Here is a 1,153,433-nt window from a genome sequence, read left to right as displayed (position 1 = left end):
CCTCTGAAAGAAAATTCCCCCTGGAAAAAAATACTTTATAAAAAAAGCAGATTGTGAGACAGATGATTGTATTGTTTAATCAAATTTCCATCTGAAAACTCCTCTCCTAGAGTTAGAGTTGGCTCGACCAGTTAGGCACGGGCACAGTGAGGCACGTGGAAGTATAAAATAGCAGCTCCTCCATTTTATTATCTCCCCTGAGTTTTGCAATTGGCAAATGAAAAAGAAACTGAGGAACAAAGGTACCGGACATAAATTAAGCCCCAGCTTTTAAAGTTCAAACTGAATTTTCTTTATTTTTCTACAGCTGTCAGATAAGCAGGGTAAAATCATTAATGCATGTTTAATGTATAAAAACTCATAATGTTCAGTAATACGACCTCCATTGGAGACATTAGTTCAGGCCAGTGCACTTGGAGGAAGTCGAGTGTGGAAATGTGGAATTGGGCCAGTGACCCCTACCAGTGCCTGTCATATCTGCTGAAAGCAAACTTGTCAAATATATAAGGGGCAGAAGGAGGACAAGTGTATCCTTAAACCAGGGAGCAAGCAGCAAAGCAAAGATGTCCATAATTTATTCACTTTTGTCTGTTGTTCAGTAATGGCCTGAGCAATCCCAAGAACAAAACGTCTGGTTATGGTCAACCTTTCAACCCTGTCCAGCCTGTGGTCCTTTCCTTTCATAAAATCCCCAAAGCTGGCAAGTGCACTCTTACTGTATGTAAACATTTTTTGAAACTTTGATCATAAAACTATGATATGTGCTTTGCTGTTATCATCTCTTGAAATGTACTCTGTCAAGCAGAAGGGGGGGGGGAGGTATTTCCAGGACTGCAAGCCTGATATAGGAAAGAGAGAAAAACTATTTAATAATAATTATGGAGCTGTTGTTCATAATGTTACTTTAAGATATTACACCCAAAGAATTGAAAACATCTGTTTTATTTCTTAACCACTAGATTTCATTCACTTTATGTATGTCACTCTACTTTGGCCATGAAATGGAATTAGTCTGTAGCCAGGAATTAGTCTCTACTCAGGTTCATTTTCTAGTTTCCATGCACTAGCACAATGAGGCAGGGGCAGGGAATGTGAAAATCCAGTAGGGTTATGTCACTTCAATATTACCAAGAAAATAATTATGTTATTGATCATCATCATTTATAGACAAAAATTCATGAAAACATGTCCATTAATATGTTTTGTGAAATTTTTTAAAAAGCTACCTAAAGGTGGCCCTTTAATTTTTACCACAAGTTTTCCCAGCATGATGATAAAAGATTTTCTTTTAATTTATCATTCTATTAATTTTATTTTATTGGGACCTAAAATCTATATTCAAATTACTCTTCTGGAATTAGCTTGCCTCAAGTAAGAGCAACCAGATTGCAGTGTAACACTTGCTGCTGAGTTCACATTGTCGCTGCATTCACAGGTGTGCGATGCGCAGACTTCTGAGAGCTCAGCCCATGGTTCTAAATGATGCAATAAGCTCAATTCTATTATTTCTTTCCCAGGGAATTGTGGGAGAACTTTTTTCTTCTTTTCTGGGCTCACAGGGGACAAGTGAGAATCTATTGGAGGATTAGCAGTACTCAAATGACACTAACTTACATCCACATTTCAGAGTGGTCATATCCGCAGCTGATGAGTTATGCTCACCTGAGTTTTAACCTATACGTCCTCTCAAGCCAACTAATTCAAGTTAAAAGCACTACCATACTTGAGTTAAGGGGTTTTGTGTGTGGACAGAACTCAAGTTAGGAGCAACACTTTATTTATGATGTGAGTTAACTTTTCAGTGAAGACAAGCTCTCTGAATATGACTGATAAACTATCATTACCACAGAGTGATTTTATCTAGCATAAGAATTACAAAGAATTTCATATACACATAAATGAAATTTAACAGGAGGTCTGAAGAACAAGAGGCATGGCCACAAGCTAATAATCTTACTATGTCTGGAGACATTTAAATCTCTCATATTTCAGAAAAGAATACTCAACTGGAGCTCACTGAACAAGAAGGGATACTCCATATGAATGGATACTCCATATGAATTCAAAAAGCCAAATTCAGAGGTTGCACCTGCTTACGCGATGTCTCAATTTAGCTGATGTTTTCAAACACAGAGTTTCTGCGTGAACAGAAGCTTTGTCACTAACTTCAACTGGACTCATATACTTGTATAAGTAGGGGCATAGCGAGCAGATCGAGGGACGTGATCGTTCCCCTCTATTCGACATTGGTGAGGCCTCATCTGGAGTACTGTGTCCAGTTTTGGGCCCCACACTTCAAGAAGGATGTGGATAAATTGGAGAGAGTCCAGCGAAGGGCAACAAAAATGATTAGGGGTCTGGAACACATGACTTATGAGGAGAGGCTGAGGGAGCTGGGATTGTTTAGCCTGCAGAAGAGAAGAATGAGGGGGGATTTGATAGCTGCTTTCAACTACCTGAAAGGGGGTTCCAAAGAGGATGGCTCTAGACTGTTCTCAATGGTATCAGATGACAGAACGAGGAGTAATGGTCTCAAGCTGCAGTGGGGGAGGTTTAGATTGGATATTAGGAAAAACTTTTTCACTAAGAGGGTGGTGAAACACTGGAATGCGTTACCTAGGGAGGTGGTAGAATCTCCTTCCTTAGAGGTTTTTAAGGTCAGGCTTGACAAAGCCCTGGCTGGGATGATTTAACTGGGAATTGGTCCTGCTTCGAGCAGGGGGTTGGACTAGATGACCTTCTGGGGTCCCTTCCAACCCTTATATTCTATGATTCTATGATTCATTGGGAATAGATGTAGGCATATCACATGCATTCATTTCACAAGGAAAAGTATCTCACCTATGCTGCTCAGCTTCATCAAATTCAGCAATGCACCCTTTCTACAATATTCATATGGTGACATTGCCACTTGTATCTGGCATCCAATTCTCCACAAGCCAATTCCTATACTTTTTTTTTGGCAGCATGTGTCATCTTGCTATACATGGTGTCCAATGAAGGATAAGAAAAGAAGAGGTTAGTTCTCCAATCAGACAATATGAATTTTTAGGAAAATTTTGGCAAAATAATTAACAATCAATTACTGAAAATACATATTTTCAAATGTAAATTCCTATGCCAGGCAATGTGGAATGTGGTTTTTTTGGCTTTCACACCAGTTGCCTCCTTGAGGCCCATTGCAATGAAATCTGACAGCTCAGCTTCACATGTGTGGGATGATTTCCAGTATACAGGCAATGAGCAGTGAAGTGGCCCTTCACTTTTTGCCTTCATCTCTGAGAAGCCTGGTAGTAACCCTATAAGGAGACAAGGAGTGTATTAGAAGATGTTAATGGACCAGTTACCAAACGCTTGTTTCTAAAACATTATTATAGGCAGGACTTGTAGTACCACCTATTAAGGTTGCCTGAAACTTCCCATTATAAGACCCTTTTACAGTGACTTATAATTTTGCCAAGCTTTAACCATTTGGCCTGAAATTTTCTATGCCAGGTGTTTGCCTCAGGCTGTTTATTTGGAAGGTTTGCACCAAAGCTGTTTAGCCCAGTCTAAGAATGAGGCTAAGGGAAAATACATAGTTTTACCCATGTTAAAAAATGTTAAAAAAATTCTGGTGATTTTTCTTTGAATAACTCTAGCATCTCCATGTTTTTGAGTAGGGCATGATATTTGGCAGGGAGTTAGCCTTACTATCAAGGATGTGCTCTTTCTGTTCCTGTGGAAATCTGCCCAAATTTGGCCAAGTTTCAAGACTGAGAGCCTTTGAAAAAAATATCAGTTTGCTCATGCTCAGTAGAGACTTCTTAAATTTTGATAGCTAAAATCTCTGAAGATTTCATCCTCACTGAGCTTCTCACAGTTCCTAGTGCTGACCAGATTGTCCATGCTCCATCACTAAAGGATGACTGAGCATGCTCCAGCCCAGGACTAGAGGAGCCAAGCTAAACTTCTCCTGTAATGTCGACTCCTTACTGCTCCATAGTGGGATGTTCCCAGGTGCTAGGACTGAGAGCGAGGTGCCGGTCTCTCCTCTGTTCTCAGTGATCCTACTTCACCCCAACCTGCTGGGCCCAGGCAACTTGAAAGAGGAAGCCTCCCAACTCAAATGTAGAGGAGACAAGAGCTCAACCAGAGGGTGGTGTGGGGAGGATTTTGGAACAAGACTCCTGGTAAGAATGAGACTGGGAGGAAGAAGCAGGAAAGGAGATATTGTGACTGGGAGCCAAGGGAGGAAACTGACACTGTTTGGGCAAGGAGACTGGGACTGAGAGCATAAGTGGGTGACCTGAAAGGAAGGCTGGAAATGGTAAAGCAAGGGCACTGAGACTGGGAGCCAGGATGGACCAAGGGGAGGCTGTGACTGGAGGGACAAGGGGGCTGGGACTGGGATCTGAGGTGGGTGGTGGGGAGGCTGGAACCAGTTGAACAGGAAGACTAGGACTAGGAGCCAGTGGGAGTGGGGAGAGAGAGATCAGATGAGGACCTGCAAGGTTAAAACTGGGACTGGATGGGCAAGGAGACAGGATGAAAAGTTGGGGCGCGGGGCGGGGGGGGGGGGACTGGGACTAGCTAAACAAGAAGACGGGAAGGATGGCGGGGAAGACTTGGAACTGAGTCTGGGACTTGGATAGGGAGCACCGAGGGGCAGAGTAGGACAGGTTGGGCAAGGAGAATGAGAATGGGATGAGAAACCAGGGTGAGGAAGAGACAGGACTGACAAAGACAGATTGGAGGGTATGGGAAAGAAGGTATCAAGCCTGGTGAGGAGCAGGCAGAAAGGGAGCACTCTCCGCTCCAGAGCCAGGAATATTACCCGAGACTTATGACTCTCACCACTAACTCTGCTTTCAGCAAATATCTGTGAAACCCAGTGGCAAAGTGTGTGTCCCATCCCCTTCTAGTGCTAGGTCACATAGAGGATGACAACCTACTATTGCTATCAGTTACTCCCATAGCACAAGTAGCAGAGGTCATGGTGGAATTTCTGTTCAGTCAGTTTGTTTTTTAAACAAAGTAGGAAATTACACACAAACCCCTACATTAATAGTACATTCGGGTTGAAAAGTCAAGCACTCAAAAGTTAGGAAATGCCAGGATTTTTTTCAGAAAAAAAAATCGAAAGTTTTGGTTTGACATATTAAAAACAAAGTATTTCAACTCAAAATTACTTTTCATTTCAAATTTTACCTCAAATTTATTTGAAAAAAAGTTTTTTAAAAATGAAATGAAAGGTTTTGTTTGAACCAAAACAGGTTTTGTTTTTTTTCCAATTCACCAAAAAAAATTCAAAAGAAATGTATTTTGGGTTAAACTGAAACAATGTTTTCTTCAATTTTTCGTTCAGCAACCAAACAAACAAAATCAGTTATTTGCACAGCTCTAGTCATGACGACAGTCTTGGTCGTTCCTTCCCCCAACACTCCCACAGATTTCTCCATTACAATGCTCAGCTATTCAGGCTGTGGGCAAGAAGGAATATCTGGCCCAATAACTTTCATGAGAGTTGTGTGGCTCATCTCTCCAGAGGTCTTTAGTTGTGTCATCCAAGGACGTCAAGGTGCTTTACAAAAATTAATTAAGCTTTGCTACACGCGTCAGCTTACCCCCACTATACCAGTAGGGAAACTGAGGTACAGAATAGTAAAGTTATTTGCCCAAGGTTACTGGATATGTCTACACTGCAGCAGGGAGGTATGATTCCAAGCACAGACAGACAGACCCATGATAGCATATCACTGTGGACATTGAGGCGGGGCAGCAGCTCTGGCTAGCCACCTGAGCTCACAGCCAAGGAGAAAGGTAGACGTGGACTTCGGTGGCTAGCCCAAAGTAAAGTAAGCCTGTACTGCAACATCCACACTGCTATTTTTAGTACATTAGCTCAAGCTAAGCTAGCATGAGTCTGTCTACCCATGTTGGGAATCACACCTCCCAGCTGCAGTGCAGACATACCCAAAGTAGTGCAGACATACCCAATGGGAGTAGAAATCAGGACTTTGTGGTGTTTAGATGCTGCTTGTAATTATTAGAACTGAGAGCACTGGCTGTTGGGAGTCTGAAATGACAGGAAACAGGAAGGCGGCGGGGGGAGGAAGGGGGAGGTTGAGGAGGCAGAGTGAGAGCTACCGAGGATGCAGCAGCAGCTTGGTAAAGAGGTTTCCACTTTAAAAATGAAGTCCTGTTGAAGTTTGTTAGTACCTTGCATGGTTGCTACAGAGTTGTGATTCTCAGGCCCTGTTCTAACCAATAAAGATAACGTGTCCTTGAAATTATAGGAATTCATGTTCTTTTAGATGCTGATTTTAAATATTTAAGCACTTTGTTAAAATTGATCTTTAAACATCGTAAAGCATAGAGGTGACTCCCATTATATTCCCAGCCTGCAGAATAGTGATTGAATTATGTCTCCTCTACCCCACCTACCAATTCTAACCAGAAAACTTTTTGTTTGGGTTTTCTGGTGGCTTATTTCCACAAGAAACATTGGCACCATTTGGAATTAACATGCAAGAATTCACCTGGCCTGCAGGTTTTCCGTACTTGTCTGCAGAACACAAGGCTCAGTCTGCCCTAGCACAGCATATGGTGTCAGAGAGGTAGCAGATGAGGAGTATGGTGCTGATGGATGAACAACAACATAGAACCACAGCAGCCTTAAGGCTACAGTAACTGCAGTGGCTTCTACAGAGTAGCCAGACATATGTATGAACTACGACTCCCACCACAAAATTCCCCTCCATAAAGAGCTTATTGGACACTAATCGAGAAATACTGCATTTAATGCAAATACATATTTCACCCAAGTCTTTGGGTTTAAACAACAGCAAGATCTGTAATTTTGCCTTTTTTGTTGATTTTATGGCTTGAGTTCTATTATTTGGTGTAACTAACCTAATTTTTAAATGTATATCAATTTGAAATTTCCAAGATCTGTTCATGGACAGTCTTATTTTTCAGTTGTATCTACAATGAAAATATAGACAGGAATTTCTATCTCAAAAATCATTTCAGCAATGCAATTGACTTTATTAACATTTATAATCTCTTTACCCATCTCGCTCAGGAGTCCTCTCTTTTTCTTCACACAATATCACCATTTTTGGCCAAAGAGCCTTCTTCTATGCAGCTCATGCTGTTTGGAAAAATCCATGAGTGGGATTATCAAAGCTGCTTACAAGGTCCAATTCCCATTTTAATGACAACTGGGCACCCAAGTCCTTTAGGTCACTTTGAAAATCAGCCTCCTGTTTTTAATCAATTAATATCTAATCTGAATAGGTATCTTTTTCTCCCTGGGCAACACCTCTCAATTTTTCTGTTTGCTTCCGTTCTTCCTTTCTGTAATCACACTATTTAACACACTAGAGCATTTTGGAATAGTTTGTATGAAAGCAGCTATAGCAAATAAACTTGTTTCTCATCCACTTCCAATTATCACATGAAATTTGTTAATTTCCATATGGCTGATCTGGTCAATCTGCCAATTTTGCCATTTTTGTGAATAAATAATTTGAAATTTACAAGAATAAATTCTGTGAGCCAAAAAGTAGAACTAAAGAATATGTATAACAGAAGCAGATGTACCTATTATAGTATTACCCAAGATCTAGACAGGAGACAGCATGGATAAAATTAATACATTAATAAATTAATTTGAATAGTTTAACTTTAGTTTTTTAGCATCACTCATGTTATTTTTTGAGAGTAAAAACAAAATTCAAACTTTATCATGTCAAACTTGCTAAGCTGTGGTCATACCATCAGAAACTCTGCATTCCCACAGCTATAAAAATAATTAAGATGATGTTACATATTTACAAACATAGCTGGCAGCAGTTTTTAACTCAGAGGCAGTAACCTCTTACGATGTAAAATTCATCACTAAAACTAACTGATATATTCTGTAGCAAACTTTAATTGGTTTTCTGAGTGACATTTTAACACAATAATGCCAGGATCAATAGCTGCTGTCCAGCCTGTATTAGCAGAGTAAACATTAAGTTCTTATGTTACTTTCAGAAAGTACAAAAGTTACTTTAACTTGAAGCCATATGGCCTGGAGACATGTTGATATATCTCAGCAATAAAGGGTTATATTACAGAAGGACTGTGTAGAGGAGATCAGAAAGGCTAGGTTGGCTCCTTGACCAGTGTCACATCACTGAACTCCATATAAAGAGTCTGAACAAAGTGACATGAACTCATCTGTGACCACTGTCTAGAAGCTGAGACCTTTAACAATGGCAGCACCTGCCAGATCCCCATTCTCCTCCCCAATAAAGTTACCAACAGCCCCCTCACTGTTCTGTCATGTGCCTGGCACAAGGCCCCTATTGTTACGATCCACTCTCACTCCAATAATTTCTCCTCTAAATGACACTGCAACACCACAGGTCATTTCAAGGAGACTGAAAAGAAAGATTTTGCATCTGTTTTGAGTTTTAGGCACCAGGGGGGTGGAAAAAAGGGGGGTGAGGGGATTCAAAACCCCTTGATAGCTGGCAAATGGTAATAGCAAAATGTCTCTATTGTTTGTGTCTGAACAAACAACCATACTACATGAGAGTTTTTATTGTCCTCAAGGCAATCTGCCACAAATGTTCCCCTTTGCCCATACTCTACAAAGAAGAATAAAAAAAACCCACCACAATAGTCACAGTTAGAAAATCTTAGTGAGAGTTTAATGACCAGCTACCAACTAATGGCTGGTGGCTAACATATGGCAGCACTTGGGCCCTTCACATATTGATTAAAAATAATTTGAAACGTAACGTCAAGTTTGTTTGACAAGGTTCCAGTTTCTCAGCAGCCACTTAACGGTTATAAAACGAAAGGGGGAAGGCTTAAATACTAACCCAAGGCACAGCAGTTACAAATTCATTGTCACATTACATAATTTAGTGTATTACATTCACCCAAGGTTAAAGCCAACATTTCTTCCCCCACCCCCTCACATTGTAAGATTTGCTGATTTGGAAACAGCAAAGCAGCTCCATGCAAACTGTTAAAAGATTATTTTCATTATACACAAAAGTTGGTTGTAATAAAACAAACAGAGTATTTTATTTTATTCACACAAAATCAATGAATGCTACAGCACAATTCTATTCTTATCTCCCCCACCCCCGACCACTGCTGCCATATTTATACACATCTTTGTGTCTTTTTCTGGCTTGATAAATGTTAGACGCTTGGGCATTTCAGATAATAGTTTTTACTGAATGGATTTAAACAAAGTCTAACTGGATTACTTTTTATTTGCTTTCAAAAACAGCCACATGCACTCTAGAAAATAGATCAGATAACAGCATATAGATTACAGTATCTGTGTCCACCAAGAATCAGATGTGCAGCCAAATATAGTCAAATTAAACAATTTGCAAATTAGCAAAAAAGTTTTGGCATTGTGTTCTGAATGCCAGTAATTTGAAAGTGAAACAAGTCAAAGCCACAAAATGAGGATCTGGACCAAGGTTCAGATTCTGAACCTGGCCAAAATTTGGGAAGCGACATCACCTAATGGATAGCACACTGGACTGGGAATCAGGAGCTCTGCATTCTATTACTGGTTTGATCATTGACTTGCTGAGTGAACTTGAGCAAGTCACTTCAGTGCTCTTTACCTCTATTTCCCTTCCCACCCTTTATCTGTCATGTATGTTTCGACGGTAAGTTCCAGGACTGTTTCTTACCATGTGTTTGTACTCTGCTCAGCAATGGGACTCCAACCTTTTGTCAGCTCTAGGCACTACTGTAATACAAATAATAAAGTGTTCAAAGCAGAGGTGTTGGTTGAGATCCATCTTTCTTTTGTATTACAAAGGCAGAATTTCAAATGGTTGGTGGTATAAAGATGACTACTTGTCAGACTGGGAAATGTTGAGCCCAACTACTCCACTGGATACAGGGTGCAATGAGCACTTAGATGTGAACCCTGAGCTCAGTACGCAACCCTAATAGTGTGCCCGGAGCTGGACCGATGCCCAGCATTTGCCCTTTAAAAGACCTTTATTTGGATTGTAAACTATTTAGGCTGTAGGTTGGAAGAATCATTTTGTGATTACAGTGGTTTTCTCAGTTGCTTCAAACAATAAAGAAAACAACAACAAAAGTGACCTGCAAAGGATTTTAATGGGTTTAATATGATTGCTTAAATGCATTTTTTGTTATGAAATATTTTTTATTCACAGGGCTTTTCTATGCTGCCCATCACTATAGTATCTGAGGGCCAGATTTTCAAAGGTATTTTGGCACCTAAAGATACATGAGCACATGTGGCCACAAGTGCCTGAGGAGATTAGGTCCCTATCTCCCATTGAAATCAATGGGTGTTAGATACCTAAACCAACATCATTGTCTTTAAAATTCCCACTTAGCGACTAACTACATTTTTAGATGCCCAAAGACCTTTGAAAATGTGGCCCAGAGTGCCTAACATTAAGGAGTTTATCCTCACAATGCTCCTGTGTGGCAACGGCGCATTATTGTTGCATTTTAACCATGGGAAACGGAGACACAATGAGAGTCTTGTCCAAGGTCACATAGAAAAGTCTGTCAGCAGCAGGATTAGAACTGAGATCTTCTTGCTTCCAGTTCAAAGCCGTAACCATAAGCTCATCCTTCCTTTCAAACAGTTGTTTTTATTTATTTTAAATGAAAAGAGTGGTAGGAAGGGGTTCTGCTTGTTTTACTTTAGAAATATTAGGAATGTCAGCTCTGGTCTTCCCTGGTTTTTGACATCCTTCTCTGAGGACATCTTTCTCTCTTACTGTGCATTCTCACCCTTGAGTTGATGGGGAGGAGTGCTGAGAACCTTTAAATACAAATAAACCATTGAGTTTATAACAACCTGACTGAAAATCTTTTGCCCCCTCTCTGGACTTTTGCAGTTCACCTTTGGAGTGCAGCTAGAATAAACTACCACACACACAATAAGCTAAGAAAAATGGATCTCTCAGTCTCCATTCAAGACATAGATTATTTTAGGATCTGATTCTGTCCTGTAAAGAAGCCAAAAGCCTCCAGTCACTGGCAGTTTCCTTTAAAGCAACATTTCTCTTTCCTTGGAGAAATGTAAATACGAGTTTCTTTGATAATTAAGCAATCTATCAAGTTCTGTATTGATGTGAGGAAAAGCAGGAGAGGTTTTCATGTCAGGCAGGAGGTCCAAACATTTTGGGCATTCTGAAAAATTGAAAAATAAATTGCTTTGGGTCAAACCAAAAACAAATTAAAAAAAAAATAAATTCAGCAAATTGAAAAAAATTCATTTAAAACTTGAAACAAAACAATTCTTTTTTATTTTGATCATTTTTCATGTTTTTTTTAAATTTTTGACTAAAATAATCAAACCATTTCTTTCTGAAAATATCAAAACCAAACATTTCAGTTTTTTTAGAATATTTGAACAGTTGTTGAGGTTATTTTGTTTGTTTTTTTGTGGGGCAGCTTGGGGGGGTTACTGAAACAAATTCAGCAAAATCAGCACAAATCGGCAAAATGCCGCAGAATCTGCTTTTTTCACCAAAAAAAGTTTTGTTTGAAAAGTTTTGCTCAGCTCTACTCAAAATACCCTTTGCATTACAGTAACTAAAGTAAGGGGCAGATATACAATGTTCTCCTCTCAATACACTTGGGTAATGCCTCTGAACATCAGTGGGTGTTGCATGCACACATTCTGAAGGATGAGTAGTCTCCAGAGAATTCCTGCAGTTAAAATTAAGATGTTCTGCCTGGAAAGAAGAACATACAGCTCTAAACTGCATTTGGGGCTATTCTCTTCTATTCAGGTTCTTATACTAGGCTCAGCATCATGGTACCTGAATGCTTTATCATAGCAAGTATTTCTCAGGGAAAAAAGACTGATTAAAGGAGCCATCACTTGAAATAGCCGCAGCTGAACAGGACATGTCAGGCGGAATCACGCATGGTGCTGAGTGTCCCCAGGACAATGTTCTTATTGATTCAGTGGGATCTAGGGGTGCTGAGCACTTTCCAGGCTGGTGGCCATTAGGAGCTGAGGACCCTCAGCCCTTGCATTGTTGCTGCCATTTGTAAAACTGCTTCTACCATAGATACTTTATGGCCACCTAGGGGTTGGGGTTTTTTTAACAACATGTCAAGTGGAGGGCTGTTGACCTGAACTCTGCTATCTTTCTTAGCAATCTGATTAACATATGGACACACTCTGCCTCACTAAAAACAGGAAATCAATTTGAAAGGCAAGACAAATATTATTTGCTTTCTTCCCATCTGCTGTGATATGTGAACACGCCTGCCTTCAGCAGTGATACAGGGTTATTGATTTAGGATATTTATAGTGCATGTGCTGTTATCAGCACAGTTATCAAAGGGCTGTAGGAAGCAGAGTTTGACCCTACAGGCTATTTAAATATGCAGTCACTTTAAAAAATGTCAGATTTTCTGATTCAAGGTGACAGCAATACTATTTCATGTCATGCCTAAAGATACCATTTCCTGTTTTGCCTTCTACTTCTGTTTGATTGCAAGTCAAATTAAATGTAATTTTAAAAGGTCTCTCCTGCCCATACAGTGACCCCAATGCACTTCCAAGCTACTGCTTTGACCTTTTGTCTCTGCAATAAGGTGGCTTTCACAGCATGTACACAGTGGGGTGTCTTGCATTTCTAGAAGCAGTGCAGAAAACCAGAAGGATGCCTTGCTCTACGACTCTACTCTAAGGTGCCACAAGTACTCCTTTTCCTTTTACTCTACGACAAACTGCATGGCTGTCTCTTAAACAGACAAGGTAAAAAAGACACTTTGAGGCGGCCACATACATCCAGCTAACTACAGAGAGATAGCCCTGTATTTCCCAGCAGCATCCTGGGCTGTAATGTACATCAAATGCAAAGCACTGCAATACAATTCAAACAATAATTTTCTTAACACAGCCGCAATCCAACAAACCCTTGCTCATGTGAGCAGTTCTTACTCACCTGAGCAGTCTTTTTAAAAAATCAACGGGACTACTCAAGTGAGCAAGCACTACTCATTGGAGTAAGGATTACAGAATTACCCTGTAGCTCACGAAAGCTCATGCTCAAATAAATTGGTTAGTCTCTAAGGTGCCACAAGTACTCCTTTTCTTTTTGCGAATACAGACTAACACGGCTGTTCCTCTGAAACCCTCTCATCTGTCACTCTGAGCCATGTTAATTGACTGCTTTGCGCGTGCAGAATCCCACTGACCTCACAGGGGGGCTTTGCATAGGCTGAAGATCTGCCCACATGGATCAGACTGTAGTTTTACCAAGTTTCATGATTTTAACGTGCATCTCATTAATGTTAGTTATTTTTCCTTAAAGCTCCAGCTCCTGAAGTCAAGTGCTTAATTAAGAATCTAAACTTCCCTTTTTTATTTGAAATACCCAGAAGGCATAGTTCTAGTCCTCATATTTGCAGAGAAAAACTTGAAAAGATGAAGCCTAAAGGGTAAAAAACCAGAAGGGAAATGAAAAGAACCCAAAATGTATTATTTTTCATTTTTAAGGTAAGCTCCTGATTTTGGAGGGTCTGACTTATGGATTCCATGATTAAAAAAAAGCATAACAGCTCTTCAAGCAAAATCATAGGCCACATGAGCAGGTAAATGAAAACCAGTGCCAAAAGGAAACACTAAGTACACATGGAACACATAATGGATATGTAACTAACCATACCAGGACCTACAATACACACACATACACAAAAATTCCTTTCAACCACATAAAACTAAAAGGAAAACAAAAATCTCCAATTCTTATTAAAAATAATGCCAGATATTATTATATAATAGTAGTAACAGTATTGCTAGGTCTTAGAGGCCTCCATCACGATTGTTATTGGGTTTGCACAGCACCAGGCATAGAGGCAGACACTGTCCCTGCCTCAAAGAGTTTGCAGTCTAAGATGACTCCCTGGAGAGAGTCTGCATCCTCCCCCTTCAGCAGCCTGCCCAGACTGACTTGGGCTGCTTCCTTTTATACTCTGCCTCCAGGCTGAGCATGCCCAGCAGAGTCAGAGGGGTGGGGCTTCCTCAGCCTGCAAAGCACAGCTAACCCTTTCGGGGCTGGTGCGAGGTAGGTACACCCCATCACACTTTCCAGGAGTGGCTAAAGGCCTACCCCCTAATTTATACATCCTTCATTCACGCCCCACTGCTTGTCCCTCACACCCCATAATTCAGGAAATGTAGGTGTAGATCTTCATAATATGATACTTCTCCTTTCATACGTTCTTTGATGAGCAGTTAAATAGATAATATTGGCATTTGACCATCATTACTGCCATATGAATTAATACCACTTGAAATAATTCAGGTAATTTTAACTCAAAGTTATTGTTTCAGGATCTTTGCAAACTCAGGCAGACATTTCTACATTGATTCCCCTCATTTTATGTTTTGAAAATTTTCTCTTCAACCAGAACATCTAGAGACAGTTTTTTAAAATGAAAGCTGGGAGGCTGGAAAACAGTTAAGACGTATGCCTGTGACTCCCCCATATAATCCTTCTTACCCTCCCTCCCCCGGGAGGCATGTCCCCTACTTTGGGATATATAACTATAAATCAATAACTCTTCAGACATTCAACAAATACTTCTGAATATTGAACACATTTGAGAAAATCCTAAGTTGTTGGAAGACAAGTCAAAACCCCAAAAGAAGATAAATTAATTGAATAAACAATTTTTAGAGCATTATTTGCCCACCTACAGTCATAAGCTCTTGATGAAGTGTGTAAATAATATACATACTGTATTCTTGCCAGCAAGTTAAAGAAGTATGGGCTGGATGAATGGACTATAAGGTGGATAGAAAGTTGGCTAGATTGTCGGGCTTAACGGGTAGTGATCAATGGCTCCATATCTAGTTGGCAGCCAGTATCAAGTGGAGTGCTCCAAGGGTCTGTCCTCGGGCCGGTTTTGTTCAATATCTTCATAAATGATCTGGAGGATGGTGTGGATTGCACCCTCAACAAGTTTGCAGATGACACTAAACTGGGAGGAGTGGTAGATATGCTGGAGGATAGGGATAGGCTACAGAGGGCCCTAGACAAATTAGAGGATTGGGCCAAAAGAAATCTGATGAGGTTCAACAAGGACAAGTGCAGAGTCCTGCACTTAGGACGGAAGAATCCCATGCACCTCTACAGACTAGGGACTGAATGACTAGGCAGCAGTTCTGCAGAAAAGGACCTAGGGGTTACAGTGGACGAGAAGCTGGATATTAGTCAACAGTGTGCCCTTGTAGCCAAGAAGGCCAATGGCATTTTGGGATGTATAAGTAGGGGCATTGCCAGCAGATCAAGGGACGTGATCGTTCCCCTCTATTCGACATTGGTGAGGCCTCATCTGGAGTACCGAGTCCAGTTTTGGGCCCCACACTACAAGAAGAATGTGGAAAAATTGGAAAACGTCCAGCGGAGGGCAACAAAAATGATTAGGAGACTGGAACACATGACTTATGAGGAGAGGCTGAGGGAACTGGGATTGTTTAGTCTGCGGAAGAGAAGAATGAGGGGGAATTTGATAGCTACTTTCAACTACCTGAAAGAGGGTTCCAAAGAGGATGGATCTAGACTGTTTTCAGTGGTAGCAGATGACAGAACAAGGAATAATGGTCTCAAGTTGCAGTGGGGGAGGTTTAGGTTGGATATTAGGAAAAACTTTTTCACTAGGAGGGTGGTGAAACACTGGAATGCGTTACCTAGGGAGGTGGTGGAATCTCCTTCCTTATAAGTTTTTAAGGTCAGGCTTGACAAAGCCCTGGCTGGGATGATTTAGTTGGGGACTGGTCCTGCTTTGAGCAGGGGGTTGGACTAGATGACCTCCTGAGGTCCCTTCCAACCCTGATATTCTATGAGTCTATGAAATATTGCACATGGTTTGGACACTAGACTGTGACTCAGGAGATCTGTCTACAATAGCCTTCCTGTGTCAAATCAAGTCATTTGGTTTGTCTGTGACAGAATTTCCCATTTTTACAAATGTGGATAACAAGTTTCTTACCTTACAGAGGTGTTGTGCAGAAGAACCCATAGGGGCAGGTTCATCCCAGCATCGTCACAGTGAGAGACAGGCAACTTGTGCTTCTCCAATTAAAAGTCACCCAAGGGCCTGTAGCAATGACCTCTTTTGGGAGCTGATGAATAGCCAGCAAAAAACGGGAGGAATCAGCTCTGCCAGGGGCACTCCCATGGGGAAACAACGAGGCTTATGCCTGACCGATAGCTCCTTTGCATGAGCTTAGTTGGCCAAAAGGGCTGAAGGGAAATGTTGAACAAGGCCTTTAAAGTTTGTGAGTGCCACAAGGTGAGCTAGCCCTTTAAGGGATTTGGTGCAGCCCCAGCTGTGCTTTGTCAAGTGGTCCCAGATGATGGGTTTAGGCTTAGGATGGTGGTTGAATCAGGCATTACATGATGGTAGTCTCGGGGTAGGGCTTCTTATTACAGGGACCTTGGTCCCTCAGAGAAGGAAGGCTTCTGTAGAAGACCAGGGTGTCATAAATGTAAAGGGAAGGGTAAACCACTTTAAAATCCCTCCTGGCCAGAGGAAAAAATCCTCTCACCTGTAAAGGGTTAAGAAGCTAAAGGTAACCTCGCTGGCACCTGACCAAAATGACCAATGAGGAGACAAGATACTTTCAAAAGCTGGGAGGAGGGAGAGAAACAAAGGGTCTGTGTCTGTTGGTATGCTGCTTTGCCGCGGATAGAACAGGAATGGAGTCTTAGAACTTTTAGTAAGTAATCTAGCTAGGTATGCGTTAGATTATGATTTCTTTAAATGGCTGAGAAAAGAATTGTGCTGAATAGAATGACTATTTCTGTCTGTGTGTCTTTTCTGTAACTTAAGGTTTTGCCTAGAGGGATTCTCTATGTTTTGAATCTAATTACCCTGTAAGGTACCTACCATCCTGATTTTACAGGGGTGATTCCTTTACTCCTATTTACTTCTATTTCTATTAAAAGTCTTCTTGTAAGAAAACTGAATGCTTTTTCATTGTTCTCAGATCCAAGGGTTTGGGTCTGTGGTCACCTATGCAAATTGGTGAGGATTTTTACCAAACCTTTCCCAGGAAGTGGGGTGCAAGGATTGGGAGGATTTTGGGGGGAAAGACGTGCCCAAACTACGTTTCCCAGTAAACCCAGTTAGAGTTTGGTGGTGGCAGTGGTTATTCCAAGGACAAAGGATAAAATTAATTTGTACCTTGGGGAAGTTTTAACCTAAGCTGGTAAAAGTAAGCTTAGGAGGTTTTCATGCAGGTCCCCACATCTGTACCCTAGAGTTCAGAGTGGGGGAGGAACCTTGACACAGGGGCTAGGAAGAACCTAGGGGAGGTCTCTCCAGAGAAGCCCAGAATCTGCAATAGGGTCTGCAGAGCTCCTCTGGTAAGAAGGATCTGGAGAGCTGAGACCTGGAGCGTGATACATTTATGCATGGGTAACTGGGAAAGAGACAGACCTGCAGGGAGGCTCCTGTGGGCGATCCTGAAGGGCCCAGAATCAGAGAGAGGACTGGGCGAGGAGCTCTCTCTATACCACCCAGATGTAAAGGTCGAGCTGGAGCAAACTCAGTGATGGGCAAAGGCAGGAGCAGAAGCTCTCCATAGCTGCCAGAGAGAGAGTCTGGCTGTAGCTACCTGCGGTAAGGGACAGGAGCAACAGTCTTAAGAGGGAAGAGGCTTGAGGAAACTCCAGGCAGCAGGACCTGGGTTTTAGAAAGAACTACAGACCCCAGCAAGGAGTGAAAAAACTAGGAAGTAGGGGAAGAGATTTATTTTGGTTTAAGATGACATTTGAATTGTGATGTTTTAATATACTAACCCCAGGAATTTATTATTTGTTATTTGACTTGCGAGCGGCTGGGTGCAGTTTTTAAGAATTCCAAGAAGGGGAATCTAATGCAACAGCAGAGTACAAAGCCAAACCAGGTAAATATTATCATGGAAACCTCCTCTCCAATCCCCTCGCCCCAACTGGAAGCAGCATGTAATAGGAAATCCTGACATCTGGAAAAGCACATCTGGTATCCATAATGTTTGCAAGTTAGACAAGGGTTCGTATCAGCCTTTTACACCAAATTCTTCTCAACTTCCTCATTTTATGTGTCATCTTTTCAAGGTGTGTACATCTCTCCCCTGTTTATACCCTTCAGCCACATGAATTATAACAGTCACCCTGACAGCTTTTGCACAGTGACGCTTTCTGGAGGATATGCCTATTGCTTGTGAAAACTGTGTTCAAAAAAGCAGGATACATTATCCTTCCCAGTAGTTCAGATGTATATTGTGAATGAGAATATCCAGTTATAATAGCTCATACTAATAAAAAAAAAGAGTATTGGAAGGTAGATAAATGATTCAGGGCATAAGCCAATCTCTAACAATTAGTGGTAGGGGCTAGATTACCTCACATTCACTTGCATGAGGTTTCTTGCATGTTCCTTTGCAGCATCTTATGCTGGCCACTGTCGGAGACAGGACGCTGAACCAGATGGACCTCATCTACTGATCCACTACGGCAATTCCAGTGTTATTCTGGAGCAAGAGAAGGAGCATTATTCATCCCTGGAGTAAGTGCTCAAAAGAAAGGAAAGTGTGTCTATACTGTAATGGTGTTTCATAAAACAATCTGACACACAATAAAAAATGTTATCGTGGCCCTACCACTGAAATACATTCCTCTGGTCCTCCACATCCTCTGGACCTTTCCTACCTCCAAGTCCATCCCTCCTTACAAAACACATCTCCCACCAATCATAGGCTCTCAGATACTATAGCAATGAGGACCACTTGAGTACCTAGATAATATTAAATCTTTTACTCATCCTGATTTTTTTGCCTTCTATCCCCATCCCCTTTTTTATGTTGTCTGTTTAGCTTGCAAGACCTCACCACAGGGAACATATTTTATGCAACTGACAGACAATTACAAACACATTGTTTAGGCTGTACAAATAACTAACAAATAAAATGATAACCATAGAAACCGTATCTTCCTCTGTGTTCCGTACAGCCACCAAGCATGCTGCGGGAACTCACTCCATAATAAATTATGGTGGGCCAACTCCTAGAGACATTACTCAGATTTTCCTCAGTTCTTGCTCAGGCAAACGCCCATTAATACCAAGGACTGAGTAGAATCCCTGAAAGAATCTCCATATTCAGCCCAACCAGAATTAACAGTACCTATGTGCTGAATATTTGGGATATTTTGGGGTTGATCTGCAGCATTTCTATTTATTTGTGCTGAAGACACTGAAGTTATGTAATGCTGTTGAATGATGCATAGAGCCCCAAACTGACCAAACATGTGCTGCCTACTCTTTAAACCCACGTAATTCTCCTCACAAATTACCTTGAAGTATCAGTGTCCTGAAGTTTCAAGAAATACCAGAGATACTTTCCCTGACTCAATGTGTGTTCCTTGTTCAGACAGAGGGCATTTCACAGGAGTCAGTGGAACAGAAACATAAACAAACCTCTGTGCCCTAGTTAGGCCTCTGAACAGGAATGCCAAACACCTCCTCCTGCTCGCTGACACTGATACCTGCATCCCCATGGGTTACTGCCGGTGGCTGCAGCTTTTAATCACATGCTGGGCCACCAATGATTTATCACCCTTTAATAGTTTTTCTGTTGAAGATTCCCAGTTGGCGGTTCAGCCCTCCTAGCGCAGCATTGCTCTGGGAGCTTCAAAACCAAAGCAGGAAAATATACTATAAGTGTGGAAGGGGGATTTAATGCTATTTATGAAAAATATCTGTCACTCACAGACATTTTCAGGAAATAATTAGTGGCACCATAACTGTCCTTCGGGGTTATTCAGGGGCTATAAAGCTAAATATTTTAATTCTTGTCTAATACTCACAATAGTGAGCCTCGATAACTATTGCTTACTGCACCGCACATTTAAAAAAATCCAGTGGATCCTGCTAATGGAGAACCCCTATTTACAGTGAAGTCCCAAATTGTTTCGGTGGATTTTCATTCCAACTATAGTGAACAGAAACTCTGCTTATGGGGCAAATCTTGATTCTGTCCAAGAGGACCAAGTCTGGCTCATAGTGAAGCACTGATACAGCTCTTTTCATCCACTGAACTCATAGGTGAGTATTGTTACTCCTATTTTACCAATGAAGAGCCATCACAATAGAGGCTGAGATTCCACAGTTTCTCCATGTTTTTAGAATCAGAAATAATTACGCTAACTGTATCACATTATTTGTGGGAAATACAGATGATGCAAGGGTGACTATTGTGCCATCCGCATTCAGTTCTTTCACAGGATTCTGCCTGTTACTTTTGTGATAACATAATGAAATGTCATATTCTCCGAGGCATGCTTGACTAATAACCACCCTCTTTTAGTAGCTGCCCCTTACCTCTGCTCCTTTGCTATGGAAACCACTGAAGAAAGTAACGGCATACAGTATATGCTGCTCTCAGTTTAAACCTGAAGAGGGAAGAAATCAGACACATCAGGAGGCAGAACACTAAATGAAAATATACATACATCATTTTTTTATGAAGATGGGAGAAATAAGGGGTACCATGAGTCTCTAACCTAAGCTCACAGGATTACATTGCAAGGCCAGCTAGGAAAACTACAGCTGATACCCCGCAAACAGGGGCTGCAGCCATTGACTCAGCAGACTAGCAGCAGACTACTGACTGGACATCTCTTAGCACAAAGCTTCCTGTTCCTGCCACGCCACCTTATCTGAATAGCTGGTTTGTAGGTCTGCTGCTGATCAGACCCCTGAGAGCAAGTTCCTGTCTTCTTTTCTGGCTCCCGTTCCTTGTTCCTATTACCATGCCTTGTTGCTGCTTCCTTGCCCGAATTCCATTTACTGACTCCAGCTTGACCCTTGGCTTTACTCCTGGTTATGACTTTGGTGTGACTTCTGACTCTGGCTGTGACCCTTGGTGTGACGCCTGACCCTGCCTCTACTCTGGGCCCCAGCCACTAGGTTGGACCTCCCGCATTATGGGCACTGCCCCTCACTGAGTCAATACACTTTGACCCCTCTTTGACTCAACTTCCCATTCTGTAAAACTGGGATAAAAATTATACCTATCAACCTCCCAGGGCTGAGGGGAGTCTAAACTTGATAATTTGTGCTAACACCACATTTGGGATCCTCATATGGAAGATTCTAAAGAGTGCAAAGTATTCTTGTTATGTGAAACTGTATTCTTGTCCTTATAGTAGGCTCTATGGCCTTGATTTCAGAGGTGTTGAGTATCCACAGTGTTAATTAAAGTGATGTGGGGTTCAGGGTGATCACCACCTCTGAACATCAGGGTCTACACATTATAGAAGACCCCAACTGCGTTCCTGCTTAGCAAAATACATATCTGTCTTACAGAGGTGTTGTGAGACGTAATAAGTTACAGTCTGTAGAGCAGTTTGAAAATGGCCAAGTACTATATGAGTGCTGTACAAACGTTGTTAAATCCTCACAACACTGCTGTGGAGAACCACCCCCATTTTACAGAGAGGTGAACAGACATACAATAAGTAATTTACCTAAGGCCACCCAGTAAGTCCACGTCCAACCCTGGATTAGAATTTGGGAGTGCCTGGCTCCCAGTCTCCTACTCAGTTATCTCGATCACGGTGCTTCACCGATGTGATCAATCAATTCACAGGCCATTAAAGGGGGAGAAGTTGAATAATTATGTTGGATAGATGCACTTATCTGCTTATACACAGAGAATCAATGACATTTTGGTACACTGGCATAGTAGCATGAGGGCCCTGAGTGAGAACAGGTGTCAAGCAAATATGTACATATAAGAATAGATCATAACCCTAACAAAGCAAATGCCTTTTCCTTACAGTTTTACTGCTCATCATAGACTGAGATGGAAGTGCTAAAAACTTAAGTTAATACACAAGAGGCTTGTTTATTGTATTGTACAGACCAAGGAAGAATTTCCTGCACATGACGCCAAAAGTGCACAAAAATTCCTCCTAAGTCTGTGGAGAGCATTGAACAGACTATCCTCTGTATTAGCTTATTCCTCGCATATCTGTGTTTCAAATTTTAACACAGCTGTGGAAAAAACAAGATGCCAACAATCTTGCCAATTGAGCACTTGAATATCAAGGAAGAGGGGAAGATTGGTTAGGGGATGAGTTTGCTGGGGGAAATTCTAGTGTCAGACTTAAATGATATCACTCTGTGCTGTCTCCATCACGATTTTCCAGAACAGGATTATAGTGATGACAGATTCCATTCCAAAACTCCCAGGCAGCTCTTTACATAGATGTTAGCAGAACAAAAGCATTACATGAGATTTCCTCTCTCCCTCAAACAGCATTTGATGTTCTTTAATCCTCACCTTGGGAAAAGCATTCAAGAGCCATATGGGCTTGCTGAAATCACACAGGATGTCTTGTCTCAGAGCTAAACCTTATGAATTAAGAATCGGGGGAAGTAGAGGGAGTAGATTGTGTCTTCAAATCAATTGCTTTCCTTCCAGGAGGAGGGCATGTACACACTCCATGCAGGTGCAATCAGAAGATTCTCTAAACCAGACCACACATGTAACTTAGGATCTGCCCATTAGGAGAAAAAAAATTGATAAACTCTGGCTGATTTTCTTAGGTGATCTTTTGAGATCATTCTACCTGGGAATCAGAAAGAAATGTAGCACTGACTCTTATGATATGCTGCTCTTTGCCTATGAGTCCTGCATGGATTTCCTATTGCACTACCTGAACTCCAAAAACCATGCCAAACAAATGTATTTTAAAATTTTTCTACCTCAGTTTTGAGATTTTTTAAAACTTCTTTCCTTTAGAAGAAGAGAGAAATTCTGAGTAGGAGAGACTTTATTCATTTTGAAATAAGAATGGGCTGTTGATGAATTGGAAATTATTACCATATTGAATGTAAGCTAAGATTAAAAAAGAGAAATATTAAAAACTTATTTTATTTCATCTTTGAAAAAGTGCTCAGCTTATACAGAATTGTGACTACAGCTGGTCAAAAAATCAGCAAATATTATTTGAAATTTTGATGAAAATGTTCATTCAAAAAAATCAAAATTTGAACCAGATCTAATTGTAACTAGAATTGACTGAGTTATTCATAGTAATTTCAAATAATTTAGTCTCCTTTTCTTGTTGTGACACCAGACATCAATTTTTATTAATTTGTTATAAGTAATTCACTGAATGTTTTATGTAAACATACTCCAGTTTATGAATTGCTTGCCAACTATGTCACCTCAAAGATTGTCTCCTGTAGTCACTATTCGAAATCTGACGTATCATCTAAGACACGGTATTGTTCACTCTCCTTTGGATGACTGCCAAATGGACTAACAGCTTTCAAGACAGCCACATGAAAATTTCCACCTTGAATTCTGGTGTAATAAAGGTTAGGTAAAGTAGGCAAATTCGTGCACACTAATTTTGAAAACATGACAAAAACCACCAAAAAATGCCACCACCAGTTCAGTTTCTAGTTACCATTTTAAATTTTGCCTTTAAAATATGATGCCTGAAGATAAAGATACAAACCTCTCTCTCTCCTCCTCCTCACTAATGTCCCTCTCTATTGGCATTCATGTAACAGAAAATGAATAAAGCTCAGCAGGTGTTGTTGCAAAGAACCCTCCACATTTGCCATTTCTTAAAGCCAGAGGCCCACAAGGGCAGCCTTGTGGGGCATTATCCAAGTAGTTTTCATTGCTCCTGGTATTGCAGTTGAAAGTTTAGATTTCTCACAAAGCTTGCGCTTAGCTCTTTACACCAATGAATGCTTATTATTCGAGATAGAACCAAATTGCACCACTCAGTTAGGGACTCAGATTCAAATATCTCCAAAGTTTAGATCCTGGGTTTGGTTCAAGCCCACCTCTGCTTCTTACTGTTCATCACTCCCCTCGTTTATGTCAGTTTTTATACTCTTGTTTTGCTTCAAAAAGTTGTAAATGAGTCTTGATTTATGGTATTGCTATTATTATGCAGTCTACCCTGCATTGGCTCAGATTTTTTTGGACACCTTTTTTGTTGTTCCTATGACATCTCAGCTCTCTAAAATCCATCAGAGTGGACAGCATACCCATAATTCCTTACAAAGGTCAAGGTAGCAAGGAACATATACCGCCAGAGAAAAGTTTGGTACTTTTAAATGCAAGCAAAGCATTGTCGTGAAAAAGCACTGGCATTAATAGGCATGTCATTGGAAGCAAAAACAGTTTCACATCTTTGGAAGCAGACAAATGACATGGCTATCTTTTTTCTTCTTGATGTCCTCATATAACTGGTCTTGAGCTGGGAACTTTGCATTCCAGCAGGAGCCTGGATTAAAGAGCTAGAACAATAACAGGAAGCCATCAATCTTTAGGCTATCTATCCTATCTACAACCATTTGTATCAGCTATTAGCTGTGTCCTAACTCTAAATCTCAGCTAAAGAGATCATCTTTCAAAGAGAAAAACATTCATTAGATCTTTTCATTCATTCCCTCTTTTCCTTTGCTAATTCCCATCTATTATTCCCTCAGTGCCTGCAATAAAATCCCATGCTCATTTGTTCAATCATATTTATTTACTATGTTACTCAATGTCAGAAGGAAGAGAGCTCACTACTTTTTTTCTCCTAATGTGGTTGCCTACAGAATGGCTTCAAATGTGAATTTACGAAGCATTGCAGCTCATAATTAAATGCTTAGTGATGCATGCAGTGCAAGCACATAATCACTCTGGGCTTGATTCTCATTGACACGAAGGCCCTTTTACACTGTTCTGGCAGTGCAATTGGAGTGGCTCTACATTTACACCCACTTTCAGGACCCTTTTACACTGCCAAAGCGGTTTGTAATTTATCCAAAGCTCTCATTTAGTGTGCTCTGGTGAAGAATTCTCCTGCTGAGCTGGTAAGGCTAACAACAGAATTTATATTACGCCTTTCTTCTTAGCATCTTAATGTGCATTAAAGGCAGACTTCTCAGACGCACCCGTGTGATTTAGGAGCAGTCAGTCAATCAATAAGACCTGTGCTGCTCAGTCTCTTAGGCACTTCTGAAAAATCCCACTCTAAGTACTTCCATGGTTCTTATTACCGTAGCATCTGAATGCTTCACACTCTTTAATCAACACAAATCCCCTGTAAGGTAGGGAAGTGCTATTATTAGGGCCCTACCATATTCATGGCCATGAAAAATGCATCATGGACCGTGAAATCTTCTTTTGTGTACTTTTACTCTATAGTATACAAATTTCATGGGGGGACCAGGTTTTTTAAAAGGAGGGGTCACAATGTTATTGTGGGGGGGGGGGATCGCAGTATTGCCACTCTTACTTCTGCACTGCCCTCAGAGCTGCGTGTCTAGAGCGGTGGCTGCTGGCCGAGGACCCAGCTCCGAAGGCAGCAGCACAGAAGTAAGGGTGGCAATATTATACCATGCCACCCTTACTTCTGCACTGCTGCTGGCGACAATGCTGCCTTCAGAGCTGGGCTCCCGGCCAGCAGCCATCGCTCTCCAGCCTCCCAGCTCTCAAGGCAGTGCCACCGCCAGCAGCAGTGCAAAAAAAAAAAAGGGTGGCAATACCGCAACCCCCTGCCCCTCACAACAAGTTTGTGACCCGCCCCCCCACCATCACCACACAACCCACCTTTGGATCAGGACCCCTACAGGTACAACACTGTGAAATTTCAGATTTAAATACCTGAAATCATCTAAATGGGAGATTTAATTTTCAAAAGCACTGACCGCTTCGCAGCCCCCACAGAAAAAACTGATTGTGATTTCTGGGAGAGTTTTCTAATGACTTATAAAATGAACCCAACTTTTTCAAGTCAATTGGAGCTGCTGCTTGCTCGGCACTTTTGAAAATCAAGGCACACATTTAGGTGCCTAAATTTGGATTTAAGAGCCAAACATTAAGTACCCAGTTTTTAACATCTTGGTCTACATGACTTGATCAAAGTCACAGAAAAACAACAACACAGGAGTTGGAAGCGATAACTGACTAGAAAACATTCCCCGAAATCATAAGAAGCATGAATAATTTTGTATAAAGAACTCCAGTTAGCATTTTTTTAAAGGAGGTCTTATGTGTGATTGAAATATTAAACACGGATCTATTCACATCCCTTGATATTCAAATATGCTAATACGGACCAATTACTGCTATTTAATGGTTCTTCCTCTAAAATAATCATAATTTGACATTAGAGCACTGAGAAAGCTAAAAAGGATTTTAAGAGTTGGAAAATGATTTTTATTTCCAGCCTGGTCTGAGTACTGTACATTCGTTGTAATTCTGAATGCAATGTGACCTGTGAAACTGGCAGCTCTTCCACCCATAACATCTTAGAGCTGTTTGTAGTAGATATTTTAATTGCCTGATGACATAATTATTCAGAAATCTATGATTTTAACAATGTGCTTGCTTCATATATTAAGCAAAAAGTATGTTTAAATAACACAAAGAGCCAGACTTAAGTCCAACAAAGCCAAGAAAATTAAAGCAAAGGAAGCTATTCCCCATCACCCGTTAATACACTCCAATAATCCACACACTTCTGCCTAGGCATTACAGGGACATGCCCATCATATACAAGACATAGGCATCATGATTGAATTCCTGGTTCCATTAACGTCAATGGGAGTTTTGTCATTGGCTTCAGTGGGACCAGAATTTACACCATGTCACAAGACAATGGGGGAGTAGTAGCCTTGGGGCTGAATATCCTTCCATCATATTATTTTTAAACTGTTTTATATTTGTATTTTATAATTTATTATTGTTTGAAATAAATAGTTTGAACAAAGGAACACAGAGGATTTGAGATCTATACATAGATATTTAAGGCCAGAAGGGACCATTATAATCATATAGTTTGATCTGCATAATAAAAGTAATAGAATTTTATCCAACACACCCTGCAGTGGAGGAAACTATTTTTCTATATTCCTATATATCTACAGCGGTGGACTGCTTGTAAGAGTGCTTCAGCCTCTGGATTAGAGCTGGTCAGGAATCCTTCAACAAATTGTTTTTCATCAAACCATGCTGATTAGTTGAAACCAAAACTGCTCGTGAAACAGGGTCAGGTTTGACAGATTTCCCAACTCGACAAAATGTCAAGAAAAAACATTTTTAAATTGTCAAAACATTATGTTTTGACTTTTTGAAAATAATAAATTCTGATTTTCCAGGTTCAAAATTTCTTTTCTTTTTGAAGTTTAAACTAATTGGACTGGGAAAAAAGGCTAAAGAAGAAATGTTGGAATCTAAGTAAAACATTTTGAAATTATTGAAATAAAATGTTTTAGTTGACCCAAACCAAAAAAGAATTGTTTGGTCAATTTGCAAATATTTTTTAGATTGATTTTTTTTTGTCCCAATTCAAGATAGGAATAAAATGTCAAACTCTCAAAAATATTCAAAGCACAGAAAAAGTTTCTCACTCAGATCTAATCTGGATTAGCTGTCAGTTGGCTTCCAGATGCAGTTTAAGATGCGGATTTTGATGTATAAAGACCCGGTTGGTTTGGAATTTCCCTACTTGAGAGACTGCCTTTTCTCCCTGTGCCATACTGCCCAAAGCTGCAATTAAGGGAGGCAATGGAATTCCCTGAGTTTATGAGAGAGGGAATTACTGACAGGGCTTTCTCCAGAAAGCCCCTCAATTTCGGAATTAACTCATTTTCACCTCCGACATGCTCATGGATTGAAATAACCCAAATGTGTTGATCTTCAGTGCACATCACAAAGCATTTTTTTTTTTTTGGGTGGATGGATGGATGGTTCAGGAGGACTGATGTGTTTGGTGGACAGAGGGGGGGTATTTTTGGGGTGTTATTTGTTATGTTTTGTTGTAGCTCCTTTTGTTGGGATCATCCACCCTTTTCCTAAGCTTTTTACTATATTGAATTGACCTGTATTTGCAATTTCTTATCAGGGCATCTAGATTAGGTATCTCTATATGGAAAATTAAAATGAAATCTATAGAAAAATCTTTGGCTGCACAATCCATTACAAACTGAATATCTCCCACAGGATTTGGGGCCATTTTTAATGGCTTCTGAATAAGTACATAAAATCATTTGCATGTGCAAATGGAATTTCTCATTGTTTTTATTTACATAACACCCTAAATATGCATTGCAGATACAAGAATACCAAACCATGTGTGCTCTGAATCCATTTGTGCACTCAAATGACTATACACACAAAATTGTGCAGGCAAATTTGGTGTCCAGGTTGAGGTGCTATTGGAAATATGGCCATTAATATTAAATAAATGCATAATCAGGATAGTTATCTCTATAAACAAGTTGAGCAATATCCTCTGATGGTGCAAATCTCTAGTCAATGAAACTACACTGATTTACCTCAGCTGAGGATCTAACCTGTAATATCTGTATACTGACTATTATTAAAAAGGACCCCATTCCTACAAAGGGACTTCAGTAGGACTCCATTGTGGAGAAGGAGCTACATTCCTGATCTTTGCAGGATCAGAGATCATGGTTTGTAAGTGGCAACTGACAATTATAACAACACTAGTAGGTGTCACTATAATTTATCCCATTGTTGGGATATCCTCCCTGTGCCTGTGACTCCCTATGGGTATGGTCTTGTTTACTGGCTCAGTAGCCTTTCTCTCTCTCACACACACACACACACAATGTATACCACACTCTTATAAAACCAGGGGATAGCCAAACTCCTTGAAATATGGAATGTGCATTAGCAAATGTGGTCCATAAAATTTCAAAGCCTAAGACCTTTTCACAGCCTGACATATTTTACCATTTAGCTTTCCACATTCCTGCCGTAACCCAATACAGGCATTGCAGGCTGAATGATAAACAGAGACTCCTTCAGGAAACATTGAGAAAGCAGAGGGTCAGAATGTTACACTAGCCCAAACTATTCCACAGGTGATTGTTAAAGCTGCATAGCCCATTTTCTCTACTCTGCAGAGGAAAGGTAGAAAATATAAGCATCAGACAGAACAAGTAGTAACAATATATCCCCTTTAATGGGCCGTCTCTACTCTTGAATACCATCTTTTAAAGAAAGTAAAAGTGCTACTTTCTAGCCCAAGAGAAAAATAGAAGAGGAGCTAAGCTTTTAGATTAGTCATGCACAAGCTTTTTTTTCCATTGTTTTTGCTTTAGACACACCAGTAAATTTCACAGTAAAACTTGCCGCTAGTACTGTATGCAATCCAGGAAAAGTGTGAAAAGATATTTATGCTTGTTGATTCATTTGGATTTCTTTGATGCGTGCACTTACGGAACATGGCTCATAGTACTTTGCAGAGTTCCAAACTGCAAACAGTGTGAATAGGAGTGCTCCAAAATCCAAAGCCTTCTAGTAGCAGGGGAATATCAAGCAGGGGTAGAGAGGTTATTTTACATCTGTATTTGACTCTGGTGCAACCACTGCTGGAATATTATGTCCAGTTCTGCTGTCCCCAATTCAAGAAGGATGTTGATAAATTGAAGAGGGTTCAGGAAAAATCATGAGAATGAATTAGGGATTGAAAAACCTGCTTTATAGTGATATTCTCAAGGAGCTCAATCTATTTAGTTTATCAAAGAGAAGACAAGGAGTGATTTGATAATAGCCTATCAGTCTCTACAGGGGGAACTGAAACTTGATAATGGATGGTTCTTTAAGCTAGCAGACAAAGATATTCAAGATCCAACAGCTGGAACTTGAAGCTAGACAAATTCAAACTAGAAATAAGGCACAAATAAGGTGATGGTAATTAACCATTAGAACAATGTAACAAGGCTTGTAGTGGATCACAGAATCACAGAATATCAGGATTGGAAGGGACCTCAGGAGGTCATCTAGTCCAACCCCCTGCTCAAAGCAGGACCAAGTCCCAATTTTTGCCCCAAATCCCTAAAGGGCCCCCTCAAGGATTGAACTCACAACCCTGGGTTTAGCAGGCCAATGCTCAAACCACTGAGCTATCCCTCCTCCCTAATGATTCTCCACCACTGGAATTTTAAAATAAAGATATGCTTTAGTTCAAACAGGAATTAATTCATGGAAATCTGACAGTGGTCCCTTCTGGCTTTATAATATGCGAATCAATGAAAAGCCAGCATGTACTCACAGAGCCAGATCCTGGACTGTCTCCAAGCAGCACACAGAACAGCTCAGCCAATTTAGATGTACACCACATTTACTCCCCTGGATCTCAGGACTGGCCAGACCCCCACATAAAGTGGAGTAGCTTCGGAGTTGTTCGACTTGATATCAGCTACCAATAGCATCCAGGAATTGCTGGGGGTGCCCCTACCACATGCCCTCATCTCCAGCCAGGTTGCCTGTGTGGCATCAGAACTGTAATGGCAGCCATGTGACACCAAAGGGTTTCCCTGAGCGTCAAGAACTTGTCACTGGCTGGATCCAACAGACCAGTGCACAGTATCTTCAGCACAGCCAAGAGCCAGGGCCATGATGACGAATGCTGGGCCTTCGCAGCAGCACGCGAACATAAAATACAAATATGCATCAAAAAAAAATTTGAGACAAAAAGGTGCACCGTATCCTGCACATGGCAAGGTTGTGTTAGGCATAACCTTGTAATTCTGTTAGATAGAATAGATAGAAATAGAATAGAATAGATAGAAAGCCCTGGCTGGGATGATTTAATTGGGTATCGGCCCTGCTTTGAGCAGGGGGCTGGACTAGATGACCTCCTGAGATCCCTTCCAACTCTGATATTCTATGATTCTATGATACATATTAGAGCCAGGGAAACGATTTGTAATCATTTACTTGATTAACATTGCCTTTTTTTCCTTGTTCTCAACTAATTCATTAATAAACTTTGATCTAGTGTGCATTATTCAAAATTAAATGTGTCCATTATGCAAAATTATTTGACAAACACTTTGTAAATCATATTTCAGCCCATGGGATTTTTGCAATTGAACCGTGCCTTCACCTACACACTATTCGTTATAACTGCTGTATGACTGGTTAGCTAAGTCATACTCCCTTGTTTCTGCTCCCCAAACACGCAACTACATTTTATAAACAAGAAGAAAAACACCAGAGATTTTAAAATGGCTGTGCAGACATTTCCAGCATGAACCTTTGTACAAACACGTATTTGCATGAGTATTCAGGAGACCAGCAATGTATATTTTTGCAACCAAACAACATTGTTGCAAATGTTTGCAGGAAATGACTAAAAAGTCAATGTCAGCTAGAGAAATAGTCACCTTTTCTCCAGTATTCATTCCGCTCGCTCTCTCTCACACCCACCCACATACACCCCAGAGGCATACAGTAGAAGTGACACATTACATGATGTGAGGTTTCACCTCAGATGTACTGTCAGATAGGTTCAGACAACTCCCATTGAAACCAATTGGCACAGCGCATGCTTATTTGAGGGCAGAATTTGACTCAACGAGAACAGCAGCAACTGTTAATAATCAAGATAGATTGTGGCATCTTTTTAACTTGGTGTGCTTAAAAATAAGTTGTCCGTGTATGGCAAATAAGTATAAGCCAAAATTCTTCACATAACTACACCATGTGCCATCCCACTGAAGCCAATGAGGTGGGATCAGAGTAGGCTAGTACAGAATTTTGGCATAGAGCACACACCACAGACACAAATACATGCCAATTTCATTTTTTAAATTTTGCAAACCACACTCCATATATAACAAAATGAAGGGAATGGAAGGAATGAGTATGATCCCTCTTCCAGAAATACTTTTAGAGGCTTTCTTCTGGACCAGGAGTAATTCTGTTGAAGTCAGTGTAAACAAGAGAAGAATCAGATCTTGTGTGTGTGATGGCATAAAATGCAGTCTGCTGTACATTATATTGCTCCTGATGGAATTAAATATCAAGAAGTAAGAGACAAATTCTTCCATGTCAGTGGTGCCACTCAGGTGAGAAGCATTAACCTGCTACAGATTCTGCAAGAATTTACTTGGATTTCCTACTATGCTATAAATAATGCCACCCGTAGAACTGTGGAGTTTGAATGCAAACACTCGCCTTTGAGTTAATCAAGCAAAAGAAAATTAGAGATCATTCTACCTTCCCACACATTAGGCTAGATTGTGTCTATAGATGATGAGGCTCATGGATGCCTAATGCTATACAGCCTATGGAATGATGCCCTGTTCTCTTCATTCCCTATGAATAGGGCCCTACCAAATTCACAGTCCTTTTGGTCAATTTCACAGTCACAGGATTTTTAAAATAATAAATTTAATCATTTAATCATTTCAGCTATTTAAATCTGAAATTTCATGGTGTTGTAATTGTAGGGGCCCTGACCCAAAAAAGAGTTGTTGGGGGGGGGTGTTACAAGGTCATTTTAAGGGGGGTTGCAGTACTGCTACCCTTATTTCAGAGCTGGGCATCTGGAGAGCGGCGGCTGCTGGCCAGGAGTCCAGCTCTGAAGGCAGAGTCACCACCAGCACCAGCACAGAAGTAAGGATGGCATGGTATGGTATTGCCACCCTTCTGCACTGCTGCCTGCAAGCTGGGCCCTCAATCAGCAACTGCCACTTTCCAGCCGCCCAGCTCTGAAGGCAGCAGCACAGAAGTAAAGGTGGCATGGTATGGTATTTCCACCCTTCTGCACTGCTGCTGGCGGGGCGTTGCCTTCAGAGCTGGGTGCCAGGCCAACAGACCCGGCTCTTGAGCTGCCCAGCTCTGAAGGCAGAACAGAAGTAAGGGTGGCAACACCATGTTCCCCCTAAAATAATGCAATCCCCCTGCAACTCTCTCTTGGGTCAGGATTCCCAATTTGAGAAACGCTGGTCTCCCCTGTGAAATCTGTATAATATAAGAGAAAAGCATACAAAAGACCAGATTTCATTAGGGGAGACCAGAATTCACAGTCAGTGATGCGTCTTTCATAGCCGTGAATTTGGTAGGGCCCTATCTATGAAGCATCTGGCACTGGTCACTGTTGGAAGACAGGATATTGGCTAGATGGTCCATTTATCTGACCCAATATGGCCGCTCTTATGTTCTTATGCTGGAGATGTTCTTTAGAGCTGAGCAAAAAAAAATTTTTTTTTTTTTTGCTTCACTTGTCAATTCAAAAAAAATTATTTCAGATTGACTCACAAGGAAAATGCTTTTGAATTTTTGGGCAAACCAAAAAAATAAAAAATAAATCATTTCAGGTTGAACAATAATATTTTGTTCAACCCAAAATGAATTTTATTTCATTTCTAAGATTTTTTTATACTCATTTAATTAAAAAAAAATAAAATTGAAATAAATTTCTAACCAAAAAGTTATTTCAAATAAAAAAAATTTTTGTTTCAAAAAATGTCAAAATGAAACATTTTAACTTTTTGCAATTTTTTTCAGGGTTTTATTGTTGTTTTTGGTTTTGGTTTTGCTTGTTTTGGTTTTGAGGTTTGGAGGGAGGTTTAGTGAAAGAATTCAGCAAATTTGACCCAAATTCACAGAATTTTGATGCAAATCTGCAACTTTTGGTAAAAAATGTTTCATCTGAAAAATTTTGCCCAGCTCTAGCAGTCTTCCTCAGTGGCAGCTTGTAGGGGCACCATGACTTTAGGAATATAGGTAGTACATGCACAGTCAGCATATTCTTGCCCCATTAGAGCCTGCAACTTACTTATCTTTTACCACTTATCAATTTGGCTTCTAGAACTGCTGACACTGAACTTTTGCCTTGTCTCTCCACAGAGGCACAAGAAAAGGTGAGGTATCTCCTTGTGCTTTCCTTACTTCCTGTGTACACCCACCCAGAGCTAGTCATAATCTAGCTCAGGGAGAGTATGTCACTGCTAGAATTTTAGACTAGCTCTCTTACATTCTAATAGTAGACTAACAGAGGCTATAAGCTCTAATACTACTACAGGTAATAAAGATTCTCCATTACCTCATATATGAGATTCCGCTGTTTTTGGAGCTGTAGTCTTTGTCGGAGAGAGACTCCACATATACATCTCACTTTATTTATATATAGTATCCAGTACAGTAGGCCCCGATCTTGATTGAGGCCTCTAGGGGCTGCTGTAATACAAAAAATTATCAAGAATATAGGCTCCTACATGGAAGAGATCTTGGGAGGATGGACAATTGCCCAGCAGTATTCTGGGAATTCTCCAAGATGAAAAATGTGATAGGACCATAGTCCTGCCCATACCCGCCAGAGTCTGCAAATCAATGGTATCAAAGACAGCTGATACAGACCTTAAAAGGATCTGTATGGAATGATAATCATATTTTATCATCCTGCAGATAAGACCACAATAGATAACACCTACATGTGACTTCACCACTGGCAAATGATAGTACATGCTCCACAGACTTCAATAGAATTGGACTGGCTTACACCAGTAGGAATTTTTTCTCTGTTTTGTCCCTGGAGGCCTGTCCCTTGAACAATTATTCACTTTTTGAACTCAGCCTCAAACCTAAAGCCTTCCCTCTACAAAATGACATCAACAGTAAGTCTCAGAAGGCATCAGCAAAGAACTTTTAAATTCTCATAATTGAAGAAACACATAGTGGGGAAAATTCACCTCTGGCTATGATTCCTATCAGGTAACACCATTAGATTGGCTCTGTTTCTATATCTTGATGGTGGGTTTTTGTGTGTGCACACGTTTTTCTTTTTGGAGAATAGCATTAATATTTGTGGTACTGAAGCACACTCACAATAGGTGGCTTTTGCAGTTATCAAATGCCTCAAATTTGCCTTGGAATTTAATCCTCAGCAAGAGACATTTAAATGCCTCAAATAGTCTTGTGACATGATTAATATGCCTTAAATATAGCAAATGGCAGCAGGCAAAACTAACACAAAGTTGTATTCACAGCCAATCTACATCAGTGAGTGAAGTGTATGTGACTTTAAATACTGTAGGCAGTGCTACCATGGGGAGCTTCAACTGCTTAATGAGGTCAACTGACAAGCATTATTCTGAAGCAGGAAACTGAGATAGAAAGAAGAGCCAAAGTTGGAAAGAGAGGTTGAACAGCATCATCAAGGGCATGCTCCCTTTGTGCTTGAAAACAACGAATTTGGACATCTGTGCACTGCCAGCCATGGTGTACAGAGCAGGAACGTGAGTAGTCAGTGAAGCATGGGAAAATGCAGTGTGTGTCTGGTTGGTGTCATACTCAAGACAGAGGAACAAATAAACTAACAGAGAGTAGCCCTGCAAAGTCAGGTGAAAGGTATTCCACGGAGTTGCAAGAACCAAAAGACAATACAGAAAGAGAACTGGTTTCAGAGTAGCAGCCATGTTAGTCTGTATCCACAAAAAGAAAAGGAGGACTTGTGGCACCTTAGAGACTAACAAATTTATTTGAGCATAAGCTTTTGTGAGCTACAGCTCACTTCATCAGATGCATTCAGTGGAAAATACCGTGGGGAGATTTATATACACAGAGAACATGAAACAATGGGTGTTACCATACACACTGTAGGACGAGAGTGATCAGGTAAGGTGAGCTACTACCAGCAGGAGAGCGGGGGGAGGAGGGAAACCTTTTGTAGTGATAATCAAGGTGGGCCATTTCCAGCAGTTGACAAGAATGTCTGAGGAACAGTGGTGGTGGGGGGGGAATAAACAAGGGGAAATAGTTTTTATGGCTGATTTAGAACAACGCTTCCTCACCTCTCGTCCCCTAATGCCCCTACTCGCGCTACATTGATGACATCTTCATCATCTGGACCCATGGAAAAGAAGCCCTTGAGGAATTCCACCATGATTTCAACAATTACCATCCCACCATCAACCTCAACCTGGACCAGTCCGCACAAGAGATCCACTTCCTGGACACTATGGTGCTAATAAGCGATGGTCACATAAGCACCACCCTATACCAGAAAGCTACTGACCGCTATGCCTACCTACATGCCTCCAGCTTTCATCCAGACCACACCACATGATCCATTGTCTACAGCCAAGTTCTACGATACAACCGCATTTGCTCCAACCCCTCAGACAGAGACAAACACCTACAAGATCTCTATCAAGCATTCTTACAACTGCAATACCCACCTGCTGAAGTGAAGAAACACATTGACAGAGCCAGAAGAGTACCCAGAAGTTACCTACTACAGGACAGGCCCGACAAAATAACAGAACACCACTAGCCATCATCTTCAGCCCCCAACTAAAACCTCTCCAACGCATCTTCAAAGATCTACAACCTATCCTGAAAGATGACCCATCACTCTCACAGATCTTGGGAGACAGACTAGTCCTTGCTTACGGACAGCTCCCCAACCTGAAGCAAATACTCACCAGCAACTACACACCACACAACAGAACCACTAACCCAGGAACCTATCCTTGCAACAAAGCCCGTTGCCAACTGTGTCCACATATCTATTCAGGAGACACCATCATAGGGCCTAATCACATCAGCCACACTGCCAGAGGCTCGTTCACCTGCACATCTACCAATGTGATATATGCCATCATGTGCTAGCAATGCCCCTCTGCCATGTACATTGGCCAAACTGGACAGTCTCTATGTAAAAGAATAAATGGACACAAATCAGACGTCAAGAATTATAACATTCAAAAACCAGTTGGAGAACACTTCAATCTCTCTGGTCACTCGATTACAGACCTAAAAGTGGCAATTCTTCAACAAAAAAAAACTTCAGAAACAGACTCCAAGGAGCGACTGCTGAATTGGAATTAATTTGCAAACTGGATACAATTAACTTAGGCTTGAATAAAGACTGGGAGTGGATGGGTCATTACACAAAGTAAAACTATTTCCCCATGTTTTTCTCCGCCCCTCCGCCCCCACTGTTCCTCAGATGTTCTTGTCAACTGCTTGAAATGGCCCACCTTGATTATCACTACAAAAAGGTTTCCCTCCTCCCCGCAGCTCTCCTGCTGGTGATAGCTCACCTTACTTGATCACTCTCATTACAGTGTGTATGGTAACACCCATTGTTTCATGTTCTCTGTGTATATAAATCTCCCCACTGTATTTTCCACTGAATGCATCCGATGAAGTGAGCTGTAGCTCACGAAAGCTTATGCTCGAATAAATTTGTTAGTCCTTTTCTTTTTTTAGAAAGAGAACTGTCACTTTATTTTAACATTGTATGAGGCAATATCAGTACATCTTTCCAGGAGATCTTAGCGGAACCTCATTCCCATAGGTCTTCCTCACAGCTCCCTCTTACTAGCTTTTGCAGTTTCTTCGCCCTCTCTCCTAACTACAGTCATTCCTCCTTCAAGAGGAAGCCAGATATTATTTAACAATGTTATTTTTCCTCTTTCTTTGTTTGTCCAGGTGGCTCTGGATTTTCTATAGTGCTGACCTGTGGCCATGCAGGCATTTAAATTCTGCTATTTATTATTTTTTAAATAAAAGCTAATTGACCCTCTTCCCAAAGAGATGCTGGCCAAGCCATTGTTTCGGTTGGTAAAGAACCATGTTCAGGCGCAAGCTAAGAGTTCCTCACACTTTGGCTCAGCAGAGGATGGAAGTACTCATTACAGGTCTAACAACTTCAAGGCCAAATTCAGACCTTCATAACACCAGGGTTAATCCAAAGTAACTCTATTGACTTCAGCAAAATTACTCCAAGTATAAAAGAGAAAAATGTGGCCCACACTGTTCAAGTAGACAGCCAGCTCTCTCTTAAAGCAGCACTTCTCAGTTGGTTCAAGAGTGTAGTAGACACAAACATCTCTCGACTGTCCTTCATTAAGGCCTGATCCAAAGCCGACTGAAGTCAATAGAAAGATTGCCATTTACTTCAGTGGACTTTGGATCAGGCCCTATATGCTTTAATTTACCCAAATTTACCCTATATGCTTTAATTTACCCGGTCAGCTTCATGCTGACCATATGTTTTCCTACATTTGATGGAGGCTGGGGGAGGGAGCCTTGTGAATTATTTAGAATGGAAATGCTGAATTGTGTAGTGGAGATTATTAAAAATGTTGTGTATGTTGAAGTAATTCAACTTGTATTCCTTCAAGCTTCCCTGTAAAGGATTCATTGCTTGCTTTGGCCTTCTTTTCATGAGTGAGCTAAGGTACTCAGCACCCCTGAAAACCAGGCATTAGCCTGGACACACAAAATCTGAGGAAAACACCTTTGGAAATTCGGACCCACATGACTTGGTCCAGTTCACACAGCATGTCAGCAGCATAGCATGGAACAGACTCAAGGAATCCTGACTTTAGCTAAGGACCTGACTGTAATCAGTAACACAATATCTTGAACCCAAGAAGCCTAGCTCACACCAAAGACAACATTACCTCACCAAGTGTTCTTTAAAGGGACAATCATAGTTCAAAAATTGCAAAACAGTGGTCTGATCTCCTGCACAAGGAGACTCAATGGTGGTTCCCAACTATGATTGGGGAAGTGAATGGAAAGATGGGAAAGAGGAAGTAAATAGGATGAAATTCAATAAGGACAAATGCAAAGTACTCCATTTAGGAAGGAAGAAACAATCAGTTGCACTTGCACACATACAAAATGGGAAATGACTGCCTAGGAAGGAGTACTGCGGAAAGGGATCTGGGGGTCATAGTGGACCACAAGCTAAATATGAGTCAACAATGTAACGCTGTTGCAAAAAAAGCGAACATCCTTCTGGGATGTATTAGCAAGAGTGTTGTAAGCAAGATATGAGAAGTAATTCTTCTGCTCTACTCCGCACTGACTAAGCAAGCCTCAACTAGAGTATTGTGTCCAGTTCTGGAAGGATGTGAACAAATTGGAGAGAGTCCAGAGAAGAGCACCAAAATGATTAAAGGTCTAGAAAACATGACCTATGAGGGAAGATTGAAAAAATTAGGTTTGTTTAGTCTGGAAAAGAGAAGACAGAGGGGACATGATAACAGTTTTCAAATACATGAAAGGTTGTTACAAGGAGGAGGAAGAAAAATTGTTTTTCTTAACCTCCGAGGATAGGACAAGAAGCAATGGGCTTAAATTAAATTGCAGCAAGGGAGGTTTAGGTTGGACATTAGGAAAAACTTCCTAACTCTCAGGGTGGTTAAGCACTGGAATAAATTGCCTAGGGAGATTGTGGAATCTCCATCATCGGAGATTTTTAAGAGCAGATTAGACAAACACCTGTCAGGAATGGTCTAGAATACTTTGTCCTGCCACAAGTGCCGGGGACTGGACTAGATGACCTCTCGGGGTCCCTTCCAGTTCTATGATTCTGGTGCCAGAGGCCTCCAGCCACTAAAAAACTATATCTGTAGCATAGATTTTATTTTAAAAGTCACTGTTCACAGCATTGTCAAAGCTTGTCTGAACGAAGGTGGGTTAGGTAATATCTTTTATTGGACCAACTTCTGTTGGTGAGAGAGACAAGCTTTTGAGCTACACAGAGCTCTTCTTCAAGTCTGGGCACATACAGACTGATGAGAGGTAACTCCAGGGTTTTTTTTTCCCCTCTTTTCAAGCACAGTTGGCAGTTGATCCTGCTCATGGTCAGTTGCTTGGCAACAAAACAAGTTTCTCTGGCTACAGAATAAATATTCCACATCTGAAATATTTGAGAAAAAACAGTTTTCCCTGACTACATTCCATAGTACTTGGGCCACAGGGTTTCCCAAAATAACCTAAAATGTTAGTTAAAGGGGGATAATCACTCTGAGGCAGAGACAAATATGTCCCCCTATGCAGTTTTCATGTCCTTAAAATAATGTGTTAAATCTACTTTGTGATTTGGAGAATGTATAAAGTAGTTTAACTGGCTAGGAATGAATTAGCTAACTGGATCCCTTGCCTTTTTAAACATAGGTGTGGTGGGAGGCATTTTGCAGGGCCAGAAAATCTGGAACTTGCTATATTCAATCCTATATGGGTGCCAAAAAAAGCACTTCTAGAGAGAGAACAAGCGAGCATAGGCATAAGATCAAATATCTCATGAACCACCAGAGCCAGAAAGGGATGCCACTGGAAAATGGGGATTCCTGGATCTGGCTTTGGTATATAAAACATTCATTTAAAGCCATATCAGGGGAAAAGGTATCAACTCATAAATTCTCATCATTCTAATTACCATCGTGCTTTCTTTTTTCACGACTGCAGTGAAGACTTCATTTAGTGAAAAACACAGCAGATAGAATCCAGTTCTTCCCACCCTTTGAAAGCACCATTCTCATAGGCCAGTTACACACTAAATAATTGCTGCTAAAATAACATGGGAACATTTTGCTGGAGAGATGTTTAGTTGCCAGAGCCATACAAAGGGTCCTAGCTGGAGATATCAATCCCTGCATTTTGCTAATTGTTGATCTGGGGAGATTATTCACAAGAAAAAAAGCAAAGAAGGAGCAACACCCATCAGTAAGAAGTGGGGGGAAATCTGACTAAGTTGTGGAATGACTACAGGAAAGAGGGATTTATATTACCCACCAATTAATGATCTATCTACTTATTTATTTTTTATTATGATGACCTTGAAAAAATGTCAGTTATTCAGGGGTTCTTGGAGTTAACAGAAGAAAGAGATAGGGTTTCATGTATTATGACTAATTTGAGATGCTGGGTAGGATTTGCAAAAGTGCCTAAGTCTCATTTTTAAAAGGCACTTAGGACTCCTTGAGAATCAATAGGATTTAAGAGCCTAAGTCACATTTGAAAGTGGAATTTAGACTCCTAAGGCACTAAAGCACTTTTGAAAATTTTACCCTTACCCTTTTTTGTATCATTCCCTTTCAGCAGACCACACTACTCTTTCATCATCATCATCATGTTCCTATTATGCCTCTGGCGTTTAGGGCAGTGACGAAGCTCCTCCACTCCTAGGGTAACCAGATATCCTGATTTTATAGGGACAGTCCCAATATTCAAGGCTTTGCCTTATATAGGTGCCTATTACCCCCCACCCCCACCCCGTCCCGATTTTTCACACTTGCTGTCTGGTCACCCTATCCACTCCTGTCTGTTTCTGGCAAGTCTTTCAATGGTTCCCCAGCTGTGCCCCAGGTTTTTCAGCTTGGCTTCCACAGCTCTTTGCCATGTTTTCGGGTGGCCTCATTTTCGCGTGCCTTCAGGTGTCCATCTTTGTCAAGGTTCCTCCCCCACTCTGAACTCTAGGGTACAGATGTGGGGACCTGCATGAAAAACCTCCTAAGCTTATCTTTACCAGCTTAGGTCAAAACTTCCCCAAGGTACAAAATATTACACCCGTTATCCTTGGAATGGCCGCTACCACCACCAAACTAATACTGGTTACTGGGGAAGAGCTGTTTGGACGCGTCTTTCCCCCCAAAATACTTCCCAAAACCTTGCACCCCACTTCCTGGACAAGGTTTGGTAAAAAGCCTCACCAATTTGCCTAGGTGACTACAGACCCAGACCCTTGGATCTTAAGAACAATGAACAATCCTTCCAACACTTGCACCCCCCCTTTCCTGGGAAATGTTGGATAAAAAGCCTCACCAATTTGCATAGGTGACCACAGACCCAAACCCTTGGATCTGAGAACAATGAAAAAGCATTCAGTTTTTTACAAGAAGACTTTTAATAAAAAATAGAAGTAAATAGAAATAAAGAAATCCCCCCTGTAAAATCAGGATGGTAGATATCTTACAGGGTAATTAGATTCAAAACCATAGAGAACCCCTCTAGGCAAAACCTTAAGTTACAAAAAAGATACACAGACAGAAATAGTTATTCTATTCAGCACAATTCTTTTCTCAGCCATTTAAAGAAATCATAATCTAACACATACCTAGCTAGATTACTTACTAAAAGTTCTAAGACTCCATTCCTGGTCTATCCCTGGCAGAAACCAGCATACAGACAGACACAGACCCTTTGTTTCTCTCCCTCCTCCCAGCTTTTGAAAGTATCTTGTCTCCTCATTGGTCATTTTGGTCAGGTGCCAGCGAGGTTACCTTTAGCTTCTTAACCCTTTACAGGTGAGAGGAGCTTTCCCCTGGCCAGGAGGGATTTCAAAGGGGTTTACCCTTCCCTTTATATTTATGACAATCTTATTGCTACTCTGGTGATGGAATCAGTTTCCATCCGAAGCACACAACGAACCCATCTCCAACATCTCCTGACAATGATAGTGCTCAGATCTTCTTGGCTGCACTGTGTCAATAGATCTTGGTTTGAGATTGTTCTGGCCAAAAGATACAGAGGATTTTTCTGAGGCAGGTTGTATGGAATGAAGACAGTTTGGACATGTCATACTTTCTCATTCCCCAGCATTCTGCACTATAAAGTAGTGTTGAAAGTACGCAGCTCTGATAAATCTTGAATTTGGTTTTGGTGTTGTGTTCTGATGATTTCCAGACTGTATTTAAGCTCCTGAAGGTGTTCCTGGCTTTACTGATTTTGTCCCGGATGTCCTGGCTTGTTCCACCATCCTGGCTGATGATGCTGCCCAAGTATGTGAATGTTACTACATTGGTGAGAACATAATCCTCTATCTGTACTAGTGAAGGTGAGTCATGATATCTGTCTTATTGCAGTTGATTTTCAGCCCAATTTGCTGGCTGAATGCATTGAGTCTTTACTCACTATTCTTTAGCTACTTTTATTTTCATATTGTCACAAATATACAAGGACCTGTACAATGGGGGAACCCCAGTGACAGTTTCCTGCCTCAGAGAATTTACAATTCATTTGGCAATGTAGTGTGCGGGACTCACACAATGTAGTGTGCTGGTGTCCTGAGAATTAGCTCTACTTCCAGCCTTGGAGTGCCCTCTGCAGGCCGGTGTCCTGCTTACGCCGGGCCCCCATGTACCTCCCGGACCTGGTGCCCCTTGTACGCTGGGGTGCTGCCCCCAGCAGTAATCCCTCACTTGCAGGGTCTCCTTTCACCGGGGACCCCCCACCTCCTATCCCTACCTCCCCTCAGTCGTAGGCTACTGCCAGTCACCAGCTAGCTCCCGTGCCCTGGGGCAGACTGCAGTATAAGCCACTCATCACAGGCAAGGTTGGGTTTGGACCTGCTGCCTCTGTTTAACCTTGGGCTGTCCCCTGCAACCTCAGTACCTGTTGGGCCTAATATTAGGCTGCAGCCTGGGGCTTTCCTGGCTGGAGCTCCCCAGGCCCTTCCCCAGCCCTGCTCCAATCTAGGTACTTTGCTTAGGTCCCTGCAGCCAGGTCCCTCCCTCTCAGAAGCTAGAGAGAGTCCCTTGAGCTTCAGCCCAGCAGCCCCTTTATAAGGTCAGCTGAGTCTGTTTGGGGCGTGGCCACATCTGAGGCTGCCTCCGAATCAGCCCAGCCAAAGGCTTCCAGCCCCAGCCCTCTCCAAGGGCTGGCTTTTAACCCCTTTGGTCCAGGAGCGGGTGACCACCCCACTACAAGCATCTTCCCAGATACACCATACTAGCTCCCTTCAATCACCATTTCCAGGACACATTCACAGTGCTCAAAATGGGGAGAGAAAGGATGATGATTGTTTATGTCAACTGTGCACAACTTTTTTCAACGGGCAGCAGTAAGATGTGGAAAGTAGGGGGAAAAAGAATGACAGCCCTAAATCAAGCACTTCTCAACTACCTCTGAAGCAGCTTTTTCCAACTGGGCAAGAGCCATTGCATCTCCATCAGTCAGACAGGAGAAGGGTTTGAAGGGGCTGATAAAACAAAGACAGATTTTTGTGTTCTTCACTGGCTATGGACCTCATTTGCCCATGGATCAAAAAGACTAATCAGGGGATGCCACTATTTCCCGCAAGATAATTCCCCCTTTTCATAGCTGATAACAATGATCCTTATCTAGAACAATATAGAGAGACATATGCGCATGCGTGCACACACACAATGCTCAGAAAATACTATTGAGTGCAAAAAGTCAAGCACTCCAAATTTAGGAAATGTGAAAATTAAGGTAAGATATATAACCATAATTCACCCCTCTTGTGCTTATCTGTTATTGTACAGTCTTTAATTACATGATCACATATTATTTTTTCCACAGGACCCCTACCTATGCAGCTGTTGTGGCCTGCACAGGATGTGCCATGTTTATCTTTCTCCCAGAGGATACAAGCGACTTCGTACAAACAAAGTGCAAGCTGATCTTCATATTGAAAGGAAAGGTTAAAGGACTAGAGACCCAAGTATCACTCCTGCGTTGCAACAGAGAAAATGAAGGCTTTCTGGATAGAAGTCAGCGTCTGGTACTGCAGGCACAGCATGCTGAAGAATCAGAGATGGCAGTGCAGAACGGGGAAGAAAATTGGCAGCATGTGACCTCCAGAAGACGAAAGAGGAGAACCCATGTACCCGCAATGCAGATAGAGGAAAGAAACCATTTTCAGACTCTCTGCACAGGTACTACGGAGGAGAATCGTTTGGAAGAGTCATCTGAGGGAAGGGATTGGAAGGAGACCCCATCGACCAGAAGGCATGGGATGCATTGTCCTAGGGATGGGGGTTCCATGACCACCACTCCCAAGTGGAGGAGATGGGTGGTGTGGTTGGGGACTCCCTCCTAAGGGGGAAGGAGTCATCCATCTGTCGTCCAGCCTGGGAAACTTGAGAAGTCTGCTGCTTACCTGGAGCTAGAATTCAGGATGTGACAGAGTGTCTGCTGAGACTGATCAAGCCCTCGGACTGCTATCCCTTCCTACTTCTCCATGTGGGCACCAATGATACTGCCAAGAATTACCTTGAGTGGTTCACTGCAGACTATGTGGCTCTGGGAAGAAGGATAAAGGAGTTTAAGGCGCAAGTCGTGTTCTTGTCCATCCTCCCTTGAAGGAAAAGGCCTTGGTAGGGACCATCGAATTGTGGAAGTAAATGCATGATTACACAGGTGGTGTCGGAGAGAGGGCTTTGGATTCTTCGACCATGGGATGGCTGTTCCAGGAAGAAGAATTGCTAGGAAGAGATGGGGTACACCTAATGAACAGAGGGAAGAGCATCTTAACCTCGTGAGGAGGGCTTTAAACTAGGTTCTCTGGGGGATGGAGACCTAAGCCCTGAGGTAAGTGGGGAAGTGGGATACTGGGAGGAAACATAAGGAGGAGGGTGCAACAGGAGGCCTCTGATTCATACTGAGAAAGTAGCGCAATCGGCTAGTTATCTTAGGTGCCAGAACACAAACACAAGCAGCCTGGGAAACAAGCAGGAAGAATTGGAAGTCCTGGCACAGTCAAGGAACAATGATATGATTGGAATAAAAGAGACATGGTGGAGTAACTCACATGAGTGCAGCACTGTCATGGCTGGATATAAACTGTTCAGGAAGGACAGGCAGCAGAGAAAAGGTGGAGGAGTTGTACGGTATGTAAGAGAGCAGTATGATTGCTCAGAGCTCCAGTATGAAACTGGAGAAAAGCCTGTTGAGAGTCTTTGGGTTAAGTTTAGAGGTGAGAGCAACAAAGGTGGTGTCGTGGTGGGTGTCTGATATAGACCACTAGATCAGGAAGATGAGGTAGACGAGGCCTTCTTCAGACAACTGACAGAAGTTTCCAGATCACAGGCCCTGGTTCTCATGGAGGACTTCAATCACCCTTACATCTGATGGGAGAGCAATACAGCAGTGCACAGACAATCCAGGAAGTTTTCGGAGAGTTTTGGGGACAACTTCCTGGTGCAAGTGCTGGAGGAACCAACTAGTGCCGTACTCAGGGAAGAATTGGTAGGGGAAGTAGAATTGGGTGGCAACCTGGGCAGCAGTGACCATGAGATGGTCAAGTTCAGGCAGGATCCTGACAAAAGGAAGAAAGGAGAGCAGCAGAATACGGACCCTGGACTTCAGAAAAGCAGACTTTGACTCCCTCAGGGAACTGATGGTCAGAATCCCCTCAGAGGCTAATATGAGGGGTAAAGGAGTCCAGGAGAGCTGGCTGTATTTTAAATAAGCCTTATTGAGGGCGTAGGAACAAACCATTCTGATGTGCAGAAAGAATAGCAAATATGGCAGGTGACTAGCGTGGTTTAACAGTGAAATCTTCCATGAGCTTAAACACAAAAAGGAAGCTTACAAGAAGAGGAAACTTGGACAGATGACTAAGGAGCAGTATAAAAAATATTGCTCGAGCACGCAGGGATGTAATCAGGAAGGCCAAAGCACAATTGGAGTTGCAGCTAGCAAGGGATGTGAAGGGTAATAAGAAGGGTTTCTACAAGTATGTTAGCAACAAAAAGCTCAGGGAAAGTGTGGGACCCTTACCAAATGGTAAAGCAACCTAGTGACAGATGATGTGGAAAAAGATGAAGTACTCAATGCTTTTTTTCGCTTGGTCTTCACAAACAAGGTCAGCGCCCAGACTGCTGCACTGGGAAGCACAGTATGGGGATGAGGTGAGCAGCCCTCTGTGGTGAAAGAACAGGTTAAAGACTATTTAGAAAAGCTGGACATGCACAAGTCTATGGGGCCGGATGCAATGCAGGGATTTGGCTGATGTGATTGCAGAGCCATTGGCCATTATCTTTGAAAATTCGTGGCGATCAGGGGAGGTCCCAGATGATTGGAAAAAGGGAAATATAGCGCCCATCTTTAAAAAAGGGAAGAAAGAGAATCCAGAGAACTACAGACCAGTCAGCCTCACCTCTGTCCCCAGAAAAATCATGGAGAAGGTCCTCAAGGAGCCCATTTTGAAGCACTTGGAGGAGAGGAAGGTAATCAGAAACAGTCAATATGGATTCACCAAGGGCAAGTCATGCCTGACCAACCTAATTGCCTTCTATGATGAGATAACTGGCTCTGTGGATATGGGGAAACCGGTGGACCTGATATACCTTGACTTTAGCAAAGCTTTTGATATGGTCTCCCACAGTATTCTTGCCAGCAAGTTAAAGAAGTATGGATTGGATGAATGGCTAGATTGTCAAGCTCAACGGGTAGTGATCAACAGCTCAATGTCTAGTTGGTAGCCGGTATCAAGTGGAGTGCCCCAGGGGTTGGTCTTGGAGCTGGTTTTGTTCAACATCTTCATTAATGATCTGGATGATGGGATGGATTGCATCCTCATCAAGTTTGCAGATGACACTAAGCTGTGGGGAGAGGTAGATACGCTGGAGGGTAAGGATGGGTCCAGAGTGACCTAGACAAATTGGAGGATTGGGCCAAAAGAAATCTGATGAGGTTCAACAAGGACAAGTGCAGAGTCCGAGAAGCTGGATATGAGTCAACAGTGTGCCCTTGTTGCCAAGAAGACTAATGGCATTTTGGGCTTTATAAGTAGGAGCATTGCCAGCAGATCGAGGGACGAGATCATTCCCCTCTATTCAGCATTGGTGAGGCTTCATCTGGAGTACTGTGTCCAGTTTGGACCTCACACTACAAGAAGGATGCGGAAAAATTGGAGAGAGTCCAGCGGAGGGCAATAAAAATTATTAGGGGACTGGGGCATATGACTTATGAGGAGAGGCGGAAGGAACTGGGCTTATTTAGTCGGTAGAAGAGAAGAGTAAGGGGGGATTTGATAGCAGCTTTCAACTACCTGAAGGGGGGTTCCAAAGGGGCTGGAGCTAGGCTGTTCTCAGGGGTGGCAGATGACAGAACAAGAAGCAATGGTCTCAAGTTGCAGTTGGGGAGGTCTAGGTTGGATATCAGGAAACACTATTTCACTAGGAGGGTGGTGAAGCACTGGAATGGGTTCCTAGGGAGGTGGCAGAATCTCCATCCTTAGAGGTTTTTAAGGCCCAGTTTGACAAAGCCCTGGCTGGGATGATTTAGTTGGGGTTGGTCCTGCTTTGAGCAGAGGGTTGGACTAGATGATCTCTTGAGGTCTCTTCCAACCCTAATTTTCTTCTATGATTCTTCTTCTTCTACCTCATTCAGTACACAGGATGGATGGTGCTTGCTTAGTGAGCAGCTATTCAAAAGTTTCTTTTCTCCTCTCATTCAATGTGTAGCCCAATGTCTTATTTGCCGTACTCTATTATACTCTAAGCCCTGCTCTGGCCAAATTTGGGCACATTTTCACAGAAACAGCAAAAGGCACATCACTGACACACAGGCCACTCCTCTACCAAATTTTAATTCCCTGCTCCAAAGCACTGGGACACTAAAACTTTTAACAAAGTTTGCCAGATTTTATTTTCACATGGACATAATATATTTTTCCACAGGATTTTTCTATGACCCATTTTGGCTGAAATTTTCATAAAAGTCAGATACCCATAATAGAAAATTGCAGCCCAGTTAAAGTTTGTCAAACCTATAAGCAACGGAAAGCATAGTCTCATAATGGGTACTGTCGGGCAACCTTAATAAGAGGTGGTGCTGCTAGTACCATCTATAATTAGAGACAAAAGGCCATATTCTGATCTCAGTTTACTTTGGTGTAAATCCAGAAAAACAACTGAAGTCTATGGAGTTACTCCAGGTTTTCACCAGCATAACCGAGATCAGAATTTGGCCCTTTAATTGTCCAACAGCTTGATGACTAAGGGAACATAGATAGATTCTAGTGATGTTTTCCAGTTCCCTAGTAATGTGCCTTCATATATGAACTAGGGTAACAACCCTAGTCAGTTGCCCAGTTTCTCCTGAGCCATAGTTCATGATGTGGCAGTTCATTGTAAGCAATTGGCGGACCAGCCACTGGACCCCCAGCTGTTCAGATTCCTTCTGTGAGAGTCAACATAATTGTATCCCTGCTTGTGTCTTCAGCTTTTCCTCTCTGTTGTTTGTTAAAATGGACCTACCTAAAGTAATTAGACCACCTGCTGCCTCGCCAGATTCATTTAAGGGAGCCCTGCTGTAGTTTGGTTTAAATGGTTTGACAGCAATTGTGTAAATGGATCCCATTGTAATGACATTGCAACATTAAACTGTAGATTTATTTTAATCAATAAATATAATTACATGCTCATCAGAGCACAAGTATGAGCTTATCTGTAATTAGTTTTCCATACCATAATTTAGCCCATAATGCCAACTTTGTGCACATTGCAGAATGTTGGACAGAAATTACATTTGCAGCAGACTGAATATTTACAATTAATTCAATTTTACAGTTCATAAACTTTTAGAGCCCTGGAAAAATATTCCACAATATTAGTAACGGAAGTTTAAAGCAGATGCCCAAGTTAGACCAAATTTGTTTGAAATTACATAACCGCAAATCCAGAGAAAAAAAGTTCTTTGATGTAAATGAATCTACTCCTGATTTACACCAACATAACTGAAAGCAGAACTTGGCCCTTCATCTGTAACATCCACCACCTGAACAAAACCTAGTAATCTTTTTTTGCAGAACTATGTGTGGCATTACAGTGCAAATGAGGGGCGGGGTTTGTTGCCTTAAGGTGTAAAAATATTAACAACATACTTTGTATTTAAATGTGAACTCTTAACCAAGGATCTCAAAACACTTTATAAAAACTCTCACAAATTGCCCTAACGCCCCTCTCCCTGCCATGAGACAGGATTATACCCCTTTTACAGATGGGAAAACTCAGGCATGGAAAGGTCCAGTGATTTACTCTGTTACTGATTTATGCGACCTGGCATAAGAAAAAGAACCCAGGCACATTGACTCCCATTCCTTGCTCCAATCACTGATTAAAACAACAAAGCATAACTTTATAATTGCAACAAAATATAAAGTTATGTAATGGAAAGTGTAGAAGTAATTCTACAACTATGCATAATATGGGCCTATTATAGTCTGAATATGCAGCATTATGGAGGTTGAAGAAACTACATCACTCAGTGAAATATCTTTACTGATTTCTTACACTGGTTTTACTGTAATTTAAGGCATGGCTTAGTATATGGTTATCATATTTGTCACTCTGCAATACAAAATGTTAGAAAACACACTCATGATACTTTATTGGTATTTTTGTTTCTTTCCATCCATCTCTGTTTTCTTATCTTGAAGACTAAGTACTGTGGACCCAGTGATTAACTTTAAGCACATGCTTAAATCCCATTGAAATCAATGGGATTTAAGCACCTTCTTAAATGCTGTGCTGAATAGGGATTAATTTGAATATGTGCTGAAGTGCTTTCCAATCAAGGCTATTAAATTCTCATTGAAATAAGGACTATAGGGATGGGTTTTAAACAGAGTACCACTAACTGCCAGGTTTCAAGTATTCTCTGCATCTTTCAATCCAATATCATTAAATATGCTGGTAATCGGAAAATAACTTGCCATTTACTAGCTATATTTTTTTTAAAATAGGTTTATTGAATATTTTCCAGCAGAAAACAAATATACAATAAAATAAAAGGAATAAGAGGGCAATAAGATGAATCACTTAAGCTTTTTATAATTCTTCACTGAGTAAATCAGAATTACAGATACTTTTTGGCATGATTTTGCAAGGTGTTGAGCACCCTCAGTTCCCACCAACTTTGACAGCACCTGAGGCCACTCAGCAGTTCAAAGGACTAGGTCCTTTCTCCATATCTCAAAGAGAGCAAAAATTAATATGGGACCAGATGCTGCTACACAATGGTGTTAGCTGCTGCCTTAAATAGTCTTGTTGACGTCAGTAGGACGACTTGAGAGGAAGATGCTACCAAACATGAGTATGGGTGTCAGAATCTGGCCCTTAACAGAGTAACACTTAATACATAAAAAAGCCCCTCCAAAATTATTTGAACAATTGATTCTGGCTTCTACAGCAGAGCCCACTTTTGAGAATAGGCAGGTGCAGAGGGGCTGTGTGCAAGATCTCTGAGGCACCCTGTATGAGCCAACCTGGGGAGCATATACCAGAATGGGAGCTGAAACAGCCTTTTAAAAAGAGTGCTCCCAAATGCACCAACTCTGCTCCCTTGACCAGTATGGTACAGCAGTTAAGACCATTGCCCTGACCTATCTCACCTCCTTTGGATTGCTCAGCATGACTGTCAGCACTGGACAACTTCAACCCGACCAAAATGGAAATACAAAGGCCTAGACTGTGGTAATCGCTTATCTTGGTGCACGGAGAGTGAGTGAGTGTGTTGCTGGGAAGCAGAATGTGGGAGAGCTCATGGTTCCCTGATCACTTTGAACACCCATAGTGTGGTAGTCACAGTTTCACAGTGACTGTATAAATGAGATGTCTGTCCCTATAGAAAGGTCCTATAGAATTCTCCAGGGATGAAACCAATAAGGTTCCACAGAAACTGAATAGGATTCTATTTAAATTACTCTAAGACATGCACGGGCTGAAATTGTGGAAAAGCAGCATCATTTGCCCCATAACCTCAGCCATGCAGAACACAGTGCCATCCACAGCCTCAGAAACAACTCTGACATCATAATCAAAAAAGCTGACAAAGGAGGTGCTGTCGTCATCATGAATAGATCGGAATATGAACAGGAGGCTGCTCGGCAGCTCTCCAACACCACATTCTACAAGCCATTACCCTCTGATCCCACTGAGGGTTACCAAAAGAAACTACACCATCTGCTCAAGAAACTCCCTGAAAAAGCACAAGAGCAAATCCGCACAGATGCACCCCTAGAACCCCGAACAGGGGTATTCTATCTGCTACTCAAGATCCATAAACCTGGAAATCCTGGACGCCCCATCATCTCAGGCATTGGCACCCTGACAGCAGGATTGTCTGGCTATGTAGACTCCCTCCTCAGGCCCTATGCTACCAGCACTCCCAGCTATCTTCGAGACACCACTGACTTCCTGAGGAAACTACAATCCATTGGTGATCTTCCTGAAAACACCATCCTAGCCACTATGAATGTGGAAGCCCTCTACACCAACATTCCACATAAAGATAGACTACAAGCCATCAGGAACAGTATCCCTGATAATGCCACGGCAAACCTGGTGGCTGAACTTTGTGACTTTGTCCTCACCCATAACTATTTCACATTTGGGGACAATGTATACCTTCAAATCAGTGGCACTGCCATGGGTACCCGCACGGCCGCACAGTATGCCAACATTTTTATGGCTGACTTAGAACAACACTTCCTCACCTCTCGTCCCCTAATGCCCCTACTCTACTTGCGCTATATTGATGACATCTTCATCATCTGGACCCATGGAAAAGAAGCCCTTGAGGAATTCCACCATGATTTCAACAATTTCCATCCCACCATCAAACTCAGCTTGGACCAGCCCGCACAAGAGATGCGCTTCCTGGACACAACGGTGCTAATAAGCGATGGTCACATAAACTCCACCATATATCGGAAACCTACTGACCGCTATGCCTACCTAAATGCTTCCAGCTTTCATCCAGACCACACCACACGATTCATTGTATACAGCCAAGCTCTACAATACAACTGCATTTGCTCCAACCCCTCAGACAGAGACAAACACCTACAAGCAACCATACACCACACAACAAAAACACTAACACAGGAACCTATCCTTGCAACAAAGCCCATTGCCAACTGTGTCCACATATCTATTCAAGGGACACCATGATAGGGCCTAATCACATCAGCCACACTATTAGAGGCTCGTTCACCCGCACATCTACCAATGTGATATATGCCATCATGTGCCAGCAATGCCCCTCTGCCATGTACATTGGCCAAACTGGACAGTCTCTACATAAAAGAATAAATGGACACAAATCAGACGTCAAGAATTATAACATTCAAAAACCAGTTGGAGACACTTCAATCTCTCTGGTCACTCGATTACAGACCTAAAAGTCGCAATATTACAACAAAAGTCGCAATATTGCGACAAAAAAACTTCTAAAACAGATTCCAACGGGAGACTGCTGAATTGGAATTAATTTGCAAACTGGATACCATTAAATCAGGCTTGAATAAAGACTGGGAGTGGATGGATCATTACACAAAGTAAAACTATTTCCCCATGTTTATTTTTCCCCCTACTGTTCCTCAGACGTTCTTGTCAACTGCTGGAAATGGCCCATCTTGATTATCACTACAAAAGGTTTTTTTTCTCTCCTTCTGGTAATATCTCACCTTAACTGATCACTCTCGTTACAGTGTGTATGGTAATACCTATTGTTTCATGTTCTCAGTATATATAAAATTGTCCTACTGTATTTTCCACTGAATGCATCCGATGAAGTGGGCTGTAGCCCACGAAAGCTTATGCTCAAATAAATTTGTTAGTCTCTAAGATGCCACAAGTCCTCCTGCTCTTTTTGCGGATACAGACTAACACAGCTGCTACTCTGAAATCTAAGCACCTAGAGCAGGGGTCCCCAATGTGGTGCCCGCTGGGGCATTTTTGTGTGCCCGCAGGACACCCCACTGCCGAAATGCCGCCAAGAAGTGTAGCTGTTTCCCGGCGGCATTTCGGCAGTGACGCTACTTCCTGCTGCTGCTTTTCGGCGGCGGCATTCTGGCAGCGGGCTGTCCTGCACCCGCCAGTCTTCTGAGAATAGCAACATGCTATTCCCACAAAAAAGGTTGGGGACCATTGACCTAGAGAATCTAATAGAGAATGATACCCTTTCTATAGAGTTTTTGAAACATTGTGTAGAATTCTGTAGTCGCGTTTAATTCTTTATCCAATTCTGTAGGAGGCCCAAAAACTATAACAAGGTGATCAATCTCTACTAAGCTCTGTAGGAATGTTGCCTATGGTCAATGGACAGTTTCAGCACAGAAGGAAGCAGAGCAGGATAGTGCCAAACACTGGCTGCAGTGTGTTTTTAATGGGAGTGAAATTCATGTCACCCATGCAAAGCCCAAATAAAAGGATTTAGCAGAGGAGCACCTCTACAGCCAGGCCACCATCACTCCTACAGGCTATTGGCTACATTCAACTGGGCTGAATAGTTTGGGGTCAGTAGTCCTGTAGAATGAGGAAACCCACCATCCACACCTTCTGCCAATCAATAAATTCACCCACAACTCTTTCGTCAAAATCATTGAAGAGAATGATTAGGTACTATAACATTGTAATCTAACAACATCCTGCTGACCCTCTGTATTTACATCAGTCCACAGAAGTCAGTGAGAGAGTTTTGCCTGTGTTGGCATAAAGTCCAAAACCAGACTGATAGTCCTATTCATGTGATATAGTCCCATACACCAAAACTAGACCTACTGAAGTCAATTGATTATTTGTGGAGTAAAGTGCTATTCAATGGCAGTAAAGGTATCAGAATCCGGCCCCATAATGTCAATCCCACATGCTGACCTTTTCCCCATATTAACATTAATCTAAAACCTCTATCACAAAACCTCTCATTAAATTGATAGTTTAAGTGATTAATTTAAAATAGATGTAACCACAATCCTAAAAGATAAATTAAATACTTAAAATAACTGAAAAAGTGTAGGAAATGAAATTAGAGGAAGCCTCATTTTTAAAACAGACACACTCACTTAAAAAAAAAAGTCACACTTCTATCAAAACATTTTTTAACCTCCTTTTGTTACGGATAACACCTGAGATCACTGTAGCTGAAATAAAAATAATAATATGGACTGATGTATTTTCTTCAGTTTGCTTTCTTTGTGTGTACGTCAGCACATTGTGTATAGTCAGTTTCACTGTTTCTCTCTAGGGTCAGTCAGTAGGTTTCCCTAGTTGCTAGTGTAGATTTTTCACACAACAACAAAGGAGAGAAATATTTCAAAAAATAGGAACCACAGAAATGGGCAGGGGGACTTGGGTAGGTGTAGAAACTACTTTTAATTTGTTTTTTACTGACTAGATTTCAAGTTGACCATGTGTCTTTAAATAGCAGGGACTCTCTTTCTCAGGCTGGTCACCCAGCAGCGATAGAACAGAACGTGAGCATGAACTATGAAGCCAGTTGACCTGGCGTTTCCTTTTCATCACATTGTAGGGGGAGGACAGTCCCCTGGGTCTGCATTATAGGAGGTCTGAAAAGACCACGAATTAAAGTTGCTGATTCGTGGTTACCGATGACACAGCCTGTGATGGTAATGTGAGTTATACAAGGGTGAAAGACATTCTGTATGGGTGTACTATGGTTTTCCCGAGGCTGAACTCGGATATCATCATAAACGCCGTCAAGAGATATGGAAGTCAGTCTATGAAGTGGCAGCATCCACTTTTATTTACCACAATGAACCAACCCAGGATTTTTTTTTTTTTTTAATCAAGGTGGCCTTGCCAAGGACAACCTGCATTTTAGGTTCTCACATGGGAAAATATTGTTTTCCTAATTTTACTGTAGATAAAATATAGATATGTTGATTTGGATTAATTTGTGATACACACAGGGCCGGCTCTAGGTTTTTTGCCGCCCCAAGCAAAAAATTTGCCCCTCCAAGCGCCGAGAGAGCGCAACTGACCAAGTTAAAAAAAAAAAAGAAAAAGGAAAAAAAGGGGTGGCCGGAATGATGCCACCGTGGAATTGTGCCGCCGCAAGCATGTGCTTGCTTTGCTGGTGCCTAGAGCCAGTTCTGGATCCACATATGTTATATGCTCTCTCCCAAAGAAAGGCTAAACTGCCTTTAACAATCGTAACCAGGAAAATCTGGGAGTTTAGTCCTGGCTGGGCCACTGATTTACCAATATCCTGGGACCAACACAGCTACAAAAACACTCCACAAAATGAACGAAAAGGAAGCAAAACTTAACAGCGACATCTACTTCCAGAGCAAATGCAAGAAATAAAACATCATCCCTAGAGATCGCACCATATATAAGCCTCTGACCACGCCATATAATTCCAAATATGCTAAACAGCTCTACAGATACACTTCGGAGAAACTGAGAAGCCCAGATCTGAAGAGCTCTGTGTGGCTCAAAAGCTTCTCTTTCTCACCAACCGAAGTTGGTTCAATAAAAGTTGGTCCAGATATTTGTCCACCCACCTTGTTTCTTTCAAAATCCTGGATGTCCTGACCAAGTGAAAAATCCAATTGGAGGTTGAAAATAAAATCCAGTCTCCTGTCTCACTTTCCATATTGAGCCAAGCATACATAACCAGGAAAATCTGGGGTTTCAATCCTGACTGGACCACTGATTTACCACGTGATCTTAGCCAAGTAATTTAATTCCTCTTTGTATATTATCTGCATTTTAAATATCGGAAAACTAACCTACCTCATGGAGGTGTCATGGAGATTAATAAACCCTGTGCACTGTGCTTTGAAGATATGAAGTGTCACATATTAAATGCCCAGTTGCCTGCCTGGCTGCGCTTGCTGGAGTTGGCCTACAACTGTTGGATGTGTAGTGATGATTTCCACTGAATAGGTTATTCAAGTTACTAACTTGGTGGGGTGGTATTCAGCTCACTTTATTACTCAGATAAGTCATTTGATGACTAATGGCAACATTCATCAAATAACGTTTTCATTCTACCAGCTCTGGGCACAGTTGAATCAGAGGAGCTAGAAAAGGAACTCAGCAATGAGTGAGCTAGGCAGGTAGACATGTTACTTCTGCTGTTCAGTCACATACACATGGATGCTGAGGCGGGAGGCTAGTCTTCATATTCATCCGGACACTGGTCAGTTGCTGCATGCAGGCAGTCATTGCAGCTGGCATTTTTAAGAGCAGATCAGCAGATCAGCCAGAAGGCAGCAAGCCATTACATTTCACTTATTAATATACGCCATTGGCTGCCCTGGGCTGCTCAACAATAGGATTTCTTTCAGCTCATCCAGATCATTTAATTGGCAAACATCCACAAGCCTGTTCCAGATGCAACTTAGTGACCTACTTTTATAAGAAGTCAGTTGAGTTAGTTTTTCCCTCTGTAAGTGTGAGACCTCCTGAAAAATCCTCACTGAACTCTTGTCTAGAGAAGGTCATTCAGCCAGGGAAAGAGCCACCTCTGATACTAAAGGTAAAATCTAGTTCCATTCTGTTAAACTGTCCAGTCCTCTCTGTTGTCAATTCAAATGTATTCAAGCGCTTTCGAGAACCCTATTCCTTTTCTGTCTTGTCAGGAAATCTTCGGGACAGTTTATAATCTAAATAAGCACTGAGACAGGACCATAAAATGAATCGTATTAATATAATTATAACCACTAAAATCATCAAAAGGCTGGATTCCATATTTAAACTAAAATAATGAGGTAATGTGAAAAAAATACTCTGGGTGATCTAATTATATAATGCAGCATTCAGTGCTGTGTGGCCAGCCCAGCAATTCCTGTTACATTCCAATCAAAGTGATCTCACTAGCATGTGAGAGAAGAGTCCAGCTGACAGATTTGGGACATGTAACGTACTATTTAGTCAAGAGGCCCCATGTGCTATTCATAAAGAATTAACAACTCTTATATTGACAATGACAGTATTGTCAGAAGACCTTTGGAAGGAAAAAAAATCTCCATAAACTCCATCTCTGTGAAGTTGGACTTTTTTTTTTGCCCCTTTTTTCCAATGCTGATGTAATCTCCAAACATCTCCAGCAGCAGCTGCTCAGCGAAACCGGGCACCTTCTCCCTAGGCTCTTTCAGCAGCACACGCAGCACTTTCCAGTTCCCTCAAGACAATCAGGGCCTTTCTTTCACCAATTAGCTATCACTTCAAGAGCCCCGCGCTGTCCAACAGGCTCTTAAGAATGGTCTTTGCAGGAAACAACACTGGAGAGGATTTTTTGCCTAGACAAATTAAAAGGGGAAGAAGGGAGAATGAGGAAAAAAACCCACAACAAATCAGAGCATAGAAGCTGTCCAAAATGCATTGCTCAATTAGTACATCAACAAATGCAAAAGCGTCCTCAAGACCAAGCCCAGAGCAAGGCACACACACACACAAAAATGCTCACACTCTCTTTAGGAGATAGTTTGCTTAGTCCAGTGTGTTAAGCAGGTTTCACAGAAAGGATTCTTGTTATAGTAAGTCTCTGAGTTCTAAGAATTAAAAGGGAAAGAAACCCCTGGAAGATTATGTTATGTCTCCCTATTCAGCTTGCAGCATTATTTGCAGCTGACATGATAGGAAGGAACTTGGTTTTGCTCACTTTAAACATAGATGGATTGACAAAATGTGTAATTACTGGAACTGCTAGAATCTTATTTGAACCAGGCACAATTAGCAGGATTCTTTCACCAGAAGTTGTGCTTTCCATGTAAAAGGGAGATTAAGGTCTGATTCAGAGCCTTAAAGTTGCGGGAAACGTAGAACTTCAGTTCTTTTTCTTTTAAATTAGAGAACAGGCCTGAACCAGAACCTTATTATTATGTATTATTTATATTACAGTAGTGCGTAGAGGTCCTGACTGAGACCAGGACCGCATTTGACTAGGCAGTGTGCAAACACATAGTGAGAGCCAGTCTCTGTCCTCAAAAGTTTACCATCTAAGGCCCAATTCAGGACAAAAAGAAAAGGAGTACTTGTGGCACCTTAGAGACTAACCAATTTATTTGAGCATAAGCTTTTGTGAGCTACAGCTCACTTTTTTCTTTTTGCAAATACAGACTAACACGGCTGTTACTCTGAAACAATTCAGGACAGTATCCCTGTTCAGAAAGAGTACTTGAGCATGTGCTTAAGTGCTGTCCTGAATAGGGATGAACTTAAGCAACTGCACTTAAGTGCTTTCCTGAATTGAGACCAATAGGCAAGAGACACAAATGGTGGCAAAGGGGGGGGGGGGGGAAGGCAAAGACAAGCAAAGTGACTTGGCCAAGGTCACAAAACCGTGCAATGGCAGGTCAAGAACAGCATGCACATCTGCCGACTCCCAGCCCAGCATGCCATGCATTAAACAACTTTGCACCCCAAAATTACCAGTCCAAATGTTGTGGTTCAAAATTGCTCTGACCGAGAGAACCTTGTGAGATCCAGCACATGATGTTTCCACAAGGACAGTGAACAGCAGCAGGTAACCACAGACATGGCATAACTGTACACACACTTAGACATGCAATCATTTTGCAGAGAGAAACCTCAGTCTAGTCACTGTTATACCTACAGTACATCAAGAGCAAAGCTTCAGGCTCTGTAAACTTGTTTTGTAATGGCTCAGTGACATTAGTGCTCTAAGAGGGTCCAGGAGTTCATTCTCAGTAGCGGGGGGGGGGGGGGGGGGGGGGGGGGGGGGGGGGGGGGGAGATAAGAAAAATGTTCCCTTACCTACCCTGGGGGCTTTTTAAAGGGAGTGAGAAGGTATAGGAACTGATCAGATTGCTTAAAACAAAGAAACCCTGATGAATTACCCTGGTATGCATTTATATAGGAATGTGAGCCAATTGAAATTCCTATGCAAGGAAATTCTCAGCCAAAGGATGAAAAAGAATAATCAGGATTAAGAAGGAATCTTTGTAGAGATGCATAGAATAAGGCATATTTTATATATACAAACTTCAAAGGGAGCTGACTTTAACGGGACTTGTTCTTGCAGGTAGTTCATATAACACAAGGTAGATTTTTCTTTAAAAAATGCAAGGAACTGCAGAGAACAAAAATATTTTGGCTAGTGCTGCATAATTCACTTCCATACAGGTGATATTTTAATTATGAGAAATAATATCTTCATTGTAGATTGATGGGTAAAAAATAGCTGAAAAATCGTTGTGTCAGAAGATCTCAGGTCTAATCCCAGCTGTGCCACTGCCTCATTCTTTGACCTTAGGCAAGTAATGCTTGCCTGGGCCTCATTCACCCTACCTGCAAAATTAGGCTAATGATACTTACCCTCCTTCAGAAAGGTGTAAATCTGCGCCACTGCTTCCTTTGGGTGAAATTCCCAACAACCCACATAAATGAATCCTTTGTGTCAACTACTTTTCATTAACGGGGAGCTTATCCTGAAGTCCTTACTCAGGCAGAATTCTCGAGAATGGACTGCTGGATTTTATTCACTGAGATCGAGCCTGGATAGCTCATGGGACTGCATTTTCCATTTCTAGGTCATCAGACCCATCTCAAGTTGCTAATGACCAAGAATCACTCTCTTCTGATGACCATTTAAGAGTTATGCAAAATGAATTGTTAAGTCTCATTCCAGCCCCTAGTGAACAGGTGTCCCCCCACACACGCACACAAACACAACTGGTTCTAATCTAGGCCTTGTTGGCTCCTCAGCAGAGATGTCAAAAACAGAACAGACAGAGAGACTGCACAACAACTTCTGCCTGGAGCAGGGGTCCCTTTGGGACAGGCTGAGGCATAGTGCTGGGTAAGTGTGCACTATTGCTGCCTGGTCAATACCTGTGCTGTGGATAAACAGAAGATTCTGTATGCCAGAGCGTTGGCACCTTTCATTCATTCTATATTTATTCACACAAAGGAATTCTACATTTTAATTGCTGAAGAGGAAAAGAAAAAGGATTTCTTGATAGTAGTATAGGCCCTCAGAGTAAGGTTACACAACAAGAAGATTAATGGTATGGCATAAGCAAGATAATTCCATATTCCAAATGAAAACTTTATATGGGTAAACTGCATAAAATACGGTTTAACATGGATGATGATTCCTCTTCCTCTGTAAAGTGCTTTGAGATGCACTGATGAAAAGCACTAGATAAGTGCTAGGTATTATTATTTGAAATTTTCCATGCATCTCTGATAGGACAATTTTTCCCTAGTGCTGGCATCATTTTCAATAACTTACCTTTTCAAAGAGTCTGCTCTGTATCATACATGAAAACGGTATTCAGTCATTCTCTCTGGCCATTGCTGATCAGTTAAATCATTCTTCAGCTGATCATCTCTGCAGAGATTAAATATCACAAAAGAATAATGCCCCTAAATAGATGGGTAATATTTATTTGTCCATTTTCACTTGACTGACATCTCCACCATTTTCTTGCCACAGATATTTAGTGCAAATCTTTAACTCCAAACTATTTCCCAAGACAAATTCAGCTTTGACTATTTCAGACAGCATTTAGCTTAAAACTATCATTCAGTAACTGAGCGTCTTGATAATTGATGGTACCTGTGGAAGCAATAAAGTTCCAAACCTATGAATTATGCATCATTAGTGACCTTCCAAATGCAACGGTAAAAATGCATATTTCCTGTATTACTTTTCTGAATCCAACTACACTACTACTTCCTAAGCAGAGTACCACCACATTGCTAAAATACTCAGTGAGGTTACATAAGCAATAAGCAGGTACAGCAGGTAATAACTGGTATAACAGCTGGTGGCTGCTGTAGTCATTTCTATGAAATATACAGAGACATAAAATGAATTATGATTAGAAAATAGGATATTTGACTTACTTGATATATCACACATTCAAGAATGGTGATATTGCAAAGGGAAACCTGCACAATTCAGCATGGCTAACACATTTCATCATAAGAAAAAGCCCCAGGACCAACACTTATTACTTAGCATGGCACGTCCGCTGTAGTTATCACAGTGGAAAGGTAAAGGAATCTCATTTCAGTTTACTTATGTAAAGTCTCTTGCACAAAGTACTCTACGTCAGATTGAAAACAGTGTGACCTTTTAAAAGAGCAACATTAAAAACTAGCTCAAGGTATTTATCTTTAGAGGACAAAATCTGACATGCAAAGTCAACTCGTTCAAAATCTTGTGATTATATGTACATACCAAGTTCTTTCAGTGTTGTACAGGGTCACAACACCTTTCCTATTGCTTTTCCACTGTAATGGATCTCGTAGAAAATACATGGTAAGGAACAATATATTAACATCATCAGGAGCCAAATTAGGTGCATTAATTTTTCCCGTCTCTAAATCAGATAATTAGAGAGAAGAGTGGGGAGAGGATTACGGTCCTTACCTTAGTATATTATTTATTATTTTGACCGTGCAACCAGTATTCTTGGAACTATACTGATGAATTTTAAAATGAGGTCCCTGTCTTAAGGTAGATCAAAGATACAAGGAAAGAACAACAGACATGAACAGTGTAGGAAGAACAATAGCAAACAAAACAGAGAGAAGGGACTCGGAGGAATTGAAAGGACTAAATCTGAGAAATCTACCTTTAAAAGAGATTTTCTGAAGCAATTGGCAGTTTAACAGATTTGGGGATACCTTAAAAACTTGGACTGTATTTTCACATCTGCCTGTTGCTACATGGTATTATGCTAAAAGAAAAGGAGTACTTGTGACACCTTAGAGACTAACCAATTTATTTGAGCATAAGCTTTCATGAGCTACAAAAATTTTCTTTTTGCGAATACAGACTAACACGGCTGTTACTCTGAAACATGGTATTATGCTGCATATTATTCCTTGGAGTTCGTAGAATTTGCTTTTTTCTAAGTGTGGCTGAAATGCAATCCATAAGCAACAAATTGGACTTCTAAGCCAGAATCAGAACATGTCAGGCATGTGCAATGATATTTAATTAATAATATATTAATAAATGAAAAGGACAGCAGAGTCTATACAAAGAAGCTCTAGTGCTGAATGAGGATGAAAATACAAAAATATTTAGGCAACATGAGGAAAACAAGCCTCAGGTAAATACTAATACAGTTGGACCTATACATCAGCTCTACTGTAATGATCATTCAGTACTGTACAAGCAATTTATTAAGCATTATAATGTCCCATGAGGTAGGTATTATTATGTCCATTTTTCTTAAGGGTCTGAGAGGTTAAGTAACTTGCCCAAGTTTACACAGTAATTTAATTATAAACCAAGTATGCATTTTTTTTCTCACTTACACCAGTTTTACACTTGTGTAATTCTATTGGCTTTAATAGTTACTCGGGATTTCCACCAATGTAAGTGAAATCAGACTCAGGGTACATCTTCACTACCTGCTGGATTGGCAGGCAGCAATCAATCCAGTGGGAATCGATTTATTGTGTCTAGTCTAGATGCGATAAATCAACCCCCCGAGCACTCTCCCGTCAACTCTTGTACTCCACCACCACGAGAGGCGCAGGCAGAGTTGACGGGGGAGCGGCAGCAGTCAACTCACTGCAGCGAAGACACCACAGAAAGTCGATCTAAGTACATCGACTTCAGCTATGTTATTCACGTAGCTGAAGTTGCATAACTTAGATCGATTCCCCTCCTCCCCACCCCCCAGTGTAGACAAGGGCTCAGGCTTTAAGGGTCTGATACAAAGCCCATTAAAGTGGATAGGAGACTGTCCAGTAACCTCAAGTGGCTTTGGATGATGTCCTAAGTCTGTCATTTCCCAGTCCTGTGCTTTCATCACTAGACCACACTTTTTCCCTAGTGAATTCATTGTGTTGCATGTCCTTGGGAGATTAGAACATGTAAGGAATGGGCTACTACATACTACATTTCATCTAGTCTAATCCTAAAGAATGCCTTTTTTTTTTTTCAAAACGATATCTGGTCAAAATCTAACTCTGGTTCACCGTTAAATTTCAATTTCCAGTTTATCACTTTGTCTTTATCCCACCCTAGAAAGCTTTGACAGCATAAGTCTGAAGTTACGTCTACCAGGAGGAGATAAGCATGGAACAACTGCAGATTCCACAGTGTTTCTAGCGTGCTGCAAAAATTGCTGTTATAAAGTTTGCATGTGGTAAGGAAAGGTCATAAAACACATTGTGAGCAAAAATTCTGAATTTTGTTTTGCCAGAATGTTCACAGTAAACCAGAATGTTTGGGGAAAATGGGAACCAATTTCACACACACAGACACACAGTAAAATGTCATCAATGAGTAAGTTGTCTATATTCTGTTAGAGTGGGGGAAGGACCGTGAAATTTTCCACATTGCAATGGAACGGCTCCCAATTTTGTTTCCTCATTGCAAAATAAAATGCCATTGGTTTCAAGGTATAATTAAAAGATTTCTTCCATAAACTTTAAACTTGGAAATTTTGTAAGGGTCTCTGAAACTTTAAAGGTGGAGGATCAAAAGTGTGGCCCAGTTCAGCAAAGTGTTTAATAAACACTTTATGCAATGTTAAGTATATGCGTAACCCCACTGATGTCAACAGGACATAATACCACAAGAATGATAAATAAATTATCAAATTTACCATAACTGCAATGAATCACAAGCAAATATAGACTGGAGGTGGGATCCTCAAAAGCAGCTAAGTGAGTTAGGGGCACAAGTCTCATTCTCATTTCAAGGGAACTTTTGTGCCTAAGTCCCTTATGTGTTTCTGAAAATCTCACCCTCAATACTTATTGGAATATTTCTGAAAGCTATTTTTTTAACAGATTGGCAAACAAAAATATTTATACACAGATCTGAACAGCCATGAACTTTGGGGTGCTCTGTGTTTTGGACCCAAATTCTGAACCATGCCCATTTCTCTATGAGAGGCTGAAGAAGATTTACAGATTCAGACAATCATAGATTATGGAACAGTTCCAAAATTTTGAAGCTTGACTATATTTCTAATTTTTGTTCTATATATCCATCTCCCTTTCCTCTGATTGTACATAATAGCTTTCATAGCACATTGACTTACACTGGGATTTGCCAAAAATTTTATCATCCATTTCAGACAACACACTAGTGGAGAAAGAATTGTATGTTTATTATGATTCATTATATCTTTACTAATACAAAAAGAACAGGAGTACTTGTGGCACCTTAGAGACTTAGTCTCTAAGGTGCCATAAGTACTCCTTTTCTTTTTGCGAATACAGACTAACACGGCTGCTACTCTGAAACCTTTACTAATACAGTTCACTTCACTGTGCCCCAGCCACCCAAATCATGATGAATTTAATTCATTTCCTTATTACAAAGGAAGACAACACCCAATGGAACAAAAAGTTTTTGGTAAGGAAAATTCAACATATGATATGGTTTTCTTTGAATAGATTTTTCATTCTATTAACAGACAATCCTGATTATTTTTAACGTCTCTCTGAAGAAAGAAAGAAAGAAAGAAAGAAAGAAAGAAAGAAAGAAAGAAAGAAAGAAAGAAAGAAAGAAAGAAAGAAAGAAAGAAAGAAAGAAAGAAAGAAAGAAAGAAAGAAAGAAAGAATCCATTTGAAAAAAATACACTGCTGGATTACAAGAGTTGAAAGCTGGTATGTAACTTTGCTCCGGGTGATCAAACTGCTAATCAGGAATGCTGTCAGGAACAGAATGGAATTCCAAATAAATTAGCCATGTCCAAGAAGCCAATACAACACAGGATTAAGGCTTACAAAGAAAACAAATTTATTCAGCCTACTTTATCAGAATTCTTAATAATGTCTATTACGTTTTCTCATCTCAGTCAGAGATCTTCCATTGGAATAGTTTGGAGAAAGAAAAAAATGGGTCACACTTCATAAATCATATTTGTACGAGGTCTTTTAAAACTACTATAGAGAGCTACACACACACAATGATTATATTTGTATGTACATAAACAAACATGTACACATACACATTAGACAGTTATTAGTGAATCCAGCTACTGTGGAGCTTTGTATATTTATTTTATTTCTTCCAAATTATTTCAAAAGCACCTGCCAAAGCACAAGGCACTTTGACAAAAATTTACACACCAGAAGGAAAAAGACAAACTGCAATGACTTGTCCATCCAAACCAAGCCCAAATAGCAGAATATACATCACCCAGTTAAACAATCAACCCTAAAATAATTCTCTCACCACCCCATATTTCCCACATCTAGAAAAGAAGAGGAGAAAATCTGATGTTCATATGCAACTCCACACACAAACTGAATGAGAACAAACTTGTGGTTGAGGACTCAAATTATCTCTGTTCTATTCTCAACTCTGACACAGTCTTCCAACGTGACCTTGGACAAGTCTCTTGTGCCATACTCATGGAAACACTTGCATGTGTGCTTAAATTTTAGCACATGACCAGTCCCTTAATCTCTCTGTGACTCAGTTCCCCATCTGTAAAATGGAGATCGTAATACCATCCTACCTAATAAGGAGTTAAAGAGCAAATTATCAGTATTTACAAGGTGCTCTGATACTACACTAATGGAGGCTATAAAAGTATTCAGAAGGTCACGTTAACCAGAATCTATCTGTGCACAGTGAAAGACAAAAGCTGACTTGACTACAGAAAATTCCTCTGTATTCACAAAGATACTATAACTCCAGATCATTTTACTTATTTATTTTGATGCGTTTCAAAAAGTGTCCCTCCACAGCCTGAGAGCACATACAAAGTTTACGATCTAAAATCCACTGGAACAAACTGAAAGCAATACAGCAGGCATTTAATATGTCTGTTCAATAGGACCTGAAAACCATGTGCTGGAGAAAGCTTCCCTTGATAAGATTCAATCACCAAACTGAAAGGAGCACTGGAGTGATTTCCCTGCCTCTTCTGGACTCATTCATTCTGTGGACACTGCCCAAGATGGCTTAACCCTGGTGCCAGAATTTCTTATGCTCAACTTTTTCATACCTTTGTCATGTTCAGAGCATCAGGTTTTTGTTCTAGAACTCACTCCCAGTGCTTCCCTTCCTCTCTGTTCCAAAACCAAACACATTAAATGCTGCCCCATCCCATCAATATACCAGTATATTCCTCAGGAACAAAGTTTAAACATTTCCAGCAAACTGCACCTTGATCTAAGATTCTTTGCCAAGTACGTTTGCCTCCCTATGAGAAAATGTTTGCATAAATGGGAGAACAAATGAAGAGAGTCTTTGGTCCCTAACCTCTCTTCTCTGTAAGTATGTGCCTCCCCTACACAGAGGCTAAGGGGGAAGAGTTTTGTGAGATCTCTCATTAAAATATAAGAAACACATCACTGGAATGGAACTTCTTATACCCTAAGGTCTCAAACCCGCAAATATTTATATACTTGTTGTACTGTAATGTGCATGTGTGTAAGTGTTAGCAGGATTGGGACCTTGGATTTCTGTATTTTCATATTCATTCTGAATGAATGACGGCTGATGATACTAGCAGTTAGGAGCACCCCTCCGCTGTACTTCTTATAGTTGTGGAAAAAACTGCATACAGCATGATAAGACTCAAGTCATATGCTGGGTTAAAACAAGAAACAGCCAGCCTTATGAAATGGTGTCATAAATCATACTTTGACCAGCAAGGCTCTTCTGTTGGGTCTCTGAAAAAAGAATATACTTGAATTACTTTTCAACTGTTTTTGCTTTAAAAAAAAAGAAACCACAAAATACAAGTAGGTGAAAGGTAACTGTATCACTTTACAGACACAAGCTACCCTCTGATTACAACTAATTAAGATACTCAGTGGCCTAAAAACAATACCTTTTTTTAAATCAATGAACCCAGACTGCATTCACAGCTTTCTGCTGTGACAAATGCCCTTTGAAAGAGTTAATAGGCAAAGATTTGTACTGGCAATGAATAGGGCTACCTTTAATTGATCCAAGAGCCTTAGAGAGGTGTCTTATAGCACGATGATGTATTTGGGTTGCAGATAGGCCAAAATAAGCATAAAGAAAATCTGTAAGACCATGGGACCTTTTATATTTCAATGAGGGGGGAGGACTGCTGTGGTGGTGGTGAGGAATAGGATGGAGTTATCTTTGTGTTGAGGCATTTGAAATAGATAAAACAACAAGAATTTTGAGAGGAAAGGAAAGGAAGTGATCAGGCCATAATTCTGAGAATAAATGTCAGGATGCTCAAGAAATATACAAAACAAGGATTCTTCAGGAAAAAAAAAAAAGAGGAGATGACCTAATGGTATAAAGAAACATTGATTAAAGAAATACCCTGAGGGGAAAAGATATTCCATCCGTTTTAACAAGCACTGAATGGCCTGCATTCCCTCTCAACTTCAGTGAGTAAAAAAGATTCACGTCTGGAGAAGATGCAGTCACATGGATCCATTTATAATTTTTTCCCTTCCTTCTTTATTAATCTTTTACATGTTTTTGTTAAAGATGAACAGGAAATTTGCAAATAAAGTGCCTCCCTAAACTAAATGAGGAGAGCTAATATCAAGTGATCCCCCTTGGATAGTCAGAAAAGAAGCAAGATGAATGCAGTTTCATGAGCAAAACAAAATCAATCTACTTGTAAAAGTTCTTTCTGGGTCTGATTGTAAGTTAATATTATGTAATAATTATGGAGAAACTAGAGTCTCCTCATATTCAAACTAACTTTCCATTTTAAGCCTGATTCTGGCAGCATCCCACTTCATTTACCATAGGTGTGAACTTCTGCCAGGCTGGAATTTTTCTGGAAAGTTTGAGGTAAATCTGACATGGAAATTCCTGGGCTAACAACTCCATTAAGATGGAATTACAATTGTAAATACATCATCAATAACAAGGGAGGAAAAGAGCTTAATAGAATATTGCTTTTAAAAAAACAGATATTTGAAAACTAGGAAAGAATTATTCTAAGGTTAGCCTTTGAATAAAATAGAAATGCAAAAGTAAGATACATAAAACAACATTGTCTTCCCCACCTGTCTACCCACACCGACTATGTTCACCAGCCTATTCAACTCAAGTTCTTAACCATCCTCCTCACTATAGCACCTGAGTGCTTTCCAGCAGCACTCTGACAATTGGAGCACCATAAAGATAAGGACTGAGACCTTGGACTTGACTCAATATTCTCTGGGAATCCAATGTAGCAAGTGGAAGACAAGTCTGATATGCTCCTTGTATTGCTAAGGAGGTGCACTGAAACATTATGCAACATTGACAAAATGAGCCATATAACTCCCTAACACTGTTCCCTACTCATCATATATATGTATGCAGCACTGACCTCTTACATCTATGCCACTTACTCGATCAGATTCTAACCTCCAGTATTCACTCCATTCAGAAGGCAGCAACACCTATGGCTAGACACAGAGAAGGAGGAGAAGAATCTTGTTGCTACTTGTAACCTGTAAAGGGAAGAATAAATTGGATTTGATCCTATTTTATTTCTTTCTGATGCATTAGGGAGGCCATTATTGTGCTGTAATTAGGTTTGTTTTAAAGCAAAGATTTTTTTTTAGGGGAAGGGGTCTGCTTTTTTTATCCATTACTAATGCAGATCTGATACATCATGGAAGATACTGTAGAAGTCTGCAGAACCAGTAGGACTGAGTTCCCAGTACCAAGATACTACAAACTGAGCAACTCAGAGGGGAAGTGATTTTTTTTTATTAACTGGTATAAAATTCTTTGGATTTTTGTTTGTTTTTGTCAACACCTGAACTCCTGAGAAGCATCCTGCCCTCCTGTGAGCACTATGGGTACTAGCTGTCCTTATGCAAACTTTAGCAAAAAAGTAGTCAGAAATTACCATCTCTCATCTAGTCACGCACAAATGTAGAAGCTGGGACAGTCACTTACACTACCTTGAGCTACAGGTAAACTCCTTTTCCCTGCAAGTTTCCTATAAACAACCATTGTATAATACAAATATAGAGAGTCTTCATAAGACATCCAGGTTTTTGCTGAGGTCTTTAAGATCAGCTGATTTTTGTAGCGAGAAAATCGGATGACCTTTTTTTTAAGCATACTGTTTTTAGCATACATATTTTCCAAAATATCTTGATACAACAACATACACCTTAATTGAAAACAATGGGCCAGACTCTGCTATCACAGCCACTACTGCCAGGGACAAGGGAAAACAGCCAACAGTGCCTGCCATGTCTACCGATCCCACGATTCCCAGGGTGGCTGGTGGGACTTCATAGACAGCTCTGGGAGAGTCTCTCCAGCAAAACACAGCCTCTTCAAAGCTGCCCAACCTGCGCTCCTCTGTAGCTGAAGCAGATCTGGAGGGAAGGAGGGCATCTACCAGAGGAAATCGAATGATGGTAGATCAGCTGAAGGAAAAGAGTTACTTCTAAGATGTATGCTTGGGAGCTTATTGATATATTATCCTGTCCCTTTTTCCTATGTTGCTGGAATTCCATACTGAAACAACTCTCATGATCACCATGGCAGCCTCTGCCATAAACTTTTCTCCAAAAAATGACATAATCAGCCAGTTTGTGGGAAACGTGTATTGTCCTGGCTCATACGTACCACTGCCTCCCTTGTGGTTGGCATACAGAAAATAAAGGCCCAAATTCAAATCTTGTAAGCAGGTACAACTCCACAGAAGTCCACATTTAGATGCCTCTATGGCCAAAATCAGGAGGGTGTGATGGAGCTTCTTAAATCACGCCCAAAATGTATATATAGATCACATTACACACAACAGTGGAATGCATCCCACCTGGGTTAGCATCCAATTGCTGTTTAACAAGGCACACCAAGACTACACATGACAGTTAAGGATAGGAAGTGAAGGAGATTACTGCATCCAACTGAAATTACACAGGGAATATATGCAGCTATATTCCTAAAGCTGCCAGCATTGCATTATGAGCTAAATTAATGAGCCCTGGCAGCACTGCAGAGCAACTCTGTTTGCTACATTCAACTATATTTTTACTCTGTGTGTCAAATGGACTGATACTGTCATTATGTTTATCATGAATGTCTCTCTCAGCTCTTATATGATCCCCATCACCACAGCATCTTCACTTCTCTCATATATTAATGAATTTATCCTCACAACACTCCTGGGAGATAGATACACGTAGTCCCCACTTTACAAATGGAGAACTGAAGCACAGCGGTTTAAATGACTTACCAAAGATGAGACAGGAAGCCTGTAGCAGATCTGCGAATTAAACCCAGATTGGCTGATTCCCAGTCCAGTGTTTTAACCACAAGACCATCCTTCCCCACATAACCTGTGTCAATATTTCACAACTGCCTCTAACAATGACCAGTTACAAACAAACACTCCTTAATAATAATTAGCATTTACTCACCAAAGCACTATACAAATATTAACAGGCTAATCTTCACAACCCTGCCCTTCTGAGGTATTATCATCCCTAATTTGGGGGGTGGGGAATGCAGGCCTGAGCAAAAGAGGTTAAGTGAACTTTCCAAGGCCAAAGAGGGAGTCCACATCAGAGCCAGGATTATAACTCAGTAGTTCCTGGCTCCCAATGCAGTGCTCAGTCCAGTCCTCTTGCAATTTATTTATGAACTGAAGGCATTCATCTGCATTTCACAATCGCTTGTTTTTAAAATTAATCCCACATGAGCGCTAGCCCAAAGCTAGTTCAGCCTATGGTAAGAAACTTGCTGTTTAATTGTATTAATCATTCTCCTTCACTTGAAAGGGACCCATTTCCAGAATCCTTAGACAGCCTAAATATGTGAGGGGACAAAGACCCACAATGAGCGGTAAAGGTAGAGGAGGCAGAAGAGGTTTTCATTCTGTTGTATAAACAGCAACAGGCCAAACTGTGCTCTGAGTTACACTGTTGCGAATGCTGCCTGACTCCAATGTCTTCAATGGAGCCACTCCAATTTTACACATATCCCAACCAATAAGTAACTGGGCATCACCAATTCCCACAGCCTTCAGTGGGGGCCCTGAGAGAGCAGAATTCGATCCTTTATCTAAGAATCTGTTTCATGATTCAACATTTTTTATGTACATTGTTTAAAGGAGCGGGATGGCAGCAAGTCCTGGGGAGGTGGAGGGAAATTTCCTTCCCTCCATGAGTAACCGTTGAGAGGTAGGTTAAATCGCTTTGGGCATGCACTCAAATTCAGTTTTGTGCCAGTTCCCGCCAGGGGTTGCTTTGCTGTCACCCTGAATTGGATGGCTCATCCTCATCTTTCTCCCAAAGACAGCTATGCAATAGAAGCATGACAGACTGCCTGGGAGAAATGGAAAGAGAATCAAGTAATTAACTTATATGGGTAAAATATGAAATAAGCAGAGGGAGCCCTTAAGTTGGGAGAGAGATAAATTTGCTATACATGCAGCTCTAAGGCTGGGGAGGAAAGGAGCAGGAATTTGGACCTTCCCAGTATGTGGATTGCAGCACTGAGACAGCAGTGAGTCTAAACAAGGCTGGAGTTAGCATTCAGAGCACACAGTGCAGCAGAGTATGGGAAAGGGATAGAGCAGCCCAAAGAGCTGGCGCCACTAACTGACGAGCAGAGCGCAAGTGATAAAGATTTACTGCGAGAGAGGAGGAAACAGTCCGCTGGCCCGATTAGAGCTGTGAATACAGAGTTGTTCAGGGAGGATTTTGCAGCTGACTGATCACAGGCTGTCGGAGCAGGCCCCGGACAACAGCTGCAAGGCTTGCTGGGCTGCAAAAACAAAGGGCGCCTAGCACGGTGCAAAGAAAGAGTTGACAGGTTGTTGTTAGCAGTGGCAAATGTGTGAGGTATGTCAGTGTGTGCGAGACGGGGTGGGTTGGGTTGGTGGCAAGGAAGTAGGGCAAGAAGCACAGGCCATGCTCAGAAAAGTAGGGAGCGGGAGGCGAAACAGACTTGGTCAAAGTGTTTTCCTAAAATCAGGCCAGTATTTGTAAGGAGGGCAATCACAAGGTCTGTTTACCACTGCCAAGATAAATTAGCCCATCGTCTCATTTATAGGACGAATCCGGTGGCACAGACTGTAAGGTGCATGGCACTAAAGGGACTAATTAGACGATTCCGGCAAATCTGAATTAAGACCCCCTTTTCTTTCTTTGAAAGTTGGAAAGTATTTTCCAGGACTCTAGTCAGATGGTTTAGTGCTCCCCCCCCCCTCCTTTTCTTTCTTCCATCCTAAGAAAAAAGCTTGTGCGACTGCTCCCAAGACATAATGGTTTGGTCTCTTTCCTACCCTAAACCCTGCTGGTGTTTACATCGTATAAAAGATGGGCCCAAACCAAAACCCTAGATTCTGGGGGCATTTGGCTCCTAGTCCTGATAAAAGCTTTGCAGCTGGTCCCTCCTGTTATAATGTGAACATCCTGGGCTTTGAGAAAGTTCAGAGCTGAATTCTGTATTATTCATCCATCAAAGCACAACAGACGAAGGCCAGATTTTCAAAAGCACCCATTTTGCCTGTACAACTCTCTGCTTCCTGGAGCTCTTGTCCACCTAATTTGTGAACGCAGTATAGGCACCTCTGTCTGACACCGGGCTTCTATTATCACGAGAGGTGAAAATGCTAGAGGTCGTGAACCACAGAAACTGTAAGATGGCGAAACCTTCTTTCTGCCTCATATGTGGGACATTTAAAGCTGGATTCTTGAAAACTGACATTTTATTCTGATCACTGTGATGACAAAAAGCAACAAACACTGCTGAGCCAATGGTGGAGCTGTCAGCACCCACCCACTATATTACAGTGGTCGCTATTAAAATGTTTTGCAAATAGATAATGTTGCCACAATATTCACAGTGCACTGAGAATACCATAAATATCGCAGCAACATTCAATATATGTAAGTAGTAAAAGTCAGCTTTTTCATCACCAATACATTCACTAAGTTATAGGCTTCTGTATTTTTTGCATGCAGTATTTAACAATATTACATACCAAATAATAAGAGTCACTAAGACTGCAATGCCCTTTAGTTCAAATTTATTATACATACAAGCCCTATTCTGGATTTCCTCTTCTCAAAGATTTGAGGGAGCCAGTTATTCCAGCCCCAGTAGATAGTGCTTAGTAAACAGTAAGGGGAATTCAGAACAAGAGACATTTCAAGGCTTCTAACACACAGCTCCATTCTCCCAAAATGTCAAAAATACCAGTGTGCAGAATACTCCATCTAGGGGCAGAAATTTCATCCAAAGTTTCCTTAGCCTTTGCTTTGACATGTGTTAACCTCATTCTAGCAGGACTGAGTGCATGAGAAATAATCAGACATTTCACAGAGGCTCCAAAAAATTCTTCTTCAGTACAAGCCTATAGTAGCGTTTTGTTTGGGTTTTTTAAATACACAGTTCTCAGTTTAGACACACACAAAAAGCCACAGAGGGTTTCCTCTAATTTAGGAAGATGACAGACAAACACTTTTATGTCTACCAACAAATGGATTCTATTTTAAACTACAACAATTTATCCTTGTGGATTAATAATCCACCTTGTGTATATGGTGAGAAATTTTAGCTGAACTAGAGGCTGGTTCAACTGCAAAGAATAATGACAAGCATGATGGACAATTTAGGTAACTACATTACTGGGCACAACCCTGCTGCTGCTCTGCAGTCAAAACGTGGTTTGAATCAGACTTCAAAGGGAGCAGTATTGAATTCATGGCCTCGGCATGTTTTTGGACAGGAATGGCTTTGTGGACTTGGATAGTCCAACATAATGCAATATTCCAATTTAGTATTAGCATATATACTTTATTCAATAAATACCAGCAGTGTCCAATGCATTTGAGTGCAATATGCACTGTAGTGATACAGAAGAACAATGTTTGACAGTGCAGAATATTGATATTTATGCAATTGTGTTAATTTGTATTCTTTTTTGGGGAGAAAATACGACAACAACTATATCTAGCTTTTTAGGTAGTATTTATTTTCAATTCAAAAGTTCACTTTCAGATGGCAACTTTGCATGAATTTCCTTGAGAGAGCAGTGGGTTACATTTTGCCTGTGACATTTCAGCTTTCCATCATACTGTATCTTGTTCTTTGTCTCTTCCTTCTCCAGCGCAGGGGAGCTGGTTCTGAAACCAGTGTAATCTTCTTGAAAGGAATCAAATTACTTCCTAAAGTCACTCTTCCAAACTCCTGTGCAAACAGCCTGTTTGGTCACCTACATTCTGCATGCTCAGCCTACTCAACTGCAAACTTCATACATTAATGCAAAGGTTCGAATTTTCTAGACACCACTTCAATTTTTCAAATAGCAATCCAATTACCGAGCAAATTGGCACAAAGTGCCTAGTTACATAGTGACTTGGCACTGCCTCCACTTGCTGCTGGCAATGATGAATGTGTTCCCCTTAGCCCTCCTCCTCTATCTGCTCCAGCCTCAGAGCCAATACCAGTGACCACATAAGGAGAGTGCCTGGCAGCTGCAAGACTAGGTGCCAAGAGACAGATTGTATTTTGTAGCAGCAGGATCTGGGTCTGCAACTGGCTTCCTGGCTAGTCTTTTGTAAGACCTTTTCCATGGCCTCTAGGCTGGCTTTAACTGAGCCTGTAGAAATGCCTGTGTGGAGCTGGTATAGAAGTGGGTAGTCAAAGGTTTAATTTGGTTTCAAAGTGATATGAGTGCACATTGCCTTTCTCTCTACTCCCCTGCAATTATCATCCTGTGGTAGCTATGAGGAATTGCAGTATTCAAAGAGCCAGGAAGTTAGCCCCAAATGTTCAAGGTGTAGGGGAGCAATTTGCTGACCCTTCTACAAACTCATTACATAGTATGAAAGTAGCAAGGTTACAGAGAAGGTTGCAGTAGATCTATTCTGTTCAGGATCTTGTCTACACTGGAACTTATTCTGGAATAAATAGTCTTGATTAATATCCTGTGTGGACACTCTTATTCCAATTTACTTTAATCACCTCTGGATGATGATATTCCAGATAATGCACTCAGGAATAAAAATATCCACACATGGAGCTAATAAGGAATAGTTAATCTTTAAAATTCACACACTACCTTATTCTGGATTATTTTTCATGTTTAAACAACCCTTATACTCTCCCCTATCACCATGGTATCTGAGCATCTTTCAGTAATGCATTAAACATCATGATTACTATTTGTCATGTGTGGTACTTTCCATCTCTCTCTCTTCCTGTAGATATATTTAAACTATCTTTCTTTATTTTTAAACTTACATTTTCTGACATTTACCTTTTTTTTTTTTTTAAATGGTCCTTGGGGCCAAATTATCTCAGCACACAAGTATATTTCTTTGGCCTGTTTCAGAAGCCATTTTTAAAGTATTTAAATGTGGAAGATGAGGTTTTTTTCAGAGAAGGATTTTTTCCCACCTATACCTTTTGTGCTCTGGCTAGTTAAGAAATGACTTTTCTAAAAAAAAATAAATAAATACCCAACCCCAGGGATGCATTCTGAACCTAATCAGACAAACAGGCTATTGCGAAGAAAACAACAGCCAGTCACTCCTTTTTTGGAACCCCACCCCAAGCATACCATGAAACTACTGGAGAGAATCAGAGTCATTTGACCAGCAGCTTTCCGATGCGGATGGTAGTCTCGAAAATATCTGTGTGGACTCTGAACAGCACATGCTAGAATATCTTGCAGGGCTCACTCACTTGGACTTTACCTATGAATACAGTTGTTTGTTACTGATGGAATTTCTCATATCCTTCTGTATTCTCCTTTTGCACGGTATGCTGTTGTCAGAGATTGAAGTTACTTAGTGTCAGATTTAATCTGTTACACTATGACCATGGCATTATATTCAAAAGTTGGTAGATGCTCTATGTCCAACATCAAAGAGCTCTAATAATTGCACTGTAAAGGCTCAACTGGGCAGCCATTGCTCATGTTGGTATGCACTTACATAATTATTCTGAAAGAGTCAATAAGACTACTCATATGACATGAACACAGGCTGCATAAGAGAGCCCTAACATCAGTGGAATGTGGAATCTCAAGCAGCATGTTAGGGTTTCAGGAATCACCATCAAGGCTGCTGTACCCCCTCCCCCAACCCAAAATCTAAGCCTTTCATCCCCTTGTTAATAATGTCCATCATTCTATTTTGACACATCGTGATGCAAAGATGTGACATTGTTTTGCTGCAGTGCAGCATCTGCAATTAATTCAGGACTATAATTGTCTTGCTGGGCGTGGCTTGGATCCACGAGAACTGGAACTGTCCTTAAAAATTCAAGAGGAATGGAGAAGGGTTTTGGGGGTGCTTCCAGTCAGCCCTAATTCCATAGGCAGATCAGGAACAAAATGATTTTGGTGGACTGGCTGTGCTCTGTGATCCCCTCAGCTGGAACAGTGAGCACAAGTGGAAATGAAACTAGCCATTTAAACCCTAACCAGCAAAGCATGTAAGCATGTGCTTAACTTTATACATGTGAATATCACCACGGCGCAATTAGTCACATGCTTACAATGCTTAAGTGCTTTGCCAGACTGGGGCCATAACCCAGGGATACAACCAGTAAAGGAACATATAGGCAGAGCTTTTCAGTGATGGTCACACTGAGTTCCTTGCTTGAAAATGAATTTTTAAAAGGTCATTCCAAAATGAAACACAAATATCCTCCTCTGATTGCCACTCATCCGCCTGCAGGTGTATCATTTTGCCAGCAGCCCTTAGTTTACTGCAATTCTTAGAATTCAGAGTGAGATGAAGCACTTGTGCTCAGTTACAAAAATTAGTTAAAATCTGGCAATCTGTTCCCTTTTCTCTTTTTGCCTTGCCTCTTCATTTGCTTTCATTGAAGATGTTGGTCAACGTTGTTCACATATAACAACCACCATTAATGACCGTTTGACAAATAAGAGGAAGGAAGGAGAGAAAGTGGGAAGAAAGTCAACGGGACAGGAATATGGGATGCTTTGTTGTCTATGGGGATGGCCACTAGCCCCATGTTGTCTGCTTCGGTCATAATGCAATCAGTGCATCACTGTGCCACTGCCAAAAAATGCACCCGGGGTCAAAAGGTTAAGGCACCAGCTAAATCCACTGCCAGGAGTGCAATTCTATAACCACAGCTAAGGGTCTGATCCGAACCCCACCACTGCAGTCAATGGAAGTCTCCACTCAGTGGACTTGAATCAGACCCCTTATCCACTACCAGGAGTGTAATGGGATGGTGCCAACTAATTCCACTACCAGGAACGTAATGCCATGGCACTGCCTCTGTAAATCCAGCACAGGTGCCAAGCACATATACTTGTAAAATGCTTACTATTTTATATTTGCAATATCAAGACATCCTGTTCAAGATGAACTATTAAGGAGCTTATGGTTCCATTCTCCCCAGCATATTATAAAGACAGCTCTTTGCCAGACAGCAGTCACATGTCCTAGAGGTGCCAAGCTGGCAAAGATCTTCTCCCAGCATTTGACATCTAAACTCCTGGCAAGCTCCTCAGCAGTTGTGCTGGCAGCTTTTGCATCTGTCATGTGGTGAGGCTACTGATAGCATATCAGGAGCCTTCATCCTCTGGGCACCATTTCACTTTAACACCTGTCTGACTCAGAGGAATGTGTGCACTCAGAGAGTAAGATCTCAACACAAATCCTTCCAGAGGCCCAGAGCACATGCTCCATTTGTTACTGAAAGAGGTTATTTCCACAGACCCACAAATGCTTTTCTTTACAGATCTGTATACAGCCCTTAAAGGGACCCACATCCTGCTATACATTCCACATGTGTTGGACGTTTGCTTTGTGGACTAAAATTCATAGCCTTTTTTTTACCTAATGAATTCTCATATTTTACTATGCTCACATAAAGCCATTTCTTTGTGACTCAGGCCTTTCTGGTTTGTGACATTTTAACTACTTACAAATGTTTGGTACAGATGAAAGGAAAAGATTATTTCCAGGTCACCATGCAGTAATACTTTTTGATGGGCACCATAATTCCAATTAAACTGAGGAATAAGGGACAAAAAACCCAAACATTTAAGATGCCATTCAAGCAAGAAATGTTTCAAAAGAAAAAATATGTCACTTACCATATGGCACAAAACATCACCAAAGTAGGTAGATAAAGAAATTGAAAGGCCTTTCTCCTTTGGGAGCAGGTTTAAACTCCAGTTATTATGAGGAGATGCACACTATGAATATATTACCACACTTCACCCTCCTCACACTATGCACCCCCTCTGTAAATTCATTAGCTTTTCATGTCATAGATTCAAATTAGACTTGGGCCATGAATGCAATGAGCAAAAATCTCAATCCACTCCCTAAAAGGTACTTGTCCAAATCACAGCTACCACTGCAAATCTGGCAGAGACAGCACTGTGTTCTAAACAAAGGCCAAGAACTGCAATAGTAGAAATGTGGCAGGTCTGGGTTGAGGTGTTCTGGGAAACTTGCATAGTATCTATCTGAAACTGTGCCTGTCCAAAAGCAATACAATCAGTCTTTCACTTGCATAAACAACAACATCCACTGATTCATCCGGTGACTAGTCTCAAAGTGTCAGAAATTATCTTTGGATCAGATAATCTTTAAAGCCTGTGAAATGAATGCAGTTCCTGCAGTTCAGTTACCAGCACAGGTTCATAATCACAAAAGAACGGCTATTGTTTGTTCAAATAGGAAGGACTAGCATACCCACCTGGTCCATTTAAGATTTTACGAGAGAGAGAGAGTCAGGATTTCTGAGTCCCAGCAGTACTGCCCTCTTGTCATGCTCCAATCATGGATCCAGGCCCCATTGTGCCAGAAGCTATACAAAGATATCACAAATAGGGTTCCTTCACATTGACCTTGAACAAGTGCCTATTCCTCGGTTCCCCATCTGGGTTGGGAGTCTTTAATGAAGGTTTGTAAAAGTGCTTTGAGATCTTCAGATGTCAGGTGATATAAGTGCAAACATGACAACTATCAGAATTTGCCTGGGGACACTGACTGTCCAGGTTAAAAGGAATTTTAAAGTCAATTGTACAGGGGCTAGTGAGGAGGGCTGAAATTATTCTAATGTTGCAAAGAGACTTGTTTTCAAGCAAACTACTAAAGAAGGACTTCCTTTCCTCTTCAATCCCCAAACTTACACTGTCTGAAGCACAGGACAGGGAAATGGACCATGACATGTTTAAGGTCCATCTTGCAACCCATCATGGCTAGAAATTGGAGCTTGATAGCACTGGAAGGAGATATTCCCAATCTTTCAGTAGGTCACACAGCAACTAAGCCTTGAAAGGTATCAAACCTTACAATCATGACACTGTTAGCTGTACAAAAGTTATTTCAGGCTGTTTTTAAGAGGTTTCTGTAAATATATTATTTACAATTTCTCTTTCTCTCTGAGGCCTGGAGAAGTAGGACTTATTGCTACTGAAGCACCTGCCTTTTGGAGGGAGATGGAAAACAGTCCCATGCAAATTCATAACACTGTCTAGCAGCATTCCTAATACAGTATTTCTGTAGCATATGTGGCATGTACAGAACATATGAGGGCTTTGCATAAGGATTTTATTGGCACATATAACTTACTGTGGCTTCACCACAATAATGGGGTCATCTCAGACTCATGCCAAGAAAACCTTTCTATCACACCATACCATCATTTATTTTCTTTCTCTGTATATACACAGACACACACACACACAGAGGCAAATTCCTAATTATTTAACAAATGAATGAGCTGAATCTGTTAAATTAGTTTTCCTTTAACAAGATATCCTGAGAACAGGGCATTGGATGCTACTCCGGGCAAATAAATTTGGAACAATCAAGTACTGAATTTCAGGCTGACAAAAATTAATAGCTGGGACTAAGGACCTGCTTCTGAAAGGTGTCTGGCACCTTCTTTCCTCAAGGATTTGATACTCAGCACCTCCTACGATCAGGCCCAACTCCCACAAAAGTCTCATTCAGATTGGATCCCTGAAGGAACGTAATGGACAGAGAAAGTGATATGGTCTGAATTGTGTACAAGATCACAGAATAGAGAAAGAGAAATTGTAGGTGTGAAACAGAAAAACCTCCACTTATAATTTTGCATACACAAATCTTTGAATCCTAATACAGCCCTGCCAGCTGTTAGTTTATCATAATGCATTTCTCATCACTAAACACGTAAAATTTACCCAAACTCCTTATTAAGATCCCAACTCTTAAAGTTAATGAACTTCACTGATTTTATGTTCTCATTTCAATAATCATTTAAAGGTTAAGTGACTATGAAAGTTGATTACCCCCTCGTTATATTTTTATTGTTTGGGGGTTTGTTTGTTGTTTTTTTAAACAGCAATAGTTATCGTGCCATGACGCAAGGGTAAAATACTGTTTAAAAGGGCTGCTGACTCTGGCCAATTTATATGCTAATTTCAGAAATGAGTCTTCCTACATTAAATAAGGAGCTAAGGAATGTTCCAAAGGTCTAGATGGACCACACCATTAACAGATTGGGTAAATCAACGTTAATACTGCCCACAGGACATTACACCGTGTGAACTTTCTTCACTGCATTCACTTTACTAATTTTAGTTCCACGTGGTTCTTCAGCTGACTTGCCAAAATATAAGCTACTCCAACTTCTAAAGCCTGCCTGTGCCCATCTTGACCTTGGACTTGTCTTTAATATTAACCTTGAAGGAAAAATTAAATGGTCACTTTTTTTTCTTTTATTAAGGGTACATTTATAAATGGTTTATAAAGGGTTAATAAATGATTAATAGATGCTGAAATACATTAATAGTATTTGTTATGGATGGATATAAGCCACGATTATTAGCAATCTATTGACTTGTTAGACTAACAATTGACTAATCTATTAAAACATCTATTAGGTTGGATGTAGGACCTAAAATTCTAGACCCATAACCCCATGGGTGGGAAGATCATGAAGGACAAATCAAGTATTTTCAAGCCACTTGTCTGAGTGCTGAAAACTCCTCCAGGCCATTCATTAACAGTTAGCAAACTCCCCAGAAGTCATTATTGCTTTAAAGGACAACTCGTATTTGGCCTCAAATGTAGATTTTGGAAAAAACAAGTTTTTTGTAAAATCTGAGAACAACAAATATTTCTCTGTGTTTTTTTTTCTTTAATTCCAACCAAAACTGTTTCAAAAGTTTCCCTACATTGTTTACAGAACTGAGAACCCCACAGTGAAACAGACATCACTAAGTTTCACCATCCAGGCAGAGAAAAATAAAAATAAATAAATAAAGATAGCATAAAGTAGCAAGAAGTAAATTGTATTTTTAAATTTCTGTTTTAATACTCTATAATATTATTAGTAACTAGGTAAAACAAACTGTTTTTACAACACATGATTTAAGATGACAGTGACCTTGTAATTTGGAATGCTAAATTGTTATGGAATAAATTATTGCTAATTGTAGTTTTTTGGATTTTATTGATCCAGATTAATCTTCAGAACCTTTGCTGCACCTTCTTCATTAACACTAAATGATAAGTTATGATCTCCCTTCACCAGTCTATCAACTGTGTGGATTCCTCAGTGCTCTGAGACGCTATTATATTATAACGATTGTTTTTTCCTCAAATAGCGCTAATCATAGGAGATTCTGGTTGGCAAGGAGGTTGGCTTTGCTTTTGACCGTATCTTCCAGTCAAGTGATCTAGAAGTTAATGTAACAAAATGGGTGTCCAAAATAGCCACAGAGTTAAAAAAAAATCAGTGAATTATAAGAAAGCACAAGAGTACTTAGGCATTCTCTTGTGCCCATTGAAAGCTCATTCAATTCCAAGAAACAGGATAAGACTTTTCTTTATAAAATTGGTGCAGAAATTTACCTCTCTACTGATCACAATGCTATGCCCTAATTGCATTATAGGAGTTATCCTCTCTCAGAAAAATATATCATGAAGAAAAGCCTTAAGGGAAACAAAACACACAAAAGCAGAATTTGGTCCCAACTGTGCAACAGCTAAAATATTACATACAGCCAAGAACATGCCTTGCTATACATCAGATAATTCAGTCAAATGAATACTGATAATGATCAATGATGGTAAGTTGGCAGCAAGTCTTCTGGAAAAATTCCAAACTTTACCTTCAAGCTACAGGAATGTGATCTTTGGCAGGGAAAGGTACATTGTTTCAGTGCTGTGGGAAAATGCTTAATGCTCAAACATTTCCTTAAAATGAGATTACAATGAAACATTAGAGGTTGCATTATTAAAGATAATCAACTTTGCTGGCTGGATGAAAAAAATGCCAAACCCATCTCCCCATCCCCAATCTGCAGAACAAATCTAGTATTTCATGCCTTCATGTTTTATCTGAGTGCTGGATAGGAGATATTTACTGAGAGGAGAATAGGCCCTTGTGAGTTTTGGTTTTTGAAACTCAAGAAAATTCCCAAATTACCTGTTTTTTCCCCAAACGAAGGAAAAAGCAATTAAAAACACTTGTGACACAGTCAGACGATAACACTGATGAGATATTGAAAGCATTAACCTTGTACAGCCTTAAACTGTTACTGAATGAAGAAAAACATCCAGTAAATAAACAGTTATAGGTGGACATCATATGATGACACACACAAAAATTAACAAGTTTTTTGAGCTCAAGTTGCTGCTAAACTCAGGAAATCTGGGTTAGTTTAATATTCTTAGGGTGAAATCCTTGCCCCACTGAAGTCACTAGCAAAACTCCCATTGACTTCAATAAAACCAGGATTTTACCCCAACACTTTGGGGTGTTTTGCCATTGACATGTTGATTGTAAGGACTTTTGCCATTGATTTCACTGGGCCAAAATTTCACTTTGACCAGCAGCGAATGAGAGTGTTGAGGAAGGGATGCACTTTTGACAACTATGATTAGATGTGTTGGACCTCTCAGATATTATTTATTCTGTCTTTGCGAGTTTTACAGGGTGAAGATATTAAAGATTTAATACGCATGCTACAATGATGCATGGCACAGTCAACAGCTAGAAAGATGATGTTGTGACATTCCCCTCTGGTGGTATCTGGACCAGTGATCTGATAGGTCACCCCAATCCTTGACTCTGGGAGCCAGCCTTACCCTGCTCTGCTGTGAGAACCCCCACTCCTGGGCCGGGCCGTTTACACACAGCCTCTGGCATGCAAGTAGCTGGGAGCAGCTTACAACCGAATGACACTAGCCAATATCTCCAGTCCCAGAAACAACCTTAGGAACCTGCGTCTTGCAGTGTTCAGTTATGCCTGCTGGATGCTGCAGGCTTACATAAGTTCAACAATGTAACAAAGAAATTGATAGGTACCAGGCTTGTTATCCCAAGGGCAGCATCTGACACACTTCAAACCAAATGCACTGCTTCAGGTAGAATAAACAGATTTATTAACTATAAAGCTAGATTTTAAGTGATTATAAGTCAAAGCATAACAAGTCAGATTTGGTCAAATGAAATAAAAGCAAAACGCTTTCTAAGCTGATCTTAACACTTTCAATGCCCTTACAAACTTAGATGCTTCTCACCACAGGCTGACTGGTTGCCCCTCAGCCAGGTTCTCCCTTTGATCAGCCCTTCAGTCACTTGGTGGTGATGTCTGTAGATGGAGGTGGGAGAGAGAGAGCATGGCAAATGTGTCTCCCTTTTATCATGTCCTTTCTTCCCTCTGGGCTTTGCTCCCACCCCTTCAGAGTCAGGTGAGCATTACTTCATCGCAGTTCCAAACTGACCAAAGGAAGGGGGGTGACTCTCTCAAGGGTCTAACAGATTCTTTTGTTGCTGCCTAAGCCAGCGTCCATTGTTCCTATGAGGCTGGGCTGGGCTTGTCCCATCTACGCCCTGATGAGGTGTGAACTGCCTCTCTGTTCTTGGAGAGTTTTTGCAGGGGCTTGCTTTAAGCCATGAATCTATAAACTATTTTCAGACTCATAACTATATACATGAAATTATAACCTATAACCTTACTATAACATTACTGTAACAATTACTATAACATCAGTATAACAACCATGCTCAGTGCATCATGAGCCTTCCGAAGACACCCAACATGACAAACTTTGCATTGGATACCACACAATCATTTTATAAAGATGAACATGGGGGTGAAGGGTGTTCCCCTGAGGTACAGGGCATCACAGATGTGTTCACCTAGAAATCAGAAAAATAGTAACACGCAATTCACAAGAAGCGAAGAATGAATTACGCTACCTTTGCTGCAGTTAAACTCTCTCTAAAATGGAAATAATCCTACTTGAAAACAACTTAACCACTTTGCTAATGAAATCCTTAAAAGAAATGCATTATATACATGCAAAATATAATATGAAATATACTACCACTACCTTTGAAAATATTATAAAAAAGGATAGATGCTTTTCTAAGGAACATTAGTCAATGTATTTATATTTTCATTAATTATACAGTTGCAATAGCAAGTCTTGGTGGCATATGTGTTTTTATTAAAGACTTGCTCATTTTTATCAGCTCAGGGAATCATAGGTATTGGGTCAGATCCTCAACGACTATACATCAATGTAGCACCATTGAACACTGATTTACACCTTCCCACGTTCACCCATTCGCCACACAGAGATGTCTGGATAAACTTCAAAATGAAGAAGGGTTTTAAAGTGGGAAAGCATTCCACTCCTCCAAAATTGCTAGATTCTAATGAGAAATGTCATATTTGGACATAATAGAATTCCAAGAATCCAAAAGATTCAGCCAAACTAGCTGTTTTTAGGATGACTGGAAGACAAATTTGAAAATCCAATTTAAAAAGTTTTCTATAATTTTTTTAAAAAGTGTTAAATCTTTAAATAATTTTTTACCATTAACATTAATTTTGTTTGCACGGTAATTTGGGATTGTAAAGAGCTATCTGATGGGTACATTGCCAACTTGTTTTATTCTTCCATGAAGTTTGAACCCGTGAAGTCCACTACTATTTTCACATTTCATCAATGGTCTGATCTAAAGCCCACTGAAGTCAGAGGGAGTATTTCTATTGGCCTCAATGGACTGAAGATCAGGGACCAAATCTGTCCATGATCTGTAGAATTAACTAAAAGCCCCTAGCAGCAAGTCTCAGAGCCCAGGTCAAATGACTCAGGCTCACAGGGCTCGGGCTGCTGGGCTCAAAATCGCAGTGTAGACATTCCTGCTTGAGCTGGAGGCTGGGTTTCAAGACCCTTCCCCCTTGCTTGGTTTCAGAGCCCAGGCTTCAGCCTGAGCAGGAATGCCTACACTGCTATTTTTAGCCCTGCAATCTAACCCTGCAAGCCCAAGTCAACTGACCCAGCACCATGGGTTTTTCTTTGCAGTGTAGACATACCCTAAGAAATCCAAAGGTGTCAGATGCCACCAGCTCTGTACATTGTGCATAAGCTCACTGAGTAATACAAGTGACATGATAAATTTATGGCTGCTTTTATTCTGCCTTTGTCTCCTTCTCCCTCTCTCTGCTTTTTGCCTTCTATCCTGCAGCTCCCTTGACTAAAACATCGAACTAGCATCCCCTCCACCTCCTAACTTCATGCTCAGTGTGACAGCCTATGTTTCATGTAGGAAGCATATTACACCATTGCTCCAAGAGCTGCACTGGCTTTGAACATTAACAGCTTGGGTCCTTGATGCCTCAGCGATTGCCTTTCCCCATGTATTACCATGACAGTTGCAATCCTCTGAGACACTTGAGCTAATACCTCTTCCACACAATTTAAATCACAAAGGAGCAGGACAAGGTGTAGTTGGTGGGGGGCAATTTGCTTCCTGCCTAGGTTTTCCAGAGTCTGAATCTGTTGACCTTTGGTTCACACTGCAAGGCCCCATTTGTTCTCCGGGGCTTTTTCTGGATGAGAAGGAAATATTAGGTTGTTGGGTGAGAATTTGTGGAATATGAAGAGCCTACTATTGTTCATAGAGTTTTATTGAATAGTTGTTTTAATTGAGGTGTTTATACAGGATGAACTCCTACTTGTTGGGATGAGTGCATACATCTAAGAAAACAAAATAATATCATACCATGCCTTATCTGAAGTATTCTGCTGTGCCCTGTCTTGTCTGACTTAGTTTGTAAGCTCTTCAGGGCAGGGAACGTCTTACTGCTTGTTTATAAATTGTGGTGTTAATTTACAGCATTATTATAATAATCTTCTACAATAATACATGGAGATAACACAATGGAATCATTTTACAGACACCTTTTTTAAATAGTTTCCAGAGAGAACTGTTTTTCTTAATGTATGAATTTTAAGTTAGGCCTCCCAACCAGACCAAAATCCAAAACCCTCTAGCAAACTGCATCTCCTCTGTCGCATTGCTTATAGCTTTTGGGCCAGTAAGACAGCAGAGAGAGAAGCTAAATGAAATCCATTCAGACACTGAGTTTCCAGCCATTAAGAAGGCAGCTTCAACACCTACAGTGGTGGTGCATATAAAGTACTCAGCTGAACACTTCCTCACAGTAAAAACGGTGGGCAGCCATAAATTGAGATCTTTATTGTATCTTATACACTGTAGAGCTATATTTGTGTGTGTTCTCCTTAATCCTGTAATACATTACCTTTCTATGATGGGTACAGCATCTGCATTCTTCCGTATGTACAAACAGAAAGGTTTTAAAGGTGAACACAAAGAAAAAAGGGGCGGGGGGAGGGAGATTCTTTCCTGCCTTTTTTTCCGTATCATATATAAGTGTGACCTAAAAGTTTTGTTTGCTTTTAAAAATAAATCCAGTAGACATACAAGTTAGAAGTATAAGCTCCTAACTTCCAGCTACAAGATGGAGGATCTCATTATCCAAGATTTCCAAACATTGGCAAAGTCCTCCAGCAAAGAGAGAGACTTGATATTTATAATGCATAACAAGTGCTGGTGTTGTCTTTCTACTTCCTAAAGATGCAAAGGGCACAAATGTTCTTGCCTCTCAAAAGACTCAGCTCTATAAAGTAGAAAACTTCTCACTAGACTCAGTTCAAAATATGAGTAGAAGTTGGGAACTGAAACTAGCAAATGCTGGTCATAATCACAAATCCACCTCAAAACTTGATTCTCTCTAATGGAGACGCAATCCAGGACTGTAACACCTGGGGCAACAAACAGGATTAGGTACACTGGCAAGCTAGCTCAGTAGCTAGGGAAATTTCAACAAGTTCAGCTGACATTTGTTACATATGCTTTGCCCAGACCTCCCTCTAAAGCCTAATCTACTTGAGGAAAATTATCTGGGATATCTTATTCTGTAATAATCAATGTAGTTGTCACCATGTCAGTCCCAGGACATTAGAGACAAGGTGGGTGAGATCATGTCTTTTATTGGACCAAATTTATCAGTGAGAAAGACAAACTTTTGAGCGTACACAGAGCTCTTATTGTGTGAGGAAGAATCTATAAACTATTCCACAGTAGCTATTCCAGATTAGCTTCACATACAGACCCTATTCCGGAATAAAAATCACTTTATTCCAGAATTATTACTCCACTCTCAAAGCTGATTCCACAACAGCTATGCCAGACAATTTTCCTGTGTAGACAAGGCCTTAGTAGTCCTTTCCCTGTTAATAACTTGTCCATTTGAAATTATGCAATAAAAGTTTATACAAATCAAATCCCTGATTGGCTGACTTCCTTCCCCTCTCCCTGCCCGCTTGCTCAGGAGTGGGAGCCACAGCAGGGACACAGTACCTGCTTATCCCACTGCCCCGGGAACCTAAAGCGCTGAGGCCATGTAGGAACAAGGAGGTGCGTGCACATATGGGAGTGGGGGTGGGAAAGAGAGGTTCTTACTCTTCCTCAGGCTTCTCTCAGCACATAGGCCATGCTGAAATCTTGTCCTAGAATATGAGATTGTTCCCAGCTACCTGCATTAAAATGATGCCGAGCTACAATCCTTTTAGCTTAACCCTGTAGGAGCTTTAATACTCGCAACGCAAACTGATAAATGCTTTGCTGCCATCCAATGACTTTTCTTGGTATTGCCCATTTCTTAAGCCTCCCCCACTTCCGTAACTGGCCAGGTAAGACCTTCTCTCAAGTTAATTAAAAGACAGTGCTCACAGCTGGAGGCATTTTGCATACTTGCAGTGACTTGGACTGCATGGCACATTGCAACCTCTCTTCACCTGTATGCAAATACGTCTGTTCTTTCTATCAATCTGCCAACAGAAGGAAGACTTCATCTGAATCCCCTGTCACAAAAACAGCATTGTACTCTGGCAGTTAATTTTTACTGGTTTACAATGTACTTACTTTACACAAGAGATAATGCCAGCTAACCACAGCAAACCTTGCACACAGCTGTTATGCTTTATAGTTTGATCAAAGCATTGATTTCGCAGTATTATGTCAATGCCAGACACACTGATTCCCTCACTGTTTTCACTTAGGCCCTGTTCAGTTTCCTTCTTTGGTTTCTTTACAAAGCACAACTTGTTTGAGTCCTTATTACTGCACCTAAATTAAGTTGGCAATGTTATATGAATACAAGTAATACCCCATCAGATATAAGGGACAAAAGGAAACCACCACTGGTTGAATCTTGGGATTAACCCCACCTCCAATCATTTTTAAGGGCAGTCTTCAAAAGTTGTTGTGAAACAGTTTAACAGTCCAGCTTTGCTAATAATAAAAATCACATAGAAAATTAGAGTACTCATGAAAAATATATTTTAAAGGAATCTAAGTAAATGGCAAAGAAATGCTATTGTAATACATATGTATCTTAATACATAGGTATACACATAGAGAAAGTGAACCAACAAGTTATTCCAATGTGAAGTAATTTTCTTTTTACAAGGTTTGTGGCATGTTTGTAAAATGCAGACATGTATATCTGCTCAAATTAGTGGACTTTAAAATGTACAAGGTTATATATTGAATTCTTAGAAAACAGTTTTCAATTGTCAAAAGTGAATTATGATTTTCGGGGTCTCTGTTTTTGGCTGCTCAGCTTGAGACACATTTAAGGGGCTTGATTCTCAGAGGGTGGGTGCTCAAGAGCTGAGTAGCCTCACGTTGAGTATCCAAAACCTGATGCAACAAAAATCTGGAAAGTTTTGGAAAGTTTAGGCCAGTACATTTAAATAGAGCCTAAAAGGGCTTAAAGAAAAGGAGTACTTGTGGCACCTTAGAGACTAACCAATTTATTTGAGCATGAGCTTTCGTGAGCCACAGCTCACTTCATCAGATGTGTACCGTGTACATCTGATGAAGTGAGCTGTGGCTCACGAAAGCTCATGCTCAAATAAATTGGTTAGTCTCTAAGGTGCCACAAGTACTCCTTTTCTTTTTGCGAATACAGACTAACACGGCTGTTCCTCTGAAACCTAAAAGGGCTTAGTTCATCTTTAAGCAGATTTTTCATGACTGCTGTTTTCAGTAGCACCTAAAATATGCTGGCAATTTCCCAATGTAAAAGAGATCCCGGGTCCCTAGAGTGCTCGCTGTGTTTTTCCCAAAAGTGTGAATTAAAATCTATACCCATAAAAAACAAAATAAAATTGCTCGTTTCTCTAAAACTATCCACAAAAGGTGTGAAGAACGTTTACTCTTTTATCTGTGATGCTAATACCTTAGATTCTTGAAAGTGAAGATTGTTTTGAAGTCTCATTTACTTTTCAGAGTTTATACTGTTTGTTTACATTTTACTCAGCTAGGGCTATGTCTGGACTACAGTTTATGCCAGCATAATTTATGTCACTCAGGGGAGGTGAACTGATCACCCCCAAAGTAAGTTACACCAACACAAGTGCCGGTGTGGACAGCACTATGTTGGTGGGAAAGCTGTCTCTCGTCAGCTTAGAGTGGCTACATTAGAGAGTTTACCGCAGCGCAACTCCATCAGTGCAGCTACGTTGCTGAACACTCTCTAGTGTAGCCGTGCTCCTAGGATAGTGAAACTATACTGGGCTGTTGATTGTGGGGTTCATTTTTTGGTTTTTATGCTGCAAGCACAAATGCAGTATTTGGGCTAGAAATCCTTCAGCAGAAACAGACACTTCATACTGATATTTTTTGAACTGTGTGAAAACATTTCTATTAAGATTTGGCTTTGTAAAACTTTAAATCTTGTGTTACACTGAACTTCAGTTTGGACCTCAGCACTTAACAGTGTTGACAGCATTCCGTTAAGCGTATTCAGATGGACTGATCAAACAGCCTAATAGCAGCGGAATACACTGCTTGTGGAGGGTCTAAGCTGGGGTCTGAAACACTCTCTGCGGACAACATGCACAGGGAAGTGAAGTCTTGACTACCCCAAGAGTATAAAATCATGAGCCAGAATCCAAAAAATCCTAAAATTGGAAAATCCTAAGATTTGGTGTGTACTGTGTCTTCCAATTTCTCATTTCTCCTTGCCTATCTCCAGCATGTGTGGGACAACTAGGGTTGAAATTCAGCCTTGAAATACACACAAAAATGTTCACACACAAATGCTGGTCCTGGCTCACACAACCCCCTGATCCCCCTAGCAGGCTGCTGCACCTACCTACTCCTCTGGCAGGCTCTCACAGCAGTTTCATCTGTCTGCAGCACAGCATCCTCTAGTGGCCAAAAAAGAAAACATTCCTGAGCCTCCTGATTTCTTGCAAAAACCTCCCATGCTCTCAAAAAAGGCCTGAAATTGCTCAACACTGGAAATGGGTCAGTCCCTCATGAGCAGCCTCTTCCACCCAGTCATTGATGGGCCCCAAAGGTCAGCATGCCCAGCTCTCCTTGCCCAGACAGTCAGTCATGCACTGAGCACACCTTTAAGGGAGGAAGCATGAGCGATGTTGGAAATAAATACACCAGCGTAGAACTGACAGAAAATTCAGACACGTTTGGTGGGGACCTCACATCACAAGCTTGGACTGATCTCTTCTCAAGGAGTTTTATGAGACTCAGGCCATCTGGGTTCAATGCCCAGTTCAGCCACAGACTTCCTGTGTGACCTTGGGTAAATCAACTCATTTCCTGTGCTTCAATTCCCTATCTATAAAATGGGAATAATCATCCTTCCCTTTCTTTTGTCTATTTAGACCAGCATCATTTTACACATACCTGGCACAGGCGCAAGTGACAAGACATGGTGCAAGGCAGATGAGAATCAGGCCCAGGAACAAAATAATCCTAACAAGGGCAGGCATTTATCCCTATTTTACAGGTGGGGACACTGAGGAATTGATTTGCCAAAGGCCATAGAAAATCAGTGACAGAGCAGGGTTGAAATGCTTGAGCGCATGGCTCCCAGTTCTGAGCTCTTAAAAGAAGCAGTTGACTCTAGATAAGGAAATTAGAACAGTGAGATTAAGACACACTGAGAACAGCTGCTCTTATTGGAGTAAATGGCCTCTTTGTGTTGCCACTGCATACTTTTCATCCTCACGGGACACGATCACACCCTTTCCGACTCTTACATGATGGCACCAGTTCTGGGGACAACTTCACAACGATGACGGAGATTCCAACTCTATGGCTGCAATGGGTGGTAATTGGCATGAACTAGGTGATACAGTGTACAACTCTGCAAGTACTATATCAGGAGTTTCTTCTATAAAATGGGCTCTTTCCTGACAGCTGTATTTGCACTAACATTATAGTAACCATTCAAAACAGAGCTAAGATAGTAATGTTATATAGCTAGGGGGAAAGTATGCAAAAGTCCCCCTTATACATACATCAGTGGTTCTTAACCTTCTCCATGTAGCAGTTACATGGAACCTTTTTCCATCTAGCCAGGACTTAACCAGGACCTCCCTCCCATTTAGCAGGGTGGTGATGGCCCTCCGAACTCTGCCCCAACATCTGTTCACGACTCCTGGGTGAGAACCTATGTAACACACCAGAGTGCATAAAGCAGAAATCCCATGTATGAAATAGAGGGATGGAACTGAACAAATAGACAGAACTGAATGTCACACACCAGGGTAGGCGGTATTACATAGTGGTTAGAAAAGAACCAGAAAGCAGAAACAGAGTTGTGGTTGAGAGACAAACCCAGGATCAGTCAAAGCCAGGATTCAGAGGACAATAGAGACTAAGCTGGAGCAGGAACAGACGCAGGACTGAGCAAGGACTGGTACAGGAAATGGGAAGCAGGACTGGTGCAGCTGCAGGCATAGAATGCATCACGCAGCTACTGTGCTGCTGTTGCAGTTAGGCTTAAATGATGATCCGCTGGCTCTTCTGTCCAGTCAGGGAGCAGAGTCACTTAATGAGAGCTCATTGGACCTAGCCAAGCTCATCGGGATTCCAGGCGACAGCACCTGGACTCCGGAGCCAGCTGAATTCCTGACAGTACCGCTCCTTAGCGCCCAACCCAAGGACTGCTCCTAGGGGCCCTGGCTTCTTGGGGTATCTGTGGTGAAATTCCCATAGGAGGTCAAAACCATTATTGCTCTTCTGACCTGTGCCCCTTCAGTCTATGAGATATTTTCCCCTGACCTGTCAGGAATCAAAGAACTGATGGACTTCATATTCCTCATACTCCTGGACTATTACTGGGGGGGGTGGAGATGTGTCTACCCAGTCAGGAAAAGGGTCATCACTGAGGCTTGAGGAAGGAAATATGAAAGACAGGGTGAATCTTGAGGGATTCTGGAAGTTCAAGTTTGAATTCCACTGGGTTTACTTTCTCAGTGATCCAAAAGGACCCACATACTGATCATAGAATATCAGGGTTGGAAGGGACCTCAGGAGGTCATCTAGTCCAACCCACTGCTCAAAGCAGGACCAATCCCCAATTTTTGCCCCAGATCCCTAAATGACCCCCTCAAGGATTGAACTCACAACCCTGGGTTTAGCAGGCCAGTGCTCAAACCACTGAGCTATCCCTCCCCCCGATGATCAAGCTTGGCAGAAGGGTGGTCCATTCTCAAGTTCTGGGTCAAGAGCCAAACTTTATCCCCTACGGCAAGGCTAGGGGCAGCTTGTGTCTTGTGGTCCATGTAATACTTACTGCTAAAGAGTCTTATAAGCAAGTGCTCTTTGAGCACCTGATGTATTTATTGAAGGTGGAAGACCAAGTCCATAGCTGCCAAGATAGTAGAAGTCTTCTGGTAGGTCCAGATAAAACCAGGAGTGAAAACCAAAATTTGCAAAGAATGGAATCTGTTGAGCTGAAGCATGGGGCGAATTGTTGTATGCAAACTCAGCCAAACACAGCAATGGAAGCCAATCATCCTGATGACAATTCAGAAAACAGCAGAGGTACTGCTCCAAGGTCTGACTGACTCTTTCAGGTTGGCCATCTGTCTGCAGATGGTATGCTGTTGAAATGAGGCGCTTGGTACAAAGAATATAGAGAAATTCCTGAGAAATGAATTGGGGCCCTCAATCTGAAATTATGCATGTCTGCATGCCGTGATACCAGAAGATGGGCACCAGGAAGACACGTGCAATTTTATGGGCAGACAGAATGACACAGTAGAGAATAATATGGGCCATCTTTGTCAGGAGGTCCACCACAGTCAGGATAACGGAGTATCTTTGGGAGCACAAAAACTCCCCAATGAAGTCCACAGAGAAGGTGAACCATGGGTATGGAAGTGCTGAAGGAGGCCCATTGTCCTTGCTCACTGTTTCTTCATGCAGGCGCAGAGGTTGCACAACCTAACATTGTTTTTAAGAACAATTCCTAAGATTGGCCACCAGAAGTACCTAGTAATCAGATTTTAGTTTTTAAATTGGCCAAAATGTCCCACCATGAGTGAGTCATGGCACTACCTTAGCACCTGGAGCCCAGAGCTGCCCTCTAAAATGTAGAGGTGATCCCCACAATAGAGGAAATCTTGTTGCAGGCAGAACTTTGCATCTGAGGAAACATTGGTGGTTCTTACAGCCCATGAGATTTGGGCTGCAAATGGACCACCTGGGAGAAGAGAATGGATAGTACTTGTCAGATGACCACTGATGATTCCACAGACAAAGTGGGAGGGTTTAAACATGGCAGTTTTCCTGCTCCACTTCAAAGTACTCGTCCTTGCAGGACGAGGCATCTGCTTTCTTAGTCCCTGGACATAACTGTGAAGTCAAATCAAAAAAGGAAAAAGGCCCATCGAATCGGACATTGGTTTTGCCATATTGTCTATAGATGTTTCAAATTCTTGTGATATATCCAAACTTAGACAGGGGCTTCAGCCCCTTCAAGAAGATAATGCCATTCCTCAAAAGGCAGCCCTGATGGCCAGGAGCTCCCTGTCCCATAAGTCATAATTTTCCTCTGCAGGAGTCAGTTTCCAAGAGAAGGCAGCACAGGGATGGAGCAACTGGTAAGGACCTGTGAATTGTGAAAGAACAATGCCTACCGTAAAGTCCAAAGGGTCGATCTCAACTATGAAGACCTTTGTGGGGTCCAGCTGAGTCAAAATGGGGCTGAAGTGAATGCCTTTTTCCAAGCAGCCAAAAGCCACTTGTATGTCAATGACCTTAGCCTCCTTTTTGAGTAGGAACATGAGAGGAGTGACAAGGTTGAAGAAGCCTTTGATGAAACACCAGGAAAAATTTGCAAACCCGAGGAACCATTGCACCCCACGTACATTCAAGGGCACCTATCACTCAGTGATAGGCCACCAACAAGGCTATTGCCATGGCAAATCCTGCCAGAGAGATAACATGGCCCAGAAATTCCACTGTATCCTTGCTAAAATTTGTGTTTTGCATAAAGTTGATTTTGGTGAAGCCAATCAAAAACTATACAAACATATGGTCATGGAGCTCTTGATTCTTGGAAAAAATGAGAATTATCATGTAAGTAGAAGATCACAAATTGGTTGCGGATATCTCTGAAGACATCATTCATAAAATGCTGGAGGGTAGCTGGGGAGTTACGTAGGTCAAACACCATGAACAGGTATTCAAAATGGCCATATCTCGTTTAAAATGCTGTTTTCCATTCATCCTCCTGCTGGATTCTGACCAGATTGTATACTCCATGCAGGTCTACCTTTGTGAAGACCTAACCGAACAGAGTCTTTCCATGAGTTTTTGAGTGGAAGGGGTATTGATTGTGGACAGTGATCTTGTTGGGGGCTCAATAATACTATTATTGAGCCCCCAACACAAGGTCAGAGCGAGCCTCTTTCTTAGCCAGGAAGAAGATAGGTGCCCCCACTAGGGAAGTTGAAGGGGTGGATGAACCCCTTCTGCAGATTTTCCACCAGATATTCCGAGGACTTGCACTTTGATTCAGATAGGCTGTAAGTGCGTCCAAAAGAAACCTCCGTTCCTGGTTGGAGATCAATGGGGTAATCATAACAACGGTGAGGTAGTAGAACGTCCACTTTCTGTTTGTCAGATACCTTGAGATATTCCCTGTATTGGCAGGAATTTTGGGCACTGCTGATGAACCCACACTTTGCAGCTCTGTATCCTTCAGAGGCTGGAGCAAGCACCTCACAAAGCTTGATCAGTCTTGGCTGGCAAGCCATGCTCGTTGGCACCACAGGGAACAGAAGAACATAGACCATGATTGTCAGTGGATTCAGGGGTCATGGGTGACAAGCCAGGGCACACGAAGGACAACCTGCAAATGCGGAGCATGGATAACCCGATGATGTCTTGACAACCACCAAGGGTTATGACCTCCAAGAGTCCTGTTTGATGTGTGATGGGACCTGGAGAAAGGACTGTCAATAGCCTCAATGAGCTCAGGAAAATCCTTGTAGAAGATTAGGATCTGATGCCTCCTAAAGTTCTGGTCAATGAAATTGTTAGAGGCACTCAAATTTACCAAGGCTTCTAAGTGAATATCGGGTAGGGTAGAATGCCAGAGATGAAGAGTGGTAGTGTTCAGAAAAGATGTTGCTAAGTTTCTGGTGGATGGGCAGTGGCACGCTTCACTATGGGGAGGAGTGGGGAATTGGCCTGACCCAACCCTCCTGGCATTTCCCAACCCAGGGATTGGCCAGCTCTGGGCCGCGCATCCTGCTGCAACATGCCTGGGCATTCCACATTACAGGCACAACCTTAACACCTCGCAATGGTTCTTTTCATCAGAGAGATGGGGCCAGACTCCGTCGATTGGCATCAGTTCAGGATCTGGTAAGACAGCTGAGGCTCTGGGAGATGGAGTTCTGACTGTCAGAAGTTGGGGAACACACCTTTTTTGGGGTCCACTTAGTTAGCCAGTCATCAATCCTAATGCAAAGATCAATTAAAGCTCTCAAGTTAGGCAGATGTCCCACCTGTTCTAGTTCATTTTTGAGTCATTGAGACCCTGCCCAAAGTGGTGTCACTGTGTAGCTCAATCCAGTGGCTGTCTGCGACCAGACATGGAAATTCAGCTGCATACTTAGCAATGGACTAGGGACCCTGTCAGAAGGCATGGAGAGCAGCTTCTGCAGTACATTCCCAATTAGGGTCAAGACAGATACCCGCCATTGCCTGTACAAAGTTCTCAAAATGTTCAAGGAAAGGATTGGACATCTCCAGCAGCAGGGACACCCATTTCAGGGTCACTCCACAGAGCAGACTCATTATTAATCCCACTCAGGACTGATCCATGTGGTACACCTGTGGCTGCAACATAAACAGGAGACAGCACTGATTAAAGAACCCATGACACTAGACACAGTCCCCACCGAACATATTGAGTAAGAGCATGTTGGACTCGTGGGATGTGGATGCAAGAGTTGGGGGAACAGGAGCTACTGTCTGGGCTTTTACCTGCACCTGAAGGACTACATTCTGACCACACAGCATGGTAACCTGAGCCTGCAATTCCTGCATGAGCCCAACAACTTCCGAGAGGGTGAGTTGGGTTCCTACCAGGACCCTTCCAGAGGGGATTTCCATGCCACAGGATGATGTCCCTTCTTATCTTTCAGTGGGCTGCTCAAACTGTCACACACCAGGATTTAGGTGGTGCAATCTAGGTTTTGGAAAAGGAGTCAGGCCTAGAGGTCTGAGCAGAGCCAGAAGGAGGAACTGGAGTTGTGGTCAGGAGACAAGCCAGTGGTTGGAGCCAGGAGTTGGCCATTCAGAAGAACGTAGAGACTAGGGATGGAGCGGGAATAGGTGGGGGTTGGAGCAAGGACCAATGCAGGAAACAGGCCTTGAGCAGCTGCTATGCTGCTGTTGCTATGAGGCTTAAATGATGATCTGCTGTCTCTGCTGTCCAATCAGGAAGCACAGCCACTTAGTGAGCGCTCATTGGGCCCAGCACTGGGTTGCCAGGCACCTGTGCCTGGAGCCAGCTGAGTTCCTGTCACTGAAGACCTCTAAATGTTGGAGAAGTTCAAATCTTAATTTCACAGCAGTGTCATACTACGATACGAGCCCCACCAAATCATGCTGAAAGCTTTAGAAAATTTGATTCTGGATCTAAACTCTCAGCTACACTTCACTTTCCAACATCACCACACAATTAGGTAGTACAGGAGCCTATTTTACAGATCCCAGGAGGACTATATTAAAGTCACTCAAGAGACTAAACAAGAAGCAGGGATTTTGGAAAATGTCTCAGACAAAGGTTTAACAGGCACTGTGGAGGGTCTCAAACATGCAGCTGTTTCAAATGTGAGCCTAAATTAACAGTGCAGTGCTTGATGGCAGTAGATATTACAACAAGAATGGAGGCAGGAGGAAGGGCCAGTGTACAAAGGAAGGATAAACACAAGGGGAAAAGCCTTTGAAAATTTTTAAAAGTGTTCTCTATTAGCCTACGTAATCTACCTAAGAGAAGCCCCAGAGAGCAAGTTAACTTCAAACCTCATTTACAGCATGTGAGCAATTTTATTGCTCAAGAAAAAGCACATTAGACATTTATGATCTCATTTTATTAAATACTCCTATTCATGATGATCATCATTGGGCCTGCGTGTGTGTTTAATATAAAAAAAAGCCAAGAAGGTGTATTATATTTGGTATTAATAAGGTTAAACGCTCACCTGGATGACAGGTGGTGTTGGGGCCACATGCCTGGGTTATGGATTAACCAACTGCTATCAGACAACCAGGGTCTGTCATCCAAACCTAAAGCAAGCAAGGCAGGTGCTTTTCCTGCTGATCCAGCCAGGGGCGCCGATTGAATTACATTAGGAAAGAATAGCTTTGCGTTTTCATGAAATTTGATTAAAGAAAGAGAGAGAGGTGGCACCTTGCACAACATGGTGAAGTTTAAAGGACAATCTGCTCTTCTTATGACCCCTTCTGTTGGCTACTTTGATCTGAGTTTTATTGTCTGGGTTTAACACCTTCCCTGTAAAATTAAAGTTGAAGTTCTTTAGAGTTGTTTTTCTATAGCAGCCGATTGTTCAAGTCTTTTAATAGGAACCATCAATTATCCAGGATGCTGGAAACTAAATACATGTAGTTTTGGTGAAATATAAGATTATTCTCAACAGTTTTAAAACAGGTACGAGAGGCCACATTAAAGACTCAGGTTTTGTTTTCTAAGACCATTACTTAATAAAATGAGCACTGGCAACAGCTCAGCACATTAGATTTGGAACCAATTCAACCCAAAACGCAGAAAAGAAACTTAAGCAAAATAATACAGGTTAGACTGGCTCTCCTGCTCACCTCAATAAGATCTTTATTATAGAGAACCCTGCCATACTGACATGGCCCAACGCTGCAGCAGTTCGATGCCATAGCATTACAGATTTGCACCACAATTCTCGATAGAACAAAATCAGACTCCTCTTCAGGAGTGTAACAGAACCCACTCTGTCGACCATAAGCCTGCGGTAACACCAGAAGCAATTATGATCATGTAGTGTGACATTCTGCATTACACAGTCCTTAGTATTTCACTCAGTAGTTCCTGCATCCAGCCCAACATAAATGTGGTTGAATTAGAGCATATATTTTAGAAAGATATCCAATCTGGTGTATTGCCCTCACTGTTAACATGCATCTTATTTCTAGTTTGAACTTTGCTGATTTCAACTTCCAGCCATGGGATCTTGTTATGTTTATGTCTGCTAGATTCTGCAGAAGAATTCAACAATTTGGATGCAAGCCCTGAGCACACACAGAGGCACAGAGCCACAGTTTCCATTGATTGACTTCAATTTGCAATTGTAGGTGCTCAGCACTTCTGAAAAAAAATCAGATCCTTTGCTTTTATGTCCCATGTGTTAGACTATGAAAGCTATATTTTAAAAATGTAACAGAATATCAACCGAATGAAGTGCAGATGAGCCTGGCCCACATCCTGTAGAAGTGGATCTAAAGGTTCCTAAAGCGAGTGTGTGGGCTGGGGATGAGAGTAGACTGACAAGTATTTGTGTTGGGTGGTATTCAACCTTCAGTTTTTGTGTATTCTTAATACAGTATTTGCACAAGCGACTGAATCTTGGATATGCGCTAAGTTATAGGAGATGGGGATCTGGTGTGCCAATCCCAGCCCATCTGCAGTCAAAAGCCTAAATGCTTGTAAATCAGATGGTAAATCTTTAAAATGCTCCCTTTGGTAGAACAGACACAACTAGTTTGGAGGTTCCAAGACATTTATTCCAGATTTCCTTCTACTCCTCTACCCTGATATGACGCAACCCGATATAACACAAATTCGGGTATATCAGAGTAAAGGGAGGCACCCTGGGGTGTGGGGCTGTGCACTCCGGCAGATCATCAGCAAGTTCGATATAACACAGTTTCACCTATAACGCGGTAAGATTTTTTGGCTCCCGAGGACCGCGTTATAATCGGGCTAGAGGTGTATTGTCTAAAAATCAAGCTTCGTCGTGGGAAGGACTTAAAATAGAACAAAATGCTACACAAAAACAAATGAGAGTAACATGGAAGACTTAAGGATGCATAGTGGCAAAATTATGAACCACTTAAGATGGAAATGTCAACATCTTTTTACAACATACACCTGAAATTCACAGGTATAGTCAAGAAAGAAAGAGGCCTCTCTCCTGGATTAAGGCTGTGAACTGGGACTCTGGGTTCGATTCCTAGCTCTCCCATGGATTTTCAACGTCATCCTGGGCAGGCCACCAAATATCTTGGGTGATCCTCTGCAAAAGAGGGACAGTAATATATTCCTACCTCACAGGGATGTTTTGAGGAAAATCCAGAAGTAGCTGGGAAGTGCTGCAATATTACTGTGAAGGGGGCCATCCAAGTATCCACACAGAACAAAGCCAAGACTTCTGCTAGCTCACTGCAATATAGAGGACCCAGTATTTTTTAAGAAAATGTTTAATATTGAGTTTTTAAAAAAAAATAAAAGTAACAGGACAGCCTGGGACCTGTCTTTGTGAATTCGCTGTTTTAAGTTACAAAAATTCATGTCTCAAATTCAGAGCAAACTTTTTAATACTCTTGGTATGAAAATTTCAAAGTTTAAAATTGGATATAAGAGTCCACGCTAATAAACTTCATGAAAACCTGAGATTCTGACAAGTCCAATTTAATAAAACGACCGAGAACCCTGATTTCTTGCCAGCTTGTTTCTTCTAGCATTTGCATTAATGTAACTTTAGGATTGCTGTATTGTCTGTCTCACTGAAACCACAGAACTGAAATCTAAATGGCTCTGGAATGTTTTCGAGCCTGTGTGTTTCATTTGTACTTTCAAGTAAATATTTTTGTTGGTTGGAATCATAATTGTGAGCAATAGCAGACATTTTGGTATTCCCCCGTAGTAAGTAACATGGGTAATTCATGACATAGCATAAGTTCCATCTTTGGCAGCCACATGCATGCCCAGTGGTGGCAACTGCACACCATCATTTTCCCCCAGGAATGCAATAGGTTATTAGCCCACTAAGGCACTTTTTAAAAAACCCACACACTTATTATACCTAGCAACTACATTTTATACTCAGTCTTGAAATTCTTCACATACTCTGCAGAGGTGGTAATTATAGGTGGCCATTTAAACAGTTTGCTACATACATCACTATATATTTAGTCTTAAAAACAAATAAAGTCTCTTAGGCTTGTGTTTTCTGAACATTTTCCCTAGCTTCATGTTGGGAAAACAACAGCTCTGCAGACACAGAGAATAATTCTGGCACATTCTCCCTGTAGATTGGAGTGTAAGGCTAGGCTTGTGGTTAAGGATGTCAGGAGATCTGGGATCTATTCCCACCTCAGCCACAGACTTCCCATGTAACCTTGGGCTAATTACTTAGGGCTTGTCTACACTGGCAATGTTAAAGTGCTGCCGCAGCACCGCTTTAACGTGGCTTGTGTAGTCCCGGCAGAGTGCTGGGCGAGAGCTCTCCCAGCGCTCTAAAAAAAACAAAAAACAAAAAACCAACCACCTCCGCAAGGGGCGCAGCTACCAGCGCTGGTACACTGTCTACACTGGTGATTTACAGCGCTGAAACTTGCTGCGCTCAGGCGGGTGTTTTTTCACACCCGAGTGAGAAAGTTGCAGCGCTGTAAAGTGCCAGTGTAGACAAGGCCTTAATCTCTCATGCCTCACGTTATCTGTAACATGGGGGAAATAGCTTACAGGGATGTTGTGACGCTCAACTAATGATTGTGAAACATGTTAGTCTAGATTTTCACAAATGACTAATGATTTTGAGTGCCTCAACTTTTGGGCGCTCAACTTGAGAGACTATAAATGGGGAGTGATTTTCAGAGGCTATATGCACAGCACTTACTGAAAATCAGGTCCCCAGTCTAAGGTATCTCAAGCCAGGCCTCCAAAATTGTTAGTCACTCTTAAAAATCTTGGCTGTTAAGATCAGCAGGTGGAAAAAATGTTTTATTTAAACCCTTACTAAAAAAAAACTATAATATTCTACAGTTATGATCCAAAACATCATATATTACATTACTGTTAGTGATTTATGTATCTTTTTTCATACGTATTAACCGAAAAACATAGAAAATTTGCACATAATTAAAAAAAGCTTTAAGGGTAAAATTTTCAAAAATGCCTATGTGACTAATTTTCAGGAGTGTCTCAGGTTCCTAAGTGCTTAGTTCTCATTTCCGGTTTAGGAAACACAGTTTTATCCTAAATCTTAATTTGGTTATTGTCATCAAATGCCTGTTGATTTTTGTAGGGTTTCCGTTGTGTACAAATATGGACATTTCACGTTAGAAAAAACAAACATCAATAAATTGGTGAGCCAATGAACAATTGGGAGAGTGGGTTGGGGGAGGAGAAGACAAAACAGAAAAACTATTCAAAACAAATTTGCAGAATAACCCAACTATACACAACAGGATTAAGGAAGGATGTGAGAAAATGACCATTTAGGGCACACCCATTGCTCTTGACAGTTGGTGTATAAGGTTTATGTGTAACTTTGTGAAATATGAGATAGAAACAAAAGTAAATGACTTACCAGTTAATGCTTGCTTTGTTTATAGCAGTTAGGATTTCATTCAGCAATAACCAGGAAAATTAAATGTTGACTTAAGATGCTCAGAGTGGAAATATGCACAAAGCCCCATCTACTTCCCCCCACGCCACCCCCCCCCCACACTATCCTATTCACATACATCCCAAATCCTCCTCCTCAGAGTTACAGGTTTACACTGAAAGCTTGAAAGTGTTTGCCTAGGAATGCAGATATAGGACCTGAGCCAATGCCCTTTAAATCAATTGGAATGCCCCCCACCAATTTCAACAGGCTTTGAATTGGGCCCACATACATTCAAGTTAAGATGGTAAAACCCTATGAAAAGTAGAAGAGCAGGTTGACACATTCTACTTTTATTTTGGGTGGTTGGTTGGTTTTCATAAAAAGCAAAGATGCAGGTGAGGCAGGTGGAATACTTGAAACAGTTTCTATTTCAGCAGTTTTCAAATTTTTGAGCTGAGCCCCTCTTTGAGTTTCAATTTTTGGTTGCCTCCCCCAACCCAGACAAAAACAGACATATGCAAAGGCAACCCAGACAAAAACAGACACATGCAAAGGTAAGACTGATGGCCTACTCATACACCTAACAGAGACCTTAACATAGCTTTAATTAAATTATGTACACCTGCAAGTTTCAAATACACAGATACTTACCAATGGCACAGCCAAGGCTTCCTCAGCAGCCGGACTACTTTTACCTTGCAGCCAGACTGCACTGCTAGGGCAGGGCCAATACCTGCCCCTCTGCCCCTGCCCACTCGTGTTTTCAGGGTGGGGCAACTGTCTCTGGGGGTGGAGCCAGTGTTGGATGCAAAGGCTGCCGGGAGCGGAAATCGGCAGCCATGGCAGATGTTGCCATGGACCCACAGGCTGAGCGGCCTGCTGAGGTGAGTCGGGGTGGAGGTGGCACTCCCTCCCCCGCGGAGCCTGGCCCAGGTCCCACCCCGCTTGTCCCCCGCCCAAACGTTCTTCCACACCCCCTAAGGGGGTATGTCCCACAGTTTGAAAACCTCTGCTCTATTTGGATTAAGGAATTTTAAGCCGTAGTATCAGCTTCTAAAACCATAACAGTATGCACAGCTGCCAGCACATGTGGTCTATCAGCAAGTGAAAAGATAAACCCTGTAATTTACACAGGATAAAAGATAGCACATAAGTGTTTAAGCCAACCTGACCTTGCAGTTTGGGGATAACTAATGGATACTGGGAATCATTTTTAATATTGCTCTAAAAACCTAGAAAATAAATGCTCGCCAAAAGCAGCAAGCTGTGCAGCTGAAAAAAATTTACACACAGCAACACAGTACAGATATTAATAAAAATGTGGAGAAACTATAAAGTCCGTTTCCCCCATCTCAATCAATCCCTTATGATTTTACCTGCTAATGGTAGGCTTTTCTCTATGCATTGTAACATGTGCATAGTAACGGGAATTATACCGCCTGTCTCATTTGCAGCTCTGAACAGAATCTCTTTTATACATGTCTCCATAGAGCAGTGTGCTTGTGCTGTCTCCTACTGAATGGAGTCAGAACTTCTCAGCTTTATTCCCTAAACTCTGATACTGCAATAGCTGCATAGATGTTTTTCCTTAAACTGAAGTGGGAGGGGCTACTGATTTTGGAACAGGAAGATCTGGGGTACAATCCTGCTGTCACTAAAGCTTTTTAGTGTGGCAAAAGCAAGCGAAGTAATCACACGTCAAAGTTCTCCCTTGGTCATGGATTTGTTACAATGGAGCTGATGAATTTTTTTTTTTTTTTTTGCCATTTCCACAGAACAGCTTTGTACTTACTAGAAAGCAAACCAGAAGAAAAAAAATCATCTGAAGATAGAAAACCAAATTTGTTGCTGTATTTACATATGAGAATCCAAACTATGGTTTTAATACATTTTTCCAAAGCTTTCAAATGGTCATTTCTTCCAGGTGTGTGTCTGTGTCTCATCTACCCACCCTTAACAAGAATAACCACCTATGTCCAGGTTATGCAACACAGCATAAATAGCAATTCTATATAGGTTCGAGCCAAAGAAGTGCTGAGCACTCAACTCTAACTGAAATCAATGGGAGTGGAAGGTGCTCAACATGTCATGGGAAGAGCTCAGCCCTTCAGATGATCAAACCACACATGAGGTCCTTCAACATTTAGAACACGTAAATGGAAGAAAGGAATAAAAAGGACATTTTTACCAATTAAGCCTTCTGTTTTACTTCTATTCAAGTCTCTGTGCATTTAAAGCATAAGAGTTGTATCACACAGTAATTTACCTCTTACAGTACAATTTATATTAGACACGCTATTTCCTGTATGTAGTTCTGCATTACATTCCCAGTCCAATATATAAACAAACAAACAAGCACTAAAATAGACTGTTCTCTGCACATCTGTCCATGTGCAAGGATTGCATACAAGAGACATGATTTATGTAGATTATACAAATATCACACCAAGTTATGCTACTTTGGTAAACAATGGAACATAATGGCCAAATAAAAACATCCCAAGCATACAGGAACGGACAGGCTCACTTGGCAGGATGAACATACATAATTCACCAAGTATACAGAGTATAGAAACAAGACGGAGTTAAAGGAATTATGAGTTATGAGGAGAGGCTGAGGGAGCTGGGATTGTTTAGCCTGCAGAAGAGAAGAATGAGGGGGGATTTGATAGCTGCTTTCAACTACCTGAAAGGGGGTTCCAAAGAGGATGGCTCTAGACTGTTCTCAATGGTAGCAGATGACAGAACGAGGAGTAATGGTCTCAAGTTGCAGTGGGGGAGGTTTAGATTGGATATTAGGAAAAACTTTTTCACTAAGAGGGTGGTGAAACACTGGAATGCGTTACCTAGGGAGGTGGTAGAATCTCCTTCCTTAGAGGTTTTTAAGGTCAGGCTTGACAAAGCCCTGGCTGGGATGATTTAACTGGGAATTGGTCCTGCTTCGAGCAGGGGGTTGGACTAGATGACCTTCAGGGGTCCCTTCCAACCCTGATATTCTATGATTCTATGAATGCTTAATGCGGTTAAAGAGTGATAACCAAGAGTAACTGGCTTACACTAAAATAAGAAAAAATTAGGCTAACTTCCTACTGATGAGATGCATCAGATAGTGGAAGCTGTTCAACTGTGCGAGTGTCTTGCTGTGGAACTGTATTGGAAAAAAAGCTAGAAAATAGGGAACAATCCTGTGTTGATTCCAAGGTGATGGACTAGATGACCTAATAGGCCCTTCCCCCCCATCTCTGACGTCTATGATACAATAAATGTTTAACCAGAACTGGGGAAAACAGCTAGCACAAAGGATATGATCTTGCATGATTCTAAGCACCCTCAAGCTTCCATGGACTACAGTGAGAAATGAGGCAGCCCAGTACCTTGCAGGATTTGTCCCATCCAGCTCAAAAAAAAATGATTTTGGTACCACATACTATCCTAAATCCACTCCCCTGAATTAAAAATCAATTTATTATATACAGGTATAGATTATAAGGGGGAAGCCTGAACATTACTGCCTGCTCCCCATCCACCCAAGGTGGATACATGGCTATATTTTGCACAGGATTTCCACTAAAATTCTTGCAAAAGTAAACAAATTGTGGCTCAATATGAATCCAGGGAAAACAAGACTTGTCAGAATGCAAAAAGGAAGAGCTCATTTTCAAAACAACATGAGCATATTTTCTCTGAAGTAGAGCTTAATTATTCCAGATTGTAAAACAAGGGCACGTTTGTTCCATCCAAAATTATACTGACCTTGATAATGTTATCAATATAATGCAATCACCACATGGGCACAGCCCTTAACACCGGCCAAAAAAAGGAAACTGTGATACAGACTATCTCCACCTTCGACCTGAACTTTTGAACAGGATTGTACAATTATGAACATTTAGTAAATAAAAGAATGCTGGCATCATATTTCAATAAAAATAGTGTTTCGATCTCCCTTATTACAAAAAGGCTGAGAATCTAGAGCATGACTCTGCCTAATTCATTCAAGAATTTCAAAGCACGGTCCTTGGCACACGCTGAATGCCAGAATAGGCAGTTCCATTATTTATGGTACAAAAAAGCAGCAAGCATAGTGGTTAGAAGTGTTTGCATTAAAGTGCACTGTCATTTTAATACTCTCTTCCTTCTTAAAAAAAAAAATCAAATAAAATGGTCTACAACTACTTGTCCTGACACTTAAAAAAAATAACAGCTGCATATTCCCATAAAATGACTAAAATCAAGTCACATTAGAAGAATTTAATGTTTTTTTTTAAAAAAGGAGCAGATTATTTTAAAAAAAAAGTTCTCCCTGCAGTTCTCTGCATTGTAGGTGGTGTTCAAGAGTAAAATCAAAATGCCAACTAAAATGTTACATGCTTTCCTGTAAGCTTTCAGGTTAACAGCACTTTACAGAAAATACATTCAATTTCACTGCAATAATCAGTCCTCCAGCTGACAACCTTATTGCAAAAAAAGGCATAAATAAACTGGTCCTCCCACCAATCTGTCATCTACACAGTTGCAGGTGTGGATGCTGGTGCAGTTTTTCCATCAGCTCTTCCTCTGTAGGTTCTTCCAAAACATCCCTACAAAGAAAAAAGCATAAGTTGCTTAGGGCAGCAAAGGGGATTTTTCAACATTTTTTTACTGAGATATAACATTCTTATTTCAAGACTGAAGAAGAGAATTACAATTACAACAGGCTGATGCTTCCTAATGATGCATCCACTTCCAAGTGATCCATCCTTCTACACTACAGACGTGTCATAGAAACCAGCAGCTGTTTTCCCATAAGGAGAAGGAAAGCAATTTCCTGCACGCAGTACAACATAACTGAGGTCAATGGATGTGCTTTCCTGAAAAAAAACTTGTCAAATGAGAACATGCTCCCAGTGAAGCCATTGCACATTAAATCTGTACCACAAGTTCTACTTATGCAACACGATCAACTCTCCACCCACAGTCGAACACAAAGCCAAGAATGTGGATTGTTTTACCCTTCCGACCCAGAGTAGTCCATTATTAGCACCTCTTCTCCCAGCATCATATTATGGAATGTTCCAAAAGGTTAGGCTATTAAGCCAGGGCAGGGCAGGCATAGGTAAAGCACTTTCAGGACTGCTCCCGGCTAATAGCTAAAAGATTTGTACTCTTACTCACCAGGCTTGAAGCAAACCCTGTTCCCACCTGGAACGCTGTCTTTGAAAAGGAGATTAGCATCCTTAAAAATAGGCTATTATCCACCTAGTCCTAATGTGACTCACCTGAACATTAATTCCACCGTTGTCTGGTATTCAATTTCTGAGAGAGACTGCCGATGGGAGTGACGGTCCCACTTGTGAATAAAGTTCTGGAATTGGAAGGAGAAAGAAAATAAAAGGCTAGTTTTAGCATCTTTAGACATAACGTTTTATATTTTCCCCGTGGTTTAGTTTTTATAAATCCCCCTAAAGCCCAGAACAGAAATGTTCTCCGAGCCAGTTATACATATATATATATATATATGAGGCACATAATAATAAACCAAAATACCAAATAATAAAAATATTACTTCTGCACTTCACTGAATTAACTTAACACTTCAACACAACGCTTCGAGGTAAATCACTGTTTACGTTTCTGTGCCTGAAACAGGGATGAGTACCTTGCTCATGGTCACACAGTGAGATGGTGGAGGTAAAAATAGAGCAGAGGGACTAAAGGACTCCTGGGTTCTATACACTGTACAAACTGCATTCCCTGATTTAAACATCCACATTTTTAAAATGTCCCTGCTAGCGTTCACCTGCTTAGGTTCCCCCCGGCTGAAAAGCAATTTCTTTGACTTACTTCAAGTTAAAATGTCACAGCTTTATCAAAGAAGGAATGATTTTCTGGCTTGTCTCTTTGCTTGCTTTGATTTACACAATGACAAGAGGTAGATGGACAACTCATGCAGAAACAAAGTTTCCTGCCACACAGTGCCACATCCAAGCCATTACACCAGATCTATGCCCCAAATCCGCAGAAAAAAAGTCAATGGATCTCTCTGCTGGGCTGGTCCCCAAGGGTAGAATACCTTCCCGTACGCTCGCAGATAAGGCTCGGACTTGATGGTGGCACTCCAGAGTCTATTTTGTAGCTATTTAGCCTTCCAGAAAGGATGCAGAGGCAAGTACTGGTAAAGCTGCAAGCTTGTCATGACAATATTTTTATATACTGATTTCAGCACCATCTTTAAAACCTGCTTCATCATCACCATGCTTTAGAGGGCAACCTCTTTAAATCAGGCCAGCCTCTCTGGACTTGGCCTCAGTGCCTCTGCAGGAGTGGAAAATCATGGCACAGCCTCTTCAAACGTGGAATAGCTTTTTCTGGAATCCTATAGAGCCAGCTCTCTCTGCAATGGGCATGGCCACCACAAACCTGCAGCCTAGGTGATTAGTACTAGAGACACACAGTACAGTACAGCACACAGGCAAGTCTGTGGCACTTATATAGTAAATAAGAACACCGTACATTTATACCCTTCAAAGCTGTTTACAAACTGAAATCATTCAGCACCAATAAAATGCAAACCAGCTCTGGGGCAGATAGTGATGACCAACCAGCAAACAGTATATCATACAACAAGGGAGCATGAAAAATGCAGTCCAAAAGACTGTAGGAAAAATACTTACTCTTGCAGTGAGTGCTCTGGAGTCTTTAACATCTACACCAAGTAAGCAGGACCTTGGTTTGTATGACCCCATCCAGAAAATACACCCTCCAGCTTAATACAGTTCTCGTGTGCCAAGGGTGACCAGACATACACAAGAATAGTTGGGACAATTCATGCTAATAATAACTGTTCTCTTTTCATTCCCATTAGAGGATATTGGATGGACAATATTCTCTAAAGTTAATTAAATTATGTCCATAATTACTCTTATCACTAGATGTCCTCTTACACCTGGACAGGCTTTGGATTTATTCCATCACTGAGTGCTCAACTTCACATAATGGCAAAAACTCTACTTCCAATAGATCTGCATAAAAATTCTCACACCTTTCAAGAATCTACAGATAAAACTCATTCCCTTACCTCCAGAAGTAAGGCTACGAACAAATTGACCCAAATGACAGAGGAAATTAGCCACCAGGCTACAAAATAGACCTTTGACCACCTGGAGAAGGAGGATATTAAAAAGACAAAAAATAAAGATGTGTACAATATTATGAGACTAACAATTCCACCTTATAATGAAAATGATTATCCAATGCCTCCATCCCTTAAAAAGCCATGAAAGTTCATAGCTGTGGACTTAAATTTTTCCCTGTGAAAAGCTGCACCATTTTCATAAATAAAACAGTTGTCTGGGAGAAACCATTTGTTAAGTTTGGATCTCAATCAGTTGAGAGATAAATGTACTGTCCTTCATCAGAATCCATCCCCAACCACCCCTCACACAAACACACACTGATATCACATCAATTGCTGAGTCTGAATTCTGAAAATGAAATATGAAGTGAAATCTTGGCTCTACCAAAGTCAATGGCAAATCTACCACGGTATAGTGCATTGTGCTTTAACCAATTGGGACACCAAAGGAAGGGAAAATTAACTTAAAGAAAAATCAAGATTCTTAAACTTTACCTATGTTTATTTAATGCAAATGAAAGATGCTAGACTGACAACACACGAGACTGAACACCTCCGTTTATCCACAGAACTGATACAGCAGTAACACAAGCTTCCCCACAGCGATCTACCAACACATCTCAAGGTTGGCCATGAAGGAGCAAAGGTGGGTGAAGCAAACTCATATGGAGTCCAATCTCCATGGTCAATTCAATTCTGGGTCAAGTCAACTGCCAACAAAGATTCCAAATTATTGCTAAATGTGATGCCCACTGGACATTGGACTGAGACTATGAATTTACATAGACAAATAAACAGCTGTCCATTAAGTGACAAGCTTTGGTTACTAGATACTTGGGTGGATTTGAAGAGACGCAACTCGGGATAGCAGCAGGCAGGCAGTAATTTCATAAGTAATTCCTGTTCCCAGATCATAAGAAGTGAACTCTGTCTATAGTTTCTGCCCATTTACTTTGAAGAACTATGTTGAATAGAACACAGGATAATACCCCCAATGGAGGGTCTCCTTAGGTACCAGTTTTATTACTTACGGACTTGAGTATCTTGAAAATGCATCCAGGAAAACTTGCCAATTGTTCACCACCATGATATCCCAGAGAGTTACTACCGCAGCCTAAGCAACAAGATGAAACAGAGGTTGAGTGGTTATTGCACTAACTGTCACTATTTAGACATCTTCAGAAAACACAGAACATATTCCACTAGCAACCAGACTCACAGCAAAGTCATCAAAGTTGTTTGGCCAATACTCCAACTGCTCATAGGTCCCACACTGCAAGGTGCTGTTACCAGATGTTGCATTGACAACACTACAATGAAATTAGAGTGCAATGTTATTATAACATGCTAGACACTGTTCTATAGGTAGAATGCTTCCATTGAGTTGAGTACCTTCTCACAGGCAGAAAGGGAGCACTAGTTAGAGAGAAAGCAGAAAAGGGGTCTGAAATTTCCAAGATGGGGATGAGCATTCCTGGAGACTCAAAACAGTGATGGGAAGTTGGAAGGATAGAATAGTGAGCAGGGGAAGAAAACCTGCAAGGTTTAAGAGGTTAGTGACAGACTGGAGAGAAAGGAAGAGAAAGATAAGGAGGGAAAATCAAGGGGCTCACAGTAAGAAAGTCAAAGATTCTTGGCCCACCACAAATTAAAAATTATACTATAATAGTGAGGAGCGTACAGAGAGGAGACTGAGGATGGAGGTACTTATCAAAGAGTTCAGGGAGATAAGAACAGAGGTATACAGTGGGGTTTCAAAAACCAAGAGGATCTTTCCAAATACTGAAAATTTAGAGTAAAGACTTACCTGATATTTCCCATAGGAACAACAGCACCTTTAAATAGCCCTATGCCAGTTATAGCAAACGCATAGAAAACCACCTGGAAAGGAATACACATTAACATTAGTCACTAAAATACTCAAAAACTAACTTAGGGTGTTGTAAGGTAAGCTACTCAGAGACCATTCAATGTTAAAAAGGAATACAATCAACTTAAAACTCATGGAGTAACGGAGGTAACGGAATTTGTTTAAAACAATGCCATGGGTTATTAAAAGTGAAAACTTTTAAAGCACACTTATTTTTCACTCTATGCTGTATGCTTTCTTTCTATAGTCCATTCAGTGGGGAATTGTTAAAAAAAACTGATGAAGTCACTTTTCTTTATGAAAAGTTTCACCTTCTGGTTCTCAGTGTGGTGATGGCTGAACTGCAAACACTACAGAGGAGTGGCGGTTAAAAACAATTTCTATTGCGATTTTTAAAAAGTTATGGGAAGATTGCTGTTGGACTTAGGTTTCCTAAAAGCAAGCTTCTACCAAACCTAAGCTATGGCCAAATTTAAATCAGCTATTTATATTTAATCAGAAACCTCTGTAAAAGCACCGCTGTAATTGTGCTAAAGTTAAATTTTCAAAAGTGCTTCAGTGACTTAGGAGCATAATTCCCATTTTGAAAAAGGACCAGCTCCCACTGATTATCAATGAGCACTATGTGCCTTTCGAAAATGGGACTTATGTTTTGAAATCACTCATGTACTTTTGAAAATTTTACCTTATGTCAGGAGTTGCCCTAGAAATAACCTTCAGAGAGTTGTCAACGCTTTACAATTCTTAATGAAGAAAGCATCACTTGCTACTAGGCTGGCTTGAGACAACATGAGCTTTCTAGTAAAAATGCCAGGATAATTTCAGTTCTCATGTTTCTATATTGTTATTTAAAAAGTCCCAGGAAGGAAAAGGATATTATACTTTGAGCTACATACAAGAAGATTTTAAACATGTTGGATCCAGTTGATGCTACACATCCACAGTCTGCCACTAGGTGGGGCATCTGGCTTAGCAATAATAAATCAGTTTTATTCCCTGTAACACCAGCTATGAAATTAACTCTAATATATACAGTAAACACTCAAAAGAGAAACAGGCCAAAAAATAATTAACATGATACTAACAGTATATGTTGCAGACTAACGTTGGAAAAAATAAGTCTCAACTCAACAACAAATGTAATAAGACCTCATCATCCAAGGAGATCAACTGAGCATCCTCAACTCCAACTTAAACAAAAATATTTGAAATTAATGATGGTTGAGGGTGCTCAGCCTATTGCAAGATCGGTCTCAGACTGTAAGCTCCTTAGGGCAGAGACTGCGTGTATCTTTGGCCGAGAGCATGCGAGCTGCTTGCACAATCTAGCGCAACCAGGGACAGCTGCTGGTGAACCTGGTGCCAGCCCCAGTGGGCAGGGCTGGGGACACTACGGCCATGCTGGAGGAGCTGCCCGGGCTGGATGTTGGCTCCTGTGAACCGAGGCCTGACGTGCTGCTGCTTTCGCCGCTGCGGTTCCTGGTAGAGCCCTACAACTCCACAGATATCTGCTTTATATCCACAGATATAAACTTTGTATCTGCGCAGGGCTCTAGTTGGTTAGGGTGGTTTTTAATGTGGATAACGTATATTTTCTTAACCTTCTTCTTGGACATGGCTGAACTGTTTCAGCTGAAACTTAAAAAAAAATTAAAAAGCCTGAGGCAGAAACCCAGGACAGGAAATTTCAGCCTGAATGCTTAAAGTTTTGTAAAGTTATAAGTAACTGAACAGAGGGTCTTATAATGGAAAGTTGCTACCAGCTCCACATATAATAATCAGCTAGTTTGTTGATCCCATAAGGAAGGGTTGCACTGCTAGGGGGCAGGATAAACACTTGGAAGCAAATATCTGATGTGCTGTTTCATGAAAATTAGTCATGTAGTTTCTGCTATTGTTAGTGGGGACAATGCATGTACCTTCGCTGGTTTACTCTGTTGAAAGCGTACCCTAGACTGCAGCATATTATAGAAAGACTGACAATCTCGAATTGTAACTCACCACCAGCAGCCCTGCAAAGGCTCTTAAGTTTTTCACCAGATCCAGCAATGTACTGGCAACCAAAGCCATGAACTAAAACAAAACACAGAATTCTTATCAATATTTTATTATACATTTTTTAAGCCCCACTAATCTCTTGTAACGAAAATGATATAGAATGATGGCAGGCTGGGAAAATGAAGTGCAGTTAAATACTCTGCACTTCTACTACAGCATCTAGTACAGTGAGGTCCTGACTCATGCCTGGGACTCCTAGCTGCTACGATAATATAAATAATAGTGATTTTCATCCACGGATCTCACAGATTAATAGATTCATAGATATTAAGGTCAGAAGGGACCATTATGATCATCTAGTCTGACCTCCTGCACAATGCAGGCCACAGAATCTCTCCCACCCACTCCTGCGGTACCTTACTGTGTAAACTTCACAAGTCAATCCAGCAATGTGGTGTGTTTGGGTAGATCCCAGTTTCTATGTAAACTTCCATTGACTTTAATGGGGCTCCATCCACCTGCAGAATTGTGGTCTAAGTGAACAATACAATAAAAGGCAAGCTAATGTATCACCAAATGTACTTTGCTTGCTGACTGTGACAATTGTAGTTGAGTTTTTAATTATTTATTGATTAGGATTTTTAATGCACTAGTAAATGATCTATACAGTACACTTAGGAAAAGTAATAAAGTTTTAGTAATATGAGACTTCACTGTGGCATTCGGGTATCATATCTTAGCTTGTTCTTTCCCTCCCACCTCCCAGCAGATATTTTTGTGTATATGTGGATTATAAATTGTGCATATTGGTGAAGTTCCACTAGAATCAGATACAATATCGTAGTAAACATATATAGTTAATGCTGTAGCAGCAAGGACAGATTCTTAAAAGCTAAATTGGAGGAAACCCTAGCATATTTTAGAGTCACTTTAGCTTTGTTTATCATCTTCCATAAAATGCGGTTAGGATATTAATGCTGTGACAGTTGAAGGAATAATTGTTGCAAACTCAAAGAATTTAGATGCACAGTTTTTAATGAGTTTGTCTCCATTGACTCTAAATTAGCTTCTCCTTTTTCAGTTGGCAGATCCCTAAACTTGCTGCTATTCTTGTTGTTTTTTAATCTAGTTGCTGTGAAGTTTTGTAGATTTTGTGCAAAGCTCACTTTATATTGGAACATTCGTGATTCTTTCTTTTGTCTAGCTCAAAAGCCACGAGACTCAAGGAAACAATATTAAGCTAAAGCGATTGATATGATCTGTCAGTATAACAACCCTCAGTATGGCATTGATTAGAAACATGCATCCTGAACCTACAAGCACTTGTAACTGTGTGCTGTGCTTGCTCCCTTGACTGTTTCCTTTGCCTTCAGTGAGACTACTGCCAGTAGGAAGCACCGTATTCAGTAGGGTAACTCACTGGCAAAGATGTCACATCCCTCTCTAAGGGCTGGCCACTAGCGGACAACAGCCTAATGCTGTTACCAGCAAGTGGAGTTGTATTCATTTAACTCAAATGACAATGGCTGTACTGTGAGGCTAAAAGTCCCATTTTCAGAACCTGCTGCAGACCCATGCAAGGAGTCACTACATTTCCAGGATCAACCTGTAATCTCCATATGCTCAGTGCTAGATTCAGTGTAGTGTGGTGCTGGGATGTGTTAACGGTACCTCCTCGCATCAGCCTCGCCCTGTGCCCCCAAGTAGCGCTGCTGCTCTCTTCTCTCGTGCTTTTAAATCTACTGTGGATTCCACAGGAGCCCTGCCGGCGAGGGGGCGGAGAGACCACGCTGAATCCAGGCATCCCTCTCAGCGCTGATTAAGCCAGCTCCCAGCCAACACCACCCAGCCTTTGGGCACTGCCGTTCCCCTGTGCACCCCTTTCCCAGTGGGCAGGAAGCTACCTCTGCTTTCCACTGTCACAACATCCCCTTGCCTCGCAGACTTTCCACCTCAACCTCTTCTTGCCCCACTTAGACTTTTTTCCCTCACGGACTCTGTGCTGGGACTGAGTGTAAACCCTCCGATTATAACACATTCTGGCTGCACTTAAAATGCCTGTTTATCAGTCTGATATGTTGTTAAATAGATCGAAACTATGGTTACACAAACAGTCGTGGCTAATGTGTTTTTTAGTCTTGAAAACTGCATGCCTCCCTGTGAAATTTATACTTTTGGGGATGGAGTTAAATGAGTTAAATAAGGGGGGAGGGATAGCTCAGTGGTTTGAGCATTGGCCTGCTAAACCCAGGGTTGTGAGTTCAATCCTTGAGGGGGCCCTTTAGGGATCTGGGGCAAAAATTGGGGACTGGCCCTGCTTTGAGCAGGGGGTTGGACTAGATGATCTCCTGAGGTCCCTTCCAACCCTGATATTCTATTCTATGAATGTCTGAGCTACTGAAGTCCTCTCATCATGGTTTAAAGACTTCAAAGTGCAGAGAATCCTCCAGCAAGTGACCCATGCCCCATGCTACAGAGGAAGGCGAAAAACCCCCAGGGCCTCTTCCAATCTGCCCTGGAGGAAAATTCCTTCCCAACTCCAAATATGGCGATCAGCTGAACCCTGAGCATATGGGCAAGATTCACCAGCCAGATACACAGGAAAGAATTCTCTGTAGTAACTCAGATCCCACCCCATCTAACATCCCATTACAGGCCATTGGGCCTATTTACCATGAATATTTAAAGATCAATTAATTGCCAAAATCATGTTATCCCATCATACCATCTCCTCCATAAATTTATCCAGTTTAATCTTGAAGCCAGAAAGGTCTTTTGTCCCCACTGCTTCCCTTGGAAGGCTATTCCAGAACTTTACTCCTCTGATGGTTAGAAACCTTCCATCTAATTTCAAGTCTAAACTTCCCGATGGCCAGTTTATATCCATTTGTTCTTGTGTCCACATTGGTACTGAGCTTAAATAATTCCTCTCCCTCTCCGGTATTTATCCCTCTGATATAGAGAGCAATCATATCTCCCCTCAACCTTCTTTTGGTTAGGCTAAACAAGCCAAGCTCCTTGAATCTCCTTTCATAAGACAGGTTTTCCATTCCTCAGATCATCCTAGTAACCCTTCTCTGTACCTATTCCAGTTTGAATTCATCCTTCTTAAACCCGGGAGACCAGAACTGCACACAGTATTCCAGATGAGGTCTCACCAGTGCCTTGTATAACGGTACTAACACCTCCTTATCTTTATTGGAAATACCTCGCCTGATGCATCCCAAGACCGTATTAGCTTTTTTCACGGCCATATCACGTTGGCGGCTCATAGTCATCCTGAGGTCAACCAATACTCCAAGGTCCTTCTCCTCCTCCATTACTTCTAATTGATGCGTCCCCAGCTTATAACTAAAATTCTTGTTATTAATCCCTAAATGCATGACCTTACACTTCTCACTATTAAATTTCATCCTATTACTATTACACCAGTTTACAAGGTCATCCAGATCCTCCTGTATGATATCCCAGTCCTTCTCTAAACTGGTAATACCTCCCAGCTTTGTATCATCTGCAAACTTTATTCGTGCACTCCCACTTTTTGTGCCAAGGTCAGTAATAAAAAGATTAAATAAGATTGGTTCCAAAACTGATCACTGAGGAACTCCACTGGTAACCTCCCTCCAACCTGACAGTTCACCTTTCAGTAGGACCCATTTTAGTCTCCCCTTTAACCAATTCCTTATCCACCTTTCAATTTTCATATTGATCCCCATCTTTTCCAATTTAACTAATAATTCCCCATGTGGCACCGTATCAAATGCCTTACTGAAATCTAGGTAAATTAGATCCACTGCGTTTCCTTTGTCTAAAAAAATCTGTTACTTTCTCAAAGAAGGAGATCAGGTTGGTTTGGCACGATCTACATTTTGTAAAACCATGTTGTATTTTGTCCCATTTACCATTGACCTCAATGTCCTTAACTACTTTCTCCTTCAAAATGTTTTCCAAGACCTTGCAGACTACAGATGTCAAACTAACAGGCCTGTAGTTACCCGGATCATGTTTTTTTCCTTTCTTAAAAATGGGAACTATGTTAGCAATTCTCCAGTCATACGGTACAATCTCCACATACTAAGTACAGTTAATGAATGAAGTCATATACTCTTGTGAGGTGGATGCTATTACAATAGTCCTGTCACAGTTTCACAGTGACTGCACCTGTATTCCCCCTCTGTGGTCCTTCCAGGGTATCTACTTAAAGCTTTCAAGCTCCCAGCCATCACCTGTCTTCAGCAGAGACCCTTGTCTTTCTCCCTCCTGACTGGGGGTTCCACAGCTCCTTGGGTTACACTGTGATATCCCCAGCAAACCAGATTGCCTTAACAGGCCAGTATCTGCACTTTGCTTTTTCTCTGAAGTGTACTGCCAGTTATGTTACCACACAGCTCCATCTAAGTAAACACACCTATTCTTAAGGTAAACAGACTACAGAGAAAACATACTGAATCAATAAAAGAACCTATACACATGCGAAAAACCCTACCATAGGTCGCCCCAGCTCCAGCCAAGGGCAGCCACAACTGGGTCCCCCCCATTCCCTTGGACTGGACAGAACAGCCGTTTCTTTAAATGGCTTGGACATGTGATCTCGGCCTTCATTAACAGGTAAATAAGCAGACAAACACCAATTCAGGGCAAAACTTCAAAAGGCTGGGGTTTTGCATAACCAGAGTTGTGGAATTTGCATTAACCTCTCCCTAGCGAATCTGAAGAAAATCCACTTAACATTTATTGTCCCAAAAGTCCACACTTGTCTGGCACATTTTCAATAGTCTTTTGTACTCCCAGGAGTTATACAGGTTACCTCTCCCCCCCACTCCAAAGAGTTTTAGACAATCCCAGCCCAGAATAATACATAAATTTCATAACCAAGGATACTGCAGGAAATTGTCATTTCTGTCAAAATTACAGACTGGGAAACTGAGGCAAACACCTTAAGTGACTTACCCAAAGTCAGACGGTGACCGTAGGTGAGCCAGGAATGGAGCCCACAACTCCCAACTCTTGGTCCCATGTCTAAACCATTAGACCACACTTCCTCACTTTCCAGTTTGCACTTCACCCTGACATTAGCTAAACATTTGTTTTACTGAACTGGGATGCAAGTACAAAATAGTCTCCACAGCAGCTGTCATGCAAAGGCTCCAGGGATCTCCCAGCCTAGGCAGCCAGACAGACCTCACCCAATTCTGAATAGGGTAATGTCTCTCTTGGAACTACCCAAGCCTGCTTTCTTCCCAGGTGCAGTCTACAGTCTGGTACTAGCTCAGCATACCATATGGGTATGACAAGCAACAAGGCTGAGCCAGATTGTTCCCTGGCTGATCTGTCCCTCATATGAACTCACCACTGCTATAAGCAGCTTCACTATTTCCAGGTGTACAGCTCCAAATATTGGCTGTTTTTGCCTTTCTACAGCAGGCTAATTTGCTATGCTCGTTTGTTATTGGCCCAACTTCTGTTGGAGAGAGAAAAGCTTTTGAGCCACACAGAGCTCTTCTTCAGCTCGGAGTACCTTTCCCAGACCTGAAGAGCTCAGTGTGGCTCAAAAGCTAGCCTCTGTCACTGACAGAAGTTGGTCCAACAAAAGAAATTACCTCACCCACCTTGTCTCTCTAATATCCTGGGACCCATACAGCTACAGAGTCACTGCAAGCCAGAAATAAGTAAGATTTGCACTTTTAATGGAAAAATTTCCATATACTGAATCAGCTCTTTGAACCTGAGGTGAAATTGGGCCTGGGTTGTAAGTTAGTAGGGTTCGGTATGAGGATATGGGAAGTAATTTCAGTTACAAGGATCAGTGCACAGGCATTTCACCTTTGCAAATCTGCGTTCAAATCCTGACCTAGACTGCAAGTGAAAACAAAGTGATTGTCTCATCTAGGTTGCTGTTTATATGAACGACAAAATCCCCATACAAGGCCCTCAAACACCAGGTCTGTTAAAGAAATTAGGTGGGGGAGCCAACATAGCACCTAGAAACTATTATAAATTCCTCATTGGAGTTGTATCCACTCAGGTGCTCAAGAGTGGGAACATAAGGCAAAAGGTCACTTATAGGGTACATATACAATGCAGCTGGAATTTCCACCTCGGGTAAACATGTGTGCACTAGCATTCATCCAACTAGTGTGCTAAAAATAGCACTGTGGCCACCGCAACTTGGGTGGCAGCTCGGGCAGCTGCCCTAGTACAGACCGAGGCTCTCTCACAGGACTGTACTTGAGTTACTAGCCCATGCTGCCGCAGCTACACTCAGGTCCAGATTAATCAATGGGCAACTCGGTGAACTTGCAAAGGCCCCCATCTTAGGCAGGGCCCCCGATCGCTGGCATAAAAAGAGTTGGGCGACTGGTGGCTGCGGGTCCACATCCAAACCACCAGATCATTGTATATAGCCCGCCCCCACATCACTCCACATGCTGGAAGGGGACTGAGAGTGAGGAGTTTCCAAGTTGTAAACCCAACTCAGATGCCTCTTCAGTGCAATCAAATCCATCCGCGATGAAAAGGGTTATTATTCTGAGAAGGTTCTAGGAAGTTTTATAATTGGACTAGTCGAGAATTCAGGAAGTGGGAAAAAGCAAGGTACACGCACCTTCATGTTCGGGATAATCCGCAGAAATCTGAATACGATTAGCATATTCACCAGGCGCACCATATCCCACAGAGACAGCAACCCCATTATTTCAGGTCTCCTCCAAAAGACACATGAATAATGCAACAAATTAGAACAACTAGTGACATAAAAAAAAAACCAACAGAGAAGCAACTGATGATAATTTTTTATTTGTTCTTCACAAATTTTGCTCAGCATTTGTGGGTAAATAATTTTTAGCAAAAGGAAGTTCTATTTCATCATGTACAACCTCTTTATAAACCTAATGCTGACAGTTACAGGGCTGAGAATTTACCTGGCAGGAGTCTCAGCCACAGGAAATATTAATGACTGAGGAGGAAGGAGATCCACCGATAGCTGCCATCACTTAAGCTACAATTTTAAATGTGGACATGACATAAAAGCATCTCCAGCTGTTTCAATGTGTATTGAAATGCCTGGTCAACTGATCTTGTTTCTACCAGACAGCCCTTCTCCTGTCTCCTCAAAGGAGATTTGACTTTGTGTAGTTTGAATCCTCTGGATGGAAGTGAAAGAAACAGGTTGGATGCAAGTCCCTTAGGAAACCCGAACCTGCCGAGGAGTATGCTGCATCCATGCTGAGCCCAGCTACTACTAACTCGTGAGGGAGGAGAGAAGCTAGAGTCACGGCACTGCACTTCATTACTGACAGACTGGCAGAATGCTCTACCCAGTTAGATTCCTTTTCTAAAGTCCATGTTAAAAATGTGTGTAGATAGCAAGCAGACCTCATAGGATCTTATAGGATATTTCAATTAAAATACTCCAAGAAACACATTCAAACTCTTCTTCTATTTTCAGTGATAATTCCTTACTCATAAGGATTTCTTTTTATCCTTCCAAGTAGTAACTGACTTTCACAGTTGATGAATGGCAATGAAAAATATGAAGAGTGCTCTGCATATAATAGATCCCAGAGTATGATAGTGCAGTTGCAGAGGGATGTGCATTATTGGCTACTAATACATTAATATAATTGGTTTTGCTGCACTCAGGCTTCAAGCTACACACTAAATTCATACATCCTACCATGCCTTATTGCTTAACTAAAACAGCATTCTGCGCATTACAGGGTCACATTTGAAAACTCAGTGCTAATAATAGTTGGCTTTTACATTGGAACAGTATGTGCTTCTGTTGCTGGGAGGGGAAAAAGGCTACTAGAAAATGGAAAACTCTCCAACAAATAAGTGAAAATTCCAAAGCCATGATTCAAGTAGCAAAGATACTCAATCCAAATCCTACAGCAAGAACTAAGAAATACCAGCACAGAAGGCATATTCTGGAAATATTTTAATACACTTCCAGTTATGTCTACACTGTGATAAAAAACCAGCAGCACCAAGTCTCAGAGCCTTGGTCAGCTGACTCAGGCTCACAGGACTCAGGCTGTGGGGCTATAAAATTGCAGTGTACATGTTCAGGCTCAGGCTGGAGCCAGGGGTCTGAGACCCCCAAGAGCGGCGAGGGTCCCAGAGCCTGGGCTCCACCCTGAGATCGAACATCTACACTGCAATTTTATATTCTCTTACCCCTAGTCAGCTGACCACCTGGGCCAGCCATGGCCACGCCATAGGTTTTTTATTGCAATGTAGATATACCCATGCAGACCCAACAATCAGCTAACACACTGTAACGGACATCTCAAGATTCATTCTGATCCACCTGGGTTGCATTTTCTTTGGGGCAGGGACATTCCTTTCACCTGGTGGCGGGTGGGTGTGTTAGTGCCAAGCACAATAGAGCCTCAGATCCCTGACTTGTGCCTGTGGATGCTATTGCAATACAAATAGGATATCAAATAATTAGCACTGTTAAACGATTAAAAAAATTAATCGCTATTAATTGCACTGTTAAACAATAACGGAATACCATTTATTTAAATATTTTTGGATGTTTTCTACATTTTCAAATATATGGATTTCAATTACAACACAATACAAAGTATACAATGCTCACTTTATATTTATTTTTTTATAACAAGTATCTGTTCTGTAAAAAAACAAAAGGAATAGTATTAGGTGAATTGAAAAATACAAGTACTGTAGTGCAATCACTTTCTCATGAAAGTTGAACTTACAAATGTAGAATTATGTACAAAAAAAACCTACATTCAAATATAAAACAATGTAAATTTTTAGAGCCTGCAAGTCAACTCAGTCCTACTTCTTGTTCAGAAAAATTCTCAGACAAACAAGTTTGTTGACAGCAGGAGATAATGCTGCCCGCTTCTTGTTTACAATGTCATCTGAAAGTGACAACAGGGCATTCTCATGGCACTGCTGTAGCCGACGTCGCAAGATATTTAGGTGCCAGATGTGCTAAAGATTCATATGTCCTTCATGCTTCAACCACCATTCCAGAGGACATGCGTGCATGCTGATAACGGGTTCTGCTCAATAACAATACAAAGCAGAGCGGACCGACGCATGTTCATTTTCACTATTCGAGTCAGATGCCACCAGCAGAAGGTTGATTTTCTTTTTTGGTGGTTCATGTTCTGAAGTTTCCGCATTGGAGTGTTGCTCTTTTAAGACTTCTGAAAGCATGCTCCACACCTCATCCCTCTCAAATTTTGGAAGGCACTTCAGATTCTTAAACCTTGGGTCAAGTGCTGAGTTATCGTTAGAAATCTCACATTGGTACCTTTGTTGCATTTTGTCAAATCTGCAGTGAAAGTGTTCTTAAAATGAATATCATGTGCTGGGTCATCATCTGAGACTGCTATAACATGAAATACATAGCAGAATGCGGCTAAAACAGAGCAGGGGACATACAATTCTCCCCCAAGGAGTTCAGTCACAAATTGAATTAACGCATTTCTTTTTAACAAGTGTCATCAGCATGGAAGCATGTCCTCTGGAATGGTGGCCGAAGCATGAAGGGGCATACGAATGTTTAGCATATCTGGCCCGTAAATACCTTGCAATGCTGACCACAAAAGTGCCATGCAAATGCCTGTTTTCACTTTCTGGTGAAGTAAATAAGAAGAGGGCAGCAGCATCTCCTGTAAATGTAAACAAACATGCTTATCTTAGTGACTGGCTGAACAAGAAGTAGGACTGAGTGGACTTGTAGGCTCTAGAGTTTTATATTGTTTTGGTTTTGAGTGCAGTTATGTAACAAAAAATACCTATCTACATTTGTAAGTTGCCCTTTCACGACAGAGATTACACTACAGTACTTGTATGAGGTGAATTAAAAAATACTATTTCTTTTGTTTATCATTTTTACAGTGCAAATATTTATAATAAAAATATACACTTTGATTTCAATTACAACACAGAATATAATACACATGAAAATGTAGAAAAATATCCAAAATATTTAATAAATTTCAACTGGTAATCTATGGTTTACCAGTGCGATTAAACCTGTGATTAATCGCGATACATTTTTTTTATCACGATTAATTTTTTTGAGTTAATCACGTGAGTTAACTGCAATTAATTGACAGCCCTACAAATAACAATGATGTGCATTCACAAATCAAGGGGCAAAATTAAGCCCAAATTTATCACATGCATTTGTGTGGGAAATTCATTAAATTCAGATTTCAGAGTAACAGCCGTGTTAGTCTGTCTTTGCAAAAAGAAAAGGAGTACTTGTGGCACCTTAGAGACTAACCAATTTATTTGAGCATGAGCTTTAGTGAGCTACAGCTCACTTCATCGGATGCATACCGTGGAAACTGCAGAAGACATTATATACACACAGAGACCATGAAACAATACCCCCTCCCACCCCACTGTCCTGCTGGTAATAGCTTATCTAAAGTGATAATCAAGTTGGGCCATTTCTAGCACAAATCCAGGTTCTCTCACCCTCCGCCCCCCACACACACACACACACACACAAACTCACTCTCCTGCTGGTAATAGCCCATCCAAAGTGACCACTCTCTTCACAATGTGTATGATAATCAAGGTGGGTCATTTCCAGCACAAATCCAGGTTCTCTCACTCCCTCACCATGCTCAAATAAATTGGTTAGTCTCTAAGGTGCCACAAGTACTCCATTAAATTCAGAGAAGCCACTGTACATAGCCTGTTCACAGCTATTAATATTCTTCTGACAGAGTTTATTCAATCATCACGTTTAACTCCGATATGTCATTTGAAAGGCATTCCAAACCAAACAGTTTTTCTAGCTCTGACAGCTAATTACCAGTTACCTAATGCCACTCAAAGACTGCTATACGAAATAAGACTCTGAAAATACCTACACTAAAGTGGGATAAAATTCATATGAAAATTTCTTTTAAAAGTTGGCCCTTCAACTCAGAGGGAAGTAAGTAAGTGCCGGAGTCCATTAAAAATGACTGTCACAATAAGATGGGGACAGACTATTTTTCCAAAAGTAAGTGGAAGCAGATCACAAGTATGACTGTTTAAAGCAAGAGTCAGCTGCAGTAGCATGCAATTTTTAAAGGAGCATCTATGATTTTTTTCTTCTACTTAAGCGAAAAGAGTCACTGAACAGTCTTAGCTCATGAGCCATGAGAAGCAAAGAGCAGTAATTACACCACTGCTTGGTTACTGTGTGCATATATTTTAAAAATCTTTTACTCCAACAGATGAGAGATAAGAGAAATTCTGTATCTACATCAACTTATTTCTACAACAAAAGTCCAACTTAAAGCTACAGTGAAAGTTGTGATAAGAGTCTACACAGTTAGGTTTAACTGTAGCCTGTTACAGAAACAGAACAAGGTTAGCACCAGTTAATGTTTGCACTACATTAAATTTCATTTCATACACTTTTTAGAAAAGCACTAAAAAGGGACACAAGCTATTTCTCCAAATCTACTCTGCTTTCATTCTAAGCCAGCCCTCAAGGTACATATATTCATCCTTCTATCAGAACAGCAGAATAGCTTTTTTAAATTCTGTCAGAGATCTAACAGAACAGTATTCTCCCAATTCTCTGTATTGCCTGACCTCTAGTGACTGCAGAAGTGAATTATTGAAGTTGCTTTTAACAGGTTTGGCACCTTATGCTAGGTAGCGTTGTTTTGGGGTTTTTTTTAGTAGGTCTGGCAAGTTAAGCAGCCATATGTACACAAATACCTAATGTGTATCATGTTTATAAATAGTTGTCCCTGGATACTGTACCAATGAGAGTACATGTGAGCCATGCAATTTTTGACCAGGATCTTTTAAGTCCCAACACCTTATGCTACAATTTTCAGAAGAGCTATAAATGCTTATGAAGAATACATACCAGCCTGGATGAGGAAATCCATACACAGCAAAAGTTGAGACCTCCAAAACCTTTTATTACAAAAGAAAAGAAGCAAAACTGCAGCAACTCTGATGTTTGTTTTGTGAATTAAAGTCTCAAGAACTTTGACCTCAAAAAAAAACTCAAAAAAAACCCTCAAACTTCTTCCAAATGGACAGTGACAGCAGTTTTAGTCAGTAATTTGACTTGCTATAAAGCTAGGTAATTGTCAGTTTCAGCTAGCAGATCACAAAATTACTCCTGCCTCCCCACCCAAGTCCAGTGGTGGGAAGTAAACCTTACTTCTTGTACAGAAATAAGTTAAAGTGCATGCAGGGATTTTGTTTAGGCATAGGACCTAGCAGCAGACAGACCAGCAGTTTCAGAGCTGCAATAATAGATTCAGAGAAACTAATTCTATGGAATCCAAGTTGAAATAGCAAGTTTTAGAATTTAGAATAAATTAGAATTTTTCACCTAATCTTTGAGAATACCATTTGTGAAACAACTTTGAAAATATAAACAAAACAAGGCTTTTACTACTGTTCTACTAAGAGATCTTATAGAGTATTGAGAATTGGAGGTTTTCAGAGGTGCCTAAGAAAGGTGCCCACATTCTATTGTATTTAAATGGAATTTATGCCCCTCAGCTCCCCAGTCTGGGTGATTACAAAGGGCAACTGAAAAATGTTCTCCATTTAAATCCAGTGTGCATGAACAATTCTCCTCCCCCCACATTAAACTGGAAAAGGCTTCTTGTTTTAAAGCCAGAAGTTTAAACACCAACCTGTTGGCCTCTTGGGCAAAAACTATCTAAACAAACATACTTTGCTAGCTGGGCAAAAAGCAAAAGGTGGCTCTTAAGTGGGTACAGAATACCAAATTTAGATCTGGTCTAAGAAAGTGTAAATCCTCGTATTACACAAGGCTTGAATCTGGTCTCAAATGTCCAGCGAATTCCCTTCTTTCATCAAATAACTATAAGAATGATTAGTCTGCTACTCCCCACCCAAATGGTAAGGTTATTACAGATTATGTAAAATGCAATACCTCCTCTCATTGTTATTTTTGTTTGAGAGACTTGAGCTTTTCAGATTTAACACGGAGGAGACTGCATATGGAGAAGCTCACAACTCCAAATATCTATCCAAAATGAGCGGTAAAATATATCTATTGATATCCTGGAATATCAATATGGTTTGAGTGTATATAAATATGTAGATCTCATCACTGAAGGGTAAATTTTTGACCTAGTGAAAGCTACATGCCAACCAGTAGTAGTGAAAAATGCTTCCACAATGTTGTATCTCAGAACAATGCAGAACCTTTAGCGGACAAGGATCAAGACAAAAATTTAATTTCAATATGAAAATGTATTGATCAGTTTCTCACATATGCCAAAACTGTATAAATCATTATCTCTCTGACTCAACCAAATAATGTTGACATTAGAGCTGGGTCATCCTAGAAACTCACTTTCAAGAACTTAGTGGAAGTTACCCAGGAACTTACCAGCAGAATAACAGTCAGAAATCCATCAAATCTATTGCTTGGGTACGATATGTATCTTTTAAATCCCATTGCCAGTATTTTCAGCAGCATTTCCAGCAGATAGTACAGGATAAAAAAACAATTTATAGCCTAAAAGGTGTAAAATGAAGACCATCCTTAGAATTAAGCTTTGAGAAGCAACAGCAACCACATAAGACATTGATACTTCTTACCCCCAAGAAGTAGTCATCCCGTTCAGAAAGCTGCTTATCTGCATCCATTACCAAGATGACCTGGAAAAACAAAAAACCTCTGGTGAATCAACAGTTGGCTGCTGTACCCTAGAGAGCAAAAATGCACCACATCAAATCAAGACTAGCTCCCCGCCCTGGCCCTGAGATAGTAGGGCACTTTAAACACTAGGGAAAAAAAATACAATTGCTTATTCACGTCTCTGTGCCTCAGCTTCTCCATCTGTAAAATGGGGGCAATGATATTGATCTCCTTTGTAAAGCACTTTGAGATCTACTAATTAGAAGTACTATGCAAGAGCTAGTTATTATTATACTCTGCAGACTCCTTTCCAAACAGAGAAATTATTCCTTAGTTTTAAATATTCTGGGCAAGATTAAACAATGCATAATAGAGACCTCTACACAACGTGGTGGTAGGAATGCAGAGTAATGTACAAAACTAAATCCTGTTCTGTTTCTGATGCAAAAATCAATACTTACACAGATAGAAACAATGTTTGCTAGTGCTACAACATTCCCTAAGTAGCCAAAGAAGTGATGGCCAAAAGCAAACTGCACTTTCTGCAGAAAAGGAGACTGGTACTCTGGTGTGGGAGGATGCTGAAAAGAGAAGAACAGTCATTTTTGAGATTCAGAGTCTAAATCCTTTGTTAGAAGGAGTAGGGAGAAAGGCCCAATTTAAGAGAAAAATAAAGTATAAACTCAGCCCCAGTGTAAGCAGGGAGCAAAACTCCACTGAGCTCAAATTTCAGAGACATTGCATACATTTATGGCAGGACTGAATTTGTTCCTAAAACCCAGTCTATACATAAAGTTGTATCAGTTTAACTAAAGATGTGATTTTTTAAACCAGTTCAGTCATATTGGTGCCAAAAACCATGTGTATGCTGTTATTTTGGTTTAGGAAAAGTTTGTTTTGATTTACTTTATGTTGATTAGGAATCTGTTTAATCTAAACCAAAATAAGCTCACCTTAAACCGAAATACGAGTGTCCAGACAAGGGTTTGCACCAGAGTTTATAATGAGTTTTTGAAACCAGTTTAAGTTAAAATCAATGCAGCTGGGTGCAGACAAGCTTTAAGACTGTATGTTTCACTGGCAGCCCAGTAAAACTTTGACTTCATTCAAGAATTGGGAGGCAAGACTTCTATTGAAGAAGGCTTTGACATCGTCCTCCAAAAGATAAACATATGGGGACAATGAATTGCCTTAAAATGGGACTCTGTCATGGTGGTAAAACCTTTTAAATGCCTCACACATTTCATCACAAACCTATTTACCATGTGTGTTTTTTGTTAGTTCCCCTACGTATTTCTAATGATCAAAAATGGTGCACCATTTGCTCATCTTCTTGTTAATCCTCCCTGGAAACAATAATTATAAATTTGCAGTATTGTTCCTTTCTAGTGTATTTATTGGTCTAGAGACCAACTGCTGAGGAGACTGAATAAATGCTCTTTGATGTAATGCTACTGACAGATTATTTTTTTAAAATGTGAAATGGTTTAATTCTTCTAGCACTGTCCAGTCACTTAAACATAAAGTTTATACGTGGTAGTTTACATTTCCCCAAAAGTTTGTTTGTAAGTTAGCTGTTCTCTCTTATAAGTGCTGGAAATGCAAAGTCTCTCTCCAACTCATCTTCCATTTGCTTATTACTAATCATATCTTCTAATATAGGAAAATTTACACCCATTTTGCTTAGTCGAATCACTTAAGAATTCCAAAGATAAGAAGTATTACAAACATTTTTGTTTGGCTTTTATTTGGATATGTTTTTTGGGGGGGGATGCATTTAATGTTTTAAAAGTGGCCATCTGACTGAAAATCAATGGAATCTGCCACTATAAAAACCATTTACGAATAACACAGTGAACACACCATGTAATCGATGACTCTTCACCGCTCCATATATATGTACTGTCTGCTCAATTTCATGTCTTCATAGCCAAAGCTTGCTATTTACTGTTCTGCAGAACTGCACAGATTAACAGTGCTATATAAATAATGGTCATGCACATACCTGTTTAACAGGATCTTTGTCGAGTTCATCAAAGAGTTTCTGAAACAGGGCAGCTGACAGTATGCCATGAGGGCATGACCGAACTGTCTTTACATACAAGAGAAACACAAATCAACATCTGTGTTTAATAGATCTGCAGGGAGGGCAGATGCCTGAAGACTATATCAGTACTCAGGGAGGCAGCAGGCTACAGTAGGCAAGGCACTGGATTAGGAGCAGTGGTGGATTAGCCACTGCGCCCATGCCCAGGGGCTCTGGCCACCAAGTAGGTGGGGAAGAGGAAGCTCCCAAGCGCAACCCCGCTCCACAGCAGCAGCTACGAGATGGAGAAATCTCCACTCCAGCGGCCCCCAACCCCGTCCCTGGAAGCAGCCACAGGATGGGGGAAGCCTCCTCCTGCCCCCATTGGCCTCCAACCTGGTCCCTGACAGAAGCCCCAAGATGTTGGAATCTCCCCACCCCAGCAGCCCCTGACCCAGTCCCCGGCAGACGCTGCAGGGCAGTGGGAGAAGTCCCCGCCCCCCAGCGTCTCCCCCCCCCATCCCTGTCAGAAGCTGCAGGGCAGTAGGGCAAGCCCCCATGCCCAACCTGCTCTCCAGCAGTAGTGCCGGGCGGGCAGGAAGGAGAAGCCCTAGCACCCCGACCCTGGTCCCCTGCAGAAGCGCGGGGAGGTGTGGGGGTGGCAGAAGAAGCCCCAGCACCCAGACCCCCGCTGCGGCCCTGAGACTGGAGGAGCTCTCATTCCCTGCTGCAGTCCCCATGCCATGGCATGAGGACAGAGCTTCTCTGGTCTTGGGGCCACAGGGCGGGGGGGCGGGAGGGTGGGGGGGAGAAAGGAGCAAAAGGGGTTGCGGGACTGCAGTGAGGAGGGCAGAAGGGGTGGGGCTATTGGCGGGGCCACAGGCAGAAGAGGAGTGGAGCCGCAGACAGAAGGGGTAGGGAGGGGCCCCCCACTGAGGGGTGAATTAATTATGACAACAGGAGAGCTCTCTCCCTTTGGCGTAGAGCGGCTACACTAGAGATCTTACAGTGGTGCAGCTACACTGGTACAGCTGTGCCGCTGTAAGCTCTCTAGTATAGACATAGCCTTAGACCAGTAGTTCTCAACCTGCAACCTGCTTGCGACCCAACCAGCACACAGCTGTGCAGCCCATGTGACATCCTCAGGGCCATACAGGTAGAGTATATATTGTTTGGATGCATCCCACATAACACACAGAGAGCTGCATATGCAGCCCGCAATGGTAAACAGGTTGAGAACCACTGCCTTCAACTCTGAACTTTCAAAACACAGGTGTCTAAAACACTTAACCAATAGTGTGATTGACTTTGATGCTGACCTCCCATTTGAATGAGTTGGTTGACTATGGATACCTTCTGTTCTATATTCCCCCACGTACTCCTGCTCTGAGTAACTGAGACTAGAATGGACAACCAAGGGAAACAAAATATATATACTTTTTTTTTTAAAACAACCTCCATTTCATTTCATTGTGCCATCTGGCTCCTGCTGCTCTTTAACTAAACCTACTTCAAGAGTCTTTAATTTGGTTTTATGTAGAGTTTAATACACATATGTTCATATACAACGTACTTTCCTAAGATGTCACATGCAATACCTGTTGCAAGAGTGTGTCCCTAGAAAAGGCTGTGACACTGACAGAAAAGCCAACTTGGTATGACCCATTACATTTCAATGCCTCTTGTTAAACTGTTATCAAGACAATCTACTTGTATGTGAATTTCAAAGAGATGTACTAAACCGGCAATCATTAGCCCATTCATTTGTAGTAATGGGAATCAAGGGTAGATGCTAAGTGTACTTGTTTATCTATATATTGTAAGAAATTTAACAAAGTCACCAGATTAGCTTGTAGAGGCTACTTCCCTTTCATGTCTTACTTGCTTTATATTATGCATGTGGATGGTTTAGTTTAACCTTAAGATCAAAGATGTAAGATACAGCAGATTAACTATGCTATATATCTTTTAACTATGCAAAAGAAAAATGCTGCTTTTAACCATCCTAATTTAAATGAAACAAGCACAGAAAGAGTTTCCTTACCTTGTCAAATCTTTTTTTTTTTTTTAAACTTTCCCTTTATTTGTTTAGTAGTTTACGTGTAACACAATACTGTACTGTATTTACTTTTTTTTTTTGGTCTCTACTGCTGCCTGATTGCGTAACTCTAGTTCCAAATGAGGCCTGTGGCTGACCTGTCAGTTCATAACTCTGGAGTTCATAACACTAAGGTTTTACTATACTGCAGGAAACTAATAATATTATCTATATTGTCTTCAACTGAATTATCTATGCTATGATGAAGTACCAGCTAATTGCCTTAATTGAATGAAATATGTAACTAGTTTACCTGTGTATGCCTATGGAATAGAAGATTAGCTACAAAGCAACAATCTGCACTGCCTAGTCTATCTTGGGAGGTCTTGCTGTGACGAGAGGCTCGCCTGCCATCTCAGATCTGCTTAAAACTTCAACATGGAAGGTCTAAGCCAAGGGTCTCAAACTCAAATGACCACAAGGGCCACATGAGGACTAGTGCATTGGCCTGAGGGCCACATCACTGACACCCCACCCCTGCTGACCCCAGCCCCGCCCCCACTCCACCCCTTCTATGAGGCCCCGCCCCTGCCCTGCCTCTTCCCACCCCTTCCTGTCCCCCTTTTTCAACCTCTTCCCTAAAGTCCCCACCCCAACTCTGCCCCCTACCTGCCCCCAGGGGGTGCAGGTGGTGTGCAGGGTATGGCAGGGGCTAAGGGCAGGGAGTTGGGATGTGAGATGCAGGAGGAGTGAGGGGTGCGGCAGGGGGCTCAGGGCAGGGAGTACAAGAGGTGTGCAGGGTGCAGCAGGGCGCTCAGGGCAGGGAGTACAGGAGGTGTGCAGGGTGCAGCAGGGGGCTCAGGGCAGGGAGTTGGAGTAGAGGGTGCAGGAGGGGTTCAGGGTGCAGGCTCCGGCCCGGCGCCACTTACCGAGAGCGGCTCCAGGGTGGCAGCGGTGCACACCGGAGCCAGGGAAGGTTCCCTTCCTGCCCTGGCCCAGCTCCACTCTGCTCCGCTCCAGGAAGCGGCCAGAACCACATCCCTGGGGGTGGGGGGAGAAGCTCCATGTGCTGCTCTTGCCGCTCCTCCAGGTACCTCCCCCGAAGCTCCCATTGGCCGCAGTTCCCTGTTCCTGACCAATGGGAGATGGGGGGGGTGCCTGGAAGCAACAGCAACACACAGAGAGCCCTCTGCCCCTCCCGCCCCCCGACAGGGTCCGCAGGGACATGGTTCTGGCCACTTCAGGGAGCGGCGCGGGGCTCGTGGCGCCACGGGGGGCAATCCCACCAGCCAGATCCGGCCCATGGGCTGTAGTTTGCCCACCCCTGGCCTGGAGGTAGGCAGAGGGGTGGATGCGGCCCACAGGCCGCGTGTTTGAGATCCTTGGTCTCAGCCATAAGACTGAGGGTCTCCAGGTTTACCCTGGAATTCTCATGGAAGAACTTGAACAGACTATTCCTGGACTGCCTATTGGACTATAACCCTCTAAATTGATTCCAGAAAGACTTTTACAACTCAGCAGCCTCACCATCTCTGGTATGAAACTGACCTAAGGACTTTACATATATCTGTATGTATATTGATCTTTTAACCACTGCAACTCTCTTCTTTCTTTTTCCTTTTATTTTTAAACCTTTAGTCTTTTAGTTACTAAAGGACTGGCATTTGCGTGAATACTGGATAAGATCTGAGACTCATACTGACCTGGGGATAAGTGTCCCGTCCTTTGGGATTGGTGAACATCACATAGGGCGAATCAGGCTTTCAGTAAACCCTCACTATATTAGACTTGCCTGTCTAAATGGGGACCAAGGGCTGGACTTCTTAAAGGGGACTGTATACAGCTTCTTGTTAACCAATGTGGTGTTACAGAAACTGTTTTGTTACTGGCTTGGTGAATCTAATTATAGAATAAACCACCAGTTCTGGGGATTGTCTGCCCTATTCCTTGCAGTCTGCCCATTCTCAGCATGGCCCATCCAGGCACCCAGTCACAAAAGCATTACCAGGTAACATTGTTAAGGATGTTGTGACAATGCCTGTGACAGAATACATGCACTGCTGGTTTGTTAAGACCATCACTGGATCAGAGTTTACGTCTTCCACTCTTAAAAAATGGCGTTTGAACTGTGACAGAAGTCAGGCCTTTACAGAGTAGATTTTCAACTTCATTGCTTAAACTTAAGCCTCCAACAAGCCTTACTAATGCCAAAAAGGAGCTAACTATGGGCATGCTATCACCTATAGTTTAGCCCTGGTTCTCCTTAGGGCATTTCAAATGCTAGAAGAAAATACTGTAGAAAGCCATGTTCTAGCACATCTAGGTTTGCTCTTCTCCTAGAGCTAAAATGTGCTTTGAGGCATTCAAATGAGCAAGTCTGACACTAGGACAGTGTCATTACTTTCACTGACCCATCATTATCTTTCACTGACCTTTGCTTTCTCTGTCCCTTCACATGGGAGACACAACACTAACTCCTCCCTCCCTGCCCACTATGCTGAAGAGTGCGTAACTGTAAAGGAGCGGACTCACCCCTGCGGCACCTCCTGCTGGTCGTCCTTGGGAATTAGCTCTTTTCCAGACTGGAGCGCCCTCTGCAGGCCGGTGATCTGCACAGCTCTGGCCCCCGTGTCCCTCACAGACCCTGGTGCCCCTTTCTCTGGGGTTCTGCCACCTGGCAGTACCCCCACACTCTGCCTCTGGGTCTCCCCTTCCTGGGGAACCCCCAACCCACTATCCCTACCTTGCCTCAGTCTGGGCTACTGCCAGTCATCACCAAGCCCCCGCTTCCTGGGGCAGACTGCAGTGTAAAGACCACTCATCATAGGAAAGGGAGTTCAGACCTGTTGCCTTCCTCTAACTCCCAGTACCTCTATGGGCCTTGGACCAGGCCCTACAGCCTGGGGAGTTGCCAGCCTGGAGCATCCCTGCTCAGCCTTCTCCTTCCCCAGCACTGCACCACCCTCAGTATCCTGTCAGGCAGCAGCCAGGCCCTGCTCTCTCCCAGACTGGAGAGAGACTCCTTGGGCCTCTGGCTCACAGCCTTTTTATACTGGCCAGCTCGGGCCTGACTGGGGCGTGGCCCAGCTGCTTCCCCAATCAGCCATCCCCAGCCACAGCCCTCTCCAGGGCTGCTTTTAACCCCTTCTGTTTTAGGAGCAGTGTAGCCACCCCGCTGCAGTAACCCTAACATCTGGTCATGGCTTCAGAGAAGATTTGAGAGCCACATTACACTGAGAATCATCTGCTCAACTGGTCTAGTTACCATTTTTACACAGCTGCCCTTTTCCATTATAAAATCCTAAAAAACTGATATTATAAGACAGGGTTTTAAAAAAAGAATTTGCAACAAAAATGTTTAATGAAAACAAAATAGACCAATACTAAGAAGTGACTGAATGGCTCTGGGGGGATATAATGAGAAATGACACCTTCTACCCTCAGTCACTGGTTCAAATAGAGTTTGCCAGTAGTGACCAAAAGTTGTTTTTATCAGACAGCTGCTCACTAACCTATTAGAGAAATGAGTCTGGTGGTCCAAGACCAGCTGAGAGCAGGCTGGACCGTTTCCACAACACCATTCAGAGTTTCAGCAAGAAGGCCAAGAAATAAATGGTCTTGCAGCCTGACCTGACCTCTGCTCTCACACTCAGAGGGGATTCCGATATTGGCAGGGCAGTGGGAAGAAGCTTCTGTTGATGTGACCATTCTCAGACCTGCTCTGTGGTTAAACAGAAGACTTCAGTCTCCAGGGCTATCAGGCCAGAATCTTTAACAAGCACAGACATGAATGTAATCAAACAAAATCAGATTCCTACCCTCAAGATGGCTTGCTTGCAGCAAAAATCCATTTCAACTTTTTGAAGCACTTGTAGTAAGGTATTAGCATTGACACACAATCTGTTTAAAAATAAAATTAAAAAAAAAAAAAGACAATTAACTCTGACAGACATCCTGAAACATAATCTGTCTCTCCTGCCTCTCATGAAGGCACCATCAAACTGCTGCTCTTAACTCCAGCCCAGTGCTTATTTGTTAAAGCAATTACAACAGATATGGAAGATTAGGTGTGAAAGCAAGAACCAGCTTCCATCCTCCCCCACCTGTAATACAGACACAAATGAGAGCCTCAGAACTGTGTTTAAATGATATGGCTATAATATAATAGGGGGCAGGAGAGGAGGCAGCAGGAAAAACAACCCATTAAATAAACAGATGGAGCAGTAACAGACACAACTGGAGGAAAAATATTGCTCTCTTCCCTGACAGCAACATCCACTGTGGCATTCTTCACTTACTCATTTGTACTGACAGGACACTCTTTCAGGGAGCACAGGACTTCGAATGCAGCCCGGATTCCTAAACGTCTCCTCAAGAGCGAGGACTGAACCGATTTCTATACAGTGAAAACAACACAGAGGAGAGAAGTTACCTTTCAGTAGCTATTACAGAGGCAACTATGTAGCTGAAGTGAAGAGTGGCCCGAGTCATAGCCCATATCAAACCAAAGCAAACTGCAAGCCTCAACAAGAGCCATTTCAGTTCAGTTAAGGGTTTCAGGAAGGGCAGGTCACCCACTCTCTGCCAATTCCCCCACCACTAGCCACCAGCAGTCTATCTACAGGGTCCAACTGTATATTTGCTCTGCAGTTGAAAGAGTAACTTTAAAAAGTTTCAGAGGCTGAGATCAGTGGAGTCCAAGAGAAGACATATTGTTAGGAGAGAGTAAGACGACATACGAGTCCTGCTATTGCTAGGAGAGAGCAAGAAGACAGGGTACAGAGGAGAAGAATGCCACCCAATCTCCCTACAGGACCAAGACCTCTGGCCAGAAAACACACTGGCCTTCTGCCATCCCCAGAAATCATGGATGGTTTTGGAAATTTCCTACCCCCTCTTCCTTGGGATAGGGCAGTAAAAGTAAAAGGGAGAGAAAATGGGGGACCGTCTGAGTTCACATAAAAATCCAGGGCCTGATTTTCAAGCCCTGGCCTCCATTAGTGTGAGCACACTTTTGGAGGAACTAACCCCAGAATGTGCAGGTGATGAGTGGTATTAGAGTATCCAAAAGCATAAATGTGCACCACCATCCATGTAGAAGAGCAGGGTCAGTTAAGATCCCACAAAAAGCAGGCCCCCAGCCATTTTTGTCTTATCTGTACTTTTTTACATAAGACTTTTTCATACGAGTGACCATCACGGTCAGTGCGTGCATCTCTCCACTATCTTTCTGCAGGCCAAACTGCGACAGGTGGGGAGTGGTGAGCAGGAAAGGAATATGCATGGTATTTCCCCACTTTTTGTATCTGTCACATTCACAGACCCCCTTCCCACACGGAAAGTCCAAGATTGCACCCCAAAGAGCGCACATTGCCTCCAAAGGGGTGTGGGAGCCTGGGAGCAATATCCCCTCTGTACAAGTTCCTGGAGTGAGCGGGGTATCGCAGGGAGTATACTGCACTCCACAAGGGGCAAAGAAGCAGAAACATTCCCACTGTGCACTTCTGAGCTCCAGGAAGAATTCAGCAGGGCTATGTCTAAATTATAGGATTGTGCCTATGGGAGGAGCGATCATGATCTGAGGAAGAAATATCGAGGAAGCATGGGCAATACAATGGCCCACTCAACCCCTCATATAAAGAGGCACTCACCTTACATGGGAGCTCCTCCTGCAGTTATAAAGAAAAATAACTGAGAGGGTGGGTAGGGGAAAGAGGAAGCAGAATGAATGCTGTGGGAGATTCCAAGAACTGATCTTAGTCACTTCCAGCCTGTGATTTCTTATTCATTCTTCCTTCTCCTCAACCCCACAGTGCCCACTTAGAGTATTCTTAATTAATGGCCTAGAATTGGCAGCCTCTTTCCCCCTAAAAGAGTAATATACATCAAAATACAATAAATCAGTCCCAGGAAAAGCTCTTCTATGGTAACGAAAGCAAGAACCCAGGTTAATTCAGAGACACTGGAAAACCCATCTTCCAAGATCTATGCTCAAGAAGGTGGTGGTAGCAGTTTTAAATAGGGCTGTAGATTAATCGCAGCTAACTCACGCGATTAACTCAAAAAAATTAATTGCGATTCATCGCAGTTTTAAATCGCACTGTTAAATAATAGAATGCCAATTGAAATTTATTAAAGATTTTGGATGCTTTTCTACATTTTAATATATATTGTATTCTGTGTTGCACCTGAAATCAAAGTGTGTATTATTTTTTATTACAAATATTTTCACTGTAAAAATGATAAAAGGAATAATATTTTTCAATTCACCTCATATGAGTACTGTAGTGCAATCTCTGTCACGAAAGAACTTACAAATGTAAATTTTTTTTTGTTACATAACTGCACTCAAAAACAAAACAATGTAAAACTTCAGAGCCTACAAGTCCACTAAGTCCTACCTCTTATTCAGCCAATCACTAAAACAAACAAGTTTGTTTACATTTACAGGAGATAATGCTGCCCTCTTCTTACTTACGAAGTCATCAGAAAGTGAGAACAGGCATATTTGCATGGCACTTCTGTAGCTGGCACTGCAAGGTACTTATGTGCCAGATATGATAAAGATTCGTATACCCCTTCATATTTTGGGTACCATTCCAGAGGACATGCTTCCATGCTGATTACGACCGTTAAAAAAAAAAATAACGCGTTAATTAAATTTGTGACTGAACTCCTTGGGGGAGAATTGTATGTCCCCTGCTCGGTTTTATCCACATCCTGCCATATATTTCATGTTACAGCAGTCTCAGATGATGACCCAGCATGTGCTGTTCATTTTAAGAACACTTTCACTTCAGATTTCACAAAATGCAAAGAAGGTACCAATGTGAGATTTCTAAAAATAGCTACAGCACTTGACCCAAGGTTTAAGAATCTGAAGTGCCTTCCAAAATCTCAGCAGGATGAGGTGTGGAGCATGCTTTCAGAAGTCGTAAAAGAGCAACATTTTGATGCAGAAACTACAGAACCCGAACCACCAAAAAAGAAAATCAACTTTCTGCTGGTGGCATCTGACTCAGATAATGAAAATCAACATGCGTCGGTCCACACTGTTTTGGACTGTCATCGCGCACAACCCATCATCAGCATGGATGCATGTCCCCTGGAATGGTGGTTGAAGCATGAAGGGACATATGAATCTTTAGTGCATCTGACACGTAAAAATCTTGCAACATCAGATGACATTGTAAAGAAGAAGTAGGCACCATTGTCTCCTGCAAATGTAAACAAAACTTGTTTGTCTGAGTGATTGGCTAAACAAGAAGTAGGACTGAGTGGACTTGCAGGCTCTGAAGTGTTACATTGTTTTATTCTTGAATGCAGGTTTTTTGTACATAATTCTACATTTGTAAGTTCAACTTTCATGACTGCACCACAGTACTTGTATTAGGTGAATTTTTTTTACAGTACAAGTACTTGTAATAAAAATAAATATAAAATGAGCACTGTATACTTTGTATTGTGTTGTAATTGAAATCAATATATTTGAAAATGTAGAAAACATCCAAAAATATTTAAATTAATGGTATTCTATTATTAACGGTGCGATTAATCGCGATTAATTTTTTTAATCGCTTGACAGCCCTAGTTTTAAGATAAGGTAAGAACTTCTCTCTCCAATGTCACCAGTGTTGAACAGTCCCAAGACTACCTACATTGCAAATCAGGCATCCTCACTTACTGTTGAAAGTTATTCAGCTGGAAAGGCAATGAGTGTAAAAACCCATGTACAATCCTGTTTGAGGGAGAGCCTTTCCCAATTCCTCTCACAGACTCACTCTTACCCTTAGCTCTCTCTCAGCCTACCAAGAACCAGATGTGGTACAATGTGCAAGAGACTCAAAAATCAGGGACACTAACATGTCAAATGCTGTGGGATTCATTCCTTTATAGTGTTAACCTCTTCCTGTATCCACCGTTTCAGGATTTTTCATTTCTGAAGTAGCACTCATAGCACTTCCTGCTGAAGCGATCCAAGCTCACCTCCACTGGAGGGCAACAGTGACACACATAAGGTAAAGCTCATCTGGGCAGGAGACAAAGCATGCTCAGCGGTCAGTCCAAGACTGTGCAACGAACTCCCCCAGGAGCTAAGGACCATTACAAGTCTCACTATCTCCTGCTCCATGGGCAAGGCATGTTTCTTTGACCTGCCTTCTCCAATATAAACACTGAGCAGCATGTACATTTTAAAGCAAACCAAAACAAAGCACTACACTGAACACACAACTCTCTCCTAGAGGAGAGGATAAGAGAGAACAATCCCCACGTTGCTTAATGCACTACTGAAAGGTACTCAGGTACTATGGGGCAGAGGAGTTAAAGTGTACAACTGATTCTTTATATGTCATAGACTCCTTTTATTTGAATTTAAGTATCCATGGATATATCTGCAGCTCAGGCAGTAACTTGCTTTAACACCTCCCCCACCCAAATGAATAAATGGTAGCAAAGGGGGAATGAAGATTCAGCAACAAGCCAAAGTAATGTCTCCTTCTAATTTACTGGCTAGTCACTTCCACAGAACTCAAGTTCTGCAGCAAGTTCAGTGGTTTGCACTTTAAAAAATTACAGCACATGCCACAATACGGTCTAAGCATAAAATAAAAATGAAACAGAGAGAAAAGGTTCTTTTTACAGGCAGAAGTTATAGCAACACGATTTGTAGCGAGGACCAGTCACCACTTCTGACTTGAGGATTTCACATGCTGTACCATGCAGGAGGAATATATAACAGTGATTTTTTTATTATTGTTATTTTTATCTATTAAAATAGCACCTAAATGCCCCAACCGAGAGATGGGACCTATTGTGCTAGGTACCATAAACAGTAATACACCTAGGCCTGAGCCACATAGTTTTGTTCTGATATAGCTATTTTGGTTGGGGTGTAGATTTTTTACAATAGTTAAATCAGTACAAATTCTAGTGCAAGAACACAATTAAACTGGGTTATAGCTTACTCCACTTCCCATACAGGAAGAAGGTATACTAGTATAAACGCCTTTATACTATTGTAACTGTGTCCCCAATCAAAGAGGTTGTGCCGCTTTGACAATACAAGGTAATTTCAAACTCCACTCCCATGCATTTCAGACTTAGAGTTATCTTGAGAAGCTGTATGTTTATGGCTCACCAATAGCGTGATTAGCACATATCAGCACACAAAAAAGGCATGTTTTACTCACCAGAAGGTATCCTCGAAACTGATTGTATATTATCGCTGTCAGCAAGTTCATCAGAAACAAGTTTCCTTAAAGAAAAGAAATACATATAGTGAGATCCGCTGGACATTTAGTTCACTTTCTTTGAATCATGTCATGTTTGCCTGACTAAGCCACACAATGAATAATTTGGACCTAGACAGAGTCATTTTTGGTGAAATAACAGTCCTATAGAATTCGAATATTGCTAACTCATAAAACAGAACCTACAACAACACTTTTACAATAGCCACTAAGAGAGAAATCAAACTTAACATTTCTATAGTTCACTCAAGTATATTCCTTAAGTAATAAGCAGAGCTATAACAGGAAGTCAGGTTTTAAAACAGAAGTATTTGTAAATGCAGAAACTAATGAAGACTTTTCAACTGAATAGAACTTTACATCTTAAAACTTTGATAGAAAAAAATAAGAATTAAATTACAACGTTTGTGTATGTTGCACAGTAAACTGGTAAAGTGAATCTAAAATTCAACACAATTAGCTTCCTCACAACAAATATCTGATTCTTGCCCTCCCCACCAGCCCAACTAATACAATTTGCCAATAGTTTGTATGTATGGTTCTACATAAGTTTGAACTAACAACTGGTCATGGACTAACCTACCTAAAAATGAGTAAAATTGCTGTAAACATCTTTCATGAAAACTATACTTCAAGATACTTCAGAGAGGTAAATAAAACTGCAGCGTTTAAGTAAAAAGAAACACAAAGAAAGACTATTGTGGTTATAAATCCCAGAAAAAAATTAAAACAACAGCTTTTCCAAACTCCAATTCTAAGGTTCCTCTGTCAAGGTGTGGTAAAATGATTAACGAGTAACTTAGCACTCTACAGGCTAGTCTACACTAGAAGTGCTGCAGCTGTGCCACTGTAGCATGTCTGGTGAAGATGCTCTTTGCCGATGGGAGAGCTCTAATAAAAATCACCTCCACGAGAGACGTTAGCTATGTCAGCGGGAGAAGTTCTCATGCCGATATAGCGCTGTCCATATCAGCACTTAGCTCAATGTAACTTATGTCACTTATTCACACCGCTGAGCGACATAAGTTATACCAACATAAGTGGTAGTGTGTACAAACCCGAAGTTACTGAAGAGAACAGGTGACTTACCCAACACAGTGAAGAGTATGAAGAAGATAGAATAGGCTCGATTCTTAGAATATGCAGGAATCATCACTGTATAAAAGTTTTAAAACAACTGGGAGTTAGTAACGTTGTGTCTGAAAGAAACAAACACTTAAAATCCTGATCTAGTATCGGTGGAGACCAAGGGACAGATTATCTGGGGTAAATGTCATAGCTTAAATCAATGAAATTATGACAGTTTAAATTGTTTCAATGGGGGCAGAAGTTGGAGAAATCTTTAAAGGCTTTAAAGAGTTAAAAAGGACACAAATTTGGAGCAGTCCATGCAGTTTCCTCACTAACTGCAGAAGGAGCCATTATACGGAAGAATAGTAAGAATATTTAGGATCATTTGATAGTGGTCAGGCAGTAAATTAAGGAGAGCAATGGAATCCATTCCATCAACTATTTTATATTGTTAATAGGAGAGAGGAGAGGAGAATGACTTTGGAATGGATTGCTCACCGTCAGGGTTATTTGCAGTAGTCAGCAGCACCAGCAGTGAAGTCAGTGAATCTGGCAAATTGTGAAAATATCCCACCCATTCCTTGTCCTGCTGCTTATCCTAGACACAGAGATCCATATTTTTACCAAAGCAACACTAAGGTGTCAACAAGCCTCTGTCTTGCCAGGGAAAATCAGTTAAGAATCACTCAAGAACACTTTTCTTGATACAATACAGACAGCCAAGTCTACCAAGAGAGCTGTGAGAGTAGTGTAGAAAACGTAGGCAACTTATATGCAAGGTTCTAATACAATCAAATCAGTTATGCTGCTGTAGCGCCTTCAGGCAGACATCTGACTGATTAACAATCATTAAAACATAACAAAGAACAGTTAAAAACAAGCAAGATGTAGAAGTGTTAATACAGGATTTAGGTCTTCCTAAAGGCTATGGACATGGGAGGGAAGACAGGTAGGTAGGTAGGTAGGTCTGTCTGTCTGTCTGTGTCTCTGTCTGTCTGTGTCTCTGTCTGTCTGTGTCTCTGTCTGTCTGTGTCTCTGTCTGTCTGTGTCTCTGTCTGTCTGTGTCTCTGTCTCTCTCTATATATATATATACACACACACACACACACGGCCCTGTTTCCATGTTGTGATTTTAGGGCCTTTACTACACTAGCCTTTCTGTTCCTACTTTAAAATTCTCACCTGTGCTAATACCAGCACAACTTTATCAACTGTAACACTGGAAGCTCCTGCATGGATAAGGCTGCTGGCATTTTTACCACCATGTCAGCCAGGATAGCTATAAACAGAACTAGGCAAAGGGATAAAAAAAAATGCAGTAGGGAGGTTAGTGTAGTCACAGCTCAGAAATAAAGACAAAGTTCAGTTTTGGAGACATAGCATTTAGAGATGGAGAAAGAAGAGACTGTAAAACTGGTTTGGAAATGACCTTCCAATGCATTCTTAAATATATAGTACAGTAATCATTAGACTGAGTACATTTTGTAATTCAGTTTCTAAAACCAACCCTCCTGTAAGAGATTATAAATCCATCCCAAGAGTTCTGGCAAAGAAGGCTGGGGAACGGGTTTCTCTGGCTTAGTCATACAACCAACATATGCAACAGCCACTCAGGCCAGAAAAAACAATATTGGGATTTGTCACAGCATAACTGTTAATTATTAGTTACCTTTGATCGAGCAAACAGCAGCATACCAAACATGGTAAAGAGACACAAGTGAACAGCTAGCAGCAGAACAACGCTATCGGAGAGAAAATATATATGTCGACATCAGTTTTTTGCTAAAACACAAGAGGATGCAGTCCTAAACGAAAACAATGTTTTTAAAAAAAGCTAGAGCAAAGCAGTTAAACAAATCATACAGGCCTTATTCGGAACAGCATCCCAATTCAGGACCCGTAAGCATGTGTCATTGACTTTAATCAAAACTGACTGCAGGACTGAAGTCAATGGGACTTAAGTATGCATCTAAATGCTTTCCAAAATCAGGGTCATAGTCTTCTGTCACCGAATTATGAGGATTGTTTCTATAGCATTAGGCCTTATGACCTCCTTTGGCAAAAATATATAGTCTTAGTGGGTTTGTATAGATCTTTGATTCTAAGATTAATATGCCCTGTCTGAATCAAAGAGATGTGACGGGATATAGCAAAGTCTATATACCATACACACGCATGTGCAGGAACAAGTCTCTTTAAAAAAGCATCATGCCGTTTGATTGCACCCCTTACTTTGTTTTCTAGTTAAAGGCTTCTAATAAGAACATACAAATCAATATCTGTACTGATAATGCTCCCCCAAGAATGAAAATACTGAAGTAAAGCACCCTGCAATAAATGCATCGAAGGAGAAGATAGCCTAATGGTTTGAGTTCATAATAGAATTCCCTATGTTCTACTCACAGCTCTGAAACAGATTCTCTCAGGGGTCCTGGACAAGACACTTAACCAGTTGATGTCTGATTCCCCTAATGCAAGGGGGTTATGAGGATTAATGTACATAGTTGTGACGCATGGCTAGAAAAGGTTAAACATCCTGCAAAATAAATAACCCTCAAAAGACATGTGGGGAGATAATGTTTGTGTTTTTGTGTATTTACATATGTATGAGTAGGGTCAACAATGTAATCAACAGTCCCTGTCTATGCTGTATTCTGATATCATTTAAATGAATTGTAAACATGGGATGTCTCGGTATTCATCTCTCTTTGAAAAGCACTGTGAATGATGGAGGAACAAGCAAATGGCCTTATGTTAATTCATATAGCTAAGTACTGGTGATGGACCTCCTTCAAAGTCATCCTAATTACCTTTTGTTCCCCGAAGAACTCCCAACTTGTCAAAGAGGACATGAAATTGTATAAAAGATCCTTGGGTCCTGATTCTGTCATCTCAGATCTCCATAAGCTTCTTCAGGGGAAGTTTAAGTTGCAAGATTGAGGTCCCAGTTATGCTGGTACGCCCTGAATATGAGATTTGGACATTGGACGATGACCCATGAACTGAATTCTAAAGGAACTCTTTGCAACTACAAAGCTCACCATCTCTGCTGTGAATCTGAACCTCAATGAGTTGAACTCATGTCTGTATGTATACTGATCTTTTAACCATACTCTCTCTCTTTTGTTTTTTAGTAAATTTTAGTTTAGTTAATAGGAATTGGCTGTAGCATGTATTTGGGTAAGATCTGAAACATTCATTAACCTAGGAGGTAATGTGTCCAGTACTTTGGGATTGGTAGAACCTTTTCTTTTATATGATGAAATAAGATTTACAGAAATTTTCATTATATTTGACGTGGGTACCTGGATGGAGACCAGAGGCTGGATCACTTTAAGGGAACTGTGTTGTTTGGACTTCTGAGTAACCCGTAAGGTAATAAAGAAGCTGTTTTATGCTGGCTTGGTAAATCTAAGTATTGGAATAGCCACCAGCTTTATGGGGATTGTCTGTCCCATTCTTTCCATTTCCCTCTAATTGAGTGACCACAGCTGGCTCCCCACTAGGACCCCAGTCACAATAGTACTTTCAGTATAAAAAGATCTGTATGAGTACCAAGTATTATATAAAAGTGTGAGAGACAAACACATTCACATGCACAAATCATCACTACTGCTACTTGTTTTATAGGCACCACATGCTTGCTGGCAAGACTTAAAATAGACAAGTGATCTGATACTGAGAAGTGATCATACCCACAACTCTCAGGATAAGGTACACAATCACCAGGCCTCAAGCTCCCAGAAAGGAAGTGAAACTTTGAGAACCTTTGGCCATTGTGATGGGAAGCATAGTAACATGCATATTTAAAACAAGCAACCAACCTAACGAACCCTAAAAGCCTACCAAAACAAAACACTCCACTGCTCATGCCTCTCCCCCAGGAAGAGGAAGAGAAAACAAACAACACATGACAGTTGCAGATTTAGGCCTTGTCTACACTACAAAATTAAGGCGACCTAAGATGGGTCGACGTACAACCACTGCAGTAATTACTGCAATGGTTCATGTCCACTCTACACCCCCTCTGTTGGTGGTGCATGTCTTCACTAGGAGCGCTTCCATCGACTTAACTGTGTGGGGCATTGTGGGGCACTGAAAGCTGGAGCACACACACACACCCTTGCCAGGGTAGAAGGTTCCAACTATGACCCCCATGCAGGGCTGACAGCTGGGACTGTTAACCCTGGGGTAAGGGGGCTCCAGCTGTAAGCCATGTGTGGGGCTGATAGCCAACAGGCAAAGTAAGTAACACAGTGTCTACACAGACACTGTGTCACCCTAACTACATCAACCTAAGCACTACGCCCCTCGCGGAGGTAGAGCTATTAGGTCGGTGTAGTGGGTGACTTAAATCAGCGGGAGCAACGTTGTAGTCTAGACACCTACAGAGTTAGGTCGACCTAACTCTGTAGTGTAGACCAACCCCTAGTCACATAACTTAATGCACTACTGGAAGGCACTCAAATACTACGTTGATAAGCGCAGTATGAGAAACTATACAGAACAGAATTAGCTCACCTCACCACTTGGGTAACATTTAAGTTACTGCATAGATAATTTTCCCAGCTATAGGTAGGCCACAGCCTGCTCCTGTAAGGGATTTTCTTTCATCCGCTCAGTGGCTAATCATTTACCTAGCTGGTCTCTCTCAACATAGAACCTGTCCAGACTCCACACTCCCAGAATAATGAGACTACCTAAAAAGCATGTTCAGGTACAAGGCTGCAACAGATCTGAGGGAAATTACTGTGCTGTTACCTACCTTGCCATTTCTGGCAGAGTGCTGTTGATGCATTTTAATGTCTTTTTCATCATAGAGGAGTTCTGAAGGAGAAAGAAGGGCCGGAGAATTCGTCTTATTCTTATAGTCTGTGAAAATAAAATAGTGGATTTGGTATTGAGCCCTACGAAGTTTCACACAGCAGACACCACTAATTTTTTAGGCATTTTTGTCAGAAAAGATGAAGAAAAAGATGGGTTTCCAGAAATAATGACACTTCATAAAAGGAATTTTTATTATGCAACAGCTAAACCCAGTCCAAAGTTCAGACAATAACTGAAGGCGATTAGAATACTTTGTACTTCTAAAGCCCCTTGTACACAAGGATCTCAGTTTGTTTTACAAACACTCATGAATTAGTCTTCCATCATCTTGCAAGGCACCTATTGATCATTCGTTTCATTTTACAGCCAGGTAAACTGAGGCTCACAAAGGTTAAGGGTGGAATTTTCAAAGCAGCTAATACATAACCTGCTCCAGGACACAGAGTGAATCAGTGGCTGCTATTACCCTGGATTTTTGACTCAGTCCCTTGTTCTAACCATTAGTTGTCAAACCCTTACCAAGTATATGATTTTACAAAGCTTTATTCTGCAAGCAAAAGGCAACTTGTATTGCACACAGGGGAAAGCAACTTACAAAAATCTAGTGTTTTTTTTAAATCAGCCTTTATGTAAATATTTTTTTAAACAAATTCTTTAATTTTTTTAAAGTGATCCTCAAAAGGGAAAATAGTTTTGTCATTTGATTTTTTTTATTATATATGAACACAGTAACTTTTCATGCTGTATTTATCTTTTACTTCTGCTTCCCCTCTCCCCTACAGACCTTTTTTAGGTTAGAAATATAAAGTCTTTACTTCTCTGATTTTGCTGAAGGACTCCTTAGGCCACTGAAAAATCATCAGGATCACTACAAGGATGAGGGATGGAGGTAAACGTACCATTTTAGACACACATGGTTTTCTTTAGTTTACAGACAGTTGGGTCCAGGATTTGTACATTAGGGTGCATCGGGTTTTCCCAAAAAGCTTTTCTATACACAAAAACTATACCATTTTAACTATACCTATATAGTGAAAGTAGTACAAGCCCACCACCACCGAAGATTGGATGCAGCTATATTGGTATAAAGGAGCTTATCCCAGTATAGCTCATTCCCATAAAAGGAGGAGAATAGGTTATAATACGATAGAGCACTACTGTGCAGATTTAACTCTTTCAGTAGAAAAATCACAAAATGTACAAAAACTATGTACAGACCAGGCCTAAATATTAACAATGGTTTGGATTTAGAAGCAGTTGCTAGCCAATATAGAGACTAACTTGCATTAACTTGATGCAGCAACAAAACAAGACATTTACCTCATTCCCTCAACCAGGGTTTTGGTCTGATGCCTTTTTTGTTGTTATTATTATTGTATTTAAACCTGCTTCAAAAGTATGCAGCATTGGTACCAGCATATTAGCAAGACAAGGTGGATGAGGTAATATCTTTTATTGGATCAACTTCTGTTGGTGAGACACACAGAGCTCTTCTTCAGGTCTGGGAAACGTACTCCGAGGCTATGTCTACACTACGCAGATTTTAGCAACATAGCTGTGCCATTAAAAGACGCACAGTGTAGCTGCTGTTTGTCAGTAGGAGAGCGCTCTCCTGCCGACAAAGCGTTGTTCACACCAGCGCTTGTCATCAACTTTTGTCTTTCGGGGTGGTGGTATTTTTTTAACACCTCTGAACAACAAAAGTTTTGTCTCTCACTTTCCAGTGTATACAAAGCCTGAGTGCCACAGCTAAATACAAAGTGGAACAGATTGTTTAGCATAAGTAGTTAACACGTATTTCAAGGGTCCATTCAAGATGAAGTGACCCGTTAACACCCCTGTCACAGGAGGGGACGGGGGGGGGGGGGGGGGGGGGGGGGGGCTGTTAGTGGGTTACAGATTGTTGTAATAAGTCATAATTCCAGTGTCTTTATTAAGTCCATTAAAAGAACGAGGAGCACTTGTGGCACCTTAGAGACTAACAAATTTATTTGAGCCTAAGCTTTTGAGGGCTAAAGCCCACTTCATCAGATGCATGCAGTGGAAAATACAGTAGGAAGATATATATACAGAGAACATGAAAAAATGGAGGTTGCCATACCAACTCTAACGAGAGTAATCAATTAAGGTGAGCTATTATCAGCAGGAAGAAAAAAACTTTTTGTAGTGATAATCAGGATGGCCCATTTCAAACAGTTGACAAGAAGGCTGAGTAACAGTAGAGAGAAAATTAATTTCTAGTGTCTAGCAAAGTTATGAATTTAAGCTCCCAAGCTTGTCTTTTGAAAGTGTTGTGCAAGTTTCCTCTGAAGATGGGGTTTGATGAGTCAGATATAGAACTCACACACAAAAAATGATAAAGGACAAAAAACACTATCACCCACGGGTGAACACTCTTCACAGAACGATTACTCCATATCTGAACTCTCAATCCTCATCCTCAAAGTAAACTTGCACAACATCTTCAAAAGAAGAGCTTTCATTCATAACTTTGCTAGACACTAGAAATCACAAACTTAATAAACACATTGGATTTATAGTTTACTATAACAATCTGTAACCCACTAATCCCCTCTTTTTTAGTCCTATGATTGCAGCTAACTGGCACTTCACCTTGGTCTCTTACAATATGGGTAAACTATTTATGCTAAACAATCTGTTCCATCATGTATTTAGCTGTGACATTCTGATTACCTTTCCCAGACCTGAAGAAGAGCTCTGTGTAGCTCAAAAGCTTATCTCTTTCATGAAGAGAAATTGGTCCAATAGAAGATATTACTTCACCCACCTTGTCTCTCAGGTAAAACATAAAAAAAGAAGCTAGCTGGGACAGCAGAACACTCCTGCTTCATATGCAAGTTCAGCTGTCATGTCCATTCAACATTAAAAATTCTTTCTTTGCCACTGCACCAGTATCCTAGTCACTAAAATATGCATTACAAAATTGTGAGGCTAACAGTTTGACACTAACAGTGCCAACTGCATTCAACCCCTGGCTACTCCTGCAAATGACCTGAAGCAAGGTTTACATGCTTTGCTGGGGGTGGGTGAGTCGTGTTTGACAATGGCTTTGGCACAGGAATCTGCATTAACACAAAATGCAAAACTCCAACCTCATTCTCTTCCTGTACATTTGAATATTTTGTAATCACTGATTGATGATGATTCAGTGCGAGTGACTTACAGCCAGGGGAGCTGTTGCACAGTGGAGGAAGATGAGTGAAAAGCTAGGTTACTATCATTAGGATATGTGTGTTTAGAAGCATATCACAAGATTTTTGATCATATTGCTCTTGTAAAGTCACATGGTTAAAATGACTGCAACTCCCTCTGAAAACGCAAGATTTGGCACTATATTTATCTCGACATTTTGAAATGGAGGGCTGGCCATGGGCAGCTACCCTCCGTAAATCCTACACAGTTAAATCCAATGGAAAATTCTGTCCTCTCCCTCCTGCAAAATGAAATTTCTGCTAATGGCCAGATTCTTTTCTATTCCATTCAAATTATCACAAAGACTACTTATATTGGCAAAGCTTTATTTAATTTTACAGAAAGCATTACATCCTTTATTGAGAAACTCAAATTAAGAGTCCCTAAAGACTAGCTTTGCTACAGCAGGTGTTTCCTAATGTCTCATTATGCTCACTCCAGCAGCAAACACAAGACAATAAAAGCAAGACTCCCCACCCTGCACTGAAATTTTTAGGCACCACACAGTCCAGGCCCTCCTAACTGCCTTCCCTGCAGTAATTCCCTCCCTGCCACAAGCCTGCTGATAGTTTGGGGAGGGATGGAGGTAACAACAATTCTTACCTCTGTACAAGAAAAGCTCAGTGACACAGTCCAGTCGATAAGGGAAACCACCAGTGTCAGGATATAAGCCAGCAGCCATTTCGTTTTCCGAAATTCTTCCCAACCAATTAAATAACTCTGGAAGGCAAACAAAATTTAAACATCTGTTAAACCATAACAAGTTGAGTAGGGGCTAAACTGAAAAGGAAACTGATCCAAATACACTGTCAAAGATGTGTTATTTTTAAGGGTATGTCTACACTGGCAGAGTTACAGTGCCGCTCAGAGAGCACTGAAGGGAAACTGCTGTTGCGTGTTAATGCTGTCAGCTGCCTGCACAACAGCAAGTTCACACTTGCGGTGCTTGCAGCAGTATTCGGAGCGGTGCACTCTGGGCAGCTATCCCACAGAGCATCTCTTCCTCTTCTGCCACTAAGAGTTCTGGGAAGGCGGAGGGGATCGCAGGGCAACCTGGGACCTGTACCAAAGCATTGCTTCACATCCCAGCAATCCCTGCGCTTCCGTCCGCATTTGGCACATTCTTTCAACAGTTTGTGTACTGCACGCTCTGCCTCTTTGGTCTGCAGGAATGGATCCCGCACTGTTTATCAATATGCTGCTCACTCTCACTAACAGCAGTGAGATATCTTCCATAATGAACACAGCCTGTGGAAAATGTGGGGACAGGAATGATTATAAGGCGCCCCCCCCCACAGTGCTGGCTCTCCCCAAGAGCCACGTGCCCCACGTACAGTACGGTCCTGGAACACTGATTTCCCCTGCCCCAACTCTCCATTTTGGAAGTCTTGTGGCTCATGTGTGCTTGCCTGGGGTCAGCCAGTTAGTGACAGGTTTGAGAATAGTGGCCGTGTTTTAAATCAGTGGTCTGTGTGTTGCAAATAATACTACTTCTGTAAAATGTTGCATTTTGGCTTCACAGATGTGACCTGGGGAGCCCAGCCTCCCTCTGTTATCGCCAGCTGAATGGCTGCGCAGAATTAGAAAGTGGCCATGAAGAACTAAGGAGAACTTGCTGCATGATGTCATGATGCACTCCGCAGCCGAAAAACAAGAATTGAAGGAGTGGCAGGACACCGAGAAGAGGGACCGAAAGGAGAATGTGGCGCGCCAGAACGAAGCCACGGAGCAGCTCTTACACATTATGGAGCGCCAAGCGGACATGCTCCAGGAGCCACTAGCACTGCAAACTGAGCAGCTCCGCACCCGCCCTCCCCGGCAGCTGCTGTCGCAAAACTCTTTCCCATGCGCCCCCCAGACACTGCCAACACACCTCTTATCAACCTCCTGGCTCCAGTCTGTACTCGCTGCATTCAACTCCTGCCCCGTCACAGTCCAGCCTTGCAGACTCCCAGTACCCACTGCACTCAACACCCGTCCCTCTGCAGTTTAGCCCTGCTGAAGTACAGTACCTGCTGCACTGTACTCCAAAGGAGAGGCTGGATATGATACCTGGACATACACAAATCTTTAACCATCCTGGGACCCCACCTACTGCTGGGACCCTCCCTTCCCCCTTCCCCCTCAGTGGTAATGTGTTTTTTGTTTCTCTCTCCTCTGGCTGTTGTTTTTTTAATAAAATAATTCTTTTGGTTTGAAAGTAATCTTTATTACATTAATTGAAAGCAAACAGAGCCCTGCAAAGCAACAGGCAATTTTCTTACACCTTCAAAGTGCATCATCTACACCAATCACAATCGTCTCCTAGCATTACAAGCACTGCATTCCCGAGCATAGCAACAAATATTAGTGGCTTTCAGCTTCAGATTGCTGCCTCAAGGCATCCCTGATCCTTATGGCCCACACGCACCCCTCTAATAGCTCTGGTCTCTGGATGTTCAAATTCAGCCTCCAGGCACTGAACTTCAGCGGTCCAGCCCTGAGTGAAACTTTCACCCTTCCCTTCACAAATATTATGGAGCATACAGCATGCAGCTATAAGCATAGGAATATTGTCATCGGCCAGGTCCAGCTTCCCATAGAGGCAGCACCAGCAGGCCTTTAAACAGCCAAAAGCACACTCAACACCCATTCTGCACTTGCTCAGCCTGTTGAACCACTCCTTGCTGCTGTCAAGGTGCCCCATGCATGGCTTCATAAGCCACAGCATTAAGGGGTAGACAGGGTCTCCCAGGATCACAATGGGCATTTTGACTTCCCCTAGGGTGATCTTCTGGTCCAGAAAGAAAGTTCCTGCTTGCAGCTTCCTGAACAGCTCAGTAATCCAAAAGATCCGTGCATTGTGCACCTTTCAGGACCAGCCTGAGCTAATGTCCATGAAACACCCACGGTGATCTACAAGCACCTGGAGAACTATTGAGAAATACCCTTTATGATTAATGTACTCAGTGGCTAGGTGGTCTGGCTAGGTGCCAGAACTGGAATATGCATGCCATCTATCACCCTCTGCAGTTAGGGAAGCCCATTTGTAAGCCATCCACAATGAAACGCATGTTCCCCAGAGTCATGGTTTTTCGGGGCAGGATGCGATTAATGGCCCTGCATACTTCCATCAACATGAGTCCAAAGGTTGACTTTCCCACTCCGAACTGGTTAGCGACCGATTGGTAGCAGTCTGGAGTAGCCAGTTTCCACAGTGCAATCGCCATGCGCTTCTCCAACGACGGGGGAGCTCTCATTTTCATGTCCTTGCGCCACAGGGCTGGGGTGAGCTCATCACACAGGCCCATGAATGTGGCTTTCCTCATCCGAAAGTTCTGCAGCCACTGCTCATCATCCCAAACGTGCATGACGATGTGATCCCACCACTCAGTGCTTATTTTCCAAGCCCAAAAGAAGCATTCCACTGTGGTCAGCACCTCCATGAATGCCACCAGCAATCTCGTGTCGTAACTGTTATGCGTTGCGAGATCAATGTCGCACTCTTCTTGCCTTTATAGTTTAGGGAATAACTTGGTGAGCAGAAAATCACGGGAGGGTCTTCTCCAAGACTGCGGCTTCCGCCCTGACCCTTATGCAGCTCGCCTGTGTGCAGCAATGGTGTCCCCCCAGGCCCCCAGTGACAGCAGAGTGGTGCAGGAAAGTTACCCTTAATGGGGCAAAAAACAAAGCAGCTCTGCCAAAGAACCTGCAGCAGCGGATTGCCCAGTATCTCCATGAGAGTTTCATGGAAATCTCTGAGGCAGATTCCCAGGAAGTGAGGAAGTCAATCAACACCCTGTTCCACCACTCAGATTAGGCATGTGGTGGTACGCGCATCATACCGACACAAGCCTGCTTTCTGCAACCCTCCTGCCCCCAACAACTCGCTTCAGCGATTCCCAAATCAAAGCCACTTACCAGGGGCCTCCTCTCCTGTTTGTGCTTCGCCAAGATCCGACAGCTGTGACTGCCTAGCCTCCTGAGGGGTAGAGAAAAGCTCTGGGCTGCATGCATCTCTGACCTCCAAGTCGTCCTCTGCCTCTGGGTCCCCCTCCCTCTCCACATCCTCGTCCAAGATTTCCTCCTCCTGGTTCGGTCCACTCTCGACTGGCAGGCGAGCCACTGAAGTATGCACAGTGGCCTTCGCAGTGGAGATGGAGTCGCCACTAAGTACTGCGTCCAGCTTTTTGTAGAACCGGCAGCTCATGGGCGCAGCACCGGAGTGGCGACTTGCCTCCCGCGCCTTGTGGTAGGCGTTCTGCAGCTCCTTCACTTTGACCCTGCACTGCAGTGTGTCCCAGTCATGACCCCTTTCTGCCATGCACTGTGAAATCTGTCAGTAGGTGTCACAATTCCTACGGCTGGGGTGCAGCTGGGACTGAACAGCCTCCTCTCCCCAAATGCTGATGGGGAGCTTGGCATTGCTCCAAGCGGTGGATCGCCTGGTGCATGGAGCAGGCTTGCTCACCTGGAAAGATGCACTGAGACCACTGCACGCATCACTGAGCAAACAGGAAGGGGACTTTCAAAATTCCCAAGGAATTTACGAAGTGGGGATGACGGTTGGTCACCTGATGGCAGGGCAGTAGAGTTCAAACCGATGGCCAGAGAGGCGAGAACAGGCATTGTGGGACGCTTCCCAAAGGCCAATCACAGCACTGTAATTGACCAGGGTGTCTACACTGGCACCGTGGTGCTGTATCCCCGGCGCAGAAAACTGTATACCTCTCATCGGGGCGGTTTGTTTAGAGCACTGCAACTGCGCAGTTTCTGCTCACTCAGTGGCTTGGCAGTGTGTACACCATGGGAGTTACAACGCAGAAATCTGCTTTACTGCACAGAAACTTGCCAGTGTAGACAAAGCCTCAGTCTTTGTTGCAAATATTTCCCACAGAATGTGGCAAAAACACCTTACACTGAATCCTAGAATTCTTCTACTAGCGGAGCTAAGTAAGAGTCAACAGACGTTGCAGGTGCTCCTCACCTCTTTGAGTAAACCATATATATATACACACACACATATATATATATATACACATATATATATATATATATATATACACACACACACACACACACACGGTAAATATCTGTGTAGTGATCAAAATGCTGATCCTTCAAAAATAGGAAGCACTTAAGGGTTCAAACTTCAGAAATTAGTCTGAATCTGAGCAAACTGGATCATTTAGGGCCCAATTCTACAACCCGAACAAAAATAGCAAGAATACCTGGCCAAATAAGGTCAGCCAGATCTGGCCCTTAGCAACACAATTATCAATTTATTTACTGTCAGTGAACAGCTGTCTGAATTTAAGGAAATATGGTTGTATTTCTTGGAAATGTATGACTAGTATCTCCCTAATTTTGAAGTGTTTTTGCACTGTTTTTATACATCAATGTGAAGTTGCATTTTTTCCAAAATTTAAGATATAAACACCACAAATTCAAAAACTGCAAACCTCAATATCCTTTCAAATCACACCATCTCCCAAAATATAAAGGAGGGACAGACACATCACTTTGACCGAGTCTACCATAACTATGCTGAGCAAGCACACATGCTTCTTACATACTGTACAGACCATGACTCTGCTCACCTTCCCAGAGACGTCAGCTATAAAGACGAGGAAACAAAGCAGCTCTATACTTTCAGTCAGGCCACAAGGAGGCTCCCAGGCTGTGCCGCGATATCGTACATCCGACGTGATCGTGAGCGAAGAAGGGGTTTCAATGAAAGCCAGAGCCAGGATTAGAGTAATGGTGAGACTCAAAACCCTGGAAGGGTGGGGAACATAAAGACAGGAATTAAAGGGCGCAGACACCGATGACAAAATTAAATGAGATCAGAAGGATATCAAATTTCATAATGGTATTAAGCTTAATGCATATAGTGGACACCATCTGAAAGCACTATATCACACCTCTAAGCAGTACAGGACTTTTGTCTGCATTTAGAATAAAAAGGCTGGCCTCAAACCAAATACCACAGCTTGGAAAATGTTGGACTTTTAATAGCACCCACTGGAAAACAGATGAGCTAGAAGACACACAGTTGCTGCTGCTTAATTAAATGCTAATAACAAATACAAGTTTGAATAACTGTAGTGTATGATCCTGCAAACCCTTAATTCCTGCAAACAGTCTTTACTCATGTGACTAGCCCCACGGAATTCTATAGAGCTATCTGCAGGAGTAAGAGTTTACAATACTTCTTACTGTCCATTCTCATCACTTGCACATTTATTCTTCATTTTGATTTGCTGAAAAAATTTGTTTGGGAATAAAACAACAAGTATTATATTAGCTACTCAAACTAACAAAAAAGAAAGACAAGAAGTCATTTCAAAACCCACTGCTAAATGAGAGAGACAAAAAGAGCAGAATACCAAGTTCTCACCACTGGCAAATTTTTGAATAGTACCATCGATAAAGCCACAGCGATTTGGAGTCCACTCGGTGGTTTATGGAACGATACTGGAGGCAGGAGACAAAGCACAGAAAAGTAATTCAGACACTGCATTTGGTCTATACCTCAAAGAGGGAGAAAAAAGCTATTTAAAACCTAATTTGAGACACTTTCAGCTTTATACTAAAACATAGAGGCAACGAAAAAAGAAAAATTACTGTTCATGTAAAGTGAAGTCCACCAATGACTACCCCTTAGCTTGCATACATGTGAAGAAAAAATGATATGGGAAAGAAATTGCTTTTATAAAGACCTCTTCATCCAAGGACCTCAAAACATGTTACTCTCATAAATTATACCTCAGCACCTATAGGAGGTAGACATCATTACTGCCATATATAGCTCAGTTAATTGAGGCACAGAGAGGCTAATTACCTTGCCTAAACCCGTGCAATTAGCCAATAACTGAGCAGGAAATAAAACTCAAGAGTTCTGACAGTAGTCTCCTGCTCTATTCATTAAACTCTCACCAAGTATAATTATTACCCTCACTTATTTAGCGTTCCTTCAATCAAAGTTTGTTCAAAATACCCTAAGTAAAGTAAATGTGGAATAAACAGATTCTGAAAATAAGAGCTAGCCTAAGAGCTGTGACTTCCATGACCTCCATGACTAAATTGTAGCCTTAATTTTAACATGTAACAAATACGCAGCACTGTAGGCACAGTAAGAAAGAAACAAATTCTATTTACCTGTATTGCATCTTCAATAAATACTACAGCTTGGCTTATGTAAAGATCATGGGCAGCTCCAGCAGCTGTGAGGTTAAAAGAAACAGTGGTCATTTATGTTACCTGGGCAATGCCTGCCGCACCAATTATTAATTATTATTTATGGTAGCAACTAGGCATCCCCATCACGGTCCAAGACCCCAGTGTGTTAGATGCTGTACAAAACACAAAACAAAAAGACAATCTGTGCCACAAAGAGTTTACAATATAGGTATAAGACAAGAGACAACAACGGAAAGGGGAGCACACAAAAATCAGATAATGTAAGTCAGCACAATATGCAGAGGTCTAAGCACACCAACTTGCTTACCATGGTCAAATTTTATCGTGTTTTTGAATGTGGATTATGAAGAGATGAAGCTTCCTTTCCTATCTTATAGACACTACCTTAACTGAGTGAATATGAAATAAAGAAATCTACTTTTCTTTTCACACTTCACTGCAGAATCTGTGAGTAAACCCAGCGTAAACACAGACTAATCTATATATACTCAATTTCACTTTCAGGTCCTCCTGTAGCTTGTTTCTAAAATGAAGTGGTTGGGTTACAAGATTCACAGGTCATTTGTTTCAGGAAGAGAGGGCAGGAAAAGAGCAACCTTTCCCCATCAAAATGTCAAAAGATGTCATATAAAAATAAACTTTTACAAAACCAAAGGCCAATAGAAAGGTTTCCAAAACTTAAATTTGGAAAAAAATTTGTCCGAACGGTGTCCCTACAATCCCCCATCTCCTGCAAAGAACAATGCCTCTCAACTTAACAAGGCCTAAATGTGGAATGCAATGTGTGGCAGTGTGGCAATGTGAGGTATACAAAAAAATTATTAATTCAGGAAATTTAAAATGCTTTGTCAGTCTTTAGACAGTTCTTTCGAGTAAATAGCTCTTTCTATAACCTTTTCATTATTTCTGATGTAAACATTTTCAACAAGGGGGCATAAAATTTGTGTGGACCATTGGTAACCCTGGGGCCAAAATGAACAATACTGCTCAAAATAAAGTATAAAAATCAGAGATATGTAGGGCTGGAAGGGACATCATTTAAGTCCAGCCCCTTAAGCTGAGGCAGGACCAAGTAAACCTACACCATCCCTGACAAGTGTTTATCTAATCTGTTCTGATGGGGATTCCACAACCTCTGTTGGCACTTAACTACCCTTATAGTTGGAAAGTTTTTCCTAATACCTAACATAAATCACCCTTGCTGCAGATTAAGCCCATTACAGTTCTTCTTGTCCAACCTTTAGTGGACATGGGGAACAACTGATTCCCATCCTCCTTGTGACACTCAATGTATCTGAAGACTTATCAGGTCCCCCCAGTCAGTCTTCTTTTCTTAAGACAAACATACCCTTTTTTTTTTTTTAACCTTTCCACCTAGGTCTGGTTTTCTAAACCTTTTATCATTTTTGTTGCTCTCCTCTGGACTCTCCAATTTGTCCTCATCTTTCCTAAAGTGAAGCACCTAGAACTGGGCACAGTACTCTAGCAGAGGCCTCACCAGTTGCTGAGTAGAGCAGGACAATTACCTCCCATATCTTACATAGTTAAGAGTCTGCAGGAAACCATAAAAAATAGGTAGTCATGGCTTTAAAAAAAAAATCTGGGAGATAAATTGTTTATAATACACTTGCTATTTGAACCCTCACTTACTCTGTAGGAATAATCTCAGTCCCTATTAATGTTACATACTCCCCCACACATGTGGTATAAGAATAAGATTCTTACATTTACACTGCACCTTTCACAACAAAGGACGGACACCAACATCTATCACAAACTATACACAGAGATTCACTGAAAATCAGCCATGTGTTGGCAATGATGGTCACCATCAGCTGAACACTCCCATTCCCCCCACAACAGTATGGGGAATGGGAGAGGACATTATGGCCAAGAACACAAGGATAACCCCTCTTTCAAAAAGAACTTTAATGTCTATGCAAGCAGACAGGATTTCTATTTGCAAAGTCTATTTAAAAGACACACACATCCACACATCGAAGGCTTCTCTATAAAGAGAAATTTACTGGCATTACTATTGTTAATTATTTTTATTACCAGTCTCTGGAAGCCCAAGTCCTGGGCCAGTACCCTATTGTGCTAGGCACTGTAAAAACACAGAACATACTGGCATAGCTTTACTGCTATAGTTATAATTCCCCATTTGGACACTCTTATTCAGAGTAATAGTGGCCTTTTTTCAGTTTACTTGATGTTGCTAAATTATGTTGATAATTGTATCATGCCAGTAAGTTGCCCCATGTAGACATTAAGCTCTGAGTAACTTACATAGCACTCAGTGTCAGGATTTCTTTGTCAGGATTTGAGTATTTGATTCCCAGAAGCCTACTGTTTTGCTGACAAAAACATCCCCTCCAGTGCAAGGGCTCATAGAGAGGTTAATCAGAGAAAAGGAAAAGTGAAATAAATCCTGTTGGAATGATTTCTAAGTGACTGACTCTTACCTAGTTGTTATTACAGGCACAAAGGGCTGCATTTCCAGTCAGCAAAAATCAGAGATAAAGAAAATCAGAACAATTCCTATTTAATAGAGTCTCAGCCAAATTCCTTTTTGGTAGCATCTATAGTCCAACACAACTTCAGTCTGTTATGCAGATTTACATTTTTTAAAAAGATAAATAGCTTCAAAATTCTAGGCCTGACCTTGATCCCACTGAACTCAATGGAATGGTGCCACAGATTGAAATGGGAGAAGGACTGGGTCCTCTCTTTTTATATCTACCCGCAGCTTTTATTACTACATCCACCAGGGCAGGATCCAAAACAAGGGAAAAACTGACAGCAAGTAATGAAGTAAAATAAAGCATCACTACATAACCGTTATATTATCATAGCAATGTAGGACTGCAAGAGACCTTGATAGGTCATCTAGACCAGAACCCTTCACCAAGGCAGGACTAAGTATTATCTAGACAGGTTAGACAAATGCTTGTCAGGGTTTGTTCTTAAAAACCTCCAATAACAGAGATTCCACAACCATTCTAGGTGATTTGTTCTTGTGTTTAAATACCTTGACAGTTAGGAGGTTTTTCCTAATGTCTAACCTAAATCTCCCTTGCTGCAATTTAAACCCATTATGAAATTATCAATCCAAAATTAATTAACAAAGTCTGCAGTAAGTTATATATACAGCAAGAGTGAAGAATGAGCACTTCCACCTTTATTTTGACTATATGCCTTTGGCATCAAGGAATCTTTGATTGCCCCAGTAATTAATCCAGTAAAGGGAATCAGAAACAGTCCATGCCTGTGGGGGAGGAGGAGAAGTCTCTCCCTCAGAGAGCAAATGATGACGGGGCTCAGAGACACACATAATACACGCTAGTAACAGGTTCTAGAGCCTGAATTTAAAAAGAGAAGATGCCATCTCCCTTGACGTTCCTATAGCCGACAGAAGTTCAGTACCAGCACCTCCAAACTATCCCTGCAGGACATAGCAGTCAAGGAGGCTGACTGGGACGTTATGAGAAAAAAATTGATCCCATAGGTAGTATAGCTTTGCCCACATCCCTGGTTCAAAAGCATAACGCATCACTAAGCAATATGCACCACTGAATGGAATTCCCAGATGACTGATCTGAATAGCATTCAATTTCCTAAGAGGTTAGCAAACAATTTAAAACTGTCACCGCATATTTGTGTGTAACAACCACATCTTTTTTAAACAGACCCTGACATCACCCATGAAGACAAATGCAACAGAGATTAAATTGCTTTACAAAAAAACAGAGGCTGCTTTCAAACTGCAGAAAAGGCCTTCAATAGTCTTATCTTTTTAAATCTTAGATTCCCCATTTAAGTGACCACAGAATAATAATGCCAAAGTTGATTACAGGAATACTGTCAGGAACTGGGGAAAGAGGGAGGAACAGTTAGGATGGGATTTTTAAAAGCACCCAGCACTGACTTAATTCTGCTCCCACAGATTTCAGTGGGAGTAGTGTTAAGTCAATGCTGAGCACTTTGGAAAAATCCCACCCTTAGGTTTTATATTAAAATAAATGTGTTTGCAGTTCTAGTAAAGATAATTTGTGTGTGATTTATGCACTACCGAGAATGTGCTACTCAAAGGCCTAGTCTACACTCAAAATGAGGTAGACATAGCTACAGCGCTCCGGGGTGTGAAAAAAATCACACCCCATAGCACCATAGCTATGCCAACATAACATCCAGTGTAGGCACAGCTAGGTCAATGGAAGAATTCTTCCATCAGCCTAGTTACAGCCATTCAGAGAGATGGATTACCTACAGTGCCCAAAAAAAACCCTTCCGTTGATGTAGGAAGCATCTACACAACGGCGCTATAGAGCCATAGCTGTAGCAACACAGCTATAGCGCCCAGAGCATAGACATGATTGGGCCCAATTATTCTACCCTTATAGTGAGCAGTATTTAACACGAGTAGTCACACAATGGAAGAAGTCAGAAAAATGACTAGACAAGACACCCTCTCACAAATAATCTAAAAAAGAAGACATCAGTGGCTGGGACATGTGCTGAGAATCGAAAGAGAACACTTACCAAATACCATCCTTGAATGGATGTCAGCAAACACAAGAAGAAAGAGAGGAAGATCATGAATAACATGGAAATGAACAGTTCTGAATGACATCAAGCACCTCAACATGAAATGGGAAGATTTGGAGAGAAGGGCAGTTGACAGGCAAGAATGGCAAATGTGGGTAACCCAATGTACAGCAAAGCACGGGATGGACTGAGATCTAAGATCTACGTCACACAATGGTGAGTAAGTGGCATTCAGTTCAAGAGTGCTACTAAGTTCAACACAAAATTGGGCTCTTAGAAACAAGTATGTAAAGTGCCTTGCAATTTAAGGCTGGGATTTTCAAAAGAAGCCTAAGGAAGTTAGGTGCTCGATTCCTACTGAAATTTGATAAGAATTGTAGAGTTAGCCACCCAACTCTTGTTGAATTTCAAATAGGAAATAAGCACCTCCCTCCCTTTGGCTCCTTTGAAAATCCCAGCCTAAAGACAGTGTGAAGTTTAGTTTATACAAATTTCCATGACACCTTCCCTTCAACATAAAGACGTCTTAAGTGCCCACTTAAGACGTCTACATCTCTTGTGTGTGTGGGGGGGGGGGGGGGGCGGAGCATTTAGCCCTTAACATAAAATAAATCTGAAAGAAAACAGCATGATGCAGGAGTGGACGATTGAAAACTCGTTAAACCTCAAGTCTTCTTGTTTTTGTTCACTCATTATCCCCAGTCAGCTAGACTCATCCAAAACAAGTAAGTAAATAAATCAGTGGCACAGTGAAGGAAAGTAATGCAATGTGACAAATCAAATTGAAATCCACATGCCAGCTATGTATATACACTATCAGTCTATGGGCATTAAACCTGATACACCAAGGCTTGTCTACACTGGGAAATTGACAGAACTATCTTATTCCAGGACAACTAATTTGGAATAGCTCCCTGTGTGGACATCCTATTTAGGAATAAACAATCACTTTATTCTGGAATAAACAGTGCACTTCCAAAGCACAGCAAACTGTTCCAGAATCAAATCACCTTTATTCCAGAACAGACTGTCCAGATGGGGAGCTACTCCAGTGCACTTTATTCCACCATCAACTACTTCATCAGTTTCCCCCTGCAGACAAGCCCTCAGTCTGGAATGATTACCGGCATCACTCTATTGGCCCTGAATCTTTGCTCTGCAGCTGCCACCCACCGTAGTGTCACCAAGGCCGAGGTCCTGCAGGCACTAGTCCATATGCTATAAGCACCGCCCAGCAGGCGCTGAAGTCCATGTTCTATGGGTTTTTCATAGGCAATACCCCCAGGCACTGAGATCGCTGATCTAAGGGGTCTTTTAAGCACCATGCTCTAGATGTTCTAGCTCCCCTACACACCCACGGGCGGCAGTGCCTATGCTCTATGGGGCAAAACCCACCTACTGTGCAAGAAGGAAAGGAGGACTTGTGGCACCTTAGAGACTAACCAATTTATTTGAGCATGAGCTTTCGTGAGCTACAGCTCACTTCATCGGATGAAGTGAGCTGTAGCTCACGAAAGCTCATGCTCAAATAAATTGGTTAGTCTCTAAGGTACCACAAGTCCTCCTTTTCTTTTACCGAATACAGACTAACACGGCTGCTACTCTGAAACCTGCTACCTACTATGGACTCCCCTACAGGGGCAGGCGCTACTTTACAGAGCCCAGTCCCTGGGTACGCCGGGAACGCCCCATAATCTCCCTGTCCCAGCGGGACCCCTCTGCGAGGCCCCAGCCCGTGGCACCATGCCCGAGGCTCCCCGGGCGCCACTCACCGTCCTCGACGGTGCAGGAGGCCGCGGGATCGGGGCAGTCGCCGGCCCCGAAGGTTCCCCTGTGCGGGTGGCCGCGGCCCGCTGTCCGGGCAGGCAGCAGGGGCTCCTTCTCGGTGCCAGCTCCCTCCAACATGGACAGCGGCGGCTGCGCCAGGCGCTCCCCGGCAACACTTCCCGGCCGCGGCCGCCCGGCTCATAGGGAGAAGGAAGGCGGCAGCAGGGCTCACCCCGCCGGGGCTGGTCTGGGGCTCTGCCCCGGGAGAGCCGGCTCCGCCCGCTACACGTGACCCGGCCGCCGGCGGGAGGAGGAGCCGCCTGACCCCAGCCCCGCCGCCTCTTGCGGGACTGCAGTGCAGCGGGCCGGCCTGCGCGAGCGGCTGGCGGGCGCTCGAGGGGGACTCGCGGGGACTAGGAGCAGAGGGAGCAGGGGCTCCGGTGTGCGAGGGGCTGGGGCTCCGAGGGGTCCTGGGTGCAGTGGGGTGCGGGATCTGCCAGGGAAAGCGGGACATAGTAGGGAGGCTGGGTCTCGTGGCTGCTGTGACGCCCTGGAGCCCCTCTTACTGACTGACTCCTAGCTATCACCAGCGTGATCACTGCTGTACCAGGCTTTCTCCCTCAGCTGGTGCAGGGGAGTCAGGACATAGGTGATAAACATTTCATCTGTCCACAGAAGAGTGTCCCACAGTCACTCCTGCTGCCTTGGTTCACACTGAGCAGAACTATAAATCTCCGAAGGCGCTGGAGCCTACACTGCTAACACATCATCGTTACTGTGATTATTGTCTGTAAATCGCAACACTATAGCCACAGCTGCACAAGACAGAAAATCAGGATCCAATTTTTAAAAAATCTGCTTAACTGCTTAACAAATCAATTTCCTGGCGTAGTTCTGGTGCCATTGGTCTCTCCAAACCACTGTATAGCTAGACAGCACAGTAATTCATTTGCCCTAAATATGGCCCAGATCCTCAAAGGTATTTAGGCACTATTGGGGACTTAAGTGCCTAAATATTTGAGGATCTAGACCTCTGTGAAAGCCTTTGGCTAATATTTGATACTTGGCATTAGGCCAACTTCTTTAGAGTAGAATCCAATAATATGAGGTAAGAGTGGCCTTACTGTACACTGAGTGACCACAGGTAGAATTAAGAACCTCATTTATTAACTGTCATATCATCCATAACATTTTTTCCAGAGGACTGAGCACTGGATTGGGAGTTGGAAGGTCCTGTCTCTGCCATCTACTCACTGTATAGGTTTGGCCAAGTCATTTCACCTTCTGTCTCAATTGGTACTGTCTAAAATGAAGATATGACTACTTATGCACACCCTTCACAGGGGTGTTCTGAGAATTAGTGACAGTTGGTTGTGTGAAGTGCTTTGAACATGTAAAGCACAATATACATTATTATTTGTATTACAGTATCACCCAAAATTCCCAATCAGGATCAGGACCACAGAGTACTGTACAAACACATAGGATGACACAGTCCCTGCCCTGAAGAGTGTATGCTCATTATTATTATAAAATGTTTTGAAGCATGTACTGTACTTACCTGCAACATTGTTTTTAGAAACGAACAATCTATGGAAGCCAAGGAGTTCACTGGAAATTGCACTTTCCATCAAAACCTCTCTTTATTTTCATGGAAGCAAGTATTTTCCACCAGGCTGTGTGATTCAGAATAATTAAACATTCCATTCTCACTCCTCATCCACAGGTTGCATCAGATTTCCCTTCTATTGTATGCCTTTAAAGTTCTAGGTGACTTTGTAGGATTACACAGTTTTTTGTTGTAATTCTTTCCTGTGCAGTTTGGAAAGGGTAAAATATAGTGTGAACTATAGTAAAATTATCCATGGGCAATATGTCCAGTGTAATGAAATTAACAGTATGTCTCATCTGAACAAGGTTCTATGCCTCTCTAGATGCTGACTCAGTATAGTTCTGATGGACTCTATAATGTATCTCCAAGATTTAAAACAGAGATTGAGAGACTTTAATTTGTAGAAATATAGGTAAATTTGTGATATAAAAGAATTGAAAGATCAGCAAAGAACTGATTTTACATAAACAAAATATGGTATTTAAGAGAAATCTTCCAGCTGTATGAGAATGTTGGGGGAAATGACTACATATAGCCATGATATTTTTAGGATGGAATGTTAGTATGAATCCGTGTAGTCACAGCTGATACTCAATTCATTTTACAACCTGCCCATTTTTCTAAATCTATATGCCCTCCATATTCATGTTCAGATGTCTACTATGGTAAGCAAAAATGACAGAAGCATCACCTAGAGGAATGCTCATCTGACAGATTTAGGGGAAATTTTTGTATACGTTTCATGGTTCAGTATCTTCAAACTGTGATTTGAATTTTTCTGATAATGTATTAATGTTTGCAGTGTTGTAGCCATGTTGGTCCCAGGATAATAGAGCGACAAGGTGAGTGAGGTAATATCTTTTATTGAACCAACGTCTCATCGTGAAAGAGACAAGCTTGTGAGCTTACGCAGAGCTCTTCAGGTCTGGGAAGGGTACTCAGAGTGTCACAGCTAAATAAATGAAGTGGACATTTAACACCCTTGCAGTAGTAGTCCTACTTCACCTTGAATGGTCCATTCTCTTATGCTTAACAATCTGTTCAACCTTGTATTTAGCTCTGACGCTCTGGGTAGCTCTACACTGCAGTTACACACCTGTGTCTGGCCCATGTCAGCTGACAGGCTGCAGGCCTATAAAATTTCAGTGTAGGCCTTCGGGCTTGGCCTCGAGCCCAGGCTTTGAAACCATCATGGCTCCAGCCTGAGCCCAGACAGCCATACTGCAATTTTAGAGATCTGCAATCTGAATCAGCTGATGTGAGTGTTCAATTGAAGACATATACAGAGTGCTTAGTTCTTCCTAACTGGTTTTTGAAAAATGCAATGTTAAAAATATTCTTCCACTGAAATTAACTGATGGTCTGAGATCATCCTTAGTGGACAGGTACTACTATTGTAATTGGTACTGGGGCTGGCAGTTTCAACTCAGTCTCAATGCCCATGTAGTCCTTGTTATCTCCCTAACCTTGGAAGCAATTCCATCAGGACAGAATTGAGGTATATCTGCAGAGAAGTAAGGGAAAGCTTGCAATGTCACTATGTGCTGTACTTAGTGGAACAACTTCAGTCTCTAGCATTATCTTGCCACTATTTTTCACCATCTCAACTGTTCATTTAAAATTGTTTGGGATGGTTTATTTGCTTTAACAAAGAAAAACTTTTCCACTATTTAAATGTTTTCAATTTTTAAAGCCTACTTTGATATGTCGGACAGCATCAAAAAATTTTAAGCCAAAATCCTACTGTGAGAAGTAGCTTTTTCATCCTCAATGGTACTAATATAGCTATTTGTGTGGGAGCATCATTGAACTGTCAATACATTTTTGAGATGTAATTGTTTTGCTCATTTTGTTTTTAAAATGTAAGTTACTGCCTTATGAAAAAAAAAACCCTTTCTAAAGCTAACTGAAATTTGTGTAATCATTTAGGCAATTTTCTTTTTAAGATTGAGCAACAAATTATGTGATTGTATTACTGAATAATAGTTCAGCTATAGTGCATGTTGGGCAACAAAGATCTTTTCTGTTGTAGAAGTCAGTGTTCCAACTGCAAAGTACTTATAGTTAGAAACAGTAACTTTTCAGAAATATATTCTCTAGCTTAATGAAAGCTGTTCCTGACCCAAACCTTGATGTATGCTCAGATCTGAACTCATATGTCATTTTTTCACATCACCTGTTTTTATAATGGGACAGCCAAAATCCTTGACCTGGACACAGTCCCAAACTCAAAAATTAAAGTAGACCTATATACCTCAAAAAGAAAAGGAGGACTTGTGGCACCTTAGAGACTAACCAATTTATTTAAGCTTTTGTGAGCTACAGCTCACTTCATCCGATGAAGCTCACGAAAGCTTATGCTCAAATACATTTGTTAGTCTCTAGGGTGCCACAAGTCCTCCTTTTCTTTTTGCAAATACAGACTAACACGGCTGCTACTCTGCAACCTGTATACCTCAATTTCCCACCCAGTGTACTGGTTTCTAACAGCCATTGGTTTGATGCTGCAGTCATTATTATAATGTTCAGAGTCTCATTAACTTCAATAGTAACCACACCTCTGCTCCAGGCATTCTACCAGGTTTGTTCTGTGTTTGTTCAGCCTCAGCAATGATCCCTAATGAGTCCAAGAGGAGATGTGGTTGATTTCATAGGACGAGAGAGAGAGACAGACACTTATCAAAGGAGCAGGTCTGCAAGAGTAAATAGGCAGGAAAGATAAAACTGCAGACAATCAATTAGTCTGAACACTCAATTACTAAACACCCAATGGTGATAATGGGATTGTGACATCTGAGGTGAGTTGCCAACTCTCCCCCTTTTCTTTCTCTTTTCTCTCCACCACAATCAGCTCAGAACAAGTCCAGGCCAGCCAGAACTTGAACTCAACTATTAGAAATGATGACATGGTGCTAACATGCCATTTATTTAAAAAAAAAAAATTAGAAAAAAATTCTTAGTGGAATTTTGAAAGATGTTATCTTTTTCTGTTTAATTTGACATTTCACCAGGGGGAAAATGAGTTGGCATATTTTGGCACTAGAAACACAGCATTATCCCACACTGATTATGGGCCAGAACTGGCTCTCATTAGGTTTTCCATTGACTTCCAAAGGAGCAGCCGCAGGCCTAACACTTTTCTCCACCTGTTTCTTAAACATTGGAAATAACTACGTGACATTCCCTTTGGTGAGTTACTGATAGAGTGATCATGATTAACTTGACATTTGCCAACAGCTGACCACAATTATTTCCCTTTACAACAGAGGGGGAAATGGTGCTATGGCTAACAGCACTGAGGGCTAACTGTTGGTAAATACTGAATTAAGGGTGTCTGCTGAAAAGGCAACACGGAGAGAATTTCAAAAACAAATGTTAAAATGATAAATCTGATTGGTTCAACCAGCAGCTGACTGTGGTGTGGTGGGGGATGGTCATGTGCAGTGTGTTCATGCCACAATGGAAACACAAGAACAGTCTGACAGAGTCATCTTAATTGTTAAGTGTTTAAAACGCTCAGTAGTATAGGAGTAGCAGCAGAAAGTCTGCCTGCCAATATTCAGTTATGTGATTCTGGCTGTTCTTGCTCTCTCTTTTGTAAGTTGGAAACACACTGAGGACCCCTGCAGCCAACAGCCCTTCCTTGTTCCTTTTTTCCTATGATTGTCAAAAGAGGCAGGAAACAATAGCTTTGGCAAAAGAGTGAAAGGAGAAGAGCTCTCATTTCTGACTGAGGTTCCTGGCCATATGAAAACGAAAATGCAAAGTTAGATCAGAACATTTGTTTTTAAATTCTGCTGCTTCTGGCTCACTGAGAGTCAAGTGTTATGCCTGCAGAGGCAACTATATCCAAACCAGGTTTCTCCCCTAGAGGGAGGGTAGGTGGCAGTAGTGCTCACCCTTATGTCCCACCCTGATACCAAATGGAACCGTCTACCACCTGTGGAGGGCGAGGAACCCCGGTGGGCCAGCCTCAATTCCACCCTGGGCCCACGGCCCGCCAGGGATATCGGTTAGCAGCTCCCCCATGGAGCCATGAACACAGGCACATACCTGTTACGGTTCACCCTCATCCGTGACGCCTGCCCCTTTTGCAACGTGAGGGAGAATCTGGCATATGCTTATCTTGAATGCACCAGGTTGCAGCCCCTATTCCGGCTCCTCCAGAACCTCCTGTTGAGGTTCTGGCTTGACTTTTCCCCACACCTGTTTATATTCGCACACCCTGTCTGTGGCTCCACAAACTCACAAGACCTCCTCGTCAACCTCCTCCTGGAACTGGCCAAAGTGGCTGTCCTCAACACCAGGAGGAGGATGCTAGATGAGGGGGTGCTCTGCAACTGCGGGGCCTATTTCTGCTCCTCCCTGGTCACATGCATCCAGGCAGAATCATAGAATCATAGAATATCAGGGTTGGAAGGGACCCCAGAAGGTCATCTAGTCCAACCCCCTGCTTGAAGCAGGACCAATTCCCAGTTAAATCATCCCAGCCAGGGCTTTGTCAAGCCTGACCTTAAAAACCTCTAAGGAAGGAGATTCTACCACCTCCCTAGGTAACGCATTCCAGTGTTTCACCACCCTCTTAGTGAAAAAGTTTTTCCTAATATCCAATCTAAACCTCCCCCACTGCAACTTGAGACCATTACTCCTCGTTCTGTCATCTGATACCATTGAGAACAGTCTAGAGCCATCCTCTTTGGAACCCCCTTTCAGGCAGTTGAAAGCAGCTATCAAATCCCCCCTCATTCTTCTCTTCTGCAGGCTAAACAATCCCAGCTCCCTCAGCCTCTCCTCATAACTCATGTGTTCCAGACCCCTAATCATTTTTGTTGCCCTTCGCTGGACTCTCTCCAATTTATCCACATCCTTCTTGAAGCGTGGGGCCCAAAACTGGACACAGTACTCCAGATGAGGCCTCACCAATGTCGAATAGAGGGGAACGATCACGTCCCTCGATCTGCTCGCTATGCCCCTACTTATACATCCCAAAATGCCATTGGCCTTCTTGGCAACAAGGGCACACTGCTGACTCATATCCAGCTTCTCGTCCACTGTCACCCCTAGGTCCTTTTCTGCAGAACTGCTGCCTAGCCATTCGGTCCCTAGTCTGTAGCTGTGCATTGGGTTCTTCTGTCCTAAGTGCAGGACCCTGCACTTATCCTTATTGAACCTCATCAGATTTCTTTTGGCCCAATCCTCCAATTTGTCTAGGTCCTTCTCTATCCTATCCCTCCCCTCCAGCGTATCTACCACTCCTCCCAGTTTAGTATCATCCCCAAATTTGCTGAGAGTGCAATCCACACCATCCTCCAGATCATTTATGAAGATATTGAACAAAACCGGCCCCAGGACCGACCCTTGGGGCACTCCACTTGATACCGGCTGCCAACTAGACATGGAGCCATTGATCACTACCCGTTGAGCCCGACAATCTAGCCAGCTTTCTACCCACCTTATAGTGCATTCATCCAGCCCATACTTCCTTAACTTGCTTACAAGAATACTGTGGGAGACCGTGTCAAAAGCTTTGCTAAAGTCAAGAAACAATACATCCACTGCTTTCCCTTCATCCACAGAACCAGTAATCTCATCATAAAAGGCGATTAGATTAGTCAGGCATGACCTTCCCTTGGTGAATCCATGCTGGCTGTTCCTGATCACTTTCCTCTCATGCAAGTGTTTCAGGATTGATTCTTTGAGGACCTGCTCCATGATTTTTCCAGGGACTGAGGTGAGGCTGACTGGCCTGTAGTTCCCAGGATCCTCCTTCTTCCCTTTTTTAAAGATTGGCACTACATTAGCCTTTTTCCAGTCATCCGGGACTTCCCCGGTTCGCCACGAGTTTTCAAAGATAATGGCCAATGGCTCTGCAATCACAGCCGCCAATTCCTTCAGCACTCTCGGATGCAACTCGTCCGGCCCCATGGACTTGTGCACGTCCAGCTTTTCTAAATAGTCCCTAACCACCTCTATCTCCACAGAGGGCTGGCCATCTCTTCCCCATTTTGTGATGCCCAGCGCAGCAGTCTGGGAGCTGACCTTGTTAGTGAAAACAGAGGCAAAAAAAGCATTGAGTACATTAGCTTTTTCCACATCCTCTGGGTCTGCTGGTGCTCTAGACAGCTTCGAGGAGCAGGGGTTCTCTGCTTTGTGTGCCCCTCTGGATCCCTGCTTTTGAACCTGTGACCTTCACTCCTGACCCTGTTATTCATTCGTTGTCCCCCATATTCAGTAGGTTCCCGGGTCCAGTGGTCGCTCCTGCAAGACTGGGGGAGGGGCCTTTAGATGTGGATGGGCTTGTGCCCACCCACCTCCCAGGATTACAATAAGGACACCTGACTCTGAATGGGGAAGTCAGCTTTAGACTCCAACCAGGATTTTATGGGACCCTTGCCAAAAGGCTGACCAGCCTCCCCTACTCCTGCTGTCTCCATGAATAGCTTCACTCTCTTTTGGGGCTGCAAGAAGCAGGGAATGGTAGGAAACTTGCCCTGTGTCCATCCACCACCTTGCCTGCAGTCTATTTCAACAGCAGAAATCCAGACATGATTTAGAATTCCCTACTGTAACATCACAACATTGTTATGCTCAGAGCTGGACAAAGGCCCTAATAAAAGGGCATCATACGTAACTTCAGTGAATGCAAGTAAGAAGTGGCTAAACATTAAGGCAACAGGTTAAAAGGGTAACATATGATAGTAAGACTCTTGCCTTCATTCCCTTTGTGTTTGTCTACAAGTTAGGACACATTTCTGAGGTGGTGAAGAGCAAGAGGAAAGTGGGTAAGGCAACCTTACTGAATGCTAAGGGGAAGCTGGTTCTATAGCCATCTCTCCTATGCTCATTCTGTCCCCAACTGTTTTACAGAGTAGCAAGCTCAGTTTCAATAACATAATGACTACACAGGCAAGTAAAAGCAGCCATTATTCACTCACTGATGACAGTGCATGCTCAGTCTTGGACAGTAGCACTAGGTTAAGTGGGAACAGAAATGTTAGCCAGAACACCAGGCTTATCCCCATCTCTTTTCAAAAAGTGCCAGGCACTGAGCGAACACTTTACATGTCACATATACCAAAGTTTTCTTTATAAATCATAAAGAAGGAAAAAAGGGTACAAGCCCATTTTATATGCAGCTCACCTTTAAATAATGTTTTACAGATAATAGTAGAGTACCTTTTATCTGAGGATCTCAGAGCACATTCAGCATTATATCAACTAGGCAGTATCCCTATTTTAGGAATGAGGAAACTGAAACACAGAGATTAAAGTGAATTTCAAAGTTTACACAGCAAGAAGATGGCAAAGCCAGAAACAGACCTTAGGGGTGCTGATCTGGGCCTCATTAGAAACTACTCATGTATGTACAATTTGGCCAGTACTCAAATACGTTGTTGAATTAGGATCTTACTCTGCTGTTCCAATCACTAAAGCAGACAAGTTATTTTTTATTTACATAGAATTAACTATGTTAAGAACAGAGCCAATTAGCATTATAAAAATGAGAATTTATTACACAATAAAATGAAAATTTAGTTTTTTCACAGCAGCATGTGCCAGCGACTAAAGAGATTTTTGCTTTCAGTTCAACATGTTAGATAAAAATCACATGCAGACCATTCATTAGGCCCAATCAAATTTTATATGTGCACACATATTTCCACACAAAAGCACTGAGCTGGGTTTCTATGATTGGAGGGGTCATATCACTTGTTATTTCCAAATATTCAGACAATCTTCAGGTATATGTGAAAATACTAATGAATCTCGAATGATTAATCATCCAAAAATTAAAACACAAAAGTCCAACCTTCATTTTTACATTTTAAAAGTTTCAGCCAAGACCATCTGAATTTTGTGACCAATCACACACCATGAACAACAAATAGTGAATAGCTGAAGCAAACCAAACCATTCAGAATCATGAATAATACAGCTTGAAACTTATTTGTCCAAACTAATTTGGGTTTGATTAATTACAAATATAACTGGTAACAAAAAGATAGACCAGCTCTATAGTCTGTTCAAACACTGGAACCGTGCTGATCTTCAGAATATACTCTATCCTTGAATGTTGTGTTTGTAGACCCATATTAAGTCAGTAGTATAAGAGTGGAGAGTAGTCAGTCCACATCTTCAAGTACAGGCTTCCCTTCCTTCCTTTCTAGATTGGAAACCTGTAATTAAACAAGGTACAGAAGTAAAAACAAATTTGCATTTAATTTCTGCTGTTAAATTTAGATTCTCACAAGGAATTGGGGTAGTCAACAATGAACAGAGGAACAATAAGCCATAGGTCAGATTTTCAGCTGTGCCCAATAAAAAAAGCAGAGAAAGGCGGATGCAAAGGATTTGCATCCACCTTCAGTCCCTGGTCCTTCCGACGGTTCTGTATCAGCCCATGCCATGCCCCAATCACCTCACAGCTGCTCTAAATTATGCCAGCTGCTCAAGACCCCAGGGGCCATTTTGGAAGCCAGGTAGTAGTAGTGTGCAGAAGAGCTCTGGACACACAGCCTTCTTCCCAAGCCAGAAGGGAGGCATCATAGCTGCACCACCTGGGAATTCCCTCACACTGGTAGATCTACCAGGGCGACAGCCCCTTTGTGCTGGACGATGAAACAAGCCATAACTGCAGGTCTGGCAAATCTGAATAAAACCATTGTCCCAAGCTCTTTCCAATTAACATCATCTTATCTCTGGACTTTGTGCTACAAATACAGGAACACAACAGTCAACACATGACATTGTCCTGAAGGATGATTCTCTTAGGAATTACAGCTGCGTGGCCTGCGAGTGCAGAGTTTCCAGGCCAAGGGAAACCCTTAGTGCACTCGCTTCCCAAAATAGACCAGCCTTGCCTTGCAGTATTACATCTGCCCCACACTTGGTTCTAAGAGGTTAACAGAGCCCTTGGGAGGCTGCATCAGAGAAGGGCTGAAGGGAGCAGCCAATCAGGGCCAAGCAGGCCCATATGAAAAGGGAACTGCAGGGCCCAGAAAGGCAGTTCTCTACGGGGAACCCAGGGAGGAAGGACTGTGTACCTGGAGGGCTGAGAGAACTGCCAGCACCCTAGACTGGGCTAGGGGAGCGAGAGAGAGCTCCTGGCTAGCTGCTGAGGTTTGCAGGTGGAGGGCCTGAGGTAAGGATAAAGAGGATGCTGTGGCCACGAGGAAGTGGCCAGATAATATACTGCAGTAGCCACTAAAGGAAGTGGCTGAACAGTGGACTGCAGGTCCCCCAGAAGGGGGAAGCAGAGTACAGCATGGCCAGAGGGTTGTGCCACGAAAGAGGACGCCGCGGTCCTTGTAGAGACGTGGGTCCTAGAACAGGCGTCACAGTGGCAAGGCACTACCAGAGGAGGGTGCACTGGTGAAGAGAGCTAATCCCCAGGACAGCCAGCAGGATGTACCACAGTGCGGAGTGATCCCTGTTACATGCTCTTATTTTTGAGTCTTCTGAAAAACTTTCTGAAACAGTCACCAGCACAGGCTGCTGCTGTAACCTACTGGATAAATAAAAATTTAAGGAATGGATTTTTTTTTTTAAACTGGCCCCCCTCTTTGCACACAGTTTGCAATGGCAAATACCTGCAGGCCCAAGTAATATCACAGGAAGCATATGCCTATACACTGGGTCATTACAAGTCTAAGTGATATTCACTGTGCCCATAAATATTTACAGGCACAAAGAGAGAGGCCAGATTTTTAAAGTCTGTTCCTACAGAAATATCCAATCCAGCTCCCACTGAAGCCAAAAGGAGTTTTGCCCTACACTTTAATGGGAAAAGGCCCAAAATTATGAGTTGTGGGGTGGGGCTAAAAAGGGAATGCAGCATATGGTACCTTTTATCCTAGGTTTCCAGAGAGTCAGATACTATTATAGCATGCCTAACATTTCATAGAGATGGGAATTAATATTTTATTGCATATGTAAACATATTCTTAAAAGCAACTGAAATTTAAAATCTTTGGCAGTGAAAACTCCCATGTGTTAAAATTCCTCGGCCAAGCACTTTTATGGTAAAAGAAAATGTAAGGTGCCACAAGTACTCCTTTTCTTAATGTTAAGGTTGTGACTGAAGCCCCCAAAAAGCCAACCAAACCATAGTTACAGCTACCACTTGATCCTTTACACACCTCACAGTGGCCAGTCTAAAAACAGTTGCTATATCCAAGCATGCAAGGTCAAATTAATCCCCGGTGTAACTCCACTGACTTCAAGGTTCAAAGAGGGGACTGCTGTAAAGGAAGATGGGCAGACACCTTCACTCTGAATTTCCCAGCTCTTACTGAATTTGTCACACCATTTTAGGTCCCAATCCTGCAATGAGGTCCGTGTAGATGGACTCCTGTTACTGTGTGCTGGCCCGTTGCTCTGAATGGGCATAGAGTTCATAAGCATAGATCAGTGGTCCCCAAACTTTTCACAGTTGTGTCTCCCCTTCATCCTGTCTCTTCTTCCCCATCTTACCCCCTGGGAGCTGTGGCAAGGCTATGGAGTGGGGATACCCGGACAGAGGTAAGATCTCCTAAGAATTAGATCATAGGAATCTATGTCTATGTAGACATACTGGAACTGGGCTTATCATATCACAAATGATTTAAAATAAACCTAGAGCAGAAGTGAACCATGCATACCTGTTTATCTATAGACCTGAACTGCCAGGACCATGTAGAGTTGTAAAGAAAAGGTCTCAAGTCAAATCGGTTGTCCTCAGGACTGTAGTTTTCAGCATGATAGGCAGGTGTGAGGGTGGTCATTTTATGTCTGTTAATTGAGTATATCCTGAAAAAATGCTTAACCTTGGATGCCACCTGGTGTACAAAACACATAGTTTCAGGTCAACTGAAATTTCTCAGAACTGAAACACAATTCTAGATGAGCAAGTTACTCTGGAGTGAGCTAATTCACAAATCCAAATGTATATATATCAGTTAGCACTACTAATGTATGTTACCACAGAGGAAGTGAGGCATGTAATATGCATTTAAAGTATCAGAATGCACAAAAGTGTCACAATGAAACACATCTATACTATTTTGCTGTAAATGTTTCTTATAAGGGAGAAGATGGATATCCCAGGGGTTGGGACACTGGCCTGCATAGGAGACCCAAATTTTATTCCCTGCTCTGCCACAGACTTCCTGTGTGACCTTGGGCAAGTCACTTAGCTTTTCTTTGCCTCAGCTTCCCATCTGTAAAATGGGAATAATAGGACTTTCCTACCTCACAGAGGTCCCAGAAAGGGCACTGCTAGGATAAAAGCAAGTGCCCATTGAAATGTCATGGAAATAACACCCCTCCAACCAACTCTGTCACAGGATATATGGATGTAGATTTCTTTTAGGTGTTTTGAAAATCAAGAGCCACCTTCTCTCTTACAATATATTCATGGCACATCCATTAGCTTCAATGGGGGTTGGGCACATATCAGGGAAGGCAGAATTTGGCCATGCATGTATAGATCTAAAACTAAACAAACAGTTCCCTTCAGAATACCTAAGTGTTGATCTAACAGTCTGCAGTATAGACAAAAGGCTGGAATCACTCTAGGATCTGTGCCAGCTTGTACAAGCAGAAGAACGTCTTCTAGGAAGCAGAAAACAGCAAAATGTAACACAGAGAGTGGGCAGTGAGCATGTGATCAGTGTCGGTGGACAGGTTTCCACAGAGAGATTTCTCTTGAAATTTGGTCTTTTCTCCTTTAACATGTTATGACCTCTCTAGGGTATTTCTAAATACAAGAGACTGAGTAAGCTGTTCCTCTTAAGTTATGAAAACTACATGTGATCTTTTTCCAAGCGTAAATTCTGTTAATGGAGGATTTTAAACGCAAGATTTTTTTAATTTTTACCTCTCTTGGGGTACAGATCTCCTTCCACATATTGATCAGCTTACAAAACATGCTGTAAGGTCCAGCCTTGGCCATCTTCCTTAGTTTTCCATAGACTGAGAGCTCAGTGTATGTCATCCCCATATCTTCCTGAAATCACACACACAAAAAGGGCACTGAAAATGTATAACATGAGTCAGAATGAATTATTTTAGAGGAGACTATAATACATTCAGTTAATCAGAGAAATACTAAATTGAAAAACCAATCTCCATTTAAAATAAGGACTGCAATGGAATTTCCAAATTGTTGTATGGGAATATATTGCATCTAGCTAGCAAGAGCACTTCTTGAAAAAAAGGATTTTTCCTTCTGTGGTATTTGAACACAGGCTTCATATCAGCAAGCTAAACCTAGATGTTGGCCTTCTGCTTGAAAACAAGAAACTAAATTGTGCCGTGACTTACCTTCCACCGTCCTAGAAACACAGTACAGTTCCCTAGAATTTAGACCAGCCTTGATTTCAATGGTGTTCATAAGTTTGAACAGTGATCTCATATGCAACTAAATAAATAAAATGAGGAAACAAAGTTCTGGGGCCAATATTTCCAAAAGTGACTAGTGACTTTGAGAGACTCCCATTTTTGGGGGGCCTTGAGAGGCCTTAAAGGGGACTGATTTGCAGAAAGGGCTATGCCCTCACCCTCTCAAATACAGGCCCCTTACAGATATCTTGAGTGGAGCACCAAAACTCAAGGCATCCAAAAACACCAGTTACTTTTGAAACTCTTGGCCTGTATAAACAAGTCTGCTGCCAGATATTAATGTTTACAGAGCTGTTTTGTGGAATGGCTTATGAGACAATTCAAAGGGAGAGAAACTTATCTTGGTCATAGTCCGGCGATGCTGCCCCTCTCCACTACTGAACAAAATACAAGTTGTGAATAAGGCTTACCAGAGCTTTTTAAAGTCACTGCCCATTACCTCATCAGTTTGAGACACTTGTCCATCCGCAAGGGGCTCTAACTCTGCAGTTGGTGGAGCGGACATAATACTGTGTAGGAAAAAGCATTCATTCAAACCAATCACGTTAGCTGCTAAACATCAAGTGCTTTATTTAAGTCCATTTCGGGAGCACAACCTGCAAAATGACCGTGACAAGAAAATGGGACATCTACTAGACTACTGCTATTTGTGCCAAAAGCTCTCCCAGGTGCACAGGGTGATGCCTATAGTAAAATCATAGTCATCATATATTTGCCTGAATCAAATCTGAGTATAAATGGAATAAGGACCTCAGGATTCAAGCACAGCAACAATCAGTTATGCAACTGAAGTTTTCAATAGTTTGTGCTACATTCACAGAAACAGCAAACAGTCTTGCATCCATCTAAATCCCTGTCCAGGCTAAGGCTGAAAAAGAGCTTAGCCTTGCCTAGAATGAGTTTTTGCCAAGAGTCTCTCACGGTTGAAGCTCCCCTGATGGTAACAACATTGGGAAAGCTATTATAGAACAGCTCCTGAAGCTGACCACATTAACACCGTCCCATTTAAATAACATCGTGTAAAAACTTAGGCCGTCACGGCAGCATTGTCTCCACTAGCACCCCCAATGGTGTTACGACCAGTTGGCGTTAGCAATGATAGAAGAAAAGTTGCCAAAAAATAAACCCTAGTGTAGACACAGCCCTAGTAGCAATCATGTTTAAATATAGTTGCTAGAACATTTATGACACAACTTCCTTGACAAATATTCACTTGGATGTATTTTGCAAGAACCATCATGTATCCTTGTTTTAAAGCTATGCTAAAGACAAAAGAGATTTGGTAGGTATAGATGGCCAATATTAATAGTGCTACTAGGCTGCCTGGGTTTCAGAGAAAAATCTCTGTCCACACTGATAAGGAAAAATGTACTAGCTGCAACCACATTTAAACACGGAAGTTATTATTATTTATCACATGTATTACAGTGGCATCAGAGATTCAGAACTGGGGTTCCTTTATGTTACAGATGAGCACACACTGTAGGAGAGGAAGAGGAGTATGGATGCTAGCACAGTTTCACCAGTCATGAATCATTACTTTACCACTCACCTTCTGAGTGCTGTAAGCTGGAAGTTTTCCATACAATACTGTATGAAATTTCTCAAGTCAGTCTTGCTGATTCCACCAATAGGATTTATATCAGCACTGGAGCAATCGTACTTAGTCAAGTATCCGTGAAGACTGAAAGAGAATAAGGAACTTTATATAACAACCAAAATCCTAGAAATAGGGCCTTTTATGTTTTCATGTGTATTTATAAGGCTATCCGTTTTTTAAAGTCATTGGGACATTAAGGGGTAAACTGATTAATGTTCGGACGTGGTAGTGCTACTCTAATGATCATTAGGTCTCTGGCAGGGAGGTGATAATATTTTAATACCTACTGCAACCACAGTTAGCATTGTATGTATTAATAAAATAATAAAATAAAAACAAAATGAAGACTGTATTTTCTGAAGCAATGTAGGCTGACTGCCTCCCAGGACTAGCACTTCTTAGGGCCCTTCCCTCTTGACGTCTCAACTTTCCTGGATAATCCAACCACTCAGAGACTCACCTGATCTCACCTTCTTGGGAAATCAGTGGGGTAAGTAATTTACAGGCTACTCTGTGGAGAGGCAAGATGGTCCAGTGAATAGGACACTGAACTAGGACTTGGGAGCTGTGGGCTCCGCCTCTGAGCTTCACCATGACTTTGGGAAAGTCTCTATGCCTCTGTTTGGACTGTAAACTCTCTGGGCAGGGATAGTTTCAATGCACAGTGTGTCTGTACAGAGCCTGGACTAAAGGGGCCCTGATCTTGGTTGGGGTCTCTAATGTCTACACTGCAACATAGGCCTATGCTTGAGCCCAGGCTTAAGCCAATGCCTCCTTGTGTCTGCACTCCAATTACACTGACCCAGGGTCCCAGGACTCTGCAGAGCTCTAGGGTCAAAGCTCTAGTCAAACCAGGACCAGGGTCCAAGCCCTATTGCTTCGCAGTGTAGATGCAGGGCTGCTTGACTTGGGTCCTGGAACTCATCCAAAAGTATCCCACAATTCCATGGGACAACTTCCTTAGTCCTCTCTATCCCAACAATCTGTAGTCCACGCTACTGAAAAGGGAAGCCACTCCCCGCTACCCTTAGCGAACAGTAGCAGCTCAGGTCAGCATTAACCCATTCTCTTCTGATCACCCATCTACAAGCACACCATCAGAGAGCCTCCTGGGTTTGCAATGGGTTTGGTGGGCTATTCCTGTAACAACAACCCCTCAATTCTCCAGCATGTAAAACATGCAGGGCAGGCAGTAAAGTTTTCCCACAGTGCAGCACAGTCCTAGTGCTAGAGTGGCCACATTTTAGGAGACTTTGGGATATGGTAACTTTGACTCAGGTCTGCGCACTGCAGTGTGGATGCCCGAGCCCTAGGTTAGAGCATAGGGTAGACAAGTCTTAATATAGGGTTTAAATACAATGTAGACACTTAAGCCCAGGGTTCTGTAACACAAGTCAGCTAACGTGAGTCCCACTAACCCTGGGCTTACTTAAATATGTCTGACTGTTGGTTTGTATTACACTGCAGTGTATTCACGCCCAACTCCCACATTTACAACTTGAGGATCTGCAAACTGTAAATCTAACTGTGATGCCTCCACCAACCAATGAAGCAGGGCATTTCACACAAAAACAACTAAAATACTGCCTTACTTACCTCAATAGCAACTAAAATCCCACCTTTTCAGGCTCCCATGGTCACAGGTCACCTTTGTCCTTTGTGATGCCCCACCATACTATGACCAAGCTACTAAACTTGGTCCTGATTTTTTAAAATATATGGCATGGCTTCCAAAGTTGTTGGGGGTTTTTTGTTTGTTTGTTTTTTAAGTCTCTAATAACAAAGTCATCAAAAGACACAAAATATTAGTGTCACTTTTGTTTTCTATTTACTATATGGGTCACCTTCGCTACTGAAGGTTGCTGAGAAAGGAACAGCTGTTCTTTTTATCAAATGACTGCACCAATTCTCAAATGGGCATCTAAAAAATGTCAACTGATTTGGTTCAGTTCATAGTTTCATTGATTCCAGTACACTCATTTTATTCTTAAATTAAGTATATTTCCTGGGGCATTGGTATATACTGGCATCCAGTGGAGTTACAAAAGACTGCAGTGAATTTGACTCCTGATGACTTAATAGATTTCCAATATTCGCCCACCTTTCGTCCGCATTGGCTGATCCGAGCACTAGAAGCCCGCCAGACATCCCGCGAGCCCAGTGACTCAGCTGAGCAAACAAGTAGGCAAGGACCATTCTTATTCTAGCCTACAAATCAAATTGAGAAATAAAGCAGATTTACAAAGCAAACTACTTTCTCCTTCATAACACAGAATTCAAAGTCAAATTAAAACATCCACTAATAACTACGATGAGCCCAGTATACTTCAGAACTAAGCCACATGTAGAACTGCAGTCTCTACAGGTGACTAGTGAACACCACAACCCAGTGTCACTTAATCCCCAAATGTTAGTATAAGAAGGATTATGTGGGCTGGATCCTTTGGGGAAAACAGAAGCATACCTGCACATTCTGTAGTGCCAGATTTTCCCTGCTGCTCCCTCCACAGACACGAAACTGGGGAGATCTGCCCATCACCATACTGAAAATCCCCACAATGGCTTTCACTGCCACATCTATGTTTAGATTTATATGATAGCTGAGAAGATTACAAGCACAAGTAAATCACTTTGCATGCTTCGGACTAGGTAAAACAGTATAAAACAAATGATTTTAACTTTGTCTTCCTTATGTGAAGAAAATAAGCAATCCCTCAATTCTCTAGCATGTAAATCAAGGACACAGGGGTAAGGCACTAAAGCCTGCCACCACCTAATATCTGGCTTCTAGACTTGGGGAGCCTGGAGCGCAGACTTTTCAAGTTCAGTTGATTGGTTTCCATGTTCTTCCCCAAATGTTTCTAATGCCCACCCCCACACATACACTCAGGTATTAAGGCTGTAATATTCTACTTACCACCCTTATTACTCAGATACTGGTCTTTTAGAAAACCTGAAGCTGTATATGAAATCTTAACTGCAACATTATTTAATCCAAGCATTTCTTATTCTATACCTGCCTATTTGTTCAGCCAACAATTTGGCCCTATTGTATGTATCCTGGGAGGAGTTCTCGCTAGCCATGTAACAAGTGGTGAAGATATGTCCACAGAATTCCTGGGAATCCTCAGGAGTGTAGGTCTCATCATTCACTATCCTACGTACGTCGGCCAGCACATCTTGATCTGCAGGAAATCCAGTAAAAGGAGAAAGGAGATGAACCATCACAGATACCTTGTACTACTGCTAATTATATTTTGCTCTTCCACAGCATGAATCATTAGAGAATTTCAAAGCACTTTACAATCATAAAGGAACTAAGCCTCACAACAGCCCTTCACAAAATAAGGTAACACTTCATTTGCTGGCATTTCAAACGTTCTCAATTCCATCAAAGAGAATTATTGAGTTTGCTGCTGGTTTTGCGTCTATAAATATAAAAAAGTTTTGTCCCATGTATTACAAAGAGGCTTCATAAAGGATGAAATGCTAATCCAATAGAAAGGACTAGCTCAAAGTTTATGAACTATTTCAACACAATTTCAGGGCTTAACTTTCCTTAAGCACATGTGTGAGACTTAAGCGCTGCTTAAGAACTGTGCTGGCCGATGTACACAGTTGAATTTCACCCAAAATGAATAAACTCTCCCACAATAAACTGGAACACCAGACCCAAACATCCCAAAGTTTGGATAGTAAATCCAAAGAATAATCCAGATCCATGGCTGTGTATTCTATGCACTGCCCATAAGTGAAGACATGCACTACACATGTAGCTACACACGGCAGTGACAGGCCCTGGCAGTGGAAGGCAGTGGGGCAAGGCTCTGGTAGCTCCCCTCTGCCAGAGCCCTTCCCTGCTGTCATCTCCTGCTGAAGCCCATCTTCCCTGCTGCTCTTCCCCCTTCTCCCCCCCACTGCAGCTTTACACTATGGCAGGGAAAGGCTCTGGCAGCAGGGAGGCAGTGGGACACTACACTGTTAAAAATAGCAGTGTTGACGTGGGAGGCACTACTTGGGCACATAGAGAGTCAAGGTTCAGGCATGCTGGACACTCTATTCTATTCACCTAAGCCATGCCTCACTATTTACACTGCTATTTATGCCCCCGCTAGCAGGCATGCTGCATGTGTACTCCACACGCCATAAGTGTAGACATAGCCTGAGTTTCATAGCTGACCAAACCCCATAAATACAATTTGGGGGATCTTTGAAATCTGGATCCACATTTTGGCTGGGTTTCTCAAAAGGCGTCTAAGGCAATTAGCTACCACACTCCACTGAAAAGGTAGGGCCTGATCTCTGATTAAGCACATAACCAGTATGTTGCACCTTATGTACTGTACTAATGGCTAATATTCATTTACCTCTAACCATTAGCAAGCTTGATTACTTTGACAAGGACACACACACACACCCCAACTTACTTCCATTCTTGACTGCAAGGCAAACCTGGCGACACATGGAGTACACAATGCAAGCTGTAGCAGAGCTGTCAATTCCACCACTAAGTGGTAGGAGAAATCCTGCCTTAAACAGCAAACAATGGAAAAGCTGTGAGAACTGCCATTGTAAAAACATATTTTACCCTTCAGAAACAATATTTTGAGCCTATTCCTGCGTCCTCCCTCAGGTGAGTTATGCATGCTCCAGCCAGCAGGGCCAGCCAATTCTGGTAGTACTTCATTGGAAAACAGATCTAGCAAAGCATTTCACACCCTTATCACTTTGCATTGGCTAACCAAGCCAAGTCTCAGGTTAAACCCTTTACTCTGATGGCTAGAAAAAGCTGCTGAACAGGTCCTCACTCTCTCGTGTGGTTAAGGAAAGCTAATTAAGAAGGATGGAGTTCTTAGCATCCAATCCACTCTGTTTAATTTGGATCATTGCTTAATGTGATCCTCTGCTTATTTCAAAACATGATCTTTGGAATCAAACTGCTAGTATGTGTGTTTGGCACTTTTCTTTGTCCATCTACTTAAAATGGCTTTTGAGAAGTTGGAAGGTGCTTTTACCATTCCTGAGAAGGAATGGTAAAAGCAGTTACCTTGTAATGGATGCTGTATGTTTTCTTTATAGTTATGGACCTCCTATTTTTAGAGAGCTGTAACTGGCTAGTACTTTTTCCTGTGTCTCTGTAGGCTCTCAACTACGACTGAGATTTCATCTGTGTGCGCGTTAGCAATGGTTGAATAGGTTGCAGATGCAATAAACTGGTGGTGTGGGTTAAATCTTAAATTCACTGTCCTATTCATCAATAGTTTACATGATAGTCACCCTCCATTTTCATGTTACAGGGAAAGCATGAGTAATACACTTATCCCCATAACAGCCATAATGGGCCCAGTCTTACTCCCATAGAAGTCAATATGAGTATTCTACTGGATTTCAATGGATGCAGGAGCAAGCCCAGAACTGGCATGAATACAAGCAACACAATTCAGTACTTGTGTGATAGGATTGCATTCATGTTGCTGTTGATTTTTTTTTTTTTGCTTAGGGTTAGGGATGAAAAGAGGGCCCAAAACCAAGCAGAAGCAAAAGAAAAAAATCAACAGCAACATGAATGCACAAATAAAACAGATTCATGAATGAAGCTCTTTGAAGGAATTTCTCTTGAGGGATCCTATACAATCTGGCCAGATTCAGTGCTGATTTACACCCTACACAATTCCATTGAGTTTAATCAGATTACCAGGGTGTAAGTCAGCAATGAAACTGGTGTATTGTTTCTGGGGACAGTGTAGAAAGGATGCCATTTTTTATCATGCCATTAAAAGTATGTTGCTTGCAGGAAACTGGAGTACCAACTTAGGTTACCAAAAAAAAAAAAAAAAAAAAACCAAAAAAACCCCCTTTGTCAATTTTTTTTGTTTTGTTATTGAATTTAAAGAAAGCAGGACTGAGCACTAATAGATTTGAAGAGAACAGTTAGACATACCTTGAATAAGTGCTTGAACTGAAGCTCGAATAAGCTTGAACTGAAGATACTAGTGAAAAGTCTCCCAGAATAATCTTGCTCTAAAGAGATCTAGGTAGAGGCAAGCTACCTATACTGTTCTTATGGTTAAAACATAGAAAGACAATGTTGAAAAGAGTTCCTACCTGCTCACTGCGTCTTAAGTAGTCCCAAAGCCAACATGCAGGGCCAAGGCTGAAAGTTACAAAATACAAATATTAGGGCTGTCAAGAGATTAAAAAAATTAACCTGATTAACCGTGCTATTAAACAATAATAGAATACCATTTATTTAAATATTTTGGATGTCTTCTACATTTTCAAAAATATCTATTTCAATTACAACACAGAATACGAAGTGTATATTGCTCACTTATATCTATTTTTAATTACAAATATTGCACTGTAAAAAAACAAAAGAAATAGTATTTTTCAATTCCCCCATTAAAGTATTGTAGTTGAACTTAGAAATGTAGAATTATGTACAAAAAAACTGCATTCAAAAAGAAAACAATGTAAAACTTTAGACCCTACAAATCCACTCTGTCCTACTTCACATTCAGCCAATCGCTCAGACAAACAAGCGTGTTTACATTTGCAGGAGATAATGCTTTTCGCTTCTTACAATGTCACCTGAAAGTAAGAACAGGCATTCGCATGGCATTGTCATAGCCGGCGTCACAAGATATTTACTTGCCAGATGCTCTAAAGATTCATATATCCCTTCATGCTTCAACCACCATTCCAATCCAAAGCAGTGTGGACCGACATATGTTCATTTTCATCGTCTGAGTCAGATGCCACCAGCAGAAGTCTGATTTTCTTTTTTGGTGGTTCGGATTCTGTAGTTTCTGCATCGGCATGTTGCTCTTTTAAGACTTCTGAAAGCATGCTCCTCACCTCATCCCTCTCAGATTTTGAAAGGCACTTTAGATTCTGAAACCCTGGGTCCAGTGTTGTAGCTATCTTTACATTGGTACCTTCTTTGCATAAATCTCACATTGGTACCTTCTTTGCATTTTGTCAAAACTGCAGTGAAAGTGTTCTTAAGAACATAAGAACGGCCATACTGGGTCAGACCAAAGGTCCTTCTAGCCCAGTATCCTGTCTACTGACAGTGGCCAATGCCAGGTGCCCCAGAGGGAGTGAACCTAACAGATAATGATCTAGTGATCTCTCTCTCCTGCCATCCATCTCAACCCTCTGACAAACAGAGCTAGGGACACCATTCCTTACCCAATGAACAACATGCTGGGTCATCATCCAAGACTGCTACAACATGAAATACATGGCAAAATGTGGGTAAAACAGAGCAGGAGACATACAATTCTCCCCCAAGGAGTTCAGTCACAAATTTAATTAACGCATTATTTTTTTAACGCGCGTCATCAGCATGGAAGCATGTCCTCCGGAATGGTGGCCGAAGCATGAAGGGGCATATGAATGTTTAGCACAGGAGTGGCCAATCTGAGCCTGAGAAGGAGCCAGAATTTACCAATGTACATTGCCAAAGAGCCACAGTAATATGTCAGCAGCCACCCCCATGCGCTAACCCCCTCCAGCCCCCAGCGCCTCCCGCCCACCAGCAGCCCTGCCAATCGACGCCTCCCACTCCCTCCCACCCGCTGCAATCAGCTGTTTTGCAGTGCGCAGGAGGCTCTGGTGCGGAGCAGGGAGGAGCGAGAGCATGACAGGCTCGGGGGAAGAGGCAGGGACTTTGGGAGAAGGGGTGGAGCGGTGGCAGGACCTGGGGCAGAGCAGGGGGTTGAGCAATGAGCACCCCACACCACACTGGAAAATTAGCATCTGTAGCTCCAGGCTTTGAGTCAGCGATTATGCAAGGAGGTGCATATTAACCTCTGAAGAACCGCATGTGGCTCCGGAGCCACAGATTGACCACCCCTTGTTTAGCATATCTGACATGTAAATACTTGCAATGCGGGCTACAAAAGTGCCATGCAAACACCTGTTCTCACTTTCAAGTGACACTGTAAGTAAAACACAGGCAGCATTATCTCCTGTAAATGTACACAAACTTGTTTGTCTTAGCCACTGGCTGAACGTGAAGTAGGACTGAGTGGACTTATAGGCTCTAAAGTTTTACATTGTTTTGTTTTTGAATGCAGTTATGTAACAAAAAAAAAATCTACATTTGTAAGTTGCACTTTCACGATAAAGAGATCGCACTACAGTACTTGTATGAGGGGAGTTGAAAAATACTATTATCATTTTAAGAGTGCAAATATTTGTAATAAAAATAAAATATAGTGAGCACTATACACTTTGTATTCTGTTGTAATTGAAATAAATATATTTGAAAATGTAGAAAAACATCCAAAAATATGTAATACATTTCAATTGGTATTCTATTGCAATTAATCGCGATTAACTTTTTTAATCGCGATTAATTTTTTGAATTAATCACGTGAGTTAACTGCGATTAATCAACAGCCCTAATAAATATTCCAGAACAGTTATAAGATAAGAACTATTTCATATTTAAAAATCCATCTTTATTGATCTCCTTTGTTTAGACACTTCTCCACTAGGACTTCACACACCATCAAGAAATAATTTTAGTCTCCAAATTTTTTTAACCTTACCAATAAACTATGCAACAGACTATATTTTTATTTTGAGTAAATTCATTTCCCCACCTCATTTATGCCTACCAGATTTCTTCCTCAGGACTATGATATCTCCACTGGATTGGCTCACAGGTAGGTACACATATATCATCAGAACACGACAGAGCAAAATTCACTTTTATTCTGGGATAGGAATTCACTTTGCTTGCCTAATTAATAGAATAGAACATTTGGGAAGTCATCAGTTTTAATGTAGCATTTATCTATAAAAGCATGTTCCCAGATAATACTGGAATTCTGGAATACTGCAGAAACCAAAAGTATTTCAACAGTCTCTTTCAATAATTGAAAATGTGTTGACTCAATGACTTATTGAAATTCACCAAAGAGCACAAGTTCACACATTTGAAGAATGCTTACCTCTAGGTTACGACATGAAATTTCTGCCCTATAACTTCGAACACCTTCCAAATCCAGTGTAGCAACCAAGACTTCCTGGGGAAAGGCATTTAAAATTAGACCTCTGACACCGGTACAGAATGGCTTTTCAAACCCAAATATATGGTACAAAGAACTGTTTAAAAAGGGATACAGCCATTTCCACTGTAGATATTTCCTAATCAATCTACTCATGAGTGAAAGACCAGTGACTTCAATAGGATTCCTCACATGAATTAAATAAGAACAATTTATACTGAATGCACTGGACAATAGACTATCCCACAATCTCTACATGAGAAAGTTCATACTGACTTAACAAATTTCTTGTTTGCATAAGGGTTTGCAAAATTAAGCCTATAATTATTACATTCTAATTGACACCTTTGTGTCCAACTGCTTAAATAAGCACATATAAACCAACAAGGCCTGCTCCTCAGCACAATATCCAAACCTCCAGGCCTCGTCTACATGAGGCTTTTCAGAAATTCTTCCCCTCCTGCAGCTCCATCACTGCAGACAAAAAAAGAAGTGCTGGTGTGGATTGGGGGCAGGCAATTATTTTACCAATGTGACATCTAGACCCCCTTGGAGCAGGGTTGGATAACTTGGTAAAAAGGTACTTGCTTGGTCTACATTAGGGCATCCAGCCAACCTAGCACCAATGGAATTGAACCTGTGCTAGACCAATGGCGGGAGAATTTCTGAAAAGCCTCAGCATAGAAGCAGTCCCACTGACTTCACCTTGCAACAAGGTCTGAGAAAAGGATAGCAATGCCAGGCTGAGGGAGACCAAGGAGTGAAACGAATCTCACAGTGTCAGTCAGCCTGAATTTATTACCACATCATTCAGTGAAAACTGGGATCCTTGAGCAATAGTGTCTCCATTCATAGAAATCATGGCACAACCATCATAGTACAGACGATCACCATCACAGCCTTTCTGATTGGCTAAGACATAAATCCCACCATTCTAAGAAGAAAAAAATGTATTATATTTTTTCCCAAAATATAACAGTTCGAAAACTATGGAATGTTAAAAGGCAAAACTACTGGTTTCTTTTGACACCCCCCCCAAGTCCACTCTCCATCTTTACACTGTGGCTAATTTAGGGACCATTCCTTCCTTTTCATTTGAAAAAAGTGCTCAGCACTTTGTAGGGCCCTGTGAAAACAAATAATACAACACACCGGCTACATATGTTACATCTCCCTCAGATGGCTGTTACCGCCAGATGGAGTAGCCCCTTTAGTTCAAGTAGTAGAGGCCTATACTTTAGAACTGAAATTCAAAATTCAGGGTGTGGGGGTGTTACAAAAACAACAATTCTTTATAACAGAGGGCTTGGCAAAATGAGGAAGAAATTATGTTTGGATGTCTTGGGGCACAGCTGACATTGTTAAGCAAGCAAAGCATGTTAAATTACTGTGAAGAGACAGTCATACACATACACATAGCAATCACTTTTCATGGCTCAGCTTGCCATTCATGGGTTTGTTTCCCCCTCACCCCAATCTCTATTAAAAACAAATCTAGTTTTTGCCTAATGACTGAATATGTATTTTTTCTTTTAAAATAAGGTGAGTTTTAGATATAAAAAAAATGCAAAACATCTTAACATCTTTATTTTTAAAAAATAATTTCCTTGAGGAAAAAATCATCATCTTGCTCATCTCCACTGCAGTTATAAACCTCTGAAGGCAAAAGGATAAGGTGCGGTGGGCATAAAGTGGATAAAACATTTCATGCTTTCAACAGTAAAATAATTAGTCACTTTGAATGGTGGTTTTGTCTCTTTATTGTTATAGTTTTTTGTTTGTTTGTTTGTTTTAAAAAAGGAACCAAGATAGAGAAGAATCAAAGGTGCCCAATCTTTGGATCTCACATCCCTGGGGCTTGGTTTAATGAAATACATCCTGGTTTAAGATTTTGCTGTCTCTCCTTTGTAGATATATATGAAAAGAAGAGGACGACAGATTCAGCTTTCCAATGCCATCAAGCTTAATTACTAGCACAGGTGCAACACTATGCCCTGTCAGAGTAGAGGAGACTACCCTGAAAAACTGGGCTAAGTAATGAAAAGATGAGTTGGTCTTTAAAAAGACCTACCTTTGCTGTTGCAGAATTTACCACATTCACACGGGTGTGAGCTTTCCGCAGCACATGGTGACTTCCTGACGAATTAGTGAAGATCTCCACCCCATCAAGCCCCATTTCAATATGAGGGCTGTAAAAATAAACGACAGTACAATACTCATCTGGCATTTCCTCTGTGTCACTTAAAATTAGTGGCAACTAATGACAACTCTTTGCCATGCCTAGAGTAGTCCACTGCCAGTTTAATATGTGTCTTGGTTAGTTCAAATAATGGACATATTTGCTAAAGCATCATATTTATTTCCCTGCATAGCACTATTCCTTTGTCATGGATGGACTGGTTCCCAGAGAAAAGGAGGGGCTTTGATCATCAAATGCCATCCTTCTAATTCAAAGGAAGTCACCTGTTCCTATATCTGAATATCTTGATCCCAGCGAAGCAAAAAGATAAGATGATCCTTCTTTGAGACGAAAGAAGATTTCTAACATTGAGGGAATTAAAGCATTCCTCCAAGGTCCATAGGTCTCCTCTCTCCTTCTCAGCAAACCGCACAACACAAATAGATCGACTACAGTCACATGACATGGAAATGAGAAAACGAGCATGTTGCATTTTTTAAAAAATTATTTTTATAGGAAATTGGTTGAAAATATACTGATATTAAAAGGACAATCAAACACGTTTGAAAATTTTGCACCTTCTATAGCTACAAGGAACAAAGGATGACTAGAACTGAAAGAGTTTAGAGAAACATTTACATTTTTTTTCCTATTTGTTTAATTTATGCATCTGACAGCATTTTGTATTATAGTCAGTTTCACTGTTTCCCCTGCATGTCAATTAGTTCCCCAGTCCTGCCTGCTAATCTGAAAAGACCTGGACCCTAGGTAGTTTCTCCCTTGTAAAGAATTTTAAACCTCTACAGGAGAACAGAAAAAACTCTTATAAAAAAGTCTAAGGAATTTAAAAATTAAAACAACAGAATTCAGGACACACTATTTAAAGGGCACTTAACTGTGCACTGGAATTTACTTTCCCCATAAGCAGGAAAGAAATTTCCAGAGCTTCAACTGAATACCCTTTAAATAGTATGTCTTGAATTTTGCATGTCCTGAGTTAGCTTCAGCTATTTCGCTATGCACTGCCTGCACTATTAAATTTAAAAAAAATAAAACTGATCATTAAAAATGAATAAAACCTAAATTAAAGAGTGAATAATACACCTGTAGGTGAGTGTGCAAGTGATATCATGAGGGAGGTAAAATTCTGCAGTGTGGAAATTAGTTAGGTTCTCTGAATATGGTACAATGATTGGGAGTCTCCTTTGCAGATAAGTGGCCTGATAGTGATCTCACTTACACCACTGTGATGTTAAAGAATTTCTCTTGATTTACACCAATGTAAGTAACACCACTATCAGGCTCATCATTCTATACCTTGGGGGAATGTGCTGTAACCCTCATATTCCTCATTTTCATATAATCGTGATCTTACGTATAAAGCATGCCTTGTAAGGTATCAGGGGAAAGGTTATCTGCTGCTCAATCCATTTCTCTATCCATATATGTATATCATTAATTCATATGAAGTTATGAGAATTGTGTTGTATGGTGGTCACTAAAGCATGCTGTTAAGTTGGGGAATCAGCCAGACATTAGCTCCCCAGAGGCAACAGCAAGGAAAGTAACCAACGCCCAGGTGCGGTGTCAAGCAAGGGAGCTACGATGCAATGACTCAACTGCATGAGGCCACACCAGGGGAATTGATCAACCTTGCTTGAAGAGACTAAGGGCATGGCTACACTGGAAACTTTCAAAGCGCTACTGTGGGAGCGCTCCCGCAGCAGCGCTTTGAAGTGTGAGTGTGGTCGCACACGAGCGCTGGGAGAATACTCTCCCAGCGCTCCTGGTAATCCACCTCCACAAGGCGATTAGCTCAGAGCCTGTCCACACTAGCGCTTTAAAGCACTCAGATGTGCTGCACTTAGGGGGGTCATTTTTCACACCCGTGAGCCAGCAACTTAGAGCGCTATAAAATGTAAGCGTAGACAAGCCCTTATGCTCACCTGACTCGGGGGGGAGTGAAAGGGAGCAGCAAAGCCAAGAGGGAGGAAAGGACATGATAAAAGGGAGAGGCATTTGCCATGCTGCTCTCTCTCTTCCACCTCCATCTACAGGCACCACCAAGCGACTGAAGCGCCGATCAAAGGGGAGAGCCTGGCTGAAGAGCAGCCAGCCTATGGTGAGAACCATCTAAGTTTGTAAGGACACTGAAAGGGTTAAGAACAGCATTAAGAATGCGTTTTGCTTTTATTTTATTTATTATTTATTCTGACTTCTTATGCTTTGATTTATAATCATTTTAAATCTATCTTCATAGTTAATAAATCTGTTTATTCTATCTGAAGCAGTGCGTTTGTTTTGAAGCGTGTCAGAGACTCCCCTTGGGAGAACAAGCCTGGTACATATCAATTTCTTTGTTAAATTGACGAACTTATATAAGCTTGCAGCGTCCAGCAGGCATAACTGGACGCTGCAAGACGGAGGTTCCTATGGTTGTTTCTGGGACTGGAGATATTAGCTAGTGATATTCACTTGCAAGTAGCTTGGAGCAGCTTACATGCCAGAGGCTGTGCATGAACAGCCCAGGACTGGGGGTTCTCACAGCAAAGCAGGGTAAGGCTGGCTCCCAGAGTCAAGGATTGGAGTGACCTAGCAGATCACCGATCTAGATAACACCAGGTGGGAATGTTGCAATGAGTATCTTTCCTAATTCTTCAAAAGACACACAAAACCATAGTGGAAAAGTTTGGTTCCATATGTATTATCCTGGAAGACACTGTAGTACAATAAAACTCCTGATACATAAACTGGTTAATTAAAACTCTCAGGTTTATCTGTCATCCCAAGGAGTGACTTGGGCACACAGAGTTCTCAACACTGAAACTGTAATACATAAAGACAACAAAATTCTTGTCCCATTTACTTAGACCCCTCCCCCACATGCATTTCTTGCTCCTTGTTATGTTTTGATAATCCAAGTTATGCCGGTACTGTCTGAAAGATTTTTTCCATAGAAGAACATTAACTGAGCTTTGCAGAGGCACCTCTCCTTCTGGCAGCTTCAGGACATGTTTCATCCTGTTTTTCATTCATCTCTTTGTCTTCATAGAATCATAGAATATCAGGGTTGGAAAGGACCTCAGGAAGTCATCTAGTCCAACCCCATGCTCAAAGCAGGACCAATCCCCAACTAAATCATCCTAGCCAGGGCTTTGTCAAGCCTGACCTTAAAAACCTCTAAGGAAGGAGATTCTACCACCTCCCAAGGTAACCCATTCTAGTGCTTCACCACCCTCCTAGTGAAAAAGTTTTTCCTAATATCTAACCTAAACCTCCTTCACTGCAACTTGAGACCATTGCTTCTTGTTCTGTCATCTGCCACCACTGAGAACAGTCTAGATCCATCCTCCTTGGAACCCCCTTTCAGGTAGTTGAAAGCTGCTATCAAATCCCCCCTCATTCTTCTCTTCTGCAGACTAAATAATCCCAGTTCCCTCAGCCTCTCCTCATAAGTCATGTGCTCCAGCCCCCTAATCATTTTTGTTGCCCTCCACTGGACTCTTTCCAATTTTTTCCACATCCTTCTTGTAGTGTGGGGACCAAAACTGGACTCCAGATGAAGCCTCACCAGTGCCGAATAGAGGGGAATGATTACATCCCTCGATCTGCTGGCAATGCTCCTACTTATGTAGCTCAAAATGCCATTATCCTTCTTGGCGACAAGGGCACACTGTTGACTCATATCTAGCTTCTCGTCCACTGTAACCCCTAGGTCCTTTTCTACAGAACTGCTGCATAGCCACTCGGTCTGTAGTGGTGCATGGGATTCTTCCATCCTAAGTGCAGGACTCTGCACTCGTCCTAAGTGCAGGACTCTGCACTCGTCCTAAGTGCAGGACTCTGCACTCGTCCTAAGTGCAGGACTCTGCACTCGTCCTAAGTGCAGGACTCTGCACTCGTCCTAAGTGCAGGACTCTGCACTCGTCCTAAGTGCAGGACTCTGCACTCGTCCTAAGTGCAGGACTCTGCACTCGTCCTAAGTGCAGGACTCTGCACTCGTCCTAAGTGCAGGACTCTGCACTCGTCCTAAGTGCAGGACTCTGCACTCGTCCTAAGTGCAGGACTCTGCACTCGTCCTAAGTGCAGGACTCTGCACTCGTCCTAAGTGCAGGACTCTGCACTCGTCCTAAGTGCAGGACTCTGCACTCGTCAGATTTCTTTTGGCCCAATCCTCTAGTTTGTCTAGGTCCCTCTGTATCCTATCCCCACCCTCCAGCATATATATACCACTCCTCCCAGTTTAGTGTCATCTGAAAACTTGCTGAGGGTGCAATCCACGCCATCCTCCAGATCATTAATGAAGATATTGAAGAAAACCAGACCCAGGCACTCTGCTTGATACCGGCTGTCAATTAGTCATGGAGCCATTGATCACTACCCATTAAGCCCAATGATCTAGCCAGCTTTCTACCCACCTTATAGTCCATTCATCCAGCCCATACTACTTTAACTTGCTGGCAAGAATACCATGGGAGACCGTATCAAAAGCTTTGCTAAAGTCAAGGAATAACATGTCCACTGCTTTCCCCTCATCCACAGAGCCAGTTATCTCATCATAGAAGGCAATTAGATTAGTCAGGCATGACTTGCCCTTGGTGAATCCATGCTTACTGTTCCTGATACTTTCCTCTCCTCTAAGTGCTTCAGAACTGATTCCGTGAGGACCTGCTCCGTGATTTTTCCAGGGACTGAGGTGAGGCTAACTGGCCTGTAGTTCCCTGGATCCTCCTCCTTCCCTTTTTTAAAGATGGGCACTACAATAGCTTTTTTCCAGTCATCCGGGCCTCCCCCGATCACCATGAGTTTTCTTACCTTTTTGGTGCCCACAGCTCTTCACAGATTTCACTCCCGAGGCATGTATCTTTGGTTGCTAGCACTGCATCACCAAAGGGAACAGTTTCCTGAGGTAAACAGAGAACACAGACATGCATGTTTAACAGGGGGCATTGCCTTATAGGAGTTAAAAAATTAATCCCCAAAAAATAAAAATATTGAACTACATAAAATTAGTATCAAAGCAAAAGCACAATGCACATTCTCTAATCTCAAACTGATTTTACTTCGAGATAGGTCCAAAATCCAGATCAGGTTCTTACCTCTCCCAGAGTTCCAGTGGTGTTAGAAGCTAGGGTTTTGGTTCAGGCCCATCTCTTTTTAATTAAAGATCCTGGAAAACAGGGGTAGCCCATGCAGTTCTAGAAGCCACCCTCAGATTTAACAAAAAGGTGCGGCAATAAGTCAGAGCTGTCTACTTAGATCAAGATGGAGCACTTTGTGCTGTAACATGCAACTGTTGCAGGTTGCACCTGTGCATGAAGCAAGGAGAAAAATCTGTTCTATTTTGGGAAATTCAGGTATGATCCTCCAGCTCCTGGTAAGCAGCCAATGTGATCCTCTGTTGGGCAAACTTTGGACCCTCTTGCCTTGCCGCAGAACATTAACATTTAAGTAAATAAGGCTAAATTATACATTCATTCTCACAAATAACTCAAACTTCACTGAAACCACTGAATTTGCACTATTGTGACTGACAGCTGAATTTGGCCTAACAGTTTTTACTGTCATTAAGTTCTTTTTGATTAAGTTATGCCTAGTTGACACTAAAACAAAATCAGAAAACACATTCCTTAAACTCACCTGTCCTGTCACCTCCTGTATCATCCTGGGGAGAAAATATTCTTCCACAAACCTAAAACAATTATACAAATCAGCAATGCTCAGAAATAAATTTTCTGCTTGAACTCAATGCTACAGTCAATGCTAACCTGATGTTTCATAGAATTCGTCAGAAGGGACCATTATATCAATGCATGTGGATTGTGCCGCAAGGCGGCCAGAAATCCATGCTCCATTCTTGAGGTAGAATCTTCTGTAAACATCTAGAGAAGATACCCAGCTGGAGGTGGGTTTAGATCCCTAAACAGGCTGGGGACCCTTCCAACCCTAGACTCCACGGAAAGGATTCTGCTTGGTTTGAAGGCAGTCAGGGGAAGTAGTATGGAGGGGAAGGACACTCCCACATTGGCAGCAGATTCTCTATTCTTTAAAGAGCCTCCCCTCCATGCATGGCTGTATGGGATACAAGTTTAGTCCTATTTAAAGAGCTTTCTAAATGAAATACCATTAGGTGGCTTAAATGAATTTCCCTTGCTGCTGAACCTGCAGTAGAAATAATGAATTGGCATGGGGATTTCAATCCCTTTGCTGTAACTGCAATGGCAAATCCATGCTTTTTAGCAGCCTCAGTAGTACATTGTACACAGCCCACCGTGCTCTGCTCCATGGGGTAAACCATCGAAGTTCCCTGTAATTTCCTGTATTTGCCAGTATCATCTTTGGCCTGATCAGAAGAATTTTCCTTTAAAAAAAAAAAAGGTGGGAGAGAGGGTTTAAGCACTTACACTGCAACAAAGGCAAATGAGTATTAAGAAATGCCAAGTTTCTATTTATTTTTTCAGTATGTTTACTTTGCATATTTGACAGCAATTTATATACAGTCATTTTCACTGTTTCCCCTTGCATAGTCTGCCTGTTTCAGCTTCCTCTCTTGGCTTCGTAGGTCCATCATACAGCAGTGGGAATCTTTGATGTTTACATTAAGAAGACAGACGTGATTGTAAATAGAAAGTTCACAAAAATTGCCCATCTCTTTGAAATTAACAGGTATGAAGCTGGCGTTGCCCCTTTAAATATAAATGTGTTCACATATGATTTGTTTTCGATTGATAACTATATGCAAAGAAGTTAACCTAACCTGTGACTATAAAAGGTATTATCTAGATAAGAAATACATACTTGTTTAAAAAGATCACTCTACAGTTGTAGCGAACATTTCTGCACATAACAGGCCTGTACAAAAAAAAGCATCAGTGTTACCTGAAGCTAAGTTTATTAAATAAAACAAGCTGATTATTGAAAAACACTCCAATTAAAAATATCTACCACATTCCAGGAGATCTGCTGCAAATGTGATATATATTTTAGCATCCTTTGCCACATTTGACTGGTATGGTATCTCCAGCGGTGTCAACAGAGTAGAAAAGCTGACCTTATATATTTAATTTTAAAATGATGCAATTCAGAACCACTTAACCTAATACAGCACATAATTGAAAACATTTTCCCTAATGTCAATGTAAGGTTGCTTCTACTCATGAAAGTAGTTTCTCTGTGATAGCTAGTTAGGATCATAAAGCCCTTGACATATATTTATAAATAGAGCCTCAACATTCCTGGGATAGATGCAAGTATTAATCCCATTGGACAGATGGGTAAACTGAGATACAGAAAGGTTGAAAGAATTGTATATGATCACACAATGAGTCCATGATCACCTGGAAATAGAACCCAGACTTTTCGTTTCCCAAGAGTATGCTCTAAATCCTAGTGATCCTTCCACTCAAATCTCTTTAAAAAAAGAATCATCAGAAATCTCTTTTTTCCTTCTGGATACAAACAGGGTCGTTTCACTATTTTTAAGTTTGAAAAATAAAAACCCCAGGTTTTTATTTTTTACTTTCATACTACAGCTCTTCCCATGTAAAAACTTCACGTGCAGGAGCAAAGCTCCTGGTACTGTGTAGGATTCATACAGGGTTCATGCACTTGGCAACATTCAGGGCACACCCCAAGTGTTGTATAGGAGCTGTGCACACACACCTCCTCTCAAGGGCATGAACCTTGGAATCTCGCCCAGATGACATGAACCGTGGGAAGCCTCCCAGGACTGGGCTCAAGGCCCGAGAGCAAGGAATGCGGTAGATAGAAATTGGTAAATAAGAATGTTAAACAAAGCCAGTGTATTCCTTTTATCTGTTGGAGAATGTAATGCGCGGGGGGAGAGAAAAGAATAAAGGAGAGAGTGGAAAGCTGACAGGCAGAAGTCCGTTGGCAGACCAGCCTGTTTGCTTGCTTAAAGCTTTGTGCTGTCTTGTCATTGAACCGCAACAGTACTGGACAACAACATTAAATACAGAGGATAAGTTTTCAAAAGTGCCTTTGTGACTCAGGAGCCCAAGTCCCATTTTTAAAATAACTTAGGCACTTTGAAGCCTAAATCACTTTTAAAAGTGGGGCTTAGGAGTCTAAGTCATTAAGGCACTATTGAAAAATTTTCCTATCTACACCTACAACTAAGGTCAACTAGCTACATCATTTAGGGCTACGAAAAATTTCACATCCCATTCAATGTAGTTAGGTCAACCTAACCGTCACTGTATACCCTTCCTTCGACCAAGCTACCACCTCTTGATGGGGTGGATTTACTAAAGCAACTGAAAACCCCTTCCTGTTGATGTATTAAGTGTCTATGCTACAGTGCTAAGCAATGCTATGACTGGGCCACTGTAGCTCTAGAGTCCTTACTATCCAGTAGTGCAGGGGTGGCCAACCTGTGGCTCCAGAGCCACATGCGGCTCTTCAGAAGTTAATATGCGGCTCCTTGTATAGGCACCGACTCCGGGGCTGGAGCTACAGGCGCCAACTGTCCAATGTGCCGGGGGAGGGTACTTACTGCTCAACCCCTGGCTCTGCCACAGGCCCGGCCCCCACTCCATCCCTTTCCATCCTCTTCCCTGAGCCTGCCGTGCCCTCACTCCTTCCCCTTCCCTCCCAGGGCCTCCTGCATGCCACGAAACAGCTGATCAGGAGGTACGGGGAGGGAGGGGGAGGCGCTGATTGGTGGGGCTGTGGGTGGGTGGGAGGCGCTAGGAGCAGGGGCGGGAGCTAGTGACATATAAATTCTGGCTCCTTCTCAGGATCAAGCTGGCCACCCCTGCAGTAGTGTCTGCTCAGGCACCCAGGTCACCTTTTTCCCGTGCAGCTGCCTCTTCATAATAAGTACACAACACTTACATTCCCACATCACAGATGATGTCTTGAGTGGCAGGAGATTCCAAAAGCTTTGCCAGAACTTCAAATGAATGTAAGAGTGTATCGGACTCATAATAGTGATCTGAACAGCCATAGCCACTGTGTACAAAAAGTTACAAAGCAAAAAATTCAGATGAGATCAGTAAGCCACTGCCACTTAAAATAAATAAAAACAACTCTCAAACAGATGGAAATTACACAGAGTACAAACAAACTATATAGTTTACCATTTACATTGACAGCATTTAAAATTCTACAGTATTGTTGTTGAAGTATTCTTTTTCACAAAAAAATAACATGGTTTAAACTAAGAACAGAACTGAACATTACATTTACCATCTGGAATTTTCATTATAATACACTTAATAATTGATGCCACTGTGAGTTGTAAAACAAAGGACCCAATCCTGCACCCTTCACTACCATTAATACATTTTTGCTCATAAAGCCAACCCTGGGGTTTAAACTGCAATTTGCATACTATTACACAGAGTATTCTGCATTACGATTTGTTCTTGACCATTCATTGTTGTTTAGTTATTCTGTTGATGAGCAATATACACTTCTCCCCCTTGAAAAGATACCAAATATACAGGAATTAAGATGGTCTCACCAAATTTCAAGCTCTGGTCCAAGTCTGTATCTTGCTCCTTTGTATTTTGCTATTTCAATGCCTATAAAATGGTGGGGGGGGGGGGGAGAAGATGAGTCCATTCTAAACAGAAAACATTAAATGGTAATCTAACCTGTCAGCGTGCAGAGGGGATCCCAGTATTGGACATAAAGTCTCAGGTTGGTTTTAATAGTCTCCATCCATATAACAGTGTCATCCTGTAATCTTTTAGTCCTTTTGAAGTGTCACTATCCTTTTTGGCTCAAGTTTATTTAGAGGCAGATTTTTCAGAAGAGCTCAGTTTCCATTTAGCACCTTAACAAAATGGCCAGATTTTCAAAAGTGCTTAGCAATAATCATTCATTTACATACCTAACTGGGAGCAGAGCTCTTTTGAAAATCTAGCCATTAGAGCCTTATAATGACAAAGGGAAGCTAAAAAAAAAGGAAATGGGTCAGAAGGGGCTGTACAAACTGAAGCAGTGGTTCGGTGCAGTGACTTCTACACACGTGAGGCTGCAGCAGCTCCTCCTCACAACTATACCATACTGGGAGAGCTCCACAGGTGCAAGAACAAGGAAACAGGCCTTGCACAACAGATCAACTCCTGGAAAAGCAGGGCTGAAAATCTACTGTGCGAACACTGATGCTGGCTTGACCACTGAGAGCTTCAGCTGCCTCTGTGCACTGCCACAAAGGAGGGCATCATAGAGGCAATCTCTGAGCTGCTCAGAAAGGGTCCTTTCTGCCTGGTCAGGAAGGGACTGGGCTTTTATCTTCACTCTTCTCCTTCCAAGCAGCACCCTCCTCTTTTCCCCCCACTCTTCCTTTCCCACTTTGAGCCAGAGTGGGTCAGCTGGCAGGACAATCTTAGGCTTTCCAGGTCCTCAGAGCAGTTCCTGGTGTCACTTTCCCATGGCTCTCTTCCCTGTCATGGGAAAGGGACACAGGGAGCCACACTGGGGACCAAAAAGCCTAAAACTGTCGGCTGACCCACTCTGGCTCAAAAAAAAAAAATCCCATTTTAATTCAATCAGGGCAACAACATCACCCCCTGCGCTGAGTTTAGCTAGACACCAGTGGGGCTCAAGAGTTCATGGACCGCCTGCATGGGGCTCAGTTCTCTAGTCACCACCCACTTTGCACCAGCTGCAGCCCCAACAGGTTGAGAGAAAGCTCCCGCCCCCAAGGCCAGGGAGTCACCGCTTCCCCGCTAGGTGATGGCTGAAGCCTTGCCCCTAACGTGCCCCCACTTGCTTTTTAAAATCCGTGCCAAATTGCCATCAAAATCTAGAGCCCACTGGTTGAGGGCACAGGTAGCCACTGTCACGGTCCTGCCCATGGCTGCAGCTCCGCCCGGGGCGCCGCTCCTCCCCCGCAGCTGGCCGCACGCGAAGCGGCTCCAGCCCGGCCAGCAGCAACACACTGCACCAGCCCTAAGCGCTTCCGGCGGGGCTGACGTTTTCCTTCCTGCCTTCCCTCCTCCCCCCAGATCAGAGCACAGCCTCCAAGGGGCCCTTGTCAGGCTTCTCTTCCTCAGCTGCTCGCGTCAGTTTCCAGCTCTCATGCCCTAGCAGCAGGCTGCAATGTTTGGGAAGGGATCTAAACGCCGCAAGGGATTCCAAGCACATTGTATCGGGAGGGGCGGGAGTGTTCATGAAAACGTTTGTATTCATAGTAGGTTTTAGTAATTTTTTTTTTAAATGACCCATTCCCACTGCTTTGGGTCTAAACTATCTTAGGGGGCCCCTTTAAAACAAGCATGCTTTTGCTTGATTTACCAATCCATGTAATATTTGGGGTTGTGCCATTCATTCAGTGTATACAAGGTTCTGTTATAGAGCTTTTCAACTGAAAAAGCTTATGTTTTGTTATTTAAAATATAAGGTGTAAGGCACCTAAATGCTTTAGTGGTGGCCACTGACATTTACATTTCTAACAAATAAAATGAAGGTGAAAGATTGAAAATACTAAATCTAATCCTGCTCCCATTGTAATCAAAGACAGAAGTCCCCTTTGACTTCAGTGGGAACGGGATTGGGTCCATTTTTTCTTTTGTGTGCCCTCTGATTGGTGCTGAACATACCCAATTCTCACTAAGTTAAGTGGCAGTTGATATGGGTGTTCAGAAGATCACAGAATTATTAAACTTAATTGTACTCCCATCTCACACCTTGCTCTATGAAGTTTCTCACCCAGACAGTTTACATGACCAATTATTAGGTATTAAAGTGGTTTGTGCAATAGCACCTTATTGAAGAATGCAGCCAAAATCCTGAGTGCGACTTCTTCTCCTGCTAGAATCTTTATTCATGTGTTAACTATTTCTCAGCTATTGTAATTCCCTCACATAGGGGCTCCCTGAGTCCATTGTGCCCAGAACACTGACAATACTACTCCATTGTCTTGTCCTTTAGCTTCTTTAATAGAGATGAACCCAAAGCAAAACCTAAGATCCAAAGGCTCCAGATTTTGGGAGCAATTCAAGATTCCAGAAGTTTGGGGCTTAGGCCCAGACTAATTTTGTTGCTTCTAATCAGTCTCTCAGTCCAGTTGCCCTCTAGGTTTTCAAAGCCCCCACAGATCTCATTATCATCCTCTCTTCTACAGTTGGGGGTCACTCTGAGGGCTTGTCTACATGGTAGGGTAATGCACTGTATGGGGGAGTGGTTTCTAAAATGCACTAATGTGTTGTGCATTAATTGATCTGTGTAGACCCTGCTGGTGTGTACTGAAGGTTCCATAGTATGTTGAAGTGCACTAGGGAACTTTTTGTGTGCATCAGCAGGGTCTGCACAGATCAATTAATGTGCAACTCATTAGTGCGCTTTAGGAATCACACCCTTGTAGAGTGCATTGCCCCCACCCCATAGATAAGCCCTACATTGTGCTGTCCCATCTATCACTTCTGTCCTCTTAAAACCTTTGCGCCTTTCAGTGCTTTTTCCTCTGACCGCTATTTACATTGAATCAAGCCCTTAAGGTAGCCATTGTATTGTAATGTGCCAACTCTGTGGATGGTAGGATTGTAGCGGCCATCAGCTCAGCCATCAAATCTGGAAGCAGCATCATTATTTATTTCAAAAGTATAAACTATGATTTTTTTAGGTATGGACTGATTATAAAGTTATGTTAGTTTCATAGTACAGTCCAGTGAAAAAATGGTATAGTTTGGTGTGGTTTATGTTTTCATCTCACCCTTCATTTGATATGGAAGTAATCTCTCCTGGTTCCCTAGCTGAGTGACCTTCTGAACACAACTTAGTTTGTAGTGGAAAAGACAGTGTAGTGAGTCAGTGTGCTGTAGTCAATTACATAGGTCAGGAGAGAGGGAGTCAGGGAACTGAGGTCTAATTGACTCTGCCTCTCCTTGTTATGTGACTTTGAAAAGTCACTTCACTTCTGTTTCCTCTCTCTCTTTTGTCAATTTAGATTCTGATCTAAACTCTTTGAGGCAGGGACATTCTCTATGTGTTTGTACAGCCCCTAGCACACATACGTTCAGTTGGAACCTATACATGTTACTGCAATAATAGCAACAATAATAATAGCAATGTAAACATTATTTTAAAAATATTTTACATTTATATGATGGTATCCATTCCCAAAGAATCCTAAAGCACTTTATAAATTACATACAAACAGTGTTGCCAAACCCAAGCACTCAAAAATCATGAATTGTGCCCCCAAAATCATTAGATTGCTGTAAAAATCATAAGATTTTTTAAAATTAATAATTTGGAGATCTTCATATTTGCCTTCTGAGGCTGAAAACTCTTCAGGTCACATTTTCAGACTTTTCTCTGCAACTATAAAGGCTAGAAACTTCCTAGGGTTTTTAATGAAAGCTGAGAATCTCATGCAATCACTTTAATTCAGAAGTTGTGACTTTAAGAAAAACACCAGATGTCGCAGGGCTCATGATACAATTGCAAAAGTAGCAACACTGAAACTGCACCACTGAAATGCAGCCAGTTCTAGGGTGGAGGGCAACAACCAACTAGCACAAAGTATGCTGCACAACTGAGTGATTATAGGCAGTGGAAATTTTGGCCAGCTAGACTGGGATTTATGCTATGGGATCTTTAATCCACACAGAGCAGACACATCCTTGGATTTTGAGGGTTTGTTTAAATTATTCTGAATCAAATCTGCTATCCAGTAGAATACAGTAAAATACTTTGCAGGCTGAAAGAACATAGCAGCTTGCAAGGGACTCAGTGAAGCACAAAATGTCACGGATGAACACAGAAAACAGCAGCTTCCCTAGTCACCAATCTCTTATATGTGAAGATCAGCATTTTCAAAATGTCCATTAATGTTGGGCACCAGTTGGGTGCCCAAATTTAATGAACACTTCATAAAATGTAGGACTTAGTCTCTCTGTGATTCAACTGGTTAATAACACCAATGTAGTTTTATGTTACTTTTTTATTCATCGTTAAGTGTCTTGTGAGACTTTTTTAATTGTTTGTAAATCACAGTGAGATTCTCAGATGGAAGGTGCTATAGATGTGCAAAGTATGATGACTTCAAAAATTAAATGGATTATTCCTGTAATCATTAACTTAAAATTTGCACCACAATGCGCAGGCAAAGATCTCTTCTGCAGTCATAAATGGCACAGACACAAATGCACTACTTCGAACTAACCTTAAGACTGCAAGTGATAGAGTGCTCAGATTAAAAGATAAATAGTTCATTTTTTATCTATCTACGTACGTGCTGGAACCCGGAGTGCTGAGGGTGCTGCTGGGATAGGGTTTACAATGTGGTTCAATGGCTCCCAGCAGTCCCCCCCATCCCCCCGCTATACAAATTGTTCCAGCATCCCTGTCTGTCTAGATTTTTTTCTGTAAAATATTCATAGGGTGGTGGTTGTCATGGTTATTTCATGAGCTCGCTGGTGGTTTGAAACAGTTGCACCAATCCAGCTATGTAGCACCATGTGATGTTTGAGAGAACATGCAGGTGATTGGACAGTAGCTTTAATATGTAACTCCTGAGGGAGTGGCAAAGACTAAAAAGAACTTTAACCAGCCTGAAGTAGCCTGTTTTGTTGGTACTTTTAAGAGTTCAGCTGGGTGGAACCACAAGCAAAGAAGAGGGTAAGGAGTATTTATATTATAATCGGGTTTCTAATTGGAATAGAAACATAGATTTGAAACAGATCAGAGTCAATAAGTAAATCAGATAATCAGTAATATAAATCCTGTCTTAAGCAACAGTATGCATATACGTGTTGCAAAATGTATTACAAGAGGTTCATAACGATAATGGATAGAATATGGTTAGAAAACATGGACAAAAATGAAAATTTGACCACCAAAAAACGATTTTTGTTGTGATTTCCTCAATTTCTGTCTTAGATCCAGTTTTCTGACCTGCGCTAGAAATGGGGTAGCTGTGGTCCTTTATAATGTGACCATTTTGCATTGCTGTTTATTTCTGAATTGGTGGCAGTCTGCTCCATATTGTGAGGCTGTTTTTGCAGCTTCCTTTCTCTGCCTTGCCTTTTAACAACATCTTCCAATTCTGATAGAGAATTACAGCTTTTTTTTTTTTTTTTTTTTTTTGTAAAGCAGATATTCTGTTTGCAGAGTTAAATAAAGCAATTTGAGCAATACAGCAAGGGAATAAGAGACCTTTCTTACCCAACTGGTGTTGGAAAAGATGTGCTACCTGATCTTAGATTTCTACAGGAAAATTGGAAGAACATATGTTTATGCAACTTCTGTTTTAAATGTATATACAAACTGATCACTGTGTAAAACAAGCTTCATGCTTGCAGGAACTATTTGATTCTTGATCTGTTAAAGACTTATCTGCACATACACTGTATGGTTTTTGTTGTTAAATATTATGTTCGAACCCATATTGGTCCTTAGGAGGGAAGGGAAAATAGCATTTAGCAAGACAGAGTGAAAGAAACTGGAAGATTAAACTGTTGTGTAATAAACAGACAAGCTTTATGTAGGGGTGTTCTTTTTGGGGGGAAGGGTTGTTGTATGACATGCTAAACAATTCCTCTGCTTAATACATACAAGACTGGTGGCAAGTAACAATGGTTTCGCTAATCATGGTTTTTAGTTAAACATCCATGATCCATTAATCTTTATTGAATGAGTCTCTTGCATACAGCTGCTATTTTCTTTCAACACGCAAAATAGTTTATAGTATTCTATAGGAGAGCTGATGTGAGTCAGGATTCATTTAAAAACAAAATCAATAAATAACTAAGGTTCTGTCTTATTTTTGTGAATTAAAGATCCCATCACACTTCATGCAAATGTCCTTTGTCAAAATTTCTCCCCCCTCTCAGTTTTGCAGCATTTTTTTTTTTTTTTTTGGTGCCCTTTGTTGAAGGCTTCCGGCCATTCCAGAGGTGGTTGCATTTCAGTGGTGCTGTACGTCTTTTATAAAGCACTCTGATGAGATGGGCCTGAAGCAAACTTACAATCCTGAACCACAATGAAAACCACATTAACTATCAATATTTAAAATGACTTACATATTTTTTTACTCTACGATCTTTGTGCAATTCTCCTAATACAAAATCACAGGTTGTGCTTATATAATAGATAGAGTAATTCTTTATAAAGATGAAAAATATTTTCAGATTCTGGACATAGGAATATGATCACTGTAGCCCAGCTCTGACTGACAAAACTTAGGCCTTGGCTACATTTGCGAGTTACAGCGCAATGAAGGAGCCCTGGGCACACTAGCTCACTCCCCGTCCACACTGGCAAGGCAGGTAGAGCACTCTGACTCTGCGGCTACAGCGCTGCTGGTACTCCACCTCGGCAAATAACGTTTGCTGCACCTCCGCTGGAGCGCTGCGGCGCCAGTGTGGACGCCCTGGTCCTATTGTGCGCTCTGATCGGCCTCCAGAAGTGTCCCACAATGCCTGTGCTAGCCACTCTGGTCATCACTTTGAACTCTACTGCCCTGCCCTCAGGTGACCAACCGTCAGATCCGCCCTTTACATTCTCTGGGAATTTTGAAAAATCCCTTCCTGTCATATGTGTTACTTGAGTCGATATCATCGGAGCCCTCACTGTCACTTTGGATCGTAAGGAATAACTCGACTGCCAAATGTGATGCGTTGGCGAGACTCGTCAGCATACTCCTCAGCAGTTCAGGCTCCATTCCCACAGACCGGAAGGGAAGACAGAGCGCGCAATACAAAAAACGTTGAAAGATGGCGCCAAACGTGAACAGAAGCAAAGGGAATGCTGGGATGCAAAACAATGCATCACGGGGCGTTGGGACAGGACCCAGAATGCCCCACACTCCCCGCCCCCTTCCCACAAGCCACAGTGCCAGAATGGGAAGAGGTGCTCTGTGGGATAGCTACCCATAATGCACCACTCCCAATGCTGCTGCAAGTGCCGCAAATGTGGCCACGTCAGTGCGCTTGCAGCTGTCAGTGTGGACAGACTGCAGCGTCTTCCCTACTGCGTTCTACAAAGGCGGGTTTAACTCACAGCGCTCTACATCTGCAAGTGTAGCCATGCCCTTAATATCATCGCATCTTTAAAAGCTGATGCTGTCTTTCCAAAGGGGAACAATGAGCCAGTAGCCACTCTAGTCACACCTCCTTTTAAGAATTTGATTGGATGTAAGAAGTGGTCACAGAGGAAACAGCACTAAAAGGAACTAAAATTTAGAAGGTTTTCTGAGGAGGGGAAGTATCCACTAGAGCAGAGTTTGCAATTGATAAGGTTGCATAATTTTAAAAGTCTGCCCCCCAACACACACACAGGTACTACACAGATACCTGGATGGGAAAGATTTCAGAGTAGCAGCCATGTTAGTCTGTATTCGCAAAAAGAAAAGGAGTACTTGTGGCACCTTAGAGACTAACCAATTTATTTGAGCATAAGCTTTGGTGAGCTACAGCTCACTTCATCGGATGCATTTATCCGATGAAGTGAGCTGTAGCTCACAAAAGCTTATGTTCAGATAAATTTGTTAGTCTCTAAGGTGCCACAAGTACTCCTTTTCTGGATGGGAAAGTGGATAGAAAGAGGCCTATGCAGAAACTTTAAACACCAAAACCAAGTGGATCGGGATACCTGATAGGAAACCTCAGAGATTACAGGTGGGCTTGATCTCATAAGTTTAGATCCAAATGAAAGTGAAATGAAATTTTCCATGAATTCCTCCCCCACTGTGGTTTCTGGATTGTGAGTTTTACTTCAGACCCATCTCTGGTTAAGATGCTGAAGGATGGGTCAGAGAAGTAGCATGTTCACAATGTTCAGGACGCACTGAAGTTCAGAGAGAGAGTTTCAGGAAGTCCCTAGATGAAGGAATTTAAATAGCTAAGAAGCATGTAAGATGAGAATGAAGATTCCAGCACAAAGGAGAGTCATAATCAAGAACAATTAGCAGTTTTTTGTGCAATATTAACTTGATTAATTACCTTTGCAGCCTTGGAACTAGTTAGGTAAACTGTGTGTTGGACAGTTTCTGGAGCAGTAGAGATTTCCTAACTCATTATTAGCGTGGCTGGCTGCCTGTCGAGTGAGTGTTTTTGTTTTTCTTTTGTTGTGTTTGTTTTTATTACCAGAGTTTGGTTGAAAATGTGGGACTTGTCTACATGGGAAAGTGAATTTAAATCCATATTGTTATATCTTAAACCCCAGCCAAGTAGACACTTATTCCAGTGTAAGTAGGCTTGGCAGAATTAGATTTTAATTGTTTTATGATTTAAATGGTTAATGTAGGTGTTTTATAATTTAATTTAAATGGTTAATATAGGTGTATGTTTTAAAGCATTTTTATATTTTTATCTATTTAAATTTTCAAAGTTGTGGGAAATTGCAGTTTTGCTGATGAAGGTGTAAGTAAGGAGTATGGGGCCCATTGGGAGCGTTAAATCAACAATTACCCCTTTACATATATAGAAGAAAGTTTAGGTGAGCAACACCCAGACAGCTAACTCCTCCGGACAAAGGTATTTATGAACTGACATCTTGTGACAATGCTAGCTGTAGTAGCAACCTAGTCACTGACATTTCTGCAGCACAGAGAAGCCTGCAGGCTTATTTAGAAGCAATTAACCAGCTTCGGGGAGGAGGACATTACTGGGTGGTAATTGCTAGACTAATAACAAGACAGTTCACTCAGTAACAGGGCAGATACATATTTGGGGGAGAGAAAGTCATGGAGAGTTAGGGTGACCAGATAGGCACCTGTCCTGATGCTATATGAGAAAAAGCCCCGAATATCAAGACTGTCCCTATAACATCGGGACATCTGGTCATATAAGAATGGCCACACTGGGTCAGACCAAAGGTCCATCCAGGCCAGTACCGTGTCTGCTGACAGTGGCCAATGCCAGGTGCCCCAGAGGGAGTGAACCTAACAGGAAATGATCAAGTGATCTCTCTCCTGCCATCTCTCTCCACCCTCTGACAAACAGAGGCTAGGGACACCATTCCTTACTCATCCTGGCTAATAGCCATTGGAGAGTTCAGAAGGTGAGCTGAGGAGAAGAGGGAAGCTGTGTGGAAATCTCCTCTAACTGTATACTTTTCATATGATTTGTTATGTGTTGAAACTGAAGGTTAAATACATGGGTGCTGGAAAGGAAACAGCCTGAGAGACCACGAAAACAGGCTAAGCAGCGCTGCTCACTTGGGTAGCTGAAGAAGCACCTTGTGGCACTTCTACAACTAGAAATGTCAACCTGACATTTCGCTAGTGCTAACAGGAGTCCTAATGAGATTCAGAGTAACAGCCGTGTTAGTCTGTATTCACAAAAAGAAAAGGAGGACTTGTGGCACCTTAGAGACTAACCAATTTATTTGAGCATAAGCTTTCGTGGGCTACAGCCCACTTCATCGGATGCTGTAGCTCACGAAAGCTTATGCTCAAATAAATTGGTTAGTCTCTAAGGTGCCACAAGTACTCCTTTTCTTTTTGCTAATGAGATTGTTTTTTTCCCCCTGGTGTTGCAAGCTGGGCATGTGTGGAGAGGGAGATGGTGTTATCCAGGCTGTTACTCTGGAGAAGTAAATGTGATTTTTGTTTGTTTGTCTTGTTTTTAATTCTGCTTGGTAATAGATTACAGCTTGATTAGTTCGGACCTTTTCTGTGTTTCTGAATTAATAGAGATTGTTGCCGGCACCCAGTGCCGAGAGGCTAAACAACAGCTGGAGTTGGTTCGCTACCCGGTGTGATACACCCAATAATCACAACGGGGTGGAGAAGCAGAAAAGTTTATTTGCAGCTGCAAAAAGGTACAGGGAGAATAGAAACTCAGATCCTGCACACAGAGCAGGAAGTTACACAGGCTTTTGTACATCCTTTTTCCCAGCATACTTATCCAATAGCAAGCTGCCCCAAGTATTCATATAGCCAGCCAATCCAGTTCCCAGCTAGTTCCCTTGTTCTCTGTATCATTTGTTAAACCATACATAAAGCTGCTTTATTCAGCATTGTTCTTCCATATCTGCCCTGTTTCGCCTTGCTTAGTTTCAGGCAGTCTGACGCTGCAACATGTTGCAGATCCTCAGCATAACTGCTGCGAGTGCCTCCAGGCGGGGGGGCCAAGGACACTTGGGCCTAGTACGCAGAGCTGCTGCGAGTGCCTCCAGGCGGGGGGGGGGGGGGGCGCTAAGGACACTTGGGCCTAGTGCGAGGGGGCTTCATCGACACTCATGGTCTTCCATCCCCTCGAGTTACCTAGTGGCCATGCCCCAGTGTCCCCAACAACTCCCTCCTTTGAGAACACTCAACAACCTTGGCTTTGAGTTTTCTCACTTGAGCTACTTATTTCTTTACAATAGGACTTTGCATAAGTACTTTGTGATAGCTCTGAAGAGAATGACATATTAACTTTTGCAAAAGATCCCTAACACATGATACTCCACAGCATAATACCAGTAATACAAGCAATACAGGAAAGAGAAGTTTCAATAACAGGCTAAATAAACCACCAAGTGAAAACAACAAACCCCAGCCTGAAAACAAGGTTTGCAATTAGAAGCAATTAACCAGTTTCGGGGAGGAGGACATTACTGGGTGGTAAACCACCAAGCCAAAACGACAAATCCCAGCCTGAAAACAAGGTTTGCAATTTAGAAGCAATTAACCAGTTTCGGGGAGGAGGACATTACTTACAATTGCTCTCTGGGGCAGTATAGGCAACCTGTGCTCCGGCATGGGCCTTAGCCTGTACCACCTTTTCATAGATCTCATAACTGCTATCATTTACATATACACAACATCGGGGCCCGACGAGGGCACAAACCCCTCCTTGGGATGCCAAGAGATAGTCCAAAGCCAGCCTGTTTTGGAGGGAAAACGTCCTGAGCTGCTGTACCTCTTTATTTAATGTTTTTACTGCTGATCCTAAATTGCTAACCGAGTCCTCTAACTCTAAGGCCACTTTCTCAAGTACCATTTGCAGCCTTACAGTATAGCGGCCTATGCATGCCATGGCTGACCCGGTAAACAGTGGCGCTATTCCCAGTACAGAGCACCCTACAAGCTTCTCGGTTGTGAGGGAATTCTTCATATTGCCCTCCAATACCGTAGTCAGTCGCCGCAGGGTCTTTTCTCGTGACTCAACAGAGGTGTCTCGGGCATTTCTAATCTTTCCTTTGGGCAGTGTGGCAGTTATTGACAGATGAGGAACTCCATGAGCTATATAACAGCTACCTGTCCAGTTGGCTGGCAGCACCTTGTAAGCCTTTCGGCCACATACAAAATAGTGACCCTGTAGGGCCCAGTAAGGACTGTTTCTTAAGGGGATTCCTGGGATATTTAAAGCTGCTTTGGCTGCTTTTTCAAACAGTTCATATGCCCCTAAGGGGGCATCCTATCCTCCTGATTGGGTACAAGTGGGGGCGTTTCTAATTGTGCCGTTCAAATTACACTCACCATAGGGACCACTACAAACCCACCATTGGCTTGCTACATTGGAGATATTAACTGGATGGCAAGTTATATTTCCAAATCTTTCTTTTGCGGTAAGATTATTTGTAAGGGTTTCCCTAAAAGGGGAGGAACCATTACACCCACACTGCTGTCTTCCCCTTTTGGTCTTTATCCAATACCCATCAGCCCACTGTGTAATAACACAGGAGCTTTTTCCCACAGGACGCCCATTGTGATCAGATTGGTTTCGGGTAAAACATAACACTCCCTCAGTGAGTACTGCAACTGAATACTCCTGGTCCTGATAGGTGGCTTGCTGTAAAGAGGTCTTATTTCAGAACGGCGAGTCCGTTCTTTCCTACTCTTTGGTGGCGGCTAATTCTGCTAGGGTCAAGGGCAGCATGTCAAGGGGCATTCCCGTTTTGGGGGAGAGTGGAGTTGGAGCACATACCCAGCAATCAGTCTGGTTTGTTAAAGTAGCAACATGATGTGCAAGCGAAACAAAGGAGTTATGCTCCCGATATGCACAGTTTGGAAATACCAATACAGAGAATAACAATGTTACCCAATTAATTATCGCCAGAGTCTTTTTAACCCAGGGTCTCCAGTACCTGGGTGGGCCCATTTTAGCGTAAAGGTGCCCACTATTTGTGTCTTTTAAATAGTAGCTTTAGCCCAAGATCGTCACTAGATGAGAAGTCAGCAGATTGGACGGTCCAATCTGTATAAGTAGGGGCATAGCGAGCAGATCGAGGGACGTGATCGTTCCCCTCTATTCGACATTGGTGAGGCCTCATCTGGAGTACTGTGTCCAGTTTTGGGCCCCGCACTTCAAGAAGGATGTGGATAAATTGGAGAGAGTCCAGCGAAGGGCAACAAAAATGATTAGGGGTCTGGAACACATGAGTTATGAGGAGAGGCTGAGGGAGCTGGGATTGTTTAGCCTGCAGAAGAGAAGAATGAGGGGGGATTTGATAGCTGCTTTCAACTACCTGAAAGGGGGTTCCAAAGAGGATGGCTCTAGACTGTTCTCAATGGTATCAGATGACAGAACGAGGAGTAATGGTCTCAAGTTGCAGTGGGGGAGGTTTAGATTGGATATTAGGAAAAACTTTTTCACTAAGAGGGTGGTGAAACACTGGAATGCGTTACCTAGGGAGGTGGTAGAATCTCCTTCCTTAGAGGTTTTTAAGGTCAGGCTTGACAAAACCCTGGCTGGGATGATTTAACTGGGAATTGGTCCTGCTTCGAGCAGGGGGTTGGACTAGATGACCTTCTGGGGTCCCTTCCAACCCTTATATTCTGTGATTCTATGATTCCACTGTTCTGCTGACGAGGGGGCGGGTACTGCCTTCAGACGAGAGTGATGGATCCAGTTCTTGTGTCCCTCGATCTTTGCTGCTGTATGGGAGATCAGCAGGACGGTATAGGGTCCTTTCCATTTTTCCTGGAGAGGCTCGTCTTTCCAGGTACGAACAAGCACGGAGTCACCGGGCTGTAAGGAGTGGACGGGAGAGTCCAAGGGGAGAGGCTGGGAATCCTTAGTATACCTGTGAAGAGACAAGAGAACAGCAGACAGGGAACACATATACTGTGACAAAAAACCATTACCCAGCTTCCATTCCCCTGACAGAACCGGGGTGCCATTCATAGGCCATGCCCTTCCAAACATAATTTCAAAGGGACTAAGCCCTAATCGACCCTTAGGGAGAACGCGGATATGAAGTAGGACGAGGGGCGAAGCATCAGGCTATCGCGGTGAGGCTTCTTGGCACACTTTTGAGAGATGCCGTTTAAGGGTCTGATTGGTACGCTCCACTACCCCACTGGCTTGCAGTCTCCAGGGCGTATGGAGTTTCCAGGGGATCTGTAAGGCATGTGAGATGCTTAGAATGATTTTTGATGTGAAGTGTGTCCCGTTGTCAAATTCCATCCACAGGGGGAGTCCAAAGGGAGGAATGATCTCCTTAACAAACTTGAGGGCCACTGTTCTGGCAGTGCAGTTACGATATGGGAAGGCTTCTGGCCATCCGCTGAACCAATCCACTATGACAAGGAGATATTTGAACACTTGGGTCCGGGGAAACTCAGTAAAGTCTATTTGCCACACTTGTCCGGGGTCCGGAGTGGGTTCTAGGGCAGCTGGTGGCACAGAATGTCCCGGTCGGGGGTTATTCTTTTGGCAGACTAAGCAGTCTGCTTGTACCTGGGCAGCCAGGGGTCGGAGTCCGGAAGTGATAAAGTATTTTCCCTTTAGCTGGATAAGTGCTTCCCTGCCAGCATGCGTGGTTTGATGTAGTTTCTGCAGCACTGGCCGGATCAGGCCCTTTGGTAAGAGCACCTTCCCTTCCGGGGAATGGAGCCATCCCTCCTTTTCCCGGAGACCAAGTTTGTCAGTTAGCTGTCTCTCCTCCCCAGAGTACTGAGGGGTGGAAGCTCCCCTACTGATGGGATAAGGGCATGCATATGGACGTTTTCAGTCTGAGGGGATGGCAGGGTGGCAGCATGCTTAGCCTCTCTATCTGCCCGGGCGTTACCTCTGGCCACATCTTGATCTTCCCTTTGATGGGCTTTACAGTGTACCACCGCCACTTCCGAGGGAAGTTGTACGGCTTCTAGGAGCCGGAGGATTTGGGGCCCATACTTGACTGGGGAGCCTTGGGCTGTCAGCATTCCCCTTTGCTTCCATAGGCCAGCATGAGCATGGAGCACACCAAAAGCATACTTTGAATCAGTAAAAATGTTGACCCGCTTTCCTTTTGACAGTTCAAGTGCACGGGTCAGGGCTGTTAGTTCGGCAAGCTGGGCAGAGGTCCCAGCAGGCAAACCTTCAGCTTCCACAGTGTCATGGAGGGTCACAACAGCATAACCCTCCCTCCCTTGCCCATCTATTACAGTACTGCTACCATCAGTGTACCACTCATAATCTGCATTTGGGAGGGGTACATCCTTTAAATCCAGACGGCTGGAGTACTGGACATCTATGATCTCTAAACAGTCATGTTTCTGTTCCTCTGTTTCTGGCAAGAGGGTGGCTGGGTTAAGGGAGGGGCAAGACTGTAAGGTGACTTCAGAGTTCTCTAACAACTTAGCCTGATACCGAGCAATCCGAGCCTGGGTGAGCCAAAGCCCTCCCTTTGCATCCAATAAGGCTCGGACCATATGGGGAGTATAGATTTGCATAATCCCTCCCAATGTTAGCTGCTTGGCTTCCTCAAGCACTAGGGCAGTAGCTGCGACCACTCGTAAACATGCCGGCCAACCCTTTGCAATCTGGTCCAGTTGCTTAGAAAAATAAGCCACGGGACGTCTCCATGTTCCTAACAGCTGTGTGAGCACTCCTAGGGCCACCCCCTTTCGTTCATGTACATACAACTGAAACGGCTTACAGAGATCCAGCAGGCCCAGAGCTGGTGCTTCCATCAATTTTCTTTTCAGGATTTTAAATGCCCTGTCAGCCTCTGGGGTCCAATAGAAGGGGTCATGATCTGCTCCTTTTACACAGTCGTACAGGAGTTTAGCCCACAGTCCAAAACTCTGGGATCCATATCCTGTAAAAGCCTGCCATACCCGGAAATGCCCTGAGCCGCTTACGATTACTTGGGGTAGGAACTTGACAGATACCTTCCTTTCTTTCGCTTGAAAGCTGACGCTCTCCTTGCCTTATGTGAAACCCGAGGTACTGTACCTCTGGGAGGGCGATTTGAGCCTTACTCCATGCTACCCGATATCCCCAGAGTCCAATAAAATTCAGGAGGCTCACGGTGACTTTAAGGCAGGGGGTTTGGCCCACAGTGGCAATTAACAAATCATCTACATACTGCTGAAGGAGGGCCTCCTCATTATCCCACTCCTCTAGGTCCCTGGCCAAAGCCTGGCCAAAGAGGGTGGGGGAGTTTTTAAATCCCTGGGCCAACACTGTCCAGCAAAGTTGCTTTTTAACCCTTTTGCGGTCCTCCCACTCAAAGGAGAAAATCTCCTGTGACGGGGTGGCAACTGGGATGGTAAAGAAAGCATCTTTCAGAGTGAGGACTGAAAAATGGGTATACTGTCCCCCTATAGAAGCCAATAAGGTATACGGGTTAGGGACAAGAGGGTGCAAAGTCTTAACCCGTTCATTGACTGCCCTTAGGTCCTGTACCAGCCGATACGTGCCATTAGGCTTCTGTACGGGTAGAATGGGAGTGTTCCAGGCTGACTGACATTCCCGGAGAATACCATACATTAGGAATCGATCTGTAGTTTCCTGTAAACCTTCTCTGGCTTCCCTCTTGATTGGATACTGTTTTACTTGCACTGGGCCTTTCCCTGTTATGAGCTGAATAGTAACGGGGGTCTGGTGGGTGGCCTTTCCTGGAATCCCTGATGCCCACACGAGGGGATATACCTGGTCTTCCCACAGGCTCCATTCTGGGGCTTGCGTGGCTGAGGGCTCAACTGCAAGGGTCATGATCCATGCATTCTCAGGGGTAAGGTAAGCGTTATTTCATCCTCAGTAAAATGCAGGGTCGCACCAAGGCAACAAAGCAGATCCCGTCCCAGCAGAGGTGTAGGACGCTCAGGGAGGTATACCAGCTTGTGGGATATAGTTCTGTTTCCCAAAGTGCATTCCGCTGGGGCATACACTGGGCACTTGGTGTCTTTGCCTGTGGCTCCTACCACAGTAAGGGAATCTGCTACTGGCAACTGAAGGGGTCGATTTACAGCAGTTCATGCCGCGCCAGAGTCCACTAAAAAAATCTATTTATGAGCTTCCCACCCGCATCTTTACTCGGGGTTCCGGGGGTAGGGTGGTCCGTCTCCCCTGACACCCCTATTCCTGCTCCACCATCGCCATCATAGAGGCACTCCCCTTTTCTTTCCTCTTTGGGCACTCATTTTTCCAGTGTCCCTCTTGTCGACACAAGGCACACTGGTTGCGACCCAGTCGTCTCTCCTGCGTGCCCGGACGTTCGTGTCCACGGCCCCTTCCTCCCCGGCCACTTCTCTTAGTGCCGGCCTGTACCGCTGTTACCATCAGTCTCACTTGCTTTCTCTCCTTCTCTGTCTCTCTCAGACTATAAGCTCGGTTTGCAGTCTCTATGATTTGTGCCATGGTCATGTCCATTAAATCCTCCTTTTTTTGTAACTTTCTCTTAATATCAGGGGCTGCTCTGCTTGTAAAAATTCCCTTAATAATTGACTCAGTTGCCTGATCATCAGGGTCTGCATTAGTGTTCTGTCAAATTGTGTCCCGAATACGCTGTAGAAAGGCCCCTGGGCTTTCTTTTAAATCCTGCATTACTTCATATGGCTTTGCCCAATTATTATGTCGGACAGCCGAGTGACGAAGTCCATGCAAAAGCAACTCCTTATAGGAGGTAAGGCCGGTCATATCCCCATGATCATTTGGATCCCACCTGGGGTCTGCTCGGGGGACTTGTGCATCCGGGTCAGGGACATTAATACGATCCCGGCCGTACCATCTCTGCGCCTCCTCCCTTGCCTTGGACACAACCTGTTGTCTTTCAACCTCAGACAATAGGGTTCGCAGGAAGATGTTACAGTCATCCCAGTCCGGCTTGTGACTACTGAGGCACCCCTTAAAGACTGATATAAACCTGCTTGGGTTGGTGGAAAACTCTCCTGCCTGTGCTTTGAAAGCAGCCAAATCCACAGGATTAAAGGGCACATGAGTATAAACCTGCATAGTCGTGGCCGGACACCTGTCCGATCCAGACCGGGCGACTTTAGTTTTGGTGATTAAGGGGTATAGGCCAACCATTGGGGACTTACAAGGTGTGGGTGTAGGGGCCGAAGGGGACACCGGCTCTGCCATTACAGTGGAGGTGGGGGTCTGGGGACTAACATTAGCTGCTACCGAGCCAGTTGGAGTCAGATTACAGTGCTGTAAAATATCTGGTCGAGTACATAAAGTCAGAAACAAATGTGCATACATATGTTCATTCCATTTCCTTGTTCTCTGACAGAACAGGAGTAACTGAAGGATCGTGTTGTAATTAATTGACCCTCCTGGTGGCCACTACTCCTGGTCCTCTAGTTGATATTGAGGCCAGTCAACTGTACAGAATCGTTTTAATTGGCTCTTAGTCATCGGATCTGCACCAAATACCTTCCAGTTTGCTAGAATACATTCTAGGGGCATACACCGTGCCCTAACCCCCGAGCTCTGTCCCTGTCCCATACCTACAGGGTAACTCTGGGCGTCCCCAGGTTCCAACAGAGCATACAATCCGGATTTCAAAAGGTTCCTACCTTATCCAAGGGACCGGTTCCTCACCGTCGTCCGCAGCTGCTCCTCCCCTATGTCCAAGGGACCGGTTCCTCATCGTCGTCCACAGATGCTTCTCCACTATATGGCGTTGCACTGTTGTACCCTCCGGGGTTGATCAAAGCGCATCTCCTCTGAGGCCCCCGATGAACTCACCGGTGCGCGCTGGGCGTCGGTTCTCACCGCAATCCTCGACCTCCAGGAGGGGTCCGGGCAAGACTAAATTGCAGCCTCGTCGCCCACCCAGGGACGCCAAAAGCTGTTGCCGGCACCCAGTGCCGAGAGGCTAAACAACAGCTGAGGTTGGTTCGCTACCCGGTGTGCTACACCCAATAATCACAACGGGGTGGAGAAGCAGAAAAGTTTATTTGCAGCTGCAAAAAGGTACAGGGAGAATAGAATCTCAGATCCTGCACACAGAGCAGGAAGTTACACAGGCTTTTATACATCCTTTCTTCAGCATACTTATCCAATAGCAAGCTGCCCTAAGTATCCATATAGCCAGCCAATCCAGTTCCCAGCTAGTTCCCTTGTTCTCTGTATCATTTGTTAAACCATACACAAAGCTGCTTTATTCAACATTGTTCTTCCATATCTGCCCTGTTTCGCCTTGCTTAGTTTCAGGCAGTCTGACTCTGCAACATATTGTTGCAGATCCTCAGCATAACTGCTGTGAGTGCCCCCAGGCAGGGGGGGCCAAAGACACTTGGGCCTAGTACGCAGAGCTGCTGCGAGTGCCTCCAGGCAGGAGGGGAGGGGGCCAAGGACACTTGGGCCTAGTGCGAGGGGGCTTCATCGACACTCGTGGTCTTCCACCCCTCGAGTCACCTAGTGGCCATGCCCCAGTGTCCCCAACAGAGATGACACTGAAGGTGAGGAGACTCTATTAAAGAGGAGGTTGGCTGGAAAGCTGGTGTAGCCCACTGGCTCCTAGCAAGGTCCCAGTGGTGGACCCTCAGTTGGGCAAGGGGTATGTGCCACTTGTTGTATCCTTGGGGGCAGCAGTTTTAGGAAGAAATCACTTGACACACAGAGAGCTGTGAGCCATGAAAGCAGCCATTTATTTTCCACACACTGAACTAACCAAACCAGCCAAAACTGGCTGGGCTATCCCTTAATAAGCTAACTCGATTGCCATAGCAACAACAATGTGCAATTACCACAACACCACTACTTTGAAAAATGGTGTTTGAATACATGAGCGGTGACTTGCACAGGAAAACACACTGGGTTTGTCCACTTTGGATGCTTCTCTTTTTGATGACCAAAGGTCTGAAAACTTGTTTTTTGAGGCTGGGGTAAACGGGGGGAAGGGTAACTACTACATGCAATTGTCTTCCAAGGATGACTCTGTGGTTGACTGGAGGGCTATTATAACGTTCTGCTAGTACAAAGGAAATGAAACCCGAGCACCTGAGAAAGTAAAGGATCATTAGGGTCTGGCTACACTAGAAATGTTACAATGGAGCCACTGTAGTGCTGTGGTGTAGACACTACAGTGATGGAAGGGGTAATCACTGTAATAAATCTACTTCTCCAGGAGGCGGTAGCTAGGTCAACAGAAAATTCTTCCATCAACCTAGCACTGTCTATGCTGGGGCATAGATTGGTTTAATTACATCTTTCATGGGTGTGAATTTTTCAAACTCCTGAGTGATGTAGCTAGGACAACATAAATTTTAGTGTAGATCAGCCATAGTGCTTGAAACTCTGGCATTGTATTAGGTGTGACTATAAAACCTCCAACAACTATTTAACTTTTGTCAAATGCCTGACATACTTGTGAGATGGTGTGATTTGTTTGTTTTAAATAAAGACTCAATCTCACCCCTTCAGGCTATGCCTATACTGCAAAGAAAGTGTGTTCTTTAACTCAGGTTAAAATAGCAGTGAAGACATTGCTTTGCTTTTAACAAAGGCTAGCAACTCGATTTAAAGCCTAGAGGGGAAATGATGGTTGAACTCACAAAGAGACTAGATATCAGGGTAAAGAAAAGCAAGCAGGATAAACCTCTTTGGTTGGGACGGGTGGAGGGAAGCAGAACCCTTTCAGGCAATCTCTGCAAGGCACTAAAAAAACCCAAGTGTGTGTGTGTGTCGGAGGTGGTGGGCAGTTAAGGTACAATCCCAATCTAATTTTCCCTTTGCAGGTCATCTTTAACAATGTTCCCAGGTATTATACAGTGTTAATAAAAATTTTACAGGGCCCTTCGGCATCAACAATATCTTAGGTTACAATCTTATATGCAGGAAAATGTAAGGTTTTTTGGTTTGTTTTTAATCAGAGTCCAGATGCCTGATACAATTCAAGATTATCAAAAATGTAATTTATAAAGGATAATGCAAAACTCATTGTTGGGGGGACCAGATGGTATAACGCAATGTAAACCTCTTTCATGTAGGATCCAATGGCAGCCTTTCCTGAAGGAAAATCTGAAGAAAGGAAACATCAGAACATCCCAAATGGTTCTGGAGCATCTCAAGGCCAATGGGGAAGAGCCTGGTGAGAGAGGCTTGTCACTCTGACTGAACAGACTCAAAATGTGATACTAACCCAATATTCAAAAGACTAGGGCCCCTCAGTAAACAAAGGCTGCACCAGCCTTCAATTTAGACTTGCAATATGAATGATCTAAACACAACATATCTGAAGTACAGCTCGACTTCAGACTTGGTATTGGGAGTTATTAGATGGTTTATATCCTTCGGCCCGCCCACCCTAAGGGAGTCTTTGTGGGTTACCCTACCAGTTCATCACAGCTTCAGCTCAGAACAAGCAAACTCATAACAAGTATTGTCCAGATCAGGGGTCTTTGATCTGGAGTTTCCAGAAGCAGTTAATTTAATATACAGTGGGTGTATCTTCAAAAAGTTGGCTTTGGAAGGGAGAATTTGTATTTCCCTCACTTTGAGGTACTTCCTTGGAAATCCGCTTCACACACATTGTTCCAGAAAAGACTGTTGAACTTCCTCATCCCTCCTGAAGACTGCATTAATCTTGTGCTCTGGCTAAAGAAGTTACATACAATCTCACAATAGGACATAAACATTTGTGTTTCTCCTACAAGGTACCCTGGAGGTATTAACCCTAATTCAGTAAGGTTTAACTTAATTCAATAAATTCAGGATATTGTCAGTCTGTCATAGTGCCCACCTTATAACTTTTAGCCTAGTGGTTTCCACCCTCACCCTGGGATGTGGGAGCCCCGTGTTCAATTTCCATCCCACCCCCTCTGCCAGAGTGGGAGAAGTGAGTGACCCCTGTTCAAATCCTCGGTGAGTGCTCTGACCACTGAGCTACGGAATGTGCTAATGTAGGTTTCTCCAATTAAAGCTGTTCCATTGTGGATTAAATAATTAGACCTCAAACCACCTTTTTGGGATGGAAAGTTGTGAACTGGGCACAGAGACACAAAAATGACTTGCCCAAGGTCACACAGCGAGTCTGTTGTAGAATCAGGAATTTGAAGCTGAGTCTCCTATGTTTCAGGCCAGTGCCTTAAACACAAGCCCAGCCTTCATCTCCTGGGCTTGGCAACAAATAGCTACTTCCTAGAGAGCACTTCACAAACTATACAACCTCTCCCTGCTTGCTCTCTTCAGACTTCTGTTTTTACCATAGTAGTTTCTGTGCTGTATACTTTTGCTAATGTGCAAATGAACTTATGCTTTACAAAGCAGTACATTTTAGTGTAACTGACAAACTCTAAAATTGAAACTCAATGGGAACAGACCCACTGTGTCAATGCAAAATTCCCTTCAGAAGATAACCCATGTCTCTGTTACAGGGAAGTAGACTGGTTTTCCTTGGCCAGCGTCCTCTTCCTCCTTACGTTTTCTCCATTCATCGTATATTACTTTATAATGTCGTGTGATCAGTACCATTGCTCTCTGACGGACCCCATCGTTGATGTGCTCATGGGGAATTCCCATCTCTCCGACATCTGGAACAAGACACCCTCCCTGAGCTGGAAAGCTGCTAACATCTATATATTTTGGGTCACTTTCCAGGTAAATCTTTCAGTTTCTGTATTACAGACTGAAGTCAGATAATTACTCCACATATTTGATCTAGGTATGTGTTGCTTATCTCCTTTCATGACTAATTTTCTAGTGAACCCTATTATGTGAAAAGGATATAAGAAGTAAATTAACAATCTTAAATGAATATAGTTTCTGACATCCAAATAGATCTTAAGCACTTGGCAAAGTGTAATGCACATTAGTTTGCTTCACCGTCACTGTAGTTTCACTGTAGTTTGGATATCACTTATGCCACACATGTGATGGAAGCCTTCTATAATAGGGCACCATTCCTCCCCAATCTCATTCCACACCCTGTGGAACACTGGGGTCAGTACTGACTGACTCGGGGGAAGGATGACATCAAGTGAATCACTAACATCACTTCCTGCAGAATGTGAATTTTTAAAAAAACAGAATATCTCATCCAAGTTCAGACTCAGCCCCTCTGTCAAGAACTGCCAAGATCACAGCTTGAAGCATTATGACTGCAAGGCAATGTAATGTGCTCTGATGGGGGTTACACAAGATAACTAGGTGATGGCAGGTGGATTTAAATCAAGGCGATTTAAATCACCAAGTGGAATCAGTCTAAAGCATTGATTTTAATCAACTTCTCCATTTGTACTTCAGTTATCTTGTAAAGAAAGGTGCGTTCTCTTTGATGAAACCATTATAACATGTTGATTTACAACTAAATAGAGCTTTTCATTAGATTTGGTACACTTTTTTGCTACTTAGGACGGTACATTGTAACATACATTTACTGAAACAATTATATAGCTTAATAGTTTGATTGTTAATTGTACATTTTTACTATGTTAGCTAATGGTGAATGATATATTGGTTATTTACTAGCCAATTCATTCTTTGCTTATGATTTGTGTCAAGCTGCATTAGGATGGTAACTGGAATTTAATGAAGCACACAAAACAGCATATACATTTTACTTTTTTTTTTTAAAACAACCTGAAATATTTTGGATACATAAACTTCTCTTATCAAAACATGTTTTACATTTACAACTACAGTATAGTAAGGTTAGGCCCTAACATATGTTGTATTAAGTTCAGATTTTATTTTAACAGGTCTATTTTAAAAAAAGAAAAACTTACTGTCATTTAAATAACAAAACCAAAAATCTGATTTTAAATAAAAAATCAATTTTTTTTTTCCAAAAAAATCAATTTTTATCCAGCAGGCCAGGTGAAGTGAGCTTAAAGGGTCACAGGTTAAAAATCAAGCTGCACAAAATTGTGCATTACCCAGAGTTCTCACTTGGGCATAATCCCAGTAGTTTCTATAGCTGTATAAGTAAAGGCTAAGTAAATATTTCAGGATTTGGCTGTTGTGGTAGTAGACTATTGCTATGTTTAGATTACTAAAATTGAGCTGCTTTTACATCTAATATACTTGTAATGTTGTATGCAGTTCTTTCTTTCTCTCTTTATTGTACTTTATTTTCTCATCTTCTTCAGTGAAAGTAGGTTAGTTTCAGCTTTGCTTATAGTCAGCTCCTAATCACTTCAGGTTCTTATCCATTAACACATGATTGCAAATACTGAAGGAAAATATTTATTTAAAAATATTCTTCCAATTTTTTCCTCTAATTTCCTGGAAACATTTCTATTGTATTAGCTTTTATAAAATATTATTTAGGATAAATTTGATATAGTTTTAATTGTATACGAAAATTCAATTCTGTAAGGAATTCTGGTTTATGACATTTAAAGTGAATTGGCCTTTTGGTGGGTCTGCATATCTGCATTTTCAATGTTGGGGTCTTTTACAAGTTAATATTTATGCACAGTTTGTGTGTGTGTGTATAGGTATTCGATATTTTATGCCCTGCCAATTATTTATTACTCTTACATTCTTTGCAATGTAGGTGATGTTATATATATTAGTTCCTGATTTCTGCCACAAGTTTCTACCTGGATATGTAGGAGGAGTACAAGAAGGCGCTCTGACCCCTGCTGGTAAGGGTTTTGTTTTTTCCCTTAGCACATACAATGTGTATTTCCTTTTAAATGACAGTTCCTCCATTAGATCTCTTACCTGCTATAGTTAATTGAATCTTCCAAATATATATCTGGATTATTGTAGAAGTGGGAAATATAGACGAACACTCCCATAATGTACTTTAGAGAATTAGATTGTGTGAAAACTACATACTTCCTTCTGTTCACTGGGATTTTACCTTGAGCTATTTAACTTCAGTTAAGAAACATGTTTCCCTGCCCACCCCCCTTCCCCTTTCTGAAGTAAAGAGCAGGCCTAGGCAGCTATGTTGATGACTACACTAGAGTGTCATCAGGTCTTCATTCATTTGAAGGATGGAAGCCACAATAAGACTTGAGTGTTTGGGAGAAGGAGATCTTTCAGTGCTTCAGGATGAGCAAAGAGGCCAATGGAAAGACTCGTTTTCATAATGGGCAATGGATTTGCACTCCTGGATAGGGCTACGCCCAGAGCTAATAAAAGGCATGTTCCCTTTATACCTAATTCATGCAGTATCACAGAATGTTGAACAATTTACCTCTTCCTCTTTAGGCACAGTAAATAAATATGAAATCAATGGACTTCAAGCCTGGATCATTACCCATGCTCTCTGGTTTGCAAATGCTCACTACTTCCATTGGTTCTCACCCACCATCATTTTTGACAACTGGATTCCTCTCCTATGGTGTGCTAATATTCTGGGATACGCAGCTTCCACATTTGCAATGATTAAAAGCTACTTTTTCCCCAGTAACCCCAATGACTGGTATGTTGCTGTTAATACTCATATAGTACAGTGTTATGGAGAACTTTGACATGTGAACATTGAATCTTCTTCAGTACAGTGATAAGAATGCATTTTTGACTAATATCTTAATCTGGCTAGAAAATGGTATGACTGGTCAAAAGAAATATCAAAACTAAACTAGGAAGATCTTAGAGGCAGAACTTACCTTTATATTACCTTCATCGGATCAACTTGTATCATCTTAATAATTACTTGGTTTTATATATTAACACACCTTCAGTTCACAAAATGACAGTAGTTCATGTATTGGAAAATTAACTGAAACCTATATTCAAACTTAATTTGCTACTGTTGCATGTGAATGTATTACCTTTACAATTTTTTTTATACCTTTTTAGCAAATTCACCGGCAATTTATTTTATGACTATATGATGGGGATTGAATTTAACCCTCGAATAGGGAAGTGGTTTGATTTCAAGCTATTCTTCAATGGCCGGCCTGGTATTGTAGCCTGGACTCTAATTAACCTCTCCTACGCTGCCAAACAACAGGAACTGTATGGTCAGGTGACCAACTCAATGATCCTAGTCAATGTCCTACAGGTAAGTCTAGAATGGTGGAATTAAACCTGGTTGAAAACTATGGATATTAAAATAGACTAAATTCTCATGATAAAATTGAATGCACAGTTATTTCTTGTTGACATAGAATAACCTTGGCCATGATCATGCTTCGGGACCTGCTAGCATGGGCTTTTACAGTCATGCAGAGTCCCACAGAAGTCAGTGGCACAACTGTGTCCACATCTGCAGAGCTTGATGCAGGATCAGGGACCTATTTAATCTAAGAAATACATTTGTCTTTCAGTCTGTATTCTAGAAACAGGCCTGATACTGTTTCCTTTGGACACTGACGGAATTCCACTTGACTTCAATGGGATCAAGATTGGGGCCACATGTCCCTTCCCCCGCCCCTTTTCCCCCCTAAAACCACTGTTTTAGGCTCCATGCTGAGACAGTGGAGACACTGCACCTTCCCAGCATGGAGCCTAAAACAGTGGCAGTGGCTGCTAAAAAGATTTGTTAGTTAAATGTTTCTGTGTAGATGTTTACGCCTGTGGAACTGCAAAATCCCTTTAAAAAGAACAGGAGTACTTGTGGCACCTTAGAGACTAACAAATATATTTGAGCATAAGCTTTCGTGGGCTACAGCCCACTTCATTGGATGCATAGAATGGAACATATAGTAAGAAGATAGATAGATAGATAGACATACATACAGAGAACATGAAAAAGTGGAGTAAGAGGCTAATTAAGATGAGCTATTATAAGCAGGAGAAAAAAAACTTTTGTAGTGATAATCAAGATGGCCCATTTAGACAGTTGACAAGAAGGTGTGAGGATACTTAACATGGGGAAATAGATTCTTGGCGTGACTCCTTGTATCCAAATGATTAACTCATATTTTTTAAAAATATTCTCTGCTTTGTTTATAATCTAGGAGCCAAAAAAAAAAAATCTCAAGACTTCCAGATTTATAATGTATTTTTTGTTTAATCAAGAAAAGCACACTTTTTTTGTAAATAAGGTTAATAATTTGGATTTATTGAATGAAGACTGATATTGGCTGATAACAGCTAGAATCCCAGCCTTGTGCAGGCACAGAACTTTTTCAATTTAAAAAAACTTGTTATTTTCAGCCATGTGGCACCAAAGATGTTAGAATGGCTTGGGAGCCTAAAATCATCACATGACTTTTTGAGTAAGCTAGCTAGTGATAAAATAGATGTTTCTAGGGGTTTGAATCATAGAATATCAGAGTTGGAAGGGACCTCAGGAGGTCATCTAGTCCAACCCCCTGCTCAAAGCAGAACCAATCCCCAACTAAATCATCCCAGCCAGAGCTCTGTCAAGCCTGACCTTAAAAACCTCTAAGGAAGGAGATTCTACCACCTCCCTAGGTAACGCATTCCAGTGTTTCACCACCCTCCTAGTGAAAAAGTTTTTCCTAATATCCAACCTAAACCTCCCCCACTGCAACTTCAGACCTTTACTCCTTGTCCTGTCCTCTTCTACCACTGAGAATAGTCTAGAACCTTCCTCTTTGGAACCACCTCTCAGGTAGTTGAAAGCAGCTATCAAATCCCCCCTCATTCTTCTCTTCTGCAGACGAAACAATCCCAGTTCCCTCAGCCTCTCCTCATAAGTCATGTGTTCCAGACCCCTAATCATTTTTGTTGCCCTTCGCTGGACTCTCTCCAATTTATCCACATTCTTCTTGTAGTGTGGGGCCCAAAACTGGACAGAGTACTCCAGATGAGGCCTCACCAATGTCGAATAGAGGGGAACGATCATGTCCCTCTATCTGCTGGCTGTGCCCCTACTTATACATCCCAAAATGCCATTGGCCTTCTTGGCAAGAAGGGCACACTGTTGACTCATATCCAGCTTCTCGTCCACTGTCACCCCTAGGTCCTTTTCTGTAGAACTGCTGCCTAGCCATTCGGTCCCTAGTCTGTAGCTGTGCATTGGGTTCTTCCGTCCTAAGTGCAGGACTCTGCACTTATCCTTGTTGAACCTCATTGAACCTCATCAGATTTCTTTTGGCCCAATCCTCCAATTTGTCTAGGTCCCTCTGTATCCTATCCCTGCCCTCCAGTGAATCTACCACTCCTCCTAGTTTAGTATCATCCCCAAATTTGCTGAGAGTGCAATCCACACAATCCTCCAGATCATTTATGAAGATATTGAACAAAACCGGCCCCAGGACCGACCCTTGGGGCACTCCAATTAATACCGGCTGCCAACTAGACATGGAGCCATTGATCACTACCCGTTGAGCCCGACAATCTAGCCAACTTTCTACCCACCTTATAGTGCATTCACCCAGCCCATACTTCTTTAACTTGCTGACAAGAATACTGTGGGAGACCGTGTCAAAAGCTTTGCTAAAGTCAAGAAACAATACATCCACTGCTTTCCCTTCATCCACAGAACCAGTAATCACATCATAGAAGGCAATTAGATTAGTCAGGCATGACCTTCCCTTGGTGAATCCATGCTGACTGTTCCTGATCACTTTCCTCTCATGTAAGTACTTCAGGATTGATTCCTTGAGAACCTGCTCCATGATTTTTCTGGGGACTGAGGTGAGACTGACTGGCCTGTAGCTCCCAGGATCCTCCTTCTTCCCTTTTTTAAAGATTGGCACTACATTAACCTTTTTCCAGTCATCCGGGACTTCCCCCGTTTGCCATGAGTTTTCAAAGATAATGGCCAATGGCTCTGCAATCACAGCCGCCAATTCCTTTAGCACTCTCGGATGCAACGCATCCGGCCCCATGGACTTGTGCACGTCCAGCTTTTCTAAGTAGTCCCTAACCACTTCTTTCTCCACAGAGGGCTGACCACCTACTCCCCATGCTGTGATGCCCAGTGCAGCAGTCTGGGAGCTGACCTTGTTCGTGAAGACAGAGGCAAAAAAAGCATTGAGTACATTAGCTTTTTCCACATCCTCTGTCACTAGGTTGCCTCCCTCATTCAGTAAGGGGCCCACACTTTCCTTGGCTTTCTTCTTGTTGCCAACATACCTGAAGAAACCCTTCTTGTTACTCTTAACATCTCTTGCTAGCTGCAGCTCCAGGTGTGATTTGGCCCTCCTGATTTCATTCCTACATGCCCGAGCAATATTTTTATACTCTTCCCTGGTTATTTGACCAATCTTCCACTTCTTGTAAGCTTCTTTTTTATGTTTAAGATCCGCAAGGATTTCACCGTTAAGCCAAGCTGGTCGCCTGCCATATTTACTATTCTTTCGACACATTGGGATGGTTTGTCTCTGTAACCTCAATAGGGATTCCTTGAAATACAGCCAGCTCTCCTGGACTCCTTTCCCCTTCATGTTATTCCCCCAGGGGATCCTACCCATCAGTTCCCTGAAGGAGTCAGTCTGCTTTCCTGAAGTCCAGGGTCCATATTCTGCTGCTTACCTTTCTTCCCTGTGTCAGGATCCTGAACTATTCGACATTGGTGAGGCCTCATCTGGAGTACTGTGTCCAGTTTTGGGCCCCACACTACAAGAAGGATGTGGATAAATTGGAGAGAGTCCAGCAAAGGGCAACAAAAATGATTAGGGGTCTGGAACACATGAGTTATGTGGAGAGGCTGAGGGAACTGGGATTGTTTCGTCTGCAGAAGAGAAGAATGAGGGGGGATTTGATAACTGCTTTCAACTACCTGAGAGGTAGTTCCAGAGCGGATGGTTCTAGGCTATTCTCAGTGGTGGAAGAGGACAGGACAAGGAGTAATGGTCTCAAGTTGCAGTGGGGGAGGTTTAGGTTGGATATTAGGAAAAACTTTTTCACTAGGAGGGTGGTGAAACACTGGAATGCGTTGCCTAGGGAGGTGGTAGAATCTCCTTCCTTAGAAGTTTTTAAGGTCAGGCTTGACAAAGCCCTGGCTGGGATGATTTAATTGGGTATGGGTCCTGCTTTTGAGCAGGGGGTTGGACTAGATGACCTCCTGAGGTCCCTTCCAACCCTGATATTCTATGATTCTATGAACTCAACGAACTCATGGAAGAGGAGTAGGCAGAAACTGGAACAGAGGAGCGACAAAGGCATGAGGTTGACCAAAATAAAGGAGGGGGCAGATGAGCATGTAGCAAAAGAGAACGGCCAGGAGACTAAGGGCTGGTCTACACTACCGCACTACATCGGCGCAGCTTCACCAATGCAGCTGTGCCGCTGTAGCGCGTCTGGTGAAGACGCACTATGCTGACGGGAGAGCGCTCTCCCATTGACATAATTACTCCACCTCAATGAGAGGCAGAAGCTGTGTCGGTGGGAGAGCGTCTCCCTCCAACATAGTGCTAGCGTGGACATCGCTTTAAGCCAATATACATCGCTCAGAGGGGGTGGCTTATTCATACCCCGGAGTGACGTAACTTACATCGACTTAAGCAGTAGTGTAGACAAGCCCTGAGGCTTTGAAAGCTGTTGGTCCTGTGAATCAAGACCACTGGACCAGAGCAGTTTATTCTGGTCCATTTCGGGGAATAAGGAGATGGGCTAAAGACCAGGAAGTCACTCCATCTCCTGTTGTGGCTGCTGGCAGTCCTGCTGTGACCAGGATATGTTGAAATCTCTGTTAGGCAAAAGCTGACAAACTAGATTGTTTGTGTTGTTTTAAGTTAGATCCTTAATCTAAGTCAAAGACTAACATTCATATGTGTCTTGAAGTGCACCACTGTGCCTTTGTGTACATTACATTAGCACTGGATCTCACGATCAGATGATCAACATTACCTAGGTACAGTGAAAAGAAAAGGAGGACTTGTGGCACCTTAGAGACTAACCAATTTATGTGAGCATAAGCTTTCGTGAACTACAGCTCACTTCATCGGATGCATGGTGAGATGCCTAAAGGGTGTCTGTGGGTTTAAGCTGGTTTTGTTTGCCTGCCACATTCCATTCCACAGCAAGGCCGTGCTGTTACTATTGTCTGTCTAGAATGGGTTGGCCCTAATAAGTAATAAGCTAGGAATTTTAGCATTGGTTTAGCAGTCACCTTGAAAGTACTGAATTCAAATTATACGTGTACGCATTACTACAATTGTGGTAATACTTAAAAAAAATACTCTGTTTTGCCAATGTAAAAATGCAGAAAGGTTCTCAGGCTGTTGCCACAAGATAAAACCAGCAGCCTGATCCTAGTACAGTGAGACTGGGTGACTACGACAGATGTTTTAATAGCAACAGAGCATTGTTCTAAGCATAAGACATTTATTTCCAGGGTATTTATGTATTGGACTTCTTCTGGAATGAAGCTTGGTATTTGAAAACTATTGATATCTGCCATGATCATTTTGGATGGTACCTGGGCTGGGGAGATTGCGTTTGGCTGCCTTACCTCTACACTCTGCAGGTAAAAATACAATTGTATTGAGAATAGCATTTTCATGGAAGCAGAACAAGTTAAAAGTAAATATAGAAATCCTAAAAATGTGTTTCCCTAGCAGCATGACTAGCATCCTAAATAACTGGCTTCTAAGTAAACTTAGTTGAGTAATGTAATAGATAGTTAACAATAGTGGTTCCAACCATTCCTTTGTTAGACGTATTGTGACACAACAGGATACAATCCAGATTAATGAGTAGCTGTGTCACCCCTGCCCGGTAACCTGGGGTGCCCTTTACAATGCCTTGCTGCTCACAAACAGTTCCAGCATGTAATTTACTCCCAGCTATGACTTGGGTCTTACCAGACTTAAAAATTACCACAAGGTAACCCCAACATGTTCCTAGTCCCAGATCTTCCCCCAGAAATGTATGTCCTGTACTGGACAGTACAGATATATTGAGCCTGTTATTCCTTTAAGGGAATAATATGCATGCACACAAATTGTTACCCCAAATGGCATTTCCCAGACACTTCAACTTTGAACACACTGGATTAGATAAAACAAGTGTATTAAGTTAATTAACTACAGAGAGAAAGAGAGATTTTGAGTACAAATAATGAGGCATAAGAGTCAGAAATAGTTACAGGAAAAATTAAGATAAAATGCCTCCTGATGCCTTACTTAACTTTGCTTTAAATCTAATGTAGTTTGTTTTCTGACCACATGCTTTCAGCAGTCTTACTGATCAAACTCTTTAGGTCAGGACCCCTCCCACAGAACCCATGATGAGCAGAGGGAGAGAGAGGGTGCCTTGGGATGTTTGTCCCTTCTTTTTATAATTTGTCACCCTCTTGGAAAAACATTTCCAGCTGAGACCCAGGAGCCAGAGTCTCTGTGGAAGGATATTCCCTGCTTTTTTTCCCACCTGTTTGAACTTCCTTGTCTTCCCTTCCCGCTTGAGGACTCTATTTACTGCTTAAAAGAAATTAAGCCGCACACATTTCTTTGTTTAGGACAGACCTGTTTGCCAGCTTTTGCTTGGGCAGGGCTGTGGGGTTTGAAACATGTTAATAACAACAACACACAGGGGAATCTTATAACTTTACATGCAATGTTCCCACACATATTTTAACAGGACAGTGCTGACCAGTAAATTATGAGTTTTCACATGGTACCTTACAAGGCACACTTTGAACAAAGGTGATTACAATAGTGTGTAGGGTGTGGATACAGGGGTGTATTCTGTCACACCCCTACATTGGGATGATTTAGTGCAGGGGTGGGCAAACTTTTTGGCCCAAAGGCCACATCTGGGAATAGAAATTGTATGGTGGGCCATGAATGCTCACAAAATTGGGGTTGGGGTGTGGGAGGGGGTGAGGCTTTGATTGAGGGGTGTGGGCTCCAGGGCGGGGCCATAAATGAGGAGTTCAGGGTGCAGGAGGGGACTCCGGGCTGGGGTAGGAGAGTGGGGTGGGGGGTGAGGGCTCCGGCTGGGGTGTATGGGCTTTGGGCTGGGGATGAGGAGTTTGGGGTGTAGGATGGTGCTCTGGGCTGGGACGAAGGGTTTGGAGGGCGGGAGAGGGAATCAGGGCTGGGGCAGGGGATTGGGGCATGGGGAGAGGCACTTACCTCAAGCGGCTTCCAGAAGCAGCAGCATGTCCCTTTTCTGGTTCCTATGTGTAGGCGCAGCCAGGCGGCTCTGGGTGCTGCCCCATCCGCAGGCACCGCCCCTGCAGCTCCCATTGGAGCACCGGAGCAGGCCATTGGAGGGCGTAGGAGCTGGAGGGGGGCCATGCTGCGGCTTCTGGGAGCTGCATGGAGCAGGCCCTGACCCTGCGCCCCAGCTGGAGCGCCGGAGCAGGGCAAGCCCTAGACCCCACCAGCAGGAGTTCGCAGGCCGGCTTAAAATGGCTCATGGGCCGTAGTTTGCCCACCCCTGATTTAGTGGATAAGGGCCCTGCTGTGTCTTATTATTTCTGGGGTGTGAAGATCACTGGTACCATCCAAGATTGAGCTGAATGCCATGATAGCAGAGTACAGCAGGCAGGCTGCTTGCTGCTTGAGCCTTTAATGCTGTTCATATGAGTTGTTCCTACAGCCACCTACAATGCCATCACAGTGAGAGAAATGGGTGGTTTTCTAAGAACCACCTGTGGCTTTACCTGGAGAGATGGCCATACATTTGTAGCGTGGGTCTGGGGTCTTGCAAGTTTCCCTGCTCTCACTGATCCTCTCCTCTACCTGGGTCCCCATTTGCTTAGAGAAGTAGTCTAGCATCCTCCAGGCAAAGGGGGTGCCACTCAGCTTGGAGGAAACATTTGTTTACAGAAATTCACTGAACCCTCTAATTCTTCCTCACTCCACAGGGTTTATATTTGGTTTACCATCCTGTACAGCTCTCAAAAGCTAATGCAGTTGGGATCCTGCTTTTGGGGCTGGTTGGCTATTATATCTTCAGGATGACCAACCACCAAAAAGATCTCTTCCGTCGCACAGATGGGCACTGTAAGATCTGGGGTAAGAAGCCAGAATATATTGAATGCTCCTACACGTCATTGGATGGGACCAAATACTACAGCAAGCTGATGATTTCAGGATTCTGGGGAGTGGCGCGACATTTTAACTACACAGGTGACCTGATGGGCTCCCTGGCATACTGCTTGACTTGTGGCTTTGGGCACATCCTGCCGTATTTCTACATCATTTACATGACCATTCTGCTGACCCACCGCTGCATCAGGGATGAACACCGTTGCTCCAGCAAATACGGCAAGGAGTGGAAGCGCTACACTACTGCAGTTCCTTACCGACTAATACCAGGGGTATTTTAAGACTGAGAGTTCCAGACAAAACATATCCCTTTTGGAAGACAGCAGTGTTCACACACTCTGCTTGACACCAGCAAAAACTGTTTCCAGTTTTCTGTAAAACATCTTGTGGGGGAGAAAGCGTGGTTTGAAGAATAACTCTTCACCTTCTAATGTAACATGTTCCCAGTAGCTATTTAGAACATTGTAGCACTAAAATGGCCGGGTCTCCAAATAAGACAGAAATTAAAGATTGAAGAACTTTTGTTATAATCTAGCTCCTGAAATGTTCTTTCCCACACTGTGTATCTTTACATGAAAAGGATGAAGGCGTGGGGGGGGGGGTGAGGAATATTGGGCAAGATCCTCAGCAGTTATAGACAGACATCGTTGGAATTAGGCCTACAGAGACACCAATATGCAGCAGTGGAAGGTGTAGCCCAGATGTTCCCATTTTAGTCTGGCACAGTTTGCTTGCAATGTGAATTAGTGTCTAAACATATATTTGATAATGGGAAACAGTTTTTTTTCCACTGCAGGTGAAAGACTTGAATATTTATCACTTGTGACCAAAATCATATCTGTAAGTGGACACGACAGTGGAGGATTCAGGATGAAAGGGGGGGCGGGGGGGATGCTATTAAATACATTTTTAAAACAATGGATATGTTCCCCCTCCTTCCCCCAGCCCTGACTTTCTGAGCATCCCCTCCTCCATTGGACTACCTCTTACTGCATGAACAATGTCATCCACTATGGACTAGAGCTGTTCAAAGAGAGTGGATACAGTCCTTGCCCTAACCAGTATATGCCCTAGAAAAGGCAAAGACAGATACATTATGCAAGCAAAAGTGATCAAGCCAATAAGCATATGTTTTGTCAGATAAACCTGTGGTGGTTGCATGTACATTAAATACTAAGTTCTCCACTTACATGAACAGTTAACTCATACAGTAAACAAACAAATATATGACTTAGTCAACTAGGTTCTTGAAAGCATCATAAAATAATCTTGGTGAGGGATTTAAATGAGGAGACGGTGGCTTTGCAATCTGGTGTAGAGGAGAGACTGCAATAGTAATGCAAAAGTGATAATAAAAATTATTGTTGTGAAATATTAAGTCATTAAACTTGCCTGTGCTTTTACTGATGTTTACAGTGGGAGGTGGGGTTGCTCCATAGCCACCACTGTAGGGCCAAGCTTGGTATTATGGGCACTCCCTGCCTTAGCCCATAAATTTTAGGCCATCCGCTGGGCATAAGGTAAGCTTGGCATCAGTCTAAACACTTGAGTAACAAAACTCAGAACTGGATGTCAATGCCTTTAAATGAAGAAAACAATCAAAGGAAAGTGCTTAGTTTCAGCATTTAAAGGCAAGGCCCTGGCCTGGGTCAAGGCTAGCACTGAGCCACTCCTCCTCTCTCACCCAACTCTGCTACTGAGAAGAGGCAGTCAAGTGTTCTTAACTGGCCCGCTAGCTCTTGATCTGTCAGTATTTCCTCTAAGCCTATTTTCTCTAGGACTACCTTGTTGGTAGCCTGATTCAGTTTTCCTTGATGAGGGAGTATTAGGGCAATGATACCTCTAGCAAGGGGCAAAGACAACTTGAAAGACCCCCATCACACCCTCCCACCCACAGAATGACCCCTAGGGCCCAATCTCAGCCCCTTATCCTGGGAAAAGAAGTCTGCATTCTGCTTCTGAGAACCCTGTTAGTGTCTCACAGGAAAGGCACATAGTTGCAGTGCCAAATACCACCGAATAATGTGAGAATTCATGTCCTTCATCACTTGCAACCATTTAATGGGAGTATTGTTTGTTATTAGGGAGCCTCTAAGGGTATGTCTACACTATGAAATTAGGTCGAATTTATAGAAGTCGGTTTTTTAGAAATCATTTTTATATAGTTGATTGTGTGTGTCTCCACACAAAATGCTCTAAGTGCATTAAGTGTATTAACTCGTCAGAGTGCTTCTACAGTATCAAGGCTAGCGTCGACTTCTGGAGCATTGTACTGTGAGTAGCTATCCCACAGTTCCCGCAGTCTCAACTGCCCATTGGAATTCTGGGTTGAGATCCCAATGCCGAATGGGGCAAAAACATTGTCGCGGGTGGTTCTGGGTACATGTTGTCAGGCCCTCCCTCTGTGAAAGCAACGGCAGACAATCGTTTCGCGCCTTTTTTTCTGGCCATACCACGGCAAGCATGGAGCCCACTCAGCTCACTGTCACTGTATGTCTCCTGGGTGCTGGCAGACGCGGTACTGCATTGCTACAAAGCAGCAGTTCATTGTCTTGTGGCAGCAGATGGTGCAATAGGCCTGATAACCGTTGTCATCATGTCCTAGGTGCTCTTGGCCGCCTCGGTAAGGTCAGTCAGGAGCACCTGGGCAGACATGGACACAGGGACTGAAACAGAAGAGACTAACCAGGTCATTCTCTTTAGTCTTGCCGGCAGTCGTATTGTACCATCTTCTGGCGAGCAGCCAGGAGATGAGGACGGCTAGCAGTCCTACTGCACCATCTGCTGCCAGCCAAAGATGTAAAAGATAGATGGAGTGGATCAAAACAAGAAATAGATCAGATTTGTTTTCTATTCATTTGCTCTCCCCTCCCTCCCTCCGTGAAATCAACGGCCAACAATCATTTTGGTGAGGTCTGTCGGGTACCTTGAAAAGTTTAATGGAGATTCAGTCCTGCCTGGAATAGTGGGGGGAGGGATAGCTCAGTGGATTGAGCATTGGCCTGCTAAATCCAGGGTTTTGTGCTCAATCCTTGAGGGGGCCCATTCTGTATGACAGTTGTTTTTGTTTCTCCTTGATGTAAAGCCACCCCCTTTGTTGATTTTAATTCCCTGTAAGCCAACCCTGTAAGCCATGTCGTTAGTCACCCCTCCCTCCGTTAGAGCAATGGCAGACAATCATTCCGTGCCTTTTTTTCTTGCAGAAGCCATACCACGGCAAGCATGGAGCCTGCTGAGATCACTTTGGCAATTAGGAGCACATTAAACACTACGTGCATTATCCAGCAGTATATGCAGCACCAGAACCTGACAAAGCGAAACTAGGCGACGTCAGCGTGGTGACAAGAATGATGAGGACATGGACACAGACTTCTCTCAAAGCACGGGCTCTGGCAATGTGGGCATCATGGTGCCAATTCTGGGCCCGGGAAACAAGCACAGACTGGTGGGACCGCATAGTGTTACAGGTCTGGGACGATTCCCAGTGGCTGCAAAACTTTCACATGCGTAAGGGCACTTTCATGGAACTTTGTGACTTGCTTTGCCCTACCCTGAAGTACCAGAATACCAAGATGAGAGCAGCCCTCACAGTTGAGAAGCGAGTGGCAATAGCCCTGTGGAAGCTTGCAATGCCAGACAGCTACCTGTCAGTCAGGAATCAATTTGGAGTGGGCAAATCTGCTGTGGGGGCTGTGTGATGCAAGTAGCCAATGCAATCAAAGATCTGCTGATATCAAGGGTAGTGAGTCTGGGAAATGTGCAGGTCATAGTGGATGGCTTTGCTGCAATGGGATTCCCTAACTGTGGTGGGGCCATAGACGGAACCCATATCCCTATCTTGGCACCGGAGCACCAAGCCGACGAGTACATAAACCGCAAGGGGTACTTTTCAATAGTGCTGCAAGCACTGATGGATCACAAGGGACGTTTCACCAACATCAATGTGGGATGGCCGGGAAAGGTACATGACGCTCGCATCTTCAGGAACTCTGGTCTGTTTCAAAAGCTGCAGGAAGGGACTTTATTCCCAGAGCAGAAAATAACGGTTGGGGATGCTGAAATGCCTATAGTTATCCTTGGGGATCCAGCCTACCCCTTAATGCCATGGCTCATGAAGCCATACACAGGCAGCCTGGACAGTAGTCAGGAGCTGTTCAACTACAGACTGAGCAAGTGCAGAATGGTGGTAAAATGTGCATTTGGACATTTAAAAGCACACTGGCGCAGTTTACTGACTAGCTTAGACCTCAGCGAAACCAATATTCCCATTGTTATTACTGCTTGCTGTGCGCTCCACGATCTCTGTGAGAGTAAGGGGGAGACATTTATGGCGGGGTGGAAGGTTGAGGCAAATCGTCTGGCCGCTGGTTACGCGCAGCCAGACACCAGGGCGTTTAGAAGAGCACCAGAGGGCGCGGTGCACATCAGAGAAGCTTTGAAAACCAGTTTCATGACTGGCCAGGCTACGGTGTGAAAGTTCTGTTTGTTTCTCCTTGATGAACCCCCTGCCCCTTGGTTCACTCTACTTCCCTGTAAGTTAACCACCCTCCCCTCCCCCTCTTCAATCACCGCTTGCAGAGGCAATAAAGTCATTGTTGCCTCACATTCATGCATTCTTTCTTAATGCATCACACAAATAGGGGGATAACTGCCAAGGTAGCCAGGGAGGGGTGGTAGTGGAGGAGGGAAGGACAAGGCCACACTGCATTTCAAAACTTATTGAATGCCAGCCTTCTGTTGCTTGGGCAATCCTCTGGGTGGAGTGGCTGGGTGGCCAGAGGCCCCCCCCACCGCGTTCTTGGGCGTCTGGGTGAGGAGGCTATGGAACTTGGGGAAGAGGGCAGTTGGTTACACAGGGGCTGTAGTAGCAGTCTGTGCTCCAGCTGCCTTTCCTGCAGCTCAACCATATGCTGGAGCATATTAGTTTGATCCTCCAGCAGCCTCAGCATTGAATCCTGCCTCCTCTCATCACGCTACCGCCACCTATCATCTTCAGTCCACCACTTACTCTCTTCAGCCCGCCACTTCTCCTTGCATTCATTTTGTCCTTTCCTGCACTCTGACATTGTCTGCCTCCACGCATTCGTCTGTGCTCTGTCAGTGTGGGAGGACAGCATGAGGTCAGAGAACATTTCATTGCGAGTGCGTTTTGTTTGCCTTCTAATCTTCGCTCGCCTCTGGGAAGGAGAAGATCCTGTGATCCTTGAAACACATGCAGCTGGTGGAGAAAAAAAAAGGGACAGTGGTGTTTAAAAAGACACATTTTATAGAACAATGGGTACACTCTTTCACAGTAAACCTTGCTGTTAACATTACACACATAGCACATGTGCTTTCGTTACAAGTCGCATTTTGCCAGCGTGTGGATAACCCCTCCCCCCACCACGTGGCTAACAGCGGGAAACATTTCTGTTCAGCCACAGGCAAACAGCGTAGCAGGAACAGGCACCTCTGAATGTCCCCTTAAGAAAAGCACCCTAGTTCAACCAGGTGACCATGAATGATATCACTCTCTTGAGGATAACACAGAGAGATAAAGAACGGATGTTGTTTGAACGCCAGCAAACATACGCTGCAATGCTTTGTTCTGCAATGATTCCCGACTACATGCTACTGGCCCGGCGTGGTAAAGTGTCCTACCATGGTGGACGGAATAAGGCTGCCCTCCCCAGAAACCTTTTGCAAAGGCTTTGGGAGTACATCCAAGAGAGCTTTATGAAGATGTCCCTGGAGGATTTCCGCTCCATCCCCAGACACATTAACAGACTTTTCCAGTAGTTGTACTGGCCGTAAATGCCAGGGCAAATTAATCATTAAACACACTTGCTTTTAAACCATGTATACTATTTAAAAAGGTACACTCACCAGAGGTCCCTTCTCCACCTGGCGGGTCTGGGAGGCAGCCTTGGGTGGGTTTGGGGGGTACTGGCTGTAGGTCCAGGGTGAGAAACAGTTTCTGGCTGTCGGGAAAACCGGTTTCTCCGCTTGCTTGCTGTGAGCTATCTACAACCTCATCATCATCATCTTCCTTGACCCCAAAACCTGCTTCCGTGTTGCCTCCCTCTCCATTGACGGAGTCAGAGCACACGGTTGGGGTAGTGGTGGGTTGACCCCCTAAAATGGCATGCAGCTCATCATAGAAGCACCCCCTTGGCAGTGCCTGGGCCCTTGATCGCTCTTGCAGCTTCCCCCTCTAACCAGAGACCAGCCCCTCACAGCTAACCAGCTCCACCCCCATCATGCCCCCACAAGCCATGGGTGGCAGCACCTGCTGCTGTTCTCCCTGCAGCTCCTGGCTTTGCAGCTAGCCGTGCAGGGAGAAGTTAGGGGGCTAAAACACAGCCCTCCTAGCACCTTTGTATAAGTGAGAAGTGGGGAAGCCCCTAGAAGTCATGAAGGGGCAAAAGCTCCTCCATAATTTGAGCACCAGGGACAATCAGAGGAAGGGAAGGTATTGTCAGCAAAACCAAATACCATTTTACAAACCCAATTTGCTGAGTCCTTTCTGAATACTTGTTAATCAAGCTCTGTTGGATCAAGTTTTGCCTGTCTAAGGGTTTTCTATAGCATCTCTCACCACAGTGTCTAAACACTTGTCATCTGCCTCTCTCGTCTTTTGATCCACGTTCTGTCACCATTAGTCTCGCTGAGTAATACTTAACTCTGCAGACAGTCCCATTGCCCCAGCAGCAATACTTACACTGGCAGTTACTCACATGAGTAATTCCACTGCAGTGAATAGGATCATTTATGTAAGGGTTTCACAACCTGTCCCACATTAAGGTGGTACTTATTATAGAACTGTTAGATTCTGGTTCTTCCTTCCCTCCCCATCAGTTTTCCTGATGGATTTTATTTACCTTCCACTTTATGGTCAGTGCTTAATTTGTAATGAAAGAGCTGCTGGAGCTCAAGCAATTTTTTTTTACTTTCATATCTGACACAGCAAGCCAAGAGGTGCTGGGGCTATGAACTGCCAAGTTTAGAGGTGCCGGGCTTAGCCCTGGCAAGCTCTGGCACAAATTAAGCACTGCTTATGGTACATAGATAAGAGCTTGCACACTTACTTAGTTACCTGTACACATGGATCTGTATAGCTACATTTGGCTAACCTAACTAATTCCAATCAGGTTGATATTTCTCAAGAGCATATGACTCTTAGAGAAATATGAAAGAGATGTCTTAAAATACATAGTCAAAAGGGATGCTGTAAGCAAACGTTATTTGACTAACATATCGGTGTTTAAAGCTGAAACTTTTAAAAAGTTAATGATTTTTTGGCATTTCTCTCAGACTGAGCAATGTCACTGTTGGTGGGTAGCAGTCACTGCAGGGGAATGTGTGTGACGTTGTATTCCAGTGGACACAAACAAATATAGGTTTTGGTGGAAACCTCTGTAAAAAAAAAGTTGGCCCCAAGATTGTTTTTTGTTAATGGCGAGCAGGCGGTGTTCCCTTTTCACCTGGAGAAATATACCCCTGTAGTATTCCAAAGAGAAATCAGGAACTGGATCAGTATATGCATAAAATGGTTTTCATTTATGTTGAGATGAAAATCAAACTATAGTGACAATGCTTCTGATAATTACCTGGAGTGAAAAGAATCTTATGTTTACCAAATATTAAGTGACTAGCACAACAATTTAATATACTGACTTCTATAGGACTATTCACTATGCGTAAAGACAAGCGTCTGTGCAGAACCGGGGCATAGCTGGCTAACATTGTTTCAGACTGTCTTATCCCAGGAGGTCAACTATTTTTTCCTAATAATATTAATAGAACGATTGCATGTACTTTTTGCAGTTCATCAATATCCATTTTATAAGTAGGGGAGGGGAAGGAGGTCTTCTCATGGACCCTAGATTAAGAGATTAGAGGAAGAAAAGTACCCATCTGCCAACAGCAGGTTTCTAAAGCAGGAGAAACAGCTTTAATTCAAAATTCTCACACTGAGTATTACCTTACTCTGTAAGTAGGTCACTTGATTTCAAAGGGGCTATTTGTAGTATCAGATACTATTCAGCATGAGAAAGGGTATCACATTGTAGCCCTTAGAGAATAATTATAATTCAATACGGTTTCTTTAGATCAGACTTTGCTGACTTGAACTCAAGATTGGGGCATTCTGTACATAGTTTACGTTTTAAATGTTATGAAAATGTACAATTATATCATAAAATCTGTATCTCAAAGCAGCATAGAGACTAGTGTGAAGCATTGTGTTTGGAATATAATGTGACTGATTATTTTAAGGCATTCTATTTATCCAATACAGTCCATGGATTTGATTCAATTCTATTGGTAAAGTGTAGTCCAAATTACAGCATGGCATTTCACACTCTTGTCACTTGGTGGCAGCCAAAAACATTTTCTGCTGTAAGTTAGCATGCACAGTTGTGATCATGTGCTGCTACCATCTAACCCATAGACAGGGTTGCCAGAAAAATTACATTATCAGAGTGAGTTATAGGTGGCCTGTACAAGAAAATAAAATTGGGTTGGTGCTTTTTATTTTTCTACAGGGAAGGCCTGAACGGTGTTTGTCAAAAAAACAATACAAAACAAAAAAACGCTGCTTGTTTTTCACATGACAAATGCAGGTCTTCCCTATCCTATGGCAACTGGAGAATCAATTAAATTATGAAGGGATATTTAGCTTGAGTGTTTTTTCTCTCTCATTTTTTTGTTTTTAAAAAGCATGAGAGAGTTTACAATACTTATCATCTGAGATTTAAGGTTTAAAAAAATCTAAGGTCTTACTTTTACACTATAAAGCCCAAATAAAAAAGCCCAAGCTTAGTCTAAAATAAATGTACAGTATTGGTCACCCCATCTCTAAAAAGGTGTTGCAGAACTAGAGGGGGGTTCAAAGATGGATGAAAAGAATGATCAAAGTCATATGAAGAGAGACTGAAAAGACTGGGAGTGCTTAGCTCAGAAAGGAGACACATAAGAAGGGACATGATAATGTGGTTGAGAGAAAGTAGATGAGGAACTTCCACTCTCCCTGTTTCATAACACAAGAACCGGAAAGCATGCAATGAAATTAAAAGGTGAGAACTGAAAACTGATCAAAGGAAATACATTTCCACATAGCATGTGATTAAACTGTGGAACTCACTGCACAAGAAGTTGTTGAGGCCAATTTAACAAGATTCAAAAAGGGAGTAGACATTTATATGGATATCTAGAACACCCAAAGTAATAATTAATTATAACAAAAATGTTGGAAAAGATACTATAACTTGTGCTTTACAGTTTAAAAAACAATCTCTAACTATCAGGATGAGACCTATGGTTCGGGGTAGGTTGTCCCACATCTGCTAATGCAGGATTCTTATGCCTTCTTCTGAAGCACCTGTACTGGCCACTGTTGGAAACAAGACACTGGACTAGATGGACTTCTGTCAGACCTAGTGTGTCAATTCCTATTTTTAAAAAATAATTCTTTGCAAGACACCTTTTGGGCATGAGTCAAGCAGCAGTAATAGCTAATATTACCTGCTTTTGTTAGAAAATTGAATTATTCTTTTAGTCTCTTTCCCAGAAGCCAGGCCCCTTCTTTCTGAATATTGCACATGTATGTATGACTGGAAATATGAAAGATTTTTATGTTAATGTCTGAACAGCATTTTAAAGTTGAGTCTTTATATAAGGGCTCAGTGCACTTGTGGATTGATACCAGATACTTCAGTCCTACTCCCAATATTAAATGCCATATGGTTGCTCAGGCCACTGGAGAGAGAATTTTTTGTTTGTTTTGTTGTGTTTTCTTCTTAGGTACAGTGGAACAAGTTGTGTGCTTCTGGGACAAATGTAAGGCCATTGCCCTCTGTGTTTCTCCCTGCACCTCAACCCTCCTCTTTTGCAGCATCACTCACTGAGTGTAAATGCAATGAGGTGCCTGTCTACATTAGAGAAATTGGCACTGGTGTAATTACACAGATGTAGTTCAAAATCTTGATATACATAAGCTTCATTGATGTAAAGTAGAGCTTACAACAGTGCAACTTTATCCAGTATCCAGTATTTCTCTAATGTGGACAGGGCCTTTGATTTTGTTTCCCTCTGTTTAAAAAGAAGATGTTTGACCTCATCGATTTCTTTACCTTTTTATTCAATGCTTCTTATGTGTATTGAAACTTTGTGAATGATAATAAGGAATTTGAAAATACTGAGGAAAATCTACATTATTTGTTCTCTCATTTATTAACCCAGTGACCTTTCAAAGCTTTTTTTCCCCCAAAGCAACTAATGCTGTCTGTTAAGAAACAGTACCAGTTCTCTGTTTTGGAGTATTTATTGTGTCATTCACCAATATGGAATGCTCAAAAACTCCCATTTTTACAGAGATTTTACTGAGCACAGAATTTGGCCCATAGTTTTTAGTATAATCTCACAAGATCCTGAAACATGAAGTTCTGAAGACTGCAAAGATAGGAAAATTTCTGCTGAATGTAAGTCCTGAAGGGCTGGCAACCATTTTTTAGGTGGTGTTCATATGTCTGAGCTTTATTCTAGTTTTGGTTCATAAATGTGACTTTTTTTTCTTTTGTAGGTTCTGTCAGACTTGCATACTAGGAGGTATGACCTAACCAGACCAGGATAAGCAAGTCTTCTTCACAGGACACAGATTGTTGGGGGAAAATACAGTACTGATCTCACAAAATGGAAACTAACTCAAATGTAAAAATGAAATAATGGTGGATAGCAGGTTTTTGTGGTGGGGGTTGCATGTGATTGTTAGTGGTATTGGACCCCCAGTTCAGCAGAGCAGGTAAACACATGCTTAAGTTGACTCTTATTCATCAAAACACTTGTGAGGTCAAAGCCCATTCAAGCCAATTGAAAGACTACCATTTACTTCAATGTGCTTTGGATGAGGCCCTTAACCAGATGCTTTAAACATGTGCTGAAGTCCCCACTGATTCCAGTGGAACATCAACCCATGCTTAAAACTAAAGCACCTACTGACATGGTTTGCTGACCAAGGATGGACTTGTGAATCTGGACCTGAGAGAGAAGATAATGCACTGGGTTAGGGAAACATATTTATCTGTTCAAAATCTGCAACAGGTTAATTATATGTTATGCAATGAGTTGAATCATTTATAAGAAAAATGCAGGTGCAATAAGGAAAATGCAACGTGTGGTGAAATGCTGGCCCCATTGAAGTCAATGGGAGCTTTGCCATTGACTTAGCAGGGTCAGCATTTCACCCATAGCAAATAACATGACCTTATTAGGTGGAATGTTGTCAGAATGACACAAAGCATCTTGAAATGTGACTGTCCTTTTTCAACAAAGCAATGAGAAGTAACTGTCTTGGTTTCTGGAAAATACGTTCTTACGCTAATTCCAAGTAATATTTGGCTGTGTAGTGGTTTATTTCCTTTTCAAAAGCTGCAGGTCATGTACAAATGAGCCTTTTCCACTTCGAGTCATGTATAAACAAGGCTTTTCCTCTTCAAGGTAATAGATGATTTTAGTTCTGAGGAAGATGTTCTGATATTGCAATGTAACTTATATCTGTTATGTTTAGAATCCTACTGTCTAGTTACCTACTACATTAATTACTAGATTTTTTTTTATTGGAATGGCACATCCTTTCTTTAGTGATTTGCTGAAGTGTACCTGGACCATCGCTTGATTATTCTCATGAAATATTTTTCCATTCATGTTTTTGACTGAGTGTGCATTAGATTTTTTTAAATGTTTCAATGTGAAAGTAGCCAATTCACATAAAAATAAAACAGGAATAGGAAATCACCCCAAATAAAAATGGCAAAAATGTGTTTACAATGTAATAACTCTTGCACAGCTCTAGTTGTAAGGTTTGTATTATCTCAGTCATCAGGCAAGTATCCTGACTCCTGAGGGTAAAGGGTTAATTCCCTCCAGGCAAGTGATGTCATAAATAATTGTCAAAACAGTAGGCTGCAGCACAAATTTGTCAGTCATTGCTATCAAATGAAGAAGAGCAATAACATCAAAACCAATAAGGAGAATCCAGCCAAAGAGGAAAAAAAACAACTTATGGTAGCTGAGGAAAATCAGACTTAAAAGTATGTCACAGTTGCTTTGTTGTTTGCTTGTCAAAAAAATTTACAAGTCCCACTACCTTGTGTGTCACTAATGATCAAAGCACTAATGGCAGCTGAAATGGCCATGGGGATCAAATGATCAAAGCAGCTGAAATGGCCATGGCGAATAGGTCTAGTATCAACTTTGCCAGCATGTTACAGTAAATGTGTTTAACCCAGTATATAAAATAGCAGTATACAGTAAATCAAAGCCAAAAATAAATGTATTAATTAAAACAAGTGTAAGCAGTGTCAGGATGAGCTCCACCCTGACATCTGGTGGTGAGGTGTGGCAAGTTGTGGAAAAGAACTTTAGGGGCCGATCTCATTTGCATAGGCACACCCACCAGGCCTAGAATGAGACCATAGCTGCCCAAATGGTCACTTTGGCTGCTGTGGGATCCCCAATGTCTCTGTTATTGGGGCAGGAAGAATAAATTGTTATTACCCTGATTATGGGAACTGTGCTTGGAACTGTACGTGGCCTTTTGTTATGATGGAGGGATTCACCATCAACTAAGTAGCAGCCCATACGCCTCACCCATTGTGGTAGTCCGCAAAAAGAATGGGAAAATCCGGATGTGTACTGACTACCGCACCCTAAACAGCCGTACTGTGGTCGACCAGTACACTATGCCTCGAGTGCAAGATGCCTTAGACTGTTTGCTGGGAAGCCAGTGGTTCTCTGTGTTGGATCTTCGAAGTGGATACTACCAGATCCCTCTGGGAGAAGAAGATAAGGAGAAGACAGCCTTCATCTGCCCATTAGGGTTTTATCAGTTCGAACGCATGCCCCAAGGGATTTCTGGAGCACCTGCCACCTTTCAACGTCTCATGGAGAAAGTTGTGGGAGACATGAATTTACTGCAAGTGTTAGTTTATTTGGATGACCTGATTGTGTTTGGAAGAACCTTAGAGGAGCATGAAGAAAGACTTCTTAAAGTGCTTGATAGGTTGGAGGATTATGGTCTGAAGCTTTCAATTGACAAATGCCAGTTCTGCAGAACCTCAGTGAAGTATGTGGGTCACATTGTGTCCCAAGAAGGTGTGAGTACTGATCCTGATAAAATAAAAGCACTCACTACATGGCCACGTCCAAGTAACTACAGAGAACTCAAGACCTTTCTTGGATTTAGTGGCTACTACCGCAGATTTGTGAAAAACTATGCTACGATTGTAAAGCCTCTGAATGATCTTACCAGGGGACATCAGTCCAGCAAGAACAAATCTAAGTCCAAGAATAAGGGGAGGTCCCCAAAGCCTCCTGTACAGAGACACAATGGCCCCTTTGCACCATTCGGGCCACGGTGGGATGAGAGATGTGAAAGGGCTTTTCGAGAAATCATTACTTGCCTAACTCATGCTCCAGTCCTAGTTTTTGCTGACCCAAGCAAACCATTTATCCTGCATACTGATGCCAGTTTGGAGGGTCTGGGAGCAGTCCTGTACCAGGAAGTGGAAGGCAAATGTAAACCTGTAGCCTTTGCCAGCCGAGGATTGTCTGATAGTGAAACTCGCTATCCCACCCACAAGCTGGAATTCTTGGCCTTGAAATGGGCCATCACTGAGAAATTTCGAGACTACTTGTATGGTGCTCAGTTCCAGGTGTGGACGGACAACAATCCACTGACTTATGTGTTAACAAGTGCTAAGCTGGATACTACAGGGCAGAGATGGGTGGCTGCCTTGGCTAGCTATGAGTTCAGCATTCAGTACCGATCAGGGAGAAGCAATGTAGATGCAGATGCATTGTCCAGGCGTCCGCAGGCTCCAGAAGTTGCTGTGATACCCACAGATGGAGTGAGAGCTATTTGCAGTGTGAGTCGCCGAGAGCCAGAGGCCCGTGAGGGCCTTCAGGGATGTGTTGCAGAAGCTTTGGGCCTGCCCCCTGAATGCATGCCTTCTGCTTCAGTGAACTATATTGCATTAGACCAATCTCCTTTGCCCATGCTCAATGCGGCTGATTGGCAAGAAGCCCAGCGGCAAGATATTGACATTCGTGATACACTACTTGCCAAAAGGGAGGGGCGAAGCCCAGCTGCGGTTGTCCCACCTAACCCGGAGGGTAAACTACTATTGAGAGAATGGACCAAACTAAAACTGATTCAGGGAGTGCTACACCGAATGACCACTGACCCTTTACAAAAACAACGAGCACAACTAGTACTGCCAAAAAAGTACAGAGCCCTGGCCATGAGGGCCCTGCATGATGACTTTGGGCATTTAGGGATGGAGAGGACCCTGGAACTTATTCGTAGTAGGTTCTATTGGCCCCGAATCGCTGAAGATGTTCGCAGGAAATGTGAGACTTGCGCTCAATGTGTTCAAAGGAAAACTCTGCCCACGAGGGCTGCATATCTCAAGAACATCACCAGCAACAAACCTTTGGAGTTGGTATGCATTGATTTCTTGTCTGTAGAGGTAGACAAGAGGAATGTTGGGAACATTCTAGTAGTGACTGACCATTTTACACGGTATGCACAAGCATATCCCACACGTGATCAGAGGGCCACCACCGTTGCTCGAGTATTGTGGGACAAATATTTCTCAGTCTATGGATTCCCGGCTCGGATACACTCTGATCAGGGGCGGGATTTTGAGAGTCACCTTCTGAAGGAGGTGCTGAAGATAGCAGGAATTAAAAAGTCTAGGACAACGCCTTATCACCCCCAAGGTGATCCTCAGCCAGAGAGGTTCAATCGAACCCTATTAGATATGTTGGGAACTTTGCGACCAGAGCAGAAGGCAACCTGGAGCCAGCATGTCGCATTTCTGGTGCATGCCTACAATGCCACAAAGAACGATGCTACGGGAGTCACCCCATATCTCTTGATGTTCGGGCGAGAACCAAGATTACCCATAGACTTGTGCTTTGGTGTATCAGAGGATGGAGATAGCTATGAAACTCATCAGCAGTATGTATCCCGACTAAGAGAAAAGCTGCGGGATGCTTATCGCTTAGCTACCGCTGCGGCTCGGAAGAACGCAGACCGCAACAAACATCGATATGATGCTAGAGTGCGTTCGCAGGAGCTCCAGCCGGGGGACAGAGTCCTGCTGCGAAATTTGGGTATTGCTGGCAAACACAAGATAGCTGACAGATGGAAGGCAATACCTTACCTGGTGATGGAAAAGCTGGGAGATCTGCCGGTCTACAAGATCAAACCTGAAGACGGTCCAGGGCAAATAAAGACGGTGCATAGAAACCTTTTGCTCCCTGTGGGAGAATTGGTAAGCACCCCTTATGAGATGGGCCATGGCAGGGCCGCCTGGCAGAACAGAGGTGCTAGACCAAAGCCGCCATCCAACACAGACAGTGGGCCCCCTGCAGCTAACTTACCCCTATTCTGCACATCTGAGAGTGAGTCTGAGGAGGAAGACACAACCCTGGTGTATCCTGGGATGGAGACAAGATTTCAGTCTCGATCAGCTGAACCAAACGAGAGTTTTCCCTCTTCCGCCCTAAACCCAATGGCGGAACTATTTAGGCCCCTTTCTGATACCCTGGTGCTGCTGATGAGACCCCCCTGTGATGACACACACAGGTTATTGGACAATGGGGACAGACAGGTAGAGGATGTCCTGGGCACCTTGGACCCTCCAGCGTTAGAACTAGGAGTGCAGGGGCCTACGCCAGTAGCCGAGGGACCCTCCAGGGAAGCCTCTCCATCCGTCACTCAAGAGGATGTTCCCCCTACCTCGGCAACAGAGATTCTCAATAGACGAGACAGGGTGATAAGACCAGTGAAACGGTTAACTTATGATGCACCTGGGGTGACTAGTGAGGAGCCAATACATTTAGCACACAGGCTTGTGGAAGCTAAAGTGGGCTTCCTGAGGCCCTTTGGAGGAAACCAATGAGTTGGTATAAAGGGAGTGTGATTTGTCGGGACGACAAAGTCTCGGCTGGGGGGAGGATGTAAGCAGTGTCAGGATGAGCTCCAACCTGACATCTGGTGGTGAGGTGTGGCAAGTTGTGGAAAAGAACTTCAGGGGCCGATCTCATTTGCATAGGCAAACCCACCACGCCTAGAATGAGACCATAGCTGCCCAAATGGTCACTTTGGCTGCTGTGGGATCCCCAGTGTCTCTGTTTTTGGGGCAGGAAGAATAAATTGTTATTACCCTGATTATGGGAACTGTGCTTGGAACTGTACGTGGCCTTTTGTTATGATGGAGGGATTCACCATCAACTAAGTAGCACTCGCTAGGCAAGGGTCATGGGTTCCAAAACTGTGTGAATGGAGAGAGGCTGGGGACAAGTACTAATACTTGGTGGCATGGGCCCCTTGATGAGGGCCTTACATGCTAATTGCACTTCCTCCTCTCTCCACTGTGGAATATCAGAGCTAATTTTGATTTCATTAGAAGTCTAGTTATAGGCTGCTGAGCTCATTTTGGGCTGACAGTGCACCAGCACTGGGGCTCCCCTACTACAAGCTGAATTCACCTAAGAGCTGAAATCACTGAGTGTTGTGTTAAGTAGTGGGAGAGCCTGAAGATATATTGTGGAGCAGTTGGCGGGCCGGCTGGAGTGCCTTGTGGACTGGCTGGTGGAGCAGTTTGTGGATGGCAGGAGCTGCTTGTGGGCCGTGGAGCTGAGCGAAGGAGTTCGTGGGGCGGCTGGCAGAGCGGAGCGCAGCTGAGCGAAGGAGTTCGTGGGGCGGCTGGCGGAGCGGAGCGCAGCCGAGCGAAGGAGTTCGTGGGGCGGCTGGCGGAGCGGAGCGCAGCCGAGCGAAGGAGTTCGTGGGGCGGCTGGCGGAGCGGAGCGCAGCTGAGCGAAGGAGTTCGTGGGGCGGCTGGCGGAGCGGAGCGCTGCTATGGAGCTATGGAGCGGTCAGCTTCAGATCATGTAAGGTGCCTCTTACCCCCGTCCCATTTCCACCCAGGTTGGGAGGTAAAGCTCCGCAGATAAACTTTCGAACTCTGGGGCTGCCCTGACCAGGGACAGAGACTTTTGGGGCATTGGACTTTTGGGACTTTGGGTGATTTGGGGTTGCTGGACTCAAGAACCAAAGGGAAAAGGGCATGCCCCAATTTGCTTGGGGTGGGTTTTTTGCTCATGGGTTGTGTTATGAATCCTGTTGGTGGTGTTTCCCAAACATAATGCCACATTGTTTCTCTCTGTTATTAAAAGGCTTTTGCTAAACTCAGACTATGTGCTTGCGAGAGGGGAAGTATTGCCTCTTGGAGGTGCCCAGCGGGGGTGGTATATATTTGTCCCAGGTCACTGGGTGGGGGCTCGAGCCGGTTTGCATTGTGTTATTGGAATGGATCCCCTAGATATTGAACCCGGCCCTTGTTGCTGCCAACTCTGACGGGCAGAAGGGTTACACAAGTGTCTGGAGCTTAACAATAGAACAGCTAGAAACTGGCATTCTTTTTATAAAAGGTGCAAAAATTCAAGCTTGGGTTAATTAATGCCAGTAAAGGTACAAAGAGACAAGATGGGTGAGGTAATATCTTTTATTGGACTAACTTCTGTTGGTGACAGAGACAAAAAGATAGTACCTCACCCACTTTGTCTCTCTAATATCCTGGGACTGATACAGCTACAGCAACACTGCATATAGTAAAGGTACAAACAAATGAATGGCTATGGCCAATATACACTTCAGAGATGGAATACCTGTTGAAATCACTGAGAGTTTAATATGCTGAGGGATTGCAGGATCATGCTCCAATTTGTAGAATACAAAGGTAGCAGATCATCAGCATTCTGTACTTCCAGGTCCAAATTCTGCCTTCCACACCACAGTAGGGTTACATGTATGGATACGAGGACAGGATGTGGCTTTTGCTGTTTACTGCAGTGATTTAGTTTATAGCTGACATGTTCTACTGGAGTTTGAGTTGCTTGATCTCAGCACTAATGTTGCCATTAATGCTAACTGCCTTGGAAACATGGCTCTTTCCCCTCAATGAGTTCACTTGCATTGCAGCAAAAAAATGTCCACAGGCTTAGGAACACTTTCCTCGCCACAAATATGTCAGTTCTTCTGAGATATGTGGTGTTATTATTTAAAACTTCATTTTTTAATTCTATATTCACTCAGTGTTTCTTTACCCCGGTGCCTCATTCCTATATCTTATCCTTTTGTTAAAAAACACATTTCCAAGTTTTACAGCCTGGGTCACTCAGCTACAGTGAAGTAGCTCCCTAGTTTCTTTGCCATTCTTTAATAGTTCTTTGGTAGACAACATCATCATTCTGCACTGAGAGAACAGGAGTACTTGTGGCACCTTAGAGACTAACCAATTTATTTGAGCATGAGCTTTCGTGAGCTACAGCTCACTTCATCGGATGCATACCGTGGAAACTGCAGAAGACATTATATACACACAGAGAACATGAAACAATACCTCCTCCCACCCCACTGTTTCATTCAGGAGGTTCTGGCCAACTCCCCTGGACAAGCCAGTTGGCAATATGCCTACCTTTCCACAGCACATTAGCTGAGCTATTTAATAACTGTGCCCTGCCCTGCTTGTCTAGAGTCCATGAATACACACCTGTTTTTGTACTATGAGTTGTTTCAGCAGCAAGCTCCATCTACTAACCACCTGACAAGATCATGAGTAATAATTTGTTTTTCATGCTGTCCTAATATAAGGAAAAGGAAACTGGGGAGAGCAAACATTCTGAGACCACATTTGCATAGTATTTCAGGAATCAGTAGACTTACCTTGGATGAATGAACGTCTTTAAATTACACATTTTTCTCAGTGCTTGTTTCTTTGTTGCAGTCTTCTTTAAGACAGTTGGAAAATCTGGCTGTAGATCATATCTACAGGCAATCTGTACTGGGTAGTTCTCTTAAGTAGCTGGTAGTACAGTGGTTATAATGGGAGACAGAGTTAGGATTCTTGGTTTATATTATTTGAATTTTTCCCACTGACTCACTTATGATCTGGAGATAGTCATCTAATGTATCTGTACCTCAGTTTCCTCCAGCTGCACATTACCTATCACAAAGATGTTGTAAGCAGAGATGGGCAAAGAATGTAAAGAAAGTATTTAAACATTCTTTAGTCTAGAACCCATGAGTCACTCTGAGAATGGATGTACAACCCCTTTCATTTGCTTTCATGAACATTCATGCAATCCAAATTTTATTTTCACGGGAAAAAAGATCATCAATCCTTAAACTAATATGTTTTGACATTGGTAATGTTCCATCAGCTAACTCGAAAGCTCCTTGAGAAACGCAGAGTTGCAAAGATGTTTTGGGCAAAGGAGCTGGAAGGACAAAAGTTTATCCAAATAAAATGAGCTCTAGCAGTACATTTTGAGCTCCTCAGGGAAAGACACATTATAAGTGTAAAGTATTATACATATCATGCCCCATAAAGCAGACATTAAAGCCATTAAAGGAAAATGGAAAGCACATTATACAGTGTGTCACTATAGTTAAATACTTTTTATTACTTTTTAAATTATAATTTTCAAGTGATTTAATGTTTTTTTCTACACTTTCTACTTCTCATTTACTCAGTGAAGTGTATGCAAAATGCTACCTCAAAGCTGCCTAAGACCTGAATATGTGCCTTACCTTTTTCTAATCAAAATGAATAGTCACAGGCATTGGCACTTATACAAAAATTAGGGAGAGGTTGATTTTAGTTTTTAAATGCTATTCTCTTCGGGCTATTTCTCTTGAGGATTTCACTGTGGTTGTGGGCTTCTCATTCTAGGGAGAGTTGAATTCACTCTTGCAAACACTTAAACACTTTGAGTAAATGTACTTACACATGTCATCTGTGGTGAGCTGGAGCCGGTTCGCACCGGTTCACTAGAATCGGTTGTTAAATTTAGAAGCCCTTTTAGAACTGGTTGTCCAGCAAGGGAGAACTGGTTTTAAAAGGGCTTCTAAATTTAACAACTGGCCAAAAGTGGCGCCTTAGGTGCCGACTCCTTGGGTGCTCCAGCCCTGGAGCACCCACAGGGAAAATTTGATGGGTGCAGATCACCCACTGGCAGCTCCCCGCCCCGCCCCACGCCCAGCCCCAGCTCACCTCTGCTCCGCCTCCGTCCCTGAACGTGCCGCTTCGCATGGGGCGGGGGGAGGCATGAGGAGGCCCGCCCGTGCCGCTGCAAGTAACCCGCGGGGGGGCGCACCAGGGGAACCGCTCCCCACCCCAGCTCACCTCCGCCTCCTGGGCCTGAGCGCGAAGCCGCCGCCTGCTTCTCAGCCCCCTGGCTTCCTGCATGAACAGCTGATTCGCAGGAAGCCAGGGGCAGAGAAGCAGAGAAGGGTGGCGCATTCAGGGGAGGAGGCAGCGCAGAGGTGAGGTGAGGTGAGCTGGGGTTGGGCACGGGGCGGGGAGCTGCCGGTGCATGCTCTGCACCCACCAAATTTTCCCCATGGGTGCTCCAGCCTTGGAGCACCCACGAAGTCGGTGCCTAAGGCGCCACTTTTGATGTGATTGGTGAGGGGAGCAGCCGCTCCCCCTGCTCCCCCTGTAGCTACGCTCCCCCACCCCTAGGAGCCAGAGGGACCTGCCAGATGCTTCCTGGGAGCTGCCCCAGGTAAGTACTGCCGAGACTCCCCAACTCTCCCCCCAGCAGGTCCCTCTGGCTCTTAGGGGTGGGGTGGGCACCCACTACGGTGGCCCACGAGACTCTCCTGCCCAGTTCTGGGGACAGTCAGGTGACAGGGGAGGGGGGTGGATGGGGCAGGGGTTGGGAGGGCATCAAGGAACACGGGAGGTTGGATGGGCAGGAGTCCCTGGGTGGTGGGGGTGGGCCACGACTCTCTTGTGGGGTGAGGAGGGAACCGGTAGTTAAGATTTTGGCAGCTCATCAATGCATGTCATCCTATTGAAATCATAGCTTAAGTAGTTGCAGGACCAGATCAGTAGCAAACAGTTTCTGAACTGCATTTCCTCACCCAGGTCAATGAGTTCCTTTTGTGAAACTGTCTCTTGGACATGAGTTGACTTAGCAAGAGCTTGTTTCACAACAGATGGTTGCAGGGTGTGCATACTGCAAAATACTTCAAAAGTGTTTTGAATTCACACTAAAACATGATCCTTTCAACCAGCTGCATATTGGGATTTAGGCAGGATTAAGAAAAGCATAAGAATAAATGCAAAAATATATATGGCTATGGGAGACAGGGAGATTATGCTTTTTTTAGGGGTGGGTATCCTTTAAAAATGTATGGTGACATGCAGCAGGAATTACTATACTACTTTACAACCTGCAGTAGAAATAGGTTGATAGTGATCCAAATGAGCTGTGGACAAACTGTATTAAATAACATAATGTGATTACAAGATAGCAGGGGTTTGTATTTGTAGTATCTAGTATAAAATGTAAGGTTTCAGAGTAACAGCCGTGTTAGTCTGTATTCGCAAAAAGAAAAGGAGTACTTGTGGCACTTTAGAGACTAACCAATTTATTTGAGCATAAGCTTTCCATGCATCTGATGAAGTGAGCTGTAGCTCATGAAAGCTTATGCTCAAATAAATTTGTTAGTCTCTAAGGTGCCACAAGTACTCCTTTTCTTTTTATAAAATGTAAGATACTCCTGAAACTGTATAATGGTATAACTGGGCATTTATGATTAAATCTAAGGTACTTTGCTATCAGAGGATGAAAGAAAGGGGATGGCAAGAGATGGAGTATCTCTGTGCACATTAAGAGGTTAAGATTGTGTTTCCATGCTAAAATATTATTATTCAGTGATTTAATTCAGTGAATTTAAACTTCAGTGATAACAATTTTCTCTGAGATTAACACTGACAATAACTTCATGACAAGAGAAAATTATATTTTAAATTATGCACATGCAAACTTTATAAATCAGCAGATCCAGACAACTTGCATCCAAGAGTTTTAAAAGAGTTGTTTGAGGAGCTTGCTGTACCGTTAATGCTGATTTTCAATGTCCTCGAACTTTGCGAAAGTTCCAGAAGACAGGAAGAAAGCTAAAATTGTGACAATTTTTAAAAAAGAGTCAATTGGATGACCTGCGTAATTACAGGCCTGTCAGCCTGACATTGATCACAGGTAAGATAATGGAGCGACTGATATTGGACTCAATTAATAAAGAATTAAAGGAGGACACTGTAATTAAAATAGATCTGTAATAACTTGATATCTTTTTTTAATGACATTGCAAGTTTGGTTGATAATGGTAATAGTGTTGATGTAACCTACTTAGACTTCTGTAAGGAATTTGAGTTGGTATTGCACAACATTTTGGTTAAAAAACTAGAATGATACAAAATTTACATGGGACACATTAAATGGATTAATAAGTGACTAACTGATAGGTCTCAAAATGTAATTGTAAATAGAGAATCAGCACTAAGTGGATGTGTTTCCAGTGGGGTCGTGAAGGGATCAGTTCTTTGTCCTACCCTAGTTAACATTTTTATCAATGACCTGGAAGAAAATATAACGTCATCACTGATAAAATTTGCAGATGACACAAAAATTGGGGGCATGGTAAATAATGAAGAGGACAGGTCATTGATTCAGAGTGAGCTGGATTGCTTGGTAAACTGGGTGCAAGCAAACAGGACTGGGGCTCTATCCTGGGTGACTTTGAAAAAGCAGTGACTTTGAAAAAGGTTTGGGGGTCGGTGGATAATCAGCTGAACAGGACCTCCCAATATGACACTATAGCCAAAAGAATTAATGCAATCCTGAGATGAATAAACAGGGGAATCTCAAGTAGGAGAAGAGAGGTTATTTTACTTCTATATTTAGCACTGGTGCAACTACTCCTGCAATACTGTGTCCAGTTCTGGAACCCATAATTCAAAAAGGATGTTCACAAATTGGAAAGGGTTCAAAGAATGATTAACAAATAATAAAACATGTCGTATAGTGCTAGCCTCAAGCTTAACAAAGAGAAGGTTAAGGGGTGACTTGGTTACAGTCTATCAGTATCTGCATGTGGAACATACATTTGATAATGGGCTCTTCAATCTAGCAGAGAAAGGTATAACATGAACCAAAAGACCGGAAATAAGGTGTAAATTTTTGACAGTGAGGATACTTAATCGTTGGAACAATTTACAAAGATCATGGTGGACGCCTCATCACTGACAAAAATGGATATTTTTCTCTAAAAGATATACTCTAGGATTTATTTTGGAGAAGTTCTATGGCAGTGGTACCCAAACTTTTCCTGTCATGCTCCCCCTTACCAGTAATGGAATCTGTCCACACTCCCCATTCATTACAGCACAGATGGCTCAGCAGAGGAGCTTGGGCTGAAGGTGAGTTGGTGGCAGAAGCGGGGATGTGGGAGGAGCTGGGGCTAGAGGTGGAGCTGACCTGGGGGCAGAAAGGGAATGACAGCAAAGCTGGTCTGGGGGTGGAGCGGAGCTGCGCCTGGGGCTGGAGCTGGGCTAGAGGCAGAGCAGGGCTGGGTGGTGCTCCCTCCCTTCCCCCCAGTGTGGGCTAGCCCACTGCACACACCCCAAACCAGGCACACCCTACAGTTTGGGGACCATTGCTCTAGGGTCTGTGTTATATAGGAGGTCAGACTAGATCAGTGGTTCTCAAACTTCTTTTTCGTGGACCACTTGAAAATTGCTGAGGGTCTTGGCGGACCACTTAATGATCTTTCCAAATGCTGTTTGTACCATTAGCTAACTATTGTAAAGCGCTTTGGATAAAAGTGCTATATAAAAAAACCCTTAATAATAATTAACATTTTTTTGTTCTACAAATAAAAGCACACAACTCATATTTTAATATCCGTAATCTTACCTTTCTAATGCGATGGATGTGCCCTCTCTCCTCCACAGCAGGAGCCCCTGAGCTGGGGTTTGGAAGGAGGGGGGTCTTTCCCCCACCACAGTAGTCACAGAGCTGAGGCTGGGAAGGAGGGCTGTCTCTCCCCGGCAGCCGCAGCCCTGGAGCTGGGGAAAGTCACCTCTTTCTCTGGCTGCTGCAGTTCTGCACATCCCAAATTCCCCCCAATCCCCTCTTCTCACCCCACTGCCCCCTCCCATCTACCACCTATTCCCCCCAAGGCCACGCCTGCACAGCTCCACTAATTAGGTGGGTGGCCCTTCGTTCTCTTGTGTGCGGCTGCCCAGGTGCGCACCTTAGAGGGAACTATCCATGGACTACCTGAATGGAGCTCGCAAGCCACTGGTGGTCCACGGACCACAGTCTGAGAACCTCAGGACTAGATGATCACAAGGTTCCCCTCTGGACTTGGAATCTATGAATTTATGAAAATGAAAGTTTATTGCCTTCATGAACCAAGACATTGTTACCCAAATTAAAGACAAGGCCACAAAAAGTCTTGCCAAATCAGTCATCTTCAATGTGAAGGAAAACAAAAATAACATAGATAAATTCAGGGACAAGAAATGTTTTACTTTCTTGTATTCAGTTCTAAATGTGCAATAAAAAGATTACAATGTTGTACAATTCAGCCTTAGCTATTGTCCTAAGGGTTTTATTAAAGTCCATTCTGAGGTTACTTGGCTCACTGACACTGTTAGGTAATGCTTGTTGATCAAACAATCCTAGGGAAATCAGTATGCGCTGTGCTGGCTAAAAATCACCAATGTAAAACTTAGGTTTAAGAGGTAATGTCCAAATGCAGCAGCTGCCTGAAGACAAAATTTGCTAATTTCTTCCTCAGAGAACTCTGCATTAAACTAAACAGGATCAGAATTTGGCCTTAAATGAAAAGCTAGCCTGTAGAAATTGGGAAAAGCCATTTTTGTCCTGATAATATCTTTGAGGTTTCTCATAGATGCTAAAAACTATGAGATACAGATTGGTAAGTAGGATGTAAACATTTTGTTGATTTTAAATGTAAAAATAGCCAACATTGCGATAATAATCCATTGCTGATTCTATCTGTTTTGCAAGGTCATCATGAGATCGAGGATTTGTGCATAGATTTAGATAAAATAACACAGAGAACCCCCCCACTTCCATTTAACTTTCACCCCAACATCCACTGGAACCCAAATCAAACCTTATTTTGAGATTATAAAAATCTAATTTATTTTCTCTTTCACCTTAATTTCTGTACACCTGCATTTGTGGGTGTCCTCTGACACTGAAATACCAGAATACTGTGAAAAAAAAGGTTGTTTTTGTGGTATTTCTGACATGACCAGAAGCAGGAATTATCACACAAAAGCCTGTTCTCAAGAGCTTCCAATATGATTTTTGTACCCAAGAGTCAGATACTCCAGAGGTGTTCATCCAAACCAAACTTCTGAACCTTTTATTGAGCAGAGTTGCTCCTCATATCTCACAAATGTATTATATAGAAGTTATGCAAAAGAAAAGATACGCTATGTGTATTAACTTGTCAACTAGAGTTTGTATTTGCTTTCATTCTGTAGCATCTTGATCACTGGCCAAACAGTTATTTACCTCTTGTAGGCTTACGCTAGCTACACTGACTTCTCTCCATAGAACAGTGGCAAAACAAGTAGCAGCATCCTAGGAATATAATAAGTACCTTACCTTGAGTCATGTACAGTGATCTGCCATCAATGTTGTTTGAACCAGGTTCAAAAACACTTTGTTCTAGACTAATTCCAAATGACTTGTGAAGGAAATAATTTCTATTAGTGTCCAGCAGTAAACAAACTACTGCTTGGTAGTAACCATGGAGTGCAGCAGGAGAACATTAAAGGCCTTGTCAGCTTTTGAAAACATCATTGCTTCCACACACTTTGGCCCTATCATCTGCAAAGAGAAAGGTGGAAGGACCAGATTTTTTAATGCTGATTTAATGTTTTAACCAAGGTGTGGTACTACTTTGGTGCCTAGGATTATTATTAACTGAACTTGTTCACAGTCAGCCACCCCCTGCCATTTAATGTTCTCTGAGACCAATAAATGTAGCAGAGAAGTCAGTCTGAATTTGCTCCCTGACACTGCCTTCAATGAGAGCAGGATAGGGCCCTGTGTAATATCAATATATACAACAGATATTACATTAGGTAGATAAGACTACTGCCTAAGAAAAGAAAAATGAACTTCCAATCACAACTGGGGGCAGATTAAAATTGATGACCTAGAGCGCACTCAAACTAAGTGGGATCTGAGGCAGGGGTTTATTTAAAGTGGGAAATTTCCTACCCTGCTTCTAAACACATTCCATGGTTCTAAACATTACAATAATATCCCAACTCAGGAATGGATTTATTCTCACTTTTACTAATTTTTCTGTGGTTTGCAATGTTGTTTGCTAGATGCATTACAATATGCCATTTAGCTTCATCTGAAAGTCAGATTCAAAAATTTTATCTGGCTTTTCACCTCTAAGAATTTCTCAAATAAATCAGATTAATTCCCCTTACTAACATAATTAGCATATAGAAGAACATTCTCGCAGCAGTGACTGGTGAGTGTGGATCCACAGTAGTGACTTTTACATTTGTGTCTTATGAATAACTTATGACCAACAGGCTGATTGTCATGACACTGACCAGTAAAATATTAGCTATCCATAATACAAATGTAGTTTTTCAAAATCACAAAGACATACTTTAAGAAAAAGAGACTCTGTTAGCCATTCACAGACAGAAATGTCACACTGCATAGCATAAACTGCTATACAGCCAGACACACATACATCTAAGACATTTCATAGTGGTGATATTCTGATAAGTGTTCAACTTAGACTTTGACATCTTTTTTCATTTCTCTGTTAAAATATTATCAATAGCTTGGGTTGTCATTTTGACCCTACATTTGCCAATATACTATGTGTTTTGTTGAACCCTGCCACTTATATTTCTGATGCTAGTTGGTCTGGTGTTTTCTTCAGTAGAAGGAAAGCCAGGACTCCTGCGTTCTGATCCTAGCGCTGTCACTAACTCACTATGTGATTTTGGGAAAGTGATTGAATTCCCTGTGCCTGTTTCCTCATTTGAAAAATGAGAATAATAAATAGGAAAACTGTGAAGCACAATTAATTATTTATAATGCAATTTCAGATCTTTGGATAAAAGATTATATCAAAGTACAATATGTTAATAATAATGATAAAATTCAGTAAATGCAATTAATTTAAAACATAATGCACATTCACTGAGCCTCCCTTTTCAGGGATTGTCCTGATTTTACACAGGCAATCCTATGAGCTGCAAACATAATCCCAGAATAATTCTGGAGTCATCAAATGACACCACCTTTGAACTTTGAGCTGCTGTGTTGTGATGTACAGATGTGACATGATCATATTTTGATGCATCTTCATCATGCAACAGCCCTCGTATGCGTGATAACATGTGTAATTCCATTGTATTGTCATAGTGTAAAGGAATACTGACCTCACACAATGAATTGATGTGGCTTCATCATGGTGTCTTCCTCTGCAGCATGATGCCATTGCCATGCAACTTGAGAACACTGTAGCGTGTTGTGGCATGATGATGTTTCAAAGTAACATAACTTTGTGACAGTTTGTTAAATTTTTTTATATGGATTAGGGCCATAACAACCTTTCGATGGAACTGTTCAACATTCCAATACAATGTGAAGCCTGGATGAAACTTTTCACTGTGCTCTGCGTCGTCGTGATGGTGTACCAATACTATGCGTGGGAAATATTTATGTGATGGGGTGATGTTGTAGACGAGACATGATACTTTAATGGGGTGTGCTGACATTGTGAGGCAAGTCATATGTGGCACAACAGACATTCTGCTACGTGGGTGACATCGGAGAACCACATGACAGGGATGACGTGGGGGAGCCACACCTCGGAGAATATACATGGTTGTCCTGGGAACGTGACAGGTGGGCACCCCAAGGGTGAGGGGCGACATGAGGATGCCAGGTGTGGGGCTGGGGTTATGTCTGGGTGGGCCCTGAGCTTGCTGTGGGTTTTGACTTGTGGGTGCCACGCATGTGGGGGGTCTGACATCCCGCTTCCACGAACATAGCGGGGCAACCCGGGCCCCATGACCGACCGCACCGCCCGTGCGTGGGGACAGTGACCCCGCTTCAGGCCCCGCCCACACAGGGGCAGCTCCCAGCCCCGCCCACCCCAGGGAAACTCCTCCCGTGATTGGCTGCGCCGCGGGACCGGCCGGTAACCAGGAAGCGGCAGCAGGAAGCTGGAGGCGGCCGGGGGCACGGAGAGTCCTGGCCCGTGTCCTGAGCAGCCGGCATGGAGGGCGGCGGCGGCGGCCCTGCGGTGAGGGGCGGGGTCTCCACACTGGCTCGGCTACGGAGAGGAGCCGCTGTGGCGCGAAGGGGTGGCCGGGGATGGAGGAGAGGCCTTGGAGCGGCCTGGGGTCCGCGGGATGGGCGCGCGCTGCCGCTGGGGAGTGGAGGCCCTTCCCCTCCCCATTCCCACCCCACCGGGGGCGGGGGAGGTGCTGGCTTGGTTCCCCCCCCCCGCCCCCGCCCCGAGGCTTTGGTTCCCCTCGGTACGGACCGCGCTGGGGGGCTCATGTCAGCCGTGGGTGAGGGGGCAGGCCGATCTGCTGTCCCTTTCCCAGCCGGAATGGGGGTTCACGAGAGACAGGCACCTGTCTGCCTGTCCCACGTGGGACAGCGCCTGCACCGGTACTGCTTTGTACCCACCTCCTGAATACAGTCACGGCACATCGGCCCTAGCACTATTCTGGATGTGCTGGTGGTCAGTTGGAGAGGAGGTAGCGATGGTGTGTTCCGTGTTGCTCCCCGCCCTTGCCTTTCTGGAAGCTTTTTTTTGTTTTCCGTCCCAGCCTCTTCCCCTCCCTCCCCCCCCCCCCCCATTTCACTCAGTAGTTCAGGTAAAAGGCTGAGAGAACCAACAAGTGGCCTCAGTCCTTGCAGGGAAGTTCACAGGAGTTTGGAATGTGTGTGTTATCTTGGAGCAGCGTGAAGATGGATGAGAGTAGGGATGCACCTGGAAACAAAATATTGTACAGCTAATGAAAAATATCATCCTAGCCAATCCCAAAGATGGACAGTTGTAATGAAAAGTATTGTGGGTTAGCAACCTCTTACTCACTGAGGACTGACAAACAGATCATGCTGTGAATAATAACTTTTTCCTTCTTGAAGCAGATTTAACCATATTTTCAAACAACTAAATGTTTACACACCAAAATTAAAGTGATCCAATTTTCAGGGTCCTACAGGTGCTCAGCAGCTGTGGAAATCAGGTCACTGTTATTTAGGTGCCTAAATATGTATTTAACTGCCTAAGTGGAGGCACCTAAGTTTCAAAATCTTAGTCTGTTTGTGCAGGAATATTCTCCAATTATGGAAATACAATCTTCTTTGGAAGAAAAAACAGCAACTGATTTTCACAAAAGGTTTTAGGAAGGGAAGTGAATAAATAAATACACTTGTCACTTTCATTAGGAAATGAGTACAATATATTATAATATTTTTATAACTGTGTTTTTGCATGTTTGTTGATTGGTTCTTGTGCATGACAACACAAAGTTATACCCTGTTTGTATAAACTTTGAAACCATTGTTATAGAGTAGCTTTATTGTAAACAAATCTCTTTTTTTGCTTAGACATAATCTTGCAAGGTGCTGAGTGCCCTGTAGATTTGAACCCAGAGTACCTGAAACTGTATTCTTTGTATGGTGCTACTCACTCCAAAATGTTATTGGCTCCACTGAGAGCTTTGGATACCCAAGAAATGCAGAATTAATGTCTTAATTGATGAACATTCGTGATGTCTTTAAATTTATTTATGTGTTTATATTGACATAGTGTTCCCCTCACCCCCTGGTGTGTTGGGTGCTTTCTACTTAGATAAGAGACAGACCCTTCCTCAAAGAGTGTCGAATTGAAATAATATTTATTGATAAATATTTTCATTGTTAACCCACAGTGTAAACATCACAGCCATGGCCCCCATCAACCTCAAGCACAGAATTGGCATAGCATCCATAAAGATCAATCAAAAATACAAGCAGCATTTCCACTTGTGGAGGACTACAGTAGCTGTGATATTGTCAAAGCTACACAGTAAGTCAGTTGTGTATTCTATGCTATATTAAATAAGGGAATTTGTGAACATTGTTTAAATTTAAAGCCATTTGTAATATTTATTTCTTAACAGATCAGAATATATGATTCCCCCCAACCCTGTTAACTAATATCAGAAAACGAACTGTAAAACCATGCTCTACAATGTTTTTTAATCATAAGCAATATAAAAATAGCTGTAGCTAAACCAGATCAGTTTCAGTTGGTGTAAGGTTGTGTGTGTCAACTAATTTAAGGTTCAGTCCAGCACCTACCCTTGCTCAGGAAAGATTTCTACTGAACACAACTGGAAATTTTGCCTGAGTAGGAACTGCTGGATCAGGCCCTTAATGGGAGATTTTTATTATTATTATTATTTATTATTATTTTTTGAATATGTGAAAACCTTTAAATTAGAAAATACTAAAGAATCACAACTAAAACTGAATATTTTTCTTACCTGAGATATGGCATATTGGAGCGGTGCAAGGAATTGGTGGAAGCAGGATATGATGTCAGACAACCAGACAAAGAAAATGTGACACTTCTTCATTGGGCAGCAATAAACAACAGACTGGATCTTGTAAAGTAAGCTGTAGTGTCTGTGTCCAAATGATCATATAGTTGTAAATAAATAACTTAGGCAGTATATTTTTCTTGTCTTTCATGTTCTCTTCTGTTATATTTCATAACAAGTGAAACCAATAGCATATAGAAAAGGAGTACTTGTGGCACCTTAGAGACTAACCAATTTATTTGAGCATGAGCTTTCGTGAGCTACAGCTCACTTCATCGGATGCATGCCGTGGAAACTGCAGCAGACTTTATTTATACACAGTTTGGATGAGCTATTACCAGCAGGAGAGTGAGTTTGTGTGTGTATGGGGGTGGGGGGTGTGAGAAAACCTGGATTTGTGCTGGAAATGGCCCACCTTGATTATCATGCACATTGTAGGGAGAGTGGTCACTTTGGATGAGCTATTACCAGCAGGATAGTGAGTTTGTGTGTGTGTTTTTTGGGAGGGGGGTGAGGGGGTGAGAGAACCTGGATTTGTGCAGGAAATGGCCCAACTTGATTATCATGCACATTGTGTAAAGAGTTGTCACTTTGGATCGGCTATCACCAGCAGGAGAGTGAATTTGTGGGGGGGGGGGGGGTGGAGGGTGAGAAAACCTGGATTTGTGCTGGAAATGGCCCACCTGATGATCACTTTAGATAAGCTATTACCAGCAGGACAGTGGGGTGGGAGGAGGTATTTTTTCATATTCTCTGTGTATAAATAAAGTCTGCTGCAGTTTCCATGGCATGCATCCGATGAAGAGAGCTGTAGCTCACGAAAGCTCATGCTCAAATAAATTGGTTAGTCTCTAAGGTGCCACAAGTACTCCTTTTCTTTTTGCGAATACAGACTAACACGGCTGTTACTCTGAAACCTGTCAATAGCATGTACTGTTTTAATAATATAAAATACACCTACCTATATCCAGTCTGCATAGGTTATGCCGCTGAAATGGTATAGTATTACTATTCACTTTCTTTTAATGTGAATTTGTGAAATACATGAAATCCAGTATGTTTCTGAACACCCAGGTTTCAGGTGCAAAATAAAATTTTAAAATCTTTATTTGAAATGAACATCTCCAAATTTTTATCTGTCAATAGCTATTTCAGATAGGAGTTCTTACTTTCTGGAACTTCTAGGTGCTTCCCTGGAATAGCAGAGAAAGAGGCCAATTGAAACCAATTCTTTCTAAATAGTAAAATAGAGAATTACCGCTCAACTTTCAACACAGATTTCACATCTTGGGGTCCAATGCTGCTGAAGTCCATAGAAATGGAGGGTGCTCAGTGCCTTGCAGGATTTAACCCATGATATGCAATTTTAAATACATATATTTCTGTCCTTTTGCTATCTCTAAGGGCTTGGCTACGTGGTGCATTAGGACACACCAGCGAGGGTGTAAATTCTAGTGCACACCAGCATATTGCGCACTAACTGACCAATGTGAACCCTGTTGATGTGCACTAAAAATTCCCTTCTGCAGTTAACATAGTACTGTTTGTTTGAATCAGGACTACATCAGTGCACTCTAGGGAACTTTTAGTGCATACCAGCAGTGTCAACCTGAGCCAGTTAATGCATGACATGCTGGTGTACGTTAGAATGTACACATCTCGGGTCTGCACTAACACGCCATGTAGACAAGCCCTAAAAGATGAAATCCATGCAGACGAACAGCTGTTGACTTCAGTGGGGCTTAGCACAAATGTGGGAGTCCACTCACATGAAGCAGCGTGAAGGACTGAAACCTAAGGATCCAATCCAGCAAATACTTAAGCATTTGCTTGATTTCACTATCAAGAACGCGCAGGGCAGATTTTAATCGGGGGAAGGAGGTCTAGTTAGTGTGGAGCTAATAAATTGCATAGCATACAAATTTCAGTAGTGTAATGCTTGATGTTATAAGTGCATTGCTAATTACTGTATTTCTTTAAATGCAGCATCTTTTTCCAAACAGCAGTTGTTACAGTAAAAGTATCTGTGTGTTTGCCTGTCCAGTGAAAGTATCATTATTACAACAATAATCATTAATAGGGCAGTCTGTTCTCTAGGTATTAGTTTTTCATGTATCTCTTATTTACTCAACCATTTTATTTTATTGCTGTTACACAGGTTTTATATTTCCAAAGGTGCAGTAGTGGATCAACTAGGTGGAGATTTAAATTCAACTCCACTTCACTGGGCCATTAGGTATGGTACTTATAGATGCCAGTTATACTTCTGTCGATATTAAATAATACAATACGTCTGCTGTTTGTTTATTAGTTAGTATCTTCATCCTGGTTAGTTCTGCATTTCTTTTATTTAGGAACAAAGAGTTTGTAGCTTGTATGTGTATATTAGCACTCAAACCTGTTGTCAGATACCCAGGTTCATACCGTTGTGGAGCTTGAAAAATAAGTTACTATTTAGTTACGTATTTTAATCATGTACATCCATGTTTTGGGCCTATGCTATGGATGGAGCAATACTTAATATTCAGAACTTGTGTCTGAGGTAACAGGCTAACAGGCAAAAAGGATTTTTTAATTCCTATTATCTTAATAATATGACTGAAAATTCCTCTTAAGGAATGCCTGTTAAGACACAGGCCAATGCTTCTGAAAGCAAGTTAGCTGGCCAAGTTATAGCCAAGACCACCCAGAATGCAACATGGCTAACTAACACTGTTTCAAATGTGTTAGCTGGATTTAAGGGAGTAGCCCAGGCTTGAACTTGACCAATTTAGCACGTATTAAAGGCACTGTGCTGTGTCTATACCAGACTTCTAAAAATGTGTGAGTTATTGTTAGCTAAATCAGTTGGGTTTAACATAATATAAGAACGTACCCTTTTTGCCCATCAAGACAGGACTTCAGTAAGCTGGTCAGGAAAGGAAATGGAGTGCTTGTCTACACAGGAAAATTAACTGAAATAGCTCTCTGTGTGGATACTCATTCTGGAATAAGAGTATCTTTTGCTGGTTTAGCTTAATCCATTTTGAAATAAATGTGTCGAAACCGGGAGCTATTCCTGAATAGCTGTTTCACTTTAAATTCATATCCTACCTTAATCTGAAATAACTTTCAAATTATATTAGACTAGCCCTTAGTACAATTTATAGTAGCTCAAACTAGTGGTCAAAAGTTAGATTTCCCATATCCAGAGATATGATTCTGGTTTAAATAACCAAATTGAAATGTTCCATAGATGCGTTAAGTACAAATGAATGAGAATAAAGTATCAATGATTGTGTAAGCAAAAGATATAGACTTCTTGGAGTGACTTATACATTGTATTCATATAAAAGGGTTGTTTTAATTCACTTTTATTAACAATATTAATTGAAATGCCAGCATTTTCCACACAGACAGCAAAGTAAATATTCAGCACTGTTCCAAAGGTTAATTTTAATCATTGGTTAAAAATACTTTTAGAACATTGTCTCAATTAAACTTAACAAGTTTCTTTAAAGCTTTCCCTGGGGTTTTCCACGTTATTGGATAGTCAGTCTGTCAGTCTCAAAGATTCTTTTAGTATGAATTTGAATAGAGGTCTTTCATAACTTCTTGTTGTGTCTACATGTTAAAGAGTTCTGAAAAAGATTTTGTATTTCTTTTCAGGCAAGGGCATTTATCTATGGTAATACTGTTGTTAAATTGTGGAGCAGATCCCACTCTTATTGATGGTGAAGGATACAGCAGCATTCACTTAGCAGTGGTCTTTCAGCATATGCCCATAATAGCTTATCTCATATCAAAAGGCCAGGTATGTTTTAGTTATGCAGCAGATATCCAAATGTTGTTTCCTATCTAGTTGTCTTTTGCTAATACATTTTATCGATATTGGTTTTTGTTTTTTAAATGAAAAAAAAACTTTATTGACAAGCAGTTTTTAAGCAAATATTCACTATGCCACAAGTTCAAAGAGATACACAGTAATGCCTTTCCTGCTTTTTTACCTCTTCCTGCCTTTTTAGAAGTAAAAATAAATAAGCAATCCTGTCCAGTATTACGCAAACCTATAGTGCAATATGAATAACTGGCTTTTAAGTGCAATAACTGACCATATATTCTTGAAACACATCCTAGAAGATAGTATTTCATTATTCAGTTAATAACTGGAACTCTGTGTAACAGTCTGTTATTTGAAGCTCACAAAACACATGATCAACCTGACTCTGTATTTTTCAATATTTTTCGTCATCTCTCAACTCTTTTTAAAACTTCGCCATTAGACACCTGTGGCAAGCTAAATTTAAAGGTAGAAATGAGACAGTGTAATGTGTGTCAGAGAATTTTTTTGCTGGATAACATTGTGATCAGACCAGCTGTGTCATGCAGGACTGCCTAGAAAACTTTGGTCCCAATCCTGCAAGCCCTTAAATGTGTGTAACTTAGCTCGTGTGAGTAGTCACACTAAAGTTAATATGTTTAATCTTGTGAGTAAAATTAGGCATGTGTATAAGTGCTTGCAGTATTGGACCCTTTGCTTAGATAATATTTTGCAATAAGATTATACAGTTTTTGATAAACATTTTCTCTCTATTCTAGAGCCCATTGTAGTAAAATAATTGTAACCTGTGGAGTCTAGGTATAGATGGTATATGCCACAAACATGCTTAAGAAGACTCTTCTGCTACCTCAATTGCTATGGGAATCTTCTAGCAATTAAAAAAAAAATCCCTTTGATTCATTATACTTCATTTTTGTACATGAACCTTAATTCTTGCTTTCAAATTGTGAATGTGTAATTCTGGTAGGCCTACCTGTGTGTGAGAAGGGAGAAAATAGCACAGGGAAAGAGATCAGTGAACAAGAGGTAGAAAATTGGTTATTTCCTTATTTGCTATAGCTGACTTCCTTTTGTATACTGTATACTGATTACTAGTTCACCTCCTTCCCCCCTCCCCCAACCTCTCCTGATAAAAGGGAAAAAATAATCTCTTTTTCCCTTCCAAAATATACTGATGTGGTAAAGCTATTTTAACTTATAGAATTAGATAGGCATAGGCAGAAAACTAGTAAAGAATTTTCTCTTTAATTATTCTTGTTGGAATCTACCTACCTGTACTAAAAGAAACTACATACAAGAATTGAGAGAAAGGAAGAGGAAAGGAATTCCTTCTGAAGTGAGTTCCAGGTTCTCAGCTGGTGTAAATTGGCCTAGCTTTCACTAACTTTAGTAGAATTATGTCAGTTTGCACCAGCTGAGCATCTGGCAGAGTATCTTTTATTTTCTGAAATCTACGAATAATTCTATATCTAATAATCTCAATATCTTTTCATACTCAGAGTGTAGACACAACAGATTTCAGCGGACAAACACCTCTTATGCTGTCAGCACAGAAAGTAATTGGGTAAGTAATGGATAACTAAAAAGTTACCAATCCTCTTGCACCCAGATAACTCATAGGCTTTTTAGAATAATGAAATACATCTCTTTTAATCAGAGGCTACAAATGCCAAAAATTTCATCCCAGAACAAATTATTTCAGCTGATTGGTAGAGCCTTTAAAAAAAAAAAAAAAAAAGTGGGGGGCGGGCTTTGAGGTATCATGGAAGTAGTGTGTCCATAAATACAACATGTGAGCACCTCTATGAATCTGTATTCATTTCTTATTTATGAAGACTCCTACAGTCAATGGAGCCTTGTCTATGCTAGAAAAAATTTTTTAAATCTTTTCTACACTAATGCGACTGCATTAGTACTGGTGGTCTTCAAATGTCAGCACCTATAAACCATCTCCCAGAATCCAGGCAAAATAGGTGAAAGTGGGATCACAGTAGGAAAAAGGCAGAGCCCAAGGCTAGTACAAAATCAATTTGATACTCTGGAAAGCTATACGTATAGCTCATACTTACTAGCATTCAAACAGTGAGGCATTCCATCCATTTGTCACATACTTGGGAGTAAAACTTGACAGTGGTTTGATATATCAGCCTCCTCTTCAACACCTAAAAATGAAGATCTCTTCCCCTACGTCCTTGATCCGAAAACTCTAGGAAACCTCCTGGGGAGCAGATCCTTCAGTCCTTTCTACATCGTTATTGTCCCTGGTGTTTGCTCCAGCTGAATACCTGTCTAACATGCAGCCACCGCAGTCAGCTTGTTGATACTCCTGCTATTAGCTGTTTGAACTATACTCTGACCTCCAGACTGTAGGTGCTAGTGCACATAGCTCCACCAGACCTTCCACAAGGTGCGATTACTGTTTGCTCTGCCTGGAGAGCTGTGACACATGAAACCAACTTAATACGTCTCCAGCTGATTGATTGCCCTGTCCTCAGATAGGAAACAATGCACAGTGCCAACTCAAAGGCCTGCTCATATTCAGGGCAGAAATCCCACTCCTGGGGACTGGAAAGATCATCCATGGTGTCACACTCAACACCCCTTTGCTACAGCATCTCACCTGCTTCTGGACAAGAGAATGACTGGCCTTTTTCCATACACAGATGATGCCACCAGGGAGCGGAAAACTATGTCCTCGCAGAGTGGAAGCATTGGTGGGAAATTTACTTAGACACTAAATAAATTTGAGAGTCCATTGCTGCATCTGCTTCCTTGTCCACTTGACCGCAGATTCAGGACCAGGCTCAACAAGGCTACTCTCTGGCTTGTCCAGAGTTGCCATACCTGTACACTGGCTTAACTTGGTTTCATCCCCATGCTGTGCTTGTGGGACAGCATTGCAGACAACAACACACGGTGGAGGAATACTCAGCCTGACATCTCAAGGGTGGTTTACAATTTCTAGCCTCCCCTGATACAGAGGTCTTCCTCTGGTTGTGAAATCTGGACATGAAGCTTTGACATTTGCATACGAGAGAAGTACGTGGCGGCGTATTTTGGAGAAATAACTACTGGGAAGTCATGAATTCTAATCTGATTCTGTTACTGACTAGCTGCATAATCTGGGCAAGTCACTAACAACTGTATCCATCTTTGTTCCCACCCTAAAATGAGGATAGACACATGATGATGTGAAGATTAATTTAGTTTATAAAGTGTTTTAAAAATGTGTTGTCTTCTGTTTGCTAACTGGTCTGTATATCCTGTTTATTTTCATCTAGACCAGAACCCACCGGATTTCTTTTAAAGTTTAATCCCTCTCTCAGTGCTGTAGACAAAATTCAGAAGAATACTGCGTTGCATTGGGCAGTTACAGCAGGAAATGTTAATGCTGTAGAGCTACTTCTGGATGCTAGATCTAATTTGGACATCAAAAATGTCAAGGTACAATTTTTTAAATTCCATTTCATTCTGTGTAGTACAACAATGTGAAACTACTTCAGAAAGCAATCTGAGGGCTCTGTCTAATCCTGTTTCAGGTAATTGGGACCTTGATGTCCGTTATAATGGGAATCTGAATACAACCATAACAGTTGGCATTCGTATTCCGTTTTTCTAAAATGTAGATGGGGATTTGTTTCTGTGTGGTGCAGAGGTTGAATACACACATTCATGGCTACGTTACTTCAAGAAACACCCATGTCCTTTTATCCTAGGCAAGCCACTTTATATTTCTGCCTCATTTTCCTGATCTATAGAATGTGGATAATAATACCTACCTCAGAGGGAAATTGTGAGGAATAGGTACTAAGGCAGAGATTTTCAAAAGTGACTAGTGATTTTTTGAGTGTCCACTCTGAGACCCTTAAAGGGACTGATTTTCAAAAGTGCTGGACATCTTCCCTCTGAAAACACAAACCCCTTTTAAGATGGCCACACTGCTCTTTTTCACATGCTATCTTGAGCAGAACGAGTGCATGTCTGCCTACCCACACTGGGAAGCATATGATATCTTCTTTCATTTTCATGTGAGAATCCTATAATACCATCCTTATTTATACTTTTTTTTTTGTCTTGCCCTTGTGGTTGGGAATGCAAAATTTCTTTACTTTGACTTTGCTAGAACTTCAGATTATTGCATCTCCTCAGAGACAGTACAATTGATAATTCAGATTTGTTAGCATTGAAAACATTTGCAGCCAGAACTACTGTCTACTTGGTTAACTTAATTTTATTGTGGCTCTGCAGTTAACCTGCCACTGGTAACCTAAATTAGTTTGAAAAATAAACATCCACCAAATAATTCCATTTTTCTGTTACTTCTCGGTTGTTATTTAAATGTACAACACATTTAGAAAAATAAACTTTAATTTCTATTTTTAAAGGGAGACACACCGCTTGACCTTGCTCACCAAATTCAGAATCGCTTGATTATTCATATGCTAACTCAAGAAGAAAAAATGAGAATCAGAAAAAACTCCAGGTTACTCAGGATGTTAGCGAAATATGAGGTATTTTCTTTCATATTGGAACAAATCATGGACTGCAGCAGTGGACATTTTTACATATATATTAATGTATATGATTTATGTGATCTAATCTTGCCTCCATTTAAGCCATTGAGAAGAGTACTGGGTTTATGTTCGTCATTTAGGCCTAAATTTTCAAGTGACTTTTGAGGGGGAGGCCCTCAATTTCTAGGAGCCCAATTTAAGTCCTCTAGAAGGAGTCAGGATTTTAAGTCGTCTAAAGTTGGGCATCTAGAAATTGAAACTCCTCAAATCCCTATCAGCTTTTGAAAATTTAGGCCTATGTTCTTATTCTTGTATGAATATTGTATAATGGTTCAGCACTCTTCTGTATCTATTTTGGGGTTTTGTTTAGTCATAGTATGTAAATGGTTTTAAAGTAAATCAGACATGCATAGCAAGATACATGGTAGACTTGGTAGAATCTTAGGCTCATATTCTAGTAAGCTAATTGAGGTAAAACTAATGGAATTGCTTCAGTACCCTTTTAAGATGATGCAAAACCATCTCTCAGTATTTTTTAAGGTTCAGCAATGGTTTAATTTCTATAGGAAAAAAACACCAGGTTTTAAATGTAGCATTAGAATTTTTTGAGATGTGCAATAGGAAATTAATATTTGTTGAAATTCTAATACCTTTCATTGGGTGTGATGTTAGACCTTTTCTCAACTAATGTGGTTAATAAAGAGCTGGAGGTTTTTATAATTGAAGAATGGTTGCAATTTAATTTGTAGTTTGCTATTTATTAGAGAAATAGTACACTTACAGTTCCTATCGCATAATTTTTTAAGAGAAACTTCTGAAACTTAGTAATATTCTATAGAAGTTGAAGCATTTGGTTTAAGAAGTTAAAAATAGTCTGTGTTCTAACTCTGTTCCAAAAGATTGAGGAAGAGATGGATTAAAGTTGTAGAGAAAAACTTGAATGCAAAATGTAGTGAGATTGCTTTCCCGCTTGTTTTGTTTGTCCTCAAGGAATTCTTTCTTTGCCTTTGAACTCCCATTAATTTTTGGATATCGCATTTGCTGTGTCAAGTGCTGTTTTGTACTTTGTGTAATATTTTAGATATAGTGTTGTAACAGTAATCATTTTGATAGTTTTTCCTGCTGTTGCTGTCTTCCTTGACACTGATGTGGGCTATAGGATACATAATGGACTTAAATTCCGATTCTTGGCTTTTGAAAGGAAGTCTGCTTCTCTTCATATTTTTCGGGATAAGTCTGCTTACAAGGTTTGTGCACTTAGCTTTTCTGTGCATGTATTTATATAAGAATTATTTTTGTATGTCTCTTATACAGTATTCCCTTCAGAGGGTCTTATAAGTTCATTTTAGCTGTAAGTAAATTAACTGGTTAAAAATAATTATTTCCTACTAAGGGGTTTTTTTGGGTTTTTTTTGGTATTGGTTTTAAAGAATCCTATGGTTAAATGTTTATCAAAACAATTACAGAAGGTAACAAAGTTACAAATGCAAAAACTGTTTAATCTCCCAGTAACAGTAAGCCTAAGTGGTAGATAAGAATTGTTCAGACGTCCTGTTCCATTTTAAATGAATTACACACAAAAAAATAAATTTAAACATAAATATTGAGGTTCTGATCTTGCTACACGCTGATCTTACACTCTAACAGTAATTACAAAAATGTACGTTAGCTTCAACCTTTTTTTCCCCTTGGGGATAAGATCCTGGATTGTGTTTGAGAAATCTTCCTCCCCCCAGCATCACCCCCAACCTCTGATCCACTGCAACACCTTGAAACCAGTGTCTGTTGAAATGATATTGGTACTACCCTTGTGTAGGAATTAGCATAGATGGTACACTTCGAATGTTAGGGTATTCATCAATAAAGAAGCCAATTCTCTTGCCATTGTATTAGATTGGAACACAGTGTTCTTCAGGACATTTCCTTTACAGAGCTGCACTGTAGGTGGCATGCCATAGAAGGCCACAAGCATTTTGAGCAGTAGTTTATAATTCAGTTTAAATGAAGACTTAAAATGAACATGGGTAAAGCCTTTATAATAATTTTTTAAATATTTGACTGAATTGATATGGCTTAGAAATAGATGTTTTTAATAATGTCTTTCAGGCAATTTGTGGGGCTCAAGAACCTAAAATATTTACCAGCAATTTTCATGCTAAGTTCCATTTTTTGGGTGTCTATGACCTGGTTTGTCTGGTTCCTGCCCGATATCCTTTATACTCAAGGAGTGAAATGCCACATACATTTTGTCCCCAATCCTGCAAATACGTATGCTTTTGCTACTAACATGTAAGTGTACATAGGGTTGGTGTTTTGCTTCCCTTAGGAAGGGATAATGTAATTTTGAACTACTTCTGAAGGCTATCAGAGGACAGAAATTGAGGTTTACATGATTAGAGAATAATTTCTGAGTATAATATTTAATTTTGGGGTGATAGTTGATAGTATTGAGAGTGGGATTTTCAAGCTTCATCCATTATATTCAAATATTCCTTTAAATAGAGTTATTAGTTGAGTAAAAATGTATGAAAAGCTTTTGTTCATTACTTCAAAATTACATTTTGCCGGCATGTTAAAATGTCTTTTGAATAATATTTACCTTTAGTAAGCTTCAGTTTCACTTATTCACTTATTTTTGAGGTTGTTAGAGAGCTACAATAATTTGTTCTGTGTGATTGCTAATAACAAAGAACATATATTTGTTTGTTTATAAGATTTGCCTTCTTATCTTTTGGACATTACAGGGGTACCAGGAGATGGAATTCTGCTTTCCTGTGATTAAACTTAAGCAGTGCCATCAGATAACAAGCAGGTTTAAATGTGAAGGCACAAAAGTAGATTTTTAAAAATGTTTTGTCAAATACAAATTAGTGTATGCCATTTTTAAACCCAATTTTCCCTCCAGGTTAGTTCCTCATGTGGCCACTTACCTTGCTCGCCAGGGCTCTGATCAAGCACAGTGTTCAGACACATGCTTAAGTGCCTTCTGGATTAGGGTCCCATAAATAAAAAGTAAATTACATCTCCACATTCTGAAAGGACAGTGATTCAGAACTCTTTTTGCTGCTGCTTTAGGGGTTTTTTTAAATAGAACTTCCAAAGTTTCCTGCCTTCATATACATTCAGAGGTTGAGCTGCATTCTCTGTGTGTGGTACATGGCTTTTCTTTAACATACTTCAGTTCTTATAACAGGCTATGGATTGATAGTATGTGTAAAGCGATGTACAAGTGTTGCACTCACTATCCTCTATTCTGCTTTGTTGTTACACAGAGGGCTTTATCTTTTTAGTTTTGTAAAACATTTCCATTAAAACAGAAGGCCTGTAAGGAGATATTTGTAACTGAAAATAACTTCTGTATTGAACCAGCAGTAATATATTCCTACATTAAATAGCATTACATTTTAAATTACTTCATCCCTTAAGTGGCATTTTCTTTTGTATTATTTCTAATGAGATCTCCTTAATATGATTATCAGGATTAATTTCTGTGGTGGGTATATTCCAGCTGAGAATGCATGTATATATTTGTGTCACTTGTAAGTAAGTTATTTGTTGTTACTGCAGTGTGTAAATATGGAATTTGAGTTTCTGATTGTACTTAAAAAACTTAAGTTTAAATGATTTATGTCAGTTCAATCCTGTGTTTCTGGACTTTAAAATTAAAACTTTTAACTGGTCGTACATTAGAAATAGTGAACAAAATTAACACAGAAAGCCCTGACCAGTACTGGAGAAGTGGTGGGCAAGTACGTCCCATTCCTTTTGTTTCCCCCATCCTCCTATGTGTGCACATAATTCCTTTCTGGGAGTGCCCACAGATCCATGAGTGTGGTATAAATGTTTTGATTGATAGAGCCAAACTCTTTGGACGTACTTATACATGTTTGCTGAACCTTTCCCATACACTTTACTGAACTCCCAGCCATTATGTTCTGGATTTGCTCCCCCAAATCTACAAAACAGAAATGGTTGCAATGCAAGTTAATTTTAAAGTATAATAATTGTTTGTAAGAACAAAATGTTGTTGATAAATTTATGTAAAACAATATTCCTTAACCTGAATGCTACATTTAGCAGACACAATTTTCCAGATCCCCTTCATCCTCAGTGTGGTGGGTCTTCTCTACTATTTCTACAAAACATGGAGAACTGATCCTGGATACATTAAGATTTCCGAAGAAGAAAGAAGAAAGGTATTTTATCTCCATAAAACAACTTAAAATATACCACAGTATAATCTGTGTTCATTTGTTTTTTTTCTGTGATTTTACACTTAAACAGTGAACAGTAATATTTCCTTTAGTCTTCAGAGATTTATTTTAACACTTAGTACCATAAGTGGCAGCTAATACTTATCTATTTTTATATATTATAAATTATTTCTCTTATCACTGCTTTCTTAAAAAAATAACTTCCTCTCTGCGTCATCTCACATACATGTAATTATCTGTTGAAGTTTGAGATGCAGCTGAATTCTACACTGGTTTCACCCCATAAAATGCCATTGGTGTTGTCTGTAGTATAAATTAATAGAGAACTTGGCCCACAAACTGTGACTATCTCATGTGGTTTCCATATGTTTATAGTGCATTATGCATGTTTGTGTTTCTAAGTGATATTGATGCTCAGCGCTAGGGGTGCTGTAAGTTTTGTTAAGAGCATTTTCATGATCTTCTTGTTGAACATTATGGAAACTTGGGAAAAGTAATGGGGCAACTGTTGCCCCTGTGTACTAAATGCAATTGGGTAAGAAGTTGCCATGCAATTAACAGGTAGCTTACTATGGTCCGCTTCATGGGCACTTGGGATTGTGGGGGGAACACCACATGTGGCAGCCTCTGCCCTCATTATCGTCAGAAGTACTACTAACTGCTTGAGAGGTACTTCTTAAAAATTGAGAATGTTTCTAATATATATTATATTAATTGTTTTAACTATTCTGGACACTACTTCACAAAAAAAGAAAATAAAAAACAACGTCCTGCATGGATGGGGTACTAGAGGACTAAATCAGATAGGTCTCTTTCATCTTGCATTTCCTTGAATCTGTGTACCTTTCTTTGTCTACTCCAGGAGATAGTTTAGCTTCATCTCAGTGTAAATATTTTGATTGCATACTTTTAATAATAATACTTGACACTTGAGGAGGACTCGTCATCGTGTTAGTATTTAAGAAGCCCCTGGTCTTCCTGATACCCCTGGAAAAATTAGATAAATAGAATTGTAAAATAACTTGTGTCTTTCAGAATATTGTTACTCTTGCAGAAGCTGGCCACTTGGATTTCAGAACATTTTGCACATCATGTCTTGTAAGTGAGGTTTTTATTTCATGTTTATTACTCCTTTTTTGATGCACAGGGTGTTATGTGCAAAGTTCTCTGAATAAGAGGACTATAATTTTGTTCTTATCCTTTGGGTCTGACTTCAGTATTACTTGTCACATGAGTGAGGACTGCAGGCTCTGTGCCTTTAACCTTAATTTCAAATAATCCTTTAAACTACTATAGATAGGTGTAGTTGACCTATAAAAGGAAAAATGCATAATTGTGTCATTTAAATTATGTTGAAACATTAAGTCTGTAATGGGAACTGCATTTTTTAATTATTTTTTAAATGTAGAGCAAACATAAGTGGTTTACATGATTTATACATGTAGTGAATTACTGCATTTTTCCCTTTCACTTTCAACTAGGTAAAAAAGCCTTTAAGATCCATGCATTGCATTGCTTGCAACTCATGTACTGCTAAATATGACCAACATTGTTTGTGGATTGGACAATGTATAGGTGAGTTTGTTTATTTTAGCATACTTAGAAACACCTTGTGCTAATCTCCTGAAAGACAGCACCTAATATCACAATCTAGTTAACTTCTGTGATTGATAGATGAATGGGTATTGACATTGACAGCCAGTGAGAGCTGTATCCAGCCCTTCTCCTTTGTTGTGTGGTCTCTGAAGTGAAGCCATTAAGGTGAGAGAGCTAAAATGGTTCCTTGGGGCTCTGAGCACTATCATTAGGGAGGAAATGGAGAAAAAAATAGACAAGCTTGGATTGTTATGGACCTTTAAAGCTTCAGGACTGTCTTTTCAAAGCATATGTTTAGGTAAATCAAACTTTACTTGTAAACTGGAAAGGTAAATATTTAGAATTTCCACTGCACTGTCTGAGGTATACAAAGTTATTTGTTAGACTGAAGTAATTCTGATGTAAAGCTTTGAACACATTTATAATCAAGATTGAAAGAGAGATTATAGTTTGTGTGATACAATACACAAAATAGTCCATTTTGTCTCTTACATGTGAGTTCATAATGCAGAAGAACACAGAGCTCAGATAGCTAAATTCAATAGCAGTAGTACAGATTTACTGTTTTATAATGAGGTGATTATCTTGAGCTAGAGCAGAGCTGGGGTTGCTAGTTAAGGCTAGCTGCAAATACAGACTAAATACTTGTCACCTTTCTCATCAGTTCCATTGATGTAACTGGGATTACGAGCGTGAGAAAGTTGGGAAGGAATTAGGTCAAGCTGTGGTAACATTTACTGAGCATGGTGGAAGGGATAGTCAGAACTTTCTTTGAATGATGTTGGATATCTTTCTACTTATGTTAATTTTGGGAAAATACTAATGGTATTAAGATACACAATAAAAAGTATTTTCTTCATCCTCCCAAAAACAGGTGTTGGCAACCATTATTATTTCATCTTGTTTCTGCTCTTCCTAACTATGGTGGGAGTCTGGATGGTATATGGAACTCTTCTCTGTACGTATTCATACATTTCATTTTAATTTCATTTTCAAGGAACTATTGCATACTTTCTTCATTTTCTAGCATTTCATATATTGTCATTTTGTGGCTCAATCCTGATCTTGATTGTGCAGGAACTATCATTGTAACTCTTTAACAAAAATACCAGCATATCTGAAATCACAAACAAGCTTTTGGTTTCATTTTTGTCTTGTATTAATAACAGTTAAAAATTATATCTTTTTTAAAGGTATTGCTATAGAGATCTGCATTTTTAGGAAATGTGACATCATAAGAGAAGTGGAGATTATACTAGAAACAAAATTCAAGAGGCGTAAGGAATAAAAGTGTGTGTACTCTAGTGGTCTTGTACTCTTCTGCCTGCAGTAGAAAATGTGGTCCTGAATATATTATCACAGACACTTACTGATCTTATGGTTATTGAGAAAAGTCTGTGTTAAAGACTGGTGCCAAGAGTATCTTTAAAAATGTAGTGATAGTTTCAAAGAAAGGGCAAATTATTTTCCTGCAGCTGTTGCTCCCAGGAAGCATCCTGCATCCATTTCATACATAGCCACTTTCCTGAGAGATGTGATTTGTGGATTCAATTTACAGTATTGACATCTTTGGTTTAAAAAATAAAGCTGGTAAATTATGAAACATGTTTCATCTCCTTGGAGCTCACAAGTTCTATGATTGGTGGATTCAGAAATTTTTTAATGCACTAAAAGCCCTTATGGTGTGACCTCCTGTGTGTGAACTGCGATATTAACATCCAAACAAAGGATAAAAATCCAAGCAAGGAGTTGGCCTTTGTGTTCTGCGTAATGTTATATGAAAATGAGAGGAGTACTAACATATAGGGAAGTAAAGTGGGTATATGACAATGTAAGAAATGAGGCCTGATCTTGAATTCTTATCCTGCACCTCAGTGAGAGCCTTGAGTGTGCAAGAATGTAGGGTTCTCCTAAAGTAAAAATTGCATTTGATCCAAAACCAGGGATGGCTCTTAGCTGTCTAAATCCTAAAACTAACTTCAATCTAAGATTTCAGTGGGATTTAAGCATGTGCTTAAAGTTAAGTACGTAATTGTTTTGCTGATTTGGAACCTAAAAAACAAACTTGCCTAGTTTTGTTAGATTTTTATATGTAAAAGCACGTAACCCAGGCTGTAGATGTCTCAAAGACTTAAAGAAATCCACTTCATATCTCTGTAACTTTGGGTGAAGCACTGCTTAGGCCCTTGGCATTGATTGAATATGTTCTCCATTAACTTCATTTTTTAATCCCTTGGATTTATAAATGCAAACAAAAAGGTGACTGTCATAAACTATAGATGCTTTTAATTATTATTTAAACCCACAATTTCAAGTAATACTAACCCAGTGAAGTAGTAGTCATTGCCTTGCAGTATCATTTAATTTTATAAAAACTCTTAGGTCCATCCAATGCACAGGGTACCCATTCCATGAAATAAAAATGCACATTAATAACAATACAATAAAGGTCTGTTTATCCCATCTTGGCAGACTGATCTTCACATGTCGTTATGATGATGTTTCTAGGACAGGAGCTTCAATTCTTCAGTTTAAATTGGCTCACTGGGAGGTATCCTGAATAAGTGGACCATACTACTGTAGGATATTGCATAGCGTGTAATAAATTAACTTGTTGTGATTTCTGATACTAATTGTAATTTGTTAAATATGTAACTGCATCTGTATTGTTTTTGTAAGTGATAACATACTAGAAGTCTTGTTTCTAGAGTTAGTAATGTCAGGTTCCATGCTAAGATGTCTTAATCTGTTCTTAGGTAGTTCATTAATTTTTTTTTAGTAAAGGCTCACTTTACTCATTCTCAGATTGGTCAGAACATTGTGCAACAACTTACCAGCAAGATGGAGCGTGGACTTACTTTACACAGATAGTGTCTTGTTCTCCATGGGTTTTGTACATTTTTACACTAGTGTGTTTTCATACTTCCTGGGCTTCGTTGATGCTAATTATTCAGCTTTATCAGGTACTTTTTTGCTTCATTTATATGCTTTTCTTGAGGACTTTTGAATTTTAAAAATTTCCTTGGCAGATTTGTCTTATCAAAGGCCCTATGTTGCACCAACCTTCCTAGGCCCATCAGTACCAAGCTTCAGTGATGTGCAAGGCTGACCCACACCTTAAACCCCCAGGGCTGAGCCTTTGGTTCCATGGCTATTTGTGCAGAAATCATTTCAGATTTTCAGTCTGAAAAGATTCTCAAAATCAAAACCTTGTAACAGAAGTCTGCTGTTTATAGTTTTTTCTCTTTTTTTTATGCGAATCAAAAATATTTAGGGAAATTGTTAAGAAATAAAGTAGTTTTTGGAGGAAAAGATTCTAAGTGACACATAGAACTGGTGTCAATTTCTAAAAATATTGTATGGTTGATCATTTTGCCTAGTAGTGTAATTAGTGCTGAAAGTGAGAAATGTGTGTTTTAGCTCAGCAGTGCTTCATTAATCCATTTAAAATCCAATTAGGATAAAAATATATGACCCTGGCTCTACCCTGATTAGGAGTATCAAGCAATTTTTTTTAAAAAACCTTGCTTTTCAAAGATTCATAACTTGGCTTCCTATACAGAATTGTTCCAGGCTGGTACTTATCCAAAAAAATGATTTTTTTTATCAGTGTTCAGAAAACTAGGGTCTGCTGTATACACATTTGCATATGTTAAAGAAATTTATAGAGCTAAGATTATTTTTTTAATGAGCTTTCTAGGTTTCTTCAGAAACCACTGATCTGTATGTGTTTAAAAATAGATTAGACTATATTAAAGGATATTAAAATTTTTTGACACTGTGGAAAAATATTTGGAAACATCCAGAATATTTACAATCAACTTCTCTGCTGTGCACACGGTAGCTTGTCAATCTATATGACTTAATAACTTCTAGAATTATATTTGTTGAGCTTGCCCAGCAGCCAGACAATAATTCTTAAATATCTCTGTGACCTAACATTTAATGTTACACAACAGAAAAGGCAATGGGAAATTATAGGCAAAAATACTTAAATGGAAAGATGTCAGACAACAAATGCAGTTGAGGAAATTTGAAAACTAAGGCTCAGACTCAGTCCTCTTCTTGCTCTCTTGTGCCAAAGTATTACTGCACATTGTTCTTGCAAGGAGATGGCTTCAATGGTGTAATAGGTCTTTTCCCATCTCTGTATTCTGAGTGGTAATTTCATGCATTTTCACCTCTGCAAATATCTAGGCACAATGACCCAATTAAGGATGAGTTCTCAGTTTTGGCACTGATACTCCCAACTTCTTGGTTTCTATCACAGCCTTAGTTGCATGTTTATAAATAACTTGGACTCTAGTTTCTTTATTGTGTTAAATATGCAGAAAAAAATAATTAAATTATTCGGTGTCTCCATTATTTTAACTGCTTTAACATATCCACATTTCAACTGTCTCCTTCCCTCCACCACACTCACCTTAAAGATTGCATTTCTGGGCTTGACCTCACATGAGAGACTACACCTCATAATACAAAGCAAGTGTTCTAAGCATGCTGTTTCTCTAAGGAAATCTCCATACAAGTAAGTATTTTTGGTAAGAGAATTATTTTTAAGGAAATGGGATTAATCATCTTTAATTATAAAATGTTTAACTATTTTGTATGTGCCAAAGAAAAGGTAGTTTACTAGGTGTATGCTGAATATGCCTCTTCTTCTGAGTTATGCAAAGGGGATGGAATCTGAGCCACACCAGGGGGCCCTCCAGTAAGGGAGATAAGGAGTGATTTCAATGGGTGAAGAGCCAGAATAGTCAGCTACTGTGGAACCCTTCTGTACAGCCTTGGGTGCAGGGAGGAGATATAGCCAAAGTATCTGATTCTCCGCAGCTGACGGACACTCTTTAGGGATTGTTGCCCACTGTTTATAGGTTAAAGAAATCCCATGGGGGCTCTAACCTGCCCCATGGCCAAGCGGAGAATCAGGGTGTCATAACCATCTACTGTAAAACTTGGCATAACAGAGAATCTGGCCCTCAAGGGTTTCTGTTGAAGTAGAAATCTTTACTTTCTCACTATCTTTGTGCTAGTGGCTGTGATTTCAGATCAACCCTAATATTTCTAATTAGCACTTACTGAATTCTCCTTTTTTTACATTTAAGTGTAATATGGGCTGGAAAGAGTCTATGAAAATATAATAGATAAGGCTATTTAGGGGGAAAATATGTTTGTTTTTCTATTTCTTCTGCAAGAGCTCTCCTTGTCAGCTTTGTGCTTAAAATGCTCTTTAGTGTACCATATTTTCTGTGTCGGCCCTCTTCTTTTGTTAAGTTTATTAATAGATATTTCTCTGACTTCCAGTCACGGATGCTTCCAGAACCTTGCAGACTTTTTTCAGTGCAGTTGCTTTGGTATGTTCAAGCCCAACATAGTCGACTGGACTAAACAATATACTCTAACATTTCATCCAGCAAAAGGTAAAAACGTTCACTCTGTATGAAGAAAAGCAACATCAAATTCTTAGAGCTGAGCTGAAAGCTAAATAAAACTGGATATTCTTTATATTGTTTGCAAGTTATTCTGAAACTCTCTTGCCTTAATTTTTTATATTCTTACTATTGTTTAAATAGTAAAGTTAAATGATCATAAATTACAGCAAAACAGAAGTGAAAGAATTGCTACAGTGGTATGTACTTTCAACTGAAATAATTTGAAATTTCATATAACTATGAGATGTCACTCAAAATATATTTTTATGAGAGATTTTTATACAGCACTCCAGAATTTTTATTTAATACCTCTTGATTAATTTTTCAGATTCATATGTCTACAAAGAACACATTTGTTAAGGGAAATAAAATATTTTTAACATTTTTGAATTGGCTATTTCAAAAGGTTTTTAATACTAGTTTGTATTTTGGTAACTTATTTGTCTTTATACTATGTAAATCTGTACAGAATCACTGTTTAGACTTACTGTTTGCCTTCACATTAAATAAATTAGCTTTCATGCTTATATTTATTTATTTTATTTTAAATATTCAGGGAAAGTATGAAACTTATATTTAAAAATCATTAAACATAACAGCAGCAAAGGCTGATCTTGCTACTTTAAACATCTAACAAGAATTGATCATAAGACTAAATCTTGCACTCATTTACACCAGTGACACTTGGAAAAGGATAGCTCAGTCTCTAGTAGGTACATGACCAAAACCTAATGGTACAGGCATAAGATTGTTTCACATTATTTCAGGCCACAAGCATAGGGCTGCCATAGTCCCAAGTGATATACTTGTGTCCTTGATAAATTTAAAGGAATTAATACTGTATTTGGAGAATATATATTGTGATGTGAGTCACTTTTCAGAGACGTCAAATGTACTTCACACAGCATGAGCCCACTGTATCCTACTGGGAGGTTTATGTTGCAGTAGAGAAGAACAAAAGTGACATTTTTGGAAATAGAGGAAAAAAGCCCAGATCGAGAGCAATAAGCTGAGGAGATTCAAAATATGATCTATTACAAGCAGTTTAGCAGTAAAATAGAATGAAATAAAACCAGAGAATTCTCACAGTTTCAATATAGGAATAGTTTGTTTAGCCTGGTGAACTAGATGAGCACATTGAGGGTTAAGAGTACAAAACAGGAGCAAAATAATGTAACCAGTCATAGCATAAAAGCAGTATCTACAGTTTATTGTATCGAGAGAAACCTACAGTGACAAAACTAGATTTAACATCCACTTTGATTTTACCATCTTGTATGAAAATATGACTTCCAATTCAAGAAGTCTGTCTTTTACTCCCTTTCTCTTTTACTCAGGAGGATGGAGCTGAAATTGTTAGCTATTGTGACAGATTAGAATGTGCCTTTAAAAAAAAATTTCCTCCCATACCATAGCACCACCATAACATCAGAATGTATTTCACTAAGGAATTAGGATAGACAATATGGACAAGATTCTGCTCTGTTGGAGTGGTAGAAATCCAAAACACCTTCCTATGGCCCCTTACCAAGGATAATAACCTCTTAGTAGCAAAGTCCACAGAGCTATTATAACCTCATTTTTTAACACGATAAGTAGTAGTGTAAGAAATACTATTGTTCACAACTAAGTTAGAATTTAGCAAAATATTAGGCTCTTTTTCAGTGTAGAATAAATCCATTTTATCAAAATGTATTTTCTAGCTACTGCAATAATTTCTTAAGAAATAAGCTTACAAATCACTCCAGTGAGGTCGGAGAAGCAGAAGTTATTTTAAAATGCCCTAGGTTCTTATCAATCTTATCAATGCATCACTGTTTTACTTAGCAAACAATCAATCTGTGGCATCAACAGAAGTATGAAATGTGTCTGATATAGAAAGTTTCACTCTTTCTTCTCCACTTGAGTGAGGCCACCAAACCCAATTCCTTTAGGACCAAAATTCTTTGCATAGCAAACTGCAAAAGAAATGGAGAAAGAAGTTAGTAATTAATATTTTGAATATTTTTATGTATTTTAAGTAATACTAAAAAAACTCATTGGAAATCATAGTAAATTAAGTACAATGACTTGGAAGGCTGTAAGAATAAAATAAACATGGATTCTCTTTCTCAGGCACATCTACAACTCTGGCAATGCAACTTTATTCACTCTTGTTGCTTTTGAGATAGACAAACTTGTTAGCTCTGTCTGAGGTCCAGTCAAGCTCCTCTCAGAACAACTTTCAGTACTGTAAAATACTCAGGAAAAAAATAGGTTATAGATATTAGAGGCAATTCTAACTCACATGAATGCTTTTTTTTGCAGAGCATGTGGAATAAATATTAGGGCTGTGATTTTTAAAGGGGGCCTAAGGGAATTCCTCTCGAATTCTCCCGTAGGTGTCTTTGACAATCCCAACCTAGAACATAGACATAAAATGCTTTATACCCTTTTCAGACTATTTAAAGGTGGATTGACTCTGTGGACTTGCATGATCTGAGAGAGAGAAATCCAAAGTAAATCCATTGTCTTCAATGCTGTTGGCATATTTGTGAAGGTCTTTGATTCCCAGTGTAACATTCCTTGGAAAGGTTTCAGAGGAACAGCCGTGTTAGTCTGTATTCGCAAAAAGAAAAGGAATACTTGTGGCACCTTAGAGACTAACCAATTTATTTGAGCGTGAGCTACAGCTCACTTCAGAAGTGAGCTGTAGCTCACGAAAGCTCATGCTCAAATAAATTGGTTAGTCTCTAAGGTGCCACAAGTACTCCTTTTCTTTTTGCGAATACAGACTAACACGGCTGTTCCTCTGAAACCTGTCATTATGCAAGGCACTGCATTTAGCCGTATGGAGTGGAAATCTATCAACTGCATGAAGATCTGATGAAGTGAGCTGTAGCTCACGAAAGCTCATGCTCAAATAAATTGGTTAGTCTCTAAGGTGCCACAAGTACTCCTTTTCTTATTCCTTGGAAAGAATCTCAACTAAGACCATGATCCTATAATGAGAAGCTTGTGGGCAGACACCTGTGTCCTTGTGGAAACCCACTGAAATCAGTGAGGACCAGTTCAGATGCAGGGGTTTGCCCACATAAATCATTTTGCAGGATCAATGTGATTCTTAGTGGAGAGAGATCCCAAACTTTAGAAGACTTAATATTTATGATGGAAGATATAGAATAATTTGTTTTTTAAATTCACTCCCAATAAGCGATGAGACTGTGGTGTTGCTGTGGGACTGTACAAATTATAGATCTTTCTTTAAAGCAAAGAAAGGGGGTAAACTAAATCTACTTTCCCCCAAGTTCAGGTATCTAACAGATAGGTGGTGATGCCTACGCTTTGTCCAAGTAGAGCAGTCTTAGAAGAATATCTTCAACCATATGGCAGAAATATCTTATAAGTAGATTGTACTTACCTTTACAGTAGATTTCTCCATCCTTGTCTGTAACGTTTGTAGATTCTAGGCTCTTTCCACAAACAGCACAACGGAAGCAAGTCTTATGCCAAGGCTAAGAAAGAAGGCAGAGCCATTACATTATACATTACAAAAAATTCATACCTAGATTATATCAAGTAGCTAGTATGAAACTTTGACAAGCAACATATAAAGGGTTATAGCTTTATATTTTCTTTGGATGAAAAGGCTGAAATTATGTTTCATTAATTTTCATTTCATCTCAGTAACATGTTCCATTTTAGTCATAATAGGTCACTATGCTGATTTTTGTCATTGCACCCTTTCCTAGTATGTGACTCCTAATGACCTTCTTACTAGCCGAAATGTCTCAGATGGTGGTCAGCGCTTGAATCAGACCCCGTGGGCTATACAGCAATTGCATGTTAGCCATTCCTTCAAACTTCAAGACTGCAGAGAATTTGCAGTGAATGATCCTAGAACAGCAGTTCCCAAACTAGGTCCACAAAGTGGTAGCAGGTGACATGACACTGGCTTCTCTTTTTTTTCCCACTACACAATCATTAAAAGCTTAAAAAATAAACAAGCATGTACTGTGGCTGGCACAGGGATGTTAGGGAGAGGAGGTGGCCCCTGCAATAGTGAACAGTGACGAGGGGCCACCAAACCCAATTAAGATGTGGTTCATACCGTGAAAAAGTTTGAGAACACTTATCCCAGAGAATGAGTTTGCAACCTGAGGATTGTGAACAGATTTCTTCAGAGTCCCTTTCTTCAAGGGGAGCAGCTGCAGGGTGTGGGGGGGAAAGGTGTCTTAGGGCACGTCTACATGTACAGAGCTGCAGTCGGCGCAGCCGCATTGCTGCAGCGTGTCTCGTGAAGATGCTCAATGCCAATGCCAGCATAATAAAACCGCCTCTGCGAATGGCAGAAGCTATGTCGGGGGAGGAAGCTCTCTCAATTTGGTATAGTTCAGCAAAACTTAAAACCAAACAATTTTAAAAGATCTTTTAAAATAATAGAATAAAAAACATGCAACAATCCCTTACTTTCCCTCCTCCCATTATTTTCTCTGCAGCATATACTGATTTGCCACAGCGGGGACACTTATCCACATCTCCAAACTTTTTGGCGAACTTTGAAGGGTTGGTAGGCGTAGAAGGGCGAGCAGGCTTTGGTGAGCTGACAGAAACATAGAGATTTTCAGTACATTTAAACATTGCTTGAAAAATCATGTTTCCATTCTCAAAATCTTCCTTCCAATTCAATATACTTTTTGGAAGGGTTACAGTATTAAGTCACGGGACATGAAGCTTGATGTGTAATACAAGAAAATAAAAAAATTCTACAGAAGTAAGTGCATTTTACAGTGCTAAGGAGCTATTGCTATGGCTAAGGTAGCAGATGACATTGCCTTGGTTTTAGTGAATAGCAGCTGGGCATAATATTACAGCTAGCCATAAGGATAGCAGTGGCCATGTGCACAAAAAAGACTGTATTTAACAGAAAGGGAGAGGCAAAGGGGGAGTCTAATAAAAATATCTGTATTAAAGATATACTGAAAAATACAAAGCAGCAATATTCAGTGTTCTTTCTCTAATCAGCTAGCTGCTGGGATTTGTTAGTGAGAGGTTAATAAAAAGAGACAGGAATCTGAAATGCTGTCCTCTTTGTTCATTGTAAAGCATCAGCAAGTAGTTTTTGTTTGTTGCCTTCAAAAGGCCTATACTATGTCAAGGTCAGATGCAGAAATATAGGTTGAAACCATTTTTCTGAACTATCAGTCCAACCCAGTGTCAGCTCTTAGTCATTCATGGAGTGACCTTTGAATTCCTGGATTGTCAAACTGCAAAACATGTCACTAAGTCTACAGAAAGTTAAAAATTCCTGGTGTGACACTCTCAGTAATGAATGCACCTGTGACAAAGGAATACTGATAAAGACGCTCTCTAAGTTTGTACCTTCAGTATGGATATATTAGCTTCATTACAGTAATGCCAGAGGAAAATGTTGGAGTCCTTTAGAAATTTGCAGCTTTGAAAATCACAAAAAAAATTATAAAAGCATAGTGACATAAGCAGTTATCTGCAGTCAGGATTCTATCCCTCTGTTGAGTCATATATCCTCAAAATGGTATGTGACCCATGAGAGAGGATTTATAATGGATATTTTCCTGTAGAGAGAGAAAAGTTAACAGCACAGCATACTGTGACTATTACTATATTAGTAAAATATAAGTACAATGTAGCCACTCAGAGGAAAATATATTTGATTCTATTGTTCTATGGTGAACACGATTGTGGCATTGTGCAACTACTAGCAAATTGTAGCTGCAGTGACTATCTAGGTCTGTGGTGATATGTAAAGCAAGGTTTTCTGTACCATAATTGCCTATTGGAATAGGAAAAAAATTAAAAAGAAAGCTTTCAAGAGACTGAACATTATTAAAAATTGGCAGAAATGACGAGACTCATGGAAGAAAAACCTATGATTGCGTTTATTGTGCCACTTATGTTAGATGTTGTTATGGATACCTCATGAAGTGTCCGATAGATGGAGTATATACATTTTAAAAAAAGGTATAATCAATGAGATTTAACTCACTGTTGCAGATCCAAGCCTAGATGTTCGCCAGTATCTGTGCTGAGACACCCTGCCCCTTGTCCAAACCCAATACCTTTGGGACCATATTTTCTCCCATAACACGTTTTGCAATAGATTTCAGATTCGTGAGCTGCTACTGTAGTACTGTCCAGAGCTTTTCGGCAAGCCACTAAAAATAGAGAACAAAAGTGCATATAAAAATTTGTATTTACAAATCTGGGTATTAACATACCTCAGAATTATTGTAATACCAGTTATCATTTTGTTCTTGAAAATGGTTGATATAAATCAATATTATGCTCTCATCTGGAACACTGAGTTTATTTCTGGTAATCCAATCTAAAAAAGAATATAGCAGAAATAGGAAGAAAGGAGTTCTGATGTATAGCTATTACAGGGTAAATAAATGTTTACAAATTTGGATATGGGATAAAGTTACTCTGTGGTCTCTCACTGAAGTAATCAGTATGTATCTGCAAAAACAAATAAGTAAAGTTATAACCCTTTTAATATGCTCTCCATTGCATCCTGGAAAAACATGAAGCAGAAGATTAAGGGCTATATTTAACCTTTGATCTTTGTGCATAAACCTCTTTAGCATTAATGGAAGTTCCCTGCATAAAGGCAAATAACCTATAACACATACATCTGTTTGGAAGCCCTTAATCATGATTGAACTGAAATATTATGGGAATTCCACTCAAGTGAAATTTCAGTTTTGGAGAAATCTGATTTCCTTTTGTTAGACGGGACAAAGATATGGGTTACTAATGTACACACTCCCTCCTTCTCCCCGCCCCAGTTTCTTATCCTTTAAAACTGTAAAAAAATTAATCAGCTGTCAGTTATAAGCACAAATATTAATATATTTGAAACTCAGCATTTACCAGTATTTTGAGATTGTGTTCTTGTTTGTGATGCAGAAATGCCACTCAAGTCATGTTTGAGTCCCTGATAAGTAAAAATCATTTCCCGAGGATATCTAATTTATTGTTGAAATATCCAAGATGAACAGAATGTGTCATGAAAGGGAGTAAAGAGCCAGCTTAGTCACCACTGTAAATCTAACCCAATTTGGTACTAACCAAAAGTGTCTCTTGACTGCTCTATAGAAAGGAGTTGACCTAAGCCTTGTTCCTGGTATAGTAGTGACCGTAGTAGTAGTAGTAGCCATCCTGCCAGGCCTGAGCATAGAAGCCAAAGATTGAATGAGTCCCCCTCTTAACATTAGAAGAGGTCCCTCCTGGAAGTCAAGGCCAGCGCAGAGAAGCTTAAATGAATTTTTGGCATCGGCCTTCACTGCAGAGGAGGGGAGGGAGATTCTCATAGAGCCATTCTTTTTAGATGACAAATCCTGAGGAACTGTCCCAGATTGAGGTGTCGATAGAGGAGGTTTTGAACAAGTTGATAAACAGTAATAGGTCACCATGACCAGGTGGTATTCATCCAAGAATTCTGGAGGAACTCAGATATGAAATTGCAGAACTACTAACTGTGGCATGTAACCTATTGTTTAAATACCCCTGTACCAGATGATTGGTGGATAGCTAATGTGATGCCAGTTTTTATAAAAGGCTCCAGAAGTGATCCTGCCAATTACAGGCCAGCAAGCCTCACCTGAGTACCAAGCAAATTGGTGGAAACTATAGTAAAGAACAGAATTATCAGACACATAGATGAACATGATATGTTGGGGAAGAGTCAACACAGCTTTTGTAAAGGGAAATCATGCATCATCAATCTATTGGAATTCTCTGAAGATGTCGACAAACATGTGGACAAGGGTGATCCAGTGGCTATAGTGTTCTTGGACTTTCAGAAAGCCTTTGGCAAGGTCCCTCCCCAAAGGCTCTTAAGCAGAGTAAGGGTCATGGGATAAGAGGGAAGGATCTCTCATGTATGAATAACTAGTTAAATGATATGGTCAGTTTTCATAGTGAAGAGAGGTGAATAGCAGGGTCCCCCAAGGATCTGTCTCGGACTAGTGCCATCTATCATATTCATAAATGAGCTGGAAAAAGGGGTAGTGTGGTGGCAAAGTTTGCAGATGATGCAAAATTACTCAAGATAGTTATGTGCAAAGCTGACTGCAGAGAGTTACAAAGAGATCTCACAAAACTGGATGACTGGTCAAGAAAATAGCAGATGAAATTCAAAGTTGATAAATGCTAAATGTTGGGGTCTAAATTAGCTATTACTACTCAAGAAAGTGATCTTGGCACCGTTGTGGATAGTTTTCCGAAAACATCTGCTCAAGGTGCAACAGCAGTCAAAAAAATCCAACAGAATTTTAGGACCCATTAGGAAAGGAGTAGATAATAAGACAGAAAATATTATAATGCCATTAAATAAATCCATGCTATGTCCACAGCTTGAATACTCTGTGAAGTTCTGGTTGCCCCATCTCAAAAAATATATCCTAGGCCTCGTCTACACTAAAGGTGAAAGTCTATCTAAGCTACGCAATTTGAGTTACGTGAATAGCATAAATCAAACAGACGTAGCTTAGATCTAGTTTACCGCAGGGTCCACACTATGCAAAGTTGACCGGAGATGCTCTCCCATCGACTCCCCTTACTCTTCTCGATCAGGTGGAGTACAGTAGTCAATGGGAGGGCGATTGGCAGTTGATTAGTGGGTCTTCACTAGACCCGCTAAATCGACTGCCGATCCATTGATCACCGTAGTGTCGATCCTCCAGTAAATGCAGACAAGCCCTTAGAATTGGAAAAAGTACAGAGATGGGTAACAAAAATTATTATGGATATAGAGCAGCTTCCATATGAGGAGAGATTAAAAAGAATGGGACTGTGCAGCTTGAAAAAGAGATGACTGATATGATAAAGGTCTATAAAATCATGAATAGTGAGGAGAAAGTGAAGAGGGAAGTGTTATTTACCTCTTGTATCATGCACAAACCTGGGGCCACCCAATTAAATTAATAGGCAGCAGGTTTATAACAAACATAAGGAAGTGCTTCTTCATACAATGCATAATTAACCTGTGGAACTCATTGCGAGAGGAATGTTGTGAATGCTAAAAGTGTAATTGGGTTTTTAAAAGAATTAGATAAGTTCATGGATGATAGGTCCATCAATGGCTATTAGCCAGCACGGTCAGGGATGTAACCCCATGCTCTGAATTTTCCTAAACCACTTGATTGCAAGAAGCTGGAACTGGATGATAAATTGTCCTGCTCTGTTCACATCCTCTGAAGCATCTGATACCAACCATTGTCAGAAGACAGGATACTGAGTTAGACGGACCATTGGTCTGACCCAGTATGGCCGTTCTTATGTCATTATCTCTGGAGCAGTATGCGCTGCATTTGGTGTACCTGTCCTATAGATAAATAGAGCAGTAAGCTAGAGAAGTTACCTCCTCTAAACTATCTGCTTCCTGGCTCTAAACATTTGGGGTCAAATGATCAGAGAGAAGGGGTGGGTGGTCCCTTTTGTGGGTGAAAAAAGGGACCTGATCACAGTGAGACTCAGCTTGCAAGCTACATATTTATAACTACTCATGGATAATATTCCAATCAGAGTGCTGTCCAGAGAAATAATCCCACTCTGATTTTGCCAAATGTTTCAAACCCATTTGTTGGTATTAACTTTCAAGAAGAGCTTCTGGGCCCAACCCAGAAGACTGCTTACCTGGTGGTTGAAATAGGTATGGCTTTGGCAAAAATTGTATCACCACAGAAAATATTTGCAAAGATCTAAAACTTGATTACATTTGTGGTTTCCTGGCAATATTTAGAATTGCTGGTGCTATGCATTGGTATCATGTGTTGGATGAGATTCCACACAAGTTTTATCTCCAGAAAATTCTTCTGAAGACCTGGAATCACTCACCAGATGCAATGCAAAGTTATCAGTCATGAATCATCTCTGAATGACCCTTAGATACTCACTATGAAAAAAAAGCCCATGGGGTGAAGACAAGATGGAAGACAAGATGGCCATGGGCCACGCTGAGAAAAAAGAAAGCATCAAACTTCTTGAGTGTACAGCTTGTGCTGCCTAGTTTTCTAAAATCTCCTCAGCTGTAACCTTCTGATTTACTTTGAATGCATCACTAGTGGCATTTCTGAATAGAAATAAAAGAATAGCCAGAAATTGAAAGCTCCTCTCAGAAGCAGTGTAAGTAATAGCTAAGGCAGAGAAGAATCTGGTGCCTTTCAAGGCAAGTCACATAAGGGGTACACTGAAACAGGAAACAAGACCTTTGGTCATCCTCCTGATTCCCACCAGCCCAGAAGCTTGATTTTGGGACTTAATAGAGCTAGTCATGGAAACTCTAATGAACCATTAGAGAACACCAGACCTCATGAATAAGAGGTCCCTTTCTCATGAAGTGTAGTTCAGCAGGGATATCAGGACTGGAGGGGAGTTCCTGAAGAGTACTTAATTTATGCCAGGGCTTGCCAGGTCTGAGCCCCGGCACCTTTAGGCTTGGCAGTTCATAGCCCTTGCACCTCTGGGCTTGCCACGTCAGTTATGAAAGGAAAAAAATTGCACCAGCAAATTGCTTGAGCCCTGGAACCTCTTTCATTACAAATTAAGCACTACTTCTGGGTCATCAACTCCAGCCCCTTGCATGGAGGCAACCCATCATATAATCCCATTCATAAATTTATCAAGTTCCATTTTAAAACTAGTTAGGTAGTTTGATCCCACTATGCCTATTTGGGAGGCTGTTCCAGAATCTCACTCCTCTGATGATTAGAAACCTTCTTCTAATTTCCAGCCTAAATTTGTTCATGGTCAATTTGTTCTTGTGACACCGTTGTCCTTTAGCTTAAATAGCTCTGATTGCTTCTGGAGTTTACTTTCCTGATGTATTTATAGAGAGCAATCATATCTCCTCTTAGCCTTCTTTTTGCTAGGCTGAGCAAGACAAGCTATTTTAGTCTCCTCTCGTAAAATAGGATCTCCGTTCCCCTGTTCATCCTAGAAGCCATTTTGTGCACCTGTTCCAGTTGGAATGTATCTTTCTTGAACATGGCCAACCAGAATTGTACACAGTATTCCAGATGAGGCTTTACCTCGGGTACTTGCCTTAATACTTGCCTATCTTTACTGGAAATACATTGCCTGATATAGCCTACGATCACATTTGCCTATTTCACAGCTGCGTCACAGAGACTCATACACTGTGATCAGCTAATACACTTTGGTCTTTCTTTTCCTCAGTAATTTCCAACTTATGAGCCCGCACTTGCAGCAGAGATTCTTACTGGTCCCTATGTATATGACCTTATACTTTCTTGTATTACATTTATTCCCATTTCTGTTACTCCCGTCTTCAAGGTTAACCAGTTTTTCCTGTGTCATCAACAAATTTCATTAGCACACTCCTACTTTTGTGCCTGATTCTTAATGAAAATATTAACTAAAGATTGGTCCCAAGACAAAGCCTCCTCCTAGCCCAACAGTTCTCCTTTCAACACAACCTGTTGTCATCTCCCCTCTAGCCAGTTCCTTATCTAGCTTACAGTTCTTGTACAAATCCCCATCTTCTTCAGGTTAACTAATAATTTTGCAGGTGATACCATGTCAAATGTATTACTGAAAACCAGATCTACTGCATGTGCCTTGTCTAAAACATCAGTTATCTTGTCAAAGAAAGACATGAGGTTAGTCTGGTATGATCTACATTTGATAAACCCAGCTTACATTTTATCCCATTTTCCATTTACCTCCACATCTTTAATTATTCTTTCCTTTGAAATTTGTTCTGCAGTCTTGTATTCTATTGAGGTCCAGATCACTTTTTCTCCCTTTCTTAAATATAGGTACTATATTTGCTATTCTCCAGTTGTATGGTACAACTACCGATTTTGATAGATTTATTAAAAATCCTTGTTACTGGACTTGCAATTTCATATGCCAATTCTTTCAGTATTCTGGGATGGAAATTATTCTGTCTTCCCATCACAACAGTAACTTGAGCAACACAAGAGTCATTTATATGCTTAAAGCACCCAGATAGAACTCAACCAGGAATTCTGTTCCTTTATCTTGCCATATTTCACATCTGGTGTGAGAGAAACAACAAGAATCTCAAATATCTGGTGATCTCAACTATACTAGAGTTTCTTTGGGGTGGTTTAGATAAGGTTCAACAACCAAGCACCAAAGAGAGATAGGTACCAGCTCTGTTCTTTATGCAAGGATATTATAAGGTTTAACTCCCTGCTAAATCTCTAGGAGATCTTTGAATGGAAGGTGCCATAGAAATGTCAGACATTGGTAATAGGATACAAAGTTTTATCCTCTAGGTCACTAGTATAAATCTAGCCCAGACTGAAAGAGGCTAAAAGTTAATAAGAGCTGACAGCTGTTAGTGGTCTCAGTTCAGTTCCCAGTGTATAGGCGTCCATGTTATAAAAAGCCCAAAGTACAACTACCACTAATTGGCATCACTCAGTGTCAACAGAGTAGCCAAAAAGTGAACGGGCATTGAGAGTAGACTACCCTCTCATCCTAGAAGTTACCTCCCCAGGTGAGTCACTTTGGTGAGGCAGTTTGAGAAATGCTACACTGCGATTGCTTCTGCTGTCCCTGTCCTGTGGATAAATAGCTCTGGAAACTGAATTCCAGTGTCAATCCAGAACCTTTCAATAGCATTAATACTATGAAAACCAAGAAGCAATAAAATTTAGCAAATAGTGGCCATGTTTTTTCAGACGGGACTAGTAATTTTAGGTGCCTCAAACTTTTTTCTCGAGGGGGGGGAGCGGAACCCAAGCTGATACTTGGAAAGGCATGATTTTCAGAAAGTTCTGAGTACCCGTCTCATGTCTCAAATATGGCATGTGAAAATTGAGGCACCCACTTTTGAAAAATCTCTACCATTATGTGCAAAGCCCTTTCTCGGATGCCCTTTGGACAAGGGTGATCATCACTTCACCCCCTCCCCCACCTTAGTATGCTTGCAGGTTTGTCAAGACTACCATCTAATTTACACACTGACTATGTGACTTGAAGAAAAAGGTAGATTAGCTCAAGTGACTAGCACATAAAGATAAAGTGCTTAGTGAGTAAAGAAGAGCTGGGAGTTCAAACTCCAGAAAGGTTAGTTGGTTATTTTCAAACACTCCCTTTAATGAAAAGAAAAAGTTATGGATCAAACTGTGTCACTAGGGACCTGATCTAAAACTCATTGAAGTCAGTGGGAGTCTTTCCAGTAACTTCAGTGGCTTTTGGATCAGGCGCTAGTTGCTAATAGGCAGTACAGTGACAAAAATAGACAAAGCTATCCAGGAAAAAGAAACATACTTGCAATTATTTTTTTTAATTAATGCCAATAAAACTAGAAGCTTCTGTTAATTTGTGAACCTGATCACTCTTTGCTGAATTCTCATCTGTTCTGCAATGATAATTATGTTTACTGTGGGAGTTGAGGGATGATGGAAACTCCAGCAGCAGATAAAATGGTTCTATTTTTGGCACCATACGGATAGAGTATCTATGTACCACAACAGATGGAGCAAAAGCCCTTGAAGTGCTATTGTTGAAATAGCTCTGAGACCTGTCATCTGCTCAGAGACCGTTCATAAACCATCACTAAGTAGTTTCAGGTTTATAAAGCGAGATCCTGCCAAATATCCACCACAGCTGTGCTTTAAGTAAAATCCAAGAGGGAAACAAAGTATGTAAACAGCAGTCCACACAAGGGAGTATTATTTCACATTCTTCACAGGACAAATTCTACTCTGTGCAGGTAAGTGCCACCTATAATTAAGGTTGCAGGACACTTCCCATTATAAGACCCTATTTTCATTTGCTGCCAAACTTTAACAGTTTGGGCTAAAATTTTCCATGCTGGGTTTGTGTGTCAGATTTATTACAGTTTAAGCTAAAACGGTTCATCTGTTTCTAATAATGAATTAGGGATAAATATTGTTTTTCCCCTATTCAAATTTTTTTTTTTACAATTGTTTTATTGAGACGGTCTTGTGCCTCCCTGTTTTGGAGCAGGGACGTGAAATTTGACATGGGTGTGGGGGAAGGGAGTGCCTTTTGCCATCCTGGTGAAAATGTGCCCAAACCTGGCCCAGTTATAAGCCTCTGAGAAAACGCCATTTGCACATGCTCAGTAGAGATTTGTTAGTTTGACAGCTAAATTCTCTGACGATTCCATGTGGACTGAACATGCACCATCCCTGTAGAACAACTGAGTGTGCTTCAGCCCAAGGCTGCAGGGATGGAGCAGGATTTTCCCTGCAGTTGCTCCTTCCAGCTACTGAAGGACTGCTATGGCACTGGGGGTCAGAACTGAGAGCAGAGAGGCAGTTTCTCCTGTGATCTCAGTGCTTCCACTGGGTCTAGTTCTGTGGAGAAAACAGGATGTGATCACGTAATTATGTAATTAAAGACTGTATCATAACACATAGGTAAAAGGAGGCTGAATGACGGTTCCACAGGACACCGTAATTCTGGCATTGCCTAACTCTTGAATGCTTGATTTTGCAACCCTAGTGTTCTTTTAACATAGCTGGTTTTGCTTGGATGTACTATGTAATGTATTGGTTGAAATATTTCCCTATACTTGTACATCTCCAGTCAAGAAAAAAACGCCGTGTTACCAGCGTTCCTGTCAATGTTTATGTACTAAAATATGGGTGCTACATCAAACCTAAGAAAGACAGCTATTGATACAATGAGGTAAACTATTATGACTAATGCAAAACCAAAAATTTACTGTTGGGCAGAGACCAAGCCTGAAGAATTTAAACTTCAAAGGAGATTGTCATAGCCTAAAAACAGGGCTATTATGGAAACTACTTTGCAGCCTTAATTATACTGGTTGCTACTACTCCATGCTATAATGACTTGCTTATAATAATGATATGTACACAATATCTGCTTCCATTTGTAGCGTTTGATTGGGTCTGTAATGAGATTTAAGTTTTAAAGGGGAAAAGATTTGCTATAAGGGATATGTTCTATTCCTTTCAACTAACAATGTATGAAGAATAAAATGTGCCAATGTTTACATGATTGGGTTACATTTTCTATACTTGGTGCTTACCATCTTCAAAGGACTTTATAAACAAAATAATCACACTCGCCGTGAAGTAAGCATTGTAATTACATGTGGAGAAATAGAAGCAGGGAAGTTAAGGTCAGTTTTTTCAAAAGTACCTTATAATTTTGATTATCTCAATTTTTGGTTGTCCAATTTGAGTCTGCTCAGCAGCCACAATTCCAGATGCAATCTATCAGAATTGCAGGTGCTCGGGACCTCTTAATATCAACCTTGAGATATCTCAAGCTGAACACCCAAAAACTGAGGCACACACAAACAGCCATTTTGGAAAATTTGGGCCTAAGGGATTTGGCCAAAGCTTCAGAAGGAATCATTGTTGGAGGCAGGATTCCAAATCCCAGCCTGACTCCTACACTGCTTTTCTTCATGTCTGTGCAATCTCTTATTTTACTTGGAAAGCCTGCCATGCCTGTCATGAGTGATGATGTGTGTCCTAGCACCCAGTACGGCCATAGAATATCACATGAAAGCGCACAAACATGATACTGACGCACCTACTCCAGGGCTGATCAGTATTACCCGGAACTAACTGTCATGGGAAAAGTATCACCAGTCAGCATACCTCTCAGTGGCCAATTGTTATAAGGACTATCTCTGACTTTTTTACCTAAACATGCTTCTGTCTCAGATGTTTACTGCAGTATCTAACTTATTAATATTTAAATTTGCTACCTCAGTGTGGGCCAAATTCCAAGTGGATGCATTAAAAAAATGTGACTCACAGATATACACATTGTGCCTGATCCTCCACTACCGTGCACTTTGTGTTGTCATTTACACTTGTGCAAACCACTACCCATCTAAAATTCTCTACTGCCACAGGTGGTGGGTGGAGATCAGGCCAGATATTTTCTGGCCAACCTATTCTCCACTCCCACGTTGGAGTTACCACTGTAAAGTTCCTGAATCTCAAGCCTGACTGCAAGGTAAATGCTATGACACTGCTGCCTCTTCCTCTTTTCACACCACCGCCTCCCTCCTGTAGGGGCAGCTGCTGCTGAGCTGATGTTTTCTCTCCCTGCATTCCCAGCTCCTCCACTTTCCCCTGCAGCTCTTAGATTGGTAGGTCCATGGAGAGGAAGAGCCCATTTCACAGAGCTGGCTATAGGGAGTGAAAGAGGGAGCTCTGATGAGCATTGCATAGGGAAAGGAGCGGGCGGAAGGAGGACATGGCAGGGGAAGAGGCACTTTGAAGGTGTCTATACAGAAGGGGGGTAACTTTCAACTTCTGTTTGTGGGCCCGTCCAATTCCTGTCGGCATCACTGGACTCTCACGGCAGCCATCCCCTGCAATCGCCTATTAAGCAATGCCTTCTTGTGTGACTGGGTGAGTTTAAAAGAATTGGTGTTTGCAGTTATAGACCTGATTTTTCAATTTGAAACCTACTCCTTTGCATATTGTATCCTGTGATGAGTGGTAAAGACCCTTGGGGAAGCCCAGGGTCATGGTTCTCCCACATCCCAGTTTCCCTATAAAAGCACGCCATGCCTGTGTGGAAAGGGGGAGGCTAGAGGGTATTGCCCTCCTGAGCTGAAGGCAGTATTTGATTTGTGCTGGGGCTTGCCAGGGCTGAGCCCTAGCACCTCTAGGCTTGGCAGTTCATAGCCCTGGCACCTCTGGGCTGCTATGTCAGTTATGAAAGTAGAACAATTGCTTGAGCCCTAGCAGCTCTTTCATTGCTAGTTAAGCACTGGCGGAAGAGGTAGGAAGTTGGAGCAGCTGGACCCAATTACTAGGAGCTGCTACTAAGAGGTAAACTGACACAGCCCTTCATTTCCAGATGCAAAGGCTTTCTACCTGTAAGCAGTTTGGTTGTGATTTGTTTTCTGTTAGGAACCTTGCCTTTAGAGTAAGCACCCACATGAGCACCATACTGAAGAGACCCTTACTGGCTGTTGGCTCGGAGAACAAACTGATTGCTTCTCCAGCGGAGGGTCCTTCCCACTCACCCCCAGACTGACCAAACTGCTCTGATTTACAGCAGCTTTACCTGAGCTACCTGTGGCTTGCTCTGCAGTCTGGAGAAAGCCAGAACCTCTAGTTTTCAGTGCAACGGGGATTCCCCCTTCAGCCCCATATGTGGGATGCTCCCTATACTGGAAGTAGTATGCGGGGCAGCCTAGAGCTGCTCATGGTGGCCTTATGCTGCTCCTGCAGTGAGGGTGGGGTTCTCTCCTGGCTTCTTGTGGCTCATGTAGGCCCTCTGTACAGCGCTGGAGCAGGGAATTAGGGTGACCAGGTAACTTATGACTGCTTTCCCCTTGGGGGTCTCCCCAAAATGAGGTGTATTGCTGATTAAGCTGGCTCAGGGTGAAATCAATCCTGCTGCCAGGGGATCACTACAGTCCTCTACTCCATACCACTTAAATCCTCAGTGGTGTTAAGAGCCTCTGTCCAGGGCTATGTTTCACACCCACTGAACAAAAATTCTAAATGAATAACAAATTAGAGCAAGTCTTCTATTCTCTGGTTCTGAGCAGATATGACACTCAAGGAGCTTGTTGCTGCAGCACTAAGTTATTGGAATGAATCATGTTAAAATGAAAGTTATACTGAGCCATGGAGATATTGCGAAGTTATAGCAATGTAGCTCAGCTTACTGCAGTGGAAGCATGTCTTGTGAAAACTCCTGCCATTGCACTGGATTTCCTCAGCATGATACACCGTCTTGTCACAAGCACCACATTTGGCGCCACCTCCCCAGTTCGGCATCCTTAGGTTTGAAGCGTTACCTAAAAAAAGCAAATAAATGAACTGTCAGCAGAAATTGCCCAGTCTTAATTAGAGCAACTTGGATTCTCCCTTTTTGTTCACTCAGCCCCAAAGCCAGCATAGCTGCCCACGTGAGTAACGCCCCAGTAATTGAAGATTCTCTGGTGGCAAAGAGCTAGCGTAGTAACTCCTATACCACTCTGTCTCCCCGAGGCTGGTATATCACTGAGGGAGGTGGGGGAAGAGGGATTGCCAGGACTTCCATATGCCCCTGAGAACTCTGGCTGCTATAATGGCCCTTGGGGACCTTTGGTAGCCAGCCTATATTGGGTCAGCCTTTAGTCAATGGCTGAAGTGTGATGGTCCAATAGACCATGATCAAGAGGAAGGATATTCCAGTGGTTAGGCTGCTAGCTGGGGCCTTGGACACCTGCATTCAATTCCCTGTTCTGCCACAGACTTCCTGTGTGATCCTGGGCAAGTCACTCCATCTGTAAAACAGGAAAATATTATAGTACTATGCCTATCTCACAGGGATACTCTGAAGATTGTGTATGCTCAGATTCTGTGGTAGTAGGGGGCCATATATAAATATCTAGGCTATCTAGGGGCTGCATTTTCCAAAGATTACCCTTTTCTTTCAATGCGGCTTTTCTGCAGTGTTGGCCTTTTCCTTGGTCATTAACTTTCATATAACTTTTGTGAGGCAGAGAGTTATGGAGGATCTGGATCCTATACAGAATGCAAAGCTTTAGTGGAGTTTTACAAGTGAATCGAGGACAGAATTTGGCCCTATAAATTTTCTAGAGATCAATATTCCAAGCTTATCTGTCAAGGGATACCATGTTTTACTGTTTTATTACCTCTCTCCAAAACAACTGTTGTTTTATTCCAGGCTACCATGTGTTCTTGTTCACTGACAGAAGGATAAAGGAAATCTCCTGTACCCATATTTCTTTAAACTTACGAAATGATTGATTGTGAAGTTAGATTAAGGAATTCATACCTACAGAATTTAGTCTTACATTTAATGTTATTTTTGGTGGCTTTTTCATGGATACAGGTTGTTCATCCTTCTGAATTATGCAAACACAACAGATGCAACAGCACTATTAACCAGTCAACAATGAATAATAATATTTCGTTTTTCTGAGGTATTTCACTCAGGGATCTCAGAAGTGGTTTGCAAAGGAACGTGAACTTCTTATTCCCTTTGTACAGATGGGGATACTGAGATACAGAGAGGTGAAGTGACTTGCCCAAGGTCACATGAGGTCAGTGTTGGAGCCAGAAATAGAACCCAGGTCACCTGACTCCAACCCCAGTGTCCTCTCTGCTGAACATGTTGTACATCAGATTCTAAAACAACTAGAGCAAATCTGGTTTGCCCTGGGGTTTTCTTGATGTTTCTGAGTCACAGTTTTTAGGAAGACTGGAATGTCCTCTTGTCATTTGCATGTCACATTATCAGACTGTTTTGAGCTCCTGGCTCAGGCCTTTCTTATCCTTCTTGGAACGCCAGTCACTTTCTTATTATAGTTAACTGTTCTTTCAAAGCCAACTTTGGGTCAGCTTGTTCCAGTTTGGCTCTGATAAATTCACAGCTGAGATACATACTTAGCTAAGGAAAAGATGTTGAACATTGAATGATTCATCAAGCCTACTATGCCAAAATTCCTCTTCAGCTGTCAAACAAGAGATAGAGGAGAATTTCTCGTACCAGTGTAGCACAAACAGCTGATAGTCGTTTGGTTCACATTTTGAAGTGTAGTTTCACCTTGAAAATCAACTATAAAAAGACATTGTGAAGTTTCATGTTTATAATCTCAGTGATGTTTAGATCAAGTGTCTGAGTGAAAATAAGCTGTCTATAGCTTCCACCTCTGCAAACTCAACCTGAAAGTCAAGCTGGCTCTTTCTGGTTTGAACATCACTAATATTTAAGATTCTGCAACTGAAACATAGTTAAGAGTGTATGTAAGAGATGGAATAGAATCCTGCTCAATTTCCCAAACCTATTTTAGCTTAGTGGTGTTAACAGGATTAAAAACATGATTTAGTTGGTGAAGTAAGTGGAAGTGATAATGAGTACATACAAGAACAGATCTGTTCAGGAAGAAGGTGCCGATTTTACAGAGTAGAACTGGACTTTAAAATCCATCATTTTCCTTGTCTGGCAACTCTTTCACTTTACAAAAATCATCATTTCCCTCCTTGAAATCTTTCTCCTGTCCTCAATACTTTCTTTGATTTTTTTTGAAAAGTACTTTGTATCAAACCCATTCATTTAGATTTGTTGTTTTGTCTTCGCATGAACAGAAATCAACTAATTTAATTTGGAATATTCTGTTCCCCTGTCACGTATATATCAGATGACTCAGCTCTGTACAATGAAAATATGATAGATTGTTCTTATAACAGAGATAAAAAATAAATAATATTTCAAACCTGGGTTTTAAGATAATGGAAAACAAAGAAATAAACAGTATGATGACACAACTGAGAAATTAATAAATGATCTACACTTCTATCATGCTCCCATTACAATTAGTGATAAATTTCTAATTGGCATCAATGGAAATAGAATGGGGCCTTTAACAAATAATGGGGTTGCAACTCCATTGAACTGAATGGAATCTCACACCCTCTTGCAACAGTCCAATTATCTGCACTGTTTTCAAGTGCGGAAATTAAAAAGCCAGAATTCAGAGCAATATCCAATGACAATGCTATCAGTGCTTGATCCTGCAAGGTGCTGAGTGACTCTTGATATTCTTTAATTCCCTTTGGAATTAAGGGGCTCAAGCAGGCACCAGTTGAAGTTAAAGAATTCAGTGGAAGCCGAATTGGGCCCAGTGGTAACTGAAAGTGCAAAGCACCTTGCAGGATCAGGTCCCAGGCCCTGACAAACTGTCAAGAGGGCAGTTGGTTGGAACAGATTGAAATTACGTCATTAGCTGAGTGAAGGAGCAAGCGTCCCAGAGAAGGTCTGATAAAGTTCAATAATGAACCTCTCGCTGTTACAGGCAGTGGTTACATCTCTGAAAGGAACCCTTGACACTGATGTTAATTATAGCAACATAAGTACAGTACTGCATGTGCTTACACGTTTTCCATGCTTTTCATTGTCACCTGATGAAGAGAAAAAGAGTCAAGCTAGAAAATATCCCCGAAATGACACTGAATCTTTTGATGGTACCACATGCTCTGATCTCTGGGCTGGCCAGCTCTGCAGGCAAGTGCAAAAGTGAGGTAAGGAGGCAGGTTGCTAGCTCTTCCATTTCCATTTTGAGGTGAATTGCAGCTAGGGTGACCAGAGGGCAAGTGTGAAAAATCAAGTGTGGGTTAATAGGTGCCTATATAAGAAAAAGCCCGCAAAATTGGGACTGTCCCTATCAAATCGGGACATCTAGTCACCCTAATTGCAGCCCCTTCATGTCTCCAAGTACATGAACTACACCTTGCAGCATCCCCTTCCTACATGTACCTCTGTGCAATGGAAGGGCCATGGACAATCTGACCCTTTAGTTTTGTAGGATGGCTATTACCTGAATCTTAAATATTTTATCTTAATCTTAGGACAAATATCTTATCTAAATCTTGAATCCTGTCAAGAGTGCCATAGATGTGGGAAGCAAATTCTGCTGTCAGTTACATGAATGCAATGCTCTTTCTCCCTGCTGAAGTCAATGGAAATGAGTAGAAGTTAGCTCAAGCTCTTTCATGTCCATGCAGAGCAGAGAAGGACTCAGTTTTCAGGCTTAATCCAAAATGATCACACACAGTAAATTTTACTGCAATATTCTTGTTCTACACCATTGTGTCACGTAGCTCCAAGGCAGTAAACAGCTGCTGCATTACACCCCAGAGGAAGACGTGTTTCATGAGTGGGGGAAGCACACCCTCTATGTCCGTGTCTGTAAAGCACACTGAAGTCATTGTATTAAAGATACTATTAAAGATGCAAAGTCGTATTATTCCCATGAAGACAGAGTTGACTTTTCTGGGGTTCAAACCAGGAGTTGCAGGGAATCCACACATTTCAAACCATATGTCAAGGTTCCTTCCCCACTCTGAACTCTAGGGTACAGATGTGGGGACCTGCATGAAAAACCCACTAAGCTTATTTTTACCAGCTTAGGTTAAAACTTCCCCCAAGGTACAAACTATTTTACCTTTTGCCCCTGGACTTTATTGCTGCCACCACCACGCATCTAACAAATATATAACAGGGAAAGAGCCCACTTGGAAACGTCTTCCCCTCACCCCCCCAAAATCCTCCCAAAGCCTACACCCCCTTTCCTGGGGAAGGCTTGATAAAAACCTCACCAATTTGCATAGATGAACACAGACCCAAATCCCTGGATCTTAAGAACAATGAAAAAGCAATCAGGTTCTTAAAAGAAGAATTTTAATTGAAGAAAAAGTAAAAGGATCACCTCTGTAAAATCAGGATGGTAAATACCTTACAGGGTAATCAGATTCAAAAACAGAGAGAATCCCTCTAGGCAAAACCTTAAGTTACAAAAAGACACAAAAACAGGAATATACATTCCATTCAGCACAACTTATTTTATCAGCCATTTAAACAAAACAGAATCTAACGCATATCTAACTAGATTGCTTATTAGCCCTTTACAGGAGTTCTGACAGGCATTCCTGCTCTGGTCCTGGCAAAAGCAACACACAGACAGAGAGAACCTTTGTTTCTCCCCCCTTCCAGCTTTGAAAGTATCTTGTCTCCTCATGGGTCATTTTGGTCAGGTGCCAGTGAGGTTATCTTTAGCTTCTTAACCCTTTACAGGTGAAAGGGTTTTTTCCTCTGGCCAGGAGGGATTTAAAGGTGGTTAGCCTTCCCTTTATATTTATGACACCATGATATCTTCAAAAGGCTGAATCTCCCTTGCTAAGGTTCCCAGAATGCTCTTTAAGAATGTTCACCACAATTATCTGGGTGAATTTTGTACTGGTAGTAAAGTATATTGATTTGTACACCCTCAGGTTTGAGTCCATTCCTAAACACGGAATCCAGTACAGATATGGAAGCTGAAACCACATAAGCCTTAGACAACTCCTGTTGGCAAACAGTGCACTCCTGCATGCCCCCAAACCTTCAGTTTCTGCTTATTCAGGGAGGTTAAACCCTGGCTATGTTTCCCCCTTATATGGTCTGTGTATTCAGAGAACGGGTCCATGACAGGGCAATTCTATTCCAGCTCAGTGCTACTGTACAACCAATGGGCCTCAAACCTGAGTTGAAGGAAAAACATGTACTGTGCATTAGTAATTTGGGATACAATTTTCAAAAATGACTCAGTGCCTTAGGAACCTACGTCCCATTTTCAAAAGCATTAGGAGTTCCCAAGTGCCTGAGGCACATTTGAAAATAGGACTTTGTCTCCTAAATCACTTTTGAAAATTGTACTCTTAGGCTGGGATTTTCAAAGGATCCCAAGGGATTTAGAGGCCTAGCACCCAAATTCCGCTGGTATTTGGATGACTGACTCCTTTAAACTCCATTGAAAAGCCCAGACTTAGTCTCTATGGCCCCCTAAATCTGTTGTCAGACAACTGTGACTGCCAATCTTGGTGGTGATTTCTGTGATTTGTAGAGATTTCTGTGACCATAGGGAATGGAATGTGACCACCATACTTGTTTCACATGAGCCACTGAACTGCCATTGGACAGCAACAGCATTAGACCTGAGCATTTCTGTACAGTAGCACTGAGCTGGAGTAGCATTCTTGTTCTTGGCATGCCAACTAGCACTCAGTGTCCCACCTTGTTCCATATCAAAGCTCTGCTATCATATGAAGTACAACTTTCACATGTCAGGCATGCAGCCACAAACACATGATTCACTTTATTTAGGGCTTATCAGAATGCCAAGGCAGCTGGACCTGAGGTTTTAGGGCAGGATCCAAAACCCAGTGAAATCAGGAGTCTTTCTGTTGAATTCCATGGGCATGGGATCAGACCCATAGTCAGGATTCCCTTCTTGCTCAATTCAATTTCATAAAGGAGCAGTATTAAAAATTGATGACATGAGATGGCCCTAAAATATAATCTCTGCAGTGGACAGGGCTACCAGAAACTTAAGGCTTTAGCATTTCACCTTTAAGACCAGGATTCACAATGGGTTAGGGTAACCACTGCATGAATTTGATGGTCTAGACCTCATCGTATCTGTCTGAAGTGCAAAAACCACTTTACTATCGGGTCTAACTCATAAGATGTTCAATAATGGAAGTCTACTATCAGAATACCAGGGTTGTTGCACATTATCTTTGAAGTGAATAAGCAGAGCAGGAAATGTAAGGTATTATCGTGGCTGGATAGTACAGTGATAGGCACAGTAGAAATGACTAGACCAGGGGTCAACAACCTTCAGTACGTGGCCCATCAGGGTAATCCGAAGGTGGCCTGCAAGACATTTTGTTTACCTTGGCCATCTGGAGACACAGCCCCACACAGCTCCCGGTGGCTGCAGTTCACTGTTCGCTGTTACCCAGATTTAGGCACTTAAGTCCCATTTGTGGGTGTCACTACAATCCACAAAACTCCTGTTCAGCTGCTGCCTAACTCTATAGATGCCTATTTTTGCAGTAAAAGTTCCCTAGGTTCTGCCTGTGGGCATGTGCACTGCTGCCTCCCTCAAGGAGTCCAGACGCCTGCCTCCTGTTTAGTCCCCAGTGCAAGCCACAAACCACTAGGCTGGAGGTTCCAAACTGTGAGGCATGCATGACAAGGTTATCAGGGACTTGCGAGATCCTGACAGGACCGCATTGAGAGGTGGGGGTCAGGAGTGGACTTTGCTGGGCAGGGGAAGTGGATGTGGCTCTGTTTGGGCCAGGACTAGGCTCTCTGCCTCTCCTGCTTCCCAACTGCTACAGCTGCAGTCACCATCAAGCAGCAGTTACTCTCCTCTGCTGGGGAGGCTGTGAGCAGGGAGTGGAAGGCAGCAACCCAAAAGTACTAACTGACCCCTGTGCCAGGCAGAGCCCCCTCCTGATTCCAGCCCTTCAGCGCAGCCCCAGGGCGCAGAGCCCCATCTGCTTCCCCTGCCAGACAGAACCTATGCAGGGCAAGCAGACAGGACCATGCTGAAGGGTCAGGAGCGGGCTCTGTCTGCCAGAAGGGCCACTACTCACAGGGTGCAGCCTTCTGCTCTCCTCCTGACCCCAGCCCTTCAGCATGGGCCCCATTTGCTTCCCCTGTGTGAGGGGAGGGCAGGAATAAGCCAGCTCTCGGCACCTGAGATTGCCCAACCGCTGCGGGCAGCAAAGTCTTCCTCTGCTGCTACGTGATGAGTATCCATCCCCTGCCCCCTTACAAAGGCACGGGGGGGGGGGGTGCACATGGACATGAATCTCCAAAGGGGAGATCAGCAAAAAAAAACTTTGGAAACCTCTGCACTAGGCTATGGGATATTCTGATGTGGGCTCCCTCAATCTCTCTGATTGAAGTTGTTCCACATTGATTAAATATTAATTGAGCCACAGAGAATCACTCTATAGCGTTGTGGTTAATACACTGACCAGAGAGGTGTCAGTTCCCTGTTCAAACGCCTTCTCCTCCTTAGGCAGAGGGGGAATTTGAATCCTGGGGTCTTCTACATCCAGGTAAGTACCCAAGCCAGTGGGCTAAAAGTTATAAGTAAACCAGGCCTCCTCCTGTACCCAACTGTTCTGTGTGGAGTTAGGCCACATATCTTACCTGAGGGATCCAATCTGGTAGGTTTGCTCAGAGGCTGCCTATCTTCCCTCTTCCAGGTCATGGAGACAGGTACCTCCCTGCAGGCTGCACTTAGGCGCGTATCTCTGAGAGTGGGGTGGGACTTAGGACACACCCCTCTCATCAGCACATCTAGTGAAATGGAGCTACTGAGAGTGCTGGCTTTTGTGGATCACAGCCTAACGGTATGTCTACACTTAAAATGCCTCAGCGGCACAGCTGCGCTGCTCTAGCGCTTCAGTGTAGAGGTAGACACTACCTACACTGACAGGAGGGGTTCTTCCATCGACCTAGCACTGTCTACTCCGTGGGTTAGGTCAGCTAGGATGACCAGATGTCCCAATTTTATAGGGACAGTCTCAATTTTTGGGTCTTTTTCTTATATAGGCTCCTATTACCCCCCACCCCCGTCCCGATTTTTCACACTTGCTGTCTGGTCACCCTAAGGTCAGCATAGCTACATCTCTCAAGGGTGTGGGGTTTTTTTCCACACACCTGAGAAGTGTAGCTATACCAATGTAAATTTTCAATGTAGATCAGGCCTCAGACTTCTATCTCTCACCATTCATTGTACAGGGAGTTTAGTTGCCTAACTCAGGATTTGTGGATCACAGTGTTGTTCCTGTGATCTCCCAGGTGCCTAAGTTAGGTATTGTGATGCTCAGCATCATAGTACGTAAATCCCTTTGTGGATCCAGACCTTAACCTTCCTGTGCCTCAGTTTCTCCTCAGTAAAATTGGGATAATGATATTTTTGTTCCTTTATGAATAACTTGGAGAGCTTCAGATGAAGTATGCTATAAAAGAGCCAGGTATTATTACTAGGAACTATACTGTTCTTCAAAATATTAGTTTTATAGCAATTTCTAATTTATTTAATATTTTAAACTACCAGCTATAATATGGTCTTGCTGGCAAAAACCTAGCACCTCTCAACATTTGTTTATTTAATAAAAATATTTTAAAATATATTAATACTGTACTAAAACCTGACCGTTAAAAAAAACACTTTATTTTATTTCTCTTCTGCCACAATTGACAGAGTAAATTGTGTTGAACATTTAAGGAGCTGCAGTGCGCCACACAGTCACTGATGGTTTTATGTGAAAAAGCGTGCAGGTATTTTGGTCAAAATCTAAAACAAGTCCTTCACAGAAACCATATGTACTCAGCAAAATGAGACTGCAACACAATGAACACTTATATTTGCAGAGTGAAATCACATAGCTGAGTGTGGCAACATTGTGTCACTTTCATAATGACTTATATTCACACACATTCAAATGGAATATGAATAATGTTTTCAACTTACATAGCATTGACTAATTAATGTAACTAATTTAGCCTCCCAACATCTTTGAAATAGGCAAATATTATAATCTCTATTTTTCAGAGTGGTAAACTGAAGCATATAGCCTAAGGGTGGGATTTTCAAAATGGCTTACGTGAAGCAGGCACACAAGTCACACTGGCTTTTCTTTCAAAATCACCAAAATGACTTGTTGAAGAATTAGCCAGAGTTAAAACTGGCAAAATTACTCAGGAGTCTTGATTAGACACCCTACCTACTGGTCTGACCTTCTCTAGCATGCTAATATTACAGTTTTGTCAAAACCCCCTTTATTGCATTACATGTATTTGAAAAACACCAACAAACTCCCCTACCACTGACACTGGAACCAAATACTTTGAACTGGCTTTAGAAAATGAGAACCATGTGATTCACTTGTGTCTTGGAAGTAGTGCCCCACATTACCAGTGATCTGTATGAATCAGGTTTACGCAGTATGTTCCTCCAGCGCTAATGCCACAATATCAGCTGTTGCTTTTACTTTCACAGTTGTCTACTTGTAAATCTTTGTCATAATAATGGAGCCGTTCCTGGTCCTTCATGCCTTATGCAAAATTCTCATTGTAGAGTTTTACCAACATATGGAGACAGAATTATTGTTTTCCAGGACGAGCCAGGCTTCATTAAAATTATTTTCATTTTACACTTGAATTTTTAAACACGCACACACATTTCTAGAATTATTTCCCCCCTAGTGTTCGGAGTTCCCCACAAGCTGGTTTAATCAAACAACCTTTAGGTGCATGTTTAAAGCAAGTCCAAAAGAAAAAGACATATCTGCATCCTGTGAATTGCTTCATCTTGTACCTATGCTGTGTTATTCAGTGTTTTATCAAGGGAGCATGTGTTGAATTTGATTCCAAATCAACGCATAAACAGCTGTTGCCAGAGATTAAAAATATTTGTTCTGACTGATTTTTTTTTAATTTAAAATCCTTTTATCTAAAAAATTGTGTAAAATCAATAAATATTACCAGCTGAACTGAGTTTGGAGTCTTTTGAAATTTCCAGTAAAGTCCATTCATTTTTGTCCTGCTATGTTATTAAGTTTGTATATTAAAATGTTGAGTGTGCCTGGTGGAAAATATGATTCCATTGCTTTTTAATGCAACACCCTGCATCTTCAGTTCTATTAAACTATTAAATGCCACTACGTCAATCAACTCCTATGGCCCCAGTACAGCTGTCAGCCCCACAAAGCTCACACTTCCGCACTATACCTATAAATTCCTTTCAGTAAAGCAGTAAGCCACAAATAATCCCCAGCAGAGAAAAATTTATTCCATAGGTCCCTATCAGCCAATAGACCCACCAGAACCCTTTGTGACTACACCTACCGGATTAGGTTGTCTTGTCTTGTTTGGCTTGATGAAGAATCTGAACTGGAGGGCTCCTTGCACTCTTTAAATATGCCTCAGTGGTCACCAGCATTGGCTCTATAAGAAGGGGGGGAGGGAAACGGACAGAGGGGGAAAGGGACGTGAGCAATGCTACTGCTATCAGCAGGCTGAAAATAACTTCTGACAAAGGCCTTGGATTTTTTTCCCCTAACGCCAGTTGTGAGTAAGGTGGAGAACAATGCATCTCTTCAGATTACACCCAGAATGTAATTTCTAAATGCAGTTTTATAGATCACAAATAAATTCATTGAGGGGACACTCGAGCTGAAACTGGAGTAACGTGAAGTATGATTCAGTCTTTAAAAATAAAATTACAGACTGAAATCAGCAAACTCCTTAAATATAGGTCATAAAGCAAAGGCCACTGAAATGGTGGAGGAATGGTCAGACACCTATTCACACTGGTGAAAAGAATCTATCCAAATAACTAGAACTAAACATGAAGACAATGAACACTGAGAGTTGAAACTCTACTGTTACAGCATTAAGCCAAATGGAATTTCATTAATCTAGTAGCTAGACAACCTTTAGTCCCTGACGAAAGTTTTTAAAAAATCAGGGATCCGTTCTTTTCACCCATTTTTATTTTCCAGGACACACCTTTTAGTCTAAGAATCCTCAAATGCTTTTACAAACATTTGCTAAGCCTCACAACACCACTGTGACATGTATTATTATAGCCTTTTTACAAATGAATAAACTGAAGCAGAAAGAACTTAAGGATAAAACTTTTGAACGTGGCAAAGTGATTTAGAAACTAAGTCCCATTTTCAAAACAGAGTTGGGCACTTAGAAGCCAATGTCTTATTGGAAGTCTCTGGGACTTAAGCTTCCTACCTGGAATTTTCAAAGCAGCCTAAGTGAGTTGTTGTCTAAATCTCAGTGGGATTTAGGTGCCTAATTCCTTTCATAATTGCAGTCTTGAGTACCTAAGTCACTTTTTAAAATGAGCTTTAGTCTTCTTCAGTACATCTGCAAATTTTGCCCTAAATCTTGCTCTGCCTTGACTGACCCACTTACCATTATATAAATGGGTACTGTATGTCCTCAGCACTCTGGAAAGTTATGAGTAGGGTTGCCAAGTGTCCGGTTTTCAGTCAGAACACCTGGTCAAAAAGGCACAGTGGGGCAGGCTTCTTACCCGACTCCGCATGGCTCCCAGGAAGCAGTTACATGTCCCTCCAGCTCTTAGGTACAGCCAAGGGGGCGTGTATGCTGTGCCAACCTCGAGGGCTGGCTCCGCAGCTCCCATTGACCAGGAACTGCAGCCAAAGCCCTCACCCCCCCACACTCCAAACCCCTCAGCCCCAGCCCGGAGCCCCCTCCTTCACCCCAAACCCCTCATCTCCAGCCCCAACCCAGAGCCCCCACCAGAGCCCTCACCCCCGCCCTAGCCCAGAGCGCCCTCCTGAACTCTGAATCCCACATTTCTAGCCCCACCCCGGAGCCTGCACTCCCAGCTGGAGCCCACACCCCACCCCCTGCCCCAGCCCGATGAGCCAGGGTGGGGGAAAGCAAGTGATGAAGGGAGAGGGAATGGAGTGAATGGGGGACGGGCCCTTGAAAACGGGGCAGGGCAGTAGCGGAGCCTTGGGGATGGGGCGGGGGAAGGGTGTTCGGTTTTCTGCTATTGGAAAGTTGGCAACCCTAGTTATGAGCCCTTTGTCATGTCTGGCTGTGTGCCCAAAAATGGAGGCACACATAGTTAATGGCCACTTTTGAATACTTTGCCTGAGGGCCAGATTTCCATCTTTAGGTATTTAGGTGCCTAAAGAGGTAGGTAGAACACTAGTGGGACTTGAGTGCATAATGGGAGTTAGGCACCTAACCTGCTTGACCCTCAGTGGGAGATAGGCACCTAACTGCTTTCTGTGCATTTGTAAATCCCACAATGCATAAGTTAGGTAACCAGGCTCCAGTACAGTGCCTGGGGAGGTGTCTCAGAATGGGGTTCACAAAAATCAACATGCTGAGCCAGGAGCTGCCTAAGCTAGCCAGTAGGCAATGCTGAGGAAAATTAGGCATTTTGGCTTGAGGCTAAAGAGGCTGCCTATCTCCACTTGAGATTCGCAACCATGAACCTTCCTCTCCTGGAGTTATGCAGTTAATTCTGGTGAGTCTTTTTTCAAGAAAAACCCTTCCTCTTACAACTGTTACAGGCTATACCACTTTGTATATATAGTCATGGGACCAGAAAAAGAGAGACTGACTGTCTAACCCAGTAGTTATCAACCCGGGGTACATGTGCCCCTGGGGTACTTCCAGGGGGTCCATCAGCTCATCTAGATATTTGCCTAGTTTAAAAAAAAAACTTACAGAAAAAGCACCAACAAAGTCAGTACAAACTAAAATTTCATATGACTTGCTTATGCTGCTCCATATACACTGAAATGTAAGTACAAGATTATATTCCAATTGATTTATTTTATAATTATATGGCATAAATAAGGAAGTAAACAATTTTTCAGCTATAGTGTGCTGTGCCACTTTTGTATTTTTATGTCTGATTGTGTAAGCAAGTAGTTTTTAAGTGAGGTGAAACTTGGGGGTAATCAGGAGATCTTCAATGATCTTCAATGATCTAAATATTTAAAAAGGAGTCCTACAAAAAGTGGAATCTAGGTCAAATTACAAAGGATGAATATAAACAAATAACATAGGTATGTATGGACAAAATTAGAAAAACCAAGGCACAAAATCAGACTCCTGAAAGGGGGACAGTAGTCTCAAAAAGTTGAGAGCCACTGGTCTAGCCCAGTGGTCAGGGCCCTCCCCTAAGAATCAGGAAACCCAAGTTCAAGTCAGTGTTCCAATGATTAATATTTATACGTAGTGGAACAGCTTCACCAGGAGACTGAGCCATCCACCCCAGAACACTCTGCTAGGAACACAGGTCTTTCACAGCGTGGGGAAATGTTCTTACCTTGAAGCTAAAGATTGTAAGTAAGTGTATCTTCCTCCTCTGGCTGTTTTGTGTGGGTGTAGACATGTTCAGAGCACATCTACAAGATAAGGCCCCACAGTCAAAAGATGTAGTGGATCACCTAGTGCCTGAATCCCACTGAGGCTTAAGTATGAATTACGTATTGAGCGGCTGGGCAGTGTAAGGAGTTAGGCAGCTGTGCACATGATAGTAAATAAACACAACTATGACATAGTTGGCATCACAGAGACCTGGTAGGATAATACGTATGACTGGAATATCGGTATAGAAGGATACAGCTTGCTCAGGAAAGACCGGCAGGGAAAAAAGGGAGGAGGTGTTGCCTTATATATTAAAAATGTATACACTTGGACTGAGATTGAGATGGAAATAGGAGACAGACTTGTTGAAAGGGGTAAGGATAAAAGGGGTAAAAAACAAGGGTATATAGTAGGGGTCTTCTACAGACCACCTAACCAGGAACAAGAGGTGGATGAGACTTTTTTTAAACAGCTAACAAAATCATCCAAAGCACAGGACTTCATGGTGATGGGGGACTTCAACTACCCAGACATCTGTTGGGAAAATAACACAGCAGGACACAGATTATCCAATAAATTCTTGGAATGTACTGGGGGAAAAAATTCTTTCAGAAGGTGGAGACCGCTGCAAGGGGAGAGGCTGTTCTAGATTTGATTTTGACAAATAGGGAGGAACTGGTTGAAAATTTGAAAGTGGAAGGCAACTTGGGTGAAAGTAATCATGAAATGATAGAGTTCATGATTCTAAGGAATGGTAGGAGGGAGAACAGCAAAATAAAGAAAATGGATTTCAAGAAGGCAGACTTTAGCAAACTCAGGGAGTTGGTAGGTGAGATCCCATTGGAAGCAAGTCTAAGGGTAAAAGCAATAGAAGATGGTTGGCAGTTTTTCAAAGAGACATTATTAAGGGCACTGTGTAGGAAAGATAGGAAGTATGGCAAAAGACCACCCTGGCTTAACCAGGAGATCTTCAATGATCTTCAATGATCTTCAAATTACAAAGGATGAATATAAACAAATAACACAGGTATGTAGGGACAAAATTAGAAAAACCAAGGCACAAAATGAGATCAAACTAGTCAGAGACATAAAGGGTAACAAGAAAACATTCTACAAATACATCAGAAGCAAGAGGAAGACCCAGGAAAGGGTAGACCCTTACTCAACGAGGGGGGAAGAATAATAACAAAAAATGTTGAAATGGCAGAGGTGCTTAATGACTTCGTTTCAGTTTTCACCAAGCAGGTTGGTGGTGATTGCATGTCTAATGCATAGGCGCCGACTCCGTGGGTGCTCCAGAGCTGGAGCACCAATGGGGAAAAATTAGTGGGTGATTTGCACCCACTGGCAGCCGAGCTCCCCTCACCCCCCACCCTCCTCCTCCCCTGGGCATGCCGTGTCCCTGCTCCTCTGCCTACCTCCCAGCGTTTCTCACCTGGCTGCTGCCAAACAGCTGTTTGGCAGTGTTAGCAGGCTCCGGGAGGGTGAGGAGGAGCGGGAATGTGGCGCACTCAGGGGAGGAGGTGCAGAAGAGGCGGGGCCGGGGTGGGGATTTGGGGAAGGAGTTGGAATATTGGCAGGGAGGGGGCAGAGTTGGGGCTGGGACTTTGGGGAAGGGGTGGAAAGAGGCAGGGCAGGGGTGGGGCCTCATGGAAGGGGTGGAGTAGGGGCGGGGCCAGGGCAGAGGGGGGTTGAGCACACATGGGAAAGAGGGGAAGTCGGTGCCTATGGTCTAATGTAGTGAATGACAATGAAAATGAGGTAGGAACAGAAGAGGCTAAAATAGGGAAAGAACAAGTTAAATATTACTTGGACAAATTAGATATCTTCAAGTCACTAGGACCTGATGAAATGCATCTTACAAAGGATGAATATAAACAAATAACACAGGTATGTAGGGACAAAATTAGAAAAACCAAGGCACAAAATGAGATCAAACTAGTCAGAGACATAAAGGGTAACAAGAAAACATTCTACAAATACATCAGAAGCAAGAGGAAGACCCAGGAAAGGGTAGACCCTTACTCAACGAGGGGGGAAGAATAATAACAAAAATCTTAGAATACTCAAGGAGCTGACTGAGGAGATATCTGAGCCTTTAGCAATTATCTTTGAGAAGTCATGGAAGACGGGAGAGATTCTAGAAGACTGGAAAAGGGCAAATATAGTGCCCATCTATAAAAAGGACAACCAAGGAAATTACAGACCAGTCAGCTTAAATTCTGTATCTGGAAAGCTAATGATGCAAATAATTAAGCAATCAATTTGCAGACACCTAGAAGATAATAATGTGATAAGTAACAGTCAACATGGATTTGTCAAAAACAAATCATGTCAAACCAACCTGATAGCTTTCTTTGACAGGGTAACAAGCCTTGTGGATATGGGGGAAGTGGTAGGTGTGGTATATCTTGACTTTAGTAAAGTTTTTGATACTGTCTCACATGACCGTCTCATAAACCAACTTGGGAAATGCAACCTAGACAGAGCTATTAAAAAGTGGGTGCAAAACTGGTTGGAAAACCATTCCCAGAAAGTAGTTATCCGTGGTTCACAGTCATGCTGGAAGGGCATAACGAGTGGGGTCCCACAGGGATTAGTTCTGGGTCTGGTTCTATTCAATATCTTCATCAATTATCTAGATAATGGCATACAGAGTACACTTATAAAGTTTGCAGACAATACCAAGACAGGGGAGGTTGCAAGTGGATTAAAATTCAAAATGATCTGGACAAACTGGATAAATGGTCTGAAGTAAATAGGATGAAATTTAATAAAGACAAATGCAAAGTACTCCATTTAGGAAGTACTGCAAAAAGGGATCTGGGGTCATAGTGGACTAAAAGCTAAATGTGAGTCAACAGTATAACGCTGTTGCAAAAATAGCAAACATCATTCTGGGATGTATTAGCAGGAGTGTTGTAAGCAAGACACAAGAAGTAATTTTTCTGCTCTAATTGCCGCTGATTAGGCCTCAGCAGGAGTATTGTGTCCAGTTCTGGGTGTCACATTTCAGGAAGGATGTGGACAAATCGGAGAAGAGCAACAAAAATGACTAAAGATCTAGAAAACATGACTTATGAGGGAAGATTGAAAAAATATTGGGTTTGTTTAGTCTGGAGAAGAGAAGACTGAGAGCGGACATGATAACAGTTTTCAAGTATGTAAGAGGTTGTTGCAAGGGGGAGGAAGAAAAATTGTTCTTCTTAACCTCTGAGGATAGGACAAGAAGCAATGGGCTTAAATTGCAGCAAGGGAGGTTTAAGTTGGACATTAGGAAAAAATTCCCAACTGTCAGGGTGGTTAAGCACTGGAATAAATTGCCTAGGGAGGTTGTGGAATCTCCATCACTGGAGATTTTTAAGAGCAGGTTAGACAAACACCTGTCAGGAATGGTCTAGTTAATTAATCCTGCCATGAGTGCAAGGGAGTGGGCTAGATGACCTCTCGAAGTCCCTTCCAGTTCTATGATTCTATGCCCTGCTGCCAAAATAAAGGCACCTTGGGTACATTAACAGCAGAAATGTAAGTGTCTTAAGGAATTTAGGCAGCAGCTGAGCTGGGGTTTTGTGAACGCCAGCAGCATCTAAATGTTGGACATAGGTACCTAAAGTGGGAGCTAGGCACCAAAGGTCCCCCTGTGAATACCTGTGTCTCTATTTTAGGGCAGAACTACTGTCATCTACCAGGCTGAAGGGATTTAAAGGAAGACGCTGGAATGACTTTGTGATGTATTGCATTAAAGTTTTGGAAAAGAGACGGTGAGGCCAAGTGCAGAGGCAACTCAGCAATTGTATCTGGTTTGAACATTTCTTCTAAGATTATGGAGCAGGGGAATTAAAGGCACTGCTGAGTTCTTGATTAGAATACATGGAGGAGTCTCCTAGGCTTATGACCACCAGGTACTTATATTCTTATTATTGGTCAATTAATGGTATGGCTCTACCTTGGAATCTAGAAACATGAACAAACCAGCTGCTCATCACTTTTGTCAGCAGCAAGGCTAGGCCAGGCCAGGCCAGGCATATGTAAATTTCAGCCTGGGATTGCAGGGGCTTCACAAGGGAGGAATGGCTTAAATGGGATGTCATTTTCCACAATATTCAGGAGGATTCGTCTCATAACCACTCATAGGAAAATCGACATAGGTACAGAAAGCCCAGTAAACTTCAGAGGTACTGACTAATGCTCCCTTTGAGAGGATGGGTCCAGCAATTTTCTCGATGAAGCAAAGGATACGGCTTCTAATTCTTTCAGAGTGCAAGTATAAGCGCTTGGGCGAAAAGAAGAATTGGGCTTTTTATGTTCACAGCAGATACAATCTCTGGCCAGAACACTGATTTGGAAATGGAGACTTGGAGTGTACAATCAGTGAGCAAGTGCTTTAATTTTTCTAATTCAGTGGTGATGTGAGATGCAATTCTTTGGGGAAGAATGCGACAGTTCAAACGTGTAGGGACTAAAAGCACTTCTCATGCTTGAAAGCAGCATATCAAAGACAGTGATGGCAGCCAGGAGATCAAAGGAAGTTTGCTAGTAGTTGCAGGAGAATGAATCAGGTAGTCAGGCCATGTCTATGAATAGGTTACACAGGTGGAAGGAGCAGTGAGCTCAGCTGAGCAGCAAATGAAATTCAGATCTTCAGAGGAATGCAGGAATGTCTCACTTTGAGTAGAACTCTAGTCTTCAGTCTGCAAAACGAACAAAGCAAAGTGCTGGAACCCACAAAACTGACTAACTGAATTTTGACAACAACCAAGAGTCACAAGAGTGACTTGACGTCAGAAAACATATACAAACTTTCATAGCTTGGATAGGCAGAACTTAAAGGCAACACCCTAATAGCTAGCATTGACCATTCATGTGGTTTATGATATACTCCTACCCACTCTGACCACATATACAAAAAAGTTTAAAATGATTTGTTTTCCCCTTTGTAATATAAACTTGATTTTTTTAACCTTACAGGTATGAGTCATTTCTGCTTTTTCCTAGCAGAAGGAAAGGCTAGGGAGTGGGGAGGAGTTTGAAGGTGTTGAATCTTTGACAAAGACATCCTTTCTCTAAAGTGTTAGGCATAGATGTTAAATTTGTTTCTAAAGTTTTAAATGCTTTGAGTAAAAATGCTTTTCCCACTCAGCTAGGGATGTAAAATGTTAACTGGTTAACCTATAAGCATGAATGTAATCAGTAAGGTGTTCTGGTTGTTTAAAGTCTGCTGCAGGACTCCACTGCCGGCCCAACACCGGGGGTCCCAGCTGCCGGCCCTATGCTATAGGATCCTGGCTGACAGACCCATGCCATGGGGTCCCAGTTGCCGGCAGCCGGGACCCCAGGTGCAGGCATGGCTGGCAAGGAGCAGAGTATCCAAGCGCGCAGCCAGCAGCTGGGATCCCGGGCACACGGGGCGGCAATGCAGCCTAATGGTTAAATGTTTAACCGATACAATTTTAATAAACATTTACTTTTTAAAAACACTATTTACATCCCTATGCTCAGCTTTCACTCTCTTGCATCTTGTGATGTTACCATTTCAGTATTCTCATTATCCTGTTCTTCCAAGTTAGACCAGACCTGAATTTCTCATATAAAAAACAGGCAGGAAAGAATCCTTTCCTTCTTTATAATTCTTAAAGCAGAAGTGGTGGGGGGAGGGATACCACACAAAAACTCCCCCCTCTCCCCCAAACCAGAGGATTCAGCTTAAGCTCTTTATTTCCTGCCTTAGTGGGTTCTTAAATATGGAGAAAGGTTACTTGCTCTGAAATAATACAAACAGGTGCAAGGGGGGCTGCACATATTGGGGGTAGATTTGCTTAAATTGAAAATTTTAAATATTAATTCAAAAGATGCTGAAAACAGAAAATGAGTTAGGAATGTTTTGACCTAAAGCCTTCTCCTAGGAATTCTATGTCAAAGTGAGGGAGGGGAAATAATTTTGGTATCAGTGAACAGAATCCTAAGGGAATTTAAGCAAGGTATATTTTTAAACTGGGGGCAGTTCCTTTACCGTACAAATATGTTTCAAGAGAAAACTTTCAAACAGGTCCACACCACCAGTAAACTTCCATCGTGTAAGATTTTTCATTTCACATCAATAAGGGTTAAAGTTATTTTTGAGAGAGATGGGCCCAAATGCCATCTACTTTCCGATCCAGCTGAGCTGTCTGATGGGCTAAAACAGAAAACTGATGCAGGCATCCTTATGTTTTGGAAGAGTTCAGATTTGGATCTGAATTTTGGTTCTTGTGGATCATTTATTTAGGGCCACATTCTTCCTTTACACAGACGTCAACGGGAACTCCGTGGGCTGTAAATCAAGGCAGAATTTGACTCTCAACGTTTCTATAACCCAGTGTTTAAGAAAACATTTGCGATGGTGAAAGAAGCTACAGTAGCTATAGACACAGCACTGTATTATAAAAAATAAATTTTGGATCGTTACACACACAAAATGCAGGCCAGATTATGTGAAAGTTGTGCCAGGTTCTCAAATCTGCGCAATAGCGAGAGAAGCTATGCTGATTTATAGTGGATTATGGAATTTGGAGATTGCCCGTTTGTAGTTTGGTTCCAGTCGCAAACTTCTCAGAGGTCAGTGGAGGAAGAAAGTAGGTTGTTGGCCACAGAGTTTCAGTTTGGTCCACAAAAAGTTCTTCAGGTTCACGCGGAAGAGGGTTCTGTCCTGAAGCAGGATGAGGTGTCAAAACCTCAAATTTGTATTTATTCTCTCCCCAGGGTATTACAGAAAAGGTGTTTTGTTTTTTTGGCTTCCCAGCTTCTTTTCCACTTGTGAAATTTCAATGACAAGAGCCACATCCTCCTAGAGAGGCAGAGAGCCCAGGAGTTCTGCCTCTCCACTAACCCACTCCAGCTCTAAGAGCCAGGGAACTGTCTTTTTTTCTCCACACACCATCTGGAAAATTCGAATAAAAAATTGTTAGCAAAACCAAAATTCTCTCATAAAATTTCAGTTTTGCAAAATGGCTGTGTTTTGTTGGAAAATTCATCCCAATGAAAAATTTTCAACCAGTTCTAGTGAGGGGTTTACCTAGCTTGAACCTGAAACCATACAAAACTCTACAGTTTTGACTGTTTTCCTTTGAGTTCAATAGTTAATGTGAATTCAAAACTTAAAAGGGCACCGTTATTTACACCTAGTTATTTGCAGATGCAAAACGATGAGGGCAATTTCAAAAAGTCTGTCTCATATCTATAAGATATCAGCCTTCTGATAAAGATACTATTTTCCTCTTCCGATAATGCAAATTATAGCGAGAAGCTCTTACCACAGAACAACATAAAAAAGATCTTACTTGACATACAATGTGTAAGTTACTGTGGTTATTTCATTCGATTAAACAATACCCTTATCACTTAAAATTGGAAAGTTTAGCCTTAAATTTAATGTGAACAAATTGATTAAAAATACATTATAAATAATTCTTAATTTACATACTTGATTACTTTTTTTTTTTTTTTACTAACTTTACAAGATCATTATTGAAAGAACGTAGGAGTAAAAAGAAGTAGAAAATATTTAACTATAGCCTTTTCTATTTAAAAATACAATATATTACATGCTCACAGTACTTTCATTGTGCAAAACATGTACTGATACTGTGAGGTTTTGTATTTACTCAGTTTCTGTACACAACAAATTATAACCAAGAGTTTACTTTGCTCTGTACTGTTATTCAGAGTAAAACAGACAATAGGTACATAGTTGGTTGTAATGCTTTAAACAAGTCATTTGCAGAAATTAATGGACATTAGTTTGCTTTTATAAAAAACAGCCAATTTTACTCCTAAGCACTAAATAAGGGTTTTCCAGTATTGAGGACTTCTTAATGCATTTACAATTCATTTCCAGGGTATACATCCTCCAAATCATAATGCTAAGATGCATGCAACATGTTGTACTGGCGAATATATCCACAAAACAAGTTTAACAGCCAGACATCCCAGTCAAAGTTGGTCCTCTGACACTTCAAGTTTTCTTTGTGGGGCAAACAAGTTTCCTCGTGAAATTCTATCAGCACCATCTGAAGCTGCAGGAGACGAAGCAAAACTAGAAATTGCATTTGGCCCTCCAGGCGTATGGAAAAAATTTTCAGTCACTGCCTGTTGCTCTTCAGGTTTCACTGGAATAGTAGTCTGATTGGAAAGGAAAAGAACATTTGTTTCATTAGAGACACTTAAAACTAGATAGAAACTTAAAGCTAGAATTTTCAAAAACCTTGTTAAGACTTTATAAAAAGAAAGAATCTGACTAGTCTATTCTGACACTCTCGGTATATTGGAAAGCATGTATTTATACCTGTTTTATGAGTGTCATTTGTCCCTTCTAATCCCATGTATTATTTATAGAGCAAAGTTTTATGAACATCCCTTAGGCAACACGACGTCCTGCAAAACATGCAGACTAATTCTGCCCTCAGATTAACTATGCATAATATCCTACTCCATGGATTAATCAGGAGTAGGCAACCTATGGCACGCATGCCGAAGGCAGCACACAAACTGATTTTCAGCGGCACACACACTGCCTGGGTCCTGGCCACCGGTCCAGGGGGCTCTGCATTTTAATTTAATGTTAAAAGAAGTTTCTTAAACAGTTCAAAAACCTTATTTACTTTATATACAATAATAGTTTAGTTATATATTATGGACTTATAGAAAGATACCTTCTAAAAACATTAAAATGTATTACTGGCATTCAAAACCTTAAATTAGAGTGAATAAATGAAGACTCGGCACACCACTTCTGAAAGGTTGCTGACCCCTGGATTAGTGCATATCTGAGGTAGAACCAGGAGCTGACACTTAACATAAGTACATAAACAATAACATGAGCGGAATAAGAGTTCAAGGAGAAAGAAATAGAAAGTAAAATAGAAAATTTCCTTCTTTTGGCCTTGATAAATGCCATCTTGTCCTCTCAAGTTCATTCAAAAATGCTATTGCTAAGATGTCTTGGATCCTTGCTAAACCTCACTCTTTACATTCCCCCAACTGGCTCCCTGTTCTCTACAACAAGTTCCTTGTCTGTCCCTTGAAGACTCCTCATGGCTTAGTCCTACCCTACCTACCAAGGTATCGAGTTAACCCCTCCATCTATTCTAGCAATCGGGGAGGATAAAAGTCTATTAAAAATTAAAAACAGTTTATTTAAATAGGATTCTTTTTATTAAAGTTATAATACAAATTTAATTATTTTTAAAAATAAACCATATATTAAAATCATTTAAATTAATTTAAAAAGTAATGTATGCTTCCAAGTTTCAAAGGAAGTCAAACCACTCAACTGCTGGAAGTCACCCCTAAGCACCTGGACCTAGAGTTTATTGAAACGCTATGCCAGCTTTTGTAGGTGCAGAGAGAACATTTTCTTTATTTCAGTTTACTGAACTAAATTAGTTCAATGATTGGCTCATTCAAAATTAAGAAACCAATTAGGAGTTGAAAAAGCAGAAAAGCCCGTTTCGTCAATCTATGAATAAATATTAGATATAAGAGGATGAGATCTACTAATTAGAAAATCAGTTCAATTCTCTAACTACAGATACTTTGTTTAATGGATCAGTTAGTTTTAAATGGCAAAACATGTTTTAATAAACTTTGATAAACTTTTTTTACTTATGTTTCCAACACACTGTTGTTGGTTAAATAAAACTACCTTAAAACAACTTAAAGTGCTCTTTTGTGCTTTTTAATTTACTTCTAAAATTTCCAATAGTTTGACACTAATCGCAATTACAAAAATGAATGACCTAGTAAATAAGAAATACCTCATTCCCCATTTCTTAACAAATAAAATGTAAAAATTAAGAGTCTGAATAAAGGTAAGTTAAGCTATAGAATATAGCTTTAATATGTATAGATATTGTGTATCCTGATGGGTAGCAAAAAAACAAACACCAAACTTCATGGAAAGGCTATATTTAGTTGCAAATCAACAAGTTTTAACTAATGAGAATCAATCTCGCAACAAATGCAAAATAAGATTAAAATCTATTATTTAAATAAAGCTTTCCTGATTGCTGATTTAAGCCATGATTAAAACAGGTGATTTAAATTGCTTTGATTTAAACCAATCCACCCTGCTAGCAATAATACCAATCTGTATTGTGCATTACTCAAATTTTCCGTGATTCTTTTGGGCACTACTATACTATAAATAATATCTAACACTTAAAATAAGATGGAAAACTTGTATTTGATAGTTATCTTACCTGCTGTAAAGGAATTACTGCAACTGATTTTCCATTTAAGTCACACCCAGTTATCTGTGATTCATTTTTAAACACTTTTTCTTGTTGCAAGCTCACATTCTGTGAAACAGGACTAACATGCTCTAGTTTTGGAGAGATTGGCACTGGCTGAAGCATAGGATTTGAAGAAACTTGCACACCAGCAGGTATGAGTCCTAAGTGTTGTAGTGTAAAGTTCAGAATTGAAGAGCTTGGGTTTTGGACAGGATTACTATGGCTTGAATTAAGATATGAGCTGTTTACTACAGGTGCAGCTGCTATAGAAGACGGTGATACCATTAACTTCAAGGGTGTGACATGAAAAGCAGGAATATTAACTGCTGTAAATTCAGAAGCAGTCACTGGAATGACACCTATAAAAGAAAAATGGAGGTGGAAATCAAAAATCAACCTTTAACAGATGAAGGTTTGTCTTCACTGCAGTAAAAGACCCATGGCAACGAGTCTCAGAGTCCAGGTCAATTGATTCAGGCTGGGGGGGCTAAAAATAGCAGTGTAGACATCCCAGCTTGAGCTGTAGCCCAGGCTCCAAAACCCTATGAGGAGGGAGGGTTTCAGAGGCCCAAGCCCAACTGTCTACACTGCTAGTTTTTTTGCCTGGCAGCCTGGGCCCTGCAAGACTGAATCAGTTGACCTGGGCACTGAGACTCACTGCTGTGGGTTTTTTATTGCACTGTAGATACACCCTGAAACTCCTACAGGGTGAAATCCATCCCTGGTATAGTTTCACTGACTTCTGTTGTGTGAAATTGGTCCACAATGCTCAAAACCAGAGAACTTAAATGTATATAAATAATTATATATTGTATATATACACACCTGCAATGGGTGAACTGTAGGTCACGTGTGGCAGCGAACATATCCCAGACTTTTCCTCATTAGAAAAAATGGCCTCGTTGCCATGTTGCGTGCACTGAGCAAGAGGAATAATATACCCTGAAGGAAACAAGGTCTGAGAAAGAAAGGATAATCTTTTCGTACAGGTGCAATAAGAAACATATTCATGATGTATTTCTGCAGGGATCATTTTTATTCCTGAGGAAGTCCTTATTTTTCATTCTCTCTAGGTCCTATGCTGCATCCTTTTCTGTTGATTGACTTCTGCCAGAGGCTTGGACAAGACCCCCTCGAACACTGATCTTTAGTTGGTGGCAGTCTCCATTATGTCATTCAAAGCCCCCCTTTCCTCAAGAAGTAGAGTGTGCTGCATTTTTGTTAACCTCCTATTAGGCCAGACATGTTTTTAAAGCAAACTTTGACCACTTTTTTTGAATGCACAATTTGACAAACCAAAGTCTGGACTCAGATGGCAACATCATTCCATTCTCAAGTCAGATGAGACTTTTGATGCAAGAGTCCAACATGAGTAAAATACCTTTTTGATATAAAAATCTGTTTGTGCCAAGAGAACTCACATCTCATCCCAGACACAGACAGACACATTAATGATGAGACCCACTGTGGAGTGCTGGAAAAAGCAAACAAACAAAAGTAGATTGCTCATTTATTTTGACAGGGGGTTTATAGATATTTCATATTCTATTAAGAAATATATATAACTGTTTTTAAAAAAGGAACCAGGTTTTAGAATTACAAGATCTCACTATATGGCAATGCCATTAAATTTGAACATTGTCCTATGCTGATCAAAAATTTTACAAGTTAAGAACTATAAGAAGTTTTTGGATTAGTCATGTGACAATTCACATATTTTTACTCTAAACCAAATAAACCTTTGAAATTAAGTATAAGAGGAAAATTAAAGACTCTCCAGCAGAATTTCTAATGAAGTCAACTTATCAGATTAGAACATAAGAATGGCCATTCTGGGTCAGACCAAAGGTCCATCCAGCCCAGTATCCTGTCTTCCAACAGTGGCCAATGCCAGGTGCCTCAGAGGGAGTGAACCTAACAGGTAATGATCAAGTGATCTCTCTCCTGCCATCCATCTCCACCCTCTGACAAACAGAGGCTAGGGACACCATTCCTTATCCATCCTGGCTAATAGCCATTAATGGCCTTAACCTCCATGAATTTATCCAGTTCTCTTTTAAAACCCTGTTATAGTCCTAGCCTTCACAACCTCCTCAGGCAAGGAGTTCCACAGGTTGATTGTGCGCTGAGTGAAGAACTTCCTTCTATTTGTTTTAAACCTGCTGCCCATTAATTTCATTTGGTGGCCCCATGTTCTTATATTATGGGAACAAGTAAATACCTTTTCCTCATTCACTTTCTCCATACAACTCATGATTTTATATACCTCTATCATAACCCCCCTTAGTCTCCTCTTTTCCAAGCTGAAAAGTCCTAGCCTCTTTAATCTCTCCTCATATGGGACCCATTCCAAACCCCGAATTATTTTAGTTGCCCTTTTCTGAACCTTTTCCAATGCCAGTATATCTTTTTTGAGATGAGGGGACCACAACTGTATGCAGTATTCAAGATGTGGGCATACCATGGATTTATATAAGGGCAATAAGATATTCTCCATCTTATTCTCTATCCCTTTTTTAATGATTCCTAACATCCCGTTTGCTTTTTTGACTGCCGCTGCACACTGCGTGGACATCTTCAGAGAACTATCCATGATGACTCCAAGATCTTTCTCCTGATTAGTTGTAGCTAAATTAGCCTCCATGTTATTGTATGTGTAGTTGGGGTTATTTTTTCCAATGTGCATTACTCCACATTAAATTTCATTTGCCATTTTGTTGTCCAATCACACAGTCTGCTTTGGTCTTAACTATCTCGAGCAGTTTAGTATTATCTGCAAACTTTGCCACCTCACTGTTTACCCCTTTCTCCAGATCATTTATGAATAAGTTGAATAGGACTGGTCCTAGGACTGACCCTTGGGGAACACCACTCATTACCCCTCTCCATTCTGAAAATTTACTATTTATTCCTACCCTTCGTTCCCTGTCTTTTAACCAGTTCTCAATCCATGAAAGGATCTTCCCTCTTATCCCATGACAACTTAATTTACATAAGAGCCTTGGGTGAGGAACCCTGTCAAAGCCTTTCTGGAAATCTAAGTACACTATGTCCACTGGATCCCCCTTGTCCACATGTTTGTTGACCGCTTCAAAGAATTCTAATAGATTAGTAAGACATGATTTCCCTTTACAGAAACCATGTTGACTTTTGTGCAACAATTTATGTTCTTCTACGTGTCTGACAATTTTATTCTTTACTATTGTTTCAACTAATTTGCCCGGTACTAACGTTAGACTTAATTGCCAGGACCACCTCTAGAGCCCTTCTTAAATATTGGCGTTACATTATCTATCTTTCAGTCATTGGGTACAGTAGCTGATTTAAAGGACAGGTTACAAACCATAGTTAATAGTTTCACAATTTCACATTTGAGTTCTTTCAGAACTCTTGGGTGAATGCCATCTGGTCCCGGTGACTTGTTACTGTCAAGTTTCTCAATTAATTCCAAAACCTCCTCTAGTGATACTTCAATCTTTGACAATTCCTCAGATTTGTCACCTACAAATATGGCTCAGGTTTGGGAATCTCCCTAACATCCTCAGCCGTGAAGACTGAAGCAAAGAATTCATTTAGTTTCTCTGCGATGACTTTATCATCTTTAAGTGCTCCTTTTATATCTCGATCGTCCAGGGGCCCCACTGATTGTTTAACAGGCTTCCTGCTTCCGATTTACTTAAAAAATATTTTGTTATTACCTTCTGAGCTTTTGCTTAGCTGTTCTTCAAACTCCTTTTTGGCTTTTCATATTACATTTTTACATTTAATTTGGCAGTATTTATGCTCCTTTCTATTTACCTTTCCTCATAAGCCACCTCCATTACAAATATTGCTGATGAGTCTTTTCTACTTCCCCTGTTTGTCTGCCTAATACAGTAGAGTCCTATGAGAAACAAGAGCTTAAGAGTAGACTGAAAACCAAATGCATCACAGAGGTTTCCTGTATGTATGCTTTGACTGATAGATTTCTGCTTCTGAAAGTAATAAATCTTTGGGAAGTTGTACTTCTCCAATCAGTGGAAAGTATACCTCATGAGCAGGAACAGCAAATGCAACAGGCATCTCTTGTGTAGTACTGGCTCTGCTTTTATCTTCTGAAAGACCTTCTCTCCTTTCATGATCAAAGCAACATTCCACATTTTGATCTAGTTTCTCAGATTTGTTCTGGCTTCCCTCTTGGAAATTATTTATTTCAGGCTCCAAGTGCACAGCTCTAGAAGATGGTCTTTCACCCTTAAGAGAATCTCCCTGAAAAATTATGTAGTACATACAGACAAAAAAACAAAGACATTTTAAAGATGGGTTTTAGATATCTACAGTAGGTGTAATTAAGAAGTATATATTTTTAATAACGTATTTACTTTCATTATATTAGATATTTTAATTTTATGTCTCAAAAACTGATTTCATTCATTAATCTTTTGTGGATACTACTGGAAAAAGCCCCCTATTAAGAAGCCATAGCATCAAACCCCACCCTATCACTCTGCACTGCAGGAACCTAAAGTACCAGCACGGCAGGCTCTACATTACCCACTTTTGCCCCCACCAGCATACTAGATGTTCCATGGTTGGGAAGGGGCATGATCAGAACACATTGCACTGATGATCTAGATCTGTTCTAGCAAGCACAACTTAGAGAACAGCCTAAGGACTGCTAATGTGCATTAGGAGGCCAAACTGGTCATCAACTGGTCTCCAGGATTGAGAAACAAGGGTCAGAAAGACATCCATGTCCCCAATACCCAAGAGCACCAGCGCAGCTCACATATACCTAGAGATCTGGCACAAGAAGTTTCAGCTTCTTATTCTCTTAATATTTTGGTTCATGGTATAGCCATAGCCATAGCCCATTATATAGGGTGTTGGGAATTAAGAACACTAGATAAGGGGTGAGTAAACTTTTTGGCCCGAGGGCCACATCTGGGTATGGAAATTGAACGATGGACCATGAATGATCATGAAATTGGGCGTAGGGGTGAGACAGGGGATGAGGGCTCCAACTGGGGTTGTGGGCTCTGGGGTAGGGCCAGAAATGAGGAGTTCAGAGTGTGGGGGGGGCTCCAGGCTAGGGCAGTGAGTTGGGGTGCCCCTCCGGCTGATAATATGGCCTCTGGTGTGGGGCCGTGGATGAGGGGTTTGGGGTACAGGAGCGGGCTCTGGTCTGGGATCAAGGGGTTTGGAGGACAGGAGGGGAATCAGGGCTGGGGCAGGGGGTTGGGGTGCGGGGGGGCTCAGGCATACAGGCTCTGGGTGGCGCTTACCTCTAGCAGCTCCTGGAAGCAGCGCCATGTCCCCCACTCTGGCTCCTATGCGGAGGTGCGGCCAGGCGGTTCTGCGTGCTGCCTCATCCACAAATGCCGCCCCCACAGCTCCCATTGGCCACAGTAGGCGGGGCTTGGGGCAGTGTGCCTGACTGCGCCAACGCATAGGAGCCGGAGGGAGGACATGTTGGCTGCTTCCAGGGAGCCGTGCGGTGCCCTGCTTCCCGGCAGAAGCTCAAGGGCCGGATTAAAAGGTCTGACGGGTCAGATGTGGCCCGCGGGCCGTAGTTTGTCTACCCCTGCACGAGATAAAATTTTATATCCCCACTTTCCCTCTCATCATCCATAAAGCCAGCACTGAATGCCTGCCACTATGTGAGCTGAGAAGTGCTTGAACTACTCCCGAAAGACTGAATCACATCCCCTGGCAGACAGCAAATCAAGTTACCAGATTTAGTTTTTGGTTATGCTTTTAAAATGCTCTGTAAACACTTCTAGGTAGGTTCTTATTTTTCTGAATCAAACTTTATTTTTTAAAGAGACAACCTGATTCAAGGTTCAGCCTTGCAAAGATATGCTTTGATTGATAGAACTATATATTATATCTGAATGTATTCCAGGCACCAGGCAAACTATGAGCAAAGGACTGATGGACATTCACTCTCAAAAAAGGCAAGTTCAAGATTCACCCTTAAGTGCAAGTCTATTCACAATTATTACAAACACTTAACATTTGCATAAATCGGAATTACATGAATTTGAGCAGCCCCTTAACTCAGTTCAATCTTTCCACCTATCTCTCTCTCCACCACCTTCAAACAAGAAGCAGCACTCACTCAGTAAGACTAGTATGATATCCCTTTGTGCAGCCAACCACTGATGGGCCTGTAGAACAATGTACTTCCATCAAGGTTTAAGAACATTTGTTCAAAACTCAATCAAAGGATTAAGAATTTCCATGATTGCTCCTGAAACCATGTTCTATACAATGAATTTATTTATGGCTTCTACTAGGATCCCAAGCACTTTGTACACACTACAATATTAGAGTAAAAAACTATACCTTTTCTTATATTACTTACTGTATAAACATCTTCAAGACTTTTCTCATCACTTCTACATTTTTTAATGGAACTGTTCTCCTGTAATGCTTGAGATCTTTTAAGGCACTTCTCTGGTATAAACTCAATTTTTGTAACTTGTCTCTCTTTAGCCATCAGGTTCCCAGCATCACCTTCACCTGTATTACTGTCCCCCTCTTCAGTGGTCATTTGATTAAGTAGCATTTTTGAATTAGCATTGAAAACACTTTTAGTTCCAGTCACATTGGGACAGGGCACAGACTGTAATGTAAAACTTGGGCTGTAGGTAGTCACAGTCTGGGCTTGGGAAGGATGTAAATATATTGCATATGAAATACCAGAATGGGTTTGAGGTAGCATTAGAGGAGAAACTGCATTGTGGATAAGAGGCAGGACCCCCAATGGCTGAACAAGAGATGGAGTTTGACAGGATGATGTAGTATTAGGTTCACATTTTAGAAGAGATTCATCACTAGAGGTCAATTTACATTCTAAGGTAGATCTTGTCAATTTCATCTTTAATTCTCTAAAAAGGAAAAAACAAGAAATACACACTTAAATACATTCAGAAGTGCCCTCATCATTATATGTCATGACACAGAATAATAGGAGTAACTTGATGCAATTTTCACTACTCCATCCATTAAATAAAGTGAAAATGATGCTACTGAAAATTATTGAGTTTAACAGTTACCGACTGGCTGACTCTAGTTCACAATAGCTGACTAAATACACTTCAAGCTTGTTGGCCCAATGATGAAATAAGCTTCCCGCTATAACACCAGTGTAAACATACCTTGATTGTCCTTCTAACTGCTGTTTACAAATTGCTGCAAGCTGAGCCATTTTACTTGGCAAGGATGATGAATTTTGATCATTATCTGCTTCGGGGGGAAAAAAAAGCCATAAATAGAAGTTGGATTCACTTTTAAGAACACCTATTTATACAGTTTGCATGGTTTAAGTGTTTAGTAACAGGGCCTTTCATCTCCATGTTGCCATTCAGTTACAGTTCAGGCTGGATATGTCAGTTGGATAGTGGCTTAAGTTGGCGACCTCAGTTCAGTTCTTTGTAGAGAACAATCCACAAAAGACAACATGAGGCACTAATTAATACTTTGGCTGGCAGACTCTGAGCCCAAGAACTGCATTTACATGAAGAATAAATGGTCATCTCAACTTTAAACGTGGCCCTTTCAGAAGGGCTGCACCATAGTTAGGCTTGACAGGATTGGATTTTTATCAGTAAATGTCAAGAAACGTTAGTTTCGCTGACAAAAAATATTTCCATCCATAATTGAAATGTACAGATAGGCAAAGAAAGAAAAATGCCACTTGAGAACTTAGAATTTGATTTAAGGACATTTACTTTGTATATTTTGGCACGTGATGTTGACAATATGTGTTTTAAGGCTGCTTAAAAATGATCAATATTATCAGTTGAAGTTATAAAAGTATAAAAATCTAATTATGCCAAACCTAGCCACAGTGCAGAGAAAGGTCTAGTATGTATATTCATAGAACATATTCCTAACAGAATACTTAAGGCTATTAAACACAACACTATAAAAAGTCAAAATGAAATATGAAAAAATTAATTCATTTTCTTCTTTAATAAAAAAAATACTTGTGAAAGCACACAAGCTATGTAACTCCTAGTAACAGGAGCAGGCAATTACAAATTGTGAGCCAAATTTGGACCTGGAATAAAATGCCTGCAACTCTATTGTTACACCTACTGACACCAGGTCAAGATTTGATCCATCAAAGAGTGAACAGCTTCCTATATTTTGTTATATGGATTAGCTTCAGAAGACAAAGCACTTGGAATCTGTCCTCATTATCCATCTTCTCAGACCTCAGATGTAAAGCACTGTACATATATTACTAAGTGCCAAACTTCTCTGTTAGCCCCCATTATGCCTGTTTTTGACTGTATCAGTCAACCAGAACTTGTGTTTGTATTTCAAGCATGCCTGAAGAGGTTAAATATCAATATCTATTTAACAAGAGATCCTATACAATATGTTAATAGCATATCCATTGTTGTATGCACTGTTGTTGTAGCTGTGTTAGTCTCAGGATATTAGAAAAACAAGGTAGGTGAGGTAATATTTTCTATTGGACCAACTTCTTTTGGTGAGAGAGACAAGCTTTCGAGCTACACAGAGCTCTTTCCCAGACCTGAGGAAGGTACTCAGAGAGGCACGTTAAATACAATGTCATAAGCCTGGAAGGGACCTCAAGAGGTCATCTAGTCTCTTCCCCTACACTCATGGCAGAACTAAGATTGAACTATCTGAACTCTCTCTCTCACCCACCTTGTCTGTCTAATAGCCTATCCAGAGTAAGAGACAATAGTTTGCTTTTCAACTACATACTTGTGCTTGTCTTGCTGGGGCTGCTTGGTGCAGAATGGATCTTCCTCCGGTCACTTTCTATAGTTTTTACTAGCTTTATTAGAGATGGATGCCGAGTGAAGCTCTGCTTGCCTCTTAAAGGGAAGAGATTTTTTGAACACTGCTCTTTGGGAGATTTAGATTTTGCAGAATTAGATGGAATCAAGGAAGTGGTAGTAGTTACAGGTTTTGTATCTAAAACAGAAAATGTAAAATAATATCATATATAACCTGAACAATAAAACAGTTCTTTTAATATTTGTTTGGTGATTACAGTGCAGGAATTATTTGAAAAACTGGAAAAAAGACCCCTTAGAGAAAAATTAAACTGTCTTTTGGTCTAAGCTTTTCAAGGGTAAAAACTGCAATTCATGCCAATCGGGACAGCAAAAAGAAAGCTAAGTAGTACACCTACCCTGAATGCCTGGTAAAACCTCTGGTCCTGTCCATTTGAATGCTGGCTTTCTGCCTCTCTCTTCTGTAACATGAACCTTCTTGATAAGTTCGAGACTACTGAGAACATTAGCTATGTCATACAGTCTCCTAATTTTGGCTGAAATAAAACAAATATGTTAATGAATTCTGTATAGCATTTCTGGGTTCAATAGAAGCACACTTTCAGTCATACTTATTTCACATTAGGCTAAAGATGTTTCCCAAACCCCGAACATGCTCTTGTATTTATGTTACACAATCCAAAGCAATGGCTGAGGTTATTGGAGCCAGACTGCAGTCACTCATATGAGAAACTCTGTTTTGGATTCTTTAAGAACAATTTAGTCTTCAACCAAGCTTTTTTTAATACCTGGGCCTCTATATTGTGGAAACGTGGAGAAACCTTACACTGAAAGCCAGCAACTAGAAATAGGTGGGAGGAGGAAAAGAAATATCCTAAAATACACAGGATTCATCATTCACCTGCAGAATCTTTCGATACACCACCATATCCTGATTAATAATTTCAGATACCACCACTAGCTGCAAGTTTTAAAAGCCAATTGAACTACCACAAAAGAGCCTGACTTCAACCAGAACTCGTTCAGGCCAAGTTTCTCCCACTGAAAAAAAAAAAATACAAAACCTGGGCAAATCATCCACAAAATTCAGGGCTATCCTTGTTAATCAAGAGTGTGGTAATACATTAGTTACGTTTACAAAAAGATACTATCTCCCTGAATATAACCAAGGCCCTTGGAATGCTTTTTGTCAGACACACCAGTTCCTGGGGGAGAAAGAAAAAACACACAGATCCTAATAATTTTAACATGATGCAGTGGAAAGGAAACTACTAATTGAAACTACTGAGACCTGATCCTGTCATTACTCCACATGCAGAATTCGCACAAAAGCCAATGCGAGTTTTGTCTGTGAATCAATAGCAGGATGGAGGGTTTACAAATAAAATCACAATTAAGGAGATATGAACTATTAGTGTATACACAGACTTAGAGTTGACAGAGAAAACATTTTAAGTTCCACTTCCTCCAATGAGATTAACGACTGCCTGAACTTCTAGAAATCTCTCTAGATTTCAACCAACAGAGCTACATGACCAAAATGAAGACTTGTCTAGAGCAGGTACACTCAAATCTTTGTGGCAGATGGTGGGGGAAACAAAAAATAAAAAAAGTTTCATCATGAAAAAGACAGTTACCAATAAGCAACATGATGATGTCACTTCATAATTAGGGCCCTACCAAATTCACAGCTGTGAAAAAATGCATCATGGACCTTCACAGTCCTCTGATCTCCCCATGAAATCTGGTGCGCACCTAGGGGCTCTTCCTCTGGGGAGGGCTCCAGCTGCTAGTCCCACATGGGGATGGGAGGGATGAGACTTTCTCTTCCCCTGCAGGGATGCTCCCAGGGTAGGTCAGACCCACCTCCAGGATCTCCCCCAGCTGCAGAAAGGTCCGCAGTTTCAACTGTTGCCTCCCTGCACAGAGAGGCTGTGGCTCCCGCTGTCTCACCCTGCCCCCCAACTCCAGCAGGAGTGTAATAAAAATAAAGGGAAGGGTAACCACCTTTCTGTATATAGTGCTATAAAATCCCTCCTGGCCAGAGGCAAAACCCTTTCACCTGTAAAGGGTTAAAAGAAGCTAAGATAACCTCACTGGCATGTGACCAAAATGACCAATGAGGAGACAAGACACTTTCAAAATCAGGAGGGGGGGAACAAAGGGCCTGTCTGTCTGTGTGATGCTTTTGCCGGGAACTGATCAGGAATGCAGCCTTACAGCTCCTGTTAGTTAGTAAGTAATCTAGCTAGAAATGCATTAGATTTCCTTTTCTTTAATGGCTGGTAAAATACGCTGTGCTGAATGGAATGTATATTCCTGTTTTTGTGTCTTTTTGTAACTTAAGGTTTTGCCTAGAGGGATTCTCTATGTTTTGAATCTGATTACCCTGTAAGGTATTTACCATCCTGATTTTACAGAGGTGATTCTTTTACCTTTTCTTCAATTAAAATTCTTCTTTTAAGAACCTGATTGATTTGTCATTGTTCTTAAGATCCAAGGGTTTGGGTCTGTGTTCACCTGTACAAATTGGTGAGGATTTTTATCAAGCCTTCCCCAGGAAAGGGGATGTAGGGCTTGGGAGGATATTTTGGGGGAAGACGTCTCCAAGGGGGCTCTTTCCCTGTTCTTTGTTTAACACGCTTTGTGGTGGCAGCATAGGGTTCAAGGACAAGGCAAAGTTTGTACATTGGGGAAGTTTTTAACCTAAACTGGTAAGAATAAGTTTAGGGGGGTCTTTCATGCAGGTCCCCACACCTGTACCCTAGAGTTCAGAGTGGGGAAGGAACCTTGACAGGGAGACTGCAAGAAAACCGGACATATGGTAACCCATACCCTATGACCTTCACTTCTGTGCTTCGGCTGGCGGCGGATTTACAGCTGGGGACCCAGCCAGCTGCCTTCCTCTCTGGCTGCCCAGCTCTGAAGGCAGCACCCCTGCCAGCAGCAGGGCAGAAGTAAGGGTGGCAATCCCATGTTCCCCTACAATAGCCTTGCAATCCCCCCCGCACCCTCCTTTTGGCTCAGGACCCCCATGATACACCATGAAATTTCAGATGTAAACAACTGAAAATGTGAAAGTGACCAATTTAAAACCCCCGGCTGTGAAATTGACCAATGTGGACCCTGAATTTGGTAGGGCTTTGTTCAAGTCTTTATGTATATATATATACACACACACACACACATATACACACACACACACACACACCCTTTTGGTTGCCCCTCTACAAATAGATCCTGGGGACACCTAGTGTTAAAGCGATAATTAGTTCCTGTATAACTTAATTAGAAATATATTATTGGAAGAGAGAGATTCTCATTACATTTCACAATATGCAACATTGTGTTTAAGGATTACAGTGTGCAAGAATCCCCAGAAACAACAGCTGTAATAGTAAATCAGATGAAATATTCCATTTAAGCAAAATCAAAAACAGATTATCAGAGACAAAACTTGCGTAAATACAGACTCAACTGAGACAGCTCCAGCAGCATTTTACTTACTTTTAAACTTGCTTTTATCTAAATCTTCTATATGGTCCTCTCCAATCAAAATTTTAGCAGCAACTTCAAGGCTCACTATTTGAGGAGTTGATACAAGAAACAGCATCACAAATTTCTGACTCATCACTCGTAAAGACTTGTCTTTCCTGCTGTTTACTGAAGCTATACGGAAAGGAGACAGGATTAAAATGTATCAAGTGACATGCCATCTGAAATGAAAGTTCTGAAAAATATTTCAGAAATTAAGTAACAAAAATGTTTGTCAACAAGGATCTTGGTCTTAATTAAAAGAGCTGAAAAAGAATGACACTTTTGCATAACTTTTGGTGCATTTCAGGCTTTAGGATTTAAGAGATTTGTTTCCCTGTGTTTGGATATTTTTAATTACAGATGTATTCTCTTCCTGGCATTAATAAAAAATCATTACCTGCCCGAAATTCCATCCCTGGGAGTTCAACAAAACACATTTCTGAATGCTCATTTGGGCCAACAGGTTTTGTCGCCATCTCCTCATTTTTGTCACCATCTAACTCAAACTCATACTCTCTCTTCTTGATCATCTCAATTTGTTGTGTGTATTTGTTCTCTTCGCCAACTTTTTTCAAAGTCTGCAGTGTTCTGTTGAGATTATGACGCCCGTACCAAGCATATCTGTTTTTGGCAAGGCGACTCACCATATGCAGGCTCTCTAGCACGTTCACAATATCATATATGCGTCTACGTTCAACATCTATAAGGAGGAGGAATATTAACACATTAATCTTAAAATTTGGATCATGTAGTATTGTTCTTAGCATATGTTTCTTTAAATTGGTTTACCCAGCATGGTGATTTAAGGAACTATCATATTCTGTTAATCTATATAGTCTACACCAAATCATATCTTATTTTGATGTCACACTTGGGCAAGCTTAACTTGTGGGTGCAGCTAGAGAACCACCCCATTTCACACCCATCCCAATCACTGATCATACTCATAATTTGGAGAACCAAAAATTGGACTCAAGTTATTTCCAGTAGTTGTGGTAATTATTTATATGTTCTATATAATATATAATTTAAAGTTCTTTTTCTTGAAATGTTCTGAAATAAGACAGTATGTACAGAGGAATAACAATTTTGTTAAAGAAACAGATTTCTATTTCAAACTTAGAAAAGGATTGTTATAAAAATGAAGGATTTCTTTCTTTTCTTAAAAAAAAACAAAAACAAACTAAAATTAGTTTGAGTTTGCATTCTGAAAAGTTTTCATCATTTAACTGTGAAAATACACACCAAAAATGAGATGCTGGCTTTACCAGCATATTCATAGGAACAGGTCAGTACATATTCCCAATCATAAACACTAGTACACGAACAGACTTACTAAGCTCTTCTGCTACTTCATCAAGACAAATATCACTATTCTCTGCAGTGCTGGGGTAATTAGGATATCGAGCTAAAAATTTGTGACACAATAATCCTAGACTTTTCTCTTTACGGCTTGGTTGAGATTTCTCATATTCATCTCCTGATAAATGCTCCTGCACAGAAACAAGGAAACCGGAATTTAATGTTTTACATAAAAATGTTAAGTTTGACAGATTTACTGCCAGCATCTGGGACTGATGAACAATACCAAGTGCCTTATCCTCAACAGCTGGTGAGCCTCAAAATAATAAAACTATCAGTGTTTGCTAGGTCTAACAATTAAAATGGTATCATAAATAGCTAATATTCCAGAATTAAAATCTAAACAAAGGTCGTGGTATATGTTAAAGTTTTCAATACTGAACAAATACAGATTCCTCGGCCAGAAGATACCATTGTGATCATCTAGTCTGACTTCCAGTATAACATAGAACTTCCCCAAAATAATTCCTTTTGAATTAAAAGTATATCTTTTAAAAAAGAAAAAAAAAATCTAGACTTTCATCAAGACAATAGGCAACCCCCAATTTAATTTACAAAAATCTTTACAACATACATGTAAACAGTGTTTTGCTTCTACGATTTCACTTCTGTCAAAAAGTCCCTTTTTTTGTTCTCTGTTTCTAATCTCAGGACTAGCCGCGCTGATCAGTATTTTAAGGTTAGCAGTGGGTGTCCATGGATCTCCATAAGGAACTTCCTTAGATTTAGGGGGTGTTGTCAGAGGTCCAGAATCAGGCTGAATTTCCGTTAATACTGAATATGAGGTAGCTGACTGTTTCAGAGGGGTTTTCAATATCCTTTTTTGTGGCTCAGAAGAGTGATTTTCCTGCACAGAAAGTAAAATAAATAAATAAAATTGTATCTCATAAAATCAGAATAATGTCATATATAAGACTACACTCCAATACTGTTCTTTATTCTAGTCTATTACCGATCTGTTTATTCTCTAGAGAGGCCTATGGACAAATTTTGAAGTCTTTACTGAAGTTAAGACTTCTATTAAGCCAATGAAGTCTTGGCTGAATAAAGTCTGCTAAGTTGACCCTGGGTTTATAGCACGCAATATAGCCTTTTCCTGCTTGCATCAAGTAAAAAACAAAAAAAAAATAAAAGAACTTAAAATAAAACTCAAACTGACTGAATCCAACGCAAAAATGCTAGTTTACCCATTTTGGGGGGAAATAATGCCAAGGATTGTCTGATAAATGTTAAATACTACCGTTGATGAACAATGTCTGAGACCCCCCATCAAGCTGCCGGTTATCCCTTTCACTGAAGAGGGGTAGGGTGGGTGTAACTACCAGTAAAAGGAAAAGACAAAAAATAAGGGCCATGAATTACTGACATAGTGACTTGTATTGCTTTTGCTTATAGCAGGCCATGCTAAGGAATGGGCATGCTTGTTTAGATGTTCAACATTTCATAGGAAAGAGCTGCCTCCTTTTTTGATAAATAAAGCTAGTGAGTTTCCAGCACAGGGCCGATCTTCTTGCTATGAGAAATGAGACATATGGCAAATTTAAAATCTGTTGCACCACTGTGAGCTGACTCTTGCTGCAGGATGGAATGCCTCGTATCAGGCAAAAAACAAAAAAATCAAATACTAACTCTGACGTCCAATGAAAGTTTCTCTTGGATTAATGCTTGAGACATTTACGTATCACTTTTGTATAACTGCAAATAATATGTAACATGCATATAGCTCCATCTGTACATTTCAAGCTGTGTATTGTTTCTTCTATGTGCATTTGATATACCTCGGAAAACGGGGCTCCATTTTAACTGGGCCTTTTTGTCACTACAATACTATAAACGTTAAAGACCTATCACACCTGCCATCAATTTTCCCTTTTCTTCCAGACACTTTAAAATAAAGTTATTCAGACAGCTGTTACTTTACTTTACAACACATGACTATATGGAATTGGTTAAAAAAAATCCCACAACACAATCCATTTTGGGCCTAACCCTGTAAACCCTCCATTCAGTGAAGTTTTACCCACTTTAAATGGTGTTTAACACACACAGCTTGGAATACATTCAATATAAATTCAATTACTTAGTTGCAGTAGCAAAATCTTAGCAAAAAAGGACAGTAACTAAAGTGGGTTCAATGCACCTATTGCAGTTTGCTGGGATCTGTGATTTAAAAAGGTTTTATTCATAATTGCAGGATTTTTCTTGTCACCTGTAGAATCATACCAGGGAAAACTTCAGCACAAGCAGAACAATCATGTTTGCTCTCCCCATTGAGGCTCGCTGTCAGCCTGACTCACTAAGGTGGGGCAGGTCCGTTCTAGGACAGTGGGTTTTACAACAGAGCCCCAGCAGTTAAACAGTCACATCTGGCAGGATTAATACATGACTAAGGCCTGGTCTATACTATAGAGTCAGTCGAGGAAAGGCAGCTTACATCAACCTAAGTATGTGAGTGTCTACACTAAAATTTCACTCCTGCCAAAGTAACTACCCTGACTTAATAATTCCACCTCCAGGAGAAGCATAGGGCTTGTCTACACTATCACATGGGGTCACTCTAAGAGACGCTACTACAGCTACGTGAATAGTGTAGCTGAAGTCGACCTACTTAGATCTACTTACCGTGGTGTCTTCACTGCATCAGGTTGACAGCGTACAGTCTCCCATCGACTCAGCTTATGCTTCTTGGTGAGTATCGGAGTCGACGGGAGAGTGCTCAGCGGTCAATATACTACATGCGATAAATCGACCTCCGCTGGATCAGTTGCTGTCCGCGGATCCAGCCGGTAGGGCAGACAAGCTCCTAGAGTCAATGTAGTTAGGTCGACAGGGCTAGCTTACTTACACCCCCTGTTACTGGCTTTCAGAAGCTGTCCCACCAGCCCCACGCTGACAGTACAACCACGCCTGGTGGGGACGCACACCACCCGCCCCAGGAGCCTTGAGAGGACACACACAAGTGATGTAATGGCTGTGGCAGCTGGATGCCCACCTAACTGAGGTCATCCTAATTTTGTACTGTAGCTATGCCAGCGCGGCGTCAGACTCGCGAAGTACCTTCTCTTCGGTCCCCATTTCATCCCCGGGCTCTCGGGGTCCGCTCACCGCTCCTGGGCCAGGCGGGCTGCGCAAAGTCATCGAAGGCGCGGGGCTCCGGGCAGCGGCGATGGCATTTCAGCACGGACAAGCCCTGGCGAGGAGGACGCACCAGCGGGTGAGGCGGGCAGGCGCGGGCACGACGCTGGGCGGAGACCTGCCGCCGGTAAGTACCGAGCGCAGCCCGGCCCGACAGGAGATTCGGGACGTGCCCGTCGGCGCGGGGCGCCCGGCACCTGCCAAGGCCCCCCCGGCAGAGTCCCGCGTCACCGGCACAGCGAGCCCCGCGCGGTGGAGGGGACGGGCGCCGGGATCGCCTCACGCAGCTTGGCCCGCCGCCGCCCCGCGCCCTGCGAGCCCCAACTGCTCCCCCGGCCCCACCTCGGGCCCCCGCCCGGCCGCGCACCAATCACACAGCAGCCGCCAGCAGGGCGCCGCGCTGATTGGCTGGTGGGGAATGGGCGAGACTGTTCCGGGATCCGGTTTAAACGTTTGGCGCCACTCGCCCCGCGCCCCCAGGAGCCAGCCCCGTTCAGTCCAGATGGGCTGCGCCCCACCTGCTCCGGAGCGAGGCCCAGCTAGGATCTCGCAGGGACCGCCTAACCGGAGGCGAGGCCCGCACCTACCTGTGCGGAGGCTGTAGGGCGAGCCCCGCTCTAGCTGCCGGTGCCGCTCGCTGCCGATTTGAATTTAACCCGCTGTAAGAGAGACGCTTCGTCGCTTGCTTACCCAGCGAACGCTCCCCACTTTCCTGAGGCGGGGGCGGGGGACAGAGCCCAGCCAATCACAGCTCGGCCGCTGCCCGCCCAGCCAATCACAGCTCGCGGCCCTCTCTGCCACGCCCACGCCTGACCGCCGAACTGGGGAAAGTTTCTTAACCTGAAGTTTGGCGGGTGCGGGGCGCGGGAAGTGGGCGGGTGTGCAACAAATGGGGTGTATGTGTGTGTGCTTGAAAATCATGGGGGAACACCTGTTTCTCTTCCGTCCACACCCCCAATATGTGTGCAAGTCGGTGGGACCCTCTTCTCTTAAGTGCTAGTGCAAATAAGGGAATGTCTTCCCCCAATGTGGGTATCCGTGTAAATGTAGGGGGAGTCCTGCCTTTCACCCCAGCTATGTGTGGACACGGAAGGGGTGTACTAATGAAGCAAATCTCCCCTCGCGTGTGTAAATGGAGAAGTTCAAATGAGTGTTTAAATGGGAATCCTCCTTTGTGTTTGTGCGAATTGTGCTTATTAGCTCGGTCCCCTTGGATGTGTGGGCGGATGTTACTGGTTCATTCATGTGATACTGTTTTGCAAGACAATATGTATTTTCAATTTACCTGGTCCTACTTCATATTGTCCTACCTTTCTTCCTTCCAGAAGAATAACATTTAAAAATGCAATAGGATACAAAGATTTGAATACTACAAAAGAGTATTAATGTGGTAAACCTGCAAAGGGCTCAGCACTTGCTTTAGTGGAGTTTTTCCTTTTCTGAGTGCCAGTGACATTCTGTAGCACCTGGATGTTGGGGTCTATGCAGGTTTATTATATCCATTTGTTTGCGTTCCTGTATTCTCTGGGTTTTTTATTTTAAATTACCTACCAATAATTTCATTGCTCTTTTCCCCTGGTCAATTCTAGTACATCACTGTTCCACACTGTTTTTGGTTGGATCTGAGTGACTATTTTTCCTCTTTCAGGCCTGCTTCTGACTCCTGTAATTCTTCCACATGCAGATTTTGCATTGATTTAAATTCCTTGTGAACAGGGTTTGCAGGATTAAGCTTTTAAACTACATTTTTAATGCCATTTATCATCTTTCCTATTCTCTTTGTGCTATAAATCTTAACATCTAAATCTATTTGCAGGGCCTTGTTCTCTTGCAGTCTCTAGGCGCCAACTTTACATTAGGAAAAAAGTCAGAGAAATTTAAATCTTCTCAAAACTTAGTTTATAGGGGTTAGACGTGCTTATCATGATCCATCATGCCCAAAAAAAAAAAAAAATGCAGAAAACCTTGCCCAAGAGAAACCTGATTAACTGGTATTAGCTGAACCTGTTTTTGAAAATGGATTCAGACAAGAGGGATTTTTTCCTTTATGTGCCCTATTTAGCTGGTTCTCTAGCTGCCACTGCCAGCAAAAGCATTTACAGAAAGAATTTAACAACTCACTGATTACGCTATTTATTGTGGAAATGAATAACTAATTATTTACTTTGTGGAAAAGGGACTTCTTTCAAGCTACTTGAGATAAGGATGCAAGAGTTGTCTGTCTGGTATCCAGATTGGCTATATTATGTACTATTAAGAATGCAGGCCTTATAGCATTATTTTCAGTTTGCAAGCTGTATTGATTGATATTTCTGTTTAAAAGTTATATCCCAGACAAAATGCTTCATTAAACTGGAGCTAGGGTTGTGAACATTAATTATTTAAAGATTATAAAAAATCTTTAATGTTTGCTCAAACTAAATTAAAAAAAAAGTCATTTGAAAGCCTAGAAATTCAAAGTGAAGATCACCCAAACAACTAACTCTGTGGAGTATTGCAATCCACATAACCCAAACCAAGAGATAATCCTATCCCCATTCAATGCATATCTTCACATCAGTGACTGAAAGTTGAAGTGATATAAATTGGGACCAGTGGGGTTCAGAGAATCGCCCCCTCCCCGATCCCTGTGGTAGGATTAACTTGATTTGTCTCTAGCCAACAAATATAGGACTATAATTCTGATATATTTGCTTTTGCGGTAAAAGGTGATCTGCAAGACACAGTTCCTACATGCTTTACTAGACAAGGTTATTGCTTGAATGATGTGATGCGTAACATACATAAATAGTATTCTAACATTTAAGAAATGTTGGGCTTTTTACCAAGGTAATTGTGATGAGAGTGATGCCAGGAATGATGAAATTATCCAAAGTAATCTAAATTCATAGCCAACACGCTCTTGTGTTCAAGAATCAAACAAAGCTGAAACAATTCAGGCTTTCAAATTAAAGCTCATCCAGAGCTGTTTTCATTTACACTGAGCTTTGGAATCTATTCTCTGTGTAACCCTATGATCCTTACACAAACATATATACAACCATACCTCTCATGTGTCCTTCATTCTGAGGGACATCGCTTATTTTAATCCCAAAGTCACCTGTGTTTCACATAGGCTTGGCATCCCCTCACTTTAACTGCAGAAAATTGTCAGAAATGAATCATGACACTGAGATTACAGGAAGAATTGTTAATTTTAAAGGAATGAATCTTACAGCATTCTAATTTTCCTGCTCAAATAACTTTTGTATATCCCTCTTTTTAGGTCCTTGTTACATATTGCATTCTACATTTGGGATTTAGCAGTCATAAATATACAATGTGCAAGTGAATGACCAAGCAGTGACAAGTACAGATTTCTCCAATATAACATTTTAATTAGTATGTTTAGCAGATTAAAATATTTTCAACCATGTTACTGTATTTTCTTTATATGTACCACCTTTCCTTTTTTCATCACTTGAACAGTCTTAGAACCACAGAAATGTAGGGCTGGAAGGGACCTTGAGCTGTCAAGTCCAGCCCCCTGCACTGAGGCAGGACCAGGTAAGCCTAGACCATCAGTGACAAGAGTTTGTCCAGCCTGTTCTTAAAAATCTCCAATGATGGAAATTCCACATCCTCCTTTGGAAGCCTATTCTAGAGCTTAACTTCCAGTCTAGTTAGAAAGTTTTTCCTAATGTCTAACCTAAAAATCTCCCTTGCTGCAGATTAAGCCCATTACTTCTTGTCCTACCTTCAGTGGACATGGAGAACAATTGATCCCAGTCCTCTTTAGAACAGCCCTTACCATATTTGAAGACTATTACCAGGGTCCTCTTCTCTCTCTCCCCCCCCCCCCCCCCCCCGCCCCGGCTTCTTTTCTCAAGACTAAACATACCTAGTTTTTAACCCTTCCTCATAGCTCAGGTTTATCATTTTTGTTGCTCTCCTTTAAACTCTCTCCAATTTGTCTATATCAGGAGCAATGGAAGCTCCCTAAATGTAGCGGGGGGGAGGGCACTGGTGCCTGAACCATGGTCCTGACACCCATACCCCGTGAGGTCCAGTTCCTGCACTACCCCTTCTCCCCAATCCCCTGCCCTTGCACTGCCCCTTCCCCCAAGGCCCATCCCCCATGCTGCCTCTTCCCCCAAAGCCTACTCCCACGCTTCCTCTTCCCACCAAGACTGTGCCCCCCCACTCATTGCTCTCTGTTGCTCGCCCTTACAGCCAGTAAAAAGTGAGATGGCATAGCCCGCCCTTTTAAAAGTGATGGGCCCTTGGCCCCTGCTGTTCCAGTGGCCCGGTCTACATCTTTTCTAAAGTGTGATGCCCAGAAATGGATGCAGTACTCCAGTTGAGGCCTCACTCATAATAAGTGGCGTGGGACAGTTACGCCCATGCCTCACATACAACATTCCTGTTAATACATCCCAGAATAATATTAGCCTTTGTTTATCTAATTTGGACAACTTTTGCATGCTCTCTTCGAAGAGCCATACTTTTCAGATCAACGTATGTTGTCAACTATATAATTTTTTTTAGTTTAATCAGATCAAATTTTTGTGTTTAAGGATTTTGCTTATGATTATGGTGCTGCACTTGTCAAACTAAGTTGTAATTAATGGTTCCCATAAAGATAAATGAACACAATATGTTTAAGGAATTTCTCCAAGATCATTCTAATCAGGAAATTCCATACATTAGATGCAGTTACTATAAATCCATCACTGCCAGGAAAAATACAACAAATCAAATGATGCCCATAATCTTTTCATTTAAAAACAAGACAAAATAGCAGTTAAATGTAACCTTCAAAGAAGAAACAAAAAGTGGAAGGGAATTGGGCTTGTGCCCTTTTTTACATAAATGAGGGGAAATCAAGGGCCTGAAAAGGTTTTTGTCTCTCTCCCCCGCACCTTCCCTGGGCCCCTGCTTGTTTTTTACAATGGAAACTCAGGTCTTGTCTACACTAAAGAAAAAATAACCTATGGTTTCTACAGTTTCTTATAGCAACTTTTCCCAACATGTCTTTCTGGGCCTGGCACTTTAAATCTGGCAGAGACATTCACCTGCAGGCACTTTGCAACTGACTGCTATTTGCTGAGTTTTCCTCTTTTTAACTTCTGTCACATTTTAATTCTAATGCCTAATGGACACATTGGAGCAAGAGAGTCTTTGTTAAAGATTCAATACCTGACTCAATTACAGTGTGAGAGCTCATGATAAATATGCTCAAAAACACCCAGAAGGTCCTTCAGCAAAACTAGGGAATATCAGACTTGACATTCCTGATAGTTCTACGATACATAACAAGCAGGATAGAGTATAGAGGAAAAACCTTTCATTTTCTATATACATCATAAGGGGGGAGGGAGAATGGGCAATAGCCCAATGTTTAAAAAAATATGTTTAGGCTACCTTTAAAGAATGGCATTAAGTCTGGAAAACGGGAACTGTCTCACTGAAATGTAGGCTGCCTCGCCTTTCTGTAGAGAGCATGGTTTTTGAAACTCACCCTACCTTCTTAAGATCACATCTGCTGGTGGTGGCAATAATGGCAGCTAAGTGCTTAATACACTGTCACTATGAAAAAAAAAGTGAAAGAAAAGACAATTGTCTCCAACATGGGTTAATATGAGATGATGTTGAAGTATCTGCTGTTCTCACAGCTTTGACATTTTTAAACCTGGGTTCCTCAGTGTGAGAGTGTAACTGGAGCCAATAGGGCAGCACTTTAAGACCATTCAGACACATAAGATCGTATAGTCTGTGGATGCTTGCTTTGGTGGAACTCTGGAAGCACATTATACCAGGGCACTAGGGCATATGCTTTACTCTTTGTATCAGTGCACTGAGTTTTTACAGGTGCTTTATAAATCAAGACACAAACAAGGTCATGGACTTTTATTCACAGTAAGCAGTGCTTATTCATGCTAGTCATCCCACTGATTTCAGTAGTGTTACACATAAGACTGTACTATTCAACATGAGTACAGGTTGCAAAATTAGATCCTAAATAAATAAAATTAAATAGTCAGAATTTACCTAAGTTTCTACCTCTTTCAAATCCTTCCTTAAGACTTACCTCTTCTGAATAACAAGAACTTACTGCTATAACCCTTGTCCTTTCTTTGCCCCATCCTTTCTCTGTTGTTTGCTTCCATTCATTATGTTGGACCTAAAATCAATTATAAACTCTTCATTGCAGGGGCCATGGTTAAAATTTTCAAAGCATCTACATGATTTAGGAGACTAAGTCCCATTTTCAAGAGTGGTTTAGGCACTTAAGAATCAAGAAACTCAATTTCCAGTGATACTTAGACTCCAAGGTGCCTAGCCTGCTTTTGAAAATGGGACATAGGCTCCTATGTCATTTAGATGCTTTTGAAGACTTTACCCCATGTCTTTTTTACATATCCAGCACTTGCACATTTTTAAGCAGTTTTATAATAGTAATAAATAATTATTAAAATCCCCAAAGTAGCAATCTAAAAGCAGATAGATAAAGCTAGGGGCGGCCATTAGCCAGCAGGTGGCTCTGTCAGAGCCACATGCTGGCATGTTTCACACAAGCATGGGATGCGGTGTGGGAGGAGGGACACCTCATTTTTTATTCATTAGACTGGGTAAAATTAAATCAGAAGTCATATTACTGAAAGGGTGGATTCAATTTTATTTTAATTTCATTTATTTGTCTTTAATTGTTACATGATCTTTTAAAAGTGATCAAATTAAACCAATTTGTGTCAGAGCCTCCTGATGCAGAGGGAAATACCTTATAGAAATTCAGATTCCTATGTAAATTAACACCTCCAGTGGTTAATAATAGGATCCTTGCTTCTCTCAGGAAATGTTAATGAAAACTTAATTCATACACCAGAAACTATGCTGGAAGAATGCTAAGGAGGTGGCACAAACAAGGAAATGCAGCATTAACAGCTTCACTGCTGCAGGTATAGTCTGGTGTTCTGTTGATTTGAGTGGACAGAGAATTAAAGTAATAGCACAGGAATGTGCATGTATGCCCAGCACCAGATGGGTTTAAGGAGAAAATGTACCATTTGCCTTCTAACATCAAGGCATGAAAGGGCACGTTCTTAACTGCTTTCCTAGTGTGCCTTATTGTTCCTCAACACCACAGGGCATATGGTGTGTTTCTCCTTCAGGTGTTTTCCATTTCTGTTGCTGGTGGTTTGTTTCATGGATTGTTTTTTAGAAGGATCTAAAATTATTTCAAGGCATTTTGTGTGAAGTGCTATAGTGAGAACCCGGGAGACTAAAGTCGTCATCTTCCCCAAAAGTCAAGCTTGTATGGTTTATGGCCATTTGAAGGAATGAAGTTTTGAAAAAGGATGGAGATTTTTACAGACCACAGTGAAGGATGCAGCAAAATCTTTCATCACACGAGACAAACTGTAATAGCAGCCTGAAAATCAATCCCAGTTAGGTGTAAATTTATTATTTCCAGTGAAAAGTGTGTTGTGGGACAAGGGCCTGTTTAACATGTGTACTGTGAGTACACACATTATGTTAAGGGAGAGCAGTATACTGTACAGCCTCCTCTAGACTAAATGAAAACAGAAAAGTTCAGGGATCAGGCAAGGATGGAATAAAAGAGTATGGATCTAGAGGGCAATAGATTTAAGGAAGTTGATCTTCAAGCTAGATAAGAGACCAAAGGCCCAAACCATTTCAAGCTATTCTGAGAAGAGACGATTGCAGCTGTGACACAAACCACAGCCTGTCACTTATACAGAGAGGGCCTACTGGTCCACCAGGGTTAAAGGGGCGCAGATGCAAGCTGCATAGTCCACTGGCCAAAGCTGCTTTAATTTTCTCTGTTCTCATAGTACTGCCCCCCTGCTGAGCAGCTTGTCGGTGACGGAGGGGAACAGAAGAAGAAAAAAGACAGAGAAAAAAACAGAACAAGATTAGAATGGAAAGAGAGAGAGAGAGAAACAGAAAAGAACAGGAAAGAGAAAAATAGCCAAACACGAGAGAGAGAGTTACAATTGTGCAAGGGTATGGAGGAAGGGGTTGTGGGAAAGGGGTGTGTGTGGTTGCAGTCTATTTTAATCTATTGCAAAAAGGGTTGTAATATTGGGAGCCATCAGAGAGCATTATTATAGGTAATGTTACAAGTTCTGTTTAAATTAATGCTTAGGCAGTAGATCTTGGAAGAAATGGTGATGCACTTCTTTTTTAGAAGTTGAGCTTATAACCAATAACATTCTGGTTTCTTGCCTGACTCTATCTGCCTTGGTCTCTCTCTAAGAATTATTCTTAGGTTTGGCTGTTGTCTACAGATCGTACCCATACACTGACATGACAAGGTGACAAAACATTGCTGCTCCAACAAAAAAAGATTGGGAATTGCTTCCAGTGTCATTAAATATAGTAAAAGCCATTCGTCCACCAAAATACAGTATGTGCTTTTGAGTAAGTGTCCGCTTGACTGTTCTTGTTAGGGGGCTATTCTGTTATTTGGATGACCTTTGGGTCCTGAGTGATAGGTCTAACAAAAGTGGTTATACATAAACCTTGTACTTCCTCTGCCACAAGTCTGAAGTGAAATGTAGTCTGGAGTCTTACAAGTAGGATATCAAACAGCTTGTCTATGACTTAATCAAGAATGAAGCCTTGCAGCAAGGAGTGTCTGGGCCCTCTTTCTGCAGGATGAGACACATGTTCTCTATCCAAATGTTAGTAATCACCCCAAATACAAGAAAGTTTTTCATAGACGCCTCCACCTTGGTCTAATATTTTGGTCTGAGCAGTGTCACATTAACATTATACAGCACACTAATGTCCAGAAAATCTTTAATGACATGAAAATCAAAAAGGAATCCTACAAAAAGTGAAAAAGTGGACAAATTTGCTAAGGAAGAATACAAAAGAACAGCACAAGTATGTAGGGACAAAATCAAAAAGTCTAAGGCACAAAATGAGGTACACCTAGCAAGTGACATAAAAAGCAATAAGAAAGGATTCTTGAAAAACATTAGGTCAGGTTGCTGGAACAAGTTTATAGTTGGGATGCTGAGAGCCATTAAAAAAACTGTAAATCCTGTACATAATGGAAGCCACTTCCAGCCAGGGGGTGCTGCAGCACCCCCCGCTCCCGCATTCCTAGTTCTAGCACGTATGCATCAGGAGCAAGAGAAAGACAAAGGAAAGTGTAGATCCCCTACTTAACAGGGAAGGAGAACTAATAACTGATGACATCAAGAAAGCTGAGGTATTTAATGCCTATTTTGCTTCAGTCTTCACTAAAAAAGCTAATGATGCCAAGACACCCAACACAAATTATATTAACAACACCAGGGAAGGAAAGAAAGCCAAAATAGGGGAAGAACAGGTTGAAGAATATTTAGATAAGTAAGATGAATTCAAGTCAGCGGGGCCTGATGAAATTCATTCTATACTTAAGGAACTAGCTGAAGTAATGTCAGAACCATTATCAATTATCTTTGAGAACAGATGGAGGACAGGTGATTTCCCAGAAGACTGGAGAATAGCATAGTACCATTCTTTTAAAAGGGAAACAAAGAGGACCTGGGGAATTATACACCAGTCAATCTAAGTTTGGTACCCTGAAAGATACTGGAACAATTAATTTGTATGCAGCTGGAGGATAATAGGGTTATGAGGAATAGCCAGCATGGATTTGTCAAGAACTGATCATGCCAGACCAATTTAATTTCCTTCCTTGACAGGGTTACTGGTCTAGTGGATAGTGGGGAAGCAGCAGATGTGATATATATCTTGATTTTAGTAAGGGGTTTGACACAGTCCCATATGACATTCTCTTAAGCAAACTTGGGAAATGTGGTCTAGATGAAATTACTATAAGGCGCATGCACAACTTGTTGTAAGACCATACTCAAAGAATAGTTATCAATGGCTCACTGTCAGACTGTGAGAGTGTTTCTAGTGGTTTCCTGCAGGAGTCAGTTCTGGCTCCGGTGCTATTCAATATTTTCATAAAGACGTGGATAATAGAATAGAGAGTATGCTTATAAAATTTGCGGATGATATCAAGCTTGGAGAGGCTGCAAGCACTTTGTAGAACAGGATTAGAATTCAAAACAACCTTTACAAATTGGAGAATTGGTCTAAAATCAACAAGATTAAATTCAATAAAGACAAATGCAAAGTACTTCACTTTGGAAGGAAAAATCAAATGCACAGCTACAAAATGGGAAGTAACTGGCTAAGCAGCAGTTCTGCTGAAAAGGATCTGGGGATCACAATGAATATGAGTCAACAATGTAATGCAGCTGTGAAAAAGGCTATATTAACAGAAGTGTCATATGAAAGACATGGGAGGTAATTGTCCTGTACTACTCAGCACCAGTGTGGCCTCAGCAGGAGTTCTGTGTCAAATTCTGGGGGCCACACTTTAGGAACGATGTGGAGAAATTGGAGAGAGTTGAGAGGAGAGCAACAAAAATGATAAAAGGTTTAGAAAACCTGACCTATGAGGAAAGTTTTAAAAAACTGGCCATGTTTACTCTTGAGAAAAGAAGCCTGAGAGGGGACCTGGTAACAGTCTTCAAATATGGTAAGGGCTGTTCTAAAGAGGACTGGGATCAATTGTTCTCCATGTCCACTGAAGGTAGGACAAGAAGTAATGGGCTTAATCTGCAGCAAGGGAGATTTTAGGTTAGACATTAGGAAAAACTTTCTAACTAGACTGGTAGTTAAGCTCTAGAATAGGCTTCCAAAGGAGGATGTGGAATTTCCATCATTGGAGGTTTTTAAAAACAGGCTGGACAAACACCTGTCACTGATGGTCTAGGTTTACTTGGTCCAGCCTCACTGCAGGGGGCTGGAATTGACTTCTCAAGGTCCCTTCCAGCCCTACATTTCTGTGGTGCTATGAATAAATGTAGCACATTTCATATGGTAGGATTAATAAAAACAAGTATCCGTAGTGACAAAGCACAGACACCCTTAATTCTTCTGGTTCAAATAAACTTTTTAACAACATATGTGACTAGATTCCAGTCTGGATTCATCCATCTTATTACAGTAATGTCACTTAGTTTTTTCCATATAGAGGACCAAAATCTCCTCTGGGATAACTTCAATGGAGTTACATCAGGAATGAATTTAGCCCATGAAATGTTCACATTTTTATTTTCAATACCAAAATATCTTCTGCTTGAAATGCTTTCTCCTTTCTTTGTGTACAGTATTAAAATTCTTCCTAGTTCTTCTTTTCCTTGGATTCTTGCTTTCTTACCACATTAATTTTGAAAGCTGTCTTCTTCAAGTTTTAGACTTTGTTCTTCACATCTCTTATTTTAATTTTTTGGATGTATTTTCCTTTATAGCTTCAACCATCCTTTCATCTTCAGAATCTGCTTCCCCTATAGGTTCTGTTCCTCTAACGTTTGACAATTCATTTGTTTCACACTGATTCTTCTTTTAAGCTTGTTCTTAGATAGATCAAGTCCACAGGAAATATGCTTTCCTTCTTACAGGCTCTCAGAGACCATAGTTATGTGCACAGAATAAAAACCTGGCTAGAATATGTATAATACTCAGCTCTAGGTTCATGATCTAGTGGTCAGTGTACTAGAGTGGGTACCAGGATTTCTGGGTTCTATTCCCCATTTTAATGATTACCTGCTGTATACATTTGTGCAAGTCATGGATAGCTTGACTTTCAAAGGTGCTGAATATCAATTCCTACTGAAATTAACCTTAGCCAATAGTCTCAATACCACAAGCCATTAATTTTTCTATGCTGCATATGGTAAAATAGGACTAATAATACTTAATCTGTCCCTTAGAGGTGATGTGAATTATCACATAACAATAATAAAAGATTTTGAGATCCTTACATGTAAGGTACTATGTAGAGGTAAATATAAAATACTGTTCTGATTATTTTAAACCAGACTTTTCTTTCTATTAGCTAGTTTCCCCACATCTTCTGTACATAACAGGGGTTATTCAGTATCACATAGATAAACTTTTTTTTTCCCCCTAAGAGAAGGTTGCTGGAGTGTAGCAAATCCCCCACAAAGCCAACAAGATCTGAAATAAACTTTACTTGTACCTGTCATATTCTATTCCAAATGCCATCTCTACTGAAACATTTTTCTATATACTGTATATATTTCCTTAACCAGGATGAATTATCTTTATCTGCCACAAAGGGATCAAACATGTCAACAGTAATTATCTTTCCCTCATTCTCTGACAGTTGTTCTGTCTGAAATATGCTCTAAGGTTCATTTTAACTTTCTCACTAAATCTCTTGCTGAATAAATCTATCAAGGTATTATTTGCAAGCACGACAGATGCAGATAAGTGTGTCCACTCTTGCCAACAGAAGATGGTCCATAGTTTTCAATCCCAAAGGTTATTCCACTGTCTCCTAACTAAGATGCTATCTAAGCATATTTCCCATTTGGAATCTCATAAACTTAATACTGTTATCTCGGAACCATCAAAAGGCAGTTCTTCCAACCCACTAAAAGTCTGAACGTGCAAGAGGATAAGTATATCCTAAGAGACACATAGCGCTCCCGACTCCCACAGAAGACAGGGTGGGACCCTAAACCAGCAAAGAAAGAGAGATGACCAAGATCACTCTTGTTATAAACATGGACAATCTGCTGTTCAAAGAGATATCCTAAAACCCCACACCCATCCACTGCAGTGGCCTACTGAACCCTTTATATTTCAGTTTCTAGACTATAACTGCAGAGTAAGTTGCAGGCAAAACATACCAGGCACATCTAGTCAAAAAAATATTTAAAAAAAATATAGTTGCAATTTATTTTTAAATTTATTTTTATTTATTATTTAAATTTGGTTTTGTTTCATGTTATCTATCAACTTTTATTTAAATCAGAACTAAAACAATGATAATGTTTCATTTACTGAATCATTTAATGATAGATTTCAACTAAAAATATAAAAGAAAATTTAGAAAGAAATGAAAATTGTTGATAATTGTAACAATTTTTTCAAAAGCAACTTTTTAAAAAAAAAATAAAGGCCATTCCTCAAAAGATTTCCTTGGAAAAAATTTGACCAGCTCTAATACTGAGCTATTTAATTGGGTCAAATGTGAAAAAAAATGGAACCCACTAGGAAAAAAAATCTTAAAATCATCAGCATAATATAGTAAGAAAATTTGAATTTCTTTAGTATTGTTTAAATAAAATGCTTCCCACCCCAAATGGTGACATTTCCCCAGTTTCCTGTTCATAGAGAATATTTAATGAAAGACTAGTAATTAGGCACATCCACTTAGGACCCCATCTCTGCATTACAAGTACCTTAAGCAAGATGATCTACAATTTACAGGATTCTTATATACCCAAAACACTGTGATAGTCCATACACCAAAAAAGGCACAAAGGATGATAATACCCACAAAAACATATGTGTGTCCATCAGAATAAAACCCAGTGTGTTTTGTTTGGCAATCTCATCAGTTTTTCATAGAAACAATAGATCTCTAAGAAAATTTTCATACTCAGATTGAAAGAAAAAAAAACTAAAATGTTTTTGAATAGTCATTTTTCTGCCATTTTTCTTGTTTTTTTTCCAGGGGAAAATGCAAGGAAAAGCACAGTCTTTTCACAAGAACCTTATTTTTTCCTGCATAATCCTGGCACAGTGAAATTTTGCATCCATTGAAGATTATGATTAACTCTAGGTTTTCACTGTGAATGCATGTCTGGCTTTCCTCCAGATCCCAGCCTGTCAGTCAGGTAAACACAATTCTGTAGAGTCTGCTCCATTTCACCCTGAAGGGACCAACGCAGTATTTAGTCACAACGGAGAGTTGTCCATTAAAATGACAGGGGGCTGGGAAGACACACAGCATGCTGCACTCACGATATGAAGTATAATAGACTGTTAACAGCCATGCCTGCACCTTTTTCAAGCTCCATTTGAATTGAGGGGAGCTCACTATGTCCTTTCAAGTAAGAAACACCTTTTCATTGTTGTTTCAAATAAAGGAAAATCCTCCCTTTTAATATGAACGATGTTCAGTTGTATGTCTAAATGACAAGGTCACATTCTGGACCACTGCACAAAGCCGAAATAGTCAAGCTATGTGCAGGGGTTCACCAATAGGATTGGAAAGACAGTATTCTCCCCCCTGCACAGCCACAAAACACCATTGGAACTGCTTGATGCTTACTGCTACAGTCTCAGGATATTAGAAGCATTAGTGTCTCCTATCTCATGATCAGTGGGTGTTGCATGTACCTCTGGATCCACAGGCCCACCTCTAAGTCCCTTCAATGTTGTACATAGAAAGCTGCTGCAGGATTCTGGTTCATGGAATGCAGGGGATGTGCAGCAACCCTGCAAGGCCGCTCTGCAGCCTGCCTCAGGGCTGCTGCAGATCTAGCAATTTTGCTGCATTTAAGGACTTCAGTGGCTGCAGAAAGGGGCAGAATTTCACCCATAAACCTTGCCTTTTTGCACCTATTTGTCTATTATTATTATTATTGTTAGTAGTACTACTACTACTACTAAGTAAAGAAGGATGGTCAAGTGGTTATGTTTCTTAGCTGGTACTTTTGGATTGTGGTTTAATCCTCTGCTTCGCCACACATTTTCTGTGTGACCATGGCCAAGTCACTTAGGCCCAGATCCTGAAAATATCAGGTGAAGTTTGGAGCCTAAATATTTTGAGGATCTGAGCCTTCGTCTCTCTGTGCTTCTGTTCCCCATCTGTGAAATGGGATAACCCTCCCTCCCAGGGTGTTGTGAGGCTAAATACATTAAAGATTATGAGATGCTCAATTACTACATTAAGGTGGACCATACCAGTACATAGGATAGTTAGCAAGTCCCTGACCTGATAAGCTTACAATCTAAATAGACAAAGGGAAACAGAGGCACAGTGAAGTAACTTGCCCAAGGCCAGACAGCACATCAGGAGAAGTACTAGGCATAGAATCTAGATCTCCCAAGTTATTGTGCACTGCTCCAATGGTGGAAATGGTATTATAGCTGTTTTCACCACTTTTCATCCAATCCTTCTCCGATGGTAACATGACAGAGGGGTGAAAACAGTTCCTTACAGTGTACACAAGCTCGTCCGCCTTTTGTAACTCTGATGTAACTGTTCCTATGGTAGACAAAGAGTACAAAAAGTCCTAGTGTAGAGAAGAGCTACTTTCAAACTGATTGCCAGTCGAATCTGTGCATTTGGTCTCACGTTGAGAGAAAATGTGACAGCTTTATATGTTCAAGCCATATAAAAGCCTAGAATCCTTATTTGGAGTCATGCAATTAAAAAGTCTCCTAACGCTATTTGTGCATCATCAATATTAATCTGAAAGCATACATACCTAAATTGTGTGGAAAATTGTACTTGCATATACAGAAGCAGCTTCCAGCCATTACATGGATTAATTATTCAATCAAATAAATTATCCACATACAGGGAAGTCTGCTTTCTGCTAGCTAAAACCAAATATAATGAATTTCTCAGGCATGGAGAAAATATAACACAGGCTTTCTGTCCATGGTAAAATAATCTGATTAAAAATGGGCTTATAAATTTTGGCTACATGCCGCTAGCTAATTTTTTTTACTACACAGAGACTGACTCATTTATCTGATTTCCACCACATTTAATGAGGATACCAACCACAATTAACAGCTGTAGCAGGAGAGAATAGTTACCAGGCTATACACACTCCTGCAAGTTGTTCATTTCAGCCCTTGTTCATGATTAATAGGGCTGTCAATCAATGTGACTAAGGATCATGGATATGATCTTCGTTGACAATATACATGTCACTTTGAAATGCATTTTAGTCCATTGATCTTGGAGGGAGCAGAAGAAGTGAGGGGAAAACAGTTATTCAGGTTTAAAATGTTAAAAGACACTCTTACAGCTATTACAGTAATATTCCATGACTAGGAATATTAAGTTATACCCTCCCTTTCTTTTCCAGCAATGTTTGTGTTTTTCTTTTTGTGGATCAGCTTTTCAGCATCCGCTAAAGTGAGCTGTAGCTCACGAAAGCTTATGCGCAAATAAATTTGTTAGTCTCTGAGGTGCCACAAGTCCTCCTTTTCTTTTAGCATCAAAGAGTGTTTTCATTTGCAAGAAAACTTTCCTCTCACACCGGGATTCACCAAGCGGACGCTGCACAGAGGACTTTCCTAAATAACTCCTGGGGTACTTATCACACGTCAGATCCTGAAAGGTGTTGAGCAAGTGCTGGAATATCCTCAACTGGGCCTCCTGACCTTCCACTAATGTCAGCAAAGTTGAGGCTGCACAACACCCACAGAGTCTGGTGCTAAGTCCAGGCATGAAGAGACTTAGGTGTTGGAATGCTGAGTGTCCTGGCACCTCATTTTTAGGTGCCTAGAAAAATCACAGTATTAACACTGTGATCCACTAAGCTGAGTGGAGTGCTTAGGCTGCCTGTACAATGAATGGGGAGAGATAGGCACCTAAGAATGTGATCCACAAAAGCCAGCACACTAGGCAGGGAGGTTTCTAAGTTAGCCAATGGGAGATGCTGACTAGACGCATGTATGCTAAGCCCTGCCCCCCTCTCTCAGAGATAGGCACCTAGCTCTGTTTGGCAATCCACAAATGGGAACCAACCACATAGTTGTCAGGCGGCTTAGGTGTCTAAGTAGTTTCTTGCAGGAATGAATTAGGTGTGTGCCTTGCTCCACAAAACTCAGTTGAAGGAGGAGGTGCTGCTGCCACCCACACTCACTTTATAACTTTTAGCTCAGTAGTTAGAGCACTTGCAGGGGATGAGGGAGACCCAGGTTCAATTCTTGTATGTCTGCCAGAGGGAGGGCACAGATTTGAACAGGTTCTCCCACCCTTTCAGGAGAGTTCTCTAGCCTGAGCTATGGGATATTCTGATGTGGGGCTCTCTCAGTCTCTTCTGTTGATATGGATAAATCATTAAATACTTAGGCTAGAGAGAGAATGGGAAAAGGAGTGGGAATGACTCTGTAGCCAAGTGGTTAGAGCACTCACGGGGGAGACTCCCAGTCCAGTCTCCCTGCTCCAATCAGTCTTTCATTATTTAGTCACAGTGGAAATAGCTCAACAAGAGAGACTGAGGGAGCCCTACATCAGAATATCTCATAGCTCAGTGGTTAGAGCACATTCCTGAAAGGTAGGTGGCCCTTGTTCAGTTCCTTTCTTCCCTGACTGTAAAGGGGGAATCAAGAGAACCTGAGTCTCCCACATCCCAGGTGAGTTTGGTAACCACTGGGCTAAAAGTTGTAATGTGGATGCTACTGGCTTCTTCTGCAGCCAGATCTGGTGGGCATGCTCAGAAGTCACCTGCCGGATCGGGTCCTACATGGGAGATAAGTGGCCAAACATGATTTGCTCTGAGGCTTAGGCAGGAGAGAAGCACCGCCAGCACTAGGCATAAGCAGACTAAGCAATTGCTTAGGACCCTGAGCATGTGTTATTGGGGGCGGAAGCGGAAATATGCCTGTGTAAGGCCTCCAGTGGGCAAGCACCGCCTCTGCAGAAACAGAAATATAGGTGCCAAGGGAACTTTCCCACAGAAAACTTAGGGGCCAAGTGAGATTAGATGCCTACAAGTTTGGTGGGAATTTTGTAGATCACAATGAAGCCAAAAGTGGGACTTACGTGCCTAAACGGAAGACTTAGGTACCTTTTTGGATTCCACCTGTGGAGCACAATTCCAGGTTAAGCCATTTTAGATTCTGGATCTGAATTTAGATCTAAGCTTCCTGAGATGTTAGGAGCTAGGTTTTGGCTCAGACCCATCTCTATGAATAACTCATTACATTTTACAAAAATTGCCCAACAAAGTGTATGAGCATGAAATGACTTGAAATAACATGTTAATTGCTGAGCTTCCTGCTGTCTCATAAACCCCCGGGGAAATCCAAGAACATGTCCCACTAATGCATTTAGTTAGCATGGCCATCACTTTCTGAGTCTTTTCAAATTATTATCTTTATCTTGAAATGAGGCAAAACCATGGGTGGCTTTTGTCTTGCAAAACCAAAAACCAGACTGAGTTTGGACTAGTCTCCTATTTCATCCAACCCTCCAAATTTGAGAGGGTGAGGGAGAGGGGAAAAGCCATGCACTACTTGTGTTTCTAATTTCAGACTCCTTAAGGACAGGTTTCACATGCAAACTTGATTAAAGAGATACTGCCAGCTAGGCTAGGTCCGATACTTAGGTTTTCTTTAAAAAAAAAAAAAAAGTATAAAATATCTAATACCGATAGGCATGTTTTAGCCAATTTTTAAAAGTAAATTAATTGAAAACAGAGTTTAGTTTGAATTTTAATGGGAGATCTGTATGCTTTAGGAATTCAGGATCAGGCCCATTTAAATAGGAAGGAGCATGTGCTTGTTTAAACATTATGCACCCAATCCTGGGAATTTTGCCATTGACTTCAGTAGGAGGGAGGTTTCGTCCCAGAGTCAATGAAGTCTCACAAAAGAACTAAATTTAGCTCAGACACCTGTGGTAATTATCAGACCTACACAATGAGAGCTTGCTCCTGCAGAAATCATTGAGAGTCTTGACATTGACTTTAGTGAGACTGGGATTGGATTGAATGGATTTATATGTAAATCTGATAAATTAAAAAGTTTTATTTCCTCTCACAATGGAAGTCTTCCTTTAATGAGTCTGAGGAGGAACAAAGCAAAGGCAAATATCCATTGCTAAAATAGGAATTGTTTAGTGGGATGATTGGCAGCCTATCAGTTTGGAGATAAACATGTTTCTACAGTGTTTACAGAAAGTCCTGCCTCTCTTCCTAAATCATTTATTCCAGTAATCTGTGAATCACAAAGCAAGATAAACATTCATTCAAAGTTAATAAATCTAATTCTAATTTTTATAATTACATTTTAAGAGCCACCTGATTTTATACTGAATCAATCCTATAATTTCAGGAATAAACATCTGATGTTTTACTGTGATGAGGAAGCTACGAATGAATAAGACCACTTTTTTGATTAATTAGAATTTTGTTGCTAAGGAATTAATCTGTTTTCCCTTCTCTATTGGAAAAAAAATCCTCCTCTAAAATGAGTTTCTCAGCAGGGATAATTATAGAAAATGTGGAGTGAACTCCGGCGGTAGACAACATTTTTCAACATTACATTGTTTTCTTGGACCAAGAGGTGGGAGGAAAAATAACCCGGAGATAGGTAATTTTTAGCCTGAGCATTAACTAAGCAGAAAGCAAGCACTGGGTCTGAGATCTTCTGGTCAAAGACTGTGTCCCTCTTGGGTGAAATGGAGAAGTGGTTCATCTCAGATTGTAACTGCCTGTATTCAAGTCAGAAATGGCTACAGGGCTGAAGTCCATACCAATTAACTGCTGCTGTAAGACTGATGGGTCACTGCAGCACAAGTACACAGAACTACACTTCCTTAGATGATCCTTTGGGTTGATTCCCACCTCCTTAATACCTAAGGGAACGGAGATGATGATCATTGAATTGATGGGCTGAAAAGTGAATTAATAACACCACAGTGATTCCATTGAAGCCAATGGAGTTACTCAGGATTTACACAGATGTGAAGGAGAAATGAATCCGTCTGTGTGTATATCTAACCTATGTGTATGAATAATACATATAGACTTGGATGGTGTTTTAAATTGTTGTGCAATGTTGTTGTGACTTGCTACACTAGTAGTGGCTGCATTTCATTGTTTGATTGTAAGCTTCCTAGGACAGGGACCTTTTGGTTTGTTTGTTGTGTTCTTTTATTCTCTGTGAAATGCTTATCATACCTGTGAGCTTCATAATAAATGATGTAGTGGCTCCTCTATATATAGATTTATGACACTTCTTGGAATGTATAAAGTGCTATATTCATAAAAGACATTATTGTATATTTTTTATCTTTTGGAATTTCTATAGAGTCAGGAGGTGTCCAAGGCAAACACAGCTTTGGAAAATTGTGAAGGATAGTGACTGTGTGGCACGGGCTGGGATCTCAATGCTGTGTCTTAGGCTCATTTGTGTTGGTAAGTATTTAGTTCAATGCACCTGCTAAAATCACATGCTTTTAACAAAGTGTGAAATTGAATAGCCTGAAGACAATACCATAATGCACAGATGCATGACTGCAGTTTGAGTACTTGTAGGCAAGCGAAGCATTTTATTGCTTAGTTAACACTGGGAATAACAACAACAATACACTTAGACACCAGAGGTCCATATGGCCGAGTGTCCATGACCACACTGTATGGCTTTATTGCAGGTGTCTAAGAGCTCCACAGGGTTATTACTGATCTGGTGTAGCCAGGTTAATCCTGCTATCATGTGACCGCTGCCAGTCCATGACCAGGCAGTGTCCTCTCCTGACCTCAAGTCTGATCCTCAGGGCTCGATGTGTGGGGACTTTGTCTCCGAGGTGGGCAACATGACCAAAAAGGGCCAGCCAGCAGTGTTCAATAATGACTTCAGTCCTCTCAAGGCCAATTCTCAATGGTACATCCCTATTACTGATAAAATCAAGCCATCTTATTCACTGTAGTCCCCGCTGGCAATGCATACAAAATGCCTTCAGTCTCCTGATGTCTTGTTTAAGCAGCGTCATGTTTCTGGTCCATATAAAAGGATTGGAAGTATGCAGGTTTGACAAATCTGTACTTTTGTATATAGTTTCACTTTCTTTTGGCTTCAGACCCTATGCAGCTCCTTCATGGTTGAGGCTGCTAAACCAGTTCTCTGTGCCTGTTTGATGACAGTTTATTGCCTAGAGAGATGAAGTCATCCACTACTTCCACAGTTTGTCTGGAAGAACAGCTGTCTTGTATCACTTTTGTGCTGATGCTCTGGAATTTTTGTGTTTGCCCAAGAAGCGCTGGAAATGGACAGTACAAAAATGTTTTGGTATGAAAACAGGTAAGGAATCAGGCTTCTTTTTTATTTTATTTGTCTGCAAAAAAATTCTGTGTAAGACTGTCAATCAGTGCAATGAATAAGTCTGGCCCTGTCCACACTGCAGCTGAAACTGTGCTAGCCACATCTGTTTAAATGGCTATTTCTAGCAGAAGTCTAGCATGATTTTCCAGACTCTCAAATATCATGGTGATGGGCAGAGTATAAGAATCAAAGCAGAACAGATAGGAATATCTTCCAAGAAGCATCCTATGAATAAATCTATGTATCTTAAGGTATGCCTACACTTCGAGCAGGAGATGCAAATTTCAGCTTGATCAGACATACCAGTCTGATGGAGCTAGTGCATCAAAAATAGAGTGTAGCCATGGCAGTGCAAGAAGCAACTGGCACAGCTTCCCAAGAACGTGCCTTCTGTCTCAAACGGGTCTGTACTCAGGGTGGCTAGCCCCTCCCACAGCTCGTGTTGCTGCAGCTACATGCCATTTTTAGCACAATAGCTTGATCAGAGCTAGCATGAGTGTGTCTGCGCAAGCTGGAATTTACACCTTCAGCTCATAGTGTAGACATACCCTAAGGTATTTATATGGCCCCCATCACCATAGTATGTGAGTGCTTCACATTCTGGCATTTACCAGGGGTGGATTCTCCAGGCTAATTTGCACTGTGATTAGAGAAGGTCATTGGAGAATTCCCCCTTTCCAGGGGAACTCTCTGTTGGTGTAAAGCTGACAGAGGGGTAGAGATGCTTTCTTTACCAGCCAGCTCCCCGCCCACAGCATTGGGGAAAAGAGGGGACATGGTAGATCTCAGCTAGTGTTAGGGCTGCTCCAGGGCAACCTTAACTTGTAGCAGGGCTGGATGGCTTTGAACCAGGGAACAGCCACCAGCTCCTTGCAGCTGCACCTCTCCACTATGTCCAAGCAGAGTGAACATAGTAGAGAATTGGGGCAATGGAGGTTTAGCCATTGACTTCATTGTGCACAGGACTGGGCCTCAGATATAATTTTTAACATGATTCTGGCAAATAAAAAACATTGTCCATGGTATCAAGGCAACCACGCTAGAATCCTATTAGCTATAGCTGTTTAGATGTAGATCTACAGGTGCACAGAATCACCCATAATATGGAAATGGGCTAATAATAATTAATTTGCCCTGCATCAGAAAAAGGATAACTTCTTGGAGACTTTTCCTGTTTGGGATTATTTGCTTGAGACAGACAGTGGAATGAGTACTTTTCAGCTTTCACCTTTGCTGGAACTACAGATGATCAATTACTTGTAATCAGCTATTAAATGTTTATAATCAAAAGAAATATATCAGAAATCTGCAGGCTACACTAATGTGCGTGAAATCTATTTACAGAACATCTTAATCCATGACTGCAGGATCTGGGATATAAATCAACATAGAAAGACACAAACAAATTTAATTTATGACTTACCAATTTGAGCAGAACATGCTGTAGTCTGCTTGATCTACAAATCGTCATATCAGCACCATTTTGTGTATTGCGTGGCTAATCTTGAGTATCTTATTTGTTCTGCTTGGTAAAACTGTTTACACTATTTGGCAATGGTGGCTAACCCAAGCTGGTATTTGTAGCTTCAATTCAATACATCTTCCTCCTTTTATTTATTTATTTAAATATGATGTAAGGGTGATTTTAGCGGGGTGCTCCCCCGCTCTGGCCCTGAAGGGGTTAAAACAGCCCTGGGAAAGGGCTGCCTCAGGGAGCCAATATGCTAGGCTGAGTGAGGAAGCAGCCACAGCTGGGGCCACGCCCCAATCAGGCCACAGCTGGCCCTATAAAAGGGCTGCTAGGCAGGAGCTAGGTCCGTTTCTCTCTAGTGGTAGAGAGAGAGTGACCTGGCTGTCTGAGAGCCGAGCAGGGTGCCTGAGTGGAGCAGGGTTGGGGACCTCCAGCCTGCACAAACCCCAGGCTGCAGGCTTTGCTAAAGGCCGAGAAAGATACTGGGGTTGCAGAGGTGCAGCCCAAGGTTAGGTAAAGGCCACAAGTCCAAACCCCTCTTGCCTATGATGAGTGGCTTTTACACTACAGTCTGCCCCAGGGAATGGGAGCTCGGTGCTAACTGGCAGTAGCCATAGACTGAGGCAAGGTGGGGATAGAGCATTGGGGGTTCCCCAGGGAGGGGAGACCCAGAGTGTGGGAGCACTGCCAGTGGGCGGCACCCCAGGTATAGGGGCACCAGGGTCCAGGGGAGGGACATGGGGGCCAGAGACAGGTGAGACCCCAGCCAGCAGAGGGTGCTCCAGAGCTGGAGAACAGCTAATTCCCTAGTCAACCAGCAGGAGGTGCTGCCGTGTGAGTCTTGCCTCACTACAGTGATATAAAGAAAACAAGAGGTACTCCTCAGTTCAAACCAATAGTTCCTGCACTTACAAGAAGAATTAAAAAAATTAGAATCCATACCAAACACACATAGATGACCTTTTTCTGATTAATGGAGCATACCAAAACTCTGGATCTAAATGCCCTGAACCTTATAATTTTCAAAATCATTACTCAGATCCATAGTCAAATGTTATGTGCCAAACCCTTATGCATATCCAGATGTGAATCAAGCTGCCAATGGCTAAGAATTCAGAGCTCATGCTCAGCTGCCAATTTACTATGGACCATATATTCTACCTATTCTTATTTACTTTGAACAGTATGTTATTCTTTGACCATTCCTGCTAATATCAGTGAGACTCTCAAAGAGTAAGGACCTGTACAATAACAGACTGGCAGAATCTGGCTTAAAGGGACCTCCGGGGTGAGTTACTTCATGGTGCTTGAGTTTCTTCATCTGTAAAATAGACACCACCATATGTAAAGCACTTTGAAATCCCCAGATAAAAAACACAATATATTTATGATGTTCTAAAATCAATATTGGTAAACAAGAAAGCTCCTCGGCTCCAGAAAGTTACATTTTATACCCCAGCACATTAACTAAAACCACAAAAAATAGCTGAAACATCAACTGGCTTCAGTTCCTGCTTTCTGACTAATCTGCTTTTTTCTCCTAACCTAAACCTGGGAAGGTTCTAACCTCCCCAGTGCTAGCACTGAAACTGACATTTCTAGTGGAAAGGACACTTTCAGTGCACAGTGTCAAAGCACCACTTCATTTCACAGTCCATCTCCTTAAAAGGCTGTCGCAGCAGCAATAAGCCTAGGATCAGTTAAAGTCGGTGACAAAAATAGAAGTTTGTTTTTAACATTTCTACATATGAGAAACCAGGATGATGAAACTGATTTGCAGCTCATTGAAAAGTCCTGCTCTCTTACATCTTCCCAGCTGACACTTGGTGCTCAGATAGTAGTCAGAACACAGGGGGAAAAAAGGATTATAGCTTTACGTTAGTGACACTTTAGTTATGGTTGAGGAGGCACTTTCTTTCTAAGCCCTTATTTTCAGGCACTTATAGCTTTCTGAATATATTACCCTTTGAGTTCCCATTTCTCATGCCTGTTTTCATCGCAAAGGTGTGTTGTGGTGGTTTCTGATTAACTTTTATAACATTTTCTTTGGCTATTTCTTCAGGTCTCTAAACATGGGGTGGAGAGAAGTGTATTTCTTCCTTATTTCACAAACTTTTCAGATGTGTAGGGGATTTGTTTGTTTGTTTGTTTGCTTTGTTTTGTTGCTTGCATTTGGATAGCTCACAAATGACAGGCTATGGCCTGATCTTCAATTAGCCCCACAAAAGCTGGGAGAAATTTCATTTGTAAATAATCATTATAAGCCCTGAAAACTAGCCTCTTGTATGTTGTTTATTTACTTTTTGAAATAAATAAACAAAGAAAACAAAATGCAAAAAATTCCAGTATTGCAACAATGTTGTTAAAAATTTAAGCATATAACAGTCAAGTAACTAAAAGTTAGAGTTCACACACAACTGCAGTTTGCTCTGCCCTGTTGCACCTATACAATATAATCCACTTTGCTCATATAAACGTGAGTAATTGGACTCCATGTGAGAGAGCTAATTGAGTTGGGGAGGAAAAACCCATGCATTGCACTGCATCCTTGCCACTTCCATGGCTACTGCTCTAGCCCAAGATCTGGATTAGCATTTGCAGGTCCTCTGGTGCTGTTTTCATGCAATGATGTTAGGACTATTGTGTAAAGAGCTGTGGAGTAGTATCTAGGTCTGTTGAATGGCTGATGTTCCCACAGAGCCACCAGGAGGACACAGAGAACTGTATCCAGGGAGCACTGTGGAAAGTAGGTACTGCAGGAAGTACCACCTAAAGGACCCAGAGTGGCAGTACCCTGCAGCCCTCTGATTAGCCAAACTCACTATTTAACCCTGGCTGGTGTCTCAGGAAGTTGTCTTGCTGTGACTCCAGCTGTCACCTTGGCTTCTGATGTCTGGTCTCTGACGCTTGCCTCCAGCTTGGTACTACCTCTAGCCCTGGCCTGACTCTTGCTTACTGAACCTGGCTCTAGCGATCCTGTGATCCCGGTTTACCAACTACTGTCCAGCTGTGACTGCTAGGCCAGACCACCTCTGTCCTGGTCCCTTATAAACATTGATCTTTTGGCCCCTCCACTGATCTGCCCGTAGTGTTGTTCTCTGCAGCATCCTATGCAGGGCTAATGCAAAGACCCTTCAGTGGTATGCAGCACTGCAAAAGAACCTTCAGGCCTTCTTGTAGCATTATGCAGTTCTAGCGAAGAGCTTAAGTGATGAGAAGGGCCTTGCTCCGGGCTCCATATCATAGGAAAATGTTCATGTGAGGTGGAGGAAATGGGGGTCTAGTAGCTAGAGCACAGAACCAGGTGCCAGGACTCCTAGGTTTATCACTGACAAATGGTGATGTTGAATGAGTGACATAACCTCTTTCTGCCTCAGTTTACTCATCTATAAAATGGGGATGATGATATTTACACAGGGTTGTTGTGAGGATAACCAATTAATGTTTGTGAAGCAGTTTAAATCTCCAAAGAAAAGAGCTACAGAATACCAAAGTATTATTGCTCTCTGCATCAAGGCACTAACAGCATATGAGGCCTGATCCAGCAAACCTTCCTCCCAAGAACTCTCAGTGAGGTCCGAGGAAGTTCCACCTGTGGAGGAATTGCAGGCTCAGGCCCACCATCAAACACAAAGTGCTCCACGACCTTATATGCCATGGGGCTGTGAGAATCACAACTTTCAGCATGCTGACTTTGTGTATAAAAATGGCAGCACCGAGCATTTCGTTAACAGAAGGATTTTTCTGCATTTAATTCAGAAAATTGTGTGTGTGTGCAGAAAGAGAATGGAAAATTAGCAAAAAGAACAGAAGAAAATAGCAACCCTGCAAGTGGCAAATTCCAGTAGGAACACCAGGCCCGATTCTTTTTGCTCGCTCTGAAGTTATCTGAAGGACTAAGCAGCAGTGACTAAAAAAAAAAATCACATATGCGATTAGTAAAACTATGACTGTGTTGGGTGCAGGCCCAACAATGTAGCAAAGTAGTTGCTGGTCATGTGATATTCAAGTTTTGAAGGGAGAAGACATCCACAGAATATGGGAAGATTCAGTGTTTGACTTGTGCACATCTCTGCTGCCTCCTCCACAGGAGTGGAACTGGTGTTGGGGATCTGAGGTAACTGCACAGGGGATGAGAAAACCCTCAGAGAGTTCATCACCAAGACTGCACACAACAGGCATGCAGAGGCAGTCAGGGGAGGGATGGGGCTAGAGGATTCACTGCTGCACAGGTCTTCAACTCCTTCGCTCTTGCAGATTAGGGTCACATGGGCTACTGAAGCCTCAGGACTCCAGTAGTTCCTGTGAAGCAGTTCCACAGTCAGTCTCTGGCCTTGGGGAAAGGACTTACATCTATGTGCCACTCTTCAGAGATACCTAGTACATGGCTGGATACTTGGGATTTGCATTAGTTGGGAGCCTATATATAGACTGTACTGTCTGGGTATAAGGGCCTGATCCTGGCTTCCTGGGGCTACTCACATGAGTAAGACAAGAGGGGGCTTGGATTGTAACATCCTTGGGGCAGGGACTGTGTTTTCTTCTATGCTTTACACAATAAATAATAAATTAAGATCTTAGAATTCCCAAACCTCAGACCAATAAGTGCACAGGTAAGGTGGTCACTCATCCAAAGTACAGCATTGCAACTGTGATCAGAGAAGTCACCATGTTCTAAGGACTACTGTAAGCCATTATGAAGTTGATGGAGGAGGGACAATCAAAGGCAGCCTAGCACAGTACATTGTGAACAAAAGCCCTTGCTGATATGCTGAAGAATGCCAGCCAGCTTCCACACACACAAAAAAAAACCCAACCCACATCTGTTTTGGAGATAAAGTCAGTTACAGTAGAGAAGACGTAAAAGCGATGGCCTTGAAAATATGTTTGAGGAAAAAATCAAAAGGAATATTAGCTCTGGTGCTAAGGGATAGTTTCATCCTTTTTTAAAAAAAACGTCTCCCAATAGCATGGTCAACAGCATTTTCTTGCTTCACTGATTTTAAAAAGGACTCATTGCTCCCTGTTGTTAGATTATTTCCAGGAGACTGTCTCAGGTCAATAGTCATAACATTCTTGCTCAGCAGTCTCTCTTTGTCACCGTTTACACACACACCCACACACACCCACATACACACCCACACTTCATTTAAATGACCAACATAGAGGCATTTCAGTAGGCATCATCCTCATTCCTTTACATTCACCTGCCCTCTGCACACAGCTCCTATGGGGAAGATGTTTTTATAGGAAGCGGGCAAGAGAAGACAGGTTTCAGGTGAGATCACACAGAGAGCAGGGGTACTGGTGTTGGTATTTATTTTATTTTTGCAGCTCTCCAGAGAAAACCACAGATCATGAAATGACCACTTCATTATTCAGTAAAAAAAAAAAAAGATAATCTAATCGCAGGATTATTGATCCTGTTTCTTCTGCTTTACAAGTCTGTGGGCCATCTTAAGTTCCCAGCTCTAGACGACTTTTTTATCAGTCTGTTTTTTAATCCTGGGATCTAGTTCCTACCTCCTTTACTTTTTTTAACAGTTTTAAAAGCAAACAGATCATTTGATCCCTAGTGGTCTTCTCCTTCCACTAAGGTGTCTATTTCTACTGAATTATGTCCGTTGTCTTATTATTGCAGATTAGCAATAGGAACTCAGGGCTAGATCCTCAGCTGATATAACTTGGCATATCTATACCAGTTTATACCAACTGAGAATCTGATTCTCAGAGTGTGTTGTGATAACTATTGCAGATTCTCTAACGGATTTAGTACGAGTGAACTTTAATTTTTATTGGGGTGGGTAGTGTGGAAGTATAACATTGTATAAGTATAACGTTGTATAAGGGGACATGCTGGATACATTGTATATGAGAGGGCATGCCAAAACATGTTACAAAGTATCTGAGGGAGCACACCTAGGGACAGTTAGCTTTTGAATGGAGAAGCAATTAAGATAGAGCCAGCACGTCTAAGAAGCAGGCATCAGAATGGAAGGTGTGAAGGGCAATTAGTTAAGTTAACTGGAAGCTGTTAAAGGAGATTGTTAAGGGTGGCAGGTAATTGAAGATACGTGACTGGTCTCAGGGATCTCGAAGGGTGGTGACTAAAATCTTTTTCTTCTTTTGTCTGTAACTTCTCTGTAACTTGTTCTCCAAAAACCTGTGTAAATTAAGAGACACAAGCCCCACTCGGGGGGCTCACTTCTAAATGTATTAGCAGAGCAGCTTTGCTAATAAAACAGAGTGGTCTGATAAATTGGAGTCTGAGTCAAACTTTGACAATTTGGAGGTTCCACCGAGATGGCAAGCAGCTTCACTGAGGCTGTGTGATCCCTGACTGCCTTGCAGGACGATCGTGGCAGCCGGCGCCTGGATGCTTAGTCCAAGCGATCCTCCACAAGACAGAAAGGTACACAGCAGCAGCGCAGTCTACGCCATTGAACTTGTTGGTTCCCACTCCGTTCGGGTAGGGGTCTTTGGATCCAGCTTCTGGAATCAGACGTCTCAGGTAATTATTATTTTTGTGCTTTAACCGGTTTGAGGACTGTCTTGTCTTTGTGTCTATCTGTCTTCCCTGTGGTGTGTGTGTGAATCTGGGAGCCATCTCTGTCCAGAGACTGGCTGACCAAGGGGTCCCCGTCCCCACGGTCTGATAAGTGGAATCTGCACAGCTGCAGCCGCACCACGCCTTGGGTATAACCCCTGGTGTGAAAGCAAGGGCAGTTGAGGCAGTAGCCTGTGGGCTCCTTTCTGTGTGTTGCACCGGGTACCGCTCTGCTGAGCCCGAATTTCCTTCTTGTGTGAGTGCTGTGTGAAGTCCTCCTGGATGGGTAATCAGAAGTCTAAGGTAGAACAGTTCCCTAAGGGAACTCCAGCTTATTTTATGTATTTTAGGAGGGGTCCGGACTCTTGTAGGTTTCTTGAAAAATGGTCCAAATTAGCTCTAGAGAACCCCAAATTACAGTGGCCACTGTTAGGTTCTTGGGACAAGGATTGAGTGGACGCTTTAAAAAGCAAACTCGTCCTCCCAAAAACCAAACTGGAGAGAGGAGAAGTAGACTGCTTCATGAAGTGGTGGGAAGAGGCAAATCGTAGATGGACTGAGTCAAAACTCACCTCTCTTAAAAATTCTATCAAAAAACCAACAGTTCAATTGGATGCAGTCTCTCCCACCACTAGTCCGAGCGCTCCCCTTTGCCCAGTCCTGTGCAATGATCCGGATCAAACCTGACCCCCACCATACTCCTGCGCAAATAAGAAATCAGAAAAGGAAAAATCTTCAGTGACTACAGATAATGAAAGTGAAGAAGATGCCCTCATTGGCCTCGCAGCTCTGCAAAATATTATGAAGAAGAAATCCAAAGCAGTCTGCAAAGATTCTCTTGACATCTCTTCTTGGAAAAGAGAACCTGATGGGAGGTTAATGAGAGACTCTGATCAAACTGTTGTGGCACCCTTACGAGTCCTTAAGATGGGAGAAAGTGAGTCCATATGGGATTATAAGCTCTGGACTCGTATGGAACTTTTATCTATAGTTAAAAGTTTTCCCAAACCACAGGGAAAACTCTGTCAAATTTGCTGAGGAGTTTCTGTTAATCTGTGAAACCTATGAACCATCTGAGACAGATCTCCTCCAACTGTGTAAATTGTTAGTTCCTGCCAGTTATTATGAAAAATGATTGGCTGCCGCAGACTGGCCAGCTGAGGCACGCCACTCAACCATAAAAAGTACTGGCCCAGATTCGGCATACAGAGACCAGTGTATGGCTCTTTGGAAGCGCCTGCACCAAGCCATTCCCAAAGTGTGGTCTCCTAAAACAAACTGGACAGCAATACGTTGCTGTAAGCAAGGGCAAGGGGAAAGCCCAGGCGACTATAGGTCCCGGCTAACTGATATTTTCCTACAACATTCAGGAATACAAGAGCCCAATGTAAATGGGCAGGGGGCCTTGGCACATGCATTTGTTGATGGTCTTCTCCCTGCCACAGGCAGCATGTTAAAACGAATAAGTGTGGGATGGGAAACTGAAACCATGGACAAATTGCTGGCAGTAGCAGAGCATTGCCACCGCACTTTAAAAGGAAAGGAGGAACAGTCCTCCCAAAAGTTAATGGCTCTGCAGATACAGCATTATTCAGGAGTAAGCAGACCACACCGGGGACAGGGACGGGGTTGTGGAAAGGGGCGGGGGGTTGGATTAACTGGGGTTTGTAACTACTGTAAACAGCCTGGACACTGGAAAAAAGAGTGTCCAAGACGACCTAATAATTGTATGGGAAATCAAGTGAACCCCCCGCTGGTTCCTCCAGCTGATTCCCAACCCTATTTTTCACCCCAACAATGACGGGATGCTGGGGAACCTCACAAAGTTTTAGCTCCCTTATTAGCTCTGTCCCCTACTGGAGAATGTGTCCTGACTGTAAATGATCTCTCTCTCCCTTTCCTTGTTGATACTGGAGCTTCTCTTTCTACAATCCGCACCACTGACTTGCCTGAGGTTCCCCGATCTGGAAAATCTGTGTCTGCTGTTGGCATTACAGGGATCCCTACCTCTTTTCCCCTCTCAAAACCTTTGTCTGATCAGGTCGGTCCCCTCTCTGAGGAGCATGCATTCCTCCTCTCTGATTCCACCCCTGCAAACCTTCTGGGACGGGACTTGCTATGCAAACTTGGCTGTTCTATTTACTGCTCCCCAGATGGTGTCTATCTGCAAATCCCTCAGTCTTCCTTATGTGATTCTGTAGCCTCCCTCATGTCTGAAACTTCCCTCTCCACTCCGGTCCCTTGCTGTCCCTTAACTCCGTCCCTAGAGCACTTAATCTCTCAGGTTCCTTCCTCCCTATGGCCATCTCACCCACCTGAAGTGGGCCGATTAAATACTGACCCAGTTTGGATTACTGTAGACAATTCCAAACCTCTGCCTCGCCTGCCTCAGTATCCTTTGAATCCTGAGGCAGAGGCTGGGATTGCTCCAGTTATATCTGCATTAAAAGAACAAGGAATTATTGTCCCTTGTTCCAGCCCCTGTAACACCCCTATCCTCCCAGTTCAAAAGGCTGATGGCAAATCGTGGCGATTTGTTCAAGACCTTCGAGCTATTAACCGTATTGTCATACCTTCTTTTCCAGTGGTTCCTAACCCTGCTATAATACTAGCGTCTATTCCTCCAAATGCAACCCACTTTACTGTTGTAGATTTGTGCTCCGCTTTCTTCTCTGTCCCAGTTCACTCTGAATCCCAGTATCTCTTTGCCTTCTCCTACAAGGGTCAGCAATATACATGGACTACCCTTCCCTAGGGGTATACAGAGAGTCCATCCTATTTTTCTCAAGCCCTAGCCAGGGATCTCGCTGATCTGGTTTTCCCATCAGGATCCACACTGATCCAATATGTGGATGACTTACTCCTGTGCTCCCCCTCTCTGTCTGCCTCAGAAACTGATTCACTAACACTTCTCACAGCTTTAGCAAACAAGGGTCATAAGGCTTCTCGCACAAAATTGCAGCTCTGCCAAACCTCTGTCACATACCTAGGCTTCCTTCTCTCCCAGGGCTCCCGTACACTCTATCCAGCCCGGGTACAAGCCATCCTTAGCTTTCCCCAGCCTTGCTCTCCCTGCCAGGTCAGAAAATTCTTAGGCATGACAGGGTTCTGTAGGCAATGGATTCCCCAATATGCTTCTCTGGCTAAGAACTCACTCGATCCTCTGTACCTAACCCCATGCCATGGCCACTTGAAGCAAATGCTGCTTTCATCTCCCTTAAGCAGAATTTAGCCTCTGCCCCTGCCTTAGGGTTACCTAACTATGACAAGCCTTTTACCCTTTTCTGTCACGAACAATCTGCTTGTGCCCTCGGGGTTCTTACTCAGGAGCACGGTGACAGAAATCGCCCGGTGGCTTATTTTTCTGCAACCTCGGACCCTGTAGCCCAGGGTTTACCCCCTTGCCTACGCGCTGTAGCTGCTGCAGCGCGCCTGGTCGAGATGTCTGAGCCCCTTGTCCTCCGCTCTCCTCTCACTCTCATGGTTCCCCATTCTGTGGAAACTCTCCTTCTGCAACACAACACTGCTCACCTCTCCTCTGCTCGCCTCACTAGGTATGAACTTTTGCTGCTTTCAGCCTCACATATCACTATTAAGCGCTGCTCCCGGTTAAACCCTGCTACCCTCCTTCCTTTACCTAGTGATGGTGAACCCCATGACTGCCTTGCAACTGTCTCCGCTATCACTGTCCCGCGCCCCGACCTTTCAGATGTACCTCTCCCTAACTCTGACCTGGTATTATTCACTGATGGGTCCTGTTATAGAAATGACCAAGGCCACCTTCTTGCAGGGTACGCTGTGGTCTCTCTCTCTGAGACCACAGAAGCTGCGCCCTTACCCTCTGTGACCTCTGCCCAGGTGGCTGAACTGGTTGCTCTAACCCGTGCCTGCTTTCTAGCCGAGGGGCTCTCTGCCACTATTTTTACTGATTCTCGGTATGCCTTTGGGGTTGTGCATGACTTTGGCACCCTCTGGCAGGCTCGAGGTTTTCTTACCTCTACTGGTACCCCTATCAAGAATGGCCCCTACATTGCTGCCCTCCTGTATGCAGTTTTACTACCATCTGCCTTGGCAATTGTTAAGTACTGGCCACTCAGCGGCAGACACCGAGGTGGCAAAAGGTAATGCACTTGCTGATGCTGCTGCAAAACATGCCGCCACTATAAAACTTTCACCAGAAGCATTTCTTGGTCCCCTCTCTGTCTCTGTAATGCCACCATCCCTGTCTCATCTCGCTCAGCTCCAGGATTCTACCCCAGAAACAGAGAAAGACTCCTGGAGTGCTTTGGGTTGCTCTTTGCATTCTGATTCCCTTTGGTGATCGCCTACCAGTACCTTTGTAGCCCCCCCTCTCACTCTACCAGTCTCTAGCTGCCCTGCTACATGGTGTTTTGCATGTCGGCAAGGAGGGGTGAGTAAGGCGGGGTGGTGGGCTCCCCATTTCAGCTCCTTTGCAACCTGCCACTGTGCCGCTTGTGTTACTTGTCAAAGCCACAATGTAGGCAAATCTGTAAAAGTAACACAAGGGTTCCGGGGTTTGCCTCAAGCACCTTTCCTACACTGGCAACTTGATTTTGTACAAATGCCAAAGTGTCAGAAATATGAATTCATTTTAGTTATAATATGTCTGTTTTCGGGTTGGATTGAAGCCTTTCCCTGTCGCAAAGCTGATTCATTGTCCGTTGCCAAAGGTCTGTTAAACCACATTATCCCTACCAAGGGAATTCCTGCCACTTTGTCTAGTGACTGGGGAACACATTTTACTGGAAAAATTGTTCAACATCTAAACCAGGTATTACATGTCACCCACCTGTTGCACTGCCCTTACCATCCACAGAGTGCAGGGGCAGTTGAAAGGCGAAATGGTGTGCTTAAAAATAAGCTGGCAAAAATCTGTAGTTCCACAGGGTTAAACTGGCCAGCTGCTTTACCACTGGCCCTTATGGAAATTCGGTCATCCCCATCCCAGAGACACAAATTGAGTCCATTTGAAATCATCATGGGACGCCCTATGCGAACAATGGCTACTATTACTCCAGCCCTAGACCTAAACCTAACTCACAGCACGCTCCTCCAGTACTGCAAAGGGTTAATGCAAGCTGTGAGCTCCTTCCATTCGCAGGTGCGAGCAGCTTGGCCGACGGAACCCACCTCTGCTGCCTGTCACACTCTTGAGCCTGGTGATTGGGTCTACCTGCGGCACCACCTTGGAACCCCGGTGGCAGGGTCCATACCAGGTACTGCTCACCACCCAGACAGCAGTGAAATTATCCGGCATCGCTGCATGGATCCACGCCTCACAGTGTAAGCCAGCGCCACCTCAAGGGGACCAAGCACCTCTGCAAGACCACGCAGAACCAGCTTCAACCCCAGAAGACAAAGAGGAACAGCCTGCAATACTTTACAATCTGCGCTCTCGTAAGGGTTGCCAGAAGCAGAGGGTAAGCAGACAGCAGGACCCAACAAACAAGAAGCAGTAGTGAGCCTAGCGCCTGCTGCCTGGTGGATGTAAAACCGTGACTGCGGTTCCCTCGAAAGGGGTTGTCGGAACCAGAAAGGGTCCCGCTTCCAACATGTGTCCTTTGAGAAGCTTAATCCTCAGCTACTGTGTCCTGAGGGTCTGGGGAATCCAGAGTGACAGTGACAATTCTTTCATCCAACAACAGGTGCAGACAGCCCAGATCCTGAATATTTCTAATTGCTGGGTCTGCAGCCACATCCCAGCTCACTCACAAGCTAGTATCCCCACCATGGCAATCCCTTTGAATTCCTCAGAGCTTGCTGGAGAACCCTATCCACTTAAAAGGACATGGAAGGAAAATGACACTTGGGGGCTGGGAAAAACATATGTTCCTAAACTTATAAGTGTGGTGAAAGGAAAAGGCCACTGGTGCTGGGTGTGTAATGGGACAGGGCTGAATCTAGGGAGGAGCAGATGTCTCCAATACATCGTGTCCCATGGTGTATGGGACTATTCAAACAAGGTTGGAGAATGGCGAACCGGGTATGGAAAGATAAACTTCCTCTCAACCTGGGATCAAACCAAAGATTCAATCTCTTGCTCCCCCTACAGCCTCCCTGAGAAAAACAGCACCATCTACAAATGTCATGTGAATGCTACCTCTTCTCCCAGTGAAAATCATCCTGTGCCCTTTGGGGGATACTATTCCTCCTTCGTAAATTCTTACATGTCAAAGGGTTGCAGTCAACCCTTCCCAGCTTTAATGGGACATCATTGGGTTTGTGGGGAAAATGCTTACACTGTGTTACCAGCAAATTGGTCAGGTATCTGTTATCCTGCTCAGCTTTTCCCACAATTCCGGGTGCTTCAATCCCTCCCACGAAATCGCCTCCATAATTTCAGGCGAAAAAGGAGGGACTTGCCAGATGCTAAATGGTATGTGGATAACATAAGCCCTCTAACTTGGGAAGAAGCTGTTGGCATTTCTTTACTCCCAGTAGTGGGGGTAATCCACCATGCAAAAAGGCTTTTAAGGTTACAAGTGGTGGTTGAGATCATGGCCAATGAAACAGGAGAGAGCTTAAAAGCTCTAGCCAAAGAAGCAGGAGCGGTCCGACAAGTGGCCCTCCAAAACCGTCGGGCATTAGATATAATACTGGCAGCCAAAGGAGGGACCTGTGCTCTAATTGGAACAGAATGCTGTGTATACATACCTGATAATACTAATGAGGTAATAAATCGTGCTAGCCATCTGGAGCAAATTGCATACCTTCCCCACAAAGAACCAAGTTCCTTGTGGAAATGGATAAGTAACTTATTCAATTTCTCTAGTCTGGGAAACTGGTTGTTCCAAGGAATCCTGACTATCCTATTTGGAATTCTAATAATCTTTGTGTGTTTTCAATTGATTTCTTGTTGTATCCAAAACTGCACAAGACACACCATCCATCAGGTTACCCCTAACCAGAGTGCTAATCTAATGTTGTTAAATGTCACCAGTGAAAGTAATGAAAAAGAACGATTGATGTATGGAATCCAGTAAGTCATTGGTCATGGGCGTAGCCTTGACCAAAAGGGGGGATTGTGGAAGTATAACATTGTATAAGTATAACGTTGTATAAGGGGACATGCTGGATACATTGTATATGAGAGGGCATGCCAAAACATGTTACAAAGTATCTGAGGGAGCACACCTAGGGACAGTTAGCTTTTGAATGGAGAAGCAATTAAGATAGAGCCAGCACGTCTAAGAAGCAGGCATCAGAATGGAAGGTGTGAAGGGCAATTAGTTAAGTTAACTGGAAGCTGTTAAAGGAGATTGTTAAGGGTGGCAGGTAATTGAAGATACGTGACTGGTCTCAGGGATCTCGAAGGGTGGTGACTAAAATCTTTTTCTTCTTTTGTCTGTAACTTCTCTGTAACTTGTTCTCCAAAAACCTGTGTAAATTAAGAGACACAAGCCCCACTCGGGGGGCTCACTTCTAAATGTATTAGCAGAGCAGCTTTGCTAATAAAACAGAGTGGTCTGATAAATTGTGAGTCTGAGTCAAACTTTGACAGTAGTTTAACTGCAAGGTGATTCCCCAATGTTTGAAAATATTTACTGTGTGAAAACCTATGGGGTTATGATAGAATTCAGTTGTCAATCTGAAATTAATGCATCAATTAGTTTTGCACTCCACTCGTCTTGGGCTGATATTAGCCCAAGCTAAAATTTGTCCTTGTCAGCTCAAGCACTTAGGTTAGCCCACAATGCAGAAATTCATGGATGGGGGTAAAATAGTTTCTGCTGACTGCAGTGAAAATATATGTACGTAATTTGTGTAATGCTTGAATAGGGCAAAAATATTATTATCATAATAATTTGTAGTTTTATAGTATAGACAACGGAGAGTGGGGTCATAGAGGTTAACTTGACAACAGCACAAGTGGATGGGATCTTTTGGGCAAATGAAGTCTGTGTCAGATCATGTATGCTGGGCTGTGAGAACAGGCATTTTCCCAAGCTTACCATCCTGTTGTTATAAAGCAGATCAAAACAGACTGATATGTGTCTTAGACTCAGAATGTAGGAAGTCTCATGCCAGAATAGACCAAAGGTTTGAACAAGTTTAGTTGCTACTACCTGTACATTGCTACTCTATTCTTGAACCCGGAGACAGAGAGATGGGTGGCCTGAGCACAAGACTAGGGCCCAAGAACTCCTGAGTTCTAATTTTAGTTCCGATCCAGAAGTTTGGTTTGGCCTCATCTCTAAAAAATTCAAACTGTCCATTTCTATCTAACCTTGACATTTACAATTCATCCCTCGGGCATTAGTGGCCTCTATGAAGGAAGATGCAAGTACTAGCAATTATTAGGCTTCTCTACATTTATTAATTAGACATTTCCTTTATATACTATGTAATTTAGGTGCATCATCTGGGCATCCTTGGTATCATGCATTAGGAGGAGATTTACAAAGGCACAAAGGGAAGTTCGGTATCCCACTTCCATTTGAAAGTCAATGTGGGTTGGATGCCTAACTCCCAACTGTCCTTTGTGCCTTCAGAAAATTAACCCCCTAAAACTGTTTCCAAATTCCTGAACCAAGCAAGCTATTGTGCATAAGATGATAACTAACACCCCCCCTGCAGCCTTCAGGTACAGCATATCATTTCAGAAAATTAGGTTAAAATAACATAGGAGAACTTCCAAAAACTGGATTAAAGAGCACAAATTAATCAGTTTTTGCCTTGCACAATTGCATGACCCATCCAAGTACTTCCTTTCCTCAGCAGTGGATAAGCAGTGACTTCACCAAAAAGAAAAGCAATACTATGCAGGGCCTTAAGGAAAAGTCTACAGCTTTAATTTACTGTAAATGTATGAGACAAAGAACCCTAATCTGAAGTGTCAGAGTTTCCATAAATCTGGGGCAAAGAAAGCCAAAAAGCCTGTTAGCAAAGGATTTGGTTGATACCGCAGGTGTTGACAAAAGTTTGCTAGAGCAGCATAGAACATGTGACAATCAGTAGATCAGTAAAATGACTGGAAGCAAGGCCATGAAGGATTTCAAATCTAATCAGAACTCAGAAATTAATATGTTTAAAACTAAAAGGGACACCACCAAACTTGTTAGCTTACTTTCCTCAAACTGTAAAAATGATTACATTTGATAGAGAAAGTCAGGCCAATTTAACTTCAGTGGGGATTTGTGAAGTCTGCTGCTTCTGCACTTCAGAGTCAATGGAAAAACTTCAATTATCATATTGGTGTGCACCAAAATACAGTTTTGGATTAGAAAGTATAATTTCCCCTGTTTATCCAGATACATATATAATACATAACATAGATGTCACGTATTAGTGGCTGGATCACACAGAAGATAAGAGCCTACTCTACCACAAGCTAATGGAGTTACCTCTTTAACTCAACTGACTAGAAGCCTGTGCTCTGCAATTTAAGGGTCTGGGTTCTATTCTTATTAACGATCTGTGGGGATTGTTACAAAGTGGTGGCTTACCTGGGGATTTGAATTTTTGGGAACTCAAATGCGTAAGATGTACTTCTTCCTACAGGGAGAGTATAACATATTGGCTGCATGTATGATGTTTACCCTTTAGTGGCTGGACTACATAGAATACAAGAGGAGAAATTTTGGGTTGGTTTTTGCTAACTGCTAATAATTAGTACTTTAGCTCAACTTGTCACCTGTCCTTTGAAGCTGAAGATCACAAGTTCTAACCCTGTTGATGAGTTGTGGTCATGGTCATTGCAGATTTCTGCAGTATAATAATGACTGAATTTTCATTCAGATTGATACTGTTAATGGTAGTTTTGCCACTGACAGGCAGCAGGGCAGAGACTAATTTTCTTTTGTTAGAAGAAACAGTGCTATACATTAAGCACCTGCTTTGTTTTCTTCTCTACTTTATAGAGTCTGATCCTAAGAGTGCTGAGCACTTACAAATCCCAGTTAGGCCAATGGGAGTGGTGGGAACTCAGCTTTTCTTTGGATTGATATTGATTTCCTCCATTTGGAAAAGCAAAGCAGGTGTCTGACTATAAGACATTCTTTCTTCCAACAAAGGTCTACATATGGATACATGTTCATTAGCATGTGCCTGATCCAGCTCTATAAACAGGAACTGTACTCTGGTGTGATTATGCCAGAATGATACCCAGAAGATTTTTCCACTGATGTTAATTTACAGAAGAAACAAAATGAAAACTAGATGATAGAAATTAAACCATCATGATTTTCTCTGTTATATTTAATTATTTTTAAGGTCTGAAGAAATTAGGCCTCCATTTTCAAATGTGAGCACCTCATGTTAGATTCTTAAATCCACACTTAGGCAATGAAATAAGTGGTCTGATTTCCAGAGGTGCCGAGCACCTTCAGCTCTCATCGGCATCATTCAATAGGGATTAAGGTGCCCAACTCTAGTTGCCTATATTTGAAGGTTTTGCACTGAGACCTTGGGACCTGCTATGGTTCCAGGGTGAGGATGCTGCTTGTTTTGCTACACTACTGCTTCCCATATGTCTGCTCACCCTTCAGACTGAAGAATAAGAGACATGCGTCAGGAAGAGAGGTAAGTAAAGGAAGTTAAATAGAGCTCATTTGAACCAGTCATTGGCCACAGCTCTCCAGGAGGTTCTATACTTGAATGTTTGGGGCAGTGCCTTCTTACAGAGAATTCTTTTTATCTGTATATCTTGAAACTTGATTAACATAATTGTAAATAAGGTGTGATATGCATTCATAGTAATTCAGCTCTTCATGTTTGCTATATAGAGAAAGTGTGAAATGAGGTTCTATTTATAAAGCACACATTTTTTATGATTGAAGTGAACCTAGTCTCCCTGTGTAAGCAGATAGCTCTCAGTTTCTAGCTCTGTTTAAACTATGAATAATAATTAAAAATCTAAAAAAAAAACTGAATTGCAGAAAGCTTGGTTTCCTGATGCCCCAGGACAACAGGAACTTCTGAGCCAAGAAATTACATGCACTTTACTTGACGATAGACTCTTCTATGGAATGAAAACTGCACATCAACAGGGATTTCTCATTACATGGTTACAGCACATATGCTACTTCGGAGATATGAAGCACCTTCTTTTTGGGTTCTGTTTGTGCATTTTATACAGCTTAGAGAAGTACAAATATGCATAGAGAGTACAGTGCATATGTGACCAATGGAAGTAAAAAGTAAAAAGCCAGGCTCTGAGGCTTCACAGAAGACCTGCTCAACTCACTGAATTCCTGAGCTCACGCATCAAAAACCATGCATGCTTTCTAGAAGATACTACCATTTTTATCATTGGGAAAACTTTGCCGCTATTACATCCCAAATACCTATCTCTGCACTTTTTGGGCTAAATCCCACTCATTTATGTAACTATTTAGTTATGTAAAGTGATCAGAATTTGGCCCTTACATGTACAAATAAGTGATTAAAGAAACACACACACACTTGAATTTGACATGTGAACTACACATTTTTCTAATTGTAATTTTCTGTAAAATTGCTGCTCTTCCATAAGCTGTACTTCACTGTGTGCCAAGACCCCTTCCTTTTGCCGTAATAATTGCTGGACAGAAACTTTGCGTTTGATTCTGTTCTAATGATACTGTAAGTCTATTGACTTCAGTAGAATTAGTTCAGATTTGCATTAATGTAAATCATAGCCAGATCAGGCCCTTTCTTTTAAACCTGTGATTTACTTCTCACTGGCTTGCTGGGCCAGTTAGCAATACCATCTAATTTGTTTTCATTTTGAGGCGGGATGGAGAGTAGGCATAGATTTCTCTATCCCCACCAGCTCAGTGTTCTGGCCAGGGGAGCTGACTGGCCCTGTGCATGTAAGGGCATCTTATTGTGCACATTGAGGAGGCAGAATGTCTCTGGTGCTCCCTTTGGGTATGTCTAAACTGCAATTAAACACCTGCAGCTGGCCCATGTCAGGCCACAGCCTGGGGTCTCAGACCCTCTCCCCTATCCATGATGACTCCACGATCTCTATCTTGGAGTGGTAACAGCTAATTTAGACCCCATCATTTAGTATGTATAGTTGGGTTTATGTTTTTCAAAGTGCATTATTTTGTATTTATCAACAATGAATTTCATCTGCCATTTTGTTGCCCAGTCACCAGTTTTGCAAGATCCCTTTGTAACTCAATGCAGTTTGCTTTGGACTTAACTATCTTGAGTAATTTTGTTTCATTTGCAAACTTTGCAACCTTACTATTTACCCCTTTTTCCAGAACATTTTTTAATATGTTGAACAGCATAGGTCCCAGTACAGATCTTTGAGCGCTCCCACTATTTACCTCTATCCATTGTGAAAACTGACCATTTATTCCTACCCTTTGTTTCCTATCTTTTAACCAGTCCATGAGAGAACCTTTCCTCTTATCCCATGACAGCTTACTTTGCTTAAAAGCCTTTGGTGAGGGACATTATCAAAGGCTTTCTGAGAATCCAAGTACACTATATCCACTATATCACCCTTGTCCTCATGTTTGTTGACACTCTCAAAGAATTCTAATAGATTGGTAAGGCATGATTTCCTCTTACAAAAGGCGTGTTGGCTTTTCAACAAATAGTGATCGTCTGTGTTTCTGATAATTCTAGTCTTTACTATAGTTTCAATGAATTTGCCTGGTACTGAAGTGAGCTTACCGGCCTCTGCTTGCCAGGATATCCTCTGAAGCCTTTTTTAAAAATAGATGTCACATTAGCTATCCATCAGTCATCTGGTACAGAGGCTGATTTAAGCGATAGGTTACATATAACAGTTAGTAGTTCTGCATTTTCATATTTGAGTCCCTTCAGAACTCTTAGGTGAATACCATCTCATCCTGTTAACTAATTACTGTTTATTTTATCAACTTGTTCCTAAACCTCCTCCACCAACACCTAAATCTGGAATAGTTGCTCAGATCGGTCACCTAAAAAGAATGCCTCAGGTATGGATTCTTGCTCACATCCTGTGCAGTGAATAAAACAACACAAAGAATTCATTTAGCTTTGCTGCAATGGTCTTGTCTTCCTTGAGTGCTGTTTTAGCACCTCAATTGTCCAATGGCTCCACTGATTATTAGGCAGGCTTTCTGCTTCTGATGTACTTCATTTTTATTTATTTATTTTTTTGCTGTTAGTTTTTGTGTCTTTTGCTAGTTGCTCCTTCAATTCTTTTTTGGCCTGCCTAATTATACTTTTACACTCAAGTTGTCAGAGTTTATGCTCCTTTCTATTTTCCTCAGTGGGATTTGACTTCCAGTTTTTAAAGGATGTCTTTTTTGTGTCTAACCACTTCTTTTACTCTGTTGTTTAGGCGTGGTGGCATTTTTTGGTGCTTTTACTGTTTCTTTTATTTAGGGTATACATGAATTTTGAGTCTCTATTGTGATATTTTTAAAAGTTTCCATGAAGCTTGTAGGCATTTCACTCTTGTGACTGTTCCTTTTAATTTCTGCTTAACTAGCCTCCTCATTTTTGTTCCCCTTTCTGAAGTTCAATGCTACAGTGGATTTTTTTTTTTTTTGCCCCCTATAAGGATGTTAAATTTAATTACATGTTGCTATTACTGAGTGGTTCAGCTATATTCACCTCCTGGACCAGATTCTGTGCTCTACTTAGGACTAAATCTTAGATAGAGATTCTATGGTACTGTTTGATTCATTTAAGATTTTCTCTATATTTCACTCTATGCTTTCTTTCACATATAATGCCTCTTCCCCACCAGCATGATCTACCCTGTCATTCCTATGTATTTTTGTACCCTAATATTACCATGTCCCATTAATTATCATCGTTCCATCAAGTTCTGTGATGCCTATTATATCAATAGCCTCATTTAATATTAGGCACTCAAGTTCATTCATCTTAGTATTTAGACTTCTTGCATTTGTATACAAGCACTTATAAAATTTGCCAATATTTAGTTGTCTACCTTCATGTGAGGTTAATTGAATGGAGCTCTTTTTCGTTTGACTTTCTCTCAAGCTCCTATCTGTACTTCATCAACTTCTATCCTCTCCTCTTTACAAGAATATAGAGTATCGCCTTTAATAAATCCTTCCCTAAGGAATGTGTTTGTCTGAACTATGTGCTCCTCCATGCCTGTCAGCTTTCCCCAAGCCTGTAGTTTAAGGGGCAAATAGTGCATTTTACATATGTTTTAAGTGCTATATGAAATTTTAGGATTGCTATTCCACACTTTTATTCATTCATGTATTTGAATTTCAATCTCCAAATCATTACTTCTTCTTCTCTTATGAGTGTGGTGAGGCTACATTCATTAATATCTTCAAATTGCTTTGAAATCCTCAGATAAAAAGGATTATAGAAGTGCAGTGTATTAATACTAAAGCAAAAACGTGAATCCACAACCACCCCCATCAACATGTCTTAGACTTGAAAGACAACCATTTTTTCCCTTTGATAATGTACAGATTGTAACATCTTGCTAGAATCTATTTTAAATAGTCTCTTTTTGTAAATAATTGTCCAGCATGTTCTTAGGCTTCTCTGTATTATTTCTCTGTTTCTTCAATCAAAATTATATTTTTGGCTAAATCTACTTGAGTTTTCATAATATGTGGTAGACTTGCTGTACTGCTTCAAATGTTGAAAGACTTGAACTGATCTTTCTATATGCCTATAAGGGGAAACAGCGGTTCCTAAATTAGGTTACATCCAAGTTATGAACTATATTATGCCGAATTGCCCAATGTGTATGAATAATCTTTTTAAAATGTATGTGGTGTTTGCCAGGGAGCCTTGTGTCTAGACACTGAGCAATATATGAACTACAGATGTTGAAATGAGGACAGCTAATGGTTTAAAAGGAAGAGGAGTAATCCCTCTCTCTCTCTTTATATATATATATATATCTTGCTGCTGGTATGTTAATATATATATACAGGTGCAGTAACGTCATAACTAAAATGATAGGTCAGATCCTGCAGTCCTTACTCAGGGGGAAAATCTTTTAATTTCATTTTAAGTCAAAGGGAGGTTTTCATGATTAATGACTACAGCATCTTTGAAAATCTTCCCATGTCAAGCTGAGCTGATTGAATAATGTTTGTAATATTCTTTGAATACAACTGCAGATTTATGAAGGGTTTAAAACTATTGGTCAATTTCTTTTGAATTTTAACCCAGAGCAACTCCTTTGTGTAAGAGAGATTTACTATGCCCTGGTGTCATCACGGTCTAGGCCTCACTCTGTACCAGCACAAGCGCCGACTGTTCCCTGTGGCACCTGTTAGGGCAAGAGTTCATCACCAGCATCTTCCCAGTAACCTTTTCCACATAAAGAAAATTAGAGAGAGGACAGTATTGAAAAGTAAGGCTGTTGATGTCATGTGACAGCCTTTGTTCAAGAAAATGGATTATTGCATTTAAGTGCAGGAGTTACACTAAGAGGGAGTGGGGGGTTGTGTAGCTCTCCCATATTTCCCTGTCTCAGATAAACAGTGCTCTTCCACAACTCCCCCTTCTCCTTGGCTGTTGGCGTAAGAAGTCTCACTTCTGTTTCAATCTATTTTAACCACCATTCAAGAGATATGGAACCTTGTTCACCTCAGTGAGGCATTAATGATTTCCCTTCAGCAGTAGGCCCAGATATTGCCACCTTGGCTTTCATTGTCTGCAAGAGGAAAGGGTCCATTTCATGTTGGCTTCTGAACCAGCAAGAAAAGTCTGACCTCATTCAGGGAGCATGCAGCTATTTTCCCTCTGATGCTGGTCTTATGTCTGCAAACTGGGCAAGTGCCCCGCATCAGATCATTTTTTTCTAGTAGACAGGATGAGAGTGCCTCCCAGTGGGAAATACTCCAGTAGGGAGCTAGGTAAAAGTAGTCCATGTTGACTGGATTACGTGCCATCCAGGACAATGCTGGTCATGTCTTTACAGAGGCCACAGTGACAGAGAAAGATTCCTTAGTCTTCCTCACCACCACTGTATAGGGTTATGTGAACTTCTCAGGCCACATTAGATTGGTTTCAAAACTGGTCTTTTGTGTCATTGATGGGCCAGTTATCCTACCCTTCTACTTCATCTGACACAAGTCAGTGGAGAATCCTGTCCATTTGATGCAGAGGGAACAAAAGTCTAGAGGCCAGTGCGTCAATAGATGTGGAAATTAGCCACCTGAATCCTGTATCTGAATACTCACTTAATCACCCAGATATCTGTTTTAGGCACCTGATTGCTACTATGAGATGCCCAAATATAAATGTTGACACCTAAGATAGGTGCCCAAATCTTGAAGATTGATTGCTGAAATTGATCGCTGAAATTTACTCTTAGGAGACAAAGCAAGGGTGCATGTGCTGATGTGCAGTTAGAGCACTGGAATTCTTGAATTGGTTGCCACTAGATAGTTAGACCAAGACTTCATTATAACACCATTTTTCTCTCAAAGGAGATTTAATTACTGATTAACTAGAAATATTGTGTTGTGTTGTAATGTATAAGTGCATATGTTGATTCTGAGTCTCATAGGACCCTCTTGAAAACAAACTTAGCCAAACAAACGAACTTAATACGGTTTTACTGGATTGTAGGCTAATGTTAAATAAACAAAATTATTTGTTACTGCTTATTCTTGCAGTTTTTGGCATCATTAAGCATCATTGTGTATATCCCAGACTCTGATATGATACAACAGGCTGAACGACTAAACTGTGAGACAGATTTGATTAAAAGAAGAGACTTAGAAAAATGTGACTTGGAGATACTTGTTAAAATATGGATCTTGTAATATTCTGCCTTTGTAATATTCTACCTCTGGCCTTAGCAGACTCCTTAGAATTCTTGAATGCCATTAGATATACAACAAATCAGAGTCTGGCTTTTATTAATTCAGGTCAATCAGTTTTCCATTGCTTAGAATAATAAAGAATATTTATTTTATAGTATTTAAGTCTACTGAAAGACAGCACTTTGCATTACCAAGCACAAGACTCTGGTTTAATAACCGGTCCCAGTCTAGTCCTGGAGTTAGCCCAGGCTGAGGTCTGGTATGTCCAATTCCCTTTGACAGACTTCGAAGGGATCTTGTTTTCAACTAAATAGCTGTAAGATAGGCATTCAGGGGCTATGTGTTGTAACACATAGGGGATAATGTAAGTATGTTGGGGGCACTAAAAAGAATATGGGGAGAGCTTGGGAGCATAGGTGAACAGTCAATGTTTTCTAGTGCCTCTCACATGATGAAATCAACGTGGCAAAGGTAGGGAAAGTGATTTTATTTTCAAGCATCTAGACTAAGTGCCAGACTCTGATACCATTATTCACACTGAGTACCCTCTTACTCTGAGAATAATCCCAATGAAGTCAACAAGCCTATTTGTGGAGGAAGGTGCTACTTACTGTGATAAAGGGCTAGATTCTGATACCGTAAGAGTATTGCCAGCAATTAAAATGGGATAGCAGGATGGCTCATGCAATGATCTATTAAATCTTTTGTATAGTCAATCGTTCAAATTCAGTGTGAGATAGCACCAGTGCTTAAAGCATTGTAGACCAAAAGGGGCTGCAGACCTGCCAAATAAATCTTCTACAGCTCAAGCCAGGTAGTTGAAGTGTGTACATGTGAAAACACCCTTGATTGACTACTTTCCCCATTGCCCCACCTCCTGGGTTGTAAGCAGGCAGAGCTCTCCTCCCTCCCCACAGGAGCCCACACCAGTCTCACAGAAGGAGAAGAAGGAGCAGAAAGAGTCCAGGCTCTGTCACCACCTGTGGGCAATGGGACCTCTTCTCTGCTCCTCCCTTCTTTATCCCGGCCCTAGGAAAGGGGAACAGAGGGAACCCTATTGCATCCCCCCTGGGCCTGGGAGAGAGGGCTGAAGAACAGCAGGAACAGGAGGAGGAGCAGAAGTGAAGCTAGGCGGGGGCAGAACTGATCAGGGCTGGGCTGGCAGATGTGATGTTGCTTTCATTTCTGTAGAAAAATGATAGACACATTAAGCTCTGGTTAGCATGGGGAGGTACGGCGGAAGCTCCCTGCGAATGGGGGGCAGAGAGATAGGAGGGGAGTAAGGGTAGGTTCTGTGACTTGCAGGTGAGCCTCTAGGCTGGAAAGGAGGGTCCTGTGGGTTCCTACCTGCTCCTGGGACCTGATGCCTGTTCCCCAGCCTGATCCTGGGCCTGGGGTGGCCTCTCCAGCCCTTCTGGGTCCTGTTCTCATCTACCCCCTCCCCAGGAATGCCTGAGTTTAAATGGGGGAAGAACCCCCCCACAATATTTCCAGTGTGGGGGTGCTCACCCCTTAACTCCTCTCTGTTTCTGCCACCCCTAGTTAGCATTGACAAAAGGTGACTCACTATAGTAATAGTGCTTCTCTGAGATGCTTGCCCAGATAGATACAAGCTATGGATAAAGCTGGCAGCACTGAGGGGGTATTATTCCAAGAGTGGGAATATGCAGAGATCACCCTGAAGAAGAAAGAGAGATTATTTATCAATAACTGCAGATCTTCAAGTGGGTTGCCTCTAAATATTTACACTCTTTGGATAAGGCACCAAGAGGCAGATCCTCAGCACATGTAAATTGTCATACCTGCATTGGTTTCTGTGACATTTTACAGTAGTTGAGGATCTGCCTCACCAATAGGCACTTCTTAGAGGAGATGCAAAGGTTACTACCTTCTCATGGGAGCTTGGTGAGCTCAGTTCTGGAGGACAACTCTCTTCCATCATAAAACCATCATTTAGATTTGCACTGGAGTTTGAATTTTCTTCTTATTCTTGGAGACGGTCCCTTCAGGTCATGGCAGATTGGTGGGGCATCTTGCACTTTAGCTCTCTGCATTGTTTTGGTTTGGTGAATAACAGTGGATTTCATTCTCCAAGCAAGTCAAATATTCTGACAGAATCTCCCAATACTAAACTCAGGCAAAAAATGAAGGAAAAAATACAAAAAAGGATTATAACCAGAAAAGTACAATAAATGGCAGTGTCTGATGAATGAAGAGACCTGCTAGTAGTGTAAAGAGTTAATCCTTCAAAGGAAATAGTGCTAAAATTATTATGATTTCAGAGTCAATAGATTGCTAAGAATACATTTTATTCAAAACACAGCAATTTCTTTTAATGTACATGTCTCATGGAAAATATAGCAGGAATGTGAAGAAAGAAGTTTTCAGGAATTCATTGCCTTATGTCATAGCTGATATGAAAATACAGCTTGATGGGTTACAGCCAGGAAAATTAATGAATGCTCTGCTACTGTAGTTTGACGTCCCTGTTTCCTGCTCTCTTAACCTCCCTACCTTGCAGCTATCACAGTCTTGTAACAGGACACTTTACCCAGGCCCTGAGGCAGACATGTAGACAAATGAACTCCGAGATAGCCCTAAAAGTCTATAAAATCTCTCATGAAATGTTGACTTGCAAAATATGGAGATCAAAGCTAAAGTGTCCAAAGTTAAATGACTAAATTTCTTTATATGGTGGATTACCTGTAGCTGCTAATGATTTTGTTTTCTAACTATGGCATTTATTTTGTTTGGTCTCAAATTAAAATACTGAATGCTAACCATGCACACACAGTTACTCAGCATTAATTAAGTTTTGATTTATATGTTTGTTTTATTTCCATTAACCCCCTGCCCCCTCCAGCATATCCGGTTTTATTTTGAAATGACAGGTCAGATTCTGCCTTTGATTAGGTGAGTATCAATCCAAAGTAATTACATTGCCTTATTATTTGCATTACAGTAGCACCCAGAGGCCCTGTTGTGCTAGGTGCTATACAGACCCGTAGTAAAATACAGTTGCTGCTCTGAAGAGCTTGTAATTAAAGTAGGCAAAAGGTGGAGAGAAAGGAAGTATTATCCTCGTTTTACAGTGAGGTTAATGACTCAAAGACTCTGTGGCAGAACTATGGATTTAACTTAGAGCTCCTCAGTCCAGTGTCTTAATAACAAGAGCAATCCTCCTCTCCAAAATCTGATTGTTAAATATAGGTACTTATAGTCCCCTAATCACAGTAGTGGTTATCCATTGGATTACTCTGGATTTATGCTGATCTAACTAGAGTAGAATTTGGCATGGTAATGTTTGGGTTAGTCTTTGTGCCCTTGCTAAATCATTGCTATGTGTGTATTTTGTAAAATGCAAAGGACATTTCTTGTGGGTTTCAGTCATTCAAAGACACCAGGAGACTGTCTAATCTTTATACCGCCTTCCCATGAGGGATGATTAGTCTTTGACCCTGGTGCTGCACACAGATAGCACCAGCAAATTAAAAATGTAACCCTGTTATATTTACCCCAAGGGTATTAAAATGTTTATTTTCTGGATTCTGTTTATGTGAATAACATTTTGAAATTGTGAAACCTCAGGGATGTTTTACACTTAATTAAAAACTGGATTTTACTGTGGACATTGAAGGATTTTACAAGGTCATAAAACAATGTACATGTGGAGGAAACAATATTTGAATAAATTTGCTACAGAGAATGTGGTTAATTATGAATTTATACCATGTTTCATTGCTGTGGTAACTAAAATGCAGTAGGCCAGATCCTGTAGTTGTTACTAAGGGCATGATATGGAGTAGTGCAGAGTGTTATTTGTATTCCATTAGTGGCTGGAGGACTCCACAAACACATAGTAAGAGACTGTCCTTGCTTCAAAGAGGAACTTACAATCAAAATTGACAAGACAGGCATAGGAAGTACTGTATTATTATCCACATTTGACAGATAGGGAATGGCTGTAGATCCACAGAGACATTAAGTGATTTACCCAAGATCACACAGAAAGACTGTGACAGACCCAGAAACTGAAACTTCATCTCCAGTGTCTCAACCATGTGCCATTCTTCTTCACTAATAGATGAGGGAACTGTACACATGCCTGGAGTCAGGCAAATGATTGGGATATCTTATAGTACTGAGTGTAAGGCTCATGGCAGAAAAGTGAAGAAAAAGATACAAAAATACTTGTTCTGGAAGTTTGGAGTTTAACACTGCTTTATTTCTTAGAATCTGGAATCCTAACCCAACAACCAAAACAGAGAAAGACAAAGCAGGCTGCTTCCTAAAATAGAAAAACAACTCAATCCACCTTGCTCCAAGACGGCTCTTTGCAGACTGCCCAACAGGACCCTGATCACAAACCAACCCTGGTCTACACTGGGGGCGGGGGGGATTGATCTAAGTTACGCAACTTCAGCTACGTGAATAACGTAGCTGAAGTTGACGTACTTAGATCAACTTATTGTGGTGTCTCCACCGCGGTGAGTCGACTGCTGCCGCTCCCCCGTTGACTCTGCCTGTGCCTCTTGTGACGCTGGAGTACGGGAGTCGACGGGAGAGCACTCGGGGGATGATAAATCGATCCCCACTGGATCAATCGCTGCCCGCGGATCTGGCGGGTAGTGAAGACATACCCTAGAGTCTCGTAGCCTGCAAGCAAAACCAGAAAACCCTTTACAATTTAGAGTGAGAGCTTAAAATAATAAAACAGTTTGAATACACCACACTGAGTACTGGCTGAGTATCTGCAATCCCAGTTGAAGTGGATGGGAATTGCAGTTGCTTAGTACCACTGCAGTCTTGCCTCATTGACTTTAATTGGAATTTTGCCTGCATAGGGACTGAAGGCACTGTGCAATTTCCAATACCCACTGAAATCATTGGGAGACTTGGGTGTTCAGCATCTCCTATGTTCAGGCTCTTAATAAGGGCTGCAGGATTTGGCTCATTATTACTACTGAAAATCATTTTGGGATCTTGAGTACTTGTGGCACCTTAGAGACTAACCAATTTATTTGAGCATAAGCTTTCGTGAGCTACAGCTCACTTCATGCATCCGATGAAGTGAGCTGTAGCTCACAAAAGCTTATGCTCAAATAAATTGGTTAGTCTCTAAGGTGCCACAAGTACTCCTTTTCTTTTTGCGAATACAGACTAACACGGGTGTTACTCTGAAACCTGTCATTTTGGGATCTTGTAACTTTCTAGTTATTATCGCTTATCATCCCTGTTACTAGTCTTTTTTAGGAGAAGGTTAAACTCCTATATCTTGAACTAAATATTTGAGTTTTATAGTTGATTTTGAGACATTTTAATAGGCCTTCACAGTGGCTTTTTAATGTGAATTGTCACTGCTGGCAATGAGAATGCTTTGATTAATGTGTGCAAAGTGGTTTTAACACATGAATCATAGAACTGGAAGGGACCTCGAGACATCATCTAGTCCAGTCCCCTGCACTTGTGGCAGGACTAATTATCTAGCCATTCCTGACAGGTGTTTATCTAACCTGCTCTTAAAGTGTTGATGATTTTTGTTACTGATTTATAGGGTGTCACATTGTTCTCAATGTTCCCTTCCCAAAAGAATCATTATAGAATATTAACCTTAAGCCTATCTACACTAGCAAAACTACTTACCATATTGTGTTGATGGCCAATGAAGTCAATAGAGTTACTCCAGATTTAAGCTAATAGCAATGAGATGAGAATCTGCTCTCTGATCATCATCTTTCTGCTTCTGAGAATCCCTACCCAATGACATATATGATTTTCCTCTCCTGCAGACTGGAGCATGCCAGCAGAATAGGAACCAACAAGAGGATAGCTGAGCCTGTGGTTAAGGCATGAGACTTAGGAGACTGGGGGTAAACTCCTGATTCTGCTACAGTCTCTTAGTCTCTCAGTGCCTCAGTTTCCCATTTGTAAAATGGAAACTCTAACGCTCCATTTTTGGGGTCATCTTCTATGTAGACTGTAAACTCTTCAGCACAGGGACTGTGTGGCGCCTGTATATTTGGGCTTTTAGAACTACTGAAACCTTTACTGAACCAAAAGGGAAAAAAGGCATGTTTTTATTTACTAACATACTGAATGTCCACTTAGCCAGGTTAGTGAGAAACAGTAAGTGCACACAGCTGCAAGCCATGTTTAATTGGAAATATGAGAAGATCACTTTGGTTCTTTAAAGTGAGGAACATGAATCCAGAAATGCAAACTTTCAGGCAGGCTCTTGCCATATAAATGAACAAAGAAGTTGGCAGTACACCTGTCTTTTCAAAACACAAAACATCACACATACAAAAATAAAATACATTACACTTTTGCCATTCTCTACAGTCAAGCGTTCTTTCAAAGTGAAAATCCATCACTTTGAAGAATTACAGGAAAAATTCCTCAGAAACCAGTGCTCCAGAGATGCAAGCAGTAGGCAAAATACTGCTGCTCAGAAAAATAAATAAGAAGGACCTTTGGAGCAGTCTTGTTGTATTGCAATTTTACTTTATCAGGGACTAGACTATATTAGAAACTGTTTTTATTTTTTCCTTCAAATATTTTGAGAGATTTATTTTCTACAAACAAAAACACATCAGAGGAAATGTTGTTATTGAATAATATATGACTATGTATCTCTTTCTTTATGAAGATGGCTTCTCATTCACAGTTCAGGCAGGACAAAAAACACTCAGCTTAGTGTCTCAGCCTCTTGGTCTTGCCTGAACTACACCTGAGACACCATTTGAACATGATGAATCAAATATGAAATATGAAGTTACAGAAATGTCAGCTTCCACCAGTGACTGTATGGGTATGACTACAATGCACCAAAACAGCCACAGCTACCCCACCTCAGTGGGCTTGGCTACTATGGGGCAATAATATTGCAGTCTGGAAACTCTGGATCTAGCTCCCCTCAAGTGGGGAGAATCCCACACCCCAGGCTCTAGTCCGGGGATCGGCAACCTTTGACACACAGCTCATCAGGGAAATCCGCTGGCAGGCTGGAACGGTTTATTTACTTGCAGCGTCCACAGGTTCGGCTGATCGCAGCTCCCACTGGCCGCAGTTCGCCGTTCCAGACCAATGGGGGCTGCAGGAAGCAGTGGCCAGCACATCCCTTAGCCCACGCTGCTTCCCACAGCCCCCATTGGCCTGGAACAGCGAACCACGGCCAGTGGGAGCTGCGATCGGCCGAACCTGCGGAGGCTGCAGGTAAACAAACCATCCTGGCCCGCCAGCGGATTTCCCTGACGGGCCACGTGCCAAAGGTTGCTGATCCCTGCTCTAGTCCAAAGTCAAACACCCTGAGGCCGAGCCTGAGCCATCTAACATGGAACAGCTGTGGGTATTTTTGTACAATGGTTCTCAACCTGTGGTCTGTGGACTACATCTAAGGGCTCTGCAAAAGACTTAGACTGAAAACAGACTGAATAGAATTCAACTATATACACAGATAATAGATTTCCAAAGCTATCTGAACAAGCAGAACCCAGCAAAGGGGAGTATGGGATTCCTGAACAAAAAAAAAGTTGACCCTGCCAGGCTAAAAAGTCAGTATGTGGAAAAGACTAATTAAGTCCTCACAAAGAGAATATCTTATTTTGAGTATTCTGGCCTGAATATAAATCAGTGTAAAGAACTAAAGGAGACTCAGGGAGTGCTCTGGACCACCACCTACCTACAGCATTTTAGGAACTCTTTGATGAACAAAGTCCTACAACTGTAGGGTGACCCTATGTCCCCATTTTATAGGGATAGCCCTGATTTTGGGGTCTTTTTCTCACACAGGCACCTATTACCCCCACCTCCTGTCCCGATTTTTGACACTTGCTGTCTGGTCAGCCTATACAACAGCCATGTGAGGTAGGTGATCAGATGGGAAAGTGAGGCATGAAGTTTAAAGTGACGGTTAGTCGGTGATAGAATTGGGTACTGAACCAACAGGTTCAGGCTCCTAGTCTCTCTCCCCCCCCCCCCCCCGTCCCCCCTCACCAAGTTCCATCGGGGGCTAGCAAAAGCTGTTGCACTGACAGCTCTGGGACCTGGCCGCTGCTGTTTATCGACATAACAGGCCGGGCGTGAGCAGGATCGTTGCAAGCTTCCCTCCGGCTGCTTGCCAACATGGACTTCCTAGGAGTTCGAGGGAAGTTGTCCCAATGCCTGTTTAACACGGGGACGCTCTGTGAGGTGTTAACAAAGGAGCTAATGGCGAAGGTGGATTTTCGTGGCTAGGAACTGAACTGAGCCCCCCAGTCCCCCATGTCACAGGTGGGGACCCCTGCTGGGGTGCTGAGGGCGAGTGCTGACTTTCTTTACGTGCCCTATAGAGAGGAACTCCTGCTGCCCTGCAATCGGGGGGCCCGCGGGGCGGCCCGCAGTAATCTGGGAGCGGAGCCCTGAGGCGGGGCAGGGGGAGGTTTTTCCACTTAGGTAAAGTCTGGCTGCAGCTTCTCCGCGCCGCGCGGGACCCTCCTCCCACCAGCCCCGTCCCGCCGCTTCAGCTGCCCCGAGCCCAGCCCAGGCAGCCCAGCCCGCCCCAACCCTTCCTCCCCCGCTGCCCGTCTGCGGTCCCGAATTGAAAGTGCCTCGCGAGCCAGTCGGGTGCAGAAAGCCCCCCTCCCATTGGGCGCTGCGCCCCACGTGAACACCCTGGGGTTGGCTGGCGAGGGCGGGCGGCGGGAGGGAGGCGGTTGCTCAGGCAACGCGAGTGAGTAGCAGCACCAGCGAGTGGCGAGCAGCCCCCGAGCCGGGCTCCCGCCGCAGCAGCCCCCATCTCTCCCTTGCCCGTCACCCCCGGGGGCTGCAGCCCCCCGCTGTCCGCGAGGAGCAGAAAGCGGTGCGGGCGGCTTCTCCGGAGGAGCAGGTACCCAGCGGGACAGGTATCACTCCCCCTGCCGCTGCATGGGGGGAGTCTCCCTGCCTTGGAGAAGGGTGCGAAAGTTTTTTTGGGGAGGGCTGGGGAGAGCCGACGGAGGGAGGCGCGGTGTGTCTCTTGCCAGAAGATGCACAGCCCAGGGGAAATCTGACCCGCCTGTCGCCCTCCTGCGAGACTGGGCAGAGGGGACCTACCCTCCCTGCCTCTCCCCAAATACGCTTCCTCCAAGAAAAGGATCAGGGAGGCAATCCCTGCCCCTCCCTTAGGTCCCCCCTGCGAAAGGGATCAAAGAGATCCCTAGCTGCCCCTCCTATAAGGATCACAGGGGAAATTACTTCTTCCCCCAGCTGCCCCCTGCTAGAAGGTGCAAAGGGGAAATCTGCCCCATCGATAACTCCCCCCCCCCACAGACAGATCAGAGGGGACCCCCCATGCCTGCTGTAAGGAGGTGCAATGGGAAATCTGCCCCTTGCAGAGGAAAAGGTTGTGGGGAGAGTCCCCCTTCTTCACTCCACGAATAGCGTGTGCTCCTCCCTGCCCCTTGCACAGGAGGCACTAGGGGGACCTACTACGCGAAGGGGTCCGGGTAGGTCCAAATGACTGACTCGGAAGAAGGGTGGGGGGGAAGGACACCGCCCCTCGCTGTCAGCAGCTGGGTCCGATCCCTGAATGAAAAGGGCAACAGCAGCCACGCAGCCTGAGTGCACTGACAGAGGCTCCGCGGAGAGCAGGCGGCTGCTGCCGATTCCCCAGCCAGCCGGTGCAGCGGGTGAGCGAGAGGGGCTTATGCGCCGTAGATCAGCAGCTGCTGAACTGAAGGCAGAACAGTAGCAGCCTGGCTGCATCTCCATCCCAGGCACTCTGCAGATTTGTCATTTCTTGGATTCCCCTTGCCTTTCCTTTCCTTCCTCTTGCTCCTTAAAGCCAAAGGTGAGGAGAGCAGCTCCTCTTTGCTTTCTCCTGTTGGCAAAAGAAGACTAATTACAAATGCTATATTGGTAATGAGTTAATTAGATCATTTGAAAGACTGGATTGTATTAATGCTTCTGAAGCTTTAACTTCTGCTGGAAGATTAAACAGGTCTGACTTTTTAATTTCTGATTTGTAGCCATTCTTGTGCCGTTGCTGCTGTTGTGTATTTTTTGTTTTTACTAGTTGCACATTTGCAAAGACAGCACCTTAAAAGAAAGCAGTTAAAAATCCAGATTTTTTTTTCTTTTTTGGCTTGGGGAGGGAGGTTGAGTTGCTGTTGCCTATTTATTTTGTAAAGAGAGTGTTCAAAGGAACATATGGCTTGGATAGTCTTGCTAGGATAGCAGTTCACTCATTGACAGACATGGGTTCCCTTTTCTTATTTAGAATGGTTTTGCACTCAAGAATTTATTATTTTTTTCAAGATTATGCAGTGTTGATGTCTGTGCCACCAGAAGACAATACCGCTGGAGAGAAGCATCCCAATACAAACAAAATATTTCCCCCCTTTATTTTATGGTATATTAATGACCAAGAGCAACTTCCTACATATTTTTTTCTGGAAAGCTACTTTAGGATGGCAGCCCATGGCTATATTTTTGTTTTTACAAAGGAATTGAGGTTTGTTTGGACATTGTAAATTATTGTGACTTTTAAGGTTATTTGTTTTAAAGTAAAGGGGGATGTTTGTTTTTTTTGCTTAGGGTGAAACAATTACTGACGTATTGTTTGGCTATAATTTGTTTGTAGGCCCTGATCCTGCAACTAGATCTTTGGGTATGACCTCCTGTGCCTGTGTGCAGCCCCATTGAAGTCAGTGGGCTGTGCAGGAGCACAGTGGCCCACCTGCACAGATCCAGTTGCAGGACTGGGGCCTCTAGATTCCAATCCTGCAAAGATTTAGTCTTACTGCAGTTCTTTGGGGGCTCATTGAAAGGCTTAAAATTAAGCCTATGGGTAAATCTTTGCAGGACTGGGGCTTTAGGTTGTAAACTCTTAAAAGTAGGGGTCATGTCTCTGTATCTGTTTACAGCACCTACCATTGGGGCCCCATTGTGCTAACTGAGGCTTCTGAGTGTTATTAAATAGTCATCTTCAGAAGTGTGGCACTATATTACCTTTAAAATTGTTGACTGTTCTTTGATGTCTCAAATTCATATTTTTTCAATAACCAAAAATTAACTCCACTTGATCATAATAGACTCTGGTTTCAAATGTATTTATTTGTTCTGTTTTTATGCTGCCAACTAAATTAACACTTTACAGCTTTGGGATTAGAGCTGGGTTGCGATAGGAGAGCAGAAACCTCCTTAGTTTTGTTGGGAGGGAAGGGGGAAGTGAAACTGAACCTCCAATTATTTGAAATGTTTTGGCTAGTGAATCCTTTTGTTCAAATCTTCAAGCACCAGGATTTCTATTCTCATGCATTAACATTTTTTTAAAGGAAAACAGTCTTAAAAAAAAAAAAAAAAAAAAAGCTTAAGTGCAGCTGGATGCAAATTAACATCAGCACAAAGGGTTGGAAACATGACCTTAAGGGGGCGTTCACTATATGTCCACAGGAAATATGAATGGCAATGAAATTGGCATGTGGTCCCATGGATTCCGCCTGAGCTGGTGCTGAGATGGTTAAAAACTAAAAATTGGAATATAAAGAATCTTTGAGAGACTGTGTGCTTTTTATGGTTCAGAGGCCCTTTCATGCAGGGAGACATTGTCCTTACTTGCACTGGTTATGTCATGCTCTCGCAGCATGGCATAACATGATGTGACTGATGCAGTCTCATGTGCCACATTACAGTGAAATCATTGGAGGAAGAAAAGTTTTCAGCACTGTTATTTAAGGATATTTGTAAAGTATTTCTTGCGTGTGCTGCTATTGTTGAGATTAAAGATGATGTACAGGCTTTGAATTACACGCACAGCTCCCATTGATAACAATAGGAGTGCTGCCACAGATCACGAAGAATCTGTAGCTCAGAGCTGAAGTTGGAAACCCCTCACTACTTCTATATGAAATGAGTTTGGTGGACTTAGATGATTTCCTAGTGATTAGTATAAAGGCATCAACACAAGTGCATTAATAGTCACTCCTCTGTGTGCAATCTCAACAGAGGGCAATGGCTGAATGGGCCATAGAAAGTGAGCTAATCATTCATGCCGAGAGGTGGTCCCTTCAAAATAGTGTGGAGGAACATTTGTGCGGTGAGTGTCTGAGGCTTCACTTCCATTGCTTGTGCTATTGTTTTTCTTTGGATCAATGGGGCAGGGGGCCCTTACTCTCTAGGAAGAGAATTTTGCACCTTTTGTGAGTACTAATTCAGTTAGAAAAACCAGCCAACCGACAAAACACCATTACCTGAATCCAGAGGCTTTACAACGCAGATGTTCAAATACATTTAGGGCTGAAACATTGCAGTAGGCTGGGGTTTCAACCCAGAAGTCAAATTCTTACCAAATTTAAGACAGAGACAAGATTTTGTAGTATGCAAAATTGAGAATTTTTTTTTCTGGGGGGGAGGGAATCCTTGCTCTTCAGTAGCTTAGGGTGTTATCTCTTGTTATGAATTTGTACACTACCTAGCACAATTCCTGGGGTTCCCAACCAACACAAATAAATAAAATCTCCTCCTTAGCTGAAGTGAATAGTAAAACTCCCATTGACTTAAATGGAAGCAGGGTTCAGCCTTTTGTCATATTATAAACCAGATTTAATAAATGCACTCCCTCTAGTTCCCACCTTATGGAAACCTCAGCAGATCCTGGCCCTACTAAAAAATTTAACCTGGGAAGTGATATGTCTGTTACTTTTTTGTACAGTAAAATCAAATGATAGTAATATTTTAAAATTAGCGGAGGTGCTAAACTATTAAAAGACTTCAGACTGTGAACAATTTTTCTCTCTCAAAGTAATTTTATAGGCTATTCTTTTATGTGCTTAAATAGAGGCCCCATCCTTAGAAGTATTCAGTACTAAAACTCCCACTGAAGTAAAAGGAAGTTATGGGTGCTCAGCACTGCTCTGGATCAGATACTACACCACAGAGTCCAGATAGCTATGGTCCAATAGAGCATAATATCCCAGCAGATTTCTGGTTTGAAATTTTAAAAATAAAAACATACCTTGTACCTTCACTAACAAACATTTTCCTAGGACTTAATATTATAGTTTCTCCAAGGCAAAGAGAGACTCTTCCTCTTTCTCCATCACAGCAGTTATAATGACTGGAGCTCATGCTAGTGCCATCTTGAGGTTGCACCTTAAGAATATTGTAGGCACATAGTGATTCTTAATACAACAAATAGGCATTAATGTTTGTAAACAACTTTGAGATGCTCAGATGAAGTGGTTATGTATGTACAAAATACTATGATTACACCTCAATTTTGACTTTGCAACTCCTGGTGTGACTGAAGAACATCAGTAGCTATATATTTATCACATGGGTAAAATATCATTTCTTCTTTTAGGCATTTATTTGACTATGTGGAAGAAGATGACAACCGTGCATGGATGATTTGATGTAATTTACACCTGCAAGATTTGCAAAAGGCAATTATCATTGTGAAGTGTTGACAGAGATTTATGGGAGGAAGGTGGCCCAAGAGAGGGATGCTTATGATATCAACACAGTGGATTAAATGCACTTTTATACCTTTATTGACATACGAATTAACCATGCTAAAAATGCAATGAAAAGGGAGTTGATGGAGCAATAATGTGGCACAAACTACTGGATATGGATTCAGCTCTGCCATCCCTCTATAAGGCGCACAAATGGTATTCTACATCTGATCTAAAATAGGATGTTTAGGTTCTCAGAATGCTTGCTTGTTAAGATAATGCACAGCGATGGCAAACAAATTTTTTGAAAGGATAAGAAACGAGGAAGAGATTTGAAGGAATTCTTTTGTTTTTTCATTGGTATTTGTTCATACTGTGGATTTTGAGGGAAAGCTTAAGGAAACTCAAGGAATATTTCTAACTGGGAAATGGAACCTGGATCTGAGCCTAGCCAACATCAGAAAAGAAAGCCTGTGACGCATGGACTGGAAGATCAAAAAAGGGTAGGTGACAAGACTTTACCAGTGGCATTTTGTGCTTAAATTGCTGGGCATTATTCAGGGATCTCAAGTGCAATTTATAATTTTTGTATCCATTGATACTGTTTTCCATTGTTTAGCCAAGCTCTGAGTATAAAATAGTTCTGGCTTTTCTGGACTTGTTGCTGCATGGGGAGTAAAGGGCTGAAAAAGGTCCTCAGGTCTTTATTTCATTCATTGTGTCCCATCTTCCCTTATTCATCCTTAAAGGGGGGGGGAAGCTTTTTATTAAAAGACTGCTATCCTGGGGTTATTGATAGTATAAATGAGATATGGTGACACCTGCTTTATCAGGTCAGACTGATTTATTGTATTTGTTTGTTTGTGTTGTTTTTTTGTTTTTACTTTTACAATTTACCTTTAAATGGCTATAACTCTTCAGGCTTTCTTGTCCACTGAACTGAAAGATTCTGAAGATTATTGTACTGTCATTCTGAGACCAACTTTATTTTTATAATGTACAATAGAATTCAGTCAACTGACATTATTTTGATAGAAAAACACCACAACAATATGTAACTAATGTTGACCAGCAGTTCTCTAGCTCATATTGGCAAGTTTCTGGAAATGTGTGTGTTAAGGAAGCATTGCATTATCGCCTAAACAAAACCACCGTCTCTGGCAAACTGATAGTCTGGGAGCAACTGGGGGTTTCAAGTTGTTGTTGTTGTGTCAAGACAACAACAAGTCAAACAAATTGTTAAACTTGACAAGTCTGCTGTATAAATTATTTTATATTTTCTAATGAGGATTTGGTTGGTGAAAGAAAATATTACATGTTCTGGTTTCTGTGAGGAGCTCTTTCTGCATTGCTTTAACATGACTTTTTTTTTTATTTATGCTGAAATATGAGAGCTGAAAACTGACCAACTATTTTACTATTTCGACAAGGCCAACTGATTTGGGGAGGAGCCTGTATATTATTTTACTGAGTCTGTCAAAGAATAAAAGTGATTCTTTGTTTTTAGAAATCAAGCCAGGCCAAGGAGCATTCAGAAACTAGATAGAAATGCATCTCTTTTGTTAGCCAGAAATGACATATTTAAGGAACCCAGAAGAAGCCCTGAATGGATTTTAATGCACTCAGTTCAATCTATTAGCTGTAAAGCTGTCAAGATCCTCCCTCTCCTATTTTCAAGGAAGCATTCTGGGACTGAGATAAATCAATAATAGTTGAAAGAAAATCCCTCTCTTGACTTCGTTTCTAAGAGGCTGTTAATATTTTTTTAAATGTACATCAGTACTGTATACAAGCCCTAATGGGGAAACATTTGGGACCTGTGACACAAAGGTATATTCTAATTGTTCTGTTACACCAAAATTAATAAGCAGTTATGATTGTCTGTCCTCGGTGATAGGTATAGAAGCCTACATCTCCCATCTGCTCTTGGTGCTGGGTGTTTGGTGCACATGTAATATGGGGCTTCTGAAAATATAATATAACCCCAAGTGAGGCTCAGTGGCAGCTGGGATAACATCAATTGGTCATGCTTAGCTGACATTCATTTTAACTTGAACTCTAGCTGTCATGGAGATTATTAAATTTATAATGATATATGTAAGATCCATTTTAATGACTCTTCATGCTTGGGTGATCTCTCTGTCACTTCTGTTTGCAAAACAAGTCTTAATAGAGTATTAAATTTCATTTCCTATTGAATTTTCTAGGGAAAGGTTACTTGCAAAAACTTTGCTCAGATTTATGTTTACTGAGAGACAGAATCTGGAAAATAGAGATGCAGTCTTTCTGTTCTGGATGTGAATAAAAATATTCTCCCATGCAATTTCTCACATACGGTAAATCCAGAATCCTTGAAAATGTGACTTAGAATATTGTGCATCTGATCAAGGAGCATTGAAAATTAGACTTGTACAGTACAGATTGGATATTAAAATCAGGCAGAAATAGGAAGAAATAAGGACAAACTCATTTTAAATCAGAAAAATCATATACTCTCCTGTCTTTGAAACTCTGAATTTTTATCAGCACTAAAAGATGACAACATCTTTTTTTGCATTCTTCAGACAACAATGGGAAATGTATCAATGTGTATGTGTTTATAAGTTCTTTTGGATGACCTATATTGCCCAAGCAAAATAAGGAACACTGAAGACTAGGCTTGACTTTGTTTTTATTTCCTTTCTACTTTTTTTGGTAGCCAAATTACTGGCCATCTAATTTTATTAGAGTGCTTAGTCCAGTTCCCAGTTTTCTGTCTTCTGTTTGGCTTTTGTTTAATCTTCCAAAAAGTTTAAAAATCTGGGTGCTGCTCCAGTCCCCATTCAATTTGATGGGAGCAGGTTCTTTCCAGTTGTCAATTTATTAGCTTCCCAGACAAAATTACAATGGGATTGACACTAATAATGCTCAGAGTCACACTGGATTTAGCCACAACACTTTCATTGGCTTTACTGATAATTAGCTAAATCCTATGCAACTCCTAATTTAAGGGTAAAAGTGGATCAGCTTTAAGAACCATATCTTTACTCATGTGCATAACTCGGCTGAAGCCAGTAGAACTATTTATGTGAGTAGTGAGCAGGATTTGGTCCTCTTTATGACCAAAACAAATGCTTTACACTGGGAATAGCAGTGGTACAGCCCTCTTTGAAGCTTGTTTGCAGGTTATTGGTTTGATACCAGTTACAGATGTCCATTTATCCATTATTAGTAAATTCAGAGTAATCTTTTCTGAAGAAGGTGCTGTGGAGAAATCACTATAGAGCAAGTAAAAATTGCTGAGGGGTAATCTAGTTAGGTAAATATTGTTTAGCTCAATAATAATCCATTTAACCAGTACAGATGGAAGACGTAAATTTTCTGGGACACAAAACTATTGATCAGTGAAAGGGAATGTCTCTTGGATTGATTTCTCCCTCCCCCCGAGTTCTCATTCAGATTTAGTAGCTCTTTTGTACTGACAAATATGGAATATTGTAAACAAGCATGGGTTTTCAGTATACCTGGCAATGATGACAAAGGAGTGGTTTCTCTGAAACTTTTACTTTTCTCCTATGTGTGAATAAATGGGCCTTGATTAGATGATTAAAACTGATTAACTTTATTGCCAATCATCAGTTTAATTCAGACTTGAAAAATAAATTGAATATTTTTCCCTACTTGTACGTATGCTCCAATTTGACTCAGAAATCAGCTGCTTACTTTGGTAAAGCACATTGTGTCTAATAAAAACTCAGACTCATTTAGTTATTTTACTTACAAGAAAATTTTCCTTCTTGCCCTTACTGATTCAATGAATATGTAAGAACTGCAGGGGTAAAAAAGCCCTTAGTCAGTTTAAGTCTACATTAAAAGCAGGCTTGAAATATTTTATTATAATGTGATACATTTGATGCATAGCTTTCCTCCCATTTCTTCTTATTAAACATTCTTCATGATATGCGTGGCTGGTTTCATATGCTGTGGGGGTTTTTATGCTTTTTATTTCCCCCCCCTCCCCCTGGGTTGTTAAGTCTGTATTACCAAGCAAACCTGTGGTACATTGCCACTACCTTACCATCAATTAATGGTAGTTTCATGAGCATAAATACTCACATAGGTGTTAATTTATAGCTTGAATGCTTTAAGGTGTGGTTAGATCTGTTGGATGGATGGATGGATGGATGGTTTTTTTTTATTTTTTTTTTTAATGCTGAGATCTCAAAGCACTGTGCAAATACTGCAAACCTGAGTCAGTGTGCAAGCACTGAAGTGTAGCCAGTTCTTGAGTGCAACAAGAGTTGCTTTTATGCAAAAGCCGAAAGCTGTTGTATGGTGTGGGGTGCTGGTGTAACCAGACTGTCTTATTGTGGTTCTATTGGAAAATGAACCAGAGAGAAATCCATCCAGCAAGACACAGGTTTGGAAAGTAAACTCATGTAGACTGTAAAACAGGGTTTCTATTTTATTAAGGATCCAATCCTGCAACCTTGCATTGAGTGGTAGAAGACAACTCAGATGAGTTAGGGTCAGGCTTTAACTTTGTATAATTTTTCCTGGATGAAAAAATCCATGTTTAAATCTCACCTCCAATGTTATATTTGCAAACATAACACTTACGTGTTACAGCAGTTGACCAGTTTCAACATTTGTGTTTCCATTTAGAAAAGAATGGGCTGGATCCTCACATGGTGTATAATCTCATATTTTTAATGGGATACAATGGACTATGCCAGTTTATACCAATAGAGGATCTGGCCTTGCATGTTAAAAGCAGTTAAATTAGGATTTGATGTGCTTGAGAAGTACATTGTTCAATCTTGTCTGTGCTGAAGTCAGAATGGAATGCTCTCAGTTTAATAGTTTTTTCTTCCAATAATTATCTGTAAAGTAAAAGGAACTTTTTGTGTTTTTGCTTTTTCTTTTTCTTAGATTCAGACTTGGTCAGGTTGATTGTTACTTGTACATTCTGTTGCTTTTAAGTGAATAAGGCGTGTGTAACAGTCTCTTATGATTACTTTGATGCTCATGCATCAAAGTGAAAGCTTAAGATTCAAAGTTTTATGAGCAGTTTACTTCTACCTCTCAGGATATCAGAAAAGGGGTTCATTATCCAGAAATTCTTTCCCTTACCAAGGAGATGATCTAGAGTTTTAGCTTAGGATTTTCAAAAGCACCCAAGTGACCTTCCCTGATTACAATGAGGTGTGTGCTCCTAAGTCACTTAGGTGCTTTTTGAAAAGTCAAAAGAATAAGGGAAGGATTAATAGCCAGGTCAATAGTAATCTGCATATGCTGGTGGGTCAAAGCCTACATCAGAAGACACTGAAGAGTTTTTTTGCAGAGAAAGAGAGGGATTAATAAACTAAGGCTAGTTACTGTAGTTTAAGTACTAAAGAAATAATTAAACAAGCATGAAACATGACATGCTGTAGTAATCTGAATAGCTTCATGTAAGCATCTGTAGTATCTTTTATTTAATATGGCTTAATGCACAATTTAGCAGACTGTCCAGTTGTGGATCTTTATCTTTACTGAAGTCCAGGGTACAGGGGAGAAATTGCGATATGCTCACAGACTAGACTGATTTTAATCAGAAGAAAGCAGGGGAATTCCCCCAGTGGTTTGATTCCAAAAACCTTATATTTCCAGTGGCATGCTATCTCTTGGGAGGAAACGGACACAGTGCAGAGATACAAATGCAGCTTTAAATGAAACTGTACAAAATGAAAAGGAAATCATTTAGGCATGAATGTACTGGTCCTGCGGATGCTCAGCACCATGAAGCCATGGAACTGAGGTTGCTAAGCATCTTGTGCGATCAGGCTCTAAATCAATTTCTACCATGAGCTTGTCCACAAGAGCTCTTCTGCTCATGAGTATATGTCTGTATAATGTGTAGGCAGCTGGACTTCCTTCTCTCCTTTTGGAAGATTAAGAATGTATTGTAGGATTTGCCATAGCAGATCTGACTGATGGTCCTCTGGTCTGGTATCTTGCTTGTGGCAGTGATCAATATCTGATACTTCAGAGGAAGGTGGGGTGGGGGGGAGGGGAAAAAAACCCAACCAACAACATAATGCACTCAGCCAGTCGTGTTGTATGTGGGGAAGAATATCCTTATTTTATATTGCACAGTTATGAATATTAATAGTCCCAGAATTATCTAGCCCATCACAAAATCCAGCCAGGCTATCTGATTCTGTGAGATTCAGCCTGTGACAAACGATATTCTGTGTAAAATACCATTTCCTTCACCACACTGAAAGTGAGTTTTTCAGGGCATGTCTATGCTATGGGCACGAGAGCAGCACAGATGTAGCTTCCTATATCAACAGAGAAGGGGATTTTACATTGCTGTAGATAACCCACCTCCACGAGTGGTTGATGGAGGAATTCTTCCATTGACCTAACTTCCCATTCAGTTAAGCAAATATCCACCCACACCCCCATGTAGCCCTGTACCCCCGTTCCCATTCAGCCCACACCCCAGTCTATCACCCCACTAGCCCTTCTGAATCCTCGTCTGTGACCCTCCACCCCCCCCCAGCAGCCCCCTGTGCCCTGCTCTGTCCATCTTCTCCCCCCGCACCCCTTTCCCACCCACATCCTGTGCCTCCTGACCTGGCCCCGCAGGCAGCATGCTGTGAGGAACACACCCTCTCCTTCTCCCCCTCCCTTTCCCCTCTCCTCAGCTGCCTGCTCCTATTCTACCTCACTTGCCCTCTGTTTTGGTGCCACAGCAGCCTGTGGTGGGTCTAAGTGCAATGCCTCCCCAGCAGAATATATTTTCTCTGGAGGAAAAAGAACCTCCCAGGGGGAGAAGGAGAATGAATTCTGCACATGCGGAGTTGCACAGAATTCCCCTGGGAGTAACTAGAGGCTAGGCTAGTTTAACAACATCACTCCATGGGTGTGAAAAATTCATACTCCTGAGTGACCTAAATTTTAAGTAGACTAGGGCTAAATAGTGAAGTGAAAGGTCTATGTTTGGAATCAGAGGTGCAGCTGTTTCTGATTTTTAATGTACCTTTAATTAGAACTGAGACATAACATTCATTGTTTCTCTAGAGATTTTTTTTTTAAGGTATGTATAGCTTGATTATTTTTTCCCCCCACCTTGCTATGAACAACAAAATGCTGTGTGTAATCCACTCTGGTACCCTTCAGGTTGTTCATCTTGCACTGTGCCCTTGCAGACAGTTTCCTCACCATGGAGGATTATACTCTCTCTTTAACTGAGAGTTTAAACTTACTACCTCACTCCTGCTTCAGACTCCTATAAGGTTAGAGTTCGGTTCACTTTTTTCTGAGGTACTGACCATGATTTTTTCTTCCATTAAGGGTCTAATCTGGCACATCCTGTAGTTAGTCACTTGTGTAAATAAGGGTTTCCTGGATCAGGCCCTAGCAACCTGCCACTTCCAGGTATTGGGAACAAAAGCATAGGCTAGAAAAAAGAGAGAAACTACAAAATAAGAATTATGTATATAAACACATCTAGTGATAGAGAAAGCATGGCTAGTTGAGTGCAAAAATTGTGTTCTAAAGTATGGAATATTACCCTCGTAACAAATTATTTGTTCTTGGCCTAAAAGCTGTAAAGGCTTCTCCCCACTTATCAGTTTGCAACATATTATTGGATGCGAGTGTGTCATTTTCCAGTAATGAAACGTCTCTTCCATCCTTCCTCTCGTTCAGTGAAGCTTGTGTTGATTATAGCCACCTTTTGAAGTGAAATACAAAATATTTTCCCAGTTCAGTGCACCCTTGTTTGGTATGCAGTAAAATGTTTGCTGTGCCATTTTAAAAAAACATGCTCTCTGATGCACAATTTAAGAGCCTGATCCTGTCCTGCAGCCCTTACTCATGCAAGCAGTCCAACTTAAGTCAATGGGACTCCTTGTGTAAGTAAGGATTACAGAACTGAGCCATAATTATTGTTTCCTATTGTCTGCTAGCTTCTTGTTTCCTTTTCTATTCTAATGTTGACCTAAATGGAGATTTTCATTTAACAAAAATATTTTTCTTTCTAACGTCTAAAGAGTGACTTTCAGATTTTACACATAAAACTCCATTACTGCGTTGATTTCCTTTGCATCTCTTTGGAAGAGTACTGCCATTATCATGCAAATAGATAGCCTCTGGCTGCAAGTGAATTGTCATATACTATAACATATAGACTATAATATTAAATTTCTCAAGATTTAGATAGCTAGTGCAATTCATATTGGGCAGCTAGACACCAACTGTCTCAGTGTCTCTACTTTGAAATCTGTTTGTTATTCCTGATGTCCCTCACCTAGTTTGATTTTCCTGCAAAGGAGGGGGGGGGGAAATGATTATTTTCAGGGCATGCTGCACAACCCATTTTCAAGGCATTTTTGGGATGGAAGGGGTACGAGGAGAACACAAATATCTGGGGGGGTGTTATTTCTAGGGCCTGGGTGGTTAGCTTTTTTGTCTTTGGTAGGCTATCTTCTAGCTTGCGGGAGGCTGGGTTTATTATGATTCCATTTTTATCATATGCTTAAGTCACCTAGAGTATTGGATCAGCGCTTCCTAATGTAGCCTATAAATCCAAACAAACTACAGTGGTACACTAAACCTTTATTAACAGTTTTATAGTAGTGAGGCTCAGTGTATCTTTGGTATTTATAAACAGCCTTGTTGTAACATGCATCTTGTTACACTGTAAAACATAGAGTAGGTTGCTGCATGCAGATGAAAATCTGCAGCAAGGGCTGTGAGAAGGGAAGCTATATATACAATAGGGAGGTATGAATATAATTTAAATTCTAGCTTCTTACAAAAGGATGTCATAATTGCTAGAAGGGGTATATGGGATGTTGCAGAAATCTGTGATTAAACCAAGGTTATTACAGATAATATGTGGTACTTCTCCTTTTATTCACCAAAGGTTCCTCAAGGTTACACTGGTTTAACTTTGAAGTAACTCACTGGAGAGGCTGCAGGCTTACACTGGAGTAAGGGAAAACAGAGGCCTGTTTTATCCCTCTTCCCTCCCCCCACCAAGATTTATATGCAGAGCAGCACCATCTCCACCATCCTCTCCCTGGCCTTTGCAGAATTTGGTCAGGAAGGATAATGTAACGTAGGGCTGTATTACCTTTTTCTTCAGCACATTTCCCTCAAGCCAGATCTCCCTAAGTAGGTCTCAGGTAGTCTGTCTCTGCTGAGAGCCAGGGAACCTGATGAGAGAACCACCAGCACCAAGCCCCCGTAGAGACCTGGGACCTTTTGTGATTTTCCCCCAGAACTCCTCAGATTTGTATGGGTGGGGCTTGCAATATATTTTCCATAGGGGAAACCCCTAATCTCCAAAAATGAGGGAACTCGGTGAGGGGGATCTTCACTTAAGTTTCCTTCAGAGCTCCTTTTTACCACTATTTCTGAGGGAAGAGATTAAATTGGTCCAGTGCTTGTGGCGTTAAGAAAATGGCATAGTACTGAGGTTGTGATTCCCATGGATTGCTGACAGGATGTGATGCTTAGATATCTCTTGATGCTATTTTATGCCCGTGCTGGTGTGGGCAGCTTTTTTTCCAGACCTTGTCACTAAAAGAGGAATTGCAGTAAGGAAAAAGTGCTTCCACAATATCACACTGTACTAAGTTGATGAATCTATGATGGGTTTTAGCAGAGTATGTATTTATTTTGTGTCTCATTCGCAGGTAGACATGGGTAGAAATCAATCAAAGTGCTATAAGCATTCAGCTAGCGCTAGGCTTAATTATTTAAATAAATCTGCTTTTAAAGGTTTCACAATTCTTTATTGTGATGACAGCAAGGACTCTCAGATCTTCACTAAGATGGGGGGTATGTTTGGGGTAAACAATGTACCTCTGAAGACGTAAACAGATTGCTAGAGTTGCCTCTGTTATCTTGATGTATCTACATCTAAATCTGCCATGTGAATGTCTCCTGTTTCTTCACTACATCTCATCTCAAACACAGTATATATTTGATGCTACCCCATTTGTGAACACTGCTTCAGATTCAATATTGTGATGAATCTTCTTAATCCATAAGGAAGAAGATTTACTTCTGAATGTTTTTTGGGGGGAAAGGCTCTAAATGCTAATTTAGCAAGTAACTCTAGCTGCTGATTCTGCATTCAGATGAATTTTTCACAGAGACTTTTTTCTCTCCTGTGTTAGTTTTGCTAGGAAAGCTTTCATCTAGTCAAACAACATCAGCTTCAGAATCAACCAATGCTAAAGGAACAATAAACCAAGCAAACATCTTAATGCAAAAATGGGCTGAGTTCTTTCTAGTCCAGGGGTTCTCAAACTTCAATGCACCGGGACCCTCTTCTGACAATAAAAATTACTATACGACACCAGGAGAGGGGACTGAAGCCTGAGCCTGCCCCAACCCTACCAGGTTGGGCGGTGGGGAAAACAAACCCCAAGGGCTTCAGCCCCAAGCAGGGGGCCTGTAACCTGAGCCCCACCACCCAGGGCTAAAGCCCAAGGGCTTCAGCCTCAGGCAGTGGGGCTCGGGCTTCAGCTTCAGCCCCGGGCCCTAGCAAGTAGAAGCCAGCCCTGATGACCCCTTTAAAAAGGCATTGTGACCCACTTTGGGGTCCTGACCCACAGTTTGAGAATTGCTGTTCTAATCTATATAGGAATTTGGGGCCTGATTCAGCAGAGTATTTAAGTAGTTCCACTGAAATCAATGGGAGTGTACATATGCTTGAAGTTAGACTCCCATTGACTTCAATAGTCTTTAGATCAGGCTCTATCTCAGTCTTTAGATCACACTATTTCTGGGGGCTGAAGTAAACTCTCTTTACTACTTTTTTTTAGCACTAAAAATGTGGCCAGCATTGGACAGGACTCAAATATTAAGACAGTCCCTGCCCTGTAGCTTGAAGCCTACAAAACTGGACACTGTGTCACTGCTGGAAAAATTTAACTGCATTTGTTAAACAAAGAGCTTGACAAGTTGGTCTGAGTAGCAGTGTCCTTAATTCCACGCCCCCAGCCCTCATGAATCCTGTGGACATATTGGATAACAGACGAAAAAGTAGCCTTCAAATAAGAAAAGTTAAGTCACAACTGGACTCCCTAGGAAGGGTGTGTGTGCATGACCATAAGCGCATGCACACCTGTGTCATCTAGCTGCACGAATGTTGGAAAAAACAAGGTTATTTTGTGTTGTACACTGTCATTATTTGGTCCTTCTCCATCAGCTGGTGTTAGACCTGGTACAAGAGCCATTAAAGAGAAACATTAGAAAGGAGTGACTTGTGTAAATCATCTGTTAGTTATGTGAAATGGTGCTTAATGTGAATTTGGCTGCTTACATGCCAGTAAATGCCAATGGTATCGTAAATACCTCTGCTGGTGTTCAATTAACCCCCCCACCACCACATTTTTCAGGTTCTGAATGTTCATTGTAGTGAGTTACCTTATTGCAGCACTGCATTAATATCACGTGTACTGTACTGTCACATGTGTCACATTAGACCTCTCCGTAACATGGCTGAGGCATTTGCAAGCCTGCGGTTTCTGGTTGTTTGGATTAAAACTCATATTTGCAGGAATTTGAAATGATGCTCATCAGGTTTTGGAAGGCTTAGACTCAAAGTGTGCTGATTTTTAGAGTGAAACTCAGTATCAGCAGTATTCTGATCTCAAAAAATTTTTAAAGATGCTTGAGGAAAGAAAAGGAAGATTAGTGGTAGTGTATATGTATTGGAGTAAAGCCTCTTCATAAATATTTATCAACTGGAAAAAATAAGTGCACAGATGCCTTCTCATTTAAGCTCAAATATGTCATGAGTATATCAGCTAGTCGGGGATGGGGATTTAGGTTAGTAGACAATATATTTTCACACTGCTCAACATCAGAGGAGGTGAACTTTGAATGCAGTACGGTATGTTAAATGCTAGACGCAATGGGGACTTGAGACCTGGGCTTTATTACTGACACTGGCTCTGGTCTGCTGGGTGTCCTTGGACAAGTCACTTCACCTCTGCGCGTCAGTGTCACCATCTGTAAAAAGGGGGAATAATACTGACCTCCTTTGTAAAGTAATTTGAGATCTGCTGATGGGAAAGTGCTATATAAGAACTAGGTATTGTTAGTGAAGTGGTCAGTACCTTTTGGTTTATGTGTTAGCCAAAGATGGCACCCATCAAAGCACAGAGCCCTCCAAAGCCTCACCAAGTCCTTGCATTAGTACAGACTTGTAGGATGGAATGTTGGTTCTTGCAGTACCCACTTGCTTGTTGGTAGTTTCATATCCAATTTTGGATTCACCTGACTTTACATAGCTTAGAAGATTAGAATGATCACAGTACGTAGTTATACAGCTACCAGACTTTTCTGTCCGTTTGAACATGTTTAATTAAAGTTGACAATATCAGGTCTCAGTACCCAGAAATAATAAAAGGAAACACATAGCCATTGAACTTTAGAACAGTACGTGAAGTGCAGAAGCTTAAACAAAACACAAATCCTTCCCCATCCTGTTGCAGTGCTGAGTTTCTAAAATGTGGCTGTCTGTTTCTGGCAACTAACCTGACGGATACATGTTCTGATAATAAATGTGAACTTCAGAGCTTTGCTAAAATGTAAAAACAAAAAACCTACTATTTAAGATTCCAGTTCTACACAATACTGGGGCATAACTTCATCCCCGCTATAGTCCTCTGGGCCATTTCAATAGCACAAAAGCCAGTTTATACAATCACTTGGGAATTTTTCCTGTATAGGCGGGGATCCCTGAGTGGCTTAAAGCCAGTGTACCAGCTTCACGCCAGTTTCTAATATAATATTCTAGTCCTGTGCCTCCATGATCCCAGGTTGTTGGCAAAGTTCCTTGTGCCTGGCTGCTAAGGCCACAATGTAAAACAAGGCAGAGGACACCAAATCAGGGTGAATATGAAGGTGACAAAGCCATCTTTGTTCCTTCCCTCCACGCCCCTCTTCTCCCCCCCCCCCCCACTATTGCACCACTATTGCTTGGCTGGACTGGAGGATCTTTTCAAATACTTGGAAGTCTGTTTCTTCTGCCAAGAGTACAAGGTGAACACCACAAATACACTGGTGGCATTAGAAACGTCTTAAAGAATGCCAGGAGCATTTCCTTACACTCCTTCCCCTGTTTAAGGTGTGTGCGTGTGTGTGTGTGTGTGTGTGTGTGTGTGTGATGCCAACAGCTGTTGCAGGTGGAACACAATGTTCTTAACACAGCCCTTGTGGCCTAAGCAGTAAATAGTTTCTCATGGGAGTACTCCTATTGCACCATCTCCAAGCTCTTGCTCCCACCATCCCAACAGGAGGGGAAAGTGATAGCAGTGTCTGGTTGCTCTAAGCACCTTAGACGTGTATTAGACCAGGAGCTGTCATCAAACCAGAAAATAACCAGCTGAACAGGAAATAAAAATCAGCTTCCTGCCATCCTGAGAATTTAGTAAATAATCCTTTTGGCTCTGCCAATACATCAGTGGGAAGGCACATATGGCTACAAGTTAGGTACAACTTTTCATATCTTTTATCCAAATAATTTCTTCTTGGCAAATATTTCAAATCATTGTTCCAAAAATTAAGTGTTAAAAATACCAAATGTGAAAAGCTGAGGGGCAGCACAGCGCAAGTCTAGAGTGTGTGCAGAAGTGGGGTAGTGCTCACCTTTGCATTCCTCTGGTGTCTGAGAGCTGGGGGGAGGGCCAGTCCTTGGGTGTAAATTAAGAAAGCTTGAGGATTGCTCTAATCTTGCACCAATTGTTAACAGCTCTGAGGGGATGGAATGGCAACAGTAAGGGCTATCTTGCCCAGGCCCCCTTTCCTGTGTACTGAGGAGATGTACAGTGGCTAGGTAGGTCTGCTTTACAGAAAAATCCTCTAGCTATGCAGTACAAAATGGGTGCTTAATACCTCAGTATCTGGTCCTAGATATTTTAATGGTTACTGATACCAACTAGAAGAGAGTGCACATTTTAACAGGTACCTTCAAAACATCAACTGTTCTTTCATTTATATATATTTTTTAAATTTTTAACATTTTCATAATGGTTTGGAACAATTTCTGTAGACCTTTTTGGTTACAATTCTGCTTCCATGGAATTCTGTGGAAGTCGTGCCATGGACTTTGGTGGGAGTAGGATTGAGACGCTGTGGGAAAAGGTCATTCAAAGAAGACTTATTTCAGATAACTAAGACATTAAAGGATTTGCCTCTGTATTTATAATGTTTCAGCTGATCCTGTTTAGGTGGGGGGATTCTGGGCTGTTAGGCTGGTTAAAAATAGACATAACCTTTTGTCTCAAAACCTTGCAAATACCATGAAGTATAATAATAGTGTTAACCTGACTTCATTTATCTCTGGGGTTAAGCTATGTAAGTCTGCTATAGTAATTAATCGGGGTCACCATGCATCTGTGGAATCCTGGGAAAATTTTCTGAGATGAAGTGTAAAGAAAATATGACCATTCTTCTCCACGGAGAGGAGTTGCCTGACTCAGGAAAATCACTTGTTTTCCTTTTTGTAACTTGTATAAATCCTAAGGACAACCCCATGCTGTAAAAAGTACATCTGAGTCTACTAAACTACTACTGTAGTTGGCCAGCATGGATATGCCTATTTAAAAGGGCTGTTAGTGTGGTCCTTGGAGGTTACAACAGGATGTAATTATGTTTCTTTAAAAAAGCTTGCATATGTTTTTTTAGCAAACTTAACATATGCCCGGATGTAGTGTGTATATTCTTTTGGGAGTCTGGAATGACTAATTTTTCTTCTGTAAAATTAGTGTACATTAAAATTACCCATAACAAATCAATTCCTGCAGTACAATTTAATGAAACCTTTTGTCGACAATTAAGAACAGTAATCTAGAAATGCTTTTTACATTATCAGAATTAATTTCTGGTCACCTTTCCCATTTAGTAAAATGGGATGTGTATGTTCCAATTTGGGATGCCTTACGTTAATTGTAGTTAATGTTATGTTGGATTATCCACTAGTGTTGTTTGTTTAACAAAGCATTGATATGTGGGTCAGATCCTCATCTTGTGTATGTTATTGACTTCAGTAGACTAAAATAACTATGCTGGTTTACATTAGGTGAAGATCTGTTACAATATTTTTGCATTGTTGCTTAAGTCTCTCCTTCTGCACTATCAACAATCCATCATAGACTGGGTTGCTTTCACTGAGCTCATTATGGATGAGGTATTCCTAATAATAAAAAAAGCCATGTTTAACAGCACTGGTTTTTTGGGTTTTTTTGAAACCTTTAAAAACACTATGACAGAGACTAAAATTATATATGTAGCTCAATTTAAAAAAAACTTAATAAAAGGACCATAAAAGTGCCATTGTGGCTAAACAAATGAAGTAAAGAAGTAGTTAGAGGCAAAAAGGCATCAGTTATAAATTGGAATTTTAAATCATACTGAGGAAAACAGATAAGAGCACAAACTCTGACAAGTCAAATGTAAACATATAATTAGCCCCACCCCAATGTGAAAAGCAACTAGCTAAAGACTCAAAAACTAAAATTTAAGGGCATCAGAAGCAGGAAACTTGCCAAGGAATCAGTAGGGCCAGTGGACTATCGAGGTGCTAAAGGAGCATTTAAGGAAGACAAGGCTATTGCAGAGAAGCAAAATGAATGCTTTGTGTCAGTCTCGATTGCAGAGGATGTCAAGGAGATTCCCATAATGGAGCCATTCTGTTGAGGTGACCTCAGTCTGGGAGAGTTCCTCAGATTTTTATCAGTAAGAGGAGGTTTTGGAATAAATTGATAAATCAAACAGTAATAAGTAGGGACCAGATGATATTCATCCAAGAGTTCTGAAGGATGTCGATATGAAATTGCACAACTACTAACTGAGGTACGTAACCATCATTTAAATCTGCTTCTGTACCAGATAGCTGGAGGACAGCTAATGCTCCCCCCCTTACTTGCTGAGGCCCCCCCACCCCAGTTCACCTCTGCTCCGCCACCCACGAGCGTGTCTCAGCTCCGCTTCTCCCCCCTCCCATGCAAGCCTGGAAGTGGGGAGAAGCAGAGCTGCAGCGCACTTGTGGGAGGCAGCGGAGCTGAGGTGAGCTGGGGTTGGGGGACCACAGCAAGTAAGGGGGGGCACAGAGGAACTGCTTGCGGTAACACAAATTCGGATATAACGAGGTAAAGCAGCCCCGCTCCCTGGAGCGCTGCTTTACCACGTTATATCCGAATTCGCGTTACATCGGACCGCATTATGTTGGGGGAGAGGTGTATAGGACAGAGCATGTTTGCCTGAGTGTCTGATAATTCTGATTTGTTGGGGAAGAGTCAACACAGCTTTTGTAAAGGAAAATCATTCCTCACCAATCTATTAGAATTCTTTGAGGTTGTCAACAAGCATGTGGACAGAAGTGATCCACTGGATATAGTGTATTTGGACTTTCAGAAAGCCTTTGACAAGGTCCCTCACCAAAGGTTCTTAAACAAAGTAAGCTGTGATAGAATAAGAGGGAAGGTCCTTTCATGGATCAGTAACTGGTTAAAAGACAAAAAGGGTAAGAAGAAATGGTCAGTTCTCTGAATGGACAAAGGTAAATAGCGGTGTGCCTCTGGGGTCTGTACTGAGACCAGTGCTGTTCAACTTATTCATAAATGATATGGGAAAAGGGTCAACAGTGAGATGGCAAAATTTGCTGATAATACAAAATTATTCCAAATAAGTCCAAAGCAGACTGTGAAGAGTTATCCAGTTTTGTGAGATCCCTTTGTGACTGGGCAACAAAATGGCAGTTGAAATTCATTGTTGATAAATGCAAAGTAATGCACATTGGAAAACATGATCCCAGCTGTACATACAAAATAATGGGGTCTAAATTAGTTGTTACCATTCAAGAAAGAGAGCTTGGAGTCATTGTGGGCAGTTCTCTGAAAATATCTATTCAAGGTGCCGAGGCAGTCAAAAAAGCTAATGACATTCGGAACCATTAGGAAAAGGATTTATAGTGGCGTTGTGATATTTACTATCTTAGCTATCCATGGTACACCCACATCTTGAGTACTGCATGCAGTGCTGGTTACCCCATCTCAAAAAAGATACGTTAGAATTGGAAAAGCTACAGAAAAGGGCAACAGAAACTATTAGGGCCATGGAACAGCTTCTGTATAAGGAGAGATTAAAAAGACTGGGACTTTTCAGCTTGGAAAAGAGACAACTAACAGGCGATATGATAGAGGTTTATAAAATTGTGAATGGTGTGGAGAAAGTGAATAAGAAAGTGTTTTAGTCCTTCACATAACATAAGAACCAGGGGTCACCCAATGAAATTTATAGGCAACATGTTTAAAACAAAAGGAAGTATTTCTTCTCACAGTGCACAGTCAACCTGTGGAACTCATTGGCAGGGGATGTTGTGAAGGCCAAAACTATAAGGGGCTCAAATTAGAAAAGATTAGATAAGTTCATGGAGGACAGGTCCATCAACGGGCTAATCAAGATGGTCAGGGATGCAACCCCATGATCTGGGTGTCCCTAGTCACTGATTGCCAGAAGCTGGGAGTGGATGACAGGTGATGGATCACATGATGATTACCTATTCTGTTCATTCTCTCTGAAGCGCCTGGTACTGGCCATTGTCAGAAGGCAGGATGCTGGGCTAGGTGGACCACTGGTCCAACCCATATGGCCATTTTTATGTTCTTAAGTGCTTTGCGAGCTTTTAACTTTTGAAGGCTCACAATGCCCCTGTAACGTAGAAAAGTTATCCCCATTTTACAGCTGGAAAACCAGGGGACTGATGTAAAGTAACATGGACAAGGCCACAGATAGCTCTGAAATTTTGTTAGGAGTAGAAATTAGGAGTTTCTGATTCCAAAACCGAAATGTAGATCACTGACCACACTTATCTCTACTCCTAGATGAATACAGAATTACTTGTGGCTATTTCATGACTGGATGAAGACCAGTTTAACTTTCTTGCACCAAGTGCAGGTATTTCTATTCTGCAGATTGCATGCAAATATCTTAGTGATTGGGCTTAGTGGGTTAGAGTCATCCCTTGCTGCCTCGGAAATAAATCTATCCCTATGTATTTAAGAATCACAATTGTATAACTTTCTAAGAGTCTAATGTCTTAACTATATTATGTGGCTACAGTATCAGCACAAGGTCAATGGCACCTCACAACAACTGTCACAGTAATTGAGAACCAATTAGTTATGAAAGCCCTTGACTTCAGAATGGTTTATGTGGCAGAATTATATAGTATGTCAGATGTTTGGTCACTGACCTTTGGTAGCACCAACTATTCATAACTTTTGGTGATGATTTAATACCTATTGATTTTTTTGTTTTGTTTTCTTCTTTTGCTGGCCAACTGCCCAGTTTCTGTAATGGTGAGTAGTTGTCTTTGCAACGTTTCACGTTGTTGACTATATGATGATTTATTGTGCACATTTTCACATTGCATCAAATACCAATTTCAAGGTTATGGAGAAAAATGTCTAATTTGGGACATAATTTAATTCTGTTCACAGATTAGTCTGCAGATTGGCCTATACAAAAGCAATATTGTGAATAACCTTGTACAATAGCATTCTAAATAGTTTAAAGGGGCAGATCCTCCGTTGGTGCAAATTGTCATCGTTCCATGGAAGTCAATGGGACACTAACTAGTAACACCAGCTGAGGATCTGTCCCATAATGTAGTAAATGGTTTAAATGGTTTTCAAAACAAAAATGTTTACTGTGGGGGAGAAAATGATAATGGTTCCTCTCTTTGTACAATGGATATTCAGTGCATTTTTTTTTTTTTTTTTTGTATTCAGGAACCACAAAACTAGCAGTATGCTGTCGAAACCAAAAATGGTATGGTGCAGAAAAATGTGACCACTGTGTGCAAAATTTTCCATAATTCCTAATGTAGCTCCCCCCTCGCAAACACACACATAGGTACACAGTGCCGAGTGCTGCGTTTTTTTTCTTTTCTTCCAGACTCTATCTAGACAGCTGATTGCAAGCCAGATGTTGATTTAACAGCCAGATTCTACTGTTACACTGGTGTAAATTAAATGTAATTCCATTTACTTCAGTTGATTGACCAATTTTATGTTGGTGTTACTGAGATCAGAGTCTGGCCCCAAATCTCTAGCCTTTCCAAACAAAGCAAACTTCTGTCTTTGAGTAATGAAGTCAATTTGAGCACATGTATTTATTGTCCTGAGATTTGGTATACAGGATGCAAGAGAATCTTCCAGCATCAATTTGTGGGTGAAGCCCCATATCTGAAGGATTTTCATATCCTGCATGCTACTGAAAACAAATTAACATTTGCTCATATGGTGCTTTGCACAATAACTTCCTTTAAATCTCTCTGCCCTCTAGGATCCAAAGGTTTTTAGTGCTGATACATCTGAGCCATTTACTAATGCCGAGTCTGCAGTTGTTTTGTGATTGAATTTTTTTTTTTAAAGATAAGAGGCTGTTTTTGTATATTAGCCATTTATTTATACACATAATTCCCATCATCTTTAACTGGTGGGATTTTTTTTATTCTGGTTTATGAGATGGTTACTTCATAAACCATATTGAGCTCTTACAAATATTTGCAAGGGTCCAATCCTGCCCATTGAAATGAATAAGTTTTGTATGCCGAAGCTGTGCTTGATTACATGTCTTTTGTCATTTGGGCATAAAATTGAATGACAAGTGTAAAATAACTACTAATATAGGCCTTGATACAAAATATTTGACTTCAGGAGGATTTGGATTGGCCCTGGTGCCTTTTTATTCAAATCATTTTTGGATAAAAACATAGGGTCAGAATTTCTAAGTTAGGCACGTACATAATAGTGCATATATATTTACTTGCACCTAAATTATGTGTGTGAATACCTAAGGTACAATAATTGAGTTTTGTGCATGTGCAGTTACGTTCTTTACTTAACAGAGCAAAAAAGAAAACAGAAGAATTTTGTTTTGCGAACTGTAAAGGTGGAATTGGAAAGGGGGTTTAAAAGGCTAGGTGGGAAATTTTTGTTTTTCTGTCTCTTGAAAATTTATCTCATCTCAAATTGGAATGAGAAGGCAATCTTGAAATTCTTTGCATCAAAAATCTCAATTTGTGGGGGGCTAGTTGAAACATTCTTACTTTGATTTTTTTTAACCTCTTCCTTTTTAACCTTTTAGTTTTAAATTTGCTAAAATTTCCAACCAGAAAGTTATTTCAACATCAAAATGTTAAATATTTTGACAATCTGAACTTTTTTTAGCTGAAATATTTTAATTGGGTATTTTGTCAACCAGTTTTGGCTTTGATTAATTGGCGTTTTTCAGTGAAAAAACACTATCATTGAAAGGACTGAACTGTAAAAGTGTAAATGAGGTGAACTGGACAACAGATAAGTAAAATTGGTGGGGGAGGTCACCTCATTGCTTTCTCTTTTCTTGAGCCTTTGAGCCCTTTTGAAGACTTACTCAAGTTGAAATATTCTAAAAGATTTTAACACATTCTAGGGTTAGGGGCAAATTCTCTTCACTCTAGCTGTAGGATGCAGGCTTAGGATTTTCAGTAAAAGGTGAGCTGGAAAAGATGATGGATGTAGTAAATCAGCTGTACTACACTGCATTGCATCTGTGCTGTCCTAGGCCTGAGGATTTGGGTACAGTCCCAGTGGAGGATATTGATCAAACTGGGACTGCAGTTCTCTGTTCATTCACGTAACCCCATCTTGGATTTTTACATGATGCCAATGATGGAAATAAACACCATACTAGCCAGAACTTTTCTCAAGCCTTTCTTCTTCCTGTCACCACTGTTTCTAAATCATACTCCTTCTTAGTGGGTGTAACTACATAATAAATCAAGGCATTTGAAGGCTAACAAAAGCAAACCCTTGTATGTTAATATATTGCAAAAAAAGATGGGTGTTCTCATTTGAGGCTTGGCATAAGAGAGAGCTCTTAATTTGTTCCTTGGTTTGTCAGTGGAGCTGGTTGAAAAATGGTATAATTATAAAGTTCATCTCCTTCTGTTGTTGAATATTGAATTTTTCCAAGCAACTCTGAGGTAGTGTTTGAAAATGATGAGCCCTTTTCTCATCAGAAATTGAGAAACTGCATTGAAATTAGCAAATTTCAAATATTTTTGATCAGCTCTTATTATTCAGTGTCATCCATAAGAATCTATAGAAGCCTGCAGGGATCCACAATTGGAAAGAGCAACGTGAGTTCTAAGTATTTATTGTTAGGAAATACCCTCCTGGGGTTTCATCAAGGTTTGCTAGCATGAAGCATTCTCTGATTAGGAATATGTCACTTTGGGTGAAATTCACCCTTATGCAGAGATCCAACACAAGGCCGGTGCACCACCAAGGCAAGGCTAGGGCTTAATTTTAAGAGGTGTTGGGCACCCATGATTCTAGTTTATTGTGCTGTAAATCTGGCTGTAGTGTACAAATGGGAATATGTGTCGCACAAGCGTGAAACTCACTCAGCCCAGTTTTTCAAAGGTATTTAAATGTTAAATCGAAATCGGTGGATGTTTCGGTGCCTAAATTCCTTTTGAGGCTCTAGGCCTCAGTGTTTAGAAATTTCTGCTTGGGACCTTTACTACTTATGATTGATCTGTCTTGTGTCCTCTTTCATTCTATTTTTCTCAGAGAAACTGTAAAATAGGATGAAGAATCAGTGTGCTTTAAACTTTATTGTGCTAGAAAATAGGAGTTAGTTTAATTACCATATTTACACTCCTCCCATTCCAGCAGAAGGCTCTCCTATAGCTTTCCAGTTCACTGAGGAGGGGACATCTCTCCTTTTAATAGTATTGTGTGTCTAGCCTTCCCCATACTCCACATCTGTCTGAATTTACAGTTCCCTTGCTGCTTTCCATTAAATTGGTTATTGCAAATATCCGTCAGCTTCTCTGGCATATTGGAATAATATTTACATTCATTATTGCAAGTGCATACTGTGTTAGTACTCTTAGCACTAGAGCTACTGTCCTTGTCTGGCACAAAGAGCTAATAAGGAGTAAAAGCACTTCTGTTGTTCCCTATTCAGCTTTGTTGCTTGCTCCAGAAATTGGTTCTGCTTTCTGCATGTCTGTGTAATCCGCTGGTTAGCATGTATTCCAAATCCCTCTCTGTATCTGCTCTGCAGAACCTATTTTTTACAGCCCCAGGTAGAGAGCTTTGGCTCTACCTGACAAACTCCTTCTTGGTCATGGAATTGCCAGGCGTCCAGTTTTCAACCAGAACACTCAGTCAAAAAGGGACCATGGTGGCTCCGGTTGGCACCGCCGCCAGGGCAGTTAAAAGTCTGGTTGGCGGCACAGCGGGATTCTTGGGTAAACAGCAGGCTCCCTACCTGCCCTGGCTCCGTGCGGCTCCCAGAAGCAGATGCCTAGGGGCTGTAGGGACCTAGCGCATGGGTGGCCAGGGAGGCTACGTGCGCTGTCCCAACCTGGAGTGCCGGCTCCACAGCTCCCATTGGCTTGAAACTGCAGCTAGTGGGGGCTGCTGGATAGTACCTGTGGGGGCGAGGGCAGTACGCGGAGCCTCCCTAGCTGCCCATGTGCCTGGAGGCCGCAGGGACCTGGTGTCCACTTCCTGGAAGCCGTGGCAAGCACCTCCAGGACCCTGAACCTGCTCCCACACCCCAACCCTCTGCCACAGCCTGGAGTCCCCTCCAGCACTCAAACTCCCTCCCAGAGCCTGTACCCCACCCAGCCCTGAGGACCCTCCTGCACCCCAAACCCTTCATCCCTGGCCCTACCCCAGGGCCCGCACCCCCAGCTGGAGCCCTCCCCCGCCCTGCACACCAACCCCCTGCCCCAGCCTGGAGTCCTTTCCCACACCCAAACTCCTTCCTGGAGCCCCCTCCTGCACATCCCAACCTGCTGCCTCAGTCCAGAGCCCCTTCCTGCACCTCAAACCACTCATCCCCAGCCCACCCCAGAGCCTGCACCCCCTGCCCCAGCCTAGTGAGAGGGTGGGGGAGAGCGAGCTATGGAGGGAGGGGGGATGGAGCGAGTAGGGGGCAGGGCCCTGGAGAAGGGGCAGGGGGTGGAGCAGGAGTGTTCGGTTTTGTGTGATTAGAAAGCTGGCAACCCTACTTGGGACCTCCAGAGCTAAAACCATGAACTGCTACAGCTTGATCTAAAGCTCTCTAGCTGGGGCAGTAACAGACTTCGGCCTTGTCTACGCTACGGGGTTAGGTCGAATTTAGCCACATTGGGTTGATTTAAAAATGACTGCGTCCACACAACCAACCCTGTTCTATCGACCTAAAGGGCTCTTAAAATTGACTTCTGTACTCCTCCCTGACGAGGGGAGTAGCGCTAAAAACGACCTTGCTGGGTCAAATTTGGGGTAGTGCGGATGCAAATCGACGGTATTGGCCTTCGGGAGCTATCCCAGAATGCTCCATTGTGACTGCTCTGGACAGCACTTTGAACTCTGATGCACTAGCCAGGTACACAGAAAAAGCCCCGGAAACTTTTGAATTTCAGTTCCTGTTTGGTCAGCGTGGCGAACTCAGCAGCACAGGTAACCATGCAGTCCCCCCAGAATCTCAAACGAGCTCCAGCATGGACTGAACGGGAGGCACTGGATCTGATTGCCGTATGGGGAGAAGCATCTGCACAGGCTGAACTCCGATCAAAAAGAAGAAATGCAAATATATTTGCCAAAATCTCACAGGGCCTGGTGGACTGAGGCTACAACAGGGACACACAGCAGTGCTGCGTGAAAGTTAAGGAGCTCAGGCAAGCCTACCAAAAGACAAAGGAGGCAAACGGTCACTCCAGGTCAGAGCCCCATACATGCCGCTTCTATGATCAGCTGCATGGCATTCTAGGGGGACACCCTACCACTATCCCACCACTGTCCATGGACACCTGCAAGGGGGGAGTCTCACACAACAGGGAGGAGGATTTTGGGGATGAGGAAGAGAAGGAGGTGAATGTGCAGCAGGCAAGCGGTGAATCCGTTCTCCCCAGTAGCCAGGACCTTTTTATCACCGTGGAGCCAATACCCTCCCAAGGCAGGATCCCCGACCCTGAAGCCAGAGAAGGCACCTTTGGTGAGTGCACATTTGTAACTACAGTACAGGGTTTAAAAGCAATTGTGTTTTAATGTTTGGTTTGCCCTGAAGAATTGGGATGCTCTCCTAGAGGTACTCTGAAAGCCTTTGCAGAAGGTTTCTGGGGAGGGCTGCCTTATTTCGTCCTCCACGGTAGGACACTTTACCACTCCAAGCCAGTAGCAAGTAGTCTGGAATCATTGCAGCATAAAGCATGGCAGCGAATGGTCCTGGGTTTTGGTTGCATCCAAGCAACATTCGGTCTTTATCTTTCTGTGTTAGCCTCAGGAGAGTGAAATCATTCATGGTCACCTAGTTGAAATAGGGGAATTTTTTAAAGGGAACAGTAAAAGGACCCCGTTCATGCTGCGCTGTTTGCACTTGGCTAAAAGGGATCACCCCAGAGAATAGCCACTTGGCGCGGGGGAGGGGTGAAGGGATAATCCCAGAGAATAGCCACGTGGCGGGGTGGGGATAGGTGTGTGCTGCACATCCACCCGAAAACCACAGCCCCTCCTTTTAAATGTGAAACCCAACCCATTGCTTGCTCTGGGAAAGGAGGGTGCTGCAGTTTGAAAACATTCCCACATGTAAGAAGCCAACCCTGTGTACCAAAAGGCTTACCATGGCTGACGGGCAACAGAATTCGGTTTCCAAGCCATGCGTGATGTGTCACCATGCCGATAGGTGTTCAGTATAAAAGGCAAAATGCGACCTTGTACCCAAAGCACATGTGCTGTCTGTTGTGAATTGCTTGATTCACTGTGAAAGTGTCTCCCTTTTGTTCTCAGAAATGTATCATCTTAAATTTTACTCTCCCTTTTCATCTCCCCCCACCCTCCCAGGTGCAAATGTTTCTATGCTCCCCCTATCATCCCCATTCCAGAAGTTATCGCAGATTAAAAGGCGAAAAAACCTCACTTGCAATGATATGTTTTCCGAGCTCATGCAGTCCTCCCGCACTGATAGGGCACAGCTTGATGCATGGAGGCATTCAGTGGCAGAGGCCAGGAAAGAATTAAGTGAGCACGAAGAGCGGAAGCAGGACGCGATGCTGAGGCTAATGTGGGAGCAAATGGAGATGATGAAGTGTCTGTTGGAGCTGGAGGAAAGCCAACAAGAGCGCAGACCCCCCCCGCTGCATCCACTTTATAACCACATGCCCTCCTCCCCAAGTTCCATATCTGCCTCACCCAGATGCCCAAGAATGTGGGTGGGGGAGGCTCCAGGCACCCAGCCATGCCACTCCAGAGGATGACCCAAGCAACAGAAGGCTGTCATTCAAACAGTTTGATTTTTAGTGTGGCTACAATAAACAATGTGGCCTTGTTCTTTCCTCTTCCCCCACCCCACCTGGGCTACCTTGTCTGTGATTTCATTTTTTTAAATTAATAATGAAAGAATGCATGGTTTCAAAACAATAGTTACTTTATTTTGAAGGGGGGAAGGTGGTTGGCTTACAGGGAATTAAAATCAACAAAGGGGATGGGTTTGCATCAAGGAGAAACACACACAGCTGTCACACTGAAGCCTGGCCAGTCATGAAACTGGTTTTCAAAGCCTCTCTGATGCGCAGCGCACCTTGCTGTGCTCTTCTAATCGCCCTGGTGTCTGGCTGCTCAAAATCGGCCACCAGGCGATTTGCCTCAACCTTCCACCCCACCATAAACATCTCCCCCTTACTCTCACAGATATTATGGAGCAAGCAGCAATAACAATGGGAATGGTGGTTGCGCTGACGTCTGACCTAGTCAGCAAACAGTGCCAGCAAGCTTTTAAACGTCCAAAGGCACATTGTAACCACCGTTCTGAACTTGCTCAGCCTATAATTGAACTGCTCCTTCCTGCTGTCCAGGCTGCCTGTGTAAGGCTTCATGAGCCATAGGAGCAAGGGGTAGGCTGGGTCACCAAGGATAACTATTTGCTTTTCTACATCCCCAACAGTAATTTTGTGGTCTAGGAAGCAAGTCCCTTCTTGCAGCTGCTTAAACTGCCTGGAGTTCCTAAATATGTGAGCGTCATGCACCTTTCCCGGCCATCCCACGTTGATGTCGGTGAAACGTCACTTGTGATCCACCAGTGTTTGCAGCACCATTGAGAAGTACCCCTTGCGGTTCATGTACTGATTGGCAAGGTAGTCTGGTGCCAAGATGGGGATATGCATTCCATCTATCGCCCCACCATACTTAGGGAACGCCATTGCAGCAAAGGCATCCAGTATGACCTTCACGTTTCCCAGAGTCACTACCCTTGATAACAGAATGTCAATGATTGCATTGGCTACTTGCATCACAGCAGCCCTCGCAGTAGACTTGCCCACTTCAAACTGATTTCTGACTGACCGGTAGCAGTCAGGCATTGCAAGCTTCCACAAGGCTATCACCACTCGCTTCTGAACTGTCAGGGCAGCTCTCATCTTGGTATTCCTGCGCCTCAGGGTGGGGGAAAGCAACTCAGAGAGTTCCAGGAGCCACTGTGAATCATCCCATACCCGCAACACTATGCGGTCCCACCAGTCTGTGCTTTTTGCCTGGCCCAGAATCGGCATTCCACTGTACCCACTGCCGTCATGATGTCCAAATTGCCACAGCCTGTGCTTTCAGGAACGTCCATGTCCTCATCAAAATCCTCCTCGTGCTGGCGTCTTTTATCCCGGTTCTGCATATACTCCAGGATAATGCGCGAGGTGTTTACAATGCTCACAACAGCAGCGGTGATGGCAAGCATGCAGCCCGCTCAGCTCACCGTGGTATGGCATCTGCATGGGTAACTCAGGAAAAAAGGCGTGAAACAATTGTCTGCCGTTGCTTTCACAGAGGGAGGGGCAACTGACGACATGTACCTGAAACCACCCGCGACCATGTTTTTGCCCCATCAGGCATTGGGAGCTTAACCCAGAATTCCAATGGGCAGCGGAGACTGTGGGAACTGTGGAATAGCTAGCCACAGTGCACCGCTCTGTAAGTCAATGCTAGCCATGGTAGTGAGGTCGCACACCGCCAACTTAATGCGCTTAGTGGGGACATATGCAATCGAATGTATAAAAATGATTTCTAAAAATCTACTTCTATTAAAATCTATTAAAAATTTGTAGTGTAGCCATACCCTTATACTGTATCCTCTGTAGATCAGCCATAGAAGAGGTCCTGTAACACACATTGATCACTAATGGCTAAGAAATGAATGCTGTTAGGCACAGAAGCAGAACTGAAAGTGAGCTGGAAACCAGAACTGCCCTGAATATTATATTATACGAGCACTTTGCTCCAATGTTTCGCATTGCTTTGAATATAACTCAGGTGGCTAACGCATCCTTAGTGCCATTCAAATGAATATTAATGCAATCTGAAATCCAAATACACGGTAAAGATAGCTAATCTGATAGAGTTACTAATGTGGGAGACTGGGTCTCCCATTAGAGAAATGGGTTACAATAAGTGTTCTTCCGTTATTTTCGATTGCTTGGAAAGAGAGAGAATTGGAGGAGAAGGGATGCTGGTATTGTGGTGGGGGAAAGAACTGTCCATAGCCTGCTGTTTAATACTACTTTGAGAATTCAGGTTACTGCTTCAGCAGAGACAGTTGATACTAGTAGGAAAACTTCTTTTGCATTGTCCTCTTAGGCCTTTGTCTACACTACAGGGGAAATTCGATCTAAGCTATGCAATTTGAGTTATGTGAATAGCTTAACTCAAATCAACATAACTTAGATCTACTTACCGCGGGGTCCACACTATGCGATGTCGAAGGGAGATGCTCTCCCATTGACTCCTGTTACTCTTCTCGATCCGGTGGAGTACAGGAGTTGACGGGAGAGCAATCTGTGGTCCATTTAGTGGCTGACCCGCTAAATAGACCACTGACACATTGAGCGCCACTTGTTGATCCCCTGGTAAGTGTAGACAAGCCCTTAGAGGATTCCTTTTGAGCAGTCTGCACAGTACTTTGTTTAATTTTAATAATACATTAGAGTACTGTGAAAAGGCATCATGCCAGTTTACAATAAATAGGGAACAATTTTCAGTTACAGATGATTTCATGCGTGCTGGTGGGTGCTCTTAATTAGCTAAAAGGCCACTCCTAAACAGATATAATATGGGTGACTGTCCCTGCCCCCATACCTTGGAGGAGTTCCACTATCACAGTGGACCCCCAGTCAAATTCCTTCATGTACCTCTGATGCCACTCTCCATTACACTGTGCATGGGCCTCTTCTACTGTTTTGGTGGAGCAGCAATGTTTACTTCTGACCCTCAGAGCCAGACAATAGCTGGGGTTGTGGGCAGTCAAGGGGAGGTGTCCTGTGAGGAGATTATGGGCACTTCATGTTACTTAACATAAGGCTCTGAAAAACTTTTGTTAAATGAGAATTCCTCTAACTCATGTTCATGGATGATTCCAGTCATCTTAGTGTCTGAGCATGGATTTAAGTATTCTGTATTGTCTTCCATTAGCTCTCTAAACTATATAAATCTTTTCCTATATTCAAACAGTAACCTTTTGGACTAGGCTTTTGTGAAAAACCAAATAAGGACCCAGGGTCAGATTAAAGCACAGGCACTATGTTTCCTCCTCCCCTGGAGTCATGTGATTACATTGGAGTTTCACTGAATTTCTTTAATGCAGTGAAGTCTCTAGCCCTTGTGGTGGAGAAAAGTTGGAAAATGTGACCTGAGTGTAACCATTGTAGTAATGTCTGCCTGAGGTTTCAGAGCAGTCAGAACTTGTTTCAGGCTGAGTGAACTGACCCAGGCATCTTAGAGTATCTGCCATCCCATGGCCCAGCCCCTATTTGGAATCTCCCACACCATGGTGTGCCTTGGGCTGTAGTTTTGCTTAATCCAGCCCTGGTTAGGACCTACACAACCTATAATTTTGAAGTGACTATAGCTATTGACACAATTACACATTCATAATGACAGGTTTCAGAGTAGCAGCCGTGTTAGTCTGTATCTGCAAAACAAAAAGGAGGACTTGTGGCACCTTAGAGACTAACAAATTTATTTTGAGCATAAGCTTGCATGAGGTACAGCTCACTTCATCGGATGCATTCAGTGGAAAATACAGTGGGGAGATTTATATACACAGAGAACATGAAACAATGGGTGTTACCATACACACTGTAACGAGAGTGATCAGGTAAGGTGAGCTATTACCAGCAGGAGAGCTGGGGGTGGGGGTGGGGAGAGAACCTTTTGTAGTGATAATCAAGGTGGGCCATTTCCAGCAGTTGACAAGAACGTCTGAGGAACAGCGGGGGGAGGGTGGGAAAATAGTTTTACTTTGTGTAATGACCCATCCACTCCCAGTCTTTATTCAAGCCTAAGTTAATTGTATCCAGTTTGCAAATTAATTCAAATTCATCAGTCTCTCCTTGGAGTCTGTTTCTGAAGTTTTTTTGTTGAAGAATTGCCACTTTTAGGTCTGTAATTGGTTCACTTCATAATGAACCAAAGATTACCTAAAAAAAGAGAAGGAGTACTTGTGGCACCTTAGAACTGTAGCTCACGAAAGCTTATGCCCAAATAAATTGGTTAGTCTCTAAGGTGCCACAAGTCCTCCTTTTCTTTTTGCGGATACAGACTAACACAGCTGCTACTCTGAAACCTGTCAGTAGAACCTCAGAGTTATGAACTGACCAGTAAGCCCCACACCTTCTTTGGAACTGGAAATATGCAACCAGGCAGCAGCAGACTAACACGGCTACCCCTCTGATATTAAGCAATGGTTATTCTTTTTCAAGGGGGATGCTGCAGGGTTCTGTGTTGTCCCATCTCTTGTTCAAAGAGCTCAAGGGCCGGGCAGGATGGTCCTGCGGGCCGGATGTGGCCTGCGGGCCATAGTTTGCCCACCTCTGGTGTAGATCAACCATTGAACAATGACCTCACTCCCTCATGGAAACACACAAAGCCAGTACATTATACAAGCTGTGAATGAGGAATGGGGTTTTGCTGAATTCGAAACATATTGGCTGAGAAATCAAGTTAATAAATAAGTCAGAATAGTGTATTGCATAGAGCTGTAGAACATCATTGTCGTTATGCATTTTAAGGTCATGCTAAGGGCCTACCTCTAGATCTCTCTCCACCTTTAGAATTCCCATTAAGCTTATCAGGAAGACTGTGTGCAGAGTGGAGGCAGAACGGGGCTGCAGGAGAAGTTATATACACACACAATGTATGACTGGCTATCTGTACATTGAAATAAACTCATTTAATTACAAACTGGAAAACACATACTTCATGCAAGTAGGTGAATCTGAGAAAAGATGAAAAAATGAAGTATAAATTGTTTCCATGAAAAGGTAGAAGAGTGTGTGTGTGTGAGTTTGTATTTATTGATATATACTTCCTCATTAATTTTATAAAACCTACTCGTCTATAAATATTTGTCTGTTTCACGTATCTACATGCTTTAAACCAAATTATCTACCAAATCAAATACATTTCTAGCCCTTGGCAGACCTTGCCAAACAATTATTTTCACCAGTGTTCCCAGTATGGGGGGAATCATGAGCTTTAAATTTAAGAACCATAGTTTGCTACTTCCCTGTGAAAGTGTCTCTGAAAGATCTGAATATTTTCTTTTTAGTTAGTTGCTGACTTATTTTAAAAGTTGTAATTGCAAAGAGAATTAAATACTTATCAATACAGTATCTGTTCAGTCCAAACGTCTCTGGTTTCTTGTGAAAGAAGTAAATATTCTTTCCAGTCATGTAAATCCCACATACAATCTAAGCAGAATGACTGAATTTTCTTTCATTTTACATGAGAAAACCCAACCTCAAACACCCCCAATTACCTTTCTCTCCCTAAAAATTCTTTAGTACATACTGTTGAGTTCCTTAAAAAGCGCATGCAATAGAGAAATGAGAATTTGCAGACTCTGAGATGTCTAGGCTGCTGTGTAAGTTTGGGGTTTTAACTCAGGGTCAAGCCTAACTTCCTCCCTTTCCATCTGCACAGAAATTGCACTGACAGGGTCCCAGGATCCCACAGGGAGGAGGGTCTGAGCCTGAGGCAAGCCGGGACCCAGGGTTCAAGCCCTATTGTCTAGCAATATACACATATCCCCACTGGATTTATGCTCTGGGAGTGTGCCAGAAGTATCCCACGGGCTGATTTATCCTCTAGACAGTCAAGCTTAATGGACACTGCATCACAAACAAAGAGCTAGAGCGGACACATTTTGGGAGGGTGCTAGGAAGTCTGGGATATGGGTGGTTGGACTCAGTCCTGCATAATGCAGTGTCTACACTGCAGCACCAATGGGACCAAGGGTTCAGCAGTTCCTAACTTAGGGATACAAATGAAAGTAGATGCTCAAGCCCTAGGTTAAGAAGTTCAGGGACTACCAACTTGAGTTCTTCTAACCCAGAGCTTACATTGCAGACATACCCTCAATTTTCTCTGACTTCAACAGGAGTTGAGTACTGAGCACCTTGTAGGATAACTGATTAGTGTTTTGCCACTGACTTCAAACAGAGTGGGATCAGCCCTAAAACAGTTATAACCATTATAAACCATTATAAAATTAAACATGGTAACAAAGGTGATACTATATTCCACTGAATCTAAGCTTGGTTACAGTGAGTGGTTGAGAGGTTTTAAGGGGTTAAGAGCCTGATCCTGCAACTTGTGAACACTCCTTACTCATGTGAGTAGTCCCTACCTTATACGTAAAGGTTTGTGTGGTGGATCCTATAGGCTTGTCAAAAGAATTACGTTTAAATTGGCCACGCTTTTAAAAATGTTGATTAACAATCTCACTTAGGGAATTGTGTGGAACTGGAAATTCTCAATATACACAGTTCAAGACAGAATGTTATTTCAGTTATTTGTTTTCTTTTCAAGTGGTGAGGGCCAAGTTTTCCCCTGGTCCTGCTGATGCCGCTCTGTCTCTGCGTGGTTTGGAGCTTGTTCTGAGGCATTCTGGTGTTTTCAGGGGTGCTCTTCATCAATATTTTCTTTGCTGTTTTGGAGCTTCTAGCTAGGAACACTAACAAAGGTATAATAATGCAAGATTATTCTGTGTTCTGAGAAGCTTGCTCTGTTTGTTGCCTGGCAGGATCGATTTCCCCTGCCCCGTTCTAAACTGAAAGCAGTGCCAGACTGACAGCTCTGCTAGGGCCTTCATCCTACAAACACATAAACATGCAGGTAATTTGAAACACATGCGTAAGTTAAGCATGTTCATAAATGTTGTGGTACTGGAGCCCTAAAGACTGAATTGTACAGAACCAGTACATTGGACAGTGGAAACTTCTCCATGCTGCTCTTGAATCTGACAAAGTGATACCATCTCTGGAGCAGAGAGCATAGTTCATCCATACTCATTCAGTTTTTAGTCTCTCTGACTGCTAACTCAGATGCTAATTATAAGGGTGGGTATTGTGATTCATGTTATTTCCAGTTTTTTACTTACATTTAAAGAGCTCATTATCCAATATCTACAGGAAAAGATAAGAATATTAGTAAGTGTTAAATACAGCCAGTGTTTTCATATTGTACTGTGAAGTGTTGCAAATGAAAACAATAGCAAACGATTAGTGTCAAAACCTGTTGTTCCCTTACTCCTGAGGGTATGTCTACACTACGGAATAAGGTCGAATTTATAGAAGTCGGTTTTTTAGAAATCGGTTTTATATATTTGAGTGTGTGTGTTCCCACAGAAAATGCTCTAAGTGCATTAAGTGCATTAACTCGGCGGAGTGCTTCCACAGTACCGAAGCAAGCGTCGACTTCCAGAGTGTTGCACTGTGGGTGGCTATCCCACAGTTCCCGCAGTCTCCGCTGCCCATTAGAATTCTGGGTTGAGATCCCAATGCCTGATGGGGCTAAAACATTGTCGCGGGTGGTTCTGGGTACATATCGTCAGGCCCCCCTTCCCTCCCTCCCTCCGTGAAAGCAAGGGCAGACAATCGTTTCGCGCCTTTTTTCCTGAGTTACCTGTGCAAACGCCATACCACGGCAAGCATGGAGCCCGCTCAGGTAACCGTCACCCTCTGTCTCCTGGGTGCTGGCAGACGCGGTACGGCATTGCTACACAGTAGCAGCAACCCATTGCCTTCTGGCAGCAGACGGTGCAGTATGACTGGTAGCCGTCCTCATCATGTCCGAGGTGCTCCTGGCCACGTCGGCTGGGAGTGCCTGGGCAGACATGGGCGCAGGGACTAAATTTGGAGTGACTTGACCAGGTCGTTCTCTTTAGTGCTGCAGTCAGTCCTATTGAACCGTCTTATGGTGAGCAGGCAGGCGATACGGATTGCTAGCAGTCGTACTGTACCATCTTCTGCCGGGCAGGCAAGAGATGAGGATTGCTAGCAGTCGTATTGTACCATCTTCTGCCGGGCAGGCAAGAGATGAGGATGGCTAGCAGTCGTACTGTACCATCTTCTGCCGAGCAGCCATGAGATGTGGATGGCATGCAGTCCTTCTGCACTGTCTGCTGCCAGCCAAAGATGTAAAAGATAGATGGAGTGGATCAAAACAAGAAATAGACCAGATTTGTTTTGTACTCATTTGCCTCCTCCCCTGTCTAGGGGACTCATTCCTCTAGGTCACACTGCAGTCACTCACAGAGAAGGTGCAGCGAGGTAAATCTAGCCATATATCAATCAGAGGCCAGGCTAACCTCCTTATTCCAATAAGAACAATAACTTAGGTGCACCATTTCTTATTGGAACCCTCCGTGAAGTCCTGCCTGAAATACTCCTTGATGTAAAGACACCCCCTTTGTTGATTTTAGCTCCCTGAAGCCAATCCTGTAAGCCGTGTCGTCAGTCGCCCCTCCCTCCATCAGAGCAACGGCAGACAATCGTTCCGCGCCTTTTTTCTGTGTGGACGCCATACCAAGGCAAGCATGGAGGCCGCTCAGCTCACTTTGGCAATTAGGAGCACATTAAACACCACACGCATTATCCAGCAGTATATGCAGCACCAGAACCTGGCAAAGCGATACCGGGCGAGGAGGCGACGTCAGCGTGGTCACGTGAGTGATCAGGACATGGACACAGATTTCTCTGAAAGCATGGGCCCTGCCAATGCATGCATCATGGTGCTAATGGGGCAGGTTCATGCTGTGGAACGCCGATTCTGGGCTCGGGAAACAAGCACAGATTGGTGGGACCGCATAGTGTTGCAGGTCTGGGACGATTCTCAGTGGCTGCGAAACTTTCGCATGCGTAAGGGCACTTTCATGGAACTTTGTGACTTGCTTTCCCCTGCCCTGAGGCGCATGAATACCAAGATGAGAGCAGCCCTCACAGTTGAGAAGCGAGTGGTGATAGCCCTGTGGAAGGTTGCAACGCCAGACAGCTACCGGTCAGTTGGGAATCAGTTTGGAGTGGGCAAATCTACTGTGGGGGCTGCTGTGATGCAAGTAGCCCACGCAATCAAAGATCTGCTGATATCAAGGGTAGTGACCCTGGGAAATGTGCAGGTCATCGTGGATGGCTTTGCTGCAATGGGATTCCCTAACTGTGGTGGGGCCATAGACGGAACCCATATCCCTATCTTGGCACCGGAGCACCAAGCCACCGAGTACATAAACCGCAAGGGGTACTTTTCGATAGTGCTGCAAGCTCTCGTGGATCACAAGGGACGTTTCACCAACATCAACGTGGGATGGCCGGGAAAGGTACATGACGTTCGCATCTTCAGGAACTCTGGTCTGTTTCAAAAGCTGCAGGAAGGGACTTTATTCCCAGACCAGAAAATAACTGTTGGGGATGTTGAAATGCCTATATGTATCCTTGGGGACCCAGCCTACCCCTTAATGCCATGGCTCATGAAGCCGTATACAGGCAGCCTGGACAGTAGTCAGGAGCTGTTCAACTACAGGCTGAGCAAGTGCAGAATGTGCATTTGGACGTTTAAAGGCGCGCTGGCGCAGTTTACTGACTCGCTTAGACCTCAGCGAAACCAATATTCCCACTGTTATTACTGCTTGCTGTGTGCTCCACAATATCTGTGAGAGTAAGGGGGAGACGTTTATGGCGGGGTGGGAGGTTGAGGCAAATCGCCTGGCTGCTGGTTACGCGCAGCCAGACACCAGGGCGGTTAGAAGAGCACAGGAGGGTGCGGTACGCATCAGAGAAGCTTTGAAAACCAGTTTCATGACTGGCCAGGCTACGGTGTGAAAGTTCTGTTTGTTTCTCCTTGATGAAACCCCCCGCCCCTTGGTTCACTCTACTTCCCTGTAAGCTAACCACCCGCCCCTCCTCCCTTCAATCACCGCTTGCAGAGGCAATAAAGTCATTGTTGCTTCACATTCATGCATTCTTTATTCATTCATCACACAAATAGGGTGATGACTACCAAGGTAGCCCAGGAGGGGTGGTGGAGGAGGGAAGGAAAATGCCACACAGCACTTTAACAGTTTACAACTTTAAAACTTATTGAATACCAGCCTTTGTTTTTTTGGGGAATCCTCTATGGTGGAGTGGCTGGTTGGCTGGAGGCCCCCCACCGCATTCTTGGGCGTCTGGGTGTGGAGGCTATGGAACTTGGGGAGGAGGGTGGTTGGTTACACAGGGGCTGTAGTGGCAGTCTGTGCTCCAGCTGCCTTTGCTGCAGCTCAGCCATACACTGGAGCATACTGGTTTGATCCTCCAGCAGCCTCAGCATTGAATCCTGCCTCCTCTCATCATGCTGCCGCCACATTTGAGCTTCATCCCTGTCTTCAGTCCGCCACTTACTCTCTTCAGCCCGCCACCTCTCCTCCCATTTTGTGCTTTCCTGCACTCTGACATTTTTTGCCTCCACGCATTCGTCTGTGCTCTGTCAGTGTGGGAGGACAGCATGAGCTCAGAGAACATTTCATCACGAGTGCGTTTTTTTTTCTTTCTGATCGTCACTATTCTCTGGGAAGGAGAAGATCCTGTGATCATTGAAACACATGTAGCTGGTGGAGAAAATAAAAAGGGACAGCGGTATTTAAAAAGACACATTTTATAAAACAGTGGCTACACTCTTTCAGGGTAAACCTTGCTGTTAACATTACATACATAGCACATGTGCTTTCGTTACAAGGTCGCATTTTGCCTCCCCCCACCACGTGGCTACCCCCTCAACCTTCCCCCCACCCTGTGGCTAACAGCGGGGAACATTTCTGTTTAGCCACAGGCAAACAGCCCAGCAGGAATGGGCTCCTCTGAGTGTCCCCTGAAGAAAAGCACTCTATTTCAACCAGGTGACCATGAATTATATCTCACTCTCCTGAGGATAACACAGAGAGATAAAGAACGGATGTTGTTTGAACGCCAGCAAACATACACTGCAATGCTTTGTTGTACAATGATTCCCGAGTACGTGTTACTGGCCTGGAGTGGTAAAGTGTCCTACCATGAAGGACGCAATAAGGCTGCCCTCCCCAGAAACCTTTTTCAAAGGCTTTGGGAGTACATCCAGGAGAACCGTGAATGCCAGGGCAAAGTAATCCTTTCACATGCTTGCTTTTAAACCATGTATAGTATTTTATTTGGTACACTCACCGGAGGTCCCTTCTCCGCCTGCTGGGTCCAGGAGGCAGCCTTGGGTGGGTTTGGGGGGTACTGGCTCCAGGTCCAGGGTGAGAAACAGTTCCTGGCTGTTGGGAAAACCGGTTTCTCCACTTGCTTGCTGTGAGCTATCTACAACCTCATCATCATCGTCTTCGTCTTCTTCTTCTTCTTCTTCCCTAAAACCTGCTTCCGTATTGCCTCCATCTCCATTGAAGGAGTCAAACAACACGGCTGGGGTAGTGGTGGCTGAATCCCCTAAAATGGCATGCAGCTCATCATAGAAGTGGCATGTTTGGGGCTCTGACCCGGAGCGGCCGTTCGCCTCTCTGGTTTTCTGGTAGGCTTGCCTCAGCTCCTTCAGTTTCACGCGGCGCTGCTTCGGGTCCCTGTTATGGCCTCTGTCCTTCATGCCCTGGGAGATTTTGACAAAGGTTTTGGCATTTCGAAAACTGGAACGGAGTTCTGATAGCATGGATTCCTCTCCGCAAACAGCGATCAGATCCCGTACCTCCTGTTCGGTCCATGCTGGAGCTCTTTTGCGATTCTGGGACTCCATCATGGTCACCTCTGCTGATGAGCTCTGCATGGTCACCTGCAGCTTGCCACGCTGGCCAAACAGGAAATGAGATTCAAAAGTTCACAGTTCTTTTCCTGTCTACCTGGCCAGTGCATCTGAGTTGAGAGTGCTGTCCAGAGCGGTCACAATGGAGCACTCTGGGATAGCTCCCGGAGGCCAGTACCGTCGAATTGTGTCCACAGTACCCCAAATTCGAGCCGGCAAGGCCGATTTAAGCGCTAATCCACTTGTCAGGGGTGGAGTAAGGAAATCGATTTTAAGAGCCCTTTAAGTCGAAATAAAGGGCTTCATCGTGTGGACGGGTGCAGGTTTACATCGATTTAATGCTGCTAAATTCGACCTAAAGTCCTAGTGTAGACCAGGGCTGAGTGTTCATTTAATGTCCCATTTGCACACAGTATCTTGGCAGGGAGCAGGAACAAACTCTGCATAATGTACATGTGCCAGTGTCTTGCCTGTGTAATTCTTGATAGTTTGACAAAGTTTCATTGATGTGTAGTAAATGCTCTTTACATGGTCAGAAAAAGATGTGGTTGTGCATTTGAAGACCTGGGGAAATTCACTGGGCAACTTGAACAACAAAGTCAGTTTAGAAAGAAAACCTTGTATGTTTCTTTTTTCCCTTGTGTTTTTTGCATGGATTTCCTGGTACTATAATGTTGAAATATTACGTTGTGTAATTTGGGACATTTAATTACTAAGGGACACAGATAGTGGCTGGATTTTTGTTACTTTTATTTATGTATTATGATAGTATTTACAGGACCCAACAGAGACTGAAGTCCCATTGTGCTGGGTACTTTATATACACATAGTAAGAGGTAGTCCATGCCCCAAGGAGCTTACAGTTTAATTGACAAGACAGGTAAAGGTGAGCAGGAAAACAAGTTGCATTACTCCTCATTTTACAGATGGGGAACCAAGACAGAGAGAGATTGTGATTTACCTGTGGAGACCTGTAGCAGAGCCGGGAACTGAACCCAGACTATCAGTGCAGGGCCTTCATGACAAAGCCATCCTTCTCTGTTAATGGTAAAGAGGTTTTCTTTTGAGAAAACAATGGAAATGTATCTCCAATTATAATATATTACTCCTTCCCTACAAAATTATTCTATATTGCCAGTGTTTTTCCTGAATTAAAGATCTGTATGTCACATCCTGTGTGTCCATATTAGAACATGTACTAATGCACATACACATGGTTACTGGCTAGGCTGCTTTACAACATCATAATTTTTTATTGCTAAAGAAAAAAACAGTTTTTTCTTTCAGATTGTGATCCCCCCGGTCCTGCTTCCATGGCTGGCTGGTGCGCATGCGCATGCATGTGGTTTTTTTTAAAAACCACCCAGAAACAAAAATCTCATCATACTTGTATCTTGTCAAGTGATTAAATATGTAGACTGTAATATAAGCACTCCCCTCCCTTGTCCCTTTCATAAAGCTTTTGTTGCTCCGAGGGAAAATATTCGATATCTGTACATTCCTTCCTGGATCTCTCTTTAGCTGAAACTGCCACTCTATTGATAAATAGAGGTTATCAGTCTAATTTTACTCAGGACATTGGGATGGCCTTGAGCAAAGGTGGAAGACGTGTGTGTTTTATCCACTCAGTCATCCTTCCCTCCCCAAGAATGAATCTTACATCAAAAGCTGGAATGACTGTTTTCTTGCTTCAGAGTAGCAGCCATGTTAGTCTGTATCTGCAAAAAGAAAAGGAGGACTTGTGGCACCTTAGAGACTAACCAATTTATTTGAGCATAAGCTTTCGTGAGCTACAGCTCACTTCATCGGATGCATTTAGTGTTTTCTTGCTTGTTTGTCATTACTGAAATGGGCTGAATCATGAATCTAAAACACCTTCAATCCTCACTTCAGCAATTTAAAGGAGCTGTACCTTTTGTATATTCATGGCTGTTTATAATACATTTTATTTCTGTTTGGCATAGCTATGTGCATCAAATTTATAAACTTCAGAAACAAGCTCACTTACATTTTTGCAATTTGTTAGATTTAAATAATTATTTCCCATTCCAGGAGCTAGTGACTTTTATTCACAGTATTTCACCTGCAAAAGTAATATAGTTATATTCTCAAGGCTTTTTATTTAACCTTTCCCAGATGTAACTGTGCAGCAATAGTTTTTCTGTATTTGGGATCTTAAGTGTGAGACAAATAATTTTTAGAGGCCCACGTAATTTCATTTGCAGTATATTTTACTGGAGCAATGACTTTTGTTTTTGCTTAAATACAAGGTCATATCTGAAATATAAAATTCCCAGGAAAAATATTTTTAAGCTGGAAATAATGTTGAAGGTGCATAACAGTAGCTTAAAGGTAAAAACTTTGCTGGAATGTTGTAATCATAAAGAAAGAGCCACCCAAAATACAGGACATTCAAAACTAAGTTACAGTGTTGGCCAGGCCCATGAGAAGTTTTGCAGGCTGGGGGTGTATGGAGAATTTAGCAGCTCGATGGGGCTACAGGATTCCCTGGAGCCACAGGACGTTGGAGTCCAGCTGTCTTTATTTGGCTCTTCTGTTCTGCTGCTGTGTGTTTGGCTACTTCCTTCATATTCTTCACTTGTACATATGGTAGCTTGTTGGCAATCTCACAATTTTCCAATCCACTATCTGTGATTTCCTTTCCATGGCATCACAGTTGTTGAGGATTTCTTTAGGGACAGGTTTTGTTTAGGCTAGTCATTCACCACTGTTCTGAGATTTTTTGTGTCCCTTTCCAGATAGCTTTTCTATCACACATCTATCAGACCTATCCATCTTTGAGAAGAGTATAACCTTTCCTTCAATGACAGGTTTCAGAGGAACAGCCGTGTTAGTCTGTATTCGCAAAAAGAAAAGGAGTACTTGTGGCACCTTAGAGACTAACCAATTTATTTGAGCATGAGCTTTCGTGAAGTGAGCTGTAGCTCACGAAAGCTCATGCTCAAATAAATTGGTTAGTCTCTAAGGTGCCACAAGTACTCCTTTTCTTTCCTTCAATGGAGGTCAGAGTGGACTGTATTTTGCTGAAGCAATTTTATTACCACTAGAAAATCCACTGTATTGGATGAGAGTGAGTGTGGATAATTCTGCTGTATGGTGGAGGAGGGAACCTATTTTAGAATTTGAGAGGTAGAGGCAGGTGGACAAAAGAAGTAGCTGTTTGTCCTACTTATTGCTGATTTTGGTTCTGTATTCCAGCAGCGTGCACTGGTGCTCCCCACTGAACATGATATTTACTGTCCCACAGAAATGTTTATAAAGCACTTAAATTGGCTGCTCTTTAAGAGCTTGGCAGGAGTTCTGGGGAAGCACTCCTGCTCTGAGCAGTAGGCTCCCTCTCTCCTCACACTTAGAGAATTAGAATGATCCACTTAATGTGTCAAATTTACATCCATTATGTTGCTAGAACTGGAAAAAAGAGCAAGTCTATCTGGCTTCTCGGGAATCTCATTTCCTCATTCTCTCATTGACTCCTTAAGTGTCCTTTCCGGTACCATCTCCTGTGGGTCAAATAAAACAGCTCCTAGCTATTTGTTACTTATCTGATGTAGTAAATGTGCTCCCCCAATCTTTTTTCATTTCTCCTCCGATGCCAACTGATTAGGTGACCCACATACTTTCCCTTCTCTTGTTTAGAACACATCTTTCCCAGTGTTTCATCTGTTGTTTTTTCAGAGTAGGAAGCTCTCTGAATTAGCAGATCTTACAAAACTGCAATCTTTAGAGTTTTACACAGATCTGATGGGCGTGCTAAGTACTTTGGATGCTCAGGGCTTCTGACTATTCCCTAGCTGTGTACATAGCAAAAACAAAACCAAGTTTCCCCCCCTTGAATGAAGATAAAATTAGAGAGCAGGTCAAAGCCATCATGAATGTAATGGTACTAACTCTCGTGGAGTTACATTGGGGTGAAAATTGTTCCAGTTGTTCGTTTTTTTGGTTTGCGAATCCTCTGTTTATATTAAGTATGAGAGTAATAAAATTTGGGAACAACTTTTTTTTTCTTAAGCTTTCAAAGCTCTTCTTGTTTTTCCTTTCTCAGGTGCTACTTTTTGAGGATTTCTGTTCTGCTCAAAAGAAAGACCGCCTGCAGCCTATGTGGCCTTCTGTCCGACGCAGAACATTCCATATCTGACCTTTCCCTGTATTGCATGCAATCTCTGCTCTGTCACACTATTCTTCCTCTCCTAGGGAACAAGTCCCATTAGAGCAACCCCGCAGTGATTTTGGTGCAGCAGACTTCCCTTTATTCTCTTCTTCTGCATTGTACTGCCAGATTGAATAACTCAATATGCTTCTCAGGAGGCCAAACAGAAACCTCTCATTTTGAATTGCAAAGGTTGCTAGACGTGGCAATCCCTTGCACTGTTAAAGCCACAGTCCAGTACTAGTCTGACTGTTATGGCTGGATCTCTGCCTTGCTTCACGGGAAATAATCTGTAGAGGAAAAATATTATACGCCATATCAAAGTCTCTGTAGAAATGGCGCCATTTTAGAAGAAGCAAGGTATCCACAGTTCTAAAGCTCAAGACAAATACACCCTGTGATGTCATAATTAATAGAAAAGCCTGAGACTGATGATGTAGAACAGCTGGTTTTGCAGTCAAGGTACAGGATGGGGAAGCAGGAGAACTGTGTTCAGTTTTTAGTTTCTTTTGTGGGACATTGAGTATGTTGCTTAGTCTGTGCCTTAGTTTTCTCATCTGTAAAATGGGAATAATGGTACTGACCTACCTAACAGATCACCCATGTGGTATCTTGAAAACTAGAGAGAGACTAATCGTACAAGGGGATTGCAAATAAAGACAGCAGAAAAGTCTGGGCAAATGGCCAGTGGTTCTTGGGACCAGGAATCATGATCAACTGAAATGTATCGAGCCTTCCCCTCTAACAGATGCCTAAACTGTAAATCTAACAGTAGTTAAGTCTATCCTAGTCAACCCTACACCTGATTTCTCCTAGACCACCAAAGGATTCAGGAGTACTTTATGGTGTCAATTCAGGAAGGGCACTTAATTTGACTTCAGTGGCACTTAAGCCTATGCTGAACTTTATGCAGATGTTTAAGTGTCCTTCGAAAATAGGAATGCTTTCCTGAATCAGGACCTATGAACAGTAAGGTTCAACAGGACATTTTCAGACAGAGGCTTGGAATTCGGTTACACACTGAGCCCTCATTTCTATGCTTTTGTAAATAAGGTGTAGTATCTTCCATTATTAGTATTTCTCTCCCTCTTTTCCCAGAAAATTCAACCATGAGGCAGCCATCTGGAAATCATGTGAAGCTTTGTAGAGCAGGGAATGTGAAAACATATTATAGCATCTCATCAGCAGTTTCTCTTTGTCTGTTTTGTGCACAACTCTGGTTCCCCTAGGATTCTGCATCTCAGCAGTGTTAAATGAATACAGTCAATGAAAATGAAAGAAAGCAATGTTACTGCTGATGATGGTTTCTATGTCATTTCTCAATACAGGCTACTTTAGTGCATTTTTACATAGACTTCAAAAAATAAACTAAGAAATTAGTGTGATGCTCATTAAAGTTCCAAATTGACAGCCCAGTAGACTGACGTTCTCTAACACACACCACACAATCTGTTTTATAAACGGACAAAGCACGGCCAGCGACAGTATAAGCTCATCTTTGTTGCCTTTTAAGAGCCTCCTCTAGAGGTGAGTGGCTAGTTTATTCTTCACTACCCTTCACTCCTTGGTCTATGCTGAGAAAATCCAACAAGGGTGCCAGTAGGTTGCAGTATAATGACATTTGGTCATTATGAAGTGAACTAATACCAAACTCCCCACCAAACGGGTGCGAGACGGGTGCTGGAATAACTTGTGTAGTGGGGGTGCTGAGAGCCATTGAACCAAACTGTAAACCCTGTGTGTGATGGAAATAACTAAAAGCCGGGGGTGCTGCCTCACCCCCTGCAACCTTAGTTCCAGCACCTATGGTGTGAAATGTTAACATATTTTGGTGACTACAGACCTGGGGTACATTCAAGCCAGTGTGTTAGAGGTAAAAGGCTTCATATCTCTGTTCCATGAGCTGTCCAGTCCTCCTACAGATACTTTATTTAGAGAATGGAGAGGTTGTGTCAGCACTTTATGGGAAGCTAGGGTTGCCAGTTACTGGTGGCAGAGAGCATTTTCTCCTGTTTATCTTAAGGCAGGAGTTTCAGAAGCCAAAACTTGGGAGTTGAGACGTACTGAATTACAAGAAAAAGTTCTAGACATGCCTCTCTCTCAGCAACTATTTCTGCTTGCAAAGGCACTATAAGTCTTGTGCTTTATATAAAGCATTCAAATTTAGTCTTAGCTTGTTAGAACTCCAAACTCCTGTACTTTGTCCCTCATTAAAATTACTGTGTAAATTGTGTTGTTATTATTTAGCATGTCAGCAATATATCTGTGAAGAGTATTATATCAATATATTCTTCATTAAATAACTGCAGTTAAGATGTGACGATCAATATCTTTAAAAAGAAAGGTGCTAGATTGTAAGTTTACAACCTGTATTAATACAATTTAACTCGTAGTTTTCTGTCATCTTAAACATGTTGGTAGAAGGTATTGTTGAGAACTAAAGTTTTGTTTTGTTCTCATTTTAACTTTTATCCGGCAAACTGATTTTTTTTCTCTCCAGTATTTCAGTATTTCTTGGCTTACATTTTGATAGCTGTAGTTTGTAATGGATCAGCACCAGAGGAAGTCCCTCCAGACAATTAAAATGTAATATTACTGCAAAAGAGACCTTGAAGCACATATTGAAGGCCACAAGTGAAACATGATCTTTTGATGTTAAGAGGCTGTGAGCATGTTCAACTGGCTGTTTTATGAGGGTAAATTAGGAGCAAAAATGGGATATATCAGCTGTGACAAATTTAGTGTGGGTGCTCCCAGATGTGATCTGACCACAAGCCAGTTTTGAGTGGGATAGTTTTATTTTAAAAAAATTGGGTACTCTTTGTTCTGGAGTTAGCTCTGTGATAATTTAAAGGCCATTGTTAATCCTATAGTCTTGTTGGGTCGTAAATATTCCATCCTCTTTCTGGATATAATGTTTTGAAGTTCATATAATCAATCACTATCTAAATGTGTTTGGAATATGTATTATGCTGTGGTAAATGATACTGTTCTAGAGGGACAGAAGATCAAGTTCTGTAACCTGGTTTCTGTCTTGTGGAATTGGTCAGGGAGTGGATAGAATAAGCATTCAGTTTGAAGAAGTGCAAATATTCGCATACATTTCTCTACATATGTTTATATGGCTACAAGAACTTGCAGCAGCCTACGTATCTCTATCTCTTGTGCAATGATTATGAGTTCAGAATCACGTTATTGATCTTTTGTTAGAGCTCTGTGCCTCCTGTTTTCATCAGGATACACTGTGTTCATTATCCTAATTCACTGTTGCATAAAATAAGTGTTTTTGTAAATAGTTTTGAGCAAGGGAATTCATATGTCTTCATTTCCCTTTCTTACTCCATTTTTTTTCAGTTGTCATTAAGTTCTGTCCGTACCTCCCAGCATGATTTGGAGAGAAGTTACTTTCTTTGGTAGTGTTCCATGATTTTAGACATGCGTTCTTTCGCTCCTTCCCTACTCCCCTCTTCAATTAATGATTTAACACACTCCTGATTGCATATTCTTTTTAATCTCATTGCCAAAAGATTCTATGAGATTGAAGTTCTTTGTTAATGAACAGTGATCAGCTCAGGTGTCCTGTAATAGATATGCAAAGCTCCTACCTCCAGAGTTTAGATGATGTGATGTTCTGAGTTGCTCTTATGTAATCATTGTCCTTAGAACAGTGCCTTGACTCTTGAAGAAAATTTAGTTTAAATCAAGAACTTTCTCCCACCTAATATGCTCTAGCATCTCAGAGAAGTTGATTCATTTTGATGTGCTGAGTAAGGGCTTAAAGAGACTTTAATAGGCACAAAAGACAGTGATGTGCCCAACTCTCGTTGAAAGTCAATGGGAATTACACATCTGGAGCTTGATCCAGCTCCCATTAAAGTCAGTGGGAACCTTTCTGCTTACTTCAGTGGGAGCTGGATCTGTAGTGTGTGTGCGTGTGTGTGCGTGCGTGCGCTTATGAAAATCTAAAAGCTTACAGTTTTCTGACTCAGTTAATATGGGAACACAATCATTATTTAAGGCAGTGAGCCCACTGTACTAAATTCATTCCTGGCATAAGTTTCAGTAACTCTGTTGCAGTGTGTTGCCCCCATTTAAACCAGGGCTTACGTTAGGGCAGAAAGAAAGAGGCTGCTTTATTTAGCGAAACTGCACTGAAGTCATCTGCCTTGCAAGTTTTAAGGACTATATGCTGATTTTCTAGAACACTAGCACTCACTGAGATTTCTGGCTGATCATGGAATGGAGAGATAGATCACAGATGTATCTTCACTTAAGTTACGGAGCTCTGTACCATTCCTACTTAAAGGAGAACCTGCTTATAGTACTTAATTCATCAGGGGGGTCACTAGTTTTGTTAAAGACGATGAATTTCTAGGAATGGTTATATGGAAGAGAATTGGAATAAGCAGGTGCTGCACTCCCTACTCGTTCGACTCTGTTACAGTAGATTTATACCTGCTGCTGGAAATTAGCTCATTTCCAATCTTTACATGTCACTTTTTCATAGTTGCTTTCAGCTATTGCCAGTCTCCAATGTGAGAACCCTTGGAAATGTTTTAATCTTCAGTTAACCCATTTTCCTGACAGGAATTGAAGGGAGTATGAATTCATTCATGTTAAATCAGAACAGGCACCCAATTCGAGGTGGGTTTTTTCAATCCTCAGTTAGAGACCAGTATAGTCACTGTGTCCAATCAATTATTTCAGAAGTGTTATTTTCCATTACAGAAATGTAATCTAATATTCTGCTACCAAAATAACTAATACTGCTTTGCCTGGATTTCCTTGCAGACTGTCTCCAGCTATTTTTGCTCAGAATAGCACCTAATGGGTTTAGGAAGTAATCAATAGTCCTAAAGACTCTTGTAGATCATAACACATAAAATATTAATACTCTATTTGTCTTTTAAGAATGTATTTCATATTGTTAGTGCATTATGGATATGCTCTTATCACACTAAATTACTCAAGATGCTTGCAACAAATATGGGATGGGTCTTTATTTTACTTTTGTATATTGATGTAAATAGATTCATTGGTACAAATTCTCCTATATTCCGTGGAAGTAAGTGAAGTTGCCTGAGAGAGAACTTTACCCATTAATCTTTATGCTACTGACATGCTGATATTTTTCTGTAAGACTGGAATGTACACGTAAAGAACAAAAAGTTCATTTTTTTCTTGTACTTATGACCATTGTATAACATTCCCCACCTAATAAAATGTTTCATTGCTGCATTTACTGGACATGTTTATGGAATAATCTCTGTACAGCTAAGTTTTATTTTAGTTAAAAGGCACAATAGTGCATAGGGATTTTTGGTAGCTGGGCAGCTGTTCAAGGCATTACAAACTGGGTAGAAGAAAGATTGTGACCTGTACTGGGGTCTGAAGAGTTGGATGCACTTCCAAAGTCATGTAGCAGCTTAGAAGTCACACCTTATTGCACCACAGAAATGGAAATTGAAAGGGAAGTTTTGAAAGTGCGTCAGGGCTCACCATTAGGGTTTCCAATTTTGGTTGGCCATATTCCTGGAGGCTTCATCACATAACATAATCTTTAAAGATTATTCTTTAATTCCTGGAGATTCCAGGACAATCCTGGAGGTTTGGCAACCTTACTCACCAGGGAGCTGGATGGGGGAGGGGGAGGGCAGGATATTGTATATAATCAGTGAGTCCATGGTGATTTTGGTGTTAGAGGCTGTGACGTTTAACTATTGCAATCCTGATGTATATTCAACAACTCTTGCTTGTGTCAGAGCAGAGGGAATCTAAAAATACTGCCCTTGTCTCTGTTGTGGTAGATTTTCTTTGTTACATTTAAGAATTCCCAATTCAGTTGTCAGATTTTTTTATCAATATTTTTTTATCCCTTCAGTTAAAATCTTTTAATTTTAAAGACTTTTTTTGTTTTCAAAAGAGTTTTCAGTGCTATCTGCTTTGGGCCAAATTCTGTTCTCAGTTGTACTGTTGTGACGGCACACAAGTAAGCACAGGGACTCTGCACCACAGAAAATCAAGCCATTGATTTAGGGTCCTAGCTTTAGGCCCTTGACAGAAAATGTTGACCTATCTTTGTTAAAGAACACCATGAAAGGGTTCCTCTCAAAGAGCAGTATTTGTATTTGTTTGGCATTCACCATGGATGATTAGAAGAAGAATTACATTAAAAAGATGCCATTACCAGTATTATCATTCCACAATACAATAAAAGTAGATTAAATTCAATATTTATTATACAGTACCCAGTGTATGCTCATCTAATGCATTTCCAGTAACCATTTTTTCACATTGCTGGGACAGACTGTTACTTTTCTCAATAAATTTATCCACAGTGAAGAGAGAATTTGAGGGCATCTACGGCAGAACTGACTTCTGAAATCAGTGGTCAGGGTCAGAGCAGCTGATGCTGTTTTACATGCAGTAGAATTGTACTTGTTGTGTGCACGTGAAGGCGGTGGGGCAATTAGGGATTCTTGTACTGTCACCTGCCTGAGTCCATTCTTCATCTTCGTCCTTATCCTTCTCAGTGGAATACACATTTAGGTCCCAGATCTGCAAATAGGACACCTTGGAAAATTCTGGCCTCAATATCAGTGAGAGAAAGTGGGACTCTGCAGGATGCAAGGGTCTCCTGGTCCAACTACCCAAGTCAGCAGACCTGGTTGCAACATTGCTATAATTGGCAGTGTGGATTCATAGGGTTTTTTTTTTTTAAGCCAGAAGGGACCATTGTGATTATGTAGGCATAATACAGGCCATTGGATGTCCTTGAATGAATTCTTGTTTCAAGTCCAATAGCTATGATTGAACTAGAGCATATGGGATCTTGATTTAAAAATTTCCACTGGTAGAGAATCCCACCACAATACTTCGGAAGTTATTCCGATAACTAATTATCCTCACTGCGCGCACCTTATGTCTAGTTTGAATATGTTTAATTTCAGCTTCCAGTCATTGGATCTTGTTATATCTTTGACTGCTAAATGGAAGAGCTATTATCAAATTTCTGTTCCTGCATAGGTACTGATGTATTGTGATCAAGTCACACCGTAACCTTTTCTTTGTTAGACTCCAGGAGCTCAGTATATTTAGTTTATCACTATAAAGGCCTGTCTTCTAATCCTTCCATCATTCTTGTGGCTCCATTTTTTTCAACATCCTTCTTGATTTATGGGCAGGAGAACTGGACATGGTATTCCAGTAGCAGTCATACCAGTGCCAAATATAGAGAGATTATTTTCCTATTTATACATCCAAGGATAGCATTAACTCTTTTGTCCACAATGTTGCACTGGGAACTCATGTTCAACTGATTATCCACCATGATCCACAAGTCTTTTCAGAGTCACTGCTTCTTGGGATAGAGTCCCCCATCCTATAACTTTGGCCTACATACTTTGTTCCTAATTTTATAACCTTATACTTGGCTATATTGAAATGCACATTGTTTGCTTGGTAAGTTTGGTGCAGGCAAGCCAGATTGCTCTGTATCAATGATTGGACCTCATCATTTCCCCCGACCTTTGTGTCCTCATTCATCATTTCACCCAATCTTTGTGTCCTGCAAATTTTATCAGTGGTAACTTTATATTTTCTTCCAGGTCATTGATAAAAATATTAAATAGCATAGGGACAACAACCAGTCCCCACAGGACTCCATTAGAAATGTACCTGCTCACTGATGATTGCACATTTGCATTTTGAAATGTATTCTGTTTGAATCCCTTTAATGTACGTTATGTTTTGTACTCAGTTTATTAATCAAAATTTCACGCAGTACCAAGTCAAATGCCTTACAGAAGTATAAGTATATTTTAAATCTACACTGTTACCTTTACCAACGAAACTTGTAATTTTATCAATAAATGATATCAAGTTGGATGATGAGATCTGTTTTCCATAAACCCATGTTGATGGGCATTAATTACATCACCCCTGTATTTAGTTCTTCATTAATCTAGTCCTGTATCAGCCATTCCATTATTTTGTCCTGTGATTGAGATCTGGCTGTGACAGGCCTATAATTACTTGAGTAATCCTGTTTTACCCTTTTTAAATATTGGCACAACATTAGCTTTCTCACAGTTCTTTGGAACTTATTCAAAATAACCATTAATGGTCCAGAGAGCACCTTAGCCAAGTCTTTTAAAACTCTGGGTTGCAAGTTATTTGGACCTGCTGATTTAAAAATGTCCAACTTTAGCTGCTTAATCCTGAGTTGGAATGGAAGGTATTTCATTATGAACAGGATTTAGCTCTATTTTAACCATTTTCTGACTAATACCTTGAATATGTCCATGTGGTAACCAGGTCATGGGATAACTGTTGTAACAAGGTCCCCTACCTCCATTATATTTGTAATGCAGATGGTCCAGTAAGGGAGTGTTGCAGTTTCTATTGTAAATTTTCTTTAAAAATTGATAGACTTTAATGATCGCTTTTAAATCTGTTAGCAGTTATTGAATTATTGCCCTTGCTCATTAGTGGAAAGTACTCACTTTCAATTTTAAACTGATTGAAAGATAAGAATCAAGGTCCCGATGTTCTGCTGATGCAATTTTTCACATAATTTCCCATCTTTTGCTGAATTTGCTGTTTCAGTATATTGTGCAGTATCCCTTTGTTTTTCTCTAATTCTGGCAGGAAGAGTCCTATGCTTTCAACCTAAGTTTCATTTGGTCTGCTTTTGAGTTAATACTAAAGGGGCTTAGGCATTGATTTTTATTTTATGTATGGATCTATGTGGTTTAAATCTTTGCCACATAAGTAAATTTGCAAATAAAAACAGAATAAGGAGATAGACAAGTTCACAATGCAGACTCAGTGCCCTCATTCCTGTAAATGCCTGTCTGAGAGAAATATTAAACCTAGGAAATAATTATAAACAAGAACTAAACTGGTGTGTGTGTGTATAGGGAGGCTATTAGACTTGTTAAAGAAAATGCACATTTGAGGAAGAGTTCATCTTTCAAAAGCAAAGATCAATTACATATAATTAGAGAATACAGTGAGAAACTAAGGGATGATAAGCTTTCGTCTAAAATAATAATTTAACAGTGTACTTTTGACTTAATTATCTAAGGTCAAATCCTGCCATTGGCCCTCCATTCCAAAGAAGGACATACTATTAAGAACCTAGGCTCTTTCTGAGCTTCTAACTCATTATTTTTGTTTTGTTCTAGATAGCTAAGGAAGAGGCTCTTGCCATTTTGTGGGATAGTATTTGTTTTGATGGGTGGTTCCAAATGCATATTTGGGAATGGCTTGTTTTTTGTATTTGGTTTGGCATGATGTCTTGCACTTATTTAGAAGACTTCCTAATTTTAGTTAAGATCTATACATTTTTGTACCCAAAAAGGTGTGAGATGACAAATTTGACCCAAATCTGAAATGTGTTCATTGTGGTTGGACCCCTTATTCTGGGTGGAGCTCTCTTGACTTCAGTGGGGCATGATGTGGGTACGAATGTCCCCCCTCCCCAATTGGCCATCTTGAAGGATCAGAACCTGATGTATTGCTGAAACTTCTTTTCAATGCATAAATCCACTGAGTAGGTAAACAAAGGTGTAACAACAATTATTTTGTGAATGGGCAGAAATCCACTGGAACAAAGAGTCTCGAAGATACAGACATTTATTGGGGCAGTTAATTTTATAACTTGGTAGGATTCTCTTAGCTTCAGCTCCATGAAGATATGCTCTTAATTTAGATCAGGTAGGGGGCTATGGTCCTGACCCACAGTGCATAACATGAAGCATATGTTAAAGCCTTTGCAGGCCTGGGGCCTAAGTAATTGGTCTTGTTAGAAGATCATGCTGTTATGAAAGCAAATGTTATCAAACTCCTCCTGTCACTGCAAAACTAAGACTCTCCATCCTACTATTATTGAGCAATTTTTAAAATAATTTTTATCTCTAATGTAGATAATAAAGCATCTGTAATTGTTTTTAAGAATGTTTAAGGGAAAAGGGCTATTGATCATGGCAGTAAAAATAGTTTCCGTCTAATTATTATAACAGCTATTTTTGTCAAATGAGCAGTTTTTGTTTAATGGCTTTTCAATCTCCATGCTATGTACACTAAATGAAAATTATTGTAATTCTTCTTTTTTATTGTTTAAATATGTATCTATTATCTGGGTGGAACTGATACAGAAAATTTGTGTAGCTTCCACAAGATATGTCTTGACCTTACGAATATACTGGATGCAAGCTCAGAGCAAAATGTATGTAAACGCATTTATTACGTTGCTTACCTAGGACTTGCTTCAGATTTAAGTAATTAAAACAACAGAGAACCATCAGTCAACATCTGCCAAAATGGCATTTTAATGAAGAGAGCTTTAACTAATTTGGATACCTACTGAGTTTCCTTATCATAAATGTCATTATGCATGTGGACACCTTCATACAAGATGAATGATTTTTTTTCCTAATGGTAGATTTGCACTAAAATCCAATAGATGCCTTAAGTTTTATTTTTTGTCTTTGCTAATTGGATAGTGATGATTATTTATAATCTGGGTTCCAATCATGTGGGGTGGGGTGATGACAGATTGTACCATCCATTCTATCAAGATATTGAATAGTTGCTTGAAAATATCAGTGCTTGATTAAGCAGCAGTAATTATGTGCAGTCACTTTTTAACAGTTATTCATAAAAATATTTAATGGGACTGTTCAATTTAGTTTAATCTGCTTCACCCCTCATTAAGGCAAAAAAGCAATTAGTCTCCAAGTTTAAATTTTCTGCAATATTGTTTCTTCCATCATTCTCTGTGTTATAAACACCAGGATTCTAGATATCTTCCTCCAGCTTGCGATACCGTTATCGAGGTGTTAATACTACTTCAGGCGAGATACTGGTGCTCGTGGAGATTTAGAATCCTATTATGGCTGTAAACTATGAACCGTGGAATATCGAGGAGGACAGAGGTTGAGGGAATCTCTCGCTTATCTGCTTTACGTTTAGCTTTCTTTTTTCGGCTTATTTTCAAATTAAAGTCTGCCCTGTTAATTAAATAAAAGGGAAAATCCCTCCCTATACGTGTTTCAGAGGCAGTGACTCCAATTAAACCTATAATAAGGGTATTAAATCATATAATCACAAGTTACTCTTCTTGGATATCAGCTCTTTTTCTGTAATTGTCACGCAAAGAAAATATCACTTTAGGGGCATAAACAGCGAGGAGTCCTTGTGGCACCTTAGAGACTAACAAATTTATTTGGGCATAAGCTTTTGTGGGCTAAAACCCACTTCATCAGAAAGAAAGCATTCTAAATATATTTGGTGTAAAGAGCAATACTTTAGCATAAATCAGTTTTTAAAATTTCTATTTAGTGTCTCGTCTTGTTTTGTTGAATAATTTCTCCATTATCAAAGCTCTTTTGTGTCCCTTTTTTTCTTATTTGTCTTGCTGCTGCTTAGCATAGCTGAGTTGACTCATCTCTAATTGTAGAGAGAGAGGTTTTACTAGCTGTTTAATGGGAGCTTATGACCTCCCAGCTCTTTCTACATAGGAAATTCTGGCCGGCTTTTTTTAGGATCTTCAGTATAAAAGGACTAGGTTCCTTCCCTTGCAAGTGAAAGTGTATTAACCAAGAGATTTCACAATGCCCCATATGTAGCTTGGGAAATTCTGCCTCGTTCTAATAAATTTCTATCCACATGCTCTCTCTGCAATTGTGTACGTATATTCCACATTTTTCAGCTTTTTTTTCCTTGTCAGATACAGATGCAGTTGGTTTAGTCTCTGCTGTCAGGTATTTCTTATCAGCCAGAGAGACTGTGGAGTCTTCTTTCAGGATCAAGATCACTTTTTGAAAATAAGATCTGATGTAAATCATGTTATAGTAAAATAATGAAAAACAAGGGGGAGAGGGGTTGGGGGCATTTTATTTTGCATAAAGTGATACAAAACTTCAATTTGTTTCAACCTGGCTGTCAGTAATACTTAGTGTTGTCACGCTACCAGAGTCAGTTCTTTCCTTACATCAGTCTAGTTTGAATTAAAATAGGAAAACATTAGTGCCATAGATATAATTTGATATGATGCCACCAGAAAGAAGTATGCTAAAGTTAAAATCATATTTGTCAAATTACCCCACGATATATAAAGGGTATAAATCATCTACATCAGTGGAAATCAAATTTTAAAAAAACTAGGTTTATGCACTTTATAAATAAAAAAGCTCTGTTGTGCTTTAGTTTATACATGCATGTTTTCATGACTCTTCAATATCTGAATTTATTGTGCTTTTGAATTATTTGATGGTCAAGAGAAATAATGTTCTTAAATATCAGTCAATTAGAGAGGTTAAAGTTAGGAATGGCCACAATTCAAGTAGGAAAACAGTATACTGTTTCTGCAGTGCTTTGCATCCAAAGCATTAATGAGCTAAGCCTCACCGCTTTTCTGTGCGGTAGATAATTTTTACTATGCCTATTCTGTAGATAGAATCATAGAGTATGTCTCCTGCAGCTGGAGGTGTAATTTTCAGTTTGAATAGACATATGCGCCCTAGGCTTGACCTGAGCTACAGTGTAGCCATGGTGGCCCGGGCAGTGGTCAGGCTAGCTGCCGGAGTACAATCCCATCCAAGACCCTAGATAAGTGCTTGAGCAGCTAGCCTGCACTGTCACAGCTATGCTGCTATTTCTATTGCTTGGGTTCAGTCAAAGCTAGCATGTGAACATATACCTGAACTGGAAGTTACACCTCCAGGTGCAGCATAGATGCATCCATAAAATGTAGGGCTGGAAGGGACCTCAAGAGGTCATGTAGTCTATCTGCCCCTGTGTTAAGGAAGGTATTTTTAACCTGTTCTTAAAACTGTCCAAGGGTGAGGATTCCTCAACTTCCCTAGGTAAGGATTCCCTAGGTGAGGATTCCTCAACTTCCCTAGGTAACCTGCTCCCATGCCTAAATGGAAAGATTTTTTTTGTTGCTAATATCCAAACTAAATCTCCCTTGCTGCAAACTAAGCCAATTACATCTTGCGTCTCCATGTCCACGGAGGAGAGCACAATTGATCACCATCCTCTTGTGACAAAGTTCCTGCTCTACCTTGGTGGGTCTTGCGCTTATTGGCGGATTTGCTTTCCTTGGAACTTCACGGCAGTCCTCAGCTTGGCCGTTTTTCTGAATTCACAGTCCAGATCGACTCCTCCTGTGTCTGACCAGGAGTTGGGAGGATTTGTGGGAACCCGGGCCTGCCCTCTACTCCAGGTTCCAGCCCAGGGCCCTGTGGAATGCAGCTGTCTAGAGTGCCTCCTGGAACAGCTGTGTGACAGCTACAACTCCCTGGGCTACTTCCCCATGGCCTCCTCCCAACACCTTCTTTATCCTCACCATAGGACCTTTCGCCTGGTGTCTGATAATGCTTGTACACCTCAGTCCTCCAACAGTCTGCGTTCTCACTCTCAGCTCCTAGTGCCTCTTGTTCCCAGCTCCTCACACGCACACCACAAACTGAAGTGAGCTCCTTTTTGAAACCCAGGTGCCCTGATTAGCCTGCCTTAATTGATTCTAGCAGCTTCTTGATTGGCTGCAGGTGTTCTAATCAGCCTGTCTTAATTGTCTCCAGAAGGTTCCAGAACAATCAGGAACCTTCCCTGTTACCTTACTCAGGGAAACAGCCTTACTCAGCCTTCTATTACTCTCCTGTAGCCATCTAGCCCGACCCTGTCACACTCTTTAAAACAACCTTTTTACATATTTGAAGACTGCTTTGGTGCCCCTCCTCAGCCTTCTCTTCTCTAGACTAAACATGCCCAATTTTTCCCACCTTTCTTTTTATAAAACTCTCATCATTTTTGTTGGTCACTTCTGGACTCTTTCCAACTTGTCTGTCTTTAAGTATGGTGCCTGAAATTGGATAGAGATGATAGAAATGGGGAGATAAATAGTAGAATGGTTTGCCCATGTTGCAGAGGAAGTCTCTCCTAGAAATGAAAATAGAGCCAATACTCTAGAATCCTATTATTGTAATTTAACCATCAAATCCTCTTTTTTTCCCCTCAAAGACCACATGGAAAATGGAGGTTTCAGTCAGTTCCTGGTTTCACTGCATTCAGCAAGTGCAAACTGGAGTCTGGGGCAGTTGCAAATCCACATGGAGCATGAGACACCCTCCACACCTGCTGTGATCGGTAGGCTGCAATTGGCCATCACAGTCCTCAAAATGGGTACCAATAGCAGCAGAGGAGGGATATGACTCCAGGAGGTGCTTTGATTCTCCATGTCTCTTGGGCAGCTTCTGGAGCTCCTGCGTAGCCCTGGATATACATCAAAGTGACATTCTCCTGGTAGACCTCCAGCAATCTTCCTTATGGGCGAATCTCCACTTGTGCCTGTCTCTGTGTGTGTGTGTGTGTGTGAGAGAGAGAGAGAGAGAGAGAGAGAAATTTATACTTCTCTGCACCAGTGGAGGTGGATAGAGCCCTATTGTGCTAAACCACATACGCCTCCTCTTACTACACCTTTCACTGGACTGTTTCTGTTTGCTTTGTATGGATTGTTAGATTTATAGCATCATACAGGATTTATGGTGGGACGGAAGAACTAGGATGATCTGAGAATGAGGATAATGGTAAAAACTGATTCCAATGTCTGCATGAGTTTAAAACCTAGAGCGTCTCTAACTTGTTTGGTTATATGTCATAACTGCTGAATTGTAGACCTTTCGTAACAAAAGTCTGAAGTGACCAGTCCCTCTGATGTGTGCATATAACTCTCTTGAATGTTAACAAGTTATCCTCATTCATTTACTTATCTACTTTATAGGTGCAGTAGATTTGCTGGCAACGGGAGATGTAATAGACTGATTCTGAGCACAGCAGACTGGACTGACCTTGCAAATTGAAAACAGCATCTTCAATTCTTTGTTCTCCTTTCAGGACTAGAGGTTGGAGATCCTTTATTCACCAGTTACTTAGCTGAGATTCAGCTTCACACATCCTTCCTTTCAGCCTGGATGTGCTCAGAGTCATACAGAATTTATAGTGCATCTGACTAATTGTTTGTGTTGTGGATAACGAGAACATAAAACTCCAGATGAATACCCTAATCTTTCAGTTTGCATCCTATGTGAATGTACTGGGGGGAGGCAGTTTCCATGCCAAGACTGGTTGAAAATTTTCCATAAAAACTGTTTTTAGTGAAAAATTTGGTTTTTAGCGAAACGAAAATTTCGTGAGAAGTTTTTTCTGCGAAAATTGATATTTTTTTGGTCAAACTTTTTGGCTGTAAACTGAAAAAAATTAAACCTATTTTCACCCAGTTCCACTCAGTATCCCTACCACAAACCGTCTATTTCACTTGCTTTCACACTCCCATGCTCTAGGCCTTACGTTGTGGTCCCTGTAAACTCTGTCAACACCAGTCCTTAACTGGCCAGGGAGGTAGCTATTGAGTAAGGTGAGGCATTTGCTTCCACAGCACTTCAAGCCTGTTTCTGAGGAAGTGACAAGATGATGGATAAAAGAGTGGAAAATATTAGTGATATTGTATGAGAAATTAGATCAAACGTACTGCTGATGAATTTAAGTTGGTGCATGCTGAAAGGAATGAATCTCCTGTAGAGAGAAGAGCCCTTTACTAAGATTTAATCTTATCTTGGGACAAGGAACTGGAATGACCTGAACTGCCAGTAATAGCCTTCTGAGAAAATTATCACTTTCCTTTCAATGATCCATTCAAATGGAAAGTAATCTAAGAATCCCGAACTACTTTTTTGGGTCTGAATCTGAAAGCTCCTGAAGCCCTCAGTTCCCATTGTTTGCAGTGGGAGCCAAAGGCTATCAGAGTCCCCCCCATAAAGACCTTGGCACCTCACTGTATCAGTCTCTCCTTTCTTTTTTGGATAGGCTCCCAATTTCTCTGTTATAGAACAGAGTTATGGAAGGATTATCAGAATGTTAGAGTTCTTCTTCTTAACACCTTGCACAAAGGCTGAAATTTTACATGCACACTCAGGCAGCTGAGCTGCTCTGGGAACAAACTGGTAATGAACAAGTCATTCCTATGTTTCTATTTCTATTTGGTTTATTTGAAAAGTCTGTGGATATTTCTCACTGTGGCTCATGTATGGAGAATGAATCCTAGATATTGCAGGTGGAAAGAACCCACTTAGGTGATTCTGTTCACCCTCCTCCTAGCACAGAAATATTACCTATAGTATATTCTATTTTTTTTTCTAGTATTGGTTGAAGGGAATCTAGTGACATAGCTTCTTCCTTGAGACCCTATTCCATACAGTCCCAGACCTTATCAGGATATTTTCCCAGATAACTGGCCTAAATTTTACTGTGCTTATCATTGACATGATGGTAGTCCTGCCATATTTCTACCACCTTAAGCTAACCAAGACAATTCTGTTCCCCCTCTAATATTTTTGCCAGTCAGAGGCAACAGACCACTACCATGATCCCCATTAGTCATTGTTCAGCCAAACTTGCTCACCTTCCGCACGCTCTCACAATAAAAATTGTTGTAATGATGTTGAGCACTTATTGCTGGACGTCTCTCTTAATTTTTTTTATTGGATACTTTGAAATGTTTTTGATACCAACCTTGCATTTACTGTTTTAAAATTCATTCCTAAAGAATGTCTGTATATTGTATGCTTAATTATACTAATTTGCTTGGCTTTAAAGTTAAGGAATTTTAAGGAAAGATGATACTTAGTGGTCTATTAGAGCTACTAAGATGTGAAATAATTGTAAATGTAATGCAAACCTAAACAGAATGTATGTCATGCACTCCAGAATGAGGTTTGAGGCTGTGAGCTGGCTGGTATTTTAAAAACCCAAAGGCAGCTTTACTAAGGAGTGAAATCTAAAGTTCTGCATCAACATGATACACAAATTGACTAGAAGCCAGTGTTGTGTGTGTGTGTTTTGGCACAATGGATCACGTTTTAGTGGAACGTGTTAAAAGCAAATGGCAAAACAAATAGTCTATACAGAAATGAAATAGCTCTTTGGAACTTGGATTTTTGTACTGTTGAGTTCACTAAGATAGAAATATAAAGGTTCAGAAACAAGATGCTGAGTGGGCTGCCTCTTTTGGTTGCTTTTGTGGCTGCTCATTCTGATTTGGGGATAGATTCAACTGGAGTTCTTCACTAGTCTTCATTGAGTGTTGACATTTAATTAGAGGTTGGGGGGGGGTGGTTATTGCTCACTGCGGCAGCCTCCAGTGGGGACTGAAGTCTGCCTTGACATAAAGTGGTGTTCAACAGGCTGCATGGAGGTCACATCTAGTTTAAAATCTAATTCCGATATAAAAAATTAAATGAACTGTTGCATTAGACTGTTACCTGCACACATTAGGGCACTTTCCCAGTCTGTAGGGCTCCAGGCATAACCTGGTTAATTTAGGCACCCCCAACCTTTTCCCAACTCGTAGGGCTCCAGGTGAAAAGCATCTACCCTTACCCAATCCATAAGACTCCGGGCCATCCATACCCAATTTGTAGGGCTTAGGGTGTAACTAACCTGGTCAATTTAAGTACCCACAACCTTTCCAAATACGTAGGGCTCCGGGTGTATACTACTTCTGCAGGTTTTTAGGACCTTTTACCAGCGAAAGAGCCTTACACAGTAGTATACTACATAACCTCTATTTATTAACAATCACCAAAACCAGACTGCACACGCTACACATACAGTGCTCACCACTCCCAATAAGACAGACAAACTTTCCTTGATGGCCAGTCAGGATTAGGTCCATCTGGGGGAACTCCAGTTTCTGCTCGGTGTCATTGGCAGAGTGTTGAGGTCTGGCAGCTCTGATCTTTGGGGATGTGTCCTGGAGTTGGTTCCCAAAGAACTTCCTTTTGGACTCCAGTTTATATAGTGAAATTTGAGTTCTTTTCAGCTATACCTTAACCAATTATTGTACTAAAATTTTACTAACCAATCCTAAAATAGTGTAACTAAATTCTTTAACCAATCCTACCCCACCACCTTAATTTACACCTAGTAAAATTAATTATATAACTCACAGAAACCATACAGATAAACAATAGGGAAGTGGGGACCATAATGACAAAACAAGAAAGAAATGAGGATTTCACAACCACAACTATTGATAAGTGATTTCTTGACAGACAGGATGCTATCAAACTAAGTTTTCTTTAACCATCTTAAGATCTGTTTCTTTATTTGGTGATAGTGGGTGCCATTAGGATGGGGTCTCCTTCTTAACAGCCTGATATTACATTGTTTTAATGTAATTCAGATGGAATGTGAGGATGTGACTTCCTGCTTCTCAGCTAATGGCTGCTGCTTGGCTGTTTTCTTAATCTGGCTGCAGACGAAGGCCTTAGGCTTTAGTCCTTACAATATGGCTGCAGACGAAGGCCTTATCCTTACAAGACCATACCCTGGCTTCAGGCTATCCATACCCATAGGTGCCAACTTCCCCTCTGCCCCTTGGGTGCTCCCTGGCCGCACCCCTACATCACCCTCGGCCCGCCCCAATTCCACCCCCTTCCCCTAAATCCCTGCCTGCCTCTTTACCAGCTCCTCCCCAGAGCATGCCACGTCCCGTAAGCACTGCCAAACAGCTGTTAGGCAGCGGGTGGGAAGCACTGGGAAGGGGGAGGAGTGGGGATGCCCTGCTCGGGGGAGGAGGAGGTGAGGAGGGAGTGAGCATAGGGGGAGCTTGCCTCTCAGTGGGTGCGGAGCACCTGCTAATTTTTCCCTGTGGATGCTCCAGCCCCGCAGCACCCACAGTTGGTGCCTGTGCCCATACCCCCCACCCCCAACTGTAACTACGTGTGCAACTTCAGGGTGTCACTACTGCTTTCTGATCCTGGCTTCCTCCAAAACACATAGCATGTGAGCGCTGTGGGTATTCTGGAATATAAACTGGGGAGGAACGTTGTGGAGCAGAATTTAGGGGGTCAGAGTATATTTTGCATATTTTAGTAATAGACCCCTGATTCACCCACAGGCACTCTGCACCTTCTTCCACTAGTACATGTTGGCTTCTTTTTATTTGCATTCTGGTCTTTGACTTTGAGCCTTTAGTATGTGCATTTTCAAGCTTTTCACTGCTACTGTGATTGCTAAAAACCTGCTTGTTAAAAAAGTGAAAGCTGACTTCTCATAATCGCAGAGTTCCAGGAGCTGAGACTAAAAACATCAAATATCACAAGACTTCCAGTAAAATCATAAAATTTGGTAGCACCATAGAAGGCTGTGCGGGGTTTTGTGAAGACCATCTTGGGCTGGCCATATGCATAAAAATAAAGATAATTTTGATGCTTATTTGGCCCTTTGTTTTTAAGTTACTCTTATAGTATTAGTAGTGGGCACAATTCCAGGCTCTACTGCAGCCCCATTGTGGCTGGGGGATGTGTCAGGACAAGGAGTGAGTAGCCATAACACACAGAGCAGCCTCTTGGTCGCTCTGTGTAACTGCCATAATTTAGAGCAATTCTACCTTATGCCAGTTCAAAATCCCAGGGGATCGATCTTCAGTTGATGTAAATTGCCATTGCTCCTCTGAAGCCAATGGCAAGATTACAGGCCACACCAGCTAAGGATCTGCCCCCATAGGTATAAGAGGTGTAGCACAGTATCTGGGTCATTTTTAAATGTGTGGGTATATAATATTGTGTTAAACATTTGGGCCAGATTGCACAACCATGCAGGGATAGAAACTAGGGTTGCAAACCCTCCAGGATTGTCCTGAAGTCTCCCGGAATTAAAGATTAATCTTCAATTCAATATTATGTCATGTGAGGAAACCTCCAGGAATACATCTAACCAGAATTGGCAACCCTAATAGAAATAGAGAAGAAGAAGGGTACAAAGAGCTTTGTGTAGCGAGATGTGGGGGCACAGACCATGTTCTGTATGCTGTTAAAGGGTATTGCATGGGCTGTGGGTGGCTTCAGGTCTTGAGCAGTCCCATGTGTGACATGCCATTTGTGATTTTGTTACATACCACGAGATACTGTTCAGCAAAGAACGGGCTGAAATCATCAAGGCATTTTTACTTCAGCCAGATTTGAACCATTTCCCTGGAGATGACAAGCTAATGGTTTGTCCACAAAGCCACAGCTTTTCTTATTTCTCTTTGAAATGAATAGAGCGGGAATGGAGTCATATGCTGCATTGTGATAACATAATGCTCTTATAAAGCTATTCATTATACAAGCTGCTTTGGTAGACAAATTAGACATGCAGAATTTTCAGATTTTGCCTTATTCAAATTTTAATTAACTTTGTGTAATAAGCTGTAAGCACATTAATATCAACAAAATACTTTGTACTGTGTCTGTAATATTCAGATGAAAAAGCCACAAGCATTGTTTTTATACAAAGACCAGTGGAGCTTTAAATAGTATTTTCTAGTAACTGGGAACATGCATGTAGGAGAGAAATTACATTTTCCCAGCAGATCGCAAACTGTAATATAGCAACGGAAGGTGTTTTTCTTTTAAAAATATTCATGCAATATCATTTATTTTAGACTATATTTTAAAAATTGATGGATTAATTTGCATTCTCCAGCTTGGACAGATGGTGTGATCCATAATAAAATACTCAGCAGCATACTAAAAAGGATTGTTTCAGGACCTACCATTTAAAAGCATGTTTCATCCAAATACCCAGGGAAAGTTTTCAAAATAGAAAGGTCTGCACTAATATGTTTTAACCTTGAGATATTATTTGAAACTCTCCAGTTATCAGCAGAACAATTTCTTTGCTGTGGAGGAAGTGGTGTCTCCTGACTTGAGCAGGGGTAGGGAGACATGAATCCTGGGTTCTGTTCCTGGATGCGTTGCTAATTCACTGCATGACTTTAGCTGCTTAATTTCTGTGTGCCTTTTCCCCCATCTGTATATTAGGTATAATGACATCTGGTTAGTTAATGTTTTGTGAAGTGCCTTCATATATTTGGATTAAAAGATAAATGCAAAGTATTATAATAAGTGTTGTTGCTGTTGTATCCACCACTTCAGGCATTTAATTTGCCATGCTCCATCCTTTCCTCCACCCCAACCCCCACCTGTTGTCCAGGGATCTTTCTTTTGCAGTAATTCTGGGTTTCAGGTAGTAGTCGTAGCAGTCTGATCTCTGTCCTGTACATATTGCACAGAGTCCAGGAAAGGACCGGTTACTACATGACTTCTGGAAAAACTTCTTCACAGAGTGGATAAATAACGTAAGATTTAATTTATCAAAAGTAATACTGGAAGCTTGCAGTTTCTAATAGAGTTCTATGTTCGTTGTATCTCATTGCCTTTTTCATATTGTTTACAATTAATGGATATTTTACTAACTGCCAACCCAGCAAACTTGCACTGGGCCCAAGAGTCCAGTTGGGGTCTTTCATCTTGCACATTATCACCAGTAACTGAGGTGTTTCGGACCAAATTAGGTTCTCAATTCTACCTTTGCAACCCCATCGTCTTCAGATTGTCTCACTGACGTTCACACAAACCTACTAAAGGAAGATGGGGTTCCGTTAGTAGGTTTGTGGCTCAGTGAGGGGATAATTGGAAGACCTTTCACCAGCTCAAAATTAACTTCAAAAAGCCCCAGATAAAACAGAAGCTCTTGCTCAATTTAATTGAGTTTCACTTAGTATCCAAAAGAACATGCACCTGCTAGATGTATTGCTAAGTGGAAAGTAAGTGCCTTTAACATTCTCTCTCTAGATAGAGGAATATTGCTAAGGCATAAATCAGCTCGGCAAAACATCACTCTTGCACAAGGTGTAATTTTGTGTCCTCTACCCTTCCTGAAGATCTGCAATCAGTTTAGTGTCTCAATTAATAAATAGCGAATTAGAACCCATTGTTAAGCTTTGCTGTTCAACTGGGCACTTATGCTGTTAAACAAGGCATGATATGAGTATAATTCTGTATCTCACATATATCTTGAACAGGATAATGTCTGTGTTCGGGGTGGATTGTAGATGAGCTGTCAAACCCAACTGGAATAGCCTCTAAAATACATATATAGAATTAAAAGAGAGAATGATTAGATTGCTATATATTTCTGTTTTTTAAGACTTTTTTGACCCTTATAAGAGGGATTTTTATATTCTGCAGCAGTCAAAGATAGAGTGCTTGGAGCTAGCCTGCCTGTGCATACATCCTGGACATCCTGCTCTGGAAGGTTGCCTAATTACCCTATTTCTGTTTTGTTAAAACCCAGGAAATGCTAGTTATAGATAGGTATCAGAAACATTTCACAGCACCCAGTAAGGAATTAGAAGCAGGCTATGTCCAGGAATAAGTGCAAGGCATATTATTACAACCTTTATTATCTTATATGTATAGCTTGTCTGAATGAAGACTAAGGGAGATGTAATTATCCACAACTATTTAAAGGAGACCTCTAGACAGTACTGTAATATAAGCAAGGTGTTCAGCATGTCCCATAGTTGTTCCTAATTATTTTTGCAGTGCGTTACTACTGGCATTTTCACAAAGCAGCCATGTGAACAGAAGAGTGGCAATAGTGTGTCAGACCAATGGTCCATCTAGCCCATTGTCCTGTCTTCCGACAGTGCCAGATGCTTCAGAGGGAATGAACAGAACAGGGAAAATTATCAAGTGATTTATCCCCTGTTGTCCAGTTCCAGCTTGTGGCAGTCAGAGATTTAGGGACATTCAGAGCATGGGGTTGAATCCCTGATCTTGGCTAATAGCCATTGATGGACCTGTCCTCCATGAACTTATCTAAATCTTTTTTGAACCCAGTTATACTTTTAGCCTTCACAACATCCCCTGGCAATGAGTTCCACAGGTTGACTTCCTTATGTTTGGTTTTTAAACTGCTGCCTGTTAATTTCATTGAGTGCCCCCTGGTTTGTGTTATGTGAAGAGGTAAATAACACTTCCTTTTTCAGGTTTCAGAGTAGCAGCCGTGTTAGTCTGTATTCGCAAAAGAAAAGGAGTACTTGTAGTTTCTAAGGTGCCACAAGTACTCCTTTTCTTTTTACTTCCTTATTCAGTTTCTCCACAACATTCCTGATTTTTATACACCTCTATCATATCCCCCTTGTCATCTCTCTCTCTCTCTCTCTCTTTTTTTTTTAAGATGAACAGTCCCAGTCTTTTTAATTTCTCCTCATATGGAATAGCTTCCATACCACTCATAATTTTTGTTGCCCTTCTCTGTAGCTTTTCCAGTTCTAATATCTTTTGAGATGGGGCGACTTTACAGAACTGCATGTATTGGAGCATACTGTGGATTTATATAGTGGCATTATAATATCTTCTGTCTTCTTATCTATCCCTTTCCTAATGCTTCCTAACATTCTGTTGGCTTTTTTGACTGCCACTGCACATTGAGTAGATGTTTTCAGGGAACTATCCATGATGACGCCAAGATTTCTTTAAGTGGTTATAGCTCATTTAGACCCCATCATTTTGGATGTATAGTTGGGATTATGTTTTTCAATGTGCATTACTTTGTATTTATCAAAAGGAAAATTGTTTTCCTTGTAATTTTTAAGGCTCTACCATTCAGAAACCATCACGTTGATCTTTTCAGTAATCATGATCTTTTTAGACTGCTAATGTGATATTTCTTGGGGCTTCAGCCACTAAAATTGTAACTCATAATGTATAGATTGTATAAAGTAGCATGTCAATCTGTTCATCAGGGTTCAATAACATACATCTGATAAGTGGATAATGCCTTTTCTGTGTGGTGAGTAACTCTTAATAGTAATCTGTAACAGAACCCAATTAGGTGGGGCATCATTTACTGAAATTGGGGCTGGCAATATTTTTTCAAACCTCTGTCTTTCTAATATTTGCATTAGCCGCAGAGAGGCTAAGTGCACTAAAGATTTTAGCCATCTCTTACTTCAGTTTGGCACAACAGGCAGTGGGAGAGAGTAGCCTCTTTGAAACAAAAAAGACCATTTTTCTGCAAAGACCTTACCTTCCATCTTGATTTTCTATGTTAACAGACTGCATCAGCCTTCAGCAGCTGAGCTGGCTTTGAGTTTCTAGCTGGTAGATGGTTGACGCCCCTGGTAGAAGCGCTGGGAGTGGATATGATTAACTGCTTGCATTTTGCCTTCCTGGACTTGTCTACACTGTATAACGATATTAAGCGCAATCCTGGCTCCAGAACTCCCATAGACTTTAGTGGAGCCAGGATTTCACCCATTGTGTCTGAACATGACCTAGAGACATTATGTTAACTAATACGACAATCAGTGGCAAAACTCCCAGTTTATTATTGTTAGTTTCCATAGTGTTTCTAGGTTATGTTCAAACACCATAGAGTTTTATTATTGTCTTCAGTGGAGCCAGGATTTCTCTGTGTAAACTGGGACCATTGTGTTTAACATGATGTTACCTAGGCATAGTTAAACCTGCATTTTTCTCCCACAAAGAAAAGGCTAGAAACTATCCTAATGTCTGGCAGCCCATGATAACCCAAACTCCAGTCCAAACAGGTGAAACTTAATTATTGTTTTGCCCCAGAAACTGATGATCCAAACTTTAAAATCCTATTTGCATTAACAGAACAACATGTCCAACCTGAGGCCAAAAATGAAACTGGCGTCTTGCCTCACCTTCCTTGTCAATGCTATGGATCACCATGATGAGAAAGAAATAGATTTAATCCTTCTACCTCTTTGTTAAATTTCTCCTCAGACTCTACTCAGCCAGATGTTCTTCATAAACGTTCGTGGATGTAATGTCAGTGTTCTCACTACAGTGCAGCATGGGGTGAACTAGCACTCGGTGCTCTTTACAAGAATCCTGAATTCAAAGATCTGTTTTAATTTTCAACCTCAGGTCCATTCCATTAGTCAGTCAATGCATTCAGAATTTTTAACTTCAGATCAATTTATGGGAGGAACATGCAACACAGCATTTAACGTTTAAAAAAAAAAGTTGTCTACCAGATAAATAAAAGCCACTGCATATTTTCTTCTTTGATTTCCAAATTCCAGGTCTTCCGTAGACAAATCTCTTTAATATAAATTTTCTTCTTTTTCCTTGCAAGTGTGCTCAGTAATACTGAATATGTAGTCTGGCTAAGTGATGACTAGGTGGAGTAGGGAGGGAATATGATAGTAGCCTGGGTGAAAATTTTTGGCCAAAACTTTTGCAAGCACAAAATGTAGACGTGACGACGCTAAAATGTTTCACAAATTTGTTTTAGTTGTACCAGTTTTAGGTTGAAAAAAATCAGGAAAAACTCCCTTTTGTTTCATTACTTTCAAAACAATGTTTTCATTTATAAGTTTGGAACAACTTGTTTCAGATTTTATTAAACAATTTAAGAAAATTAAACTAAATTTTTAGTTTGAGTAAGCAAAATGTGGTGCTCAACCATGAAACCAATTTTTCTTCTACTTTTGCTGAAAATTTAAAAAAAAATCATTTTGGTGAACCTGAAATTAATTTTTAAACTTTTTTTGGTATTGCCAGTGAACTGAAATCAATTATTCTCACAGCTCTACTTTCAAATAATGGAAAGGTGTAAAATCAAAGAGAAAAGGACCAGTTTCAGGTGGTTCAAGGGGTGGGCTATAAGTAATGAGATGAAATAAATAAATTTAAAGTTAAATATTTATAAGAAGATGGAGACAGAACAATTTGTTAGACACTCAAGTCCGATTGACTCTTAATCTGCTACCGGAGGAGTTGGAGAAAGCACCAGCAAAAGAAAGGAGACCTCATGTCTCTTCTGTCAGTCCTTTCTGTGATTCCATAATTGTGTATATCTTGGCATTGGGTAAAAGCATTTAGGAAATAGTCTTTAATATTAATGGATTTTATCAGCCTGATATAGCATTGTATATGGTGCAGATGTTAACCACTGTATTTTATTCCTTTGTAAAAGGATGGCAAAACATCATATCCCTCTTCACACCTTACAATAAAGGAGACGGAAAGAGAAGGTGGATGAGGTCTCTCACCAACAAAAGTTGGTCCATTATAAGATATGACCTCATCCACCTTGTGTCTCTCATATCCTGGGACCAACACAGCTACAACACTACATATAATAAAGGAGACCTACAGTTTGAATAGTTTTTGTATTTAAACATCGCACTTACTTTACTGGTATTTCCCTTTAGCGCACTGTTTGTCTGAATTAACTTAAAACCATACATTTGATTTTATTCTCTATTTTAAGAAAGATTATTGCAGGAAAAAGGGACTCCTTGAGTTGGGTTATAGATTATAGCGATGTTCCTAAATTGTACGTTAGGTAGTTGACAGCTGGGGACACTATTTTATTTTATAAATTCTGTTTTATGATTATGATTGAAGACCTGAAATGTGAGAGTGTTCTTCAGAGCAAACTGACAAACATGAGTTTGAATGTAGGGACATGAGTATGTTCTGAAAGTTACTTTCCCCAGGAGGTTAAATTCTTCTTGCCCTATTCATACAACTTGTCGAATTGGCTTCAATGTCTTGGGGTTCATGTGGCTAGAATGAGGTGGCAGACTCTCAATTTTTTTTAATGGGTAAAAAAAGTCACATCCCAAAAGAAACCAAGGTTATTCTCCAAACCAGAAAAGTGGTAGTCATCAGTAGAGCGTTGTAAAGCACTAGCTAGTGCATGTGTAATACTGCCCTCTACTGAATGGGATTGGGAACTTTCAACTGTATGACAACCTGGAATACTATTACAACAACATCTGATGAAGTGAGCTGTAGCTCACGAAAGCTCATGCTCAAATAAATTGGTTAGTCTCTAAGGTGCCACAAGTCCTCCTTTTCTTATTACACCAATAGTTTTCTTAAAAGCCTGTATGTTTGAATCGGAAGGATCTGAGCAGGTTTTAACCATGGTTTCCTAAATAGTGCTGAACATGGTTTGTCCTTGGCTAAATTAGGTTCTGCACTGATTCAGCTGCTCCTGTTGACACAATTTGTCAGCAAAGCGTAGTTTTTCTAGTGTAGACAAGGGTTCAGTGATTTTAACCCTTTATGATAAGTTTCAGGAATCAACTCTGTGGCAGTGAAAGTTAAAGTAAATAAAACTATGGCCTAAATTTAAAAAAAGTGACTAATAATTATGCTCAGCATTCACCCTCTGCACATCAGTTCCCTTTAAAATGTCTCAGGTTGGGCACCCAAAAAATCTTTGGTTCCCTTTGAAAAAAAAAAGTCTATAGTGTTATGTATTGTATTCTAAGTCAATGCCAGAGACCCATGTCTATTATCCTTACTCTGACTATACCAGTAGAACCCTTGTTATACATGTGTCAATATGAAGTCTGACCCTAGCATATCCTTACTGAAAATACCAATCCAGACAACACTTTCTAGAAACTATGGGGTGTAGATGTAAGTATTCTGGGACTCAGTTAAACATATAATCATTTGACTCCCATTTTAAACTCTGCCCAAACTACATTCAGTTGATTTGTTGCAAGATGTAGTAATATTTGATATTTAGATTTACTGGGAAGAGAAGGTGGGTATGACAGAGAGCTTATTGTTTAGGATGCTTAATATGTTAATTTGTTTAAAAAAAAAAAGAAAAGAAACAAAACCAATATACCTTGCAATGTAATTGTTTTCCTTATACTTTTGTTATCAGATTCAGTATTTAGGTACTCTGAGTTGCATGTAGCTGTTACTCCTTTTGTTTATCTCAAATGCAATAAAAATAAAATAAAACACCACTGAACTGTGTTCTTACCTCATGTATTATTAAATGACCTGGGTTAAATGAATTCCATTCTCCATTCTGAGTTATATCAGCACACTGTTTTGATGGTAATAGTCGTGATAACCTTTATATGCTCCAAATGACTTGGCAGATGGAAAAGAATCTTCTGTACAAACTATTGGCTTGGCTATTTTTAATTCTTTAAAACTATCCAAGCAGAAATGTTTCAAACCTTTCAATTACAGCATCAGGACAAATCATAGATGAAGACCTGCCAAAGTCCTTTTCGAAGAGGAGCCACAAACCTTTAAATGTGTGATTTTTCTCTCCCCACCCTTTTTCCCCCATTGATTCCACTCATGGTGTTTTTATATGCTAACAAAGCCCTACCTCCTCAGTTCAATGGTAAAGGAAAGCAGGAATCATAGGTCTGCAGTCCGGCCTGCCTTTCCCACCTGACCTCTTCCAATGCCTCAGCTGTAGCCTTGATCACAGTAGTAGCCCTGCTGAAGCTGAGTGGACAGGCAATTTCTTCCAAGTCCCTTAGGATTTTCTTAGCCTAGCTGACTGTGACAGCACAACACTCCACTCTCTCAAGGCCATGATTAGAGATGGTCGAAAAAGGAGGAACATTTCATGGGGGGAGAGGGTGAAAATTCCCCAGTTTTTGTTTTAAATTTGAAATATTTCTGGTAGCTCTGTAGTTAGTGGGGTGTTTTTTTTTTGTTTTTTTTAAGAATGGATCACTGAAATGACTTCTAATTCCTCAATTTTTTGAAATTTTAAAACATGTAGTTTTGTTGAAATTTTAAACTAGAGAAACATTGACCAGCTCTAGGTGTGGTGCTCCTAGCTCTCACTAGCTAGAAGCATGCCATGCTCAAAGTTGTACTTGAGCCTGTGTCTTTGGCATAGCAGTAATAGCCTAGTAGTTAGCACTGTTTATCAGGGGCCCCTCTGCCAAGCGATATCATCCCTAACTCTTATTACATGTTACTTTATGCATTCTGGGTGGGGTAAAAAGTCTCTAATGCAGACTGACCACTTATTCTGATTGTCACAGCCTAGTGCAAGGTGCTGACATTATGTCACAGAATATCAGGGTTGGAAGGGACCTCAGGAGGTCATCTAGTCCAACCCCCTGCTCAAAGCAGGATGAATCCCCAGTTTTTTTTGCCCCAAATGGCCCCCTCAAGGATTGAACTCACAACCCTGGGTTTAGCAGGCCAATGCTCAAACCACATTGTACTTCACAGCTCTGCACAAGCATAATCAATATAGGTTTCAGAGTAACAGCCGTGTTAGTCTGTATTCGCAAAAAGAAAAGGAGTACTTATGGCACCTTAGAGACTAAACAATAAATTGGTTAGTCTCTAAGGTGCCACAAGTACTCCTTTTCTTTATAATCAATATAGTGACTTTCAAGTCTTTGTCTATACAGATTTCACTCTTGCTGCATGTGTGTCCATTGTGACCCAAAAATGGAATCTGGGGACAATAGATCTCAGAACCAGTTATGGTAAATTAAGTAATGGTTCTTTAACATTATGTTGGGCTCCCCTCTGCATCCTCACCAGTCAGTTATCTGATTACCTTTGTTGCATTCGTGTTCCCACATTGTTAATCTGTTGATTAACAGGTAGTGCAGTGTGTGCAGTTTTCAATGGGAAGGACTTGCAGGCAGCCATAATTCCTTTGACCAAGGCAGCACTTTCAGGTCCTTCTGACCTGGAGCTGTGCATGAGCCAAGTGGCAGCTGGAGAAATTTTCTTTTGTCAGTTCCTTTCTGTGAATTACCAGTCTGAACCTGCTCTCATTGTACTCCTGATTGTAGTCTTGATGCATCTAGTTCTTCTGTGGATTTTAATGGGAAACAGGCAGTGTGTGGATTTTGTAACATTTTTTACATGGCACATTGGACTCTTACCAATTTCTATAGAAGTAGGGTGTAGCCAGTTTTTGTGTGCGCGCACATGCAGTTTTTGTTATGTTTCAATCATAAAAATCATGCTATGACATTTTTGTTCCTTTTCTTTCCCAGAAGGATTGTGGGTTGGAATTTTATGGCCCAATCTACAAGAAAATATCTGGTTCCGGGCAGGTGACTGATGGCTCTGTGCCAGTTCAGCCTATCCAGGGAAAGATGTCCCATTTCACTGACCAGGTTAGTTGAAGAAGCCTGGTTCCATGCAGGCCAATAGTCTCTTGATTTAAGAGAGTTTAGATGGCTATGCAATATCCTACTAGGCAATATGTGGCTGCTACCATAGTGAAAGTTAACCCCTCAGAATACAAAGTGTCCTCTCTTGTTGTGTACTCAGGGAAGCCTGTAAAATTTATGAGACAGCAGGAGGCAGCTTTGCATTGTGTTTATAATCATCGTTAGGACCAGATTGAGGCTGGCTCTTGTATGGTGTACAGGGGTTAAAGTGGGGAAAAGGAACTTTCTCCTTTCACGCCTACTCATGTATTCAACAAAGACATTTGCAGGCCTTGAGCTCTGGGAAGTGTAGGAGTGGCCCCCTTGTACACCCTAAGAGGTAGAGGAGGCTGGGCTGTACCCCGAGCTGTCATTTTTCACTTGGTTACATATGGATTTGGATGCATACGAGAGAATAAGCTGTATTGTAAAGAGGTGTAGCCTGTGCAGGTTTACACACAATGTGGTACTCTGAGAGCGATCATGCCTCTGTGTGGCTTCCCATTGCCTCCAATTACTGCCCCCCCAAGTGATTTTATTCACCTGTTAGCAACATAGATCATATTTTTTTTAGCTAAATCCATTTTGCAAGACATGATAGTTGGGCAAGATGCAATTTTGCTTTAATTATGATTAAATTACTCCATGAATTAACTGGAATATCTCCAGGGATTGGAAACTTTTGACACATGAGAAAATTGTCTATCTTTTAACAAGCTGCTTCAAGCATGCAAGGCAATATTAACAGTTATAGCTTCAGGGGATTAAATAATAAGGGGAGTATTCTGCCTAAAACTGTGTATGTGTGTGTGTGAGAGAGAGAGTCTTCAAATCCAGTAGACATTAGAGAAAGCAGTTGAATGGCTGAACCAATGACATTTTCCCAATGCAAATGTGGGCTGGGATATTTTAATATGAAATGGCTAAATTGCTTGAGTTTTTTAATCCCAGATTTTAAAAAGGATCTACATGTTTCTGAATAATAATCAATAATTGTAAATATTGCAATTGGAAGGCATATGGCAAAAAATGTTGCTTTAACTTTAAATAGGTGTATCAGGCTTAGGCTAGTGACTTGAAAGCAAGTGAATGCTCTGGGTTTTTTTTCGTACATGTACGTAATTGTTTTAGCAGCAAGTAGTTAACGTTAAAAGATGTACTACGTGATTCAAATGTCTTTCATAAAAAGGAAAGCGCTGAACTCTGGGTAACAGTGCCTATTATCCATGCGTAGCTACATATGTACAATCCATGTGCACTAATCCTGGAACTAAGGATGCATTATGTTCCATTTACTTTCATGACCTTACTCACGTGCTTAAAGTTCAGCACGTGCTTTAGTGCTTTGTTTGATCATGTCAGAGTGCTCAGCACTTTGCAAGATGGAGCCTTTAGCAACTTTTTTCGTGTTTACAACCGAACTTCTCTGAATCCTTCCCATGTTGACCATGACCTGTTTCATGCAAGTAAAGTCTACTTGTCTTTTATTCACTTGACTACTGAGAAGTGTTATACATCTGCTCTGTTAGTCCAGACATAGCACACCAGTTAGGCTATGTAACATTCCAGATACATCTTCGCATACCATTCACTTCACAGTTGACCTCTCATCCATTGTGAGGGAGCACTGACAATAAATTATTTTAAACAACTACCACTTCATTTGCCATTTTGTATTTCCTTTGTACTTTTCATCCAGTACTGAGTGGCTCAGTTAATTTAGTCTCAACACGATCCCATTAGGAAGCTAAGAAGCATTAATGGGTGTAATAATACTTTGTCTTTTAATGATACAATAGAATTTTACAAACCCCAGTTAGTTATGCATCACAATATTCCTGTGAGGTGGGTAAGTTTACTGCACTCATTTTAGAGACAGACACGAAGGCAACGAAGGAGTTATATGATTTACCAAAAAATCATGAAGTGAGTCAGTGACAACCTGGAATAGAACCTGGGTACCCTGGCTTTCCAGTCATGTGTCCTAAACACTAGACTTCCTTTTCTCACCCACATATCAGCAAGTGACACGAAACCTTTCTGTGCAAGTGAGACACATGGTTGCACATAAGTATGAAGAAATAATGTTCACATTTTTCTCTTATATTAATGTCTGAGATGTAATGCACAGCAGCATGCACAAATACAGTAAATTAATTTTAAAGAACTAACCCATCTACACTTAGTCACAGAAACTAGTTCAGTCCCCTTACAGGTAATACCTGCTACAAAGCTGGACCATGCTGACAGAATAGTTTATTAGCTATTGCCCACAAGATGAATGGCATAAATTACAACACAAATGTTATGCAGACTAGATCAATATGGTGCTGATATTCCTGTGGTCATGTACCACTGTGACATTTATAAGAAATCTTTAGAAAAATCACCCACAGGCATATTTTGTGTTACCTCAGTAATTACACAGACATTTTTTTCCTTGTATAAAAATCAGTCCCAATAGCTAATGTGTATGTTGTAAATCTGCAAGATTTTTTTGATTGAGATTCTCTCCTCCTCCTATTTTTAGAACTTCTTTTCATTTGTTGTTTGTCACCACAAGTCAAAGACTCTCTGGTTCTGTGGTGAGTGGAACTCAGTTGGTCTAGGGGACTGAACCTGTGGTCCTACCCCAAAAAGTTTACAGTCCACATAATTAATACAGATGTTAGATATGACAAGACCTAACCCCTGTTCTTTTGGCAACCACAAATTGCTGTTCATGAACTGCTGTGTTACCGTGATTACTTGTTGTTTGTAGCCCATCAACCAGCCAATCAAAGTGCAAGTGTTCACATCCAAGCCATTTGAATTAATTTTGCAGGCCTCCATAAGTCACTGCATTAGATGCTTTACTAAATTCAGATATATTACATCAGCTTCGCTCCCTTCATCAACTGATTTTTTTTTGTAATTGTATCAAAGGAACAGAAGTCAAGTTGGGCTTGATTTGTGCCTTGTGCTACAGTAATTAGGGGCTTTATTCTGCAAGAACGTTAAGTGAACTGAGGCTGTCAGTCTGGCTTCCACCCTCCATCGGTTATTCAACAGTTGGGGTTGGCTGGACAGAGCTGTTTTGGCTGAGATCCACCTTTCCCTCCTGTGTAGAGTCAGTTGAAGCTGCAGATTTATTTAAATGATTATCTGAAGTCCAACAAGGGTCTGCTCGATTTACCACTGCCAAATGTTTGTCCTCTGTAAAAACTGTTTGTTTCCCCCCCCCCCGCCCTCTTTTTTGACTGTTAATCTGGCTTCAGGATGGAATAACCACCTTTTTGCAAAACTGCTTCACACAATCTCGGTGCTAGAGTTCTGCTGCAATTCTCAGTTTGTCTCTGATTGATATTTTAAAATTTGTTTTTGTTTCAAGACTCTTTGGCTAATCAGTAGCTATTTTTTGTGTGTGTATGTCAATCTTCCTTGAAGCCCAAATCCTCTCAATAGTGGGGTATAATTAGCAGAGTGCTTATATTATCCATTGTAGCTAACATCCCCTGATTCCCTGATATTGGCAGAGGAGATTGTTTTACAGATTTAAGTATTTCCTCCTCTGTCCCCACCCTCCCTCTCTGAGGGTAGAGAGACACATGATACTGAAAATCAGAGGAAGAGATTCCTTGTATTCTGTTTGTAGAGTTTCTGCCTCCCCAATATTAAGTTCTGTATTGTGTGTCTGTTAGAAATGGATGGCCATAACCATTGATTTTGGATCTGGAACAGAACGTTTCCAACATGTGAAGTGGGGGTCGTATTCTTCTCTACACTTTGATATTTTATGAATGCAATAAGAGGAGAATTTCTAGAAGCCAGAAGCATTTGCATTTTTAAAAAAATTGAGATTGGAGTGGGAAAAAAATCTGTCTATAAAGAAGGATTTAATTGTGGCCTTGAGAGTTACTGCAACATTCAGGGAGTGTGGGGAAGGCATTGCACCAGAGAGTCATTCTGCCTGTACGGGATACAGTCAGATGTCAAGGCAGCTGGAGGAGCATGCTTAGGATGGCTTTTGCATCACCTTCTGGAGGAGCAGCATGTGTCCCTCTTCCCTGTCTCCTCCAAATCTGCCAGCTGGTGCAGACTGGGAGGTGAGACCTTGGCTTTGCCTTGCCATGTGCCCTTCAGGTTGTCTGGCACGGGTGGCAGCCGAAACACTCGGTAGGTGTTTGTCTCTGCCCCTCCCTGCATTCTTTTAACACCTGTGCATGGCCAGTCACAATCTGTCCCTAATAATGGCATTTTTTTAAAATAAACCTTGAATTACTTGTTTAGCAAGTCTCCAAAGAGTGGAATGTCAGCCTGGCTCAGGCTAGCTTGTTGGAGTGGGTGGTGATCTGTTTATGCTATGATCCAATCTATCACCTCCAGAGAAAGGAAAGAGCCTAGAAGATGTAAAAGGAAATTTAGTTTGATAGTTTTCTGTCTGGTAAGAACTCATTTATCAATAGACACAGCTGGGAACCCTTATGTATTTATAGATGTAGTTGTGAAATCCTCACTTCTGTATTGTTTTGTCATTATAGTTCCCACTTTGCGATTGTTTATTTGCATGGTCCCTGTCTGGTTCTGTAATTGTTTCTGTCTGCTGTATAATTAATTTTGCTGGGTGTAAACTAATTAAGGGGGTGGGATATAATTGGTTAGCTAATCATGTTACAGTATGTTAGGATTGGTTAGGTAAATTTCAGTAGAATGACTGGTTAAGGTATAGCTAAGAATATTACTATATAAATTAGGGGCAAACAGGAAGTAAGTTGGGATTCGAAAATAAGGAAAAAGGAACTTGGATTTAAGCTTGCTGGAAGTTCACCCCAATAAACATCGAATTGTTTGCACCTTCGGACTTTGGGTATTGTTGCTTTCTGTTCATGTGAGAAGGACCAGGGAAGTGGGAGAGTGAAGGAATAAGCTCTCTAACATCTATGGGTACCCGCATGGCCCCACAGTATGCTAACATTTTTATGTCTGACTTAGAACAACGCTTCCTTAGCTCTTGTCCCCTAACACCCCTACTCTACTTGCGCTACACTGATGACATCTTCATCATCTGGACCCATGGAAAAGAAGCCCTTGAGGAATTCCACCATGATTTCAACAATTTCCATCTCACCATCAACCTCAGCCTGGACCAGTCCACACAAGCGGTCCATTTCCTGGACACGACTGTACTAATAAGTGATGGTCACATAAACACCACCCTATACTGGAAACCTATTCACGCTATACTTACCTATATGCCTTCAGCTTCCATCCAGGACACACCACACGATCCATTGTCTACAGCCAAGCTCTAAGATACAGCCACATTTGCTCCAATCCCTCAGACAGAGATAAACACCTACAAGATCTCTATCAAGCATTCCTACAACTACAATACCCACCTGCTGAAGTGAAGAAACAAATTGACAGAGCCAGAAGAGTACTCAGAAGTCACCTACTACAGGACAGGCCGAACAAAGAAAATAACAGAACGCCACTAGCTGTCCCCTTCAGCTCCCAACTAAAACCTCTCCAGCACATCAAAGATTTACAATCTATCCTGAAAAATGATCCCTCACTCTCACAGATCTCACAGACCAGTCCTTGCTTACAGACAGCTCCCCAACCTGAAGCAAATACTCTTCAGCAGCCACACACCACACAACAAAAACACTAACCCAGGAACCTATCCTTGCAAAAAAGGCTGATGCCAACTCTGTCCACATATTTATTCAAGTGACACCATCATAGAACCTAATCACATTAGCTACGCCATCAGGGGCTCATTCACCTGCACATCTACCAATGTGATGTATGCCATCATGTGCCAGCAATGCCCTTCTGCCATGTACGTTGGCCAAACTGGACAGTCTCTACGCAAAAGAATAAATGGACACAAATCTGACATCAGGAATCATAACATTAAAAAAACGGTAGGAGAACACTTCAACCTCTCTGGCCACTCAATAAAAGATTTAAGGGTTGCAATTTTGCAACAGAAAAGCTTCAAAACCTGACTCCAACGAGAAACTGCAGAGCTTGAATTAATATGCAAACTAGATACCATTAACTTGGGTTTGAATAGAGACTGGGAGTGGCTGGGTCATTACACATATTGAATCTATTTCCCTAAGTTAAGTATCCTCACACCTTCTTGTCAACTGTATAAATGGGCCATCTTGATTATCACTACAAAAGTTTTTTTCTCCTGCTGATAATAGTTCATCTTAACTAATTAGCCTCTTACAGTTTGTATGGCAACTTCCAATTTATCTGTATCTTCTTACTATATGTTCCATTCTATGCATCCGATGAAGTGGCCTGTAGCCCACGAAAGCTTATGCTCTAATAAATTTGTTAGTCTCTAAGGTGCCACAAGTACTCCTGTTCTATTTATGCTATGGGCATTCTGAGAGAATCCCAATCCAGGCTTCTGGAAGTTGCATTTGTAGGTAATCAGCCACATTTCTTTAAAAGAGTCTATGCTGAAAATCATCTCTTTAGAACCCCTCTCTATTTTAAGAGGGTTTATAAAGATCCTTCTGTGAATAATGTGCTTAGTTTTTTATATACATTACTGTGCAGTGGAGCAGTCTTTATTTGGAAAGCCATTGTAATGGTTTTCTGTGTACTCTCCCTCAGTAAAGTATCTTCAGTTGATGTTTGCAATGGAGATGGTTTTCTCCCAGGATCTAGGGATAACTTGTTTTAGGAGACATGCTAATAATCTCATGATTTTTATCTGACAATAGTAGGTATATGAAAGAACTTCCCCAAATGTACATCTGTATCTTGTAGATATTTATAGTTCCAAAAAACTGTATGTAATCCAGAGAACAGTGCTGGATTGACAGAGTGTACTTATGTCTTCACTTTGAGATGAGAGTGTAATTCCCATTTTGAGGAGACATTCATGTGCTAGCTCAATCAGTGCTAGTGTGCTCAAAGTAGAGGGTAGCCCTGGCAGTGTGAGCAGCAGAAGAGGCTAGCTGCCAGAGTACATACCTGAGGGATTGTACTCTGGGCAGCTAGCCCCTCCTGCCACTCAAGCTGGCACGGCTACACTCTGTTTTTAGTGTGCTGCCTCAGTCACAGCTAATGCAGATATGTCTCTTCAAGCTGGGAAGAACACTCAAGAGACTAGGCCCTCTCTTTTTCCAAAGAGTAAGCTGTCATGGAGTCACTGGGCAATGCTCTGGAACTACTCCATATGAAGCCAGTCAGGACTCCAGGGGAGCATGCTCTCTCTCTCTGCATACTATCACCAGGGCAAGAAGCTTACACAGCTTCAACCTTCCTGGGTCTGACCTCAGAGCATTCAGCATACACTTCCACACCATGTGCTTCCTGCAGCAAGTCCACCCGGGTGGAGCTCCTGGGGAAACCAAAAGGTCCTGCACCCCAACTCTGCAGTCAGACATGACTCTCAGCTAGCCAGTAAAACAGAAGGTTTATTATTCGATAGTAACACAGCATAGAACAGAATTTGTTAGCACAGAAATCAGTGACTTTCAACCAAGTCCATCTTGGGGAGTCCTGGGCCAGAAGCCCTGGACTCCTGCTCTTTCGGTCCCCCCCCCCAAGCAAACTGCCAGCTTCCAGCGACCTGACCTCAGACCGTTGCTCCTCCTCTTGGTCTTTGTCTTGCTTCCCGGGCAAAGAGTCACCTGGTCGTCACCTGGTTGCATTCCCCTCCTGGGTCTCAGGTTACGAAGGGCACCGGTTATAACGTACGTGCAGGCAGCTAGAGCAGTCTCATCTGCCCCAGAGGTATCAGCCCAAGTCACACCCCCGTATTCCCACCACAGAGGTATTGGTGCAGCACACGGAAACTGAGGCACACACAGTATTCATGCAAAACAGTAAAACTCTCATAGGCTCAACAGTAAGACTCACACATAACAAGAGAAAATCCCCACTTTGTCACATCAGCACAGCAGGGAGAGTGGCAATACAAGCTTCTCTATACAACTGTACTGTTGTGCCTCAGTAACAACCCGGTGAGATCTCCACCTCAAAGGGGTAGAAAGCAATAAGTTCTCCATGGTTGTTTAGTCCTTGCCCACTACAATGAGGCTCCAGGCAAGAATGCCAAGAAGTGTCAAATATGAAGCTGACAAATTATACCTGTCCAGTAACAACTGGACTGAGCATTGATTCATTTCACATAGTTCACTGAAGGGCTTTTTAGTAGTATTGACTGTTGGTCACTGGCCAGAATTGAATGTTTAGCCTCAGCAAAAGGCTTTTTATCTCAATTCAGTTGTCCTTTGAGCTCTCATTCTACACTGTTAGCAACCACCAAATCCAACTTGCCTGTTGCAAATGATCTATTGACCTAATAGGGGCTCCTCCTGTCAGTACAACCAATCACAGGGGTACTGATGAGGGATGTCCCTGAAATAGCTATGATTTATGGTAATAGCCACTGTAAATCCAGAATAGCTTCACTGAAGTTACTAGCCACTCTGAATATACTGTAGCTATTCTGGATTCACACCAGTGCACCAAGAGCAGATTTTGTCCTGTCCCCATAGCTGTTTCATAGTTCTGTTCCTTCCTCACCTCAACTATGCTGTGAGTTGAGGGAATCTTTTCTTCTGCAAAGATAAGCCTTTAGATTTTTGGTAAACAGGATCCTAGATTAACATTTTACAAAAATGTAGGCAATGATTTATAGGAGTAACATGCATATTCTTAGCTTGTGTGTGAATCTTTTTAGTAATGCATTTTTATGGTGGTAAATTGATCTAAGAATTTCATAATTTGTATCTGCCCTTTTGGGACCGATGTAAAAAACCTACTGTATTTTAGCTTTCTAAATGTGCATAGCCCAAATCTGATATTGGCTATACTATACTAACATGTTGTAACCAATAAGAGACTGATCCAGAGTCCACTGAAATCTTTGATGCATGTATGTGATAACCGATTATTTCCAAGGACCACTAGGAACACTTTACTAGCTAATATAAGTCTACTGTGCCAAAATTATTAGCTTACATAGCAGAATCACTCACATTCAGCACTGAAGAACAGTCAGTTGTGCAATATCATCTAATTTCTCCACCTGTCAGCTTCTTGCTTTCCTGAAAGGAGCCTTGTCACTAAGGTAAGCTTTTGATCTAATGTCTAGAAAACTATTGACATATTTTATGACTTGAAAGGATCAGACAGCCCATGTAACCTTTGATATTAAGGGACTAGATCACAAGGGATTAGAAAATGTTACCACCTTAGGCTTTGTAAGGTAACTGCAGTGGGTCATTTTGGGAGGCAGTCTTTCACACAGATGTTCGTATAAAACAGAAGTAGAGGTTGGGATTGCAGTAAAAGCAAGGGGCTTGAAATACAGCGTAAACCACAAGAATTGTTGATTTTATAACAACACAGCCTTCACTGTCACTACTCACAGTATTTATCTATACAAGATTTAGAGGTATATTGGGTTGTAAAGCTCTACCCTAAGCACACCTGTGGCACCTATCTTAGCCTAGAGGCTTTGACTAATAGATCATTAGCGGTGATTGTCTTTATTAACGGGTGGGGTGTTTATAAGCAGTAAAGGGTTACCCCAATAGTCCTTCAGTCTGCATCTTGTCATCAAGCAACCCACACATTTCCTTCTCTTTAGACTCCTGCTTTGCACTGTAGCTCAATCCTTCCAGCAAACTAACATGCATTGCAAAATAATCACCACCCCACCTGTAATCAGTGATTCATTCATCGTATTTCACCTGTGTCTGAAGGAGTACTTCCCCCTCAGGATAACCACTGGATTAAATGAATTATGCTGATCAGACACCAAGCCTGACTCATTTGACTCATCACTCCCATCAGCGTAGTCTGGAACAAGGTAATAAATGTATCCCCTAATTCCTGTGCAGTGATCTCTAATTTCAAGCATTACATCACTAATCAAAGGTATAGCTAGTTGGACATTTTTGATGAAAATAAAAATCTGAACAAAAGTTTTTTGCATCAATATTTTCAAATCCCCTTCCTTTGCCCAATTGTCTGATCATATTTCACCATGAAGTTAATGATCTGACTAAGCTTTCTCCCAAATAGTTGCAGTCATCTTTGTTGGTGATCATCTGTCCTAAATAAAAGTACAATCACTGTTAAGGTCAGAGGGAAATCAGTGAATGGGGAGGTAAATAACACCAAAAAGCTTCTAATCTGCGTTGCCCCAAAACCCATTCAGTAGATCCATCTCTGACAGCAAGATGGCTTTGATGGTCCAGTTTTCAAACATGGCCTCCATTTGTGCATGTGTTCTTGAGCAGTTTCTCCTGCTCATGATGGTCCCACTTGGACAAATGGGATTTGAATGCCCCAGTTCATTTACAGAAGCATTTTCTCACACACAGCTTTAAGCTTGTACAGATGAAGATCAGGTTGAGGCCCCTTTTGAAAACTGGATTCTGATTTCTCACACATGGCCCTAGCACGTTCTGCTTGAAGGCACTCCCTTGTTCTCTTGCTCCTGTACTTTTCCTGTGTCCTTGAATCCTTTGTGGGTCTTCCCTAAAGCAACAGTATTGTCAACCCCAAGCATTCAAAAAGCATGAGTCAGGCCCCTGAAATCATTCACCTAGCTTCAAAATAATAGGATTTTATTTTTTAAAAGTTGGGGTTTTTTTATTTGCCTTCTGCATTTTGAACCGCTAAAGTGCAGTCTGGTCACTTTCATAGCCTCATTTTTGCAAAACAAAAACAACCCTCCCCTCCGCCCCCCCCGAAACTTACCCCTTCCCCTCCTTTTTAAAAGATTCCCATGTATTCACAGGACTCCCGAGGCTGGGATTTTATTAAACCACCAGATATCGCAAGACTCATGATAAAATCATGAGAGTTGGCAGTGCTGCTGTTTGCTTCAGTCCTTCTTCTGATAGGAACAAAACCCATTCACATTTTTTCTGGGCCTTCTTGCTCATCTCCAACTCACGTTTCTTCCACCCATAATTATAAACCCATTGTTGGAACAAATCCCCTATCTCAAAATGTGAGTACACATGTACATGCTTGTGCTTCCACACACATTTATATACATACACACAATCATGTAGTCCATTCTGATGGTTATTAAAAGGCTTTACATTTTAAACCACTCCATCACATGGGGCTGCCTTTTCATATAGGTCTGGATTTTCAAAGTACAGTTTAGTATCCTGTATCTTTGCTTGCCTGGAAACTGTGTCTAAATCCTATTCGATCCCCTAATTCAGCTGCTGCCTCTACTGGATAATTATTATTTTATTTACAATATACTGCTTCAGTGCTTCATCCACTCATTCTAGTTTTAAATGTCTAGAGCAATTCAGCCCTAATAAAAAGCTACCTTGAAATAACACAGCTTTGAGTGTTTGTCCTAATTATTCACAATAAAACACATGCCAGATTTCTCTTGATCAATGTGCCAGACAAGCACAGACTGTTTATTATTTGCATGCAGATAATATTAGAGGCCTAGCAGGCTGCATGACAGGTGATCTGTTACTTGTCCAAAAAGGTTACTGTTCCCTTTGTTTGTTTGTTTCTGTGCCTGGCTACTCTATGAAGTGTAATTAATCCAACTTGAATTCTTTGTTTTGCCTTAAGTTAATATTCCCAAAGTCAAGCAGCAAACGCTAACCCTTCATCTGGCAGTTGAAATAGACCCAGGGAAACAGCTTGAATTTGGAACAAAACGTAGTATACGTATAAATACAAGGGGGTGGCAGAAAGAAGAGGGGAATGTTTTTCTGTTCAGAAAATACCAACCTTCTTATATGGACCACGTTTGGATTCATTGGCTATGCAATTGGCCCAGGTTTATCTGAAGTCTTGAACAGGAACACTCCACATACTAGCACAGATGCTGAGCTGCAAAATAGTCAGCCTGGTTATTCCTCTCAGCAAATGTGGCACGTAAGTAACCATTACAGTCCCCGAGCAGGTACGATGGCACGTTTCTCTTCATAAATCCCAAGCGTTGGTATCAGGCTTTGAGTTTTACAAATTCATCAAGTTTGCTTAGTCTTCAATTTCCCTTTGATGGCTCTCACGCTTCTCTTTCCCTGAACCCCTCTGTTAGGGGGCTTATTCCTCCACCCACTTCCTTCCCTGGTCCTTCTCGCATGAACAGAGAGCAACAATACCCAAAGTCCAAAAGTGCAAACAATTCGATGTTTATTGGGGTGAACTTCCAGCAAGCATGATTCCAGTTTCCTTCCTTAGTATCCTCCTTCCCAGCTCTGACACCACAGAGCCTTGCACCTGTGTCCCTGTTCCCATTCCTGCCCTTAGCCAAACATGATTCCAATTTTCTTACCCCCATTCCCTGTTCCCATTTCCCCCCCACCCACACACCTACCCCCCCCCCACTTCCTGATTGACTGCAGACTATATAGTAAAACTTGAGTTCTGCTTTGCTATACCTTAACCAATCATTTTCCTGAAATTTAACTAACCAATCCTAACATATTGTAACATGATAATGTAACCAATTATATCCCACCACTTTAATTAGTTTACACCCAGCAAAATTAATTATACAGCAGACAGAAACAATCACAGAACCAGACAGAGATTATACAGACAAACAATAGCAAAGTGGGAACTATAATGACAAAACAATACAGAAGTGAGGATTTCTCATCCCAGCTATTGATAAGTGAATTCTTGCCAGACAGGATGCTATCAAACTAAGTTTCCTTTTACATTTTCTAGGCACTTCCCTTTCTCTGGAGGTGATAGGCACTATCAGGACAGGATTGTATTCCTAACAGCCCAATAGCACCTTATTTCAATGTGACTAGTTTGGAATGTGAGGATGTGACTGTTCTCTTCCTAGCTTATGGCTGCCTCTGCTGCTTAGCCAAAGGCCTTAGCCTAAGCACAGGGCCTCAAACTGTCACAGTAAGAGAAGGCCCTTACACCGGCAGACAGTGATTTTGATTCTCTCTTTTGTACCTCTATAACTAGCCAAGTGATAAGAATACATCTAAATTCTTAGAGTATAGGCCTTTACAGACAGACCTGAATATCTATATCCTAACACCCTCATCAATTGCTAATGCAAGCCTGGTGCACTTCTGGCTGATGCTTATTTCTTCAGTCAGGCACATCACTGATCTTTTACAGTACAGAGACTTTCACACGCTCTCTTTCTCATTAGTCAAGTACATACAGCAGGGGAGTAAGAAGTTATTCAGCTGGCTTGCTGCCCAGGGCTGGTGTCCAAAGATTGGCATCATTATTTGGGAACACATGGAACAGGAACATATTTTCCCTATGGTCTTGGGGATTAGTGCCAACAGAGCAGCAGTAGAAGCTAGTTTACCAGTTGAGGGCAGCTGCAGAGGCTGGAATAGTTGGGGGGAAATTGGAGGCAGGGCATCACTATCTAAATATACCATATGCTGATCTTCAAGTGTAATGGAAGGAATATTCTAAAGTAGAACAGGATATATTTAAATCCTTATTCATACAGGCATATTAGTATTAGTTGCAAAAGAAAAAAACAATCCACGTAGGTAAACCAAATTTTCCTTCCAGGTGATGCTGTTGCAACCCCATAGAATAGTATTGAACCAGTGTAACGGGGGAGAATTTCTTCCAATGCATTAAATATTAATTGAGGAAGTGTTCTGAGCTGGATAGAGCACAAGACTTGGTGGCAGGAAATCTGGGTTCTAGTCCTTCCTCTACCACTAATTCATTCTATACTCTTGGGTAAGTGAATCAGGACTTGATTCTGCTTCACCGTGTGCAGGAGAGTGGGTTCAGTACCGTTAGAGATTGCAAAGACTAATTCCTTGTTTTAGCTCCAGAGCTCATGTTGGTTACCTGATGGGGGATGGGCTGTGGATGCTGCATCCTTTTAAAAGGGTGGTAAAAGTTGCATTGCACTGCACCCTCTCAAGTGCAAGTCCTGGTTTAAAGGCCCTAATCTGGCTTTAACATCTCTCTGCCTCTGCAGCAGGGGGAAGGAGACAGGTGAGTTGAGAGACTGACCTTTGTAAGGCACATTGATTATTAAAAATACAGACAGCCTTTCTATTTGTGATTCTTGCATGAATCACATTCATATTAATTAGCTCCCTTCAAGATCTCAAAGGGAAATAAAACCCTTCACGTTCTGTGCCCCCCCCTTAACCCCTCCCCCTCAGACCCCCAAAGTGTCAGTCATTAAATCATGGAAATAGCATTCTAAATACTAAAATTTAAAATTCATATGGGGGAAAAATCCTTGTCTGACGACATAAGGGGTCATTGGATGTCATGCAGCTAAAATTGACCTTATTACTTTGTAATGCCCCATCTATAAAGAAAAAAGGGAAATGTTTGCTCCTTAAAAATCCTATAGTATTCCAAAGTAATGCTCTACAACACCTCTGCTTATAACAGGGGTGCTATATCATTATTAGCCATTATTGTTGCTCATTGTCATTTTTTATTTTATAAGGGCTGCCTTGGAGGGGAGAGGGTTGCTTGCTGCCAGTAGATAATAGTTGTATAAACGAAATAGGCCTGGGTCGTCCAGCAATCCAAAGGCTTTCTAGCCTGAGGTTAGTAATAAAATATTCCATAATAGAATTGGAACATTTTCTCTTGTGATAGAGATGTTTTCAGTTAAGGTGAAGCTGCTAAACAAATATTTATTGGAAATATCTATGAAGACAGACAATATAAAGGAACACAAAGGATCTATGTGAACTATTAACATACTGGGAAAATTATTTGTAATGAAAACAAGGACAAGTAAAGTTACAGCTCTTCTTAGCTGTTAACATATTTCTGCACATTCATTACATCTGTCCTTTTACCTTCCATTGTTGGTTTTAAAACTGTGCAGTTTGTGAAATGTTCCCTCTCTCTCTGTGTGTGTGTGTGGATTACTTGTGATATTTGATACTGAGAGAGGAAAATTAACCTGAAAGGGAATGCAAGTTTATTTACAATAGGTTGTTTTTTCCACAATGTATAATGGATATTTTGATTTAATAAAATGATTGGTCGGTGCTTTGAAATGACATACTCAACGTTCTAGAGAGCTTTAAAAAACAAAACAAAACTTGTTTTGAGAACAATCCTGTCAATATGCATCTTTAGGGAACAATCCTTTTAATATTTATCAAAACTTGATTATTAATATTTAGTGCCTTAAGAAAAACATAGAACCCAGTATGATGTGTGCATTGACAAGCAAGTTTTGCCCCTGTCAGTGTCGGGTGCAATCCACACCAGTGGGGTTTCTGTCACCGCCCGCCCTGCAATTTTGGGTGCCTCACAATACTTTGCTATTGTAGCTCCCACCCAGAGCTGCTCACAAACAGCATGCGGTCACACCCTGAGTGCCTGTGTGTAGCTGCAGTCCTGGTCCAGCAATTCTGACCCCAGCAGCCTGTCATCAACACTCCTGTTACACTCTGGTTTCCACCAGCCTGGGTTACTACTTTCAGGGTGACCCCCAAAACAGTCCTAGTCCCAAATTTTTCCCCAAAATGTGTGCTCTGCACTGTCCTGCCCTATCCTGGACAATTCAGATAGTAAAGGTCTGTTGCCCCTGTAAAGATTAAATATTCCATGGTTTGCAGTTTCAATTGGAGCTACCAAACAGTGCAGTTTAAACACGACACTGGATCAATTTATATTAATAATAAAACAAGTTTAACTATGGAGAGAGGTTTTAAGTGAGCGCAAGTATAAGGTATTAAAGTCAGAAATGGTTACAAGAAGAATAAAGATAAAAAGTTTCTAGTAGCTAAAACTTAACAAGCAAGGCTTGGTTCAAGGTAAAATCCTTATCACAGGTTCCCAGCAACATGGCTGACCAAATTCTCAGGTCAAGATTTCTCCCCAAAGTCAAAGGGCTGATTTCTTTGTCATAGCTGAAGGAGGGAAAGCTCTTTTATAGTCCAGTGTAACAGTGTTGGCACCTGCCTCTTGTGAGTGTCCCCTCTCTGGCCAATACATGCCTGCACTGACTCAGTTTTGAATGGATCGGCACTCACCTCTCGCAGGCGCCTCCTTTCTGGCCAGGTGTGAGCCTGCTTTTCTTTCAGTTCTTACAATGGGGTGGTGCCTGCTTCTCGCGAGTGCCCCCTCTCAGCCGATGGTTCTTTCGACAGGTCTTCAGTGATTCAGCCCTCTGGCCAAGTGACGCACAGTACCCTCTTCCAGGGTATACAGTCTCTAGTTCTTTCTCATGGCCCTGGTATGGGGCTGTAGCACCAAGGCTTCCTTCCTGGAGCCACTTCCTTCTCTAACAGCCCAACAGGGGCCCATCTTGGTACCCTTAGTTCGTGTCCTTTCTGCAACCTTTGTCTGGGCTCAGTCTTCAACCAGACCAGCAGGACCCATCACGATACCCTTGCCCGCTCTGGCTAGGGTCTGGGCTCAGCCTGCCCATGGTCCTGCTGCTGTTCTAGGCACTGAGTCTTTGGCAATCTTCCCTGGGTTCAATCCTGCCTGAAGTGAGCTGTTTGTGGTCCTGCTGTTCTTCCAGCCAGTCAAGCACCTGTTTCTTCTTCTTCAAGCTCTAGGCAGCAACTGACTGCTCTGCTTCTGCGGCTCCTTTTTATAGGGCCCTTCTGGCCCCTGATTGGCCGCTCCAGCAGTCCCTCTGGTTGCTTCTCTGCAGCCACTCTAGGCTGCTGGATGACTTCTCCTCTGCTCTTTTCTAGGGCAGGGTGAGGCAGGGCCATAGGCCTCCATCAGGAAGCCTTTGGACCTAGTCCACCCTGACGCATCCAATCACCCTTTGAAATATATTTTCTTCTCGGTTACCCCTAAATAAAGTTCATTCCAGTTGTGTGGACAGAGACATGGAGTGTCATAGTGAAAGAGGTTTCATGTTTGCTAAAATGCAGATTGATCTGTTCCTGCCCTCCTTCGTTGCCAAAGAATGGCCACTTGACAGGTGTTTGCCCATCAACTTTAACACTTGGCTAGAGGCATCAGCTTGTCCTTTGTTTCTGAGAAACTCTTTTACCCCCTCCCCAGACTTGTCTGGTAAACACATTCTAGTCATAATGTTGGCTTACATTCATAACTCTTAATTCACATTTTGTATGTACGCTGATCGTCAATATTCTTGTGTAATGTGTTAGTTTTTAAGAGATCCCTTCCAAGGTGTATTTTTCATTTAAAAAAAAATACAAAGTGTGTAGGGTGTGAATATGTGGTGCTTTTGGTAATACTCCCTTTCTCTGGTATATTGATCCTGTCTCATTGAAATTAGTGGAAAAACTTCCTTTTAATTCAGTGATATTGAATCAGACGTGTACCACAAAGTCTCTCTCAGCACACTACACATTGTGTTCACTATTGGTCTTACAGTAAGCTTGTGTATCTTTTCTCCTTTTCTAATTTTCAATCTTGATATTCCACTTTGCCATATGCTAATATTACACCACAGGGATGTTTTAATCATAACATATTGGGATAATTTTAGGAAGTTAATTAAGTGCATTTGGAAGATTTTTTTCTTGATTTTTATTATTTTTAATAATCTTTTATAAGTCAAAGTGAGTAATTTGTAGCATCACACTGAGGATGTAGCAGTGGCATTGTTAGCACCAGAACTTGCTATAATTGTTCAGTAGAAAGCTTTGCTGAACAAGTTGCACACTATTTCCTGTTTTGAAAGTATTTATGTCTAGAAAATTTCTCTTGATTACAAGTTGTTGGGCACCCTGCCATGCCCAAACAAAAATCCTCATCAGTGATATTTAATCTTTGAGACCTTGGAGCCACTGTGGAAGATTTAAGGGATAACACGAACCTTGTGCTGTTTTTATAAGGCAGTAATCCAGATCCCTCAGGATAAACTATAAATCCAGATTATTATCAAGGAAAAGCCATACGTTGCTACTGTTATCTTTGTTATACTGCAGGTTTTTAAAATGTAAGGTTTTAACTTGTTGTTCAACTCCAGTGCTACTGACTGGAGGTGAAAAAGCTCAGTGAGGACAAGATTCTGCCATCCTTACTTGCAGAATAAGGTGTTGCTAAGTAAGAGCTAAGGTGGATAAGGTACTAATATGAGAAAATGTGGCAGACTGTAACCCCAAGTGTGGAGTAAATTAGGTGTATTGGGTAGCCTCTTAATGAAGGGATTTTCATTTTTGATTTTCATCGGGTCTAGTAGTGAGTCTAGAGCCAGGAATGGCAAGGCTGAGCCCACATTCGGTGCTGAACTGAAGCATGTTGTTGCACTGACATAGGATGGGATGTCCGACATAGGATTCAGTTATGAAGTGGGGGTGTTTCTATTTCAGAAAATCTGGGATTTCCCAAAAGACTTTCAGGAAGGGAGTGAGGTGAGCCATGAAATGATCTCATATTTGACAAGACAGGCCTGGAGAAAAATCAAATGATTTTGGGTGCCACAATTTTTGGTTTCCTACTTGGCGATACCTTAAAGAAGCCTGATTTTTTTTTTTTTTTGAAAGGTGGATACTCAGCACTTGTTATTCTTCTGCCTTACCAAGAGTGAGAGCTTTGCTGCTGCGAAGCGATGCGTCTGCTCCCAGACACACAAGCCTGTCTGCCTCCCCGACAGGACTCTGCCAGTCCAAACCTTGCCTTGCAGGTAACAACCAGTGAACCCCAATTCCTCAGTTCCCCTGAGATGTCTCTCTGCAGGGGCCAGTCCCCTCTTACTGGACACTCACTGAAGTTAGCTACCTCCAATGAGACAAAGCACACATCAGTCTGGTAGGCTGGCTGAAAACCCACACTTCACTTCAGTATAATAGCACTGAGATGGTTTTGTAATAAAAAAGAATACGTGTATTACTAAAGAACATAACCTATGTAATTTCCAGTAAGCGTGAAAGATATACAGACCAAATATGCTTCATAATGCCTAAAACTTAACCTCAGCAAGTTGCAATCTTTGAAGATGATTTCTCACCCATAGTCAGTTCCCAGAGACTTCAGCTCCCTTGGATGAAGGACCCATCTTTTCAGATTTCAAGAGCTCTGGCCTTTTGTGTCCCTTAGCCGAAGGATGCCAAAATGGCTTTCAGTTTCTGCTTGTATTTCCCAAAGTCCATTGTCTGTTTCAAGAGCCAGGAAGGATTCCTGGGGGTACAGCCTCTATCCCCCATTTGCTAGTTTGATGGCTTTGTATATGTAAATATATTTTCATTGTTTCTGGCCTTACCTTGCTCAATTTACACTGGAGACCCAGACAAGCAGGCAAACCAGCGTTCCTTTGTTTAGGGTGGGCTAGGCTTATGCATGCTTGAAGACCATGTTTCCAGCACACATCCATAATTCTTCATGCACCTCCCGTACATGACGCAATAATATTAATGACCAACATGTTACCAGTTGGCATACAATACCTTACATGAAAATTTTTAGATACAGATTATGACAACAGTGTGTTGGGGCAGTGAGCGTATCAGACCTCAGGTCAGTGAGTGTATCATCTGAGTTATGGTATGGTGTGTTCTCTGCTAGTTGGCATTGAGGGGCTCCATGGGTGTCAGCACTTTCTGAAGATTAGGCTCCTGTAAGGTATCTTAAAAATAGCACCCCAAAATCACAAGTCACTTGAAAAGCTTGGCCACAAAGTACTGATCAATAAAGTTTCTCCCAAGTGTAACACTGCTGAAATTAATGGAGAAATTTCACATGGGAGTAGTTTTTGCTCAAGTCTTTTTGGTGTGTGTTCTTTTCCACTAAATTAAACTTGTGAGGAGCTTTCTAGGAATCATGGGGCCAGAAAATGGTTCTTACGGCTTTTGGATAAAGTCCTGAATTCTACTCTGTATTCCATTAGGAAGCAGCGTGAACACTAAGTTTCTGCTAAACTTGTTTTCTGAGTTTCATGAAGCCGTTATTATTGTAAGTAGTAAGATGATATCATAATATGCCTTTGGAGATGGGGCAAAGGATAATAAACATAATAGATTTTTTTTAAAAAGTAAATGGGAAACTTTTCACAGAGATTAAATTGCATTACCTTCCAAATGGATAGGGCTTTGGGGGATATGGCACTCTGGATAGTGCCAGAACATGCAGACGTGATTTGGGTGGAATTTACAGAGCTGAATTCCTTGGGCCTACTTTGTTTTGCATTTACTGTGGTGTAAATAAATGACACTGAAATCAGTGGGGATACTTACAGTGGTTTTATACCAATGCAAGAGGAGAATATAGTCCCTTGTTTCCATGAGTGAACGATGATTTGGTTTTTTAAAATTAAATCTTTATATCTATGTGCCAAATAAGTGAATGGACTGTCTTTGTACCCTATCACTGTTTTGGATAACAGATCAAAGTTGGCACGCTTGCGCTCTCTCTCTTTGTATACATGTGTGTGTGTGTATGTATAGTGTGTTGGGAATATTTTCCATGCTGTTTCATTGCAAAAATCCAGTCTCTGTTGATGATCCCTTGTTTCTTCCATGCCAAATGGCACCGTCATGCATGTCATAAGGCAGCTAATGCAAGTTAAACATTCGGAAGCAGTGCAGAGGGTTTATCTTAGCAATCATTCCAAGTTTAGCAATTTATGCTGTTTACTGGCTTTGTCATTTTTAGAGACCTTTATTTGTTTTTCCCTAAGGTCTTGCAGAAAAGGTAAATTTCTGTGCAGGTGCCACGAACAGAGTCATGCTGAGAGCAGATGGCCCTTTCTTGGAGATGGTCCCAAACGATGGATTACTCATCTGATGCAGAATGATGCACCAGAAAATTGCAGATTCACTGTGACCACTCTTTGACTTTTTAGTGCTTCGATTTTTTTTTTAGTCTAGTTTTTTTTAATTACTCTGGTGGGTGCTGCTCAAGAAACCTTCAGTAGAATAATACATGTTCAGTCAAAGCTGGAAAGATATTTATCATTGAAAAGTGAAACCATTACAGTGCATCTAAAGTGTGTAGGGGGAGGGTAGGGGAGAAAGATTCAAGATGCTCTTATTGTTGGTAGCGCAGTACATTAAATTTTCCATTAGGGAATTACCCATGAGAGTGTGATTTTTGGATAAGGACAAAGATTTAAGAATGTCTGCTCTAAGCCCACAATATAATGGATTTCTTTGATACCTCTGTAAGTAGGATCAGTTACTGTCTAGCTGATATTTCAATTTCTTAAATCTACAGACTGGATCATTTACTCTGTGTGCATTATTTTACATTTCCATATGACCCATTATAAAACTGCATTGATATAAGGACACTGTGTGTATTTGATTTAATGCACCACACACAATTTTCAGAGAGATCTCCATGTGTGGTTGAGAAGTTATTTTTGACAACTGATTTTTTTTTAAATGCATAAAGTGAATTTATTATTTTGGAAGTTCAGAGCTCAAGGCATCATACAAATGAGATTGGCAGTAGTCCAGAGCTAAGGGGCTGATTTTTCAAGTATTTTTCTTCCTTCCGTCCGTCTGACCTGCCACTTTGTTCTCAGTATTCCCTTCTCTGTGAACAGCTACATTTGCAGCACTCACCCTGCAGCTGGGCGACTGCAACTTCCCTAATCTCTCTTCCAAAGCTAATGTTAGCTGCTTGAGGTGTAACAGAGCCATATAAACAGGGTCATTCTCAGCCAGAAGGAATAATTCCTCCAGAACAGATTGAATTTCCACTGGCCTAAAAGGGCAAGAATCATGATGTAATTCCGAAGCAATGCACTTGGTGTTATTGGTGAAGTCACATGGACCATGGAGAAAAGGGGGTTATGTAATTTTACATATTTCTTTATTTTATTAACTCCGCCCTTCACTTCACTCTTAGTTTGATTACACAACTGATCAGATTGACACCAGCTATTGAACAGCTCTGCAGCATTCTCCCTAGCAGGCATAAGAGGGGGAAGAAGGGTAGCATAAAAGTGAGAAAAACAGCTGTTCTTCCCAGTTGTGTTTTACCTGCATCCAAGTCGTATTCTTTTCATGATCAAAGAAAATAATGAGTTTAAGATTCAATAACTGACTTCTACACCCAATGGCTAGGCCAGTGTGAGCTAGCAAGATGTCATCGCACCAGCATAACAAGAACTCATAGGATCACTTTTCTCCCCCATTTCTATTTTCTGAAATTATTTTCTCAAAATCATAGCAAAGCATGGAAAGGCAAGTTGAAACCTGATATCATTTACATCCAGCAATAACACTGTTCGTTCCCAGATTATCAGCAGTGCTCCATTCAATCAGTGGTTCTCTAGCTTTTTCTTTCTGGGGGCTGCTTTTGTAAGAGAGAGATCCTCTTGCCAACCCACCCGTCTCAACTTTCCAGTACATTAGATATGGGGTGGGTGTTTGCTCAACTGTTGGGAGTGATACAAGTTCTACATAAAATATCAGAAATCATCAGATATCTTGAGCTACCAGTGATAAGCCTGATTCTGCTCTTTAATTTACACCTGTTTAACTTCATCAACTTCAGTGGAGTTACCTCTGATTCTCACTAGAGTGCGAGTAGAATCAGGCCCAATACTCTTAATGGGTTGGCAAGACTAACTTTTCATTCCTCTGCTCATGGGGTTCCTAAGTTTTGGGGATATAGATCTATATCTAATCACCCCAAGACTTATAAAATGTTATATTAATGTAATTTGAAGATTATAATTGGGGCCCTACCAAATTCACAGTCCATTTTGGTCAATTTCATGGTCATAGCATTTTTAAAAAAATGTAAATTTCATGATTTCAGCTATTTAAATCTGAGATTTCATGGTGTTGTAACTGTAGGCATCCTGACCGAAAAAGGAGTTGGGGGGGGGGGAGTGGTCCCAAGGTTATTGTGGGCAGGGGGGTTACGGTGGTACTGCTACCCTTACTTCTCGGCTGCTGCTGGTGGCAGCGCTGCTGTCAGAGCTGGGTGGCTGCAGAGTGACAGCTGCTGGCCAGGAGCCCAGCTCTGAAGGCAGAGCCGCCGCCAGCAGGAGCGCAGAAGTAAGGATGGCATGGTATGGTATTGCCACCCTTCTTCTGCTCTGCTGCCTTCAGAGCTTGGCCCTTGGTCAGCTGCCACGCTTTGGCTGCCCAGCTCTGAAGGCAGGAGCACGGACGTAAAGGTGGCCTGGCATGGTATTGCCACCCTTCTGCACTGCTGCTGGCGGGGCGCTGCCTTCAGAGCTGGGCATCCAGCCAACAGCCACGGCACTCCAGCTGTCCAGCTCTGAAGGTAGCACAGAAGTAAGGGTGGCAAGACTGCGACCCCCTTAAAATAACCTTGCAACCCTCCTGCAACCTTTTGGGTCAGGACCCTCAATTTGAGAAACACTGGTCTCCTCCATGAAATTGGTATAGTATAGGGTTAAAAGCCCACAAAAAATAGATTTCACAGGGGGAGACTAGATTTCACGGTCCGTGACACACTTTTCATGGCCGTGAATTTGGTAGGGCCTGAATTATAATACACATCAAATTTCTTTAATAGTTTTAGAAAACTGTTATGTAAGGTCCATATATAGAGGGGATTGGAATTTTTTTATCAAAGAGGTTGCTATTGCTGGACAAAAATTTTCACAAAGTTCTGCTGCTTTCTGTTGAGCTCTAGTTATGTGTAAATCTTTACTCAAATATTTTTAAACTAGATGCCACCTTATCTTTATTTAAAAACATTTTAAAAAGGAAGAAATTGCAAAAAGGGGGAAAATCATATTTTTCTCTTCTAGAATTCTTGCTGTTAGTATCACAGTTGACTATGCCAAATAAAGAAACTCAACTCTGTTGAATTTGGTTTGTAAAACTGTATGCAGTAACAATACAAGAAATCAGTTCACAGTTTTTAGAAGAACACAATTCCTTGGAGGAACACAACTCCATTATAATAGATGAGCAATAAATTGAGAATCATGAAGGCTGAATGTCCTGCAGGCATTATGATTTTATTGCAGTTTCTCTGCTACTGTATTGTATACCCAGGACTCAAGTGATTTAACTTACCGTGAGCCAGTAAACCGGATAATTCCAGGAGGATGGGTAGAAGTAGTATCATTCCAGGGCACATCTTACAAAACCGTTACTCAATGACAGAGGAAAATCAATAACAGAAAATGTGGAAATGGCAGAAGTGCTAAATGACTCTTTAGTTTGTTTTCACCAAAAAGGTTAGTAATGATTGGATGTGTAACAAAGTGAATGCCACTGAAAATGAATTGGGATCAGAGGCTAAAATAGGGAGAGACCAAGTTAAAAATGAAGACATCTAACTTGTGTAAGTAAAGTCAAAGGACCTGATGAAATAAATCCTAGAATACTCAAGGAGCTGACTGAGGAGATATCTGAGCCATTAGCAATTATCTTTGAAAAGTCATGGAAGACGAGAAAGATCCCAGAGGACTGGAAAAGGGCAAATATAATGCCAATCTATAAAGAGGGAAATAAGGACAACCTGGGGAGTTACAGACCAGTCAGCTTAACTTCAGTACCCGAAAAGAAAATGGAGGAAATAATTAAGCAATCAATTTGCAAACACCTAGAAGATAATAAAGTGAGAAGTGCAGTCTGCATGGATTTGTTAAGAACAAATCATGTCAAACGAACCTAATACCTTTCTTTGACAAGGTAACAAGCCTGATGGAAAGGGGGAAAGTGGTAGATGTGGTATATCTTGACTTTAGAAAGGCTTTTGATACTGTCTCACATGACCTGCTCATACAATAAGTAGGGAAATACAACCTAGATGGAGCTACTATAAGGTGTGTGCATAACTACTCTCTGGGAACAGTTTTCCCAGAAGTTATCAGTGGTTCACAGTCAAGCTGTAAGGGTATATCGAGTGGGGTCCCACAGGGATCAGTTCTGGATCTGGTTCTGTTCAATATCTTCATCAATGATTTAGATAATGGCATAGAGAGTACACTTATAAAGTTTGTGGATGTTACCAAACTGGGAGGGGTTACAAGTGCTTTGGAGGATAGGATTAATATTCAAAATGATCTGGAGAAATGGTCTGAAGTAAATAGGATGAAATTCAGTTAGGACAAATGCAGTGTACTCCACTTAGGAAGGAACAATCAGTTGCACACATACAAAATGGGAAATGACTGCCTAGAAAAGAGTACAGTGGAAAGGGATATGGAGGTCATAGTGGATCACAAGCTTGCTTAAAGCAGGGCAGTTACAGCCCAAGGCTAGGGGTCCTTCACTGCTAAGGCACACCAAACCAGCCAAACAGAGAGGACTTTGGTTTTACCCTTCTGGCTAACCAGAAGTCATACAAGCAATTCCCTCTGATACTTCAGTTTTCCAGTATCACCACCTGCACCACTCCTTATGGGGATGAATGGTTATGAAAATCAATACCCCAGTAAAAGAAAAAAAATGTTCTCCGATCCTAAAGGACCAAGCCCCAGACCCAGGTCAATATACAAGTAAGATCTTACCCACAAATCACGCTCTTGCCAATCCTTTCGAATTTAAAATCTAAAGGTTATTCATAAAAGGAAAGGAATATAGATGAGTTAAAATTGGTTAAATGGAATCAAATACATACAACAATTGCAAAGTTCTTAGTTCAGACTTGTTTCAGGCTTGATGTGGTTACTGCTGATTTTAAACCAATCAAGTCTCTAGAGTACAAACATCCCAGCTTGGATGGGTTGTTCAGTCCTTTGTTCAGAGCTTCAGTTTCAAGCACAGTTCCTCCAGAGGTTAGAAGCAGGATTGAAGACAAAATGGAGGGGTTTCCAGGGCCTTTTATAGCCTCTGCCATGTGGAAGGACCCCTTTGTTCTTACCGTTGGAACATCTTACAGCAGCAAGATGGAGTTTGGAGTCACATGGGCAAGTCACATATCCATGCATGCCTCAGTTTGCAGGCGGCAGCCATTGCTCCCATGCTACCTTGAACGTTCCCAGGAAGGCTCCTCAGATGTGGATTGGAGGCTCCCAAGGTCCATTGTCAGTTAAGTGTTTCTTGATTGGGCACTTACTCAGAATAGTCATTTTTCAAGAAGCTGACCAAATGCTTCACTGATGCTACTTAGAATTAAACACACAGAGATACAAGTACGTACCCAATATTTATAACTTCAAATACAAAAATGATACACACATACAGACAGCAAATTACAACCTTTTCATAAACCGCTTACTTGACCTTCTTTGTACAAGGTTTGGTACAACTATAGGACCTTGGTTGCAACAATGATCTATACAGTCACAGTTTATGTCAATAACGTCACACAAAACGTAATTCTTCTGCTCTACTCCGCGCTGATTAGGCCTCAGCTGGAGTATTGTGTCCAGTTCTGGGGGCCACATTTCAGGAACAATGTGGATAAATCAGAGAAAGTCCTGAGAAGAGCAACAAAAATGATTAAAGGTCTAGAAGACATGATCTGAGGGAAGATTCAAGAAAAAATTGGGTTTGTTTAGTCTGGAGAAGAGAAGACTTGAGGGGATCATGATAAGCTTTCAAATACATAAAAGGTTGTTACAAGGAAAAGGTGAAAAAAATTGTTCTCCTTAACCTCTGAGGCTAGGACAAGAAGCAATGGGCTTAAATTGCAGCAAGGATAGTTAAGTTGGACATCAGGAAAAACTTCCTAACTGTCAGGATAGGTAAGCACTGGAATAAATTGCCTAGGGAGGTTGTGGAATTTCCATCATTGGAGACTAAGAGCAGGTTAGACAAACACCTGTCAGGGATGGTCTAGATAATGGCATGAGTGCAGGGGACTGGACTAGATGACCTCTTGAGGTCCCTTCCAGCCCTAGGATTCTATGATTTACAGTGTGAAAGTCAGCTGATGTTTCAGTGCAAATGTCATTAGTAAAGAAGGGGAATGCATGAATGTCCTTATGGATTTTTGAATGAATTTACTTTGTTCTTATGCTCCTTTTTTTGTTTTATCTGCTTACTCTTTGCAAAGGGTCTGGTCTCGCAAATGTTTGCACCCATGCTTAATTGTCCACACAAGTCCACAAACATATTCATGCTGTGAAAGGCCTGGGCTTCTAATCTAGCAAAGGAGCTCATTGTCAGGAATGTTTACAGAAAGAATTAAATTTAATCAAAAATATTATTATTGTAGTAGTGCCTAGGAGGCCCAGTCATCGATCAGGACTCCACTGTGCAAACACAGAACAAAAAGATGATCCCTTGAGGGACTAGCAGCAGAAAATGAAAGCTGAATATGTATATGAGTATCCTACTAGAAACTTGATGCCAAGAGTTATATTCAAACAATCAGGAGGGAGAAAAATACCATGTAATGCATGTCCAATCAAAACTAACAAATCCTGTTGAATTTCCAATACTCCAAAGGAGCTGCTCGTGAACAATCTACAGACCAAACATTATCCACAGTGGTGTTCTGGCTAATAACTGTGAATAAAGGATTGCCTGCTCTCAGCAATTTATTTTAGAAAAAAGAGGAGAAATTTGTCATAAATATTTATCACAAATTATTCAACCAGTTCTTGTCAGAAAACATCCTAGCATGTAATTCTTTTTGTTCATAGTGGTTTAGTCAGCATTCTTTAATGAATTTTGGACTGTATTTTTCCCCCCAGAATATATTTCATTTACTAGAGTTGTTCCTTGTGTCTCATGCTAAATTGGTACTTGCTGGAAGTGGTACAGTTGCATATTTCCCCCCTAAAGACTTACAAAGGTTTTGTCGAGATATTGATAGTCTTGGTGGGATGCTGCTTTTCCTGTGCTATAAAGCCCAACATTTTGAGCTTCTAGACTATGTTAAGGATTATCTTTAAAAACCCCAACACCACATTCTGAAGGTAAAAAGAAACTCTTTACATCAGCAGATCAGAAAGATTTTGAAATCTGAAATGTAAACACTGAGATGCTTTTGAATCTAATTAAAGGCTAGGCTGATGAAATTAACATTTTCTGTAAATATAAAGTTTAAAATTTAGAAGCAAAATGTTGAGAATTTTGTCTGTTGATGAATAATCACTCAGTAGTAGTATATTTTTGTTTACATTCACAGCCCATTCAGAAATCACATTAGCTCAAACCTTGCAATATTTGCTAAGAAAACTATTGCTTGTGGAGGATTTTTGAAAAGGCTTATTTCTCCAGGGAACTGTCCATAAAAAACTGGTGGAGCAATACCTTCTTTTTGCTCCATGCTACATATATAAATTGTACAGTTCCCATCCCCGTGACACTTTGTATCCTTGGATTTCTTATCTCCTTGCTGTTTAAACCCAAAAGATTTGTTTCCTTTCATGCTAGAGTGGAAGAGATTGACAGATGAACCACTGCAAAGATTGCATGGCAAAGTGTAATGTCTCATAATGTTTTTACTTTAGGGGACTGAATGGCACTCTGCCTGTGCTCAGGTTAGTTACAAAATCTGATCAGCATCTGTCTGAAGTCTGACACCCTTTGTGAGAGGAGTGCTATTGTTAAGCATCAGTTGGGTGCTTTCAGCCTAGCATGGCTAGGGTTGTGCTTAATGTAGTGCTTAAGCAGTGACATTCTGAGGCATTCTGCCTCTGCAGTTTGGAGGCATGCAGAATGCCTCTGTGAGTGCTGGGGGCAGAGTGATACTCATCACTTCCCAGTACTACTTTGGGACAAGAGAGGTTCTGCTACTCCTGTACAGCCAGAGGGATCCTGAGAGGAACTGAGCACTCTCAACTCTTGAACTTCAGTCGCTGTTATGGATGCTCTCAGGAGTAAGCCCTTTAAAAGGAGCCAGTGTGCCTCCAGTACCTGACATGTCACTCTAGCCAGGACATGAAGAGGGTTGGGGTATGGGGCTGGAGTCCAAGAACACTAATAGGCATGTTGGCCAGCTAAACAGCTTGGTGATCAAGGAGGCACTAGCTGTATTTTGGCTGCTTCTTGCTTAGCTGTGTTTGGGGAGGAAAAATGCTCCTTGGCTACATCTATGCTGGCAAAAGTGAGACCCTGAATTCTCCACTGGAGGAAGCAGGGGTGGAAACTATAGTTCAGACAGGGCTAGGGCTCTTTTTATTACCATGTTGTATAACCCTACATAGAGGTAAAACTGCCCAAGTCCTGTCTCTGACCTTTGGATGGGTCATTATTCATAATATATCCTTGGTGTCATGTAACACTGTAAATAATATGATTAAGCTTAATAACGAAACTTCTTTGTCAAAGAAATATTGCAATATAAAATAGAAGGGATTGATTTTTATTAAAACTGCTATAGATTTTTTTGAAGTATTCTTCATGAATTTCTTATTTATCTTGTCTCCATTTCTCCCAACACCTTTTCCTTTATAAACTGGTCGCAGTGTTATTGGTGGACACTCACTTTTTTCTTCTGCAATACCTTGTCAGATCAATAAATCAGATACAGATGTAATGTCTGCTTTAAAAAATAGACTGTTTAATGAGATAATTAAATTGGGGGCTCTGCTAGAGATGAAGATAATTGCTTTTAATTACAGAAGACAGGTGCACATTTTTAGAATATCTCCTAGTTTATTAAATACAGCAGTTACAGTGAAGGTTATTCAATTCAACAGCAATATTAAAGATAAAGTCCAAGCAAGTGCAAGTTTAGGGAACCATGTGTGGATGGGGAAAAGAAAGAAGAGGGCTTTTGTTTAACTGAATGTATAGCTCTTTAATAATCAGTGGGTTTAAAAAATACCTTCTAGGCAATTCTTGTGCCCCCATACCCTGTCTACTCAGTGAGCCAAAGGAGGATTGTGTGGTTATTACAAAGAGAAGATAAGGGAACTTTATGTTTCCAAGTTGTTCAAAGATTAAAAAATCCCAAACATTTGTGATCACATTCATTAAAAAATTCCAGTACATCTTTGCAGCTGTATTTTTTGCAGTTCCTTCATTGACAGATATGTTAGTCACTGAACTCATTAGTGAGCTCAATATCCTTGATTCTTTATAACACACTAGACAGACAGTTCTGCCTTTCCAAGTTCCTAGGACTTCACTTTTAATGGAGGTGGAGTTTACATCATCCTCTTAACACTGAAGTATATTTACATTGGTGTAAGACAAATGTGTCTTTATAAAGGCTTTGTTGTTTCTGAGGCCTAAGTGGAGGAGGAATAAAAAAGTGTGAGCTTTAATCAATATCATCTGACATTATGGGAATTGAATTTCTACCTTTCTGCTAATACATTAAGTATATTCTGCCTTATCTCCTTTTGCAGAATTGATTTGCCACCATTCAGTTCACTTGGCTCTTGTCATGCAAATTGTGGCATTTCTCCCCCATAGACTACTGCACAAGCTGAGATTAGAGTTGAAAATCAAGTCTCACTAACCAGCTGCTGTGAATTTTTCATTTTATTCCCCCCCCCCCCCCCCCACTTACTAGTTCCATTCCCTTGTTTTCACCTTCTTGGCTGGTAATGTGCTGATAATGCTGTCTCTAGAGACTGGAGGGCAGGAAGCTGTTGGGAATCATTTGTGCAGCTGTGGCTGGAGGCAGAGAGAGTGAGTGAGAGTTTCTGACTGTGTGGATATTTATGTGCAGTTAGTGCATCAGGATACACCACATGAAAAGTGTTTCTCAGGGTAGTTCTTGCCAATGATCCCTAGAAGTTTGTGGAGCATGAGGGTGAATTTAGAAGCAGTTCTTTGTTTGCATTTTAATGGAGCACATAGGATATGCAGGAAGGAGGGCAGGCCATGGAGTTTATTTTCTCTTCGTATCCAAAGACTAGGGACTGGGTAGAGATTCTTCTCTTTGCCCTGCGTGATTCTAGAGGAGGGAGAGAGCCAAGCAGCAGCTAAGACCAAAGCAGGGCGAGCTGAGTACTGAGCAGGGCATCAGGATGAGTCTGTCGCTGAAGCAATCAGAGCCCTTGCTATTCTGAATATTTTCCTCAGAAATCTATTGTCAGTAATATGGGAATATGCTTCTGAACGCAACAGTTGTTTGTGTAGGATAGCTGGTCAGTGAAACCTTGGTCCAACTGCCACTCTTTACACATATCGGGTTTCCTACAGTAACCTGCTCAGTTCACCAGCCTGATGTTGCTCCCTCTGAAGAAAGGGCATCAGTTACTTACTGTCCCCCTTCTGACCCATACTGTGTGATTTAGTTTCAGGGCAGTGATGGGAGAACCAGTCAGGTTTCCCCTGCAAGATTCTTGTTATGGAGCTGCTAAATGTACAGAAGCAGTGGACTAAAATATTTTGAGAAAGGAGAAAAAATTAGGAGTAAAACAAAATGCCTTTTTTTCCTACCTCAGTCTTTCACTGAGAATGCCTAGAGTGAATTAAATTTAACTTTGCTGAAATATCCTGCCCTGTTATATTGAATATGGTAGCTGATAACAAATTCTAGCTCCTTTTCCTTGGCTCGTAAAGGCTAGCACTACTTAGTACCTTCCTACCTATCTACCCGCCTCTTTTTACCTCAGCCCTTCATGCTACCCAGTCTTGTCTCTTTCCCACACTCCCTTCTGTGCCTTCTTCCATTTGTCCATTTTAGGTACTTACGGTTCCCACTACTGGAGTGTCTGAACAATTTTTAATGTATTTATCCTCACAATACCCCTGAGTGGCAGGAGAGTGCTCTTATCCCCTTTTGAGAGAAGAGGAACTGAGACTCTTTATTGCCAAAAATAGAATTTTGCTGTAAAAAGCACACTCATCATGCTGTAAAATCTTAGCTAAGACAAGGCACAGATAGTTTTTACCTCAGGGTAGTCAAGAACAACCCCATGTGGAGGGTATAGCGTTGATTTTAACTGGTTACACTGAGGTAAAAACTATTTGTGTCTTGTGTACAGTAGGATTTTACAGTAAGATAGTGAACTTGTGGTAGCTCTCTTGCTCTACAAACACGTTTTTTGCCAGTGAAGACCCAGATTAAGTGACTTGCCCAAGATCACACAGGAAGTTTGTGGGAATTGAACCTACGTCTCCTGAGTCTCTGGCAACCTCCCAACCACTGGACCACCCATCCAAGGAGCGCTTTACGTGCAGAACATCTATGCTGAATGCAGCAGCTTGGGGTCAGACCGATCTGTCATCCTGATCGCGTTGCTTTTGCTTGGCTATATCCCTGAATTTCCCACTTGCCTGCTTAGTTGGTTTGTGAGGCCACTTGAGAACACCAGAGTGGCTCAGATCAGCTTTCATAGGTCTGAAGGATCTGACCCAAAAAGCTTACATTGAACACAGCTGGACTATTTGTGCAAATAAAAATGGTAGGAGCAGACCCTTAAATTGCAAGCTCTTGTGGGAATGGATCTTGGGCTTAATTCTCCACTCCATTGCACGTACATTTGCCACTTGAAAATTTGAGAGTAAAGTGATTCAAAATTACTATCCACCTGACTTGGCCGCATTTATACTCCATTTTGCAGAGGAATAAATGATAAAGCAAGGTATAAGACAATGGGTTCATAGATTTCAAGGCCAAAAGGGACCCAATGATCATCTAGTCTGACCTCCTGTATAACACAGGCCAAAGAACGGGGTGGCCAACCTGAGCCTGAAAAGGAGGAGGAATTTACCAATGTACATTGCCAAAAAGCCACAATAATACGTCAGCAACCCCGCATCAGTTCCCCCACCCTGCTCCCAGTGCCTCCCGCCCACCGGCAGCCCTGCCGATCAGCGCCCCTCCCCCCTTCCCCCCCCCGCTCCCCACACCTCCCAATCAGCAGTTTTGTGGTGTGCAGAAGGCTCTGGAGGGAAAGGGGGAGGAGTGAGGGCACGGCACACTCAGGGGAGGGGATGGAAAGGGGTGGAGTGGAGGGAGGGCCTGTGGCAGAGCCAGGGGTTGAGCAGTGAGTACCCCCTGGCACATTGGAAAGTTGGTGCCTATAGCTCCAGCCCCGGAGTTGGTGTCTATACAAGGAGCCGCGTATTAACTTCTGAAGAGCCGCATATGGCTCCGAAGCCACAGGCTGGCCACCCCTGCCATAGAATTTACCCAAAATAATTCGTGAAGCAGATCTGTTTGGATGTTTTTCTATCTTGACATAAGAATTGCTTTTGGTAAATAGGTCAAGTGTCAAATTTATGCCTTTTGGAGAATCAGGCTCCTTTGGCTTAATTCTCATGTGCAAAGTGAATGTAGAAGGCTACTGTTCTATTTGGTAGCAGTTTACCCCTACTTTGCACAAATGTAATTGACTGTACATAATTCAAGACAGCTTTTCTTCTTGCTCTTCATATGTCAAGCGTCTAGTTCACTGCGTTCTGAATCAATTCCCAGAGAAAACTATGTTGAGATGAAGTTAAGATTCAGAACGTATCGGTAATTTGGAGCAGAAAAAACAAATTACAGGGATCTTGTAATTACCCTCAAACCAAGTGTTGTTAAACCCAGGAATTTCAGACTTACATTTGGATTTCTTTAAAGTTTAACTTGCTACTATATGGACATACATAGTTAGGGCACCCAGACAACCTTAACTCTGTCCATTAGTTATACTGTACCATAAAGACATTAGATTTTTTTCCCCATATTTTTCACCTCATGGTGTCACTATAAATGTAGCCAATACACATGATTTTAGTGTGTTTTAGCCACATGGGAATCTTGAAGACTGTTTTATTCCATTACTGAGCTCGTTTATGAGAGAGGGAGAGGAGGAAAGTCTGACACCTGATGCTAAATTTATAAAATGATTGATTTTTTTTTTAAATAAACTTTAACTCATAAGCTTAATCATGGATTTTCTTGTAATTATCAGAAAATTCATTCTGTATTCAGAGAAAGTCCTATAATTTTGGGGAGGAAAGAGTACAGCAGAACCTCAGTTATGAACACCTCGGGAACAGAGGTTGTTCGTAACTCTGAACAAAACATTATGGTGGTTCTTTCAAAAGTTTACAACTGAACATTGGCTTGATATAGCTTTGAAATTTTACTATGCAGAAGAAAAATGCTGCTTTTAATCATCTTAATGTAAATGAAACAAGTACAGAAACAGTTTTCTTACCATGTCAAATATTTTTTTAAACGTTCCCTTTATTTTTTAAAAAGTAGTTGACATTTAACACAGTACAGTACTGTATTTTTTTTCCTTCCATTTCTGCTGCTGCCTGATGGTGTATTTCTGGTTCTAAATGAGGTATGTGTTTGACTGGTCAGTTCGTAACTCTGGTGTTCGTAGCTCTGAGGTTCTACTGTATATTTATTATGCATAACAAAGAGATTATATCCCCGGTTTAAGTGAAAACCTTAGTTGCGGAGCTGTGTTCTTAGAATTAGTAATAGTAATAATGCAATTGCAATATTTAAATGATCCTGTTGAAACTCTCTTGGATCTTGAAGTTGGGCAGTAAATATTGTGTTCTTGGGCCCCAATTCTGCAAAGATTGACAACTGTGCTTAATTTTGCATGGTATGAGTAGTCCTATTGAAATCAATGGGACCATTCATAGTGCGTAAGGTCAAATGGGTGAGTAAATCTTTGCAGGATCGGGGCTTGGAGTGTACAGATCAACTCTTGTGACACAGTAGGAAGAGGTTCTTTCCTAACTCAGTGTTCTACAGCAGCATATGTAGTCACTTTATTTAATGTTAAGAAATGTGATCTGAGCATTTTCACTTTTTGGCTTTAAATTACATTGTTTTTGCCATAAGTGGCAGTCTTCTGGGGGCAAGCAAACACCCCCTATGCCCCAGAGCTCATGATAGAGGTGGAGTGGCTGGTGGTATCCTGGTAGCCTAGTCTCGGCTCACTCTCACTGAATCAACAGGCCAGAAGTTGCTTTGCCCTAGAAGATGATCACTCAGGTTTCTAGGCAACCGAGCCCATTTTCATTCCACCCCATTGAGAGCTGACTTCTTGTGCAGAGAGGTGAGGAGGAGATGATGATGATGATGGATTTCAGCAGCCTCTAATTTGAGCTGAAAATTAAACTTAGCCCCTGACTGGAAGGCCAAGTCCGCTTAAACACATAGCGTTGGAAGTGATCAGAAGCAAATTTCTCCTGCTAATTAAGCAGAGGCACGAAGGAGCTGTGATGACAGATGCCCATCTCAGGTGTGCAGAAAAGTGTGTGCCAGTGTTCATGAACCCTGCTGCATGCTCCGTTATGTCCTACTGCAGGTATCAAATGCAAACTGAAAGGGGAAGTATTCTCCCAATGTTTAATGCTCTGCATTTATATATATAAAAATAAAAATTGGTAGGATATTTCCCCTAATATATATTAAATGTACCTTAACCACACACAAATAAGACTTTCTCCCTGGAGAAGGTTTTGCTGGTACTTCCACTGTCAGAGTTCATTCTAGACTGGTTTTTCTTTCCTCTGAAATGCTCTGGCTACCACAGGGCTCCCAAAAGCTCCCCTGCTGCTCAAGCCACTCCATGCCAAGTGGAAACTGCAGATACTGGCCCATGACTGTTACAATGTTGCAGAGTGAACTAAAAGTGGATATAAATGCACCTATATCTGTGGGGCATCGGGTAAAAGTGGCCTGTTCATAGACTAGAGCCAGAGGGACGTGATGCTAGGGAAGGGAACCTGGGAAGTGGCAGCTTTAATTGGAGAACCATGAAGTAGAGTGTGAGCAGTGGAGTGAAAAGTGGTTCAAGCAGCTGGTGGGTTTACTATTTGGACCACCAGACTCAACAGTTTCCCTTTATTAGAGGGATTCCACTCATTTATAGGCAAAATGATAATTAATGATCCTGGAATAGCTGCCAATTTTATTTTAGTGGGCAGGGAAGGGCACTTGAGTAATGGTTAATTTGATGAATAATAATTAGTTTGAATTTCCGTATACTTGGCCCAGTGCTGAGCATCCTCAGCTCCCATCAGTGAGCTTTTTGAAAACTGAGAAGTCGGGAAAGGACGAAAGTTCTCGTTCTGTGTTTGTCCTTTGATTATTTTGCCTGATCTGAACTTGTTCCACTTAAACCTTGATTGACCAAATGAAGGAAAACCTGTTTAACAGGGTCCCTCTTCTTATAGAGCAATAGCCTCCTGCTAAATAAATAAATAAATAAATAAATAAAATGAACTAAAACCAGTAGCTACATATATTTAATTAATGTTCTGCATATTTTATAAATCCTCTTAACGGAGAATTATTTTATCTGTGCCAACTGCTGTGTAATACAGCTGCAGTGATGACAAATATTGGCTTGGTGCTAGCAGACAGATTTTAAAGAGCAATGACCTGCAGGGCCACTATGTTGGGGTAGCAGATGAGCTGGGTGCCGCAGGTGCTCGAGTGTTCTTGCTGATTTAACTCTTTACAGGCTACTTAAGCCTGCAGATGAAAGAATTTCGATTCCATGCACTTCTGCAATCTGAGAGACAAAGAGCAGTATTGTTGGGGGGGAAAGGTTTTTGTCATTATATCTGGGCTTGTGTTTGTCCTCGTTTATTGACATATTGGTATTCATTTACTGTCTTATAGGCTCTATATTGAGGGCAAGGGGTTAAATGTTGTAGCTGTGTTCCAGTGTTCATCACCCTTCTGAGACATACATCCTTGTTTTAGTCCTCTGAATCACTTCTAATAAAAAATCCTTTTGTTTATTTACCTTCATTTGAAAACTGTACTTTGGGCGATTTTCCAAATATATGTTTTCTGTTTTGAAACCAAACGAAGAAAAAAATGTAGCCGGGAGTGGAATATGACACTGCGCTGCAGTTGTCATTGATGTGTGGTGTTCATAAGGCTAAGGCATTACAGCCTCCTTCAGATCTGCACTTAAAGGGATCTAGTCATGTAATCTTGTGAACCTGAATGCATACTGACTTTAGTATTGCAGGAAACATGTATACCTTGAGCCTGATTCTACATCATCTTCCATGCACTCACCCACATGCTATCCTTTGTACTTTTCTAAGTAGAGCCAAGAGAAGAGGCTAATTGTCTGTTGATGATCTATAAACAGCATTTCTGCCAGGGCATTTGGCCATTCTTGTGATATGAGCTTAATGGTGGTGAACCAACCACCCAGATTTTACTATGTCTCCAATTTGGACTACATTTCAAGTCCGAGTGATACAAAACTTATATCTGCTAATCAGAGCATTCTTTGTTTGCTCATCAAATATGACATTTGACACAGTTTTCTTCTTTCCTGATATTGGTCTCAGTCTCCTCCTTTTTTTTTCTTTTTTTATGAAATTTGAAAATTGCCTCCTGGGTAATTTTGGCTTTTCAAAGATCACATTGAATAACAAAGTGAAAAGCAGTGTGCTTGATACAGGAATTGTATTGAAATGAAGCCTTTGTGTTAGCAGAGTTGGTGAATCTAGTCTCTCTTTAAATTACCACAGCAGGGGGTTAGAAAATGGGTTGCGCAGAAGGAAGTAGTAGTCAAAATTGGGCAGTTAGACCCTATACATGTGGGAATTGGTTGTTATGTGGTTCTCTGACAAGCTCATATTTTATGCAGTTCAAAAACAGAAAAAAGAAATGCAGTGGCCATCAGCATTGTGGTAGTTCAATAATATCTTAAATTCATAACATCTGACCTGACCTGTTTAAAAAAATAAGTAAAATAGAAAGTCCTGAATAAGGAGTAATGTTCTGTAGGAATATCAAGGTTTTGAGGAGTAAAATGTTGTTGGAAAATATCCTAACAGTATTCTCATTTAAGTGCCCAAAGGATCATCACTATCAAGAATCTAATTATCTAGAAACATTTAACTAGTTTTATTCCAGTTTAGTGGGGGTTGTATCCCACTTACGCTTTTGTCTCCAGTGTGTGCTGGGCTGCTAATGTTGAATGAACTCATTGCTTTCTATTGCTACTTTACTAACCTCTATAGTAGGAATGCCCCAAATGTGGCTTTTCAAGTGCCAAAATGCAATTCATGGCCCCCAGTCCTTAAATATGGAGATTCTGATTGCACGCTACTGTTTCCAGGATCTAGTGCTCCCTCTTGTAACAAGCACAGACTAGAACCAGAACATTAATTAGAAAAAATTTCGACTAAACATTTTGGTCAGAATTTGCTGATTCATCAGGCTACATGTTATGCAGAGAGGAAGTTGCAAGAAAACATGCCAAGTTACCTGCCAGGCTCCTCCGCAGTCTGTCTGGTGAGCTGGCAAGGAGTCAAGAGCCTTGATGCCTCACTTGCTGCTCTTTGGCAGCCTGGGCTACTGTGGCTTCCTGGATTCTCGGCAGCCTGCCTGGTAGATTGATAGGAAGCCAGAAGGCTTGGGAGTCCCAGCTCCTAGGCTCATGCTCCTTGGCAGCCCAGGTGATCAGAATCCATGACACTGGGGCAGCCTGCCAGGTAGACTGCCCTGCAGGAAGGGCTCGATTCCCTTTCAAAGAGAATTGCAAACTTTTTGGTTTTCAAATTTGGTACAGAACCAGACTTCAAAATATCTAAATTCTCTACAAGACACTCCCCAGCTTTACGTAAAATCCTTGTAGGGCACACCTCCCTATTCAAGATGAGGACTATTGCAGTTTGGTCTTTCATGCTGATCAGGCACAACCCTTGTGATCTTGGCAAGTTGGCAACATGTCTCTGATGCAGGCAAAATTTGTCGTATTAGAAAAATAATAAGCCTGTGTGCAGAAATTTGTACCAGATAAAAGAAAATATAGCTTTCTTTATTGTAGTCTGACACACTTCTGCAGCATTTGTATCCACATGCCTTAGGGACAAGCACAAGCGAGTGTGAGAGGTAAACTAGATCAGCAGTGATAAGGATAAACTGATATGCTGCTTGATCCCACTAAACAGGTCGAATAATGCAAGAATTGGATACACAGTGATATTCTGTCAGTAATTCAGCAGGTGAAAGTAAATGGCAGGTAGTATTTAAAATGATCATTACGTAGTCTATACCAGGAAGGGGGGAAAGCTGTCTATGACCCACACTCTACTGTGCAAGGTCTAGACCAGTGGTTCCGAAGCTTGTTCCGCCGTTTGTGCAGGGAAAGCCCCTGGCGGGCTGGGCTGGTTTGTTTACATGCAGAATCCACAGGTTCGGCCGATCGCAGCTCCCAGTGGCCACGGTTCACTGCTCCAGGCCAATGGGAGCCGCTGGAAGTGGCGCGGGCCGAGGGTCGTACTGGCCGCCGCTTCCAGCAGCTCCCATTGGCCTGGAGCAGCGAACCGAAGCCACTGGGAGCCGCGATTGGCTGAACCTGTGGACTCTGCATGTAAACAAACCGGCCCTCCAGGAGCTTTCCCTGCAGAAGCGGTGGAATAAGTTTGGGAACCACTGGGCTAGACAGTTTCTGGCCATTATGTTGTAAAGTCTTTGGGGCATGGCCCATGTACTGTTTATACTGTGAGGTGCCTATAAAATGCTCTTGGGTCCTGAAATTAATCATAAAGAATCTGCAATATTCACCATTACCATGTATTTTTAATATATTGTGACTTGTTAAATAACCAACCCAAGAGCAATAGCCTGCAAACTCCTAATAGAAAGTCACAGTACTCCATTCTACCAGCTGGAAGAGAGGATGTCAGAGCTGCTAGAGGAGGATTGCAACACTATAAGTGGCCTGTCCAGTTAAGGGCCTGGGACCAGCCAGCACTATTAACTAATCTGATCCAGCTGAGAAGGCAACAGATGTTCCCTATAAAGAGCTGCAAGAAGGGGGCTAAGGACTGGAACTGTAGAGAGAGATGCTGCTGGATGGGACAGTCTACTGCACAGTATCTGTGAGGAAGGAAGACTCCATGTGGGAAGCCCTGGGAGTTGTGGCTAGGCAGAAAGCCCCAGCTGGAAGTTTTGCTTTTCTTTTGTGGGATTATTGGTTATTTGGACAATAAACAGCCCCAATGCAAGGGTTAAAGACTAAATTTGGGTGTGGATAATGATTCCCCAGGCTGGTGAGGAAGGTTGTCAAGGTTACAAGGATGCTGGCAAAACCAAATTAAAAGTCAGGAATTTTACCATTCCAATCCCTCACCTCTCTGCTGACATTGCTAACATGGATAACAGTTAGAGTTGGTTGGTAAACAGAAATATTTTTGAAAATTTCCACACAATTTTTTCATTGATCATCATATTTTACGTGGCAGTGCCCAAGGGCTGACTGAGAATGGGACCCCCCCTTGTGCTATTCACAAACCCAGGGTATAGGTAGTCTTTGCCTGAAGAGTTTACAGTCTAAATAGACTAGTCGGACACAGGGTGAGGGAAGCAGAGTGAACAACAGAATGGCGGCAATCATCATGTTAGTTCCACACTTTTTCCTCCTTGTGGAGGAGTTTAGTTAGGAGGAGATTAACTAAACAAAATGAACAGGAAAAAGACAGGACGCTGAAGGGAAGAGGCTAGGGGGATCGGGCAGAGCAGGAGGAGGGTAAGAGATGTTGAGCGAAGCTGAGGTGAAGAGATTGAGGCAAACAGTCAATCAAAGCGAGCCAGAGACAGTCCAGTCTAAACACTAGAAAGCTCCCTGACACCACCAGTGTCCAAAGATCCCTGTTTTGGCAGCTTCTGTGTTTGCTCCCTCATTTGGTGTCTGTATGGCTCCTCCTCCCTGCAGTTTCCCCCCAAGGTCATGGGGCAGGTGGAAGGAGACGTGCTTCTGAGTTCTGCTGCCCCCATGGCAGGGGGGTCTCCCCTAGACAGTTTTGGGTCTCTAGCATGCTGGAGGAGAGGAGTGGCTCTGGTGGGGCTCTATTTTACCTTTTCCCCCCAGCACAATAGTTCCTGCTATGGTTGTTTCTACCAGCTGGAGTATTTTTTGTTTAAATTTCTAAGTGGCTGAACTGTCAGTTGAGATGGTGGCTTTTGTGTGTGGGCATCTGTTCATTTAGAAATGTATTGAGACCAATTCAGGTAAACTCGCAAATGGCCATTCCATGGTTCCAACTTTTAGACCTTTGCATAGTTTCACACTGACAAGCCAGATATGAAAGGTCCTGTAACCTGTTAACAATTCCCTGTGCCATTAGCATCCTGGCACTCTCATTTGGACATGAAATGCTCCTGTGTTCCTTCATATATTTCTGTACCAGTGTTTACTTCTTGTAAGCGTACTTCCCAATTTTTACTGTGCTTTAGTTATTTTCCACCATGAATGATGTAAAAATAAATCTTTCAGTTGAAGCAGGTACAGAGTTAATGTAGATCTGTAGCACCTGTGTTTTACAATACCACTAATAATAACTAAGAGTGAAAAAGAGATTTTCAAAAGTGACTGATTCTGAGTCTCATTTCATGGGCTCTGGACTTCCTGCAAATCAGACTCTTTTTAAGGCATCTCAAGTGGGGTTATCTATTGTGGATACATCGGTTTATAACTAATCACTTTTGAAAATCTGGCTTGAATATATATATAATATATATATTTTAAAAAAGTCTAGTAAACGAACACCATGCATTAGCCTCACTTGTATTTATAAACTGGGAAATGTAGATTCTTTTAGTAATTGCTAGGCTCTGGTTGTAATTTGCTTAAAAATTGAAAAATTAATGTACTGGAACAACTTTGAAAGGCCCATAAATAAAGAGCTGAGGACCAAAAGCTTGAAATGTATCTGAGGTTATGTTAATTATGATTAATTACTTCTCCTAAAGGTTTGTTAGAAGTCTGTTTGCAACCATGAACGATAATAGTGTAAAATAGCTGATAGTGTAAGGTCCTAGATGCTCTGTAAGCCATTGCAATTTATTTGTATTACAGTGGGCAGCCAGGTCTGCTATAGTTAAGGTATAGATCACCTTTCTGTTTAAAGCTTGACTCTAAGTGCTCTAAAATCCACATGGTTACTCAGATTGCCTTGAAATTTGATGTTAAGTTACCTAGTTGTGGTTCTGAGTCAGTTCCTTAACGCATCTGATCTAAAAAAAAAAATCAAATGCTGGTGCTAGATATTTTGCCCAAACAATTTAAAACCATTTCTACAGCAGAGTGATATTACAGCAGAATACCAACTCAGGAAAGGGGCCTAGGCATCATTGTACACAGCTCCATGAAGTCCTCTGCTCAATGAGCAGCTGTGGTGAAAACCATAAACAAGATGTTAGGATGCATAATGGGATGGTGACTAATATGGTGAATATTATAATGGTTTTATATAAATCAGTGGTGCCAATGGACTTATCTGAAAAACAATGTGCATTACTGATCACTGTGACGCTTCCTGGGGATACCCAGTGTTTACAGGTATCTCTCTTCTATCTGCCCTTAGCATCAGAAAGCCTTGACTCATGGTAGGTGCAGACCACTCCCCAACTCCTCTGGCCATGGTTAAACAAGCACTCCCCTCTAGGCCTGTGCTGGCCCCGCTCTCTCTATAAGTTAGTGACAGGGACACTTCAACCCTGAAGCTCTCTGAGAGTCTCCCTGGCGTGTTTGGCCCCTGTTCTAGGGACACTCGCAGTATTCACAGATGTGCAGCTTCCAAACGAGCAGTACGCCTCATCTTACTAGTTACACCTCAAATCACCACTCCGCTTGACACCCAGTGGTGATTTTTGGAAAACAAGTAGACATTTATTTAACGAAGTATAGAAATTCACGGGATAGCAAGTAGAAATATTGGAAACAAACGATTATACATAAAACAAAATCATAACACCACATTCTAGAACCTAGGCTTACTTAACTAGATCTTTTGTGTCGTAGAAAAATGCTCACCAAAGTCCTTCCAGAGTTTGTCAGGCTTAACTGTGATCTTCCAGTCATGAGGCAAGCCACACTGTCAGCTTGCCTCCTTGGTGAAAGATGCCAGTTGTCTCTTGGTACCGTTAGATTTATCAGGATAGGCCTTTGTTCTTTTTCATAACTAGGACACCCCCTGCTGATTTTTTTTTCTGTGGCTTTCCTCTCTTGTTGATTTTGCAATCTTTTGATTAGCATCAATATGCAAATAGACCACCAATGTGGAGTGGACAATACACAACAAGATAAGCATCTGTTATCCCCTGCCCAAAAGGAACCTGAGACATGTCACCTCCTGGTTACCTGCCGTAAGAACATAATTTGCAGTACAGTAGATACCCAACTCCTTAAATATCATTAGTATATACATTTTGCAATGATTATGATGACCAGTGTGGCAACTGGCTCTAGTTAGAGACCACACATGTCACCCTTTGGTGAATTATTATGGATATATCTGACCCTGGGGATCCCTCTAAAATTCTATGTACTCCCTGTGCCCTCTGCCAGTTGGCACCAAGAAGTCCCTGGGTCACAATCACCCCATCTCAAAAAAGATATTGCTGACCTAGAGGGGGTTCAGAGAAAGGCAGCAAGAATGGTTGGATCTCCCACTATGGCAATTCCTGCGTACCCAAATTAGAACAGAACAGGTACTTCTTTGTGGGTACCTTTTTCTATTAATGTAAAATCACACATTGAGTGTATGAATTTCATGATTAAAACTGGCTGCAACAAATGAGTTCAGGACATTACCTATATACAAATTGCTCACTCATCTCTCTCTTTAAGAGCAAAATACTGCAGGAAAAATAGATTTGACAGCTCAGAAAGAAGTAGAAAAAAATTACTTAATGCAAATGAAACCGGAAAATGTGACTTCATGAATAAGAAATAAGCAGAAGCTTTAACTTCCCATAGGCAGTATCATGCACTTTGAAATTAATTGCACTATTCACAGCAACAAAATTACTCCTTTGTCAGGAACATCATGTATAAATATAAAACTTTTCCCTCGATTAATTGGGGTGATGAGGAGAAAGGGGAAACGTTTCAATTTTATTTTGGCTGTATGTTTAAAATGAAGAGTCAGTATTACTTGCAAAGATGCTGTATTCTAAAGAAGCACAGTCACAACGTTTAGGATTACTAGGCCTAGCAGTAAGAATTTAAAAGACAATATGGAATGCACAGTATTATAACAGTTGGCACTTGTAGTGTCATTAGAGGGAGTTTCAGAGTAGCAGCCATATTAGTCTGGATTCACAAAAAGAAAAGGAGTACTAGTGGCACCTTAGAGACTAACCAATTTATTTGAGCATAAGCTTTCGTGAGGTACAGCTCACTTCATTGGATGCATCCGATGAAGTGAGCTGTAGCTCATGAAAGCTTATGCTCAGATAAACTAGCTAGTCTCTAAGGTGCCACTAGTACGCCTTTTCTTTTTATTAGAGGGAGTGTGTCTAGTATTAAGAGTGGGTAGCTGGAAGTCAGGACTTGTGGTTTCTGTTCTTGGTTCTGCTATAGAATTTGCACAAGTCATTTAACTTCTGTGACTCAAATATACCCATTTTCACAAACGGGTAAACTATCTGTGTATTTATTTCAATTAAAGATGCCCGCCTAACATATCTAATCTTCAGATATGTCATGTTACCATGATATGAGTGATATTTTAAATGAAATGACTAGTGTATTCACGTATCTCTGTTGGATTGAATCAGAAATAAAGTGTACATCATACCAGAATCAAAATATGTGCCATCCTCCTATACTACTAATGGAGAATTTCCTTTTCACACAACTAGTAGATGGCTATGCTTCAAGAGAGAAGGATCTGAGGTCTATCTATGCTTTTGTCATGAAGGAGCCACATGCCCATGGGGTACAGTATAGAGAGTAACAATTGTGCCACAATACCTCCTCAAAGGGGTATTGTAAGGATGAATGAATAAATGTTAATGAATTACTTTAATATATTGAGATGAAAGGTGCTCTGTAAAAGCAAATTGTGTATATTTGAGTGCAGAAGGCAAATGTTCTGTTCAGATCCCCAGATAACATTGCTGGCATCCTGATGAGAAATGAAGACCTATGTGCCAAACTATTCAGCTCCTAAAAATCTCCTTTCTGATCATTTTAGTGAAAAAAATATGTAAATTGTCTCAACTGAATCTGGGTCCTATCCTGAAACGTTGAAGTCAATGGCAAAACTCCAGTTTTTGCTTGGAAAATATTGTGCCTTTGAAAGGCTTATTTTTAGGGGATTATTCTCCCATTCAGATTTGAGGGTGTTCCTAATGTAGCTCCCATTAGTGTTAATGGGACTTACATGGGTCAATGTGAGGCTACAGCGTAAGGCTAGATCCCCTCGTCACTAGTCTGTGATATGATGGGGTTTCTGCCATTTATCGTTAGCTGCAAACACCTATAGTATTTCACAGTCTGTGCACATTGATGCACCAAACAATGACTGCATTGCCTCTTGAGGGGTTTCTAGTTTGGGGGCATAGGAGAAAGCAGATACAAGTAAAACTTGCATTTTTGGTCCTTATTGGATTAATAGCTGGCCTGGAAACATGATTATATTGCACGGTGAGCAGTGATGGCATTACTGACTGGCAGTGCCTTGAGGCAACTTGGACAAATCTAGAGGAGGAGAAGGAAGAGGAATGGGGGAAAAAAAACCCCTGCAATATCTGAGAACACAAGAGAGAATCTCGGATCACTATCCCACAGACCTTTACTTTTTGCCAATTAAGCACAAATTGCACAATGGTCTAGAATACCGGGGGGATTATTTGATTTTTTTTTTTCCATGTGAACATCATTCACCACGATGCCAAGCTATACTAGAGTTAGTCTGGCAAAAGTAGGAGAGGGGAGAAAGCATATTATAATTGGAATAAAAATTCCTTAAACTGTGTTACAAGCAATGTTATCAACACCTGTGTGTGTGTATGTATATGTATATATATTGTGATAAACTCAGGACAGACAGCTGCAATGGGGGTGGGGGGTAGAAAACAGTCCCCAAAGGTTAAAAGGCCCTCCTCCATATCAACTGAGGAGGGGTAACTACAGGGCAATCCGGTTCAGCTGAGAAGGGAGTTACCTGAGATCAGTTAGGATCAAGCTAAGGGCTGCCTGAGACCTTTTTTAAACCCTCCCTTGTTGGGAGAAGGGGTGGGGGAGAAGTAAAGCTGCCAGTAGGTGAGAAGCAGCAAGACTTACAAGGATGGGAGGCTGCATTCCCTCCCACAAGGGAGAAAAACCAACCTAAAAGACTGGCTGAGAGAAGGAGCGGACTGCTCCTGTGCAGACAAGAGGGACTGTTTTACCCTAAGCCCATCTCACCAAGGCTGAAAACAGCTGAGTCTGGTGAGACCAAGAAGGTGCCTTGCCACAATATATATTTTGTTGACTGGATACAGTCATAGTAGTGTTGCTATGGTGACTGAAAGTGACAGCTGTTGTCTTGTGTTCCCCAGAGGGACTGTATGGTAACAATGGTCATTCCTCTTGAGGGATTGGCTGGTATTAAGAACCTGAAAATAGATGAACAGGTAGTATGTAAAATTCCATTCTGATCAGCAGTAATTCACCAGGTCTTATAGAATTTTAATGGGAAATGGCCAATTTTGTATGAAAATGTATCCTTGGGGCATTGTAAGTCCCCTCATTCAGAGCTTGGTTCCACATTCTGTGGTCTCTTTGGGGGCCCCTCTGGTCCTCCAGACTGTAGTCATCCCTTGCTTTCTGCTTACTTGCAGGCTATCTTCATTCTTGTACTGCTGCTACTTCTGGACCCCAGGAGGTCCAAGACTGCTTCCCAGATTGGCTTCTGCTCTGTGTAGACCTAACCTCTCACGCCAGATCCCAAGTGGCTGCTTCCAGCCTTTTTTTCCACCCTTATCCTCCAGCTCACTTCGAGTTGGATGTATCCCTTCTGCCTTCAGCATGCCACTTCCTTTTCCATTAGGCAAAATGGAGCCCGCTACTGGCTAGCTACTGAAATGGATAACACAGTGCTCTCTATTTCCTGCCAGATCATTCTAAGGGGGAGGGAGGAATACTTCGTAATGAGCAATCCAACTTAATTACAATATTAAATCTAGGTTGGTAAATAGATTTTTAGATTTAAATCTTCAAATTGCAAATAGGTAGGGTGACCAGACAGTAAATGTGAAAAATCGGGGCAGGGGTGGGAGGTAATTAGAGCCTATATAAGAAAAAGACCCAAAAATCGGGACTGTCCCTATAAAATTGGGACATCTGGTCACCCTATAAATAGGGGACCTGATCCTGCAAATGCTTGCTACATTGACTTTTGTGTGACTACTCATGAGTAAAGATACTCGTGTATACGTTTGTGAAGGATCAAGACCATAATACTGATCCTTTAACTTCTTCAGTCAAATGTATAGTTGGCAGTGAAGGAAAGATAATGGCTAACCTCAGTTACTGAATGTATCTGTCTTCTGCATACTTGTGTGTGCTGTCTCTTTCAGCTGTCTCTTACTGGGCTGGGCTGTTGTGGGGCTGCAAGGTGACATAAAAGTTCAAAGTATCCTTTTCCTCTCTGAGACTTTCTGATTCCTATAGAAGGGTAAAATGAGTAATAGGGATGTTAAGTGACTTGTCTAAGGTCACACAACTAAACAGTGAGATAATTTTGGGAATAGAGTTCTGAAGTCCTCTCTCCTAATCCCTTGTTTTAATCACTTCACTACATCTCCTTTATATTTGTGATTGATCTAGTTTACTGTAACTAGAAAAGGAGTACTTGTGGCACCTTAGAGACTAACCAATTTATTTGAGCATGAGCTTTCGTCTCATGCTCAAATAAATTGGTTAGTCTCTAAGGTGCCACAAGTACTCCTTTTCTTTTTGCGAATACAGACTAACACGGCTGTTCCTCTGAAACCTGTTTACTGTAACTGTTTCCCTAATTTCCTTGTATTTATGATCATCTGATATGAAATCTCAGGTAACTGTTCTGTGGGTTTGTCTCTATTTTCCTTTGTTTAGATCCTGAAGCTTTCCAGTCTCTGGGCCATTTGTACCTTTTTCATTTTGCTGCAGTAGAGAACATCGTTTTTCATTAGATGTAACTGAAACCTGCACTGTGAATTCTCTCATTTAAAAAGCTGACAAGCAAATGTGGCTATGATTTAATTATCTGTTGAAAGTGTATAACTAAGAGCTCTGGGGAATCATTTGAAACCAAGAGGGAATTGCTGTAAGTAGGTGCAAACTGAACAATAATCATAGGTAAAAACAATCAAAGGATGTGATCATTGAGGATAGCATTGGAGGGATAATGCTTCACTTTGGTAACAATTTAAACTAATATTCTAAACACAGAATGATACACTGAATTAAAGTCTAGGTAGCTGAATAATGAACCATCCGTTTTAAGTTATCAAAGCATATTTTTTCCTGTTACTGTTGTGAGAATTTTTGAGATCAATTATAGAAGATCCCAAAAAATTAAAATACATTTTTTGCTGTGACTGCAAACATACAGCTTCTAGCCTTCTTAGGAATCTCCACTTCGTTGCAGCTGTAGTTTCTGCCTAAGAAAGTGCTGGCCCTTAGGAGAACTGGGGGCATTATTAGATTATGGTAAACTGAACAGAATCTCTGAGCCATTTGTTAACCTCTTAGTGATTTTGTTCAGGGATTTCACAGATCAGCTAAAGGCTGTCACAATTCTTATTCTTCACAATGTTTAGACAATTGAAGCATTTTGTCTGCTTCGTGGTGCCTTTCTCAAGTGGTATCTCTGATCAGACATGATACTATCCTATAAAGGAGGCATGGCTTCTTATCAGATATAAACCAAAACTGTTGATAAAGTAGCAGTTGCTGTTCTTTGGCTATTGGAAATGAAATTTGTCATTAAAACTTAGGTCTTTTAAGAATGAAAATTTGTATACTTATTGCAGAGGAATGGTGTACAATAGATAGCTTTGTCTGAAGCTTTGGGGCTAGAAACTCAGTTGGAGTAAATCAGCATATGTAAATCAAGTTATTTCAATGGAATGACAGTGATTTACATCAGCTGAAATTCTGGTCCCTAAAGTCCGGGATGTGATAGTGCAAGTCCCTACCCCTTTCCGGTCGATGCGCTTTAACCCTGACCACATGGGATCCTGCATGGGTGAGAGGGACAGTTCAGTCTTGACGTCCATTCTGTTTTTAACATTTAAAATTGGGTTTTTTATAAAGCCCACGCTCCCCTGCAAAATCTCCTAGGGTTCTGCCAAAACAATCACAATACAATACAGCTGAAAGATTAACACAGTAAAAGTTCGTTTGTTTTTTCTCAGTTGATGATGTGGTGGTTGAAAGGGTGGGGGGGAAAGAGTAATGGGACCTCTTCTGAGATTCTATGTACGAGCAGCTGCTCACACATCTGAGTAAGGGGTTCACAGTCTGGCTCTCTGAGAATTGTTTATACTCCTTGGGTGAGATTCTGTGCATTGTGCCTCTAAAAGGCACAGCACAGAACTTTTAGCTCAGAGGGAGGAGGGGTTAAGGTGGCTGTAAGCCTGATCCTGGGCTGCTTCAGGGACAGGAGTGATCCCTGGTGTAATTTAGACAGCGCTGGGGTGGTAAATTATGGCAGCCTCCTCAGGCTGTTCTATGGGCTGCAGAGACCCCAAGTCTGCTCCTGGTTTGCCCCTGTTACTGGGTTTGAAGGTGGGGTCCTCAAAGACAGCCTTATGGCTGTCTTCTTCTGTTCCTGCTCCAGAAGAATGAAAATCCCAACTCTGCTCAGGGAATCAGAGCCCCTTTATGCCACTGCTGCCCTTTTACATGGTGTGAATAGGATGTAAGGGGGGTGATAATCTTACCCATTGTATTTTAATATTATGCTTCCTGTGCTAACTGGAACCAGAAAGGTTGGTGGAACCTGAAATGAAAATAAATAGTTTACTGTGCTCTTTTTGAACTTCAGGATTTAGGTTTAGTTCATCTCAGCTCAAGGGATGAGTGAAGGTTTATTTGATCAAAACCACACCACCCATAACTAGTTTCATGATGGCTTTCAGAGACTTTATGATATAGAAAGCAGGATTAGAGATTTAAATCTGAACAGGAATTGGTATGCCAAATCCAATTTTCTGTGTAGTAGAAAAATCTAAGGGAAAAGGGAGTTCAGCAGAACTGTCATTTTCTCAGACACATGATATTTAGGCACAACAGCAAGCCATCCACTGTGAAGAAAAGAGAGCCTGTGGCCAATTTGGCTGCATCAGGAGCTCTTTAATGATCTGAAAATCAAAAAGGAATCCTATAAAAAGCGGAAACATGGACAAATTGCTAATGAGGAAAACAGAAGACTAGCAAAAACATAGGGACAAATTTATAAAGGCTAAGGCACCAAATGAGTTACATCTATAGCAAGAGACATAAAAGGCAATAAGAAGTTCTATAAATACATTAGGAACAAGACCATGAATAGGGAAAGTGTAGGTCCAGTACTTATTGGTGAAGGAAAGCTAATAATGGACAACACCAAGAAGGCGAGGTGTTTAATGCTTATTTTGCTTCAGTCTTCATTAAAAAGTTTAATTGTGACCAGATGCTTTACACAATATTGATGACATAGGGCAAGAACAGAAGCTGGAATAGGGAAAGAACAGGAGGAAGAACATTTAGATAAATTAGATGTATTCATATTGGCAGAGAGTGACAAGATTAACCTTAGGTTACTTAAGGAACTAGTTGAAGCAATCTTGAAACCATAGCAATTATTTTTGAGTACTCCTAAAGGATGCATGAGGACTCAGGATTGAAAAAGGGAAAATATAGTACCTATCTTTTAAAAGAAGAACAGAAAGGATCTGGGAAATTATAGACCAGTCAGCCTAACTTCGATTACTTGGAAAGATACTGGAACTAATTATTAAACAATCAGTTTGTAAGCATCTATGGGGTAATAGGGTGATAAATACTAGCCAGCATGGATTTATCAAGAACTAAAATCATGCCAAACCAATCTAATTTCCTTCTTTGTTAGGGTTAACTGGCCTAATGGATAAGGGGAAAGCAGGACACGTGATTTATTTTGATCTTAGTACAGCTTGTGACAGTCCCATGTGACAGTCTCATAAGCAAACTACGGAAATATGGTGATGAAATTACTATAACGTGGGTGCACAGCTGCTTGAAAGATCATACTCAGAGTAGTTACCAATGGTTTGCTCTCAAACTGTGGGAGGACTTATCTATTGGTGACCTACAAGGGTCTGTCCATTATTATTCAATATTTTCATTAATGACTTGGATAATGGGGTGGAGAGCATGCTTATAAAATTTGCAGATGACAGGCTCGGAGGGGTTGCAGACAGTTTGGAGGAGATGATTAGAATTCAAAAGATCTTGTTCCAAATCTCCAATTTATCAAAATAAACAATGAAATTCAATAAAGACGACTGAAAAGTAGTGTCAATAGTTGTTATAAAGAGGAGAGTGATCAGTCATTCTCCATGTCCACTAAAGGCAGAACAAGAAGTAATGGGCTTAATCTACAGCAAGTGAGATTTAGGTTATATATTAGGAAAAACTTTCTAAATATAAGGATAGTGAAGCTCTGGAATAGGCTTCCAAGGGAGATTGTGGAATCCCTGTCATTGGAGGTTTTTACCAACAGGATGGTCCTGCCTCAAGGCAGGAGGATGGACTAGATGACTTCTTGGTGGCTTCTCTGATTCTATGATTATGTAGTAAAGATGGGCTCAAGCGAGAACTCGAATCCATATTGCAGGGTGTTCATATCTTGGGTGTTGGTTCAGTTGTATGGGGAAATAGTTCTGAAAAGCAGTCATGTTCTATGCCAGCATTTCTCAAACTGGGGTTTCTACCCAAAAGGGGGTTGCAAGGCTATTGTAGCGGGTTGAGAAATCACAGAAAATATTCTGGGTGGAAGAGTGGGAGGGGAGATACAGCAGCTGCCTCTCTGGCCACCCGGTTATGAAGGCAGCACCACTGCCAGCAGCAGCACAGAAGTAAGGGTGGCAATACCTATGTACAGAGTAATTTGCGATTGCTTTCTGTGGGTGGGTGGGTGGGTGGAGTCATCGCAGCCTGAAATATTTTCAAAGGGGAGCCCAACAAAAAAGTTTGAGAACCCCTGTTCTATGCAATTCATTGCTTATCTAGTGCAATGTGATATATAATTTTATATACTCCTGATTATTGAGACAATGGAAATGTGTGTTTGACCTTTGCTTCAGCCTTTCTCTGTTTGGTTATCTAAAACTAGCTGCTCTCATATACTTATGTTTCTTTTTGGATTGACTACTGATAACATTTGTTGCACCAGGATCCTATAAAGCATGGAGATTGTCATTTTCACTATTATAAACAGTTGTAACGACCCAGCTACTGTGTGTACTACTCCCTTCACCTGGATGGAATCAAAATACTCACCTATCAGTCACTGGCCCTAACTGGATAACAGCCAATGGAAATTCTTTTAGTAGGAGTCTATCACATGGTGCAAGGGGAGAGAGGAAGACCCACTGTTATATAAAAGTTTCTAAAGCCATGGTGTATGCAGCGTAGTGACAATGTGAAGTCTTAGTTGGTCATGGATTTGTCTATCTTATCTCTAGGTTTTCATGTTTAGCTTTTTAAAAAGAAGACTGAGATGACATTAGTGTATAACTACCTTTGTGGGAAGAAAATACCAAGTTTAAAGGGCTCTTTAATCTAATGGAAAAAGGCATAACAAGAACCTATTGCTGGACGATGAAGGCAGACTAATTTTGACTAGAAATTAGACACAAACTTTCAACTGTAGAATCTTAGGACTGGAAGGGTCCTCGAGAGGTCATCTAGTCCAGACCCCTGCACTCATGGCGGGGCTAAGTATTATCTAGAACATCCCTGACAGGTGTTTGTCTAATCTGCTCTTAAAGATGTCCAATGAGGGAGATTCCACAACCTCCCTAGGCAATTTATTCCAGTGCTTAACAGTTAGGAAGTTTTTCCTAATGTCTAGCCTAAACCTGCCTTGCTGCAATTTAAGCTTTTTGCTTCTTGTCCTATCCTCGGAGTTTAAGGAGAACAGTTTTTCTCCCTCCTCTTTGTAACAACCTTTTATGTACTTGAAAACTGTTGTCATGTCCCCTTTCAGTCATCTCTTCTCCAGACTAAACAAAGTCAGTTTTTTCAATATTCTCTCAGAGGTCATGTCTTCTAGACCTTTAATCATTTTTGTTGCTCTTCTATGGACTTTCTCCAATTTGTCCATATCTTTCCTGAAATGTGGCACTCAGAACTGGACACACTGCTCCAGCTGAGGCCTAATCAGTGCCTAATCAGAGTAGAGCGGAAGAATTACTTCTCGTGTCTTGCTTACAACACTCCTGCTAATACGTCCCAGAATAATGTTAAGGTGAAGCGATTTAACCATTGGAACAAGCTACTAAGGAAAGTGTTGGATTCTTCATCTCTTGATGTCTTCAGGTCATGATTAGATGCCTTTCTGGAAGGTATGTTTTAGCTAAATACAAGTTATCAGGCTCAATATAGGGGTAAGTGAGTAAAATTGAATGACCTGTGATATATAGGAGGTCAGCCTACATGATCCAATGGTCACCTCTTGCCTTAAATACTATGAATTTATTAATACTGTGCCCATCACCCTGATATTAAGCACTATATTCTAAAGGGGCAATGACTTGCCATAGCTGGAAGCTCACCATTTTTTAGTCTGAGCAGGGACTTCGCGACTTTGCTCACACTTCTATTCTGGACAGACATTTTTTTTTCCAGTATCCCTTTCTTTCTGCTACCATTGTTTGTAAGAAACACGACCTTCCCAGGACCATTCCTACCTCCTAGCCTTCTCTTGTTCCTGAGAGATCGAGCAGAACTTCTTGATATGATGATCTTAGTACTCTGGAACCTGAGGAGCAAGAATGCTGTTGAATGGTCAGTGAACTGTTCAGATTAAGTCACTGGTTTGACAACATGTAGAAAAATAAGCAGTCTGTATGTTTGCTTGTAAGTGGGATGAGAAATACTTGGGTAAACTGCCTACTAAGGAAAACTAATTAAATATATGAGAATAAGCAGAATAATTATGCTATATATGTTTATACCAAAATGTGAGTCGGGGGAGGAGTTCTTGACTACTTGTGGGATGCAACTGCTTGCACTTGGTGATGTGCTTTTGATAATTCAGCCACATCCTGACCCTTGTTAATTAAGGCTGTTTGTTTTCTGCTGTTTAAAGTATATTTGTTTAAGTGAGGTGGATGACCTTTAATAATTGTTTAAAGGAATTTTTGATTAATATTTGAAACAATATTTTAGAGACAGGCAGCAATGCAGTCTTACTGTGCCTCTTTTTGGGAAGGTAGATGTACAGGTAATATCAGGAACAGAGTCATTTTTTGATTTATGGATCTGGTGCATTTTATAAGTGTTAACTGTTGGTGTCATTATGGATGAATGTCTATCAAAGTTTTATTTGCTAGTAAACCTCTATTTTGAAAGGCTGTAAAGTTCCTGGATGAAACCTGCCATATAGGAGCTCTGCTCACAATCCTAGTATCTGTTTCTTCAGTTCGTGATAGTTGCCCAGTTGAGTTTAGACCTCTAAGGCAGTGATTTTTCAAACTTTTTTAACATTTCGGTCGGTGGTGCTGACCCCAGAGCAAGATGACCCAGTGCCTTACATGCCATGACCCAGTACTGGGTCGCAATCCATGGTTTGAAAAACAATGATCTAGAGCCATTAGGGCCTGAACCAAAGCTCACTGAAAATAATGGGAGTCTTTCAGTGCACTTCAGTGGGCTTTGGAACAGGCCCGATCTCCAGAAGATGTTCAGCATGGGCAGTGGCAGCTCTCCCCATGCTGGATGTTCAACATGTTTCTCTTCCAAATTAGAGGGTGATAGGGGAGACATGAACCTAAATGTTGTACTTTAACTACATACCAGTGCCCCCTTTAAAACTCTTGTATTATTTTCCCTAAAAATACTTGTAACCTGTTTCACATGCTGATAATTTAAGGTACCAGAGACCGCCCAGTTTAGTGGATAAATGGCCCAATTCAGTGGAAATCTAGGCACATTGTTCTTAAGGCAGAAATCCATTCAGAAGGTAGAGGGATTAAATTGGCCGGAAGCAGCTGTCTGTGAAGGGAAGTGGGGAGCCAGCAGGGTTAGCACAATCAAAGTGTAACCAGCACTGTTTCGTAAAGCAACTTGGTTGAGTGATGTGTTGATTTGTTGTGTTGAGCATGATATAGATGTAGGCTACTGTATTTGGATTGAAATTAGAATTTTTCTTGTACTTGTGCATTTGCAAAGTGGTACATAGCCACATAAATCCTGTTACATAAGTAGGACCAGGGGTGAAAGTAACTTAAAGGACTTACTGGTACACAGGGAGGCCAGGGTCTTGGGCGGGGAGAGGGCGTGGCTCTAGGCCCCCAGAAGGGGTGGGGCCTTGGGTGGAAGGGGCGGGGCTGGGGCCAGACTCCCCCAGCTAGCCCTTCAGTGCTGCCTGGCCCGCGCCACCCAGGGCTCCGGAAATGATTTAAAGGGCCCGGGGCTCTGGCCACTACTGGGAGCTCTGGCTCCTTTTAAACCGCCAAGCCCCCCCTCCATCCCCCCCGCATCAGCAGTTGGCTGTGTACCAGCAGCCACTTTATTGCTGGTATGCCATATCAGCTTATTTTCACCTCTGAGTGGGAGCTGCATAGTTAAATCTCATGGCTCTTTGTTGAGAGGTCGATCTTGTTTGAAGTTTTAACTTTAACATATAACATGTATGTGAAATCACCTTGTACCCAATGTCACCCCTGTTTAAACTTGAAAAGTTTCACGTGCTCACATCTTCCTTGGTGGGAGAAAAATCTTTTTGAGCAGAAACTTTCCACAGTAGTTCTCAGCCAAAAAGAGTGATTTCTTTTTGTGTGTGTGTCTGAGTTAAATCTGCTATTTTAGAAATATGCAGGAGTGTAGAAAAAAAATTCTTAATTTTTTCCCATTCCTATAACCTAAAACATCTAAGCTATGAACTTGACATGACCATTTCCTTCACTGAAGGGGGGAAATCAAGCCATATTTGAAGAAAAACAGCATTGTGTTTTTAAAGTTATGAATGATTAAATATTACAGGCTTGAGTATATATAGAAAAAGAAATCAGTTTTCTTTAAGGCACCCTAATTTAAAACTCTGGCTCACATTTTAGATTAAGGAACCTCTTCAGTGCTAAATGATTGTGGACTTATTTTTAAAGAATAACAAATAGGGAAATTAAATCAACAGAAAGTGCATTAATGAAACATTAAAGTTGAGAAATTAGACCTGCAGTAGAGAGGAAATTCGAAAGTTAAGATTCCAGCACCAACATTAACTTGTCAATGTTGCACATACACTATGTAGTGCTTTCTATTCCTGTTTTCTTTTGAATGAATAGCATGAAATACAAAGTGTGTGCAACATGGTTGAGTTACGGTTGCTGTGGAAATTTATATTTCCAGGTCTTCACTTTTGTGTGACTAATTTCTTATCCTTAATATTAAATGAGTATAATTTTTTGTATATCAGTTGCTATACCTGCATAGATATGTAGTGGTGGGTGTGTGTCTCTATCTGTTTTTAAAATGTGCTCATTAAAGTCCAGGTGTTAAAGGCTGAATGTTGTTGTTTATATTTTATTGGTTTTTAAATGATTAAAAATCTATTGCTGGGAGAAAATAAACTTGGATTCGTACCCCATTTACTGATGTGGTAAGAGCATTCGTTTGGAACTGAATGCTTCATCCGCTCAGAGAATTATGACTAGGATTTTCAAAGGGCCCTAAGAATGTTGTGCAGTTGTAAAGGATGTTTTTGTTGCTTTCAGAAAATGAGTAAATGTATTTGTTGGGAATATGCTGACTGGCTGTTATAATAAGATGCCTAATACCCCCTCACTTTCAATAGGAGTTTAGTACCTGCCTCCCTTAGTACTGCTTGAAGAGTCCAGTCTAAATCTTTTTGACCCTCTTACTGCTGTGCTACAGACACAGTACTAAAATCTATTGCTAGCAAAAGCTGCAATTTCTAGTAAATATATTTAACAACAAAGGGTCTGATCTTGCAAATGCTTATTAGGGAGTGTAGTAGAAGCTTCTACGCCTACGAGTCAGTGTTTGCGGGATCAGTCTCTAACGTTGTTAGGTTTTTTGTTTTTTGTGTGTTCTGTATTTATTGAGGCCCTTCCCCCATTTTTTTTTTAAAAGAAATCACCCAACTGACTAGGAAATGGACAAAGGATGAGGATGGAGTGCATGAATTAATTAATGATCCTTATAAAGCTGGTAACCAAGAGTGTTGACTTGCTGTAGAGTGGAAGCTGACAGCAGTGTGTCACTGGTGTTTCATTACTCATCTGTTAATTGTGGCAAATAGCAATTTTATAGATCCCATGGTGCTCATTCTATGTAATGTCTACACTTGGAGGAAAAATGGAAGTGTTGATTTTTAATACCGCCTATTCTGAACAGAGAAATAGGTGCAATTCAAGTTTGTTAAAATAAGTCCTTTCCCCGCTTGGTTTAAATGAGTCCTAAATTCTGTTTTCTGTGGTTTTCAGCACCTTGCTCCATGATCAGCAATTGTTGTGTGCTCTTTGACCAGGCAGTTGGCAAATGGCACAAAAAATAGGCTGAAATGCTGAACAGAACTGGGCTGGATTATGTTGCTCTAATACAAAGAGAAATGGTGGGGGGTTGCAGGTTGTGGGTTTGGTTTTAAAACAACAGGGAGTTATTTTCAAGCAGCATTTGAGATACATATTGTGGGGAGTGGGAACAATGCCTAATTCTTTTTTAATAGAGAGAAAATGTCCACAGGAACCCTGTTTCTATGGTTACAGGATTGTGTCCTCTCGTGGACTGTAATGCTGGTGATAAATGGATAAGATGATCCTGTACTACACCGCAGATGCTTACAAAAACACGAACATTTTCATGTGCTGAAGAAACCTGTCTAGTTTATTGCCTTCTCAGGAGAATATTTATAACTCCTTTGTTACTCAATTATAGTATAATATGAGTTTGTTTTCGTAAATGTTAATGACTAGAAAAAATTGCAAGTAAATATAAAAAGCTAATAATGTGTCCTTTTCCAAAATGTCACATTTTCGGTTATTAGACTAGAAATGAAAAGTTCCCATTCTGAATGAAGAGAAGCTCTGTTTTGTGATTGTTGTTTTGTTTCAGCTCTGGTTTTTGTACCTGAAATGAAAAAACCTCACCAAAGAAATAAAGAAAAATTAAGTCAAAATTAATCTGAAAATATTCTGTGTATGACTCCTACTTCAATTTCATTGCTATTTTAATTGTTAATAATGATTCTGTAACCCTCCAAACACTAATGCATTGGTTACAGTCTAATTAATGACTTTATCAAGTATAGTGGTAACAGAAAGTGTGCAGTTGTAAAGGATGTTTGGCTTGTGTTCAGTGACTGAATGCATCTTATACTAATGTATGGTTCTACTAATTAACGCTGCATAAAATATTACAGTTCATTTTCATGCCTGAAATTCAAATCTTATTCATTAGACTTGCAATTAATGCAACCATGTTGTTGCAGACTGTAGAGGTCACTGCTTGAATATATTTCTTTCCATTTGGCTTGAAATAACGACTGGGCTAGTGTTAAATATTTGCATACTATGTCTCAGATCCTCAGCTGGTTTAAATCAGTGTAGCTTCATTAACATCAGAGTGGAGCATTGCTGATTTACACCAGCCGAGGATCTGGACCTCTGAACGCATTAGGTTTTACATACAAACGTGTTTGACCTCGGAAGGCTCTGTGTAAAGACAATTTGGAAGATTCCACTGTATTGACTAGCCTATGAAAATTTTAGTATGTTAGTGGCTAGTTTGAGAGGATTTGGGTCTATATAAAAAAAAAAACACAGTGCAGTTTAACACCAGTGCCCAGAAGGGTTCTAGTTAGCATTGTGTGTTTCAGGACAGGTTTGAGGAGGTACATCATTAGAAATGCGTGGAGAGGATGCGTTCTCAGCAAATGGTCATAAAATACCTTATTCAAGCCATTCTATTGTTTCCCCACATTAGAGGAAACAATTCAGAATAAGTCACCAAACACTGCCAATATCATAAAAATATAGATATTTCTTGCAGTCAGCTTAATTGCTTAGCAAGAGGGCAACCACTAGAATCTTTGGGTTGTGATTGTTGCTTAGAGCATCAGGGGTATGCAGAGGTCTTCCGGGAGGGGGCGTGGGAGGTGGTAGATCAACTCATCTAGGTAGTTGCCTAGTTTACAGCAGGCTGCATGAAAAAGCACTGGCAAAGTCAGTATAAACTAAAATTTCGTACAGACAATGACTTGTTAATACTGCTCTATGTACTATACACTGAAATGTAAGTTCAATATTTATATTCCAATTGATTTATTTTGTAATTACATGGTAAAAATGAGAAAGCAAGCAATTTTTCAGTAATAGTGTGCTGTGACACTTTTGTATTTTTATGTCTAATTTTGTAAGCAAGAAGTTTTTACGTGAGGTGTAACTTAGGGATAAGCATGATAAATCAGACTCCTGAAAAGGGTACAGTAATCTAGAAAGGTTGAGAGCCACTGGCATATAGTATTTTATTTCTGTAGTTTATGAAAATAGTAGTTGAAAGAACTTAATTCACTACAAAAAGAAACTTTATTACATAAATTTGAGTTTTGGTAAAGGATCTTTACAGTTGACGCCACTGATAATTTTACTCAACTGCTGGTTTGCGTTCTGGTTTAGTACCCTGAATCTGATTACTTGTTAAGTTACTGAAATGTGGTCTACGCTAAAAACAAATTATACTGTATATACATTGCATTTTAAGCCCTAGTATAATGCAGTTAAATCCATTTATTTTTCCCTCTGAACCTCAGTGAAATAAAGATGTGTAGAAAATGGGATCTGTCTTTCTAAGGTGGTTATGCCAACTGAAGATGAATCCTGAACAAAGCTGGGTCAAGGGTAGGAATTACTGCATCTCTGGAAGTGGAAAGTGGTGATGCTCTTTTACTAGAATGAAATATTACAGGGTTACAGTGTTGACAGAGAGCTGACATGATACTACAGAGGTTGATTGGATTATAAAGGGATTAAGTAATAAAGGGCTAGGAAGATACTCCTTCAATGAAAAAGCGTCTGTAGAGGATTTTTAAAGGAAGGTTTATAGGGTCGAACAAGTTCAGTGCTGTGGTCATAGTCCTGTCCCTAATCAATTGACTTCAGGGAGGTTTGGCTGTGTACAGCAGACCACTCAGAAATTTGAAAGTCTGAGAAATAGAATACACAAGTTAAAGCAACATCTGAAGACTACATGATGGGTTGTATAATTACCTTAATAGGCACGTTGTCCTGTACTGTACATGCTAAGAAAAGTAAGCCTACACAAATGATTATGCGTGTTTAACTAAGGTAAGGATTATTAGAGACTGTACAAAAAAAACCCGAGGAGTACTTGTGGCACCTTAGAGACTAACACATTTATTTGGGCATAAGCTTTCGTGGGCTAAAACCCACTTTATTGGATGTATCAGTTGCATGCATCTGATGAAGTGGGTTTTAGCCCACGAAAGCTTATGCCCAAATAAATGTGTTAGTCTCTAAGGTGCCACAAGTCCTCCTCTTTTTTTTTTCCTGATACAGACTAACACAGCTACCACTCTAGCGACTGTACAGTAGCACATTCTAAAGTGTATGCATACTAGTATTCTTATTGGTGTTAGTGACTTCATTATTTATAAATACTTATAATGATAAAATACATTATAAAGTGCCCATTACTATGATATGTCTAGACCCAATTTACCTCCACTTAAAAAAAATGGGAGCACGTACCCTGCAACTCTCTGCAGCAGATCAATAAATTTATCCGAAGGGGGGATTATTTCCAAAAGCAAGGGCCTGACACAGTAAATGCTCTATACATAGCACCCTTGAGCAGTATAATAGTCAAAGCATCCCTTCTGTGTCAAGCCAAAGCATCCCTTCTGAACCCATTTGTGTTATGGGACATAGTGGCAGTCTGTTAGACTGGTGAGGTGGTTAATTATGGGAGTTCCTAGATCATGAACAACCCTTGAATTTCATCCAGAAGTGAATTGGTGGGTGGTGTTAGAGAGTTTGCGGCTCCTATGTATGATATACTCTTATGGGTCTATCCTACCAAAAAGAGAGGCTGCTGCTGCTTCCCCGTGGCCTTTGATGGTAAGGTGTGCATCTTGGAGGCATAGTCATAATCTTCTGGCCAGCTGGAGATCAAGGAAGGCATTTCTAAACCTTTCTGCTGTGTGGCCATCCAGGAGCACAATCAGGCATCCAATAACAACTGGAGAACATGAACCACTTTGACAATTGGTGGGCATATGCCCTCAGCTGAGGGAGCAGTTGTTTTTGCTAGTTCTTCAAAGTACTTCCTTCTTCTGACCAAAATCACTGCTATCTTATATGAGTTGAGTCTGAACCAGATGGCTTTCGTGCAGGTCCTTTCCTCTGTCAAGCACTGGATGAGCAGGAATACATTTCAGTCAGGAGCTGCAAGAAAGGAGATTAAGAGCTGAGTGATGTCAACATGTTGATGACCCTGTAGCCTGTTCCTCCTCACAACCTCCATAAGGTTGTCACTTTCTGAACGACTGTTGCCAGAAAGGAGAGGTTAGAAGTTGATCAGTAGCTGGTGACATTGTTACCACACTGTATGTTAAACATTACTGGCCATTTTCCTTCCCTCAGGGATGGTTTTCCAGCTTCTGTTTTCTTTAAGTAACCAAGAATGGTGATAATCTTACAAGTAGTTCACCCCTTGCCTCTGGAACCTCAGATTGACACTAGATGAAATTCAGACAGTGAAGACAAGGAACCTCTTCTTTCAAGTGTTTCTACTGCTTCTGTGGCTCCAATGAAATTGCTTCAAATTTAATTGATTTTCTACATGAAGTATAATAAGAGCGCCTCACAATGGCAGACCCACCTCACATTTTGCTTGGAGACAGTCTGCGTTAATCAGAATTGCCCACTACTTAGAAAAATTCTGCTGCCTGGGCCTCCAGTTCACCATATGATAGGACTGCAGCCTCCTCTGTTCCCTCCATGGTTCAGTTGCTTACAGTAGAACCTCAAAAAGAAAAGGAGGACTTGTGGCACCTTAGAGATTGACAAATTTATTTGAGCATAAGCTTTCGTGAGCTCACTTCATCGGATGCATGCAGTGGAAAATACAGGGGGGAGATTTATATACACAGAGAACATGAAACAATGGGTGTTACCATACACACTGTAATGAGAGTGATCAGCTAAGGGGAGCTATTACCAGCAGGAGAGAAAAAAAAACCCTTTTGTAGTGATAATCAAGGTGGGCCATTTCCAGCAGTTGACAAGAACGTGTGAGGAACAGTGGCGGCGGGGCGGAGGGGGAATAAACATGGAGAAATAGTTTTTCTTTGTGTAATGACACATCCACTCCCTGTCTTTATTCAAACCTGTTAATGGTGTCCAGTTTGCAAATTAATTCCAATTCAGCAGTCTCTCGTTAAAGTCTGTTTTGGAAGGTTTTTTTTGTCGAAGAATTGCCACTCTTAGGTCTGTAATGGAGTGACCAGAGAGATTGAAGTGCTCTCCGACTGGTTTTTGAATGTTATAATTCTTGACGTTTGATTTGTGTCCATTTATTCTTTTACGTAGAGACTGTCCAGTTTGGCCAATGTACATGGCAGAGGGGCATTGCTGGCACATGACGGCATATATCACATTGGTAGATGTGCAGGTGAATGAGCCTCTGATAGTGTGGCTGATGTGATTAGGCCCTATCATGATGTCTCCTGAATAGATATGTGGACACAGTTGGCAACGGGCTTTGTTGCAAGGATAGGTTCCTGGGTTAGTAGTTCTGTTGTGTGTGGTTGCTGGCGAGTATTTCCTTCAGGTTGGGGGGCTGTCCGGAAGCAAGGACTGGCCTGTGTCCCAAGATCTGTGAGAATGATGGGTCATCCTTCAGGATAGGTTGTAGATCCTTGATGATGCATTGGAGAGGTTTTAGTTGGGAGCTGAAGGTGATGGCTAGTGGCATTCTGTTATTTTCTTTGTTGTATCTGTTCTGTAGTAGGTAACTTCTGGGCACTCTTCTGGCTCTGTCAATCTGTTTCTTCACTTCAGCAGGTGGATATTGTAGTTTAAGAATGCTTGATAGAGACCTTGTAGGTGTTCATCTCTGTCTGAGGGGTTGGAGCAAATGCGGTTGTATCGTAGAGCTTGGCTGTAGACAGTGGATCGTGTGGTGTGGTCTGGATGAAAGCTGGAGGCATGTAGGTAAGTATAGCGGTCAGTAGGTTTTCGGTATAGGGTGGTGTTTATGCGACCATCGCTTATTAGCACTGTAATGTCCAGGAAGTGGATCTCTTGTGTGGACTGGTCCAGGCTGAGGTTGATGGTGGGATGGAAATTGTTGAAATCATGGTGGAATACCTCAAGGGCTTCTTTTCCATGGGTCCAGATGATGAAGATGTCATCAATGTAGCGCAACTAGAGTAGGGGCATTAGGGGATGAGAGCTGAGGAAGCGATGTTCTAAGTCAGCCATAAAAATGTTGGCATACTATGGGGCCATGCGGGTACCCATAGCAGTGCCGCTGATTTGAAGGTATACATTGTCCCCAAATGTGAAATAGTTATGGGTGAGGACAAGGTCACAAAGTTCAGCCACCAGGTTTGCCATGACATTATCGGGGATACTGTTCCTGACGGCTTGTAGTCCATCTTTGTGTGGAATGTTGGTGTAGAGGGCTTCTACATCCATAGTGGCTAGGATGGTGTTTTCAGGAAGATCACCAATGGATTGTAGTTTCCTCAGGAAGTCAGTGGTGTTTCGAAGATAGCTGGGAGTGCTGGTAGCATAGGGCCTGAGGCAGGAGTCTACGTAGCCACACAAACCAGGGTGCCAATGCCTGAGATAATGCCTGAGATGTGCCAATGCCTGAGATGTCCAGGATTTCTAGGTTTATGGATCTTGGGAAGCAGATAGAATTCTTCAGTAAAAAAACTTCAAAAACAGACTCCAATGAGAGACTGCTGAATTAGAATTAATTTGCAAACTGGACACCATTAACAGGCTTGAATAAAGACAGGGAGTGGATGTGTCATTACACAAAGAAAAACTATTTCTCCATGTTTAGTCCCCGCCCACCCCCACTGTTCCTCACATGTTCTTGTCAACTGCTGGAAATGGCCCACCTTGATTATCACTACAAAAGGTTTTTTTCTCTCCTGCTGGTAATAGCTCACCTAAGCTGATCACTCTCGTTACATTGTGTATGGTAACACCCATTGTTTCATGTTCTCTGTGTATCTAAAATCTCCCCAATGTATTTTCCACTGCATGCATCTGATGAAACGAGCTGTAGCTCACGAAAGCTTATGCTCAAATAAATTTGTTAGTCTCTAAGGTGCCACAAGTCCTCCTTTTCTTTCTGCGGATACAGACTAACACGGCTGCTACTCTGAAACCTGTCAGTAGAACCTCAGAGTTATGAACTGACCAGTAAGCCCCGCACCTTATTTGGAATTGGAAATATGCAACCAGGCAGCAGCACCCCAGACCAAAAAAAAAAAAAAAAAAAAAGGCAAGTACAGTACTGTGTTAAATGTAAACTACTTAAAAAAGGAAACAAGGTCTGAATGGTAAGGAAACTGATTCTGTACTTGTTTAAATTAAGATGGTTAAAAGCATAATTTTTCTCATTTTTTCTTCTGCAGAGTAAAATTTCAAAGCTGTATTAAGTCAGTGTTCAGTGGTAAACTTTTCAAAGAACAACTATAATGTTTTGTTCAGAATTACAAACATTTCAGAGTTACAAACAACCTCCATTCCCATGGTGTTCATAACTCTGAGGTTCTACAGTATATATCGCTGTTGCTTTGTTACCAGAACTTTACAACCCAAGAAACTTGACAAACATAACATAGTTTTTAATAAGATGATCTTCTGCCAAACAGTTTGAGGAATTTTGTCACCACATTAATCCTACTGGTTTGAACTGATTCATGGATCATTTCCCTTGTGTGAGTCTCTGCGCTCTAGCAAGGGAAATAATTGAAATTATTGCTGTTTTTCCAGGTAATAGATCTTGGGTCTTAGATGAGAGTAAAATGAACATCTTATATTAATCCCTATCTCTCTAGCTCTGTGGAGAGCACAAACATTTTTTTGTTGTTAACCAATATTCAATTGTGACTTAAAGCATTAATGTAGGAACATAAGAATTGCCATACTGGATCAGACCTCTGGTCCAGTATTCTGTCTTCAGCAGTGACCAGTACCATCTGGCTGAGAGGAGGGAATAAGTTATGGGATAACCTACTTTAGGGAAAATTTCTTTCTACCTCTTTCTCACCTACCCCCACCCCCATTAGTTGCATGTTGGCTTATGCTCTGAAACATGTAGGTTTTATACCTCCCCAAACTCTTTCCCCCCTAATTTTCAGTATTGTAACTGCATATTACGATCCATCTAAAGATCCACTTTGAATCTTGCAAAGCTCTTGACTAAGTGGTATCTTGTGACAATGAGTTCCACAGGCTAATGTGCATTTTATGAAAATGTCGCTGTTTTAACTTCATTATCTGTCAGTTTCACACAATTCTTGAAATATGAGAGAGAGCAAATAACAGTGTCCAATCTACCTTCTGTACCCCATTCATTATTTTGTGTGTCTTCATCATGTCCCTTTTAATTCATTTCCTATTTTATGTATTCAATTCTATTCTTGCAGGAATATTTAGCCTAATCAGGGCGGTAAGGTGTCATGATGAAGTGTGAAAGTAGAAAATGTCTTGGTCAATGGATGATTTCTTCACCTGTTGGGACCACAGGGTTAAATAGCATTTGTTACTAAAGCATTTGTTTGCAACTAGAGCTGACCAGAGGATCACAATTGTGTTTCACAGAAACTTTCATTGTTTTGAAACTTGTTTGAATGAGAACAAATCCTTTTTGAATATCTTCAGGAAATGGGAATTGTGTTGAAATGTCCGTTTTTAGATCAGACTCTAATCTTTTCCACTGAGGAAGCCTGTTTGGGGGAACTGATGGGGATGGAGGGCATCAAGGTTCAAGTCTGTGCTCTGTCTGATTCAGAGCAGAGTTTTTCATATCTGATCACTCTGAATCAGGCAGAGCAGAGACTTGAACCTTGATATCCCACATCCCCAGGCCAATACCCTAGCCACCAGGCTATAGTGTGAGAAATATAGATTCATAGAAATGTAGGGCTGGAAGGGACTTCAAGAGGTCACATAGTCCAGCCCTTCGCTGAGGCAGAGCTAAATATACCTATATACCCTGCCCAGTGTTTGTCTAACCTGTCTTTAAAAACCTCCAGTGATGGGAATTCCACAGCCTCCCTAGATAACCTGTTTCAGTACTTAATCTTTAAAGTTAGGTGTTTTTTTCCCCCTAGTATCTCCCCTAAATCTCCCTTGCTGCAGATTAAGCTAATTATTTCTTGTCCTACCAGAGGACATGGAGAATGACTGATAACTGTCCTCTTTAAAGATAGGTTTCAGAGGAACAGCCGTGTTAGTCTGTATTCGCAAAAAGAAAAGGAGTACTTGTGGCACCTTAGAGACTAACCAATTTATTTGAGCATGAGCTTTCGTGAGCTACAGCTCACTTCATAGCTATTGATATATTTGAAGACTATTATCAGGTCCCCCATCAGGCTTCTGTTCCCAAGACTAAACATATCCAGTTTTTAATCTTTCCTCAGAGGTAAGGATTTCTAAACCTTTTGTCATTCTTTGGACTCTTCGACTCCCTCTCCTCCTTGCAAAATGAAATTTCAAAAATGAAAACGTTCAGCTCCATTCACAACCTGTTTTATACCATGGGCTCATGTTATAATAGAAAAAGTTTCAGGACTCTTCTCCCTTCATTTTGGGACTCCACATCCATCTAAACGTTTAATAAAAAAGGGACGATAGTTTGTTTCCCCTCTCCCCCGCCCTGATCTGCTTGTGACACCCTGTGTGTTGCGACCATCAGGTTGATGAACCATCTGCTAAAAAAATACAAATGATCCATGCCTTTTGTGCAGTAACTTTGCTAACATAGGTAAGATTGTGTGGGAAAAATAGTACAGCCTTTTTAAAAAAAAAAAAAAAAAAAAAAGGTACTTGCTCAATTATACCATAAATCAAACACTCTTTGGCCAGTGTTTCCTTGTCTTTAAGTGGTCCCTTGGTGGTTTACGGTTTTGTTTCACCTTGGTTTTATAATAAGCTTTTAAACTTCAGCGTTTGCGGCATAGTACAAAATGACACCTAGTTCTTTTTTGGTGTCATGTGTTTTCTTAAAAATCCTTTTTCTGTTCCTGATGAGTTAAATGCTTTCAGGATCACAATTTTGTTATGATTTAGCTAAAAACTTTGAAATACATTTTGTCTTGGTACTAATACCTGATGTGTGGGTAGACAATGAGGAGACATTTGCCACGTTTTTGACAGATTGATGCATGTTTCATATAACCTTTAGGTTGACAGCTTGGAAGTCTAATGAGACTGAATTATTCAGAAGCCGGTTAAGATTAGCTTGATGGTAGTGATATTATGTCCTCCCTTATTGATCTGTGAGTGTATGTTCTGCAGTTTTGATCTTCCAAAATAAGACAGACCACATATTAAACAATTCCTACATGGGCTTTTTACAACGACAAAATGCATTGTGTGTTTGTGTGTGAGCAATGTTGATTTCCTTCTTGCTCAGGTATTTCCGAAATTTCTGTTTTCTTCACTGGAACTTAACCCATTTGCTAAGAAGACTTAGTTGTTTGGGGGAGCGGGGTGTGTGTGTGTGGACTTTCAGTATCAGGGCTTAGTTTATGCTTTGCCAACCATTTCACCTCAAGACATTTTTGCCAGGAGGGCGCTTGCCCACTCAGCATACTGAACTATTCCACCCCTTTCTCCTGCTCCTTTCTGCAGTTAGCAGCTTTTCAGCCTGTAGCATAAAGGGCAAATATCAGCTTGAGACCTATTAGTAGCACTCTGTGAGCTTTGGCTGCTGGAAGGGAAGTGGAGAACCATCTGTATGTATCTTTTCCTCCCAAAGCATGGAGATGCCAGCAAGGCCTCAGGAGTGACCCAGTGACAACTCAGGGAACAAATTGCATAACAATTTTCTGATTTTAAATGAAGAAGAAAAGCCTAATGCACCCCACCCCCCTCATCTCTAGGTGTAAATAAAATTAATGAATCTGTTACTGCAGCGGCTAATGATAGAGCATGTCTGACACCATCTTATATCTCTACACAACAAGATCTGTTACATTCAGGCACTTACCAGAGGGTCTTTCAGATCAGATAGACTGATCTGATTTATTGAGTTTCCCACTGTGTCATTACAGTTTTAAGGAACTGATTACTCGATACAAGAGGTATAGATGGTAACATGGAATTTACCTCAGTAGAACATAGTGAGAGATAAGAAAAGGAGTACTTGTGGCACCTTAGACCATCACAGGGCCTAATAACATCAGCCACACTATCAGAGGCTCGTTCACCTGCACATCCACCAATGTGATATATGCCATCATGTGCCAGCAATGCCCCTCTGCCATTTACATTGGTCAAACTGGACAGTCTCTACGTAAAAGAATAAATGGACACAAATCAGATGTCAAGAATTATAACATTCATAAACCAGTCAGAGAACACTTCAATCTCTCTGGTCACGCAATCACAGACATGAAGGTCGCTATCTTAAAACAAAAAAACTTCAAATCCAGACTCCAGCGAGAAACTGCTGAAGTGGAATTCATTTGCAAATTGGATACTATTAATTTAGGCTTAAATAGAGACTGGGAGTGGCTAAGTCATTATGCAAGGTAGCCTATTTCCCCTTGTTTTTTCCTACCCCCCCCCCCCAGATGTTCTGGTTTAACTTGGATTTAAACTTGGAGAGTGGTCAGTTTGGATGAGCTATTACCAGCAGGAGAGTGAGTTTGTGTGTGTATGGGGGTGGGGGGGGTGAGAAAACCTGGATTTGTGCTGGAAATGGCCCACCTTGATTATCATGCACATTGTAGGGAGAGTGGTCACTTTGGATGAGCTATCACCAGCAGGAGAGTGAATTTGTGTGGGGGGGTGGAGGGTGAGAGAACCTGGATTTGTGCAGGAAATGGCCCAACTTGATTATCATGCACATTGTGTGGAGAGTTGTCACTTTGGATGGGCTATCACCAGCAGGAGAGTGAATTTGTGTGGGGGGGTGGAGGGTGAGAAAACCTGGATTTGTGCTGGAAATGGCCCAACTTGATGATCACTTTAGATAAGCTATTACCAGCAGGACAGTGGGGTGGGAGAAGGTATTGTTTCATATTCTCTGTGTGTATATAAAGTCTGCTGCAGTTTCCACGGTATGCATCCGATGAAGTGAGCTGTAGCTCACGAAAGCTCATGCTCAAATAAATTGGTTAGTCTCTAAGGTGCCACAAGTACTCCTTTTCTTTTTGCGAATACAGACTAACACGGCTGTTACTCTGAAACCTGTCATAGTGAGAGATGTCGCTGTGTATTTTGGTTGTTCTAAAACACACAGTGACTGCACCACTGTAACTGCGATTAATGTCACTTCACTACCTGACAGAAAAATCCAAGATAGTTTTCCTACAAATCAGTGACAGTGAGAACTGCAAAATTAATGGATTTTCAAGTAAGGAAAGTATTTTAAGAAGGCCCAGCCATTAGTTTATAATATTCAAACCCTTAATGAAGGACAATAGTAAAACTGAGTGTTACAAAGGGAATTTTTGAGGCACCTCCTGAAACATCCGAAAAGCTGGAGTCATGTGGTTGAAATCCTCTCACTCATCACATTTACAAAAGATTGTTAAATGTTAGAGACCCAAAGAGAGTCTCATTCATATGCAGACACTGTGCTCCCTAGATTAGCATTCCATTCTCAGCACTTCAACTGCACTAGGATTTCTTTATGGTGGTGTTGCTTTTAGAAGGTAAGTGTAGTTATTTTAAAGTGGTTAGCAAGCATTCATGCTAATTATGTAATCACAGATGCCTTTCCATTAGTTATATTTTATCCTTGTATCATTATCTAGTTCTGAAAATCACAAGCAGTAGTTCTAGCTTTGTGTTCTTGCACATCATCCATATTATGCTTGTGTAAGTTACAAGCTTATGCAAATGTTTTTCATACTACCATTACTCCTAAGGCTGAACATTTAGTTAAGCTTTGGAAACTCTGCTTTGCTATTTTGTGTTGTACATATATGTGTATGCGGGAATTGGCATTTTATTATATACCTGATATATTTGTGCACATAACTAAAAATGGACAAGATGGATAAAATGATGTTTGGGTCTAATAAACAGAGATGTTCCAATATACAAGCTTTTGGGCCAAAAGCTTCTGTATTCTAATTTAAGAAAAAGGTCTTATATTATCCCCATTGGCCCGTATTTTTCACTGGAACCAATAGGATTACAAACACTGCCTGCATGGATAGAGAGACTGACTGTTGGGAAAGGAGAGATAATACCACTACACCACCTGGGATAAATCCATTGGAGCCAACTCCTATGTGCTTTGAGTCAGTTGGAGTTTTAATTAGGCCCATGGTAGAAGAAACCTGTTATCCCACAAAAATACCCTTGTAGTATGACTAGGTTTAAAAACAAGGTGGCTGGATAATTTTATCTGCAATAGTAACATTTGCGCCCTTGATTTATGGCATGTGTGTAAAGCTTTGAGGATTGTGGCCTAAATTTGGGCATGTCAGGACAAGAGTAATCAAATCTCATGCTGTAGGGAATAAGTTGATGGTTACAGGGCTCATGAAAGAATGCCCTTGCATGTCTTTCCTGTATGCTGCACAATTTTATAATTTTTCCATCTTCTTGTGAAGCATCACATATCAATTTCTACAGGATGTAGGGGTACAAGACTTTATAGCGTAATGGTTTGAAACAGAATGCTCTTCTAACACTATTTTTATATGTTGTGCCATTAAGAAGTAGAAGTGTACAACACCTGTAATGTCCTCCTACTGCAGAATGGGAAATACTGCAGATAGCTCTGTAAATGTGACTGATGGTGGTGTAATGACAATACCCGGTGTAATGACACCTACATCTTTAACGGTATTTATGCATTTTACAAGCAAGTATAAATTTATTATCTGTCTATGTAACTTGGATAAATAAAGTTAGCTTCTGTTAATTAAATTATGAAAGAGCAGAGTTATATTGGACAGTGCAGAAAGGATGCTTGTATAGCTTTGGTGACCGTACAGTGAACCATGCTCTTCAGTGATGTGTTTGTTTTACTTAGATTTGCACTGTCAGGGTTCCTTCCCCACTCTGAACTCTGGGGTGTAGATGTGGGGACTCGCATGGAAGACCCCCTAAGCTTATTTTTACCAGCTTAGGTTACAAACTTTCCCAAGGCACAAATTCCACCTTGTCTTTCAACGGTATGCTGCCACCACCAAGTGATTTAGACAAAGAATCAGGGAAAGGACCACTTGGAGTCTTATTTTCCCCAAAATATTCCCCCAAGCCCTACACCCTCTTTGCTGGGGAAGGCTTTAGAATAATATCCTCACCAGTTGGTACAGGTGAACACAGACCCACCCTTGGATCTTAAGAACAATGAAAAATCAATCAGTTTCTTAAAAGAAGAATTTATTTAAAAAAAGATAAAAGAATCACCTGTGTAAAATCAGGGTGGAAGATAACTTTACAGGGTAACAAAAAGATTCACAAAACACAGAGGAACCCCCTCTAGCCTTAGTTTCAAAGTTACAAAAAACAGGGATAAACCTCCCTCTAGCAAAGGGAAAATTCACAAGTTGAGAAAACAAAGATAAACTAATACGCCTTGCCTGGCTGTACTTACAATTTCTGTAACATGAGAGACTGGTTCAGAGTGGTTTGGAGGACATGGATTGATGTCTGGTCCCTCTTAGTCCGAAGAGCAAATGAACACAGAAACAAAGAACCCAAAACAAAGCCTCTATCCGTCTGTCCCCTGTCATAGCCTGGGCTGAATTCCAGTCTTTCCAGTAGGCTACATCACAAGTCATTTATGGCTTTATAGGTCCAACATCTTAAACTATATCTGGAAGCCAATAATAAGCCAGCGAAGATCATGGAGAACTGGTGTTCTGTGATCATGGCAGTGCCTTCCACCTGATAAGCAGGCCACCACATTCTACACCATCTTCAGTTTCTGAGTTGATTTAAGGTGTAGCCTCACACTTGCATATTGCAGGAGACTGATTTTTGAGGTGACAAAGGTTTGGATCATAGTAGCAAGGCCTGAACATTAAAGAAACAGTTGCATTCCTCTGAGTAGACATAGGTGGAAAAAGTCCATCTTGATCACTGTTGCTGTATGACTGTCTAATAGAATCTGGGAATATAACAGGTTGAGAAGTCTAATAACATATGACAAACACATCTGAAGGGGAGATAGAATTCTTGCTATTTTCTCTGGCTGCCTCCCCTATCCTTACAGCATCACTTCTGTCTTATTCAGGTAGAGCCCTCACTTGAACAACAAGAGTGCCTCTGTACCCATGCTAGATATGGGCCTAACACCCCAAAATCCAAATGTGACTGACTGAATTTCCCCCTGATTTGGGGCTTATTCAGATCTGGGCTTGTTATTCAGCACATTATAGATAGCTATAAACCAGAATTTTAAAAATTTGGATTTGAATTCTTCACCTCCCAGCCACAAAAGTTCTGGAGTTCAGATATGAAGATTTGGTTCTGGTCTGTCTCTAGACCAAACTTGATCCAAGAAAATTCAGGAAAGGAAATAAATATGGAAGCATGGGATCTGATGGTCATACATATGAAATGAGATTTCATCAGTTCCTTGAATATGCCAAGATTTCGTGGCACCTGTAAGTCCATTTCCTGACCATTCAATTAGTTTCCTTCTTTTGCAAAACTTTAGATAAAATTAGGTAATGGAGGCATACTCTAGCAAGCCCCTTGTTTTAAGGTTCTCATTTTCAGAAGTGCAGAGCACCTGCAACTTCAGATGAAGTCAATGGGAGCCTAACACTTGAGAAAATCTGTCTGATCATTTTCAGTACTCATGCTAGAGCTTCACTGAGCTTGTTTTATTTTAACAACCATTTTTTTTCTGTGAGGAAAATCCTCTAGTCACTGACAATCCCACACCTGTCATTATTGTTGCAGTTGTTAGAACTAGTTAGCCACTTCAGTTCCATTCTCGGCTTTTGCCCTTTTGGAAAATATTTCTTAACCCCTCTTACCTAGGATTTTGTATTGACACTAGAGGTGACTGACTAGTTTTGGTTGCAATGCAGTTCGCCCCTCCCCCATTGTGAGCTACAATTTCATGGTAAATTCTCTTTCCCTCCCTTCTCTCCCTCTCTCTTTCTGCCGCTGTAGTCCCTGCAGATGTGGTAATGTGACTACCAACCCCCTCTGATGTCCCCTTTGAAACTAAATGGCTCCTGCATACATTTCAGTAACAATGTGTTTCTCACCCTCACCCAAAAATCCAAACTTGGATTTTTTGTTTTACTAATAAGGGATGTGGAACAAGGATGGTAACTCTGGACTGTTCTAGGTCTGTCAGTTCTATCCTTCTCTCCCTTGTCTATATATCTGAACAGGAGCACTCTAAGTGTGCTGCACTCCAGCTGTCTCCACATGAATAAAATTGAAATAAATCATAAATTCTTTCCTTGAAATTAAACTTCAGAAATAATCTCAGTAACTGGACTGGTTCAATATGGCGCCTGTGTGAAACAGGTTTGTAACATGATGTGCTTCCTTTTAATATAGAATTAATTCTGTATAGTTCAGAAGGTTGTTTTTTCTTTTTACTGAGCAGTAAGATAATTGCATGTTTGAATCCTGATCTAATCCTGCATAACTTCAGTAGCACTCAAATTCATGTGTCATCTTGTTAACTTCAAGGCCAGCACTTTTATAGTGACATCTATTGCATTTTGTAACCTTCATGATCCCAATCATCCTCTTTTCAAAATAAGAATTCAATTAAAAAGTTAAAATAAAAGCAACTGTTGTTGTTCCCACTAAACCAAGACATGTTCAAGTTAAAGATCTAAGTGTATCCTTTTGAGATTGGACTCATGTTTCCAGACAGTTTGGCAAATGAGCCAATGCATCCTGATTAACAGAGCATTTGCTGTATAAACTGAGGTGATTTCAGTGCAATAAAAAAGAAACACAGTAGTGGCAAATCCAGTTGTTAACTTTTCCTCCTCTGATTTAATAAAATGTGCTTTATGATGTTGGAGGGAGCCAGCACTTTGCTGAGAGAACACACAAGTCTGGGGACATGCAAGTCTAGCCTTCTAGGCAAGGCTGAGAGCTTCTTAATGAGGCTTTGAATCCTAAGCCCTTTAGCACCCATCAACCCTTAACCAGGGGGCGGGGCTACTCAGGAAGACAAGAACTTTAAAAAGACGGCTCCTAAAACAACCAGAGGAGCTAGTGAACAGGAGTGGCTAATGGGGGAGTGTGTGGGTGGGGGCTAGATACACTTAACATTCTTTAAACTTAAAGCCAAAAACATCCCCTGATAAAAACAAAACATCAACAAAGGAATGAGCTGCAGGAGTAAAAAGAGAATGCAGGAGTAAAAAGAGAAGTCCGGCAAGAAAGTGGGGGGGTATCCAGTTTATTTCACTCAATGCAGCATGTATAATTACCTGCCCTATGGGCAGGTGGCCTGTGTGATGCGGGGCAAGGAGCTCCTGGTCCTCAGAGACCGTTTACGGGCCTTGGAGATAAGAGTGGTGGAACTGGAGGAGCTAAGGGAGACAGAGGTACATAGATTAGACTTCTGGGACAGAGTAGACCAGTCCCACACCACCTCTGTGCTGTTGAGGAGGATGAAAGTCTCAGTGAAGAAAAACATCCAACTGGAGCAGAGGGAAATGATTCCATAGTTGGGACCCTCGTTCCAGATGATGATGTGGTGTCTTCTCACACTGAGGATGCCTCTCCAGAAGAGAGAACTCCAGTTATTAGGAAGAGACAGGTAATAGGTTTGGAGGATTCGATCATTAGAAACATAGATAGCTGGTTTGAAATGACCAGGGGAACCCCATGGTGACTTGCCTGCCTGGTGAGAAGATTGTGGATCTCTTGAGACATCAAGATAGATTTATGTATCGTTCTGGGGAGGAGCCAGTGGTCGTGGCACATGTAGGTACCAACGACACAGGGAAGGATCGGAGAGAGGTCCTGGAAGCCAAATTTAGGCTGCTAGGTAAGAGATTGAAGTCCAGGACCTCCATGGTAGCATTCTCTGAAATGCTTCCAGTTCCACGCGCAGGGCCAGTGAGACAGGCAGAACTGCAGGGTTTCAATACGTGGATGAGACAATGGTGTAGGGAGGAAGGGTTTAGATTTATTAGGAACTGGAAAAACTTTTGGGAAAGGAGGAGCCTATACAGGAAGGATGGGCTCCACCTAAACCAAAGTGGAACCAGATTGCTGGCACTTAAAAATAAAAAGGTCATATAGCAGTTTTTAAACTAAGGGCTGGGGGAAAGCCGACAGGTGTGGAGGAGCACATGATTTGAACAGAGGCATCCCTTGGGGAGGATCTATTAATGGAGACTCTCTATGCTCTAGTAAAGGGGAGAGGATGGAAAAGGATAAAATATGGGTAGGATCTGATGAGAAACTGTCACATGAAAGAGTTCCATTCAATTATGTTATGGAATGGCAGACAGATAAAAGGGGCAAGTTTTTAAAGTGCTTATATACCAATGCTAGAAGTCTAAATAATAAGATGGGTGAACTAGGGTCCCTTGTATTAAATGAGGCTTTTGATTTAATAGGCATCACAGAAACTTGGTGGAATGAGGACAATCAATGGGGCACAGTAATACTAGGGTAATAAATATACTGGAAGGACAGAACAGGTTGTGCTGGGTGGGGGAATGGCACTATAAGTGAAAGAAAGCATAGAATCAAATGAAGTAAAAATCTTAAATGAACTAAACTGTACCATAGAATCTCTATGGATAGTAATTCCATGCTCTAATAATAAGAATATAGCAGTAGGGATATATTACCGACCACCTGACCAGGATGGTAATCGTGACTATGAAATGCTCAGGGAGATTAGAGAGTCTATAAAAAAATAAACTCAGTGCGGGATTTCAACTATCCCCATATTGACTGGGTACATGTCACTTCAGGATGGGATGCAGAAATAGTTTTCTGACACCTTAAATGACTGCTTCTTGGAGCAGCTAGTCCTGGAACCCACAAGAGGAGAGGCAATTCTTGATTTAGTCCTAAGTGGAGCATAGGATCTGGTTCAAGAGGTGAATATAGCTGGACCACTTGGTAATAGTGACCATAATATAGTTAAATTTAACATTCCTGTGGCAGAGAAAACACCATAGCAGCCCAACATCGGAGCATTTAATTTCAGAAAGAGGGAGTACACAAAAATGAGGAAGTTAAACAGAAATTAAAAGGTACAGTGCCAAAAGTGAAATCCCTGCAAGCTGCAAAGAAACTTTTTAAAGACACCATAATAGAGGCTCAACTTAAATGTATACCCCTACTTAAAAAACATAGTAAGAGAACCAGAAAAGTGCCACCGCCATTAAACAACAAAGTAAAAGAAGCAGTGAGAGACAAAAAGGCATCCTTTAAAAAGTGGAAGTTAAATCCTAGTGAGGAAAATAGAAAAAAGCATAACTCTCACAAATGAAGTATAAAAATACAATTAGGAAGGCCAAAAAAGAATTTGAAGAACAGTTAGCCAAAGACTCAAAAAGTAATAGCAATTTTTAAAAGTACATTAGAAGCAGGAAGCCTGCTAAACAACCTGTGGGGCCACTGGATGACTGAGATGCTAAAGGAGCACTTAAGAACGATAAGGCCATTGCGGAAAAACTAAATGAATTCTTTGTATCGGTTGTCACGGCTGAGGATGTGAGGGAAATTCCCAAACTTGAGCCATTTTTTTAGGTGTCAAATCTGAGGAAATGTCACAGATTGAGGTCATTAGAGGAGGTTTTGGAACAAATTAAATTAAACAGTAGTAAGTCACTAGGACCAGATGGTATTCACCCAAGAGTTCTGAAGGAACTCAAATGTGAAATTGCAGAATTACTAACTGTAGTTTGTAACCTATCATTTAAATCAGCTTCTGTACCAAATGACTGGAGGATCGCGAATGTGACGCTAGTTTTTAAAAAGGGCTCCAGAGGTGATACCGGCAGTTACAAACCCATAAGTATACTTCAGTACCAGGCAAACTGGTTGAAACTATAGTAAAGAATAAAATTGTCAGACATAGATGAACATAATTTATTGGGGAAGAGTCAATTTATTTTTTGTAAAGGGAAGTCATATCTCATCAATCTACTAGAATTCTTTGAGGGGTCAACAAGCATGTGGACAAGGGGGATCCAGTGGATATAGTGAGTTTTAGATTTTCAGAAAGCCTTTGACAAAGTCCCTCACCAAAGCTCTTAAGCAAAGTGAGCCATCATAGGATAAGAGGGAAGGTCCTCTCATGGATTCGTAACTGGTTAAAAGATAGGAAACAAAGGACAGGAATAAATGGTCAGTTTTCAGAATGGAGAGAGGTAAATAGTGGTGTCCCCCAGGGGTCTCTACTGGGACCAGTCCTGTTCAGACCAGTTTAACATATTTATAAAGGATCTGGAAAAAGGGGTAAACACTGAGGTGGCAAAATTTGCAGATGATTCAAAACTACTCAAGATAGTTAAGTCCCAGGCAGACTGCGAAGAGCTACAAAAGGATCTCACAAAGCTGGGTGACTGGGCGACAAAATGGCAGATGAAATTCAATGTTGATAAATGCAAAGTAATGCACATTGGAAAACATAATCCCAACCACACATATAAAATGATGGGGTCTAATCAGCTGTTACCACTCAAGAAAAAGATCTTGGAGTCCTTGTGGATAGTTCTTGGAAAACATTCACTCAGTGTGCAGCGGCAGTCAAAAAACAAACCGAATGTTGGGAAGCATTAAGAAAGGGTTCTATAATAAGACAGAAAATCACATTGCCTCTATATAAATATATAGGGATGCCCAAATCTTGAATACTGCATGCAGGCAGATGTGATCGCCCCATCTCAAAAAAGATATATTGGAATTGGAAAAGGTTCAGAAAAGGGCAACAAAAATGATTGGGGGTATGGAATGGCTTCTGAGGAGAGATTAAGAAGACTGTGACTTTTCAGCTTGGAAAAGAGATGACTTGGGGCGGGGGGACAGAAGATATGACAGAGGTCTATAAAATCATGAGTGGTGTGGAGAATGTGAATAAGGAAGCGTTATTTACTCCTCATAACACAAGAACTACAGGTCACCAAATGAAATTAATAGGCAGCAGGTTTAAAACAAACAAAAGGAAGTATTTTTTCACTTCACTTGCCAGAGGATGTTGTGCAGGCCAAAACTATAACAGGGTTAAAAAAAGAACTAGATAAATTCATGGAGGACAGGTCCATCAATGGCTATTAGCCAGGATGGCCAGGGATGGTGTCCCTAGCCTCTGTTTGCCAGAAGCTGGGAATGAGCGATGGGATGGATCACTGGATAATTACCTATTCTACCTCTGGGACACCTGGCATTGGCTACTGTTGGAAGACAGGATACTGGGCTAGATCAACCTTTGGTCTGACCCAGTTTGGCAGTTCTTATGAGTTCCATCTGTAATGAGTTGTTTTCTGGCTGACTTGAAGCCCTTGTCTCCGTCCTGTACTAACAATGAAAGGGACATAGTAAAATAATTCTGGCAACAGATATATCTAGGCCAATAGACCTTGAAGAAACAAAAATCTTAAGAATATTTCCAGATCTTCACTACAGTACAAGACTACTGATAATGTTTAGAAGACTTAAGGCTTGCCTACACTACCACTTAAGTTGATGTAACGTACACAGTTTGAGCGATGTAAATTACATTGACTTAAAGCAACATCCACGTCGCTTTATGTCAGCGGGAAACATTGTACTGCCGACATAGCTTCCACCTCTCATTGAGGTGGAGTAATTATGCTGATGGGAGAGCACTCTCCCGTCTTCACCAGATGTGCTACAGCAGCACAGCTGCATTGGAAGTGTAGACCTGCTCTTAGTGGGTGAAATCCTGGCCCCTTTGAAGTCAATGGCAAACTTCCATTGACTACAGTGGGGCCATGGTTGAACCCAACATTGCTTTTAATTTATTCTTTCCATAATGAACACTAACCTAAACAACAATATGTTTGAATTCATTGCCCCAGAGAACATGCACATATTATTCAACACCTGCATAAGTTTGGAGGGCAGAAAGGCGTGATGTACTTCAGGAAAGTTGATTTACTGCTATTTTCTGTTAGAAGTATTTGTAATCTGTTTCTCAGTGGGACTCAGACTTGGACAAGAATAGCTTTAAGTACTTGTCAATTTTGGACTACTTGGATGCATTGTTGAGGATGCAACTTAATGAAAGTGTTATGGTGACTGCAGGCATTTCAGTTTGTTTACCATGTATTTTTTGTGAAAGCCCTGGGGCTGATTATATTTGAGACCTATTTGAATTGCTTGGTTGTTTGAGGTTGTTTGTTTTTTTTTAAAACCTTTCTGTTACTGTTGAGTACAGAGACAACCCATTGCCTCCATGGTAGCACCTCTTAGTGAAAGAAATGTGAAACTGGTGTATGATTGAAATACTTGCCACCTATCTTTCTGTATCGCTGTAGTGGTATAGGTTCCAATTCAGTAAGTTTCTTAGGCTTTAAGGACATGAGTAATCCCAGGGATTTCAGTGAAACTACTCAAGTGTTTCAAATTAGGCATGTGCCTCTGTACCTTGCTGTATTGAGACCTTAGTTGTTGAACAGATTTTTTAAAAATAAATAAATACGTGAGCAGAATGCACATTTTTTTAAAGTTTGCTTTCTTCAGATCAAATATTATGCTGTAATAATTGTAACAGAATGCTAAACTGTGTCATACCGTTCACCCAATGTCTGCGTAAATTACCTTATTTAAGCTAACCTCAGCCGTACCTGGAAGTGCATTAAAGGATCTCAGGATGAGCACATTTGGTGTGTACCAGGCTAAAAAGGAAGCTCTGGAGCTGTTCCATATCTTCTACTGGAACATACATTGAACCGTATTGTCCGTAGCTGTCAACTAGTGTAGCTCTGTTGATGTTGCCTCATTTTAACAACCCGAGAAGTCCCATTGAAGCCAGTGGGACTACTCAGCTTCTTAAAGTTAAGTACACATGTAAGAACCTTGTTGAAAAGGGGCTCAAGTCACTACAGAGGTACAAAAAGACTTAAATGGAGCTATGTTGATTTACACCAGCCGAGGATCTGGTTCGGTCTGTAGAAAATATTTTTCCACATAGTTTTCTATAGCACCCGCTGTCTAAGATAAATCTCTTTGCTATTGTTAGAGCTAAACATTGTTACATCTTTAAAAAAAATTGCAAGATGTGTGACCATAGATAGATATGATAGATAACAGCAGTGCCATATGGCTGTGCGCACAGGCTGCACTTTGACACAGATGTATAGCTTCACAAATTATTGAGAATGTGGTTTTCTAAGACTTCAAATTTTTATTGCAAGAATCGCAATGCAGAAAGGGAAGGATTTTTCAATTGAATAGAAATACTTTTTCAGCTTCTATTTTTAGGAGCAGAATATAACTCTCTTTCAGCTTCTTAGTCTTTGACCTGATCCTGTGTGGTACTGACTTCTCTCTATATCCGTTGAAGTCAGTTAGAGTTAGGGGTGGATACCGAGTACCTCAGAAGATCAGGTTTTTTGTTTGGTGATTTGTGCACAGCATACATATAAACAGAAAAAGCCTGTGTATGTGGAGTAACCCACTAGCTCTTACATTGAAAAGTATGGGCTTGATGCAAAGAGAAAAGATACAGCATCTTCTCACTAGGACACAGAATCTCTGAATAATCCATTCGGGGAGGGAGGCTTTTGTAGAATGGAATCTGATCAGATTAATTGTGTCAAACTGAGGCTCAATTAGTATTCTTCGTACATGATCCTCAGTTGAACCTCAGTCTTCAGAAATGCCTAATCAGCCATAGTTATTGCTGTATTCTTAGCTTTAGCACTTAGCACCTGACTCGTTGGGTGCAGGTAAATCAAAGATGTGGGCACTTCTGTACTTCACATGTTAGCTATATTAGTTAGTTATCATGTAGTTAGTAGTAGTTAGTTAGTTATTAGTAGTTAGTTATCATGTCATCTGTATTTGGCTATATGTTCTTAATAATTATAATCATTTGAACATCGCTTAAAATTTTACTTTGAGAATTTCCTTCTTGCAAACCCCATTTTATAATTAGTTTATTTGCATTCTCTTTATCCCTTAATAATAAACCATATTTCAGCAGTTTCAGCCATCTCCTTTGATCACAGTGTCTTGGTAATTTACAAAGTGAGTTTCATTCCCCACTGACATTTAAAATGCAGGGTTGCAGACAAGCACAGATCACTATGGTTTGAAGAATTAGTAATTCTGCTTATTGTAAAATAGCTATGTATTGCTCTCTTTTGCTCACATGTGGATCTTCATCCCTGCACACAGTGTTCGGTGAGGGCCTTGCTTCGTAACTCTTTGTGACCTGACCTCAAGATGGACCTTTGAGAACGGATATAACTGCTATAGCTTCTGTCACCCATTGATTTTAAACCAAAGAAAAAAGACATAACCAAGGAAGAGAAACAAACACTTCAGTTATTTGTTACTGGCAAACTAAATATTGACCAACAGTCCCGTAATGAGGAAAAGAAGGGTGAAGAGGAAAACAAAAGATAATATATAACAAAACTCTTAAGAGCCCAAACACTCTTAGGAAGACGCTTTTGATCACTGTAAAATACTTTGAACTGCACTGAACACTTACTTTCCCTAGGCTTATTTGGTTGACCTCTTGTGGGTAGATTCAACATGTGAATTAACTTGGATTCAGGGCATATCATATTCTAATACAGCTGGCTTGGGCCTGTCTTCTTAACTTAATGCTAATGAGGTGGTACTTATCTCCCCCATTACCTAGGGCCAGATCCTTGTCTGGAGTCAATTGACTTTGTTGGAGCTATGACAGTTTATAGCAGCTGAAGAGCTGCTCCCAAATGACTATGCTCAAGGCTGCAGTCCCGTCCATTTCCTGACAGAGATGCCACTGTTCCTGGCTGAAGCATGCTGCTGCCTCAGCAGAACTAGTGAGCACCAATGAGTATTTTCAGTGAAGGGTCTGTTGCTGGCAGGAATAGATTGATTTTTTTCCCCTTGGGATCAAGAAATAGCACCTCTATTTGAGATATTTATACCAACCCATTGTCGCTTATAGTAGTTAAGGCTTGGAAATACTTTAGAGGCTCTTGCTCCTTCACTTATTGGAATATGTTCCATACTTGGTAGGTAATAAACATGCTTTTCTGGTTAAGAACACACATGTTATTGTGGCTCCATGGCACAAGGTGAAGGGTCAGGGATGCTGTGTCCTATTCCCAACTACGCCACTGACTTGCTATATGCTCTTGGGTATATTGCTTAATCTCTCTCTCCCTTGGTAGTAAAAAGAAAAAATACTTATTGCGCCTACCTCTCAGGAGTGCTGTGACATTAATTCATGAATATTTGTAACATACTATGAGTCCCATGTTTGGAAAGTACTACAGGAGTGTAAATCTCGGCTTGTTGTTCATTTACTACTGCATTGCATGTGTGAAGGTGAAGACTTTGATGTAAAAAAAAGGTTCTTTATTCATATGTTAAACATTATGATAAATGCACTGAATTGAAATAAGACAGAGCAAAAGTATGTGAGCTCATCATTGCTCAGTAGTATAAGGAGAGGCCAATCTTTATGCATTTTGCTGAAAGATTACAGTTTTGATCAACAATAGCTTGAGACGACTATGGAGTGAGTGTGTACACAACAATAGCTCGCTTTTAATGATTCATGCAAAAGTTGTCTCCCACAATTATCCAAACCGTAATGTTATCCAATGGCTTGAAAAGCTCTGAATAAAAATGTTTCCCTCATGCAGAGGCAGCATTTCAATGTTTTCACATTTTCCTGTTAGGTTTTGTTCATATATAATGTGGCATACAATTGGAAGAAAGTGCTGTCAAGTGATTGAAACAAAGGACTTAGGAGATGACATTCCAGGGATCTCTTCCTGGTTCTGGCACTGAGTTGCTGTGTGATCTTGGGTGAGTCAGATAACCTTTCCTTGTGTTCAGTTTGTTCTTGTAAGTTTGCCTACTTGTAAAATGGTTCTCATAATACCCCCCATATGGGAATTGTGGGGCTTCATTAGCTGAAATGTTTACATATCTTGAGATCATTGGATGACAGGTGTTGTATATGTGGAAATGCAAATGACTTTCTCTTTTTCGTAGGTAGGTAGGAAGAAAAGAAATACCACAGCTTATTTTAATTTAGTTCAGTGGTTCTCAAACTTTTTTTCTGCGGACTACTTGAAAATTGTTGAGTGTCTCAGCGGACCACTTAATGATCTTTCCAAATGTTGTTTGTACCGTTAGCTAACTATTGTAAAGTGCTTTGGATAAAAGCGCTATATATAAAAACACCTTAATAATAAACAACATTTTTTGTTCTACAAATAAAAGCACACAACTCATATTTTAATATCAGTAGTCTTACTTTTCTAATGTGAGGCATGTGCCCTCTCTCCCCTGTCGCGGCAGCCCCTGAGCTGGGGCTGGGAAGGAGGGGGATCTCTCTCTGGCCACAGCAGCTACAGAGCTGAGCCTGGGAAGGAGGGCCACCTCTCCCCGACAGGTGCAGCCCTGGAGCTGGGGAAAGTTGCCTCTTTCTGTGGCCGCTGCAGCCCTGCACAGCCCAAATTCCCCCCCCCCTTCTCACCCCACTGCCCCCTCCCACCTACCCCCTATTCCTCACAAGGCCACCACCTCACCTTACATGTGCGTCTTCTCCAGGGTCCAGCACCTAATTAGTGGACCCACATCTGTGTGGCTTCACCAATTAGGTGGGAGGCCCTTCATTCTCTCGTGTGCGGCCGCCCAGGTGCGCACCTTAGAGGGAACTATCCATGGACTACCTGAATGGAGTGGTCTGCGGACCACAGTTTGAGAACCTCTGATCTAGTTGCTTCAGTTTTGCCTACATTTTAAGTGGGTTTGAACAGCCTCATACTGTGTGTCAAAGCCAAAATGAGTAATAGCAGAGCAACCCAAACCTTAAATTTAAATCACTGGAATGATGAATGATCAGTTCATTCTTGCCATTAAACACATTCCCTGTGGGAGGTGCAGCACTTTTGAAATAAACCCGTGTTCGTAGAACTGTTACTGAATTCTTGGTGGCTATTTCCATAAAATGTAGTAAGAAATATTCTGTCCCAGAAGCCAAGGAAGCTTGTTTAACTGTGTGCATTGAGAAAGTTGCATGTAATTGGAATATTCTTTTCAAACAGTGAAACAAATTTCTGTGGTATGTTTTGATTTTGGGATGTAAAATTAAGGAAGATTTCACCATTGTACATCAACTCTGTGTGCTGATTTTGGTAGTAGTAGGTTCAGATGCTCTTCAATGGGAATTCAGTAAGATTGCAGTTGTAGTTGGGGATTGGTCCTGCTTTGAGCAGGGGGTTGGACTAGATGACCACCTGAGGTCTCTTCCAACCCTGATATTCTATGGTTCTGTGGTACTCATTGTGATTAAGAATGACACAATCTGGCTTGCAGCAAGAAAGTGTCCTAGTGTGTGTCACTTGATGAGAAGATGGAAGCAGGTTTCAGTATCTCGTTGATGCCCTGTAGCTTGGGGAGCTCCCCTGCCTTTCTTTCCCCTTACTAGATTTATTTAATTTCTTTAGTTAAATATTTTAACACGGGAAAGGGGGAGTGTTTTTCTTCCTCACCTTCAAATCCTAGGTCTGTATTTCTTTGGGAGAATAATCCCATTAGTGTCAATGGTCATTTATGTGCATGTATCAGAGAGAAGAACTGAGCCATTGTGTTGAGCCCGATTACCTCAGTGGTGGTGTCCTAGCACAACTAATCCTGCATCAGATCTGAATTTAGAGGGTATGGAGATCAAGAGGCACCTATAGAGTTTCCTAGCTTGATCCTCAAAACAGATATCACCTTTGATTACTAGAATGTTAGTTGGACATTATTTGGGGAAACATTAGCTATTTGAATGATAAATTTATTTCAAAATGACACTGAAATACAATTGCACCAGATCTAGACTTTTTTTAAATCAACGTTTATCGCTTAATTTTCAAGTTGGTGCATAGAATTTGATCCATGCACCTTCCATTAAAGTCAGTGGGAACTGCTAACTATTTATATATTTAGGAAGCTTTAACAGGTTTGCAGATTTTGGCCATGTAAATATCGGAGACAAAACAGTAATCATTACAACTGAGCTTTTGTTTAGAGAAACATTATACAGTAATACAATCATCAGCTCTTTATTGATCAGGATGTTTCCATATTAGAGTGAGCATCTTTACTCTATTCATGATGTGCTGTTTCTGCTGATTATATTAAATTGAGTGAAATCTCTCATTTCACACATTTAACAAGCCAAGCATGTCTATCATGTCTATCAAATTGAACAGGCGTACTGGTTTTTTGCAGATGTGTACTTTGGCTAAGTATTGAATAAACGGTAACCAAATATCTAAGTATGTATTTGTCCTCTGTCTATTTTGCTGGGTAGGTAATTGATTAGTTAATTTTTCCCATAACAGCAACCTCCCCTATTTTTGAAGCCATTCCTCTAGGGCTATGCTATCAGTAGCCGACCAGCTACTTCCAGATGAGAGATTAATTCTTCATTTCCTTTTGGGTGACTATTTCCACTAGAAAGCCCCAAGAGGATTACCCAAGGATCATCTGGTAATTAATATCCAACAATTTGTAATATTTGGTTACAAATTGCATCTCGATACACTCTGACTGGACATGTACTCTATAAATGCACAAAATCTCCTGTCTCACTCTACAACTTGAAGTTAAAGATGAATTTTCGACAGGATATTCAGTGATTGCTGGTACACGCTCCCAGTATTCCTGTTGAAACTGATATACGTAACACTGTACTATTCAATATCAGATATTCCTATAGTGAAGTAATGATAAGCTTCTTTACAACAAGGAGCAGGAGAGAACCATTATTTTCATTATGGCATATAATTGAAGGATTACATTTTTTCCTGGAGTACAATAGGGTGGAGATTCTTAAAGGAACAATGGCATTTCAAAGGAATTAAGCACCTAAATGCCTTTTGTGTCTTTAAGAATCTCCCCCTAGAGCAGAAGATAATACAGTGGAGTGGGATTGGGGGGGGGTGAAAGGGGGTGGCTTCATTCACTTCTGTAAGTGGAACTGTAAAGCAGACATGCTCCAATAATAAAAAATAAATTGTTAATCATGTAATCTGGCTGGTAAACTACCAAAGATGGTAAAGAGGGAGCATGTAGTATAGTATATGCAGCATGTCCTTACACATGAAACGGTAGGTGCTTAGAGCAGAAACTTATAATTTGTTCAAATTCAGGAATAAGATGACAGGTCTGTAGCTGCGTTAACAATCAGAAAGACTTAGAATGCAGAATGTGCCAGAAGAAAAGATATATGATCCTGGGATTTGTAGGGTCCACAGGAACCATTTCCTCAGTGGGTCATTTTATTTTGTTATTGATCTCTACTGCATGGCACCTGGTGTCCTGTACTACTGCCTGATTCCACAAAACCTTACTCACTTGAGAAGTCTTATCTGAGTGAGCACTACTCTTGTAAATGTGTGCAGATTCCACTCCCTGCTAAGACAGGTACTGTATTTTAGTTCAAAAGTATGATAAGTCCTTCTCGTGTTCAGGCAGTGGTTAGATGGAACATATTTTGTACCTAAATAAAATGAATTGCATTTCATCTTACAATTTTGATTCAGCAACACTATGACTGTATAGCTGTCATAAATATAAAGGGAAGGGTAAACATCTTTAAATCCCTCCTGGCCAGAGGAAAATCCCTTTCACCTGTAAAGGGTTAAGAAGCTAAGACAACCTCACTGGCACCTGACCAAAATGACCAATGAGGAGACAAGATACTTTCAAATCTGGAGGGGGGGGGGAGGAAACAAAGGTTCTCTCTGTGTGTTGCTTTTGCCAGGACCAGAGCAGGAATGCCCGTCAGAACTCCTGTAAAAGGTTAATAAGCAACCTAGTTAGATATGTGTTAGATTCTCTTTTGTTTAAATGGCTGATAAAATAAGTTGTGCTGAATGGAATGTATATTCCTGTTTTTGTGTCTTTTTGTAACTTAAGGTTTTGCCTAGAGGGATTCTCTGTGTTTTGAATCTGATTACCCTGTAAGGTATTCACCATCCTGATTTTACAGAGGTGATTCTTTTACTTTTTCTTCAATTAAAATTCTTCTTTTAAGAACCTGATTGCTTTTTCATTGTTCTTTAGATCCAAGGGTTTGGGTCTGTGTTCACCTATGCAAATTGGTGAGGATTTTTTTATCAAGCCTTCTCCAGGAAAGGGGGTGTAGGGCTTGGGGGGATTTTGCGGGGGGAAAGATGTTTCCAAGTGGGCTCTTTCCCTGTTATATTTGTTAGACGCTTGGTGGTGGCAGCAATAAAGTCCAAGGGCAAAAGGTAAAATAGTTTGTACCTTGGGGAAGTTTTAACCTAAGCTGGTAAAAATCAGCTTAGTGGGTTTTTCATGCAGGTCCCCACATCTGTACCCTAGAGTTCAGAATGGGGAAGGAACCTTGACAATAGCATCATAATAGTTGGCATCGAAGGCAGGCCCAAATGAAAATCCTGCATCTAAACTCCACAGATATGAAAGCTTGAATCTAGAACAAAATTTGATGGCTCATTCTCTACCTAGCATTTTTATATAGTGTTTTTATCTTCAAAACCCTTTCCAAACATTAATTAATTAGATCTCAACACTCCTGTGCAATGTATGGCTACAGACAGGCAGGGAACCAGAGGACAAAAATGTTAGATGGCTTGTCTAAATCTACAGAGAGTATCAGGTTTGGGATTGGAATTCAGGAGTTCCTGGCTGCCATCCTGTGCTCAAAGCACTATCACACGTGTCTCCAAAATCATTTAAAGAGGTGTAAAACCAATAATTAGATTCGAGGCCACCAACAAAAACCTTCTGAAGGTATTGCAGAAAGTAGTACAGCGGGTGTATTTTCCTGTGAATTAGCACTGAAGCAATGACACAGCTTAGTGCTAGATATTGCTGTGCTTCTTAAAGTGTCATATTTCAGATGAAACAGAAAACTAATAATCTCACTTGAGCTTTAGTGACTATAAATGACTATGGCCCCTATATGGTTCTTTTCACAAGAGAGGTCAATCTCAAATTCCAGACAGGAAGGACTGGTTAATTCTGATATGGATTAACTCCTAAAGTATGCTTTTTTTGGATCTCCTGGGCTGGTTAGAAAGCAAGTAGAAATAGAGATATGAGAGAGAGATTTCAAGGCATTCTAGGTTTAATATGTTCCTCCTGAGGGCATTCTGCACCAAAAACTTAAAAATTGTGCACAAGGTATTTTAAAATTATGCTAAATTCTGCAATTTTTGTTTGTCAGATAAATGTGGAGCCTCCAGCCTGGTATTGGGGAGCACAGGCCACTGACTGCACAGAGGTGGGAGATCACTGTGTAGCCCCCCACTCCCTCCTCCAGGACACAGACTCAGCGGTGACCAGGCTGACACAGTGCCAGGGTGACACAGTGCAAGAAACACCCCAGGGCCCTGCCCGTCCATGCCAGAGCACCAGGTGTGGGCGGGCAGGCTCAGCAAGGCAGGATCCAAGTGTGGAGAGGCTTAGTGTGGGGGTATCCAGATGTGGGTTGAGAGGGTTCTGCATGGGGCAATCTGGGTGTGGGCAGCTCAGTGGGGGATCAGGGTTTGGGGGGGATCTGAATGCACAGGGGCTTGTAGGGGGTTCTGAGTGCAATGGGTAATAGGACTCTCTGGGGGGTCCAGGTGAAGGTGGTTGGGGCTCACCAGCGGGTCTGGGTGTGGGGGGGGATAAAGCTCAGCAGGGGGGTCTACGTGTGGGGGTTCAGATGCTGGGGGAATGGGGCTCACTGCAGTGGGGATTCAGTTGCAGCTGGTTGGGGCTTGGTAGGGTGGGGAACGAGGTGTGGGTGGCTCATTTGGGGGGATGCAGGGGGAGAGGGGCTTGTTAGGGTGTTCTGTGTATGAGGAGGTCTGGATGCATGGGGGCTAAGCGGATGGGAATCAGCTCCCTATACAGTGATCCATCCCCCTGCAGCTGAGGAGCGATGGGTGCAGGAAGTGCCGGCGGGGGTAGTTTTCAGAGCTTCCTGCAGTTGGGGAAGAAATCTAGGGATGGGTCTGATCCGGCCCTGGATGCCATACAGGGGAAGAGGAAGTCCCATCCTCCCCAGCCGGAACTAGCAGCTGAGCCTGGTGCAGGATAAGAGCCACCAGCTGAGTCTTTCCCAGTCCTGTGCCCTGCCCCACAGTGATTTACATCGCTGCCCTGGGCACCCAAAAACATACTGCTGGAGAGGGTCGTATGATCGCTCTAATGGCTTCCCCGTCAGAAAGTCATTTTTCTGTGGGGAAGCAAAGAAATCTGTGGGGGACACAAATTCTGTGCATGCGCAGTGGCGCAGAATTCCCTCAGAAGTAATATGTTGTCCCTCAAGGATAATAAATTTAAAGAATCACATTTTTGTATTTATTTAGATTTAACTCTAAAAGAAACTTCACACCGAAGAGCATTCATTGAAATCTCCAAGTGTCCTTGATTTATATGTAGAAACACAGCAGGAAAGCGGTTACAGAATGTAAATTCTGTAAAGCAGCAGCATTTCTCCTTCCTCACATCTCACCACATATGACTTAATCACCAGTCATGTGATCTGTGCAATTGAAAACTCCATCACACAGAAATTCCACTCTCAACTGCCACAGACTCCAATATTTGTGCTTTAAATTGTCCCCAGGAGGTCAACTCATATGGGCTATTTCAGATTTTGTTGGGGGAAGGTAAGTATTCCAAAGGCAAAGGGCCCTTGCAGAGAATGCTTTGCCAGTATATTGCTTTTTATAAAGAGAGGGATCAAACTTACATATGTGATGGTGAGTCTCTTTAAAGCTACAATACAGGTATAATTTCAAAACCCTAATGCTGCTAGTAGGATCAGTAAATAGTTCATGAACTAGTGCATGAAGCCAGTTATTAGAGCTCTTCCAAAATAGTGTTGGATCTATTTCTGTGTTTCAGTGTCTGGATTTACTTGCCACAAGGCTATACAATGTACGTAGGATAATAACAATAATACCAATTTCTTATATAGCACTTTTCACTGTGAAGCACTACCAATCTTTAATGTATCTATCAACACCACTGGAGGCAGGATTTCCCATTTTAGAGATTGAGAAGTGGGGCACAGAGAGGCTAAGTGATTTTCTCAAGGTCATGGAGGAAGTTTGTGGCAAAGCAGGGAAATGAAAGTAAGTCTCCAAATTCCTGAACTAGTGCCTTAAACCATTGGATCACATTCAGTTAAATTCCAATGGTAATTGTGTGGCTTAATACTTTGTATCTGGAATGTATTTTGTGTGACTGTTGTTGGATTTTAAAAATAAATTAGATGTTTCTGACCTATGAAAAATTGCAATTATCATACCTGATTAAGTTAATTAACGGGCTGCTGCTACTGCCCTTACTCATGTCGAGTAATACTTACTCCTTGCCTGAGTGAAGGCTAGGACTAAAACAGAGTTTAAAAGAGAACTAGATAAATTCATGGAGGTTAAGTCCATTAATGGATATTAGCCAGGATGGGTAAGGAATGGTGTCCCTAGCCTCTGTTTGTCAGAGGGTGGAGATGGATGGCAGGAGAGAGATCACTACATTACCTGTTAGGTTCACTCCCTCTGGGGCACCTGGCATTGGCCACTGTCGGCAGACAGGATACTGGGCTGGATGGACTTTTGGTCTGACCCAGTATGACCATTCTCATGTTCTTACTCACATAAGTAGTCCCAAAATCAGTGGGACTACTCATGTAAGTAAAAGCCACCCAACTGTGAGTAAGGATTGTGAATGTGGAAGGTGTTAAAGGAGCTCTAGCTATAAAAGGATGCTGGTATTGTTGCTATAAATACTGCTGCTTTGTAACTGACCTGTTGAGGACTATGTGGGGAGACAACTAAGACATTTCAGGACATAGACATTTACCGTGTACATTGACTCTGTCCCCATTGTTCTGATCAAGATGCAGTTTCTTAATTCCAAGTTTATTTCCACTTGCATTGTTGTGATGATTTGAGCTGTCTTCATTTATCATGAATCAGGGGTAGGTTAGATTCTTCAACCTTTTCTCTTTCCTTTTACCATCGCCTCTTTGGCTCTTTACCTCCCCTCTCTCCCTCAATGAGGTAGACTCCTCCTCAGAACATCCTTTGTCCTTTGGACTGACAGGGCTACTGGGTCAATCCTGCAAGCCCCCCAAATCCTGTACACCCATGGAAGGACTTTCAGGATAGAGTCTTGAGAAAGATCTTGTGAAATTATACCGGGGGAGAAGAGGATGTATACGGATTCGGCTTTTCTTTGAGAAGCAATCAATTTTAGCTAATGTAATCCTCCCCCCTGCAAACAAACAACTCCCCCATTTTAATTCAGGTAAAATCTGTGTGAAGTAATCCATTTAATTTTTGTGTACACATCCAACCTCTTATCTTTCTTTATTTTCCCTCTAATGAAAGAACAGGGATGAAGATTACGGGCCTGATTCAACACCCATTGACGTCAATGGAATAGGAATTGTCCTACTGAATCAGACCCATTGTCCATTTAGACCAGGATCCTATCCCCAATACTGGCCAACACCAGCCACTTCAGAGGAAGATGCAAAAAATTCGGCAATAGGCAGATTTGGGATGATCTGCCTCCATGGAAGCCTGCCTCCTTGCTCCTAAATCCTAATAATTAGAGATTTGTTTAAACCCCTAAAGAATGAGGATTTTAATTCCATCTAAATCTTGTTGTTGTTTTGGATCAGGCCCTATTTCTTAATTTCAATTTATTCTCAGTGATGCTTTTGTGATTAGCTTCAGCACCTGTACTGGCTCATGCTTCCTTTTTTTTTTTTTAACAAAGGATTTAGTCAGTTTAATCTCACATTGGGGATCATCAGTATTCTAAAGTTCTGGTCAATTTGCCTAATACACATTGGATTAAATTCTTACAGCACAGTGCAGGTTGGCTGGAAAGCTTTCTTATGGTCTTAGCCTATTAGTCTATATCCCTTTAATAACCACGCTTTTGTGGGAAACTGACAAAAGTGAAATACTAAGTACAAGGAAAATGTCATAATTACTGGATTTTGTTTATATTTAAGATCTACAATCTGTTTATTACTTTATTTATTTTTTGTTAAATACAAAACTAGACAGCTATGGCTAGAATTAGGCACTCTGTCAGTTATTTAAAATGACAGTCCATTTGGAAGAATAACTGCTCAGTGACTTATCAAAAAAACCCACGTCAAAGGAATCAGCCATCCAATAATTCAAAATTAAAAGTACAGCCAGCTGCCTATAGACCCTTGTGCCATCTGTACTCTGAGCCTTCCCCAAGTGGCTTAGCAAATAGATGGACTTTTCAGCATACCCTGCAGGTTAGTTTTCAGACCAGGGTAGAAGGCAAGTTCTAGAAGCCTCCTGGAGAGTGCCCTGAGAATAATCCCCTCTCTTTTAATCTGAGGTGAATCTAATTTGAGCACCTTCACTGATCACAACTGGAGCAGTATTGCCTGGTGAGAGACGTGCTGCAGCCTCACATGGAGCACACTACCTTAGTTACGTCTTGTGATGACAAAGGTGGTGATCAAGGTGCTCATCCATCTCAGTGGATCTCTGATTCAGGATTCATTTTATTTTCTTAGGGCCCAATTCCATAAAGGGATATGAGCCAATTCACTAAGATCTTCTTGATGATGTCTTTAAAAAAAAAAGAAATTATATGAATCTGTAAGGTAAAAGTAACCTAGCCTTGGTCCTGAGTCAGCACAGAGGGCTGGTCTAGATGTCTCCTGAAGTCCCTTCAAGCCCTACATTCTATAAATCTATGAAGTCAGGGCCCAAAATGATTCCCATAACTTCCATGAGCAAAGGGGAGTGAGATCCAGTAGATCTCTCCTGAGCGACAGGGACAGGAAACGTGGGTCTTGGAATCCAGTGAATCCTTCTGGGAATACCTCTGTGAAATATAGATTGTGAGGGAATAGATAGTCTGGCTCATTTCCTATTGTGCAGCACCAGCCCTTGCTCAGAACTGAAATTTTCAAGCATCACTACCTCCTGCAGAGCCCCTCCACTGGATCTACTGAGCAGTCTCAGGGAGGTCCAGTGACCACAATGGCACTTGTAACCCTGCTGACAGAAAAGAGTCAGAGCAGAAGCACAAAAGAGCTCACTCAGATGGCTCCTGCTTCTGCAGAGCTGATTAATCCCTTACCTGATCAGCTCCTAGATAGGCAGTGTTGGAATGCCCCTCCCACTGCTAGTCAACCTGCCCCCTCACCTCAAACCCTTTCATATTGTGCTGAAACCACAGCAAGGCAAACATCATGGGATTTTCAGTTCTCTCTAGCCTGTGTTTGTCTATGGGAAGGAGTGATCTGGCCCAAGGTAATGTATTATTTCAATATGTATAGAGAAAGGAGTACTTGTGGCACCTTAGAGACTAACAAATTAGTCTCTAAGGTGCCACAAGTACTCCTTTTCTTTTTACAGATACAGACTAACAAGGCTGCTACTCTGAAATAATACGTATAGAGTGCATTCTGCTTGGGCTACAATCACAGACAGGGAAGGATTTCATGTAATGAGATAAATGAAATAAATAAGAACCAAATTCCCAGGAATAAAAATGCCTTGCTTCTACTGTTCTAAAAGATCTTTCTTAAATATATAAAAGAACAACCTTCCTGGATCTATTATCATGTCCTCGAAGGAGGACTATTTATTAGTTTCCACGTAGTACATAGTATGGAAGAGGCCAAGTTTACAAAAGTCCAGTACTCAAAAGAATGCAGTAAGTAGGTGTTTACAGAAAAATTGGTGGTAATATTATCATTAATGTGTTATGTGTACATTTAAATTAGGTATATCCAAAATGGCAATATTGCATCATAATTTGCTATTGGGTGCTGTGTATTAAAATATTCCAAACTTCCTAAACAAATGGACAGTACGAGAGTTTAGAAATGCTGAACGTAAAAGAAAAAGGATCAAATCTGTTTTACGCAGAGACATTGGTTTCTGTTGGCTGAGATAGATATTAAATGAGACATCATATTAAACTACATTACACATTTTAGAAAATGTTTATCAATGCAAAGCTTGATTTTAAAGATTCATAGGCACAAACAGAGGGTTGCTACATAGGGTACTACCCATGCCCCTTACAATTGTGTAGTTACAGAGTCACCGGTGACAAGTCACCAGCTTTATTCTAATCTAAACACCTGTTTAAAATATAGTTCAACCAAAATTAATAAAAATACGATTTGACTGTGAAATGCACTTCCAGAAATGAGGCTAATGTAGTATTTGACTGCCTTTTAGAGCTTGCGGCAAGACCCAAGTTTCATTTATAACACTTTATTAAAGGAGGACATAAAAGATGGAGGTGAGAATCCATCCAAGCCTGGCTTGGACAACAACTCTGGAAGAAACTCTGGGGTTGATGTGAAGAAATACCTATATTAAGATAGTCTGGACATTTCCCTGTGAGGAGATGTGGACCCCCATGTCTTTTGCATTCAAGGTTATTTAATTCGTTTGGAGGTAATGCAATTTGAAAACCCATGTAATTTTTTTTTTAACATTCTTGTAGGTGGCCAGTTTGTTCCCTGTACAATTCCTATCCAGTTTTAGGTTTCCTGAGGTACTTTACTGCAAAAGCAACATATTCTAGGATTTAGAGACAAGGTGGGTGAGGTAATATCTTTTATCGGACCAACTTCTGTGGTGGGAGAGTCAGACTTTTGAGCTACACAGAACTCTTGTTCAGGCCTGGGAAAGGTACTGAATGTCACAGCGAAAAACAAGATTGAACAGATAGTTTAGCATAAGTGGTTAGCACATATTGTAAGGAACCATTCAAGGTGAAGTGGCCCATTAACATCCTTGTACGGCCATAGGACGAAAAGGGGGGTTAATGGGTTACAGATCGTTGTAATCCATAAATTCAGTGTCTTTATTATGATCGTGATTTTTAGTCTCACTCATCTTGTCTCTCTAATATCCTGGGACTGATGTGGTTACAACAATACTGCATATTCTGGGAGTAACAGTTATGGAATAACAGCCGCTGTCTAATTTACAATGGTCTGTCTGGTTACTGTTTGCCCTTGTGGTGGTATACATAAGTTGTTTAGCAATACACACAGTGCTGTACATCTTTTTTATATCAACTGAAAGATGGACTGATGTAGGCTGTATGCAGTTACCCAAATTACTTGGATTAGACAAGATAGCAGAGTTAACAAAAAGTGCAAAAATAGTTGCATGGCAGTGACCTCAACTGATTGAGACCCAGCTCCATGCTTTGATTACATTGAGTCTAGGTTATTCCAACACACACTTCCTCAGGCTGACCTTGAAGGCCATGTGGAAACTGGTTCAACATACAGTGGCTGTTCCACTAATTGGAGCACATTGTCAGGAGCATAACATCCTGATTCCACACAAGATAGCTTCTTATCTAGTATCAGCTCTCTTTTCGATTAATCTGATTAATCTCTTTGCCGCCTTAAATAGTCAAGGACCTGAAAGACCTCCTCTTCCTGCCATCCCACCAAAGCAGCTGTATTCAACAGGGATGCTAAGTTCCAACTTGCTGGGAACAGGTCTTTCTCAGTGAAGTGCCCTTGTCTCTGGCATGCACTACCACTGAACATCAGGCTGAGCATCTGTCTTGGGGTTGTAGGAGTGCTATGCAGGACTCCTCTTTCACCGCAAACCTTTTCTTATGGAAGTGCCAGTTGGTAGTCATACCCAAGAGCATGATCTAGGAGGTATGTAACCTGGAGTTGACTCCTCTTAATCAGAGGTTTAAAACTGCATGGGTTAAGAGGTCAGAGAGTCCTCTCATTTGAGGAATATATTATTGTTTCTAAATGTATGTAATGAACACGAGATACTATGGTAAAGAGTGGCTTCAAATGGATGTATAATTATCAATTGCATATTTTACAAAAGATGGGACTTCCAGCAAGACAGTGCTTTCTATCACTATTCTGGGATATTCATTTGCTACTGGTTTAGTGGGAAGCATTCCATCTGCTTCATCGGAAACAATACCTTCAGGTCTTTCCAGATCCCATCCAAATACTGACCCAACCTACTCCTAGATCTGATAAGAACTGCAGGTCATAGCCAGTAGCAAGCGCCAAACCATGTTATCAAGAATTACAACATTCATATTGTTTGCTTAATTTCTGATGGGGACTGAGGTAGGTCTCTCTTACCCTCTCACTTTGGTCTCTCACCTCTGACAGTGAACTATAACAATACTGTTTTCTAACTAACCAAATAAAATAAATAAAAATAATTGCTGATTTCCTCCATAGATGTATAGTTCAGTCCATGTATTCTTGTTTTATTTTCCAAAATTTAGAAATCAGTGAAAATAGGAATTAATGAACACCAATTGGTTACAAAAAAATAAGATAAGTAGATATCTTGTTAAAATAGCAACCACAAAAGCAATAGGCTGTGTGAGAATCTTTCACATTTCAAATTCCAAGCATTAAGGCATTCAGAGCAGTAAATTATATTCCAGTAATCTGCTTCACCAAAATATATATTTTAAATTTAGTTTAGACTGACAGCTTGTGACAAGCTATACTCCTAAATATACGTCTGATCCATATTTGATTGCTGGTCTTGATTCCCGTGATGTTTAGTGCCAATTAAACAGTTCTATCTTCCACTAATTTTGTATTTGATTATTCATACCCTTTGCTACTTAGATTCACACTGCAGCTTCTCTGCATTCAAAATCTCAGTGTTTTTCTCATCTCACAACCCCAGCAAAATCTGTTTAGACTCAATGTAGTATTATTAGACCCTTTTCTTTGTCTGAAAAAGCAAGTGGGGAGAGGGTTTGTCTCTTGTATTCATCTGGTAAATTATTAATGAAGCTGCTAAATGGAACCCACATGGTCAGACTGGGTGGGTGGAGTTAGCTTTAGAGGATGATGCACACAGGGGAAGTTGGGGAGCCTTAGGCAGTTGATGCAAAGAGTACAGATGGTAGGGATGCACAGCTAAGTGATCTCAGGATTTGCCCAAGTTGATTTTTTTGCCCGAGGGCAGGACGAAAGGGTGCTTTCCACCAGCAAAACAAGAAATAAAACAGATGGGTTGAACGTAGGAGAGGAGTGCGTGGCACTGAGAGTTCACAGTTGATAGTCATTGAAAATTCAGGGTTTTTCTTCTACCTTCTCTGATTCAGTTCCCAGAAAATTGATCAAGGTATTATTTGGAATGCCTGTTTACTGGGTTAGCAAATTGGAAAGGAATAGGAAAATGCACAGCACACTTAATTATGTTTGTATACTGTTCAACTGGCTGTGTAATTTATTTTGTTGGTAGATAACATCATATACAGGATTTATGAATACTGGTGAGGTAATCCGGAGGCGGATCTCTTTCCACCCAAAAGACATATACACAACCGTTGGCAAAATTTTCAGCTTCCTCATTTGCTGCAAAACCCTTGAGGAATCCTGCATATGCATCAAATGCAGCTGCAACAAACTACCAAGCACTCTTCAGATTTTTTGAGAGTATGGATGAACGTGCTTCCTGAATTATTCAGTGTTACAGATTTTACGAGATTATACTTTTTTTCTTTTTCTTTTTGGTGAGCTGTAACAACTCAAGTGCATAAACTGTCAGAATGTTAGAGGATTGTCACTCCCAAAGCAGCATGGTTCAATGTGCGATTCCCTGGGGCAACAATAATATAAATAGAGGAATTTACTTTCTAACCATTCTTGTAGGAGATAACATAGAATCACTAGTCACATGCTTATTTGGCTATAGTGTATGAGAAGGAGCAAAATAGCCAGGGGTAAGTGGTGGCGAAGAGGGTTAAACCTCAGGTTTGAATTATTTATACTCCGTGAAACAGTAGCTGCAAATGCCAGGAGGCTTGACTTAGCCCTTCAGCCTTACAAGGTATATTTGAGTACCATAGATCCTTACAGCAGATTATTCTAAGGTGTTCTCAGAGATGTTAAAAATAAGGTTCTGTTTGTTCACCATGGATATTAAAGATCTCCTGGCATGTTTTGCAAGAACAGGATTATGCACTGGAGACATTAGAAATTTTTTTCCAGATCCATGTCTGTTGGGCTGAGAGCCTCTCTCCACCCCAGCACTGGCTGCATTTCAATGGTGCCATATACATTTAGGGCTCTATTTTATCCTTTTGTAGTAAAAACCCATAGGAAGGAGACTGGGAACTCTGTGAGCTGAACTTTGTGGAGTTTTGTACAAATGCTTCCTTTTGGGGGAGGGTGTCAGAGTAGAAATGGGATTCACCCTACAAACCCCAAGGAAGTACTAATTCAAAGGAGGGGTTGTCTCCTTGTAGCATTGTCTGCCCTTCTGGGAGAATGGCTCCTGAAGGAGATCCAGAATGGAAATCTCAGACCAAAAGATCTTTCTTTGTTGAATGAATTGATAAACAAAAATCTATCCTGTTATCTCTATCATATACTCATTGACAATTATTTTAATGATGGTCATGGTCGTAAGCATGTTTAGAGCTGTGTGTAAACAGTGGGGTCAATGCTCACTAGCTTGAGGAGGGTACCATCCAGAACAGAGAGGAAAATATAGTTCAGCCAAGCCTTATAAATTGGATGAAGAGGCCCATATTGTTGAGGGATTGGGGTGTTTGGTTTTCTCATGTCTTCTCAGCATGAATTGTAGAGGTCTGTGGATGCCTCCCTGGACAGGCATGTCTAACTCAACAGAAGCAGCTGAGAGAGGAGCAACACACCTCACGCTTTTTCAATATTGATTCTCATCTCTCCTACACTTTCTTCATCTCTCTAACTGGAATATATCTTTCCCAATAAAACATGCAATCAAAACTGCCATGTGTTGAAGGAGCCTTTTCGTGGGATATCTCATTTTAAAAAAAAGACTAGTTCTGGGACCAAAAAATGACATTAATGTATTAATGACAAATGTATTAATGCCAAGCTTTGGTTGGCCTTCACTATGGTGCTTTTTAGGGGATTGTGATGGTTTTGTTTTGGGTCGGTTTTTTTCCTCCTTCCAGTCTTACTGAACAGAAGGACTTGATGACCTTTGTATACATTGTCTGCTTATCCCAAGTGAAGAAATGAGAGCTAAATCATGTGGGTAACAGCAGCTGTAACCCTGGTCTTCTGTTAATCTCAGGCCCGATGATGGGCTCATGAGTACCACCAATTTACCCTGTAAAAATAACTAAAATGTATTACTAAATGGGTATTTGGCCATAGAAAGGAAGATATAATCATTAGCTTAGTTCCAAAGCAACAAAACTCTGGCTAGAGAAATTGCTTAAAGCTTAGAAATGTCTAGGTGTGTATTCCAGTTATCTGTTTGGCAGGGGCATTTTCTATGCGAATCACAGAGAACAGTACTGTTAAAAGGAGGCTAGTATTGTTCCTCACACTGATTTTCTCATGAATGGCTTAGAAAAGCATAAACTGCCCTCTACTGGGTTTTGCAGGAAATGCCCACAGGTGTAAGGAAATTGCTAAAGGGAAAGCTCAGTTAATGACTTGCTAGTGAATTGCATACCTAACTTTAAACCAATGTTGCAAAACTACCCTGAAAATCTACCAGCCTAGGCTCAAGTCTGCTCTCCTGTGCTTTACCATGGTGATAATTACATTTAAAGTTTCTATTTTACAGACTCATCAAACAAGCAAACGAAACTATTCACTCTGGGCAGTGTTCAATCAGAATTTTGCAAAGTTGTTTGAAACCCATTAAAATGGCTTCAGATGGTTTCATTTTTGAGTACGGGGCTTTAGGGTAGGACAAATTAAGGATCCAAAATAATTGATTCCTTTTTTCTGTTCTTTAATATTATCTCAAGTGTTTAAGCCCCACCTCACCATTTTATTGCTTTGTTACAAAGGTTCTAATGCCAAATCTGCATCATCTTGTCCGGTCAGTAGCCTAATAATTTATTCTTCTGTCATGTTTCCATGTTGTTTTTCTTTCTCTATCTTTTTATATTTCTTCTGTTACTGATTCTCTCCTCAAAAATATGGGTTAAATTGTCATTGTATATGAGTTGAAAAGGTCAGTGAAAGCATCATTGGGTGGTGAGTTTGTAAAGTGCTCTGGAATTCTTTAGAATGAAAGGTCGTAGATGATGATGATACATTGAAAATAGTGAAAAATCTACACAAATTTATGCAGTCCAAAAACATTCAGTAACACTATTTCTCCTTTTAGCCTCAAAGAATGGATAGCCACTATGCAGATCTTTTGCTCTCAGAGAGTTGTTCGCTTGGGAAGTCGTTTGTGTTCAATTTTGTATGCAGCTTGTGGATCTGGTTAGAGCCATTGCATCTAAAGAGAGAAATTTAGGAAGTAGCTAAAAGAGGAATCCTGGTCCAGAATTTGGGTAGAAAATATTCATTTTCAGAAAAAGAACCATGTGTAGGTTATACTACTGTGCTGTTAGACTTCCCCTTTCCTATAGATATTGTAATCTATAACACCCATCTCAGTGCTAGTGTTTGTGGGAGACTGGAGTCCCTGCAGTGATGGTTGATGGTACCTCAGGGCTTTGGAAAATAGGTATATCTATCATTTTCTGGCCAGTCTGTGCCACATATCTGAGCTCATTAATGAACCAGCATCTAGAAGCCAGCTTTTAACGTCAGAACCAAGAAATAGCTCAATAGATGATCCATGCAGCTAACCACACGATCTCCATGGTGGAATCCTAAAACCATTAATGATCTTTGGAGTCAGCAGTAGGACAGTCCTGTGATAGGGAAATTGACTACTCTCCTTTAGGATAAGACAGACAAATATGACCAGCAATGATCATTTAAAATTAAATGATTTGAAAATCTAGGAAGGGGATGATCACTCCTAGTCTAAAGAGAGAAGCGGGGGCTGCTAGTGGGAGTGATAATCAATATTGCGTGTCCAGAACCATTTGTACCAATGTGAAGTAGGACTATGCCAGCTTTATTCTATAACCTTAAAATATGGCCTAGCAACAGAAGAATAGATCAAGTTCAATGAAACCTGTCCCATTTATGATAACATAACCCATATATTCTCCGTCAAGTACAATAGCTCAAAGAGAGAGGCAAAGTGTCTGCCATCTTAGTCTCTGTGGCAGCAGGGACAAACTTAGGAACCTGTGTTAATTGTTCGTTTACTAATGCCTGCCCCATTTAACTTTACAATGAAATAACTAAAAACATCCACATCCATTTATTGTACTTCTCAGCCTTTTGCGAAAGCATTTGGTGTTAATTTAACATTGATAAACAATCTAAACCTGTAAAATAATATAAACCCCAGAAATTAACCCAGGGCTCAATCTTGCAAGGTGCTGACTACTCGGGGCCCAGTTCATCAAAACATGGAAGTACTCACAAGTTGAAAGTTAAGCATTTGCTTAAATGCTTTGGTAAGTTGGGGCCGAAGTGCCTCAGCGCCTTGCAGAACGGAACCCTAACTGTGAAATATCAAAACTGTGAGCTGTATAGGAGTCCCAGCGGCAGGTTTTGGGTGATTGAAGGTTCATGAGCAGTAGCCACCTGCTTCTCACTAAAATCAGTTATAACCGGTCTCTGTTTGTGGTGATGTTCGGTTGAATCTTACAGCCTACAGTGTATCTCACAGAAATGAGCTGCAATAGATCTTTTAAATGACACTTTTATGAAATCCCAGCAGCTGCTACTAAACATTTACTAAACATACTAACACGGCTGTTACTCTGAAAACTAAACATTTTGTTGTTGTTGCTGTCCCATATTGCTCTTTTGGAACTAAAAACAAAAGTCAAAAACATTGCATCTGATTTGTATCCATGGCCAGCCATCTGATTTGGGGGGGGGCGGGGGCGAAATCCCAACTAGTGTGGAGAGTTCTCTAAAAACATCCACTCAATGTGCAGCAGCCATCAAAAAAGCTAACATCGTTCTTCAAGTAGTGTCCCTAAGGATGCTCCACTTGAAGTGCACACGTGCCTCTTGAGCCCTTGATCAGACTTTTTTTTTTTTTTGTGCGAGCAGTGCCTGTTTGGCCCATACATGCACGTTTTGTCTTCTTGTGCCAGACCCCAAGGCTATATAGGGATGTGCAGGTGGACAGACCTCATTTTCTTTGCTACCCCTTCAGCCTGAGATGGCACTGTAGTGTGCCTCCTTGAGTGTGCCTCAGCTATTTTGTGGTCTTCTATCTGTTTAGGTTTTGTTAGTATAATTAGTTGTTAGTAGTAGTTATAGTTAGTAAGTCTTAGTGAGTGAATAGAGGGGTTTTATTCCTCTTTTTTGTTGGGGAGCCTTTTCTTCTTGGCAGGGCTCACCAGGCTTCAAACACTGCTTCTCCTGATGAGAGGCTGTATCTGTGTCACCCACTCTGTGTGTCTATTGTTTGGGGGAGTCCCACATCTGTCAGAAATGCAATTTCTGCCTCACCCTCAAGGTGAGGACAAGGAAGAACAGGGGGAATAAACTCAGACTGTTAATGATGGAGTGCTCATTTTGACCAGCATTTAAGTGAGGTCAGGAGACCCTTCCTATACATCTGTCTCTGGACAGATCCAGCACCTTCCACTTGGACTCAGGCTTCCTGTAAGAAGAGGAGGTCTTTTGAGAGGGCTCTCAAAAAGAGGAGTATGGACTCTCATCGGAAGGCGACTGCTCCGAAAAAGTCCAAGTCCCCTACAATCTCCAAAGCCTTGACCTCTCAGCATGGTACCATTGAGTCAAAGGACTCCTCCTCTGGTACTGGCAGTTATGAACTTGTCTAAGGGAAATTAGGCTCTGGCTGTCGATGAGTCCAAAAGAAGCCCCTATAAACTGTATCTTCTTTACAGGGATGTCCTTACAATCTATTGGAGCTCAGGGCTGTCAGGAATGCCTGCTTCCATTTCCTGCCTCTCATTGGGGCAAATCAATCAGTCATGGTGGACAACATGTCTTGCATGTTCTGTGTCAAACAGGGAGGACAAGATCCCCCTTGCTGTGCATTGAAGCCATGAAGCTGTGGAACTGGTTCATAGCTCATCACATCCAAATTTCAGCTGGCTACCTCCCAGGCATTCAGAGCACCACAGCTGATGTTCTCAGCAGTCACTTCTTACAGGCCTATGAATGGGAGCTAGACTCTCAAGTCCTTCACAACAGATTCCAAAGGTGGGGTCTGCCAGGGATAGGTCTTTGTCACCTCTAGGAACAAGAAGTGTCCTCTTTTCTGCTCAAGGGAAGGCTGTGCCATCACTGTTTGGGGGATGTCCTGGAAGAAGGCTTTCTTCTGTCCTGGAAGAAGGCTCTGGTCTATGCATTTTCTCCAACACCACTGATACTGAGTGTGATGAACAGAATCAGACAGGACAGGGCTGGAGTTATCCTTTATGGTACCAACCTGGTCAAGCTGGGTGCCCTTATTTGCTTCATTTGTGCATCCATCTATCACTCAAGCTCCTGACTACTCATAATGTCCTCTCATAAGATGCAAGTTCCGTGCTTCACCCCAATATAGGGGGTTCTCTTACTTTGGGTGTGGTTCCTTAATGGTTCTCAGTGTTAGACTCTTCCTGCTCTGAGGAAGTGCAACAGGTGTTACTGAGTAGTAGAAAGAAGTTAACCCATACTACTTACCTACAGAAATGGAAGAAATTCTCCCATTGGTGCTGTCGTTGCCACTTCCTGCCTGGATCTGTGTCTCTTTCAATCACCCTGGTTTATTTGCTGGATCTGAAGAAATCAGGATTATCAGTTTGCTCAGATAAGATCCATTGGGCCACAGTATCAGCCTTTCATCTGACGATAGAGGGGTTTTTTCATATTTTCTCATTCTGTATTGTCTATTGGAGAATTCCTATCCCCAGACTAGAGATCCCTCTCTGATCTGGGACCTGAACCTAGTACTCAATTACCTTATGAAACATCCATGTAAACCTGTGGCAACCTGTTCTCTACTCCATTTATCTATGAAGGCAGCCCTTTTAGTCGTCATCACATCAGCCCTTAGAGTTGGGGAGATTGGTGCCTTGGTGGCAGATCTGCCCTTTATGGTGTTTTTCAAGGATAAGATTTCTTTATGCTCAAATCCTAAATTCTTATCTAAGGTTCTCTCGGAGTTCCACCTTAACCATTCCATTCATCTACCATTATTTTTCCTGAAGCCACATAACTCTGTGGAGGAGTCCTGTTTTCCTATTCTGGATGTTAGAATGGCTCTGGTCTTCTACTTGGATAAGACCAAGCAATTTCGAAGGTCACCCAGGCCATTCATCTCCTTCATGGGTAAATCCAAGGGAGCCATAATTTCTGTTCAGACTATTGAGAAAGATATCTGTATTGTCAATTGTTGCGAGATTGCAGACATTCATCCTCCTAAAAGGGTGATAGCACATCATACCAGATCACAATCAACATCCACAGCATTGGAATGCACTGGTGTCTCAGAGATGTAGAACTGTTACGTGGGCTTCAGTACATATGTTTTTTGAAGCACTATGCTTTTTAATCTATGCTGTCAGATATGATGTGGCTCTGGGTACTGCAGTGTTATCTTCAGTTCTGAAGCTCCCTCCTCCCTCTGTGGAAACTGCTTGGAAGCCAACTGAAGTGGAGCACCCATAGAGATGCCACTTGAAGAAGAGGTTACTCACCTTGTGTACTAACTGCATTTCTTCAAGATGTGTCCCCCTATCGGTGCTCCACTACCCATCCTTCCTTTCCCCTTTGCTTTGGACTGTTCTCAGTAGAGGCAGGCATTTGGGTAGAGAAGGAATGGAGAGCAGTTTGCCCGCACCTCCCTATATAGTCTTGGTGTCTGGCATGAGGAGGCACAGGGCATATGCCCAGGCCATACAGGCACTGTTAGCAGAAAAATCTCAGATCAAGGACTTGAGGCCCATGCACACCTGAATTGGTGCACCTATAGAGGGATGGACACATCTCAAATAACTGCAGTTACTGCACAAGGTGAATAACCTCTTCTCAGGGACCATTAGGAAAAGAATAGATAATAAAACAGAAAATATTTTACTGCCGAAATATAAATCCTTGGTACACCCACAACTTGAATATGCCATGCAGTTTTGGTCACCTCCTCTCACAAAAGATGTATTAGATTGGAAAAGGTAAAAAGAAGGGCAAAAAAAAAGATTGAGTAAGTAACAGCTTCTGTATGAGGCGAGATTAAAAAGACTGAGACTGCTTAGCTTAGAAAAGAGACAGCTAAAGTGAGACTATGATAGAGATCTGTCAAATCATGAATGGCATGGAGAAAGTGCATAGGGAAGTGTTATTTACCTATTCTCATAACACAAGAACTAAGGCTTACCCGATGAAATTAATAGGCAGTAGGTTGAAAACAAACATAGGTAGTACTTCTTCACACAACGCACAATCAACATGTTGAATTCATTGCCAGGGGATGTTATGAGGGCCAGAAGTATTACTGGGTTAAAAAAAAATTAGATAAGTTCATGGAGGATAGGTTCATGAGTGACTATTAGCCAAATGATCAGTGGGCTCAACCCCATGCCCTGGGTGTCACTAAACCTCCAACTGCCGGAAGCTTGGACTGGATGAATGGATGGATCCCTTCAGATAGCCTTGTTCTGTTCAATGCCTCTGAAGCATCTTTCACTAGCCACTGTCAGAGACAGGGCTCGATGAACCATTGGTCTGACCCAATATGGCCGTTCTTATGTTCTTACGTTTTTATGATTTATGTTACTATATGTAAGACTGTGACCAAAGACAAGCAGAAATAAGAGCTTTACTTCATGGATAATTACTTTCTCTCATATCCTTTCTGAATAGTATTCTCTAGTATTTAATGCTTCCGGTTAAAGCATTCTTGATAAGAAATCTTCTTGTAACTTTTTGAAACTATGACAGGTTTCAGAGTAGCAGTTGTGTTAGTCTGTATTCGCAAAAAGAAAAAGCGTACTTGTGGCACCTTAGAGACTAACCAATTTATTTGAGCATAAGCTTTCGTGAGCTATAGCTCACTTCATCGGATGCATTCAGTCACTTCACTGAATGTATCCAATGAAGTGAGCTGTAGCTCAAGAAAGCTTATGCTCAAATAAATTTGTTAGCCTCTAAGGTGCCAAAAGTACTCCTGTTCTTTTTTTGAAACTAGTGATTCATGACACCCTCCACCTTCCATTTAGGAAAAAGTGTATGCACACTTTATGTGCAAATACAGACCCTGACTCTGCATTTGCATCCGCAAATTTGAATCCCTTTGCCTACATAAACACCCCCCCATTAAGTTGTAAGAGTGGGACCTTATAGCTAGAAGCTCCACAGAATAGATACAGTATTGGGTAGTGACAATGGAAGTTTTTCCTGTGTGTACCTCTAAAGTGACTGCATTAGTGAGTCCAGGAGTTCCTTCCCCCAGTTCTGTGCTACTCTCTGAGGAAAAAGTTTAACTCGCTGCGAATCATGCTTTTACATGGAATGGTCTGAGTGGAACATGTCAGAAGTGCAGGTGTCTGTCTGGAACCCTGTACAAGCCCAATCTACAGGGTTAAGACTGACAGATGCTTTAGACTAGAAAAGGGGGGGCATGGAGGGAAGAAATGTTTTTTTCTGTCTTTATTATAAAAAAAAAGGGGGCAGTAGAACCCTCCCCCCTGCCCCCAACACATTGTTATTCTTTGTCTCCTTCTCTGGTGGACACAGTGGAAAAAATCAGTGTCCTTGCCCCAGTAGACAAAGATGTATGTCACTTTTCCAAGTGAGCTGTAGCTCACGAAAGCTTATGCTCAAATAAATTGGTTAGTCTCTAAGGTGCCACAAGTACTCCTTTTCTTTTTGCGAATACAGACTAACACTGCTGCTACTCTGAAACTTTTCCTTCAATTTATTCTAATTATAGTTTGTTTCAGAGGTAGAGACAAGACTGAAGGTTCCTGCCAAGGAAACGCACTGTAGTTACATAGTACTTATATTTTTATAAAAATAAAAAATAAGTATTTTTTCTTTAGTAGAAGATATATCTCCGTATTCTACTGTACTTTCTGTTACCTGTCCAGTCAATAAAGGTAAGCCTTATGGAACCAGCAGGTGGCAGTGGAGAACACACTGCAAAGCTATAAGATTGCCAAAAGGTTATCTCCTGTGCTTTCTCTGCTCACTGCAGAAGTGCATGTTACTATTGTGTAGTGAGTGTTCCTTTTCCCCTCTAAGATTTGTTTCCAGAATCTCAGCCTTTTACAAACATTAATCAGATGCCAGCTCTAGAATTCAGCTTCCAGGACAAAAGGAGGCCCTGCTTTCATTTAGTGTGACCTCCGTGAAGAGTTGTAGCGGGGAGGCTCCTTCTTGAATTATCAACCCTGCAATAATTCCAGCCCTGATGAGGACCCCATCCAGTACACTCAACAAAGGGGTTACATCTGCTCTGCTCTTTTGAAGTTGTTTAATCAAGCACATTCTGTGTTAGTTCCTTGTTACATCTCTCCCACATATCTGAATGGTGGTTCAGCTGTCTGTTCTCTTTCATCTGACTGTGGGAGAATGCAAAGTTTGAGCCTGTACTGTGGCAGAAAATCCAAAGAAGGGAGGGGAAAATCTCTTGACCCATGTATATTGCTAATCAGGTGCAGCTGTTGTGGGATCTACCTGCATCTCCTGTTCAGGACACAAATCAGCCTCTCCTTGGGTGTGACACAAAGTAGCCACAGTTAGGCTCTTAGTTACTGTCACCATCACAGCAACAATAAAGTGCTCTGCTTTCCTATTCGTAGTCTGAGGCTTACTGGCAATGAACCAAGTCACAACAGCTGTCTAGGAAACAGCAGACTTAAATGTCTTGGGAAGGCCTTAAATTTGGAAATGATCTGTTGTATGGGGCGTTCATGGGTATACCACCAAGAAAAAGAAAGAAAATACAGTCCTGCTTGGTCTCTTTTAATGAGAAGGTCAAATTTGGGACAGTGGGCAGGAGGGTACTAGTGCATTATGTAATAGAGAGTTTCAGATGGGGACTTAGTTGGGTTGGGACTAGTTTTTTAAAGATAAAGATTGTGTCTTTGCTAGTTAGTTTTCAAGCACCTAAGTTTATAGTTTCAGAGTAGCAGCCATGTTAGTCTGTATCCGCAAAAAGAAAAGGAGTACTTGTGGCACCTTAGAGACTAACCAATTTATTTGAGCATAAGCTTTCGTGAGCTACAGCTCACTTCATCGGATGCATACAGTGGAAAATACAGTAGGTGGATTTTGTATACACAGAGAACATGAAACAATGGGTGTTACCATGCACACTATAACAAGAGCAGGGGTCGGCAACCTTTCAGAAGTGGTGTGCCGAGTCTTCATTTATTCACTCTAATTTAAGGTTTCATGTGCCAGTAATACCCATTAAAGTTTTTAGAAGGTCTTTCTCTATAAGTCTATATTATGTAACTAAACTATTGTTGTATGTAAAGTAAACAAGGTTTTAAAAATGTTTAAGAAGCTTCATTTAAAATTAAATTAAAATGCAGATCTTATCAGTTTAGTGCAGTGGTTCTTAACCTGGCTTGCATGCACCCCGTGGGGGTGCAAGATGCCCTTTCTGAGGGTGCGAGACATGCGATATTTTTTTTTGAAGGTGGATCATCGAAAACACAAATTAAGCACGGGCACATAAGTACAACTACTTTGTTTCATCAAACCTATGTATTTATTAACAGTATACATTTTTTAATGATTACTGTAATATACAAAGTTTTTAAGTTTTCAAGTTTTTAAGATAATTGTAGTGTAATTTTTGATAAGGGGTGAGAGAACATATTTTAAGAACTCCAGACCATCAGCAGGCTGAGCGGGACTGGGTGTAGTGTATTAAACTGCTCCCCTTAGGAATGTGCTACTTATGGTGTACTACTTATGGCTGCCAGTCCTGGTGCTCTGCAAGCAGCGCATTCCTATGGGGAGAAATTTAATACACTACACCAGTGGGCAGAACCCTAGACCGATGGCGGGCTGAGCCACTCAGCCCGCCGCCAGTCTGGGGTTTTGTCCGCTGGCTTCTGCCAGCCGGGGCCCTGCTCAGCCCACTGACAGCCTGCTGTTCCGTTCATCCAGGCCAGCAGCAGGCTGAGCAGGGGCTACGGCCGGGACCCCGGCTGGCAGCAGCGTGCCAGTAAAAAATCTGCGTGCGTGCTGCCTTTGGCACGCGTGCTGCAGGTTGCTGACTCCTGGACTAGTTCTTTGTATTGCAAAGAACAATGAGATTTGAATTCATATCCTGCATTCTGCCAAGCATTGTGGGATGCCATTGCTCTGTGCTTCCCAGCTTCCCAAATTTGGCTGCTATGGATTTTATTTTATATTGAGAATGTAGCTTTTGATCAAATTAGAGTGCAGATCGCACAAGTTCTTTTACTCGAGCGGCTACATACGAAACATTATTGTTTGAGATTGGAGACATACACTCATAGAAATGTGAAAAGTTTCCTTAAGATCTAAGCCAATCCAAATGCAAACAATAATGCACAGTAAATGATACAAAGAATAAAGCAATCCCTAGAGTTGACATACAAAGTGAGCTGTAGCTCACGAAAGCTCATGCTCAAATAAATTGGTTAGTCTCTAAGGTGCCACAAGTACTCCTTTTCTTTTTGCGAACATTATGAAGGTTGATGAAACAATGACAGAAGTAAATAGTCAGTGAGACCGTCAGAAGTGGAAATGACGTCTGAGCTACCACCGTCATTCCCATGATCTGATTCATGAATATTCATACATCAGTTTTTATACCCCTTCTTTTCATACACCTATATATCCTTGTCTGTATTTCATTAGGTTTTAGACCCCTGTCCATATGTGGCTTTCTGAGGATCCATAATTGGGGTTCTGATTGTTGAGATAGCTATTTGCAGTGATATATTTGTCAACATGCCCAACACCTCAATGTGGTTAGCCTCAATAGAACATGTATCCAATCCCCCACCCCCAAAATTCCCCCAAATCCCCCACCCCCAAAATCCCCCATTAGGTTTGTTCTTTTGCATTTAACTTATCTAGTACAAAGAAATTATTGCTAAATCTTATTACAGTAGGTCAAATACTTGTGCTAACATAACTACAAGACAGGCCTTATTAGGCCTTAGTTTATTGCCAAGCCTATCTTAATGTTAATATACTTTTATGCATATTCTCCTACTTGAATTTCAGATGTATTGGCTTTAATCATAACTACTAAAAAAAAAGTACCCAGTATATGAATTAAGCTAGCCTAACAACTGGATTAGGTTAGTGGTCACAAGTCAACAAGAACAATTACTGTGACTCACAAGTGCAAGATACACTCCCAGTCCTTTCACCCAGCAGTAAGAAGCCTGGATGGACAGAGTTTTTTGTTGTTTTTCAGTTTGTTTGCACCTTGATCCAGGCAACTTGAGATGTTTTAGAGCTGTGCACAAAGTGAGAGGCTTCCAAAGGGTACCTGCCAGCTTCTTGGATTTCAAGCTGCTGTTTCAAAAGCTTTTCTTGGATTGGTCTTTTCAGGTGATCGCAGATGATCTGTGAATTGGGAGTTGCATCACCCTGTTAAAAGTTCCATCTGGAGAGCACTGTCTCTCCTGTTTGTTTGTTTTTCCTTCCTATAATTAATTGAGTTTGTCACTTGAAATTTGACAGTCCTGGCAGTCTTTTCATCTGGATCCTGACATTTTGGGACAACACCTCTGTTTTTAAGGCAAGATTTCAGATTTTGTGTTCCTTTAAAAAGAGGAACATTTAAGCTGACAGTGTCTGTACGAGTCTGTTCCTGACTTAACAGAAATAAGAACCATAGGGTTCAAGTAATTATTTCCAGGTATATTAGAGTTTTGTATTCTTGAACCTTATAAGGTTTGAGAAGAAGTAGGTGAATGCTCACATCTCCTGGAACTGTCAGGCCATTCTACCTGGTGCTTGCAGTAGGGTTCTAGAAAAGTACTAAAAGTAAAACAGTGGCTCCATTGAATTCAGTGGTAAAGCTGCATTGACTTCAGTGCAGCCAGGATTTCACCCCAGTAGTTGAACCTTCTGAGGTAAAGGAGGGCATGGAAGGGAAGGAGGATTAGTTCCATGACATAATCTATCCCCCACCCATCTTCCCCATGATCCCACGGAAGACCTTCTACCCAGTCAGCGTTCTATGGCCATACAGGGGGTAGCAGGGTATCGTTGCTCCTTTGGACATCTGTGTGGATGTCAGCAGCATTTTCTTCTGTGGCCTCCTGGCCAAGTTATTGAAACAGTTCACTGCAATTGACGCTCATTGGTCTGAAGGGTTGCTAGAGAAATGTCATCAGGCACGCTTCCTTTAGTGAGGATGCTCCCATCCCTCCTCCTTGCTTCTGACTGCCTATATGGGAGAGCTCTTAGCCATCCTTTGATTACTTCCTTGTTTCCTTACATACTCTTGTTTGTGTGATTGCTGATCTAAACTAGTGAGAATATTTTTCTGACATACATTTTACTCCTTGCTGCATCTCCTGCCTTTTAAACTGCGTTTGAAAATGCTATCAAAATTATCAACATTTTCCTATACCAAAATGCTGGTTTTTAGTAACATTTTTGCTACTATTTTTGCTAATGTTTTTGACCAAAGATTTGATATGTATTTTGATGAAAAATGTTGCAAAAATTATCTGAAAACTAAAACATTTCAAAACAGTCAAGTTCTTTTGTGCAAATTTCAAGTAAGGCAAATGCCATTTTTTGTTGGAGAAAATCTTGGTTCAAAACATGTTAAGCTGCTCCAGTTCTTAGACTCTTCGCTAAACAGCCTACAGGTTCATCGAAACCACAGCTCAGCTGGAACAGCGCTTTCCAAGTAAACATGAGGCCCTGTGTAAGAAGCCAGTCTAGATTGAAGCCAGAGCCTGCTGCTTAGATCCTCTTCCGTGCTTTAAGGCCCTAATCCTGTAAACGCTTACGACTACGAGTCTCCTTGAAATCAGTGAAACTACTCGTGGCAGTTAAGCATGTGCCTAAGCATTAAGAGGCTCAAGACCTAAATGACCAGTTCCATGTAAGAGGAGGGAAACCAAAATGGCTGTTTGGAATAATCTTATGTACAAACCTTTTAGCTTTGAAATTATATTTCTTTTTGTTTTTGGGGTAGCTGTAACAACATGTTAATGCAAGTCTCAAGAACATTAGTATTTGGGATGTGTGTGATACAATATAATCCACATGTATTCAACCAATCATAGGACTAGTATATGTTATGACAAACATTTCAATAATCAAAAAATTATTTCCTTTTCCTGCTTTTTCCTCTAAACTCCCTCTCCCTACAAACTATGTATGAAGGCGTGTTGCCACCTAATGGGATTCAGTAATAACAGCAGCAAAACGTGCTCTCTCTCTTTTTGGTTTTCTTTACGTGTTCTCATTTATATCCTGTATTCATATGTCTGAAAGAGATAATCCAGGCAGGGACTTCTGTGAATGTTTTACTGCCAGATGCCGTTCCCAGGGGCCAATTCATAATGCAGACTTTATGGCAATTTAAATGCTTTGCAAGTAAAGGTAAGGATTGCATGTAATCTGGGATATCCTCTAAATCCCCCTCCTTCATAACACCTCCCTCTCTCCCATGATGCTCAGAAGAGGCTCCTTAGAACCAGTTTATAAGAGAATACTAATGTGTATTAAGGGTATCAGCCACAGTTGGGTAACTTTTCATTTTATCTGGGAAGAGTCAACTGCACAAGAAAGCAAGGGAAAGAACTATTGGAGGCTTAAATTTTTTATTTGAATTATGGCTAGAACATTTTTTAACTTTTCTGATGCAAATAGTAGGCTAAAGTTATGACCAGAATTTCCACCCATCCTTTCTATATCCTGTTTTACTGGCAAATGAACTGAGGGATATGAGCCCTCTGATGTTAGTTTACTGGGAGGAGAATTAATGGGATACAACATCGAACGCTACTGAATTATATTCATACATTGTCAGTTTCCTCTCCTGAAGGAAATTTGGTGGTGGTTAGAAAAGCAATTTTTATGTATGTATTTTTCACTTTGTACAGATGTTTTCTGCTAACACAATAGAGATAAACAAGGTATGTGCTCAGTCAACTTCAGATTACAGCAGCAAAAAATCAATACACACAAGAGAATTGAATACATCCAAATACCGGATCAGGCCCCCATTTTTAAAAAAAAACATCAGTTTGGTAGAGGGGAGGGGATGAATGGAGGAAGAGAGCATTGAGAATTTCCCTGATGTGGTCATATTTTTTTTTATCTTTCCTTGTTATCTATAGTCTTGTCATCAGAAGGCAACTGTCAGTATTTGTTGTCTTACAGATTCTAGCAAAGAAGAAACATTCTGAGCATACAATTTGACACGGGCCATGGCCAATGCATGAATCTCCTCCCCTAATGGAAGGCCAGTGTATGTAAATATATACAACATCCTGCAAAAACTTAAGTACATACATAACTTTGCAGATATAAGTAATCCTGTTGCGTTTCATGGGACAGCTCATGTCTGCATAGTTATGCACATACTTAAGCATTTTTGGCACTGGAGCCATAGTGTACACAGAGAATACTGATATACAATCACCTTTGGGAGAGAAGAGTGGCAGCCAAGGGAAGAAATGAAACTATGGCCTAGGCCAGCAGGGCAAACCCCTGCTCCTATAAATAATAATGTTTATATTTAATGTCCAAAGAGAGCGAGCAAAGACTCCCTTTTCTTAGGGTCCCTTCTGAAAGATACCATGTCCCTGCCCGCCCCCTCCCCCAACACATACACATAGTAAACTGTTTGTGGAATTCAATTTATCTGAGTTGGAAAGATGAAGAGCAAATTGGCCATGCCAAGATTTAAACCTGTAGAACCAGGAAGTATTTTATTCTAGATGACTCACCACTAAGCCCTCCATTCTGGCTAAACAATCTTATCCCGGGAAGAATGTGCTAGTGTAAATGTTTTATTACTGTACATGGTATATTTTTCATCATGAGCAAGTGAATATATTTGGTAAGCATTGCATTCTCAAGAGTTTGGGGGATGGGTGCTTAGAGATAATCCTGCCTTACACTTGAAGTATAACTGTAGTTTAGACAGTTTTTGTTTCTGAATTAATTTGTGCTATTAGAGTGTACTTTCCCCAAAGATGCACAAAAGTTAGTTGACCATTTTGCTATGTATTTCCAAAGCAATGGGAAGAAATGACAAAGGATTTTCAATGCTTCGACATTATTTTTGCCTTAATACTCTATATTATCCTTGGATGCATAGTCTCCCTTCCATATGTGTGCAAATCTCCCACCATTGCAAATGGGGGTTGTGTGTGTATGGAGGAGATCAGACTCCCCCTTAGTGTTCATGAATTAAAGTACTACAGATGCTTGAAGATGAAATCCTTTATATGTCCCCATGCATGTTTAATTATCCATAAAGCTTAGCCATTACTGCAGCTTCTGCATTAATACTCCGGAAGGGATGATTTGGGTTCATTAGCCCTTTTTGTGTTAGCTCTTTAAACAGGCTTTACAGAAGGCTGAGATTTCTACTAAGCTCTTAGGAAAATCATACTTCAACATGATTGTTACCTCTGTGGTGGCTTCACTGGCTCTAAACTGAGCATATCTGCAGCCCTGGTGGCTTGGATGGAAGTGAATTGTGGCACGCTCATGTTGAGGATAAGGTCAGAATTTAACTAATGTGGACTGATCAGGACTTTAAGGAGAGGAGAGAGATGCAGTGATTTGAGATGTGGAGAGAAGATAGAGCTCTTGGTTTCTTGAAGAAAGGGGAAGCTCGTATCATTATGGAGAAGCTCCTCCAGTGGCTGCCATGGATTCTGACTTGCATTGGTAGCTTTGCATTCTTGAAGAAACTGCACTTTTGACTTCAGAATAAATTAAGCCTTTAACATGAAGTGTGAGGACAGCTTTGAGCTTTTGGCTGCATCTGCAGAGCAGTTTGGTATTGCATACTAGTCTCCCTGACATTGCTGAGTTTTATGTTACAGTCAGTTGCAGGCTATATGGAAGAGATCGATAGTGGGAATGAATCCAAGAGCAGAATTTTGCCTTTTTTGGGTGAAATTCTCACTCCATTGTAGTTCATGGGAGTTTTGCCATTGACTTAAGTGAGGCCAGGATGTTACCCTACCTGTGCATCAGTGGATGGTTAAACAAACTGGCATTAAACGATGGCTCACGAGGGAATGGAATTTCACATCCTCACGGAGATTGGCTACAGGTAAGAGGAGTATGAGAGAATGGGTAAGGAGAGCCCACATTTGTATGAGTGCCTCTTGGCCATTCTTCCACAGAAACAGGAGCTAAAACAAACCATGCTGGTGGTGTAGTGTCATTTAGTACTTGGATAAGGCAACAGGAAGATTAGAATTCCTGGATTCATGATGAATTCTCATTTTAGACACTTGGACGAGGCATTTAAAGTAAATTTTCAAACATGAGTACCTAAAGTTAGAGACCAATGTCTATATTTAGGCACCTTAATATGTGAACTGATTTTCAGATAGGCTGAGCTCCAGCTGCCTCCTTTAGCCCTTCTCCCCAGCCCACCAACTGCCTCTCCTTCCTGAAAAACCAGACGTGGTGACCTGTGAAATAAAATTTTGTGCCTGTCACAAATAGCAAAGAAATATACCAAGAAATGATTGTTAATGTACAGCACTTTGAACCTAAAATAAAGGACTATGTAATTATGACTGTTACTATTTATTTATAAACTTATTTTATTGGTCTATCTATGAAATTTCAAGAAATCTGCCATTTTAGCCTAAGAACTTAGAATCCTGTTGGACGATTAAAATACAGCATTGTATAGCAAGGAATCAGCCCCTCTGAGTATTGTACATTATTTTCACTAACAAAGGTCAGGTTCCCTTTCTATTAAATATGATCTCCATCAGATTTGAATTTGGTGACTTTCCAACCTGTGACTCTCTGATTATCCATTGGTTTAAGCTGCTTTTAATTGCTGTGCCCAGCTAAAATGCTAATTCACTCTCATTCCTCATACAGCCCTGGACCTTGTTTCTATAGATATTGCCAATTAACTTGATTTGTGGGTTTTGCTTTTTTAAAAAATGATTCCAGTGCACATAGGGCCAGGGGACTTCATAAACTTAGTTAGGCCACAAGCCAAATGAGTACATAGATGTGTTCATCCATTATGTCACCAAACTAGATGTTCCATGGATCTTACCCTAGCCACCTTCCCCAAAAAGGCAGGGTCTGATAGAGCAGTTGTAAGGTCAAGTTTCATTGCTGTATAGAGCAAGACTGCTTTCCTCGTTGCATCATTTTGGAAACTAAAATGTAGTAATTTGTCATAGTCACTTTTTAAATGTGAACTTTTTTTAATTGCAGAGATTCACAATAATTGCCACTAATTATTTCAGAATAATAACACAGCCCAGCATAGCCAGCTGTCAGTTAAACAGATGTCGCTGTGTAGATGCCTTTAAATAGTTCTGTTCTTCAATTAGAAATTGTAATGGAGATGTAAGGGCAGTTACGAGCCACATCTGTTAAATTTAAACATTGCTATAACAAACCAGAACTGTGACTATTCTCTGGCAGGGCTTAGTTCAAACAGAAGCATGCTAGCAAATTTGAAGGATTCAAGCTGATAAATAGGTCATTTGGATTCAGAAAGAATCTGTAGCAAAATAAATTGTTAAAATTTAGGATTACAAAGCAACCCATAATGAAAAGACTGAATTAGGTTCTGTTGAAGTTATTTGTGGGACAACAATGAGGCCCTCCAATTACATAATTGTTCAGTGTGAATGTAAAATAACAATAGTTATTTTACTATTCTGGAATAGTGGCTACTATTCTATAATTATATTGCAGCTGAGTTTCCATGAGAATTCTGATGTTTGGCTCCCTCTAAGGAATATCAGCTTTCCACATTGAAGATGGTTTGGGGCTTAGATTGATTTATTTTTTTCTACCAAAATTCAAGTGAATTGGACAAGGAGTTAGTTAATTAGATCACACTAAAAATACTCATCTCCACCAGAGTCCAAAACATCTCCTAATTAGACCTGGTTGAAAAATGTTAATTTTTCACAAATAGCTTTGAATTTTTTTCAGAAGTTTCTACAAAATGTTTGTGTTAAATTAAAACTGTCTCCCCCCCCCCATTTTATCCCCCTTTCTCCTCTCTTGTGAAATAAGAAAGATGAACTAAAAAGGAGAAATGGGGAGAGAAAGGGGAGGGGGTAAAAAAAATTAAAGAAACTTTTTTTTTTGTTGGGGAGTGTTGAGGTGGCTATTTATTTATTTTTTTGGTCAAATGGTTTTTAACAAAAAATGTTGGCAATCTGTCCTAATAGTTTATGCTCCTCTGTAGCAGGACATTAGAAAGGATGAGACTTATCTGTGAATTGTCATGGACTCATCTAGTCCAGTTTGAGTGCTCAGTAGCAAAGTTTAGTCAGTCAAGGGGCTAAGCATGATTTTAAATAGGTTCTCCAGAAAGGCATGTCAGGTCTGGCAACCCAATTCACCTGCAGCTCTGAAACTAGTCTACAGAATAGAGGAAGGTGGCTTGGGAAAGTGGATTCTTTATTGCTTTGGACTCTGGCAGCAATTGGAAGCAGCTGGGGTGAGCAAGAGAAATAGTCTTCATATGTTGGGTCTTGTGCAGAGGCAGAGAAATGCCATATTGCTGTGCTAGCTTCCATCTCCCTACCCAGAACCTCCTAAGGTATAAGAATGATGCTCCCCACCTGGCAACCATTGGAGATATGCAGAAGTGGAGTTTCCTTCTGAAGACCTCTCTACTCCCTACAAAAATCCCTGCTTCTCACTCTGTGACCACTACTGAAGCCCAGCCTAGGTGATTGCTATGCTGTGCTCCCTGCCACCTTCAATGTGAGGCCTTTGTTGGCTTTACCCTCTACTTCCTCCCACTCCTGTGATGCAAAGGAACTGCTACAGAATGTTACTTATGGATGTGACGTGGCCCCCTGTGTGAGCTATTCTCATCTTTCCATTGTGTGATGAGGGGAGTACTTTTGTTCTTGCAACTTTAAGAGTCTGTAGATGAAATTCTGACTCCATTAAAGCCAATGGCAAAACTCCCATTGACTTCAATAGGGCCAGGATTTCACCTGTGTCCTCCAGGGGAAAGGAAAGATTTTTCCCAGGAGGTATGCTATCAGCTTCTCAGTCCTGATTTGTTGTTCTCATCTCTTCATCAGAGGCTAGCTGTGCCATGAATTGGATGATTTTGTGGTATGGACAAAAACCTACCACAAACCAGGCTGAGATTGTTATGCTCACGTCACTTGCAACTGAACAAAACGGGCATTGAAACTCTGACTTTGTAGGTAGGAGGCTAATGGGTGAACACGCTGTGCTGCTAAACTTCCCTGTTACCCAGTTGAGTATATAAATTCAGAGACTTCTGAACTTTTATTACATTTTCCTTTTATTCATGCACACAGCTGATGTGTTGGCTTTCTGCAGCAATTGATTTTAATACCTACAGCGTTGAGAACTTTTAAAAGTTGTTGTATATGAATATATAAATATGGTGTCATATCCTTTCTATTTTCATGGAATCATAGACACTGAGTAGGGAAAACAAACTGTTTCGGCATGTCTGTCTCCCTGCAAATAATGATGCAGGAACATTCTTTAACATGCAAATAAACATCCTGAAACATGTCTGTGTGACCTCTTTGTTATAAATATACATTGATATTTTAGTCACTCGGATCCTGCCATTTGCCTGTTGCTGCAGGGTATAATTTGTAATTTGCTGACAACAGGGGGCAGAGCAAGTTTACGTTCTAAAGGGGGAGGCTGACTTTCAGAGATGAGTCAATGATCTGTTCAAATGAAAGCCTCCTCTCATTGAGAGAGATAATAGCAAATACTTTTCTGTATACATTTCCTATGTTTAGTATAACTTGTGGTGCTCTAATCGTTGCAGGGCCTCAATTTGTATCTCAGAGAGTTTTTTATCAAGCAGATAAAACAGTTAGTCAATAAGTTTGTATTCATTTTGGTTGACTTGAAATCTTTTTATTAACTGTTTATTTAATTTTAGTCACCCAATATGGCTCTGGCAAGCTCTCAGCATACTTCTGGCTGCCTTGACTGTCTAAAGAGACTTTTGGCAGGGTCCTAGGTCTGGGATTTGCACGCTTTTTCCATCCTAACAAGCATGCTTGAGGCGCCGAACCATACTTAGAAAATAAAAAAGGAACAAACTTTACTTAACCATGAAAGGAGTAGGAAGGGAATCTGTTGCTTCCATTATTACCTCCACGAGCCTTAATCTAATTTGGATTCTGATATTAAAGAAGAAATGGCCCCCAGCTCCTACTGAACACAAAGAAAAGCACAAAAATATCACGAAGTATCACTGTTTTATATTTTTAAAATATAAGCCATAATTTAGGGGGGAAGGAAGAGGGGACAAAGGAGGGAAAGCCATAATGATTTTAAGAACATCTTCACATTTATCTAAGTAGATACCACATCGCTGTTGGGAAAGGCAAATTTGCATTTTATTTGATCCTTTTCTAAAACAATCCATCAGCTCAGAGCGCATAAGGCACTATTGGCCTGATGCTTGTATTGACCCCGAGGCCTCTTTATACACATGAATAAAGACTTTATCCCCAAATAAGCATTTGCAGGGGCAGGCTCCTTTTATGTTAAATGTCAAAACTGGCATTAATAGCCTACAAATAATCCCAAATATATATACTTGAATTTTAGGATTTTTTTTTAATGGCTGTTTAGCAAACAAGTTATTTGCATTATCTGGTTTCTGTACTATGGTCATATTGTTTTGTACTGAACTGAGCTGTGTCATTACAGTGACATTCTGAGTGGTTAAGGATAATCTTAATTTAGAATAAGACTTTGAAAATTATATAACATAAAATTTTCTTTATATGGAAATGTTTATACAATATAAACGTTTGCTTAGTAAAGCAGCTCTTTTTCATCTGGATAGTCTCTCTCTATACAGTACATCATGCCAGACAATAGACAAAGTGTTTTAGTGGTGGCGGCAGTAGATAAATGGAACACGGCTTCATTTCCCTCCTGCTACAGGAGATATTATCACACACTTAGCACCAAACTGCAGAGTTTAACTCCTACTTATAAATGCACCATATCTCAGTATTGCCAAATGAACAAACGATGGGTGGTAAATACAGTTTACAGGTTATGGTGGCGCAATCCATTTATTCCTTGCCATTTATAATTAGGAGTTATTGATCTTGTCAGCTGCAGCAGAAGGTATCAGGAAATCACTGGTGATAGTATCTTAAGTCATTATTTAAATTAAAATAATAACACTAATAAAGGCATCCTGAAGGTGATGCTAATCCGTTGTATAAAATTCCATGGAGCCTTCATGTAGTTGCAGCAATTTGTTTCCTAAAATTAGCTTAATTGTTTTTTTCAAGGATTCCAAAAAAATTATTATAAATAGTACTGCTATCTGTGCTTACAGAGTTGTGACCACTCAATCTATACAAACTTGAAGTGCTTTTGGTTTGAAGGGGAGGCTGAAGACAGCACAATGGAATGCTGTTTCTGTAATATTTATAATTGCTGTATAAATATTTCTGTCTAGATTATATTCCAATATTTCCTTCTCAGTTTATTCATATTTTAAAATAAAAATGAAAATATCACCCCCTCCAAACACGGTATCTCTGACTGTGGACTCTTCTCTATTCCTGTTATATGTTGTTCCAAGTCAATGTTGTGTATCCTCAGGAAGCTCTCACCTTCTTGAGCTGAGGCTTAAGGGTATCTGGGATGGTTCATTCTCTGTTACATTTTTATGTCAAATGCTTTCGGTGCTACATCTAAAAGGCCAAGATCTGGCCATTCTGCATTCATGTGACAATCGAAGACCAGGTTGGGAATCACAAAGAACAATTATTTGCGCCCTGCTTCTGGCTTCCTCAAAACCTGCAGGGTAAACTCTTCAGAGCTGTTCTCTGTGACATTGTAGCACAGGGCTTAGGACTCAAGGGACATGGTGTGTGTGCTTAAGCATGGGTTCAGGGTGTGTGATTTGTGCAGTTAAGCATGGACTTTCCTGATGGGCTTGTGAAGCCTTCCTTGGTGATGGCACAAACATCTATGAGATCCGCCCTGCAAAGTATTACATGCCCTTAGCTCCTGTTGTCTTATAATGAAAATTCAGTATTATTCTTAATAAAACAAAAACACCTACCAATATTGCATGCTATGGAAGAGCTATATATGGTATTTTTGAAAGACTTATGTCACCATAGTGTCTACGGGTATGTCTACACTGCAATAAAAGTCCCTCAGCTGGGCTGTGGCAGCTGACTCTGGCTGCCGGGCTATAAAATTGCCATGTAGATGTTCTGGTTTGGGCTGAAATCTGGGACTTGGGACCCTGTGAGGGGGTAGGATACCAGAGCCTGGGCGCCCACCCAAAATGGAATGTCTACACTGTAATTTATAGCCCCTGAGCCCGAGTCAGTTAACGCAGGCCAGCTGGGGGTGCTGCATTGCAGTGTAGGCATATTCTGTGTGCCTTAAAGGCTTTACGCAGGAAAGCACTTAAACACATGTATAAGTTGTGCCATTAAAATCAATAGGAAACTTACCATTGACTTAAATGTCATCTTGACCAGCCCTGATGGCCCAGGTTCAGGAAAGCCCTTCAGCTTGTGTTTGACTTTAATGGCACAACTTAGACATGTGTTTAAGTGCTTTCCTGAATAGCGATACGTTCCTGAATCAGGACCTAAGTGACCATCTACGTGAACAGTGAACCTATGTTACATATCTTAAGTGATCATAGTGGTGCTGATCTTGGAGTTCCTTGGCGGATAAAATGCAGAGTCAGTAGATGATACATTTTGCACATTTAAATCTGCCCAGGAAATGTTTTGGACAAACATAGAGGCTTAGCTCACTAAGTGAATTTGTACAAATGGGCATTTAAAGTTGAAGGGCTTTAATCACAAGCCTATATATCAGTATATTTTAAAAGCTCCACTATTGTGGCACATATAAAGGCATCAGCACATTCCTTGCCGACTGGAGAATCAAAATAACCTTTACATTACGCAGATGTACTCAGGTTGGCTTGTTAATGTTTTGACTTCTCAGGTTCTGCAGCTGGTATGTATGCAGATACAGAAATAAGCCCTGTTGTGACACTGGATGTACATCATGCTTCCTGGGGGTACCTATGTTTGCAAGTCACCTTGCTACTACCTGCTGTTAGCATGCGGAAGCCTTGTCTGTACCTGATGGGTCAGCTCGCCAACTCCAATGGCCATTGGCAACAGATGCACTGCCCTCCAGGCCTATGCAGGCCCTATTCTCTCTACAGGTTACCGATACATACACTCAAACCATTGAGCCCTTTGAGCATGCCCCTGGCATGATCAGCCCCTGGTCCAGGAGACATTCACAGATTCACTGCTTACAAAATGACAGGTTTCAGAGTAGCAGCCGTGTTAGTCTGTATTGACAAAAAGAAAAGGAGTACTTGTGGCACCTTAGAGACTAACAAATTTATTTGAGCATAAGCTTTCATGAGCTGTAGCTCACGAAAGCTTATGCTCAAATAAATTTGTTAGTCTCTAAGGTGCCACAAGTACTCCTTTTCTTCTTACTGCTTACAAAGGAACAGTACACACCTGTTTTTTTGTTTGCTTGTTTGTTTTTGTTTTTCAGATCAGTGCTCTGCTTAACACTCAGTACTGAAACTTTTATTTGTTTTCACTAAAATATAGTTATTTAACGAAGTATAGAGATTCAAGAAGTAGCAAGCTAAAGTATTGGAAACAAATGATTATATGTAAAATAAAATCATGACACACCTTCTAGATCCTAGACTTAATTAACAAGATGCTGTCTTCTAATGAATTTAGCTCACCCAAAATTTTGGCAGCATTTTCCAGCCACGTTGTCTGTGACCCTCCTTTTATAAGACAGAACATGCTGACAGTTAATCTCCTCGGGGAATGATCCTGGGAGTACTCCAGGACCTCCAGATATACCCTCCAAATCCATTCTTTAAACAGGATGGTTCCTTGCTGGTTCTTTTGTTTTTTAACTGCAGATCTTTTCTCATTAATTCACAATTTCTTTATTAGCATCAGGCTTAGGAATGGAAATAGGTGTTGTGTGTCTTACAATGTAAAATGACCAGCCAGATATGTGTGTCTATTACTCCCTTCCTGAACAGAACCTGTTTATCGCTTTCTGGCAACTTCTCTTAACTCCCATATCTTAAGAATGTAGTTTTCAGTATGGATTCATAACTCCTTAAATATTATCTGTACATAGATCTTGCAATGATTAGGATAACCAGTGTGTTACTGGCTGCCACTCTTTGGCATGCTCTTATGTAGACATCAGATCCTGGGGATCCCTGTAAACCACTATGTGGTTTACGCCATCTGCCAGTTGGCACCAAGGAGGTCACAGTACATCTGTGTACTTGCATGCTGGAAAGATTTGCTACTTGGAATTATTATCCACTCCATTCCCAGTGGGTCACTCCCACAGATAAAGAGCTTCAGTTACAACATCAAGCCTAAATAGGTCCATTGCAAAGTCTCCTCTGAGTGACTGTCTAGGTTTGACCACACACAAAGGATAAAGTTTACAATATTTCTCACCACTTCATTGATGGAGGCAGTGTCAGCTTGGAATGAAGTGAGGGACAAAAAACATTGAATGTTCATGAATTCCAAGAAGCCCATTTAAGGGATTAGCAGCAAATCTCCAGAATGGTTCCTGACTGGCCAATGCAATACAACCAATTTTAATGCTAAATGCACCATTAACATGCTGTAGATGAAGTTGTGACCACGTAACAGAGAGAGGTTTTCTGAGTTACAGGGTGACAGGAGGGAAGCCAATGGGAAAAATGAGGGACTGACAGAAGGAAGGTGAAAATTGGCCAAGTGAGAACTGTTATACCTGGGGCCATATTGTATTACTTTCATGAGCAACATTGATCATGCTTCATGATAGCCTCTTAGATATCTTATCACTCCAGAAAAGAGTGGTGCTGATGAAGTTTCAAAGGAAGGGGACTCAGTTTTCCCTTCCTACCCAACACACATGGAAGCACCTTTTGTGCAGTTCTAATGCATTCATTGGCAAGTGTCTTGTTACCAATGTCATTAGAACTTCGGGAATTACTAAACAAATATGAAACCCAGACCTTAAAGTTATTTGAATGGACTAACTTAAGCGGGTACAACCAAGAAAACTCTAATTCATGGTGGTGATTTCCTTTTCAATCCTTCGTCTGTACTGCTGCACTTCTAGTACAGAAGAACACCCAATTGTGTGAGATTCCTCCAGGAGCTAAAGATAAAGGGCTGAGTGATGGACAGAGTTGCATCCTTTAGTATGTATTTCCCTGCATTTTTCAGATTAGTCATGTTTTAGTGTCATTTTTCTATGTAATTCTCTGTAAGTGGCGGAGGTTAATTGCCTCTCTGTTTCTGCTTGCAGCAGTGCCAAAATAGGACTTCTTTGCAGATCTTAGTTTAAATTCACATTGTTGTTTATTGATGAGATTAGATTTGACATTGATAAACTATTAACCATTTTTGAAGTCAGAGGGAAAACAATAGGTGGTTGTTGCTTATCATGTTCAATCCAGAACAATGGCAGAAAGATGGCCAAACAACCCAGCAGGTGGAAAACAGAGAGCACACAATATAAGTATTCCAGTTTGCACTACTTCTTTTTGTGCAACTTCCATTTCCAAGTTCAGCTGCAGCAACAAATTAGTTGTCCTGTTCGAAAGACACTCTATATTACAATCTATAAATGGACAGTATTTGGCAAACAAAGAAGTAATCTGAACAGGACTAGCTCGTCTTCCAATACTCTTGTGTTTTAAACCATTACAACTAGGCAAGCATGCTGTCAAGGTTCCTTCCCCACTCTGAACGCTAGGGTACAGATGTGGGGACCTGCATGAAAACCTCCTAAGCTTATCTTTACCAGTTTAGGTCAAAAACTTCCCCAAGGTACAAAATATTCCACCCTTTGTCCTTGGATTGGCCGCTACCACCACCAAACAAATACTGGTTACTGGGGAAGAGCTGTTTGGAAACGTCTTTCCCCCCAAAATACTTCCCAAAACCTTGTACCCCACTTTCTGGACAAGGTTTGGTAAAAAGCCTCACCAATTTGCCTGGGTAACTACAGACCCAGACCCTTGGATCTTAAGAACAATGAACAATCCTCCCAACACTTGCAAGAAGACTTTTAATAGAAATAGAAGTAAATAGAAGTAAAGAAATCCCCTCTGTAAAATCAGGATGGTAGATACCTTACAGGGTAATTAGATTCAAAACATAGAGAATCCCTCTAGGCAAAACCTTAAGTTACAAAAAAGATACACAGATAGAAATAGTTATTCTATTCAGCACAATTCTTTTCTCAGCCATTTAAAGAAATCATAATCTAACACATACCTAGCTAGATTACTTACTAGAAGTTCTAAGACTCCATTCCTGGTCTATCCCCGACAAAAACAGCCTATAGACAGACAGAGACCCTTTGTTTCTCTCCCTCCTCCCAGCTTTTGAAAGTATCTTGTCTCCTCATTGGTCATTTTGGTCAGGTGCCAGCGAGGTTACCTTTAGCTTCTTAACCCTTTACAGGTGAGAGGATTTTTCCTCTGGCCAGGAGGGATTTTAAAGGGGTTTACCCTTCCCTTTATATTTATGACACATGCAAACCACCATGGTGTAAAACAATGCTAAATTAAAAGTACTCCACCATCCATAGATCTTTCTCTCCTGCATCATTGGACGGGACTTGGGGCTGCTCATGGAGGATGCTAAACATGCTCAATTCCTGTTGACCTAGAAAGATCAGGCCCTTGTCAGAAAGGATGAAAGAAAATTCAGATTACATATGAGATTTTCAGATGGCAGAAGATCTGTGCAGGTACTTAGGCCAACTTGGGTGCCTAAAAGTTAGGTACCTAAATCCTTGTTTAGTCACCAAAATAAGTGGCTTGGTTTCCAAAGGGGTTGAACATCTGTTGCTCCCCTTGATTTCTTTTAAGGAGGGATGATGTAAATGTAGGTGTCACACTATTTGGAGTGGTCCATGACCAAGAGTGCCAACCTCAAACTGGTGGTATGTTCTATAATGACATTTTACTAACCCAGTAACAAAGGTGAACTCCCAGAGTACTACATTAGTCTTATAATGGAGTCACAGACCATCCCCTTAGACATCTGGCCTCTCAGGCAAGCTGTACTTATTGATAAATGGTCACTTACACCAAAGATCACAAAATATTCAGTTTGCTTCCATTCTGAAGAGACCAGTCGCTTATCCCAGATTAATTTGTACCTTAGATCTCACACCAGAAAGAATGCTGGTAGCCAATCCTGTAATAAACTAAAGGTTTATTAATTAGGAAAAAGAAATGAGTTATTTATAGGTTAAAGCAGGCAGCAAATACACACAAGTGAGTTCAGTCTATGGTTTCAACAGGTGACAAATGTAGTAATCTGTCAGCATTGAATGTCTTTTAGGGCTAACCCATGCCAAGCAGCATGGGGATCTCTACGCTTACATTTAGGAATCCTTGCCCTTGGAATCCAGACAGGATAAAAGAGCCCCAGTTTCTCCATCAGGGATTTTTATCCCCTCCACCCCAGAGTCCAAAATTGATGGGATGAGCTCATGCATAAATTTCTCATACCTGGAGGGAGTTAGAAATGCAGTTAACAGGGTCTCTGTCCTTTGATGCTACACAATACCTCAGTTGCTTCCAATGGGCCATTCTTGTATTCAGAGTGAGCACTTGACCTCAATCAATGTTTCTTTTTCCTGTTTGTTGAGTTACACAATTACAGAGGTTTATAGTGCAAATACTCAATATAACTTTATACCATAGGCTATAGAGGTTATAAATGAGATTAATACATGCAGCATCCTACTAGCATTTTATAAAGTCTAAACACATTCTTATCAATTTAACATCTAACATCTATTTTGATGATGCTAACACACAGGTAAGCAAGACTGGTTTCCAGCTGTGCAATTGTAAGTGTTCAGTGTGGTCTGGGGCCTTGGCATGAGCTGGCACCTGGTCTGCCAGCATCACAATAGGGTTCCAACAAAAATAACCTACAGGCTCTTAATATTCTTGTCGTTAAACTGTTGACTTATTCAGTGCATGAGATTTAGTAAAGAAATCGAAGCTCATGAGTAGTGGGGAGAGACTCTGGTGTGTGAATGGGTTTGTTTACTGTGCATCTCAAAGAAAGCTGCATGTCTTGTTTATTTTGACCTTCCTGGCACTGGAAGAGAGGCAAATAGGCACTGGAAGAGAAGCAAATACTTAAGGGCAGCTCACAGCAATGGGCCCACTGCCAAGTGGAGACCAGCTTCCTTTGGAGCTCTACCAGCCTTGAATGTATATGGCAATGCCTGTGTAGCACAGAAAGAAAAAATGCATTTTCTTTGCCAGATCTCCTGCTGTAACCAAATGAATATTTCCCGCCCTCTATGTGTTGCTCCATGTTCTATCTTTTTAACAGCTTCATTTCCTTTCTTTTCAACATATCTACCAACAAAATGCTTTCCATCATTTCAGACTATTTTTATCCTCTTATCATAGTTATTTCCTTCAGTAAATAGTTCCCTGGCATTGCCGTTGGAGCATACTGCTGGGACCTGGAATGCACATTAGGGTACAATAGGTGCTGCGTGTGTGGGAGGTGTGAGCCAGAGCAATAGCAGTGTTTTTCTTTTTGGCTGCTTTGTAGAGAACAGTTCCCACATCTGCATGATGATGCTAATTTTAATTTTAAAATTACAACCTTTAAGAAAGCGAAATATATTTATAAAGTCAAAGATGACAAAGCTAATAGTTCCAGGGTGCCAAAATAGCTTTGATATCAGCCTTTGTTTTATTTTTCAGAGGTTTCTTTTATGGAGAGTGCCCCCCCCCCCCCAATCACTTGGTAGGGGGGACTACACAACATAGAACCATGATTAAAATATCAAGTCTGTAAATATGATTTAACAAATAAAACCAATGGGGGGGGGGTCCGGTCACAAAAAAGTGGAAAAAGAAAATGGGGAATGAATATGGAAACTATAGTGACTATAGATCTGGCGCTCCTGTAGCAAGTGGGACTTTATATGCCACTTTAACCGTGCATAATATAATTCGTTATATTAAATGTACGGTTTAACTTAGTCTTTTCGGTGGAACCAGATCAGTGTTTCTCTATGTCATCCCATGCATGAGAAAAATAGTAATTTTCACACATCCCCTTGTTGAGATTATTCCAAGGGAGTTCAGGGAAGAGAAAGTTCTGCTTTCTCACTTAGACATAAGGGATTTATGAGCATAACTCCCATTACCTTTAATGGGAGTGTGTGGGGAGGGAGTTACCTCAATAACTCCCACGCGTCACTGGAATTATTGATCCCCCTAGTCTTGTTTAGCAAGATTGTGCTATAAAATGTGTGTGACCCTTGTCCTGGCCTATATACTAGTTCAATAAATTAAGTTTTAACAGAGCAAATATTGATTTAATGAATGTATATTATATATAACACTCATTTGTGGGGGAGGAGGGTGTAGGAGCAGTTTCTAAATTGACCACTTCAAAGAAGCTCGCTTAGATTATTAGAAGGTAAATTTTATAAATATTTATTAACTTATGTGACTTTCTGACTCAGGATGTTGATATAATCACTGTTACTTAGTACTATAGTCCATTCTGCCAGCCACTACTGCTCCTCAACCATTTTTATGCAGCTGATCTTAAAATACAAAATTAGTGTTGACTCTTTGATTTATTTATTTATTTCTCCACCCTGGTTTCTGGCCCAGAGGGTGAGCAAGGATTGCATTTTAGACCCCCAAATTCAGTGCTGATGAATAACGCCAGATTTGTAGCACTAGGGACTGAAGATCTGTCCATACAGTAGGTACGTAAGAGCGGTGGCTCTGTCAGCTTCCCATCCAATGCTCTGCTAGTGTACCTCAACCTTGCTACAGAGGGACCCTCTCTAGATAGTACATTAGTGTACAGTAGGTCATTTGCTATGCCCATTCAATGCTGGGCCTCTGAGTCTGATCTTTTTTTTTTTTTTTTTTTATAAATCACAGGGCATCTATCCCCTAGGAGATGGAATGAGACGACCAACTGGTTCTATAAAACTGGACCATATTCAAACTAAGAAACCTACTGAGGGAAAAGTTCCATCTTACAGTATCAGCCTCTCTTGCTATTTTCTTAAAGCCTTGCTTATTGCATCAGAATCTCAGCTTTCATTTAAAGAAAAAAGTAAATTTTCTAACCCTCATGGTTGCAGAGAAAAGATTGACAGGAAGAAAGGAGTTTTGACCCAAAAGCTTTAGGCTAATAAAAGAGCCTATGTATTAACATAATCTCATGGTATTTGGGGGCTGGATGCATATTTTTGAACATTTGGGATTGTTTCCATGTCCAGTCAAACATAGAGGGCCCACTGCAAATGGGACAAAAATGATTCAGAATGACTTCTTTTTGGGAGAACCTGATTCAATTGAAAGATCTACCACCACACTTAACACAGGATTTGGAAAACCTTTTTAAAAAAAATATAATCCCCAAAAGAATATTACTCCCAGGGGAATTTCTTGGTTCAGTAGCAAAACATAGTGGCGCTCGCATTTTAGAAAGCACTGTATGTGACGCAAAATGCACTGCTTCTCCTCCTAGTTAGTGTTCAGCATTCTTTGAATTTTTCTGAACTCTTCAGCCCATTTCTTCTCCTAACTTACAACAGGCTGCTGCTTTGATAGATGCCGTGTCTTCCACCTATCCAAATGTCAGTAGGGCGCTGTTTAGTGTTGCTGATGCACTCTGTCTCTGCCTCTTTGGAGCTCAGCCTTTGCTATTATCCCAGTGCCAACTTGCACTGCTCCGTGAACTTCAGTGCTACACTCTTTTCATTTTGTGTGTCTGTTATTTATGCTTCCTCCCTAGTCATGCCTTATTGCATTGTCTCTCTCTCTCCTGGCATAAAAAGTTAAGGGTTAAAATCTCATTTTTGTCTGATCATATCAGATTCTGGTGCCCACACTATTCTGTTTCTTCATTTTTACCTCTGCTTGATTTTTAAACTTGGTTTTTGGTGTTGAAACGGTGTTAAATTCCTCTAAGTGTAAATGCATGTGTTGTTAATCCTGGCTTTTAAAAAAAGAGGATGATGGTAAATTCAAGATGATACTTCGATGGAACGGTCTGGAATCCAGCTTTACTGCCATTTGCCTCATTACCTTCCTCTTTAGTTTTTAGAATTCTGCTGCTTGCAGTGCATTATGTTAAATATACAAGCCTTAATATTGTCCTGACATTTTCACTTACAACACAATAGCGGCTTTGATGGATCATGTTTTGCAAAATACTGCTCTATTATAATTGGCAGTTTCTAATAGATAATTGTGAGTACGGGTACTAAGGGAGGGGCATTTTATCCCATCATGTGCTATTCAGAAAATCTTAGCAGGTGGGCTAGGGTCAAGTCCCTGTCCTTTTCTATTGATCTTTCTCTTATGTAAGCAAGTACAGCTTAAGTAAAACAAAGACCCAGCTGGCTTGTGTTAGTGAAGTTGCCCCTTTGGCTTTAGTTTCCCTCTCGTGGCTCCTGCTTTTGGAACTTAAAATATAGACTCTAGCTCCAATAGCAGCTCATTATAATTTATTAATCACATGTGCAGAGTATTATAGATCTATGAAGAAGTGTATGATGCCATTAGGATTTGACATGGGCCATAACTGATATTCAGACTCCTTTGAATTCTCATGAAATAAATGGACCCAAAAGTGCACAAAAAAATCCCCAGACAAAAATACAGTTCTTAAGATTAACACCATTTATAGAAATGCTATTGATATAATTGATATTGAAAAGAATTGGCCTGTTGATGGAAAAATTAGTCTTTTTCAAAATATCAATTTCTAGTATGCATAAACATCATCAGCACATAGGAGTCTGTTTGGAATTTTGATTCCAGAGCTTTGTATGAACTGGGGATGGGATGGAACCTTGGCTCTGAGGTCTATAGAACTTTGCTGAAGTCTGCTCTCAGAGAGAGAGAGAGAGAGAGAGAGAGAGAGAGCTGAACTCCACAGCTTGGGCCTCTCTGTATAATGGAGCTATTCTGAGCTCTCTGGACCTGAACTTCCTGAATCTTTGGCAAAGTTCTGATCCAGATCCGGTTCTGCATCTGAACTTCATGACTTGGGTTCATCTTGACAGATGAATCCGAGAACTTGAACTTGCAGTTGTGATGGAGACAAAGCTTCCATTGACATCGGTATACAACGATGCCAATGAGAGTTTGGCTCTGTCTGGTGTCTGCGGGGTGGGGACGCGGAATATGTTCTTAAAAAATAAAACAAAAAAACCCCAGCAGCAGCTTTGGAAAACTCGGCAGCACAACATGTTGTATTTGTTTTCATGCGGTGCCCTAAAGGAACACACCCTTTTTCAAAAACACTAGAGTTAGATTAGTTTAATTATCATTACATCTAACTAAATAGGTTTTGCCACAGATATTACAGATCCTAACGGTGGTTTGAAAACTATTTGCAACAGCATTTTGGAAACTGTACTTTAAATATGCCTGCCCACCCCCAAACAGCATCTCTTTCATTTGCAAATTTAAATTAGAAATGTTGGCACGTTTATCTGACCTCTAATGGGATTCTCTTCCCAAAGAGATCTGCCTGCCAGACTCAATCATCATTTTAAAATCCAAATTGAGGACCTTTCCTCTCAATGTATGGTTTATAGCTTTTTGCTGTGTTTCAGTGGTCTTTTAATGTTGTGGAACAGCGATGCTTTACATTATTGAATTCTGTTATGTGGATTGTGGACCAAATTCTGCCACCATCACTCTCTGTCAGTAATACCACATTTCTTCAATAGTCCAATTGATTTAAAAGTAAAGTATTGGTCATGGTGAGTAAGGGTGGCAGAATCTAGCCTTAAATAAATGTTACAGCAAAGGTAGTAAATAAAAGATTTGAAAGAAAATCCATTATGGGATCAGAATAGGCTAATGTATCAAGATGATAGCCCTTTTAGTCCAGTATTTTGTCTCTAGCAGTAGCCAATACCAGATTTTCAGAGAAAGGTGGCAGGGATTAGGCATACCAGGTTATACCTCCTGGGCAAGAGAAACTGAAAAGCAGGCCTCAACGGATTAATTTCCTTTCCCAAAGAAAAGAAGCAAAGGGTTCAGGGATCCTCTTTAGACTTCAAGCAGGTCGCATGAATGTCCGTGGGCCCACGTGAGAATCTTCAGTATAACAGCGAGTCTTTCATGATGGGCTACTATAAAGAGAGACCAAAGCATCCCAGATACCATATCACATGAGCATAGAACTGAATTCAATGTCAAACAGTTTGAGCAATTTTTACATTCAGATGTCCTCCTCTAACACATCCAAACAGCAGGGAAATCAATATACTTGTAACTACTTTTTGTAAATCAAATCCATTATTCTCATGCTGGAGGACTAAAACAAACAAAGAAATTTACTTAATCTGTTTCACTGTCCGAAAAGAAAAATACAACCTGAATTTGAGTATATTAGTGGTTGTAAAGTGCAGAGGATCAGAAGATTAATCTGTGGCCTAGATAGTAAGGCTTGGTCTTTGTTACTTCCATTATACTGTTGCTAAAATATTTGGAAATTGCCAAACATGCTGGTTTTGTACAATGATACAATGGACTATGTCTAAGAATGGGTGTGGGGAACTGACTTAAGAGAAGAGTTCAGCTCTGAAAAAAGTGACATATTTAAGAGTGCCAAATAGACCGGTAGGTTTCAAGGTAAGAAGGGACCATTTTGATGATCTAGTCTGCCCAAATACTTGGGATTAGCTGGATAGTCTTTCCCTTCTGGGTTTTCATCAGAATAAAGTGCCCAAAACTCAACCTGAAGGCCAAATGCAACCTATGGGAGCTCTAAAATGTGGTGCACCTTTGCTTGAAGCCTCTTGAGGAAGAAAATGCTGCTAGCCTGCAGATGTTTGTTTGTTGTTTGATTTACACAGCAATCTGTTTCCTTTCATGTCTGAAAGAAACTACAAATTCAGGCAATTGCGATGATTGTGGTGAATTTAGTTTTGCTAAAAATATACATGAATTGTGTGATCCTTGAACTTCTTGCTGCTTTCCCAAGGATCCATTCACAGTATGAAGCATTGGCTTGATTTAAGCCAGTAAATTCAGATTGAATGTTATAATTCTTGTTTACTTCCTGATTCGCTAATCTGCTTCTAGCTGATCCTAATTTAAAAACTCGAGCCATATAGATAATAATTCTTAACTGACCGAACCATCTAGAATGTCTCATTTTTAATGAGCTTTTGTTAGCATTTAATTGTACTCTTTTGCTATGATAATTACTGAGTCCAGAAACAATCATCGACTGTGTTGTGAAAATGAATCTTTAGTAGGGGAAAGGCTGAAATCAGATAAAGCAGTGCCTGCTAGATAGTACTTGGCATTTCTCTAAGGCTTGTAGCTGCAGTGACCTCCTGACCAAAAGATAAGGTACTGCAATCATAGAGATTGCTTTAGAGGGGGATAAAAGGACTATTTTAAAAGTCTGGGTAAGTAGGAAACTGACTTCATCATATAGTAGGTGAATCAGTCTGATAAGAGAAGGTGTTGCAGAAAGGTAGTGGATTTTTCAGAGATAAGAATGGGGAAAGACTCTTGGGCTGGTATACTGATTGGTATCTTAGGGCCTCTTACACCTCTTCAGCAGTGCAAAGCAGCTTTAAACCCAGTTTGAACTGGCCATTGAGTAATTTTCCCTCCATGGGGCCTCTGTGGATATCACAGAGTCTGTAATTCACGCTGGCGCTTGAACAACCCAAGATTGGGGGAAACACACAGGTGGTTTTGAGCTACCTTTGCGTGGACCTTTAATCCTCCCCCACACCCAGCCGCACTGAGTGCTCCTCAGCCACATCTGCGGAACTGCCCCTTAATCTTTAATTTTTCCAGTCTCAGAGGGATTTATTTCAGGTGACTGACAGCAGTATTCACAGTCTCTCTCTTCCAAAGAATCTGTTTGTAATTTCAAATATCTAGGTATCTTGTGATGTAGTCTGGTGCATATGCTGTGCAAGACACACAATTTTTGTATCTGAGATTGGGTGTTAAATGTTACTATACTGAGTTATTACTTTTGTAAAACTCCAACCAGAAATGCATTCTGCTTCAAAGTATGGCCACTCATTTCCACATGGTGAAAAGACTTCAAGCTAAAGAGCTGTAAGAGTCAAATTAATTAGCAAAACTACAGTGAATCTGCGTATTTGTTTTTTTCATCTTAGTTTCATCATTAATCCCACTTTTAAACTCTTAATTGCTCAAATGGTTGTAGCTTGGGACCTAACAGTTACAGTATTTCTCGTTGTTATACAGTTCTCTTATCTTTGGTATTATATGAAAATGACACTTATTCAAAAGGATGTTGATACCATCAAGAATTGCGATCACATTGTTTGAAATTATATTTTAAAACTATGTTCATCAGGGAGATTGTACAGTAAAACCTTTGACACCTTCTTTAGCTGCAGTATACCATTTTTTTCATTTTCCAACAGTTTGGTGATCTTATATGTTCTGAGATAAACTTATTTGAAGTTACATATTGGGATGTAAATTACTTTTTAAAAGTGTCAAAGTAATAGATTTTGAGGCCAGAAGTGACCACTGGATCATCTAGTCTGACCTCCTGTATAATACAGGCCACTTGATTTATCTCCGTTACTCTTGTATTGAGCCCGATAACTTGTGTTTAACTAAACCATATCTTCCAGGATGGCATCCAGTCTTCAAGATTTCAAGAGTTGGAGAATCCACCATTTACCTTGGTAGTTTGTTCCGAAGGTTAATCACCCTTATTATTAAAAAATGTGCCTTATTTTTCATTTGAATTTGTCTGGCTTTAACTTCCAGCCATTGAAGTTCTTATTCTCTGCTAAACGAAAGAGCCTTTTAGTACCCAGTATTTTCTCCCTGTGAAGGTTCTTATACAGTGCACTCAAGTTGCACCAATTTGGAGCTGATCTACTGTGCAAAAGGAGTCTATCTTCACTAAGGCCCACTCCAACTTCCAGTGTAGTCAAACCCTTGAGTGACATAAGTTTTATGCCGACATAAGCCGTAGTGTAGACCTAGCCTTAGTTATCTAGGGGCTGGAAAGGATGAGCCTTACTGGAATAGGCAGCATGGTCAGTCAGAAGGAGGGTGTTTCAAAGGCCAAAGTTCCCCTGGCAATAAGCTGCTGAAAGTGACTATATAAGTATTGTTGCCAAAGCAGCTATACTGTTCTTTTAATTCACACCCATAACACTGCAGACAATGACATCCTTACTGCTCCTGGCAGCACACTCTGACTAACAGGAGGCTTTCAGCAGGGCCTCGAACAAGTCTCTTCATGTTACCTTTCTTTGTGTGGTGGCCTGAACAGCTGCAAAGGTTGCTTTTCCTCTTCTCTTTGGGCTCCTTTGGGTTTAGGTGCCAGCCTGTCAGAATTGCCATCTGCTATGTCAGTGAACTGGTTTCATGTTTGGCTGTGCGAGCTGGGTTGTAAAGCATCCCTAAGTTGTAGTCACATTCCAGTCCCACTTTCACTAACACCTATTTTAGACCCTAATTTTTGCAGGATCAAGACCTTATTTTGCCTCACTGAATCCTAATTTTGATGTTCACCCTTGACAGTGTCTAAGTTTGAGCTGCACCCATTTGCACTTGCATTTCTGAATTTGGCCCATTACCTCTAGATGTTCTTGCAACACATTAGCACCAGAAATGTTCAGTGTGGTCATTCATTTCATTATTAGATTTTGAGTTTGTTTAAATTGACACTTACTGGAACTAGGTTGCCCTGGTTAATGTAAGAGATTACTGGTAAAGAGTTAGACTTGGGGGGAGGGTGTTCTACCATTATGACATTATGGGGTGCAATCCAGACCAGTGAAGGGCTGTCATCCCTGCTCTGCTCCCTGGAGTGCCTTTCAATGCTTTGCCGCTATAGCTCCCAACCTGCACTCTTCACAAACAGCCAAACAGCAGGCAGGTCATGCCCTGAGAGATTCAGCAACTCTGACCCCAGCAGCCTGTCAGCACTCTGGCTTCAAGCAGCCTTGGTTACTACTGGCAGGGTGACCCCATCACCCTCCCACTTCTGGATTTCCCCCCAAAAATGTGTGTCTTATGCTATCCAGCCCTCTCCTTGATAGTTCAGATATATTAGATCTGTTGCCCCTCTAAGTGGATCAACACACAACAGTCTGCTAGTTTAAATGGAGTTACCCAAACAATTCTCAACACTGGATTACTTTTGATTAAAGAATAAAACAGGTTTATTCACTTAGAAAAAGAGAGATTTTAAATCAACACACGTAATAAAGTATTCAAGTCAGAAATGGTTACAAGAAAAGTAAAGATAAAACACGTTCTAAACTTAACAAACTAGACTTGGTTAAGGTGAAGTCCCTTTTCACATGTTTCAGGACAATGCTGACCAAACTCTCAGACCAGAGTCCAATAGCTGTCATCTTTTTTGTTGTCTTAGATGAAAAAAGAGAGATGAATACAGAAAGAGAACTCGGGGTGTTTTTGACCCTCACCTTTATAGTTCAGTCACTCTTTGAAGTGCATTTTCCTGAGAGTGACCATAGGCAAAATTCTTTCCAGCTGAGAGCAAGGAGACACTGAGTTGGGTAGGGGAGAGGTTTCACGCTAAGATGCAGATCTGTTTGTTCTGCCCCCTTTCCTTGCCAAAGAATGGCCACTTTATAAGTGATGGCCCATCAGCTTTGATGACTCCTAGCTAGAGATGTCAACTTGTCCTTTGTCTTTGAAAAACAGGTTTACCCACTCCCCACACTTGTCTGGTAAACACGTTTCAGTCATTGTTTTACCTTAATTTCATAGCTTTACATATAAAGTTGCTACATACATTTCACTATGATATTATTGACCAGCAAGTTGTTAGTTTTTAAATGATACAAGGCATATTTTGTACAAAGATTACTACAAAAGTCTGTAGGCTGTAAATACATGCATTTCATCACAACCCTCACAGCAGATGTTTGAGACTAGATTAGGGAAGAAGTGTATGGGAGTCTCAGAATCATAGAAATATGGGGCTGGAAGGGAGCTCAAGAGGTCTTCTAGTCCATCCCCGTGCACTGAGGCAAGACTAAGTATACCTGAATCATCCCTTACCGGTGTTTTGTCTAACCTGTTCTTAAAAACCTCCGAAGACTGGGATTCCACACTCTCCTTCAGAAGCTTATTAACTATCCTTATAGTTAGAACATTTTTCCTACTATCTAATTAAATCTCTCTTTTTGCAGATTAAGCCAATAATGTCTTGTCCTCCTTCAGTGGACGTGGAGAACAGTTGATCGTTGCCCTCTTTATAACTGTTTACTTGACATATTTGAATACTGTTAACAGCCCCACCCTAGTCTTTTTTTCTCATGACTAAACATGCCAAGGGTTTTGGGTTTTTTTTAACCTTTCCTCAAAGGTCGGGTTTTCTAAACCTTTTATCATTTTTGTTGCTCTCCTCTGGATTCTTTCCAATTTGTTCACAACTTTTTAAAAATGTAATGCCCAGAACTGAACACAGTACTGCAGCTGAGGCCTCACCAGTGCCTAGTAGAATTGGACAATTATCTCCTGTATCTTATAGTTGACACTCCTGTTAATACACCCCAGAATATTAACATGTTTAGCAACTTCATCACATTTTTGCTCATATTCAATTTGTGATCCACTATAACCGTCCGATCCTTTTCAGCAAAACTACCACCCATCCAGTTATTCCCCATTTTGTAGTTGTGCATTTGACTTTTGACTGCCTAAGTGTAGTACTTTACATTTGTCTTTATAGAATTTCATCTTGTTGATTTCAGACCAGTCCTCCAATTTGTCAAGGTCATTTTGAATTCCAACCCCTCCCAGCTTGGTGTCATCCACAGATTTTATAAGCATACTCTCCACTCCATTATCCAAGTCATTAGTGAAAATATTGAATCCAGGACAGATCCCTCCAAGACTCCCCCTCCGCCCCGACACATCCTGCCAATTTGACTGGGAACTCTTCATAGCTACTGTTGTATTACTCTTTCAGCCAAGTGATAGGGTAAAAATGCAGAGGTGATTAAGCTGGTCTTTTCCACTGGTACTATGTGCAATTCCTTTTTTCTCACCGTCAGACAATTTGTTTAGTATTCTCCCAAAATGTGAAAGTGCAGCAATTGATTAAAACATCAACTTTATATCATTTCATGTCTAAAAATCATTCTGAATGTTTGTGACTGCTCTGAATTCAGAATGTGTAAGAATTGCTCTGTCAACAAAGAACAGCTTTGTACAATGTAGTCATTAGTTCTAGCACCTAGACTTGCAATCATTACTCACATGAAGGGTGCCAATAGGTTTTAATGGGACTACTGGCATGACTAATGGTGGCAGGACTGGTCTCTCAACTTCCACTTAAAGGCTGAGGTTTTAACAGAACTCTTCAGTTCATTTGTTAATAACATGAAATCCCATTACCAGTGGCGAAGTGGATGCTCTTGAAACATTTTTGTGGATCAAGACCTTTTCTTGTGACAGAAACTCAAAGAAATGCCGCCACAGAGGAAGTGGTTTATGCCACTATGTAGCTTATATATGCTATTTAGCATTACTAATAGCCAAAGATCTCAAAATCAAGGTCATTTTGTCTATTACAGGCTATCAACTTTTACACCCTGCTTTCTTTAAATTCTATTGGTTGTTGATTTTGTAAATTGATTTCTGTAGTTCTTAAACTGTGATACTTTTGTTGGGTATCTTTTGCCTCAGTTTAGTGTAATGAATCAGGTGTAATGAAAAGCCAAACTCGCAATAATTTTGATTCTGTTTTCAAAGTGAACTGTGAAACTTATTAGGACCTAAGTGGTCTGGCAGAAGGTAAAACAAATTTAGGTTGCTCCGGTTGTGATTGAATGGTTTTAAAAAATCCTGACTTTTTTTTTTTAAAGTCATGCAAAATGCTAAATTGAGAGCATTAAGGTAATAACAAGGTTAATCACTCAAATGTCAGGAAATGTCACACAATAAGATTTCACAGTTGAACAGATTGGGCCTTCGGTTCTCTGCTCTGCTTCCTTGTTTGTGTCTGATCACCAGTGTAATGCTAGGCTGGAGGGAGACTCCTAGCTCTACTTGGGATTCACTGCTGTGTATCCTCTCCAGGAGTTGGGCAGCTAAGTCAGGTCAGCCCTTTCTCACAAAGAAAAAGAAAGAGGTTGTGATGCTGCTTCCTTCTTTAAACCCAATAGCAAGTGATTTGAGGATGTGGGAAAGCCAGTTTCAAATTCCCATTCTGCCTGAATCCAGGTCTCCCATCTCCCAAGTTGGCCATAACCACTGGGCTATGGGGTGGGTGTCTCTCCTGTTGAAATTGTTTCACTTTGTATAAAATATTTAAACATTCATTGGAGCAGGGACTGGAACCTGGGTCTCCAAGGTAAAGGTCCTGATCATTAGCTTATAGAGTCACTCACTCTCTGTCTGGCCCAGTAAATATTTAAGTATTTCATACAAAGTGGAACAGTTTCAGCAGGCACTACTGAGAGAGACTCACCTTATAATACTTTATAACCCAGTGGTTCTCAACCTGCGGCCCATGGGCCAATTGGGGCCCAATCAGCACACAGCTGTGGCCCATGTGACATCCTCAAGGCCAGACAAGTAGTATATGTATTACGTGAATGTGGCCCACATAACACATAGAGAGCTGCAGATGCAGCCCACAATGGTAAATAAGTTGAGAACCACTACTATAGCTCACTGATCATGGCACTCACCTGGGAGCTGGGAGACCTGAGATCATTGCTCCAAATAAGGCAGTGTGTGTCTCCTGTCTGGGAGCATGTGAGCTGCTTGCACACACTAGAGTGATCAGGGACAGCTGCTGGTGACCCTGGAGCCTGCCCCAGTGGGCAGGGCTGGGGGCAGTACAGCCATGCCGGAAGAGCTGTCCAAACTGCATGATAGCTCATGTGAGCGGCAGTCTGACATGCTGCTGCTGCTTTTGCTGCTACTGTTCCTGGCCCGGTCGCTGGTGTCTCTGCTGATCTCACTTGTTGTCACTAGAGTCCTGCAAATCTGCAGATATCTGCTTTATATCGGTGGATATCTGCATCCCTGGATATAAATTGTGCATCCACACAGGGATGTACTGCTCAATGCAGTCAGGACTTATGTGGTTTTGTACATGTCCACTGGCAGAAATGTAGGCACCTACAGGGTTAGGCAGCAGCTAACCGGGGGATGGGGAGGGGTGCAGGGTAGAGTATGTAAAGTTTGGACCTAGGCACTTAAAGTAGCAGTTAGGTGCCTAAATCTCTATAGATCTAGCAGAGTCTCCTTACAATAGCCTGAGAAGACCTTGCTCTAGTTTTTAAAAGCTTTGGGTTCTGTCCTTCCCACGATGAGTACAAGTTACTCTTATTAAAGTTAATCAATCAGCACTTAATAAAAAATTGCTTTGACCATTAATGGAAGTAATCTGCGTGCATAGAGAGGAGGATGACGTGGCATGTGTAGTGACAGCATACACAATATAAGAATTGAAGGAGTAAAGTGGGTTGCTTGGTGTGCTTGTCTGTACCCTAGATATTTTTCGTGGTCCTTCGGCATGGCTGAGCTTTGGGAAAGACTGACAGATTTAGAGCTTCTGGTGAGTGGAGTGTTGCTGTCAGTGCTGTGCTGTGCATACCAGGAAATGGAAACAGAACAAGCTTTAAAAGAATCGGTGAAAATTACATTGGGGTGGGGGGAGGGAAAGAATGTCTTATTTTAAAAGAAGTATAATACACACTTTTCCTTCCTTCCTTGACCTGCAGTGCAAGTTTGTTTTTAAAAAGGCCTCCATTTGTACAGAGCACATCCATGTAGTCACCAGCCGTACCATATATAGGCACATTTCCAGAATATTCCACCTGAGATATTCTGAGATATTTGATAGTCTCTAACAATTTAGATTGTTTTGGGGGATAGAGCCAGAGACCTTCACCTCCGAAGCATAAGACTTTCCACACCTTCATATAAGGAGAGGGCTGCATTAGTGGGTAATACTATGCTCTTTATTCTTTGTGTACCTTCACTAGGAGGACCTGAAACACTTAGCTATAGGACACAATGAAATGCCCATAAATGATCCTCTGAGGTCAAGTGGAATTCCCTGTGATCACTAATCACTATAGAGGAAAAAGCTAAGGAGGCTTTAACTCACTTGCTCTCCCTTTAGCTTAGAAATACCTCTCCATTAATGAATTCAAGGAGCATGTGGCGAGCATCAAGCATGGTCACATATGACCCCACTACTCTGGCAGTGTTCAGCACTGCAATAGACACTGACATTTGCCACAGCCTCTTTGGCGGCTACAGTGTGGCACAGAGGTTGTACAAGTTGTGAACCTCTGCTTTGCTTTGTTTAGTTGCAGGTGTTAGTTTCAGCCAAAAGAAATAGTAATTAATTAAAAAAAAATTTTTTTTGGCAAATTGAAGTGTAAGATAAAAATTAAAGGTATGGGGAAGTGTATATACAGTCAGTACATGGCCCAACATTGCACAGTGTGCCAGGCAGAAAATAGCAGGCCTGAGACAGATGTGGCCAAGAACATACAATGACATACATGGTCACATTCAGGAGTGATTTGCAAGGAGAAATAAGTGACATATCAGTATATGAGAGTGAGGGCATCTAACGTAGGGTGACCAGATAGAAAGTGTGAAAGTCAGGGCAGGGGATGAGGGGTAATAGGTGCTTATATAAGAAAAAAGCCCCGAATATCAGGACTGTCCCTATAAAATTGGGACATCTGGTCACCCTAATCTAACGGAGAGTAAGGGAGTGTAAACTGGTGATTTAAGTGTCAGCATGCTAGAGGAATGGCTTGATTCTCATCACTCACACCAGCTTTACCCTGGTGTAACTCCATTGACTTCAGTAGAGCTAACACACTGATGTAGGTGACAGGAGATTCAAGTCCATAAGAAGGAGTTGGCTAACTTCGCTTGCTCCTTTATGCACCTTGTTAGCTGTTATCCTGCCATACTCTTCTCTTTGCAATCTGTCTGTGTGCATAATGCATCAGTTTAGCCTCCCTCAGATTCAGTTTGACTCAGTGGGCCAATTTCAGATTTTATATGAAAAAAGCAAACAGTTACGTATAAGCAAGAGGGTGTAAGTCTACGGATGTCTAATTTGATGTCATTTACATGCTTAGGGTTTGAAGAAGGAGCACGTTGCATTGTTACTGTAGATACCCAGGGATTCACCTCTGAGTATGGCCCATCATGACACAATTTCTTTAGTCAGGATTCATTAATTGAAATTTCTTAGAAAATATCAGTTTGTGTGTATATGTACAAGTACATGTTATGTATTCAGTTTTCCAGCAAAGTCAGTGGAGCTGTACCTTCTACACCAAAGCTGTATCTTCTATATCAAGCCCATAGTTAATTATGAGTTGATGAAGCTGTAATTGTAAGCAGGCAAATGAAAAAGGTATCAATATTCACACAGTGATGGCTTTATTTTTGCAGTACTTATCATGGCATCCAAGCAAATCCATATAGTTTTGTTTGTAGCTGCAAGTGTTTCGCTTTGTGACGAAATTTTTTTACGATATAATAAACTTGGAGATGAAGGACTTTTTTCGAAGGGTGAGATTTTTCTTGCTGTTTTTAAATTTAAAACTAATCTATTCCCAGAAAATGAATTCCTACTAAATGTGTACTAAATGTTGTTTTTCTGAGTTTGAGCAACTTCTTTTCAATATACCATATTTTGTCTTTGGAAAGAAATTTAAAGGATAGGGGCACATCTTTTGATTTTTATCCTTTTCTAGTAGATGACTTACAGCAAATTTATTTTTAGAAACTATTTGTTTCCCAATAAAAATAATAAAGATGACATTGGGCATAATTTTATTAACTTATTATTTCATTCCAAAGTGGAATTTTATGAATTAATTCAGTTGACCAGGTGAATTGCAGAGTCTTTCCTTCGTTGTGTAACTTAATAACTCTGCACTCAGGATAGAGAGGAATTTCCTGTGAAGATTTTTTTAACTGATGCTAAGTTGAAATAGCATATGAATTTTGAGTCATTTTTTATACTAAGGAAACACTAGTGCATTGTCTCACTTCTATAGTTTTCGTTCTGTGCTGTCTTGAATTATGCATGAGTGACTTAAACAGAAATCTCAAGCACGACAAATATCTGTTGCAGGAACTATAAAGAAGCCCTTATAATCTCAGAAAGCAAAATCTCAGAATGGGATATATGAGCAGTCACTGATTGCAGGCTAAGGTTGACAGTGGTGCCAGCTATCCTTTAATTATTCCCTGCAGTACAGGTTTTTGATAACTCCCAATTTGTTTCTTTTTGGTTCAGAAAAAACTACAGATGCTGCTCTTTTGTAGAGCTGGTTACCAATTTTCTGATGGAACATATTTCTGTTGGAAAATGCTGATTTGTCAGAAGTGAAAGATTTTGCAGAAATGTGTCAATTTCAATGAAAAATCAATTTAGAAAAAATTGAGATGGCTTGTTTTAATAATTGTAATCTGTTTCGAAATTTTTGGAACATAATGTTTTGATTTTTCATTTCAAAAGAAATTTCAAAATGAATAGTGACTTTATATTTTAAACATTTAAAATGTCAGTTGGATCAAAGCATTTCAATTTTATCAAAATTAAATGATTTTTTCTCCATTCATTCTATGGGAAATTTTGAATTTTTTTGGTTTTTGGTCCATTTCGGAATAGAAAAGAAGTTCAGACTCACAGAATTTTCCTCTAAATGGAAAATCTGCTTCCTGGCTAGTTCTACCTATAAGGCTCTTGGGGTTCATTAAATAACAAAGCAGTGAATGAGAGAGGAATAAATCTTTAATAAAACAAACTGTAAAACTACTGTGGTGAACTGCCGCACACAGCAATGCGGTGTCCCCCTTTCCCTTCCTCCCCCACCCGCCGCCTGCTCTAGGGCACATCAAATTCCCACACTCACAACTCTGTTATGAGGGATCATCTCCAAATCATCATCTTTTATAAACATACCTCTCCATTACACTTTTGACTTTAAAATGTTATTGAAATTGCCAGGATATTTTGTGGGCTCTCGTGAGCATTTTATACACTAAACCATATTTCTAGGACCCCCATCTGGGAGACCCAGGTTCCAGTCCCTGCTCCAGTGAATATTTATATATAGACCAAGTAACATCATTAAAACTGTTCATGTCACCTCAGATCCTTTCATCGGTGATATTCCAGACTGATGATTTATCTGCTTCTTCATGTGCAGGGAAGTAATGATTTCCATCAGGATAAATGTTTTACCTCTTTCTGGCTGAACCTTGGCTTATACCTTGCCTTCTGGATGGAATAAGAAAAGAAATCCCTCTTTGCTTTCACTGACACCCACAGTATAGCATTCCATAATTGGCCAAATGCATTACAGGTGTCTCTTGTATGCTTTTTAAAAATGGATATGCATATAATCCATTGTTCAAGTACAGTTCATGTGTGCAGGGTGTCCCCCAGTGTGCAAAAGCAGTGAGACATGTATCATATATCAGTTTCATTCTGCGATTTAAGAAATCTTAGAGAACAGGTTAAACCAATCATTACAAGTTGTGGTCCATGGACCACAGGTGGCCCAACAAGCACTTATTGGAGATCTGACTGGTTATACTGGGTTTCATTCTGTAAGGTGTTGAACACTCTGGCCCTGATCCAGCAAAGTATTTATGCACATGAGTAGTCCCACTGATGGCCTATATTCCCTGTATGTATTTGCCACGAAGATGTGTCACAATCACAAGTTGAAGTGTCACCATGAGACCATCTCTGTTTTACGATGTGGTTCATACTAGGAAAAAGGTTACAGTCATAGAATTTAAGGCAAGAAAAGGCCACCAGATCATCTAATCTGACCTACTGTATATCATGGGCCACCAACACCCCACAGTTCCCACACTCTAAATCTAACAACCAAAATTAGACCATAATATTATAGCCCACAAGCGACTAGACTGTTATGTGTCCCAGGCAGAGAATAGGAGGGACTGAGGTGCACCAATGCCCGAGACCCGGCAATAGCAGGAAAATGATTAAGTGAGATATCCCCAGCTAACCCTGGCACTCACACTCTGCAGCAGAAGGCAGAAACCCCCAAGGTCACTTCCAGTCTGACCTTGAGGAAAATTCCTTCCTGACCCACATATGTCAATCCCATTCTAAACATGTGTGCAAGAATGAGCCAGACAAGCCCCTGAGGGAGAGAATGCCTCCTCAGAGTACTGGCGCACTGGTCAAGGGACCTTGTTACAAATGTTAGTCACATCTTTGAGTTAGTTCTTCCCTTTTCCTCTAGTTTTGTTCAGCTTTGGAAGTATGTTGATTCCTCAGCTTCCATAAACCTGGCAATGTTCCATGTGAAGCCCTAGAATTTATAAGGGAAATATCCTTCCTTTTATGCCACTAAACAGAGAAGAAGAGGGAAAAGAGAGAGAGAAATCATGAGAGGGAGAAGAATTGAGAGTTTGCAATTGATGTAGAAAACAATGGAAACTGCCATCAAAATTTCATTACCTCTTTTTTCTTGATTACTGCAAAAAGTTCACCTTTGAAATCTTACCATCTAATTTGATAGATGTAGCATTGGTTGTGAAAACAGCATGTGCTCAAATTTATACAATGGTTTCTCTTCTCCCTTCTGTTTTTTTTTTAATGCAATTTGTTGCGTGAGAGCATAGGAACATTGCATAGTATTTTATGGATTACAGCTTCATGGAACAATAAGATAATACAGGAATCACTGCAAAAGAATAGTAATGTTTAAACCATCTGTGAAGGACATCTTAATTCCATTTAGTTATTTCCAAATACTATACTGTAACACTGGAGGAACAGAAATGTTGAATTTTTGTGATCCCAAAATACTGCAAGCTTCATTTCACCTGTTAAATACAGTTGTCTTTGATTATATTAAAAACAGTCCTTTTCTGCTTTCCAATTAGAGAATTGGGCAGTTAATAGGAGAATGCATAAAATAATTGTGGGTTTGGAGACCTAATTCTGAGAAGTACTTAACAACAGGCTGATCTCAATGGAAGTTTTTTATTTTTAGTTTATGATTATTAAATATTTGTATTGTGGCAATGCCTACAAGCCTTAAAAAGGGATTGGGGCCCCAGCATATCAGGCATATACATGTTACAAATAGAGAACACATTATCTCAGGATGTGAATGTTTCCAAGCCATAAGCAATATTCAACCTTATTTCTTTAAAAAAATTTGTTTAAAAAAATGAAGGCACTGACTTGGGGGTATAACATTCAATTTAACACTATGATTTTTCCAAGCTATAAATCAAAGCTTGAGTTTTCATTATGGCAACCTTTAAAAAAAAAAAACCACACACAAACCAGGAAATGTTCTAACCTGGAGGCTTTATTGTTTTCAGTACCCTAATGGCCTGGGTGCTGCTTCCAATCTATTGATATATTGTAGACCTCATCTTGTTAAGTCATCATGCTGACTCACCTAATGGGGAAGTTGTTTTCCTGATGCACTGATGCAGCACCCACATATAATGCATTCACATCCCTTTGATTCAATTTCTCTGTGGTCAAGGGGTGGCTTTGCTGATAAAGATTTGAAATCTATTATAGAGGGGTTGTGCTGATGAAGACTTACGAGCAAATTAAATTCTCGGGAAATAATGAAATGGCCACTTAGCAATGGAAGCAACTTCTCTCTCTATTTTCAGTATTTTGGCCAGGTGCAGTTAAAAATAGCTTTGATAGATTTCTCTTTCCAAATGCTATACTAGTACATGTTGACTAGAGTAGCACTATCAAGATATTATGTACTACTCACAGAGCTTTTTGAGGAAGCTCTCATTCTTGCTGCTTGTTTGTACTGGCCCAGAGAAGGATTCTTTTGTTGTTTGTTTATAAGTCTCGTTAAGGATTTCCAGTCTCCTGAAGGAATGATCTCAGTCCTCAACTTATTACAGCAAAGAAACAAACAAAGCGTTAACATCCTACAATTGCTGATTTATGTTCTTTGTTTTTTAACTAAGCACATTGCTAAAATATGATAAAGTATTACATTAAACTATAACATATAGTGTATGAGAAGAACCCAGGATATAATGAAAGGAAAGAAAAAAGAACAAACAAACGTACGCTGTTTAATACTGTTCATGCAGCAGTTAGCTATCTCTCATTTTTTATACTGCATTTGTCACCATAATATCTGAGCACCTCAAGTAAGAGTCACCTCAGAGGAAAAGGGTGTTCTTCCATGATAATCCTTTTCACCTCTTGTTTAGACCTGTTCATCCTTTTTGTCAGTATTTTTAGTCTGAAGCCTTAGTCTAATCATATCAAGTTCAGGGAAGTTCAACGGGCGGGATAGAGGAGAGTCAGGGTAATTTCCATGTTTATGATTATCAGTTCCAGTAATAACAGCAACTGTTACAAGAAATGGAGATGCAGTTTTTACTCATGGGACTAAAATCTGGCAGGAGAGCAGGGTCAGACTGCTCTGTACCCTGAAAGAGGCTGGTTGTGCTTTTTCTGGCTTCTCCATTCTGTCACAGGCTCTGTGATTAAGACACCGAGTAAGTTGGTTTTTACAGTGTGAATAGCAAGTGTTTCTCAACACTAGTAACCACACAGAGGTTCTGAAAACAGTTTTACGCTGTATGCCATCACCTCTGTCTGCCAGAATGACTAAGTATTCCAATCAGCAAGTTAAGACTCCCTGCATCTGCTCATACATCTTCCACAGAGTGGTAATGCCCACCAGTTGGCTGGGTGCCACTGACAGATGAAAGGGAAAGCTTTATTATCTTGTGAACATCTGAATGTGGCTATGCCTACACTATCACTTATGTCGGTGTAACTTACGTCTCTCAGGGGTGTGAATAAGCCACCACCCTATGTGACCGTCTCCAAGGAAGCTGCCTTCTCCTTCACTTAGACTTGTTACTTATAAGCTATCTACAAGCACAGCATAATAGCATTTTCATTCACACCACAATTGTTTAAGTTTGTGTCAGCTGCTTGATGTATAATGGAAATCTGGCAGAAAATAACTGGATTAATTGAAATTGCTATTATAAAAGGTAGCCAATAAAAAATGTGCTTTTATCAGTCTCTGTGTTTGGCATCCTTGTGCGGTATTTGTATTTTACAGTTATCGCTTCCAGAACAGCACAATAGATGAGAGCAGTTAGTGGCATACTGTTTTTACAATTTATGTTTGCGTTAACTATATGTTGCATTGAAATTCGGAAACATGTCTGTCTCCTTGATATGTCATGTCACAATAATACATCAGCTTGTAAAAGCTTCATTTAATGCTATATTTTTTACAAATAAATTTGAAAAGTACTGATATATAAGCATCAGGGTGCAATTCCCTGCCACACAAAAAAAACCCTGTGATTTGACACATACATTTACAAGTCATTGTCTTATAAGCTTTGTTACATTAGGGTTGTGATGGGTTCCACCCAGGGTGCCACCTGGAACTGGGGTACTACTGAGCCCCCGACCTACCAGTCTTGGCTCCCTCTAACACTGTACTGCTGTGACAATCTGCAAAGCCCTCCAGCCTGCACTTTCACCAGCATTCATACGGGTAGGGACACACCCAGCTGCAGTTACATGCAGGCTCTCTGACCAGCCCTACATAGGAAGGCTACACCCAAGGCAATTCCCAGCTTCCCAGGCATGTAGCCACTCTGGAGTATAAACGCAAAATTATACCATCTTGTGCTGCACCGGGAACTACACAAGATAAGCTCATAAAATTCACCCCCTCCAATGTGGACAGGAATATGCCTCTTGAGCTGTGATTCCCATACACTTCGCTCCAGCTCACTGGTTTAGATAAAGCAAAAACAAGTTTATGAACTACAAAAGATAGATTTTAAATGATTCTACGTGATAGCAAACAGATCAAAGCAGATTACATAGCAAATAAACAAGAAATGCAAACTAAGCTTAATATATTAAACTGATTGGAAATGAATTGGCAGATACTTACGGGGCAAGCGTTTATATCTTGGAATCCCCAGGTGTTTCATTCACAGGCTAGAAATCCCTTTAGCCTGGGTCCAGCACTTCCCCCAGTTCAGTCTTTGTTCCTCAGGTGTTTCCAGGAGTCATCTTGGGAGGGAAGAAGCCAGATTATGTCACTCCCTACCTCATTTAGCTTTTGCATATGGTGGGAACCCTTTGTTCCAAAGCTTGATTCCCAGACCAGTCTGTGGAAAAACACTAACGTCCCAAATTGGAGTCCAGCATCATGTGGCCTGGTCACATGTCCTTATAGAGTCATAGCAGCCATTCCTTACAGACTGTTCGGAGTGTTCTCAGGAAGGCTCACCAGGTGGGAGATAAGCTTTTCCTAAGGCTTATTGTTCTTTCTAATGGCTCATTGCCCTGAATAGGCCCTTCCCAACCAGCTATCTAGACTGAAAGCATCTTGTCTAGTGGGCGTTACCCAGGTGTAACTACATTTGAGGTACAGAGACATAGTCAGTATTTATAACTGCACATAAAAAATGATACATGCATACAGATAGGATAATCATATTCAGCAAATCATAACTTTTTCAATGACACCTCACATGACTTACCTTGTACAAAATGCATCATAATTATGTCCTAATCATATCATAATATCACTGTGAAGAATATGTCACAAGGGTTACTCACATAACTGATTGGATTTAATGATGGAGAAACTGAGGACTCTGCATGGCATGCTTGGCAATTCCACAAGGATTCTCGCAATTCAGTAAGAAGCCTATCTGTTGGCTAATCATAGTATTCAGCGCATATAACCTTTCCTGTCAGAGGAAGTGCTCTGAGGCATTACAATAACCTAGGACATGTAGTAATGTTGCCACTTAAAACAAACTACAGAGACATTACTAGTGACGTGAACAGTTTGTCCTCACATTTTACTGTTGTAAAATATTCATGGCTGAAACTAAGGATCGTGAGCAAGTTCCAGTTTCAAGAATTACTAAACAGCAAGTGTTTATCCCCAATTAAGCTCTTATGATACAAAGACCATCTGTGATGTCCCTGTGCGTGTGTGTGTGTGTGTGTGTGTACACCTTGTCTGAGAATTTGGTCCTGTGTATGAATATTCTACATCTGTGCTTCTCACAGAACCAAATTCTCAGGCGTTATATACATACAATATTAAATGTGCATATTTTTATTCTAATCCTGATATTTGAATATCTTCATGTCAGCAAATGGAGACGTTGTGAATGACATAATTTCCCTGTATAATTTTGTCTTCATATTTCAGAGTCCCTAGTTTCTTTGGTCACCGATGTTTATTTTTTATTACTACACAACTGTCATCAACTCCTCCGCATATATGTATATAGGCACACGTGCAGAAAGGACAAAGTTGACACAATGTGTACACTGAAGCACTCAGTCCACAAAATCTGAGGCTCTCCCAAACTCTTCCTTCCCCTTTAACACAGGGTTTGCACTATGTGCTGAAGGCCAACAAATTAAGGCTCCTTTGTACTACATTGGAGAGTAAGTTCCAGAGTCAAAGAACTTTCATTGAGAATATCCTGTCCCTTCACACATTTATCTAGAAGTCTAGCCTTTTCCTGGGCAAGAGTTCTCAGATCTTCACTGCTAAACATCGATATGAAAATCATAGGACATCTAGACACATTTGACAAAAACTGTGGATTGGGCATGGGAACTCTGTCTGAGGCAGAAAAGTTGCACAATTTTCCCCCAGATAATTCTGTACTATTTTGGGAAATGCCAAGTGTCTGAACTATGTTATATACAGTGTGGCTGTAGGATACTCAAGAGACAAGGTGGGTAAAGTGATATCTTTTATTGGACCAACTCCCCTTGGCAAGAGAGAGAAGCTTATGAGCCACACAGAGCTTTTCTTCAGGTCTGGGAAAGGAACTGCCAGTGTGATAGCAAAATGCAAGGTGTAACAGATTGTTAAGCATAAGTAGTTAGCACATATTATAAGGGACTGTTCAAGGAAGAGTGGCCCGGTAACACCTCTGGAGTCATAGGACAAAAAAGGGGGTTACAGATTGTTGTAATAAGCCACAAACCCAGTGTGTCTGTTCAGTCTGTGGTTTTTAGTATGTAGCAGAGTAACAAATTTAAGTTCCCAGGCTCGTCTTTTGAAAGTGTTGTGCATGTTTCCATTGAGGAGAGGACTGATAGGTCAGGTATAGAGTGATCACTCTGTGAAGTGTTTACCCATAGGTGATAGGATGCTTTTGTCTTTTATCGTTTCCCCGTGTGAGCTCATTTCCCTGTGTGCATCCGATGAAGTGGGCTGTAGCTCACGGAAGCTTATGCTCAGATAAATTTGTTAGTCTCTAAGGTGCCACAAGTATTCCTTTTCTTCATTTGAGAGTGTAGTGATCGTCTGGTTTCACCCACACAGTTGTTATTGGGATAGTTAGTGCACTGGATGAGGTACACCACATGTTGTGATATGGAATGTGTAGGATCCATGCATCTTGAAAGGTGTGTTGTGAGGGGTGTTGATCATTGTAGCAGCAGAGATGTGTCTTCAGGTTTTGCATCTGTTGTTCTGGCAGGGTCTGGTGCCACTTTGAGTTGCTGTGTCCCACTAACCCTCTCTCTTTGTCCTATGACTGCCACTCTACCTTGAATGGTTCCTTACAGTATGTTCTAACTACCTGTGCTTAATCAGCTGTTCCACCTTGCAATTTGCTGTGACACTGGAAGATCCTTTCCCAGACCTAAAAAAACCCGAGGAGTACTTGTGGCACCTTAGAGACTAACAAATTTATTTGGGCATAAGCTTTCGTGGGCTAAAACCCACTTCATCGGATACATGCAGTGGAAAATACAGTAGGAAGATATATATACACACAGAGAACATGGAAAAAATGGGTGTTGCCATCCCAACTGAAACGAGACTAATCAATTAAGGTGGGCTATTATCAGCAGGCGGAAAAAAAACTTTTGTAATGGTAATGAGGGTGGCCCATTTCAAACAGTTGACGAGAAGGTGTGAGTAACAGCAGGGGAAAACATTAGCATGGGGAAATAGGTTTTACTTTGTGTAATGACCCATCCACTCCCAGTCTTTATTCAAGCCTAATTTAATGGTGTCCAGTGTGCAAATTAATTCCAATTCTGCAGTTTCTCATTGGAGTCTGTTTTTGAAGTTTTTTTTTGTTGTTGGAGAATTGCGACTTTTATGTCTGAAACTGAGTGACCAGGGAGGTTGAAGTGTTCTCCAACTGTTTTTTGAATATTATAATTCTTGATGTCCTGATTATCACTACAAAAGTTTTTTTTCTCCTGCTGATAATAGCTCACCTTAATTGATTAGTCTTGTTACAGTTGGTATGGCAACACCCATTTTTTCCATGTTCTCTGTGTGTATATATATCTTCCTACTGTATTTTCCACTGCATGCATCTGACGAAGTGGGTTTTAGCCCACAAAAGCTTATGCCCAAATAAACTTGATAGTCTCTAAGGTGCCACAAGTATTCCTCTTTTTTTTTTGCTGATAGAGACTAACACGGCTACCAGACTGAAACCTGTTTCCCAGACCTGAAGAAGAGTTCTGTGTGGCTTAAAAACTGGTCTCGCTCACCAACAGAAGTTGTTCCAACAGAAGATTTTACCTCACCCACCTTGTCTTGACTCTGTGTCTGGACTAGCATACAAAAACCACGAGAGTGGTATAATTCCTTTTTATGGGCTTTTGTTTTATACCAAATCAGACACCCACCTTTATCTTCAGTCAAGAAATTACCATATAAGGGAGTGTTTGATGTATAGTTTGTGGTTGTTTTGCAAGCCTCATTGTAGGATTCTGGCCTGATAAGCCTATTTTGTACAGACAGCATTAGTGCTACATTATTTTTTTCTATGACTAACCTCACCTAGGGGCTGAAGGGAACATAATGCACCTCTCTGACACCTCCTTCCATGCCAAGTTGACACAGCAGGGCGAGGTGGCACCCACAGAAACAGAACACCTTTCTTATAATCTCTTATCCCTCCAGATGGACCCTCCCCACCAGGCAGTGGGGTTGGGGTATGGACATGAGTGTTCAGACAAACAGACTGTAATGTAAAATACATGTGGGTAATAGATATTCAGCTACATAGCTGAGGTATCGCAAGACACCTTGCCAAATGTAATTTTATTAGGTTATATTTATAGTTGAGATATTGAATTTGACTTTGGAAACCAGCCTCCCATTTTCAACCCACAAATAACTCACAGGTCACAATCACAGGCACAAATGTTGGTAGGTATATATCTACGTACCTCTATTTAAGCACACTTAGGAAGTTTAATGCCTAATGGCCTTCCTTGGCACCTTAGGACCTAAATAGAACTTTATTCATGAAGAGGCCTTGTGCTGGACCGTAGGTCCACTGTGCAGTGGTACATTTCACCATTACTAAATAATATATGCCTTTCTGGGACACTTTCCAATACATCCTTGATAAGCAGTTGCTATAGTTTTTTCTCTCTCTGCTGTGATTTTCCTCCCATTTATGCTTAACTAAAAATAGATTTTGATGTCATTACTTACCTCAAACTGAGCAATTCTTTACAAGGTTTGGCCCTTTAAAGGATCTGGTAAATACTTTGACCTGCACTCTATGTAGTAGATATTTGTAAGCTGCTTTTTCAAATATCACATTAAGGTGCAGGTTGGGCTGATATATTGTTGGTTTCTTTTCTCTCCTCACTATTTTGTGCCCCCCCTCCCGATTCCATTCTCGTAATCAGTAATTAATTCATGGAATGAGGGTGGTTGCTCCAATGTGAATATAGTTCCTGGGGAACAAAAGAATGAAGTAGACTTTGAAAAGAAACCAGATAGTGAAAAATGATTACAGCTTTCGTAATCATAGGTTTTCACAGCAGCAGGTTTCATTTTGCACTACTTCAAAATCTAAAAACAAGACAGTAAAAAGAAATCTGCGGTACATTTTATTTATTTATATATAAAAGGGAAGAAAGAAGTAAATGGAAAAAACCTGGGATTTTTTTACTGTATCTGGAAAAGCTTAGTCTTGAGCATAATTTAAATCACTACATCATTTTACAAAAAGAAAACAAATATCCACTCAAACTACAACAAACATGATTCACCGTTTCCACCCAGCTGTTTGATCAGGATTCTGGTTTCTGATCCTGCTTCTATTCGTCATGTCCTTGACTTCAGTGGGAACAGTTCAGGCCCAGGGTGAGGAAGATTTTGTGGGACTGATTTGCTTTTACTTCCAAAACCCCCTGTTCCAGTTGAAACAGAACATTTCCCTCATTCAGGGCTGAGGGTTGGGTGGCAAAAGTTTGCCTTGAGCACCCTTTTTGAGAGGGCCCCCAAACTGAGTGGACCAGGTGCACAGGGTCACAGTGTCACTCAGGTTTGGCTTGCCTACCTCTTGTCCCCATCTATGTAAGGGGAACACTTGCCATCTGCTGGGGATTCTGCCAGTATCTGCTAGTACCAAAGGGGTGCAGAGTCCGCATGCCAACTCCTGCATTTCCCTGGACCATAGATAATGTGGGGGACTTGCTAGAGTGCTTTGGCACTGGTTATTCCCAGCTGGTGGATGGTTCTTTAGGAACTATTGCTAGCTCACGCAACTTAGAACAACTCCAGAGATACTCACCTGCTCTGCTGCTGGGAGCCTGAGGCAGAGAATCAGGGAGCCATATCTGGTTGCTTTCCCTCTTTTCTGTTGTCCTGGGCTGCCTTCAGTAGCTGTATAAGAGAGAAGGAATCATCCTTTTCTAGATACTACCCTAGGCTCAGGCAGAACCACTTGACCAGGGATTCTCAAACTGGGGGTCGGGACCCCTCAGGGGGTCATGAGGTATTACATGGATGGGGTCGTGAGTTGTCAGCCTCCACCCCAAACCCCGCTTCACCTCCAGCATTTATAATGGTGTTAAATATATTAAAAAGTGTTTTTAATGTATAAGGGGGGGAGGTGCACTCAGAGGCTTTCTGTGTGAAAGGGATTACAAGTACAAAAGTTTGAGAACCACTGCACTTGAGCTTCTGTCCTCTTCTCTTTGGGGTTTCTACACTGTGAGTAGTTGCTGTCCCTTCTCGGTTGCAGCTGCTCAGTAGCTCCCAGCTCCTACCTCCTCCCCATAAAAATGGGGCTGATTCAAGCACTTCCCTTTTAAAATCACAGGTGGAGCAGGGAACACATTTTCAATTGATCAAAATAAATTTTTCTTAACGTAGTCACCCTTGTGGATTACAATGTAGAGGTCTGGAAGTTGTTCTCAGGCCACATACTGACCAACAATTACCTAAACCTTTTATACGGCCTCCTTGTCAGGTGAATTTATTTTTCTGGATAAGAAAACTCTCGTCCAATGTAATGTTCCTAGTTCCACTCTGTTCAATCAGGGCAAATTGGGCTGATCTTCACTAATCTTCCTGATCCAGGTGTGAGACTCCTAATTTTCTTGTGGCGCCCTAGTCTCTTACCTGATTGTGCACATTCCCTTCTTCAAAAATTGCGGTTTTACTAACAGGTTGACAGACTTTTATTCACACTCTCCCTAATGATACAGGGTGCTGCATGGGTGCATATCCCAGTTGAACATCTTACAGATCTTGGCAAGTATGTGATTTTCATAGAATAGAAAAGGCACACGTGAGTAATTTAAACATATCCTTATTCCGGTCACTGTAGTCATAGAAATCACAAAAATGAAGGTCTGGAAGGGACCTCAAGAGGTCCATGAGTCCATCACCCTGTGCTGAGGTAGGACCAAGTATACGTAGGCTATCCCTGACAGGTGTTTGTCCAACCTGTTCATAAAAACCTCCAATGGCAGGGATTCCACAACCTCCCTTGGAAGTCTATTGCAGAGATTAACTAGCCTTATAGTTAGAAAGTTTTTTCTAATATGTAACCTAAATCTCCCTTGCTGCAGATTAAGCTCATTAGTTCTTGTCTTACCTTCAGTGAACATGGAGAACAATTGATCACCGTCCTATTTAGAACAGCCCTTACTATAGCTGAAGACTGTTATCAGGTCCCTCCTCAGTTTTCTGTTTCTTGACTAAACATACCTAGGTTTTTTAAACTTTCCTCACTAGTCAGGTTTTCTATACCGTTATCATTTTTGTTGCTCTCCTTTGGACTCTCTCTAATTTGTCTACATTTTTCCTAAAGTGTGGCACCCAAAACTGGACTCAGTACTCCAGTTGAGGCCTGACTAGTGCTGAGTAGAGCAGGACAATTATCTTCTGTATCTTCATATGACACTTCTGTTAATATATCCCAGAATGATGTTTGCCTTTATAGCAACTGCATTATATTGTTGGCTCATATTCAGTTTTGATCCACTATAACTCTCAGATACTGTACTGCAGTATTATCTAGACAGTTATTCCCCATTTGTACTGTGCATTTGATGTGCAGTTGATTTTTTCCTAAGAACAGTACTATATGCTTTGCTGAATTTCATCTGGTTGATTTCAGACTAATTCTTCAATTTGTCATAGTTCTTTCAAATTCTAATCCTGTCCTCCAAAGTGATAGCAATCCCTCCCAGCTTGCTGGTATTCACAAAGTTTAGAAGCATACTTTCCATCCCATTATCCAAGTCATTATGCAAATATTGAATAATACCCAACCCAGGACACATGCCTGTCAGACTTGATGAGATATGTTCTCCCATTTTGACAACAAACCATTGAAAACTACTCAGTACATAAATTGTGCCGGGAGTTGCCAGGGCTGAGCCCTGCCTAGGCTTGGCAGTTCACAGCCCCGACATCTCTGGGCTTGCCGCATCAAAGTAAAAAAATTGCTTGAGCCCCAACACCTCTTTGATTACAAGTTAAGCATTGAAGCTATTCTGAGTACATTTTTTTCCAACCATCTTTTAGAAATGGTACATTTTTCAGTATTAGAATTCAGCAGCTGGAATGGGCCATTTTCACAGAGACTGATCTCTGAGCACAGGCAGGGTGTTTAGGGGGAAAGCTGGGCTCCTTAAATTACTGGGACTCAGCCTAGTCATCATTCAATTGTTGGTTTAGCAGGATCCTGTGTTTGCCAATAGCTGAATGCTCAGGTTAGACTCATGACATTAAATCTTTTATTCAAAGAAACAGGATATCGGACTAACTGCTAAGTGTTGTCAAAAGCTGTATTTTTCACTGTGTTGTTTTATACCGTGTAATGTGCTCTGATATGAATCATGCAGACAGGTGTCATTTTACATTAATTACACAACTGCTGCTTCTAAAATACCATTGTAATGTTCACTGATTTCGTGGTACAGCATACCGAGTATATGTGAGGTGTGTGTTAAGTCCCAGTTTATTGCAAAAAGTGACTGAAATTTGATGAATTGAGAGGAGCTGTGATTTTTTAAAAATCAGACTGTTTAAACCACTTTTGTATGTAGTGGCATTGTAGCCATGTCCATTCCAAGTCTCTCTCACCAACAGACATTGGTCCAATAAAAGATTTTACTTCACCTTCCCTTGTCTGTCTCAAACACTTTTGGGTCTTTGGCTGTTTTTGCTAACCATCATTTAACACAAATGGCTACATCTACAGGTGGGGAAAAACTCTTTGCTAAACATTCAACCCTGCCCTAGCTCTTCAATGAGATACTGAGGAGGCTCACACAATCCCCATCTAAGACCTCCAGCACGTGCCCTAGAAAAAACAATATTAGACTTGACATTCCTGATATTTACAAAGTAAACAAGAAATAAAAGAGGGGGAAACCTCCACAAAGTAAACAAAAAATAAAAGAGGGGGAAACCTCCACATCTTTTAAAAACCAACCAACCAACCGACCAAAAAACATTTCAGATTCTTTTCTTTATACATCACAAAGAAACAAATAAAATAAACATAAAATAAAAATCGCACAGCCCTCCTCCCTTTATATGTAAAATGTGCAGATCACCTTTAACACAAAATCAAAAGGGGCAAGCAAGTTAATTAGTTTTAAGATTGAGTTGGACACATTTATGATTGTATGATGGGGTTGCTTGTGATGGTAGGCAGCAGGGCTCAGAAGCCCTCAGGCTCACTTCTAGTTTGTCTTATGTTCCTAAAAGCTCATGCTTCAGGGCTTCAGCTGGCCACTGGCAGGGGCCTCTCCATGTACCCTGGAAGGATATTTGAAAAAAATTCTTTCCTCTGTAGCATTCGGGATGGCCATAGCTAGAGATGGAACATTGGAAGGGCCTGGACTCTGAGATGGTACCAAGCATTCTCTCTTGCAGGTGCCTGTCTAGCTGCTTCCTGCTAACATGCTTAGCCTTTGATTGATTGCCATGTATGGCAGGGGTGGCCAACCTGTGGCTCCAGAGCCACATGCGGCTCTTCAGAAGTTAATATGCGGCTCCTTGCATAGGCACCGACTCCGGGGCTGGAGCTCCAGGCACCAACTTTCCAATGTGCTGTGGGGTGCTCACTCCTCAACCCCTGGCTCTGCCACAGGCCCTCCCTCCACTCCACCCTTTCCCACCCCCTCCCCTCAGCCTGCAGTGCCCCTGCTCCCCAGAGCCTCCTGCATGCCACAAAACAGCTGATTGGGAAGTACATGGGAGGGAGGGGGAAGCACTGATCGGCAGGGCTGCTGGTGGGTGGGAGGTGCTGGGAGCGGGATGGCGGAGCTGATGGGGGGATTGCTGATGTATTACTATGGCTCTTTGGCAATGTACATTGGTAAATTCTGGCTCCTTCTCAGGCTCAGATTGGCCACCCCAATCTATGGCGTTGGGAAAGAATTTTCCCTAAGTCAGATTGGCAGTGATCTTGGGGTGATCTTTTTTGCCTTCCTCTGCAATGTGTGGGTGCACATCACTTTTCAGGATTATCTGGGTATATCTCACTTAACATTTCTCTGCCATTGCAGGGGCCTCTGGCACTGGTGCACCTTAGTCCCTCCTGTTCTCTGCCTGTGGCCTTTCCTATGTGACCCTAGTCACATATGAGCTGTAATACTGTGGTCTACTTTAGTTCCTTGGGTTTAGTGTGTGGGTGCTGAGTGGTGCTGGTGGCCTGTGTTATACAGGAGGTCAGACTAGATGATCTGTTGGTCTCTTCTGGTCTTACACTCCATGACTCTGACATTCTTAGCTCCCATCTCTGCATCCAGGTACCAGCTTCAGCCAGTGCAATAATTGTACATAAGTTTTATGTAGCAAAGCCCTTTGTTCACCTTGCGTCAAATATGCAAAGTTTCTATCAGTTTGTAAGGTGCAAATCACTATTGTACCTAGGTACGTATAGTACTATCAACATGGAAGTTTTATTTTACAAATGTACCAGTATAACTGCAAGAGGGGGGGAAAAACTTAATAAATAAAAATTTGTATTCAACCAACCATGTCAAAATACCCGAAATTTGTTTGGATAAGTCAATATTTTAGCAAAACATAGCTTGGCTGACAAAGGTGCTTAAAAATGAAAGTAAGAACATGGAATCTGTAATTACCTTATGAAAGACTAAAAAAAATACCATTATCCCCCTCCCCCCCCAACCAAAACACAGCACAATGCAGTTATTGCAGTCACTGTCTGACCTTCCAAGTTGCACGCATAGCCACATGCATTGCAAATTCAGGGCCTGATCCAAAATCCAATGAAGTCCATAGAAAAACCCATTAGCTGCAGTGGGCTTTGGACCAGGCCAGCATGAAAACCTTGCACAGCATTGAGGTGAGAATTCTGGCTTCTCTGTGAGATAGTGTTTGAGGAGGCCGCAGGTGGAGAGCAGGGAAGGACTAGGTTAAGGGAACAGTGGTGCTGGAGGATAGGAAAGATTGTCTGTTGGTTAGGATTTTAGCCTGGGACTTGCGAGACCTAGGTTTAATTCCCCCGCTCTCCTTCAGTCTTCCGATGTAACCCTAGACAAGTCATTTATCTCTTTCTCAGTTCCCCATTTGTAAAATGAAGATAACTTCCCTACCTCACAGGGTTGTTGAGGATAAATGCTTTAAAGATTGTGTGGTGCTCAGGTAAGATAGACAGATTTCCTACTTCTGCTTTTGCCCCCCCTTTCAGGCTGGTTGCTGGAGTGAGGGTTTACTCCTCATGAACCAATGTACAGATAGGTGTACATGTAGGTTGTCACTTGCTGCTCCCCCCTCTCCCCCCATTATATAATGTCCTAGCTTTTCTCTCCCAGCCTTCCAGGCCCTCATGTTCACAATTGGGGCCTCCCTCTTCTCTAGCAACATACAGCCCCAAAGGGCTGTCACTTTCAAAATTCCAGGAGAAATGTTATTCTGGAAAGGGGTAGGTTGGCAGGGGGAATTTTGATGGCACACAGTAATAAATGTCAGTTTCCCACACTGAACTTCAACCTCTAAGAACTTAAAACCCTCATGCTGACAACATCAGTAAAAGCAGGAGTTAGACAAAGAATATAAATGCTGCTCTCATTCATGTCATGGAAATTGGGAGGGATTCCACTTTCAGTGGTGTGACTTAGATAGTAACTGTGAATAGAACATGGTCTTGCCTCTCTGCCACTGGCATCTTCCTATGAAAAGCCTAGAAAACATTTATAAAATGTGATGCTTTGTTTCTTACTGCAGTACAAAGGCCAGTGTTTATGTTCAGTGCTATGGTATTCTGCAGGCTTACCCTTTTTTGATGGCATCTAGTCAGATCTCAACAAGCTTAGGTCACTGTGCCTGCATTGCCAGAAGGGCTGGTTCTTATGTACATCTCTGTGTGGGGGACGTAAGTGTCAGAAAGCTGAGTGAAGCTTTATTTGAACTGACATGTTTTCTTAAAAAATGACTCTGGAGCTTTAAAGCAAAACATTGTGTCCCTTAAGAGAGCCATAAGAGTTGTTTTCTCATGAGGGAGGTGCCTCTATTTAGGGGTGGATACAGACTGCTTACACAAAAGGGGGACAAGAACTGATAAATAATCCAACCTGGAAGTGTGTGCTTGGCAGGCTCTGTACTACCTGTCCCTCTACAAGGCTGATTACCATGTCATGCCAACTCCTAGTATTTGGCCCCATGCTTATTTTCCCACACTGTAGTCCTTTGTGGCTTGGGAGCATGTTTGTCTGTTTGCATGACTTTGCAATTACAAGCACAAAAGTGGTATGAATAAAGGTAAATGCAAAAATGCTTCTTGAATTGAGCATAAATTGGACTAAGAGCTCTCAAAATACCCATCATTCACTTACCTACATTTCTGCGATAAGCCTAAATATCATGTTGGCAGATTCAAACTACTGGGCCCTCCTCCCATGCTTAAAAATAGTCTGGCATGTATATAAGGCCTTTCGCTGTAAAAGTTCTCAAAAGCACCATGCAACCTATGGGCCTAATCCGGAGATCTGAATTTTATTTAGTCCTTACTCAGGCAAAGTCCCTTTGATGTCAATGGCTGTTTCCCGCAATAAGGACTGAGTGAGAATATCAGGCTTTTGCTCTGAATGTACATGGGAATTTTCTCTGGTCTCGGAGAGCAGCAATAAGGTCCCCCAGGAAGAGTGCATCACATCCTGTAACAGTGGGGAGAAGAGGCAGACAAGGCCATTTGGGAAAACTCGAGCTATTGTGAAAGGAGCTGTGGGATCTTTGCCGTTCATACAGCGTGCACAGGCCCTTGGTTTTTAAGGTCTCATCTGAAAGACCCACCACCACAGAAATTGTGTGGAACATGATTGAATGATGTGGGTAGAGTGGACCTTGCCAGATTTGAATGACTGAAGAGAAATAATCTACGCTTTTTAAACCTGGTGTTTAGACCCACTGTCCAGAACAATAATACACAAGAAAAGAAACACACCTTTAAGAACAAAACTCACAATATTAAGTTCTCCTTGTAGTTACAGTGTTACACCAGCTTAACTGAGAGGAGAATTTAGCCCTCTACAGCTTAAGGGAGCCGGTCTTGAATGAGCCACTGTTCCTCCCTTTATGTTTTGTAATAATAGCCTGAGCTGCTGCATTTGAGGGTCATTGAGAAGGTGGTGTTCTTAATGTATTTGAAGCATCAGTTCTCAATGACTTTACGCTAAATGATAGATAGTCCTGAAGCCTATTGCTGACCTTAGGCTGAGCTGGTCTACTGGGCACACATTGTAAACATTATGGAGATTCACTGTGTCTTAAATAATTTTGTTTTTACAACTGGTTGCAAAGTGCCTCTGTTTGTATTTAATTATTTGTGTGTAATTCTCTGTTTAGATGTCTGCATTCAATGCAAGACAAAAGTGGAGTGAAATATGCTACCTATGTAAATAGGGAGAGATGTTTTGATAGGGCTGAGTACAAGGGGCCACGCTGGTTCCTGGTGTAACTCCACTGAGTTGAAGGGATTTGGTGCAGTATGGTTATCACAAGATGAACTTGTGTAACTGTGTTTATTGTCCATGAACAGATTTATATGTTGTAAACGTATCAGTATCTAACAGAGCACAAACACAGACTTTTAACAGAGGGGTTCTCTCAGTGGGAGAAAAAGGTTGAATCCATTCACTTGTGGACAAACTTGCTGTGCATTGTAATGGACAGGAGTACATCGATAGTTTAGGGAACAGTGCCATTCCTGTACCTCCAATCCATTTGACATAATCTTCCCTTACATTAGTAACTACTTGATCCATAGGTATAAGGGTAGGCATAATGGAGCTATTTGTCAAAATTGTCATGCATAGCTGAACTGAGGGGGAAAAGATGTGTTTTGTCAGATTTGTGACCAGTGGAAAATGTGGTTTTACTGCCTCTGTGACTGTCCGTCCCCTTTTGCTGGAGAAACCATTCAAAATGCACAGCCAGAAGAAAATTGTTTTAAAAATTATTTGGAGAGGAGACCATGCCACTCCCATGTCCTACATTGTGATTTTGGAGGTCCCCCCGCTAATGAGAGTCTAATGAGATGTCCCCTAGCCTCCTTCCAGTTGTTAGCCTGTCAAGAATGAAGATAAATTACAATGAACTACCTCTCCCAACAGGCACATGCAATACCATCTGCATTCTCAATACATTTTCAAAATGCTTAAAAGGACAGGAATGAAAAAAAAAATAGTGATTTGTGACAGCGTGATTAGTAGAGTTAGCCTTAGTCTACCATTTCAGAACCCTGGAGGCTTCAGTCCTTTTATGTTAATTATTTTAATTAAATGGACTTATAACTTTTAAAAATAGATCCTAATTGCATTGTGAGCATCTCCTTTGAGTGCAGGGCTGGGGCATTTCACTGAAACACAAGCTGTGCTTTCAGCATTTGAATTAGTGTGGTGCTGCCAGTGTCTTTCATTGTTGGCTTTCCCTCAATGACAGTCATAAGGTGATTTCAGAGTTCCGGTGAATGCATTAAATGGTTTGGAGAGCTGCCTGCCTCTCTTTATATCTTTTTTTTCCTTTTGAGCATGACATTTAAGAATATAACTCCTCCCTCTCTTTCTCCCCTAGTCTGAAAAAGGCCTCTTTGCTCAAACTTTGCCTCTCACATTGTGTTCTCCTCCTAACGTTTGTTTTATTAACCCGCTTCTTTCTCTGGCAGCTCACACAATGACGTAGCACCCAGGGCACCTTTCCAGGCCATGAAATTTTACAAGCAATACACAGTGGAAACATTTACAAATCAGTTCCAAGACACACATACACTGTGTATATATACTCAATTGTAGATGTTCAGAGCTGTTCCTTAGAATTTCTATTTGTTAGCTTGTTAAGAGTTTCTTTTCATGTGTCCACTGGGGAACTTTTCATTCTGCAGGCCGAGGGACAGCAGGTTCCTCTGAGAAATGAAATGACCAGTACAAAACTTGATGTCTCTCAAAGCAATACTAGAATCCTTGAGCACCAGATTGCTGTATGTTGACAAGGAGAGAATTTGCAGTGTGACCTAGTCCTGCATTGCTGGATTGTCCTTGCTATAAAATAATCCGTTAAAGTGATTGGCTGCTGCAGGTTTAAGGTGCTGACTGGGCACTCAGCCGATTCAATCTCTTAATGAGATTGTTTTCTATTGCTTCGGTGAATCAGAACTTTTGCTGAAGAGACAAGACTTTCTTGAAGTTCAATATTTGCTGAATTAAAAGATCTTGCACTTTTAGACTCTTCAGAGCAGGAGAGATTGGAGGCCCTGTGCCAGCAAGGGGAACGGATGTAATTACTATAAAAAGTAACACTCTACCCTCCACAAGGGGAAAATGACACTGTTTGGTTTTTAAGAGGTCAGAGTAATTTTAATAGTTTGAAATTTGATTTTATTGTGTGTGCTACGTGGACTTTTTAAAAACTTGCAATTAAGGTATTGATTCAAATTAGGCAGAATCCCTTTGGTTTGGGGGCAGATGATCAGATTCTCTTTAGAAAGATCATCAGAGATAGGTTTAAATCAAAACTGCATATCTGGAAAAGCAAACATTTTGCAGAAGGTCCATTCCAGATTCGGATCTGACTTTTGCAGGTGGGCTTATTTTTCCTAATGGACTGAACCCAACAACCTGCATCGAAAACTGCTTGAATTTTTTAGATGACCAGGTCCTGAGCTAAATGTTCTTGTTTGAGCCCCTCTCTGGGGTTTACTGTGGGAAACTGTTCTGTACCTGGAGTACCTTTTTAAGAACCCCTGGGATTTTACTCATCTAGTCAAGTGCCAGTGAACAGTATGTTCCTTTTTTGAGAACTATAACTGGCAGTTGTTCAGGATCCCGTATGTCAAATGGCAATGAATACAGAAGTGGAGAAGCTAAACCAACTTTTTTGGCACAAGAATGCTCCCAAGCTAATTTGAATCCATCAGAGGTAAAGCAATAAATGTAGCAGCATGTAAATACATCCTTCTTTATTGTCATACTGCAGTAACCCAAGTCAGCTTGCTCCTCTGTAGCTTTACCAGGAAGGCTGTGATTTAATTCCAAAATAAATGCAAAATAAGGGAAGCGTCGTCAGAATGGGAAATAATAATAGGAAAGCTTGGAATAGTTGCAGTAATATATATTTTTAAATTCACAAACATTGCTGTTATTTTGAAGGCTGAATTCCAGGCATGTTGTAGGATTTATGTTTTTACGCTGGCAACTAATGGGCTGTTGCCCAGTTCTGCATACAGAAATCTGTTAGGGAATCTTGAAATAAGGAAGATTAACCACCTAGAGTCAGACACAGAGAGTCCTTAATTATAAGCTCTTTGGGATTTGGCAGGGGCCATCTTTTTCTTTTATTTTTGTATGGTACCTAGCACAATGGGGTCCATGACTAAGGTTCCTAAGTGTTACTGTAATACTAGTAATAAGCCATTTGCAGTTCTTAACCACCCAGGAATATATTGTTCTTTAGAATGATTTACACCAACCTACAACAGTGGTGATATCTTACAATAGTTTACAAGTACTCTGTGGTACCTTTCTATTCAGACTATTCTGGTCCGGTTTAAGACAATATTGCATGCTACTGCTGAAATATTGACCTACTGGTGTCATGGAAAAGCAAGGCATAGCCAAGGCATAGCTAAGTTTTCCTTTAATTGCCAGATCAGCAGCATCTGCGAATAATATGAAGTCCGCATGCTGGGGTCTTGCTTCAGCACAGCATTTAAACATGGGCTTTAAGTCCCATTGATTTCAATCTGATATATGCACTTGCTTAAAGATAAGCACATGCTTAAGTGGTTTGTTGAATCATGGCCCCAGGCTTGTAGTAGGAAGGGAAAACAGTGGTCTTCCTGTTAGGAGTGCCCTCTGATCATCAAAGAATTGGTTTGACTAACATGAGTAATATTCAGCTCTCTTGGCTGGGAGTGAAGGTGCATCTTGAAAGACTTTCTTATAAAGAAAAAATAAATATGTAGGTTCCAATTTTCAGTTGACCTCCAAATTTTGCAGGCAGTCCAGATGGAATGCACAAAGTACAGATAATTACCCATTTGGGCACTCATGGACACAGTTAAACCTGAAGAAAAATAGTCCCCAACTGCCAGATATTTAGACTGGTAGCAAAACACATTTGATTAAGGCTGCCATTGCATTTTTTATTTTCTGGTTGTGCCTAGGTTTTAGAATACATGTGTTATGGTGGGCTCACCCAAACACAGAAGTCCATATGTGCTGCAAGACATCTAATGAAACAGAATCTTCTCAATACACCACAATGTTGAAAAATGTTTACATTATTTATGCTGTATCCATCTGCACGCAAGTTGCACAGCAATTTTGCCTCTTAGCTTATTGTTTTACTAAATTCAAATGATGCCTGTGCACACCTGTAATCTTTTACTGCAAGTATGTGCAAAGGAAGACATTGCCTGCAAAAAAAATCTAGGGCACCCCACCTACCAAGGGCTCAAAGTGTGACCCAATCAATTTAGACACCCCCACCTTTTCCCTTCTGAGGGCTCAAGGTGTAAGGCACCTATCCTTACCCACGGGACTCAGGAAGAAACCTGGTCAATGTAAGTACTCGTCCTTTCCTTTGGGGCTCCGGGCTTTACGGGTCTGCAGAACCTTGTCCCAGTGAGAGAGCCTTACACGGCTGTGCTCTAAACATCTATTTATTAGTAACACACACAGAATACATATACCAAGCAAATCTCTTATACTCGCCACTCCCAATATGCAGACAAAATTCACCTTATGGCCAGTCAGGATCTTCTCGTCTGGCGGTTCCGGCGATGCCTCTGCATGTCACGGTCAGCTTGATGTTAAATTCCAGTCTGGAGATGGTTCCCAAAGAGCATTGTTTATTTGTTACGTTATATAGGTAAAACTAGCTACCTCCTTTAACTTCTCTAAACCCATCACATTATTCAGTACCCCTAGGTAACATTGGTAAAATGTGACCAACCACATACTGGCACCTATGTTTTCTCCTTCCTGCTCAACTCTTTTTACATTTTATCTCTCATGCCTAAATTGTAACTTATTTATGTCCTTTGTTTGTGCAGATGATCAGCATAAATTCACTGGTCAGAGCTTCTCTTATCTATCTTACCAATTCTTGGGGTCTTTCTGTTTCCTCCCTAAACTTCCCGGTGCCTGGGTATCTCTACTTTACAACCCATGGTGTTATAACTCTTGTTGGGGGCATTTCTGAGGTTGGGGCACCTTAGCAGCAGTGGAGCATTTTTTGCCTTAATTTTAGTGGTCAAATCCCTGAGTTTCACCCAAGGCTGGTTTCGTATGAGGTGAGTTAAATCTCAGGCCTACACACAGGACACGATTAGAAGGAAATAACTAACAGGCTGCAAATTTATAGAAACAGATCGGGTTACAAAATAAGCAAAAGCCAACAGATCTTATGGCAATGGAGAGTCACAGTTGCAGAAACCTGATGGTCCCAAGACCGCTAATATGGTCCCAGGACTATTTGGCTGTCATCCTCCCTGAGTCTGGCCATTTAAACTAGATAATTGTGTACTCTTGTGGAAAGTATTGGAGTAGCTACTAAGTTAACTGGAGGTTTTTTTCAAACCCTTGAGGTTTGAGATCCAGAACCAGGTTGGGAGGCACCTCTCCAATTTCAAGTTAAATTATGGCTAATAATTTAACTCTCCTTCATGGCTACTGCCTTTTTCCAAATAACACAAGTTGCAAAAAAGTTTCATACCAACAAGTAGAACCAAAGGAGAGAACTACTGACATCCACACAGTGAATTCACATTCCTGATATAAAAACAAACAAAAAAAAACATACTGTGGTTTAGTTCAACAAATAATAAATTAACTACAATGTGACACAGTAATATAGTGCAAACATGGTAAATAATACAAACATACCGTACATATAGATTAGGTGTTTTGTTGACTTCTCCAAACCATCCTACCCTATGACCATATTTAGAGTATATTGGCATGTGTGGGGATTCCAGAGCATCTCACTGAACACATAACAAGCCTCTGCTGTCAACAACAGATCATGGTACAAATAGCAGTGGGTGCCAGTGATTGTTTTTTCCACTGGGCAGGATGCGAGACAAGGGTGCATTATGTCCCCAGTTCTTTTCAACATGACCACAATTTATTGTCAGTCAAGCATGGGAAGGTTTTAATGAAGTGGAAGGACCTGGGATTTCCAGTGGCAGGCACCTTCTAAAAGATCTGAGATATGTTTATATGATTCTCTTTGCTGTGACCATCAGTGCCATGCAAAGAATATTGGAGTCTGTAAAAACAGTTAATGAGGGATATGGACTATACCTGAATGTGGTGAAAACAATATGGATGTATGTGGACATGATCAATAATAGCAGGTGTGACGGGGGGCCCTGTTTGTGGAGCCAGGCCACCTCTGTTGTCCCAGTGTGAGGTTGATATACTCTGTCACCCAAGTGTCGGGATTCCCTGTTAGATCAGGTAATTGCAGCAAGGTGAGCTCCAGACCCCCTGGGTGGGGCTGAGCAAACAAACAATCTATGGCCCCTAAGCCTCTGGCCTGGGGCAGGCAGAAGCAATTGGGGTTCTGGCCCTCTAGGCAGGGCAGAACAACAATCAGTCTATAGCCCATGGGTGGGGCAGGACAAACAGTCTATGCTCCCTGAGCCTCCGGGATGGGGCCAAGAGCAAACAGCAGCCACACCTAGTGGCCCGTGGGCTGTGGTAGGGGAATCCGGCCCCGCCCGCTCCACTGGGGTCTGACCCAGGGCCCTATGAAGTCAGGGATTTCCCCATTAAAGGTTTAGGCATCGGCTTCTACTACATCCCGTGGACCACTTCCTACCACAAGTTACATCCCAGGCATTTCCTTGGCAGGCGGCAGCTTGGCATCCCCATCTGTCTCCTCAGTTGGAGAGTCATCTGCAGCATACTTTGGGTCCACGGGCTGTACTACCTGGAGTGTCTCCAGTATCTCTGCAGAAGCCTACAGTACACGTCCCTCCTCAGCCAGCCCTGACTGAGCTGGGCTGCTTACTTTTATCTGGCTCTTACATCTGGAGTATGCACAGCAGGGGAAAGGGGGCATGGCCTCCTGGGCCCACAGTGATTGGTCTGTCCCTGTTGGCCCTGTGCAGGGTTGGTACACCCCATCACAACAGGATACAATCCAACGTCATGGACAGTGGTCAAAGTGTAGAGGTAGTAGACGCAGTTAATTATCTGGGATCATGCAACCCAATCAAGGAGGCTGCTTCAGAGAAATGATTAGAGATGGCTTGCTCAGCCATGACCTACCATACTAAAATGTAGAAAAACTATAGCATCTTGAAATGTACAAAAATTTGACTTGTGAAAAGCTTAATTTTGTCCATTTCCATAGCAACTCATGGATGTGAATCCTGGGAAACTAATGCTGCTAACAAGAGGAAAATTGAAGACTTTGAGATGTGGTGCTGATAAAGATTCTTGTATCTCCTGGGTGTAAAAGAAAATAAAAGCTCCTATTAGAAATATTATTAGAGAGAAGTGGACTGCTTTTGGAAATCAACAAGTGCAAACTTATATACTTTGGGCACAACAGCATAGAGATGGAAATAACCTCGACAAAGTTATCATATAAGGAATGGGGAGGAGGGCAAGGCATTGTAGTATGGTGTGATCAGCAAGGAAATGGATACATGGTATACGACAGATCAGTTGGGAGGTCATCTGCTGCATGCCTGAAGGTAAAGATGGATCAAGAAGGCTTCAGAATATTCTACTATGATGTCACCAGCATTCAGACATGAATAAATGGACTTCCGTATTCCTAACTAACACTGTTCCACTCTAGGGTAGGCAAGCTTGCTCAAAGGTGGGATAAAGGAAAATGGCTTGGTGTTTGGCAGCCTTACTCATGTACAGAATCTGTCTCTGAGCCAGCCAGCCGATCAATTGCTGTTGCCCTTCAGGATAAGTAATAGGGAAACCAAGTGGCTTGACTTTAAAATCAGTGACAGTGATTAGTTAGCTGGTCAGGAACCTATTGGATTACTTGTGTTGACTTCTCCGTCCATGACAATCCCAATAATACAGCCGTGCCTTCCAGGATAGGCAGGACAATTTAGCAGCTCATACATTTCCTTGTTTGTTTGTAGGTTTCGGAGTAGCAGCCATGTTAGTCTGTATCTGCAAAAAGAAGAGGAGTACTTGTGGCATCTTAGAGACGAACAAATTTATTTGAGCATAAGCTTTCATGAGCAACAGCTCACTACATCGGATGAAGTGAGCTGTAGCTCACGAAAGCTTATGCTCAAATAAATGTGTTCGTCTCTAAGGTGCCACAAGTACTCCTTTTTCTTTTTGTTTGTTTATATGTTGCTATGTAGGCCAAATAGGGTTATGCTGCTCTTTCCAAAACTTAGTTTTTCTTTTAATTGACAATAATTTATTGAATTTTAAATATAGTTAGCAACACAAGAAATGAGATCTCATTTGAGGCCAAGACAGTATAACAAATAACAGAGCATTCATTGTATCAGTCAGTGACAGATAACTGAAGATATGCCCATGTAATTGCATACAAAAATATGCCTAATAAAATAAAAACAGAAATTGAACTCTCTCAGCTAATCCACATGGTCCATAAACCCATCTATTCAAAAGAAACCGGTTGCCCCTGTTAACAGTTTCTGGTTCAAATAGATTCTTCATTTGAACTGTGCATAGGTACAATGCTCTTTGCTGCTGCCTAGTTGTAGGGATAGGCTTTGGAGACTTCTAACAGGTCATAATAGCCTTTAAGCAGCAACTAACAAATAGGGTAGGAGCGTTTTTGATGTTAGGGAGCAGATGAAGTTTTCACAAACAAAGCCAGCAAAACCAAAAGGGTTCGCATCCCACATTCTGACTTGAAACATAGTTCAGAGTCTTTAAACTATATCCTTATTTTTGCAATGACGGGTGGCCTGAATAATCCTGGGAGCTAATTCTCTGGGGTGATGGGTTATGTTTTCGAAGTCAGAGAAAGGAGGAGGTCTGTGTCCTGAACCCAGGATTTGTGTAACCCAAATATTATGGGGACTGTTCACTGCCAACCTTTGCAAAGTATTCGCTTCAATTCAGGATTCAGAGGGGAATCCAAACTGATCTGCAGATGGGAAGGCCATCTTCTTCACTTTCCCTGGAGCTGTGATTGATGAGGATGACGATAAAGCCAAAAATAAAAACATTGTTAAAAAAGAAAGTTCAGTTGCTAAGTGACGACAATATAATTCCTTAGCACATCATTTACAAAACCAAAGCACTTAAAGGTCAGGAAAGCAGTAGATAAGGACAACATAAGATCTACTTTGCCAACATGGTAAAGGAAATATTCTTATCTCATATAAAGAAAGGCTAGTAAAGGCTGCTCTGGGGCCCTCTTCAGTTAATGCATGTCTTACAAAATGTGGCAGGTAAGTGTTAGACCCAACCTCAGAACACAACTTACTTGGTTCTATAGCCAGTATTGAAACCATTGGGTTGCTGTACCTCACTGCCATGGCACTCAATTTTTCTGTGCCTTAGTTAGCCCATCTAAAAACATGTAGCTAATACTTCTGCACTTTCCTGGTAGCTCTCTGGCTGGGCCCTTTACTCAGATAGGTTAGCAGTATTATCCCCATGGTACAGGTGTCCTAAGCACAGAGATTGGAGCTAGCTTCTATAAGGGGCATTGTAGATAAACAAAGATAAACAGGTTCTGTGCTCATCTCAGCCGCAAGTTTAACTGTTGGCAAACCATTTAAACTGTGTTCCTCAGTTATCCTGCTATGAAATGGATCTTTGCACATCCTCTCTAGCAGAGGTGGCATTTGACTAAAGAATGCAGGAGGAAGAGACATTTTACCAGATCTTGGAGCTTCACGTTCCTTTTAAAAAGTAACTCCAGCCTGCCCAGAGGGGACACTAAAATTTTGCATTTCTGTAGCATTTTGTCTCTGAGCTGCCTGAAGTTCTATAGCAGTACAGCGCTTCACATATGTTAATGGATTAAGCCATTTGTATTCCTATGAGATATGTAAATATTATTATCCCCATTATATGGAAGGGAAACTGATTTTCTCAATGTATAGCAAGTGAGCCGTCATGGAACCCAGGAGTCTTGGATCCCTATTCTAACCACTAGGTGGCACTTTTTCCCTATAACTACCCAGATGGTTGGTCTGAAAATTCATCAGAATATTACCATGTGATTTGTCAGTAAAACCACTTGGATATAGATAGTTTTTCAGCATGGCATACTGAAGACAAAGGTTGTCATGGACCACAGTCTTCCTTACTTTAAAAACAGCAAGAATATGATTAGATTCTAAATGTACATCATTCTAAATGAACATCATTCGCTCATTACATCAAGGTATGGAGGCAACTGTAGTGTCTGAAAACAAAGAATCAGATGCCTTTGATATCAACACTAGGGTGTCATAGCCCCTGTGCTTTTTAACATCTACTTTTCATTCCTGCTTCTTCACACAGTTACGGACAGGAGTGATGGCATTTATCTCCAAACCAGACTAGATGGAGGCTTATGCAACATCGCAAGGTTGCAAGTGAAAAGCAAGGTGAAGGGTAGTTCTGAGAGATTTCCAGATTGCAGATGATGTGGTCTTGGTTGCCCACAGTGAATCTTCTCTGCAAAAGCTCTTGGGCAGTTTTTCTGCATCATGCAAGAGCTTTGTGTTGACAATTAGTTTCAAGAAGACTGCGATCATGTTCTCGGGGGTGGAAGAACCAGGGCCGGCCCTACAGTTTTTGCCACCCCAAGCAGTGAAAAAAACTGCCACCGCGGATGGCAGAAGGGAGAAGCTGCTGCCGTGGCCAGCGGGACAGAGAAGCTGCCAGCAAATTGGCGCCGCCACGGAAACACTGCTGCCCCTTTCTAACTGCCGCCCCAAGCATCTGCTTGGAATGCTAGCGCCTGGAGCCGGCCTGGGAAGAACCAATGCCTGACATTCTGGAAGGTAAATTGCTTGGCGTCATTGACAGCTTTTGCTACTTGGGGTTTTATGATCAGCAGGAATCTTGACCTTCAGATTGAACTAACAGAATCGGAAAAGCAGCCAAGAATTTTGGGCTGTTACAGAAATGTGCTTGGAATAACGGCACGCTATTGACTAAGGCGAAGATGCAAATCTACAAGACTTGTGTGCTGTCATCAGGGTTCTGAAACGTGGACTACGTATGCTAGGCACATCAGAAGACTGAACAACTTCCATGTGAAATGCCTGTGCAAGATCCTGAAAATAAAGTGGGAAGACAAAGTACCAAATACAGAGGTGCTAGAGTGCTTAGGACTGGCACATTTAAAAACCACTAGTAAGAGGAGGAGGTTGCAATGGCTTGGTCATGTCAGAAAAATGGGAGGAGACCGAATCCCTTGTACAGCGAGATTCGTGATGGCTATAGAAAGTGGAGTCACTCTTTAGGTGGTACCACGATTTGTGTAAAAAATTATATGAAGTCGTTCAACATCAATGTAGAAAGCTGGGAGGAGCGTGCAGAATCCCGTCCAATCTGGAGGAAATATCTGACACTGGGTGCAGCTCAACATGAAGTAGCTTTGATCCAGAGGATGGAAGCAAAGTGAGAAAGAAGAAAACAGTGTACTGTAATCTTGGATTCCAACTCAGACGACACATGGATCTGTGAAACTTGTAGCAAGTTGTGTTGCTCTCGAATTGGGCTTGTCAGCCATAAGCTGATTCATCAGGCACGTGACTAGACCCCTTACACGTATGATCCAGCGGATCGACGGTTGCCTACAATAACAAATGTGCAGACTGTGACCTTAAATGAATGAGGAGACATTATCGTCTATTCAAATGTACATAGAACGGTCCCTGCTTCTCTTTGAGCACACTTGTCTCTTTAAGCTAAGGAAGCTGGAACTTAATGGTCCAACAGATGAAAAGCTCAAGGAAGCAGGGGGAAAGGAGGGAAAGAAAAGGGGGGGGGGGAGTTAACTTATTTTGACCTGCAATAATCTAGAAAATTTTAGACAGTTGTTTAGACCATAGGTACTAAGGTGATAGGCGCCATAAAAATACCTTGGATAGACAGGCAGATTTGTGTAGCAAAGTGTAAGGGCTGGAATGTTCAGAATGTTTTGATGTTATAGAAGCAGCCATGGTATTTTGCCTTTAATGATTCTGGGACTCTGTGAAAAGATTGGCCAGCAGACTGACCTTTGGCAGCGTTTAAAACCTGTCTTGCAAATCTTCCTTACTAAAGGGTATTTATTTGTTAAGGTTAAACTAGAATCCACTTAAAAAAAATCCATTTATCTGAAATGGGCCTGGTAAGCTCTTTAATTGGTGTGGAAGAAAGTATTTGTTTTTGCTGTAGGGGAAATGAGTAGGTTTATGCATTTTAGATACATAGTTAATTAAATATGCTGTTCTGGGGCTATTTATCTCAGTCTTCAGATAACCTCAAGGTACTAAAAGCAAGGTAATAATACTGATGAAATATTCCTTGCCAAGCTTAAGTGTCTCATCTGCATTTCTGTCCCTCTTGCCTTTTTCCCTTCCCTCATGGAGTAACTTACACAGAAAGACTAATTGGTATAATTTTTATGTGCCATCACATTGTGTTACTCTTCTGTCAGATCTCATGCAGATCAGGTTTGGGCTAGTTTAGGCTTTGAGCGGAAGGCCTAGATGCAGAAAATTGTGCTGGCAATTTACTAGCTCATGTCCTTCCCTCCAAGTCAGAATTATTCCATTGGTGTTTGGGGTTGGTGCTCTGCTGGAGGACGTGCTGCTCTGGTGGTAAGGCACAAAGGATGTAAAGTTTTCAAGTGTCATACTTGAGCTAACTCTAATCTGACTAGCAGGGTGCCAGTAACAGTGAAACTGCTGCAGCATGGGCTTCAGTGTAGGCTGTGCAAGCCTGCCTGTGACCCTGGGTACATACTCAGGCTGCTCGCTCATGTTGCCACAGCTTCACTGCTATGGGTACCTGAGCTAGCTAGAGGTGTGCCTACACATGCTGCAGTCGCACCTTCTACTGCCATGTAGACATACCCTAAGTGACTTAGAAGCCTGAATCCCATTTTCAAAAGAGACTTAGGAATCTAAATCTCAATGAAATCCAGTAGGTCTTAGGTGCCTAAGTAGCTTTTGAAAATGGAACTTTAGGCTTCCAAATTACTTGGGTGATTTTGAAAATTTTACCCAATACCAATTTCCTGATCACTTATAATTGTTAAAGATACCCAGGGCACTTTCTGCAAGACTGTGAATAACAGGCCTGATTGTCCTGGGCAAATTTCAGCTCTAGTTAAAAATGCTTACTTTAAACCCCACCCCATCCCGCATTTAATTTTTGGCTTCTAAATGCACCTAACACACAATCACTTGACAAGTTTTTTTTTTTTAAATGGCACATGTAAACTTGAGTCAAATTTCCGACCGTGCTGAGCACTCACCTTCTGAAAATCAAGTTCCTTTAAGATGTTTCAAGTTGGGCCTCCCCAAAATTGAAGTACCAAAATCACTTGTCACTAAAATCAATATATCTTAAATTGCATGATGATGCACATTTCACCCCACAGGCTGCTGCGTTTCTTTGTGGAATGAAGGGATCCCTGCATGTAGTTTGTATATCAATTTGTAAAGGACCCTGGGATACCTGAGAACAAAAGACAGGCATAAGGTGATTGAGTCAAAACGATGATTTCTCAAGGTTTGTTTTTTTTAACTGAATCCTCTCAACGGTGCTGATTAAATGGAGCTGTCATGGCCAAGCCCTTTGTATATTTTTAACGTATTATAGAAACATAATTGCACCAACAAGGTTACTTTAAACCACTTAATCCAGTGCAATCTGACAAAAGAAAAAGCGTCTAGAATCACTTTGTCTTGGGCTTGTTAATAAATGATCACTTTCTGCTTTTCTTTGTTACCTGCACTGTATGTTTATGTGCTCAGTTTCCAAATGCGAGTATTGTTCTTAACTGCATATCTGTGCAGAATTCCATTGTCTTTATTCAGCCCCTTATTTAAAAATAAAATAGTTATGTGCATCCAAGCGTCACAATGAATTGCAAAGTATTTACATGAAGTATTTAAGGAGAGAAGACAGCTGCATGCAGATAGATTTGGAAATGCTGGTACAGGAGATAGTGCGCAAAATGATTACAGTGCTATCAGTGCACATAAACTAATTATTAATGTTTGCTGCCTACTGTGAGATAACAGCAGGGGAAAATGAAAAGGTAGTTTTGTTGGGTCACTGTGTAACATTAAGTAAAAAAATATATCAAACCATCTGTGTTTAAATTTTAATTCCTTTGCTTCTTTTCATTAAGAAAACTTGAAGGGGGTGGGTGTGTGGTTAGCTCTTTTATCTATGGTCAAGAGACTAGAACTGAATGTAAAGTCATTTTGAACTGTAGTTCATTATTTTTGCCTTGGTGTAAACTACTTGTGTGGGTGTTCTGTCATCTTTAGCCTTTTCCGTGAGCTTCGGCATTAAGAAACTGAAAAAGAAGTCTTTATCCTTGACCCTCTGATTCATGATTTGCAGCCTTGTGCTTCTCTAAGATGCATTTGTTCACTTGGAGGTCTTTCAATATGGGAATATTCATTTATGCGTCAAATCTCAAATTCCTTGGTAAGGAACGATGACTGAAATGTAAAATGATGTACAAAATGAGTCATAAATCAGTCTAAGAATTGTCTTATTTTTAATCCTTACTTCTGTCACAATTACTACAGAACATGTGTTCAACTTCGAACAGCCTTAGTGAGTGTTTTGTAAGGTAGCCAACACTTACTATGATGAGAGCTTGATCTTGTGCCTGATGGAGGCTGCAGGATTGGCTGCTTTCTGAAAAATTTATTTCCTGCTTAACATAACTTGAGGTTTCCTTATAGTGCTGGCTTTTCTGTGCATCATCTACTTTTATTAGAACACTGGAATTATCCAAAGGTCACAGCAAAGGCTCCTCATTTTGTGTGTTGTTATGATTTCTGAAAGTGATCTATGTGTGTGTGTTACTGTGATCGCCTGCTAATTACACATACCAGTAAATGCACACTCTGTCTTTAAATGCTACTTTATAAGAATGTGGTTTGATTTTCAGTTGTCTATAGCTACAGAACTTCTGTGTTTTAGTGAGCTGTAGAGAAAGATAAGAGAAGTGGATCTCCCGGTGTGTGCTAGGTTCTAGCTTCATTTGTTTAAACAAATGTATGCTCAGATGTACATAAATCTTGTTTTGTCTTAAGCCTGGAGTGGAGAAACTAAAGATAAACCAATTGGTTCAGGGTCCAACATTCCTCAAGCATTTTGTGACAACACAACTTTTAAATTTGAATGTGGCATAAATAGAGAAATTTTTTCTACTAGGACATGTATGTGGTGCCCATATATGGACATTCTAAACACTCAAGAGAAAAGTTGCAAAAGGCAAATGCTGGTTAGAGCTGAATGGATCAGGGAATTGGTAATGGGATCTGGAGCTTTTCACTTCTAGGTCACTGGTTTAAGCCCAGTCTGGGTCAGTAGTGATTAAAAAGTTGTTTTTTTTTTAATAGTGTAATGGCTCTTCAGTGGCCTCTATAAAATGAGCTGGCAGTTTCTGTCTGGTTTCTAGTGGCAGCGTTGACGCTGCACACATAGCAATGACATTAGCACTAAACAATCTCTGCAGAGGGGCAAAAATGGGTATGAAGACTCCTTTCTTATCATTAGATATGACAACTACCGGGTGCCGGGGGAGGGAGGGGTGTTACACCTGTCTGTGCTGTGAATAGGGATTTTCCCCCTCCATTACCATCAGTCTGGGACCTGGGGCTATAATATTTCAAGTTAGTTACTTCCCACAGATAATGCGTTATTTTAAAATATCTAAGATCCTAATCCTCCAATAACCACTGGGCTCCTGTGCCCAGGCTGCAAATCATGCTTCGTTCTAAGAACCAGAGGATCAAAGACAAAGACTTTCTTTTTCAGATTGTTAATGCCAAAGCATACAGAAAAAGCTAAAGATGACAGAACGCCCACACCAGGGGTTTACACCAATGCAAAAATAATAACTTACAGTTCAAAACGATGTTATGTTTAATTCCATTCTGAAGTCAGTGGGGTTGTGCCTGTGTGGAGTCATTGCAGGATCAGGGCCTTTGTCTTCCTTTGGTATCTGGTAAAAACTTGTTAGTGTCTAAAGGGCATTTCCTTGCCAGGAATATCCTGGAGAATCATAACGCCAAGTTGGTCTCACAGCTAACATAGGGTTGCCCATTAAGGCCTCTGGGAATTGTGGATTGTTAATAATTTGTCAAGGAGGTGGTCACCTTTGGACTGCTTTCAACTGCCATATGATGAATGCTGTGCGGATGGTATAATTCTTAGTAAGTACTACTCTGCTGTAACCTCTCATTTAATCAATTCTTGTCCTGTAGTAGACATTTAAAAAAAAAACCTGTCTGATCCAGATGGCTAGTACTAAAGTTATCTATGTGTTTAATCTAAGCCGGTATGGTAATTTATGAGCATCATTTAAACTTCTCCTGAAATTAGTTTGCTTTGCAATAAGTTGGTTACTTAAATATGATCACCACTCTGTACTTTAATCCGTGTGTATATGTACAGAGGATGGGTCATTATTGGAAGGAGATGTCCTCTGTGCAATGAATCCTATAGAAGAGAGCTTTAATTTGTCAAGGGTATCATGTGAAGATACATTTTAAGAGACTTGAGCTGTTATTCATCTCTGCTGTAAGTGCCACAGCTGTATCCTTTGCATACCAATATGCTGCTGGAAGGTTTAAGTCAGTCACACTTACAGAATACTACCTCCAAAAGTCTCAAAGCAGCCATTCAGTGTTTGTGAATAAGCATGCAGGTGCCTAGGCATGCTTCATTAAGTAGTGGGTAAAAAGAGGTGTAGAAGAAAAGAAGACTTTGATGTTCATCCTTGAAGGTCAAAAGCATCTCTAAGTGAACTAAGAAAGTAAGTTGCATGGAACATTTGGACCAAAATATTTTAATTTTTAATTGCAGAAACTTTAAGACATGTCTAGTTTGGGATGATAGCTAGGAAGATGCAGGTTGGAGTTGTGAATCCAGCAAGTTCTCTCCAATTCAGATCTTCTCTACCAGGCAGATGAAGATATGCAAAGCTGTGTGTATAGTGTTTTGCCCTAGGTTTGCCCCATCTTCCTAGCAATAACAACAGTAATCACAGGAGACTGGCGATTTCTAGCAAGTCCACATAGTTCATTGTAGATTTTCACTTTGCTTGTTTTTACAGTCATGCTGCTGACATTGCATGGAAAAATGACAACATAGATCTACATGGGAGGTTGTGTAGATTCATTGCTGTCATCTGCTTGTAGATGCTTTTCAAAAGCTGTTGTTTTTCTCTTCATGGCCTCAGACAAGTGAATCTCCTTGAGTTATTATGGAAAGTACCAATATTGATCACAAGCTTGTTGGAACAATGTATTCAGGGTTATGGTGGATTCTCCATTGCTCGCAATTTTTAAATCAAGATTGGATGTTATTCTAAAAGATATGCTTTAGGAATTATTTTTGGGAAGTTCTCTGGCCTGTGTTATACAAGTCAGACTAGATCATCACAATGGTCCCTTCTGGCATTGGAATCTGTGAGCAAATATCACCCTGTGAGAGTTAATTGAGGTGCAATTAAGTGTCCTGTACTCACAGCACCTTTTGCTATGATCATGTCAAATCTCACATGCTAAGTAACATCAGTTTTTAAATGGGAGACCTCTAAGGAGCACCTTATTACTGTGGATGGTACGATAAGTGGTATTCCTTGAGTGCTGGTTAATGGAACACAGTACTGCTGCAGTTGCCATCTTTTGGATGGGATGTAAAGATCTTGGTGTCATAAATATAAAGGGAAGGGTAAACCCCTTTAAAATCCCTCCTGGCCAGAGGAAAAATCCTCTCACCTGTAAAGGGTTAAGAAGCTAAAGGTAACCTCGCTGGCACCTGACCAAAATGACCAATGAGGAGACGAGATACTTTCAAAAGTTGGGAGGAGGGAGAGAAGCAAAGGGTCTGTGGGTCTGTTGGTATGCTGCTTTTGCCGGGGATAGACCAGGAATGGAGTCTTAGAACTTTAGTAAGTAATCTAGCTAGGTATGCATTAGATTATGATTTCTTTAAATGGCTGAGAAAAGAATTGTGCTGAATAGAATGACTATTTCTGTCTGTGTGTTTTTTTTGGTAACTTAAGGTTTTGCCTAGAGGGATTCTCTGTGTTTTGAATTTAATTACCCTGTAAGGTACCTACCATCCTGATTTTATAGAGGTGATTCCTTTACTTCTATTTACTTCTATTTCTATTAAAAGTCTTCTTGTAAGAAAACTGAATGCTTTTTCATTGTTCTCAGATCCAAGGGTTTGGGTCTGTAGTCATCTATTCAAATTGGTGAGGATTTTTACCAAACCTTTCCCAGGAAGTGGGGTGCAAGGGTTGGGAGGATTTTGGGGGGGAAAGACGTGTCCAAACTACGTTTCCCAGTAAACCCAGTTAGAGTTTGGTGGTGGCAGTGGATATTCCAAGGACAAAGGATAAAATTAATTTGTACCTTGGGGAAGTTTTAACCTAAGCTGGTAAAAGTAAGCTTAGGAGGTTTTCATGCAGGTCCCCACATCTGTACCCTTCAGAGTGGGGGAGGAACCTTGACACTTGGTCTTGACCATTTGTTGTCAATACATGTCTCATTGCATTTTTGAGAGTCTGAGCAAAATCCAGTTCGGGTTGAAGTTCCAGCTCCCCTGTCATATTCTGTCCTCAACTGTTGCATTGTGTTGCTGTGTGTTGTTAAACAACCACTCCAGGCTTCATCTTAGAGGTGGCTATGTATGTGTGGTGGGTAGGGTGACCATACATACATCACCTTTTGGGGCGGGGGCAAAACTGGGCATTAATTGTCAGTTGGCAAGAGCAAATGGGACCAATGCCCAGTTTTGCCCCCCAAAAAAGTCGGGTGTGCCCCCCTAGGGGGGTGTGAAGGAACATTTGGGGGGGCTTGGGCAAGCAGTAGCACCATGCTGGGGCTCCCTCAGGCCAGCCCCGCTCGGGGGGGCAGAGTGGATGGGGTGACCCTCAGGCCAGACCCACTGAGGGGAGGGCTGGGAAGGGGAATCCCTTGGGCCAGCCGTGAACAGTGTCTCGTTTCCACTTTGGGAAATATGGTCAATCTAGTGGTGGGTGAAGTGAGCTCTACCCAATAGCACAAGTGTGTTGTAATGGTAAATTAATGTTTTGAGATCATTGCCTGGGTGGTGCTGTAGAGCTGTATACATTGACTTTTGTTATATAGCACAGCAAATCAATGGCAGAGACATGTGTAGAACCTAGGAGTCTAGAATTCCAGTCTTTTCTGTAACAATGAGAAAATGTTCTCTCCCTATCAGTATAAACCCCATAGTATAATTTTAAATGGATGCACTTCTGTGTCTCTTATGAGGAGTGGTACATCTTGCACCCACAGTTTATCAAGTTTCACACCTCAAGACTGTGCCTGGTGCCACTCCTGACAGAGAGGGAAAGCACATCCATTGAGAGCTTCTTTTCCATTGTGATGATGTTAGAAACTCTGTTTTTGTTAAAGTTTTAAGGTGGGTTTCAGGGCATTAGGAAAAGTACACCAAAAGTGACACTGAAGTACTTGAATCAAACTGCTTGAGCTTACTCGTTTACATCCCGGTTTGCAAAGCATCCCTATTCAGGCAAGTACATACTTAACTTTGGTCACCTGAAGTCAATGGGCCGCAAGCATGTGCTGAAGTTCATTCCCAAATTAGGGTCTCATTCAGTGATACTTTAGTGCTTCCAGAGAGGTGTCTGTAGTTCAAGTTATTAGTAATAACAATCACCTCAGTCAGTAAGGCATTCCCAAAGGTCCATCATTTGTATCAGTTATGGGAGTGTTAAATTTTTCTAGTTACATGCGTTTGTTTCATTTGCTTTTAATTCATACTGTCTGTTGGCAAATAATTTTTCCCATGGACTATCTCCTTTCCCCTTGTGGCAAACACTTCCTTTTCTGAATGTTTTGTATGGAGCTTTAAGCTGTTTTTTGCTATTATGTCTTACGACTAAACACCTTTATGCGTGTACTAGCATACCAGCTGATGTCTATACTGTACTTTGTAAAGCACAGCCATTCTTGTTGGCATGCTATATGTCTTAGGTACCAAAATGTCTACCCAAATGTTCACAGCCTTACTGATTAGCAAATAGCATCTACTTTATATGTATATAGTCACCTTCACCTTGTGTTTTAAGTCATAGATTCCTTTAACAGTTCTCATAGCATGAGGTTTGATGTACTATTTCACTGTACTTAGATTCTGATCACTTAACTCAATAAATTAAGGGGAATGTTAAGCCAATACAACTGCTTCACTGGGAGTTGAATGCTGTTCCAAATTCTCCAGATTACTTTTAACTTTTATTTATCTTTTTTGAGGTTTCACTAGGAGCTGCTTTGTGTCCAAGATCTATGAAGATCTTCAAAAGATTTCTTGCTATTGGAAAATTAGAGTATTCTCCATCTCCAGTACTTATTTGTACTTCACAGCCTCTCCCCAGCTCAACCCTGCTGAGTCTGCTTACCTCTGATTCTGAGGGAAGTTTGCATAGGCTTAATTCAAATTCTCCATGCCCATGTAGCTATTGAACTATAAGTCCTACATGGTAACTTTTATGAGCATGGCATTCTTATGAGTCTAAAATCAAAATATTCCTTACATCAGAGCTGTTGGGTGGACATGTTACATGCTTTATTTCTACCCAGTTCTTTGTATATTTATGGTGGTTCTTAGCTATGTTTAGTTTATATGATTGAGTTCTTTTAACGTAAACAAAAAGTGTTTAGAAAGAAAATGTTCCAAAGTGGACCGCATGCTTTCCTCTTGCATGGTATTTTTGTTTGGTTACCCAGCATACTGTGTCAGTGGAACTGGGGTATTTAAAGAAAATACACATTATAAACTCCAGAGAATATTGATTTACGCAGCAATGTTAATGCTTAACAAATGGCCTTCCTGATCACAAGTAAACAGGGACTGAGGAATTTTAGAAGTCTGTTTTAATTTTGTATTTTCTTTAACATTGAAAAATATATATAATAGTATGGCTCTTTGTTCCATGCTGCCTTATAAGTTTTAAGAGAAAGAGAACTGAAGAGCAGTGACTCAGTTTGGGGACTCAATTGTGAATTCTAGAATATCTTCAGTTTTGCCTACACAAATCACTGAGAGAATTTGAGTTGCCCAGCTTGTATAGCTGTTATCTAAATTTACATGGCTAAATCATTATGCACCACTTTGAAAATTCATCATTATCTTTCGCATAGCTGAGAATAATTGACTAATCCTAGTTCATGATAAGTAGTGCTAAATGGCCGATAGTGGTTTTGGGTTACACAGATGCCTTAAACACTGAGGTCTGGTAAGGGTATGGCATGGGTTGTTAGCTATCATAACAATACCAAACCAGTGGTATCAGTTTATTATTGCTTAGGACTCTGCCTTGGCTTTTAAAGTAAGCAAAGTGTTGCCAGAGAGGTGCAGGACCTGACTGACAGTTGCATTTGGCTTGTGGACTGCTTCAAGCAGACAATTCTAGGGACTCTGCTTAAGAGACTCTTACAGGTCCTGTCTGGAGATTCAGTATGCACTTCCCTAGAATGCCCACTGATGCAACAGAGGGAAAGGCTTTGGCCATGCCCCCACTGTACCTCAAAGCTGTGTAGCTGTTCTTGTAATCCCCACCCCCCCAGGTCTTGCACTCAAGGGGCAGGCAGAGGGAGCTTGGTTCCCAATAAACAAATGCACCAAAGAGGAGGAAAGAGACCCAGGACCTTCTATCCCACCTCTTGAATAATCATGACAGCCAAGATATGGCCTTTGGTGTTTTATGGTCTTCTAAGATACAGAGTTCTAGCTCCTTAATTAAAGTGGTTGTGCTCGTGTTAGTCAAATGGAATGCACCTCTTGGATTTTTGAATTCAGTCCCCCGAATCAAGCAGGAAGGACCCTACACTCCTTACTCCCGCCGTTTATCTAACATTTCTTCAACACTTCCAGAGACACAACTACTTCATTAATGTTAGTTGGCAGAATCTCAGTGGTAGGTAAATCCTGTCTTAGACAAAACGTAGCCTCTGATACACATCACATACACAACCCAGTAAAGTTTTGCAGAGGTTTGGGGTGAAATCTTAGCCACATTGAAGTCACTGGCAAACCTTTTATTGATTTCATTGGGGTCAGGTTTTTGCTCCAGATATCTTATTTGCTAATTGTGTTGAGATTAGTCCATAATTTACATGGAGCAGGGATTGCTAATGAGGGAGATGCGTTTAGAAGTCATACAATTTTCACAGAGACCTTTGGAGGCCTGAACGACTCATGGTTTGTCATGACCAGTGTGACGCGTGCCCCATATCATCTTCTCATATCTTTTTCCATAGCAACTTGTCTTTTGTCATAGTTCCACTTTACAGAACAGATTGGGGGTAGTGTGGGGGAAGTACTCCTGGAACATGAATCCTTACTACTCCCCTGTGAGGGAGGTAAGCATCCTTAGATTGGAAGTTCTTTGGAGCAGGGACTATATTTTTGTTCTGTGTTTGTACGGCACCTATTAAAATTAGGTCCTGATCTGTGATTGGGGCTCCCAGATGCAATGATAATACAAATAATAAATAATTATTATCCTGTTCAATTTACAGATGGGGAAACAGAGGCAAAGAAATGCTAAGTGACTTGTCCAAGGAAATACAGGAAATCTGTAGCAGAGCTGAGTATTTGTTGTTTGACACATTCTGCTATAACTATTAAACCACCCCATCCCCTACGGAATATAATGTACCTTATATCCAGCTTGAAAAGTTATAGATAATGGCATTTTAGAGCTAATATTTGAAAACTTACATGTCTGTGTATAACTGACCCCATTTTAGCTGTCATCCAGGTTTGAACATGGAACCTGGAGAGCTAAAAGCATGCGCTTCTACCACTTGAATGAAAGAACGAAAGATGGGGTTTTCCAAAGCACCAAGTTGTCAGGTGTAGCAGAATCATTCGCATCTTACTTGGGCCAGCCATTAGAGGAGAATAAAGACCCACTTACTTCTAGTATGAGTTACATGTGCATTTTCTGTGTAAGAACTGATGTCATCCCAAGCACATAAAATAAAGTGTTTCCCCATACGCCCTACCTTGCCTTGCCAGTCACTCTGTAAAACTGCAGGCAGGTTGAGACTGTAATGCCATGAGTCAGTTTAATAGTGATGCAAATAATAATACACTGTGCTTCTACAGCACCAAAGGAAAGTGTTCACAACATCCACTGTGAGGTAGGTAAGAGGGAATCTTTTCACCCACCGCTGAAGTGCAGCCACCTCTGTGGTAGAATCTAGCAGTTGTCTTCAAGGCATAAAACAATACTACATGATGTAAGAGGATGTGAAGAACAAATTCAAACTGCCCACAGTATTTATGTACATTATGTACTTATGTACATTACCTGACTTGGAGTTTTCTCATGCTCTCACAGAAAATGGCAAATGAGAAGCGCCTAGTGGTTAGGATATCATTTTTGCATCCCCTTCAAAGGTCATCTATATGTGAAGACAATAGATTAGTGCCAACTCACTCACTAAGCCACCACCATCACTTCCTGCAGCACGTAGGCCTCCCACAGAGATCTCCCAGCCAAGTAACATTTCAGCTGGGCACTGCTTCTTTTAAGATCTGACAGAATCATAGCCTGACATGGTATGGTTTGCAGGAGAAGCTGCTGTTTGCTTAGTGAACCGTAGAGCTGTCCAAGAGTTGGTGGTTAACACAAAAGATAAATTAACCAGGGTGTAATGCAGTGACACTCCTTAGGGGTGCCCTGGGTTGTGAGGCACCTCATCACCACCTGTCCGTAGCAATGTCTTCAGTGGAGCTAAGATTTTGCTCCAGGTTTATAGTACCAATGTTTTTGTAAATGTGTTAGAGATTCAAGGTAGTTACACTCCATTGTTTTAAAATGTGCAGCCATCCTTGAGAGTGGAGCATTTGGAGCAATATAAAGATCTAGTGGAGAGTAATCTGGCTCTCTATAAGAGAGAGTGATCAAGTAGGAAACTCAGGTAGTAGAGCAGAAGTTAAGTATCAGAGCGGAGAGAGGAATGTGGGTGTATATGATGTCTTGTCTTTGCAAAGTTGCAAAGATATATGCTGCATATCGGCCTTGCTGTGTTGCAACTCTCCTGCACGTGCTGTGTGCCCAGAGTCAGTGTTTTCTGTTATGCTTTGGGAGGTAAGATGAGTGCTGAGCAGCACTAACTCCTTATGCTGCGTGTGAGATATGGTGCGAGAGCAAAGCGCTCAGAGCAGTGACTTTGAAACACAAAACTAATATATGTTTTCTGCTAACTTTATTTTCTTTGTGTTTCTTAGACTTCTTCCACGGAATCTCTCTTCTACCCTTGTGTTTTTGTAATGTTGTAATGTTTGTCGCTGTTCAGTTCTTTAGATCGGGGTTGCTCATCTCTTCCTCACCTTCCCCCTTAATTTCTGCTAGCAGCTCAACAAATGATGTCTTTGTTTGGCTTTACATCTGCAAATGTTAACATATCCTTATCACATCAGAAATGCTGGTTTAGCATGTGTCCAGCTGCCCATCTGTATATTTCAAGCCAGCAGTTTTGCTGTGTGAGTAGGTTTCTCTTTCAAAGTATGCTAAATTAGACCCAGGCTGATTTTCACAGTAGGTCAGCCTGCAGCTTGTATGTATGAAAGCATTAGATCAGCAAATAAAGATGGTCAACCAGCGAGATGTAGGTTTGCAGATTCATACAGTATTTATGCTGTTAAGTAACATGGAAAACAAATCCACAGAAGCCAAATTTGCCTTTAACAAAGATGATTGTCGATCTCTAAAACTAATTGCAGGTTGCCAACCACTAGGATGAAGAATTAAATTATATCAATCCAGCTGTACTAGGAAGAAGAGATCTAAAAACAGAATATCCACTAAAATTATTATAGTTACTTGTATCATCTACACAGTATAAAATTATATAAATAAATGGCTTTGTATAATTTATGGCAATGTCTACTTTAAGCTTCTGTGTATTGATTAACACATTTCAGAGTCTGCTGTATGCAGAAATTTCTTAAACAGAATAGAATTTTTGTAGTTTAATAAGAGAAGTTGACATTGATCAGTCCAGTTACATTTATAGAACAACTATGTCCCTGTAGGTATTGATAGAATGTGATGAAGCTTTTAAAGGTACTTCATAGCCCAATAAATAGGTATAATTTGATAATTTATTTTCACACAATCTTGCAAATTCCAAATAAAGTTGTTTTAATGGTATTATTATAAGCTTCTTTCACAGAATATGTTAGTGGAAGGGAAAAATAAGGTAACCAATGAGGAAAGGTTAATAAAGATTCAGCCTTCAGGTTGCAAACAATTAAGTACCAAATGGTTAACTTATATAGAGATGAGCAAATAATAAAAGAGTACACTTGATACATAATCTCCGCTGCAGCACAGGAGAATGGAATCTGTTTTCTTTACACAGAACAGTACAACAAGCCAACATAGGCTACATTAAATATTATTGATGATAATGTTGTTAGGGCTAGATTCCAGGAGAAGGCCTTTGGACAAAGGACCATAAGCTAGAGATTGCTGCTTTGTGTCACTTAATGTTGTTTGGAAAATCATGCATTCTGTATTTAAAAATAAATAATTGTTGTTCTCTGTGAAAGGGATAATTAACAATTATCATACGGTTACTTTTGAGCCCCACTGTGAGGCTGTATTTGAAGTGTGTGTTTCTGCCTCCTGCTTCTTCTGTTGAAGTGAATGGCAAGTATAACTTGTTTCCTAGTAGCTGGATTTATGTCACTGGCATCTCAGCAGGGTGGCTTATTCAAGGAGTCATTACATTGTTTGTATTAAACCTCTTAGATGTTTATGGATTTCTTTTGTCTGAATATTCTTCAGAATAACTGAGTTTTTCTACAGCAAGTAAGGAAACCAGAATTACATGGATGTTCTCTTTGTCTTGATGCATGGCATAGCTGCCAGCCCACTGTCCTCCCACCTCACGATCTTCACCTATCACTTTCAGCCGGAGGAGGGTAAGGCACCACTCATTGCAGAGTGCGTCAGCTGGCCATAGGGCATACGGATGGTGGCACGTGAACAAAATGAAATATTCCCACCCGAGTATTCCAGGCTGCCTCCATAGTGCTATTGCCACAGAACCAAGGAAATAAGATCTCGGATCCCTGGAATGGCAGTATGTTTTACTGCCACTAGCCCTCCTGTCCAGTCTGTGTTGTTGCATCTTTAACTGATCTCAGGAATACTTTACTAAGGTTGAGAGTCCCACTGTAACAAACAATACAAAGCAAACCTCAAAGCAAAGAACACAACGCTACGATTTTATTTTCAAACAGAGTGACGATCCCTGTAGATAAATTTGTGCACTGGAACTAATATTGAATCTGAAAGCTTATGCAGCTGGGTACAAGAGGAGCCTGACTGACTGTCAGCCCTAGTTTATCATTCATAGTATATTTCTGTATTCATCTAGTAAAGATCAGTGTGTCTGAAAGGCAGGGGGCTCACTTTAAATCAGTCTGGGTGTTCATGACCATTTGAAAAATGTGCTTTGTATAGGAAAGCTTTTTCTCAGCACGCAATGTGGGTTGGTGCCAACCATGGAAATGGGGGAGCTTCTCCAAGAATTGTCTCACTACCAATGAAGTTAGGGAGTTTTGACACTGCAATTGCAAGGTGGGCGTACCTGCACTAACTTTAATCTAGTTTGCACAGCTAAAAATAGCAGGAAGATGTGGTGGTGCAGAGCCCAGTGTGGACAAGCAACACAAGTAGGTAGCAGGGTTCTGGGCAGACCTGTACAGCCAATGCTGAAACCTGTGCCACTGCAACTTCACTGCTGTTTTCACCCACGCTAGCTAGATTACAGCTAGCACAGGTGTGCTTGCCCAGGCTGCAGTCGTACCTCTGATTGCAATGTAGATGAAGAGCCAGTGAATATGTCTCGAAGGTACTGGCCCTTTAAAAACTACGAATTCCTTTTGCTGGTATTTGAGGGGAGGTGTTAGTGGTGGTTAATTTGTTTTTTGCCAACATTGCTTGGTATGAGTGGTTTTTGTTCACAAGAATGTTTGCAGATGCTGAACTCTTTACAATGGCTCTGCCACAGACTTTGAGTGAATCTCTTAATCTGTCTGTGCTTCAATTCCCCATTGGTGAAATGGAGAGGATACTTCCTTTTCTCTAGCCTTTATCTGTCTGTTTAAACTGTAAGCTCTTTGGGGCAGAGAATGTCTCTTACTCTGTGTATATACAACAATGAGCACAATGGGGCTCCAATCTTTGTTGGGGCTTTTAAATGCTAACATAATACTAATGAAAGGACTGGTCAAAACTGTTGTTAGATGTAAAATTCGTTTTTCAAATAGATATTTTTCACTGTCCTTTGCCACTTTTGTTACTGTTGTTTTGGTTGGGCTCAAAACAGATTTAGTGTCAGAACACTATGTTTCAATAATGCTGAAAACTTCTGTTTTGATTTTATCATTCCTTTTATTTTTCCCAACTTTTATACTGTATTAAAATATCAGTTCAAATATTTAATATTTTATAGCCTTTATAATATATTTTAACATTTTGATATTATTGAAATGAAACATTTATATGTTTATAAATCAGATACTTTGGAATTTCCATTCTATGATAAATTCAAAAATTTCAACTTTTCCAATTCAGGACAAACACATTTCAAAATGCTGGAATTCCTGCAGAATGGAAATTGTTTTCTGACCAGCTCTAACAACAAGGTTCTTCAGGAGGGTGTTTTGAAATGAGTGTGGACTGGAGGAAGATGAAAGAGGATGAGGAGAGACATGACAGCAGAGATGTCACTGCCAGTTGGCAGTGAAGGAGTTATGCGGAAACCTGATGATGAATGTTATAGCTATAGGGCTAGCTGCACCTCTGTCCCATTTCTGGTTTCTCTGAGTGCACCTATGTCATGTCTTTGGCTTCTTCCCATTAACTATCTCAGGGTGGAATCTCTAGATTCTTAGATGATGACCTGGTAGCACTACCCTTTTTATACCAACCACTATCATCCTGAAGGCCCTATGTGGTCTCAGCATCTGTTTTTCTTCCCTTTGGGAACCTGTGACCAATGATACAGTGACCAACAGCCTTCTTCAAGCCGAAATATGTTTATTAGCAATTGGAACAAAGCATTCGAGGAGAAAGAATTTTAAAACAAGAAGCAGACCTCATGTGTGCCTAACGTCCCATAATGGCAACCTAAGTAGGCTATCTTCTTCTTCAGTCACCCCATGGGTTCATGTGTCTGACCGTCTTTCATTCTGGTTCTCCCCTTGCACCTCCAAGAGAGTGTGCGGCTAAATGCTACAGGTTTTCTTTGTTTCTGAGGGAATACTTATTACTGCGTTTGTGGATTTTATGCCTTTCCTGGTGAAACCAGTTTGGCAGGCTGGCAGGAGACTGAGCCAGAATTGTCAGAATAAATAGTTGTGGCTTTGACTCTTAATATCTCTTAAATGGAATCTGATATGTGACCAGCTTGATCCATCTCCTCCTCTTTTCTGCCTACCCCATCACACAGACCCTCATCTAGATGCATTTTAAACCAAAATATTTATTCAGAAAACACCAGGCCAACACACAGTATTAACAAATTATTACAGAGCGGCTTCGTGTTCGTCACTGTGAGAATGAGACACTTGAATGTGGTGCACAAGAAAAGGGGAAGCCATTTACGAGAGGGGGACGGTGCAGCTGGGTCCATACTATTTTCACGGGACAGGAGTGGGGAGGAGGACTATAATGGAAGCAGGAGGAAAGGCAGCTCTCATCTGTTGCGCTCTTTCTGCCCCCTTCTTCCCCATTTTCTCCTGTGAAAAATGTGTGAGCCCCACCTGTCCCCTTCCTATTGAAAATCTATTATTGTCTCCTTCCAAACAGTTGGTCTCCTTCTCATAGGCCTCTCTCTGCTCCTTGGAAGGAAAGGGAGCAAAGGGCTCAGAGCTATTGGAGGAAGGTCTCCTCCTTCCCTCACCTCCTGGCTACTCTCTGTCCTGTGAAATGTCACCTGACTATGCAGTGAAAGGCAGTAAGGAGCCAGAATCCTCTGTGATACAGGATATACTGCCTAATGTGATACAGTGGAGAGTTCTGTTTATAGAGCAGTTACTTTAAATTCCTATTGGACAGGATGCACCCCTTCTGTAATAGTTTGGGATGACTGTGCTCTATTGATTGTATTTCCAGTAATAGTGAGTAAACTGAAATGCCAAATAGTAAACAAATCTGCTTTGTTCATCATGCACTGGTGATAATCCCTTCAAAATTAGCTATGATTGTCGCTAAAGGTTGGTGCTTAAGCCACAGTTCTTGACCTCCACTTGGGCATCAAGGGCCAGATTTTTAAAGATATTTAGATGCCTAAAGATGCAGATAGGCATCAAGTAGGATTTTCAAAAAATATTTCAGTGAAATCAGTTGGAATTAGTCACCTTTTGAAAATCCCAGTAGGCATGTGTCTGCATTTTTAGGTGTCTAAATACCTTTAAAAATCTGGGCCCAACTATCTAGAGAATAACTGCTGCTCATGTTTGTTTTCTAGGGTTTCTGTAATGCAGCTAAAAGTTTTACTGCTGAAAACAATATGTTGCTGAGTTTCTGTGATGATAATTTGAAGGCAAAATTCTATTCTTTGCCTTACATGCTTTTCCTACTCAATAACTATATTGGAAAATGCAAAATAGAATATATTGATTATACAGCAGAAATTATTAACTTACAATTGTTTTAGCTGAAACAAAAAATCTGCTGGTTATGGAAGCTAATATCGAATAATAAAATATTAATATAAATAACAAGGTAAAATAATGTATTCTTATGTAACATTAGAGTTGTTTTTAATGTCATTGAATTAACAGAATTAATCTTTGTTTCTTGACCTTGTTAGACAAATCAGGTTTCTCATTTCTCTGGCAGCCAATGATGATGTATTTGATTATTTGTTTCAGAGAAGGTTTTGACAGGTCACATTTAAAATGTATCCTTCATGGCTCAGTGATCAAGGTATAATTGAGCTTTAAATAATACAGTCAAACATGTCAATCCTAACAAGTTCCTTGAAAAGAAAAATCTGTTAACCTTTTCTTAAGACTGGGGCTTCCCATACTGTAATGGCCATATCTGTCAGGTTGCCCCAGCTGACTTGTATACCAGTTGTCTATATACAAGCACCATCTGTTTAAAACCTTCTGCTACCAATGTAGGCTCACCTTTGAAATGGTAGCAGGTCAGCACATTGCTGTATCTCTGGGTGGTACAGTGGCTCGGAAGCAAAAGCCATAAGGGAGGATGCTATGCTTTTACCACTGGATGTATAATGTACCCCTGAATTGCCACTGGACTTTCAGAAAATGTAATACTGTTTGCAGTGTACAGACTGAGAAAGAGCGACAATAGGAGCACACCAGACCTCAGACTTTTCTTTCTTTACACCCTAAAAATATCTCTTTATAGTACAGAATGTTTGGAGATTCCTTTTTTAAATTAGGGAATGATTCCTGAATGTTAAAGATATTCAAGCTACAGTATATCAGGTGTCAGTCAGTTTTTTCCTAAACCAGTGAGGCTGATTCCACAGTGAAATGAATCTACTTTACTTTCCCCCTTTGCTGAAGTAGTTTCAGAAAATCTTCTTTCTCATCATTATTAAGAAAAATGCTCCAACATCATGAGCATCACAAGTGAAACTCTTATGGTAAGGTCCCAGCAGGGAATAAACTCCCACGAAGCAGAGAATAATGCCACTCATAAAATGAGCAAATGGTCTTGCCTCTGGAATCAGCAACTCTTTTGAAGGGTATTATCCTTTTACTCATTTGCTAAACTAGTCATCCACTTTAAGTGTAAGTTGGAGTGAAAATGTACATATATTTCTTAACATGCTTTTCAAGCATTCCTACTCCACTGTGTGTGGATTAGAGATCTAAATCTGCTGCAATTTCACTGAATCTTTAACCATTCTTAAGAATTTTACCATTCTTAAGTTTATATGCTGGTAAAAGCAGCTGCCTCTATATATAGTAATAAGTGTGTGTGAGCCAAGTAAAAAGAAACGTCCTGATTGGCCTGACTATTAACCTTCTTCAGGAATTCAGTTGTTTCTTAAGAGTAGTCATAAAATATTTGACACCTGTATATTGAAGAACATAGGTGCCAGACTGGGTATGGAATAGATAGATATCGAAAAGATGTGGGTTAGGTGTTCACAGGGTTATTGGTTAGAGTGAGATTTCCAAGTTTCACAAGAACATTCCAGTCAATTAGTGCTTGAATCATGTGACCTATGTGACAGGCCTAGTAAAAATAAATTGAGGAAGGGCCTCTGTTCCCTTTTCTCCTCTGCTGCCAATAATTTGTTGCCCATGTGAGTTCCCTCTCTTATCCTATTATAGCCATTTTAAAGTTATCTGTATCCAAATAATGCCAATTAGCTCCTAAATACCAGGACCAATCTCTCATAGTCATTGGAGTGTGCCAGGCAACATTTTGGAGACTGAACTAAGGGACAAAAACCTGAAATAAGAGCAAACTGTTATTAGCAAGGCTGCTTTAAACAAGACACACACTTTCTCTCTCTCTCTCTCTCTCTCTCTGGTACCTATAATATTTAATTGTTTTTATGTGTATGCATGCGTACTCAGCTACTTAGGTGATCTACCTTATTCCTTGAAGTAGTTAAATGTCAGAGACTATAATATACTAGCAAATTATTTTTTCATTGCACAGTACTGATGGGCTGACAGAAAAGAGAAACTTTGTAGAAGATCTCTCCACCATGCTTCAGAGATCAGGATTCTAAGGGTATGTCTGCACTGCCCACGTTACAGCACTGTGACATGGGCAGTGTAGTCACGCTTTATCACCGAGGGGAGAGCTCTCCCCATGATTAAAAAAAAAAATAACCACCCCGAATGAGGGGTGGTAGCTTTATCGCTGGGAGATAAAGTGCTGTCTATACTGGTGCTTTTCAACGCTAAAACTTTTGTTGTCGCTCAGGGGGGCATTTTTTCACACTGAATGACTAAAGTTTTAGTGCTGAAAGTGGCAGTGTGGATACAGCCTAAGATTCACTCTGCTGTCAGCCAATCATGCAGAGCAAGGATAATGAGTGAAGCTTATCCTCTTACTTTTACTCCTGGGCGATTGAATATACCTTCTAGTAGAACACATACAACAAAACAAATCTCTGATTCAGTTCTCTTCATGTATTCATCCATTCTATTTAGTATTTGTGTGAAAAATTCAGTAAAGCCTGTGAATTCCACCTATTGTATTTCTTCCCAGGATATCTCAGCTGAATGTTAGGATGATCATTATGTAGAGTCAGCTATCACCATACAAATCCACTACTTTATAAAACAAAAAGCACATGGTTCTCGACTTAAGTAGTGAGGATTTCATGGAATAACACAGCACACTCAGAACAGTGTATCCATTTTAAAGTTGAAATGTGCCACTGTGAATAAACAGAGTAGAAGGTTTCAATTTTTAATAGCCCAACTTCAAATGATGCCTGCAGCCATACCACTCTGGGCTTTGATCTTGTCAGATTTAGCAAGCTGAACAGACTCGGAACTGCTTTGTATATGGATGGAGGCCACAAAGGAATATCCAGTAGCTACAGCTAGTGATGTAGGTGATTTAACAAATACCCCTTTTCCTTTGAATGGGAATGGAACCAGTGCCCCAACTTTAGTGTAAAGGTCCCTGTTGCTAGAGATGCCATCTGTTAGATAAAATGAAGCTGGTGGTGGTTTGTGATCATTAAAGATTATGGCATTTTATATGAGAACAGGGATCTAATGCTATCTTGGCTAGATTTCAGTGTGGATAATTACATTTTGCTTACCTAAAAATCTTCTGCAGTTTCCAATGGTTATGGCATTTCTCTTCCCTTAGTGTTCTGAACTGCAGAATATTGTTTTTGAAAACTGTTACACAGCTACTGAATTCACTTCAAAAATGGCTGCATTTTACATATGTAGCGTGCAAAAGGAGTTACTAGTGAACTAGTCCCCTTGGGGGGTGAAACCAGTCTGCTTTAAAATTTTACAGTAATCAAATAACATCAATGTAGCTAAACTGATAGTGTGAGTCCACACTGCTGTACATGCACTTGTTTAAGATACCTCATGTGAAGCACTGTGTCTGCACAGCACTGTTTTGGCATAGGTGCATTATATTCTGGGTGGGTATCCCAGGGTGCCAAGTACTGCAACAAGTGTCTATGCAGTCTGGGTGATTTTCAGGAACATGTTAGCTTTCATAATTTGTACTTGTAATGAGCTCAAGTCGCAAATAAGGTGCCTGTGGGTGTGTGCCAGCAAAATTTAAAGAGAGCGGGGACACCTGGTCCAGATGACTTCAAAAATTCATAGCAGTAGGGTGCATACAGGAAACCTGAGAGAAGACCACTTCAGGTGTGAACTGATGCAGAGTGGTAGTAGTGGGAGGACTACATGACTCGTGGGGTAGTATTATCAGAAAGGTGAAACATCCACGTGGACCTTACACCAGTATAACTCCTGTTGAAAAAAAATGAAGTTGGTTCCAAAGCAATTTAGTAATTTTATTTTAAGTGTAAAACAAATTGGTATAAGATGATTTGTGCCTAGACTCAAGGCAATTTCTGCTGAAAAATGTAAACTATATCTATGCAACTTTGCCGTGTCGGCAAGCCCTCCACTGAGAACAAGAAACTCAGCACATCCTCATCCGATCTCTAGCTATACCCAGCAGAGCCTGGCTTCAAACCCATGACAGAAACATGGAAGGGGTCACTCAGTGCTTGAAGTTAGCATGCCAGCTTCTTTGAAACTGAGCAATAGCTTATGGAAGTACAGGCTCAGATAATTTTAGGTGTGTGTCTGAGGACAGACAAGTGTTCCCATAGGGCAAGTAGTAAACAATAAATAAAACTAAAATAAAAATTTTCCTTGCATATACTTGCAAGGTTGTGGATCAAGTTCTTTGTCTGCCATTATATTCCTGAAAATGAGTGGTGAATGAGGAATAACTTACATATTGACTTATGATTGGTGAAAGGAGATAGTTTCATTCCTTGACAATGGTGCTTTTTAAGTGATATATTGGGGTCAGACATAGGCAAACACCATTGTAAAAATATATAGCAAAGATTGAAAGTTCATGGCAATAATTTTAATGTTCTATTTTATCGATTTTCATGTCATTGGTTCTCCAGAGACAGTTTCATCCATCCTTTTATGCATACAGAGCTAATTAGGCAAATGTATTTTTATATGGGCTACTTTTAGCAACGAATAGATTTGCCTCCAAAATCATGTGTATGGTTTTGCTGCTTTAAACACCTATATATGCCATTCACTTTGCATAAAAAGATGCCTATAGACTCCTTTTGTGGGGATGGAATGCATAAGCATTTCTTCCCTTCCCTTTCAGTTAGTGTTCATTGCAATCCATCATCAGAAGCACAGGTCACATGCCATTCTTTCCTTATTACTGACAGTGATTAGAGCAGCTGTGTGCCAATTAATATAGTCAATAGTTGTACTTTATGTGAACCCAGCACAGAGATGATTGTGAAGTAGGGACCAGATTTTCTTTCTTTAGCGGAGTCTGGTTTTAAATTTAAGTGGCAATGATATTTTTTACTTTATTCTCTCTGTTGCCCTGGAGTTGTGTTGAAGTTACTAATGCTCATCTCTGGTTAAATTAGAGCTGTTTGATAACCCCAAATTATTAGACAATGTTTGTGCCTACAATGGGAGTTATCCATCCCATGAAAAGAACATACTAGTTGTTTTCCTGCTTCGAGTGTGAGCTAATGACTCCGAAGCATCATTTTTGCTGGTCATGCTGACCAGTATTGGCCCATGATCACCAGGGGCTCCCCATTGCCTATCTGTTTCTATCTGTGGTCTCTTGTCTTGCGCTTAGATTGTAATCTCTGTGGGGTCCAGGATAGTCTTTTTTGTTCTGTTAGTAAACTGCCTAGCATAGTGGGGCCCTGATCCAGAATAGGGGTTCCTAGGTGTGAGCCCAGTACAAATAGTAAATACTACTGGTGGTAAGGGGGTAGGGATTGTTTTGGGCTAACCAGTGGGAATGGAAAACAGCTTGAAACTGTGATGGTGAAAATTCTAACACAGATCCTTCCAGTGTGGTCATGTGATTAGAACCAAGGACCGGCAATCAGAATTTGTGTGACTATTCCTAGCTCTGTCTCTCCCTAGCCCCACCCGTTTTTCAGAATGAAAATGAAGGTGATATACAGGAATCCAAGGGTCCAGGGAAGGGTGTCTGCATTGGCTACCCAAATCCTGACAGCTCCCCAGACAAAATCTGGGAAATTGTATTTTCTCTCCCTGGAAACAGTTAAGCTACTGTACTACTGTGTCCTAGATCATCTGCTTTGAACAAAGCAGACTGCTGTGATTTGGGTTGCGGGGTCTCCAGTAAAACTCCTGATTTTTCTCATCCATTCATATGTCAGATGTTTGAAAGAAGAGTCTGCCCCTGTCTGCCTGACATGATTAGTCCTGAAAAGTTGCTGCTCATCACATTGATTTCCAGTATGGCTGGTAGCAGCAGACAGTCTAGTGCTACCAAAATGTGCTGAATTACTGTCCAGCCTTAGTTCTCAGAGGATTATAGCAACTTGTTCAAAATGGGAGATTAGCTATAGTAAAAATGCACATGTCCAGAGCACTGATTCATCACTAATTGTTGGGCATTGTCCAGTACTTTTTGCATTTTCAATAATAATGTACATCTCTTAGGCCCTTGTTGGTCCATTTTTTAGAGTATGTCACCTCTGTCCCCTCTCGCTCTGAAACCATCTCTAGTTACAATGCAGTTTCACAGAAAAGGCTTTGACTTATATAAAAGAAATTTGCAGAAATCACTACAACATAGAGATATTGGTGGCTCCTGGCCAAATCCTCCCCACTATTCTGCATTGGTCCTGAGTAGCTGGATTTGGCACAGAGGAATCCCGTGTGGGAGTGAAAGAGTTGTAGCTGTTAAGCCCTTGCTCAACAGGGGGCAAAGGCTGGTGGAGTCACATATCCGTGAATATACCTTTGCCCAGCCTGCCTCTGCCCCACCCCCCAACCTGGCTGTGCAAACACACATGGAGCCCCTAGGGAGGTGGACTCCCAATTAGGGGAGTGGATTCTGTGTCGGCTCCAATCCTGACTGCCCCAATGCTGTGGAACTGCACTGGTTCTGTTGCAGGTGGAAGTCCTGTGGGAATGCAAAGGAGGGACCAGGATTTGCCACATGCCTTCTTGTGGCCTAATCTTATCATCAGCCTGCCTATGGTACTTAATATATGATAACCATTACCACAGTGTCTGAGCACCTCACAGTGTTTAATGTGTTGACCTTTAGGAGTAAAATCAGTCCCTAAATGAAAAGAAGCTGAAAGCAAACTGCTTAAGTGGAGACAGATCCCTAAAAGGGGAAAGGTGCTGCTCAGACTTGAGACTTGGTGAGATCCCAGAAGCCCACTGAGTATTACAGAGCCCGACATGATGTCTCTTTTATTACTTACTTGTCAGAAGACTCGGTGCTGGCTGTTAGTCATTTAAACACTAATGCCTTTGATCATCAAATGCCAGATGCTTTTCCATAATGCAGCATTACAAGTTCTTTGCATTTTATAAAAATTAAAGGGCGCTGTGCCCAGTGGTGTGGTTACTCCTCAGATGAGTCAGAGGATTTACAGTTTAACTGACTAATAGAGTGCCTGTTTTCTCAGATGTTTTCAGTACATTATAGTCTGAGCAGCCTTCCTGAATAACTGTTTTTATTTGAATTTGAGAATGTCAGGAGTATACTGCAGTATCCAAAAAGGTAATTGAAGGTGGTAGACTTGTTGGATGCATATGGAGTATAATTACATTTTGCAGTCAGATCTGTGAAGTTGTTTTCTTCTTATTAATTATTATTGTTTATTATTTAATTACCAAATTTAATGCTTGTGAAAATTACCAGACTTGACAGCCCTGGAGACTGGGGTCTTGTATATAGCCTGGATAGCAACAGTACCTTGCTAATAGACCTCATCCCCAATTTAGAGGGGGCCCAGAGGGTAGTTCAGGCTCCGGAGCCATTCAACTCTTGACCATTCTGCTGAGACTGCCAACAAATAGCGCCATTCATGGTGGTAGCTTTGTGAGATGGGACCTTGTCCACTAGGAACTGGGCTCTATGATCCACTAAGTCATTTCACAGGGGCCACTCAGTAGCTATTATTATGTGATGACTTTTTTTCACTACCAGTCTAGACTGGGATTTAAATGGTGACCTGATTGTGAAAGTTTCCCATTACCAGTCCCAAGCCATCTAGTCTCAAAGACATGGGATACTGCACTGTGTACACTAACAATGTAACCAAGAAAACCTGTAAATATATAGGTGGAGTGGAGGCCGAGTGGTATTGCCACCAGACTTGAGTCCAATGCTCACCCTTAGCAAGGAGAAAGTGCCTTATATCGCTCACCAGCCAATTCCTATAGAGTATTATGGTCTTCACTGTGATCCCATGGAGAACTTCTTGACCAGAAACTGTGTCCATGATATGGGGTCAAAGTTGGCCTTAATCACAGCCAAAGCAAGCAGACGTGAAATGCTGCTCCTTTGTGGGCTGTACATCTCATGCAAGCTCTAAAATTTTCAGGTTGGCCTTGTCTCCCTCTCGGACATTAGAACCAGTGGGAGAGCTGACTTCCCCTTCAAACATCTTAGGGCCTTGCTCTCTTGATTGTGGGTGGCTCACAAATTTTGTAAATTCCTATTTTCTACCCTTCTGGTTTTACAGGTACAAAACAGTATAAGAAAAACAATGGAATCATTCTAATATGCAGTAATATTACACACCCAATATGGAATGAAAATAGAATCTGTGGTTTTTACGTAGGGCCTATTGAATTGTTGTGGTAGGACTTTTACCACCTCAGCCATCTCCTCAAGACCTCCTTATGTATATTATTTATTCTAAATAATTTCTTCTGCAGCATTAAGGTTTCACTGTAAGTTTCCCATCAAAGTACTGATTTAGCCCTATGCTTCTTACTTTGTGAGAGCTGATAATGTTGCAGCTAGAAGTTGTGTGACTGCAGGCTATCAACTGTGCCCAGCAAAGAGGTATGTGGATTAAGAACTAATAAATATTTGTCTTAGCTTTAATCATCTATATACGTATATGGCAATATCATAAAATGGGGATGATGATGATGATGAAAAGTCTTATTTGCACCAAGTCACACGAGAAAGCATTTGTTTAAATATTTCATTTTGAACTACCCCTTGTTTTGATCTGTCCTCTTCATAGCCAGGCTGACAACTGGTTGAGAACCACTGAACTTCCTCATCGTCTGGAACTCTGTAAACAAAGGTTTTGTTCTAAAGGGCCTTTCCTGGCATTCCTTCAAACACAGCAGACATTATTCTCTCTCTTTTTATGAAGGATATAGCGGAAAGACAGCCCTGTGTAATTTCACTGATGATATAAATCTGATAAAGTGTCCCATAGAAGGCTGATTTACTGGAAAGGGAAGTCTTGATGTAGTTGTAGATGATTAAATAACTCAGTCCTAATGTTCACCGAAGTCACTGAATGACCAAGGGATTAAGTCCTTTGGGCCAAATCCTGAAGCAGAATAAGGATTCATTTAGCAGTTGGCTCAGGTAAGGAGAGGTGGAGCCGCTCTATCCCAGAGGAGTGCAGGAAGAGATTGTGTCTCACCTACTGAAAGACCTGACATGAACAGGAAACTGTACATTATTTAATATGGTGCAGCCAAGTCCCCCTGCAGCTACCCAGGAGTGGAAATCCTCTTCATAGTCAGGCTGACAACTGGTTGAGAACCACTGAACTTGTCAATGGTAGTTTTGCTTCAGTAAGGACCTCAGGATTTTGGCCCTTAACAGATTGTTTGTGTATACTGACCTTGGTTCTCACACATTATAGATGGGATTTTCAAAAGCACTTAGTATTGGTCTAACCCTGCTCTCATTCAAGCCCAGGGAAAAGCTTCCTTTAGTTTCATTGGGAGTAGAGTTAGACCAGTGCTATGCATTTTCAAAAGTCCTACCCACCTCAGAAAATATGTACGTTTTGGAGAGTCAGTGTACTCTACTGAATACACTGGAGTGGGACTCAGAAGACTTGGTTTTTATTCCTGGCTCTGCCACTGACATTGGACAACTCACTTCACTTTTCTGGGCTTCTGTTTTTGGCTTAATATAACAGCTTTGAATGAAACCCTAGTTTAGTAACTGTGGATATTGCGGGCAGTGAATAAGGGGAACAATGTGCATCATGTGACCGTATAACCAAATTAGGTTGGTGCTTCTAAGTAACAGTTTTGAGAAAAAGCTTCCATTCTGTGTGAGAGTCTTTAGAAACCAGACATTAAACCATACTAGGGGACTCAGGATCTCACAGGCAAACTTTAGTAAAGCTTTTGCTACTGTCTCACCTGACCTTCTCATAAACAAACTATGGAAATGCAACTATAGATGGAGCTACTATAAGGTGGGTGCAAAGCTGGTTGGAAAACCTTTCCCAAAGAGTAGTTATCTGTGGTTCACAGTCATGCTGGAGGGGCATAACAAGTGGGGGTCCCGCAGGGATCAGTTCTGGGTCTGGTTCGGTTCAATACTGTATCTTCATCAATGATTTAGATAATGGCATAGAGCGCACACTTATAACATTTGCGGATGATACCAAACTGGGAGGGATTGCAAGTGCTTTGGAGAATAGAATTAAAATTCACAATGATCTGGACAAAACTGGAGAAATGGTTTGAAGTAAATAGGAGGAAATTAAATAAGGACAAATGCAAAGTACTCCACTTAGGAAGGAACAATCAGTTGCACACATACAAAATGGGAAATGACTGCCTAGGAAAGAGTACTGCGGAAAGGGATCTGGGGGTCATAGTGGACCACAAGCTAAATATGAGTCAACAATGTAATTTTGTTGCAAAAACAGTGAACATCATTCTGGGATGTATTAGCAGGAATGTTGTAAGCAAGACGCGAGAAGTAATTCTTCCGCTCTACTCCGCGCTGATTAGGCCTCAACTGGAGTATTGTTGTCTAGTTCTGGGCACCACATTTCAGAAAGGATGTGGACAAATTGGAGAGAGTCTAGAGAAGAGCAACAAAAATGATTAAAGGTTTAGAAAATATGACCTTTGAGGGGAGATTGAAAAAATTGGATTTGTTTAGTCTGGAAAAGAGAAGATGGGGGACGGGACATGATAACCGTAAATGTAAAAGAATGTAAGACGTTGTTACAGGGAGGAGGAAGAAAAATTGTTTTTCTTAACCCCTGAGGATAGGACAAGAAGAAATGGGCTTAAATTGCAGCAAGGGAGGTTTAGGTTAGACATTAGGAAAAACTTCCTAACTGTCAGGGTGGGTAAGCCCTGGAATAAATTGTCTGTGGAGGTTGTAGAATCTCCATCATTGGAGGTTTTTAAGAGCAGGTTGGACAAACTCCTGTCAGGAATGGTCTAGATAATACTTAGTCCTGCAGGGTGCAGGGGACTGGACTAGATGACCTCTCGAGGTCCCTTCCAGTCCTATGATTCTATGCCATTCCCATAACCATGAAAGGGGATGAATGGGGATATTTAAGTTAATTTATTTTATTGAGGACTCTTAGGGATGGCTGCAGGTTTCATACTTTCCCACTGATCCACCTCTGTACCTTTTTTAAATGTGGTTGCACTTCTGGTAATGGACTCCTAAATTCCCACAGTTGAGCTGGGCCGGTTCTGGAAAGAACATTGGTTTCAAAGGATGGAGGAAACTAGTGGAAAGTGACGAATCAAAATAAATATCGGAGACAGACTTTCTGCCCCCTGGCAAAAGTTTCTCTTTAGGAAGATATCCAGTAAGTTTTTCCTTTAGATGTTATGCAATATTTTGAGCCTATTAGAGTTTGTGGGAGGAAAAATTATTGGTTCAAAGATTTATTTAACAATGCAGGCTGGAGCTCTAGTGTTCAAAAAATCTGTGTTAAGAATATTTACAAGGCTGCCAATTAAACAGAGATCCTGAAGGTCATTACTAAATGTCCTTTAGGAATAGCGGGTCTAGTCTCTAGGAGTAGTTTGAAATTCAGGTAGACTTGGCACAGGCTCTTTCCCTTGGATCACTGTTGTTCAGGGGCTTTTTATTTCCCCTGTATGCTTCCTTTTTTCCATTTTTGATGTCCCGTGGAAAATCCTGACCCCTATGTTACAATATAGTACATATATACACACGGATTATACATAGAGGGAAAGGACAAGAGAAACTTTGAGCTATAGCTTGCCATTAGGGTTTGCATCCTAATTTTCAAATAAATCTGTACATACTTTTAAAATAAAATTTTAAAAATGCCCCCTCACAAACACAATCTTTTTGTGTACTTCTATCTTCTTTGGTAGATTAATAGAAGTTGCTTGTTGTTTGAGTTCACCGGTAGCAAACACCAAGGTGCTGATAGAACCATTCAAAAGGAATAGTAAGCTGAGTGGGAGGTGTTCAAAGGCACACAGGGCAGTTAGGCGCCCAACTCTCATTGATGTTGACCCCTCTGAATTTTAATTTCAGGCCTCATTTTAAAAGGTTTTATGCACAGCTTACAGTTAGATGCCCTAATGTGTACTTTTAGTTTAGGATCCTTTGCAGCAGCTGTAGCTGCTGTATATTCAGGGAGTTGTATTAAAAAATAAAAGGCAGAAAGCTTTCTTCTTAGGTTAGCAATTTACAGATTTCTTCTTTGCTGCCTAATCTTCTCATTTATATGCCATTCTTATATTATCTGTGTTGCGATTTAAATTTTTTTTTTCAATTCTAAAGAGAAGCTGAAACAGGAGGTTAGTTTTCATATGGCCCTTTTATCTTAAGGGTACAGAATTCTACATTTGCAGGGGAACTGAAAAATGTGTGCAGCTTTGCAATAATCTGGTAAGGATAGAACAGTGACTATGCTGCAATAAATAGAGTTAAAGGTTAATTTTTGTCATGACTTTCTGGACCATGTTTTAAAGGACCTCCCATCTGTGGTGCACTCATTGGTTTAAGCAGTTACAGCTCTTGCACATTCAAATTAGGAAACGGCATCCAGTTGACTTTTCGCACATGTGATTGTGATAATTGCCTATGCACATGGATGCAAGTGCAAAATCTTCACATTGACAAAAGGGAAGTTCTTTCAAAATGGAGCCCTTTGCATAGCACTTATCATCACTTTATATTGTTACATATCATCAGACACGCTCTGGGATCTCCTGGCTAATCAAGAATGTTTCCTTGCAGGTTTTTATAGGTGTTTTCTAAATCATTCCAGACTCCCTTCATAACAACATTCTTTTAGGCAACATATGTTTTTTGGTGTTTGGAAAAGATGAAAGATTCATGTGCATAGCAGGGACACTTAGGGAGAGTTGGATTATCCCAATGGAAGGACCATAATTGCATCTTATGGTATTTTTTCTCCCTTTTTGAATTAAATGATGATTTTCACTGCTATCTGATACTAATATTTGTATTTGGCATTTATATGGCATTTTCAGTGCTCAAAGCACTTTGCAAACATTGTAGCAGCCTGATGAGTTTGAGGTATGAGATCATGGTATTATGTACATTAGCTGATTGCTACATAAATGGATCAAATGAGAAAAATACCAGGGCAGTGAGTTGAAGACACACCCCTCAGTTTGGAACATAAAAATTCTGTGATCATTCAGTAGTGTAATGGTTCTGTTCTTTTCCCTCCTGGCATCCTTTGTCTGCCATGTGTATTTAGTTTGTAATTTTTCAGGGCAGTGGGCTGTTAGTCTATGTTTGTATGGTACACTGATATAACTTTTCAGTGTGGACCAAGCTTTACTGTATCATGTCCTCTATATATTAACAACATTTCTTCTACTGAGGCAGACCCGTTTGCCTACACAGTCTGCGGCCTAACCACTGCTTAGCTTGTTGCTTTGGAAAATGTTTGAAATAACCAGAGCGTGCAAGGTATGTTTAAAACAAATTCTGTTCTCTCTGTCCCTCTCCTCACCCCCCAAAAAAAGTTCTTTTGGTTATAGGAGTCATCTTTGCCCGAAGCATGTTCTATACTACAAAGTTAGGTTGATGTAAGCCGCCTTGCATCAACCTAGTTGTGCAAGTATCTACACTTAAATTTGTCTCCCACCGACGTAAGCACCCCGGTACACCGCTTTCCCGACTGATGTTAAGCCATGGTCAATGTACTGAGGTCAATGCAGAATGAGTGTAGACACTCTGTTACTTATGTTAACACGAACAGTCTTCCAGCAGCTGTCTCACAATGCCCAACACTGATCGCTTTGGTCACAATTGTGAACTCCACTACCCAGGGTCACAAAGACCTTAAGGTGCGTCCCCACCCCCCACCCGACCTTTAAAGCCCCATGGATTTTTGAAATGCCTTTTCGTGATTGTCCAGCTTGGTGAACAAACCTAGCAGCTCTCCATTGTTCTGTGCAACTGCCCAGATAACCAGGCTGGCTACACACTCCAGACTCACTCTGGCTTGGTATAGACAGGAGATATTGAAGCTCCTGGACCTGTGGAGAGAAGAGGCCGTGCAGGCACAGCTCTGAACCACACACACAAATGTCAACATCTATGAGAAGATTGCTTGGGGGATGCAGGAGAAGTGGTATGATAGGGACCAGCAGAAGTGCCACATGAAAGTGAAGGAACTGCGGCAGGCATATTAGAAGGCCAGGGAGGTGACCAGACAATCATGTGCTGAGCCACAGACCTGCAGCTTTTACAAAAAGCTGCTTGCCATATTTGGCGGAAATACCGTCCTCTCCCATACACACACCACTGAGCAGCCCAAGCCAGAGGTCTCTGGCATGCACAGCGAGGACAACGAGGAAGTGGAGGAGAATAAGGAGGAGGATGGGGGATGTGACCAGGAGGTCCAGCTATGCTGCGAGCTAGGACCTGTTTGAGACTCCACTGCAATTCAGTCAGTCCTGGCAGTTGAGCATGGGTGAGCCTGATGCAGGGGACGGAACCTCGGGTAAGTGTATAATTGTATTTCTCATTACAATGATATATTGGTGATGCCCCAACTTAACAGGACAAAGCAATTGGCTTTTCATTAATTTATTCATATCAGAAGAGATAGAAGTACAACAAAGAGAGGTAGTGTTATCTGCTTCTTATTCCCCTGTAGAGTTAGGTGGGAGAGGATCATGTGGAGCAGTTTATGTACACAGGGGTGTCCCTTGAATTCTCCTGAGAGAATTTGATGAAGCTTTCATAGACCTACTCTGCAATCCTTTTCCAAAGGTTTCTGGGGATGGCAGCCTTATTTCTTCCTCCACAGTAGGACACTTTCCCACACCAGTCAGCGATAACTTCAGCAGGCACCACTGCAGTAGACAGGCTAACAGCATGCAGGCCTGGAAAGCTTCGGGATGCCAGCAGCAGTTGTGCTCTCTCTCTGCCTCCGTTACCCTCAGGTATGAGATATCAGCTAAACTCACCACTGCCTGTGGAAAGTGGAGCCATTATTTAGTGCCATTGCCCTGTACTCATAGTTTTATGCAACTGAGCAATTCCTTCCTCATTTCCCTGACCCCGGTGGGCCATAACCATGCACAAGCACTCCGAAGTAGAAGTGTCAATAAGCATTAGGGTTGCCAACCCTCCACGATTGTCCTGGAGTCTCCAGGAATTAAAGATTAATTTTTAATTAAAGATTATGTCATCTGATGAAACCTCCAGGAATATGTCCAACCAAAGTTGGCAACCCTAATAAGCACGTCTTGTTTAAAACTTTAGGGGAGCTAGGGAAGGTAATGCTGAATCTTAACTTCCACTTTCCATTGTGACCGTACTGACAATGGTACCTCTGTGTTTATCCACAGCTGCTGCTCTTGCAGCCTGGCGGGGAGGGGTGTCCCCTTCCATACCTGTGGAACGCCTGAGCCAGATAAGGAGGAGAAAGAAGAGGATTGCATCCCTCTCCCTACCATTCCACCCCAGGGAACATTAAGAACAACCACAACTTCATATACAGTGATCTATGAAAGCCACAGTTATTGTATGTGTAGGTGAAATGGACATGAATGTTCTTTCCCCTTGTTAAGTTAATTTATTAAGTTTTTCATGTATTTACTTTTAAACTGAACTGAGTTTTCTTTGCACTGATATTGTTACTAAATAAAATTATATTATTTGGAAAATAATTCATCTTTATTCGTTCACAACATATGCTGCAGAATGCCTAGCAGCACTGAAAGCATCCATTTACTTGTTACTGTACAGAGTGACACAACTCATAGGATCAGTGACAAACACAGTATAATAATTATAAATGTACAGCAAGCAGTGTAAAATTAATAGGTGCACTGATAGTGTTATATTCCTAGATGTATACCAAGCATCACACAATTCCTAACAGTCCCCAAAACAGCAGGGCCAGGTAGAGCACAGTATACCCCAACACATTACTGTGGATCACTCTTTCAATGTCTCCCTGATCCATATAGCTCTGCATTGAGCTCTTCTAATAGCCCTTGTGTCTGGCTGTTCAAACTCAGCTGACAGCTGCTCGACCTCCACCCCAGCAGCAACCTTTCCCCCTTCGCTTCACAGATATTTTGCAGGACACAGGAGGCAGCTACAACCATTGGGATGTTTTTTCACTGAGATTCAATCCTGTGAGTAAACAATGCTGGCATCCCTTCAATCTATGAAAAGCACATTCAGCTGTCATTCTACACCTGCTGAGCCAATAGCTGAATCTTTCCTTGGTGCTGTCGAGGTGGCTGGTGTATGGCTTTATGAGCCATGGAAGCAAGAGATATGCTGGGTCCGCCAGGATCACTATTGACATTTCAACGCTGCCAGTGGTAGTCCACCTGTTGGGAAAGAAAGTCCTTGCTTGTAGCTTTCTGAGCAGGCCTGTGTTCTTAAAGATGTGAGCATCATATATCTTCCCTGACCAGCCAACACTGATGTTGGTGAAGCATCCCTGATGATCCACCAATTCTTGCTAACCATAGAAAAGTAGATGTACTCTGTCTTTTGCTCCACCGCAGTTCAGGAACCCCACTGCTGCACATCTATCCACTGTGTCCTGCACATTTCCAAGAGTGTCAGTCCTGTGTAGCAGGAGATGATTAATGGTCCTGCACACTTACATGACAATGACTCCCACAGTGGATTTTCCAACTCTGACCAGTAGCAATCTGGCATTGCAAATTTCCACAGTACGATCACAGCCACTTGCTTCTCCACTGTCAGTGCAGCTCTCATTTCGGCGTCCCTGCACTGGGGGGCTGGGGTGAGCTCAGCACACAGATCCAGGAATGTGGCCTTGCACATCTGAAAGTTCTGCACCCACTGCTCATCATCCCAACCTTCCATTACAATGCAGTCCCACCAGTCAGTGCTCACTTTGGGGGCTCAGAAGCAGCATTCCACCATCTACAGATGCTCTGTGAATGCCACCAGCAACCTTGAATTGGTTCTCACTATGTCTCATAGCAATCTGTCTTCTAAGAAATTGTCTTGTTCCCCACTGATTCATTGGTTCTTAGTCTGCAAATACTGGAGGATCATGTGTCCTATGTTTGCAATGCTTATGACAATAGTGCAGAGCAGTGCAGACTCCATGCTTCTGTCAGACGGCAGACAGCAAGGAAGTCCATGTGGGTTTGTGGAAATTTTATTAAAGGCACAAAAATTATGGGTGGAGACAGCTGCACGCTGGGAAGTTGCTCCTTGCTTCCAGTCACCACTGTGTGACTTGTTTCTACCCCACCATGTATTGCCAAAACTTCCCAAAAGACAATACACTGGATGGTAATGGATTGCACACTGGGACACCTATCCATGATGCACTGCATTGTGCATCAACACAAGCCCTCCTGGTGAGTATGCCCAGTACCAACACAAGGAGCTATGTATACATACACACAAGCATTATCACTAACTGTGGTGGCTTTATACTGACATAACTGGCATTGATCAAAGTTCGTAGTGCAGACATGGCCTCAGGAACACAAGACAGGAATCTGGATTAATGGATCAGGTGAGATGCACCCGCTTCATTCTCCACCTTCCCCCACCCCAATCCCTGTAATACGTTGGGAGGGAAGAAATTCCTTCCTGACTCTCTAAATGTAGTGATCAGTTCAACTCTGTGCATGCAAGCAAGGATCACCATGGTTAATCATCTAATCCAATTTATCCCTGGGGATATCACTGGTATACAAGTAAGCATCCATTTTTATTTTCTTGAATCTTGGTCATTTGGATTCTGCCATTGTTTCCTCAGGCTAAGAATTCCATGTGGTACATTGATTAGCTTCTTAGGGGAAAATAGCCCCTATGTTTAGATTAAAACGAAGTACTTTAATTTTAATTTCTAGAAGTGTCCACGTTTCCTGTTGCTGCTTAGTTCAAATTTATCCAACCCTAAATCCTTGTGATCCCCCTTAAGGTACTTATATAGTACAAGAAGATCCCCCCTGTAGCCTTCTCATCTTCAAACTGTATACGCTTAAGCTCTTCATCCAGTCATCATAGCTAAGACCCTCCATACTTTGGTCAGTTCTGTAGCTTCTTTATGGATTTTTCTCCAGAACTTATATGAAACTGGACTCAGGAATCCAGCCAGGGCCTCAAACATGGCCTTTTATGGTGGTATAGTAACTCCCTTCATTTTGTTTAAAAACAATCCTTTGCTGCTCTGCTGGAAGCCAGACAGTTTCTCTTAGCACTGGAATAATGCGCTCTGAGCTCCTGATTCTGGCAAGTACTCTGGTGACACATTTATTTCTGCACTGCAGTCAGGTAGCAGGGTTGGGGAGTCTTGCAAAAAAGTAATCACAATAATTCAGCCAGGGCATGCATTAGGGATCAGAGCATCCTAGTGAGATAGCTGCCTTAATAAGACATAAAATCAACTCAGTCCTTAGTACAAGCTGAATTACAATGCAGAAAACAGTTTTCGTTTGGGCCCAAAATATAGGGTTTGAGTAAAAACAAACAAAAAAACCCCAAACAAACATTTTTCTTGTCTTCAAAACCCAGTGATAAAAATGTTTTCCTTGTTTGCACTGAAGCTTAAGAAAACTATTCTTTGTATTTAGACATTTCCTTGCAGCATTTGTAACCTAAGTGAATCGCTTTACTCCTTCACAAGAACCAGGAAGTGAAACTTACGAGTCTGTTTCCTTTGGGCCAAGCTGGGTGAAATGCATAAAGTAAACAAACTGCATGAAAGGTGATAGATTTTAAATAGGTGTCATTTGTATTCCTATGAAATTTTTAAAATAGGATTTCAGACATAACATTATCCCATTTTTTTAGTAACGAGAAACAAAATAAAGGAAAGATGAGGCTGACTGTGCAGCCAGGGGTGTCATAGCAACTCTGCCTCGTTCAGTGTGTCTGGTGCCCTTCAGCAATTTTTTTTAAAGACTATCATGGTTTTGGTGACAAATATTGGCCTGTATTCTCAAGTCTATTTCCTAATGATCATATAGTTTTAAAAAAGAGCTACAGCCTCTCCCTACTTCGATAGTAAAGTAAAAGAATATGCATCAGGTGGGAACCTACAGTGATAGTATGGGATCAGGATGAGAGATTTAATGGGGGATTAAATGAGAAAAGCGGTGGGACTGGGGGTGGGGTAGACCTGTAACTGTGATAGAAAAGGCTGACAGAGGCGTGTCACAGATCTGCAGTGCTGCCAACCCCAGGTGTTCAAAAATTACCAGTCATTCTCCCCAAATTATGACATTGTCTTCAAAATCATGATATTTTAAAAAATAATTGATTTTTTGGGGTTCTTTTTATTTGCCCTTTTGTTTTGGAGTCTTTTGCATGCACTCAGGTCACATTTTCAGGTTTTTCTCTGTGTTCATGAGGACTCTGCCCCTCACCCCCCAGCTCTCCCCAAAAAAGAAGGCTGAGATTCTCACCTAATCACAGGATTCCACAAGCTGTGGCCTTAAGAGAAGTTCCCATATCATGAGACGTGTGATAAAATGGCTATTTGGCAACACTGCATTCATTTGGAGAGATGTTGACCAGTGGAGCTGGTCATTTCTTTTTTGGAGACAAGATTCTCTTCTAGAATTGCAGCTCCAGTGGTTTTGTAGCCATGGGGCCTGTGCCATTAAGAATACAACAGACTGTTAGAATGCCGTGCACAAATAAGATATATGGCAAAAATAAATCAATCCCTGACTCTGTCACTGATACCTAGCTGTAGCATCAGATAAGCATGAGCACAGAGCCAGAATAAGAGGTACCAAAGTGAATGAGGAATATGTGTTGAAGATTTGCTCCTCTACCCTTGGCCTTACCCAAAGTCAGGCCTTGTTGCTTTCAAATTTAATACAACTATTAACACTGCCAATGCTTTTAACTATGTAATGACAGCTATCCAAGCCCCTAATTGTTGATGCTTACAGTTAACAGAAGGAAGAAAAAGGGTGGGTTTCCATTGATCTCTCTTCTTTGATGTCTGATTAAACCTATTATTTTGTTTGATGATCCTCTCCACCCACAAAACTCTTAAAACTCTCTGAGTGCACGCAACCTATAATCTAGTCTCTCTTGGGTGCCAAAAGCTTTAATGCCAGCTCTGCACAAGCATAACCTTGCCACTGAAAATGAAGCATCTTGGAGACAAGGACATTTTCAGGCTTCTGGGACAGTGACTCTACCAAACATTTGGGTAATTTAGCTAGTGATTCAGCTATTTGAATGACCCATCTCAGTGAGCTGAGAGCTCCATAAAACTACAGCTCAATTTTATTCAGGTTTTAGGATGTGCCAACAAATTGAGAGGGGCCTGAGCTGCAAAATGTATGTCCGAATCCAGTCTTCTCCAATATCTGGGGCTTTTCTGATCTGGAGTTTTGTATCCGGGTCTCCCCTACCCATAAATAACTATCTTCTTCTGTCCTGGTCAGTGTAGCTCTGTGGGGAAAACAAATTCAAAGAGACATTAATGAGATGGGTAAAGATTCTATGTTGGGTTCAGCCTGGTTAACCCTATAGTCGATGGTCTGTGTAACCACATGAGCCTGAGATTTTGGTCCAAAATGGAAGTGCTTTTAAGGGAGCATTCCCAGGGACTAGGGGAGAGAGTTACTTGTACCATCTAACTGAAGTAGGAATGGTGCTGATGGGCTCTGAATGGGAGCCCTTAGATAGGTAGAACTTTGAGTGGGAAGTAACAATGAGGAGAATGCTGGGGCCCTTCAGAGCCAGATGGGGAACATCTTTCCAATAGCCCCTTAAAGGGTTAGTTGGAAGAACTTTCAGAAGGTTTGTTGTTTTAATTTTTTTGATGGGAAAATTTGACCTTCTTTAACACAAACTAATACTTATAATTTTGAAATACTGAGGCCATTGAACCTATCAGTCACTCACCTACAGTAAACAGAAAAAGCCTGAGCTATAGGTGTGTCTGAGAAAGTCACATTCTGAGCACAGGGCTGGATTCAGCAATAGCTAGTCTCTAATCCCAGCTCTAATACGGACACATTCTGTGACCTTGGGAAAGTCACTTAAATTCTCTCAGCCTCTCTTTCCCTTGTAAAATGGGGATAATAAAACTGACCTGTTATGTCTCACAGGGCGTGATGAGGCTAGCTTTTGCTAAGGGCTTTGAAAGGAAAATTCTATATAGTTACTAAATATGGTGATTTACTCTTCAAAAATGTTCTGCCCACCCTCCAGCCCAATGATAGCTGGGAAATGGCTGTGTTGGTGTCTTTTTGTTTCCTTCCTTTCACTTACAGCACTTGCAACTGAATAAACAGCACTGTGCTTTCATGTCTGTGGCACCCAGCTGCTGCTTGGAGCTTACTGAGCTGCTGTTCAGCCACCAGTACAGTCATTATAGGCATTTAATGCAGGCTTCCAAATCAAGCAGCTATTTAAGGCCTCACTGTTTTGGGCACTGTCTATAGTACAAGCACTGCAGCTCACAGATCAGCTCTGTGTGCTTCTTCAGTCTCCTTATCTGTTCTCCTCCCTCAGCAGGAGCAGAAAGGAAGAGAATGTTGTGCTGTCAGACCCCACACGCTTTCCCCCCTGCAGCAGAATTGGGGTAGAAAACCCCAAGATAGGTCTCACATAACTTGGGGGTTGGTCTTGATGTTGTACCTTGCAACTAGTTTCTTGATAAGAAACTGTCATGGTTGACAGGTCCCAAAATTTAATTGGTATCAAAATTAATTTGGTTTACAATCAGTCCGCTGCACCTTCCCTGCCCTGAATTACTGGAACTTCAAAGACACTCCCGAAATTGTGGGCAGCAACTCTGTGAAAATCCCAGCATTGGAGCTGGATGCCCTGCCAGTAGCAAACTCTGAGTACTGGTTTGCCTGTGATTGTTACCTGTGCTTTTCCATGGCTCCGTCATGCTCCTCTCCTTGCCCTCCTCATTCATGTGAGCAGGCAGGCAATTGCAGTTCATGGATTGTTTCCATTTCTGTTTCAACTCCCTGCCAAGCTCACAGGAGCAAGGAAAAGCACTATGTGCAAAAACACGGCTGTCAGAACAAACCGAGGGTCGACATTTTTGACATGGTCAGGTGACCCAGTTCAGGAATGGGAATTTTTCTCAGTGTTGCTGTCTTTTTTAGAAACATACACACATTTTTTTCCAGTAATGGGGGACAGGAGTGTAATCTTATTTGCAGTGTTGTTCTAGCCATATTGGTCCCAGGATATGAGAGACACAAGGTGGGTGAGGTAATACCTTTTATTGAACCAACTTCTGTTGGTGGAATGGACAAGTTTTTGAGCTTCAGAGAGCTCTTCTTCAAGTCTGGAGAAGAAAACTAGTGCCCAAGCTAAAGACAAGATGGGACAGATTGTTAAATATAAGCAGTTCACACATGTTGTAGGAGACCACTTAAAATGAAGTAGGCAATCTGCAGTCATAGGATAATGAAGGTGGGTAGTAGGCAGCAAGGTGTATTACTAGTTATTGTAAGGGGCCATAATCAATGTCTCTGTTAAGTTCATATTTTTTAGTGTTCAGCAGAGTTATTAGTTTAAGTTTCCAGTCATAAGAACATAAGAATGGCCATAATGGGTCAGACCAATGGTCCACCTAGTCCAGTATAATGTCTTCTGACAGTGGCCAGAGCTAGATGCTTCAGAGGCAGTGAACAGAACAGGGCATTTATTGAGTGGTCCATTCCCCTATCATCCAGTCCCAGTTTCCGTCAGTCAAAGGTTTAGTGACACCCAGAGCATGGGGTTGCGTCTCTGACCATCTTGGCTAATAGCCATTGATGGATCCATCCTCCATTAACATTCTATTTCATTTTTGAACCCAGTTATACTTTTGGCCTTCATAATATCCCCAGCAATAAGATCCATAGGTTGACTGTGTGTTGTGTGAAGAAGTACTTCCTTTTGTTTGTTTTTAAACCTGCTGCCTATTCATTTAATCAGATGACCCCTGGTTCTTGTGTTACATGAAGCAGTAAATAACACTTCCTTATTCACTTTCTCCACACCACTCATGATTTTATAGACCTCTATCATATCCCCTCTTAGTCATCTCTTTTCTAAAATGAACAGTTCCGTTCTTTTTAAACTCTCCTCATATGGAAGCTGTTCCATCCCTCTAATAATTTTTTTTGCCCTTCTCTGTACTATTTCCAATTCTAATATAGCTTTTTTGAGAGGGGGTGACCAGAACTACATGCAGTGTTCAAGGTGTGGGCATATGGATTTTTATGCTGTAGTTATGATATTTTCTTTTTATCTGTTCTCTTTAATAATGGTTTCTAACATTCTGTTAACTTTTTTGACTGCTGCTGCACATTGAGCAGATGTTCTCAGAAAACTATTCATGATGACTCCAAGATCTCTTTCTTGAGTGGTAACAACAGCTAATTTGGACCTCATCATTTTGTATGTATAGTTGGGATTATCTTTTCCAATGTGCATTACTTGCACTTGTCAACATTGCATTTCATCTGCTATTTTGTTGCCCAGTCTCCCAGTTTAGTGAGATCCCTTTGTTACTAACTCTTCAGTCAGTTTTGGACTTAAGTATCTTGAGTAATTTGTGTCATCTGCAAACTTTGCCACTTCACTGTTTACCCCAGTTTCTAGCTCATTTTATGAATATGTGGAACAGCACAGGTCCCAGGACAGATCCTGCTATTTATCTCTCTCCACTGTGAAACCTAACCATTTATTTCTGTCCTTTGTTCTTATCTTTTAACCAGTTACTGAGCCATCAGAGGACCTTCCCTCTTATCCCATCACTACCTACTTTAAGAACCTTTGGAGATGGGCCTTTTCAAAGGCCTTCTGAAAGTTCAAGTGCATTATATCAGTGAGATCACCCTTGTCTAGATGATTGTTGATACCCGAAGTCTAATAGAGTGGCGAGGCAAGATTTCCCTTTACCAATGCCGTTGACTCTTCCCCCAAAATATTGTGTTCATCTAGGGTTCTGATAATTCTGTTCTTTACTATAGTTTCAACCAGTTTGCCTGTTACTGAAGTTAGGCTTACTTGCCTGTAATTGCCAGGATTGCCTCTGGAGGCTTTTTTCAGTGTCACATTAGCTATTCTCCAGTTATCTGGTATAGAGGCTGATGTAAGTGATAGTAACATACCACAGTTAACGGTTGTGTAGTTTGATATTTGAGTTTCCTCGGAACTCTTGGGTGTTTAATTTATTAATTTGTTCCAAAACCTCCTTTATTGATGCCTCAATCTAGGGTAGTTCCTCAGATTTGTCACTGAAGAGAATGGCTCAGGTGAGGGAATTTCCCTCACATCCTCTGCAGTGAAGATTGACGCAAAGAATTCATTTACCTTCTGTGCCACAGCTTGTCATCTTTGAGTGCTCCTTTTAGCACCTTGATCATCTAGTGATTGTTTGGCAGGCTTCCTGCTTCTAACATTCTTAAAAAAAATTGTTGTTAGTTTTTGTCTTTTGCTAGTTGCTCCTGAAATTCTTTTTTGGCCTTCCTAATTATACTTTTACACTTGATTTGCCAGAGTTAATGCTCCTTTCTATTTTCCTCAGAAGGATTTAACTTCCAATCTTTAAAGGATGCCTGTTTGCCTGTAACTGCCTCTTTTACTCTGCTGTTTAAGCATGGGGGCATTATTTTTTTGGTCCTCTTACTATTTTTTTTTATTTGGGAGTATACATTTAGTTTGAGCCTTTATTATAGTGTTTTTAAATAATTTCCATGCAGCTTTCAGGCATTTTGCTCTTGTGACTATTCCTTTTAATTTCCATTTAACTAGCTTCCTCCTTTTTGTGTAGTTTCCTTTTTTGAAGTTAAATGCTACTCTGGTGGATTTCTTTGGTATCTCCCCCCAAGAATGTTAAATTTAAATATATTATGGTTGCTATTACAGAGCAGTTCAGCTATACTCACCCTCTTGGACCAGATCCTGTGCTTCACCCAGGACTAAATCAAAAATTGCCTATCCTCATGGGGGTTCTAGGATTAGCTGCTCCAGGAAGCAGTAATTAAGCTAATCTTTTAAAGGTGTTGTGCAGGTTTCCTTTGGGGACGAAGACTGAGAGGTCAGATATAGATGATAGCTTTGCGAAAAGTGTTCACCGAACAAGTAAGGTGGTGTTTTTTTGTCTTTTATCATTTTTCTGTGCAAGTTCATGAGAGTGTAGTAACTGTCTGGTTTCACTCACGTAGATGTTGTTGGGGCATTTGATGAACATGTTGTGATAGGCATTTGTCGTACCCATGGATCTTGAAAGGTGTGTTATGGGGGGTATTGATCATCGTAGCAGTGGAGATATGTTTGCAGGTTTTGCATCTGTTGATCTGGCAGGGTTTGGTGTCACTTTTGGTGTGTTCTGGCCTACACACTTTTGGTGTGTTCTGGCCTACAGGGAGCTTGCTTCTGATGATGAGCTTGGTGATGCCAGAAGAGTGGGTTCAGGAAAGATTTGTCTGAAGATGTGGTCCCCATCAAGTACAGGTTGTATAGTTTGGTGATACCCGATGTGGGGTAGTACATGAGAAGTAGAGGTATATGAACAGTGGCGGGTTTTTCTTTTTTCTGTGTTGAAGCAGGTTCTCTTGGGGTATTTGGGTGGCCCGTTCCATGATGTGATCTGTTTCTTTAGTATAGTGTCTTTTGGTGAAGGCAGTTTTAAGTGCATTAAGGTTCATATCCTAGACTTTCTGTTTGGAGCATATTCTATGGTATCTGAGTGCCTGGCTATAAAGAATAGATGTTTTTGTGGTTTTGGGGTGGTTACTGGATCTGTGGAGGTAAATGTAGTGATTGGGTGGGTTTCTTGTATGTAGTTGTGTTTAGAGTTCCATTGTTGAAGCTCATCATGGAACTTGATACTGGTGTGGGAGTATACTAGAGAGTTTTATGCATGGGTGATGGTGATTGAAGTTGTGATGGAAATCTGAGGGAGTTTAGGTTGTCTGTCCAGAGGATGAAAATACCATCAGTGTATCTCAAGCATCACTGATTTTGTGGTGTATTTTTCCAGAAATTCTTCCTCTAGGTGGTCCATGAAGAGTTTGGCATATTGGGGAGCCATCCATGTACCCATGGCTGTTCCCACAATTTGGGCAAAGTTTTTGTGTTAAATGTAAAGTTGTTATGGATGAGTTTGGCGATGCATTTGGGGTGGATTTCTGAGCATTGTTTATCATCTTGTAGACAGTGGCCTCCCTGAAATATCTACAAGACAAAGAACAACACTCAGAAATCCCCTCCGACTCATTGCCCAACTCATCCACATCTTGTGGTCTCCTGCATCCTGTGTGAACCCCTTATGCTTAACAATCTGTCCCACCTTGTATTTAGCTCGGACACTCTAGTTTCTTCTCCAGACCAGAAGAAGAGCTCTGTGAAGCTTGAAAGCTTGTCCTTACAACTAGCCACAGCTGGTCCGGTAAAATATATTACCAGGAGTGTAATTTGGCAGTTAGAGAAGGTGACTGGAAGGCAGGAATCCTGGGTTCGGTTTCCGATTTCCTACTGGCTCACTGGATGAACTTGGCCAAGTCATTTGAGGATAGACTGTGTGATTAGGACACATCATGAGAGTTATGGAGCTGAGCCGAGGCGAAGGGAGTTCCCAAGGGGGTTGTGCTTCCGGGCAGTGCAGTCTCTCCCTTATCTCCCTGACAGGGAGCACATCCCTTAGGATTCTATCCGGTTCTATCCTACCTAGGACCTTATACCATGTTCATCATCATAGTGTCTGTGCACCTTCCAGTAGTGCATTAATCCACATGGCTTCATGTGATGGGACAGCCTTCTGCAGAACAATGCTCTGTGCTGGTGGCTGTGCCTGCTCTTCAAACTTCATACACCCTTTGAGGTGCAGCCTCTGTGATCTCCTGAGTAGTACAAGGACTGCAACTGAGGCCTGTCTTTTCATAGTGGGGGCAAAAGGTGAAAGTCATCTTGTCACCCCAGCATCACCCCACAATGTAACCCTTCTCTGTACCTTATTTAATACATCTTTCAGAATGGGTATAAATCCTCATTGTAGAGGCTACTCAAAATATGTAGTGTTTTGAGCACCTTGTGTAAAAGCACAGATAGAAATGCAAAACTGTACAACAGGTTTTCTGTAGACCCCATAGTAGACCCCAAATCTGGGGGTCATTCATACTGCTCTCTTTCCCTGCTTCTCCCACTCTTTAAAAAAAAATCCTACTTAGCTGAGCTCATCTGTGACTCTTGGAAGCTGGTATAGTCTGTTGACTCATTCTGATGGGAATATTTGCTCCTTCTTTCCCTTTGTGACTTTTTCCCTGCCTCAAAGGTGCACACAGTGTATTTTAGGCTGTTCAACAATACTGTTCTGATATTCTTCACTATCACTGAAATAACTGGACCTTTTGTTTGTGTGTTGTTTTATGATCTGAGAGTACCTTCCATACGATATGACCATTACTATTTAGCTGACAGAAGTCTTCCACCTCCACTCATGGCTGAGATAAGAGTTTATGTATAAAATGAAAAGAAAAACTACCATTGGACATATCAAGGTAAGAAAAATAGTGTAAAATCCTCCACGAAATGTAAAGGAGTCAGTTTTCCCCTCCTACAGGGTGTATAGCTCCCACTAAAATAAATGGGAGTGGTAAAGGCAGATATGTAATTCTGCTATGAAGTGCTTAGTATTTGGAGAAAAGTAGAGACGAGTAGTATGTGTTACAGGAAAGAGTTGCTCAAATGCACGGACCAGTCACCATTACTAGAGGAGAGACTTTGGAAATTTGGCTTTGAATTAGTGTTATCACTGATATTTGTTATGATTTATTATTATTTAAGTTTCAAGAATATGTATTAAATGTTATCCGAATTGCACTGTTCTGCATCAACTCACAAACAGCTTGGGTAGAAAGAAATCCGTTACTTTGCGTCAGATTTCAGAAACTAAACCAGGTCAGGGAGAGGGAAATACTTGGATGTGCAAGCAACATCTGTTGGAGGAAGTTTAGTAGTTGTCATTCTTCCTTCTTAGTCTGTACTGTGCTAACAACCTAACCATGGTGCTAGGGCGGTATTGACAGGGAAAGCAAACTGCTGTCACAACCGCGGTCTTTAATCGTATTTTCATGTATTTATAGTGTGTAAGATAATGTTCGTCCTCAAGTGCCACTGGACTCCTTGTTGTCCTCAAGCGGGCTCTCTTGTTGGCCTCTTGGCACAAAGGGATCATTTCATATTGACATATTATGGAGCAATACTCTTAACACCCTTAGTACAGGGGCTTTTACTGCTGCTTTACTAGATTTCATTGAGTGAGTTTTCAGATTGGACCTGAGAGCACTAATTGTCTTGATTATATTCTGACAAAATTGCTCGGTGCTATGTTCAGACCCCTGTGTATCATGAATTCTAAACTGTGATGGAGCTGAAATGTAAGACTTCTGGGACAGTTTCCAGCCTTGCTTTATGGTGATTCTTTCTGTATGTGACTCCATTAGTTATTTTGTATGGGGTTGAAAGATTGTATTAATATCCTGGCTCTTTGCATCTCAGGGCTGTTTTCACCAATCAACCAATGTCCTTAGCTACTGGATCTGCTTTCACATCATTATATAGAGGGATTCATTTTCTTTTTCTCAGTTATCTGCTCCTAGCACAGGTCCTAGCACATTCACAGCTTCAGACTGTATTTGAAACTGCTGCCCTTTTTGCTCTTGATTTATACCTGTTGAAATGTCTAAGGGGAAAGAAGATCTATTTATTATGCTGTTTCGGGTCAGGCAACTGGGAGGGTTATCTAGTGACATTTGAAACTTGAACTTTTCCACTATCCTAAATTTGGGGCAGGGACTCAAAACACCGAGGGTTAAAAGAAAAATAAACTATAAATTGTCATGTTTTTTCCTGCCCTCATCAGCATTACCTCCATGACCCTCCCTAATTTTCATCTTATTTGTCTGTGACTCAGTTGTACTTTAAACAGAAAGCATCCAATCAGTGCAGATTTCCACATGAAAAGAGACCGCTGTTAATGTTTGTTTTTATAGTTTTATATTTTTGTTTTTACTCTTCAGTGGCTACAGTTCCCTCCCAGAAGCCTGACCATATTTTTTCCCTAATGATTTTGTCTTTTTCCACGTGGCAAACTTTAATTCCCTGCCCCACTTCCAACCTCTCCCCTGCTGTGCTTTGTACAGAGATTAAATTAACATGGTTGTTTTGTTTAGCTACTACATCATCAGTTTGCATAGTTCTTCCTGGTTTGTCAAAACACCTTTGTTTATGGGCCAGCCTGGAGGGTCAATGTCTGCTGTATAGATCAGGAAGTTACTAATACGCTGTTTTTTGTGGATCAAATTAAAAATAGTAGCTGTTTTAAAAAAAATCTTGCCAACAGAGAGGTGATATTTTTTAAACATTCTTTTTTACTACAGTGAATTTAGGCTGATGAAAATTGCCAGATTGACCAACCCCAGAGAATAAGGCCTCTAACTTAGGCACTGAACAGAATCAATAGCAGCACAGCTTCCCCACACTATCGTGACATATCTGGTACATCTACACCGCAAGCAGCAGCCCACGGCAGTGAGTCTCAGAGCTGGGGTCTTGCGGCGCTCCTGCTACGGCGCTAAAAATAGCTGTGTAGACATTCAGGCTCTGAAGCCCACCCCCTCCCTTGGCTTCAGGTAGGAGGATGAAGAACCCTCAGACAAACAGGTTCTACAGATTTCAGAGTAGCAGCCGTGTTAGTCTGTATTCGCAAAAAGAAAAGGAGTACTGTGGCATTTTAAGAGACTAACCAATTTATTTGAGCATAAGCTTTCGTGAGCTACAGCTCACTTCATCGATTCTACAGAGAAAATGTTAAGTACGGCCACGCTTGTGGAGAAAGATTAAAATAAGTTTTATATTTTGATTTTGTTACTGAAGTTAATAATTAAATCCCAGCCCCAGGAAGTAAAAAGTTTGGACTCTATTGTGTGTGTGTGTGCATACGTGTACATGTGCGTGTGTACTTTCTTTAGCGCAGGGTGGGAGCTCCAGCTACTTACTGGCATTTTTAGACAGAAGAGAAGTCTAAAGGGCAGCTGTGTCTTTGTTAGTGTTTGTGTATAGTAGATTGTCATGGACCCAGCAAAACTTTCAAAATGTGCATGAAATCTTAATCTTTCTACATCTGTCTCCCTCCCCATTGTTTCTTGTTCTCTGGTTGTGTCTGTATAAATGGGATGGCCTAGATCCTCAGCTGCTGTAAATCCGTGTACTTCCATTGATTTCAATGAAAACTGAGCATCTGGCCCTGCTTTGTAAGCACTCTGGGGCAAGGTCTGTCTTTCTCTTTGTACAGTGAGGCACTTAGCATGCTTTGGAACACTATATTAAGTTATATACCAAAACTAGATTAGCAGAACATTAAGGTTGCAAAGTCAACATGCAAAAGTTAAGCAATGCCAGAATTAAGGTTGCCAGTGCTACCTTAATTCAGCTCCCTTGTGAGTGTGCATTATGCTACAGTCTTTAATTACATGATCGTATACTAATTTTTCCATAGGACACCTGCCTGATTAAGAGCACAGGATGGACCTGCTCTGAAGATGAATCAGGATTGTGAATCAAAGGAAGCTGTTGTGTGTAAGATCCCTGCCTCATTTGTTGCAAATATTGAAGGGTGTTTAGTTAATGAGGCAGGCGGGGAATGCAGGAAGAGAAGGAGGGTCTGTCTCATGGCTAACACAATTCAGTGCTGCCCTGGAGAATGAGTTTATCCCTGCTTCTGCCACAGAGTACCTGCATGATTCTGGGCAAGACACTTAAACCAAACTTTTCACAGGTGTTCACTAATAGAGAATACCTCATTTTCTGGGTGCTCAATCTGAGACCCTGAGGTCTGATTTGCAGAAGTGCTGGCTTCTCACAGCTGTAAGTGAAGTCAATGGGAGCTGTTTTTTGAACATATGAAGTCCACATAGGGCTAAGTACTCTGAAAAATCAGGTCCTCGGTGTCTCAAATAGGATGCTCAAAATTAATGGATACCTTTTAGCTTAATCTCTCTCTGCCTCAGCTGGTCATCTGTAAAATGGGGATAGTAGTTCACAGCGTTGTGAAGGAAAATTAATGAATGGTTGTGAAGCACTCATAGTGATGTATGCCATAGAAAAGCCTATGAGGAAATGAATAATTCTGTATTCAGAGCAGCGTTTGAATAACATGCAGTAAAATAAGGCATCGGGCCACACATTGAACAATGAGAATAAAACAAAATATTGAGTAGCTGTTTGTTAACTGAGCATCGTCCATTCTGGACACTGAGTGAGGTACTGGTCCCATGGAAAACAGCATGTGTTCATGTCATTACAGACTGTCATACAGTCAAGGGGGCTGAATTAATTCTGGCATTTCCTAACTTTTGAGTGCTCGACTTTGGAATCTTAATATTATTTGAACACATATACATATATTTGTAATTGCCTAGTTTTTTTTAATGAAAAACCAAAATTCCATTATGTGGCATCATAATTACACTTGCCTGATTCATCATCAGGATTGGAACTTGTAGAATACATACTCCTCTGCCACTTGAGCTAATAACAGTAGTAGGTTGTCATCCTCTATGTGAACCTGCACTGGAGGGGCATGAGACACACACTTTGCCAGTGGTTTTCACAGATATTTGCTGACAGCAGAGGAATGGTGAGACTAGAAATCTTAGGTTCCATCCCAGGCTCTAGAAGGAAGTGTGCTCTAGGGAGCACAAACTCTTCTGTCTGTTTCCCCAAAGATTGATCTCTTCTGCCCTGTCCCCTCCAACCTATCCCTGTCACAGTCCAGACTCTTCACACATCTGGGGTCTTGTCCTAATGTTATTCCCATTGTCTGCCCACTCCCAGTCTCCTCAGGCTTCAGATCCCAGTCACAATCTCTTTGCCCAACCAGTCCTAATGTCCCTCTCCCGTCTCGCACTACAGTCCATAGCCACCAATTCCCAGTCGTAATTTCTCTTTTCCCACTCCCACCTCCATTCCCAGTCTCCCCCAGCTCTGTCCCATCTACTTCTTTCCCTCCTTCCGGGTCCGGGTCTTGTCCCTTTTGGATTTGAGTCAGGCGACCAGCAGGGGAGGTCATTGAGAGCACACAAGAGAGAGACTCCCTGCTATCAGCTCCAGTGTCCAGACCCCAACCCATCCCAGAGCCATGAGGAGGAGCAATTGCAGGGAAAGTCCAGCTTCTCTTCTGTAGCACTGGGCAGGAACATGCTTAGTTCTCTTAGGGTGGCTCATGTGCAGGAGCCGTGAGGGGGTGGAGCATGCTCAGTGAGGATGGAATCTTTGAAGATTTTAGCTGCTAGACTCTAAGAAGTCTTTACTTGAGTGTGTGTGTGTGAAATCCGATTTTTTCAAAGGCTTATAACTTGGCCAAATTTGGGCAGATATTCACAGGAATGGCAAAAAGCACATCCCTTCCACAAAGGCCACCTGCCTTCCAAGTTTCACTTCCCTGCTCCCAAGTATGAGAGATGTTAGAACTTCGCAAGGAAAAGGTAACCACATTTTTTTTTAATGGCAAAACAATGTTAAAGTTTGGCAGAGTTATAAGCTGCTGAAGACAGGGTCTTATAATGGGAAGCGTTGGGCAGCTTTAATAATAGTGTACTTTAATAAAAGTGTACCAGCACTACACTAGTAATAACCTGGAACTCCTTTAACTAAATATTACCAGCTGGGCTGCAAGTTTCCTATCAGTAACACTTCAGTGTTATAGACACCACACCACATAACCTCCCATGTTTGAGTAGCCAGTGCTAGTGAGCTTATAGTGCTGAATTCTCACTGATCTTTCTAATCCAAGGTTAAAGCTTGCGTATTTGCCATGCTCTAATTTTTATATAGTATGCTAATTACTCTTTTGAATCCAAAATGCCTGTTCAGCACAATGTAAGAGAAATCTGAAATGATGTTGCGATGCTGTGTTTTGAATAGCCTCCAACCTTTTCCAGTTTACATAGAAATCCTGGTCTGGTTTTCTTAGGCCTAATTGAACATCAGTCTCATTTTTATTAAGTTTACAGCACAGACACACATGCTCCACCATACTTATTTTCTCATTGTTTCAGCAAGGATGCTGTCCAGAAGAGATTTTTTTTTCATAACACAGTATTGGAATTAGGAGGGAAAATTTAGAAGTGGATGTAGCTCTCTGAAGATGAAAAGAAAACACCAAACAGAAATGGGGGGGGGGGGAGGAGAATGTTGGGAATTAAGCAAACGCAACTGATTTGGATTGAGCTGGACATTAGATTTTATTGCAGACCCAGAGCCTATTCAGAAGGATTTATGCATGACGACACCCCTATGTACAACATTTCTGTTCTGGTTAGGAATTCTAAGGCAAATGGTTGGCAGGCCAGTCTGTAGAGAATGTTGCATGTAAGGTAGGAAACTCTGCTACTCCCCAAAGTAAATATTATTATTTCAGTTTTAATAATAATAATTCTTAATACTTCATTTTTAAATTGCTGTACAAACATTAATCCTTACAACAAGCCCATGAGATAGGTTAGTGTGCCATGTATACCAGCTCTACAGATGGGGAAAGTCAAGCAGAGAGAGGTTAAGTAACTTGAGTGAGGTGATTGCTGGAGTCTGTTTCAGAGCTAGAATTCAAAGTCAGGAATTTGTCTCCCTGTCCTGTGTTCAGACCACTAAAGCAGGGACCTCCTGAGGTCCCTTCCAACCCTGATATTCTATGATCATCCCTGTTCACACAAACATTTTGTAATTGCAGTTCACCGCCTTGATCAACTAGTCCTTCAGCCCTCATACAGATTGCGCCGATCACAACACATCTTCCATTCTTCTCTTATCCTGTCCTTGTTTCCCCATGTGCAGCCATGTAAGGCTGTAATTGCAGTTAGCACGAAAAGATTACTAGGCCCGACTCTTGTTTTAGTTACAGTGAGGGAAATTTCCATTAATATCACCCAAGTCACATATTAAGAGGAGAATTTAACCTCCAGTCCAAATCCTATAGGAGTGCTATGACTGATGCAAGATAACATATCTTTAAAGATTAATTTTTAAATGACCTATATATATTTCACACCCTAATTTATTGATGCCACTGGAATAGCATATTTTAGACCCATAACACTGGTACATTCTCACAGAGCGTCTCTTGCACCCTTCCATCTGGTTATTAATATGTTTCTGACTGACTGCTTTTTCAGTGGATTCCAACTACGTAACCCTTTTCTGTTGTTAAAAAAGAGATATATAGATGGTTCTGGTTCAGATCAAGCTCCTCTGGAAGCAAGGGATTCAAAGCAGTATTAGTGATCCAATCAGATAGCAAAGATACTTCAGTGATGAATTTGGTATAATTGCTAGATAGATAGAAACATCATTGTGGAACATTGTTAACAGTAGGTTTTGTGTTTTGCCAATTAGATTTCAGACTGAGTTAAATACCCATCTGTTTTCGAGAGGGGAGGAATTTATGTCAAAGTAATTCTTAGCAGATAAAAGAAATTTTGAAATTCAGCTCTTGTAGCTTCAATAGTACATCCCTTTTTGGGTTGTAAGTGACATATCAGGGCACCCCAGACTAGTGTCCTGTGTCCTGTAACCTGGGGTGCCTTGCAATGTCTTGCTTCTGTAGCCTGCCTCTAACCTGGACTCCTCAGAAACAGCCTCCAACATGCAGGTCACATCCAGATCTGTTTGTGTAACTGCAGCTTGCTAGTCACACCTTGGCTCTCACCAGCCTTGATTATGCGGCAGGGTTACCCAAATATATTCCCATTCCTGGATTTCCCTCCAGAAATTTATGTTCTGTACTGCCAGCCCTCTCCTGGACAGTCATCCATTATTCCTTTAAGGAAATACACAACAGCTTAATAGTTTAGAGTTACCCAGACACTTTAAGTTAAACACATTGGATCAGATAAAACAATGAAACAAATGTATTAAACTACAAAGAGACAGATTTAAAGTGAGTACAAGCAATGAGCCATAAGTCAGAAATGGTTACAAGAAAAATAAAGATAAAACGTTTTCTAGTGCCTAACTTACCAAACTATATTAGGTTCAAGCAAAGTTTCTCACCACAGGCTTCCAGCAGCATTACTGACCAAACTCTTCAGGGCAGGACTCCACCTCAGAGTCCAATACCTGTTTCCTTTGTCTTCTCAGGTGCCGAGAATGAGATGGGTAGGGAGAAAGAGGGTGTTTCTTGGGGTGCTTGCCTTTTCTTTTTATAGTTTTTAGTCCCTCTTTGAAAAGCATTTCCAGCTGAGAATCAGGAGACATGCAGTCTGCTGGAATAAGGAGATGCCATGCTGCTGCTTTGCTAAGATGCAGGTCTCGTTGTCCCTACCCCCTTTCATTGCTAAAGACTGGCCACTTGATAAGTAATGGCCCATTAGCTTGGTTGACAACTGACTGGAGCATCAGCTTTCCCTTTGTCTTTGAGAAACTGGTTTAACCACTCCTCAGACTTATCTGGAAAATGTACTTCAGTCATGATTTTAGCTTATATTCATAACTTTACTTATAATGTTGCTATATTCACTTTACCATATTACTGATCAGCAAGTTATGAGTTTTCAAATACCACCTCACAAGGCATACCTTGTACAAAGTTTTACAATTGTGTGTAGGGTGTGGACATGGGTGAATTCCAACACAACGTACTAACCTGGACATGAGTGGAGCAGAGACTACAATTAGTCTTGACCTCTAACAAGCCGTCTTGCGTTATGTCAGGAACCAACTGAAGAGAGAAAATGATTGATCTAGTATTCCATTCCAGTCAGTAATGCATGGTCTGTACTTTTCGTTGTGGACCAGTGTGAAGGCAGCTTAATTTAGATGCTCAATGGATTGAAAAAAAGCTTTTTCTGACTCCAAATCAATCTTAAAAAATACTGGAACTTTTGCCACTAGGATGCAGGGAACCTCCCCCCCCCAATCAAATTAGGATCCCTCTTTTCTGGATCAGAGGAGTTGGTGTGTGTCATTTCACTGTTTGTTTACACGCACTAGGTTTTAGTCAGATCTCCTTTGGGGAAATTATAATATACCAAATTTGTGAGATTTTTTGGCATTGATAGCTCTTGTGGATATTCCATCTCAGACATAGAATCATAGAATATCAGGGTTGGAAGGGACCCCTGAAGGTCATCTAGTCCAACCCCCTGCTCGAAGCAGGACCAATTCCCAGTTAAATCATCCCAGCCAGGGCTTTGTCAAGCCTGACCTTAAAAACCTCTAAGGAAGGAGATTCTACCACCTCCCTAGGTAACGCATTCCAGTGTTTCACCACCCTCTTAGTGAAAAAGTTTTTCCTAATATCCAATCTAAACCTCCCCCACTGCAACTTGAGACCATTACTCCTCGTTCTGTCATCTGCTACCATTGAGAACAGTCTAGAGCCATCCTCTTTGGAACCACCTCTCAGGTAGTTGAAAGCAGCTATCAAATCCCCCCTCATTCTTCTCTTCTGCAGGCTAAACAATCCCAGCTCCCTCAGCCTCTCCTCATAAGTCATGTGTTCTAGATCCCTAATCATTTTTGTTGCCCTTCGCTGGACTCTCTCCAAATTATCCACATCCTTCTTGTAGTGTGGGGCCCAAAACTGGACACAGTACTCCGGATGAGGCCTCACCAATGTCGAATAGAGGGGAACGATCACGTCCCTCGATCTGCTCGCTATGCCCCTACTTATACATCCCAAAATGCCATTGGCCTTCTTGGCAACAAGGGCACACTGCTGACTCATATCCAGCTTCTCGTCCACTGTCACCCCTAGGTCCTTTTCCGCAGAACATATCACAGGAGTGGGTTTTAAATGCTACGGTTGGCATGTGATGGGATGCTTAAGATCAAATGTAATCCACTAGGTCTGTGCAGCCAAATGTTGAGCACCATGAATTCAGCATAGCATCATGGGCAAAATATAGATTGACAAAAAGGCTTAGAGTAGAATAATATGCCACCCTCATTCAAAACTGTGATTAAATTTTTAAAAAACATAGCTGTTGAGGAAACAAGTCAACCATCATCTCATCCTTTGGTTTGAGATGCAGCAAAATATTTGTGCAGACACTACCCAATAACATTGACTTTGGTTGTGAGTGCTTAGTTTTGACATTTTTAATTTCATTATAAAATGGGTGGGGTTCGGGGGTATCAGCTGTCAATTCACAAGTGGGAAATAGAAAAGGTAAAAGATAAGTGAGCACAAAAAGCAATTCTTCAGATCCAGAAAGTAACTGGCCATTGGGTCCTGCAGTGCCCACAGCTGTGAACACTCTGATTTGAGGGAAGTGGAACTGGGGAAAGAAAGAAGAAAAGAATACAACCCAGCTTTCTTTGAAAAAAGATTTCTAACCCTTTTCTTTGCAAAGAGATCTTGAAAACTTAAACCAATGTAAATCAATTACAAGTTGTCAAGGTTCCTTCTCCACTCTGAATTCTAGGGTACAGATGTGGGGACCTGCATGAAAGACCCCTAAACTTATTCTTACCATCTTAGGTTAAAACTTCCTCAAGGTACAAACTTTGCCTTGTCCTTGAACCCTATGCTGCCACCACCAAGCATGTTAAACAGAGAACAGGGAAAGAGCCCACTTGGAGATGTCTTCCTCACAGAATATCCCCCCAAGTCCTACACCCCCTTTCCTGGGGAAGGCTTGATAAAAATCCTCACCAATTTGCATAGGTGAACACAGACCCCAACTCTTGGATCTTAAGAACAATGAAAAAGCAATCAGGATCTTAAAAGAAGAATTTTAATTAAAAAAAAAAGTAAAAGAATCACCTCTGTAAAATCAGGATGGTAAATACCGTACAGGGTAATCAGATTCAAAACATAGAGAATCCTTCTAGGCAAAACCTTAAGTTACAAAAAGACACAAAAACAGGAATATACATTCCATTCACCACAGCTATTTTACCAGCCATTAAACAAAAGGAAATCTAACGCATTTCTAGCTAGATTACTTACTAACTTAACAGGAGTTGTAAGGCTGCATTCCTGATCTGTTCCCAGCAAAAGCATCACACAGACAGACCAACCCTTTGTTCCCCGCCCCTCCAGATTTGAAAGTATCTTGTCCCCTCACTGGTCATTTTAGGTCAGGTGCCAGTGAGGTTGTCTTAGCTTCTTAACCCTTTACAGGTGAAAGGGTTTTGCCTCTGGCCAGGAGGGATTTTATAGTTCTGTATACAGAAAGGCGGTTACCCTTCCCTTTATATTTATGACACAAGTGTTGAAAGGTACAAGCAAAGCATTTTCATGTAAAATGCGTCAGTTATATGAGGGTGTGTCCCAGAACCATCTCTTTGACCCTCTCCGAAATCCCTACCAGGCACAGGAGTATAATCACGGTGGATAGGGGTTGGTTACATTTGCGGAGAGGGTGGCAAAAATTGTTTTACAGGCTGGCTATGACATCACATTCATCTGAGACAGTGAGCTAGAGGCTTATCTGATGCATGTACATTCAGAGTAAATCCACTGAAGTTCCTAAGTGAAATCATGGCCCCACTGAAATCAATGGCAAAACTCTCATTTACTTCAATGGGTCCAGGAATTACATGGCCTGTGTCTTTTGAAGTTGCATTTTCATTTTCTGTAAAAGTTACAGCAATATCCAGTGTTATTTAAAGGAGCTCTGGAAACACTCAGGCAAATGTCCTAACAATATCTTTTGCGTAAACCCCATAAAGCTCTCTGTTTCCTTTTCCATCATTGCTGATTATCCAGATATTTGAGAGAGTCTTTCTACACATTTCTCTCTAAATAGCCTGCTTCACTTTCCTGCTTCATTCAGCATTCACTGATCCAGTGTTTGTAAAATCACAGTTCATCACCATGGAACGGGATGATGTGCAGCAAGCAAATTCCAGCTGAGTGTAGCTCCCAGTGGCTGTGCTAGGAGAGGCTTTCCTTTTTGGGGGCTCCTATGGAAGAGCTGTTATCTACTGATCAAGGAGGTCCAGGATTTGAGTCTTGGCTATGGAACATGAAGGATGTATACTTGGCAGGTTCAGGATGTGGGGGACTCTGCTAATTGTGCTCGAGTATCTGGCTGCCAGTTGGCAAGTATAACAGGAAGCATTTGTGATGGTTCGAGCACTGGGCTGTGCATCTTTGAATGGATTGGGCAGGAACTGTCTGAATGGACAAGAGAACTTCTATTTAACAAAAATTCCTTGATAATCAGCAATTCTGGGAAAGGAAATAGAGAATCAGTGCTTGAGAGTTTAATGGGATTTTGATAAATTATAACATTTTTAGGGCCAGATTCTCAAGTTGGCATCAGTGGAGCTACGCTGATTTATGCTAGCTGAGAATTTCTCTCCATTTTTTTCCTTGTATGGTGTCAGTGATGCTTTGATCTTTAAGAAACAGGGTATATCTGAGTCCTTATACTTTAAGGACTGGCCATTTTGATGGGATTTATTGGAAACTTCTAGGGTTGCTAATGCGGGAGGGTTTCTGGCTCTTGGGCTAGGTTGGTATAAATGAGTGCTGCCTATCTCTACCAGGTTATGATCTCCTTTTCCTAGGCTGTCTTCCAGATGTCCCCAGCACTAGGCCCTGACTGCTCTCTCGGGCAACAAAGCAGCTTGATTTGGTGCACATAAGCAGAAGAAGGCAAGTTTTGAGAGAAACTGTCAGGGAAACAGTTTGGCAATGAGACTATCAACCCATGAGGTGGGGTTCTCTTCCAACATTTCTCAGGGAGATCTGTGGAGGTAAGAAGAACAACAAAGGGAGTACAGGGAGCATAAGAGAGAGCATCCATGTTTTTCAGCTCCTGTCTCTCAGATTTGACTTAATCTTGAGGGTTCTTAGGATTAAGGATAGTTTGATATTTGGCTCACTGTCACTTTCTTTCTGTGACGTGTGTGTTAGTGTGAGCCTAGTTACCAATGTTTTCTTAGCTTTCCCAAGCAGAGGAGGCTAGAGGCAAAGTCATATCAGACATAAAATAACATTTAAACCAGTGCTGTGAATGGAGGGGGAAGAAGGGGGAAAGAAGAGCACATCTGTGCATAGGACAAGAATGCCCAGACGTGTATCTTTTGGGAAGATGAGATTTGCAAGGATCATTCTAAAGCGGTGTATTGAAATAGTTATTCTGGATGCTGTTAGAATATGGAGTCACTATAATAATGCTTCACATCCCTGTGGTGTTGCAGATCGCAAAGCACTGTATAAGCAATAATGAATAAAGCTTCACAGCTCCCCTGTGAGGTAAGTGCTATTACCTTATTTTACATATAGGGAAATTGACTTCCTTAAGGTCAAACTCAGAGTCTAGTTGAGTGCCTGTGTGTCTATCTGGAGCCTGTTAGGAACATGATTGTGGGATATCTTCTGAGAAGACATGATCATGGGTCCAAAAATGACTGGAAGACAGTGAAATCACAGAAGTGGCTGTTGGTCAAAAGGTGCTTGGCATTGTAACTAGTATTTGTGCAGCTCATCATGCACAAGTAAAGTACTTCCAGGATTTCTACTGACTACAGAGATCAAAAAGTGACCAGATAAATCCATTAGGGAAATTTCAGGGGTATTGTTGAATGGGTTGGCTGGAGCAGTTGCTTGGATGCAACTGCAATACCTGCTGTTACTGTCCTCACTGGCACTACCAGGTGCAGAATGGCTTCATATAGGATACATTATATCAAGTATATATATATAGTCAGGAGTATTCCTCAGAGCAATGGTGGTGCCAATACCTTTACAGTGTTTCTTGTGCTGTTGCAAGAAGTTTTGTGTGCAGACATGGTAGGCCTGCTTTGCACCTTGTGTAGTGATTTACACTTGTACAAAGATGATGCAAAATGCCACCATTATGATTTATTTGTTCATACTCACTTGGCAGTCATTTTGCACAGTTGTGAATGACTGCACAAAGTGCAAGGCGGTGGAGAATCAGCCTGGTAGGTGTCAAAAATGTTCCAAGGGTTTACAAAGGTGCTGACAGGACCAAAATTCTGTAGTGTAGGCAAAGCTTCAATGACAGAGCTGGGAATAGATCCATGGTCTTCTAATTTCCCCTAAGTACTATTCAGAAAACACCCATGCAAAGACTGATTTCCCTGGTGCAAGACATAGGGATGCCAGATCAGATAATTCATGTACATGCCTATTTTCTAACCACTGTGCCATGCTCTCTCCCTCAGTATCATAGCAAAAAAATTGGGGCTTGATCCTGCAACCCTTATTCATAGAAGCAATTCTTATTTACATGAGTCTGGACTTCTTTCATGAGTATGACTTGTGGTATTAGGCCCTTGGTTTTTAAATAATATGACAAAAGATTGATTTAACTATTTAAAATACCTGCAATGCCAAAAATCGTCCCTGGCAGAACTCAACTGAAGTTAATGGAATTATGCCAGGGATGACTTTGTCTACAGGAAAACTAGTCTTCTGGCAACTGTAAATTTTGAAAAGAGAGCCTTTGCGGGAACAATACTGGCGGCAGATGATGACATTTTAGGTAGTTTTACACAGACTTAAGTTATTAGCCTGAGATTTTAGAGAGTTCCATAAATGCTTCAAGGAAAAAGAAAATATTGATAATGGTATCTTTAATCTGGTGAATGACTGAAGCTCAATCATTGCTGCTGAATTATCAGCACACTTAGCCAATGCATCATTATTATTATTATTTTATTAGTTATTTATTGTTGTTTTTACTTTTTCCGATTCCCCTTTCACCTACGCTGGTGTAACTCTGTTGCCTTCATAGAAGACGAGAATTTTCCCTAGTGAGAGAAGAATCAGACCTACTGCTTCTAAAATGTCCTAGAAGGAAGAACATAAAATCCCTGAACATTGTGTCCATTTATGTTTGTCAGATTTTGATTGTCATTCTCCCCCGCCCTCATGTTTTGGATGGAGCTGAAATCAGCACAGCTGTTTGTGTTTAACAACTGCATATCATAAAGCTTCTTGTTGTGCCTGAAACATCCTGTAAAGTATCAGGGGGTAGCCGTGTTAATCTGCATCCACAAAAACAACAAGGAGTCCAGTGGCACCTTAAAGACTAACAGATTTATTTGAGCATAAGCTTTCGTGGGTAAAAACCCCACTTGTTGTTTCTGTGAAACATCCTGGTGCACCAGCAGCAGTGTTTGCTTTCCACTCAAGTCTGAGGACAGTGCTTCTTGGTTAATCTATACTGCACCACCAGCAGAGGGAGCCCCAAAACATTAATTTTGCATAGTCTGACGGAAATAACATCTCTTTCAGTTTCTTAGGGTCCAGTTGGATCCGCTGTGGGAAACTTGATTTTTTTTTTCTGTTCACTGGTTTGTTTTTGCAAACATAGTGTACGTTAAGAGTAGGGCTAGTCAAAATATTTTCATCTCAACTGTTTTTCACTGGAAGATTGGGTTTTCAGATAAGTGAAATTTTTCACTAAAAATGTCTCTTTTTCCACAGAAAATATATTTATTTATGTCAAATAATCAGATGTCTGAAAACCAAAATATTTCAGCCAAAAGCCATGCTATTTTGATTTGGAAATGCAGCTGCGGTGCCTCATGGGATTTGTAGCTCAGTTGCCTCGTGTCCTCATTGTCATCTGTGGAGATAACATGGCCAAGAACACCTCCCCTCTGCAAGAGAGGAGACCATCATGCATCATGGGAGATGTAGTCCAATCAGAGAACTCAACCTCTAGAGAAGAATGAGGGGGAGGGATAACTCAGTGGTTTGAGCATTGGCCTGCTAACCCCAGGGTTGTGAGTTCAATCCTTGAGGGGGCCATTTAGGGATCTGGGGCAAAAATTGGGGATTTGATCCCGCTTTGAGCAGGGGGTTGGACTAGATGACCTCCTGAGGTCCCTTCCAACCCTGATATTCTATGATTCTATGAATGAGAGCATGAGGCACCCAAATGACAGGTCCCATCAGGCATCGTGGCAACTTTTCCAAATTGAAATATTTCATTTTTCAGCTAAATATTTTCAATATTTGAATTTCTTCTGAAAATCACCCCGCACCCCTAATTTCTGAACCAACTTTAATTAAGAGCGTTATTCATAAAATTAGAAATGCATGAATAAAAGCCAAAGTCCGGGCAATTAGTTTTGACACAGGAAGCATACATTTATACTGTAAAAGCAGCATTAAGTTTGACCCATATCCCATCGTCAATCTAATTTATGGCCTCATACAGAGTCCCCCTCCACAGATTATTTTTGTTCCTGTCATGAGTCATTTGGTAAAACATACTCCTCATGCCCTCAGGTGGTGGAGGAACTGCTCAGTGTGACCCCCTCATGATATGGGAGTTAGGTTTTAACCATTATAGCACTTTTTTCCTTACTACAGAAAACATTCCTGCACCTTAAATACATAGAAGAGGCAGTTTGGTCATAAAATTAATTATTATAATTTATTTTAAGGTAATCCTGGCACCATTGTTGCCACTAGAGGTGAAATTAAGATAAGCTTAAACTACAGGAAAATTGCTATGCTTGTTGCTTTTTAAAAGAAATTTAATAATTTCTTATTCTGTAAAAGGAAGCACACAGGAGGCAGACAGAAAGTACAGGAACTGACATAGTCCACACAGAGATTTTGGATACCAAACGATGCTCTTTCCAAACTCCAAATAGAGTATCGGAGGGGCAGAAAGAAGGGAAGCCCTTATGAGTATACCATAGGTTTGTCCAAAATCACAAAAGTTAGAAAGTCTGGCAATTCCAAGTTCAAGACTTGTGGCCTCAGAGTCTAGGTGCTTCTCCAAATTCAGTACATACCTCACTGGGGCGAGAGAGATTAAACAAACACTACATGTGTTTAGGAACAGATTCTCTGCAGCTAGCCTCTCTGAGGCTTCTTGCTATGAAGGGAAGGTATTTAAGTTTGTGGCAGACCTTCTTGGGCTCCCAGAAGCCCTGATCATCCCCTTCCTGGCTAGTGCTGCCTAGAGGACTGCTTCAATACACCACACAGCAGCCGGGGGGCATCCATGATTCTCTGTTCATGGCAGACATTCCATTCCCTAACTCCCCTCCTTCTTGGGAAGCTGCACTTTGACTTACTGCCTAGTTTTTGGTTCATTTGGTTCAGTTTTTTGGTCCCAAAGGACCTTCACAGACAGGTGATGACCATGATCACTGTCTGAACAGGGCTGTAGGAATGAAAGAGGGGTCTAAGAAGGGTGTTGTGCAGGAGAAGGAGGGCCTAGACAAAGGTGGAATGGGAGCCCTGCACAAGAGAATTGAGTTAAAAGGTTTCTTGCACTTTCACCTTTTCCCTTTGTGTGCATGGATAGAGGCCAGTCTGACACATATGACAATCTCCAGGGAAGATAAGGTTCGTGGGTTTTGATTTGGATGATTTCAGCTGAAATATCACCTTTTAATCATAGTTTATTCTTTCTTTCGTATTGGAAATTAACCAAGGTATTGAAATTGGGTGATTGAAAGTCCCAGTCTAAATTGTCTTTCTAAGGAGGCTGAGTTAGATGCCCAACTCCCATTGACTTTCTGTTGTAAATAGGCACATTTGAAAATGCCTTAAGGAACAACTGAAAATAACTAATAATCTCCAAAGATGGTTCAAGGCTGAGGGATCAAACCTCAGGTTCTCCACCTTTGCAAATGTAGTGTGTAAAGTGATGTGTTAAAATGTTATGACATCATTTTGTGACATGGTGATGTGTCTTGCCAGCAGGACACTGTATCTCAGTGACATTGGGTTGCATTATTTGGAACTGGTAAAATAGTTACAACAGAATACACACACACAAAGGGGACCTAGATTGCAAGGGATTAATAATAGAAGTTTCTACTTTTAGGTCCCCAGTCCATATGTGACCCATAAACAAATCAGAGACCAAGTTATTTCCATTTGTTGGCTGTTTAGTTGCCTATGTTGAAGTCAGGTTAGATCATGGTGGACAGGTGTCCACATCATTAGACCACCAAAACAACTGGCATTCAGCAGAAGGCCTGGATTGGATTCTAGAGTTATTCCAGTAGGTAAAGATAGAGACAGTAGGGAGTATTCTGTGGAAACTTGACCTGTTTTTGTCAATGAGCATGGCCATTCTAGGAAATTCAATCTATCATCTTTGAAAAACATGACATTCAATAGCCATTAAAAAATTAGCACTAAAAGGATTTGTTTTTCTTTACTCAAATTAATTTTGTGTATTTGTTTGTATCTGCAAGCTAGGTAGTTAGCTTTTCAGGATGCAGACAGATCCCCCAAAATTGGCAGAATCCTATGAAACTGGGGGGAAGGTGCGCTGAACCTAATCAAACTCATAAGCAAAAGACAAAAAATAAAGATATAAATTACTTTTTCTGCTTCTTCAATTGTTTATGAATATTGCAACAAAACTAAAATTAGCCTTGCATTTGGACCTGGATCTTCTGCAGAGGTTTTTTGTTTCTTTTTCTTTTCAATCTCTGCTTCTTTTTGTTTTAGCTAGAAAGATTTTCAGCACTGAAACGATGCATAAAGTATTGTAGCATTAAATAAATTTTAGCTCCCACAACTACCAGTCCTTTAATCTGGTAAATCTGACATTGGTTGTCAAGTTTTATGCTTTGAATTTTTTTTCACAATAATTTCTATCCAGAAGCTAGAAAACATTGGAAGGCCTATCTCAATGTGTTGGAAGAACAGAGATGAGTTTGTAATCTTAGATTTGTGGATAACAAGACTAGAGGGAAAATACATTTACTGATAAAAAAAATTACCCACCGAGAGTTAATGCAAAGCATCCCACAAAGCCAGTGTATTTGAGGGTAGAGATGCCAAAATCAAAATAAATGTTTAACATGTTGACTTTGTGCAAAATTATAGAAGCATTGCAGAACTCACTTTAATTATGGAGTCAGTAGCAAGTGCTAAGCAGGAGACACAGGAGTTTGCAATGATAAAGTGTCCAGGCTTTGTATTTGTCTATAAATAACCTACTTGATATGAAACCTCTTGCAAAAATACTCCATGGTTTAATATGATCTGAGCTTAGGTTATCTGTTCAATGAGGCAGTCGGTAGGGATTGTTTTACATACAAATGTTAGGTGGGAAGTATTGTGGATAGTGGTTAGAACAGGAGATGGGTTTTATTTTTAACTATGCCACTTACCCACTATGTGACCTGGAGCAAGTCACTTAGCTCTTCCAGTATCTTGCTGTAAAATGGGACTAATCATCCCTTACAACCTTTGTCAACTGTTGGTGTGGTGGCCACCATCTTGGCTAACTCGCTAGGAACTGAACAGGAGACCTCCAGAAGATCCTTAAATGCAAGGTGCCATACATGTGCAAAGTACTGCTAACAGCTTAAATTTGTAAGCCCTTATTCAGACAAACTCCTTTACACTTTCAGAGGGAGTTTTCCTGAATAAGGAGTGAGTAAAAATTGAGTGATGATTCAGTCCCATGTGTTTTTATTTGAAAATGCTTTTTAAAAAAAATATGGGTAGGAAACTCAAATGCATCCTTAACATTAGCACAGCTCAGCTGTGAGTGCTGCTGCAGAGCTGCTACAGATCCTGCTTTGTACTTGAGCACAGTCACACAGTTCCCTGCCAGTCACAGGAGTTGAAGCCACTCCTCTTTTGCAGAGATATTTTGTTTCTGATTTGAGTTGGGAGGACCAATCAGAGGGCCGCACTGTTTCACTGTACTGTCAGATTGCAACCTTCCCCTACTCCAGCTAATCTCTGTAGCCTTCTTTGGGGTAGGCACAGCAGGCTGCCTCTAACACACACGATATATTAGCAGTAGTGCTGAAACCTGTGTCAGTGCCGATGTTTAAAATGAGGTGGTGGCTGCTGTCCCTCCTGTTTGACAGCTGAATTTTTACTCCGTGTTTCACGATCATCACTGGAAGAGCTGGGAAATTTTGTTGCCACTGGCATTTTTTTTATTTACATGTCCTTAATGGGCGTTTCTCCTTCTGCTCTAGCATCATTGTCCTGTTCACAGATATTAAGACTAAGAAGCTTGATTCTCTAAGGCTCGTATCCAAGGGCATCAGTCATTAACACACTGAGCTACATCTGCTTCTTGGCTAAGACTGAAGAAAGACATCTTAAGCTGGAAATCCTGCTTGCTTGCTCTCGCGCTCTCTCTCTCTCTCTCTCTCTCTATCACACACACATACACAGAAGGCATATGCTGCAGCAGGTTCTTTTTCTATTCCAAAAGGCTGCCTCACTTTGGAGATGCAGTGACAAGATAATGAAGTAAAAGTCTCCCGTTTCCAAGAAAGAAAATTATAGGAGTCAGCAATCGAAAGGGAAGAACAAGTTAAATAGCAGTAGCAACAGAAGAGGAGTGGAAGGAGGACAGTGGTTGAGAATTAAAATAAAATCAGAGGAAACAGGTGGAAGGCTCACAAGACACTGAGATAATTTAGGCTTAAAAGTGTCTGTTTCCTTCATTCTGTTATTTTCTAAGCAGTTTTTGGAGATTCCTAAGCAGGGCTGCAGCTTCCTGAACCTGCCTTTTCACTCTCGCTGACTGCTGCTGCTACTACTGTTGCTGTTGCTGACAGAAACGTGTTAGGAAAGCAGAAAGAGAAAATGCCAGCCATCCTGGTGGCCTCCAAAATGAAATCGGGACTACCTAAACCCGTACACAGCGCTGCTCCCATCCTGCATGTCCCGACGGCCAGGACCATCCCGCAACCCTGTTACCTGAAGTTTGGGAACAAGGTGGAGGTGACCAAGGCATCATATTCCAGCCAGATCCCCCTCAAATCACCTCATGGACATGAGAATGCAGGGGATGGCTTCCCCCCCAGGAAGAGTAGCTCTCTAGAAAATGGATTTGACACACAGGTTAGAAAAGTGTGGTGTTTTGGGAGGGGTGTGTGTGTGTGTGTGTAGTGGAGGTGGTGTGTGGTGGGGGTGTTTCTATTTTTGGTGGTGCCATGTGGTTGCAGGGGGTGATCTTGGTTTTTTAGTTGGGGTGGTGGCGGGGTGTTGGTTGTTAGGTGTGCTATGCTGTGTATTTGTGTTTGCTTGTGTGTTGGTTGTTTGCAGGGTTAGTATTTATGGGGTTTGTTGGAGGTGGAAGGGATGTTGGTTATGGGGTATGTGATTTGTATTTACAGGGGTGTTGACCGGTTGGGTGTGTTCTGTGTTTGTGCTGGTCTCTGATGGTGGCAGGGCTTCTAGTTGTGGTGGGTGTATTTTGTATATGGGGGTGTATGGAGTATTGGTTAGTTGTGCATTTTGTATTTGTGATTGTGTGAGATGATGGGCAGGTTGACATGTTCTGTATTCAACTGCAATGTACAGAGAATATATTATCAGTCAGATTGTACCCTTGAATGCAACTGACTACCTAGGAAATTCATGCTAAATGGAATTTTCCGTCTTTGATGACATGTATATGCAGTCTAGAGACAGCACTTCATTTTTAATGTGCAGTATTTAGATTGCTCTTAAATGTTCATCTGGGTGGTTCTTTAAATATGTTGATTTCCATGGTGAGAGAAGAAATGTACGTTCCACCACTTGTTTTATTTTTGCTAGTGTACATCCTAGTTTATTTCAGCATGGATCAGATTGCCTCTGTAATTCTGATACCCCAGTGTGCTTGATAGCAGTGTAAGCACATAGCAGTATGTTAGAGTACTATGGTGTGAGCAAAGCAGATGGTCTGCTGCAGCAAACTGAACTGATTAACATTATATAGAGGTTGCTATGTAGGCGGGTGGTGTATTTTGAAACCAGCCGTCCATATCATGAACCTCCTCTGCAGGCATTTGAACCTGGGAGAAGTGGGTGATACACTGGAAATGGAGTATTTTTGAAAGAATCTTAGCTTTCCCCTCTTTCCCCCAGAATACTCGGTCATCTGTGCCACCTAGGGATTGCACGCTGTGGCCTCACAACCTCTTCTCTTAGTGATAGCATGACTGCTGATTGGGTGCATTTGGCCTCCTGCTCTGCATTTTAGGATTTGCTGCATTTTTCTGGCAGACAGGTGACGTATCGGGCTAGTCGGGCCAGACTAATGTGACTGTACCAGTTCCTGAGGGACTGAAAGCAGAAAAGGGAGACATGCGAGTGGTGTCAGGGAGGTGGCAGCAGACAGACTGACCTTTGCATCACATCATGCTCTTAAGAGAGGAACAAATGTTATTTCTTCTAATTCTTGAGTTTTCCCTTCAAATTCCAAAATGTCAGCAAAATCTCTGCATACGCTGCTCACTTTCTCGCTAAGACATGCCTTGGTTCTGTATTTAAGTTTTGATTGCTGCATAAATGTTTCTTATTCATAGGTATTGTCTCATTTTAAATAGTAATTTAGGCATAAAGAGACTACTAGAGTTGTGGAGTTTTGGGAGGATAGTATGTATTTTAACCCATATATAGTTGTGAAGCACACGTTTGTATATCATGATAATGAATTGTCAAGCAGGGCAAGATTTTGGCCAAAAAATGTAGGAGTTACTTATTGAGTTTGGGATAATTTCTTGCCACAACCTGTGGGAGAAATCCTGATTTGTTAGCAATGCCCAATGACTTATTTGGGTCCAAATCTCAGCAGGTGACTAGTACCTCTTAGGATTGGTCCAGACTGTATGATTACGTATTTTTGGTGTTATGTTAACTGGTTTAAGCTCTGGTAATCATAGAATCATAGAATATCAGGGTTGGAAGGGACCTCAGGAGGTCATCTAGTCCAACCCCCTGCTCAAAGCAGGACCAATCCCCAATTAAATCATGTTTCTCTTATGCTCTGTTTATTGTTACCACCCTAATTACCTCCATGCCCATGTGGGTATTATGCACGGCTGTTCCCACCCAAGATACTGACTCGGGACATTGATCTACACCTAATGAGTTTTTTCCACACCGATTATATCAGAGCTACTGTTCTCTTCCCCCTTCCCCGCTATGAGGGTGTCTCCTGTCAGATGGCAACAGTATTTTCCTCCTAAAAAGCCTGCAGCTGCATCCAGGTATAGAATCATAGGGCTGGAAGGGACTTCAAGAGGTCATCTAGTCCAGTCCCCTGCACTCATGGCAGGACTAAGTATTATAGAGGATGTCGAGTCTAATAGTCCTACACAGATTGATTCTAGTACAGTTCACCCAGGACTAAATATCTCTAGGAGGTTCCCAGAGCCTACTTCTAAGGAGTGGATAGCCATTTCCACAGCAATATTTCTATCTTAGGTACTCATATAGCCCCCACTACCAGAGTATCTGAGCACCTCATCATCTTTGATGTAGTTAGCCTCACAACATACCTGTGAGGCAGGGAAGTGTTTATAGATGGGGAGCTGAGACAGAGCGAGAGACTAAGTGATATGCCCAAGGTGACAAAGGTAGTCCATGGCAGAACAGGGAATTGAACCCAGGTCTGGAGTTCTAGGCTGGCACTCCTTTCTAGCAAATTTGGTCAGTGACCTCTAGCCAGGGGCTTTGCCAGTGCACCTCAATCCCAAGCCCTTGTCCATGGCTGTTTTAGTGTTGGGCACCCCTAACTTGACATCTTAGATCCCGTATGGTACTTTGGAACATGACTGCTGAGCCTCTGGCCTAGCTGAAATACTCTTTGTTTTTAATTTGACGATAGTTTCAGTAGTCACAAGTCCTAGGCCTGGTGCCATGTGCCCTCCTGTTCGCTCTACAATTTGCTACCCTCCCTGACTGCCATGATGACACCTTTCTTGAGGCCTGGGATGGGCAGCTTCTAACCAAGCCTACTCTCTGATCTGGCCAGCAGTAGCTCTGAAGGGCTGCAAAAATCAGACTCTTTTCATTGTCACCTTGTGGCAACCTGTAGTGTGAAGTAGCCCGGGGAGTGGCAGCCATAAGGGTGTTCTTAGATCTTGTCTCAATCATGGCAGAAAAGTGAGCTGGTTGGGCCTGTCTGCTGGGTCTTTCATCATGTCCTGTTTTGTAAATGTTTTTACTGTGTTGTTGCAATTTTCATTGGGCAGAATTTTGGCTGGCTGTGTAAATATGCATGTAACAAACTCCCAGCAGGCAGAGGAAGCATTGGGAGGAGACTGACTATCCCACTTCCGGCACCTTTGAAACACTGCACAGTGTTGCTTTGCAGGTGCTGCACTGGAGGAGCCGGGACAGGGCATATTGGGATGTGGTCAAGGGGTCTGGAATGAGGTACATGTGTTAATGGCTGCTATGCCCAGCCTTCCTCCTGTATAGGTTTTACAGTAAGGAAACAGGTGCACATTAGTGATGCATAAATTCTCACCAGTTTCTCTCTGTCGAGGAGTTTATGCCTTTATCGAAGTATCTGAGCTCCTATTGGAGGATGGTTATGCCTCTTTCCCTGCACTTGGCTTTGTGATTTATTGTGGGGAAGGAGCCCTGTTTAGTGTTTAGAGCAGGAAATTAGGAGTCAGAACAACTGGGTTCTAGTCCAGGCTGGTTTCCATGTGTGTCAAGTCACTTGAATGTAAATAATAATGGATGCCTCCATTTTTGAGTGCTTAACCTTAGATATTTTGAACTTGATTTTCAGAGGACCTGTGCAGTCATTGCTTCCACTGACATTAAGTGGAGTTTCGGGGTCACACAAATTCTGAAAATCAATCGCAACTCATCTCAAGATGGGAACACTGAAAATCAGTGGCCACTTCTGATTATTTTGACTTTGTCTTTCTCCCTCATCTGTAAAATGGGGAAAGCACCTATATTTCAGGCATATTTTGTGTCTTAATTAGTACCATATAAGTGAAATGTAGTAGTTACAATCTGTGTAATTTTTATAAAGGCAATTTTAGTCCATTTTAGAGGCACTTTCTAAAGAAAGATCCAAAATGCTCAGCTTCAAGTTCATTACCAGTGCTAGACTGAAACCTTAAATTGATGAATCACTATAATGTCATTGCTATTGTATTTTCACTGGTTTGTGCATTCCATTCATTCTTTTGTGTTTAATTCCCTGTATGGTGAACAATGGCTACCTCCTCTTGAAGTAATACTTATATTGTCTGACATACCTACCAATAAATTATACCCATATTTAGAGAGCATTGTTTTGGAAATATTTAACTTTGTTTCCACAGAAACGTCCATCTAACAGATAACAAGATAGGGATCTGTCCTTTACTAAATGGGATTCACTAGTTATTTTGTAAAAAGCCATTTGCACTTTGAGGAATTATTAAATTTTTACTCATTTCTTAAGACAAAAATCACTGTTGACTACAATTCTTCTGGGGAGAAGAGTGTTTTAGGGATTCAATAATGAGACCATCAAGAAGATAATATTGCCTCAAGAATACAACCAGTTGCAACCTTGCTCTATTATGTTAAAATTAGGAATCTTGCCTTAACCATAAAAGACAATTATGGATTTAATTAGTGCATTTTTTTGGCTATTGTGTAATCGTCTCTAGCTTCTTGCTCTTAACTCTGTGGGGAGAACACAGAGAGTGGTTATCTGCTAGTATCTGAGAACATTCATAGTTCAGACATTGTTTATTATTATGTTTTTATTAATTTTATCAAAGACACTTTATAGCTCCAAATCATTTTCTCACTGATTGTAAAACTCGATAGGCGGAGAGATGAAAAAACATGTTGCTGAGAAATTAAACTCCCCTACACACACAAGAGCAGCAGCTATCATCCCCCTAGGATTTGCTCTTTCTGCAGGATGGCTCTGTAGTGGCTCAGTGGAAACACAGAGCATAGCTACACTGCGCCTGGACTATGGGGGTGTAAACCATAGTGTGCACTAGCGTGCTGCACTGTAACAGCTCTGTGTAGACCCTGGGAGAGCAAGTTAAATGGTACCTAGTTCGGGTTAACGTAGTCCTGTTTTCAGCGCGGCACTGCAGAGCCATCTTATAGGAGGGGGAGAAGTAAACAGAGCCTAGGCCCAATTGTGACCTCAGCTATGCACATACAGGTCCCACTGACGCTAGCTAAAGTTGCCAGCAGGTACTTGATTGTAGAATTGGGCCTCAGATATCGCCAGAGCTATCTTGAGAATTATAACCAGTAATACTGGTAACACAGACATAAAGGAGGCAAACTTAGTAGGAAACTTTTTATCATGGATAAAATGGAGAAAAAATGATAGGAAAGAAATAATATTTTCAAACTTTTGTTAGGGAATTTGCAACCAGTGGTGGAGGAAAAATCCCCAAGAAATAACAGTGGCCCCAATCCAGCCAATACTTAAACCCATGCTTAACTTGGAGGAGCATATATTTCAGTGGGACTCCCTATATGATTAAAATTAAGCATGTGCTTAAGTACTTTCCCTCAATCACAGACAATGTCTGTAACAAAAAACTTGTCAACATTATAATTGTAACTTTCTTTTTGAGGGATTCCCACTAACACCTGTCACCAAGAAATTCAAACAGAAGTCGTCAGCTATCCCCCAGCCAAACTGTGTGCCCTATAATTGTGTTTATGATAGCAGTTTTGATAGCACTTTAATAGCTGCATATTAATGAGTGCCAGGAATTATTACCACATAGAAACCAAAAAAAAAAGAAAAAAGTATTCATGATTTGTTTTATAGTGATCACTAAAGAGAGTATAAAGAGCTGTCATGTTCCTCAAGCATTTGTACTAAAGATGAAAGATTTACAGTGTAAACTCATGGGGTTCTTTTGGGGCTTTTTTTTCGTTAAGACCATGAAGCGCCACTTGTTCTCAGTGTCCAATTCAGTTTTCACTCACGGTTAGTTCTCTATCTAGTCCATTATAGGTGAACAAGCAGGCACTCATCATGACTATCCTTCTGATTACAGGATAATTGGGGCACTCCTTCAGCATGCCAGTAAATTAGCACCTGGTCACCATAAATACAGTCTTCCAGAAATTCACTGCCCTCCATGCGAAAACATCCAGGGTGGGATTTTCGAAAGTCCTCAGTGTTGACCTGACTCTGCTTCCATTGAAGTCAATGGGAATTTTACCTTTGACTGTACTGAGAGAAGAGTTAGGCCTATGTGACTGTTTTTGAAAATCCTTCCTTTAAGCGAAATATTCTTCCTATTTTCCACTTTCTAGCTATGTATGATACTTCTGTGTCCTTTATTACTGTAGTTTCAGAGCATCTTGCAATCTTTAATGTATTTATCCTCACAACATTCCTGTGAGGCAGTGTAGTACTATTATTCCCATTGTATAAATGGAGAACTGAGGCAAAGAGAGACCAAATGACTCGCCAAAGTCACACAGGAAGGCTGTGGCAGACCAGATAATTGAATCCAGCCCTTTAGAGTCTCTGTGTAGCACCCTGACCACTGGACTATTATTTTCCTTTCTGGTATTTGCTTATCATATTCTCCCTGTATATTCTCACTGTGCCCTTCAGGCTTCAGCCCTTGAAACTTCTGTTTTCCCATGAAACTACATTTCTCCAGTGAGTACAGCCCCACTTTTATTACTCCTAATTTTTCAAATAATTGTTATGGCTCACACTTTAACCCTCTTGTTCTTTCTCTATAACAGTGCCCAAACTGGACACCACAGTCCAGCCGTGCTCTAACCAGTAATGAGTTCATTGTGGAGAATAATTTCTTCTTTCTTGTTACTCTGTTCCCCTGTTTTTACATCTCAGTATTCTGTTTTTCTTTCAAGCTGCAGTGGGATATTTCTCTGACAGCTTTAGGGATTTCCTTTCTGGCATGCCTGCATTTTTTGCTCATTCTGTGTTCTACAGAACATCACCCATTTAATGTATGTTTTTTGTTTTCTTTAATTCTTTTAGACTCCAAACTTTCTGATTTAGGCTCATGTGCACTGAAACACATCAGCTATTTCTCCACATGTGCCCCAAACCTTTTTAACTCTTTATGGGTTTAATTCCATTTCACTATTAGCTGGTCCATCTAGTCTGGTAGTACTCAGAGAGAGATACCATCCTTTAATGTTTATACAGAGTGATGAAGTGAGCTGTAGCTCACGAAAGCTCATGCTCAAATAAATTGGTTAGTCTCTAAGGTGCCACAAGTACTCCTTTTCTTTTTGCGAATACAGACTAACACAGCTGTTCCTCTGAAACAGAGCAGAGATGGTGAAATTGAGAGAGAACAAGCATTCTGAGTGTGCCAGAAGATTGGCCTGACTAGCACTTCACCCTCCATGAGTATTCTTAGCAAAATAAAACCATGCCACCCCAGATGATGGAGACTGTCATAAAGTAATTTTCTCTGCCCTGATTCAAAATGCTGTTGTGAAAAATCTGAAATGTAAAAGATATCACAATGGTGGACACTGTAGATCGGGGTGGGCAAACTACAGCCCAGGGGCCGCATCTGGTCCTTAAGACGTTTTAATCCTGCCCTCGAGCTCCTGCCAAGGAGTGGGGTCTGGGGATTGCTCCACTCCTGCGCTCCAGCCATGGAATGGGGTTGGGGGCTTGCCGTGGTTTCGTGCGGCTCCCAGAAGCAGTGGCATGTCCTCCCTCATAGAATCATAGAATATAAGGGTTGGAAGGGACCCCAGAAGGTCATCTAGTCCAACCCCCTGCTCGAAGCAGGACCAATTCCCAGTTAAATCATCCCAGCCAGGGCTTTGTCAAGCCTGACCTTAAAAACCTCTAAGGAAGGAGATTCTACCACCTCCCTAGGTAACGCATTCCAGTGTTTCACCACCCTCATAGTGAAAAAGTTTTTCCTAATATCCAATCTAAACCTCCCCCACTGTAACTTGAGACCATTACTCCTCGTTCTGTCATCTGATACCATTGAGAACAGTCTAGAGCCATCCTCTTTGGAACCCCCTTTCAGGTAGTTGAAAACAGCTATCAAATCCCCCCTCATTCTTCTCTTCTGCAGGCTAAACAATCCCAGCTCCCTCAGCCTCTCCTCATAACTCATATGTTCCAGACCCCTAATCATTTTTGTTGCCCTCTGGCTCCTACGCGTAGAGGCAGACGGGGCTCCGCACGCTGCCCCCACTCCATGTGCCACCCCCGCAGCTCCCATTGGCTGGGAACCATGGCCAATGGGATCAGCAGGGTCAGTGCCTGTGGACAGGGCAGTGCACAGAGCCACCTGGCCGCACCTCTGTGTAGGAGCTGGAGAGGGAACATGCTGCTGCTTCCTGGAGCTGCTTGAGGTAAGCTCCGCTCAGAGTACCTGTACCCTTGATCCCCTCCCATGCCCCAAACTCCTGCCCGAGCCCTGATCCCCCTCCCACCCTCTGAACCCCTCAGTCCAAGCCCGGAGCACCCTGCTGCACCCCCAACCCCTCATCCCCAGCTGGAGCCATCACCCCCTCCCACACCCCAACCCCCAATTTCGTGAGTATTCATGACAATTTCCAGACAGACAATTTCCATACCCAGATGTGGCCCTTGGGCCAAAAAGTTTGACCACCCCTGCTGTAGATGCAGGGAGGGGAAAGGAGGCTGTAGGAGAAGGGATAGCCAGATTTCTGTTCATTCCCACTGTCAGAAACCTCTAAGACTGCACCTGTAAATATTAAAGACTAACACCTCCAGATGCATTTTCTGGAAAATTGGAACTATTTACCTGAAACCTTACTGTCACCAAATGGGGGGGAGAGGAGGGAAGGGTTGGATAAGTAGGGCCTGGACCTTTGTCTGTTTTCCACCTGGATACCAAGGTAACAGGCACGTAAAAGAGATGGAGTGAGCCAGAAAACATTCTTTCCAATAGAAGTTTGTAAAACCCCAGCCACCCCATTTTTGGTGGTCTCTGTGTACAGAGGGACAAGTGTACAAATATTCATTACCTCCCCCCAGTTTTGTTGAGGGGGTGAAGAGGGATTTAGTTAAATGGGACCCAAATCCAAACCACACCTATTTTTTGCTTTGGAAAACCAAAACCTGAGGGAGGATGTTTTGTAAACCTGGGGTTGCTTTTACCCATATCGACTTTCCAGTGATCAGTGCTTTGAGAATCATTGTCCACGCCATAATCTTGGTTCCAAGATTGTTAAGTCAGAGGTGAGATAATGTCTCATTTTTGTCACTATAGATTTGTAATAGTCTTTGCCGATAGATCCCTTTCACCTTTTCCTACCAAAGGGGACAACATTATTTTTTATATCAATAATTAATTTCTTATTAATTTTCATGAGCCTGTAACACAAAATCAGTACTTTGAGAGACCTTAAGAAGATCCAGTTTTGAATAGTCTGACTGATGGGCCTTGAATGATACATGACTTTTTCCATTCATCATTTCAGTTTCTGCCTATTCCAGATTTTGGGCCAAATTCTGGCCTGGAACGCTGGTGTAAATCAAGGGACACTCCCCATGAAGTCAATGTCCTGAAGGCCTTGCTCTGCTTTCATTTATATCAGTGAGTTTAGTGGAGGTACTCTGGATTGATACTCTGGTAAGTGAGAGTAGAATTTGGTCTTTAAATTGAGTTTAAATTGGGGCGAACTGCAGAAACACAGTGTGACTCAGATTTGTTCCCAAGAGATGTTTACCTGGCTAAAAATACACTGGTAAAATATTATTTTTAGAAAATTTTATATTTGAAGCATATAAATTGCCAGGCTCCATGTGTATTATTAGTCATGAACTGTTGGTACATTTTGTAACCGAGAGCTGCTGGTTTTCCATTCACCAAGTACTGGCATTCAGTCAAACACTTGTCACTTATTTGCAAGCGTCTAATTTTATCTGAAAATTGTTCTTTGTGAAATAGTTTGTGGAAACATTTGAAGTTTCTATAGTTATGCAAAGAACGGGCATGGAAATAATTGCTAAAACATAATAAATAAAACATTAAAACAAATTGATAAAACAGGTTGTTTTATATTTAAATCAGCCTCAGATCCCAGTTCTTGCAATGGTTACACCGTCCTATTTTTTCCCCCTTGACAGTATTTTTAGGTGTTAACCATGGATTATTTTTCATCTTGTACTTGGCTTATTTTAGAACTGGAAGCAGCATGTGGGAAAACAATAAATGAGAGGAAAAAATCTAGTTTTCAGATCTCAAAAATATTGATACCTTATTAAACTGCCTTTACTAGTTTTGTCTCTGTGTTGGTACCGTTTTGGATTGTGATCTCATCAGATCTCATAAGTCTTCGTTTCCTCCTAGACCTCCTCTTATATTCTACACTGTGTCCAGTCCATTGTCTTGAATGATCCTTTGACCCCTTCTCCCATTCTCCACTTTGTCATTTTTCTCTTCCCCCCATATGGCTAGAGTAGCCTCCTTATTCCTGAGTGTCAAGCAACCTCTCTCTCCCTCTTCAAATCTGTCCTTATGTACCCTTCTTTTCATTAGTCCTTCACTGCTATGACTCCATCTGCTCCTATCTTCCTGTCTTGTACTTTGTATCACATCCAGCCTTTTATACTGTAAGCAGCATACATCAGGGACTTTGTTTGGTTATGTGTTTTGACAAGTGCCATACACACATGTGGTACTGTGTAAGTACTGAATAGCAGTTTGGCAGTAGATAGAGCCTAGGCATGGCAGAAGGCACATGGATAAGCTATCAGCTCAAAAAAGAACTCAATGACTCCTTCCCAGGAGTTGGTTTGCTTGTGAGTTTACTTTAATATTCAAATAGGCAGGGTAACTGTCAGACTAAAAAGACTACATTGGGGACTACATTTCAGCTTTATAGAACCTAGTGGGCCTTAATATGGTAATAATGCTTAGGAGGAAACATAGCCAATGATGTGAATCATGAGACTTAGTGCAATGGGTTCATAAATCCCTCAGTCCTCAATTTGGAATCAGTAGTCCTTCCAGTCCCAAGACTACTCAATCCAATTAGTCCTTCCTTCAGAAGCAAGGAGGGAATAGAGATAGTGTTAGAGATGTTTCACTTGACACCCCAACCCACCCACTGAATAGTGATACGGCAGATGCAATTTTGACAGTGAGGAGTACCTTGGAGGCTCAAGAGAATCGGGGCCTAAAGTGTAGATCCAATGGCAATCAACACAGTCAAGTCCAGAACAGTGTGACTCGCTTTGCTTCACTACAGGAGTCTGGCCAGGCATATTCAGACAGAAAGTATCTCTATGACAGTGGGTATAAACAGTCAGGGAGGTACCTAAAACTGCTGCATGGCGTTGGAAGCAGTTGTTCACGTTGCTTGGACTTTGTGGGTTACTTGGTGTTTGGAGGAGGGAAGGGTACAAGGGGAACCCTCCTGGTCTTCCCATATCCACCCTCTTTTTCTCCTAGTAGTTGACCAAGTGTTGTAACTTTGCAGTAATTACATTTTCAGAATTGGGTAAGGAGAAACTTTCCTATCATGCACAGCTGAGGACATAATTTCTCTGTTTTGGGGGCAAGAGGAAGTGGGAGAAGGTAAGTTTGTGGTGTTTAGTTCCTTCAGAATCCATGTAGTATATAATCTGCGTGTCTTCAATTCTTCTTCTTTATGTGCTTTTCCTCAGACTGAGAGGTATTTCGGGGCGGTGAGAAGGATGACAGTGGTATCTTAACTGAAAATGCTTTTTTTCCTGTACAAGAGAAGAGGGGAGTCTTTCAATGGAGACATTTAGTTTTCCACTTAGATAAAGTAGTGGTCAGAAATTGCCTTGTGTTTTATTCTATACACCATCTACTAGTTCTCATTGATTATAATGAACTTTTTGGTAAGACAGCACTGATTAACTTTGGGATCCATGTTGTTGAACTAGATTGGGGTTCTCAAACTTCATTGCACCGCAACCCCCTTCTGACAACAAAAATTACTACACGACCCCAGGAAGGGGGACCGAAACCTGAGCCCACCTGAGCCTTGCCGCCCTGGCTGGGGAGCCAAAGCCAAAGCCCAAGGGCTTCAGCCCTGGGCAGGGGGCCTGTAGCTTGAGCCCCATCATCCAGGGTAGTGCAGCTCAGGCTTTGACCCAGGCCACAGCAAGTCTAATGCCAGCTATGGCGATCCCATTAAAACAGGGTTGCAACCCAATTTGGGGTCCTGATCCACAGTTTGAGAACTGCTGAACTAGACTGATTAATAGCATATGATGGCAAAAGTAGACTTCTAAGCCAAATTTCCCTTGTGTAGCCCCAAAGCAAAGGACATTCGGAAATTGATGACCTGTTCGTTGGTATTGAGACTTCATAGCCATGTGTATTACTAGAAATTACTATTAGAACTGTAATGAGATGCAAAGTTACATTTTCTTACAGAAACTTTATTACAAATGGTGCTTTAACTGTGTGCCCCCACAGTGAAGAAGTTCAGAACAGACTTAGGGAACATATTTACAAATTGAAAAGATCAGTGCACAATTTTGATTGCAGCTGGCTAGCTTAATTGTCAGTGGAGCAGTCCATTGAGACAAATTTGATCAAGGCATAAAGTCATCCTTACTCAAGAAGATCATGTAAACATCTTATTCTGATTTCAAAACTAGTTTTAAAGACAACACACTTACGATGAAACCAAGCAACCACTTCACCATTTGAGGCCAGTTGAGGGAATATATTAGCGGTGGGTTTGTTTGTTTTGCTTGAGGGCTAATCAAGGATTACTCAGGTTTTCAGGATGGGTTTACACATACTGGGTTCTTCTGTGACTTTGCTGGGATTGATTACTTTGAACAAAAGTGAAGATGTATTTATCCTCCTATTTTCAGCTTTGCCACTTTACTCCTCTCCAAACTGCTTTGGAATGCACCGGCTCCAGTGTCTTGGACATACTGTCCAGTCTAAAAAAACAAACCCTGCCAAAAAACTGACTGTTAAAAATCTGGGAAAAAGGTATGTTTCCTTTAATTCAGAGAACAGAGTGGAGAGTTAGCATCCTATTGCTAAGCAACGGGCTAGCAGGGGAATTCTAATGAACTTGCTTTAATTTACAAAACCAAACCACTTTTTGCTTTTTTTAGAGGGAAAAGGAGCTGTTGCCTAGGATCTCATTTCCAAGCAATCCGATACAAACTCTCCTCTCTCTTCTCTGAAACAGGGCAGACTTTATGTTCTGTTGGCTTTCTAGGAGGTGTTAGCTTTTTGGCCCTTCGACTGTATGGCTTTTAACTGCATGGCATAGTGATCTTTGGAGATTCAACCATTTGACCCCAAACCAATGAGACGTGTAGTACTGACAGGTTTCAGAGTAGCAGCTGTGTTAGTCTGTATCCGCAAAAAGAGAAGGATTGCTACTCCTTTTCTTTTTGCAGTAGTACTGAGAGACTCTGCTCTTGATTGCCATAGAGGAGACCTTTTTACAATCTTCCCGCAGACAGGAATCTTTCTTGCACTCAGGAGAAGAGACAGACTCTCCCTGTGACTGCTTTTCAGAACAGTTAAGTGATGGGAAGGAAATGCAAAACTGAAAGGATATGGAAACAAGCTCATTAGTTTGACCAGTGCCTACAGTATCTTTGTATAAAAAGACAGACATTCCGTTTTGTGGGAGTGCACCTTTGAGCACATCCCCTCGCACTGAGTCTAGACAGATTGTCAGTGCAAGAATACTTGCTATAGACGGAGCGTTACGCTGCAGTAGAGCTATAGCCACAGATCATTGCTGCTGCAGCAGCAGCTTGGATTCTTTCTGATCTGTGACCAGGAGAACTTGGCACATTGTCATGTGCTTAGTCATTCCAGCTGAGGTGTGCAGGGGAAGATTGGCCAGCTGCATTACTTGTCAGCACCATCTGCTGGCCTGCCTACAGATTTTCAGTCGTGCAACCCCAGTGTCTCTCCCAAGAAGGCGGTGACATTCTAAAACGAGGGATGTCTCTAAAGTTTCCAAACTGAAGAAGGAAGAGGGTCTCCCTTCTCCAAAGTTAAAAGTAGGAAAACGAGAGAGAGAATGATCCAACTTGCCCGAGGGGGCTGGAATCTGGGTCTTCCTGTTCTTATCACACTCTTACAGCTAAGGTTATATAAGAGGTTCAAAGAAAGAAAACCTGAATGAAATGTTTGAGCAATAGCAGCTTTTCCTAATTGACCACTGGAGTGAAAAGGTGGGGAATAGTGAAGGAGACTTCCTTTATACTGAAGAAAAGTTGGTAGTGGGTAGGGAGAATGAAGGCCACTCAGCACAATGCCTCTTACTTGCTCTCCATTCTGTTTCTTCCTCACTGTCCATTTCCTGTTAATGAGTCTATTTTGAATGGTTAGATTTGCTGTGTTCTTTTGGGAGACATTGGACTGGGGCAATGGAGATCTGGATTCATTTCCCTGCTCTTATGCAGACGTCCCATGTGACCTTGGAGAAGTCACCTACTTTGTGTCTGTTTCCACATCTGGAAAATGCAGATAATAGGGAAGAATTATCTCCCAGGAGTGTTTGAGGGTAAATCATTAATGTCTGTCAGACTCTCAGATACTAAAGTGATGGAGTATGTAAGTACCAAGAGAGATCTTTTCCCTCTGGTTCATCAGTGGGAGGTTGCATTGTACTTACTATAACTATCGGTGAATGTTATTCTACCCTTATACATGACCTCTGAGAGCCCCAGTTTGTGGTGCTGTGACTTGGTTTTTCAATCAGTCAAGTTAGCTAGATCAGCTATTTTTTGTTTTTAACATAAGTGCTCTCAAATTCACCTGGTGAAGTAAGTTTGTGGCCGCCTTAGACTCTTAAACCAGGTTCAAAAGAATCTGAAATAAAAAAGTAAATCTACGAAGGCCCAAAATATATCTTGGCAAATCAGCCACTCTATTGTATAGTTTGAGGTTTGGGATGAAGCTTAATCTGTTGGCCACAACAATGTGGACCATATAAGATTTAACCCTCACTCCTGCCTCCTGGGTTCTGTGGGATTCCGCAGAGGAAGAATTTACACTGAACTGTGGAATGAAAACAGAAAAAGCACTATAATTTGCAGTTGAAACACAAAAGGCTGCAGAGAAATAGCCGTTGATATTGGGCACCATCATTATGACAACACCAACTTCTGCCAGCCCAGTGTTGCTGTGTCATCATATAAGGGCTGGCTGAGTGACTGATCCAATTTATATTTATTCCAAAGCATTAAGGAGGGACAAGTTTGAAAGTTCAGTGTCCCTGTGAGTAATAATTTTATTTTAAATAATTTTGCCCTGGTTCTTAGCAACTTGCATGAATCCATTTTCAAAAGCAACCCCCTCTCCCCAGTGTCCCCATCCCCCCCGATTTCAGCCAAAATAGCAGTAGTGGGGGTGGGATGAAGGAAGTGCCCTTTAAATCAGAATTGTAAATGTTGTTGCAATACTTCTCCCCAACTGCAGTTGTCCTCCTGCCTCCTTTTTCAACAGTGGCTGAGGTGGTAGATGTGGTTTGGTCAGTGCCTCACATCATTGTAAGAGTGTTGTTAATTTAGAGCTGCAGGTGTACACTTAACTCCTTCAGGAGAAGACTTCACAATACTCGGCAAGATTGTATTCCCTGAGGTGGCACTCTTCATTATTTTTTAACTATTTGTCCACTCTCTCCACAGTTGCCTAGAGAATTTGAAGAGATGATTATTTACACCATGCCACAGTTGTGCATTGTGCTTTACAGCGAGGTCCCTGCTTCAAAAATCTTAGTCTAAAGGGTTGAGACTGCAAGATGGTGAATATCTCCTGTGAGGTCCTGAGCATCGTTCAATTCCTATTGACCTTGCAGGTTCAGACCCTAAATTAAGACATGACATAATTAAGGATGGTCAGATTAGCGGGAGGGAGGACAGGTGTACAGTCCTGGATTACTGTATATACTCTGGATCCAGCAGTTAAATTTCAAGGCGGATGGTGAGTAATTCCATGGCTCATGGCATTCTGCAGCCAGTAGCGGAACATGGCATGAAGAGCTGAGGAAATTTCTACTCTGCCCTAAATAATTAACAAAAACTCAATGAGAGTATGGTGGCAACGTAATCTTTTAATACCCACCCTCTTTGACACAGATCTTGTCACAGCCAGGTTCTGCTTGGGAGGAGATGACTGTGACAAACATATTCTCATTATATGTGAAGCCCCCTAGAACTGGTTATATTTTATTTCAGAATTCTCTCATCTTTCTTTCAGCAGCTGGCCCACGTGTGTGCAACAGAATTCAAGATATCCCTTGAACACATCTTCTTAAGATTTTTCTGCAACTGAGGCCAAAGCTTAGCCAAGGCAGCTACAGTGAAGCTTTCTCTTTCTAGTGAAGTCTTTTATTATGTTGCACAATGAATGAGGCATGCAGCGGAGTTTCTTCTGGGAACAAGATTTTAAGTTTTCAGTTAAAAGAGCCTCATTAAATCCAAATAAACTTCATTCAAGATAGGGCAGAAACAGCATTCTTTGTGTTCTTTTTAAGTAAGCAAGCCATCCTATACTGGATCTGAACTGTAGGCATTTTTATTACCCACTTAAACCTTTGTGTTAGAAGATCTGCATAATTATGTCAATGCTGATTTTAGTGCATCATTGTGAAAAACGTGTCTCAGCACCAGAAAGGCGAATTCTCTTGAACAGACTGGTTGTCTTTTTTTTGTCCTGAGAATGAAACATCTAGGAAGATGACTTGCTATGATCTTCCTTCATGAATGAAGGCAAGATAAATTGCCCTTTGTGGATGAGACAGTCTGTCATTTAGTCTTACCTTGCGCATGCAGGAGTAAATTATCTGATGGTCATTAATGTGCATGTGTGCTGTGGAAGATGTGAGGCTGTATTTAATGAAATTATGGCCTTTTTCCATACCATCAGATTATTTAGTGTCACAGGCAATGCATTTCCAATGCAGCTCCCTTAAAACTTTGCAAATTTTCTGATGTAGAAAACAAAAGATTTTGGAGATTTAGAAAGGAAATCACAAAGTTATTCCAGAGGCAGTAAGCACATGTAAGCAGAGTTTACCTGTACTTTAAACAGATAAAAACTATTTGGTGAAACATTCGAGTAGGTAATGCTATAGATTAGGTGGAATTGTTTGGTGGTTTTATTGTTTGAATAAATCTATGTTAGGCACCGGGAGACCACTGAAAACTCATTACACTTTTGTCCTATGGCAGATTTGATCCTAGGTTTCTAGAAAGGAGATAGATGTCATAGGTCCTTTCCATCTATAAAGTCTGAGAGATGTGACAGACTAGTAAGTGCATTAACTCACCGTACCACTGGGATGTTTATGTTCTGTCAATAACATTATTTTATGTCGAGAAAAAAAGTTTAATTTATTTTGTGAAAGACCTCATAAATATAAAATTTCCAGGGATCCAGTCTTAGCTTTTTGATCTCCAGCTCTTAGCTTTTTATTTCTGTTGTCCACCAGAAATTTTTAACTCACCATTTTTAGCAACAAATTACATCTTGGCTTCTGGTTTTTGTCCAGGAGGTCAGGCAAACCAATCCAACCATACCTGCCATCCAAGCTGCTTCACAGTAAGTGTACTAAGAGTCGTGCTGATGACACGCTCATCTTGTGTTTTTACGAACTTCACGTTGCTGAGGTTTAGAGAGGAGGGATGATCCAATGGGTTAAGGCTCTAGCCTGAGACTCAGGAGATCCTGGCTGAATCCCCTGTTCCACCACAGACATCCCGTGTGATCTTGGGCAAGGCACTTGATCTCTCAGTGCCACAGTTCCCCACCTGTAACATCCCTACCTCTCAGGGGTGGTACGAGGGTAAATACATTAAAGCTTGCAAGGTGCTCAGATACTGTGGTAATGGGGCCTATATAAGTATGATCGATGGATGCATGTCTCTCAAGGCTTCATTCCCCAGTGTGGTATGCTGTCTCCATAGCATCAGTTCTGCCTTAAGATAATATTTGAATCAAAACAAAGGGGATTTGTTTTAAAATCCTGTTCCACCAACAATTTATGGATTTTTAATAAAGTGCATGGAGATACAAGGTATATAATCACTTCTCTGCGGTATGGGGGAAAAAGTTTCCAGCTTTAAACAGAACAGATACTATTATTTTTGGCCTTATCTCCTGAGAACAACAATGTGTCCTTTAATGCTAAAAACAATTTGAAGAAAAGATAAGAATCCAAGGACCTGGACATGCAATTTCAAACAGTAATGAGAAGCTTGTGGGCTGGGGGTTACCATCTGCACACCACTTTGATGCCATCTGCCAACAAGGAGAATATCACTATAGGGGAAAATAGCAGGATGTCTTGCAGTTATCAACCCACAAAACCACCAGTTACACATGAAGATCTTCTGAAATTTGCCATGAAATCCAAACCTTTGATAACATCACTCTGAAGCGGAGAGAAGGGCTGGGATGAAAAAAGCAGATCTTTGAAATTGTGGAAGATGGGGAGGCGGTTGGGAAGGCTCAAAAATTGCCACATGAATTTTTTGGTTGACCACATTAAGGGAAACATATAAGTAGACAATTAATTTATACAAAGTAACAGCGAATACTGGAAACAGTTTGTGAAGGCTGAAATTATGTTAATTTATGCAGCTCCCACTGCTACAGTGGTTTAAAAATAGCTTCATTTCTAAAAAACTGGTGCTACTGTATATCTTTCTGTATGCTGCAGGTTGACTTTGTGTTTAGCTTTTGCCAATTTTAACCGATTGAACACTGAGTGAAACCCCAATTATGTGAGCTTTTTGTGTGCAGGTTCAAGAGGTATTCTGCCATGTATGATTTCCATTGAAAAGGCTGACAGTTGAGTAAGAACACAAACAAATTTGTGGCTGCTGTGAGTAGCCTGCAATGCTGTGCTTGAGACTGAATACCAGAGAAATTGTTAAAGTTAAAAAAAAATCAATCCGGTTTCTTCGGGTCAGGTTTAGTTTTGCAGAACTTGACAACCACCACTCGAATGCATAGTCCTCTGGAGCATATACCTTCGGGCGGGGCGGGGGGAGTATTTGACTTGTGTTCTGCTACAGTTCGTACTCATTTTCTGCATTTATGGAGGTAGGGAACAAGAAGAGAAAAAATAATACCTCAGTTAGTCTTGTGATTAAAATCAATTTTCAACTTGTCTGTCAGACCTAAGCTGAATTTCCAATGTTTATGGATGTAAATCTTAAGTTGAATAACATACGTATCTCAATTGGAGTCAGTGGGTGAAAGTGTTATTCTAATAAACTGTTATGTGGAAAGCACAGTGATAATGATAAATGAAGGACTGTCAAACATTGGTACAGCATATGTTGAATGGTTACAAAAAATATAACTGCGCAGCATAGTAAAAATGAAGTATTTTAGTAGCAGCATCCTAGTATTCCTTTAATAATGCTATACATTTTTTTGGCACCGTGCATTTGATGATCTCCAGGTGCTTCACAAAGGTTCATTAATGAAAACAAGCCACCACCCTGTGCGGTAGGTAGCTGGTGTTACAAAATTGGTACAAGAAGAAAATCATGGTTTGTGGTTGGCTAAAAGCAATCATGTGACTAGTCATTAGTAGTCTGTTTACCTTCTCAATCAGTAATACTAAGGTCTAAATAAATATTAACCAATCAGATAACATATGGAAATAATACATCCTGACTGGATGTGGTGAGTTCCATTAAAATGATTATTCTTGTCATGGACAGAATGGTTAAGGGTCTAAACAACAGGTTAGAATCCAGGTTACCACATGTTCAATCCTTCATCCACCTGAAGAAATACTGTTGTGCCATCTGCTGCATGTGGGTTTTTCAAAATACAGCTCAAAAAGTAGGGTCCTGTCTACTAAGAACCATGGCACTTTCGGTAAGAGTAGGAGTTTGGCTCATCATATTTGGTCAAACATTATTTTCGTCCCACTCTTCTGCAGCCTTCTGTATGCCAGTTGGCTGATGCCCTCCATATCAAAGAGAGGTGCATTCCAGGAGACTTGCTTAGGGAACCTTATGAATGAAGAATGCTCTCTACAGTAAATGTGAAATATTACTGCTTTGTTCATAAATATTAGGATATAGTCTAGCTGCTTACAAAAACCCACACAGACACAAATGGCGGGCCCTTTTCAGAAAAGGACCAGGACTGGCAGTAGTGATGGCGAACTATGCCATTTATCAAGTATTCCAGCATTATAGATCATGGCTGAAGACCATTTTCAGCATTCTGCGATAAAGACTTGTACAGGGTCTACCTACATAATGTCTAGCAGTAGCTGAGCCTATTGTTCTTCTTCCAGAGCTTGCTCATGACCATTCCATGTTAGGTGTGTACACGGCATGCACCATTGCTGGAGATTTTTCCCTCAATGGTATCCATCGGGCTGGCTATGGCACCCTCTAGAGCCACATGCTTAAGCCCTACAAAAGAAAAGGGAGAGGTTATAAATGGCGCCAGCCACTCCTGTCCATCTCAGCTTCCCAGTGGGCATCTCAGAGATACTCTGGTGTGCCCAAGCAGGCCTTTTGAAGTCACTGTACCAGTCACTGCCCCTTTTATTTATCCACTGCCCATTTTATTTTTGGACCATCTATCGCTCTTCAGCCCAGCATGATAGTTCAGAACATCAGACCATTGGGTCCTGAGTACAGTGACAGTCAGATAGATATACCCTTCAGTTTTTATCCACTCTTCTCTCCCATCCCTGTCCCTCTTCAGGGACCCTTCTTATGAGCAACTCCTTATCCAGAAGGTGCAATCCCTCCTACGTATGGGGACTGTGGAGGAGGTTCCTCAAGACTTGGGATGGAAGGGGTTTTACTTCCAGTATTTCTTAATCCCAAAGACCAAAGGGGGGCCTTCAGTCCATTTTGGATCTGCATCACATCAACAGATATCTCAAAAAGCTAAGGTTCTGCATGGTCTTCCTGGCCTCCATCATTCCCTCCCTGGATCCAGCAGACTGGCATGCCGCCCTGGACTTAAAGGATGCATACTTTTGCATTTCTATCTTCCATGGCCAGAGAAGATTTCTCAGGTTTATAGTGGGTCAATGCCTTTACCAATTCACCATGCTTCCTTTTGGCCTATTGCAGCCCCTTCAGTTTTCATTACATGTATGACAATCATAGCAGACTTCCTCAGACGGCGAGGCATACAAGTTTATCTGTACCTCAGTGACTGGCTGATCAAAGGTCAGTCACAGGCTTAAGTACAGAATAGCATCAGCACAGTCCGAGCCACCTTCCGAGCACTGGGCCTGCTGATAAATGAGCAGAAGTCAACTCTAGTTCCAGTTCAGAGAACAGAATTTATTGGGGCAATGCTCAACTCCACCCAAGCCAGGACCTTCCCGCCAGAAGCCCAGTTCCAGATTTTGTCAGACTTCATATCCAAGGTCATGGCCCACACAATCACAACAGCTCAGGTTTGCCTCAAGATACTGGGGCACATGGCGACATCTACTTACGTGGTTCAGTCAGCACGCAAGGCTGCCTCTCAGGCCCCTCCAGATATGTCGAGCATCAGTTTACTCTCTGAGCAGACACCACTTGGACTCAGTGCTCACGGTCCTTCCACTGGTCCTTGACTCCCTGGACTGGTGGAAAGACCTGAGATTGTTAATGATGGGGATTCCCTTTGTTACCCCTCAACCATCAGTAGCCTTAGTCTCAGACACGTCACATCTCGGGTGGGGAGCCCACCTCAACAATCTCAGGACTCAGGGTCTCTGGGCCCAAGAAGAACTCTCCCTACACATAAACATCAGGGAGCTCAGTGTGGTACGCTTATCATGCCAAGTGTTCCTTCCCCAGATTTCAGGTGAAGTGGTGCAGGTCCTGACAGACAATACTGCATCCATGTTTTACATCAACAAGTAGGGAGGAGCTCGATCTTTGACCTTGTGTCAGAAGACCATCCATCTGTGGGACTTCTGCGTGAAGCATTCCATTCATCTTGAGGCATCACATCTCCCATGAACTTGGAATGTACTGGAGGATCACCTCAACAAATCCTTTTTCTCTCCCCAGGAGTGGTTCCTTCACCCAGAGGTCACCAGATCCATCTTCCAAAGGTGGGGGCCTCCTCAAGTGGACCTGTTCACTACGAGGCAGAACAGGAAATGCCATTAGTTTTGTTCGCTGCACGGACACAGCCCAGGCTCCATCTCTGATGCTTTCCTGCTCCCGTGGCTGGATCTCCTTCTTTATACCTTTCCCCCGATCCCCTTGGTTCACAAAGGCCTCCTAAAAATCAAATGGGAAAAGGCAAAAGTTATTCTGATAGCTCCGGAGGGGCTGTGCCAGCATTGGTTTGGCACGCTCCTGGATCTCTCGATGACAACCCCACTCTCACTCCCACTCTGTCTGCACCTGATTTCACAAGACCACGGCCAGTTGCTTCACCTGAACCTCTCCTCCCTGAACCTAACTGCATGGATGTCGCATGGCTGAACCCTGAAGAACAGGCCTGCTCGGAACAGGTTTGGCAGATCATGCTAGGCAGTAGAAAGCCTTCCACCAGGGTTACCAACTTGGCCAAGTAGAAGCATTTAACTTTTTGGGCTTCTGAATATGTTCTCTGTCCATCTCCATCTCCCCTCATTCTATCTTGGACTATTTGCTCCACTTAAAGCAATAGGGCCTGGTCATCTTGTCTATTCAGATGCACTTAGCAGCCATCTCAGCCTTCCACCCTCCAGTGAATGGCAGGTCAAGTGTTCTCCCACAAGATGACAGTACGTTTTTTCAAGGGGATGGATAGGCTCTATCCTCAGGTCTGTGAACCAACCGCCCCGCACATGGGACTTAAACCTGGTTCTGTCAAGACTCACAGGTCCCCCCTTTGAGCTGCTACCATCATGCCCTCTGCTACTTCTCTCTTGGAAGGTCACCTTCCTGGTGGTGATCATCTCTGGCAGAAGGGTCTTGGAAATCAAGGCCTTGCGTCAGAACCACCTTACACGGTGTTCTTTAAGGACAAGGTCCAGCTGTGACCCCCATCTGGCCTTCCTTCCAAAGGTGGTGTCACAATTCCATAACAACCAAGCCATTTTCTTACCAGTCTTCTTCCTGAAACCTCACAGGAACTCTGAGGAATGGTGGCTTCACTCCTTGGACTTCAGGCTTCTTCTTCCTTTTTATATTGAGATGGACTAAACCCTTCTGCAATACTGCAATTCCACGCAACTCTTCGCAGCAATAGTGGAAAGGATCAAAGGGCTTCCTGTGTCAGCCTGGAGGATGTCATTCTGGATAACCGCCTATATTCAGACTTTCTATGAGCAGGTGAATATCCTGCTTCTGGCCATCTTAACCACTCATTCCAGAAGAACTCAGGTTTCGTCAGCAGCATTTCTCGTGCAGGACCCAATCCAGGACATCTGCAGAGCTGCAACCTGGTTGTTGGTGCATACCTTTGCTTCCCACTACGCCATCACGCAACAGGCCCTAGACGACACCAGTTTCAGAAGAGCAGTGTTGCAATCAGCATGTCCATGAACTATGAGCCCACCTCCTGGGGTACTGCTTGTGATTCACCGAAGATGGAATGGACATAAGCAAGCGCTTGAAGAAATAAGTTACTAACCTTTCGTAACTGTTGTTTTTTGAGCTCATTGCTCATGTCCATTCTGTGACTCACACCCTTCCCCCCATGTGTCAGAGTTAACTGGTAAGAAGTACCTGAGGGTGTGCGTGGCCAGTGGGGCCCCTTATACCGGTGCATAAGCGCATAGCCCAGCAGGCCCTAGAGCTGGCCCAACAGATACCACTGAGGGGAAAATCCACAGCAGTGGTGCCCATGGTGTGCACATACCTAATGTGGAATGGACATGAGCAACGCATCTTAAAGAATAATAGTTATGAAAGATTAGTAACCACTCTGTTTTTCACTTTCCTGAACTGAAAAATGTAAAAGAAAAGAATGGATGGTTATAGATATAAAAAGGCTATAGGTAGATAGAATGTGCTTAGGGTGCTGTCTCTCTTCTATATTTTGGCTGATTTGTGCTGACCTACTTGGAGATTTCCTTTGCTTAAGCAGTTACCCTTGTTTATAGACAGTTCAGTTGCTCTATGGCTCCTGGCAGAGGGATTATGGCTGGAGAACCACTGTGTTCCAGCAATCCATAGCTGTTAGAACTGTCCTTTGAGGTCATAGGCAAGTGGGTACAAGTTGGAGCTCAAACAATGAAGACCAAACTGATCTACAAACTAGGGAGCTGCAAAGTTGCGGTATAGAGCCCCTATTAACTAACACACACACACACACGTCCCGCACTGAGTGTAGCTTAGCTAAGAATCTGGGCTAGTTTTTCTGAAGGAGATATCAATTGTGATCATTGAGAGGGAGATGCACAGCTACAGGTTCATGCAAAGTTTTGAAGATATTACTCCTCCTCCCTATGCCAGTGGGTTTAACAAGGACAGAGCATTAATTATGCAGCCATATAGCTGATTGTAAAGTAAATATTTTTATAACAAATAAGAAACGTCAGCTGGCATGCATCTTGCAGTCTAGATCATAATGTAGCTTTATAAACAAAATTACACACAATACTGGAATTGGTATTAAAAACCCAACCAAGTTGGGTCAAATAGTTGTGGTGTGTAACTTTCAGCCACAGAACTATTCCTTCAACAAAAGATCATGATGGGTTTTGCCTACCACCCTTAGCACCAGGGACTATGGCTGCACTACAGAGCTTACAGTGGTGCAGCTGCAACATGGCTAGTGCAGATGCTCTAAGATGATCGGAGAGAGCTCTCCCGTCGACTTAATTACTCCAGCCCCCGTGAGTGGTGGTAGCTATGTCGGTGGGAGAAGCTCTCCCACCAACATAGCGCAGTCCACACTGGCGCTTAGGTCAATGTAACTCTTGCTTAGAGGGATGGCTTATGCATATCCCTGAATGACATAAATTGTATTGTAGACTTCCAAGGATGAATGTACTTAGCCTTGGGATTCTGATGACGGACAGGAGCCAAGAAAACTTGGTTCACAACTCTTCTTCCACCACCACCCCCTTACTTTTTTCTGCTTACAGTAATGCTTCCTTCCTTAGTCTCTGCCTCCCCTCCATTGCAATGCGCCCTTCCCAAAGCATCAGAATTGCCCCCGAAGTCTCCTGCTCTGCATCTGCCTTATTTCCCCCCCACACACTGCCTTCTTCCCAGCTAGTTGAACTCTTCAGCCATTTTTGGCACTCTCCCAGGTCTGATCAACTTCAACAACTGTCTAATATATGGGAGCTTATTTGCCCCCTGTTGCTTCCCAGTGGGACTCAGCAACAGCCAGTTTTCAGGGCATAGCAGGGATATGTGACGGAGGAAGGTTTCAGGCAGGTGGAGACTGGCTCTGCCAAGTACTTAGCCCTAGCTCCTCTTTCCCTTTGGCACAGTGCCCCTAGAGGTTGCCCCACGCTGCAGAGAGCTGCCTGGTCCTGGTGGTCAGAACTGTGTGAATCACTGAGTTTTTTGGTTCACTGGTTGTATCAAAAAATTGAAAAAAGAAATTGTTTGGAGTCAAACAAAGCGTTTTGTTTGACTCAAAATGAAATACTAATTTTTTGGTTTTTAAATCTTTTTCAAAAATAGAATTGAGGTAAAATGTGAAATGACAAGTCATTACATCACTGTCCCTATTTCAGATCAGTAGGGACTGGAAACGTTATGCTCTGATGGTGGCCTGTTTGATCTGCGCCATCTATTCAGTGCCATGTGTGAAATGTGATGGTGGTCTCAGTCCAGTATATTGGGACTAATATCTTATTAAAGAAACACCACCACAACTAGCACTAACTGGCATCCATCTTGGAATTCAACTGAATGTGTCTGAACTGGACCAACCCGATGAATTGGCTCATCCAGACCAGGGTGATGGCATTATGGGTAGAGTGTGCATTGTTGGTCCCTGTGCTGGTAAGATTCATTGTTACTGTCATTCTGATACCTTCTAAAGCATTCAAATTTGCTTTTTTAATAACCCTTGCACAGCCCACTTGAAGGCCACAGATTGGTAGCTCTTGGACTGTTCCCTCTCTGCCTTCCCAGGTGTTACCAGAACACTATATACAAGCAGGGTGTGTATAGTGAGCTATATATATATAGTGTGTATAGTGAGATATATATATAGTGAGCATCTATCGGCATATAAGATTTTGTGGCATTGTCTATAAATTAGCGGGTTTGATAATGTTGTTATGCAGAGCTAATGGCTTCCTGTGTACAGCTGTTACCATCAGAGGATCAGCTGGTGCCCTAAAAGAGAGTGGGATGATGCAGGGCCATGTTCCCCCCACCCTTGCACTGGTGCCCATAGAGAGGGATCCGTTTGGAAGAGGAGTAAGCTGCATCTGATAATGGGCTGATACAATGTGCACACTATTGCTGAACATTCTGAACATAGTCCAGGATACGGTGATATTAGCCAAATCGGACTTTATATTCAAAGATTCTCATTATTGCCCAGAAGTGGTTAGATCTTTGGAATCCCAAGTACAATAACTATGGTCATATGGTTTCCTTTTTTATACTTAATTAGACTGACATAGAGTTTAACTGCTAGCAAATTAAATTGAGCCTTATTTTAGAAGGATATGGGGTAAGAATAAATACTTCCTAGAGTTCACTGCTTCTGCACTGGTTAACTGGGCTGCTATTGCCACCTGGTGGCTTTAAGGAAAGCCACATGAGCCATTATGATTGATCAGTTTTACTTTAATGTTCACAGTGTAGTTGCACCAGAGTGGATAGATACTTGACACCAATTACAAGCATCAGTTTGGGGGTATATAAATGTGTTCCTTTAATAGGCAAACACTTCCATTATATTTAATCCTGTGGGTTTAGGCTGGGTGCTGATAATATCTACAGTCAACCTGTCAATCTTTTTTAAAGTAATTTCAGATTCAAAGGAACAGCAAGTCTGGGAAAACTGGCTGGGATGTGGAAGAACTGACTCACGTGTGTTAATGTGTAATCAGCTGTTTTTTAGCCTTTTAAAGTATTGAAAGGAACTAGCATGAACTTGATAGAGATCTGGCACATACCTGGACAAACAGGCTGGCTTAAATTTTTTTTTTTTTCAGTAGAAGTAAACTTCGTCTCTACCCAAGGGCAATGTCCTTAGTTCTTTCTAGATACTGTCTATCAGTAAAAAAAAACATTTTGCCCCTCTTTTAACAGTCTTCTTGGCAGAGATCTGCTCTTTCCCCTTTTGATACTGGCCATTTCTCTCTTTGACAACTGCAGCTGTTGTAACACTTTGCACAAGAAAGGAACTGTACATGAAAGGAAAAGATCCTCGGTGCTATACCCATTTCTGACCTGTCTAGTTACTAAATTCTAATTACAAAGTTGAAGCCAAGAGATCCTTTTCACTTTGCCATTGTGGCTGAAAAGCTGATACTTAATGGGCTTCCTGTCTTGTGGGGACAGCACTGACAATCTCCAAGAATTAGTGAACCCTCCAAGGGCCTCTGTTCCCCCCTCCATCCCAGGCTCAAATTACTAATGTCCTTTGAAGCTGAATGAGATTTTACCAGGTTGGATGGGGAGTAGTTCCATTCTATCAGTGTGAATTTGGGAGAAGCACCTCATGTGCCTCATCGCCTTCTATGATGAGATTACTGGTTCTGTGGATGAAGGGAAAGCAGTGGATGTATTGTTTCTTGACTTTAGCAAAGCTTTTGACACGGTCTCCCACAGTATTCTTGTCAGCAAGTTAAAGAAGTATGGGCTGTCTAGTTGGCAGCCGGTGTCAAGTGGAGTGCCCCAGGGGTTGGTCCTGGGGCCGGTTTTGTTCAATATCTTCATAACACTGGTGTGGATTGCACTCTCAGCAAATTTGCGGATGATACTAAACTGGGAGGAGTGGTAGATACGCTGGAGGGCAGGGATAGGATACAGAAGGACCTAGACAAATTGGAGGATTGGGCCAAAAAAAATCTGATGAGGTTCAATAAGGATAAGTGCAGGGTCCTGCACTTAGGACGGAAGAACCCAATGCACAGCTACAGACTAGGGACCGAATGGCTAGGCAGCAGTTCTGCGGAAAAGGACCTAGGGGTGACAGTGGACGAGAAGCTGGATATGAGTCAGCAGTGTGCCCTTGTTGCCAAGAAGGCCAATGGCATTTTGGGATGTATAAGTAGGGGCATAGCGAGCAGATCGAGGGATGTGATCGTCCCCCTCTATTTGATATTGGTGAGGCCTCATCTGCAGTACTGTGTCCAGTTTTGGGCCCCACACTACAAGAAGGATGTGGATAAATTGGAGAGAGTCCAGCGAAGGGCAACAAAAATGATTAGGGGTCTGGAACACATGAGTTATGAGGAGAGGCTGAGGGAACTGGGATTGTTTAGTCTGCAGAAGACAAGAATGAGGGGGGGGTTTGATAGCTGCTTTCAACTACCTGAGAGGTGGTTCTAGACTATTCTCAGTGGTAGAAGAGGACAGGACAAGGAGTAATGGTCTCAAGTTGCAGTGGGGAGGTTTAGGTTGGATATTAGGAAAAACTTTTTCACTAGGAGGGTGGTGAAACACTGGAATGCGTTACCTAGGGAGGTGGTAGAATCTCCTTCCTTAGAAGTTTTTAAGGTCAGGCTTGACAAAGCCCTGGCTGGGATGATTTAATTGGGGATTGGTCCTGCTTTGAGCAGGGGGTTGGACTAGATGACCTCCTGAGGTCCCTTCCAACCCTGATATTCTATGATTCTAAGTAGGCCAACTAGTGTTAGAATTATGCCAGTTGATCCTGGTAATTCAAGGAGTCCTCTTATAATGGGCAGCGAGACTGACTGAAGATTTTGGCAGCTGAATTTCAGTTCTAGGTTAAGACTGTATATAGTTTGTCCCTAAGATGCACCTCTACCAATGGTTGCTTTCGAACAAATCCACAGCACTCTGAGGTTAGGGGGAAAAATCCCCTTTGTGTTTATTATTGCAAAATTTCATATTTATGGTGGTTCTTTATTATGGTGGTCCCTGTGGTGAAACTGGTACTAGTCACTGCTGGAGATGGGACATGAGTCTAGATGGACCATTGGTGTATAGTATGGCAACTTCTGTGTTCCCACGATGTACCTCAGGTACATTTGTTCAGTTCCAGATAAAGAACTGAACAGGGCTGCCCAGCTGTTGCTTTTAGCCCTTTAGTTCCCAGTATAATACCTGTGACCTGAAAGTCTATCACCTGTTAGTTAGTGTTTGCAAAATACATCTATGGATTGCCTTCTTACCTTTTGGATGTAGCTCAAGAAGACTTTTTGGGGAAAATTCTGCATATTAAGCATTGTTTCTCAAAAGTTTCACAGTAGGCGATCTAAATATCAGACACTTTTTTCTTTCTGCATATCATCCAGTACTCCTGTGTGAAGTAGGGCACTCTTGTTCCTGTAGGAAACTGGAGGAGGTTTCCTCCTGAATTTGGAGGAGATGGAGTGTAGCTCCATGATTCCTGGCTTGAGAAAATAACCTGCACTCATTCCAATCAATTATTTCACAGCTGTTGATATTATAATTGCAAATGTAAAGTGGAAAAAATATCCCCACAGGACTCAGGTACATAGCATGTGAACTCTGAGATAGAACTCATTGCTGTCCCATAACTTGAGACATTGCTATATAATGGGCACAGGCTGGAGTTGTCTGCTTGTTTACATTGAGGATGGGAGTTTCAAAAGCACTAACTTCCCCGTGAAGTCAGTGGGAACAAAGTGAGGACAACACTGAGTGCTTTTGAAAATTCTACTGTTAACTGATATTGTTTTATCTGCTTTAATACTGGTAATTATTTGCTTCATCAAATACCTAATCTTCTAATTGCAAAATACCATTAGACCACAAGTACTTGCTGTTTTGTTTGAAAACAGAAAAATGAATACCGTATGTCTGAGATCGAAAGATCTCTTTCTAATGTAATGCATGAAAACTGTCACATGATGTAATGTATTATAACTTGATGTCAGCCAGCCTTGGAAGCTGACAACAAACCGTATTTTGGTGGCATGTGGAAGCAAACTTAACATATATCTCCTGACTCACTTCAGAGTAGTGTGGTTCAGTACCATTAGCAGAGCAAATTTGATTTTCATAAGTGATTAGTGTCTGATCTTAATTAAGTTAGTGGATGATTATCAAATTATGAGTTTTTGTACTTAACATTAATTGCCTCTTAGTTATCCTTTTAATTTAGACAAAAATTTATTGCAGTATATTTAGTAGAAGAATGTAGATAAACTGTAAAAATCTTCTCTGCAGTCTAACCTATAGGTTGTCAGGTCCTACAAACTGCACGCATGTTCTGCGGTAACCTTTTCAGTGAAGTACAATGTAGGTTACTATGTGTGGGGCTTCTAAAGACAGCGCCTTAAACACTAAGGTGCTCTTCGTTCTGTATTGACATTAAAGTTCCCTGTGCAATTTTTGTAGGGGTTTGGTCAAAATTTCTCCTTCCTTCTGTTGCACTGTGGTCTAGTTAGCTGCCAGTCTTTACCCTCTGATTCAATAGTGAGGCATATATGGTCAAGTGTATGTTGGTGTAGTAATTCCATTGAAGTCAACAGGGTTTTTCCAGGAATTTAGCCCAGAGTTTGTACAGCATTTTTTGATCCTTGAGAATGAAGGGCTCCATTTTAATGGAAAATAATATTGCCTTTATTGTTATACCATTACCCACATTCAGTCCATCAAAAATGATCTTCCTCAAAGATGGCCCAGAGATGTTTCAAAGGAGGTGACAGATCCTATGACGCCTCAAGGATGGTGTCAGTGGAACAAGCATAACAGTTTGAAACATTTTTGGCACCTGAGCAGGACACTGGTTTCTAGTGGCTGAGCAAAATCTGAGTACACAGAAGAACAGAGATACATAATGGGAGTCAACACATGACTACCATGAGACAATTGCTTGGGACCACTTATGGCAGTAATCACCCTTTGATTAAATTTCTTCCTTATGTTTGTTAATTAGTCTTTCACCAAAAAACAACCACAGCATTAGGAAACAGAGCAGCCACTCTGTCCACGTGTGTGTACGTACTACTTGAATTGGTAACATTTCCTATAATGGAAGCCAACAGTAATTCTCATCTGTAGTCTCTTTTCTTCCAGCCCAGGTTTGCCTGTTCCCTGCAGTACCTGAAAATTAATTGGGTCGTGATAATACAACACATGCTGTTTACAGTGGGTCCAGATTGTAACACGTAATTATAATGGACCAAAGCAAACATATTAAATTTGATACAAATTTCTCTCAGCAGAAATGTTGCTTGTAATGAACACTTCCTTGTCTTTTATGGGGCATTGCTAGTGCACCAGAGGGAAGTGAGGGTAGAAGCAATGGAGAGAGTTGGCAAGTGAGTGGAAGGGGCTGAATAGGTTTTCTTTCCCATGGAATACTTCTCGGCACAAGCTGTGTAAACTTTCTCTATCCAAACAAATGTTCCAGAAGACAGGGGATGTGATCCTGCAAATGGCTACTCTCGTGACTAGAAGCTATTTGTGTGAATAAAATGTTTGCAGGATTGTGCCCCAAAGACTATACAAGCTCTCTGAAATGCTTACAGTAACAACTGCCTTTGTTCTGTTATCCAGGAGCCTCAACAAACGGTATTATTAAATCCAAGCTCTGCTCACATACTCTGTTCTCTCATTCAGTCCATGTGTTCTGCTCCCTCTGGCTACAACAGTCAAAAGGTGGGGGAACAGATATATCCGTTAGAGCTGGCAATGCAATGTGCATTTTTAGCTTCCTATTATAGGCTGTATGAGAGTATGTGGCTTCTCAGATGGATTATTGCTAAAGCTAAATGGCAGGCAGTGGAATAAAGGCACTGATGAAACAAAATAAGAACTCTCCTGATGATCTAATTCTGTGAATCACGAATACTGAAAGCCTAGGATGAGGTATTTAACTGAGCTGTCAGTCATAAATAAAAGTAGATTGGAATAAACTTACATAAGCATACTTTTTATTGTACTTGCTCCTTAAGTTTCAAACTATCCAATGTAATCTTCTTAAGGGAACAATATCTGACCTAAATGTTTCAGATGAAGACTGCAGTTAGCATGATGGCAAAGCTTCGATCTCCAGCTCATGTAATCTTATCTGCATGTTTCAACTTAACCAAAGAGAGCCTTAACTTTGTATTGTACAGGAAAACCCTGCATCTGTAAGGAAAGTATGGTGGTGCACTTCCAAAGTAGTGCCTGGAATATATTTTTTGGAAGCAGTCCCTAGGCAGATGTGTTATTCTTTTCCTAGCCCTCCTCCCTCACCCCTTAGCACTGTGAGTTTTATGAATCAAAACACAAGGTTCGCAAAAATCTTTCAAGTGTAATTTTGAAGAATGTTTTCCACATATCTGTGGGTTTGAGGAAATTGTGTTATGTCCTGTCAGAAATTTTCTCTGTGTGTTGGTGGATCAGATATGGGAATGAGAGTTTGTGGAAAACTCCTGCTCCTGGATTAGATATTCATAGCATAGGCAACTCCATGGGTGCTCTGGGGCTCAAGCACCCACAGAAAAAACAAAGGGGCTGCTCAGCACTTACCAGCCACAACTATTTGGTGGGGCCACCAATCAGCTGTTCCATGGGGCTGCCAATCAGCTGTTCGGCAGCTGGCTAGAGGTGCTAGAGGGAGGGTGGAGAGCAGCGGGTGGGCTGGGGGCCTTTTGGGAGGGGGTGGATTGGGAAGAGGTGGAGCAAGGGTGGAGTCTTGGGGTAGCGCACGGAGTAGGGCAGGAAGAGGTGGAGTGAGGGCAGGGCCTCAGGAGAGGGGGCAGAGTGGGGCGGAGCATCCAGGGAAAAATAAAAGTTGGCACTTGTGATTCATAGGATAAATAAAACAACGCTAGACTGCCTCAAGAGACACATATTAATGGGATGATCTTATGTACACGTGTATAGTGTTCAATTTTTACTAATTCTTTACTGAAGTGCAATAATAGTAATGATTCTGGACCTGTGATTCCCGTGTCAATCTGGTCCATATTGGTTTTAACTCTCACTTCTCACAAGCAGGATAATTTTGGAAACTAGTTATTTCTTCACCTGCTGGAAGTGAGGAGCGGTATCTCTGCAGTGCAGATGGGTGAGTTACAATTCTGACTTCCATGTGTGTTGCTAAAACCTTTTTCTCACTTGAGCTGGACTGAAGTTGCCTCTGTCTAGTTTAGAATTGTTCCTCTAAGGTTGTGACCCATTCCAATTTGCATGTGTCCTCAGATAGCAGTCCTAAAATATCTTTGGAGTTGACATAACTTCTGTAAGTATAGCGGTGCTATGCCCCGACATGGTGATGGAAAATCACAGTGGTCCCAAACAGCGAATTTCAAAAATTGGCATCCCTCACTGAGAGCATTTTATGGTGCATTATGACTGTTTGCACTGGTAAATAATCATAGAAATAATCATAGAATATCAGGGTTGGAAGGGACCTCAGGAGGTCATCTAGTCCAACCCCCTGCTCAAAGCAGGACCAATCCCCAATTTTTGGCCCAGATCCCTAAATGGCCCCCTCAAGGATTAAACTCACAACCCTACATTTAGCAGGCCAATGCTCAAACCACTGAGCTATGGAGCTGAAGTATGTAAATCTCAGGCAAATAGTGTTAGTGATCTACTTGGTGTTGGCTACACAGTCCACCTTCGTGCCCCAAACTTCACCGTCCTGGAATTCGAAAGATTTTTGTCCCATGCCGGTTCTGCACCTCCATCATGCCTGTCCCCAAGTGGAGCAGAATTCCTATTGCCTTTTGTTGGTAAGTCCTCTGCCCTCTTGTGCCTTTTCCTCGGCGGAGAAAAGGCTGTGGGCTTCTGTCTGCACACTCAGAAGACTTGCTGTATCTTCTCTGCACTTGTTGCTGTTTAGCTTCATCTTCTCAGCATAGCATCTTCTAGCTATATTCTCTGTCTGCACTGGCTGCTTTTTGGTGTTGCATTTAGTGGGGTTTTGAGACAGCTTTTTTATTTAACTGAATCCCCTCTGGAGAACTTCTGCAGGTTTTTCAGAACCTTGTGCACTGTTTTTGGAGAACAATGTATATTTCCCATATTCATTCTTTTAAATGTCCTCTTACCTCTTCACTGCCCATCATCTTCAACCTCCCAAGAATTCTATACTTTGGCAAGGTCCAAATAATAATTTCTAAGTCCCTCCATCTCTAATATTTAGCAAAGCTCTAGCGCACAAAACTTAGCCCAAAGAGGTAGCACCTTAGTACTCTGTATTCACAAAGCAAATGGAGAAATCAAAGGAGATTGAACAGATAATCTGTTTTAAAATATAAAATAGCCTGTCCCTGAAGTTTTAGAGTGAATTGGGTGTATTTCAGTTCTTCCCAGGCTTGAGAATTAAGCTTAGTACTTAGCATTTGAACAGGCACACTTTGAAGTTAATGACCATTTCAGACTGTGTGGCTATTTTGAAGATGGGGATCTTGGTAGTTAACCCTGAGGCGATTACCATTGTGTTCACCCTTTGACAAAGCTTTCCAGCCAAATTGAGTAAAACTGCAATCCTTTCCACAAGGAAGGCAATCTAATAGAGACAGGAAGACAGCCTCTTCTCACATGGAGTCCATGGAATATAGCAGAATCTTGTGAAAAGCTGCAAGCCAGTAGATTCCAGAGATTTATACTGACCCTTATAGTGTCAGAGTTAAAGACTTTGACTAGAAGGGACCACCAGATCATCTAGTCATCACAAGCCATCAACACCATCCTACACCCACACACTAAACCCAACAGTTGAAATTAGTCCAAAGTATTGCAGCCCACAGGAGACTAGACTATTATGTGCCACAGTTGTTGTAACAGGTTTGGGGGATTTCCCCCTGCTCGAACTTCCCCTCTAAGCTTTCAAACAATGCTATGACACACTTAGAAAAGAGCCAGTTTTTGTAGTGCTCCCCCTCCACACCCAAAAAGCTGGGCACTTGCAATGAAAGTTAATATGGACAGTGCTTTCCACCTTACATGTTTGTAAAAGTAGAATTAGAGTAACAGTGAAGGATTAAAAAATTAAAATATATAGATTTCATTTGCTAAAACTTTAGTTTTATATGGGGGAGGGTGGGGGAAAGAATTGCATCTAGGGTATAATTATTTTTACAAAGTACAGATTTACTATAACAGCCATATTCAGATTAAAGATCCCACCTTGTACATTGGCAATAAAGTTTCTGAAGATTCATATGCTTAGTAAAAAAGCCTACAGTGGCCTGTTTTTCAGTAGTGAATGTTGTGGCAAGAGTCAGTGGACTGGAGTTGGGAGCCAGGCTAGCCCCAGAGAACAGGAGTTGCCACTGTGGGGTGAATGTAGGCGTGCGGGGTCTTCCACCCCAAATCTCCCTGAAATTAATTTGAAAATGTTGGTCAGCGTTCCAGTGGGCTGCACATGCAGCTGACAGTGAGGAAGAAATCTTTCCTTCAGGCTGCTGATCGTCTTCATACCACACTGTGGCTGCTATAGAGTCCTGACGCTGCTATCCCACCTCACCACTATCTACCTCCCTGCTCTTTGGTGGGTGATGGCCAGGGCATGTCCATAGCTCCAGCACTGTCACCCTGCCCCAATTCCTTGCATATGGCCAAACAGGATGCTTTAGTGAAGTCAGATTCATAGTTTGCACCCCTTTCACAGCCTCCCATGCAAGAGAACTCCATCAGTTTCTGAATGTAGGGACCTCGATATTACAGTGTGACAGGAAGGATTTGCCCTTTAATTACATTGCAGCCATGTGTGTGTTTCAGGACCTTTTTTCCAGTATAAAATGAGTGGATAAGTTAGAGGAAACAGAAGAAGAAAACCGGGAAAACTGAATGGCTGTTGTAGGAGTCAGGGTTTTTTCTCTTAACCTTTTGCCCTTTGGTCCAAGGCCCTTTCTTATGAACTCCAGTCTGACTCTTAAGTTCATAAAATGTTACCCTTATTAGCAGTTCTTACTGCCGTAGGTGTGAGAGAGAGAGAGCGCAGTTCTTACCTTCATCACCATAGAGCAGCCTCAGTGTCACAAACCCACAGTACAGCATAAAGCTGTATTCTGGATGCCATGACATTCCCCATTGAAATAAACCTTTCACTGAAAGGAAAATACCTTTCCAGCCCTTCTCGTTGGGAAGATAACAGCTGTAGACAGCTGCTGTCATTATTTTTCTTGAATGGGGAATGTAGAAATCAGGACCTTTCCCAGGAGATTGTGTTAATTATTTGTTTTATTGAGTTTCTAAAGATGACATTTTTAAATGTATTGTCACAGAACATAAATGCTGACTTGGACAATAGATGTAGCCTGGAGAACTTACAAAAAAAATTGAATTATGGCCTAAATCCTCCTACTCTTCTGACTTTATCCTTTGCACATCCAAATTAGTGGGTATTTTGCCAGTGAGTAGAATGGGAGCAGAACTGGGCCCTGGAGCAGTATCAGGGCTTATTTCAGTGTTGCCAGCTCTCATGATTTTTTCATGAGTCTCATGATAATTATTGTTTTCCTTAAAGCCCCAGCTGCTGGAGTCATGTGGATATGTGATTATTTCAGCCTTTGTTCTTAAAGAAAAGGTAAGTTTCTAGCCCTCGTGGCAGTGTGGAGAAAGCTTCAAAATATGACCCAGGTGAATCCAAAATGCTCAAAAAGCAGAGGGAAAATTAAAAGAACAAATTTGGGCTGTCAAGTGATTGGCTTAATGGTGAAATCCTAGCGGATCTTAAACATAAAAAAGAAGCTTACAAGAAGTGGAAGGTTGGACATATGACCAGGGAAGAGTATAAAAATATTGCTCGGGCATGTAGGAATGTTATCAGGAGGGCCAAATTGCACCTGGAGCTGCAGCTAGCCAGAGATGTCAAGAGTAACAAGAAGGGTTTCTTCAGGTATGTTGGCAACAAGAAGAAAGCCAAGGAATGTGTGGGCCCCTTACTGAATGAGGGAGGCAACCTAGTGACAGAGGATGTGGAAAAAGCTAATGTACTCAATGCTTTTTTTGCCTCTGTTTTCACTAACAAGGTCAGCTCCCAGACTGCTGCGCTGGGCATCACAAAATGGGGAAGAGATGGCCAGCCCTCTGTGGAGATAGAGGTGGTTAGGGACTATTTAGAAAAGCTGGACGTGCACAAGTCCATGGGGCCGGACGAGTTGCATCCGAGAGTGCTGAAGGAATTGGCGGCTGTGATTGCAGAGCCATTGGCCATTATCTTTGAAAACTCGTGGCGAACCGGGGAAGTCCCGGATGACTGGAAAAAGGCTAATGTAGTGCCAATCTTTAAAAAAGGGAAGAAGGAGGATCCTGGGAACTACAGGCCAGTCAGCCTCACTTCAGTCCCTGGAAAAATCATGGAGCAGGTCCTCAAAGAATCAATCCTGAAGCACTTGCATGAGAGGAAAGTGATCAGGAACAGCCAGCATGGATTCACCAAGGGAAGGTCATGCCTGACTAATCTAATCGCCTTTTATGATGAGATTACTGGTTCTGTGGATGAAGGGAAAGCAGTGGATGTATTGTTTCTTGACTTTAGCAAAGCTTTTGACACGGTCTCCCACAGTATTCTTGTCAGCAAGTTAAGGAAGTATGGGCTGGATGAATGCACTACAAGGTGGGTAGAAAGCTGGCTAGATTGTCGGGCTCAACGGGTAGTGATCAATGGCTCCATATCTAGTTGGCAGCCGGTATCAAGTGGAGTACCCCAAGGGTCGGTCCTGGGGCCGGTTTTGTTCAATATCTTCATAAATGATCTGGAGGATGGTGTGGATTGCACTCTCAGCAAATTTGCGGATGATACTAAACTGGGAGGAGTGGTAGATACGCTGGAGGGGAGGGATAGGATACAGAAAGACCTAGACAAATTGGAGGATTGGGCCAAAAGAAATCTGATGAGGTTCAATAAGGATAAGTGCAGGGTCCTGCACTTAGGACGGAAGAACCCAATGCACAGCTACAGACTAGGGACCGAATGGCTAGGCAGCAGTTCTGCGGAAAAGGACCTAGGGGTGACAGTGGACGAGAAGCTGGATATGAGTCAGCAGTGTGCCCTTGTTGCCAAGAAGGCCAATGGCATTTTGGGATGTATAAGTAGGGGCATAGCGAGCAGATCGAGGGACGTGATCGTTCCCCTCTATTCGACATTGGTGAGGCCTCATCTGGAGTACTGTGTCCAGTTTTGGGCCCCACACTTCAAGAAGGATGTGGATAAATTGGAGAGAGTCCAGCGAAGGGCAACAAAAATGATTAGGGGACTGGAACACATGAGTTATGAGGAAAGGCTGAGGGAGCTGGGATTGTTTAGCCTGCAGAAGAGAAGAATGAGGGGGGGATTTGATAGCTGCTTTCAACTACCTGAAAGGGGGTTCCAAAGAGGATGGCTCTAGACTGTTCTCAATGGTAGCAGATGACAGAACGAGGAGTAATGGTCTCAAGTTGCAGTGGGGGAGGTTTAGATTGGATATTAGGAAAAACTTTTTCACTAAGAGGGTGGTGAAACACTGGAATGCGTTACCTAGGGAGGTGGTAGAATCTCCTTCCTTAGAGGTTTTTAAGGTCAGGCTTGACAAAGCCCTGGCTGGGATGATTTAACTGGGAATTGGTCCTGCTTTGAGCAGGGAGTTGGACTAGATGACCTTCTGGGGTCCCTTCCAACCCTGATATTCTATGATTCTATGATTCTATGATTAAAAAAATTAATTGCAATTAATTGCGCAATTAAAAAAATGATTCGCAATTAATCGCACTGTTAAACCATAATAGAATACCATTTATTTAAATATTTTTGGATGTTTTCTACATTTTCAAGTATATTGATTTCAATTACAACACAGAACATAAAGTGTACAGTGTTCACTTTATTTTTGATTACAAATATTTGTGCTGTAAAAAACAAAAGAAAGAGTATTTTTCAATTCACCTCATACAAGTACTATAGTGCAATCTCTTTATCATGAAAGTTGAGCTTACAAATTATGTCCAAAAAATCCCCTGTGATCAAAACCAAAACAATGTAAAACTTTAGAGCCTACAAGTCCACTCAGTCCTACTTCTTGTTCAGCCAGTCACTCAGACAAACAAGTTTGTTTACATTTGCAGGAGATAATGCTGCCCACTTCTGGTTTACAATGTCACCTGAAAGTGAGAACACTGAGAACAAGATATTTACATGCCAGATGTGCTAAAGATTCATACTCCATGATGTCCCTTCACGCTTCAACCAACATTCCAGAAGACATGCGTCCATGCTGATAAGGGGTTCTGCTCGATAACGGTCCAAATCAGTGCAGACTGGCGCATTTTTACTTTCATCATCTGAGTCAGATGGCACCAGCAGAAGGTTGATTTTCTTTTTCGGTGGTTTGGGTTCTGTAGTTTCCACATCGGAGCGTTGCTCTTTTAAGACTTCTGAAAGCATGCGCCACACCTCGTCCCTCTCAGATTTTGGAAGGCACTTCAGATTCTTAAACCTTGGGTTGAGTGCTGTAGCTATCTTTAGAAATCTCACATTGGTACCTTCTTTGCGTTTTGTCAAATCTGCAGTGAAAGTGTTAAACGAACAACATGTCCTGGGTCATCGTCCTAGACTGCTATAACATAAAATATATGGCAGAATGCAGGTAAAACAGAGCAGGAGACATAGTATTCTCCCTCAAGGAGTTCAGTCAAAAATGTAATAACACATTATATTTTTAATGAGCGTCATCTGTATGGAAGCATGTCCTCTGGAATGGTGACCGAAGCATGAGGGGGCATATGAATGTTTAGCATATCTGGCACGTAAACACCTTGCAATGCCGGCTACACAAGTCCCATGCGAATGCCTGTTCTCACTATCTGGTGACATTGTAAATAAGAAGTGGTCAGCATTATCTCCCGTAAATGCAAATAAACTTGTTTGTCTTAGCAATGGGCTGAACAAGTAGAACTGAGTGGACGACGGGAGACAGATAGCTCAATGGTTTGAGAATTGGCCTGCTAAACCCAGGGTTCAATCCTTGAGGGAGCCATTTGGGATTTGGGGCAAAAATTGGGGATTGGTCCTGCTTTGAGCAGGGGGTTGGACTAGATGACCTCCTGAGGTCCCTTCCAACCCTGGTATTGTAACGATTCTATGACTTGTAGGCTCTAAAGTTTTACATTGTTTGTTTTGTTTTTGAGTGCAGTTACGTAACAAAAAAAAAATCGACATTTGTATGTTGCACTTTCACGATAAAGAGATTGCATTATGGTACTTGTATGAGGTGAATTGAAAAATACTATTTCTTTTATCACTTTTACAGTGCAAATATTTATAATAAAAATAATAAAGTGAGCACTGCACACTTTGTATTCTGGGTTGTAATTGAAATAAATATATTTGAAAATGTAGAAAAATATCCACAAATATTTAATAAATTTCAATTATTATTCTATTGTTTAACAGTGCAATTAAAACTGCAATTAATGACGATTAATTTTTTTGTTAATTGCGTGAATTAATTGCAATTAATCAACAGTCCTAGAACAAATCTATTATTTTTACATAATCTCATGATTTTAGTCAATATCATGATTTTTTTGTGAGCCTGACTCATGAGTTTTGAACATTTGGTGTTGACAATACTGTTCTCCTGATCTTGCCAAAAGAAGGGTATAGGATGAGTAACTCCACTAACATCAATGGAGTTACACTGATGTTAAAGTGATATTAGTGATATCAGAATTAGGTCACTGACTTCAGAGGGACAACTCATGTGAGTAAGACCAGCAGGAGTTTGCTCTATGTATTACAGTATTTTAAAAATTTTATTTAGTTAGTGTGTTAAAACAACTTATAAGAGTCTTATACATGTCACACAGGGCATACTGGGATATGGGAGTCAGAAGAGAAAGAAGTTTAGGGTTGCAGGTCTAAAAATGGATGAGAACCCCTATCAAAGAATTTTGTGTTAGTGATTAATATGCTGAGCTAAACTATTGAAAGATTGACCTATTAATCACAACAAATCCAGCTCCTGATGTGAATTTAAAATACTGATTATGTGGGGTTGTTTTTTGTTTTCTGTAAGTTCCTCTTACTGAGCTCATTGCATACCATTTCACCTCAAGCAGAAAAACCAGGCACCTTGAGAAGTAGGGAACATCAGCTTCTTTTGTTGTGGTTTCCATAGGGAGTCCGTGCATCTGTGTTTACTCTTTTGTAAAGGCAAAAGATTCCAATCATAAGGCAAATGAATCCCTGCCAGCTGGAAAACTTTGAAAAAAAATTCAGTGTATTGCTTCAGTCCATCAGTTGGACAGACATCTCTGTTTTGAAGATCACTAAAACCATAGGTCATCTTTGGTGGTTGGAGTCATGGGCTTTGCCTTTGTTGCTTTGCCAACCCCTTGATTGACCCAAAAGGGAGCATGTTGTGCTTAGACAAATTTGGCCTGTATAAACTTTCAGAGGCTTGTCTTTTCTGTCTGTTGTTTTCACATGAATATCTCAGTAACGTACGAGACTTGTTTTTGACAAAATTCTGGGGTTTTCTTATTTATCTAACTTTTGATATACAAAAAATATAAAATTAGTACCACAGTTACAGCGCAATACAATGCAGGACACTCAAAGCATGATTTAACACTCTGTCCTTATACCTGCTGAGTTGCATGTGAGTATTACTAGGGCCTGTTCCTTATGGGAGGGTCTTTCATATCCAAGATCTATATAACTGCTGCAGTACCTATTTTGTTCTTATCTATTTGTTTCTTATGCCATGCCTATCAGTGTGGCATCAGAGTGTCTGCACATAATAGAGAATGGAAATTTTTTGCAAAGCCTTAAATGTATACAATTATACAGATCTGATTCTCTGCTGTCTTGCACCTTTGAAGTCATTAGCTGTGCAAAGTGAGTGTAAAAATATCTATCCAGTCCAAATGGTGTGTACATTTTGCACTCACTTTGTAGAAAGTGCAAGGCAAGGGAGAGTCAGACTCAATATGTTTTAAGTATATTTCTTTGTCAATTGTAATTTTTAATGCTTATTTTAAGGTAAGTGCTGGGGAGATCGGGAACCTTTATCATATCTTGGGTAAATAGCTAATTAGGCAAAGAAGACATTAGTAATACTTACCCAAGAAACATGAAGGGCACAATTAGGAAAAATATTACTAGCACTATTTACCTGAGAGTCAGCTTGGTGACTTAAGTGAATACAAAATTAAACCAAACCCAAAGCATCATTCACTCCAGGTACTCCCTTTGGGGTGTCCTTGAAATTACCCAGTGAATAAACTCCTGGTTATATATAATTGTAATAATTAATGAAAAATATTATATATATGCATAGCATCCAAGTTTAAGCCTGAATTTCTGTTTTTCTCTGGGTTCCTCAAACTATTATGAATGTGGATCAGGGAATTTTTGAACTATTACCTAGTACTGACTAGAACTTAATAGATTGTTTCCTGAACACTTCTAGGGTGACCAGATGTCCTGATTTTATAGGGACAGTCCCAATATTTGGGGCTTTTTCTTATATAGGCACCTATTAACCCCTGCACTCTGTTCTGATTTTTCATACTTGCTATCTGGTCACCCTAGACACTTACACCCTAAACACTGTAGGTGTTTGTCTCTGTCTGAGGGCTCGGAGCAAATATGGTTATATCTTAGTGGTTGGCTCTAGACAATGGACCGTGTGATGTGGTCTGGATGAAAGCTGGAGGCATGTCAGTAAGTATAGCGGTCAGTAGGTTTCTGGTATAGGGTGGTGTGTTTATGTGACCATAGCTTATTAGCACTGTAGTGTCTAGGAAGTGGACCTCTTGTGTGAACTGGTCCAGGCTGAGGTTGACGGTGGGGTGGAAGTTGTTGAAATCCTGGTAGAATTCCTCAAGGGCCTCCTTCCCATGGGTCCAGATGATGATGATGTCATCAATGTAGCACAAGTAGAGTAGGGGCATTAGGGGACGAGAGCTGAGGAAATGTTGTTTTAAGTCAGCCATAAAAATGTTGGCATAATGTGGGGCCATGAGCAGGGCCGGCTCCAGCGTTTTTGCCGCTCCAAGTGGCAAAAAAAAACCAAAACAAAAAACCTTGCCACCGAACACGGAGGCGGAGTGATGGTGCGGTCGCCGAATTGCTGCCGGCGGCTGAAGAAGAGTTGCGTCCCCGCCGCCGAATTGCCGCCAAGCATGAAACGTGCTCTGACGGAGCGGCCGCCGAATTCCCTCCACTGCCGAGGGCGGATTGCCACCCCAGAGCACGACGTCCTGCTGCCCCTTACATTTGCCACCCCAGGCACCTCCTTGTTTCACTGGTGCCTGGAGCTGGCCCTGGCCTTGAGCGTACCCATAGCAGTCCCGCTGACTTGAATGCATAATTGTTCCCAAATCTGAAATAGTTGTGGGTGAGGACAAAGTCACAAAGTTCAGCCACCAGGTTTGCTGTGATAGTATCGGGGATGCTATTCCTGATGGCTTGTAGTCCATCTTTGTGTGGAATGTTCATGTAGAGAGCTTCTACATCCATAGTGCCTGAGATGGTGTTTTCTGGAAGACTGTAGTTTCCTCAGGAAGTCAGTGTCTTGAAGATAGCTGGAAGTCCTGGTAGCATAGGGCCTGAGGAGAGAGTCTACATAGCCAGACAATCCTACTGTCAGGATGCCAATGCCTGAGATGATGGGGCATCCGGGATTCCCAGGTTTATGGATTTTGTGTAGCAGATAGAATACTCCTGGTCGGGGCTCTAGGGGTGTGTCAGTGTAGATTTGTTCCTGTGCTTCTTCAGGGAGTTTCTTGAGCAGATGGTGTAGTTTCTTTTGGTAATCCTCAGTGGGATCAGAGGGTAATGGCCTGTAGAACGTGGTGTCAGAGAGTTGTCTAGCAGCCTCTCGTTCATATTCTGACCTATTCATGATGACTACAGAACCTCTTTTGTCAGCCTTTTTGATTATAATGTCAGAGTTGTTTCTGAGGCTGTGGATGGCGTTGTGTTCCGCACGGCTGAGGTTATGGGGCAAGTGATGCCACTTTTCCACAATTTCAGCCCGTGCACGTCAGCGGAAGCACTCTATGTAGAAGTCCAGTCTGTTGTTTCGACCATCAGGAGGAGTCCACGCTTAATCCTTCTTTTTGTAGTGTTGGTAGGAAGCTTTCTGTGGGTTAGTGTGCTGTTCAGTGGTGTGTTGGAAATATTCCTTGAGTTGGAGATGTCGAAAGGAGGAAACGATTGGGGGGTGTCTCGATTAGCATTTACAAATATATTGGATAGCTAAAGTAAAATGGCATTTAATTAACTCAAGTTACAATAGGACCACAAACTTTAGTCTAGACCAGGGGTTGGCAACCCGCGGCACGCATGCTGATTTTTAGTGGCACTCTGCTCCTAGCCAGGGTCCCGTCCGCCGGCCCCACTCAACCCACTGCTGGCCTGGATGGACTGAACCCCGGGCCGGCAGCAGGCTGAGCGGGGCTGGCGGCTGGGACCCTGGCTGGCAGGGGCCGGCGGACAGAACCCCAGACCAGCAGCGGGCTGAGCAGCTCAGCGTGCTACCAGTCTGGGGTTTTGTCTGCCATCCGCGCTGCCAGTCTGGGGTTCTGTCCGTCGGCCCCGCTCATGAAAGCTTATGCTCAAATAAATTTGTTTGTCTCTAAGGTGCCACAAGTACTCTTTTCTTTTTGTGGATTCAGACTAACACGGCTGCTACTCTGAAATCTAGTGACTCAGAGCTCTGTTCTAACAGGCATTCTGGGGCTCCCTACCATGGCAACTAATCATTCATTCACCCCTTTAGAACAATAATATTGTATCAGGATGCAGATATGCATATCCTGCATCATAAAACAGAATTTGGATTTATATAGCACTTTTTGTACTGAATGAATCCCAACGCACTTTGGTGATGAATTTGATCACCTTCATTTCTGTGTTTGTCAGTAGTGGTAGCTGATCCACTTCCATCTCTCTTCCCCAAGTCTCCACATACACACACTCCACCACCTCAAAGAGGGAACAGTCAAAGAGTAGCTTTGGTTGAGTCTAATCTGCTAAAACTCTGCTTAAGACTTCAGCTATCACCCTGTATTTTATTTGGGGTGATTGAGGGTACAGCAGTGTGTACAGATGGCAAGATTAGAGACAAAAATTGAAAGCAGAGGGCATGGAATTACCCTCAATAATCCTGAGAAAGAAAGGTGTGGAAGGCAGGAAAGAGAGAGATTCCATGCATAAACACCAAAGTGAATGAATTTAGTTCCATTTTGTTTAAAATCCAGATGAAATGCAGACTGTGGTGGTAAAAAAACACCACCACCCCAACTGAGCTGCACCTGAAGAAAAGAATCCAAGTTGATGGATTGAGGGTACTGAGGAAAAACGTGTAGCATGTACCAACCCCTGATCCCCCTCTTCTCTGTCTCTCTCTCTCTCTCTCATTTTGGCTATAAAAAATGCAATGAAGAAAAGTGAGACTTTCAGTTCATGAGAGAAAAGAGCTGGAAGGTAAAAAGGTAAAGGGGAAAATAATACAGGCAGTAATGCGTGGAAAAGAGTAAGGAGGAAATGGAAAAAATAACAATCATGTTTAGCAAAACATGGAGACACTGAATGGAAATAGGCTGAATTGGGTTAACTGTATTTTGCAGTCAGATTTATTAACAGGAACAAAAACATGAACCTGTAATAGCTTCAGCATAATCTGGGACGTTCTTCCTAAATCATGCATCAGTCAATCTCCTCCAAGCTATCTGAAACATAATCTCACTCCCTGTCTCTCTGGTGCTAGTGAAAAAAATGATTCTAGGCTCTCCATCTTCTCTGAGATTTAAGCAATACTGCTGCACATGCTGCAACACATACATTTTCAAAGCCATTCATCTTAATTTTGTACCACTGAGTTTCCTCAGTTTTATTACTGGCATTTTGTTGTTTTATAAAGTGTATGCATCATCTAGCAATCTGTGCTCTGCAAGGAGAGACCTCTTCAGGCTATTTCTCTTACCGTGGTATCTTTTGATGATGTACTTTTCATTTCTGTTCCAAGCTGTCTGGAATATTTTTCTTTATGGTTGTTGAAAGTTTATGTTCAAATTGTTTTAACTTATCCAGGGCTTGTATTCTCTTTACCTGTAAGAAATTCTATGTCTTACATAGAAGGTGACACAGATCTTGTTGAGTTCTTCCCCACCCCACTTCTTGGATGCTCACCAGACTGCTGTGAGGGAATCAACCGCTGGATCCCATGTACTTTAAGCCTCTTGAATCTGAACAGACTCTCCCGTTTCAAGACTCTGCACACTCTGAAGGTGCAGATCCTCTATCTAGCACCCCATCCTTAACCAACTACCTTAGCCCTAGAGACTAGAGTTGACCCTTCAGACTCTCCCAGTAGCTTAAACACACCCCTCCCAGAACTCCAACTGTGAGGGTACTCTGGGGTGACAGATTAATTCTTCAAGGGCATGCGATAGGTGTAATACATAACACACACTTTGCACAGGATTCTAAACCACCATTGCTCTATACTTAGTCACATGCGAAATACAAAGTTCTGTGCAAAAATAATGAGCCCTATGCAGTGATGAGCTGCCAAAATCTGAAGAACCGGTTCTGAGGGACCCGCCACCGAAGACCCGGAGCGAGTGAAGGACCCGCCGCCGAAGTGCGGAGCCTCCCCAGCTGGGAGCTCAGGCAGGCCGGACAGGATGTGGCCCGCAGGCTGGAGTTTGCCCAACCCTTTAACAACCGGTTCTAAACTGGCTTCTAAATTTAACAACCGGTTAGTGTGAACCAGTGTGAACCGGCTCCAGCTCACCACTGGCCCTACACACATTTCCCTGCCTCTGTTCTCCTCACTATGTCAGAGCATTCTTTGGGCTAGAGTAAGAGTCCTTAGGGGCCATCCAGTGTGGTCCTTCTACAGTACATTTCTTGTCTTCTCAATCATGGAGCCTCTCTCTGTTTCTCCCCCCAGGTCAATTTGCTTTGACCTTGTTTGGTCCTGAATGTAAATCGGGCCTCCCCTGCTATGAAAGCATCCCTTCTCTTCTCCTCTCCTGCCCAAGACTTCCTGTATTTCTCTGAGAGGCTTCCCCATCCCACCCAGACTGGTTTTTTTTAGCATCAACAACTTGGAGTTTTTGTTCTATATTTGGGAATTTTCCATTCTCTCTCCTTTGCCAACCCAATGTAGAGAGGTCGGACAAAACTAATTCTTCTAGGGTTCGGTTAACTCATTGTCTCAAGATGCTTCCACCTGAATAGTTGGTCACTGAGTTCTAACAACCCTCCACCCCACAATTGTAGCTGGTCGGGGGGGGGGGGAGGTGACACAGCCCTTGTCAGCAACGGTGCAATTGACATATAGGTAGAGGTAATAAAATACAGCAGTTTCATAAAAACAATTTCATAGCGTTAACCGGGATTCATAAATTGTACATATTCCCCAAATCATCACAGAAGGTACTCTATAAATCTAAGTTTGCCAGTAGTGAGCACTGAGAATCTTTGTGTTTGGGTTTATCTGAGAGATGCAGTGTTGCAAACAACTGAAGCCAGTGTAGTTTTCCATGGGTCATTAGCAACAATGTGAAAGTCAGTCCCAACCCTGGAGTACTGATGATTAAGGGCTGAGTAAGAGGGGCAGCTAGCTTCTCCACCTCACCAGAGCCCTTGTCAGCTAGAGAGCAGGTAGGAAATCCCATTCCTACTTCAAGCTTTCCTTCTATTGGAGGATGGGAATGCTGCTCTAGAAGAGACAGTACAGTGGAGGCGTGCTGTGGATGCAGGGATATGGACATCCCGGAGCCTGAATTCTTAGGCTGGAGACAGGGCCAGGGAGCAGCATGTGTATGCAGCTGTTGGGGGCTTGGACTGCATTGCATGCACGAACTGGCTGCTGCCCAAAGGTAAGGAGATGCCTGAATCTGAGGTGAAGGGCCAAGTTTGGAGGGGCTATTGTGGATACTTTGTTATTGATGGAGTGGGAACTCCTTTGTTAGACATCTTGAATTTGTTTTATTATACCCCAAGGGTATATTAAGGGACATTAACCCTTCCATTTAATGTCAATGTAGTTCTTTTGTTCATTCTGTTATAGGTGTTGCAATGATGCTTGACTGACTTCCTGGCTCCCCAAAAGTTGTAGTGTAGCCAGCTCTCAATTTTATCATGAGTTTTACAATATTTGGTTGTTTTCTTAAAGCCCCAGATCCTGGAGTCATGTCACTAAATGAGAACTCCAATTTTCATTTACAATAAAACTATGATCTTAGCTCTCAAGGTTGTAGAGGAAAAAATTGAAATTATGACACATGTACACCTTGAAGTTGAAAACTAGAAGGCAAAAAAAACCCAACCCAAATGTATTTTTCTTAAATATCCTGATTCTGGGGTTCTGACTAATGATTTTTGAATGCTTTGTGTTAGCAGTACTGAAATTATACATGGATTTTCCATGCCAAGGCAGGTGATTTGGAATAACGCATTTCTAAGAAGGGATCCTACACCACACCAGTTTCAAACACATGATTGAAAGTAGCATCTAGCAGAATCGTTCTGTAAAAATGCACTGTATTATGTATGCAACTATGAAACAATAGGGCCTTTTTCTTTCTGTGCGCTGTACCTTTAAATTTCAAAGCATTCTCAGGTTTCAAAGTAGCAGCCGTGTTAGTCTGTATCCACAAAAAGAAAAGGAGTGCTTGGGGCACTTTAGAGGCATCCAAAGAAGTGAGCTGTAGCTCATGAAAGCTTATGCTCAAATAAGTTTGTTAGTCTCTAAGGTGCCACAAGTACTCCTTTTCTTAAAGCATTCTCACTATGTTCAGATTTCAGCAGCCATTTTGTTCTCAGTTCATGGCAGACCATCAAAGGAGACACACACACTGTGCTCTCTCAGAAAGACCCTGCTTTTCTTCTTCCTTGTTCTTTTAATGTAAAATAAAAGGTGTTTCTGATTGTAGGTGTGTGTTTGCTCTATGGAAAAAGGTAGCAAGCTGAGATATACACAGCATTCCTTGAAACTAATATTGGATTCACTTCATTTCATGCTGTTAACAATTCATGACAGAGTGTTATTTTTATATACAAAGATGAATATAAAGATAGAGAATTAGTGCATTCATCTTTCAATGCACCAATATATGCACATTATAGCCCTTCATTTCTATTTTATCTGAGCCTACCAAATAATTTCCAAGTTTAGACTTTATCTCTCACTTACTGTCCTGTTACAAGTTACAATAAAAGTTATACTCTGTAAGGAATCCTTCCCAGTTTCTGACTGTGTCAAGGTTCATTCCCTACTCTGAACTCTAGGGTACAGATGTGGGGACCTGCATGAAAACCTCCTAAGCTTACTTTTACCAGCTTAGGTTAAAACTTTCCCAAGGTACAAACTATTTTACCCTTTGCCCTTGGACTTCCACTGCCACCACCAAACATTTATCTGGGTTTATTGGGAAAACGTTGCTTGAAAACGTCTTTCCCCCCAAAATCCTCCCAACCCGTGCACCCCACTTCCTGGGGAAGATTTGGTAAAAATCCTCACCAATTTGCATAGGTGACCACCAACCCAAACCCTTGGATCTTAGAACAATGAAAAAAGCATTCAGTTCTTGAAAAGAAACATTTTAATAGAAGAAACAGTAAAAAGAATCACCTCTGTAAAATCAGGATGGTAAATACCTTACAGGGTAATTATATTCAAAACATAGAGAATCCCTCTAGGCAAAACCTTAAGTTACAAAAAAGACACACAGACAGGAATATTCATTCTATTCAGCTCAGTTTAATTTTCTCAGCCATTTAAAGAAATCATAATCTAATGCATATCTAGCTAGATTACTTACTAAGTTCTAAGACTCCATTCCTGTTCTGTCCCCGGCAAAAGCATCACACAGATAGGCACAGACCCTTTGTTTTTCTCCCTCCTCCCAGCTTTTGAAAGTATCTTGTCTCCTCACTGGTCATTTTGGTCAGGTGTCAGCGAGGTTATCCTAGCTTCTTAACCCTTTACAGGTGAAAGGATTTTTCCTCTGGCCAGGAGGGATTTTAAAGGTGATTACCCTTCCCTTTATATTTATGACAGACTGTAATCTGGTTTCTTCAGATCAGATGAAAACCTCACTTAGGTACAGAATGCCCATGTACATTTTATTTTCAAATACTTTCTGGTATGGCTACAGAATCTATGTCCTTTTAAAGGCCACAAATAAGAGAGAAGACTATCTAGAGTAAGCAGCAAAGTGTGTTTTCATTAAATGAATTACAGTCAGATATTGACTTCTGCTTAAACCTCAGCAGTTAGTCCCATGTGTGAGCTGATTGTGGCTGATGTCTGAAATGCATCTCTGCAGAGATCTCATCTGTGCTTTACAGACTGGGGAAACTGTGAATACAATGAAGGCAGTGCTGTCAGGTTATCAGCAGCTCTGACTAATCTATATTTGAACATGGGAGGGGTAGGCAGCAAAACAGGTCTTTGAAGTGCATGGAACTGTCCAACTCTCAGGCTGCTGATGTCATCCCAGGGATCATTGAGAGATAAGCTCGAGTAAAGCTGATGACTCAGTGCTGCATAATGAGGAGGGCAAGGGAACACTGAAATATTTCAAAGATAATGCTCTAATAAACAACCAAAAATAAGTGGATATGCCTGTAAATCCATTACAGCAACAGATACTGCTTTGGTCATTATCAAGCCAAGGAGCAAGCATGGATAGGACATTGTGGAAATATTTTCCTGTTTAATATCAGAGTTCCAGTCTCAGGGGAGATTGATGGTACCCGGACACTTAAAGTGTATATTCTGTTCATAAACCGATCCAGCTCCGTTGCAACCCGTGGGAATATTTCCATTAACATCAATGGGGATTGGATCAGGCCCAAACAGAGGGCTTCACAGCTGTAATTCTGGCACCCTAAACCACTATTAAATTGACTAAAACATTTCTGCCTGGACTTAACTCCCACTGCTACCCTGTAGTTAATAAGGGGATGCAAGTCAGGGCAGAATATAGACCTGATTATTTTAACATACCAAAAAAATCAGAATTTAAAGTTCTAGAAGATGGTTAGGCCCCTGCCTGCCTATCGCTTCCAGTGATTTCACAGTGGTTGCAATTGATGGGTGCACTTAATTTAGTAGCACCCAGGTTTAAATTATAGGGCTGTGCAGAGAGGATGTTTTGAGCATGCAGTACCCTCTCTCTGCTCTGGCAGAGACCTGGTATGAAGAACTCCATGTAGAGCTGGTCAAAAAATTCAATATTTGAAATTTCAATTATATATTTTGTCAAAGTTTCAAATTTTGATTTTTTAAAAAAATGTCATTCTGGTTTTCAACCAGCGCTAGTTTCTACATGTATTATAAGGTCCATGTGTTGTTCCAAGCTTTTCTGGGACAGGGACTTGGTTTAGTGTGAGATTCTGGAGGCATAGCTGAGGGAGTCCTTTGTTATTACGGAGCAATTTTGTTAATGGTTTGTGGTTTATTTACTTTTCAGAAATATTGTGCACATCCTTAAGGAGTGCTGATCAGTTCTTTTTAAATTATTGTTTGTTATTTTGTGTCAAGTACTCATAGTTTTGGGTGACATAGGACATAGACAATACTGCCCAGGAGATGTTAAAGCATTGTGAATCCATAGCGTGGTTTCAAATGTAGTAAGAGTATTTGTCCATTTTCTTTGAATGTGTGCTTCATCAGTACAAAATGTCTCAATGCCAAGCATAGTTTTTAATTTTTGGAAAGTAAAATTTGCCTCAGCGTGATATCACTGTGTTTTATCTTTTGGAGAAAACATAAGGCTGAAAGAAAGGTATCAATTACTGAGTAACCTTTTGTGCACCACAGCACTTTATAGTTTACGGTATATAGAATTCCACATTATGAAATGGGTAAAACAGATGGTAGGTCTCTGTGTGTCTGGGCAAGGGTCCTCAATATGCTCAAGGATAGCTCCTTAATCTGTGCCTCTGGCCCTATTGATCTGGGAGGGAAAGCAGAGATTTCATTACAATCGCTAAATGACTGGCTTCTGTTTTCTTCATCCATGGCAGAAAAAATTAAGCAAGTCATGCTTTGATAGCAATTAGATTCCCCATTAATAGGTTCCCTTTCCTTTCCACTAAATATAAGTTGAGTACAGAACTGTATCGTTATTGTTTTCATATTTTCTCAGTAAACACAGTTCTGTGATTAAAGTCCATTTTGTCCAAATGGCATTGCTAAAGGCCAAGATTGATCCTGATCCTGAGGAAATGCTCAAGGTGATTCAGCAGAGGGGCCAGGGACAAACCACTGGTTGCTTTTGGGACTGGATTCTGCAATGTGCTGCGTGCCCCCAAGTCTTGTTGAATTCTGTGAGAGCTGAGGATGCTCAGGATCTTTCAGGATCAGGTCTCTGGCATGCAAGGACTGGGGAGTTTAGTGCTGACTTGGAACTGGAATCCCCAAAGGGGGAGAAATGAACCATGACCTTGTCCTTTCTTTCACACTGGCCACTGCGGCAGGACTGGGGTGTGAAGATGGAGTGCACACATTGCAGCTGTAAACTGGTTTGGAAGGGCTATGGAGCACAGACTACTGCATCTCTCACAGAAGGGCTGTGCGCTCCACAGGCACAATTCCTTTGCAGTTCACAGCTGCTCCTCAATTTCAGTGCAGGAAGTGATTTACAGCTAACAGAAATTCATTAAGGCTCACAAAACCCCTGTGAGAGAGGTAGTTTATTATATCTATTTTAAAGGTTGGAAAACCGAGGAACAGTGTATTTAAATGACTTACTCCAGATCACACAGCATGGCAGTGGCAGAGCTGGGAATAGAACCCGGGAGTCCTGACTCAAAGATCCTCTGCTTTCTATCTACTAGATACCGTTCATTCCTATATATAGCAATTTGGCAGCAGAGCCCCAGAACATTCTCCATAAGTCAGATTCCTTGGCTGTCATTTAATTCAGTGCAACTTTAACATAATTTCTTATTTATTATGAGAGTATTCTTGTTAATATTTGCACTGAATATAAGTTTCTATAGCTGTGTCATGTTATGGTGTAATCTGTCTGAAACGGAGGAAAAACATTACGCAGTTTTACATTTCCTCTAGTTTTTCTTTGGCTGTAGTAGAACATGGCTTATTACTGTAATAAAGGAATGACTTTGACAATTTCTTTAAATTGTGCCTGCTTAGGAACAACGTGCATCTTTGGTGTCTGAGGATTCAGCTTTCCCTTCAATATTAAAACATTGAAGCAGCAGTGTGGAGAAAAAATGGACTTGCACATGTATCTTGCCAGTTGGGGGATGTAGTATCCTGATCACTACTGCGACTTATTTACATTAGTGATAGCACAGACAAAAAGAGTGTCTCATGCTTAATCAGTAGATAAGATGGTTCATATACCCTACGTGAAAAATCCTGATGGGAAAATCCTGGAGGTCAGATAAATGCTGTCTCAGGCCTTAGGTGGTACACAGAAGAAAGTGTAATGGGGTTGGGAGGAAAGGGGTGCTGAAGGGAAAGAACATTTGAAAGGGCTCCTTCCTACTGCCAATCTCCCCACAACTCTCACTTGAGGTTCATAGAAGTTCTCCGGTTTCCAAGACGGGTTAGCCGTATTAAATATGGCAGCTCTATCTAATGAATGGATATACACGGTTTCATTTATTTTGTCTTTCAGTGACATTACTTTATTGGTGTAATTCACGATGTCACTGGAAATGTAAAGAAATGCTTGCTTATTAACATGCTGATGTATTGATGGGGACATTCAGGGCTAGCATTTGGGGTTGGGAGTAAAGATGGCTTTATGCTACATTTACGTCCTTGCCAATATTGGGGACTGCAGCTCTACCTTGTGCTGGCAGATAGTGCACTCTGGCCTTGTTCCCTCCCAGGTAATTACATCAATGATGCCTTTTTTGCTGTTCGATTAGGGTAAAGCACAGCTACTCTCCCCAAACCTCCTCTCTCTGATAGAGCCAATTGTAGAAATGCTTTTCTGCTGTAAGCTTCAAGTGATTCTAATTGCACGTATACCTATTCTCCTAGCTAAAACCACTTATACAAGGAAGGATATAGTCTCCTGTCATCTTGCAAAAGCAAGAAACTCAGGCTTAACTATGGGGCCTCATTGTACAGCGGATGATCTACACAAGGCTTGCTTCTGCACTTCTTTTATTAGCCTGAGGAAAATCTTTCACGCCCTTTCACCTTTCTGAAATTGATGGAACTAGGAACACGTGCAAGATTTTTCAAGCAACAGTTCCATAGAGCTAGCCTACACTACAGCACTACGTTGGCACAGCTGCACCGATGCAGCTTCGCTGCTGTAATGTGTCTGGTGAGATGCGCCACGCCATGCCGATGGGAGAGCGCTCTTCCGTTGGCATAATTACTTAGTCAGCGAGAGGCGGAAGCTATGTCGGCGGGAAAGCGTCTCCCACCGACTTAGTGGTGGTGTGGACAGCACTTGCATTGCTCAGGGGAGTGGCTTTTTCACACTCCTGAGTGATGTAAGTTACATCGACTTAAGCGGTAGTGTAGAGAAGCCCATAGTTAACTAATGGAGTTTCATTCTAAAATCAGAACTGGATTTGTTTTCTTAGTTTACAGTCACATAGCAAACTTAATACAGCATCTTTGAAGGATTACATTCCAGGATTTTTGTACAAAAAAAAATAAAAAATTTGCACTGATTTTCTTTCACAGTATTCAAATCAGAATAATTTTTTTAGAAACTGGATTTTTTAGGCGGGGAGATTTTTATCCAAAAGTTATCTAAATAGTTATTGACAACTTTATTTACCACGCCCATGCCCAGTTGAAGTGAAAAATTTTGATCATCACTCTGGTACTGTTTTCAGTAATTCTGATACAAATTTTGACCAAAATATTTAAATAAAAATTGAAAAAGCCACACCATTTTCTGCAAATACAGTGGATTTTTTTAATAATGTTGACAATATTTTGCCCCCACCCCCACCGCCCAATTCACCTCTCAATTCAGAAAAAAAATATTTTTGGACCCAAACCCCCTTTTAATTAAAAAAAAATATTGACCAGCTCTAAAATTTACATAAAGGATTGCAACAAAGAGAAATAACTAAATGTTCTATTTGTCAAGCAGTAATCATAAATGAGATAGTGATATGTGATAAAAAGCAAAAGTAATTATGACACATTCAGTACTGGAGAATTATATGCAGTGGTCAAAGAACAAGCAGTTATCATACATATTTTTCCTTAGCCAAACAATGGATTATTAGTTAACGGATTTCCCTGAGCTTTCCTTGTAGTAACTGCTGTACTGGCAATGATTGTATGCACTGAATTCATTAATAATGTTTCCAACATCTGTTTCCTCCTGTTTTCCCTACAATTTTGTTCAAAGAGCAATGGAATCTAGAATTATATCTCTTTAGGGTGCTGTGTATGCTGGAGTCAAACATACTTCATGTCACTGAAGACCCACAAGCAAATAACAACAGTATTGTTTAGCACATTAATAAGGATATTTAGATGCCCATTAGAGGTGTAAACAATGTCCTTGTAGGAAGATTGCATTGTGGGGAGTGGAAGGAGCTAATATTTTGCTGCGTCATCATTTGCAAACAGTCAAAGTTCATAATAAAGCTTTTGGGAACCCTCTTGTGCATTATTTTTAGAGAAATCAGATGCAAGCATGTATCCTGCCTTCTTTTTCTTTTAAATTGAGAGCTGTATGTAAAAGGCCCCTTTGAGGTCAGTGCTGCCAGGGCTCCAGGGATTTTACCAACTTCAGCTCAAATTGAATCTCTTTCACTTTGTCAGGAGAATCTGATGGAGAGGTGGGAGGATGAAAGGTAGCTCCCACGTCATACTTTTTGATAGAACAAATAAATACGTGTTACACCTGGCAACCCTATCAGGATCCTGTGGGTAAGAATTCTTCAGCCCAAATTATGGCTTGAGTTCACGCCAGTTTGTTAAATAAATGTCTAACAGCAAAATGCATTTGTGTGCAGGATATTAGGTTCATGTGTTGTTATTAAAAGGGAATGGGGATGGTACAGATAGAATTTGCACTCCAACCTTGGGAGCATCACACCATCTGAATAATATTTCAGACAGACAAACTGAGAACTTCCCTAGCCCTCATTCAGCATAGTTGAGTATGTTACATACATCTTGTAGTTACACACATCATTGTGCTGAAAGTCTGCCACTTAAATCCCTATCCATCCATCTTCTGGACATAGGACAGATTCTGGCCCCTATTCACTGCTGCAGCATATATATGGGGCTACAATTGTGCACCAGGGGCTGAGGGAAAAATTCTCCAGTGGAGGCCCAGTGTAGAGCCTCTTATTGAGGTCTGCATTGTGCCCCTTTCCCCCCCACATTCTCTGGCACAGGGAGCAAATTGAGAGTGGGAGGAGAGATTCTGAGCTGCTCCAAATGCAGAGTAGCTCTTGGGAGGATGCTCTGAATGAGAGCATCTCTAGGCAGCTCTGCTAATTTATGCTGTGGGTTGATTTGGCTCTCAGAATAGGGCAGAATCCTGAGAGCACAAAGGTGTCTTAAAGTCACATTTTGCCCCCTCGCTTTTCCTGTGCTGAACCTTTTGTGCTTCCTGGAAGCACAATATGGAATCTCCAGCCATGAGATCTAGCCAGCAGCTAGTATACTGACAGGAAGGCCTTTTTGGTGTTTTCCTTGTGTCAGCAGCATGGAAGGGACAAATTAAACTCTGTTAAGGGAATGAATGGAAGGCACTGGCTGTTCATGTGAGAACTGGTGAGATAGTCTTACATAATTCTTTTATAAGTCTCTTTGGCTTCACATCCAAGCTTCTTTCTAGGAGTGTATTCATTCATTCATGGGCTTGTCAGAAGGTTATTGTATCTGCCCTTGACCCTCCTTAAAACCATACATCTTATTTTCAAACCTTCCAATAGTCCGTGACCCACTCTGATTTTGACTGTTGTATGAGTGACCTTTCAGCAGCATACTCACTTATGTAGAGGGCTGATGAGGAAGATTTTCCTGTGCTGCAAGTGCTTTGGTCCATGTTGTCGCAAAGCGAAGGAAAAAGAGGCTTTTATTCTCAAGAAAGGTCTAAAATTTTACTTCTAATGTTCAAATATAACTTACTGAAAGAATTTAAGTCTCTGTACATCTGTGCATCTCTTTCTCTATGTGTAGCTATTAAGTCTGCCAAAAAAAAGTACACGTAAACTTTTTTTGTTTAAGGGATGAGAAATGGTTGGGCCCTTTTTTAGCAGTTTTTCATACACAGGCAATCAAAAAATGTTTTATTTTCCAGAGTAATATAATACAGTACAGAGTTAAAGAATGAAGGTAAAGGCAGAGAAATATGTGGAGGCATAGTCACTGGAGAGAAGACTTGGTCAGTTAGGTGAGAAATGATTCTTTTCCTCTCAAAAATTTAGGTGCACATACAAAATTATATTGTAAATATTCCTTTATTGATTTTGGAAATATTTTAGCAGCAGCAGCATCCTCTTGATGGTTGCATGTTAAATTTGATGAAAGCAGTAAAGTCACAAGATGGTTTTTAACTAAGCAACCTCACTTAGTTGCCCCATTTGTATATCTGCAGTTGAACAGAGGGCACAGATTTGAGCGTGTACTCCTTTGACCACCTGGAGTAAGCACCAGTTTTGGCTGATAGAGGCACAAGTAGTCCAATTTGTGCCTGCAGTTGAGTTTTTCAGGTGCAAACAGAGAGACGTAAGTTTTGTGGGTGTAAATTGTGTTCTGAGAAAGAGGTAGGACTTCCTCTTGTTGAATGGTATCCCACTCTGTTTAATGCTAAAGCGGACAGTTCTTGAGCTCTAGAAAGCATACTTTCTATCTAAGGATTATACATTTTCCCTGGGAAGTTACTTATAGGAGTTCAGATTATGTTCAGAGTGAGTAACTCTTATAATGCTAAGGAAGGTTCATGGTCCAAGGTGTACAATAGGACATGGGAAACATAGACCTGTTTGTACCCCCCTTATCCATATGAAAAGGGTCTCAGATGTCCTTGTAACACTGTTTCTTCCACCCTGACCCTGCAAAATCCCTATTACATGAGCAAGGCTTGTACTGAGAGAGAGGGAGGGAATTGGGTGGCCCAGGGGCAAGGCCGAGGTATCTATTGTTCACCCTCCAGTTTCTTGTACAGGTAAGGCATTTCCATGCTGTTACCTTTTCTTTGTACACCCTGCAGTGCTCCTGGGGGCTGCTGAGAGCAAAAGAGCTGTGATGCCAAGGAGGCAGGTGAGGATGCACGTGGGGTTACAGTTGGTGTAGGGGTATAGGGTCTTTGCTTGAGTTGCCCTCATCTTCTATAGAGCCATTGGGATCCTCCATATTTGGGTGAAAGTAATATGCTTTTTTCCATTTAGGGGGCAAAATCACCTGCCCAGTCAAGATGGCAGCCGGGTGGTGGGGAGGAAGGAGAGAGTGAAATCCTTGAAGAGATTTCACAGGAATTGCCATATTGGATCAGATTCAAGGTCCATCTAGTCCAGTATCCTGTCTCTGACACTGGCTCATAGAGACATGGCTCATAGAGACATGGCTTCAGAGGAGGGTGTAAAAACCTCACAGTAGCCAGATGGGATAATATGTCTTCCACATAGGTTTCTCCTGATATCTAATAGAGATTGGCTTAAGGACCTGAACATGGGGTTTAATTTTGCTTCCAAAATTATTATTGTTGATTATAACAACTCTGAATATTCTTAGTATTCGTATGAATATCAAGTTCTTAGCCTCAATGACTCCTGGGTCAATGAGTTCCACAGTTTAACCACATGTTGTTAAAAAAAATCTATTTTCTTTGGCTTTTACTGAGGGAGGGGACAATCTGGCCCCATGTAATCTAGCAAGTGGGAAAAAAAGAAAATCCAAGTAGAAGCTGTATAAGATTCTCTAGTTGCACTAACTAGAAATAAAAAGAACCAGCTTCAAGAATCAGTCTCTTCGTCAGTCCGGGTAAATGGAGAAGCACTTTGTAACTCAGTTCCTCAGGACCTAATGAAGAGAGTGGGTTCCTCCATAGATTGCTCCATTCCTTTTTATGTTTTCTAATACATATCACCTGGAACTGCTTTTGTTCCAAAAATGTTTCTTTAAGGAGCTATTAAAGTTAATCAAAAGGGAAATAAATGGTCCATATTTATGTCCCTGCCCCTCTTTTTTTAAATAACCTAATTTGAATGCCTCATCCAGTTTGCAGGGCCAAAATAAACCCATCCCTGAAGGGGTTAAATGCAATTCTTTTCTGAAATGATGAACGGCCCATTGAACCAGGAATGCCCAATCTGTGAAGTGCTTGTGGTTGCCGGGGGAGGGGAGACTTCCTTGTCCTGCTTTCACTCCTGCAGCTCCAGCTGCCTTCTCAGAGCTCCTTTCAGGAGTTGTTTGATTTGGCTGAGAGGGGGGTGGGGGGAAAGGCAGAGAGAGTAGCCTGTGCATAATGTTTCTGGTTTCCCTCTATCCACAAGAAATCTAACTCTCCAGAACAACAACATGAAAATGACTTGCCTTAAGCAAAAGGGGAGAAAAGCTTACTGTAACACCTGGATTATAAGGAACTGGAGACACGCATGAGATGGATTTGTAGCATTCCCTGGTCGAGGCTCCTCTGGCAGGTGCTTGGTTGGTGCTCTGTAAGGAAAATGAGTGTGATGCTGTGGCGCTGGGAACAGAATAACATGACCATGAAACTGGTAAGAATTTCACGTGCAAGAATTTCAGAGCACGCACACATGGATTGATTAAGAAGTAAAATTTCAGTTTATGTGGAGAGTTGTTCTGTAACCTATTTGGATGGTATTATTTTCTGAGTGTTGATCACTGGAGGAAAACAGGAGTTTTTGTCCAAGTGACATAGCAATCTTAGTAAGGTGAAATAGATTGTTTTACAACAGCTGATGCTGAAGTGAGGCTTCTTCCCGTAGTCTGGTGTATTGCAGGAGGGACCAGTTCCGGACAAATCTGTTAGTTATTAGTTCATCTTTTTGTACTGCTGTAGATTTCTGTGTATGTTTGATCTCTGTGGTAATTAAGTTTATTTAAAAGTAAAAATAGAAATGTAGACTGAGTATATGGTCCTTTTCTCTTCCTTTGGGGTGGGGGGAAGTGTAGTTGGGGGAGAAGTTTTCTTTCTCTTTCAGTCTTTCGGGAGTAATTTTCCAGAGAGGAGCAATTTTAGGTCCTGGGTTTGTTGATCAGTTTGTTTATATCTCCCCATTATTCTTCCCAGAACAATAAAATAAACCACAGTTTCTTGTAACCAGAAAGTGTGTGGATTCATCCTTCCTGCAGCATAAATAAGATTAGGAAACCCACGCATCTGCCTCTCTTTTCAAATTACTGTCCATACCAAGACTTAAACTGTGGTCAAAACTTAATGCAATTGCACTTTACCATGTTTTTTAAAGCTATTAGTTGAATAGAATATTGAGGCAGTGACACTGCGAGAGAGTTTAAATGCTGTTCTCTGTTCTACTAGCTTATTACTTTAAGCAACAAAAATTACAGTTCTATGCAGATTTTATTTTAAAGATTTTTCCTTAGAAGTTTATAATCAGTATCAAGGATTTGTGATGGGCCTAATCCTTTAGTCTTCATACGTGGAAAACGTTTTCTGAACTCGGTGGGGCTGAGGGTGCTCAGCCCCTTACAGCATCTGGCCTTGTGTTGACAGAAATGTATAATGTATCGAGCTGTCGTTTAAAACTCTCTGGTCTAAAATGTTTTCCTGTTTGATGAAGAGATGTCACCTAAGGAAGATTGTTCTTGATAGAGAAGCGGCTGTGTGCGTGGGATCAGATAGTGTCAGATGCTGCATGCATGAGTACCTCCTAGAATATTGAATTTTTGAGCTGGTAAGGAAAATGTGCCACTTGAGCGTGGGGGTTGCCCAAGCCTGGTTCAAACTGCTGCCTGGTATGCTCAGAAGAGAGGCTAGTGCAAGCCCCATCTGTTAGCTTATTACTTTCAACGACGAAAATTACAGTTCTGTGCAGATTTTATTTTGAAGATTTTTTTTTAAGTTTATCATCCGTACCAAGGATTTGTGATGGGCCTGACCCTTTAGTCTTTATACATGGAAAATGTTTGCTGAACTCCGTGGGACAGAGAAAGCTGTCTTCCGAAGTAGAGAGAATTAGATTCACAGGTGTATCTGTGTGTATTGCACACATGGACTTCTAAGCCGCTTTTTGAATGGGCTTGGCAAATAGAATGGGTTTTGGTCAGCACCTACATATCTCAGCCTGGGGAGAATGGAGCAGTTTAAATCAACTAGGGAAAATCAGACTTAAACTGAGAAGGGAAAATAGGAACATATACTCAGTCATGAAAGACTCAGAGAAATGTCATGAAAGCAACCTCTCTGCTTTCACGACAAACCATCTCAAACAGATCGTGAAAAATAGGGTAAGGTTGAACAACAGTCTGAAAAAATATTGATTTGACCTCGTGCTACTTTAGATGGTGTTATAATGTTTCTCCTCCCTCCACATACACCAGACACAGTTGCACAGGGGAATGCAGGGATTGTTCCTTCCTCGTGTGGTGGGGAGGGGGAGGTGAGTGGGTGGGTGATGCAAACTTGCAGAGGGTTGGAAGGAGGCAGGGTCAGATAGTGCAGTGTTCACATTATTCCCCCAATTGCCAGGGAATTCTGGGAGGGATTGTGCCTTAGGGTCTGGAAGAGATTGTTTCTGAGCAACCTTTGGGCTTTGTGTGTCTCTACTGAGCCTAATAAACCCAGTCTGGTCTTAAGTGATAAACTGGATCAAAGGCAGATTTGTAAACAAAAACCAAACCCAAACAAATACACATGTAGGGTGTCAAAAGAACACCCAATTCAAACAAAACAATAAACTTAAAATACAAAGCAGAATTGCTTTCATAGGTAAGAATGTTAAAATATAAAGTCATAGAACAGAATGAAAACTTAGAACCATATGTAATAGGAAATAATATTGTAATGAGTGTACATGTGTAACGTGTCTGTTACTGGACCAAGTGAGAACGGCTCAGGGGCATGCCATAGGCCCTATAGTGCTGTCCACTCATTGAGATTCTCCCTTTGCTCAAGTGGTAGAGGACTGTGCTTTTTCTGTTCATTCTACGGCCGTGAAGAGTAGCACAGTGACATCTATAACATTCATAGTTTGATACAGATTTGTTGCAGTATTCGGTGATTCTTGAGCATCTTTCATCCAAGGATCTCAGAGCACTTTACAAACATTAATTAAGCCTTGCAACATCCTTACGACTACTGTGTAGATGAAAAAGACATAGTGATTCCTTAATCTGCTATTGGAATGCCGGCAGTGCTGGGGTAGACTGTAGCAACATCTGACAACCCACAGCAATATAACTAGTGGAAACCATAGACAGAATATTTTAAAATCTTTATTGTCATTATCAATGGCAGAGGGTGCACCTAGGGAAACCCTGTAGAATATGACTGTCACTATTTTCTCTTTCCTTTTTTCCATCACTTTGCTTGTTGTTTATCTCAGTGAGGATTATGTAAAAAGAGGGTGAGCACTGTTCAGGATGAGCTAATTTTGGTTATCCTATTGAAAATAAGCAAATACATAGTCAGTAATAGGACTTCAATAATAAAGTTCATTTTTTATACAGCCTACTTAATAATAATTACATTTTAATATATCTTTAAAACTGAAAGCAGTAAATGATGATTTTTCATTTTTTATTGTTTGTATTACAGTAGGCTAGAGGCCTTGACTGAAATCAGAGTCCTGTTGAGTTAGGTGTTGTACATACACCCGGTAAAAGCTTGCAAACGAAGGGCCTACCCCCACTGAAGCCAATGGCAAAGGTCCCACTGATTTCAGTGATGCCAGATGAAGTCTCAGATGGATCTGTCAGACAAAGCAGGAAACAGAGGTGAAGTGACTTGCTTAAGGTTGTACAGCTGATAAGTGGCAGAGCCAGAAATAGAACATCAGGTACAGGAAAGAAATAATGCTGAAAACAAACCAATAGGGTAGCACTTTCTCAAATGAATAGTAGCTTAACTATTACGTTATATCAAAAATTGGTTCTTTTTACTCAAATCTTTTTAAAGGCAGATTACAGTAAGAGTGCCACACAGCAGAGAGAGTTTGTTCTTTCCTCAGTCACATTGATTGGCATATACATTTCAGCTGTTCGCCAATCCACCCATCCTCCTTGACTTCGCTGAGAGCTGAGGGTGTTCAGTACCTCACAGAATTGAGTCCCAGGTTTGGCTCCCTCCAGCTGAAGCATGAGTGGAGGATGCAAATAGTCCCACTTTCTAATTATCAATCATCTGGCTGCCAGCAGCATCACCCCAGCAAGGTTAGTCCTCCCATTTTTATGGGTTGGCTCATGGATCTTGTTTGGTTCACGTGTTGGTGAGTGGCTTTAAAATTTCCATGAAAACTGCAGCTTTTATGACAGCTGTTTCTAACTGCCTGTGTTTATCATGTTTTTATTGGGACTGAGATTCTTTCTTGTTTCCTACTCCTCTCCCCCTCTGTCAGGGTTCCATATGCTGGTACCACCTTTCTTACAACATATTAAGCAGAGCACAGAACTGGAAGTGTATGGAAATGGATCCTCCATTGTGTTGTACCTAATGTATATGCAGGTTTTGCAATTAGATGATTTACTGCGTGGCTTAGTATTTTAGAATGTATTTGTCCTTGGCAGGAATCCTCAGAGCGTTTATGCCGTACTGATTTTGTTGTAGGTTTATTGGCTAGTGAAATAGTAGTAATGGGGGGGGGGGGGCGGAATCATTGTTCTTGTAATGGTGTAACACCATTCTCTAGTTATGTTCAGTAGATTAAGTGTAGGTGCTTGTACAGCATGTAATTTTTTGGATTCCACATTTTTGGTGAAATTCACCTCCATGTCAAGTTGAAGGTGGCCTGCAAAGAAAAGAATGGTTTTATGTCCTTTTAAGAAATATATTTGTGATGTATAAAGAAGGCCTGAAGGTGATTTGTTTTGTGTTGTTTCTTAAGTGCGGAGGGATGGTTCTTTCTTTTTTTTCCTTTCAACCTTAGAAATATAAGGAATATCAGGATTCATTCTCCATTGCTTTGCAGCCTGTAAAGTCATTTCAATGAGTACATAGTGTACATAAAATGCTATCATAACAGCATTCTACATTGCTACCTTGAACTCATTAACTATGAGGGAGGGACCAAAACATTTCCTTTGTGTCAGCTTGATTTGGGACCTAGCATAAATGAGAGCAATTTGGGGGCTGCTCTTACACCCATCTACCTACAGCTCCAGGAGGGAGCTAGGAACAGCTGGAGCAGAGTGGCATTACAACTTCCTCTGTTTTCCCTGATCGTTGTCTTACCCCAAGGACTACAAGGGGTGATGCAGGAGCCATTACAACAGTTCTTTGCAGGAGCTGCTTCCAGATGGCTAGATTCATTGGCTTTCTGACCCCTTTGTGCCATTGAGTGGTGCAGAGAAGTTGTATCATAACTGAGAAGTGGTCCTGTGATGCACAAGGAGAGATGACTACTTTATAAGGTGCAAGGCAGTGAAGAATAGGCCCAATGAGTTTTAAAGAGCGTGAATAACAATCACTTTCTCTACCATGTTTCACTTCCTTGCCTTATGTGATGTCATAATCATACTAGTTTTCCAGTTGTCCATATAGTCTTCCAGGAAAAACAGGATAGGTAAGACCTGAATTTCTAATATAAAAATAACTAGGACTAGGGTTACCAACTTTCTAATTGCACAAAACCAAACACCCTTGCTCCACCCCCTTCCCAGAGACCCTGCCCCTTCTCTGAAGCCACGCACTCCAGCACCCTTCCTTTGTTGTTCGCTCTCCCCCACCCTCACACTTTCATTGGGCTGGGGCCAGGGGTTGGGATGCGGGAGGGGGTGAGGGCTCCAGTTTGGGGTGTGGGCTCCAGGGTGGGACCAGAAATGAGGGGTTCAGGGTGCAGAAGGGGGCTGGGCTGGGGTGGGGGTTGGGGTGCAGGGTATGGGCTCTGGGAGGGGGCTCAGGGCTGGGACAGGGGGTTGGGGTGCAGGAGGGGATTCCGACCTGGGGAGGAGGTTGGGGTGCAGGCTCTGGCCGGATGGCATTCACTGCAGGCAGCTCAGTGGGGCTTAGACGGCTCTGTGCCTGCTCTGGCTCTGCACTGCTCCGAGAAGCGGCTGTCATATCCGGCCCCTAGGTGGAGTCATGGCCAGGCAGCTCTGCGTGGTGTGTGCTGCCTGTGCCCACAGGCGCTGCCCCTGCAGCTCCCATTTGCCGCAGTTCCCAGCCAGTGGCAGCGCTTGGGGTGGGGGCAGCGTGCGGAGCTTCCCTGATCATACCTGTGCCTAGGGGCTGCAGGGACATGCCGGTCACTTTCGGGAGCTGCGTGGAGCCAGGGCAGGCAGGGAGCCTGCCTTAGCCTCACTGCACCGCCAATGGACTTTTAACGGCCCGGTCAGCTGTACTGACTGGTGCCACCAGGGTCCCTTTTCGACCGGGTTTTCCGGTGAAAATCCAGATGCCTGGCAACCCTAAACAAGACATAAATATTTTTAGAAAGGAACAAACTTCTTTATACATCATAAAAAATTTAAAAGGACACAACTGAGATGGATAAAAATCAGTAATTAAAAACAATGGATTTTAAAAATTTAAATCAGTGTTTTTATTTGAATATGTTTTTCATTTAAATTAAATATTGGTTTATTTTAAAAAAATAAACCTGCTTAAAATTAAATTTAAAATTATGAAAATCTATGTTAAGGTCTAAATTTACTATAATCCATTAAAATCATTTAAATTAATTTAAATATATTAATCAGAAAATGTTTGTTTCTAAGTTTTAAAGAAACTCAAACCACTGAACTGAGGAAGTCAGTGGCTAAGAATCTGGAACCAGTTTGTTGAAGTGCTAAACCAGGTTTTGACCGCAGTAAGCTCTTCTGCAGTTGCATAGAGAATATTTTCTTCTATTCAGTTTATTAAACTGAACTAGCTGAATAACTAGTTCGTTAATAGTTAAGAAACCAAATGGGAGTTGGAAAAAAAAAGCAGGAAAGCGGGTTTTCCTCTTCCAGTCTATGAATAAAAACTAGATGTAAGTGTATCAGATCTACTAATTCTAAAACCTTGAAGGATATGGTGACCAGAAACTGAATGAACTAATTACAGTTTAATAAATCAGTTTTAAAAGTAAAACATGTTTTGATGCATTTTTTCTTATTTATCGAGCAAATTTAAGTGGATATTTATTTATTATTATTTAATTAATAATAATAAATAAATAAAATGCTCTTTTGTGCAGTAATTAATTTCCATCCAAGTAGAGCTTGACACAAATCACAAGTAAAAAATGTCATAAATAAAAACTGCATCATAAATAAAATGTGAAAATTAAGAATCTGAATAAATATAAATTAGCTATCTGATGACTTACACTTTATTCTATACACATTTATTTATCTGTCTAGTTAGCCAAAGTAGTGCCAAATTTAATGTAATAATTACATTTAGTTGGAAATCAACCTTATTTTACTGGGTACCAAGGTTTTCGGCTTTCTGTTTTAAATCATTATTAAAATAAGTGATTTCAATAGCTGTGATTTAAATCAGCCCACTCATAATTTCTCTTTGCTGAATTTATTTTCTTTCTGTTGGAAAGATTGTTCAGGTTGAGGTTCTTTTTTCCCTTTTCCTCTTGGTTGGAGCCCACAGTTCATTATCTGAAGCCTACTTAGTGTATGAGGAATGATTGTGTCGTGCTGCATGGTACTGTCATCCGCAGTGTCTTTCCAAGGTTTACTTGCATATGAATAATTAACTGTAATTTGTTATTAAAATAAACTGTATTATTTCAAGAAGAAAATACTGAAAGTAAATGTCCGAAGCAGTAACTAGTATTAATTTGATGCCTGCCTAGAAAAGCCATGTTTCTTTGGCGATGCCGTAAGAACATGTAATCATCAGCTATCAGCTTACATACATGCAGATAATCCTTTCAGGAAAAAATGTTTAGGTGAAATTCTAGACTTAAAAAGGCACAAAGACTAAATTTCTTTCCATGCCTTGTAAACAAACAACAAAAAAAGTCTAGCCTTTTATCTCAATGATAACCAGCAGTGTGTGCCTATGTTTTCATATGAAATGGAATTATTGCTTCAATTGATAATGAATATGCATGGAGGAAGTATTAATAGTGTGTCATATAGATAAAGGTATGGCAGAAGTAAGGAAGTCCAGCCACCATTTTCCCTTGCAAACTGCACTTCTAGTGTAGAACTCGGTGCCCACACAAGCATGACCAAACCTTTCTGTTTGTTCCCAGGACTCTCAGCTAGCTGTGAACTGGAAATGCGTTCTTGGTATTGACATGCAAATGAACATACCAAGCTTCCCACTTCACGTCTAGAATCCCCTTATCCAACACTGCCACGAAACATAGATTTCTATAGGTCTGCTGTTTGGGAGTTGGGAGACAAGACCAAAAGGATTAGACAGGTGGCTTCCCTTAAGCTGCTGCTACTACAAAAATATGGTTTCAAATCTCTTTCTTTTCAGCTGTTAGATTTTCAGTGCTGATAATTGTCCTTCTGGCAGATTTCCTTACATTTTGTTTTGTTGCACTTCTAAATTGGTATAGTGAATAAATAATTATCAAAATGTGTTTGGGAAATAATGTGTTGTCTTTCCTAGTATTCAGAATAAGTGGCAGAGGGTTACAGTGGTAGTTCAGATGTGATATTAAGGTCCAGTGTAAAATAGCCAAAGCATATGTAAGCACGAGAAGAAGGATCATCTTGAAGCTGAAAGCATAGCTTTGAGAATCAGGAGGTCTGGATTCTATTCCCAGTTCTGCCACAGACTTCCTGTGCGACATTGGGCAAAACCACTTGAGGTGTATATTAGTGTCCCCACACATAAAAGGGCAATAATAATAGAAGATGTTGTGAGGCTCATTCGATTATTGTTTGTAAAGATCTTTGGTAGGAGCTGAAAGGGCAATTGCTGTAGGAGCTCAAAGTACTGTAAATTGCTGTAGGAGCTCAAAGGCCAATTAAGCACCTTACTCCCATTGAAAGTCTGTGGTAATTGAGTTCCTGACTTCTCCCTGTGCTTTTGAAAATCTCCCCTGAAACATTTTTTTTTAGTAGTATAGGACCTGTTATATACAGCTATAAAATACACAAGTGACCTGCTTATGGTTACTTTGTGTGTATCCCTTACTATTTTTGTCAAAAAACAAAAGGAAATATGACACTGAGAGTGCATGTCAGTTACTTATTCAGGTAAAAAGAACAGGAGTACTTGTGGCACCTTAGAGACTAACAAATTTATTTGAGCGTAAGCTTTTGTGAGCATCCGATGAGGTGAGCTGGAGCTTATGCTCAAATAAATTTGTTAGTCTCTAAGGTGCCACAAGTCCTCCTTTTCTTTTTGGGAATACAGACTAACACGGCTGCTACTCTGAAACTTATTCAGGTAAAGATAACTTAGTTTAAAGAGAATTTTGTGATGTTTTAAGGGAGCTGGCAGGGCTTATAAAGGTGCATCTCTGATTAGCTTATTTAAATATTTGTCTTGCTATTTCTTTGGGAGTAGAAAAGGGTTCTTAAAGTTTTAATTAGTAACAGAAAAACAGAGAGACAGAGGAGAGTATTCACGTTTTACAAAATACTTTATAGACAGCTGCAAAGAGACATTGTCATGCTACTGATATAACATTTTATTTTCCAGCTTTGTTTTTCTGTGGGATAATTGCAGTACCTTATTATAACACATACCTGTAAGTCAGTGCAGAGTTTGCCCTTCAGTACTCTCCAAACAACATGTGCAGTAGCAGTCCTTTTCAAAGACAAATGCAAACCAGCTAGAAATGTGTCAAAGGTGCTTTAGAAATAGGATTTTAAAATGGGGATGAATTAAAAAAAGATGTTTTCGTGGTAATCCTCCTCCAGTCAGCCTCTTATCCTTCCAATGACTAGAGCTAGTTGGAAAAAAAAAGGGGGGGGAGGCAGGGAATTACACACACCAAAATCAACATTTTGAAGCAAGCCCATTTTTTATATTAAAATACTGTGAAGTCTTTATAAAAATAGTTATTTAAAAAATTGTTTATTGAAACCAGGTTGTTGGTAAACAAAATATTTTAGTAATGTTTTCATTAACATTTTTGATTTTTAAAAATCCTGAAAATGAAAAATTTAAACAAAAATGTAGTTTTTTGTGAAAAGTTTTGTTTTCCTAAAAAAGACCAATTTTCAGTGAAAAGGTTTTTGTTTGGAATATTTCAACCAGCTCTACCAATAACCTCAGAGCACATGAGAGTGACGACAGATGTGGTAGGTTTCAGAGTAGCAGCCGTGTTAGTCTGTATTCGCAAAAAGAAAAGGAGTACTTGTGGTAACTCAGCTGATGTAACTTGATATAGCTCCAGGATCTGTCCCAAGGCCTTCACAAGAGACCTTTATTTAGTAAGGCCTTGTCTACACTGCCACTTTACAGCGCTGCAACTTTCTCGCTCGTGGGGTGTGAAAAAACACCCCCCTGAGCACTGCAAGTTTCAGCGCTGTAAAGTGGCGGTGTAGACAGTGCACCAGCGCTGGGAGCTACTCCCCTCGTGGGGATGGGTTTTCTACAGCGCCGCGAGAGATTCCCTCCCAGCAGCAGTGCTTTAACGTTGCTAGTGAAGACGTGCCCTAAGACAAGGTGGCATGAACTCGAGATCATGTCCTTCTTTCTTTCTGTAACAGGAAGATGTCTTTAAATCCCACAGTAGTTTGAGCAGAATACTCTATTTGAGACAGTACAAGCATGTTATTCTTCATGCTCAGATTAGCACTTTCCACCTTCCACAGGGTACAGTATAATTCCTAACCAGTGTATTCCTGGAATACAGTGTTCTACAGTATATTATAAATTGCTGTAACTTTGTGTTCAATCAATACTATACAGCTCATTTTTTTTGGAGCAATTTGGACTTTTTTCTAAAACCTTATGGTTTGATCTATTTTGATCTATTGAGGAACTAGAGTATTTCAAGTGTCCAGCTGTTTCTGGAAATTTCAAAAACCTATGCTATATGACAACAGATAATTATTTAGTTGAGGATAACACAAACCACACATAGTGCCATGTTTGAACCATATCTTTTTTGATAGCCAAGGTTTAATTTTAGGCACCATGTTTATTCATTTAACGCAAGAATCCAAGCAGATGCCTTTCACAGAAAGGCAAGCACACAAAGCAAATACATTATTTGTTAATGTTAAACAAGTAAAGGGAACAAAGTCTTGGAGGTGTTTGTGTCTGATCTCCATAAAGTCCTCCAGACTCACTTTGAATATCTTGATTTTTTTAAAATGGATTCAATGCTTTTTTGTTTGTTTTTTTGGGTTGGTTCCCAGCTGATAGACGCATGAGGCAGAGGCACATTGATTCCTTAGATCTTCCAGACTTCTTTCCGGGCACCTTAAAAAGTCCTAGTTTTACTTCTTTTAGAAATCTTCTGATGTGACCAACAAAAATAGTGGTGGTGTGCGGAGAGGAAGAGGACAAAGAACTGGAGAAGAATATCTGTTCAAATCTACTTGTCATCCTGAACCCAAGGACTTGCTTTTGTTGCTAGGAAAATTGCTAAATCTTAATTGTGTTCTCAGAAATGTTGCCATTTTTGGCAAGTCAGTCCTGACTTTAAGGCCATCATGCCATGGTAACAATCCCCTAACTGATCATGGGGGGCTGCATGCCAGTCATTCTAGAGCACATCTGTGCTACCCTTGAAGCAACCAGAGGAGCAGCTAGAGAGTAACAGGATGTATCTTTCTGCCTGATGGACTATGTGCTCACTCTCTGGAGTACTGCCAGTCTAGGAGAAAAGATTGAATTTCTCACTCAGATTCTTCCTATGGTAGCCCATTTATGCAGATGCCAGACCACTGGGCTGATCACTAGTTGTGCATTATAGCCCACCTTAGTTAAACAGTGGTGATTCTCCAGTTCTTGAGCCACTAAACACTGAAAGAACCATTCAAATCATACTGATGTTGTTACTGTGTTGTAATCAACGTAGGAAAATAAAATTAACATATAATCTAAAACCTGCTACTTCCGAAATTTTAGATGAAAAAAATTAACAGACTACATGCCTCTTGCCAACTCCTTCTTTTTAACGTGACCAAAACAAGGATTGGTCTCCTTCATTACTGTGCGCTTTGTGTAGAGATGACGTATTGTTTTTATGCCGATTGTTAAAGGTTGTTGTCAATAACACGTGATCCTTTCTCTTGCTACAAGGTTTAATGATCCTTTTTTTGGAGCAGTGACCAGCCTTGTAGTGTATGCGTACAACTGTGAAACCTGAGAAGGATCCTGCTCCTTTATAGGTTAATCTTTACCATTACATCAGTAAAAGAATGATGACAAATGTAATTGGATATAACCGGCATCAGATAACCTTTCCTGCTTTGGTTGTCTAATCTGTTTGAGTCTGCAAGCAACTGCTGAAGTAAAGAAAGTGGCTGCATTTCAGCAAGTAAGTAGCTAAAGAGCCTGGGTCTGACCCATGTTAAAAGTTTGATATTTACCAAGGAGTTGTGTAAATTCATTTAAACGGTTACTTTAATGGCAGCAGCGATTCTTAACAAAAGCATTGCAGACAATGGCATTTTATTTTATTTTTTTAACAGCAATCAGATGTAAACAGCTGCACCCTGGTCATACTTTTCTTTAAATAGTTTATTTTGAGCTAAGTACTTCACTTATAGCTAAGTGAGGAGTACCTCCTTCTTAGTGCTCCCCTCAAATTGGATTAGGTTATGTGAGACTCTTGTGTAGTTAGGCAGAATTGAAGGGAGGGGATTTAGCTTTGTTGTTCACCTCTGTTCTCTGTACCGTCATCCTGTGACCCCAGGAGTTGTCTAGGTGCTTCTTGTTCAGGGCATGGAATTTTTTCCCTCTCATAATCTTCTTGCATTGTAGGTAATATGCTTAGCAGCACATTGTGCGAATGATGCAGAAGTGTGTTTGCCCTTGCTTAAAGTTCATTTCCATATAGACAGAGATGCAGTTTATTAGTCAAAGACCTACGGCCAGACTCTAATTTCAGTAGCACCAGTGTAAATGCAGAGTAATTCTAATTAATCTGGATTTCCACTAGTGAAAATGAGATCAGAATCTGGCCTTTACTTTAAGTATACTGATTGAGAGAGCAATGAACAGCAAAGACATGCCTGTTTGTGTGTGGCTCTGCATCTGTGTGCAGCGAGAGGAAGACTCAAGGAACCTTTCCTTCTGCCCTTGCTCACCCTGTGCAAGGACCATGTGCAGTAAAAGACCCTGAACTGAAAAGGGTGCAAGACTTGTGCCTTCCTAATTTCCTTGAGGGTCCAAATTGTCTCCTTGGGTCAGGATGTACAGAGAGGAGCTGGGCCCTCGCTTCATTTCATCTCCACGTTGCCTGGAGCTAGACAGGCTTTTTGAGGGGAGAATGCTGTATCAGCCAAAGGGACAGTGCAACTTTCACATTCTTTCCTGCTCCCTTGGTGGAGAGGAGCCTCCTGCTTGTGCAGTGTGGCATTGTACCGCCGCCACAGGAGCCAGATTGTGTTTGTCTATAGAAGTGTGTAAAACTCAAGTGTAAGACTAGCCTACTGTCTGCTAAGTATCTGTGTGTATGGAGGTTGGTGTTGTGCACTAAAATTCCCGAGTAGAGGTAGATCTAAGTGCACTAGGTAACTTGACTCATGCTACAGTGGGGTAGATTTACACCTCAGCTTGCTATGAACTAAGTGTTTGTATAGACAATCCATAAGTTACACAACCTGGCCTGGAGTCTCAGTTCCGCAGAATTTCACTAGCTGTGAAGTTGGATGGAATATTGGTTTTTAAAAAGTCACAGTTGTGTTCATGTGACATTGTGAGGTAATTAAGAATTCTCCCTGTGAAGACAGTTTCAGAAGGTTTATCGCTATGTATAGGATATCTTTTCTGGTTTACACAAGACTTCCCCTTCTATTAAATATTTCCCTTTAATTCTCTTATCTCAATGTACCTTCTGGGCTAATGTGGAGCATACCGCAAAGAAAATATGCTTATTTGGAAGTAACATTTAGTTCTGGAAGAGATTTTAAGTGCTTAACTCTAAAACTGCAATAGAAGAATTGACTCAGGGGATAAGGGGTTATGCAGTTTGGAGAGTTATGGCTTGATAGATCTATTTTTGCCAGCTGACTTAGCTATTACTTTTTATTAAGGAAAGGGAAAGAATATCTGTTGTTTCTGAAGCTTTTTCCCTTCTATATTAGTGGCCTAAAGGAATTTTTTGGGTCATATCCTAATATCAAAAATTAATAATTTACTCAACATTGAAATTGGACTATAAGTGAAGTTATAGAGATGTTTCCAAGATGCAAAGTTTGGATTCTAAGCCAAACTCTTCCAAATCTGTAGAGCATGCAGATATACGGCTTTGGTTTTAGCCCTCTATAGAGAAAAAGTTCAGCAGCAAAGTGCAGTTCCCTACTTGTCCGAAGTTCAGGGATGTTTGTTTAATATACTTGTTTAGTGCATATGATCATGTCTCCATGTATTGGCTGGCCTCAACAATTATAACAGCCTTCCCTTACTCATAGCTATAAGGAGTTCTCCTTTTGTCTCGGAGGCCTGTGATTTCTGTGCTTAAGTTCAGAGTTCACTGGGTACATCTACAATGTGTTTTAACAGCAAGTCTTAGAGCCCAGGTCTACAGACTTGAGCTTGTGCTACAGTGCTAAAAACAGCTGATGTTTGGGTTCAGGCTGGAGCTCAGGTTCTGAATCCTGAGAAGGGGAGGTGGGCTTCAGAGCCCTGAGCTCCAGCCTGAGTCTAAACAGCTGATGACTGCAACGTTTGTATGTATTTGGCCATGGCTCATGGGTTTTTGATCCAGGATTTGGTGCCATGACATATAAATTAGAGAGAATATCTGGAAGATGCAATTTGAACAAGAGAAGCCCATCTTGGTATAAAAGGCACCAAAGATATTACAGGAATCTGTCCATTTTTCATTGTAAATGTTGCACTAAATGGGAATTCTTAAAAGTTGGATTTTCAAAGGGATCTGAAGAAGTGGGTTTTTTACCCATGAAAGCTTATGCCCAAATAAATCTGTTAGTTTTTAAGGTGCCACCGGACTCCTTGTTGTTTTTGTGGATACAGACTAACATGGCTACCTCTCTGATAAAGGGATCTATGTTAGTTCCCCAGATCCCACTGACTTTTCATTGGAGTTGGATACCTAATTCTCCTAGATTCCTTTGAAAATCCCAGGGTAATCAGTAATCTGTTGTAATTTGAGATTTTAAGTATGCAATATACAAGCCTCAGTTAATCCTACTTTGTAAGTATGGTGATGGTGGAGAACAGAGGCTTGAAAGTGAATTGAAGAAAGTTACTGATCGAGAAAGGTATCACTTATGTGATGAGATGTGCATCTGCGGAGGTGCTTTTTGGAAGTACAGTTGGAAGTAAATGCACAGATGTGGTGAAGAAATAAATCAAACTAGAAGTTTTCATAGAAGGGTGAGGCTGTGGGAAAGAATGACATAAATTGTTGAAAAAAGACAATGTTTTTCTTGTAAATTGCCTGACCAGAGCTGTCTCTGTGTGTGTGTGTTAAGAATCATTGTGGAGAGCACTGGCATAGCTACTGTTGCTAAGTATTTAATGCATCCGATGAAGTGAGCTGTAGCTCACGAAGGCTCATGCTCAAATAAATTGGTTCGTCTCTAAGGTGCCACAAGTCCTCCTTTTCTTTTTGCGGATACAGACTAACACGGCTGCTACTCTGAAATGTATCAGTAATCGCTCTCAATCTGTTTGAATGGCAGCAGATCCAAATACTAAAGATTTACTGATACGTTCCCTTGGCGGTGGTTATGATCATTAAGATGAGAGTCTACCCATGAAGGTTTCCCCCTATTCCTCAGAAGTTATATTTGGAGTGCCAAGAGTGCCCCTCTGAGGATACTGGCATGTTCATTTCCTGTAATGTGTCTTTTGTTTCTGTAATGCTACACTCTTTTACTCAGAATACATGACAAATGTACTGCAGACCTAGAACTCCATCTATACAATTTTTAGGTTTTATTAGAACAATCCTACTCTTGTTACCAAAGGGCAAATAACTTTTTGTAAATAATCGTTCAGAGTGATTAGTACAAAGGTGAGAAAACCTGACCTGGTTTTGATAGAGGAAGTGCATGTCCTATCAGAATAAGGAAAGACTTCTAACTAAGCAGCTGCTGTGCATCATGTAGATATTTACAGTAGTATTTTTTCAGCAGTAGAAAGCTATGTTAAAATAACACAAAGGATCTAGTTTAAACTGACCAATGGGTTCCCCCATCCTTCCTACACCCTGTCATGCTGCACATGTTGTAGTATGCGGAATCCCTGCCTATTTGGAGAAGAGCCATATAATACATAGTCATAAAGAGGTGAGTTAATTTCATCCTCTGTGTTTCACATTTTGAATAATTGGCATTTGATAGGCACCATTACTTTATTTTGTTTTGTTTTCAAGATCTTGAAAAATAAATCTTTATTTATAGACCAAAATATGCAGAAACAATCTAAGCTAAAGAGAGGATTCCCACTGGAGTCAATGCTGGAGAAGGCTGATGGTCAAAATTTTCGAACCTCAGTGCCTAAATTTAGGTTTCTAAATGCACTTCAGTGGGAGCTGTAGAAGCCATCATGGTACTTTTTTATTAGGTGTCTATGTATGAATTTTGGAGTCTAACTTTAGTCACCAATGTTTGAAATGTTTTATTACTTATATTACAGTATCTATCATCTAATGGCCTCGCTGGGATCACAGTCCCATTGTGCTTGGTGTTGTACAAACAGGTAGTAAATGACTGCCTCTGTCCCAAAGAGGCCCAGAGAAATGAAGCGTTTTACCTAAGCCTAGTAGATAAGTGGCAGAGCTGGGACTAGACCTCAAATCTCCATACTCCAACGCCAGTTTTCTCTACACTTGACCATGCTGCCTCCCAAAATGTTGGCCTGTGCTTTTAATAAAAATCCTCTAATGGAAATACGACGGCTCTGGAGATATCACTGAAGCTGTTGTGGGCAGTTATGGTCCCTGATATTTAACTATAGAAGCACAAATGGAGGGTTTAATCCAAAATGTGAAAAGGAAGAGAAAAAAAAGCTGTCATGGAAGATCTGATGCATGTTATTGGGTGGATGGATGACATTGATGAACAAATCCTAGTAGAAATACTTTGGGCCTCATTGGCCTCTTTTACCAGTTCAAATTAAAAATAATTCAGGAAAAGTCAATAGAGTTGTGTAATGAAACTGGCCCAATAATGGTTGGTTAGTTATTTCAAAGCCTTCACATGTTCGCAATGACTAACTTCTTTGACCCAAACGGTCTGCAATGCCTCCGCATGTATATTACATTTTGATGCTGAAAGTAGCTGCTGTTCTCAAAATAGACCTTATGAAAGAGCAGATACATCTGCCATCTTTTGCAGTTTATGGTGCTCTTATTTAGATGCAGCTTTCTCTAAAAAACAACAACACCCTGTTTTGTAAGATTCATCAAGACATTGCCTGCTTTTCTTTTTCTTTTGTTGGGAGAGAGTCAGTGTGTATCCCGGAGCCCAGGCCCCACACCCCTGCCTCCGCCATCCCCAGATCTGCCATCCCCAGATAACCTGCAGTTAACTGCTTAACAGCTACTGCACTGAAGTGCCAGTGGTGAGCTGTAGAGAATGCCAATATCAAGCTTTTTACATTCTTGAAAGCATCTGCTGCACTACAGTATTTTCATGCTTTGGAATCCCCACGTCCAGGACCCAATCCTGTTTCTACTGAAGTCCCTTGCAATGCTCCCATTGGCTTCATGGGAGCATGAGTGGGTGAGGCATTCCTCTCTGTGATTCGCAAAAAGAAAAGGAGTACTTGTGGCACCTTAGAGACTAACCAATTTATTTGAGCATGAGCTTTCGTGAGCTACAGCTCACTTCATCAGATGTTTACCGTGGAAACTGCAGCAGACTTTATATACACACAGAGAATATGAAACAATACCTCCTCCCACCCCACTGTCCTGCTGGTAATAGCTTATCTAAAGTCATCAACAGGTGGGCCATTTCCAGCACAAATCCAGGTTTTCTCACCCTCCACCCCCCACACAAATTCACTCTCCTGCTGGTGCTAGCCCATCCAAAGTGACAACTCTTTACATAATCAAGTAGGGCTATTTCCTGCATAGATCAAGGTTTTCTCACATCCCCCCCACCCCCATACACACACAAACTCACTCTCCTGCTGGTAATAGCTCATCTAAACTGACCACTCTCCAAGTTTAAATCCAAGTTAAACCAGAACATCTGGGGGTGGGGGTAGGAAAAAACAAGAAGAAACAGGCTACCTTGCATAATGACTTAGCCACTCCCAGTCTCTATTTAAGCCTAAATTAATAGTATCCAATTTGCAAATGAATTCCAATTCAGCAGTTTCTCGCTGGAGTCTGGATTTGAAGTTTTTTTGTTTTAAGATAGCGACCTTCATGTCTGTGATTGCGTGACCAGAGAGATTGAAGTGTTCTCCGACTGGTTTATGAATGTTATAATTCTTGACATCTGATTTGTGTCCATTTATTCTTTTACGTAGAGACTGTCCAGTTTGACCAATGTACATGGCAGAGGGGCATTGCTGGCACATGATGGCATATATCACATTGGTGGATGTGCAGGTGAACGAGCCTCTGATAGCGTGGCTGATGTTATTAGGCCCTGTGATGGTGTCCCCTGAATAGATATGTGGGCACAATTGGCAACGGGCTTTGTTGCAAGGATAAGTTCCTGGGTTAGTGGTTCTGTTGTGTGGTATGTGGTTGTTGGTGAGTATTTGCTTCAGGTTGCGGGGCTGTCTGTAGGCAAGGACTGGCCTGTCTCCCAAGACTTGTGAGAGTGTTGGGTCATCCTTTAGGATAGGTTGTAGATCCTTAATAATGCGTTGGAGGGGTTTTAGTTGGGGGCTGAAGGTGACCGCTAGTGGCGTTCTGTTATTTTCTTTGTTAGGCCTGTCCTGTAGTAGGTAACTTCTGGGAACTCTTCTGGCTCTATCAATCTGTTTCTTTACTTCTGCAGGTGGGTATTGTAGTTGTAAGAAAGCTTGACAGAGATCTTGTAGGTGTTTGTCTCTGTCTGAGGGGTTGGAGCAAATGCGGTTGTATCGCAGAGCTTGGCTGTAGACGATGGATCGTGTGGTGTGGTCAGGGTGAAAGCTGGAGGCATGCAGGTAGGAATAGCGGTCAGTAGGTTTCCGGTATAGGGTGGTGTTTATGTGGCCATCGTTTATTAGCACTGTAGTGTCCAGGAAGTGGATCTCTTGTGTGGACTGGACCAGGCTGAGGTTGGTGGTGGGATGGAAATTGTTGAAATCGTGGTGGAATTCCTCAAGGGCTTCTTTTCCATGGGTCCAGATGATGAAGATGTCATCAATATAGCGCAAGTAGAGTAGGGGCTTTAGGGGACGAGAGCTGAGGAAGCGTTGTTCTAAATCAGCCATAAAAATGTTGGCATACTGTGGGGCCATGCGGGTACCCATAGCAGTGCCGCTGATCTGAAGGTATACATTGTCCCCAAATGTGAAATAGTTATGGGTAAGGACAAAGTCACAAAGTTCAGCCACCAGGTTAGCCGTGACATTATCGGGGATAGTGTTCTTGACGGCTTCTTTCATGCTGTGAACAAACTACTGCAGAGAGATTGAGAATGAGGATAATGGAGGCTAATACGCTGTGACATGAGCCTGGGCTGTAAGTGTGTGGGAGCTGGAGGGGGCCCTGAGTAAGTGTGTGTGTGTGTGTGAGAGAGAGAGAGAGAGAAAGAGAGAGAGTTATATTTCTAATATACAGGTACATACACACAGTATGGATGTGTGTGTACTGGAAATGTATTTGCTGTCAGTTTCAGTAGACGGGAAAATAACTTGACATAAATCTACTGCAAAATGAACAGCAGAAATAGCACCATAAATTGCTATTGCAAAAAAAAAAAAAGACGTTCTGAAGTAGCCCTTAAAATAGTTTTAAATACTAAGCTGACTTTCACTTCTTGAAGCTAATCTTTTGATATCATTAAAACTGAATAGTAGCAGCAGATATTTCCTTCGCATCACTTTAAGCTTCTTTAGAGAATAAGTTGGTTCATTTTGGAGGTGGAGCTAGTGGGGACTGACTACTTATGTTTCGCAGCGATGTGAATGAGGTCATGTGTGGGGTTCTGTTGGGTGCCAGCTGTTCACTGCCAATTTTAAACTGGTTAATTTAAAGTTTGCTGACATTTCCTCAAGAAGCTTTTTTTGCTGGCAAGTGATCTCCAATGAATTGACTGATTGGAAAGCAAGAAAGTCTCAAGATGAGCAAGAAGCATTGAGCAATACATTTTGGGGGCTCAGGGATTCTTTGCTAAAAAGAGGAAGAAGAGAGTTATTTTTCATTAATGAAAAAATTACAGGTTTACTGTTTTCAAGATAGCAGTCTTATTGACCTCGAGACAACTGATGCTAATTATGTTTAATCCTCTCATAAGGAGGAGGCAGGTCCTTTTGCCAATAAGCACTTTTTAGGAGGTCTGTCAGTCTTGGCTGGGCTCACAACTATATCAGATTCTGATAATCTGAGCCCCCATTTGTTTGCTTTCTGAGACAAGCATCTGCAAAGAGTTGGGAAAATAAAACGTCAGCTGCCAAAGATAGAAGCAGGTGTCCCTGGAGCATTCCCAAGCCCCTTTCTTTACTTGAGCATTATCACATCCATGTTTATAAAGATAAAATTTAAAGGCACCTGCTTCTTGTACGTAGATTCAAGTGTTAAAAATCCTACACAGAAAAACTCATTTGTCTGTTTAAAGATGTTCAGAGTACTTCAGTTGATTTTTTTCTAACTAATAATTATATTGAAGTAAGAGAATTCAACAGTATAACAATACAAAAGCAAAGCACATGTGCTGAATAAAATTATATCACCTTGTAAAAATCTGTTTCTTTCTGAAAATTACTGTACTCATAATAATCTCACATCTTCCATCAGAGGCTTGCAAATCATTTAATTTGCCTTTAATTCCCGTTTTACAAGCATAAATGTATTAAACTTCATAAACTCCTTGTGAGACAGGCAAGCACTGGTTATACCCACTTTATAGATGGGTAAAATGTGATACAGAAGGTTGAATTGTGGAGTTACCATGAAGCTATGAGTGAGGAGCATTGCACAGTTGTGTTGCACCCAAAAGTAGAACAGGGACCAGATTATGACTCAGAGAATTACAGACTGGTTCCTGGATTTCCCTTGTTCCAAGATAGCAATAAGATTTACCTGACCTTTACCTGTCAAAGCTTATTTCTAGCTCACCTATGTGTGCATTGGTAGGGTGGAGTCCAGGCTCAGCCCTCTCCTTGCCCACATGCATGGGAGTGAGTAGAACAGCCTCCTCCCCACACCGGAACCTTCAATGAGATTATTTCATATAGAGGATTAAGAAGACGTTGATACTTCCTTGCTCCCTTTTGCAGGCACATATCTCTGGTCATGGTTTGGCCTACAGTGGTTAAGGGCTTAATTCCAAAGGTTTGGAGTGGCCCTGGAAAGCACTAAGCCCCTTTAATTCCGTTTGAGGATGCAGAGAATTTTCCAGAGAACTCTCAGCATGCTGCAGTTCTGGGTTCTGGTGACTTGTTCACGGTCGCACAGAGAGTCAGCAGGAGAACCAGGAATAGAGCCGAGGGGATTTCTCTCTCCAAATCACTTTCCTCTAAGCCACGTACATGCTTACCATGGGCCTGATTCATGCAAGTATGCCCACTGAGTACTAATCAAGTTGAAAAAGCACTGGAGAATTAGGGGCTTTCCATTTGAACCTTTGTCATCTTCATAAAAGTCTCCTTTAAACCACTGTTTTTATTATTACTAAATATGGTCAGACAGGACACATCCAAAATCCTAAATCAAGACCTAAACTTCTTATCACTTTATATGAGATGAACCAAAACACTGGATCCAAACTCTCCTGAATTTGAGACTGCAAAATCAACTTAAGAATGGCTATAATGGGTCAGACCAATGGTCCATCTAGCCCATTGTCCTGTCTTCTGACAATGGTCAATGCCAGGTGCTTTAGAGGGAATGAGTAGAGCTGGCAATCACTGAGTGATCCATCTTCTGTCATCCACTCCCAGCTTCTGGCAGTCAGAGGCTAGGGACAGCCAGAGCATGCGGTTACATCTCTGACCATCATGGCTAATAGCCATTGATGGATCTATCCTCCGTGAACTTATCTAGTTCTTTTTTGAACCCTGTTATCCTTTTGGCCTTCACAACAACCCCTGGCAACGACTTCTACCGGTTGACCATGTGTTGTGTGAAGAAGTACTTCCTTTTGTTTGTTTTAAACCTGCTGCCTATTAATTTCATTGGGTCACCCCTGGTTCTTGTGTCATGTGAATGAGTAAATAACACTTCCTTATTCACTTTCTCCCTATCAGTCACAATTTTATGTCCCCTCTTAGTCATCTCTCTTCCAAGCTGAAAAGTCCCAGTCTTTTAAATCTTTCCTCATATGGAAGTTGTTTCAGACCCTAATTGTTTTTGTTGACCTTCTCTGTACCTTTTGCAATTCTAACTTATCTTTTTTGAGATGGGATGACCAGAACTGCACACAGTATTCAAGGTGTTGGCGTACCATAGATTTATATGGTGGCATTATGATATTTACTGTCTTATCGATCCCTTTCCTAACGGTACCTAACATTCTGCTAGCTTTTTTGACAGCCGCTGCACATTGAACAGATGTTTTCAGAGAACTAGCCACGATGACTCCAAGGTCTCTCTGCTGAGTGGTAAAAGCTAATTTAGACCCAATCACATTGTACGTATAGTTAGGATTATGTTTTCCAATGGGCATTACTTTGCATTTATCAACATTGAATTTCATCTGCCATTTTGTTGCCCAGTCTCTCACAGTTTTGTGAGACCCCTTTGCAACTCTTAGTTAAGTCCAAAGATGACTATTATCTTGAGTAATTTTGTATCACCTGTAAATGTTGATCCCCTTTTCCAGATCATTTATGAATATGTTGAACAGTACTGGTCTCAGTACAGATCCCTGGGGAACACCACTATTTACCTCTCTCCATTCTGAAAACTGTCCATTTGTTCCTATCCTTTTTCTTCTGTCTTTTAACCAATTACTGATCCATGAGAGGACCATCCTTTATATCCCTTGACTGCCTACTTTTCTTAAGAGCCTTTGGTGAGGGACCTTGTCAAAGGCTTTCTGAAAGTCCAAGTACGCGATATCCACTGAATAACCCTTGTCCACATGTTTGTTGACCCCCTCAAAGAGTTCTAATGAAGCATGATTTCCTTTACCAACTCTTCTCCAACAAATATCATGTTCATCCATTTGTCTGATAATTCTGTTCCATTACTGTAGTTTCAATCAATTTTCTTGTTACTGAAGTTATGTTTAGAGGCCTGTAGTTGCCAGAATTGCCTTTAAAAAAAGGAGAGCCTTTTTTAAAAATTTATGTCAGATTAGCTATCCTCTAGTCATCTGGTACAGAAGCTGATTTACATGATAGGTTGCATACCTGCTTAGTAGTTATGCAGTTTCATATTTAAGTTCCTTCAGAACTCTTGGGTGAATACCATTTGGTCCTGGGGACTTATTACTGTTTAATTTATCAGTTTGTTCCAAAATCTCCTCTATTGACATCTCAATCTGGGGAAGTTCCTCAGATTTGTCACCTAAAAAGAATGGCTCAGGTGTGGGATTCTTCCTTACATCCTCTGCAGTGGTGATGCAGACTGAAGCAAAGAACTCATTTAGCTTCTCTGTAATGGCCTTATCTTTCTCGAGTGCTCCTTTAGCACCTTGATCATCCAGTGGCCCCACTGATTGTTTGACAAGCTTCTAACTTCTGATATACTTAAAAAAAATTTGGCTATGTGCTTTGAGTCTTTGACTAGTTGCTCTTTAAATTTTTTCTTTTTGGCCTGCCTAATTATACTTAGGACTTGCCAAGTTTATGCTCCTTCCTATTTTCCTTAGTAGGAATCAAAATCTGAACTTTCTCAAATGTCAGGATATTTGGGTTTGTCCCATCCATTCTGAGTATCAAGCTTTTATCCAAACTAGATCTGGATTTTGTTTTGGGTCCAAATCTGAATGAAATTGGCATAGTGTAGCTTGTAGGGTTGTACCTGCTTCTACCAGGTCTCAGTTGGACCCAAAGAGCAGAATCTAGCAGCTTCCCTTTGTATTTTCTCTAGTTATGGTTGCTATGATTAATAACTTGTTTGAAACAGAATTCCAAACTTTTGCAATGAAAATGGGTAAGCCAGCCATTTAATGACGTTAGAGATGAAAGCTTAGTGCACACTAAGATAAACTTTATTCTCTGTCAGATTTTGCACAATAAATTTTTTTTTCTCTGATCATAATTGTAACATTGAAGACAGCTTGGTTTTGAAATAATTCCATCTTTGATCAGTGATATGTCACCTAAGACAACTCAGTTTTACTAACTATACCTCAGGCTAGCCAGTTTTGCAAGAGTATTATTCTTTCTTACAGTAATGTTGTGCCTCTCTAGTACTGATTGATACTGCAATGAGACTGATCTAATATGAACAGAACTAAGGTGCTCATATTACTGTAATTTTTCTTTGCCCAGGGGGATTGTGTAGCTCAAACCAATAGTGTGGCTGTCTCCTTTTAATGGCTAGTCCACATAAAGAGGTTTATGAGTCTGCTCCTGCCTTCAAGCTAAGAGACCATGTCCTTATAACTCCAACTGTAGAATCCCATGCCGTTAAAAGTAGGAGTATTGTGTTTGATCCCCTCAGGTGACCAGTTTTGGGCATTTTTACATGTCACAGAGTTCATTCACCACTAGGGCGCCTCCTCCTAACTGCTCTGGGCATTAGCCCCTTCCAGGTCCAATACCCCCTTCTGCCACTCGTTCAAGCGCCGTGTCACCACTCTTTCTCTCTGCAACTCAAGGTGCAGTGTGTTTGTGACTTGGCCCTCCCTCCAGGTCACTGTGTGTTTTCTCCCTTTGAGGGTATCAAAGTTTCTTCCTCCAAGATGGGAGTCTTCCCGTCACTGCCCAAACTGTGCCACCTCTTAGCAGCAGCCAAGGTCTGCATCATCTTAAACCTTGCTGTTTTTTTCCCTGAGCCTTTTCCTATACCCTGTCCACCAAGTTTCCCTTCTTTCTTTTTCTACTGGTTAGAGTGTGGCTACACCCTCCCTTACTGCAACCCCATTCTACTGCCAGCTTCCTGGCTTTATCCTAGCCCCGACTGTTCCTTCCCAGGTGGGTTCTATCATTATTCAGGGGTTACTTAGGCCAGCTAATTCCCCTCAGCTGTGGCCTATCTGGTTAATTGGCCTTTCCTCAACCTCATTAACCCCTTATAGGCCAGTGTGGGGTGAACACCCCATTACAGTAGGCCTTATCTGTCTTCAAATGTGATTTAATGTTTTCATTTGTAAAGTTCCAGATCATGAAGTCATAGTAGTTAGAAATGGAAAAGATCCACTTGATCCTCAATTTTATTACCCCTTCAAGTGCATTTACTCTACTCAATATAGAATAGAACAGTTATTAAACTAATACTAATTTCAGCATTGCCAGAAGTCATATTAAATAGCATACATCAGATCGTTTAAGTAGCTGACCTTGACAGTTCTTCCAGATTCACGTATGAGCACAGCTGCAATTCCGTATAATCTGTACTGACACACAAATAACTATGTTAAAGTAACACAGGGTCCTACATGCTCTTGTTTTTATGACACAACTGTTTCTGCTCTTAAGGGTGTATAATTCCTATTAGCAACTGCAGATTTTAGGAGAACAGGAGACCTTAAAGAGTTTGTTTCATAGCAGCAAAACTCAGTTAAATCGGCTGCAATACAACCACCATTTAAGCACTCATTTACAGAACCAAAATTAGGGTGGTGGAGGTACTATGTTCTAATATGATAGTGCCCCAAGTATGTTATAACAGGATTTGATTGTGCCTTGCATCATGTAAAATGGTTAACTCACTTTCTACACAAGCAAATTGTTCAAGGCACTCTCTTGTAATAAAATCAAAACATGGCATATTTGGCTGGGCATAAGGGCCCTTAGCTTACTCTATCACATCTAAATATTGCATTTGCTTGCACTTAAGACCCTTAGTATAATAGAATCTTCCACTAGAGGATGAGCTCAGCTATATCCTTCCCCAAACAGGTATGGACCCTGTAATGGACTGTAACTAAAGTGGTACTCACTGGCACATGTGTAAGAGTTTGAAATAGTGTTACTTCGGAGACACCATGAAATAGCCGTGCCATACACAACAACTCTATTTATGTATTAATTTCATTTAGAACATCAGCGTCATTTAAGGTTCCCTTAGCCAAACCCAAGAGAATGACCAGTGTATTATATTTGAAGATCTTTGGGCAGCACTACTTTGGTTGTTCTCAGACATTGTGCTGTAGTAAAAGGAACGGTTCCTTTTACAAACATTAATAGGCATAGGGAACAGAATTCCCCTACAAAAAGCAGTGTGGCACTTGTACAAACTCCGCCCCCCCCCCCACACCCCCGGCACTTAAAAGCATTTGTGACAACCTCTTCAGAACTATTACTCTTGCCATATACTGCCAAGGTTGCGCATGTGCTTATGCTCACATTTGACACAATAGGCACCCTCCAGGTGAGATTGTTTTGCATGGCACAGTTTGTCACAGTTACAAGCTGGAGTGCATTGTAATTCAGGGTCAGAAAGAAAATCATGTTGAGACAGTTCCCCATTTCTTCTCAGGGATAGGAAAGTTTCACCAGGTGAGGAGGTCATTCTTTCATCTTCATTTATGACTAATAACATGTTACACTTCAGTAGCTTCCAGAGTTGCTGTATTTAATTGCAAAAGCAGGTCCTTTTCTAAATCGTTTCAACACATGTAGGGCAGAAACTATACAAGCCACTTTTGCTGCTTTGGGTTTCAAGCAGAGATGATATTGAGGCAGAACTCTTACGACTTTGGGTTGTGGTAGCATTTCCATGATTAAGCCTGTTTTTTTTCATGGTCATAAAAGTTTGCCATGGGCTAAAATCTGGCACACAAGGGTCTTTGTTTTGTAATTTATAAAATAATAAAACCCTCAGCTGTCTTTTTTGAAATGTTGTCATATAAAAGAAAATCAATAAAAATAGGTTATTGAGTTCAGATGCTTCCATTCTACCCTACCCAGCCCCTTACTTTAAAAACTAAAATTTGAAAGTGGTTGGCATTGTGCTCTAGTTACTTCCAGTCTCTCTTTGAAAACAACCATTCAGTTTCTTACCTGATACTGTGGCTACAGTTGATTATCTGAAACTAATTTCCATTAGTATTTATTTTTTTCCACAGCTCACACTCTAAATACAAATTTATCCTGCGGAGCAGAACAGCTGACAATTGTAACAGCTCTCATACAGTTCACTGAGAGAAGTTTTTCTTCATCTTTATTTTCATTGGCCAAGGTGTTACAGCAACGCTAATGGGGTATACGCTCTCCTTAATGCATGCATGTAACTCCCATTAATCTGAAATGGCCAAGATGATCTCCATAATTTCTGAATTTCTAGAAGTGTCAGGGTAAATTGGGTGGGCCCAAGTCTGAAGTCATCCTCCGTTTAAAGACACTTTGCAATTACTAATCACATCAGGGATGGTGAAGGACTGACTCTGAGCTTAAATCTAAGTTCCTAATTTATATTTAATACAGATGAAAGTTGCTTGTTTGAGAGCACTAGTTGCTATTATTATTTATTATTTGTATTACTGTCAGGCCTTGAAGCCCCAGTCATGGACCAAGAGCACATTGTGCTAGGCATTTTAGGTCCTTGTATTGTGCCCATCACTGAGGTATCTGAGTGCTGAAAACTGAAGTCCTCAGTTTAAGTAAATAACCGGTACAGCATAGGCAGAATGGGATGGGTGCTTTCAGATGGTCATCATGGAAACATAGCCTGTTTAGGAAAGCTGGGAAGAAGATTGATACAATACTTTTTGGACCACATAAAGGTGTTTTGATCTCTGCTCCACCACCCTCTCCAAATCCCTCTCTTGTTTGGTCAGCTTTCCCAACCCCGATGAATGCACCCGACGAAGTGGGTATTCACCCACGAAAGCTTATGCTCCAATACGTCGGTTAGTCTATAAAGTGCCACAGGACTCTTTGCCGCTTTTACAGATCCAGACTAACATGGCTACCCCTCTGATACTACTACAATACTATTCCTCTTCTTCAGAATCCAACAACTACAGCTCCCAGAATAACCTGCAGGAAGCACATTGCATTGGCAGGGGAAATTATTTGTTGAATTAAGAATAAAGCATCAGTCAATTTTCAGGGTATTAAGAGACTGCAAAGATTAAACCTTTATTGGAACAAATCCCTGAGAGGTCATCCAGGTACTGGTGTTCAGTGCTCAAACACAGCCCTGCAAAACCACGTGTTCTACAATAGAATTTCCAAACCATTTACAGAAATCCGATGTCCTCTTCTATTACCATTTGCCTCTGATTGAATCTTTTCGATACAATTCCATTAAGGTTCCCAGTATCACTCTTAACTCCCAGTTGAAAAACTGACCCCAAACCAGCCATTTCCCCCACCCCTATTCCTTTTCCTTCAAAATCTCGAGTAATCCAGAGCCTTGACAATACTGGTAGAGTGTCTATAGTAACTTTTCCTTGTTGGCCTATTTCCAAAGTTTTTAAATTGAGCAAGTAAGATTTCCGGGACAAACCACTGGAAAAAATAATGTGATACGGTACAGTCTTACATTGGTAGGGAAACAGACTAGATGATCTAATAGCTCTTTTTCATCTCTAAATTCTGCAGTTTTGTAGCTAATTTTTGAACAAAAATTAGAGCAAAATTATGTCGATCAGGCCAAATTCTTATATTTCACTGAAAGCAATGGAATTGCATGGTACAAGCAGGGAATAATTTGATCCTGTATATGACTGCACTCAGTATATTCTTTTAAATTTTAAGTGGAACTTTGAATTCCCTTTTCAGGAAATTTCTTTAAAATATGTCCTTGGTCTGCCTTTCCCTCTCTCCTCCAATCCCTGCTCCAAGCTCAGACAATGGCTGATGTCCTTAAGCATTGTGTCAACATGAACAAGTCAGTCTTTCTTCTTTGCCATTTTGAGTGATTACTGGTAAATTGCTCTGATTGTTTCTGCAAATAAGACAGTGCTCCCATTTCCGTGTTTCCCCATGTACACATTCAGTTTCATGTCCAGATGTGCTTTCACCTATACCATGTGTGCATAATTAAGCACATGATTGAACAGCATATTACCATTTGGTATCTAAATGTGAAGGTCCCTGTGGAGAATTGTGAAGTGCTTGCATAAGTCCTATATGGAGAAGAACAAACTCTAAGACAGAATTGTTGCAGTAACAAAGCCTGCAAATGCATGCTATCATTTACTGCTGATGGGACCGCCTCATTAAAGATGCACATGTGATCTGGAGTTAAAGGGACTCATTTTCTGTAGATTACATGTGCTAGTTTCCTGTGGAATAAAATACACTGTTAGCTGAAGAACAGTAAAAAAAATAGATTTTAGATGCAGTATTCTTAGTCGTAAAAGTAATCTATCCAATAGCAGAAATCATACGGAACTAGGATATTAAGTCAGGTCTTAACTAACCATATTGTTTTAAAACTTTGTGTAGTGTGGTTTTTTATGGGACTTGTATAATTCTATGCGCTGAGAAAAAAATACACCTGATTTTCCTCATGACCTTTGTTCCAGACCATTCCATATATATTTATGTATGAAATCTCAATAGCAAGCCAACGGTGAATGCAAAAATGGTGTTGCTCGCTTAGGGTCAATTTTATGCAAGTCCAAAAGGCTTGCAGAAGACCCTTACGTAGTGCCATCGTGGCAGCTCTCAAGGACCTAATGTGCCATTCTTGGGCCCCCGGCACTTGTGGGGATTTTAGCTGTACTTATTCTCTTTATCGGCATTTTGATATTGTTTCTGCAAATCTATGACTTGCAGAAATTTTTATTTGGATGGATTTTTTTTTCTTTTTTAGGCCAATAGATGGTTTGTGTCAGATTTTTGAGCTAAACCCCAACATCATCAATTTTAATCACCAGCTCAATGAAAGAGTAGTCTAGTGTCACTCTAGCAACCCTTTCTAATTAAGAGCATAGGATTTCCCATACTAGATTAGACCAATGGTCCACTGGGTTTAGTATTCTGCCTCCAGCAGTGTCCAAAGTCTGATGCTTCTGAGGAAAGTAAACCCCCTCTTCAATAAGGCACTATACTGATTACAGAGTGGAGGGCTGAATTTTTCCTTATACCCAGTAGAGGCTGATTCTTCATGCTGAAGACTGAGAGTTGATAACCTAGATTTTAGCTTGTGTATCTACAAAGATAAATTAAGGATATAAATTATCCATCTCTTTACAAAATCCAGCCCATGGTTAATTATGGAGGCTAACTGTGCCCTGTGTGAAGTGGTATTTCCTTTAATTTGTCCTAAATTTACAAATACATTTAACCTAATTGACTCTCTGTTTTTGCACTATAGACCATGGTGGAAAGGAAGATTGATCAGTTTCACTATGCCCTTCATAATTTCAAAGTCCTTGTAATGATCCAAATTCTTATTTTCTGTGTCCCACTGTACTTCTAATCATCTTCACTGTCCTTCTCTGTGGACATTTTCTATTGATCTCATGCCAAGTGTGCTGTGTTAACACTTACTGATTGTATCCTAACCACATAATGCATTTAGCAAGTCCACCATTATCCAGACAACATTTTCAAAAACTTTAAGTGGAAGGAAGGGAAACTGTGCTAAAAGCAGTGTCACAATAGGCAATTTAATTTAGAAAATTATCAGTCGATAGAAGATTCAGTTAGATTTACATCTGTGAAACAGATGGCTGACCACAAACTGATTACATTAGGTTTATTATGTTTGTGGAAATTAATTTGGCACTTTTTTTTTAAACTTATGAGATTCTGTTAACTGTCTAACAGAAGTGATTTATGGCAACAACCTTGTTCTTTAATGTAAAACATGGCAAGTCCCAGGGAACATCAGATATGCAGAAAGCATCAAGCTGCAGCCTAATTTCTAGTGCACACCATGATGTAGTAAATGGTGTTATAGAGTAGAAATGCTGCCACCTATTGATACATAGCTGATAGCATTTTCAATCTTCAGGACTTCATGTAGGTAAGATCTCATTAACAAAACATTTAGGATCTGATTTATAGATTCTAAGGCCAGAAGGGACCATTATGATCCTCTAGTCTGACCTCCTGTATAATACAGGCCATAGAATTTCCCCCAAAATAAGTCCTAGTGCATATGTTTTAGAAAAACATTCAGTCCAACTTCACCTCTCAGGTGATGCATGAGCTATGCTCTGGCCTCAAAACCGAGGCCTTGAGACCATCAGTGTACCATCCGCAAACAGACAGCCGTGTGGAAAGATTTAACAAGCTATTGAAAGAGATATTGAAATGGTTTGTTGGGACTGAGCCTGGGCACTGGCACCAACTCCTCCCGCTGCTGCTATTTCCCATGTGAGAGGTACTCCAAGCCTCCTCAGGGTTCTCACCCTTTGAACTGCTCTACAGATGCCAGCCCAGGGGAATCTTGAATGTGTTGTGAGACGGTTGGGAGGAGTAAGATGCAAACATGCTCAAGGGTATGACCCAATACATCATCTGCCCACAGGGTGCTTTTACTAATGATAGTTCCATCACAAAATTTGACACTTACCCAATGCCGAGGACAGACGAGCTGTTAGAGTGATTAAGCCTGGTGTGACATCTCAACATATTTGACCTTACTAATGGCTATTTGTAGATTCCCCCAGACTCCTGTCTCCATCCTCCAGGAGAAGACAGTGTTTTCGACCCCCTTTGACCATTTCCATTTTAAAACCATGCCTTTTGGCATGCAAGAGGCGACAGCAGCTTTCTAATACCTTATTAATTGAATTGACTGATCCCGCTAGCAATATGCTGCGGCTTACATTGACATTCTAGTCTATAGCCATATGTGGGAAGACCACTTACATTGCTTAAGGGTGGTACTGAGATCCCTACAGGAGGCTGGCCTCACAGCTAACCCTGCCAAGTGTAAGCTGGGCATGATAGAAATGACTTATTTAGGGTATCAGGTAGGAGGAGGGCTTGTGAAACCGGTGCTTTTACGAATGATAATTCCTAATCAGAATCCTTGATCCTGCCCCATACTCAGATGAGAAGACAGATATGTTGCTCTTAGGTCTGGCAGGCTATTATCTCTGGTTCATCCCCAACTTTGCGAGGCTGCTAATGAGCTCCAGTAGCCAGGGGAGCCCAGCCTGAGACAGTGGCTTTCCTTCCCACCCCCTCCTCTTGTTTGGGGACAGACTGACACTACAAGCCTGATACGAGCCAGGAGCCCTGGAGAGCTGCTCCCAGCTAGCAACCTGTGCTGAGACCTGGAGAGCACCTCCGGGGTAAGAAACTCAGAGACTATGGCCAAGCCCAGGTTGAGGGTTAGCTGACTACAGACCCCACTTGCTTTTTATCCATGACAGTGCCCTTTTGGCTGCATCCTGCCTGATGCCTCTTCAAGCTGTGGAGACCTTTGTGCCCATCTCTAAAGCCCCTGGTGATTGCCTATCATACAAAGTCTGAGCCAAAATGCAGTATGTAGAGTGAGGGAGGTGAGGCAGTATTCATTGTCTCTTGGCTCAAGAATCAGACATCCTGTTGATAGGGAGGCTCTCTGGCTGGCTGTTTGGGATTGTGAATGCACACATAGGCCTACTGTTGTCACTCCTCTGGTTTAGAGAGCACCAATTCTGGACTTGGGAAGGGACTCCTAGCCTGTCATTCTTGGCCAGAAGAGGGATGTGGATTGGGTCTCCAAGATGGTGGGTGTAAAGGCAGGGAATGTATTGGAGAGGGGATTCATAGAGATTCCTCCTCCTCCTCAAGGAAATGACTGGAAATAGTCAACGTGAAGTATGGGGATCGGTCCTGCTTTGAGCAGGGGGTTGGACTAGATGACCTCCTGAGGTCCCTTCCATCCCTGATATTCTATGATTCTATGATTTTCCTTTTCCCCCTTGCACTATTTCTCATGCTAATGATTATGAAAGGTCTTTGTACTGGTTCTGTCATCACATTTTGGATGAGCTTAGTTAGCTGTCCTCATTCTATGCACAACTGGGAGGTGAAGTGGATGAGATAATTTACTTCTGAGACATGGACACATTAATCGACATTTTGAGTTACAGTTTTTCCTTTGTTCCTTTATGTTCTTGTAAAATTCTTATTGGAACAATCCTTTAAGAACTTAAACCAGCAGTACAAAGAGAAGGGGATAGGAAGAATAGCTTTGTGCTTAAGGTCCAGCACTGCAACTCAGGAAATCTAAGTTTGGTTCCCAGCCATGCCTCAGACTTCCCATGTGACCTTATGCAAGTCATTTAATCTGTGCCTCAGTTTCCCATGTGTAAAATGGGAATAATACTTATCTCACGGGCATTGGGAGAATGGATGCTATGGTAATGGGGAGCATATCGCCTAGTTTTACAGGCAGAGCTCCCTTTAACATAGATATTATTATTATTTATATGACTAGCTCTTCATCAGTAGATCTCAAAAGAGATAAGAATCATTATCACCCTTTTACAGATGGGAAACTGAGGCACAGAGAGGTAAAGTGACTTGGCTAAGGTCACCCAACAGGCTAGCGGCAGAGCTGAAATAAAACCTAGGTCTCCTGAGTCCTTCGGGCAACAATGCCTATTAAAATCTAAATTTGTCTTTATGGTTCAAAGAGATAATGAAGCACTATCACTTGTGAAGGATCTCACTCATCTCCTATTTGTCTTTATGATCCTGTGTCCCCCCAATGACAGTGATATTGAAATCATGTGGAGCTGTAAGCATGAGGTGCCATAGGTGGGAAAGATCAATTAAATGATTGTGCCAGCTGCCAGTAACATTCGCTGGTGCTTTCCTCACTGAGTTTCTGAATCAGGAAGCAGAAGGCCATCAGATTTAGAAATGGTCAGGAGATTTAAGTGCTGACAGTGACCAGACGATGACACATTTCATTACGTTTTTACTTCCTGCCAACTCAAGTATTTGACCCCAGATATTTCAAAAACACCTGCAGTTGAGCCTTTAACTTCTAAAGCTGATCTTTCCTCTGTCCTCTTTAAAGGGTTATTTTTCAGAAACTCTCACTTAACCCCCTAACCCCTCTCTCTTACACATCCTGATGTCTATCAGTGGAATACTGGAACTACTGCTCATAGCTTAGTCAAGTTATTCTCCAGTCACCACAGAGGCATGGCACCTAGCACTATGTGAGTAAGGCAGCTAATTCATTTCTTTGACAGTTGCAGTACATTAGGTCCACTTCAAAGTGCAAGAAATCTCTATTCCCTTAAAAACCGTTAGCTATGAGTGGGCCGTACTGGAAGGGGGAGTTGCTTTGGAGACACTGTTGCTACAAAATTAGTTTTGTTTCATGAAGCAGTTAAAAGAGACATTCAGATTTTATACTGGGAAAAGTGTTCTTTTGAAGAATAAACTGTTAAACTGTCAGGCTGCTGTCCTTAGGCTTGCAAGGGAAGCAGAGGTGAAATTATTCCTGCTTCTCACCCCATCAACTGCTTCAGCATTATTTAAAATACAAAATTCAAGCAAAATAGTTTACAAGAGGGCAATTAAAAAAAAAAATACCAGAGATATGGCCCAACCAGGGCGTTACTGAAGAATGATAGGCAGTCTGAGGATCTAGGACTTCTCTGATCTGCATTTCAGCCAGAGCAAAAATTAGTGCCCAGTTGTTAATCTTAATTAAAAGTGTTAAATGATTAAATGAATCTATTGAAAGATGACCTAAATATTGTACCACACATGACAGGTAAAGCTAGCAGGGAGCTATTCCAGCTAAGACTTTAGCGACAGAGACTCTCTTTTTGTGGTGTGTCCAGTGCCTAGTGGAATTGGACTCTAATCCCCAGTTGGGACCTCTTAGTTACTGCAATACAAATATTTAATAATGTGATCTGAAGTCAGGAGCAGAAGGCACAGGCATATTAAAGGACAGATTGCACCTTTAAATTGAAGGCCTTTGATACGGACACTGCAAAACTACCCCACCCCCAGTTCAGAGCTCAAGGAGGCCTCTGTCTCAGATGTCTCCAGCAGCAGCATTGCACAAAGGGAAAGTTGACAGACTGAAACATCCTTTCATAGGGTACTGTATGGTTAGGATGACCAGATGTCCCGATTTTATACGGACAGTCCCGATTTTGGCACCTATTATAGGCACCTTATATAGGCACCTATTACCCCCCACCCCCATCCCAATTTTTTACACTTGCTATCTGGTCACCCTATGTATGTTCTCCTCTGTGCATCTGACGAGTTCTGCTGACCATGGATTGGGGCATAATATTGTCACCACCCCTCCCCATAAGGGTAGAGCTGGCTCTCTAAGGGGTGCTTATGAGGGAGTAGTTCCTGCTGTATGTACCTGAAACCTGGTGTGAAAGAGAGAGCGGACGAGTCCTCAGGCATCTGCACAAGGGCCAAGCACAGTCTAGCCCTAAATATTTATCTTGCACTAGAGATGGACTCTCAGATCCAGATCTAGAATGTGAATGCACCAATGGTTTGGGGTGGATAGATCTGAGTTTTTACTTGGCCTATTATAAACCATTTGCAAAGTTTGAATCTGGATCTGCATTCAGACTGAATATCCACAAAATGGGGCGGAGGGGGGGCATTTAGATCAGGGATTTTGGTTAGGAACTATCATTCGTAAAAGTTTTTTGTAATTATGTAATGGTTATGCAACCCCATATGCCCTTTCTAATAATCCTTTCTTTGTGCCTGTTTGGTTGAACTCAAGAGAGAAATTTTTCTGTAACCAAGTATCTTCTTTTTGGTTGCAAATAGCTTATGTCAAGCTCTAGATGTGCAATCGTTAAAGAAGGTGTCCAGTGTAAACACAAATATATATGCACTGTTTGAACTTTAGGATGAGATACATTGAACAGGAAGAGGAGGTGACAAAGGGAAGCAAATTTGCTGGGATTCGGGGAGGAGTGGGAGTAGAAGAGCTGCAGCAGGGGCGGGAATTGCTAACACAGTAAGACATTAACTGTGTAAGAAAATCTGACCACAGTGTGTGCTTCAGCTAAAATTAACCATCCAATCTTCACATGCCAGTGGATGTCATCATTTAACTGTAGACCCCCCTGAGAAGGAAGAACAAGTTGGATTGTGGCATTTCTGCATTCATGTGAAATACACCAATATGAACTTTCGTGTCCCTGCTCGTGGGAGAAGTAAATTTTCCTGTGATCATTATAAAACAGTAAGCAGATCTTGGCTCCTTGTCAATGACAATGGTGCTGTAAAGAGCTTCAGAAATCTTTTCTCCCTCTGTTCTGTTGTTAGAGATTTCCTAAGGTTTTCTGTGATGATTGGTTGTTGGGTTTTTTTTAGTAAGAATTTTAAACTTTTTATATAGGCCCTTTATCTATTTGCTAAACAGATATGGTTTTAGGGATAAAAGCCCCATTTATATCTATATTAAAGTTGTGGCATTAGAAAACATTATGGTATAATGTTATTGGTGGCTTGTTAGAGATGGTTGAAAAATTCTTCAGTAAGCTTGTTGCTGTTCTCGTTCAAAGGACAATTAAATTTTGTGGACAGAAAGTTCATCAGATCAGTTTCTTCATTGTGGCCAAGGAAGATCCTAAGATTTCAAGGGGTTGGGAGAAGTTACTTTGATCAATTCAACTATCTAAATCTGTTCCCTTTTACTTTTGGATGCAGAAGGGAATGCCTGCGGGCTTTAATGCTGTCTCACTTCAATTCACGATTAGCAATGTTGTGTAAGAGTGAGTATAAGGAAAAAGGGCCACCTGCTTGCCTTGGTGTGGCATGTGGCTACAGCTTGAAAGGGATTTGTATGTGGAAAATCTGAATAAAGGGGAGGTGTATTGAGAACAGGGTTTTGCAAATACCGATGCAATTGTTAGTGTCATTTCACATAATAGGTGGGCTGCTGTTCTGACAATGTCACTTTGTTGATGTAACGTGAAGGCTGCTGTATATAGCCAATTTCTATCAATAACAGGAATTCAGAAAGTTAGTGATACGGGGTAGAAGTAAAAAATGTCTTTCCCCCTGTACCCCTTTATTATATTGTATATAGTTAAATATTCATCACTATGGAAGCAGTCACTAATGAACAGGGGAGCCTGTACAAAACACAAAGCAGTCCCTCCCCTGAAGTGTTGACAGCCTAATGCTCCAATCCTGGAAAGACTTGCAAACATGCTAAATTTTACACACATGCTTCACTTGTATGCACTGTGTGTCATCCCACTGAGTTCAAATGCAACTCACATGTATGAGAATAGCTCTCCCAGTTGGGAGTAAAAAGGGATTTAAATAAATAACTGTGGTGGTGTTTGTTTAAATTGCCCAGTGTACATCTAACTTTCAAAGAATGCTGCATGTATGTGACACATATGAATGCCTAATAGAATGTAACACCCATTGGGATAGCTCATCTAATTTCTAATTATTTGGGACCTGATAAACACTTGCGCAGGTGAGTAAGTTAAATCACATGAGTTAGTTCTGCTGAATTCAATAGGTAAAATTACTTCTGTACATGTGAGTATGCAGGATCAGGCCCTTAGTCTGCTACAGTGCTAACCCCACTACATGATGTTGTGTAGAAAGTCATGAATTTTTGAAAAGTAAAATTTTGCATTTTATTTGCTATTTCAGCACCTATTACACCAATATTTTCGGTGGATTGTGGAAATATATTTTCCTTTCCAAAACTCGCATTCACTTCCTTCCATCCCTCCCATATGCAAAAGGGGTGTCTCCTCTCCCACTGAGTTGGACTGGTCATCTACTCTTATTTGAAGTCTCCCGCTATTTTTCTCATGTTGGACTACTGATTCCCTCCCTTTTCCTAGTAGTTACTAGCAGGACACTGTAAGGATGGTTCGTCCCCAGAGAGACTGAGATCTTCAATTCATGATGTTTCCAACTTCTCTTGAACAACAGCAAGATAGATCTAGCCTTAGGCAAAAACAGCCAGTTGTGGCTTCCTGGATCTGTGCTGACTTAATCACTTACCATCTGCCCCTGTTCCCTGCCTCTGTCAGCAATGTGAGACGTCACTAATCACACTGGACTTGTACTAAACCCCAATGATGCTTTATTTTATCTCCACTTAAAACCCTACCTTCCACATCTCTTTCACAAAAAAGGACCAGATAGGGCTATTTCTTTAATAGGCAGGAATGTGCACCCCATATTCTGTTAATCCCCTTTGTGGATCTAGCCCTGTGCTGCATTGAAACGGCACCAGCAGTTGATAACGTTAGCCCTTGTCTTTAAAGTGCTTTGAAACTAGATGACATTTTCATGGGGCAGTTCTTTTGGCTAAACCTTTAGGGTTAACTTGTTTATTCCTAGACTTTTTAATTTTAAAATTCTTTGAACATAAGATTTGATCATTTACTGTATGGTAATGAGGGTTGGTAGGAGACTGCTGTTAATGTTATCCGAGTCAGAAATACATAATCTATGGCTATGTGTGCCTGTGTATGTAGCATATTCAATGAGCATTTGATGGGATTTTGCTTTACACATAACACACAATAAATACAAATATTCCCATGAGGATCGACTCAATGCACTGTGTCTAATTTTAGGAATATTGTGAATCTCAATAGCCCTTTATGGTTTGTTTATCAGTGAGATAGGCATGGCATTGTAATGCATGTTTTTGTGGGGATGTTTGGTGTGACTAACCCTGTCAGCCAATAATGAAAAACCCGTTGCTCAATTCTAATTATGGTATTTGCTGTTTAAAAAAAAAAGAAAAAAGTGTTCAGCTGTTACTGTGGTGTCTCCTTGAGTCATACTCATGAGAGCCTGATTCATAGTAACCTCTCCAAAGGAAACATTCAGAGGCAGCAAATGTCTGATGAGTTAGTAACTGACAAGGAGAGGGTGGGAGAAGTTCAAATAGGAAATTGAACATTTATTTTAACTAGAAATTGTTAGTGAAAATTAAAATGATCTGAGGAGGAAAGCCTTTTCTTCTACAATAAATAAGTCAGAGAACAAATCTAAATCCCATCGCTCTAATTATTCACACATTTTAAAAATACCTACAAGCAGTTATGAACCTGTAGCTAGTTAATAAAACTCCATCTTCCTATTCTGGGCTACTGTCTCAATTAAGGGAGACATCTGTTGTAAATGCTATGCTGTGGTACTAAGGTCTAGGAGGAGACACATGGATAGAAATTCTCCCCCCATTTACTATTTCCTGCCTGCCTATCCTAGGGTGACCAGATCATGAGAGTGAAATATGAGATCACATTGGGCGAGTGGGAGGGCGGGGGGGTGGAGAAGAGACAGACACAGGTGCACAGCCCTGACTGGATCCAGAGGCACACTGGTCTGCCGGGCCCTGTGCTACCAGCGTGCCCCTTCCTGTTGGGGGTGGGCCCATGCTGCGCCACACAGCTCCCCTGCCCAGCGCCCCCTGGATCCACTATGCCCAGAGCCCCCCTACAACCCTTCCACCACAAATGCACAGTGCTGTGCACACACACACCCCGCCCAGCGCTCCCCTGCCCACAGCCCCACCATAGTGCCCAGCATCCCACACAGAACCCCCCACTCGCTAGTTTCCCAATACACACAGATTTTCCCTTCCTCCCTCCCAGTGCCCTTCCCCACAGCCCCACCACCACAACTACACAATGCCCCACACAGACCCCCAGTGCCCTGACACACACAGATCTCCCCCCCTTCCCAGCACCCCAAAACACACAAACCTCCCCCACTGCCCAGCGCTCTCCACACCCTCACAGCCCAGCACCCTCCACATACCTCCCAGACACTCACCTTCACACCCTGCCCCCTTCCCTGGCCGTACTCACCAGCGTGCTGTGCCCACCACAAGCATGAGCTCCGTGGCTCCCATTGGATGGGAAAAGTTCCAATGGGTGCTGCCGGAGCTGTGGAGTGGGGCTTGCAGGCATTGGCAGCGCGCAGAGAGCCCCTTGCCCCCCGCCCCGCTCCGACCCTAAGAGCCAGAGGGACCTGCCAGGGGGCGAGGTGGGGAGTCCCTGCGGTGATTACATGGGGTGGCTCCCAACCCAGGAAGCATCCGGCAGGCAGGTCCCTCTGGCTCCTAGGGTCGCGGGTCGGGTGGGGTGGGCGGAGGGCTCTCTGCCCGCTTCCGGCACCTGCAAGCCCCGCCCCTGCAGCACGCGGTGCTCCTGCCAGTGGGCGGGCACTGGGAGCTGCCCAGGAAGCGGTGAGCGACGGCGCCGCGGCTGCAGTCCGGATGGTCCTGATATCGGGACAAAGGGCGTCCCAACCGATGTAAGGTCGGGATGCGGGACAAGTCCCCTAAAATGGGGACTGTTCCGATAAAATGGGGACGTCTGGTCACCCTAGCCTATCTCCTGATCCGTTTGATGAAATGGAATAAATGTCCCCATTATTCTTTGGGAGAGCAACTTTCTGGTCCCTATTTCAACTGCTTGTGGTGGTGGGAAAGTGTAGCCCTCCAGATTGCTTTATTGGAACATTTCCACTGGCAGTGCAAACAGCTCCTGCCCTTTGGCACAATGGAGTTATATCAGTGTATAGAGTTACAGATGGCAGCTTCTCAAATGGCACTCTAACAAAGTGAAACTGGGACACCAGCTTTGAACTATTGTATTCAAATTAAGTGGTTTTAAAGCTAACTAAAAAAGGTCACGTCAAATGTATCTGGTCTCAACTGGAAAATCTAAGCAAAGCATTCCAAACCAAGCTCTTACTGTTGGTTCTTCCATCGTTAAAAGGGGCTTAATTTGCATCTTCCAGGATATACCCATTTGCTGACCCATTTGCTCCTCTCTGTGCCACATGTGAGCAACCGCTCTGGCAATGCATCATTGCTGCCCTCCTCCTGGCGCCAAGAAAAGTGAAACACATCTCTTTATGGAGCTTATCATTGCTCTTCTAAGTAGCATCCGAAAGGAATCAGCTGAGAGCAATATGAATCCTTTCCCCAAGAGTTGATTATATGGCTTCCAAAGCACTTGATTCTTGCCGGGCTAGGAATGACATGCTACAGTTATATATGGCATCAATGTGATGGCAATACAGAGAAGGACCATCCTGCTATTTTCAAAATTTACTCTGTTTTTTGAAATTCTCTCTCTATACGTTTACCTTTAGGATAAGGGCTATAAACAAACATGTATTTTTACTAGTTAGTACAGTAGAGTGGAACTGTCAACCAGCGTGCCAACTCACTGGCCAGTTCACCAAAGAAAGCTCTCAATAGCAGCAGAATTTCAGTCCCGTTCTTCAGAGATGGGTTCATTTATCAAAGCCACAACAATCCATCACAAAGCAAACAGACAAAACAGGTCCTTTGCCCTGACCTAGGATAAGGTAAACCTGCCTGTAGGTCTCTCACCAAGCTGCTTGCTGGCTGTTTTTCTGAGGACCAGGTACCTTCGGACCTGATCCCGGGCCTCAACGCTGCTTGAAAGGACCAGCCACCTTGTGACAGGATTCAACATGTGGACATGGTGTAAGTGTTTTGAGTATCACCTCAGAAGTGGTATCCACATTCTCCAAGGGTAGAAGGTGGTGTCATTTGGATCTACATGTATGAAGTTATCTTCTGACCTCATGAAACAGAACAGCCCAATAGTCTCCTAGCTGATTCTTTGAGGACTCCTTTTTTGTCTGTAGAGATTCTCTGCAGCTTGTTTAAACTAATGCTAGAGCAAGTTGTTATGAATGTGTTTATCTCAGGCTGATAAAACAGAAGAGAGAAAATCATGAAATGATGGGGGTAAGTTTGTTGGGGAACTGTGCATAAACTTCCCCATACTGCATAGACAGCAAAGGAGACATTCAGTCAAACAATGACATGCAGTCAATTAATTATTACAGGTTTGCCAAAAGGAGGTAAACTAGTGTTTACGGTTATGACAGTCAAGCAGTTTCACAAGAACGGTCATTTTGGAAAGCATTGTGAAGCCTAGAAGTTCCTGGCATATTTTCACAATTCATCAAAGAAAAGAAGAAAAGCTTCCAATTTTAAAAAGTACAATTACTTATTCATTCTTTGTTCCTTTCTCTTGACAGACAATGTCATGTATTTGTTGACTTTAGAAGGTTATTTCTCAAAACCTCGTTCGTCTCACGCATGGTATTTTGGCTATGAACCGCAACACGTTGAATATTTCCAAAGTCAATGTTTATCTGACACACCCCTAATTCAAACCCAGTGAACTGAAAGAAAAGAAAAGATACCATTCACAGTTTTCTTTGCTTTGTTTCCATATAAGTGGAATCCTAGGATCATTGAAGTTAGAGATGGTGGGGTGGAGAGAACTACTATGACTCTGAATCCATTCCCCAGCAAGAGCAAGTTCTGAGATTAAACTGATGCTGTACCTGACTGATCTCAGGCACAAAGGCATGCCTTGGCCGCAGTGCTTGCTCACTGCTATATGTTTTTGAATAAAATAAGGAAACTGTCCGCAATGTTGTTTATACTATGCACACATTACTGACCCATTTTACAAGAACATGCTGATTTATATAAAAAAGCAGTATGTCATTATCCAGTAACTTACTTTTTGATTTATTGGGGGGACTGAAAGGGAAATAAATTGCCTACTTAGAATTGAATATACAATTCACAACAAATAATTTATCTGATTAATTTAAGAATTTTAATTATTTTACTTCCTTGCAGAATAGCCCTGGTCAGATTGTGGTTTTCTCAGATGTATTCGATTTTGAAGTAGTAAATTAATTTGTTTTCAATTTTAAAAAAAACTAATCTCTGTATAGTGTTCCTGACTAGATCTCTGCAGGTATTTAATATTTGCCTTTTGTGCTTTGTTTATTAGTTGTAAATGGATGGATGTCATATGGCATTTCTGTTTTCTAATTGGATGAGTGTGCAAGTAGTTCCACTGCAAATATTCACACATCAAATTTGTTTTCTGCAAACATTTATGCTGGAACAACTGAATTAACAAATGTATGTGAACAATTAATTCACTTACAAATCTGAGCATATGTTATTGAAATTTTCTTAGCAGTGTGTTCCTAGCTCTCTTTTATTGCTGTTTTTCCCAATTATTTGACTGTTTTGAACATTTGAAACCATTGTGTGGTTTAAAATATTTTTCATGCATCTCAAAATTAGCAACCATTGTACAGGTTTTCTGCTTGTTTACGGGAAAAGGAAAAGAAGCATTAGGAATCATGTTTGTGTAATAGGGTACAAAGACTGGCAACAAGCAGCTTTTAAATGTACTCTGGGAGGTTTACTCAATGAGCCTAATTTATATTATGAGAGCAAGCAGTGAATGTAGAGTGAGGAATTGTTAAAAATGATCCATGACCTTGGTAATGTTGCATTCACAAGAGTCCTAAAAAGCACAGAATTCTATACTCCTTCCAGTTAAAAAAACAAAAAAAAAAAACAAAAACAATTGCAGGAGGTCTGCATATAATGGAATAACTTTTGTTGTAGCAAATGAGTGGTTCAGTTAGATTTTTTTTAAAAGTAGATCTGTATTTTTCACAAGAAGCTTTATTAGTTCAGCTGGTTGTTTAAAACAATACTCATCTCATTTAAATTCCCCTTTGAAGCATTCTTGCCCCACTGGCATGCATTATTGATGGTTTGTATTTCTTTGACATGAAGTTTTAAATAAAAGGTAAAGCAGCATTTTTTGTAATTCTTCAAGCAATCATAAAAATGGATTTCAGTGTACAGAATAGCAGTTGTTTACTTCTTTTGCATAATATGCTTCTCTCCCTGGCATGAAAAAGTGAGAGCCCCAAAGTGGTGTAAACATGACAGGACAGGAGGCCAGTTTTGTGTATCTCATTGTGGGATACGATTAAAGCTATGAAAATCATAGTGGGGAGAGATAAAAATGACCTGTTAAACCATTTAGTCTGTTCCTTTGTTGATGTAGGATTGTTACTGTACGAGTATTATTTAGTGCTTTGTCCAGTCTAGTTTTTGCTGAATCTCAAATGACGGTCCAAGAACACCATAAGTTTGATTTTGTATTGTTATTTTTCCATTTTTAATAATAAAACAGAAAAGAATATTCTGTGCATGCCAGACAGTGGGAATGCTAACAATCAGGTTCCATTGTGTTGTGTATCAGTGTTCTCATACAGTTATGCATGTGAATTCTCCACACTGTGCCTATTTTAATCTCCTGATTATTCACCTACTCAGGTATGTATTATGTATCTGCATGAATTGCTTTGTTTCATCTGTTTGCTTTGCTTTTTTCGCTATATAGTTATTCAGCTTTGCTGTGCAGTGTTGTTTTGTAAAGAGGTTTAGGTATCGGAGACTCTTTTGGAGCAGAATAGTAGTGAAGATTTATTGGCATACTAAGTGTGAGAGGGGAAATAAGTTTATAAGAGCAAGTCTTCAAGGATTTTTTTAAGTTATCAGGGTAAGGAATGGATGAAGGGGATTATATAGGAATATTCATACCAAATCAGACTAATAGCCCATCTAGTCTAGCATCCTGTCTCTGACAGTGGCAAGCACCATATATTTATGATAACGGTACAAGAAACTTCTCAGTGGACAGTTAGGGAATAACCTGCCCATAAGGGATAGGTATCACATTTCCCCTTTTGACCTGAGCAGCTTACCAATATTTGGGGTCTTGTAGGTTATATATGTTAGGAAGAGGTATTAATGATGGAGTCAAGTATTTCTTGATGCGATCCTGTTTATTTAAAAAGAATGTACCCAAAATGTTTCCATGAACACAGTAGGAATCGAACAGGAAGCAGTTGCCTTATTTCAGAGTTCCCAGCTTGCCTTTCCAACCAGCACTGGTGCTAGGTATAAGCAGCCTAAGCAATTGCTTAGAGCACAGAGCAGCTCAAAGTGCCCCCCCACACACACACACTTTCTTTTTTGGTTATAAGAACTTGCCTGTTTTAGTATTGGGGAACGGGAGGCACCAAAATATTTCTGCTTAGGGCCCACAATGGGCTAGCACCGGCTCAGTTTCCAACCAGCTCTTTGTCTAAAAGCTTTTTCTCAGGGCCACATTGGCAGTACTTCTCTTCCAACTCCATGGCTTTCCTGTAGTCTTCTCTTTTTTGTTTCTGGCTGCTTCTTGCTCTGTCTTGCTACTTCTGCCCACAACACACCCCCTCATCCCCACTTCCACCAAACAACCTGTAGAGGTATTCAGCCCCCTAGTGAAACCAATCTACCCACATAGCTCAGCTTCTGATTGGCCTTGCAAATGGTCTGTGTTTTGAGTGATGGGTCTTATAGTTTCAGCTATTTTACTCCAAAAAGGAGCTTAGTTGCTTCTTAAATTTATCCTGAAGGAAGGAGGCTATCAGTGAGGTTTCACCCAACTCCATCCTGACAATAACCTCCATCACTTGGTGGTTGGTTTATAACACAAAGCAAGAGTGTTTGTCCATTCTTTCCAGATGATGTTTCATCCTTTCTAATCGGCAATGTTTCCGCCTCCTCCCTTGTATATCTTGTCACCTTCTTTTCTCTGGAATACTCTTGCTGAATGAGCTAGCTTAACATGCAGTAAATGAATCAAGTATGTAGATTACAAGAAAGTAGAAAGGCCCGTTAAGGAAAAGTGCTCTGTTGACTGATGCATATGGTGTTTGGTGTATGGTGTTTGGTGTCTTTCTCTTGTTTGCCCATCACTGGAAGGTAATATTGAACATGTGGGATCCTAACTGCATATGATGTGATTTTACAGGTGAAAGTTGAATGAATTGTCTTCAGAGATGATAAAGCATCATGTGGTGTTTCTGACACAACTGTGCATTTATACTAGCCAGTGTGTTGCACCAGCAAATGGAAACTATGTGAAAACTGTATTAATAGAACCTGCTCCTCTTCCCATTTTCTTTCAGTTTTCTAATTTTCACACACACTGGCGTCGTGAATCAGGCCCACCAAGTTCAATGAAAACATGGGATGTAGTAAGCATAAGCTAATGAGTTGCCAATGTTTGCTCCATTTCTGATTTGTGCATAGCATGAAGTAGCAGGTAAAGATACTATTCCCTCATCACTCACATTTCAATGCTCCCCACTCCCTCCCAGCAGACATCCAGGGGAGAACAGATCCCAGAATTAGAGCTGGTCAGAAAATGATGATCCATAGAAATCTCAGTGTTCTTCAGAAACTTGGCCATTTTGATGAACTTTGGATAGAAAAATGCTTGGCTTCCTGCCATCTCACCTCCCAGGCTCCCTGCCAGACTCCCCCCCCAAGAAATGTGGAATTTCCCCTCAGCCGGAAATAGCTCTGTCCAGAACACAGATCAAAAAGGGTACATTATTTACCTCTACCAGTCTTCCTTTTAAATACAAATCCCAGAGGTGCTGAGATTAAGATTATATTGTTAATGCAGAAAATACTAATGCAGATTCTAACACAAGTACCAGGTGTAAATATGTGGATTTCTAGCTAAAACCTTCCAGTGTTTTATAAATTAAAAAGAGGTCAGTGCAAAGTTCAGGTTTAGGATTCTATTCATTATACAAGGATGCTTTATTTAATATACTTCAAGCCGTAGTCTCCTTAGTTTGTAATGCAAATTTCAGTTGTTTCGTTACAATTAGGTATATTTTTGTGCCGTGCAATTCTGGCTTATTCACAGCAGCAGCAGAATTCAATGGTAGAATCAATCTTAGTTCTTTAAAGTCCTTACACATTTAAAAATGTCTTTTTGTTTGTAAAGGGGTACTTCTTTGTGGCTAGGTCCGGGTATTAGCTCTTGCCCTGTCTGGTGCTCCCTTCTATAAATTGCTCACACTGTGGCCCCTCTCTCTCTCTGTTGGGAGCATCTTGAGATGCTCCCTGTTTGTGACTCGGGCCTCCAGCCAGGCCACTGTACAGTCCCCACCTTCTGGGGTAACAAAGTCCCACCAGAAAAGCTGTATGGACACTGTCTCAGATGACTTTAGGTCCTTGTGCCATTTCCCCAGTGGCTGGTCGGGGAACTTCTGGGATTCTAGCCCAGGGGACCCTATGGCTAGCAATGAAAGTCTGCCTAGTCTCAGACCCTGTTGCTGTTTCTTTGGGCTCCTTCCTACTCCATATCTCAATCTCCTTGCCTATCTCTGGGATTACCACCAGAGATTCCTCTGCTCCCCATGGCTACCTCATCCTTCTTGGTCTCTTACCAGACTGCCCAGTCCAGGGCAGGACTTCCTCCTGGGGCTTACTGTTCCCCAGGATCTCCTCCTTTTCCCTAGTCAACTCCCTTCCCCCTCTGAGGAGTGACTTCAGACCCCCTCCCTGCAGTCTTTTCCGGCTCTCACTTCCTGGTTTAGAAGAACAAAAAAACAGCCATACTGGGTCAGACCAAAGTTCCATCTAGCCCAGTATCCTGTCTTCCAACAGTGGCCAATGCCAGGTGCCCCAGAGGGAATGAACAGAACAGGTCATCATCAAGTGATCCATCCCCTGTCGCCCATTCCCAGTTTCTGGCAAACAGTGGCTAGGGACATCATCCCTGCCCATCCTGGCTAATAGCCATTGATGGACCTATCCTCCATCAATTTATCTAGTTCTTTTTTGAATGCTCTTATAATCTTGGCCTTCACAACATCCTCTGGCAAGGAGTTCCACCGGTTGACTGTGCGTTGTATGAAAAAATACTTCCTTTTGTTTGTTTTAAACCTGCTGCCTATTAATTTCATTTGGTGGCCCCTAGCTCTTGTGTTATGAGAGGAGTAAAATCCTATCCCAGCTCCTCCCCCAGTTCAGCTTCATCTACCATTAGGTTTTATCCAACCTTGGTTCCCCTCCAGGTGAATAAGGTGAATTTGCACCTTATGACCCACATTACCCTGCTCACACCCCATCACACTGTTGTTAAAATGTTTTCCTCTGAAGGCATCTAGGAAATACAATTTCTGGTTTGCTGTTTTTGGTTTTTTGGGTTTTTTTTTCCAACAGCAAAGTCACTCGTATAGTCAGTAGGCAGCATTTGTTTCACTGAGATGTTTGTCACTGAGACATTTCAACCTGTTTTTCTTTCAAAGTTCACAATAATGCTGGCCTAATAGGAAATGCACATCCCATTTAATATAACTTGTAAAGGTGGAAGTGGAGGACAAATGAGGGAAAGCCATGAAATATATTTCAGTTCATGAGTGTTATGGTCAACACAATCAACATTGTTTTGCAGAATTGACACCTGAAAATAAAAATAAGCACGTGTTGTTTTATTCCAAGAGAAAAATAGTAAGAAGTGTAAATATTATTAATGAGACTGGTAGTCACCCTCAGGCAGTGCCAGTTCTGATCAAAATAGCTGCACCTTACCTTTCTGCACTGACATCAGATTGGCAACAGCAACAGGGAGTCTAGGTTGTGCTTACTCTTTTTTCAGGATTCATCAGGCAGGGAAGAAGGAACAGTTAGTGTTAGACTTGGGGGTTGATTTGGAATTCTCATGGAGAAGGAAGACATAAGCCTTGTACCTGCAGTTTGATTCTGAAGGTACTTCTGAAATTAGTAGGCCTGATTCTGCTCTCACTTGACACTGGTTTTATACCTGTATAATTCTAGTAACTTCAGTAATTTACATTGATAAAAGATGAGAATCCAACCCACTATATGTAGATTCTGTCCTTCACCTCCTGAGAGACATTGTCCAGTAGGAGAGGAAGTAAAGGTGGTTATGAACCCCTTTTGTACTGACCATGTTTTGCCTACACTGGGGGCTAGCAGAATCCTATTATACTAGCTCTAACTTACAGCAGCTTCCCTGTAGCTGTCAATGGGATGCTCCATAGCCCATAGTCATAGACATGAACAGTATGGTCACCCCTCCTTCCCCCCCAGTACCCCCTTACATTAGAGGCTGTGAGGGAGGGCAGCATAGGGCTGCATACACTGGACCTATGCAGTTCCTCCTGCACATAGGAATTTTTCCCTGGGCTCCTGGGAGCCCCTATACATAAGGCCCTGTGTAAATTGCAATTTTTTTAAAAAGAAAATTCACAACAGGGTAAAATGAGTATTCCATTTCATAGACTATCCATGAAATTAATTTTAAAACTAAATCAGTTTCGAGGAATATGCACAGAATAAATTTCACAATTAAATTTAATCAATTTTACAACTAAAATTGTTAGTAAACACAAACATATGTATTCCACTAAATGTTCAGCTATTTCTGTTTACAGTTTTTAATTAAAAAGTTTGAGTATCATTAGTTGGTTTACTTGTTTCTCTTTTATGGGTTGCCTTTGCGCAGTAAGAACTGCCCATACGCCAAAACACTACGCTTGGCATCCACAGAGTCAGGGACAACAGACAAATATCACTTGGCCAGTTTTGCAATGTTGGGAAAGCGTGGTTCTGCAAACTTTCGAAAAGCAGTTAGTGAAAGGTCACTGCTGCATTCCTTTGCATAAAACCAGTAGCCTTCTAATTCAGTTTTCCAGCTTCTGTTGAAACGAGTTATGGAATCCAGTGGGAAGGCATCCAAGTTTAATGTACATGCTTGAATGGGATCAAACACCGTACCGCTTTTAAGGAACCAGAGTGCTGGCTCAGTGAAACAGGGTTTTCTTTCACTCATATCAGGGAGATAATAGTTTGAAAACTTATCTGCAATTTCAATAAAAGTTTTAATAGATTGGTTTTGAATCCCTGCTGTTACTCACATTTATATGCTTGATAAGTGTTAATTAAGTCAACTTTATTTGTTTTTTATTTTAAGCTTGACGAACATGAATCTCATGTCTTTCAAACAATTTGATTAAATTAACAAAGTCTTTGTCATACCTCACGATGAAGTTGAGCTGTATCTGTAAAGTTTCTGAATTGTCCAGCAGATATTTCAACTCCTTCAGCTTCTGTGTTTGGTGTAATTTTAATTTCCTCCTCCACAAAACTTGAGTAAAAAGTAATGTAGTATGAATGGTATTAAATAGCAGCATATCAGCTTCCCCATCTCACCTAAGAGGGCAATTTCACATAAAGATTTGATCCCCCAGCTTGGACTATGATTTGCAGATACTCTTTAAAATGCTATTTTCTGCTTGGACAATGTTTAAAAAGCTTTTTGACTGTTGCTGGTGGCTTGTCAATGTCAGGGAAATGGTCAGGCGCTGCCTTCTGCTAATCAGGCCTAGTGATTTGAGCAGAGGTCAAAGCTGAGTGGTCAGAGCCCAAGGACAAGCCAAGTCAGTACTGTAGCCAGAGTCCAGGTGCATGACAGGGGTCAAAGCCCGCATGGTCAGAGTCCAAGGATCTAGAGAGGGTCAGGAAGTGGAGGCAACCTGGAGCAGGTCAGTAACAGGGTAGGGCAAGGACAAGACTGGTACAGTCTCTGGTAAGGCTGGGAAAGGAACAGGATCAAGAGCAGGCTGGGAGTTTTGAGAGTTTGATACTGTGAGGCAGCAGAAGGGTTCCAGGATGGATAGTGCTGTTGCACAGACTGATCTGCAGCCCATGGGGTTGGGGAAATACCTAAGCCGGAGGGTCATCTAATCCAGGCTTTGCTTCTGGATAGGCTGCGTCACTGCAGGCTCTGTGGGAAGAGTAAGTTAGTGCCTTATTGGTGACTCTGCACAGCTCTGTTGGAGGAGCATCTATTGAGTGAGCAGTCCCTGGTTTGGCTGTGGGTTTGCCTCACCAATTGGTCTTCCGGACGTCAATAGCAAAAATATGTGAGAACTGCAGGTGAACTGAACGGCTAGCCAGTAATCTCTTAAACACTTGATTGTAAGCTTTTGAGGAAAAAATTAATGCATTGATATTATCAATATCCACCCTACAGGTATTCAAACACTTCACAATAGCACAGTGTGCAATGGTGTTGTAATTAACAGCCTGTAAGTAAACTGTATCAGTGAAGACAGCTTTCATTTCCAAGTCAGATGCATTGTCACCATTTAGGTCTTTCTAAACAAATAAAATATGTTACACATACTTATCTTGGCATCAGTCAATATGTCATTGACCAAGGAGGCTTCACCAGTTACACAATCTGCTGCTTGTCCATGCGGCAGCTTTAGGTAAGTGTTCACGTCTCAGCTGATTTAGGGTTGCCAACTTTCTAATGGCCCCAAAATGAACCCCCTAACCCTGCCCACTCCCCACTCACTAAATTCCCCCTCCCTCAGTGGCTTGTTCTCCCCCACCCTCACTCTCACTGGGTTGGGGCATTGGGTTGGGAGGAGGTGAGGGCTCTAAATGGGGGTGCGGGCTCCAGGGTGGGACCAGAAATAAGGTGTTCAGGGTTCAGGAGGAGGTGAGGGCTCCGTCTGAGGGTGTGGGCTCTGGGGTGGGGCTGGGGATGAGAGGTTTGGGGTGCAGGGCTGGGGGGTGGGGGCGAGGGATTTGGAATGTGGGAGGGGGCTACAGGTTGAGGTAGGGGGTTGGGGTGCAGGAAGGGGTGAGGCCTTCAGGGGGTGGGAGGGAGCCTGGGCTGGGGCAAGGGTTGGGGTGCAGGGGGAGTGAGGGCTCTGGGCTGGGGGTACGGTCTCTGGGGTGCAGGAGGACGCTCTGGGTTTGGGAGGGCTGGGGGTTGGGGTGCAGGAGGGGATACAGGCTTTGGGCTGGGACCAGGGATTAGGGGCTTGGAGTGCAGGAGGGGGCTCCGGGTTTGGGGGGGCTCAGGACTGGGGTTGGGGTGTGGGCTTACCTCTGGCGGCTCCCAGTCTGTGGGGCTAAGGCAGGCTGCAACCCAGAAGTGGCCAGCAAGTTCGGCTCCTGGGGCGGGAGGGGGAGGCTCCATGGCGCGCGCTGCTCTTGCCTGCAGGTACCACCACCCCAGCTCCCATTGGCCAGAAACCGCAGCCAATGGCCGCTATGTTGGCAGTGCCTGCAGACGGAGCAGTGCACAGAGCCGCCAGGCCATTCCTCCGCATAGGACCTGGAGGGGGAAACGACACTGCCTCCGGGAGCCTCTTGAGGTAAGCGCTGCCCGGAGACTGCACCCCTGCCCCCACAGCCTAGCCCCAGCCCAGAACCCCTCTATCCCAGCCCAGAGCACACTCCTGCACCCCAGAGCCCTGACCCCTAACCGCCCTGATCCCCCTCCTGCCCACCGAACCCTTCGGTCCCAGCCCGGAGCCCCCTCCGACACCCGAAACTCCTCATTCCAGCTTCACGCCAGAGCTCTCTCTCACACACACACACACACACTCCAAACCCCTCAACTCCACCTCCCAGCCTGGAGCCGCCTCCTGCACCCCAAGCTCCTCATCCCCAGCCTCACACCAGAGCCTGCACCTCTAGCCAGAGCCTTCACCCCCTCCTGCATCCCAACCCCCACTGCCTCAGCTCGAAGCCTTCTCCTGCACCCTGAACTCCTCATTTCTGGACCCACCCCGGAGCCCTTACCCCCTTCTATACCCCAACCACCTGAGTCAGCCTGTTTCCACCCTAGATTGCGTTTAGGGATTAACAGCACTCTCTGCTGCATGTGCACACAGCACTCTCTTCTTCTGCATGCACACGGTGCTCTTATGCCGCACGTGCGGAAGGATAGAGCACACAGGCGTGAAACAGCTGAGCTGTACAGTTTGTACAGTGATTATTTTGCCTGAAAGACTTTATTAAACACATTTTACTTTTTTATAAGAAAATTGAAAAAAATCATGATTTGGGGATATTTTCCTGATTTCCGTGCACTCAGTGAACTTGTGAGTGTCACGGGGCCTGAACCCATACACCATTGGCATTAGCATGTAAGCGCCAAGCTGAGGGCCAGAATCTGTCCCAAAAAGTGTTTGAGTGCTGTGCTTCTAAAGAAAGAACTGATCTTAATATAGAAATGGGGCCTTTACAGATATTTTTTAACATGACTCTTTTAAAAAAATAAGTCTCTCATGTTTCCTTGTTTGGAATGAGAACAAACAGACTTTAGAGGTCTGGTTCTCTTTTGACCCTGTTTTAATGTAGTATAGTAACAGCTGGTACAGTTATCTCTCCGAGAATGAATACTTCCTGAGCTACCAATGCCAACCATTAGTACAATGTTTCAGGAAGAAGGAACCAAATTAATAGTGGGGATGAACATTGTAAACTGTGGTTTGTTTATGAAGATTCTGAAATTAAATTGAATTCTACCATAAATAGATAACCAACTGTGCAACATTAATACAGATGTCCCAGATTACCTGGCTGTGAGTCTAGCAGCTATGTGTATAGAGTACTCTATCTGTTAGCTTGATATTATCTGTTTGATCATCCTTAAATTTATACGAAAGACAGACTTTGTTTTAAAAGCAGGTAGAAATGATTTCTACCCTGCCAATCTCCAAATATGGAGGTAATGATCCTGATTCTCACTTATATTTGTGTAAAACTGGCAGAAGAGAGGAGATCTGCTTGTGTGGCCCACACAGATCTCTAAAAGCTCTGCCATTGCTTAGCATTACTGTCATTTAGGCCATGTTTTACACTAGTGAGCTTATTGCAGCACAGCTGTATCAATTCAGCTGCGCTGCTGTAAGATTGTTCATGAAGCTGCTCTGTGCCGACGGCAGCTGTAGCTATGTCAGAAGGAGAAGCTCTCCAGCCGACATAGCGTCCTGCACACTGCCAGTGAAACTTACATCACTCAGTTGTTGGGTTTTTTTTCAAATCCCTGAGCAACATAAATATTTGCAACATATGGTAGCGTAGATATACCCTGAGAATCATTTAGTTTTGGTGGTCAGGCACATGCCCTAGTTTATATAAGATTCAGCTCAGGGTTTTTGGTCCTCTTGGGTTTACTATTTAAGATGTTACCTGACTGTAAAAACAACAAGGAGTCCTTGTGGCACCTTAGAGACTAACAAATTTATTTGGGCATAAGCTTTCGTGGGCTAGAAGCCACTTCATCAGATGCATGGAGTGGAAAATACAGTAGCAGGTATATATACATAGTACATGAAAAGATGGCAGTTACCTTACCAAGCGGGGGGGTCAGTCTAATGAGACAATTCAATTAACAGTAGAATACCAAGGGAGGAAAAATCACTTTTGTAGTGGTAATGAGGGTGGCCCATTTCAAACAGTTGACAAGAAGGTGTGAGTAACAGTAGGGGGAAATTAGTGTGGGGAAAATAGGTTTTGTAATGACCCATCCACTCTGTAGTCTTTGTGAGTTCATAAATTCATTTACTTTACCCAGGAGTCCTCAGGGTTCATTTTGAGATATCAAAGTTTCACCCTAGCATTTTCAGGGACTTTAAAACTAACAGGTCCAAAAGAGAAAGGTGGTGGCTACTCCTCCTCATCTGGTACAGGAGTCCAGTCCACAAGTGTCTGGACTCCTCCCGCTCCAAAGAACTGTAAAAGAATCATGGGCCTCCTTTACAAAACTCTAGGCACTGGGCTGCATTCTTTGACTACTGCTGAGAGAATAAAGAGGGAGATAGAATCTCTCACAGAACATATGTAAGGCACGGGTGCGTTGAACTAGCAGTATTGGAACTCTTTCATTTTTGACACTATACACCTTCGCTGAAATAGGATGACTGTCTTTTAATAGGCTGGATACCCTTGAGAGTAAAGTTGGAATTTAAGGTTGACTTGGGTACCTTTATAAAAAACAAAACAAAAAACAAACAAACAAAACAAAAAACCACCAACCAAAGGACAAAGTTCAGATGTCTAGATTTTTTGACTTTATTTGTTTTGAGCTGAGATAGATCATAGAGGGTGCTTTTCCCCTTTAATTTTGTCCTATATGGGAACAGGGAACAATATTGGGCTCATCAATGGAAGTTCCTTAATAGGTTTTTCTTCTTTTTGATAACACACTCTGGAAAGGTTATGTGTTTGACAAATAAGTTATGTATCCTGAATACTGTATTTACTGTTGTTAAAAGTGATATAGTGTGTGATGAGCACAACTTGGCCCATATATAAAAATATATTTAAAGTCTTGTGGTTTAATTGCTTGATTAATATTTGCTTGGATTTCAGATAGAGATGTATTTTAAAGGAAGTAACTGTAATTACAAATCTGTAAGGGAATTTAAAATCAGTTTAATGGACCTAGTAGATCCCATGCACTAGGACTTATTAGAGCAGTTAAATCTCATGCATCAGGGCTTATTAGTTAACATTTAAAAGGAACTTCATCCATAGAAATTTCCCTTAGAAATGAATCTTTAAGGTTTCTCAATAACAGAAAAGGAATGGCAGAGGGAAAACACAAAATCCTGAGTTTGAAAATAGAAACCAATTCCATAACCTTGTCAGTGCTGCAAAATATTTAGTTCCATGTCTGATACTCCATTCATGCCATAGCATGTATAGAAGCATGCTATAGTTCAGGGGTTCTCAAAGTAGGGGGTCGCACGGTTAATACATGGGCGGTCGTGAGCTGTCTGTGCACCCCAAACTCCACTTTGCCTCCAGCATTTATATTTGTATTAAATCTATTTAAAAATGTTTTTCATTTATAAGGGGGGGTCACACTCAGAGGCTTGCTATGTGAAAGGGGTCACCAGTACAAAAGTTTGAGAACCACTGCTTTACTTTTTTTCTGAGCTGTGATGTCAGTTTTTTCAATAGAAAAAAGCCATACCCCATAGTAAGCAGAATACTTGATCTGCACAATGCCTTGAATTGTAATGGTGCTAAATTGTTTCAAACAGCTCACAAAGCAGGGATCTTCTGTCCAAGGTCTGAAAATGTGAGAGGTTGTTATGCATGGACTAAGAGATGGGATTCTCATTTTTAAGTCTGATCAAATACCTACAATTTAGTTTTTATGTATTTCTTTTCCTCCTAATAGATTTACACGGATTGGGCTAATCACTATCTAGCAAAATCTGGTCACAAACGATTGATCAAGGACCTACAGCAAGATGTGACTGATGGAGTCTTACTGGCTGAAATCATCCAGGTTGTAGGTGAGTGAATTTCTCTTTTCCTGTCATGTACACGCCTACTTTGTCAGAGCCACAGCTTGTTTTTTCACATAAATATGGGGAAAATAAATAGAAACTATATGGAATTAAGATGATAATTCTGCCTCACAGGCTTTGATAATTAATTTGATAAAGCCTTATGTTAAGGGATTGCAGAAAAATATTTGACGTTCTTGATAAGATCTCCTGACACAGCATTATCACCCAGGATAGCTGAAGGGAAAAAGCAGCTGATGAGCTTTTTTCTGTTAGGTGACTTGTAGCCTTGCTTGTTATCTTTTCGTTATCTTTGTTCCTGTTCGCTTTTTTAGACTGGTCTGGAAATAATTCACCAATACAATGGTGTGTTATATTAAACCTGCCACTTCTAGTTGGATCGGAAAAATCCCAGTGTGCAGTTAGGATTAGGGAAGGACATGATTAGTATATGGAAGAAAAGAAACCCTTAACAATCTGTTTTAAAATAAGGAAGTTCATTTATTGTCAGGATGGCCCCAGGCGCTAAAGGAACTGATGTCAATGGGAGTTGAAGGTTCAGATTGGGCCCTGTGCAGGGCTCCACATTCCCCCTGTTCTGGGTTCTTCATTAGTTCCTTTAGAGACTCATCCATCTGGTGTTTAGGCTATCACAAAACTATGGAGCTATGGAGAATGACAGAATCAGGAAGTCCATTAATAGGAATTAGAATGACTGTTGTTGACAACAAGACTGACAGACTTGAGATGCAAACGTAGAAGACAGTAGTGAAGTAACTAGACACCAAAGCTTGACCAGTTTTTTCTGTTACAAATGCTGTGCAAAAGAATTAGAGCCCTGAGTTAAGTTTATGAATGTATGGGTCAGATATTCAGCTGACATAAATTGCCATAGTTTCTGTTGACTCTAACTGAGCTAAATTGATTTTTACCAGATGAAGATCTGGCCCTTACATACTGAACAAACAACATATTCATTGCTGTCTGAGCATAGCACTCTGAAAACTATCCATGTAATTACATATGTATAAAAATTTCACATGAATTACTTATGTACCTGTGTATAACAAAACTCCATCCAATATCTATGTAATGGTGTATACCAACACAAATATTTTAATGGGGAGATTTTCAGAAGCATAAGGCGGAGGAAGGCACTCATCTCCAGTTGACTTTCAATGGGAGTTGGGCACTTACCTGCCTTTTGTGCTTTTTTAAAATCTATCCCTACATACATACAGTTACATATATGTAACAATGCTGCAGAAAATCCTGGAGTAGAAACATGCATATCAGAACACTACCAAAAACAGTGTATCAAATACTTGCATGCATATTTCCATGTGTGAATGCTCCCATATGTTTAAAATATATCCCTGTGAAAAAATTCAGAAGAGTTATTGTTTACTAAAATGCTTGATTTAATTCATCTTTGCATTTTTCTTCTTTTTCTCATTGCTGCTTTAGTATTTGGATTTAGAGTTTTAAGACACAGCTGTGAAAGGTTAATACCTAAGGTGAAGGATTTTCTTTTTCTTAGATTTTTTCCAAACAAAAGAAAATCCATGTTTAAACACACAAATTCCACTTTAATCCCCCAAATTGGCACTGAAAGGAAAATATTCATTTGCATCCCTTATGTACTGGCCTTAGGCAAGCTGCATCTCATTGTCACATTAGAAGTGGTAACTTCCACACATGGAAACAGCTTCAACTGCAGCTATAAAACCATGACCTGTCCTCATAAATAAGGATTTGTACTATGAAAGCTTCTGAATGGTAATTTCTTTTTCCCTTCTGCATGCAGTGCTCTCTGTTATGTGTGGTGGTGGGGTACGAGAAAGCAGCAGTACCACAGAGACATCTCTGTTCTTTTATGGGCATTGGTGGTGTATTTAGAGATTATCCCAGGTTAACAAAATCTTTTCAAATGAATTTGTTGATTATGAACATTCCTTTTGGTCACTGCATGAGTTTTGTAATCAAGACTTAAATTGCTGCTTCAGTGCTAACGGTGATCTGCAAAGGGAAATATGTTTGTGCCTTTTTATGAAGAAAGAAGAAGAGCTTTTGAAAGGTTTTCTGTTCTCTTCTGAATTCTCTTTTCTGCCTTTTTTTGTTTTAAACATTAGAAATACAGGTCTTGTCTTCTCTTTTTTCCCCTAGGAAATCCTGTAGTTGATTAGAGAACTGGTAGGATTATGCCATCAGAGATGCCATGTAGTTAAACATGATTAATTAAGAAGAGATGTAATTTTTATTCCGCTTCAAACTCTGTTTTTTTTAACATCAGTTTAGCTCAAATGCCTAAATAGCCCAGCTGAGAGAAGCTGTTGTTGTTAAGGATATAACGCCTCTGCCCTTTTGGGTAAGGGCTCAGAAAGCTCATGATCTACAATGAATCCTCCAGCAAAACAAGAGAAAAACAAGCTTGACATGTCTGATATTTCTAAGGAAAAACAAGCAGAACAAATCCTAAAAAAAATGTGAAGCCTTTGTTAAACTTCATAAGGAAGGGGAAAGGGCAGAAGTGCCTTTTAAGACCTTATAAAATCTGAGCTGTGTATTCTTCTTGTTGAGAGAGTTTGCTAAACTACCAGCTCTCCTTAACAGGCTTAGATTTTCTTCCTGTGGCACCTTTTCCTACAATTCTCCAAGTTGGTTAAAGTCTTCTTTTTTAAAGTCTACTATCCTTTTTCTGCTCCGCTCACTCCTTCCTTTCCTTAGAGTTGTGAAATCTATCATTTCATGATCACTTTCATCCAAATAGCCTTCAACCTTCAGATTCACTACCAATTTTTCCCTTTCTCCCCCCATTAGTCAAATCAAGACTAAAATATCTGCCCCCCAGTTACTTCCTCCACCATCTGAAACAAGAAGTTGTCCCCACTACATTCCAAGAAACATCCTATTAGTGAGATTATCTCTTTGCATGTTGAACACCCCGGAGACAGTCAACTGTCACCACACATCAGGGCCATCAGAGTGAATTATTATCAAGGTTTACAAGGTCCCTCGTTCTGTGTACATTCCTGTCATTCAAAACCAGATGTATATTTCTGGAAAGAAAAGAAATCTGATTTAGGAATTTATAACTTGGTAACTTTCATTCACTTTTTATTATAACTTAGCATCCATATTTTGAAACAATGAGCAATTCTAAAAAATATTTGAAACTTGATAGGGATAAATTTGACACCTAAGAGCACAGATATGTAATCTTCAGATTTAACTACCAGCAATAGTGTGCTGAAATTATTTTGTGTGTTGCACAGTGACAGTTTGTCATAATATTCTCAAGTCAACTGGGAACTTTATTGACAAAATGCTAGGTTATTTTGGTTCAAAGGTTGCAAAGATTTACACATCTGTGTAACTTCATGTATATGCATAATCCCACTGCAGTCAATGGGACTGCTCCCATGTGTTACTGTTTGCAGAACCTGGATGTCAGATTGTAAACACTTTGGGTCAGGGAACATGTCTTTTGGGGCCAGGACTTACAAACAGTGAAATGCCATTGCATAGAGTGCTAGGCCTTTCTTCACTTGGCCAGATAGTGGTACTGGTACTCTGAAAGGTGGAATATATACAGTAGTGTTGCGCTGGTTTGGGAGCACAGAGTTAAGATGTACATTGGCACTGATGATTTTGACATTGTGAATAAACCAACATACTGAATGCATGTCTACACACACACACAAATACAAAGTGATATCAAGTCTAAATGGCAAAGAATCACACCTGAGAAACTGAACTTAAAAAACCGGAACTGGCAATCAAACTTTTGGCTTTTATTTTGTTTGAAGTTTTTACTGAGAGATCAGTGGAGCTGCCAACATAACCAAAAGGCGCTTTCCCCTCCTTGTCTCTTGGCCAACCATTTTTTAAAAAATTAGATACAACCACCACTGAACTATTTAAAAATGGATCAATTTACTGAACATAGGTGTTCCAGGATAATTATGATTCACCTGTGATAGGGGAGGAGCTTCAGGAGACTCTTAACACTACACACCTGGGAAAAGCTCCAAGGGAAAAGAGAGAGAGTTTTCCTGTGGACTGTCAGTTTCTTCTGTTTATCGAATCTAGCATTTTTTAAAGAAGAATGTAACATGATATTCCAAAAGTTACAAATGTAAGGACTGATGGAACAGAAATTCAAGTCCTTTCATTTAGGCACTGGAAAGGATTAAGTTGTTTGCTAAAACGGTAGCTAGCTTGAAAGATTCTGTGTTATATCCTCACACTACCCTGCACTACTTATAAATCTCTTTTGTTTCCATGATTGAAAGTCTATGTTAAGATGACAGATTTCTACTACCATACTCACTAAGTGGAGCACTTCGATTGACAAAAGTATGCTCTACACTTACAAAGATGGGTCACTTACTCTTGTTGGCCTTGTATCGTCATTTTCTATAATATACTTTCACTTTGTACATTTTGTAGTACATTCTCTTGATCTTCTATAGAGATCTAAGTATTCGGGGTCTGCTCCCATTGAAGTCAATGGGAACTTTGTCATTGACTTTAATGGGAGCAGCATAAGACACTCAGTCTACTTTTAGAAAGCCATTTATTTAATAGCACAGAGTTCTTGGTATCTTAGTTTTCTTGATTGAAAGCAATTGCAATACTATTTTCCAAGCATGGTAATCTTCATAAATAATGGACAGTAATGTCCTCTTTTGCCAGACTGCTGCCTCTGTCACGTTAGTGATCCCTCAGTTAACACTGTTGCTTACTAAGGGCTAGTCTGTTCCTGGAGTTATTTAGGAATGGCTATTCAGGAATTTTCACCTGGACATATGTCAAATTAAACTAGAAAACAACTCCCCTATTCCAGAATAGATGTATCCAAATACACAACCTCTTTTATTCTGGAATAACTTTTTATGTGTAGAAAAGCCTTTATTACTCTCACCTTTGGGCCAGAAGGTTGTGGGTTTATGTTCCAAATCTGCATCTGGGCTCATATACAGTCAGGAAATGACAGAATCACAATTTATCCTGTGACTGAGACATTAAACAAAGATTTCTTCTGCTCGAGTCTGGATAGCTGTCCAGGTAAAAGTTTTAGCACTTTATGAACTGTATTGGCCAACATCCTTTTAAGAGGAAAAACAGGAAGAATTGTTGTAAGATCCAAAGATGTGGCTGAGGCATTGATTAATGCTTAATAGCTTTGTAACAAAGCTCTTTGTAACAAAGAACTTAACTCATTGTACAGTGTGCTGGGTTACTTTTTGTATAAAAGGTTCTCTATATCCACCCATGTTCTGCTCTGTATGGTCCAAGGCAGTTTAGAATCATTCCTATCATAACTTTTCATGTAGTTTATTGAGTGTCATTTGTTGAGGATTTTTATTTTTGCAGGGAATGCATATCTATATCTGGGACACCAGCAGCTGCCTGACCAACAGATTTAAAGAACACTTTACAACACTTTGTGGTAGAGAGACCCTCTTTCCCCCTCATGTTTCCATATACTTTTGACTCTAATAACCTGTCTCACAGTATTATAATGTATGTGTCACAGAAGAAATAAAACGAGACCTTCCTTTAAGTTCCCTTCTCTCTCCTTTGATTCAGATTCTATCTATGAAAAAATGACTATTTCTGTTCATACTACTTTTATCACTGAGTTAAGCTGCTTTTGCTATGTCTAGCTTAATAAAGGGGAAGAGAGAAGCCATCAAACATCCTCAAGTATATGCATCAAAAGTGGCAAAAGTCTGGAAACATTTAAAAATCTCAGGGTGAAATTCATTTCACTCTCATAAAAGCAATGTAATCTGACTATATATGGGTAAAGTGCCATGGGGGAAAATGGTGAAATATCTCTCCAGCCTTGGAGCTGTACTGCTATAAGCCCATAGTGTACAATGTTGGTTTTAGAATAATTTTAGGCCAAGCTAATGGTACAGAGACCCATTCTGTGCAGGGAAGAGCCTAGAAAGAAAATGAAAGCTTGATGGCACTGCAGTAAATAAGGGTTAACGGGAAAGACCCATGTAGTCCGGATTCTGAGGTTGCAGAATTTGTGATGGAGTTTACTTCCTGCTGAGAACTGTGCTCCAGAATCTGAAATTGTTTCAAGCTCTTATGGTTGCAGAGAGAAGCTCAAAATTGTGAATTCTGTAAGTGATGCAGTGTCATCTGCATGAGTCTGCAGAGAGCCACATTCCGCTGTTCTCTAGGCAAGCAGAAAGGTACGGGTTAAAGTTCAGCCAGGCTACCACCAAAGGCGACTGCAACTACTGCTGAGCAAGCTGCCAGTATGCTCCTCTGCCATCTCTTCTAGCAGCTGTCTCTTCCACCTGCTATCCCTAGCCACCTGGAGCCACTGGGTGGTGTGGACAATGCTATGGGAGTTGAGGCCAGAGAGTAAAGCAGGAGAGAATGGTGGTGGTGGAAAAACTATCCTTGAAAATAACCATTGACAAATTTTGGGCCAGTGAGTATCTTCAGCTATGATCTATAGTTGTGTGTGCTTGTGGATGGAGGGGAACGGAATACATTATGTTTCTGTGACTTACAGAAGTTGCTGCCACAGAGTTTAGGGGTTGTTGGTAGGGAATTTGGTCCCATTCTGCTACAGAGTACACAGGACCCTGTTTATGGGAAAACTCTGAGCATAATCTAGTTCTTTTGTTCTATAGCCCAAAGATTTCCTCACAGAAGATATGTGACCACCAACTCCAATTATTTCTTCTAGTTTATATTGTATTGATACCTGTCCCATGATACCAAATCAGCAATATATACGCCTGTGCTTTAAAGGTGCCAAATGCACAAAGCAGAAGAGAATTATGCGACAAATGAGCTGAGAGAGAATTTAAACAGAAAAATGTGAATCAAATTAAAAACTATTTAAGAATGTTTTCTTAGATGCCCAAAGAAAGCACAGAGCCACAATTGGGAGAAAGCTACACTGGTTAAAAAACCTGTCTGGCTTAGTGGAGAAGTGAATGAAGCTATAAAATTTTTTTAAAAACACAACAATCTATAACAAATTGGAAAAGTGGGATGTTGATAGCAATGAATATAAATTACAAACTAGAAATTGTAGAAAATTGATAAGGGAAGCAAAAGGACACTAGGCGATGTCGATGGCCAGCAGAGTAAAGGACAATAAGGAGTATTTTAAGCATATTGGGAACAAAATGAGTCCTAGCAATGGTGTCCAAATGGTAGAATTGTCAATAATAATGCAAAAAGGCTGAAGTCATTGTAGTCAAATGTTTGGCTGCGTGTGTGTGTTTTCCCTGTGTGCTGTCCCAGCTCTGCACAGACAGTTGGCACAGCAACCTCGAGTGAACCACCCAATGACCACAAGATCCGTTAAGGTACGAAGGCATCCAGCCAGGTTTATTGTTGAGGAAGCACGGTAATAGCACCTGGCAGACTCTGTGAGGCTACTAAGACATGTATGCCCCTGACAATGGATGCAGCTCAGTCAGTGGCAGGACTTTCCGCTGCCCCCTGAGCTGGTGAAAGATACTCCCTCTGAGATACATTTTTATACCCTGATATAAACAAGTTATGTACTGTCATTCTGACCTTATCTTTTAGGAGGGGTCAGTGTGTTTCTGTTATCCTTGGGGAATGTTTTTGTACCATCCTTGATATCAGGATGTTCTGGTACCACTTGATATCACGATGTGTTTGTGTGAGTACTCTGTGCTTAGCACTTTTTAGGAATGTGTATTTCTGCAATATAAGCACTGTTCTTGCCAGATTCTGTAAACAGGTTCTGCCTCATAGCAGGTCTCTGATACAAGGGCTTATGTCTCAGGCTCTCTTCCTACTACAGTCATCAGTAAATATTTCTATTCTGTGTTTGGAGGAAACAAAAAAAAAAACCAAAGCAACAAAAAACAACCACCCCAAAAAACAAAAACACTACAGGTTTCAGAGTAGCAGCCGTGTCAGTCTGTATTCGCAAAAAGAAAAGGAGTACTTGTGGCACCTTAGAGACTAACAAATTTATTTGAGCATAAGCTTTCGTGAGCTACAGCTCACTTCATCGCTGAATGCATCCGATGAAGTGAGCTGTAGCTCACGAAAGCTTATGCTCAAATAAATTTGTTAGTCTCTAAGGTGCCACAAGTACTCCTTTTCTAAAAACACTACAGTTGATATATTGATAGATGATGATGATGAAATACTTTCCATTTCAACAGTAATTCAGGAGGATGTTAAACGGTAGCTACTAAAGTTAGACATCATCAAATCAGTGGATCTGAATAATTTGCACGCAAGGGTTTTAGAAGAGCTGGCTGAGGAGCTCTCTGAACTGCTTATATTACTTTTTCAATAAATCTTGGAACACTGGGGAAGTTCCAGAGGACTGTGAGAAAGCTAATGTACAAAATCTGCAAAAATATAAACAGGATTACCTGGGTAATTATAGGCCTGTCAGCCAGACATCAATACCAAACAAAATAATGGAACAGCTGATACCGGACTCTATTATTAAAAAATTTTAAAAGGGTAATATAATTAATGCTAATAACATGGGTTTATGGAAAATAGATCTCATAGAACTAACTCAGTATCATTTTTATGAGATGATAAATTTGGTTGATAAAGGTAACAGTGTTGATACAACAGACTTCAGTAAGGCATTTGACTTGGTACCACATAACATTTTGATTAAGAAACTAGAATGATACAAAGTCCACATGGCACACATTAAATGGATTAAAAACTGACAAGTCTCAAAATATAATTGTAAATGGGGGATCATCATCAAGTGGGTTTCTAGTGGGGTTTCGCACAGATTGATTCTTGGCCCTACGCTGTTTAACACTTGTCTTGGAAGAAAACATAAAATCATCATTGACAAAATTTGCAGATGACCAAAAGAGTGGGGGACTGGTCAATAAAGAGGACAGGTCCCTGATACAGAGCGATCTGAATCGCTAACTAAACTGGGCACAAGCAAACAACTTGCATTTCAATATGGTAAATATGTAAATCTAGAAGAAAAGAATGCAGCCATACTTGCAAGATGGGTAATTATATCTTGGGAGGCAGTGATTTGGAGAAAGACTTGGGGGGTGGGGAGGTGTCATGGTGGACAATTAGCTGAACATGAGCTTGCAGGAAGATAGAGGCCTAAAGAGCTAATGTGATCCTTGTATGTATAAACAGAAGAATATGGAGTAGGAACAAAGGGAACATATATTATCTTTGCATTTGGCATTGGTCAACTGCTACGGGAATACTGTGTCAATTTCTGGTGTCCACACTTCAAAAAGGTTATTCCTAAATTGGAGAGGGTCAGAAAAGAAAGAGAATGGGTAAAGGATTGGAGAATGTGCCTTACAATGGTAGATGCCAGGAGCTCAGTCTATTAGTTTATCAAAAAGAAGGTTAAGGGGTGACTTGATCACAGTCAGCGCCTACATGGGGAATAGAAATTTGATGATAGAGGGCTCTTCAATCTGGCTGGCAAAGGTATAGCAAGATCCAATGGCTGGAACATGAAGCTAGACAACTTCAGACTAGAAGTAAGGTGTAATTTTTTAACAGTGAAGGTAATTAACCACTGGAACAACATACCATGTGTTGTGGTGGATTCCCCATTAATGGAAATTTAAAATCAATATTGAATGTTTTTCTAAAATATATACTCTAATATAGAGAGTTTTTGGACTCAGTTAATTCAGGGAAGTCCTACGGCCTGTATTAGATAGCTGTCGCTACCTCAGATTAGATGACCACAGTGGTCCCTTCTGGTCATCAAATCTATGAATCTATGATATGCACATACACTTTATGAAATGAATGATCCCTGCGCGCACCCATCTACACACATGTGTGTGTGCACCTACGTGCATGCACACACACCAGTGATGCAGTGCAGTACCCAGTTTTTAAGCATTTGGTTGCATAAGGAGTTACCTGTCACTTTAAGAAATGTCAGCCCAGTTGTCTCCTTTTGAAATGATGATGACCGTGCTCCAGCTGTCTCTGGAGGAATGACCCATGAGAAAAATCCAGCCACTGCATGGGTCTCAATGTTTCACACGTTTGCTTTGATTGGACAACTACAATCTTAGGCCACTTGATTTAGCTAGCAACAAGTGCTCTGGAAATAACTGGTACAAGTGTCCTCACTACACTTTTTGCATTACTTTTTGTATTTGTTTCTCAGCAAATGAAAAGATTGAAGACATCAATGGCTGTCCAAAGAACAGATCTCAAATGGTAAGTGGCAAAGCAGCAGTGCATGTGTGTGTTACTCAATTCATAATAGGTATGACAGTTAATTTAACTGAGTGTTGTGAAATGCTTGCACCAATATAATAGAGGGGGAAATCTGGACTGTTATTAGAACTAATGATCCATTTCTCATCCTATTGAAGTCAAAAGGAGAAGATGGGATCTGAATCTATTAGCACAAGGTACATAACTTTTCTTTCTGTGATATTTTAATGTTTTTGTGATACTCTGTATAAATAAGAATATACAAAATGTAAATACTGTGCTTTTATTTGAAAACAGTTTTTACAGAAGCAGGAAAGTAGATGTGCAACTGGCTTTTTGTCAAGGTTGCTCCAAATAAAATTAAGAATTTCAAGGCTAAAGGACTACGATCTCTTAGGCTCTATTAAGATCATCTCGATATTTTAGGTCCTTCCCAAAACACAGAATTGTTTCATATATTAACAGTGGTTACACCAAAATAGAAAAGAATTTGCAAATGTGTCTTTGGAAGTTGTAATGAAAAAGTTAAAATGTCTATTGTCTTTTTTGATTCAGTGATGGGTTTTTATCTGTAAAATGTTCTCACTTATCTGGTTTGTATTTAATCTTTGAAAACAAGCACCAAAAGATACAGTAGCAGAACTCAAAGTATACAGTACATGATGAGTATGTTTGCTATTAGGGACAGTGCAGTTAATATTCTAGACAAGATATTTGAGAATATTGGCAGTAATAAGATTATTTAAAATGTACTGTAAGAAGGAAATTATTTAATTTATGATATTTTAAACAGATGCCTTTGTTCCTCTGTATTTTTATACAGAATCAATGTGATGACATTAAATCTAAAATATGTACAAATTACAGCTGGATACTGAATTTAGGATTATTTTAGTATAACTTCTATACCATTTTTTGTGTGTGGTTTTAGTTCTTAAATTTTTTCGCTGTGTGTTCAATTTGTTTCTATCTGGTGATGGAACCCATTGAAGGGTTAAGGGTTTGGCAGCAGTTTTCCATCCCAGAGCCTGAAACTGCTTTGTGTTTTACTATTCCATCTCCCTCCCCCTGGTCTTTGAGGTTATCCTCTTTTTAACCACAGAGCAACCACTCCTTAAAAAGAAAAACATCTTTACAGATTTATCTTTGCTACTTTTACTCCTTGGTAGAGATTGGCTGCTATTCTTGCTGTAGCCACAGCAGCTGTCTAGAGTATAAATAATTGAGGAAACTTTCAAGATCAATGTAATTTAATGTTTCACAAGTGTATTGTAAGAACTGAATTTCATTCATGAGCTACAGGCGATACCAAAATACATTAAAAAAATCCTTTACATTGTAACTGAAAGTTAGATTAACTCACTTTTTCTCTATGAACTAAAGTATCTGTTCTGGTGTTTGCAGCCAGAGCTGACACCAAGGGTTGTTGCGTAAGCCAGGTTTGGACATAATGGTTGTCAGCGTGCGTGCTAGAGCAGGAGCTGCGTAACATGTGAAAAGGGGGTATTCTTGCTTCACTTCCTGCTCCAAGGTACTGACCCTGTGCTGGTGTGTGCAGAAGGATGGACTGGGGCAGGGCTGTCTACCCTGTCCCACTCCGTTTAGGATGCTTAGCACCATAGTCAGTGCGGGACACTCCAGTTCTTTACCAATGGAAACACAAGATCATCATGGCTGTCCCTTGCATTGATGTGCATATCCATGGGGTTATCCATGATTGAACACTAAAGGCCAATGTTTATCAGTGTCTGTGCTCTAAGAATATAATACATTATAACCAGAGAGTGTAATGTTTGTAATCTTTTGCCTTGGGTCAGTGGGCACAACCTTTCTCTAAGATCAACACTGTTAATTTGGATGGTGCAGTCTGCATTCCTTGATGCACTTGATTGGGCTTCATCTCCACTCATCCCATTTGGGTAATTTCCACCTCTGATGACACTAAGAGGGAGCAGTCCCTGCCCTCCACAAAGCGCAGGGACTCTTATTGTGCCTGGCCCTTGTGCAGGTGGCGTCATGGGGGAGAAAGTTCCTTGTGTCCTCCCAGCCCTCCCACTCACACCAGGACACACAGTTTTGCCCTAGTTTTTTACTTAATTGTTCAGTCACAGCTGTGTATAACTACATTGCAGCTTCTAACAATTGGATGTTAAAGTTCAATAGTTGGAAAAGGCACATGACAGAAGCTTTCATCTCTGCCTCTCAAATAGAAATACAGCACAGTTTACTATGAAACTGTACGACATTATAAATACTATTAAATGCCTTTTCATAACTGTCCACTATATAAGAACTGATTTTTCTGGATCATATGTATTTATGTAATGTATATTTGTTTAAATAGAACAACAAAGGCCTGCAATTGACAGTGATTAGTTCCAACTGACATGAAGACAATTTATGGTAAATTGAGCATGTATATAAATTCAGAGACCATCCCTACAATTGTAGTTTTTCTGCGTAGAATGAAACATGTCAGAAAATGGCTTCATTCTTGAAGAACAAAAGAAAAAAAATCTATTTCCTGTTTGTGTGCATGTTGTAGAAAAAACTATTGTAAACAAACATGGGCCAGTGAAGCATGGCAAGGGATGCCCTTCTCTTAATACTATTGCATTACAGAAGCTAGACAACTGTTTTCGTATCTTATATTGATCTATTTTTTCACTGTCCAATGGCTGACATTAAAGACTCAATATCCGCCACTCTGCAGAGTTTACGATACCATAGTATCATCTGTTGTACTTATAGGAAGTCACTGTACCTTAGTTCCTTAGGGAACAGATGCTGAGTATTTAATGATGCTTACAATCTTTGAATATTGACATAGTGAAACTTCCTTCAGAGTAAAGTACAATGAAAGGCACAGGTTATTTCAGTGAATTGTGATGTATAAATAGCAGTTCTGCTGATAGAATGAAGTTCTTCTGTGACACAGTGATGTCATTATACAGATTCTGCTTTCTATATGTGAGCATATCTAATGTACAGTGATCTCCATTAAAAAAACTCAGCATTTGCAAACTTCAGTGCACAGCGATGTCTGAAATCATCTTATTCTGTTTCATATTTATCTAGGGCCTTCCATCTCCATGTCACTAAAGAGAAAACAGAGATAAAGCTCTTTACCCTGAATAGCTGAGGCCTTGATCCTGCCATCTGGTCCCTGTGGATACTAACACTAGTCCCAAACCTCAATGAAGTCTGTGTGTAGGGCTTGTGGGGCTCCATGTGGGCACAGGCATCCACCCACCCTGATTAGATTGGTGGATGGGGTCCTCTGTTACATAAACATAGGAAATTACGACAACACATAAGAAAGAGTGAAGATAGAGATGATGGTTACAAGACATAAGGAACATGCAAAGTGTATATTCGTCTGAAGCTTGAAAGATCTGAGTATTAAACTGGAGAATAAGACAGAGAAAAGAAAAGAAGCACAATAACACAGGAGTAGAGATCAGTGGTGGAGAGCTATGTAAAGGAAGAGATTTTTTTTAAAATAGGGATTTGAAGGTAAAGGCTGTTTGGTGTAGCGGGAGAATGAGGATGTTGCAGGCATAGGCAGCAGATGATAAAAAGCCTGAAGTAGGGGGAGATAAGTGGAGCATCAGAGTAGGAAGTCGGGAGAAAGAAGGTGTTGATATATAGGCTGGGGCAGAGCTGTGCTGTGCCTTCAACATCAGGATGAGGAGTTTTAAAGAGGTGAGGAGCTGTAAAGGGATTTAAGAAGGAGGCTGATATGGTCAGAGAAGTGGGAAAGGAAGATCATTTATCCAACAGTTAAAATAAAGAGGCACAAGGTAAGAGACCAAGAGGCCTAAGAAGGGGTGTTAACAGAGGTTGAGATCAGAGAGAACCAGAGTGTGAACCAAGATTTTGGCAGTGTGGATGGACAGGAAGGGACAGATGTTAGAAATGTTAAAGAGGAAGTAGTATAGTGACAATATTTGGCAAGAGCATGGATAACCAAAGACAACCCCAGTGTCATATGAGTTTGAAGGAGTGGGAGGAGAAAGGAGCTGTTAATAGCGAGGAAGAGGGAAAGTGTAGAGAGAATGATGAGAGGGTTTGATTGATCCATGCTAAGTCTGAGGAAGCAGAGGGACATCCCAGAGGAGATATTGGAGACACAGGAAGCAATGTAGCCTGGGCAGAGAGACTACACTTTTCCCATTTACTCAGAATAGGAAATAGCTGTGGTAACCATGAGGTATCTGTGGTCATATGTTGATTCTTCATTTTTAATGGTGACCACTCTTGTGTATCTGTCTATGCAAAAGAGGTCACGACAACAAGGAGGGAGTGCACTCTCGCCTCTATGCATTGACCTGTAACAAGTTGGCTTGTAATACTCTGAAATATCTGTGATGCAGATATCCTATCATGTTGCATGGGTAAAAGGAGGGAGTTCAGTCTTTTATTGTTTATTTGGCTATAGATTGTGCAGAGTTAGTCTGTTTTCGTCCAGTATGGGCTAGAGCCTGCAACACTTATTAACATCATTGGCACGACTCATTGAGTAATGATCAGGCCCATATTATCAATATGTTGACTTTAACTTTCAAGGAAAACCTAATTCAGCAATGGGAAGAGGAAGATGTAGCCAAATATAAAAGATATCAGGTATATTTAGGATATAGAGGTGAAACATCAATATTAAATAACGTTATAACACAGGGCGTACAAAACTCAGGCCTGTAAAATATTTAGCTTAGCAAAATTAGGCCATCGGACACAGGATAAGTTAACATAAGCAAGTTAATAATAAACCTGCGTAGCTTTTTTTCTGTGTTTGTGATATGCTGATGTTCTGAAATAATTGCTGAGTTTGGATAACGTCTTGAGAGAGATCAGTAGACACCAAGGTGAAATGTAGCCAAGGTGAAATGTTGGAGACTTTCTTAAGGTAACTGCCTATTAATATGGTGATAAGGTGGTGGAAATGTTAATGAGTATAAGGGGAACTAATGAGTTAGCCTATGAAAAACAGGGCACTCCAAAAGTAGAGGGGCATGGAAATTCAAATAAGGAAAAGGAGTTAAAACCTTCAAAGATGTGTATGGACACCAGCGGGCATCAGCATAACACATAATAAAAGGTGTTGTGGCCTGCATGCCTTGGTATGTGGGAGATGCCAGGACGATGACCATTGGTGGTGGTGGTGATGAGGATAACACTTTTGGTTTTTCTGCAAGGCCTGGTGTGAGTAATGCAAATATTATGCATTTTGTAATGATCTCACTTTACCAGATTGTAGTGTGTGTATTTTTTGGTTGGCTACTAAAAGTAATGGTTGTAGAAAGAGTACTGTGTAGACTCTATTGTGCACCATGCGGTTTCCATTCTATTAAATACTTCTCTCTACTGTAGTTGATCTTGGGGGCTGAACTCTCCCATATTAAAGTAGGTGTAAACCCTCACTTTGGGTGGGTAGTTGGTTAAAGTAACCTTTCACTATATAGGTGACTACAAAGGTTTGTTGTAAAATACCTTGGTTTTAGTGCAGCACAGATTTGGTGCAGTAGCATAACAGCTCTGAAAGATGTAGATTTATATGGAGATGAGCTGTCTAATTTGTACTTCAAAGTGAACTGCTAAATAATGTGTGAGATGCCCTCTTGCAGTAGGCCTGAGTGGAGGGCTGTGGGAAGCTGAGCCCAGAACAAAGGCTCAATCCTGGAGGGATGTTATCTGAGCTGAGATAGGACTCTCAGGGTATGTCTACACTACAAAATTAGCATCAGGGGGTAGCCGTGTTAGTCTATATCCACAAAAACAACAAGGAGTCCAGTGGCACCTTAAAGACTAACAGATTTATTTGAGCATAAGCTTTCGTGGGTAAAATCCCCACTTCTTCAGATGCAAAATTAGGTCGATTTTATTTAAATTGACATTGAGTCTCCGATTTAAGTTGATTCTGCATGTCGCCACTATGCACATTGTGTCGGAGAAGCGCATCCTCACAGAGCAGGGCTTGTATCAACTCACAGAGCGCTGCTATCCCACAGTGCACGGAGCAGAGTGGAATGTTGGGTTGGGCTTCCAGGGCCTCATAGGACCAAAACATTTGCGCGGCTGGTTATGGGAACATGGCATTAGCCTCCCATGATGCACTTTCCTCCCTTCCCCTCTCCCTGAAATCAACGGCAAACAATCCAAGCCTTTTTTGTGCCTTTTATCCCTGCGCAGACGTCATAGCACGGCAAGCATGGACACCGCTCAGCTGTACACTGTTGTTTTGAGCATTGCAAACACCTCATGCCTTATCCTGCAGTAGTTGCTCAGCTGAAGCAGGAGCCGCCGCACGGAACAATGTGATGCTACCCAAGCAGCCCTGCTGGAAGCCGTGAAGTGGAGCAATTCGCAGATGCTGGTGACAGTTGCGCATCACCTTGACATGGTGGAGCACCGCTTCTGGGCCCGGGAAATAAGCACTGACTAGCGGGACCGCATAGTTATACAGCTATGGGATGATGAGCAGTGGCTGCAGAACTTTCGAATGCGCAAGGCCACTTTCATGGAACTGTGCAAAGAACTTTCCCCAGCGCAGCAATACTAAAATGATAACTGCTCTAACAGCTGAGAAGCAAGTGGCGATAGCTCTGTGGAAGCTTGCAACGCGAGTCTGCTACCAGTCAGTGGGGCATCAACTTGGAGTGGGTAAACCTACTGTGGGGTCTGCTGTGATCCAAGTTGTCAGGGTAATCAATAGACATCAATTCAACATTAAAAATAATAGCATGTAACCCCTGCAGATTGATTGAAAATGTGTACTCACCAGAGGTGCCTTTGCGGGCATCACGCTCTGCTGACAATTGGTCCTGTGGGGGGATGGGCTCCAGAATTTAAAAAAAAGTTCTTGGCTGTCAGGGAGAATGGATCCTCCGCTTGCCTGCCACGCATTCTCCTCCTCCTCCTCCTCTTCCTCAGCAACAATGTCCTCCTCGTTGTTGCCCAAGGTCACCTGGGGCTCCTGGGAGATATCCACGGAGCGTTTTGGGGTAGTGGTAGGGTTGCCACCTAGAATTGCATGCAGCTCCTCATAGAAGCAGCGTGTCTGTGGCTGAGAACCAGAGTGACTGTTCGCCTCTCTTGTCTTCTGGTACTCTTGCTGAAGTTCCTTTATTTTCATGCGGCACTGCTGCGTGTTTCTGGTGTAGTCCTTCTCCCCCATGCTGTGTCCAATTTTTGGCATAGATGTCAGCATTTCTTCTCCTGGTCGGAGCTCTGCCTGCACAGACTCTTCTCCCCACACAGCAATAAGATCCACTACCTCCTATGTGCTCCATGCTGGAGCGCGTTTGTGGCCTTGAGCATCCATTGTCAGCTGTGCTGACGAGCTATCCACACCGATCGAACAGGAAATGAAAATTCAAAAGTTCTTTAACAGGGGGGCGGTTGTTTCCTGTGTACCTGGCTGAAGTGCAGTGGAGTTGAAAGTGCCATCCAGAGCAGTCACAGCAGAGCACTGTGGGACACCTCCTGTAGGCCAATTCATTCGAATTACACAGCACAGTGTCTACATTATCCCCATGTCGACACGTGGATGTCGACTGAGCCCTGTGCCTCTCACGGAGGTGGAGTACAGAAGTTGACTTTACAAACCCTTTAAGTTGGCAGAAGGGACTCGGCAGTGTAGACACATACATTATTAAGCAGACCTAACTTTGCCTGGTCTACACTGGAGGGGGGGGATTACGCAACTTCAGCTACATGAATAACGTAACTGAAGTCGACGTACTTAGACCTACTCACTGCAGTGTCTTCACTACGGTGAGTTGACTGCTACTGCTCCCCCATCATCTCCACCTGCGCCTCCCGCAGCGGTTGAGTCGACGGAAAGCGCTCAGGGGTCAATTTATTGCGTCTAGACTAGACATGATAAATTGACCCCCGCTGGATTGATCGCTGCCTGCCGATCTGGCGCGTAGTGTAGACCAGGTCTCAGACAGGGAGGCTTGGATGAGTGGAACACTGCAGGGATTCTCACTCAGGAGACCTGACTTGGGGCTCTGGGAGATGAGTCATAGGGGAAGAAAGTGAATCTGGGAGCTCTCAGGTGGCTGGTCTGGATACTGGGGCCCTGGAGCAAGGGGAGAAAGAGTAAGGGGACAGACGGTTAATGACTCTCTGGTGCGTGAGCTGGAAAAGATATCCCAGGAGTGGGCGTGGAAAACTGTTGTGAACCTGTTACATTTTGGGAGAATGGTTTTATCATGAGGGTTCTGTGGGCTGTTGTACATGTACAAGAATAAATATATTTTCCCCGGCAGACTTTTGAACTGGACATTGAGAAAGACTGTGTTCCTTTCATGGGAGGAAGAAAGGGGAAATGGAGGCAGACATACCTGTCATGGTGTGGCCTGTTGCATGTGGGTGCCCCAGGCAGGGATGCCTTGTCACAGGGGAAACCCTCCTCTTCCCTAAAAAATAAAATAAAGACACCTTACAAATTGCCTGAGGGTCAGTAAAGTTGCATCCGAGAGTGCTAAAGGAATTGGCGGCTGTGATTGCAGAGCCATTGGCCATTATCTTTGAAAACTCATGGCGAACGGGGGAAGTCCCAGATGACTGGAAAAAGGCTAATGTAGTGCCAATCTTTAAAAAAGGGAAGAAGGAGGATCCTGGGAACTACAGGCCAGCCAGCCTCACCTCAGTCCCCGGAAAAATCATGGAGCAGGTCCTCAAAGAATCAATCCTGAAGCACTTACATGAGAGGAAAGTGATCAGGAACAGTCAACATGGATTCACCAAGGGAAGGTCATGCCTGACTAATCTAATCGCCTTCTATGATGAGATTACTGGTTCTGTGGATGAAGGGAAAGCAGTGGATGTATTGTTTCTTGACTTTAGCAAAGCTTTTGACACGGTCTCCCACAGTATTCTTGTCAGCAAGTTAAAGAAGTATGGGCTGGATGAATGCACTCTAAGGTGGGTAGAAAGTTGGCTAGATTGTCAGGCTCAACGGGTAGTGATCAATGGCTCCATATCTAGTTGGCAGCCGGTGTCAAGTGGAGTGCCCCAGGGGTCGGTCTTGGGGCCGGTTTTGTTCAATATCTTCATAAATGATCTGGAGGATGGTGTGGATTGCACTCTCAGCAAATTTGCGAATGATACTAAACTAGGAGGAGTGGTAGATACGCTGGAGGGCAGGGATAGGATACAGAGGGACCTAGACAAATTGGAGGATTGGGCCAAAAGAAATCTGATGAGGTTCAATAAGGATAAGTGCAGGGTCCTGCACTTAGGACGGAAGAACCCAATGCACCGCTACAGACTAGGGACCGAATGGCTAGGCAGCAGTTCTGCGGAAAAGGACCTAGGGGTGACAGTGGACGAGAAGCTGGATATGAGTCAGCAGTGTGCCCTTGTTGCCAAGAAGGCCAATGGCATTTTGGGATGTATAAGTAGGGGCATAGCGAGCAGATCGAGGGACGTGATCGTCCCCCTCTATTCGACATTGGTGAGGCCTCATCTGGAGTACTGTGTCCAGTTTTGGGCCCCACACTACAAGAAGGATGTGGATAAATTGGAGAGAGTCCAGCGAAGGGCAACAAAAATGATTAGGGGTCTGGAACACATGAGTTATGAGGAGAGGCTGAGGGAACTGGGATTGTTTAGTCTGCAGAAGAGAAGAATGAGGGGGGATTTGATAGCTGCTTTCAACTACATGAGAGGTGGTTCCAGAGAGGATGGTTCTAGACTATTCTCAGTGGTAGAAGAGGACAGGACAAGGAGTAATGGTCTCAAGTTGCAGTGGGGGAGGTTTAGATTGGATATTAGGAAAAACTTTTTCACTAGGAGGGTGGTGAAACACTGGAATGCGTTACCTAGGGAGGTGGTAGAATCTCCTTCCTTAGAAGTTTTTAAGGTCAGGCTTGACAAAGCCCTGGCTGGGATGATTTAATTGGGGATTGGTCCTGCTTTGAGCAGGGGGTTGGACTAGATGACCACCTGAGGTCCTTTCCAACCCTGATATTCTATGATTCTGTGATTCTAAAGTTAAGGGAGAAAGTAAATTCAAGAGTCAATGGTCCTCAGCTGCCAGGATCAATAACAAAAGGGGGGTTGCCACCAGGACACAAACCATAAAGAGATGTAACAATTAAAAGAATTGTTCTTCATTTGCATCCCAAAACAAATTGGAAACCAGTGGAATCTTGGAACAGGTGTAATATGATTCATATGTCAGGTGTATATATGGTGAATATAAGTGTACATTATTGAAATAATTGAATCTGCAGCCATTTACATGAGATGAGGATCTGACCTTATGTGTGTAACATCACTAAGTGGGCAGTTACCTTCTTCACTAACCCCCAGGTATTTAATTGCTGCTTTATAGGTATCAAAAACAGAGACTTAGGGCCCTGCCTTCCAGTTTGTCTCTCAAGTCATTTTTGTTATTTAGAGACCTGAAAATTTCACCTCTGCAGTTCCTCACTGTTAGCACTACAGTTACCCTCCACCCAGCATAGGGAGATTGCAGAGGACACACCTTCGAATTTGTCAGTTGACTGCAGGGGTCACTTTTAAATGCTGTTTGGCATTTTCTATCTGATGCTGATGATGCTGTCACATGTCACTCAAAGCCAAATTCAGCCTTGGTGTAACTCCATTGTCTTCAGAGTAGTTGCACTTGGTTGCGCCAAGGTTGAATCTGGTTTCAGGAGTGGAAATTGCACTCAAGCTCTAACATCCTACAGAGAAATTCCACCAAGCTTCCTAGTTGTCCCCCACACTGTCTTTATTTTTGGATAATCAGCAGTCACTGGAGCCTGGTCCTCCGAACACTTTTATTCCACTTTTGTCTAGATGAGCGTGACTGGTCGCAATAAATCTTCTGAGGGTGCCTCTCCCAAGAACCTCTCACTTTGTGGGGGTCTAGTCACTAGAGCACTCCCTTCCCAATGCAGAGTTTTGCTGCCTAGAAATGTGTTTTTAATTCAGAGACACAGCAGTGCAGAAGAGATCAAAAGCATCACAAACATTTTTTCTCCATAACTTCCAGGCACTGGATTTCTTGGAATCATAGTTCGATGGTTAAATAAAGATGTGTATTTTCAATAATTCTTTTTGAAGGTTGTCCTGAGAAATCTGATGCAGGGAACTTTTGTGACTTGGTTTTCGTTAGGCATTATTATTATTACCTTGACTTTGTGACTCAGTAAGTTTGTGTTTAAATATTACATCTGTTTGGTGTTCCTATAGTAACAAATGGACATCTTTTGACTTTAGCGTGGTATTTTTCAGCACAGCTGTCTGTTAGTCTGAAGGAAAAAGCATTATCTGGATCAATGCCAGACTTACTATGGCAGCCACTAGCTTAACTCCTTCAACTGCATGCTGAGACACTTGGCTAAATATTGAGTATGGGAATGTCTAACACTGCATTTTTTTAAGGTAGCCTCAGTCTCTGTTGATCACAGTAGGGGCCTAAAAAAAATAGAGCCCTCCGGGTCCTCACTTGGAAAGTGCACAGGATGCTTTCTCTTGCCTTTTGTCCTTTAAGGGAAAAAAAAGCATAGCTGCAGTGTGCATGAGTTTCTGTGTCTTGCTATATTGAAAGGGGACTTTTTGGAATGGTCTTCCACCCAGGAATAAGCAAATATGTGCTTAACATGTGTCACACTCCTGGTGATAGCTTTGATGTGCTATAGATGGGACTTTTTTCCCCAGTAAAAGTGACTCACATTTTGGTGGATATGATTTTATTCTGTGACTGCTTAGTTTATTTTAACATTTGATTATTTAATGCAACCAGAAGCGTAAAAGAGAATTAATATATTATAACAATTCAAGGTTTAACATCATACTAGGATTTTGACATAAACCAAAAAGGACATCAGAGATGAGGCCGTCCTTAACTCATCTTATTGTGCCTACATATTATAGCATATCTGTTATGTAAAATTACCTATTACTGAGACCCTTGTAGGCACAACAGACACTATTAAGTTCAGTGTGGTTTCACTTGCTTGCACCAAGGTTGAATTTGATCTCAGGAGTGGAAATTGTGCTCAGGCTGAATTGTGCAGAGTGAATTAAGGAAAGATTCTTCACGATACATTACTTGTCTTTGGTCCTCAACATTATTTTCACTTGACCTTTATGATAAAGGCCTTTTTAAAGCTTCCTTGCACAGAAGAAAAGATTAAAAGCAAGGGGCTGGGGAATCAATTAGACGGGAAATAAATTGTAGCTATAAATTTATCTCCCCTTATAGGATGAATTAATTCATTCCCTTTCTGAGCCCCAGCTATGGGGAAATCTTTGTAGATTTTCTAAATGGGATGGGTCTGAGTAATGTAGGTTTAAAGCATATGTTGACAACAAGAGATACCTGCTCATGTTTACATAGTTCAGCTTCTGCTTTCTGAATTCCACATAGTGGCTTTACTTTCTGAACAGAAACCCTATTTTCTTTATCCATAAGAAAAAATGTACAGTGAGATACGTCATGAAACTCCTCACACTAAACCAGAATGTGACAAAGATTCTGTGTCAGGTTTGTGATTTAATAGATGAAGCTGTTTATACAACTGTTTCTTTTGCCACCTGGGCTTCTGTCTCTATTTGAATATATCTCTATTTATAGAATACCTAGTACTAAGCTCTTCACACTCAAATATCCAAAGTGAGTCACACTTTTGACAAAGGATTATCCAGTCCAGAGAAATTAGCTTTCACCTCTGTTAGAGTATCTGTTTGTAGATCTTTGATTTCAGGCTTCTGCTGATGCACTTTCCTTGTGTAAGTATGTTTAATTTGGTTATTTTAAGTAATTAAATAGTCTTACTCTAAAGCTGCTGTGATATATGTCCAGGACAGTTTATTCTCTGGTTTTTGGCTGGAATTATTTTTATAAATCCCAAATCTAACTTGCTTATTTTGGGCTAAACTGTGCCTTCGTCCTGGCTTATGCAGCTATAATGGCGAGTGAGGAGGAGTAAGATCTCACACTCCCCAGTGAGACTGTGTAGCACCTGGTTGCTGGGTCCAGGCACAGGAAAGAGAGCAGGGACTGTACACCCCAAATGTTCCCTCTTCTACCACCCCAGCAAGTAGGCAGGCACAGAGTAGGTAGAGCCATGGACTCCACCCTCCTTACAACCCCCAAACACACATGTTTACCAGCCATGATGGGAAGGCAATGCTGTGTCTGGTAATGGGCTCTCACAGTACACTCCTTCTCTCTTGCTACCATGGAAGAGAAGAGCTGTGTTCTTCAGAGAGGTGTATTCTTACCAGAGCTGTTGCTGGAGTGGGTAGCTACAACCTCCCCCCTACACTGGGTTGAGCCTAAATGCTTGATCTAGCCCATTAATATCGAAGAACATGGTGCTACATCATTTTACCCAATGATGTTCTTTCCTTGTTTGAAATTAATCCATGCATGCTATTTTAATTTTGAAAATGAAATAAGCAATTTATTTATATAAAGAAAGTAGCCCAAAGCAACTTACGGACAGAAAATGTTTTATTTAGAGGAACGAATTCTAAAGCCAGTGGAAATGTTTCATGTGGTTATTATAGTTCTTTGTTTCAGGGTTTGATTGATTTCAGAATTAATTTTACACATTCAGGTTACAGACTGATATATCGAATCCTTCAGTACTTGAGTTCCTGGATGGGGATGAAAAACACTGTGTACAGTAACCAGTACTATGTATTTCCATGCCTTCTGCAGGCATTTAAGCTCTTAATTCCAGTTTGAATTTTTTTTTTATATGTACCCTAAAGGTTGGTGGTTCTTACAGTGATTGTTCTTATGGATTCTTTTTCTGGTACACATGCACCATAGAACAGATTCTTTTTGGCCACAATGTCCGTTGGGGCCACACTGGTGCCTGGAAAATCCTGACGCCCCCTCTTCACCCCCACCTAAGTATATAAAGGGCAGAGCAGGCCCAATTGACCATCAGTTCCTTCTTACCATCTATTGCAGCGAGATGGAACCTCTGCGGTGTCCCCTTACTCAGTGCACTGTGCAATCTCTTGTTTGGCTAGTTAGTGGTTACTAACTCATGATTTCTATAGTTAGTGTAGTTAGTATAATTTTAGTTGTTTGTATCATTCCCACTAGCCCAAAAAAAAAAAAAAAGGCAAACTTATAATAGATTTGGGGATATCCCTGATACTGGGACCCAAGCTGCTATGGCTGAGTCCTGTTGTATTGATTTGAAGGGTCAGAAGAGTGAAACATATTTATAAACACTTTAATTGTTCAACATGAAAACAGTGATAGAAAGGTTTGGGTTTTTTTCTACAGCGACGGCAGTTTACTTGGCTGCTTGGAATACATCCAAAAGCATTCATTCATTGATCAAATTCAAGAAAGAACAAGAAATCAAAACAAGCATTGATATTGAAACTGAAACTGAGTAATTATGCAAAACAAACTTAATAAAAGCCTATTAACGTCTCTCTTCTTTTGGAGGCAAAATGTCAGTCTCTTTTTTTCACTAACACGCTTTTCTTTGATGAAAAGGAAAGGGTTAATTTCACTCTGTCTTGCTGGCTAAAGTACATTCATGTCTCCTGTTTTTAATAGACAGGCACAAGGTGAAGGAAATACAGGATAGAACTGGTGGGGGAAATATGTCCTTTTTTGATGTTCTTGGAACACTGGATGGCTGGTCAGTAATGAATGGATTTTTAGGCTGGCAAGTCGGCCACAGTACCTGTTGCTTGGACGCAAGCTCACATTACAGTCAAGGACATCATCTGATTTGGGTCCTTTCTCCTCAGACAAGGCAGGGCTGGATGTGGTAATGCGTGTAGTGCAGTTGATTTCAGAATCTGTTGAAAAGCTGGAGTGAGAGAGGGGTTAGGAGGAAAAATAACAGTGGAGCTGAAAGTAACACAAAGGGGGAGGATGACAGAATGGGATCTTATGTGCCTCTGTAGTGCTGACAATTGAGTGTCACCACTTATGGGCTGAGGATTGGAAGTCATGAGGGTATGATGACTTTCAGGACTCTCAGGTGAAAATAAAATTCCGTAAACAAGAGCAAGGCCTGCTGGCCTTCCTTGCGGGAAGAATACCTTGCGGTTTGGTCTGCTGTTTCTGCTTGGGATCGAGGAAGTTGAGACAAGATGTGATAAGCTGAGCTGGAAAGCCATGCTGCTTTTTCAAAATCTCCTTTTAAGGACCCCAGAAGGCGGGAGAGGAGAATGGGTGGTGTAGTTCATCCCCTTGTTATTTCATTCAATTAAATGCATTTCTGTAACGCCAAACTTGGTATAGGGAACGTTAAGTCCAATCTCTACATAGTCCTTGACCCCTGTCAGTAGGCCCTTTTTGTTTGGACTAATTCAGTCTCTGTCTGGTTTTCTTGCACCTGTTTATAACATTCTTTTTTGAAAATAGCTTGACCTATTTTCATGGTTAATTTTCAAGCAGGCAAAAGTTACAGACCAGTTGTCACAACAGTCCCCAGGATTTAAAATTTGCCCCTCTTGAAGGCTGCTATCAGGTGAATGATGGGCACTTTAAGTGCCTGTTTTGTCTGGGTAAAGGGACACATTCCTGATGTGTTCAATTGTTCCTTCTCCAGGAAGACACAAAGTTAGGAAGGCCTGCTTCAGGGTCTTTCTGCTGGAGCACTCAAGGGCTGGGGGGTTGATTCCAGGTTCGCTGTCACATGCCTTTCTCATCTCATGGGCACTGTGGCTCATGTAGGCCTACCCACCAATCCTATTAATATTGAGAATCTTGAGGAAACTCAGACAAGACTCAGTCTCAGTGATCATGGTAGCCCCAGACAGTTCTGGTACTCAGAGCAGGTGAACCTCTGTCCTGACAGACTCTGATCACACTACCTGCTCTACCATATATCGTTTCGTAAAACAGATGTTTGAACATACACCTGGATCCAGTATCATTACATCTGACAGTCTGGATGCAGGTTAGATAGCTGCCACGAAAGAAGTTGTTCAGCTGACGTCCAGACATCTCGGTACATAGCAGAAAAGCCTCTGCTAGACTGTCTTGTATTGTTAAGCAGCAAAATGCAAGATAGGTTCTATTTGGGAAGTACAGTGTCACCTGTGTCCCTGGGAAGCACCTGTTTTACTATTCTGAACTATCTGCTAACCCCAAAATATTTAAGACTATCCATCAGCTCCCTAAGAATACATTTAGCAGCAATAGCAGCATATCCTCCTCCTATTCAGGGTCATATCATATTTTCCCATCCTACAGTTGCTAGATTCCTAAAAGTTCTCATGCATGTTTTTCCTTATTCTGGGAGCCACCCCCTTCCTGGACCTCCACAGTGTTATCTGGCTTAATGGAACCTCCCTTTGAGCACCTAGCAACCTTCTCTTTTTACCTATGAAGGCTATGAAGACTGCCTTTTTAGTAGCCATAACATCAGTTTGGGGAATTCAGGCCCTTATGGCTGGTTCCCCTTATGCAGAGTTCCATAGAGATACGGTGACTCTTAGGCCGGACCTCAAGTTCCTGCCTATGATTTTTTCTGATTTGCATTTAAATCATTTGGTTCACCTCCCAGTTTCTTCCCCAAACCACTCAAACCAGAGGAAAGCCAAATTGCAGTCCTTTAATGTGGCCAGGGCTATTTCATACTAGCGGAGAGGACAAGTTCCCTCAGGAGCTCCTCCAGGCTGTTCGTAGCCTTTGCGGATAGGATTAAGGCTCAAGCCACTTCCATTTAAAGGTTGTCTAAATGGGTATCTCACTGTATTAGATCCTGTTATGAGATAGCCAGGTTAGATCTATCCATGCAGGTTTGCGACCATCCCATCACGGTTCAGGCAGCTTCTGTGGGCTTTTTCATAAATTTGCTGGACAGCTTCACAGGGATCAGTCCACATTGTCACCCAGCACTACTACTTAACTGTGGCTTCAGGATCAGATGCTCTCTTTGGTACAGCTGTCCTACAATCCTTGTTTACATAGGACTCCTATCATCCACTTTCTACCTATGAGATCACTGTTTGATAGTCACCAGAACTGGGATCCATGAGGCCAATCACTTGAAGAAGAATGGTTACTTATGTGACAGTACCTGTGATTCTTCAGGATGTGTTGTCCATGTGGATTCCAAAATCCATTTTCTTCTGCTTTTACAAAGTCCTATAGATACAGGATTCTGAACTGGCGAAGGAACTGAGGGATGGTCGGGTCCACTCTGCCATTTATGCTCTTGGGTGGCAAGGTGCAAGGATCCAATGGACATTGCTGGCCAAAAGTATCTGACCTCATTTGCACAGGACACATACTCACCAGATTCAGAATCCATGTGGACTACACTTCTCAAAGAACCACAATTACTGGGGAGAAGTTGCCATTCTTTGTTTAAGAAAGGGCCACTTTTTTCTGATTGGCTATAAATCATGCTTTGCTGCAATGTCTGATAAAGACTGACAACAGATGAATCACATGCTTTGGGTATTTCCTGAGACATTTCTCCTATTTTGGGGTTGAATATTTAACGCTCAAAAATGAGACATTGATAGGACTAGCTAGAGCCATACAGCTTTGTTATGGCATTTTAGTCTTGACCTCCAGCCTGCTATTCCTGTCCTGAGTCACACCTAAGCAGAGACTCTCTGCCATTTGTGCAAAGTTTTTGTTATGAGTAAACATTCACTATGCGCTAGGTTGAGACCAGCTCTGGGCAGGAACTTTGTTGGTACGTGTCTGTGTTTAACAAATCATCTTCATCATTTTATCATCAGAGTCAAGAGTTCAAAGGATAAGCATAATAACCTAGTGCACTACTTTGACCTCTTAAACATTGAACCTGTGAGTATATAGCACTTCTCATGATCAGACCTACTCAATGTTGAAGATACTCATCATCTTTCTGTTGCAGGATTGGGCCTTTAGCGTATGTGTACACTACAATTAAACTCCCACAGCTGGCCCATGTCAGTTTAATCAGGCTTGCAGGGCTTGGGCTAAAAGGCTGCTTAATTCCGGTCTAGTCGTCCAGGCTTGGGCTGGAGACCTTTGAGAGCTGAATGTATAGATGAAAGAGAAGGATTTTTTCCCCCTACCCTTACTCCTTCCCCCTCCCCACGCACATACAGAATCATATTTTAGCAGTTTTAAACAGAAAAGACATCCTGGCTTGGGTTGCCCAAAATCATTCTGAATACAAGAATGCCCTTTGAAGGGAATGGAAACTTAGACATCATGAATCAGAGCTTTCTCCATGGTGCTTATTGAATACATTTCTAGTGCTATTTGGCAGCTGCAGATATGTTTGTGGAAAGAAAAAAATCAAATATTGATGGGGATTTGGTGCCAGCCACGTATTTTGTGGTTTACATAAGAACCATGTGAGCAGCACACAGTTTGTGTCTTCAGACTCTGTACCTTCTAAATACAGACCCAGCATCAATCATCCTGCCTTTACACTGTGAAAATGTTCTATGAGCACCAAGCTCTTTTGCTGTTAACATCCTGTAAACTTAGGTTTTGGGGACATCCCCATCAAAATATTCATTGGCCTGTCTAAATTTGGACTGATAGCAACCTTACGTTTGGTTGCAAAAATGAAAATATATTAGCATTTATACAGATAAGAGGTGCATTTTGAGGAAGGTAATATTATTTATATCATTTATATCCTTTGACAGCAAGCAGTATTTTCCATTTTTCCTTGCCATTTCCTATACAACGTATAGGAAAGTTTTTAAGGAATAATGCAAATATAGACTAACTTTGTCTGAAACAAAACTGACAGGATTTTAAGAATTGCCAGTGTAATGAAACTTTTTTGGTTGTTTTGTCTTTTAATTGCTTTTTTATGTAATGAAGTAAACTGTCAAACATAACACTGTGGCCTTGAAGTGTGTTTTACCAGAACAAACAGGTTTGGGGATATAATTCAGTGTGCAGATTGGGGCCTTTGTTCTGTGTTCTCTCATTGTGTATCATGAGAGGGCACTGAGCTTTTTAAAAATGCTTCAGAAATTAACATTCATGAAAGTTTTATAGTCAAGACTGAAAACCTTTTACTGTTCCAGATACTGAGATTGAAGGCATTAGAACTTAGTTTGAAATAAAGAATAATTCTAGTGGAGAGACATTCCATAAAAGCCAAATTCCTAGTGCTGTGAAAAATTGAGGGTAGAGTTTCTGAGGGAGAAAACCTATAGTAAGAGTCTGAGTCTGACGTTTGTTTAGGGGAAAAGTGCTGTATCTCAGCATATCACAAGGGCAGCACAATTTACAACTTACCATGTTGTTTTTTACTGGGCAAAACTGTGTGTATGCTCTGGCTGTGGACTGTTTCCATGTCTAAGCTTCTGTTAAATGTAGTCCATGTTCAACATATATCTGTGCCCAGAGATGGGTCTTTATTTACATGTTTACTGGGGTATTTTTCGTACCATTTGCCTTGTTCTGCCTATACCGAGCAGGCAGCTTTCTTTTTCTAACACAGACAAGAGTAGAAATTGAGATTGACATTAGGTTACAAGCACAAAATCGTCTGTGGCTGTTTGTGTTAATACTTGTTAGAAGTGCAGAGCTATTCTAAAGTACATTTCAGCATACAAGAATAGTCCTGGGCCATATATCTGGGAAAGCAGTAGTGGGTATGAGCACAAATGGGAACTGGAAAACCTTATTATTCCTGTCCCTTATACAGAACTTCAAGGAAGTTCTCCATGCCTCAGTTACTGTATCTGTAAAAATCAGGAGGTGGAAGGAAGGGGGAAAGGAAGGATGATGCTTGCCTACATTTGTAAAGCACTGTAAGATCAGTGGATGAAAAGAGCTATAGTTTGTATAGTAATATTTATTACCGCCTTGTGGAGGAGAGACTGATTGTAGCCCCTCAAATGCACAGCTTGTTCCTCTTTGGGAGAGCAGGCTTCACAGATTAAGATTTCAATTTAGAATTGACTCCTAAGACTAGAAGGATAAATGGTACAGAGGATAAGGACCCTGAAAAAGAAATTCTGTGAGTCTGACCCAAAAATGAGCGATACGTGAATTAGCTCCCATTGTAAAGGGAAAAATATTTACAATACAAATTGTATTTAAATGCAAATTAGGGTAGTGCCAAACATACAAGGCCACAGGCCATATCCTGCGTCATGTCAGAGTGGTATTTGGTGCAAAGATACTTTGGGTCAGTTCTGCATACCCCTCCCCACCCCGACCTTGGCACCTGTCCAGTGCCTAAAGCAGCTGGATGGCTGATCTAAGTTGCTCATGGCTGTCCACTGCCCCACGGGTCCATTCTGGTAGCTACTGATCACTAGGACACAAGATTCTCCAACCTCTACCCGTTCTCTTGCAGTCATGCCCCCTCCACCACCCAGAGAGTCCCTTAGGTATAAGGAGTACTCAGATAGCTGGTTAAACTGGCTTTCCAGCTGCTTTGCAGTGCAAATAGCAGAATGTGTGGTTAAGGGTTATTAAGGTTATTCTCCAAAGTTATTCTGAACAGAATCTCTGGCTTTCACATCATTGTGAATAAAAAGAGATTTCTCTCCTCACTTAATTTAGAAGAAAGGGGAATTAATGACAAACAATATTTATTTTCCCTCTCAAGTGACAGAAGAAGCTTAGTTTGAATTTGGGAAAAGATGATCACCAGAGCAATTAAAGTAAATTAACTTCATGCAGAAAGGAGTTCACATGTTAACTAAATTACCATGTGCAGCAATCGGAACAACTAAGCAACAAGGATTAATCAGTTTTTATAAAGAGAAACCTTAATTAAATATAGGGAAGTAGAACTGCCAACCCAGCTCTCCATCCTACCCACCCTCCAAACCTGTATAGTTTGCCTGAGGTCCTACATTTTCCCAAGTTCATATTTATAACTCTTTATGACAATGTGTTATCTGATGACTGTGGAGTTTCTTTATTACACTGCCTGTTGCCAGTGGAGTTTTAGAATCGAGACTTCCTGTATAGGGGCAGGACCTTTCAGGGTTAGAATCAACTGTCCTCTAATTTGTGTTTAGTTTTAGGAAATGTCAGAACAAATAAGTGTCCTGCATGTTGTGGAATTGGTATTGTACAGCTGACCATGCCACGGACACTTAATATGCTACATCTCCTCATAAAAAAGGATTTGTGTATAGTGTTCTAAAGAGCAACACTTATGGCTCCTTTGGGGAGCAAGGGGGGTGGTGGTGGGGATGTCACTTTTCTTTTTTTGGACATTTGATCTGACTGTAGCTGTTCTTTTCAAATAGCAAGTAATTCAAATCACATGTTGATCATCGCAGTGGATGACTGTACTCCCATTTATCACCCATCCCTCCCCTCTGTGCCTACCCAGCTTCAGAAACCTCCAATTTCTCCTTTTCCTCTGCTGTGTTAGATGTTGCCTGCGGCAGAAGGCAGAGCAACTGAGAAATCAGAGCTGCCTGCCAAAAGCCAGTCATGGCTCACAGTGAAAAAGAAAATACACACTCCCTTTTGGCAAATCAACAACCTTATGTCTGCTTTAAAGGGCTTAAACAATATATGGGCTTGGCCCAGAAAGGTCCCTCCGAGTTCAACAACAAGCAGTCATCGAAACAGTATAATTTTAAGGGGACAGCGACACATGCTCTGCTGAGAGTCGATGCAATGCAGTGTCATTAGATTTCTATCAGTGTACGTGCTGGTGCTCAGTTGTGATCTACTCAGGAACTTTAGTTCCACCCTAGATATTTACACCTATGTGATCTTGTTACCATGCCACTTCAGAATCCTTTGCACCTCCATTACTGTAGGTGCAAAACTAGATGGCTGCATGAAGCAACAACTGTTCTGCATAGATCATTTGCATGGAGTTCATAGTCCTAGCTACATTAGTATTCCTAGAAAAATGCCATAACAATTGCCACAAAAGAGATTGGCTCTGTCTCTATGGCTGTGTCTACGCTACTGCTTATGTTCGCAAAATTTATGTCACTCAGGGGTGTGAATATTCCACCCCCCAGGACGAAATAAATTGGACCGGCATAAGCATTAGTGTGCGCAGCGCTATGTCGGCGGCAGAGCTTCTCCTGCCCAACATAGCTACCACCGCTCATTGGGGGTGAATTAATTATGTTGAGAGGAGAGTTCTCTCCCGTTGGCATTGGGTGGATACACAAGAGATCTTACAGCAGCGCAGCTGCATCGGTACAGCTGTGCCACTGTTAGCTCTTTAGTGTAGACATAGCCTCAGATACAGAACAGATGTTCCTTAATATCCAGTACTTTTGTAATTATTACAATGTTTTGATTCTACATCAAATATTGTGAACCCAAACTATTTTATTGAGGAAAAATGTGATACATAAACATTTAAGAATTAGTTTTTACAATGTGTTAATATTGGGACCATAGAGATTGTTCAGAGCCTTGTCTTTAATACTTTTTATATCCAAAATTCATGAAATGTTTATACGGTGTGGCAAGGCACCTCTTTTCTCTCACCAGCCTTAGCGTTTCTCCCCTCTGGCGATGGTGAGCTTGGGGTAATCAGTCCCACTCAGGAAGGGTTTGGCTTCCCCCTTTGATGTTCCCTTGGTTGTGTCTTCAGGGTAGGCCTGAGGGTAAGCCTAAAGGGTGCTCCTTCCCCACTCAAAAAGGGAAATAGTCCCATAGACCCAAACAAAGGGTGATACCTTTCCCTGCCTCGTCGCTGGGATGGGGTGTCATCCTGTTGATTGTCCTGGGATGTCAGTCCTCCCCTAGCCAGCACGCGGGCTTGTCTGCTTCCCCTATGGGAAGGAACATAGCCTCTCCGCCTGGAGAAGCTACTTCCCTGCTGCCACTAGCCTGGTAACAGCTGGTGGGTTGGTGGCTCTGGCTCTCTTTTTCTCTCTCTCTCTCACTGGAGGAGGGGTTTTAAAAGGTCTCAGGCAGCCCTTAATTGGATTCAGGTGTCTCTAATTAACCTGAGGTAACCTCTTCTCAGTTTGTAGGAAAAAGGGCCTTTAACATTCTAGGGCTAACATATCTGCCTTCCACAAAGTGATGGGCACAACTGTGGACTACTAATCCTAAAGAAACATATTTACAGTATAAAGACATCAGTACTGTAGAAACCACACAAGAGGCTCTAACTACATTTAGAAGAAAAATAACAATTCTTTTAATGAAAGAGTCAGAGAGCGAAGAGGACTACTGCTTATACTGCAATTATGTGACTTGCAAAATAAATAAATAAATAATGACATGATGGTCCAGTGCGACTCTTGTAAGAGGTGGGCACATATGCCGTGCCTTCCAGAGGGAACCAATGAAGAAAACCTGACTGATGAGAAGAAACATTACTACCTACCCTCTTGCAGCCGTCCAGCCTGACCTTATCACAGCTGCTAGAGACTTTCCTATTTAAATAATCCTCATGCTTTTTTGGGGGGGGGAGGGTGGTACCTTTGCCTAGTTCATAGCATGGTGTGATAAACCACGCCTTGGCTCCTTCACCCAGGGTGTCTTCCACAAAGAATCATACTGTTCCTATATTAGACATTATTTGAAATGTGTCCCCTTTCTTCCAATTTTTTACAATACGTAAAAATACAGACAGTTGCAGAGCCAGCTTCCCTCATGCAGCCCCACTAGGGTGGCCTCCTTCCTCACCTTCTCGAGGAGTAAGAGTATCTGGAGGCCTATTCAGTAGCTGGTACCTCTCAAGATTGCAAACAGGAGCCAATGTAATCTAAACACATCTACGTTGGACCTGAACTGAGATCACAGACTCATTTTATACCAAATAATCCTCACATGGGAACTAATTTAAGTCCCTACCAACTATAACTTTGTCATTTTACCCTCCATACTATTACATTTTCCTTCTGATTTCTTAAATCTTTCCCTTCCTTTATACTGACCTCTATTTCCATATACTAAAATCATCTTAATTATTCATATCATACTGCCATGTACCCTTCTTATTTTTTAATCACCAGAAACCTAATGGTAGGATATAAATAATATCAGTTAGGCATCCTTGCTATATCTTTGCCTCTGTTGTATTTTCCAACTCCTTCCCTTCCAACTGTATAGAATCTTATTATCATATTTTATCTCCTGACATAAAGGCTGGCTTCTGCAAAGTTCTGTAATTAGCCTTTTCTATTTTCCGTCTTCCTTCTCTGTTGAACTCGGCTATTTCCCTGTCTTAGAGTATTTAGTTTCTTACTATTTCTTGACTCTAATCCATCTTATTGTGTTCCATCTTATTGTGCAGTTCATGTAATATACCTCATTCATCTGTATCCTATATAATTATTATTTACCTCATTTTCTCTTCATACTACAATTGCACCGAGAATGGCAACATCTGTATGGATCATTTCCCATTCATTCCTTTTACAAGATTGGGAGTTTGCTTATGTCATGTTAAGCTCTTTTTACAGCCTCTGGAGCAAGAATAAAATGGTAACAAGGCGGTCTGCCCTCTTTAAGGTAGTGCCAGTGGGCCCTGGCCAGCTCACCCCTTATGGGCATGTGCCCATAAGATAAATGTTCAAAGGGAGCATCAGCAGTTAAACCGGGAATGGGGGCCAGATGTTTTAGTCAGGGGAGTATAATGCTCACCAGGTAAAAACACTTTGTGGAGTTCAGTGATGGGGGTGTGGGGGAGGGAAAGCCTGAAGTCTTGAGGGACTTGGAAGGAGGCACCCTGAAGCAGTACCAGAACCCTGGTGAGGGTGAGCTGGGGAGGTCAGTGAGGACTCTAGCCTAGCCAGAAGAAGGAGGGCTGTCTCAGGGGAAGAAGAGGATTACATCACAGTCCCAGAAAGGACGGCAGTGGATATCCAGTTTCAAAGAGAAGCTGGGGGTTGGGTGAAGCCTGCCATAGTAGGGGATTGGTCCTGCTTTGAGCAGGGGGTTGGACTAGATGACCTCCTGAAGTCCCTTCCAACCGTGATATTCTATGATAGTAAAGCACAGTCCCAGGAGTGAGGGCTGTGATAACCTTGTCTCAAAAGAGAAGATGTTTGAGCCCAGAAGACAGTCAACAAGTATAGAATGAGTCTCTGGAAAGGAGAAGCAGGGCATCTTTTGGCTCCAGAGCAGGTGGGGGTGGGGAGGAGAGATAGTCCGATTATTTAGGGTTGACAGAGCTGGGAACCCATGGTAGAGGGCATGCATATATTTTCCACTATGCTACCACTGAGGCAAAAGATGCAATGACCCCTGCTAGTAAGGGGAGGAAGAAGGAACTCACCAGAGCTCTAGAGCTGGAAAAAGAGAGATCAAAGATGGTTGCATGCCTGGCACAGGTCTGGTATGGCAGATTGGTCGTTTCCTTTTGATTCTGATTACCCCAGAAAGGGTGGACTTTTGAGGCTGGAGGGTCAACTCACCTCAGCAAATGAACTGTGATTGGAGGCCAAGAGAGTCATTGAAAACCCAGGAGGGACCAAGAGGCAGGTTGATGCAGTGCTGCACCAAGGGCCTGCTCTGGGACTGCACTCTACGACAGGCATTAAGACTGGAGAGTTATGGAGCATATATTTTTCCATTAACACACAGTAAGATTAGTAAGAGTTGTGGCATACATCGCAGTGATGATAATTAGTGAAGCCTTCTGTGGGCCTTGTACAATCCTGATTATGTGGCTCTCCTGATTAAGGGAAATCATTTAAAAAAAAAAAGTCATTGGAAAAAAAATACAGTTGGGGGCACCCTACACTGGAAATTCTGTCACACTAACTTCACAGTGTAGTCTTCGTTGTTACCTGAAAGGACATGGTCTATAAGCCAGATTGAGGGAGTGAGGTCTTGGAATCCCACAGAGTCCCTAGGATCTATGAACTTCATTTCTGCAGTTTTCAAGGCTGAAGCTGAAGATGTAAGAGAACAGGACCTCCATGTTGTTCTCTGATCCACCATTGGCTGCACAGCTCCTAAAAGAGCAAGAAGGGGTAAGTGTGTGGTATCAGGCCTGTAAGGGTAGTTAAAACTGCAGAGAGAGGCCTCTGTCTTAGTTTGATTACCTGTAAAGTGGAGGTAATAATACTTCCTTGGGGTATTGTAAGGATTAACTAACTAATGTTTGCAATTTGCTTTGAACATGGATAGGCCTAGATGTGTTACGTATTAACTGTTTTATTGTTTACTGGGCTACTGATTGCTTCTTGATTTCTTGTACTGGCTCCAAATTGAAGGAGTCCAGTTCCATCTCTGTTACTGATTTCTGACACCATGCCAAATGTGAAAAAAGCCCAGTATTCTATTTCAAGGTCTTCTGTGTGTAAAAGGGTTATACAGATCCCTCTGTATGACTTATCTTTGCTGTAATTCCTGTTAATTGCTAGACAGGAAACATTCTCATTTTACTACGGATTTGTCTTCCCACCCCTATTTGTCCATTTCATCTACCTTTTGCGTCTTATCGTAAACCTATGTCATGAGCTTTCCAGGGCAGGGATTGTCTTATTACTGTTTGTGCAGCACTTTAATTGGGCCCCCATGTGCTACCGCACTCCTAATAATAACCATAATAATAATAGAGGGCTTTTATGATCTGGAAACATATTTAGGAGTCTGATCCTACAATGGATCTGCACATGGAATGCCCAGTGACGACTTTGGTTGTTCATACAGAGGTCTGCAAGGAGCCCTGATGGATTAGAATTTGCTTACTCAAGCTTGGACTTTTGCATATTGGTAGGATATGTTGCTCAGGGCTTCCAGGAAGGGGAGCACATTATATGTATGTGTCTCTTCCTTTAAGAAAAGGAGTACTTGTGGCACCTTAGAGACTAACCAATTTATTTGAGCATGAGCTTTTGTGAGCTACAGCTCACTTCATCGGATGCATACTGTGGAAACTGCAGAAGACATTATATACACAGAGACCATGAAACAATACCTCCTCCCACCCCACTCTCCTGCTGGTAATAGCTTATCTAAAGTGATCATCAAGTTGGGCCATTTCCAGCACAAATCCAGGTTTTCTCACCCTCTGCCCCCCCCCCCCCAACTCACTCTCCTGCTGGTAATAGCCCATCCAAAGTGACCACTCTCTTTAAAATGTGTATGATAATCAAGGTGGGCCATTTCCAGCACAAATCCAGGTTTTCTCACCCCCCCACCCCTCTCCAAAAACCACACACACAAACTCACTCTCCTGCTGGTAATAGCTTATCCAAAGTGACCACTCTCCTCACAATGTCTATTACCAGCAGGAGAGTGAGTTTGTGTGTGTGGTTTTTGGAGGGGGGTGGGGGGGTGAGAAAACCTGGATTTGTGCTGGAAATGGCCCACCTTGATTATCATACACATTTTAAAGAGAGTGGTCACTTTGGATGGGCTATTACCAGCAGGAGAGTGAGTTTGTGGGGGTGGGGGGGGGGCAGAGGGTGAGAAAACCTGGATTTGTGCTGGAAATGGCCCAACTTGATGATCACTTTAGATAAGCTATTACCAGCAGGAGAGTGGGGTGGGAGGAGGTATTGTTTCATGGTCTCTGTGTATATAATGTCTTCTGCAGTTTCCACAGTATGCATCCGATGAAGTGAGCTGTAGCTCACGAAAGCTCATGCTCAAATAAATTGGTTAGTCTCTAAGGTGCCACAAGTACTCCTTTTCTTTTTGCGAATACAGACTAACACGGCTGTTACTCTGAAACCTCTCTTCCTTTAGTAACACAAAGACCAATGTTTCAGCTCCCAGGCAAACCACATCAGGCCTCACCTCATGAAGAGAGGATGGGTCATTGCAGCTTGGGACTTCCAAAAAAAAAAAAAGACAAAGGTGAAAAAATGAGAGCTCCTCAAGGGCTCTGAGGAGGATTCTGTTGATCCTCATTCCTGGGGGGTAACGGATCCTTCTGAAAATTGACCAAGAGTGGCTTCTTGGCCACTGTGCAGACATACCCACACAGTGAGATTTTCAAGAGAACTGGTCATTGGCATAACTCTGTTCTCACTGTAGTCAATGTAAATTTCATCCTTGAGTAATGAGAGCGGAGTCAGGACAACTCAGCACCTTTGAAAATCCCACCATATACCAACTCTGTAAATGTTCTGATGCACACTTTCTCCCTGGTGCCCTGCCTCAGTAGTACGACTGGAAGGTGGTGATTTCCATAGAAGGAAAGGGAGGATGAATCCTGTTCCCTCAGGCCATGGGATGGATATGGGGCTGCTTCACTGAGGCTACTTCAGTCTAGTGAAGTAACTTTTGCAGTTGTAGCACTCCACAGTGGGGTAGTGAATATAGGCAAAATAGGGTTCTCGAGTCTCTCCCGAATCAAAGGTTATTCTTTAATTATACATTATGTCATGTGATGAAACCTCCAGAAACAGGGCCAACCAAAATTGGGAACCCTAGCAAATAATCATGGCTCCCAAACAATTTGCAGGGGATCCCTAGAGAGCTGGATGTGCATATCCTGTCAGGCCAACTGAAATCCTGCCCCCTCCAACTCAACACAATTGCACCAGCTCATTGCACCCCCGAAGAGGCAAAATTTGGTCCACTGTGAGTAACTGCAGCCTGTTTCAGTATGTAATTTCTAAAATCCAGGGAATTTTGTGAGTAAACATTTTCTAGATTCCAACTGAGGTTTCTAGTTACCATTCTTACATTTTACTGCCTCCATGACTGGAAATTTCTGCCAGCTGTCTGCTTAAGAGCAAGTGGTAATCTCTCTTCTCCTCAGGCAAATTTGGCACCATGTTTATTTTCAGTATCATGTTTGTTATCATAGGACAAAAATCCTAGCATGTTATATTTGGCCCTCTACTGAGATGCAATGATCATCTTTCTTGGACCTGCATGGCTAGAGTATTAAGTAACTTGCTCCATGCAAGTACAAACTGAAGAGGAGCCCTGACCAACACAGTGTTGATTGTCTAATAACTTTGGAGTTTCCATGTTGTTATGGTTCCAATATTAAGAACCTTTTTTCCACTGCAATGAACAAAGGGGCTTTTTCTGTGATACAAAGGTTGTGTGCAATAAAATGTGACTGTAGATTAAGGTAAACATTTACTACAACGTGTATTCCTTTGTCTCCTTTTTTCTTGTTTAGATTGAAAACATAGATGCATGTCTGAGTTTCTTGGCTGCCAAGGGAATAAACATACAGGGTCTATCAGCAGAGGGTGAGTCAATCTGTCATTCCAAAATTTATCTTCTAATGAGGGACTTTCAATTTAGGATTTTTTTCCTCCAATTTTAAAAAAAAATACAACCAGGATCACTGGAGATTGAATAGGACTTGTGCTGTTGTGTTTTCTTCTCTTTTCCGCATCCACTGTAGGAAAGGTAAGTAAAATACATGCTGGACTCAATGCTGTTAACTCTTTCACTTTAAAAATAAACAATGGAAGGGCATTAGATTCATTCACTTCTTTTAAAACAAAGCAAAACACATACATCAAAGAAACTAACCTCGCAGCTGAGTTCTAGAAATGACACAGTGAAAAACCAAATCCTATGTATTTATGGTTGTGACAAAAGCAAACTATATCTGAAATAGCAGTATGTGAAAAAAGTACAGAATTAAATAACTACAGAAAAATACATCTGTAATCCTGTCATGCAAACATCTGCTCACATGCATAATTTTACAAGTACAGTAGTCCCGCTGTGGTTGAAAAATAAAGTTATGCATGTGTGTAAATGAATGTAGGATCAGGACCTATATTTTTACCACATTGATTCTTTAGCAATGATGCAATTAATCATTAAAGTTTTAATTTTAAAGTGAAAAGTGGACTGTTAACACCTCATGACTTGATATTTTACGAAACTAGAAATGCTTTGGCCAATTTTTTTAAACAAATGTTTTAGTAGTTCTGTCCTGAAACGAAATGTTTTATTGTTTTGTGTTGGATGTCTATTGAAAAGTGTCTAGTTACATTTTTTAAAAAGAAACTTCTGTTTTGCTATACTATTTATTTTTCTTTAGTATGTACATTTTTACATGTGCCTCTGTAAGCGCATGTAACAATGAAATAAATTCAAATGTTACAAAGCAAAACAAAAATAAGTGCCCCCCCCACTTAATCAGTCCACCCGTCGAGACCATCCGTCCCCAACCACATTATATTAATAACCACCCACTGCACAGACTGTAGTACCAGCGTCTGGTACATCAGGTTTCACCTTTACTTTCACTTAAGTATGTTTGAAAAAGCAAGCAGGTGCCAACAACCAGAGTAAGCAGAGTCAGACTGTGAATGTATTAGGTTACACCTACCTCAGTATTTCCAAGAACAAGTAATCTGATTTGCAAGTTCAGGTGAGATGACTTTCTTGGTTTAACTTCTCAAATAAGTTTGCTTGCAAGCTTGAGTTTGGAGAGCTGGTTACTTTGCAAAGTTTTTGTATGTGTATGAATAACTTAGTTACCTATGTACTGAAAGCTATGATTTCTCCCTCTCCGCTCATGTGATTGCTGAAAAAGCAAGGTGAATTTGATAGCCTGTCTGATCATGTGATTGACAGTTCTTAAAGAGAAGAGCTGCGGGCCCTCTCGGCTGGAACAGAAAAGCTTTTCTCTCTTGGCTTTGCCCGCCTGGTTGCCAACAACCAAAATCTGCTGGCTGGCTGTAAGCATGAGTGTGCATAGCGCTGGGGGATTCCCAACTCTTCATGCCAAAAGGATAATTCTATTCGGTTTCTAGCTGTCTCATGCTCTTAGTGGAAGACTAACTGATTATATTTATGCTTGAAGTACAGTACTCAATGGACGAGCAGTGACTACAAAATTCCTGGCTTCCTGCTACCCACAGAACTGAGTGAGAAAGTTTAGAAACAAGATGCATTTCTTTTAATTTCTAAACAATTGGAACATTAGCATTCCTCCCTTTTGGGGTTATACTGTGTTGTTACGTACATTCATAATATGAGGCACGAACTTTGAATTAAGTGTGTGTGAGAAAGAATTCCCCTTTAGGAGAAGTAGATTATTATCTGCAAAACGCAGATGCCTTACTGCAGTCTAAGGGTCTCAGAGGACAGCCAGTTTGTTCAGAAGGAAGATCCTTATCATAAACGTGGTTTAAATAGAAGTATTTTTATGATGAGTTTGGTACTCACAAACTACTAATTCCACATTTGTTTCTCCCCAAAGTGGATTTTCAGTGGGGTGATAATTACCTGAAATAATTGCTTCCTCTAAGTGTAAAGTCATATTTAATGTCATTTGCTTCAGTTTCAGGATTTTCCACTGAAGTTTCTTTTCACAGCACTTCACATATTACTAGGCTCTGGCTGTGCACTTAAAACTCTTTTTTGACCTGGTTGGATGGTGACCCCTGTACCTTCAAGTCTTAAATGAAACAAACCATCCCCTATTGAAAATAGGCGATGTTATTAAAATATACCCCAGATAATCCACAGGTGATGAAATATATGGGAAAACTGTTGTGTACATAGGTTTTCTGACTGTAAAGTATATTCAAGTAACTTAATAAACATATAGCATCATCCAGTTGCTAAGCATAAGTGGCCAGCAACATTTGCAATGTTCACCAAATGCACCTTGCCACTACAGCATATTAAAATATGCCATATTATAGGGAGGAGAGAGCTAGTGCAATTCCTGCTTCAAACTAAACCTGCTCTTTTGAGATTCAGAAAAGATCTTAAAGGCCCCTTATCTCCCTCCCAGTCACCTTCATTTCATTTGCACCCAGGACTTATTGTCTGGGGATAACAAGGTGACGCTCTCCCTCATTGTAATACATGAGGATTTAACTACCACTTTAAAATGTTGTGTGTTTAAAAAAATAATAATTTTATTCATCTTGATAATGCTAATATGCAGAAAGCAAGTCAGCAGACCATTAATACATGCAGTAGTATTCTGATGATATGAGAACAGTTGGCTCAGTGTAACAATCCTTTCCTACCGACTGCCCTAAATTGGATTCAGACAGAGGGAACAGAAGTCTTCTTCCCCTCCTAGGAGAAGCTTTAAGATGATGAGCCAAATCATGTCTCCCATTTTCACCGGATAGTCCCCTTGTAATCAGTGGGGCTACTCAATTGAGTGAAGTGAGTGGGATTCAGCCTAAAACCTCTAAAAGGGGACCTGCATGTCAGTATATGATGATAAAACAGAAAAGGCGAACCTGGCTGCTTCTGTACAATAAACTTTCCTTTTCAACCCAGATGAGAGAGAGACATTCCCATGCACGTTTCACCTCGTGTAACTTTGTCAATATGTTGCAAAATCCCAGACAAACCAGCTGAGGTGATGAGAAAAGTGTCTTGAGTAAAATTCTTTACTCAGCTAACCTTAGAGGTCCATAGGCTCTCCCACCAGATCACGAGCCACTCTCAGCAGAGCCCCAGGGTATCCTGTTCTGATGGCTTCTACTAATTTAGTATTTATATACCATTCACAGTGACACAAGTCAGTCTCCAATGGATACAATAGCGCAAACTCGATGGTAGCCATGGGGATGCCACTAATTGCTACCACAATAGTAGTGGAATGAATTACCTGTCTTACTGTTCCATGTAAGGGACTAAATATTACTACTGCTAAAAAGAACATATTGAAGATTGAAATTTTTGGGCTTGAAAGCAACATTTAATTTAAACCTTACTCTGGGAGATGCATGTTAACCGTGATAGGAAGCAGGCATCTCATAAAAAACAAATAAGAACATTGAACCCGGTTAAACAATGCCATAACCAAACAAGCCAGTAAAGTGTTGCTAAGATCCAGTGGGTCAAATGCAAATAATTTTATTTACTCCCTTTGCAAAGCCAGGAGGAAGTACGAGTTTATAATCAGTTCAGAATGGAAATATAAACTGAAGCCTCCTCTGGAGTGCTCTAGAGTGAATCCATTTTTTTTTCTATACCTTTACTATAAGGAGGAGGTTCACTATGACTGGAAGTGTAATCTGTACTCCTCAGTAAAGTAAAGCTTCACTTAAATAAGTGGGCTCCAGTGTATGCACACTTTTAATAATTCTATTACCTTAGGAGCCCCAGCCATGGACTAGGACCCTGTTGTGGAAGGAACGTACAAATACAGGACAAAGAGACAGTCCCTGCACCAAAGAGCTTACAGACTAAGACCTCAGCTACTAGTACATGTTTAACAAGGGGAAGTTTCTGTGGAGATGTGGAGGAGCTCTTGTCTCCTATTTCCACTGCCATTTTCCCTCTTGTTACTCATCAGTTTGAGCTTTGTATGCATGCCCGTGCTGTTCCCTGGACTGATGCAGACCCAGTTTCTGGCCTGTTGGAATTCCAGCTCTCTACTTATTCTCACCACTTTCCAAATAGTGTTTCTAATTGCCAAGGCTTTGCAGGTTACAGATGCTGTGTATGTGCAGTAGGAACTAATACTTTCTTTGTAGATAGCAGTTGCACCACCTGTGAATTAATAGATTAGCTGGATAGAGAACAGCTGAGCAAATTGTGAAGCCATAAAGTGATAAAAGGAAGCATTTTACTAGTCTTCAGAACAGCCACTATCTAATTTTGGCCATGTCTATATTTTTTCCCATCTGTACTGAAATTCATGCTTCTGTAGCTAAATTACTTTCAGCTCAACTGCAGCTTGTACCTTGCAAGCAATTTTTTCTTTCTCTTTGATTGACAGAGTTCTAAGCAGAGTCTGTGTTTTTGCAGAGTGGGTTTGAATTTATTGGAAATCTGTCAGTGCTGTTTCCCACCTCTTCTTGGTAAATTAAACAATTTTCCTCCTTTCCCTATGGCTAAATCTCCTAATTCAAGTGGACTTTCTGCATATAGGGTTGTCACATCAGTCTTGGCTACCTTCTAACGTTATTCCCTGGGTGGGATTAATCTTTTCTAGAACACGCACAGCACCACTAAAAGGAAAGTGGTAGCAGCTGGCTTTCTGGATAGGTTCTGAAGAGCGTCCACCCATGAAATGTTTGGTCTCCCAGACATATATTATATGCAGTTATATTGACCCTTTTTTTTTGGCAGGGTCCCCTTTTGTTTTCTTTAACAGCCTATCTCAGCCTCACCTTCTCTCCAGCTGAGAAGGGATGTAGCTGCCTTCAAAGACTCTTGGTGTCAGCCAGAGAAAGGTTCCTAAAAGTGATGTGAGCATCACTCTCCCATCCCAAGGAGCTGCATGTGTTGCCTCTGCAAGAGGCCCACCCTCTGTCAGCCCTAGAGTTCAGAACCAATCTGTGCACCTGAATTCTGGTCCATTGTGTAGTGCTACAAAGTGCTCTTGCTAAACCACCTGGCTAGCCTATTCTGATCATTGTAAATCTGTTCATTTTATTCTCATAGTGCTAGATGCTTTAGGGCATTGGGCAGAAAACTTCAATCAGTATTTTTTCTCCTTCCATTCTTTCTTGGCTTCAAACTTCTAGATTCCACATGTAGTAACTTTTTAACTCTTAACTGCTCAGTATAGTCCTGACATTTCATTGCTAATTGTCCCAGAAACTAACATTATTCCTATCCTATCTATTTACTTCCTTGTTTTCTGTGGATTTCCCTGTTGCCTTGCCACTGAGTCTTGCATACTTTTATGTCAAGAAAGAGAGTAGCTTGGGCAGCTTTTCAAAATTGGAAGTCAAGGCAGTAGGAGCAACAAACAGCAGCAGAAACGTCACTGCATGGAAATGTCCAATCAACACATTGGGAGGGTTCTTTTTAAAACCCTGCCTTTCCCTGAAACCAGAACATCTGGCAATATTTGTTTAAAACTTAAAATATAAATAAAGAACCCTTCTTTTTTGTGTGTGGCCAAAATGAAAATGATTGGGTTACATGCTCGTGCTCTCATAACTCAGTATGTGTGTTTAAACTGACACACAACAGAGAAGGGGAGTTTGAACAGGAAGTAATTCAGACTGTACTCACTGGCAAAACAAAGTGAGGCTGAAGTACTCTCTGTGTACAAAGTCCAGTGGCAAACTGCCAGGTGAATTACCTCAGTCCATCTTTCGAGATAAGAGAACCAGAAGTGCTTCTAAAAGGCCTGTTTGAAATATTTTGCTTATTCTTAAAGGGCCATAACCTGCTCCCTATGCAGTTAATGGAAGTTTTTCTTTTACTTCAGGGAAACAGCATTGAGTCCAAAGTCTGTGGGTATAATTTTTGTTGTATCCTGTTTAGATGATACATTTTGCTTAGGCAAATTATAGACAATGTGAAAATATTGTCAAAATATAGAAGAGGTTTTTTTTGTTTCTTGTTTTGCTTTTCATTGTTTTAAGGGTATGTTTTTGTGTGGGTTCTTATTTTCTGTGTTTCTAAGAAAATGTTAAAACCAGGTTTATCTTTTGATAAACTCAGCAGATGGGCATGCACTCACAAATATCAAATTATACATTATAGGTGGGGCTGATAGCACCTCTTATTATTAAGGTTGCCTGACATCTCCTATTATAAGGTCCTGTTTTCAGTTGCTTATCACTTGCTAAACTTTAACCATTTGGGCTGAATTTTTCCTTCCTGAGTGTCTGTCTGCTTCATGCTGAATTATTTTGAAATATTTTGCCAAAACAGTTCAACTATTTCTGAGAATGAGGTTAGGAAAAAGATTTATTGAAACAATGTTAAAAAATTCCGGCAACTTTTAGTGTCCCCATGCTGTGAAGCAGGAACTTGATATTTGGTAAGGTATATTTTCTGCTGTTCCTGTGAAAACCTGCCCAAATTTGGTCAAGTTATAAGCCTTTAAAAATTGCTGTTTGCACATGCTCAGCAGAGACTTCTTAGATTTTAGCAGCTATATTTCCACAAGATTCTGTCTACATTTGGGCTAAGAAGGACTTTCCCTGCAATTGCAGCTTGGGTGAGGAGTGGCCCCGCTCCCACAGAGTCCCGTCCCTCACCCTGAACTCCTCATTTCTGGACCCATCCCAGAGCTACACCGTCAGGTCAGAGCCCACACCCCCTCCCAGGCCCTAATCCCCTGCCTCAGTCCGGAGCCCCCCTCCCACATTCTGAACCCCTCGGCCCCACCCCCAGCCTGGAGCCCCCTCCTGCACCCCAAACTCCTCATCCCAGCCCCATCCCAGAGCCTGCACCCCCAGCCAGAGCCCTCACCTCCCTGCACCCCAACCCCCTGCCCCAGCCCAGAGCCCCCTCGTGCACTCTGAACCCCTCATTAAAAACACATTAAGAGAGCAAAGTGGAGCACTCAAAAGTTAGGAAATAACTGTTTTAAAGTTGTCTGTGCAACCTTAATTCAGCCCCTTGTGCATATGCATTATGATACATAATCACATACTAGGTTTTTCCCACAGGACCCTTGTTCTGTGTGTGTGTGTGTGTGTGTGTGTTATAAAATATGCAAGATAGGACATGTGACAATTAGGAACTTAAATATTTACAAATTCAGTGCTAATTTCTTCAGATGTACTGTGTATACCAGGCCCTTATTGCCTTGTGAAAAGATCAGACTAGTAATTATCTAGTTTAAGAATAGCCACTAATATACGCACTAATTCTATTTCTTAATTTGAGTATATTAGATTTTCATAAGTGAAATAAATTAGACTGACATAATGAAAACAATGCAATTCTGTATGACTGTGGTTTCTCCCCATCATGCACATTGGGGACTAGACCATACAGCTAATCATTTGCTGCATGATGTTGCTACATTGCATTTGATTTTTGCGTCTTAATTTTGGCTTAAAGGAATTCTTTATTAAAATGCACCAGCACGCAACATGTCTTTCATTTCTAATACATTCACTGCAATCACTGTAGGGGAGAAATAACTAATTTACTTTCTGGTTGATGCCCAATGTTAATCAACTGTGATACCAATTAGTTTTGCAGGGAGTCTGTCATATCCTAAAGGAATTAAATTCAGGCAGTATTATGAACAGCGTGAATGCTGAAATAAGCCATTCTACTGTAAAAAAAACCTAAACTGGTAGTTGACAAGTGACTTTTAAAAAATTGCCTTACAGAAATCAGGAATGGGAATCTAAAGGCCATTCTAGGACTTTTCTTCAGCTTGTCTCGGTATAAGCAGCAGCAGCAGCAGCCACAGAAACAACATCCGCAGCACCATCCATCCCAGCAACCTCCAACAGTTTCCCAGCAAGCAGGGCCTCCATCCCCGTGTCCAGTCGGGGTGCAACAGCAACAGATGCCGGCTTCACCCCAAACACAGTGCCAACAGCCCCAGCAAGCTACACATCATCAAATAAAAGCACAACCAGAAATGCAGTCAAGGTGGGATGTTTTCTCCATTTTTTTTCTGTTTTAAGGCATTTCAGAAACTAAAACAGCCTCTATAGTAGTTTCTCCTTAGAACAGAAGGTATTTAGCATCTCAGCTTATCAGAAGATGAAAGCTGCATAGCAATCGATTTCACACCCCTTAAAGTCGAACTAGAAGTAATAGTGAAATTCTGTCTGTGTCAGCAATATTCATTTATACAGGTTTAAAATGCCTGCTACATGAGTAAGCAGGATTTAGTTGTTGTTCTTTTAAGTGTGGTGGCTTTATTTCCTTTGTTTTATGCTAGCAAAGCATTTAATTAGGTATACTTGTCAGGCAACATCACAGTCATTTACACAAAACCAAGGATGGTGGCCTAGAGGACACTATCAAGATTAAGTCTGGACTTTATATTAAATGGATCTTCACAGGGATTCCACTAAGCATGGTGATTTGTGTCTTATAATTTTTTTATTTTAAGATCCTTGCTGAAGCATTCAGGTGAAAAGGAAAGAAATCTCCATTGAGGAATACCTTCACCATTATTTTTGCTTCAAATCCAGCCTAAGCTTGTTGTCCAAAAGTCACTACCCGTCTGATAGCTGTTTCATGGCTTATATGAAATGAGTCTCACTCTGGTTGTCTTTAGACAAATGTCCACATTACAACTGGCAACTTGGCAATCCCAGAAGAGAGACCAGGCGTTGAATGTACTGTGAGGATTGACCTATCCTCTGATACTCAGAGATGGTCCTTCCAAGTTAGATTTCATGCAGAATAGTGGAGACAGTGCCCATGCTGTACCTATTTGGTATACTTCTGTCTATTGGACTGCATACCCCTGTGAGGGCAATGGGACTCCAGACAGGAGTAAAGTGAGCAGGATTTAGCACCACTGAAGACATACTTGTACATCTCTTTTATCTCCTATTCTAAATATATGGGCACTGATTTGTTTTCAGTGTAACACTGCAGATCAGTTTGTAATTTTAAATTGAGTGCTACAGCAAGGCTGGTTTCCAAATACCAAACATACCACCAGAGGTATAAATCCTTAAGATGAGTCTGGCCAAGTGGGACAATTGTCAAAGCTTGTTCCATTTTTGACCTTTCAGCATAAACTGGCTTTCTTTTTATTCAACAAAGCAGGGATTTTTTTTCTGTAATTGAACATAGCCATTTTTCTTAACAGCCATATAAAATCGTCATAAGCTTCAGTGCAGAACAATTAGTGTAAAATGAAGTTGAGCAACAGGAACTTGTTTCAGTGATCCTTTCTCAACACTTGAACATTGGTCTGGTGCCTGCAAAGTAGTCTATGAATTGAATTAAAATCAAAGTAATTTAAAAAAAATCAGCCAAAACCAAAACATCTAACTCGAGGATTTGTGTATTGGGAGAGTTGTGAATTAACTGCAGCATGCATTAATGTTACCAGTTCGTTCAGTTTCTTCAGAGCATTGTATAGAATAAAAAGTTCGAAAGAAATGAATAATGAAACTTGACTTGGCAGTAACATACAAACCAGATCATTCTAGGCTAGTGCTGCATCTCACTTCTGTATATGAATCTAACACGCATTATAGAAAATGAATCAAGTCTGAGGAGTTATGCTGGGAGAGAAGCTCTTTGTCATGTGAAACATATGGGAAAAACTCCCTTTTCTAAAGTCATTGGCTCAGCTCAGTAGCGTTTTGTGAATGTTTCTTCTTTGCTCACTCTTTTTCTTCCGCTTTTTCTTTCCTGTTGTACAGTGCATCACCCAGGGACTCATCTCAAAGCAAAATCATCCGATTTACTCTCGGTCAGAAAAAGACTTCTAGGTTAGCACTTCTTCCTCTTCTGTGAAGCATGGTTAACCCTCCTTGCAAGATTTCCAACTGCATGTTTAGGGTTCATCTTTAAATTATTTATCTGATGGTTTGTAGCCAAGCATTTAGAATAGCTAAAATATATGCAGGATTAGAGAGCATTACCTTGTGTACTCTCTAATACTGTGTATATTTGGTCAACTTTTCTTTTTTTAAGTAGGAGAGAGGGTAGAGTCACTCAGGTTCACAATCATGCTGGAAGGACGTAACGAGTGGAGTCCCGCAGGAATCAGTTCTGGGTCCGGTTCTATTCAATATCTTCATCAATGATTTAGATAATGGCATAAAGAGTACAGTTATAAAGTTTGCGAACGATACTGAACTGGGAGGGGTTACAAATGATTTGGAGGACAGGATTAAAATTCAAAATGATCTGGACAAACTGGAGAAATGGTCTGAAGTAAATAGGATGAAATTCAATAAGGACAAATGCAAAGTACTCCACTTAGGAAGGAACAATCAGTTGCACACATACAAAATGGGAAATGACTGTCTAGGAAAGAGTGTTGCGAAGTCAACAGTGTAACGCTGTTGCAAAAAAAGCAAACATCATTCTGGGATGTATTAGCAGGAGTGTTGTAAACAAGACACGAGAAGTAATTCTTTTGCTCTACCCCATACTGATTAGGCCACAACTGGAGTATTGTGTCCAGTGCTGAGTGCCACGTTTCAGGAAGGATGTGGACAAATTGGAGAGAGTCCAGAGAAGAGCAACAAAAATGATTAAAGGTCTAGAAAACATGGCCTCTGAGGGAAGATTGAAAAAATTGGGTTTGTTCAGTCTGGAAAAGAGAAGACTGAGAGGAGACATAATAGTTTTCAAGTACGTAAAAGGTTGTTACAAGGAGGAAGGAGAAAAATTGTTTTTCTTAATCTCTGAGGTTAGGAGAAGAAGCAATGGGCTAAAATTGCAGCAAGGGAGGTTTAGGTTGGACATTAGGAGAAACTTCCTAACTGTCGGGGTGGTTAAGCTCTGGAATAAATTGCCTAGGGGGGTTGTGGAGTCTCCAACATTGGAGATTTTTAAGAGCAGGTTAGACAAACACTCTCAGGAATGGCCTAGATAATACTTAGTCCTGCCATGAGTGCAGAGGACTGGACTAGATGACCTTTTGAGGTCCCTTCCAGTCCTATGATTCTATGTTGGCAAGAAAATAATGGACCTTGGTCATTCTTCTGAGCTTTTCATTTTGAAAAGGGAAGGTTCACACAATTTCTGTACCAGTTATTCTTTTCATTTCTACACTGTTGAAATTACTAATGTCAGGGCTAGTTTTCTCTTAGGTAATAAAAGGTGGAACTTAGTCAAGTGTGTCAGATGAGACAAAACAACAGGGTAGATATATATCTCATCACTGTTCCTGGACTCCCTAGTGCCCTGTAGCAGAGAACATCTAATCTCCCTGAAAATGAGTAATAGGTATTTCTGTCCATTTTGTCCTTAATCACAGCTTGACTTGCATGCCAACCCCTATGAGCACCTCACAGCAGCACTTAAAAAGGCTGCTCTAATCGTTATTAATACCTTTGGTATTAATCATGGACTTTCTTGTGATTAATATTACTCTTGGTATTATTATGCTGTCATATGTACTTAATTAGGAATTCCACTGTAGTTCTGCATTAACTAGTGTAGTGTATTTGACATTTTTACTCATTTTGTGCACTAACCAGTAAATTGTACCCCTTTCTATAATGTGGAAATGTAACCACATTACTCCTGTCCTATAATTTGGATTCACATCCCCCAAATCTTGTCTTTTATTTGGTGAAGGGAAGGTCTAGGCATCAGGAAGATGCTTTGCACTAGAACCCATATTCTGAATAATCTTTTAAGCCTTGTTGATTCTCTCTATTCTGTTTCCTTCCTAACACTACCTTGACACCTGAGACCCATCAGGTTCACACTCAGGCATGGTTACAGTCTGAGTTAGTTCACATATTGCCTAGCTAAAGGTGTTGAAGAGCAATAACCAAGAGTGTTCTCTTAACTTTGTACCTAATCTCTGATAACAAGAAGCTAGGAGGTCCATCCTGAAACTAGATTTTTCCCTACAAAGGCTGTGGCTACAGCGCTTACAGCTGTAGTGTTGCCATAGCCAAAGTAGCTATATACACTTTCAAAGTGTCCTGGGGAAGTAAAAAGATATGTGCTTAAAACAAAACTAATCTGATAAACACACATCAGGAATCTGATGGAAGGATAAGTGCTTTGACAATATATCTTCTTCGTAAGTGTTTTATTCTTACGTGTATTTTCTATTTTATACATATTTATATAACTAGCAATTACAATAATGACTGAATTGAAAACCTGTGCTCTCCTCTGCTGGTCAATGTGTCTGGGCTGCCCCCTTCAGCATACTGTGCTGTTGAGGTTCTGGAATGCTGGCTTTTCTGAGCAATGCATTTTGGTCCAAATCTTTACACCACTATTGAGGACCGTTTAGGAAGAATAATTCTTTTCTCATCCACCAATCCTACCAGAAAAAAAAAAAAGAAAAGAGTAGGGAACGAATTCTAAAATAGTCCAGTAGCTCTATTATTAGAACATACTAGATAACAATGTGGAGTCTTTCTTTAGAACAGACTGTCAAGTGATGTAGCCTGAAGGCTCTCCCTGCCTGCAAAAGATTGGATTCAACACCTATTAAATAGTATGGGCTCTGCATGAGCTCTCTTGCCCTGCCAACTTCAAGGAAAACATCAAAAATGGGACCGAGAGCCCTAAGCATTCATGTTTCCCATCTTTTCTCCCCACCACCTCTTCATTTGTAGCCTTCTTTTCAATAGATAAAGTATTCCAGGGTGTTCTAATTTTAATTTGTCTTTGATCAATGCCATATATAATTTTCTAGCATCCCCTAGTGTTGAAACTGGCTGAGGTTCTTCATAACCAGTTGAGAACTTAAGGCTGTTGTCTGGGATACAACAAAGTAAACCTCAAAACCCACAATGTTATGTGCCAGAGGCTGTGGTAATGTGAATTTATAAATACAATATTTTTGTTTTTAGTGGTGCCCATATATTTTGTCCTCCTCTGAGCTTTGGAAGCATGTGCATGCATCTGTTAACATTTATGATTTTCCCTTTTTTATTTTTTCATTTTCCCTTCACTAATCTCTGAAGAGTTGGTTGATTTGGAAAGCAGTTCTAAAGCCCCTCTCCCGACTTTCCAGCACTAATGGTGCTACAGATGTAACAATGATTTTGCACATTGCATCCCCCCATGGCAGTATTCCCTGAGTAAAGTTTTACTACACTCTGATAGTAAGGGCTTCAGGATTAGGCTCATTGGTGATACACTTCGTTTAGGTCACCATGATTTTATAGAAACATTTTTTTTACTTATGCTGAAAATAATAAAGGTTGAGAGTAGCTCATGTCTTTTAATGTTGCTACCATACATGATGTGAGCGGATTCTGGCTTTTAGCCTCAAAAATGAAGGTGTCACACTACTTTCCAAGGTACTCAAAAGTCTCAACAACTCTCTACAGGTATGTACTTTGAGGGCATTATTTCATATTTTGTTTTTCTTGTATTTCATTTATTTAGATTCATAAAAGTGTGCTATACATATATTAAGACTATGATTTTCAAGGGTGCCTCATCTGAAGGAATGAAAAGCCCTTATCTTGTTCAGATTCACTGGGAGTTGGTCATCTAACTCCATTGGGCTTTTTTTTTAAATACCAGCTACCCCAAAAAAATCACAAAATAGAAGAAATCATTCCCATCATCTACTCTAAAACCCCAATCTCCTCTCCCCAGAAAAAGCCTGATAAAGCAGATAAAGCTTGCAGCCTGGGCTCTGCTGGATCAAAAGGGAAATGTGTTCCAATGAGGACCCTTCGTTGACAAAACATGACTATCAGCATCCTGCAGTTTAAACCGGGAGCTGTTCAGTTCCTCAAGCTCCTGAGTTGATCCCACTGCCGTGCTACTACATGGGGAGAGTGGTGGTCTCTGAGGCAGCCAGAACTCAAACCTTAGAAGGTTTTGTAGATTCAAAAATAAGCAATATTAACCTTCCAGTGAAAATCAGTTGGTAGCCAGATCAGTTCCCAGAGCACAAATGTAATGTGCTCCCTACAGAGAAATGCCAGTTGTTAAGCAACAGACACATTTTGTCCCATTGTCTGTTTTTGAATTGGATGTAGTCCTGTGTATAATGCATTTCAGCAATCAAGTTTAGGAACATAAGGCCAAATTTCTTACACCACTTTTACAGCAGCATAAATCCATTGAATTCACTGGAGTTGCTTCTTGTTTACATTGGCATAAGGGAGAGGAGAATGAGACCAAGGGCTATAGCACTGAAGAAAAATGATTGAGGACCTGATTCTGCCACCTTAACTTAGATTGCGTAGTACAGCTAGTAGTCCCATTGAAAGCAATCAGACTACTTGCCAAGTTCAGAACTAATCAACTTAAATAAGGATGGCAGAATTGGGTTCTGAATGTTTTAAATCTGAAAATCACATCTTAGAATAGTACAATATCCAGCTGAAGGAGTTTTCTTGATGAAAGCGATTCAAACTACAACTGTAGTCACAGTTATGTATATTTTTATCCAGGATGTTTTGTGGTGGCTTGGTTAAATTCCTTACAAAACCCACAAAATTCTCTTGCCTTGCGCTCTTTGTTCTTGGATTACGCATGGTTTTCAGTTGTCTTTTCCTCTTCCAAATTGTCATGGTTTTTCTTATGAGTACTTTGTCCTGTTTTCTTATTTTTCTTAACAGACTTCCAGGTCCCACCACAAGGGTATCTGCTGCAGGCAGCGAAACCAAAACTCGTGGGTCTATCAGTGCCAACAACCGGCGCAGCCAGAGCTTTAACAACTACGACAAATCCAAACCTGTTAATCCACAACCACCTCCATCAAATAGCAATGAAAAAGGTAGGTGCCATGAATCTTTTGTACTTCCTCAGATCTGCTTTGCTTTGGTTTTGTTCAGTGGAAATGAAGTATGACTGGAGCTCCAGAAAAGGTGAAAACATTTCTTTGATATGTGGTCTGTTGTAAATATAGGGTCAGATCCTAGGGCCCTTGCATAGCTTTCACTCAGTCCTTCTGTAGCACACTTCCACTGAAACCAGCAACAGTCCCTCTAGTAAGGACTCCTTAACTGATCACTCTCGTTACAGTGTGCATGATAACACCCATTGTTTCATGTTCTCTGCGTATGTAAAATCGTCCTACTGTATTTTCCACTGCATGCATCTGATGAAGTGGGCTGTAGCCCACGAAAGCTTATGCTCAAATAAATTTGTTAGTCTCTAAGGTGCCACAAGTCCTCCTTTTTTTTTTGCAGCTACAGACTAACACAGCTGCTACTCTGAAACCTGTTAATAAAAACTGTGTCTGAGATCCTTTTCCCACTAAAGTTGGTAGTGTCTTCTGCTGTCAACTTCAGTGGAAATAGATAGTCATTGGGATGTGGCTGGTAGTTATTTAACAAAAAGAGATGACCAAAAAAATGTGCCAGAAGGAAATACACTTGAATGATTAAGTGGCAATCTCATGTATGCACAGGCATTTTTAAAGCCAGACTAGGGAAAACCTGAGTAAGAGTCAGAGTAGGTACCTGCGTTTGAGACCTTCCCTCCCCAAAATCTATTTGTTTTTCCTTTTAAAACAGTCCCACTGCTAGAGATGTGCCTCTCTCTTTCCTAGAGCCCTCTATGGTTCCATGCTTGCAAACTTGTCTTCAGGCCTGAGATAAAACCAATTAAAGTCAATGGGAATCTTTATATTGACTTCAGTGAGCTCTGGATCAGGCCCTCTTCAGTGCATGCTGCATAGATGAGGATTTCTGTTAGCAGTTTTTTTTTTACTTTGCTGTACGTCTTCATTGTTCCTAGCCTCCTACAGTGCTTTGTTATCTTTTTTTTTCTGGATAAATTATCTTTCAAAATAATTCCAGTCACCACTCCTTTATTTTTCTTGTTGACAGGCATCCCTAAGCTATCACAACATATAACAAGCACTCATGCTTGATATCCCATTGTATTACCTTCTGAGCTTGTTGTATACATAATAGAGAAAAAACAGACTTCAAACTCATTTTTTCAGCCAAAATGCAAGGAGGCTCTCTCAGTGGTGTTAAACTTAAACTTGATAACATAACAGTTTAGTTGTAAATATGACCGTAGTGATTCACACCAGGCATTATGTTTCAGCATGAATTTAAATATATTCCTCATACTGAGGAACTGTAAATAAGTGTGCCTTTTAGTTAACGACTGTATGATACAACTGTTGCTTTATAGATTAATACTGCAGTTTTAGGTAGTGTGACAGGGTAAGGCCAGATGGCAACAGGAGAGTGATAGAAGGCAGATATATTAGCCCCAGGTTAAGTAGGTCCCTTTTCCCTGTGTAAGGTAACAGGGAAGGTTTTTTCTCATGTTTTTGTATATTTATTTCTACAACCATGATGGCTAAAAAAACCACTATTTCATTTCAAACAAAATTGTACAATTAGGAACCACTGAATGTTCCCTACAACACACAGTTTTTTAACAGTTGTAACTTCTCTTCTTCCCCCTCACCTACTATTAAGGATAGATTGCACAAAGAAGAACTTCTCCGATAGATAGCAGTACATGAAGCTGTAACAATCTGCTCATCGAAGGGAGATATATTAGCCCCAGGTTAAGTAAGTCCCTTTTCCCTGGGTAAGGTAACAGGGAAGGTTCCAGAACAATCTGGAGTTTTCTTGAAACAATTAAGGCAGACAGGCTGATTAGAACACCTGCAGCCAATCAGGAAGCTGCCAGAATCAATTAAGACTGGCTAATCAGAGCACCTGGGTTTAAAAAGGAGCTCACTTCAGTTTGTGGTATGAGTGCGAGGAGCTGGGAGCAAGAGGTGCAAGAAGCTGAGAGTGAGAAGTCGTACTACTGGAAGACTGAGAAGTACAAGCATTATCAGGAGGAAGGTCCTGTGGTGAGAATAAAGAAGGTGTTGGGAGGAGGCCATGGGGAAGTAGCCCAGGGAGTTGTAGCTGTCATGCAGCTGTTACAGGAGCCACTGTAGACAGCTACAATCCACAGGGCCCTGGGCTGGAACCCGGAGTAGAGGGTGGGCCCGGGTTCCCTCCATCCCCCCAACTCCCTACTTGATACCGGAGGAGTTGACCTGGACTGTGGGTTCCACCAGAGGGGAAGGTCTCTGGCCTGTTCCCCGATCCACTAGGTGGATCAGCAGAGACTGCGGGGATTGTTTTTCTTCCTTTGCTGGCCAGTGATGAGGCTAACTGAGTGAACGGCAGATTTGAGCCACGAAAGGGGCCAAACTGAGGATTGCCGTGAACCTCTGAGGCGAGCAAATCTGCCAATAAGCACAGGACCCACCAAGACAGAGGAGGAACTTGACACAGTAGGAAAGAAAAATGTTCCTTCCTGTTCTTTAAGGTATTGATTTTTTTCTCTCCTGCTGCTGCAATTCCATCTCTCCTTTTTGGTTCTTCACTAGTCTTCCTGCTATTTATCTTCCCACTGTGTCAGTTTTATTTTCATCTCGATCCCTGAAGCCTTTTACAAGGGGGAGATCAGAGGTCCATGTTGATACAATCTACAGCTCTGCTTCCTCCCGTGAACTCTGGAGCTGAATGAGCTTCACTGATTTAGAATGTTTATAAGCTTGGGAAGGAGGGAGTTGTGGTATTTTTAGATTTACTATTTTCTTTGCATTCACGGAAATAAATTATTTATCAATTGTTTGTTCAGTCAGAAAACACTCAATTTCCTACATTGTAACTAATTCTTTACAGAACACTGCAACATCAGTACTATCAAGAGATCATCTTACTGCTACTAATTGTGCCATCCAAGATCCTACTTGCTCAGGTTCATCTAATAAGAGCAGACAGCAAGTTAACAGTTCTGGGACTAAGGGCTTATGGGCAACAATTCTGACCTCCCTGAGGCCTGGTCTACACCTAAAACTTAGGTCAGCCTAGCTACATTTCTCAGAGCTGTGCAATGTAGTTTGGTTGATTTAACCCACACTGTAGATGCATCTAGGCTGATGGAAGAATTCTGTTAACCTAGCTACTGCCTCTCAGATAGGTGGCTTATTAAACTGACAGAAAAATCCCCTCCATCTATGTAGGGAGCATCTACAATATAGTGGCACAGCTGCAGCTCCATAGCTATGCTGCTATAGTGTAACATACCATTATATAGGAGTTAGACCCCAGTAATCAAGGGCAGAATTGGGGCCATGGTTTTGATCTGTAGCTGTGCTGGTGATTCTCTGTGCCTTGGGCTGGTCATCATTAGAAGACATAATTTCTAAGTGGTCACTGTTTTGGGTGCCTCAATTTTGGGGTGCCTCAATAAGGGGATGTCTCAGGCCCACCAAAGGAATAAAATTCTTGTTTGCTGTCACAACATTAAACAGTTAAAGGTGGTCCAGAGTTTCATGTCAGTTGATCGTTGGCTTACTCCCATTGTACCAGCCACCATTAAAAGTCTTTGTAACCTTTTATTAAAGACATAGAAGAAGAAAAACAAACAGTTAAAGCATTTGAAGTGTAAAGTATTAAGTAAGGCTTTCATTTTAACAGTATTCCTTATTCCCTTTAGCTGTATAAATTCTTTGATAGGGAAATCTCCTGTTTGACAGTCTTTTAGATGGTATTAACTGTCCTCTTGAGCAGGAAAAACAAAGTTTAGTTGAGATGATTAGGAGCAACTGCCCTTCTTGGAGTCCAATCCTGCTTACTTTAAGACAAAACAAGACAAATGCACACAAAAGGGTAGAGAAAAGAAAGATAGAAAATGCAGATTCTGATCTTTGGTGCTGATTTTCACTTGCAACTTTGCTGCTGGAAAAACACAGGCCAAGCACATGGACTTATCAGCCACTCTGAGGCCTGGCATTAGGCTGTTTATGATGTTGCTTTTAGCTGTCTTTTTGGTTTCAGGCTCACAGCCATTTTGCTAAGGTGAAGTTGTCTTGGCTGACTTAGTCAGACTCTTATTATACAGAAGGCAGCAAGAGAAAGACAGGACGGAGAAGAAATTAGGTGAGAAATGAGAATAACACAGGAGGGAGGGAGCCCAAGTTTCAGGTTCCGTTCATTATTTAGCTGTAGCTGGTGGAGGTGGTAATGCCATTTGGTTTCCAGTCTCTGGCTCGGACTGGTTAAGGTGTTTTTCAGGATGAGGACAACAAAGGCCCAACAGTGTCCTGTTGGATCTCAGGGTCCCCAGAGATGGAGGGGGTGGTAGCCATACTTGTAAAGTTTGCTCCCTCCAGTTCATGTGTCCCTCTGCTCCCATCGGTGACCCACAGATAAACAGTGCCCAAGAAGTTGTAGCAACCTCATCACATTAAAATTAACCAATCGAAGCACATTTTGGTGCTTTCAGCTATAAACATTTCTCACGTTTCTAGAGGTGTTTTTTTTTATCTTGTTGTCATGATAACCCTGATTTTACCAGGAGCCTTGCAGACGCTTTATTAGATTTTTTTTAACTTAAACAATCCAGTTTGTACCTGTCTATTTGTCTCCAACTTCTGCTAATTTTTATAAACAATTTTATGTTGTAGGCTGAGTTGGACTTTTGTTACCTTAGTCAGCCTAGAGCCAACGCTGCACAGCACTTCAGGTTGGGCATCCAAAACCCGGGCCTCCTTTCAGAATACGGCTGTTAACCTTCCTGTGTTGTATGTAGGGTAGCTACAGAAGTTGGTCCAATAAAAACTATTACCTCACCCACCTTGTCTCTCTAATCTTCCTATGTTTCAGTTTCCCTGTTCATAAAATGGGGATGATAATACTTCACTGTCTCACAGGGGTTCATTCCCTCCCTCACAGTTTCTTCAGTTCAGCTTTCTTTCATACATACGCTCCTGCCCTTTTCTCCCCGACCTGTCCCCTTAACCTCTTCCCTTCACTGTCCCCTCTGTTCACTTTTCTTCCCATTTAGCTTATCCCCTTCTAACTAAACCCACCAAAATAAAATAAAATAAAAAATATGGAACTAACATGATGTTTGCCACCACAACACTTTATGCTTCTTGTGTGTTGTTCTCCTTCCCCTACTCTGTGTCTGTCTTGTCTATTTAGATTGTAAGCTGCTCAGGGTAGAGACTGCCTAATAGATATTGAAATCCTTAGCTACAAGGCACTATAGACATATAATTTATTTATGATTTATTAAATTCTGATAGTGGAAGAAGGAAAATGTTGAGCTGTTCCAAATGAGTCCTCCATATGTGAGCTTATATTTATTATATTTATATTTATATTATCATAATTTATTTGTAATGGAAAAGGCACAAGAAGCCACAATCAAATTTGGGTCCCATTGTGCTAGAACTTGTGTATATATATATAAAAAGAAAGAGACACCCAAGGAGCTCTCAAAACAGATGGATGAATGAAGGTCAGATCTAGAGGTCTGCCTTTTCTAGCAGAGACATGTGGGCTGAAGATAGCATTCTTGGTTCTGAAGGGAAGACGTACCTCTTTGAGCCATTCTCTCTTTGGATACTGTTAAATCAGCTCTTCCAGAGATTACATATCCCGGGTTCCCTAGGACTCATAAATTCCAAAAAACAAATTTTTATCTTTGGAATTAACCAAATTTGACCAAGAACCATATATTTTTATGGTGTCCCAGGATAATACCCCGGGTTCCCTACAAGGGATATTCAGTATAGTTACAAGAAATACAAGGAATGAAGTATTAACCTTCCTTTCACACTCACTTCATCTACTGGCCCCACACTCTGAATCTATACTTAGCATTGGCAGCATAAATGGGGAGACTATATGGGTCGGTGAGAATTTCCCCAGTGCAGGAAAAGAATAGAGCCAGCATAAGTGTCCCATTTCTGCTCCTCCCCCTGTTACAGTGGGCATTCCAGAGAAGATGGGGATGGGAGCAAGCTCATAGTATTGTGTTCTACCTATGGAGCAACCTATAGCAGCCCAGGTAAACCTCCAGGGTTGCACTACTATGTTTTAAGGGACTGCACCAGTCCCAGTGCAGGCAGCATGCGGACTACACAAAGATGGCATAAAGCTGCCTTTGCCTACCCTCCACCAGGCCCACACCTTCTGTTCTGTCTTTCTCAGGAGATACTGCACAGAATCTGCCCCACTGGTTTTCTTTCCCAAGGGCCTGATTCCAATTTACACTGAAGCCCCTGTATACTGCTCCAGCATTGTAAAGTGCCTTAAAGTTCATGTAAATGTAATTTACCACCACTTTATGGCCTCTTTACACTGCTCTGAGTGTGTAAAGGGGTCATGGGGTAAATGAGAATAAAACCTCAAGTGGCTTTCCTTTCTCTTTTGATTATGGTTAGGCGATAGCATTCTTTGAGAAAACAAATTGCCCGTCCTCTTTGTAACTGTGCGCCCACGTGCCTACCCTTCTCGAGCTATCAAGGTTGGGGGGCATTTGGGTAAGAGTCCCTTGGTAAAGTATTGGTATTGTAGCACTGGCATGGAATATGATGTCATAATTGTTAAAATCGAACCACGTTCAAAATTTACAGGTTAATAAAACATGTACATTATAAACGAAGCCTTAATTTTGTTTTTAACTCCTTAGTTGTTCACTGTGCTGATATTTCATAGTACCATGGAGTCTAGGGCGGCAGCTGAGTTCTAGGGCAGGAGCTCTCACCATGCATTCAGCTCTAAGTGGCACTGGTGTTGCTGGCTCTGAAAAGACCCCCTCTGCACCATGAAGAAGCCTTTCAAGGGGAAGATAAATTAAGACCTTGTGTGTTGTAAATGCATGACATTTACTATTTGAAAACCAGCTGGCTTTAGCCAGGAACGGTATACTCCTGCTTCAATGTAATTGACGCAAATCCCCTTGCAATAAAGGTAGTTTTGTGACCTGCCGTCTTGAGCGCACACATAAAAAGTAGGTTCAGTAAACACCGGTTCCTTGTAACTTATGAAACATGCCTTTCCCCTTTTGTTGCTTGGAAGGCTGCATCAGTCCCGGACAAGGGGGAACAGAAAATGAATCAGCAAGTAAGGTATTTTTGATGAGGACTGTGACAGGAATGGAACATGGCCAGTGAAGGCTTCCTTCGCGTCTTCATGTGATAAATAGCTCCATTTAGCTTCCTCACCCCTTTTATAACTAAGGTGCCAACTGTGCATGATTTAAATTTAATTTCAAGGGTCATTTAGTGTCGTTTTTTAAGATGGAACATACCCTAGTTTTATGGATGTTGCAAAGACGGCTTATATGTGTGGCGGCTCCTCCGAAATGCCAGGCTCAAGGTCCTCTCTCTGACAATGCTCAGCTGAATGACATTTACTGAAACTGTGTTCCCTCGCTATGTTAGTAATTTGACAGTATTCATTAGCTTGAGTTTGCATCTCAGAGCTCTATAATGGAATGTGCATCTATGGTGTTTTAAAGAGGTATGTAGCCTGTGAGGATTGAGCAATTTATTTGCAAGGTCACTCTAGTCTGATGTAATCAAACCTGTGGCTCAGTGGGACAGCTAAACTGGCGTCCCTAATAAAGTCACTGCACCAATACACTTAGAACAGCATTATAGTTCAATGATTTTAATATCAAAACATTTCTACCTCCTGCCCCCATGGGTTCTAGTCTTCTCTTGGTTATGTATGCATAACTTCCATTAACATTAGTGAGAATTTTGTGTAGGAGGTGACTAGAGCCCTGGTCCAACATGCCTGTGGTTCTTCATGCTGACTTGTTTCTTTTCATTAAAGAGTATTTTTTCCCATTTCCACCCACCATCAAGTCCTTTGACCGAGCTTCACTGATCTTAACAATATTATCCCAAATGCAGTTGCAGTAGGGTCCAAACCTCAACTCTTGATGTCAATGGGGTGTGCTTAGCACTGTAAAGGAGGCACTCAGAACCGTCTCATCAGGAGCTATATGAAAAAAGACTTTGTATTTACCATAGAAAATGCTTATATGTCAAAAAGTGTACAGTATTATATCTTGGTAAATCAATTTTCAGGTCTTTTAGAGGGCAAATTATTCTTTACTTAATGATTTAGCTGTCTTTTCTATAGGTGACATTAACCCTGACAATCTGAGTTACAAACATTTGGCTGTTTTCTTTCGAGAAAATTTTATATACAGTGTATGGATCAGGATGTTTTAATTGTTTTAATATTATAACAGTGCAACGTGTCTGGTAATCTTATAACTATTTGCAATTAATCCAAGAATTTGGTGAAGCCAGTTGGTTTCATAGTTCCATATTTTCCACATGTGGACCCAATTGGACAGTATAGTAAAACTGAACTCAAGTGAAGTTCTGGAGACATTTGAAGTCTTCATAAAATCAGGGTTCATGACAGAATTTTGGTTTTGATAAGAATTTGAGTATTTAATAAACTATATAGGGGTTGGAAAAACAGGATTTACCTGTCATTTTGAAATAAAGTCAGTTATCTTCCAATCCATTTTAACATCTCATGCGAAGTAGATCCCACTGTACTAGATAGATTATCTGTTTAAGGGGTAGGGAAGTTAAGAGGTGTCAAGGTTCCTTCCCCACTCTGAACTCTAGGGTACAGATGTAGAGACCTGCATGAAAACTCCCTAAGCTTATTTTTACCAGCTTAGGTTAAAACTTCCCCAAGGTACAAACTATTTTACCTTTTGCCCTTGGACTTTATTGCTTCCACCACCAAGCGTCTAACAAATATATAACAGGGAAAGAGCCTGCTTGGAAATGTCTTTCCCCCCAAAATCCTCCCCAAACCGTACACCCCCTTTCCTGGGGAAGGCTTGATAAAAATCCTCACCAATTTGCATAGGTGAACACAGACCCAAACCCTTGGCTCTTAAGAACAATGAAAACGCAACCAGGTTCTTAAAAGAAGAATTTTAATTGAAGAAAAAGTAAAAGAATCACCTCTGTAAAATCAGGATGGTAAATACCTTACAGGGTACTCAGATTCAAAACATAGAGAATCCCTCTAGGCAAAACCTTAAGTTACAAAAAGACACAAAAACAGAAATATACATTCCATTCAGCACAACTTATTTTATCAGCCATTTAAACAAAACAGAATCTAATGCATATCTAACTAGATTGCTTATTAGCCCTTTACAGGACTTCTAACCTGCATTCCTGCTCTGGTCTGGGCAAAAACAACAGACAGAGAGAACCTTTGTTTCTCCCCCCCTCCAGTTTTGAAAGTATCTTGTCTCCTCATTGGTCATTTTGATCTGGTGCCAGTGAGGTTATCCTAGCTTCTTAACCCTTTACAGGTGAAAGGGTTTTTCCTCTGGCCAGGAGGGATTTTAAAGGTGTTTACCCTTCCCTTTATATTTATGACAAGAGGAGTACATGTTCCGAGCACCCTCTGCCTAAAAGTGACTGATAATAGAGGTGTAATATAGATAAATTTTATTATCTCTGCATATATCATCATATATCCTAGTAACAAGTAATGTTTTGGACAGCAGTGCAAGAACTCTTGGTTTTCAGTTTTAGACTATCAATTCACCTTCGTCATTTCACAGTTATAGTTCAGCTAATGCTTGTAAAGTTTTAACCCTTGAACTACACCTGCTGTTCTATCTACTGTCCTTTGTTGAAATAATGAATAAAGCTGGCAAGTTCAAGAGCACAACAGGTATATTTCTCTTGGACACAAGGGATGGGAGATTAGGGCTTGTTAATATTTTACAATACGCCCCCTACTTCATTAAGTGTTTGTGGAATGGGGAAGGGAGAAAGGGAAGTCTGCCTTAAGAGGTCACAGGCTTGGAGGGACTTTTGGGACACGTGATGACTTTATGGTATAAATAGCCTTCAGGGTAATGCATTTATATTGTTTATTATTAAGTATGTTTGCAAATTGTACCTTTTAGGAATCTATGGTCTTTTCCCCCCAGATGTAAATTGTCTTGTTAGTCAATTGTCTGTGTCTTGTGGCAATGAAAGTGAATTAACTGAAGCAGAATAGAACTGAAATGAAAAGGACAGTAAATGAGCATAGAGGAGTAGCTGGCTACTGAAAAAATAAATAACCCTAAATTTTGAGGCGAGATTCCATTAATCAATAAAATTATACAAATGTTTTTTAAAAGACTTAGGGAATGGCTTTATCCAATATCCAATAATGTTATACTGTGTCACAAAAAGCATAGGTTCTTAAATTACACATATATCACTATCACCTATCCACCCAGCCTTAGCAAAGGAATACATATAGTGACTGGCTGTATCATCAGTGTGTTTTCCCCATTAATGTTGATAGTACTTTGTACTTGGTTAGAATCCGACATAGAATATAGGGCCAGAAAGGAACATTGTGATCATCTTGTCTGACCTCATGCATAACACATGCACCTACATAACACAGACCATAGAACTTCCTTGCATTAATTTCACCAGAGGATCTCTACAAACATTGAAGTAGATTGTGACTTGGACTCTGCAGCATCCTTATGCAGGCTGATCAGACTTGAATCTGGACATGCAAAGTGAAGCAGTCAATGTACACCTGCTACTTCCCATCCTGGAGAAAGTGGGTGGGGCATGATTAGAGCCTTGGCTCCATGTGCTTCTGCCTCTCACACATACCCCCCCAAACACAGTGCACTGTCCATACAACTGAACCAGCATGAGCCAATTACTTCCATCCTTCCTCCCTTTGGAACAAGGAAGGAGCAAGGAGGTAACTGTTCATCAGAAGGGTTTCTCAGAGGCACAATGCCTACCAGGGCTAATTTTGGCAGTTTACGTATCACCCCTTGCTCAGGGTTGTGTCTAAAAATACAATCTAGCCTGTTCTGTCCTTTACAGACGTTAATGAAATAATTCACACACAACTTCAGTAAGATAGGTAAATGTCATGATCATTCCTTTTTCTGTGAGAAAACTGGAGTGCAGGGAGGGGAACCCAAGACATTTGTGACAAAAACAGGAATAGAATCTCTCCACACCTTGTGCTGTGGTCTATGAACTAGCTCATGATCCTTTTCACTTCATTTATCTATTGTGTAACTTGACATTGCCCCTGATTACTTCTTAACATTAGGCTTAATAAACTCCAGTTTGCAAGACATGGAAGAGAATGTGACTTTCACTGGCAAAACAGATAAAAATAATCCATTAGCTCCTGTCTCGTTTCATTTAAAGTCTGAACAGCTTGCAAGAAAAGAAACTAAGGTGATGATAAGGACTTAAATATAGGTGTTATCTCTCATCACCCTGCTGTCCCATAGGGTGTGAAACAAGTATACAACTGTTATGTTTTTAATCTTCATTTTCAAATACCACTGCTGTCACAAGAAGAAAGCTAGAGCAAAGTCTTTGGCAGTACTTCACTGCATATAAAAGTGAAACCAGACTCTACCTGAAGTTTATAGGTCAGTTCAGTACAAAGATGGGCCAGTTTGGCGTAACCTGTTAAACACCAGTAAAAATGAGAAAGAAAAGAGATGCACTCATTTTATCTCTATTGACAGACCCCCAGTATAACCTCTTCAGCAGCCACAATATTCAATTTAATATTTGTAAACAGTAATCCTACATTTGTAAAGGAAATTAAAAGAAAGCAGACTTTATTAGGTGTTTTGTTTATAATTCATTGCTCCATTCGATTTTTTTTCATTTTCTTTCATTTATATATAATATGTATCCTGTTCCCCAAAAGTGTAAAATAGCTATGCAGCCAAGTTTTCAAAGTGGCCACTGAGCTTGGGTGCTCCAAGTTTTGAATTCCTAATTTGAGATACAGATGACCAGAATATTCAGATTTCGGAGTAGCAGCCGTGTTAGTCTGTATCCACAAAAAGAAAAGGAGGACTTGTGGCACCTTCGAGACTAACAAATTTATTTGAGCATAAGCTTTCGTGAGCTACAGCTCACTTCATCGGATGCATTCAGTGGAAAATACAGTGGGGAGATTTATATACACAGAGATCATGAAACAATGGATGTTACCATACACACTGTAAGGAGAGTGATCAGGTAAGGTGAGCTATTACCAGCAGGAGAGTGGGCGGGGCTTTTGTAGTGATAATCAAGGTGGGCCATTTCCAGCAGTTGACAAGAACGTTTGAGGAACAGCAGGGTAATGACACATCCACTCCCAGTCTTTATTCAAGCCTAAGTTAATTGTAACCAGTTTGCAAATTAATTCCAATTCAGCAGTCTCTCATTGGAGTCTATTTTTGAAGTTTTTTTGTTGAAGAATTGCCACTTTTAGTTCTGTAATCGAGTGACCAAAGAGATTGAAGCGTTCTCCGACTGGTTTTTGAATGTTATAATTCTTGAAGTCTGATATATGTCCATTTATTCTTTTACGTAGAGACTGTCCAGTTTCGCCAATGTACATGGCAGAGGGGCATTGCTGGCACATGATGGCATATATCACATTGGTAGATGTGCAGGTGAACGAGCCTCTGATAGTGTGGCTGATGTGATTAGGCCCTATCATGAATAGATATGTGGACACAGTTGGCAATGGGCTTTGGTGCAAGGATAGGTTCCTGGGTTAGTGGTTCTATTGTGTGTGGTTGCTGGTGAGTATTTGCTTCAGGTTGGGGAGCTGTCTGTAAGCAAGGACTGGCCTGTGTCCCAAGATCTGTGAGAGTGATGGGTCGTCCTTCAGGATAGGTTATAGATCCTTGATGATGTGTTGGAGAGGTTTTAGTTGGGGGCTGACATTCGTCAGACATTCTTGTCAACTGCTGTAACACTCATTATAGTGTGTATGGTAACACCCATTGTTTCATGTTCTCTGTGTATAAAAATCTCCCCACTGTATTTTCCACTGAATGCATCCGATGAAGTGAGCTGTAGCTCACGAAAGCTTATGCTCAAATAAATTTGTTAGTCTCGAAGGTGCCACAAGTCCGTCCTCCTTTTCTTTTTGAGAATATTCGGAGGTGCTGAACACTTGTGGCTCCTATTGACTTCAGCTGGACTTTTGGATGCACAGCACTTTTGAAAATCGGACCCAACATGTCTCAGGTAGGACATCCAAAAATGGAGGGAACCAAAATGAGTGGCTACTAATGAAAATTTGGCCATAGTCAAAAAGGCATCACTTGAAGCATGCTGAGCACCTGAAACTTTTATTAACCGCCTACTGAATTGTGGAATCAGAACTTCCTGTCATCAGGCCTGTAATCTCCCATACTTCACAAACCGTGGTACACATTTCAGTATATTGTATTAGTTATCAGAGGCGTAGCCGTGTTAGTCTGTATCCACAAAAACAACAAGGAGTCCAGTGACACGTTAAAGACTAACAGATTTATTTGGGCAAAAGCTTTCGTGGGCAAAAAACCCACTTCTTCAGATTCATGGATCTGAAGAAGTGGGGTTTTTACCTACAAAAGCTTATGCCAAAATAAATCTTTTAGTCTTTAAGGTGCCACTGGACCCCTTGTTGTTTTTACTGTATTAGTTGACTCTGTACTGCAACTCTGAAAACAAGAAGGGAACAGAATAAAGCAAATTATAGGCCATAGTATCTGTGGTATAAGAAAATGTGTGATGTCTGGTGTTCAGGCCTTCAAAGTTTTTATTAGAACCTTCCCAAAATTTACAGCAATAAAGCTTTATTGTAGCCTCCCCACGTAATCCCCCTATCCCTGTATGTACATATTATACGTATCAAAGGCCTTGGAAGGGGGTGTCAATTCTGCAGACTGTATGTGGAGATTTATGTCCAGAACTCCATTCATATTAATCAAAAAGAAAAGGAGGACTTGTGGCATCTTAGAGACTAACAAATTTATTTATTATGCTCAAATAAATCTGTTAGTCTCTAAGGTGCCACAAGTGCTCTTTTTCTTTTTGCGGATACAGGCTAACACGGCTGCTACTCTGAAACCATTCATATTAATGGAAATTCAATGCACAAATTTACCCCGCAGCACTATGATAATATACCCTTCTGTGCTGAGATGTTTCATTCATTTTCATGATGATTAGCCATTTATAATAGCAATAACATTCTGGGCAGTGCAATTTGATGTAAATTATTACTCTTCTTGTGTTGTTAAAGGCTCTTTTAATAATAATAAAAAAGGAACAGGGCTCTAATTACAACTTGGGGTTGTGAAGAAATGATGAACCATTTAAGCTTGTGATTTCTGATGTCACCAGAGCCTCTCATGTAATTACAGCCTTGTAATTCACATCTGAATTGTCAGTTGTCATTTAATCCATGTATATATAAACATTCTCCTCTCTGGTTTATTTTTATGTCCTTTTACAAGTAAAACTGTGAGTAAACTACAGCACAAATAACATCTGCCACTGTACAATGTCACTGTTGAACTCATCTTAATTATCCAAGACACTTCTAAGTAGTCCAAACAAATGTAGGAGTCTTGCATTCATATGCCTATTCTGTGAATCATTGGGGAGTGGATATCTTGGAGTTCTCTCATAGTCCTGTTCCCTGTGGCTGTTTCACTGATGTGATCTCTAAACAAATAAACAATTACCTTAATCTGAAATCTAATTTGCATAGGCAATGTGCAATGGAGAAATATTTTCTTTCTCCTTTGTACTGGAGGAGCAGAATTAGCCCCTGGCCAGAAACAACACTGAAATTTATAAGTACATATGAATTGAGTAATGGGCCTGTTATGTCAGGTTCTCTCCTTCATACAGCCTAGGGGTTCACACAGCCATTCAGCATTTGGAATGTTGCAAGCAATGCACCAGGAGCTCAATACTGCAAGATGCTGGGCACTTTTACGAGGTGCCGAGTGCCCTCATTCTGCCGCTGACTTCATTGCATTTCAAGGACCACTGAGCACTTCAGAAGAGGGCTTTGAATCTTGCAGGATCAAGCCCTCAAAGCATATGACAGCAATCCTGTATGTGACTGCTCTGTTTCCCTGCCCTCCACAACTGAAAATTATACTAAACATAATGTAAAGATGGAGTAAACACTGATGTCTTTGTGTTCCAGCTATCTTCCATGAAGTCCTGGGTAATACTGTAAGTGGACTAGCCCCAATGCTTAATTTGTGACAGTTCTTGCCAGGGCTGAGCCTCTAGGCTCAGCATTTCATAGCCCCAGCACCTCTGGGCTTACTGCATCATTTATGAATGTAAAAATATTGCTTGAGCCCCGGTACCTAATTGCTTAAGCCCCGGTAGGTCCTTTCCAGCTTTCTTTATAAATATTGCTTTTTTAAAAAAATAATCCTGCAGAGGGCAGTAGAAGTCTGTGGGGAAAAAACTGTCCTCTAGATTTTCTTTCAATATAAATGTAAGGTAAAATGATAGTAAAAAATAAATGCTGTTAAAGTAAAATCTAGGCAGTTTACCTCTCCACTCTCAAGGCCAAAGAAGATTTATATTTTTCAGACTGTAAAGAAGGAAACTCAATTAGTGCTCGGTTCCTAGTGGACAGGTGTCCAAATCAGAAAATAATGATGATAATACTTATTATTTCATATCTTCAAAGTATTGTAAAAGCATAATGAATTCACCGTTTAATTGCAAACACTGTCACACTTAACCTGGCACCCCTGTTAGGAATCTCATGAAAGAGGCCCAAAGACTGAATAACTACAGGTTTCAGAGTAGCAGCCGTGTTAGTCTGTATCCGCAAAAAGAAAAGGAGTACTTGTGGCACCTTAGAGACTAACAAATTTATTTGAGCATAAGCTTTCATGAGCTATAGCTCACTTTCAGCTCACGAAAGCTTATGCTCAAATAAATTTGTTAGTCTCTAAGGTGCCACAAGTACTCCTTTTCTTTTTGTGAATAACTACAGTGACTAAACTACCATTTCAGCTCCATGAATGGGAGTTATCCTATGTGTGACTAAGGCATATTTGTGCGGAAAGCTCTTGCTCTTACTGCTTATGTTGTACCTCTTCTGTGGAGATAGTAGTTTAGTCTCCAAAGCTTCCATTCAGCATATATCACTTGGAAGAAACCATATTTTTAAAAAGATGCTCAGTTTCTTGGCATATGTTTACTATATATTTATATAAACTAAAGTAGTTTTTAGGAAACAGACTAAATCTGGCTGTTCTGCAGATGATTCACAGATAGAGACAGACAGACAGAGACAGATTTCATACCTAGGAGTGTTCAGGATAGATCAGATTCTGTGGAGCGAGAATTTGCAGCAGTAAGGGACTAGATTCACCTTTGCTTCTGCAATAGAGAGGATCAGGATTTTGTCTATGTTTTTAACTTTAGGTTTTGACAGATGTGAAATTACCACACTTTAAAAATCTCTAAACAGTGTCTCCCTTATAAAAAGAAAACAAAAGATAAAGTATGAAGAGAATAATAGAACATTTTAAAAGACATTTTACAATTTCTAGGTATTTAGAAATGCAGCTTTCTTTTGCTCATATTGCATCAACCTTGTCTGTGTTTTATAAAATGGCCTGATAGTCATTTAGCAAAAACACGCTAAGGAAAAGTGACCTTCAGTCTGCTAATCAGATAGTTCCCATAGTATGTTTGTTTGCCAAGCACATTATTTGCACATACCTAATTATTAGCAGGTACAGGTAAATGGTCAGAGATGTATTACCCTTGAGCCAAATTTCAGAGGCTAAAATGCATTCTTGATTTGATAACTAAGGTCCTCCAAAATGGAAAACACTCATTTTTATTTATACTTCTATTATTAAGAGCAAGAGAATTTGTAACACAGAATACAGGGGGCATAAAATCCATAAATCCAGTGAATGACTGTACAGTGTGTGTGTGTAATTCTGCTTAATTGAATTAGACATCAGCAACAGGCAAAGCACCAAAGGTTCTTGTTTTCCACTATTCATTTACCAGGTAATCCCCAAATTTTAGTGACGTAGGGACAAAAAAGGGGAAAAAAATGTCTGCATGGCAAATCTGGGGTTTTTTTGTTTGTTTGTTTGTTTTACCCAATTGGCCTGTAGTCTCAACAACAGAAAATTCTAAATTTGAAGCCAAACTAGTTTAAAAAAGAGAGAGAGAGAGATTGACAAATTGGAAAAGGATTCAGAAAGAAGCTACAAGAATGATTAATGATCTGGAAAAGGTGCCTTTATAGTGAGAGATTTAAGAAGTTCAGACTATTTTGTTTGTCCAAGAGAAGGTTAAAAGGTGACTTGATCACACTCTACAAGTACCTAAGGGATTTTTGATGGTAGAGGGCTATTTAAACTATCAGAAAAGGCACAACAATATCTAACGTTTTGGAAGCTGAAACTAGACAAATTTAGATAGAAATAAGGTGCAAATTTGTAACAATGAGGTCTTTATTCAGGTCTTTATATCAAGGCTGGGTATCTTTCTAGAAGATATGCTATAGTTCAAATGATGCTTGATGCAAAAATTACTGGGTAAGATTTTATGGTTTGTATTATGCAGGAGGTCAGACTAGACAATCATAATGGTCTCTTCTGCCCTTAAAAGCTGTGAAAATGTAGAACTAAGCCCTCTCCCATAGCTGCACATATCTTACATATAAAATATTTGTTAAATACTTGGATTCGCAAAGGTCTCCTTGCCAGCAAGTGCAGAATCACCAAATATTTTGTCTTCTAAGATTGCAAGCTCATGGTGGAAAGGACCTGATCTACTTCATGTTCTGTACTGCCTCAACCACTTTTTCCAAACTCATAATAACAAATAATAGAACCAAAAAGCAAGATATCTTTTTTTCCCCAGTGGTATATGTGACTTGACCATGTAAGTCAAGTAATATTGCAATAAAATCTGTTATGAAAAGTGTGTCCTCATATTTATTCTCCACATATATATTAGCGTTCTGTTCAGGATTATGATTGTGACGTTGAAGGATTCTTCCTTCTGCGTAGGTAGCAGCACTCATAATTTCCCAGCATAAGACAGTTAGAGTGGCAGATTCAAATTTTGTGACATTTGGCCAACTTGACTCAGGGCAAGCAAAAAATAGGATATACGGTCAGCCTTTTCAAGGATTCAGCTCCTCGCTCCCAAAAATGTTTTCTTTTAAACTTGATGGTTGAGGTTACATTATATCAATGAATATAACTCTGTTAAACCATAAGTAATATGACAGACTTCAAAAAAAATCAAACCCACCTGTGCTTTTTTTATCAGATGAAATACAGGTCACAGACACATAGCCACAGTATGCATCCGATGAAGTGAGCTGTAGCTCACGAAAGCTTATGCTCAAATAAATTGGTTAGTCTCTAAGTGCCACAAGTACTCCTTTTCTTTTTGCGGATACAGACTAACACGGCTGTTACTCTGAAAGAGGTCATAGACTGTAGTTTTCAGATGAAATACAGGTCATAGACTGTAGTTTCACTGTTGGTGAATGTACCAATATGGTATTTGCCAAGCTTTCAGAGCATTTCCAAAAATTGTATATATCAATTATTATTTCCCTGCTTAAAAACGTTTAAATAAATGTAGTTTACCTTTCTTAATATCAACTTGCCACCTAGCTGTGGGCTGTTCCATATTAAAGAAACAAGCATATAAACAAGAGGAGAAAAAGAATATGTATCAAAAGCAGATAGTGCTAAATTAATCTCTTTAGGCCTAATCTGGAAGTCCTGCTTACTGTTTTTGCTAATTCTGGTAATTTCCCAGGCAGTTGATAGTGGTAGTGTGGCTGAGTTTGGACAAAGTTAAAATCAAAGCAGGATCTCTGGATTTGGTCCTTTAAGTGTGGCATGCTATATAGAACATATATTTTTAGACTTTTTGTTTGGTTAGTTAAAGTAATGCAGAAAATATTCTATCATCACGTTTGTCCTGAGTAAACCAGATTTTTTAGAGACTCATTAGGATTGTTTGTCAGTTACTCTGACGTTCAGAAACTGTCTCCTAATCAGTGTAATAAAGGAAAGCTATTCACAGCACCACAATGTAGCTTCTTCTTTTTTAAAAAAAAAAATAAACAAAAAAAATCACCCTTAAAATTCTTATCCTGTTCCATGTCACAAAAATCATTCCACTGTTGGTTGATTTTATAGGTCTTAATCAGATGTTTGCATTTTGAAATCATTGCATTTACCAACCTGATGAACTTGTTTGGCTCATCTATACTGAATAATCCCAAGATTTTCAAGAATATGAAATTTAGGAGAGTTACTTTGTACAAGTAGTTCAAGTTAACTTATATTTGTTGCAATTCACTATCCCCAAAATATTCTTCTGCTAAGTCAATGAGCATAACTTACTGTTGTAAATAGGTATGTTGTTATATTCATATAGAAATGTGAAATTGAAAAGCCTGATATCTCAACAAATGACCCTTACATACAGTATGTTACTGTGATTTCTAAATGAGAACTCTGATATACTTTAATTGATCCTGAATAGTCAGTGACCCTTTTTTAACAAACTGCCAGATCATCACTGAAATTGATTTTTAACTGTGCCAAATTCGGTAGCATCCAGTCCAAGTCTGTGAGGCAATTGAGTGAGGGTGGGGGGAGAGGTGGAGTGGGAAAGTCCCTCTAACCTAGGGAACAGTTCACTAGAGACTGAAAATTAAATAGAGGATCTTGAGGTAAAAAGAAGATCATCCTCATTATCAATCAACACAGCATGAGCAAGAAGAAAACTGGAAAGAACTTTTATAGAATGAAACATTTGGTTCATGCAACAAATAGCAGTAAGTTGAAGTATTTTTTCTCAAATCCAACATCCATGTTCATTAGTCTTTGCTGTTTGCATTTTTGAGCTTTTTCTTTCTTTGTAAAATTCATATGAATCTAATGTTTATGTTTAGAGGTTGAATGAGCACCCTTTTGCACATGCTAATTAATGCTAAGACTGCAGTAGTGGGTAGAGATTTTAAAAGGAAAGCATAAGTACATGAGGTTAAAAACTAAGTTGTAAATTGGCTATACTTTTGAGTTTGCTTTGTAATGAAAATGTTTAGCTGCAATAAAATGGGAATATCTCCAGACTTGGAGCTTCACAAATTTTAGCAGTTTCACTGTGTTACAACTTTTTTTTTTTTTTGAGGTGCTGAATGCAGGGCAGGTGCTAAATAACAATTTGCATTGTTTTTATGCATTGGACTGAGTACAGCCAAAAGCAAATGTGCTTACAATCCACAAATGTGTGCTACTTAATTCAGTGTAGTTAGTAACTTAACAAAGAAGTTGTGTCTCAGGTTAAACAGCGGAGGTTACATTTATATTGGAAACTGATATTGTTTAAAATTAAAAAAAAAATGCTCTAATGCAAAAAAAATCTCAGGCCACAGGTATACTGTTTAATACAAAAATGCTTTTAAAAATAAACTCTATATCGTGCATAGAAAACACACACACAAATTTCTACCTTTTCGTAAAAAAAACCAAAAACTATTTTAGAATAATTGTTTCAAATCAAGTGTGAAAGAGTTACAAAAAGTTGCTTCTGACTGATGATCTACCTCTGCAAATCAAATTGTTGATCAAAGCAGTTTAAATGACTGGTCTTGATAAATCCATAATTTCAGTGATACGGATGCAAAATTACTGGCATTTTTCTTCAGTTGTGCTGTGTGTGTTAACAGAAACCAGAAGTGGTGAATAATCCTAACCTGTTTTCTGCACGATAATTTATGTTGAAAGCATTTGATAAATAGAAAAGGAGTACTTGTGGCACCTTAGAGACTAACCAATTTATTTGAGCATAAACTTTCGTGAGCTACAGCTCACTTCATTGGATGCATAAACTGGAAAATACAGTGAGGAGATTTATATACACACAGACCATGAAAAAATGGGTGTTTATCATACACATTGTAAGGAGAGTGATCACTTAAGATGAGCTATTACCAGCAGGAGAGTGGGGTGGGGGGAGAGAAAACCTTTTGAAGTGATACTCAAGGTGGGCCATTTCCAGCACATTTCCAGGAGTTAACAAGAACGTCTGAGGAACAGTGGGTGGGGAGGAATAAACAAGGGGAAATAGTTTTCTCTCCTCCTATCCCACTCTCCTACTGGTAATAGCTCATCTTAAGTGATCACTCTCCTTACAATGTGTATGATAAACACCCATTTTTTCATGGTCTGTGTGTCTATAAATCTCCTCACTCTATTTTCCACTTTATGCATCTGATGAAGTGAGCTGTAGCTCACGAAAGCTTATGCTCAAATAAATTGGTTAGTCTCTAAGGTGCCACAAGTACTCCTTTTCTTTTTGTGAATACAGACTAACACGGCTGCTACTCTGAAACCTGGCATTTGATAAATGTTTGTAAGGTGCAATTTGATCCTCAGTATAATATGACCGACATGTCTTGACCGAAAACATGTTTGTGTGTGTATGTGTTCTGATTTGAATGAGCTGTTTGTCTGATGCTGGAGATTTCTTCTGGGAAGCCAGTGATTTTTTAAATTTAACTAAAAGAGGTGTAAAATCTTCAGAACATATTTATTTCTGGTGTTACTTGTTTGATCCTTTGCATTTACATAATAGAATTTGCTTGGGTTCATGTAGTTATTGGCCTTTGTTTAAAGGCATAGGCCATATTCTATGACCATTACCCAAGACTAGATTGAAAGGAATTATGCCCCAGAAACACCCCTCTGAATCAAAATTTCTCTGGAATGCCTCTTTTCCACAGAGGAGAGGGAGGATGCAGTTGCAACTTTCTCTCCATCTTGCATCCAGCCAGCTGCACTAGCCGGTGCATGGGAGTCTGGGTGTGGCTTCATCTGCTGTCCATCTCCCCCAAGCCTACTCCCACAGCCCCTGCCCACCTTCACCCTGTATCCTGACCCAAGATCCAGGTTGGTCTTACGCAGCTGTGTTGCAAGGAAAGCCATTACTCCCCTGAATGGATGCTAGTCATGATCTAGCTCTCAGTTTTTACTTTGTCATTCTTCAGGCAGAACTCTCATGGACTTTAGTAAGAATTTGCCTGAGTGAGGGCTGCATTACAAGGTCCACAGGATTTGGCACATATGGGTTTGTGTGTTACAAACAGTTACCAATGAATGTTGTAGGAGTTGGTTTTTAAATACAATTTATTCCTGTAATTTTAGGGACAAATTTCATAGTATTTTTCATGGGTGGATTTAGTAGTTTGATTTCTGTTGGTTTTAATTACAGTCAAAAAGCTGAAGTACCAAGGCTTCTCTTGGGAAACATACTCCTTAGTGTCTATGGGATCACCCTTCCACGTGCACAGCATCTTTAATAGCAGCAATGGCTCACATTCTTGTGTCTCTGTTTACAAGCCTGCATTCCCTTTACAAAAAGGAACAGAATAGATTGGATTGGGTTAGTAAAAGTTGAGTTGGTAGCGCTTAACAGTTGTTTAGAAATAGCTTTATGTACATAAGAGTCTCACACTCTCACAGCAATCATGGATCCCCCAAAATGTAGCAAATTGCTGTACACTTCTGTATCCGCTACCTAGGACACATGTGGTGCTGCCATTTTGGTCTGCACAAAGAGTAAAATTTCTCCTCAGAAAACGGTAAGAATTCTGTTGCAAGATTTTGATAAAATCACCACAGCTTTGCAGCATATATTCCCAGATCAAAAACAGTAAGGAGAGTTCACTGACTCCTGTCATAAGGTTATCTCCCAAGGCTGATGAGTTGCCTCAGCAAATACCTATATTAGTGCTATGCTAATGGCATTGATTTATACAGTCCTGAGGGATAGCACCCCCTCATCTGTTAAAAAAACCCTGATTTAGTCCCTTGCATTCTCCTGCCAAACTTTAGAAAGTAGTTTGACATCAAGCAGTTTCACTCAGTTGCCAGTGGTTTTACTGCTCTGCTCAGTTCCAGCAGGTAGAAGTAACATGGATATTGACAAGGGCCTTTACAATGTTAAGTAGTGACCTGAAGGTGACCAGCTGGCAGCAGCTTCACCTGAGCTTCTCTATCTTTTGGTTTCAGAGTAACAGCCATGTTAGTCTGTCTTTGCAAAAAGAAAAGGAGTACTTGTGGCACCTTAGAGACTAACCAATTTATTTGAGCATAAGCTTTCGTGAGCTACAGCTCACTTCATCGGATGCATACCGTGGAAACTGCAGTAGACATTATATACACACAGAGACCATGAAACAATACCCCATCCCACCCCACTGTCCTGCTGGTAATAGCTTATCTAAAGTGATCATCAAGTTGGGCCATTTCCAGCACAAATCCAGGTTTTCTCACCCTCTGCGCACCCACACACAAACTCACTCTCCTGCTGGTAATAGCCCATCCAAAGTGACCACTCTCTTCACAATGTGTATGATAATCAAGGTGGGTCATTTCCAGCACAAATCCAGGTTCTCTCACTCCCTCACCCCCCTCCAAAAACCACACACACAAACTCACTCTCCTGCTGGTAATAGCTTATCAAAAGTGACCACTCTCCCTACAATGTGCATGATAATCAAGGTGGGCCATTTCCAGCACAAATCCAGGTTTTCTCACCCCCCACACCCTCATACACACAAACTCACTCTCCTGCTGGTAATAGCTTATCTAAAGTGATCATTAAGATGGGCCATTTCCAGCACAAATCCAGGTTTTCTCACCCTCCGCCCCCCCACCCCACACACAAACTCACTCTCCTGCTGGTAATAGCCCATCCAAAGTGATTTCTCTCTTCACAATGTGTATGATAATCAAGAGAGTGGTCACTTTGGATGGGCTATTACCAGCAGGAGAGTGAGTTTGTGGGGGGGGGGGGGGGGGAGGGTGAGAAAACCTGGATTTGTGCTGGAAATGGCCCACCTTGATTATCATGCACATTGTAGGGAGAGTGGTCACTTTTGATAAGCTATTACCAGCAGGAGAGTGAGTTTGTGTGTGTTGTTTTTGGAGGGGGGTGAGGGAGTGAGAGAACCTGGATTTGTGCTGGAAATGACCCACCTTGATTATCATACACATTGTGAAGAGAGTGGTCACTTTGGATGGGCTATTACCAGCAGGAGAGTGAGTTTGTGTGTGTGTGTGGGGGGGGGGGGGGGGCGGAGGGTGAGAAAACCTGGATTTGTGCTGGAAATGGCCCAACTTGATGATCACTTTAGATAAACTATTACCAGCAGGACATTGGGGTGGGAGGGGGTATTGTTTCATGGTCTCTGTATGTATATAATGTCTACTGCAGTTTCCACGGTATGCATCCGATGAAGTGAGCTGTAGCTCACGAAAGCTCATGCTCAAATAAATTGGTGAGTCTCTAAGGTGTCACAAGTACTCCTTTTCTATCTTTTGGGTGCAGCAGGAGAACTGGCCAGAGCAGCTATATTTTTGTAATGAAAATGCACCTCATACCATTCTTAATTCTGTCTGTTAAATCTTACTTGCTGTACTAGGAAATCCCTATATTCTACTTCTTATATTGAGACTCCTAATTAGAGCAAACCTAATGTAATAGTGGTGAAGCATTAAAACGCTACTTAAGGAGCCTGGAAAGGAGTTTTGACTACAGTGTATATACATTTCTAATTCTCAATTAAGCTTCAAATTCCTTCGTTAGCCTAGAATCTTACTCTACAACTTTTCATTGTGAATTCTTCTTTTAAATTTGTTTATTTATTGATGTAATTTTAATTTTGTGTTATGATTTTTGTTGCACTTTAATACATCCACATTACGCAGTTTTTACTAGCCACTATCCTACTATTTATTTCTTATTCATTAAACATCTTTTTAGAGGACACTTGGCCCATCTCAGTTAATCTTGACAGTATGTTTACATTGTGTATATGTCCATGGGGAAGCTTAAAGACATTGCAGAGTAAATCCAGCAGTACAATACAGTTACAGGACAAGATACAATTGTGAAGTAAATCATGACCGTGTTTAATCTTACAACTGTTTAACTGGCTGAATTTGGCATTTCAAAATATGCCCAGATCTTTTTACCTAAACAGAAAGAGTCTGAAGTTTCAATAACCACTGAAATAGACTTATACAAGACAGAAACTTTGCCATAGTTGGTATAAACTTTAGAAATATTAAAAACAAAATAAAACTATATTTAAATAACGTTTTGAAACAGCCGGCAAAAGCCAGGAAACTTAATTGGTGTCCTTAGTTTGCACAGTTCAGCAGGAAAATAAATCCAAACCCCATAGTGAAGCTTAAACCTAATCTTGAGAACCTTGATGACAATGGAACTACGCTGATTTATACCAGCTGAAGATCTGGCCCAGAATGTCCTGGTTGTTCGATCAGTGCTGCAACAATTATTACACATTTCCAGTTTTTAATTTTTTTAATATAAATTTGCATTTATTTATTGCTGAGTGAATTGATTCAGATGGGCAGCCACAAAAACTGAAGTCCACTACTCAACCACAGGACAGACACAGCAGTAATGCTAGCTTCCAACACTGCTGCACAAATGCCAGTGTGTTTCCACCCTCACCTGGAAGGGACATCTCTAAGGCAAGAAGGAGTTCAGTCTGCATGGTCCATTCAGTCTTTGGGCTCTTTGCTGAGCCTGCATAACTGTCTTCCCCAACATTCAGTTCCTGTATAGGGGCCAGCTATAGTGTAGCTGAAAAATGCATACTTGCTAGTATCATAACCTCCCCGGGAGGGGCAGGATGAGAATGAAGCCATGGCCCCACCCTTTCTTCACATCAGTTTACAAAGTTGCAGAGGTAGAGCAGAGTGCATGCTGAACTGTCTCCTGGAGTGGCAGATCTGCCACTGCTGTACTCACACCCCAGCAGGAAATCTGGCTCACTCAGTAAAATTCCTCCTTAGGACTGTTGCTTACGGTATGCTTAATCCTTCCCTCCAGCGCAGGCTGTGGCTTTGAGGCACAGTCTGGACCTTTATGTGGTGAAGTACCCGAAAGTACATAAAATGTCCATGCTGAAACTCTTCTGTGCTTGCAGACTTTTTTCTCCACTCCAGCTACCAGACCTTGTATAAACCAACTAGGTCAGGGAGGGAAAGGCAGTCTCATTGGTCAGAAAGCAGAGATGGAAGAAATCCTGGCCTATAAGAGGGAGTTGCTCATAAAACTACAGCAGGTGCAGCAGAAAAGACCACGCCTGTGAGCACTGGCCATTTTTGGTAGCCAAGATTAACAGATTTTGTGTTTGTGAGTGTGCATTGGTATGGACACAAACATTAGCCAAGTATTTGTACAGATACAGATTTCAGATAGACTTACTCACTTAAAGTGTAAATTCAGTCTTTTAGAATGTGTTGATGTCTTATATCTAGAGAGAGTTTAAGGCATATTAGTCCATCAGATCATCTAGCCCAGGGGTGGGCAAACTTTTTGGCCCGAGGTTCCACATCTGGGTGGGGAAATTGCATGCAGGGCCATGAATGTAGGGCTGGGGCAGGGGGTTGGGGTGCGGGAGGGAGTGAGTGCGTGGTGTACAAGGGGACTCAGGGCAAGGGGTTTAGGGGCTCAGGGCAGGGGTGCGGCTGGGGTGCAGGAGAAGTTCGGGGTGCGGGCTCCAGCCCAGCGCCGCTTACCTGGAGCGGCTCCGGGGTGGCAGCAGGGTGAGCAATGGGAGCTGCGGGGGGCAGTGCCTGCAGGTGAGGGCGGCGCACAGAGCTCTCTGCCTCCACTCCCCCAGGGGCTGCAGGGACTTGGTGCCGGCTGCTTTCAGTTGTGGCACAGGGCCCATGCTGCCACAGGGGTGGCAATCCTGCGGGCTGGATCCAAAGCACTGATGGGCTGGATTCGGCCTGCAGGCCGTAGTTTGCCCACTCCTGATCTAGTCTGATCTCCTACCTGTTGCAGACCATTACATCTCATGCAAATAAGCCCAAAGACTGCAGTTTAACTAAAGCATTTTAGTCCTCAGGAGATTAAAGTTTGTGTTCCACAGGCAGAGAACAAGAGAGAGAAACTAGGCATACCAATATTTAGGGTTGTCAACCCTCCAGGATTGTTCTGGAGTCTCCAGGAATTAAAGATTAATCTTTAATTACAGATTATGTCACGTGATGAAACCTCCAGAAATACATCCAAACCAAAATTGACAACCCTATCAATGTTACTATCACTTTATTGTTACTGTTGCATGTTACGCAACTTCACTGATTGGCAGAGTAAGTCATTCAGTAACAAATATTGTCTAGTTTGATGTCTGAGTGCGTGCTCAGTATTATCAGTCTAAATTTTTCCTGGTGCCTGCCATTTCTATATCAGTGTTCTGACTGCAGTTAAAGTGGGCCCAGATTGGAACACTGAATATTAAATTATGTATATCATCCAAGTGAGAGGGTGCAGTTACAGCCCCTTGTCTGCAGCCTATTAATGCCTTTTGATGGCTCTGTCACCCCAGGCCTTCAGGGATTTATTTTTACAAATGAGAGAAATCTTTAAGAACAATGAACAGGGGTGGTATTTGTTTAGGTTTAAATTAAAAACTCACCGGTTTCGAAAGCAGTCCACTTGTTTCATTATTTCATAATGGCATAACTTGTATCTGGATGATAAAGGGCCCTCTGGCCTTGTTCTTAGCCAGTCATGTGGAGAGTCTTTTGAGTTTTACTGTAACTAAACAAAAACAACAAGGAATTCAAGTGTCTTAGTCAGTTATGTCAAGACAATGAGAGAAAAGTGTGGTCTGGGCTCCAGCTTCTTCCCCCCCCCCCCCCACTCTCAGAAACTGCTGAATCTTAATTAAATAAACCCACAAACAACTGAACTGTTGTTTCAAATACTGCAGCTCAATGTGAACAAAAGAGGACTTTGCGGAAATGTGAAAATTTCCTGAATGACATTTCCACACATCTTGGGGTCTGGTTTTCAGAAGTGCTGAGTATCCAACACAGCAATTGAAGTTTACCAAATAGAGCTTACCTCCTGTTGGGGGAAAATAATGCTCCAGATTTCAAGGAATAAATGTGACTTTTGTTTCATATTACAGTAAATTAAATCCCTTCTAAAGGGGGAAACATCTTGATAGAAATCCAGTGGGTTAAAGTGGAAGCAAACGATTCTATCCAGTTCAGTGAAGTGTATTTCTTTTCAGTTAAATGAGATGTTTGTTGTACACTTCACTATGGGATCACAGAGCATTTCCCTTTCTGGGAATCTCTGCTTTTAAAGAAAAAAAAAAATGATGGTGCACCTCATGTGGTTGCTGTTGCCCCTGCCGCTGACACGGGCTCAGTCACTATTCCAGTGCAGATAGTGCCAGAGGGCCTGCCCAGTCCAGCTCACTACAGCTCCATAGGCAGCAGCATTACTATTGAAATGGTACCTTTTTTGTTAATCATAAAGTTGGCTAATTTTGACAAAGGCCATGTGCAGAACTAGCTCATTAAGCAGATTCCTCTGTACGTGGTCTCATTACTTAGGCTTGTGGAAAAATTCTACTTTTACAGTAGACTCCTGATAGAAATATGTAAGCCACAATAACCCCTAAGCATTGTTTGCCGAGCATGATGAATCACTAATACAGCAGAGGTCTGAAGCTGCCTTTGCTGTACTCATTTGGTACTGCCTGGAAAGAGGATGGTTTGGTGGCTGGACGGGGGAGGAATCAAGATACACCAGTCATTCCTCTACCCTGGGAATGGAGCAACACAACAGCCTTCTGCCATTCTGAGACTACAATAATGGCCACAGAACAGGTCTACTACCACTTTCTAACCTGGACTTGGAGTGTGGATTTCTCTCTTCTCTGCATCTATTACACAGAATGTAGCCTGGTTACTTAAGCTATGCACTGGACTAAGGATTTGTCTTTTCATGAGAACATTTTGTTTGTTCCCCATAGCTCTGAAATCAAGGGACATACCTTTATTTGCTTTAATGGAAAGATACTGTAAAGATCTTGACCTTTTACTGAGAACGTTGAGAACATCATCTGTGTAAGTGCTGCTTTTTGCTGCTTCTACAGACTGCGTTTCAGACGGTTTTCAGTTGAAACAAATGAGAATGCACTTGTTGAGATTTAGCTTGACAAGTCGTAGGAAAGAGCATATATTTTCTCTATACCTTATTATAATATGTGCTCTCAAAGATTTAAGTGGCTAATTTAAATCATAAGACTCTAGATTTTCTTTTCTCATCACAAATTGATAGGTCTGCAGATGCAGTTAAGGTTTTACAAGAGCAGATGAAATCTGATTTACCCATATTACAGTGTATATTGGCATTGGTACTAGACCACCAACATCTTTTTAACAGAAACATTGGGAATAAAATGGACTTCAGGCCAACATATTGTCTTTGAAATGAGGAGAGAAATGATTATTTACCCTATGCTGTCTTTTGATTTAGGACACATTTCTTTTATTGTCAATTTAGTTAATGTAGGCTGCCGAGGAAAGAAAATATCTCCCCCACAAAGGAACACAAGGGAATTAATAAACTGAGCATAAAACTCACTCAATTTTTCATCAGGTCTATGCTCTTTTGAATTAACCTTTCCCTTCATACTAGTGTATCTGCTATGCTGGGGTATCTGCTTTTTTTTTTTTTTTTTTTTTTTTAGGAAAAAGAACATTTTAATACACACTTTTGGAACCCAATTCTTTTACCAATATAAGTTGTTGGTTGTAGTAGGAATAAAAACATTTGGCAAGCTGGTTGTAACAAAGGAACAGATAATTCTAGATGATTGGAATTTTCTTATGTTGAAGCAATTTTTTCCCCCACAGAACAGTTTTAATTTGGCTATCTGGCTTTATGAGGTTTTGCACATCTTTTAATAAAAGCAGAGATGCAAAGTCAGACGTTCATGGACATCAAATGGTTTTTCCTGGAAAGTATCAGATACAGAAACTAATAATAGCATTATACTGGTTCATAGATTATTCCAACCCTCCCCCCCCCCCCCCCCAAATCTATTACAATACTCCAGTGTTTCACAACAGGGACTAATTCTAATTTCATTGACACCGGCATAGATCAGGAGTAACTCATCTAAAGTTACTGGAGTTACACTAGTTTTACATGTGTATAAATGAGAAGAGAATTGGGTCCCACATTTAAGTGTGTGTGGTGAGGGACCGGTGGCTACTGTATGTGTGAGAGAGAAGGTTGGGCTGGGGGGAGTTGGGATTGAGTAGACAGGAAAAGGGAGAAATTGAAAGAGGGGAACTGAGAACCAGGAACTCCTAAGTTCTAACCCTAGCTCTGATACTGTTCCCTTTGTAGCCTTTTCCAAGTCACTTAATTTCTGTAACAAAGTTTTCCCTTTGTTAAATGGGGATAATACCTTAGGAGTCTCCCTGAATATACAAGGCCACTCCTCCAGAGTATTGGTGAGATATAGTCCTGAGGTAAGGTTGCAGGAAGAGTCAGATAAAGCATGGTCTAGTGGAGTAATCTAATCTCAGTACTTGGCTAAAGAAGCAGGGAAAATGTACATAGATTAGAGACAGACCATTTCTTAGATGCCATTTTTTAGTATCCTCATTTGAAATCACTTAACAAAGTGATTAAAAGCTACAGTATATTAAAACAAATGTAGAGTTAACTGACCTATCTTTAAAAATGATTTATTGACACCTACCTAAAATTGGTGGTCTAAATCCAATACCTTTTCCTTTTATTTGAATGCTAAATTAGTTTCTTTCCCTAACTTTTTACTTTCTGCTTTGTAGCAGAAAAATGGCAGCTTTCATGCCATAAAGAAGTTTTACTTTTTTCTTAATTTTTTAACAGCTGTCCCTCCTCCCCCCCCCCCCCCCCAATTTCTAATGTTCACAGGTTTAGTTGTGGAAAAAAAAAAAAGCTGGAGTGTTCATCAATATTTTCAAAGAGCCAGGTTCTTTACACATGCTGAGCTGCATCTTACTCCATGGTCCCATTGGGCTAGATGGTTACTTTAGGGACAGCCCTCAGCAAGGTATAGTTCAGAAGCTGTACCACCCCAAGAGTAACCCTTAGGGTATGTCTACACTGCAATTAAAAAAACCATGGCTGGCCCATGCCAGTTGACTCGGGCTTGCAGGGCTTGGGCTAGGGGGCTGTTTAATTGTGGTGTAGAGGCTGTGATGGGAGAGGGTCCTGGAACTCAGGCTGCAGCCTGAGCCTCAACATCTACACCGCAATTAGCCCAAGCCCTTAGCCCAAGCCCAAGTCAGCTGGGACAGGCTGTCTCATTGCAGTGTAGACATACCCTTAGGGCGCATCTACAATGCACCCTTCTTTCGGCAGTATGTAGTGTACACACACATACGGGTCCACCTAATATGGGTATAAATAATGTAGATGGTGAAGCATGGCTTAGGTGAGTAGATTAGACACACATGAAGGGTATGTGTATGTACCCGAATACATTACCCTATGTGGCTCTCTACTCGCCCCAGTCCTGTCTCTCTGTCTACACTGCTATTTGTACCAGGGTAGTGTCCTGCTGCCTCCTCGCAGCAGGAGCCTTTATCTGCTACAGGGAAGGCTCTGGCAGCTCTCTGCTGCTGGAGCAACTCTGGCAGCACTGAAAGGCTCTGGCAGCAAGGAACTGCTACAGCTTTTCCCCCTACTTTCCTGCCAGAGCTTTTTGCTGACGTTTAGCTACGCACCGCAGTGTGGACGTGGTGTGCTTTCCATTGAGGAGTTAGCTACATGTACGCTACGCACCGCTGCCAGTGGTGTGTTGTGTAAATGTAGCCTTAGAGGCACGGTGATTCAGGCACAATTCTTACCCTGCTTCCTCCTTGCTATGGGTGGGGGAAGTGGCAGCAAAGAGAACCAAGTTACTGCCAGAAACATGGAGTGAAAAGCAGTGGCATTGCTCCCCCTGTGACTCCTACACCATCCAATGCATTTGCTCCACACTCCCTAATCCATATGATAGAGCCTGGAGTGCTGAGCTCAGGCAGAGAGAGTGGCACTCAAGCACCACCTGGCAGAATAGGATGTGGGACACTTGGGACTTGATTCTGCTCCCACCCTGGAGTAAATCAGGAGTAACTGTATTGAAGTCAATAGAGTGGCTCTAGTTAAACCTGTGGTAAATGCGTTCAGAATCAAGCCCTAGGTGGCCCTGTATACTGAGGTAACTGTTGCCTCTCTCCATCTACCTGAGAAACGCTTTCCAGAAGAAAGGGCTAGAAAGACCAGCCACTCTAGTAGTTGATAGTTAATAACAGAGCACTGGAAATCTTCCCATTTAAGTTCTTTAAAAAAAAGTACCATTAATTTCTGTTATTCCATTTGATACATAACAATGTGAAATGACTCTGAGTATATTATAAAGGGATCTCCAACACTCCTAGAAACACAGATCTACACTAAGTCATAAAGATGTATGTGCTTTAAATCTTCGGGAGGTCTGGTTTGGATCATACGAGTGAGGTTAACAAAGCTATATCTTCAGTGAGCAGCTGAAAGTGAAGTAAAACAGCCCCTGTGTGGTTGCAGCGGTTCATGATTTACAGAACTGAATTCACAGTGCTGCTCCTGCTGCTGAAAACGTACGTTCTCAACTGCTGTTTATTTTTAAATTAAAAAAAGCAGCTCTATATTGAGTTTACTTTATTGCTAGAGGGCAGGGAAATATAGGTAAAAGCCGTTAATCCCCAGCAGGCTGCTGGGCAGCCGAACGGTTAGGGATGACAAAAGTTAATTGGAAACATGAGCCGTTTAACAGAAAACATATTTGAGATAATTGAGAGAGTAAAGTCTCCAGAAGGGAAACTTTGCAAAGAAACACTTCAGAAGAGGAGAAGTGGCCACTGATAGGTGAGTAAGCCAGTGTGATTTTCAAGCTCTCTTGAACTTATTATTTAAGAAAAGCAAGTAACATTAAAAAAAACTAAATAAACAAGAGATTCATGCTCACTGAAGAAGGATTTGCAGTTACTGACACTAGCTCTTCTTACAGTTGGATGTAGTTATTAGATAAAAATGTCACTTAGGTTCACTCCATGAATAAGGACACAATTGGTTTTATTTTTGCAGAATGGGATTGCCTCTGGTTTTAATGGATATCAGAATTTGAAACCACCATTAACTGGAAATAACTTCACGGTTGTTGTTTTTTTTGTTTTGTTTTTTCCATGCAGTTTTTCTTTTTAAATACACTTGAGGTTTTTCTAAGAAATGAACTTGAACAGTAAGGATTTTTCTAAAAGTAGAGGGAAAGGCTTGGTCAGATAATAATGCAAATGTAATTGCTAATGAAGATGCAGTGTAGATCTACAGGAGTCTCTCAAACACATCTGCCTTTTGCATGTTTAACTTCATTTATGTACATTGGTCAAACTGGACAGTCTCTACGTAAAAGAATAAATGGACACAAATCAGATGTCAAGAATTATAACATTCATAAACCAGTCGGAGAACACTTCAATCTCTCTGGTCACGCAATTAGAGACATGAAAGTTGCTATATTACAACAAAAATACTTAAAATCCAGACTCCAGCGAGAAACTGTTGAATTGGAATTCATTTGCAAATTGGATACAATTAACTTAGGCTTGAATAGAGACTGGGAGTGGCTAAGTCGTTATGCAAGGTAACCTATTTCCCCTTGTTTTTTCCTACCCCCTCCCCCCCTGCCCCAGACGTTCTTGTTAAACCCTGGATTTGTGCTGGAAATGGCCCACCTTGATTATCATACACATTGTAAGGAGAGTGGTCACTTTAGATAAGCTATTACCAGCAGGAGAGTGGGTTTGTGTGTGGGGGGGGAGGGGGGGAGAAAACTGGATTTATGCTGGAAATGGCCCAACTTGATTATCATACACATTGTAAGGAGAGTGATCACTTTAGATAAGCTATTACCAGCAGGAGGGTGGGGTGGGAGGAGGTATTTTTTCATGCTTTGTGTGTGTATAAAAAGACCTTCTACACTTTCCACAGTATGCATCCGATGAAGTGAGCTATAGCTCACGAAAGCTTATGCTCAAATAAATTGGTTAGTCTCTAAGGTGCCACAAGTACTCCTTTTCTTTTTGCGAATACAGACTAACACGGCTGTCACTCTGAAACCTTCATTTAGGTGTGTTTGTAAAACTATGAATACATTTAAATTGCCATAGTGAGAGTTTGCTACTTTACTGAGGGGAGAAAAAAATCAGAAGTCTTATTTTGTTTAGTGACACTGCTGTAGTCTGTAATACAACTTGTATTGTAATACAATGAGAAATCTCTCTTTCTTTCCTAATAGTAGTAGTCTAAAACATCAGCCCTTTTACCGTGGAAAGGAATTGCATTAGTCAGAGCTGTTTTAATACCAGGTACTACTGTTTTTGTTTGTTTTTCCCAGAGCCAGCAGACAGTACAGCCTCCCAGTCCACGGGAATGAATGAAAATGTACCATCTTCAGTTCAAAGCAGCAGCAGTACAAATGCTGTTAGTTGCAATAACTCATCAGCCATACCCCAGCCCAGCTCTGCCATTAAACCCTGGCGCAGCAAGTCCCTTAGTGCGAAGCACACAGCCACGTCTTCCATGTTATCTGTAAAGCAGCCAATTCCAGAGTCTCCAAAACCACCTTCAGAAATGGTCAAAGCAACTCCCAATGGTCAAAAATCCATGCTTGAGAAATTAAAACTCTTCAATAGCAAAGGAGGCTCCAAAGCAGGAGGAACATCCCTTGAGTGCTCAGGGTCTCGGGACACTAGCTGTGAAAGACTAGAGGCACTTCCCAGCTTTGAGGAAAGTGAAGAGATAGATGCTGTAAATCGAAATATGAACAACCCAGGACCAACATCCAGTAGCCCAAAAATTGCACTGAAGGGCATTGCACAAAGAACTTTTAGCCGGGCACTGACTAATAAGAAAAGTTCCCCAAAAGGCAATGAGAAAGAGAAGCAGAAAGAGAAGGAAAAGGATAAAAGCAAAGACATTGCAAAAAGGATATCCGTAACGGAGAAGCAGGAGATGAAAGAGGAGCCAAAAGAAGAACAGACAGCACCAGCTACAACAGAGATGCCAAAAAAGTCCTCCAAGATTGCAAGCTTTATCCCTAAAGGAGGAAAGCTGAATAGTGCCAAGAAGGAGGCCTCTGCCCCTTCGCACAGTGGCATACCAAAACCAGGAATGAAAAACACCACAGGGAAATCCTCAAGTGCCCCAACTTCTGCAAAGGAAGGTGAGAGAAGCCGCAGTGGGAAACCTGGCTCAGGGCTCTCTCATCAGAAGACCCAACTAGACAGCAGGAATTCCAGTTCCACTTCAAGTTTAGCCTCCTCAGAAGGAAAAGGGATAGGAGGGGTGTCTGCTCTTAACAGTAGCAGCAGCACCCAAGCTGTCAATGGGCTAGTGAGTACCACACAGACTACCGGAAGCAATACTGTGAGTGTTCAGCTACCTCATCCACAACAGCAATACAACCACCCGAACACTGCCACAGTAGCTCCTTTCATGTACAGGTAGGGTGTTTTGAACCTGAAATTTTTATCTACTTATGATATGGTTCCTTGGAGGCAGGGGGAGAAAAATTGTACAGCAGTTGCATTGGTGCTGACAGTTCTTTTTAAAAAGTGACATAATTTATCAGGTTACTGTTAAAACCCAACAGTCATCGCTGAGATAGTTATAGTTCCCAACAGTTAATAAGTAAATGATTGCTGCCTCAGATACCGTGTTTGCTTAACGCTGACTTCATGATACTGACGTATTAATAGTATGTATACAGCGTGTGTGCTTTAGATGTAATGTTTTACTTTAGATGTATGGTTCAGCTGCGGCAGTCTGAGCCTGAGGTGGGTAGAGTGGAGTTGCAGTGTAGCACTGGGAGCTTCTATAGGCATTGTGCCTTTGGCGGGTATGATGTCTGCAAGGCTCTGTCTAAAACGTCCAACTGTTGGAGACACCAGTTCAGCTCCGCTGGAGTTTGTGCCCTGTTCGGTGCCCTCGTGTAGATAGTCCAGCTGCTGCTTTGGTCATTTTTAACATTGTGTTGATTAGACTGGCTTTTATATGTCATCGTGTTAAAGATGGTTGCAGGAGTTGGTGGCCCCTCTACACCGGTGCTCGTGATGTTGCTAACAGTAGTGAAGCTAGCTCAGTGTTTGCAATGCTGAGATATGTTTAGAAAATGTCCGTAGTGGAGATGAGGCCTAGGAGTGAAGGAAGAGCATGGCTGCAGCTCGATCCTTGGTTAGGGTCAAGCATTCATTTCCCCATGAGTGGGTTTTGCTCTGTTGGTAGGTGTTGACTCAGGGGAGCTGGGCCACAGCCTTGCTTCATCCATAGATCTGTAGCAAAGGTGCATGGAACAGTCCTTGCACTCGGGGAAGCAAAAGGATTGATAGTGTGCTTGGCCCCTATATGGGAACATAAAGTGGGATCCTTGTGCCTTCTGCCCCCTCCCCTTGGGCACCTGCCCATTGCTGGGCACAGTCAGGCCAATACTGTTTTTCTGCATTGTACAGGATATTTGTAAAAAGCTGTGCATGCTTTCTGCTGTACCAGCGCATGAAAATGAGCCAGCGAGGCTGACCAGATAGCAAGTGTGAAAAATCAGGACGGGGGTGGGGGGGTAATAGACGCCTATATAAGCAAAATATAGGAGGGAGGGATAGCTCAGTGGTTTGAGCATTGGCCTGCTAAACCCAGGGTTGTGAGTTCAATCCTTGAGGGGTCATTTAGGGATTGGGGTAAAAAATGGGGATTGGTCCTGCTTTGAGCAGGGGGTTGGACTAGACGACCTCCTGAGGTCCCTTCCAACCCTGAGATTCTATGAAAAGCCCCAAATATTGGGACTGTCCCTATAAAATCAGGATATCTAGAGCCACCTGTGAGTGATTAACCTGATTAAAATACATATTAATATTTCATTCTTCTTGGTGCCACTATTAAAATACATATTAAAATTTCTGGATTCACTCTGCTCCAAAACCCACTATTTTCAAATCTTCACCAGTGCAGCATCTTAGGTTTGCCTGATGGCGAGCTGGACCAAGCCCGCTGTTTGTTTACAAGCCCATTAGGGGTACAGCTCTCTGTTTTGAGCTGGAGCATGCCAGTGCAGTTCTTAGCATTATAATGCTGTAGATAAAGATTGAAAAGACCTCTGTGTTTGAGCCTGTCCCGCAACACAGGACATAACAGACGTTAAACTGATTTGCATAATAGCCAAAAGGCCAAGTAGTACTCATTATGTATATATACACACACAGTTTTGAAAAAATGGGCACAAAATTAAAAAACATTTTGAGCTGGCCTCTCAAATACTCTCCCAGTATCCATGATCAGTTCTCAATTGTGACATTTCGTACCCCCATGAACATGCAAGGGTGAGTTAGGCATTGGATTGGTGTCTGTTTATGACTATAATGTCCTGATGAAAAAGCTAAAATAAAATCCAGGGTAATAACTGACTTGGAGCTGATCTCCATTCAGTGTTTTCAGTACCAGTATCATCTGAAGCATGAAAGCAGCTGAGCTGCTAACCGTACAATTTTTATAACTCTAATAACAGATCGGTAGTCTCAAGGTAATATTTATTTGACCTTTCAAAAGAATGCAAAACAAACTGTACAACTCTGCCAGAAAAACTGCTGTAGACTTGAAAAAAATATCATATTTACTTGCCCAGCCAGAAGTCAAAGTGAAAGGTCAAAATGTATCATCTTGTTTTCTTGAAAAATGAAGAGGAAAAGTAAATCCATGCTTAATAAAAAGGGATTCAATCACTAATAGTGTGTAACTATTTGGAAGACCTGAAGAATATAATGTGTAGCATCATTTTAAAGTTTATGTTCCAAACTTTAAACTCTGCCTTAGACTGTTATTGTTATTTATTCATATTACCATAGTGCCTAGGAGCCCCAGCCATGGACCCAGACCTCACTCTGCTAGGAGCTGTACAGATGCAGAACAAAATGATGGTCTCTGCCCCAAAGAGCCAGTATGTGCTAGACACAGCTGTAGGGGACTCCCAAAGGAGCTAGTGTATCTTCTTGATCTTGGGGTCCTGCCCTCCAGGGTGGGATGTCAGCAGCAGGGTTTGAATCTGGCACATCGGTATGTTAATGCATGGGTCTCCACTGCATGAATTCAAAGATCCAGCTCTGTTAGCGAAGTCTATGTTAGGCTCATCAACCTGTATCTGTGGCCCAGCCAGCACTAGAAGCGGACAGACTGCTACACTGAGATGTTACAAGAGAGGCCTCAGGTTTGTTCTAAACTATCTCAGTAGGCGATAGCTGTAAGGGGGCAGTTCACTATTTGGGAATCACCGGAGAGCAGGAACAATCTAGCCATCCCCTCCCCCTGTTCACAACCCCTACACAAGGAGCTGAGCAGCAGATAATCTGTTGTAAATATACTTCTCCTCCTGTTTTTTTTAAACTGCAAACAGAGAAATTATTATACCCTCCTGTATGTTTCCACATGGTCTTTTAGCTGAGATCAAGAGCAGTATCAGTAACATACCTTCTGTGTCCTCCTATCTAGGAACTCTTTCTTGCACTTAAAGGAGGCTGCACTTCTAACCGCTAACTGCTGTGGTCCTCTGATCCAAAACACAGTGTAACCAGTAAAATGAAGTGATCACAGATTTATACTAATACATAACTGAAAAGCAGATTCTTAGAAAATTAGCTTCCACTGAATAATCCCATGTCCAAAGTTCTTCTTGCAGTCAGTTGTTATTGTTTTATTTTAACTATTTGTTTCTTTTAAAAAAAGAGCTGGTGGCATTGCTAGTTAACAGACGGAATTGTGCACAGCTGTGAAGAACTGTCACTTATAAACTCTATTGTTAAGGAAGATCAGGGTTTCAGCCCAGTGTGTGCTGCTGAAAATCTGAAATGTCTTAGTGTCTGGGGGTCTGTGAAGTCTACAATTTGACTATGAATATTTCATTTTTTTTTTTTTACAGTTCAGTGCCTGTTTCCGTTTCTAGGACATAGCTCAACATGGGACTAATGAATTATGTAAAGTCAGTCTGCTAGTGTATTCTAGAGAAAAGGACACAGTGGATGATGGCGGGTGCAGTTTTATCAATGTTACACGTGATATATTTTTGGTGGTGAGTGACTGCATATCTCTATTTGTGTTGCCTTTAAGATCACAGACAGACAATGAAGGGAATGTAACAGCTGAGTCCGGCACGGGAGGGGTGAGCATGGATACTGCTCTTTACACTAAAACTGGACAGCCTGGTCTCGAAGACCTTTCAGGTAGGTCCTGGAAGATGTCTAGGTAACTAATTGTGTGAATTGTATATAATGAATGAGACTGGGCTAAATGAAGTTTGCTTCTCCTCTCTTTAGGGGGCAATTTAACATATGTGGTTATTCCTAATGCCTTGTTTTTGAAGAGTTCTAATATTTGGTCCTTCAGAAACAGAAACTGGGTAAAGATCAGATTTTGGACACCAGGGGCTTAGTTCTACAAGATACTGAGCATTGAAATCATTGGGAATTGAGGGTAATTAATATCTTGCTTTAGCACCTTGCAGCAGACATTCAGCATCTTGCCAGATTAGACTAAAATATTCCTCAAGAACCCCTAAGGAACCATGTACCTGATATGTTTTCCATTTTTTAATATATCAGACTTCAGAGACTGTGGATTAGATAAAGCCTATTCCTTTGGCATTTTGCATTAGTTTATAACTTTGGGGAAATCCCAACATTGTCACATTCTGTCTGAATAATTTGAGAAGTAGTGTACTTTAGCTTCAACTCATGTTTGCATTTCCCAGATTTAAAACAATAGGTTAACAAGCTATTTCTTGTTTTGAAAGTTTGGAGATTTGGCAATTTCTCATTCATCATAAAATCATCTTTCTACAGCATTCATCAATTTGATGACTAAATTAATGGGAACACTCCCATTGCTGCAATGAGAAATATAAAACCAATTTTAATTTACTGTGTCTATTGAATAAGAAGTGTGCTGAAATTGATTGGGATTAAGATGCTAAGGGTTGTAAAGTAATTTCATGTGTTGTGTGTATTCTAAAATTCCTGCCACTGCCAGGAATAGCTGATAATTAACAATACATGTTCACCAAGTGACTTTTAGCAACAACATTGCAGTACAAATGTGAGTTGTGCTTGTAAATCTTTGATGTGTCTCCACCCTCCATCCTTCTTTCTGTTTTTAGAGAACTGTGTGTCTTTGTTTATAAACTAAGTATGTCTTTAACATGTCTCACAATTGAGGTATCACTGTAGAATTCTTTATCTAGTTATTTTGTGCATTCTCCAGTCTAATGTTAGCTTTGGAACTGATCCTTCTGCTTGGGAAGTCATGTGGCTATAAGCTTCACAATTGGATTAATTTCATATTTCAGTTTCATATTAATTTCATTATATATTCTGCCTTTGCCACGTTTATACCTGCATGCATGCATGCATGCTGGCCACAGAACCAAGAGGAAGAGTCATTGGGGAAGAGGAGAGCAGCAGGAGTGCACGTATGCACATATCTGCATATATAATTTATATGTAAATGCATGAAATATTAAACAGACAAACAAATGGCATTAGGGACATAGTCCTTGTGAACATTCCTGCAGTGATACATAAATATAGGAGGCAGTGCATTGTTGGTTAGAATAGGGGGAACAAGCATTGGGCTTCCTGAGTTTTCTCAATAGTGCTTCTTAATCCGTGTGTTATCTTAGGCAGTCCTCCCAAACTCTGTATATTATTTCCATTTTACAAATGGGTAAAATGAAATATATATCTCATTTTACCCATTTGTAAAATGGTAATAGTATCTAGTTTACAGAGGGTTTTCAGAGCTCTTAATGGAAGATAATATTTAATTTCAAATATTAGTATTTTATTATGCGTGTTAGTTTAAGACCCAACAGTACACAACAGCAGGACAATCTCTATATCAAACGGTATGGATCCAAAGAGGAAATTGTTTAAAGCCAAAGTCAACAGATAGTGGTATTCAATCAAGGAGCATTAATGGAGAACAGACAAAACAGTTCCTCAACTCCAAAAGAGAGGAAAATTTTAAGAAATAAATAAGTCTTTTATGTCTCTTGTTTTGTTCATTCATGCATGTAACAAACATTGATGCTAATGAGTTACATGTGTTTGTGGAGAGGGAAGAGTGTAGAGAGAGAGAGAGAGAGAGAGAAATGGAAGTAAACAGTTCACAGACAATATATACAGAATATTCATGAAGAAAAGAATCTTGTAAAGAAGGTGATTAACGTCTTAAGTGTAGTCTAATTGGATATTTTCAATGAAAGTCAATATAATGTCTTCTAAAGAGCTTAAAACTGGTGTCTGAATATGACTTTCTCTTTGGAAAAACATTGTCACAATTTAGTTTTGTGAGTCTCAAAGCAAACAACTTTAATTGCTTTTACCTCATCTAAGCCTCTTGTCTGTGCTCTTAATAGCTTATCTAGAACTTGCCTTCATAGTTACAAAAGAAATAATCTGTGGAAAGAGCAGATATCAGCCATAGTCCTAGAAATATTATTTTTAAATGTTCTTTAGTGTTGCGATAATTTGCAGACTAATGAGTGTATAAAAATGTTTACATCCCAGAGACTCTATGGCTTAGAGAATTGAGCTCTATTAAGTTTCTATTTCCAGTCTTGTCAGGTCAGTAGTAATGAAGCCGTAACTATCTGATGGTTAGGTGGCCTATGTGAAATGCATTATTGGCATCAATCTGGTTCCCAGAGAGCATCCACATCATGGAAAAACATCACTAACATGGACAATAATTGGCCCCTTCTTGTCTATCTCAGAAAGGCCAAGGGCTGGATGAACATGAAATTACTTTCTTTTCCCTAGAGATGATCCCTACAAGTCAGAGCTGAGGCAGATTGGTGGAGCAGCATAGGACATTTGCACTGATGCCTTGGAGGTCTTCATCCTCCAGAGCTAGCAATTTGGCACCTTGCACAAGCACTAAATTTACTTCAAGGGTTGAGAGAAGCTTTCTTAAAGAGCAGCAACTGTTTGGAGGCTGTTTTCAGTCTTTACTTAAATCAGAAATTTTAATTTTAATGTGTAGATTCTCATCTGAACTAACCATTTGGTGGATTAGTTCAACTCAGTTTCATGGGAGCTTTTAGGGAAGAAGGCTTCACTTCAAGAACATGCAAGAGTATTAAGACTGCACGATTATCAAAAATAGCTAAATTTCGGTTATGAAGCATTTTGCTATTTAGCTGTCTGTTGTAAACCTTTTGAATGAGCTCATTGCCTGCTGTGAAATGATCCTAGCTAATTAGCAGGGTTTTTTTTCCTTCTATATCCTGTGTGGAGGTTTTCTAGTTCGGTTATGCTCCATGCTGACAGCAAGCACCTTGGTACCATTAACAATCATAAGTCACTTCTTTTTAACACCTACGGAGCTTTTAAGTAGATAAAATATATCTGAGCTAGCAGTGAAGTGGTTATGAATCAATTTCAGAGGACAAGTAAGCAAAATAAATTCCACTGAGGCCACTAGGAGGTTTTATAAAATGGAAGTAGATTCCTTTTCTGGTCCAAAAACAGGGAATATGCTGTTTTCTAATGGACCATCCTGGGGAATTCCTTAAGAATTTCCTTAGGGAAACAAAAATGGCAAAGAATTCTTATGCAAAGCCAAAAAATAGTGGTTATGGCCTTGAGGATTCAAGTAACATATCAATGTGTTCTTGACTATTGCAGGTCTAATTTGGAAGGTTTCTATACTGTTATACGCTAATTCGCTACTGGAACATGAATCATGCTGACTTGAATTTGTTACAGCCTGCAAGGGAAATTAATTTGAGTTCCTACGAAAAAAACAGAACAAAACTTTCTCTGTATCATAATGCATTCTGGTGACCATACCTGCTCTGTAAAGCTCATTTACACGAATGAAATATCAGGATGAAGCTGGGCAGGCTGCATTTGCTGGAATACCTGGTACATCATTCATCTGTGGAGCAATTAATAGACATGGTTTAGTTTGTTCCCAAAACAGCAGCTTTCTAATAATGAATTTGATTTATTTAAAATGAGAAAAGGATATCTACTGAGATGATAACCTTGCAAAGAACAGTCTTCATCAAGTACGTGTTCATCATGCCAGTATGGGAGGGATGGAGTGGACTGCCATATGCTCTAACCATTCTGGCTATTAAGCAAAATTGTACCTGGGAGGTTTGAGTAAAGTCCAATACAAAAATATTTGATTACTTTATGGTTCAAAGAAAGCCCATGAAATGAAGTTAACAATGCAGCGCTATTCCTCAGTCTGGCCAAGGCAATGGAAAGCTCCTTGCAGCAGCGAATGAAATCCTACATCATATTTAGTGTGGGATATTAAATAATGTAAAGGCAGGGATTTGTGCTTGACTCAGAGCCATGAAGAGATGATAATGCATGTCTTTGCTATTGCTAATTAATGTGGGCTAGTTCTTTCCTTCTAAAGTTCTGTTGTTTCATAGGGGAGGATCCAGAAACGCGACGATTGAGAACCGTCAAGAACATTGCTGATCTTCGACAGAACTTAGAGGAGACGATGTCCAGCTTAAGGGGAACCCAGGTCTCTCACAGGTAGTGGCATGAATTGCTTCTTTATTGAACAGTGAAATAACTGTGTTCTTATATTACCTGTCCCAACTCTGGCTGGGTTGTGCCCCTGAAAAAATGATTAACACTGACAATGGAGGAAATTAAGTTGGCTAAGCATTTATTGTTCTTTTTTCTTTTATTGAAAGCACAGCTTCTGATCCTTGTTTAGTATTTATCAAGATTTATGAAGAGTAAGTGGTGGTGGTGCAGGGAACAGGATGGTTGGATATAGAAAAATAGTCATGGAAAGAGCAATGCTTGTTAACTACATTAGGTGGTGTTTGAATAAAATTATGCAAAGGTTACCATTTAAAATGTTACTTTGGTTTAGTTATGGGTGACTTTAATGCATTTCCCTCCCCAGATCTATAATATGCTGTTTAAACAAGCAGGTGAACTGTGTTTGACCTACTTGATAAAGTGCATAACTTGGATTCCTAACTGGTCTTTGGACAAACAAAGCTTTATAATATTATTAGTGATGCGTATGTACAATTTTTTTAGTAAAGCAGTATTTAGAAATCTCCAGTAATATTTAAAATATGCTCAAGATAAGCAAAAGCTGTGATTACATTTGAACGTTCAATGAGCTGTTGTTTTAAATGTTCAACAAGAGGCTTAGGAGAATATGATGTTTGGCCGCATGAAGGGCCTGATCCTGTGAGGTGCTCAGCTCCCTCAATTTCAGTTGACTAACTATGCTGAACCCTTCATAGGATGAAGCCCTAAATGAGCTCAGCAGATGAAGGTTTGTAGTTTGGCTAAGCCAGTGCCAGTACCTCCACAGATGAACTCCCAGTGCATCTATTCTGCTTTTAAAGTCTCGATTAAAGTGACAGCTCATTATGATTTAATTACTGTAGCCACAGGATACTAAGGCCTGCTCATGGTTCCACAGGATTTGTCATGCTGTGAGTAGCCTGAGCCCATTTAGTCCATTTTAGCCAGAGTCCAGTATAACTGAGGGTAACAGTATGTATATTCAGCCTGAAAGGAAATCGGGGTTGGTTTGGGAGAGGGAAACTGCAGCTCTCGAGGAGGAGGAGAAAATAGACAGCCTATATTAGCATTTGTCATTGAAGGGAAGCAATATACTCGCCTATATAGGCATGAAGAATATAGTGTACATTTGAGCCTTAGAAAATGTATTTAGTGGTCATGAGGTGAAATTGAAAATCAAAGTACTGTGTAAATAGATACAAAATCCTTAAGTTTGGAAAAACATATGAAATTAGCCTAATCTTTATATAACTATTTTTCCCCTTAAATCTTCATTGAGAGAGGCAGAAAGATTGTTAGCTATCTTGAGCATCTCCAAACAGATAGGTTATTTTGTTAATGCAGCTAGAAAGGAGAGAAGGAATCATAAAAATATCTGCTCAAAATCAAAAGTGGTCTTTTTATCAGCTTAAGCCTCCTGCCTGGAATGGTGACAACATCAACTGTGGGTTAGGTTTGACTGAAAAAGGAAAAGTTGTGCTTGGATACTGGGAAGAACCCATGCCAAAAATGAATAAACATACTAATAAGTAAATAAATAAGTAAATAAATAACCCCCTCTCTTTCTGCTCCCTTCCCCAACACAACACTGATGGCCTGGCTAGGGAGACCCTTTATTTTTAAAGTAGTGTTGTTAAGGTGTGTAAAATACATGAAGAGATTTGTTTTAGGCAAATGCTGTTAAGTGTGTCAACTGCAGTTTATACCTTTGCTGCTATTTGGAAGTTGCATTCTTTTATGATGTATGCAGTAGCATGACCTGAAATCTAATGGTTCTATACCATGTCAGTGAAGACTAAATCAATTGGGTTTTTTTAAGCACATTGGAGACCACGTTTGACACCAATGTCACTACTGAAATAAGCGGTCGCAGTATTCTCAGCTTGACTGGAAGACCAACACCTTTATCGTGGAGACTTGGGCAGTCCAGCCCCCGCCTTCAGGCAGGTGATGCTCCATCAATGGGAAATGGGTATCCTCCAAGAGCCAATGCCAGCCGCTTCATCAACGCTGAGTCTGGGCGTTATATGTATTCAGCGCCTTTGAGGAGACAGCTAGCATCCCGTGGTAGTAACGTTTGTCACATGGACATCTCAGAGAAGGGCGGTGATGAAATAGATCTTGAAAGCATCAGCATGGATGCCACAGGCTATATGAGTGATGGCGATGTTCTGGGCAAGAATATAAGGACTGATGACATTACGAGTGGGTAAGTAAAAGTAATTTGGCTCTTCGTGCATAATGGAACTGTGCATTTTTCAGTCTTATACTGTTGCTTTAAATTGATCCATTTAAATGGCTACTTAAAGGTAGCAAAGGGATTGTGCCCATTTTTAATGGGAATATGGAGAGCAAGCTCTCAGCCATACTTGAATGAGTGGTGGCTAGAGTCTTACTCATGCTATCACTATCTTCCTTTCACACTTAAATCAGAAGTTTCTGTGATTAGTTCTGAATCTCTTGAATCTGCCAGCCTGACCTAGAACTCTTATAGGAAGAGCCTTTCCCACGGAATCTTGGCACCTAAGGTCTGGACAGAATCTCAAATTGTTAGACGTGTTTGAAAATGGTGGGGGGTAAAATCCCAACTTTTTTCAAACTTCGACAAAATTTCCGTTTGAGTTGTAATCAAAATGTCAGGTGAGGAAAAAGAAAGGATTTGTATTTTAAGTGAATTAGTCACATATTTCTAGTAAATGTCGCAAAGTGTGTATGTAGCACAGGTTCTTCTCTCTGGCGCTATTTTCAGGAAAGCATTCGTATACAGCAAATCATTTAATCGTGTGCTTAATTCTTCTTGAAGTCAGTGGGATTTTGGCACATGATTAAAGTTAAGCAGGTTTTAGTGTGTTCCTGAAAAAGAACATACTCATGGGCTGCTTAAATGCTTTCCTGAATTAGGGTCAATGGTTGTCAGATGTTTGCTGCAGTATTCAGTGTCCCCACAAGATGGTGAAATTGTGGCATTTTTTACATTGCAACTGAAAGTATTTGCTGTCTGTGGATCCCAGTGATTTCTCTGAACTTGCAGTAGAACATCCATGTGTTTTCAGATCACCAAAGGGATGTGTTTTTTATATTTCAGTGGATGGGGAAAAAATTAGTATGCAAGATGCAACTTAAGGAACAAGTTGTTGATGAAAATGCAGAAATTCTAAATGATGGACAATTTTTAAACTTTGCAAGATTTTATGTCAATATTTTAGCATTTCTTTGGCTGGGAAACTCATTTTTATGTAAATACATCAGCATTTGATTTATGTTATAAAACTCATGATCATTGATGTGAACATGATAATTTTTCTATACCTAGTCTTTTCCTTTTTTGGCAACATTACATCCTTTTTTAAAATCTTTAACAGTTTAGTATTGTTTATAGTAGCAATGGCTTTGTCACAAGATTTGGAGCCTCTTACTGAAACAGAAAGCTAGAATCCAGCTGTTTGTTTGCCAATATGCAACCATTATTATGAAACAAGATTCAGCAAATTTAACCACAGAGGACCCTGGAAACCTCCAATTCACTCTGTTCTATCAGAGAGTTTGGAAGTTTTACTTACATTTTCTTTTTTCCTTTAGGGATCATATACTAAAGAATCCAATGGGAAAGCTATTTGGAGAAGTAGTAAATTCTCTATTTTATGTAAGGAACTTTTAGTTGCTAGTATACAAAGACCCTAAAATCACCCATGTTTACACAAAATAAAGCAGCTTATACCTTTGTTTTGCAGTGTTTATTGTGCTAAAAGTTATCACTCTTTCCTCAAGACAAACAACCTTCACCCCAAACTGGATTTGTAAAATTGACGAGAAGAGGAAGAAAATGATTTTGACTATTGCTGGGGTCATTATAAAAGACCCTAGTGCAAGATCTGTGTGGGTTCTAGACAGTGAATGTAATTTGAAGGGAAGGGCTGGTTTTAGCTATATAACTGAGAGAAGTTTATTCTCATATGGTAAAATACCCCTGTGTAGCGGGAAGACCGACGTCGCCGCCTTAGTCCTACTTGGGCCCTATTTTGAGAATTTAATTGGTGCATGGGTCTAGTGCTGGCCCTCTGAACATCTCATCTGTAGCAAGTCATGGATTATGATAGGAGTGGACAGTAACAAGTTTAAGGCAAAAACATCTATTCTCTCAGGTTATGCCTGCTGAACAGTAGGGTAGGCCTGTCCAGTGAAAAAGAATGACCTTGGTAGAACTGTGGTTTTCTCTGTCTTTACACCTTTTTCACAATATAAATGAGCCTGTCTGCAGAGAGCTGTCATGGTTTTCTCTGTCTTTACACCTTTTTCACAATACAAATGAGCCTGTCTGCAGGGAGCTGGCATGTGTTCTGGACCATGAGTATAAGGCTACTGTGTGTGGCTCCATCTAATGTTTTGCTCAGGAAGTTCATTTCTTTTATCTGAACTAAAAATTGTCCTCAGCAGAATCATAAGCTGATATTTCCAGCTTCAATACCTCACATTCTAAAAGTTCATCTTACAAACAAGGATGTATTTATGAAAGGGAAAAAAAAAGGGGGGGGGTTGTTTACGGTCCTGGATGTACATTTCCAGAGACACTAGTGACTGTAGAGATCTCCACATATCATTTGTTACTTTGTACTAACTGGTCACCCTGCACTATATAGTAGTGAACCTGCTGAAATTCAAAAATATAACACTAGCCTTTAAAATATTGAATAACAATCTAGAATGGAGCTCACAATGCAATACACATAAAATAATACAATAGATTAAAATTTACCAAGCATTTCTCTCATTTCAGGTATCTCAATATAATAAGTACCAGTGGTAGCATGGCTGCATAGGCCAGTAGAGCAGCCATTAAGTACTCAGTAAGAGCTCACCTGTTGTATGGATATTAGGGAGACAGACTGTGAGACAGGACTCTTATCTGCTACAATTTTTCAAAAGGACTGTGGGATCATTGCCTTTCACTCGGACAGCCAACCAAAGACTGGTAGAAAGGACCTCAGTTTCAAGCATAGGATCAGAAGCATGGCTGTATATAAATGGCATTTTCCTTTCTAACGTATATGTGTCCTTAATGTAGTGAATCATGTATGCTGCCCTTGCTGACTAAAATATGTTTTTATTTATGTGAGCACTGCAGAGCCAAAATAGGTATGGGAGAGTGAACTGGACTCTTTTCTGGGCCACGTATCATTATTTTAATGGTGAACTAAGTTCCAATGGCAGAATCTTTATTATTGGTGATGTCAGAGCCAGAAAGACCAGGTTCACTTTGAGATAATTTATCAAGTTTGAGGTTTGAGCAGTTGGGGGAAAAAACCCTACCATATTTACTTATAAATGTGTGCACATTTGAAGTTTGAGCAGTCAGAGAGACAATGCAGTACCACAGAATGCTGACTTTGGAGACACTCTTTAGAATATAATCGCATGGGAAGGTTTCATTAGAAGGGAGGCAATCCTCCAATACTGCATTGAAATTACAGCATTGGATATGATCCCAGGACCAACTGGGGGACTTGAACCTTCTGTCTTTGAGGCGAGGGTGTTACCCTCAGTGAACCCTACTGACACCTAATAATGCTGGATTGCTGTCTTCGGTAAGAAAAGATTGTTTTGTAACCTCAGTGTCATGAGTCATCTTCCCTGATGTGAGTTATTCACAACAACAGAAAATGGGTTAGCAGTGTATCTCAGTGGGACAAGGGTAATATAGGATTTAGAAGTGAGAGAGCTTGCTTGTAAAGACAGCATTGATGTGGTTTGCTGCACAATGGTTCTTTAAGATAAACTGGAGGACAAATAAGCCCAATATTTTCCTAAGTTATGCTACAGAATGTGGAAAACAGCACAAAAAGGCATTTATAGCATGAATAGCCCTTTATTAGTTGGTATACATTTCACTTTGTCATTTTCAAAATTGCTGCAATGCTGTAGTTTGAAAAACCTTGGATCTGTGTTTTTATTGGCAAACTGATAGGAAAGGAAGCCAAAATATTTGTTACAGCCAAAATAAATCATTTTAGCCCTTGGTTCCTGAGGCTTTCTTTTAAATGCACCAGGTCATGGGAAGTTCCATTTTTCCTGCCTTCCAGTTCTGGTCAAGAAGGGTTCTGGCAGAAATTAGTATTGATTTCATAAGGTTAGAAAGAGTGCCATTCCTTATGGCCTGATCCAGCAGAAAAATATCTGTGGTCTCCCAAACCTTTGCTAACCTAGGAAGACCACAGGTGCTGGATCTGCAGCAGGCTGACCCATCCAGGTGAGAAATTGACTTCTCCTGGAAACCAAAAAGTTGACAAAACAAAGCAGCAGTGGAGAACTTGAATTTTCCTGAAGCGGGGAGCAAACAAGATTCTGTATCACACTCCTCGGTTATTAACTCCTATTGGCTGTGTAGCTCCAGGCTTTTTTACAGGCCTTGATGTGAAATAATTTGTTCCCCCTCAGTGGGCTTGGAATCATGTAACCTATCTACTTCAAAACCAAAGCAGTAATTTTAGGGAGACTTTTAACTTCTCCCAGAGCTGAAGAGTGCTATTAACTGGAAAGGGCTTGTGACCTGATGTGAGGATCCACAAGTCTTGAACCCAGATCTGCGAGCAGCATTGGCATCCCAGCCACCATCTGGCAGTTTGCTAGTGACTGGTGAGTGATGTGGCACTGCCCAGGAAAGTCCTGATTGTACAAGCACCCAGTCCCACCAATTGGTCCGGCTGCACTATTTAAGCCAGAAGGAGACACCGGAAGTTGTCTGTGCATCTGAGTGAATTCTGTCTGGCTGATACATAGGCCCCTGCCTTCTTGCCTGACTCCTGAGCTCTGCTTTCCTGACTTGTCCCTGATTCCTACTTCCCTGCCTGTTGCTGGTTCTTGCCTTCTCATCTTGTTCCTCATCCCTGCCCTGGTCTCTGGCTCTGACCCTTGGCTCGACTCCTGATTCTCACTCCAGCCCTGATCCTTGACTTAACTTCTGGCTCTGAGCTTTGGCATGACTCTGACTCCTGCTCTAGCCGTCTGAGTCCTGGTTGTGACATCCCCATCCTCCCCTTGATTTTGGTTTAATTGTCAAGAAAGGGCAATTTACCCCAATCTCCCTTTTGCTAGGATGTTCATTTTCCTTCCATTTATGTATGTATGAATTTATTTGTGTGTTTGTACACATGCGCACACGTATTGGGGGGTGATCCCTCTTTGTTTATTTGAGGCTTTGTGGTCTCTAATAATCTTCCTACAAGGATTGTAAAGTGAGGATGTAGAGCTGAAGTGGAGGGAGATTCAAAGGGAGAGCAGGTAGGAGCAGTTTGGGAATTCAGGCTTTCTCGTGGCCTGCTGTCACCAGAATTAAACAGGGCCACAGATGCGGAATTGGGAATGACATTTTAGCTGGCAGATTGTCTATCTTGTGCCGGGTCCTTGGAAGAGATGTATCCACATAAACTACATAGGCCAAAGCAATCACTGAAGCAGAGTTTTATCAAAGCTGAATTTTAATACCCTGTGCCTATAGTACAGCAGATAAGAGTGCCTTACTAGAGAAGTGAGTGAGAGGATGGATTTGCTTATGTGTTGCCTAACAAGAACAAGATTTTTATAAAAAGAAAAGGAGGACTTGTGGCACCTTAGAGACTAACAAATTTATTTGAGCATAAGCTTTCGTGAGCTACAGCCCACTTCATCGGATGCATTCAATGGAAAATACAGTGGGGAGATTTATATACACAGAGAACATGAAACAATGGGTGTTACCATACACACTGTAATGAGAGTGATCACTTAAGGTGAGCTATTACCAGCAGGAGAGCGGGGCGGGCGGGGGGGAGATTTTGTAGTGATAATCAAGATGGGCCATTTCCAGCAGTTGACAAGAACGTCTGAGGAACAGCGGGGGTGGGGGAAGATAAACATGGGGTAATAGTTTTACTTTGTGTAATGACACATCCACTCCCAGTCTTTATTCAAGCCTAAGTTAATTGTATACAGTTTGCAAATTAATTCCAATTCAGCAGTCTCTCCTTGGAGTCTGTTTTGGAAAGTTTTTTGTTGAAGAATTGCCACTTTTAGGTCTGTAATCGAGTGACCAAAGAGATTGAAGTGTTCTCTGAATGGTTTTTGAATGTTATAATTCTAGATGTCTGATTTGTGTCCATTTATTCTTTTACGTAGAGACTGTCCAGTTTGACCAATGTACATGACGGAGGGGCATTGCTGGCACATGATGGCATATATCACATTGGTAGATGTGCAGGTGAATGAGCCTCTGATGTGATTAGGCCCTATGATGGTGTCTCTTGAATAGATATGTGGACACAGTTGGCAACGGGCTTTGTTGCAAGGATAGGTTCCTGGGTTAGTGGTTCTGTTGTGTGGTATGTGGTTGCTGGTGAGTATTTGCTTCAGTTTGGGGAGCTGTCTGTAAGCAAGGACTGGCCTGTGTCCCAAGATCTGTGAGAGTGATGGGTCGTCCTTCAGGATAGGTTGTAGATCCTTGATGATGCGTTGGAGAGGTTTTAGTTGGGGGCTGAAGGTGGTGGCTAGTGGTGTTCTGTTATTTTCTTTTTTGGGCCTGTCCTGTAGTAGGTAGCTTCTGGGTACTCTTCTGGCTCTGTCAGTCTGTTTCTTCACTTCAGCAGGTGGGTATTGTAGTTGTAAGAATGCTTGATAGAGATCTTGTAGGTGTTTATCTCTGTCTGAGGGGTTGGAGCAAATGTGGTTGTATCGTAGAGCTTGGCTGTAGACAATGGATCGTGTGGTGTGGTCTGGATGAAAGCTGGAGGCTAGTCGGTAAGTATAGCGGTCAGTAGGTTTCCGGCATAGGGTGGTGTTTATGTGACCATCGCTTATTAGCACCATAGTGTCCAGGAAATGGATCTCTTGCGTGGACTGGTCCAGGCTGAGGTTGATGGTGGGATGGAAATTGTTGAAATCATGGTGGAATTCCTCAAGGGCTTCTTTTCCATGGGTCCAGATGATGAAGATGTCATCAATGTAGCGCAAGTAGAGTAGGGGCATTAGGGGATGAGAGCTGAGGAAGCGTTGTTCTAAGTCAGCCATAAAAATGTTGGCATATTTTGGGGCCATGCGGGTACCCATGGCAGTGCCACTGATTTGAAGGTATACATTGTCCCCAAATGTGAAATAGTTATGGGTGAGGACAAAGTCACAAAGTGATGGCTTGTAGTCCATCTTTGTGTGGAATGTTGGTGTAGAAGGCTTCTACATCCATAGTGGCCAGGATGGTGTTTTCAGGAAGATCACCGATGGATTGTAGTTTCCTCAGGAAGTCAGTGGTGTCTCGAAGATAGCTGGGAGTGCTGGTAGTGTAGGGCCTGAGGAGGGAGTCTACATAGCCAGACAATCCTGCTGTCAGGATGCCAATGCCTGAGATGATGGGGCGTCCAGGATTTCCAGATTTATGGATCTTGGGTAGCAGATAGAATACCCCAGGTCGGGGTTCCAGCGGTGTGTCTGTGCGGATTTGTTCTTGTGCTTTTTCAGGGAGTTTCTTGAGCAGATGGTGTAGTTTCTTTTGGTAACCCTCAGTGGGATCAGAGGGTAATGGCTTGTAGAAAGTGGTGTTGTAGAGCTTCCTAGCAGCCTCTTGTTCATGTTCCTACCTATTCATGATGACGACAGCACCTTCTTTGTCAGCCTTTTTGATTATGATGTCAGAGTTGTTTCTGAGGCTGTGGATGGCATTGTGTTCTGCACGGCTGAGGTTATGGGGCAAATGATGCTGCTTTTCCACAATTTCAGCACGTGCACGTCGCCGAAAGCACTCTATGTAGAAGGCCAGTCAGTTGTTTCAACCTTCAGGAGGAGTCCACCCAGAATCCTTCTTTTTGTAATCTTGGTAGGAAGGTCTCTGTGGGTTAGTATGTTGTTCAGAGGTGTGTTAGAAATATTCCTTGAGTCGGAGACGTCGAAAATAGGATTCTAGGTCACCACAGAACTGTATCATGTTCATGGGGGTGGAGGGGCAGAAGGAGAGGCCCCGATATAGGACAGATTCTTCTGCTGGGCTAAGAGTATAGTTGGATAGATTAACAATATTGCTGGGTGGGTTAAGGGAACCACTGTTGTGGCCCCTTGTGGCATGTAGTAGTTTAGATAGTTTAGTGTCCTTTTTCTTTTATAGAGAAGCAAAGTGTGTGTTGTAAATGGCTTGTCTAGTTTTTGTAAAGTCCAGCCACGAGGAAGTTTGTGTGGAAGGTTGTTTTCTTATGAGAGTATCCAGTTTTGAGAGCTCATTCTTAATCTTTCCCTGTTTGCTGTAGACGATGTTGATCAGGTGGTTCTGCAGTTTCTTTGAGAGCATGTGGCACAAGCTGTCAGCATAGCCTGTGTGATATATAGATTGTAATGGATTTTTTACCTTCAGTCCTTTTGGTATGATGTCCATCTGTTTGCATTTGGAAAGGAAGATGATGTCTGTCTGTATCTGTATGAGTGTTTCATGAAGTTGATAGATTTCCACTCCATATGGCTAAATTCAGTGCATTGCATAATGACAGGTTTCAGAGTAGCAGCTGTGTTAGTCTGTATTCACAAAAAGAAAAGGAGTACTTGTGGCACCATAGAGACTAACAAATTTATTTGAGCATAAGCTTTTGTGAGCTACAGCCCACTTCATCGGATGCATTCAGTGGAAAATACAGTGAGGAGATTTATATACATAGAGAACATGAAACAATGGGTGTTACCATACACACTGTAATGAGAGTGATCACTTAAGGTGAGCTATTACCAGCAGGAGAGCTCTGATGCCTCGATTGATTGATATTGCAATATGCTCTCATTGCCTATCTAGTTATTGTCTGGAAGGCATCTTAGATTCTGAATTTATTTTCCATTTGCACGTGGTTTGTCAGTCCTTCATTAGGGTCAAGGTGAGCACATTTCTGGGAGAAGAAAAAGAAGGGCTTATATATTTCACAACCTAAGAAAAAAGTTCTTGCTAATAATGGTTGCTTTCTTAGCTATTCTCAGTAAAAATGATTGCTGCTACAGATAATGAGTGGCTAACAAGAAGTAAGGAGAGGTGAAGTTGGTGAAGATTAAAATAAGAACCTATTTGACTTGCACATTATTTGAAGTTCAGTTGTTTCTTTTTCCTCAGTATTTTTCACTGTTTATGTAGCTGTGTAATTCTCATTTTCCGATGGCACTAAAAGCATAGGTATTGCCATTTAGCATGAGAAGCCTATTCCAGGACTGTATGATTTAAGAAGATCTACATTCAAACTTTTTGTTGTGTATCCATTCTGCAACTCTGAACCTTTTGCTTTCTACATCTCAGTATGTGTACATGCTGCTTCAAATGACTCCCTGAATTAGAATACTAAGCCCTGCTCTACATTACAAATTTATGTCGATATTACTACTTACTTACTATTTTCCATACCCCTGAGCAACACTGTTATACTGACCTAGGCCGTGGCATATACCATGCTATGTCAAGCCCTAAGCCTTAAAATTCACTTTGTCTGAAAAAAACCATCAGTGCTGAATTGGCCGTAGCAAAAATCCCATCACTCTTCCAGTAAATTTAATAACCAAAAGCCTGTGCTCTAAAGGGCCAATCCAAATGCCCCTGAAATCAATATTAGTCTTTCCTTTGACTTTGGGGGCCCTAAGGTGGAATTGTCCTCTGGGGCACACCGAACATTTTGGTTCTGGTTTGTGCCATATCTAAGGGCATGGCTACACTTGCAGATATAGTGCACTTTGAGTTAAACCAGCCTTCAGAGAGCGCAGTAGGGAAAGCGCTGCAGTCTGTCCACATTGACAGCTTCAAGCACACTGGCGTGGCCACATTTGTGGCACTTGCAGCAGCATTGGGAGCGATGCATTATGGGCAGCTATCCCAGCATGCAAGTGACTGCAACGTGCTTTTCAAACGGGGGTGGGGTGGGGTGGAGTGTGACAAGGGAGTGTGTTGTGTGTATGTGGGGGAAGAGAGAGATGGTTTTTGGGGGGCTCAGAGCATGTCAGCATGCTGTCTTATAAGTTCAGACAGCAGCAGACCCCTCACCCCCCCACGTCTCTCTCTCACACACAGCATTCCACACTAATGGCTTGCTTCGTCTCGGAGCAGATAAGCTGCCGGCTGTCAGAAATGGAGCTTTCAAAGGGCATATCCGCATTTCTGCAGCGATTCAAAATCAATGACAAGAGTGGCCACTTGACTTAAGGGGATTATGGGACGTTTCCGGAGGCTGATCAGAGTGCAGTAATGCAACATCTCGTTCACACTGCCACCATGGCACTCCAGCGGGGATGCAGCAAACATTATTCCACTTGCTGAGGTGGAGTACCAGCCGCGCTGTAGCCAGGGAGTCAGAGTGCTCTACGTGCCTTGCCAGTGTGAATGGGTAGTGAGCTAGTGCGCCCGGGGCTCCTTTATTGCGCAAGTGTAGTTGTGCCCTATGTAAACTATGAAAGTACTCAGGGATGGGATCATGTCTTTCTTTGGGTCTTTTACAGAGCTGAGCCCACTGCTGCCACTCAACAAATAATGAATAATGATGATAAGAAGATGGAGTATAAGCCATCAAAGTCCTGCATCCAAACACTCCTCATCTTTGGAGTGTTTAAAATACAGATATGGATCAAGGCCCAAATTCTGAAGCATGGGCCAAATTGCAATGTTATGGCCCATTCAGTGCAATATGAACTTTGTAACAGTTCTCCTATCCATGCTCTGTACCTTGATTGATTCAAATTAATTTCAGTGGTTTGGTCATTTCATTAGGCACTGCAGTTTAGCATGCATGATAGGACTTGATCTAAGTATGAATAATGAATGAAGTTGAAAACTACAGATACAATATATGGCTGCAATACTCCAACATGACGAAAAATCATTAGAATTTAGTTTATTTTATATTTTCTCTTTCTCTGAATGTGCTATTTGTTCGAACTTCTTTCTGGCTTGCTGGAACAGGTTTCTTACATTTTGATCCTTTTAATACTGCCGCACAGTAAATACTGTGAGGGTAGGTAGTTAATTGATTTCTTTATTTTTACCTGTGCTAGCCCAAGAAATTCTAAGTAGACTCAGAACAACTCAGCCCGCTATCAGTGACCTTTATGAAATGGCGTTAGGAAATTCTGACTTCTGACTCCTCAGAGAACTGTCGAGATATCCAGCTTTGGATGTAGGGAATTGCGGCTGTCCCCATGCTGTAAAAATGAAAAGACAAAAATAAGGTAATATTCAAATATAAAGTAAATCACATCCTGAGAGCCATGCCGAAAAAGAAAATAAATCAAATATTACATAAAAAAGCTATTCTGAGAGTGTTAATATTACCCATTTAAGCACGCAAGTCAGCAATTGTCAAAGTTAATGTTTCACACTCAGCATTAATTCTGTCTCTTGTGAATAGCAGCACAGGTTTTAATCAGTTATGACAAACTGCTTCACACGTGATACAATTGGATATCACAGAGCTTTTCCTGCAATGCTAGGGCTCAGTCCCAGAGGCTTGAAGGCATAGTGCTTACCAACAATAGAGCCTTAGGATACCACGACTCTGCAAAGGAAAACCTGCAGCATTAAGACAGGTTTCAGAGTAGCAGCCGTGTTAGTCTGTATCCACAAAAAGAAAAGGAGGACTTGTGGCACCTTAGAGACTAACCAATTTATTTAAGCATAAGCTTTTGTGAGCTACAGCTCACTTCATCGGATGCATCTAAGCAGTAAGTTTCACAATCTGGGTCAATTGACTTGGGCTTGCAGAGCTTGGGCTGCAGGGCTAAAAATAGCAGTGTAAACATTCCTGCTAGGGCTGCAGACTGGGTTCTGAGACCTCCTTGCTGGGTTTCAGAGTCTAGGCTCCAGCCCAAGCCTGAATGTCTACACTGCCATTGTTAGCCCTGCAACTCAAGTCCCATGAGCCCACGTCAAGTGACCTGGGCTCTGACGCTCGGTGCGGTGATGCAGGTTTTTGGTTTTTTGGTTTTTTGCAGTATAGACCTATCCTTAGAAATCAATGGGACTACACATTTTAAGAAGTACTACACCAAGTCATAAATGTTTGCAGGATCCAGACCCTTAAATAACTTAGTTGGAGTTACTCGACTGCACAACAGTCAGGAGTAGGAATGTTTTAGCCAGTGACAGCCAGAAAATCCCTTATCATTATGGGAGAGGGGGAAGAAGCTCACTGGATAACACTGTGGCACCTGGCTTCCAACACCCATGTGGGCTTTCTGCTTCTTCTCTCTCTGGTCCCTGGTCAGAGTGAAGGAGTGGGGAGAGCAAGGGGGAGGATGTCTTGATCTCTCCCAGTTACCCTCAGATTGGCACTGTGCCATAAAACAGAGTCTCAGGGTTTCTCCAACACCCACCCACACCAACTCTCCCAGGAACCTCCAGCCCCTCAGCAATTCCTCTTTGAGACTTGCCCATACCAACTCCCTCCAATATTCTGGAACCCAATGGCTTTGCCAGGACCTTTGGCTGTGCTAGCAAGCCCATAAACCAGGGCCTTCAGCTCCCTTCCCAAGCCTCATTTGATTCTGGCTGGTTTGGGAAATAGTTTCCTACCTGCCCAGCAGGTTCCTGGGGGCAGGGAAAAATCAATTAGTTTGTTCTCAGAATTGAGAAAAGTCACATATGGAGCTGCACAAAATTTGTCAGGTGGGAGCACATCATCTAATTTCCAGGCTCCTCTTCTCAGACGGCTACTCAGCAGCATCCAGAAGAGAGAGAGAGCCAGTGTGTTGCTGTGCTGAATGGGAGCCCTGAACAGCTGCTCTCCGTGCCAATGCCTGCTTACTTAGCCACAGTTGGGAGTTGAAGAGTCTGGAGTCCCCCGCCTCCAACAAATGCCATGGTTGCTCTCATCAGCCAATGAAGGAGTTGTATTGATGGATTTATATAAGGAGGCGAGAGAATGGAATAGTTGTTTGTTTTGTTCCCAGGGTCAGGCTGCAATGTATAAGGAACAGTATTTTAACCAGGGAGTGTCACATTTATCGTCAACTGAGGTGAAATTTTTGTGTATGGATTCTGATGGCACATCACTGTTGTGAAAGAATGAAGGGAAGAGGTGATGCTGCTGGGATCTCAGTGTGATATTTTGGCTAGACTGTGTATAACAACCCTGATTCTTAGATTTTTAGATCACCCACTTTACTGCAAACAGTGGGGAATCCTTCCTCTCACACTCCTGCATCCTGTGTCACCTTCCCAAATCCAGCTCACTCCACCCTTGCAGCTCCCCCACAACTGGGCTTCTTCCCCACCACCCTATAAGGACTGAGAGAGCTATCCGCTGTAGTGTTTAAGTGTTGAAAAGGTGAAGGGAAGTGGAAAGTGATAATCAGCTGCAAACGTGAATGAAGCCACACCAGAATGGAAAAACAGAATGGGCAAAAAGAACAGAAAAGAGCTCAATTGTGATTCATGGTGGGTCACCTCTGGGTCACTTTCATGAACTGAGATCTATAACATCAAATGACATTTGCTATTGTGGGCTGCTGTTTGGTGCAAGAAGAAAATGAAAGGCAATTAGCCTCCACCTTCCTTCCTTTTCTTTTTTGGATCTGTAATAAACCCCTATCTACATACACATGTAGACACCAGAGCAGGAATTGAACTGAGGGCTTTCTGCACCAAAAATACAGGTTTACCATTTGAGCTAAAGGACACCTCATTTAGCTGTAAGAAAGGAGAAGGCTGTAGGACCAGCCACAAGAGGGAGATGCAATCACATACACTAAACCAAAGGATTACAACTCCACATAATTTACAATTTAGATTGTCTGCATTGAAGAATTGGATATTAATGCAATTTGAAATGCAACTACTTGTGTCTTTCTAATTGTCTTTTCCCTGTTTTTGAAGAAACAGCACTGCCCTGATTTTTTTGTATATGTTTTTCTTCAAAAGTAGCTGGTTTTCCTGATAACATTAAAAGGGAGAGCTGGATAGTGGGTCAGTGTATTTAATCTTATCATTTATATTATAATGGCTTAGGTTTGAATAGTGCTTCAAAGATGAATACAGGGCAAACTCCTTCCCTGTGTAGCTTACAATTTAAAGCAGAATTGGCAAAGGGAGGCTGTATCAGTGTCTGAAATGATTGCCTAATGTCCAGTACGGGAACAGGATTTTGAACCAGGACAAGCATGTGCATTTTAATTTTTTTAAGATCCTCTGACCCCAAGAGAGGCCTGCAGAAATAGGGACAAGTGGACTCATTTTAATAAAGGCCCAGTACTACGTTAGTGTGACAATTATCAAAACTGCCACTAACTCTGGTTGTGCAGGATTGGACCCTAAATAGGCAACTGTGACTATAAAGCATACAGAACATATGACTCATATCTGAGTTCTAATCTAGTACAACAGTAAGCACCAAATCTCTTACAGGAGATGATGTGCTTGATACCCATTCTTCTAGCAAAGGGAAGATCTCTTTACTGTAGAATATCACCAGCACAGCTGTGGACTTTATAATAAAGTGTGAACCCAGGAGACCAGGCAAGCAGAAATATTTTTAGACCTCAGCTGAAGTGACCAAAAATTGTTACCATGTGAAGGCTGTTCAATGGTGTATGGGAAATGTGTCCCAGTTCTATTCCCAGTGGAGAAGTATCCTGGAGAAGTATGCATTTCACAGAAACCACCTCCCCATGTTAGTGCCTTTCCCAGCAGAAAGGGTCAAGATTAAATTGGCATGGAGAATGAGCCCTCCATGGGGGAGCTGCTGCTTCCATGCTAATGATATAAGTATATTGCATTTACCTGGTTTCTCAAACTAAGCTGTGAAATTCACTCATGAGATTTTATTAAAAGAAATTGCCTTTCTCACCTATCTATCTCCTTCTTCGCAACCCCAAACAATGATTGCTATTCCGGAGAATGCAAGGCATGGCTGGGGGCAGAGGGATTATTCCATACTCAGGGCTTGTTTCCCCCCACCCCCCAAAGTTCATCTGTATTGCGCAATCTAATTAGATGTAAAGTGCAGTGCACACTGGGTATGAGCTGATGTGAACCTGAAAGGAAATATTTGGATTACAAGTTGAGTATTTTGGCCTTGTGACAACAGGACCGTGCTGAAAAAGCTCAGGACCTGAGCCCACTCCTGAATGCCTTCGCTGAATTTTGAAATGTATGTGAATCAAAACTTGGAATTTAAACCAGAGACAAAACCCAAGCTGACCTTGCTTGGCTGGTTATTTATTTCTTTATTTTTTAATTTAAAGGCAGGCTTTGTGGGCTGGGTGCATGTTCCAGCCTTTGGCAAGAAAGATAAAATGCTGTGCTGATAGTTGGCAGTGGCAGGATGATGGTGGTCAGGAAAGATTGATTGGTGACAAGAATTTGGCAAAAAGTGAGAGACAAGCATATGATCCAATACCAGAATATTGTCAGAACAAAAAAGGCAAACCAAAATTATACTAAACTGAAAAGTTTCTGGTTAGCAGTGGTCCTTCAGTCAGTCGAGCAGCAGTAATGATCTTCAGTTTAGTCATATTTTAAGACAATTTCCTGGTTTCATCAACAAGCATATTTTGATCACATTTATCATACTTTGTAAGCAGTCGTAGAGATGTGCTGTTTACACACATCAAAGCTTTAATGTACTTTGTTCTTGTCTAACTAACCACATTGACTGGCTGTTGCGCACTGACACTTAGCAAGTAGTAATACCCATGACACTGTAAGTGAAGCCTAGAAGAGTAAATGTTTGTATTGCCTGATTGGAAACTTCGATATGACCTATCTTTTGGATTCACTATCCTGTTTGGAGTTTGATTTATTTGAGATGATGAATTTAATTTTATTACTGAGGCAAAAAAGTTCTTGGAATGTCAAGAGTGTATGTTGAAGCCTAGACTATCCCTTAGGCTGTATATACTCACAATTTGAGAATTCTGCTCTCCTGGCTATCTGTTTTGAAATTTAGCAGCAAAGTTGAATAAGTATGGGAGCTGTCAGATGTGTAGCCATAAGCATGTTGTTGGTGCTCTGTATACATGGGCAAGTACAGAGTGCATACAAAAGTCAAGTGACTTGGCCTGCTAAGTAAGACTTTGGTTGATCTGTGGTATAACTTGATCCTGTTTTCTGTATGTGCACTTAGGGAAGGGGAAAAAAATCACTTAGGCATCAGAAACATCCTAAAAATATTGAACTTGGAAGAATACACTACACCATACAAAGTTTCAGGGACACCTACGGGGTGTAGTTGGCAAACCAAGAGAACAAATCAAAGATCTAAATTGCCAAGGGAACTGAAAAACAGTTGAAACAGAGGAGAGCGGGGCACTTTTTTTCTTTTGCCTAGAAAGTACTATGAATTGTTTTGTTTCCATTTGTGCCATGCACTTTTAATACACTATTAAGGACACTTGTGTAAACAACACCTGTGCACAAGTGTGGAGAGGCACAAAGTGTGGAAAATTAATTGTTTTTCCTTGTTGTTGAGAAGTAAAAATACTGAGATGAGTCCTGAGGGATAATCCACAGAAGGTATGTGGATTAGCTCCTTATTATCAGTGCTTCATTGTCCAGTCGTTAAAAGTCTTCTCTTAGTTAAATCTAGTAAAGGCACTCTCTCCATTGCCTGTTGTTAACCTTGTTAAAGCATGGCTGTCAGATTCTCCTGAGGAACTGCAATTTACACATCTGCGTAAAAAGTGACAGTGTTTGGAGACCTCTGGTTGTTATTACTGAAATGCCAGAAAAGTTCCTGAACTATGTCATTTGAACTTTTGTTCAGCTGCCATTTTTAAGATATTTAAAGAGTGTTTGACATTGAATGTGCTAGGGATGCAGTAGTCTAATAAGGCAATTAATATATTGTCTTGTAAAGACAAGTAAAGAAATTAAAGAATACCAGAGAACTATGGGTAAGCATACTGGAGACACTCTATCACAAGGGAATAAGGAAACTTTCCCTGGGCTAATGGACACAGCGAGTATTGTGGACGAGTTGTGGTTAGTCTCAGGCTGGGTGAAGAGGAAAGAACATCTTCTTAGGTGTAAGAACCCGTTGCCACACACCAATAGCTGATGATTTGGGACACACACGGCAGTGAACTAGAGGGTAGGTCAACCTTCACAGCGTCAAAGAGGAACATATTTATGTAGTTGCTTATCAGGAGTTCTACGGGGAACATGAAGACCAAAATACGCATGAGAGAGAAAATCCTCCCTTAGGCTATTCTAGCATCCTGCATTTCTGCTTTGGAGGTACATCTGCTAGATTCCCTTAGTCAGCATAGTGGATAAGGCTTAATGTTCTTCCTCATCACTAAAAACACTAAATAGGCATATCACAATATATTATAAGGTTATTAAATACAACCCCTTGACACGGGCTAACACAAATCCCAGCTGCTATTACAGGTGCTTAAAAGTAGTGAATTGTGATGTATCAGGACATGACTAGATAAACGTTAGTGGTAGCATAGGCATTCAATTTCTTCTTGCCCTGCTTCACAATATCTTTCTTGTGAAGGCAAGAGTATGAGAGCCTATATTCCACCCCCTTGGACAGAGTGTTGTGAATTTGTTTCAGAGCCATTCATCTGTACAGCCCAACATACAGTCCAACCTGTTTTAAGTGACCAGTGATGGCATGACCAATGCTTAACAGAGGTAGACAGGTACTTAATAATAAGGTGTAGGATTGGCCCCTAAATTATAATAGGAAGCAGTTATGGCCAGTAGTAAGTGTTTGCAGAATTAGGCTCTTAATGATATTTGTGCTTCATAAGAACACTTCTGTAGGCCTGCCTTTTTTCTTAATTTCCCTAATATCTTTATATTAGGGAAAGGGGGTCTCATAGCCAGTTGGCGCCTCTGTTTCCCCTCCCCCGCAGCCAACCCATAGGAGACAGAAAAACCCACTTCCCCATTCCTCCATGCACAATATACTAGATGGAGCCCTCTGCAGCTCCCCCATTTGGCCCCAGTTTGGCGTTAGGGCATCACTCCTTTTAGTCCGACCAAATTTCCCCCTAACTGGGGGTGGGGCACCCACATTCTTTGATAGAATTTATGTATAATAGCACTCCAGCTGTAAAACTTTTAATTCTACAAGCTGTGCTACCTATTTGACAATGTTAACTAAAACTCCTGTCTATCTAATATTTAAGAAAACAATCCCATGGTGCCATTTTTTTTATAGAGCGAGGTGAGACTACATAACTTGTAGCTGTTATAAGATTTGAGTTCACATATTTTCTTTTTAGCACATTTTAGTTTTCCTTTAAAAAAAATCAGTAATAAAACCTGCACACATCCTTATCAAAGGTGTTGAGCACCTGCAGTTCCATTGACTTATATTGGGTGTATGGATGCTCAGCGCCTCTGAAAATCTGTCCATGAAAAGCTATTGTTTGTTCCAGCTGGCACAAGTACAGAGTTATTTGAATGTATCTGATTGCTGCACTTATATACAGAGGGTGAACTCCTGGCCTCATTGAAATCAAGAGGAGTTTTTCCATTGACCCAGGTTTCACCCAGATTCTTCATATTAAGATTAATTAGTGTATGTAGTGTGTATACACAGTATCATAATTTTCAACTAGTATCACATCTATTTTAACTTTAAAAAAATAATCTTGGAAATTAGTTTATTTTATTTAAAAGGATTAGTTATATGCCAGATGAGGATGATGATGACAAATGCAAACCTACATGCTACATTTTCAAAGTGTGTAACAGGTACACTCACAATAATGTTTCTGCATTTGAGATGCAAATTGGTCACTGAATGTGCAAACGAGTAGTTGCAATTAGCTGATTTGCATATGCAGGTATGAGTTTTTGCAACATGCCAGTAATATGCACATTTAATGATATGGGTTTAAATAATGAGAATGGTATCTTTTTTCTATCTTTTGTTTTTCTTCTGTGATTGGCTCACAACAAAATTTGCTCTTCCATTTTAAGGATTTTATGAGTTTCTGACCAACAGAATGGAAGACCTGATGTAAGCTATGCTATAGCAGTTCCGGAGGAACAGTTATAATTCTTATAAGCCTACTTGTTTATTAAATTTGGAGAAAAGCATTGTATCTTGTCTCTGTAGACACTGGAGAACTGAAAATAACCTTGTCCCTAGTTTTACTAGCTTAGCAACCTCTTTGTAAAACTCCCCACGGGGACTCTTCTGTTGTTCTTGAACAGGCCCAGTACAGACCTGTATAGCTAAATCACATCTAGTGCAGGGTTTTTCTTTTTTTTTTTTTAACCTTCCTGTCTCATGTAATTGTAGTAATTGAGTCTGGCTGCATAGTCAGCTAGGTTTGTTACCAGAGACATTGTGACAGAAATGATACAAAAGTGAGAAGACGGAGCCAGTGCTCTCTGCATCATGATTTTTTCCCTCTAATCCATGGACATATTACGAGTTTAAGGCTGGATTGACTGTTCTTTCTTCTTGTGAGCAAAAATATGCCCTAGTAAGACAAATCAGTAACTGGCTTTGGTACTTTTAAAACAGAGGAAGAGATCCTATATATATATAATTTTGGTGTTGTACCACGATTTCCTTTAGAGTGACAAAAGAATTGAGAGAATATAGCCATTTCAATTTACAAGTCAATAAGGTATGTTGAACTGCATGCCAAAGATATCAACTCTACCACTGTAGTTGTCGCATATTTATTTGATTATAGTGTTATTAAATTGTTGCACAAATACGTACAGATATAAAGCAAGAACAAAAATATCCTGTTTTCTTTGGACTTTATGAACTTCTTTGCATATTATTTTCCAGACAATTTTAAAAATCTAGTTCAATTGTTTAATGTATTTGTATTATTTATACCACTGTTAGTTGAAGAGTTATTCCAGAAGAAAAGAAATTGATCTATGTATTATCTTAAATCTTTGTATTAATGTGCCACGCCGTGTTGTTTTGGTATTGTTGGGGATTTTTTAGAAGATTGGGTATGAGATTATTGCATTTTTTTAAATTTACCAATTAAACAGAACATTGTTAAAATATCTCGCATTGATTTAGTGCAAATATTACACAATGTTTGTGTTTCTTGGGGACATGCTTTACTTGCTTTGGAGCATAACTGTTACACTCATTGAAATGAGTGAGAAGTTTAAAAAATATTGATATTTGACTTAAATTTTAAAAACAGTCTCAGATCATGATTCATAATATCAATAATGAAAAATATATTGAGGGTATTTAAAAAAACAACACAACATTTGGGATCGGGTGTCATCTGAGATGTGTTTCAGTTCTTCATTTCTCAAACTGCCAATATAAAGATGTGTTGCACTCACTGTCAGCAACTCCATTCATTTACTTTTTTTAAGCTATTAAGAAGAAATGCTTTCCTTTTTTAAGGCAGAAATGTCTTTTAACTATGTTACTATGAGGCAATAAATTCGTTCTGTAAGTTATTGATCTGTAAAGCTGGTTTCTAGATAAACATTCAGAGTATCTATGTCCTGAGGTTTTAAGTCCTGTTGTTCTTTATACCCCAGGACTATATAGATACTTTGAATTGTTTATCTAGAAACTAGCTTTGCAGATCACTAACTTACAAATGAATTTTTTGCCCTCTTATAGCATAGTTGAGAATGTTAAAAAACCCAATTAAAGTAATGAGATCATGAGTATAAAAATCTCAGTGAATATGTTTAAGGTTTATATTCTCATGCTATTTAAATACAGAGTATATGATGTTTTTGTTCATTTGTCCTACTATATAATTATATCTTTTACCAGCATATATATACAATTGTATAGGCTGTATGTGTACAAAATACACCTACACGGGGCATGTTAGTTAGGGGGTTCTGTCAACAGGAATGCTGTTCCAGGGGGCAGGAATTCCAAAAGAGAAGGTACTCTTGCTATCTCGACTTCATACTGCCCTGGGCCAACCCCAGTGAGAACACTCATGTCCCGTTAAGACCATAGCTAGATTATTGAAAGAAGAGGTGGTGAGGTTCGTCCTCACCTGGCCATCATTTCCACAGCAGATTGCAAATAAATCTACTGCATTGAACCTCACCCTATAGTACAGCAGGTTCCAATTTCAGCAGTTGTCATTTTAGGATAAAATCACAAGTCAGGCTGGTATTTTCATGCCTGCGCTGAATCAGGGATCTCTAGAATGTTCCTATAAACCTCCAGTATAAAGCAGAAGGGTTGCTTTCAGTACTTATACTATACATACCTGTTCCTAGTTGCATAGCAAGTTTCCTACATTAGATTCTCTGCAGTGATCTAGAAAACAATTGGGCAATGAAAATTAAGTTGGATTGCTTCCCCCATCATGTCGAGGGTGGAGAAAGTAAATAAGGAAGTATTATCTACTCCTTCTCATAACGCAAGAACTAGGGGTCACCAAATGAAATTAATAGGCAGATGGTTTAAAACAAACTAAAGGAAGTATTTCTTCACACAACGCACAGTCAACCTGTGGAACTCTTTGCCAGAGGATGTTGTGAAGGCCAAGATTATAACAGGGTTCAAAAAACAACTAGATAAATTCAGGGAGGATAGGTCAATCAGTGGCTATTAGCCAGGATGAACAGGGATGGTGTCCCTAGCCTCTGTTTGCCAGAAGCTGGGAATAATCAACAGGGAATGGATCACTTGAAATGGATCTGTGTTCTCTTCATTCACGCTGGGGCACCTGGCATTGGTCACTCTTGGAGGACAGGATCCTGAGCTAGATGGACCTTTGGTCTGACCCGGAATAGTCATTCTTATGACAAAGCTAGATGCAAAAGGATTTCTGTTTGCATTGTTGGCCATGCAGAAGTCCACAAAATACAGACTTATTTCATGTTATTTAATTGTCCAACATAATACATTTCAGACAGATCTCTGTTTAGTTTTGACCACTTCAGGACAAGGATGTTGTCTTATTCATTTGTAAAGTTCCATATACACACACAGTCCTTCATAAATATTTAATAATAACAACAACACTGAAATGCAGCCACCTCTCCGGTTGAGGAGCATAGTTACAGACAGCACAGTGCACAAAAGTAGGAGAGCAGCCACTTTTGGCCGGTGGGGCAAATCCCCTTTTTCACACAGAGTGCTATGGGATCTTTAATGTAAGTGTACAGCAGATACGACCTTGGGTGAAATCCTGACTCTACTGACATCAGTGGGAGTTTTGTGAATAACTTCAGTGTCTCCAGGATTTCACCCCCAACGTTTTAAATAACACAAAATAGCTGGGGAATGAGGAAAGAGAGCTCAAATCACAAGTCATTTAGGAATGATGCATGTGCGTTCTTAATGAAAATTGTATTCCTCCTTCTTCATATTGGTCTCATTTTGCCCTGGGGTGGAAAAGAGAATGGGGAGGGCTGAGTTCTGGGCCAGAACTCAACAAAATGACTCTGGAGTAACTGAGAGCAAAGCTTGCTCCGTATCTGAGTACTAGGTATAAAATGGATATACAAACACCACCAAAAGTGTGGAAGTGCTTACAGATTGTTTTACTGAACCTTTGATATCTTGATATCTTATTTTGTTTTTTAAAGGTACATGACTGATGGTGGTTTGGGCCTGTACACTCGAAGACTGAATCGGCTACCAGATGGGATGGCTGCAGTGCGGGAGACACTGCAGCGTAACACCTCATTGGGACTAGGAGATGCTGACAGGTATGCTTGTGTCAAGCAAATGAATGTTTAGATTGTGCCTTTTTACAGTGTCATAATTTGCAGCTGCTAATGCATGTTGAAATAGCTGTGTAGTGGGATTTCAGTGGTTGACTATGTGGTTGTAAGGATCTCTAATGCTGTGTACCACTTAATGCGTTAGGAAAAAGGAAGAGACACAGCGTAAACCCTTTAAAATATTGTCCTCTGATTGTAATGTGGGTTTCTCAAGTGAGTTTTTCTGAGCTGGAAAGAACAAAAGCATATTTAAAAAATTCTACGTTTAATACATTAGACTTGAAAAAGAAAGGCACAATTCTCTTCTCACTTTCACTTCATTAACTTCAATGAGGAGAATCAAGCCCAAAGTCTGGTATAAGGGCTTTGTCAGGTTATTAAAAGGAACATGATTAACTGGAGAAAAGAGAATCTAGGGAGGTTGATCAAAAAGGAAACTTCTGGAGAAGATATGTGACATGTACATAGCTAGGGTTGTGATGAGTAGAAAAACTTTTGCTTTGTAACAGGATTTGATTCGAAGGACTTCCTATCCCCTCCCAACCATTGTGCCTGATAAATTTAACATAAGCAGTTGATCTATTGCTTGAACCTAGCCTTTGCACTGAGAACATCTGCAGAAGGGCCCATGCATGGCCTGTGAGTTTGCCTCATTGCTTCCATAAAGTGCCCCTAAGTAGTATATGTGGATACTGAGCTTCACTTTTTAACCAGATTTTGAAATTAGCAAATGTTTTTTTCACTGCTAAGGGTAAACGTTTCCTGGAACATACTGTAATAGACTTCATTTGCTGTGGTTGAGATCTTCTGGTTGGTGACAACTAGATTAATAAGGGTATATAAGTATAGGAGAATCTAGGTGTGGTTTTTGAGGAGAGCAGAAATGGATTTCTTTTGATGCTTCTTTAATACTAGAAAAGGAGCAGAACAAAAAGGTTGAATTCAAACACCTAAACACTGTGAAGAAATTCAGTTTAGTTCTCTGTAAGCAGTCACTGCTTTAGGGCCAGAACATGCCTATATTTTTCAGGAGTTCATATCTTGTGCTGAATTTTGAAGCTTAGACCCATTTCTACTTAACACCACTTCTAATTGGTCAGATAGGGTTGTTTGTGAATGACATAAGGCTTGGGAACTGACAAGGAAGCTGAAGACTGTTAGCACAATGGAGTCTTTGCCCATGACTCTAGGGCTCCTAGGCACTCCTACAATACAAATAAATAATAATATTTTCAAAAATACTAAAAACTTTTTAGGGAGCTGTTGATTCCTTCCCCCTTTAGTGTTTACAGCATCTGTCATACTTTCATTTGGTCTGAAAATCTTCCTGAGTTCTATATGCTAAGTCACTTGCCTGAAATCCAGCCTGCCTGTGTGTGGTTTTCTTATTTCTTACAAGAGCTTTTTATTTCAGCTTTAAATAAATTCCAGTTAGAGGAATCATGTCACATTGCAAAAGAAAAGGCAATTACTTGCTAGTAGCAACTTGTTACAGAGAAACCAAAGAACACATTTGGTGAAAGAGCTTTCATCATCCTCATAATTAGAAACTAAGGAGAATGGGGGAGAGAAGGAGGGTTATTATGAAAATGAATCTTATAACTTAAGTTGGAAGAAGAAACCATACAAGTACTGGAGGTTGGATTCATGTTGCTGATTCAGGAGCAAAACAGGGTCATGAGCACTCGATAGATTACACTTAGTCCCATATGCTGTGGCTTTATTACGAATAGTTTGATTAAATCCTTTCTAATTAGAATATAGTAGTTGTATTTGCCTATCTGTCTTAAACAGAAGTTCAGTGCATTCTGCTAGAGGCTAAGACCCAGAGTTTAAAGGTATTTTGGTGTTGCTGTGCTCAGTGTTGCAATGCCTAATGTATCTAGGAGCCTACAATATCAAAAGGGATTTAGGCACTTAGGATCCAAAATCCCATGGACAGCTGATGGGAGTTAGGGTCCTACTTATCTAAATCGCTTCTAAAAATGAGATTAAGGCTTCTAAATCAGTTAAGTGTTGCAACATTAAGCTCAGCAACGCCTATGTATCTTGAAAAATTTGAGTCTGTGATTTGAAAAAAGCTCCTTGAGCATTTAAAACAGGGATGGGCAAACTTTTTGTCCTGAGGGCCACCTCAGGGTTGCAAAGCTCTGTGGAAGGCCGGGTAGGGAATGCTGTGTCTCCCCAAACAGCCTGGATCCCACCCCCTATCTGCCCCCTCCCACTTCCCGCCCTCTGACTGCTCCCCTCAGAACACCCGACCCATCCAAACCCCCTTCTCCTTGTCCCCTGACCGCCCCCTCCCGGGCCTCCGCCCCTAACTGCCCCCTGACTGCCCCCTCCCTGGGACCTCATCCCCTATCCAACCTCCCCTGCTCCCTGTTCCCTGACCACCCCCCCAGAACCTGCGTCCCATCCAACCGCTCCTGCTCCCTGTCCCCTGACTGCCCCCCGAGACACCCCCCCGTTCCCCACCCCCTTAGCGTGCTGGAGCCAGCCACGCCACCACGCTGCCCAGCAGGAGCGGTGGGCCAGAGCACTGGCGACGCAGCACGCTGAGGCTGCGGGGGAGAGGGACCAGCAGGGGAGGGGCCGGGGCGAGCCTCCCCAGCTGGGAGCTCAGGTGCCGGGCAGGACGATCCCACGGGCCGTAGTTTGCCCACCTCTGATTTAAAACGTGGGATTAAAACCAAGGGCTTGTCACAATGTGACAGGGCACTGGCTTGCTGCTCAGTAATGTCCCATGTGGACACTGCACAGCACACTGGAAGTTCCATAGTGCACTTTGGCATGTTGCTGTTTGAAATGGGTGTTTGTCAAAGCACATTACTGCACTTTCAGCGTTCTGTAGCAGTGTCCACATGGGATGTTACTGTGAGGCAACCTGGAGCACTGCAGATTCACACCCTGGCGTATGATGTAGTAATGTTTTCTGTAGACAAATCCTAAATTTTAATCCATTTCTCAACTGAACTTTTACTGCAATGAAGGGTAATCTAATAAAATGATACAACAAAGGGTTAAAGAGTCTACTCCATCTATGAACAGAGGTTAATGATCATGCAGTGTTGCTTAAGTAGTCTACCTAAAAAATATGTATGAAGATTAAATTTAGCTCACCATAAATAGCTGTAAACTGAATACCATGAGAGAACCCAGTATGAAAATATAGCAAATCACACCTAAACGGTTATTTAGTTAAAGAATTCCCAAAGGAGTTTTTGCAGTTTGCTTACTTGTTTTACTTACTTGTGTTATCTCATGAATTGTAGATGGCTAGTAGAGAAGATTTTGTACATTAGCTCTATTAGCATAAAACATAGCCCTCACAAGGTACATTTCCCCCTGCAGCAGGAGAGGAAATCTGAATTAGGCAGTTTAATTTAAAGCTTGATTGCAAGGTTAATGGAATCATCACACAATGCAGCTGAGTTTATTTACTCACTTGAAGAAAATTTGTGTGTGTGGAATAAACAGCAATTTCAATGCCTTTTTATTGAGTATTTGTTTGTTTTTTTTAAGTTTGTAAATTAACCACCTATGGTTTCATCTCTTCCATATTTATGGTTTGGTGTTTACCAGCTGGTTGCATAAGTTTGTTTCACATTGTCAGACAGAGCTGCTTGATCTAAGGCTACATTAGATTCGTGCTCAAAGCTTCCAATTACTAGAGTGCAGAATATGGATATCCGAGTTGAGAAAAAAGTTTAATGTAACTGCGTACAAACATTCCTTGTTTCTTTCTGTGTAGATAATTTGAGACCGACATCTAGCTAAGTTACTGTATCTTCCCGAATAGCTCAGAAGACTATATTAGTGAATGTGACTTTATCAAGAATAACTTTAAAGCTACTATTAAATATGATAAGCAAATATCAATAAATCTGTCTTTTTTTAAAGCCTTAATGAACGAGTGCTTATGAAACTATTTTTGAGTATGATTTACTTGGATTATTTCACTTTTATACTTTAGATTGAGATTGGAAAAATTAGAAATATTTTAATATGAAAAGTAAAACAGCTAAAGGGATTCTTGGACCCTTCCAAGGTTCTTCACACCTTGTCCTCTTGAATGCATCCTTTCAGCTCTGCTGGGGAGAGAAATTTCACCTCAATTTAAATTACATCCCCCCCACTACACAATGAAAGCTACTGTGTTGTGGGCTGCAGTTAAAAAGTGGTTCAATCTTCCAACATAAATGGGACCAAACTGTGTTTTAACTGTGTTTTTGAATCATGCTTCACGTTTGCAATGGCCAAGGTTGTAGCACAGTCCAGGAACACAATTATTGAAACTACATTTCTGCGGTACTGTGGGAGCAGATTGAGTTTAACTATGTCACAGAAGTGTGCCATGATGTAACTATTTCCTGCAACTCAATAGCATTTCACAGCATAGACAAGAGTCTCAGATAATCTTATGATGATTATAGACATGGGAATGGACCTAAGAGAGGAGATACACTGTAAAATACAGGAATTGAGAGTTAAACTGAACCAGAGCAGAATAAAATCAGGGAAATACAAACCACAAATGTAGTGATGTTAATATGAAAGTCGGTCAATGGAGAGAAACCCAATATTTTTAATGCAGTCACCACTAGGGAATCTTTTGGATAAATGTGTATAACTCAGCAGCATTAATTTTGTTTCACTAATACCATCTTAATTCCTCTCACTTATACCTGTGTAACATTATCTACTTCCATGGAGTTAATCCTAATTTACAGCAGTGTAAGAGGGGAATTAAGCCTAGGGACTTTTCCCCATCTGCTCCAACTCCATAGTAAAACTTGAAATAGAAACTTCAAATTTGCAACCACCTGTAGGTATCAGTGATTAAAACTATAGATGTCACTGGTTCTGTATTTTTACAGTGCCTTTCACAATGGGGTCCTGGTCCATAACTAGGGCTCCTAGGTGCTGGGGTAACACAAATAATTAACAAAAATTGTTGCAAGATAAAGATTTGAGCTAATTGACGCACACAACAGAATGAAAAACGAGAGACCTTTTGACAATGTCAAAAGACAGTGGCAGAGGACAGGGCAAGTAGTGGAATGCAGACAGCCATAACCAAGGAATAGATGTCTATGACTGTGGAGTGCAGAGGAAGAAAATAACATAATTGCCAGCCCACTGACCCCGACAGCAAGTTATAGATTGCAAATAGCTTACTGTAGCCCCAGTACTGTTTAGACTCTAAGGCACTATGTCCTGTCATTATTCATCCCATGGAACTGCATGTGAATTGATGGTAGGTTGTAACCTTTATTAAATTGGCTTTAAACTGTACTATTGAAAATGTTCATCATGAAAATGTTGCCATTTACCATTTGCAATCAACACAATTCCACCACAAGTCCCATACTGTTAATTACTTGTAAATAGCAGCATTTTAGTGGAAACTGTCATGGTATCTTCCTTAGCTAAAATAAGAGAGACAAGGTGTGTGAGGAAATATCTTTTATTGGAACAACTTCTGTTGGTGAGAGAGACAAGCTTTTGAGCCACAGAAGAGCTCTGTGCTGCTAGAAACTAGTCTCTTTCATCAACAGAAGTTGTTCTAATAAAAGATACTACCTCATCTACCTTGTCTCTGTAATATCCTGAGAATGACATCTCTACAACTACACTGCATACCACAATGAACTGAAATAGTACACTTACTGTTACAATAAGGTGTCTCTGTAGGTCGCGGCAAACAGGGTGATGAATTATTTTCAGAGCAATGGTGAATCAAAAAACCCTGTTATGCACCACAACAGTCATACTCCTTTCATCTTGGATTCAGTTTTATATAATTATGCTACTTTAAGAAGGGCAGCATTATATTGCTGTCTGTTACTGAAGTGCAAAACACCTATTGAAAACGTGTCTGGAATTTAAGACAGCCTTTATCCTAAAATGTTAAAGCATGACTTGTTACATTTTAACCTTTAGGTTGTCAGCACCTTGATTCTTAGAGTCTGAGTGCACAAGCAGATACAGAACAGCTTTCAAGGTTAATGTGTAAGAAAACTATTTCAGTATATTTTTAACTCTAGAATACTCGTGACAGTCTCTCTCCCCTTCAATGACTTCTCCATGTGCTCACATGTTAATCCCTTTTGCTCAGAGGCAGGCTGTTTCAGTGCCTTTCTTATCTGAAATTGTGAAATTGCATCCAAAGTCTTGTAGTTCACATCAGCATTTCCTAATTTTTGTTAGACTGGAGAGATCTGAGTTAACCAGAGACTTCATCCCACAGCAAAAGTGCAGCTGCTCTTCCAGCTAGTAGTAGCAGCCATAGGAGTTAAGATACTACAGTTGTTGCCATTACAAAGCTGTCATTTACCTCCTGGATTCCACTTTCCTACCCACAACCCTTCACCTGCTTAAAGCCCTAAAAATTGCAAGTGCATTTGGTTGTGGGACAGCAATGTGGAGCAGGATACCTTCAGACAGGTATCCAATATAGTAGGCAAAACATATTTTCACAAAAAATAGTGAAAAAGCCATAAATCTGGTAGATTTCAAATCCATCAAAGAATAAATATATATTAACATCTGTGCACTAAGTCAGGCAAACTATATGATATAACTATATATACAGTTGCTTAATAGTGAAACCAAAGGATTACTCAAATGTTCAATCCCACCAGATCTACCACTCAGCCTCATAGTCTGCTTGGATTTTATCAGTAGGCTCAAGAAGAAACGCCACTCCAAAGATGTAAGATGTACTTTGGTGCATGTCGATAATCATCCCTCAGCCTTTGAAAGATACCATGTTTATCTTGAAAAATCAGATACCACAGCAACAAAGAAACAAGTTTCTTTGAAGCTTTTGGCCTTGGAATTTTGTAACAAAGATCAGCTGATTAGAATTTCAAGTTGTAACAATACAATATACCTTGATTTTGTATAAAGAAAAGGAGGACTTGTGGCACCTTAGAGACTGCTCAAATAAATTTGTTAGTCTCTAAGGTGCCACAAGTCCTCCTTTTCTTTTTGCAGATACAGACTAACCCGGCTGCTACTCTGAAACCTTTATTTTGTATAGTATCTTTTTTACAAGCTGTAAACCAAAATGCTTCTTGGGGCTAAATAATACAATTACTATATTAAACAACAAATAAAAGCAGAAGGCAAAAGAGTAGATGCCAGCTCTGGGGGCTTTGGGGTAACAGGCCCTGACAGAAGAAAAGACATTCTCCTCTCAGTCCAAGGGAAATAGGACAGTCATAGGGTAGGCACCCTTGGCCATAGGTCCAAATGAGAAAATAAACACAGGGCAGCTTCCTTGTGCCTAGATCAAATGGACAAAACAAACAAAAATAGATACTGGTTAAAGTCCTGGGCACAAGCACAGACCTCATCCAAACAGGACAAGCAGATAATTAGCAAGTTGTTCTTCTTCCCTCACCCGTATCTGGTTCAGGAGTCTCCTGGGCACAGACGATACTAGAGAACAACTCCTCTCCTTTCTGCCACTGCAGAGCTACAGTACTACCACTCAGCAGTTTAACAAGCTACTCCTGCCAGATGCTCTCTCGAGATGCTCACCTCAGGTAGTCTTTCCAGGCTAGATTGGTCTCCATAGTTTAAAACTCACGTGAACTGGCTTCATCACAGAGGTAGATACTAAAGACATGGAGTGGATCTGCACCCCTGAGAATTATACCTTTCTTTACTCCTGGTCTATGCAGTCCACCCTCATGGATAGCCCTTTTGGGCCTGATTCTCCGTTGCCTTATACTTGGTGTTTTCATTTTACACTTATGAAAGTGGGTGTAAAACACCACAGATCTTACCTGTGTACATTAGGAGGGACATCTCACTTTTTCAAAGTATTGGGTATTTGCTTCCAGTGGAAGCAGACTATAAAACCATGTTAACCACTAGTCTGATCCAGTATGACTAATCTTATTTTCCTACACGTGGGCCTAAATTTTCCTAAAGTGTTTTTCTTTGTGTGTAAGCACATGTATGTGTATGTAACTACAGTGATGTATATGCAATTTAGAGGCTATGTGAAGCCAGTGATATTTTGTATTTCCAGTGCCATTGCCTGGAACTAGCATTGCCTTCTCTGTTACATGCAATTTCTTTTAAAAATGCTTTGGGCATTAAGCTTGTATTCCACGAGTAAACAAGTTTTGCTGACACAAAGGCCATTTTAAACTGTATCAGGGACTTCGTGCTTTGCATGACAAACCAAAGAATGTGCAATGTTCGCTGACACAGTGCAGACCCTGTTATTTAGTTTTTCATGTCTAATAGCAACAATGTCAACATAGTCTCAAGATTGACCTACTCTAGTAACCTCTGAGTTTAGGATTTGGAGATTGGATAGATAAAACTAATGACAGTTTTCAAACTCCAAAAGTAGATTCAGATGTTTGTACTACTTGACCAGCTTGAAGGTTTTGGTATGGCTATCGAGCAAATGTAAGAGAGTTGGGGCTGAGGGTGGGTTCTTTTTCGTTCTGTGTGCAGTCTGAAATGTCTCATTTTTAAAAAGGTGAACACTACAATCACAACTCCTATGGCCTGTGTTGTATTTTTGGTAGTTGGACGTTACACAGTGCAAAGGACTTTTTACTTAAAAAAACAAAACAAAACCAAAAAGCCTCAGTGCTCAAGAAAGGCTCCAGGAGACTGAAGACTTTAGCCATTGTCAGGTATAACTTGGGTGATAGTGGTGCAAGCTTTCCCACGCTGTTCTGCAAATATGTGCCACTGCTGACCTAGAAAAATGTCTAGGGGTGAGGAAGTAATGTAGTTTCCATGCCCATTCAATGATTGGCTTCCCTGCTGAGGTGACCAAGAAAGCCATTTAGTTGGTGTTTTTTTTGCAATGGGGACACCTTTCCATTAGAAAATGGATAAAGACTGCCAGCTCATTTCACTCACTGTGATATAATGACCCATGTGACTCCTGTTGATAATCAATGGGAGTGGCATGGCATGAAGCCCATCCAGCACTTGGAAAATGTACCATTATGGTTTCTAATTTACCTCACTTGGACAGTGCATTAGGCCTTTCAGTGGAATTGTCCACAGTTGTATATTACACTAGTGTGGGATGACAATTATATGTGCTTGTATACCGCAGATATCTTCAGTTTGTATGTGATTCCATGTGATTTGTTAATAAACAGATTTAATCTCCATAGCCAGGAGATTAGCATTTTACACAGTGACTTTACTTCTGCAATAATTTTACTGCTTTGGAGGTTATATAAAAAACCAGGCAGTCCATACCCATGATAAGCTTGTCTCTCATCTTCCTTGCTGTGCTTCTTTTGGCTCTTTTATCTCCTTATCTTGAGTTGTCTTCAGCAGACTTGCTCAATTTTCAGTAGATTTACACCAAAACTTGCTTGCTTCAATTCAGTGAATAAGAATTGTCTTAGGAATTTGGACACTAAATGTCCAAGAGAAACTATAAGGGTTATATACCAGTGAAGTCAATCCCTGTATATTTACATATTTCATAAACAACCACAACAACAAGTATACATTAGACAATTATAATTAATTACACACTATATACTGGAAAATCGTTGTCAAGGCAGCTGCTGTAAGACCGTGTAACTTATTTTTTATTAGTAGCAGCTTATTCTATTCAGTTTTTCAGTAAAAAATAAAGCACTTGATTCTGATTTAGCTTACAGCTGTGTAACTTGAGGATAACTCCTTTGAAGTAAATGGAGTTTTATTATTGTAAAATGGGTATAAACCCCAAAGAGCTTCAGGGAACTCTCTCATTGTGGGAGGCCACGCTCATATATATCAGTATATCAGGGTATGAATGGTCAATAAGTAGCCAGAGGGTCACACTGGACATTGGAACTCTAACCTTTGAATAGTATCTGAGCAAAGCCCCAGGTCTGAGTTTAAAGAATTTTAGCTGCTTAACTTTTCAGTCCTTAACTGACAAGGGCTCAATTCAGCTGATACTGCTGTGTTGCTGCACGCTCTCATCTGCCTCAAGTAATTTTTTATCTTCTTAATCTAATTTTAACTTTAAATTGCATCTTCACTAATTATTCTGTAGTTTGAGTTTACTTTTCATTTGCGTCAACTAATTAATCAGTCTGTTTTTAGAGGAAATGAGAAATTCCTTTGAATTTTCCAAACGGATATCTCCCCCCACACTCCCCGCAATTCATGTTCTAGCATAAGTGATTTATTCTTGTCATGAAATTTGCAACCAGGAATGTTCATAGGAACATTCCTGGCTGTGCTTTGCATTTGTTTGAAACTATTGATACAGATAGGTGCTATCTGATTTGCATTTAAACAGTTCTGGGTTTCACTTGTTTTTTGTTAAGTTTTTTCTTTTCAGAGATAATAAAATGCAGGCCCAATACTAGATTCCATGTGCACTCAAATCTGAAGTTGTAAAGCTGTTTTGGATGTGTAAGGAATGAGGGATCAGGACTGTATATTTTTTGTAGAATAGTCAGAGATGAAAACATAGAAAAAGGAGAGGAAAAGGAGGAGGGAAAATCATAAATGAGTAACCATCACAAACAAATAGATATTAACATCCTCATGCTGGGTGAAGTTCAGATACTACTCTTGTCTTCAAATTGGAGTAGCGGTGAGCATCGTACTGTTCCGTGTCTGACTACAATAGGTATACAATTGCTGGTTTTTTAGATTATCCGTATGTGATATCTCATGACACCTAATGTGCCAGCTCTAAGTTTTGCTGTGTTTTTTTTAATATCACTAGCTACATAGTGGTGCCTTAGGATTAGTGGCAAACTGTAATAGTCGGCATTCTTTACTATTGTGGAGGAGGGTTGGGTTTTGCCCATAGCCCCAAAATTTAGACAGTGAACTCTGATATCTTCTCTGTAGCTCAGAGCTCCTCTTAGTTGAGTTTCTCCAATAACTGCTGACTGTTCCTTGATTTTTCCCTCTCCCCCACTCCCTGCCCCATTTCTGTTCTTTACCATGCTACATGGTCTGCTTCTGCATTGTTTACAGTCAGTTCAACATGAGGGTCCTAAACTTTTCTTTCCCGTGAATCTTACCATGTGTCATCCATCCTCTCTCCCTGGCCCTGCCCTGGTTGCTTAAAACAACTCTTTCATCCCCTCCCACATCAACTGCTACTTCCTCCATTCTATCCAAGCTGGCTGCTTCACTGTCCCATTTTCCTTCCATCTCCACACCGTTGTCTCTGCAGCCTGATTTGAGCACTAGCCCCCACTAGCAATTGCTAAGATCCCTCTGCCTCTACTTTCATGAAGCTATTCAAACCTTCTCTGTTAAACAGATGTTTGAATTTAATGGTCATACCCCACTTCGTATATTTTGTTCTCTTGTGGACTAATATCAGTCACTGATTGGATCTATAGATTTTAGCCTTTTGGGATAGAGACCCACTTCATGCTGGGAATTGACCTGCCGCTATAAAGGGTAAAGAACATTTGTGGCATTGCATGCATTTTCAGAAATGATCACATTATAGGAAGGATTGCAATTAAGAGAGCCAAACATAATTTATAACTTATTACTGGGCTAAGCAAGGATGGGTGGGAAGGTGGGAGGGAGGACATAGCTGTCGACAGATATTTAAAGGATACTAACACATCATAATTTAGTGTTGTTTCACATAGGAGTAATGGAATCAGATTAAGGCAGGGAACATTTACACTGAACATAAGGGAAAACTCCCTGACACGTAATGAACTGTGAAATAGTCTCTTAAAGTGGGAGAGGTGGCAGATCTAGTCCTTGGAATTTTTAAATCTGAACTGGGCAAAACATTACAGAAGAATTGCACATTGACAGGAAGGTGGACTGGATGACCTAGGACATGTTTTCCAGATCTAACTCCAGGGAGTTCAATATTAATATGAAGCTATTATTAAAACACATTACTTTGAATTTGATAGGTTAAAGTATTTTGCTAGTCGTGAGCACAATTCCTGAGTACAATGCAAGGTGGATAATTATCCATTAAACCACCCAGTGGAATAGATAAACGGGTACTACCTGAAATAATTTAGTACGGTGCCATCTTCCATTATTTTTGATTGATCTGAAGATGATGCACATCCTTTTGTAGTCCTTTATGCAGTTCACTTCATGCCAGAACTTCTCCAATAGCTGGTGTAATCCCTTGGCAGTGTTGACGTGTAAAATATTATCAATCAGTTGCAACTATAGTAACATAGATCTGTTGACACATTCATCTGTCTAGTGAGCTTGTGTAGAAGATGTCTAAAAATAGGCTGCAAGAAATCAGAGCTTGCACCCATGTGTTGGTGTCTGGAATGATCTCAGTATGCTGTATAACGCCCTTGACAAGACCTAACAGCAGTGGAACTGTCTATGAAAATTGCTTTTAAATTTCATAGGAAACAGTTTAATTCTGAAGCACCTTTCCTTCTAAAGGATTCCAGACCACTTCCCCCGTTTCCACTGACCACAAAGATGGGTCTCCATGGGTAGAAAGCGGGGAAAGGGCTGAACAGATGTTTACTCTCCAACACATTGACCAACCACTGTAATCCTGCAGCGATTTACTGAGTTAATGTTGGCTTTGTCGGCATTCATTTATGACAGTTCCCCAACCACAGCATGAAACCTCACTTCTTAGTCCATTGCAGTTAGTATCAGTAGTGTGGCTGTGTTCTGCTACTTTTCAGATAGAACAGAGAAAAGAGAAAGCACTGTGGAGATACAGAGCCTCCATAGGGTTGCCAACTTTCTAGTTGCAGAAAACTGAACACCCTTCCTCCACCAACTTCCCTGAAGCCATGCTCTTGCCCCATCCCTTCTCTGAGGCCTGCCCATTCCATACCCCCACCCTCTGTCACTCACTCTCCCCTACCCTCACTCGCTCACTCACTCATTTTCACCAGGCTGGGGCAGGAGTTTGGGGTGTAAGAGGGGGTGCAGGCTCTGGCTAGGGGTGCGGGCTCTAGGGTGGGGCTGGGGATGAGGGGTTAGGGGTGCAGGAGGAAGCTCCAGGCAGGGGCAGAGGGGTTCAGAGTGCAGGAGGGGTCTCAGGGTTGGGGTAGGTGGTTGGGGTGCGAGAGGGGGTGCAGGCTCTAGGAGCGAGTTTGGGTATGGGAGGGGACTCGGTGTTGGGGCATGGGAGGAGGCTGAGGGTGAGGGCTCTGGGCAGCACTCACCTCAGGCAGTTCCCAGAAGTGGCAATATCTCCCTCTGGCTCCTAGGCAGAGGCGCTGTCAGGTGGCTCCGCGCACTGCCACTGTCTGCAGGCACCGCCCCCACAGGTCCCATTGGCCATGGTTCCCAGTCAATGGGAGCTGAGGAGCCGGCTCTCGGGGCAGGGACAGTGTACAGAGCCCCTGTGGCTGCCCCTACGCCTTAGAGCCAGAGGGAGATGCTGGCAGTTTCCTGGGAGCTGCGCGGAGCCAGGTACTGTGGATGACCAACTGGACTCTTAACAGTTGGACTTCCAGTCAAAAACCGAACACCTGGCAACCCTAGGCCCCCATGTTCTGGGGGGTTTATTTCCAAACCCCTTTGAAGGGCAAGAGGGGACAAAAGGCTTTGACAGTGTAAGGACCTTAAAGTGGGGGTAAATTACTACATTAAGTCCCATGTAGTGTAAAGGGGCCTTAGTGTAACTGGGAAACAGGCTCCTAAAGTTTCCAGTCTCCTATTTAAAAATACCCATGTAGGGCTGAAGTTGGCCCTATATACATATTACCCAAGAAAAGCTCAGGTTGCAAAGTTGAGCACTCCAGAGTAAGGAGATGCCAGAACAAAGGTCAACCTTAATTCGGCTCCTATGACAGCCTTAACTTGGCTCCCTTGTACGTGTGCATTATGATACAGTCTTTAATTATGTGATCATATATACTTTTCCACAGGTCCCCTGCCTAACATTCATTGCACAGAATGGACCTGCTTTAGGGATGAATCAGGGTTGCGTAGTGAAGGGGTCTCTAGTTTGTTAGACCCCTGCTTCATTTGTTGCAGAAGTTGGAAGGTCTATAGTGAATAAGGCAGGGGATTGCAGGGAGAGAAATGAGGGTCTCATGGTTAAGAAAGTTGAATGCTGCTCTGGAGAACAGGGTTCTATACCTGCCTCTGCCACAGAGTTCCTGTGTGATGCTTGGCAAGTCACTTCATCCAGACTTTTCACAGGATGACACTAATTATGTGTTCCTCATTTCTGTGTGCTGAACTTGAGACTCTGGGGTCTGATTTCCCGCCCCCTCCAAAAAAAGTTCAGCCTAAGGCAAACATCTGGGAGGGAAAATTTCAGACCAAACTGTTAATGTTTGACGAAGTTATAAGCAACTAACAACATGGTCTTATAATGGGTAGCGTTGGTAAATCTTAATAACAGCGTAACCAGCCTTGCCTCTAATACAACAATTTCTTCACTGCTGCATTATAGCTAGCTATCTCTAGACGTATCCACAGACAACAAACATGCCCAAAGCTCAACAGGGGTGAGACAGGAGAGGGAAATACTGGATAAGAGACAGCTGAGCAAACCTCGACTCTTATGAAAATGCAACAGAATCTTTAAGCATCTTGCAGAACAGACAGGACCTCAGTCTTCTGCAAAATGTGGAGGGGAGAGACATCACCCAAGAAATCCATGATATGGAATATTTCTGGAAGCAGATGGCTAACAAAACTGAGCCAACAAGAGAGCTTTGTTCAAAACTAGTTAATAAAATGAATTTATCTGCAGAAATTCATTGTTGGAGTAATTAAATGATTACGTTTATTAGGGGTACAATCTTAGATGAGAAGGGTAGCAGGACTTAAAGGGTTTATGATCTTGCATAGCTGAGCTCTTATTGTTGTTATTAATGTGATTATTTTATTATGTTAAAGAAAAAATGCAACTGTTTGTATCTTTATATCAGTTTGGAAATAAAGAGAGAAATATAATCTAGGCAATCGCGCATATATTATCTGAATGAGTTACTTTTAAGCAGTCTGCAGTTTAATGGTGGTGTGGGATACTGTACCATGGGAGTGAGTCCACTGGGCATTGAACAGGATCAGATGCTTCAGGGCAATTAAATACACAAGATTCTCACTTTAAACAAAGGCACTGAAGGGAGGCTCCCAGTGTTCTGTGCAGTTAATCATCAAGAAAAGAATGAGTAGGAAAAGAAAAAGCACCATCTTTTATTTAAGGAAAGGAGGTTAGACCTCTGTAGGATGTCTGATTGAGTTGAATCTCAGTAAATAAAAAGCACTTGTTATGTTAATGGCCAGTGTGTTCAGTAACGCGGTTTGCCTTCAGATTATAGGTATATTAACTAGACTGTGCACATAACCAATGTTGCTGCTAGTCTTTCTCCTTACCAATGTTCTTGCTTTAGCATTTTTATTTATAAAATAGCACCAGATATTCGTGATTATTGCATATTTTTAGTTTGTGAAAGCACAGGTAATGTATGGATTCTAGCATTCTCAGACAGGAGCCCATTGATGACAAAAAAAAAAAAGTACATCACAAAAGTTTATGGAACAAGACCATGACACATCTCACCTCTGGTACTGACTGCTTCCACTGTTGCACCTAATTATAATGAAACTAAAACAATTTAAAAGATTATACAAAACCAAAAAATAATTAAAACAGCCATGAAAGCCTGAATCTGAAATATAATAAATTAATCTAATACCTAGTAATAGATCTCTGCCACGAGCAGCTTCCTTTTCTCCTAGTTTTGTTATCTCCCCCTGCCTTCTGTTGCATCTTATGGAAATCTTATGAAATCTTATGGAAATCATTTTTCATTTTATTGTGTCTTATTGAAGGCCAATTCCTGCTCACCTTTCTCACGCAAGCAGTAGCGTTAACTTCACTGAGTAAGCCAAGTAGGAATTGGCCCATAGATTGAAAGTGCCTGGCCTGATTTTCCTGCTTGCCTGAAAACTGCTTTGGTGCTCCATTAATTAATTAATTGATTGAATAGATATAGGTTATTAGCAGAAACTTGCACACAGATCTCCTCTACAGTGTTCTTTCCTTGTTTGAGAATAGCCTGGGTGACTTTCACATCAGCTTGGGTGTCTAAATATTTATCAGTGTTTGGGAGTATAGGTTACCCTGACTATAGTATTTTGACTCCACTGACCTCTGCTTTCTGAGCCTCAGTTCTGCAGCTCATTAGTCAGAGGAAAGAATGATTATAAGGAATTTTTTTAAAAAAACAGTATCTTGGGGAAAGATCTGAGATTTGTCATCTGGCACTCCAGACTAAATATTTAACATAGTTCATAAGGTATATAATGGAAATATTTACTTTATAGGCAACTGAAAGAATATAATTTACAACTCATTATCAGATTAGCTTTTCAGGTATCGGGTAACGATTATAACCCTCCAGGGCACAGAGATTTGGGGTAAGTAATTCTGTAAAAAAATCAGAATCTCCAAAGTAATTCTGTTACAGAGAAAATAAAGTTGTTAAATACAATAGCTTGCCAGATACTACCTTGTCCTTTTTGTCTACACATTCCTTTGCAATATATGTTCTCCATAAAATAACTGAAGAGTTGTTTAACCTGTTGATTGCATGATGGTATCTCCGTTTTTTAAAACAGTGCTCTCTTCTGGGAAAAAAAAGTCCACATTGTTAATCATTGCTAAGGAGGAAGTGTACAGCCAGAGTAATGAAGCTGTGTACTGGAGAGAGCCTCAGGAAGAATGAAAGAGGACAGCCTCTCCTTTTGAGGATATGAAGCACTAGTGAAGCTACTCCATAGCCACAAATGCAATCTCGAGCTAGTCTTCCTCACTGAACTGCCTGGAGGGAATAGCTCATGGATGATCCAAATAGCTGCAAAATCTCTATCCTTGCTTCAGCCCACACATCCCAGTTTTGTTGTATATGGGTTTTTAGACTGTGCCAATCACTATGGTAGCTGAGCACGCAATACATGGGTAGGAACTTAAGTGAAAACCATTGTTATGCCAACCCACTCGCATCACAATTAGACTTTGCAGTTCCTGTTGCTGATTCTTAGCTCCCCAAATCCTGCTTCCTTCTGCAGTGGAATGGCACTGGTCCACTGTATCTTTTTGTGGTAGTCTTCACCCATGAGTGAAAGGAGTGAACAGGATTTGCCCAGGCCTCCGCTGCATTGCACGGTCTGTGGGAAGGTGTCTTCACGCCTTACCCCTAGGCCAAGAAGTGGTGGTCACAATTGCATCCATAGGCTGCAGTAGACCCCACAGATCCTAGTGAATTATTATTGTCTGTGAAGGGAGGGAAGTTGGCAAGATTCACATATCTGTGGATCTTTGAACCCAGCTCATGTGCTGCTGTACAGGCAGTCACCACAGAACTAAGTGCCATGCTGCAAAGGAAGTGTACAACATCAGTGCAAAATCACCCAAACATCCTTTGCAGAATGAAACACAGCCAGTTCTGCCCCTGGAGGCTGTCTGCACCTGCAGAGAAGGGGAGTGAGTTTGCCCCCTACGTGGATAGTCATGAGTAAGTGCTGGAACATACGTTTTCATCTTACTGACCATAAAAGTTTAAAATGTTAGCCTTTTGATCATTACACTTCTACAGGCTGAGGTTTCTTCCAGTCAAACTCCTTGAAGCTGATATGTTAGCTACCTAAACAGTTTCACTACAGTACTATGATGAGAAAGGGCCATTAATATTCTCAAATGATCTGAAGGCCTTGACTGGGAGCATTATTACAGACTAGTTCTCTTTGTAACAGTCAGGAGTTCATATGTGGAAGTGCCGATTTACACCAGATGTTTATGGGATAATAAAGGAGCTTCATTTATGGCATATGTCTGATCAGTCACACTTTTCAAATATTATTTTAAATTCTAAGCTTTATTTGGAGAGCTTAGAGTTCTCTTATTGATTCATTAAGAGTTTATAACTCAAAAAGGACAGGAACGTAGAGTACATGTTCGTTACTAAAGGTCAGACATTACATTCTAATGCAGAATTAGAAAAGGCTTTTGTTTAAATGCGCTCACCAGTTAAAGTCAGTGTTTGTAGGCAGATAATACATATCAGATTTTGAATAAATTCCTTTTATTTGTGGAAAATTGTAGATTGAAAGGAAACTCCGGGCTGTTCTTGCCCAGACATGAGTGAAAATGGTATGGGTGAGAAAAGAAAGGAATCTGAAATCTTGACTTAGTTTCATTAATATTCTGCTCAAGAATTTGGAAATGGAAAGAGAGTAGATTTGATAGGCAGGTAACAGTGAGAGGGAGAGAGAGAGAGAGAGAGAAACAATCCACAAGGGAAAGGATGCGAAAATTCTTGATGAAAAGATTTTACAAGATAATCTGAAGAAGAAACCTGCTTTTGGCTCAGATGCACACTCCAGCTCATTCATCTCCTGTGCAGGTAATATGGATTATTTTGTTTTATTTACAGAACACAGATGAGTTTTTGAAATGTATGTGGTTGTGGATTTGTATATGGAGATCAATTGTGTTAAAGGATGAAAGTTTGTGTGTGTGTCCTTTCACCATAATACATTTTTGGGAAAAAAATCTTTTGTTTTGCGGTGTCTAGACTGCCTAAGAAGGAGGATTTCCACTGGGATATAGAGCCCTTTGCTAAACAGTTAAAATCCAAAACATTAAACATCAGTCTTATTTGATGTTAGCTTGATTTAATACTTATACTTTATTAATTGAGGTTACCTCTGTGGTGCAATGCATTAGCTTGTTAACAAGAATGCTACCCAAGTACGAAAAACAGAGAAGGGTCTGACTGAAAAGGCAGGTAGAATTTAAGTGGGCAGATTGTAATTATGACAGTATCTGAGCTAGGATTTAATCAGGACATAGTTAGCACCTCTGCTCATACGAAAAGTGCCACGACGTTTTTAATGACCACCAATGGTTAAGGCCTTTTGTATCTCATGTGAAAGACGGCATATTCAAGAGCACAGCACGCTTCAAGCAGCACTGATGTAGCACTGACTCAGATAGTGCTATTTATTGACAGCTGCAGCACCTAAGTATTCCCTAGCGGTTAGGTATGTCAGATTGGCTGAATGCATCCTCTTGACATTGTCCTGCAGCTCCTAACTGTTTATGCAGCAAGAGACTAGGATTCAAATTTATCTTCCCCTCCCTGGCAATGCAGAGCATTACTACTAGACTTCTGGATTTTTATAACCTTATTTGTATATTTTGCTTCTGTCATTTACTGATACAGAAATTATATTACTAGTCCCGGAAACTGAAAACAAGCTTATAAATCATATATACAGATAAGCTACCATATCCATCCCAAATCCTTTCTTCAGACTCCTGATAAGAGAATAACACTTCAAATTTCACTGTTTTTATAACCCTTTTGTATTTCGGGAATCAAGCTAAAATCTTAAAAGCTGCTGAAGACAAGGATATCTCATAGCATTAGAGAAATAAAATAATGTTCTGTTCAGCAGCTTAAACCAGAAGAATAGAATGTTTCTCTTTAGTCAAGGAAACTTAAATTGAAATCTATCATTCACAATGATATATTCTTTACAGCTATGAGATACTGGTAAAAAAAAAGAGCGTATCTTTTGGAAAGACAGATTAACTTGTATGATTTGGAAGAAGGAAAGTAGAAAACTGTACTAAAAAAACAAGGTGAATGATATGAGCAAATGGTGGTGGTGGATGTGATGTATCTTGACTTTAGCAAAGCTTTTGATATGGTCTCCCACAGAATTCTTGCCAGCAAGTTAAAGTATGGATTGGATGAATGGACTATAAGGTGGATAGAAAGGTGGATAGATTGTCGGGCTCAATGGGTAAGTGATCAATGGCTCCATGTCTAGTTGGCAGCCAGTATCAAGCAGAGTGCCCCAGGCGTCGGTCCTGGGGCCAGTTTTGTTCAACATCTTTATTAATGATCTGGCTGATGGGATTAATTGCACCCTCAGCAAGTTTGCAGATGACACTAAGCTGGGGGGAGAGGTAGATACGCTGGAGGTAGGGATAGGGTCCAGAGTGACCTAGACAAATTGGAGAATTGGGCCAAAAGAAATCCTGATTAGGTTCAACAAGGACAAGTGCAGAGTCCTGCACTCAGAAAGGAAGAATCCCATGCACCGCTATAGGCTGGGGACCGACTGGCTAAGCAACAGTTCTGCAGAAAAGGACCTGTGGATTACAGTGGATGAGAAGCTGGATATGAGTCAGCAGTGTGCCCTTGTTGCCAAGAAGGCCAACAGCATATTGAGCTATATTAGTAGGAGCATTGCCAGCAGATCGAGGGAAGTGATTATTCCCCTCTGTTCGGCACTGGTGAGGCCACACCTGGAGTATTGCGTCCAGTTTTGGTCCCCCCACTACAGAAGGGATGTGGACAAATTGGAGAGAGTCCAGCAGAGGGCAATGAAAATGATTAGGGGACTGGAGCACATGACTTACAAGGAGAGGCTGAGTGAACTGGGGTTATTTAGTATACAGAAGAGAAGAGTGAGGGGAGATTTAATAGCAGCCTTCAACTACCTGAAAGGGGGTTCCTCAGAGGATGGAACTAGGCTGTTCTCAGTGGTGGCAGTTGACAGAACAAGAAGCAATGGTCTCAAGTTACAGTTGGGGAGGTCTAGGTTGGATATCAGGAAACACTATTTCACTAGGAGGGTGGTGAAGCACTGGAATGGGTTACCTAGGGAGGTGGTGGAAACTCCATCCTTAGAGGTTTTTAAGGCCCGGCTTGACAAAGCCCTGGCTAGGATGATTTAGCAGGTGTTGGTCCGGATTGGACTAGATGACCTCCTGAGGTCTCTTCCAAACCTAATATTCTATGATTCTATACTGATTTAATTCTTTTTCTCCTTTCTTGGATCGATTGTTTACATTTGAGGGGATTATTAAAATTTTTGGCCTTTTTATGTAGACTCTATTTGCTAAGTGACCATTTGTCTTTCACAATTCTTATTCTTATTATTTATTGTTTTATTTAAGTGACATTTAATATTATTTTTATTTATATGCCATATACATGCAAGACACTTTATACACCTGCATGCACGCGCACACACACACACAAAGTGTCTAGCTGTGTATATATAAGCAGACAAGGTCCCTGCCTCAAGGTGCTTGACATTTGATAATGTTTAAGACTTTAGGACAAATCTTATTCCCTTGATTTGTGTAAGCAGTATCATTGGATTCAGTGGTCACCTGGGGTTTACTTAAGTTAAACTACAGGAATAAGTGAAAATTACATGTTTGCTCAACTGCTTTAGTTTGGATAAGACCTTTCCTGCCTTCCCCTTTCCTCATTCCTTACAGAAAGTAACCATTTACACATGAGGCCAGATTCTGCCACCCTTGTTCATTTGAAAAGTGCATCAGTGAATGTGTACCCAGCACTTAAGTGACACCAACTTCAGCAGCATTGCAGGGTCAACCTTTAAGTAAAGATAAAGTGACGTTAACCAATTTCTCCCACATACTCCGCACAAGCAGGCTTTTCTTCTCCATCAGGTATATATGTCCTATTGCTGGAGTTATTTGTTGTCTTGAACAAACAGTTTATTAGTAAAAGGAAATTCCCAGGATTTAGAGACTGAATGTCTCTTACAGTATCCCCCTAAGGCATTGTCAAAGCACCTGATCTTATTCCAAACATACATGATTTGTCTGTCTGAAATCCTGGTCCCTTGAAGTCAATGGGAGTTTTGCTGTTGACTTAAAACAGGACCAGGGTTTCACTACAGGACTCCTTTGCTATAAAAATCCCAACGTTCAGGGCCCTTACACACCAAAAATCCTGTCTTTGAGAATTTACAATAGATCTTCATTGTGCCTTTAAGAGAAGATACTCCGCTTCTTGCTTGAAAGCATTGGATAGCACCATTGACAATGGTATATGTTTGCTGCTTTAGTGGAAGCATCTCCAAGAAATCTGATAAAATAGGACTAAGGGATTTAGAGTTTGAGTGGTTCTTACATGACATATTGTGAAATAGATCACATTGCTGGAGGCTTTGTACCTTTCTTGCTACATTTGAAATCTTTCCCTAAAGACATGCCTGGCCAGTTCCTACATGTCATATGTGCATCAGCGTACTACAACGTATCAGTGACTCTTTTTTATTTTCTGCAAGTGTAAAGTTTACCAATACTCAGAACAGAGCCCCTACATTATTTTGTTAATCTTTAATTATATTAAATCCTCATAGCAAGCCAGTACGCAGCCTAAATCAATGGATTGGTTGCCAGAGAACTCTACAGGGCCAAAGCAGGAAGAATCCTGCCCCCAATCTATAACCTGTACCGTGAATAGGTTCTGTGACTCTAGTGCTCCTTCCATCCAGTGGTGTGTGAAAGAAACAGAGGATTGTTATTGCTTAGATGTACCCCACCTGGCTCCCAAGCTCCTTTACCTGAACACATGCAAGAAGCTCTTATGGCAACCACTGCAAGACCACAGCAAATGTGCTCTCTATATCTTCTTCCCCATTCTTGTACAGTGGAACCACGCTGGTTCTGCTTCACCTCAGCATTTCATTAGAAATATCTGGTCTGATTCTCCTGTCACTTATACCAATTTTATGTTGGTGTGATTCCACTGATTTGACTCCTGTTTTACTTCAGTGAAGAGCAGAGGATCAGGCAGTCTTATTTACCATTTCAGTTTCTGGTTTGAAATTTGCTTCTGTTTCACACATTCTAAAATAGTAAATGAGGATAGGAAAGAGTAAATTTAAAATATGCTTATTTCATTAGTTAAATGGATAGTTTATTTCCTATTGATAAGTGCAGAAATACTGTACCATTTTTAATCTGATCAACAATCGTCGTAATAGGTACAGAAACCTTGCTACATTTATTTTTCTCATATAATAAATACGAGCACAGTGACAGCACTGAAAAATGATTAATAATAATTTTTATTTTACTTTTAAAAATTGATTTTTGTTCTAAATTCTACTAGATTAACAGAGGGAAAGTACAGAAGAGCAATAGGAGTACATGCAAGTCTCCTCAGAATATTTTGTGTGTTGTAAATATTTAAAACATCTCTCATCCGAAGGGGTGTCAACATCCTTTTAAAAGCGGCAAAGAGTCCTGTGGCACCTTATAGACTAACAGATGTATTGGAGCATAAGCTTTCATGGGTGAATACCCACTTCGTCAGATTCCTTTGCTGCTTTTACAGGTCCAGCCTAACACGGCTACCCCTCTGATGCTTAACATCCTTTTAAAAAATTAACAAATTGATATGTGGATTATTAAAAGAGATCACTCTACCAAATTCTGAAATGCAGCTCTTCTGAGATGAAATACTGCAGACACTAAATTAGAGACACGAGGTAGGTGAGGTAATATCTTTTATTGAACCGACTTTTGTTGGTGAGACAAACTTTTGTCCTAGGACAAAAAAGAGGATGCTGTGATCCTTGGAGTATCTTTCCCAGCCCTGAAGACGAGCTCGATGTGACTCGAAAACTTGCCTCTCTCACCAACAGAGTGGGTCCAACAAAAGAGATTACCTCACCCACCTTGTCTCTCTACTATCCTGGAACTGACACAGCTAAAACTACACTGCACACACTAAATGGCATACAGCAACAATCCATAACAATGGTGTCTTCGCAGTCTCTATTAAATGCATTGTGGGATCCTGCCATGCTTTTTACTTCCACTGTAATCCTCAAACCCTACTCTAAGTGGTACAACTTGAATAATTGGAGAAAAATGTAGAGGGAAGTGGTATAACAAAATAAAAATCAATTTTCAAGTGTTACATTGCTCTCTAAGGCAGGGTTTGAAATGGGATAGGCTTATGCATTTTTAACCTCACTTGAATAGAATGTGATCATATAATTGTAGTCTTAGAATCTGGCACTTTTCAAAAGAGACGTAAAACAAAGATTTACTTTTTATACGCATATATTAAGTCACATACTGTTTTATCTCCTTTCAATGCATGGACATAACTCCAATTAATGTTAATGGAAGTTACACACATGCATAAAGAAGAAAATGTGCCCCGAAACTGGTTGCTCTTTTATCGTTCTGTGATTTTATTACCCTAGGTATGTATGACACATTGCAGTGTTTTCTAAGCAGCTGCTCTTTAGGTAAATTAATATCTGGGGTCTCTTTACTTCTCTCTCGAACTTTAACTGCTGTAACAGAGCTTAATGTAAAGCTGCTCGTAGCTTATCTCACCAGATTGCTATTTGAAAGTTCTAACAAAAACACCTTCATAAACTGCTTCCATAACACACTAATCTCCTAAACTTCCTGACACTTTAAACTATGATTATTACTAAGTGTAAAACCAGTCCTGAAATGTCCCTCTGTGCATCTTCAGTACCATGGGCGTATGCTGCAAAATCCCTCTCACTTCATGGTTACAAAATAGGAATTATTAAGGAAATAAAGACTAAGGCTGCAGCTTTGGGTATGGTGAATGGCATCATTCCTTAAAACTATGATCTTGCTTTAATTTGGATTTAGAGAATTAGCAAATCGGATGCCATATTGTTGTTCTTTTTATTTGCTTGGCTGTAGTTTCAGATTTGATTTGACACTGAAAGGAACAAGAATATGTCATGCAGAACTCCATTATTTCCCCTGAGCATAGACTTTTTAAAATGCGGTGTGGGTATTGAATAGCAGACTGACATCGTTGTTGTTCCCTGTGGTAATTACACTAAGAATACATCATAGCGTATTATATAGTTGTAACACTCTGATAAAGGTTGTGTCAGGACTTCCATTCTAAATCCCCATTTTAAGTGCTTTGATCACTATTAGAAAAATCATGTTTGATTCAGTCCTGGTACATAGGTTTTCAAAATAAAATGGAATCTAATCCTTCCTTTACTACTCTGATTAAAAAGAAAAGTCTTAAAGAATTTCAAAGTGCTTTATATAAATTCAATAGGAATTACTTTAAAAGTGTTTAAGGACTCTTTCTGTGCTCTGTTATAACAGTTCTATGACAGAGGGGCTCCAGTGATGACATGTCAGTGTAAAATTGGTGTTGTGGGTGGAGAATCGGGCCCATTGAATTTAATAGACAGATAGGGTTTTTTTTAAGCTATCGTGTAAAATGCTGTAGCAGGGATAAAATTTAATACAAAATTGTACGGGATGGGTCTGAAAACCTAAAGAAATGCTCTAATTTTCTATAAAATCCCATAGGGCTTTCCTATGTAGGCAGGTAACTAGAAATTAATGTTATTGTATTATAGCTTATAAAAGAAAAATGAGCTATTTCAGATTGGTTATCCAGCATAATAACTTTTGTATGATCAAACTAATAGATGACACACAAATTGTTCATCAAGGACTGCTACCACCGGCATCAACAGAGGCAGGAGCAGGGTATGAATAGCACATCATTGTCTTCTCTCTCTTTTTATGGGTTCTGGATAATGCATATTTTGTTTAAAGTACTACGTGCTGCAACTACATTAATATCTCTCCCACGTAACGCTCAACAAGCTAATGAGGCTTCTAGCCTTGTCATTATACAAATATGCAGTGAAAGAGTGGGTGACTATGCTCCAAGTTGGAGACACATTAAAAAGCATAAGAGTGGTGCTCCTACCTTTTATTCATCACTAATCTAGTTTAATACAGATAATGGTCTAGCTGCAGAAAGAAATTACATTAACAGCCTCTCTTTTCTTGCTAAAACACAAACGTTTATGTTAAATGACGCTTTTCCGAGTTTCTTTGATTATTTGTATTTGTTCTAAATAGCAAATTGTCACATCCGCCATCCTCTAAATAACCAGTCTTCTGCGTTACTATAGTAACATGGTACCCACTAAAATATAGGCTCCAGAATAGAAAGGGAAGTTTGGGCTTTGACTCACTTATTTGGAGGTTTTGGCAGGAGAATTTATCTCCTAGAGCCTGTACTTTAGAACCTTTTGAACATTTGCATTTTAAACCTTTCAACCAAAACGGTGTCATAATGCAAAAAAGATATATATTTATATGCTGTAGAATATCTAGTCTCTAAAGGGTTAATACTCCGCTATGGTAGACTTCTTCTGACTTCTGTTCTTTCCTTCTGTTCTCTTTGGCTTTTAGATGAATGATTGGTGTTTTTCTAGAGATGAAACTAAGGATACAGCCAGTATTGCCTCTCCCTGACCCCTTCATGTGAAAGTCTGCCCATCTTGCTTCCACAACACACTCTCTCATCAGTAACCTGAATATTTGAGATCTAACCTAGATAGATTAGAAATCTAACACTAGTTTTTAGCCTGATGAATAAGTTGTCTTGCAAAAATGAATGAGTGTGTCTGTTCCTATAAAGCTGAGAGTCAGTGAGCTTGATGGTGGGCAGTAACAGTGTAAACTACAGGAAATGTCATTTTTATACAACACAAAAAACTATGTTAAAAGAACATCATTATGGGTTCAACCTTGATTCACCCCTTTTATGTATTATTATTCAGTATTTAATTGCTCAATCACATAATATTTTTTCAGACTTAGTTGCCCCCAGCTCAAGTCTACTTGTTCAGTCAGTCCAAGTTCCCCCCTCCTGGTTTCTCATCCAATCTCTCTCTTCCCTCTATGACTCCCAGTCTCCCCATCCCATCTCAGTCTTCCTTGGCTCATAGTCCCAGTCTTTTTGCCTAGCAGATCTCAGTTCTCCCCTTACCCACCAGCTCCTTCTCAGATCTCTTTCCCTCCTCACTGCCCCCATTTCCCTGTCCCTGCCCACTGATTCTTACTCCCAGTCTGTTCCGTGTTTCCCTCTCCGGCTCCAGCCCCAATCTCCTGACCCAACCACTTCCAGGCTCCACTCCCCATCAGTTACCAATCCCAGTGTCCTCACCCAACCAGTCCTAGCTTGCCTTTACCCCAGCTCCGCAATCTCCCTACTAATCCAGTCCCAGTCTTCTTGCCCAAACATTTCCAGTCTCATCCCTCCAAGTCCCAGCCACAGTCCACTTCCATCACAGTATCAAGAATTTTTTAACATGGGCAAAACAATGTATTTTTCCCAGCCTTGTTTTCTGAAATGACTACATCATTTTGCTGAAATTTCCCAAAAAGTTCAATCTGAGGCAGAAATACAACATAGAAAATTTCAGCTCAAACAGTTAAAAGTTTGGCAGAGTTTATAAGCAACTGAAAACAGAAACTTATAATGTGAAGTGTCAGGCAACCTTAATAATAGGCAGTTCTACCAGCCCCACCAATAGTTCCTCCCAGGCTCCCCATTTTTCAAGGGAAGTTCTCTCCCCAAAAACTGAACACACTTCACAAGTGTGATGTTCTTTCCTGGTGAGAGCTTGAACTCCTTGGAAAATATGCTGTACCGTAATGGACTTTATTTATTGTATGTCCTGAACCACATTAATTATACAGGCATTGATTACCCTTAGAAAAATTACCAAGTTAATCATTCCTCATAACTTGCTGTGTTGCGTAGATCCAGAACAGATAGCATTTATTAACATATCATGTCCATGTGAGTTATTTCAAACAGCAACAAAAACTGGAAAGCCTCCAAATTGTACACTTATGGTCTGATCTAACCAACACTCAATGCAGCGAAAGGGAGTCTTTTCACTTACTTCACTGGGCTTTGGATCAAGCCCTTAGCTGTTCTGTGTAACTTTGTGTTACTATTATTGTCTTTCTTGTCTTTCTCGTCCTCTCTGTATTGAGTTACACGCACGAATAGGCGTTGTCTTGATCCTACAGTGTTATCAGAGTCTTCTGTGAAAATGTTAAAAAGGAAAAACGTTAGTCTAATTTTTCAACATTATTTAAATCAAAATAGATTAGGAAATGTGTTTTTCAGATTAAGGGGTTGCAGTTGTGATCAAACTATGCTGCCTAGCTAGTAGAAAATACAAAGTTACAGGTATTCTGATTTGGGCTTTTACTCTGTACCTTATGATATCTGATCTAAAGGTCTGCATAAGCTGGCCCCTTCACTGCCACCACATTACAACTTTTCACAGATGACCTAGTACCAGCAGAAAGTCTTGACCTCTCACTCCTTCAGCACTTCAGAGGTTAATTTAGTTGAGGGATCAGATTTCTTTCCAGGGAAGTTTGATGATCACCTTCTAACTAGCCCTTACTTTTAGTGTCTTTAAGAGCTGCTAACTGTTGAGTGCTCTGCTGAAAAACAACCTTGCTCAGCTTCTTAAAATATCTCTTCATATATTTAAATTAAAAGCTGGTTTCTTTAGCAGAGTTTTTAATGGTAGCCTGATGAAGGTATCAACGTGTAAAATCAATCTAAGCCCTTTCTCTGGAACTCGTCATGGGCAGCAAAGTGGAGAAATGCTTTGGCCTAGGAGTATTACAAGGTAGGAAGTTTTCTATACTTTCAAAAGCACGAACTCTGTGTAAGAACTTTGTTTAAACGGAGTCAGTTTTTACACTGGCAGCAACATTGGAAGCAGAATATGTGATGAATTATGCAGTAAATCTTAGAACTTTGTTTCTTTCTCACTTCACTCTGTATTCCATTTTAAGTGCAGAACAATAAATTAAATCAGGATTTTATTGTTTAGCTATATTTTCATAAAATAACAGGGAATTTAATATTCAAGAATTGACAGATTGTTAGTATATTTTTTTCATCTATGCCTCAGCCAGTTACAAATATATTTATTGACTAACTGTTACCATGAAGTTGTTGTTAAATTATTTCATTATAAGTAACTCGGTTTAGAAATCAGTATCTTTCCCATTAGAGTTACAGACCTTTCATCCCTCTCAGGAAGCTATGTTAGGGGCTTTGTAATATTCTTGCACTGTTAGGTTGCTTTTTGTGCAAAAGTAGGAACCTGCTTTTACAAGAGTGAGTGCTCTCACTGTAGGCACTGTGTAACAATAGCTTTTGGGGCTGTTGTCATGCCATTGTGAGTGCAGTCTGCTCTTTGACATTTTAAGGTTTGATCTGCAGTCTTTTTTTCATGCATGTAGTTCTTACTCATGTGCAAAGTGTCACTGGCTTCCATGGAAGTACTTCTCTGAGTTAAAGAGTAAGATCCTTTACATTTGCAATTTCTTTGAAACAAGCCTAAGACTTATTGATGCTACTTAAAATGTTGCAGTTCCACCAGAAAACCAGCTGCTTACTGAGCTGATACTGACATCTTCAGCGCAGTGTGTCTGTGTAATTAAGTAGTAAAATGGATTCTATTGATTGATTGTGTGTTTGTGTGTGTGTTTGTTCTTTTAAATTGTGCCATGGTAAGTCATTCTTTCTTCAGTGATTGGCTTCTTTGGGGACAGTCCTGCTCCCAGTGATCAGATTAACTACTTTTATTTCCAAGTTTGATTTTATTCAGAACATATGTTGGCAAATTCTAATGTTTTAGCAAGGCCAAATTTTGTCTCTGCCCTCTTTTTACTGTGGGAGTACAGTGCAAGCGTGCATACATTATCCCTGTGTCTGTGTGCTCAGCTGCCTTTCATCAGCATTGTATGTTCCAAATGTGAAAAAGCTGTGTTTGACTGTATGCAGTTTGGGGCAGGAGCTGTACCTTAATTATTTTATAAAGCACTTTTATGGTCCATTATAAATAATGAAGGAGAGCTTCAGTGATTGGCAGTTACTTCAGTTCTTGGCACACAGGAGTTCTGCACTGTCTCTCTGCAGTTTCCTATGCTGAATCCTGGTTGAGGCGTATAGCAATGGGCAGACCTGAAGAGATTGGAGAACTTTTGTATAATGCTGTCATTCTTCTCAACATATGTGCAACTAACTCAGGTGGCATGTGACCAGGATTCATCACCAAATTTGGTCCATTGGTTGGATTATTAGCTTCCCTAGCCCAGGTACTGACGGGCAGTGCAACATGAATGCTGATCCATGCCCCCTGTGCTGTCATTGCAATACTGCATAAAGGCAGGAGAGGAAAAACGGGGTGACAGGGAAAGAAGAGGTTGCATTCTATCATGCCACTTACAGGTAGGTTTGAGTTATGTGAGTGTATGGAGTGTCCATCCATCTTTTGCGATGGCCTTGTCAGTGAGTTCATGCCATTTGCCACACATGTGCATATAGGTTGTCCTATTTAAGCATAAGCAGAAACACCAACGTGGGATGATAATGCTCAGAGCTTTTCCCACTATGCTGGCTATTCTATCCATCTAAGTTTGTATCACTGTGGAATCTGAATACTTGTTGCATTTCAGGATATTTTCGTTTCTTTACTGTAGTTCATACCTTTCTTCCCACATTTTAATGGTTGATTTACATCAAAACTATAAGAATCCAGCTCACTAAGTCTTATTCCATATGCCTTTGCATTATGGACAATATTTTTATATTGTATCCGAAATGTGGATCTCAAATGTACAATCATTGCTTGATCTGTGAAGCAGAATTTCCACAACTGTATCTCCTTCTGATGTGATCCTATAAGATTTGATGGGCTAAATAAGGTCCGGAGCTCGTACTTGGATGGGAGACGACCAGAGAAGATCTAGGTATTCAGAAGGCATTGTGTCAGGAAATGCTGTTGGTATTTCAATGACTCTCTTCTTTGAGACATTATTGAACTAATGTCCTAGTACAATGTAAGAGGGCACTGTGATCCTGGAGGAGTCAGCTTTTGGATCTGGAGAAGTGTAAAATCTTTGCCAGGGGCAAAATCAATGGACAACTACAGAAAGACCCAAAGATTCTGAAATTCACAAATAGTCTGACGTTCTGCTCAGGTAATTCTCAACACGGTGGGAATTGCTCTGATCAGTCATCCTGGAGCATGTTTCTTAGCCCAGTCTCTCTGCTCCAGTCAATGTAGATGTGCTCTGCATGTTTAGCTGTGAGTGTTCACACTGTTGATTTCTTCCAGTTGGAGAGAGGTGGAGAACATTTAATGAAAAAAGAAAGGGCAAATCCCAATTGTGATCCACATGCAGAACTGCCATATATGTCCATGGGGAAAATCCTGCACTCTCTCTTTGGATGTGGAAGAGCCTGAATACAGTAAAAATACCACAGATCAGTTATAAAGGGGAAGAATGCAGAGAGTTTGTGCAGTGGCTTAGGGAACGCAACAATTGCAGGGGCCACTACAGCCCTCAAAGCCACCTCTTTCAGCTCTGTGGGTTTCCTCAGTTCACCACCCATTTACACAAACTGTACACTGAATCAGAGTTTATCTCTTCGGTTTGTATGTGTGTGAGCATACATATATGTGTGCGCATTTGGGTGTAAATAAGCTTGATTGATTTGCAGCCTTGATTTGTTGCTTTTACTGTTCGGAAAACAAAGGACTTATCTGTTACTAAAACAAAAGTACAGTACAACATTTTTATAGGGATTATTATCACTAACAGTAGAGCTTAACCTTGATCTCAGCAATGGTACAAGAGTTCTGATTCTCCTGCCAACTTCCAATAGGGTAAATCAGGAGTAAGTCCAGGGGAGTCAATGGAGTTGCAAGAACCTGGGGTGAGATCCAGACCCTAGGCATTCTACTGTTGGCTAAATTAAGGCCCTGATCCTGCAATTGGCTATGCAGGCAGATTCAGAGGCTCAGGGACCCCTTCCTGTGCTCTAATTTCAGGATCAGTCCCTTATATATACACTTCATAGGTGCTCAGAAACTACAGTAAAGGGGACTGTGCAATTACGTATATAAGAAGATCTACAAAATATGAATGATGAAGTGCAACTCCAGCAAACAAGAGTTAATAGCTGACTAAAAACTTTTTACAGGATTCTTTTCACTTTGCTGTGGGTTAGGGCTAATCCTACATTTGGGTCAGATGCACTAACTGATTTATCTCCAACCCCTCGAGGCAGTGTAGGTTCACAGGCACAATTGTGTTGAACAATGGCCAAAAAACAAGTTCCACCAGTCAAATGTTTGCAACTTAATACAGCAGTCTGGCTGCAGTGCTTAGTGGTTATATATAGTGACTAGCTGATGATTCTTTGACTCAAAATATGGTCAGGTAGAGCATGATGATATCACACTTTAAATTTCTGCTTTTCAAGGAGAGATTATTAGTTTCTGTAGAAACTGACATAGTGTTTTTTTTTTCTTTCTGAGAATCTTCATTCCACGGGACAAGCTCGGATGGGATAAAAATCCCCTATTTGGTGTGTGCTTGATTGTGCACACAGAAAGTCTGTCAGTGGCTGGTCTTGTTCAAGTTTTAAAAGAGCAGGAAAGAGAGAGAGAATACTATGTCACTGCTGATAGAAGAATTTTGATTAGGGACTAAGAAAGGGGGCAGAGTAAATATGAAGAGGGCACCTATAACTTTTATAAATCTTGTAAATGTCTTTTGCTGGACTAAATATTATCGCCTGCTGATTACTATTCTTTTTCTAATATAGCCTTCAAAAATATGCCTGAAATCATATCTTAGTTAAAATGAATGTTAAATAAAATTTAATGAAATGGAATGTTTTATTGAATAAAAACTGAGTGTTCCCTTAAAACTAAAATGGTTTGAGCAGCTTTGGCAAGATTTCTGAAAGTCTAACTATACAGCGTGATATGGGATGTCATTAAAAGGATTAGATTCTGTCTCAACAAGACCAGCTGGAAACTTGCTATATGATGGTCAGATCCTTCATGGTTTGCTTTTTCTAAATGTTTTGGCATTCTCACTTTTCAGAACTGTTCCAATGTAACATTGGTGTCTCTAAACTCCAAATTTGGTTGGCTCTGAACTGTTTCATTGTAAAATTTGGGTAAACATACAGAATTGTGACAAAGGGGACTTACTGAAGAATATTGTAGATGATTCATATGCACATAAAATATTTTCATTAAATTCACAGTTGCTTTTTCAAATAGATGCTTTCTTCATCCACTCTTTTGCAGACATTTATTTGGCATACTGATAGTAAAACATTTTTTGGGGGAAAGCATGCAAGTGATTTTATATGGTTTCTTGAATTCCGGATACAATCATGTCAGTTTCATGGTGGATCCCAAAGGAAACAATGGAAATTTAATGTTTTAGAGTAGCAACCATGTTAATCTGTATCCGCAAAAAGAAGAGGAGTACTTGTGGCACCTCAGAGACTAACAAATTTGTTAGTCTTTAAGGTGCCACAAGTATTCCTTTTCTTTTTAATGGAAATTTAAGTATTGCTTTATTGTGAGGCTTTCTTCTTGGAAGATTTGATGAGTTTTAAAGTTTTTATTTGTTTGTTTTTTAATTTTGTACTATGAAGTTTTCCTTTCTCAATCAGCAAATAAACAGTTAAAGCTTTAGGTGGAAAAGGGTAATTGCCATGTTTCCAGCTGAAATACTGTAGATGCCCCAAGGCTCTGCTTCCCCTTTTTGACAAACGATCCTTTTGAGCTGTTCATTCTAATTTTGTTTTTGATTTTGAAGCTCCAGAGAGAAGTTATAAAATACACACATCAGCATAAGGGCAAAGTTCAAACTTTGACAATGGCACTAGTTAGTAATGATTTAATTGATCATCATAGAATATCAGGGTAGGAAGGGACCTCAGGAGGTCATCTAGTCCAACCCCCTGCTCAAAACAGGACCAATCCCCAATTTTTGCCCCAGATCCCTAAATGGCTCTCTCAAGGATTAAACTCACTACCCTGGGTTTAGCAGGCCAATGCTCAAACCACTGAACTATCCCTCCCCCCTCTTCATAGTAGCATATTTATAATATGCTAATATGAATGACGTCTGCGGTGATAGGTTGTCCTGAGGATTGTGTGGTGATACTTATGCACCTTCCAAATAGACAAAAGCAGACAACTCTATGGACAAGAATATTGTTAAATGGGAATATGCTGATAGATTGTTTTAAAAAAACATACAACTGCAACAAGCTGGAACCTAACCATTAAATGGGTTTGCAGTCCTGACTGCAAACCAAAAAGCTGCTTTGAGTAGTTAGCCTAGTGATTTATGTGGGAAACCCACAGGAATAATCTTAGAATTATAGAAGTGTAGGATTGGAAAGGACCTTGATAGGTTGTCTAGTCCAGTCCCCTTCACTGAGGCAGGACTAACTAATATATAGACCGTCCCTGACTGGTATTTGTCTAACCCATTTTTAAACTGACAGAGATTCCACAACCTCCCCAGCTAATTTATTCCAGTGCTTAACTACTAATGTTCTTAGTCACTTTGGAGTGAGAAGAGTGGGGGAAGGGAGAGAGTGCATCCCACACTACTCTAAAGCGGTGGTTTTCAAACCGTGGGTCACGACGCAGAACAGGAAGGGCCTGGGTCGCTGCCCCCACCCCAAGCACCAACTCTACACTCCCATTGGGCAGGACCTGGCCAATGGGAGCTGGGGGGACAGTGCCTACGGGTGAGAGCCGCACGGAACTGCTTAGCTGTACCTCCACCTAGTAGCTGGACCTGCTGGCCGCTTCCAGGGCGCAGCATGGTCCACAGTGCCAGGATAGGCAGGAACCCTGACTCTGCATTCCCGCTGCACTGCTGACCGGGAGCTGCCAGAGGTAAGCCCACGCCCCAACCCCGCACCGCAATTCCCTGCCCCAGTCCTGAGCCCCTCCAAACCTGGAACCCTTCCCACACTGCAAACCCCTCATCCCCGGCCCCACCCCAGATCCTGCACCCCCAGCCCAGAGCCCTGATCCCCTCCTGCACCCCAACCCACTGCCACAGCCTTGAGCCAGCCCCCCAAACCTGGAGCCTCCTCTTGCACCCCAAACCTCTCATCCCCGGCCCCACCCCAGAGCTTGTGCCCCTAGCCCAGAGCTCTGACCCCCTCCTGTACCCCAACCCACTTCCCAGAGCCTCCTCCCACACTCTGAACCCCTCATTCCCGGACCCAACCCTCTGCCCCAGCCCTGAGTCCCTCCCACACCCCAAACCCCGCATTTCCAGCTCTGTTGGATCGCGGACATCAACAATTTTCTTCAACTGGGTTGCCAGAAAAAAAGTTTGAAAACCACTGCTCCAAAGCAGGGGCCCTCGACTTTTTTCTTTCTGAGGCCCTCCCCAACATGCTATAAAAACTCCACGGCCTACCTGTGCCACAACAACTGACTTGCCGCATATAAAAGCCAGGGCCGACATTAGGGAGTAGCAAGCAGGGCTATTTCCTGGGACCCCATACTACAGCACCCCCCGCGAAGCTAAGTTGCTCAGGGCACAGGGCTCAGCCTCATTTGGTGGGGCTTCAGCTTTCTGACTTGGGCCCCAATGAGTCTAACCCTGGCCCTGCTTGGCGGACCCCCTGAAACCTGCTCACAACCCCCTAGGGACTCCAGACCCCTGGTTGAGAACCACTGCTCTAAAGCACCTCTTAGGAGCAATTGCTGCTATGGAAGAGATGGTATTCCTGTGCTGGCAGAGAGCATGAAGGCAGCTTTCAAAGGAGCAGCAGTGTATGTGGGTGAGAGAAACAGTAACTGTGGGAGGGTGAAAACCCAAGGACCCTTAATTAATTAATCATTTGGGTCAGCTTCTTGTATATGAAGTGCTGAGCCACACAGTGGAACAGGGTAAGGTATGAGAGCATTAGGCTGACAATTGGATGCCAGACAGGAGCCATCCCCCGTACTTCAAAAGTAGACATGAAAATATTCAAGTTGATATGTTGATACTAGGCTATTCAGGCTATTCAGATACTAGGCTATATGGTTTGTAGTGCTTTTTTTTTCATATTCCAGCTTTCATTGTTAAACTTTATTTTCAATTCAGAGCATCAGAAAACAGATTATGTTCAAATATAACATCAGCCAAAAATAATTATTAGTGGTATAATAGAGTCTGTTCCTCAGTGCATGGTGTAGTCCTGATCCGGACCGATAACTTAGCACCCAAACTCCCATTGATTCAATGGTTCAGAGTCTAACTGATCTCCACGTATGGGGTTCGGAAAGAATTTTCCCCCAGGTCAGTTTGGCAGTGACAGTGGGCATATTTTGCCTTCCTCTGCAGCGCGTGGGTGTGGATCACTTACCAGGATTATCTGGATTTATCTCATTTATTATTTTCCTGTCATTGCGGGGTCCTTGAGCACTGGTGCAAATCAGTCCTTCCTATTCTCTGCCCATGGCACATAATAATCTAGTCTTCTGTGGTTTGTAGTGCTTTTTTTCTTATTTCAGTTATTGGGTTTCGTGTGTGGGTGTTATGTTAACATCTTTGGCCCATTTACTCCATCTAAATTAATACAAGTATGTTGGATGGTGTTGGTGGCCTGTGATGTACAGGAGGTCAGACTAGATGATCTAGTGGTCCCTTAAACTTGATGGCCCTGTGTCTCTTGAGAGTTCTGAGAGCTCCAAGCCTCTCAAGGGTCTTGTTACACCCTTTGGATGTCTCTTATCTCTTCAGATGTTACAATATCTGAAATCTCAGACTATATCTTGATCGCATTTACAATCTGACGTTTTCAATTGTGCTGATATCCTTTGAGAACATCGTTGTACTACTTCCATGCACATGGAGCAAGAGGTTGAAATAAATATACTTCTAAGAATTCATGTAATTTTGAGTAACCCAAGTAGAGTTTCAGTTGATTGATCAAATGGATGAAGGAAAGCCCAAAGGCTCCAGCTTTGCGTTATGGCTGAGTTGACTTTTGCTGACATCAGAAATTATTAATTGCACCAGCTAAATTACAAAGAAGTTATCATGGCTCAGAGAGCCAGGAATGTTGTAGTTGTGAGGGCTGTTAGATTTCCCTTTCTGCTTCCTCTCTTTTGACTTTAACCATCAAGACACGGACGCAAGGTAATAATGTGAACTAATTTATGTGGGTTTTGGGCATCTTTTAAAGAAACAATGTGAAATGGACATTTATCAGTTTGGTAACTGATTAGGTCCTCTATGAGGAGACTACACCCTGCCTTTGCAGGGGGGTGTACACAGTGATTCAACTGATACTTTTTTAGAGCTCTACGTTTTTTATGACCCTGTGTATATGATAGGATATATTATATAACATATTTAATGCAAAATGTAGGATATATTATAATGTGTACTACTCACCATATTATTATTTCTTTAGAATACTGGATGAATAACTTTACATATGCTGGATTGAAGAAAGAGGTTAAAATATGCATGTATTTTAATTGGATCAAATGAATTCTCCTACTGTTTGTACTGAGATGTATGTTGTACAGATTTTATTTTTGAAAGATTTAGCCAAGTAACAGATAAAACTACTTCCATGATGATCTTATCTACAGAGTCCAGAGTACAACAGTTATATTAAAACAGTGGTTCTCAAGCTATTGTACTGGTGACCCCTTTCACATAACAAGCGTCTGAGTGCAACCCCCCTTATAAATTAAAAACACTTGTTTATATATTTAACACCATTATAAATGCTGGAGGCAAAGCAGGGTTTGGGGTGGAGGCTGACAGCTCACGATCCCCCTGTAATAACCTCACAACCCCCCGAGGGGTCCCAACCCCCGTTTGAGAACCCCTGTATTAAAATAAAGTCAAGGATCGGTCTTGCTTGAAGGTAGGGTGCGAAGTAATTGCTTGTATAGCCTTTTTTAAAAAAATATCTTTTAAATGGTACAAGGTTTCTTTTTCCTGCCCATCTAATTCTTTCCCTTTTTGTTGAAGACTGATTTCCCCCCACTCTGAAGTACTTTGGAGTAAAGCTGAAATTGACCTGGCTGATTTTAGCTTATGTCGCATCTTATCCTGTCAAAATAGTTTTGCTTGTGCATCAGTATCATTTACTGATGTCATCAGCATTGCTCCAAGAATAGTGTAATTTAGCTATTAGCAGACAAAATGCAAGATATTCTAGCTCTGGGCCCCACATGTTGCAATTCTGGTTTTTTGTTTTGTTTTGTTTTTTAATTTGGTAATGAAGTAGTATATTTTTTAATACATAAAGTTTAAATGATTAACCTTCTCCATCTTAGTACCACAAATTTAAGGTAGATCAAATATTTAAACTCAAACACTTTGCAGTCTCTGTTTAAAGCCACAACAGCTAGTACAGTCACATGCATGTTTCTGACTTTATTCGTAGGCCTTATGTCTTCAATTCAGCAACCACATGCCTCACAGTAAGCATGTAAACAGGCTAACTGAAGTCAAGGGAACTGACTGATGTCAATAGGGCTACTCAGGTGTTTAAAATTAGGTACATGCTTAAGTGTCTTGTGAATCAGGGCCTATTGGAGTACGAGAATGCTGTGTGGTCATACATAATGAGCTGTGGTATATTACAAGGAATACTAGAAAACAGCAATTGCAACAAAACTCTTGTTGTTGGGTCTTTTTGCTTATTTTGTTATATTCCAAGGATTCTTAGATTTAATTTAAAAAAGCTTATATCTTTGTTTTTCTATTACTAAGTGCTCCTCCTTCAACATATAATCAGATTAAACTAGTCCTAGAGGGAAAAAAATCTTTTTCTTCTAAACAATAGTAACACCAAATATGTGAACTTCTGTTTTCCTTTTGAACTTAAGATTCAGGGTCTTGCAAACTTCTCAAATTATGTGTGGAGTTTGCAAAACGCGGGGCTTGTCTGCATGGGGACCCTCAGGAAAATTGATCTGAATTAACAAGAAGTGTGAATTTAGCAATGAAACTAAAGCAAAATTAAGGCCACTTTAATTCTGAATGAGAGGTTCCATACAGGGATTTATTGTGGTTTAACGAATTCACTCTAAATGCATATCTTCAGTTAATTTGGATGAACTTTTAATGTGCCCATGTAGACAAGTCAGCCCGAGTTTGCAAATCCTTTTTCTTGTAATTTTAAATGTTGCTTTTATATACTCTGAGCAAAAATCACTTAAAAAAGACATTCTTTTAAACTTCATGCAACACATTAGAGTAGGTATCTTTGTAAACACAAATAGGGAACGTGAAGCACATGATGGAAGTGGTTGCGAAAGGGTATACAGAAAGTCAGTGGCAGATCTGAGAATATAATACATGAAAATCTGGCTCCCATTCCTCAACTCTAACCTCTACAACCCATTGGTCTTTGGGTTTATGTATAATCATACAATTAAAAACAAAGAAAGAAACAAACATACATTGTATATCCTGTGTATCCGTTTGTGAGTGATTTCTAAACAATGGTCCAGCAACCCTCATTGATCTTAGGGAATACAGGACCATGAAAGCAGACAGGAAATGTTGTAAGAAAAGTAGGGGATTGGATTTCTCTAAATCTGTGGGCCATATTCTAATATAGCTGGAGAAGCACTGCCATAGATACCTGGGCTTCTTTACAGCTAACACTTTGTCTATGAAATATTTGTTTATACATTTTCTGAAATGTGTATTTATCAGTAGGCTGCAAGGGCTCCAAAGGCATCTTTGGAGAGTTGCCAGTAGGACAGTTATTCAAATGGGGTTTTATTATCCTTAGAAAAGAAGCCATTGTATACTAGTTCGTAAATCTTTACTTCAGCAGTTTACTGTACGTGCACATTAAAGGTGAAGTGTCTGTCTTGATGTTAGAATTTTTTTTCTTTTGTCTGTTGTGACCTTCCAATTGATTTAAATATGTGGTTATTTTTTGTGCTAAACTTCCAGTTGTGTCTTTCATATTTGATGGAAAAAGCTGCAGCTAACGTGCTGGAAAAGCTAGTCCTAAATAATAACCTATTGCCTTACCGAACTGGCGGGAGTATTAATGTAAGTGTCAGCAGGGTTATGCATTAGTTAAACAACAAATGCATTCTTTGATTAAAGCTTTAAAAACTACAACCAGCTGGCTATTTCTAAATAAATTTCTGTCCCTTTGTCCTCTTTGGCAACCACACAATATAACTAGGTGCTGATGATGGTGGTGCTGGGGATGGAATATGATAGTTTGTTATCCAGGTTCAGTTAGTAAGACAGAGTCCAGAAGTTTGCTCAAAAATTAATTTCACCACTGAATTTGAGCTCCTGTACCTGCTGATGAGTCGGTAAAATCCTGCTTCATCTGTCAAGAGGTATCTTCTTAAGCCTACCACTTCTCCTCTTCTGGGACTGAGGAGGTAGGGAGTGATGTTTAGTTTAAACTTTGTTTTGCTATACGAACTGGGGGCTGAGCCAGGATCCTGGTGGCAGGATGTTGTTGCTAATACAGAATAGGTGATCATAAAATGATGATCTATAGTATTGAATAAGATATCCAATAGAAAGTAGGTCACCAAGAAGCACAGCCTGATACCGGTCAAAAGTTGCACTTTGGATATATCTGTATCAATAATATTTGTCATCTTGAGACTTTGTTTTATCACTTGTATGTCTTTTGATTCCTCAACAGCTCTAGTATTGTCTTGCTTGGGTATAAAGCATGTGTTCTTTCCACAGCTGGGATGACAGCAGCTCTGTCAGCAGTGGGATCAGTGACACCATAGATAACCTCAGCACCGATGACATTAACACCAGCTCCTCCATCAGCTCCTATGCCAACACACCTGCCTCTTCCCGTAAAAACATAGATGCACAGGTAAAATTTCTGTTTGCTTCTAGACATACAGCAGCACTGGTGGAGTTATTTTCTCTAAGCAACAGCTACAATCCCTTAAAGTGAATGAGCCTGTCTATTACTTCATCCTTTCAACAGTTCAGGGTTTTCTTGAAATGAAGAATGAAATGCATCAGCATATTTCTTATAATAGTAACCCTAGACTGTGATATTTGGCTCCTTTACAGCCTTTCAGCAACTCACTCTGAAATTGTTGAAAACCTGACCAGAAATAAAATAACAAACTCCTGCTGTCAGAATTTGTCTTGATCAATGTTTAATATTTTACTCTCAGCACTTTCAACCTTAAGGGCTCAATCCTGCCCCCTTTACTGATGTTGAGTAGTACCGTACCTGCACAGCTGGTCCCACTGAAATCAGTGGGGCTACTTGCTACTCAGAAAAATTAAGAGTGGCAGAATTGATCACTTTTTTCTGTACATTTTTTTAACCTCTCAAAATATTATTTTACTTCCCAGTTTATTTTATTTTTTTTACAGACTTGCTACTTTGGAAGGCAAGTCTGATCTTTCAGTGTTCCTTTTCTCTTTGACTCCTTTATATCTTTTCAACAGTACCCTTCATGCTCCCTTGCATCAAAATACATTGTGCCATGTGTGCATAACAAGTATGTTTTCTGGAGAGTACTTGGTGTAAACATAATGATCAGATAAGGATTTCTGATATTCGCTTATAAGAAGGTCACTTTAGGAGGAGTTTGCATAGCGATTATAATATTTTTCTGCTTTAAAAGAGGGCAGATATATTATTTCCCACATCTGCTCTGAATTGTGCTATGTGCTACTTTGGCTGCTGCCCTCCACACTAAAAGTGATGCTGTATGTATGATGTTCAGAAAGGCTGAGCACCCACAACTCCCATTGATTTCACTGAGGGTTGTAGGTGCTCAGCGCCTATTGAGAACAGGCTTAGAGTTGGTAAAGTGCTGTGGGACCTTACCTGCTTTTTAGTCTTTATTTTAATGAAAAATATTAACACTAGTGGCCTAAACAACTTCAGCTGGGATCAAGCTACGGAAGGAGTTCAGCACCTTTGTGAATCAGGCCATAGGTCACTAAGGTAGTTAGTAATTATTCTCTCTGCAAACACCCCAATACAATGGTTATCATTAGTGCTTATCACCAGTTACCACACTGGTGTATGGAAGATACCACCGTCTTTCTCTGTACGTGAAATTTGTGACACCTCTGTTACCACAGTGTGGTGACAATTAAGTGTTGATTTTTTTAATAGACCCACTGTACATACAACATTATAAGTAACAGATGTGATTTTTCTTTAGCACTAGAAAGTATACCATACCATTTATTAAAGAACAGAGTTTAACTAAGTTACTGCCAGAGTTTAGAGTTTATTACACTTTCAGCGGAAATGTAAACACACATTGGCTAAGGAATTGTATTATCTTAAGCTTCCTGGGCTGCACATTATTGCAGGCTTTCTACTTTTGGCAATATTTCATAAGACCGTAAATTTCATATCCAGAAGCATCATGCATACAACTCTTAGTGCTCAGAAGCCACATATCTAGTGGATTCATAAAATAGATTGTCATCACTAAGGGGTGCAATAACATAAATGGTTTTCTTTTCATTTTGATACTAATTTTCAAAGTTCAGGACTGTAAACCCATTTTTGTTCTTTCTAAAACAGTTTAGGAAGCCAAGGTGTCTCTGTTATCACAAATGGGACACAAGGTGTCTTAATTTGATATCACATGTGGCGTTGCAAAGGGACCCCTATATGGTTACAATTTTTTTAAGGGGGGAGGGGGCACGTTGGACTGGGATCTGAATCTTTATTTAATGGCTGTTTTAATGTAGAAGTGTAGTTGCTGTGAAGGGTTGCACTGCCTAAAGTACTGTGTTGCAAGAGTGTATGACTCTTTGTTACCTGGCCATGAGGTGCGTATCTGAGCCAACATTAAAGATTTGTAGAGTGAGCCTCTGGTTGTGTCAGCAATTTCATGTGTGTTTGAAATGGCTAATGCAAGTCCTCCACTGAATTGGAGAGAGGAGTTACGGTCATTGAAGCACTTCTTCAAGCATGTTACAAAAGCAGTTACACAGGCAAACTATGGGTTCCCCCACAATTGTTAAATAGAAATGTCTGAACATTAGAATACAGCGAGGAAAATAAAGGCAATTGACTAAATATTAGTCTGTAATAGGTGACTGAGTTTGACTCATGCCTTTTAGTGGGTCAGATTCTAGGAAGTATTTCTAAGAGATCACAATCGAATAGTACTACCAAACTTACTTCCCTTTCTCCCACAACCATTCTAGCATCCAAGGGAATGCAAGCATATGGTAGAAGAATAGGGCCCAAAACTTGCACAGGCAGTACAATCCAGTGATTGGAGTAGGAATGCTCCCCAGGGATGCCCAGGGTTGTTGGGTACCTCACCAGCACCAGTCCTTAAGCATCAGGCAGCCTTGTCTGTGCCTGCTGTGAGTCATCTCCCTGAAGCCACTCACCTCTGGCAACATAAGTACTACCTTCTAGACCCCCCGCAGGCCCTGCTCCCTCTTTGCAGATTAGTGAATGGCACACACCAATCCCCAAGCCATCTCCAAGTATTCCCTGTAGTGTCCAGACCCTTATCCACAGAAATACCAGGTCCGCTGTTCCTAAAGGAACAGTATACACACCTGCTTGTATCATGCCACTTAGGACCAGCTCTTGCTTAATACTAGAGCACTGACATATAGTTATAGTGAAAACAAGAATAAATTTATTATCAAAGACTAGAGATTCAGGTGATAGTGAATAAGGATATTGGAAACAAATGGATATATCTAAACAAAATCATTACACATTTTCTAGAGGCTAAACTTAAGTAACAAGTAAAGTTACTGAGTAAAGAAGTTTATCTCACCCAAAGTTATCTTTGGTGTTTTCAACCAAGGTTGGCGAAGCTCCTGTTTTCATGAATGCAAACGTGATGTCAGTTTACTTCCCTAGGTGCAGGATCGTCTTTGTCTTCACTCATATACATGATAACCTCCCATGGCTTGTTTTTTCTTGTGTGCTCCTTTCCTGTTGATTTCTTCTCTCTTCATTAACATTTGACTTTGTATGTAAATAGACATCCATTTTGTTACCTTACAATGCTTAATATACATCCCAACAGAGAGATACACATTTCTTACCTCCTGTCTGGAGGAAAACCTGATTTTTCCCCTTTGCTGGTGGCTATACCTTGGTACAGACTCTTAAGAACATATTTTCAGTACATCTGTACATACATTTGGCGATGATATTGGTGACCAGTGTAACATGAGCTTTCATTTGAGACCTCCCATGACATTCTTTGGTCAACTAGAATGAGTTCTTGTAACCCACTTCCCTGTTAGTATTAATGGCTTCTTGGGTCACACCAGGATACATGGGTTATATTTGTAATTCTGCCATTTACTTGCTGTAACCTAATTTAACTGCTCCTTGCTCAGTTTACCCATTTTATAATGCCTGTGTGAGAGAATTATAAGACTATCTCACAAAAATATTTAAATTCTTTAAAGAATTTCTGTAAAGTGTTCTGCTGTCCTAAAATGAAAGGTGCTGTTAAATGCAAATTGTTGTTCACAAAAGACTTTATTTCATCTCTTAAAAGCCAAATCCTAATCTCACCAACATAGAGCAAGTTAATGGGCTTTGACTGTGGGAATCATGTTTAGTTTGGGAGTGGACTCAGAATTAATGCCGCAGCCTATGAAAGTGGAGTGTTATGTATTGGCCACTGTGCTCCTCCCTCTCTTGTATTCTTTGCTTAGACTCATGTATTACGGTCTTTGCCTGTCCATATTTGCCTTCTTCTATGTGGTGAGCCACAAAGACCTGGCACAGAGATCTTCACAGCACACAGGGATGTGGCGTACCCGTTCTCAGGGGTCCTACTGCTTTGGTCCCCGTGTCACAGGTTCATAGCTTTTAAGATAGTTGTGGTCTTACAACATCTGTTTAAGGGAGTGCAGGGTTTGGATTTCAGATAATTAAAGAGAGATCGTGGAGCTCCTGTATGTGAAACTGGGAGCCCAGACCAACAATACAACATACCAAAGGGGGAGGGCCCTCACATGATAGTCTCTGTAGATGTAGTCAGTAATGCATATGCAGTATTATCTGAACAAAAGAAACAAGAGAGGGAAAACAGAAACAAATCTAATTGTGCTAAATACAAGACTAAGGAACTGATATTTAGATGTACTGAGCACTCACAACTTCAACTGAAGCCAGTGGGAGCTGTGAGAATTCAGCACCTCTGAAAAACAGACTATAAATGTGGTAAAAGTTTAAATCTATGTAGAAAATTCATGGAGGTCGTCCCTTCCCACAACAATGGGAAGTAAGAATTAGGAGATATATGAAAAGGACTCAGACTGCAACAAGAATTGGGAGAGAGAATGAATAAAATAGCTTGGAAGTTTTGCTGGCAGTAGATTAAATACTAAAATAGTTCACAAGAAAAAGCAGTTCCTTCACAAGGGTAACAGCAGCAGTAAATTATCAGATGAGTCAAGAAGACTTATCTAAAATCAAGACCCCATTATTTGGAAAGGAAGGTAACTGAACCTTTAAATGGAACCTTTTTAAACTGAGCAAATCTCTGGGTTTGCTATTGTAGTCATAAAGTTCTAAGAGTCTCATTAGCTGGTTAAGGTTTTTTCCCTTCACTCATGTAATGTTAGGGATGTGACATAATGATAAAAGAAAATAAATTATAAAACCATAGATAGATTCAGGGCGATGGGAGGTTTCAAAATAAAATCTAATATCTTCCAGAGAGCATGTTAAATTGTCATGTACTTTTTTCTGTATTTCCTTTTGCCACTTTGCTGATTACCCAGGTATCTGACGGTGTTTTTTTAAAAAGCTCTTGGGGTAGTTAAGACCAGATCTTTCTAAGTGCTTGAAAGCCTAATACAAGGTTCTCACCACCATCACCTCCCCTGAGGCCGATGGGATGAAAGCACTTTTCAGCATGTTGCAGAAACAGGCCTTAGTTAGCCTCCTCCTGCACAACTCAGTTCAGTGAGACACAAGCCAGTGTGGATTTACAGTTGCTTCCATGAAGGTGCTGTGATTAGAGAATAACCTTAGTTATCGCTTGGAGTTCACATTCTCCGAGGTGTGGGTGGTGGTCAGCTTCTATAGTTGGTTGTGATATTACAAACTTCCAACTGTTTATCACAAAATAAGTTTGGCAGGGGAAACCTAATTCAGTAAGAGAAGTTTTAATAGATGTATCTCTTAGTAATCATTCGTAATGGGAAAGGGAAAGGAAAAGGAGTATGGGGTTGGGAATATATAGGATAATATAATGGGATATTGATAGGGTTGTCTGGAGTTTGGCTGTGGTTTGGTCAGGGGGAAATTCCTTCCTTGAGTGTGGTAGTTGCAAAATTCTCCATAAAGCATCTGACTTTATAAACAGTATGTGCAGTAGGATTGGCAAAATATAAAAAAGTAAGAGATGGAGTTTCAGTGCAAACTGGGAACTGACTTGCTTTGTGGATTTAAGTCAGATTTTAATGTGTTTGAAAGTGGTATAATGGGGTTTTATTTCTCTCCAGTTCTTGGGTGTCTTTCTAATGGGTGAGATTAAAACTAACAGCATTCCACATCTTTCAGTCTATGCAAAAAGCCACCTCATTGTGCTCTTGAGATCAAATTGCCAGACGAGAGATAGGAAAACAGCAAGAACAAAGAAAAGCTAGCTGCACGTGTTTAAAATGATTTTTATGCATTGCAGTGAAAAGGTTCATATAAAATTCAAGGAGGAGGTAAATGGCAATGAACTGAGTATTTTCCTTATTGTTTATTAATCAGGTGTTTGGTGTGTGTTGGATAGTTGGTTCGTTTTTGGTTTTGGCTTTTTAGTGATTGTTCCCCAGTGTATCAGAAAGCAAACACAGCTAGTAGAATTCATTTATCTTGGGTTTTCGCTGGCAAAAAGCAGGCTCAACAAACAAACAAAAGAAAAATGTCTAAGTGTAATAAAAAATTATTAGTGAATTTTTAAATCAGCTTGGTGGTTCTAGATTTTGAACCCTAAAAAAAGGAGGGATTTCAAAAAGACATTTACAATGGAGATTCTGATATGATTTATTGTTTCCCTTAGACTGATGCAGAAAAGCATTTGCAGGTCGAGCGGAATTCCCTGTGGTCCAGTGATGAAGTCAAGAAATCTGATGGAGGATCAGATAGTGGCATAAAGATGGAGTCTGGATCTAAATGGAGGCGAAATCCTTCCGATGTGTCTGATGAATCTGATAAAAGCACTTCTGGTAGGAAGAACACTGTCATTTCACAGACTGGTTCCTGGAGACGGGGCATGTCAGCTCAGATTGGCATTACTACACCGAGAACTAAACCTTCAACCACCTCAGGCTCACTGAAGACACCTGGAACAGGTGAGGAAAAATTTAACACACAGGCAGGCCAACAGTTTACATTGGAGAAATGAAGTGCTTAACTGCTTTCCTGTGGCAGGAGCTGAACTTCAACTAGTTCTGTGTTTAATCGTAGATTGTGTGTGTGTGTATACAATATACTAAATCTCTGTGTTTCTGTTTTATGGCTCAAAGTGAATTTTAAATTATACTTATTATACTAAAATGCTTTGAGTATTGTTTGCCTGTTTTGAATGTCCCTTAAATTAGATTGTTCATTGGACACAGTGTTCGCAGTTCAATATTCTGGTTTCTTGTAATGGTAATTAGTGGAATTCCATTTTCATAGAGTAACTCAGAATCTAGACTTTACGTGGCTAAGGATAGTTGTATGAAAGAAGCTTTTTCAATGATAACATAGCAACTGCATCTTAATTTATGTTAAAGCAAATTTTCAGATGGACTTCATCAGAGCTCTTAGTACATGCAAATTTGTGCAAGAGCATTAATAATATTTGTGCATGCAAATAGATGAATTACGCTTTTACTCACACTCGGTTGTGTACCCTATTGTGAATGGAAATTTCAAGGTCTGTTTTGAAAATGTGGCCTTCACCAGTTATATACACTTTTTTTCTGAAGCTTATTTATTGTTGCTATATCATATCACTTCACTATTGACAAAAAGGGATCCAACCAATGGTAGTCATGAAGGAAAAACACATCTTATTTATCTGTCACTATTATTTAACAATCTGTTCACTGTTTTTTGTATTCTCAAGGGCAAACACACCAGATACTCTCTCCTGGCAAGCCTGCATATATAACTCTCAGTAGTGCAGTTTAATACAAACTGGATCATAATTGCATATTTTTGTATCTCATGATGCTTTGATGTTTACCATTTGCTTAGCATTTTCAATTTAAGTATTAGACTTCTTTTTCTATTTTTTAGGGAAAACTGATGATGCCAAGGTATCAGAAAAAGGTAGACTTTCTCCTAAAGCTGGACGTGTTAAACGTTCTCCATCAGATGCAGGACGCAGCAGTGGTGATGAATCGAAAAAGCCTCCGGCAAGTAACTCTAGAACAGCTGCTGCTAATACAAATACATTTGGATTTAAGAAACAGAGTGGGTCAGCTGGAGGCATGACTATGATTACTGCCAGTGGTGCAACGATCACCAGCAGATCAGCCACACTGGGCAAAATCCCCAAATCATCTGGACTCATTGGTCGGTCCACTGGTCGGAAAACTAGTGTTGATGGCTCACAAAACCAGGACGATGGCTACTTAGCACTTAGTGCCCGCACTAATCTTCAGTATCGTAGTTTACCCAGACCCAGTAAATCCAGTAGCAGAAGTGGAGCTGGTAATAGATCTAGTACCAGTAGCATAGACTCCAACATAAGCAGCAAGTCAGCTGGGTTGCCTGTCCCAAAAATGAGAGAGCCAGCTAAGGTATCCCTCGGAAGCTCTCTGCCAGGTCTGGTCAACCAAACAGATAAAGAGAAAGGGATATCGTCTGACAATGAAAGTGTGGCTTCGTGTAATTCTGTTAAAGTGAACCCTGCATCACAGACTACTTCCAGTGGAGCTCAAAGCACTCACCAGCAAGGAGCCAAGTACCCTGACGTGGCCTCCCCCACTTTGCGCAGGTAGGCACAAAATTTGTTCATTGTGGAAGTACATTAACTGTAGTTATACAATTGTGGCTGTTCAGGCTAGGGACTGGCTAAGTTTTGTGGGCTCTTACTAATGTGTGTGCTAGGCTGAGGTCTTTGTACTGAAATTCAATTTCACAGCTAGTAAATATGTGCGCCAGTAATATTGTAAATATTTATTGCATTACAGGACAGTAGCAGTCTTAAACATTTGAAATTGATTGTTAAGCCCTCCCCAAAATGATCGCAGTTGTGGCTAATTCAGAATAAAGTTAGTACTTGAAAACATTATAAAGGCTGAAATATAAACCCACAACAGCAAGGTTATAGGCTCCTGTAGAACTACTAATTCCACCTAGGGTGACCAGATGTCCCGATTTTATCGGGGCAGTCCCGATTTTAGGGGATTTGTCCCGCGTCCTGACCTTACATTGGTCAGAACGCCCTTTGTTCCAATATCGGGACTGTCCAGACCGCAGCCGCGGCACCACCGCTTACCGCTTCCTGGGGCAGCTCCCGGTGCCCGCCTGCCGGCAGGAGCGCAACATGCTGCAGGAGCGGGGCTTGCAGGCGCCAGGAGCGGGCAGAGAGCCCCCCGCCCACCCCACCCGACCCACCACACTAGGAGCCAGAGGGACCTGCCTGCCAGATGCTTCCCGGGACGGAAGCTGCCCCAGGTAAGCACTGCTGAGGCTCCCCACCTCGCCCCCTGGCAGGTCCCTCTGGCTCTTAGGGTCAGAGAGGGACGGGGGGCAAGGGGCTCTCTGCGCACTGCCAATGCCTGCAAGCCCCACTCCACAGCTCCGGCAGCGCCCATTGGCGCTTTTCCCAGCCAGTGGGAGCCACGGAGCTCGCACTTGTGGCAGGCACAGCACGTGGAGAGTGGAGACCCCCTCCCTCGCCGCTCTCACCCTAGGAGCCAGAGACCTCCCAGCAGGGCTGGTGAGTACGGCCAGAGAAGAGGGCAGGGTGTGAAGGTGAGTGTCTGGGAGGTGTGTGTGTGGGGGTGCTGGGCTGTGAGGGTGTGGAGGGCACTGGGCAGTGGGGGAGGTTTGTATGTTTTGGGGTGTTGGGAAGGGGGGGAGATCTGTGTGTGTCAGGGCACTGGGGGTCTGTGTGGGGCATTGTGTAGTTGTGGTGGTGGGGCTGTGGGGAAGGGCACTGGGAGGGAGGGAGGGGAAATCTGTGTGTATTGGGAAACTAGCGAGTGGGGGGTTCTATGTTGGGTGCTGGGCAGCTATGGTGGGGCTGTGGGCAGGGGGTGCTGGGCGGAGTGTGTGTGTGCACAGCACTGTGCATTTGTGGTAGAAGGGTTGTAGCGGGGGCTCTGGGCATAGTGGATCCAGGGGGTGCTGGGCAGGGGAGCTGTGTGGCGCAGCATGGGCCCACCCCCAACAGGAAGGGGCACGCTGGTAGCACAAGGCCCGGCAGACCAGTGTGCCTCTGGCTCCAGTCGGGGCTGTGCACCTGTGTCTGTCTCTTCTCCACTCCCATCCCCACCCCGTTCACCCAATGTGTCCTGATTTTTCACTCTTGTGATCTGGTCACCCTAATTCCACCCCATTGTACTTACACATTGTGCAAGAACACAGCGAACCAGTCCAAAGTTTGGCCAGATTTACACATTTAAGTAAATGGAGTTACTCCAGTTAGTGTGAGAATGTAATGTGACCCAGTATATTTACATTTGTTCACTTACTTGGCCCAATACAGTATCTCACTCGGTTACATGTAACGTTGTCCTGTGTGGGGAGACTCTTTACCTTAGGTGCCCGAGTATGTAGGTACAGAACAGCTTAATTAAAGGTACTATGTCAGCCGCATTGAATTTTCTTATTTTTTACAAAAATCTTCTTTCATGTAATGATTTATTTCCTAGCTTTTTCTGACCTTATATATTCCCTTCCCTTCCCCATTATTTTTAACACAAGTACTTGGGTGAGTGGGAGTTAATTTCCTTGCTTTTCTGCAGCATTTGCATCAATGTCTTGACTGTAGCAAAGATATGCATTAACATTATTTTCCGCTTTAATTTGACATCGTAAGTAACATAGTCTCTTTTGAGTTGCAGTGTTCTGGATTTCATTGTTGTCTTGACATCATAATTTCATCTCTGTACAAGGACACTGACATCATCCTACTTCAAATGAAGTGAGGATGTCACATTCTGTTCAACTTGCCAACTTAAGCGTAACTCCTGTAATGGTGGTTTGGGTTCCAGCTAGGCACAAAAGGAATACTTCATTTCTTTTGAAATGAATGGCCATCTTTGAAAAGCCTGTGCAAGTATAATTCAGCATGACCTGTGTAGTTTAGTGATTCTCCTATTTCTGGGCATCGTTAGAAAAGTTATGTCTTGTTGAAAAATTAATTTCTAGCAATTACTATTTTAAAACAAAAAACTAGAAGATTGTTTGTTGTTCTGATATTATACTGCAAATGAAAAATGTCCATGTTGCTTGCCTCAAATATATTAATAATCAAAGTCAATCGTACATTTCTGTTGATGACCAGAAAACCATTTTGCTAGACCCGTCGTTGGTATAACGTTTGAACTACATGCAACTTTTAAGAATAGACACTGAGAGAATGTCAGGTGTCTTAGAGAGATTTTTGTGGAGGAGGTTAAGGTTCAATCTAAACCTTCACTTTCTCGGTTAGCTATTTCATGTTTCAGTTGTCACCAGACTATGTAAATAAATGTGTCCCTGGCAGAGCTAAATCGCTTGTAGTGGAATTTGCCTAGTGTGTGTATTGCTGGGCACTAGCTCTGTCATTGTGTAATATTGAGAATGTTGTTGCACTCTTTGTGTTTAATTAATATTCCATGCTGATTTGACATGCAAATAAGCATCTATAACTATAAAAAGACAGCAGTAAAGACTGCTACTTCTGTATGTTAAATACTACCCCCCTTGAATTTGAAAGCAAATATATTTTCTACACTCATGTGAAGGGTAAAATTCCATAATTAAATTATTTTATGAAAGTCTAGCACTGTCTTAATTGTTCAAGCATATCTCATCTATCACTTTCTGTCATGTGAAAACAATTTATATTACATAGAAGACAATGCATGTTTTTATGCCACTTGTTTGTGAGCCTTAGTGTTCACTCTTCTCTTGATGCATCCCTAAGGACACAACCCAATAGTCAGCTTAGTTATGCCTGTTTCTTGTCAAAACTCGGAGAGGAGGAAAAATATTCTCATTGTCTGTAGGATGTCTCCTTCCAAGGTTAACCTTTAGACTGACACTGCCAACTTGCTGAGTTGGGCTGGTTCTGCATTCAAAAGGTAGATTCTTCAGACCCCATCCTCCTTGGATGTCCAGCTCCACGACTCTTTTTTATTTATTTAATTATCTCATTTAATTAGGTTTTGGGAATCAGTATGCCAGGAGACATTATCCATACGACAAGATCATCCCAGTGGGGCTGGGAGTCGTACATATTGACTATATTCTAGGTGGTGACAATCTGTTTTAAAGAAAGGAATTTGTCATTGTTCTACGGTAGCACTATGAAAATATCCTTATCTCCCTCCCTATCTAGTTTCTTTTGCGGTATTGACTCCAAGTTCAGAGAAAAGTTAGCATTAGTTTGACCTCAAAAATCTCCATTACTCAAAGACATTCTTCACCTTCTTGGTCTGATGGCATGCTTGTTGTAAGTACGCTCAGCAAATTAAGCTAAATTAAGAGATAAACACCCTCATAGTACATTCTAGAAGCAGGGCTTGCTATATAAATTGCAGGGATCTCCTCTGTTAAATCACCACTATGTAGTGATCATATTTGCTCCTAAGAAGAAATCTAGGACTCCCTTAAGGAAGTTGTTTAGGGATAATAGAAGATGGTATATTGTTATGTTCCTAGCAGAGTGCTGTTTGAAATCTCCCAACCACTGCTCCGAGTGGGTGACATTTTCAAAAGCACTTAAGTGATTTAAGAGCATATATCCAATTTTCAAAAGTGATGTAGGCACTTAGAAGTCTAAGTGCCACTGACTTTCAATGAGACTCGGGTTCCAAAGTGCTTAAGGCCCTTTGAAAATGGATATCTTGAATAGTTCAGGTGCTTTTGAAACTTTCCTCCAATAGCTCTTCTGAAGGTAATAGAGGCTATTTGCATGATTTAGACAGGGCAGTGTTTTTAGGGGTAAATTATCAGACTTTCCCTTCTAGGTGTCATTGACTTTCGTAGGGGAGTTCTTCAGATACTTACTTTTGTATGGGCCGCTCGGTGATTAATGCAAAAGTCAAAATCTTTTCCTCAGAAATCTGTGTTATCTTTCAAAATATGATTTGAGTAATCTGTATTTATAGATCTGAACAAAGGCCAGTCTAATATTCCATGCTTTAAAGTCATCAGTTCAGTATTATCACAGGTAAAATCCATTTCCTTCAGGAAACAGAAGATAAAATGGCTAATATATTTTAGTTCTGTGAAAGTTATGTTTGAAGTTTCATAGAAGGAAAAGTTAAGATGTGTCTGAAATTGGCATAATAATTTTCTTTGGGTTTTATTAATGGCAAGGAAGGGAAAAGGAAGCCCATCAATTCATGGTTGTCGATATGAATCTAAGAAAGACAATTTACAGGCAGGAAATTTCTTTAAAGCAGAGCCTATCTTTCTCTCTCTTTTCGATTTAGCTAGCAACAAAAAATTCTTTTTCTGAAGCACCGGTTTTCAGTCTATTATCATAGTTACCATTGTACCATTTCCTATAGATGTAACATCTGAGGTCTCATTATAATTGAATATGTAATTTTCCAGTAATAGTTTTTCAGGTGTCTAAGGACAAATAATATATGTATAAAGTATCGTTTAGTCATTTTACATTCCATTTCATGAAGTTTTTGTTACATTCTCTGAACTTTTTTCACAGACTTTTTGGTGGAAAACCAAGTAAACAAGTTCCAATCACAACAGCTGAAAATATGAAAAATTCAGTGGTGATCTCCAATCCTCATGCTACCTTGAACCAGCTGGGTAACCTTGATTCTCCTTCTGGCAGCGGTATACTGAGCAGTGGGGGCAGCAGTCCTCTTTACAGTAAAAACACAGACATGAACCAGTCTCCATTAGCCTCTAGTCCCAGTTCGGCCCATTCAGCTCCCTCCAACAGTTTAACTTGGGGTACCAACGCAAGTAGCTCTTCTGCTGTTAGCAAGGATGGCATTGGATACCAGTCTGTCAGCAGTCTTCACACCAGCTGTGAATCCATTGATATCTCTCTCAGCAGTGGAGGTGGGCTGAGCCATAACTCATCCAGTGGCTTGATCGCAGCTTCTAAAGATGATTCTTTGACTCCCTTTGTCAGAACAAACAGTGTTAAGACAACTTTGTCTGAGAGGTGAGTAGGTTTAAATTTAGACTCCATTAATATGTAGTATATGTTCATATCTTAAAAATCAGTGATGTGACAACTGTAACTAACATTTCATGATTACAATTCAGATTGCCATTCCTACAAGGTAAATATTGAATGATACTACCACAACATACAAAAATAGCCATTTCAACCAAGGAATTCAGTTCTGAATTACATTAGATGTGGGGATGGGTTCAGAAGAGTCTTTCATTTGCACTTGCCACTGCTGTGGGACATTTTTAATTACTCAGTGCTACCTCCTATTTGAATTTCACATATCTTCTTATCTTTCTGTATCAGCTGATCTAGTAGTGGTGTACAATACCAGCATTTTAATCTTGTCTTGAGAAGCCAAGTATTTCTGGTTAAAATTAATGAGTTTGTTTTAATATTTCACACAATTAGGGTCTGGACAATAAGTGCTTGGATACAGTGGTGATTAGTCTGGTATATGAACCGAAGTAGAACAGAAAATTTCTTTCAGAGCAAACAAGAGTGCACTGTCTGTAGAAGGCAGTGTCTGAAACCTTGGAATTTAGCCTTACCTTATTGTATGACTTTATTACTAAAAGTTTGTTGCATCTTTGTAACAGAAAACAACTACTAAAAAAAAATGTTCTAACAGTTTTTTGTTTTAACTCCTTCCCCTTTCTCTCCATTTTTCATGCTAATATTCCTTCTTTTGTTTTCTGTCTCATTGGACTTGTTCTTCTAGCCCTCTCTCTTCCCCTGGTGCTAGTCCCAAATTCTGCAGAAATACTTTACCCAGGAGACAGGACAGGTAATGCTGTCTCAAGGCAGTAGAATGCACAAAGGCTCTGGGTTTTGTTGCCCACATTTATAAAGCAAAGTGTCTTGTGAGAGATGGGCTCAGTTGAGACCTCTGCTGTGTTTGTTGTTCAGATGTAAATTGTGACACAGACATGCCAGTGAGAGTCGACTTAATTAAATCTGGGGGTGGCATACAGAGTTGACAGATGTAGTTCGTGGGGTTTTTGTTGGGTTTTTTTGTTTGGTTTCTTTTGTTTCTTTGACAAAGGCAATTTTAAAATCCTGCAATTCATATCTACCATGATGAACTCTCACTAGCATTTCAGCATTCCTATGGCATGCTGCTTTTTTCACTGCGTTTCAGGCTTTTCACCTTTGTCATGAAGTTCAAGTGTTGTTCAGTACACTCAGTGTTGTAAGTCCTTTACTCCAGTTTGATTCGTAGGTGTCTTGCAGGCTTGTGTGTGTGTCCTTTCTTGTAACAATGAATGCAGGAAGGTGAGAGATGGTGGACATGAAGTTAATGACTCCAGCTTGCTTTTGCACTTAGCTATGATATGGCCACTCCTACATCTAGGAACTGACAATGATATTAGCTAGAGGGCTTGACAGTAAATTAATGTATTTAAACAGGGTATTTATTTCAGTTAAAAACAAACCCTCCTCATAAAATGAAAAGCCAGTTGTCCACTTGCCAGTTAAGTGAAAATACAACACTTTAAATATTTGCTTTTTGCAAATGCTAATAGATTGATTTCACTCTGAAGATGGAATTTAAGTTGAAATACAGAAACACTGAAAACTCTGTGCCCATTTGAAAAAGCAGCCACTATATTTACATTGCAACTAAGGCTGTGTCTACACTACAGCTTATGCGGACATAACTTATGTCGCTCAGGGGTACGTATAAACCACCCCTCTCTCTGAGCAACGTAAATTAGGTCGGCATAAGTGCTGGTGTGCACAGCGCTATGTCGGCAGGAGAGCTTCTCCCGCTGACATAGATTCTGCTGCTCGCAGAGGTTGGCTTTTTTATGCCCTCTCCCATCAGCACAGAGTGTTTTCACCACACGTGTTGCAATGGTGCAGCTGTATCACTACCGCTGGGCCGCTGCAGTGCTGTTTGCATAGACATGGCCTAAGTGACTGTAATTGATTGCATTTGCTCTGTGATGAAGGCAGAAGGAAATGGTATGAAGGCGTCTTTTGACTTGGAGATATTATCAGTATTCACGAGTAGGTGGCTGCACACCTGCTTAAATATATATTTTTAAGCATTCATTTGAAGCATGGTCTTTTATTTTTTAAAGAGCCATTTTTGTTCACTATGTAAAGGAGAAATAGCAAGGCCACCATTGTGAGCAGATGAAATTCATTAGCATGATACCAAATGCATGTATAACACGATCCACACATGCCTAGGGGGCTTTTTTTGTTGTTGTTGCATGTTTACTTAGATAGGGTGCATCACTTTTTCCTCTGAAAATGTGATGCCGATGTTAATACTTTTCTCCTCGTCCTGATGTTTAATCCTCCCCTTTTGTTCTTCTCTGAAGTTCTTTTCTTTTAACTTTTCTACAGCGACCCACATCTTGATAGGAACACTTTGCCTAAGAAGGGATTCAGGTATTGGTGTTTCCACATAGTATAACAGCTTTTGTTGTGGTTTTGGAGCTTTGCTTTGTGTTTCTGTTGTGGCTGTTCGTGGTGGTCTCTGCTTTTGCAGGGGGTGGCAGCAGTCTTTCTTTCTTTCTTTCTTTCTTTTCAAACACCTCAAAGAAGGCCCTTTTCCAACATGTTTCTTTTCTTCATCCAGTGGCTTCACTGCTTGAGCAGGAACTGTGGCTTTTGCTGGCTGAATTGCTGACTAGCATCTCATAAACCATCATTGGGCTTGATTTGAAAGCAATAATTTGCAGCTTTTATGGCTAGTGCACTAAACTAGGTGTATCCATTTTCACAATGCAGTTCCTGGAACCTTGAAGATTTATTTAAGAAAAAATTGATTTACAACATCTTAATGAACTTCTTGGGATGAAATTGAAAACAAGCATTTTAAAAGTGTGTTTGCTTCAGAATACACTTTTAATGGATCTCTAGAGAGACAATTTTTGGCATGGTAGAAAAAAATACAACCTGACAAACATTTGGTAAATGTCTGTTCCTGAAACACCATTGATATGTAGGGAGTATTGAAATCTAGAAAAAAAGCACTGAGAAACATTTTTCCTCCCTTAGTAAACAGAAGCAATTTTAGTGAAATTATTAACTTTAAGGCTACAAATTAAATGCTTTAAGTCGATGTTACAGACTTCACGGAAAATATCTGGCCAGTTTAAAACATTTAAACTTTAGACTTGCTTTATGCTGCTTTTAGGTTCACTGAACCAATGGCTTCAAATTGCAGCTGCAATTTATTCTGCACTATAAACACATTGTTCTTTGTGTCAGCTTTATCACACTGAGCTGGGTGCTAAAAGCATTTCACAGAATGAAATTTTTGTGTAAAATGTGTCTATGGCTGTCAAATGCGCATCTAGTTAATAAACACTATCTTTTAAGATTGAAACATTTGAGGGCTGAAGAGGTAGGTATTAATTTTGTATTATTTTTATTTTAAATAGGTGTTAAAATAAAGTGACTATTAAAGGCCCCAGTCCTGCAAAGATGTATGCATGTGCATAACTTTAAAGATGCAAGTAGTCCGAAATCAGTGACTATAACTATAGGATTGAGGCTAAGGCATAAGAAAAGAATGTACTTTTAAAAAACTCTCTTGGCCAAGTTCTTACAATGTTCGTTGTTCTTAATTGGCAAACAATATTTTACTATATTTAATGCAATCTGATCACCTGTATGCCTAAATTAGATGTTAAATAGAACTCCAAATTAATATGAGTTATGTTTGACTGATTTTTTTTAATTTGAAGCCAATCCTCTTTATAAAGAGATTAATTCCCCATAAATATTTACTTTCTAAGACCAGATGACATATCTTAGCAGAGATACAGAAACCCATAAGTAAAATTCCATTGAGCTTAATTGGGTGCTATTTTTAAGATAAAAGGGACAATAACATTAGGGCTATTTTTGGACAAAAGTTATACTCTTTGAGTAAAAACAAATATAGCTATTATTTACAAGCAATTAGACCTCATGTAGGTTTGGCCATTTTGGCTTTTAAAAAAAAGTTGAAAGTATCTTGTCAGTTGTCATCTGTACCTGTTTGGCACATTTTATGACATTCTATCTATATATTATGTGACAGACCCAGAGCAGTGGGGTACAGGAGTCTGGTCTTATTGGGATCCAGGACGTGGGCGGGCGAGGCTCGCCCACTGCTAAAGGATCCCCCCCCAGCCTAAGGGGCAGATCCACAGGACCTGGGAAGCCAAATAATTACGGGGGACAACTAATGAAAAACAGGGACGGGAGTGCGGTCAAAGGGTCAAACGAAGGGAACCGGACGGGGACACCGAGCAGAGAACCCCGGACAGCGCCCACTGCTCCTCAAAAGCGTCAAGGGAGTCAGTGGACACCGCCCAGAGGAACTCTGCCCGGAGGCGTGAACGGACAGAGGATCGGAAATAGGCCCCGCAGTCGCAGGAGACTCCATCAGCCAACCTCCTCACCCTGATTTTATAGATGGCCACTTTAGCCAGGGCCAGAAGGAGGTTGACCAGGATACAGGAGTCTGGTCCTATTGGGATCCAGGAAGTGGGCGGGCAGAGCTCGTCCACTACAAAAGGATCCCCCCCCAGCCTAAGGGGGAGATCCACAGGGCCTGGAGAGCCAACTAATTACGGGGGACAACGAATGAAAAACAGGGACGGGAGTGCGGTCAGAGGGTCAAACGAAGGGAACCGGACGGGGACACCGAGCAGAGAAACTGCGGACAGCGCCCACCGCTCCTCAAAGGCATCAAGGGAGTCAGTGGATGCCGCCCAGAGGAACTCCGCTCGGAGGCGTGAACGGACAGAGGATCGGAAATAGGCCCCGCAGTCGCAGGAGACTCCATCGGCCAACCTCCTCACCCTGGTTTTATAGATGGCCGCTTTAGCCAGGGCCAGGAGGAGGTTGACCAGGATACAGGAGTCTGGTCTATTGGGATCCAGGAAGTGGGCGGGCGGAGCTCGTCCACTACGAAAGGAGCCCCCCCCAGCCTAAGGGGGAGATCCACAGGGCCTGGAGAGCCAATTAATTACGGGGGACAACGAATGAAAAACAGGGACGGGAGTGCGGTCAAAGGGTCAAATGAAGGGAACCGGACGGGGACACCGAGCAGAGAACTCCGGACAGCGCCCACCGCTCCTCAAAGGCATCAAGGGAGTCAGTGGACGCCGCCCAGAGGAACTCCGCTCAGAGGCGTGAACGGACAGAGGATCGGAAATAGGCCCCGCAGTCGCAGGAGACTCCATCGGCCAACCTCCTCACCCTGGTTTTATAGATGGCCGCTTTAGCCAGGGCCAGGAGGAGGTTGACCAGGATACAGGAGTCTGGTAGAAGGCAAATATACTGGCCACTGGATGAATAGTTTTCTGTTCCCTGAGTGATCAGAGCAGGGTCTGCGCCAGAGCAGTCAGGAACCTGCTAGAACCAATTAAGACAGGCAAGCTAATTAAGACACCTGGAGCCAATTAAGAACATACTAGAATCAATTATGGCAGGCAGGCTAATCAGGACACCTGGTTTAAAAAAGGACCTCCCATCAGTTAGTGGAGTGTGTGCGAGGAGCAGGGTGTTAGAAGGCATGCTGCTGGAGGACTGAGGAGTACAAGCATGATCAGGCTTCAGGAGGAAGATCCTGTGGTGAGGATAAAGAAGGTGCTAGGGGGAGGCCATGGGGAAGTAGCCCAGGGAGTTGTAGTGGTAGCTGTTACGCAGCCGTTACAGGAGACGTAGACAGCTGCTATCCACAGGGCCCTGGGCTGGAACCCGGTGTAGAGGGCGGGCCCGGGTTCCCCCCATCTTCCCCAACTCCTGATCAGACACAGGAGGAGTTGACCTGGTTTGTGAGCAACACCAGAAGGGAAGGTCTAATTTGGAAAGGGATCTGGCTTGTTCCCGACCCACTATGTGGGACAACAGAGACTGTGGAGATTGTTCTCCATTTTCCCCATGCTGGCCAGTGATGAGGTTAACTGACTGAACAGCAGGTTTGAGTCTCTAGCAGAAGCAGCCAAACTGAGGGCTGCCATGAAACTCTGAGGTGAGCAAATCCTCCAAAAAGCGCAGAACCCACCAAGGTAGAGGAGGAACTTTGTCACAATAAGCAAATACTTCTCATACGGTATTTCAAAGTGACATCTGTATCATTTCACATCTCTCATTATTATTATTATTAGTTGTATAGCACTTACAGTGGACTAGTTACTTCTAACACAGGTATAAGAACAGGGGAGAAACCCTGGCCCGATTAATATCATTGAGAGTTTTGTTATTGACTTCAGTGTAGCCAGGATTAAACCCGGTCCTTGGCCTGAAGAGAAGGGTAAACACAGTCTCCTTCATAATGATGTAATACTACGAATTCTGAACAAATGTGATATATTTCCAGGGGCCTATGTATTAATGTCTCCCTAATACGAATCATTGCAATACACATGGTTTAAAGGTCTACCTTTTAGCGGCTCCATTGATCTGAATCTGATTATAGTATGCCAAAGAGCCATGCCAAGGGACTTCAAAGATGAACTGAGCTGTTAAAATAGTGATAAAATTGTGGTATAAACTAAAACAAGCAAAGAAATTCCAAAGTAAAGTCACTGATTCTGCAAACACTGACTTATGTGCTTGACTGTAAGCATACATGTGTTTGCCAAATCAGCTCTTTAAGGCTCCTTCCCTTGTACTTACCCATTGCAGAATCCATAGTAAAAAGATGCACTTTTTGAACTCCAGTGGAATGAGCTGGGGTTGGGATAAGAGCCTTAATTCAGAATTATATATCTTTTATATCACTTAGTCCTTAAATTTTATCTGAAGATTTTTTTCCCAAATAATATTTCTTCCAAGTACATCTTAAGATAAGTTTTGAAATAATTTCTGGTTTTGCAGGTACACCCCTTCATCCCAACTTCGTAGTCAAGAGGATGCAAAAGAATGGCTACGTTCACATTCGGCAGGAGGCCTTCAGGACACTGCTGTCAATTCTCCATTTTCATCTGGCTCCAGTATAACATCACCCTCTGGAACTAGATTTAATTTCTCCCAGCTTGGTGAGTAATTAAGCGTTTATGATCAGTGTAACATAATGTGACAGGGTGTGCCTGGCCTTCGCAGCTCCCTGCAGGAGGCCCCGCAGTCCTACTTCATCCCACCTCAAGAAAGGACCAGTGAAGCTGCCTAGAGAGGCCTCATGGAAGCAGCCAGTCAGAGCCCAGCAGACTCAGATAAAAGGAGTTGCAGGGCCTTAGTTGATCAGTTCCTGGCTGGGACCAGAGGGGCATGGAAGGGTGCTCCTCTTTGGCCAAAGCAGCTTGAGGGAAACCAGTGTGTGGTTCTGGCTGTATTTGCTTAAACTGGGAAAGACAGGACCTGAGAACTTTAACCCTGAGGTCTGGGGTGAAGATAAGAAGCTAGGTGGGAAGAGGCACAGGGAAATAGCAGAGTATTGCAGTAAGAGGTACATGGCTGTTGTTTATAGGGTTCCTGGGTTGGAACCCGGAATAGTGGGCCAGCCTGGGTTCCCCCACTGGCCACCACTAAAGTTGTGTAAACCCTGAGAAGGTGACAAGGCTCATTGGGAACCCCAGGTGAAAGGCTGAATTTAAAGGGCCCAGAGCTGGTGCTGCCCAGAACCGGACAGGGCAGATATACAGGTTTTGTTGGACTTTTTGCTCACCTGGAAGGGTTTCGTTTTGACTGTGAGCCAGCTGAAGGGCTGAGCCACTGAAGCAGGAGCAAGAAGTGCTTAAGAGGTGAGTGCACCCTGTTACACATATTGTCTATTTTGAAAGTAGTGAATTTAACAATGTACGTTTCTTCTCACAGGCCCAAATGCCCTACCTAGCTCTGGGTACAGCATGCTACCATCTAGCTTCAATTCAGGAAATATTTATCTTGACTGTGATAAGATAGGCCTTTGGGTGCTGACCAGTCAGCACTGTTCTGTGGTGTGATCAAAAGTGGTACATCTGAATTGACCCTATTCAGAATGGTGCTGTGCGTATAATCAAATGCCCTACATAAGCTATTCACCTAAACTTCCCTACATGCTTAGATCAACTTCATCTTTATACTCCAGGCACATTAAAAAATGTGATCATCTAAGCATCTGAGTATCTTTTATCATTGTATAGACTTTCAGTCAGCTTATTATGAAACCAGACAAAGCTTTATCCAACACAATCACAGACAAGCCAGTGGAATTTTAAGTTGGAAAGTTTACCATCCCTTCATTTGGTAACTTGGATTAAAATAAATACATTTTTAAATGGAAGAAATGTTAAAGTTGCTTAGAAGAAGCTATAAAATTCTGCTAGCTTTAATTAAATGTACTAGCATATGAAACAAAGTAATTTAAAGTTCTCATAGTCTTGAAATTCTATCCAGTAATAGACTTGCTTTCAACTTAAAAGCAACTGCACAGTAATTCCCTGTTCATTTAGGGCCCAGTTTAGATACATAAATCAGTACTTAGGCACTCAAGCTGGAACATCTGAATCAGAGGGGTTTCAAAATATTTTATATCAGAAACAAATATATTAGGTATAACATTTTATTGTCTTTAAAGAGATAGATATATATATACACAACATATGAGAGTTTTTATTGTCAGGGTTGCTCAGTTACTGGTTTTTGTAGGCACGGACTGTTGCTGGAACTCTTACCTGACACTATTTAAAACAGTTTATTTTTCTGTGTAAGTATCCATTTATTGTACGAGTTAAGCTTTCAGTGTGGTGTGTGGGCAGTTGTCTGTAGAAATCCTGTTATCACAAACACATCTGATGTCTGGTGCACCAGTTTAAAATATTTCTTAGTTACCTTTGCAGTTTATTTTGATGTGGAAAACATAAATCCTATGAGGTGACATATGTATACTTAATGTACTCTAAACAAAGGTTGTATCTCCAATAATCCGTAGTTAAGTTTTTAGTTTTTGTGTTAATTTTTAAAAATCTGTATGCTAGAAAGATAAAGCAAAATATGAAAAAAAACCCACAAAAAAACCCAAAAGTTAAACCTATACCTGTGAGCTATCTGCATCCTAGTATTTATGGAACAGTTTGTGTACTATGTGATTTGTAGAAATTTGCTTGGTCACTTATTTCCAGTGCAATTTTGAGCTCAAGCAAAACTGTCCTAGCAACAATTTGAATGCACTGAAAGAAAAAAGCTATAAACCAGTCAAAAATAGTTTTTGTCAAATCAACATCTAAAACAAAATTCAAGATAAATGGGGGGGGGGGTAACTTCCTAAAGTGTTCACAGCAAACAAGCTGCATCAGGTGCATGGAATTATATCACGAGTCAAGCAAAACCATATGACAGTCTTTGCAGGCTCACAAAGTAAAAATGTTGGGGCTTTTAGCTACTTTGGAATTTACATGAAGATCAACTATATGACCATATTTCATAAGTAATGCAGCTACCAGAAATGAAGTTCATTAAGATGTTGTAAATCAATTATTTCTTCAAGGTTCCAGGAACTGCTTTGAGGAAAATGAATACAGCTAGTTTAGTGTGCTAGCCATAAAAGCTGCAACGTATTGCTTTCAAATCAAGCCCAATGATGGTTTATGAGATGCTTTTCAGCAATTCAGCCAGCAAAATGATAGTTAACTTTATCCTCAATAGACGAGGAAGGTGATTGATTTGGGCTTTATCCTTCAGGACATTTTGGGCTCAAGAGATGCACTGCAAGGGAAGTAAACTTCCACTGACTTCAGTAGCAAGTGCTGACATGCAGGGCCAAACCCTTTTGGACACAGGTGTAAATATAGCTTTTTTCAAAGAAAAAAGAAACTGACCTTTTGTAAGAGAAATATGAACTATATCTCCGATGATAAATGAGCCCAAGATACCAAGAGAACATAATACCAGATATGAAATCGAGAGACCAGGGAGAGCTAGGACTCAGCAGTCCAATCTTCAACTTGACTCCTAACCAACTGTTTCTCAGTCAGAGGAACAGGTGAATAGTAACAAACCTAATGGAACATCAGACTGCTGAGTGGCAAGTTTGGCGAATGTTATCAAATTTTTTTCTCTGCAAAATGACTGAATAAGAATAAAAACCAGACATAATTTAGCATATGCGCGCGCACACAAAATCCAGAAAAAAGGTGGTCCTGGATGTAGAACTTACATATTCTAAACAGCATTGGTCCTCACAGGGTATTTGAGGCAGGGGTAATATTTGTATAAAACCCTTGATCTGTGTGTTCTGTATGCATGCAAGTATGTATGTCACTCAGTTGTAACTTACTGAGATCCCTTTCTGGAAAACACCAGTTGAAAATTGCAGTGCTATTATGAAACTAAAGTTCTTTGAATTTGTAGCTACTCTTATATCCACATGAAAATGTCAGTCTTTCTGAGAGCTTTGAAGCAAATACTTCACAGATTATGCTGTTTATGAAAAAGATCAGGGGTTCTCAACTTCGTTGCACCGCCACCCCCTTCTGACAACAAAACTTACTTCACGACCCCAGGAGGGGGGACTGAAGCCCAAGCCCTACTGCTTCAGCCCTAGGCAGGGGACCTGCAACTTGATTCCTGCCATTCAGGGCTGACGCCCTAGGGCTTTGGCTTCAACCCTGGGCAGTGGAGCTCAGGATTCAGCCCTGGGCCCCAGCAAGTCTAAGCCAGCCCTGGTGACCCAATTCAAAGGGGGCCCCCTTTGGCGTCCCAACCCCCAGTTTGAGAACCGCTGCAAAAGATCATTTAAATTAGTTTGGGCTCTTTACTCCAGTTGGAGAGAGAACTATTCCAAATGAATTTAGAATTAATTAGTTCCTGCCTGTGTGGTGATATTGACTTGACTGAACTTCCAGTGTAAACATAAAGACTCAAAGGCCTGTGCCGAAGCTGACCTTTTTATTTTTAACTTAGTTTATATAGCTCTTGTATGAATCCACTGCATTGTAGGAAGGAAATTAAGCCAAGAAGATATGCAGGCAGAAATTTATATCTGATTATAAGAAAACAGTCTTTTTTCGGTAACTGCACAAGAAATAGGTATGTGAATTTCCTGTTCTACTATATATTCCTTACTTTTCAGCAAGCCCTACTACTGCGGTCCAGATGAGCTTGTCAAATCCAACCATGCTACGGACGCACAGCCTTTCCAATGCAGATGGTCCTTATGATCCTTACAGTGACACACGCTTCCGGAATAGCTCAATGTCACTAGATGAGAAGAGTAGAACTATGAGCCGCTCTGGGTCATTCCGTGATGGCTTTGAAGAAGGTAAATCAAGCTTGTGAAGGCACTGCTAATGGACTGGAAACCATTTACACTGAAGTCAATGGAAAAAGCTTCATTGACTTAAACAGGAATAGGATCAGGCCCATAATCCTACCAATTAAATTATTTAAAATTGAATGTTGTTAAGTGTCAAGTTATTTTGTTGTACCAGTTTTGAAAATGAAGGAGAAAAAGAATGTAAGGCAGTATCCAAAGCCCCTTACCATTAATGGAAAGACTCTCATTGATTTCACTGAGTTTTGGATCAAGCTCATAAAATGTAAGAAGAAGAGAAAGACAAGCAGTTACTAAGTATCAGGGGGTAGCCGTGTTAGTCTGTGTCCACAAAAACAACAAGGAGTCTGGTGGCACCTTAAAGACTAACAGATTTATTTGGGCATAAGCTTTCGTGGGTAAAACACAAGTGCTGTTTTACCCACGAAAGCTTATGCCCAAATAAATCTGTTAGTCTTTAAGGTGCCACCAGACTCCTTGTTGCTTAAGCAGATACTAAGAACTTTGCTGATTTCTGTAGACATGGGTATATTGTCCAGCTCGTGTGTAAGATTGAAATTTAACTAGAGGGATTGGTGGAGGCAAAAGAATAGCCTATTTTAATGGAAGAATTTCAAACATGGTTTTTTCTTCTGGGTACATTTTGAGTTTCAGTTTAAACAGCTAAATCAAAGATAGGCTAATATGATTTTCTTTTTTCTCCCCTTTCCACAAACCTACCTTTCAGTGTCAACTAGTTATGTGTTTACTTTATTTCATATTAACATTCAGAACTATGATACAGAAGATTTATGACAAGTATGTAATTAGAAGTGTAAAATTTTTAGGAGTATAAGAAAAAATTGAATGCATGCAGATTGAACTATGCAAAATATTTTGCCATAACAAGATTCATATTGGACCAAAAGTGGTGGAACTTAATATACAGGTTGGAAGAGAAAAACTTACTATTAGTATTGCAATTTCTTGAAATGCAAGCATGTTAATCTTTTAAGAGGTTACAGTTAAATTCTAGGCATTTTCTATGGTTAAATTTCATTTTTCAGGATACATTATGTTGCTACTGTGGGGATATGGTAGCATGGTGTTTATGTTCATGCAAAGGTCCTTTGGTATCTGCCCACTACCATCCCTGCATCCCCAAAGCCCTTCCCTCTTGAAGGAAACAGCCTCTGAAAACCTTTACAAAATAAATTATTTCCTGGGCTGGTTGCCCTTTCTGCCTACAGGCTTTGCTGTGGGAGAGGACAACATTATTAGGTCACTGAGGTGACACACACACAATCCCTAATGGTGAAATTCTGGCTCCATGGAAGACAATGAGAGGTTTTTTTTAGTGGGGTCAGGATTTCACTCTTAAGGGTTGATAAAGACTGGTAGGTTTTACTTAGGATCAGATTCTACTCTGGATTTATAGTGGGGTTACTCCAATGATACTGGTTAATTACTCCACAGTACAATCATGTAACCAAGCTGCATTTGGCCACTAATCTTGTATTTTGTTTCTATTATTACTTTTTGTCCCAGTCTTTGGGTGTCTCAGTATGGACTATGTCGGTTAACCTGAATGAGACGTGTAGAAGGAGAATTAAGGTCCTAATGATATTCCCATTCAACATTCCTTACTAAATTCTTCCTCAGGCAAAAAATACATCAGCTTCAGTGCAAATTATGCGTTAGGAAGAAGCAATGAGTGGGTTCCAAAGGGCCTGATTGTGCTTTCTGTGAGGTCTTTAGTCTGAAGATTGAAATACAGCCAGTGCACATATGTTCTCAGTCAACATGTTAAAATGTGTTATCCCATAGGTGCTGAATAGCTGCTGCCTATTTGAAATGGAATTCTTTTTTTAGTAGGGCCATCCTGGGGTCAAATACTCTCCTCAGATACAGGTGATAATCTCCCACTCACTCAGAAGGCCTAATGGATTGGATGTTGTTGTTTTATATGAAAAATTATTTGAGTTATAGGAGCCAAATTATTTTTTCCTGTGTGAAGGCATTTTATATAACTCTTTCCTTTGTGTAGCAATTTCAACTTACATCTGCAAACTTTACATCTGCAAAGATTTGTTTTACAATAAAAAGTTTATGATGGATGATGCAATTTTGTTTGCATTCTTATGAAAATATGCTCTCAGTAGGTGTAAAATCTGCAGTGAATGCTCTGTATATGATTCCACTATGTGCTTACTGTATTGCAAACAGATATGCAATTTGTTTATTTTATCTTTCCTTTAGTGCATGGATCCTCTCTCTCCTTGGTGTCCAGTACATCATCTATTTATTCAACGGTGAGTGTCGTGAAATGTAAACATTCAGCAGGAGCCTGCTGAGAAATGTAGTATTAAATATTATTTTGCAGTTGTATAACTTTTTTTAGTAAAACAAATTAATTGATTGGACCAAGTGCGCTAATTGCTTTTTCTGTGTAAAGAGGATGGCTCTTTGCATGTAAACATAAGGTATTTATTTTTATGTTCCCAAAAAGGTGTTAATGGATGTTTATCACAATATTCATGTTAGCCTGATAGACCCTAACAGCCCAGAAGCAGGAGTTAGTCTCTTAAATCAGCAATCCACAACCATTCTAAGGAAGTCTTGATAGAAAGGAGGTAATGGATAGTCCTGGTCTTTTTTGCCAACACCACCCACATTGATTCAATAGATAAAGCCATTTCAGTCTGATAGTTTAGTGATCTGCTAATTAAGAATTCTCTAAGTAGGTCTTAATGCAATGGATTTAATGATCACAAAGGAGCCATTACTTCTCATTTTGCCAAGAATTTTTGTATTAAAAATCTTAATTGCATAGTCTCTTAATAATCTGACATTGAAAGAAGATTTAATGGTATTTTGGGACAAATAATATAATTATAGTGTTTTTTAAAAAGTGTATTATATTATTTTCTTCTAATACTTTTACAAAAGCATCTTGCTTCAGAATATGTAACATTAAAGGTTACTAAAGGAAAATATATCTGAACTGACACTCCGGTCTTTTAAAAACAATGGACAACAGTGGAATCCGGTCATTGTATTAATAGAGGATCACCTTTCAAATTGGTATGAAAGTATGATACAACCACACAACTACCATGCATCCATATTTGAAACAAACCTATACTTAATAACGTTATCTTTAAGGGCATGGTCCTGCAGTTTTTATTCAAGCAAGTAGTTCCTTTCAAGTTAGTGATACTAGCTGCATGAAAGAGTTGTAGGATCGGGCCCTAAAACAGAGAACCTGTTACCTTTGGTTTAAAAAAAAAAAAGGGAACTACAGCTACATCACCTTAGACTGTAATCCAATTACATGAAATTAAAATTCACAAATGACTAGATTGTAGAGCCCCTACTCAAATTGATGAACATTTATTCATATAATTAATCCCATTGAAAACAATACCACTACATAAGTAAGTGCTCACTATGTGAATAAGCCCTCCACCTTCTCCTCCAAAAGTAATTATGGTCACAGTGAATGGTGCATATAAATGTAAGATTATTTAAAGTGTATTATTCTAACCACTGAATAGAATAGGCTTTGGGGGGAATTAGGATATTAAAAGTTTTGGAGTATCAGAATTACTGCTAGTAAATTTAATTTCCATCTAAACAGAGCCAAACATGTTCAGAAATACAGAACTAAGATAATGGATTTAGATTGATATAATGTCAAAGTTTTTAATGGTGGTACTCAGTGGAATTATTAATGTGAATAAAGTTGCCTGCAAACACCTATGTATGCTGAATCAATAAGTAATAAATAAGAACTCCTATTTTGAATTTTACTTGTAAAAAATTTGACATATGCTAGTAATGAACTATTGTAAGTTCCTCATATGTTTTTTTCCTGATTTTTTTTGTTGTAGCCTGAAGAAAAATGCCAGTCAGAGGTAAGGAGCAATATGGATTTTATAAACATAAACTTTCAATCTAGACACTTTGCATGAGTGTTTTACTCCTCTAATTCTGTAGATTACAGTACAATAAACTAATCTTTTAAATACAATATTTAGATTCGCAAGCTACGAAGGGAGTTGGATGCATCCCAGGAGAAGGTGTCAGCTCTAACAACTCAGTTGACTGCCAATGTGAGTACAATTCAGAAAAATGGAGGCTGATAGATAAATTATGTAGTGCACAAACCCTAAATTATATAGTGCACAAATCACCATCCCAGCTTTCCTAATTAGCAAAAAGATCACTAGTCTGTAATAAGCAATTCAGGTCACACATTTGTGTTAAAAATAAATATATGCATTTTATGTCATTCTGAAAAGAAAAAGCCTTCTATCCTAGTGTTCAATTGATCATTTTTTTAAAAAAAACATTAAATACAGTTATACTGATTTGACTGTTCCTTTTGTATATGTACAACATGCAGGTACATAGGTTTAGTTAATGCTGAAAGAGATTCTTTGAAGACTCAGTCCTCTTCATAAAAGTGGGTCTTACATTCACATACATGTGTCAAAGGGGTCATAAGAGACATGAGAATTACAGTGGGTGCCAATGAGAAATGGGAAACCTGATTTAAATGCATTATGTTTTCCCATAGCATACAAACCATGCAACAGTGTGGGTTGATGGCAAGGGTAGGCAAAACTGACACACAAAAGGTGCCCTGAGAGCCAGTTTATGGCAGGGTCTAAGAAGCATAATGCATCTGATTCAAATCAGTCAGAGTATGCTGTGTTTTCACTTGTTTGCTTTGAGGAATATTCACTGCCATGAAATAACTATCTTTGCGCACTGTTTGGGACAAAGGACTGAAAACCAAGGATACATTGGGGTTTTAATCCCCATTGAGTCAACACTGTGTAATCACAGGTGGCTGAAATCCTGGTTAAAAAAAACCCTGAAGCTCACTGGAGAAATAAGTGATTCCAATGCAAATAAGACAAAAATGACTAGGGACCATTTAAAAATCATTTCATATTTGTATTCCAGGATTATGGGACTGGGTAGATGTGAGAATTTACAGTGACCAAAGAGGAAATAGCTGCCATTCCCTCTTGAATGGGTGGTAATAGCAAATACACCAACATGAAGAATGAGTTTGGCCTAAGTGATACTATCCTTCACAAAGTAGAAATCAGAACTAGAGCTAATGTATGTCAGTGTGTTGGCCATACATGATTTAATCTAATCTTCTGGCTGCAGGCATCATACTTCTTCAAACAACTTGAAAAATAGAAACAGGAAGGCAGCTGAATGGTTAACATATAGGTTAAGGAAAGAAAATTAAGGCTACATTTAGTACTTTGCCACATTTCAGGAGCAAAAAACAAAACAAACCCAAAAATGAAAGTTGTTAACTTTGCCCTGCAGATGCAAATACCTGACTAGATTAAATGATTTCATTTGAACCACCTCATTTGTATCTAATATCTTTTTTAACTCATCTTAATGTGCAATGTCTACAGAAAAGTGGGCTTTGCTTTCTTAAATGTAGGCCAATTCTTTTACAGAGTTTTCTTAAGTTTGTTTTTTTGCTGACAGACTATTCTTGAATTACTCTAGTTTCTGCTCCTTACAACAAATTACACAACTGTTCATGTAAGTTAGGCTAAATTTTGCACTCAAGGGGCTGCTCTGCCTACTGATTTGGAAGAGTAACCTCTTCAGACTGTAGAGAAGAAATGTTCTCTCCAGGGCAGCAATTACTTCCCTTCTTTGTCTATATTAAGAAGCCATTCAGCATCCCTGCCGCTATTCCTCCTTCAAAGAGGAGAAACTGCTCTTTCCAGAAACTTCTAGCCTCAAAATCTTTCTTCCTGGTACTAAGGGTACCATTGTCTGAACAGATTGTCCTCCATGTTGACACTCCATTTGCTTTTTATAAAATTAGCAACATTTCTTTTTTCCATTTCATTTTCTCCAGAGTGAATTTAGCACTGCTGTAATGTGCTAAGGCCCTGACAGCCCTGAGCACTGAAGTCCCTTGTATATCCACAGAACAGGTGCAGCTGGGTCACTGGCAGAACAACCTTCTCCAGACTGCCCTGCCAGTGTGCCCCAGCCTGAACCTGGGGTGGACCTGGGGTGAACCTTTCTGCAACAGGGTACTTTATTTCCTATGGCCACTTGGCTGAGACTACCATTATGGGTGTTTGTTGCGGTGATAATTTTGTGGAAAGGGCTTGCTTTCACTAAAAAGTAAACCAAGGCCCACCAACCTATTTCCTATAGTCCACTGATAGGGTTGCCAGTTTCGGTTGGACATATTCCTGGAGGTTACATCACATGACATAATCTTTAATTAAAGATTAACATTTAATTCCTGGAGACTCCAGGACAATCCTGGAGGGTTTGGCAACCTTACTCACTGAACAATTACTAGATAGTAACAACTTGTGGTCACTTTAAATGGTTTCAAAAGGGCAACTGAAAATGGAAAGGCTCTGTATCCCTTTACTTATCCCTTGACCCATGCAGTCCCGTTCACGGTATTTTTTTCACTTTCTCAAAGATTTTAAATGATATTCCTCATTGTTACTGAACACAGCATCTCCCCCTCCCCCCCAACCCCAAAAGAAATTATTCAGTCCAGTGTTTTTAAAATAAACATTTTAGTTTTCCAGCACATGTAGTGGGTATTTAACTTGTTTTATTTTCAGCCATTTTTCTCACAGTCTCAGCCCTGTTTATTTTCTTAGGGTCTGAGGGGAGTGACAGCCACATATATCCTCATGTTATTGTACTATTCATGTTTGTTTTCATTGTGAGTGTGAGAACAGTTATTTGGGATAAGTCGGCTATGTGTTGATGAAGAACAGTCTGGAATGGCTACATGAAAGGTTTTACAATTCTGTATATACATAGAGGAGAGAATGACCTTTTCTCTAGTGGACAGATTTAAAATATATATATACAATTTGTACTTGCTCAGTGTATATAATTATTTTTGATCTGAGAATAAAATATCATTAGTTTATTTTGATTATCATCAATTGTCGTGGCAAAGGGTGGGCAAGTACGTATTCAATATTATGTATATTAAGGGTTTGTCTACACAGGGATATATTCAGGATTAACTTTTTGCATGAACACACTTATTCTGGAATAAGAGTGCCTTATTCCAAATTAGCTTAATCTAAGTAAATTAAGATAATTTGTTATAAAGCACTCTTATTCCAGAGTAAGAACATCCACAGATGGACTATATTGGGAATTGTTAATCCACTTTAAATTCACACCCAGCTTATTCTGGCATGGCACTGGGAGAATGATTCTCCTGTCTCATCAAGTTAATTCTTACTATTCCAGTCTCTCTCTTCTGGATGGAGACTGTGTAGTAAATGTGATTATTTTTTCTTGCAGATTGTGAGAATATTTAGTGTGTTATAGATGGTATATTCTGTTGCTACCGCTCACTGATGTTTTGTTTTTTTAGTGAAAAGAATCAGAGGAAGGCTCAAATCAGAACTTTGGGGCCATTCAGATACAGGTCTAAAATTCCAAACTTCATTACTCTGGCCCCTGTCATTATAATGACCCCAATAAAAAAAAATAGATCTGAACACCACCTAAGTTCAGGGAAGTTTGAATCAGAAACTCAAAAAATAACACATAGTATAGAAGTAGGGTAGGGTATGGCAAGAAAGAGATTTAAAAAGAAAATGTCATGTTATTAGAGGAAGTGGGTCCTGAAAAATGGACAATGAGCAAAGCGTTAAGATTTCAGGATTTTGCTTTCCTTGGGCTAAACACTGCAATTTATTAAAAATAAAAGCCTCCTGCACAGTTCAGAGTTAGAATTAAAACTGATTTAAGATGGAAACTCCATCCTGTGAGACCTAACTCCTTCAATTTATAACGAGGTGGATTATGTATCATTGTGAAGACTCCTGGGTAGAAGTGTATAACAGAAATATTTCTTTTCATTTAGCTTCAAGCAATGAGACTGGACAAGTATCTCTCAGAGAATAGGTTTTCAGTGATTACAGCTGCCAACTCCAGACATCATCTGGACAAAGAGATGAAAACTCCCCTTTCATAAAAAACTGGGGTAGATAGGAAGTGAATGTTGAATTTACAAGTTGCAGATATATGGCTGATAACCTTCATGTCTTCCCTAATTTAAAGCAGCTGTAGTCTTACTGCTAGCACTTTTGTCCTCCCCACCCCACCGTCCCTATAGTTTAGACTTGTACAACTTCTGAAAATACACGTTCTTCTCCATATATAATATTATTATATTATAATATGTTGCAGTCATCGAACAGACTACTAACAACAAATATTATCATGTATGACTCTAGAGCAGCAGGATTTCCTTTGCTGTTAAAGGAGGTTGGTTAACACACTGATCACCAGTCATTTAAAATATCCTAGATAATTATTTCCTGTGTTGATAGTACATTGAGTATTCTATCTATATACATTGTAACAGCACTTGCATTTATGAGTCTATAAAAGTGTCATCTAGACAACTGCAAAAACTCTACAGAAATACAGAACTTCCAATTACCCACATGTTGGTATCTGTTCAGTTCTCTTCATACTGGCTTATCTCTGCTCTCAAACCCTATATTTCCAGTACAAAACCTTGGGGAGATTCACATATTTGCATTGTAGCCATCTAAGTTCAGGGACCACAGCACTTCTCTGATCTCAAGGCAAACTGAGCTCCAATCTTTGTTTTCTTGGTGGATGTGCAAGAAAGTCAGAATATTACAGAATTATTATTTAATCGAATAGCAAACGTTTCCAAGTCAATTTAGCAAATTTACAGCAACTTTAAACAGTAGTAGTAAAATTATTTTAGCTACATGAATACCTCTAACAGAAAGTTGAGGAAAACTGTTCAAAGTTCATTCCTTATTTGTACAGTAGAGGATTTTGCACTTCTACTTGCTTGCTTTTCGAAGCTGAAAATACGCATTTCAAAATGATAGTGGATGTCAATAGTAATGAAGGGGAAAAACAATTGAACTTCATACGGACCCATGCATGAAGACCTGAAAATGAAGAAATTTGAAGGATGTTGCATCTTTTTCTATTAGCATCAGTTATTTTATTTTCAAGGCTGAACTATATTTTTAATGTTGCATTCCATGAAAATAGGAAAACATGAAGAAAAACTGGTCTGAACATCTGGAATGATATTTAGTCAATGGCTTTTCTGGTCCTTCTTTCGATGGCATCTCCATCAGCCTTAAACTTTTCTAAAGAACTCTTTAGCTGAATGCAAAATGTGAGCTCTGCAATTCTCTAGTAAATTGGCAGCTCCTTCACACTGGCTGGCCTCAACCATTATCCTTTTATGCAAAAAAGGCACGTTGGACCTAACCTGCCTGGCAATATTCTTCCTATTTGGCAGTAGGAAAACAATCTCAGCCTCTGTTACCAAAATCAAGCTGCAGGCTAGTGAGGTTCAATCTTGCTTTCTTAAGACACTTATATTATGAATTCTGCAGATGAATTATTGACTATCCTATCTAAGGAGAGGATAATTATCCAACTCAGGTTTAATATTTGTTACTAAGCATTTCTGTGAGTTGGTTAATTAGTTACTTAGCCATGTATTGTTTTTTATTTAACTTCGTAGATTTTTCTAGTAAAATATTAATAGAGATCTAAAATATTAAGCTCTGTACAATTATTTTAATATTACACATAGTTAGAATGATGACTTGGTAAGAAATGGAAAAATCCTGGTAATGGACTTTTTGCTTTAGACTATTTGCTTGTAAAATTCAACAGTGCCCTGTTACCTTGCTGAGTGTCTGCAAGCCTACCTGGGTTAAGAGGTTTTTTCAAACCCCTACACTGTTAGTTTATAAATAGATTAATAAATAATTAATTTGACAAAAGCGCTCTCTCTCTCTCTTTGGTGAGTATTTCTTTTAAGGTAAGATTAGCACATCAATCTGTGATAGCATTTTTGCAGCTTGACTTAAAAGCAGTTGTGAAAAATGCATTTGGAATTTTGTTGTGTCTTAGAAATTGAAACTCTAACTATATTTTAACAATTTTTGAAGATAATGGCTGGTAAAGCAGAAGGCAGCAGCAGCTGTATGTGCGGTCACTAGCTTTTGCCAGCAAACTCAATCATTGCCTTCCCCTTTCAAAAGCATGTAATTGTCACAATTGTATCTATGCACTTAATATTTATGAAAAACATGGCACAGAATCCTAGAAATGTAGGTCTGCAAGAGACCTTGACAGGTCATCTACCCTGTGCTGAGGCAGGATCATATATACCTAATGCATCACTGACAGGTGTTTGTCTAACCTGTTTTTAAAATCCTCCATTGACGAGGATTCCACTACCTTCCTTGGAAGCCTATTCCAGTATTTAACTAGTTTTAGAGTTAGAAAGTTTTTCCTAATACCTAATCTAAATCTCTCTTGCTGCAGTTTAAGCTCCTTATTTCTTGTCCTACCTTCACCGTTGCTCTTAATAACAGCCTTTAACATATTTGAAGACTGTTATCGGGTCTCTTCTCAGGACTAAACATATCCAATTTTTTTAACCCTTCCCCCTACATCATGTTTTCTAAATCTTATTTTTGTTGCCCTTCTTTGGACACACAGCAGTTTGTCAACATCTTTCTTAAAGTGTAGGGCCCAAAACTGGAAACCATACTTTAGCTGAGGTCTCACCAGAGCTGAGTAACGTGGAACTATTACCTACCATTGTGACATTCCCAGGTATAATCTGGATTGATGGACAGCTGTGTCCCTTCAATTCTCCAACCTGGGGTGCCTTTTACACTGCCTTTTACACTGCTTTGCTGTGAGAGCAACCACTCCTGGCCTGCGCTCGCACGCTCTCTTGCTGTCTCTCACATACACACTCACGCGCACACACACACACACACAGCCTCTAGCATGTAAATGACTCCTAGCTGAGTCATATGAGTGCTGTTAGCTAGCCACTCTTGAATTATATTGAAGAGTGACACCAGCAAATTCCAAGTTCCAGACTTTCCCTGAGAAGTGCATCTCTTGTACTGCCCAGTACCTTCCTAGACAATACAAGCTTATATAAGGTCAGTCACTTCATTAATAGAAAATGATATGCACAAACCTTGTTATCTCAAATGAAACTTCCTAAAGACTTCAATCCCAACACATTTGTGTAGATAAAACAATAAAACAAGTTTATTAACCACAGAAAGATAGATTTTAAGTGATTACAAGCAATGAGGCATAAACGTCAGAATTGGTTACAAAGAAATAACTAATACTTAATGTATCAAGCTAAGTGAATTCAAAGCAAAAAGGTTTCTCTCACCGTATGTTTATAGCAGTCTGGCTGGGTTCCTCCCCAGTCAAGACTCCTCGCCCAGTTCAGTCATGCTTTTATTCTTTTTCAAATGTTGACGATGATGTGAGTAGAGATAAGGGGAGAGAGGTGTTGCTCACTTTTATATCTTTTTCCTCCACTTTGAGAATCATCTCCAGCTGGGGTTCAAGCAACAGCCAGTCTGTTTACAAGGGAACCCCCAGCTGTTCCATTGCCAAGATGTAAATTTCTCGCTCACACCTTTCTTCCTACCAAAGAACGACCGCTTAATCAGGTGATAGTCCATATGATTGTGTTGAGACCTGGCTGAGACATCAGTTTGTCTTTTGTCTCTGGGGAACTGGTTTGAAGTTGTTTCCTCAGACTTGGAACATGTCTTCTACAGTAGAATTTTATTACTCTACGTACAATGTTGCCACACATATTTTACCAGGACAATACTGTTCAGAAGATTTGAGTTTTCAAATGATACCTTGCAATGCATACAAAATCTATTATGGTTTTGTAAAAAGGATGAACACATGGGTAGACTATCAGACCCGTGTATTGCATATGATCCTCCTGCTAATATATCTCAGTGGTATTAGTCTTTTTTGCAACTGCATCGTATTATTGACTCTCATTCCACTGTAACCCCCAGATCCTTTTCTGCAGTACTACCGCTTAGCCAGTTATTCCCCATTTTGTAGTTGTGCATTTGATTTTTTCCTTCCTAAGTGTGATAGTTTTCACTTGTCTTTATTGAATTTCATCTCATTTATTTCAGACCAATTCTCCAATTTGTCACAGTCATTTTGAATTCTAATCCCATCCTCCAAAGTGCTAGCAACCCCTCCCATCTTGCTCTCATCTTCACATTTTATATGCAGACTCTCCACTGCATTATCCAAGTCACTAATGAAAATATTGAGTTGTACCAGACCCAGGACAGATACCTGCAGGACCCTACTAGGTACATCCTCCCAATTTGATAGTAAACCATTGATAACTACTCTTCAAATATTTGAATATGGTTTGTCAACCAGTTCTGCACCTACTTTATAGTAATTTAATCTAAACCACCTTTCCCTAGCTTGCATATGAGAATATCGTGTGTCAAAAGCCGTACTAAAATCAAGTTATATCATCGTTGCAAACTGTTGCTTTATGTGAAACCTGCAAATTTTGGTCTTATTTTAAAATCTTGAAACTGAAGTATTTAAAATGTTTTGAGGAGTATCTAGTATTTTTGAATCACTCTACTGGCTGATTTCCCAGCTGATTTTTAATGGCAATTCAGTAAAGGGAAGATGCTACTGTTTCTGATTTTACCTGACACAGAATTAATACATATAGTTTGGGATATTTCATAGAGACAGCATTGGTGTTTACACCTTCAGAGCATTATCATATGCCCTTTAGAGCTCCATCATTGCAGTTATGTACAGTTTTTATGTAACCACTTCTTTATTATTTAATCCCATTGTTTAAATAATAGGGGGCACTTCCACGTCATTGACAGAGACCTGGAGATTATTTCCCTCTGCACATATACTCATACCCCTCTTATTCCTCCTATTTTAATCTTTCACTCTCCCTTTTCCACCCATAAACAAAAATAATTCACCATATCATGGCCACCATGGCGTCTTTATCTTTTTGTAAAAGAATTCATGAATAAAGCAAGATGTTGTCTTCTAATGGGATAGCGGGGGTCAAGGTTTCTGGGTTCTCTTCCCCACTCTGTCACAAACTTGCTTTATGGCTTGGAACAAACCATTTAACCTCTTTATGCCTCAGTTTCCTCATCTGAGAAATGGCTATAGTAATACTTAACTACCTGGGATGAGGGTTACCGTTTGTAAAATGCTTTGAAGTTTTCTGGTAAGAAGTGCAAAGGTACTGAAAATTATTAATCTATATAGAGATTGTGGTGGTACAATACAATGCTTTTGTATTATTCCTTAATACTCAAAGGACAAAATTTAGTCCCTGAAATGTTCCTAACAAAAAAATTAAATGATGACAATTAAATGTTGTCTCTCAGATTTCCAACACTGGGTCTAATAGTTCCTTCCAGCTGAACAAAGCAGCAGAATAAAAGTTTCCCAGTTAGAATGAAATCCAAGCAGCTTTAAACTACTATGAAAAATACATAAAATGGACTGAACCTATTATGAGACTCAGTGTTTCTCAAAGGCATTTTATTCCCATTTACTCTAGAACAGTTCTCACTCTGTTATCCTCTTTGTATTTTCTTTTCAGAATAAATAAAAGCTCCAGTCCAGAACAGATTGCAATTATTTGCTGATCTATCTGTCCGTTTGGGATTCCTGCTCCGTCCACTGATCTCATAGTGAAAAATTGATGTAGAATATTAATCAGGGAGAACTGTAAAGAATGTCTTTCCTGTAAGCAATATGTCTTTAGGAAACCTAAGTACCGCCATGCCAGATCAGTCTAATAATCCTTCTAGTTTAGTATCCTGTCTCCAGCAATGACCAGTATCAACTGCTCCGGAGGAAGAAACACTGCAGTTGGCAATTGTGGGATAATCTGCACCCCGGGAAGGGTTCCTGCTAACCTCCGGTAATCAGAGGTTGGTTTATGTCTCAAAGCTTGAGGATTTTCAAAATTTTTACCTTCTGGCATTGCTGACTCTCCCACACATAAGGCACTCCTAGAAGTTTTGGTTGTAAACAGATTTGGCAAGAGGTGTTCTTATTTTGCCAAGCCTACTCTAACCTCTGTATTTCTCTTTGTGGTATCTAGTTAACAAACACTGGAAGATGCCATACAACGTTTTTTAAATACTTAGATAAGCACACTCTTTTATTTGGTGGAGAGAACAGTATTCATTCTACAATGTCATTTAATTTTCAGGCTCACCTTGTGGCAGCATTTGAGCAGAGCCTTGGAAACATGACCATTCGACTACAGAGTCTGACTATGACAGCAGAACAAAAGGCAAGTTTGAGAAACATTTGTTCTGTATGCGTACATGTAGATGCACACATCCCAGTGGGGAGGAGAACCAAGTGATTTTTAAAAATTAATTCACAGTAGTGGTGTTTTTATGAAACCTGTCTTACAAACTCGGTAAGTTGCCCTGTTCCATTCATTCACTTGGAAGCATCTGGAGCTGGCCACTGTCCAAAGACAGGATACTGGGCTAGATGGACCATTGATCTGACCCAGTATGGCCATTCTTATGGTCTTGTGAAAGAGGATAATCCTTTCATTTGTATTTTAAAATAGAAATGTGCATGTGATTGGTGGGATAACAGCACAAGAATGGGAACCTGGATCTTTCCTAAGTTCTATTTCAGCTCTGACACTGTGAGTCCCTTTGTAGCCTTGGGCAAATCACAACCTTTCTGCTTGCTTACCTCACAGGGGTGTTTTGAGGACTGATTAGATAATGACTGTAAGTTGCTTGGAACAAAAGAGAGGCTAATTATTGCTTTTTATTACAGTTTGTCTTCTTCCCAACACATACATGCATACATCCAGTAAAAACACTATTAAAAATTACTGCACTATGTACAATCACCAATGTTTAGTGCTACTTTAATGCACAATAATTTCTCCACATTGTGGAATGACAATATCTGAACCCCTAAAAAGTAGTGCTTTCAAGGTCCAGTCAATCATGCAGTATACACCAACCCTCAGCACATTTCTCATGCACCCCAGACCATTCACCAAGTACCTAAACCCAGATTGAAAGAAGGCTGCCTGGGAACAGTTACATGGAATCTAAATGTATGGACATCTCATTGGTTTCTTTTTCATTTCAGGATTCCGAACTGAATGAGTTAAGGAGAACCATTGAACTCCTGAAAAAGCAGAACGCTGCTGCCCAAGCTGCCATTAATGGAGTAATTAACACACCTGAACTCACTTGCAAAGGTAAAGAGGCAAACTCTACTTTTAACAGCAGTGTAGCACTCCTGAGACATTTGTCCTCTTGGTAATATCTGATGCAATTTACCTTGCCCAGAGACTGGCTTTGTATATATCATCAACTGTATTTGCTTCTGCTTTGATGTAACATGGAGATGTATACATTTATATCTCAGTAGAGCCCTATGATTTTTGTTGGTACCTTCTATTTAAATAAACTGTTATCAGACCCTCCTGTGCTGTCTAATAAACAGTTTAATAAAACTTTGCTATCTGTAGTTGCTGTATTGCTCAAATTCACTGTAAGCATTTCAGAATTCTCACAGCAGCACAATAAAGGAATAGAATCCTCCTTCTGAGAGTTGTGGATACTATGAAATCTCTAAGTAATTACCTGATTCTTTAAAAAAAAAAATTAATTTCCAGTGCAAAGCAAGGGCCTGATCCTGCAAAGTCTCCTTCACATTACTTGTCTCACTGACTTAAATTGAGACTATTTGCATGAGGAAAGGTTTGCAGGCTCATATGTGAAATATTAATTGTGCCATGAGAAACAAGGAATATTGCTGTGAACTATGCAATGCCATCATTTTGTGCAAGTGATTCTAAATGCACTTAATTCCTAAAGCATTTTTGCCGGGATGAGTGACCAGTGGAGATATTGAAATGTCTCCAGTAAATTTGACTGTATCGCTGTTAACATTCAGGTACTGGGACTGCCCAACCTGCTGACCTGCGAATCAGAAGGCAACACTCTTCAGATAGTGTCTCTAGTATTAACAGTGCTACTAGTCACTCCAGTGTGGGAAGCAACGTGGAGAGTGATTCAAAGAAGAAGAAGAGGAAAAACTGGGTGAGTGTGCTTCAGGAGACTGTGTGAAACGGATATAAAATTGTCCTATGAACATCCAGGTTGAAATTCTCCCTTGTGCATCAGGTCAACGCAAGGACTATGGACCACTTAAATTACACTTAAGCCCTATTTTGAAGACCTAAGTGAATCTTAAGTGATGCCTATGTTTGTGCTGGCCCTCTACATGGAAAAGAATTTTACGTTCACTAGCCAAAAGGCCAGTCATAAAACCTGTAGTTGCAATAGCTCTCAAAGACTAATCCTGGCTAAGAGACATACATTGCCTAGTCTATTAGTGTAAAACATTAGAGAAAAATCCAAGTAAATGAAACAAATTCACAATGAAGGAAGATTAAGCCTCTTAGCTCATATTGCATTCCATTTTAACTTGGGCTGTGTTCTGAATGAAATTTTTAAATCAAATAAATCCATTTTTAAAATTCTCTTGTGATAGAAGTTTCTTCCAAAAGGTTTCAAAATAATCATCTTTCACTTTCCACTTCTCTTTATTTGCTCATCATGCGTTCTATACAAGGTACCATGCACTGGAGGAAAGGTACACAGTATTAAACTCCATTTTTAATTAGACCATTGCTGCTGTAGTAACTTTAGCTTTATTTTAGTTTGGACTAAAATACTTAGTTCTTGTAATATAGTCAGTAAAGCAGTCCACACCCTCCTTCCCACTCAATGTAAATGTTCCTGGATCCTTAGCACACTGAAATTATAAATATGTTGCTACAAAATGTTATAGTTTGCTCTTGTGAACATTTATTCTGAAATTATCGGTGATCCTGTTACGGTTATGTATGAAACTCCCTTTGTGCCATGAGACTGCAACATTTTACTTGAACAGACTCTCATTTTAATGTATCTTTTCTATCCCAATGGTTTCACTTCTATATTTTAATCATAACACTTTCTCTCCCCTCCCCGCATTGTCCAAAACCTTGGATTCAATGAAAGCAGTAGCTTCTCCAAATCCTCACAGTGCTGTCTTGTGTGTTACTTGTTGGGGTACTCTGCTGGCAAGATGGACTTTATTTTCTCTCCTCCTTGTAAACAGTTAATGAGTCTTTTTCATATCAGCTAGATTAATCCTATATGATCAGTAATTCCTCAGTCATGATCAATACCTCATCATATCTTTTCAGTCCTATTTTATTAGTTGTTTTATGTTTCCATGGTCTAGAAGATTTCATCCTAGCACCAAGCTATACATCTCATTTGTCATTCCACTATTCTTAGTGTGGATTAGGGGACATTTATTTATTGTGAAAAAGATGAATATATAGGGTCTTAGTGCAGTTCGGGTAAACAGAGGAAATAGCATCTTGATTTCATCAAAGGACCACATTATAGCAGAATGAAGAATGGATATAAAATTAACTCTTTATTTATAAACTGGATATAAGTTGCACCCAGTGAATGTAGAATGCTTATTTCACAAATATTTGTGAGATCTTTTCTAAACTCAGAACGTCTAATTACATAGTGAAACATTACCTTCAGGCTAAAATAAAAGTACTTCAGAGACATGTTGCCACTGAAAACTTAGTGCAATTTAAAAAAATCTTATTCACCTATAAAACATGTGAGTTACACTTTTGTAATGAACTGAGATCACAGGGACCCACCAGTTTAGTCATCATCATGCTTGATTTTTCAGTCATTTTGTAAGTGGGAGTCCCATTCAAAAGACTTACAAGTTGCAGATAGGTAGAGAAGGCTGAATATTTTAACCTGATGAAATATTTATCCCTTGAAGGAAGACACGATGTACCAGTGCCTCAGCAACTCAGTTAAGAGATTACTAGCCATGGAGAAAATAAGATTCAGGCAGTATTGAGATTCAGATCTGTGTGCCATCCCTCATGTGATGTGAAATGACCATGTGTTTGAAGGTCCCATTTTTAGATAATATAGTTCCATGTACTCTGATTCCTGTTTAAAATTATTTCTGGTGTGTTTGTTGTTTATTGGTCATGTTTGTCTGAGAAATCCAAAGCTTTCCCCGTCACTGGCTTTCTCTGTTAAAACTTGTCTTTTTTCCTTTCCCCTTCCCTTTTGCTTGCGCTTCCTCTGGCAGGTCAATGAGGTAAGGAAGACCTACTTTAAACTATAAAATACAAAGCTAATCCATCCATTTACATGACTAACCCCATCAGCATCAATAACCTTGTCTGAGCCATGTTGCTTTATAACTGCAAGTTGTAATAACATTGTTACAAAGTTTCTTGTGCTAAATGGAATTCAGTATTCGTTGTGAGGGAGACACCCTAAAAACAGGAGGCATCAACATCCAGCCCTTTCAAGAGCTTATTCTAGATTCCCTTATTAATCTTATAAAATGGCTAAGATTAATGTGAAGTATTTGTTGCCATTTTGTTGGAAAGATTTGCATGCTATAGTTTGTACTTTGTGACCTAATTTTTTGCTTAGCTGCATTCTTTATGATGTCTCTACGGTTATGGTTTTGTTGTTTCAGTTACGCAGCTCCTTCAAGCAAGCATTTGGTAAAAAGAAATCCCCCAAGTCAGCATCTTCTCATTCAGATATTGAGGAGATGACTGATTCTTCTTTACCTTCGTCACCAAAGCTACCACACAACGGCTCAACTGTTTCTACCCCGTTGCTCAGAGCTTCTCATTCCAATTCTCTGTAAGTGGCATTTTTATTTTTTAAAATCTTTTAAAATGAGTGGTTTGGAAATGTAACCGCAGGAAATGTACTGTAAGGAGCAGTCCTGCATTGACAGAGAAATAGGACTGGATTAGCTAATGGAATGAGGAGTGCCATATATTATTTAGTGATATTACCCCAAGATGAGATCGGAGCCCCATTTTGACATACATACACACAAAACACAGTTCTGGTTGAAATTCCGAACTCAGTGTTTTCCCACTGACTTCAGTGAAGCCAAGATTTCACCTAATGTCTGCCCTGAAGATTTCACAGTCTAAGTAAATAAGATAAACCAAAGGTGGAAGAAAGGAAGTAGTAGTATTATTATCCCTGTTTTACAGCAGGAATACAGAGAGATTAGATCACTTGCCAGGGGAGTCACAGGAAGTCTGTGGCAGAGCTGGAAACATATATCTTGAGTCCCAATCCTGCATCTTAACCATAATACTCTGTGAAGCCAAAAGACATCAACTCTCTTCTAAAGAGTAATTCAATATTTTCACCATGTAAGGGAAGTAGTTGCAACCAAAGTGATCTTGGACTGCAGAACTAATTGAAACTTCTCCTTGTGCTATCAGCTGTTCCAGCACAGGTTGGCATCTGGGGTTTCATATTTTCTTTTAAGTAAAGACAACACATGTTACTATAAACGTCAGAGAAGTGTTTAATTTCAAAGTGGTTGAACTAGTTCAAGTAACGATAAGAATTGTTTCAAACATTTATGCCAAAAGCCCAATTCTCCACTCTGTCATTTGACTCCCTACGTGACCTTGGGCAAACCACATAATCTCTCTCTGCTTCAGTTTGACAATTTGTAAAATGAGGTTAATGGTACCTCCCTGAGAGAGGTGTTTTGAGGATGAATTAATGTTTATAAAGTGCTGAGAGAACCTTATAAAGCTGTTTTATAATTATAGTACATCAGTAACTTCTTCACTTTGATTTGGATCAGTAGAAATAGAGATGCCACCTAGCTGAAATCAGGAAGCATTGAAAATATTGTAAGAGATCCTGTCTCATATTGATTTCAGATCAAATACATTTGAATAGTATCCAAACTTCAAGTTTCCCATCATTTGTTTCTATGTAAGGAGGTATGATTCAAGAGAACAATGGCAATAAGATGCAGCTAGCATGAAATAATCCCCCCACCACATGTAAAGGTCACAGTTCTTCTACTTCTTAATTGCAATATCATCACTTTCAAGCAACCTCAGCCCATAATACTATGGAATAGTCAAAGCTTAAAGCCAGCTTTTAATGTTGAAATTGATTATATGTGTCATCAATCAAAATACTCTGTGAATATGGCTAGTCTTGACAAGTAGCTGGAGAGCCAATGGGCTGGAGATGAATTGAGGAAAGGTCAAATACTTCATCTGTGGGGAGGGCTTCAAGCAGGGCACCAGTATGAGTGAGGTGTACATGTTTTGGTTTATTTGTTTTCTGATGGGAGGGAAAACTTTGCTCATTTACTTAGGGATTTAGGCAGAGACATTTTAAACTGAAACCTCCCTGAAAGCATACAGCTCTGGTGCTGATCTTCCTATGTACAAACTCCTGCACCTGAACATCAGCTTCAATCTGCTTAATCGCTTTACACTGAGTACAAGGCTCAGGCAGAGAAAGAGAGGGGCCAGCAGAATGAAGAGGCAGCAGGGCAATCTTCCAGAAAATGTATGTGCTGAAAGGCTGTTCACCCAGAGTTTTGGGGGAGAACAACAAAAATGCCATTAAAATAAACTTTTAAGCATGAGTGGTTTAAAGCAAGAAGGAATTTATCATGTCTGAATAGGTAGGGTTCCAAAGCCCTCCAGAATCATTCAGGGAAGCCCAGCTGTGCACACCTGTTGAGCTTTAAATCTTTCTGTAAACTCATCAATCTCCAAGTGACTGCTGCTACTCTCTGTACTTCCTTAATTTATTTGGATTTTTTGCATTTAAAAGATTTCCCGCATGACGACTACTTTGAAAGAAATACTAATGTTGTCCAAGGATAGGTAATGGCCAGAATTTAGTTTCATGTACAAATTTTATTACCCTCAAAGCATAATTCCTGTGCTCGTAAAGCTAGTTTCTGATGTTTCAGAGTCATAGGTTCATAGTCATAGATTCCAAGGCCAGAAGGGACCATTAGATCATCTAGTCTGACCTCCTGTGTAACACAGGCCATACAACTTCCCCAAAATAATTTCTAGCACATCTCTTTTAAAAAATAAATTTAATCTTGATTTTAAAATAGTCAGTGATGCAGAATCCACCACGACACCTGGTAAATTGTTCCAATGGTTGATTACTTTCACTGCTAAAAATTTATGCCATATTTCCAGTCTGAATTTGTCTAGCTTCCACTTCCGGCCATTGGGTTGTTTATACCTTTCTCTGCTAGACTGAAGGGTCCATTATTAAATATTTGTTTCCTGTATAGGTATTTATAAACTGTAATCAAGTCATCCCCCTTAACCTCTTTCTTAAGCTAAATAGGTTGAGCTTTTTGAGTCTCACTGTAAGGCATGTTTTCTAATCCTTGAATGATTCTTGTGAACCCTCTCCAGTTTATCAACATAAAGGTCAACAGATACTGGGCTGGATGGGCCCATGGGCCTGATTAGGGGAAGCTGGGGGAGGGAATTTAACCCCCCTGGTACCTCCAGTGGAGAATGACTCAGGGCAACAGGTTCACTCCAAAAGAGGGGGGGCCAGCATTTAAAATACATGGGGAACGCCTCCAAACCTGAGAGGATTTTTTCAAATCAGTACTTGGTAATTACATGAGAAATGTTAAAATCTGAAACTTGATATTAGTGTTCAACGATTAAAAAGAAAAGGGTACGAATATGAGATCCATTGTCATAAATTAGAGGAAAGTGGGAAAAGTTTGAGGGATTTTATAGCCATAGTTGATACATATAAAGCGGTAAAATTTGAGTGTATTTTATATCCGTATATGATAATTAGAGAGAAAATTAGCAAAATTTGCAAGGATTTTATATCAATCAGTATTCAAGAATTGGAGAAAAGGGCAACATCTGAGGAGATTTAATGTTAATATCAGATAATTAGATGAGAAAAATCTCAAGGGATAATAAAACAGACATAGATAACTAGAGAGAAAATGGGGTGAAATTTTGCAAGAATTTTATATCAGTATTTTAGAATTGAGGAGAAAGTGGGGCAAAAACTTCTACATAGAACTTTATCTATGTCATCATTGGTGCTGTAAGCAGCAATGGATTTTTGTCCATCAAGCACATCTTGCTGAATCAGGGAAAATTGTTTTTGCTTTATTAATTAAATACTCTGAAACAGCATTTGAAAGTTATGCTCCCAAGCTCTCTGGTTAAGTGACTGTTTTACAACCTTTCCCAGTATTTCTGAATGTACTGACAGCGAAGCTGAAACAGTCATGCAGTTACGGAACGAGCTGAGAGACAAAGAGATGAAACTGACTGATATTCGTCTGGAGGCCCTTAGCTCTGCCCACCAGCTAGACCAGCTTCGGGAGGCTATGAACAGGATGCAGGTAGGAATGGAACAAAACCCCCAAAAATTAAAATTTGCTTTTATCTGTTAAGGACTAACAGTCCACCACACTACATAATTTCAGAGGATGTATAAAATCAAGGTCCAGTGATGCCTCATGGCGATTGAAGGTCCCAGGGCTCTTCTCACCAATGTAGACATGGCAACCCAGGCCTCTGGCATTACACTTTCAATTTTACAGCTACTTATCTAAAGAAATCACTTCATCCACCACCAGTGGTCACTTAGACAGTTGCCATGCTCTACCCAGGGGTTACTGCATGTCAGTGGGGGTGGTGAAGTGACTTGTAGTGTGCCTTGGGAAACTCTTATCAGAATGTTAAGGATTTTCATTGGACAAACTTTTAAAAGCCCTACACTTAACAGCATTTCTCTTTCTGCCTGTATGTAACACAATAATGTTTGAATGCTGCATCCAATCAATTCAAACATTTCAGAGAATATTCTAGACATCAGTGGCCAGAATGCTGTTGATTTGGGGGAACACTGAAACTTCAAAAAAAGGAGATGAGGGACAGTATTTCTGAGTTGAGTGTAAGGCCTCTGCAAGCTTGGCCAACTAGGGTGGTAGGGCTAGAGAGAAATGGAGGGGACAAGGGAAAATGGGAACATGTACACAGACCCTGACATGGTGAGGAGGATGTGGGACCCCTGGAATTGGAGGGAGGAGAAGGGGGAGGACCCCTAGAATGGGGGGGGGGACACAGCCCCTGGTGTAAGGGGAAATGGGAAACACAGAATCCCTGGTGTGGGGGAGATTGCAGGATCCTGGTATGGTAGAGGGGTGAATGCAGACAGAGCCTCTAGCATGGGGGGATATAGGGGTGTACACAAAGCCCCCAGCATGCGGGAGAATTGCAATAGAGTGAAAGGGGGTACGAGAACCTCTGGCAGGAAGGGGATATTGAAGAACCTTGGTACAGGTGGATGGGGGAATTGGGACATACACTGAGCCTCTGCCTTGAAAAGAGAGAATGGGGAACCCAGGAATGAAAGGAGGGGAAGCGGGGAGGCACACATAATCCTTGGCAGGGAGAGAGATTTCAGGGAATCCCAGAAATATAGGTGGATGGGAGAATTGTACACCAGGAGCTTGTGGGATAGAAGGGAGGAACCCAAGGAGCCCCTGGTGTTCGCATGCACTTGGCCTACAGTCACTACAAAGTGTGTGCCCCTTAGATTTCTTAGTATGCAGGTTTTTCAAAGGGATTTTGAAAAGTGCATCTTATTAAACACCTGGCATTTATTCTTTAGATATTTTAGGTAGTTTCTTAAAATGTATACTTGCAGCCACTCATAAATGAATTGAGGTAGTATGTGCCTCTTGTCTACTCGCTTTTCTTTTCAAGAGCGAGATTGAGAAGTTAAAAGCAGAAAACGACCGGTTGAAGTCTGAAAACCACGGCAGCTGTAGCAGGGCTCAGTCTCAAGTTTCCATTTCATCCTCGCCAAGACAGTCCATGGGTCTGTCTCAGCACAGCCTGAGCCTCACAGAGTCTACCAGCCTCGGTGAGCATCCAGTGAAAGGCAATGGGCAAGTTTTATCCTGTAGTTGGAACGTTCACTTTGGTTAGCCATGAGAAACAAAAGAGTAAGGATTATTAATGGTTATGGTGTGGATATGTGTCAGCCACTGGGATAAACCCTTCTATTAGAATGTCGTCATCGTTCTGCTGCACCCTAAAATCTAGCTTTCCAATTATGACCTCAGCTACACAGAATCATGTTCAGAGCCATTTAATTGTGTACATTTGCCAACATGATATTTTGTAGGAAGGAAAATATGGGGTAACTGACAGTGGTAATTTTCTGTGACTTTTCCTTTTTGAGAATCATCTGCAGATTTGGCAGGGATGTCAGTAACAATATTCTCATGTTATGCCTCTATGCATGTGAGGACTAAGCTGTGTCCTGTCCCAGTGTAACAAAAATATTGGTGTAAGGCTCTTCATTGTTATCATTGTAAAACTAAGAGACTGTTGATATTTGCCATTCATAGACATGCTGTTAGATGACCCCGGTGATGGCTGTGCCCGGAAGGAAGGAGGCAGGCATGTTAAAATAGTTGTTAACTTTCAGGATGAAATTAAATGGAAGGAGGTGAGTTTCATTCTATATTAGGCCTGTACACCCTGTCCTCAGCTATGAAATGTAACGGGGTTGGGGCTTAATCCTGAACTCATGTCTTTACTCCTTGGAAGCTGTTTTGCATTTTTTTTGGCAAACATTTTAAAATTATTTTAGTAGTTCTCCAGTTCTCATACTAATTTAGCATTCAAATCATTCTGTTGAGATAGGCAGTAAAAAGATGATACTAAACTGGGAGGAGTGGTAGATACGCTGGAGGGCAGGGATAGGATACAGAGGGACCTAGACAAATTGGAGGATTGGGCCAAAAGAAATCTGATGAGGTTCAATAAGGATAAGTGCAGGGTCCTGCACTTAGGACGGAAGAACCCAATGCACAGCTACAGACTAGGGACCGAATGGCTAGGCAGCAGTTCTGCGGAAAAGGACCTAGGGGTGACAGTGGACGAGAAGCTGGATATGAGTCAGCAGTGTGCCCTTGTTGCCAAGAAGGCCAATGGCATTTTGGGATGTATAAGTAGGGGCATAGCGAGCAGATCGAGGGACGTGATCGTCCTCCTCTATTCAACATTGGTGAGGCCTCATCTGGAGTACTGTGTCCAGTTTTGGGCCCCACACTACAAGAAGGATGTGGATAAATTGGAAAGAGTCCAGCGAAGGGCAACAAAAATGATTAGGGGTCTGGAACACATGAGTTATGAGGAGAGGCTGAGGGAACTGGGATTGTTTAGTCTGCAGAAGAGAAGAATGAGGGGGGATTTGATAGCTGCTTTCAACTACCTGAGAGGTAGTTCCAGAGCGGATGGTTCTAGACGATTCTCAGTGGTAGAAGAGGACAGGACAAGGAGTAATGGTCTCAAGTTGCAGTGGGGGAGGTTTAGGTTGGATATTAGGAAAAACTTTTTCACTAGGAGGGTGGTGAAACACTGGAATGCGTTACCTAGGGAGGTGGTAGAATCTCCTTCCTTAGAAGTTTTTAAGGTCAGGCTTGACAAAGCCCTGGCTGGGATGATTTAATTGGGGATTGGTCCTGCTTTGAGCAGGGGGTTGGACTAGATGACCTCCTGAGGTCCCTTCCGACCCTGATATTCTATGATTCTGTGATTAAGAGTGGCCTGCTTCGCAGCAAAACTAATGGATCCAGTCTGCGGAGACCCAAAGTTTGTCATTCCAGCCCAAACTGTCTAAATTTAAATCAGGGTCACATTTTGAAACTATTCCAGGCTTAAACACCCGTATCCCCTGACCTCCAAACACACCTGGTTAATTTTAAACTGATTAAACAACAAACACATTTCAATTATTGTGCCTTGCAGTCCGTTTAATAAACTTGTGGTGCATGTGTAAATCTGCTAAATTGCATTTACAGAGCACCAATCAAACCAAGTCATTGTGTCGTTGTTCCTTAATAAACACTTAAATAAATAAATAAATATTTGAGGAATAATTTGTGTCACTCAGATCTGCTTTCCATTACATGCCAAATGTACTTGAATAAATTCTGTGGAGAAATGAATCCACCAATTTGTATAAGCAAATTAACTATAAAAATTATTTGTTTAATTCTATTTGACTAGACCTGTGTTCGTGGTCAGAAAAGTAATTAAATAGAAATGGTATCCTTATGACTCCAAGACCCATAGTATAATATCTGTTGTCTTTAATGACAACAACTATTTTTAATTCTGTTAGCAGTGCAAATCCCATGCAGTTGTTGCAAAAAATGTTTTTGGTTTCTGTTCTTTCTGTTTTCCCTTAGACAATCATGAACAAAATTATCAGCTAAATTCTCTTAGTATAATGTTTATTGCCAAGAGATACAAAAAATCTAACTTGATTTTCAGGTCCCTGGTGGAGTTTTCCGAAATGGAGAGGGGAAAACTTTTTTCACTTGCAAATTAAGCATATTTGATCTGGAAGTTATTGAGAAAATAAATATGGTACCACAATCTCAGTTTCTGATTATAATGGCTATAATTTTCTTCTTCTTGCTAAGCTCTATTTTCTGATATTTAAAACTTCTGGTGGATTGAATTTTAAGTGCCCTCTACATTAATAACCATTATTTTAATTGTGCATTTAACAATGCAATGACTATTCAGTAGAATAGAGAGAGGATCTTTGTATGGTTTTCAAAATTTACCATATGTTGGTATAAAGTAGAGACCAGCTGTGTAGAGACAAACCAGGATTTTAAACAAATCCATTTACTTTGGACAGTCTCACATCATTAGCTTTCTTTTCACTTAAATTAATACGTTTGTATGCATTAGGATTCCAGGCCCCGCCTCTTCCTCATTGGCTGCATTGGAGTCAGTGGCAAGACAAAATGGGATGTACTGGACGGGGTTGTTAGACGGTTATTTAAGGTAAATAGTGACAATTTACTGTGTATTTGAATCTTCCCACTAAGTAATAAATGTTTTCATAGTTAGCAGTACATCTAACTACAATACCTTGTGGACCTCCATGGAGGCTCAGATTTGCATATTGGTCTGAATGTGAACTTGGCTCCAGGGAGCACTGAATTCTAATCTTGGCTCAGAGAGACATGTTGTGTGACTTTGGGCAATTCAATTAACCTCTTTCTACCTCAACTTCCTGTTTGTAAAGTAGAGATAACAGTTACCATCCTACTTCACAGGGATGCTGTGAGGATTAATTAGATAATGTTTGTATAGCACTACATTACATAAGTGGTGATGGTGTGTGGTGTTACTGTGACATAGAATCTTCAGGGCAAATAGATTTTAGATGTTATTTTTTCACCCCAGGAATATATCATTCATGTGGATCCAGTGAGTCAGCTAGGACTGAATTCAGACAGTGTTTTGGGATACAACATTGGAGAAATCAAACGCACAAATAGTGCCGAGACACCTGAGCTGCTACCCTGTGGCTATCTGGTTGGCGAAAACAACACCATCTCAGTTACTATCAAAGGTAATTATACTTGATACTGCCATTGTAGTTCTCAGTAATTATATCTGATAACGCCTATGGTTTTAGGAAGCCCGGAGAATCGGAAAAGTTTTATTACATTTCTTTTTCCCTGTCTCTCGCTTTAGCCCACCTGTACCTTACTTCTTTAGTGACATTTGTTAATGTAAGCAGTAGAGGCTGAAGAGTTTTAGGACATTGGGCCTGTACCCAAATTCAGTATCACTGTATCTTCTTAGTCCTGTAATAGTAGTAATAATAATTGCACTTGTAGCAGATTTCATCCTGGATTTGGAATTCACCTTGTGCCAGACTCTGATACCCTTACTCCTGTTGATTAGCACCATTCTCCCACGGGGCCCATCGACTTCAATAAAGGTCCCTCATTGGGTTACAGGCAGAACCAAGAAAAGATCCCAGGATTCATGGTTTGAACTCTGTTGCGTTTGTTCTTTCCTTCCTTCTTTCTTTAACTTGCTTGTGGGGGAGGGGGAATCTGTCATATTTCTTTTGGCGACTCATTCTGTCCCCTCCCTGTCTTCAGATCTGTGCTATAATCAACTTCCTTCCAGCTGAGATGGACCGTATGGGAGTTCCTTTATTGGCTGACAGTGCTGCTCATTTAATCAACCAGAGGTGCTGTTGAGCAACAGAAAATGTTCTCTTCCTACCATATAAAGGACTGAACAGGCTTGCTGTTATGAAAAAGAGGGAGCAGGAATGAAATCACTTTTTCTTTCATGGCCCTACACAGCAGCAGTACCATTAAGTTACCACCACAGCCTCACCTCTGTAATTTAGCGCTGGTGTGCACTAAAAGTTCTGAAGTACGCTTGAACATAGTACTGTTTGAAACACTACATGCGAAGGACTACTGACTTAAGCTATTGTAGGAAAGCAAGAGAACCACATTTTCATTGTGTTTATCCAAAAGTAAACTGTTAATATGTGCAACAAAAATGCATTTTTTCCACTGTGGCATTAAATGCAAAACTTTAAGGGAACAGTGTGCTGCTTCTCTCACCTCATAACTACACAAAATCCACCATATTTGATAAAGAAGTTTTGTGTTTTACACATTGGTGCACTTTAGAAATCACATGCCCGTGAAGCATATCATCCCACAGAGTAGACAAGCCCTTAGTGTTAATGTTAGCTGTAAAGTAGGAAAAACATAATCACAAAAATACTGAAACATTTCAGTTTATTCAGGTTTATCCAAGAACCAAGACATTCAAGTTGTACTGTGGGGATTTTAGAAGAATGAAAATGTTGCTTGAGAACTTGTCATACTAAATAAGTTATATATTCAGCTTGTAATAGCTTTACTTGTGCTTTGTAGACTCATTTATGATATACTTCTGTTTTTATTTTAAAAATTCGATTTTAATCAATTTGTGGGAAGCCAGTAATTCATTATGCCTTCCAGATCTAGAGCTGTGCATAGAAATGTTTGATTTTGTAAGTAATCAGTCAGGTGCTAATGATTCTGTCAGCCGTTGATGTGCTAACATTCCCTTCCTTCAGTTTATTTTTAAGCTTTGTGTGCTTGCCCTGAGCCAGTTCTGCCTAAAGTGACTGCTGACATTGCACAAATGCTCCTCTATGGAAATTTTTATGCCTGAAGCTGTGTCTATCATACTACACAGAAGGAGTTTAATTGCAAATGGTTTGGATGTTTGGTGAAGGCAGGGGGACTTGATGATGGATAGGTTTGTTTTGGTTTGCAGAGCAAAAATAAATGGCTAAATTCTGGGTAAATGTATCTATTTCTGTGACTGTACTTGACAGTGAAATGGCCTGTGAATAGATTTGTCTACAATAGAACTGGAAGCCAGGCTTTACCCAGCAGTTCTTGATAGACAAGATAAACTTTCACTGCTCCCTGGTGGAGGAAATCCAAAGAATGGAGATGGCTCATGGGCATATCATTTAACCAGTAATTATATCTATGACCATTTGTCCAGGGCAGGACTTAGGCAGCGTAGCCTGTGTTGGCTAGTCTGGGAGCTCGAGAGATCCCGGTAAAGACACTTTGCATTCAATATAACTAACTGATTCATTACTCTTCTCTGCCATGAGAGATGCTATAGTGTAAAAAGGAGTCTTCATCTGGGGTCGGGAAGGTTCTGCTTATGATTGGTGTGGGTGGAGTCTGCAACTTCTGAGTGAAGCTTTTGGGTTGTTTCCTGGTATAATTGGCCACAGGGTCACACACAATCACATTTTCTATTTTAGATCAGTGCTTTCTTTTACCCTTTAGCTCTAATTTAGTCTAAACTTGGCAGTTGAAATACATACATTTTCCTCAATGGGAAATGATATTTTTGCTACTGAGAGAGAAGTTTAAAAACGCACTAAAAAAAAAATTTTTTTTAGCAACTTTAGCAAAGTGTGGATCCCCTGAATGACGATGATTTTCTAAATGCAGGCATCTGTGAGAACAGTTTGGACTGTCTGGTGTTTGAGTCACTGATTCCAAAGCCTATACTGCAGCGATATGTCTCTCTCTTAATGGAACATAGACGGATTATCTTGTCTGGGCCAAGTGGCACTGGTAAAACGTACCTAGCAAATCGTCTGTCTGAGTTTATGGTACTTAAAGAGGGAAGAGAGCTGGCTGATGGAGTTATTGCAACCTTCAACGTGGATCATAAGTCCAGTAAGGTGAGGAAATGGAAGGTATCTTTATAGAAACACTACTACTATGTGCCAGAAATGAGGGACTCAGCTGTTAAACTTTAAGTAAATATTGGTAGGCTACTGTGATGTCAAACCTTAGTGGGAGCTAGTGGGCGCTTTGAAAAAAAAAGGTAACAATATAATTCACCTCTACATTGTATTAACCTAAAAGCTTGAGTAGCTATGTGGCTACATATAATAGCAGCAGCATTTTTCTGTGTATACCTCTGGTTTGTAGGTTTGTAGGTAAGAAAACAAAGCTGTCCTGCCAAGCTATGTATGTGCTGGCCTCAGGTGGAGTAGGGAGTTCTTTGGAGCAAAGTGCTGGAAAGTGTGGTCACTAGCAACTGTTATAGTTTGGAGCATCCTGTTTAATGCACATGTTAGAGATGATGAGAGCAATCTCACCCAAATGTTTGGCAGTGGCACTGAACTCCTCCTTCTTTCATGCCACCGTCCAAGCCATCTAACTTCTGCCTCCGCAAATGAGCATCATGGCCGGGCTCATTTGTAGTTAGAGATTAACACAATGGCAAGAACATGATCAAACATGGCAAGCATAGGCAGCTAAGGTGCACTGCTCCTTCTGCAACTTTCTCACCTGCTTACCCAATATACTGAGATATGAGGAAGTTCTTAAAACATCTCAGAGCTCTGGGCAGCATAGCTAGAACAGTGTAGCACAAGGTGCTTTAGCAAAAAGGCAGACCATGGCCCCTTGAAATTCCCAAATAGGCTTCCCAAACAGGACTCCTGGTACGTCTTTGAGTCTGTAACACCCGAAAGTATTTGGATTAAAACAAAAGTTAAAAGTAGAAGTCATATGATTACTCCACTTGGAACAATGTGACCTCTGGTGACTAAAGCAAAGCAGGCTATGTTATATTCGTTATCAGGAGCATTTCTAGAATTGAATCCAACAGCCAAATAGCAAATTTTTTTTCTCTGTTAACTGGGTATCCAAGGAATAATATGAAAACCAGCTTCCTTTTCTACATATGCTTTGCAGGAACTGCGCCAATACTTGTCTAACCTTGCTGACCAATGTAATAGCGAAAATAATGCTGTGGATATGCCTCTTGTCGTCATTCTGGACAATTTGCATCATGTTAGCTCCCTCGGCGAGATCTTCAATGGGCTTCTGAACTGCAAGTACCATAAATGGTAATGGTAATGGGATATTAGACCCACACTTCAAACCCCTGAAAGAGATCCTTCCACAGAGTCAGACTTATACCCTGATCAATAAAATGAATTCTAGACAACATTTATCAGATTATTTTTGATACTGTGATCGGAGATGGCTAGAACTGATTCCATCAGCAGAATCTAGTTGCATAGGACTGTTAAAAAAAAATTCTGTGTGTGTGTGTGTATATATGTAATAAAAATGTAGTAAAGTATTTGGGTAAATTGTATTCATCACACACAATAGCCCTTGAATATTAATAACCCAGTTTTCAGTGAAGGCCTCTATATTTTGAGGTGTTAGTTTTGCACCCACAATTCATTGCAGGCACAAAAATGTGAGTGTAATTATTTGTACCTGCAGATAAACTGCACTGGTAGAGTAGGGGCTAGAGTAAACCTAGCTGAATATTAAGGTTGTAGAGGTCTTAATTTGAAGTTACTTATTAAATGTGTTTTAATTATTGCCTAGAAATGAGTTTACAAATACTGCTTTGTTCAATGTTTTCTCATAGTCCTTACATTATTGGCACAATGAACCAGGCCACATCCTCAACACCTAACCTTCAACTACACCACAATTTCAGGTACTGTATGTAAGTTGCCAAATTATCTGATGGTTATGGTTATACTGGTTAGCTGAGAATCTAAAGAGAATATCAGTTAGATAGGATGAACAAAACCCATTCCGGATCTAACCTGTCATAAAATCATAGAAGATTAGGGTTGGAAGAGACCGCAGGAGGTCATCTAGTCCAACACCAACTAAATCATCCCAGCAGTCCAGTAGTCATATTACTACTCTTTAGAGTAATAGGTAAATCTCTGACTCTTCTCTTCTTCTGCTTTAGATGGGTGCTATGTGCTAACCACACTGAGCCAGTCAAGGGCTTTCTTGGTCGTTTCCTGAGACGAAAATTAATTGAAACAGAAATCAGTGGCAGGATGAGAAATGCAGAACTGGTTAAAATCATTGACTGGATTCCCAAGGTCTGGCAGCATCTCAACAAGTTCTTGGAGGCTCACAGTTCCTCTGATGTTACTATTGGTGAGAACTGAGAATTCACGTTCTAGCACCAAAGCATTCTCTGATGTTCCTGAGAGGATATATTCCAGTTCCGAATACTCCACTGGAATTAAAGAGTCATTGCGGGGAAATGATTTATAAAAGCCACATTTTTAGACTGACCATACTATCAAGCAAAACTGTACCAAGGATTCATAATAAATAAGTTGTAGACATAAAGGAAGATTTTAAAATTCTGATTGTGAATTCTTGTAATTGGTTCCTTCTTGAATGCATTACAGTATCAAGGTAATTCAGGGACTTTCAAATTATCTTAAAAAGAGCAGATGCTGACATTTGCACATTTCTTCTCAGCTCTTAAGTTACAGTCTCCAAAGAACTTAGAGTTGTTGTTTGATATTGCTTTTGAATTGACTGCTGCAAACCGTGTTCATGATGTGACTTTAATTTTCCCTTCTAGGTCCACGACTCTTCCTCTCTTGTCCAATAGACGTGGATGGTTCTAGGGTCTGGTTTACTGACTTGTGGAACTACTCTATTATCCCATATCTTTTGGAGGCAGTCAGAGAAGGACTACAGGTGAGGAAGTCAGCTGTGAAACCTAAATACTGTTTCCATCTAAATAGTAAGGAGATACTGGATGTAATCAAACCACATTAACACTTTCCTCGAGAAACAACTTGAAACTTAAAGGATAAAATTTTCAGAAATGATTTAGGCATTAGGAACTTAAATCCCTTTTGAGTTTCAATGACAATTAGGTTTCTGAGTGCCTAAACCATTTTGAAAATGGGACTTAGGCTCCTAGGTTTTCTAAGCACTTTTGAAAATGTTACCCCACATCTAAAATGCCATACTTGAAAGCATTCATTACAGTATTATCTCTAATTTTCCTTCTTAAAACTAAATGTGAATTTGCAATATGTTTACAATGGCCAACGAACTCACAACCTTTAGCTATCTGTCAGCAGAGAAACCACGCAGCATTTGGAGAGATTTATTGAGCGAGTGTTAGGATCGTTCTCTCAAGCACTTTGTCTATTTTTTTCTCACTCCAGGTGATGAAATATTGATTGAATTTCTTTGCAGTGCCTACGGGGTCTGTAAAGCAACCTTCATTAACTCTAATTTTAGCAGTTATTGAACTGCCTGCACTTAGCGTTTGATTAAAAATTCAGGTTCTCTATCAGTTTTAGAAAGCTGGGATAGTACTGACACTTTTAGTTTTTATCGGAGCCAGCATGTCTCTGGCTAGAGCAGGGGGTTTGGAGTCAGGAGATACATGTTCAGTTCAAGATTGCTACTGACTTGCTGTGTGGCTTTGGGAAAAGCACTTGATCTCTTTGTATTTCAATTCCCTATCCACAAAGTTGGTATAATAAAATACCTGCCTCACATGGGTGTCATGGCATTTATCTAATTAATGGTAGTAAAGTCTTACGGGTGTGTGAGTGACAGTGATTGTTCCACAGAACAAGCTTTTTATTAAAAATAATCAAAGTCCTTGCATTTAAATTTCATGGAACAACTTATAGATGTTATGCTGGCTGAGGAAATTTTTAGGATATGTCAGTGGCCCTGTACTCTTCCCCCGCCACTCCCAACTTTCAAACTAAAAATCAGCACAGTCACATTAAAACCAGGAGGGATGGCAACCTTAGGTTTTCCATGTTCATATCTCTGATCAGGATTGCTTGGTAAGGTGAGCTCATTTGAACATGTGTTCTGGTACACCAAGATCCTACATCTAGGAACAAAGTATTACAGCCTACAGGAGACTAGACTATTATGTGCTACAAGGACCAAGGTACATCAGTGCCCACAGCCTCTGCAGTGGCAGAAAAATGATTAAAAGAGAATCCCAGATGATCCTGGCAAGTGATCTCCAGCATGTGGGTGTGGTCCCTCTCCAGCTGTGGCCATTTCAGAATACATTTGAGGAATGCTCCTTTGTGAACACATCTTGTTACATGGAACCACTATCTGAAAAGAACAGTGGAGTCCTGATTTCAGTCCAGGCACTATGATTTATGGGGCTGGACATGGACTGAATGAATACTGTATTTTTCATTGCCATTTAAAGACGCATTATGGGTGAAGGGCATGTGGGCCAAGTGGATCCTTTTAGCGACTGTTCCCATGGACTTGCTGAATCTTGATTTTTGGCTCTGTTCCCTAAAGCAGGGATGTGAAAATGTGAGATCTCTCTCTCCCTCCTGTTATTGTTATAGGCCATAGCTAGAGCAAATAGGAGGTCCCAGAATGCCTGCTTCCTGCCAGTCTGGTACATTCTTTTATGCTTTATCTTTGGCACTTGTGAATGTTAGCTAGGTACCGCCACCTTCTAATATGCACAGGGGGAACATTCCTAATTTCTTTGCAAAGTGAGCATCTGCAAAGGTTGCAGGAAGAAAATGTTAGTTCCTGTCTTGAGTTTGCTGGAGATTTGTTTTTCTTCTTTTCATCCCAAAGCATATTCACAGACACAGGGAGCAGTACAGCATTGCCATTCATTCCTATCTATGGCTTGTTTCTCCATTAAGCCCAGCCTGGTTATGTCCTTGCATACAATGTCCCACCATCTAGTTGGTGATCAGCCTCTAGGTCTGCCTGACTTTGGTTGTGTTTGAATTATTTTCTTTGTCATCTTATCATCTCTGTCTTCTGAGCATTCCTACTATTGTAATCCTTTTTTATTGCAGCCAGTCTCATATCCTAATTTCACATCCTACCCTCCTTCTAACACTTTGTGTTGTCTTAAAATCATTCAGTTTTGCACATGCCCTCATCTTTACTTTCTCCAGCCTTCTGCCTGTTTCATTTAAAGCAGCTGCTTTCAGATCATAGAGTAATACTATTAATACACTGGTTTGGTAGCACACTGGAGATATGGTAGTTACTTAAATAGGAAATGCACTTACTATATAATGATTTTTCAGAGCTGGACTAGGAATTAATGGAAACATTTGTCTTTTTCAATTCCCAGGAGCTTTATGTAGAGTTTACAAATCTCTCCACTTCTTAGCAGTTTAGCAGCTGTGATGAATGCTCCATATGTTGGGGGAACAGATTTAAATAGTAGACCCAGTTTACCACAACTTACATTGAAGCCTAACTAAATGATTATGAAGAATATTTTCTTTTTGGGAAGGGAAAGGTGGGTTTAAGACTGGCTGGCACCACCTACTGGACAACCGTGCCAACTCATTTGATCACTTGGGCATAATTTCAGAATGGAATAAATGTTAACATCTAAAGCAATTAATCATTGCATAATTTCTGAATCTGCACTTTGCTGCCATATATTTATTTATATATATATATAAATATATATTTATACACACCACCATTGCACATAAACTTTAATCTCTTTGGTGGCTCCATTGGAATAATCCACTTGGCTCATATAATTTGATGGGGTCAGAATCTTCCAAGAAGGAATTAGTCTGTTTGCTATATATGTATCTTTGTAACAAAGTCTCCTGTTATGTGATGTTGCTGTGGAGTTTATGTTGTGTTTCCTTCTGTATTTATTCAGGGCATCATTCTGCTACCCTTACTCAGACTGAGTAGTGCCTTACTCCATGAGTAGTTTATTTTTGTGATGTGTCTTCAGTCTGCAGGATCAGTAATAGAACTGGACCTTTGGCTATTAATCTTCCTGATGTAATTCAACATCACAAACATGAGCAAAAATTTGAGAAAACATTTCTCTGATGATGTTCCCTTTAAGTTCATTAATCTCTGTAGCATGTTTGTTTCATTGGAAGATCATTTTAATCATTGTACTGTTTCTTCCGCATAGTTAGTGGCATTCAAACACAGTTGTCTTGGTGCATATTTGGTGCCAACACTCCCCATCGCCATCCAGGAGAACTAGATTTGATTCTCTAACCAGGCTACTGGTTGGGACCATTCTTTTTGGATTGTTCTGGAGATAACGTGCTGGACTAGGAGGGGAGGAGTTGTTGCTACCAGTACCATCGACAGTAATAGCCAGTATAAGAAATAGCACCGATAGGCTTCAGAGTTTTCCCTAACTAGCCCTACTTGGCCAGTAAGGATAGCAGTCTCTATGATCAATAAGTGGGGGGAAGTTGGAGGAAACTGAGCTATTCTTGAACTCTGAAAGAGTTGGCAAATCCCTTTATCCCCACCACTTCTGCTAAAGGAAAAGGAGCTGTTTAGTCATTGAACAGCTTTCGTGACAGTTACGAAGTGGCTTTCTCATTCAGATATTTTTAAGTCTTTAGTTTCCAAAATTGTCAGAGGAGTATGTTTGTCCAGAAATGAATGGAAAATCTGTGGTCTTGATTTTTCTCCTCACTTATCCCAGTGTAAATCAGGAGTCACTGCACTGAAGTTAGTGTGTGGAACTGTCTTTGTCCTCATTCATTCCTCTCCAGTTCTACCTATGAGCGCTTAATATATGGGGTTGTTGATCATTGCTACTTTCCGGACTATGATATGAAAATCAACAGATTCATCTCAAAATGCTATTTTATTTTATTTTATTTATGTCTTAATTGGTTGTGAGGAAATCTGTTCAAGACTGTAATTATTTTCTGGAAAAATACATCTAAAAGCTCAGTGTTGAGTGGGGACAGACTCTGAGAGAGAGAATGCTGACTGAGGGTATAGGAGCCAGGACTTCAGGAATTCAGCTTCAATTGAGCTTTCTAAGAGCGTAAGGGAGAATGGGTTCATGGCTAAATATCCTTTTTGTGGCTGACTTTTGCATTCTATATTGTAAACATTCTTGGGTTGAGGCTTTGTTCAGATGTCTGGAGAATAATCTAAAATGAGGGATTAATTGGGAAAGAATCTCACAGCTCAGTTGCTTTTCAGCTTTCTAAAATACCAGTATCTCCATGTGTGGAAACACATTTGTCTTCATCATAAAAAGTATTCTTAATGTCAATAAAGGGATTTGGGGTGATGGTTAGCACTGAGTTATACCCCATGGATTAAAGGCATTCAGATGTTCTTATAATACATCCATGACCTCCTACTGTGTCTTATTGCTTCACTGTTCACTGTACACTATAAAGAGGAGCCTGAATCCTTTGAGCTCAAGTGACAAAGAGCAGCTACTGAAATCCAATTCCTGAAGGGCAGTCAGCCTAGAGTACCCTATAGCAGAAGTGAAAACTTGAAGATCTCTTTTCATTTGGCGTCTGCTTTTGAAACCCATGTGGCTCAATAGTGAGTTTTCATCTAATGAAAACTAAGTGATCTGAATAGATCAAAGAGCAGTGTTTATTTAAAAATAAATTAAAAATAAAACAAATTATATAACTGGCTGTGTTTTCCTGACCATTCTGTTCAAATCAAAACACCTTTCTGGAGGTGTGTGTGTTTCGAGGCTGATCATACGGAGCCAGATTCTGCTGGCACTCTCACTAGTGTGAGCACAGAGAAAGTCCAAAAGTCCATTGACTTCAAAAAGTATTTCTTTGGCATTCGTTGCCATAGTTTCTGATTAAAGGCATCGAGCAGTTATACTTATATGTTCTAGCAACATACTGCAACTTCCTGATGACTTTGAAAGCAAATATTTGGTATCCTACCAGATAGGATGTGTACACTAGTGACTTGGATTTTGTATTTTGCTTATTTAGTCCAAAAGAAATAGGAACAGAGAGATGGTGCACTCAGCTTCTGAAGCAAGGTTATTTGTTCTCAGGTTCCCTTTCTCCCCAGTTGGTGGCAGATTAAGAGGGTTTGTGCTCTCAAAGGAGATGGCCAGCCTCCTCTGAGTCAGTTACCATTACATAGCTAGAACTTCACAGTCAGAGTAATAAGGATGAAAATCACACCCTGTTTGGCCAGCCTTCATTCAGAGTGTTCTCCACATTGGGATAACCATGACACAAGAGCTCACTTTGATGAGACAAGCATGGACTAAAGTAGTAGAACCCATTATATTACAGACATATGTTAAGAGATGTATTTGCTCTTGTTTTCTAGTTGTATGGAAGGAGAGCTCCCTGGGAGGATCCTGCCAAATGGGTAATGGACACGTATCCCTGGGCAGCCACCCCACAGCACCACGAGTGGCCTCCCTTGCTGCAACTGCGGCCTGAAGATGTTGGATTTGATGGGTACTCAATGCCACGGGAAGGTTCAACTAGCAAACAAGTTCCCCCGAGTGATGCTGAAGGAGATCCTTTGGTGAGTTCTTCCAGCTAAAGCTCCAGAGCTAATTAGGATATACTTGCTAGGGGGCAAAAATAAATAGGAATGAAAGAATAAGTGACAATAAGTTAAATGTTCTAGAATTACAAGGAAATATTTCCTGCCACAGAGTAGAGTCAGCCTATGGAATGCACTGCCACAGGAGACCGGTGTGTCAGATGTAATTTTGCCAGATACAGTGAAGGAGAATACTCAGATCTCCTCGTTGTGAGAGTGTAGCTAAAATGGCTATAAGAATATGAAGGAAACTTTGTCCACCTCATGTAAAGCTTTGCACAATAAACTAGATGCCTTTTGCCTATTTCTGGTGTTTGTGTATATATAAAGTATGCAAATGCATGATTTAATGGAACACATTTGTATAATGGCGTGGAAATTCTTGACCTAACCTGCCCGGCCAGGACCACGGGATAGCTGTGTCACTATGATATTGAGCTATTTTTCTGGTTCAGTTGCTATGTGAAAATTGAAGCTTACATAATTGGTGTCTCATTTATTAATCAGCAAATACCATGCAAGTGTATGGAAACCAAGATTTTAAACATTGTACACAATATATACAATAGTTTAAGCTTTGGATTTGCTTGTTAATGCACATTTTAATATGAGCGTGATGGTAACACTAGTTCATGCAGCTTTCTTCCTGGTGAAAACAGGTATTGCAATAATTGCTTATGTTACAGCTATTCTTAAACTATTGTTTGGAATCATGTACACCTCCAAAATAAGTTGGGTATATTGAAGAATCACCTTACATTTCCATTATTGTATGCACACATTCACAGAGATGTTATTATCCGTTGTCTAATTTAATAGATCTCTTTTTCTGACCTGTTTGTAGAACTACAGAATTCTAGTTAATACATATTAAGACTGGTTAGTGCAAGAGGCTGGGAATAAGGAGATGTGGAATCTTCATAGCTCTTCCACTGACTCCGTGTGTGACCTAGAGCAAGTCATTTAGCCGCTCTGCATCTCAGTTTGTCTCTCATAGGAGAGGTGTAATAACAACTGTGCTGTGCGAATTGTTTTACATTTAGTAGCCGAAATAAATATTCCCCTCTTCTCTTGCACTGGTTTCACATGAGTGATGTGAGTGCAAATCTGACTGTTCTATAGTATTAAGATTCTTTCGTCTCAGCAGACAAATAACCCTTAACCCTTTTCCGTGCTTTCTTAGATGAACATGCTAATGAGACTGCAAGAGGCAGCCAACTATTCGAGCCCCCAGAGTTACGACAGCGACTCCAATAGCAACAGCCATCATGATGACATCCTTGACTCATCCTTGGAGTCGACGTTGTGATCTTCAGCAGACAGAAAACAGGCGGTTTCCCACTGTCCCTCTCCTACTTAAAAGAATCTTTATCACAAACTAATGAAGATAACTTGTTACTGTACTGGACTGGGCAGATGTCTCAGTATTAGAGCTGCAAGAACAAGACACTTTATTTGAGTCAGTCTTGAATGTGGGTGCAGGTAACCCAAACAACTTTTGTACTGTTTTTCTTTTTACAATTATAAGAACTGCACTATGTCTTTGTTTTGTTCTGTTTAGTTACTGTAAGCCCTCATGCCTAAGATACTGAAGACATTTAAAAAAACAAAACACTTCACAGCTTTGAAACAAACAGCATTGTGCTATGTACTGTCCAGAAGGAGAGGGGAGGGATGTTTATCGCCTATGTTGCTTCTGACCAAACACATTTGGGTGAGGGCTGGATTTCTACTAATCAGCTTTGCAGACTAACCTCAGCTGCGGATAGTTCTGGTGCTATAATATATCGCTTGCCTTGCTAATAATGGTCCATAAAAGGCAAAGCTGCAAGACAGGGAAATTTAAAATAAATATTAAAATAAAATAAAAAAAGCTGCTCTCCTTGCCAGTCTGAGACCTTGGCTTGCTTTTCTCTATTTCACCATGTGTTTATAGAGATTTACAGATATATAAAAAGAAATATATGTACAGTCTAAACAAATCAGGGTTTTTTCAAACACTGTGTAACAAACTATCGTACAGAATTTTAAAGACCAAGTACCCCTTTGATATTCAGGGCTTGATTCTCCTCTTACTTACACCAGTAAAACTCCATTAACTGTAGTAGAGTTACTCCTGATTTACACTGGTGTAAGTGAGCAAAATTCACTCCTCTGCAGAGGGCCTATGCCCCATTTAAATGCCATAGCTTAAGTGGAACTTCACTGGTGCATAGGTTGTCTGTTCGCCCTATGGATAGGGGTGAATTTCACCCAATTAGGGTATAGTCAGGCCTTCAGTTTTTACCGTTTGTATTAGAATTTTATAGCTGTTTTCTAGACTTTTTTGTCAGGGATTTCTCTCTCTGACCATTACAACTGCAAAAGGGGTTCATTAAAGCTAAGCTCTGCAGGCAGTCCGCTGCTACTCTGGTAAAATCATTTAGTCGTTTGGTTTTTAAATAGCAGAAAGTAGTATTTTTGCAGTTCATCGAAACTGTCTTATCCAGGTCTTAAAAAGGGGGGTACTATCTCTTTAAGGTTTAAAAGTTGCTCATGGGTTATGGCTGAGCTGTGAACCTGGTTCTCTATTTCTCCTCCTCCTCTCCACACGCACACAATACAGTTTCAGTATTAAGGCTTGTACTTTGGTTGGGGAGTAAGAACACCTCACTAAGAATTGCACTTTCCTTTCCTTGGGAGCAAATACTTTCACTAAAACCACCACACATCAGCTGTCTCAGGCTGTACTCAGCAAGAACCACAGTCCTCAACACTGATCTGTACAAGCCTTTCCGGCTCTATTTCGGTGCTGAATTTTAAAGTGATGCCTTACTTATTTTGTACTAACTGTATTCGTTACATTAGTGCTGTATACTGGGGGGTTTATGTAAGTGAACAAACAGGGCTAAAGAAGTCATCTCTTGGAATATAATAACAAATTGCTGTGAATATTGTTTGTGTGAAATATTAGATTTTGTTTAAATGTGACCGTGACAAAAGGAGGGAAATGAGAGAACTTTTCAGGTTCATATCAATCTGCAGCTACTAGGTCATTGGACAGCTGTTTGTTCAATGCAAGAAAAAAAATAAAAGCTTTTCTATGATGAAAAATGCCATCACTTCTAAACTACAGAAAAGCGATTGCTGTTTTTTCAGTGTACAGGTAGAAAACTTAGTACAAACACTTTTTGTAAGAGCTGGTTAATCCTTCTGGGTTTAAAATAATATAACAGATGCAAGCTCATGCTTCTGTGACTCAGTCTGAATGGATAGTTTTATTATCCCTCATGACTTTCTACTATCTGTGACATGACTGTAGTTACTTTTTTGTCTTTGTCCAATGAGAGCTGGTCGTGAATCTGCTCCCATTACAGCTTTTAAGTCTTGATGATCTTTTAAAAAAAAGAAATTGTAAAAGAGTAAGTAAAATATTTTATTGATGGCGAGTAGAAAATCCCCTGAGCTGGTGTCACTGCTTTTAACCTTACTGAATTCTAGTTTAGATTATGTCATTTAAATGAAAGGCAAAGGGTTACTCAATCAACCTTATTAAACCAGATCTTCTTACTGTAAAGTGGGCTACACTCATATGGAATCACATGCAGAGCGTGCTGAGGAGTCAGTGATTCATTTCTCAGCAATCCGACAATTCTGCTTCCCAGCACTAACTTTACCAGCTACTACTGTGAATCTGGGTAGAGATTGAATGCCTGAACCTGAGACTGAATCCATGCAAGTAGGCCCTTGTGCCTGTGTGGATCTGTTTGTGGGATAGAGGCCTAAGATGAATTAACATCACAGCATTTCTCAGCAAACTTTTAACTGAATCCTACAAATACATTTGAAATTGTCAGATTATATTTTGTTGTGAATCCTGTGCTCAGATGCAGGAAAGGGGCTCTATCCATCTGCTATTCTCTGATTGACAACCATTTGGGGTAATGTAAAAGAGGCGATTTTGAGTAAGTTAGTCATTTTAATCTTCACAAAACTCAGTGTCCTTTCTGAAACTTCGGGAAGCAGGGTTACCTGTTATGCACATTTCTTATCTTCATCATGATTTCAGTATAGCTTAGTAAAACTTTTTTTTTTAATGAATTTGTTCTTCTTTTAAGGCTTTGTCCAAAATGCTTCCAATTTTTTTGCCTTTTTTCTACAAAGTTGGCTTGTTTAAAAAAAAAAAAAATACAAGATTCTATGCAACATTCATGTTGAGTTATAAGTTGGAAGCTTAAACCATTTCTTTTCCTTCAGAACTGCCAAGAATTGTACAGGCCATAACTGAGACATGGAGACAATTTTAGCTGAGGGTGCGTTTGGCTAGCTTTTTTTTTTTGTACATTTTGGAAGAAAAAACTATTTCATTGTTGATGCTTAACTTCGATATTATGTGTATTGAATCTTGTCTAAATGTGGCAATTCTTTCAAGGAAAAAGAAAAGTCTTTGTGGATATTAAATGGAAGGTTGCTGTTTTGATCTAGTCGTTTCCAGTGGAACAGTTTATGAAATATGTTCTATAAGATGTACATTTTTTCACTGTAACATAGAAATGTAAATATTTGATTAAAAGTGCTGCATTTTGATGAATTTTTTCTAGCCATTTTTAAAGAGAAAACTAGGAATTGAGTATTTTGTGTACGGTATGATGTTTGCCATCTGTTCCCCTCCCTATTTAATTTTCAGTTGTCATTTAGGATTGGAATTTGCAAATGGTCTGTTTGAGATCATGGCCCCCGCCCCGAGTGTCATGGAAAATAAAGCTGATGATTGTACCAGTCTTAAATTATTCATGATTCAATAAAATTGATACTTATTTATTCATATTTGTGGTTTTGCTGCAATTTTGTGCCATGTTTATCAAGTGTATCTGTTTAGTATACTGGCATTTGGGCTTTTTAGTTCTTTAAAATACTTTTATTTTTAGTGCTTGTGAAAGAATGCTGGCTTGACAGCCCTCTAGACTGAAGACCCTGTGTCCACAGAACAAGGCAGTGGAAACGAAGTTTTTAGTCCATTTCTCTGAGAGTATAGTAAGATGACACGCTTCATAAGAGCTTGTCTACGAGGGGAAATTTTCCAAAAAACTGTACCACGGCCCAAGGACTATTCACGGTGCCAGGGACCTAGCAAGGAAATAGCTCTATAGAACGGTGGTTAGGCCACTCACCTAGGATGTAAGAGGTTCAAGTCCCTGCTCCATTGACTTTATTTATAAAAAATTGAACAGGAAAGACCGAAGCTGTGTCTGTACTACAGTTGGGTCAACATAAGTTACATCAGCTTAGAGCTGCCAACTTTTGTATATTGCTCAGGCACGTGGATGCTCGTGTCGGCACTGTGTGTCCTCACCACAGCTGCTTGTGTCAATAGAAAATAGGGTAGGTACACCAGTGTACCTCACGTCCCCATCCAGCGCCATGCTTCGTGGAACGTTTTCACAGTGCACTGAGGGACACCAGCAAGTCATCCAGGAATTGCTGGGAAAGAGGAGTCAAATTCCCACAATCTCACTCTTCCCATCCCATAAATGTTCAGACCTCTTTTAAAATTCCTACATGCCCCTTTTTGGAACTTCAGTGTGTACAACTACAAACAAGTGTGCAAGGAGGAAGATGAGCTGCTCACGGATGATGGACACAGTGAACAAAAGTGTCACGGGGTTGCTGGCCTTCACACAGCAGCTCCACAGCTGTGAATAGGAGCTTCTGGGCCTGAGAAATGAGCACAGACTGTTGGGTGGCAATGTAATGCAGCTTTGGGATGACAAACATTGGTTGCAGAACTTTTGAATGCAAAAGCCCACATTCCTGCATCTGTGGGCCGAGCTCGCCCCAGCCCAGACACACCAGAATTAGAGCAGCATGGACAGCGTAACAGCGAGTGGTGAGCATACTATGGAACCTTGCACAGGCACGTTGCTATTGGCCAGTGGGGAATTGGAAAAATCCACAGTGGGGGCCATTGGCATCCAAGTGTGCAAGGCCACCAAGTGTATCCTGCTGCGCAGGAAGTAGTAGCTGGATCTGAAACAATGGGGTTCCCGAACTGTGGTCAGGCTAGATGGGGCAAACATCCTTACTCTGGCACCACCCCATCTTTCCCTGACCACGGTATTCTCACTGGCGATGTTGAAATGATAGCGATTCCGGAGGAACCTTGTTCCCCTGGTTCATGTAACCGTACACTGACCACCCTGACAGAGCCCAGGAAAGATTCAATTACCAGCTGAGTAGGTGCAAGCTCCCTGATGAACGTCCCGTTGGTAATCTCAGAGCTCACTGGTGATGTTTAATTACTACTTGGCTCTCAGCAAGGCAAACATTCCTATTAGTACTGCTGCCTGTTGTGTACTCCAGAGTACCTGGGAGGTGAAGGGGGGAAAGGCTACCAGCAGAGTGGAGGGGTGAGGTGGACCAGTCTTTTGACTTCGAACAGTCAGCCACAAAGGCTATTGGAAGAGCCAACCGTGGAGCCGTAAAAGACCATTTTAACTGTAAGCTAGAGTAGTGTAGTACTGTTGGGAACTTGTGTGCCTTCATGCAGGTAGACCTTAAATATGGGTGGGCGATAAGGCCAGATAGGACTTTTGTAATGTGGCATGGCTGCTTGGTGCAAACTAATGAATATACACTGAGTTTCAAAAACTAAAACTTTGTGTGCAAACAAACAGGAAACAAAGATAAAGTGCAAATCAACACGTTAAAAACATTTTAGCAGCACTGTAAGAGTGTGCCCTATCCTTATAAAAACCAATTACAACAATAAGTATACATGCTTACAAATAAAAAAATCCACATTACAACGGTTCATTCATGTTTAAACACAAGTAGTGCAGTGTGTGTGCTGGCTGAGCCTGCAGCTATCACAGGTCAGTGGTGCAGGTGTAATCATGGTTCTCCCCTGGCATTCATGCCATGATGCCACCTGTTATGCTGGGGAGTATGGGGAGCAGTGACCATGGAGTTTTCCATGGAATGGGAAGGCTGTTGTGGACAGGGTCTTTGGCCTCAATAATGGTCATCTGTGTTTGTTGCCTGAGCAAAGCCATAATGCACTTCGCTGTCCCTTTGCCTCTACTCCAGCAGCCAATCACTCCAGATCTAATCCTTCGTCCTGCTCTCAGCCCTTCAGCACCTCCAGTCCCTGAGGTCACGGTCAGGAGCAGTAGAAGACTGGCGAAGCTCACAGCCCAAATCCTCCTTGGGCCGCTTCTTTCTTCATCTAGACAATGTCAGGCATTCAGCAGATGCAGAGGGTATGCCGCTCAAGGCCACCATGCCAGAGGCAGATGAGCAGAGCAACAACTAAAGTGTTAGATTTACAATCATAACAGAAAGGGAGTGATGCTAAGGCTCAAACCTGCCTTACATCAGTCCCATCATGATCTTTAATAAAAAATGCTAATTGTCATTTTAGCCTCTCATTACAGCGCCACTCTGCAGCTCAAGCCATGCTGAGTCAGGACTATTGCATGGGAGTTTTATATGCTGGGCAGCCCTGGATTTGAGTACAGGGAAATGGCAGTGCATGGTGCCAACATTTTCACAGCCAGTGGTGATTTTGGCTGATATCTCGAGCCTAAGGATGGCAAATGCCCAGAGAACACAGCTGCTACTGGCATCCCGAAGCCACCCTAGGGCTGCCAGCCTGCTTACTGCACTGGTGCCAGTGAAACCCTTCAGAGAGTGGTATGGAAATTGGTACTACGGTGGGGGAAGAAATGCTGGCGTCATCCCTAGAAACATTCAGGAGAGGTTGGCACAGTATCTCCATGAAAGCCTCAGCGTGGATGTTCAAGAAATTAAACACCACATAGGGAGACTCATGTCCCCAGCCCGCCACCCGCAACAAGCCAAAGAAAGGCAAAGCAAACACCACGGCTATCTCGTTCTTCTACCTCTGTCAGAGCACAGGGCAGTGAGCTGATGTAGATGGTGTAATTTGGACTGCTACACTCAACTGTTTGAATTTATTTTTGCCCATGTAGTAGTTGCTTGCTATACATTCCAAAGGGTAGAATTGTATGCCCAGTGCTGGTTTTAAAAGTAAATTGAGGCATCAAAAGTTGCTGCCATCTCTCACCGGTACAGATGGGAGGGAAGGGGGCGGGCAATTTTTAAATAGGGAAGAAGGGCACTGAAAAGGGAAACAAACATGCTCATAAGAAATAATGCATCCGTACACTTACCTGCATGCCCTTTCCTTCATCAGCAGGCTCATCTGTGTGCAGCTGGTGGGACTGGCTTGACGCTGGCAGAGTTTGAAATAGCTCCTGGCTTGCCCTGTGGTTTAGGTCTCCCTCCTCCTTACTGTGTACTGCAGGGGCTTCCACACCCAAAGTGTCCCCAGTCACATTGAGGGTGCTGGTGGAGTCCCTGCCAAGTGTGGCATGCAGGTCATTGTAGAAGCAGCAGGTGTGCTGGGCAGCCACAGATTAGTTGCTGCCCTTATGATCTGCCTGCTGAAGTTCTGTCACTGTCACCGGCGATGGATTCTCACCCCTATTGTGCCCTAGGCTTAGCACATCCCCTGCACAATCTGCACTTAGATGGCTCTATTCTTTTGGCTGCTCCTTAGCTGGGCTTGTACCGTCTCTTCTCCCCTCACCCGCCTGCCCATCCAAGCCGAGGAGCTCCAGGCCTCTGCTAAGAGCGCATCAGGTGTAGCTCTTTGTCTGCACTGAGCCAGCAGGGATGGAAGTGCACAAGTGGGTTAATATGTGTGCTAACCAAAGCGGACAACCAGGAAAAGGCATTTCAAAACCATGCTGTGTTTTTTTAAGGCATGGGTGGGGAGGGGGTCAGGTGTCCAGTATTAGTGCCTCCCCCAAACGGTGAAGTTAAAAACTGTGACCAGAGTGACCACTGTTGCAAGCTAGCTGCTGGATGACTGGTAAGGTCGACAAAGGTAATGCATTGTTGACACTAGCTCTACATTGCCAGAAGTAGGTCAATTTTGGCTTGTATCATTCCGGGAGGTGCTGTAATTGCATCAATGAAATGGTGCTTATGTTGGCAGCAGACAAGTTTAGATGCAGACACATGCAAAACAAGTTGGCTTAACAAGTTCCAGTGTAGACCAGGCCTTGGAAAACTCTGTAGCAGACTATCGCATAGCCTAGTGGCAATGGCTCTTCTGTAACGTGGGAGACCTAAGTTCAGATCTCTTCCCCACATCAAGCAGAGGGGAGAATTGTGCAATAGGTTGGATCACAGAAACCCCCTGGGAGCTGCCACCTGATGTGCTACTTCTGCCCAGTCAGCTTAGGACTTCAGCACCCTGCCTGGTTTGAGCCAGACCCGCTAGCCTGCTGCAAACCTAGACCCAGGTCTGAACCACGTCCCCTAACAGCTGTAGGCTCAATTGAGAGCAGCTTACAGAAATGTTCCTGTCTTTAACACTCAGATGCCCAACTCCCAGTGGGGTCCAAACCCCGAATAAATCCGTTTTACCCTGTATAAAGTTTATAAATTCATAAATTGTTCGCCCTCTGTACACTGGTAGAGAGATATGCACAGCTGTTTGCCTTGGATTAATACATACTCTGGGTTAATTAATAAGTAAAAAGTGATTTTATTAAATACAGAAAGTAGGATTTAAGTGGTTCCAAGTAGTAACAGACAGAACAAAGTGAATTACCAAGCAAAATAAAATAAAACCCACATGTCTATGTCTAATAAAACTGAATACAGACAAAACCTCACCAGTTCCAGTAAGCTTCCTTTTACGGACTAATCTCCTTTTAGTCCGGGTCCAGCACTGAGCAGCCAGTAACAGAGTGTTTCAGTTTGTGGCAGTGTTTTCCTGAGGCGGGAGCAACTTTATTTCTAAAAGGTTCTTTTTAGCCAGCTGGTTTTTTTCCTGTTCTGCAGACTGTTTTGATTCCGGGACACGCAAATTTGGGGCATGGTACTGGAAGGTGCTCAGCGCTCTGGCTCTAATCCTGCAAAGAGTGCTTTGGGGGATTGGGACCAAAGTGCTCAGCACCACGAACCTTTTCTTTCTTTCTCACCCGGCCCTCACCCTTACCTTCAGCCCCACTCTTTTTTGAACCCTTTCTCCTGGGTCTACATGTAGCATCCTCAAAACATCTTCCCTTCACCCCCACATTCTCTTTAGCTGCTGCTCTGTCTCCCTCCTTCCTTCTGCTTCCAACAGTCTACAATGCCTCTCTCTTCCAGCTCCTTCCTGCTGGTAGCTTCCAGGTTTCCTACCTTAGTCCCATCCTCTTCGCTCTCTGTAGACAGCCTCACCCACCATTTATTACCACCTCTATCTTGATGACTCCTACATCAACCTCTCTACATGGGTGTTATTTACCTGGGCATGAAGGGTGGAGGGGAAACATCCCCCGCCCCCCCATCTTTCAGTTTGTGGGGAGCATCACTGTGTTTCTCTCCCAACTTTCAGCCCTCCTTGGAGGGGAGCAAAAGAGAGAACTGTCTAAGACCTGGTCTACACTAGTGGGGGAGGGGGAAATCAATCTAAGTTACACAACTTCAGCTATGTGAATAACGTAGCTGAAGTCGACGTACTTAGATCGACTTATCGTGGTGTCTTCACTGCAGTGAGTCGACTGCTGCCGCGCTCCTGTCGACTCTGCCTGCGCCACTCACCGAGCTGGAGTACGGGAGTTGACGGGAGAGCACTCGGGGGTCGATTCATGCGACTAGATGCAATAAATTGATCCCCGCTGGATCGATCGCAGCCCACTGATCCGGTGGGTAGTGAAGACATACCCTAAGGCATCAGCTCTCAATACACACAGTGGGTCCATTGGGGAGGGAAGAAGCAGCTTACTGCCACTAGGCCCGTACTTTCCCTTTGCTGGCCAGGCGGGAGACTACTTTCTGAAGCCAGTTCAGCTCTCTCTCTGCCTCCTTCCTTCCCCCACCAACCCACACACCATCAGAGGGAGCCAAGCGGGGCAGCCAAATGCACTGCACTGAAGAGAGGCTCAACTCCTCCCCTTGCAGCTCCAGCTCCTCCTCCTCTCAGCAAAGCTGTTTCAGGTATGAGGAAGAAGGGAGCTAAGAAAAACAGCCAGAGCTTGTGGCAATGCTCTGAGGGTCTTTCTGTCCCACGCCAATCAAAGCTGCTGGCAAAGTTTCTCCCCTGCTTTCAGCTCCCAGCTAGCACCCCCACCCGAGTTTCATTTTATGGCATTGTGTCTCTGGCATATTTGAACACCCTGCCTGCTGTCAAGAAGGAAACCACCAAGGCAGGAACAGCACAGCTAGTGCACCTGGGATTGCAGCAAACACACTGCACTGGGGAGGTGCTTGCTCACCCACCAGAGCTCTTACTGTAATGATACTGTTCTCCCTACCATTTGGGGGCGGAGCAGAACGGATACATTTCCCAGCATTAGGAACATGCTCTCATTTTTTTTATGGTTGTTGAAAGCCTGACCTGATCTCCTGCAACTCTTGGCCAAGGCTTTCACAAGTGGCTTGTGATTTTGAGGACCTATCAGGAGATTTCTCAAAGGAGCCTGGTTCTCAGAGGGTGGGAGCTCAGCACTTTCTGAAGATCAGGCTCCTTAAAGGGATCTCAAGTAAGCCACAGACATTTGCTAGTCAAGTCTGGTGATCTTGGCCATTGGTAGTGAGACGCTTTCGCTCATCAGAGGCTATTCTTTTTTAAGATTACACATTCTAAAAAAATGTTCCTGCTAGGAGATGTTAATCAACAGTGGCTATTTTTTTTTCTCTTTCAGATGAAGTGTGTTGTTTTTGAAGTGTGTGGAACAGAACTACAGGCCTGGGGACCAGACTGGCTGGTGTGAAAGCAGGCACCACCGTTCCTCTTACTGCTATCTGTAAAGCCCCGCTGTTTCATGCTGGTGTGACAAACATGCTTTTGTGCATATTGTGTTAACAGCTGTGGTTTATTAGCTGAAGTGTGTGTGTTTACGTATGCATCCTGCTAACTGAACATATTGCATTATGGACATCAGTGTGATGCTCAGTGCAGTGCCGTGTGTTTTATTGTACTCACAGTACAATTCTGTAAGGGGAGCCGTCAATGTTTTTAACACAAAGGGCTCAGTTTTTCTCTACCCTGATAGGCGTAGCTCCTATTGAGGTCATTGGCTCTGACGCTCCAGTCGGGGTTTAAACGTCTGCAACTCCATGACTTCAGTGAACTTAGAGTGGTGTTACACGGGGTAACACAGCGGCATCAGGCCCAGAGTGCTTTGAGATAAATGACAGGTGTGCCTGTGTAGCTGAGGCCAGACCTGAGCCCAAGGACTTCACACCATTCACACCTTGGTATCTGTTATTGAAATTCTTTTGGCCTGTGGCCCCCGCAAAGAGAAGTGGAGCAGAGCAGGACTTGGAGCAGGCAGTGACACAAGGCCCTTGACTCCGATCTTCTCCTGGAGGCACCAGCCTTTAGTGAACTTACCAGCACTGACCTTAGCCAATGCCCATTATACTAATCAGCTCATGTGACAGCAACCTTGCCATTATGTCTAGCTGAGCACTTTTTCCCTGTATAACCCTTAGTTAATGGTGTTAATCTTTGTATAGTACAGTGCTATGTATATAATACATAGTATTAACCGTCTTGCACTCCATCCCATCAAGATCTTTGCCTGTAGAGAAGAATCACAATCTCTCTTCACCTCAGTTCTCTGGCTGTAAACTGGGGCTAATACTACTTCCTTTCTCCACTTTGATTGTATTGTCTACTTAGGCTCTGATCCTGCAAAGACTTATGCATTGGAGTAAATGGGACTACTTGGAGCGTGTACACACACATACTTTTTTCCAGGATGAGGGCCTTAGATTGTAAGTTCATTGGATAGGCACTGTCTCTTAGTATGAGAACTTGAAAGGTATTTAGGTACCTAACTCCAGGCTGATGTGTCTCTACAGTGCCTCGCACAATATGGCCCTGATCTTAGTTCAGGTTTGTAGGCGCTACTGTAATACCAGTAAAAATAATGCTCTTTTTTTTTTGTTTGATGTACCAAACATACTATTCCAGGAGCCCTGCATGCCATGGAAGTGGGTGGGACAGAGGGGGAAATCAAATAATGGTACAACCACCATTGTTGCAAAAGAATGTCTTTTTTCATTCAGTGTGAGGGAGGGATGCCTTCAGTTAATTACCAAAACATTGCCACCAGATGGCAGCAAAGACAAAATAATTGAATCCAAATCTCTGTCTGAAGCCCTCAATTCCAAATGTAAGCAAGACAAGGTTAGAAAAGAGGATGTATTTCTGAGATTGCCATTAACATCTGCTAATGACACTGACTATGAAATGGCTTCACATGCAAAGCAGAGATGGTGCAGATTTTACTTTTTCTGTTTGGTGAGAAAATATTTTGCTTTGGCAACAATTTGCAGGAGCATATTTTTTTCATTAAAATTTGATAGAACAAAGACATACAAGCCAAAATCCATAGCAAAGATTAGGTATCCATTATTTCATATTTTGCAGGTGCAGGAGCTTGGGAGTCAAGGATTTTAGTTCTACCACTGATTCATTGTGACCTGGGGAAGTGACTTTAGTCCTTTCCTTGCTCCGTGCCTCACCTATAAAATGGGGATAATACCAGCTACCTTTCAATGAGGACTATCATTTGTAAAGCACACTGAGATCATTGTACTAATTAAATGCAAGGTACTAGTATCCATAACAACAGCTCTATGGTTAATTCAGCCTTTATACCTGGTTAACTGTGATTTTTATAAGTGTTTATATTCTCCTAAACACTTTGGGCCAGATTCTCACTCTGGTGTAAAGCAATGTCAGTCCCCTGACTTTAGACAAGCTATGCTGAGTTACATCAGCTGAGGATCTGGCCCACTGTGTACTATTTTTTCTGGTTTCTGTACTATGCTGAGTAAACTCTGGCTTTTATGTAAGGTCACTGGAATGGAGAAGTGTTGAGTGTTAGGTTTGCATAGACAGACATGTCTTGTCAGTCTAGCAGACTCACTTTAAACAAAGGCAAACTGCAGTGAAAAGAACAATAGAAAACTATTTTACACCTGTGCAAAATGCTACCACATCAGAGTTCTCAACTCAGTTACATCTGTAGTAGCATTTTACACCTACTTTGCACAAGAGCAAGGCAGAGGAAAATCACTCCCCTTGGGTTTAGCTCCACTCTTACAGGCTGCAAAAACTCTCTGAACAAAATGACCACTGTTTCTCCATGCAGCATAGTTCTGGCTGTGTTGGTCTCAGGAACTTACAGAGACAAGGTGGGTGAGGTAATATATTTTATTGGACCAACTTCTATTGATGAGAAAGACAAGCTTTCGCGCCACACAGAGCTCTTCTTCAGGTCTCAGCCCTGCGTAGCTCGAAAGTTTGTCTCTCTTACCAACAGAAGTTGGTCCAATATAAGCTATTACCTCACCCACTTTGCTTCACTGTCTCTGCAGAGAGGCAGAGTTTTAGGGTATGTCTACACTGGCAGAGTTACAGCGCTGACAGTTACAGCGCCACTCAGAGAGCGCTGAAGGGAAACCGCTGTTGTGTGTTCACACTGTCAGCTGCCTGTGCAATAGCGTGTTCACACTTGCGCCGCTTGCAGCAGTATTTGGAGCGGTGCACTCTGGGCAGCTATCCTACAGAGCATCTCTTCCTCTTCTGCCGCTAAGGGTTGTGGGAAGGCGGAGGGGGTCATAAGGCATCCTGGGTCCTGTCCCAATGCCCCGTGGTGCATTGCTTCACATCCCACCAATCCCTGGGCTTCCATCCGCATTTGGCACCATCTTTCAACAGTTTGTGTACTGCACGCTCTGCTCTGTCTCTTCAGTCTCCAGGAATGGATCCCGCACTGTTGACCAATATGCTGCTCACTCTCACTAACACGTCACGAGTGGCAGTGGAGTTATTCCTTAAACTACAAAGGCAAGAGGAGTTCGACATTGATCTCACCATGCATTGTAGCTACGACACAAGTTTGCTTGTGGCATTCACGGAGGTGCTGACCACAGTGGACTGCCACTTTGGGGCTCAGGAAACAAGCACTGAGTGGTCGGATCCCATCGTCATGCATGTCTGGGATGATGAGCAGTGGCTGCAGAACTTTGGATGAGGAAAGCCACATTCATGGGCCTGTGTGATGAGCTCGCCCCAACCCTGCGGCACAAGAACATGAGAATGGGAGCTGCCCTGCCATCGGAGAAGTCTGTGGTGATTGCACTGTGGAACCTGTCTACTCCAGACTGCTACCGATTGGTCGCTAACCAGTTCAGAGTGGGAAAGTCGACCATTGGAGTTGTGTTGATGGAAGTGTGCAGGGCCATTAATCACATCCTGCTGTGACTGTTGGCAAAGTGCCTGACATTGTGGATGGCTTTGCACAAATGGGCTTCCCTAACTGCGGAGGGGCGATAGATAGCAAGCGTATTCCAATTCTGGCACCAGACCACCTAGCCACCGAGTACATTAATCAGAAGGGGTATTTCTCAATGGTTCTCCAGGCAGTTGTGGAGAGCATTTCACAGACATTAACGCAGGCTGGTCCGGAAAGGTGCACGATGCACGCATCTTTTGGAACGCTGGCCTGTTCAGGAAGCTGCAAGCAGGAACTTTCTTCCCGGACCAGAAGATCACTGTAGGGGAAGTCAAAATGCCCATTGTGATATTGGGAGACCCTGCTTACCCCTTAATGCTGTGGCTTATGAAGTAATACATGGGGTACCTTGAAAGCAGCAAGGAGCGGTTCAACAACAGATTGAGAAAGTGCAGAATGACTGTTGAGTGTGCTTTTGTCCATTTAAAGGCCCCCTGGCACTGTCTATATGGGAAGCTGGACATGCCTGATAACACTATTCCTATGCTTATAGCTGTGTGCTGTACCTTCCATAATATTTGTGAAGGGAAGGGTGAAAGTTTCACACAGGGCTGGACTGCTGAGGCTCAGTGCCTGGATGCTGAGTTTGAACAGCCAGAGACCAGGGCTATTAATGGGGCGCAGCATGGGGCCATAAGGATCAGGGATGCCTTGAGGCAGCAATTTAAAGCTGAAAGCCGCGAATATTTGTTGCTGTGCTTGGGAGCGCAATGCTTGTAATGCTAGGTGATTGAGATTGGTGCAGATGATGCACTATGAAGGTTTAAGAAAAGTACCTGTTGCTTTGCAGGGTTCTGTTTGCTTTCAATTAAAGGAATAAAGATTGCTTTCAAACCAAAACAATTATTTTATTAGAAAACAACAGCTGGAGGAGAGAGACAAACAAAAAACACATTACCACTGAGGGGGAAGGGGGAAGGGAGGGTCCCAGCAGTAGGTGGGGTCCCGGGATGGTTAAAGATTTGTGTATGTCCAGGTATCATATCCAGCCTCTCCTTTGGAGTGCAGTGCAGCAGGTACTGTACTTCAGCAGGGCTAAACTGCAGAGGGACGGGTGTTGAGTGCAGTGGGTACTGGGAGTCCACAGTGGTGGACTGTGATGGGACAGGAGTGGAATGCTGCGGGTAGAGTCTGGAGCCAGGAGGTTGATAAGAGGTGTGTTGGCAGTGTCTGGGGGGCGCATGGGAAAGAGTTTTGCGACAGCAGCTGCCGGGGAGGGCGGGTGCGGAGCTGCTCAGTTTGCAGTGTTAGTGGCTCCTGGAGCATGTCTGCTTGGCGCTCCATAATGTGTAAGAGCTGCTCCGTGGCTTCGTTCTGGCGCGCCACATTCTCCTTTCGGTCCCTCTTCTCGGTGTCCTGCCACTCCTTCAATTCTTGTTTTTCGGCAGCGGAGTGCATCATAACCTCGTGCAGAAAGTCCCCTTTAGTTCTTCGTGGCTGCTTTCTAATTCTGCACAGCTGTTCAGCTGGTGATAACAAAGAGGGAGGCTGGGCTCCCCAGGTCACATCTGTGAAGCCAAAATGCAACATTTTACAGAAGCAGTATCATCTGCAACACACAGACCACTGATTCAGTGATTTAAAACACAGCCACTATTCACATACCTGTCACTAACTGGCTGACCCCAGGCAAGCACACATGATCCACAAGACCCCCAAAATGGTGAGTAACTGCAGGAGAAATCAGTGTTCCAGGACCGTACTGTACATTGGGCACGTGGTTCTTGGGGAGAGCCAGCACTGTAGAGGGGGTCTTATAATCATTACTGTCCCCACATTTTCCACAGCCTGTGTTCATTATGGAAGATATCTCATGGCTGAGGGTGAGCAGGAAATCAAGGGAGGGTCTTCTCAAGACTGCGGCTTCCACCCTGGCCCTTATGCGGCTCGCCTATGTGCGGCAATGGACGTGACAACAGAGTGGCATGGGAAAATTACCCTTAATGGGGAAAGAAACAAAGCAGCTCTGTCAAATAACCTGCGGCAGCAGATTGCCCAGTATCTCCATGAGCGTTTCCTGGAGATCTCTGATGCAGATTCCTGTGAACTGAGGGAGTCAATGAACACCCTGTTCCACCGCTTAGACTAGGCATGTGGTGGTACGTGCATCATACAGACACAAGCCTGCTTTCTGCAACCCTCCTGCCCCCAACAACACACTTCAGCGATTCCCAAAATCAAAGCCACTTACCAGGGGCCTCCTCTCCTGTTTGCGCTTCACCAAGCTCCGACAGCTGTGACTGCCTAGCTTCCTCTGGGGTAGAGAAGAGCTCCTGGCTGCATGCATCTCTGACTTCCAAGTTGTCCTCTGCCTCTGGGTCCCCATCGAACTCCACATCCTCATTCAAGATTTCCTCCTCCTGGCTTGGTCCACTCTCAACTGGCAGGTGAGCCACTGAAGTATGCACAGTGACCTTTGCAGTGGAGGTGAAGTTGCCACCGAGTATCGCATCCAGCTCTTTGTAGAATGTGCAGCTCATGGGCGCAGAACCGGAGTAGCTGTTTGCCTCCCGCACCTTGTGGTAGGCGTTCTGCAGCTCCTTCACTTTGACCTTACACTGCAATGTGTCTTGGTCATGGCCCCTTTCTGTCATGCATCATGAAATCTGTCCGTAGGTATCATAATTCCTATGGCTGTAGTGCAGCTGGGACTGGACAGCTTCCTCTCCCCAAATACCGATGAGGCCCAGCAGCTCGGCATTGCTCCAAGTGGGGGATCTCCTGGAAAGATGTGCTGAGATCACTGCACACATCACCGAGCAAACAGGAAGGGGACTTTCAAAATTCCCAAGGAATTTAAGGGGTGGGGATGACTGTTGGTCAGCTGAGGGCAGGGCAGTAGAGTTCAAACCAATGACCAGAGAGGCGAGAACAGGCATTGTGGGACACCTCCCAGACACTTTAATTGACCAGGGTGTCTACACTGGCATCGTGGTGCTGGATCCCCGGAGCAGAAAGCTGTACACCTCTCGTTGGGGTGGGGTTTTTTACAGTACTGCAACTGGGCAGTTTCTGCTCACTGCATGGCTTGGCAGTGTGTACACCATGGGAATTACAATGCAGAAATCTATCAGTGTAGACATGGCCATACAGGGCCATCTCTACCCATACACAAAGTATGCAGCTGCGTAGGACACCAGAAAATTTGGGGCACCAAATTTCCTGGTTCTCTAGGCAGCTGCATGTTGCTCCATCCCTTGCTCTGCCACCGCCCCTCCTCTTCCCCATGGCCCCCACCCCTACTCTGCCCCAGCCCCACCCCCACTCCACCCCTTCCCCAAAGCCCCCACCCTGCTCTGCCCCAGCCCTGCCCCACTCCCCTGAGGATTACTCCAGGGTCGAGCCTGCACTCACTAATGGCGGGAAGTGCAGCAACTCGGCGTGCCACCGGTGACTGCTGGGGGGCGGTTCTCCCCTGCCCCCCAAGCCAGCCCCCACCCCGTGGAGGCCTGGGGCCCCCCACAGTGTGGCTGCATAGGGCCCCAGAATGGTTAAGGATGGCCCTGGGTCCATAGACATTAAAGGTGCAGTGCACAAACCAAAGGCAGTATACAAGCTTTAAATTCCCTCAAAGAGCAATCACCAGTTCCAGCTGATTCAACTGCAGAGGCAAAACCACTGTGGTTGGAGGGTAAGAAATTCAGCATAGCCCCAGGCAGTCTCCAGCAGCAGAGCTCCTGCACATCTCAGATGCACTTTCAAACTCCCCTCTACCACTAGAAACCCACATGGCAGCATAGCCCACACTCCATGACCTATAGAACTAATGGGCTCAGGGGACGGGGTGCAATGTTCACTTCCCTGGGTCAGTGTAGCCCACAGATCAGTAGCCAATAAGATGATCCTTCCCAACACTCCTGTGCCCACAGGAGGTATTTACAGCAGTGAGGCCCCACATGCCACAAACTCTGGAAAAGGGGGTGTCATTTTGACCTCCCTGCAAAAGGGGATTTTTTTTTTTATTTTTTGCTTTTAAACCCATCATCCAACATTGGATGAGATGAAGGTTGTGTCAGGCACAGAAATTGAACCATCTCGTCTCCCAGGACTTAAAGTGCTTTGGTTTTTCCACCCTTCCAATTAGTTTATGGTTTCATTTAAAAAGTGTACATCTCCAGCCCCTGTCAGTGTGAATGTCTGCTTCTGTGAGCAGATGTAATACTGCCTGCCAACAGACAGAGCAAAATAATAGGTCTGAGAAAGTATGAGCAGCTTCATTTGGTTGGGCTGAGTGTTAACTCTGAAGCCTAATGATGGTGGTATACATTAACACTGGTAACAAGACCAAGTGTGAAATATTTAACAAAAACATCTCCCCTTCAGACTGATCTTCTCTTCTCCTGCCTCCTGTCAAAGGGGAAAAGGGAGTTTGCTGCCCAAGGTTCAACATCTTCCCCACAAAAGAGTTTCAAGTCAGCACCATTCCTTCTGCTGAGATGGAATAACTAACACATAACAGCAATCCCAGCTGTGGTGTCCCTTAGACAAGTGGTTAAATGTTTTAACATGGGCCCTAGTTTGCACCTGTGCGTTAGACAAAGGATTGCTTTGTTCCAGAGTTTAGGCTTATACAAATATTGACATTAGGTATCAAAACAAAACATGGTGTGACACTGAAACCACAGTCTCCCTTCCTCTCTCAGAATTGACAGTAACTAGCAATCTGAGCTCTGTATCAGAGGACCAAGCATTTATAAGGACCAGCACTTTAAAATTTCCTCATCAGGACTAGAAAGCTTCAGGCCAGGGGCAACATGGGATGGCTAATGTCTCTAGCTGTGTCTCCCCTATATAAAGAGCAAATCAAGAAGCCCTTCCTCTCTTCTAAGGGAAGGCCTAACCAGAATTCCCAGCCCTACCATATCCCTAACACAAACTCAGCTTGTATCAGGCTCTGGCATAGCCACAGAACTTCCTTCTTGTTTGAGGTAAGCAATGGGCCTTTTTGTTCCAGTGTCCTTTCACCATGAAGGAAAAGCATTGGCGCTTGAAACGCCTCACCTCTAAGGGCTTGTGCATGCTTGGAAATGTACTAAAATAGCTGGTGCAGAATAATTATTCTAGAATAGTTGTGTAAACACGCCCCAAGGAGCCCAACGGCAAGGGGGGCTGTTACCCTTTGTTGAGCACTAGGTCTAAGGGAGCTACATTTAAATTACAATTCCCCATCCTAAATATGACATTTTGTGTATTGTGATCTATGTGACTGTAGTTAAATCTGTGACCTCTGAAGGAGCTGTGAGGGGGCCTTAGTGGCTATAGGGTTGATTTGGTTTAAGGCTATTAGTATTGTTATGGTTCCATGTTACTGAGTCCTGCACGACTGTCATGCAGTGCTGCATCATGTACAACTGTGTGATGCCGATGGCCATGTATTTTTTTCCATGTGTGTGTTTTATGGGGGCTAAGGGTTCTTTTATTTAAGCCGAGTTGGAGCTGAGGCCCATCCTGCGAGTCTCTGTTTCATATACATCCATATAACCTTTTGAGTGATGCGGAGAGGGATTTTCTTTTGGCGGTGTTAGAGCTAGGCAATACTAATTTGGTCATGTCTCCCCGCCGCCCTTGTCCAAATTTTTGTGTGTGTGCGTGTGGTATTCTATCCTGCCTGAAGTTTGAGTGATTACTTGATTACATGAGCCTCAGCTGTTAGTGGTACAAAAGAATTAATGGGAAGATGCATTCTAGGTGTTATAGGTTAAAGGAGCACGTGGGGACATGTTATGTGTTTCCTAAAAGGTGTTACGCCACCACAGTCACCTGGAATGTGGATTATCCCATCAGCTACATTCATATTTTGTAGTCTGTTTTGCTGTTAGCCTTGAGAGGCACAGGTATACCAAGGGGAAAAGCTCTGTCATAGTCTGAGTATAGCAAGCAGAGAGTAAAGGAAAGGGCTATTTGTTACTACCAGATTTATAACACCCAAATCCAAGGGAAAGGGAGAAAAAATACCTGTTGGTATGTGTGTGGACAGAGAGTCACAGGCAGTGATGGGTGACTCCGTCCGATGAGAGGATTTTGCCCTGCTCTGAACAGTGTATACTTGATTAGACACAGGTTGCAAAGTTATTCTTATCCTAGACTATAGCAGGCCTGGATCAGGTAGGGACAATGGCCTCTCTCCCATTTTATATTACTGTCTCCTGTTCCTTATTACTTGAATAACAATGGCACTTTCTCCACACCGACAGGCTGAGCAAGGATGTCTGCCATTGATACAGTACTCTGATCGTGATGATTTTATTCAAACTAGACAAAGCCAATGAACCAGTTTACTAGGCACAGTCCTGCAGAACCTTGAGGCTTTGCAGGCCAGTGTGAAGCTGAGGACTGTCACTCGGGCGGATTTACCAATAAACACAGGGTGCCCTGGCACGAGGCTCCCCAACAGCAGGGGGCCCCAGGGGTGGGCACTCAGGCAGCTCAGCACCAGCCGGGGCTGCACTGCGGGGGCAGCAGAGAGCAGGGAGGGAGGCTCACCTGCAGCCTCAGGGGAGCAGGCGGGAAGCGGGGGTGGCGGGAGCGGGCAGAGGACTCAGGAGGACCACAGGGCGGCCGTTCAGCTGGCCGAGGGGAAAACCACCGTTTCTTTCTGGCTGCGTGGCCGCCCCTGCTCCTCCTGAGTCCTCTGCCCATGTTCACAGGTTGAGGGCCGCATTCCGAAAGGGGCGTTAGAGCTGCAGCCTGGGGTCCCCTTAGCCCAGGGCCCTGCAGCCTCTGTGTTCTGGGCGGCCCTGCCGGGGGGCAGGTACAGCTCCCAGAATCACAGCCATCGGGGCGGTGCCGTGCTGCGCAAAACCACCTGCACCAAACAGGAGCTGCCTGAGGTAAATGTTCTGCACCCCCTGCCTGCCCCAGCCCTGTACCCCCTCCTGCACCCTAAGTCCCTAACTCCTGCCCAGACCCCGCACCCACATCCTGAGTCTCCTCCTGCACCCTAAGTCCCTCCCAGACCCTGCATCCCCAGCCCTGAGCCTCAGGAGGAGAATGGAGAAAAAAGGAATGGAAAAACAGGGTGTGTGTGTGGGGAGGAGATAAGAGAGAATGCTCCCCAAAAATGAAGAAGCTGAGCACAGGGCCCCCACTAACTCTAAATCCACCACTGCTGTCACTGGTGGTATGTCTACACTGCAGCTGGAAGCATGTCTTCCAGTCTGAGTAGACAGACACAGGCCAGCTCTGCTTGAGCTAATGCACTAAAAATAACAGTGTGGCTGTTGCAGCTCAGGCAGTCGCTTGGGCTAGCCCCCGGAGCTTGGACCCAGGGGATGGGGCAGGCGTGTACTTGGGCAGCTAGCCCGTTCTGCAATGTCCACAGTGCTAGCGTGAAGAGACCTAGAGCATGTCTGTCTGTCTGGGCTGAGATGCACACTCCCATCTGCAGCTTAGACATGCCCTAGCATAGCCATTCGCATTGGAAGTATGAGTTTTGCCTCTGCTGTGTGTACTGTGGGTAAATAACCCTTCAGGGCTGTGCTCTTGCATGTGATTCAGTAGAAGGGATATGGAGATGTACAGCTGAAGGTGTCTTCTTGTGGAACAGCTTTCCTTCAGTCTCTCATTATCCTTTCCCCCTCCAAGGGCCCTTTATTTGGAATGGCTGCCAGAGGTGGGTTCACTTACCCCTAAGTAAATGATACAGGTTAACTGGGAAGACACCAACAACTGCTGAGGAGGATTTCTTTATTTCTTAGCTATTGATGGTTCATCAATATTCATTAGAATCAGAAAGAGATAAAATGCTAGTGATGGAGGCCTTTCCCAGGATTAAATCTCTTTGTGGAGAGAATTCCTGCTTTGTCTCTTACTCCTGTTTGACAATGGCACATGTGATCCCATTGTCAAGTCGATTTGTTCTATTTACTTAGCCCTGGTCTACACTAGGACTTTAGGTCGAATTTAGCAGCGTTAAATCGATTTAAACCTGCACCCGTCCACACAATGAAGCCCTTTATTTCGACTTAAAGGGCTCTTAAAATCGATTTCCTTACTCCACCCCTGACAAGTGGATTAGCGCTTAAATCGACGTTGCCGGCTCGAATTTGGGGTACTGTGGACACAATTCGATGGTATTGGCCTCCGGGAGCTATCCCAGAGTGCTCCATTCTGACCGCTCTGGAGAGCGCTCTCAACTCAGATGCACTGGCCAGGTAGACAGGAAAAGAACTGCGAACTTTTGAATCTCATTTCCTGTTTGGCCAGCGTGGCAAGCTGCAGGTGACCATGCAGAGCTCATCAGCAGAGGTGACCATGATGGAGTCCCAGAATCGCAAAAGAGCTCCAGCATGGACTGAACGGGAGGTACGGGATCTGATCGCTGTTTGGGGAGAGGAATCCGTGCTATCAGAACTCCGTTCCAGTTTTCGAAATGCCAAAACCTTTCTGAAAATCTCCCAGGGCATGAAGGACAGAGGCCATAACAGGGACCCGAAGCAGTGCCGCGTGAAACTGAAGGAGCTGAGGCAAGCCTACCAGAAAACCAGAGAGGCGAACAGCCGCTCTGGGTCAGAGCCCCAAACATGCCGCTTCTATGATGAGCTGCATGCCATTTTAGGGGGTTCAGCCACCACTACCCCAGCCGTGTTGTTTGACTCCTTCAATGGAGATGGAGGCAATACAGAAGTAGGTTTTGGGGACGAAGAAGATGATGATGAGGAGGTTGTAGATAGCTCACAGCAAGCAAGCGGAGAAACCGGTTTTCCCGACAGCCAGGAACTGTTTCTCACCCTAGACCTGGAGCCAGTACCCCCCGAACCCACCCAAGGCTGCCTCCTGGACTCAGCAGGCGGAGAAGGGACCTCTGGTGAGTGTACCTTTTAAAATGCTATACATGGTTTAAAAGCAAGCATGTGAAAGGATTACTTTGCCCTGGCATTTGCGGTTCTGCCTTTGCAAAAGGTTTCTGGGGAGGGCAGCCTTATTTCGTCCTTCATGGTAGGACACTTTACCACTCCAGGCCAGCAACACGTACTGGGGAATCACTGTAGAACAAAGCATTGCAGTGTATGTTTGCTGGCATTCAACCAAAATCACGCGGTGGGAGGAGGCAAAATGCGACCTTGTAACGAAAGCACATGTGCTATGTATGTAATGTTAACAGCAAGGTTTACCCTGAAAGAGTGTAGCCACTGTTTTATAAAATGTGTCTTTTTAAATACCGCTGTCCCTTTTTTTTCTCCACCAGCTGCATGTGTTTCAATGATCACAGGATCTTCTCCTTCCCAGAGGCTAGTGAAGCTTAGAAAGAAAAAAAAACGCACTCGCGATGAAATGTTCTCCGAGCTCATGCTGTCCTCCCACACTGACAGAGCACAGACGAATGCGTGGAGGCAAATAATGTCAGAGTGCAGGAAAGCACAAAATGACCGGGAGGAGAGGTGGAGGGCTGAAGAGAGTAAGTGGCGGGCTGAAGAGAGTAAGTGGCGGGCTGAAGACAGGGCTGAAGCTCAAAGGTGGCGGCAGCGTGATGAGAGGAGGCAGGATTCAATGCTGAGGCTGCTGCAGGACCAAACCAGTATGCTCCAGTGTATGGTTGAGCTGCAGCAAAGGCAGCTGGAGCACAGACTGCCACTGCAGCCCCTCTGTAACCAACCGCCCTCCTCCCCAAGTTCCATAGCCTCCACACCCAGACGCCCAAGAACGCGGTGGGGAGGCCTCCGGCCAACCAGCCACTCCCCCACAGAGGATTGCCCAAAAAAAAGAAGGCTGTCATTCAATAAATTTTAAAGTTGTAAACTTTTAAAGTGCTGTGCTTAAAGTGCTGTGTGGCATTTTCCTTCCCTCCTCCACCACCCCTCCTGGGATACCTTGGTAGTCATCCCCCTATTTGTGTGATGAATGAATAACGAATGCATGCCTGTGAAGCAGCAATGACTTTATTGGCTCTGCAAGCAATGATTAAAGGGAGGAGGGGAGGGTGGTTAGCTTACAGGGAAGTAGAGTGAACCAAGGGGTGGGGGGGTTCATCAAGGAGAAACAAACAGAACTTTCACACCGTAGCCTGGCCAGTCATGAAACTGGTTTTCAAAGCTTCTCTGATGCGTACCGCGCCCTCCTGTGCTCTTCTAACCGCCCTGGTGTCTGGCTGCGCGTAACCAGCAGCCAGGCGATTTGCCTCAACCTCCCACCCCGCCATAAACGTCTCCCCCTTACTCTCACAGATATTGTGGAGCACACAGCAAGCAGTAATAACAGTGGGAATATTGGTTTCGCTGAGGTCTAAGCGAGTCAATAAACTGCGCCAGCGCGCCTTTAAACGTCCAAATGCACATTCTACCACCATTCTGCACTTGCTCAGCCTGTAGTTGAACAGCTCCTGACCACTGTCCAGGCTGCCTGTGTACGGCTTCATGAGCCATGGCATTAAGGGGTAGGCTGGGTCCCCAAGGATACATATAGGCATTTCCACATCCCCAACAGTTATTTTCTGGTCTGGGAATAAAGTCCCTTCCTGCAGCTTTTGAAACAGACCAGAGTTCCTGAAGATGCGAGCATCATGCACCTTTCCCGGCCATCCCACGTTGATGTTGGTGAAACGTCCCTTGTGATCCACCAGAGCTTGCAGCACTATCGAAAAGTACCCCTTGCGGTTTATGTACTCGGCGGCTTGGTGCTCCGGTGCCAAGATAGGGATATGGGTTCCATCTATAGCCCCACCACAGTTAGGGAATCCCATTGCAGCAAAGCCATCCACTATGACCTGCACATTTCCCAGGGTCACTACCCTTGATATCAGCAGATCTTTGATTGCGTGGGCTACTTGCATCACAGCAGCCCCCACAGTAGATTTGCCCACTCCAAATTGATTCCCAACTGACCGGTAGCTGTCTGGCGTTGCAAGCTTCCACAGGGCTATCGCCACTCGCTTCTCAACTGTGAGGGCTGCTCTCATCTTGGTATTCATGCGCTTCAGGACAGGGGAAAGCAAGTCACAAAGTTCCATGAAAGTGCCCTTACGCATGCGAAAGTTTCGTAGCCACTGGGAATCGTCCCAGACCTGCAACACTATGCGGTCCCACCAGTCTGTGCTTGTTTCCCGAGCCCAGAATCGGCGTTCCACAGCATGAACCTGCCCCATTAGCACCATGATGCATGCATTGTCAGGGCCCATGCTTTCAGAGAAATCTGTGTCCATGTCCTGATCACTCACGGGACCGCGCTGACGTCGCCTCCTCGCCCGGTATCGCGTTGCCATGTTCTGGTGCTGCATATACTGCTGAATAATGCGTGTGGTGGTTAATGTGCTCCTAATTGCCAAAGTGAGCTGAGCGGGCTCCATGCTTGCCGTGGTATGGCGTCCGCACAGAAAAAAGGCGCGGAACGAATGTCTGCCGTTGCTCTGACGGAGGGAGGGGCGACTGACGACACGGCTTACAGGGTTGGCTTCAGGGAGCTAAAATCAACAAAGGGGGTGCCTGTACATCAAGGAGTATTTCAGGCAGGACTGCACGGAGGGTTCCAATAAGAAATGGTGCACCTAAGTTATCGTTGTTATTGGAACAAGGAGGTTAGCCTGGCCTCTGATTGATACATGGCTAGATTTACCTCGCTGCACCTTCTCTGTGAGTGACTGCAGTGTGACCTAGAGGAATGAGTCCCCTAGACAGGGGAGGAGGCAAATGAGTACAAAACAAATCTGGTCTATTTCTTGTTTTGACCCACTCCATCTATCTTTTACATCTTTGGCTGGCAGCAGACGGTGCAGAAGGACTGCATGCCATCCACATCTCATGGCTGCTCGGCAGAAGATGGTACAGTACGCCTGCTAGCCATCCCCATCTCTTGCCTGCCTGGCAGAAGATGGTGCAATACGACTGCTAGCAATCCTCATCTCTTGCCTGCCTGGCAGAAGATGGTACAGTACGACTGCTAGCAGTCCGTATCGCCTGCCTGCTCACCATAAGACGGTTCAATAGGACTGACTGCAGGACTAAAAAGAATGACCTGGTCAAGTCACTCCAAATGTAGTCCCTGCGCCCATGTCTGCCCAGGCGCTCCCAGCCGACGCGGCCAGGAGCACCTCGGACACGATGAGGACGACTACCAGTCGTATTGCACCGTCTGCTGCCAGAAGGCAAGGGGTTGCTGCTACTGTGCAGCAAAGCCGTACCGCGTCTGCCAGCACCCAGGAGACATAGGGTGACGGTTACCTGAGCGGGCTCCATGCTTGCTGTGGTATGGCGTCTGCACAGGTAACTCAGGAAAAAAGGCGCGAAATGATTGTCTGCCCTTGCTTTCACGGGGGGAGGGAGGGAACGGGAGGCTGACGATATGTACCCAGAACCACCCGCGACAATGTTTTAGCCCCATCAGGCATTGGGATCTCAACCCAGAATTCCAATGGGCAGCGGAGACTGCGGGAACTGTGGGATAGCTACCCACAGTGCAACGCTCCGGAAGTCGACTCTAGCCTCGGTACTGTGGAAGCGCTCCGCCGAGTTAATGCACTTAATGCACTTAGAGCATTTTCTGTGGGGACACACACACTCGAATTTATAAAACCGATTTCTAAAAAACCGACTTCTATAAATTCGACCTTATTCCGTAGTGTAGACATACCCTTAGAGCCTCTACAATTCTCTACTAGTTAGGACTTGATTTTGGTCAGTCAGATAAACAGCTACAGTATTTCCTTAGGTCCTTTAGGTACAGTAACAATACTCTTTAAATACTGCCCTATATTCTCCCCCCACACACACTATTTTTACTAAATAATATAATGTAACTTTTGTTGCCTTAAGACATTTGAATTCCTTAGAAAGTTTTCCCCCTTCTTTACCAAAGCCTATATATACCAGTAAAGGTGATCAGTTGTTTCTTTCACCACACAAGGTGCACATAGTCCATCTTTGTGTCTATTTATTTGAAAAAGATTTTCGTTTAAGCCACAATGGCCAGTTAGTACGCTAAACAAAATAACTTGTTTTTTTCCTGTCCAGGCCCTGAAATGTGTTGTCATCCTCAACTCTAGGGCAAAATTCAAAAAGTCTCCTTCCTCTTTTTTTCATTAATCCAATTCCTGTTTACTCAAGGGTATTTCTATGTCAATCTTTCCATTTCTTATCACGTTTTCAGCTGCTTTGTCTGCAATTTTGTTCCCAGTTATCCCAATAAGTGCTAGGATCCAAGCTACTGCTACGTGTATCTGTAGCTGTACTAATTCTGTTATTAGAAATATAATTTCATTGATTACATCACTTCTACATACAAGACACCATATTTATGGCCATATGGCCTGAGATGGAATTCAAAAAAATGACAGCTATTGCTGAGCGTACATCCCAGACCCCATTTAAAGCTAGCATAATTGCTACTAGTTCAGAGGTCATCACAGCTATGCAATGGGATATTCTTTTAGATGTACTAATTCCGATTTTGGTACACAATATGCTGTCCCTAGTCTTCCTGATTTTTCTGATTTGGACATATCTGTATATATGGGGGGGGGGGGGACCAAGTCCACTTTTCATCATGTACTGACACACTTCATTTTTAATACCTACTGTCTATTTTTTCCCCTAAAGTTTATAAAATACATCTAAATCCATGTCTGGACATGTGACTTTCCATTCATTAATTTCTCTATGACTAAAAGTTTGACATTGTTTTGCTTTTCCTTGAGTTTCTACTTCTGCAGCCACATTTTAACTCAAATGGCACATGCAGTTCTAACACTGGATGCAATAGTCCTCCTATCTATTGGATTCCCAACAATCCTCATGCATTTGTTTGGTATCTTTATCTTATAGTTCCCATTAACTTTGGCCCAGAAAGTGAGGTCCAGTAGTTTCATTTGTAGTGGAACTGGCATTTCATCAGAAACTATCTGTGGGGGACATATAGGCACTGCCTGCAATTCATAGTGCCTGGGCTTGTATTAATCCTAATTTTTTAAGTTCTGATTTTGAGGCTCACTCAAAAACTTGGCAGCCATAGTTAACAACTGCTCTGGTTAAGGCTCTGTGTACCACCATTAGCTATTCACCCGCAATCAGTCCCACCAGGACAAACAGGCTAATCTTTCGTATACATTTACCCATAACATGGTTTATATGATCTTTCCAAAGTAATTTAGTATCCTCTATTACCCCTAGGAATTTGAAACTTTTTAATATGTCCATTTGTTCCCCATAAAGATACAGTTTACATTACTTTGTACCTTTTGTTTCAGTTCTTTGGCTTTGGCAGTAGAAAACTTGAAACCCCATGCATTCCCCCAGTCATGTCTCATAATGCTTTAGTGATTCTCTTTTCTGCCACCTCAAATGCTTGCTCCAAACCCACAGAGCACAATCATCTGAGAATAGAGTGACATCTACCATAGCTCTTATTTGATTTGGGTGATCATTTTTCATCACATTAAACAAGGTTGGGTTGATAACACTTCTTTGTGGCATACCACTTTTTAAAAATTTTAAAAGCAAGCTGTTTAACCTACCATGTTTCCTTGATACATATGATATCTGGTTTCGTTTTCATTTCCAGGATATTTTCTTTTAGATCTTAACCATGTGCTATCAGATTGTGGACATTCCAGCAAGAGATTGATACCCATTCTCGTCATATTTCACCATTAACCTCATTCAATGTGGCCTACTGACAGATTGCTAACATGCAAGTATATTTCTGCTTGCTATAATTTTCATTTTTTTCTGATTTTTTTCCACTATTCTAAATATGCAATTTATCACTGATGTAATAAATGCAATAAACTTTTCTTTTTTCTCTGATGGTATATAATCGCCTTTTCCTTTCACAGTATTTATCATATTTTAATAGAGTAAGGCTATGTCTACAGTTCCCCTTTCCCTGTGCTGATTTTCTCCTCTTGATATTTTGACAGCCTCCTTACATCTTCTGCATAAGATATATTAACAACTTTTGCCTTTTGTATCTCCTTAGCCTGTCACTGTAAACTCTCCATATGCTGAACTGTATTTACCATTGCCGTTATGACATTTGAACTCCACTCCTTCAATACAATTTTGGTAGGAATGCCCTCTCCCACATTTACCACATCTTGTTTTCCCTTTACAAACATTTACTACGTGCCTATACCGTTGGCTCTGACACCTGAGGGGGGTGGTGGTGGTGGGTATATGTCTTGGTTCTAAGGATCTTGGTTCTAAAACTCCCCGTGGATTTCCTCCTTTCTCTCTCTGATGCCCAGAGAATGACTGCACCCCTTTTCTGCTACAGCAGCATAGCTGCAGCTCTGTAGCTGTAGCACTTGTAGTGTGACCATAACCTTAGTGAGCTATGGAACCTGTTATCTGCAGGTCACTGGTTTGAATCCTGCCCAGCTCAGTAGAAATTAAAATGTATTGTCCTTGAATGGATGTTTGATAGCCTCTGTAGGGGATGAGTTTGGTGGGTGCAAACCCCCAGAGTAGACCCATGGCACTGGATAAGTCACATCATCGGAGGCCTCATTTTGCATCAAGGCAGCATGTCTACATTAGGGGCATACACCAATGTGAATTTCCCTGACCTAGATAAGCTCTTAGTAGATGCATGTAAGGGAAAGAGATGAGTTTGTAGAACATGTAGTGAGTGTGATCTAGTGGGTCCTAAATACTCCTTCACCTATCTACTTTAGGGGGAATATGGTAAATGAAAGACCTAGTGCCATTTTAAAACTGTAGGTTCAAAGTCTGAAGGATGAAAGGTCACTTTGAGGCATTGAATGGGTGGCACAGCAACATATGAGGAAGATGTTAAGATTCAATTCAGAATGTATGGAAGTTCCTAATGAAGTCTCAGGGACCTCAGTCAGTAAAGTCACATATGAAGGGAAGAAGAAAAGTTTGTAGTGGATCAGTTCTTAGGGAGGCATCAAGTTGTTCAGTCAATTATGTTGTTGTAAGTCTTTTAGTCTATAACCAGCATACCCTACCTGATAAGCTTTATCTAGATTTCAAATTCCAGGGACCATCAATTATTCCTTATTTCACTTCTGTCTAGTTAGGATTTTGAACTAATGAATGCAAATATAGATTTGGAGTAGAGTCAGGATTCTTAATTATGTTGGCTGGATCAGAGACTAATAACTTTTTTGGCGCAAGCCAATGTACAATATTTAAAGCTAGATGTTTCTTAGCAAAAAAATCAAAGGAAATCAAACATTCCACTTCTACCAGCCTCATGTTTCTATTGTGAGTAACCCACTGGACCACATAGCCTCTCTTTGGAATTAATTCATGGAAATGAGGTAAGTGGACTTTTTGGTGTATTCATTATAATTCAGGAGAAAGCATCCCATTTCAGACAAGCACATTTTGGGGTGGTCATTGTTCAGAGAAGCAACTTTTCACTATTGTATTTCTGAGAGACCTACGAACAAAAGCAGACATAGGGATTACATCTTGATTACAGCCGCAGAACAGATAAAGATGGACATTTTGGATTCTTCATGTGAGGATCTTGATAGGCAAGTTTCCATTTTGTACCCTGCAAAATGAGGGCTTCTTAGTGGAAATGAAAGATACACGCTCTCTATATATGCTCAACAATCCCCCTTTTCATTTTAACACTGTTTGAGACAGAACAACAGTTTCACAGCTGCTGAACACCTGCTGCTTCCATTGGTTTTGCTCAGGTTTGCGGGTGGTCAGCACTTCTGAAAATCTGGTCACTCACATTTATGTATCAAAATAAAGATTTAGGCTCTTAGCATTAAGCACTTAGGTTTGAAAATTTAGGCCAATGATTCTAGCCAAATTCAGACCAGGTATTTCTCTACAATGACATGAGACAATTATTTCCCCAAATTGCAGTCACAGATATTTTTCAGGAAGCTTTGTCACTGGGTTATGTGCTTGGTTAACTAGTGGATTTAAATCAATTGGACGGTCTCCCCAGCAGAACTGGCTGGTTGTCTCTCTAAGCCCCAATGATATGGTGTTCAGATACTATCGCTACATAATTATCATCTCCCCCCCTTCTTTCATGCACACACATCTCTCACCCCTCTCCCCCTCCAGAGGTTTTCCCAGCAGAAGTTACATCATCACTTCTGAATACAGTGGGTTTGTCTAGCCCCATTTCTTTTTAGTTAAGAAGAAAAAGTGGCCAGTCTTGAGACAGACAAACACTGCCTATAAGTAACTGATATTGCATTACTTGCCACATGTGGAGCAAAGACCAGAGCCCAGCATGTTTCATGCCTTGTTTTGCAAAAGCATTGAAAAAAGGTGAGACAATTTGGTGATTGGTTAGTCTCTAAGGTGCCACCAGTCCTCCTTTTCTTTTTGCGGATACAGACTAACACGGCTGCTACTCTGGAACCTGAAAAATATCAGAAAGTGATGATTTTTGGAAATGTTATTTTTTCTGTATTGACCCACTTGTCATCAAACCACCATGAAAATTTCAAATATTAGTCAAAATTCAGATGCTCTTCCGTTTTTGCCATTTTTACTATTTTTTTATGAAATAAAAAGTGTAAAATTCCTGTTAAACCTCTACCTAACTATATTGTCACAACCAGTTCCAGCATAATAAACAGCACTTATAGAAATTACATTTATGAGGACAAGTGGTTTATATTTTGTAATTTTTGTTGTTAAACTTAATGAATGGGAAGATTCTCAATAGATGGCATCTTTGGATGAAAGGTTCTATAGAAATGCAAAGGAATACAAACATCTCAAATTCATTTACAAGTATTAGTTAAACTTTTTGAAACTGTTGTGAGGTAATGCATGTAAGTTGTATATACATTTTGCAGATGTGTAAACTGAAGCCCAGAGTGGTTAAGCGACTTTTCCAAGTACGACTAGTCCTCTTGGATTGTGCTTCACTCACAATCATTCTTCTGTCACAAAGAAGGACAGAGCTTTCTAAATGAATGACATGCTGTGGTGATTACTATTTTCATCTTCATCTTTAGAAACAAAAATAATTGCTGCTAAGTGTGCTGGCTCAGAGGCTGATGCTAACGTGCTGTTTTACTTGCATATATGAATAATCTCTAGAGTAAGTGAGCCCAGGTAGGTGAGGTAATATCTTTTATTGGTCCAACTTCTGTTTAGTGAGAGGGTAAAGCTTTCAGGCCCACAGAGCTCTTCTTCAGGCAGCCTTCTTGGCTGCTGTTTCATTCTCCATGTCTGGACTCCTCATGCATACATTTTGTTACATTGGATGTTTATCATATTAGGGTAGATTAAGAGACCTTGCTTTCAATTACAAGGCCTAGAACTTGGTATAGTGATATATCCCCGGTCATAATCCCAGATCTTCTGAAGTAGTCTTGCTAAGTTAGGTACTAAGGTCCTATAGGATCAGCATCTTTGAACATTAATCCTCAGACCTCTTGAACTCCCATTCAGGTGAAGATATTTAACTCTTTGAGTATCTAGATTGAACTTTCTTTGCAAAACATTAGCATTTGGTTTGATTTTTTTCAAGTTCATTTTTAAAGCAGACTCAGATGAATATTCATGATTCAATGCCAAGGGTGGTATTTAAGCAGAGAGTGCAAACACTGATCCAAGCAAAAAAGTCATCTGTGGAATAATCTTTGAATGCATCTTTCTTGTTTGTTTGTTTTTAAAATCATTAGATACACGTTGAACTTTCACGTGTGATCTGCACCCTGGTGTGGTTTTCTTTTAATTGAAGCTAATTGCTGATTCTTTTCCCCTCTTTGTTTTTGAATGCAAAAGAGTTGATACCAGAGAGCTGCCTCTCTTCTAGCCCAAAGTAGGTAAAAGATCAAGGAACAAGAATAAAGAATATAGACAAGAGAAATGTTACATAAGAACAGTCTCAGTGGAGTGAAATCATTTGCCCATTTTGTGTATAATCTGACAGAAAAAATGACCTGCACTTCTGATTAACACCAAGAGGAGTTGGGTTGCTTTTAAAAACCATATACTATATGGCAGTGCAGTAGAGATCCAGGTTACACATTTATTCACAAAAAATATAGTTAATATGTTACATATTTTGATCTGCCTTCACAGCTTCCTGTTAAAGTAGCAAGTGAATAATAATATCTTTGTGTAATATCCTATGTATTTGGATGAGACTTACAAAGCAAAGGTTAAACCTTGGCTCCACTGAGGTCAATGGCAAAACTTCCATTAATCGCAGAAGGCTGTCTGATGCCCATTTTAAGTATTTAAGTATTAATTAATAATAGTAATTAAGTATTTAAGTATTAATGGTATCATCTTCACGGCTGAATATTTTAGCAGAAATTATAACAATGCACCTATTTGACTTTCACTGATACAGTGGAGCTGGGTGAAGTTGGGTGGCTAATTTCTGTCAAAGACTGCTGGGATAGGGAAAGAGGAAATCAAACCATTCCCCTCATCCCCAGGAAACTGCTCTGTTGTCCACTCCCCATGAGCAGTTCATATTACAATTCTTATGAAATTAATCTAAAAATTCAAGCAACTGTGCACCGAAAAATTACTGCAATATTCATCTGGCCTTAGTCTGAATTAATGTTCAGCTAGTTGGTCATTACCCTTAATATCTGTCTAACCCAGGGGTGGGCAAACTGTGGCCCGTGGGCTGCTTCCGGCCCATCAAATAGTTTGTATCTGGCCCTTGAGCTTCTGCTGGGGAGTGGAGTTGGGGGCTTGCCCTGCTCTGCTTGGTGCTCCCACCAGGGAGTAGAGTCAGGGGCTTGCCCCATCCCACCTGCCTGGCACTCCCCAGCCCTGACTCACAATTCCCTTGATGAGCACCATCTTCCGGCACGCAGAGTCTCACTGCGCAGGCATGATTTCATCACGCTGTTTCTGGGATCGGAAGCCTACCCCTATGCGGCAGTCCCTCCCCTACCCCCATGCAGCAGCACGCCCAATCCCCTTCCAGACTCCTATGGCCCCACCCTCGAGAGCCGCGAAACCACCCAGGGGCCGCAACCATCCCAGCTAGGGTGCCATGGCGGTGCCTGGTATGGCCGCCCTGGTGTCACTGCCAGCAGGGCCCTTAGGAGTCCCCTGGACTGCCCCTGTAGAGCCCATGGACAGTGCCACACCCCATGAGACCCCTCTCCCCCCACCTCGGTAACATCCCTTATAGAGCCCCCCCACCATGCTACACCCCATAGAGTCCCCCTCCCTCACCGGGCATTCATGGCCTGCCATACGATTTCCATACCCAGATGCGACCCTCAGGCCAAAAAGTTTACCCACCCCTGGTCTTTTTAAAGACCAAACCTTGTAAGTCTGAATTAATTTCAAGCAGTGAAAAATACCTTGGTTTAGTGGTAAGATACTATTGAGCAACAATGAAGATCTGCAAACTCAATGAGCCTGTGCTCTGAAGGCAGGTGCTTTTGGAAATCCCACTCATTATGTCTGTGCAAACAAGAATCTGGGTGAAATTTGCCCCATTGCAGAAATCCAGCACAAGGACAGATGTACTGTATGGGTCTCTTGCTGGTAGGGTGACCAGATGTCCCGATTTTATAAGGATAGCCCCAATATTTGGGCAGTCTGTCTTACATAGGTGCCTATTACCCCTCACCTCCACCCCCATCCCAATTTTTCACACTTGTTATCTGGTCACCCTATTTCACCCTTTGTGGTATTGTGGGTATCACCAAACTGGATCAGACTAATGGTCCATCTAGCCTGGGATCCTTTCTTTGAAAGTGGTGCAAGAAACCTCTTAATGCACAATAATGGAATAATCAACCATACAACAAGTCTTTTCTTAATCCCTGTCAGTTACAGCTTGACTTCTCGATGAGTGTGTGTAGTTCATTTTTTTTTAAACACATGTTCATATGATAACTAAAGTAACTGCAGATGGTCTCATTATACATATACCTAGGGTGAAATCTTGGCCCCATTGAAGTCCATGGGAGCTTGCCATTGACTTTAATAAGGCCAGGATTTCATCCCTAATCCTTTTTAGAAGCCTACTGAGCTTTTGACTTTAATATGATCTCGTAGCAATCAGTTCCAAAGGTTAATTACGCATTTTGTGGGTTTTTTTAAAAAACTCTATCCGAATTAATCTCATTAATGCTATATGATGAAATCTTGACGAAAGTCCATTTTATGTTACATGAATTGAACTGTTCAACTGTGCTCAGTGGAGATAATGTAATGTACCCACAGATAATAGGGAGGGAGCAGAAGAGGAGGGGGATATTGTATACTGACCCTAGACTAATTTGTCTCTTCCAGCTGCTCCCCCAAAAAGGGAGAAATCCTCTCCTACTTATACTACACTCAAATGAAACACAAACTCCTGTTAATGTACAATTCTTAATTTTCAACCATCCTGTTCAGAGGGGCCTTGAGTCAAGAGTTTTAAAAGTAATTAGTGTTTTTGGGCACCTCCATTTTTGGCTGCCCAGCTTTAGACACCTTAATGGGGCCTGACTTTCAGAGGATGTGAACACTTTAAGGAAAACCAGGCTCCTTTAAGGCATCTCTGGTTGGACACCCAAAATCACTAGCTACTTAAAACTCTTGGCCATGATTATGGTCCTCTTATGTCATAAATTTTGGTCAGAAAACATTAATTTAAATAAAATATCAGAGGATGAGACTAAGGAAAGAGAATGCTCTCAGAGACTTTCTTTCCTTGTCAGTGGACAGGTCACCAATTAATCCTGACCCAAATTTAGTTATTGACAAAATGATAATATTGGAATGGAAAGGAGACAATGTATGGGGTGTAACTGTGTTTTTAGGATTTAAGCACATACCAATAAAGAGCCTTCACCCAATGCCAAATAAGTGCTTCAGCAATTGTCAATGCCTTTTTCTTTGTAGATCAGCTTTACAATTACTCAGTGAGTGAATCATAGAAATTAGGGATGAAAAAGACCTATTAGGTCATCTAATTCATCCCTGCAATCAATTCAGAGCTATTCCATGCAGTATAATCTCCATTCCAATTTTAAATATCTCAAGCAATGGGGCTCCCATAATTTCCTTGAAGAGATTATTCCACAGTTGTTAGGGATTTCCCCATCATTCCTGATATTCAGCCTAATTGTTCCCTTGCTTAATTTTATTGCTTTACTCCTAATTGTAAATCCTAAAGATTATTCTCCTTTCTTGGAACCTAATCCCGCTCTCTTTGGAGTCGATGGGAGTTTTGCTGTTGGATTTAATGGTAGAAGTATTGTGCTCTTGGTGTTTTAAATACTTGTGAATGGTTATCATGGACCTCAGTCTTCCTCTTTAGTGGAACATTGAGTCCCAAATATGAAGTTGAAACAGTTAAAATTATAAATAAAACATAAAAGGCCCAGGCCCTACCCCAACTCTGCTGGGATTACTGATCTGAGGATGGTGTGGTATTTACTAGCTTGGAGCCAGACCCTGGTAACATTGTGTTGTAAGCCCTCCACCCAGTTGTGTAGGCAGGATGGGGCTTAAAGCTTCTAAATTGTCTGCTTGTTCCAAACTGAGTTCCTAAAAAGGTCACAGACTTGATGTGGTGGTCTCACATTTTGAATAACAACTTGTTGTAAACCTGGAGCTTCTCTTTTTCCCTCCCTTCCCATGCAAACATTCTGACCATATGGGACCCAGTCCAGGACTTAAGGGTGCTCAGCACCATGTAGGACTGGCCCATGGGGTCTAGGGTTGGCCCTCTGATGTTGGTTTGGGTGAGGGTTGGAGTTGGAGGAAAGAGGAATCATAATTGAGGCAACTAGTATAGAAGATGCAAATTCTTGCTCATGCATAGCACTGTAGTTAGAGAGATTATTTGTGATGATAGGGGCTACTCCTAGGAATAAGGGTTTCAGGACAGGTCCCATACCCTTTAAAATCCATTTAGTAACACAATTTAAATGTAGCAGTTTTAAATTAAGGTGCTGATATGGGTGTTCTATAATCTCCAGTCCTGATATTCTCCTGTTGTTCACACATTCCTTTGTTCCCAGACACAATTACAGCAGCCTGTAAACAACAGACTGACATGATCAACCACAGAAATCTACTTTTTATTTGGCATTCATTCCATTTATTATATATACATATTTAAAATCTGTACACATAAAATACAAAATAAGTGTTTTTTTATAAGTTACACAGTTAAACAGCTACTTTTTTAGTTTAAAAACCATGGGGAAAAAATGAGAGAAATCTTATCAGTCCATCTTTATACTCATTCACAATAACCTTGGTATAAAACATCCATACAGCGTAAGTGTACAAAATAGTGTACAGTTCATAAAAGCTGTGCAAAGACAGCAAAGTTCAGTCAAAAATCAAAGAGGCATATCCATTATCCTCCATCCACATTTAACCTATACTAGAAGCAATGTAGAAATTGATCACAGATGTGTGGACCAAAAGTGGTTTAGAGAGTGCTTTAATTGCTGCACCAATTAAAATATAAACACATAGATCCCAGCTTTGAAACCCTTGTTCATGCCAGTTAGTTCTTGCTTATGAGGGTCTAGGTTCTCTGAATTAAGTAACAACATACTCCAAATGTGTCCCACTGACCTACTTGGAGTATGGTGCTACTGGATGTGATTAAGAGGAGCGGGGTCTGGTCCATGAATAGTTCCACAGGGATTACTCACATGTGTAAGGACTACTCATGAAAACAAGGGTTCCAGGATCAGACCATACAGCTTCCATCATTTCCATAACTTAATAATAGCAAGGAGTTCTCTTGAAATCTAATAAAAGGATTACAGCGTTTACCATGATTTTGTCTAGAAACCACAGTCCCCGCTCCATTTTATTACTTCCCCCTTGCTATATACCAAGCATGCCTTCCAAAATAGGGTGTTCCAATTATCTTGTCTGTGGCTTGAATAGGGAAAATGCAACATCATACAAGTTTGGTTGCTAAACATACATACAAAGAGAGAGAGGAATGGATGCTATGTATACAAGGTCTGATAAGCAGAGCAAATAGACAAGGAAAGGAGTGTAAGTGTAGACAGACCTGGCTATGCCGTAAATAACCTGCATGTGAGAACGATGTAGACATTCAGGAGGGACACCACCTCTTCAATTTTATAGCGCGTCTATATTTCTATTTGATTTACATCTTTGCAAAGTCCCCTGTTGCGGTGGGGGCAGGCAGGAGATCTAAGAGACTGTGATCTCCTCCTCTTCCTCTTCCCCCTCATCATCCTCTTCCTCCGAGTCTGAGAAGTCTGAAGGTTTGCTGGGGCTGCTGGAGTGGGATGGAGAGGGGGGCATCTGGGAGTCCAGTCTGTCCCTCAAGTGTAGGTGCTGTGGGGACTGGTGGTAGGTCAGGGTGTGCCGAGGGCTGGCTGGGCACAGAGGGGACACTTCTTCTTCCTCCTCCTCCTCCTCTGAACATTTCTTGCCCACGTCGCTGAGGTCTGGGTGAGGGTTGAACTTGGTGGGTAAGGTTTGTTCCCTGCAGCCCCCGGAGGAGAGGAGCTCTCTCTCTTTGGAGTTCCTCCACTTCATCCTTCTGTTCTGGAACCAGATCTTCACCTGGATGGAAAGGGATTCACAAAGCCCCGGGCTCCGGTTACGGAGAACTGTAGCGTAGGCGGCGGGGCACGCGTGACTTACGGCGACTACCACCGCTCCAATGCGCAGCTGCTGAGAGCTTGCCGCGGCCCAGAGGGAGTCTGATCTACTCTCAATTCATATCAGCTCCCCAGGGCAGGCATTGAAGCCTCGGGGGAGGGTGTGGACGGTGCCCAGCGCGCAGTGGGCACTAGCCGACTGTAGATGGGCAGCCCAGCTCTATTGACTCCCGATAGCGATGCCTCGGCTTGCTCTCCCTTTCGCTTTCTCCCACTCTGGGCTCTCTGCTTGTCTTTGAATGCCCCCCCCCCCCCCACCTGGAACAGCCTTCGGATCTCCCTGCTCCACCTGCCAGGCCGCTGCCTCCTCCCACTCCAGCCTTAGCGGTTACTTCATCCGCCTTGCCTTTGATCTCTTCTCCCCTGCCCAGCGCTAGCCCGAGCGCAGGCTGGATGCGGGGAGCGCCTCGTGTTATCACCCCGCAGGGCGCTGGGCCCCAGCCAGCCCTGCTGAGGTCTGTGGGAGAGGAGAGCGCCCAGGAGCTGGCAAGATCGGGTCCTAAATTGTAAGATCTTTGGAGTAAGGCTCTTGTCCCTTTCCGCCTCTTGTCTAGGCTCCATCGGTGTGCGTGCACCAGGCTTGAGAGGATAAAGGTGGCGAAGCGATGACACGTGGGAAGGGGAGGAAGGATAGGGAAAGGAAACCCCATCCCAGCTAGCGAGGCGATCCCTCTTTGTGTACGCTCTGGTTTCAGAGGAACAGCCGTGTTAGTCTGTATTCGCAAAAAGAAAAGGAGTACTTGTGGCACCTTAGAGACTAACCAATTTATCTGAGCGTGAGCTTTCGTGAGCTCACGAAAGCTCACGCTCAAATAAATTGGTTAGTCTCTAAGGTGCCACAAGTACTCCTTTTCTGTGTACGCTCTGTAACTCCCCACCCAGGGGGGTCCACATTTCTTCTCCCTCCGTGTGTCTCTCTAGGGGCTCTACCAACAGTTGCTGAGTCCACAAGGACAAGCTGTGTATCCTGATGGACAGTCGTGTGCTAAGTGCCCTTAAGGTGGCGCCCAGCAGCTAGCAGGATTGGTCCCAATGGGCCAGTGACAGACATCCCCGCCAGTGGCCTGCGAAAGGCTCTCCCCTTGGAGGGCGTGATGCTGATCACATGGCTGGTCCTTGGGCCCCCATGCCCGCTCGCCCAGGATGAATGCCGCCCCCCCCCCCACGCAAGCGCGCACACCCGGGGGCTCTTAATTACCTGCGAGTCTTTGAGCCCCAGTTTGGCTGCCAGCTTTTTCCTGTCTGGTTTGCTGATGTACTTCTGCTTCTGAAACATTTTCTCCAGAGCTTTGCGTTGCACGTCCGAGAAGACTGCCCTGCGAAGCATCCCTCTGCGGGGCTTCCCTCTAGCAGCCAGGGGCCAGGAGAAAGTGCCAGGGATAGGCACCACCGAGGAGGACGCTGGGGAAAGAGACAAGAGCAGAGACTAAGCTGAGCTAGCCAAGAAACAGCACGCTTTCCCCCGCTTTCTACTTTTTCGCTTCTCCCCCCTTCTTTCCTTTAACTTCTTTGCACTTTCTCCAGTTTTTTCTTCTCTTTTTCAACTTTCTTTCTGTCTTTTTCACTCTTCCGCCCCCCCCCCCTTCACTCTGTACACACATCTCACTGAATGGACCAGCACCTATAAACCTGAAGCAATGAAAGGAACTTTCCGCTTAAATAACTGTCCCTTTCAACAAGTGAGAACTAGGATTAGATACATCAACTGAAACGTGTAAAATGTATCAATAGTGGGCTGTTTTGTTATGTGTTTCAAAGGTTTGCAGCTTGAAAAGGCAAAGCGAGGCGTACCAACTAAGATAGAGGTATAATAAAGATTTCCGCCCCCCCCCCCAAAGTATTTGATTTTTCAGAAGCTTTTATCATTTCAGGCACTTTATTATTCTTGAGATGAAAATGAGGGACTTTTCTGGTTTGAACAAAAAAGTCCTCTTTAGATGCAGTTTTGATCAATCAGTATTCATCTTTTTTATATTAATCTTCCCTCCCCCCTTACAAAACTTGAAGAATTCAATCCGAAGACATGAAAAGTAACAGCTAATTAGCACATTGACTGGTTCCCAATGGTATTGGTATGATAAAAAGGGCACAGTTTCGCCTTTAAAAAAATCCCAAAGAGAGACAGAGATTCTAATGAAGCGTGAATGGTAATTGTGTAGTAATGAACTAACAGAAAAAGACTGAGGACAAGCAGCTAAAGCCATATATTATTGGAACAAAAGAGATTTACACTTTCAAACTAAACACAACTGCATGCCAAGCTCCTTGGGAGAATACTGATGACACAGTCTTCTCTTCCCCAAATCATTTTCATTAAATGGACATGAAAAGCTATTTATAAAGCTCAAGTTGTTTTTGTTAGGCCATTCACATGCTGGAGAAAAGAAGCAAATTCCATTATCAGGAGCATGAATGGAAGAGCTTGGATTATTTTCTTCCTCTTTTTTAAAAAAAATATTAATAGCTTGTTTGTCTAATTAGATTTTTTTAATTGTTGCCCCAAATCCTGACTCTTTGCAGCTATAGGACTCGGATCTCAATACCCCGAGCCTTCTTGATTTTTATTTTTCTTAATCCGTGTAAATGTCATTACATTGGAATAGCCATTATTGGTTAATATATATAAATATATGAAATCGGAGACTCAAGAACGAAATGATGAATATACTCTCTGGTTTAAGGGGATAAGATTTGCATTTCAATCTCACTATTATTGAGAGAAGGGGATAATATTTAGTAATAATATGACACTGAAGACACAAAGTAGGCAATGAAAAGGTTAATGAACTTTTCATCGTAGTCTTGATTTGTTTTGTTTACCTGCCCAGGTCGTATTTGTAAATTTTCGAATGGACAGGGGTTTGGGTATGTATGTGGCTTTTTTGCCACACCGAATACCCCAAACAAGGGAACGCTCCATGTGGTCTTGTGAAAATACTGGAACACTGAATGACCCTTAATGGGAAATTAGCCCATGGCTGGTAAATGTCTATCAGCAGCATGGTAAAGTCAGCGCTAGGTCTGTGTGTGGCTGCCCAGAGGGAGCTGACCAAATTGGTCATGGTGCTGAAACTTTTGTTGGGGATCACCGGCAGAGTGCACTGACTCTGTGGGAAAACCGCAGCCATGAAGAGGATGCCAGCAGCTTCTCTGTGAGAAGGGAACCGCCTCAAATTTGGACCATGACAATTCCGGCTAATTTGTAGATCAGGGGGGAATTGGTACGAAATGTCAAGCAGTCACTGCTTGTGCTAAATAGGGCATCAAATTGGCGCGACGGATTCTTGAATGTTGTTTTCCGTCCAACCTCTGAACTAGAGCATAACCCCCAAGGGTGGACGGAGAAATATTACTGGGATATGCCTGGAACAAGTAAGGGGGATGGGAGTGGAGGAGAGCGATGAGATAGGAGTCAGGAGAGGGAAGGGGAGGGGCTTTAAGACCTACCTGGGAAATAAGAAGATCTGATAAAAGGCTGGAAGGATCCTTCAAAGTATGGAAAGGAGAATGTCTTTGGAGGGACACTCGGAAGCAACGCAGGGGAGGTTTCTGGCAAAAATAAAAATAAAAGCAAATAAAAAAGGATATTTACCGTTCACAGGATTCCACCAGTAGCAGGAAGAGAGCAGTGGAGATGATAAAGTAGCAGCTCAATACAATATTTCTTCCCTAAAGCAGATGCAGACGGATCAAATTAATCTGCCTGGTTATAGTTTAAAAAATAACCTTGTTCCCGGGAGTGTGTTTTCTTTTTCCCAGGGAACGGATACTAACGAGGCAGAGATTAGGCACTTTGGCATCGTTTATCAGACTCGACAAACCACTCTGCTCTCCAAAATTTAGAGGGATCCTCATCATTTCTGCAAAGATTCAAGATGCAATGCGGCAGAACGAACGGAGAGCCAGGGCCTCCCATCACTCTTCAACCAATGCTCTGCAGAAGGTCTCTGCCTCTGGATTGCAGGTCTCTCCCTCCCTCCCCCCCTTTCCTCAAACACTCAGATGATGATCATTTCTTCAACACTGGCAGTGATGTATAGGAAGAAACTCTCCCCCCCCCCCAAGACTGGAAAACAGTGCACAGGAATAAGCTCCCGCTAATCCCCCTGAAACACTAAATTGAGGCGCTAAAAGTTGGCCGCTTACCAGCTCTAGGAGTGGACGAGAGGATGGCGTTGACTCCAAACTTCAGGAAAGTGGAATCGTTATTGGATGAGACTGGAGTCTGCGGGGAACAGACCCTCCTAGCGCTAGAGGTGTTGCAGCTGACGAGCTCTGATGTCACCGTGTCTGTCCTGGCTGTGTTGGTCCCGGAGGCTGGAGGGGACATGCTAGGCGGAGGGCCGTTCCTAGGCAGGTAACTGGCAGGCCTGCTGATCCTGATCAAATCTTCCACCAAGAAGCTAGAATGGCTAGAAAAGGCTGACTGCAGAGATTGAGGCAAAGTTAAAGTAGGAGTTGGCCGCAGGAGACTCGGGTACACAGCCGGAGGAGCTATGAGACTTGGGAACATCATCGCAGAGGCTGAGCAAATACTTTTCAGGGTCCAAGGAACCTGGCTTGTTTTTTTTTCCCCTGCTTTGCAAACCTCTTTAGTAAAGATCCAACTAATAAGTCTGGCAGGGTTCTCTTTGCCCTTCCTCCTGGATGATGGGTTTTATAGTGGTCAGCCCTGCTAAAGCTCTTTCAAAAGTGACAGCTCGAACAAAGGGGTTCAACAAAGTTCTCCACTTGAGCTTCATTCATCGAGAGCTCTGGGCTTTCTGATTGGTCCAGGGGTGCAATTTATGATTGGATTAGACTTCATAAACAAGCAATGCACAATGGCCTTGCAACAAAGAAAGTGTAGTCATCAATTTTGCATATTGACCGCCTCTTTGGAATACATTTCTCCAAAAGCTCCCAGCAGGGTTTTGTTCAGAAGCAACACACACAAGCTAATTAAATGCCTATTTAAAAGTTTCAAATGACATCTTGCCTCATAGAAAAAGAATTATTTAAAGAAAGCACTAAATTTATTTGCCGCTCCCCTGCCGAGTTTAGGAAATAAATCAATAAATATTCATACAAACTTATCTACAGGCTGTCAAAAAAGCACCATTTTTGAATAAAGGAAGATACAAATTAGTGAACATAAAATTAAACTCTGCTGATGAAAAGATCCTGATATTGGATTTGATTTTTTCTGAAAATGTCTTCTGTGCTATCCTATGCAGTGAAGTTTGAAAGTATACTGTACGAATGTAAGACAATCTTTTCTGTCCACGAAATCAAGTCTACAAACATTTGGAATATAAACTGATTTGAAGGATTACATCTGTTTTTGTTACTATGCCGATGATTGGATAAGTAATTTTGTGTTCAAACAGGTTTGCAAATAAACCTAAATGTAATAGTTATTTTACTTTTTTAGTTCATAAGGAACTGCGGAAATATGAACATTAAAAATAGAAAAGACCTATAAAACTCTAGTAACACAACAAACAAACAACTGACATTTTAAATCGGCTGGTAGGGTTTATCCAATCTATTTTTTGTAAATAGTAGAAATAAACATTATTTGAAAGTGAAGGCGAGTGAAACATTCCGAAGTCTTTACCCATATTACTAACATAAGTATTCTTTGAGTTTGTGCCATTTTTTTTGTCAACAGCAGTTTTAAAAATATAGCTTGAATCCTTCTCAAGTCCCCCAAAATTCATATTCAATAGCTTTTTTTATCTGAGTCTCTGAAAGTATATTTAATGATGTCTTCCAAAACAGAGAGCCCACCACTTTTCTCTGGCAACAAATAATATTTTAAAGGAATAGTTTAAAAAGTGACTTTCAGATAGCCCTTTTAATGGCGAATATGGAAATATATGAAATTGTAGTTGATTTTCTTTGGGGTAGGTTGCTGAAAGAGGCTATTGAAAAGTGGCTTTACCTGATTTCTCTGTTAAATAATATAACAGATGTGTTAAATGTTTTAAAAGCACCCTATTCAGTTCTTTGGTGTTGCTGAACCTTTGCAAGCAGAAGTGTGCAGCCTCAGCCATGCAGCCTTTATCCTATTAACCATGAACTAACTGTCACCTTCAGCTGTTTTCTCTTTTTACTTTTTAACACAAAGCTTTCTCAAAAATCTTATTAACCAGCTTTATTTCTCTCGATGGTTTTTGTCTGGGTGTTTTGTGTTGATTATCTCCATGTCGATGCTTTAACCATTCAATAAAAGTGCATCTGCGATTTATATCACATTAGGGAAGAAAGAAAGTCTGTTAAACTTCTCCCTTGATTCAAATCAAACAGTTATTTATTAGAGAGGACGGAATTGGCCATCGAAACTATATGATGCTGACAAGTTTTCCCAATGCGATTTCCAAGGCTCCAACAACCTATCGCTTTGTAAGAGTATATGGTGATTCAGAAGATCTTCAGGAACAGTTTAAGAACTCTGCGATTTTTTAAATTAGTGTTAATGTTTTGCAGAAGGAAGGAAGAAAGAAAGAACCCAGCAAGACCTACAAAGGAACCAAACTAAGCTCAAATGAAGCCCCGTTCCAAAACACCTGCACTTGGGAGCTGGCATAGTTTTATGCACTACTCCAAGTCACAGTGGGGAGGCTTGGTCGGCCGGTACCATATCCTGCTCTGTTTTCTGCATTTACTTTTCTTACCATAGCATTTCCCTACGGATAAGGCGAGACCATGCTGTATGCCTGGCTGCTCTCAAGGTGTTACTTTCAGGCAAGTGGAACAGTAACAAATAAAACAATCGAATAGAACGCTGCAAACAATAAATAATGAATTCTCCCCACTTCCCACCCCCAAACGCGGCATTTCCCAGCAGAACTTGTGTCTAGAAGAGCAACCCAGGCGGATCTGAGAACACACAGTTTTTACAGGTTTCAGAGTAGCAGCAGTGTTAGTCTGTATCCGCAAAAAGAAAAGGAGTACTTGTGGCACCTTCGAGACGAACCAATTTATTTGAGCATGAGCTTTCGTGAGCTACAGCTCACCTCATTGGATGCAGTGAGCGGTAGCTCACGAAAGCTTATGCTCAGATAAATTCCTTAGTCTCTCAGGTGCCACAAGTCCTCCTTTTTCTTTTTTATAGTTTTTACAGTCATTATGTTCCACTGAGATTTACTCCTTTCTTTACACATACATCGGGGGCATTTTCCCTCACTATAGACCAACTGCTGCTAATTTCTCTGGCTTTTAAAAAAGGGGCTGACATCTTCTGGAAGGATGGGTCAAACGCATGCTGTGGTACACGTGGACCCAGTTCCTTGTGATATGTCTTAGCACACTCATAAAGAATTCCTTAAGCACCAAGGCAAAAGGGACTAGACATCTATTGAAAGGGAAGATAGACCATAAGAAACCAAGAAATCGGACGAAAGGATCTTATTTTAAGTGATCTCCTTTGGAAGTTTCTTTTCAAAGGCAGTGATCGTTTAAGAGAAGGGAATTCTAATGTCTGGAGATAAAACCTGTGACTAATGCCGTTTGACCTATGCTCATGTGGTTTTGTGCTTCCTGCCATTCATTTTAATGTCGTTATCTTCAAATTTATTTCTTAAAAGTCACTCACGTTCTTTGTCGCCCCCTCTTAGTTTAAAAAAAAAATAATCGAGAGGAAAAACTTTGAAGTCTTTGTGTGTCTCACTCCCAGCCTGCTGGTAATCTGCACGGAATTGTCCGGGAGAACCAGAACTTCGCACTGCTTCACCTAATATACAGAATTTTGTTTGTGTCAGTTAGATCATCTCCTCCCGTTTAGTATCATTTGTACAATGTCACTCCGTGCCGGTCCTATTTACAAGGTCTCAATCATTTTGGAAGAAGGATAAGCGACGCCTGAAACGAAAGGCAGGAAATAACTTTTAAAGACCAGGGATTTGATGCTACAGAACCTCATAATCGATTGGTTGATTTTGTAGGTCCCTGTAAAAGAGAGATTGGGTAGGGTTTTGTTTAAAGCTCTGCAACGTTTTACTCAACTGGCATTGCCCGCCAAGATATTTGCACAGCTGCTCAGCTTGCAAATCAGAAACATGAATCAATTTCAGAACGGTTCGCGGGCAAGTCTCTTCATGAAAATGGAGAGCCCAGCAGTATTTTAGAGGTTACGTCTGTCTCACTCACACAGTTACTGTGTCTTGTACCCGCCTTGGGCTTGTAGAACAATTTCAAGATAATAAACAAATGAAAAGTTCTGATTTGTTTTAATTAAGCAGAAAAAATCAGACCCAAACCCAAACGCTTTAACTTAATATTCAGCTGTAAACTATCACAAAGGAAAATGATCGTGGAATATCTTTATAAACCATCACCAACTTTAATGCACTATTTGACATGTGCAGCGATCAAAGGAGACAGACTGGTAGCCATCAGTTTGCTCCATTCTATATATTGGTCTTTAGTTGCTAAACACTTTTTTGCAAGCACATAAACTCCTGAAGCTCTTTGTAAAGCGCTCAAGTGCAGCTGGGAGCCAGGTAGCAGTTTGTCGGGAGCCTCCCTGCTGCGGATTCAGAGAGCGGAAGGGCTCTGTATACTACGGACACTTTGACTCGTTGTTCTGAAAATCTATAGAGTAAAGATATATGTGGCTTTTATTTTTCCTGGGGGAGGGGAAGGTGGATGCTCTATCCCTCGAGTTTAATGCGTTTCCAAGCTTTTTAATGATGCTTATCCACCTCGTTGAGAGCTTAAATGCAGGGCTGTTGGTGCGAAGCTGTATTAAGACACCTAAGGCGTTCACCTTTAGAATTCAACACAAGGAACAGTAACTGTTGGTTCGTTCAAAGCTTTTCTAGATCCCTCTTTTCTTGAAAATCCTTCTATTGTGCCAATCAAGCAGATGGTTTGCAGGAAATATAGCTTGGCCCCAGTGACCGAAACTAATTTTAATTAGCTTTCCAAGCCTGGCACGTTTGTTTTGCTCTTACAAAATAGCTAAAAAACAGCTGGCAAGGGTGAATTAAACCCATTAAAGACACATTTATAAGAAATTATATTCACATAGGTTGCCTGAACCCTCCCCCCACCCCAAGAGGGGAGAGAGGAGCGTATTGAAATGAAAATGTCTCCGAACACACTGCCCTCCTTAACATCGCTTGAAAGTCTCAAAACATTTTACTAAATAGATTAACTTGACTATTGTTTTGCATCACATTTATCAGCTTCATTAAGTGAATAGCTGAACAAATATATTACGCATGCATGAAAAGCTCTTTTGGGGGCTGCCTTATTGTGTCCTCAGCCCTGACAGGTGGTTAACTGTGTTCCCCCCTCCCCGCGTAAAGAAAGAGGGGATCTTGGATAGAGCGCACAACCCAGACTTGGCAGAGAAACCTAGAGGGGAGAGCTACTTTCTTCTAACCCACCATTCATTCTAGCCGGCCCAGAGTGCACACAATCTGTAATGGAACCATATGATCTGATCATGTCAAAAGTAATTAACTTTAGTTTTGTCTTTGTCTTGCTTGCGCTTTACTAATGCATTCCAACCCTGTTTAATTTGCTTTTCTTTCAACTTTTGATTATTTTGTCGTTTTCATCTGTTTAGCTTTTCCTCACCTGTCCCTTTAATTTTTTTTATCTAGTGTGTTCCAGTCTTTCTGCTCTTTTCTCCTTCGTTTTGTTTATTTATTTAAAAAAACAATAAAAGGGGAAATATTTCGGAGGATTGCAAATTGCTATATGGGATTTTCCTCTTTGCCTTATTATTGTTTTATCATTTATTTTATTGTGGGATCTACGGCTGAAACGACACAGGAATTTAGGAATTGCTAATTATTTGTATTCCAGTAATCCTGGAGGCTGTAAACTTGCTAGCCATTCTACAAGAGTCAAGATTTCTGCCTCAAGAGTTTACAATCTAAATAGACAATACATGCAAAGAGTGGGCGAAGGGACAGAACAGAAGCAGAGTGAGCAAAGTGATGGTCTGCAAAAAGCTTCATGCTCGTTTTTTTTTTTTTTTTTTTTTAGTGGTGGTTTTTTGTTTTTGTTTTTTTAATTTTTTTGGTGATGTTTGTTGCTGGGTTTAACGCTTGTGTGTGAAATTTTATTTTGTCTTCCTAAGGGAGTTTCTAAAAACAAACAAAAACTTGACCCCAATCTTTCTCACAAATCGGATTCCTCCTCTTCCCCTCCCCTCCCCTGATAAAACTCCCCTAAACAAACCCACAGCCCGTTAGTTGCATTTCTGGCAAGTTTCTTGTAAAGCCCTTCTCCAGACACACTGCTGCAATCTCTAGGGCGGGGGATATAGTTTGCCAGTAAAGTACCAGGACTTTTCCTGAAGAAAAAGGCTGTCTCGTCCCCCAAAGCCACGTTTTCGTCCCCACTCGCCAGGTTACATTGCAAAAGAAAAAGGTCCCTTTGCAGATGGTTTATTGAGAGGGTATTGGTCCTGACTGCAAAGGCTCAGAACTGGGGAATGACTGTTTCCCTCGGTTCCTCTGCAAAGAGCCTGGGGACTCAGGGTAATGAACTTTCACCTTCGTTTAAGGCATTTATTTTCAAGCAGCAACTCTGGCTCTAGTGCAAAGGTTGGGATGACCAGGATGTGAGGGGGCCGTGAGCGACCCAGGGCACCCGAACCTGGGGTGTCTCCTCCTTTGGACTCCTAAATGTGATCAGTTATCAAGTGAGAAATATGAAGTGATGATGCCCCGTTTGTTCCCCTTCAGCAGTTCAGTTCCAGTCTCAAGCCACGTCCGGCCTCAAAGCCGAGCTGTTGCTTTTCTGTCCTTAATTTACCTTGGTAAAGAGGTGGACTAAGGTGAGGTTAGCGACAGAGCTCAGGGTAGCAAAGGGACGGGGGTGGAGGGAGTGCTTTCGGTCTAGAAAATAGACCACTTTTGCCCTGGGAATGATCAGATGAAGTCTGTTCATTGTCTGTCTCCCTCTACACGCCTTAGATGGTTCCTGTAATGGGACCAGAGGCTGATCTCAACCCCATGGGCTGCTGGAGGAGCACATGGAAAGCAGAGCCTGGCAGATGGGAAGGAGGGCAGAACCAGCCACTTTTAACCCAGAGTGGGACTGTCTTCTTAAAACTTCTTAAAACACCCCTGCCCCCCACGCCCCTCCATCCCCCATCTTGCCAAAGGAAAAAAGAGAAGTGAGACCATGACCCTTCCAGAAGCCTTGACTTTGACCTTTACAACTAATACCAGCCAGTATTTCCCTTCTTTGGGACGTAAACCTGAGTGAGCAGAAAAGGGCGAGTAAGGATGGCTAATTAGTGGACTACCAAATTCAGTAGCTGGAGGGGAGGGGGAGCGGCAGAAGAGAGCTCAGTCTATTGCTGAGAACACTAGTTCGTTTGAAACACTTGTCTTCAGCCCAAGAGGAAAGAGCCTTGGCATCTGAAAGTAATTCTGCTGGGGCTAGTGGGTGATCAGGAAGGTGGCTGAAGAGAAGCCAAAGGAGGGATTTTATTTGCTCCTTTAGCTGTAGGAAACACACATACACTGTGTGAGTCAGTGGTTAAATCAGCTCTCGTTTAGGGGGCTTTCAGGGCGCAGATGGTAGAGTGTACCCATAGGCTATGTATGAACGGGCTTTACCTGTATATTAGATCCTCTGCTCTTAACCGGCAAGTGATACCATCGGGAAGTACTTTGTTCCACACCGAGAAGAAGTGTTTAGCACGAAATCATTCTTGGCGTACAACCATTAATTTCGGCAGAGGTGTTGTACGGCTGGGATCAATGTGGAGTGGCACTGGGTGTTCTGGGAATCGGGATATCTTCTTCAAAACGTACCCTCTCCCCACCAAAAGCACAGTACTGAGAAGTCCATGAAAGTCTTGATTGGGCGGGAGATGGTCAATTACCACTTTTAACCCACTACATCTTTACCAGCAACTACCAACGGTTTTCAAGGGGAGAAAAATAAGAAATTCAACCACAGAGTAACTTTTCACTTGCAAGAAACTTTGACTTTTTTTTTTAAACCTCTCGGATGCTGAAATTTTCTTAGCTCCCTTCTCTTTGCATCTTAATAAGCCCAGAGAAAAATAAATCAATTGGAGTTCAGCGGTTACACTGCCAGAGGCATTACCACTGGCCAATTTAAGATGAGGAAACGGAATATGTTGAGACGAAGTTCAATGGTTCAGTTTCAAGTTGGTAACTCAAACATAGTTATCTTTCTACACGTGGGTAGCTGGCAGCCATCTTAACTCCGCTATAAGAAAAGCTCTGGCAGCTTCAGGATGTGACGTAAGCAAGATAGAGACTACCGGTATGTCCACACTTGCAGTGTTATTGCGCCGTAAGTTTCACCGGTGCTAGGGGGGAACCGGTGAAAGCCAAGCGCTGGTTTGTGTACTCACTCAATTCCTCAGGGGTCAGAGTGTTCACACTAGCTGCACTTCCATGGCCGATGAGAGCAGGGCTGTAGGGCAGCTATCCCGTACTGCAGCGCTCTCCATAGGCCTTTTGTGAGAAGGGGGGGGCGGGTGAGCGGAAGGCATTTTGAGTCCCCTGCTCAGTGCCCCGTGGTGCACTGCTTCATGTCCCAGCAGCCCCTTTACTTCCTTGTTTCTTTGGCGGCTTTTTTCAACCCCCCTGCTGTCTGGCTGCTTTCCCCACCACATCCACAAGCAGGAATGGATCCTGCACTGCTCTCCACTACTCTGCTAGCTGCCACTTGCACTTCGCGCTTGGCAGTGCAGCTGTTCTTCAACTTGCAAAGAGAGCTGCAGTCAGAGATGCCTGATGAGCTGCCTGAAATTGAAATAGGCAACATGCGATTGCTTTTGGCATTAACTGAGGAGCTGTGCACTGTGGAACGGTGTTTTGGGGCCAGGGAAACTAGCTCAGAATGGTGGGATCATATCGTTATGCATGTCTGGGATGACGACCAGTGGCTTCAAAACTTTCGGATGCGAAGAGCCACCTTCATGGAACTGCAAAAAGAACAGGAGTACTTGTGGCACCTTAGAGACTAACAAATGTATCTGAGCATAAGTTTTCGTGAGCCACAGCTCACTTCATCCGATGCATGCAGTGGAAAATACAGTGGGGAGAGCTTTCCCCAGGCCTGCGTCTCCAGGACACCAGACTGAGAGCTGCAATCACTGTAGAGAAGCGTGTGGCAATCACATTGTGGAAGCTGGCGACTCCAGACAGCTACTGGTCAGTTGCGAGCCAGTTTGGAGTGGGGAGATTGACCGTTAGTGCCGTAGTAACTCAAGTGTGCAAGGCCATTAATCGTGTCCTACTATGCAAGACTGTGACTCTTGGTAATGTGCATGACATTTTGGATGGCTTTGCAGAAATGGGCTTCCCTATCTGTAGTGAGGCGAAAGATGGTACACACATCCTTATTGTTGCCCTGGCCCACCTTGGCACAGAGTACATAAGTCATAAGGGATACTTCTCCATGGTGTTACAGGCACTAGTGGATCACCGTGGGCGTTTCACTGTTCTTAATGCTGGATGGTCCGGAAAGGTGCATGATGGACATATCTTTAAAAACACTGGCCTGTACAGAAAGCTGCAAGCAGGGACTTTCTTTCCAGACAAGCGGATCACCGTCAGAAAAGTAGAAATGCCCATTGTGATCCTGGGAGACCCAGCTTTCCCATTGATGCTATGTCTCATGAAGCCATACACTGAAAACCTGGATGTGAGTAAGGAACATTTCAACAACAGGCTGAGTAGGTGCAGAATGGCTGTCGAATGTGCTTTTGGCTGTTTGAAAGCACACTGGAGATGTTTGTACAGTAGACTGGAAATGTGAGGAAAATATTCCAATGGTTATTGCAGCATGCTGTACTTTACATGCCATTCGTGAGAGAAAGGGCGAAAGGTTTATTCATACATGGAGTGTGGAGGCCGAATGCCTGGCTGCTGAGTTTCAGCACCCAGATACCAGGGCTATTAGGGGGGCACAACGTGTGGCAGTTAGGATCCAGGATGCCTTGAGGGAAAAGTTTGCAAATGAAAATCATTAAACTTTGCTGCTGTGCTTGGGAAAGGAAGTGTTAACAGCATGTGCTGTGCTACATGGTGGTTCTGTGTGTAATTTCAGTGAAGATGAAGTGCTAGTTGACTTGTAGCTGTGATGACATGTACAGATACGTGAACACACAAATAAAACTTGCTTCTTTTTGAAAAATGTGTCCTTTTATTTTAAAAACAGAGAACACCCGTATACCTCCCAACTCTGTATACCTCCAGCTGTTGTTTGACAAGCTATGCGTGGGTGTGGATTGTCGAGGAATGGAAAAATTTGCAGCGAGCCTAAAAGAATGTGCAGTGGGAGTTTGGGGAGTGCCTCGGAAAGAATTCTGCACTTGCCGCAATGGGGGGCGGACACAAATCAGGGCACTCTGCAGCGTAATGAGAGAATGCAACATGTCTGTCTGACGCTCCAGAACATTGATTAGCCTTTCCGTAGCTTCCCTATGGAAAGCATTATTCTCTTTTTGGTCTCGGTTCTCTCCCTCTTTCCACTTTGTCATGGTTTCTCTCCATTTATTTTTATAATACGTCTCCTCTTGGGAGTGCTGAATTACCTCAGGAAACATGTCCGCCACAGTGCATCTTGGCCACTTTCTTATACGTCACAGACTGTCTGCTTCAGTGTGTGTGTGGGGGTGGGTCTTCCACAGTCTTTTCTGGGGAGACAAAAGCAACACATTGCTGTGAAACATACCTACAGGAATCACTGTGTGTGTACATTGCAATACACCACTGGTAAGAAATCACTGTCTTGGTGACAAAAGTCAAGCATCCATGGTGCACAAGAACCCAGCAATGGTGAGGGAATGCAGGGTTAGACGGTTTATTGCAAACACCCATTCTGAAAAGGGCTAGCATGAAGGGAGGGCACCCAGCGCACAAACACAGCCACCTTAGTACTTTTCTGTGCCCTCAACCTGCTTTATGCATTGATAAAGCAAAGCAACATACCAGAGCTCTGCTCTCCTGCCTCTGCCTCAGCAGATAGTGGCCGCTCACACTGGCTGGACACCTCCAGAGCAGAGAAGGGGTCCTGAGTGCTTGCAGCAACGGGCTCCACAGCTTCCTCAGCCACCTCCTCTTCATCTATGACGACTCCTCCTGGCTAGGGCCACTATCCACCGCCTCCAGACGTGAAGAGGTATCCACTGGACTCTTTGCAATGGAGATGGGGTCACCACTTAGGATTGCATCCAACTCACTTTGAGGTGCAACACCAGACCGACGGTTTACCTCCTTCGCCTTGTGGTATGCGTTCCTCAGCTCCTTCACCTTCACTGCAGTGTGTCCCTGTTATGCCCCTTCTCCTGTAAGCTGCGTGCAATCTGCTTGTAGGTATTGAAATTCCTACGGCTGGAATGCAGCTGGCACTGCACAGCCTCCTTTCCCCAAACGCTGATCAGGTCCAGTAGCTCAGCATTGCTCCAAGCAGGGGATTGTTTGCTACATGGAGCAGCCATGGTCATCTGGGCAGATGAGTACTTGCAATAGGAAATGGAGTTTCAAACTTCCCAGGGTTTACAGGGGGAGGGGTGGACATCCCTTTACCTGGTGTCACAGCAGTGGAGATGCTGGCCAGAGTGGTCACTTTTGGAACTGTGGGATATCCTCCGGAGGCCAAAAGGTGATTATACAGTTAGAACGTGTCTTCACTTTCACAACAGCTCAAAAAGAACAGCGGAAAGAACTGTGTGTGCCTCTTGTGAAAGTGGTTTTCTTTTTGCGGTGAAACTTCTGAGTTTTACTGCAAAAAGTCATTAACAAATGTAGATGCTCCCGCGGTTTTACGGCAAAAAGAATTTTTTTGCGCTTTAAATGGTCAGTGTAGACATAGCTCACCTCAATATAAGGAACCTCTCTCTGTTTTTGAAGGCATTAACTGTTTAACATCGTAGGCTAAGTAACACATTAAAAGAACATTAACTAGCACACCAGGAAATCATTTATCCGGATGATCTGATTGAAGATGAGGATTTGAAGCCTATGATGCATTGTTCCCCAGTGCCAGGATTTGGAGAATCGGAGCAGAATTTTGGTCGGATCCTTCGAGCTGCGTGAACCCACAACTCTCCAAACCCAACCAAAGCTAAAATCTGTGTGTGTGTGAGATAGTGGGACACTGTGGTTATGCTTTTTTTCCTAGTGTCTTCACAGTCATCTCTGAAAAGTGAAAATATGGGCATGATCGGAAATAAAAGAATCACAGCACTGTATTTCTGTTTCTGTCTGAGGTGCTTCGCAGGAGAAAGGAATTTACAACACTGAAACTGTGCATAAATAACTGTGCATTGTGGGGAGTGAATGCCTTTAGATTCCTCCATAGCGGGATGCCTCTTCAGATTTCCCAAGCTGAAACCTATTGAGTTGGAGTTATTTGATGTAATGGCTTTTAGAAACCTTTTTGCACCTGAGAGCAACTTTGTTTAGGATACATTATCTTCAGAACAGAACTCAAAAGAGAAGCAGGGACAGCTTCAATTTGCAGGTATTTACATTAGGGAATGTGGGATCTTCTAGGCCTTGCTTTGGTTACAAGTATAATTTTTCCCATTATTCAGATTCTGATCTCAGTTACTTCAGTAGAGTTAATTCACTCCACTATAAGGGAAGAAACTGAGATCAGAATAAGAACATAAGAATGACCATGCTAGGTCAGACCAATAGTCCATGTAGTACAGTATCCTGTCTTCTGACAGAGGCTAGTGCCAGATGCTTCAGAGGGAATGAACAGAACAGGGCAATGCAGGGAATGATCCATCCGCTGTCATCCAGTCCTGGCTTTTGGCAGTCATGTTCAGGGACACCCAGAGTATGGGGTTGTCTCTGACCATCCTGGCTAGTAGCTGTTGATGGATCTATCCTCCATGAATTTATCTACCGGTAATTCCTTTTTTTAACCCAGTTATACTTTTGACCTTCACATCACCTGGCAACAAGTTCCACAGGTTGACACTGAGTTGTGTGAAGAAGTAATTCCTTATGTTTGGTTTAAACCTGCTGCCTATTAATTGCATTGGGTGATGCCTGTTTTTTGTGTTGTGAAGGGATAAATAACATTTCCCGAATCACTTTTGCCATACCATTCATGATTTTTATAGCCCTCTATCATATCCCTCTCCCTTAGTCATTGCTTTTCTATACTAAAGAGTCCCAATCTTTATAATATCTTCTCAGATGGAAGCTCCTAATAATTTTTCTTGCCCTTCTTTGAATGTTGTCCAATCTAAAATCTTTTTTGAGATGGGGCAACCATAACTGTGCATCATTTTCAAGGTGTGGGCATAACATAGGTTTATATAGTGGCATTATGATATTTTCTGTCTTATTATCTATCCCTTTCCTAATGGTTCCTAATGTTCTGTTATCTTTTTTGACTGCCACTGCACATTGAGCAGGTGGTTTCAGAGAACTCTCCACAATGACACCATTCAAGAAAGAGATCTTGGAAACAGCTAATTTAGACCCCATCATTTTGTATGTATAGTTGGGATTATTTTTTCCTATGTGCATTAGTTTGCATTTATCAACATTAAATTTCACCTACTATTTTGTTGCCCAGTTTAATGAGATCCCTTTTTAACTCTTCACAGTCAGCTTTGGACTTAACTATCTTGAGTAATTTTGTATCATCTGCAAACTTCATTACTGCACTGTTCATAGATCATAGAATCATAGAATATCATGGTTGGAAGGGACCTCAGAAGGTCATCTAGTCCAATCCCCTGCTCAAAGCAGGACCAATCCCCAATTTTTGCCCCAGATCCCTAAATGGTCCCCTCAAGGATTGAACTCACAACTCTGGGTTTAGCAGGCCAACACTCAAACCACTGAGCTATCCCTCACCCCCTTTTTCTAGATTATTTATGAATATGTTGAACACCCCGTACAGATCATTGGGGGAGGCAGAGAGAGAACCCTGATATTTACCTCTCTCCAACTTGAAACTGATCATTTATTCCTACCCTGTTTCCTATCTTTTAACCAGTTTCTGATCCATGAGAGGACCTTCCCTCTTACTGCTTACATTGCTTAAGAGTCTTTGGTGTAGGACCTCATGAAAGGCTTTCTGAAAGTCCAAGTACACTATATCTACTCAGTCACCCTAGTCCACATATTTGTTGTTCCCGCTCAAAGAATTCTAATAGACTGGTGAGGCATGATTTCTCTTTACAAAAGCTGTGTTGACTTTGCCCCAACAGATTGTGTTAATCTGTGTGTCTGATAATTCTGTTCTTTACTACAGTTTCAACCAATATCCCTAGTATTGAAGTTAGGTTTACTGACCTGTAATTGCCAGGATCGCTTCTGGAGCCTTTAAAAAAAAAATTGGTGTTACATTAGGTACCCTCCAGTACAAAGGCTGCTTATGTAGCACAGTTAGTAGTTCTGCAGTTTCATATCTGAGTTCCTTCATAACGCTTGTATGAATACCATCTGGTCCTGGTGGCTTATTATTGTTTAATGTATTAATTTGCTCAAAATATACTCTGACACCTCAATCTGTGATAGTGCCTCAGATTTGTCACCTAAAAAGAATGGCTCAAGTGTGGGGAATCTCCCTCACGTTCTCTGCGGTGAAGGCTGCTGCAAAAAATTCATTCAGCTTCTCCCAATGGCCTTATTTTCCTTGAGTGCTTCTTTAGCACCTTAATCGTCCAGGGCCACACTGATTGTTTGGCAGGCTTCCTCTTCTGATGTACTTCACAAAAATGAAAAGCAACATTTTGTCTTTTACTAGTTGCTCATTCAATTCTTTTTGCGCCTGCCTAATTATACTTTACACTTGAGTTGACAGAGTTTATGCTCCTTTCTATGTTCCTCAATAGGATTTGACTTCCAATTTTTAAAGGATGCCTGTTTGCCTCTTACCTCCTTTTTTACTTTGTTGTTTAGCCATGGTGGCGTTTTTTTGATTCTCTTACTGTTGTGTGTGGGTTTTGTTGTTGTTGTTTTTTTTAAATTTAGGGTATACCATATAGTTGGTGTTTTTTAAAAAAGTTTCCATGTAGTTTCACATTCAACTTTTGTGACCATTCCTTTTAATTTCCATGTACCAAGCATCCTCATTTTTGTGTAGTTCCACTTTTTGAAGTTAAATGTGACTGTGGTGGGTTTCTTTTTCTATTTACTCCCCTACACGCATGTTAAATTTAATTACATTATGGTCGCTATTACTGAGCAGTTCAGCTATGTTCACCTCTCTGTCCCAGTGGAGCTGAGCCAGTGTATAGAAAGTGCCTCTTTACCAAATGACTATGCTTCCAAATTGCTGAGGTCACATGTAGAAGAATAGGAAACCTCATCATGCTCCATCATTTTGACTGTCTATCCCCATGGTTGATTGAAGATAAGGGGATTGTCTCCTATACAGTCAAGATGAAGAGCAAGAAAACTCCTGAAACAGGAAATGGGAATTCCCAAGAACAGAGGAGAAGGTTGAAAACTGTATAATATTCTAGTAAAGAATGCAAATCTTCCCATGTCTACAGCCTGAGACCCCTGCTTGGTCATTAAGGGCGTGATAATGCTCACACTGAAGACAATGGCAAAAATCTTCTTGATTTCAATGGATCAAGGTCAAGTTCTAAAATAATCTGAGTGTACTTGTCCATGCCCAGCACTTCGTTGTAGGAATTTTGATACCAAAGAGAAAATCTAGCATAATGGGGCCCTGGTCCATGACAAGATCTCCTAGGCTCTATGGTAATACAAATAAAAATAATGGGGTTTGGTTTTGGTTTAGGAAACCATCCAAAAATTTGGATGGTTACAGTGTCTGAACTAGGAGAACCTCTTCGGTCTGGAACTGGCTTTCTTTAAGATTTCTGATACTTCCTGCTTCTGAATAAGCTAGAACTACTGCAAGAATAGTCTCTCTTGTGGTATTTGAGCACTTCCAGTGCTGGTCATTGCTTGAATTCTGAGGCTTGTTTTTTTTCTTTTTTGTTCTCTGTTAGATACAGATAACTTACATTTCAGTAAATGTAAGTTTTATCTGTTAACTAAAACTCCTCCAATAAAGCCACCAACCAATCCACCAACCCTTGTATATTTCACGACTACTGATCACTTTCTGTGGCCTAGATCATTCTTGCACTTAGAAATAACTGTTTTGCAACAGGGATTATCTTAACCCAAACTATGCCACTACGGTGGCTTCTTATTTCATATTTCTATTTTTGTATGAATGGTAGATTTCTGGCAGTTCTGGTAATAAATCATGTTTTAGATAACATCTAAGAACAACAGAACTTGATGTTGATAAGGACAGGCAGGCTTCATGGCAGAAATGCACCTGATATAAATATATGAGAATGTGCCAGTAGTAAAACCAATACAAGCTGCTAAAACGTTAAATGTGAAACGGGACCGGAATGATCAAATTGACTGAAGTAAACAGGTCACAGGATACAATAAGTATGGCATAAAACTTCATAGAATACTGCTACTGTTGTGCATTTTTATCCATGGTTTTTCATCCGACGACCACAAAATGCTTTACAAAAATGGATAATTATTAGCTCTGTTGTACAGATGGAGACACAGAGAAGTTAAATGACAGTCATACAATGAGTCAGTGACAGAGAAAGGAAATGAACTCAGATCTGTCCTCTGATTGCTAGTAGTGACCACTAGGCAACCCTTTGCTTCATGGCTTGTCCATTTCAGAAGTGTTTCCATAACGAATCTGAAGGGAACGGGGCACATGGTTTCTGTGAAATCTGGTAGCTGCTTATGTGTCCTATAAATTGCATTTCAAAATGGAAAAGATCTTTCTAAGTTAGTCAGATCTTTTGCTCCTAGAAAAGTTCCTTTGAGTTGCCAGAGTGGCAGGTGCAGTCTTAAAGGAGATAATGAGGATTTCCTTGATGTGAGGGAATCCTGGGCTGACGTAAAGCCAGGCAGCTCATCCCGACTCCATCCCAGTGCAGGGGACATGTGGGGTCTGAGTAGTTATAGGATGGGGGGTTCTGTACTGGGAAGTGCATGTGATGGGAGCTGGAGGAGGAAGAGCCAGAGCATGATGCACTTCACTAATCTCCAGATGGCAGAATGGTTCCTAAGGAATCAATCTAGACAGCACAAGTGAATACAGCCCCCAGGATTCAGACAGTTGTAAAGATGGCTTTAGTGCCATTTTTTCCCTCCATCCCCCTCAGCTACATGGAGAGTGAGCTTTACACAGCTGAGGATTCTACCTTACATTTCTGCGCTACTTGCTTCTGGTCACTAGTCTTGTAAAAGTGATACAGTTTGTGGCCATGGCCTAAAGGATTGTAAACCATTTGCCTTATGAATCAGCAAATCAATTTGAAAATTGACCTTTTAAAAAAAATTATTTTTCCAATAATAATTGGCTCTCCCTCATATGCAACAATGACTTTGTGTATTCTCTTGTGGCTGTATAGTCTGATCTGTGAGGCACAACATTGCGAATGGATGTTACATAGGAATGTGTAGATCACGCTGAAGACTTGGCATAGTGCTTGGTTCTTTTTTTCAATCTGTTTTTTGATCTGTCTTAAAGTGTTTACAACCATTATTGATTGTTGCTCTCCATTCAGGTCTGTCCTTGACTGTCTTAAAGTTATCAATATTTATGCGATTCTCCTTAAGGGCTTTTTTGGGACTGGACCAAATGACCTCTCAAGGTCCCTTCCAGTTCTATGTTTCTATGATATTTCAGTAGCAAAAACACTATTGAAGTAGTGTGGGACCTGGTTATCCAAACATGTCACCTTTTAACATCAAGATGGCTGTGGGGAAGAGATTCAGAAATGCCAATTGCAATTAGACACATGGAATGAGATTCTGAGCTGCCTAGATAGAGACAGCAAAGAACTAGCAGTCCAGAGGGAAGCAGAGGTTAAAGTAGCTTTAAGCCACCTTTACATCCTCCCAGTTTTAGGCCGCTCCAAGAGCTGAAGTAGCTCCCTAGCATAAAATTAGACCGTACTCCAGGGCTGCCTAAATTACAGCAGTCTGTCCCCACTGCTGCTCAGAATCTCCACAGTGCCATGTGCTGTGGCCCTGCCCTGACTCAAACTCACACCCTGCTCCCAGTACACCTCTGGTACTTGTTTGGGGGGTCTTTGGAAAACAGCCTGTGACTGTCTTCCTCAATTCCTGCATCCAGGGGAATTCTCCATCAGCAGGATCTGGAGTTTATAGAACTTCTTCACGCTGTTCTGGCCCTTTTACCAAAAGTAAAGGAGCTGGAACAAGGGTGCAAGTCTTCCAGTAAAATTAATTCATACACAAGGGACGAGAGTCTAATTTCAGTAAAACTGGAGTGACTCCAGATCAAACTGGTGTAACTGGGATTGAAATCCAGTCCAAGGGGAGTGTGTGTATCTGATAGCTGGATCAAGCTGAGAGGCAGCCTCACTATTACTGAGCCATGTTTAAAACATTTGTACAAACCTTGGGAGGAATCTTATCTTTGCTAGCGATGCATTCTCAATCAATCACCAGGCTTGCACCAAAATGAAAATTTCTGCAAATGACTGGATAAGAATGATCTGCATTTACATACTGTAGCACTTCTTATCCCAGGATCTCAAAAGCACTTCACAAACAACTGATTAAGCCTTGCAGCATCCCTGTAAGGTATGAAAATATTACACCCTATTTATGGCGGGAGGGGAGGGAAAGCTAAAAGCTAGATTGCTCCATCCTGTGGAAAAACCTGTGAAGGAAGAAAACCAAGGTTCCCCTTGTAAAAAGAAAAGGAGTACTTGTGGCACCTTAGAGACTAACCAATTTATTTGAGCATAAGCTTTCATGAGCTACAGCTCACTTCATCGGATGCATACTGTGGAAAGTACAGAAGATCTTTTTATACACACAAACCATGAAAAAATGTGTGTTTACCACTACAAACAGTTTTCTCTCCCCCCACCTCACTCTCCTGCTGGTAATAGCTTATCTAAAGTGATCACTCTCTCCTTACAATGTGTATGATAATCAAGTTGGGCCATTTCCAGCACAAATCCAGGTTTTCTCCCACCCTCTCTTCTCCCCCGCTCCACAAACCCACTCTCCTGTTGGTAATAGCTTATTTAAAGTGATCACTCTCCTTACAATGTGTATGATAATCAAGGTGGGCCATTTCCAGCACAAACCCAACACTCTCACAAATCTTGGGAGACAGGCCCGTCCTCGCCTACAGACAGCCCCCCAAGCTGAAGCAAATACTCACCAGCAACCACATACCACACAACAGAACCATTAACCCAGGAACCTATCCTTGCAACAAAGCCTGTTGCCAACTGTGCCCACATATCTATTCAGGGGACACCATCACAGGGCCTAATCAAATCAGCCACACTATCAGAGGCTCGTTCACCTGCACATCCACCAATGTGATATATGCCATCATGTGCCAGCAATGCCCCTCTGCCATGTACATTGGTCAAACTGGACAGTCTCTACGTAAAAGAATAAATGGACACAAATCAGATGTCAAGAATTATAACATTCATATATCAGACGGAGAACACTTCAATCTCTCTGGTCACGCGATTACAGACATGAAAGTTGTGATATTACAACAGAAAAACTTCAAAACCAGACTCCAGCGAGAGACTGTTGAATTGGAATTCATTTGCAAATTGGATACTATTACCTTAGGCTTGAATAGAGACTGGGAGTGGCTAAGTCATTATGCAAGGTAACCTATTTTCCCTTGTTTTTTCCTACCCTCCCCCCCCAGACGTTCTTGTTAAACCCTGGATTTGTGCTGGAAATGGCCCACCTTGATTATCATACACATTGTAAGGAGAGTGAACACTTTAGATAAGCTATTACCAACAGGAGAGTGGGTTTGTGTGTGTGGGGGGGGGGAAAGGGGGGCGGGGAGAAGGCCCAACTTGATTATCATACACATTGTAAGGAGAGTGATCACTTTAGATCAGCAGGAGAGTGGGGTGGGGGGAGAGAAAACCTTTTGTAGTGGTAAACACCCATTTTTTCATGGTTTGTGTGTATAAAAAGATCTTCTGTACTTTCCACAGTATGCATCCAATGAAGTGAGCTGTAGCTCATGAAAGCTTATGCTCAAATAAATTGGTTAGTCTCTAAGGTGCCACAAGTACTCCTTTTCTTTTTGCGAATACAGGCTAACACGGCTGTTACTCTGTTCCTCTTGTAGGGAGTTTCCCCAGCTCAGTAGCAGCCATGCTAGGGATCCAGAGTGAGATAATACAGCTATTAAATGTATTGCCTCTCACCTAGAGATACTTGTGAAAGGAAAGGTGGGTGCAGAGCAGGAGATGGTACTACAGAGGGTGGTCTTCCACTACTCCTGGCCCCACTGACTCCTGAGACGCTCCAGGCAGCACCAGCAAAGGTCATAAGTGATCAGCCAGGGTGGAGGGGGACACTCTTGTGGGGGCAACTCAGCCCCTTTTCCCCTGTAGAAATTTAAGGAAGGCTTCCTCTGATTCTATTGGGGGATGATGTGGGCTACAGTTAAGGGCCAAATTCTGCCTCACTGAAGCTAATGCGGGGTTTTGGCATCGATTTCAGTGGGAGCAGACTTGGAAACTAAACCACTTGTCCAGTCAGAGTGAATCAGTGCAGAGCCATTCTTTTGTTCCAGCCACTAAACAACACACCTTTGCTACTATGCAGACTGTTTGTTATTATCATACACTTGTACTCTGGCAGCATTCACAATGTGCTAAACATTATCTGTGCACACACATACAGAAGAAGACTCAGTCACTGCCCAAAAGAGCACATAATTCAGCAGCATGTGAATTGAATTATGCATATATATATTTACCTACTGCCTCCAAAAGACCCTCACCCTGCAATAGAGATGCTGCATTCCATAAGCCAAACTTTAAATTAGGAATTACATGTGTGTGTCATTCATGTATGGGCTCAGATCCAAAATCAACAGAAACATTAAGCAACTCGAATCTCCTTGTTTGTGTTCACGTACAGCAGAAGTGGTTCCCATATCAGGAGCAGAAAAAATGAGGAGAAATAGGCACATTGGGAAGTTTGGGTTACACTGATCTCTAACACCCTGTATAATACTTACAGGTGTTCTTAGTCACAATAGAGGGACTGGTTTTTAGAAGTGCTGTGCCAGTCTATTGTGAGGTATATTTTAATGCAGACATAAAAGAGTTACATATCTAGTGTTTATGTTTCCAGCAGGTCTTGTGCAGCTTATGCAACCATGCAGCTTGTGTTATGATTCATATTTTCAAATAATGCCTTGTCTAAATGGGATAGCCAAGCAATTATAGCTTTCTAAGTAATGGGAGCATTGTTTTATTTTCCTTCTTCATTTAAATTCCATGGTGCTCAGGGCTCAAATTTTTAAGTAGAATTTAACCATGGCTTGAGAAGCTTAGTTATCAATTATGCACAATAAACAATATAGAAGGGGGAAATGTTTGGATCAGAGCTTTTCAATTCTTTCCTGCTAATCTAATTACAAAGTGTAGGTTCCCTGACAGAGCTGCCTGCTTTCCTCACACCTGGCGGATTGTTTAGACAAACTTTTTAAATGCCTACAGTTTTAAAGGGGGTGGGGGGAGAAGAGATCTTTTTAAAAAACAAGTTCCTGTGAAGTGCAATAGAAAGAATTAAGTGGTTGTCAACATGAGTTTAGTATGAGGGTGCTGTGTAAAATGTGGGTTCAGTTTACGTTGACCTTTGGTCATAGTAGCCTAAAACATTGTTTTACTTTTTTTTTTTTTTTTAATCAGCGTACAAAAGAAAATAGACCTTGGTGATTGTTTTAAATTCTCTCTCTCTCTCATATATACACACACATACATACTCATGTATTTGGGGTATTTATTGTTAATGACTCAAGTGTTCAGTCGCTCTGAAAGGGCAGCTTTGAATTGCAGCCCCAGCAAAACAGTATTTTTGAACTGTTTAGTCCTTGATTCCTACAAACAAAATAAAGTACCTTGTCGAATAGGGCCCATTGAGCAGGGATGATGGGTTAAGATGGGGGTATGAGGTGGCAGCGTGGGTGCTTGTTTATCAGGGAGGAGTTGTCAGTTGTTAGCAGGGCTGGTGAAAGGAGGGACGCCAGAGTCTGATGGCTGGGAGAGCATTGATGTGAGGTAACGGAGTAATCGGATTGAAAGTTAGCCATGGTATTTATGTCAGTTCACATTTCATCAAATTAATAATATGAGGTTGCTACCTAGCCTAGGCGTTGGCCTGGGGTTCAGTTATAAAGAGTCTAGGCCTCATTTGATTCAAATATAAATTAATTCTCACTGGAGCATTGGCTGATTAATTTATTTGCATAATAGTAGAAACACTGCAGTGTGGTTACTTTTGCAGGGATTTGGACAAGAAAAGCTTTAAATTTATTTGAAAGAACAGTGTATGAGAAGTCAGGGAAGCAAAAGCACCTCAATAGGTCTCCTGAAGCCATCTCGGCCCCCTCCTCCCCCGCAAGACCCTGACGTGCTAAACTCAGGGGCTGGATTTGTTCACACAAGAAGTTTAATGCTTTCCTGAAGGAACATTATGTACTACCTGTCTGTTTTTGTTTTTGTTTTAAATTTATTTGCCTGCATTTGGTTTAAATAATTTTACTTGCCATGGTAAGAGATGTGGGGTATGATATTGTTGCTGTTACAACGTTCAGTTCACCTGCAATCTAAGGAATGCCCAAGTATGCAGAATAAATATTGAATTCCATCTAGGTTTTCTGGTGACATGATGAACCACGAGAGCCAAACTCAATTTGGATTCACATGTATTTAAATGGAGAAGTTTGTTATAAAGAAAAAGAGGATGCTCTGTCTTCTCTTGCTTGCTAAGCAGGACTCTGCCAGCCACACGCATGTCCCAGAAACACTGGAAAATGCACTGAGGGTAGCAGCACCTCCAATAGAGAAATGGAACTTGTAGGAGAGAGAGGTTTTTTTTTTTTTTTTTACAGCCTGTCTGGCCAGAATGGATGTGGATGAAACATGGCCAAGCAAAGTCAAGATGACTGAAAATGTAAGTCCTAATCTATCTGTAGCACCATTCTCACATTGATCTTTCAGATGAGACCTAAATCTGAGGCCCTTGTCACTGGAGATCATTAAGTCACTGGAGATCATTAAACAAAAACAAACCAAAATAACCCTGGTACCTTTCACAAAGGTAAAGGCATTAACTTTACATTACATTCTCCCTACCTAAATCTCCCCTGTATTTTTAATTGGAAACAGTGTGCTTCTTCACTTCCTGTCTTAAAGCGTTATGTAGTGTAGCTGTGCATTATTAAAGCAGTTGCAGCCACTTCTGGGGTGAAGCAGTATTTCACAGTTGGGCAAAGTAATAATATACAAATATGTACACCTAGCACATTTATGAAGTACACTGGAATCCATTTAGATGAGAGGCATCAGATTAAAAATCATGAGAAATGGTAGCATTAGGGACAACCCAGATGTTCTCTGGAAAACTAAGAACCAAATCCTGTTCTCACCGAAGTCAAAGGGAATTTTGCTAGTGACTTCCATGGGAGTAGGATGAGGTCGCAGTAAAGCGCAAAATACAAATCTTCCCTCAAGAATTTTGGGGGTGGACTCAAGCATGTGTCTATTGAGGCATGCTAGATAGGCAGATGTTTGTTTGTGAAATCCTTGTACATCACCAAGGTGAGGGAAGATGGATGGTCTTGTGGTTAGGATACAGGCCTGGGCCTTGGGATACCCAGGCTCAAGTCCCTTTTCAGCCACAGACATCTTGTGTGAACTTGGGTAAGTCACACAGGGTATGTGCTCACTGGAGAGCTAGACTGTGTGATTGGTGTCCGGGTGTGAGCAGCCACACTGCAAAGTCCTACCTAAGTTATTGTATCTCCACTGGTGCTATATTGCCATGGGATTTAGCCTGCACTTCACTGGTGTGAATGCAAGTGTTTATAGTCTGAGGTTATCAGTCTGAGTGAAAGCCTTACGCAAGCTCTAAGCCCGGTGATACTCAGATCTCTGTGGTCAGGAGCCTATATTATTCTCACAGTAAATAAGTTAATAACTTAGTGAAAATTGATATCTTAATTGGTTAATAATGTAGTAAAAACATCCTGATTGTTTAATAACTCAGACTGGTTAATAATCACACAGCGTTTTAACATCATGTGCTTCAAAGAGCTCAGGACCCACAGTTTGAATATCACTGCTCTAGCCTGTACCTCAGGATGGGCCAGAATTGAAAGCTCCACCAAACTTGCATGAGAGGGTTTTATGTGTGGCCAGAAGTGGGGTTAAGGGAAACAGTTAATTTAAGAGGCCAGGTTAACTCTGTAGTGAAGACATAACAGTGAAGCATTGCTCTGGCTGGTAATCCATCCGCTTTACAATAATGCCTTAGGTTCAATCACTTGAATGCTGATAGTCCTCCAGTAACTTTCCACAGTTCCTCTTGTGTGCTCAGAAGGACAGGCAAGTTTTCACACAATTCACTGGGAAAGCCTCTGAGAGCAGCTCAACTTGCAGTGGCATAAAAAATCCTGGAGATACCCCAAGAAGTTCTGGCAACACACATGAGCGAGTGCAGCACCAGAAGGGACACAGTTACTCAGGTAGAGCATGGCACTGTGGCTGTAAACACTTGGGCACTGATCATCTAGTTAACTGTGCATTGAAGTCCTGTTAAGTGATGAAGCTGGAAGGGATTGAGGTGTCTGGCTCTCTGCAATGTTTCCCCTTTCCCTGGTAGGTGGTGGGACTGAAGGGCATTGTGGTGTGTGGGAATTCCCTGTGGGGGGCACTTCAGACTGCTCTGTGGCTCTTTTACACCAGCAGAGAGCATCCATGGACTGATAAAGTAATTTTTATAGAGACGGTTTAAAATTCTTTGACTTTTGTTGGTTTTGCTAATGCAAACCCTTCCCTTCATTTAAGGGCTGAGAAATCTCGGTATAGGCATCTCTGAGATCCCCAATGAGACATCAAGCAATACCACAGCTGATCTAATGTGATGTTCCTGATGTTCCTGATGTTCCTGACGCAGGGAAGAAAGGTAAGCAGCAGGATACGAACCCTGGACTTCAGGAAAGCAGACTTCGACTCCCTCAGGGAACGGATGGCCAGGATCCCCTGGGGGACTAACTTGAAGGGGAAAGGAGTCCAGGAGAGCTGGCTGTATTTCAAGGAATCCCTGTTGAGGTTACAGGGACAAACCATCCCGATGAGTTGAAAGAATAGTAAATATGGCAGGCGACCAGCTTGGCTTAATGGTGAAATCCTAGCGGATCTTAAACATAAAAAAGAGGCTTACAAGAAGTGGAAGGTTGGACATATGACCAGGGAAGAGTATAAAAATATTGCTCGGGCATGTAGGAATGATATCAGGAGGGCCAAATCGCACCTAGAGCTGCAGCTAGCCAGAGATGTCAAGAGTAACAAGAAGGGTTTCTTCAGGTATGTTGGCAACAAGAAGAAAGCCAAGGAAAGTGTGGGCCCCCTACTGAATGAGGGAGGCAACCTAGTGACAGAGGATGTGGAAAAAGCTAATGTGCTCAATGCTTTTTTTGCTTCTGTTTTCACTAACAAGGTCAGCTCCCAGACTGCTGCGCTGGGCATCGCAAAATGGGGAAGAGATGGCCAGCCCTCTGTGGAAATAGAGGTGGTTAGGGACTATTTAGAAAAGCTGGACGTGCACAAGTCCATGGGGCCGGACGAGTTGCATCCGAGAGTGCTGAAGGAATTGGCGGCTGTGATTGCAGAGCCATTGGCCATTATCTTTGAAAACTCGTGGCGAACAGGGGAAGTCCCGGATGACTGGAAAAAGGCTAATGTAGTGCCAATCTTTAAAAAAGGGAAGAAGGAGGATCCTGGGAACTACAGGCCAGTCAGCCTCACCTCAGTCCCTGGAAAAATCATGGAGCAGGTCCTCAAAGAATCAATCCTGAAGCACTTGCATGAGAGGAAAGTGATCAGGAACAGCCAGCATGGATTCACCAAGGGAAGGTCATGCCTGACTAATCTAATCGCCTTTTATGATGAGATTACTGGTTCTGTGGATGAAGGGAAAGCAGTGGATGTATTGTTTCTTGACTTTAGCAAAGCTTTTGACACGGTCTCTCACAGTATTCTTGTCAGCAAGTTAAGGAAGTATGGGCTGGAAGAATGCACTATAAGGTGGGTAGAAAGCTGGCTAGATTGTCGGGCTCAACGGGTAGTTATCAATGGCTCCATGTCTAGTTGGCAGCCGGTATCAAGTGGAGTGCCCCAAGGGTCGGTCCTGGGGCCGGTTTTGTTCAATATCTTCATAAATGATCTGGAGGATGGTGTGGATTGCACTCTCAGCAAATTTGCGGATGATACTAAACTGGGAGGAGTGGTAGATACGCTGGAGGGGAGGGATAGGATACAGAAGGACCTAGACAAATTGGAGGATTGGGCCAAAAGAAATCTGATGAGGTTCAATAAGGATAAGTGCAGGGTCCTGCACTTAGGACGGAAGAACCCAATGCACAGCTACAGACTAGGGACCGAATGGCTAGGCAGCAGTTCTGCGGAAAAGGACCTAGGGGTGACAGTGGACGAGAAGCTGGATATGAGTCAGCAGTGTGCCCTTGTTGCCAAGAAGGCCAATGGCATTTTGGGATGTATAAGTAGGGGCATAGCGAGCAGATCGAGGGACGTGATCGTTCCCCTCCATTCAATATTGGTGAGGCCTCATCTGGAGTACTGTGTCCAGTTTTGGGCCCCACACTTCAAGAAGGATGTGGATAAATTGGAGAGAGTCCAGCGAAGGGCAACAAAAATGATTAGGGGTCTGGAACACATGACTTATGAGGAGAGGCTGAGGGAGCTGGGATTGTTTAGCCTGCAGAAGAGAAGAATGAGGGGGGATTTGATAGCTGCTTTCAACTACCTGAAAGGGGGTTCCAAAGAGGATGGCTCTAGACTGTTCTCAGTGGTAGCAGATGACAGAACGAGGAGTAATGGTCTCAAGCTGCAGTGGGGGAGGTTTAGATTGGATATTAGGAAAAACTTTTTCACTAAGAGGGTGGTGAGACACTGGAATGTGTTACCTAGGGAGGTGGTAGAATCTCCTTCCTTAGAGGTTTTTAAGGTCAGGCTTGACAAAGCCCTGGCTGGGATGATTTAACTGGGAATTGGTCCTGCTTCGAGCAGGGGGTTGGACTAGATGACCTTCTGGGGTCCCTTCCAACCCTTATATTCTATGATTCTATGTTTAAGATTAAAAAAAAGATTGTAGGAACCTTTCAGACATCCTTTGTGCCACAGAAAGCACATTTTTTTCCCTTTGCAGATCACCTGTAGGTAATACTTCCCCTCCTCAGCTTTCTGCCTCCTCATCTATTTCAGTGTTTCTAAGCTCCAGTTTCACTGGGACTTGTACCTCACTATTTGTTGCTGGGTACTTCCACGTATTTCCTGTGTATGCAACAGGGGGCCAGAGTCTCTGCTGGTGTTGATAGGCATAGCTCTGTCTTCAGTGAAACTTTACTAATGTACAGTAATTGAGGATCTCATTCTACTGGACTTATTCCTCAGGAGGAAGTGTGTTCTTTCTCCTTTAAGCCTGGTGCCTGCTTTCCAACTTCCGCTCATTCATAGTTAATGGGCCACCTTCAGAAAACTTGACGTCAGGGAGATTGCATGTGTGTAACTGAGAGCAGATTTTGACCCAATTAATTTTAATGCAAAAATATTTACCTGGTGGTAGCACCTTTCCCAAAGCACTGTACAAAACATACACACTGCTTCACCTCTGGTTGCAGCAAGCTCTGGGGAGATCATGACAGTCACCACGTAGCAGCTGGAGATGAGAAAATCTTGGCCGAGAGACCCTATTCTTGTAGAAAAATGATGTCATACCTTTTACATTCATGCCCAGCTGACAGCGCAACTGTTTGTTGTTGTTGTTTTTTTAAGGTGGCTATTGATAGATAATTTGAAACTACAAAATAAACTGTTCCGAGTAGTGATCAAAAAGCACCTACATTTGCGGTATTTGTGTAGTTAAATTCTTGCGGAGGGGGAAATGCTTGGGACCTGCAGAAGGTTAGGCCATACAAGCAAATGACATGCCTAATTAGCAGAACGTTGTCACAGGATAATAGTGACCCTGCTGCTTTGCTTTGGTATTTATCAAGAATAAACAAGACCAAAGCAAAGCCAAGACATCTGCTTTCCAAACAGAAGACAAGACCTCAATTCTGTGACTACATTCTAGTCCAATTACTCCATCTCTTTTACACCAAATGATTGATGTAGGTGTGGTTGTTTTGTTTTGTTTGATGGAGGTTGAAGCCAGATGAAATGGGAGCTCAGTGCTTGTCTGACTTAGATAGCAGACCTATTTATGTTAGCCACAAGTAGTTTTTCTGTACAAATACAAGGTTTTGGTTCTTGTTTGCTAGAACACAGCAGGAAGAAGTATTGCCTAGTGGATGGAACACAGTACCAGGCATCTGGACTCCTGGTTCTATTCCTGGCTCTGATTTGCTCAGTGAACTTATGTAAAAGTTGCTTCACTTCTCTGACTTTCAGCTGTCTCATCTATCAAATGTGGCCATACTGTCCATATACTTATTAACTCCATGGGGTTGTACTGAGACTGAAATAAGTTTGAAAAGAGCTTTGAGGCCTTCATACAAAAGGCACCATTGATGTGTTTAAAAAAAAATCATCTTGTTATAATATTTTTCTTAACCAGCACTGTCTGAATGGATGCCTTTTTCTTTTACACTTTACAAGTAAACAAAGATCGAATCATCAACCAATCTGATTTTTCTAACACAGATTTCATTTTGTGCTATATAAAAATTAAAGAAACTATTTGTCAGGGTTTTACTACTTGGAGTTAATCTCAGGGTTAGGTTCTGTTGCAATCGTGTTAATCAGATAATAGCTGATATTTTGCTTTTAATGTCATCATGGTAAAGAAGGGAAGAGTAGAAGGAAAAAAAAACGTCTTTCTCGTCCACACAATCTCTCACAAGATTGTAGTAATACTTTGAATCAAAATAATAAGTGCTAGTAAGGGGCTGGTGTATGAATGATGCTCAAGTGGCAAGTTTGTTTAATGCCTGTTTACCTTAAGCCTAACTCCGGAAGTCCATTGCAAGGTAGACAATTGAGGTTTGTCCTGATATTTCTTGTTGATATAAGGAAAGCCAGTCCCACTGGTTTTTTCAGCTAAGTCTGTGCTGCACAGACAGACGAAGGCCAGCAAATGTGAGATGTGTGAAAGCACTTCTTTCCTGACTGCAGCAAGGCAGCACAACAGTAGTTTTGGGAGATCGTAAGGTCTGTTCTAATCGGCATATCGGCAAAACAGGCCAAAAAGAAAGCAATCAACACTCAGATGCAGGTATGGGGAAGTGTGCAGATGCCCTCTGAATTGGGCTTGTGGCTAGATGGATTCCTCTGAAAAGACCCACATAACGAAGATGTAATGTTGTTTGGGTGCCTCAAGCAAACTCTGAATTTTCAAAAATGTTTGGCTCAGGTTTGATTTGAGGGATGAGTAACTTTTCATACTGGCCCTCACCTCCCCAATCCTTTTGGTTCTGGTGACTTTTTTTTTTTCTGCCCCAGATGTTCATCTAGTTGCCAGCAATGGAGGATGACAGTAAGAGAAGTGTGGTTAACCCAAATCTGGAGGCCAGCTGGACAATTCTAAAATAGCCTTGAAGTAAAGTTGCTTGAAAATCCTGTTTACATTCCATACAATTCTGCTCATTCACTGATATCTTCAGGAAGGGCTTAGATTGGGTAAGCAGGCAGCCCATTCCTCTGAGGCAGAAAGGGAAGAAGAATCAGGTAGGCTTCCATATGCCTTTCTGGGACTCTTTTATTTATTTATTTATTTATTTACATGCAGAAGCCTTACTGAGTATGCTGCAACTTATTTCAGTAACATTTATAAAGCTGGGTTTGAGCTCTGGCTGCTTCTGGTCTCCATCAACCCTTCTTTTATGTTCTATTTGGTTCCACATTTTTTTTTAGTTGGGGATGAACAAATCTGTGTTTGACATTTCCAGCACAGTTCATTACTGGTAAAAAGGGAACAAGAAGCTTGCCATGTCTGCTGGGTAAGTCAGATATATGACACTGAAAGAACTGATCTTCCACAGAGAGCTGTAGAAAGTTGAATGGCAGAAGTAAATAACCAACTATTCCACAATGGGATATGCTCAACAATATTTATGTGAGCTTTGTGCTCTCAGAAACACTTGGATGGCAGTGAATTGTCAGTTACTATATCAATCTGCCAAGTATGAATAGATCTCAATGAGCTTGAACGTTCTCAGGTTAAGGAATCTGTAAAGCTGATAGAGATCATGCATGATATCGATATGACCTCAATCTCAGGGCGTATAAATTAAACCATTCCTAAGACAGGGTGCCTGCTCACTCAGCAATGTTCACATGGAAACATAAGCCATTTTACAAACAGGAAAATGTCCCAGCACTGCCTGTCAAACTATGTGTTTAGATATGTCATTTTTATATTGTACTCATCACCATGGTATCAGATGACAAAATGAGAAGCTTACAATTTCCAGGAAAGAATTTGACTTTGGCAGAGAATCTTTTTGGAAGATGCTGGAGTTTGTACTGTTTCCTTGATGTAATTTGATGTAAAATATTCCACATGCACCAAAAATGTCCAAATTAGAAAAATAACCATTCAAAATTAACAATGTGGCAACTAGAAAAACAGTCATATTTAAAAAAAAATCTATAATTTAAGGGCCTGGTTCTGCTTCATTCACACCAATTGGGAATTTTGCCAGCAATTTCAAGCTGGGGTTCACAAAGGAACATATAATATGGGAGCTCTGAGTGGATAAAATGTCTCCTGTTTGCATCATTAGTGTTACTGCTTGTAAACTGCACTAATCCTCTCTCCATGCCTTTTCCAAATCCTAGAAATGTCAAACTGGAAGGGACCTCGATAGGCCATCTACTCCAGTCCCCTGCATGGAGGCAGGACCAAGATCCTCCCTGACAGGTGTTTGTCTATCCTGTGCTTAAAAACCTCCAGTGACAACCACAACCTTCCTAGGCAATTTATTCCAGTGCTTAACTACCCTGCCAGGAAGTTTTTCCTAATGTCTAACCTAAATCACCCTTACTGCAATTTAAGGCCATTATTTTTCATGGATGAAGACTGATCCATAGCCTTCCCTTCACCATCTTGTGTGGCTCTGATAGGGCCAAGATACAAAGCTGGCATGGTTGTTCTCACATTTTCCCTGCCTTCCTTCAGAAAGAATGGCTGAGGGGACAATCTAGTGATCCAAGAAACAACATGCTATTGTAAAAAGAAAAGGAGTACTTGTGGCACCTTAGAGACTAACCAATTTATTTGAGCATGAGCTTTTCGTGGCTCACGAAAGCTCATGCTCAAATAAATTGGTTAGTCTCTAAGGTGCCACAAGTACTCCTTTTCTTTTTGCGAATACAGACTAACACGGCTGTTCCTCTGAAACCTGTCAACATGCTATTGTGTGGTTAATAAGCTTTCCAAACTCATCACCTTATTTTCTGTTTTCCATCCCAGACAACCATAGCTGCACCACTGGTAAACTGTCTTCACCAGTGCAGCTTACCTCGGAGAGCATGTATCATCAATCATTCAACTGAGTTTCAAAGCAAAGGAATTGGCATTGATGCCAGTTGTAGTCTACACCAGTGCAGCACACCTACACTAGGCCTTTGCATTGGTGCAGCTATGCTGGTGCCATCCTCTAGGACAGACAAGGCCTTAGGGTTCTCTCTCTCTCTCTCTCTCTCTCTCTCTGTCTTTCCTAACCCAAACTGGATATATAAATAAACTCATTGTATTGTGTTTGGAATGAACAAAACATACTCTAGGTCAGATTTTGCCCTTCCATAGGAAAAGCTGGGTGGTGAATAAGAGGTGTTATATTAATTTTAGATGGACTATATGGGCCCAATGGCATTAACACAACCCAGTTACTGTCCATCAATAAACAGGGTTAAACAAGGTTTGGGGCTCAGTGTACAGAGACCTCAGCCTGCTTAGTACCACGGCAAATGCACCATTAAAAAAAATCCTTTGAACCCTTTTATTCAAGATGCAGAAAAGAAAAAGCAGTTAAAGCATTTTAAATACAAAATATTAACATTTCAGCATCCCTTATGCCCTTTCCCTTTAGCTGGAGAGAGTTTTAGATGGAAAAAGCCCCTTGTTTAACAGTGTCTTAGATGGTAATAATGGTCTTATTTGGGAAAAAGAGAAGATGTTAGATGAAGTGGGCTGGAGCTGTCATTGCTGCTGTTGTTGTTAAAGTCCAATCCCATTTCCTAAAAAAACAAAACAAAACTATACAAAAAAGGAGAGAAAAGAACAGCAAAGACACAAAATGCAGCTGCTGTCTTGGGTGTTGACTTTCACTTGTAACCTCACTGCTGCAAAAAACACAGCATACGGTCTTATCAGCCGCTCCGATACCTGGTGAACTTGTACCAACATTGGGCTGTTTAGAGCATTGCTTTTATCTGCCTCTTTCTAGTCAGGCTTACAGCAGCATTGCAAAATGTACAATCTTGGCTGGCTAAGCCATACTCTTATTAGATAGAAGGGAGAGAGAGAGAGAGAGAGAGAGAGAGAGAGGAAACAGAAGATATAAGACAGAGAAGGAAAAGGACACACGGGGAAACCCATGAAGTCTCACATACCAGGTGGTGGATTGGATTTAGCTGGAGCTGGTGGAGGTCGCAATGTCATCTGGCTTCTTCTTTCTGGCCTGGTCCAGTCAGGACACATCTCAGGATTAGGAAGAAGTGGGTCTGGGTTCCCAGGAGACAGCGGAGGTGGCAGTCATGATGGTGAAGCTGTCTCCTCATCTCTTGTCTTTCAGTCCTCCAGCATTGCGGTATCCAGCTTTTCCCCATCAAAGTCTCTATTTAAGGACCCGAAAAGGGGATTTATTTTGAATTAGGCTTAATTTCTGACACATCAATTTTGATGAATTGATGCCTGGTAAACAAAAGCAGTAAAAGACCAGAAATGTTCCCAACACAGTACTTAAATTATGATGGTAGACCTATTTGTTTTGACTAATTCAGTCTTCCTGTTTCTCTTTTGTACGTTTTTTCCCATTAATAAAAAAAAATTATAGGTTATTGTGACGTTTTATGAACTTTCACTCACTTGGAGCTCACAAGTATGGTAAATTTTTAGGCCCAGTTATAATAAGAGGATAACAGGACTGGAGGCAAATGGGAAGGTTCCCCTCAAAGCGGTCCATCCAAGGTATAATAATGTTCCTGTGGAATCCCCACAAGTTTCTAGGGGAAATGATTCACATTCCCCCTCCTCGACCTCCTTCCCCTGCTCAATCCTGGCCTTCCCTTTCCAGGCTAGGTGTAGTGCTTCCTCATGTGTGGATGCTACAGCTATGGATTCAGGGATGAGTCCCACATAAGCAGCTGACACTTTGTTTTGTGCAGTTAGCTGGTCTATAAGAGCTGAGGGTCACCATTTATAACTATAGCACAGAATGGTGTTCACTTCTTTTGAAGCTCTTTATCCGCTAATCCTCATAGCAGAATTGCTTCTTCCATCATATTCACTAAATATGCAAACTAGCTGGCAAAACCTGCAATTATAATGGGTTACCATTAAATTGAGAGGCCAAAATCCTTGGCAAGCCATGAATTTGATTGAAAAGCTCTAGTGTACACAGATCCTCACTAGAAAGAAAGGTGTGTTTAACATATGGTAGCTAATGTGTTAAAATCCTAGCATAGACGGGACAAGTTGAATTTTAGCATGTGAGGTAAAGCCTCGGCTGCTTGGAGGGTTTATCTTAAAATCCTCAAACCAACATGTGTTAAAACTACAACTACCTTGTCTACAGTAGGATTTTAACATGTGTTAGCTAATGTGTTTTAAAATACACTTTTTGTGCTACTGTAGACATGTGGCTAAGTCAGACTCTTATTAGAAGGTAAAAGGAGAGGAAAGAAGAAATAAGGTAGGGAAGGAAAAGGACCCATGGGAGGAGGGGACCCTGCAATTCCATATTCCAGGTGGTGGTGGGATTTAGATGGAGCTGGTGAAGGTGGCAATGTCATGAGAATGGGAGAATTGTGGGAGCCGAGGCTTTAACTTTACCGTTTTTGCACATGTGAAACGGCCCTCAGGATGCTAGACTTTTCAAACCTTAGTGTGTTAGCTAACATGTTCCAACCTTGCACTTTTTATGTCCTAGTCCAGCCACGGCCTAAGAGTAAGCACAAACTTTACAGTTTTGGCTTTTTTTTTTTTTTTAAGTTAACAATTAATCTGTGTTGTTTGACTAGGAAACTGGTTGAAGTCAGACAGGAGACTGAGCCAAATGGATTCATAATGCATACTTGCATAGCTTTCAAAACATTTTTCTCTATTGAAAATAATACATTGAAAAAAAATTGTATATTGAAGCTATTCCAGTGAATATCCTTTCCTTTTTTTTTCTAGCTGACTAATAATCTCAGGATATTCTAGAGAGAGAAGATGAAAATATGATATACAATCATATTGCCAAATTCAATGCTAATAAGAAGGTTGCACAAAGGTTCGGGGGTGAGAAAACAAAGAGCCTGTCCTCCTTTGTTCTTCCCATGCAGGGGACAAACAAAATTCTGTGGCCTACGTTGTGCAGGAGGTCAGACTAGATGATCATAATGGTCCCTTCTGACCTAAATATCTATGCATCTATGAATCTATGAATCATAATTACATCCCTTGCACTGCCCTGAACACAGGGATTGGTCCCTGCTTACTGCCCTCTGCGACATAAACCCACTACACAGTTGGGCAGCGAGGAGGTTGATCCCGTCCACACTTGGCTGGCCATCAAGTCAAATGTGTTGTGTGTTCTTAAATCATGAAAAATTAATTTAGAGTGATTATTCCTAGCAAAAAGCATTTGTCCTTGCTTCCCGGCAGAAGATGACTAGAGCTTGATCGTAATTTAGTGCAAACATCTATTTTATCTGATCAGAGTATTTATACCAGGTTTATCACTGAGGTATCTCCGTGTCTAACATAATCACCTTCTCTTGTTCTAAAACAAAGCACTAAAAACAGTTACGCAGTGTTATCTTAAAGTTAGTGTTGGTGACAGTATTCAGTACATTAATTTTAGTGCTTGTTTGTTTTTGTTTTTTAAAATCAATAATTTTGGTAATCCAGCACTGATGCCGCAATATAAAATACATATTCTTCTATGATGTTGTTAACTGAAATGGAAGATAAAATTAAAACTGGCTCATAAAAAGTGGTCTATGCAATACTGAATAGTCTAATGATATCACAAGGAAGAACCACTAAAATGAAGAGGAGACAGAAAGATGAGTGAAGCTGTGAGGGGGGTTAGTTCATCTCTCTCTCTCTCTCTCTCTCATAGACTTTAAGAAGTGAACAGCCACACTGGTTCTTTGGAATTTGATCCTGGTCAGTATCACACAAATCTTACGGCAGAAAGGTCATTAACATTCCGTTAGGACCTTTTGAACTCTCTCCGCTCCACAAAAACATCCTTTGAAAAGAACCGATTGACTGGCCTGTCAGAACTAGGGCAATACTAAATTAAAACACCAATAAAGTCTTGTTTGACTAAGCATCTTGCCAGCAGTATTAATTCCAGTTGCTGTTGGATTAGTAGTAGGTGCTACTTCCAAAAACTTACTAGCACTTTCATATATAATATAAAACTCACACAAATATTAAATGTAAATAAACATTGTGTCCTTTTAAAAATCCTCAAAAGATAGGTGTTTTCCTGTTATCGTGGGGGACCTTAGTGGTATAATTTAATTACAAACAAAAATGGACACATTGTGAAGGCAGACAAAACACTGAGACATTTTTCTTTCCCTTTTCCATCATTCTCTCATTAATTGCTTGGATCTGTGAAGGAAAGGCCTCCAAGCCCTGGCTTTGCACAAAACTCATCCAAGAGTGAAGAGGGCAAGCTGAACACTTAGCCTCTCCAGCTGCCTTTAAGTGAATGGCTTTCTGAAGGGTATGAATGCTCTCTGTCTTCCCCCATACAATGTAGGTGTTACTGCTCCGAGGGGAAAAAAACAAAACAATAATCACTTGAAGGGGGGTGAGCACTGTCTTGGCAAGGGGAAAGACTCATTCTCAGTCATAAAATCATGCCTCCTTCATATCAGTAAGAGGGACTGGGCACAAAAGGTGACTTGGAATGGTACTTTCAGAGGGTTGGGAGCACTTGGAAAGTGACATGCCGTTCTAAATGAGATTGTGAGAGAAGCTGCGTTTTGCAGTGAAATAGCCATCAAAAAGACCGGGCAGCACTTCTAAAGATTCATGTAGTGGATGTGTATGTTTTAATACTAACTCACTCCCTCTAACTGCCTGCCCCTACCTTCTTCATTAGCATCTTTACAAATGCCTGTGCACCTTACTACTGAGATCACAAGATGTACCATTTGTCTGTATAGTACAGAATTTCCTATGCTAAGTTAAGTGAGTTCCTTTGCTAAGTAAAGGAAATACCAGGGGAAAGATACTTAGTAGCAAAGGCAACACTGCAACAATTTTAATAGCACACATCTAAATATATGTGTCTGATAAATATCTGCTGTTTGATCTCTGCACAGCATTGGCAGGGATATGGACTTGATGATCTAATGAATGCTTTCTATCTGTAACTTCTAGCATTATGCTATCTAAGCATTTCTAATGCGCCCATCATTTTAGTATTTAGTGGGCACCTCCAGAGACAGTTGGCAGCAGCAGAGAGCAGAAAGGAAAAGTTGCTGAGATCAGATGCCTGCGTTTTTAGCTCTGATCTTGTTCAGTTTGTATTTAGACCCTCCAAAGCCCTTTCACATTAGTTACTTTTGGTCTGAGCAGACCTTTACTCTTATTTCAGCACAAAGGGTTTAGGTGCTGTGCTTTCTATGGTAAAAAAGCCCTTGCTGGGTCAGAGCAAAATCTCTGCTTTTTCAGGAGCATAGCAACACAAAAGATTTAAGGGGGAAATTGTTAAAAGGGAAGCCCTTTTCTCTTTGGGCTGAATGCAGTGGGGAGATTAAAACTTTCATTTGAGATTTTGCTGTATTCATAGTAGCAAGGCCATGAATAGGTCTAAGTCAGAGCCCACAGTGGTGGTGGTGTGCCCTTTTATTCTCTGGCACATCTTCAGACACAGGTTGTTTTGCACTTGAAAGAGGGGGAATGTGGGATTTTGACAGCTGATATTGGCCTCTGAGCTCTTGATGGGGATTTTCTAATTAACCCCAAGGGCCCATCAGGTGGTCAAAATGAAATGATTTCTGTTAGAGAGGGCAAAAAGTTGAATTTGTCTATTCCATTTCAATTAAATGCACATGGGAAGATATTTTACATCACTTATGTAATAAAATCAATTTTGTCTCTGAAAAAGGAGTTTGGGAAATTTAGGACTGAAAGAACCCATACAAGTGTGAGATTTCAAGGAAATGGATTCCACAATTTGGAAAAGATCTTAGTATTTAGATAAAAATAATGCAAATGTAGTGAAACATTTGCAAAGCATCTTTGATCCCAAAGCACTTGCCTCAAATATATACATATAACAACATGGAAATGCAGCTGACCCTAGGATGGAGCACACCCACATCATGCTCCACAACTGTGGGGAAATTGTAACCAAGGATACTAGGGAAAACCACTACTCTTACCAAAAGTCCTATGATATCTCTATTGCAAACACAACAGATGGGACTTGAATTTTTAAGGCAAAGTAGTATTGCAAAAGACTCAAAGCTGCCAGTCAGCTAGAGTGATGTGAAAAGATTTGTGTATTGCACAATATTGGCAAAATCCACCTCTTTGTCAGTTTAAAAAATGCAAAAAATAAAGAATACTCGCCTTTGTTTGTAAAACTGACAAAAGATGGGGTTTGCCAATATTGTGCAATACACATATATATCATTTGCTTGTTTTATTTTTGTGGTAAGTATAAATTATGGGACAAAGAAGCAAAGGTAAGTGAAGCTACCTGCATCATGTTGTCTCCATCTGAATGACACCCATGTGATCACGGACTAGCACATTAGAAAGACACAGGAAGGACTGTGAAGAAAAGGAGGAAGGACACTGGGAAAAGAGGGGGAGAAGAATCATAGTGAACCAGTTAAAGTTGGAGGTGATTTAAAAAAAAAAAGTAACACAGACTAAGGATATGTCTACACTACAGAGACTATACTGGCATAGCTAAATCACTGTAGTGTGGAAGCAGCCTACACTGGCAGAAGAGGTTCTTCCATTGATGAAGGAATACCACCTCCCCAAGTGACAGTACATCATCAGAAGCATTCTTCAATTGACATAACTGCATCTATGCGGGGGGCTAGGTCAGCATACCTATTACACTCAGGGATGTATTTTTTTTTCTCACCCCACCCCACCCTTGACTGATGTAGCTTTGCTGATATAACTTTTAAGTGTAGACCTGGTCTAACCCCCACCCATTCCTTCCATTGCTCCTACACATGGAGCCCAGGACAAGAAATGGCACTAGTATCTCCAATACATCTGATCATGATTAAGGTCACTTCGGACAGCCATCTGCTCTGTCTGTTACTACTTTTAACTAAAGATAAGCCTCAACCAAATCTCCAGCTCAGACAGTCCTGAATTTTGTGAGGTTCAAAATGTGGAACTGAAAGTTGCAACTTGGGGTTGTTTATGATCCAACATTTGTGCTGAGTAAGGCAAAGGACTGAGTATGGCAAAGGGGGCGAAAGAAAAGCAGTAGCCACAGTTGCAGTGTGAAATGTGACTATATTTATATTGCTAATTCATTTGATGTTCAGCCTGTAAGTCAGGTTGGGGTCCGAGTCGAAAAAAAAATCTGAATAACAGATCAGCTAACTAAAGGCCTGGAACAAACGTGCAAAAATTTCATAGGAAATCCTTAAACCAGCAAAACTTTCCTCCATTTACATTAGGCTACAAGATCTTGGACCAGGATCAAAAAAATACAGTGATATTGTGTTTGATTTTGAGTGAACATGGGCCAAAGCCATGCAAATGTATGTGGGCTCAACTGAGTTTTACTCAATGTCCATAGAAAAGTGTGTGTGTGTGGGCACGTTCATGTGAGAGAGAAAATATCCTCAAAACAATAAAAACTTTTGCTCCATCATTTGTAAATTAAAACTATCCAATTTCACACCAGTCTAGTGGGTCATCAGAATTGTAGAGGGGATGAGAGGAGGGAGAGTGGTCCTGTGCGGGAAGCTCAGGAGCGGGAACTCAGGAGATCTGAATACAATATAAAACCCCAGCTCTTCCACAGGCTTCTGCTGTGATGCTGATATAGTCACTTAGGTCCAGATCCTCAAAGAAATTCAGGCCTCTCGCTCCCAATGTTTTTTAGGTCCCTGGCGCAGCTGGGGCACACAAAGCACAAACCCCAGGAAATTAATTGAACACATCTGAAAATATTGGCCTAAAGCCCAGGTCCTCAAAGTATTTAGGCACCTAATTCCCAGGGCCTAAATACCTTTGAGGATCTGGGCCTTATCACATGTGTATACTGATTTGCAGTGGTCTGTGTGCCCCAATTGAATTAGGCATCTTAACACCAGTGAGAATTTGGACTTGATTTTCAGAGGTGCTGAGACCTCAAAGCTCCTCTTAAAATCAATGGGATTTGAGTATGATTAGCACCTCATTGGATAGAGCCCAAATTGCAGTAATATCTTTTTATTCAATAAATCTGTTCCCTGAGTTTGGTGGGTTTTGGGTTTTTTTGGGCTTTTATCTGCTCTAGCAACAAAAATAAGTGCTGTTGTTTCTTACTCTTGTTAGCTCTGCAGAGCCAACATAGCTAAGTGAGAGTGAGCTGACTATTCTTGTTCTACTATTTTGTGCATCAACAGAATTGTTCTCTGTAGTCCATTCATTTACATCCGTGCAAACCCACTGAAGCAAACCAATTTGCACTGGTTTCATTGGTGGCATAATCTGAAGCCATTGAGACTGCACCGGTGTCAATAAGAGCAAAATTTGACCTGCAAAACCATTTATGTTGATACATGAGATGAAAAGGACCCAACTGGTTTTCAAGTTTCAAGCTCAGTTTATATGGCTGGCTAGGGCTAGAAGTGAGAAGGCACATTAGATATGAAATCGTTCAAATGATAAATATGGAATCCCAAAATACCATTTATGCAGAGCCCTCTTTCAGAGTTAAGTTCCTCTAATTATGATAGCAGGTCGGAAACTTCCAAATGCAAATTAAGGAATGGTCATGGTTTTGTGACATTTGGATAGTGCGCCCTTAAATAGTATTTGATGATGACCTGAATAAACAGGCTTGAACTGTGTAAAGTCATAGAGTCACAAATTCCAGGCTCATAAGGGACCATTGTAATAATCTAATCCAATTTCTTGTACAAAACAGGCAATAGATCTTCCCCAAAATAATTCTTAGTGCATATCTTTTAGAAAAACATCCTATCTTGATTTAAAAATTGACAGTGATGAAGAATCCATCACAACCCTCCAGTAAATTGTTCCAGCAGTTAATTGTCCTCACTGTTAAAAGTTTATGCCTTATTTCCATTCAGAATTTGTCTAGCTTCAACTTCCAGTCATTGGATCATACTATACCTTTTTTCTGTTAGACTGAAGAGCCCATTAGTTCCCCATATAGGTACTTATAGACTGGGACCAAGTCACTCATTAACCTTCTCTTTGTTAAGATAAATAGATTAAGCTCCTTGAGTCATTAGCATAAGGCATGTTGTCTAATCCTTTAATCATTCTTGTGGCTCTTCTCTGAACTCTCTCCAATTTATCAACATCCTTCTTGAATTGTGGGCACCAGAATTGTCCTCTTTATTATTTACCATTCCCTAAATTTTGGTGTCATTTGCAAATTTTTATCAGTGATTTTATGTTTTCTTCCAGATCATTGATAAATAATGTAGAGCTAAGAACCTGTCCTTGAGGGACCCCAGTAGAAACATACCTGCTCAGTGATGATTCCCCATTTACAATTACATTTTGAGATCTATCAGTTAGCCAGTTTTTAATTCACTTAATGTATGCCATGTTAATTTTGTATCGGTCTAGTTTTTTAATCAAAATGTCATTCAGCACCAAGTCAAAGGCTTTACAGAAGTCTGTTTACTACGTGAACACTATTACCTTTATCAACAACACTTGTACGCTCATCAAAAATGATATCAAATTAGCCTGATGGGATCTATTTTCCATAAACCCATGTGGGTTGGCATTAATTACATTACCCTTCTTTAACTCTTTGTTAATCGAGTCCTGTATCAGCTGCTCCATTATCTTGCCTGGGATTGATGTCAGACTGACAGGTTTATAATTACCTGGGTCATGCTGTGGCACTATGCCCAATATTCTTCATAGAGATATGCTTATGATATGAATATGGCATAACTAAGATATGTTTTGTGCTAGATGGGTCATTTGAGATATCATTGGGAAGGTTATGATTTACTGAATGTGATTATCCTATTTATCTGCATGTATCATTTCTTGTATCCAAAGTTAGGACTTTGAACTATGTAACAATTGCAACTCTGTTTGGACCTTTGGAACACTCACCAGACAGAATGCAATCAGCCTGGATGGGCCATTAGGGAGAACAATAGAACTTTGAAGATGCTAATATCCCTCCTTCCTGAGAAGTTTCCTGGGATGCTGCTTTGACACTGCAGGGCCATGTGATCATGTCACTTGGTTCTGAACACCATCTTGAACTGCTAGTATTTTTCCAATGGGGGGTGGGGGGGTCAAACTGGGAAACAAAGGATTCCCACCATATGCAAATCCTATTTAAGGCTGGGGAGTGAGTTAATCTAGGTTTGTTCGTCACTGAATTCCCCACCCAGGATGACTGCTGGAAACATCTAAGAAACAAAACAAAGGGGAAGAGAGTGGGGAGTACTGAATCCAGGCTGGGAATGGTGTCTGGCCTGTGAAGGATATATCTCGAGTTTTAAACTGCTAGCAAGAGCTGTATATCCACAAAGAAATTCTGCAACCTGCTGAAAACAACATTTACGGTAAAGAATTACTATTTGTAGCCCGTTTCTTTAGTGTGTTTCTTTAGCTTAGTGTGCGTGTTTGTTTTATTTGCCCAGTAAACTGCTTTGATCTGTTTGCTATCTCTTATAATCACTTAAAATCTACCTTTTGTAGTTAATAAACTTGTTGTTTTTTTTGTTCTATAACCAGTTTGTGTAATTCATAATGGGGGGGAGGTGAAGGAGAGCTGTGCATATCTTCCTCCACATTGAGGGAGGGAGCGAATTTCATGAACTTATACTATACAGTTGTCTGTGCAGTGCAAGACAATCCACAGTTTAGGGTTTTCTTCTTTCTTCTGTTGACTCATGTATCTGGAACTTTAGTCCCAGGGTTACTTTCCTTTAAACCTACCCTTGAAATACATATTTTCTCTCTAACCACTGATTGACAATCTCTGTGGTGTTTTTGGATGATCCACTGTATTAGGTTTCAGAGTAACAGCCGTGTTAGTCTGTATTCGCAAAAAGAAAAGGAGTACTTGTGGCACCTTAGAGACTAACCAATTTATTTGAGCATGAGCTTTCATGAGCTACAGCTACAGCTCAGCTGTAGCTCACGAAAGCTCATGCTCAAATAAATTGGTTAGTCTCTAAGGTGCCACAAGTACTCCTTTTCTTTCCACTGTATTAGGAATGTTATCAAAATATATTGAATTTTTGAAGGCCAAATCCTGAAAGCCATACTCAACTTTCATTCAGCCTTCCCTGGGAAAGACTCCTATTTACTCACATAGTAATAGCTCAGTATTGCAAGGGGAAAGTTGTTTCCCTGAGATCAGGGTGCTGTTGTTGCATCAGAGGTGAGGTCAATCCTACTTCCATTTCCAGTGAACCCATGTAAAGGGGAACAGACCTGACAAGCCCTGACAAGGACAATGAGTTTGTTCAAGCTTTGAATGTTTTAGAACTTCAGGGCCTGCAAACCAGGGGGATCCAGTTCTCACACTGCTTTTGAAACAAAGTTGGAAGAACACAGTTCCAGTTCTGAATCTTCCTCTACCCTCCTGCAGAAAACACCAAACTCTCTTCAGCATTGGTGCCTCTCTCTAGTTAGCTGGCTTCTAGCTATATTTTGCTAGATCATTTTTGTGAGTGTAATTGTGAAAGATGATGGCTTCTCCAAAACAAATAGTGTTTATATGAGTCTATGGACAATATTGGGCTATGCCTGCTTGGCTGTTAAAAGGGGCTCTAGAAGAGGGAACTGTTCCAACAAACCTGCCTTTCTCTTCCCAGAATTACATATAGATGGAAGCAAAATATAAATGCTCTTTACCTAGTGTTTTGATAGATATAAATTGCAGTACTGGGTTTAGCAATAATCTCAGGGCACTCTTTGTTCTGTGTATAAATGAGCATGTGCACAGTTTTAGTTCCGTTTTCTTAGCCATATTTTCTCTTGGTAGGTGTGACAGTGTGCAGGAGCATTGTCTGGTTGTTGGTGAGCAAGGTGATAATCCCAGCATATCTTCCTCCTCCCGTTACACAGGTGCTCAGGGGAAAGGCTAAAGCATGGATGCTTGAGAGACTGTGGAGGGAGAATGTCTTTTAAAATATACTCAGGGCTACAGGACTGGATTGGGGAGCTTTCTGTTTAGTTTCTGATTTTGTAATATTATTTTACTACTTTCCCTATAATAACGAACCCCTGAGGCAAACAGAGAGCCTATTGTTCTTTCAATAGCCATTCCACCGTCTTATGGACTTCCCCATCTTTCCGAGTTACACTGGCATGCAAGGTCACTGTCCTGTGCGATTTTAAATAATGATAACTAAAACCCTTCAAATGAAATTCCACAAGTCTTTTTTGTTAAACATGTAGCATCAAATTCCGCTCGCTCTTATGTGAGTGGAATTCCATTTATTTCACTGATTTTTATAGGCTGTTCTGTGGAACTCATTATTGTCGTATCTGAATATTTTACATACATTAAAATGTACACCCTCACAATATCCCTGTAAGATAGGGAATTATCTGCATTTTACAGTTGAAGACTGAGGCACGGGGAGACTAAGTGACTTGTTCCAGGCCATACAGGTAAAACCAGAAATGGAACCCAACTCTCCTGTGTCCTAGGTCAGTGCCTTACCATAGGCCATCCTTCCTCTCACCACAAAGAACCACAAGCCAGATTTTGTTCTTGTTTACACTAGGATAACATGGAATAACTCAATTTACTTCAGTGGACATTCACTGGTATATAAAAGGAAAATCTGAGTCAATGAGTTTACACTGATATAGCTGAGAGTAGGATTTGGTTGATAAATGTTTAGGATTTTGGTGGTTTGGGTCTGATATCACTGAAATCACTGGGAGAAGCCCTTAATTCCTCCCATTGAAACATAGTAGGGGAATAAAACAACAAAATGTTGAGTATGTTAATGTACAGTATTTTACAATGTCAGGTTTATGGTTTGTGTGTGCCTGTGTATTAAGATGGGGGTGAGATACCAAATCCCCACGAGGCATACCGGAAAATGGTTAGAGGTGGGTTCACAAGGAATCCTCTAGCTATGAGACTCTCAATCTGCTGAGGACATTAGGCTCAAACCAATTGCCATTAAAGTCAATAGTAGCTTTTCTATTGAGTTATTGGGCATCGGATCAGACTGCAAATATGGGACACTCTGTATTGTATTGGTTTATGTATGTATGTACCACTTTACTCTGCAGGATAGAATGTATGTCAGAGTCGTACTCATGGTACGATTTAGCAGAGCTGCTCTTTAATGCAGTCAATAGATGTCTGTATTTGGGAAGTCAAAAGAATTCTGCTCCCTGACTTTCATCTAACAAAGGCAGTTAGTTAACAACCAGTTTGTATTTAGTGATGAGAGGATGAAATATATTTTCTTACGACATTTATTTTGACACCTTCTGTTCATGGTTCCACAGTTCTCATCTTAAAAATCTTACTCCAGAGTGTATTGGGTTAAATATGGCTTTGCAATGAAGGACAGTTGAGTCACATCTATGCACAGCTTCTCTAATTCACCCCTTGACCAACCCTTAAATCTTGTTTCTTATCAAATCCTCAGTGCCTTAAATTACTACACATCTTTTGGAGGAGTTATATCTTTTTTATTCATGGTTATTGACAAATATGTGTAATATTTCATACATATAATCTTTGTGTAATTGTGATTACAACTTAAATACTTTTTCTCCTGCCCATTGCTTCTTCCACTCTCCACCCTTTCTTTGCTTTGTCTATTTAGATCATAAGCTTTGTGGAGCAATGACTGCTCTTGACTGTGTGTATGTATAGGACCTCACAATGAATAGCAGAATGGAGCATCAATCCCAGTGGAGGCTTCTAGGTACTACTGTAGTAACAATAAATGTGTTATGCTCCCAAAGATGTTTAAAACAACGTAAGCTCCCGTGATTAGAGGGGTAAATGCGTACACTTTGGGGTTTTAAATCATTAATGCTCTTATAGCTTTAAGGTTAGGTGAATAAAGATATTGATAGGAGCTGTCCTCTCCCTGTTCTTCAGACAATAGGAACTTACTAGAGGAAACCACATATACATCAGAAGCTTCAGAACCAGAATGCTGGTCCTTTAGTTCCAAAAAATACAATCCTTAATCACTTGAGCTGAAGGAGACTTCCTTAAACTGGTGGTACATCCTGTATCCTTTTGACAGATCAGCCACAAGAGGGCAACATGAGCATGATTACAGACAAAGCCAATATGTCAGTGATTCTCAAACTTTTGTACTGGTGACCCCTTTCACATAGCAAACCTCTGAGTGTGGGAGGCAAAGTGGGGTTTTGGATGGAAGCTGACAGCTCGTGAACCCCCTCAATAACCTCATGATCCCCTGGGGGGTCCCAACCCCCAGTTTGAGAACCTCTGCAATATGCTCTAAAGGGAGGAGGCAGGCTAAAGCATAAATTATGACTGTCATTGGCAAGAACTATTGGCTTAGATTTAGTTTGGCTTCTTGTATGTTTGGAGGGAGGAATCAAATTCTTCCTGTGTGGCCTACTTCTCCCCCATCTCAAACCTTGTGTAGCTCTTTAAAGGGAGTGCACCCACATTGCCCAAGTGTAAAGACCGTGTAGAATCAGACCCAATGGGCCCGATCATCTGCACCTGTTCGCAAGTGTGATATTGCCACCTCTCACAATTTTATCCCAAGTCTCATATGTGGTGTTTTTCTTAAAGACCCAGCTCCTGGTGTCATGTGAATATATGAGTTTAGTGTTCATTTTTTAAAAGCAGTAAGTTTCAAACCTCATGATTGTGAAGAAAAGCTTGACAACTTGACTTGAGGTGTATCCTTAAAGCTTAGAAATTACAAGGCAAATAAAAACAACTTAAATATCTTATTTTTTTAAAACTCGAATTATTTTTAGTCAGCCTCATGACGTTTTGGAGCCTCCCTCATGGATTTTTTGAATGCTTGGGTTGCCAGTACAGTGATTGTGTAATATCACGTGGTAATTACAGCAATTGCTTCTATGAAAAATTAAAACAAAGAACGTATTTAATCTATTTGCTGCTAATTCAACAGTTGATGATTTTTTGAGGTGTATCACTGAATAAGATGCAGTTCCTGTCCCAAGGTGCCTTTGCAATCTAAGGGTATGTCTACACTACTAAATTAGGTCATTTAATAGAAGTCAATTCTTAGAAATCGATTTTATACACTCAATTGTGTATGTTCCCACTAAGCACATTAAGTCGGCGGCATGTGTCCTCAATACCATGGCTAGCATCGACTTACGGAGTGGTGCACTGTGGGTAGCTATCCCACAGTTCTCGCAGTCTCCGCTGCTCATTGAAATTCTGGGTTAAGCTCCCAATGCCTGATGGGGCAAAAACATTGTCACGGGTGGTTTTGGGTACATGTCATCAGTCACCCTTCCCACCCTCCGTGAAAGCAATGGCAGACAATTGTTTCATGCCTTTTTTCCTGGGCTACCCATGCAGATACCATACCACGACAAGCATGGAGCCTGCTCACCTCACCTCTACTGTTGTGAGCATTGTAAACACCTCGCGCATTATCCTGAAGTATGTGCAGAACTGGGCTAAGAGCAGTTCGGAGTTTGGCCTGCACAGATTCGTCTCCAGATACAGCAATCAGATTCAGTGTCTCCCTTTTGGTCCATGCTGGACCTTGTTTGTGATTCTGAGGGGACTGCATGGTCACCTGTGCTGCTGATCACACCATGCTGATCAAACAGGAAATGAAATTCAAAATTTCCCGGGGCTTTTACTGTGTACCTGGCTAGTGCATCGGAATTGAAAGTGCTATCCAGAGCGGTCACACTGGAGCACTCTGGGATAGCTCCCGGAGGCCAATACTGTCGAATTGCGTCTGTACTACCCCAAATTCGACCCAGCAAGGTCAATTTTAGCGCTACTCCCCTCGCTGGGGAGGAGTACTAGAAATCGATTTTAAGAGCCCTTTAGGTCGACGGAACGCGGTTGATTGTGTAGACACAGTCATCTTAAAATTGACCTTACGTGGCTAAAATCGACCTAACCCCGTAGTGTAGACCAGGGCTAAGAAATAAGAATGTTTGTACAGTGCCTAGCACAATAGGTCCAACCTGATGTTTTAGGTGCTACTGTAACACAAATGTTAAATAAGAATATAATAGCCATTTGAAGAACTGATGGGAAGCAGTTCCCACAGAAGCAGATGGAAAATGAAACTGAAAGGCAAATATTTGCTTGGCAGTCCTCCTTCTTCTTCTGTGGCATTTCCATTACTGGAGGTTTGCAACCATGATAGCCCACTCTGTATGATACTCTGTTAATCTCTTTATAGATGAATAGTCCTTTTGATCCTCCCAGGATACCACATCATCCATCCAAGATCATCTTTTTCTGCTTTGTGTTCTTCTGTCTCAACTTTTCTTTCCAATGCCCATAAACATGCATCATCTGCTGAACCTCTTAAAATGTTCCCTGAAAATTGAACCTTTCTTTTTCTAAGATCTCTGACTAGTGTTCAGCGTTCCAATAATTTCCAATACTTTTTCATTGGTTAAATGGTCTATCAATGAAATTTTCAGAATTCTTATATAAAACTGTCATTTAAAGGATTGCTGTTTGTTTATTATTGATCGTTTGAATGTCCATGTCTCACAGCCATAACTGATTTCTGGGAGCTGTCCCTTTAAATGTGGCATTTTATTGCAGAGAGTGAGTCTGAAAGTAACCTGGAGGAAATTTTGCCTGTGTTCAGAGTGTTCTCTTCTTTGGACAACAGAATTGACTGTAATCAGCACCTCTTTCCAGAAAGCAAGCTTCATTGTTGAAGGCACTTCTGGAGGGCTGGATGTCCCAGGCAATTGCTAAGAAGCAATAGAGCCTTTCACCTGTGGGTCAACAGTGTGAATCCTGCACAGCTAAGCAGGGAGTAAAAACGGTTCCCATTTGATTGATGTTTGGTGGACCCTATATGAGATGAGTTTGGTAGGTCTCATTTCCAGCTTCTATAGCCTAAACAAGTTATCATTATTCTTTGCACAAAATGGTAAATTCTTTGGGGCAGGGATTGTCTCTTACCCCTCAATACCGGGCGAACTATAGTCTAGGGGAGTTTTGCCATGGTGGGGATTGCAGGAATTTTTGCATAAATCTTAGGGTTGCCAACCCTACAGGATTATCCTGGAGTCTCCAGGAATTAAAGATTAATCTTTAATTAAAGATGATGTCATGTGATGAAACCTCCAGGAATACATCCAACCAAAAGTGGTTTTGTATTAATGTAGTTTTTAGAAACTTCCTCTCCTTCTGGCTCTGCTGCTTAGAAACCTCTAGTATTCCCATTTTATTGCACACCACACCTTTGCACACAAGTGTGCTGGTGACAATCCCATGTGTTTTATTATCTTTTTACATCTCTGCCAACAAACACATTCAGTTTCCTATTAAGGCTTGTGGATAGGCAATTTCTTGTTCTACAATGGACAGTCATTAGATCTACCATATGAGGGTGTTCAAAACATAGATGAAATTTACCCCTGTGCATTAGGCCAGAACAAGGCTTACGCACAACTACAGGCCTACATAACCCTCAAAGCAGGGTTTAGGTGAATCCAAAGTGTCACATAGACCTTGAACTGGCCTGCTGAATGGGTGTGAATTTCGGCCTAAATGCATATATTACTACATTACCGTTTACAAATGTGTATGTGTGTATGGATATATACTATATTATATTATATTTTATATTAAGGGTGCAGTTTTGACTTATGGAGGGCAGGGATTGAATCTTCTTTTATATTTGCACAATTCCAAGAACATTAATGGTTTAAAAATATTATATTCATCATATGTCAAGTTTAAAGCTATATCTCAACCATACCACTCAATGACAGGACATGTGAAAAACACAAACTTAATAAATGGCTTCTAAATATCTTAATTATTTGGGTGATTATTTCCCCTTGACCTTTCTCCATAGGCATCTATTTGGCATATTCATACCAAGAGATGTTTTGCACAGGGGGGGAAAATGTTCACCTGTTTAAAAAGCTGCCACCAGGATGCTGACACAAGAAAAGATTCTTTCTCATCACCATATTATTTCCCTGAACACACTGTAATTTCATCAATTTTCCATGCTTATGGTCATGAATGCTTGACATTACCATGTCTTTGCGTTAACAAAAAAGAAATTTCATGGCTTAAGTTTTCACTAGAAGAATGGGGAAAGCGTGAAAAGGCAGCCAAAATATGGAGTGTCCTTTGTTCAACAGCAAGATTTCCTTGTGCTTTATTTATTATTGCTACTTAAACTTTAGAAACAAACTGACATAATATTAATAAACTTTTTTCTAAATGCCATGGTGCTGGCTTGCATTCTGACATTCTATCTAGTTTTCATGTGTGTTAACAGGATGAAATGCAAATTTAATACAATTTTATAAGCCTCTGGGAATTCAGAAAGCACACCAGGGGCTAGATCCTCAGCTGTTCTAAATTGTCATCGCTCTGTTGATTTCAGTGGAGCTATGCTGATTTACACCAGCTGAGAATTTGGCTCTACGCATTTCTAGGTGGCAATGTTTTCCGGTATTGCTTTTTAAAATGATTTCAGCAATTCAGCAATATGAAAAAACAAATAGTGATATAACGTTATGTAGGAAGAATTTGATAGTCCCTTCCCATAAAAGATTGATCTTTTGAAACAAGATACCCATATCTGAGCCCTGTATATGCCAAGAGCTCAGAGAAAGGGGCAATATGTTGTTGCACTCCACCTGGAGCAGCCTGGGAGGAAGAGTGTGACTTGTGTCAAAATGAAAGCCCATAAAGTACCTGCTTTAATGTTGTTGATCTCAGACACAGTGATGATGGTGACACATTCACAGTCTCCCTCCTGGATCCCCCTCTGGTCTGGGGAGGTAGTAAACTGCACTGGGTCTATACCAGGTGCAGTGTATGTTCCCTGGTGTAGATACACTGGCTGGCATGTTGGGTGAGGTGGAGACAAGTCTCTAGTTCATTCACTCCCCTCCTGGCAATCTATAGAAGGGGGTAGAGATGAGGGGTAAGGGGAGAGACATAGTGGCCTCTGTGGAGCTGCTTCCCCTGCTGCGCTTCTAGCCATCAAGCGAATACCTGGAGCAGGGGCATAAGGGGCCACAGTCTGGCCCCAAACAAATTAGGATCTTCAGAAACCGTTATTTAGAGCTTGCTATTGTTGTACTTTTGCTAACTATTGGTTTCATATTCTCAGCTATGAATGTCAAATAGAAAAAATTGTATAAACAATGTCATTTGTATGGTAGGGAAATTTGTATAAATGCCGTTCCTGCCTTTAGCTGATTTAGCAGGTGCTACTTGATTACATTCACATGCCATAACCCACCAACTTTATGGATTAAACGATTTGTCATCGTGTTAGGTTTAGCATTTAGTTAATAAGTTATGGGCTCAATCCTGTAGTCTTTATACCACTGACTGAAGTGACAATTTTGTCTGGGTAAAGACTGCAGGATTGGCCTATGGCTTTTCTGAGGCACTCACACAGGCTACTAGCTTGCAAGAAGGAGGCTGCTACTAAGTCCCCTGGTAGACAGCAGTCCCAAAACATTTTTTGCTAGAGTTGAGACTAGAACAAATGGACCTGATTCTCTACTGATTAGTGTTCATCAGGAGTATCAGCGTAAAAGTGGCATAAATGAAAGCAGAGTCAGATGCATGGTCTTCTAAAATGAGTCTGAGTTACTGAATTATATGGCAATTTTTAGAGTCTACAGACATTTACCTGTCGGTCTTTGAATTATTAACTGTTTGCTCCTTCTTAGTATTTTTAGCAGTGTGGTGAAAGAACATTATTAAAAAAATCTAGATAAACTATTCAGACAATTTATTATTTTATTCATAATAATGTTGCCAAGCTATAAATGTGTATGTTATGAAGAATAAAATGTTACAGGTAGTTAATACATTCATCATGTATACATTTGCTGCATCTGTCTTTTGTTTCTGTAATGTACAGGTACTATAAAGAGAATATACCACTTCTTTAGATTTAAATGATTACTTTTATTGCTATTTACCTTTAGAAGTACTTCTTTGCAGTTTGATCTGGTATCAGTGTATTTGTTTTGAACTACTGTTCTCTGTATCTTGGACTGACAGTTTCAAAGGATGTTGTTTGAAATCAACAAAGTAGAAGATTAAAACACATGATTTGTGGACTTTCATTTTATGCTCATGGAGATATAACTTCTTTAAGTACATTTGACTCCAGTAATAATTATTTGTCTGTGGATGTACTTTGTGTTTGAGGAAAGGTGTCAGACTGCGGGCCTTTGAGAATGACGTCCTTGGTTTTGGCACAAAATAGGTACAGCACAGACAGACAGTGAGAGCTTCCGTAATGTGAACAGACCATCCTTGGGAGTAATCAGTATCTGTTGCTCACTGAAAGCTTGGTCTTTCTGCTGAGATTACAAACTAGGGGATCACTTACTGCCAATTTTTATGATACAGAAACTTGTCATCTTTGAACTAGATTACAACCATTCATTTCACAAAGTCCATGAAGGAGGAGGTCTCCAATAGGGCCAGGTGCCTCAATGGTAAGAGCTTTAAATGTGTACAGGGTAAGCTTAAATTCAATACCAAGAAGGATGAAACATGATCAGGGCTGTTCAGTCCAGTGAGCATGCATGATGTTGCATTCTTGCCAAGTTGCAAGTAGAGGAGAACCTTCCAGAAGCCTCTGAAGAGAGAATTAGAGGATCTGAGCCTTGTGGTTACAAGACCTTTTGTTCCTGTTGTGATAAACTACTTCTCCAGCCTGTGCAAGTTACTCAGCTGAAAGAAAGTTTCTGTATCACAGTTGTCCCCAAACTTTCCATGGAAAAGGTATTATTCGTGAAAATAGTATTTAGCATCTAAAATACTTTTTTATACAAATTTGCCTCCACAATGGCTCTGCTCTGTATTATCCCCACGCTACAGCTGGAAAAGCTGAGCAGAGGCTGTGATTCACCCAAAGTCACAGAAGTACTCATGTTTAGAGCTCAGGAGCTCCTAATACACACTTCTCTACTGAGACACCAAGCTCTCAACTCGTTCCTTGATGGTAGAAAGAGTCAGATTCTCAAGAATGCTGAGGAAAAAAATAACGGGAGAAATTTCATCAACAATTGCAACTGTAACAATATTGAGGAAGGATCTAAATATCTGGCATTAGCAATGATCTTTGTTACAGGCAGATGCTGAATTCTCAGGGTATGTTCTGAGCAATCTTGGTAGAAGAGGTGGAAATGCTGGAAAAGAGGGAAGAGGTTGTGAGTGGATCCATGTCACAGACTTTAGCTCCATTTTACTGCTTTCACTTGTTTGTGTGTCTTGCATGTTCTCATAAATAAATGTATAAAATGTTAGATTGAAATGAGAACAGTTGGAGCTAGGAGAAAAATGCATGCAGCTCAGCTCATAGATCCACAAGGCTGGGGGCGGGTGGCTCTGTAATTGCTGGTTAGCCTGTTGCTGGACCAGTCCTGGTTCTTTGTGAGTTTGGAGCTACCTGCAGGCTGAGTTAGGGAATGTAGATGTTGGTACCTGGGCCCGTTGCTGTGAGGGTTTTGTGCAGTGAAACTCTACAGCAGGATACCAGCCTGCCTACCCAATATGGCCAGATGGGGAGGAAAACTGCACATGGCATGCAAAGGAGGAAAGGGACACTTAAACGCCCTCATGTGGGATCCGTTCTCATTTATGAATTTTTAAGCAGCAGATGGAGAGTCCATACTAGGGAAGAGCAAAAAGCTAATGCAAAAAGACAATGGATTAAATAAATAGTACTTATTACAGTTTAATTTATTAATTTGCTTCCAAACCTCTTCTACTGACACCTCAATCTGTGATAGTTCCTCAAATTTGTCACCTAAAAAGAATGGCTCAGGCCTGGGAATCTCCTTCACATCCTCTGCAGTGAAGGCCGATGCAAAAAAAAATTCATTTAGCTTCTCTGCAATAGTTGTGTCTTCCTTGAATGCTCCTTCAGCACCTTGATCATCCAGTGGCCCCACTGATAATTTGGCAGGCTTCCTGCTTTTGATGTACTTACATTTGTTTTTGCTGTTAGTTTTTGTGTCTTTTGCTATTTGCTCATGTAATTCTTTTTTGGCCTGCAAAATTATACTTGTTTTCAGAGTTTATGTGCCTTTCTATTTTCCTCAATAGGATTTGACTTCCAATTTTTAAAGGATGCCTTTTTGCCTTTAACTACCTCTTTTACTCAATTGTCTGTCATGGTCAAATTTTTTGGTTCTCTTACTGTTTTTTTTATTTAGGGTATACATTTAATTTGAGCCTCTATTATGGTGTTTTAAAATAGTTTCCATGCACTTTTCTGGCATTCCACTCTTGTGACTATTCCTTTTAATTTCCATTTAACTAGCTTCCTCAGTTTTGTGTAGTTCCCCTTTTTGAAATTAAATGCTACTGTAGAGGGTTTCTTTGGTATTTCCCCCCAGTAAGGATGTTAATTTAATTACATTATTGTCGCAATTATTCAGCAGTTCAGCTATATTCACATTTTGGACAAGATCCTGTGCTCTACTTAGAACTAAATCAAGAATTGCCTTTTCCCTTGTAGGTATTAAGATTATTTTCTCCAAGTAGCAATAATTAATGGTGTCTAGAAATTTTCTCTCCGAATCCTGTCCTGAGGTGACATGTCATGTACCCAGTCAACATGGAGATAATAATAATAAGAGATTTTAGTTGGGTTGTCTGTTTTTGTAGCCTCTCTAATCTCTCTGAACATTTCACAACCACTGTACCATCCTGGTCAGATGGTCGATGGTATGTTCTTAAGGCTAGACTCTCTCTTTTTTTTATTATTATTATTTAGGCATGGAATTTATATCCATAGAGAGACTACGGTACAACTTGATTCATATAAGATTTTTACTATATTTTTACTCTATGCTTTCTTTCGCATATAGTGCCACTCCTGTGACCTATTCTGCCATTCTGATATGTTTTCAGAGAATGCTACCATGGAGGTTTAATCTCCAGGACTTTAATCTCTTACCTAACAGCCTAAATTTGGCCTCCAGAACCTCTCTCCTACCTTTTCCCTATGTCATTGGTACATACATGTACCATGACCACCAACTCCTCCCCAGCACTGCACATACGTCTACCTAGATGTCTTGAGATGTCTACAACCTTCGCACCTGGCTGGCAATTCACCATGCGGTTCTCTCAGTCATGACAAACCCCACCATCTGTATTCCAATAGTTAGCCACCCCCTATTACTGTTACTTGTTTCTTCTAATAAGTGGGATCAGTGCAAGAGGATACCATAACATCATCTGGAAGGAGGGTCCAAATTAAGGGATCATTTCCCTCACACTCAAACTTGATGTTCTCCTTCCCAAGACTTTCATCCTCCTCAACAGCACAGAGGCTGTCAGATTTGGGCGGAGACCACACTGCTGTGTCCCTGCAAGTCTCATCTATGTACCTCTCTGTCTTCCTTAGCTCCTCCAGTTCAGCCACCCGGGTCTCAAAAGCCTGTACTCAGTCTCTGAGGGCAGACAGCTTTTCTGTCTGGTGTTTGTTTTTTTCCATTTAAGTCTGATGCTTGCTGTAGTGAATGCTAGTGTGCAAGGACATGGTTTAGATCTTCACATTCTATATAGGCCTGGTCTATACTAGGAAATGAGGTCAGTATAACTGTCGCTCAGAAGTGTGAAAAATCCACACCCCTGAGCGATGCAGTTAAACTGATCTAATCCCTGGTGTAGACAGCAGTAGGTTGAGGGGAGAATTCTCCAGTTGATTCTCCTATTGAACCTCTATTAGTTATTGAACCTCAGAGAGATGGACCCTTCTCACTGGCGTAGGTAGCATCTTCACTGAAGCACTGCAGCTGTGCTGCTGTAGAGGTTTATGCCGCTGTGCTGCTGTGTGGTTTATGTGTAGACAAGCCCTTAGTGACTCCTCTTCTATTTCTTTCCTCCCTTTTACATTGAAACTACTTGAGTGGCCAAATTTTACTTTTTTTCTTGTTTAAGATTCTCGTTTGCTCATTATCATCCTGGATATGTGATAGAATATTTTTTTTTAAATTACCTTACTTCTGCTGATTCTCTAGGAGTATCATGGCTTTGAATTTTACTTGATTTATTGGCAGCCTTTGATGCCACTGAACCAAAAGTCCTTATGTAGTATTTATGTTCTGTTTTGGGCCTTCAGGAGCTGGTGCACAAATGGCTTGAATCTTATGGGCTAGATTTTTAGCCGGTGTAAATGGACACCGCTCCACTAACTTTCATGGAGTTATGCTGATTTACTCCAGCTGATGATCTGTTTCAATAATTCTTATAATTAATTTCTGGTTTTACATGGGGGAAAATTGATCTGAAGTTATCTTTTAAATTTGAGGGGAATCTGTTTCCTGGCAAAATGAAAGTCAGGTAATTACATTGCACCCTGCAATTTCAATTGGATACTATATGAATCATTCCCTTTTCTAAACCATTGAATTTTCTGTTAAACAGCTGCGGTGTCCTACTGTGGGTAGCTGTATTTCAGAGCTGGGTGGAGAAAGTCAAAAACTTTAATGGCACCAGATGATGTTCTTCCGTTTGTTAAAGCATTAGAATTCTTCGGGATGAAAATTGCCATACAAATGTAGAATTTTAATATGTAGATTTTTATTTTTTTTTTCTGATAATCCTGATGAATTTTTTTGTATCTCAGCTTGCTTAAGTAATGTTGACAGCTATATTGATGTCTTCTGTTGCTGCAAGTGAACAAGCTGGAAGGATTGTTCATAAGGGTATGTCTACTCTGGCAGAGTTACAGCGCCACTCTGAGAGCACTGAAGGGAAACCGCTGTTGTGTGTTCACACTGTCAGCTGCCTGCGCAATAGCGTGTTTACACTTGCGGCTATTCAGAGTGGTGCACTCTGGGCAGCTATCCCACAGAGCATCTCTTCCTCTTCTGCTGCTAAGAGTTGTGGGAAGGTGGAGGGGGTTGTAGGGCATCCTGGATCCTGTCCCAATGCCCCGTGGTGCATTGCTTCACAACCCAGCAATCCCTGGGCTTCCGTTCGCATTTGGCACCATCTTTCAAAGGTTTGTGTGCTGCATGCTCTGCCTCTTCGGTCTGCAGGAATGGATCCCGCACTGTTGACCAATATGCTTCTCGCTCTGACCAACATGTCACGAGTGGCCATGGAGTTATTTCTTAAACTACAAAGGCAAGAGCAGTTGGACATTGATCTCGCCACACATAGTACCTATGACATGAGATTGCTTGTGGCATTCACTGAGGTGCTGACCACAGTGGAATGCCGCTTTTGGCCTCGGGAACAAGCACTGAGTGGTGGGATCACATAGTCATGCACGTCTGGCTGACGAGCAATGGCTGCAGAACTTTCGGATGAGGAAAGCCACATTCATAGGACTCTGTGATGAGCTTGCCTCACCCCTGCAGTGCAAGGACACAAGAATGAGAGCTGCTCTGCCATTGGAGAAGAGCGTGGCGATTGCACTGTGGAAACTGACTATTTCAGACAGCTACCGATCTGTTGCTAACCAGTTCAGAGTGGGAAAGTCGACCCCTGGACTCGTTTGATGGAAGTGTGCAGGGCCATTAACCGCATTCTGCTCCGAAAGACCGTGACTCTACTTGGACTAGGCATGTGGTGGTACGTGCATCATACAGATACAAGTCTGCTTTCTGCAACCCTCCTGCCCCCAGAAACTTGCTTCATCGATTCCCAAAATCAAAGCCACTTACCAGGGGCCTCCTCTCCTGTTTGCGCTTCACCAAGCTCCGACAGCTGTGACTGCCTAACCTCCTCTGGGGTAGAGAAGAGCTCCTGGCTGCATGCATCTCTGACCTCCGAGTCATCCTCTGTCTCTGGGTCCCCCTCCCTCTCCACATCCTCGTCCAAGATTTCCTCCTCTTGGCTCGGTCCACTCTCGACTGGCATGCGAGTACTGAATTAGCCACAGTGGCCTTTGCAGTGGAGGTGGGGTCACCACCGAGTATCGCGTCCAGGTTTTTGTAGAACCAGCAGCTTGTGGGAGCAGCACTGGAGCAGCGGTTTGCCTCCCGCACCTTGTGGTAGGCGTTCTGCAGCTCCTTCACTTTTACCTTGCACTGCAGTGTGTCCTGGTCCTGGCCCCTTTCTATCATACATCATAAAATCTGTCCGTAGGTATCATAATTCCTACAGCTGGAGTGCAGTTGGGTCTGGACAGCCTCCTCTGCCCAAATGCTGATAAGGTCCAGCAGCTCGGCATTGCTCCAAGTGGGGGATTGACTGTTACGTGGACCACTGCACGCATCACCGAGCAAACAGGAAGGAGACTTTCAAAATTGCCAAGGAATTTAAGGAGTGGGGCTCACGGTTGGTCACCTGAGGGCAGGGCAGTAGAGTTCAAACTGATGACCAGAGAGGCGAGAAGAGGCATTTGTGGGATGCCTCCCGGAGGCCAATTGCAGCGCTGTAATCCACCAGGGTGTCTACACTGACCCTGCGGCACTAGGCCCCCGGTGCAGAAAGCTGTACACCTCTCATCGGGGTGGTTTTTTTTTTTTTTTTTTACAGTGCTGCGCAATTTCTGCACACAAAGTGGCTTGGCAGCGTGTACATCTCGGGAGTTACAGCGCAGAAAGCTTCTTTACTGTGCAGAAACTTGCCAGTGTAGACAAGGCCTAAGTTGTAGTAACTAGAGGTCTGTGCTGAGAACTCTTCCAGGGTTTTGCCAGTAACCTGTAGCAAGGACCGCCAGTGTTTGACTCCAATTCATCCTTTGGCTCCTCTGATAAATTCTAATATTAAAATGCATTTTTACTTTTTCTGTCTCTAAATCTTTTGTATGGTGGCTAACTTGCAAATAGAACACAATTATAATCTTTTTTATGAACTTTACAGCTTACTCAGGACTAAGGTGGTTGAATTTTTTTCTTTTTACATTCCTCTAATGATGGTAATTATTTTTACTTAATTGTTTGAGCAACTGGCTTTTGAAATTAACTAAAATTGTAAAGATTAACTCATCTCCGCATCAAATAAACGTGGAATATTACACAGAATTATACTCCTTGTTGTATTTTACATTATTCCTTTGACTTGACCTTGATCCTTTCTCTCTGTAATTTCTCAGTAGTGCATCTTGATTTCCTAAAGGCCTGATTCTGAAAACACACTTAATGCAATAGGTGTGCTGG

The 1,153,433-nt window shown here is 41.4% G+C and overlaps 9 protein-coding genes across 30 annotated transcripts; 3 read left to right on the top strand and 6 right to left on the bottom strand.

The window, feature by feature from the left end:
• Positions 1 to 104,454: 104,454 nt before the first annotated feature.
• TPCN2 (two pore segment channel 2) lies at positions 104,455 to 163,088 on the bottom strand. Of its 3 annotated transcripts, none has more exons than XM_048854333.2 (25): positions 162,817 to 163,088; positions 156,455 to 156,519; positions 155,694 to 155,770; positions 154,894 to 155,071; positions 149,918 to 150,034; positions 146,040 to 146,146; positions 142,944 to 143,016; positions 141,773 to 141,872; positions 141,293 to 141,358; positions 140,144 to 140,208; positions 135,251 to 135,348; positions 134,771 to 134,852; positions 128,894 to 128,980; positions 127,350 to 127,469; positions 126,849 to 126,908; positions 126,637 to 126,765; positions 125,125 to 125,174; positions 119,860 to 119,959; positions 113,259 to 113,330; positions 111,195 to 111,268; positions 110,607 to 110,697; positions 110,419 to 110,501; positions 109,331 to 109,412; positions 107,532 to 107,617; positions 104,455 to 106,853 (listed from the first exon to the last, which is right to left on the bottom strand). In XM_048854333.2, the coding sequence occupies exons 1-25, from the start codon at positions 162,947 to 162,949 to the stop codon at positions 106,775 to 106,777; spliced, it is 2,274 nt and encodes a 757-aa protein (XP_048710290.2). In that variant the 5' UTR covers positions 162,950 to 163,088; the 3' UTR covers positions 104,455 to 106,774. The 3 variants fall into 3 exon arrangements, with proteins under 3 accessions (XP_048710290.2, XP_048710292.1, XP_048710291.2); XM_048854335.2 differs by lacking the exon at positions 162,817 to 163,088 and adding an exon at positions 158,962 to 158,979 and having other exon boundaries at positions 155,683 to 155,770; XM_048854334.2 differs by lacking the exon at positions 128,894 to 128,980.
• Positions 163,089 to 171,910: 8,822 nt separating this feature from the next.
• On the bottom strand, positions 171,911 to 200,535 carry NADSYN1 (NAD synthetase 1). Of its 3 annotated transcripts, XM_048854396.2 has the most exons (21): positions 200,351 to 200,535; positions 199,094 to 199,154; positions 198,463 to 198,579; positions 196,405 to 196,458; positions 195,878 to 195,967; positions 195,247 to 195,298; positions 194,422 to 194,510; positions 189,499 to 189,616; positions 188,230 to 188,361; positions 187,371 to 187,445; positions 187,035 to 187,159; positions 184,510 to 184,558; positions 182,832 to 182,934; positions 181,421 to 181,589; positions 180,869 to 181,004; positions 180,506 to 180,612; positions 178,357 to 178,488; positions 177,244 to 177,313; positions 176,281 to 176,409; positions 175,064 to 175,240; positions 171,911 to 172,600 (listed from the first exon to the last, which is right to left on the bottom strand). In XM_048854396.2, exons 1-21 carry the CDS (start codon positions 200,433 to 200,435, stop codon positions 172,547 to 172,549), a joined length of 2,124 nt encoding a protein of 707 aa, XP_048710353.2. In that variant the 5' UTR covers positions 200,436 to 200,535; the 3' UTR covers positions 171,911 to 172,546. The 3 variants fall into 3 exon arrangements, with proteins under 3 accessions (XP_048710353.2, XP_048710356.2, XP_048710354.2); XM_048854399.2 differs by lacking the exon at positions 188,230 to 188,361; XM_048854397.2 differs by lacking the exon at positions 196,405 to 196,458.
• Positions 200,536 to 204,106: 3,571 nt separating this feature from the next.
• DHCR7 (7-dehydrocholesterol reductase) lies at positions 204,107 to 233,873 on the top strand. Its single transcript, XM_048854742.2, has 8 exons — positions 204,107 to 204,201; positions 219,662 to 219,762; positions 221,048 to 221,270; positions 223,171 to 223,261; positions 223,836 to 224,049; positions 224,430 to 224,634; positions 229,825 to 229,956; positions 232,303 to 233,873. The coding sequence occupies exons 2-8, from the start codon at positions 219,668 to 219,670 to the stop codon at positions 232,765 to 232,767; spliced, it is 1,425 nt and encodes a 474-aa protein (XP_048710699.1). The 5' UTR covers positions 204,107 to 204,201; positions 219,662 to 219,667; the 3' UTR covers positions 232,768 to 233,873.
• A 26,721-nt stretch (positions 233,874 to 260,594) lies between these two features.
• ZDHHC13 (zDHHC palmitoyltransferase 13) lies at positions 260,595 to 282,684 on the top strand. 2 transcript variants are annotated; one of them, XM_048854516.2, is made up of 17 exons: positions 260,595 to 260,720; positions 262,366 to 262,502; positions 262,968 to 263,090; positions 265,178 to 265,255; positions 266,668 to 266,812; positions 268,339 to 268,403; positions 270,121 to 270,283; positions 271,225 to 271,350; positions 272,467 to 272,600; positions 273,460 to 273,562; positions 275,427 to 275,549; positions 276,603 to 276,665; positions 277,049 to 277,142; positions 278,038 to 278,121; positions 279,969 to 280,126; positions 281,594 to 281,691; positions 282,468 to 282,684. In XM_048854516.2, exons 1-17 carry the CDS (start codon positions 260,694 to 260,696, stop codon positions 282,604 to 282,606), a joined length of 1,860 nt encoding a protein of 619 aa, XP_048710473.2. In that variant the 5' UTR covers positions 260,595 to 260,693; the 3' UTR covers positions 282,607 to 282,684. The 2 variants fall into 2 exon arrangements, with proteins under 2 accessions (XP_048710473.2, XP_048710474.1); XM_048854517.2 differs by lacking the exon at positions 260,595 to 260,720 and adding an exon at positions 261,096 to 261,192.
• A 1,095-nt stretch (positions 282,685 to 283,779) lies between these two features.
• CSRP3 (cysteine and glycine rich protein 3) lies at positions 283,780 to 310,920 on the bottom strand. Its single transcript, XM_048854518.2, has 6 exons — positions 310,793 to 310,920; positions 300,258 to 300,389; positions 288,600 to 288,768; positions 287,045 to 287,177; positions 285,996 to 286,089; positions 283,780 to 284,553 (listed from the first exon to the last, which is right to left on the bottom strand). Exons 2-6 carry the CDS (start codon positions 300,367 to 300,369, stop codon positions 284,480 to 284,482), a joined length of 582 nt encoding a protein of 193 aa, XP_048710475.1. The 5' UTR covers positions 300,370 to 300,389; positions 310,793 to 310,920; the 3' UTR covers positions 283,780 to 284,479.
• A 10,560-nt stretch (positions 310,921 to 321,480) lies between these two features.
• On the bottom strand, positions 321,481 to 341,582 carry E2F8 (E2F transcription factor 8). Of its 3 annotated transcripts, XM_048855058.2 has the most exons (14): positions 341,471 to 341,582; positions 340,806 to 340,938; positions 338,323 to 338,595; positions 337,723 to 337,879; positions 336,784 to 337,086; positions 336,357 to 336,518; positions 333,248 to 333,385; positions 332,815 to 333,027; positions 331,230 to 331,317; positions 330,434 to 330,959; positions 328,117 to 328,335; positions 324,913 to 325,045; positions 324,055 to 324,446; positions 321,481 to 321,976 (listed from the first exon to the last, which is right to left on the bottom strand). In XM_048855058.2, the coding sequence occupies exons 2-14, from the start codon at positions 340,884 to 340,886 to the stop codon at positions 321,788 to 321,790; spliced, it is 2,874 nt and encodes a 957-aa protein (XP_048711015.1). In that variant the 5' UTR covers positions 340,887 to 340,938; positions 341,471 to 341,582; the 3' UTR covers positions 321,481 to 321,787. The 3 variants fall into 3 exon arrangements, with proteins under 3 accessions (XP_048711015.1, XP_074985582.1, XP_048711016.1); XM_075129481.1 differs by lacking the exon at positions 341,471 to 341,582 and having other exon boundaries at positions 340,806 to 341,200; XM_048855059.2 differs by lacking the exon at positions 341,471 to 341,582 and having other exon boundaries at positions 331,230 to 331,314; positions 340,806 to 341,200.
• A 53,673-nt stretch (positions 341,583 to 395,255) lies between these two features.
• NAV2 (neuron navigator 2) lies at positions 395,256 to 1,055,664 on the top strand. Of its 9 annotated transcripts, none has more exons than XM_075129477.1 (40): positions 395,256 to 395,395; positions 399,851 to 400,447; positions 825,303 to 825,420; positions 835,583 to 835,635; positions 864,612 to 864,684; positions 872,467 to 872,734; positions 874,477 to 874,545; positions 879,340 to 879,497; positions 913,675 to 914,782; positions 918,429 to 918,541; positions 922,768 to 922,876; positions 924,714 to 925,103; positions 947,382 to 947,504; positions 987,703 to 987,841; positions 994,005 to 994,296; positions 995,231 to 995,933; positions 1,000,827 to 1,001,294; positions 1,002,028 to 1,002,093; positions 1,003,665 to 1,003,709; positions 1,008,141 to 1,008,301; positions 1,012,312 to 1,012,500; positions 1,014,751 to 1,014,803; positions 1,016,385 to 1,016,408; positions 1,016,532 to 1,016,606; positions 1,026,635 to 1,026,718; positions 1,027,552 to 1,027,663; positions 1,028,365 to 1,028,510; positions 1,030,999 to 1,031,171; positions 1,034,565 to 1,034,718; positions 1,036,088 to 1,036,247; positions 1,036,738 to 1,036,838; positions 1,039,100 to 1,039,195; positions 1,039,601 to 1,039,769; positions 1,042,198 to 1,042,433; positions 1,043,458 to 1,043,612; positions 1,044,152 to 1,044,223; positions 1,044,488 to 1,044,684; positions 1,045,124 to 1,045,242; positions 1,050,634 to 1,050,837; positions 1,052,042 to 1,055,664. In XM_075129477.1, the coding sequence occupies exons 2-40, from the start codon at positions 400,373 to 400,375 to the stop codon at positions 1,052,165 to 1,052,167; spliced, it is 7,176 nt and encodes a 2,391-aa protein (XP_074985578.1). In that variant the 5' UTR covers positions 395,256 to 395,395; positions 399,851 to 400,372; the 3' UTR covers positions 1,052,168 to 1,055,664. The 9 variants fall into 9 exon arrangements, with proteins under 9 accessions (XP_074985578.1, XP_074985577.1, XP_074985579.1 ...); XM_075129476.1 differs by lacking the exon at positions 395,256 to 395,395 and adding an exon at positions 396,183 to 396,487; XM_075129478.1 differs by lacking the exons at positions 395,256 to 395,395; positions 399,851 to 400,447 and adding an exon at positions 553,748 to 553,827.
• On the bottom strand, positions 901,156 to 953,386 carry LOC125638049 (uncharacterized). Of its 7 annotated transcripts, none has more exons than XR_012668920.1 (5): positions 953,190 to 953,386; positions 935,906 to 936,061; positions 922,169 to 922,256; positions 906,877 to 907,001; positions 901,156 to 901,760 (listed from the first exon to the last, which is right to left on the bottom strand). XR_012668920.1 is itself a non-coding variant. In XM_075129480.1 (4 exons), exon 4 carries the CDS (start codon positions 932,060 to 932,062, stop codon positions 931,004 to 931,006), a length of 1,059 nt encoding a protein of 352 aa, XP_074985581.1. In that variant the 5' UTR covers positions 932,063 to 933,777; positions 935,906 to 936,061; positions 950,769 to 950,864; positions 953,190 to 953,386; the 3' UTR covers positions 928,738 to 931,003. The 7 variants fall into 7 exon arrangements, 4 of the variants coding, with proteins under 4 accessions (XP_074985581.1, XP_074985580.1, XP_048709209.2 ...); XR_007357141.2 differs by lacking the exon at positions 901,156 to 901,760 and adding an exon at positions 904,124 to 905,477; XR_007357140.2 differs by lacking the exon at positions 901,156 to 901,760 and adding an exon at positions 904,124 to 905,415.
• A 33,451-nt stretch (positions 1,055,665 to 1,089,115) lies between the features above and the next one.
• On the bottom strand, positions 1,089,116 to 1,095,301 carry DBX1 (developing brain homeobox 1). The gene is made up of 4 exons (XM_048853692.2): positions 1,094,833 to 1,095,301; positions 1,094,134 to 1,094,235; positions 1,091,885 to 1,092,087; positions 1,089,116 to 1,090,588 (listed from the first exon to the last, which is right to left on the bottom strand). The coding sequence occupies exons 1-4, from the start codon at positions 1,095,200 to 1,095,202 to the stop codon at positions 1,090,211 to 1,090,213; spliced, it is 1,053 nt and encodes a 350-aa protein (XP_048709649.1). The 5' UTR covers positions 1,095,203 to 1,095,301; the 3' UTR covers positions 1,089,116 to 1,090,210.
• Between the last annotated feature and the right edge of the window lie 58,132 nt (positions 1,095,302 to 1,153,433).

This window comes from Caretta caretta, chromosome 6 (genome assembly GCF_965140235.1).
Source record: "Caretta caretta isolate rCarCar2 chromosome 6, rCarCar1.hap1, whole genome shotgun sequence".
Taxonomy (NCBI): domain Eukaryota; kingdom Metazoa; phylum Chordata; order Testudines; family Cheloniidae; genus Caretta; species Caretta caretta.
This window is presented reverse-complemented; position numbering and strand designations above follow the sequence as displayed.

Excerpts from the sequence above, each read along its gene's own strand:
- TPCN2 (XM_048854333.2), bottom strand. The coding sequence starts at position 162,949 with ATGTTGGAGGGAGCTGGCACCGAGAAGGAGCCCCTGCTGCCTGCCCGG. Across the intron at positions 140,209-141,292 it reads CATACTCTTCACTGTGTTGG|GAAACTTGTTTCTGATGAAC; the intron begins GTAAGTCACCTG and ends CTTTTCTTTAAG. Across the intron at positions 134,853-135,250 it reads TGTCCTGTCAGTACAAATGA|ATTGTGTGTCAATGCTAATA; the intron begins GTAAGTGAAGAA and ends ATTTTTAAACAG.
- E2F8 (XM_048855058.2), bottom strand. The coding sequence starts at position 340,886 with ATGACTTTGCGCAGCCCGCCTGGCCCAGGAGCGGTGAGCGGACCCCGA. Across the intron at positions 338,596-340,805 it reads AAATGGGGACCGAAGAGAAG|GAAAATCACTCTTCTGAGCC; the intron begins GTACTTCGCGAG and ends CTTTCTGTGCAG. Across the intron at positions 328,336-330,433 it reads GTCTTGAAGATGTTTATACA|GGAGATTCTCTTAAGGGTGA; the intron begins GTAAGTAATATA and ends ATAATTTTTCAG.
- NAV2 (XM_048853251.2), top strand. The coding sequence starts at position 710,211 with ATGCCAGCCATCCTGGTGGCCTCCAAAATGAAATCGGGACTACCTAAA. Across the intron at positions 835,636-864,611 it reads CAAAGAACAGATCTCAAATG|ATTGAAAACATAGATGCATG; the intron begins GTAAGTGGCAAA and ends TTTCTTGTTTAG. Across the intron at positions 1,016,607-1,026,634 it reads CAACTCAGTTGACTGCCAAT|GCTCACCTTGTGGCAGCATT; the intron begins GTGAGTACAATT and ends TTTAATTTTCAG.
- NADSYN1 (XM_048854396.2), bottom strand. The coding sequence starts at position 200,435 with ATGGGCAGGACCGTGACAGTGGCTACCTGTGCCCTCAACCAGTGGGCT. Across the intron at positions 199,155-200,350 it reads TTTGGCACGGATTTTAAAAA|GCATTGAAATAGCAAAATAC; the intron begins GCAAGTGGGGGC and ends ACCATTTTATAG. Across the intron at positions 181,005-181,420 it reads TTGGCTGAACAAATAGGCAG|CTATCATATAAATCTAAACA; the intron begins GTATAGAATAAG and ends TAATCTTCTCAG.
- ZDHHC13 (XM_048854517.2), top strand. The coding sequence starts at position 261,157 with ATGTGCTGGTGGTCAGTTGGAGAGGAGGTAGCGATG. Across the intron at positions 268,404-270,120 it reads TCAGCACAGAAAGTAATTGG|ACCAGAACCCACCGGATTTC; the intron begins GTAAGTAATGGA and ends ATTTTCATCTAG. Across the intron at positions 270,284-271,224 it reads TGGACATCAAAAATGTCAAG|GGAGACACACCGCTTGACCT; the intron begins GTACAATTTTTT and ends CTATTTTTAAAG.
- LOC125638049 (XM_075129480.1), bottom strand. The coding sequence starts at position 932,062 with ATGGACTACAAGCCATCACTTTGTGACTTTGTCCTCACCCATAACTAT.
- DHCR7 (XM_048854742.2), top strand. The coding sequence starts at position 219,668 with ATGGCAGCCTTTCCTGAAGGAAAATCTGAAGAAAGGAAACATCAGAAC. Across the intron at positions 223,262-223,835 it reads AGGCGCTCTGACCCCTGCTG|GCACAGTAAATAAATATGAA; the intron begins GTAAGGGTTTTG and ends CTTCCTCTTTAG. Across the intron at positions 224,050-224,429 it reads CCCAGTAACCCCAATGACTG|CAAATTCACCGGCAATTTAT; the intron begins GTATGTTGCTGT and ends ATACCTTTTTAG.
- DBX1 (XM_048853692.2), bottom strand. The coding sequence starts at position 1,095,202 with ATGATGTTCCCAAGTCTCATAGCTCCTCCGGCTGTGTACCCGAGTCTC. Across the intron at positions 1,094,236-1,094,832 it reads CTCGTCCACTCCTAGAGCTG|AAACCTCCCCTGCGTTGCTT; the intron begins GTAAGCGGCCAA and ends TATTTTTGCCAG. Across the intron at positions 1,090,589-1,091,884 it reads TGGGGCTCAAAGACTCGCAG|GTGAAGATCTGGTTCCAGAA; the intron begins GTAATTAAGAGC and ends CTTTCCATCCAG.
- CSRP3 (XM_048854518.2), bottom strand. The coding sequence starts at position 300,369 with ATGCCGAACTGGGGAGGTGGCGCCAAATGTGGTGCTTGTGACAAGACG. Across the intron at positions 287,178-288,599 it reads CTAGGCTTGGATCTGCAACA|CTCACCAAAGCCTGCTCGCC; the intron begins GTGAGTTAAATC and ends TGTTTCTGTCAG. Across the intron at positions 286,090-287,044 it reads AAATAATGGGAGGAGGGAAA|CCTTGGCATAAGACTTGCTT; the intron begins GTAAGGGATTGT and ends CTTCTTTCTTAG.